Source organism: Radiomyces spectabilis (genome assembly GCF_025331425.1).
Source record: "Radiomyces spectabilis strain NRRL 2753 chromosome Unknown BYT42scaffold_5, whole genome shotgun sequence".
Lineage (NCBI taxonomy): Eukaryota > Fungi > Mucoromycota > Mucoromycetes > Mucorales > Radiomycetaceae > Radiomyces > Radiomyces spectabilis.
The window spans coordinates 927,747-1,933,212 of NW_026251930.1; the positions used below are offsets into that span (position 1 = coordinate 927,747).

Genomic DNA, 1,005,466 nt, shown 5'->3' on the forward strand with positions numbered 1-1,005,466 from the left:
GACGGTCTGATAGACCAAGGTCTGCCTTCGTCCCAGCTTGGCTAGAAGATGGATGAGTGCTACGCCTTGTATGGCACTAGGGAAGTATTAATGCTCAGTTGGAAGCAAGAGTGGTATCTGAACAGTTTTTTTTTTCTGACTGTGGTTTGTCGATCTAAGTTGATAGTTCCCTGTTCGGTTCCTCATGGGAACCGGACTTGATCCATTTTGGCGGGTTTCCCGCTCCATATATTGTGCTTAGCCCATCTACCGTCACCATTCAGTCTAGTGTTTCTGCTTTCGTCCCGGCTTTTCTGATGGGGGTCGACGTGTTGAGTGTTTCTGCTTTCGTCCCGGCTCTTCACGGCAGCGGCAGGAGGTTTGAAGGTCTCTGCTTTCGTCCCGCTTCTCCCTCTGTCCCGGCCCAGACGGTCTGATAGACCAAGGTCTGCCTTCGTCCCAGCTTGGCTAGAAGATGGATGAGTGCTACGCCTTGTATGGCACTAGGGAAGTATTAATGCTCAGTTGGAAGCAAGAGTGGTATCTGAACAGTTTTTTTTTTCTGACTGTGGTTTGTCGATCTAAGTTGATAGTTCCCTGTTCGGTTCCTCATGGGAACCGGACTTGATCCATTTTGGCGGGTTTCCCGCTCCATATATTGTGCTTAGCCCATCTACCGTCACCATTCAGTCTAGTGTTTCTGCTTTCGTCCCGGCTTTTCTGATGGGGGTCGACGTGTTGAGTGTTTCTGCTTTCGTCCCGGCTCTTCACGGCAGCGGCAGGAGGTTTGAAGGTCTCTGCTTTCGTCCCGCTTCTCCCTCTGTCCCGGCCCAGACGGTCTGATAGACCAAGGTCTGCCTTCGTCCCAGCTTGGCTAGAAGATGGATGAGTGCTACGCCTTGTATGGCACTAGGGAAGTATTAATGCTCAGTTGGAAGCAAGAGTGGTATCTGAACAGTTTTTTTTTTCTGACTGTGGTTTGTCGATCTAAGTTGATAGTTCCCTGTTCGGTTCCTCATGGGAACCGGACTTGATCCATTTTGGCGGGTTTCCCGCTCCATATATTGTGCTTAGCCCATCTACCGTCACCATTCAGTCTAGTGTTTCTGCTTTCGTCCCGGCTTTTCTGATGGGGGTCGACGTGTTGAGTGTTTCTGCTTTCGTCCCGGCTCTTCACGGCAGCGGCAGGAGGTTTGAAGGTCTCTGCTTTCGTCCCGCTTCTCCCTCTGTCCCGGCCCAGACGGTCTGATAGACCAAGGTCTGCCTTCGTCCCAGCTTGGCTAGAAGATGGATGAGTGCTACGCCTTGTATGGCACTAGGGAAGTATTAATGCTCAGTTGGAAGCAAGAGTGGTATCTGAACAGTTTTTTTTTTCTGACTGTGGTTTGTCGATCTAAGTTGATAGTTCCCTGTTCGGTTCCTCATGGGAACCGGACTTGATCCATTTTGGCGGGTTTCCCGCTCCATATATTGTGCTTAGCCTATCTACCGTCACCGCACTGTGACGTTGTCGAATTTTTGGCCAGAAAGTGTGGCAGATTTGCTGCGGCAGTATTCACAGCCTGTCATGTCATTTCCATTGGCTGTGTACCACAAGCAGATTAGTATGGCAAGCTCAATATACTTTGACTCGCATCAGTGAGGATGCTTTCTGGTTAGGCTCAGGTTCCGAATTGTAACGGCATGTATGATGTCTTGCTGTATTGTTCAGTACTGTACTAAAGTACAGTTCATAAAAGAGCGAACAAGTCAATGATTCACGGTTCCCAATCCAAATTAAAAAGCTTGACATAGGGTGCAACCATCGTTAAATTTAGGAAGCGTCCTAGAAAGCTTAGAAAGTGTTGCCCATTTTCTTTTACTTGTATAGGCTGACTTGATTCAGCCGCTGTTTATTTGAAGAAGCCAGGTGTAGCTATGACTGGGGCGAGCGATTGAAAGAAAGTGAAAGATAGAAAATATGCAAGACAAAAAGGAAAGGCGGAAAAAATGAAAAGAATCAAAGTAAAAGAGGTGATTGGCTTAGGTCGAAGTCATCTTGGCAGGGAGCTTGGTAATCACTGCCAGAACCAAACGAGCGACAAGGCCGGATAGCAACGAGACATTATCCACAAAGCGCGATATGGCAAATTACAAGGAGTGTGAAATGGATGATCGTGATATACATTCTGATAGAGTAGAGGGAAGGTACTTGTAATACCATTTGTCGAGGCAAGCTGCCAACACTGTAGCTCCTAGATGAAAAAGAAACCAAGGGCACCTCAAATCGAGTCCACGCGAACCAACGCGCTGGACAAGCGACGAAGAGGGGAGTTAAACTATTTACCAAGGGATGACATAATTAACAAGTAGCACTGGGAAGTACATGGGGAAGAATACAAATGCAGAGTGGCCGCTGTGGCCAGCTTGGGTATTAATGGCGCCGACCATAAAGTAATTATATGAATGATACATGGACAGTTAAAGTGGGTCAGCTGATGGTAAAAATAGTTAATAGGACGAGAAGCAGGATGCGCCGATATCTGGAAGATAGCGTGGCAAAAGTCTTGCGAGGAGGTCGACGCTGAAGACAGCAGGCAGACAAAAGCACAAAGCACTGAGCTGCTGTCAAACCCACCGAATAGTGCCATCTTGTATAATAGGAAGCAAAACGTCTGAAGCGCAAAGATGTGCAAAGTAAAAATTGAGGCAAATGGTGGCGTTGAACAATGAAAAAAAAAAGAAAAAAAAAGGATCGTATCATAATAAAGATCCTTTTAGACAGTTGCGTATATTTTATTTATCGGTTAGTACGTTGTCGGCCTAGTTATACTTTCGCGTAGGACGGAAATAACAAGATCAGTGAGCAGTACTTTCGGTTATGAGCATGTATGAATTTAAACCCATATTGTGATTCATGGCGGCCTTAGGACTTTTGCTTTCGGTGATAAATCGAAGCTGTGAAAGAATACCCCTTTGTTTTCTTACTTTTTTTGTAAGGGGTGATTGGCCTGGTGATTTAGTTGCTCGTACGTCACAATGAGCATAGTGAATGAAGAGGCTCAACTGTAATGAAAAAGGAAGTTCACCTGATAAGAACATATCAAATCCCGATCATCCCTGTTGTGGAATACATACGGACAATGGGAGAATAAGATACAGCAAGATACTGAATATACCGCACTGTTAGATGTATAAAATAAATTTCTATGAGTCTCTGTATGCTTGTTTATTTTGCGTTGAGTGGCAGATTGTAATCCGGTTTTTGTACGAAGGTGTCGCTATCGCTGGATCCCTCCCCAGAACTTCCATGGGGATGTTCGCTATAGTTTGACAACTTGATATGAGGCTCCAGGTTTGCTTTTATCATCAGTGCCAAAAACGTTTTGTGATTGTAATGAAAGTTAATGCAGATTTTCTATCGAAAGAATGCATACAGTCTGCTACTCTTTTTATCACATATATTTAGCCATGTCTTCTGCCGTCAAACTCTCAACAGTGGATCTAAGTTGTATCATATATAAAATACTATTTTATATGTCCTCTCAGATGCGTCTTCTTGCGACAGATGACAAAATCTACCGGTTTCTAGACCCTGCTTGTGAGAGTCACACCCGAAACATCCATTCCTTTTTAACAACAGGGATGATAAGCCAAGCTGTCGTGAAACTGAATACATGCTTGCATAAAGACAGAAAAGCGTTACGGTCGTGTCAAAATACAATCGTAATATATATCGCCATGATTACATATCATTGGCTGGCTCTGTTGTTCTCGCATCTCATAATGAGCAACTTCACTCCAGACTCCAGCGGGCAGAGCTCTGCTTCAGGTTCAAGCTCGATGCATCCAGAATTTCGACAAAATCCGTTTTTAAGCGAAGCTGACCGAAAAAAATGGGATTTACGCAAGGTCGTAAAGAATATCGAACTTTCCAATCCGTTGAAACCGCTTCGAGACATCCTTAGAGAAGTAAAGCAATATCTGGTGGAAGTAGAGGATCGAGGGAGCAGCTTGCAAGCGAGAGAAGCCCAAGAAATTATCACCAACTGGAAGGTAAGTCAATGTCCTGCTTTTCAAAAATTATTTCCGTATGCAGCCACGCATTGAGGGTCATAGCGTTGCGCTCTGCCAGTTGAATAAGCTTCACTGATTTGACATGTCAACAGGATGAGACTCGGACCTTACAATTGAATAGAAAGGGGAAGCTCACCCAAAAAAGGGAACATGGGTCGGCAAGCTCTGTTGGGGTCTCCATTGGTCATATTACGGGCAATGTAGTCATCCACAACTCAGCCCAATTACCGGCTAATTCAGGCGATGACAGTAGCTCGATCAGTAGCGTTGAAGAGCACCACAACAAGATGTGTCGCGTGTACCTGCAGGGTAGTTACGGTGCTGAGGAGGACATGGACGAGCAAAAAGAACCAGCAAGAAAGGTATGCAACATCAATCTCATGCCATTCATCAACTGATTAATTTTTGCATAGTGGTTGGTCCAAGGCGAGGATATGACAGCCCACCTAAACAGATACAGGAGGAAATGCGTTAAAATGGCGCAAAGCAAAACACACCTATCAGACCGTCATGTTCTGTGAGTAGCAAATAATTGGGCTGTATTCGATACTTTGAAACTCATATACTCCATGTAGTGCACTTTCGTTCATATATCTTATCTCGCCTATCGACCACTGTGCTACATCCACCTTGCATTTGTGTGAACAGCATGCTGTGTTTGAGGAGCTGTCGCAGACTCTCCCACGTGTGTCTAAAGACGTGTGGAAGATTTGTCGAAAAGCGCGGCATGCAGCAACACGAAACCAAAGCGTCGAACAGTTCCTTCGAAGCGAATATTCTGCAGGAGAAGAATGTGATGAGGAGATGCAGCAGTGCGTGCAAATCCTTTACAACCTGGTCCGAATTCTCCCGGCCTATGACAGTCATCAGGTTGATTCTTCGGTCATGGCCGAAAGCCTGAAAGCCTTTGTGAAGTCGTCTCTCACGATTGATTCTGCAAAGGGAGAATGGTAGGAATTGTTACGAGAAATAGTATTATTGATACACGCAAGCTGACAGAACGACATTAGGCTCCATCATCGCATCCCTTACGTTGACAATTCGACCGGAATGTCCACCTCGCTCAAACCGGATTACGTTATGTACACCGAAGCAGGTGTGACCAATTTCGAGTTGCTTTTTATTGAAATCAAGAACTGGCCCAGCAAGGGCATCAAAGAAGAAACCGATACTATCAAGCTAGGCAAAGAAATGAAGCTTGGTATTGACAAGTTGGTGGACGAAGGGGTAGAAGATCCTATGACAGTTGGGATGATAGTGGAAGGTATTAAATGATTTACATAAGAGTGATAGAAAAAAAAAAGCAAGTTTCACTAACAATATTTTAAAAGGCTGTCATGCGAAGACCTATTACATGGATCTAAGATTCGACGGCTTATACAGGATGGTCGAAATCTGCCAATTCGATCTACCAACGAACCGGGGGGACGAGCTGCTGCTTGTGCCACCAGTGCTTGAAAGATTAAAGCAGATGAAGGTAGTTCTTCCGACTGTTCCTTGGATGACTATTGTTATGTTGACTTTATGTTACAGGTGATGACTGAACAAACGATCAAGAATATACACGCGGCGGTGGATCCGGCCCGGCTGAAAACGCCTTCCGAGGCTTTAGGCTTTCTCCGCTTGTCGTGTGGAACACCAACTGTGACAAAGAAGTAATGGGAGAGAAGACTCATCGAGTTTTCATGAGATTTATTTGTACATAATGATAATAGGAAAGGCAGTGACTGATGTGTTGGTGGGCACGAGCTTATGTTTGAGTCGTAAAAATATCTGATATCATATGTGGGTACGTTTTTACTTGCTTAACAATTCCAAGGTTAAGGATAGAGGAGTAAAATGGTCACAAATCCTTTGAAGCGCATAAAGCGATTGATACACTTGTAGGAAGTTACTGACTTGCAACCATCTTGTCTGCATTTGGTCTGTTAACTTATGATATTGCTGTATTGTATTTTGATTTTTCATTATATGATTCATGATTTCGCGATCTACCTTTTACCTTACTGCCAATATGCTTGACAATCATTCATAATTAGATTATGCTTAGAAAAACGAAGTATCACAAATATGAGAGTCATCTAATATTGGTCTATGGTAGTGTCTATGGTAATTGTACTTTGATACGCAATTTGAGACACCTTCTATGTTCATATAACAATGTCCCAAAACAACATATCTGATATGGAAACTGCAAGAACAAAAATTGCCCTAAGCAACCATCAACAAAACCTGCCTACAGTATTTGTTATTAGTATACAACAATCAATGCAGTCAACGCAGTCAACTGCTTGGGCAGAAAAGGAATTCAACATCGGACTCTTATTGCAAGGTGTCATCTCGAAAATACTGGAACCAAAAATTTTAAAGCAAATTGATGGTTGGATCACAAACTTAAGCATCACGGCTTTAAATTACGTGTGGCTATAAATAATAGTAAATCTAAACTGATTTTGGTAATTTGATAAAAGTATACTTTAAATAGGAAGCTCCAGTACAATTGGGCTGTAGTCAAGGACGTCAATGTAACTTGCCCGAAATCTATACGGCGGATGACAAGCAGGCAATGGAATTCACACGGATTGCTTGGAGTCAGGTGAAGCAGGAAATAATTGCCAGTTGTTTCACACATACTGATGATTTTTAGACGTGGTGCATATGTTGCTCATCCTTTCAAACAGAATGAGATACAGGCCGTAGAAAATGAAATCGATGAGCTCTGACCGGCATTCACGGTTTGTTGTAATGAACAATCAAGGAGTGATCTGAAAACATTATTGATGACTATTTAATTTCAATAATTTAAATGGCTGTCTACTGTGGAAGATCGAAAAGCAGCTGACCGTGGTTTACAATCACAGTGGTTTATATGATCCTAACTTGATACAATAATCCTGAGAAAAATGATTTTGCTTAGGCTGATAACTGATATGAGAAAAAAAATTAGAATGCTGGGATGTTACAGTCTAAGGGTATTCCAAATGCGATTGTTAAATCGAAAGTATCATTATACCATATCATTTGGAAAGTTTTTTCCCCGATTGAGGTTTTTGATAGGGTTCGACAAGGTTAAATTCCGGAAGATGTCTTTGGCCGGGCTGGATCCATCGCCGTGTGTATATTGTTCATTGTTCGCTCAATGATTACCTGTAACATAAAGTCAACATAACAATAGTCATCCAAAGAACAGTCAGAAGAGCTACCTTCATCTGCTTCAACCTTTCAAGCACTGGTGGTACAAGCAACAGTTCATCCCCTCGGTTCGTTGGCAGATTAAATAGAGACGTTTCGACCATTCTGTATAAGCCGTCGAATTTTAGATCCATGTAATAGGTCTTCACATGACAGCCTTCAATGTATTGTCAACGAACTTGCGTTTTTTTATATCACACATTTAATACCTTCCACTAACATCCCAACTGTTATCGGGTCTTTTACTCCTCCATTCACCAACTTGTGAAGGCCAAGCTTCATCTCCTTTCCTAGTTTTACTGTGTCTGCTTCATAGACGTTGCCCTTGTTGGGCCAGTCCTTGACCTCCAAGAAAAACAATTCGAGATTGGTTTTTGCAGTTGGTTCAACGTACATGACGTAATCCGGTTTCAATGAGATCGATCTGCCGGTTGAACAATCAACATAAGGCATGTGATAGGTTTGCCTAAATGTCATCCTATTAGTTTGCAGCTATCAGCATTGATTTCCTTGTATCCATCCTACCATTCGTCCTTTGCACCATCAACGTAGAGTGACGACGGTATAAAGGCTTTAATGGTGCTTACGGTAATTTCCGATTCAATCGGATGCCTGTCGTTAGCTGGGAGGACTCCGTTCAAGGTGTAAAGGATCTGAATGCAGTTCAACATTTCCACATCATTTCCTTGCTGTGCAGAATATTCGGTTCGAAGGAATGACTCAACGTTTTGATTTCGTGTAGCTGCATGCCGCGCGTTTCGACAAAACTCCCACACGTCTTTGGGCACAAGTGGTAAACTCTGCGATAAATCCTCGAATACCGCCTGTTGCTGGAATGGATGCAAGGAAGTTATAGCACAACGGTTGGTAGGCGAGATAAGATATATGAACGACAGTGCACTACATGGAGTATATGAGTTACAAAGTATCGAATACAGCCCAACTGTTTGCTACTCACAGGAGATGACGGTATGACAGGTGTCTTTTGCTGTGCGCCAATTTAATGCATTTCCTCCTGTATTCGCTTAGGTGAGCTGTCATATCCTCGCCTTGGACGATCCACTATGCAAAAAATTTATCAGTTGATGAATGACATGAGATGATGTTGCATACCTTCCTTGCTAGTTCTGTTTGCTTGTCCATACCCTCCTCAGCAACATAGCTACCCTGTACGTACACGCGGCACATCTTGTTATGGTGCTCTTCCACACTGTTGATCGAGCTGTTATCATCGCTCGAGTTTTCCGGTAACTGGGCTGAGTAGTTGATAATTACAGTGCCCGTGATTTGGCCAATAGAGACACCAGCAGAGCTTGCCGCCCCATGTTTTCTTTTTTGGAAAGACTTCCTCTTTGTATCAAACTTGAGAGCCCGGCTAACGTTCTACTGAAATGTCCAATAAGTAAAGCTTATCATCTGGCAGGCTACTGTGCTAAGACCCGCAAGTACATGCCTGCATACAGAAGTGGATTTGGGAAATTTAGAGCATGATTTACCTGCCAGTTGTTGATCATTTCTTGGGCTTTCTTCACTTGTACATTGGTCCCCCGAACTTCGACTTCCACAAGATATTGCTTTACTTCGTTAGTGATTTCCTGGACTGCCTTCAAAGGATGCAAACGTTCGATATCTTTTGCAATCTTCCACAGATCCCACTTTGCTGGGTCAGTTTCGCTTAAAAACGGGTTTTGCCGAAATCCTGGATCCGTCCAGCTTGAACCTGTAGTGGAGCTCTGCCCAGTAAAGCCTGAACTCAAGCTGCTCATTATGAGGCACGAGAGCAACAATGGAAAATCAACGATATGTAATCATAACTAATTTATAGCCTGACTTACTTTGACATGACGTATACTGTAGCTTCATGTCAATATTTATGCAAAGCATGTATTTAGTTTCACAACAATTATGGCTTATCAATCCCTGTTTCAAGGTCAAAGGATGGTGTCCTGTGACTTATCAACAGGGTCTGGAAGCGGCAGATTTCGACCTTTAGCAAAAAGACGCATCAGAGGAAACACGTCAGATGTTTTTTCTACTTACGATGCAACGTTCTTGAAACATCTAAAGAAGAATCTACATAATATGCCTTTTATTAAAACCATATAGCCTTTGCCGCATTGAAGATCCGCAAAATAGAATCAGTTTGATCATCATGTCAAGTTGGCAAAGCAAAACGTTCCCATGGAAATTCCGGAAAAGGTATTCAGCGACTGCAACAGCTGCACAGTTCTATACAAAACCGGGTGCCTCACAAAGCTCATTGTGACGCACGAGCAACTAAATCACCAGGCCAATCACCCCTTACAAAAAAAGTAAGAAAACAAAGGGGTATTCTTTCACAGCTTCGATTTATCACCGAAAGCAAAAGTCCTAAGGCCGCCATGAATCACAATATGGGTTTAAATTCATACATGCTCATAACCGAAAGTACTGCTCACTGATCTTGTTATTTCCGTCCTACGCGAAAGTATAACTAGGCCGACAACGTACTAACCGATAAATAAAATATACGCAACTGTCTAAAAGGATCTTTATTATGATACGATCCTTTTTTTTTCTTTTTTTTTTCATTGTTCAACGCCACCATTTGCCTCAATTTTTACTTTGCACATCTTTGCGCTTCAGACGTTTTGCTTCCTATTATACAAGATGGCACTATTCGGTGGGTTTGACAGCAGCTCAGTGCTTTGTGCTTTTGTCTGCCTGCTGTCTTCAGCGTCGACCTCCTCGCAAGACTTTTGCCACGCTATCTTCCAGATATCGGCGCATCCTGCTTCTCGTCCTATTAACTATTTTTACCATCAGCTGACCCACTTTAACTGTCCATGTATCATTCATATAATTACTTTATGGTCGGCGCCATTAATACCCAAGCTGGCCACAGCGGCCACTCTGCATTTGTATTCTTCCCCATGTACTTCCCAGTGCTACTTGTTAATTATGTCATCCCTTGGTAAATAGTTTAACTCCCCTCTTCGTCGCTTGTCCAGCGCGTTGGTTCGCGTGGACTCGATTTGAGGTGCCCTTGGTTTCTTTTTCATCTAGGAGCTACAGTGTTGGCAGCTTGCCTCGACAAATGGTATTACAAGTACCTTCCCTCTACTCTATCAGAATGTATATCACGATCATCCATTTCACACTCCTTGTAATTTGCCATATCGCGCTTTGTGGATAATGTCTCGTTGCTATCCGGCCTTGTCGCTCGTTTGGTTCTGGCAGTGATTACCAAGCTCCCTGCCAAGATGACTTCGACCTAAGCTAACACTTCTTTTATTTTGATTTTCGTTGAGTTAAAAGTTGAGCTTCCTTCCTCCTATATATTACAAATAATAGCTCTGATAATAGTACAACGATTTCGTTTCCGCCCTCGGTCACTTTCTGGTCATAGTGGGGCTACCACAGGATGATCTGACAAACCCGGATAACCCAGAAGGTGTCTTTGGCCGACCTGCTTTGACCGCTGCATAGAGACTCTTCATCGTATGCTCAATGATCAACTGTAGCATAAAGTCAGAAATAACGATAACATTTGCAGAACAATCGGAAGAGCTACCTTCATCTGTTTCATGCTTTCTAATACCGGAGGCACAATTAACAGTCCATCCACCCGGTTGCCCGGAAGTTTGTATCGAGCCATTTCGACCATCCTGTATTGGCCGTCGAATTTTAAATCCATATAGTACGTCTTCACATGACAGCCTTTGAATGTTGTTAGTGAAACGCGCTTTTTCATCTTCACTCTTATGCATCTTGTTTAATACCTTCCACCAACATCCCAACTGTCATCGGATCTTCGACGCTTCGGTTCACCAATTTGTCGATGCCAAGCTTCATCTCCTTTCCCAGCTTTATTGTGTCTGTTTCATGTTTGTTGCCCTTGTTGGGCCAGCTCTTAACTTCCACGAAGAACAAGTCGAAGTTGGTTCTTGCTGTTGGCTGCGCGTACATTACGTAATCGGGCATCATCGAGGTCGATTTGCCGCTGGAGCTATCTACGTAAGGCATGTGATAGGTTTGCCTGAATGTCATCCTATTAGCTTACTGCTATCATTCCTAACATTTCTTGTATCCCATCCTACCATTCCCCCTTTGCACCATCAACGTTAAGGGATGAAATTACGAAAGCTTTGACGGTGTCTATAATTGCCGTTTCAACTTGATGGCTTTTCTTAGCTGGAAGGAACTTGATCAAGTTGCTTAGGATATCGATGCAGTAGTACATCTCGTCATCACATTCTAAAAATTTCCTTTGAAATATCGGCCTGACATCTTGGTTGCGTGCCAATGCGTATTGGGTTTCTTCACAAATGTCCCACAAATCGTCGGACACATGAGGTCGAGTTTGCAACAAATTCTCAAATACAGCGTATTGCTGAAGTGGAGGGAGACTAGAGACCGCACAAGGGTCATTGGGAGAGAGAATATAAATGAATGAAAGGGAACTATATGGAAGATATGAATAACCATGTACCAAATAGAACCAACTGTTTTCACTCACAGAATATGAGAATCTTCCAGGCGTGCTTCACTTCGCGCCAGCTTGATACTTCTCTTTCTATAGGCGATTAAATGCGCTGTCATATCTTTCCCTTGAACGATCCACTACGCAAAAATTTATCAGTTGATGAATGGCATGAGATTGATGTTGCATACCTTTCTCGCTGGTTCTTTTTGCTCGTCCATGTCCTCCTCAGCAACGTAACTACCCTGCAGGTACACGCGACACATCTTGTTGCGGTGCTCTTCAACGCTACTGATCGAGCTCCTGTCATCGCCTGAATTAGCCGGTAATTGGGCTGAGTTGTGGATGACTACATTGCCCGTAATATGACCAATGGAGACCCCAACAGAGCTTGCCGACCCATGTTCCCTTTTTTGGGTGAGCTTCCCCTTTCTATTCAATTGTAGGGTCCGAGTCTCATCCTGTTGACATGTCAAATCAGTGAAGCTTATTCAACTGGCAGAGCGCAACGCTATGACCCTCAATGCGTGGCTGCATACGGAAATAATTTTTGAAAAGCAGGACATTGACTTACCTTCCAGTTGGTAATAATTTCCTGGGCTTTTCTCGCTTGCAAGCTGCTCCCTCGATCCTCTACTTCCACCAGATATTGCTTTACTTCTCTAAGAACGTCTTGAAGCGGATGATTGGAAAGTTCGATATTCTTTACGACCTTGCGTAAATCCCATTTTTCTGGGTCAGCTTCGCTTAAAAACGGATTTTGTCGAAACTCTGGATGCATCGAGCTTGAACCTGAAGCAGAGCTCTGCCCGCTGGAGTCCGGAGTGAAGTTGCTCATTAAAGGTGCGAGAACAACAGAGATAGTCAATAATATGTAATAATGGCGATATATATTACGATTGTATTTTGACACGACCGTAACGCTTTTCTGTCAATATTTATGCAAGCATGTATTCAGTTTCACGACAGCTTGGCTTACCATCCCTGTTGTTGAAAAGGAAAGGATGTTACGCACGTGACGCTCACAAGCAGGGTCTAGAAACCGGTAGATTTTCATCTCTAGCAAGAAGACACATCGGAGAGGACATGTAAAATACTATTTTATATATGATACAGCTTAGATCCACTGTTGAGCGTTTGATGGCAGAAGACATGGCTGAACATATTTGATAACAGAGTAGCAGACCATAATGTATTCCTTCCAAAAGAAAAAGCCGTATCATGTGTTTTTGTTATTAGAGACCTCAGGACTTTTTTGGCATGACCAACTATGGTTCTCATGTCAAGTTGGCAATCAACGTATAGCATCCGCATAAAAGTTCCAAAAAGCGATCCAGCGATAGCAACAACTGCACACCTTTACAAAAATCGGATTATCCACAATCAGCAATTCAACTCAAAATAACAACCATAGAGTTCTAGTTGCTCATAAGATTGTTTTTTTAGAACATCAAAAAATATCATATATCCACTGCCTTACTGTATCTTATTCTCCCATTTTTCGAATTAGTGTTCCACAACAGGGGTGACCCGGTTTTGGTACGTTTCCTTATCAGATGAACTTCCTTTTCTGTTACCGATTGAGTCTTTTCATCCAGAACGCTCATTGTGACGTACGAACAAATAAAGCATCAGGCTAATTGCCTCTTAGAAAAAGAACAAAACGAAAACAAAGAGTCCCCATCCACAACTTCGACTTATCACCGAGAGCAAGTCATACGACTAGTAGGGCTCACAATATGGTTAACTCCATGCATGCTTGTAAATGAGAGCACTGATCACTAATCATCGTCGTCTTCGTCCCATGATAGAAAGCATAAATTGGCCGATAACAATGTATGAATGAATAAAGATATGCAACAATCGAAAAATGTATGAATGAATAAAGATATGCAACAATCGAAAGGATCCTTACTACGATCTTCTTTTTCCAGATCTTCAAATGCAGATAACGAGAATAACACTAATGTTGTATTGAATCTCAGCGGGACTACTCTGCTCGTAAAGCGGTGCAACGAAACCTCCTTTGGTCTGCATAACAGAAATCTGTAAAGTTAATCAAATACAATTATCACTTAACTGAGGAATTACTCAATTTAGAACTTACTTTCTGTGGTTCCCAGGTGAATCCTTAAACCGAGCGCTGACTGTAGCGAACAAGTTGATGCTTATATGGTATATTCGCATGTGACCGCGACATATGTTAAGCAATTTCAAACTTCATGAAATACTCCATTTCGAGCTCTTCCTTTTGTAAATGGATGATTGGCCTCACCAACAGGGCCAGCATAGACCTGGAGTTCTTAATGTAGCTTGGGCTGACTATTGGCCGCAAGAGTGACGAAATCCAGTGATCGCTGAGATGTAGCGAAGATATTACTTGGAATACGACCTCAGTACGTATGAATAGATGGTTTAGCTGACGTACTTTTGGAGGATGGCATGTATTTGCTAGACGGCGAGAATACAAAGATCGGGTTGAAACAATTCAATTTCCCGCGCAAAAGAATGAACTACTGTTGGTTCCAACAGTAATGGAAAGTATCAATAAAATACAGGCCGTTCTTTCAGCTTCTCAACGGATGATCATCGCGTTCCTTACTGTGTCAAATAGCTGCTTTACGGATCGCATGATCGAGTGAATTTATTGTGTGTCATAGCCGATCGACTAGGTCAAGCACTTGAGCGTTTCTCATTTAGACTTTCCAATACGGTAATGACGAGGAAGATGCTAAAAACTAGATTCCTAATAATACATGTGGTAACTATCGTATATTGCTTATAATAATGTAATTCAAACAAGCGAGCAGTGGGTTAGGGTGTGGGAACCACAGATCATTGCAAAGCACGGCACAATTTTGATGTCCTAATTTAAATTGTACAAAAACGACAAAGGCTAATGATGCGCCACAAAAGGAGCGTACGATGTATAACCGGAACCCTTCAGCAAACAACAAACAGGTTTTTCTCTCTTCATTTTTATTTATTTCATTATTTTCGTCAACTGAGTTCAGTTATCTTTGGGAATCGGTTATTGTAACTCAGAGAAAAAGTTATGCACGAGTAGGGTGAATTGTAGACAAATGGTTATTGGTCCTTTTTACAAAGCTCATGCGGAAACCATTTTTGGCGCATGCGTGACACTGATGTCTTTCAAATGAGCCAAAAAGCATGCGCAAATGAATAAGCTCGATTTTGAGTCTTTGAATCGGCCCTACAAAAAGTTAGTGAAAGACGTTGGATGATTCCTCGAGGAAAAACCCGGTTGACTGTGGTTTCAGTGCAACCAACGATTTGTTTAACATGTAATCTAAACGATCATGAGCACGATAATTCATCCGTGGGATTTCCAGAATTCCAAGTGGTCGGCGCTGATCTCATCCTCCAATTCGGGGAAGGGTCCGTGAACGTCAATTTTTCGCTGTCCTGCGTCAAAGACGACACGGCAAGGAAGGGACATGGTGGGGTTTTCGTCATTGTTGCCTGTCATTTCCAACAAACGGCTTTCAGACATACCGTAGACCACCCTGCCAATACCAGCCCAGTAACATGAACCCGCGCACATGGCACAGGGCTCAAAATTGGTATACATTGTGCAACCTTTCAAATATTCAGTGGAGAAATTGGTGGCTAAACGATCATGCGAATCAATACGAAGAAATGGACTGTCTTCTCGGATGCATGGATATTAAAACATGTTACTTACATGCGACATGGCAAATGGTGCTTTCAGCATGATGAAGAGTGTCGATATTGCCTTGTTCCAATAACACGTCACCATCAGGACCTACGAGGATGGCACCAAAAGGATGCTTGCCAAACGTCTTGGCCCGTTGAGCCACTTTCACGGCACGTCGCAAGTTTTCAATCATGGTTTCACGGGAAACAGTAGCTGTCATTGTTGATTGTGATTTCTTTTTTTTAAAAAAAAAGATCGGTAATACCTGTTGACGCTAGTCTGTGTCTGTTGATCGCCCTTTTTATACACTTGCAACTTCAGGCACCGAAGGTTGCTAAAACGTCAGTCGTGGGAACCCAGATTATACCCCAGAATCACTAAACTAACACTTTTGAATGGGAATGGAAAACGTCACTTGGACACTATTACTATGGTAACACATCGTTTAATATTCCATTGCCTCATTCATTCATGTCATTTGACCAGATAATTAACCTTTTTACCCACTCCACAACTTATCCAATGGGAAAAAAAAATGGCTAGATGTGCGAATAAACAGAATGTTGCGCAAGTTCATCCATAGAATAGCTGAAACATTATTACTTGCCAGAAGCGTACAACTTCTGCAATAAACAACTCCAAAGACTTAGGAATTATATAAGAATGATTTCGCCCACAGGAGACAACCCATGTAAAACCGATCACTTTTTGAGCGACGTGCTGTCAACACGATTCATTAAAGTGGTTAGTCGATATCGCACAGGTATAATGTGGGGGCTGTGCTGTTCTTGGACCATTTTGGATAATGATTCTCAGGAACGAATTCCCAGAAATATAAACAGTAACTTGCTTGGGAAATATACCATTATCTTGGTCAACCCTGATCAACGGTGTCCTATAGGTATTTAGCAGTCTTGACAATGACATTTGCTATATGAACGTGATTCCATCGGACTTTCGGAGAACTGTACATACAGTATGACATGATCGCGTTATTATATGAATGACATTTGCCATGATTTCCACTACAGATGGCCAGGTTTTGCAATCACTGGAAATACTATCAGGTTCTGATGCGCTCGTATAAACCAATTGTGCACTATTAGCATAGAAACTTGTTCAAAATCGCTGCTGCTGTTATTGTAATAAAACGGACAACGAGGAATTGGACACAGAGGTGATGGCAGAAGTTTACCCCATCGGTTTCCTAGTTTGTCAATTGCAGTATTGCTAATGGAATGACCGAAAGTCTGTACGCATTATTTCATCCATCTTCTCTTTTCTTTTTTTCTTTCTTGCGCGCTAAAAGTTTTGGCAAAAGGAAAAAAAAAACGAAATTTAGGTCATTTGTTTGGCATCTCAAAGGAATTTCTATGCCGTGCGTGCGCGGTTCAATTTTATCCGGTTACGTTCACATGGTATCCTATCATATTAGAATTGGCCTATAATGCAACTGCGGTCGACCATCCAGATGCGCGATTTACAGTATACATTATTCCAGAACAAGAAGAGTCTCAAAATAAACCTGACATCTCGTTAGAGAGCTTTCGGCATCCTGGCTTGTAGGGTCCATGTGGGAAAGAATAAAAAAAAATAAAAACCAGCCGAAACTCAGAAAACGAAGAAAACCTGGAATTCGCTGCTGCCGATGGAAGAAGAAAACAATTGTTTTTATTGAGATGTTATGCTAAGGATATTTACGAACAATAGTTACATATGTGTATGAACAATGATTACAGAGGATGTGCGTATAAGATAGGGATGCTGAATGATTTGTACATTTTTGGGAGAGAAAGGAAGGGAAGAAAATTGAACAAGCATTTCAGGATTTTGACCAGCTAATCCAGTTTGGGATGAAAATTCTTTTGCGAATTTTGAAAGTTGCATCGTAATCGCAATCTGACAAGGCTTTGTCCGAGGATGTATCTCTGGAGAATGACAGGGCGTTGAGAGGGGTAAAGCGGCGTACATCGCAAAGGCTCTGCCGACGGCGATGATTTGGAGAAGTGTGAGGTCGAGAATGAAACTTGGTGTGTGCGTCATTAACACAACGTTGGTGGAGAGATTCCATCTTTTGGTTTCCAGAACTCAGGGGTGTAATCTTCCCATTATTCGTCATCATATTACGCAAAGCGCGGGTTCGTAGCTGTTGTACATTATCGGATATGGATCGTTTATGCGTAATTGTGCACATCGCTTCCAACTGTTGCGGCAACATCGGTAACGATTTGTGGTGGACGTATCCCACATCATTGGAATCATCTGCAGGGCTGGACAGGAGCGGCTCAATGCCATACGAACGTCGTTCCAACGAAGTCAAGTAATTGTCCTCGTGATAAGGGAAAACCACACCTTGACCGTAATAATCTTTGGTGTTCTCTTCTTCACGCGCTCCATCCGTAGAGGAAGACATGGTGGTCATAGATGTAGATTCCGAAGAAGAAGTTTCAGGCAGCGAAAGGTCAGATGATGATGATGGTGGAGTGAGCGTAAACGTTGAAGATGCGATTGGTCCGCCCAGGTACAGCGATAATTCATAGCAGCTTTTATCATCTGGGATGCAAACACTGGCAGAGTACGAGCCATTGATGGCTGTATCAATGCCGTGCCAATTCGTTCGTGCAGCAGCGTCGTCATCGTCGGATTCTTTGCTCGATTTCATGCATTGCTGGATTTGTTGCAGGGTTTCTAAAGTATTTACAATGGTAGTGTGGCCTTTCAGCTTGGCAATTTGTAAAGGCGAGACGCCGTATTGATCGCGGATATTCACCTTGGCTCCATTGCGCAGCAACAGATCCACGATGCGGGTGCAACCGTTAGTGCAGGCGACATGAAGAGCGGTAGCACCTATTGCACCTGAAGCCGTTTGTGACTTGTCTGCGCAGTGCTTTTTCGACCACCTAAGTGAGAAAGGAAATAAAAGGGCTCAAGCATGAGTTACACTTGATCTAGGTGATTCGGGCCTTTGGTGCACTTACTTTTGGGCATTGACCTGAGCGCCTCGGTCAATGAGGTATTGTACAATGGCAATATTAGCGTCGCTTATACATGCCGTTTGTAAGGGCAAGAGGCCGTTCATGGTGGATTCAATGGAAACGCCATGGTCGAGTGTGAATTTCACGAGGCCTGAGTGTGTATCCGAGATTAAATAAAAAAGACCAAGTATGGGTTGAGTGTGGCACCTTGGAAGTTTTTTAATTCTCCCTTTTCACTTACCAAGGTTTCCGGTGACCGCAGCCCAGTGCAAGCCTACCACGGCATCCTTTAACCTCGCTTCTTTTGGAGGCAACATTCACACTGCTTTAACAGATAGTGTATATATAAAGATATATATGTCAACTTTTGATAAAGAAAAAAGGAGATAAGCGAGTTCCAGATAAGATGAAAAAAGAGGATATAGGATAGAAAAAAAGGGATTTCGATGGTTCTTTTTCAACGATATGAAAATATGCGACTGCGCCCGAATTCACTGGGAATGTCGCAAGTTGCCTTATTGAAACCTTTCCAATCAAACAGCTGGCAAGAATAAAAAATCCGCTTCCCTTTTTATCGGGTTTCTGTTCCTTTTTTCTCTCCAAGCCCAAGGTGTCGTGACATAGCATGGTGATGCTATTTTTATACAGAAACTAAATAGATATGACAACCTCCCGCAGTACGTGACAATGCATTATCCTCGGTGCAACTCAGCATCATTTTATCAATATTATTCGCTTTTTGACCTTGTCCGTCCTGGCATCGGCACGTGCCCCGAAATGGCTCCTTTTGTTCAAACTCCGTTCAGGTTGGGTTTAATGAAATCAACAGGGCACCGACAAGCCGGCCTTATTGGCAGAGATGCACCGTTCAAAAAAAAATTATATCTTCGAGACGAACGTAAGTCCCCGAAGCCTGATCAGATAAAATGGGTAGCCCATCCCTTCGGAGTGAAAAAAAAAGGTTGGCGTGTTGTGCAGGGCATGTGAAAATAAAAGAGGTATGGAATGAAACTTTTCTTTGCACTGGCTGCATGATTCATGATAAAAAGAACTAGCTTTTGGCGGCTTAAAAAGGCAACGAATACAGCTGCCAGAGAAAATAACGATAAAATACACGTTTCCCCAAGTTGAAAATGGCATAGGAACGCAATTCAAACCATTGTATGAAAAAGGGCAAAAACGATGTTTCCACGTTTCTAGCGATAACTACAAGTAAGCCATGGGATATAAACATACGGGCAAAAAACCCCCTTGAATGAGTGCTGGTTGATCAATTCATGAATTTCTCCCTTTCGATAAAATAATCGTTGAAGTTTTGAGAAACAGCAACAAGTACACTCCCACCTACTGCAACGCGAATGAGATTAGAGAATTAAAAAAAATAGATCTTTTTATGCATTTGATATTTACCTTTCAAATGTAATTGCCAGAATCAGCGTATGGTAGTGTACTATGAATCAACAGAATCTAGTATTCCACAAGGAAAAAAAAAAGATTTCTTTCATTTTTAATTTTTTTACATTTATAACTGACAGAGAGACAAAGTTGAGAAGATAATCTCATCTTGCTACAAGGATCTACATGTCAAAGGGCGCATAGAATGAGGCCCCACTACAGAAAAGAAAAACGAAAAGCTTGCAATATGGAGAAAAAAGGTCAATCGTGCCAAAAACAAAAAACAAAAAAAAGGAATCGATATGCATGAGGAATTTGAGTGTTACATAATGACAGAAAGGAAAATAAGGACAAATAAAAACTAAAGGCGACCCTGTAGAATGTATTCAATGCTAGTGTTAATGTATTCTTTCTTTGGTGTCATGTCAAATCCAAAGAATGCCGTCAGCTGCTCGCGAACTATGATACACACACAAAAAATGGTTAGACGTTGACATAACGACATATTGCACAAACAATGGAGATACTTGCCTTGTTTCTTGGTGACACTCATGAGGTTGGCTGTAGCAAGGATGTTTCGAATTTCTAGCAGGATTTCTTCATCGCTTGGGAAACCAGGCGACATCATCGGTTGCAGACCGCCTTGGGACACGGGGATGGAGAACTGGCTCATCGGTCGTGGTAACGTTTCATACTCGGTCGCCATGGGAGCCATCATGGATCGATTCGCAGAGGCGTTGTTGCGATCAAATACCATGCTGCTTCGATCGTGCGGAGGCATCATACCGCCACCAGGCACAGGGTGTCCGAAGCCACCAATGTAATCCGGATGGTTGAAGCTGTTCACCGACATGGTACGTGAACCGCGTAAAGGCGATGCATTCATGTAATCGCCACCGTATTCCGAACCGGGCGTGATCACTGAAGCAGCATAGCGAAGACCGTGACCCGATGGCGTGCTACGGTGCTTCTCTGTCGAAGACGTCATATTACCGTTGCGATAGTAATCGTAGTCCCCTTGGCCAATTTGACTTCCACCGTACTGGCTGCGATTATCGAAAAACGCTGATCCTCCGCCTTGGAGCCGTGTGCCCTGAGTGTGATAACTGCGATAGGTGTGGCCAGTGACTCCGGTCTCTTTAGATCCCATCGAACCCATTTCCCACAGTTCTTGTTCGTACACGCTCCATTTCTTCAGCGGGATCATCTTTTCATCGAATTTCTCGTCGTCGGCCATGATAATCTTCTTTTGCTTGTTATCGCCCACAACCACACGTGTGTTACCCCATGAAAAGTCATCAAAATGCCAGAACGAGTAGATGGGCAGGAAGAAAGAGAAGACCGGAATGGCCAGGATGTAAAAGATCATCCAACCGATATGTTGCCATTGTCGCTTGAGAATGAACAAAATCGCTTGCAAACCATAGATACCGGCCAACATACAAAGAGCCAAGATCGGAATCGGTCCCGTACCCGAAGCAATGACGTAAATCAAGTAACCAAGGTACACGACCGACACCGGCAGGGTCAAAGTACCGATAAGATCAATGAGGACCACGAATCGCATCGATAAGCAGCAGAAACCGCACAAGTCAGGAAGCAGGACGAGTTCAAACAAGTTGTGGATGGTCGAGTTGATCCATCGACGACGTTGCGACAAGAGCACTTTCCATCGATCGGGAGCCACCGTCTTGCATTGAGCATGCGCGGTGAACTTCATCTTGTATTGCGGAAAATGCTTCATCATCAACGTGGTAAGGTATCGATCTTCGCCCAAGTGCAGGAGATTCTTCTTGTGCAGTGTATCAACGTGGTTATCCGAATAATCGCTAATGACCTTGGGCGAGATGATCAACGGTTCGTTCTTCACTGGCGTACGGATACGGTACATGCAGAAACAACCGGGCAAACAAGTGACGGATCCAAACAGGGATTCGAACGCTTTGGCGAGGTGATGCGAGATGTAGTACTCGTAGACCTGGATCATGGTGGTCCAAGTGCGATCTTCATTGACCAGTTTGGTTTCTCCACAAAGACCAATGATCCGTCCGTCATGAAGCATGCAGGAAATCATATGGTTCAAGGCGTTCGGTAACACTTCGGTATCCGAGTCCACCATAAGAATATATTCGTAAAACGAAGGATTGACGCCAATGACATTTTTGATTTGATGGTACATCTCCAGTTCCAGCGGGGTCATCTCCGCGTCAAAGTGGACCTTGCTCAAGAAATTCATACAAATCATTTGCGAATCGCGTTTTCCTCGATTGCCAGGCTTGGCACGTTCAGAGGCTTTGCCGACTTTGACCACCACAACATAGGGAACCACGTGGCCTTCACACTCGTACAGACCAGAGTACACTTTGCCGTAATTCAGTTGTTTGCTCCCTTCACCAATTGATTTGAACATCAACGGTTCCGGATCGTTCTTGGTGTCATAGCCAAGCACGTCCAAGACAATGCGCGGGGTGGGTCGATCGTTACCACTACCCATAATCATGCCGTCCGCAATAATATACAGTAACTTGCGCTTATCGTCATAGTTCATCACCGTCAGCGAGTCGATGGTCTTCTTGATCGATTCTTCATCTTCCGTGTAACAGGGAACCTGACAAATGACGAATTTGTCATGATCTTCCGGGGTCGGGGCTCCGCCGAATTGAAGGGCGGCCAGAAACTTGACAAAGATGACGGCGCACATCATGATGGCAAACGCCAGCAACAAGTAATTGGTAAATATACAGCGGGGAGACTCGCGTTGATCCACATCGCCAATGTAGAAAAAATTGTTGAGGCAATTCAGGTTGGCGGCTTGCACTTCGGGCGACATGGAACTCTTGTACTGATTCCACTTCTCGGTGGCATCGGTGCCACTGAATTTGTTGAAAATCTCTTCCACCGTTTCTGACAAATAGTGATAATCACTGGCCGTGGAGCCAGTGTCAAATGTTCTCGCCGTCGCCATATAGTCATTGATATCGTACACCTTGCCATTGATAGCGAGAGCCAAACGACCCCATCCTTCAAAATCTTCCTTCAATTGCTTGATGGGGATCACGACCTTGCCCTTTTTGTACAGGCTCATTTCCGGTAAGAAATAATTCCAATACCACAGATCGTCTTTCATCTTCTGCAAAGTCGGAATCTGGATCTGATCGCCCGAGTAGTGGATAAAGGTGCCCTTGACAATGGTGATGTTGGGGTTCACATGAATGGTATTGGATGAGACCAAGCCGGCGCACGCCACGGTCAACGGAGGAGGAATGGTAGTCGAAACGTCCAGACCGGCCAATTCAACCATGGTATCGCGGTTCGCCGGTAAAGCGGTCGTACCATGGCCACTGCGAGCAAAATTCGTAACATCGTATACCACACCACGGACGCTCATGAACATGTCGTCGGGAGTACTGTGGGCTTGAACGTTGGCCGTCGAATACATGTTTCGCGTTCCAGGACAGATGAGTTCGCCCAGACCGACAATAACAAAGATGACAATACTCGAAAAGATAAAGATCAGGATGCAGAGTGTGACCTTTTCTCGCCAGGCCATCTGGACATCTTCACGCTTCATTTTACCAAACCATCGAAGGAACGGCGACGGAATCCACCACGTCATGAGCCACACAAAACGAACCCACCACACACGCACAGCGGTAATAGGCATTTCCTCGATCTGTTCATGTTGCGGTACGTGATAATCTTCGACCATCTTGCTCATATCCATATTTGGTCCGAATCTATGGATACAGGCGTTCGATGATTAACAATCAAAAGGAAAAGTAGATACACAGTTTCCCCATCACAAGCCCGTCATCTTTTGCTAACCAACCTTTCCCAACCAATGTTACCGCAGAGACTTACCCTTCGGAAAGACCTTTCATGCCCCATTCAGATTCATCGCCCCACTGACTGCTGTCCATTTCGCGTTTCATACCGTCATCACTTTCGACATAACTGGCATTATCATCGTAAAAGGAAGAGTGGCCTGTGTCGCCCATGGCAAACCCGGGCGGCGCCTGATCGGCCGGATAGAGATAGCCACCAGCAGGTGTGGGATAACCACCAAAACCATCGGGATAAGGAGCAGCGTGCAATGCATTGGGATCGTCGGCCATTGGCACGGCCATTTCTGGCTTGGGTTCCGATTCTTGCTTGGCCAGTTCCCGTTCGCGTTTCTCTGCTGCTCGCAAACCGTTTTCAAGCTCCTTCCAGGTATCATAAGCGAGCCACACCATTTGGTGGCCAATGTACGCTTGTTGATCGGACCAGTTCATGATACTCTTCAACGCTTTGAGTTGGTCACGTTCGGACTTGTTGTCGTCCATTTGCAACGAAGCAATCAGGCGCTGGTACCGAAGTAGGAACTCGTTGAAGGAATAGTAATTGGCATATTCTTGTTGGGAACGCAAGGTAAGGTCCGGAAGACAGTAAGCGGCCACTTGGGCTTTGACTCGTCGTACGTCAAATGCGTCCGGTGACTGGGTATCGTTGGGTCTGATATGAATGATGTTGTATATGTGGGTATCTGACATGGTATAAAATAGATCGCGAAGGGTCATGTACAATTGATCCATTACTGTCGTCACTTGCATGTTCTGATAAGTGTCTTCAATGTCTTTGAGATGTTTGTTCTTTCGACTCGAGTCCGTGTCGCTCAGTTGGGTTTGAGATCCAAGGTTTGCGGCATGATTCTCCGCGGCATTGTATCGTTTGTTGTTGCGTCGCATGGAAGGCGCGCGCGTCGGCTTGCTGGAAAGTTGAGCTTTGACGATGGTACGTTCATCTTTGGGATGCGATTCGGTGGCCATGGCACTGCTCTGGAACAAGGACGATAGGAAGCTGTTGTTGCTGCTGTCGCGCATGAGGTTGACAAAATCCGGTGATAAATCATCCAAATTCTTCTCCAAGAACGAATCGACCGTATAGTGAACGGGGCCTGCAAAATGATTGATACCAAATGCGTATGCGAATCCGGATTTGGCAAACGAGGCATGCGAACCGTATTGACGTTGCAGATTGGCGAGGAAATTGGCATCGGTGGCGTCGGTCGCTCCTGTTTGGTATTTGGCACAATCGCGATCCATGGCCCCGATGATACCGCCTAAACCGAGAGCGGCGGATCGACTGACGTTCTTTTCCAGGGGCTCTTTCTCTTTTCCCACGAGTAACTCGAGACACGGAGCATCCTGATAGCCGGTAATTTTCGGAAGTTGGATGCCATCACGCACCATGGCCGCATTCATGCCCCGATTATGATCGAATTGTTGATGAATGATAAATTGGTGAACTCGTTCATTGGCAAAATTGGCACAGAAGGCTTCAAAGGAATTGGTTTTGAAATTCTGGAAACCGAATTGATCGAGAATGCCAATAAAATTGGCCGGGTCATTGTCTGTGTGACATATCCTTGCGTTGATGGATTCCACCAGCCAGAGAAAAAGAATGTGGTATAAGGAACGTGCCAGTGCGTCACGCTGTTCGGCGGCACCCTGAGGGTTCAGGAACATGGTACAAAGCTCTTTACGGATCAATCTCAACTTGTACGTGAGTGACGTTTCGAGTTTGTGAGGCGAAACACCGAGCATGGCCGAGACCAATTCCAAGAGTTCATAGTTCTTCACCGTGCACGCCTCCTGGGTAGCGTTGCCGACCTCGTTGCCTACAAACTGGAGATTGCCCAAGTGAAGAATGGCAGCGAGCAACTGAAAGATTTGCGTGACGGTCTTTGCTTTGAATCCGCACACTTTGAGTGCACTCTTGAGGTCATCAAAGGTCAATTGATCGTTCCGGTCAGGACCAAAGATATATTTGGACTGACTGAGATAGTTGAAATGATCAGGTGGGTAATTGATATGCAACGCGGTTTTTTCGTCGACGTTGGTGCCAGCAAGCAATGAGTAGAATACATGATACGTGCGTTCATCCTTGGCCAGGGTCGTGACGCGGGCCTTGTCAAAGGCATAAGTAAGCCATTTAGCTCCCAGGATACGACCTCGTTCGCTAAACTGCAATTCTTGAAATAACCCAAATTTCGAGGCCGAGGTATTTTGAACGGTGCGTGCATGACCAAATGCTTCCAAGATGACATTGGCGTTCTTTATCTGACGTTGCAATTTGGTCTCCTTCTTGCTGTGGGTGGACAGCAATAGAAGCTGATTGAGCAAATGCTGATGCGTAGTGCTTTTACCGGAACCAGTGATACCACTAACGCAATTGAATAGAAACGAGAAAGCAAAGTGAGTAAGTCGCATCCAAGGAACCACTTTCCACCCTTCACAGGTTAACTGGGCCGTCGAGGCAATCCACCAATAGGGAACGTGCCCTGCCATTGGGAAGTTCAAGTGCCGACACTCGGTTGTGGATGGGTGGGGTCTATCTTTATACTATTTTATTTTCCTTACCTTAGCACGACACTTTGATCTTCACCGGTTCGTCGCATGTGAAAATACACCATCGCGGCCAATTCATAAACATGCGGCTGGAGAACCATTGGTTGCTCGATCACATTTCGGTATCCCATATTCGCATAGTACTGGAGTGTTGCATCGTTCAGCAATTCCAGTGGCTGATAAGGATTGACAACGATTAAATTCGAGTGGCCCACGCGGGTATATGGTTGATTTCGTTTATATCTTGTCTGCAAAAGGTTGCTGATACTATCATCGGAGGGGATTTCATTCCCCATGCCAACAAGACAGTTCAGATCGGTGCGACTGTCGTCTTGCATGATGCGTTGTTTGCGTTTATCAGTAAGTGGTCGACTTTCACAAAGGGCGTCCACACAGTTGTTTTACTGGGCCGTCGAAGGAATTAAACAGGGAAAGAAAAGGGTGAATAAAAAAACTAAGAAGAAAAAAGAGAAACACTCGCCCAGTCTTTTTTAGCAACGGCAATGATGATGGACAATTAAATAAAAGTCGACAGTGATAGAATGAGCAGATAAGAAAAGAGAAACAGGAAAAAAAAAGGGCAAAACAGAAATAAGAAACGAAAAAAGAAAAGGATGACGGATCCAACCAAAGGAAAGCCCAGAAAAAAGAGAGAGAAATGAGTGGAGCCCTTGAACCACCTGCGGCTGTTTGTGAATCCGCTCCCCTAGTTTGTGGGAGCGGATCCAAAATTAGAATTTGTCTATCACGTTATATGATAAATAAGGATGCTCTTCAGCGATGACATTCAAAAGCAAGCGCAAAAAATAAGTGACAACATTACAGCAAGATCAATAGATGCACGAATGCGACTACGCTTAGAAAAAAGCTCCCAAAAAGTAGGACCAGGTAAATGTGGATGATTTCCCACCCAATCCACGCTCAGTGAAAATCCGTCGTATGACTGTTTCTGAAAGATCGCCTATTCCATTTGTCACTGATGCACACGGCAGGATGGAATTCACGAAAAAAAAAAGTCGATATTTTTTCCCTGCTTTTCGGTGGTGGTTTTTTGTTTTTGTTATTGTTATTATTACTGTATAGTGGCGCGTGTGTGTTTCGCAAAATACTGTTCGCGTATTCCACTTGATGACGCAGTCAGAATTGAAATCCGCTTTCAAGACGATCTCGCTACGGGTACGTTATCAAGAGGCACATGAGATGACAAGCATGGTCTTTTGATTCAGACTATACAGAGTTTGCAAACGGAATGGCAGCCCCTCCTTGCCGTCGATCTGGCATCATGCATACCGTTTAGTGCGTACAAGTCAAAGCAGTCACCATCACCTCACCGAAAACGACGATCCCCTCGCATTGACGACACTGACTCTTCCGATGCGCATTCCACCGACCATTCCGACGAAGATTCCGTCCGAGAACTTAAAGTCAAGACCCACGGTGGTCTTCAAAAGATTCTCAGCCGCAAAGAAAGAAGAAACGGCAAAGTCACTTACACCGTGCTTTGGAGCAACGGCAAAAAGACCGAAGTAAGGAAAAACGCGATTCAGGGTTTTTCTTTTTGGCAATAATAATTTTAATTGTCATGTCCACCGGATCGTTTCTAACGGATCATTACCTAGGAATCCCCCCTGGTATTACGGGGATTCGCTAATCAGCTGGAGGAATTCGAGCATGAACGTCTTCGCGAAAATCTTGGACGCAGCCGAACTTCCACCCCCGACAGTATCCCCAGTGTTCAACCGGAATCGCGATCGACGCGCAAACGGGTGCGATGGGCCGCTGCCGAGTATGACGAATCATTCCCAAGCGATCACGACGACGAGTCTCCCAAGCAAGAGACGGAAACCATCACCCATACCCGCGAAGCTTACAAGCGGCGGATCCAAAAACCTACTCACTTTATGAACACACTCCCTCGTGTCGATAGTCCCAAACCGCGCACATTGTTCAAAGCCAACGTGAAAGAATACAATGATGCAACGTTTATTGATCTGCACTGGAACTGGTGCTTGAAATGTAAACAAACAGGATACGTCAACGGTCCCCCGAAAGGTATCACCAATCGCCGACGTCGCCAACGATCCACGCCTCTCCCCGAGACCAGTTCGGACGAGGAACCCGATCCAGACGAACAAGGACGATTGCTCCTGTGCAACATTTGTGCTGTCGCCACTCACGAAGGATGTCTTCCCAATACCAAAACTCTGCGCGACAAATGCTTTTACCCAAATCCAGTGGGGGACGGCACTTCGGATCTCTTTCGATGTCTCCGGTGTCAGAGGAGTACCGCATGCAACCAGTGTGGTGTTCATAATACGACGTCTGTTACGAAAGAAGAAGATATCGTCACAGAAACTCAAATCACCACCAACGATACATCTGACACCGTATCACCGGCAACCAAAGCATCCGGTGAATCGAGTGTCAAGACCGATTCGCTCTTCCGTTGCACGCAATGCTTGCGCGCTTTTCACTCTCAATGTCTTCCACGATTTCCCGATGAAGAAACACGCTTCAAACAAAGCCAAAACATCCAGGACGCGACTTACGAAGCTTGCAAGAGCCTTTGGAAATGTGCAGAATGCATCGTGTACTGTAAGCCCGTTGATCGCATCATGACATATCGTACCGTGCAATCAGACGAAGTGAACAAGTCAGACGACGACACCACCGCCACAAAGACAGAGACATCTCAGTCCGTGGTCAAACCATCGCCAACCCGCGAATTCTTGGTAAAGTGGGAGGATACGTCGTATCGACATTTGACGTGGGTGTCTGAAAACTGGGTTGCGGTCACAGCCACTTCCAAATACAAGCACTTGCTGCAACGCATGGGTAAAGAAAAGCCAAAGACGGAAGACGAAGTGGTGCCGCGACAATGGATGATGGTGGATCGTATTCTGGCCATAGAATATGAGGATGCCTACAGCAAAAAGATTGAACAAGTGTTGGCGACATTTTGCGGATTGACTTACGATGATGGTAAAGTATTTTGTGAAAAGGATGCAACTTGCCAACTGCATTCTCACTCACTCAATGAATTGTTTGTGATGTGTCGTTAGCTTGCTGGGATTCCCCGCCTCCCAAGTCATCAGATCTCTATCCTGCATTTGAAGATGCGCTGCGCCTGTACCGTCTAGCGGAGAAAGTGACGGCCCCTTCACACATGAAAAAGCATGTAGCGGAAGTGAAAACCGTCGCCACCAAGGAAGCTTACGCCAAACACGAATTAAAAAAGCAGCCTGATTTCATTACCGGCGGTACACTGATGCCCCATCAATTGGACGGCCTAAAGTAAGTTGTTACCAATAATTTTGTTTCGCTGTCGATCTCTAACCTTGAATGGCTACAGCTGGCTTGCATATCAATGGGAGCATGATCATCCATGTATTCTGGCAGATGATATGGGTCTAGGTACGCGCCATGAGAAACTAACATGACCCACTCGTGGTGTTCATTATTTACTTTTTTTTTCTGCAGGAAAAACCATTCAAATTGTATCATTCCTGTCTTATCTGTACAAACGCTATGACATTTTCCCGTTTTGTATTGTGGTACCCAACAGTACGGCCACCAACTGGTTAAGAGAGTTCAATAAATGGGCACCTGACATGGTGGTGGTTCCCTATCACGGATCGAGCCGCAGTCGAAAGCTTGCGCGCGATTACGAGATTTTTCCTTCCAGCACAAAGGACAAGTCTTTGCGGTGTCACGCCATCATCTTCACCTATGAATCGGCCTTATCCGACTTGGGATATTTTCAGCGCGTCAACTTTTGGCCCGTCATGGTTGTCGATGAAGCACATCGATTAAAGAACAACGCCAGTCAACTGTTTCAAAAACTACTCACGCTTCGATGCGGTCACTACGTGTTGCTCACAGGTAAATGAACGATGCAGAGATCAGTGATATTGGAAGACGTTTCTTTCTTTGTTTGTTTTATATTTATTCATATATCATTGTTTCATTTACGTAGGCACACCGCTTCAAAACAATATAAGAGAATTGATGAATATCATGCACTTTGTTCATCCGAGCCAATTCGCCGACGTGGATCAACTGGAGAAAAAATATGCGGAATTATCCCACGACGTGGTTCAGGAATTGCATGAACGATTGAAGCCCTACTTCTTGCGTCGCACGAAGCAACTGGTGCTCAAGACGTTGCCGCCCATCTCGGAAATCATTGTCCCCATCTCCATGACGGATTTGCAAAAAGAAGTCTACAAGCAGATCTTGTCTAGGAACATTGTTTCCTTTGCCGCCTTGGCCGGTAACACGTCGCAAGTCAAAGCATCCAAAGCGTACCACAACGTTTTAATGCAGCTGCGGAAAACCCTCAACCATCCCTATCTCATGGACGACGTGGAAATTGCACAGCCGGATCTAGGCAGCACTCACCGCTTGCTCATTGAAGCATGCGAAAAACTGAAAATCTTCCATCAAATGTTACCCAAACTCAAGGCGCAAAACCATCGTATCCTCATTTTCTCGACAATGAAGCTGACCTTGGATGTTTTGGAGGATTATCTTGCATATGAAAACGAAAAATATGTGCGCCTGGACGGTGGAATGTCGCAAATCCAGCGTGTCAAGAATATTGATGCTTTCAATGCCAGGGACTCGGATATTTCCGTGTTTTTGCTGACAACGCGTGCCGGTGGTGTGGGAATCAATTTGGCCTCGGCAGACACGGTGCTGATGTGGGACGCAGATTTCAACCCACACGCTGATATGCAAGCCATCAGTCGCGCGTATCGTATCGGTCAAACGAAACCGGTGCTGGTGTTAAAGTTTATGACGCGGTTATCGGTAGAAGAAAAGATTATGCAGCTTGGTAAAAAGAAGATGATTCTCGATCATTTGGTGGTGGAAAAAATGGACGACAAGGAACTCGAATCGGAAGACGTGGAAAGTATTTTGAAATTTGGGGCGCAGTCATTATTTGAAGGCGATAATTCCAAAGACATTGTGTACGACTCGGCCGCCATTGATAAACTGTTGGATCGAAGTCATATGTCGAATCAAGTCAGTGAATCCAAGGATTCACCCATGGAAGGCGTGGAAGAAACCAATGAAAACTCATTCTCCTTTTCGTTTGCCAAGGTGTGGACTGCCGATGGTCAATCGGTGAGCGACGATCTGACCACCGATGCGGACCCACAAGAAGAGCAAGACAGCAACTTTTGGCGCAAGTTTTTGGAAGAAAAGCAACAACAGCTAAAGCTGAAACAGCAAGAAAAGGAAGCGTTGGGTCGTGGAGCTCGTAAGCGAGTGCTTGTGGTAAGCTGGAGATGTTCATACTCAGTTCATCTGCACCATTTATTCACTTGTGGTTTTTTCTCTAAAAAAAAAAATAGTCGTATTACAAGAATGGAAAAGAAGCGATGGAAGAAGAAATGAATGTGAAGAGAAGAAAGCATAAAGGGAAAGGCAAGGGTAAAGCGGTGCTTGATCAGGACGACGAAGATTTCGTGCTGGAGAAAGACGACTATATCAGTGAAGACGAACTCGCGGCACCCGTTGCATCGCCCACTATTATTGAATATCGACCTGCTGTTTCGAAGCCGTCTTCAAGTCCATCGTCGAAAGTCCCTGATCAACGAACGCCCGAGATACAACAATTGATCCAAGCAAGACTTCAGCAGCAACGGCAACAATTGCAACATTCGGCGGAAAAGGCCGATAAGGCCAATGAGCCTCTATCGGCCACTCTTACTCTGTTTTCCGTTCAACAAGCCTTGCAAACTGTGATTAGCGATCCCAATTTGATGAAGAAACGCCATCGTACTTCTCAACCTCATCCGCAGTCCATGCCACCCCACCCTGCCACAACCCATAAGCCTGCGAATGTCGCTTACCACGCTGCACCTCAACAATTCTTTTATCAGGGACCACCCTACCCGCCTGTCTTTTATCAATACGTATCCCCTGGTGCAACAGCTATGCGACCACCGATTGCCTATCAGCCAGTCAAAGGTCAGTCAGTACCACATCCAGGTCCAACGCCGCCTGCCGTTGCTCCAACTTCGGATCCGTCGGATCAGCCATTATTTGATCCCAATTACCTTAGTTTTCTTCAACTGGTCAATGCCAGAAGACAAGCGAATGCCCAATCTGCTGCCCACGCGAGCACCAGTCCTTCTGCCACTGCGGCATCGGCATCGGCCTCGTCAACACCAACACCAACACCAACGCCGTCGCCGTCTGCTCCCAGTAACTTGCGAAAGGAAACTGCTCCATCTGTGAACTATCAGTATCAGAATGCCACCAAGATGTCTGCCTCTCAGCAACCGACGGCAGTAGCACGGGATGCATCGAGTTCCACTTCCAATTCGTCTGTATCAACTGCATCACGTCATTTTGGCGTTCGACCAATTTCTCAGCCACAAAATGTCACTCAAACATCGAATTCGTCACATGTACTGAGTTCATCAAATGCATCAAATCTCCGAGGGAAGGCTACAGGAAACACAGTGTCTAGCACGCCAACTATTGCCAATCTTTCCCCAGACCATATCCAGCAACTTATAAGGATACTTGCTCAGCAGCAACTGCTCAACATCGACCCGTCTGTGACAACCACACCGGCTTCGGCCCAGCTAGCTACTGTCCAGCCAGCAGTCCAGCAACCACCTCCACCGCGGCATCCGTCGTCGCAACAACCCGCAATGCAAAAGCAGCCGGCCATGAGCCAACTTCCGGTGCATCAGCCTGCAAGGCAAAAACAGCCTGTAGTGAACCATCCTCCTTCTCAGCTGTCACCGTTGGGTTCGTTATCCAATCCAATTTTCTTGACGAATACAGTGCAGCAGCAGCAGCAACCAGTAGCTACAGGCACAGCTACGGCGGTACAGTATAAGCATGTTCGAAATGTGAATCCAGCCGGGGACGCGCATCATGCACCCACGACGTTTGGACAAGTCAGACACACCACGGTCGCTACCAATCAGAAACCTCCAGCCGGGTCTGCTCAAGCCGGTGACGAGCCTGTGATTGCTTGTATTTTATGTAAGTATGCAACCCACCGAAGGGATGCTTGTCCAAACATGTATAATATCGACAACATCAAGAATGCTATACAAGAAGTCAATTCCAATCCACGCTACAAGCCTTCCGAACGCCAGAATCTCGTACAACAAATGGTGCGATTTTACGAAGAAGCTTGGAAATATCATCGAGGCAATCCAAAGTAAAATCTTCCATTATTTTTTTTTACCGTCATACCCTTTACTAAAAAAAAGAACAAGAAAAAAAAACGAAACCTCTCCATCTTTATTCAGATTATCATTTGTATCTTGCAACCATGTTCACATTTGCATTCTTCTGATGTTTGGTTTACAAACCCACGTATGCATCAATAAACCATTTTAGGCCAATAAACATTGTGCCACACTTTAATTGTCAAAATCTATTTACTGCTCGCACAAAACATTGTCCCTGTTTCATGTCATTGTCTTCTAACGCCCGATAAAAAAAATGCATAATGGCTAGTAAGTTGCGTTGGCTATCTCCTGAAACTTCAACGTGTCTCCAATAGAAAACGATCCTGCTTCCTGGCCAATTATAGGCGGGTACTCTCAAGAAAAATGCATCACTGTGCTACAGACGAAGAAAAAGGGTATTGGCAAGTTCATTTTTCTTTCGACTTGAACTTTTTTTTTTTGAATCCCAACGTTTAGTCCGTATCCAGCTCGTATGATGGATTACATTTGCCTTTCAAAGTGAAAAACCAATAGATATGGAGGTGGCGTGATGTGACATGGAAAAGGGTGGATGAAATATAGCGACGGTATCTTTTCGGGTTCCATTTTTCATTTTGGTAACTTGGTGATTTTGATTTGACTCGAACCACTCGACAATGGCAACAGCCCCACTTTAGTTTGTTACATTGTATCACCACCGACTTTTTGTCAAGTGGTCATGCATTTTTTATTCGACTCCGCCAAAGATCGCTTCCTTAGCCGCCAAGCGGCACTGTCTATCTCGTCAACATATCAAAAATGGTTCATCCGGTTGTTTTATTGGTATGCACAGGTTACACATGGTAGCAAACAGCGTCATGTTCTCCAGCTGTCACTCCCATGATTCATTTCAGCTATCTATGGCATAGTGATCGCCCTAATCGCGTTTAAAATCAGTTGCTAATGTAATAACATATCGATTCATCGTAAAAAGAGTCGGTTTCTTAGAAATAAAAAATAAAGGTAACTCCAGGAAACACCGTTCCAACCAACGCCTTTTTTTTTTGTTCACGAAGGATAATGTCCTTTTTTTTTGTCCTCCTTCGTTTTCTCGTCCTACAACCAAAAGCTGTGGTTGAATTGTGACGAGCTCACTTTTTTAAGCTCTTTTTTTCATTCTGATTATCCATTTTCCGTTTCTGTTCTCCGATGGCATGAGAAAAATTCAGTGAGCAGCAATGAAAAGTCCGTGTCTGACTAAAGTATACCTTAGAGAATGCAGTCATATCCAACGAAAGAGGATCTTCGAATTGCAGATTTTGGTTTACAACAATGAATGAATAACGATTTATGTTTATTTGGGAATGAAACCTTGATTGGGAAGAACGAAAAAAGGATGGTCATTGAATCGAACCATGCTGCTAAAAAAATCAACAAATGATGCTGCGCGCTAAACCCGATTCTGGACAGGACAGATAAATGATGACCAAAAAAGGGATACAGATAACATAAACATTTGGCGATTATGTAGCTCTGATCTGCACAGCTTACCAGTTACAACGATGGCAGCGAACACTCATGTCAAAACAATACGTAAAAAGCCGGGGGTTGCTGTATTTCCAAAATGGCTAATCTTTTACACATCACAGTTCAGTTCATCCTTGTTTCACATCCTTGCCAACCTTATCACGTCATTTCCAGTTTACTCCACCTCTTGACATCATCTGCAAAAGAAAACAAGAAGACGGACGATGCAGTGTCTTGCAAACCTAGTTTCATCAGGATTGGACAGACTTTGGATTGCGGTTATGGCAAAAATCGAGTAGTGTCATCAGAAATTAACCTGTGAACAAGTTTAAATTCTTCATGGATCCTCCGCAACTTTATTATCCGTTCTACGTAGAGCAAACCAACTCCCAGTTTCAAACAGATACCATTTAGCGACGTGGGTGGGGATGTCTTATTTTCCTATATTGCCCAGAATAGAGCTAGTCTTCCAACTACGTCGCATCACAGATATGGGCGCGTCCTAATGTGGTACATGCTGCTTCGTTTCAGAAAATATCAGTCTAGCTATTATCACGGCTTGGCAAAAGGCAGGATAAGCAGAAAGGGATGCCAAGTAGAAAAAAAATTTCATGCAAAGGGTTGTTTTCTGTACAGCTTGATTCATTTGATGCGGATTTTATGGTTATGGTACGACTGGCAATATGCATTCGGAGTTGGATACGCTTCTTGTCTTTACCAAAACAAGGCAGTATCCCGCAATCAGACTACTGAAAGTCAATAGAAACCCATGCAACTAGGCTGAAAAAAAAACGATCATACTCTAAGACGGGAAACAGAAAAAGCCAACTAGGGAGAAGAAGGGGTGGTTGGGGGGGAGGGCGGGGGAAGGTGGTGAATTTCTGGACGCTAATCCGATTACAGTAGTGTTTGAACCAAGAAATCCCAAGCTCCACAAACTTCTTTGAAGTCATCACATGTACCACTGAGCGATCACCAATAAAAACCAATGTTCTGTTTTAAATCGAATTGTCTTGGCTTCTTTTCATCGATCTTACCTCTTCTCTTTTATTTTCTTTCCTTCATCTCTTTCTGCCATTTAACCACGAAAACCTGCACAATGAATCCATCCTCAGGTACCCATAAAAGATCACCATTGAATTTTTTTTTTATCAAGTGAATGAAAAAGGCCTCGGCTCATCGACAGATATCTTTTGAAATAAAGATATATCCTCCATGCTCCTCAGGCACCTTTCATTAGAAAGCTGGATTCCCCTGTTTCAAAAACACAAATTGGATCTCACGGATTTCCTGGCCATGACCGACCCCGCCGATTTTGAAAACATCGGTGTCAAAGAACCCCACGTTTGTCGAAGATTATCTCTTTGTGCGCGATCCATGCAAGCCCGTGTCCACCATCATCGCCAATATACCGCCCAAAAATCAAAATCACTGCCACCATCCACCAGCACGTTGAAGTCTTACCACGATCCATTTCCTCCCCATTCTGCTCTTCCCAACACGGAAGTCGTTCGGATAGACGATGAGTTGTTCACGCATGCGGAAGATGAGGATGAAGCTTGTATTCTACGCGCTGTGAATGCGCTGGATTCATACCTATTGTCGCTGCGTCAGACGTCATCATGTGATCCAACGACACCTCTGACTTGTCTGTCACCGCCGTCGTATATTTCGTCCATGTATCAGACATGTGATCGTGTTTCTCTTCCCGATACAATGTCGACGCCGACGCCGTTACTGTCACGATCGCAGCATGTCAAAACACAACGACCCACTTCACTTCCCGCGTATCTGGAATACCCAACATCGGATCCTGGTGATGATATCATATCCCCTCCTGAGTATCCGGAATTAGAAAGATGCAATTCACTCATGCAGACGTGCGAACAAGTCAATAGCGAAGAAAAACTACCGGCCTATGAGTGCACGGTATACAAAATGGGCCATGTCAGTATCAAGCGTGAAATGGATGCACCCGGTGTGCAAAGCCGTTGGCGGTACTGGCGTGGATTGTACGTTGCACTATGGGGCACAGTGCTCCGTATCTACAAAACCGAGCCCAGCGAGGCCCATTGCAAATATCGATATCATCCAAGGATTCCTTTTCTTAGTAAAGTGCGACAAGAAAATGCGCCACTCATGACACTGTCTTTGGCAGGTGCCGACGCAAGAAAAGCTTTGGATTATAACCGAAGACCACACACATTACGTCTGACCACCGCCAACGGACCCCAGCTGTTACTTCACCTCCACTCCTACATTGAAATGATTTCATGGATCGAACATTTGCAAGCAGGTAAACCATTTATTCCACGCGAAAATTTCCAGGGCAGTCGAAAGCTCATAAACCTTTTTTTCTTTGAACAGCCATCAACATTTCTTCCGATTTGGAACATCGGCCCATGCCACGCTTCATGACATTGCTCTTGCCAGGTCATTCGGATCCTTTGGTAGCCCAACAAATGCTCATGTTTGAATACCTCCGTGAACAACGCTTACGCCAACAAGAGGAAACACTCATTTAAACTGTTATACTATGTATTCTTTATTTTTTGTACATAACTATGCCATGCTATTATACCTACTATAAGAACTATCGTTAATGAAGGAAACGCTATTAAATTGTATATTACCTTTTTTTATATATAAACGGATGATCCTTATCCCCATTTGAAGTGTATGAAATTCGTTGTCTGACAAGGCCATCACATGACAGATAAGGGCCGTATCTTCATCATCCTAAAAAAAGCGAGTCGTGCCACTGTGAAACTACGACGCGGAACAATGTCAATGGCGGATTGTTCAACACAAATGACTTTGTATACCAAAAATTCTTTAAAAGGGCACTCAATGGGGTAAGATATGACAGTTTCGCTTACGGTCAAGGCGGGGGGGGGCTCACCAATTGTGGCACATTGATATGGAAACAATGAGAATGAAACTCCAGGTTTGGGCCTTTGGTGTCACCTAAAATTCACATTCGATGATATAGTTGCAATTGCGGGTTATCCATCATTCGATATCCAAGCAATCAACGCCTTGCATAAAAGAAAACATCGTTTCTTACCGTGTATGTGCTTACTTACTGACTAAAGGTTTCTGCACCACAAGTATGAATATCACAAGTTGAAAAGTAAAAGCTCTCATGCGTGCGTGTCTCAATAGCATTACATGACAAGCACGGCAGCGGTCATTTCTACCCTCAGGATTCCCACCATTTTATTGCAAGATACAAAAAATTTGTCGTAATTTAGGCAACCTGGTTCTCGCAAATTCAACGATAAATATCCTGAAAACTACAACAGATAAAAACAGCAGCTTCCCCAATAATTGTACCATGAAATGCGTATATGAACAAGCTACGACCATGACAAAGCAGGGCGTAGCGTCACCCCTTTTGCGTTAAACTGGCATTTTTTACATTAAATTACAAATCATAGCATTCCACACAGAGTAAGGTCCAAGACACCGATGAACTGCTGACAAAAGCCGGGCGAACCCCGAACGTAATACAAAGAATATTATCCATACACCGCTGCCGGACCTTCTCCGCAAGTAAACGGTCCTCTGAGCAGTGGTGCCAAAGATTCTCAAGGACACATTCTCCCAAGCGGATAGTTTTTGGTACAAAATCTTTGCAGCGATTTATTTTCCTAACCGAGTCTAGAACTTCCGGCACCGCAATGGCGCGCATTCACTCGCATATCACATGCTACTGAGCCGTCATTTGATTTGAATTACAGAAACGAGTACTTTGAGAACTTCAATCGCTGTCCTGAAATACAGGCAACCATGCTCTAGCAGTATATACCAGTGAGTCGCAATTAAAAGGACATTCGGAATTCTCTGGCGGTGCACCAATGTGAAACAATTTGCTTCAATGACCGGTAAGAACTCTTTTTCTTTGTCATGTGTCTTTGAGAGAGCATATCCTCTCCAAGAAAAATAAAAGATTTTACAGATAACAACCATCCCATGTCACTTGTGCGTTGCAAAAAGGCGGCGTCTCTAAGACTAAGCTTGTATTTTTCTTCATCTGACAATGCCATTCGACATCATCCGCTGCACTAAAAGGGGACTTGGGAGAATGGAAAATCTGGGAGAATTCCAAAATTGTGTTACTTTTTGTTGTAAAGTGATGAAATTCTTATCATAAAACTATGGGAGCAAGGCTGTTCAGGGCCGGTCCAGTGGCTCAAGGCATCCTGCAAACAATATGATTGGTGAAGTCTCATTTTTGCCTTGCCCAATATGGAAACATGCGAAGGGAAAAAAGCAATAATTTTTGAGAAAAATCATTTTTTTTGGTGAGTTTCTTCTTTTTTTTCCTTTCCCCATTTTTTCAATCATGGCTACTCCAAAGAAAGCTTCTACTTCTTCGACCAAAAAGGTGGATCATCCTACCTACGAGCAAATGATCAAAGGTATGTACGCTCTTGATAAGAGAGTCTGGTTCAATTGGCTCATCACGTTTTTCTCCAGCGGCCATCCTTGCTCTCAAGGAGCGTAAAGGAAGTTCCAGACCGGCTATCAAGAAGTATATTCTGGCAAACTACAAAGTGTCACCTGGTGCCCATTTTGATACGCAGATTTCCGCTGCCATTAAGCGAGGCGCAGCAAAGAACATCTTTGCTTTGCCCAAGGGTAAGCTTCAGGGAAACGAAAAAGGCTGTTCTTTTTTTTTTTTTTTTGCAGGCAGGCAGGCCCGCATGCTCGCTGTTTGTTTCACTCAGTGCCAACTCATGACCAAATTTTTTGCATTAGGTCTTTCGGGTACTGTAAAGTTAATCAAGCCTGAAAAGAAGGCGGTGTCGTCTGAAAAGAAGGACGAAAAGAAGTCGGCGGCCAAGAAAGCTTCACCATCCAAGAAAGCGAGCACTACCACAAAAAAGGCGGCTCCAAAAAAATCTACGTCCACCACAACAGCAAAAAAAGCCGCTGCTCCCAAGAAGACGACGACCAAAAAAACTCCCACGAAAACCAAATCAACTGAAAAGGCAGGCGTGAAAGCTTCCACTGCGACCAAGAAGAAGAAGATCGTGGCGGCTGCAAAGAAGAGATCGACCACCACCAAGAAAGCGGCTGCCAAAGCATAAAAAGAGGGGAAATGGAATGTCTCTTTCTTTTCTTTCATCGTTATCGCCCTCATCTTTGTTTTTACCCTTTCTCCTAAAAAGAGCCCCCTCGTTATTAAAGTGCGACTCCTTTCACTCCTGATAATGTTCTTACGTTGGGTACGTTCTTTATCATGACTCTTTTGTTTTGTTTTTTTTCACCTACTCCGTTCTGTATATGCCCGATTCTCTAACACACGCAATAAAAGAACAAGAAAAAAAAAGAAACCCGTGCCTCACCCCAAAACGCGCTGGTCCTTTCGGAATTTTCAATGGCCGCTTGAAACCACTTGTCATTCCACTCGACTCCGTTCCCATTTTCCTTGCTTCCCCTTTCTTCCTGCCTGTTTGTCTTTTTTTTTTCGTCAATTTCCTTTTCGGTCACGGAAGATGTATGAAGAAGCGCGTCAATTTTTAGACAAGGTGTTGCCTACGGAAGGGCCTTTTGTGACTTTGACTTATGCTCAGAGTTTGGATGGGAAAATCGCACGGAAAGGCGAACAGCTTATTCTCAGCGGAAAAGAAAGTATGGCTATGACCCATCGGCTAAGGATACTTCACGACGGTATCATGGTCGGTATCGGGACCGTCAAAGTTGATGATCCTCAACTCACAGGTAGGCCATAATAAAGAAACTTCTTTTGGAAAATAGAACAAGCACAATTGACAGGCATCGTGATTTTGGAGCGCGACACCTTTCTCCTGAGGAGCTACAGGATGTCAAACAACCGCAGCCGATTATTCTGGATTCCCGCTTAGATTTACCGGCGAGCTGTCGTTTACTGAGAAACTACCAAAACGGTGTCGGTAAACAGCCATGGCTCGTGACCACAGCTCAAGCGCCCACCATTGCCAAGGTGAGTAACTCGCCCACCTGCTCATGTCATTCTGGCATAACAGCGATGGCTCCATGGTGAAACATCACTTAAACATCCCACACCTTGTTAATTTTTTTAGCAAGCACTTGAAGCGGCCGGTGCTCGTATCTTTATTGTGACGGACCCATCGCTGCCATCGGTGTTAACACTTTTGCGACAACACGGGATTGAAAAGCTCATGGTGGAAGGAGGGGCACGTGTTATCCAGTCGTGGTTGAAAAGTTCACTTGTGGACCAGCTCATTGTGACTGTAGCGCCTGTCCTGGTAGGTGACGGCGTGGATGCCACCAGCGGCCGGTCTCTAACCTCACTTTCGGATGTGCAATACCAACAAATTGGCAATGATATGGTCATTGCCGCTAAGCTCCAGTAACTCCGTCCCCTATCCTCGGTGTCCCACACCCAAAATCACGAACTAATGCAGAACCCTCTGGAAAATTACTGTCATCACGCTTATAACAAGCTGAAACCGTATACGATCCTATTATCCAAAAACATGGTGATCATGTTCTTTTTTTCATAAAGTGTATGATGTATTTTTACTGTAAAAAAAAAAAGAGAGGGAGAAATATGTCTGATAAAGGAAGAGTAGAAAGCAAGGGGCACGCTTGGTGATTTAGTTGAAATAAACAGTACAAATGCAGATACTAGAAATCTATAAATTAGGGCTGGACAGTGATTTTATAAGTTTTTCCAATTCGGATTAGTAGGTTACGAAGAGCAATACGGATTTCTGGCAGCAGACTTTCTTGACCAAGAAGTTCTACGGCTGGCAGATAAAATTGCGGTACATGACGCAAAAACTATGAAGGAGAAGAAAATAATAAGCATGTGCGGTCGTCGTATATGGTTGATTGCATCTTACGTCTTCATCTTGTAACTGAGATAAACCGTTCAAAATTGAAACCACCACAGGTGTCCAGGCAGCAATGTTCTTTGGTTTGGTTTCATGATCAAGCCCGGTGTACAAAGTAAAGATCTCATTGCATAACCTGCCAAATTGACCGCATAAGTCAATGCACACTATCGAGAAAAAAACTCCAACACTTACGGTATCAAGATGTTTTCGATATCTTCCCGCTGTTCATCACGATCACTGATGTTTTCCAAATTGGCATACATGCGCATCAATACCGACACGTAACATCCACCACTGCAAGTCTCCTGTTTCAAAAGATTGGGCAACTGCTTCATGAAACCTAACATCACAGAAGCAAGATCATCAGCACTCCCATGGTATTATGTGATGAAAATGATTAACGTCCTACCGAATCGCCAGAGTGCCATACGAAGATCGTTATCAATATTGAATCGTTTTGCAAAATGGAAGGACTGTCCAAGACAGCCCATCAACTTCATCAAATGGGAAGCTGGATAGGCGCAATAGACCGCATCTTCACTGAGCAGATCATTGACGGTCTGGATCAACATGAGTTGCAATACGCACTGAACAATAACGTGTTGGAAGTTTTGTTGACGTTCGCTGTTGATTTCGATTGGTGGCAATCCGGCCGCCCCACCATCACTGGTAACTTCCAAGCCGTTTGAAGCTCCCGGATCAGCTGATAAACCATGGATCAGACGATCAGTTACCCATGCACACACACAGACAGAGGGTACAAGTTGTATCCTTACCTCCAGCGGTGGCCGAGCGCACCTTTTCCACCAAATCTTGGGTATCATCAAACAGACCGTTGGCGGTAGTTTTGTCGAACAAGTCCACAAACAGATCGGTCACACGATCCCAACATTCAATATCGAATTTCTCGACATTGGCTTCAATGTACTGCTGAACGCATTCACACCCAATACGTGCCAAGGGATCATTGTCTAACCCACAGAAATAATAAAGCATCGCATCATTTAGTCACAGTCGAACCATTCAAACATTCCAGTAACAGATACCTTGTGTGATGCATGTACGGAACAGTTCCAATACGTGGGGCATCATGCCTTTCATGTGATCAAAGTAAAACGTGTACAGATCCACCACACTACGAAGCGCTTCAATCATGGTAGTGGACAGCCAGACACTGAGATCTTCGGGGGACATGGTACGTTGATGGGCGGAATTGGCGCGAAGATCATCGAACAGAGGAAACACTATTTGTCGCGAAATGGTCGTCCAAAATTCGGGGCTGTAGGTGGACCCATAGTCTTTTAAGGTCTCAAATAAATATTGCAACGACCTGGCAAAGGATTCGAGGACATCAAGATGTGAGCACCCAGAAAAACATTCGCAAATTTTTGCATTATTACCTCTTGCGCACTTCGACGTCATCACTTTGCATCGTCACTTCCTTCAAACCGTAGAGCACAACAAACCAAAACTTGACTAAGAACTCGTCTCCCGAGGCGCTGGTTTGGGTAGCATTGGACGACTGGGCATGAGCATCGTTGATCTCCATTGTTTTGTTCTTTTCGGAAATGTCGAGCATTTTGGGAATCGTATTCTTGATCATGTCTAGAGCAGGCAAACTGATCCACACCATTATTTCCCGTACCCTTCAAACCATCAAAATAGAACAATAAAAAGTCGTACCTGATCTTTTGAAATTTCTTGTTCTTTGAAAACTCGACGAGACACGACACGTAGTCCGGGAAGGTACCATTAGTGACAATGTCGACGAAGCGTTCATTGGTAGCACTGCGAACAATATCAAAGGTCATATGCACAATGGATTCTGTGATACAGTAAACGTGAGTTGTCTTCCCGTTAACGCTTAAATCACCTGCCGACTTACCAGATGTTTCACGAGCTCCAGTAGCAAACACGGACAGCATTGTTTTCCATCCCGATCGGATATGATGTGCACGAGCAAGAATCATTTGCGATAAACAACGTAAAACCTACAACAAGAGGGCTTTGCGTTACATGCTTATTTGGCAAATGAGAATCCTATACAACGACAGCTTACCATGTCCTTGATAGCCACATCAGGATTGTTGGCCAAAATATCGCGGAATGGCATCAAAAAGTCCTTTTGGAACTTGAAATGAGGCAATTCTTCTTTTTCCAAGAATTGCATGGCTAGCTGTCGCAGCGAATCCAGAGCAAAGAACGCTACATTGAAGTTGGATTGACATCCAACCTAGTGACGACGTTTAGCACAGACACAACGCGGATTCGGCTCCTATGGATACCCACCTTGTTAAAGTAGTCGCCCAGAATACTCCAGATATTGGACCATTCCATACGAATACGGTTCATGTTGTAATATGAAATCTCCACCAGCTTCTGTAAACTGTACATGCGCGGATGCTCCATATGTGCCGACGACACAATTTCCTCCCAGGAAGTATCGCATAAAGCGCGTACGAAATCAACGATCGCTTCCTACAAAATTCCATCCAAACATTGTGTCAGATCCACTTGCACTGATCAAAAACTATCGTTCATGTCAAAACATACTCCATTCAAATTCACCGTAGCTGTAAATAATCTGTCCGCGGCCAGCACCAACGATTGTGAGCTACCTGCTGAAGCGACTTCTTCGGTGAGGGACAACTGGGTGGCACTGCGACCAGCTCGTCGACCTCCAATGTTGGACATGCGGCGAGATCCCTCGGTGGCGGTGGTTTGATGAGTCTGCTGCGGTTGTCGTCGTGGCGACACGTCGGTCACGCCTTGATCGACACCACTCGTTATGAGCTGGAACCGTTCCAGTTGACTCACCGTGGACAAGATCTCTTTCCAACTTCCCTTGAGATAATTACCATCCACCGCGGCAATTTCCAAAAGCGTACGAATAGCCTGCACATTTTTCGGTTTCATTTCGTTGAGGTTGGACAAGAACGTGAATTTGGTCAACGTGGTAACAAACGCATCCCGCTGAAGTTCGACGTCTTCGGATTGGAGGGTACGGAACAAGCAGATCACGCGGATCGCGTACTTGAATCCTTGCAAGCACAGTTGCACGGTTTCAAGGTCGTCGGATTCCTGAAGCGGACCAGAAATACCGGCTAAAAATGCCATCCATGCCACTTCAAACATGGGTCGTACATGCTCCACATGAGACGCACTGTAAAAGGTGATGGTCTCGTTTTCGCCGGCACGGCGTCGACTGGCCAGCATATTTTTGAACATGGCTTCCGTTTTTGATCCCATTTCTTCCGTGGCCGCTTGATAAGCTTCTCGTTTCACATCGCGAGCAATGCCTGCACTGACCAACGCGTTTTGTAAACCTGTAATGCCTAACACGCTCACACCACCGGGAGCGGTGACCAAGGCCGATTCCGCTTCCACTTCATCATTCATCTTGATCTCGTTATTGACAATATCGTTGAAAAGCGTCTCCAGCAATTCCGTGGGAATATCCGCGCCATCATCCAGACCTCGATTGTTTTTGATAAAGTCATTCAACGTCATGCGTCTCTTGACGTGCGGACTATGTTGATCCGTATTCAGCATGATCACAGAGAAGGCCAGCATATAGGCCGTTTCTGAAAACGATAAAAAAGATCAGCATATGATGCAGTTGATGATGAACGGACCAAATTTGATGGCTCATATTTTTCTCGATAACCTACCTGCATTGGCAAACACGCCCGGATTACCGTGGACGTATCGTTCGGCAAATTTCAACATGAAACGATCAATTTTCTGAGCCTCACCCGGTAAACGGAATCCTTGGAGAAAGTGGCGCAAAGCATCGGTAAAGACCATATTGCTGAGATCCATTTCATCGACAAAAGCGTGCATGATGGCAATATTTTGCGGATCTCTATAAGGAGCGGATGAGTATGGGGTGAGGTCACTCAATTCTTTCTTTTTCCCTCCACCTACCCTTCTCCCAGATAATCTCCCAATACCGATTTGTTGATGCCTTCGGTGTTGAAAAGGAATTGAGCGACATTTTGTGGATTGTCGAGTTGAATAAAGCCTCCTCTTTCCAGCATTTGCAAACCCTTTTTAGGTTTCCAGTTAAACTGTTGAATGCCTTTTTGCAACAGCTGTTTTCGGTGCTTGAGATTTTCAAATTGTTCGGGATCGTCCAATCGAGGGGTGGCCGAACCGCTACTGGTCCCGTTGATGGCACCCGACGATGCGGCAGGAGAAAGACGAGGAACGGAAGAATTGCTGTGAGCGGTAAATTTGTCAATGGATCCTCGGTGACGACTGCTGGCATCTTCACTGTCTCGTGGCGTGTTGCCTTCATCCTCGCTTTGCGAATCCGCTGATACGCTGACCGAATCTTTAGTGTACCAAGTGACCAGCGATTGAAGCACGGCGACCAAGGATTCCAAGGATTTGAACTTGATCGCAGACTCGGGCATGTTCATATTCAGTGTATTGTTCTTTTCATTGGATTGCACGTTGGCGGTGGTCAAAGGAGGAGGAATGACCACGGACGAAGCGTGAAGACCGTGTTGCACATTCAATCCGTCCGGCATCGAATGACTTTCGTGATCTTTGGCGCTACCGGGTGCCGTATGAGATGTCGTAATTTTGGAGAGTACATTGACAAGTCTAAATAAAAGGAGGCCATTAATCTTTTTTTTCTGACGAGACCCCTTCCAGATCCTGCCAAAATCTTACCTCTCATAGATATTATCTAGGGCCTGTCGGTCACAATCATAATTTAAGTAGATATCCACGAGCGATTGAGGATCACTGCATATCCGGTACACAATCTTGAGAATGGAGAATTTTTGCTGATACGAAGCGTTGCGCATTTCAAGAATGCGAAGAAAGATTTCCTTGAAAATCACCTCGACCTCTTTCTGCATAATCATTTGAAAGGTTCATCATCAACTATATTAACTCATCATGCTCGGATCACAAATCAATACTTACTTTCAGGAACAAGCGCAACCCTTGGATGACCTTCCACAAGATTTCAAAAGTGATTTCGGAAATCTGCGGTACCATGGAAAAGGCGTTGCGTGCCAGACTGGGACAAAGGTATTGCTTTACTTCTTGTATAAATGGGTTCACACGGTGGTGAACAGCGCCATTTTGTGCGGGAGCAGAGAATACAATGGCTGATGACGTGAAAACATCCATATGCGAGGTAAGGATGGTCAAAATCAAATGCAGTGAAAGCAACTTGGACCGCATGGAATAAGATCGCATATCGTTGCTCCTTTGGATCAAAATATGAGTGGTGGGTGAATGAAATCCACGGATAAACGAAGAAAAACTTACCATTCCGATGCATTGGCTTTCTTGGACAACCGACAAAGAGCTCGAAAAACTAGAATGGCGTCCTTGATATAGTAATCGGCCTCTGTCTCTGCGTCGGTGACCTGCACCCGTTCGTTCTCAAAGGAAGATTGGCTCTCGGAAGGCTCCCTGTAACGCACAACCATGGTTTTTTTTTTTTTTTTTTTTTTTTTTTTTTTTTGCATGAATAACCCCATAAAACAACGCGATGATGATTATTTTTTTTTGTCAGTATACGTACGGTGCATTCACATCCGGAGTGGCGGTGTCGCGGTCTGCATCGGTTGCTGGTGAATGATCGTCGGTGGAAGGTTCGGAGGTTGGATTAACGGGTTGCGTACGGGTGTCTTGCGCTGCAGCCGAGGTTGTTTCTCCAACGGCTTCATCTTGGAACACATTGGCGGTATCGTTCAGGAAATCCTCAGAGTTATTCTTCACTCGGCCGACTGGAAGTCGTTTATCAATTTCGCTGCGTGCTATACTGGCTTCGGTAATCATTTGTTGCTGATAATCATCGGCCTCGACCTCGAGGGCGGAAGGATCGGCTGAATTGCCGGTAGAGCTGGAGTGACCACCATTTTCAGAAGGAGAAGTGACGGCTGTGCTTAAATTGGTGGTGGAGGTGGGTGTTGCAGATAGATTATTCAACGAGGATGAACTTCGTGAAGCGTGGGAGGATTGAAGCGGGTAAATCTTGATTCTGCGAAAGATGTGATCGACCATTTGGGTTAAAGTGACTTGCGCAACGTTCTGATTAGCGGAATTTCGAGACAGTAAGAAAATATTATAGGTGGTCCTGACCGCTTTCAATAGGGACGACTGATGCAACGGGTTGCTAGATGAATACACCGCATCCAACAGTGCCTAATACAGTCGCTAACAGTGAATAGCATGTCGCTTGACGATTTATTAACTTTTGATTGGCTTTTACCTTGATAATCTGCAATTGGACCTTTTCGTCGGTTTCTTCACCGATGAAGCAATCACAGATACTGTCAACGACTTTTTCCATGACTTGAATCTGGGCCACCTCGTTTTCCATGTCACCGAGGTAATTATAGGTAATAAATTTACCAAGACAATCGAGTGAAATGGTCATGAGTGGTGCTGAATGAGTTTCAATGGCCAATTGTAAAGCGGTCAGAATAACCGTGGATCTACAGCATCAAAGAGCATCAGTGAGTTGGGTGGTTCCTGAACAAAAAGAAAATTAGACCAAGAATTCCACTGGGCAACGTACCGGGTTTGTCCTGCCGGAGGTGCTTCATCGTTTTTCAGCATAGCTAAGCAACGGCTGGTTAAGTGCTTCATGTTGTAGAAAAAGAAAAGCGAACGTATGATGAACGGGTGACAAGGCACTTACTTTGAGCATTCTGAACTGCTTCTTTCAAGTTTTTGTTTTTCCTTGCTTCCTTTGCATTGGCAATCTTTTCAAGAGCATTAATAACGAAAACAGCACTTGATGTGACGGAAGAGGAAGAGACGCTTTGTATCGAGTTGCGCGCAGGAGAAGACGACGACGAAACCGTGGTGGGAGGAGTCGCCATACTGATATCTGTTTCCTTCCTCAGTTATTGACCCAGATTAATACAATGAAAGGTTCACCAGCACTCAACAGCGAAAGGGAAAAAGAAAAGAAAAAGGAAACCGATATGAAAAAAAAAAGAGTTGGGCGGGGTTACAGTGTCTGTGTATCGGTGGGTGGAGCCAAAGACAAAAACGGTGATAACTCAGAGCGTGTTCCGCTTGGATAGCTATAAAGCAGTCCGAAAATTGAAGCGACTCTGAACTTTCCCAAATAGTGCATTTTTCCTTTTTATCACCGTGACAAGATAAGAGGGTGACCGAAGCGGGTCGCATTGATGGGCCCTGGAGATCATCAAGAATAAACTTGGATCTGCTCGGTTGATAACAATGAAAACCATTAGGGAGCTGGATAACATGCATCATCATGAAACAACAGAAACTTGCAGCAACTAGGCCCTGATTTTTGGCAGTGGGCTCTCTTGCGAAGATCCTGCCTCCAAAAAAACCGCTCAATAAATGACGTGAAGGAAAATGTGACGTCAAATTTTTTTCAGTTCGGGACTCGTTCCCCAAAACCCGTTTCTATCGGTGTGGTCTTTTTTTTCTTCTCATAAGTTTTTTCGGTTGTAGTCTGACAAGTCTGTCACTTTTAATACCATGGCACAAGCATCCAACGAAACGTGCAAATCTCTATACGTTGGCAATCTCGATCCTCGAGTCACCGATGAAATGCTTTCACAGATTTTCTCCGTGGTCGCTCCCGTTGATAATGTGAAAATCATTCAAGATCGCAACGTAAGTATCCGTTCATCTATCAGCTGTCACACTGGCCAGTGCAGGATCCATTCAATGAACAAGGAGCACAAGTGAAAAGGGAAATATGGTGTCCAGATACAGGACAAAACGTCGGGCTTTGGGCCTCGGGAAAGAAAATAAGGTCATACCGTTCATCGAAAACTGCCAACGTAGTGATGTTGTTCTCTGTCTTGTTGAGGACGCGATCCTGTCTTTTTGATACTCGAGACGTTGAACACCAATAGACCACCTGTGATTGTCGACAGAGCTTCCGTGACAAAGTTACGAGAAAAAAAAAGGAACAACAACCAAAAAAAAAAAAAAAAAAAAAAAAAAAAGAGCTATATCAGAAACGGTTGGATGACAAAGGAGAAAAGAGGGCATGAAAATCAAAAGAGAAAAGCGAGACGCCTCTAAGAAAAAAGAATGGATCCTCTTCTCTGGTGAAGCATTGCAATCTTTTCAAGAGGAAATACTAATGTGCCTTTGGATTCTTTTCTTTTGTGTGTATGTGTCTAGTTCACGCACGGAGGGCTCAACTATGGGTTTGTGGAGTTCAGCGAACATCAAGCGGCTGATCAGGCATTGCAATCCATGACGGGACGAACGGTGTTTGGTCAAGAAATCCGTGTGAACTGGGCTACCCAAGGGTCCAATCAGAAAGAAGATACAAGTAATCATTTTCACATTTTTGTTGGAGATCTTAGTGCGGAAGTCAATGATGAAGTGTTAAGTAAGGCTTTTCGACCTTTCAAGACAATGTCGTACGTGTTGTTTGCTGTGAAGTTTGGCTTGGGTCATCACTTTGGATGAAGCTTATTCAATGACCTTATGTTTTCAATTTCTTAGAGAGGCGCGAGTGATGTGGGATCAGACGACAGGAAAATCGAGAGGCTTTGGCTTTGTCGCTTTTCGTGATAAAACCGATGCGGAGCAAGCCATTGCCACCATGAACGGTGAATGGCTGGGATCTCGAGCTATTCGCTGCAATTGGGCAAACCAAAAGAATAACACCAGTAATAACACCCAACGTAAGTATATCTGTTTGCCAACACAACCTGGATGGCGCAAAGTCTGACGTGACGTCTCTATTTTAGAAGGCTATCCATCTGTAATAGCACCGAATATGACCTATGAACAAATCTTTGCCCAAACCCCTCCCTATCAGACTACTGTTTACATTGGTAACTTACCTCACGGCATCACACGTAAGATCGTTTCGTAGGGCACAGCCATGGCAGAACGGCTATCGATGACAATGATGATTGACGGATATTTTGGTTTACGAAAACAGAACAAGATATTGCTCCCTACTTCCAGCAATACGGTTATGTCACCGATATTCGCTTACAGACCGACCGCGGATTCGCTTTTGTAAAGTAAGCATAACTTGAGATAAAATCACTGGATGGATGAACCTCCATACTGACGTGCGATGGGTAACCCGTTATTTGATGACCGGGACAGAATGGATACACATGCAAACGCGTCAGCGGCGATTTTTGCACTTCAAGGATTTCAAATTGGCGGTCGGCCTGCTAAACTGTCATGGGGAAAAGATCGCATGGCTAACAACAACAATACCCCATACGGAGGAGACCCTTACGCATCGTACAACTATGCTGCCGGACCTTATGCTCAACAAAACTGGGTTCAGCCTACCACAGCGTACGATCCACAAACGATGAGAGCGCCCGCTCCCGGGGCCGGTACAGGTCATGAAGGGTGGGAACAATATTATCAGCATCAACAATATTACAACGCCGGACAAAACATGAACTTATAAAAATCATCTTTGCCGATAAACAAAATAAACCTCATCAAAAAAGAAATTGGCGCCTCCTTCTCCAACATCTGCGGAAAGAAAAGCAAACGACAAAATGTCGCGTGATCGTACTGGCATATGGTCTGTTCCAAGTACAATTGTGTCGGCATGGCGTATTTCATAAAAAGTTGTTCATGACTCTAAAAAATGCGGCAGGCTGCATGAAACTGAGAACACATTCAACGGAGTTTCAATCCAACTTCCCGATCGGATCGCGCGGCTTCCAAGTCATTAATAAGCATCCATCCACAGATGATGCAACTGATGCGGCTGATAAACCAAGTGAGAGCAATGTAAAAAAAAAAAAAAAAAAAAAAAAAAAATCTTTTCGTTTCGAGTAAAATAGTAAACATTAAAAACTTTATGTAAGAAATTGGAGTCCATGTGGACCGAGACAAATAGATTATGATTAAGAACATCGCCTTTTCAGAGCAAAGAAAAATTAAGAAAGTAATGTTCGTACAGATATCCATGAAAATATAGCATGGAAGTAACTTAACATAGGCTTAACGGTCTACCATCCGTGGCTAAAGGCAAGACCACCAATAGCAAGGGTAATACCGTAGAACACCAGGTTGAAGAAGAGACGAACGAAATGATGATCGACACCAATTTCAGTAAAGGCATGGATAACGGTGAAACCAAAGTAAATCCAAGTCAGAATAAGCACAGCACGCGTCGAACCAGCACCCAATGTGTTGAGCACGAGAACAGACAACAGAAGCAGAGTATTCTCGAAAAGCACCCGATGTGCATTAGCAAGTCGGTCCTAGAAAGATAGACAAACAAATATGTCAGACAACTCGATGCAGACGCACGCACAATGAGGCACACAGGTCCAATTGTTAGTTTCCTTACCCCAATTTTGTGATGTTTTGATTCCTTGGCTTTACTTTCACCGGCTTCGGCGTCTTCAGCTGCCGCGGTGCCTTTGTCCTTGCAGCACGATAAAGCGTGGCGTAAGAAGTAGACCAGGCCCCAAAGAACCCACAGAGTGAAGAAGGCAATCCAGGTAAGACGAACGTGAGATTCACGAACAAACGAGTTCACGGTATAACCATTCTTGGATTGAATGTCCATGATCAGTGAATAGCAGATTACAAGTGGTTAGAGTGTGGGTTGACAGAGAAATAGACTATGAAGGTGGTAAATGATGGAGAGAAAAAAAATCAAGGTCGAATCATACGCCTATATATATATGTGAAACTTGTTGTGGCATTACGTGCTAGTGATCGAGAAGGATTTACTTTGATGTCAGCAGATGTCATTTGCAGGTTTCTAAATGACTGCTGCTTGTATTAGTAAAAGACTGTCAAAACAAAGAGAAAAGAAGAAGGAAAAAAAAAGGTGCCACAACGTGATCACAAAGGTAAAATTTGTGATCATTCTTGCCAACTCTATGTGCATGTTTTGAGTAACCATGACATCTTGAAATCATGCGTCGCAGTAGTGCTCTCCATGGTAAATGCAGTCTCATCGTCACTTTATAAACCGTCCAGTGCCAGTTACAAATACCTCTGCATGCACTTTGAAATCGCTTCTGATAAATGGGTTTTGCATTCTGCTTGTTTGTTACTATCTACTATAGTCATCTCTCGCTTACAAAAAGGCCACTCCTTTTTTTGGTAGTTTTTGGTTAATGAGCGTCATATAGCTTCCATTCGTTTCTGTGAACCCACATCATATGCCATTGTCTGAATGAAAATGTGCAACCGTAACTTTTTTCTTTGCTTTTTTTTCGGGTTGTGATGGCGAATTGTGTACTACGTACACTTAACAGATGTCCGATCACCAAAGTTTCTTCTTGCATAAACCGGAAGAAATAAACAAGGCAACCAATACCGAGAACAAGTAAAAACAACAATGCTACGGTACATAGGCTTGAATTTTTTTTTTTTTTTTCGTTACTAAAAAAAACAGGCGGTCCATAAACATACACAAATCTTGAATGGTTCCAGATGACCCAGCGTATTTGTGGCTGCAATAGAATGACTTTATTTTCCTGGGAATGTTTTATCCATGTTCCAACCGTGTAAGGAATAAACGATTTTGGGGGGCCACCCCATAGAGGATGTCGTGACGCATACCTATCGCGTTTTGCATTCGTTGTTACCAACAAAGGTAGACCCACAGCGATTAGTTTCATGTTAATGTACAGTCTTATCGCTAGGAAACCGGGACTTCAAGTAAACTAGTTTTTATATGGGCCGCCGACATCGCTGCTGTCTATGAATGAGTGATGGCAGCTTGCAGTACCCATCTTCTTGTCGACGGTGGATCGGATAAATGCATTGAACCGAGTTTCACAGCCATCCGCAGTCAGCCAGTCAGCAAACAACAACAGCACCTACAAGATTCAACTAATGAGGCTGTGATAAAGTGGCAACCGTTCACGGTCACTTTGTCCCACTCAACCAGTAGCACTTTGTTTGTCTCTTTTTCAAAGAGTCGGGAAACCATCTTGGTCCTCGCTTCATTATTTTTCCATTCAGCCAGAAGACTTCAGCCCTTGATTCTGTCTGATTTGCCATGGTTATCTCCTGTTTGATCTTATTCTTTCATTTTCGACGAAATATACATAACCGATTCCCATTTTTACAATGATCATTTTCTCTTTGAAGGTTTTACTGCTTGTAAATTGATTCATTCATCACCAATGAGCCTATTTCTCGGGCATTCAATAATAAGATGATATGAAAAACAGAGGAGATCAATATCGCGGCCTATGGGAGGCTTGGATGTGTACCTTGAGATTCACAGTGTTTGCTTTTGACACACATTCAATGAAATTTTCTTTATCCCTGAAGAGTCCCTATTTTATAGCGATAGTGAGGGACGCAATTCGTTGAGGACAAGCGGAATTCGAAAAAAAACCAGCGATGGTTTCAGTGACCATGAAGCCACTGAGCCAACGTGTGAGTTTGTCTCTGATTTTTTTTTTATTTTTTCCAAGAATTTCAGTGTGCCCCTTATCTCTTTACAATATCTTGGCACCTGGAATCCTCCCATGGCACCTGCAATGAGTGTAGACCAAAAGGAAAATATCTCACTGTGGGATTTGGACGCTGCGGAAGAGTCGAGAAAACGGTCAAGAGACAACGACGAAGCATCGTTTGACGGTGATCACGATATCACAGCTCAGCAGGGAGCAGCCGGTCGCACCACCACAGACAACTACGACGACGACGATGACATTGGCGATGACTATGTATGCGATTTGACGCAACCAGTTGCAGCAGGCGAAAGTTCTGCAGCTGGAGAAGGTCCATCCAACAACGATCACGAAGCCGATTTACGTGCCTTTTTTGCTGAAGCAGGGCTTTCAGAAGAAACACTAGCTTCACTGGGTATCAATCGCGACGAATTACTAGCACAAAAGGACATTGTTGAAGAATTGGAACGCTCCACCAAGCGTGATTTGGAATTAGCTCAACAAATACAGGCCCAGTTTGACCAGGAAGCTCGGCTGTCAAGTAACGGACCCAGCTTGAGCACTAACCCCAGTATCAACAACGCCCTCTCTGCTCCATCCACTCTCAACAATGCCATGCCCGCCTCATATCCAGTCACACAACCTACACTCGTCCGTGCAAACAACCAGCACTTCCCCAAACGCCCTCGTTTGCAGGAGATTCGACCTGCCGCAGCTTCTTCCAGCGCCAGCGCCAGTTCCAGCTCCGGCATCGGCTTCTCTATACCGACGGCATCATCGTCCAATGCGGCATCTTTGCCCAACAGAAATCGCGGCAAACAGCCAGCGGTCCTCGTCGACTCTGACTCTGATCTTATTGACTTGACGGAAGAAGACGCCTTGTTTGAAAGAGGTTCTTCTTATGAACCCATTGATTTGGACGGCTTACCAGCGTCTTTCCGACCCCAACTTTCCTTCAATTCTGCATTGAACCGAATCACGCTGGTGGATGACAGTCTCGATGAGGAGGAAGAGGATGCGAATATGCTGAGCGAAGAAGAAATGCCAGGATTTTTCGCCTCCTTCCTCGGTGATATTCACTTACAACAACAGCACAACGAACGCATGCGCATGTACGAACGGTATGGCGTTCCTGCAGTGAACCGCTACAAGGGATTTCCAATGCCAGACTATGAACGTCCTCTGGATCCTGGTCAATCGGAAGCCGAGCTGCGCGCATTGTTAGCCAATGTTTGCGATGATGAACAAGTGCTTGCAGAGGCGAAACAACCCGTCTCAGAAGGCCTTACCACTCTGTTGATGGAGCACCAAGTGATTGGTGTCAATTGGATGAAACGACAAGAAGCTTCATCCAACAAAGGCGGCATCTTGTCAGATGACATGGGTCTAGGCAAGGTAGGTTAAAAAAAATGGGGCTATCTTGCCGTGGTTAACTGATGGCCTCTCTTGACGATTAGACTTTGCAAGCGATTGCGCTCATCAAAGAACGACCTTGTGATCCGGCGACACTCACCGAAGCCTCGTCGAGTGGTGAAAAAACAAAAACGAAAGGCACGCTGGTCATTTGTCCTGTATCCCTAATCTCACAATGGCAGCGCGAAATCTATACAAAGACAAATCCACCCTTATCCGTTCTCGTTTATCACGGAACTAGCCGTCCCTCGGATCCACGCAAGTTACTTGCCTATGATGGTAAGTTTTGACCATTCTTATGGGTGTGGTGCATAGGTTCAGAATTTGGATTGACTGACACTCGGCTCTCTTAGTGGTCATCTCGTCCTATCATGTATTAATACAGGACTATGGCAAGAATGACACATATACTGGTCCTCTCGCTAAATTAAAATGGCATCGGTAAGTTTGAATTATTTTCACGCTAAAAGCTCTGCTGCTCATATATTGTCTCCAGAGTCATTTTGGATGAAGCTCACGTCATCAAGAACAAAGCCACTAGTATGGCCCGATCATGGTAAGTCCATCAAAAATGGATAGCGGTCAATCGATCGGAGCAGTGGTGGATACTGATGCATTGATTTTTTTTAGTTGTCTTGTTGATGCGCAATATCGATGGTGTCTGACCGCAACACCTATCCAGAATAAGATTGAAGAATTGTAAGTGTCATGACGATATACGAGTCAATTCAGGGACATGTCAAGTCTTATATTATGTTGCGCATTTTCACTAGATTTTCGTTGATCAAGTTCTTGCGTATCAGGCCCTATTGCGAATGGGATGAATTCCGTGAAGAAATCAGCAAGCCTATGAGGCAAGGTCTACATAAGAGAGTAAGTCAAACGGTGCCGCAGCTGGTGCATTAACATACAGTACTGACTTGCCCTACTTTTTATTTTATTTTGGCAGGCTCTTAAAAAGGTGCAAATTCTGCTCAAAGGTAATCATCAGAGATATGGTTTCCAAGATGATTCCAGTGTGACTCACTTGTTTTTTTCTCATTTAGCTATCTCTCTTCGACGATCCAAGCAAGCAAAGATCAATGGCAAGCCTATCTTGCAACTCCCCGAACGAACGGTGCACTTTACTCACATTGACTTTTCGCCCGACGAGCGCCAATTCTACGAATATATCAACAGCAAAGCCCAAGCTCGATTCAACAAGTACTTGGAAGCGGGTACCGTCATGAAGAATTATTCTTCGGTAAGGATAAAAAGGCGCAAATTTCCTGTAGCAAGTCAACTTATTATTGGAGTTCATTCTAGGTACTGGTTCTTTTACTTCGTCTGCGTCAAGCGTGTCTGCATCCTTCTCTCACATTGAAGGAGAACCCGGACGAGGAAGAAGAGTCGGAATGCAAAAAAGAAAAGATTGCCAGAACCATGACATCCACCGTAGTGAACCGTCTCTTGCATGAAAATACGAACTTTAGCGACATTGAAGTAAGTTCTCTACTATTTATATTACCATACTTCTTTGTATTGATCAATTTTCCATTTTCTTCTGTTAGTGTCCTATTTGTATGGATATGGCGGACCAAGCTCAAATCATAGCAGGATGTGGCCATATTCTGTGCCGTGAATGTTTATTCAGTAAGTACTCGAGGGAAAAAAATAGATTTTCAGTGGAACTAGATGCATTAACGGTCGATTCAGATTATATCAATACGGCGGATGGGCTTGTGAAACGCTGTCCACAATGTCGTGGTCCTTTGGATCGGGAATGTGTGACCTCGCTGGAAGCTTTTCTCAAGGTGCATGCGCGCGATTTATATAACACTTTTGTCAAGGATAATTCAGTGACAGAAGAAACTGCGGCGGCTATTAGTCGTGCCAAAGAGTTCCTGTCGAGTGCCAAGATCGATAAGCTTCTGGAGATTCTCCAAGAAACGCATGAGACTACGGGTGGCCAAGATAAAACCATTGTGTTCTCTCAGTTCATGGGGATGCTGGATATCGTCGAGACTGCGCTGAAGCAAAAAGGTTACAAAACTGTTCGTTACGACGGCTCCATGAACGTCAAGCAGCGAGATGCAGCATTGGCCTGCTTCTTTGCAAACCCGGAAGTGACGGTGCTTTTGGTGTCGACCAAATGTGGCTCGTTGGGATTGAATTTGACGGTGGCCAACCGAGTGGTGATGATGGATATCTGGTGGAATCCGGCGTTGGAAAATCAAGCCATCGATCGTGTGCATCGTATTGGACAGACCAAACCGGTAGAAGTGCATCGTATCTTTATCACTGATACTGTCGAAGATCGCATCCTTGAACTCCAAAAGAAGAAGCAGGCGTTGTGCGACGGTGCACTGGGCGAAGGCACCGGTCGGCCGTTGGGTCGCTTGGGTCTCAACGAAATGTTGTACCTGTTCCGTGGTGGCACTCTTCGTGGTGATGATGATGATGATTAAGTTTTTTCTTCCTTGGACTTTATTATTTACATTGCTTCCCCTATTTCACCGCTTATCTCACTATCTCCAAAATATTTCTTCCACGGCCCTTCCTTTCCATCCTTTCCCTCCTTTTTTCACTTTCGTCGTGTGTTTTATACTTTACATTTCATCTTTCATCCTTGACAAATCATTTCATTGAAAAATATGTGCTCTTTTATTGAATCGATTCCCTTATCTCTTTATAAAGCTGTTTACCCTGATAAAAAGCAAGACAGCCATCAATGGAAAAAATAAACATGTATAAATTTCGTATCATTTTATTTAAACCTCTGGAGAGTAAGATGGTAGAACTTTGACTGCAATCCTTATTATCGCTTCAGCCTGATACTTCTGGCAATGCAGTATACTGTAAACTTAGAATTTCCGTTTGGATTGGGAGGTATCATCAATGTAACGCCTGTGGCTTGAAGAAGTGATGGCACAGCTTAGTGATAAACCTAAAATGCGATGAGTGGATTGGAGGAGCGATGTTATCATTAGAGGATGAGCATCGTGTACTAGAAATTGTCGCCATACACGAATCAACCAATCATTGATGAATGGCGACATCGGTCATGCACATGATTTTTTTTTATCGACGAAAAAAAAAGTTATAAAATAAGGATTCCAACACGACTCTGTTTGTCACACACACACAACACTATACTTTCTCAACATGGTTCTCAGACTTGGCTCTACTGCTCCCGGTAAGCAATCCATTGAAAAAGGTCGTAAACCTGGCAAACAATAAACAGGCACTAATCTGACGGTTCCCGTGATGGTATGATACAGACTTTGAAGCTCAAACCACCAAGGGTGACATCAAATTCCACGAGTTTATCGGTGACAAGTGGACCATCCTTTTCTCGCATCCAGCTGATTTCAGTAAGTTTAATAAGAGAAACGAAGGTGATCCATGATGACGGATTTTTAACACTTTCATCTCGCTGTGTAGCTCCTGTGTGCACTACTGAACTCGGCCTGGTCGCCGCCCTTCAGGACGAATTTGAACAACGCAATACCAAAGTGATTGGCCTTTCTGCCAACGGTCTGGAAGAACACGAGAAATGGATTGCCGATATCAATGAAATCAACAATGTCAAGCTGAACTTCCCCATTATCGCCGACGCCGATCGCAAGATCTCTGAGCTCTACGATATGTTGGACCGTCAGGTAAGTTGGGGAAAACGCACTGTGAGCGATAAACAGCGAGACTCATGTCGTTACAATGATAGGACGCGACCAACGTGGATGCCAAGGGCGTTCCATTCACTGTGCGCTCTGTTTTCATTATCGACCCCAAGAAGACGATCCGTCTTATTCTTACATACCCTGCTTCCACTGGCCGTAACTTTGATGAAATCCTGCGCGTTGTGGATTCACTTCAGCTCGGCGACAAGCACAGAATCACCACCCCCGGTAACTGGAAGAAGGGCGACGATGTGATTGTTCACCCCAGCGTTTCCACCGAAGAAGCTCAAAAGATTTTCCCCAAGGGAGTCAAAGTGATCAAGCCTTACCTTCGCCTTACTCCTTCTCCCTTTTAAATCCCATCCTCCTTTTCAAAATATGAAAAAACTGCGATTCCACTCATGTACAGTGCTGTACCTTAATAAAAAAAAAATGGTAAACTAGGATCATATTCGCTTCGCTGCCTACTTCCTTTTAGTCTCATCATCTTGTGTAACGCTTCCAATGATTCTGTGTGAATTTAATGAAAATGGCTCTTAGCGGTCGTGTTATTCTCGCCCTGTCCATGCCCTCTCTCAACTGATATGCGCGTCACAGTGTGATAGAAAGGTAACGATATTGCATCACTGGGTACCAAGAGGAACTTGGCGTACAAACAGAGCCATCGAATCAACCTTGTGATAAAAAAAAAGCGACATAATACAGCGTACCGTGGTACAAAAGCCGTCGATCTTGGCGAATGACTAGAAAGACCTGACTGGAAACATGTCGCCTTTTTATGAAGGAATCCCAAGAAATTTTCCATTTTTTAATGTGACTGAATTCAACTAGAGTATACTTCTCTCTAATGGTTGCCCAACCGTGTGGATCTCTGCAAGTCGAATGGAATCCACACGTAAGACAAGGGTCCGCTTTTATCAATATTATCGGTGCACGCAATGAATTTTATTTTTCAATATCATGTAAAGGGAAGACATACAAATGCATGTATAAACGCAAGGCATACAATAACAAGCCGTACACCCGCTGTGCAATGGATGCCACCTGCTACTGGACGTCACCCCCTTACATTGAGCGACATTCGTCAAACAAAAGCCTAACGCATACGGCATAACCTGGGCGAGACTCTTGATGAAACTTTGGTATATTAATGTCAATACTCTGGCATACCGTACAGTCATGATTTCCAAACATGTGTGCAGCAGCACTTATTGACCCCCTCAGTCCCGTCCCGCCCAAGGTTATTGGGTATTTTAAAAAAAAATGAGTTAGTAAGCTCTTTGATTGATTCAAATGCCGTCAAGATATTTTACCTTTGTTGTGTGAGGCAGCAGATATCCAGAGCTTACTGACCGAAAAAAAAGAAACGATACAAATATAAAAAAAAAAAAAAAGTAAATACAATAGGTGCGTCTGTAAAAATCCCCTAAAAACCCTGTGGGAAAAAAAAAGGAGGAAACGACTGCAAGAAGACTATAACTAAAATACAAATATACAAACTACAAACTATGAAATAAAATGGTCGGGAAGAAATATCGAAGACGATACCACGGGAAGTAATCCAGGTGAAGCCAAGCTGAGGAGGACGCGTAAGCACTTCCCGATGAAAAAAAAAGTCACACCACCGACGATGCCCTTTGACGACAAAAACCGGATTGGCAACATTTGATGCGCGAAACAAAGTCGAAAGATTTGGAGGGATGGATGACTTGCCAGGCGAAAAAGAAAACCGGAGAGAAAACCAAAAGCTAAGGAAGAATAGAAAAAAGAACAGGTAAGTTTTTCCTTGTTGAAGAACTGATAAAAAACCATTTGATGGTACCTTCTAATTGTGATGGTCGATTTAACCGAGTCAGCTACACGGGAAAGCCATAGTCGTGGCGATGGACGCAGCTAGGAACTTGATGAAATAAAATAGTACCAGGGCTTCTTAGGTGAACCGAAGTTAGAGAAAAACGAAGACAAAAAGAAGAAAGGACCTCCAAAAATAAAAGCTTTAAACATAAAAGCGAAAAAGGAAAAGCTTCAAAAATAGAGCTCCAAAGAACAATGAATTCACCCTTTTTCAGGAAAAAGTCCAAAATAAAAACTGAAGATAAAGACTGTAAAGATAAAAAGCAGAAAGAAGCTGCATATAAATTAAAGCTACAAAAGAAGTGTGAATGACCACTTTCTAAATGAAAAAAAAGCTCCAAAAATAAAATCTGATAAAAGCAAAAAGAAATTGCATGAAAATAGAGCTCTATAAGTATGAATGATCGCCTTTAAAATAAACAAAAATTGACACACACCAATGAATGAACAATGAGCAATGTCGCCAGATCAGCTACACTGGTAAAAGCATTCTGCTCATGCACCTTTAATCACCGAAAACTGGAAAGAAAAAATCAAAAGGACACACATTTACAGACAAAGACAACTTATTAAATAATGCTACAAAGACGCGAGATCGACATTGACAATAGCCCTTTACAGAAAGTTCTCCCCTTTCATTGAACTTTTCCAACATCTTTGAATGAATAAATAACACCAAGCGAAGTAGCTGCCAAATCCATATGATGAAAAGGAACACCATGTAGCTTTTTTTAGCTCGCAAATTTAGGCGTGCGGCGACTGGTTTTTAGTTTGGCAAGAATTTTAATAGTAGCACGTGTTGATCTTTTAAAGATCATAAAGTTATGCTCTTTCGGTGTGTAGTTTGTTGTTACTCTGAGGCTAGTGGGAATAGTAGCTGATTAAAGATGTGTTTGAAATGGGATGCTCCATTTCCAATAATCAGAACTCGCACTCGAATTTGTGTATCCAAAGGTCATGGTGTTCTTTTTAATCTTTTGTCAATAAGCGGTTGATTTTTCGATAAGATTTAGTTGATGTGCGCATAAATCTTTGCGTATTCAATGGCCAACAGAGTAGCACAGTCTCTTTTTCTTTTTTTTCCGGGGGTCTTGCCCCCCTGACCTACCGCCACATAGCGATCCTTTTCTTCATCCACGACAGCGGAACAACAATATGTACACAAAGTTAGGAACAGAAATAGTCAGACATCGTATAATATTAAATGGAGAGACAAAAATAGATAACAGAAAAAATCATACTTGGGAAAACATAGCATAAGGATAAAATCAAAAGGAACATAAGGACAAAAAGCATACAGTAAAACATTAAAGAATGATAGAAACACAACATAGGGATAAAGGAGGATAATTTGAAAAAAAACATAGACATAAGGATAATAGTGAAGGAACATGAGGCAAAAAAAGCATACAATAAAACGTACTGAAACAATGACAAACACAAAATAAAAGGCATAAAGAAACATAAAATACATAAATGAGGATACAAAATAGGACCATAGCGCAGTGCGTGATTCAAGGACTTAACGATCCAGCTGTTGGCTGTCAAACACTTCGCGGTAGACAATGTTCTTGGTGCATACTTCTGTCGATTGATCATTTGCATCCCGAACGATCAAGATTTTTATCGCTGATGGTCTACGTACGCGTGACATAGCAACATATAGCTGCCCATGGGCAAACACCGGAACCGGTAGGAATAGTCCGATAGCATCGAACGTTTGTTCTTGTGCCTTGTTTATTGTCATTGCAAACGCGACGCAAATGGGAAATTGGCGCCGCTTGAAATGAATTCCATTTTCGTCCGATTCGTTGGTCAAAGTGACTCGAGATGAACACGCGATTTCCAACATTCACGCCAGTTGCGATTTCTGCTTCGATGACATGGGGTTGGAATGAACGGCAAATCAATCGGATTCCGTTGCAGAGCCCTTTTGTGACATCGATATTGCGTAGCAATATGATAGGACAACCGATTTTGAGGATCAATCGATGGGGTGGTGGGCTCGCCGGACTCATGGAGTTCAGAATTTCCACTTGGTGAAATAATTGCTCTTCTTCAGAGTCCATGCTGTCGGCACTTCGATAGATACGCACTTCACCTGGAAACCTCTCGATAACTTTTTCGTTCAGAAAAGCTGTGTCTGAATTTTTTGGTGTCAAGATAGCTCGTTCAATTAAGAATTCGGCTGCCGGAACTTTTCGAATGCTGGCGCCGTATACTGCACTGATGAGGTCGCTCGAATTGGAGGATGGCAATAACATTTCTGTTGGGATTTGGATGCCCCTGTTTCCATGGTTCGGTTCCAGTCCGTTGCCAATGCGCAGAAGGTATGTGGCAAAGTTCTCTAGAATCTCTGCATCCTCGTTATTGACCAAGCGTGCCTGTTGAACGCGAATGTTGGTGTTTAAGCGTAGGATTTCGACCGAAGACCAAAAAGAAGCTTTGTTCAAGCACTGCTCGACAGTTTGTGGACGCGTTGCCCTCGGAATGACCGGAAGAACCTGACGAAAATCGCCACCAAAAACGACAGTCTTTCCTCCGAATGGAACATGCTGCAGAGCGGGATCTCTGGTTGCCATCAAGTCTTGCAATGTACGGCTAACGGCTTCGAAAACGTGTCGGCTCATCATTGTAGCTTCATCCCAGACAATCAACTCTGCCTGATACATCAACTCTGCTTTTTCGGATCGTCGTGGGATATGGCACATTGAATGCTGGTCTACTTTCAACGGAATGCCGAACTGTGAGTGAGCCGTTCGTCCACCACGCAACAATAATGCAGCAGTGCCACTTGAAGCCACAGCAAGAGCTATTCTGCCTTGTTGACGTACTGCAATAAGGATACTGTCGAAGAGGAAGGTCTTGCCTGTGCCACCAGGACCGTCAACGAAGAACAATCGGGCTGATGCATTGCTTCCATGCGAGACCCTGTGGATGATTGCATCGTATACGGCACGTTGGTTTTCGTTCAAGCGTTCATGACTTCCAGGTGCGTTGGCGGCATCTGCGATAAGATCGTATTGCTCTCTTATGAGTCGAAGCTGAGAACGGCGTCCCATTCTGTCAATTTCTTGGCGAGCAGGGAGAACAAAACCATCATAATTGAGCAAAGAACTTGACTGACGGTTGAGATGATCTTCAATGTCAAGCAACGCGCGATCGTACACGGTTTGCGGTGCCGCCACTTGATCGACGTCGCCCGGATTTTGGGTTCTCCAGAAATGAATGAAGTCCTCTGCCAATTGCTGATGGAACTGCATCCATAGCTCAAAGGGATTGGGTGCCTGACATTCTCTGACAACGACGGCAAACAAAAACCGAAGAGCGTACGGCATATGGTAGGTGGCCGCTTCCTGAAGACAGTTGTACCACTCTTCATTCCCTCCGAGAAGTCCTAACCGTCGTGCAGCTGCTTGATAAGTTGCCATAATGACACCATTCACTGTTCGGAGGTGTTCGAAGCTTTGAGCTCCGGGGACACTATAGAGCAACATCCGAAGATAATATTTCTCTACTTGGCGAGGTGAAACCGCATACACGCGCCCGATCGTATCACCAAATCCACGCTGTCGGGGTTCCCATCTACGGGATCTCGAATGGTAAACGTACTGAGCGGGAATGTCGGAATACAGGAGAAGTCGTGCCTGAGGATCCATTCGATTTCGTGCAAACCACGCAGTCAACGTTGTCTCGCGCTGACGATCGGCAACGACTTGAGGGGTTTCATCCTCTCGGAACTGCACAGCCTGCTCGTTTTCAAGATGAACGGCTAGGCGTTGCGTGCTTGGGTATTCACGGTGCATCGAAAATGAAAGTAATCTATGGACGGCCTCGGCAGCTGAAACATAACGTGCATCGATAAAACGTGTGATTTCGTCCACTTGCTCTTGAGCATTTCGGTCGTTGTCAACACGATGCATTGCTGCTGATGCACGATCGTGACCCTTCTATACATTACTTGTACAGGTATTTGACGCTTTCCAGAAAAGTGCAGATCTCGACGTTGATGTGAGCGTTATACCTTGCACAGAGGTATGGATTGTGGGGAACAACCCATCTATTATCCAGTTCGACATGGTTCTTGACCACGAAATCACCATTGTCGCGGCGACGGTATAAAGGGTAACCCCTGTGATTTTCGATAGTTGCTTCGTTGAAGGAACGCGGATAACGCTTCTTACAGGAGCCGTTTTCCATGCATGGAGCCCTGGGATGCATTATTCCACACGGACCGTGCATCATACACTTGCTAATGGTATCATAGAGATCTGGATATCTCTCTCTGTCCGGCAATTCAGCTGACACGATATTATCGTAATCATCGAGCGTTCGTGGCTTGTCGTCCGGATGTAACACCAAAAGCAGATGGAGGTGCGGTAATCCTCGTTTTTGAAATTCCACAGTATGGACATGGGCAACTACCCTACCCAAAACATGCTTCTTGGTCAAATCTTCCATGAGAGCTTTACGCTTCATGTTAAAAACTCGAGCGCAAAGGTCAGGCCGATCAACAGCTGTCTGGAGTGGAGCCAACTCGTCCTGAATTCCACCCATTGAGGATTGCAAGTGAAAGTAATAAAGAGATCCGGCTGCCCGCATCGACGTACGATATTCATCGCATCATGGTAAAGTTGGCGCATGTGTCTCGGTGCTGTAATCGGTGCTATCGGTGCTCAACATCGGTGCTCTATCGGTGCTGTAATCGGTGCTGTCGGTGCTATCGGTGCTATCGGTGCTGTAATCGGTGCTATCGGTGCTCAACATCGATGCTCTATCGGTGCTGTAATCGGTGCCGGTGCTCGATATCGGGGCTCTATCGGTGCTGTAATCGGTGCTATCGGTGCTATCGGTGCTATCGGTGCTCAACATCGGTGCTCTATCGGTGCTGTAATCGGTGCCGGTGTTGGATATCGGTGCTCTACCGGTGCTGTAATCGGTGCCGGTGCTGGATATCGGTGCTCTATCGGTGCTGTAATCGGTGCCGGTGCCGGTGCCGGTGCCGGTGCTCATATCGGTGCTATCGGTGCTATCGGTGCTCAGCGCCTTTGTCCCTTCTCTTTCGCGTTCCGCCACAATGGACGAAAGTAAGTGGTTTTGTTCGCTTTATCTCTTATCAGCTTTTAATCTCATATTCGTCTCTAGTCGATACAGATCTGCTGGAATTCAAGCTGCCAAAACAACATAAACCAGGAGCCGATAGGCTGAGTCGTCTTCTTGCCGTGCAGCCTGAATTCATCGATTTGCTGACTGCGGCTCTCCTGGACTCAACTACTGGAACTTATGCTGCCGCACCATCGAATTTCTTGGACAGGGAATGCGATGCTATCTACGTTGCCAGGTTGGCTGATTTGCCACCAATCATTCTGGAATTTCAGGCGAGGGTGGACCTGGAATTTATACATCGTGCCTTCTGCTATTGCATGGAGGTCTACAAAAGATACAACGTTCTCCCAATCGTCTTGGTGATACATACGGGTGAGATAGACCGGTCTTTCCTGGTGGAAAAATTCAAGACAACCGAAAAGTGGCCGTATATGCTGGAAATGGAGTGCTCGTTTGTGGCGGAGCGTTTTTATTTGTTGACAAAAGACAGCATCATGGATTTGGTCGATTCAGACGAACCACTGCCTCCTCTCGTTGCCGCTGCCCATTTTTTCATATCTCGTTCACCCAGTATCATTGGAAACTCTCGATGGGACGACGAGTATATCAAGTTTATGTATCGGTTATGCATGAAATTTGCCAAGCAAGACGGCATACATGAAGCTACTCGCTTGGAGAAGTTGAAGCGGGTATGCATGGATACCTACGATCAGTTCGAAAAAATAGTCAAGCATGCACGTTCGGACCCCGCCAAAACTGTGCGCTATGCATCGGCCGGCATGGAGTACACTTCTCATGTCGCGCGAAATATCAACGACTTGCTGGGTGCGGAAACCGAATGTGTTACGCTTATGGAAGACCCAGAAGCGGAGGACCTGGTGTCAGATAAGCTAACCAGAAAGCCTCACACAGAGCGGGAAAAAGAAGCCATACTAAATTTCGTCAATGACTTTAAAAAGGATATGCGTAAATGCAGAATGAATTGGACTGCTTGCTTCAATGCTGCGAAGCAAGACCCCTCCATGACGGAGATTGTTTCTCGCTATACCAGTACCAATAGTTTCAAACGCTGCTACTATCGATTGAAATAATTATGCCTTTGTATATGTTTTATGCCTTTCCTTTACATGAATTTTTATGTCTTTTCTTTATATATGGTAGTGAAAAATAAAATTGACTGCGAGCACGGATAGCGTTGGTAAAACCGGACCTTTCCCAGCAAGTTTTTCCAGGTAGGTCAAATGAGTATGTGTAAGTATAGCTCTTCTGGGAGCAAGATTCCATAATTGTGCGACTCGCCCGATCTTATGGTCCTTGATGTCGTTTAGCGATTTTTTCGTTGTTCTAAAGGTGCAGTAGCGGTCGAGTGAATGACTTTGAACGCCGATCGATGCCATCGCTCATCTGTTTTCATCCAGATATTGTAGTGAATATCCACGGTTGTCCGTGAGAAACTTAAATACATTATCGACATTGCATTCTTGTGGGTTTAGTTGACGGCATCTTATCTCACACGATGTTTCCCGTTTTCGCCAGCCATGGCTGTAATCTCACTTGGTGTTCTTTCCGATAGTATGTTCAAAGAATTCGATTTCATCCGTGTCCATACCCTGCTAAATGAAATAGGTGGGCAGCGGCAACAAGAGGAGGCAGTGGTTCGACTAAATCCATGATACTGGTTTTGGTCAACAAATCAAATCGCTTGGCCACAACCGAGCATTCCATTTTTGCAGCATATACGGCCATTTTTCGGTTGCCTGGAAATCGGTCCGTCCCACCCGCTTAATCACCAAGACAATCAGGAGAATATATGTATCTTTTGTAGACTTCCATACAACAAGAGAAGGAACGATGAAGAAAGTCCAGGTGCACCTTCGCCTGAAACTCCAGAATGGTCGGTGGAAAAGGCATTAGCCTTAGCCCCCTTGGTAAAGTAGACGATATCGCACGTTTTTGACCAGGAATGTCGTCGAAGTAGCAGATAAATTTCTGTATCAATTAAAACTATATGAGTTAAGCCATTCACATGTACTGCAACAAAAAAACCACTTACTCTCATTCATTGTGGTCAAAAAACGGAAAAGGAAAAGAAACCCCCATTCAGTGACCACCATTGGCACTCCGGGGCGCGCATGAATATTTTCTGAGCCATTGAATTGAACCATGAAGTAATGATGGATTCTGACCAAGTCTTTCAGAATGAGGGGTAGTACCGTATGATACCCTATCATAAATTCTTGGTTTATTTAGCTCGGACTGCGTGTTTTCAGCTAAGCTTCGATTGGGAAAAATAGTACAGGTCTCATTTCTCTGATGAGAAAATATATGATGAAAGTTTATTAAAACCACTGCCATCTGCTCAGTATCGGTGCTCATCGGAGCGATTGATCGATCCTTCTAGATGTTTTGCAGAAAAAAAAAAGAAACCAAACCAGCTGTGACGGGTACAGTCATGCGCGCATGCATGCATGCATGCATGCATGCATTGTCGTAAGTCCCTCTTTGAAACAACCATCAGTCAGTCGTGACGTACTTATTATGAGGAAACACTTTGCTGATAAGTTGGATCTTGTCAAGAAAATATTCACACGGATCCCTCTGGAAAATAGCATAATCCACAAAATATTTTATGGAATAATGGACACGATCTTGCCGGTATCCTTCCAATCACCTGGTGCTATACGTCGGTGGCGTTTTTGTCCTTCATCTTGGTGTCTCGCCACAATGAACGAAAGTAAGTGGTTTTTGTAGTATTAAATGTGATTAGCTATGATTTCATAGTCGTTTGGTCGAAATAGACCTGTTGAAATTTAAACTGCTCAAACGACATAACCAGGAGCCGATAGGCTGAGCCGTCTTCTTGCCTTGCAGCCAGAGTTCATCGATTTGGTGACAGCGGCTCTGGTGGATTCAACTGCTGGAACCTATAACGCTGCGGCCAATTTCTTGTTTACCGAATGCGATGCGATCTACCTGACCAGGTTGGCTAATTTACCACCCATCATCCTGGAGTTTCAGACAAAGGTGGGACCTGAACTTTCTTCATCGTGCCTTCTCCTATTGTATGGAAGTCTACAGAAGATATTTGTCTTGGTAATCCGTACGAGTCATTTCGAACGTTTCTGCTGGTGAGCTAGTTCAAGGCAACACAAACGTCCCTGCATACTGGAAGTGAATGTTCACACTTACCGAAGGATATTTCTCGTTAAGGCAAAATAGGATAATGAATTTGATCGATTCGGACGAACCCTGCCTCCTCTTGCGGTCGCTGCCCATTGATTTTGTTTTTCTTCTGGGGGGAGGGTATCATATCTCTCATTCACCAAGCTTTTTTGGCAGATTATGTATTCCAATGTCTTCATTATTTTGAAAAGCAATAATGTAGTTTTCGGATATGACGCTTTCACCTCTGTAATTAGTGCAAATTCTGCGGTCCTCTTGGACGACGTAATAAAGTCATAAAGTCCTATCGTGCCATTGAGGTCGGTTTTTATGATCTACAATACGAATCCCATGCTTTTTGCAGCAGCAGAAGCGCGCACACGCCTGTATATAAAGTACAAATTAAATCAACATCGGACATATCGATCTTAACTTCGGGGTCTCTTCGTAAAGTTCAGTACTATACTTAATTCTTTCTAGCGTCGTCCATTTATTCAGAGCGTATTTTTTACTACATGTTCGTTCTGATTGTTTGAACATTTCCATCGCGTTGAGTGCTATCAAGCTCTTCGATCATATTCTGGAATTTGTGTTCCCATCTTGTTTTTTCCTTGCTCCAAGATAAACCATCTAACAAACTCGGCGTATAGTGATTCCATATCGTGTTCTGGGGTATTAAGGTTGTTGTCTGGATCAGCATCATAGTTTATTCCGCGACTGGGCGGTTTTTGAAGATGTAAAGGGAAAATGAGTTAATTATCGTCGTTATTTTACTGTAGACAGTATTCCATAAGAGAATAAAGCTCGGCCTTTGCAACCTGTGCCACATTTTTTTGACTTCGCTTCATCAAAAGTATGCTTGTATTGATCCGAGTTACAATGGTCCCTCGGTAATTTCAACCCTTCAATATTTTCAGGGTTCTGGAGACCCTCCTCGAAAAAAACCAGGTAACTTTCACGATACTTTTTGACTGTGAATCCTTGACGAAGACCAATCAGCCAATTACTCTGGAAGAACTTGCTAAGGAAGGTCCGGTTTCTACTGAAACTATCGATGCTCGCACTGAATTGTATTTCCAATAGCTTATATGAAGGAAGAAAGGAAGGAAGAAAGAAAATATACAATGGAAAAAGGAAAAAAAAATACGCAAAGGAAAATGTAGTAAAAAAATATGTAAAAAAAAAAAAAACAGACAAAGGAAAGGAATAAAAAAACATATAAAGACATGGCTATTTCAATCGATAGTATGCACGTTTGAAGCTATCCGGATTTGAGTACCGAGCAATAACCTCCGCCATAGATGATTCATCAGCCGCAGCACCGAAACAAGCAGCCCAATTCATCCTTCCCCTATGCTTAGTCTTGAGTTTTTCAACGAAATCCAAGATTGCCGCCTTTTCAGTTTCTTTTTGCGATTTTCTGGCCAGCGTGTCTGACACTAGATCCTCGGTGTCTGGGTCCCCCATGGGAGTAATCGCTCCGCTACTAAGCAGGTCGTCGATCTGCCGTGCCGTTTTGGCAGTATATTCCATGCCAGCCAATGCATACCATGCAGCTTTGGCAGGGTCCAAACGAGCCCACTTGACAATTTTTTCAAATTGGTCGTGGGTGTCAATACATACCCTCTTCAATGTGTCCAAGCGACTCACTTCCTGTACGCCATCTTGGCCGGCAAATTTCATGCATAATCGGTACATTAGCCTGATATTTTCGTCGTCCCACCGAGAATTCCCAATTATGCTTGGCGAACGAGAGATAAAAAAGTGAGCAGCAGCAACAAGGGGAGTCAGTGGCTCATCTGAATCAACCAGATCCTTGATACTGTTTCTGGTCAACAAATAAAAACGCTTGGCCACAACCGAGCATTCCATTTCCAGCATATAGGGCCATGTTTCGGTCGATTTAAACTTGTTGACAAGGAGAAACCGGTCCGCTTCAACTGTATTAATTACCAACACAATGGGAAGGACATTGTATTTTTTATACACTTCCATGCAATAGGAAAAGGCGCGATGAATAAAATTCATGTCGACTCTCGCCTGGAACTCCAGAATGATTGGTGGTGAATTCGTCAATCTGGTCACGTATATGGCATCGCATTCCTTGTCCAGGAAATTAGTTGGAGCAGCATTGTAGGTTCCAGCAGTTGAATCCACCAGAGCCGCAGTCACCAAATCGATGAACTCTGGCTGCAAAGCTAGAAGCCGGCTCAGCCTGTCTGATCCTGGTTTATGATGTTTGGGCAGTTTGAATTCCAGCAGATCTGTATCGACTAGAGACGAATGTGAGATTAAAGCTAACTACATCTAATGCTACAAAATCACTTACTTTCGGTCATTGTTGCGAGAGGCGAAAGAGGAGGACAAAAAACGCCACCGTTGTCATCATCACTAATTGTTGCATGCATGCGTGCATGCATGCATGCATGACTTTACCCGTCACAGCTGGAGGGGGGAAGGGTTCTGCAAAATGCACCGATCGACAGCATCGATACTGAGCACTGGCATCATAATGAGCACCGATAGCACTGATGTTGAGCACCGGCACCGTTAGCACTGATATAGCACCGGTGTCGAGCACCGATAGCATCGATATCGAGCAGTTGAGCACAAAAGTCTACCGACTATATTGGAGTTGCTATCAGTGCATGCGAAGCTTCATTTTTCTCATCAGATAAAATGAATCCTGTAATACGAGATAGCCTTCTATACTACCTATCATAGCTGTCATGACGTTGCTCAGAAAATATGTGCGCGCCTCGGAGTATCAATGGTCACCGATGGGGTTTTCTTCCCCTTATCCGTTTCTTGACCACAATGAACCAGAGTAAATGGTTCTTTGTTGCAGTACAATATATATGATTGGGTTAACTTATTTAATTTTTAGTTGATGCAGATTTGTCAGGGATGTTATCTTCTTTGCCTTGCAATCAAAAATTCATCGACTTGACTGTACTCTCGCGTACTCCGCTGCGACTGGACCACCTGACTGCTGCTTCGACAATATACCTGAGCAAAGAATGCGACATAATCTGCTTCATCAAGATGGCTTATGCCTTATCACCGATCTTTCTGGCATCTCAGACAAAGGTGAACCTAGACTTCATACATCGTGCCTTTTATTGTATAGCGGTCTACAGAAGATACAACACTCTCCCCCAGTTGATGTTGGTAGTAGCCGTTTCTCAGACTCCCTCTCTGGAAGTCAAATCCTAATTCGCCGTTGCCCGAGCTAGCCATTGTATGGTGCTCAGTATCGGTGCTCTATCGGTCGTGTCAGCACTCTATCGGTGCACAGTATCGTTGCCGTGGTATTTTATTTTTCTCTTTCACCTTCCCATCACTCGATGGACGGAAGTAAGTGGTTTTTGTCCCATTTAGATGTGATTAGCTTTGGTCTCATATTTATCTAGTCGATACCAATCTGTGGCAATTGAAACTGCCTAATGACATGAATCCAAGTTGTAACCGAGTTCACGACGTGATCATGAATGTTTATCGTTCTTGGCATTCGGTCGCAACCCTACCAGGAAAAAGATACACTGAGCCATCTGCTTGCGTAGCTGCCTAAAATTCATCGACTTTCTGACTGCGGCTCTCACGGATTCACCCATTGGGATGGATGCTGCTCCACCGACCAATTTCCTGGACAGTGATTGCGATGTAATCGACGCCTGAAGTTGATCGGCTTTGGAACCATTCCCCAGCTTCATCTTTACCGACATTATCGTAAATAAACTTCTCCGTCCCCACACCTTACAGACCCTGCGGATCCTAGCTTGCCCGCTCTTCAATGCACGGCAACGCTGAAGATACCTTGCGTTTTCCACAGTTGCCCTCAAGATTTGGTTCAGCTTCAGACCGGTCTGCACTCTTGCTGGGAGCCTCTAATGCAGTTTTCAATCAACAAAGTGAAGCGTTTTTCCCCAAGCTGGCTTCCTTGCTCTTCAGTGGACTATTCGTTCATGACAGAAAAATCACCATCTGACCACGTTCAAGTGTCTGCCACTAATTTTCGGTACTTGGGCTTCCGTATATATTACAACATCCCAACGCAATCTGGTTCTCGAACATCTGCTCACAGAAGTGCGAACCCACATATCGCCAACAGAACAAGCACCTCCGGCTATCATTCAGGCAGCGTCACATGCCTTGCATCCCGCGTTTTCCACCATATCCGACCCCATCCCAGCTGGCCACCGGATCCCTAATCGGCGGCCGATTGTCGTCGACCCTATAAAGCAGTGCCATCCTCCTCGTGTTGACGATTACTGCAGGGTGCTTACAGTCGAACTATACTTTTCCATGCTTAGGATTTGTCTCTACTATGTGGCCCTTCTGGTACCCATAGGCTCTGTTGGAGTGGGGCCCAACGCTTCGAGCCTCGTAGACGGTTCTGTGTGAGAAGACGATGACGAAGGATTATTCACGCCTTCCATGCATGAGTCTCGGCATAAACATTCTTGTTCGTCTTCGTCATCCGGATAAGAGTGCTATTCGTAAATCCTTTGCTTCTCGCTAATCCCAGATTTTTTTTTCTTTTTAATCAACGCATCAATATTTTACCATGAACAACATCATAATAAACGTTCAATTATTGGATTGAACTTGTGGAAGGTTCTATCGCAGACCAATATGGGAGACCATAACCAAATGAGTAATGCTATCCCCTATGGACCAGTTTCGTTATGTAACATGGAGCTCTCATACGCAGTATTGAGCGCAACCGCCTCTTGAAAAGCGGATGGGTGTGATAAAGGCGATGCAGGGAGAAAGAATGTAAAACCGCGCGTGACCTTGTTAATGAGAAGCAAAATTTTCCGCGATAGTTCTGATGAGGACAAGTGATATTCTTCAAGCCGCTGCAAGATAAATATACAGAGTTGTGTGTGTGCGTCTGCTGCTGCAAAACAGCTTGAGATTAGTATTGTACAGAATAAAAACGATCTAAACGGTGCGATGGGAGCGTTATATAATAACTCTGAGAAATGAAGAGAAAAGGCTCACATCCATGTTTGCTTGATGAGGAGATAAATTTCAAGCATTTTATTACGTCCTTAAAGATGACTGAAGAACTCGCACTTGAGACGAGCAATTATAGAGGCGAAAGTATCATATCTAAAAACCGCATTGTTTGATTTTTAAAATGAAGATGGCATGGGAATTTAATCTATGAACAAGCTTGGTGAATGAGAGATACCAAAATAAAAGAAAAAAATCAACGGACAGCGACCGCAAGAGGAGGCAGGGTTCGTCCGAATCGATCAAATCCATGGTTCTATCTTGCGTCAACAAGAAACAGCCTTCGGCAAGAGTGGACATTCCATTCTATTGTTGTGTTGTTGTGACCTTGCCCACCAGCGAAATCGCTCGAAGTGATCTGTATTAATGACCAAGGCAATGGGAAGGACATTGTATCTTCTGTAGACTTCCATACAATAGGAGAAGGCACGATGAAGAAAGTTCAGGTCCCACCTTTGTCTGAAACTCCAGGATGATGGGTGGTAAATTAGCCAACCTGGTCAGGTAGATCGCATCGCATTCGGTAAACAAGAAATTGGCCGCAGCGTTATAGGTTCCAGCAGTTGAATCCACCAGAGCCGCTGTCACCAAATCGATGAACTCTGGCTGCAAGGCAAGAAGACGGCTCAGCCTATCGGCTCCTGGTTATGTCGTTTGAGCAGTTTAAATTTCAACAGGTCTATTTCGACCAAACGACTATGAAATCATAGCTAATCACATTTAATACTACAAAAACCACTTACTTTCGTTCATTGTGGCGAGACACCAAGATGAAGGACAAAAACGCCACCGACGTATAGCACCAGGTGATTGGAAGGATACCGGCAAGATCGTGTCCATTATTCCATAAAATATTTTGTGGATTATGCTATTTTCCAGAGGGATCCGTGTGAATATTTTCTTGACAAGATCCAACTTATCAGCAAAGTGTTTCCTCATAATAAGTACGTCACGACTGACTGATGGTTGTTTCAAAGAGGGACTTACGACAATGCATGCATGCATGCATGCATGCATGCGCGCATGACTGTACCCGTCACAGCTGGTTTGGTTTCTTTTTTTTTTCTGCAAAACATCTAGAAGGATCGATCAATCGCTCCGATGAGCACCGATACTGAGCAGATGGCAGTGGTTTTAATAAACTTTCATCATATATTTTCTCATCAGAGAAATGAGACCTGTACTATTTTTCCCAATCGAAGCTTAGCTGAAAACACGCAGTCCGAGCTAAATAAACCAAGAATTTATGATAGGGTATCATACGGTACTACCCCTCATTCTGAAAGACTTGGTCAGAATCCATCATTACTTCATGGTTCAATTCAATGGCTCAGAAAATATTCATGCGCGCCCCGGAGTGCCAATGGTGGTCACTGAATGGGGGTTTCTTTTCCTTTTCCGTTTTTTGACCACAATGAATGAGAGTAAGTGGTTTTTTTGTTGCAGTACATGTGAATGGCTTAACTCATATAGTTTTAATTGATACAGAAATTTATCTGCTACTTCGACGACATTCCTGGTCAAAAACGTGCGATATCGTCTACTTTACCAAGGGGGCTAAGGCTAATGCCTTTTCCACCGACCATTCTGGAGTTTCAGGCGAAGGTGCACCTGGACTTTCTTCATCGTTCCTTCTCTTGTTGTATGGAAGTCTACAAAAGATACATATATTCTCCTGATTGTCTTGGTGATTAAGCGGGTGGGACGGACCGATTTCCAGGCAACCGAAAAATGGCCGTATATGCTGCAAAAATGGAATGCTCGGTTGTGGCCAAGCGATTTGATTTGTTGACCAAAACCAGTATCATGGATTTAGTCGAACCACTGCCTCCTCTTGTTGCCGCTGCCCACCTATTTCATTTAGCAGGGTATGGACACGGATGAAATCGAATTCTTTGAACATACTATCGGAAAGAACACCAAGTGAGATTACAGCCATGGCTGGCGAAAACGGGAAACATCGTGTGAGATAAGATGCCGTCAACTAAACCCACAAGAATGCAATGTCGATAATGTATTTAAGTTTCTCACGGACAACCGTGGATATTCACTACAATATCTGGATGAAAACAGATGAGCGATGGCATCGATCGGCGTTCAAAGTCATTCACTCGACCGCTACTGCACCTTTAGAACAACGAAAAAATCGCTAAACGACATCAAGGACCATAAGATCGGGCGAGTCGCACAATTATGGAATCTTGCTCCCAGAAGAGCTATACTTACACATACTCATTTGACCTACCTGGAAAAACTTGCTGGGAAAGGTCCGGTTTTACCAACGCTATCCGTGCTCGCAGTCAATTTTATTTTTCACTACCATATATAAAGAAAAGACATAAAAATTCATGTAAAGGAAAGGCATAAAACATATACAAAGGCATAATTATTTCAATCGATAGTAGCAGCGTTTGAAACTATTGGTACTGGTATAGCGAGAAACAATCTCCGTCATGGAGGGGTCTTGCTTCGCAGCATTGAAGCAAGCAGTCCAATTCATTCTGCATTTACGCATATCCTTTTTAAAGTCATTGACGAAATTTAGTATGGCTTCTTTTTCCCGCTCTGTGTGAGGCTTTCTGGTTAGCTTATCTGACACCAGGTCCTCCGCTTCTGGGTCTTCCATAAGCGTAACACATTCGGTTTCCGCACCCAGCAAGTCGTTGATATTTCGCGCGACATGAGAAGTGTACTCCATGCCGGCCGATGCATAGCGCACAGTTTTGGCGGGGTCCGAACGTGCATGCTTGACTATTTTTTCGAACTGATCGTAGGTATCCATGCATACCCGCTTCAACTTCTCCAAGCGAGTAGCTTCATGTATGCCGTCTTGCTTGGCAAATTTCATGCATAACCGATACATAAACTTGATATACTCGTCGTCCCATCGAGAGTTTCCAATGATACTGGGTGAACGAGATATGAAAAAATGGGCAGCGGCAACGAGAGGAGGCAGTGGTTCGTCTGAATCGACCAAATCCATGATGCTGTCTTTTGTCAACAAATAAAAACGCTTCGCCACAAACGAGCACTCCATTTCCAGCATATACGGCCACTTTTCGGTTGTCTTGAATTTTTCCACCAGGAAAGACCGGTCTATCTCACCCGTATGTATCACCAAGACGATTGGGAGAACGTTGTATCTTTTGTAGACCTCCATGCAATAGCAGAAGGCACGATGTATAAATTCCAGGTCCACCCTCGCCTGAAATTCCAGAATGATTGGTGGCAAATCAGCCAACCTGGCAACGTAGATAGCATCGCATTCCCTGTCCAAGAAATTCGATGGTGCGGCAGCATAAGTTCCAGTAGTTGAGTCCAGGAGAGCCGCAGTCAGCAAATCGATGAATTCAGGCTGCACGGCAAGAAGACGACTCAGCCTATCGGCTCCTGGTTTATGTTGTTTTGGCAGCTTGAATTCCAGCAGATCTGTATCGACTAGAGACGAATATGAGATTAAAAGCTGATAAGAGATAAAGCGAACAAAACCACTTACTTTCGTCCATTGTGGCGGAACGCGAAAGAGAAGGGACAAAGGCGCTGAGCACCGATAGCACCGATAGCACCGATATGAGCACCGGCACCGGCACCGGCACCGGCACCGATTACAGCACCGATAGAGCACCGATATCCAACACCGGCACCGATTACAGCACCGGTAGAGCACCGATATCCAACACCGGCACCGATTACAGCACCGGTAGAGCACCGATATCCAACACCGGCACCGATTACAGCACCGGTAGAGCACCGGCACCGATTACAGCACCGATAGCACCGATAGCACCGATAGCACCGATAGCACCGATAGCACCGATATCCAGCATCGGTGCTCAACATCGCTGCTATCGGTGCTGTAATCGGTGCCGGTGTTGGATATCGGTGCTATCGGTGCTGTAATCGGTGCCGGTGCTCTACCGGTGCTGTAATCGGTGCCGGTGTTGGATATCGGTGCTCTATCGGTGCTGTAATCGGTGCCGGTGCTGGATATCGGTGCTATCGGTGCTATCGGTGCTATCGGTGCTATCGGTGCTATCGGTGCTATCGGTGCTATCGGTGCTATCGGTGCTATCGGTGCTATCGGTGCTGTAATCGGTGCCGGTGTTGGATATCGGTGCTCTACCGGTGCTGTAATCGGTGCCGGTGTTGGATATCGGTGCTGTAATCGGTGCTGTAATCGGTGCCGGTGTTGGATATCGGTGCTCTATCGGTGCTGTAATCGGTGCCGGTGCTGGATATCGGTGCTATCGGTGCTATCGGTGCTATCGGTGCTATCGGTGCTATCGGTGCTGTAATCGGTGCCGGTGCTGGATATCGGTGCTATCGGTGCTCAACATCGGTGCTATCGGTGCTATCGGTGCTATCGGTGCTGTAATCGGTGCCGGTGTTGGATATCGGTGCTCTACCGGTGCTGTAATCGGTGCCGGTGCTGTAATCGGTGCCGGTGCTGGATATCGGTGCTATCGGTGCTATCGGTGCTATCGGTGCTATCGGTGCTGTAATCGGTGCCGGTGTTGGATATCGGTGCTCTACCGGTGCTGTAATCGGTGCCGGTGCTGGATATCGGTGCTGTAATCGGTGCTGTAATCGGTGCCGGTGTTGGATATCGGTGCTCTACCGGTGCTGTAATCGGTGCCGGTGCTGGATATCGGTGCTATCGGTGCTATCGGTGCTATCGGTGCTATCGGTGCTATCGGTGCTCAGCGCCTTTGTCCCTTCTCTTTCGCGTTCCGCCACAATGGACGAAAGTAAGTGGTTTTGTTCGCTTTATCTCTTATCAGCTTTTAATCTCATATTCGTCTCTAGTCGATACAGATCTGCTGGAATTCAAGCTGCCAAAACAACATAAACCAGGAGCCGATAGGCTGAGTCGTCTTCTTGCCGTGCAGCCTGAATTCATCGATTTGCTGACTGCGGCTCTCCTGGACTCAACTACTGGAACTTATGCTGCCGCACCATCGAATTTCTTGGACAGGGAATGCGATGCTATCTACGTTGCCAGGTTGGCTGATTTGCCACCAATCATTCTGGAATTTCAGGCGAGGGTGGACCTGGAATTTATACATCGTGCCTTCTGCTATTGCATGGAGGTCTACAAAAGATACAACGTTCTCCCAATCGTCTTGGTGATACATACGGGTGAGATAGACCGGTCTTTCCTGGTGGAAAAATTCAAGACAACCGAAAAGTGGCCGTATATGCTGGAAATGGAGTGCTCGTTTGTGGCGAAGCGTTTTTATTTGTTGACAAAAGACAGCATCATGGATTTGGTCGATTCAGACGAACCACTGCCTCCTCTCGTTGCCGCTGCCCATTTTTTCATATCTCGTTCACCCAGTATCATTGGAAACTCTCGATGGGACGACGAGTATATCAAGTTTATGTATCGGTTATGCATGAAATTTGCCAAGCAAGACGGCATACATGAAGCTACTCGCTTGGAGAAGTTGAAGCGGGTATGCATGGATACCTACGATCAGTTCGAAAAAATAGTCAAGCATGCACGTTCGGACCCCGCCAAAACTGTGCGCTATGCATCGGCCGGCATGGAGTACACTTCTCATGTCGCGCGAAATATCAACGACTTGCTGGGTGCGGAAACCGAATGTGTTACGCCTATGGAAGACCCAGAAGCGGAGGACCTGGTGTCAGACAAGCTAACCAGAAAGCCTCACACAGAGCGGGAAAAAGAAGCCATACTAAATTTCGTCAATGACTTTAAAAAGGATATGCGTAAATGCAGAATGAATTGGACTGCTTGCTTCAATGCTGCGAAGCAAGACCCCTCCATAACGGAGATTGTTTCTCGCTATACCAGTACCAATAGTTTCAAACGCTGCTACTATCGATTGAAATAATTATGCCTTTGTATATGTTTTATGCCTTTCCTTTACATGAATTTTTATGTCTTTTCTTTATATATGGTAGTGAAAAATAAAATTGACTGCGAGCACGGATAGCGTTGGTAAAACCGGACCTTTCCGAGCAAGTTTTTCCAGGTAGATCAAATGAGCATGTGTAAGCATAGTTCTTTTGGTAACAACTTTACTACCGGTGCTCAGTATCGATGCTGTCGATCGGTCCTTCTATTTCGCCTCTTGCTGCCCACTTTTTTATCTCTCATTCACCAAATATATCAAGCTAATGTACCGATTATGCATAAAAGTTTGCCCACTCAAGCTGGCGCACGTGAAGCAACTCGTTGAAGCAAGCATGCATTGGTAGCCATAGCGTACTGGGAAAAAGATCTTCAATTTGGTCGCTTGGACGTTTGGTACTATCTCCGCAATTTTTTAATCCCCGGTGCTTCCCTGTAATGGTCGAGGCTCTTATCCGAGCTTTCATTCATTGTCACTTCCAAATCACGTATAGCCCGCCATTTTTTCGATTTGTTTGCATTGTGATGTGTAACACGTTGTCGTAGAAGTTTTATACATAGTGGTCTTTACGTATTTTTGCTGGTAATGTTTTTTATTATTATCGTGACCTCCGGCGAGGTTGCACACGAGTGACAGTGGCTAATTTGTTAGTGCGTGACTGTTCACTTGTTCCTACTGAACCGCATAGAAAGCTGAGAATCGCCCTCAGTTGTGTTCCGTAATTTCATCTTTTCTTTCAGTTCTTGAAACCTCCCTTTTTCTTTATTTCCACACATCTCACCATGGATATTGGCTCTCTCGATATGTACTCTGGAAAACCTACCATCAACTGCGATGGTTCGGAAAGCATCAAAGGTGTAGGCGACTATGACCAAGAGACTACCACTCCCACTTGTCCCTCGTCTTCTTCGGCGGCGGCCAATAACGCATCCAATAACAAATCATCCATTTCCGCAAACTCTGACAACAAATCTTCCACTACGCCCGCCCCGGAAGATGCCGATTCCCCCTAAATAACCTTTCAAAAGCCTCTCGCTTTTGTATATCAAGCACGAAATATACCAACTGAATCTCTTTGTTCCCTTTTTTTTTTGGTGATTTATTATTTTCTTCCTATTGGTGTTTTTACAATAAAAGCCCGATCAAGCAGACAACAACAAAAAATGTAAAGGGGAAAAAATGGACATGTGGGCCAAGAAAAAAAAACAAGTCGATATATACAAAATACAGTGAATACAAGTATGTACAAGTGGTTACAGAAGAGAAAGCCTAGAGAAAAAAGTCGGCTCGATGATGTAATACAAAAGCATCGACATCTTTATCATCGACCCAGCATTCATAGCGAATTAATTTTAGGAAAGCGCGTTCCAACTGATGAATGTCGTCCAAAGAAAAGATGCCACAACAGACGTCGTGTAATCGACGGTTGGTCAGTGGTTCATCTTTGACGGTGTACCAGGTGGTGTCTTGCAAGAATTTGGAAGCTAAAAGCAGAGCGCCAAGAAGCATACGATGACAAGTGTCGTCACTGCCAACAGCGTTTTTTGGTAAAGCGGCTTTGGCACGATTCAAGTATATCAGAGCGACAAGGGCGGTGCGGCAGTTGATCCGTGCTTGGTAGGTGACTTTTTGGATAAAGTAGACAAGTTCGGGAAGCGGACGACGACTGGGGCGGAGATTGGATGATTTGGGATTGAGTGGCATTAGATCGCAAAGAGACATAGCCATGAAATCTAACAGGATTCACACCGGGTTAGCAACGCAATGAAAAACGTCAAGCCATTGTGACCAAAACTATTTACCTATGAGAACGGAAGGCAAAGGTTTCCAAAACAGGTCAGATACAGCGGTATATGGAGTGGTGGCATGATATGATCGAACAGGAATGGCCGTGGGTGGATGTATCATAAGAAGGAGATCAGTGATGCAAGTGTAATGTAATAGGCTGGGGGGAAGGGGAGTAAGTTAAGTTAGTTGAGATGAAAAAAAGAGACTAGAGAAAAAAAGAAAGCAAAAAGGAAAAAAGGAATCTAAAAGAATGCAGCATGGGAAGGTTTTCTTTATATACAACCACCCACCAGAATAGGTTTGATCTTTATTTCTCATGCTAAACTTGCGACCACAAAAAGAGTGATCCGAAAGTATTGTTGGTAGATCGGACGGTCGGAACTTCCTGTTCCGTCCGTTTTGAAGGATTCGACAACTGAGCCGTTTCACCAATGGCAAGCGGATATTCCAAAGCAAGAAATCGAATCGCCATGCGCTCATCATACGGAGAAGCCCAACTTGTCGGGATCACCAAAAATGGATGACCCGATGCCATAAAAAGAGCCTTCTGATAACCCAAGATGGACCAATATCCTGTCACCCCATGCCAGCTTGAGTCACCTACCGCGGCTTTTTGAGGGTTTTTGTTATGATAGACTCCCTTCGGAACATCACCTTTTGGTCATCCACTGTCAAATAAGCTTCATATGCATTTAGGCAAAATAAACAATAAAATTTTCTGATATCAAACCAAGATGTTCCCTCTATCCTTGGTGCCTGGAAGTTTATTGCTGACACAAGGAGCTTACAATTCAAGATGCCGAACCAAACTTTGCAAATTCTCTCACTTACACTGTCCTTTTATTGGTGCACAACTTTATGCTGTCAAAAAAAAAAACACACCATAAAATTCACCGCTTTTTTTTTTATATTTGTCATTGGTTCTCTGCGGAGAAGGAGAAGATAAAAAGAAAATTTCTCGAAATGGGAAAAAGACGATTTTGGGTTGCACCATCAAACATGCTTCGCCCAGCCGACATGCTTGGCTTCCCTACCGAAAGCCTCCTTAAATATCAGGAGTTTGTTTTTATTCTTATCATCTGTAAAAAAACTTATGGGTGCAGTCTTTTTTATTTTAACAGTGGCAACAACCTACATCACAGTCTAGAACTGTCCTTAACTTTTTAACTTTCACACAATCCAAATACACACACACGGGACGACTTGTTTTGTTCTTTCTTGCCTTTCAAAAAATATACTTCCCCTGATGCCGTCATCATTGACAAGTGATGTGGAATGAACGACGTTGCATCCGATCAAAAATGAAATCAAAAATGGGCCATGTGTGTTGTGCAAAAAGAAAAAGAAAAAGGCTTTTGCGGTTACAATGAATTCCCAATTTCAGGCACTGCGTCTTTTTTATTTTTTTGATCTTCATCGTGTGCGGAACCTGAAACTGACTAATCGGGTGTTCCGAAGACAATCACACTGCCAACGTGGTTCATCGTGCGGTCCAAATATTATTACGCATGAGAATCCATACTTTTTCATCTCCTCTTCTCAGCTTACTTCCATTTCCAGATCTCAGAAATACATTTGACTCTTCTGACTCGTATTTTTCTCACACCAAATGAAACGCATCTTGACTCGGACAAGTTCCGATCATAAAGAATTTCTCGACTCCTGCACAGTAGATTCAAGCAAATTTGTATGAAGAAATGGTGTCAAGTACTGTAGGATAATAATAAGACAGACGTAGATGAAAAAGATAATTGCAAATATAGTGTTTTGTTATCGTTCAGAATACCCATGGGGCCAGAACCACAAAGTGCTAGACACAAAAGGAAAAATATCATATTCGATTTTCCAGCATTTTCATTATTGTATCCCAAAGAACACTGGCAACAAATTTCACCTTATTCTCAAACATATTCTGACACATTGCGTGAATACGACAAGATATAACAGACTTTTATTTCGTTCCACATTGGCATAATTGTATCAAATCGATTTGCACATAATTTAGATGTTGGCATGCCCTTGCTCAATACTGGATCAGATTCCATACCACTTAGTTGTCTGCACGAAGCACTTGTCGTTTCCTGGGTCAAAGTTGCCGTTTTTAGCTGTTTTACTGTAATAAACCAGATAAAAATATGAATACTGTAGCAGTTTGTCAGTCATGTTATGATTTATTGTTTCTCAGAGCAATCGCACATCTTCAGTCGAGGCTCGTAATATAAACATTGACGAAAACTTGGTTTTCATCATGCTACAGCTGATTTTGTAACATGTAAAACAATAAGCAGGCTTCAGGGATACATATCGATCATGCTACTGAACACTATATGATAATCAATAAATACGTAGTGATATTCTGGGATTTAGCAAATCAATTTGATGAATGTAAACTATAAGCGCATTAACAAACCCGGCGATCCAGAAATTTTTGCTATGAATAAGTTGGCTTTTCTCTTTCCGAGCTCCAAGATTTGATTATGAGAGTACAGTAATCCATGCACCGAAAACAGGTGCCAAAATATTTTTTGCAATGTCTTATTGGATGCTTTCTACTTTTGTAGAACGAAAGATACTACAAATTTCGATACATGGGATGAATGTTCAGCTTGTTTTCCAGGAGAGGGTTTTCAAATCAAATGTGCCACTGTTTTCTATGAGTCTTGCTCACGGAAAGACATTTTTTAATCCAATGTATTTTTACTTAACAAGCCGTACACCCGCTGTGGATGCCACCTGCTACTGGACGTCGCCCCCTTACATTGAGCGACATTCGTCAGACAAAAAGCCTAACGCACATTCGGGATAACCTGGGCGAGACTCTTGATGGAGCTTTGGTATATTAATGTCAATACTCTGACATACCCGTACAGTCATAATTTCCAAACATGTGTGCAGCAGCACTTATTGACCCCCTCAGTCCCGTCCCGCCCAAGATTACGATAAATCTAGAATGATGTGTGGGAATGTTGGGTATTAACAAAATGAGTTAGTACGCTCTCTGATTGATTCAAATGTCGTCAAGATATTTTACCTTTGTTATGTGAGGCAACAGATATCCGGAGCTTCCCGACGGAAAAAAAAAGAAATGATACAAATATATATAAAAAAAAAGTAAGACAATAGGTGCGTCTGTAAAAACCCCTAAAAACCCTGCGGGAAAAAAAAGGAGGAAAAGACTGCAAGAAGGTCTATCGAATAAAATGCAAAGTACATCCTACAAACTACAAAAATAAAATGGTCGGGAAGAAGATCAAAGACAATACCACGGGAAGTAATCCAGGTGAAGCCAAGCTGAGGAGGACGCGTAAGCGTTACCGATGAAAAAGGAAGCCACACCACCGATGATGCCCTTTGACGACAAAAACCGGATTGGCCACATTTGATGCGCGAACAAAGTAGAAAGATTTGGAGGGATGGTTGGCTTGCCAGGGCGAAAAGAAAACCGGAGAGAAAACCAAAAGCTAAAGAAAGGATAGAGAAAAAAGAACGTGTGTTTTTTCTTGTCGAAAAACGGATAGTCACATCACACAAAACGTACCTTTTTGATATTTAATCGACTTGACCGGTTACAGATACACGCGGGTAAATCATAGTCTGGATGATGAATGATGGATGATGGATGCGAGGGGATGCAATGATAGTGAGAGTTATTCAGGTAAACAGAAAATAGAGGAGAAAACCAAAGAAAAAAGGAAAAAGACGAAGACAAAATATATGTGGATTTCCCATGGATGAAACGATAGTCAATGCATGAACTCATAGATCGAAGCATATCTGCTCCATATATCACTGGATCACCGAAAATTGAAGAGAATCAAAGGGCATATGATATGCAGTATAACTGACAGAAAAACCAACCTAAATAATGCAACAGAACACCCAGACCGACATCATCCACCACCTTTCTTCAAAAAAAAAAAGCTCTACCCACATTTTATTTGGACGACGACGATGCTCTGTTTGACCACAACTGGCGCAAACGGCATCTTGCTGCTGATTGTTTCGCCTATTACCCTAAAAGTGGGTAGCGAGGCATGGCTGAAAGATAAGAAAAAAAGGTGCAAAAAGAATTAATAGGTCCTGATAACTTGGTGTAGATCATGTGATTTACATTTCTTTAATTGTTTAGATATTGGATTTTGCTACAAAAACTCAGGTTGTATGGTTTACGTATATCTTACAGACAGCAATAAAAGAAAAAAAAATATGATTTCCTAACCATGATCTACTTTTCAGGGCGGTCGGGGAAACAAAAAAATCGGGCCAGTCACTGAAAGTGGCGCCGCTACAAATTTGTCTTTATTACAGCCATCACGCCCCGAATGATCACGAAATTCATCTCTTTTCTACTATGCCATCTCTAGTTTTCCGAGGCAATCTTGAAGGTAATTGAGTACTTGCAATATGAAATGATGGCGCTGATGGATGGATGGGTGGATGGATGGAGGATGGATCCATGAATACGGGGATGGATGGATGGATGACACATGGAAAGCTTCGGACTAACATTTCGAACTTTTTTTTTTGGCATAGGTCACGGTGGTTGGGGTAAAGACTCGCACGGTTATGACATATTGTGATAATGGACATGTGTTTTCTGACGTGGATATCGTTGCAGTGACCTCGCTAGTCACTTCTTCCGAAGCTCCCGATATGTTGGTGTCTGGTTCGCGCGGTAAGTTGGTAGCATGCTGGAATGATGGCAACGCGACACACCCATTCTAATTGTAAACTTGTCATAGATAAGTCGCTTATTGTCTGGAATTTGACGAGGTTTGCGGTTTGTATAAGTATACCAAAAAGATCCAATGATATTAACGCCTTGACCTGTTCGCAGGTAAATATTTTTTCTTTTATTGTAGGCGATCCCTATCCCCAAGGAGATAGGGTTGAACGCCTTTGATATGGTTAAAGTGAATGTCATTTTTCGAAAGAAAAATTGCTCACGATTGCCCTCTTTGCAGGGATGAAATTAACTATGGCGTTCCCCGCAAGTCTCTTTTGGGCCACAATCATTTTGTGGAAGACTTGGCCATTTCGTCCGATGGACAGTACGTTTTATCGGCTTCATGGGATACCACCTTGCGTCTTTGGGATCTGAACACGGGCGTCACCACAGGCCGCTTCGTCGGTCACACCAAGGATGTCATGTCTGTTTCTTTCTCGGCCGACAATCGTCAGATTGTTTCCGGTTCGCGTGACAGATCCATCAAGCTTTGGAACACCTTGGGTGAATGCAAGTATGATCTCACCCACGATGGTCACTCGGAATGGGTTTCCTGTGTGCGATTCTCGCCCAATCCCGCTGTTCCAGTGGTCGTCTCAGCCAGCTGGGATAAGCTTGTCAAGGTAAACTGGAATTTCTGCTTTTATTTCTTTCTTTGGCATGAGAAGATATGATGATCAAAAAATATATTTGCTACTTTTGAAGAGCTCAAGTGGGGCTTTGAAACCAAACTTACCACAACGAACTGAACCTTCTCAATCAAGCCATTCTCTTCGTTTATTTTATTTCCAATGTTGTATTGGCAATGGTCTTTATTAACGATATGGGTTGTTTTGTATAGGTATGGGATCTCCAGAAGATGCGTTTGAGAACCAACTTTATTGGTCACAACGGCTACATCAACACCGTCGCTATTTCACCAGATGGTTCGCTTTGTGCTTCTGGTGGCAAGGATGGTGTGATCATGCTTTGGGATATGAATGAGTCGAAGCATTTGTATTCCCTTGAAGCCAATGGCGAGGTGCATAGCTTGGTGTTCTCTCCTTCTATGTATTGGTTGGCTGCTGCAGTGGGTTCCTCAGTCAAGGTGTGGGATCTTGAAAAGAAGGAACTGGTGGACGCCGTCAGTCCCGACGTTTCGCCCTCTGGCAGCCGAAAGGTGCCTGACGCTTTATCCCTTGCTTGGTCAGCCGATGGCTCCGCTCTGTTCTCCGGTTTCTCTGATAACTTGATCCGCGTTTGGCACGTTTCTCACTAAAACTAGCTTCCCTGATGTATACTTTTTAGCTCGCTTTTTTCTCTTGTAATTAAAATCTTGGCGTTTTTGTAAAGTCTTGGTCTCATTTTCGTTTTTTGAGAAAGTATGGATTTCGGACAAAACCTTTTTGGGAGCGCCAGAATATCGTTCCGATCTGAGCTTTTCGTGAATTCCTCCGCAAACGGGCTATCCAGAGTGATTTTCAAAAGGTTCCCTTCTTTGCCTTACAAGCGTTATTTCTGAAACATGCCCATTCGTTCTGCTACCCGCGTCAAAGCTGATCCAGCACCAGAAGCTCAAAGCGTCTCGGATCCTGGTCAATCGGAAGCCGAGTTACGCGCCTTGCTGTCCAACCTTTGCACGGATGAGCAATTGCCTGCAGAAGAGGAAGAAAGCGTCTTAGAGGGTCTTACCATTCCGTTGCTGAAGCATCAAGTAACTGGTGTCAACTGGATGAAGTGGCAAGAAGCTTCAACCAGCAAGGGTGGCATCTTGGCGGACGATATGGGTCTAGGCAAGATAATCTTTTTGAAATCGCGATTTCGGGGCGGTTATCTAAACGCGATCCTTGGCAGACTCTGCAAGCCATTGCACTGATAAAGGAACGTCCTTGCGATCCAGAGACTCTTATCGCCACGGCATCGAGTGACCAAAGAACAAAGACGAAAGGTACGCTTGTCGTGTTCCTGTATCGTTAATCTCGCAGTGGGAGAGCGAAATCACCACAAAGACAGGTCCACCCTTATCCGTTGTCGTTTATCATGGGCCTTGTCGTCCTACGGATCAAAGTAAACTAGCTTCATACGATAGTAAGTATCATTATCGGCGGGTATCCGTCATGAATTTGAAGGCTGATAGCTGGCTGTCAAGTTGCTATCACCTAATAAACCACCAGATGGTCCTCTTAGTAAATTAAAATGGCATCGGTTAGTCTTTATCTCTTTTCGCGCTTAAACCTTTCCGATACCCATCCGCTGTCTGCAGAGTCATTTTGGATGAAGCGCACACCATTAAGAACGTAAAAACCATGATGGCAGAATCATGGTAAGCTTATAAATGTTTATTGATCAAGAGCAGTGTGAATATTTAGTCATTTAATTTTATTTTTTTTAGTTATCTTATCGACACGCAATATCGATAGTGCCTGACTGCAACCTCCATCCAAAACAAGGTCGAGGAAGTGTAAGTGGCACCACGATTTACGGTTTAACGCAGACATGCCCAATTTTAGTATGTGTCGTTTTTTCCTAGGTATTCGTTGATCAAGTTCTTATGTATCAATTGGGAGGAATTTCATAAAGAGATTATTACACCGATGAAGAAAGGTTTTCACGAAAAGGTAAGCTTATGAAGATGATATATTAGGCTACAGTAATCAAATTGTCATTGCTTTATATATGAAAGGCTGAAAAAAGTGGAGATTTTGCTCAAAGGTAAAATATCCTGGTTTTGCCAATATGACTGCAAACCAGCCCGTGCTTAGCTATTGCTCTTCAACGATCCAAGCAAGCAATGGTCAATGGCGAGCCGATCTTGCAACTTCCCAAACGAGTGGAGCATCTTACTCACGTTGACTTTTCCCCAAGGGAACGTCAAAACTACGGACGCATCAACAGGAAGCACCAGCTCGATTCAACAAGTTTGTGAAAGCGAATAACGTGATGAATAAGTATGCTGTGGTAAGATGTCAGCAACCCATTTTCCGTAGTGGGATCAACTTAGCAAGTTTGGAACTTGGTATAGGTGCTGGTCCTCTTACTCCGTCTTCGTCAAGCATGTCTGCATCCTTCTCTTACATTAGAACCATATCCCGGCGAAGAAGAACAGTCAAATGCCACCAGGGTAAAAATTGCAGAATCCATGCCAACCTCTGCAGTGAATCGTCTCTTGCGTGAAAATACCGATTTTAGCGACATCATCAACGTTAGTTTTTAATCTTGCCACGTTATATACGTCGATTATTCATGTTTTCTTTCTAATGTGACTTGCTAGTGCCCTGTTTGTATGGATATGGTGGACCAAGCTCGAGTGATAGCGGCATGTAGCCATATTCTATGTCGAAAGTGTCTATACGGTGAGTACTTGTGGACGGAACTTGCACAATGAATTACACGTGTTAACATTCCCTAAAGATTTATCAATATGGCGGATGGGCTTACGAAAAGCTGCCCACAATGTCGAGGCGATTCGGATATGAAGGGGTGACATCTCTTGAGGCTTTTCTCAAGATGCATGCGCCCGATTTGCACCACACGTTTATCGAGAGCGCTGAAGAATTGGAAGAAAACCATGAGACGACTGATCGCGCGAAAAAGTTCGTGTCAAGTGCCAAGATAAACAAGCTTCTGGAGATTCTCAAAGATACTCATGAGACCATGGATGGAAAAGATAAAACGATTGTGTTTTCTCAGTTTGTGAAGATGCTGGATATCGTGGGAGACGCGTTGGAACAAAAAGGTTACAAATTTGTTCGCTATGATGGTTCGATGAATGTCAAACAGCGTGACGCGGCCTTGACTTCCTTCTTTGAGAAGCCGGAAGTGACGGTACTTCTGGTGTCAACGAAATGTGGTTCGTTGGGGTTGAATTTGACGGCGGCCAACCGAGTCGTGATAATGGATAATTGGTGGAATCCGTCGTTGGAAAACCAAGCCATGATCGTGTGCATCGTATCGGACAGACCAAACCTGTGTAAGTGCATTGCATTTTTATCAACAATACGGTCGAAGATCGAATCCTGGCAATCCAAGAGAAAAGGCAAGCATTGTGCGACAGTGTACTTGGTGAGGTGACGATCGGTAGTTGGTTCGCTTGAATCTCAACAAAATGTTGTACCTGTTTCGCGGTGATGCTGTGTGCCTGAGGGTAAAGATGGTCAATGAATCATTCATGGTTTTCCTTTGAAGCTTTTTCACATGCATTCTCTGAGGTTTTTACCAATATTTCTTCGATGGCTGTTTCATTCTCTCTCTTTTCTAACTAGCACCTGTTGTTATCATTATATTTCATGCCATCTTTTCATTTGTCATCCATGAAAACTCCTTTATTCAAAAATATGTTCTTCATCCGACCGCTTTTCAATAGGCTATTCACTCGGTTAAAAAACAAGACTACCTCATCAATGGAAAAATATAATGTGATTGCCACTTGATTTTAGGATCGCGCCCTTGCAGCCACAAAAAGTGATGCCTGTCGATTTGATAACTCTGGCCACCAAGGGTCGCGTCGTGACAGATCGTGACTGTAACACAGAGTATCATAAAACTCATACAACTGGGGAGTGTGTTCAAATCCGTCAAGGAAACGATTACAAATTGACCAGAAGCAGGCAATTGGAATTCACCCGTATCGCCTGGACACAGATGAAAAAAAAAAAAAAAAAAAAACAAAGATTGCAAAGTTTGAGCATACGGGCCTCCACAGTAGCAGGGCTTCTGACGCTGGTCTATTGACGGATAACGAGCGACAACAACTAATAGAAGGGGATATCAAGGCTAGCTTGGCCATTATTTATGGTGAGAACGTTTGAATGAGCGATTTCGATATTATTCCTGATGAAGAGTCGGGGGACCTTCATGCTCCTAAGATTGGCGCCTTCCTTTATGAAAGTTGGGTATCGCAGAAGATGAAAGCATAACTGATCATGGTAGGTGACGATTATTCACAATGAATCAATAGGAACGCTGATCTCATGCCCCAATTCAGATGACTCGGAACCGCAACCTCCGCCGATCACAAAAGCGGAAAAGAAACGTATTATCCAGTATTTTCTCGACCATTATCTGCTCGAGAACAACCTCGATATTGAAATAACGCTACACATGAGGAAAGCATATAACAAGATAAAGAATGAGGAACAACCGGTGTTGAAGCAAGCTCCTATTGCGAGGTATTTCTCGTAATATAGAAATAAAAGTGGCGCTATCGGTTTAGGAATATTTTTGGTCCGATGTGATAACTGATGCCAATATAGAACTTGAGAATATTATACACCATACATGGTTGGGAAGTGATTCTTAAATCGTGTATTCTTAAAGTGAGTGGTCGTTCATTGTATAAAGAGCTGTATTCATACTGGTTTCTAGGGCTTATGGCTGTTTTTTTCATGAGGTGCATTGAGCGCTTACTATTGTTGTACAAAATGCTGGGGGTACATTTTGTGCAATTGCCTCGATTTGTGCAAGAGAATCAGAGGAGGTGGGCCGATCCATGATAAAGGTTAGTTGCCAAGTTTGTGTATTAAAGAATGCAATTAGGTATGTTCGATTTTTTTATCTTACAAGGAAGATGGAGGGAAAAAAAAACCTATATACGATACGTGAGGAGACGTAGGATCAGGATGGAGGGTTGGGACCACTGATCAATGATTCGATTTTCATGGATGGAGACTTTTGCCAAGGATGTCCCGATGGAGACGATGACGAATAGGAAAGGGAATGATCATGACTGGGGGTTTCAGGCGCAGTGGGGGTGTCAGTAGAAGATGGGTGAAAGTACGCAGATGTTTCCGCTGTCGAAGATGCTATACGCAACAAGAAAGTTACTCTTCTTGAATTCATCCAACAAAGCAATGCAACAAAGGGACTTACGCTGTTTGGGTAAGCTGTCCTTTTCGGGGGCCAACGTCGTCGAAGATAGTGTGGGATTGTTACTCTCTGACTTGTCCGGAAGTGGTCGTGAACTAGGAGGTTGCGGAGACAACTTTTTACGTTTCTTCACATCCTCTGCCCCAGCACTTCCGCCTGTCGAGACCGCCGGTCGTTTGATACCGGTTTTTTTGTTGCTGGCAGCGTTAGTGGCGGATGTTTGCTTCACATCATCATTGCGATTTTTATCCATCTTTAATTTATACTGACTGTACTGCCGACTGATTTCATACGTTGTCATCCATCCCTCGGGCCAACATGACAACAGCTAAATGATTTTTCCATCACAGTCAATTCATCGCTTCTTTGTCTCCTTTTACAAACAAACACACACACACAAACGAGATGTCTTACCTTTTGATACATTTGCTTTCTTGCTTTACCTTCCGCCATCACGTTTTCATTTTTATTCGTCAGCCCGCTGTTGAAAAAAAGGAAGGAGACATATTAATAATGGTCGAGTCTTGTCATCATGAACAAACAAAGAGTAGCTTACGCAATTTCATTCTTCAAAATCGTTAATATGCTGTCGAGTTTCATGATTTCGTAGATGATCCTTCGAACTTCATCGTTGCATCTAAACTTGGTGGCTAGGACTGGATCTTCTTCGGTGGAAGGGGCTGGATCCGGAGCAGCGGAATTCGCAGTTTGACTGGATTGGTCTGTGGATTGAGATTTCTGCTGCTGCACGGCCGACACTTTTTCATCATGCTGTCGCTGCTGTTCGGGCATCATTTTATCCACAATGGATTTCAGGTTGACGGATAATTCGTCAATTTTTGTTTGGAGTTCTTTTACACGCAGCGGACCGGCTTTGGTCATAAGGTATTTCTAAACGCCAATAAAGAAAAACAATGGTATACAGACGGATCATTGGGATGGGATTTTGACTGATCAGAACATACCTTGAGAGTAAATCGATTGTAGGGTAAAATTGTCATGAGATGGCTCACTAAATTATCGTCCAGCTTATGATTCTGTCGAAACATCAAAGTACCAATATCAAGCATGGTCGGCCGCAGACTGACAGGAAATTTCGCCTTGTTGGCAAAACTCTCTGTTGATATTCCCCAAGAAGCAATAATTACAGATAGAAAGGTACCATCAGTAATGTATTCCATGTCGCATTTTTTTTTAGCCTAAATAACAGTACCTTTGGCAGAATCTTGCCGTAATTTTTCAACCAGTAGTTCCATGTCCGGATCCAGCGGTTTCTAATTCGGTACATATGAGTCCAGTGAATCAATGTCAGTGCCTTGACAAAAAAAAAAGATGAATTGTTACCAATTCGGTGGTGGAAGTGCCCTTCTTTTTAGCCGTGGTGGAGGTTGATGTCGAAGTAGGAGTGGGCGCACTTTCCTGACTGCTGACGGTAGTGATGGAGGTGGATGTGGAAGCGGATGGTTTCTTGTCTTTGACCGCTGGTTTATTCTTTTTCTCGGGTCCGCCTCCTTCGGTTGAATCGACGGGCTTCTTGGTCGCCGCTTTGGATGATAACGCTGATGAAGAGGCCTCTACTTTGGTTGCTTGAGCTCCACTGGATGCTGTCTTTTTCAATTTGGTGGAAGCGACTTTGGTGGGTTTTTTCTGATCCTCGGAAGTTCCCGTGTCTGCGTATTCAAGAGATCAATAGGCTGTCTGGATGAGCACGTCGTCATTAAACTTACGTGAGGTTTCCTTCTTGGTGGTGGTGGTGGATGATTTGGGTTTGGATTTACTGACTTTTCTTTTATCTGTTTTACTGCGCTCTCGTGCACTATCCAACGAAAACAAACAAGACGTTAGCGGGCTGGTTTCAAAAAAAAAAAAAAAAAAAAAATTGGGGTGCAAGACGTACGTGTCGTGGCCATCGAGTGGACCGTGATAGACAAAGTAGCCGTCGTGTTCAGGGACATGATAATCGTAGGGCTCATCCAGTAGCATGTCACTGTCGTCGATGAATGGATCTTCATAGTCGTATTCATCGACTACCAGACCTCGCTTGGAATTCTACAAAGGCACAATAGGTGAGAGGTATGTTCAGGCGGGATTTTAAGGCTCAGCGCGGGAAGGATAATCGTACTTGAGCCGGTTCGTCATCGGATTGATCGACGTCTTCTGTGTCTTCCAGATCATATTTGGCTGCGCGTTCCAGCAATCCTTGATAGAACTTGTCTTCTTCGGATACGGGATTGGTGGGTAATGCGATGGACAGTGCCTGTGGAGGTGGTTTGGCTCGTTGTTGGCGTTTAAGCAATTCCTGATACGAGAATATCACGGGATAGTCTTCTGGTGGTTTGATATCTACACGAATACGCACGGAAAAAGGGACAGACGACGAAGTTGCTGAAGAAGATTCCACAGTCGACGACATGGTCGACACTTTCACAAAAAAAAAAAAAAAAACGTTTGTTTTCCCCTTTTAGGATGGTTTACCCGTCCTTCCTCTCTCTCTCAAAAAAAAAGATCGACCCTTTTTCCCCCTCGTTGGAGAAACAGCCAAAAAAATATCAGGCGTAAAAAAAATGGCCCGACGGGAAACGGTCAGTCCGGGTGACGTGTAATTTCTTTTTTTTTTTTTTTTTTTATTGCGACGAGGGTGACCCGATATTTCCTTTTTTTTTTTTTTTAACTAATACTTGTTTTATTTTTATTTCCTGCTTGGTATTGTTCACTTAGTGTTCAAACCTATCCTCCCATAACTCTAACTCTCAATCAACTCCATTCACTCTTGGTTGCCTAGTCACTTTACTTTGTACCACGAAACCATTGGAATTTGCTTACCATTTTCCCTAATCATTGTGGACGATGTCTGAGCCAAAATACTTTGGAGTTCCTTCGTCTCTCATGTCCTCCAGAAGGTCATTGAGAAGAAATTCCGCACCTACCATTGAACCTCTTGACGATAGCTACTTTAACCTGCCTGGCAAATCCACCGAATTTACTAGACCCTTCGATCTTCGTCAAGCTTCTCCGTTTTCACCCGTTTCTCCTATTTTGAACTCCCCTGCTACACTCTCACCTTCCTCCTCCACTTCCACTTCCGCCGCTCGCACGCACCAACACCGGCTCAATGCTGCTCAGGAACAACGTACGTACCGTGACAGCTGCCAACGATTATTGTCTCACATTACTGCCGTCATGGGCGTGTGTGATGACCTGCGAGAGAGACAAGCTTCCATTCATTATCCTATCTTGCCACGACCTAGCAACCGGCCCATTCCTCAACGTGCTCAGACATTGGCCCCTGCCATGGCGGATTATCATTTGGAAACAGCGTCTCAACCCGAAATCGGTCACGCTTCATCTGTTATTGAAGCCGTTCGACGTTCGTCCACTCAGACTGCACTTGAAACCAATAATACGTTTGCTGTTGTGGAAAACAATCGCCGCATCAACAATGAACTCACCAAAGAATTCAATATTTTGAATCTGGACTTGAAGATTGGTCACTCCGCCGCCGATATCAGTACCTTGGAAACCAAATCCATCGCCACTCTGTTGGACGATAAATTGTTGCAATGTACTCGCCATCTTGAAAAATTACATCATCGGGTCGCTGACACTTCATCCAAGGTCCTGGTGACCGGCGATTTGAATTCCGGCAAATCCACCTTTGTCAATGCCCTGCTCAAGCGGGAAATTCTTCCCATCGACCAGCAGCCGTGCACGAGCATTTTCTGTGAAGTGCTGGATGCTACCCTGAATGACGGTCTGGAGCAGGTGCATGCTATTCCTGATGTGGAAAAGTACAACCGTCTGGATCCGGATACCTATCACATTATCGAAAACCGTCATCTTTACAAGGTGATCACGGACGAATACGAACATTATAAAATGCTCAAAATCTATGCCAACGATGCTCGCTCCGCTCAAGAAAGCTTGTTGCACAACGGTGTCGTCGACATTGCCTTGATCGATTCTCCAGGTCTCAACACCGACTCGATTAAAACCACAGCCGTGTTTGCTCGCCAAGAAGAAATTGACGTCGTCGTGTTTGTTGTTAGCGCGGAAAATCATTTTACGCTTTCGGTGAGTCAACAATACAAAAAAAAAAAAAAAAAATAAGCCTCTTGCTTATTTTTTTTCCCCTCCTCCTTTTTTACCCCAAATTTCTATCCGCACTGGCATCCATGCGGCCCTTTTGTTCTTTTCTAACCTGCCCCTGACATGAGTCACTTGTACCACATGGTCCTAACTATAATGATGATGTAGGGTAAAGAATTCCTGTGGAACGCCGCCAATGAAAAAACCCACATCTTTATCGTCGTTAACCGATTCGATTCTATTCGCGATAAAGAACGTTGCAAACGTCTTATTCTTGAACAAATTCGCCAATTGTCCCCCGCCACTTATGCCGATGCCGATGACCTTGTTCATTTTGTCAGTGCTGGTCAAGTCGATCTTGAACTGGGTTCGCGCAAACTCGACGCTCCCGAATTTGCTCGCTTGGAAGAGCGTTTACGTGCCTTTGTTCTTGGCAATCGTACCAAGTCCAAGTTATTGCCGGCCAAGAACTATCTGGTCAACCTTTTGAAGGATATCAATGTATTGTCCGAAGTGAACCGATCCAAGGCTGAACAAGAGTATCAGGAGGCTTCGGAGGAATTACAACGTGATCTGCCCGTGTATGAAAACCTGTTGCGTGTCCGTGATCGCTTATTGCATCAAGTCGAAAAAGTGGCCGAATCTACCGTCGCCGGTATCCAGCGTCACGGCGTCGCCAAACTTAACACCGCCGTGGAGAACATTGGATCAGCCGTGAATAAGATTGAGTATCCGGGTATTTTCCTCATCTGGCAGTATGCTCAAGACATTGCCGATTCCATGTCGCAGAAACTTGGACGTGAAGTGCGTCAAGGCGAAGGATATGCTCGTCAGGAAACCTCGCACTGTGTGGAACGTATTCATGATATGGGCGTGGAACATCTCGGCAACTATCCTCGTACCGCCGATGTGGAAAAGATGCTGCTAAAAACGCCTCGTCGTATTACCATCGAAGTGGAGATGTCCGATTTCTTCGACCTTATCTTGGACGACAAGCTTTCGGGTTGTGCCTTGTCGGCTGGTGCAGTGGCCATGGTCGGTAGCCGCATGCTGTTTATCAAGGATGCGGTGTCCAGCGTGTGGAGCATGACGAGTGTTTTGAATGCGCAAAGCATGCGTCGTCTTATCGTGCCCATTGTGAGCATTGCTGGTGTCGGTGCGTTTGTGTACGTTGTGTCGGACATGCGCTATGCCGTGGAACGTAAACTGGTGCGCAAATTCAAGGCGGCCGTGCGTGATTCGGCGTATGTGGAAAGTCAAGGTCAACGCTTGGCCCGTGAATCTCGCAAGATGTTGCGCGTCGAAGGATGGGAAATCCAATCGAGACTGCAAAAAGCCATTGAAAACAAGGAAGCGAAACGTTCTGAAATGGAGAACATGGCCCACTTATCGCAAGAATCCATCGACTACTTTAATAAGATGTTGAAACAGTCGGGTCTTCTGTTGGACAAGGTCCACAGTGTGCAAATTGACAGCGGCATGGTGGCCGAGCCCTTGAAGCTTTGAGACTTTCTTTTTGCAAAGTTTCCTCTTATATCTCCAATCTAGATGTCCAGATTAAAAAAAAATGTCCCCTTTTTATATGTATACACCTCTCCATCCCCACATCATGGTGTGCTTCGTGGCGCGCTTTATTTTATTTTTCTATGTTCTTTTAGCTAGATAGATCCGTATTCTTGCTATCCCATCATTTTCTTATCCCACCATTGCTTATTTGTTTATCCCATTTATCTATTTTCTTTTTTATATTCTTGATAAAGGAAAAAGTTTCCATAAATCAGGACTCACTTCTTGATTAACTTGAATGATTGCCGCTTTTAGAAAGTCTAGTTTCTGCTCTTTAGAGCTGTACGCGCGCTTCTGTCTATTATCGAAAGAACAAGTATTGTATTCTTCTATATTAACCTTTAACCACTACTGTTGGTTAAAAGGTTTCTGTACCTTTTTTTTCCAATCATGAAGGCTTTCACTGTTTTGACCATATTTGTTGCTGCTCACAAACACAGCCGTTAATATTTTTTTCTTTTTTTTTTTTGCAGGGGCGGGGGATTAAACTTGAAAGACCCAAGCCACCGTGTAATTTGAGCCAATGAAATGGCAGTTTGCAAAAGTTTTCGTGAGCGCCAAAATATTAAGTCGAGTGGAGCCACCGGGTGGTTTTGTTTCCTCCTCTTTCCGTCGCCATGCAGCTTTTCGTTAAGTCTCTTGCGGGTAACACCCTCGCTTTCGAGGTCGCCCCCACCACCTCCGTTGAGAATGTCAAGTCCATGATCGCCGCTCGTGAAGGTAACCATTTCCGCTCCCGTTCCATCTTGTCCGTCACCTCCATCGAGCCAATGATTGACCAACTTGGGTTATAGGTATTGATGCTGGTTTCCAGTGCCTCTCCTTCGCCGGTAAGTCCCTCCAGGACGCCGAGGCTCTCTCCCTTTACGGTGTTCAGGACAACTCTACCCTCCACCTCAACGCTGAATTGTTGGGTGGTGGTAAGAAGCGTAAGAAGAAGACCTACACTACCCCCAAGAAGATCAAGCACAAGCGCAAGAAAGTCAAGATGGCTATCTTGAAGTACTACAAGGTTGACGAGTCTGGCAAGGTCACCCGTCTCCGCCGTGAGTGCCCCAACGCCACCTGCGGTGCTGGTGTCTTCATGGCCTGGCATCAGGATCGTCAGTACTGTGGCAAGTGCCATTTGACCTATGTTTTCAAGAAGGTAAGTTGGAGGATTCATCAGATACCAGATATACAATGAATCGGGAAAAACTTATATGGCTTCATCAAAACAGGAACAGGAGGCTTAAATTTTTGGTACCACTTTTTCCACACACACTGACGTCCACTGTTCACTTTTTTGTTGACAATTGGGCAAAATAAAGAACAAAAAACTCGACAATAGTTATCTTTTTTTTGGCTTATATGATGTATCATGGTTGAAAATATTATAAATGATTCTTCAAAGACATAGTATCATCAAAAGTGGTCTTGAAGTAGATGTTCTTGGATCCATCACAGGCAGTGGATTGTTTTATAATGATTTTGGCGCGTCAAAAAATCTCTGGACAGAACCAAGCCACCTTCCCAAAGAAAAAAAATTACCAGTCAAAGAATAGGTGCTGCAATACAACAGCGCATGCCCGAAAACCATCATGTTATCAAATACAACGCTTTGCCTACAATATGATCTTCAGAATTTTTTTTTATACCAGTTAAAAAGAGGATGCATCACCCAGTGCGCGTGGGATCAAAAGATGAGTGCATAAAATGGGGGAGGGGAGGGGGACAAGAAGCAGTATATTTGCGATAAAGGGGATGGAGGAATACAAAATAAAATGTACAATGGGAGAAAAAAAAAAAAAAAAAAAGAGAAGTCAAAATAAAACCAACAACGATGAAGATTCACGTAAAAAAAAGAGAAGAAAAAGGAATAATAATAAGCGGACCAAGAAGAGAAAAGAAAAGAAAAAGCAGCATGTTTTTGTTTCTCTAAGCACCAAAGTTGAAACCGCCCTGAGGCATATTGACGTCTGATTGGAATTGGAAACCGGCACCTTGTTGACCGGCTTCATTCATCATATCTTCTTGAGCATCGTCATCATTGAAATAGCGATCAATGATATTGTAAGCCTTCTTGTACACATCCGTGTTCTGGTGGTTCTGGAGTTGATGAATGATTTCCATGCCGCCACACTCCTCGATATATAAAGCGTACTGATTCAAACCCTCGGTATTGTTCATGCGTTCCATTTCGCCCACTTTCAAGATGTTCTCCAAACCATCCAACGCCACTTGGACAATGCGATTGTCCATACCAGTCAGGATATCACACAAAGGCTTGATGCAACCCTGAGACACAATGTATTGGATTTGTTCAGGTCGTTTCAAACCACCAGAAGTGGCATTCACAATAGCCCAGCAAGCCTCCTTGCGTGTCTTCATATCGGCGGTACCCAAGATGTGCACAAGCATAGGCACAATGTTGGCATCAATGACGGCTTGGATTTGACTGACATTACCGGCCGTGATATTGGAAATCGTCCAGCAAGCTTCTTTACGAATCGTTTCTTTGCTGCTATTCAACAACGCCGAAAGGGATTGAAGGACACCGCAGTTGATGACCACCTGAGTTTGTAAATCGTCGCCAGTCACGATGTTGCCCACAGATCGAAGCGCCGGTGTTTGCACCGAAGTCGAAGGATGATTCAACAATTCAACCAAACGACGACACACGCCGGATTCAATCACCACCTGAATCTTGTCATTGAATCCATCCGACAAGTACGAAATGGCCCAACAGGCGTCGATGAGTACTTCTTCGTCAGCGGAATAAATGAGTTTCGCCAACACAGGAAGAGCCGGTAACACCTAGATGATCCAATGGTGAGACCTTTTTTTTTTTTTCACACAAAATAGCCGATATTTCGCTACACAACGTACCATTTGCCAATTGGGAGGAGGATTTTTTCCTCGGCAGAGATTGGACAAGGTCCAAGTCGCGTTGCGCAACATGGACAGTTTGTTATTCTCATTGAGGATGGCCAACAAGGGAGGCAAAGCTCCGTTTTGCAACACGTAGTCGCGGCAAGCAGGACTGTCACCCGAGATGTTACCAAGCGCCCACACCGCCTGAGACAAGGAATACATGTAAATAACATTGGTTTCCGCTGAGTGAATGAAAACGCGAAAAAAAAATCTTACCTGTTCTTTGACATCCATGACTTCACTGCTGAGTAGTTCCACGAAAATAGGCACAGCCCCAGCTTCCACCACATACTGCGTCTGTTGCGAAGTGCCTGAAGCAATATTAGTCAAAGCCCACGCAGCTTCAAACTAATGAGAGAAAAAAAAAAGCAAGACGAGTGAGCTATTTGACTGCGCAACCGACACCTTTTTGTATTCAAAAGGGAAAGTACCTGCAACAAGCCGTGACGCGATCGTAAAAATTCGACAAATTTCGGAACGACATTGGTGTTGATGACATCCTGAATAGGAGGATTGCGTTCCTTGGACAAAAGTTTGCGAAATTTGGTAGTGGCGTCATACTGTCTTTCGACGTCGTTGGAGTTCACCGCTTCCACCCAAGCCGCCAACGAGGGTTGCGACTGCGGCATGACCGGTTAATAACTTATGGTACCGACAATCTACACTTCAAGAAAAAAAGGTTTACCTCTGTACTCATTTCGACGCCTAGTTCGTCTTCACTGTCAGACATGGACCCTGCTCCCAATGTGAGATTTCTGCGCTTGGACAAATTGTCCTCGCGTCTCTGCTTTCTGATTTCCACCGAATGCTTCTGTCGTCGATTTCGGACTTGATCGGCTTGAAAAGTGTCCTTGTTCTTGAACTGCTGTCTTCTTTGCTGATCAGTTTTATCCATGGCCGTCTGATATGAAGAGTGGGGAGGAACAAGCGGAAAGAAAAAAAAAAAAAAAGAGCAAAATAAAAAATCCCTTTGAAATAAAAAACCCAACTGTTTTTTTTCTCCACCGTGCCTTGTTCAAAGTCCGCCATGACAGGACGAATGTGAAGCCATCATTGATTGCATTGAATCCATGGTTTGGCTGCGACTGAAAATTTCCCTTTTTGCTCTCACTTGTTTCAAGCCGGATGGGTGCTTCATCTTTTCATTGTCACACGTAGCTTCAAAGTGGTATCCAAAGTAGAGACTCTTTATGAGAACCAACTATTTGGTTGTAATTTTTTTTACGAATAGGCATACGTACCACAAGAAAGCGGTAGTATACTGCTTGGTTGCCATGATGATCAATTTTAAGCCCTTTTTTGTTTTATTAATTTATAGGATCAAAACGCATTTGATGGCATCCAGTCGGTTATAAGCGCAATTCATACCAATCAAGGAAAGGATGGGAATCCAACCACTGTTCTGGCTGCTGTCATTGTACGTAGCCCCTTATATTCATTTCGTTTTTCCTTTACCCCAAATGGTATATTGTTAAGTGGGTGCAAGGACACTCAAATCATTGCTCCATCAAACAATGAAAGTCTATCAAGGGAGAAAATAAAAAAAAGTCACAGGGTAGCAACATTTTGATCAATTTTCAACAAACTGTTAGGGATTAAGGGGAAACAATACAACATCATTATAGGCTACGTGCTATTTTTCTTTTTTCTTATTTTTGATAGTGAAAAATGATTATGAGACAAAAAAAAAAAAAAATGGGGCTTTCAATGTTCTAGCAAAATTATAAAATATAGAGGAAAGAAAAAGGGAGACCAAACAAAGGGTACTGTTGACTGTAATTACATCATGGAACAACCACATCCGCCAGCAGGTTCTGCAAATGGGTCGGGATTCCGACTTCCCCATACCGATGGAATCATGAGATCTCGGTTGGTTTGGCAATATTCAATGAGACTACAAGAAATTAGATTCCGTTGATACTAAACCCCGCAAACTATGGGTCAAGTTTACTTACGATCGACTTGCTTCAGAAACAGGTATACGTGGGATTTCCAGTTGTTCTTTTAGTTTGTCATTGAGTTCAAGGATTTTTCGAAGCTTTGTTTCAGAGACGGTTTGTCGCACCATGGTAACCAAAAGGACAATCGGAGAAGAAGAAAGAAAAAGCGATGGCAAAGAGATGGGAAAAAAAGAAACAAGAACGGCGAGCGAGCGAGTGAGTGACTGAGTGTGTATGCTAAAGAGGGGAGGGTTATGGAGGAAAATAGGGGAGAGATCAAGGCCTTTGGGTCGCTTCGGGTCATGTGAATGGATTTTGACAAGCTCGTTGCCAGCCTTTGTGTAGCATTAAACTTCACGTCTCGGTGGGCAGCCGAACCCATCCCCATCCTTGATCTTTTTTTTTTTTTTTTTTTTTTTTTTTTTTTTTTTGCCCTTTATGACTTTCATATCTCTTTGCAGTGGATCAATAAAACCCAAGAATAAAGGGGTACCATCCTCATCTTAGGAGGATCTACATTCTTGTTGCTCCTTAATAAGTCTCGCCTCTCTTTCTCCCTTTCCTCCCCTTGATGCTTGTATGGGTATATTCAGAGACTTTTCTTTCATTCATTCGTGAACTTTTTTGCTGTGTCTTTGAAAGAGACTGATAGTCGCTTCTTTACCAAGAAATTGTGATCATGGATTAGCTACACACGAGGTTAGACCACTATTTACTCACTTGGTCCCTTATGGTGGTGGCCTTGATTAATTTATTTCACACAAATCCAATCAAGGTTTACAAACTACAGACCGCTTTCATGCCATGGAAAAAGAACAGTTTTTTTTCGTGTAACGCTAAAAAAAAAGTTATGCTGGTAAAAAAAGGTGCTGTGTTTTCCTTATTTGGATGTTAAAGTCGTCATACAACATGGTGCATTAGAAAGAGTTCAATCATTCTGCAGAGTCAGGCACTAGAGTCTTATAGTTTCGAAATGTATAACTTTGTGACCCACTAAGGCAGGCATGCATTGTAGTCTATCTGCCTTAAAACGTATTTTTGTTTTTTTCGAAATGTACGAAAATGTGTGGATTATGTACATTTGAAAGCTGTTCTATCAGTGGCTGAGGAATCGAACAAGAGTAACAGCAACTAAAGCCTTTTTTATTTAACCTCAATTATTTCTCCACTGTATTCAATATCCTTGTAGAAAAAAAAAAGAAAAAGAAAATAAAGGCAGAATTGTGGGGCCCTGATAAAGTATAAGAGGACCTCGATGATCCAATGTGCCACCTTCTGTTCTATGTCTGTTGTTCGTGAGAAGGATCCACCTGTTTCTACTGATTGAAAAACAAAGAAGCATTATATATAAAAGAATAGATTCTGTGAGGTTGCCGAGTTCAATTCTTTTGCCTGTAAAAAATCGTGGCGGGTGATGTTCGGGGAATCGATCTGACAATGCTCAAAATTTTTGTGTCCGGCAAAAAAAAAGAAAGCCACCGTCTGTGCCCAAAAATGGGACCTCCTCCTTCTTTGCACTTTTTTTTTTCAATTTCCCTTTTTCCTTACACATCTTTTTTTTTTTTTTTTTTTTTCTCTATCCAAAAGTGGTACTATTCCGGTACATTTTTTTTCCTGCCATAAAAAAAAATAAAGAGCATGGTATTTCTCACTTGTCACGGCTAACATCACCATCCAGTCTAATTCACTGTTTTCATAGTACCATCATCTATATAATTACGGTCAGTCTCCTCAACAACCTTCATCACAGGAATCAAGGCAACCATATGCATACCAACAAAGACAACAGTTCAATCCGCCCTATCAATCCCCATTAATAGACGCGCAAGCAACGGCCACTTCCATGCCACCCGGTTCCTCTTATGCTTATCTTCAACAACAACAACAACAACCACAGCAACAGCAACAGCAACCACAACAACCACAACAACCACAACAACAACATCAGTCTAATATCATGCCGCCGCAAATGAGCGTGTCTCCCAAATCAAGTCCCTCCATGCAGCAACAGTATCGAACATTTGGTTCGCCACAGCAGGATGGCGTTCATCCTCAAAATGCATCGCCGGTCATGAAACGAGCCACCAACGCAGAAGCTTACCATTCCATGCCTTACAATGCCATGAATTCTGTGCGACCTCTCTCTGCTTCCCAGCAGATGCCCATGCAGAAAGCGCGACAAGGACCTCGTTACGGCAATTATCCTGTACGTCACTTGGATTTATCTTTTTGTTTTAAAGTGCTTTTGAGAAAAAAACAGGACTTTTTGGCTGATACTGTCGTTCCACCCTGTAGTTATCACATGATATGAATGCCTATAATCCGGTCAATATCAGCAACATCGTTCACAATCCGGCGACGTCGTTGCCTGATTTACCCACTACGCTTCCTCCACTAAGTTCCACCATGTCCAGTGCTACCAGCGCAGCGCCATCCGCGGCGTTGGGGTCACCCACATTTAAACAATCACCGGCCATGATGACTAATACTGTCCGAGGGCGACCGCCTTGGAACGAAGAAGGAATGATGTTAGGGTACGTTATCAGTGTGAACTAAATACAGGGAATGGCCCAGTGGTGATGAGCGTGAGAGAAAAATAGACGGGGAGGGTTATTTTGACTGACATTTGGGCATGGCGTGAAACATTTAGTGCATCGTCCCCTGGACCCGTGGCTTCCAATCCACCGCCAATGAATGTTCAAGATCCGTCCATACTAGCACAGGTGTCCACCAAACCCGGTGATCGACGTGGCATGCAGTCTTACGAAACTGAGGAAATGGCGCCCATGTCCAACGATGTCGCACCTTATGGCTGCGATGTGCCGGGATGTTATGCTACGTTTCCAGCTTCCAACGGTTTATTTTACCATATGAAGAGTGCGCATCCCAATCTCGAAGGGGTGGAGAAACCTTATCGCTGCGCCATGCCGAATTGCGCCAAACGGTACAAAAATATTAATGGATTACAATATCATTTAAGAGAAGCCAAAGGCTCGTCTGGTCACGCTCACACCATCGAAGGAGGGATTGTTGGAAAACCGTTCAAATGTCACATACCAGGATGCAAAAAGGCCTATCGTACCGCCAATGGCCTAGGATACCATCAACAACATGGCCATAACATGACAGTTTTGAATGATCAAACCAGTGCACAGCAACAACAACAACAGCAGCAACAACAGCAGCATCAGCAGCAGCAACAGCAACAACGACAGCAGCATCAGCAGCAGCAACAGCAGCAACAACAGCAACAGCAGCAATTTCGAATGAGAAGGGAAAAATGGTTATTGGATAATGTTTAAACTTGGGTCTATTTTTCTTTTTCATTTTTTTAATTCTATAAGGGTTTCTTCCCATTTGTAATTTTTTCTTTCTGTTCTTTTTCTCTTTCTTGGAAAGTATCCATGATCACACACCAACATCTATACATATTTACACATACATTTTCCTATTCCTTACTCGGAAATGATTGTCTGTTTGATTGCGATTATCAATAGACTGATTATTATATCATCATTGTGCCAATGTTCATATTCAGTAAAGTTGTGGTAGTATTAACCAACGGATCATACGCTGGCAATAAAGCTTGTCATGGAATCACGTCACAAACGTTTCCCCACTTTGCCGGTGTGATATGCTGCAAAAAAAGCATTGTCATCGAGATTGTCACGGGGCCGGTAATCTTCTGTTTCTTTTCTTTCAAGGGATCAATAATGCCTTGCAAAGCCAGTTTTCGAGCATTTCAAAACATTAACTATTGCTGAACTACAAAAGTGCCCAAGATATCGCCATTGCCGGAATCTGCTACGATTTGGCGAAACCAAAAACATCGTTGTATTGCTGTGACCGGAAAGTAGGAATCTGTTGCTGGTTTCATATAGGTCTCTTTGTCCCCTTTTTGTCAATGCAATCTGCAATAAGCATCGCAGCTGATGCTTGCAAAAGATAATGTGGACTCACGTTTTATTATGCAGAGAGGATACGGATGGACGCCCTGCTGCTACATATCTACTGCAAATGATAACGCAGCGCGTGCTTAAATTGCGCTTTGCTACCTATTTGCAGCTCTTTTCCTCAACTCGGTGGTTTAATGTAACCCTAGGGTAAAATAGTGTAACCTACTGACAAATGCTGTAAGGTGCGGTGCAAACCTGTGTTACAAAAAATTGAAGCAACATTTTTAGTCGCGAAAGTGGAACAGTCCTTGTGCAGTGGCGGGTTGTAGAATGGAGTCAAACACAGCTTACCCAATGACAGGGTGCTCTATTAAAGGTAAGGGCCATCGCGCCCAAGGATAACTCACTTAAAACAGCAATACAGTAACCGGTTTTTGTTTGTGTTCCCTTTCACAACATTTTCTACCCTGGGGACTCGTCTTCTTCAACAGCCTCTATCTACATGGGTTAGCTGAGGATCACGGCGACCAAGATTGAGTAGTTGTTGTCGAGCTACAATAGAATGTTCTGTTGTTATGGATGTATACCTGGAGATAATTCATTAGATCGCCGGCGGTGGCATGCACCAAAACATAAACTCTCTTTTTTTTGCCGCCAAATCCTGTGCACCAAAATGGATAATTATACAATGGCTTTTTTCCCAATAATTGAAGGGCAGCATTCGAGATGTCGGCCATGGTCCGAAGACGACGGAAAAAAATGACCCAACACAACCCTAATTGACGGTGGGGATATGATGTTGCTGCTAATTTGGATAAAGATGCATTCACGTACAATAAAGTGGATAAAAGGTCAGTGATTCCTTTTCTTTCCCCTTCTGAATGCAACCAGGAACACCAAAATACGGTCAGTCCACTGACAATATCGAGGATTTTTATATGCCGATCACTCCGATCATTTTTCCTTCTTCCCTCCCTACTACAATTATTTGGTTTTTTTTTCCCATTTCCCTTTGTTCCTTTTGCAACTCCTTTTCACTTTTTTTACAATGAATAGGAATCACGGCGATCTTGATGTAAGCCTTTTAAGTTCATAGAAGGGAAAAACCCAACAATGAAACCAACATCTGAAACCAATTTCCATGCCCATTTAGGCTCTGGTTGACTATTATACCACCTATATACTGTCATACAGCAAACAAACAAGATTGATTACGCTCGGATGTGTTACCGCCTGTGTGTTGCTATGTCGTGTTATTTACAATATCAATCGACCACCACCCCAGCTGAGGCATCTTCCATACATCTCTTATTTCGATCTTATCAAGTCCATCCTCATGGGTGAATCCGTGTTCGAACTTCGGCAAAGAAAGGTGCTTCCCATCATCGACAAAGCCAACGGGCTTTACCTCGTAAGTACTGGTTTCTAAGAGCTAAAAGACAGTCAATGCAGGATTGCTCTACCAACGCGTATTCATATATTTGACTCTGTAGCAACCCATGCGCTCAGGATGGACACTGTTCAGTACGAACCCAGGAGCCAATAAAGCGATATTGACGCAGCCAGGTAGGACAACGTTTCGATCATTTTGAATTCCCGATCCCGAAGTCCCCATTGTCTTACCATCGTTCGCTCTGTACACGGCACGAGTAGACCGTATTCAGAAAAAGCAAGGGTTATTCGGGTCAAAGTTCTCGCTTGTGGGTCGATGGCTCGGGGGCAATAACCTAGCCACCCTCGAAGGAGAGCATTGGAGACGTCACCGAAGGGTAAGCAAGCCCACTCGTTCATTCAGCTACCTATTTTCACTTTAATTTAGTTTTTGGCGAGTCCGTTTGAAAAATGTATTAACGCCTGTGAGTTTTTTATAGGTTGCGAATCCGGCGTTTCATCGGACCATGCCAATCAAGCTCTTTGGTCAATTGGCAGAGAAAATGTTTTTGGCTATCGATACTGCAGAGCCCATTGAAGTAACGGAGATCACGTCGAGAGTGACCTTGGACGCCATTGGCATTGCTGGTTTTGGTAAATCTCATTAGTTTATTGTATTACCCGCCTTCGGTGACACTGACCGATGGGATGTACAGGTTTTGACTTCCGAGCCATTACGGATGCTGATAACGAATGGGTCACGGCCTACAAAGAAATCAAAATGAATATTGTTCACCCTTTCTTTGGCGTCTTTCAGTCCTTTGATCACCCCCGATGGTTTTGGCTTTTCCGCAAACGTGCCGTCGTCCACCAACACATGACCAAACTGCTCACGCTCCTGGACGGCATGGTCCAGCAAAAGCGTAAATTTATCAGCCACATGACCGACGATGATGAAAAGGACTTGTTGACATTGATGATTGAAGCGGAAAAGAATGGCGAAGGGTATCTCTCGGACGAAGAGTTGCGCACAACCATTTGCGGCTTCTTCCTTGCAGGTACGGTAAACAAGGACACTCAGTTGTAAAAAGCAAACCATGCCAACCGAGTTTTTTCTTGCAGGTCACGATACAACGGCCAATACATTGGCAGCAATTATCTACCGCTTGGCGGTCAATCAGGTCAGCTACAATGATAGATCGAAATTTATCTTTTCTTTCTCTGAAAGGGAAGGCATGCAATATTCACAAAAAGTTTTGTTTTACCAGGATGCTCAACGAAAAGCCCGAGCGGAAGTGGAGGAAATTCTTGGATCCGCGCCTGAAAATGTGATACCCAACGTTGACCAACTCAAACAGTTGAAATATACCCTCAATGTTATCAAAGAGGTAAGAGTGTATCAGCCTTGATCATAGAAAGATCTGCCTCGCTGACTTTGACATCAGGCTTTGCGCATGCATCCGCCTATTTTTACCTCGCTTTCACGTCGTCTCATGGAGGATACCGTATTGGCGGGCCATGTCATCCCCAAAAACACGCTTGTTCAAGCCGACATTATCACGACCCAACGCAATCCTCAGTATTGGGATGACCCCGAGGCTTTTGAGCCTGATCGGTTCCAAGTGAGCGAAAGTACCAAGAATGCCGAAGCTCAAGGCTTGGTGTGGTCGCCGTTTGGTTATGGCAGCCATCAGTGTATCGGTATGAACTTTAGCTTGATGGAACAGCGGGTGATTCTGGCCATGTTGTGTGAGTACTTTCTGTGTAAATGCGATGGGATGATGCAGAAGCTAATCCTTTTTGTCCGTTAAACTGTAGTGCGAAAATATGAATGGACACTACCTCCCAATACCATGCATAAAACCGATCTGCGAACATTCGGATATGGCATTGCGCATCCCAAGAATGTATATATCCAATTCAAAGCGCGTTACTAGATCACGTCCATCGAACAAACCGGCAAAATTTTTTTGCTGATGATTTTACCCTCTTTTACTTTTTCTTTCGTTGCTATCCCCTTTCCAAGCCATTCCTTGTCTCTCAATAAAGTGTGTAATAGATGTCTTCGACTACGTGCATGCAGCGGCAACGATCGCGTTGTATGTTTGAAAAACTTTAATAATATGAGATGAGATATTGGATAAATAGTGAAGAGGAGTAAAACAATCACACCTTTGGGGGTACAAGGAGGGTGCAAAATGAGGAGATTGGATAAAAAGAAAGAGAGAGGAATTAATGCTGGTCTTGTTCATGTTTGGCTTTTGCAATAGCAAGCAAATCTGAATATTCGCCACTACGTTCACACATTTGTTGGAATACGCTGCCTTCGGTAGTCATCAAACAATAAGGCGTGTCGAATTCTACTACTTTTCCGTGATCGAGAACAAGGATGCGGTCATAGTCCGCCACGGTACGGATACGATGCGCAATACACAAGAGGGAAGAATCCACGAATTCCTGACGAATGGTTTGCTGAATGCGGTGATCGGTATCAAAATCGACGGAGGACGTGGCTTCGTCCAGTACAATCAGGGCCGATTTCTTCACCAGGGCACGCGCCAAAGCAATGAGCTGACGCTGCCCTTGGGACCAGTTGTTTCCGTTTTCGGTGACAACGGCGTCCAAGCTGATACTGCTACCGTCATCCATCAAATGGGCACGTTTCAAAGCAGCATTCAGTTCCGCATCGTCGTGCTGACCGAAAGGATCCAGATTGGAGCGTAAAGTACCGGAGAACAATACAGGGTCTTGCGGAATAATGGTCAATCGCGAACGCAAATCTTCAAGACCAATGCTGTGAATATCGACTCCGTCAATCACAATGCGACCTTCCGTGGCTTCCATGAAACGGAACAGAGACAGCGCCAGAGTCGATTTACCGGAACCCGTACGACCGACAATGCCAATCTTTTCACGAGGCCGCGTCTCAAACGAGATGTTCCTCAAGACCGGTGGGTTCTCTGGAGCGTATTGCATGACGAGATTTTCCACCTTGACCGCACCACTGTGTGGCCAGCTGGGCGGAGGACACCGTTCAGGGATGTGGGCCGGCGGTTCCTGGTCAATATCCAAATACTCGTGCACACGTTCGATCGCATTCATATTCATTTCATTCACAGCATACATGCGGACCACCCACAACACGTGTTGGGTAAAGGTAAGAGCGTAACTGAGGGACAAACCCGCTAAACCCGGCTGAATCCACTGACGAGCCGCCAAGAGCACCACACCCGTACAAAAACCGACAAAGGCGCCGAGCACATCCACACGACAGTGCAACCATCGGTTGGTCGCCCACATCCAGATAAACGGACGGTTATTGCCGTCAATCTTTTTAAAGTTCTCTTCCATGAATCGGAACTGACTGCCAAACGCACGAATCGTCGACACACCATTGATACTTTCGTTGAACTGAACATAGATGGGACTGCGAGAGACGGAATTCAGGCGTTTCAAATCACGAGACGTACGAAGGTAGTACGATCCAATACTCCAGTAAAGAGCGCCAATCAGGATGCCCGGCACAAGGAAGGCCGGCGTGATCACGCTGACAAGCGCCACGACGAAAACGGTGGCAATAATGGAATACACCAAAAGTGAGAGCGATGGAGCGATGGCTTGATCAATCGTTTCAAGATCGGAAGAAAACCGATTGACAATACGACCCACGGGTGTAGTATCGAAGAAGCGGACCTTGGCATGTAAAATTTGATCCAACAACTGAGAGTGGATGCGTTTCGAGGCACGTAAGGAACCGACAAACAGAATCAGGGATCGCAACGTGGTCATGACCAAGGCGACCATGCCAATCAGGAAATAAACACCGAGGTAGTAAGCATCATCGACGGATGAGATCTTGGCGGTCCAGGATGTGGACGTTGCTGGGTTCACGTAAGCAACAGAGAACGCCGCGGTGTCCATGGAACCGAACCGAGTGGTAGAAAAGGCGCCCATCATGTTACTCGTCTGATCGTAGGCGGCCGTCCAAATCTTGATCCAGTAATCCTGACCCACCGTGAATGCTTGAGCCAAGCAAAAGAACAACAAAACAGCCATCCAAAAGATAAATCCGCCCGAGGCACGATAGTAGGTAGCATAGACGGCAGCCGAGACACCGCCTTCTGCACGTTGTTCGTCTTTGGTCAATTTACCGGCGCCGTCCTTGTGCGATCGATCAATGGTCTTAGGTACAACGGGAATCGGACCCTCCACGGCCGCTTCTTCCTTCATATTCTTGTGATCTTCATCACTTTGCACAATTTCGTCACCCAATACACCGCTTTTAATAACCTGCTGAGGGGTACCACACGAGGCCACCGTACCATCTTCCTGCAGAGCCACCACGTAATCAGCGCCCTTCATACACAAGCCAACGTGATGCGTGACCAAGATAATCGTGCGGTTCTGCATGAGTTCGCCCGTTAGACAGTTTTCATACAAGTGCTTAGCAGTGTGAGCATCCACAGCGCTGAGACAATCATCCAAAATAATGGTTTCGGCTTGCGAGTAGACAGCACGCGCAATTGCCACTCTAAAAAAAACCAGCAGATCACGCCATCAGCAAAGAGCCCCCCTAGTATTCACTCGGTCGGATTTCCAAGCTTACCTTTGTTTCTGTCCACCACTGAGGGTAATACCTTTTTCGCCGACTTCAGTCGAATCACCGTATTCGAGAATTTCGAGATCACGGGTTAACGCGGTCATGTACAAGATTTTATGGTAGCGTTCTTCATCAAACGGCAAACCAAACAGGATGTTGTCGCGGATACTGCAGTTTTGCAACCAAGCTGTCTGAGCAACATAGGCAATGCCCGAGACCGCACCACCCAGAGGACTGCGTGAAGTGACGGGATGACGAGGCAGCACAGCCGCCCCCGATACACAATAGGTTTCACCCAACAGACTGGCCAAAAGCGTCGTTTTGCCGGCACCAGTGGGACCACACACAATGGACAACTTGCTCCGGGGGAAAGAGATGTTGAGATTTTTCAAAGCAAGCTTCACCGGTTCAGACGAGTTCGCAGAAGGTTTGTCCCAGCTGAAGCTGGCATTGTTGATAAACCCAATGTGGGTATTCGTGGTGGGTTGTTGCATGGACAGGTCCACTTCATCTTCGGCCAAAAACTTTTCAACACGACCAAGTGACACTCTGGCTTGAAGGACATAGGAGATGATGATAGGCAATTCGTCCAAGGCACTCTTGAAGGTATTGAACAAGGCCAAGGCTGTGAAAGCCGTCGAAGCGGTTAAAACGAGTTCTCGGGTATAGACGTAAAAGACGGTGACCATGATCAGAATAGGGATAAGGAACCACGCATTGCCCATCCACATAAACATGTAAAGTCGGGATCGGATCGCTTTCAGTTCAACATCACGCGCCGCGACCACCCGTTGTCGAAACTGATTTTCCCAGGCAAAGAATTTCACGATACGAATGGCGGCCAACAATTCATTCATCAGCTTGATACGCTTATCGGTGCACTTCATGACGTACTGATGCGACTTTTGGAATCGACGGCTGAGGAAATAGGTGACAGGCTGAAGAATAAGCATGACCACGACACCATAAATAGATGCTTTACCGAGCAACTGATACAGACTCCAGATACAAATGACGATCTGCAGAGGAAAGCAGTACACGTAAAAGATGTAAGCGGTAAGTTCGCCCATCTTTTGAGCATCCACGGACAAGAGATTATTGACGTTGCCTTCGGTTTCCTTGTCATCATCGTCGGTTTTGGAGGCGGCGGCACCACTTTCATCTCGGCGACGCAACGATTTGCTGAACACTTCACCCACCACAATGGATTGAATACGAATACCCAGGGTACGACCAATGTACAGCGCCTGCTGATAAGCGAGCGATTGCAAACTGGAGGTGACAAACAGGCCAAAGACATACAAGTACGCACTGGAGAGAGGCACTTGGGCGGTATCCTTTTGTTCAATGAACTTGATGATCTTGTTGAGGTAGTAGGGAGGACCAAACATGACGACGGACCACACCATACAATAAAAGAACTGATACGTTAGCGCCCGTCGGAAGGTCCAGAAGATAGACAATGCCATGGACTTGGTGCGATGAGATCGGTAAGTCATCAGGGTATCCTTGGCTCGGTTTTCCGCAGGTAATTCCAAAAGATCCTGGTCGTTCAACGTACGCTTGCTTCCTTCCTTCATCATGGCATTGGTCCAAGTGAACATGAACTGGGAATAAATGGAAGCCCATTTCTCACCCGACATGATGCGTCCCTAATAGCCGATACTCTTAGTTTCGCCTTGGTTTTCCAAAACTCCTCTCACGGCATGGTATCATACTTACAGTTTCAGTGATAATGGGTTTCTCCGGGGCATGACGTTCCTCATTGATAACAAGGACCAACATCAGTGAAGTAAGGGAAAACGAGACTAGAGCAAGGCGGTACTCGAGCCCAATATTCTCCAGTCCACCCAATAAATAATTGGAACGCACATCAATCAAAGCAATGATAAAGCTGCAAACGTAGAGTCCATTGAGATGATGGCAAAGCATATCAGCCAATGATTTGTAGCGACTAGATACATTGGCAAGAGCAAGTATCAACGAGTAACCCTTTTTTTTTTTCAGGCAAAATCAATATACATCGCATTACAGTATCGATCCGACTCGTATCTATCACTCACCCAAAACACCAGAGAACTTGTGACGATACCAAAAAGATAGGGATCGGTGGTATCGCTCAATTTGGCTAAACCCATCTGTACGTATAAAACGATTTGCGCAACTGCCAACGCCACTCTTGCCAAGTTGTACACGGACCACCTGGAGGTCACCATCTGACTTTCTGCTTCGGGCGTGAGTGTGCTACTGCTGCTTGAAGAGTGATCATCAGCAACATCCGGTACGGTGCCGTAGGATGGCATGACCGAAGGCTGACTTTTCAACGGAGCATATTTGCTCATGACGCATCGTCGTCGCCACCGAAATACACCGATCAGTGCCATGATCGCCGAACATGCCATGATCGCATACGGTAAGTAAGCGTCAATATACCTAGCGAGAAATGCACCAAAAAGGTTAGCCCTCATGATACTTTATCAAGAGCCATTGTGTTCCTCCGAAAAAATAAAAGATATTGGTGTATTTACTGTTTTCTGAAGCATGGCGTGAAATCATCGCCTATCCAGGGATTCTATCATAAAGTTTTTAGCTATTAGCGTTATTCCGATCCATAGACAGAAATGACAGCTAACTTACATATGGGTTACAATGATCCATACGCAGTATGTTCCCTGGTAAATCGGTATCAATATATTAATTGGAGTAAGGAAAGAAGAAAAAAAGAACTTTAAAAGAAGAAGGAAAAAAAAAAAATTAAGCGAAAAAAACTAGGAAGCACAAATTGAGGACATTCAAATGTGCATTCAGGGTCAGTTGCACTTGAGCAGGAAAAACCATCTACCAATCGATAAATTTAATACCCGCCATTGCCCATTTCAGGCAGTTCTTGCCGTTTTCTTGCGCCATTTGTTCGGACTTGAACTTTAAAAGCCTGCCCGAGACGATGGAGAAAAAAAAATTTGGGTGTTGCAAGAGCAGAAAAATCCTTTTTTGGTTGGAAAATGGGGCATGGCGCGATGAGAGAGTAATAAGCTTTTATATATGTTTTAAAAGGTAATTTTTTGGTTTTGATTCTAGATAGAATACAAGTTATTCTTCCTTGACCCAATGTTCCTCTTTTCGTACCGGACGAATGATAAATCGCCATACGGGGAAGATGACGAGAATGATGGAAAACACAACAGACCATGCGATCTTTATGGCCATCGGAGCGGGCGTGGTAAACTCATTCTCCGCGAATTTCAGACAAATCAAGGTTTCCGTCATGATATTGGCAATCAACAACCATGCATGGACTCCTAAACGTCGTGTATTTCTAGAGATCCAGTCAGCATTCCGTCGCCATCAGTACATGAATCATAGGATCACTTACTTGTCCGAGATGTATTGATACATATCTCTTGCTCCGGGCAGAGCAAACAAGAACAGGAGGATCAATCGATAAGTGTTCAACGCGTGTTCTGGTGGAACCCATAATAGATATTTCAGATAAAAGCAATTAAGTTCACACTGCAAAAACTGTGGAATATAAACGTAAGAAATTGCCGTATTCTCTCCATGCAGATCGATCCAAAGGTCACACTTGTTTTTTTTTTCTTGTTTTTTTCTTACCACTGCAATCAGGAATAAGGTTCCAAAATAATTCTTGACGCTGCTGGTCGCTTTGTATTCGAACCGGGTCCAATCATGTGGCGTGAACTGTTGCACTGCCCGTTTGGCTTTCCCTTTCAGTGACTTGATTTGGCGGAATTCAACCCAAGAGTATTGCTACAAAAATGAAAAATCCCCAAGTTAATCCACCAGAAAAGATCCATCCATTTTTTTACCATGACGGGAGACGCCCTTCTTTCATATCTACTGTTCCTTGAGAACCTCTTTAGTTTGCTTACCTTCATCTCAAAGTATTGGCATGTCTTCATACCAAAATAAATTCCAATCCAGTTACACAGTAATACATCAAGAACCCACTACGAACCGCAGCAAAAAAAAAAAAAAAAAAAAAAAAAATATAAGTCTAAGCATGCTTTCTCGTTGTTGACATTCACTACTCACATGATCCCACCAGCATTCGGCAAAATTATTCAACTGATGCTCCAACGAGTACTCCAAAGTCTCGAACGTGATGGAAAGAATCCAACATAACCAATTATCTCGCAAGATCAACGCTTTACCATACCAACCAAAAGCATGAGCCGCCACAAAAATATCCAGTTGATTCTGCGTCCAATCAAAAGTCAGTTTTGTGTTTGCTTTTTTGACATCCTTCCCTTGAGCTGATCCATCCCAACATTCTTTCCCTTCCTCCCTCTCTGTCCTTCCTTCCTTCTTTCTTCCTTTCAACCCATCCACTCTTCTGCTTTACCGATGTTGTACCACTTTTCCTTCCAAGCGTACCTTGATATTATCCCACGTCAAATCGCAACAATCAGCATAACTTCGTTCAGGTAACGGTTTGCCCAAATCGGGATCGTAGTACGTCATGAATTGACGTGCATCGTCCTTGTTCTAACCACCCATTATTAAAAATGCCAACTCTTCCGATCCACTATAATTTGAAGCTTACCATGAACAACATAAAGACCAGTAACAGCTGATAAAGTACACTCAGGGCAAGAATGGCTCTCCAAAAGGGGACACTCGGCCTAAGGAACGGGCCGTCACGGAATTGGATCATACCGATAAACACGAAACAGCAAATGGCTGCTGATATGCCGAGCTTCACGCTTGTTTCTGTATCCTCATTATTCGATCGAATGGCTGCATAAAACAGCCATGCCAATGATACCAGTAATGCAGTCAGGGTGTGGGGATGATCTAAATGAACAATGTGAGTACTTCATCCGGCCATGGATCAAGTCCATAGTTTTGTCGTAAACTATAACGACATGAGACCATGGGCGAATTGTCTACTCACAGAGGATTTCGTCGGATATCTCGGAAGACGAGTCGTGCCTGGAGTGGACCCCATGGTAGGCATGTTTCTTTTCCAAGGCTTCAGGAGGGCTTGATTCGTCCTTGGCCAGCATGATTAAAAGAGAAAACCGTGATCAGGTGGATGCTCCAAGTAGAGGATCCGATATTACGATCAATAAGATAGGCAAAAAAAAAAAAGGAAGACACTGTGACTCTTCGCGTGATAAAAAAACAAAAATAATAATGGTTCGGTTTTGGCACACACCAGGGGAAAGTTTTGATCTGCGATGGCCGACAGTTTCCTAATCCGATCCTGTGGATATTCCAAATGTCCTTGCAATTTAGAGATTCATGATCAAACCACATGATCTTTCTTTACAGGTTTAAAGTTCTATAACCCACGAAAAAAAAAAAATACTTTGAGGGAGGATCGGCACGCCCTTGTCCTCCGCGTTTCCAACATTGTCAAAACATTGAAAAAATAAAAAAGCCGTCAATCATCATGGTCCACTGCAGTCTGTGTCTGTGTCAATACATTCTATAGTACATTATACTTGAACTGTTTCTTTGTAGACAACAATTGCATTTGTGCCTGATTTTAGAGCTTGTCATATGACCATTGTCATCCCATTGCAGCATTTTTCATAGTGTATCAGAACACAAATTCCTTTATAAATCATCAGTATTTCTTCATTATCGTCTTTCTTTTTGCCTACTGCACTATATATCATATGTTCTGAAGAAAAAACTGGAATTGTCATTATGATTCTTTATTTATGATGTACCCAGATTCAATCAGCTTAGTTAATGATGAGCGAAGCCATGGTAACTGATTTCCATTTTTTCTTTGATATGGTTTAACACTTTTCAAACACGTTTCAAAACTTTTTACCGCATTGCGTATCGTGATATTGTCCTTTTGCTTTTTTTTATGTGTAAATGACTGGATAAATTCAAGGTGAATCTTTGGTATATTTAATCAAACCATACAATACCGCTGGGTATTACTTATTGAGCTATGATAGATATCAGAAATCATTTTTCAGTCCCACAGATCTATCTTAAAACGAAACCACAGCATGTCAAATCGTATAATGTCCAGAGTGTGCGCTTGAAGATTAATTTGTCCATGCACTGACATAATTACTCATACTGTCTTTGCTTGTATTTCAACTTTTGTGTCAAAGAAAACGATTAACTTTGTCCATGGCAACAACAAGATACACCGAAGCCATAAAAAAGATGTCGCACCGATCAAAAGATATCCTTCCCCAAGGTTTGGGGCAACTGATGCAACAAAAAGCCGCTGTCCATGGTCCGTTGAACACCACGTAGGTCTATTCTTTAGATACGATGTATGCATAGGGTGTCTTTCTTTATTTTTATTTTAGTCGAAAAATACTTACCGCCATGATGACGGTAGTGGAAAGACAAGTTTATAAGCCAGCGCTGAAATTTTCACAGTGTTGGCCCATAAATTACAGATCGTTGTTTCTCACCACACCATACAGTATTTATAACTTGTAAAGCAGATCTTTATACGATGCATCATTGAACTTGACATGATAGCAGTTCCAATACAATATGTAACATAAAAAAAAGTTCGAGTGTTGATGCTCAGTAGGCTGGAAAATACGAAACGATGGTGATGGAAAAGGTGTACTGTAGTAATATGGGTTTATTGAATCATCTATTCTGGTAACACGTTTCCATGTGTAACTGTCATTTCTATTATAACGGGACGTTGATGAATAGATGAAACAGCGAACAAGGGTTGCTGACCAAAGAAAAAGCAAAGGAAGAAATACACTGTTAAAGCGACACTCATCTGACTGGAGTCGATGCTTATTGTTGTAATTGTACATAGTTTGCTGTAAAGATATTCAGGTGTTAATTCTTATTTCGGTTGGCAATATGGAATGATGAGCGTTTTTTCTTACCTGGGAATAAGCCAACGGATTTACCATCGGGAGCCACGCCTTGCCACCAATCTTCACTGACGAATTCGATGTGTGTGATCACTTCATTCTCTCTAAAAGAGATCTCGTTATCTTCGCCGGCCTCGTAATCATAGAGTCCCACCGCGGTTTGCCCAAAATCTTCCTTAGCAGGAGTACTGGGAGCAGCCGCTGGAGGAGTGGGTGCGGGAGGAGCGGCAGGCGCAGCCGGTGGAGCGGGCGCAGGTGGGGCAGGAGGAGCAGCCTCTGGTTCTTGATGTTGTTGTTGCTGTTGCTGGGGTGGTTGTTCAGCTTCTTCCAAGAGTTGGACATAATTGGCTGGGAACAGGCCTTGCTTGGTATTATCCTCACTGACACCAAACCACCATCCTTCATCGACTTGATCAATCTGAGTGACCACTTCGCCTTCCATCAATGACATTTCATTGGATTCGCCCGCTTCGTAACCAAACAACACAACGGCACATAAACCTTGACCATGCTGGGCCATTGAAGCATCTGCAGCCACGTTGGCCGCTTTATGAACCGCACGATCCGCCGTGTCATCCAACTGGCTTTGCAATGATTGTTGCTCCTGCTGTTGACGTTCAGCTTCGCGTTGCAACCGTTCCTCTTCTTCCCGTCTTTGGTCTTCCTCTTGTTGCTGCTGGAGACGACGTGCCTCGTCTTCCTCCTGTTGACGTCGTCGTGCGTCTTCTTCTTCTTGTTGTTGTCGACGTCGATGCTCTTCCTGTCTTGCGGCTTCTTCAGCTCGTCGTTGCTCCTCTTCATTTGCACGTTGCTGTCTTTCCTGTTCTTCCTGCTCCTGTTGACGACGGCGTTCCGCTTCTTCTTGGTCACGGCGTGCAGCGTCTTCTTGTTCGCGACGTGCTGCTTCTTCCTGCTGACGACGTTGATTTTCCGCTTCCATCTGCTGTTGTCGCTGCTGATCGCTAGCCATATCGCGTTGTTGTTGAACGCGAGCCGCTTGTTCTTCACGTTCACGTACTTCTCGTTCTGCTTTCTCACGTTCCGCTCGTACCGCCGCAGCACCGGAATCCTGGGCCTGTGAACCCCATCGAGTGGTAAGACGCTTGGGTGCCGTTTGCACCGGTGTATAGTTAGTTCCCTGGCATAGGAATCGTGAATGAGTTACATGGACAATAAAAAAAAAAGCGCACCATCTCACTAATGCCGTCGGCCACTTACCACGGGAGCAGGCATGTTGTCTCTGGTCATGGCTTCCTTTTGCATGGATGCAATATCAGGAATCTGCGTCTTTTGATAAACGGAACCCTATTGTATAGCATACATCATGAGCTTCTCTTTTTTCTTATCGAACCATGCAACCCTTTCACTCAACTTACCACGGGTGTCACTGCTGGCTGCGGTTTGCTTTGCTCTTTATGCACACTGTATTTGGCTCCCGAAGATTCACTGACTCGCTTCATGATAAGCTCAGGTTCCACATCGGCCTAATTCAACATCCAGCTCAATACACATGTCCAAAAGATTGCAGTACCTAGGATCTGTACCTCATCACGAGCATTAATTTGCACATGGAAACTCTAAGAGAAGCAGCCGTTAATTGAAGTCACGTCTTGGCATAACAGTGGTTCACAAGAAAATTTACCTTAAAGAACTTGGATACATCATTCATGTGGTTATTAAAGAAAGCTTTGCGGGTCTCAGGAACGCCACTGCCACACTAAAAAACAAGATGAGTGTGAGATGATGATGACTCGTTGACAAACTGTCGTTTCTTCTCGTTTTTTACCCAAGCAATAAAGACAAACTTTGGCAACTCCGTATTGGGGTCAATGACGCGAGTGTAAGCAAACTGAATTTTGCCGTCGGCAAATTCTTCGGTCAACTCTTCGAGACCGTCCTCTAAAAGAAGTTGTATGGGAAATGGGTGAGTCTTGGCTTACGGATATCGAGGACAAAACGTCTACCTACCACCCGTTGCTTGAACACGAAGGTCGCTGGTGCCTTTGTCGTAGGAATAGATGAGCCAGTTTGTGGGGTCATTGTTGTTCAAAACAGCCTGATATGCTGCTTCGAGATCCTTGCCGTGCGCGTTGAAATTGACTTTGAAACTCATGATGGATTCAACAAGAGAAAAAAACAACCCTAAGTGAGCGACAAAAGGTGGGTTTTTCATGGAAAGCTTGAGCGGTGTTTTAAATCGACGTCATAATCACTGCTCGGGACGGAACTTTCAAGATTTGTTCCTTGGCGATTCTTTCTTTTATTATTATTCGTTGGGCGCCGTCAAAGGCATGGCTGATGAACGGGATGAGTTCCGAGTGGGCAATTTGCCTCAGGGTCTGAATGTGAGCGCTTCCAACGGACCTCCTGAAGCATTACGGTCGTTTTCTTCCAACTTGGCACTGCGTCAAGACGTCAACACTTTTGGCTTGGCAGGCAAGATTTGGCATAGGTAATAAAACGAGTGGATGGCCAATTCATGGACACATTCGAACTGAATAAACACTTCCGACCGACAATCTCCAGTGCATACACTATTCAGGCCTACTTTTCGCCCGACGTTCAACGTCTCATCACGCCTCAGCAACCGATACCCTTGGCCTACTTTAAAGACAGCACGGTCGATGTGTCTGGTGCCAAACCTTACCGGATCCTTGAACTCGGTGCAGGCACCGGCTATGTGGGGATTGCGCTTGCCAATATGTTGCGCGAACCGTGTCAGGTATACATTACCGATTTGGAGCAAGTGGTGCCGTTGATTGAAGAAAACATTGCCACGCACTACCAACCGGGTCACGCTCAAGTGTTTGCACGTCGCTTGCACTGGGGTAACCAGGCCGACGCCGACGCCTTGCTTGCCGACGGACCATTTGATCTGGTTGTTATTTCGGATTGCGTGTACTTTCCCGAATTGTTCGATATTTTAACCGACACGCTGCTTCACGTATGCAATGACACCACCCGGGTTTTGATCGGATACAAATGCCGTTCGCTGGAAAAGGAAGTCGGGTTCTGGCAGGATTACTTTGGACGGTTCTTTGAATACGAGCCTGTGCGCAAATTGGACGGATACGATGCAGATGATGATGGGACAGACTCGACCAAAGACGATGAGGAAATGGATCTATCGACGGGAGAAGGAGGAGGAGGCATGTTTGGTGAAGAAGAGCAAGTATTCATATTTACCGGCATCAAACGGGCCGAAAAAGACATCAAAACTGCCGATGATACGTTCATCACCCTCATGTTGTGCTCTATTGGCATCTAATCGAGGCGTCCCACCCACCATTTTGGTCCCATATTACCCCCATTGCCAGAGATAGAAGATTCCCTCCAAAAAATACAAATAATAAAAACCCAATATGTAATTGACTCCAGGACAGCGGATGATCCGACTTTCTTTTTGTTTATTTCAGAACAAAGTGATCAGAAATCGAGTTGATGGGATTAGCATGACAACCGGTTTAGGCCTTGTTCTGTGATTAAAGATTGAATATCAGTATTATGCCCAGAGACCATGCACTATTTATTTTTCCCTTTTTCTTTACCTTTTGCTGGAAGCGGAATCTTGGTGGAGGAGCACGGTTGCGACGGTTGACGACGGAACGAACGCGGACAACTCTGGCGTGAATGGCGCAGGAGACGCAGTAGTGCAACTTGACATACAACTTGGGAATGGCGTATTCCTCGTAGATGGATGCCTCCTGAAGATCACGGACAGCAGCGGCTTCAACCATATTACGGATGGTGAAACGCTTGATAGCCTTGTCCTTGGGGACGCAGCGGTAGCAGTTGATGCAGCGAACAAACTTGTTGTGGCCACGGCCGTGCTTGTTACGTCCGTTGTTTCTTCTCTTGCAGGTCTACATAAAAACCAGAAAACAACGCCATTAGTCACTTGCGCTTTCAAAAGAAAATATACCAGCCGATGAAAAAAAAACGTCTTTCTAATGTTTGGATGAACAGGTTTGAATGCGAAATAACTGGTGTTTTTTTTCTTTGTATGTCAAAAGTCTGCCGTCCATCTATCCATTCAAAGGATATCCACTCGATTTATCCATTCGAATCCATCCATCCATTCGAAGTATGCATTCATCCGTACAATCCAACTAGAAAAATAGACGTATCGAATGGTATCCTCATGATCGAGAAATCAAACGTACCATACTGATATGAACAAAGAAGTCGAGAGAGAGTTTCCACGATTCCCACTGCCGTGGCCCTTATCGTAGCCGGTCGCTGAACTGAGCACCAACCCTGCGCTGGGATTCCGGTGTAGCGGGCTACGGGTCGTGACTGCATTTGCCGAACTCGGTTCGTTGGATTTTTCAATCTCCGTCAAGGTCGTCCGGCATGGATCCCCTTTGGTACTGCCGCACTTTTGGAGCTTCTTGGGACATTTCACAATACCGGTACAAGCTTCTCAGAAAGATACCGCTTTTCTACCAAAACTTCTTGGTAGGTAATGAAGTGTGAGAAACAGCTTGGAAATAAATAACGGAGTCTTATCCACTCGCGTTCGGACTGTTATGGGGCGATGATCCATAAATTGCATGTTTATTCTCGCAGATATTGATAATCGTATGCATATTCTGAAGAGACTACCGCATCGGCATAATTGCTGCGGAATCCTTCTTTCGGTTCAAATTGTATAATGGCCTTTTGTGACAGCTTGGATCATATCTCAATGATTTGTCCATCATCTATTTGGGACTTGAATCTGCTTCTTGGTATCCACAATAGATATAGCCTAGTAGGTGGCATATTATCTGTATGTCAAGCATAATTTTTTTTTTGCACATGAAGGATGGCGGATTCGCATTTTCAGAGTGGCACAGAATGCTTTCACTTGAATGATTTGACGATCCTTGTGACTGTGATGATTCACGAAATTCGCGTTTCAAACGCGTCAAGATGAATGCCAGTTGCCAAAAACCCCGTTCACGCGTTTGCAATGGAAGCGACCATTCTGAAATTAAGCAAACAGGCCAATGGAAAGAATCTAAAGGAATACTTTGAGCAGCAATCACTGAACGATGTAAACCATTTCTTTGAGCCGCTTTTTGATAAAGTGCCATTGACCCTCAATTCTGCTAGATCGCACAAGTGCTGCGGAAAAAACTGGCCAACAATGTCAGAGACGATATCGATCCATTGCTCATTGTTAGAGCCATCTTTATAGGTACGGCAAAAAAAAAAAGGCATCCTTGTAGGCGTTGGCAAGCCACTTGACTATTAACAATAAACCATATCAAAAGGATCTCCTGCCAATGGTGGCGAAACATGTACTCAACGACGATCCATCGTTTTTCAGGAGGCCATGGCATGGTATGAATCGTACAAAGCAAAAATTTTTGATCGACAAGTCTTTCTTACCAATAACGCGACTTTGCAGGTTGTATAATGAAGACATCGCCACAACTACCGAAAAGGCCCAGGTGGTCAACAACCTTGTCAACATTCTACTGCCCGAGGTAAAGCATAATGACCAACACCCTCTCCCCCCCCTCCTCGCCTTTGACTCCGTTTGACTGAGCCTTATTGCCGATAGGTGGAAACCGTGCCACTGAATGTTCTGTCCCAAGCTGCTCTCGATATGGCTCACGCTATCCAACAGCAAACTGCATTGCAACCCAAAATGATGGAAATATTCGCCAAACTATGGAATGTCCTATCAACGGCCGAAGTCAAGGATAGCACTAACGAGATTATCAAATGTATTGGCGTCTCCAAATGGCATCCTCAATTAACCGTTAGCCTCGCTTCAGCTTTCAATGATATGGAATTAACGTCGCAACAACTGGAAGAGGTCGTTACACGGATCTTTAGGTTAGTCATGGATGGATGATCCGAACTATTCATATCCCCACTGACAAGCATGTCTCTCTCTGTGTGGATATGTAGGCAACTTAATGATCTGGATGTTGAAGAAATTCCGCCCGTCATTTATCAGTTGCTCTTGTTAACACGCAAGGTACGGCTTCGATTTTGGTCATTCAAAAGCAAAAGCAAGATGTTAACGATTGTATAAAGGGTCATAAACGCATGATTCTCGCTGAACTCTGCGGATACTTTAACAGAATCGCCAAAACGAATACTAATAACCCGGCCTTTAGGTAAAGAAATTAATTGTGGGTATGATTTGGGGAAATTATGTGTCTCATGATGAAATGGCCACAGTCGTATGGAGGGTACCGTCATGCTTCATATTTCATTTGCCATCAAGCAAGATCAGGTCAGTGAGAACACGAAAGGAATGATGAAAAAAGAAAAAAAATTGATCTTGGTGTTGGGTGTAGGACCTTGGTCAAGAACTCGTCAAATACATGAAATCCAACAAAATGCACCTTATGGAAACATTTAATTTGGCCTGCCTATTGTCAGCCGCTCGTATTCATCGTCTGGAAGATACAGTAAGGGTTCCTCCTTTTTTATGGGCGGTATGAATATGGATCTGAATATGAATCACTTGCTTAGATTTTCGATCTGATCAAGTCCAATATTGTTGCCATTTACAAAGACACTGAAAAAGTCCAAAAATGTGCATGGATCACAGGTACAATTCAACCGGGAGCATCAATTCTATAAGCGATGGAGATTTACGTTAAATGCGGTTTTAGAATTCTGCCATGTGGACGGCACACGTGTGCGCCAGATACTACTGGACATTGTTGACAAATCCGCTTCTGGGTGGGATCAAGTAATCCAAAGTATTACTCAACTGGGCATGATCTTGATCGATACAGCGAATCAAAGCGCTTGGCTGAGAACCTCAGGTAAGCATTTTTACTTTTGCAAAGAAAAAAAAATGGATATCAACAGAGTTAACTCATGGAGCTTTAGTGGCTGCCCCAACGCGCGTTAATCGACACCATCAAGGACCTATGGAGATCATTGCATCGCTTGGTATCGAGATATTGACCAAGATGTTCCAGGCAAGTGGGGCTAGACCACTCCATCGAGAGCGAAAAGGATCCTTTTTTTTTTTATTTCAGCAAGCTCACAGAAAGACTAGTTGCATGATATCGTTCGAGGTGAAATCTTGGATCAAATCACTTCACGCATTGTTTCACGGTCGCCTAGTGCTATGCATTTCCTGGAATTGCTCGATAATGTCATCACGACCTGTGCGGACGGCATGGATGCTTATTTGAACAATGTAATCTTTCTTCCCCTCGATTCCTGACTTGTGAACCACTGCTCACTTTTCAAGATCTAAATTAGATCAAAGATACCCTTGATTACTTGTCCTTTCTTCCTCACGCCACCGCTGAACGTTTGTTGAAAGCGATTTTACCCGTGGCCCAAGCGAACCAACAATTCCGTGATGGTCTGATCCTCGTATTACGAAAAAGCATGTTTGCCAAGTACGTAGGGACAGGTAGAATGCATGGAATGACGGTGGCCAACCGATCTTGCTTTTTTGTTTTAGAGATGTCGATGGTCGAAAAGTGTCGGTAAATGGTTTCCTCAATCTACTCCGTGCCCAGTTGTCGACCAAGAGAAACAATGCGGCGGGATCTTCGTCGTCACGATCAATGTCGTCGGATGGCGTAGCGTTTGAGATTCTAGGTACCTCACTTGAGAAAAACATGGCGTAGGGTACCATGGAAATCTCATGCTGTGTATTTTAGGTTTGCTGCGGAGATGCTTTAGTCAACAAGCGGAAATTCGTGCTATTGCATACAATGGACTAGGCGATCTCGCTCACCAACACAGTGTTCTGGCAACGGATATCTTTGACATCCTCTATTCGCAGGTACAAACAAAGATGAGATCGATTCTATGATGGATGTTCTTGCATCATCTCATCATTCTATTCACAATAGTTCCTCAAAGTATACGAAATGGATACGGGCGTGGCGACTCCGTTGAAGCTCGATGCTTGTATAGAAAATGCTCTTACCGGAGGATATCCAAAAATGGTAGAACCTGTGCATATTCTGCTTTTCAATCTCCTGAAAACAATGCGCATATTGGCGGCCACGTCACATAATGAAGGTACGAAAAGAAATGCCTCCAAACCGGTGCATGAGTCTGACAACAGGTTTAACGATTTAGTGACCATGACGACACTGGAGACCTGTCGAGATGCGATTGCTTCTTTAACTTTTCGTTTATCGAAATCGGATCTGGAAGACTATGAGCTCGACAAGACATCCAACCTCGATATGGCTACTCACCTCGGTTTGCGCAACAAGTTGTATTCGAATCTATTGCTCGGATGTTACGAGGTATGAAAGTGATGGGGATCGTTGTTTCGAAAAACAGGGGACACTGTCCGCTAATAATCGTTTCTAGACGGCTATCGAGCATGAGTTTATTACCAAGGGCGACGATGTCGAATCTTTTGAGCTTATTCTAAACATCTTTAAAAAACGCAAAGCTTTGATGACATTGCTCAAGGAAAATGCTACCAACGAAAAAGGTACGGTATTCATGTTTTTTCTTTCCGGCGTCACATCAGCCCATATTCAATGCTTTTCTTCAGGACGTAAACTAGCGAGTCACCAGCACAGCGGTTCCATGTTCACCTTGGAATTCATTACGACTGTTACCAAAGCTCTCTTCTTGCAAGGCAACGTGCAAACCCCTGTGCGTAGTCTGCGTTCCGACATCGACTTTATTCACTTTATCATCTCCAATACCCAATCGAGCTTGCTGCAGGTACGTATCCATCATGAACTTGCCACTCCTGATTGAGACAGCACCCTCATTTGTTGCTTCTTGTAGGCTGTCAATAGTGAATGGACCGATTTTGATGACGATCATTTCAAGAATTGCGTCGAACTGGGTCAAGTATTTATGCACATTCTCATGACAGAAGACTCGGACAGTAGTTTTATCAACCATCAACCCAAAAAGGTGCTTCTTTACGTCTGCTCTAAAGGTACTTTTGTACAAGTTGCTAATTGTTTGTATACTCCAGGGTCATTCGGTACTTGGTACCATCATCGAATCCACAAAGGTCATCTTTGAGACCACGGTTCAAATTTGGCCAGAGCGGTTTGTCCGGTACCTGGATCAGTTATTAACGGTGGCTGCACCGAATATCGCACGGGACGGTTCGTCATCCCGCACCACGAATAAAATCTTATCGGATACCGTGGCTGAATTCAAGGATATCATGACCAAATACCTTGCTGATCAAGGTCAACTTTACAAGGAAGCTGCGAGCGTGATGCAAATCATTGTGTTCTTGTGGAAAAAGTTGGATCGGACGGCCACCGACTTTACGAAATATGCAACGCGCATGGTGAATTGGTTGGACGAATTTGCACGTGAACGGCCCATTGAAGATGTCACGATTGCCAAAGAAATGATTGCTCTGTTGATTCAAGCGTCGACGGAAACAGCGTCCTTTGATATTGTGGTGTCCCTTGCCAAAGATATACATACCTTGATGGGCGATCTCGAGGCGACAACCGCCAACAGCCAATCCGATCAACCGGCAATCGTCTTTGTTCTTATCAATCCAAAAACTCACGGAGTCATCACCATGCAATTACTCTCGTTCGTCGACCAATCAGCCGACGACATGTTCTGGTGTATCAACCGTCTCAAACTTTGTGGTACGTATGGTATTATCAAGTGGATCTACTTCTGACACTGACGGAAAAAACGATTCGAGTAGCTACTGGGACCAATGTAGAGGATGAAGTCGTGCTCGAGTTTGAACGTGGGGTTTGCGCACGTATCATGTGCTACCTTACGGTGGTCAGTGAATTGACCAAAGCCGTACTGTCAGGAACCTTTGCAGAAAATCTGATCAAAGTGCTTTCGAAAATATACAAAATGTTGGCAGCATTTGTGAAATATGTAAAGCGACGCAAGTTTTTGATTCTTTTTGAATGGTCTATTTATCGATTTTCTTTTGATACTTTAGAAACTATTGAATCCCAAGATGATATCCAAGGAATTCAGTTTACTGATCATGATGGCGGGCGAAGGCGTGACCGATAAAATGTACAAGTTCCTCACAGTACATGGTCAACGGCAAGATGAAGTGGGCTCCGGCGGACGCAAAAAGGGAAAGAAGATTGTCAGTGCAAAAGAAAAGGTACGGAGCTCACGGCTTCATCAACTCGTACGATCCAAACTCACAGGATCTCTCTCTTAATGTAGGCCAAAGTGCTTCGTGAGGCCAAAATGATCCCTCATTTGATTTTTTTGGTGGAACACTTTGAACGCCATCTGATTCAGTTGACACGCAAGTCCAAGGTCGATCTCATGCAGTACATGAAGCGCAGCACGGCTCGCGATTTTAAGATCAACTTGGCCTATATTGACGAGAATGACAGTTCCGAAGACGAAAAACAAATCGCCAAAAGAGTAAGTGGATCTATCAGGGAAAGGATCAAACGAGGACCACGAGAGTCTGAAACAATATCATTATTAGAGCAATCCGGGTGTAAACGAAAATGCGTACGATGATGATGAAGCTGAAGAAGGGATCAATGAGTATCCGGAAGAAGGAGAGGAAGCGGGCAGAAGAGGAGGAAGAAGAGCAACCGGATCAGCCTCGATATAAACGATCTCGCCATTAAACTCTTTCGCATTCACTGTAACAATAAAAAAAACGGCATGTAGATAGTAATCCACTTTTTTTGTTTGTCTTTTCTTTTTTTTTTTATACATAATTGTTTCTATGTTTCTATTCTTTAGGTGCTTTTCCCAAAAGAGAGTGATGAATGTCGATGGAAGGGAGCCTTGACATGGCGGCCTGGCGAGCTTCTTGTTGCAGTGCGGCATCCATGATGACAAGAGCGGCCATGGCTTCCACGATGGGCACAGCACGAGGGACGACGCAGGGATCGTGACGACCTCTTGCGGCCAAGGTACCAAACACACCATCATACGAGGTTGTCTGTTGATCTTGAGAAATGGTGGCGGCCGGTTTGAAAGCGACTCGGAAATAGATATTTTCGCCGTTGGAGATACCGCCCTGAATGCCTCCCGAGTTATTGGTGACGGTACCAAACGAACCGTCGGCCTTCTTGACAAAAGGATCGTTGTGTTGATGGCCCGCCATCTTTGTACCCTGGAAACCCGAACCAAACTCGAAACCCTTGGTCGCAGGAATCGACAGCATGGCGTGAGCCAAAAGTGCTTCCAATTTGTCAAAACAAGGCTCGCCCAGACCCACGGGACAGTTGCGGATCACACATGTCACTGTACCACCAATGCTATCCTTTTCCTCCGATTTCTTGGTAATCACCTAGTGTCCGACACCGCATAGGATTAATAACGCATGCTTCCTCCATGTGCACTCAACCTTGGTGCATGACCCTGTTGGCGTTTTTTTCTTTTTGGTCGGTTTGTGTTACTTACTTCTTTGATAGTTTCAGCCGTAGTGGCGTCGGGACAGCGGGTGATATCCGCATCGACCTGGTCCCGTGTGACGGTATTCAAAAATTCGTAAAATTCAGGCTTCAATTTGTCTTCTTCGGCGAGATCGTGAATGAATGGCATGGCGGCCTTGCCAACACTCGATGTGAAAGCGACAATTTCAACGCCATAGGCCAATTTGAGGTATTTCTCAGCAATGGCGCCACCGGCCACACGGCCAATGGTTTCACGAGCCGACGCACGACCGCCTCCGGAGGAAGCCTTGACAGAGTATTTTTTAAGGTAAGTGTAATCGGCGTGACTGGGACGAGGATACACATCGGTTTCGCTGTAATCGTGAGGACGTTGATCGAGATTAGGTACTTGTAAACCGATGGGTGTTCCAAGCGTCACACCGTATTCTGTACCAGACATGATGGTCACTCGGTCTTTCTCATCGCGCTACAAAAAAGAAAATGACAATGTAAGGGTCAGTCAAATGCAATGCAGTGACAATGAAAGTGGGTCCTTCAATTTACAGGTGTGGTTAATTTGCTTTGTCCTGGTCGTCGTCGTGACAGCTGCGTTTGAATGTCCTTTTCTGTAAGCTCCATGCCGGGCGGAACACCGTCGACAATAGCGCCGACGCCTTTGCAGTGCGATTCACCAAATGTGGTGACCCGGTAAATCTTTCCAAAGGTGCTCATACTGAGTGAATTAAAAGGTTCAAGTGGGGAAAGGAGTTACGATGGAAGTATAAAAAGAGACCAAAAAAAAAAAAAAAAAAAAAAAAAGATCAAAAAAGGGCAATCTTTTTCTGATAATTTTGCCAGTCACCTCCGCTCCAGCAAATCGTGAGTCATCCACTTTGCCATCGAATGAATTTTTCCAGGTTGCACCTGCGACCATCATGCATGATAAGCACCCATCCCACAATGTATGAAAATCATATTGTTGAACAGGTATCATATCATGATACTTACCAGATCATGCTTTTTCCGCAGTTAATCCTATCATTTTGTACTCGTCATAACCAACAATAAATATGGGTCAAAATTTTCACTGCCTTGAAGTTTGAAGATACTCTAATAAGCAAGAAGACGCCCAAGAGCCAATACAACCAGTGCTTTGTGTACGAAAAAAAAAAACTTTCACAACTAATATCGTATCATATCTCACTTGCCGTTATACGACTCAGTTAATGCCTGGAAGAAGAATGTGGTAGCACTTATTCGATTTTTCATTGGACTAGAAATTATAGTAACACGCCTGCAAAAGGCCTCACAAAGATGATTGCTAAAAAAAAAAAAAAAAAAAAAAAAAAAAAGATCGCCGTTTGTGTTTTCAAACAAACTTTGAACTATCAAAACTAGTCTATACTTCAAAAAGTGCAATGGTCATCAAAATTACTTTAACTCTTTCTTTTTTCTTATTATTTCATCGGTAGTGGTACAAAGACCTTCTGTACGACCTGCAGTGACGATGGATTAGAGACTAACCAAGTTGGAAAAATCCATATACCGTGCTTCCATTTACAATAGTTTAAACCGAATTAACATGCGAAGAAATCTTTTTAGAATTTTTAAAGTCCTTCCAAAGCATGACCATGAGAAACAGAATGTGCCAATACGTCAATGGGCCAACGAAAACGACATGATTAAATTCAATAGATAAAGTTACAAGTATCCGGTACCTCAGATTTTAATATGGATAGGTAAGTCTTCTTTCAAATCACATAACATAAATAGTGGTGAAAGACAAGTGGTCGAGTTTTTTGATGCTTCTCTTCTGAGAAGATCGGAACTGCCATATTTGACATTTTTCAAATTTGTGATGCACGTAGGGATCTGCTTGAACAGACTAGCCGACAAGTTCGATTGTTCACAAATACGAGGAGAATGAACAGTAGCTTACCACCTTTTCAAGCTATTGGCCCTTCTTTTTTTTTTTTATCAGCTTCATGGAAGAACAGAAGAATTGAAATGACATGGATCTGAACTGACTGACGGAATATCAGGATTATAAAAGGTAAGGCTCTGTTACACCGGTCATTACTTGAACAAGGCCACCAAGCGTTGTGATGTAGAGTTTAGATATGTCACACACTACACAGTTTTAGCTAAAATAAGCGAGCTAGCATAACAGGTGAATCGAGTTTCATCATCCTTTTTCATTTCATTCCATTGCTTTTCTCTTTTTTTTTTATTACATTCTCTTTTCATTTTCTCTTGTAATTTTTTTTAACGCTTTGATGCCATGGGACCTATCCAAGATCCTCACATTGTTACCAAAAGACGCTCGTTCCGTAGTTGGCTACGAAAAATCCGCGATCATCCATCACGCAAACCTTTATTGCATGGCAGCAAGAAATGCAACCGAGGTGAGATTGATTTCAAAACGGATGATGATGGATCACAACGCTGATATTTCCTTGAAGCCATTTTCGGTGTTCCGTTGATGGAGTCAATTGTGTATGCGAAATCGGGGGTAGGGTACATTGACCAAGATAATGTCAAACACCGAAAAGTTGCATCGGTTCCTATTGTGGTGGCAAAATGTGGCGCTTACCTAAAACAACACGGTAAAGTATTAATGACACGATGCATGGATATTTTTTTTTTCTTTTTCCCCAAATACATCATGGTTTTTCTTTTTTTGACTCCATGATTAACTAATATAATTTGATGAGCAGCGTTATCGACGGAAGGCATTTTTCGCATTTCGGGAAGCACCAAGCGAGTCAATACCTTGGAATCACTTTTTGACCAGGCTTGCACGGATTACGGATTTCACGTCTCTTGGCAAGGCTACAGCGTCCACGATGTGGCTACTTTGTTTCGCAGATTTCTAAACAAACTTCCTGATCCTGTGATCCCTCTCCACTACTATCAAGCCTTCCGCGATATCATGAGTAAACAATCGGTTCCGGTTGATTCTCCGTTCAACAAACAAAAGAAAGAAAAGACTTTCGCAACACACACACACATACACTAACAATGACCCTTTCCTAGGTGACCGATTTTACCACACCACTACGGATCGTATCAATGCCTTTCAGGAATTAATTGGTCAGTTGCCAGAGGCCCACCAGCACCTGCTGCTGTATCTGCTGGATCTACTCAGCTTGTTTGCAAGCCAAGCCGCCGATAATCGCATGGATGCCGCTAACCTGGCCTCTGTTTTTTGCATGGGAATTCTACGCCATCCTGATCATAATACACCTATTGAGTACAAAATTTCTCAAGGCGTGATTGAATTCTTGATTGAATTTCAAATACTTTTCAGCATGCACTTGTTGAGCACAAATCGGCCTTTGGACGACGACGAGGAGCCTGCAACGCCGCCGGTGCCGGCTATTCCCGCGTGGGCTTACGCCACTCCAGGACCTCAGGCTGCTTCAACCGATCACGCTTCATCACCACTGGCCATTGATACCGATGAACCGGCACTATCGAAGCGCAGCTCCATTTCTTCTGGCGATCGCATGGATTCCGGAACGGAACTCATTACACCCATCGATGCAGTTTTTGATTCTCACCGAAAACCGAGCCAACCATACCAACCCTTTGCAACCTCACCAACGTCCAACGCGGTTCCCTATAGAATTTTGCCGTTGACCGATCAACTTGAACACACTAACCGTTCCCTCGAGCCTCCATCACCACGACCATCAGCAGCAGCAGCGACGCCAGCGACGACGACAACGGCTCGTCAAATAGTGCAGACGACACCTGGCAAAGGCATTCAATCCTACAAATTAAAATTTGGTAAGTACGTTCATTGTTCTACATTTCATGACTTGAAAACTAACCCAGTGACAGATGTAAAACGAATATCGCTGTATTTTTTACTGGGCATATCCATTGCCGTCCTATACAAGGCTTATGCACTGCTACAGTCGTTCCATTTGGTTACCCCATGCGTATTTATGAGCGGTTTACTGGGATGTCTGATCTTATTACAGCAGGGTGTCGGATCGCGCGCCGTACCACCTGCTGCGGAGGACACTAATGCACAGCATGATGACGATGAAGCGCTTATTCCGGATAATGGCAGTGACGATACAGAAGAAGACCACCCAGTGGAAGACGATGCGATTCCTGACGAAGAGATTCCTTCGGAATGGCGAAGCTTGTTGCAGCGCTCCTGGCGAACCGAATCCATTTCCAGCCACGCTTCCACGCATGATGCAATTTCTTCCAGCATATGGTTTGCTGATCGAGCCAAGGATGACGGTGATCTGACCTCCATGTTGAGTATGTCCAGTCGATTTGAGGAAGAAATCAGAGACAGTCGCACCGGGCGACAGGATAATGAAGATGAAGGAGACGAAGATGATCAAGATCTGTTGGATATAACCGAATCGGAACTACGCGAGCTCATAGAACGGTATGAACAGATCCACAAGGATGCGCAACTTGCAGAAAAGATTCAAAAAGAAGAAGAAGAAGCCAACAAATATCGCGATGCATACAATCCATTTTTGAATCACTCCATCAATGCTGAAAACGACCATCGGAATTTGCCACAACGTTCACGGTCTCAACAAAAGAAAAAAGCACAGCCCCAAGTTCCTAAAAGACCGCGATCGTACTCTCATGGTCATGAACACAAAGAAGAATGGAAACTTCGATTTTATCCACGATAAAGTGAATTACAATACAAAGGTCACGATTTAACATCATTGCATTATTTAAAACCGGATCCCACCTTTCTGCTGATGTGATACTGTAATGCTTGTTACTTTGTTTTTGTTCACTCTCTGCTATCTTTATTCTCTTCAAAAGATTTTTTGTTACTTTTTTGTAGCCTTTTTCCAAGTTATATATAATTGAAAGAGTCAATGGGGCTGAACACTGGTTTCTGATGACTCCCAGATCTTCCTCTTTCGGATTATATTTTTTTCTCTGCATGTTCTTGCTGTTGTTTCTAGCTCACTTGCCCTTTCACATGCTCCTGATACTTTTGTTAACTTTTTACTCCTAGAATAATCGATTCAAAAAAAAAATAAAAAAAAAATACAGGGATGAAATTGATCACTAGGTTGAAAAAAATTCATTAAATCTTTACAATTCACCAAAAAGGTCATAATTACACTGTGAGGGAAAAGTGGTTATAAACCGTTGAGGTTTTTTTGGCAGTAAGGAGAAGGAACTATTATTATCGACTATGAAGCCATACCATTTTTTTCTTTTTCTGTGTCTTTTTGTATGTATCACACATACCCTCGTAGCTGCAGGACCAGGTGAAGGTATTACTTGATAAGAGAAGTTGATCAAGGGGAGCGGAGGGATTTTCAGAATTCGAGAAAGCAACAGAAAAAAAAAGGGGGGATGGGAACGAGAAAAGAAAAAAAGAACCCAAGACGGAACATGTATCAAGAAGTATACATCGCGACTGAATCGTATATTTTTGGTATGTTTTATATTGGAAAGACGAGGACGAATCTTCACCTTGGGATGAAGAAGTCGGTGAAGACGAGTATAATCTGCGCCCTCCCAAATGGTATCAATCCGAGAGAAAGCCCAAGGAGCAGCAGAAACCGAAAGAAGAGCAGCAGCAACATGCAGAAAATGTGCATCGGAAACCGGTGCTCAACAACAAAGCGACACCCACCAATAACCGAGACAACAGAAACGCGCAACATCCCACCAATAACGCCGCCAATGCTCGTCACACCAATACCAATGTCAATGCCGTCAATAACCGCAATATGAGGAACACTCAGAACCACTTGCCACCGTCCAAAACCACCAATGCGGCCGTGCTGCCACCCGGCATATCACCCACCATGTTGGGCGACGGTCTGTCATCTCCCCAATACACGAGCGTGTCTTGGTCTTATCCTGTCTCTGTCCCACCACCGTATTTAGCCTATTCCACACCCAACAACCTTGCTGTCGCTCCTACTGCCCGCCCCATTGTCGGGCCGGTCGGTATGGAGGCCGCCGTGGCAACTGGAAATACATTGAATCTTCCCGTACTGGCTACACTGATGAGTGTCCTAGCAGCCATTGTCATGTTCCATCAGTAAAAAAAGAAAAGAGAAAAACTTTTTATCCTCCATCTATGCATCTCAATACCGATTCTGAATCGTCCAATTCAAACTTTTTTCTGCATTGTTGCTTGTGGTGGATTCTCAAAATCTCTGCATGGGCAAGCATAATTTTAGATTTCCATGGGAACGAGACATTTTGAACTGGAGCCTGTGTTTGGTTCAATCCCTGACAGACAGGGTTTCCCTTGCCTTGCCGTTTGGCGCCCCCCTTTTCCCTTTGGGATTTTTTTCTTGCTCAATATAAATGACATTCATCCGTAAAAGCTCCTCACCGTGTCTTTCTCCTTCCCCTTTTTTCCCGTTTCTCCTTTGTCGACTTTGATTTGGTCTCTCTTTTGTCGTTTTTGGGTATAATGAAGTTTTTAGTACCATTGTTAGCCTTGTGTGCCGCTGTTTCGGCTCAACTGACGGCACCGACTCGGAATTACAACGTGACAAGCCCTGTCAGTAACGGGCCGTATGTGGTGGGTCAAATTCTGCCATGTACCTATCGTTTGTTCTCTGATGTCGATAGCTCAGGTATGGACCTACACACTGTATCAGTTTGAGATTGGTGGTTTTGGGGCACTAAACTGTGGCCTCGATGGATAGCGCTGGTGCTACAAATTACTCTAGAACCTGTGATTGTGGCTTCGTCTGCTTTAGCGAGCAGTGTGAATGCGACCAACACGACGTTGACTATTGCTGAAAATGCCGATGTGACCAAGACGGAAGCGTCGGTCAAACATGAAGGCAATCTGACCTATTTTGAACATTCCATCAATTACAACATCCCTGCCATGGTGAAACCAGGCAACTACAAAGTCATTTTCAGCGATAAATCGACCAACACCAAATTGCCGATCCCTATTGAAATCCGTCCCGCTGCGGTGTCCACCACAAGCAACATCAAGGCTTCAGCCACCGGAGTCACCGATCGATCGCAATCCAGTGGAAGCATATTTGCCGAAGGTGCCGCCGCAATGCTTATGCCCGAAGCGACCAAAACATTTGTCGCACTGGCTGCAGCAGCCGGCATTGCATGGATGTTGTAGGAAGCTCACGAAACACAAACGAAGAGGGGAATTTAGATTAAGCTACAGTTTTAAGACAGAAAGAAAGGGAGACAGACACTCAAAAGACTCACTTAAACACACAAACGATCGCAGGAACCAAAAAAAGAAAAAAAATAACTCTATTGTCTCCCTTTGACTCACATTTAATTGTCTTATTTTTTGTTTTTCTCCTTGTTTACTTATTTATTCTTTTTGCTTGATACCCGGTTTAATAGAGAAGAAGATACTCCGATCATTCTACATTTTCTCTTAAGGTTCTAGTCGGGTCATCATGACAATATTGTGTTTTTATATAAAGTTACCATGTCAATGTTTGCCTCATTGTTAACCCGCCTATCGTCTGAATAATCACTTCTAAAGGATTAATGCAATGGGTTGAAGCGGGTGGGCAACTCGGTTTACTATTCTCCATGAAGCGGGCGATGATCAACCTGTTTCTACTGACGTGACATCCTAATCCAAGACTTTGGCAAGGACCTGCGGTCAGTACAGAGGCCAAGAACGCAAGCCAAGTCATCCCACCATTGTTTTGCCGTCATTTGCGCCTTTTCATTCTTTGCTCGTTTATTGTAAAAATATCTCTATATCCTGTTACGGTCGGAATACATGTCGCGATTGACGTTGAGTGGGCGACTGGTGTTCGTAGCATGATGATCAAAAGTCCGCTTATAATACATGACCAGTATAGCATCAGTTTGCCATAGTTTCAATGTTTTAGATGACGCGAATAGTGTAGCCTTGGTACTGCAGATGGATGCACCTGGAGGTTACGTAGTAACGACTGTAAAAATCTGGATCCATCATGATCCAAGCATAATCTATTCTCTATTCAAGTTTTATCACCGATGATCCCGAAAGTTAGTCATCCAAGCCGACCAAAATTTCAATGAGAAGCTTCCGCAGACTGGACAACACGTCTCCCAGTAAATAAACATCGGCATGCTCTGGTAGGGATATGCAGATCCAAATCTGACTTCTTTATTCCAAACGTAACCTAGTCGATAAACCATAGCAGCCCATAGTTTCAGTGTGATGCTCTCTCTCGTAGACAACGGCGCCTGAAACACGAAACTTGTGCAAAATTCCTGCATGAGCAACCCAACAATCTCAACCTTATTAAAATGTTTGGGAGTTATGCGCGCTAATTTTCAGTCACAAGGCAGTCACATTGGGTTTTTGCTACATTTGTCGGCTTTGATTGGGTAATTTTTGAAAAACAAATATATATGATTGGTTGAACGAAACCAGACAGCTGTTGATCGGCCCGACCTTTGCGCTCGAATGAAGCGCAAAGCTCTGATGGAAGATCTAAAGAAGAACCATGTTTGGGAAGAGTCGTTACCCATGTACACACGGCGGAGTTTTAGAAGCGAGGCTTACTGCATCTTCATTTGCTTTTGGTGTTACTCCGGAGGATAAGCCGAGAACACTTGATGACTATGATCGTATTGTGTGTGCCGAACTTCCGGACAGAGAGAAATTTCCTGATCTCTGCGACACCGTCAGCAGATGTATGATGCACGGTTCATGTGGAACAACGCATCCGAGGTCTCCCTGCATGGAAAACGGCTCATGTAAAAAGCGTTACCCGCGCTCCTTCAATGAAGCTACTATCGAAGATCACAGTGGTTACCCGTTATACCGTCGTCGCAACAATGGTGATTTTGTGGTCAAGAACCATGTCCAGTTGGACATAGATGGGTTGTTCCCCACAATCGATACCTCTGTGCAAGATATAACGCTCACATTAACGTCGAAATCTGTACTTCTCTGGAAAGCGTCAAATACCTGTACAAGTATGTTTACAAGCACCACGATCGTGCAGCAGCAGCAATGTATCATGCCGGCAATGACAGAAAATGTCAGGCTCCTGACCCGTTTGCGCTTTGGATGCAGTTCCGCCAGCATTTGGCAGAAGACTATTTCCATTTTTGGAGCAATCAAAATCAAGACGATGATCACCAAAATTGAGCAGCCCCAAATCGTGTACGGTCGCGCTTTGCTGGACATTGAAGAGCATCTGAACCGCCAATCGAGTTCACTGCTGAGTTACGATCGCTTTGCCCTTCCTGATCGCCAAGAAATTGGCAGAAGCACACTTCGCCGTCAGCCCAGACTGGTAAGAGAACAATTCGATCTCATCGCAGACGCTGCCAATGTTCCCCAACACATGAGTACCTAAACCGTGACAACATGCCGTATACCACGCAATTCTCCAGAGTGTCACGCATGGAAGCAACGAATCCGCCCGATTGTTCTTTGTTGATGGTCCTGGTGGCGTCTTTACCCTTATGTTGTTGTTTTTATTATTCCTTTATATTTTACTGTATGTATTTTGTCTTATACTCCTTTGCTTTCATCCTTTGCTATGATTTTTCAAGTTATTCTTCACCTTTATGTTTTACTGTATGCTTTTTGTCCTTATGTTCCTTTTGATTTTATCCTTATGCTATGTTTCCCCAAGTACGATTTTTTCTATTATCTATTTTTTTCTCTCCATTTAATATTATATCGATGTCTGACTATTTCTGTTCCTAACTTGGTGTACATATTGTTGTTCCTCTGTCGTGGATGAAGAAAATGATCGCTATGTGGCGGTAGGTCAGGGGGGCAAGACCCCCGGGAAAAAAGAAAAAGAGACTGTACTACTCTGTTGTCCATTGAATACGCAAAGATTTATGCGCACATCAACTAAATCTTACCGAAAAATCAACCGCTTATTGACAAAAGATTAGAGTACCATCAAGCGAGACCTTTGGATACACAAATTCGAGTGCGGAGTTCTGAATATTGCAAATGGAGCATCCCATTCCAAACGCATCTTTAATCAGCTACTATTCCCACTAGCCTCAGATTAACAACAAACTACAGACCGAAAGAGCATAACTTTGTGATCTTTAAGATCAACAGGTGCTACTAGTCTACATAATTAAAAACTTTGGGAAATTAGCGATTTTGTAAATCACATGATCTACATTAAGTCATCAGGACCTGTTAAACCTTTTTTTTTATATTTCAACCATGCCTCGCTGCCCACTTTCACGATAATAGGCGAAACAGTTAGCAGCAAGATGCCGTTTGCGCCAGTTGTGGTTAAACAGAGTATCGTCGTCTTTCGAATAAAAATGTGAGTAGAGCTCTCCCTTGAAGAAAAGTGGTTGATGATACGACTGGCGTTCTTCTGTAGCATCATTCAATTTGGTTTTTTTTTGTCAGTTATACTATATATGTCCTTTCATTCTCTTTCAATTTTCAATGAATCGAATAATACATAAGCAGACGTGCTTCGATCTATGAATTCATGCATCAGTGGGGCGACTATTGTTTCATCCATGGAAAACCATATATTTTTGTCTTCAATTTTATCTTTCTTCTTTTGATTTTCTCTCTCTCTTTCTGTTTGCTTGATAAACCCTCACTATCATTGTATCAAGATCCCATCCGCATCCATCATCCTGACCATTCTTATCCCGTGTATCTAACTTGTTTAAATTGACCACCATCCTCAAAAAGGTAAGCGTCGAGTGGTCTACCATCGATTTTGCTCCGGGAAAACAGACTTACCTCTCCTTTGGATTGCTTCTCATGATATGGTTTTCGAGATGTCTTCCCGATTATTGTATTTTGTATTTTATATTTCATGTACATATTCCTTTCGCAGTCTTTTCCTCTTTTTTTCCCGCAGGGTTTTTTATGAGGTTTTTACTGAGGCGACCATTGTTTTTTTATCATCATGTACTTTATTTGTTTTTCTTTCTTTTTATTCGGGGGACTCTCAATATCTGGAATCCAACTCGAAGTTACCGTCACTTCTGGCCACGTCAATATTTTTTGCCTGCTCAAGCTGACACCACCGATCCATCGCTTAACTGTCCCTGGAAGCAATTTTATTTTCCGCATCGAAAAGAAGCTTACCTGTGTTCCGTATTCATCTTTTTTTTTCCGGTACACCATTTGGTTCAAAGGCAAGTCCAATTTCGTTTCCTTTGCTATGATGTAATGAACGTATACTAATTCAAATTTTTCAATGTCATATAACCCAAGTCGTGTCAAGCGATCAATGGCTATTGCAAACTCAAATGACAAAGGTAAAATATCTTGACGAAAATTTGAATCAATCAAAGAGCTTACTAACTCATTTTTTTAAATACCCAACATACCCACACATCTTTCTAGATCTATCATAGCCTGGGCGGGATGGAACTGAGGGGGGGAACCAGTGCTGCCCTGCGCGTGTTCAGAAACAAATCACGTTGCAACGTATGCCATAAGGTTGTCATTAATATACCGAAGTTCCGTCAAGAGTTCTCGCCCAGGTTATGCCGTGTATGCGTTAGGCTTTTTGTCTACGAAAGTCGCTCAATGTAAGGGGGCGGCCTCCGGTGGCAGGCGGCATCCATTGCACAGCGGGTGTACGGCTTGTTATTTGAATACAATACTCTCCATAAGCTTATGCATGATAATACTGCTGCACTATTGATGCTAGAGGAACTTTATTCTGAGTAACCACGCCTTTTTATACTCGGCAATACATTATGCAAAAGGCGTAATTTATGTCGCATTATGGATTGTTACAGGCCCCCACTCGCTGTTTTTATGCGAAAAACAGGAAAGTTGCCCTTCGCTCTCTGCATTGCAGGAATTGGGGACGGAGTTACAGTGGCTGGTTCATCCATTTTTAGCGTTTTTTTATTGGGCGAAGGTGTGAGGGTGGGCGGAGACAAAATGTGAAGGGGTATATAAAGGCGACGATTTTGCGAGTTCATGAAACGGCATGTTGTACGGCGGCAGGGCTAAGTTCGTAACTGGGGTTAGCTTACTCGTAGACTTCTGTCTTCGCACCGGTGTGCTTATCCGTTCATCAGCTGGTCGGGCGTTAACTCTTGCGGGAGTGATGTACGGCAAGGTGGGCTCACCCCGGGGGAGTTCTTTTTCAGTTCCCATGTGGGCGTTCCTGGCACGCATGGCTTTTCTTTTTGGCCTGCTTCGGCAGGAATCAAAAAGTAATTTTCTCAAAAATGACAAAAAAAAAATAGATAAGAGGGTAAAATTCCCCTCTCTTCACACCTTATCCACACCAGCTTTTTTGGCTGCGGCTGCTGGGTGGTCTACATGGCCGCTTTAGAACTGTTCCCTTGTATTTATTCCTCATGGTAAACCAGAGGCAAATAGAGTAGAATAATAAGTAGAAAAGTAGTATGACAAATAAAAAAGACTTGTTTAGCAGGCCTCTCCTTATTGTGTTTTTGCTTTTCTGTGTCAATAGTGCATTTGTGGACAGTGCTTACTTTCGAAGTTGCGCAGCGGCAAAAAGTGTGCAGCAGTTTGCAGTTATATTGCCAGTAAAAAGAGGGGCGACCCAGTTTATGGCGTCGATGGAGCTCATTTTGCTGTTGCTTTTCAAAACGGCAATCATCGCCGAATCTGATTCTCATTTCGAAGTTGATCACGCACTTGTCAACTGCGCAGTATCCCCCGTTTGTTGAGCCGTGATCCTTTTGACCAAGAAGTGCGCATGAAGCTTAATCTGCTGCATTCCGTGTATCTTTTCTTTTGGTTGGATAATTGAAGACTGAGCTCTCTTATGAATAGGGTTTTTCCATTTGTTCTGGAACGTGCAACACTTCAGGGACATGAAACGAAATGACTGTGGGTTATGATTTTTGCAGGCGCATTATTCTGCGTATGGATTAGGATATGTTGCCATATAACTGGAGCCACTGAGCAGTTTTTGGCGCTGAATTGTGAGGATGGCCTTTACTTTTAGCGTTTGCCTTGCAACCGCATTTCTTAGGGGTTTCTTCTTCTAGAGTGGATTTGCTCTCGCGTTTTCACAGGCTAGATTGCCAGAATAACAGGATGAGACCGAGTTAGAAAAACGGTCTGTGGAGAAAAAATATACTGCCGGAAAGATATTATCTTGTTGTAAGCAGGTGGTGAATCCTTTGATTGAACCCTAATCACCGTATCAAGGTATGTCTTCACCTTTGTCTTTCGTGTTCTAAACCAAAAAACATAAGCAAACCACCACGTTTTCCTTTTCGTTCTTTGTATTCTTCTGATGCTGTTGGTATAATGGAATAATAGAAAAATCTAGGAGAAAACCTGTTTCCCATACTGCTGATGATTCTAAGTTGATTTGTGATCCATTGAGCTTCCACTCAATGCGTACTTCATTTTCCAAATGGGGCAATGCCAAGTTGGGCGGCGAATGAAAATATTGCCAGCATGGAAATGGACGATGAAATATTTCGTTCTTTCTTTCCTTTTCTGCCGCTGCAATTTGCAATTTTTGAGGCAACCATGGACGAGTTTAACAATGTTGACTGGGATGACAATGATAAAGCACCAACGACACATGAGGATGCTCCAGCCGTATTCGACCCATTAAGTGACATGACAGAAGCATTGGGTGAGACCCTGCCTTCTGCTCACTCCTCTAGTCATGACCCTCACGTAAGCTCATCGCGCATCAACAGTATTACCGGCATTCATTTTACTGATATCTACTTTTGAAAGGAGGAGATACGGCCCACGCTGAATTTCTCGACCACGTTACCCCTGGAAACTCCTAATGTCCTTCACGATGTTTTTGATGACACTGTAAATCATGCCGACGATCACGCTTCACCCGCTGAAGCAAGTAGTAGTAGCAGTAGTCAACCCTATTACCAGCAAATCCACGAAACAAAGCCAAAACAACAATATCAAATTGCCATCACCGAACCACGCAAGGAAAACGATGGACAACAAGGAACGTATATATCGTACAACGTCCAATCCAATGTAAGCGATATCCACCTGCTGCGGTCTCGTGAACGAAAAAAAAAAAGAAACTTATAACATGAAAAACCCTGTTTTGACAGAAAGCCATTGTTCGTCGACGATTTCAAGATTTTGTTTGGTTGCATAATGTATTGTTTGTGCATTATCCCGCTTGTTTTGTACCGCCGTTGCCTGATAAACACCGCATGGGTAAAAAAAATCCATCGATTAATGTGTAACCTTGGAAAAAGAATCACTGACTCGACCTGTTTTCGTCTTTAGAATATGTGAAGGGCGATCGATTTAGCAAAGAATTCATTGAACGTCGGCGAGTGAGGTAAATGGAGAAATGAATTGGAAACGGTTAGTGAATAGCGTGTGTGCTGACACAAGGGGAGCAAATTAGCTTGGAGCGATTTTTAATGCGTATTGCGCGGCATCCCATCCTTGGCAAGTCCGAATTTTTTGTCATGTTTTTGGAGAGTCCTGGCTTTGTAAGTTCATTAGTCTAAATGGAATGCTGCTTTGTGGGTGCCCATGATCTCACCAACGGATGTTGAATCAGAATGATGCTTCGGCAAGATCGCTGAGAGAAGGACAAGAAACAGTGATGGATACCCTTGGCGATTCCCTTTTAAATGCATTCGCCAAAATCCGGAAACCTGATCAACGATTTATTGATATGCGTGAACACATCCATCGTCTGGAAGAAAATTTGGCTCTCCTAGAGAAAACACTCGCGCGGACAAACAAACGTACCGAAGGTAACTTTTCCTCTGATAAACACTGCATTTTGGTGTAGATGCTAAATTTTTCTCTAGATTTGTCGCATGATTACGAGGAATTTGCCGAGTGTATTCGAGGACTGGCCGATCTCGAAACCAACATCACCCCCATTATCCAACAATTTGCAGATGCGAATACTGCCTACGCGAGCAATATGAAAGAATTGGTGGGTTTGCCGCAAACACGGTATATGAGCCACTCTATTCACAAGTAATATTGACTTTAGTCGGTCCACGAATTAAATTGGTTGGGCGAGATTCACGATTACATGGCATACTACAACGTGCTCAAGGTACAATGGACATCGGTGTTTGACAGCTCGATATAATGCTGACATCTTTGTTTCAGGGCGTGCTTAAACTGCGGGATCAGAAGCAGCTCGATTTTGAAGAATTGACGGATTACCTCCAATCCAGCATCAAGGAACGGGAAAAGATGATACAACCTAGACATGAAAGCTACAATATCACCGGTTACTTCACCGACAAATTAAACGAAGTACGAGGCGCAGATACCGAAAAAGTGCGACGAGAAAAAATGCTGCGGTTAGATGACCGCATACGAGAGGTGAGTGCCGAATTTGGACATTGGGTGTGATCTTTGGAATTATTGATGAAGCTTTTTCGTCGCCACATCAGCTACAAGAGGCTATAAAGGAGACAAACCAAGTGTCCAATGCGTTTAGCGATCAGGTGCAAAAGGAAGACGAGTATTTTGCCAAAAACCAAAGGGCCGAAATGCATGATGTCCTGAAAAGCTACACAGATGCCAAAGTGGACTTTTATCAAAAGGTACTCCAGTGCGCCATTTGATCAGTTATTCTATCCTGATCTAATTTTCATCTATGTAGGGGGCCGACTTGTGGCGTGACATTGTTCAAGCATTAGAAAATGAACAACAATAGTACTGTTGTCCTTTTCTTTCCCTATTAGACATCCATCGTATCTATATCGTATATAAAAATAATGGAAGAGTGGCTAACTTCTGTCTACGGGAATCTGGGCTGATGTGATCCTATTTGCTGTGGGAACTCGTGGCGACACGATAAAGAAAGCGCACTGTGCTCTTTATCGTATTTTTTTTGGGGGGGGGCGGGAATATCATAATATCATACTGTGCGATGCCATTTCTTCTCGATTTGTGCTGCTTTGACTAAACCGTGACCAACCCGAAAGCAAAAAGTTCATCTGAATTAGGAATGTTAAACCTATCGCCAACGATTTATTTCTGATACAGTTTCATCCATCGGCGCATCTTCTTATGTCATTACACCCAGCAACGCCACCAACCACTTTCACTCTCGCAACTGACTGTCATACTTTAATAGCTTGTTCCTGTTTCGAAACGTGTTTCTGATTAATGGCATGACTGACCAAAACAACAATAACAATGAAGAGATGTTACGATGTACAGTTTTATTACACGGTTTTGTATATTTATCTAGTATGGTAAAAGCATGGCGATGATTTTTGCACAACTTGCCTTGCAATTCCTCAAAATTTAGGGAAGCGATTGTCGGATATTGGCCAATTCTACAGCAATTTGACCTCCCACCTTGGCGTTGTTCTTCACAAGAGCAATATCTACAAAAAGAAAGTGGTGAATATGAAATCCTTGGCCGCTCCATGACATACGTACTAGCGGCGAGCGATTCGCCTTTAGTGATTTCGACAATACGCTTGAGCAGGTAAGGTGTTTCCTCTTTGCCAGTAATGCCCTTGGCGCTGCAATATTGCCAAACAACCGTCAATCTTTTATCCACATCCCTTTGTCGTCGTATGCGCACTTACCGAGCTTCATTCACGGCGGTGGCGATAGCGTCCTGAATGGCAGTGGAATCGACGGCCGATTCCTCGGGAATCGGTACGGCAAATACCATTCCACTATTCATCGAAAGCTCGTGATTGGCCGCTGAGAAGAAATCAGTTTCCCGTGATCCGTTTACCCCGCCTTTTTCTTTTTTTTTTCCCTTTTTTGCTGAGCCTGTCACGTACCAATGATCGAGGCAGCTTCCGAGGCGGTATCCACACGGCTGGGACTCTGGGTATTCAACCGTGAGAATTCGTCCATTTCCTTCCATCACCTATTCTCTATTTTACTTACCTTGAACCCACTGTCACGAGAGTAAAAAGCAGGGAATTCGTTGGTAGGACCGTACGTGGTGACAGAAACACCTTGGGTTTCCTAGGAACGTAGCAAAAGTTGAGTGTGATTTCCGGGATTCTGGTTCCGAATATCTGACATTCTGGCTTGACCTTACCAGAACTTCCAAAGTTTTTCCAATGTCCAAAATACTCTTCACACCCGCGCAAACCACAGCCACAGGCGTCTTTCCCAGTTCCATCAAATCGGCGCTGATATCAAATGCTGTCATAGGAAAAAAAAAAAAAAAAAAAAAAAAAAAAAAAAAAAAAAAAAAAAAGAGCAAATATGTGATGTGAATCTCGGATGATCAGCCATTTTCACCACTGGGGAAGCAATACACGTACACTGTTCAGCTCCACGATGAACACCGCCGATACCGCCGGTGACAAACAAAGGAATGCCTGCCGCTCTGGCCAAAAACATGGTGCTGGCGACCGTGGTGGCGCCCGGCAAACGCTAAAACTTTTCTTTAGCATATCAATTACATCGATTTTTGACAGTGATGAATTTTGTACCTGAGCCATCACAATAGGAAGATCACGGCGGGAAGCTTTGTGAGCCTTTAAGCCGATCGAGCCCAATTTTTCAAGCATCTCATCCGTAAGACCTGTGAAAGATCGTTCCCGTTTTAGCGGATCTGAAACCTGCCATGGAGGCAACCCAAAAAACCGGGTGCAACACTTACCGATATGAACCTTGCCGTCCAAAAGCGCAATGGTGGCAGGAACGGCGCCTTGCTGACGAACAATATCTTCTACCTGACGCGCGGTTTCCACATTTTGAGGATAAGGCATACCTACACTGAGAGCGTAAGAAAGCTTTCCGCTCACACATCCGCGGCACAGGACTCAAAATTCCATGGGCAAGTGAATAGCAGGGAAGCTTACCGTGACTAATGATGGTCGATTCCAAAGCGACGACGGGACCGCGATTCAGAATGGCCTCCCTGACTTCAGGAGTCACGACGAATTTACTGGCACTGGGTAACGAGTGGAATGAACGACGAAGTACGTGGCGGAACATGATGGAGAAAAAAGCCGATAAAGAAAGACAAGAGCTTAAAACAGAAACTTCAAATTTCTGTGGGAATTTCAATACGGGAATTGTAATGTGGCTTTTCTTTTCCCCAGCTTTTTGATCGAACCCCTCCCCCCACATTACGTATTCGCGCAGTTTAGCCATGGTATATCTATCGCATTTCGCGTAGCCTCCCCCCAAATCTCTAACCATACATCGGCTATATCGCTGTATACTTATGTTAATTACTTCCATACGAAGCTTTTTCATGACAATCGCAAATCAATGTGCATCACTTGATGGAGTGCTATCAGTATATAAGTCGATCATTTTCTTTAGTATATTTCCGCATCACAATATCTCCAGATCAGAATTGGGTTGGTTAAAAAGATAAATAGTGTTAAGCTGGTGGATACTGGCGGTAAAAACAAGTAAAAATTGGCGGTTGCAGAAAAAGGTAATTGACTCCGCTCTGTCAGTCAAAGTGACACAGGCTCCAAAGGCCGCGCAGTTGTGGAATAAAATATGATGGTTATGCAGACAACAACACTCTTAAAATCCAGAAGACACTATGGATAAAGCACCAATCGAACTTATGGAAAACATGTGTGAGACATGATGCTCTCGACTAGACCCGCAGGATACAATGTCTTGATGAAATCAGGTCAGCGATAGCAGAGGTGTTCAAAGTGATTCACCCGACCGCTGCAACGATACCACAACAAGAAAAAATTGCATAACTACACCAAAAAATCAGTATCCCCAGGCATTCTGGACTGGTCACTTGGGATACTGATATACTGGCGTAATATGTCAAGAATCATTGAGGCGAAACTGAGAAGCAAATTGACTTTAAAACATAGTCATTTAATTTTGAGAAAGAGAAGCAAGGGGAAGGAAAGAGATAAATGAATGAATAAAATAATTGATATTGAATAAAGAAATATGCAAGCAATTTGAGCATCTGTCTGAACGGGACAAAAATGCGAAAACTCAAGGAAAGAGAAAAAGCGCCGCAAATTTGCGAGGAAGGTTGGGTTTATTTTCTGCGAAAAGGGCGCTCAATCTGAAGATTTGAAAAGTATACTGTATGACTGCATCAGCTGCAGCAAAGCAGTTGGCCATCCACACTCGAACAGCTTATATATGGTTAGCTAGTATAATGCGTGTCGTACCAGTATAGTCATGGACAATGTACCCATTCATACTTATGAAAATATGGAAGTACAGTACCTTAAGTATTGAGGATACGAATGCGTGTATCCCCCCCGCTTACTCTCCTGAGCTCCACTCAATAGAACAATTCTGGCCAGTGGCAACGTAAGGTTAAGGGCCATTGGTTTTTACAGGGAGATATTTTGACGAAAAGAATCACGGAAGCCTGTATATAACACCATGGAGACGTCATTAACAGAGGCTTCGTTTTCGCATTCTTACAAGTGGTGGAATAAATTTTGAATTAAGAAGTCAATGTAATGACCACTGACGACTTCTCAAATGCCAACAATACAACAATAAAACAAAAGGAGCAGCAACCAGAGCACACCATCGGCACACGATTAGTTTGATGACAATAACGCGAAAAATTCACACAAGATTAGAAACTATCTAGAACAAAACAAACATAAAAAGACAGCGACTAAAAAAGCCTCAGCGTAAACGAATAACAACTTGTGCATCCGTCGTCTCGAGCATATTTGCATGTGTTCGCAAGAAAAAAGGACATTCATCATTGGCCAGTCGGCAGAAAAGTCAATATGCTGCCGTCATAGACATCCATCTTGTCATACAGATATGCTAAAGTCGCAGGCAATGACCAGATTCCAACATGCTACAGTTATAACAAGAGAGTAACCCATCAGGTTAAAGTTGTAGACAGAGGAAAGCCAATATGCTGCTAAGCATCCATATTGTCAGACAGATATGCTAAAGTCGCAGGCAGAGACCCAGTTCCAATACGCTACAGTCATAAACAAGAGGGTCCCCCTTAAGGTTAAAATCGTAGACAGACGTATCCCCTAAATACAAAGCGACTGCGCCATATATTTTTATTTTATTTGAAGGGTATGTGAAATCATTGGAAACATACAGGACCTGTTTCTGATAGATATTTAGCCTGGATCTTTCGCCATGTCTTCCCGATCGACTAAACATCTAGGAAAAGAAATTTTGTTGGACACAGAACAACAAACTATTTCGTCTTAATAACGAAAAGGAGACCTTGAGGTCTGTAATACTGAACTAAGCATATAAGAATATATTTGGGACAATGAAACTCTTATTATTCGTAGCTTTTTAATTGACCGTACATATGTTTTTGAAGAAGGATTCTCGGCTTTATGACTTTATGACGATGGTCAACGAAAATACTCACCTGACGAGGCACATCTCTGTATATAGCTATTTCCCGGTTTGAATGCAGTAAGCACGGACGGTCGCTGGCAGCATTTATAACCCTGGAGCGACTGGAGGTAAGCTTATCACCTTAACAATAGCTTTCGAGCGTTCAGCACAATCTAAATGTATGCTTATTTTTCGAAATAAAAATAGCTGGCCTCGTACAGTTTTCAGAGATCATCCATTTCTCCAATTTATCATAAAGTGTTTCAGCATCTCTTTATCAGCCTTCTTTATTATCCAGTTCTTTTGCTGCTTTGCTAAGTCTGTCATTCTTAATCCAAGCAGATCTAAGATTGATTATTTACGCTTAATAAGGTTCGATCTCAAGTCCATGCAGAGAGCCATGGACGCGCGAGTAAAGCTTACAGCAACGGAATAATCAGTATTCTGGTAATGATCTGGTCGGGATCAAGTTTGACTCATGATATACTATTGCATAAAAACCGATTGGTCGCATAGTGAATCATGATAGAAATGGTCAATTGTATCTGCATGACTCATTGGACATAGTAGGGATGAGTGACCTGGTCAGGATCAAGCTTGACTCAACTCGGCTAACAATGCCGCCAAATCATTGTAAGTAAAACAAGGAGAAAGGAATTGATAATGACCATCGGTGTTCCTTTTATTGAACCAGAGTTTAGGACCGCGATATAAACGCCGCCATCGATGAGACGAACTCTCATGGGATACAACAACTACTGTTGTCAGACTCAGCTCTCCTTAGTCGAGTCTTTTTATGCATGTCTCATGGTAAGCTGTGCTTGAAAAGAAATGGAACTTTTGGTAATCTGATGACACGTACTAAATAAAGGCGTTTAACAATATTGGGAAAAACAATTCTGGAAACGCCAACTCCTTTTCTCTTGGAAACGTGAACCCACTCTTTTCTTCAACTGCATCGAGTCCGAACACCACCGAAGTCACTTGAAGCGCTGACTTTACCTGCCATGTCACAATCAAGCTATCGAGAGAGTATTGCAGACGATAGCCACAACGAGTTGCCGAGTTCCCCCGACCATTCACCTTTGGTTCAAATGAAGCATCCGTTTTCTCGTCTACACCTCTTCCTTCTACTACAGCTGTCCCGGTTTACGATCGTCCATTTCCTTGGTTTATCAACGACACCGATATTGCTTATCTATACCACAGTTCCGGCAGCAAGCATCAATCATGTCACCGGAATTTAAAATTGAATCAAATCCCCACGAAATCCTTGCCCTATCGCACATCTTACTTCTGTGTCCGGAGCAGCATTGCGAAGCCATGATAGAACAGTTCACTTCAGAAAATCTGGAATTCTTGTGCTCAATGCTATGGGGAGAATCAATGGGAACGGAGATGGATATATCAATTCAGATTTATGGCTCAGTTAGTCGGACGATCGAATCCGTGTTGCAAAAAACGATCTCCATAGACCAAGCAACGAGCGAACTGGCATACCTCTGCACAACTGTGGATGAATACTCGGTGATTCGGAGCTTATCGAGTGTTATGAACGAACTACCTTTGGATACTATTAAGGACAAGGAGACGATTATTGAGTACGAGCTGATCATCACATAGTTCCACCCTGTACTAGCTCGCATTCTGTCCAATCCCAACAAGAATGTTTTGTTGTGGTGGGCTAAGGTTGAAGTGGCTGGAAGTTACGACAGAAGCCCGGCGTCGTAATTACAAAATCTGATCACCTTAGTTTTGGTTCGCCTTTCGAATTGGCGAAGCGAAAAAACCCAAGTTGGAACCTGACACCCAAGCTCTCTGCCATGATTTATTACGTTTAACAGTGTTGTCCAAAGAAGCAATTGATTGGCATCATTTGACTGGTTGCATTTCGTTCCAAATCAATGGCTTCACAACCATCTTCTATATGATGCGGCTGCGCCACATTGGCATCTACACCATGCTTGAAATTGCCAGACTGTCATATCCTCCATCATTGCGCGACCTATCGACATTCATATCCTGGAAGAATCTGAAAACATTGATGCAAATGTCTGAAGTTTTCTGGCGTCTTTGTCGACCTTTTCCTGAAGCCATCCGTTCCGATCAATTCCAAAAACCGCGTCCTACCCATCCCAACATCCACGCACTCATTGACAACACCAAGAATACAGAAAAACTCTGCACTTTGTCATTTGAAGCATAGCTTTCTACCTTTTTGCAATTATTATCACTTATATTCCATTATGAGCTCATTGTCATCTCTCGCTTCTTTCATGTACTATCTCTCTCCTTCTCGCTTAAACATGATATATATTCTTTGTTCGTCAATAAATCCCAGGTGACAAGTACGACATTAGTGACGTGGACATGGGCTTACTCTCTTGTTATAACTGTAGCATGTTGGAATCTGGTCATTGCCTGCGACTTTAGCATATCTGTATGACAAGATGGATGTCTATGACGGCAGCATATTGACTTTTCTGCCGACTGGCCAATGATGAATGTCCTTTTTTCTTGCGAACACATGCAAATATGCTCAAGACGACGGATGCACAAGTTGTTATTCGTTTACGCTGAGGCTTTTTTAGTCGCTGTCTTTTTATGTTTGTCTTGTTCTAGATAGTTTCCAATTTTGTGTGAATTTTTCGCATTATTGTCATCAAACTAATCGTGTGCCGATGGTGTGCCCTGGTTGCTGCTCCTTTTTGTTATTGTTGTATTATTGGCATTTGAGAAGTCGTCAGTGGTCATTACATTGACTTCTTAATTCAAAACTTATTCCACCACTTGTAAGAATGCGAAAACGAAGCCTCTGTTAATGACGTCTCCATGGTGTTATGTACAGGCTTCCGTGATTCTTTTCGTCAAAATATCTCCCTGTAAAAACCAATGGCGCTTAACCTTATGTTGCCGCTGGCCAGAATTGTTCTATTGAGTGGAGCTCAGGAGAGTAAGCGGGGGGGGGGGATACACGCATTCGTATCCCCAATACTTAAGGTACTGTACTTCCATATTTTCATAAGTATGGATGGTTATACATTGTCCATGACTATACTGGTACGACACGCATTATAGTAGTTAACCATCTATAAGCTGTTCGAGTGTGAATGGCCAACTGCTTTGCTGCAGCTGATGCAGTCATACAGTATACTTTTCAAATCTTCAGATCGAGCGCCCTTTTTGCAGAAAATAAACCCCAACCTTCCCCGCAAATTTGTGGTGCTTTTCCTCTTTCCTTGAGTTTTCGCATTTCTGCTCCATTCAGACAGATGCTCAAATTGCTTGCATAGTTTCTTTATTCAATATCTATTATTTTAATTTTCAGTCATCATCTCCAAAAAAGTCTTGAAGTGAATCGAAAAAGCCAGAGTCTGAAGGGCTACTGACACCAGCTTCTTCATCGCTCAACCAGCCGTCGCCATAGTCATCGCGCGGTGGTTCGTTAAACGGCGAGGGTGATTCGTTGGGAGGGATATTGACATTTGATGGACCTGCAGACGGTTCATTGGAAGCTCCAGGGGCACCTTGATCTTCCGGTGTTCCCGCTTCGCCTTCTCTTTCCCCTCCTCCAAAACCAAAGAATGGGAAGGGAAGGAATCCGCCGCCACCATGCGATGAGTGTCGTGAGAAGTAATCGAAATCAATGGAAATAGCACACGCCAGGGTCACCGCACGCTCATCCAGCGTCATACCACGAGCATTGCCTTCTACCGCATCCATTCGCAAAACGTACTGACCGGTATCCGTGAAAAGCTATTGTAAAAATGGTTGAATAAAATGGTGTCTTTGACCCACATCATTTCCCCCAGCTCACCTCTCTCGCAAACCCCACAAAGTTTCGGCTAACGTTGCCGAGCAAGCCGCCTTGTTCGTCTTGCAGGTAAAAGTCCCAACCGAGGAACGGTGTATCAATGGAGGCAAATTGCGTTTTGCTTTCAAAGATAAAGAAACAAGATTTCTCAGATCAGTTCAATGCCCGCCGCAATCGATCCATGATTGAGGAAATACTATACCCAATAAATAAATCGTATTTTCTACGAAGTAGATGCCAGCGTTGTTGTACTTCGCCAATCAACTGGTCATCGGATGTGTGGATAAAAATGCGACTATTGATAAACGCAAAAGGCCGAGAAATCTTGAAAATGACATTGCCGTGCACGTCCATAATGGTGGCATTGAAAGGACGGTGCGTGCGCAGAAACTGTCGACTCAGTGCCTTGGCCAATCCTTCTTCTTCCGCAATGTAGCCCATCAAGTTACCGTTAGGATCCATCATCTTGTACTTGTTGGCTTGTTCATAGCCCTACACGTAAAACGGTTGGAAAAAAGCCTATCAGCCCATATGATCAAAGAAAAGAAAACACAACATTGCCGCAGCTTACCAAAAAGATATTCATCATTTCGAATTCTCTTCCCACCACTAGTGCGGATTGAGACAAGACTGGGGCTCCATGGTAATCCGGTGTGATGATTTGGCCTTCTCGTTGCGGAATTTCTACAAGTGTATGGGCGGGATCAGCCGACAATCGGTCATCGTCTTTGATGATCACATTGCTTGGAGTTTCGGTCGGGATTGAAGACGCTGCCGAAGACGCTGCAGGCGTCGCTTCCGATAGTTGTGTAGGACGAGGTGGAATGCGGCTTCGTTCGACATGGTTCAATATGCGACCTCGGGGACCTAGAAGAAACAAAAAGAAGCAGAATAAGCACAGCTATCAAGGACGACCAGTAATATAGGGAAATGCTTTACCGAGCTGACGGCCGTTACGCAGTGAAGAATACTCCAGGGCTTGCCATCGGACTGCGGGTTCGTATAATTTGCTAAGCACCCGGTGATTCCTTCGTACAGCCGTTTGCCCCAACTGACGAAATGCGGGTCTATACATGTAACTTGAAATGAATCGAATATTGGAGCACTTTTCGTTCCAAACGTCATTCTCAAAGCTATCTACAGTAGTTTTAAAACCCCGCATTCGGGAACGGATTATCCGGTGGCTTTGCGGCAAAGTCCGTTCGCCTAATGCTGGCATTGTATGCTGGGCTGCATCACTTTTTAAGCTTTTTGTTTTTGCTGTTCTTCAATAAACGCTTTTACCAACATGGCCGATTCCGCAGGTCCAGAGCCTTTGCGCTCGGAGTTTTACATGGATCCCAACAATCTGGACAAGGAATTTGAAAAAGTTCCCTTGTTCATGAACCATCTTCCCGAGGAGGAAAACGACACTCTGAGTGCTTTGCAATCCTTGGTGTACGACGGCACACCCGAAGGTATAAAAGTCAATCCATTCCAAAGCCGACATCACCGCGTTGAGACTAAATCTCTCATGGTCAAATAGAAATTGCGGAAAACTTTAAAAATCAAGGCAATGACTGCTTCAAGGCAGGCAAATACAAGTATCAGGATGCGATTACCTTTTACACCCGCGCCATTGACACGGATTGTGCGGATAAAAAGATCACCGAAGCATGTTTAGCCAATCGAGCGGCAGTGAATTTGGAATTGGGCAACTACGGTCGGGTGTTGCGCGATTGCGCCAAATGCTTGGAAATGAATCCACGTCATGTGAAAGCATTGTATCGATCCGCGCGCGCACTGCTTGCATTGGATCGCGCGCAGGAAGCTCACGATTGCTGCGAGCACGGATTGGCGGTGGATCCGGACAACACAGCACTCAAAGCGATGAAAGAGAAATGCATCCAGCGACAAGAGGCTTTGGAAGCGCGACAACGAAGAAAGGAGGAGAAGGAGAAGGCGGATCGTGAAGCTAAGGAAAACCTGGAGAAAGCATTGAAAGATCGCAAGATCAAGATTGAAGTGACGGACAAGGAAGTACGAGAGAAAGCCAGCATTGTACTGGATCCTGAAACCCAAACCTTGTCATGGCCCGTTTTCTTTTTGTATCCGGAATACAAAGAAAGCGACTACATCCAGCAATTCAACGAAACCAACACTTTTATGGACCATTTGGAAGTCATGTTTGAACAGCCCGCCCCCTGGGATGCGAACCACCAGTACACACCCGACAATGTCGAAGTGTATTTCGAAAACAATCAAGGACTGCGTCCCAGTTTGATCAAGATTGGTAAGAAGCATCCTCTCGGTAAGATCCTTTCCTTGGATCAATACGTCGTCACCAATGGTGTTCCAAGCTTCATCATTTTGCCCAAAAACTCTCCCTTTAAAGACGACTTTTTGAAGAAATACAAAAAATAGAATATTTAGAAAACCTCACATCATTCTGTCATCTCCCGTCTTCTACCCTAAAATAGATCATCACGTCAATACATCAACATCAATGTAGCTCATCATCTTTCTGCGCCTTGCAAGAAAAAACGAAAAAGAACTTCAATAATGATCATGCTGATGTATAAAATGAGCCCACATTATTGGATAATCAATGGAAATTGCTTTCATTCCCTCCAGCTGTCGTGACTTGATATGTGACCTAGTTCTCCTTGCCAAGGTCGAAAAAGCAAGAAAAAAGCACACAGAAAGAGAAGCGTCATCCTCATGCTCCTCATTGTCGGTCAGATCGCCAAGCATCACACCCGATACAGCGGGAAACACTTGCGGTAAAGCCAACGGATCTAGCATTATTGTTTGTTTACTGTTTGGAATGGTTGGGATGAACTCATGGTTAAATGATCATGGTTAGGCTTCACACTATCCAGTATGCTTCTTTCTTCTCGGCCATACGTCAGGCGCTGTGCCGGTAAGTAGAATAAAGAACCCATCAAAGAAAGAGGGAAAAAAAAGAAACTTACAAAGGGACACCATTTGACCATGAACATTAGTGATCTTAAACCACCCATTCCCACAGCCATAGCGAGTGAAACGATTCACCACGGCAAAAAGCGCGTAGACAAGTTTGCCTGGATGGAGCAGTTGAACCATCCTGTAAGTTGCCTTTTTTTTTTTATTCTCTTCGATAACACATTGGCAGCACAAAGGAGGTTTCTTAATTTTGGATCCATTTATTCTAGCAATTGGGAGCTTATATCCATGCCGAAAATGAGTAAGACGGCAAATCTCGAAAAAATTCCACAAATAGTACGACAGCTGACGTTGTGGATGATCTATATTTTAGGTATTCCCGGCAAGCTCTAAAGAAACATCGTTTCTTGCAACGGATCATTCTACGCGTAAGTAAGGAATTCCAGGGCGAGTATTCATAAAAGCAGCTAATGAAGAATAAACACAGGAAATGAAGCAGTGTCTTCGCACGAACAAAGTGCTTCCACCTCTCAAGACGGTTGCCCATGGATATGAATATTATTCGTCGACATCTTCACACGGGATGGTTTATTTGCGAAAATCGTTGGCCCAAGGACGTGACGCTGCTGAAGTAATGGAAGCATCGACTTTTCTTCGTGTCCAACGATGCACTGACTATTGTGTTTACAGGAAGTGCTCCTCGATTCTGGATTTCTTCGAGCCATGAATATCTCGATTCGCAAGGTCCTGCTTTCTCCAGATCACGCCATTTTTGCTTACAATACCGAACGAGAAGGCATGGAATATGGTGAATTGCATCTGAAGGATCTCAACCACCGGGATCAGTGGACGGTAACTGGATGCATTTTTATGAGGCGCACGCCATTTGCTAATTTTTTTTTGGTATGGATGACAGAACGAGATCTTGACAGACGTTTTCAACTTTGTCTGGGCGAACAATGACACTATTTATTATACGGTTCCCAATGCCCAATTACGGCCTTACAGGGTAATATTGCGGCAGCAGCTAATTCGATAGAGTAGCTTGGTTTAATGAGTCTCGTCTAGGTTTATGCTCATCGAATTGGGACATCACAAGAGGATGATATACTCGTCTACGAAGAAATGGATGATACAGCATTTGTTGATATTACGAGCACCAAGGACATGGTAGGTTTAGCATGCATCCATCACTCAGAGGCACGCTGACTGGCGTTGTTGGATTTTTAGAAATATGTTACCATTAACAGTAATACGCTATCCTCTTCGGAAGTTCGGGTGATTGACGCATCGCATGATTATACGACGGCTACCCTGCCCAAAATTCAATTAATCGAACCAAGACGCGAAGGTGTCGAATATTATGTTGATCATCATCAAGTAAGCGAAAAGCAACGAATTGCAAATTCATCGGAGCCTCACACTCTCTGTAACAGTCCAATTTTTATATATTAACCAACGTGCACGGAGCTACCAATTTCAAGCTTGTGCGTACGCATGATACCAACATGGCCATGAGTCACTGGGAAGATGTGATCCAGATGAAGCCTACCGAGAAAATTGAAGACGTGGACTTATTTCAAGTAAAGGTTTAGTTTGTTATACAGAGGAAGACGCAGTCATAAATCGATGTCAACCTGTAGAACAATATCGTGATTTACGGGCGGCGCGATGGGTTGCCCATGATTTTATGCTACGACGTTCACACCCAAGAAACCCACTCGGTCCCCCTCACGGAAAAGTTTTGCGTTCTTTGTCCAGGGACCAATCAGGTAGATTTCAGAAAATAGACGTACAAGACGGATCATTGATCCTCATGATACTGTGTGGCAGGATTTCAATACGGATACCTTTCGATTTTCATTCACTTCGCCGTTTCATCACGAGTCAACTTACGAATACGACATGAGAAAACGTCAATTGAAACCGATTCGCGTTCAAACGGTCCGAGGTACAAAAAATTCTTTTCATGTTTGCGTGACGCTTCAGCTTATTCAAGGTTTCGAAAAATAGGATTTGATCGTAACAAATATACCTGTACTCAAGTTCATGCTAAATCGCATGATGGAAAGGAAATTCCGGTCACTTTGATCCATCAAAAGAACATTCAACTAAATAGCCGGTAATGTCCACCTTTTTTTTTATTAATTTTCACGTACGCTAATACCAATTGCTGATCAGCAATCCCGTGTTGATGCGATCCTATGGTGCTTACGGTGTGGCCACCGATCCTGATTTCCGTATCGAGCATTTTCCTTTATTAGAGCGCGGATGGGTCATTGCTCTGGCACACGTGAGGTAAGTTTGTCATCGCAGGTCATCCGCGGGATGAGTTCAGACTTTAACCGTCTTTTTGTCACGCAGAGGTGGAAGCGAATTGGGACGCGATTGGTACGAGGAAGGAAAGCTTCAGAACAAAATGAATAGTTTCCGCGATTTTTCATCCGTGGCCGAACATTTGATTCAGAACAAGTTGACTGCTCCGCAGTATATGGCCGGCTTGGGAACAAGCGCCGGGGGCCTACTAGTTGGTAAGTAGCGTGTAAAGAAAAAGACCACCACCCACAAGAGTCTGCTAAATACAATTCTTCTTCTTTGTTTGCAGGAGCCATGACCCACATGAAACCAGGTATGTACAAATGCCCTACGTCTATCGGCTCATCGCTTACCCTAGCTGTCCCCTTTTTATTTATTAGAATTATTCAAAGCGCTGGTGCTTCGTGTGCCGTTTGTCGATCCATTGTCAGCCATGCTGAACCCTGAATTGCCTCTGACACAAGTCGAATACCCCGAATGGGGTAATCCTTCCGCAGACAAAAAGGCGTACGAACTGATTGAAAAGTATTCCCCATACGAAAATATCAACAGCAACAGCACGATGTCCAGTCTTCCTTCACTGCTGGTGACGGGAGGAATGAAAGATCAACGGGTTCAGTATTGGCAACCGCTCAAATTTGTAGCAAGGTTGCGTCAAGTGTTTGGTGAAAAATCGAACAAGGTGCTGCTCAAAATGGATCTTGACCGTGGCCATTTCGGGGGCGGAACGGAGCAAGATGTTCGTTTGCAAGAAGCTGCAGAACAAGTGGCGTTTTTAATATCCGAGGTCCAAGAAATGCGAAAAGAAAAGGGTCAATAAATAGAGTCAATCGAATTATAATACAATAGATCGAATAAAAGTCACGGCACCCTATAGATTAGATGTCGGCAGCAATGTCGGCTACACCGTCGCCTGTGAAGCGTAGAAAGGTGATTCCCTCTGTATCACCTACAAGAGCCATTAAAAACGAAGGGGCGTGTTCCGATGATTGAGTGTTGGCGATGCGGAACGACGATTTTGGCATAGGCAGTTGCGTAAGGTGGTGCATCAATTGCTGGTATGTTTCCAAGGAAGGAACAGGATCATATAAACTGTAAATTTAGTTAGTAAAAATGTCACGCGCATCAAAAAAGGGTGACCGCGTACCTGCCGACGACGACGCGAAAATCCGGAATTCCTGGATCACGCTTCTTCCATTGCGGATTGGGCCTGTAGACGTCCCAAGCGATTTGATACTGGTTGACAGGCGCAAATGGTTTATACCACGGAGTCGATGGGATAACGCGTAGTGTCGAGTAAACTTGCCCTAGATGCATGTAATGCGTGAGCGACACATACAAAATCACCGGTTAAAGAGACTTACGATAATTGGTGCATTGCTTGTCTACCACCAATGGCATGGTCGGAAAAGGCCAACAGCAGATAAGACAACGAGAGAACCATGCATACAAGCGATGGACCAAATGACATATCCGACGATGCCATGGGATAGGAAGCTCTTGTTGAACAAAGGACTCCTCGTAGGCGCGTGTCCTCTGAACAATGTAACCTAATCGTTTCAAATAGGCATATACCTTGGGCAATGTCAGTAACCCAGTGGCAGTGGATAGAAAACGCTTGCTTGGGTACAATTTACTTGGTATTTTTCATAGCTCAGCCAGCCGTCTACGGTGCTGAACATAAGCTGACAATAGTCTTCGAACGAGCAGGCCTGATCATTGGTGTCGGTCACAATGAGAGCGTGGCGGCTAATCAACCAAGCCGCTTCTTCGGGCCACAGTCGTAATTGACCTTTGGAGGTGTGTCCTACGGTATGCAGGTGCGTGCCTTTACTTTGAATCACGGTAGTTAACCCAGTGTCACGATCGAATTGCGCCCTGCTTGTAGTTCGAGGATTGACGCGTTTCGTTTCACTGATCACTTCCATCAAGGCAGCACGCGATTGCTCAACGGCGTTTGTGCCCGGATCTTGGTCAGCGACGTTGACATGTTTGGTGCTACGTCTTGGAGCGCGTCTGTCCGACGAAGAGAATTTTAAGTTAAACGTAGTCTAGTGAGACAAGTGAATGGAAAAGGGTTTACTTTGTAAGTTGCGAAAAGTCAATTGGCTCATCGTCGTCGGAAGCGTCCATGAGCTTTTGAAGAGTGGATACAACTCAAATCGGGAAAAAAAAAGTCACCCGACCAGAAGGCCCACCCAAAAATTAAAGAGATTTCTTTCTCTTTTTCCTCGATTTGGGAATTTCTCTTTCTTCTTTTTGGCTTCTTCCAACGTTCAACAGAAACAGAGAGATAGGAGGTTGACAATGGTGTTTGCTAGAAGAGGTTGTTTCAAATGTGGCAACGGTAAGCGCTCTCATATCCATCAGTGACGAGTACAAGCAATTGACCAAGTAACACACCATTCAACCCTTGACTACAGTGGGCCATATTGCGGAAGCGTGTCCTGAGCCCGAACGATTATGCTACATTTGCAAAGAGGCAGGACACGAATCGAGCACCTGTACTCAGCCCAGAACGGTCGATACGAAGCAGTGTTATGGATGTGGTGGTGGTAATGCAGATCGGCCGACTGTAATTAACTGAGCATCAAACCGACGCTAATAAAACGCCGTTCGAATAGTGGGGCATATTCAAGCCGAGTGTCCAAGCGTGAGAGGACCGCCGGATGGACGCCCCAAAATTCGTTGTTACAATTGCGGTCGATTTGTAAGTCAATGAGCCGACCATGGAGGCCCACCTTTTTCGATCACGTTCCCACCAAACTGAATTTGTTTTTCTTTATTTTTATGGTGTTAGGGCCATCTTGCCAGAAACTGCAACCAAGCCGATTTTAATCCCCGGTTCCAACAACCACGTTTCCAAGCAGGCTTCTCAGGCAACTATCGTGGCCGTGGCCGTGGCGGCTTTGGCCCCTCTAATGGACGTGTGATCTGTTACAAATGTAGTGGTAAGTCGGAACTCGATGAATCAATGGATCGGGGAAATAAAGTAGAGGATGAGTGGGACAAGGGGCATCAAGATAATTGATATGCCGCACCCTACGATGGGTTAACAAATGCATTGCAGGTTATAACCACTTTGCTCGAGACTGTCAAGCGGACAGTGTAAAGTGCTACAATTGCGGTCGATTTGGTCATATTGCGCGCGAGTGTCCATCCGCCGGTACGGAAGAAGGAGAAAGACCGGTTCGACCACCAAAGACATGTTATCGTTGCGGAAAACGGGGTCATATTGCGCGTGATTGTCGCTCGAGTATCTCGGATCAAGATAAACCTGTAAGAGATACCGTAGTAGCTACAGTAGACGAATCCGATTCTGTCAGTTCAGACTCGAGGTCTGAGTAAATGAACAAGCAATATATGCTGTGACGCTATTCACAGATAACCCATGCACTTATTGTTCTTTTAATATTGCTATTATTTTTGATGTGGAATTAGTGTGCGTAGGCCGTGACAAATTAAATGATAGCTATAGACTATGATGATGAAATTTTGTAAAAGGAGTTGAGGCTGTTGGAAAGCGACTTGAGGGCTTAATGAATAGTTACAACTTTACTCATGATCCCAACCTAGAAAACCGGTGGATACTTTGTACCAAATTCGAATAATTCTCAAGCTTTCAACCGAAACTTAGCCAATGCCCTTGAACATGGCTCCTATATCGTCACTAGATGAATCGATGAATCAGTGGCTCGGTATTGGGGAATGCCAAACTTAAAGAAGGTTCCTAGGAAACCCCGTCCAATCGGACAAGAATTTTAAGACCGTAGCTGACTGTCATACCCGCCGCATAATCCAACTCGATACCGTTAGTGACCCAGTTGCCAGAAAGTATGATGCACCTGGAGTGCCGAAGTTGATTGCCACTGTCAAGCGTCTACGTGAGCCCTGGTTTTTGGCTGGCCGCAGCGTAATTGCAGACTCATGGTTTGGTAGACCGGCCATGGCAAAGATGATGGATACCCGATGGCGTGGAAGACAACCCAAACGTTGCGGACGTAGGAACAATCAAGGCCCTCAAACGCGAACGTGCCGATCCAAGCTTGAACACATTCAGTTTGGGTGAAGGCTGCCAGAAGGCGTTGACGGACACGGCGACGGCGGCTGCATTCTAGGAAGAGGTCTGCTCACCCGAGCATTTGACCGGGTTTTTCGGCCCTCGTGGATGCCGCCATCCCAACTACCAATTTTGGGACAACTTTTCGGGATTGTCTTGGAGAGGTTTCCATCGCGGAATACGGGCCTTCACAGACTGATTTGGCCCTCTTAATAAGCATGAGAGATCCGGGATCTCTCAGGTATGATCTCATTGTCCAGGCCAGAAAGGCGAAGGAAATCTTCCTGACGCTGTGTTGTGCTTCATTCCTGGATAATCTTCGCTAGGCGTACTCTGAATGCCGGTCTGGGTCCTCCAAGCACCAGAAGACGATTTCATGGATTGCTTGAAGGACATACAGGCCGAATATGAACGAATCATTCGCAGTAATGGATTGAAGCAGTTGCTCCAAGAGCAAAACGGAGCTGGCTGATGCTGAAAGAAGGAGCCTGCCTGAACGTTTGGCTGGCATTAGACGTCGTCAGAGAGGGCCCCAGCCGGATGACATGGAGCAGCTGGAAGTTTAGCAAGCAAGAGCCCAGAGGAATGAAGGTGCATGGGCAAATTAAAAACGTTTTCTCGGTAGGCCACATTCAGAAGAGCATCAACAACAGCTGTCGCGACTTCGAGGGCGGCATGAATATCGTATTGCCTGTGGACGGGTTGGGCAGCTCACTCATTGTCCGCCAACCATGGAACCATGCAGTGCTATTTACGAAAGGTGGTTCTTGGGTGCAAGGACTGGCACGGTAATTCATCAGGTCGCCGAGGCAAGGTAGAAACCCAATGGCCCACCTGGACGAAGAGGAGGCAGAAGAGTATCTCCGAATTCGAGGCCTTGGAAGTGGGCCTTGGACGGCAGGAACAGCGCTCATTCCGGCAGATGTCGAGAAACGGCCTCCACGACATCGGCGACGAGTACAAAGGTTACGACATCATCCAAAACTAAAGACGCAACGACATCAAGCCCCTGTGTCAGTATGGAGTATCATCGCTGGGCCTGCTCCAACGACGCTCAAGATGTATGGTGCGGCATTAGTGCCTGGATATACAGAAGCTCGCCGCAACGAACATGTCATCAGAAGCCTAATGACAGAAAGGAGCTGGGAAAGGGACTCTGGCATACGTCAAATCGCATCCATGTTTTGCGGTCAACACACCCATCCGTTACCATTTTTGCAGCCTAGTCGACAAGCTGCTGACGTCCCAAGCAGATGGGTTACAGTACACTGTCGCATACTACGTGCACAATGTACTTGAGACGTTGGAGGGTGAATATGCTCAACGGAATAGACGTAGTGGATTTGATCCATGTTGCCAAAAATGACGCAGCGAGGTTGGTAGCGATTAAAAGCAATAAAAAGAGTGGTCTCTCACCTGTGCTGTAGTGTTGCCTTCTTCCACTTCTCCACTAATACCACGGCCTCCGTTTTCTACAATACATACCATTCAACGGGCTTGATATCGACGGAGTCGTCTATGCAGTCAAGCCAACAAGCACAACAGGCTGGAAAAGGTACGCAAAGCACAAAGCTCAATGCATATATTTTGTCGAATTTTTATATTTATTACGTTTGATTGACTGATTGATTAGAGTCTTTGAAGAAGGTTTGCATCTTCTGGAAGAAGATCGTGTAAAAAACCAGGCTCGATTGGATGAGTTGGAGAGCCAACTCCAACAGATCATGGAGGAACGCCGGAATCTTGTCGAGGAATTAGAAGATTTCGAAAAAAAGAAAAGCCTCGCGGAACAACTAGTTTCGTGAATGTCATCATGCCCACCTTCCCTCTAATATTTTTTCATTTTATATCCATCGTTGCATGCACATATTTTTTTATATATCAATTCAATCCCTTTCTTTTACCCTTGTTGCTCTTCCTGATTGCATTAAAAGACCTTAAAAAGTCAAAGTTGGTGTCTCATTGTTGTTCCAATGATCCTTATGCACCAGTTTGTCAGTATCCGGGGTTATTGATTTCTTGATGTAGCCATTCCCCAATTTTTTTGTTAATCATACAGCAATCGGGTGAATGGCTTTGAACACCGAAGCTAACGCTGATCTGATTTCATCAACGTGTTGCAGTGAAATATCCGCGGTTTTTCATGAGAAACACAAACGCATTATAAACAATGTATTCTTGCGGGTCTAGTTGAGGGCATCTTGTCTCACACAATGTTTTCCATTTTCTCCAGTCGTGGCTGTAAAAACTTCTAAGGTAGGAATAGGTATAAGCCTGTGGGCTGCCATCGTTGGCTGACTAAGTCCCTCGCAGAAGCTGCTACATCTGCCCTGAGGCTCCAAAATGTCGGCAATTGAGAATGCATTCTACCGTGTATGGACTCCACTCTTCTGTTGATTTTGCTGAAGACCATCCTTGGGAGTTGTGCTTCGTATCGGATTGTGGTTTTTCTGTCAACCGAAGTGATTGGCTTGAGTATTCGCCGCTCCTAGGATACACCGATATTCGATTCTGGAGGTTGTACTTGTTGCATATGTCGTATTTTGTACGTATCATTATACCATTTCCTCTCATCTATATGCCACCACTCCACCCAATTACTTATCTTAAATAGAGGGTAAACACTTTTTTATCGATGTAATGGAATATACATATAAAAGAGATGATACAAAAAGTGACCTATGACTAATTACTTTGACGCGGCCAGCGGGTGAAACAGACTTGAATCGATCGTCGGTGTGGAGATCAAGGAAGCCAAAGCAGCAAGCAAATGGCGAATGACGTTGGTGACAGGCGATGACAGAACGAGAATGGGGGAAGAAAAAGAAAAAGAAAAAAAAATGCTTACCAATCGAAAAAAGCCGGATGTCGCCGTCAACGCTAAAGACCCAAAAAAGTTTGCAAACCACTTACCTAGAGTGGTTCACACCAGGGATCCTCCGTGACATCACATAGAAACTTCCCTGTGGTTCGGCAGGTCGGGCTCCGCAGCATGCACCCCATGATCTCAAGAGGAGATTTCATCTCCTAGTGAGCCCACCGAATGATGCCCCAGAGCCTCCCCGTCAAATCACAGGGACCTTCTCTGTCATACCACAGCGGCTTCCCTGGTGTGTACCTTGGTCGCTCCGTTCGTCATTCGTCGTTCGTCGTTCGTCGTTTGCCACAGCCAGTGAACCTATGATAGAGATAAGAGAAGACACATCAATAACTGCTCCGGAACTATGGAAAGAAAAGGATTCAAGTCTGTAATCAATCATCAACGACACGCCACAGCTGTGCCACTTTGGTAAAGAAAAGAGAAAAATTGGGGCGTGTTTTTTTTACCCTCACTTGAAAAATTCATTTGAACCCCGCTTGGTCCCATTGGCTCAGAAAGCCATCGTTGGCGTCACAGGATCACGGGTGCATTCAACTCATCGAAGAAAGAGCTCCTTTTTGATCCCATTTTTTTCGTTACGCCTTGTCCAGGACACATATTATCGTCAAAGCAGCGGAAGCAAATAGACCTCAAACTATAGTTACCAAGACGGCTTCAAATCCCCAGGCAACCTTTTACCTATTGAAATTGGGCGAGCCTCTTTGATGGCGCGTACACTTTCAGGTCATCGATTTCCAGGAATATTCCCAATTCGCTTTAACCATTCTTATCATCTGAAACCAAACTCCGTGGATGTAACCAAAATGGCGTGGCTGATAAAACCACACCTTCTAACTCGTTTCCATCTCAATAAAAAAAAAAGAGGCGGAAAGTCGCAAACCCAATGTAACTGAGGTAAATGGAACCATTGGTGCAAAGAGGGTAAACTGTCAAGTTTGGGAGATCACCGCAAATGTGATTGCGCAAATTAAAGTTTCACGGGTTGCATGTCAAAATAATACTGAACGGGTGGCAATTTTTTGGTGATTCATCCCAAAGGAAAAAAGGAAGCGAACACTACGTGAATTTGAGATGCCTATTATTGTATAGTCCATACTATACTTCTCAGTTGGGTAACTGGAAACCATAGAATCAGGCATCCCTAATTGCGACTGATTCGTAGAGGGATGAATTTATGGGGAAAGGAAACGGCGATGTACAGAAGGTATTGTCTATACAAAATGATGTACGCGCCATTACAGGCGATAATGAGCGAATTCTGATGGCAGTCAATGTCGTGATCCCAGATCCCCAAAGATGCTCAGCTCAATAGCCGTCGCTCTCAATTGAGTCGCAGAATTTAAATCGGGTTTTTAGGAAATGCAGTGGATAATTTTCTTAATCGACTTAAAACGCATCTAATAAAAGTAGTTGTAGTGATTAATGGCGTGAAGCGGCTTTAGTAAAGCAAGGCTTTTGAAGCTTGCCTAATACCTAATATTTTCCGCATGAATGTAGGGCTGATCTGAGCGCTCTATTTTTTCTGCGCTGCTTGTAATCGGGGTGTCACTTTGATATCCAGGTGGTGATACGATCGGTTGCAAGTCTTCATCACACCAAAATGCGAGCCGCTTACTCTTATTTGAGAAGCTTTTAGTTACTAGATGAGAACCGTCGAAAAGTGTAGAGCAGCAATACGGGGACTTGATGCTGTTCAGATAAAAATTGCTGTTGAATGAAATACACGTGAAGCGAAACATAGTCAATCGTATCACCGAAATGACTTCTAAAAAACCACCACGCGCATTGTTGAATCAGGAACCACTATGGTCGTCCTCAAAAAATTTTCTTATCATTACGTGCTCTGCTTCCTCAGCGTAAGTAATAATATCATGTAAATCCTTCGAGTTAAAGGCAAAGTCACTTATTAGGTGAAGGGCAATTTTCTTTTTTAATTTTGTTTACCTTTTATTCAACCAGTCCAAAGGGCGGTCGTTTAGGCATTCCCTCAAGGGGACAGCAAAAAGAGGATGTGCCCGCAATGAAAGCCCTATCTAAAGCAAATACACCTGCTTAATACTCGAGATAATAGATATGACATTGAGAGCTGTATATTCCCGCCGCAAGTGTCCTGCATGAAAGAAACCCAATTGTAACCGGGCTTCACGAATGCCGCCCGGATGATGTGAAAACTTCGACCTTTTTCATTTTCCAATATGAAGTTCATATCTGTAGGAGATCCCTGCGATGTTCAATAATCGTTGATTTCGTTTAGTATGATACAAATAAATTAGACTTTTACCTCAACTACAGCTTTGCAAAATATGATAGAAAAAGGAACAACGTAAAAATTAAAAACAACGACCAGGCTTCCACATATGTATTTCAGATATGTTCTCACAATACTGAAAGCGATTGATTTACATACACAAGAGACAAACTAAGTACAGTAGACTACATCTACAAGAAACTATGCTAGAGCACCGATCCGAGGGGACTTGAACCAGTGGCATTTCCAGGCAACCAGAGAAGGGAACCATGGTAAAGACAAGAGACAGACAGCGACGGAGAATGATGGATGACAAACAAAATGACAAGCGAAAAAAAAAAATAGAAGATAGATCACTCACCCTTTGAGCAACCGGCTCAAATTCGTCTCTCTACAACAACGTCAGCCCCACCCACCTCGCCACCCATCAACCTCCCTCACCCTCGCCTCACCTCACCTCATCTCATCGCCTCACCTCATTTCCCGCATCTCTCATACTTCCATTTTTTTTCATTTTCCTCTTCCTTCGTCGGCCAACTTTTTTTCCCCTGGCGGTCTTTTTTTTTATACTGCAGTTTGTTTTCATGTCTTTTTTTTTTAACCCACCCATTTCACATACCTTACCTCACTTACCTTACGTCACGCTGCCCGACATTGCTGTACCGACACTGCAATAGAAAAATTAGCCGACCTACTGTAAAAACAGAGAAAGGTCAAGTCAGTAAAGAGGATGCTCCGCAGCCGATGTGACAATAAGGCTATCAGTGCTTGTCATCCATCATCCTCCGCCGCTGTCTGTCTCTCCTCTTTGCCACGGTTCCTTCTCTCTGGTTGCCTGGAAATGCCGCTGGTTCCAAGTCCCTTTTTACTTGGTGCTCTAGCATTTAGCTTATTGTAGTTGTTGTCTATTGTACTTAGTTTGTCTCGTAAATTGACCATCAATTGCAAATAAAGCTTTATTTTTATTATACGACTTTCATTCACATATACGGTTTACAGTTTAACGAGCGGAATTCTGTGAGCCGATGTTTATAGCAAAAGCCGATTTCATTTTAAAGCGCATCCACAATTGCAACGGTGAGAGCTTGGTTGGCAACAAAGTAGAAAAAGCCGGCCATCCCGGAATGTGGAGATAGTTCGACGATGTTGTGATTTCTGTGTGTGCTGAGAACGTTCACGGCAAGCGGACAATGAGCTTAATTCTCAAATTAAAAGCTGATGTTTGGAGAGCCGATGAATGATGCGACGTAGCTAGCTAAATAAAATTACTCTTCGAACATTTGTTGTGGACTATTCTGCTAACTGTAAAAGTCAACTTCAAATAATAAAAATAAGCCATATTGCTATTTTGAGTGGATATTTATGAACGGGAAGCAAGACGACGAATGTTCAACAAAAAAAAAACATGTGGTGAAAGTATATGAAAGGATCCAGAGAATGACAAGCAAATACAAGTGTGCCGAAACATAGATTACTGCAAGGTGTATGTGTGCCTATGAAGAGGTTGGTGTAGATGTCATAGTTTTTGTATGATAGTGCTTTAGCATTTTTGTCACAAAATTGAGGATCACAATTTGTGATTTTTGCGGGTTATGTAATTGGCGGATTTGATGGGCTTTTCATTCATCAGATTACACCATGATTGTAATATGGTAATGTATGAGAAGCCTTTGAGACTATTGGATATGTTTAATTCGATTAATGTGATTTGCCTATTTACTTTAGTCTTGAGTCGGAATTGATTAATATCAGTGAGCAGTCCTACTATAGGGGGTATTTGGAAGGATACACATGCTGTTACCATCTGTATGAATTTATCTCGGTGACATCCGAGTTGTGAATGAAGAGGCTCAATTGCCGTTCTAATGGAGAAGCTTACTCAGAATGGCAATACTCTGAATCCCGATCTTTCCTGTTTGGCAACACAAGTTTAGGATGGATAATTCGACAAGTAGTGGATATACCGCAGTGATCTTTTTTTATGACTCCAAGGAGATGCTGATCATACAATCAATGCCCCCGGTAAGTTGAGTTCAAGGCAAGATAGAATTGAGATCCTCTCAGGAAAATGCGAACTTTGCAATGGATGGATGACTGACCAACGCCACACGGCCTGCTTTGTGCTACCGTTACAGGTGATGTATATTCGCAATATGTTACCAATACCATTGCGACAGCTTCCAATTGTCCTTGACACTTGCGAAAGTGCCGACATGCATCGACATTTCAATTGACTGACCCCTTTTACATCTTTACCAACCCAACATGTCCCATGACGGCGCAATGGATCGGCTCTTCAATTTAGATTTCAACGGGGATCCGACGGCAAGCGATGAAGCGCAGTTCACAATGCGTTTTATCACAAAAATCTTTGACCTGAATCATGTTGTCTACGATATTCCGGCCGAGCATGGGACGGAGATAACCGCCCGCATGGGATTCGGGTAATGAAAAGGGGCTCGAATTTGAAGCCAGCGAAATGGATGAATTTCCGTACGATCAATGCTTTTGAGATCAACATGAATGCGTTCAGCGTGGGAAATTTCTCAATTAGTGGAACGCAACCAAATATGGCGTAATGTAGCCTTTTCGATTTGAAATTGTGTTGGATTCAATACTGATGAGCGCCATCGCTTCCTCTTGCAATCGATCACTGCATCGGAGTGGAACCCCCGTCGGATGCCGGAAGTCAATTTCCGATCCAGTAGGGGTACTGCATGTTGGTGCCTGCATCATTCAGAGCCAAATTTGATGAACGAGCAGCCGACGCTTTTATGTTGCTGCACGGTTCGGTTTTGGTAAAAAGCGCTCTTCGGTACTTGTATATTTGCCCGTCGTCCCAGGTCGCCGTGGGGGTTGCCGTGCACTGATCGTCGTCGGTCACAAAGTTATGGCGATCGCTTATAGGCAGTCTCAGAAACAACAGCTCCCAAAAAGTGCCCCGTAACAGCAGCAGTAACAACACGATGCCTGTCGTGCCTTCCATAGATCGATTGTTTTCTAGCGTGCCTTACAGCCCAATGTACGCCGAAAGTGGCAACGATGAAACAAAACAGAGGACTGTGACAACATCCGATGATCCGTGTAATGTGGATTACGTGGAAACGGACCGTCTGCAACATTTGGGAAACTATATTTGATTTTTTGAGCTGATCCATATGCAGTACTAAATAGATGATTCAATGGTTCGTCTCTTGACGAAGAGGGTAGTTTAAATAGCTCCTAAATGAATATGATGGTCTGGGAGATATCGGCAGTTTGGAGTCCATTCTTAAAAAGGCAATCCTAGCTTGGCAGAATAAAAAGAAAAATGATCAGTTTTTCCTGTCCAGTCTCTTTCCCATTTTTTTCCAACCACCGACTCGCTTTATTTTTTTCTCCTTCCCTTATTCTTTTTCCTTTTTTTTTTTCTTCGCCTTTTGCAAAAAAGCGATGAATCATCAGTACCGTTGGCTGGCATGCTTCGCTGTATGCCTTGTATTATGCCACGCAGCTTACGCACAGGATATTGTTGTGGAACAGGTAAATGCTCTCCAACACTTACGGCTACTGGTCACGGAAACGTTGCATGCAAAACCAGAGATGTGAATGGCCAAAAAAAGTAGGAGTTACTTAATCAGGTATTGTAGGTGGACGACGCACCTATCCTTGTTCCTCACGAGAGTCTGGCGGCCAAAGAAGAACGATTTCAGTGGCGTGATGTGAGCCTACAAACGATCATCGACGGCGACGGACAAGTCGTGGAACGATCATTTGTCATCTCACTGTTGATGATCATTGTGTCCGAGATTGGTGACAAGACATTTCTGATTGCCGCCATCATGGCAATGAAACATGCTCGCTTGGTGGTGTTTGCTGCCGCATTCTCATCCTTGGCACTCATGTCGATACTGTCGGCATTTTTGGGTCACGTTGTGCCTAATCTGATACCCAAAGCATACACGGATCTGTTGGCGGCCATGCTATTTCTTTGTTTCGGCCTTCGCATGATATGGGAAGGCTATCACATGGACGGCCAGGAAAGCAATGATGAGATGATGGAGGTGGAGGAAGAATTGAAGGAAGTGGAAGATCGCGATCGCACCAAGCATTTGGAATCCATGGAAGTAGGTGGAATGGAACCGGCTCAGCAAGATCAAAGCAAACCGCAGCAAGTCAAGGAAGGATTGATGAATCTTATGCAACTGGTGTTTTCTCCCATTTTCGTCCAAACCTTTGTTCTCACATTCCTTGGTGAATGGGGTGATCGATCACAAATATCCACCATTGCTTTAGCGGCTGCCAACGTAAGGGGATTTTTTTTTTATTATTATTTCGCAGGATGCTGGCAAACAAGAGATGGGTTCAGGAGAAACTAATATAAATTTTTCACTTTAGAATGTTTATTGGGTAACGGCTGGAGTGGTTATTGGTCACGCCATGTGTACAGCCTTGGCTGTTGTCGGAGGACGGATGCTGGCAGCCAAAATTTCTGTCCGGACAGGTAAAGAAATGCAGAGTTACTTTGGTGACCTATGCGATTTGCCGATCCTTCATGAGAATCTAAACTCAGAATTGATTTAGTGACCTTGGCTGGCGCTGTCCTGTTTCTTATCTTTGGCATGTACTACGCGTACCATGCGTACAACGGCCAAATGCAGTAATCCCTTTCCAACTAATGAACAATTGACGAATCATGGCGTCTTCCCTCTTTATCTGGACATTTTTTTTGTTTCCATTTCTTTCTCATTCATCATTTTCTTTTCTATGCTTTGTTGATCGTTCTTCTCGGGTATTCAATTTTTCTTTTATAATCTTCTTGTTGCCTTTTTTTTCTTTGTTCGACGTATACATATATACATATCTTATTCTTTTTTTTTCCCTCATATACATATACAATAGCTTTTTGATTCTTGATCTTGCTTAAATGTTCATTTGGATTAAATGCCCAATTTGTTTAGTGAGCTCTTCCAGAGTCCGGGTGCTATAGTCTACATTGTCATGATGCATAGTAAGATCACTAACCGGGTGTGAACAGCACTCACTGCACGGAATATTCTGGCTGCATAAAGTCAGGTCACGGTGTTTCTTGCTCTATACACATAAGATACTGGTTCACCAATGATTGCTTTTTCACGACCTGCTTTTGCTTGCAGATTAATCGCCTGACGGCTTCAACTAGATTTATTGTTGATATCGCTCAATGCAAATCATCCGTTCTTTCAAAATGTTAAGCTTTTTGATATAAAATTTTTATTCAGATCATAAGATACTGGTACTGTAAACAGCTTATGTTTGACGAGTAATGGACTTTATTCTGTCTGGGTCAGTGGCTCTCAAGTCACTGAGAAAGACCATTGCTTGGAAAGCCTGAAACAGTATGTGCATGAAAAAAATGTCACATAGACTTTTTGTTATTTCATCAGTGTTTCTTTCTGGAAAATAACTCAATGTATACTTCAATGCACTCTGGTGAAGAGCTTGTATCAACATGATTGTCCACCTCCATGGTCGTATACAAACCAATTAGATGAGAGCAATTTGACCTGTGACTGCTAATATTCTTGGTAGCGTGACGCAATTCTTTTGCTTTGGAGGTTTGGGGTCCGCTGAAATTTTGTATCAAAATAATGGGGGAGTGGTATCAGCAAGAACTGTCCTCACCTGCTTTAATACACCATGTCCGCTGCAATCTTTGGCGTCTCCAATTTCGCGGTGACCACTGCTGCCTCCAAAACGGCTTCGGAAGCGCGAAGCCGATCGTTGGCTTTATACAGAAAATGGCAAAAATCGGTCAGTAGCCCACTTTTAATTTTAAACCTCCAATGGGACAACGACGAATTTCAATGCGCGTCCGTATTGACCCTTTTCCCTTTTTATTTTTTGGTCAATGTAGGTTCCTGAAATTATCAAGATTCACGAACTGAATCTTCCTTCGGCTGTTGTTCGTGCCAAGATTCGCGAAGAATTCGAAAAGAACCGCTACGTGGAAGATATCGGTGTGACGGATGTTTTGTTGGCTAAAGGCCAGATGGAATATCAAGAAACCATGAATGTATGGAAGCAAACCAACCACATCATGAACTACTTTTCCAAGGATGAAGCAGCACCCAAACCTACCACTTTCCTCGAAAAGTTCTACGAAGGCAGATTTTAGACGTATAACCATACACACACACATACAATAAACCGAGAAACCAAACAAACAAAAAAATAAGAGGCCGCCGCCATGGATCGACGACTCTTAACGCATTCGCTTATCTTTAAAAGTGGATCCTTTCATGTGTGACGTATTTTTGCGTGTAAAAAAACTGGGAGTTGGGAATGATGATGCATTATCCGCAGAGTGAATGTTTAAGGGTTGGTGGTTTGATTTCGATTGTCTGTAATTCGAATATCATTCAATCTGAAGCAGAAAAGAAAAAGAGCCGTGTATTACTTGCATATTAATGTCATGGCTTTTCTTTGCAATTGTTATGTTGCATCAATTTGAAAAGCATGTTTGGAATATAATATCTCGTAAGCATTGCAGCGACTGCGTACTGTGATGTATGGTTTTGCAAAAGCATCGATTGTGACTTTCCTGTGGAATTGAACCTGTCAATGTATTCATTAGCTTTCAACATGGACAACACTTTTCTTCTTATACCAGAGGTTTGAGGGCCTTTGTCTTCAAGGAAGAATGGTCGCCACGTTGTTGGTTGTGACATTCGTGAATATGGCGACAAAGCGATATGCAGACAATGGCACTCAAGTCTCAGTTCCACACAGTTTTGATACCATGTCACTAGAAAGATCCCGCATTTCTCGAGAAGACCAAGTTGGACACAGTTTTTGATTTCCCGGTTCGTGGACATATTATTAGTTCTCATTGCGGGCGGTTGACGTTCTATTTTACCTCATAAGGTGCCATTGTTCAAGGCGACAAGGTTTATTGATAACTATAGCATATATCATTCCAATAAGCACAACCGATTATCGCACATTAATCTCGATAAAACTAAAGGAAGTTGTTGAGAACAGGTTGTATTCAGTCGATTATGATGTTTGTCGTAGGTTTTAAGTAGTAGCGTTCTTGAAAAATTGATAATTGTCGCATCGCTTTCCTCATGTAATGATACGAATCATGCGTGGAGGTTTGTAGTATCATTGGGGCGAATTCACGGGCAATTTCGATGCGACGAAGGTTTGTTCGTGGGTGTTGTCGGTGTGCACGTCAAATTGGGAAATGCCAAAACTGGACACATTTAACCATTTTTGGATATCACCAGGCATGATTGGACAGACAGCCAAAGGCGAACACCCGAATGATGAAGAATTCTGCTTATCTTATTTGCGTGCATGCTGCCTATTGGCAAAGAGATTTGAGTGTATTCTGTAAATCTAAGCATGGCATTGATGTGATCACCCTCCCTGTCGGCTCAAAGATATGATGTCTCGATTTTGAGCTGCCATGTCCTTTTTCTCACGGATACATTAAGTGAAAAAAATTGACCCTCCTACTCCCTCTTGGATACCTATCGTCAAGGATTGAACTCTCAGGAATCAATTTGCTGAGACATTAAGCGCCCTGTATCAGAGGCCAAAGGAGCTTATTTATGTTGCGTGCATGAACCGTAAACATACGACTTGACCCATGATGAATGTCGTCCCGTCATTCGACGTAAACTCCGAACCGGAGGATTGGAAAACGTGTTCCTTGAGCCCACGGTTGCCTTGTTGAGAGAAGATGCATGGTGTTGTCACTGTGAGCCGGGGGCTCGGAGACGAAAGCAAAGACAGCGGCGTCGCACAATCACTTTTGATTGCAACCTTTGCAAAAGAAAAATTGAGCTCCAGTTGCATCGTCTTTTTTATCTCAGCTATTGGCGGGCCTTTTTTTTCCTCTCCACTCTGGGTTTTCTCTTTCTTTTTTTTTCCCTTTGAATCCTTCTTTTTCAATCCAACATGAACTCGGAAATCAAGAACGCCATTGCTCACACTATCAATAGCCACAGTGAGGAACTTCGACAGATCAGTCTCCAGGTACTGTCCACGGTGCTTGCTTTCACCCAGCGCAAGGCTGTCTCGGACTCCGCTTATCTTATATTTGCTTCTATTAGATCCACGACCATCCGGAGCTCGGCGAACACGAGTTCAATGCCTACCGCATCTTGACAGAATTTCTCCAACAGAAAGGCTTCCACATCACCCACCATGCCGCTGGCATGGAAACCGCATTTATTGCCGAATACTCCAATGGCACCGAAGGACGTCGCGTTGGCTTTTGCAGTGAATATGACGCTCTCCCAGGGTAAAGTATCCTGAATGGCCTCTTGAGAGAACCGTCCAGGCGCCTGCAAATCCCAGCGCTAGTCCAACGCAAAAAAAAAAAAAAAAATTCGGATTTATGCGTCTCTAAATCATTTTTCTTTTGTGATTAATTAGTGTGGGCCACGGTTGCGGACATAACCTGATTGCCATTTCCGGATTGGCCTGCGCATTGGCTGTCAAGGACCTTTTGGAACAGAATCTTGTCAAAGGTACCGTTGTCTTGTTCGGTACTCCCGCCGAAGAATCCACCAGTGGCAAAATCACTTTTGTCCGCGAGCAAGAGGTGCAAAAGCGTGTGGATTTCTCCATGATGCTCGTAAGTGTCCTTTATTTGAATTTCATGGCCATAGGATGCATGATACGGCGATGTTGGTTTGGATCTCATTTTAAACATATTGACCTGTACTGATTGTTACTCATAGCATCCTTTTGCCAAAGACGGCATGTTTGCTCCTTTCTTGGCTCTCGATTCTCTCAAGGTGGAATTCTTTGGCAAGGCTTCGCACGCAGGCATGGCTCCCTGGAATGGCGTCAATGCTCTGGATGCCTTGATGCAAGCTTATGATAACATTGCCATGTTGCGTCAGCAGATCTTGCCAAGCAGCAGGTAAGCCACGTTTGGGTTTTCCTTGGTATACTATGTATAGTTCTCCCGTTAAACTCGTTTCTATAGAATCCACGGTATCATCAAAGATGGTGGCAAATCCGTAAGTAAAATTACCGGAAAAGAGGATTCAAGGAAAGCATTGATTCTAAGTGGGCTGTATGCTACTTTATCAGGCTAATGTGATTCCCGATTATGCTTCTGGAGCGTTCTATGTGCGATCCGCCACTCGCAAGCAGCTTGCTGAGCTTAAAGTCAAGGTGGAGAAATGCTTCCAGGCGGCGGCTCGTGGTACTGGCTGCGAAGTGAAACTCGCATGGGCCCCCAATGGTCCCGTCGAAGGTAAAAGGATTGAATTCGATTAGAAAGAAATGATCAACCGAGGCTGATGTTCGAGGGTACGATAGATGTTTTCCAGAACGAGCCGATGGCTGCTATCTACCAGCAGTTTATGGAGGAAGAAGGCCGTCAGTTCCCCGACCGTAATGAGGAAATGAGACAAGTCAGCGGAAGCACCGATATGGGCAACTTTAGCTATGTCACTCCCACCATTCATCCTATGTGAGTAAAACAAATCCAAAGCCGTTAATGGAGATGAAACAGGTTCACTCACATCATTTCTCATTTATTCTTAGGTTCGGTATTCACACCGATGCCACCAACCACACGGTAGAGTTTGCTCAGGCGGCTGGAACCGAGATTGCTCATAAGGATACCCTTTGTGCTGCCCGCTGTCTCTCGCAAACCGCGGCAGCTGTGTTGTTGGACGATGCGCTTTATAATGAAGCGGTGAAAAACTTTAAGCAAGGAAAGCCCGAGTAGAATTTTCATGACCAAAAATGCTCATGGCAATTATAAAAATACCAACTGTAACTTTATAAAAAAAAGAAGAAGGAAAGAAATAATACAAAGTCCACCTAGAAAGGAGCTTGGTGACATGCCTGGACTAGTGTCTGCAATAATATATACATAACAATGGGGAAGTCATGGTTCCCCAGCTGGGACTATGGTAGATCACTCCTCCACTGTTGAAGCGCCTTGGAGCCACTGTCGAGCGTCCTCTTCCAATTTTTGACGTTCAGTGTTGCTTGCGTTTGCCTTGTTGACCCACTGGGTAAATTTTAATGATGTTTGATCGCTCGATGCTTCATCACTCGGCGCTTGATCACTCGGCAACAGCTGATCAATATCCATCGCAGTCTTCAATGATGTGTCCTTTTTGCGCATAAATCCATCTTCGGAACCAATGATGTAAAACATATGGTATGAATTTTGACATATCTTGTATTGCAGCTTTGAATGAACGTAAACGGGTCCCGACAAGGAAGATTTCGATTTCAAGTTTCTATGAAAAAGCATGACAAAAAAATTAGAATTCAAATTCTAAAAGCCGTGAAGGCCGAAACGGCTTAAATTCCTGCAAACTGCATCCGAGATATTACCTGTTGAGATAGACGGGTGTTAATTGCGTGGTGTCAATGCCTTCAGTGACTTGGGACCAATTCATATAACTCGTCACGTAGCTTTCATAATCATCTTCGGGGTCCGCATCATCGTCCACATCCTCTTCACTTAGCAGTTGAATTCCCATCGTCTTTGTGTTGATATTCTATTACAAGTGGCGTTAAATCCAATCGCCCAGAAAGCCGAAAAAAAATTGTCAAGATTACTCACTAGCTGGATTCGGTATGTATGCTCATTGGAGCCAATCGCTTCTTCGGCCCGTAGGCGATATACGGATAATTGACGTGGGGTCGGGCTTTCGAGCTCACAATGACGACGGAATAGTTTCATGAGATCCACCGACTTGGTATCATTCAGTATCACTTCAATCTAACAATTACACATGAGTTAGTAAATGTTTAAACCTCCCTCGATCTGATTGAAAAGGGACACTGTAGACACGCCAAAGTCTGTCTGATATTCAATCTACCTGCTTGATCATGGCTTGAAAAATCTTGTCAATACTAAACAGAATGTACGCCTGGATGCCAAAAATATAACGAGCTCCGTCTTCAAAGCCTTGTTGGTCCAGCCCATCTTCTTCAAAATAACGGCCAATCAATGTAAGAAGTGCTGCATAGTGACCGGCAGATAAATCGATATCTGTGATAAAGTAGCATAGTCAGTGACCGAACTGGCATGGCAGGAACGGACTAAATCACTTACCGTTAAAGCGGGTGCACTGGATTCCCAATTCACGAGCTACTTTGCTCACCGTTTTGCCTTTGCTAGCATTGGTTCTGATGTCAGCATCAATACTCTTCATCTTTAGCAAACGTTCGTATACGATCTGGAAATGAAAAAAAAGAGGAATCTCTAAGAATCACTTGCATTGATTCGCTTGTCCATAAGATTAATATTACCTGGTACAATCGGAAGAAGCAATAAAAGTTGGTGTTGCAGAAAAAATCCTGCGTCATATGTTTTCGTAATGCTCCGGTCAACATGGAGGAAACAATGTCCACCATATTTTCCTTGCCCTCACGGCCATCACGAGAGGCTGACGTGGCTTCTGAGGAGGATCGTTTGACACCCGAGATATCCGCGGCAGTAGCACTGGACTCGACCTCTGGATTGGGCGGTTCCTCAGAGGATGAGGGAGACTTGTCTCGCGATTCGGACGGACTATTTTCTCTATTCCCTGAAGCCGCGAGTTCCTTTTTCCGCAAAAGCACATCGCGTAACAGTCCGGATTCTTTAACGTCGTCAGGGTTGCGTCGACCCGATCGGCCATCTGTATCCGAATCATCGGTGTGCGCTGATGTGTTTTCATCGTCTTCCTCTTCGCCTTCTTCATCGTTGACTTCCTCGTTCCTGTCTCCCTCTTCTTCGACCTCTTCTACCGTGTGCCTGAGATCGTCCGTGCTGAAATCATCGAGGCGGTAGAAAAGAGGGATCATGACTCGAATCAGTTCACATGCCTGTGCGCGTTCCCTGCGCGTAGAGAATGATCGTTGTTGCTGTATAAATGATGTAAGCAGCTTGGCGATATCCTTGATTACGGTTGTATCACTGAGTGTGAATCGAAAGTGGGGATTCACATTCACCCGTGAAGGCATGAGTCTGCGTTCTTTCTCTTTCTGCGACAGCGCTTCAATCTCGGCAACCAACGCTTTGGTAGCAATCGTGCGGCGATCGTTACTCTTGAACGTGAGTCCTTGGTAATCCAGTGATTTATAATAATTTTTGCTATCCAGTTCGCGCCACACTTTGGACCACTCGTTCTGAAGATATTTGGCATGAGTCTGTGATTGAATTGCAGCCAGTTACGGATAGGGGAACAACTTACTTGCGCTTTCTTCCATTCTGCATGTTTGGATTTCAGCCGTCTCAAGAGAACAGGAACGACTTGGACGGGTTTCTTATAGAGCAGACCGATTATTTCCTCGCCGCGTTCTTTGCCATACACTTTTTTGATGACCCGTCTGTAGATCGAAACTGTTTCCCCGCCCAGCCCTGGTTCCAGTCGGAACACAGTTTTCTCTTCTAATGTCATTTTATCGATCCTCTCGGCAATAGGCTCCAATAAAGCAATGGTAGTTAAATTGGCTTCAATGTTGAGATCATAGTCATATCTGTTTTCACAATGATCATTACAAAAAAAAAAAAAAAAGTTGTATCAATGATAGAAAATCTCGGCAAGGCAGGAGGTGGTTCAACATACCTGTCTTCTTCGCATTTGTGCAGACTTTCTTCATATTGATTCTTTTTTGAAGCGACAAAGCCGGCATCTTCGCGTTCCCAGATGGGGTGTGATGCATAAACGTCGTTCAATACTTCCCAGCACATCTGATCGCGTCCAGAACAAGGCTGGTTTTGCCACTGAAAGCACCCATTGTCAGTTCTCCACAGCATTCCTTCAAGGGATCCCGTTTTAATAATACTTACTTCTTTGGGTAGAATGCGGTAGCTGGCGCTACTTTCGATGGCTTGGCATTCGTTCAAATCTGGTTTGGGAACATCGTTGAATCCGTGATCGATGATCTGATGATTGGGTTCATAGGCGATAATGGACTTGAACCAATCAAAGAGTTCCTTATTGCTGCCGAGGAACGCTTTCAGCTGATTCATCAATCCATCCATATCGATGATTTGCTGGGTATACAAATTCAGAGTTTTCAAAAACTCTTCGTAGGAAGGCTTGTTGCCGATATGTTTTCGAATCTTGTCAAATAGCTCGATTTCTTCCATGGTAATGGACGGCATCACAGGGTCCATCGTGGATAATGCAGGATAAGCGTATGGTTCCTCGGCGTCACTCTTTTGATATTTGCCATTGTTCCCCTGTAACGAGTGTGTGAGTCTCTAGAACAGAAAAGTGGCCGTACAAAATGCCTCTTACATGGATTTTTTTTCGTTTCGAATAGGTGGAACTGTAAGGTTCGTGATGTCCATCATCTTCACTTGCCCGTTTGGTAGACCAACGGCGCTTGTCCGAGTTTGCATCATTCGTTGTCTGCCCGGTGATTTCGGGTAAGAACTGCTTGAATTCGTCCAATAAATCGGGTGAATTCCGAAACAAATAATGGACATGCTTATAAACCTAAGCAGAGGGTGTCAACAAAACCCTTTTATCCGTCTTTTTTCTTTAGTTCTTCCTCACGAGAGTCATCGCTACTTACTTCAGTAATGGGTTTTTGGTCTTTTTGATATGTCTGCAGAATTTCCAGAAATTGCTTGTAGGTGTCTAGATCATTCGCAAAACGACTCTATACCATGAAATATCCCCATGACAATGAATTAAGTAAAAACGGATCCGACACCCAATGTAAATAGGCATCATCAATTACCTTGATCTTATTGACATAGTTGATGGCATGATTGAACTCCACGGGAGGACGTTTCTGAGTTACTGCCAAAGACTTCGTGGCGGAATCTGTTTCTCGAGGCAGCATAGATTGCGAGGATGGCTTTGTATAAGTTGGCCAATACCCGTGTTCAGTTGCTGGAGTTGACACGTTTTGTTGCAATTCATGTAACGACATAGTTGTCGAGGATGTTGCTGTGGTTGCCGGTACGAGTGCTGCTGGAGGAGGAGGAGTCGCTTGAAAGCCTGCGACGGGAGTTAAAGCCGGTCTTTGTCCGTATGGTGACTGGTAGTAGGATGAGGGTTGGACGAGAGGTTGGGATGAAGGGGCCGGTTCCACCTTGAAATGTGTACTAGGGCCGGTGGTAGTGGTGCCTGAAGGTGTGGTGACGTGAATCAAATCAGGGTGTCGTGGATCGGTGGAGCATTCAATTCGGTAACCCGGAGGTAGAAAGGTATTGAACCCCGATATTAACACCGGATGGCCTTTGAACAGGATCGACACACGCTCAATCACGCCAGGGGTATCAATACTACATGGAATGAACACATATAAGAAACAGAGTTCATTTCCATTAAAACATGTATACGAGATACTTGCGCTTGGCTCTTGAAATCTTTCATGATATCCAGAAATTGATTATACACATCGGGTTGATCAGCGAACCGTATTTTGACTTGGTCCAGATAGCTCAATGCGTCTCGAACGTTGAGCGGGCGATACCCTGCGACGGAGGATGCCGAAGTCGGCGAGGATGTCAAGTCAATGGGTGCGGGAGACGGTGTGAGTGCTGTGGTAACAATGGGAGGTGGTAAGGTTGGCATAATCGGAGGTGGCCGGTGATGGTGGTGGTGCATGGGTGGGGCGGGATAAGGTAACACGGCTGCGTTGGAATAAAGCATGTCGTTAGTGACATTGGGCGGTGGTAGACCATAATTGGAAGACGAGGGAACGGGTTTGGCTGCAATATTGGGTGGTGGAAGGTGATGGTAAGGCGATGGAATAGTGGCGACTGAGGAAACGGTGGTGGGTGGGCTGGCTCTGGAATGAATTCAAAACCCAGACAAAAGAACAAAAACAAACAGATCAGGTTACAAAGGCCATGGACTGTATAGTGTTTGAGTAATGAGAAATATCAATGAGTTTTACCTTAAAAGAGGTGGAGGTATATTCGACAGCGTCATGGTGCTGTTTGTTTAACGCAGCAGAAAAGAGCAACGCCAGAAACTCCTCCCCCAAAAAAAATTCAAACGTGTGAGGTGTGCCCTTTGGCGCGGGGTGAGTGTTTTTGTGGTGATTTCCTAACTTTAAAATACCGACTACAAAAAAAGGAGCAGCAGTCGCGTCCATTGAGTAATCAAACTACAGTATCACCTTTTTTCTTTCTTCCTTCATGAACTTTTTGACAAGTGGACCGATGGAGACAAAATCCAGCAAATTACCTTTGGCGCTTTTGAATTCACAGAAATGGAGTATGACACCGACATGGGCTCGGAGTGGCTGCAAAAGAACTAGACCGTATCCAGGGTGGTGACAGCATCACGTAGTTGTGCCTTGCCGGTTTCGTCGATTGCGCGCATTGAGATGCCGTGTCAAGACAGTACATCTTTTGTAAAACGGTTGTGATTCACATCTTCGTGCGATGTGAAGGTGAACTTCAAGTTGATTGGTTACGGTGGCAAACTTACCCACAAAGCTCACCACACTCACGGTACGTTTGGACCTTGGCGTTTTCTTCCGAGGACGCCGAACTCTTTTCGAAAGACGGGTTTTGGAGGACGAAAAAGTGTCACAAATCCGCGCGATCTTTTGCCTGTCCGAACCATAGACCGACAAAGCATCAGGAACTTCAAAGGTTGCCGAACAACAACAACGACGGGAACAACTCCTTCAACTTATTCGCGAATGCGATCTCAATCAAACGCGAGAATAGATTTTTGTTCTTTGTTCTCTGTAGCTTCCCCGCCACTTGCCGGAAAATCAGCCTCTCGGCACTTCCTTTCACAGGATCTAAAAAACGAACGTGCAAACAAAAAGCGCAAGTCAACGCAAAGAAGACATCGGCCAAGAAACAACGACTAGAATGGTCGCAGTGCTTGATTTATAGACGAAAAAGCATCTTCCATTGGGCGCTCCAAACGGAGCTGAAAAATCGAAGAGCTGCTGGAATTGAAGCAGTGTACACGGAACTCGCCGAGAACAGCGGTAAAACCGGCAATGCCACCGACTTCCAAAATTACTTGCGGGCACTTTCTCGCGTCCACGATGAGTGAGTAGTTTTTCTAAATTGCATCGCTTTATACTGACACTTGACGGTAGACTCCATCGTTTCAACCGCGCTGATCGCCATCGCGAAAAACGAGTCACTTTGGAGGCACAACGGGAAATGACGCTGCATAAAATAGCCGACTCCTTCCTGGATGATCCGCCCCGAATATCTGGTGCTTCCTGTGCGAGATATCAATGAAGACTTGCACCATTTCGGCAAGCTTAAGAGTCTGAGACGTACTGCACTCATGGAAAACGGAAAACTCGGCTGCAACCCAGGGATTGAATCGAGCTACGACGCATCGAAGCGTCTTACAGAAGACTTCCCCGGATTCCTCCAGTCGGTGGATATGATGCCGGGACAGATGTGTATCAGTTTTTGTGCACCTGCAATTGCAGCCCGCGTGGATCTGTCAGTCAATCTGCTCACCGATGTTGCGTACGACTGCTTCGCAGATGGCTTTTACCTCTGTAGGGCCAACATGGTTTTTTAAGACCTGAACAAGTATGCCGTCGTCTTTCAGGTAGTGTTGGATGGACTCTCCAGCAGCCATTTCAAGGCTTACTTCCTCGCCTTTTTCCGTACCTTTGACTTCGTTCTTGGAGAAGAACTTTTCTGGCTTAGTGATGGATTTTTCGCAGGCTCAGAGAAGTGGATTCGTTGCAGCATTCCAGGAGACGTTTCCGCAAAGCAAGCTCGAGTGCACTTTTCTTCCACATATGAAGCAACCGGGAGAATCAATCAATGGCCGCCACTGTACCCTTGTTACAGCCGAACAGCAAGCGACTTGAATCTCACCAAGTCTTGGTTAGAGCTTCTTCCGTTCCGATGCAGGTCGTAAAGCTAACTCATTCGAGTATATACTGTATCATAGTTCACTTAATAAATTTAGACTATGTATGGTCTCTTAAACCTTTTAAATAAAAACTACCATTTCTGTTGGTCGAGCTTAGTTTTTCTTTTCCTACTTTTCGGTATTGCGCATCTCACCCCATTAAACATCGGATTGCCATTATGCTTTCCCTTCTGAACCCACTCCACAGTAACTACAAAGTTCGTACTCTAATGAGCCTAATATGAGGCGATGCATATAAAATCTGGGCGACACGAAAGAAAAAACACTATCGCAGCAAAAGCGAGTTATTGAAAATCTAGAGAAAAGAGACGACCACAAGGCAAATTTTTATAAGGATACATAAACAACAAGACGAAGGAAATGGGCAATATCGTTCTCTATTTGGCAGAAATGAGATCATATAGTACAGGTCAGGGCGAATACTGCTATCATGATTAACCGCCACATTGCGCCAAGTTAATGATCATCTTTCATAGTTCGAAATATGTCACCACTGTGTGAAAGAGCAAAGTTGTTTAATCTATCACCAGATGAAACAATTTCATTGCTGGCAACAAAACGAAGTCAACGAAATTTCGAAATATTTCTTCGGATCGGAAACCCACAACAGCCATTCACCAACCCAAGCTTGGTGGAGCTCCAGAAATTACATGGTTGTCTGGAAGCGGACCGTTCCGATTTCCTGCTGCTGCCTGCACATTGTCGTTGCCGGCGGTGCGAATAGATGGCGGCAAACGCCGACGCTGTAGTTCCTGGTACTGGTAATAGGCAGCTTTGCTCCCCTGGAGCTCCGCATACAGATGTGCCAAACCTTCTGGCAGCCGTGCCGACGTGGGATGACATAGGTCAAAGATCTGCTGGCAAACAGCATCCCGCATGGACATGGGTGTATCCACGGCAATGTATTTCGCGATGACAACGGTGATCTGCTACGTGAGATTGATGATATCTCTCATCCCAGGCATGATTGAACGGTATTTATCGTTTCCTGGGTCAATATGCAGAATGACCACTGTACTGTAACCAACTGGTACGTCGTCAAATCCAACAGACTCTATCCAGCTGGTCCCAGCAAAGTTGGTGACAAGGGAAATGCTACATCGGCGTGAAACCAGAATGGTGTGCCCTTTGATAGAATGGAGGACAAGCTTCAATGACCTGAAACAGTTGTACGCCAGATTCGCTGGGGGCGCAAGAAGAGTAAACCTCCTGGTTGGCGGTTTAAAACGCGGTCCACACCGAAAAAGGCGGTCCTCACCGAAAAAGGCGATCAGTACCTGTTCCTGCAAATCTCGCTCGGCCATCAACGTTTCGGGATCCAGCCGGGCGTTAGTGAACTCAAAGGTATGGCAAGTCAACTCGATATCCAAATCACCCAAAGTACCGAGGAAATCCGCCATGGGTCCCCTTCTGCTGAGCATATCATCCATGGTTCGATCGATGGGACGCTGGAGGCCCCTGCACACGCCTACGTAACGAGCATAGTAGTCCTCCCCAGGAAACGCTTCCAAAAAGTCGATGAAGGCTTCGATCCAGCCTGGTAGATGTCTCTGTCGCTCCAATCGGCGACCAATCGTTGGCAGGCACTTGCCAGGAACGGACGTAAAACTGGGGGGGGGGGGTATCATCAGCCAAAGAGAGTCATCCACCGTCTATTCGCTGAGGTCCAGGGCTTCGATCATCACGCCGTCAGAAATGCAATTATGGTTGCGTAAAAGTGACAACCAGCGCACACAGAAGCAAAAGCTTAATCTTCGTTTCTCCTTAGCTTGTGTTCAACAAATTATAGGACGTGCCCAGACCACGCTTGGTTCGTGTCAGAATTCAAACCTTCGAACAAGACTTGCACATATGTACCTCTATTGGAGACCGAGCAAGTGCATGGGATCAACCGGAAAAAAAGTCCCATCATTTAAACGATGGCAACGTTGCAAATGGGCTAGTCTTCTGTTGACCAAGGCTTTGATCGGAGGTTTAAAAATTCTGCGTGAGAGGAATGGTTGCTTTGGACCGACGATTCCTTGCTTCTGTAAATTTGTCCGTGCAGAGTTAACGTAGCAAATTTTTGGTTGAGCCAACCAAGAGAATTATGTGAAGGTAGTGGGCGTAGATAATCACAGAACCGCTGCTCGTCACCATACGCGAAATCGTAGAATTCAAAGAGAAACTGGTAATGGTCGCGTTTCATCTTACTCAGTCCGAGTTTGGCTGAGATAGCATTATGCCGAAAGGCTTCACAGCGTCCCGCATAACGAATCGTTTCGGACGTTTGGATGAATTCTTCGATATTGAAAGCATCATCCGAAGCGAGCTGTTTTGACATTCCGGGATTTCGGGCGAAGCTTGTCAGAAAATCGGTTTGTTTTCTGCTGAAACGCGTCGAGATGTCTCTGACAAAACCAGCAGCCTGCACTGGTCCAAAAAAAATTCGTAGAGGTCACTTCAATTGATGTCCGCTTATTGGAGCTGAATTGGCCCAAAAGTCCGTTGCAACGTCCAAAACTTGTTTCCTACCGAGAGGAAGACGGTTTCGGTCCCTAAAGAATGCTACAGATCATTTCGCACCCGAGCGCTTGGCAATGCATGGAAACAGTGATGTTAATGATGTTGATGGTACTTTGCGTATTGAATCACTAGTGAAAGGAAAAGAAGAAGAGGAAGATGCAGAGCAGAGGATACTCCATTTTTTATTTGTATAAATACAACAAAACAATTTCATTGTCTGCGCAACCAATCATTGATTTCCAGGGGCACGAAGACTCGTGGCTTATTTTTATAGGTTATACAACGTTTGCAACCGCAGACAACGACAACAAAGTGAAATATTAGCTTTCCAAAATCGATCTAGTCATAAAGATTCCTTCATAGGGTTGACTTCCATAGAAAAAGCATGTCGTTAGTATAAAAAAAAAAGAGAAGGCGCCAATAGACTAGCAGCTAGTCAAACGCGTCAGACCCGTGGAAAGAGAACAACCCACTCTCTCAAGCCACTTCAGTCTCCGGAAACGGGTGACACGAAAAACTCGTTTTTTCTCATATTGGGCGATCACTTTATTAATTTTTCAAAAGCTAGACTTGGCACTATTTCTCGAATGAACAATTTCGACCTTTCGCCATGGCTATTTCCTCCTCTCCTGATTCCCCCATCTTGAGCCATCGAACTACTCCTCCTTGGTATCCTTGGTTATGCAAGAGCTATCAAGACAACTACTTTGGTTCCTGCAACCAAGGTAAGTCAAACCTTCTTTTCCCGCCCTCGGGTCTTTCAGACACCGAGTAGAACAAGGTACAGCCTTCTCAACTCAACTCGTCTCGTTCACCAGTGTACCTGTCCATGTCCAACCTACGACGCTCAGGCGACGCATCGATGCATTGTCTTGCTTTTCAGGCCTTTCTCGAGGATGATCCACGCTTTATGGAATTTTTGCTCGCAGTCAACGATAATATCTTGATGGGCGATATCAAATCAGATCCCAACGCGCAACTGTCCTGGTAAGATTCGATGACCATTTTCCATCTAGTATGACCGCAGAGAAAGGAGAATAAAAAAATAAACCTTGTGTGAGCATAGGATGATGCCAAAGACCCAGGAATATTACAAATTTAAAGGCAAGTTTTACATTGCCTCTGCACCGATTCAGGTCACTCGATTTCCGCCTCCCAATGTTACGGATCATGCCTCCTCTGCCTCACAGTATTGGGAAGATGAACGTCAGAGACAATGGAAAGCGCTCGATCCAGCCGTCCGCGCCACATTCACATGGCCGTCCCGAGGCGAAGTCCCGAAAATGGATCCCAAAGCCTTTGCCTGCCAGCGACTCGAATTTCCTGCAGACACCACGGCGTCCAGCGACCAGCTCCTCCATGGTATTGCTATGGACAACTTTTGCCTTCTCGTTTTCAAGATAATCCAAGTGGAACACTTTGACCACGTGACGTTTCCGCCCCAAAGAAAGGTAATCACTCCAGCTTCTCAACAAGTTAATATTAATCAACTGAACAGGCTTCCAACTTGTATAGATTTATACGTATGATCCCAAAAAGAGCGAATGGTCGAGCACGGAATCCAATCCATGATCTGGTAATAAATAAATCACTCGACAGCTGCGGAGTTATAATTGCTTTGCGCTGCTGCTTTTATTCCTGACTTCACAGCAAACCATGGACAGTGAGGAAGCCAATGAAATAATTGACCATGTCATGTCCATATGGTCCACCTTGCTAAGACAACGTGGTACTCGGCCCCCTGCAGATAATTCTGCTCGATGTTCTTCCACTTTGTCTTCTACCTTGACATCTCACACCGCAGCTTTGAATGACTACAATCAGTTTCTAAGTGAAATTCGAAAGCATAGTGAAGGTGTGTTGCGGTACGAAAACCAGGCGCTTTTGGTAGGCCAACTTTTTTAGCGTAAAAGTGGCAATGGAAGCGAAACGCTAAAATGTGGGCACGCTATTTTTGCAGGATAAGGCCATGGACTGCATTCCTCTTCAGCGGCTATACGATGAAGCAGAGACTGAATCGTACGAGGATGATCTCGACTCGCGCGTCATTCGACGATTGCTGCACTGGTTTAAACATGAATTTTTTACCTGGGTAGATCAACCTTTGTGCGATCACTGTGGTGTAAGATTTTGTGAAATATTGGTCGCTGTCAAAAAAACGAACGGATAGTCAGATTGATGGGTTTGAATTTAGGGGCAAACGCGCTATGTCATGCATACCACGCCTACCGCGGAGGATCTCCAGTACGATGCTCCCACTGTTGAACTATATGCTTGTTTGACGTGCAAGCAGCATACGCGATTCCCACGCTACAAGTAAGCGGATAATAGGAGAACAAAGTGCTGTAAATAACGTTGAATGACCATGACGTTCTTCAAGTGATCCAGGCCGATTGCTGGTCACCCGACGAGGTCGGTGCGGTGAATGGGCAAATGCAAGTACCAATTTTCATGCTGTTTGACGAAAAAAATTCCGGTGATACTGAAAAAACAAGGTTTGCATAATCGTAGTGTTTCACCTTGTGTTGTCGTGCCATTGGCGTCGAAGCGCGATTGGTGTTTGATAAGACAGGTTGAGAAGGAGAGAAAAAGGAAGTATTATCCAGATTAGATATTGACAGAATCGATGGTACAAAATAGATCATGTGTGGACGGAAGTATTCTCCGAATCTCAACAGCGATGGATTCATTGTGATGCGTGTGAAGAAGCTTACGACCGTGTAAGTGGATGAAGGAATCACCCTCTATCGACCACTGTCATTGATCCATTGTTGGCAGCCACTTCTTTACAGTGCCGGATGGAACAAGCAGCTCACCTACTGTATTGCTTTCTCATGTGAAGAAGTCGTCGATGTCACTCGTCGTTACACGCGCAACTGGCCAACCGTCTTGTCAAGGCGAACCTTGGTGGATGAAGACAGATTATGCAAGGTACGCATTCGACACAAACCACCGAGAAATTTTCGGCTAGCCCCCCTTCTTATTGAGGGGTAAGGAGGAAAGGGGAAAGCGGGAACAGTAAATGCAACGTGGAAAGAAAAGTGTGTTTACAATTCTTTGCCATTATCCAGTATTTGGAGACGCTTTCAACCAAGCGACAGCGTCAATTATCGGATGCAAGAAGACTGGAACTTAAGGGACGTCATGCGCGTGAAGAGCAAGAATTAATGCAAGCGAGTCAACGTCAGCATGTCAATGACGACGAGCTTGTCGGTCGGCAAAGTGGTATGTCATGGAGAGATGATGTCAAGCAAAAACAACAGTGCTTCTCATGTTATTTAATGACGTTTTCCAAGGGTCGTTGGCTTGGCGCATGGCCAGAGGAGAACATGCAAACCAAAGCGGTCACGATCCAATCAAAAAATACGTTTTGTCGTGTGAGCAAGGTACCCATCATTCATCTGTTTCAGAGAATTGGGCCGGGGGGTATTTCAACTGCTTGTATTCTGCGGGTCTGATTTATTTTTCTATCTTATTCAGTGGTTTTACCGAACGTGGGTGACACACAACATACGCATTTGGCGGGCACGGCGACGGTCCTTGACAATGGCAATCAAACGGCGATTGTGCGACTAACCCAAGATGAACCTTCTCAATGCGGCGGAGTTTTTTGCGAGACGTCTCTCGACCTCACATCAGGAGGATTCGAGGTAGAGTTCGCCTTTCGTATAACCGACCGTAATGGACAACCATCTCGTGAAGGAGCTGATGGGCTCGCCTTTGTCATACGTGGCGATTCCGATGTAACATTAGGACGAGGTAAGTGGAACTGCTTGGAGCCGTTTGGCCCAGAAAATGGGATCACTTGGAACTAAAATGTATTTTGCCGGTAGGTGGTTGTGATCTAGGATATGGCGGTCTACGTAACAGGTAACAAAAAAGAACCAATGATTGATATTTTTGGGATTTTCATGGAAGAATTGACCCTGGTTGCTGGTGGTGGGATTAAAGTTTAGTCATTGAATTCGATACTTACAAGAGCTCAGATCGGTGCGCAGACCCGTCGGGTAATCATATCAGTATTCAGGGCCGCTTACCGCCATTGGGTAACTCGGCCCATCATGATTTTTCCTTGGGTCACACATCCCGAATTCCTATCATGACTTGTGGCGAGTGGATTCATGTGAGAGTAAGGGTGCTTACCGGGACCCAACAGATAGAGATAAGCTTAGCGACAGATGTGAAGGGTCATCCTACGGACAAAGATTACACCCCTGTACTGACCACGCAAGTTGACATCTGCCGTTACATTAACCATCCTACTAACGCCTGGATTGGCTGGACCGCCAGTACCGGTGGTTTGTCCCAAATTCACGATATCCAAATTTTACGGGCCGCCACCTACCAATCACGTCCCGCCGAATAAAAAAAGCGATAATGATTTCTCTCAATGATGATGATGTGGTTCTCAAAGTTTGGAACAAGTCCGAAAAACTGTGGGAACGAAAATACACAAGGACAAAAGGGCAAGGTTTCCCGATCTTCCCCGCGTCGAGTAAGAAAAAAAGATCTGGTGAGGAAAAAATTTAGGTTTCCAGATCAGGTTAATGACCCTTTTCAATGATGAAATTATAATCTCCATTTGGTGGATTTGCATATTGCGGTCATTTATCATGTGTCACATGGTCCCGATCCACCTTTTCTGTCGTCTTCTTTCACCACCATCTATCAACACACTTTTCATACCATTTCCAACCATCTTTGAATAAAAAGCACACAAAAAAAGTTTAATTAACAAAGATAAGAAAAAAAAAAGAGTTTTTTTCTAATGGACGAATAGTATACAAAAAATAGAGACATTGGGGGGGGAGGAAGGAAAGAAGAACAATAAAATAATAAATTATCTTCAAAGAAGGGATAGCTATTAAAGTTTAACTAGCTGATTTGGAATAATGGAAAAGAGTAAAGTAAGAAAAAAAAAATTACCAATGAAAATTAGGAAAAAAAAGAGAAACCAAAATCCCAGATGGGGAAAAAGAGGCGAGACAAAGACATATACCAAGACATATTAAAAAGAATTACTTGTAGTTGGGAGCCTTCTCGGAAACGGATGTCTCGAATTTTTGAGACGAAGCATGCTGAACGTCTTGAGAAAGATTGCTTTGATTGCGGTAACTCTTGGGTCGGACAGATCCATTTTCGGGATCGTGGGGTTTCTCGCTGTCGTAATTGGAACCAATATGGGAAGCAACCGATTTGGCATCGTCCTTGAGTTCTTCCGTGGCAAACAGAATTTCGATCTGCTCCAGCGAGAGACCTTTGGTTTCGGGGAACCAGAAATATACCATGGGGGTAAAGATGACGTTGAGGAAAGCAAACAGGATATAGGTCCAAAACGTGATATATTCGAACAGAACAGGAGCAATCATAGCCACCACGAAGTTACCCAACCAGTTGGCCGCCGTAGAGAACGAATTGCCCTTGGCACGAAGGCCCGTGCTAAAGATTTCTGCAGGATATAACCACGCCATACCGAGCCAGCTGGCGCCAAATACAAAGTTATATAACATGGTAAAGGCCACCGCGCCGCTACCAGCACCTGTAAAACCGTCGATCTGGGCCTTTTGACAACCACCAATGCACACCAGGGTAATCGTTTGCAAGACAAGACCCCAGATCATGATCTTGCGACGACCGATTCTTTCGACAAGGACAATAGGCAACAAGGAGCCAAGACCGTACACAATGGAATCGACGCCGGCCATTAACATGGACGTGGCTCGGTCCATGCCTGCTTGGGCCATGACCGTCGCCAGATAGTAGGTTGTCACATTGATACCGCAAAGCTGCTGGATGATTTGACTCAGCATACCAAGACACACACGGTAACGGTTGTTGAATTTGCCCTTGGAGAACAATTCCTTGTACGAGGAGATGCCTTCGCGGCGTTCAAGATCGATACCGTCACGGATTTCTTCGTATTCAGCGATACATCGAGGATGATCCTTGTCACCGTCAGTCCATAAACGGGCCAGCACTTCTTTCGCTTCTTCATCCCGATCATGCGCCACGAGCCAACGGGGAGTTTCTGGCAAGACAAAAGTACCGGCGATCAAAATGAGGGCAAACAAGTTTTGAAAAGCCAAAGGGAATCGCCACGCGAATTCGCCACCGACAAAGTAGAGACCGTATTCCAACCAATAGGCAATACCAATACCGACTACGAGTAGGAAACATTCAAAGCAGACGTGAGCACCACGAGATTTGGGAGGTGACACTTCGGATTGATAGACGGGTACCGTGGCGGTGTTCATTCCGTTACCGAAACCCGTAATGATACGGGAAGCAATGGTCATGCCCATGTTGACCGTGGCGGTTTGCAAAACGGCGCCAATAATAAGAATGACTGAACCAAGACGAATCGTATTTCGTCGACCAAGCATATCACCCAATTTGCCGGTAACTAGGGCACCAAACATACATCCAATTTCGTACAAGGCCACCACCGCACCCACCAGTGCAGATGTGGAGCTTTCATTGCTGAAACCCATTAAATCTTTCCAATGCTCATTATCGACAATACCGGACATGACACCCTAACATCCAAATCGAAAATAAAATATTTCGGATGAGTTTTTAATGGAATTGAAACGATTGAAAGGAGCATGAAAAAAAGAGAAAGGTCCGGACGTTTACCTGGTCATAACCGAATAGTAAGAAACCAGTTGCAGCCAAAGTAGTGGAGGCTGCGAACAAAGCCTTCCCTTTAAGTTGAAACATGATTCAAAATAATTATGGAGAAAAGCTTCTGCAGATTCATGATTTGCCTAGGTATATATAAACAAAAAAAAGCGTGAAACAGGAAAAAAAAATACCGACTTTTCCCCACAGTCGGAGTTGCTAGCGCTTTTTGTCTCCATGGCCTTCTTGAATGGTCATTCCTCCTTGACTTCTTACACCCAACGTTCCCTTCCGTGGAACCCACAAGCTGTAAGATTTGGGAACATCGGAGTAGACGAGCTGGGATACAAATTTATCTGGCTCGGGCAGGACAGAGAAAAAAAAAAGCGACGATGTTAAAAAACGCTAACCTAATTTGGACATTAGCGTCATCATCCCAAATGAGAAGAATTTTGCCTGAAAGCAGCAACATCTTTAATCGGAAAAAAATATTTTGCAGAATCCAACATTTTATCCAATCGCAAAACACAGATTCGGAGCTCTACCCAATCAACGTAAAGTACCTGATTTATTTGAGACATACCTTATTCAGATTGCTATCGAACCCCTCTATTATGTCACTCCCATAAGGTACTTATTCTTATTGGACGGCTTGAAAGTACCTCTTCCGAGGATTGACTCACACTCAATCCTCTTATGATCTTTTTCTCATTCATTCGGCGATAATTCATCATTCTATACTAAAAAGCGGCAAGGAAAACCTGTGTATTTACAGAGATCTAGGCATTCATGATTAAGTTATAGATTAGGCAGTGCATCAGATGATAATCTCCAAAAACGTTGATAGAGCTTTTTTTTTTTTTTTACCTTGTGGCATTTGCAACCGTCTCAGCAACTACAAGAGGATCCTCTAAAAGGTCCAATGAATAACGTCATATAATACGTTGCACCACCCTGAATTCACGGTCAGCTTCTACTTTGGAGAACCAGATAAATCCATGTTCGCCCACCATTTATACCCGCCACTTCGGCGTCAGATCGTGGCAACAAATAGACATTATTTATCGACATCTGGATACTGGAAAACGTCGTTTTTTGTCTCTTATTATGGCACGTTATTCTTTAGTAATAAAAATGATGCCGGTGTTATTGACTCGATTATCTGTTGCTAGCTTGTACTTTGTAGATATGTGACCTATATGCCGCATGTCGATAGAAACGCCCAGCTTATGCATGCATCCTTCTGTTTTCTTGGCTTCCTAATACACATTATCTCCCTTTTTCGCCTAGTCGTCCACGTGCCACGCATCGGAATGCCGCTTGAGCGATTGAGAAAATAGAATACGGTAACCAGACAACAGGAAGAGGAATAAACAGAACCAATGGTATAATAGGCATGCTTCCAACTGTCTATCGTCGGTCTTCTTTTTTTTTGGCTGTTCTTTCTATAATGTTCTCACACGAGGATAAACATTTGATTCTTCTGTAGGTAATATTAAAATACAGTTTGTTTCCCGGGAATGCGGACTGCTTTTTATTTTTTTGCAGGTCGCGCGAGATGTAAGAGCATAAATAGGCCATTGTAATATAGATCATGTAAACTAGAAGCAACTGTTGCAAGTGGAACAGTGCTTTTTTGGGGGGTCAAATCCTCTCAAAAAGCCCTTACTCAGCAATTCCTTAAAACCCAGTAATTTATCTATTGGGATAGATAAGAGACGATCCATTGGCAACCTTGTACGACCGTGTCAGCTAATTTGAGACCAAACATTAGGTGGAAAACCCCACATTTCGAAATAACTATTCGAGCGGCCGATCACGACTAACTCTTATCCACCGCACAATGGCGAGATTTTTTTTTTTTTTTGGCTTTTTGCGCAATGATTAAAATTGGATCATATTCAGTATTTTAGCTAGCGAGCCATGGAAATCAAATACATCAGTTGGCAAAGAGTTTTCAGTCGTCGTAGCCGCGAGTCGATATCTTCCACCCTCCCTACTAAGGCATGTGTTCATCGGTGGCATCATAGTCCTTAGTACATCGTCCAAGATATTAATGCAACTATGAAATACCGTAAATAGACCTCACCTTGTCCAGCGTGCGAGGTTTCAGTTCATACACACTAATCCAAAGTCAATGATCCAATTGCATCAGGATAGTAATTAAAGTGTGTGAAACAGACAGCGATTCAGTAAGAACCCCATAATCACCATAATCATCCATAGAAAAGAGGTAGGTTAAAATTGGGTATTATTTGGGTAAAAATGCAAGATTTGGGTGAAATGCATAATTTCCCTAGTTAGTGCCCAACTGTTATCTTATTATTTAAAGCAAAAATTGGGTACGAATTTCGTCGTCGTCACCGCCTGTAAAATATTTTTCATTCATAACTGCATGTACCGTAAATGAACAATACAACTCTTCACTCAAATAGTAAAGGCAAGTGAACAGAAGTTCTCGATCATGGATGATGCCACCTTTCAATTCTGATATCATCCGGTCCCTATTTTTCCTGTACTTCGACTTATCCTAAAGAATGGTATCACGATTCTTGATTGCTTCCTGTCATTCCGTGGAACACTGTTCTCTTTCTCTCTTTTTTTGTCTACTGTGCATTGCAGCTGATGTTTTGAGGCCTCCTTATTCGGATGCAAGAGACCACAAAAGCTTCTTGTAGTACCGCGTCTAGGTTTACGGTCCTTTCACATTTGGTTTGAAGACATGAAAAGTTTTTTGTTTGCTTCTTTGAGTTCTGCTCTATTACCACCCCCCCCCTTTTTTTTTTGTACATCGCAGCTGATGCGATGATACTTCTCACGAAATTTCCCAACAGTGACTGGCTCAACAGCAGTCCATCAAAAAAGTCTATAAAATGGACATCCCACCGCGTCTGCCAAAGTTCTTTCCTTTTCCCCGAACCTCCATTCTACCTTTCAAGATCATCTTTTTCTCCGAGGTTGTCTTTTTTTTTTTGCATTGAACTGAAGGTAAGCTCAAGGCTGTTGATCCTTTAAGAATAGAAATTTGTAATTCTAAATATGATTTTCCTATAATAGTTTATTCAACTGGCCGACCATCGACGGTTCCGGCGCGTGCTCTCCACGTTCGACAAGCGCTGAACAGTACTGCGTAGTCCGTCCTGGCCCACTTGGTTGGTTTTTCCGGGCAACGAAGGCCTGTAGATGTTTACAGGTAAGCCATCTGCATTCTATAGTCATACTGACTTGCTCTTTTTCTATTTTTCGTCTGTCTGACCACATTTTTTGACTTATCATCTTTTTCCCAATTTATTTCGTTCAATCAGATTTCTCATTGGTTGCTTCCACATTTTTTTATTGGTCATTTGAACACCGATTTTATTTGTGACTTCAAAAGTTGAATAAACTGTAAAAATCAAGCAACGAGAGGTTCGGGGATGGAATTCGACTAGATGACTTTTTCACAATCACCAGCAGAGAAAAAAATGACCTTTTGAATACAAAAGAAGTAATATGGGTCACGTTATCATAATTTGATTGCATAAAACGTTTGAAATGAACTATCCAATTTTTTACGATTCTGTTTATTTACCCAATTTTTGCTTTAAATAATAAGGTAACAGTTGGGCACTAACTAGGGGAATTATGCATTTTACCCAAACCTTGCATTTTAACCCAAATAATACCCAATTTTTACCTATCCCTTTCCTGTGATGTCGAAGTGTATTTTTTGATTTGTACAGGTATATGATAGTTCCTATGATTTGCCTCAAAATGACTACGATACAAATAACTATATACGTAATTTTAGATTTCGCTTGCATGACCTTCCCTATGAGTGACACTTTCCGTACTTTCAACAAGTATGACAGAAATATGGTGGCTGAGTGAGTCCTTCGATTTAGATCGAAAAACTCGACAGTAATCGATCTACGAGAATTCCCAGTTCATATGGCCGGGACGTATGCTTCTCATTCTTATTGGTACCGTCACGCAGCGCATTATTAAGCACAATTCGAGAAGATATCTGGAGCTTATCCCTGGTGAACCACCGAACCAACATGTCAATGCCCGCTATATCTGGCTTCCCATCGTGAATCATAGATGTTATCCTTGCCAAACAGCAATGACTTGCTCCTCCCAATAAATGGAATTGCTTTGCTTCATATCATCTAACCTTGAACAAACGAAATACTTGCAGCACATGTAGTTCGCTGTTCAACTCTACGAATATCCTTGGAAGTTCCTCGACACAATGTTGCAGCACTTGGCTAAAGCGGCTAATTATCATTTGGGTCGAAATTCGGGATTGTTTCATCTCCGGCGCTTTGAGTGGCAAAAAGGTCCAGGTCGATTACCGTTGGAATTTTTTCTTCATCACTTTCTTTAATGATGCCAATCACGTTGTTGATTCTTGTTCATGAGGCAATGAAAGATAATGTTTCTATGCAGTCTTGTGATAATAATCTCTATTTAGTTGTGGCGGTGACACGCCTTAGGAGCACTTTTATAAACACTGTATTGCCTTTTTTGGAACATCTGTGCCCCATAGAAGCCAAAAGCTTGAAATAACACTGAACTTTCTCCGAGTTACCAAGAGGTTCGCGCCCTTTGATGGAGAGGATGCCCTGAACCATGGCTTTGGGTGGAAAAATACATGATTAACGAGTATTTTTTATAATTTGTCAGAGGAAATTCTCGATATATTACCATAATGCTCCCCTCACGTTTATGTGGTAAGCTGAGTAACATGATCTGGGGTGAAATCAACTCATCCCACATCATACAAACTGAAGGTCCAGTTGTGAGAGAACAACCCAAAATTTCACCACTCATCGTAATTGCTTAGCGGACGGCGTTCTCTGATAAATTATGTAGTTCCGATTCATATACAGTGCCCGATTGACGGATGTAGGATAATGCAGGGATGTTCTTTTTGTGAATCAAGTCGTCTACTCTGGAAACTCCTTGGGTAGCTTATGATTTTCTCTTTTGATCTGTAACTAGATGTACGCCTCTTACGCATGCAACTCCCTATTGAACGATAAACAGTTTCTTTTTCTTCGTTCGCTACGCTTCTATCGCCTTATTATTGTTAGCATCTTCACTGTAAGTACGTTTTGCCATTATGCCAAGCTTCTGAATCCGTTCACGTTCGGAGACGTCGGAAGAGAGAAACAATAAGTAAAGATTGAAAAGGCCTTGATAAATCATATTGAGGATTGATGCTTTGTTTTTACATTGTTATTGTTACTTATTTCCCTATTTTTACACAAATGGTGCCACATGAGGAAAGAACGAATGGGTTGATTCCTTACGTAGGTAATATTGGAATAGACCTTGTTCCTCGGGAATGTTTACTCTTTTTTTCTGCATGTGGCAGTGAGCGGAACATAAACAGGCCGTTAGTTGATATATGGATCCGTTACTGTAAGCAGCAAGGTGGTTGGAATTCAAACGGTACATTTTCGAAAAGAATTGTCGAGAAAAATATCCGTGCTTGGCTCAAAAACGGATGTTGCGACGTGGCTGGAAAAAACTGGGAAGCCATCAATGACGATCCGTTGCCCATTTTGTACAACGTCATTAGCCTCTTTGGGTTCGAAATCAGGTGTTAGGACCCATTCTGCCAAGGTTGCCTATTTGGATCACCGACGGTGAGGCCATCATATTTTCGCAGTTCACATACCAACGCCAGTATCGGGATGTTTCGCAATAATTAAGGCTGAATTGGACTAAGCGAAATCGGTCGCTCCATAGTAGCCTTTTATCGATGGATAAAGATAGATGTTACTGATTTGCCAAAAAAAGGGGGGAGTTTGTTATTGCGGCGGATCTATCTGTATGTAATGTTTTTTTTTTGATTTCTAAGGGGATGGCTGCTTTTTTCTTTTTCCATAATATCATCAAGAAATGGCCAAACGGCAAGTTAACCAAAAAGTCATCGGCGTGAAAATATTCCAAAGAAGAGTCACGCAAGTTATGAAGGGCGCAAGACGACAAATGAACACGTTGAAAAAGACATATTCGAGAGGATCGGCAGACCAAGCACTAAGAGCGGAATTTTCAAGAATAGCGCGCGTTTTCCATTTGGGCGTTGCCTAAATTCTGAGTCTGTGCCAAGTTTTGCCAATAAATAACGTTATCATTGTCTGCCCGCTTTTTCCGTTTTCTTCTTCATCTTTTTTTACTTCTCGTCAGAGGACCTTTTTTTTTCATCCACTTGCGCCTCCTTTATTTTTTTTACTTGTCTCGTTACCATGAAAGCGCTCATTCTCGTTGGAGGTAACGTAGCGATAAACTCGTTCACTAAGGCGGTTCCCTGATTTTCTTTTTTATATATCAGGTTTCGGCACTCGTCTTCGTCCTTTGACCCTCACTCTGCCCAAGCCCCTCGTGGAGTTTGCCAACAAGCCCATGATCCTTCATCAGATTGAACATCTTGCCAAGGTAATGTTCCCATGGGGGTCATCTAGAAACAGGGAGTTTATCTGACTGACTGTTTGTATAGGCGGGCGTGACAGATATTGTGCTGGCCGTCAATTATCGTCCTGAAATTATGGTGGCAGCTTTACAGCAATATGAAAAGCAGTTTGGTATCAAGATTACGTTTTCGGTGGAAACGGAACCTCTTGGCACGGCGGGACCTTTGGCTTTGGCACGAGACATTTTGGCCAAGGATGACAGTCCATTCTTTGTTCTGAACAGCGACGTCATTTGTGATTACCCATTCGAACAATTGAGAGATTTCCATTTGGGTCACGGCAACGAAGGCACCATTGTGGTAAGTAACAAGGATAAGACACCGACAGAAGATGGAGCGTGGGGGTCCTTTCCCCCCTCCCACCACAAGTTCGGAAAAGAGAAGGGTTCGTCTTTTATTTTTATTTTTGATGCTAAGGCGGGCTTTTTATCTAGGTTACCAAAGTGGACGATCCTTCCAAATATGGTGTAGTGGTGAATCAAAATGGATCGACTAAAATAGAACGATTTGTCGAAAAGCCCAAGGAATTCATCAGCAACAAAATCAATGCCGGTCTTTACATTTTGAGTCCCTCGGTCTTGAATCGAATTGAACTCAAGCCTACCTCGATTGAAAAAGAAGTGTTTCCCCACGTTGCCAATGACGGTCAGTTGCATACCTTTGATCTGGAAGGATTCTGGATGGATGTCGGTCAGCCAAAGGACTTCTTGACCGGTACCTGTCTTTACTTGGCTCATTTGGCCAAGAAGAACTCCCCCGAGCTTGCTGGCGTCGATTGCGATTTCGTGCACAAGGGAAATGTCATGATCCATCCCAGTGCCAAGATTGGCAAGAATTGCCGTATTGGACCGAACGTCGTGGTTGGACCGGATGTTGTGATTGGTGATGGTGTGCGTCTGCAACGCTGTGTTATCCTTGAAGGGGCTAAAATTAAAGACTTTGCTTGGGTGAACTCGAGTATCGTGGGCTGGCATTCCTCGGTCGGTCGTTGGTCACGGTTGGAAGGCTGCTCCGTTCTGGGAGACGATGTCACCATCAACGATGAAATTTACGTGAACGGAGGCTCCATCTTACCACACAAGGCCATCTCCTCTAATATCACTGAACCTCAAATTATCATGTAAATACGCCCTCTTTCTTTTAATAACTCCCCTCATCTAATCGTAATAGCCTGTTCTACTTCCCGTCTTCCTTTATTTCTGCGATCTACATCATCTCTCCTTTTGTTTGTGCTGCTTGTTCTTTCTTTTTTTCTTTTTCTTTTCAGCAAAATCGAAGCCACCATGCAATGCAAGATACACCTACATGTCCTGCATTTATATATAGAGAAAATAAATCGTACTTGTCATTTTATCGTGATCATGTTGGGGTGAGGGAAGGGCAATGATATGGTGTGAAACAACGAGAAAGAGCAAACAGTGGTAGAGTGTGTGGATGAAAAGCAAAATGATATGAGCAGCTGCATAGAATGAGAGAGGGAGAAAGAGAGAGAAAGCATAGAATACAAAGCGTAATATATGGAAGGAAATGTTGTATGTCTGATGAAAAAAGAGAGAATGTCACGTATAAATGAATGGGTTAGAAGGAGTGTCGTCGTCCTATGGGATACCGTGATGTTTCTACGGTCATCGATTGATCAAGGTCGTTGTTGGCAAATGAGCCGGGTGGGGATTCATGGTATTGTGTGTCGGGAGGGCGGATTTTCAGCATGGAAAATAGTAAGAGCCAGCCGGTCATGATATTGGGAATAGTTGGCACGATGCCGAGGATGAGAGTCGGTATATAAAACAAGGGCAGCAATACCAGTAGTAACGATAATTGAGGTTGCCATGAATCGTTTGCTACATGCAAGTCTCGCGATAACGAGTCTAACATCACGATGGATTGGTGTAACCGCTCATACGATTCCACGGTTGGATCGTGCATCCGTGTTCCCAAATCCGTTTCTCGCTTCAGACGGCGACTAACATGATGAACAGTGTCTCGAGATACGGTGGTGGATGAATATGATATTGATGCATTAAGAGACAAGGCCGATGCTGTCGATGAAAAAGACGAGGCATGGCCGGTAGCGATGTTGAATGTGGAAGATGATGACAGCCGTCGCCTTCGTGATCGGGATGGCTTGGGTGCTATTAGCACCGAGCGTCGACGGACTTTGGGTCGAGTGACTCTTTTAGCCGTGGGCGTTTTCGGTTGATAATCGAGGACAGCTTCGTGAGCTTCTCGAAGAAGCAACGACAATCGGTCACCTATTCGATCGAGCAAGATGTCTTGGTCGTCCTCAGCGTCATTGTGTAGGCGATGCCATGCTGGATCATCGGTGGAAGTCACTGCTCGTCGTCGAATTCGATTGGCTTCGTTTGAATACCCGTCTGACCGCGGCACCGTGCTTGCTGAAAACGAGTCAAATATATCGATTGGAAATGTGGTCTTTTCAGGTGGTGGGGTTTCCTAGATATCAGAGATTTAGCAACACTTCTGACAAAAAATTCTATTGTTGCATGTCTTTCAATGTCCATTATCACTTGTGCTACTTTTGCCACTTTTTTGAGATGATGATGGCCATGCAGAATTCGACTGATATCGGGAAAGATGGTTCAATAGAACAATGTTGATCATTGGATAGGAATTTAGGTTGATTACCATGGAATAAGTGAAATGATGCACCGACCAAAGAAAGGGGAGCTGGAGAAAGAGAAGAAGGGGAGGGAAAAATGTCCAAAGTGTCTAATCATGATGACCACGCAATGAACCCTCGATTGCCTTTTATAGATATAGCCAGCATTTTTTCTTGGGCCTCTCCACATGAATGTGTTGAATCCGCCAAATCGAAACAAGCCAAGTCTTTTACCATGGATGATTGGAAGAAAATTGGCGATTTGCAATGTTACACTTTTCAGGATTTGTGTAGCACCCCCACTTTTTCTTTTATAGCTTGCATTCAACATAACAATGACATCTGCATAGCCCTTGATTACTATGCGTCAGTTCAGTTTTTCTTTTCAATGACGCTATGTATCTTCGATTTCATTCTTGTGTTATAGAGGGCCTTATAACAAAAGCTATGTATACCGCAATATATTCAAAGGCATGATGTAGACAGCGAATACATAAGTCTACTTTGTGCATGCCAATTTATGACTTTGAAGTCCACTCAATTCTGTAGAACTGAAGATCAAGCATGGTGTTGTTTACCGAGTTTTTGTAGCAAAATTTGTATGGATTGTCTAAGCTCATTAAAGATTACTCTTGGTAGAATGGACAATAATCCGAAAAGGAACATTACCTTGTCAAAATAATGCTCCTACCCATAGCACTACTGGTGTCGGAAAGCAAATTCATTTTCGACGATATTGATTTGTAACTCTCTATTCACCTGAATAAATCCAATTGAACAGTTCTGGTCAGTTGTCAAAAGTAAAATGAAGGGAAGATTTTTTGGAAAGAGAAACATCAATGACAAGAATAAATGAAGCATGTGATAGCTTGTATCCATGCGGTTTCCAAAATTTCTTAATCATTCTGCCAGATGGTTGGGTAAATGACTCGAGAAGGAAAGATCATGAAGACAAATTAATCATTGCATTGACTACTTTTCAATGTCTGCAAGGCAGATAGGAGGATGTATTCATACACTGGACTTGACAACCTGCTCAATTGGCGATATGAAGACAAAGAGCGCTCATGTAATGATTGCTGATGGCTTCACCAAAGCCCAACAATTTAACCATAAGAATAAGTTAAGAAATATTAATCAGATCAGCCAAAACAAAAAACAAAAAACAAAAAAAAAAAACGGGACAACCAATTAGCGGAATTCAACATTCCAATTCGCATTATTTTTACTCTTCAATAAGCATAACAGGCCGTACACCCGCTGTGCAATGGATGCCGCCTACCACCGGAGGCCGCCCTCTTACATTGAGTGACTTTCGTCAGACAAAAAGCCTTACGCATACACGGCATCACCTGGGCGAGAACTCTTGACGGACGTTGGTATATTAATGACAACCTATGGCATACGTTGCAACGTGATTTGTTTCTGAACACGCGCAGGGCAGCACTGATTGACCCCCTCAGTTCCATCCGCTCAGGCTATGATAGATCTAGAAAGATGTGTGGGTATGTTGGGTATTTAAAAAAAATGAGTTAGTAAGCTCTTTGATTGATTTAAGTGTCGTCAAGAAATTTTACCTTTGTTATTTGAGTTTTCAATAGCCATTGATCGCTTGACATGACTTGGATTATATGACATTGAAAATTTTTTGAATTGGTATACGTTCATTATACATCATAGCAAAGGAAAAGAAATTGGACTTGCCTTTGAACCAAATGGTGTACCGGGAAAAAAAGATGATACGGACCGCCAGGTAAGCTTCTTCTTCGATGCGGTAAATAAAATTGCTTCCAGGGACAGTTAAGCGATGGATCGGTGGTGTCAGCTTGAGCAGGCAAAAAATATTGACGTGGCCAGAAGTGTCGGTAATTTCGAGCTGGATTCCAGATATCGAGAGTCCCCCGAATAAAAGAAAAAAAAAACAAATAAAGTACATGATGATAAAAAAACAATGGTCGCGTCAGTAAAAACCTCATAAAAAACCCTGTGGGAAAAAAAGAGGAAAAGACTGCGAAAAGAATATGTACATGAAATATAAAATACCAAATACAATAATCGGGAAGACATCTCGAAAACCATATCATGAGAAGCAATCCAAAGGAGAGGTAAGTCTGTTTTCCCGGAGCAAAATCGATGGTAGACCACTTGACGCTTACCTTTTTGAGGATGGTAGTCGATTTAACCAAGTTAGATACACAGGATAAGAATGGTCAGGATGATGGATGCGGATGGGATCTTGATACAATGATACCGAGAGAGAGAGAATCAAAAGAAAAAAGATAAAATTGAAGACAAAAATATGATTTCCATAAGGTTGTCATTGATATATCAAAGTCCGTCAAGAGTTCTCGCCCAGGTTATGTCGTGTATGCGTTAGGCGTTTTGTCTGACGAAAGTCGCTCAATGTAAGAGGGCGGCCTCCGGTGGCAGGCGGCATCCATTGCACAGCGGGTGTACGGCCTGTTATAAGCAAAAGCAAAGTGACTTTATTTTCTAAAAGGATGAAATTGGTTTTTGATTGCCATTGACATTATTTGTTGGAAGCACTGGTGCTGTACGACATACTCGATTAGGTATTGAAAGCTCCAATAAAATTAGGACCACTGATCCCCTACCAAAAAAAAAAAAAAAGAAGGTAATGAGCGACGTTTTTGCTGAATAACAATAGAAAAGGGAATTCCAGCAAACCAATAGGCGATGCAAGAACGTGATATGCTGAATTACTTTGCATGAGTAAAAAAATAATAATAGAGGGAATGGAAATAACATAAAAGTGGAGTGCTTTTTTTGTACTGTATATGCTTTTCGTTTTGGAATGAGCGGGGTTGTTGTTGTTGTTATTGTTGTTGTTGGCTTACTTTTCTGTCAAAGAGGACATTTATATCTGAGAAATAAAGTGTTGATGATCTGTGCAACCGCGAGTTACTGTAAAAGTTAGTTGAATGTGTTGCAAGCGCACCAAAAATAAAATCCAAGCGACGATTTCCTCCTTTTCTTTTGAGTCTACTTTTTGGTTTATTTGGTCCTTTTTGGGCCCCCCTTTTCTCCTCTTCTTTTTCCCTTTCGTCTCTTTACTCAACGCACACTCACTCGCTCGCTCTTTTCTTCCTTTTCTTCCTTTTCTTTCTTTCTTTCTTTCATTTTTTTTTGTTAGGGCGTTTGGTTGTCTTGCCTTGTTGTCCATTTTTTTTTATTATTCTTTACTCCGTTTTTATTGCTAATTCCCTTTTTCTCATTTAATGATCTCATTATAAATTCCATCTTGTTCAAACTCCATTCTCACCATTGCCACTTCAAAGGTTGCAATTATTACCATCGTTGACATTCCTTTCTTCACTTACTCTTCATCTTATTCTCGTGTCCGTCCGTCTCTCTCGCTCTCTCTTTTGGCGTGTATCCATACTTAACCCGTTCCGTTCCTTTCGTTTTTATCCTGTATCTTTACACTCTTCATCCTCAGCATGCTATCTCATCGTACTTCCATTGCACGTAATCAAAAAGCAAAGGTATTCATCTTTTTCTGGCTTTTTTTCCCAATTTATTTATTTACTTCGGTGTTCAAAACCTCACGAAGCATAACGACTCGACTCATTTTTTTAAACACCCTAATCTATTTTCGTCCTAGTTGGCCGCCGATTATAATGATCTCCTCAAAGAACTATCCTCCCATAAAATGACAACTGTTGGAAATTACACATTGCGTGACACCATTGGAGAGGTAAATAATATCACTATTCAGTCTCTCGAATGTTTCCTTGTTGTTATGTCTTTAGCGAAACCATGGATGTGGCATTGTCTTGGTTTTCTACTTTTTTTCTCACTCAATTAATTAGGGTACCTATGGCAAAGTTAAATTGGGAATTCACGAATTGACGGGTCAACAAGTGGCTGTCAAAAGGATCAGCAAACAACATGCTTCGCTGATGGCACGCGAGATCCATCATCATAGACAGCTTATTCACCCCAATGTCGTTCGCATGTACGAAATCATCGCCACGGAATCTTACATTCATATCGTATCTGAATACTGTCCCAATGGCGAGCTTTTTGATGCCCTATCACGCCTTGGACGATGTACGGAAAAACGCGCTCAGTTTTGGTTCAGGCAGCTCGTCGATGCTGTCAAATACTGTCATTCCCATGGGATCATCCATCGGTAACTGGCAATAATCAACATAAAAATAGGCTCTCCAACTGACCCCCTCACCCTTTATATATAGCGATTTGAAATTGGAAAATGTCTTGTTGGACGCTAACGACAACGTCAAGATTTGCGATTTTGGATTTGCTCGTCATTCGGAAAAGCATCAGATGCTGGAAACATTTTGCGGCAGTCTCGCCTATTCTGCTCCCGAAGTCATTCAACGTCAGAGACATACAGGGCCCGAAATTGATGTGTGGTCATTGGGCGTCATTCTCTATACCCTTTTAGCAGGCGAATTGCCGTTTGACGACGATTCCGAAATCATCATGCAACGCAAAATTGTCAATCTTGAATACCAAATTCCATCCTATTTCTCCTCAGGTAGGTAACAAGAATAACACTGACAGACCAGGAAAACACAGCAACTCACCAGATCCATCTGTTGCATTTGTTTCCTTGACTCCCGTTGTTACTTTCAACTAGAATCGAGTGATTTGATTCGGCAGGTGTTGAAGCTGAATCCTGCGGATCGACTGACCACTGATCAAATACTCAACCATCCGTGGATGCGAATGGATGTGACGGACGACGAAGATTCGACCTATTCCGATGCCGATTCTCTTTTCTCTAATCGACCCGAGGATGACGAAGACTGTGTAACTGTGGCTTCTTCTCATCGTGATTACGGTTCCCCCACTACCGAGAAACCCAACGGTGAACGATACGCCATGTTCTCGCCTCAGGTGCGGAATAGCCTCGGATGGCAGTTGTCACCACGATCCACTCGGTTTTCCGCCCCTGCCTTGAGTGCTACGACCAACATGTCGTATGCATCCAATGCCAACGATAAGCAACGCGCCTCTTTACCTTCCATCCATTTCACCGACATCGCACTCTCCTCGGACGAACCTCCCATGACACCCACTGAGCAAAAATTATATTCGGCTTTGCTGTCAGCGGGTTTCGATGCAACCGCAGTTAGCAGTATGCGATCTACCATGGGCAATTCTCGCAACGCGCTGTGGCAAATGCTTTTGGACAACATGAGTCATCAACCTAAAGTGTTGGAAGCTCCTCATGCCAAGCCTTCCCTCGATCCATCCGCCGCTCGAAAAGTCGATCAAGCCGTCCAAACCGAGGTTCCCCCTTCATCAACACCTGCATCCATTTCTTTGTCTACAGATTCGAGCTATTCATCGCCGATCAGCCCCAAGTCAGTAGCAACTTATGGTTACGGACCCCAACGGATACCTGAGCCGAAGACTGGATGGCTGACCTCGGTCAAATCGTGGTTTGGCAAAGGAGACGAATTGCGTCCAACTCCATCACGACAAATGACACCATCTTCATCGTCATCCACCATTACATCCTCTATGTCGATACCTACTCCTCCTCCACCTCAATTACCCACACCTAGCCATTTGCCGCTTTCACCACCAGTGTATCGTTCCAGTAGTTTGAAAAACAGACATCAGCCTGTCATGCCATCCGTATCCGTTCCCCCCATGAACGAATTGGATCAATTAAGCTACAGTGCGACATCCTTTGTACGAACTTCTTCCCCCTCTGTACACACTGTTTCTTCTTCCAAGCACCACACCAAATATTCCTTCAGCAATGAACCACCGAAACCAAAAAGCGCATGGACCACGCCTCGCAACGTTACCAATAGTTTGTCTGTGATCTGCATTCCGCCTCACCAATGTACCACCGCCGTGCCAACCACGGCTGTAGAAATAGATCTGTGCGCTCAGCAATGTTCTCCTATTACCTCCTGCTCTCCTAAACTGTACAATGACAATATGATCATCCAGGAAGAATCAAAGCATGCACTATCTCCAACTATAGCTTCCTCGCCGATCTCACCTCCCTCTTCCATTTCTTCGTCTTCTGATAGCTCATTCAACGAAGATGATGAAGACGGAGACGAACAAGACGATCATGATGCTGATGACGAAGACGCCCATAGTTCACCTTTGTCGTCGCCTCCTACGTCTATTTCCGAGGAAGAAATGGATGAGCAGCCTTCAAAACCACCTTCACTCATGGACCCTCGTCCATTAACGTCTCGTCCCATGGTAAGGAATCGCTAAAGTCCCGTGACATGGTGCAAGTTTGCTCACTAAACATGTGTTTTTATTAGGATACAAGACCGTTAGCAGGACGACGATTTGATATGGGTCTGTCCAGATCCCGATTAAGTATCTACGGCATGAACAGCGAACGAATGAACAACTCGCTGGGCGCTAAAACCATTATAGAAGAAGAGGAGGAAGAAGAAGAATAACAACGACATTCTATCTTTCCCCCTCTCGTCGCTTTTCGGACCTTTATATATATATATCCATCGTTTCCCTCCAATCTTTTCCCTTCCGTTCTTTTCTTCTTTCTTATGTCTCTCATTAGTTATCATTTATTCATTTAGCCTGTAATTTCTGTATATCATTATCTCATATATCTTCTCTGCATACTCTTTCTTTTTTGGTTCTTCATGATTTGTGGAACCTGACAAAAAAAGAACAAAAAATTTTTTTTATCCAGACCAATAACATTGCGTTCATGCCATCTGGTCGATGAATAATCATTATACCTAGTATACAGTGCAGCGTACGAAATGAGTATTGTATTCCTCGAGTGGCTGTAAATGGTTAGCGTTAATTTCCCACTTGACCATGTGATGCGGTCATCGCAGATTAGTGTTCACCATTATTTGTCTCTCACATACTCCTACTTGTTGTTCATGTGTTGTCAGGCTAAATAGTACATGTATGGATCACTGTTGGACAAGATACTACGTCAATTATACCGGTTTTTCCTGGTGGCAATGCATGGTTGACCTACTCGTTTTCTCCAGCATTTTACAGTGTTTCAAGCTTATAGTATGACCGGTGGTCCATGATCCTCTTGAAGAATGGCGACTAGGCAATGGACTCAAGCTGTGCTCACAGTCCAAGGCTGTAGCTGTAATTCGCTGCAGCTGCTTACATTAGATAAAAAGTGAAACGAGCTCAGCAAGTAATACAAATTTTTTATATGATATTGATACAAATACGGATTCACAATTGTTTGAAGTTTGTAAAGTATGTAAACGAAACAAAAAAGACAAGAAAAAAGAGAATAAAGAGTCTAGATATGACGTGATTGAAACTAAAACTACAGTATGTTCGACGAATGAATGAATGAATGAATGAAAAAAGTGTTGGCACGGAAGCCATGAACAGGATGAATAAAAAAAATAGGAGATCCAAACAGTACGTTTATCTGCGAGGCTTTCTCTTCCAGTACACCATGGCGAGGAAGACAAAGACGTTGAAAATGAAGAATGCAATGATGATGCCGATATTGCGCCACTGGTTGGCCACATCCCAGGAGAACGTCTTGAGATACTCATCACCGGTCGAAAAAGCACAATAGTTGCAATACTCGGGTTGCGTAGCATTGGGATTGGCAAGATAACCCGTGGCATGTTCAAAGAAGGGCTTGAGATAGTCACCACACGACATATTCGGTGGAGGCAAGAATTTCACCATGTCCTTATCGTTGCAAGAGACCTTGAGTCCTGATAATTCATTTACCACCAGACCTTCAACATAGTAATGGAAAGGATCTAAAGTCAAATAGAAATGAGTATACACAAATATCACAAAAAAGTATGGGTCAATCGCGCTTTACCTAGCCAGTACATCCACGAACTCCAGAAATGGGGCATGGCCGTCACCGTTTGCATCAAGCCTGTGAACAAGACAAGGATACAGACGATCAAGGGATTCAACACGGCAGCCACCGTCGGATTCTCGGAAATGGAAGCAATGACAAAGCCCAGGGTGACGGACCAGAATACAAACAGAGTCTGCATCAAGTAAAAGTAGCCCATGGCCAAGCTCGTGGTCTTTAGGCCGGCCGTCCAGTAAAAGCCAAACATGTAAAAGGCCGACAAGAAGATGATGTACGGCGTTTCCACCAAGATAATCGACAAAGAAAACGGGATCCATCCATAGTAACGGGAAGCGTATTCGCGACGGAAGTACAAGCGTTCCGACATGAATTTCGGTTGAGCCACGACGATCAGGATATAGGCCATGATGAAGGAGATGTATAGGGCAAAGATACGGTTCATCATGTCGGAAGAAGTCATGGACATTTTCCAGTAGGTGAAACCTGTGAGCAAGGAGATGGCCATACACGTAATAAATCGACCAATGTTGTAGTCAGGCGAACGCCAGTAAGCCAGAGCCATGCGCTTGTGAACGAGCCATAATTGGGTACCCAACGAAGTGGCATACGTCAATGCTTTGCGTGTCGGTTGCTGCACCGCGTTCTGATGAATCTGATCGAGTTCTTGTTCCAAAGCCTTGGCTTCATCGGAATTAGCCCAAATGTCGGCCCAGTTAAGGGTCGATTTGGCCGCGGTACCGGCACCGACGACTTCCAGAATGTATTCGGCCGGGTTCGCTTCGGGTGAGCAAAGAGGACCACCGTGGGATTCGAAATAGTTGATCATCGTACGTGCATCCTTTCCGATTTCGCCGTAATAAGCGGTGCGACCTCCGCGTACGAGAAGCAACAGGTGGTCAAAATAATCAAACAGGATTGCCGAAGGTTGATGGATGGTACACAACACGGGCCAACCTGCATCGGCCAGTTTGCGGATAAATCGGATGATGTTGTACGAACTCTGAGCGTCCAATCCGGAGGTAGGTTCGTCCAAGAATAAAAGTTGAGGCTTGCCTACGAGTTCCACACCGATAGTCAGGCGTTTGCGTTCTTCCACAGAGATACCGAAGCCAGAGTCAGGATCACCGATTTGAGCGTCGGCGATATCTTCCATTTCTAAAAGGTGGATGATTTTTTCGACGTAGGCGTTCTTTTCTTCCGTGGACACCTCGGCAGGTTGCCGAAGGTAGGCCGAGAACCGCAGACTTTCTCTCACTGTGACAGCGGACTGATGGACATCCATTTGTTCGCAATAACCAGTGATACGTTCAAAGTCGTTCATGAGGGCTTCGCTGTTCAGGTACACATTTCCTTCGACTTTGCCCAATGTCTTTCGACGGGCCAAGACATCCAGTAAGGTAGTTTTGCCGGCTCCAGAGGAGCCCATGAGGGCGGTGAGATGACCGGGTTTGACAATACCGCTGATATCGTTCAGTAACTGGATTTGGCCACCCTTGATGGGGACAGTATAATCAATGTGATGCCAAGAAAAGGTGGTGCCGGTAGCAATGGCATCCATTTCCTGGGTGGCTTCGGCTTGCTGACGACGTCTTTCGGCTTCTTCTTCAGGGGTTGTGGCAAGTTTAGGGGCTTTGCCGGGCTTGTACAGCTTGGTGAGCGATCCACCCCCGGTGGCGCCGCCGAAAAATTCCATGGCTAAGGCAATGATGATTGTGAATCCAAGGAAGAAGGCAACAATTGCCAGGAAATCAGGAGCCCAGATATCTGAAGGTTCAAAGTTCAGGGCTTCGCGGAGATAGTTGTCGCCAAGGACAAAGTTTTCTCCAGCACGACCACCCTTCATGGTGCAAACCTTGTACTGCCAATCGTCATAGCCTAGAAAATACAATAGACGTATTAGGACATGAAGGCAAGAAAGCCTGAAAAGGGTGTATTCCCAATTTTACCTGGACCATAAGGTACCGAGTTACCAGGACCTTCGCAGGTGTAAATTTGACCTTTCATTTCATTGGAAATGACCGCTTTCACGCCGTAAGCAGCCGGGCTTAAATAATAGATCCTGGATTTTTTTGGAAGAGAATTGGCATAATGAGTCAACGGTATCAGATAATTTTATGCCCTATGATGCTTACCAAGAGAGCCACGGATGCATGAAAGGTTCGGTGATAAAGTAGCCACAGTAGGTGTAGACGGCAATACTGCAAACGCCCGAGACCTGGGAAGCAATAAAGAAACTGTTGGTCATGGCACCAAAGACACGGAAAAAGCCATTGAATGCCAAATTGGCGAAGACGATCACAATAAAGAAGGTGAAGAATCGACCAGCATCCAGGTTAAAACCCATCATGAAATAAGCCAACAGTTCGAAGATAATGACTAGAGGCAAAAAGCATAGAATGTGATTAGTTTGTCTGTCATGTGTGCAGACAGTAATAAGATCGTGTGCTTACCTTGCACGACAGCATAGGGGATATCCATAATAACCTGCGCCAGATAGAAAGCCGATGGCCGATACAGTGCGTATTGCTTATGCTTGTCCAGAATCGGTCTTCCCATCATAAAGCTGATGAGCTCCGTTTGAGATACCAGGGTGTTGAATAGAATGACAAAGAAAATAGCACCACCGCGAGCCATGGCTCCAGTGCCATCATGAGGCATTTTGTAAAAGCAGGAGGCCATGATCAAGGATTGGACGATAATGGTACCGTAGCGGGAAACAAGGGCTTCTTTATCTTTGATGAGGAGATGGTACTGGCGGATAGTGAGTGCTTTGACTTGCTGATAAAAGGATGCGGTGTAAGGGGATTTGTTGGATGCGCGTTTCTGATGTTCTTCGTCCATAGCTTTTCGGAAGATGTTAGCGTGTTGTTCGCGTTCCAATTCTCGTTCGTAGGCGTCCAGCTGTTCCATCATCTGGGTGTGGATGGCTGAGGCCAAGTAGCGTTCTTGGAATTCCGCCGCGGTTTGAGGCACGCGGTGTTCGAAACCTGGTTTGGCTTCTCGTTCAAGAGGATTGGAAAGGCCGGTGAGAAAATCAGGCACGGATTTGCGAGGAGGAGAGTAGAAGCCCATGGATTCAAAATATTCTTTGGCGGCATCAACGGGACCAAAGTACATGCAGTAACCATCGTCGAGCAAGAGCACCTTGTCAAACAGGTCAAAAATACTGTTGGATGCTTGGTATAAGGTGGCAATGGTAGTCTTTTGGAAAATATCGGTCATGATGCGCAGCGAGCGAACATAGTCCAAAGCGGAGGCGGCGTCGAGACCTCGCGTGGAGCAATCCCAGCAGTTGATGGTACTTTCGGTAGTCATTTGTTCGGCGATTGAAAGGCGTTTTCTTTCGCCACCCGAGAGACCACGGACAAACGCATTTCCGACCAAGGTATTCATTTGCTTGGTCAAGCCCAGCATGTTACCGAGCGTGAACAGTACACGGTTGACAAACTCCTTCTTGGATTCGTTGGGCAATCGAGCTCCGGGGGTTTTGGTGCGTAAAGCGAATTGCAAAGTTTGCTTGGTGGTCAATGTGGGATAGTGTTGGTCTTCTTCGCCATTGTAGCATACTTGACCCTGGTACCGTTTGGCAAAGGTAGCATGATCAATGCCACCGTAGCTTACAGTACCTGCGACATTGGTAAATGATCCGCGCAGATTCGAGATAACTTTAAGAAGACTTGTACACCCCGCTCCGGGACGGCCAAGGACAAGCAACATTTCGCCTTCTTTGACAAAACCGCTAAGATCACGAAGAATGGTCTTTTTGCTTCTTGATTTGCCACCGAGACCAAGATAGCGCCAGAATTGAAGAACCTTGAGGGTGTCGCTGAGCACCGTGGGGATGGTGTATGCATCGGCTCCGAGGCCCTGAGAAAATAGTACGTTATTGAGTCATGCTGATTTGTTATGGGAGGCGGAATTTGGTTTTTCTGTCTTACCTCGACTGTCAGATTTTTCCAAATAACTCCCAGATGTTTAGGTGTGTGTCCCGCCGCATCACGACTCTTGGAAAGATCGTGCAAAAACTCTTTAAGATTGAACTCGTCCGTGTCGCCATTTTCAAGACGGCTTGGATTGGTGGTTTTGCGACTGATGTGGGTTAATTCACGTTTAAGATCTTCGAATTCGTGAAACGCAGCTAAAACGACGCAGATCATCACATAAAAATCATTCATGAGAAAAAAATTATATATTAAGGGGTATTTTTGTGTGGACATTCGAGTATTCTACCTTCGATATTGACTGCATTAGCGTTCGGCTCACCAAAGCTGCTTTCGTGACCGGTGAATACACCGGACTGAACAGGGGCAATGGTGGAAGCCGAGTCGGAAGACCTTCGTTTGTTGATGTACGTTGTATTTTCTTCTTTCTCCATGAAGAGCTGGGAAAAAGAGGTGAAAAAACTTTTTTCTGATCTCCTACGAAGTGCGGTTTATATACAAATTTTTTTTTATTCCTTGAGATTTTAGCAGAAAAAAAAAAACAAAAAAAAAAACTTTATTTGAGTAATTTGATCCGTCGGTGGACCAAGTTTCTAATCAATTAGATTTTACTGCGGCCATTAGTGTAATACCAGATGGCGAATACCGATGGCAAGATGCCCTCATAATTTTTTTCTTCCTCCTTTTTTTTTCTCCCCCTTTCCCCACCTATTGATTTATAAGCTGCCATGGGAACACAAAAAGGAACAAAAACGATTCGTTGTGTTTCGCGACTAATTTCCTGATGAGCGGCGTTTCAAAATGTACCTTCATATTCACCTCCAGCACACGTGGATGACTTGCTGTTTAATGCATGTCGCAATCGTTGCCCCACTTGAAACACATTCTAGTACACCAAAGCCCCAATGGCCACCAAACAACGGAAGTGGGGCATTGGGGAGGATAAAAAATCGACTATACTTTACCATTTTTAAAGTTCACAACACAAGCAAAGATGGCTGGGCAATTGCTATAAACAGACCATTGAAACGATCAGGGTTGCAGAACATGCCTATTCAGGGCAATCCATAGAAGACGCGAGTTCATACACTCCGATAGCCCCATCTCGGTTGCACAGCATGCGTTCAACCGGGATTTTAACGTTGGTATACCGCTTTTACTCGATACCGTTGCTGACAAATTACAGTCATCGATCCTTGACATGCTTCTCGAACTTCTTTCTACCAACCACAGAATTTTCGTTGTAACATGCCACAAGACTATACAAAAAACGTCATGCACTCCAAACTTCGATTACTCATCCTGCCATCTGATTAATAGCAGAAGAAAACAAAAGAAAACGAAAGAAAACAAGTTCCACATTCATTCACAACCAAGGCTGCGGATCGTTAATTTTTTTTTTTTGTTGGCGTTGTATGTTTTTTCGTTTTATGATCATTTATGATCTCTCATCACTTGGTTTCCTGCTTCGGCAAACAACAACAAAATTAAATAAAAATAAAAAGAAAACGCTTGCAGTAAGATGTCATGCAAAAAAAAAGCATAGAATTTGATCTCCAATAATTGAAGCTTTTTATTACAATATGGGACAAGCTAATCCATCAAAAAATTGACGTGCATTAACGATGCATGTATTACTTGCATGAGTGAAGTTTTGCTGGTGGAAACCATGCGAAACGGAAAGCCATGTCCAGCCTGCGTTCGCGGAGTTTAAAACATGACGTAACACGTTGATGATGAGTTGTGGAAAGGCCGCCTTGGCAGTCTGTTTTTTTTGTTTCCTCCTTACGAATTTTTTGACTTTTTTGAGTTGACAATATAGTCCATGAGTTTCCTGTACGTTATGCTACTGTGTGGTAGTCACCTAATAGGATGCCTTCTTGCTGACTTTTTTCCATAACTGGATAGTTCCGGATTCAAGAAAAACTTGTCGCGCGCGGGCACCAATGTAAGCTAAATCATTCCCGCCATGGCCAACACCGACAGCCTCCACTGACGTTTTTACATTCCTAGTTGATGCAACGCACAGGTGTCAGTGACAGAACAACCGACAGCGAATTTGACGAAGAATTTGAACGATTCAAGATGTAAGAGTAACACATTACGTAGATGACCTCCTATTGACGAGAGAATTTTTTGCATGCACTCAGTCTTGAGAAAAAATCTGAGAAATTATCCAAAGAGGCCAAAGGCTATCTAGACTCAGTGCGAGGTAGATGCATGAAAAATCAACTTTATCGGTTGATAGATTACTGACTATAGCTAATACAGCCATGACCGCCGCTCAGTTGCGTATTGCACAAACCATTGAAAATTTCTACGAGGATATCGCACCGATGGGTGCCATGGGCACCGAATACAAGCGTACAGTGGAGAAATTGGATGAAGACGCACGGACCGATTTGGTACGGAAGCAATTGCACTATAACTATGCAATAATCACAGCATCATCTAACGAATCATTGAACTTTTTTTGTGTCTTTTAGGATGCCGCCTATCGTGCTACGGTTTTGGAACCATTAGCTCGTTTTTGTTCTTATTTCCCTGAAATCAATGAAGCAGTGAAGCGTCGCAACAAAAAGTTATTAGATTACGATTCCAGTCGATCCAAAGTACGCAAATTGATTGACAAGCCTAGCGAAGATCCACAACGTTTGCCAAGAGTGAGTTTACGTAATCAATGTTTTCCTTCTTACGATCATTTACAAAGGATCATGAGCTGTGAAGAAGATCGGAGACTGACGGCATGATTGGTTATTTTAGGCTGAACAAGAGGCTAACATGGCGCGCGAAATGTACGAAAATATCAACAGCATTCTCATCACTGACTTGCCAAAAGTTGTGGAACTGAGAGTGCCTTACTTTGATCCTTCGTTTGAAGCGCTTGTGAAATCCCAACTGAAATTTGCGCAAACCGGATACGAGCAGCTGGAAGGTTTGCGACACCATTTCCCTCCCGAAAGCGACATGGGAAGCGATCGACGTGTCGATGATGTATTGGGCCAGATGCGTGAATTGACCATCTGTGGAAACTTTTAGATTCATATTGCCATCGAACCGCTCTTTGTTTTTTTGATTCTTTGCCCTCCTGTTTCTTTTTTTTTTCTACGCGATAATAATCATTCCCCTATTTTTTACCATTCATAATATTGTTGCTGATTTTATGCTTTTGCTGAATCGCTTACTGAATGCGTGCGTACTGCTTTGTGTCCTTTGCCTTTCTAGAAGCATATCTTGATTATTCGGATACAAAGTCTTTGTCTATGACGGCTGTTTGTATCTGCTGCAATGTCATATGAGACATGGCAATTCCTGATAGAGAAAAAGTGAAGTTACGAACTTGAAAAAGGATTCAGAGGTATAGATTTCATAACTTGGACTTGGATAAGTTTTACCATTTTATGTAGTGCTCATCACTTGGCGGTCATATGCCGACACCGGATGCAGCCATCTGTTTCCCTGCACCTGCAGCATTACACTTGTTGAAAATTCATAGATGCTATAAAATATTTTATATCCATATCGTCCTTATTTCAAATCTACATAATTACAAGCGGGACCTTTGGATACACAAATTCGAGTGCGGAGTTTTGAATATTGCAAATGGAATATCCAATTCCAAACACATCTTTAATCAGCTACTATTCCCACTTCCCTCAGAGCAACATCCCTACTACACATCCAAAGAACCAAACTTTGTGATCTTCAAGATCACACGCGCAACTAGTCTACATAATTAAAATCTTTGGGAAATTAGCGATTTTGTAAATCACATGATCTACACTAGTTATAAGGACCTGTTAAACCTTTTTTTCATCTTTCAACCATGCCTCGCTGCCCACTTTCACGATAATAGGTGAAACAATCAGCAGCAAGTACCGTTTGCACCAGTTGTGGTCAAACAGAGCATCGTCGTCTTTCGAATAAAAATGTGAGTAGAGCTCTTTTTGAAGAAAAGTGGTTGATGATACGACTGGCGTTCTTTTGTAGCATCATTCAATTTGTTGTTTTTTTTTGTCAGTTATACGTATATATGTCCTTTCATTCTCTTTCAATTTTCAATGAATCGAATAATACATAAGCAGACGTGCTTCGATCTATGAATTCATGCATCAGTGGGGCGACTATTGTTTCATCCATGGAAAACCATATATTTTTGTCTTCAATTTTATCTTTCTTCTTTTGATTTTCTCTCTCTCTTTCTGTTTGCTTGATAAATCCTCACTATCATTGTATCAAGATCCCATCCGCATCCATCCACCAGACCATTCTTATCCCGTGTATCTAACTTGGTTAAATCGACCACCATCCTCAAAAAGGTAAGCGTCGAGTGGTCTACCATCGATTTTGCTCCGGCAAAACAGAATTACCTCTCCTTTACTTCCATCCTTCTTCCAGCTTCCGGTTTCCGTTTTCTTTTCGCCTGACAAGTTCTGGATACTACGAGTTGACTTTCTCTCGCCATCCATCCATCTGGCGAAACCGGATGATGTCAAAGGCCATCGTTGGTGGTGTGGCTCTCTTTTTAATCAGAAAAACGCTTACGTGTCCTCTTCATGTTCCTCTCCTTTGGATTGCTTCTCATCATATGGTATTCGAGATGTCTTCCCGATTATTTATTTTGTAGTTTATAGTTTGTATTTTGTATTTTATATTTCATGTACATATTCTTTTCGCAGTCTTTTCCTCTTTTTTTCCCACAGGATTTTTTAGGAGGTTTTTACTGACGCGACTATTGGTTTTTTTATCATCATGTACATTATTTGTTTTTTTTTTTCTTTTTATTCGGGGGACTCTCGATATCTGGAATCCAGCTCGAAACTAATGTCACTTCTGGCCACGTCAATATTTTTTACCTGCTCAAGCTGACACCACCGATCCATCGCTTAACCGTCCCTGGAAGCAATTTTATTTTCCGCATCGAAGAAGAAGCTTACCTGGCGGTCCGTATTCATCCGTTTTTTTTTCCGGTACACCATTTGGTTCAAAGGCAAGTCCAATTTTCTTTCCTTTGCTATGATGTATAATGAACGTATACTAATTCAAAATTTTTTCAATGTCATATAAAAGTCATGTCAAGCGATCAATGGCTATTGCAAACTCAAATAACAAAGGTAAAATATCTTGACGAATATTTGAATCAATCAAAGAGCTTACTAACTCATCTTTTTAAATACCCAACATTCCCACATATCATTCTAGATCTATCATAACCTTGGGCGGGACGGGACTGAGGGGGTCAATAAGTGCTGCTGCACACATGTTTGGAAATCATGACTGTACGGTATGCCAGAGTATTGACATTAATATACCAAAGTTCCATCAAAAGTCTCGCCCAGGTTATGCCGTATTGCGTTAGGCTTTTGTCTGACGAATGTCGCTCAATGTAAGGGGGCGACGTCCAGTAGCAGGTGGCATCCATTGCACAGCAAGTGTACGGCTTGTTATACATGATATTCGTATAACATAATATAAGTTGTGAATTTATGAAGAACAAATTGTCAAGTTGTGATTGCCAAAATTTCACCATTTGAAAAGATTGCCAATTGCAACGTGACGCAAGCCCGGCTTTTTTTTGTTATTGAAACGCCGACGTTGGGGGCTGTCCTGCGATTTTTGGAATAGGGCACAGCTGTTGAAAGAGAGGCAAAAAAAAAGGCGCTGTTACTGACTGCTTTCGCCATCTTTTGTGCTCGATTCTGAATTCTGCTGTCAAGCTCACTTAAATGATCCTTTCGTCTTGATGCTGACCGATTCCAGTTTAACCAATATACTCATAGTGGTAAACTAGTGCTTTCTTTGTAAAATGGGTGTTGAGGGTTGTCGTTATCTCTGCTAACTTTAAATGGGGTCTATAGAGCGGCGTTTCGCAAATCCGCTATCGAGTCTACAGTCAGCTATGCAAACGATCTCTGGTCGTCGAGTTCTTGAAATGCGAAGGACAGGCAGAAAGCGACACGCAGCCCGTGTATCGACGAGAATTGACATTTAGCCCGACCAACAACATTCTGATCAAGGCATTCCGGAACCTGATCGAAATGTCCATTCCGTGCATGTGGCGTGTTACACCCAAACCGGCGACCGAGGGTGACAAACCAGACACTCCCGGAGAATCGGAACCCCAGGGCGACGATTTAATCCCACTAGAACTTTGGGTATTCTGGTTTGACGAAAGACACACGGGAAAAATCGACTCGGATCAATATCTGAATACCTTGGAAGGTAAAATTGAGGGTGGCAAAAGACCATTCCAAAATGGGTCGCAGTAGATCGTAGTGGATCGCAGTGGATGGTCAGGGCAAAGAACTTAACAAAGATTTATATTTGTAGAAATCAAAGTGGGATCATTTACCTGGGAAAATGTGTATTCAAAGAGCCTATCACCCACCGCCTCGCCATTAACCTCTTCCACCCAATCCAACTCGCGAAAATTGGTCACGTTGGCCGAGGAATATAAACTCTTTATCAAATCAGCTCGAAACCTGGTCCAGAGGTAGTTTTAGACGTCTTTTCGTGTTCTGCCATCCACCCATGCTCATTGTTAAGCTATTTTCGTAGACATATTGTACGCAAAGGCGCATTTCCTTTGGGGGAATTCTTCATCTTCCCTTCCACTTACTCCGAGAGCGACGTTAGCCGCACCAACTACAATATTCCCGGGGGCGCCTTGGCCGATATGTCCAACCCTTCTTTATTATGCTGCACTTACAATCTCTATCTGACCAGCACCAACCTTATTTTCCAGCCCGATGTTCGTCGAATGCGCATGAAGCCGTTGACCGCTCAGGATATCAAAACGCGAGGGACACAGGGTGAGTACACGATATAAAATGAAAGATATCGATGGCGTGTCCTATGTTTGAGCTTAATTCTCAATACATCGTTGTTGTTAACAGTGGTGCTAAGTCCTACCGGTGAAAAGGCCCAGCTAATGTTAATACGTCGCGAGATTTCGCCTTCCATCCAAGAACAAGTGTTACGCCAATGGTCGTTACTGTACAATATTCCTCTCAAATTCTTAATTCAAAACATGGACCATTCAGGAGCATCCTTCCCGTCGGTAGTCGCTGTGCGATCATCGAACCATCACTTCATCCTGTATCCGACCGCATTAATCTTTATCCCTGTATCCGCGAATGCCGTTCCTATCTCCGCCGCAGGCATGAACGGCATATTTGGTTATAATCATGGGCAGATCGAGAATTTGGGCGAGAAATGGAGTCGGTGGGCCTGGTCTCAGCGGGTAAAAGATGCCGCCAAGTGGAACGGCATCGGGCCACCATTGTCTCATGAATCTCGCGAATTACCGTCGACGCAACAGCCACTGGACTTTTGGGATTTCACCAACCCTAAATATCGCACAGCTTCCACTGTCTTGGAAACATTATCAGTATCGGATGCATCGCAAACCCAAGGCGCGTTACAAAAGGCTATACATGAACCAGTCATTTCAAGTCCACTGATGGCCTCCAAAGCCGTTGCACTTCCCTCCACTTCCAGCGTAAGAAAGGAAGCTATCAAAGATACATATGACCATATGGACACCGTGGAGAAATCGGAACTTTCATTGATGGATTTCGCCCTGACCCATTTCGATATTGATCCGAAGCAAGTCATGGATGGATACATCTACGCGAAGAATGCGAACGGGGAAGCAGAGACAGTCTACGGCGCGTCAAATACGTTCCCGTTAGCCGGAGTGAATAACAATGCCGCGGTTGCGTCACCTACGGGAAAATCGAACATGCAGACTCCGTTTGCAACGTCAGTGGAAGGATCTGGATCATTACCAGGTTCGACGGGGAATGAGGTGGGATCTGAATCAATGAATAAGGGTGACTACGCTGCTCAACAGAGTACGGTCGGAACGGAACCTGAATTTGATCTCGGTATCGGCATGGACAATGTGATGATGGATATGCCATCGACCCGTTGGACCGATGATGGCATGGCTGATTTGGATAATTTTGATTTCGATGTCACAGAGGAAGACTTCAACTTTTTCGAGTCAGAATCGAGCACAAAAGCATTACCGACGAAACCACCATCTACCGTCCAATCATCGCAACCACCTCCCCCGCCGCCGCCGCCGCAGCAGCAGCCGCAAGCAGCACTAGAAACCGCGGCTTCATTTGCCAATGCCCCAGTGGCTAGTCAGCATGATGATCATGGTATCATGTTATTAGATAATATGCCAATACAAAATTTGAACGATGATGCGTTGAACGTGAAACCCGAAGATCTGAACTTTGACCAACTGCTGAATCCATCGGATGCTGTGCTGGATACCGCAATGGATGTCGATACTGCGGTCAAAGTAGAACCGGTGAATGTCGATTCGATGATGGCCGATACAGAGATGCATGAAGCCGTCACCTTGGATAGCAACAATGTGACCCCCAACGGGGACAATTCGGTCACTGGCCCCGTTATCAAGCGGGAATATCACGAATTGAAAGCTGTCAAAGGCGGAGATCACCGACAATGGCCTGAAATCATTGAATACCCGATGGAGCAACGATACGTTCCTCCAGAGTTTGCACCCGTCGCTTTTACGGCTGGCGTTAATGATGCGAAATACTGTATCGGTGGCAAGTTTATGTACATGCCACCTGAAACCGAAAGCCAATCAAGGCGGCGAAAATCATCGCGGGATACTTATCGACCGGATTACATTCCGGTGGTAAAGAAACGATCGCAAAAGAAGAGAAAGCAGAACAAGGACATAGTTTCATCCGTGAAACCGGTATCAAGGAAGGAAGCATCAGCACCAAAGTACAATGAGGATACCCGCGCAGCAGACATACAAAATTTACATGCGCCTGTTTCCGAAGACAACAGCAGTACGTCAGGTTCCAGTAGCAGTAGCAGCAGCAGTGAAGGAGGTAGCAGTAGTTCCGATGAAAGTTATACGAGTGACGAAGAGGATTATGCCGAGAAATATCTGGAAACCTTGGAACAGGTGCAGTCATCGTTCGTCAACCAACTACTGGGCGACCATCAAATCGAACCCAAGAAATCAACCGCGAACCAGCTTCTCTTGGATTACGAGCATCCTTTTCCCGGCACCGTGGCTTCGGCTCCTTCCAGTCCGATATGCTTGAATAATAGTGCAGACGAAGGCGATTTCAAAGCGTTGGATTACCTGTGTCAACAGGCGGTATTGGGAGGCTATCCATTCACCGACGGACTTGCCTCCATCTCCGCCAGTGGCGGCGAACTGAGCGAAGGCGAATCAGCGAAAATCATTGTCTCCCGACGCAGAGATCTGATCCAAAGTCTACACGGAGGTAAAAAGCTTTTGTCACACTGTTTTGGTCAAACAATCCAATGTATACGACTGACATTGATTTTGCACTAGACACATCCCATGTCCCTTCGCTGCAAAGCGATTTTGATCGGATTACTCAAGATTTTAAACATGCACTGCTCGAAATTTTTGATCAGCATCACAAAACAACCCTGTCAGCAAGTATGGACACTTTAAGCATCGGTCATGCCTCCCTTCCAGGGTCTGTGAGTGTAAAGGGTCCTTTGAACGTTCAACAATATTATGACCTTGCAGGTACAGTAAATTGATGAGTGTCTATTGATTGGGATTCAATGGACTCAATCTTGGTGGGATAGAAACAAATCAAGCGCATTCCAAATACGGCAAATATCAAGTCAAGAAGCGACGACCCGCGGAACCGAACCTTGATACACTGTATCCGCCCGACATTGTTGTCAGTCGTCAAGATCATTTTATTGAAGGGTCTCCTAAGCTTCTGACGTTTTGGGAGAAATTGCGGTTGGAACCTTTTTCAAGCAAGAAGAACATTAGCTATTTCGTGGTATTCCCGAGAAACGATGAACTGGAGAAGGCAACGCTCCACTTTTTCAAAGGGTTGAGCACTGTCTATGAGACGTGTAATTTGGGTGTTCATCATCCCGGAAATATCGGTGCCTATCGTCGCGGACTTGTTCCTGTTCCCCTGCTTCGTAAGTGATTCGATCGTAGCAACTGGAATTGCTTTCTGCACGATTTCAGAGCAAGCCATGGATGATTAAATGTAAATTTCGTAGCGGAATCGAAAGGAGAAAGTTGGCATGATCGGCAATTGCGAAGTTACATGGCGGAATGTCAAAATCTCGGTTCGGCATTAGGCGAAACAATGGCTGAAAATATGCACATTGTCATTTACATTGTGAATCCGTCGTCGCATTTGTCGTCTAATCTGGATCTCAGCCGCTGTTTCCAAAAATTGATGGTCGCATATCATGCGGCGGCTATGGGATTGGCCACTCGCGTGACGGAACGCACGCGGGCGCGACTGGTGCTGCAGCTGATGCCCATGGAGCATATTATCCGCCCGAGCGCTTTTGGCGGATGCTTAAAGTTTGGCCTCAAGGAAATCGTTTTCTCCGTCTACTGCAAATGCCATCTCGTTGTGGGCAGGCACCATAACCAGGTATATATCCTTTTTTTGCATTGGAGATTTATTCTCATCATTCACCACTTACTTACCTTTCGTCCACCCCCCTTTTTGTTTTTGGATTGGCCCGATGTAGAGTACCGTTGATGATACCCGAGCTGTCGCCGATATTTATGCTCCTCCTTTTGTATTAACCAAGTCCATACCCAGTGTCATTCAATTCTCACTTAAAAAACCGCTCAATTCGTTTCCGGCCATTATGGAGCAGCATGCGACGCTTCACGTTGGCTATTGCTTCAGTCTGGATCTTCGGTGGATGATCATTGTATGGACTGACAATCGTGGTGAATTGCTGGAATTCACGGTGCTTGCCATGGACAATCCAGCTGAAAAAGGCGTTCAATACAATGCAGCTTTTGAAGAAGCGTGGTGGCGATCCAAAGAAATGGCACGACGGACAGGAGCTCCATGGACTTTTGTCATTGCCAAAATTGGCCTGATGTTTGAAGAAGAACTTCAAGGTAAAAGAAACCAGAAGAAAACGATGCACATGTAAAACTTGTGAGTGCTTAATCACTAACTCCGCTTTATAGCATGGATCGACGTCCTTCCCAGTGAAGAGAAAGCCACCATTGTGAGTTTGGATTTGGAATCGTCGTTGAACGTACAGGTATCATCAGCCGAGCAAGAAACTACACCTGAATTTGCCCAGACGCCTGGATCTAGCGCGACCACGGGAACACCAGAATCAATCGGCACGCCCACGGGCAATGGACCACTGTCCAGTCTAGGTGGCGCGTCAAGTCGTACTTCTACGGATGCTACCCCGGTAGGTCAAGGAGAGACACGGACGCTCTTGCTCAACCATCGAGTGGCCTACTCTCGCAAGCGAGAGAAGGCTTCTCAAGGGATCCTCGCGACCGATGCCGTCACCGAAACGGAAAGATGGATGCTGCCATTGGCCACAGGATATCTCATTCACACCCCCACTGAACCTTCCCCGCAGGATCAGTTCAACGGCTCACCTTTGGTCGTCGAAGTAAGTGAAATCAGATATGAAAGCAAGAGTGTTTCGCAGAAATAGCCAGGAACTCATGGACCTACGTTGAATAGGTGCATCTTTTATTCAATCAAACCGATCATTCAGCTTACAGCACTTTACGAGATATAATCAAGCAATATCATGCCCTTTCTTACGTTAATGTGATGCCCTCTAGAAGTAATTGTTTACCGATACACCAGGTGCTAGTCGAACGTCTCTGTCGCCTCTTACTGATTGTCAATGCATAAAATCTCCACGGCATCTATACCTCTATATCTTCTTTCTGTTATTGTCGCATTTTTCCTTCAATCATATTTTCCTTCTCCTCGTGTAGAATACAACCAGATCTTTTATGTTAAAACTGTCAAATAGGCAAAATCATTCAGTACTCCTTTTGGAAAAATTTCCTGTCTTCAACCGCATAGCAAATTAATACATGGTCTAATCTAAATTGCGCAGAATGAAAGTGAACCGACATTACAAGTTTAAATATTATACTGGCCTCCGCAAACGGAAAATGCGCTAGCAATGTATTAAGATGATTCCTGATATCAGGGCAATAGCTCGATATCGATATACAGCATTGGTAATACTTGTAACTTGATAGCAATTCAAAATATGTTTGGATGCGGCTGCTTTTCCTTCCTTCGGAAAGAACAGGCAACGATTAGTGTCTTATTATTCTTGAGCTAAAACTTACAGAAAAAAGAACGCAAGGTCAACAAATAATAAGCGAAATTTTCTTTTCTATCTACTCATTTCGTGGGAAGATTTTCAAATGTGACGAGTCATATGGCACGGGACAGTTTCGGATGGGCGTGGGTGGTTGGTCTAACTCTGTTATTTTGTCATAGCAACGTACAGAATGACAGAAGAGTCGTGAAAGGTTAGTATCACCGAAATAGCTGTCAATGGATCATCATACCCGCAGTGCCCATGTATGCATAATTGAACGAGAGGTGGCCGATGCCGGCCAAAATAAGATTCAGCGTCTCTAACCATACTTGGCGCGCCGACCGAGATTGTTATGCAAGTCACGGCGGACGGAACGTGGTAAGAACTGCCATTAACGCCGATCTTGTGGCAGTCATCAAACCACGATTGAATTAGCGGGAGATTTTCCGCAGGTCTTCCCAACAGCATTAAGCCGGTAATGCCACAGCAATGTTGAAAAGTTGACTTGGATAATGATACCACACGCTCTATCAATATGGTTACGGCCGGAGACCAAAAGCATTATGGAAATAGCAATGATAAACTTTAAATTTCCCAGTTTCGTTAGTGTATTTCATTTAAGGTTATCTATCTGTAACTGTTTTTTGTGTACTATTTATTTTTGATTTCCGTGACCCGTTCTTCTTCTCAATTTTGACCTCTAAATGAATGAGATCTTCTATCCATTTTTTGGGATGGTCATAAAGCATGCGGTAGATGTATACAAGAAAAAGGTGCACAAAGTAGGATGACGGTTGATGTTGTGCAGGGTTGCGTTGAATAGCTCCATGCATGGCATATGAGCTGGGAAACTCCGAATTGACTAAGAATTGGGGACGTGTGTTTGTATGACATCCCATCGTGGCTGAGATGAACTCCCCCAAGCGGAAGGCGCGATTTCTGGTTAACATATAAAAACCACACCACTCGATATCCATTTTCTCTGTCCTGTATTCTTTTATCTTCCCATCAATTATCATGGCTGACCGTGTCCGAGAAACCTTTTGTAGGCGCCCTGTTGCTCTTTTCACAAGAACGGATTGCCGTATGTATCACTAGAACAAAGCCATTTGGAGGGAAGGTTCGAATGTAACGCCTTTTTCCATAGCCAAAGCCATCCCGGCCCTTCAGTTGTTGAAGGATACTTTTGGTTTCGAGCCTGAAGTTTTGTTCCTGGACCATGATCGTAAGTCTACCTATTGGTGAACGTTTAGAGCTAGTAATTAATATTATTTTTTTCTTAAAAAAAAAAGCCCAAGGCACCGAGATTGAGAGCTACCTCGAGCAAGTGTATAACGTCCAGCGTAACGGGACCAGCATTTTCATTGAGAGCAAGTATATTGGTGACTATGAGGCTGCGTTAAAGCTTAAACAAAGCGGTGAATTCGACGATATGTAAAGCATGTATTGTGTTTGTCCAAAGGTGGAAAACAGCTGGGTTTGACCATGTCTATAAATTTTCGATTGTGTACAATAAAAACGTTCCCGTACCATCGGCAAACTGTTGCAGTATTTGGCTTGGAGAAACTATTTGGACGTAAAAAGTGAATAGTGTACTAGTTTTTTGGCTTTTACTTTACAATACAACGGCGGGGTCGCTATGGTATCTCATGTGAGTGGCTTCATATGGTGTTGGAAAGAAGGAGAACAGATACCATCTAATTTCAAGTCTATACGTAGCAGTCCAAGCACCTGTGCTTGCATCTCAATTGGTTTACAAGGAACAAAGCCGGTCCAAACAAGACGACTCGGAGCAAGAATGCTTATCTGTCGAGCAATATCAAGTCGAAAAAAAAAACTAGCTCAATATCCAGGTTCTACCAGAAATACATAATACAAAGAGATAGAACTAGAATATTGTGAGTCTGCCGGGTGGATTCCTTTTTCATATTTTTAAATGATGAGTACATTATAAATTCGGTAAAGTTCAAATGCAGTAAATATCGGTTTCCAGTGAAATTATAATCGTCTGGATTTAAATATCATGGGAAGGTATATATTATATGGTGGTATGGCCGCCGATAAAGCATGAGAATGGCGATCATATACAGAAATGTATGATGCGTACCCGAGATGGCGCGGAAAACGAGTGGATAGTGGAAATATGGATGATCTTATCCGGGCGCGACTGAGATACATCGACATCAATGGACGGAGATCCTAAAATACAACAGAAAAGAGCCCGATCGAACATTGGATTCAATAAGCCGTTCAACCAAGCCAAATGTAACTACAGCGAGAATGGTAATTTTGCTAGCTTAACATTGAGTCTGCGTTGTGCGCTCATAAAAGAATTCATATTATTAAATTCATTAAGATGTGCATGGATCCCAACACTCAGCTCACATGTACGGAAATGAAAAAAAAAAGTTTCACGAACAATTGCCTTGATGGTAATTCAAAATTAAATTTTGTATCACTAATATTTTCATACGGACGATCTTGTGTATGTGTTACGGAATTTTTGACAGCTACTTGGTCTTGCCATCAGACAAAGCGTTTTTCATTGTACCTCACTCAAGGTAAATTCATCCATGTTTCTATTGTCACTCTTTTTCCATACCATCTCGAATACTCATCACACATTTTTGCATACAATTGTCAATCATGCATTATTGACCATACCACTATACGATAGCTTTTTATTATACAGTAATTATCCTTTCCGACTTGATATTGCTCCCCGGAGAAGTTTTCTTGGTCGCTGCCGTCTTATTAGAACTGGCCATTGTTCATTGTAAAATTGGTTGAGATGCAGTTGCGTGTATATCGACCAATACCTATAGACTCAAAATTAAATGAAACCGTTCGGTATCTGTTCAATATCGTATGAAGCCCACCCAATTTAGATACCATAGCTACCTTTTGATAGTCAAGGTCACACAGAATCCCGCCACAATAGACTACTGATGCACCAAACCTAACCACTATTACCACGATGGGAGTAATTGTACCGGATCAATTTCTCGTCGAGCTGCATTGTTGGGAAGAAGTAAGCGGTCGCGAACATTGTCCGGCTGTCTAACCACGGATTTTCTGTTCAATAAGTAGTTCAACTCGAAAGCTCACTAATGAAGCAAATTGACAGATTGCCGCATATGTGTGTTTCATTGTGAATAGGCTAATGGCTGGTACCTCTGAAATTGCTCAGTGAAGGTACGACGCCCCTAAACGATTCACATTCTCCTTACCCTTATCTGATGGACCCACAAGGTATATACCAATGCCCATATCTCATGTTACTGCAAACCCGTGCGGGAAAACAGTACAGTACCCAATTATTACGCCCAATTAGGTTTCTGCCTTCCAAGTTAAAAAAATGTAACAGTTTGCCGGTCGTGGTGTGGAACGATTTTATTGTACACAATTAAAAATTTATACACAGGGTTAAAACCTTCATGTTGGGTAAACACAATATGTGCTTATTCAAGCTTCTCTTCCAATTCACCGCTTTGATCAAGCTGTACTATAGCTTCAAAATTGCCAACATACTTCCCGGCAATGAAAACGTTGGTGACGCTACGCTGGTGGTCATATTGCGCGAGGAAATCCTCGATTTCAGGACCTTCGGCTTTTTTTTTAAAAAAAAAAGAAAAACAAGAATATATGAGCTCACCAGCTTTATACGTTCACCAATAGCTAAACTTACGAATTTGATCCAGGAACAAAACATAAGGGTCGAAACCAAAGGTTTTTTTCAACAACTCATTGGCCGACATGCATTCGGCTATGAAAAAAGGCGTTACATTCGATCTTTCCCTCCAAACGACTCTGTTCTAGTGATACACACGGTAATCGGTCCTGGTGAAAAGAACAACAGGGTATCTGTAAATGGCTACTTGTGCGCTTTCAATCATGATGATTGATGTGAAGATAAAAGGATACTCGACAGAAACAAAAAAGAAGGGTACCGAGCAGGTGCGTTTTTATATCTCAGCAAGCAAATTGCGCCTTCCGCTTTGGGGAGTTAATCTCAGTCACGGTTGGATGTCGTACGAACACACGCCTCGATTCTTGCCCAGCCGATACGGAGTTTGCCAGCTCATATGCCATGCATAGAGATATCCACCCCAACCCTGCACAACATCAACTGTTATCCTACTTTGTGCACCTTTTTATTGTATACATCTACGGCATGCTTCATGACCATTCCAAAAAAAGATAGGCAAGAAGATTTCATTCATTTAGAGGTCAAGATTGAGACAAACAACGGCTCACGGAAATCAAAATAAATAAATAATAAACAAGAAACAGTTACAGATAGATAACTACTAAGAAAATACACTAATGAAATGGGGAAATTTAATGTTCATCATTGGTATTTCCATATTGTTTTTGGTCTCCGGCTGTAATCATACATATTGATAGATAGAGGTCAGATTCCATACAAGTTTCCATTTCTACCCTTGCTGTCGCATTATTACCGGCTCAATTCTGTTAGCAAGATCTGTGGGAGAGCTCCCGGTGAGCCAACCATGAGTTTGATGACAAGCACAGGTTCAGCTTTATGGCACTTCTGGCCGCGTTCCGTCCGCCGTGACTTACATCGCGAATCTCGGTCGATACGCCAAGTATGGTTTGAGTCTCTGAAGTTTAAATCCTGGACAGGAATTATCGCGAAATGTCGCTTGGTCTTATCAGCGACACCTTTTCACTTGACCGTCTGTTTTTAATCCCACGCAGAAGGTAATGGTCACATCCCATCCTATTAGATGGGGCATAAACAGACAGCGGGTCTGGTGATCTACTGAGCGCTGTTTTGAACGTACTTTAGCATGGTCAACGGAATGCCATCGGCATCTTCTTTAATGTTTGAGCACTCACATGGATACCTTCTATTGGTTAGTTCTTGCGAACGAGATGTAACCTACTGAATACATGATACACATCTTCAATTAAACAATTGAAAAAAGAAAAACCATCAGATTGAGCATAAACAAGAACGGAGCTCTGTACGACGAAACCATCAAAAACAGGAAAGGGCAACTCGCAAATCATCGGAATAGCAATGAAAAATGGGAATTGACGCAAACGGGAAGTTGACAAGAAAGGAAATTTTCGAATAGCCGTAAATCAAAAGGCAACGCTGACCACAAGATATTCTGTGAGAGAAAAAAGCCACCAATCATTCATACGTTTTTCGTACTTTCTGCTCTGCTAAACGAGATAGCGGAAATACCCCAGCCGCACCATTCCAAATCTTCACGATGTATAAATACGGTCCGACGCCAGACACCCTTATGCGACACTCTGATATTTTTAATCTCGGTCAACAATTCTTGTCCTACTTTATCCTCTTACCGCAACACCTATCAAATAGCGGTTATAAATTAGTCTTACTGCAGCCCCATCCGGATTCATAAACAGGTTGATCTGCTCCAACAAGTTGTCCTCCTTTGATATCCCCCTAGTTTATGTCTTTGCAAGTAGATTTACCGACCCAAACTACCTGCAAAAGGCCTTGCTTCTGAGGGATGCACACAATCGACAATTGCGTTATACCAGCACAACCATATGAGGTAGTAGCAAAATTACATACCTCAAGACATCATATCTAAGCCTGGATATAAAAGGTATCCATTGTTCGCATCTCAGGTTCGCGAAGTCCTGTCATTGATTGGCAGGCCGGGACAGGGTGCCATTGGCGAGTTTCGGAACCGAGGGTTCCGATATGTAGGTCACACATGTGTTTAATGCAGCAAGATCAACAATGGTTGGGATACATCGAAGAGAGACGCACTTTATTGCGGCTGAAAAGAAGCCCTATGTCTCCCGATTCAATTTTATCAGAATTACGTGTTCAATGTAGGGTAAAGACTAGAACAAATGGGACGAGAGCCAAGTTTCTATTATATACTATATTTCTATTATATACTACAGTTGTGATTTTCGATGGCGAGGTTTTGTCTATTGCAGAAAATAAAAGGCGTGTGCATTTATTATTTTTGTTAACTGTTACAGAGGGTCATGCGTGTGAGTAATCCACGTATGTTGAAATGTGAGCTTGTTCCCGATATAGCATCTCAATTATTTAAATCGCTCCCACGCTTCTCTTATGAACTTTCGCTTTGTTATCCTTAACCATGTGGTGTTTTCAGTTCGTTTGCAAAACAAGTACGGTGACCGCTATGAAGATACAATAGTTTTCCATCTCGTCCATCAAACAACAACTGTGTTTTCAATTTCCCAGCGTCATAATTTTATTTAAAGAATTTCTTCCAATTGACCTGATTCATGGAGTTGCATCAGAGAGTCACATCCACCAATATGTTTCTGCTTAATGAAAATGTTGGGCACCGTACGCTGACCGGAAAACCGCTCGAGGTAATCCTGGATTTCATCCCCGTTGGCTTTTCATTGAAAAAGAGCGATTAATTCATGACATAGCCATGTTTCGTGGTGGTCATACTTACGAGTCTGGTCCATTTGCAAAATAAAAGGTGGATGACCGAGCTCCGTCAGCAAAGCTATGGCTTGTTTGCAATAGGCTATAAAGCATGTTAGGTCTGTTCAGACGCACACACTCACGCACACCCGCAAAACGGGTTGGCCCAGTTCTGATGATAACATACGGCAATATGACTTTGAGAAAACAACGACATCGTACTGCTTAATAAGTTCTTGGACATATTCTTCGACCGCCATGGTGGTTAGTGAGGGAGTAAACAAGTGGATGAAACAAAGCAAAAAGTCGATACCATCCTGTTGGCTTTTTATGTGTCAGCATGACATCACGTATCCGGTTTGGTAAGTTAAAGTCAGTCACGGTAAAGGTCATACATAAACATGCCCCCGATCCTTGTCTAACCCGACTCGGCGATCGGCGGCTCACCTGCAATGCACAGAACCATCCTCAACACCGTCTAATATAATTACAACTCATAACATCAGCCATCGTCCTACTTTTTTTTTACCAGATGCATCTACGGCATGCTTCATAACAAATCAAAAAAGCGCCCTATTTACTTAGATGTCGCGTTTGCGAAGACAAGGTCACGAAAATTAATCAGATTGCAGAGAGATAACCTTAAATGAATGCAGTAATGAAACAGTGAAACCTAGCATTCGTCTTAGGTATTTCCATATTAGCCTTTGATCTCTGGTCGATTATGACACAAGTCTCTTTTTTTTTCACTCTTGCAGTGGCTGGCTCACTTCTGTGATGGGGACCGATTGACAGGCTTTCGTTGATTCAACATGTGTTTTAGGACCGCCACAGAAACCACATTTTGACGGCTCTTGCCACGTTCCGTCCGCCATGACTTGCATTGCAAATCCCGATCAGCAAGCCGTTGAATCTCAGTTTAGCCAGGATTTTTTTTTTTTTTTTTAAAAAAAAAAAAAAAAAAAAGAACGCGGCTTGGGTTCAATCGACCGCCCAGTTTTTCGTTTCCCCCATTAGGAACCGGCATCCGTGTCGCATCCCTTTTACTGAGCGTTAATAAACTGGAGGTCTGAGGACCTAATAACTACTTCGGTTTGTTTCTGAAATGAATAAATACGACAGTAACATTACGTTACGACGGTGATGAAGAGTGGTAGCAAGTGTCTGATATATCACCATCTCGCCTATTATGGCCTTGGAAAATAAAGGTATCCACTGTTAATATCTTTCGGAACCGACGGGTTCCGAAAATTTGTCAATAGCACCCTGACGCGACTTGCTAATCGATGACCGGGATTGCATACATGCGCCACACAGACTTGATCTAACCAAAACAATGAGCCTATACGTCATGAGGAGCACAAACATATTCGCCAACCGCAAGGCCAATTTTTCGTACGTGTTGAAGAGCACACACGTTGCCTAAACGAACTTAAAAATGCATAGTTACACAAAATAGTTGAGCATGTCTGACCGTATCATTGGTGCTCTTTAACACCTGCCTCGCTTCCTGCAATTTGGCTACATACAACACAACGTTCCATTTGTGCCTGGAAAAACGTGCAATATGGGCCAATCACACTCCGGTTTATCCGGAACATATTTATGCCGAATTTCGTTAATTTCAACACCTCAATATTTTCAAGGCACTTGACCCCCCCCCCCCCTTGGCCGTGAAATTATCGAGGGAACACTGTACCAAATGGTCATGAATAACCTAGAGTTTGTTGAAATACACGACCCTTGCTCCTAATATGGCACTCCGAGTTATTTAAATCACTCCCACACTCATCTCATGGACTCTCAATTTGTTATTCCCGTCCATACGGTATTGTAGTTCATACGCAAGACAAGTACAGCGTCCACTTATACAGTAAGATACAAACAATTTTCTATCTCCTCCACCTTCTATCTCCTCCATCTAAGCAACAACTGTGTATTCGTTTTTCCATTCGGACGATTTTTATCGCACCCAATCCAGAAAATTCATTTCATATCATACATGGTGAAACTAAATCCTGAGACAAATATAATGGGTGTTTATGTTATTAAAACTTAGCTTGCAATTGACCGGTTTCATGAAGCTGCTTCAGAGCATCCAATCCACCAATATGTCGTTCCTTAATGTAAATGTTTGGCACCGTATCCTGGCCGGAAAACCACTGGAGGAAATGGTGGACTTGACCCCCTTCGGCTTTTATTTGAAAACCAACAATTAATTCATGAGCTAGTTATGTGCCGTGGCCACCTCTTACGATCTAGGTCCATGTCCATGACATAAGGTGGATGACCGAGCTCCGTCAACAAAGCTATGGCTTGTTTGCACTCGGCTATAAAAACGGGTTAGGGCTGTTCATACACAATCACCCGCAAAACGAGTTGACTACTTCTTTCGAGTACATACAGCTGTCCGATCTTGCGAAAACAACGACATTGCGCTTCTCGAGAATTTCCCGGACATATCTTCGATTATCTGCATGGTGGTTGAGGAGGAATAGAAACAAGTGATGAAACAAAGCAAGGATTGGGGGTTTGTCCTGTCTTTTATGTGTAGGATGGGATCTTGTATCCGCTTTAGGAAGCTATACTCAGCCACAGTGAATGTTGTACGTAAACCCTTAAACAAAATATACTCGTACGTAAACACTTCCCGGTTCTTTTCTTTTGAATTCAGCAACCTTGAGAAAGCAGCCACATCGTGCTTCCTAACAATCCCTTGGATAGAACTTTCGATTGTTTTCAGGGTGGTAAACGAGGAAAGGAACATGCGGTGAAACAAAGTAAAAACCGAAGATTGTCCCGTTTTATGCGCGAATAACGATTTCGAGACAATGGGGGGGGGCGCAACATTGTTCTACCTTCCGGCTATGATCTACCCAAAGGAAAAATTCGCTTTGTAAAATGAGATCTCGTATCCTCTTTGGGGAAGTTATATTCAGCCACAGTGAATGTCATACGGAAACACGGGCCGATCCTTGCGCCACCCAATCGGCGTTTGGAAGCTCAACTGCAAAGCAGAGACTAATTCCTTATTTACCAAATTAACGTTCATCCGACTTTGAACTCTGATTCATTTGATTCATCTACGAAATACTCGATTTCCCGAGCATAAAAAATCAAGCAAGTTTGATGTTGATGATGAAATGGAGATATACGAAGAACAATAACGATAACCAATAAATAAATATTAAGCGTATAAATAAATTGCAGGAAAGATCACACTTGAATAAAATACAGTAAGTGGAGAGTAATGAAATTGCCCACCTCATGTTCGTCTTTTGTATTTCTATATTTCAATGTTTAGTTTTCTGGTGTATCACTGTAGGTCAGAGAATTGCAACTTACGTCTTCACTTTGCAGTCGCATGACCGGGTCAATACTGTTACGAAGACCCATCAATACGCTTTGAAGGGCTCCCGTTAATCCAATCATCGGTTTGATGACGGCCACGGGTACGGCTTTGATGACGGTCCTTGCCGCGTTGCCTTGGCCTTGACTTCGGTCGCGGATTTCAGTCGGCACGGCAAAGATGGTTTGAGCTGCCGAACCCAGATTTTTGCTTAGACTCTGATAAGCGTATTGGAATCCCTGAGACACGTCGCTTGGCTGATCAGCAAACTTGCTCACACGGCCACCCGCTGTTTTCCCACTGGAAGAACCAGCCGTGTCAGCATCGGTCACATCCCGTTCCGTTAAATGGGCAAAGACAAACTGCGAGTCGGGTGATCCACTGATAGCTGTTTCCGTGATAGCATAGTCGACAGACGGCGTTCCGGATGACAGTAAACCATCGGCATGTTCCAAGATGACTTGCGTTCCCGATGCAAATCGAGCACTTAGCTTGATCGCTTCTATCGCCGTAGCTCTGGCAAAGGATTGGGTGCCCTTTTGGATACCTGATTCAAATCTTTAGTTAAAACGAGTGAAAAATAAAAAAACCATCTCGGATATGCATCAAAAAAAGGAAACGTTGCACAACGGATTATCAGATAAGAAAAGGAAACGCTCAGATAACCCGTCAATGAAAGGGCAACACTGAAGAATGGATAATCTGTGTGACAAAAGAAAAGCAACTAACCTTTCACAATGCGGCCGTCCTTTTTGTACTGCTGATAAGGTAATAGAATGAGATCAGCTACACCACTGCCGATATTCACGATGGATCGCATAGGTCCAACGCCTGACACCATATGCGGGACTTGGGTTTTCTTAATGTGCGGTAACCATTCTTGTCCTACTTTATCCGCCAATCGTGACATTCCCTTTACACCTGTCAAGCGAATATGGGTCAATTTCATTTCCGCCCCATCCAGGTTGAACAGATTGATCAATTCCAAAAGTTGGCCTTCCTTGATATTGCCGTAATTGATGTATTTGGCCTTGTAGTCCACTTTGAGCGTAATGGGATAAATCTCCACATGTTCTATCCAAAAAGGGTTTAGTTTGACGTGCTAATCTCTATCCCAAGGAGAACATGGTATCTTACGGAAAAATGCGCCATCATCAGTAGCGGATGGATCGTGGCGCGTGTCCACTGATGGCTCTTGAAAGCGAGCAATGGCGTCATTGGTGGCGGCGGTCGATCGCAAATGAGACTTGTCAAATGTAAAATACTTTACGAGAAAGTTTAGTGCGTCTTGGTCCACGTACAGTCGAATAGGCAGTAATTTGATTTTGAGCCGAAGTTCTTGCGTTGGATCTTGTGTCACCGGACGAATACCAGTGATACTGACATCCACCATATTGGAATCTCTTTCGCGAGGGATCGCCGACGCATCAGGCCGCATGTAACCAAGAAACATCTTCCACGATGATGTCTCAATATTATCAATGATTTCCACATCGCGCACGGTCAACCAACAATGAAATCCAATTTGCTCCGTCGCTGGCATCAGATCGAAATCTACTGAAATTCCGAGTAGTCGGATTTCCACTTTGGCTTGACGGGAGCGTTGTCCATATCGCTTGTGTTTGCGTGACGAACGATACGATCGGGCATCAGGCGATACGTGGGGCGGCGCCTGACTAGGGTACGAATTTCTTCGTTCGTCCGAATGTGCTATTCCATCGGAACGTACCGATTCAAAGCTAAAGTCGGACGACACGGAGAATGACGGTGTATGCGGAATAAAGGACGACGGGCGATGGCCTGATCGGATGGATGGTCCGCTGTCCACACTGCTGGTACGTGACATGGGTTCGCCACTACCATACCGCGTGGTGGTGGAAGATGAAGTGCTTTGCGTCGGTTTCACCGTCGGTTCTCCGTAAAATCGGTTGGTGAGATTGGAACGAATGTAGGCCCAGTCGTACCCATCGAACAACTTCCATAAAATGTCAAAGTCGTTCACTCGCACCGACACGAGCGCATTGCGCACATCTACCACCGACTTCTTGACATGAGCTCTCTTGTTCGTACTGTAATAATCTTCCACAAACTCCAACTGATGTGTGTCGGTGGCGAGGACGCGGATTTTATCGTCACTGGGCTTGGGCGCATGCCGTCTTCGCGGCTTGGGCGGTCGACGGGCTAAATGGCTAAAACTGCTGAGATGAGTAATGGACCCGGTCGGAGGACTGGGCGTGGGTTTTCCGCGATTCGAGTAATAGCCTTCCAAAATATTCAACTCCTTGGGGGGTCTAGCCGCCTCGTTTCGTTTCACATGTCGCGCATCCGAGATATGACGAAACGTGTCTTCATCGACGCTCGCCAACATGTTTTCACTTTTGGCGGTGGTCATTGATACATGCGATTTCTGCCTCTTTTTCTCCTCGTGAGGTCGTGGTGGCTCATCTGCAGAGGATACTCCGTCTTCTTTTTTCGATTTCGCTAAATGCATGCGATCTCCATCGTTGGTAATATAGGTAATGAAGCTGAGAAACGATTGAAAAGAATCGGCACAGCCTTCCAAAGTAATAATGTTGTTCACCAAATGGATATCAAAATTGGGGGCTCGTATTGCATCGTCGGCTTTGATCTTGACCCGAGTTTCAAGGTGTTTCATTGACAGGACGCAGGATAAACCCAAACTGGACCAGTACTTTCGAGCATCCATGCTCTTGGGTGCTTGATGCTCCATTCCCGCCGTGTCCGAGGCTTTATTCAATTCGGCCACATCATCTATCAGAAGCAGCTCGATATTCTGAACATACGTTTGCACATCAATGATTGGTTGTCCAAGAGTCAACCCCGTAACAACCTAGACCCACGATTCAACAACGCTATCAGAAAAAAACGCCATCAGAACAATGCTTATATACGTACTCGAAAATCGTCTATCACCAGCACGCCCCGTGATGGAATATATAATGGTTTATAATCGATCGATGTATCGAGGACGTGGGCATAGACTTTGATGTATTGAGCGGGCGGGTCAATGAATACCATCTGACAAAAAATACGAAAATGAGGAACGCGTGCCTGCATAGTTACAACAAATGTCCCTTACGTTATCCGGTGCTTTTTGGAATGACACCAGATTGTCGATAAAGCTGGCATCCCCGTTAAATCGATGGCACAGATTGCAAACCACAATACTCGTCATTTTCGTTTGCTTGTTCAGATCGGGATTCGTGATGAGACGCGAAAATAAAGATACCATTGGTGTGTTTCGTTTAACCTTGAGAAGAAAAAAGAATCAGTTACAGTTCCTTCATCAAAAAGGAGAGCTTCAACTTTTTTTTTTTACTTACATTAATAACCTTTGGTATTGTTTTATACAAGAGAGGGACAGCATGGTAACTGTCGGAAATGTCATCCAGTGTAAGTTCGTCAATGTCTAAAGTGGTGATATTTTCGTTCTACGTTTGGGTCAACACATCAATGCACTTTTTACGCACGGTTATGATATAAATGATTACCATGCCCAAATGTTTGATGACCGCAAAATATCGGAATTCTGACAAATGGGCCCGATAGATCGCATCCGTTTCAGAGTCGACAGGATAGCAGAGATCCCACACGGCTACAAATACGTCGTATGAGTATACTGTGTTGTATCACATGTCTTTTTGGCTAATTGTTGTTACCATCCCCGATCACAGCGACCAATGCTAGTAGGCTTGACTCCTGAGCCAGTTGATGTGGACCTAAACGTTCCTGGCTCTGACTAAGAATACTGGATGCCTTCATGGGGTGAATGCCTTCCATCGAATCCAGTCCGTGGTATTCCGAATACGTATCACTGGATGCATCTTGGTAGTTGGAAGGCGAGGGGGGGTTGATCGGTAACCGTGCCAGAAATCGAGGTTGCCACAGCAAAAGATCATTCTGCACAATTTGAACCGTGTCCCATACTTTTTTCTGCAACAGCATCCTTGTCTTTGGGAAATAGCAATTCACCACTACAAGCTGTACCGGTATTAGCCTCTTTCTTCCTTTTTGCCATCAACTGAAATCAAGTGACAAAGCTTGGTGTAATTTACCGAAGTTTCCACGGTTCTTTGCTTGAACATCATGGCCGAGTCGGCTTGATCTTCCATGGGGACATGCAGCTTTTGTTCGCCGTCAAATGCTTCGTTTCGATTCAAATGATCGAATAAATTGGAGGGAATATCGGATCCAGCACCAAAATATCCAGGTCTCGCCGAGGATATCGGATTCAAGCCCGACGATCGCAGCGTGATTTCAAAACTCGGTGATAGCGAGGTCGAAAACGCATTTGATCGAGCCACTTGCTCCGGAGCAATGGTCTTGGCGGTAAACCAACAACGAGTCAACTCATCTGACGACGGTTCACGACTATTAGATGATCTTGGTCACTTGCAAAAGGTCTGGAGGCTGTCTTACCGTCACAGGACTTCATAAATACATTGATACAGTTGATTTCCACATTCACTTTGATGGGTTGTTGTTGAGGTTCGGAATCCAATTGGGTATTTTGGAATCGTTGGTATGGCGAAGCACCCCGTGGCCCGAGTGGTGAACAGTCTTCTCCTGGGGTATCCGGTGCATCGCAGATCGAACTCCACGTGGCCGTTATCTTTTTCAGATCCACACTCAACAAGTCGGCGTGAATACGATCGCTGACGACCGTTTCTCGACTCGTCGCATCACTCATGTCCGGCACATAAAGCAACACACGGATAAATGCACACCGTATGCGAGATTTCTTCCGTTGCCGATGACGTTGCGATGCTAAATCCAAATCTTTGCAAATATTTTGGCCATAGCCATGGTGACTAGATACCCGGTTATTTTTTTTTGTCATGGGCCATTAACAAGGGATATACTTTACCTATTGCTTTCAGGCTTGTCCTCTTGCTTTCGCTTATCGTTGACGTGCATAACAGCGTCAATATAATTTTCCAGTCGATCCAGTATGCGAGGATCCACATGCAATGTGAATGGTTGCAGGTCGGCATTGGTCTCCTGTTCCATCGATGTCGCTAGAGTTGGCACAATTAGCATTCTCCGTCTCATTACCACTCACTCATGATCATTGTTTTTTTACCATGCATAAACCGGTTTGTCTCCTTTGATTGACTGGTTTCCATTCGTATTCGGATTGCTTCCACTCTACTGGTATGGTGGTTTCCGCGAGATAGATGGGGAGCATAGCACGGAAACTCTACATCATCATTGTAATCTTGGCGAATCGATCGATCGAATTCAAGCACGGGGTTGTAGCAGTCGTAACGTGTTTGATAAGAGGAAGGATGGTTCTCTGTAAACGATCGTCCACGCGTGGATGAGTTGGGTCTTTTAATCCATTCATCGAAGCTAATGTCCGATATACGGAAATCAATGACAGATGACAGAGCAGAAACGGAGGAAGATGGGTTCGGATATTTCATGTCGGACGGGGAAGAGCGTGGAGGACGATGAGAGGGAGGTCGAGTTGGAGCGGACGAGGAGGATTCGTTGGTCGGAAACCGTTGGATGCGAACAATCATCTGATGGAGCGCGAGCTTCAAGTGACTGACCGTAGTGGCTGGCGTGGATTCCGTGTTCGTCCACTGACTGTGCGATGAGTCTGGGTCATCGTCATACAAGAAGAAGGACTCGAATTTGGATATTTGGCATTTGAATTTGATGTCAGGGGAAGATGTGCCACGCGGAGGATGAACAGAGCTGGACAAGCTCGATGCGGTGGTTGGCACTTGGGGAGAGGAACGTGCGGGCAGTGAAGTGAAGTCCGGCTTCTTGAAGGTATTAAAAAGGGAATCATGCGAAGGATCGGATGGCAGTGGGTGATAAATTAACTGGTCAAGTTGTTGAGTAAAGTTGTCTCGAGAACCTTCTCGACGCATGGACGGTTGAGTGTTCGATTGACTATCAGTAGCATTGACAGATGATGGCAGAGTATCGGATATGGTATTGAACAGTTCAAGAAGAAAGGCGATTTGACGAGGGGTGGTCACGGTTCGTATATGGCTAATCAACAATTCAATTTGTTTGATAGCCGATCCCGAGGTCGGATCCACAGTGGCAGATGGATAATTGTAAGACGGACGGAGGGTCAACCGAATAAAGTCGTCGGTGCCAAGACTGGCGAAAAGGAGAGCGTCATAAGGTCTGGGAGGGATTTCTGAACAAGTAGTACGAGTGCGAGATGTGGGATGGCTCATGGTGTCAGTGAAGGGTAGAGATGATTGATACAACGAACTATGTCGTTCTTCAGCTTCATAAAACTCGGTTTGTGACAAATCCTCTTCGTCCAGGTGAACCGTGGGGCTCTCGTTGTTGTGACTACCCATAGAATGATAGTCAGGTATGGGGGAAGCGGTTTGCGAATGGCAATGAGATCGAATGGAGATGGTGGGGGAAGAAAATGTGATCACTTTGACAGTTTGGTTAGGTGTGGGCGGTAGAAGGATACTGGATTCCGCGACCGAAGCGGAGGGCGGTGGTGGGGGTGGTGGTTGCGCGGTTGATGAGTGATTCACAAAATCGGGCGTTTCATCAAAATATGCAATCTTTGGAATATGGATATCGAGATAGTAACGGTCTTGCACTGGGGCCATGGTAGGTGAGTGGCGATCAGGTGGCATTAAAGCAGCTGATGTGTGACTGATGCGGACAAGAGTATCCACAACGTCAATCTTGACTTTGGCGAGCATTTTGTCTATCACACGAGTCAACACTTGAAGACCTTCGACGTCCATATCCATAGTGTCCTGAGTATCTTCTTGTTCATGCAGCTGTTGAATGGACTGCCGAAGTTCTTGGTTTTGGTCAGGTTCCATTTCTGTCCTTAAAAAATCATCAGCGAAATGGAGCGAGGATGACATTATAGGCGATTCATCGTCAGCTGCTTGGGCTATAGTTTTATCCACACACACGCACACACAAAAAGTCAGTGTCTGAATATCCGAACGAGTGTGGTGACAAAAAGGTATTGGCTTACTCTTTGGCTTGGGTCTTTTTTTCGTTGGTTGAATCGTCAAATGCAGACCATGCATCTTGAGAGCGATATCTCCGCTCCAAAAATTGGCCCACGGCAAGGATGCGCTTATGCTTGCCACCCGTCCTCCCACCAGTTCAAATGGGGTATCGATTATACACTCATTCAGGGTCTGGGAAAGCGGTCGATTCACAGTTAGTTGGAGGGTCCATGATAGCACTGGCTGATAATGTTTTACCTGTAGATTAAGGTCTAGATCTCGCAATTCGACAGAGCCATTGACGAGTTCAATGTCAAAGTTATCGAGATCGAGTTCATTGGTCAAGAACTGACCAATGGCTTTCCGCAGTAGGAATTTATAAAGTCGTTTTTGAATGTTGGTGGGCAAGGCGAAATTCGTCCAGCCCGAGGATAAGTAATTCCAGGCTTTCATTTCTTTTTCAACCAAAGGTAACTCAAAGCAATATGCAGCGGAAAAAGGCGGTGATTTATTTTGTGGTCCTTTTCTTTTTTTACTTAAGTTCCTTTTTTGGGTGCAGAAAGATTTGTTCATCAGTCGCCCACGCAGTGACTGAGACGATGATTGGTTTGTGCATATGACTCTCCTGACGATAACGGAAGGACCATGTCATTGTTCAGGGCAAAAAACAAAAGATACATGATGCAATCTATCTTAGTGACATTTGCTCGCACTTTTTCTCAAAAATGGCTTGTGAAAACATACTCAATTGCAAAAGTCGCCATTATTCTCGTCCATCATATGCCATATATGGTAAGCATCTCCTATTTTGCATTTTAGCACTTTGCCTGATGACGGTGGCGATTCTTGCTAAAAAAAAAGGCATACGTAACCTTTCTTTCTTTAAAAAACAGGGTTGCTGGTGTAGTGAGTATCTGAACTTATGTGACATTGATTGTAACATGGCTATATTCAGTTCCTTGATTTCCTTAGCTCGAAACAATCATTCTTTTGATATACAGTTGCATTGTCTAATTTTCACACGGCTTGATTCGCGGTCTATATTTGACTAAAGCTACTCTTTTCTTCTTATACACAGAGTTGGGAAGATTGGCAGTTTATCTAGCAATCTGGGTGGGTTACTTGAAGGAATACTTGATTCATTTTTTTCCGATACGACCTTGGTCATTGGATGGGTTTACAAGCATTCGATTGCTAGCAAGACTACTATAAACAGCAATAGGGTATATACCACAACTCATGACAGATGGCCTTTGACTGTGTCATGTATATTATTTAAAAAATTATTTCCAAAAAGAAAACAAGGCTAGCAAAGTGCTCTAGGAGGCATCGAATGAAGGACCAGGTGAAAGAAAGCAGCTTCCACACAGGAGCTTGTTTTGTCCTTGGAGCTGTGATTGGTCAAGGGCCCTGTGGCCAAGAATCGATTTATTTAATCTCCGAACAAGTTTGGGTTGTGACGTGTGTGACGACCAAACAAGTGGGCCTTGCTCGTCCTTTTAAGCATTTTCTTTGCACTGGAGTTTCTGGACTGTGATAGTTTTGACAAGGTAAATGGCCTGCTTTTTGGGGGTTTCTAAAGTGGTTATGGAAAGTACAAGTTTTAATGACTTTGTTCTATCTTTTTCATTTTGGATAATTTTTCTGGCCTTGTTTTTCATTTCTGATTGTTTGCCAAATTGCAGTCTCACGATGGAGCAAAATTTATCATCCCAAGCTTCCGAGGATGAGCAGCGGCGGTTACCTGCCCATTCGGAAGAAAAGTCTCAAGTTATCAAAAAAGAGGAATCGGTCGACGAACAAGAAGCGCCAGAAAATTTGTCTGACCAAGACATGGAGGACGTGAAAGAAGAGCAGGCCAAGGAGGAGTCACAACCTGAAACCCAACCTGACGTTCAATCTGACTCACAACAGCAGCAGCAGCAGCAGCAGCAGCACCAGGAACAGGAACACCCATTGCCCCCCGCCCAGTCCCAATCAGAAGTCAAAAAGGTAGAACAGCCACAAGACCAAGAACCATCCAAAGTCAACGAAAACCAGCAACAACAACAACAGCAGCAGCAGCAGCAGCAGCAGCCACCGAAGGAACAACCACCACCATCGGAAGCATCACCACAAGCCACGTCGACGGACCAGACTCAGACGAATTCCCCTGCTGTTGCCTCACCGGCAGCAGAGAATACCAATACGCACCTTGCTAGTCTTTCAACGAATGCTGCTACCGCGGGCGCCGATCTGAACGGATTAAATCTTACCAGCACCCAGCTTCAACAAATTAATGCGGCTCAGGTTCAGGCCATTGCTCAAGCTGCCGCCGCTGCCATGGCCAACGGTAGCAACTATCATCAGCTTTTTGCAAACTTTGATCCCAACAACGCTGCCGTAGCCGCTGCCGCCGCCGCCGCCAATCAGGCCACCTCTTCCTCTCAACAAGCTGTATCAAACACCAATACTCCTTCATCCTCCACCACACAAATCACAGCGGAAATGTTGAAACGAGAATTGATCAACCAAAAGGTACCCACTGAAAAAAACTCTACTCCTTTCCAAGCGTTTCGCCTATTCATTTCCTTTTTTTTTTTTCTTTGGTTTTCAAGGTACGAGCAGATAACCGCGAACGAAAGAAAAGATGGAGAGAACAAAACGAGGAACGAAGTAAGAATTCGTTTTTATTTTCAGTCACATCATCGTAGACAGTGCGCGACAACGTTTTTTAAACGGGGTATCATGTGTTCTCTTTTCATAGACAAGGACAACGATTTGCGATGCCGTGTGAACAAGCGTGCGCATAAACTTTTTGGCAAGGACGACAGCGAACACAAGCGTCGTTGGATCGAGGAGGAATTCTTAAAGCGGCAATTAAAGCGTAAAGAAAAAGAACGTCGCAAACAAGCAGTGAATGGCGCCATTGGAGCCAACACGGGCGGGGGTCACAGTGACAGTGGATCGAGCAATCTGGATTTAGCCGGTGGACAACCACATCTTGATGCTCAGCAATTGCAAGCATTGCATGAGACAAACTACTTATCCATGCTTTGCAACAATTTGGGCGCTTTATCTCCTACGGCGGCGGCCAAATTACTAAGCAACAGCAATGTTGGCTCGGCAGCGAAAGCGCAGGAAAAATCGCAACAGTTGTCCCTTCAACTTCTGGATTTCTTGCAACAACTTCAACAATATCAACCGCAGCAACAACAAGCGTCCACGGAGAATCCCACTTCCACCGACTACCAACTCCCCACCCAGACTTTCAGTACCTCCTCCTCCCCCAATTCATCTGAAACGTCGACGCCCATGCAGCATGACTCCACAAGACCCGAAGACCGATTGGCCGCGCTACTGAGCTCCAGCATTCATTCCGCCGCCACCGCCGCTGCGTCTGCCAACAACTCGCAGCCGGCCACAAAGCAAGAAGGTGAATCGTCCTCCTCGGCGGTGAAAAAAGATAGCTCACAACAATCTGAAGGGAGCCAGTCACAACAACAGCAACAGCAGCAGCAACGACAGCAACAAGGAAGTGGTGGTGACTACCCCATGGATGCCGTATTAACATTGATGCAACTAAATGCTGGTTGGCGGCAATAGTGGGTGTTTATTCTTTTTTTTTCCTTCATTATCACTTTCTCTTTTTTTTTCTCTCTCCTACCCTTTTTTTTATTTTTATTTCTCTTCCCCTTGAATTTATATCGCCTTTCGGTTGGGTTGAATCGATCGAAAATCGTAAATCAATTAGTTACTAGTGGTTACAATGATATGTTGACAGATGAAAAAGGATGTGTTGTCTTTTAAAAAACCACGGCGGGACGTTGCGTGGTCTTAGAAAAAAAAAGAGAAGAAAAAAAAAAGGGAAAAAATCTGAAAAAAACAATGCCGTCATATAATAAATACTTCTATCATCATATCTTTTTACAGAATAAGGAATGCCGACGATGAATCAATCTGTGGTCTATGTAAGAGTCCGAGAAAGGAGCATTTCATACTTGATCCAACATTTCTCGCATTTTTTTTCCTCTTTGCATCATTCTTTCCCTCTCTTTTTTTTGTTCCCTATGAATATTGATCTTTTGAACCTTGACCTTCTCATCTGCATAGCTGAATATCTTGGCGCCAAGGATATTGTTCGGTTGGCCAGTTGTAGTCGAAAATTACTACCGCTGGGTGGAGTGGATTCCTTGTGGAAGCGACTGTGTCGTACAGATCACGGTATTACCTACAATTGTCCTACACAGACTTACCGACGGCTTTACATCCAATGTACCCGTCATGAATTTGGCCGCGCCGCCTGTCGTCACTTGAGCAGATATCGCTTGGACGATCCATGGCCGGAAATATCGGCTGTGAAAATGGACCGGTGGCAGCACATCACCTGCAAATTTTGTCACGTCTCTGGCATGGAGAATATCTTTGTCTGCGTTGATCATCATTGCCACGCCGTAGGTAAAAAAACAGATTGAAATGCCAACCCATATGCAAAATCCTTCTCATCACCTGACCTACTAGTCTGTGATCGGCATGCTCGCCTCCACTCTCGACAAGGAAGCCATGACGTCTTTGTCAAACTGAATATGGCCGAACTATTCTGTCAGATCTGCGTAGATTGGGTAAGTAGAAATTCCTTTGACTTGTGATTTGCTTTATTCACAGTTTCTTCCATTGTATTTTCATCCAGTTGGGTGGCCTTGACGCCGATCCTGCTGAGCAATATTTCGCTTCGTCCATTTGCCAGCAATGGTCGAAAGCACTCTATTCGACCGAAACAGCCCGCTACATCAATTCTCTGCGGGAAATTCGTCGTTATGAGCGGTATCTTCGTTGGGCAGATACGCCACAGCGTATGATAAAGGACGAAGAAGGATTCCGCTTCGTGACGGCCGATTGGATCGTTCAGTGGGAACTGTTTATCGAAGGATGGCGCACCGCCGCCCCCGAACAAAAGATCGATCATCAACCTTATCGCGTCAAAAATGGATCGATCCGACTTTCTGTGCGATTCAATCCCTACTCTGTTGACACTACGGATGTCGTTATTGTATCGACCAAAACTTGGTCCTATTTAATAGAGAGATATGGCATAGAGGGTCATGCCATTACTGAAGGTAAAATATCTCGTGGTCTCGCAATCACGATGACTAACCAACACTAAATCTATGCGGCACTATTAGATGACCTGGTGCCATCGGAAGCGTATCAGAAATGGAAAGATATCCTTCAACGATGGAAAAACAGAGCCATGGCATCATAGAAATAAATAAAATAAGAAAAAGGAAGTACATTTTATGTATTATTGTCATGGTTTGAATGAATTTAGTGCATGGATCGGGCCCGCTTTTTGGTCTCTACAGCACTGGGCTCAATGACAATAGGTTGTTTTTCCACGTTCATGGCTTTGAGTCGACGAACCGCTATATAACATTTAGAGGTTATCTATGCTTGAACATCTGGATAAACGTTATATGTATTTTTTTACCTCGATCGAGTGCCAATTCAATCATGCACCTTGCCTTGATCAAGGAAATCAAAGGCCAAGTGGATCGTTCTCCATGCATAATCCTGGCGTTGTACGTAAAAAGCATGTGAATATGTTTTCCCATTTTGTTGCTGTGGGGTTCATAAATTACCAGTAAGCGAGCGATGCATGTGTTGGATTGGAAAACAAGATATTGTAATCCTAACGTCAAATCAATGTTATGATCATCTCTCATCGTGTCACAAGCATGGGTTGCATGAATTACCGAAAGTGCTAAATGGGGAACAATATTGACATTGCCCGACATTTTTTGCTCAATGAGTCCCCGGAAAACGCGGGGCAGCAAGTGAAGCTGATTCAACTAGAAAAAAGGGAAAAAAAAGATAACGGTTTAGATAAAGAATCTTTAGACAAGTAAAGACCTCACCATGAATTACCTGGTATAGTCGGTGTTTCAATTCACTAGCAGCGACATACACTAGTTTATTCCACAGCGAGGCATGCTGAAGGTTATCGGCCTTGGAAATAAAAGGGATAATATATGGACTGGCCTGCGAGACGATAAAATGGTTCACATTGAATAATTCCGAGAGTCGGTAAAGTGGTGTCTCACTATCATATTTCGTCAGCCTCGTGTTGGTGATGACAATGGAGCTCTCTTTACCTTTCCGTTGGTGACGCTTCCGACCATTGATTCCACTTGACAGCTGTGAATTTTGATTTGTCAGTTATTTTTATGCGAGGCAGACATTTTCTTTTTAGACGTACCTGATGGATTCCATTTTACAACGTTGCCATTCTTATCCTTGGCCAGCAAATCGCAGCTTTCAAATAATCCCACAGAAGCAGTAGAACAGCATGCAGCACTCCATATCAACTAGTTTGTTTTCCGTCAACTCTCACTAGCTTATCCGTATCGGACGGTTTGACTTACAACATTGGGCGCTGTTAAATGGTTCAGCAATTGAGGGACTTCTTGGGTGCGGCTTGAGGATACACTGATATTGAGAACACGGTTGGATCGTGCGTACGCTTCCTGGAAAATTCAATCCACCGTTGAAATCCAATGCAGTATAAATAATCAACAGTCCCAAAAACTACCTCAAAGGTCAAGTCGCCCACGTTGGCTCGAACGCACTCTTGAAGCACCTTCATATCCATCAAGTAACCTTTTTTAAAACCGAACCATCATCAATTGAACTATACCGATGATATAGAAAAAAAAGCTGGTACTGGCTTACCATGCTTTAAAAATCGTGTAATACGTCTTCTGATGTGCCTGAAATAGATATGTTACCAATAGACGTGGTCGACTTTGCATTAAAGAATTACCCTTGATCTGTCTTTTTGGAAAATGCGGTCAGATTGATCCCATCCGGTTGAAGGACATGCTAAGTAAGACCTGTATCAGTTACGTATGTCTTTGTATTGTCGTAATGAATATACTTCTCACCGGCAATTCATCGTCTGTATGAATGCAGATCAATGCAGCAATCATGGCGCCAATCGCTGTACCACTAATAATACGTGGTAATAAACCTTGTTCATTCAACGCTTTGACCACGCCCAAATGGTACAATGCTAAGAGGCGGCAAAAACACAAGCGTAAAGAGTTCAATGGATGCTCTTCATTTTTCTTTTTTTTGCAAAACATACCAAAAGCGGAGCCGCCTTGAAGAACCAGAGCTGAGCAGCCAAAACCTTGCCGACTGTCACTGAAAAACTTCAACTTCGCTTGCTGATTAAAGCCTCTTTTGCTTTCAATGTATTCAATGAGCTTTACAACTTCGTCCATATACTCTTCCACGATATTCTTGGTTCTACAAGTGTCAACGGTTTTTTAAAAAATTAGATATCGGTGGCGAAGGGCTTGCAGTAACCAAATGATTTACCCATAGTATGAATGAGAGAACAATTTCCTCTCACAAATGCCACCAAAATTTCGGAGCAAGCCGCCTCTCAATAGATAAATGACGCATTCCACGTCGTCGGATGCACGAGCGTTCTGCAGATGCTCAAGCCGCGATGAAATTAACTTGTAGTCGTACAGTCGTGACACAGGTTGCGACTTCCAAAGATCATTTTCTGTGTATTGTGTATTGTATCAATTTTCGTCATGTCATTGTTCATCTCACCCAAAAAAAAAAAAAAAAAAAAAAAAGAATCACGCTTACGTAAAAGACTAGAAACAAAGTTATTACAAACCAATGTGCAAAGCAAGCATATACAACACTTACCTATCAAGTTCTTGAGCTTGGGTACGCCAGGATTCATAATCATCTGCATGTCGCAGTGAGTGAAGCAGCCGATTTTCAGGCTTGTTGTGCTTGATTCTGCGCCATATCCTCTGTAACAGGTCAATTGATGTAGAAGAACTATGCAGTATGCAATCACACAGTCCATATTATTATGGCTTACCATCCATGGTTGTACCAAATAATTGTACAAAAGATAAAAGAGGTTATAAAATGCCGTCAGCAAGGGAGCCACCGCATGTTTCAGAGGATCCTGCAAGGTATCCATGACAGCGTTGGAAAGATCCATTGAATATTGATCCTGTTGTGCTTGGACCTAAAAGCGATGGAAAACTTTTTTTTGAGAGAGAAAAGAGAATCAGAAAAGAGAGATGCACGGAGCTAGAATACAAGATGACTGCAATGAAAATGGGCAGCTGTTATTCAGCACGTGAAAACGAGAAAGAAAAAATGCTAATGTAAGGCGGAGTGTCATTGCTCAACTTGCCATGCCATTAAACCTGGGTGTCATGGGGTCAGCAGATCCAAAAATCAACATGCTTCAGCACATGTATCTTTCACACTAGTTCCTTTAACGTATGTCAAGTCCTTATTACGCCAAGTCTTACAGAAATAAAAATAAAAAAGGGAAAAAAAGGTTCCAAATGAACCAAAATATCATACACCCTTTCTCTTGGGCGATTTATAGCAGAGTTGTCAGCCCATGTGGATTCGGATCACGCTTTGAAAATAGAAAATTTAAATACCCTATTGCGAGGGATCACTGCTGGAAAGGGAAGGTCTTTGTGCAACACAAGCCATTACAGAGCGCCAATTATCTTTCCTTTTCTGCCAGACATCCTTAAGTCGATTATATCGAAGCATGAATGAAAAAAAGACAGATAATTTGATAGCTTGGTGTGATATGAGAAAATTAGATTTTGTTGATGACAAGGAGGATGGGATAGACAGCCAGCCAAGCCACTTTGGACAGGATAAAGGAACATCGTGTGTGGAGTTTCAACCGGTGAGATTCGTTTTAGTGGAATGAATGTTTTGAGAACATCTTATGCCTACTTTCGAATATTCGCTACTCGACCTGGGTCATTGCGAGCTGTATTACCTTGGAAACGATGCATTTACACTTTGCAAGGACAACCGTGGACACCGGCCGAAGACAAGTTACTGAAAGATTACGTGAAACATAATGGACCACGCTGGAAAGCTGCGGTCGAACATTGTCTGCCAGAAAGAACGCCGAATGCGGTTCAAATTCGGTGGAAAGACATGCTGGATCCCAGCATACGCAGAGGACCTCTCGATGAGGAAGAACGGCAACTGTTGCTTCAAGGCGTACAAGAATTGGGTGAAGGCCACTGGGCTGCGATTCGAGACAAATATCTACCCAGACGTTCCTCGCGACAGTTGGCCAATTTATGGCGTCTTTCCCTTAATCCAAAATATTCCCGAGCACCGTTCACGGAACAGGAAGACGAATTGATCCGCCAAGGCGTAGAAAAATACCGTCATCGTTGGGTCAAGATCGCCAACGAGCTGCTGCCAGATCGCAGTCCCCACTGGATTCGCATGCGATATGTTAGGGTCTTGAAACCGTACATCAACGCTGCCCCTTGGACCGACGAAGAACGCAATCTCTTATTGCGTCGCACCTTGATCTATGGTCAAAAATGGAAAACCGTAGCCGAAGGATTACCCGGTCGAACCCCGTTCATGTGTGCTTACATGTGGAAAAACAAGGTCGATCCCGGTTTGAAGAAGGACGTCCACTGGTCACCCGAAGAAACTCGTCGGTTCTGGGAGTTGACGCAACTCTACAGTGGCAACTGGGCTCGCATCGCCGCCGAACTACCTGGTCGCAACGAAACCATGTGCTACAACATGTTTTACGGTCAGGGCGTCAAAGTATTGGATATTCTCTTTCACATTGAGCGTCAACCCAACCAAACCTATGGCGAGTGGAAACGAAGCGTAGCAGAACTGATGATTGCTTGGTTGGATGGAAAAGTCGACATCACCGCCGGCAAGGATAGCAGCTTACAGATTACCTCCAAAGATACCCCGTCCACCGCGGACGCCCCAGCTTCCATCTCCAACCCATCGTCGTCACCTGCGGTCGATGAAAATCCCTCCACAACAACTTCCGATATACCTATTGCCACGTCATCATTGCATACTCAACCCTCGGCTACTCCAAAGATCAAGAGTGGCAGATGGACCCAAGAAGAACCTAACGCAGTACAAAAGTCCCGGGATGAAAGAAATGGCCCAAACGACGAAATTCTAAGAACAACAGGGCAATCTCGCAAAGATACGTTGCCGTCGCGGAATAATGTGAAAAAGGGGGAACGATTTTCCGAGGCCGAGCGAGAATTGCTTCAAGAAGGGGTCGCTATGTTTGGTCACAACTGGATAGCAATTAGCCAGTCCTATCTTCCTGACCGCACGCCGGATCACTGTAGACGAGTGTGGAAACAAAGTTTGTATAAGGCCGGTAAATGGTCCGATCAGGAAGATCGCGAACTTTTGTTTGCTGTGAACCGCGTGCAAGAGAAAGACAATCGAATCTCATGGAGCAAAGTCGCCAGTATGGTGCAAGGACGATCCCCCACGCAGTGTCGCTCACGATGGCGAGTCACCTTGCAACCGGGCCTGAAAACAGGGCCATGGGCATATGAAGAGCAAATCCATCTGTATGAAATCGTCGAAACATTCCGCCTTCGTGCCCACAAAGGGCGTAGTCTCTGGCATGACGTGGCGCGGGAACTGAACACCGGACGATCAAGCCAAGCTTGTCAAATGAAATACAGACAGATGGCGAAACGAACCAGGCCCTATATCTAGCATTTTTTTCATCATGAGTTCAGTGTGTATGACACGAGCCAAACCATTCACACGCATACACACACACACCTGCATACACACACAAGTCAATCAATCATAGAGCAAATCATTCCTTTTCTCATTCACTACCGGCATTATCAATAAAGCGAACATTTTGGGTCGTTTTAAACAGTCAATTTATGAAAAATTTGTCCGTGTGTTGTTTTTACAGGAATAAAAAACAAAATGATTCAATTTACAAATTAGTGTGTGCAATTAGGTTGGTAGGCAACTATGTATGTGAAAAAATAATAAGAAAAAATGACACAGAGATCGTTGACGTGAAAAGAAAACGGTGGAAAAACAAATGGAGGATGAGAGGGAGTGGGATGGAATGAGGATGTTTTCAAGGGCCGACATGGCGTCGGTGATTAGGTTTGCTAGTGCCAGCACTGCTAGAGGCTGTAGTAGAGGAGTCTATGGTGATGTTGCTTGGATCACGACGGTGTCGATGATGCGAAGTGGAAGATTGATGTAAAGAGGGGTGACGTTGAACGGTACGATGCCGCACGATAGGAAGTGGAGGAGTAGGCCCATTGTAATTACGAAGATTGGCGTTCATGCGTTCGGGTATTTTGAGACCAACGTTGCCGTGCAGAGCCATGGATCGACCTTCCATCATATCACCGTGAGCGGAATAATTGGACCCATCCGGCGTATGAGATGCATCAATGATATGTCGCGGTCCGCCTCCGTAAATCATGGGTTCGTCATAAGCTATGGTATCGAGATTGAGGCTGAGACAGGAACTGGCTACGGAGGTCGTCGAATACACCGACGAACGATGGTCGCCAGGTTCACGGCAAGGCAACAGAATGGATTCCGCCGAATACGACCGTCGTCGACGTGCCGGCGCCGGTTCCGTCAAGGACACTGAACGTGCGTGTCTCAATGATCGGTTTTTGTTGATCACTGTGGCTCGCGGTGACCCCGAGTCGATATCCAAAGTGTAAAACCTGGCACCTTCGGAACCATTGGACACGCCTGGGTTGGATGTCTGTGAAGGGCCCGATCGCTGATGTCCACCTGCATACCGAGATCTATGTTCTTTCAGCGAAGGATGCCGACTGCTCGTAGCATACGTATCGTCAAAAGGATCTTCCAAGGCCGGAGACAGTGGATCCGAGAACGGATCTGGATGTTCGGTGGACGGTACGGTACTGATCTTTTGCAGTGGAACCCCCGATCGCATTGTGCTGTAAGTGTCAACGACGGCGGCCACCGACTGAAATCCGCTGGTATTACCCACTTGATGCGAGGGGAACCGTTGATCAACGAGTTTGGAGACAGGCGGCGAAGGCAAGATCTCGGGATCCGTGATACCAGCCGGTTGCGATCGTCTAGACATCATGGTGCTAGCTCTCGATCCGGCAAAGCCAGTGAAGCCAGTAAAATTTGCATCCAGGGCCGCCGCTTCTTCCAGTTCGCGACGGTATGCGCGCTCCGCTTCCAACGTCTCAAACTCACCCAGTCGCAATCGCGACACCATTTCGTCCTCTGTTTTCAGTTTTTGCTCGTCAGGATCACTGACGACTTCAAACTCCTGATCCGTATAGGGCTCCAAAATGGGGTCGTCGATAATACCATGCAATCGGCCGCCGTAACCCTTTTGGGTTGGCCACACATCGTACCATCGTTCGGCATAATCGCTCGACCAAGCCGCGACCAATGGGAACCAAATAGCAAATAGCGGCATGGAGAAAACACAGTACAGAGCAAACCACAGCACATACTTGAACTGACGTCGTGCGATAAAAAACACAAAGTGCAACAACACCAAACACGCAAAGCTGCCTGCAATAATGGTATAGGCCAAGCCGGAACCGATGAAGAATCGAATATACACGTTGTACAGATAGACGATGATGGGCAAGGAAAAAATCATATCGAGCAGTTTTGTGATGGACAATACCCAATACGAAAAGCCAAGTTGACTCGCGACACGTTGCATCTCGATTTGGTTGTGGAAAGTCGCACGCAGATTTCGGCTCATCAACGCTTGAAGTGCGAAAAAATTGGTAGGCAGCGTAGCATAGCCAATCGCTTCAGGTTCGAAACCCAAGCGATGACCGGGATGCGAACGTAAAAGAACAATGCCAAAGTACTGCTCTTCACCGAGTAAAAGCACATTTTTCATGTGCAACGTATCCGGCTGGGGGGTCGTTAATCCGCGCAATACCGTGGGATGAATACAGCACGCGCGTACATCGAGATTCGGGGTCAAGGATAAAATGGATTCCGAACGCGTGCTGATGGTCATGCCATCCATACTGTTATCGTCGTCGTCCACAATAACTCCATCCTCCGCAACTCGACGGCGAGACGACGCGTATTTAATGGAAGAAGGGTCGTCAAACGGATTGATTTCATCGCTCACTTTGGGCCACTTGGATCGCAGCGATTTTGTCGACGTACCAATACTGGTGGGCATACGACTCTGCAAGGGAATCACGGTGTCGGAACTGTCGATCAACGGACTGTCGGCCCACAGCTTGTACATGACAAACCCGCCATTGATGGAGGTGACGCTGCCAAGACACGCTTCATAGGCCAAACCGGAAAAGAAGGTTTGATAAATGGGGAAAATTTGCAACATGGTGACAAAGTTTTTTTCAGGGTTCGCCGGTCGGACATGGCCGCTCACGGCCAGCATGAGCCGATCCCGTTCCAAACGTGACACAAGCCGTTGCACAACATCCGCTTGCAACTGAAGATCGGCATCGGTGACCAGCAAGTATTTGAAAACACGAGGATCAATGCCGAGAATGTTGTAACACTGATTGAACAATTCGTACTCGAGCGGCGTCATTCTATGATGGGCCAGATTCATGCATCGCTCAAGGAAGCCCAGTACCAAGGCCATGGAGTCTCGCTTGCCACGGTTACCGGGAGGTCGAGTCGATGAGTTTCTTTCTCTGACAGCACCGATCTTGACAATCATCATGAACGGTACACGATTACGTCCCGTCTCGTAATAGCCCGCATAGACTTTTGCATAGTTCACTTTGCGACGATCCTGACCCAGCGACAGGTACGCCTGCGGCACGGGCTGTTCCGTGGAACTGTAGCCTAACGCTTCCAAGATGCACAGATACGACTCTTTGGTATCCTGAGGATTTTTGACCACGCCATCACACACGAAAAGGAGGAGCTTCTTGCCGTCGTCATAATTGGTGCGTGCGAGGGTGTCAATGGCTCGTTTGACGGTGTCGGAAGGTTCCGCGTAACAGGGTACCATAAGAATGGTGTGAGGTTGGGCATGTTGACCTAGCGCCGAAGGTTCCGGATCCGATTTGAACAAGGATTTTTGGATGAATTGGATGCGGGATAAATTGGCCAGATTCATCTTGATGAGGAAATAAATGAGGCCGCATCCCATGGTTGCCCACAAGGCTGGATTGATACGGGCACATCCCGTGGAAATATTATCGGGGACGATGCCTTTGAAGAAGAGGGTCTTTAAACATGCTTTGTACAGTTGAGGATCGCCGGAAATGTTGCCTTGGATATAATCGGTGACGTCGTTTCCTAAATTGATAAATAGCAACACACTCAAATCCAAGGGCAGAAATAATCGATCCATGGCAAAGGCACGCGAGTAGGTATCCAAGGAGACCTTGACAATGTTGGTGGCGGCATCGAGGTAATCGGTGACATCGAGCACATTGCCATCAAGAATGACGTAGGCACGACCTGGACTGCCGCGAGCAGGCATGGTGCTGCAATTATTGGCGACAAAACTAGGCTTGTAGACTATCTTGCCTTTGAGGCCAAACTGCTGGGTTTCGATATTGACATCGTGGGTATAATAGCAAGGCGCACCGGTCTTGTTGCGTTGATCGGGCATGGGACAAGAAACCAATTTACCGTTTTGCGCTACGTAACCTGGATCGTGGGTGAGTTTGTACTGTAGCCAACGGTCGGCTTTGGCGGCGGTGTCCGCATCGGCGATGCAGTGTCGAAGCACAGGATCGTTGTAAGTGTCGTGGGGACTGTCACGATGCAATTTCATAAAATTGGGGAACATGGGCGACAGATCGTAACCGGCATACTGACTGACTTGAGCGGCCATGGCCGACGATGCAGCATGATCGGACCAATTGACGGCCCAGCCATTGATGCCAGCATAGTTGGTATGATTGTAGACTGTATCGTAGGGATAGGTTTTGGCCGGATCACAAAAAAACGTAGACACATATTCAAGCCAAAAGCAAAAGAGGCCGGCAATGGCTAAATAAAGAGTAAACAGAGTAATTTTTTCCCGCCAGGCCTGACGAGCCGCTAAACGAAAAAGAGAATCGCGAATTCACATCGTGAGGAGTTAATAACCTAATGACGAATAGCGCACATTGAATAAACAAGATGTTAGGTTCTTTACCAGAGGTTGTCATGCCGCCCAGAAACCTGAGAAGAACATCTGGAATGATTATGGTGCAAAGCCGGGTAATTGCCACCCACACGATTCGTCGACATGCTGGCTTATGCATTGAAGCGTAATATTGAGAAATCACCTAAAGTATGGCCCAAGCTAGCCAATCCAGTCATGTACAAAAGAGAAAGACAAGGCACGCCACCAAAAAGGGAAAATAAAACTGTACGTAGAGAGGACAATAATAAAAATAAGGATTCAGTAACGATGAACCGGAAAAAAAAAGAGAAAAGAGTACCAAAAAGAGACGAATGGATATAAAACAGGAGAAGGGAGAAGACGGGCTGACCAAGGGAAAGTACTAAGAAAGGGAGAGAGAGAGACAATACTTTTTATGACAAGAGGTTGTAAATGAGTGTAAAATAAAAAAAAAAAAGGTGAAATTCTGCAATCAATGCAGTGAGACGCTAAAAGACACAAAACCTACAGCCTGGAATTTCTTCAATTACATCGAAATTTTTTCCTTTTCTGACATTTCAATCATGATGGTTCAAAGTTGGTTTTGCACTTAGCGGCGTTGCAATATTTATCCAATCATAGTTAATTGGTGCTATAACTCAGTTTTCCCCGGTTCACCCTGTGGCCTCAACACAAATGAATTTTATCAAGTGTGGGCGGCTGATACGCTAATGAAATTATTATTGTATGGGTATACATCTTTCTTTTTCATTGAATATCTGCAATACATCTTCATTTCTCATTGCCCCGAGTTCAATCGAGCACTGGATGTCCCTTTGGGTTGTGTCATGGAAAGTATGATCAAAAGATATGTAGAATGATGTTTAGACAGTTTGTCAAGCAGTCGGTCGGTCGGCCAACAGTGATGACTGTATGCATAAAGTCGCAAGGCCAGACAGCAAAATACAACCCACAGAATACACTAGGATGTATCTCTCTTTTTTTTTTTTTGTGAGCCTCAACATGGGGTGGTTGATAGCCTCTCTGTATGTTATTTCTCTTTACAATGTGGTCAGATTAAAGTTCATCATATATACAAACCCGAGTCACAGCTGTCTACAGGGTTGTTAGCTGTATTGCATGAGAAAGACAACTGCCTTGTAAATATCCAGGAATTCGGCAACAGTACTTCACGGTTTACGTGTGCTATTTAAACCATTCATGATGTTCCGTCGGCCCAAAGATTCTCAATTTTAGCTTGTGCTTATAATTTTACTGATTTCAAATTGTCAATGAAGGTATTGGGTTCGATATGATCAGGATACCATTGTTCTGAGATGAACAATAAATGCCAAACAACCATCTCCGCTCCGATTCTGAGGTGTGACACCTGAGTTTAAACAAGGATGGTGGTACGCATAAACGTTTGTGCACTGGGTTTTCTGTAAAAAATATGCCAACCATCAGATAACCGTTGCCTTTTGTTCCGTTGCCGTAACGCATGTTTCAGTGCAGTAGAGAATTCAACGGCGTTCAAATTAAATAAAGATGAAGGGATACAGCTGTTTATGTACTCAAAAATATGATCTGTACTGAAATAACCAATGATAAATAAATAATGATGTATAAAAAAATCGCATTGGCTTTGGTTGATATATATACGATATATGTGTAATATATATATATAAGTGATAAAGATATATAAAAAAGATGCCATGAAGATAAAGAAAATCAAAGGAAAGGCAAGGGAGAGGGGAAGGTGAGATAAAGAATATTTTTGTTTGTTCCTTTTTTTCAAAAGCAATCAAAAAGGGGAAGAGGGCATACAATAAAAAATGGTGCGCAAACTAAAACAGGGTCATTTTCAACACTGCTGGAAAAAAGGGAATGCATAAATTGAATTCACCTTCAAAGACTGATTTTGCAGACGGATCTCATTCAAGAGTTTGCCGAGAAAACCAAGGATCGGGAGTGGAAAAAAGCAAGCGACAAAAAAAAGGGAAGACCACACAGAATGAAATGGTGGGGGGAAAGAGGAAAAAGGGGGAATAAGAAAAAAATATCATATAAAAAAATACTGAATTGCAGCATTTTGAGAGAGAATGAACGAATCAACGATAGAATGACAATGAAAAACAAAATAAAACAAAAAAGGCACTGCCTGATGATAAATAACGAACACAGTAAAGAAAAAAAAAAAAAGAGAATAGTAAACAGGAGGCAGACAGCGGAGTCGAAGCGGGGCGGGAAGTGTCAGGAAAACAAGGTGAACAAGAATAAGCAAAAAAAAAAAAAAAAAAAAAGGGATACACGACTTTGGTCGGAGATCAAGGCAATAGGAATATTTTTTCTTCTTTTGTAGGAGGGCTTTTTTTTGGATTTCCTTCCAAGGATAGATGGACTTGAAATACATCATTCGATTTTTTTTTTTGGATAGCTTTTTTTTTCTTTTTTTGGTGGTGGTGGTGATGGTGATGGTTGTTTTCGTTTAACGTCGGGAACGTTTGGTCTGACGAACGTAACTAACGGCATAACCACGATGAAACTCGTCGTAATCGGATTTGCGTTTGCCATAAGTTTCTTGCACGGGCATAGAGTAACGGGAAGGATAATGCGTCGCGTGTTGATGAGGATCATAATGAACGGTGGGCGAAGCAATCTTCCATGTGAAAGCAGATGTACTGTGATTCACACGTACAGGAGACACCAAGGTAGGCGTTTGCATTGGAGAGGAGTTACTGGAACTGGGCAGCGACAGGGATAACACGGGTGGGATGTGTGTATTGGGAGAACAGGTACCGCATGTCGAATTCATGGAGTAAGGTGAACATGACAGTGGCGGAGACAGTTGCATCAAGACGGAACGTCGGTCATCATAACCCGTCGATCGTGTACGGTGACCATCCTGTTCCGTCGTCACCGATGAGGTGGAAGACGGATGATGATGAGGATGATGATGATATGGATGATGGTGTTTTGGCTGGGAGAGGTGGTGGTGATGGTGACCAGCCGAATGAGAATGATGGGGATGGTGAGAATGTGGGTGATGATGTTGATGATGGTAAACCTTTTGTCGAGGAAGGAACGAGGTGGGCGAAAGCACCAATGTCCATCCTGGACGAGATCGTGGCGAGGATGAACAAGGTGATGTGGGAGTCACATTGGCTGTCGCCGAGGTCGAAGATGGAGCAGTAGACGTACCGAAGGGTAAGCATGATAAATCATGCAAGGGCACTGGTTGGTTTTGTGTTCGGGCTTCGACATGCACGTGCAGTAAATGATGCCATTGTTCAAACGTGGACTGTGCAATGTACAAGCGATAATCGATGAGTTGCAAAAAAATCCGCTCCGCGGCATTGATCTCCGCAACCGGTAAGCCTGCAATTTTCGCCCATGCTGAGTTGCGATACGTTTTATCTTGTACAAACTTTGAAGCAACCACGAGGCTGGCAAGGAACATCCGTCGACCGCAGCTGATGTAAGCATCTTCCCACTGTCCCTGGCGATCGTCTTTGGTTTGATTGTATTCCTGATGATGGAGATGCGCGACAATGGCCGGTTGGGCTCGGATCAGGTAAAATAACGCTGTCTGCAATGTCGAATACGTCGTTCGTGATCGTTTCAATACTTCTTGGATAAACGTTCGCAAAGGCACTACCGCCGTTCGTGTACATTGTAAATTGGTTGAATACCAAATACTTTCCACAGCAAGCGCGTTCGTGTCTAATATCATAAAACAAGCAAAAACAAAACAAAAAAAAATTAAGCTCTGTTTTTTCTCTCTTCTTTTTTTTTTCTTTCATGACAATGATGAATAGAAATAATGAAAAAAACAAAACCACTTGATCCCAAAAATCCTTTCTTCATTCTTCTTGTCATGACAACAATGAAAAAAAAAAGTAGAAAGAATGAAAAAAGAAGAAAAAAAAGAATAGGTTGGAATGGTCCCTCCCCTTCGTATCCTACAACTCCCCACAACATCCACACACCCACATTACGCGCGCGCGCTTTTTTCTCGTTTTTCTCCCTCTGTTTCTTTTTACGACTTTTCTCCTCCTCACCTCCTCATCTATCCCTTTCCTTTCCAAGTATTGAGCTTTGGCTAGTTTTTTTTTTCTTTCTTTGTCCCTTACCTACTAATGCTTCGACATACGCATAACGATTGGTGAGCGGAGACACTCGGCCAACCGCAGTCACGGTGGGTAATCCAGCGGAGGATTGAGGGGTACTGGCATAAGAGGGTAATAAACGACGCTGAGCTGAAAGCATGTTTCGGAGTGCACACATTTCAGGATCGGGATGCATTGTGAAATTGTCGGAATGGAGCATGGAGTGTGTAGACGATGAACTCGACACCGAGTATCTAGCTCTGCTAGGTAACGGGTTCAAGCCTGTCGATGGAACTTGTTCATAACGATTCGTCAAGGAAGCCGGTGGTGCAGAAAGAGTGTGGTAGGGTTTGGCTGCGAGCAACGAAGTCGTCATGATAGAAAATTTTCAATTATAAGTTGTTGTTACGGATGATCCTTTTTTTTTCTTGTCTGGTCGGAAAGAAGGGAGGAAGAAGAAGTAAAAAAGGAAGAGGATAGAAAACAAACGAAAAAGAAAACAAAAAAAATGAGAGAAGAAACAAAAGCAAGAAAAGAGAAGAAAAAAAAAGGCGAAGAGAGAAGGAAGAAAAAAAGAGAGTTTGCCCTAATAAGCAAGAAAAGAAGGGGGTGATGGGTGGGGAGCAACCACGAAAAAAAAAAAAGAAGCAAAAAACGAGGGGTATGTCTGTGGAAGGGATTAGGGGGGAGAGAACAGCCTAAGCTTGTCCACAAGTTGCGTGGAAGAAAGAATAAGAGGTAACCCAGTTGGGGAAAGGGATGTAGAACAATAAGCCATAGGGTGATCGGAGCCGAAGATCCAAAAAGGAATCACTATCAATCCTTACAGTCTGGACCAGTCAATTGATAAGGGGAATCCCAAAAAAAAAAATAGAGTCCTGCGGGCTATATGCGGCATCACCACTTGTGCTCATTTTCACCAAAAAAATAAAAAACTCGTGGTGGCAAAAAATAAAAGAAAAATACAAAGTCAGCCTACCTCTCCACTCGAGATGGCCCTTAAAATGGTAATCACCCAGGTTTTTGTTTTGTTTTGTCACGTCATCTCAACGATATTGTATTATCCTTCAAATTTCTAATAGGGTCGATCACGTCTGTCATATCTATCTTTTCTGTACGAACTTTCATCACGACCACCGCCCGAGTAACGTCCGTAATCATCTCGACCATTGCCTCGAGGACGTCCTCCTCTTCCACTGGATCGATCATCATCACGGTCGCGGCCACCGCCACCGCCACGATAACTTCCACCGCGACCATAACCGCCGCCTCCTCCTCCTCCACTTCGGCTGTAGCCACCGCCACTGCCGCCACCAGCTGATTCCGGTCGTCGAGCTTGGCATTTGAAACACTCGTTTCGTCGTGCAAAATTATTGGCACCACAGCTACACAATCGATAGATGATCAATTTAATTTTCTTTTTTTGAGATTAGTCACAAGCATTCTCACTTACCCTTCACAAGTCCAATCGCCTTCTTTGGGAGTACCATAGCCTCCTCCCCCACCGCTGCTGCTACCACCACGTCCGCCACGGTAACCACCACTGCTGCTGTTGCCGCCACCGCCGCCGGTACGTCCGCCATATCTTCCACCACCGCCAGCTGGTGTAAGCATGTGTTAAGAATAAGGTTTAGTAATTTCTCAATTTTTTTAAACTTTTTTTTTTTACTTTGCAAACTTACGAGGCATGGCCATTTTTCTTTCTGCTTTGCTCACTTGGATAACGTTTCCCATAAATTCCTTGCCTACAAACAGAAATAAAGTAAATCAGCATGATCACGGAACGCCACAAAAAAAAGAAAAAAGTCTTAAAAGAAAACAAAGCAGCATCGCCCATCTGTACAAAAAATACGCCGATATTTCCACTTACCACCAAACCAGTCAATAGCAGCATCGGCCGAGGGTGGATCATCATACGTCAATGTAGCTATATCGAAAAAAAAAAGAACAATTGAGAATCATCCATTTCCCAATGATTTGGTGGTGGACTACTTTACCATCGCCTTTGGGTAAATTCGTGGCCTTATCAACATAAATCCAAACTGAATAGGACAAGAGGACAAATAGAATTGAGGGTGAGTCCGAAAATAATCATGTGTCGTGTCAGTCCACTCGTCAGTCAGCAGCAAAGAACACAAAGGGAAAAAATGATTGAATCCTACTTTTGGGCTTTCTTGTCTTCTTATCAATCTTTATCAAGCCGATGGAACCAAAATGGGCAGCCAATTTTTCTTCCGTGACATCTTGCGGCAAGTTCGTGATGTAAACTGTATCTTCCATGCGATGAATACTCTCACCTAAAAAAAAAAAAAAAAACTTGCTTTTTTAGTTCATCCTTTCTTATCATGACATGAAGATAACAAGGCAGAGGACAGAAAGAAAGAAAAATGAAAAAACGGACCTTCGGCGTCGTGAGAACGTCCTCCTCCGTAGCGCGATCTCTCCGACCGATCTTGGCCAGAGTATCGTTGGCTTCTATCACTGCTACCGTAACTTCCTTGATAACCGGTATTGTCACCATAACCGCTTTGGTCATGATAACTGTCGCCGGCCGCGCCTTGAGAGTAGTATGATGCATCGGCTCCCTGGTCATATGATCGAGCAGACGTGTGCCCTTCATCTGCTCACAAACATAAGCTGGCCCGTAGCCAAATGCTGGTTTAATCAAATTTACATTGCTGGTATCCACTATTCCACGACTGATCGTCTCCTCTCGAATCGGACATGATGGTTCTTTTTCGTTTTTCGCTTTGCAAAAAGGGGAGTTGAATAAGAATAAAGAGGAGGACACGTCCACCAAATTTTCTGTTGTTCTGCTCAGAAAAACGTGACCATCAAATTTCTGACACAGCGCGACCCCAACTCCGGTGGGGCATCATCGCATGGATCGTGCAACAATTCTTTCCACCCATCATCCGATACACTCGACTTCTTCCCAAACGCATCCTTGTCCAAAAGATACAGGATGGGAATGAATTACGGAGAGACTGCATAATATAAAAAGATACAGCATCCGCAAGTTGGCCGGTAGCTTCAGTGACGGCTGTTCGTCCGTCATTGCCAAAAGAAAAAATGGTGCATACAGCACGACCATCATCACACTTCTATCCAGCTCTTGATAAAAGCGTGATTTCCAGAGATCCTGAAATGGCTGACAAGAGAGGTCTTTTGAGATTGAGATTGATATTATGCAATTATCTGAATTTGAGACGACTGATGGCATGGATACGCCGAGTGAATCATAAAAAAAAGAAAAGGTCATGAACTTTCGCAAGATGCTATTGTGCCAGACACCGCTTGCTTGAGTAAATCGTGGTATAGCAGAAAATACGGTCTTTTGTTTTTTGTTATTGCCATTACGGTGTCGCTGCGGAAGGATTATGGGCTCGCATGAACGAAAACTTATGAGCGGGAGCTGATAGAAATTGGATAGTCACAATGGGCTGCTTAATTGGTGCTCCACGGCTTTGATTTGTTTGACTTGAGAAGATTATTATCACGGACGACGCGATTCCCGTAAAGGACCATGCCCCATTCATGTTCGGCAGACCAACTCCAATCGCTTACGTCCACCATTCAACAGTTTCCATTTCCATTTAAACAAGCTTCCTTGAATGACGATCTTCGAACTATATTGTTTGATATTCAGCGATTGAAACTGTCTTTGACAGACAATGGCAAGAACGTTATCATGGTACCCCTAGTCTTTGTCGTTGTATCTTGTTCAAAGTAGCCACATGGCCTAATCTCGTACTCGATAGTGGATCTACAATACCTTGCAAGCACGAATGCCGGAACATGGTATGCTGAACATAGTGCCCCTTGAAATACGGCGATAAACTGCAGTTGCCTTTTTCGTATTAAACATATCATTTAATTGCTTCACACAGCCAATCAGTCCAGTCAACAGATGGATCAATGGATTGCCACGGTATCCGAAGATGCCATTAATCAGGTCCTGCTTCGCGTATTGATTGATTGTGTTGCTTTTCATGAATCAATTGAGGAAAGGTACGTCGTGCAACTCTATCCGTAACCAAGACGTACTTATTCATGCTGATGCTCTTAGTGATTTGGATCTGTTATTCACTGCAAGTATACTCATTTTTTGATCTGGATCGTGTTCTAGTTGTTGGGATGGGTTGACATCATGATGACATTGTTTTTTCCTTTTTTTTTTCTTTTTTGCACCAAATTAGCTTGGCAAGGAGTCTGTGCATACGAGCAGGAGCATGGTTTGGTTATTGGGCTTCATTGGAGACGTCTTGCCACAATGGGTTTTTCCCCGTATGCACGAATTCTTGATCCTGGGTTTTTCTAAATATGGAAACCCTTTCATGGACACAGTTCAGTAAGTGGCTTCAGTTCAGTCAACTGATCAAGGAGAAGGCACCGCTAAACAAAAACGAAAAAAAAAAAAAATGGTAGACCGACCGATGTCACCGAGGATCAACGTCAACTTCAAATGTTTGCATGCCAACTGTCCGATTATCTGTCGGAAAAAAAACCCAAGTTGTTAAAAGAGTCCGTGATGGATGTATTGAACGACTATTTCACCGATATTCAGAAGGAGTCCCATCCTTCTGATCATATGCTTGTGAAACATCAATATCGTTTGAGTTACCTGTTCTCATTATCACAAATTACGCCTACATTGGCCAATGGTATGTGTACTACTGAAGCGCTGGCGACCATTTGGCGTTTCTGATTCCCTGTTTTGAGATTTTCTTATGACTTGGTTCTAACCGGTCCGTTCCGTTGGCCATTGGGTATATATTTTTTTTCTTTCAAAGCATGCTGGTCGGATATCTTTCATCGACTTGTGCATCACGATGCCACTGGAGACATGCTGGTGTATGAACGCCGTACACGATTCTCCCAAGTGTTTTTACCGCGGGGGTAAATGCTAACGACACAACCATATCCCGATTGTTTTTTTTTTTACTAACTGTAATGATTGCATAGTGTCGTCAATGTGATTGATGTGCTACCTAATTGGGTAAGCGGTGTGGCGCTGAATCCTCAGGGGCTCATTATTGAGCATGCTTTCGATGTGGCTATCTTTATGGATACATTGGCTCACGACACCAGGCTGAATATGGGCTTTCTGATTCCGGTAAGCAACTCATCGGTGCACCCTTTAATTTTTTTGGTATTATTAACTCTGGGCGGATAACAGACCGGCGAATCCACGATTTTGGAGCTACTTCGTGCTTCTTTTGAGGGATTGGATTTGAAACCTTCTTCTATCGATGTCGTCAGCTGGACAGTGGAGCTGCTGAGCGCCAGCACATTCACACGTGGCATCGATAATCTGAAAATCCCCCTTTTTTTGCTGCAGCTGGCCGTGAGGAAATGTGAAACACAAGAAGCGGCTACGGATATTCTCGTGAACCTTATCACTCGCATTGATCGACCTACCGACGAAGCTTGTCCTGCCGACGTGGGAACGCGTTACCTTGTGATTCATCTTGCAGCCTCAGCCCATGCAAAGTATCCAGGTATCTTTACGTACGTAAACTGATATAGAAAAAACAATGGCAGTCGATGTGATTTGCTATGTCGAGTAGGGGCACTGATGGACGGATTTTATCTATGATTGAGTAGTGTCGTGTTGGAAAAGATTTTCTCAAAAACAATTGCAATGCATATTGCTGACAGTGAAGGATCTATCAATGTGGAAAAGATCCTGGGCAACCTGGCCATGCTTTTCGAGGCACCGGTGCAATCGGACGATCAGCACAATACGCAACTGATTTTTGACGCGTTCAAGGATTACATTGCACATTATTGGCGGCAAGTGTTGCTTTTATTTCTGAACCATCCCTCCATGGAATGTCGCACCTTGGGCTTTCGCGTGCTGTCCAATTCGCGATTCTGGGAACAGGAGACGCCCATCCATGGGGCGGACCCTGTGACAATATCGAAATCCATTCTGGACGCCTGGTTCCGTCATATGAAACATCGTTACCTGCACATTGGCGAACGGGACGAGACGCATCTATTGGACGAATTACAACGACTAAGTACGCTGGGAATCTACATGGGCACTTTGAGAGCAAAAACACTGATGCGTATATTTTTGATAGTCCAACGCTTCTGTGAGCAGCCTCCGTTAGCCAAGGTCATGCTGTGTATGACCATGGATCGCATTCTCGATGGCGGGCTGGAAATCTTTCCAAAAGTGGATGTGAATGCGCTGCAGCAAGATAAAATGAGTCTCATGGACAAAATACACAATACACAGCGGCCGCTGTATGTAGGAAAAAGTGCCCGACCACCCCAGTTCGTCGGTATCGTCGGTTTACCTGACGATGAAAGGTAAAATCAAATGATCTTGGTTATTTTCTGCTCAGTCACTCAAATACCAGGACAGAGATATACGAGACGATATCTACATTGACAACATTGAACGTACCGCCAGTTTATTTTATCCTCGCGAATCCAATGGTCAGAAAAATGGTAAGTACATTGCAAAGATCATCCGCTGACAGAATATTCAAATATCTTGAATTACTTTCGTCATCACAGGCCCTACCCAAACGACGAGTCCTTTCTTGATCCATTTATTATCAAAATGGCCTTCTTCTGCTGTGACCATGGAAGCCTATGATGATGCTCTTCCTCGAAACATTCCATCCAACAGGTACTACTGCGTATCAATTTGTAAATCTGCATGGAGGCACCATATTCACCTCTTCTTTTCTCTTTCCATTTTTTTTTTTTTTTTTTTTTGCCGACGACGAATGATAGTGACATTCTGATTGGCAATGCTTTCAAGGATCATCCTGCTCTGTTTCTCATTATTGAAAAATGTCAATTTTCCGCCCAATTTCCCATTTACGATCTCCTGCGCAGTATCCTTGTCTATTTTATCGCCTTTTGGCACATGAAAGAAGTCGCTGAAGCGGCTAGTGCTTTACAATTTGCCACCCAACTCGAAGAAACCACTCGCTTAATTTTATTAATGGTAAGCACCGAGGACCAAGAGTCAGCGATGAATGATACTGATATGAGTTAATTTAAGGGATTACCGCATCCATTGTCATCGATCTATCATCTTTTCCCGTACATGTCTGGCAAGGATCTTGGTGAGTTATTGTACAAGTCAATATGGCCCTTTGTTCGCTGTCAATCGGCTTCACAGGAAATTCCGGGACTGGCAGCTCCTGGCGCTCCGGCCCCTAATCAAGATATCATTGATAAATGTCTTGTTGCTATGACAACCATCTATCAGCGACGGCTGGCACACCTGGCCAAAGTGCCTGCCTGGTATACCATGCTCCAACAAGTGGGCAAAGAACTGCAAATACCGGACCCATGATCTTCCAGCCACCGCATCACATTACAAATAAATAAATCTTTGGGAAATTAGCGATTTGTAAATCACATGATCTACACTAAGTTATCAGGACCTGTTTAACCGTTTTTATTTTTTATTTTTCAACCATGACTCGCTGCCCACTTTCACGGTAATAGGCGAAACAATCGGCAGCAAGATGCCGTTTGCGCCAGTTGTGGTCAAACAGAGCATCGTTGTCGTCCAAATAAAATGTGGGTAGAGCTTCTTTTTGAAGAAAGGTGGTGGATGATGTCGATCTGGGTGTTCTGTAGCATTATTTAATTTTGGTTTTCTGTCAGTTATACTGTATATGTCCTTTCATTCTCTTTCAATTTTCAATGAATCGAATACATAAGCAGACGTGCTTCGATCTATGAATTCATGCATCAGTGGTATGGCTATCATTTAATCGATGGGAAATTCACATATTTTTGTCTTCCATTTTTTCTTTGTCTCTGATTTACCTCTCTCTAGAGTAAGGCTTTCCCATGTAGCTGATCTGACGATATTGCTCATCATTCATGCATCGGTAGGTGACTATTATTTCATCCATGGGAAATCCACATATATTTTGTCTTCGTTTTTTTCTTTTTTCTGTTTACCTAAACAACTCTCACTATCATAGCATCCCCTCGCATTCATCATCCATCATCCAGACTATGGTTTACCCGCGTGTATCTGTAACCGGTCAAGTCGATTAAATATCAAAAAGGTACCTTTTGTGGGATGTGAATATCCGTTTTTCGACAAGAAAAAACTCACATTCTTTATTCTTTCTTTACCCTTTGGTTTTCTCTCCGGTTTTCTTTTCGTCCTGGCAAGCCAACCATCCCTCCAAATCTTTCCACTTTGTTCGCGCATCAAATGTGGCCAACCCGGTTCTTGTCGTCAAAGGGCATCGTCGGTGGTGACTCTCTTTTTTCATCGGAAAATGCTTAGGCGTCCTCCTCAGGTTCCTCTTCTTTGGATTACTTCCCGTGGTGTTGTCTTTGATCTTCTTCCCGACCATTTTATTTTTGTAGTTTGTAGTATGTGCTTTGTATTTTATTCGATAGACTTCTTGCAGTCTTTTCCTCCTTTTTTTTCCCACAGGGTTTTTAGGGGGGGGGGGGTTACAGACGCACCTATTGTTTTACTTTTTTATATATTTGTATCGTTCCTTTTTTTTTCGGCCGGGAAGCTCTGGATATCTGCTGCCTCACATAACAAAGGTAAAATATCTTGACGCCATTTGAATCAATCAAAGAGCGTCCTAACTCATTTTTTTAATACCCAACACTCCCACACATCATTCTAGATCTATTATAACCTTGGGCGGGACGGGACAGAGGGGGTCAAAAAGTGCTGCACACGTGTTTGGAAATCATGACTGTACGGTATGCCAGAGTATTGACATTAATATACCAAAGTTTCATCAAGAGTCTCGCCCAGGTTATGCCGTATTGCGTTAGGCTTTTATCTGACGAATGTCGCTCAATGTAAGGAGGTGACGTCAGTAGCAGGTGGCATCCATTGCACGGCGGGTGTACGGCTTGTTACAAATAAATGAATAAAAAGTAACAATTTTTCGATTCATGCGACTGCCTAAGCCACAATTTGATTGCATAGTTGAACCTCTTTTTTTTTTTTTTTTTTTTTTTTCTCAGCCTTCTTTTTTCCTGATCAGTTCCTATTCTGTTCATTGCCAACATGACTCGGTATACCAAGTTGCAAAGAAAAACTCACGAAAAAGCCAGCGGCTTCAATGTCACTCCACTTCTTCCCGCTAAATCAAATGACGAAGGCGGAAACAACTCTGATGCTCCTAATCGCAACAATCGAAAGAGAGGTTTCACCAACGACAGTAAGTAACGGATCATTAAACAGCAGTTGGTTACAGTAAGTGGATGCTCATCAAGAATTGACTGTATTCTACAGATACAGGAACCAAGTCCGAAAAGGCTTTGCGAGAAATTGAAAAGAGAAAGAAGCGCAAGCAAATGTCCAAGGACAAGAACACAGTAAGTGGCGAGGTGCATATCTTAAATGATGAAGTGATGCTAATGAATGGAATTCTTGTTTGGCATAGATCTGTTTTGGCTGTCGACAAAAGGGACATTCCGTAGGCAATTGTCCCAAGGCGAAGCAATCCGCGCAAGGAATCTGCTACAACTGTGGATCGTCCGAGCACAGTTTGAAAAACTGCAAGAAACCCAGAAAAGGCAGTAAGTACAAATCGGGACAGCAGAAAGAGAATCATCGAGGAACACCGGAGTAAACGAAGCGTGAAATTATTAGATGAGTTGCCGTATGCCAAGTGCTTTGTCTGTAATGAAGAAGGCCATTTGTCTGGTCAATGTTCCAAGAACGATAAAGGATTATACCCGAATGGTGGAGGATGTCGGTTCTGTGGCCAAGTGGATCATTTGGCCAAGGATTGCAAGGTCACCAAGGAACAAGCGGGCGTCACTTTTGTTGGCAAGATTGATCTGGCCCAAGGTGCCGATGATGATGATTATCACATTTTTGTCACTGAGAAGCAGAAAATGACCGACGAAACCAAAGGTGCAAAGGATATCGCCTCCTCCTCCTCCTCCTCAATCAAGCCTGTTGCCAACAAAAAGAAGGCGGGTAAAGTCGTAAAGTTTTAGAAAGGAAAAACGCCAAAATTTAGATCATTTTATTATTATTTTGTCATCGTCGATCGTCTATGTAATCCTCGAATCCCTCATCTTCTTCACTTTCGTACACAGAATCCCTCTCTTCATCAGAATCTTCATCGGTCGTTTCATCCTCATCCGTAGAATCATTATGCCCAAGGCGTAACCGTCCAAATGTGGCGCTGTAGCACATCATAGTACAATAAAATTTTAAACGAGCATTAGATCTTTTGTATCCCTTTGCTGGTTTTCGTTTGCCATTACCTTAGTTCATTCGCTTCATCGTCGTTGCCTGCCTCTGATTGGATACCTTCCATTTGTTTCTTCATGTTCTCCTCCTGGATGCATAAGGTAAGTGTCGTAATTTCCTTTTCCAACATCTGTCAAGTGAAGACCATACCTTTATTTGCTGAAGTTGAAGTTCTTGAAGACGAACCGATTCATCCAGGCCCATCATGCGCACGCGCGTCTAGCAAATATTGATTTCCACGTAAGAATGGCAGGTGCTGTGAATTCGGAGTGAAAGAGCTCCCAATTTTATTTTACCTGTTGTTGTCCGGTGCTACCTTCGCTGGTCTCTTTGGTCGATGTAGAGCTTTGAGTGTGCAAACCTGAGTCGAGTTGTTTTGCTTTGGCATTGGCGGAATCGACGGTTTTTTGTCGAATGTCGGGACGCTGATATTCGTCCTCGTTGGCGTCAGTGCTTAGCAACTTTTCGATTCGAGCATTGACGTCTTTGAGTTTGGCGCCTTTGTCGGGTAAGGTTTGAAGCAATGATCTTGTGAAGAGTCTAGTTCAGCCGATGCAAAATCTACCTTGTAGTCTCATTTGTGAAAAAACTTACGGATTGTCGAGCATGCGACGGTTGCGGTCTCGGAGTTCCGCAAGTTCGGTGCGGTTCAAGTCTTCGAGGGGACGGGCCGGGGAAGAGGAAGAGAATCCGTCCAATAGACGATTGCTCGGTTGTCTTTGCGATCGAGTCGTCGATCTAGTTTGATTCTTTCCACTCATCAATGTCAAAAGAAAACATGCATAGGTAAAAGGAAAAAGCGGCCGCAGCAGACAAAAAAATATTGAAAAAGGCGGGGTCCCCCAAGTGACGTGCAAATTCCGAACAACACTGGACTCCAAACGCACTTTTGACAACAACTGCACCATCCCTCTCCATGATTTCATGCTACTGGAAGCTACGATCGACTTGTATAATAACAATTTCGTGTATTGTCAAGTGTTGTGAAGTTTGACCATTCATTCATTAGCTTATAATGAGTGTTTTTCGTGAAAGGCGTGGAAGGGACCAACTACCTAATTTGGTAAAAAAGATTTCAACTGGGCCCTTGATGCATGAACACCCCCCAACGTTGGTATGCGGCATCCATTGGGCTTACTTTATCACAAGACATAGGAGAGATATGCAATAATTGCACGGTAGACAAACTTCTCTTCAGTTTACAAAATAGACGCTTTTTTTTCTCTCTTTTTCTCGTTATAACCGAAAAGGATACGATACACTCTTGGACATGAGATTAAGTTGGGCATACATTGATTGCATCAAGCTACCCTTTCGGCAGCGGTTAACTAGGATGATAGATATTACTGCGTGCTTTGTTTTTTTTTTTCAACTGATTGCTAATTAAAGAGGGTAGGTGCTTCAGAAAGGCATCATTATTAGGCTATTGGTCGACGATATGTATTCGCGGAGTGAGCCATCCGTTGCAAAGGGTATGCGATTATTGGGTGTCACAGATGAGTTGGGGGGTTTGGCTGCTTTTTTTGTTGCGTTGTTTTAGGGCTCCGATTATAAAATTGTTTATTGCGACGACTTTGGAGAGAAACCAGCTAATTCCTATTCTCGTTCAATTCATTGTTCATACGCCATGGAGGAACCCGCCCGCCGAGTATTAAGTATACAGTCCCATATGGTAATTTACATTTGCAGAAAGTTATAGTCAAACGATTGAAGCTGAATTATGCTAATGCTCGAACCTGCGGGTCATGCTTGACAGGTCTCCGGCTATTGTGGTAAGATGAATAAACCAAATGACCCGTGACGTAATGTGGCAAGCCAAGCAGTTTGTGTAAACTGGTGTATAGGCAACAAAGCGGCATGCTTTCCGCTTCAAACGCTCGGATTTGACGTCGATATTCTCAACACCGTCCAGTTTTCGAACCACACAGGTAATAACAGTGGCTGAGCCAAGTAGAACCATTTGTTTAAAACTATGTGGTATGATATAGGATATCCTTCTTGGACCGGCAAAAAACTGACAGCGGATGATGTGCAAGAGTTATTTGATGGACTGGAGAAAAACGGATTAATCAACGATTATACACATGTGTTGACGGGTAAAGACAAAGAGACTGTGACGTTGAAAGAGTCACGGTGGATTAACGAAAGTGTGCTTCGGTAGGGTATATTGGTAACTTTGCCATTTTGGAAAGAATTGAAGAGATGGTAAAGAAGTTGAAAACCAAGAATCCGTCGTTGTTGTATGTTTGCGATACTGTCATGGGCGATGGCGGTTGTTTATATGTGGCACCGGAGATTGTGCCATTGTACCGTCAAATTATGCATATTGCAGATTTGGTCACACCGAATCAATTCGAAGCCGAGTAAGGTTCTTTTTTTTTATCTCACGATTTTTTTGTATAATTACAAATGCACATCCGCGGCTTTCTTTTCATTTTTCTGACACATGGGGAATCCAACACAGAACACTGGCGGAAGTGAAAATTGATTCACTAGCCTCTGCCTGCCAGGCTGCAGAACAATTGCATACGTTTGGTTGTCCGCGAGTGGTCATTACTTCAATGGCTGTTCCATTATCCGATATTCCGGCCGACATCCGTCTTCCCACCTCTTCCGAAGATTCACTTTATTGTTTAACCAGCGAGAAAACCTCTCATGGTTTAGAACAGCATATTATTGCCTTTCCCACCTACACTGGCTATTTCACCGGAACAGGTGATCTCTTTTCCGCTCTCATGGTCGCTCGTTTACAGCAAGCCAACGAAACTGGAGCTTCGTTGGCTACCGCTGCATTGCAAGTAGTGTCTTCGGTCAATGCCGTAACCAAGAAGACCTGGTTATACCAACGGAAATATGTCAACATTACCAGTCATGGTGAAGCCGATCTCATCGAACAGAAACCCAATGCCCCGGACCTTATTCGTCGATGTGAATTGCGTATTGTCCAAGGAAAGCCCGAGATAGAAGACCCCTCCTTAATAGGCCAAGGTGTCATCAAAATGACTAGATTGTAAAAAGTAAAGAATCCCGCAAGATCCACTTGGCAATAACACACAAAAAAAAGAGACATTAATTTTATTCGTTCCGAACCAATCATTTTTTTTTCTCACCTCTCTTTTTTTGGCCCCGGCTTTTGCCGTTTTTGGCTTTTTTTTTTTTTTTTTTTTTGGTTGGTTGGTTGCATTTATCCAGTTATTACATAAATCGCCATGGCATTGTTGCCATTGACAGTGCAAGATGATCAAGTGCATCATGATCAGAGACGAATCAAGTGGATGAGTATCCGACGTGCCAAGATCATCATTCCTGTAGCATTGCTGTGTGTGCTTTCATTGGTGTTGGTGTCATTCAGTGGACTTTCGATGACTCCATTGAAGGAACCTTCTCATTCCGCGGATGACAAACTCAAGGCTGAACTATTGCTCCTACTTCAGGATAACCCACTTGTGGTATTCTCTAAAACGTATTGTCCGTAAGTATTCTATCATACTGTTACAAAAGAAATCCTTCTTTTGTTTTAACTTGATAGGGAGAGTCGGGGAATTGAAAGTAACTTATCAAGCAAATATTATTATTTTTTTCTTGCACGTTCATAGGTACTCGAAAAAAGCCAAAGCGATACTGGATTCGTTCACTCTCAAGGAACCATACAAAGTGGTGGAAGTAGATTTACGGGGTAAGAAAAAATGAACTCCACCGATTCCGTGGGTTAAACAATATACCTTTATAAATTGACGTCATTTTTCTAGACGACGCGGATCAAGTCAAGCAACGATTGGGCAGCTTGTCCGGCCGATACACCTTCCCCAATATATTTGTCAATGAAAAAAGTATAGGCGGAGCGGCGGAGTTGCAGGAAATGAATAGCCATGGAGAACTCCACCAATTGCTGTTGCGATCTCATTTAATATGAAGCAGCGTTTCAGCTTAAAACTGGCGTACCTGAAACCAGTAACTGAACTAAAAAGATCCCGGGTGCCTTTGTTTTACTCCGCATTCCTGGGTGCTATATAAATTACAAAGACGATCGCCTTTTTGTTTTGTTTTTGTTTTTTTCTTCACTTGTAAATCATTTTTACTTTCCAACTTTAAAATATCTTTTTTCGACAGAATGATGTGGCCCAAGCGTCGATTATCTATCCAACTTCTTGAACCTATACTGTTCTTGGGCGCCAATCAGGAAGCAGCTCCTGTCCTCCGCGGCAATGTTATTGTCCACTCCCACCGTAGCTGCACCCTTAAAAAGTTGTCGTTGCGTTTTGATGGACAACTGACGACCCAATCTGTTGAGAGTAAGTATTTTTGCAGCAAACACCATCAATAAAAATTGAGTACCAGATGATTAACGACTTGGTTCCTTTTCACTTTAAAATAGATATCAACGATATTCGATTAAAAAAGGATTGCCAGAAATCGGTGGCGCAACAAGATTTAGTGCTGCATCCTTCGTCGGCTCGCAGCGCGGCGCCCTTGTTGTTGCATGTGGGCACCACTTGTTTTGCCTTTGAAATGCAGTTACCCGAAGGTCTTCCGGAATCCATCGATTGTCAACAAGCCAAAGTCCGTTACAACCTCACCGCGTCCATGACTTACCGTTCCACATCGAGTTTATCCGACACTAGCGAAGATTGCACGCAAGCCGTTCAGTTGGCCCGACTTCCCTTTGAAGGGTCGCTGACGGGTGACAATTACTCCGACACCATCGATTCCAGAAAACACTATGCTTCTTGCTGTCAATACCACGTCATTATCGACAGCAAGGCCGTCGCCCTCGGGGACAATTTACCCATCAGTATCCGAATTGCGCCAATTGTGCAAAACATGCGTATCAAGAACGTTTATTTACAACTATTGGAACGTCGACAAGTGCTTAACCGCGAAGAAGTCATGAAGACCAGCCAGTCATGCCATCTTCTCCACCCTTCCAAGGACGCTTCCTCGATCGCTTCGTCACCATTACCGACCGACGACCTCGATAAGCCATGGCAAGCCACCATGTACTACAAAATCCCCAGAGACGCTGATGGCTTGGTCCATTCCACTTCGACGTATCCCGAGTTCTCCGTCAGCCATTTACTGTTCGTGTCCATGCTCGTCAGTTTCCCGGCCTTGACCCAGAACAACAACATTCGTCGTGTCCAGCATACTATCACGTTTCAGACCCCCATCGATTTGTTGAGTCGAAATATTGGTCAACTTGGCGACAAGGACTATGTCAAACTGCCGCTGTATGGAGATTGCAAGTCAGCCGGAGAAAGAATTGACATGTTCGATAACAGTATTCATGCCGACCATCCTCCCGCATACGATGATGTGGTCATGACAGCATAAAACCTATGTTTTTTTTCCCATTCTGTATATTTTTCACAGAATTGCCTTGATGGTGATTTTCTGTTGTAAACAGTATTCTCATCTTAGTCTTGTATATACATATTATTGATGGACAATATACCCCCTCTCAACCATGTCATTCGTATTTCCGCATGCCTTTTTTTCTTTTTCTTTTTGACTTACCTCTCCACAATAAGGACATTTCCCAAATAAAATATTGAAACTTCGTGTTGTATTTGGATTGGACCGCAACCACTATGAAATAGTTGAAATGTTATGACTGACCTTGAACCGAATTTTTTCAGACATCCTTACCTCGTATAGACAGGATGGATGAAAGCCGCGGTTGCATTGCTCGTTGGCACAAATCACATCCGGAGTTTGCGCAGCTTGTCCACCGTGTTGGAGCTTGTAAGCATAACAAATAGCGCATTCCGTATCACCGGATGCGCCTTGACTGTCTTGACTAGTAGGATGTTGTCCCGGTAATTGGAGTACTTTACACAAATTCTGAAAAGGACGTTCCTCAGAGTCCCTAATACAAAATTAATTCCATGTAACCACCTTGCCGTCTTTTTCATCTCTACTTGGGTTACGTACCATTGATCCAAGGCTGAATGCCATTTTTCTTTCAGTGACGCCACGCGTTTCACATTACCAAAGAATCGAACTTTCGGCACCTGCCGCGGATGCTGTGGGTCAATTTCCAGGTGAAGGGAACAGTGGTGACCCAACGCGATTCTGCGCCACATGTCCTTTCGCGTGGGATGGTCAGGATCCAGAATACGGGTCATGGTATCCAATTCATCCATACAATCAAACAGATCCTGGTAAACATGAATCACCGACTGTATGTTTTCCACAATCGTGGTGAGACTGGTTCCTGACGTCGCAGCTGCATCCAATGTTCCCGGAAGATCCGCTGAAGCTGTCGCAGGCGTCACAGGGTAATTGTGCGGAATGGTCAGTCGTACGATATGCGAACGCTCTCTGTCATCGCTATTAAAAAAAAAAGTCCAATAAGTAATTTTTACACTCTTATGCCCAGATCAAGCGGATCGAGGGTGGGGACGTACAGGATCTCCAAGTCAATTTTATCCATGGTATCACTCATGCTTTGAATAGTATGATATCCAACGCGCTTCAGTTCCGCAACGAGAATGCTGTAGTGATTGGAAGATAGAGAATGGGCGGTCATGGACGACGCCACTATGCGCTCGTCATGCTCCTGGAAAAAGAGTTGAGCGGCAACGCTGTGGTAACGCTTGTTTCATCAGCTTACGAGAATATTCTTTAGCTCGGTAAGAAACAAGGTCAGATCGTCCGACTGATCGAGCATGCGCTGGATTTGCTCAGTATGATGGCGCAGAATATGCTGCATTCTGGGACTCGTATACAGCGTGCCTCGACTGGTAGGATCGGTGAGATCAGGTAACCGAACATCTATAATGTGATCCTCGCCCTACGAACGTGATGCATACGTTATTCTCTTGGAACCCCCTTGCTTGCTGTGAGCCAACACGTACATTGACAGTAATGAATCCTTGAAATGCCAATCCACTGTCGTCGACAGGGATCATTAGAGGAAATGCAGCATGGTGCATATTGAACGGTTACTGCAGCGGAGAAACAAAAATAGAAAGGAAAAAAAAAAAAGTCGACGCGCCTCGAGACGCCTCCAATTTTTTGAACGCGATTTGTTTTTTCTTTTTTACGCTTGTTCTCTTGACCGCGCCACCTTCTAATTCGCACACACACACACACACACATACGCGCAAACAAAATCACATACCATCATGACCAGCCAAGTAGCCAAGCCTAGAAGTATGACGGCCGGTGCACGTAATGTGCTTCGATCCAACGATTCCGCCAGTTTGTGGAATTGTACCCTGTCACCAGGTACGACAATGATCAGCGTCAACCACCGATTCTCTCTCATGTCACAATACTCACTGATTCACTATGATTGCGACACTAGGTTGGACACAAGATGAATCCGAAATTCTACGTAAAGCGCTCATCAAGTTTGGTATTGGCAACTGGGCGAAAATCATTGAAAGCGGATGTTTGCCTGGTAAAACCAATGCACAGATGAATCTCCAATTGCAACGATTACTTGGCCAACAGAGTACAGCAGGTAAAATAGAAATACCATGATGCTGCAGTATTCGCTGAATCGTATGACTGACGACGGTAACATAGAATTTGCCGGGTTACATATCGATCCCAAAGTGATTGGTGTACGAAACTCAAAGATTCAAGGCCCTCACATCAAACGAAAGAACAACTGTATTGTCAACACGGGCGGCAAATTATCTCGAGAAGAACTTCGAAAACGATTGATCAAAAATAAGGAAACGTAAGACACCCCTCTTGGGATAACGACACTCCAAGTGATTCACGCCTGTGACTGACCCCCATCCCTTAGATACGAACTGCCGGAATCGGAATGGAAACATATCGAGTTGCCAAAGACCGAAGATGTAAGAGAGCAAAAACCCGATTTCTCATTAACCCTGCTGATTTATCATATCTATTTGTAGCCTTTACTGCTGCTTGAATCTAAACGAGAAGATTTGCGTCGATTAAGGAAAGAATTGGAAAACGTACAAGAAAAGATTCAAAAGATGCGCACAGTGCAACCGGATCGTATGGAGAAACTAAAGGTACCGTCAGCACATTATTGAATTTAATCCACATTCTTCTTCTCTAAACACGTCTGTGAATTTCTTGTGTAGACGGAGGTAACAGAATCACCGTCTCCGGCACGGTCGGCGACCCCGGTGAAGGAGGAGGATGAGGATATGGAAGACTTGGTGGAAGACGAGGAGGTTATTAATACCGCCACTTCTTCTCCTGCCGTCCCCAATACGGACGAAGATTTGGCCATGGCCATTGCGCTACAAAATGAGGAGGACAGTGTCGGTCTCGGTCTCCCAGAACCCTCCCTGGATGACGAGACAGATGATGATGATGATGGTGAATATCAAGTCAAAAAGAGAAAAATCACTAAATCCTCGAGAAACAGTAGCAAATAAAATCTGATAAACGTGCATCCTATTCAACGACCTTGCTGTATTGTTGCATAATTTTTTGTGAGCATACATTTGTTAATGCAACGCAACGCAACTCATGTTTTATTGAGGGGGGAACGGTGTGTCATCTATCATCAATCACTAGTATCCATGGTATCTTGCTTTTTTTGCTTTTGCTGCGCTTTCCATTCTCGGATTTTCTCTTGCAATTCCGTAGCTGCAATTCGAAAAGAAAAATAATAAAGGCCATTAGCTTTCCTGTCACCCAAAGGATCCGCTTTCCTTTTTTTTTAGTTACCTGGTTCCACCATCTCCATACTCAATGGAGCACGGTTGAAAGGATCGCGTGTATCACCCAGTAAGTGGGCACGGATTGTACTGCGATCCACAATCACACCAGACGTTGGCAAAAGTACTGGATCCTCCATCAGGGTAAAGAAGATGGGATCTATCATGAATATTAGACGCGGATGAGTTTTCATACACATGGTTAGACTTTATGGCTGCTCATTATCTTACCCAAGTATTCGTCCGGCACATCGCCCAATTCTTCCTCCTCTTCCACACCGAGTTTAATCGCTTCCTCTACGCGATTGACAAACTGTTCCAGAGCGGCAATATGATCCTGGTGTTTTAATCCATGCTTGGACAAAATCGAAGCCGCTTTGGAGAAATACTCTTTGCGATAAGAACGTCCATCCCGCGCCACCGCTTCGATAAACGTCGTGGTATTCAGGTTGAGATAAATGTCAATGATATCGGATAACAATGTTCGTGGTCGGAAATGATACTTTTCTCTGTTCTTCACCTATTTTTTTTTTTCATATCATGACATGAGTCTCCTGTGACTTTTTGTGTCGTGATCCTGGTACCCCCCCCCCCCATAATACCAAAAGAAAAAAATTTACCTTGAGTTCCGTGCATTTCGGACCCACCAATTGTGATAAATTGTAATCCAACATGGCAGCTAAGCGGTCCACAATCTCATTCACCAGGAACGGCATCACCACTTCAGAGGTCAAGTATTTCAGCATGCGCACCGTTTCGTTACCGAGCGCAACATAGGATTGAGCTTGACGTTCCAAAGAGACCAAGGTCCCTTCACGTTCTTGCCGTTGTTGCTAAGCCAATCCATATGAGAACGAAACCAGCTAGATCTTCGTTTCTCGATTCTCAAAGACTTACCTGTGGTTGCGCGGCCCAAGCGGCTGCATCGTCCATTTCCGTTTGAATCTGATGGATTTCCGACAGTTTGCTCAAACTTTCGTCCAATAGATACGTCACATCGCTCATCAACATGTTCACAAAGCGCGTGAACAGTTCTTGATTCCTAAAGGGAAAATCGATTCAATGGATCCAGCTCACGTTGCCCTTGTCCTTGATCACTTACTGGCTCTCCTCTCTTAGTTTGGCACGATGTGTAGGATGATTCCAAATCGTTTTCATGACGTGACTGATATTGTAACGGATATTAAACTTGTCATAAAACTGTGAACTGGCACCTGTCTGCTCCACCTCTTTTTTTTATTTTTATAATCACTTGTGTCAGTAAAAAGATTGTATGAAACCACATGACGTACTTACCAACGTAAAAAATCATGAGCGAAGGCACCAAATGAGCTAGAGCCAGAGGATGCGAATTCAGCATATTTTCCAACTCTCCAGGAACGCCCTTGGCAATAGGGAAAGTAAAGAAGAAAAGGATCTGCAAACATATGAAAGGATGAGCACTCTAATCGGTGGAAAACGTACGGTATCCGCCTTGGGTTACCTCGACAAACTTGGCTTTCAGGTACGGATTCTTGATGTAGTTGGTGTTGCGTAAAAAGGTAATGATGAAAATGACCAGTTCATCGTGAGGATTTTGTCGCATGACTTGAGTCTCGTAGCCGAACCTGTTCAACGCCCGTTCATCAATATCTATTGTATATAGCAAAAGCCATGATCTCCGCATCTCACTTACTTTCCAACGAAAATAAAAAATTCGGTAATGTCTTCGACGATCCATTCAGGTAACATGGCGAATGCTTCGGGAATGTCCTTGGAAAGAGGCAATTTTACCATTTCCCAAGGATGCCGACCGTTTGGATCCACCATGCGGATTAGCCATGCCATCACCAGATTGTAAAATCGCATGATATGCGTCAACAACTGTGGATCCATCAACATGGACTCCAGCGCCAGCTTATGCGTAGTCATCAAATCCAATTTCGCCTACAAGTAACAAGCTCAGTTAACATCACATTGCCGACAAAACAAGATCGATCCTTGTTCGCGTGTCTGTGTGTGTATGTACCTTGAGTCTTTTGGCAACGAAATCTTGCATCATGCCTTGCGGTGTCTTTGGACAGGCAGTCATCAGCACGATGATTTTTTTTTTGCTTTTTTTTTTCTATTTGACTTACATTGGCTAATCGGCTGGCTTCTTCTTCGTATCGAGTGCACTGCTTTTTTAACTCGCTGTATTCTCGCATAAATTCGTTGTAGTTGACAAACGAGCGGATCGGACCATAATGCAAAAACGTCAATGTCAAGTAAAAGATCTCTGTAATGAAGCTGTGAGCTATTTTATAAAAATGAGGGGAAAATTTAGCAACACTGGGTCGTGATCCGCGATTGGATGGTCATTGGATACTTTACATGAAGTAGAGGATTGGTCTTTGTAATATTCATCCGATTGCTCTTTGGTAGCATTGATTTTGGTGGTTTCCATCACATCGATGCGATGGCTCGTGCGAAAGTAGTGAGGATCAATTTTATCAATCTAGAAAAGATACGAAATTCTGATGAATTCCGTTGACCCTAGAAAAAAACGAACTGCAAGACGGCGGTCCCAGACGTCATCCTACCTTGGAAGCGCGAACATCAAGGAAAGGTTCACAAAAATCAAGTAATACGGCGGTAATGTTGTGCATGAATCCATCCGAAGCTACCGTCGTGGGATCCACTTGCATTTGGGCACGTTTATCGTTCAAACGCAAGATGTGGGCAAAGTAAGAAAGCATGTGCTCGCGCGCCTTAGGACTCGATCGCACAATGTTGTTGGTCATTCCGAATAAAGAACGCTAAACAGAGCAAAAATGAGTAGCCATTCAATGTGCCTTGACTGAGGATTGGGACCTACCTGCAAATTATTCACGCTTCCGCGCAGTCCGGTTTTAGAAAACTCAATGTCAGCATCATTGCGGGTCTCGGAATTCTGAAACGATCGTTCCGCAACTTTGGGCTAGAATGAACAAGGTAAATGAAAAAACCCACGGCTGGTAAACAATTCAATCAAGAAGCTTACCGCTGAATCTGGATAACCGGAAAGTTTATAGAATGGACCTAATAATGACACATCCTCCAAATTACGAGGAGTAGCATCGGCAGGATCGAATCGAGGCATACTCGGCAACTAAAAAGCAGGGACCATGGTTAATTTCGATAATCATACGTGTTGATGCATCAAAGTTACGTACAGCAGCTGCTACCGATTTGTTCTCACATAACAACATCAAGGACTAATCAAAAAAAGGGTCAACACAGAACATATCAGAACCATGGTGGAAAAAAGGGTAGGAATCCTTCTGTACCTGGAGATAAGGCTTGAAGTCATCGAGAATGTTGCATTGAGCGATATTCTTTGAGATGGTTTCCAAGGCTGGGCCAAGAATCTATCGAGGGAAACGAATTAAATATGTGTGATGCCGACATTCAGAGAGAAAAATGGGGAAAACCTACCACATCGAGACCATCGTCTTCGAAGCGGGCCACGAGCTCAGACAAATAATGAACGGGCAATCCCTGAGTTGAATCTGGCTCGGCCATCAGTCTTGGTATCAACTGCTCAGGGCCATAGGGACCGCCACTAGAAAAGGATCCAAGCAGAGCTCAGTAGCTGATGTGATATACATATTTCTTGACGAACTGACTCACTTGACTGATTGAGGAAACATGTCGGGCATTTGAAGAATAAGGCCAGAATATGAGATGATCAAGGCTTTGATGTCGTCTAGCACGCTCAGGCGTTCATCCAACACTTTCTTGTCGAGATTCTGATGCATGGTATCTTGTTATTCAATGCCGGAGGAATAATATCAGTAGCACAAGATCATGGTTACCTTACTTCTTGTCACGGTGTTTTTGCGAATATCATGGGCCTGTTTCCAGCAATTCAAAAGGTAATCAAAATGAGGCACCGATAAATCCTTGGTAATATCCTGAGGAAGCTCATCATGCGATTCATTGGGATCAAGGGATAATCGAGCCACCAACGCACGGTCCAACAACTCGCGAGTCAGTTTGTGTGGATTTGGCACTAGGTCCAATCATCACACCTGTAAGCCTATTTTCATCCCGCCTTGTTTTGATCCAATGATTCGGTTTCGCTTACCATTTTCTTCATTTAATTCACGAGCGAGTTCCTGCAAATACACACAGCGTCCCTGCTTATAAATGGCTTCTGGCTTTTTTTCCCGCCAGAAATCAGAAAAGTGGATGCGTGAGGGGTGATTCTCCAGAGAATGTCCTTTTGCAACAAGCTTACGTTTAATGTGATTTGTAATATGCGTGAGATGACATCGTTCTGCCAATCCTCAAAGGATTTGGCAGGTTTGACGGTCGCAATGGATTGTGAGCTAGGGCTGCTGGTAGGAGAAGTAATGGATGGCGAGGAGGGTTTGTTTGGTGTAGCAACCGGGGCAGGAGGTGTAGAAGGAGCGACGGCAGGTTTCACAGAAGATGATTTCTAAAGAGAATGACGATCCTTTGAGTTAGTGGGTGTGGTTTCGGCTCTTTTTAAGAAAAACAAGAAAGGGCCTCTCTCGATACAGCGGTTGAGTAAACGAATAGCCGCCATTGGCAATATCATGATTTGAGAGATGTCGTGTTGCTGTTCTGCGGTAATCGCTGTATAAAGTTGTTTTAAGAAATGGTGACTCACCTGGAGTGTCGCTTTAGGTACCAGTGATTCTTCGAGAGAAGGAAGAGGTTGTAAATTAGGTTTTTCTGTCGAAGAAGACAAGGGCAAACTGGTTTGTTCTTGTTGCGCGCGTCGTTTCTGTTCCTCGGCCTGTTGCTGAAGTTTCGCAACACGTTTTAATCGGATCTAACAAAAACAAATAACCATGGGTGAGCCATAATGTCAACTTTTGCAAAGCTGAAAGAGAAAAGACTATATATTTTTTACGTACTTGATCCGCTTCGGAAAGTGACTCTTGATGGTCCATGGTTGGAAAAAAAAATCGAGAATACAAAAAGAGTTGAAAATGGCAGAGAAAGCAAAAAAGTAATCTCATGCCATTCGAGTTCGGCGTGACGCGCCTGACGTCATGTGCTCATTCTAATAACGGTGGGGCAGAAGTGCCTTATTTTTTTCTCTTTTATTGACTTCCCCGATCGATGAAATTGATAGGACTTACGGGAGGCATTGCCTCAGGTACGAGTGCCGTACGAACAAAGCTGACCGATTGGATTAAATGGTGTGTGCATGAATCGTAGGGAAATCGACGGTATCTCGTATGCTGAGAGACCAGCAGTTGCCCATCATCGATGCCGACTTGATTGCCCGACAGGTGGTCGAACCGGGAAGAAAAGCGAATCGTCTTGTTCGACAGCATTTTGGCGACGACGTGTTTCTGCCGGATGGCCATTTGGATCGAGCGAAACTGGGAGACATTATTTTTCGGGATCCTCAGAAACGCCAAGTTCTGAATCGATGCATTCATCCTTATGTGAAACTGGAAATCCTCAAACAAGCCGTTTTGCACTGGTTAAAAGGCGCCGATATGGTGATTTTTGATGTACCTCTCTTGCTGGAAGCTGGGTTGGACAAGTTTATGGGTACCACCGTCGTGGTCTTTTGGTAAAAACGAAATCAGATGCGGTGGCGGACTTATACAGCATGATTTAATGCGACCCCTCCTATAGTTCAGATGTGCTGCAGTTGCAACGACTCATCAAACGCGATGGACTATCGGAAGAACAAGCGAATCAACGCATTACAGCCCAGATGCCCATGCATGAAAAAGTGGCTCGAGCCGATATCGTTTTGGATAACTCGAGCGATTTACCACAGTTAGAGATCCAAGTGAAAAATATGGTCAAGAAACTTCGTCCTTCGACTGTCACCTGGTTTCTCGAGTACGCCGGCCCTCCCGCAGCCTTTGCCATCTCCGTTGTAGCTTTCAAAACTTATGCACCATACCTCATCCGCTTTGTGATGAACTACGTATCTCCCTCACCACACTGAGGTCTCCATTGAATGCATACATTAGGTGTGATTGTTTATTATATTTCTAGGCAGGGTGATTTTCGATAGTAGGCGAGACGGGTTGAAAGGATCGACGAATGTACATAGTAAATTCATATTCCAGATCTTTGTGTGTTTGCAATCCTCGCGGGACTTCCTGTTCGACGTAGGCTTCCATTTCTTCGTGAGAGGCGAGCCGGTAATCGGTTTCGTTGATCTCGGGGAAAAAAGTGTCACAGTCAACTTTGGATTTGACGCGGGTCAGCAGAATGTGAGTGCAGGTGGCATGCTTGATAGCCAATCGATACATTTGTGCTCCACCAATAACAAAGCAACGCGGATGTTGTTGAGGATCCACTGCAGCAAATGCTTCTTCCAGTGAACTTACCAAAAGCGTTGACGGCTGTTGAGCATTAGCCAGTTGTCTACAAGATCCGTCAAGAATTAGATCCTTTCTCCATGAGAAGCGATAAGTGGCTTACAGATCATAAGTGGGGTTTCGAGAGACGACAATGTTGAATCGTTCGGATAAGGGACGGAATTTTGGAGGAATGGATTCCCAAGTGACGCGACCCATAATAACCGCGTTTTGTGGTGTGGTTTGGTTGCTTGGAAACTCTTTGGGCACATGCATAGTGACATGTTTAAAAAAGGCCATATCCTTGGGAATGCGCCAAGGGAGGGTACTCAGCATGCCAATGCCCAGTTCCTCCGTAGCAGCAACCACCAATCCAAAGTTTGTCATAACGAGGTACGAATTGGGGGGACGAACTTTTTTTTGCTTAGTTCAAAGGAATCGTATCGTCATTGGTTTCCTCGATTTTTTTTATTTTTTGACACTGGTCCGGTCGGACTGGCTGATACGATTGGACCAATCAAACAAGCTCAGCGACATGAACATTGACCGAGAAACCAACAAAAGTTGGCTCTTCTCGTCGAATGAGCGAACAATCACCGGGCTGCAGCAGTTGAGTTCTATGGCTTCGACACTGGGAATCACCATTTTTACATTTGTTTAGTGGACGCTTGAAGAATGTAGGATAAAAGAGCATGTGTATCTACAGTGAGGCTGGGCATCGAGTTGTGAAACTCCAATTTGGACGACATTTTGGTAAACAAGAGTCCCTATGTCATGCAGCGGTGACTCATCCTCATATCAGGGAAATAACAACTGAGAGATTGAACGATGGCAAGTGAGAGATCTTTTTTTTCTGGATGTCAATTTTATTTTTGTCAGCCAAAAAAATAAGGGGGAAATCATAATAAAACAAGCTCCACGATATAAAAAAAGAAGAGTCCTTCAGAAAAAAAAAAAGAAGCAGGAGTTTAAACAAAACCCGAGGTCATTTTCCAGTAAGACCAATCGGCTTGAAGCAGTTGGTTGGAATAGGTTTGCAAATCGCATACTTCCGGTGTTGCTGAAGGAGACAGTGTGAAATCACGACCAAAATCCAAGGGTGGAGGCGAAGTCATGAGGGGCGGAGTCATGGAGGCCGTCAATGAGGAAGGGGTCAAAGACGGAGCAATGACAATTTTGCAAGCGAGTTCGGGCGCCTGCGCAATGAGTTCGAGAAGAGCTTGCTTGAACGCTTCATGATTGCCCTGCAATGTGTGAAGTTTCGAAGAGGTGGCTTGTTTGTCTTCGGTAAAGTCGCCACAACGGACCCACTGATGATCGATGCCGATGCGCCACATGGAAAACGCTAAATAGGGTTCGACGAGGTCCATGTCCAGTTGTCCTACCATGCTGCCTGTTTCAGGTTGCCATTGTTGACTGAGTCGTAACTCCTTGATGGCCTCGAATTTCATGTGAATCCGGAAATGGTTGTTGTTCGATACCACTTGCCAAATAAATTGACGTTCCGACGCATCGCCATAGCAAAATAGATGCCATTGATAAGCCGCTTCCGGCAACCCGTGAGCAAACCGGATCCAACTACCAATCCGGAGCATTTGAGCAGGAATAACAAGCATTCCACTGGATTGCCCCATGGTTGTCGCATTACTCATTGGCAATGCAAATTGATTTTCTTTTTTTGGATTGCAGAAAAAAAAACAGAGGTTAGAAAAGCTCGGTGAGGCGCGAAAATGTTGAAGGTTACCTTGACTATTGAGGCCCGGGGTGGGCAAGGGCATAGCTTGCAAGACCGGCTGAAGATGGGCGGTAGGTAGGTGCTGCAAGTCGGAAGGAGGCGAGTAATTGGAGAGGATGGAAGGAGCAATGGGTTTGTGGGCCACGGTCGTGGATGAATTGACAGCCTCCTGGGTCGGTGGCTGAACCCCGCCGGAGGCAGTGGTTGGTCGTGCTTCCAGTTTGCGCTTCTTGGCCCGACGGTTTTGGAACCAGATTTGGACAGTGCGAGTGGAAACGCCCAGAGTCTGGGCCAGTCGATAACGGATATCCGCATCCGGTAACTCATTATCGGCAAACGATTCAAGAAGTATTTTCAATTGATGCGGTTTTAAATGGGTTCGTTTCCGACTGGAAGCGGTCGGACGGTCGAAAGGCCGAGCATGCGTGGAAAACGGTCGTGCAATGTGTGCTTGATTTTTTACATTCATGGTTCTTTTTTTTTGAAAACAATAAACAAGAAGGAGGAGCTTTTTTGGAATGGAGGTTGCTTGTACAAATGTCGGGGAAGAAAAAAAAACACAGAGAACAAATTGAGCAATCAAAAAGATATCAATGGAGGAGGAATAAAACAACAAAATAATCAAAGGGAATGAAATGGGAAGGGGTTGCTTTTTATTGAGGGTCAATAAACAGAGCCGTGAGCCAGCACGACGAGAAGGATATAGAAGGAAAGAAAAAAGATTTGGAGGTTAAAGATAAAAAAGAAAGCAAGAAAGCAAGTGGGATAACGCCTGTTAAAATACGATTTCACCTTCCCACTGGCTTTGCTTGGACCTTTTTTTCCAGGCTATTTTTTTTTTCAAAGGCAGACTGTAAATTGCCTGGTTACACCACAGCTTCCAAGAGGGGCTTCTTTCCCTTTCCAACCCCGCCGTTGCCTCGTGACATGGACCAACAGCCTTTAACACTGTTTACACACACCAAGCCATCTCGGATAAAGAAAATCTCTTATTCAAACCCTCTGTCATGGGAAATTTTCTAGCAAGGAGTAGAATCTTTTGGGCAACTGGTCTTAAACTGGTATAAACTCGGGTTGACATGCATACATGAAAAAAAGGCACGTTGCCTGCACATGCTTTTTTCCCGAGCATCTCCGTCGCATCAAGTAAAAAAAAAAAAAAAAATAGCCAAGCCTATCCCTGAAAGACGAAAAGGAAAAAAAAAACAACATCAACAACAGCAAAAAAGACGGAGAGACAAAGAAAAATAGTCCTTGTTTTTTCTTTCATGTGTCGATGATGCGACTATGCAGCCCAACGTTTTCTTGGATACCTTTTTCCGTTGCCAAGATTTTTTTCTCAGAAAGTCGATCCAGAAGCCTAATTATCTTCCAAAGTTCTATTTGATTGATGACGGTGCCACAATGATATCACTTGGAATGGAGACTGAAGCTCTCTCTCTACATTAAGCAAAGCCACCTTTGCCTAGACAGATTGACAAACAGGCAGGTGAGAGCATAGTTTATTTTCCATTAGTCCATTTTCCCAACCAACTTTTTTCTGGCGAACTGTAACGAATGAAAAAAAAAGCCTAGGCTGGGAAAGCTTGTGACAGGGATGAACGGTCTCTGTTTGTCTGCACGCAGTAAGCAGTAGCACGCAGTAAAATAAATAGATTGACTGACTGTATGTATGTGCCATGATCACACCATCGATTTGGTTCCGCGGATTCACATCGTCGATAACATATCGATGGGTCAATCAACCAAGGCGTTTTATCATGCTCTGAAGAGGATGAAACAAGAATAACAAAAAAAAAGGTCCATTCCATGGACTTGCTACAGTTTAGATAAACAAAAACCCTAGCAACTGGTAGCATATGAGGAAACTTTATCCAAACGTGCACTGGAGCGTTCTGCCTTTTAAACACAATGTCATTTTACGTTACAGAACAGACAATAGCTTCATTGGACCCTGATGGGGGTTTAGCTCCGACAGAATGGGCGACAACTCTAGTTTGTAGGCTCTACGCTGTAGTCTACTGACTGAATAAGATTGCCTCCTCTTTTTTGGGGCCCCATCAACCGCCTCGACGTGTTTAAACAATGCTTGTTCAGTATTCGATTTGTCAGCTTGTCAAAGTCAAATCATCTTCTTGACAATACATCTACACAGAATGGCCGCTTGCGCACCGTGTCACAAAAATGCTTGGCTCCGTATGCGATTCTTTTGCGTTCAAAAAAAAAAAAGTCGACAGACGCACAAGCCAGCTCGGCTTTCTCTCGTGTCGTGCCAATAATTTTTTTTTTCATCTACTGAATTCATGGGAGATCCAAAAAAAAAAAAAAATCGTGTCCTCTATTTCATTGTCCTCCATGTTTATCAGTGAAGGAGGATGGGGCAGCCATTCCAAGTCTAGTCTTCCCGCTGCAAAAAATTGCTCGCAAAGGGAACCAATCAATTTGAGGAACAGCGTCCAATGGGAATGCCTCATTTTTGTCCTTAAAATGATTCGATGGACAAAAAGGATCTCGATTTTCTATGGATTCCCTTTTTTTAAGTGGGTGGTTTCTTTTTTCTTTCGAACATTCAACGTTCGACCGAGATGAAGCGCGTCAATTCCGTGCATGCGTTTTCGGTTGACAAAGAAAAGAGGGTTCAAGGTATTAAAAAAAAAAAAAAAACGGCCCACATCCACTGGTGTTATATGCATTGTTTGTCCAACCCTGTAAAATAGAAAAAGTAGGCTCAGATCCATCCGTGGTTGCACAAAAAAAAGAACTCTATTCGGGTCCGAGACCATCTGCTTTTTACACCGTCCACATTGAACGACAAGGCATCCCCGCTGTGGCTCACCACCCATCCCATGAGCACGGTGATGTAACCTCTTGGAAGGACCCGTTGACCCAAATAGACGAAAATCCCTTTTCGGATAATAAGGAACCTGCCGTAATAGTCAATGATATGCATGAAAAGCATAGGCATCATCGTATTGACGAAGAAGACGACGACGATGAATTTGATTGGAACGAAGATCCCGACCAGCCACGGCCTCGACGACGCAAAACGGCACGACAAAAATTTCACGAAGTGATGCAACGACCATGCTGCTGGCATTTTTTGTCTCCGTTTATGAAGCGATTTATTATTGCTGTCACCGGGTCCATTGTTTTCCTGGGCATTGCCATTTCCTCGTACGTTTTTCTTCCGCCGCCTACCTCGGGCGAACGTGAACAGCCCGAATTTAAAAATGTCCGAAGCAATGTTGAATGCTGGATGCTGTGGGCAGCCTTCATGTGGCATATCGGCTGGCTCACTACCATGGTTGTCGAACTCGTCCCGTCCGCCGTCTCCCTGTGGACCAAGGTTTGCAAAGGCCGAAGGTCAGAACATGTAAAAACTCGTCTAGAGGTAGGCCTCGCCTGAAAAAATTAGCCGCTCACACAATGATTCATTGCGATGACGCTTTTTTTTCTAGTACTATATGAGCCTCAAACGGTATCTGACCATTCTGTTAATTGCGGCTTGGAATTGGGGTTCGTGGGCTTTTTTGTTGGATGTTCCTTTTCCGGTAAATCTATACAAAAATAATGACAAATGGTCTCCGTTTAATGACAATGAAATACCCCGCTTCTTCTAGTCAGTAACCCAGCAACCGTATTCCCTCGTCATTTGCAACATCTTTTCCTGTCTCTTTTTCACGGCATGTTTTCTGTTTGTGCAAAAGCTGATCATCCAAATCATCGGTAGGTTGCTTCGCCTTGCTACGATGCATAGAAAAATGATATATTGATGGCGAACAATGAAACCAATATGTGACAATGCCGGGTTATTAGCCACCCGATTTCATCGATCCGCCTATGAAGACCGTATCCGCGAAAGCAAATACGCCCTTAAAAGTAAGTGTGGCCAAAATTAACTTGATGCCCTGTTGGCTTTTTCTTGTTATTATTATTATTATTACTATTTTTATGAGCTCATCGAACATGAGGTTAGTTCTTGACTCCCTAAGTCAGTCTGAAGTTCGTCGAACCAGGCCTGATAGTCGGGTGCCCCTGCGTCCATTCCGAAGTGCAGCGGCAACACGAGGTACGACGCCGCCGGACGTTGTCTCCTTGGCCGATGATCCGCCAGGAGCAAGTGCGGATGGGAATATCAACAACGATAGTGCACGGTTGCCGAGACACAACAGTACCACTGACATTTTCAGTCAGTTGCAAAAACGATTCCAGCATATCGTTCTGACCGATCAACCAAATGTGCACGGAAAAATTGAAAAGGCCAAAGTTGATGTGAACTCTACAATGTTTGCCAAAAAGGTGGCAAAAAAGTTGTTTTATTCCTTGGCTTACCCTCACGGCGTACCTTATGGCGGCGAGGATCCTAAAAGGTGTTTGGACGTGCACGATTTTCGTCCGTATTTTTCTTCTGATGAAGAAGCCGAAAAAGCATTTGCCGTGTTCGATAACGACGGCAATGGGAATCTGACACGCCGCGAATTTCGGGACACGGTGCTTCACATTTACAAGGAACGCAAAGCACTGGCTCAGTCGTTGCGCGATACTGGTCAAGCCTTGGGAAAGATCGATGCCATGCTGTTGCTGATCAGTATTATTGCCAATATCTTTATATGTCTAGCCATCTTTCAAGTCGATGTGTGGCATTCGCTTGTTCCGTTGGGTTCATGCCTGTTGGCGCTGACATTTGTGTTTGGCAACACGGCGAAAAACACTTTTGAAAGTATCCTTTTCGTGTTTGTCACGCACCCGTACGATGCAGGCGATTATGTGCTGATTGATGGACAGTACCTTTTGGTCCACAATCTCGGCCTCATGGGCACCGTGTTTATTCGCGCCGATGGGCAAATGGTGTACGCGCCGACGACGGTATTGATGACCAAACTGATTACCAATGTGCGACGATCCGGCGATATGGGCGAAACCATTACGCTTACCATCGATTTCCGTACACCCACCGAGCAATTGTATATACTGAAAGAACGTATCACTGATTGGGTAAACTGTCAATCGCGCGATTTTGCCCCTGGGTTTGATCTGCGTGTGGCCGACATTGTAGATGTGAACCAGCTGATCCTGACCCTGTGGCTGCCTCACAAGGGCAACTGGCAGGAAATCGGTAAACGCCATCAACGCAAGACACGGTTCATGATTGCCCTCAAAGATATCATGACCCAACTCGGCATCCGTTACGAATTACCCGCCCAGAGATTTACCACCACCTCCTCCTCCCACGTTGCGCTTCCGTTCGGTGAAAAGCAGCAGGCTGCAGTAGAACCGAAACCGCAATCATTTGCGCTCTGATGTTGCATAGATTTAACTCGTCTTTGGACTCCCCATCATCTAAACCATTTCATATTGTGCATGGTATCCGCATCAGCGTGATTTTCTTCCAATGATTTCTAATTACATGTATTTTATCAGGCCCTGAAAGCAGCCATCCATTTAGTCAAAAGAACCCAGCTAACGAACCCAAGAACTCACGCAGATGCTTCTTGGTACTTTGGGTTTCGACAAGTGATTGTTTATTTTGTAAATTAAAAAGTACTCCAGCGACAAAAAAAAAAAAAAAAAAAAAAAAGGGCAAGAGCTGGAGCATGGCCTGTATTTGTATGCACGTCTACCATGTTACTTGCTGTGATCGCCCCAACAACATGTGACACTGCGGTTGAGAAAGGTGCCACCATTTACCACAGTCCTTTTGGCTCAAAACAACCTGATTTCTCAACAAAAAAGAATTCGATTCGTTGAACATGCAGTGTGGCCTAAAATGTAACATGGTGAAAAGGTTGGAAGACCGAGTAATATGCTTGGGGTGAGGAATGGCAACAGAAAGACAAAGCAGTACAAGACAAGATTGTAACCAGCTATAAAAAGGACATGCAATGTTCGACTGGGATTTATTTTTACAACAAAGTCAAGAAAGGAACCTGTGGGTAATCCAACAAGTAAGAAGGATCAAGGAAGTGACGCACAACCGGTTGATCCGCTGGTACGTAAAAAGAATTATCATAGTTGAACGTTGGTTTCATCAAATGTGTCGTGGACCTTGTTTAAAAGAAAGTTCATGCCACATCGCACTTGTGTGAACATTGTATTGATTTCGCATGATAAAGAAAAAATAAAATGTATAGGAGAATGCGTGGTTTAAACATATGCTACATCTATGGAAGTAAGAATTGAAAGAGTGAAGTCTGTTTTGGTTCAAATGCGAAATGATAAAAGAAGAGAATGGGGTGTTATTTCGAGACTGGTCGGGTCGCTGGGTCTTGAGACAAGTCGCTTGCGGCCGCGACAAGAAACCAGTCAGGTAAGAGGGTATGGACATGCGGTCGCAGCAATCGGTAGCAACCGATGAGGGTGGCGGTCACGACGCCGGCGGTCATGGCAATTTCTTTATGGCTTTGCCAAATGTCATACAATGGATTAATGGGACAGTTCTTTTGGATGCGTACATGGGACCATGTTTGACAGCATAGGTAGATACTGGCGGCGCCGAGGGAAATTGCACATTTGCCTTGAGTCAAATTCAGCTCGGCCGCGCGGCGTGAAACGCAGATCGCGGCTGGTAGGATGAGCGGAGGCAATTCCATGGTGCTACACCAACGTTGCAAGCACTCTTCGATATTGACGGTGCGTAAGCCGACCGTGGATGTCTTTAGTAATTTGAGCACCAGGCGATAATAGGCCCCAATTTCTTGCTTGCGGACATTGGCTGCGGTACAAATTTCGGCAAAGGTGCGAGGGTCGTTGTGTTTTCGACAAAGCACGTACAAGATGCTGACAAGGATGTGCTTACATTTGCGGTTGGGGTGGCGATTCTTCATTTCTTTCATTTGGCGGATTTGCAAGTAGTGACGACAGGTTTCCTCCTACACATGAAAGAGAGCAAAACCATGCTGCTTGATTGATGTGATATTGGCTGGAAAAAGAAAAAACACTTACCCATAAATCATCGGAAAGGTTGATGGTACGATGCCATTGCATCTGACGCACGTGGTCGGCAATATCTCTCTTTGTTTCATCCAGGCAAGAAGAAGAAGAAGCACTGGAAGATTTACGTCGAGGATGGTGGGTCAGAGAGAGCTGAGCCGACGGTCGTCGCAGCAACGAGTCATCCGAATCCCTCGTTTCATCATCATCCTGCGTTTCTGCGTTGGTAGCCTCTGTAAGCGATACATCGGTATGCTGTTGCTTTGGAAAAGAAGACGTACAAAATGCAACAGCGATATGCTCATTGTTATAAGAAAAAAAGGAAGATGCTCGTCGTCGTTGCGGCGGGATCACGGTCTCTTCTGGCTTGGGGATCGCAGGCCTCGTAAATAATGGGCCGACATGCGTTGTGCTTGGTGGCGAAGGGTATGCATCGTTGTGCTGTTGTTGGTGTTGCTGCTGCGGGACACGCGGCGGCATGTCATGGTGAAGTGATAATGGCGGCAGATCAGGAAGGTAGCCGTGATGATTCGTTTCCAAGCCAGTGGCATGTAATAAGCAATGAATCGATGGTAAAGTGATTCTTGAAGTCATGCTTGGTACAGAGGTACATAAAAATAAGGGACAATTGTTACAGCTAAGAGTGAATCAATCCAAAAATAACAAAAGGAATCTCAGTGGCTGCAAAACAAGGTAGCCATTACGTAGTGCTAGAAGTGGATTTGGCTCAGACAGAACTTTTTCCCAAATCGAGGTTTTCGGCCGATTTCGTATAACGTTCACCATGGCCATTCATGTGTAACTGTATTTCTTGGCTGGTTTGTGGTTCTGGAATCACAGAAACATGGCGACCGTGTCACATTGGCCGTCCTTGTTCTGTTGCAATGACTTGCTAAAGCTATTAATACGTACTCCTGCATACGACAATGTTCTTTTTTTCATTTTGAGTTCTCGGTTTTTTTTTTTATTTGTACAGTACAGTGATATGATTACCTACCACTAGTTCGTTGGTTGGTTGCCTACCCCCCATCTTATTCTTTGGTTTCAAAATAAGACGCATCTACTATATCCGCCCAAGGTAAATCAACGTTGCACATGAACAAGGAACATCATCATCGGCATCGAATTTCTTCAAAAAGGAGACTGTGTCCAGCGCCCTTTTACCGTGACTACGGCCAATCGTTCACCCTTCCAGGGCCAATGAAGTACAATGGACAACCAAGTGCTTTATGTCCATAGGTGAATGAATATTTCTTTTGGTGGACTCTACTTCATGGGAATGCGTTTTATGCAATGGAATGTCGCCTTTGATAAAAAGGGAGGATGTGGGTGTTGTTTTAAGGTTATCAATTCCGATTTTTTCTTGCTTTCTTCTAGTGACTTTAGCATATTTGATTCACCATCTCAGTAAACTGACCCTGCAAATCATCACGCCCATTCTCGACAGACCATGAATACACTCCAATTCATCATATGGCTGTACACCGTTACACTTAGCCTATGCACCGATCTCCAGAGAGACGTGACCCAGCTCCATGATACCATCGTCAGACTATCAAACGTTATTGCTCCTCCGTCATTGACATTACCCATTTCAAGGTACCTTGATACAAACTCAACCTCAGCCCTTAAACTTTAGACGACATGGTCTATTTTTCCATATAAACAAACAGCACGACAAACAGACTGTAACTGACGTTAGCAAATTTTTTCAAAATGTCCTCTCGAACCGCAATCCATTCTTCGGTGGAATCTTTAGCATGGTTTGCTTAAAATTTCATAGTCAAATTTACGGGCTTGCAGAGCTGATAAACACGCCCCTGGAGAGATTTCATCCAAATCAAATCTACTTGCACGTATTAAAAAATTGAGCATTCAAATGACTGCGACGATGAAAAAAAAAAACACCACTTACCCGAGCTTCTTTGTGTAAAACCGAATTGCGCTTTTGTTTGCTAAAAGTGATGGAACCCATATATAAGTCGTCACAGAGACGGCACTCACACGGATGATCCCATGCAATATATATATATATATATATATATACCTTTAAATACTGTCAGCATCACCTTTTCCATTCCCCAGTGATGCCCAATATCCACCAACAGTTGCATCAAATACTCTCCTAAACCTTGATTCCGAGCTTCCGGTACCAACTGTAGTTCGTAACTAAATTTTGACCACCACGTCAGACCATGCGTCAGATATCACAGCAGAAGGACAATTTGTAAACAATTAATGGAGACTCACCAGTAGGCTACGGCGGCCATCTTGTCATCATCCATTGTTTCTTCATAGGTCATTTGGAATAATAAGAATCCTTTCAGATCGGAAGGATCGGAAGCCGATCGAGCAATAAGATAGCGAGCTTCCGGCCCTCGCATTTCTTCTTTTTTTTGTTCGTCATGCCAGCCATCTTTAGAAGCAGCGTACCTGTCCCGGGTACTCAACCGTTACTCCCTTAGATCCACATTTAAAGCAAGCACCCAAATCTTACATGTGATACAAATTGGATTTCACCAGCTCAAAGCTCCAGGAGCGTAAATGACTCGGCAGTTGATCAATAGAATAGTAATCAATGACCAGATCCAGATCTCCTTTGTCACTGCCGTGAACGACATTTTAGCTTTGCGACTCGCATCGACTTATATTAGCGCTCCTACCTCTTAAAGGCTAAAGGTTGATCGAAAAAATTCACCAAGCATGGTTCCTGCCATTGGGCAAAAAGACAAAGGTGAGTTGTTTGTCAAGGATCTTTGGGCAATGACGATAGGGTACCTTGTTCACTCTAGCGACGCGGCAGTCGTTGTCCGAAACCTAAGTCCAAGATGAAATTTTGTCAAGTCACTTATCCAAGAACCCCGAGTGGCAAGTGCCTATGGTACCTGATGCGTAGGCATGCCATACAAAACCCAAGGTAATCGTTTGTCTACTCCTAACTTACTCGCCGATTTCGCCGTTGCCGAATTTTTTTTGACGTGCAACCAATTTTTTTATTTTATTTTGGCAAGTGGAGTTTTTTTTTTTTTTCATGCAATAAACAGGGCCGTTCACATGCTGGTAATTCTATGGACGACTGCATCCAAGCAACAAAGAATGTCCTTATGACATTGGCCAGTTTTTGCCAACCCAAATAAATAAATAAATAAAAAGACCTATTAACCGAGTTTATCTCCTTTTCACTCATTTTTATTTCCCCTGTCCGTTCTTGAACGTTGTTGACCCACACCATTCATCCATGGCCTCCATCATCATCAGCACTGACGGCGACCGTGTATGCTGCCAATCTCACCAGAAAGAAACGTGCGACGTATGCGACATGGACTGGTCTCACCATAACGATTTGGCCGCTACGCTCAAAAACACGCCAGAACTAACACCCACCGATAACACGCAGTGTACCATTACGCCACAGATTGCCCGTCTCAAAGAGAGAGGAAACAAGCAATTTGAAACCCATCACTACGCCGAATCCGTCCAACTCTATACTCAAGCAATTCAGTTGTCATTCTCTCGTCCACTCTGGCAACCGTTTGCGTTCCAAGTTGTACGCGAAGAACTCACTGCTCTTCTCAGTCATCGATCGGCCGCGTATTTTGCCGATCAGAACTATATTGCAGCCTATATAGATGGTGAGATGGTGACGCGTTTAAAACGAGATTGGAGCACAGGTTGGCTTCGAAAGGCAAAAGCCTTGTTTGCCTTACAACGCACCAAGGAAGCCGAAACCGCGGCATCCATGGGCCTACGATTCGCTCCTAAAAGCGACGAATTGTCAACCTTGCTATCCGATATTCAAAAAACACTGTAGCCATGCGATGGAAAATTCGCTTTTTTTTTCGTTTATTATTCACACTATCATCGTATTATGTACACAAGAAGAGAAAAATACAATATCGGATGAAGATGCTTATTTATCTTCAACCACGCGTCCCTCTTCATAAAAAAAAAAAAAAAAAAAAAAAAATAGCGATGAGTGAGTATACATGTTTGATCAATTCAAGTTGTATAGTTTGTGATGCGTTTTACCTTTGTCGATTTCAAGAGGACTACCAGTCAATTGTTCGTAATTATCGCTGGCCTTTTGAGCGCTCTTGGCGCGCTGTTCGGGGGAGCGATCCTGACGATGGCTGGCTGCGACCTCTCCTTGGATTAGGCGTGTAACGTCCTTATCAGCATTAGGCTCGTCCATGCTGAAAGCAGGCGCATCACCAAACATCTTGGACTCATCATATTCGTGGCTGTTTTCCGTTGCTTCAGTGGATTCTCTCAAGTCATAACGATGACCAGGATTTTCTCCTGAAATTTTTTGGATAAATGTTATTTTCACTCTTTTTTCATGCAATCCTTTTCTCCAGTACATACCGCCTGCATTGGGATCGGGACGATATGGAGCGTCCTCTAGCGTTGAATAAGGAATAAATAAATGCACATGATAGTATTTTTTCTGCAAAGCTATGCTTCATTACCGTCATAACCGCCTGAGGCGTAAGGATCATTTCTTCTGGTGACAAAGTCGTTGGACTGATATTCGCTCATGACAATAAGAAGGGAGTGGGTTCAGTTATATTCGGGTTTGACATTGGTGTCCCTCTTATCGGCACACTTTTTATATCCGCCATTGAGTCCCATCGATGTCAAAATGAAGTCAGCAAAAATAAGAAACAAGCACATTGTCAAGATGAAATCAGAAAGCGAAATGTGCCAAATGACATGAATACAATTTTCACACTCACACAAAATCTCCGCCCAGGTGCTTTTATGCACCCAAGGGGTAAACAAAAAGGAGAAAGAAAAATGTCCCATCATGACCACATTTCATCACACCTGTTTCTTTCTGGTTTTTCCACCCATAGTATTCTCTGTATTTTTATTTTGAATCTTTTTTACGGTTGGCCGTTGACATGCGTCATTTTTATTTATTTTCTCAAGATAGGTTGCTGATGTTTCAAAGCTTCTTCCTGCAATTTCATGACTTCCCCCATGCGACTCTCTAAAGAGACAGAGGCCTTGTCGATCCATTGTAATGATGACAAATGCGAATTTAAAATCTTGACAATTTGCCCCACCTACAAGAATTTGATACAGTTTCTCTTTAGTCCACTGCGTGCTGCATGTTTCATTATTTTTTTTAGATCCCGGGGCCTTACCACATCGGCGTCATCATGCTGGTTAGAGTTCACCTGCGACTTTGTGCTCATGCCGTTGATTTCGTCAATCATGATGGTCAGATTTCGATTGACATCATCCAACTGATTGTTCAAATTCTCAGCGAGACCATACGCTCTTTCTCGTTGAACATCCGCAGGCTGAACCGCTTGTTGCAAATTGCTCTCCTCAAACACGGTCTTGATTTGCTGTTCGTAGGCATCAAGGATGTTGCTGAGCTCTTCCTGCTGAGTTCCGACATATTCCAGGTTTTGATCGATTTCCTGCTGAAATTTCTCGATTTCTTCTGTGCTAGTATGTAATTGTGAAATCTGTTGATCCCCCAAATTATGCAGTCCAAAAAGGTCAGCTAAATGATCTGGGTTGTTTCAACCTCCGTCTTTGAACCTTACCTGTTCTCCATTTTTAATGAGTTGACGATCCCATTGCGCCACTTGTGATGCTTGTTTATGAAATTCATCGGTTTTCTTGGTCAATTCTTTGGTCCATACGTTTAACAGATCCTCCATCGATTTGTTCTTCAAGGAAGCGGGTATAGATACGGGAGCATTGGCACTGGCGTTCGTGGATGCCGTAGGGGCCGTGGTCAGCGTAGGACCCGACAATCCTAATGTACTTGTACCGAGTCCACCAAATGAAGTGGTGGGGTTGTTCGTCGTTGTTGCTCCACTCGCTGAAAAGAAGTTCAATGTTTAGGCAAAAAATTAAATTAGGCCAGCCTTGTCCATGTACACTACTTACACGAACTGCCGCCGAAATTAAACCCACTGAATGTGGATCCTGATCCAGATGTAGCTGACTGTGTGCCACCAAACTGAAACCCTCCCGCTGTCGAACCTCTGGACGCAGCAGTTGTTGCAGTATTTCCGAAAAGCGATGAACCGGCTGTAACAAGAGAAAAAAAAAGAGAGAATTTCCGTATCAGCATCATGAGCACGGAATGATCCATATGGACAAAAATCCAGCTTTGTCCCCGATTGGTTTCCAATTGCGGTTTTGTGTGAAATCATTATAAGTTTACCTGGTGCTGCGCTTGCTGTGAGCGAGGAACCGAATGCGTTGGAGGCTGATGCACTTGTAGCAGCACCAAAGCTGAAGCTTGGAGCTGATGACACGGTGGAGGCAGTAGCCCCGGTGCCAAAGCTAAAACCAGAGGCCGGTTGAGATGTGACGGTGGCATTCGAACCTGTAGCTCCTTGAGTGGGTGCACCAAAGCTAAAGCTTGGTGCGGATGGGATGGAGGTAGAGCTGGTATTGGCAGCGGTGGAAGAGGTACCGAAGCTGAATGAAGGAGCGGCACTGGCACTGGAGGTATTCCCGCCGAAACTAAAGGTCGATCCCGAGACGGGCGGTTGACTTGCGGCGGTCGATCCAAGGGGAGTAGTGGTTGAAGTGGGGGTGCCAAAGCTGAAAGCTGGTGTGGACGTGGGTGCAGCGGTGGAGGTGGTGGCTGATCCAATTGTATTGCTGTTGGCACCAAAGGTAAATGGCGCGGAAGCCGGTGTCGTGGATGTTGGAGCACCGAATGCACTCGTTGTTGCGGATGCGCTTGAAGGAGTAGTTGACGCACCAAACGTAAAAGCTGACGATGGCGGTTGCGACTGCGACACGGTGTTGGCGGAAGGATTGCCAAAGGCTGTACCAAAGGCACTTCCTGCAGGAGCCGGGGTAGTGGTGGTGGCAGCACCGCCCAAGCCAAATGTCGGCGCGGCAGGTGTGGCGGCATTGTTACCGAATGCGAATCCGGTGGTAGCTGGTGCTGAGGTAGCAGCAGGAGCGCCAAATGGTGTATTGGTATTGGTGTCTAATCCGTTCATGCCATTAGCTACCCTGTGAACTGCAAAATATCGCGTCGCACAAGAAAAAAGAAGAGAAAAAAGATAGTTTACTTGATTGTCCAAACCCGCCAAATCCACCCGTCGTGGTATTTGTATTCGAAGCGCCAAAATTAAAAGCTAAGAGACAAGATTAATATTAGCGTAATGAGTCAAGTCGATCCATTAGGTAGTCCTTTTACCCATTATGTATACGAGACAAACGGTGAAAATGGGTTCAGGCCGACATTTCCTTCAGGCAAAAAGCCGTCGCCTATCTCAAAATTTGACTTCTGTCAAAAAGCAAGTCATGGCGTGACTTTTGTTAGAACTGTCATTTTTCAGAATCACAAAATGAGGGGGTTTTCTCTAATTACTTTTGCAAGTTATCTGAACCAATGAAACTGGATCAACGAACCTGGACAATAAGTGCGTACTATAGCGTAGTATAAGAGGCATTTGCAGTCATTTGTCTTGGTGACGACTAGTTAAAAAAAAAGGCATCTAAACTGTATGGTTAAAACGCATTATCTCGCAGCCTTTATAATTATTGACGTATAATTAGAGAAGAAATTAGAGGAGAGTCACTGAATGATATACAGTTAATGAGAGTGTGAACGACAGTGGATCCATGGTTGCAGTGAGAAACTAGGAAGGTGAGGGACATGCGGTGCCCAAAAAAAAAGTTGTCGCATGTGATTGGTTCCCGGAAGCGGGAGATTCGTTTAGTGTGAGGGGGTGGGGTGCCAACGCGGCAATTTTTCTCTTTTTTGGATAGGTAACTTTGGTCCTGGCGCCTGTCGTGCCGGTGATGATGAATTGGTCCGTCGCAACAGCACGGCAGTTTTGTTTTGCATGACGGTATTTTTAATGATATTCAAGGATAGGCTGGTATGAAAAATGAAGAACGTATAATATCAAATTTTACGCCATCTAAAATAGACAAGAGAAAGACTCGGGGATAACGTAACTAAATAACAGGATGTAATGCTAATGTTTTTTTTTCTTTTTTTTGTTTTGTTTTTTTCGCGCAGTCGAAATATTTACAAGAGTAGGGCTTCAATTGCCATCATTTGGCGCGCACTGAATGGCTTCTTTCTCAAGGTTTTCTTATCTATTTGAGAGAAAAAAGAAAAAGGGTCAGATTATTTGGTTTTGACAAGGATATTAGAAATACAAGAAATGATGAGTAGAGGGATGAATTACCGATGGCCGTTTTTTTCCTGGAACAAACGCATTTTTGATGAACTTTACTGCTGAGTCGTTGTTCGCGACACCGTTCGCACTGACTGACAGGTCTTCCTTTAGGTCGAATGGGTAAGAGTTGTCTATCTTTATGTGTGCATTGTGAAGAACGGTGACCCTGCATATGGAAAATTAAAGCCATGAAATTTTTCATTTGATAAAAATGACATGATCTGTCAATAACTTGGATTGTGACAAGTATCCGGGTTCTTTCTTTTTTCTTTTTTGTTTCTGCCTACTGACCTTGATACATGCTATGAGAGGAAGTGGATGAAAACACACAATGAAAGGAAGCAGTCAAAAAAATGAGTCTTTTAGGAAATGGATCATAAGGATGACGATGACCATTCAGTCTTTTTAACTTACTGATACACGCATATTTAACATTATCAATGATGATCATATTGATGGAACAAGAAGAGAGAAGGGGAAAAAATGGGTCAAGTTAAAAAAAAAAAAATTGAATGATCATGAAATGGGAACTTCCAAACTTAAAAAAAAAAATCTCAAAATTTAAAGTTCTGTTGATGGGCGTTACAACTCAAGTTGTCTTTTTTTATTATTATTATTATTTTTCTTACCCCTTTCCGACGGTATCCGTTTTTATTGGGGGGGGGGGGGAATATACATGTGTGTGATGATGATAATGATGATGTGTTGTGTATTTGGAAAAAAGAAAAAAGGAACAAAAAATAGCGCATCGCGGGCTTTTTTTTTTCTGCTCGATCCATATTTCAAACATTTTGTCTATCTTGATTGATTTCCTTTATTGACCGTAAACAGCGCGATTTTCCCGCTCAAAAAAGCGGCAGTTTTGCGATTTGCTCCAATGAACGGATTGAGAAGGGGATGTCCACTGTCGATGCACCAAGTCATGTCATCGTTTGTTTACCATACACAGAACCAATGATCGAATGTGTTCGGAACGCAGCCTCCGCGATCTATCAAAAAGAAAAAGGGGGGTTTTGTGATTTGTATGGGCCAAAGGGAAAAAAAAGGGCAAAACCGTTCAAAGTAAACAAAATATTTGCCTCTGGTAACCCAACGCTCTCTCATGTATTCGGAATGCTCATTTTAGGTAAAGAGGGGTTTTTTTTTGTGAGGCGTTGTGATCTTCTCAGCTCGTTATTCGTTATTCGCTGTCGCCGTTTGATTTTTTACACCTTTTTCGCCCGAAAGTAAAAAAAAAAAAAAAAAAAAAAAACCATTGCATCGTTCACGTGGAGCGCAATTTTTTTTTTTGATTTTCTTCTTGTCTGCAAAGCCTAGAAAAAAAGCAAGGCGGAAAACAGATAAAATGGTGGCGTAACAACAAGGAGTCAAAAAGTAAGAAAACAGATCATTTTTCGCTTTTGATTGTCCAACACCTCTTCCGCTCCCTCTTCGTTCAGTGGAAAAGAAGGTCATGCGCGTTTGGATAAAAGGTTTAAGACGACTGTGAGTCACTTCAAGTGAAAAAAAAAGACATGTTCAATGTGGGGTAGGTTTGAATAGTTGGGATTGTCAGCGTTTTTTGAAAATGGAGAACGTTGGAAGGGGGTGAATCCCCATCCGTAAACAAAGAAAATAGGGAAGGGATCCAAAGAGATTGCATTGTAGTACAAATATAAACCAAATTATGAATCCTATCGTGGTTGCCGTTTTATATTTCATGACGTTGAGCGATCGTATTAGTACGTCTTTGTAACCTAAAGGTCTTTGGGCACTGACCTCGTCAGCATTTTTGTTGCAGCCAACCTTTTTGGTGCGGTTGCTTTTTTTTTTTTTTTTTTTTGCAAAATCTTTTTTTCTTTTTGCGTCTCCTCATTATTGTACCGTACATCCCTTTTCCTTTCTGTTGTTTATCTTTATTGTTCAATTCATTTTTCATTACTTTTCTTCTTTTTGGTTTCTATTGGTTGCATCTTTTCTTCTATTTTTTTAACACGCTTATAGATTATACCGTACAATACATATTACATTATTACATACATTTCATATAACGAATTAGTTTTTATATGCCCTATTCACGCCTTTCTCACCTAGACAACTGTCTCCAAGCCGACGAAATTATCGACTTGGACGCATTCGAACAAGATGAACGTTGTACACCTACTCCCGCCATGGATCGCCAACCTCATAACTATCGCATTTCGTTTCGCAGCATTGACGACGACGAACTTCTCCGATTAACACGTACCTTGATCACGCCCATGCCACCATCCGTCACGGAGGAAGATCCCAGTGGTTTTCACTACGCTTCACGGCAACGTCAAAGAAGATACTCTCCTGAGACCGTTTCATCAACTGCAAAAGACAGAAGCGAAAGCGTCATGTTATTCAAGAAAATTAATGATGGTACCTGCAAAGCGCTTTCAAATCCAACCGGATCATTAAAGTTCATGGCCATATTTACTTTCTTTTTTTTTTCTCTACTACTGTTTATAGGCGATGAAGAAACCGTGATCGACCTTGTCTCCAGCGATTTGCATGATTTTATTGATCCCGCTGTCTTCAATGCTGCCTTGTCACGTCCTTCTAGCAGAGTCCCCACCCGTCATGATATTCATCGTCGATCACCTCTACGACATCCAAAAAGGGACATTCTGTAAGTTCCTTTTTGCATGAAGCAAGATGCGCTCCACTACTCATATTTTACTGACACACGCACACATACGATTCTCCTCCTCCCCCCCCCAAAAAAAAAATCCTGGCTCTCTATCTTTATCTTTTCTTCTCCTTTCTCTCGTGCAAATTTTCAATCGATATATCCAGTCAACCCATCCCTATTCTTCAGTTACCGTCCGATAAGAAGAGAACAGATCAGCTTACCGCATCATTGACCGAATCATCTTCGTCCGCAGATGCTACTGCACCCCGCCCCACACCGTCTTTCAGTGGACGTAAATTTTCATTAGATGCATCCCTTTCTTCTGCGGCTGCTGCAGACAATATGACTCTCCGCAGGAGCTCCGTGGCCGATCCCACCTCCATTGCAGCTCAAAACCAGTCCGTCCAAAAAACACGTCAACTACTTGACATTGTCGAAGCCTCCTACCAATCTGGAACAACCACTCACCGCCACCACCACAATACCACCACCACCTCTCCTTCCGCCACGCTTCTTCGTAGACAACGCTCCTATACCACCAATGAAAAACCGCGTTCCACCACCACTTCCCGTCCCTCTCCTTTACCCGCATCCTCCCCGGTCGCTAAGGCTGCTAAACGGCAAAGTCTTGATGTGGACGCACTGATATCCTTACGACGAGATAGCGATGCCCTTTTAGAGCGCCGCTACTCCCTCCTCAAAGTCCGAACAAATCGCTTACTGAACTCCCATCGTGATCATGCTGCTGGTTCGCCACCTGCCGATGATCCGTTGTGTTCATCCTCCTCTTCTTCCTCTTGCTCCCCAAAACCGTTCCATACAGACCATACTGTTGCGCCCATGCCCAACACAAATCGTGAATCCAACGCATCCTACAGCCTCCGTGAGCGTATACGGTATTCCATGGCTCAGCAGGATGAACCTTTCCGTTTACGGGATCGAACCCACTCGATGCCCGAACATCAACGTCAGGACACCGAGACACTGTCAGCTGCGGAATCGACGGCGCGAAGGATGCGAGCGGTGTCAATGCCTTACCGTGATGATGGTTCGCGAGGTCAACGAGGAGTAACAACAGATCGTCGAAGTTCCGCCCTTTTGTATGACACTCTCACCCAAGCAAAAACCCCAAATCCCATTGGATCGCCAAGAGGTCGACTACCACCACGTCATGATAGCCATCGCTCGTTAGCTTCTTATGCAAGTGATAAATCCTCTGCACAGGACGATGCTCTATCGTCCAGTTTATCACCCCGATTGTTGGCAAAAAAGCTCGTTCCGCTTGAAGAGACAAAGTATTGTACAACGGTCACGGGCCGGTTTCCTTTGGCCAGAGAAAATTCAAAGGAAAGACATCTTAGTCGACCTACCCTCTCGCATCAATCGTCCCACACTTCCTCCTCCGCGTCTACGACGCTTTCGTTCCTTTCCGACAACTCGAGCGTGGAGTCAGCTCCTTCTTTTCCCAGTAGCGATGATCCGCTTCACTCTCCACCTCACACCTCCACTGCCTTTGACACATTTCCTCTGCCAACCTCCACCAAGCTCAAATATTGGCGACCATTTGATTCCAAAAATGAGCCGACGACTCAACGAGATTCGCATCTGGAGCATTCACGAGCAAGAACCATGGGGTATGATCCTGCTGCACATGAAGAATCTCCTCGATCGTCGATGCGGGATTCACGAAGACGAGACGATATGCATCGATCGGCCGTCATCGATAGGGAGAACCATCTCGAGGCTGCATACTACTACAAATCCCGCATGCGGTCCATGACCGTGGACCAGCATTCCAAGGTAAACCATTTTCTTTGTACCTGGTTTTCTGGGGATTCACTCATCTCAAAAACTGCCTTTTATTTTCACAGCTTAATCCGCATTTGCGTGTCAGTGATGATAATGATGACGATAAAGACAGGAGTGCCCCCTCGGTTCCCACCACGCAGTCAGTCACAAAATCGGCCAAACAAGTGCTAGCCACCATTCGTCAGCGTCGACGAAGCGCTCTTATACAGTCCGAAGTCCCGGTCACTTCCACCGCGAATCGAGTTACCGATACCACGTTGATCAAAACGCGACGCAAGACACTCAGTGGCGAAGAACTTCGACCCTCCACGCTTGTTCAGAGCATGGGCCATACTACAACAAAACCGACTTCTGTTCGCTATTCCTCCCTTCGTCATGAACCAGCAGAGCACCGTTACTACGACCCAGCCAAACGGGTGAATCGAACTCTCTCTTCTTCTGTGCAGTCCCTCAAAGATGAGTCGCCCCAGCGAAAAAACCATACATATACCATCCCGCAATCCAGCCTTAGTAAGTATATGTGCTGTGAAGGATTTCCTTGTCTAGAGTCTTTTGCTCATATCACCTTGAAATTTTCTCTGTAGATCGATACTCGTCACGTCTACCCTCGGATAAATCGCGAATCGCTTTTAATGTTCCATCCAAACTCCCTCAGAGGTCGTCCATGTTCCTTCCCCCTGTTTCTCATCGCCATCCTGCATCGTAAACTCCTATCTCATCCAGCTATAACCCCTTATTTTTCGCTTTTTCATCATGTATTATATCTTCTTTGATTTATTGTCAAGTAAATAGCTTTCTATTGTTATGGTCGCGTTTTTTGAAGGTTCACTTTAAATTCCGTAAATCAGTCTAATTTTTCATCCACACCATCATCGTCCGTCCTTGTTAGATTGCAAATACAGAGCCATGCGTTAGGAATGATAATAATGTGCGCGCCGTGTCAAGAACGAAAAAAAATGGATCGAGTGTCATAAACGGACGCGCATTATTGACACAGATAAGCAAGGCCAGTGCGCTCATATACCTACCATTATTAAAATGTTTGGGAGTTATGCGCGCTAATTTTCAGTCGCAAGGCAGTCACATTGGGTTTTTGCTACATTTGTCGGCTTTGATTGGGTAATTTTTGAAAAACAAATATATATGATTGATTGCAACGAAACCAGACAGCTGTTGATCGGCCCGACCTTTGCGCTCGAATTTATAACATGAAGCGTAAAGCTCTGATGGAAGATCTAAAGAAGAACCATGTTTGGGAAGAGTCGTTACCCATGTACACACGGCGGAGTTTTAGAAGCGAGGCTTACTGCATCTTCATTTGCTTTTGGTGTTACTCCGGAGGATAAGCCGAGAACATTTGATGACTATGATCGTATCGTGTGTGCCGAACTTCCGGACAGAGAGAGATTCCTGATCTCTGCGACACCGTCAGCAGATGTATGATGCACGGTCCGTGTGGAACAACGCATCCGAGGTCTCCCTGCATGGAAAACGGCTCATGTAAAAAGCGTTACCCGCGCTCCTTCAATGAAGCTACTATCGGAAATCACAGTGGTTACCCGTTATACCGTCGTCGCAACAATGGTGATTTTGTGGTCATGAACCATGTCCAGCTGGACAATAGATGAGTTGTTCACCACAATCGTACCTCTGTGCAAGATATAACGCTCACATTAACGTCGAAATCTGTACTTCTCTGGAAAGCGTCAAATATCTGTACATACACAAAGGCCACGATCGTGCTGCAGCAGCAATGAATCATGCCGACAAGGACAGAAAATGTCAGGCTCCTGACCCGTTTGCGCTTTGGATGCAGTTCCGCCAGCATTTGGCAGAAGACTATATCCATTTTTGGAGCAATCAAAATCAAGACAATGATCATCAATAAATCGTGTACGATCGCGCTTTGCTGGACATTGAAGAGCATCTGAACCGCCAATCGAGTTCACTGCTGAATTACGATCGCTTTGTTCTTCCTGATCGCCAAGAAATTGGCAGAAGCATACTTCGCCGTCAGCCCAGACTGGTAAGAGAACAATTTGATCTCATCGCAAACGCTGCCAATGTTCCCCAAACACACGAGGGCCTAAACCGTGATCAACATGCCGTATACGACGCAATTCTCCAGAGTGTCACGCATGGAAACAACGAATCAGCCCGATTGTTCTTTGTTGATGGTTCTGGTGGCGTCTTTACCCTTATGTTGTTGTTTTTATTATTCCTTTATATCTTACTGTTTGTATTTTGTCTTATGCTCCTTTGCTTTCGTCCTTTGCTTTCATCTTTTATCTTTACAGTCTTTATCTTCAGTTTTTATTTTGGACTTTTTCCTGACAAAGAGTGAATTCATTGTTCTTTGGAGCTCTATTTTTGAAGCCTTTTCTTTTTCGCTTTTATATTTAAAGCTTTTATTTTTAGGTCCTTTCTTCTTTTTGTCTTCGTTTTTCTCTAACTTCGGTTCACCTAAGAAGCCCTGGTACTATTTTATTTCATCAAGTTCCTAGCTGCGTCCATCGCCACGACTATGGCTTTCCCGTGTAGCTGACTCGGTTAAATCGACCATCACAATCAGAAGGTACCATCAAATGGTTTTTTATCAGTTCTTCAACAAGGAAAAACACCTGTTCTTTTTCCTATTCTTCCTTAGCTTTTGGTTTTCTCTCCGGTTTCTTTTTCGCCTGGCAAGTCATCCATCCCTCCAAATCTTTCGACTTTGTTTCGCGCATCAAATGTTGCCAATCCGGTTTTTGTCGTCAAAAGGGCCTCGTCGGTGGTGTGGCTCTCTTTTTCATCGGCAACGCTTACGCGTCCTCCTCAGCTTGGCTTCACCTGGATTACTTCCCGTGGTGTTGTCTTTGATCTTCTTCCCGACCATTTTATTTTTGTAGTTTGTAGTATGTGCTTTGTATTTTATTCGATAGACTTCTTGCAGTCTTTTCCTCCTTTTTTTTCCCACAGGGTTTTTAGGGGTTTTTACAGACGCACCTATTGTTTTACTTTTTTATATATTTGTATCGTTCCTTTTTTTTTCGGCCGGGAAGCTCTGGATATCTGCTGCCTCACATAACAAAGGTAAAATATCTTGACGCCATTTGAATCAATCAAAGAGCGTCCTAACTCATTTTTTTAATACCCAACACTCCCACACATCATTCTAGATCTATTATAACCTTGGGCGGGACGGGACAGAGGGGGTCAAAAGGTGCTGCACACATGTTTGGAAATCATGACTGTACGGTATGCCAGAGTATTGACATTAATATACTAAAGTTTCATCAAGAGTCTCGCCCAGGTTATGCCGTATGCGTTAGGCTTTTGTCTGACGAATGTCGCTCAATGTAAGGGGGTAACGTCCAGTAGCAGGTGGCATCCATTGCACAGCGGGTGTACGGCTTGTTAGTATGTGGGTGTCTTTGTCAATTTCACTGTTATGTGAACGTGTCATCTGTGCCATGTCAAAATAAACTCTCAAAGTGCCATGGCCCTGCCAAATATCTCTTTTTTACCATCGGGCTGATCCAACCATTTTTTTTCGCTTGTCATTTGATTTTGGATTAACTATCCAGTGCACAGGCACCGATAACAACCCAGCGTCAAATTACATAGACCGTACAATGATTTGACTATTATTGTCCATGCGTGGGCCATCAGGGTAGTAGTACCATTATTTTTAACCGCCAAAGAATGCATATTCTTATACAACTAGATTGTTGTTATTGCATATGAAGCTTTATTGGCTAGTCCTGTGAAATTCAGCCAAATCGTTTTCGGCCGCTGCAGCTGTATCGAAGTCTGCCCAAAGCAATCGATAACAGAAGCTTAAAAAAATTGGACTACCAAGAAAGACACAAGTGCAAGCAGGAACTATAATGTTTATTATTTCTTTCGTTCCTTGTCTGATCCAACCGCTCGCAGTGGCACGCATGCATACACTTGAAGGTTCTCAGAACATCCGAGTTCTGGCATTTCCTTCATACGACCGTGCCCAGTTGAGTACGAGGTGGATCGGAGTGTAAAACATGTCCAATCATGGGATGATTGATAAGCCTCAATATCGACATGGACGGTGTTTCCTTTCCGCAAATTGTCGCCCCCACCCCCCTTCCCATTTCATTGGCACGACAGCTACGCCTAGGTGCCTGCTGAAAGTTTTATTTTATCCGTTTTTTTTTTTTTGTACGTCCCGCTCATACGTAAGCTGATGCTGGCTTGGCTGCAACTTTAGACCTCTTTTTGCCCAGTTTGTAGACAAGACCAAGTACTGTTGAACATCGCTCCGGTTCATTTTTTGGATCCAAAAAGAAACCGCCCTCCCCCCTTTTCTTTTTCATTCTTCTTCACCATCACGGCAGCCATGAGAAGCAAAAACACCCACAATGCTTGGTTGGCAGCCCAGCTTTTGGAAAATCTGTGGTTGCGCAGTCATATTGCTAGAACACATACCAGACGATGTAAAGGGGCATTGAAGCAACCTGCTCACGCCATTCACAACGCACCTTCTCATAAATCACCAGCAAGGTCATTGCCCAACGTCACAGCAACCGACAGGCACAATGGTTCTTGTCGTTGGCAGGACAATGGTATGGTACTGAGAACAGTCGATACTCTTCCCGTGAAACCATCGCGACCATCCTGTTCCGCATTACGGCGACAGTATAGTACGCAATCCAAGAATACCAGTACGGTAGCCCGAGAAACCACGTCGGAAGTGACCCATCCATCGAACGAAAGTCTGCTGAGCGGTACCAAAAATTACGATGAAATTCTGTCGGCTGCCTTGCAACAGTCCGATGCCTCCACCGCTCACTTTTTGATCGATATCACCTTGCAATTGCTACGCTCAAAGAACCCAGTGCTGGCATGGGAATGCTATACCGACTTGCGCTCGCGCGACATGTTTCAATACATCTCGCGCGATAAATTTAAACAGTTGATTTCACAGTTCAACAAAGCTTCGACGCCCCGGGAAGCACTCGAGTATGTATTGACCGTGACGGAAGATATGAAAAGCATGGGGTATGCTCTCGGACGAAAGGAGAAATTACTGCTGATGCGGTTACTGGGATCCAACGGAAAGATGCAAGAGATGGAAAAGATCCATCACGATTTGCTTCAGGAGGAATTTTTGCTGCCGGAAGCCGATATTCAGAAAGCGTACAATATCATGCTGCAGGAATACCAAGCCCAGATGAAGACCTTTGATAAACGTGTGGTGGCGGAAAAGTCCATGGATATTTACGGTGAAATGCTCGATCGCGGAATTCGTCCCGGAGCGGCCGCAACCCGTCTGTTTATCGAGAACATTCGTCGTGGCGACAGCTCCTTTGAAATGGTCGATACGGTGTGGGAATGGTTCTGGAACAAGCTCGGCATGCACGTCGGTAAGAAGAGTCATGATCTGGATCCCGTCATTTACAAGGAAATGCTGCTGTTCTTTGCCAGCGCCGGTCGACCTGAATACATGCTGGAAGTCAATGATTTGATTGTGAGAAAGAATATCAAACGCGACGTACGAACGATGACGGCCCTGATCCACAAAGTCGGTCGAAGCGGTGACATTGAAAAAGCGACGGCAATCTTGGACGAAATGAAAGCGGAAGGTTTGATGCCGAATATCGTCACGTTCAATGCTCTGATTGACATTCACGTTCACAAACGACCGGAACCCGATTTGGCGGGCGCGACGCGAATGTACGATATGCTCCATGAAGTGGGCCTGCAACCTGATGTCAGGACATTTGGTACCCTCATCGATATGTTTGCAAAGAAGGGCGACATTCACACCGTGCGACGATTGTATCAGGATATGATTTCTAACCACGACCTGAAACCGAACCCTCACATCTATTCATCCATGATTGAATGTTTTCTCAAAGTCGGCGACCGTCAATCCGCGATCGACATTCTTCGTATTGTCCGCAACAAAAAATCGTATGGTCTTCGCAGCGTCGAAGCAATTTCTAACCTTCTCATTCGATCGTATATCCGCGATAACAACTTGAAGAATGCAACGGGTCTGCTGCTGAACCTGCTTTTGGATGCCAAACTTCCTCCTTCTCCCATCACCTTTACCCCGCTTTTGGCTTACCATGCCGATTTGGCCGACGTGCAAGCCGTGGAAGACATTGTTCAAAAGATGCGCCAACTCGGTGTCAAGCCCAATGTATATACATATACCACCATTCTGGAAGCTTACGCCAAAGCCGGTGACATCGAAAAGGCCGAAAGTATCTTTGACGAGATGCAGAAACGCTGGCAATCATCCGTCCGCACTTACAACACCTTGCTGTACGTCTACGTCAAGCAAAACGAAATGACCAAAGTGCTCGATACCTATCAGACCATGGTGAAGCGATTCGTAAAACACAACGAGTTTACCTACGGTCTTTTGATCAGTTTCTTCTCGCGTCGAAAGGAACCCATGGCCGTGGAATCGTTGCTGAATACCATGGACACCAATCACGTCAAGCCCGGCGTCATCCCTTGGACCCTTCTGATGCAGACCTATTTTAACTGCAACCGTCCCGCCGAAGCAAGGCAGGTCCTGGAACGAATGACCCAAGCTGGTGTGGAACCCAACTATGTAACTTTATCGGTCCTGATTGACGGGTGTGTCCGATCGGACAGCCTGGCGCTCGCTGAAGAAATTTTGGAAAACACGCTCAGTGACGTCTCTTTGCAGGACAAGGAAGCTCGAAGACGATTTCCCGGTCGTCAACGTTTAGCCGATGCTTCCGTGTCCAATTTGAAGGAATACATTGATCAACTGCCGACCACCATTGAAGACGTTCTGAATCAAGACCATCCATCCAACCCCATCATCGATCGACCGCCGCCTCACTTATTTACCCCGTTACTGAATGCGTATCGTTTGCGAGGCGATGTGCAGAGCGTGAAAACAATGGTGAAACGCATGCTCCAACTTTCGGTTCCATTGAATGCCGTGGTATGTACGACATTGATGAATTTTTACAAAGATCAGGAACAGTTTCATGTGGTCGATCGTTTGTGGAAGGCTTTTCGTGAACGGGATGTGAGCCATGTGGATCTCGAAGACGATATTGGTTCCGTGCCCGTGTCGCTGGGCAACAGGGTTGACTTTGAGCTGTGGACGTTAGATCCCGATTTTTTGTGGTCGTTTGATGCGGGAACCGCGGTGGCACCGTCTCAATTTGCTTTATCGATTTACATGGACGCATTGACTTTGCAAGACCGGCACGACGAAGTCGAGAAGCTGTGGAGTGAATTAACCTCGGAAGGTTATGCGTTTGATGAGCACAACTGGAATCGGTACATTGTGACCTTACTTGATAAGGGCCAAGTTCTGGAAGCATGCAAGGTTGCGAAAGAGGTATTCCTGGTCACGAGCGATACCTCTCCTCAGTTGAAGCGATCTGTTCGTTCCCGAGATGATTTGGACGATGCGGGTCAACGCCTTTACTCTCAAACATGCCAACGATTTGCACAAGCCTTTGATGTACCTGAACTCTATGATCAATATCCTGCTCGCTTGTGCACGTTGATTCCAGACTTTATTCATCGATATCTCCAAACGCATTCATCGTCTCCGCTCGATCCTCTTGATCCAAGCGAAAAAAGTACCAACTGTTAATAATAATAACAACATCACTTCATCATCCCTTGTGATTCCATTTTGTAATTTTTTCTTTCTTTCTCTCCTATCGGCATTTTGTTCATTCCAAAATATACATGCTTTAGAGTTTCCATCCATGTGCTTGTGGTCGTATTTTGTTTTCATCGGATAATACAGTTTTAAGAATCGTTATCAAACTTAGTAGCCTTTTTTGCTGTAGCACGGTCTGATGGACTTTTTTTTTCGGTCAACGGCTTTAGGACCAGTTTCAATGAGCCCACTTTTGACGGCGTAGTAATTCTCAACTTCAGAGGAAACCATTTCTTCCACCCGTTTTAAACTGTAAAACCGACGCTCAAATAGGTCCTCAAAGTCTCTTTTTTTTCCGCTCTATTGTCATGCAGTATATGGTTTTTTTTTATTTTATTTTTATTTTTAGCTTTGGCTTTCTTTCTATTTACCAGTCAAAATATACAGAAAATAAATCGTATAAATAACGCCTTCCCAAAGGTTAATTTAATTAATGACCTCCAAAAAAAAAATCACAAAAACTGCTTGCTCAAGTGAGTATAACCGTAAATTAATGATAAAAAATGGAAGATCATGACTTGACTTTAATATTGTTATCGTTGTGTTTTCCTGTGAAAAAAAAAGGTGTAGTAAAAGAAAAAAAACGCGAAAAAAGTCCAAAAAGAAATGCCTTCTGCCAGAATCGAACTGGCGACCTTCTGCTTACTAGGCAGACGCTCTGCCAACTGAGCCAAGAAGGCTTTTCGATGATTTTATGATCATCGATACAATGATATAATGACGGCCGCTCAAAAGTTTTTCCGCCAATCATATCGATGCGAACGTCGGAAGCTCGGATGCTCTTTTTCCGATCCAATCAGGTTGCCTGGACACGAAGGGTCGTGAAACGGAAGAAAGTTCGATAGTTTATGAGCGTCCTGGAATATTTATTGATAGTTTTTGAGACTTTATTGTATTTAGGTGATTTCCAGACATTGTCCTTCATCTGATAGTGGTAATAATAGATCGAAAAGACAATTGGGATGGCCCAGTTTGCTTTGATCAGTTATTTTTTTAAAAAAAAGGAAGGAATGACTTTAAACCACAAAAGTTGATCAGCAAACAGATTGCTCTGTCAGTTGTATTTTCTATGACGGTATGTCGTTTAGTGTTAGTTAATGTGATTTTTTGCGGCCGAGTTCATTCTCGGGATGGCTGTAAGCCTGGGCAACAAATTTGGTGTGGCGACCCGTAGCAACTGCAAATGAAAACACACACCGTATTAACATAGGATGCTGATGACAATGATTCGGATGGAATTTTCACGTACCTAGACGGCCATCTGCTGTCAAGTCGATCGAAGTGAAAGCCAATGTTTTTCCAAGTTTATCACAACGTGCATCCTATTTTTGCATGTTGTTAGATGGTTTGTATGGAAAAGCGATCGTCCCAGAAATGTGTATTTACGAGAGTGATTGTTTGTCCTTCTTTGGCGCCGGAGATGTAACTGATATTGATGTCTGTGCTGACCCCGGTGGCAAATAATCCGTGGGATGCGAGGGCGAGAGACCCACCAATATCCACCTAGCGCATATGCTTTAGAAATTGAAAATAGGCACCATCTATCAATCACCCTACCGCGGTAGCCAACAGACCCCCATGCACCGATTGCAGACGGTTCTAATGAATTTCGTCATTGTCAACGATGAGAGTGGGGTAACATTTTCGGTTTGGTATCCTTGTTCATTACCAGATGCTGTTTTTCGACTTGAAATTTAGCTTGAACACGACCTGTCTCCGAGTTTACAATAGAAAGCTAAAATTGTCACGGCAAAATGTTGGTCATTGTCATTTTGAAGACGCCATGAGATTGCAACCCTAGGTTTCGGTTTTACCTTGGGTAGGACAAGAGCGTCGTAACCGCCGGCCGCATAAAAGCTCTACAAAAAGGATTTCAGTACAAATCAACAGAATTCAAAGTGTTTCGCAAGATCATAGAAAAACGGTACCTGCAGGACTTTATTGACCATCTCAGGGGATCTCACGACTTTGGTGGCGAACATGATGTAAAGGAAAAAACTGATAAAGAAAGCTCAACTACAGCGGAGAGTCAAACAATGGATTTTATTATTCCACACAAGAATTGAATGAAAGAAAAACAAGTATGTACAGCAAGTAAAATAGGATGACAAGGTAAAAAAGGAAGTAGAGAGAAGGAAACAAGAGTGAAGAGAAAGGGAGAATGATAACACAAGAGGTGTAAAGGTCATTACTTTACGTGTGTGTGTGAGAGAGTGAGTATGAGTGTGAGAGAATGTGTGTGTGTTCAAATATCTACTTCATCTTCAGTTACTGAACCAAATCGTTTCTTTTTACGTGTTGCATCACTACCAAGTTTTGTCTTGCGTTTCTTCTCTTTACGCATATGCGACGCGGATTCATCTTGGCTAGAATCTTGATCCAACTCTTTCTGCGCCAAAGCCTAAACACATTCCTTTGTTAGCTCTGTTCACACCGATGTTATTGTTGTTCTTATTAATAATCACCTTTTGATACGTGGATGAGGACAGTGAAAACAAACGATCCAACTCTGTGAATTTTTGCTTTCTTCTGTCCGGTCGATTGGTTAGGTAACCATCAAAACCCCGTATAATATTCCCATTGTGCTGCGTATCCTCCAAATAAGATCCTTCAAAGAGATAGATCGAATGTTCCAAGTTGATCTAATCCATTGGCTTCAGTAGCTAAATCATTGGGTCATTGGCATGTTTCGAAATAACTTACTAGATTGGTGTCCACTTGCTTCTTGCGACTCAAAAGAGCTTGTAATTCAGCTTTGGCTTCTTCGTACTTTTGTCTTGTAACAGCTTCTCCTTCTTTGGGGGTGGCATCCGGCATGGTAAAAGGCGGCTTATTTACTATGTTGAGAGGTCTCACCAAGGTCGGGTCCACCCAAAAAGAGGCTGGAGCGATCGGAAATTGAAATGATAAAAATTGGGCTGCGTCAGAATTTCCCTATACGAAAGAGCGCAGTGGAAATCGCATCTTTAGTAGCTTCGTGCAACCAAATATAAAAAAAAGAAAAAAAAAAGAAGGTATTCCCGACCCAAAGTCAAATAACCTTTTCTTGTTTCTTCTTGCTGTGGCAGCTTTGTTATTTCGCTGCGTAGAGAAACTATTTGTCAATGTCTGGGCCAGTTGTGGAAGAAGAAAAGACTCACGATACAGCCGTGGACTCGAAAGTGACCGCCAAAGAACAGGCACCCCTTCCGTCCATTTCGACGACCGTCGCCTCGGCTGAAGCCGACGATCAGCTCGAAGAAGCCCCACTCGCGTCGCCTCCATCGCCAACTTCTCCCGCTTCCTCTTCTTCAGATAACGGTAACGAGACGTCCTATGTTGATATCTCTAAGTCTGAGGTCGATCTTCGGGCGAACTCGCCCGCTACCGACACCACCGCCCATACTCCTCCTTCCCCTGACGAATCATCGATCCCCATGCCAGCAGCAACAGAAGTGTCGCAACCACTTGCTGAAAGAGAATCGCCCTTGCCCTCCATTGCCGATGCCTCCACCGACTTGCAACCCGAGCCATTCAAGGATACCAACGCGCAGGTTTCAGACGAGTCGGTTACCGACGAACCGCTTCCCGCGTCCTCTTCTTCAGACGTTCCGTCAACCACAGCAGCCACTCCAATCCAGGACACAGATATCATGGGCGAGACTGCACCAGCGGAGAAGAATCAGAGTGACGATGTGGAATCTAAAAGTGTAACTGACCATGATCCCGAGGTCAAGAAATCTGAAACAGCTGGATCTCCTACAGAAGTTCCGGTGGCGCAGGAACCCAAAGATTCTAACGCTGAAGAGCCTCCGGTGGATACAGCAAAAGATGCGGTTCCTGTACCGACCATCCAGATCTCCCCTGTAGATGATCACCATGATCACTATTTTGAAAACGAACTTGCAGATTGTTCCATCACTCAAGATGAAGAAGAACAAACGCCCATACCCAAAGATACTACGCCGTTGCCTTTGCCTATCGAGGAGCACGACTCGACTGCAAAAAGTGATACAGCTGATCCGCTTCCATCGGCTGCTCGCGCTGGATCGGAGCGCGAAACCGACCACGCCCAGCCTACTGATCCGAGCCGGCAAAGCCCCGTCAACGACTTTTATCACAACAAGAATATCCTTTTGACCGGGGCTACCGGGTTTGTCGGTAAAGCAGTATTGTGGAAGCTCATCCAATCCGTGGGTCAAGATGTTGGCAAAATATACATCTTGATTCGAAATGGAAGTAACAAACGTAGCAAAGTCGGTCGACCTACTGATCGCTTTTTCAGTGAGATCATCTCCAGCAAGGTAAAAATGCAATCATGACTATGGATTTGATGAATTTTTGTTAATGGTGACCGTTTGCTTTTATTTATTATTGGCCATGGACAGGCTTTTATGACGTTGAAACGGCAGTTGGGATCGTACTATTTCCAAAAGATTATAGACAAAGTGGTTCCTGTCACCGGCGACATTATTTCGCCGGATTTGTCCATGATGGAAGAAGATCGTCAAATGATTATTGATAATGTGAACGTTGTAATCCACTGTGCGGCAACTCTGGATTATCACGAGCGATTGGATCTCGCACTAGAGGTAAGCCATTTCTGAGTCCCGGGTTTGGGCGAGTTCATGATGACCCTAACCTTAACGTTTTATTACAGACCAACACGCTGGGCACTTTACGTCTAATGGATTTAGCCGATGAATGTCGCAATTTAGGTAGAACTCACTTCCTTGTCTTGATTTGCTCATCTTTTGGAGATTAACCCAGTGATTCAATAGACGTCTTTGTTCACATGTCGACCGCTTATTTCAACGCAAATCTTCCCGACGGCTACGTGCAGGAACGTGTTTATCCCATGGAGCTCGGTGATCCAGAAGAACTACTCAAAGAAATTGTTGCCCTGGAATTACAAGGTAAAAAAAAAAAAAGAGTGCCGACGGTGGCGGTACCCAGACAAACATGGGAATGAAAAGGGAATAATTTGGAGAAAGATGCTTATATACCTTGAACAGATATTCCGAAAATGACCCAGCGGGTTTTGGCGTACTATCCAAATACTTATACCTTTACAAAATCCTTGACCGAGCATTTGATACTAAAGAGAGTGGATTACAATCGGTTGGAGGAAGCCCAGGGAGGAAAGAACCAGTGGCCGGTGGCTATTGTTCGCGCTACCCAGGTCGGCGCAGGATGCTTTGAGCCTCTTCCGGGATGGATGGATGGGATCTCCGGTACCAATGCTGCCGTCTATCTTTTGGGGCACGGTATCCATGCCTTGCCATCGGATATTGGCGATTTGACGGCCGATATCGTGCCTGTCGACTATCTCGCCAAAGTCATTATTGGCTGTCCTATTCGTTTGATGCCGCCGGGAATCAAGTTCATTCTTCCTTACAACGAAATTCTCCACGACGAAGACGATCACACCGCCAGTATTGCTGTCCCCCAGATTCAGTACTTTCCCATCATTTATCAGCTTTCCGCTACGGCGATCACTTCTATTACCTGGCGACAAATGTATGAAGCGGTGCGTCATTACTGGAATCGCAACTCTCGCGTCAATCTTCCACCGGGCCGACAGTATTTTATGAACAATAAAGCACTTCACCGTGCAAAAACATTTATGCGAAGCCGGCTACCCCAGTCCCTGACTTCGGTCACCACCGTCATCACCAACAATAACCCTATCAGCAAACGATTTTCCGATCCCAACCTTTCGAATCGAGCCATAGAATTGGCCTCGCGTGCCGTAGAAGCCAACCATCCGTTTGTACGACACCGATGGACGTTTGATCATCAAAATGTCGACGTTGTCCGTGGCCAGCTTCAAGCCGATCCACTGTTCAATTTGGACATGTATCAAACCATCGACTGGGAAACCTACATGCTGAGTTACAGCTTCAATACACACCTTTTCATCTCTCAGGGTGCGGTGGGTCTCCGAAATATCACCCTGCCCGCTGGCTGGGATTGTGCCATGTACTCCAAATTGCCCGACGTGCGAAATTCCATCATCGACAAGCAAATCGAATCCGTCATTTTCAGTGCCGCCGATATCAACAAACGCACCGATCGCATGCTTGCGCAGGTGACCGACTGTCTTGAACATCCCGGTCTCGATACACGCGATAAAAAGAAGGCGGAAGAATGGGTCAATGACTTTGACGCCAGTTTAGATGATTGGTGCCATGATGATTCGGAAATCTTGAAAGACGGGCGTCGTATGGCCGATCTCGGTCGCTGGTCGTCTCAATCGCGGGATCATGACGAAGCTCTTCGTGTGGTGGTATTGAACGATCCTCGCGTAGGTCACAGCATACGGCAGGTAAGCTATACTTTTCATAGGCAGCGGAGACATGACACTGATTCTTTTTTTTTTCTGGAATGTACCCAGATTATCGAGACTTCCGGTGTGCCTCAGCAAACGGTGGTCGGCGAAGCTTACAAAATTCTTCAACGTATGCGCGAGCGCACTCAGCTTGAATATGTGTGGTTCGCCGGGGCGTTCTTGGATGCTCTATTTAAACGTCTTTTCATGAGTATTCGTATCTGCGAAGAAGACTTGGCAAAGGTACTTGGCAAATGCCAAAGAGTGCGACGTGTGAAGGGGTAACTTGATATTGAACCCTCATCTTTTTTTTTTCTACAGCTCAAACAGCAGATCCAGGGCAAAAATGTGGTTTACATGCCCGTGTCAAAAACCATGATGGATCAACTACTAATATGGTATATTTGTCTTCGATATCATTTGCCCGTCCCCGCTATTGTATGCGACGAAGGTAAGCACGGCTGACTGTTCAATGTGAAAAAAAGGGTATCAATGGACTCTTATGGATGCATCATGTTTTAGCTTTGGCATTGCTCGGCCCTATTTCTGATATAATGAGAATTGCCGGCGCATTCTTTGTACGACGTGATCAGAAAACACGTTCGCCGTTGAACACCGCTGTCACTGCCGCTTACACCGAAGCTCTGCTGAATGAACACGGGGCATTATCCATGTTGATCGAAAAGACACGTTCTCGTACCGGTCGCGTGCAGAGCGCATATCCCGATGGCATGATTGAAATGATTTTGGACGCATCACTCGAAAAGGGCTCCAAAACACCAACGCAAGATCCGTATTCTCCCCCTGCTTCGCCCGCACCTTCGACTGAAAGCGGGTCCAATCACAGAAATGTCACCTTTGTGCCTATCAATATAACCTACGAAAAGATCCCGGAATTGCGTACGCTCATTGACCAAGTGCTGGACCAGAAACCGAGAGAGACCTCGACGACACTGGCATCTTCGTTGCTTCGACCGAGTGCTTCAGTGGCCGATCGTGCCGCCAACAAAGACAATGGGGCCGTGGAACAGGGCAAATACGGTCGTGTGTTCGTCAGTTTTGGCGAATCATTATCTTTGCAGGACGTCATCGAAGCCACCGGTCCTTGCTCGACTTCCAACTTGAAGTAAGTGCCATGGATAGGCAGTACGGTAAATTATCAGTGTTGACATGATCCCACGGCAGAGATGCGTCGGCTCATCGTAAGGAAGCCATGGCTGACTATATCGCGAAAGCGGTTCAACGTAAGCAGCACGAGGCTACCATTGTCAGCCCAGTGGCTCTTGTTGCTGCTACGGTGCTTTTCGGTCGAGCCATTAACGGGATTTCCATGGGTAAACAGACGACAAAAAAGATCTAAATATGTTGCTTCGACTATTCACGCCTATTTTGAATTTTTTTTAGGAAAAATCTATGAGCTGGTTGGCTGGTTGCGCCATGAAATTTGCTACCAGTACAAGATGAAGCTCGATTGGGAAGGTAAACATCGCTCATGGATGATCGTGATACGTAAATTTTATTAACCAAGGATCGTGAAATATAGAAGAAGAGGATGTGCAAACGATTGTTGCTTACGCACTCAATTTTCTCGATGCAAGAACCAACATTATCTACGACAGCAAGCGCATTACAGACAACACCAAAGTGCGTGTGGTGGAGCATGCCGATAACGTGATGGACTTGTCGTACATGGCGAGCCAGGTAAGATACATTTTTTATTTTTGGCATGAACCACATGTGTCACCTGACCGACTTCTTTAGTTGATTGAGATTTTCTTACCTAAAGCAATACTGGCCGTTGTGTATCTGTCCGCCGCCCCTCTCGAAATCACGCGAAATGAACTTTATGATCAATTTGCCTTTTTGGTGCGTCTCTTCAAGGATGAATTTATATATCCATGGAATGTGGAGGAGGTAAGGCATATTGTCGAGAGAGAAAAATGCCTCGTGATATACTAAGCTGAGACGGGTTTGTAGACATTCCAATGTGTGCTAGATCAGTTCGTCTTTCAGGGTATCCTTGTCGCGGTGGAGGAGGACAAGTACAAGAAAGCAGTGACATCGGACACCGATGAACATGTCTTTACTCAGTTATGCTTATTGGCGTCGTTCTTATATCCCATCCTCGATGCTTATTGGATCACATCATGCTCCTTGTCAGCGCTTCGCGATCTGCCTTTTATGCCGCGAAAGATTGTTCCTATTCTTGCTCAATGGATTGCCGCCCACCTGATCAGTGGTCGACGTACCATTTACCGTGAAGTCCTATCGACCGAAGCCAGCCAGAATGCCGTGGACAACTTTTTAGCCATCGGTTTTATCGATGCCGTGCATCCCAAGAGTCACCTTTCACCAGATGCCCAGATTCTTTTGCTTGAGCTTGGTATCACCACCAACGAAGATCTCGTCATGGTAGCTCAACGGTCTGACGTGCCCGCTGCTGTTACGAATACCACACCCGATAATGTAAGTAGTTAAACAGCATCACAAGAACACAGTGGGAGAAAAAAAACAGACAGCATTTGCTAACAGTGCGGTATCAGAACAATGACGGCAAAAATACAGGCTCGCAAGATTCACTCTCTCGACTCAAAGATATTGCATCGTTGTGTCACGAAATAGAGAAATACCGGTTTGGAGCGAATATTCAGCCTGCAAACTACCAGCAAAACGCGCAGGTGTTTGATAAATGCCAGAATCAGATTCGCAGCATCTTGCGTGCGGAAAAAAGCTATGCCTCGCAACATGGTATGAATTTGATGCGCGCAGAAGATCAAATGATCCAACTCGTGTATTCGCTGAAAATGGCGGCTTCGAGTACGGCCGCTTCTGGCGAAGCCGGTCGACGCAACCCCAGACGCGTATCAGAAGTGTACCATCTGAGATCTACCTAAAACAGACCATCTATTATATCCCAAGGCCATTACCACCCGCTTGTTCCATATTGTATTGTTATATAAAATAAATACGTGTTTTTATTTATTCCCTCTGATCGCTATTTCCTCATCGCTGTTTCCTCAGAGGAAACCTCTTGCCACAAACAATGGCTTAAAATACAAATCGACTCCAAACGGGACATCGTTTGATCATGGTTTTGATTTATTAGGTGGAGGCGTCTTTTGCTCGGGCATTTGTTTGTAACAAACAGCTTCGAATGTTATGAGTGATATGATTACGAACACTTCCCGTAGTCACTTTCGCTTCAATGGATAGAAACATCAACAAATTCAGCAAGCATGATGAAAAAAGGGAAAATCAAAAGATCAAAATGTCACTGTCCAGATCATGCCTTGTCTAGAGTTATGATGTTCCGGAAAAACAGGTTGGGGAAGAGAAAGCATGAGTATGCGTTTGATGCTTCCTTTTACTAAGATACAATTTTTTTTTCTTTATAAAAGGCAGCTTTGGATCATGGATGTACAAAAAAAAGGAATATGAAGATGATGAATAAAATGAGAAGATGGGGGTAATAATGAAAATGTGAAGCGTGCGAATTACTGAATCAGTTTGGTCAGGATGTTCTTCTCATCCAGCTTTTTAAATAAGGCTTTGATAAAAGGGAAGTAATCCGCTTTACGTCGTGCATTCTCCATCTATAAGAAAACAAAAAGCAATCATTGTTCAATGTTTTTGATCTTTTTATGTTTCAGTGATGCCATACTTACTTCTTCATGTTCTTTTTGTAGTTCTGAATCACGCAACTGGGCTTGTGCCACTTTGTTTTCTTCATCGAGTGTACAGCGCCGCTTTCGCAGTCCTTCTACGGTTATTTGGCGGATATCTTCTTTGAGGATGTCTTCCAGTGCATCCTTGTCGTACTCCATTTCATCATGTGTTCGCTTTTTGCCAAGATTATCCTGAGTATTATCGCGCCACGGAGGATGCAATTCATCGAGCAATTCGTCGATTTTCGAAATGTAGAGACTATTAAATTCGTACCGTTGACGCAGTTTGGCCGTGGAATCCGTCACAATCGCCATGAGACTAAAATCGATAGATTCATCCTCGTTTTGTCTACAATGCACATAAGTCATCCAACCATCTTTTTTTTTTCCAGAAGCCGCACAAGTCGCATCGACTTACGGTATCATTTTCTTTTGCAATAGTGGTTTCGCAACATCGAGCCAATTATCAGCCGCACAAGGTCCTAAAGTTCACCATGTAGTAGGTATTATTAGAATGTTTATACACAAGAGGCGTTTCTCTTTGGCAAGGCTTGCCTATGCTTACCCAGTCGAACGGGGTATTTCTTCATCCCATCCAATTCCCATAGATAACCCTCTATGGGCACGTAACTGACAAAGTGATACATATCTTCGTTTACCCATTGTCGTGCGTCCTTCTTGAGTCTCCCTCGTTTCTTTGGCGCCTCTTTCATGCGAGGCAAAGCATTCTCGGCACGTACTTGATTTCTTTATGAATGAAATCAAAAAAGAAAGAGCCCGTGTAAGTGTCATTGGAAAAAAAAAGACAGTATCTGAGAAATGCTTACGACGCGAATGTGTTGTGCGTATTACGGAGCATGTCGCTGTTACCCACGGCCAAACCGCGAAGCTATAATTTTCAGGATTAGCCTTATGAATTACTTCTTTGGCTTGAGGTTCAGCACTTACACATGGATCGAAATCTTTGGTAAAGTGTTTGAAATGGCGTAAATAATTGCCAATATCCACATCATCGTTACAATTCAAGAGAATGCCTAAGAGGGCCAGCGTGGCGCACACGTTGAGCACGACTTGACAAGAAAATATGACCTTTTCAGCGCCTTCGTCTGGTTCCTCTGGATGCTCAGGCAAGAGATCTTCCTTGTATTTTGACGCGAATATCAGGCCGTGAACTGGTCTGAACAGAGCCGTCCAAGTGCAAATGTTAAAACAAGCATTCTTTTTCTTTTTCCTCTTTATGCCATCAGCCGAGGAGACTTACGTGTCAGGTAACATATTGAGATCCCAGACTTCTTCCACCTTGAGATTTTTTACGCCGTATTCTTGCATCATGGCATTAAAGATGGCTAAATAACTTTATGAGCTTTGAAAAGCGTCCAGCACGCGTAACAAAGATCAAAAATATTTTCGCGCGTTTTTACCAGGATCCGATTCAATGAGACACCATGCTTTGTTTGATACGGAAGAAGGATAGTCGACGGTCATGAGGAGTAAAGACAAAGTACGTTCGTCTACCAAAATGCTTGGTGCTCGTCCGGTTTTGCTGCCGGTGGTGGAATCCAAAAGAGGCCAATTCAAATCCGCCGTCACTTATAGGGTGAGCAAAGGGTAGCGAACAGCCCATAACTTATTTTCCGCAGTAACATTCTTTCAGCCATCGATCAATTTTTCAACAAGCTACAGTATGATTCATATTCAAAAAGGCTCAAAAAAGCACGATGGCGAGTCAATTGGCCTTGCAGACAGCGGCTTCGTCATCAACCATGTTAGGGGAAACGAGCTTCTTCACTTGATCGAGAATCCGCAATTTGGATCACCTTCCATATTCGGAAATGATTGGCGTGGACCGAAAAAAGAACTTCTTTTTTTTTTCTGACTGAGTTATGACCACTGTTCGGTTTTCCCTCTTCATCCACAGTTCATAATGTATTCAGCAGGAGGAATGAACCTGCCGTCTTCCTCTCCATCCAAAGGTACGTTTTCCTTACCTTGCTGATATGCTTCGTCTGGTAGTTCTATGTGACTGATAAAGAGAACTGCTTTTAGGAATACGCTTTAGCTTCATCACCCCTACTGACCAAGCTCGATTCGAAGAGCAATTTGTACGCCTAGCCGGTCCAACTGGAGGCAATAAGATATATGGTATATATTTAAAGAGCTTTCAAGTATCAGCTGTATTTCTTACGCTTAGGGTTTCTTCCATAGCGCAAAATGTCAAAGCATTCTTTGGTGGATTAAACCTCGACAATGAATCGCTTGCCAAGATTTGGTAGGTCATCTTCTTGCTTGTCACTTTCCTTCTCGGCTCAACTTGCTTACCCTGTGTTCTAATATTAGGGATTTGTCGTCGCTGGCCAATGCACCTTATCTTACGTTTCCAGAGTTTGCACTGTTTATGTTCTTGACTTCAGCGAAACTGAGTGGTAAAGCCATTCCTAGTTCTTTGCCCTCTTCAGTCAAGGAAGAAGTGCAAGTCGCTATTGCGACACTTAACTCCACAGAAAATAATGCTTCTCAAATGTCCGGGTTTGGAGCCCCTCAGGTTCAAATGCCCATGATGACCGGTATGCCACAGCAGATGCCCGCCATGACCGGCATGTCCAACCTTCAACCGCAGATGCCCATGCAGACCGGCATGGGTTACAATGCTCGTCCAACCTCACCCCTCCCTTATCAGCAAAGCATGCAGACAGGATTTGCCGGTGCCGCTCCTTATCAGACCGCCATGACCACCGGCATTGGCCGTCCTTTGGCACCGCAGATGAACAACAAACCCCGTATCGACAATACCGATTTCAGTCAAAAAATGATGCCCAATCAATCGGGTGCCACCAATTTGCTCATTCCCAGTTTGGGAACCCAGCCCAACGAAAAGATCTCGTGGAAGATCAGTCCCGAGGAGAAACAACGCTACCGAGAAATCTTTTACGCCTGGGAAACTTCGGGATCAGGTTACATGACAGGCGATGTGGCAAGAAACGTGTTGACGCAATCAGGTTTGCAACAATCGGATCTCATGAAGATTTGGAGTTTGGCCGATCGGGATAACAAGGGCAGTTTGGATGTCGACGAATTCGCTATTGCCATGCATTTGATTTACAGAAAATTAAATAATTTCGAAATTCCTGCTGTGCTCCCATCTGAATTGGCTCCGCCCTCCAATGTATTGAAGAAATACATTAGTGGTCATCGAGGACCTCCTCCTTTTGGATCGCCTTCGCCGACTCAATCACCAGCCGGTACGCCGGAACTCAGGGATCGGGATGAAGGTCGTGGTGGTTATGTTTCCAATGCTCGTCGAGCCGTGTCGAACCGTTACGGAGCCGCTCCACGATCACGTTACACAAGAGACGACAGTGACGAAGAAAGCGGAGATCAGGACCAAGAAGACGGTGCCTTGGATGAATTGCGTCAAGAGATCGCTCACATGAAACGCACCTTGGAACAGGTCGAATCATCGTCAGGTCGTAACAAAGGTTCGCAGTACCGATCCACAAGCAGCAAGTATTCTTTGGAGGAATTGAAGGAAAAGATTCGAAAAGCGCAGCAGGAACTCCGGCAAGCGATGCGATCCAACCCTTCCGCCTACAAGGTTCAGGAAAACGACGATACGTTGTTGGATTTGCTGGAAACGCAGAAGTCATTGCAAGAGGAAATCCAGTATCTGTGCAATCGTGATATTCCCGTGCTTGCTCGCCAATTGCGTACTGCGGCAGCGGAATTAAGAGATGCCAAAGTTCGTCGTTCAAAGAAACAAGACGGTGCTCAAGATTTCATGGCGTTTATTCAACCCACCGGACCGGGAGGCGCCATCACTGAAAGCGATCGTGTCCGTGCCAAAGCCAAAGCCATGATGGCTGCTCGCAAGGCAGGCAACTCGGTCAATAGTTCCGATTCCGCCTTTGATTTGAGAAGAGCCGAACAGGAAAAACAAGAGTATGATCAGCAAGCCGATCGCTACGAGCGTGAAATGGAACGTTCTCGTGAAGCCCTCCGAGATTTGCGCGGGGATTTGCAGTTCCTCGCTTCCCTTCAGACGTCCAAAGCCACAGAGGATAAGAAACGATTTGAAAAGGACCGCCATGATATGGCGTACGATCTTCGACGATTTTTGGAACAATTAGAACGTGACCAATACATCACGGAACCCATCACTCCCTCTTATACGGAACGTCAAAGTGTGAGCTCCAGTCCTTCCATGAGTGGCAGTCGATCCATTCCCAGCAGCACCAGTCAAACAAATTTGACCGCCAATAAACCAAATACCAGCTCACCCGCTGCTTCGCCCTCACGCCCTAGAACAGCCGAAGAAATTAAAAAGGAGGTAATGAACAATTAATGATCTCGTTTTTTATCCATGTGAAATACGGATGGTCCCCTGACACTGATTGTTTTTAGGCCGAGCGACGTGTTCAGGAGCGTTTGGCCGCGCTTCACGCGAAACGCAATCCTTCGGTTCGCTCTCCGACCGCCGAAAATAAAACGACGCCGGCGAAACCTCACGTCAATGAAGAGGAAGTGACAGCGCAACGTAAGTTTACCCCGCAAGAATTATTTAATTCGACCACCACATGAGAATAGTATTCTTAAATGCATGCATATGTACAGAGCGACTTCGTGAAGCCGAACGTCAGGCGCAAGACCGGTTGAGAGATACGGAAAGACAGCGTCAGGAAGCCGAAAGACAGGCGCAGAATTCCGAAGCTGACAGACAACGCGCGGAACGATTGAGACAAGAGGAACAAGTCGCTGAGCAAGAACGATTGCGTCTGGAGGAGGAGCGTGAACGTCAACAGAGAGTGGACGAAGAACGCGATTTGGAAGAACGCCGCAAAGCCGTCTTGGCCAAGGAAGAAGAGGCCAGATTAGCTCGCATGAAGGCTATCCAAGAAGCGGAAGATGCCGAAAACGCCGCACGTCAATCTTCCAACGAAGCTCCATCGGCTCCATCGACTCCATCCGAAGCGCCCGCCCCGGTGCCAACAACCTCATCTGCCTCGTCGCCACCCCCACCGCCTCCACCCCCACCAGCTCCCCCAGTTGCTACGCCTTCGACGGAAACAGCGACTGCCACCACTAGTCCCGCTGCCAAGATGAGCAGTAATAATCCATTTGCCAAGTTGCAAGGAGGAGGTCAATCCGAAGCTGCAGCTTCCGCTCCGGCCATGCCCACAGGAGCACGTATGGAAAAACCCGATGCAAAGGAAGATGACAAGGAAGAGGAATCGGCAGCGGCGGCAGCTCCAGTCAATAACAAGCGAGTGAGCTACAATCCCTTTGCCGCCTTTTCTGCCTTCAGTGCTACCAAAGCACGCGCGCAGGGCGACAGCGAATCCGAAGATGATGACGGCTGGGACGTTCTTCATCACGACGATTCCGATGACGAGGTCGAATTCCCCGCCGCAGGCAGTGCCAAAAACTTGGCAGGCTTGCTTTTTGATGCCATCAATCAGCGACAACAAAGTAAGTATCTCATTCTTTTTTTTATGCAAAAGGTTGTACAAAACGCCTCACCTATGATGCTTGGATTCAAGGCCCGACTATGTCTTCGCGTGGGGTGTCACCGAAACCAGCCTTTGCTACTCCTCCAGAGTCGCCAGCTGCTGGGTCTGCAACCGCAGCTACTCCAACACCGCCGCCACCTCCACCAGCTCCACCAGCTCCATCAGCTCCATCCGCTGAATCTGGTGGTGTACCTCCTCCGCCCGCTCCTCCAGCTCCAGCTCCTGCACCGGCATCTATGCCTGCGCCTAGCACCGCTGCATCTGGTACACCTAATCGTAACGCTTTATTAAGTCAAATTCAACAAGGCACACGATTGAAAAAGGCGGTAACGAATGATCGCAGTCAACCCGCCGTGGCTGGACGCGTTCAAGAAGATGAGAATCCCTCACCCTCACCTGCACCAACTCAACACCAACCTGCCAGATCGCCGGAGCCCGTAGCGGCTCCTTCTGCCGCTCCAGTGATGTCATCGCTCCCCTCAACACATCCTCCAGCACCACAACCTTCCGCACAACATAAGGAACAGTCACCATCCGATGCAGGTAAATATAAAAAAGGGACAAACGGAACCGTTGATTATGGTGTCTAACTTGACCTTATGATACGTTCAACGTAATTTGTTTACTTTAGTGGAATATGTGGCCTTATGGGGTTATCAGGGCCAGGGTGCCGATGATTTATCATTTGAACAAGACGATGTCATTTTAACCCATGATGTCAATGAAGCGGACGATTGGTGGTTCGGTACCCATGCCACCACCCATCAATCTGGTTATTTCCCAAAGACCTATGTAGAACGTAAATCCGAGGGTAAGTTTGAACAGGATTGTCATCTAAAAAAGTGTTGAATATGCGTATTGATGATTTTCCCCCCTCGCAGACAAACCGGAATTGAGTGTTCCTGTTCGTGCTCTTTATGATTACGAAGGTCCAAGCAGTGAAGGTTGTCTTACTTTCACGGCGGGCACAGAATTAACCGTGATTGATAAAGATCTGGGCGATTGGTGGAGAGCCCGTTTACATGACGGCACCGTCGGTCTGGTTCCCTCCAATTATGTAGAAGAAATCTAATTACATACAGCACTTTTTCATCTTATCGAATCGTGATTAAGAAACAAGAAACAATATAATACATTCATCTTTCAAACACATCTGTTTCCATCCTGAAGAAAGGAATAATGAGATGCATTTGCATCCCAAAGAATAATTAAAACGTTTTTCATTAACTGATAAAAAAACAACAAAGAGTAGGGAGGGCAATAATATCTCGGTGGCAATGTTTCACAGAGAGAGATAGAGATGATTGAAATGTAATTTTTAGTTAGTGAAAGAAACAAAAGGGGAGTGTGACATGTCGATAAAGATATAGAATTAATGCATAGAGACATTACTGGATGCAGCAGGGATGGGAGAAGGAGCAATGATACGATAACGTGGCGAATAAGGATGGGAGTGAGAAGTAGATGTGGGATTGGAACTGGGGTTGGGGTTGGAAGTAAAAGAAGGACGCATAGGAGCTGTTGCCATCATCTAAGAATTCGTGTACGAAATAGGCTGTCAGCAAACGAATCTTCCCGGGGTCCACTCCTTCCACTATGCGGCTGTCGGCTGACTTACATCCATATTGTGCTTCCGTTTTCGTGAATGGGAATGGGAATGGGGATTGGGATGACGAGGGGCGATGGGCGTTTCATGCTCAGACTTCCGCTTGTAGCGCCGGCTATGACTGCGATGATCATGGTACTCCTCGTCGTCGGAATCCTTGCGTTTTCGGCTGTGCATGGGTGGTGCTGGCGGTTTCAGAGTCAACTTGATCAATGTCTGTGATTTTGGTCGATCCGGTATGAAGCTAGGACTGGTATCGCCCGCTTTCCTTGCACACGCTGGGCACGCGTAATGACCGATGGTGTCCAAGGGTGTCTTTGTAAGTCCAACGCAGCCGACGTGGAACCATTCATTGCAATCTTCGCACTCAATCATCTGCATTTCGGGATCCGACGCATCGTATCCTCGGCGACAAATACAGTAGACTCGATCGTCCGTATTGGATTGAGAGGCATACGAGGCATGGTTCGTGACAGGTTGCCGGGTTTCAGCTGGCGGGGTCGCTAAACTGACAGGGGACAAATTTCGTACTTTTCTTCGCAAGAATTCGGTTTCGTCTGGCAAATCGATTTCAAGCCCTTCTAATTTTCTAAGATGCTTTTTGATCATTTCCAGATCTTCGACTCCCAAATGCGGCTTGGATCGACAAAAGTCTTGCGTCTTTCCTTGGTAGTACGTCATCTTATCCATGATCTTTTGTATGCTGCCTAATTCCGGTGGCACAAAGTTCAATGCTTGAGCCTCCTCAATCAACTGTTCCAACTGCTCCAGTCGCGGTCGTCGAGTCAGGTATCGAATCGTTTTCTTGCTTCCGTCGCATATCGGACAAATATACGAGTTCTGCGTCTTGGCTTCTCGTCGAGATACTTTGACACAGGGGCCGTGATACCATTCATGGCACACATCACATTCAATCATCAAACCGCTTTCGGGCCTTCGACAGACACAGTAGGCATCTTCGGACGACTGATCCTCATCAATGATACTGCTGATACTCTCAAGCACCTCGGTCAAAATTGTCGATACAGATTTAATATTGGTCCGTGATGCCGCAGCAAAAACTTTGTTCACTTTGCCTCGCCAAGCCTCGATTGAGTGCAATTCTTGCTGAAGCAGGGAAGTGTCGTCCTCCATATCCACGGGAATCATCGTCAGCGCTTTGATCACCCGTTCAAGTTCGGCCATCAGAATCTTTTCCGCGGATGGTGCCCGAATATGCTGGATCAAATGTTCGGCATCTTGCACAGTACTCATGGCGCGATTCAGTAGCGCACGTAAGCTATTAACGAGAGCCGGGACCGTCGGTACACCTGCTTCGGCTTCCAGCACACTGCGAATTTCATATAAAGTAGTTTGCTGTTTAAGTGCTTTCTCGGCACGTTGAATCCATTCTTGACCGAGTCGTTCTTTTTCGACCACAGACTGATAAACTGGATCGTCTTTCAGTGGCAGCTTGTACGTTCGTGCGTCGTCAAGTAATTGCTTCAATTGGTCGTAATTGATGGGGGTGGCGTTGAGTATTTTCGGTGCTTGTTCAATCCATTTCCGGCGTTTGATGGCAATATGAAGTTCGGCCATTTCTTCGACGTCTGCGTTTAATCGAACGCCTTCGTTTAAAACCGCTTCGTAATCGCTGACGGTTGCCGAAGGATGAGCAAGTATCTTGGCCGCTTCCTGTTTATAATTCGTCAATTTCTGAGTGGCGATTTGCAACAGTTTAATTTCGTAAGTATTGAACGTCATGCGCGATGCTTGATCCAACAATTCGAGCATGCGACGATACCGGGTTCCTTGGTAGTTCTCGGTCGACGGTTCCAGTTCATGCGAATCGCGTCGTCGTGGTTTTCGAACGATATATTTATTAGCCTCGTCAATCCAGTCGTTCACTTGGTGCATAAAATCACGTAACGGATCGATTTCACTGGCAGGAACCGACGCCTTTTCGCCTTCGTGCAACAATTGACGGAGGGTTTTAAGACTGGGGCCAGGGTCGCTGCACATGAGCTTTTTCAGTTTCTGGCTCCATGCCGAAGGCACACTCGCAATGTTGAAAACGTCTTGCACGAACGCATGTAATTGCTGATCGGAATATCGCATGCAGAGGCTCTTTTTTGTGTACTCGCACGTGCATAACTATTGATTTTTTTCAGGAACGAATTAGCACAGGGTAACACGCGATGCATGGTACGCATGACTTACTTCAGCGATATGGTCAAGACATGATACTTTGCTGGTACAATCGCAGGCGACGTGTGATAAGTAGGTGTAACAATGGCAAAAGATACATTGCAGTTCGTCGTCTTGGTCATTCTCGGCATCGTCGGTATTCTTTTCCATAATTATTTGCTTAATTCGAGGACACTTTTTCCGTAGTCGATTACGTTCCGTGATTTCTCGTTTTTCCATTTCTGCCAGGGCATCTTTGAGCCACGTTGCCGTTTCAACTGATTGATCGTGCATAGCAACCGTCATCAACAATTCGTCGTGAGAGAAACAAGGTTGGCGTCGATATTGTTTGTACCGTTCCGCACATTCGAGACCGTAATCTACCCATTCCGAAGGCGCGAAATTAACCGCTTCACAAAAATTGAACTAGATGACATGACAGCACAACAAGAAGAAAAAAGGTCAGCATATAGAAAAAAAAATATCACCCATTGTGGACCGATATTAAAACTTACGCCATGGTTGAAACCTGAGTGATAAGCTTTTGGAAAAGTGACGACGAACTGGCCTGGGCGTTGATCGACGGCATAGACTTTTACGTCATCTTTTAAAAGGCGGCCAGGGCTCAGCATGGTGACAAGTTGAAATAGTAAATCGGGTTGCTGTTCGAATAATTCGGGGACCGCCTTTTTCATCGAAGCTTCGAATTTGGCGGTGTCACTTCCAGGGACACCATACCATGTCTTGGTTTCGCCCCAATGCATGTAATTGATGGAATAGGTGTAATGATCTTCATTGTGCCAGCAGAAAGCGGAAAAACACATGCCCACGTACAGCCACGGTACCATCATTCCACTGATATCGGTTTTAATATAGGTGAAGAGCGATCGAGGTAAAATAGGAATCATATTGAGGTTCCAGGGATCACCAGAGGAACCTCCGGCGGGATTCCGTTCGACTGGCGCAAATCCACTAAGTTTCCAAAACGAGGCAAATCATGCCACATGATGATTGTCAATATTGGAGCTCCGTTTGAATAACAATGGCCTTATTTTTCCTTTCGATTTACCTTCCATGTTGTGTGCTGTGGAGATCCGCACCGTATTCAACTTCGCATGTTTCGTGAGGGTCTTCCACCAAGCGCCAGAATTCATCTTCGCAGTCTTCCTCTGATATTTCTCGGCAAGAGCTGACAGGTTTGGTTTTTGAAAACCATTCGGTTTTGAATTTGTCACAGACTTTTTGGAAGGCTTGCAAAGAATATTCTTCGCCATCCTCGAAACCGTAATCCCCACCGGCGGCCGTGAGACATTTGACGCAAAACCAATCCGATTTTGGTATTGAATTGATGGGTGGAGAAATGCAATGCATATGGTAGCCACGATCACAACCATCACAAAGCAAAATTTCTTCTTCTCGATCTCCCTTTCGGCAGATTTCACAAACTTGACCGTTTTGCGAAGATTGATTGTCGGAAAAATCTATACCAAAAAAAAAAAAAAGTCAAGGGCACATGTAATGAAAAGAGAGAAAAAAAAAAAGGTCCATGAGTCGAGTGATAAATATTGAGTGTGGAGATTTTTGTTTCTGTGCAAGTTACCATCACGTCGCATTGCTGTGAGTGAAACGGAAGGAGAGTTGTTGCCAGAAGCTTGTTCTTGCTCCTGTTTATGTTTGGCTAACCAAACTTCGTAAGGTAATATCACTCGTACGTAGGCCGATTTCAGAGCGTTGGACATGGATGTGCATTGTTTTCGTGTATAGCCTAGACTTCGACCAATTTCTGCCCATTTCTTTCCGGCGACGACCTGTAAAAAAGGAGAGGAAGAGGAAAAAAAAATTCCAACATGAGGATGGTTAGAAAAATTTGATACGACAAATTCAATAGATGATGATGTGATCCACTGCTAGACTCTGTATATATGCTTTTTTAATAAAAGAAAAAGGAGATGAAGGACTTACACTATTGTATCCTCCACGGTTTGCGACTTCTTTTTTCAATTTGAACAAGTCGATAGGTCGTTTATCCAATTGCGGGATTTTGTTGACTGGATGACCAGCCAAACGATGGAATTTGTACAGTTGTTCCAAATAATTCACATTGGCTCTTGTTTCGCCTTCCATGCTATTTAGTTTTTGAATGCGAGTTCTGAATCGGAAGACCTAACGATGACAATTGCGTGATGAGAGGTAGGGTTCATCATGGCCATGACATGAGGGGGAGGGGTTTTTTTTTTTGGTGTGTGTGTGGAACAAAAATATGAGTGAATATGTTGGATGGAATAGATAAATACCTCCGTATTGAGAGAAAATTCAGGCTTATAGTGAGCTGGAGGGACAATTTTTACGATACCGTATTTCTCTCCTTCTGCGCGAATACGTTGTATATACTCTATAGGGTCGGTGAACTCTTCTTCTGTAGGGTAATAAGTCGGTGCTTCTGTCAGGTTGAAGATACGAGGACGAGTGCGCATTTCAGCATCACCGGTGGTTTTGACAGTGTTGAGATCAAGCGTTGTAGCAGGTTCATCGTTCGTGACGGTGGCTGTTTTCACTGTTACACGCATAGACGATAAGGAACGAGGTAAAGCAAACGAGGAAAAATAAGTGGAGGAAAAAAAAACAAGGAAAAAAGAGGAGTGAAGAGAATTCAATGTTCAAAGACAGTGGTCTTTTTCAATGGACCGGCTGGAGGATTTCTTCCGCCAATCACGTTTCCTATTGAAAAAAAAAAGGAAAAAAAAATTTCGTTGGATCCCCTTCTCACTGCTGCTTTTTTCCTTCCCCACTTATGCTCAATATGCACACTGGATGTCTTTTATGAATGAGTGCCTGGTCATAATTAGGGTTTAATGGATAATTTTCTAACGACATGTTCTAGTACGGGAGAACAACCGACTTCGGCTTTCCATGATATTAAGCCATCCGCACGAGTGGCGCCCAAATTAATAATACCGATGGGTTTGCTTAATTCATTGGCCAATCGCACTAATCGATAGGACGAATAGGTCGCTAATGAACTGCCAATGATAAGCATCGCACTACTGTCCCGTACTTGGTTCTCAGCCTGAGCGGTGATGGTGGACTGGATATTTTCTCCAAAAAAGACGACCTTAGGTTTCATTTTGCGACTTGAACACACATGGCATGGGGGGATATCAAAATCTGTGTAGGTGATGTCGCCTGGCAGTTCTACATCGCCGTCTGGATTGGTTTTGGGTTTTTCACCTCGCAGTTGCAGTGAACGAGCATAGTTGGCCCACTTTGGATTCCTTGCATTGAGTCGACGCTGATACAGATCACGATCGACACTGGTTCGACAGGACAAGCATTCCACTTCTCGCAGTGAACCATGCAGTTCGGTAACGTGCTGCGGTGACGTGCCAGCTAAATGATGTAAATGATCGACGTTTTGAGTGATAATATGCTGAATGTACTGGTCTCGCAAAAGTTGGGCCAGTAAATAATGCGTCGGATTCGCTTGTGCTTTGCTCATTTCTGGCCATCCCAAATATCCACGCGCCCAGTATCGACGACGAAAATCTTCGGACGATATCAATTCTTGAAAAAGAATTGGACGGTGTTTTGGATTACGTACATAGGTTCCCTATAAAATAAATAAAATAAAGAGGGCATAAATACATTGATCGTTCTCTCTTTCTTGAAACTTTTTATTTTTGCAGGATGGACGCTTTCTGGAAGGACACTGGTCACTGTGAAAAGAGTCACCCTTATCGACATGATAAATGGGATGGTACTAACCTGAGTACCTCGATAGTCAGGAATTCCTGAATCGGTGGAAGCGCCTGCACCTGTCATGACAAGTACTTTGCCTTGATAATGGCGTAAAAGATCGACGACAAGATCAGCAGTTTGATCGATATCAAAAATGGAATCAGCTACAGGCACGGCTGCTTTGAGGTTCGGTATACGAATGGTAGTATTCCATATTTTCGCTGCATTCGATAAGACGTGCTGTTGCAGTAATGGACGAGAGGAGGTGAGCATGACAGGTGGAATTTCCTTTGTGGAAGTCAAAGAAGTTGGGAAAATGGAGAAAAAATTAAGGCTTTTTGCCAAAAATAGTAATCTGAATTTCTTTTGGCTGAATGTGAACCCCGCGTTTATTCCTTTTCATACAAGCGACATGTTTCAAAAACCGAGTTGGATCCCTTTTTATCAGTTGGAGCGAGCCTATCCCAAATAGCCAAAGAAATCAAGAGACTATCGGTAGGTGAAGAAATGCAATCCCGTTGAGGAAACTTCAAATAGCGAGATAGTCGCTTTTTCTCACCTTTCCACTGTTTTTTTGAATGGAGGTGGGCGGTCACATTCGAACAAAAAGTCAACAACCCCAATTTCTCAACCCGCCCGAATGAAATACCCCTTGCCCAGTGTTTCTTTTTCCTTTATTTTTTCATAGACCAAAAAAATAGGTGAATACAACATTGACAAACACACACATAAGTGAACTCATGGTTGACCTGTGCTAACGGTTAACTATAGTATACATAACTTTCCTTTCTCGACGAAAAAAAAAAGAAAAAAAGTTTATCTGCTTTAGACAATCAGGTAAACCATTCCACCATGTCAAACCAACCCAATTGGACCGAAACAGCGACGCCGTGTTCAGTTCACCCTCACGCTCGCCATTCATATGGATGACTTCTTCAGATCCACCTCATTGATAGCACATGCTGATATTTCTGTTTTTCTTTTTTTCTTTCATTTTGGTCACTCTTTTTTTTTATAGCACAATAGACAGTGATACTTAACCACGTATGGCACAGGTACATTTCGACCAGACTTTAGACGACTCTTGTTATTGTTATTTTCATATTTCATGGTTGCTTATCTTGCACTCTTTTTTTCTTCTTTTTTTTTTCTTCCTTAGAATATACCTCTACCTCAACCATCCAAAAGAAGAACTGTAAGTGCTGTGGCCATCGGTATGACGACCTGTTTCCAAGACCCCACGTTTTTGATGGCTTATTCTAGGAAGATGCTGAGGTTCCGGGCGGTATTCCCATCAAAAGCCCAACGAATACAGATGCATCGTGGAAAGCGGTGGGAAGTCCCAGTCGAAGAGGCAGCCTATCGATGACCGCGTATATGCATAGTCCTTCCAATTCGCCGCGACTCAATGCATCCGATTTAAGTGAGCATCCTGCAACCACTTCAACCAATGCATCGGCCGGTCCTCGACGTTCTTCCATAGTCGATAATCAGCAATGGGGTTCCTTTGGCGGGTTCCAATGGGAGGGTCCTTCACTTTTCAACGAAGATAATCATATCAATGATCACTGGCATCCACACCATACTGACGTCATGGACGATCCCAATTTGCAGTTATTGAACAACAACAGCATCCTGTCGGTCCCAATGTTACCCGGTGTATCACTCGAACCGATTTATCGCCAGCAACGTAGCTTATCTTTCTCTATGGGTCAGGATCCTACTTTTTTCGGATACGACGATTATGAGGATGGTGATGAACAGGGCTACAAGACCTCGTTGGCTACAATGGAAGAGGAGGAAGAAGTGCTGGAAGACGAATTGGATCAGTTATCGGCGGCTCGATTTAGAGCACGGTCGAAATCGTCCGGGGCCGCCTTTGGATTATTGTCCTCGCAGCAAAGAGCGCATCTTCAGTCGCTTCGTCGTGGCTCGGAACAACAGGATGATATTTTATCCCAGCGTCGACGTTCTTCCACCCAATTTTGGAACGCTGCGAATGCGCCCATGTCCATGGGAGATAAAGAACGCTTGGAATTGCTGCAACGTAGATTATCGACTGCTTCCTCCGCCACCGACTACACGTTCCCTACCGATGGCCCTTCAGGCTTCAATCTACTTCAGCAAAGGCGTCATTCGTTAAATCAGGCCACCCCGACCAACATTCAACAACTTGCCGAGCAACTTGAACAGACCCATTTGCTGCGTCACGATTATTTGATGGCGTCCAACCCACCTCCTCCACCTACGCCCCAGTTCTACCAGCCGATGCCCCCTCAAGGGTTCAGTCCATACCATCATCACCTTATCCAACAGCAACATCCGCACCATATTCACCCTCATCAGCGTCCCATGCCCACCAACGACGATGGGCTCGATCCGTCCGATGCACGCGCTTTGAATGACATCGGTAAAGGGGTGCCTCTTCAACGGTTGCCTACAGATACCATGCTCTACATGATCGAATTCAAAGCGGGTCGCACTGATTTCTTTTACGCTGCCGACCCTCAACTACAACTTCAAGTGGGTGATTTAGTGATTGTGGAAGCCGACCGTGGCAAAGATCTCGGCAAAATTGCTCGCAGTCACCTGTCCGTCGATCAAATCGCGGAATTGCAAGCACGTAAACAGCAGCAACAAGCCGAAAAGAATCCTGAAGATACTGCGGAAGATGCCAAATCTCGTGAGGTTAATGTGAAGCGCATTTATCGACTGGCCATGCCCGACGAAATCAATCTGCTTCTTGTCAAAGATCAAGATGAACATCGCGCCTTGGCTATTTGCCAGCAAAAGACCAAGCAGAGAAAACTGCCTATGGAAGTGGTCGATGCAGAATATCAATGGTAAAGTGATCTTTGCTATGTCAAACTGGGATGTCATCCGATTTATAACCCACACTTATTTCAGGGATCGCCGTAAATTGACTTTTTACTTTGTGGCCGATCGACGCATTGATTTCCGAGAACTGGTTCGTGAATTGTTCAAAATGTACAAGACTCGTATTTGGATGTAAGTTGTTTCTTTTTGTCTTTGTATGCGTCTGTTTGGCATCTTCATCGTACTTAAAGTGGCTCGTCTTTTCTTTTCTAGGTGCGCTGTGAATCCTCCCAGCACATAAGCAAGAGCTACTCTCCAACAAAAAGGAAGAATAGGAGACATACACGTATGAACACACTAACAAGAGTCAACCACACACTGTGAAAATTTGCAACAATATTCAATCATTTCAATGATCAAAAAATAAGCGTGTTCATTTAGTAACCCATAGTATAGTGTCCAAGAATAAAGACTACAATTTTTTTTTTTTTTTTTTTTTTTACATTGCCATTCTATATGGTGCCTCAATAAAGTCGTTGATCGATATGATGTGAAGTGTGTGCTGAAATACGAGATGATTCGGATGGCCTGTGACGCTGCTTGAAAATTCATGTCTGAAAATGGTAATGAGAAAACAAAAATTACAAAAAACGACTCGTGGGGTGCGTCCTGGTCCTGTTTCTTTGCGTGAAAGCCAGCATTACTGTCGTTGACTCTCAAGATTCATGGTCCACACTGTGATTCGTCCTTTATCGAGGTCTGAAAACAAGCAGGAACTTGTATATCTTGACTTCCAAGGAAGCTTCGTCGCCGATGACCATGCCAATGTGAGCGATGCCTATATTGGCGATCTCACGCTTGAAAAGGTGAGTCTTATAACACGGTGAAACAATGGAACAAGGGTTGACCCATTGATCTCTCGAATATGCTAGGACAAAGCCATTCTCTCCATTGGCCATCATCGCTTGGAAGGCAAAAAGGTGAAGTTGCCGAAACCTTTTGCAGTCATTCAAAAGAGTGAGCAAGATCTGATGGAGACTGATACTTCCCCTGGTGCATACTACGATGTCGTTACGATTCTACGCGAAAAGTACGTTTTCAATACGCGTCCTGGTTTAGTTGTAGAAGAAAGCATGCGAGGCTTCACCAAAATTGGTGGTTAAAAGAATTTAGTTTACGAACGAAATAAAAAGAGATCCTTTTTTTTTCCTTCTTCTTTAAATGGGGACTGTTTTATTGGATTGTACGACATTAACAAGATAGTCTGCTATCGCAAGTCATCATCACCGTCACTGCCACCTATGCTAATTTCTTCGTCCTCGTCATCTTCTTCAATCACCACCGGTAATGTGGTCGCGTCAGGTTTGGAAGGGCTTTCGGATGCTGGTTTGGTAGGTGGGGCCACCACATTCTTTGATTCGTTAGCAGTAGTTGATTTATGTTCCACCACCCGGTTCGCCACTTCCTCATTCTCCGCTTCCTTTTGACGGTGCTTGGATCGTTTGGCGGCTATGGATTGTTTTTTCGTGCTTGCAGTTGAGGTTGGATTCCGTGTACTTGATAACGCTCCGTTCCATGACGCGGATCGTTTGATCATGGTAGGCATTGTTTTACCACCACCGGCCGCCCACTTACCGCCTCCGGCCCATTTGCCACCTGTGCCTGTAGCAGCTCCTGGACGCCTGCGACCAAACGACTGCTGTTGGGTAGGATGATATTTACTTTCTTCGGCATCTTCTAACAAGTGCCGCCTTCGTTTCATCGATTCTCGAGGAGGTCGGATATGTAACAAAGGTCGTCGTTGAGGCGACGAATGCATGATAGGACTGCTCGCTCGATTTAATAATTCCTCCAAATCCATGGAATGACCCGTTTCCATGGCATCAATAGCCGCATCGCGCATCTTCTTCATACTGAGGCGCACTTCTTCTACTTCTGTATCGGTATCAGTATCTTCGTCGGAAGCTTCGTCGTTCACTATGTCCACGTCGCTTTCGTGCGCCTCCTCTTTGGCCGCGACAGGCGATGTTGGCGTGGACTGTGAAACACCGCTTGTAGACGCTGTCACGGCCGGGCAGTCGATCACCAGCACTTCTCGGTTTTGCTTACTGTTATTTTCATCGAATCGGCCCAACAGAGGCGCTTTCAACTTGTGATCGCCGATCTTCAAAGTCTTGTTGGGATGCGTCAGTAATAGTTGCTGCAACTGGGCCGCGCGTGTTTGGGAAGGTGCTTCGGTGCGACGGTCGGGGGACATTAAATAACCGCCGTCCAGGCGTCCCGGTGACATCTTTCTTAGAGCAGAAAGAGCCAAGGGCGTCAACTGAGGCGTAGGTTTCTTTCGTACCCTTGGCACCGAGATGGGTAAAGGAGAGGGGAATATGCTTTCTATATTGTCGCTTAAAAACGGTCCCAATCGATTCTGGATCGAGCACGTCACAGCCAATTCCTGAGCGCGTCGAAGAGGAATCCAAGTACCGAAGAGAGGACTGGCTCGGTTCGGCATACGTACGCGTTCCATTTCAAGACTTAAAATCATGCTACGCTCGCTTTCCGTTTCAATGCCGCCCGCCGTCAGTAATGAAGTACCGTTAATGAATCCCGTATCCAAGCGACGCATGATCCGATATTCGGTTTGCGTCTCCTTCTTGGTGAGCACTGCCACGCACACGGCGACATGGTCGATCAGCGTAATATACATTGGCGGGTGAGTCGTCGTCGTGGGATGAATCATGACAGTCTGATCGTTGGGAGATTTATCGGCAGGTAAGGGGGTAGGCATGGGAGTAGTAACGGGTGCGGTGGCAGGTGGGGTCGGAATCTCGCGTTTCAGCAAGGCTTGCAAAGCTGGAAATCGGGCTAATAATGCTTTGAAATCAATCGGCGGTGGTGGCGGTGGTGGCTGTGTAGATGATGCAGCACCTGATGAAGCAGGCATGATGTTGGTTGAAGATGGTGACGAGGACGTCGTCCCAGGCACAGTGGATGACGGAGAGGCAACATTGGGAACGAGCGCCGCATTGCCTTTGGCCATGACCTGCATGTAAGTAGCCAGTGATCGGATCAAATCAAACGTAGGTTGCAGATGCGCAAGACTGGGAATCGTGGTTGACATTTGATGAAGCGCGGCCAAGTTGAGATTTTGGAAATTCATGGTCTTTAACAGATCGGCTGCTGTCAACGGGGGTTGAGATGCCGTGGGCGTGGCGGCTGAAGATTCCTCCGCTGGCTTGACCGATGCAGGAGGGTCATCGACCGCCGATTCCGCAGGCTTTGGTTCATCATCGTCTTCAAATTTAACAAACAAATCATCTCCATCTTCGGCCATGGTATCTGTGTGAGTCAAGGACGTTTCCTGGATCGACTGTCGCCGTATTAAGGACTCGACCGCTTTTACCATGACTTCTTCCGCTTTGGTGGAAACATCTGGCAACTTCGTCGATCCTGATGGCTCTGTGATCGATGTCACTTCTGCGCATGGATTATTGTTAGCGATCCGTATGCTACGTTGCTTTTATCTTTCTTGTCACTTACCATCTTCTTCATCGACGGTACCTAGAGATTCGCGATCTTCCTCAGTCATCGGATCATCACTGAGCAGCTTACTCAGACCGGGCGAACTTTCAATCTCAAATTCATCCACCAACTCACGCGCTCGACTCAGTGGCACCCTGTATCATCATTAAAAAATCATCATAAGCCAAGAATCAACAAATAAAAACACTATAAGGGATAACATACCAAGCCCCTCGACAATCCATAGGGCCTTTACTAAGCGTGACAACATGTCGATCACTTTGTGATTCCGCTACTGCATCAAAAGAACCTTTGCCTAGCACCGGTTGCGCGGCTTTGCGAAGTTGCGTTGCGTTGACGTATCCCTCAGCGAGATAAAAGTATTGGCTGTTGCGGCGTCCTTTTCCATCGGCGTGACGTGTGCGAAGCGCTATATGTTCGGTGGCGCCATCCTTGGATGCAATGAAACGCAAAATTTTTGTATCTGGGATATCTTCTGGCGAATCCAGCTCGTAGCATTCGAGATTGCCAATCACTTTTCGTGTGATGGTAAAGTGATGACCGCCTTTGGAGTAAGACATCCGGGTCATATTCGACTCTTCTTCTTCTTCTTCTTCTTGTTCCTCTTCTTCATTTTCTTTTTCTGCCTTTTCCTGCGATGACGAGGTGCTTTCTTGCTGTTCTTTTTCAGTCTCGGAGGAGGAAGGAGGTAGATCGTTTAATTTCGGCTTGGTTTCCGCCGCAGGCTGGGAAGAGCTGGGGGGGACCATCAGGTCGGTGCGAGACACACGTCGAATCGCGTGAGGGTTGCTGGGAATCGGTTCAAGGGTTTTGTTTCCGCGATGACTGCTTGCAAGCAACGTCTTTTGCAGTAAAGAGTGTTCTTTGGAGCCGAGATTGACAGACATGCTCTTTTTCCGGGCGGCACGACCCGAAGGATCACTGGCGAAATAGTCATCTAGCTCCGAAACGGACACGGATTCTGGACTGGCGATATTGAAAGACGTTTGATTGGGGGTAGTTGCATCCGACATGAAGACGTTGTCAAATTCTTGATCAAAGGTATACGGCGTCCAGATATCATGATCGGTCAAAGCGTTGCCCAGGGATAGCTTTCGGCCCATCAAACGGGGGGATGACATGGAAGGTCCGGCCGCTGCCGCAGCAGCGGCAGCTCGGTCTTGCGGTAAAAGGCTGGCCCGTCGAATCGATCGGCGCCGATCACGATTCACTTCAATGTGAGCCATCGTTTCGTCTCCCTTGAGCATCTCCTCGTAGTAATCGGAATAGTCGGCTTCACTTTCATCATCCGAGGGCGGTTCTTGCACCGAGGAAGTCGTAGGCTGAAACGTATGATCCACCGCCGATTCGGAAGGCTCCGGGGATGGCGCAACGGGAGACACAGAAGAAGGTGTTTGCTCATTCTCCATGCGGGGGCGTTTTGCCAGCGGCGTATCTTGATCGGATTCATCGTCAGCGTCCGTGGGGACAGGTTGAAGGGGGGACAGCCAACGCTGGTTTTTCTTTTTCCGTTTGGAGGAGCGTGTATGCATGTGGGATTTTGTGGGTTCGCGACGTTTGGAATGAGATGCAGTAGACGATGATGGAAGTGGGTGTTTGGACTCATCTTCCGACGACAGAGAAGATGCATCCGAGAGTAAAGATAAATGGTCAAGTTCTGAAGGAGATGAAGGGGATGCAGTTTTGTGGGAATGATTAGAGGATGACGATTCGTTCGCTGGAACGCTCTCGGTAGCCAAAGAATAATTAATTTTGCGTGAGTGATTTTGATCCACATGCTTGGCCAGCAGCGGCGGTCGAGGAGGTTTATGTTCAGCGGCTCTTTTGAAATGCTGAGATATGCGCGATGACACGGTAGCGAACGGCGTCGCACCACTAAAAAGTTGGATAAAGGAAGCAACAACATGTTGGGTTAGTAACACTCGATGCATTCACCCCGGTTTCGTAACCAAGTTACCCCAAGGTTGCATATTTGTGCTTGACAATGATATTGGCCAGTTCTTTAGGCGAGCTCGGTTTATTGCCCATTTTTAATAGGGCTTTCAGGATAGCCGTGAACACCTTATCCTTTGCATCGTCTGGGTGTATGGACACAGGTAAACTTTGCTTGGAAGGCTTTGCATGCGATACCGATGCATTGGAAGTGTCATGCCGCAATGCCCGCGATGAAGAAGTGTTTTCGGACATGAGTGTTTGTAACGTAGGACACACAGATAAGAGAGGTAACAAAGGTCAACAACAAACAAATCAAAGGGCGGGTATCGTATGCGCCGCTACAGACAACTGACAGGCGATACAAAAGCAAAGAAGAAAGAAAGACCGTGGCCAAAAAAAAAAAAAAAAAAATTAAAAAAAAGAAGGGAAGATGCCTGCCACTCTGACAAGACCCCATCTTCGACAAGGGCGGCAAAAAATAGAGAGGCGGACATTGAATAAAATTGACATGAGGTTGAGTGCGAATTTTTTTTTTTTTTTTCATTGCATTTTTTTATGAACTTTGTGGGGCCCATAGTTGAAACTGTACAAAGCAATAATTACTCGAAAAATAACAACAGATAATTTGTCACATGTAAACGATAAGAGAGAAATAAACACAATTTATTTTACAAAATATGAAGAATGATTGAATGGTGGCGATGAAAAAAGAATATTAAAGAGCAAAAAGAAGGATCCGTATTTTCATTGGACAGGGAATATGGGAAATGAGAAAATCCCGACCCCGTCCTTTTCTTCCGGGATGCTTCTTTTTTTCGCTGCTTGTTTATTGTGAATATCAGTACTCCGTAGCATTATCGGTTGCAGAAAACATATTCTGTTCAGCGCATTGTGATTGTTGAGCATCCGTATATAGAGACATTGGCCAAACGGAGGGTGAATGGTATCCCGAAGCGCATTTTTCCTTGGAAAATGCACATCGATCGCCTAAGATCATAAATAGTCAGTGTCATCATACGACAAAAGATGATGAGAAAAAAATAAATAAAGGAAACATGGATAATTACAGTATGTTTGATCTCGCATTTTTCGCCATCGCTTTGCTTCTTGGGTTTTACACGCGGCACAAGTTTCGTGATCAGGCGCACCTCCACGTGCCACTTTCGTCGATCCATCGGGTTGAATAAAAACCCGTCGTTTTTTGCCATTGACTCGTTCACTTGCGAAAAAAAAAAAATTAGGTTGCGTTAGAATATGTATGTTCTTTGTTGTGGAAAAAAAAATCAATGTAGAACTTACTATAACCCGCAAGCATTGCATAACAGTTTGCCACCGGCGACACCTCGTCGCCAAGACGGAGTTTTGGTGGCACCACAGTTCGAGCACTTCTTTTTCTCTTTGCATTTTGCATGGCGCGACTTTTTGCGCGAAGGCGACGAAATTGGTTTACAAGGATATGGATCTAGTGCGCCCATATATGATGTTTCGTTGGATTGAAACCAGTCGTCACTGGCGGCCGGTGTGGGTGGATATCCAAAGAAGGCCGGATGACCCGAATCCAAAGACGGGGTTCCCAAATGTGGAAAATATGTAGCATGAAGATTCGCTGTTTGATCAAAGAAACAGTAGTCACCACCTAAACCTTGATGATAACACGCAGCAGCTGCCATCGCAGAGGCAGTTACTTCGCTCATGCTAGAAGTCTCCATCGATGAAGCAGAGGTTGGCGATACTAGCGAATCGCCGGAAGAATTCATATCAGCCCACAACATGGCAGGAGGATACAACGGCTCAGGGGAATGGGATTGGAAACCTACATACATATCATACCCATGGACATGAAGCATAAGTAGCGATGGTAATCAAGTTCTTATGTACAATAGTTACCTTGCATGGTTATCATAGTAAATCGAGGATATTAATACAATAAAAAAATATAGAGCGTGCCAAAGAAATCACCAAGTGGAACAAACAATGAATTTGAAAAAAAAAACAAAGGAAAACCAAGAAAATTGATTTATGTAAAGATATGCCAAAGGATGAGTGAAAAGATTTTGTTTATACAAGCAGACGCAAAAAAAGAAAAGAGTTCGACATTAGTCCTTTTTATTTTAAACGCAAAGAGTTTGCTTCCTCGTTCCCTTACATTTTCCCATGACGCTATCGCTTATCTTTGAGTTAGTTGGACAATTTTTTTTTTCTCTTGCGAATAGACATGTCAAAATTTTAAGCAGGGCGATGGACAACGAAGCATTGAAACACGCGGCATTGGGGAACCCACCATTTTTCCCAGGCATACGTGTCCTAATTTATCATGTTGACTCAAAAGGAGGTTTTAAAAAAGTATAGGCGCAAGCATATGGAAGGCAGAACTAAACACCAGTCAAACAGGTAACTCCTTTATTGTTGTAATACTGTCTTTGTCCATTATTTCACTTATGTCATATCTCTCACAGCTAAAGCTTAGTCATGTCGCTTATCTAAATTATCAGCAACCGGCTAATGAAGACAGCGTTCTTTGTCGGAGAATACAGCATAAGAGCCTTTCGGTTCGTCAAAAATAAACACCAAGGCTTAGACTTCCAGAACAGCCATGGCTCGGGTCGCGCATAATTTCTATTGTTCTTTAGACATTCATGGCCTTCTCTTAACAGTACCAGATACATAAACTGGAGCGATTTTTATTTTTTTGTCTACAACACGATCGGCATCTTAGGTAGTTGTTCCTTGCCGCTCTATGAAAATCTAACTTGCTTATAAAGGAGAGGTCTACATTCTTCAAAAAAATATGTCGAATTTTTTTCAATGACTCCAATCATAGGATCAGTAGAAATGTGACATTTACAGCCACGTTGCTAGTTTACCATGACCATTGACTTTTTGATAAGCATCGAACCTCTCGCTTTATCGCTGTTCTTCCACATGCAAACTTCATACCCAATGGATCAAAAAATGCCAATAACTAAGCTGTTAAACCAGTCACTGTGGTTAAAATTTTCCATCGACAGCTTCTGGAAGCATAACTGGCCCCCGATACCTAAAAAATAGACATAATCAGCTATTTCCCATGATGATCCCACTACTTTTTTTTTTCTCCTGCATTTGGCATTGATCCTTTGTTGTGCTTCATCACACCGACCGGCACACTGATTACCTCGGTACTTCCTTTTTTATTTCTGCCTACAGCAATTGTCTTCACTTTTTATTTCTTTTATTTGGGGGCTGGGGGGGAGTACTCTTGCTTGTGAGTTTACCTGCAGACACAAGAGGCATGGAACAACTTGCCAATGAATTTGTATGCCCTGCTAATCTTCTTCTCTCTCCCCAGAGATACGAGTAAAATAGAAAAATGACTTTTTCTACATCTTTACTCTCAAAAAGCCATGGATGAAAAAGACCAGCAGCAAAAAAAATAGTAGAAAAAAGAGGTCCTGCCGAGATTCGAACTCGGATAATGAGATTCAGAGTCTCATATGCTAACCCTTACATCACAGAACCCCTCTTGTTTTTTTACAACTGCTCGCACATTTATAAGCCAGTAAATAGGGACAAAAAGCTTTGAAATTGCGTGCAATAGCTTTGATTTTTGTCTCTGAAAATAGTAAATAATAAGGGAAGAAGGTAGGGAATGTCTGGAGTAATATATGTATGTTGAATTGTGAGTATTAGCCTTTCGAAGTTTTGGCTGAATTTTAAAAAGATATAAAAATGTACGTTTTTCGTAATTGTATGTTGATAAAATAAATATTTTTTGAAAACCTATAACAGTCATACCTGGGACGAAAGGTGTTGTGCTTTATTCTTTATAGCGTGGTATGAGCGGATTATATGACTAGCAAAATAATGGAAAATCATTTCTCTTTATATGGAAAAATGTTTTGTTTCATTCATGTGTCAAGTCGTATAAAATATAAGCTGAAATCAAATTGGCTTTAACTGTAAGGCCGCCAAATCACTCTTTTCTGACGCTGCGAAGAGTTCGCTGTCGCTCTTCTTTAGTGTATCATTTTTCACGATCACCTTGACTTATTCGATAAACATGAGTCGCATGGTGCCAAGCTTGCGGATATGTCCTTGTATTCATTCGTGTCTTGAGTAGCCTTGATTGGGTCGGATCTTGTAGTCCTTGGCTCCTCATCGGTTGGTGAAGTTATGAAAAGCGATTATTTAAAACTACCTTATCTTGTATGCATAAATACAAAAATAAATATTGGAATAGTATCAGCAGAACGCCATTTCTCAAAAGCAATATAAGAACGCTGTTATCTGAGTCTCGAGTTCATTGTGCGAGCAAACTACGGAATGATGCTGCAAGATCCTCCAGTCATTTCCTTCAATTATCCTCGCTTTTATTCAACGATCCACCTATCACCACTTACTGCTGCAGGTGGGTAAATGTTCGTTTAAAAGAATAATGCTCGGTAGACAAGGAGTAAAGCCAATAATTTATTGTTTTTTAGGCAACGACGGCATAGGGAATATGTTGGTTGATAACACGAAAAGGTTGAATATTGTAGACTGTGATGACAACGTGTGATTGGTGCGATGTTAAACTGTGGCATAAATGAGGAGGGAAACTGGTGTAATGCAAGCATAAGTACTTGACTAATGGCATAGGAGACTAATGGGTCTTTAGTTTTTTGTTGTCATCATCGTCAGCAGGTTTCGTGACCGGTCGCTTTTTTGCTGAAGTAGCTGAAGTATTGTGAGAATCTTTGTCGTCTTCAAACATGTTCTTTTCATAGGATCTGTCGAGACGGTACGCAATCAACGAACTGACATTGTAAGCCGATGTAGAAAACGATCGAAGTCGCACGTGTTGTCCACCGCCCTCGATCAGAATGGAAGAAGGGCTTTCATCCTCCCAAGTGCTAGGTATTTGAACATCATCTTCAGCGTAACTCATAATATGAAACGTTGGCGGGACGTCAAAGGCAGGAAGGAAACTGGTACTGGCTGTGATCTGGCGCAAAATCGCGCGGATTTGTTCAGCGAGGACTGCGTCTGATGGTGAGGGAACAGTCGATTCGGAGGATCTAGAATATCCACTGTTAAGCAGATGATAATACACAGAGTTGGTTGGTTGGTTATTTAACTTACTCATCCTTTTCAGCATCTCGTTTGAGATCAAACTGCCATCGTTCCAATACTTCTTCTGTGTCTCGAGAGCGGAGGACAACCATGAGGTTTTTGAGCTTATCTTGCGACAGCCATTCTAGAAGAAGCCAATCCAATTTAATACTAGGTAGTGAAGATTGAGTCTTACCAGTTAATTCCATACCAGACAATTGGGGAAGGCTTCGATCCAAATAGGCGCGAGCAGATGGATTAACCGTGCGCATCACAGATAGACCTCCGTATTTTCGGGTAGACACGAAATCGGTAGTAGGATAGACGCCGCGCTGATATAAAATACTAAAATAACATGCACTGTAAGTATGTGACGAAGGTCAATGTCAAACTGCAAACAACTGGTACTTACGAGCTTACGCAGCATTCTGCAAGAGAGTATCAAGGAGATCAGGTCGGTTACACCCATCACGGTACATGTCGTTTATTTCACTTACCAAAGAATTCAGTAATGGTACGGGCAGTACCCTTAAGCATGAGGTTGTTACCGCTAATAGGTGCACTCATGAGCAACGGTGTGATTTCAGGACAAGTGGGTGAAAGAGAAGTAAAGTCAGAAACTCTTTCATTTTTTTTCTTTTATAGGAATTTGAAAATTTTCGGTTCTCTCAATTCTGGGTGTGCGCTTCTGTTTAGCACACATTTTTTTTTTTTTTTTTTATTGACGTTCACAGACGATGAGAGGAAACGGTTTTGTTCTTTTTTTTTTTTTGTTTTTGGTAGGTTTTAAGGCATAACTGGATTTGACCTGTCTAATGCGCCACGTCTGGCGCAGCATCATTTACGGCGCGTAAAACGCGTGAAAAATATCCAAAAATTCCGCGTTTGACCGCCGACGGCGTGTACCAGGGTAGACGCGCACCATCCTGTCCCTGTTGCTTTTATGGATCACCATGATGCATATCGTAAAAATAAAATGTTCGTTCCAGCCAACAGAAATCATCAAGAAGAAGTGAAAATCGCGGCTATGAATTGTGTTTGAGTTACAGCAGTGATATCACTAATTTTTCCTCCACTGTGGCTAGTGTTACGGAATACAAATCAAGAAAAGTCCATGTCTATATGTGGAATTTCTTACGCTATACACAAAGCGTGGACGAGAAACATCATAGTTCCCAATGTTCGTGACAAAAAAACCACAAAAAAAACCATAAAAGTGTAAAGGTGTAAAGGTGTATTGTATGAATATAATCTTCTTGTTTTGTGACATGTCATATCGGTGCACTAATCTTCAAGTTTTTTCTTTTCTTCCTTATCCTTCTTGACCTGTATTTCGAGAACAATTATTAGCCATTTCTTGCAGGTAATCTGTATGATATCAGTGTAATAGTGTCTTACCAAAGTCGTTTGTGAAAGTAACGTGCTGTTGAATATCTGCCGCGTTCACTGTTGGCCGTGAATTTTGCACCGCTTTCAGAAAATCTTGGAGCGTTAATTCAGGTTCCAGCAGTTGATGGGCTTCAATATCATTCCAAGTCATTTCTTTCGCTTCAGGATCTCCCGGTGAACAAGGCGTCAAGTATTGTTTTGTCACACCCGGCTCCAGACACGACTGAGCTTCCACCTAAAGAGATAAACGGGCAAACATGTAAGAAAATAACAATAAAAAAATCTCGGCATCAGCGGCAGACAAAAAGAATCACTTACCCATTTGAAATGTGTAGCCATTTGAACTTTACGAATCGGCTGCATTAACGCATCTCTGACTAAAATAGCAATATCCGAACCAGAATATCTGATAACAGAAAAAATCACCATCAGTTGCCATGATACACATACAAAGACAATAGCAATACACTTACCCATCAGTCATATCGGCCAATCTTTTGTAATCTGCAGCCGTCAGATGACAAGGGGTCGATCCAACGTTGAGCGCAAACATGGTAGCTCTCGCAGCAGCATCGGGAAGAGGGATATAAATACGTTTTTCGAATCTATGGAAAATAAAAAGAGAGACGAAGATGAGTAGGCGAACAACCGAAGCACCGAGTTTTGTTGGCGTTACCTTCGACGAATGGCGGCATCTAATTGCCAAGGAATATTGGTGGCGCCAAGCACGAGAACACCGTCCATATCATTACCCACGCCGTTCATCTGCACCAGGAATTCGGTCTTGATACGACGAGCCGCTTCCGATTCGCCTTCACCTCGAGCACCGCACAAAGAATCCACTTCGTCGATAAACACAATGGCTGGTTTATTTTCTCGAGCCATTTGGAAAAGTTGTTTCACCAATCTAACCATCTCATCAGTCCACGAGTTCCTTCTGTAACACCGTCGTTGCGACTGAATGTGAGAGACACAACGTACCTTTCACTTTCACCGAGCCATTTGGATACCAGATCCGATGAGGAGACGGAGAAAAAGGTGGAGTTTGCTTCGGTAGCGACCGCTTTTGCAAGATAGGATTTACCTGTACCGGGAGGACCGTACAGCAAGATACCACGCCAAGGCTTACGTTTTCCAGTGAAGAAATGAGGAAATTTAATAGGTAAAATGACTGCCTCTTTGATCGCTTCCTTTGCTCCCTCCAAGCCAGCTACATCCGACCATTTGACATCCGGCTTTTCCGTTAAAATGGCACCTGGAAGAGAAAAGATAAGTTTTCCCATCGCATGCAAAACAGTTGGAAATAGATCTTTACCAGTTAAGCTCGCACGCATCTTTTTCAATTCAGGGTCATCGTCATCGTCTTGATCCCCATCACCTTTTTTACTAAGAATAATGAAAAACTAGTCAGCCAAACCATTTTACAACAGAACGAAAAAAGTATGAAACCAGAGGGACGTACGTCTTTTTCTTGCTGGCACCATTGGCGCCGACCACTTCTTGCTGCTTCTTGTCTTCTTGGGTATTCAAAAATTCCTTGAGCATCTCTGCACGATCGAGATATTCAACAAAGCGTTTTCGTATCGGTTCCTTTAATCGATCGTTCTTTTCATCTATGCAATGGGCAGCATAAGGTCAGTCATGGAGCATGAGCTTTCGCTTGGCGGTTTTGTGCCAGGTTACATTTGATAGCGGCCATGAAGTATTCGAGAGCATTTTGATAGTGTGTGTAGGCCTCTTTATAGTTGCCCTTGTGATCTTCTTCGGTAGCCTTTTTTACAATCTCTATGGCTTTCTGTCAAACAGCGAGATATGGTTCAGAATGGAGTGCGAAATACACCATGTGAACCCCACGGGCGGCACTTACAGCAAGAAAATCCGAGTTTGACATGACGCGAGAGGTAGCGACAAGTGAGTGAGAGAGTGATATAAAATAATAAACAGAGAAAAGGTGATAAAAAGGTAAGGTAAATAAGGGTCGAGGTGAGTCAAGAGGAATGGAAGAAAAGGCAATGGAGAAAAACCTGGCAAGTGGAAAAAGGAACAGGAAGGTTTTCTGCAACCCTCCGAAGTGTCCGAAAAAGGAAAGTGATGAGAGAACTTTTCTCAAACCTTTCCCGAGCCAACCATGATCTCTAAAAAAGGCAAAGTGATCAAAGCGGATGTAGAAAATTAACGTCACTTGCTTTTTGTTTACGACCGTTATATTTTTTTCTTTTGGGCCATTATTTTTTCTTTCAAGTGCCTTTCCCCACTTACTTTTCTGGACCCAGTTTACGGATCTATTTGATACCATGGCGGACGACGATAACAGAAGTGAAGATGAAAAGATTCAGGCCATGCTTCAACGAAATTCCGACGCTTGGAAAGACTCACCAGCTCCTCCTGTGAATGCGTAAGTAAAACCATATCAGGACTCACTGCACCATTCAACTTGCGCGCGTCATTCTTTTCTTCTTTCTGAAGTGAAAAAGCGACGACTTTGATAGTACCTTTCTTGCTGAATCAGTGCTAACAAAGTTTAATTATACCGTTACATTAGTGGAATGGATTCACAGCAAGGACGATCACCTCAATCTTTTCGTAAAACACCCATGAACGCCATGGGGGGACTCGATCCTATGATGGGCATGAATATGATGATGAACCCTCAATTTCAATATCAGCAACAATTGCAACAAATGCTAATGCAACAACAACTTCAGCAACAACAACAACGCCAAATGCAACGTACCACGACCATTCCTCCAGAAACTCAGAAACCTCCTATCGGCTATGTGTGCTTCAAATGTGGACAACCAGGTACATGCCGAGCCTTCTTTTTTCGCGGGAGCTAGGACTCTCTCATTTGTCGATTTAAAAACTAACGTTACGTTTTGAAGGTCACTGGATTTATTACTGTCCCAATGTACCGAAAGGCCAATTTGTGCCTCGCGCTGGAAGCACCAATGGAAGGTAAACACAAACCCATTTTTTCAAGTATCCTTTTAATAGATACATGACACTGAATCTTTTTCTACCATGTTATTAGTGCTCAGCAACGGACTATGGATCAAAATGGTGCACATCAGGCGCATCAGAGACCAACGGAACTTATTTGTCGTATCTGTGGCAAGCTGATGAAGGAGGCTGTTCTTATTCCGTGCTGCGGCAAGTCTTTTTGTAAAGAATGTACGTATTATGACTGTCTATTAGTTTATGTTATTGTATATTTGTATTTTATGGGTCAGGCAAGTGACAAGATACATGCTCTTGCAATACGTATTCCTATCTTCCAACTTATTTCGGGGAAACATCATTGCCTGTATGGATACCGTGCAAAGAACAGGAGAAAAAAAAAAGGATATGATGAAGGAGACGAGGCTCGCAGAAAAAGAAAAAAAAGGACCACAAAAAAAAAAGAAAGAGAGAAGAGATAGAAGTACGAATGAGCCTAAATGACGCGTCATGGACAATGCTCCCCTGGGAACGATGCAATCATTTTGCATCTTCCCAACGATCCTATTTTGGCTGCCATCATCTTTAAATTCTTGCAAAGAAAATTACCATTGCGACAGATAGCTCAATAGATTTCTTTATTTCTTCATAGGTATTACGGACAAGCTTACCGAAACCAGCAAATGTCCCCTTTGTGACACCGAAGATATTCAGGCAAAGCAGTTGATCCCCAATCGGTCACTGAGACATGCCATTGAAGCCTTTAAGGAACAAGAAGCCGCCATGGAGAAGGACGGACAGCAAAACGATCAGGATCATATGGGCGAATCGTCCTCGCAATCGGGACAGCAAGAGTCTATGGATGTTGACACGTCAGCGGTAAAAGACGCTTATTGTAACAAAGCATAACACCGACGAACCCGTTAAGCTCACTCTGTCTTTTTTTTCCCAGTTGCAGCATTCCGTTCCACCAACTAGCAAACAGTCATCTATCGGGACAAAAGGTGGTTTGCCTATCCAGGTATTCGAATCAGAAGAACGTACTACTCGCGCCAAGCATAAACCTTCAGCTGGGCCCGGCATGGACATGGATGCAATGGGTTTCCCTGGCAATCCTGCCATGATGGTGGGAGCACCGTCAGCGGACATGTTTGGTGGCGCTGGACCTGATATGCCGTGGATGGGAATGGGCATGCCTCCACCGGGTATGAATCCAATGATGGCCATGGCCATGGGCGGTCCAGAATGGGGATTCGGTAAGTCTTCCCTCTTTTTTTTTTTTTTTTTTTTTTTTTTTTTTTTTTTTGCACTGCGTAAAAGGAGGGTGTGAGATATAAGCAATGAAACAAAAAGATCGTAGTAACTGATTTTGTCTGATGTAGGCATGCCACCTGATATGGCAGGTCCTGGTTTCCCTCCCGGTTTCATGGGCGGTCCAGATGACATGTTTCCTCCAGGTATGCCTTTCCCTGGTATGCCACCGCAAGAGATGTTTGGATTTGGTGGACCGAATGGCATGCCTCCCTTTCCAATGGGCGGCGGAGGTCGAGGTGGACCAATGCGTGGACGAGGACGAGGTCGAGGTGGTTACGTACCTCACATGCGACCGAAAAGCAATTCTGTGAGCGAGAGACGAAGTGAAGCTGAGCATAGTGACACCAACATGTCGACCAAGGGCATCGATATGGCAGGCCCCGAAGAAGCTGTGCCCACCGGACCAAGAGCCGAACGTGATCGCAGAAGCCCCTCACGACAAACTTATTCTTCCAATCGATATCGCCATTCCCGCTCTCCCAGCAGCCGAAGCCGTCGACGATCCAGCAGTCGTTCACGCTCACCTGTACGTGCCGAGGATACAGGACGACGAGGTCATTCATCCGTTAGCCGTTCGCCAGTGCGATCACACATCATACCAGAAGAAAGATACAGACGCTCTACGACAAAATCAGATTCAGGACGTCATCGTCATTCGTCGAAACATCGCAGCCGAGACTATGACAGAGACCGCGAGGATGATCGAGACAGAGAAAGAGGTGGTCGAGAAAGAGATCGTGAGAGAGAACGCGACCGTGATCGGGACCGCGGAAGAGATCGAGATCGAGATCGAGAAAGGGATCGCGACAGAGGTAAAGATCGAGACCGAGACCGAGATCGGGAGAGAAGTCGGAACAGAGATAGAGATCGGCACAGGGATCGCAGTAGAGATAGAAGTAGCCGAGATCGTAGTCGACGTCGAGATAGAGACAGAGGGTAGAGGAAAGCTAGTTTAGTCATTACACATTATTGCTCTTCTTTTTTTTTCCCTTTTTTTTTCTTTTGGTTATTTTGTTTCTTTCTTTATGATGTTTATCATATATGCAAATAAATAAAGGTCTGTTTCAACCAACAATATTTCATGAGAGGGTTTGTTGACCAAATGTAAAAAGTCTTGCATTGCATCGATGTGTGTGTAACAAGGGTTTTGTTCGATTGGGATTTTTGCCTGTGGAAAAAAAAATTTCTCCCGCCGTTATTTGATTTGCGCTTTTTTGCCTCCTCATTGGTTGCATATCCTTCTTCTTCTACAGACGTGCTGCTTTTGGTATTCTGGTGATCATGCCATCCAGCTCACCTAAAACTGAGGCACCTCGTCCCCAGGCGACGCGGCAGCCCCAGCAACAAAACCAAGATCAAGGATTCTTTGCCAAGTATGGACGATCGATTATTCAAATGGTCGCCATTTGGCTCCTTATGAGATGGCTGACGAGTGGTAAGAAGCCCATGATCGAGTTCACTGGAAGGTAACAATTTCTCACGATTTGTCATCTAGGATTGCAGAAACCACCCACTCCGGAGCCCACGACAACGCAGCCCGGACCCGCTTCCATGGCAGGCAACGAGGATGCGACTCGCGTTTCGACTTCTCTTGCCGAGTTCGACATACCTGTACCCGAAGGCGTGTATTACTCGCCGTATCGTCCCATGATTCCTTTGGAATCATTACCTAATACATTTGTACCACTGTGGCAAAAGGGAACACCTATGGATCTCGATATTTACGCCAACGAAGACGAATATTTCGTCGATTATCATGCATCACCTGTGTGGCAAGCCAAAGATATCACTTTGGGCGATGCTGCTGATCGTCGCGAACATAAAGTTTGGATTCCGACAACACATGTAAGTGCTAAAAAGACGATCAGCACATCTCGTTGAAACGTAATGGCTTACTGTTTGCAAACACCTTTACAGTCACTGCAACATAATGGTACATTGTATGCCCATATTTTCCTTCGCCGTAAGCACATGCCGATCAATCCCGAAAACCCGTCCTTTATTCCTGATGCCGTGGTTTATCTCCGTCACAGTAAGTTTATGAGTGCCAGTTTACGCATTAAATATTTTGTGACTCATTGCTGATATGTAGCTTTGACGAAATTCTATCCAAAGAAAGCAAGTGTAAAGGAAAGAAATTTGCTGCATCGCAAAGACGAGGATGACCACGAAGAGGACCAACAAGACGATGAACCCACACATGCAAGTATTGTGATCGGCTTGATATTGAGGATGTGTGAGTATTAATAGAAAGATATAGGAGGAAGAAGTACAAGAGGACACATCCACCGGTAAATCATTGCTTGCTTCTGGGTTGTTGGCCAATATCACACGTCGTGCTCCATTAGTGGCTTACTGGCATGAAAATGTGACTCTGTCCATTATTACCGATTCAAAGACAGTCATTCCAAAGAACACCTTGCAACCACCTGTATTGAAACGTTCGTATACAGATGTAGCCGGTCTTACAGCAACATGTGATTAATTGCGCTGGGGGGTTTTTTTTTCTCTTTACAGACATACCGTTTGATACAGGCTTGACAAGAGATGAGACTGGAAAAGTTGGTTTCTACCGACCCATTATCTACCCCAACGACTTTTGGCTTTTGCAACAAAACGCTTATCCTGTGAACTCCACTGTCAGGTATATCCGGGGAAGTGGGCGAGGATCCCAAACAACCGTGCAAGGCATTGTCCATGCTAACTTTGTGATGTTTTTTAGTGTATTGCCATTGACTATCCATTTGGAACCTTTGTCCATGTGGAAGTTCAACATCTACGCCAGTTTTGATGAAAGCATGAAACAGCAAGCCAACAGTGCCTTTGGTGGCATGTCATCGGGCGAAATGGATGAAGTGAAGCGCATGTTTATGGAGACAAACCCCATTCTGCTCGGCACCACCATCTGTGTAAGCTTGCTCCACAGTTTGTTTGAAATGTTAGCCTTCAAAAACGGTGAGTTTCGAGAGAAATGAATAGTGCTACAATGTCATACTTACACATACATTATACACCAAAAAAAAGATATCACTTTCTGGAAGAAAAAGGACAACAGTGCTGGTGTGTCTGTCCGCAGTATCCTTGTCAACATCTTTTTCCAGATCGTCATCTTTTTATATCTCATGGACAACAACCAGGAAACCTCTTGGATGATTCTCATTGGACAAGGTTTTGGTTTGCTCATTGAAATCTGGAAAGTGTTTAAAGCGTTAAAGTACGAACTGACCTGGACTCGCGGATCCTTGCTCCCTTCATTGCGGTCGCAACCTGTGCAAAACACTCAGGAAGAGGATGAGACGGCCAAGTACGATGCGATTGCGTTCAAGTATCTGATGTGGGTCTCTTATCCTTTGCTGTTCGGATATGCCGTGTACTCCCTTTTATACGATGAACATAAAGGCTGGTATTCGTTTGTTCTCAAAACCTTGGTGGAGTTTGTATACATGTTTGGTTTCATCACCATGCTTCCACAGCTCTACATTAATTATCGTCTAAAGAGTGTAAGTAGAAAAAAAAAATAACAATGAATGGCGGCTTGTCAAATGCAGATCAATTCATATACCGTTCTTTGTAGGTTGCTCACATGCCATGGAAGACACTGATGTACAAGTCGTTGAACACATTCATTGGTAAACTCCCGTAATGGCAAGAAGTATGACTGACATGTACTGATCTGATATTTTTACTTTAGATGACTTGTTTGCTTTCGTGATCAAGATGCCTACGTTACATCGTATTGCGTGCTTACGTGATGATGCTGTATTTGTTATCTACATCTATCAAAGATATATTTACAAGGTGGATCCTACACGAGCCAATGAGTACGGTCAAGTGGGACAAGATACTTCCAAGGACGAAACAAAGCAAAAGGAAATAACGGATGGAACGTCTTCAGAGACAAAGAAGACGCAGTAGCGTATTGATAAACAACTCATCTGTTGTAAATGTACTATATGCGAATCATCCAATGCATTCACATCTTCTAAATAAATTAGCGCTTTTTACCATCGTCGGTAACCAACAATCTACCGAGTATCATTTGATCAATTTATTTACATTTTTCATTATGCACATGAATTACTGTAACAGAAACGTAATTTGAAGAGTTTTGGGGGTTTGAAAATAATCGACAAGGTAGTTACAATATAAACATGGTTCTCATCAAGCCATACATATTAAGTGAAAAATGAGGTTTAGCGGTTTTCGGAAGTATCGACCTGCAACAACAATTCTCTGGGAGCGTCGAAGCGAGGCATGATCACTTCAAGGAAATGGATATGGCCTGGTTGCTGACCGACCTTTTCCATGGCGGCTTCAAATTCTTGGCGGGTACTGACCTTGCTCTGCACACCAATCTTGGCGTGACGAGGGAACTTGTGATTATGTTCCATGTTACCGCCAAAGTACTCGATGGTGTCGGCATACTTCCACATTTGGTAGTTGTTGTAGTCTCGGTGAAGACCGTGAATCAACTTTTCAATGAGGTAACCGTCGTTGTTCAAAAGGAAAATCACGGGTGTGGCACCTTGATGGATCATCACGGAAACTTCCTGGACTGTCATTTGGAAGGAACCATCACCGACAAACAGGAAGACCTGACGGCTTTTATCAGCCATGGCCGCACCGTAACACGCGCCGACGGTGTAACCGATGGAACCCCAGAGGACCTGAGTGATAAAAGTGGAATCCTTGGGTGCACGCATATTGAAAACGCCAAACTCAGCGGTACCGGTTTCAGCAATCACCACGGATCGAGGTGGCATGTAGTCGGGCATCTTGTTCCAGAAGTAGCTGTGGGTGATTTCCGTTCCATTATCCGGTGGGTTGGGTTGAGCACGAGGACCCAAAGTGAATGGGCGTTTCTTTTCGGGCAAGTTTTTGATAACCAGAGGGAGGAACTCGGACATGCCGACCTTTTCGTAGGTAGCACGACAGACAATGGTGGCGAACGTGTGGAAGGCGATAATCTTGTCCTGATCCAATTCATACGAGAAGCCACCTGTGTTAAAGTCGGATTGCACCGAGCCAATTTCCAAAATCAAATCGGAATCTCTAACTTCCTTGGCGATCTCCTTCAACGACACGGAACCACTGTAGCAACCGCGATAGTGCTCGGCGGATTCATCGACAGCTCCTTTACCCATGGGAGCCACGTAGGTGGGGAATCCCGTTTTGTCAGCGAATTCTCTTGCTTCACGCGTGAGGTTATTGCGGAGGGTGCAAGCATCTACCATGATGATAGGATTCTTGGCTTTCTCGATAGCATCAAGCACGGCTTTCAAAGCGGCCTTTTGCGTATTGGGAGGATTCGGGGGCAAAGAAAGATCCAAAGGCTTAATGTCGCCCGCGTCAAGTTCCTTGGTGACGAGGTCGATAGGAATACCAAGATAGGCAGGACGACGGCTCAGACACATTTTCTTGATGACACGATCGATTTCACTGAAAGCATTGGTTTCATTGATCATGGAATTGGCCACGGTAATGTTGGCAAACATTTCTTGGAAGACACGGAAGTTGCCGTTGCCCAAAGTGTGATGTAAAATGGCTCCTTCAGCTTGAGATTTGGTATTAGGCGCGCCAACGATATGGAGAACAGGGATCATTTCAGAGTAAGAACCAGCCGTGCCATTGGCTGCCGACAATTCTCCCACACCGAAAGTCGTGACGACAGCCTAGCCATTGTTATTCAACAGGTGAATAAACATTCAAAAAAACCCAAACCGGTTTTTATGATTTGGATACTTGGATACTTACACCGGCGCCACGAACACGAGCATAACCGTCAGCAGAATACGAAGCATTCAATTCGTTTGCATCATTTCCCCACGTCATGTCCTTATCATCTGCTCGTTTCATCATAGCGTGAATAACTGTGCAATGCCGTCATCTTTCAAGGACACATCGATTTTTTTTTTACCTTCAATAATATCCAACAATGGCTGATTGCGCGAGAAAAATAAGAAAACGAATATTATAAGCTATCTTTGCCAAGGCATCTATGAGCAAAGCATACAAACCATATTATAATCGCCAGGACAGCCGAAAATGGTGTCAATATTGAGCTCCTTCAGGCGGTTGATGAGATACTGGCCAATGCTAATCTTTGTCATTTTTTGTAGCGTGTAACGAACGGTTTCTTTTTCTTCCAAGGTAATTAGGAGAGATAGAGAAGTTAAAAAGTACGATAATTTTTTAGTGGCAACTGAAATAGGTTATAAACCCTTGTTATCATGACAGATCACCGGCAACCCTTAATCGGATAAACTATGATTCAGTAATGAAGTCAGAATCATGCCAATTCCATCCACCCATGTTATTTTCACACCCCGACGCGTTTGTCTCGTCATAGGTTTTGGACCACGACATGCATTAGTGAACCGTGCTTTTTCCATCGATTGTAACAAGGTGTGGTGGACAGGGAAAACGCTAATTTGCAGAAAGACATTGCTGTTATAATCAGTTGCAATTGATATTTGTGAGAAGCAGCAATCTTTTGTTAATCGAGCGAAATATTATTGGCATTGGGGATACCTTAATCTGCACAACGATAATGTTATTGTGTTTTTTCCGCAACCGTTTGACAGGAGTACAATTTACTAGCGCAGCTTGAGATTGTTCGGCACAGTGAGTCCTTTAAGAATATCAAGTGTCCGAATGAAATTCTGCAAGTGAACAGTAGGTGGATACTGTCTTGTTCCGTGACAGCGTATCATATTTGTCAGCAAAAAGAGACCCCATTCCTGTGAGTTTGAATTGCTTACGTTTCAACTTGATATTTATCCTGATATCATATATGGGAACATGCGGAACCTCCTGGTTCATAAAAATGATACACCGAGTTTTGTCTGCAAAAGGACCAAAACAACCGGAGTATATCCCGAAATCCGCCGGTTTCCATAACCACGAATAAACCACCTAAAGAAACATGTCCATCCGCCATGTAACGTCAAAGGTACCATGTAGGAAAATATTATTCATCTTCTTGTCTTGCTATCGTATATGGTAATGGGGGATGTTCACGTAGCAAGCCTTGCAGATATTTTTGCGATACCGAATTTCGATGTGGTTTTGACAGCTTTTTTTCCCTACTTTTGGTTAATTTCGCTTACAAGGCAAAATTTTTTTCTTCCATTTTTCTCCACGCCATGGCAAAGATTAGCAAGCTTACTACATTCTTCGTTCTCTGCACAGGCATGGCCGTTGGCAGTACAGTCGTCAACAAGGTACATCCAGGCTTCGTTTTTTAATTATTTTTTTCCACAATGGCTAACGTTTTGAAAACTAGATCATGAAGCCTGATTTGGTACTGCAATGACCATCATTAGCGCGTGTCCCCATTAATCTTTACCCCACCATTAACTTTTTTATTGCAAAAATCTAGACAATTCCTTTGCCAGCATCTGTCAAGAAAACTGACGATACGAATCCACAATAAGCGACGAATCGAAATATGCAACCATCAAACTTCCAAATGTTTTCAGAGCATGGCACAGCCTGATCTTGATCGGCTGTCGTGCAATCAATACCTTTTCACTTACGAATGGACTGTCTCCATATACACCCCATCAGCCATTGCAAACACATGACTACACAAAGAAAAGCGATCAAGTCAGGGCTTCATAATGACGGAAAAACAACAATAATAAATAAAAAAACAAAGAGTCCCTGTCATTGTAAGGAGTATCACAAGGAAAGTGACAATTATTTTTGACTCGTTCGTCCAATGACAATTCTTTTTGTATTATTGGATGTCTTTCTAGATGAAAATATATTTACACGATGAAACCATAACACAAGGTGCACCTCAGAATGCACTGTCAACAGTGCCATTTAGAATCCTTTGTTGACCAACCATTCCTTGATCTCGTTGACGTAAACACCCTTGATAATGATATGGTTATTGGTAGGATTGATTCGGATATGGTCTTTGGGTGCGTCAGGGAACAATGGCAGAATTTCGTTTTTCAAAGCTTCGGCATTGCCTTCTATGCGACGAATGATGGTGAGTTGCTGGGTGCCACCATTCTTGAATTCGGAATAAACGGGCAATCCCTTGTTGGCCGTTCTTGAAACAAAGTAACTCGGCGTTGCCTCGGTGGAATACAATCGTCGGCCACACACTTGAATCCAGGAGCGAAACATGACAATTAGGCAGTTGGTATTCTGTAGAGCACAGGGGGTCAAAGAACAGAAAAATAAAGCTCGCCTGTTTACAAAAACCTCTGGGCCCAAAAAGACAGTCTCATTTCCTTTTTAGGAAAGTGGCGGGGAAGAAATTTCTCATTGGGGAAAATTGTGCATTTGCATTTTCCAGAAGCACAAGTCATGTTCCTCAAAGCATATGAATTTTTTTTTTATTACATATTACTATGAGCTATTACTGCTTTTTGATACTCTTGCGTTCTTTGTTGGTGGTTGACTCTGCCTCGTGGGGATTATCTTTGCTGGAAAAGCCTTCCACCTATACATAAGATGTGATTGATCAGTACGAAACAGCAAGTTTTCGTCACGACATGATATCAATAGACTTACATCCACATTAGAGCTTTTTGGCTTGTTCTTGTCTAATAGCTCGCCTTGCCAGTAATCGTCGTCGACTTTTTCACCTTTTTGGCGATAGCTGACTTCGTCGTCTTTGAGTTTGTTGAGATATTCTGTAGGATCTCTTTCTGATTGCTTCTTGTTGGAGTAGCATGCGACTGACAGTCTGCTTTGTAATAAGTTTCGGCCGATGAGGGCTCGTCTGTAGATAAGAGGGTTCATTATGGAGTTGATGCAATTAAGTAAATGGAAGAAGAAGCGGTGAATAATCTTTTTTTTCTTCTTCCATGAAGTCATTCTGAAATCGTCATGATTGGCAGTGTGACTGCACATAGTCGCAATCTATTTGAAACCGCCGCTCCATGATCGAAATCCCGGCTTTCCAAGCCTGCTTCATATAAAGGTTGTGATTTGATGCTCAAGGGGAGATAATTCATATCATAAAATGCATTGCGAACTGCCACCCTTATGCCTGCTCATTTAGCGGCTCCTTTTTTTTCCTGTGTCATTTGATATGTTGAGGCTTCTCACGAGTAACTCCCGCTAAGTGACGCGTTGAATGGCCTATTGAAATTGGCGCCCAAAACGTGTATATCAGTGTTCTGTCCTTTTCCTTAACTTCTCTCATAGCTTTCAAAATCATCTTCGTTTCTGAGGTTGCCTTTTTATAGTAACTGGACAAAAGCGAGCTCACGTTCGTTGATATTGAAACATAAAACCGGTAAATATTGATTTCATTAAATTGCTTATCAACTCACAATCGTCGACCGCTCCGGTGCGAGTTTTTGCCTATTGACAAGCGATGAAGTATACTACGTATTTTCGTCCAAACTTGATTGATTCTTCCGGGCAACAAAGGCATTTGAGGCTTGCAAGTACGTTAACTGCCTCCATAATTTTGCTTTATTACCATACTGATTCGTTATTTTCCCTGTTTTCCGTTCGTCCGTCTGACCACATATTTGACATGTTTTCATACCTGGCTTGTTGCTTCTCCACTTATTGTCATTTGACTTTTTTTTTTTTCAATATTATGATTTTAATCAATATGACTATCGTGTATTTGTAATTTAGGCAACAAAAGCAAATTTAATGAATAACAGAGAGTAAAGCACGCCTGGAAGGCCCCTTTGGAGTGAATCCAACAGAAATTGTACTAGGGACGACACACGATTACGGTATATCATTTATTCATTGCCTTATCGTAAATGACCAGCCCAGCATGGTTCTGCCAGATAAAACGTCGATAGGGGCGGAAATCGTTGAAAATGTGGCAAGTGCGGGCAGTGAAAAAATTTATAGTCGCGATTTTTTTTTCTGTTGCTGCGTTATTCAACAACCAAGGGTTGATCGAGCTACAGGAACGAGCAATAACCATGGACGATTTCAACTCAATCTCTGAGGTGCATAATAGGACTCTGTACTAAAAGGATAAAGCTCAATATTTACTTATATTCCTGTAGAGCTGTTTCTTGGTGTTACCAAATTCGGGATCGTCCTCGATCAAAGCATCTTCGAAACGGAAGCGACCAATTTCGAAAAGTAAGTTGGTGTTCCATTGGCCCAAGATGATCTAGCTTCTTAACTTATTTCTTGCAGATATTCGAATCACCCGACGCGCTACCGACTCCAATGCCATCGAACATAATGGCTTTCAGCAGTTATTTGATCGAGAAGAATCGGTGGACGGCATGTTAACCCGCAAACGCGCTTTTGAATCCACATGGCAGCAAACAAGCACGCTCATCGATGTACGATCTTCTTTCCTTAAAAGTCACGCTATATTTGACTTATGCCTGCTTTACTTTGGATTAGACCATCTTACTCGACATGAACCGTGTCGCCTTGGAAGAAATTAGTCAGTTTGTCGACCGTGCCCAGGATCAGTTCAACGGCATGAGCGGGTACATTTTTCTTCAGTTTTCAAGCTTTGGATCTTATGAGAGTGTATATTGCAATTTTTAACATCAGATACTTAGATATCTTGCATTACCGTACCACGAAATTCCTACCGGCCTTGTATTTGCAGGCATCAATACCCCAGATCACGACACCCAATTCCAGCAGATTGCGAGCCATTTGCGAGAGCCTACTTCGCCATTGAACAAGCGTAAAAGGGCCAATTATGTTTCTCTACTACACTCGAAAGACTGTTCAAACGTGAAATCGATGATGAAACATATGATCGCACAGTTTGTGGACAGCAACTTGCTAACAACCAACGATGGAGACGACGCAGATCAAGACCGGGAAGAGGAGGAGGAGGAGGAGGAGGAGGATCCGCAATCTCGATCGAGCGATGTTTTGGAGGTACAATATCACTGTAGCCTTTTGTATAAAAGGGGAAGAGATAGCTGATTTCTAACCTGCATTGCAGACACCTCGTCCAGTGTATCGATTACAGACTTCAGGACGCAAACCGACACGATTGCCTAATTATGATATGCAAATTCTGGAAGGATGGTATAAACATATCACCAAACATCATCATGATCAAGGGTCGCTTCCCAACCTTGCCATTATCCTTCAGGATTTTGAGTCTTTTGAACCTTTGGTGCTTCAAGATTTTATTGCCATTTGCAGGTAAATCCATAGCAAGCTCGAAATATTGCTATCTGATTTTTGCTTTACTGAATTCTCCAAAAACAGTGAATATCGATTGCGCCTTCCTATATGTTTTGTTATTGGCGTGGCAACATCCATGGAGACATTTCAACAATCACTGACCAAGTTTACTTTGAGTCAATTACGAATCGAGAAGTTTTGGCTTCAACAAAGCGATGTATGGTTCAATCGCATATTGGAAAAGGTAATATTCAACCATCCTATTTCCATCGCTAGATACCTTTTTCTCATATACTCATAATCGATTGCGTAGATTTTTCTCGAGGAATCTTTTACCCTGAAATTTGGCTGTCGTCCATACAAATTCTTATTGGATCATTTCTATCTGTATGATTTCTCCATAGGCAAGGTCACAGCCAGCATCAAGGTAAAAAAAAGAAGGCTTTTTTTTTTGCAGATTTGCATACTGCGCAATTTATATATGCTAATAACTTCCGCTGTAGTATGCTCTGATGCACCACTTTTATGCCAATCCGTTATCCATCTTTTTAACTTTGCTGTACCATGATAAAACGAGCATGCAGAAAATCACCAAGGAGTGGTACGAGAAAACGATGCTTGGGGAACATCACTTCAACCGTTTGCGTATGTTGTCGTCTTTTCGTACTCACGTTGAAAAACTGGCTGGGGAAGATCCATCATTGGCGTATCGTTTACTGACGGACGATCAATATCTTTTAACCGAAGCGATTCCCAATTTTCTCTGCAGCATCTTGCGTTATCAGCGCGAGTTTAAACTGGGTCTCGAATTGCTTCACGTATTACAAGCTCAGTTCCCATCGTTTTCCGCATTGCGGAAATCGAAGCGGATGCTACTTCTCGAGGCACTCGAATCACCCGAGGGATTGAATGGTGAAAAAGGCGTCACCAAATGGCTTGTGAATCTTATTCGAAAGCTGGAACCGGAAGCCCTGGGAGATTTACTGGATCAATTACGGGAGTGGGTAGAGTCCGATCCAGAAAACATGCAACACCATAAAGAAGAAATTGCCTTTCTGGACGATCTGGATAACCGATTAAATCGGATTATGGAAGGTAGCGAAGCGTTTATCCAGCGCATGGAACGCAAAAGACGACGGTTGGAAGGCATGGTACTCCCAGATCTGGAAAAACGACGATCCACACAGACCGCACAGCGTGTGCAGCAAGAATCCATTGAGCATCTGAAGCAAAAAGGAGCAGAATGGTCCAAAATTGCCATGGATGTCGCCGATTGGTGTAACCGCCTCTTCGCGTAAGTCATTCCATCTTTTCTTCCTCCCCCCTCCATCCTTATCGTTGCGTATTGTCATGTATCAACTCACAGAGCCATGTCTTTTTTTATTTTATTTTATTTGAATCTAGCACTTATTTGCGATCCTATACTGAATTACCGATGCACGAGTTGGTGTATTACAATACTGTCAGATTGCACGAAAAGGTAAAATTTGGGTCGCCCCTAATTGCATCGACGTGACCCATCAATTCCAACCCATCTCTCTTCTATCTAGTCTTTGGAAGCTCAACCACGTGCTACGATTCAAACGGCATTGATGCAATCCAATCATTATCTTCATTGTGATTGTTGTGCAGATGTGGATCCTGACCAAATCTGGCCTACGGAACATGATACCTGTATTCTGTATAAGCTCTACAACGAGTGTGGACGCATGATCAACCTCTACGATTGGTTTGTCGCCTTCAGTTGTATCATTGAGCGCGAAAAACGATCTGACAAACGCAAGTTGGATGAAAAGGAGATCCAGTAAGTTGATTTTCGAAAATGGTGTTTCTTTTTTCCAGGTGGCCCCGTATGCGGAAGTTATTTTTTTTTCTCAATGGTCCCTTTCCCCTTGTTTAGTGCACGATTTATCCGTTCAGTGGCGGAGCTGCAATTCTTGGGATTTATCAAACCCACTCAACGCAAAACGGATCATGTTATACGACTGACATGGTCGAATATGTGAGATATGACGACGTTTCTCACAGGCAAGACAACCCTTTTTTGTCGATTGTAAATAATTATTATACAAAGCATCATTCATCATTTTCACTTCCCATTTTAAGTCTAGTGTCGCTTGTTGAAAACACATTGCTTGATTTGGTAACAAACATGATACGATACTATTATTTTTGTATCTGACCCAGCGGGATAACACCATTTCTTTGGAAAAAAAAAAAAGTGGGCTTACATAACTTGCGCAGAACAAGCAGTACCTTGGGATTTGAAGCAATAAATCATCTTCAGGAGCGGAATAATTTGAAGAAATATAGACTTTGTTGCAATTCTCCGTCAATTTCCCGCTCTTAATGGTGCAATTTGAATATAGCTTTGTTCCCGAAGCATCTTAATGCCCGCTGCATCTGGTTACTGAAGCGGGACATAATCTTTCTTCCTGATCAACGATCCGCATCGGCATCTTGTTTACACCCTCTCCTTATGTTCTTGCTATATTGCGATTTTTTTTGACTCCTATCTTTTTATGGACATCGGGTGCTCATGGTGAAAGAACAGCCCTTTTTTTTTTTTTTTTTCTCAAAGGCGTTTCAACCCGTGTGGACACTAAATGCCGTTAAAAGATACTCCGAGGAACCAACCCAAACGGAACCAGAAAAAAAAGAAAGCACAAGCATGCAAGCTCAATTTTCTTTTTTTCGCTTTCCTTACATCATCAAAGAAGAGGGAAACGAGCAAAATGGCAACAACTGAAATAAAGAAAAAAGTCATATGGTCTGATTATAACCTTAAAAGATACGCAAAACGCAAAAGAAAAAAAAAGGCGTCATTTTCAGACAAACCAGTGGTATCTTTTGCGCCTTTTTTGCGACATGGTCGTCGGTGTGTTAAGCGAGCGGTGCCCCAGAAATACCCGATTTCCACGTGTCCCACCTCAGCGAATAGATAGGATAAATTATTGAAGAGGAAATATAAGCTTTTTGGTATTCACAGGCTTAGATGGGTAATGGGAGTGACATTTGATATTCTCGAGATAAGATGGTTTCATCAAAGTAAAAAAAAATGTTTATATTCGTTTGCAGAACGCTAGACACATGCCGCGTAAGCGTTGAACTCGTGTCAATCAATGATATGCATTGTGTAACGCTTTAATACAAGCTGTGATTTGGGTTTTTTCATGGGGACTTTGAAAACCAGATGTTGAAGTTGGTCATGGTTTGCAAGTTCTAAAGTTAATAGATGCAGTCTAATAAAAATGAGAGCGCGTGCGATGAGTTGGGACGATCATATCGTCCTGTATCTCCTTTGCGTGATCCCAAATATAGAAATCCAGCAAGATCGCATTGATATGGGTGTGGGGGTGCAATTCCTTGATACGCCGACGGATCAGTTCCACTGACCAAATAGAATTGCCGCGGATCTCCACCTCATCGGGCGAACCGCTTGGTAGCCGTTCATACTTCTCGAGCTTGGCCAGCAGATCCGATGAATACCGTAAAACGCCTAAATGATACAGTGCCTATCCGCATCATCATTACGGTGAGAAAACTTTTTCGCTATTGGACCAGAAGTGGGGTTCAAATCAGCAAGAATTATTCACCTGTGGTACACTAAACAGTTATAGTATGAGCATTTTTTTTTTTCTTCTCATTTTTCCTTCTTGATTACAACAGTCCAAGTCCGTTGTTTTCGCGGCCCCAACCCCCCCTTTTTTTTCCGCCGAGAGAAAAAGTCACTTACCGATAGTCGGCAAAAATGGTAATGGTATCAATGTCGTTAAAATAGCCGTAACTTTGTCCATCGAAGCAGGCCCTATGAAAGAACGTATCAGTTATCAGATACAAAATGCGGAGAAGCGGTTACCGATGAGCGGAATTCTCAGTAAGCTTTTTTTGGGCATGGAGAAAAAGAAAAAAAAAGTACAACGGACAAATAGACTTCAATTACCATAAGTCCGCAATCAGAATTTGGGCACGCTTCAAAATATAGACTAAAAGGTAATTTCCCAACCCAAAAAAACAAAATCCCGAATTAAATCTCAGCCATCACACCCTGTTGGGATCGTTTGCATTTCTATTCGCTCCTGCTTCGTTACCTTTTCGGCCGTGGAATTCATGGATATCCCGAAAAGAGGGAAAATGATCAAGAATTATCGCTAATAGCGTTTGTGCTGAGCCTTGCGCTTGTTCAATACAGTTCACAAATGATCCACTAAATCTCTATCGTAACATATAAATGGTAATTCATAAAAATGGTAACAATGCATAGTGAAACAGAAAAAAAAGAAACCCAGGATGAAGCGAAAAAGAAAAAAACGAAAGTTTTTACCTCACATAAAACATGACCTGCTTCTCGCATTAACCGGATGCGTTCCTGGGGTAATGGAATGGTTTCCTTGGTATCAGATTCGAATACAGCCTTGAGATCCTCATCGGAAGCATCCCGATACCAAGCCGGTTGAGTCACTGGAATTCCTTTGTCCAAAGCTGCAAAAAAATAAAAAATTGGTATCCCCATCACAGGAAAATGGAGGATAGGACCAAATCAATGCCTTGGAAAAAAAAAGTGCTTCACCAAAGTGCTATCATGCACCCCAAATCTCATCGTCCGACTAACCTCGATTGATCGCAGCACAAAGTGACCAATAACCAGTGTAACGTCGGTCATTGTACTGAACTGCGTACCGATCCGGATGCGGAGTGGATTGATCGGCCACGTCCAAGTCGCTCCAAAATGAGAAGTTTAACAGATCAATTAAGAAAATCCTGTAAACAAATGATTCAATGACCATGTCATTCGCCAGCCATTGGAAATCGTTTTTTTAGGGTCTCACCAATCAACCGTATCTTTGTTGGCAATTTTGGGATGGAGTACATGTTCGTTCCAAGTTTTAGTGCTGTAGACCCGGGTTTTCATGCTTTCCAAAATCTGAATCGTGCATGTATCAGAAACAAAAACCTTCCATTCATCTTATTTTCTACCCCACCAATAGCCTTTCCTCGGGCATATGGACAACAATGGGGGAATTCGTTTTATTACCTTTTCAGCTGCACTGTCAATATTCTCTAACGGAATGTGAACATGTTCACTGTGCTAAAATGTCGACCTCAATGTTACTCAAGCTGATCCCACCATTCCCTCATTCCTCGTGATCATCATGATCAACTTTATGGTTTTGACACTACCTTGGCAATAAATTCAGCACTTTCCAATACGGTTGTCATGTTAATGCACGATAATTGGACAGTTTTTCCCCCTCCAACAATAAAGTCACTTCGGGAAATTGGGCCCAAACAATAAACAACAACAAAAAAACCACCCAGCAGAAAAGCGCAGCCATTGGTTTTCACCAAATGACGTCGATGTTTTTGACACTGATCTGTGATAGGTTATGATCCATGACCCTATTGATTTCATCTTCCCTCTTTGAGTGGCTCGTTGTTTAAGTGTCATAAAACTCTAACCACTCAAAGGGAATGACTGCATTGAAAAACACTTCAATTTTTTTTTTTCTGTTTCGACCGTGATGGAAAAGTGTGAAAGGATATTTCTGATCATGTGGAAAGACGCTCGTTTAGGATTTTGTTGATACCGTGTGAAAAATAGGTATAGATTACATGTGCTATTGTGTGACTATTTCATGATTTCGCGCTTATCCGATCTTTGCCAAAAAGTCCCCCAGTGGTCCGACCTACACTCCAAAAACTTTTTTATTTTATTTTGTAAAGGCGAATGGACCAAAAGCAACGGATAATAGAATGACCGGCGAGTCAAAGTTACTGAGACTGAGAAATACCTATTCAAAAAAAAAGGCACAGAATAGGTTTTAGATCCTTGTCCTCCGGCCCCACGGTAAATACTGCAAGGAACGTTCTATACTACATTTCGATAGAAAGTCAAATGATGGTCAAAGTGCAGGATAGAACAAAAGTCTACATGTTTACATAGAATGGCTTACCTTGCCCTATCCTTTTTATGAGTTGATCTCAATGCCCTCAAAAGGAGGCACGGGAAATTTTTTAAGGCCAGTGAAGAAGGGAAAGGCGGGTAAAAAAAATCAGGATCAGAGACAGCCATCAGATCCAATATATTAGGTCAACCACAGAAAATTCAAGGATCAACCCTAAAAAAAAAGGCACCTTTACTTTCACTGGTTAAGGGACCCGTTTCAGATCTCCGTACATTTTTTTCTCGTTTTTGTTAACCCAGCATTCAACCCTGCACATGAGTCCATAAAAAAAATCAACTAAGGAAGCTCGTTTGTTAACTTTTAGGCTTGTTCCTGCTCTTTTATGACGTCAGTTATTGGGAAAACAAATAAGCTGGAAACGTGGCGGGCAAGTGCGGGGCGCTGAGACAAAATATGACGATGATCCAAATCTGTGATTGGTAATATAAGCTTGCGGGATCTTAACTGCTTGTAAAATTTGGGCAATCGTGTATAAAGGTTATTATAAATCGGCAAGGTTTCTGATTGCCAGAGGAGGAAAAGGTTCACAGCCGAGACGTGGAAAAAAAAAAAAATTGGTGTGCGCTGACGCTTTCCCAACACCCCCCCCTGGTTTGTGTGTTGGCTGACTTTAACCAGAAAATTTTGCCATTTTCGAGCTCCATCAAGACTATATAAACGAAACCGCCCTTGTCGATTATTCGCAATTCTCTTCTTTCCTTTTTTCCTGTTGCCTCGCCATTTATTTCCCTTATAATCCAATACTTTTGCTGCTTGTCTAGCAACTGTTACTCCCCGTATTTTTCTTAATTTCCTCTACTCTCCCCATCATTGGCCATGGCAGAGAATAATACTGAAAAGCCTCCCCAACAAAATCTCGACGGCAACCTTACGACGTTGACCGTCGAAGAACTTTACGATAAGGACAAGTTCGATCTTTCCACCATGGAGCAAACCGACGTCTTCGTTCTCTTGCAGTAAGTTGCTCATTTTCCTCAGTCTCACTTTTTTCATTTCCTTACGACCCTGGTTCCTGTGGAGTCCCAAATAAACAATATCCAATCTAATGAAAAACCCGTCCTGTTTCAATTTTTTATCTCACCGCAACCAATTAAATTTTTTCTTTTTTCCCTTTCCATCAATTTTAGGACGAGCACCGATGGTTTGACCAGTGACGAAGCCGCTAAACGTATCGAGAAGTTCGGTCACAACAAACTCGAACAGAAGGAAGTCAACCCTTTCCTTCAATTCTTGGGCTTCATGTGGAATCCCCTTTCGTGGGTCATGGAAGCCGCTGCCATTGTCGCTATTGCTATGTCCAACGGTTTTGGCAAACCCCCGGATTATCCCGATTTCATCGGTATTGTCCTTTTGCTTTTGGCCAACTCGATCATTGGTTTCATGGAAGAACGTCAAGCCGGTAACGCTGTCAAGGCTCTCATGGAGTCTCTTGCTCCTGAGTGTAAGGTCAAGCGTGATGGTGAATGGAAAACAATGGAAGCCTCTGAACTTGTTCCCGGTGATGTGATCAGCATCAAACTCGGTGACGTTATTCCCGCTGATGGTCGTTTGATTACTGTAAGTTTTTTTTTTATATATATTTATAGAGCAAATATTTACCCAAATTTTTTCATATGCTAATGATTTTTATTTGTTACTTTTTTCTTACTCCCCCCTTTTTTTTTACTTTCTATTAGGCTCACGGTCAAGTGTCTATTGATCAAGCTGCTCTTACTGGTGAATCTCTTCCTGTTGGCAAGGAAGCCGGTGATGAAGTTTTCTCCGGTTCCACTGTGAAACAGGGTGAAGCCGAAGCTGTCGTCATTGGTACTGGTTTGAACACTTTCTTCGGTCGTGCTGCCAAGCTCGTTGGTGATGCCTCTGATGATGTTGGTCACTTGCAGCAGATTCTTGCCAACATTGGTAACTTCTGTCTTTGCACTATCGGTATTTTCCTTCTCATCGTCATCATTGTTCAATGGGCTGCTTTCCATTACGATTACCGTCGTGGTGTTGATAACATGCTTGTCTTGCTCATTGGTGGTATCCCCATTGCCATGCCTACTGTCTTGTCCGTCACCCTCGCTATTGGTGCCAAGCAACTCGCTGAACACAAGGCTATTGTCACCCGTATCACTGCTATTGAAGAAATGGCTGCCGTGACCATCTTGTGTTCCGATAAGACCGGTACTTTGACCTTGAACAAGTTGATCGTCGATAAGCCTACCATCAAGCAATACGCCGAATTCGATGGTGATGATATTATCCGTTTCTCCGCCTACGCTTCCCGTACCGAAAACCAGGATGCCATCGATTTCTGTATCGTCAACTCCTTGCCCGATCCCAAGGGTGCCCGTGAAGGTATCGAGGAAATGCACTTTGAACCTTTCAACCCCGTCAACAAGCGTACCGAAGTCACCTACAAGAACTTGGCCGATGGCAAGGTTTACCGTGCTACCAAGGGTATGTCCCACACCATCTTGGATCTCTGCTCCCGTGATAAGGACGAAGCTCAAATCAAGGCTCTCAACGATGATGTCGATGAGTTTGCTCGTCGTGGTCTCCGTGCTCTCGCTGTTGCTGTCGACGAAGTCCCCAGCGGTGAAGTTGACGGTGAAGGTCTCGGTATGCGTCTTATTGGTCTTTTGCCCATCTACGATCCCCCACGTTCCGATACCAAGGAAACCATTGACCGCGCTATTGCTCTCGGTGTCCAGGTTAAGATGATCACTGGTGATCAGCTTGCCATTGCCAAGGAAACCGGTCGTCGTCTCGGTATGGGTGATAACATGTTCTTGTCCAAGACTTTGAAGGAAGGTCCTCCTGCCGGTTCCGGTTACAGCGATGTCGATACTATGGTCTTGCAGGCTGATGGTTTCGCTGGTGTGTACCCCGAACACAAGTACGAAATTGTCGAACGTCTCCAGGCTATGAACCACATGACCGCCATGACTGGTGATGGTGTTAACGATGCTCCCGCTTTGTCCAAGGCTAACGTCGGTATTGCTGTCGCTGATGCCTCCGATGCCGCTCGTTCTGCTGCCGATATTGTCTTGACTGAACCCGGTCTTTCCGTTATCATTGAAGCCATCATTGGTTCTCGCCAGATTTTCCAACGTATGCGCAACTACTCCATCTATACTTGCTCCGTCACCATTCGTGTTGTCGTTGGTTTCTCCATTCTTATCTGGGCCTTCCAGCACGATTTCCCTCCCTTCATGGTTTTGATTCTTGCCATTTTGAACGATGGTACCATCATGACTATCTCTACCGATCGTGTCAAGCCTTCTCCTTACCCCGATGCCTGGAACTTGCGTGAAATTTTCAGTTACGCCATCGCTTACGGTCTCTACCTTACTGCTTCCACCGTTGTTTTCTTCGCTGTTATCTTCAAGACCACTTTCTTCGAAGACAAGTTTGGTGTTGAGAACTACCACGATGAAGCCAACCATCCCATCTTCCACTCCATTGTGTACCTTCAAGTGTCGACCATTTCTCAGGGTTTGATTTTCGTCACTCGTTCCCGTGGCTGGTTCTTCACTGAACGTCCTTCCATCATGTTGTGCTGTGCCTTCATTGTCGCCCAGTTGGTCGCTACCTTCATTGCTGTCTATGCCGACTGGCCCTTCACTAACATCCAGGGCTGTGGTTGGGGATGGGCCGGTATTGCCTGGATCTGGAACTTTGTCTGGTTCGCTCCTTTGGATCTTATCAAGTTCGGTATGCAAAAGCTCTTCGAACCCAAGAACACCTTGCAGGAAACCAAGACTCCCATGGCTGGTCAATCTCGTCGCGCTTCCGCCATGTCCGGTGCCTCTTCTGCCCGTTACTACGCTAACCGCACCAAGTCGCTCAAGTCCATGGAACGTCCTCAGAACTTTGGCAAGAAGCTTTTGGGCAAGAAGATGTCTTCCGATCCCAAGGAAATGCGTCGCTTCTCTTCTGTGCAGGTAAATAATAATTGTAATCATCATTGAAATTCTTGTTCGTTGTGTCTAACTCTTTTTTTTTTTTATACTATCAGACTTCCCACGCTGCCCAGGTTTTGAACAGCAACAACAACTCATAATTTATTTTAAATCTTTTTTTTTCTTGTCTATTCCCTTTTATTAACGATCCCTCTATTACGTCTATCCCTTTTTTTTGAAGCAGTCGGTTTCGTGTATATACACGTCTGAATTGATAAAAAGTGACGCTTAGTAGAGGTTTTTTTTTACATGTATTTTTTTTCTTTTTTCTTTTAGAAAACACTATTATTTTTCTTAGAGACTTATCATAAAACCACATTAACAAGTAAAACGTACCATTTCCTTTGCAACATATATGATCTTGCAATGACTACATTATCTTGTTTCATGAGCACATCCCAAATATTCCCCTTGTCTTTTTTTCCCGCCCAAGAGTGCCCGTTTTAAAATGAGATGCTTTAGAACGAAAATCTCGAACAAAGTTTTACTTGTCGGCAACACAAATGATTACAAGGCGATTTCATTGGTTCTGAAATTCAAGATAAGCTTCATCCATTTTGAGAAAAGCAAGATTTTTTTCTTTGGCAATCAACAAAAAAAAAAAAGGTTTTTTATATTTTTATTGGGATGTTGAATGATAGATACAGTGTGTTGAACGGTATAGGAATTATTGTTGAAATGAGACATGATGAGATGTAGTAAGTGTAAAATGGAAAGTGGAGAAAAAAAAAGAAAAAGGAAAAATAGATATAGAACGAGCATTGTTGAGCTCTTAAGAGGTATGTGTTGAACATATACAAAGCGTTTGTTGAGAACGCGTAATAAAAAAAGAGAAATAAAAAAATATCAGACAAAAAAGAAAGAAATGTGTGTACAGAAAAAAATAAAGAAAGAAAGTGTAAAGGTTCAGTCCTGCTGAGGATACAGCATGGATCGTAAGATGGCACAACGACGTTCCAACATACCGAGGAAACCGTGCATTTGCTCCTTGTTCATACGACCCAAAAGTCCCTTGAAACGAGAATCGTCGAAATCGCTCAGTTCCTTGGGCGGGGCAGGTTCGATGTGAGGCACTTTGCTTCGAGGCAACAACTCAGCCGTATCTTCTCTTGCGCGCTTCTGAGGGCTACGAATTGCCAAGGGACGCTGCTCACGACGAAGTTGGCCAACCGAGCCACAACCGTTGCATACATGCTCGCCACGTTCGTTCTTGCGCCAAGTTTGGGGCGTAGGACACTGCACACATGGTTGAAGCAATGCACCCTCGTGAAGCAAAGGAGCCGCTTGAGCCAGCACAGGTCGAAGAAGATTGGCCACATCATCCATGGCGGGAAGCGCCGTTGTCGAACCCGGAGTTTGGATTTGCGAAGCGGACGAATTCACCGACGAAGACTGTTTGCCGGGTGAAGAGGCCGTTTGCTTTTGACGAACGTGCAACGGACGATGGGTGTTGTATTGCTTGTAATACAAGCCGCAGGCGTTGCAAAGCGAGTGCACACGATCGGGAGTACGGCGCCACAGTGGCGTTTTGGTGACATGACAATTGAAACATTCCAACTGACGAGGAGGGCGGCTCGACTTCTTGGTAGGTGCAGGAGCGGGAGCGGCAGGAGCCGTTACCACGGGCACAGAACCGTTCGATGCAATCGAGGGTGAAATCGCCGGGACAACGCTGGTTGGCATGGAAGGTGTAGTAGGGGTGGGAGGCGTGGCAGCACCAGCGATAGGGCTCGTCATGACAGGTGTCGTCGAAGTCGCCAAAGCTTCATCTTCAAACTTGACAAACTGGTCAAAGTTGGTCTCCGGTTCTTGCTGCTGGTACAAAGCCGACAAAGACTGCAAAACGGCCGCGGGCAAGTTTTGCAAGAATTGTGTGTCAAAGTAAGTCGCTGACAAGGGAGGGCTGTCAAGACAAGACGAGAACGAATTGACCGGTGAAGGGAAACTGCTGCCTTCTGAAGGAGGCGACGGCAACGAAGTGTCTTGCAAGAAATTGGCCAAAAGCTGGTCCTTACCAAACAAGTCAGTGGTGGACAAGAAGAAATCGTCAGCTTCGGTCATGGTTTTTAGATTGTGTGTGTGTGTGTGGTAGGACGGAACAGGCTTGGAGGGAAGGAGGAGAAAGACCAAACGCACAGCGTCAGAAAAAGAGGAGGAAGACTGAAAAAACGGACAAAATGACAAAACGTGGAGTCAGTTAAGCCAGGATGCGGATTTTCACTATACAGTGGGAGATTGGACGAGAGGAAGAAGAAAAAACGAAAAGACGTATTTCTTTTCTTTCTTTTTTCGTTTGCACTAGTTGTTGTAACCGAAAAGTTAAGGATGTGTGGAAGAAGAAAAAGCGGAAACGAGGCACGGGAAAACAGGCCTTCATACTTATACTTTACGACTTTTTTTTTTTTTTTTTTTTTTTATACTCTTATCGTGAACTCGGTGGAAGCAGGTTCCAAAACGATCTTTCCTTTTTTTTTTTTGGCTTGCATATTCTATTTTTCATTTCATTTTATTTCCTTTGGCACCTCTCAATGCATACACATACCCTGTGCAAGGGTCGATGACTTCGCTTTCTCTTTATTTATCAAGTTAATTATCGTGCTATCATTAGTTATTCAATTTTTTTGGGGCAAAGGGTAACTGGGTTTGTTCTAGTCTGAAAGATTCAATACATCCTTATTTTGTGTCCCCAGCCTTCGTCAACACTGACTCACCGTTTTGTGCAGCCAATAAGAGTACAGGTGCCCAGATTGACGTGAGCACGTCAACCGATTGGGCCAAAACCAACCTCCGCTCTAACACCTTGCTTATCGGTCCAATCGCACTCCACGCAACTCACGTAGTATTATCTCTTGCTTTCGCTGGCCTCATAATATCCCGCGGGGATGGAGGTGAGTCACCTCCGCCCCCTTTTTTCCTGCCACCCTACTTCTTGATCCTGTACGATCTGCATATCAAAATTTACATTCATTGTTCTATAGTCAATAAGGCGGACTCACACTTGGCCTTTTGGATAAAGTGATGATGGTGCCTTGACCGAAAGGGTGGCACAGACTGTTGCACTATGGTTAAAGACGTGCAACGTGGCGGTGATGGGGTGCAATGCGGATTGTCAACTTTAAAAAATGGAATCTACTGCTATTGGTCCCAGCATTGAAGGACAAGGATGCAGCCGTTTAACCTGGTTGGCAGACATGGGTAAATGATGTGATGGATGCTGATTTTTTTTTATTTACTTTGAACGGTACATGAATGTGAAAATGCAAGCTACGATAAAACAAATCATATATACATTGGAGCTGGCAAGTGAATGAGCAGCGGAGGCCGAGGCCAGAGACGGTTCACTCGACATGGCCATGGACACCAGCTGGTGATTATGAGCACTCGTTGTTGTGGAACTTTGATTAGACCGATTCGTCGTGCTTGTGGGCACCATAACTCCGTTCCGCTGGATCACGACTTGCTTATCCAAGTGTTCCTTCTTTTCACTGCACGGAAACGCAATGACATCGAAATCGTCACTGCGACAATAGTACAGCCTTGCGTGCTTGCGACAACGAAGGTGCGTTTGATTATCGAATACATGGGCCGTGCTAATGCGAGATCCACCAATACAACATTCAGGGCATCGAGCATACTTGGTATCGGCTGTATCACTGTAAGAAACCGTAAATTCGTAGTTTTCGGGACTGTCTTGTTCAGTATAGGAAAGCATCTTTCAAAAACTCAATTCAATGTGTTATCGATGAATGAAAACAAAAATCCAGAAAAATAAACTTGTCCGCTTTATTATTTTGTGCACCAAGCTCAAAAATGTTGCAAAAAAGGAAAATTACAGAAGAAAAGCAAGGAGTGTGCCTTGAAACCCCATTCTTGCTTTTCACCCTTGAAAAATCATATGCATGATTTAACCGTACAGCAGTTCTCAGACAAAACAGTCGATTGGTATGCTACATGAACGAAGTTCAATTGGAGGTTTTTTGCTTACAAAATGAATAACAACAGTGATGCCACAAAAGGAGATGCTGAGAAAACTCTCAAAACAGCGCTTCGGCCTGTGCGTCTTCCCCTGTGGCGGATCATTTTCTATAAAAAAAAAGGCTTCGGACATTATTCGAATCCCCAAAAGTTTCAATAGCCGACTGATGATCTGGGGTCACAGCGAGTTTCCTGAGGTTAAAGAGAGACGCAGACAAAGCTATCGATGCATGGAATGAGACATTAATGTTGACAATGCTAAAGAATTCGTCTTTTTGTTTGCTTTATAGTGAGTCTTTGATGTATACCCACATATATGTGCAACAATGGGTATTGCTGGTTATACCAAGACGTTTTCCGTGCCATCGGCTGGTCGAACGATCTTAATGTAATACTGTTGGCAGCTTATGACGTACTAGTGTTACTCTATTCCACTTAAACTACAATAGATGCATTACCAAATCGCTTTAATTATGCATATACTGTATGCATGTATGACGGCAACATTTTTGGCTTGATCTTGAACGATGTGAGGGGACATCAGAATTTTTAAGCACGATCATATGATAACGAGTGCTCATTTCTGAGTTTAAAGTTACGAATCTACTCGCCTGAATGATAATCCGCGATGGGCGTCGGGACACCAGCTTTCTTCCAACCATCAATTGGAGGAAGATAAGTCGACAGCTCACTGTATTTGTTGCAAGAGAATCAAAAAAAAAAGTCATTTTGCTCTACGGAGATTTGGTCAAAGGTTTGAAAATGTACTCAAGTTGAGATTTAAAATTGGATGGTTGCGCGCTTTTTAGACAGCAAGGTTATACTGGCTTACGAAATAAAAACGCTATTCTATAAGTGCTGTTATACATTGCAAAAGCTATCCTTGAAGGATGTCTCCCAGAGCCACTCAAAAAACGCACTTTACATAGGTGAGAATAAGGAGATTGAGGAATGGTTGCTAGAGCTCTTTGAAGGATCATCGATTTAGGACCGTACATAATCAGAAAATCTGGCCTGACGAACGAAAGTTTAGGACATCTTCTGAAGGCCACAGGAAAATGAATCAACCGATTATTATCTTTATCTGTATATATTTCTACTTATACTGACTTATTGTTTTATTGTGCTTCACTGGCATCTATTTACCTGCCAGTATTGATGGGTATTATACAACTCTTTTTTCCATCTGAAATTCTATTGCCAGTCTAAACGCGTACAAGCAAGCGTGATTATTCGAGGTACTCGAAATTTCGTCTGGTGAGTCCAACGCAGGATAAAATGATGAATGTCGACTGGAGTGTGCTTCTTGGCCATTGGTTCCAGTTGTTTGGCCGGACTCAGATAATTGCTGATGAATGAGTGCTGTTGCTTTGACGGAGTTTGAAACTTTCTTGAGATGGAAAAAACATGCAAGCCACTGACGGTTACGTTATCCGCTTTTCTTGCACGATAGATCAAGGGAAAAATCAGCAAGTCAGATCTGTTAAATCATGGCTCAAGTACAGACAACCGACCCGAATATCGATGTTGCTCCTGCTCAGGAGGTTCCTGCTTTCTTGGGATTGACCCAGCAGCAGTCCGGATTACTGGTGGCGCTTTACAACGAATCTGATCCCGAATTTGCCAAGCAGCTCCCCACCGCCATGCCGGTGGCGGCTCAGCAACTGGCAGCCGAATTCGAAAAGCGTAACAGTGTCGGCAAGAAGGTAATTGCTGTCAATAATGTAACCGAAACTGAAGACAGCGGAATTGATCGTATCATGTCCTATTTGGGGGTCATTTATTTTATGCAGTTGGAACGCGCCCAAGACAAGTATGCTGAAGAGTATAAGCTTTTCGAACAAGTTCAGCAGGAAGCTGTGGAGCGTCTTTCCAAAACCGATATGAATATTGACGAAGCGGCCAAGGACTTGAATCTCGATGAAAGTGCCCAATGCAGTATTCATGATCTACTTTTGGGCAGTTTGTTATACGGTGGTCTTCGTCGCGAACCTTCCGGTCCCGATGATCGCGCCAGCCTGAGCCCGGTGGCCAGTCCCAATTTTGAAGGTGCGAAACGCTTGCTTGAACGCACATTTGACCTGGGATACACCATGGCGGCAGTGCAAATCGGATCGTTCTACATGCAAGAAGAAAAGCTGGCAGCTGGCAAGAATATACCCGGTCACGATCCCAAGAAATTGGCCTACACATGGTACGCCAAAGCCGCCGACCAAGGCAATCCCGTAAGTTTCACACCCTTTACTCCACATAAACGCTTGTCAAAAAGCTCAACCCTCTCTCTCCTAGATGGCATGCCACAAGATCGGATACTTTTTGGAAAACGGTATCGGTTGCACTCTGGATGTCACAAAGGCTATCGAGTATTACCAAAAGGCTTTGGATCAAGGTAAAACGCTTGATCAGGAAAGAGAATAAACTACGAAGGGAAAAAATTCATCGAAAATCATGGTGATCAAACAGGTTATCCCGACACGGCTCATAATCTTGGTCTCATCTATCAGGGTAATACGCCTCAGACGGTGCCCTTCAAAGACATCAAGAAATCCATCGAATTCCTCGAACGGGCCAAGCAATGGGGCTTTGCTGCCTCGGCCAATGCCTGTAAGCTGCTCAAACTAACTTTAGCGTTTGGAACCCCCCCCCCCCCAACTGATTGTATGTTCATGACAATGTAGTGGGCAGATTGTATTTGCTGATGTCCAAGGATGAAAAGCTTGCCGAGGAAGCCGGTAATCCTGGTAGTGATAAGGATGATTATATCATTAACGGCATCGATTTGATGGAGGTAAAAGACAATGGCATCGAAAGAATTATGCTAGCGTGCGCTTGCAATATTGACCGATGTATGCTTGCGTTTGATATAGGATGCTGCTAACAACGGAGATGCCGACGCCATGCTGATGTTGGGTCTTATTTTCGGTTCCAAGGACTACGGATTGTACGATATGGATAAGGCTCAAAACTACATGGAATTGGCCCTTGTCCGTGGCAACGTGGAAGCTTACACTTACCTTGTTCGCATCCTGCGTGCAAAGATGGCGGCACGCGTGGCTCTGGAAAACGAGAACTTTGAAAACTTTGAAAAACTGAGTGCAGCCGAAAAAGAGAAACTGATTCGACAATTGGCCAAGGATGCGACTCCTGAAAATATCAAACATGCAATCTGTGCCAACCCTGCATGCGATAAAAAGGAGCAAAACGCAGGTGACTTTAAACGATGTGGTCAATGCCAGCGTGTATCCTATTGCTCGCGTGAATGCCAAAAGGACCACTGGAAGGCCGGTCATAAAGTGGTGTGTAAACGATAATAGAAAAAAGAATCGACTCATGTAGATAGTTATTTGTATGTTTATAAACAAAGCAAAAAGAATAATCTCTTGTACGAAGCCATGGCTTCTTGAAAGAAGCAAACCGCATGTTGTGACGGGACCAAAGACCGAACCATATATTGCATTTACGATCGATCGATCGATCGATACCTTGAGTAAATTTAAATCGAAAATGAAACATAAGCTCAAAAGGGCCCTCCTAAGTGTACAAAGGCAAAAGTTGGAAATCGATATAGGCTAAATGGGAAAATCTCAAGGGGAAAAGCATGTTGTTGATGGTGGGGGGAAGTGCAAAGTTTATGTTGGTGACTGGCTTCTTGTTAACGTGATCGCTACTAGGGACGACATTGCCTTCCCTTTTGTAACCCCAAGTTTCTGGCCCTTCTTGCAGTATCAGGAAAAGCGATATATATCATTTGTTGCAGCTTTGATAATATACTGTCAATTTGGACATGTTTATAGGAATTCAGTTGGTCTTGTGCCTGCAGGATTGGCGTGATGATGCGGCATTGATATGATAGGAAGAACATTGTGCCGACAACGGAAACTCTTTCTGAGGAACCCTCGCAAGGAGCGCCTTATTCACTAAGTTACATCTTTGAATTAGGATGAAAATTGTGCATATTTTGATACGTAGGAAGCTCTTGCAGGGGACCTTGCTATGGAGCAACACGCGTCCAGGCATTGAACTCCATCTGCGGAGCCATTACATCATGTCTGACACGAGGGCATGGAGACACCGATATCCATCTTGCTAAACTTCACCAAACACTTGAAAAATCGAGCGAACAAGTCATGACGCGTCATATGCAGCTTACAAATACTGTGCACGATCATGTGTATACGCCAATTAATCAATAACAAAGAAATCCAATGAGTGTTGATCTTGGGCTAAAAATGCGCTAAAATGACACTAAAACGAATATTCCAGGTAAGCGACATGGTCATCCCAGCAGGTAATAAAGAATAAAATTTGGGGGCAAAACATATATTATTCACTGATTTCTCGTGCTCCATATCAATGTGGTATGGCAACCCGTCTGATGGGTAACGCATGGTGTGACACCCGACATTTCAACGAGTTTATTCTCATTGTGTAACAGAACATTATGTATTTCTCCAATCATGGATCGCAATAAGCGTTCCGTGCACATTATAATCAAAGATCTACCTACCCATGTCTATTTTATCCCGAAAAGACGTCAAACCGAAACAACCAATGTAAGTAACAGTGGGGTTGTTGAGAAAAACCAGGGAGGTTCATTCCTATTTTCCCCAAAACCGTACCAGTTCCCTGGTAAGTGAAAAATGGTTCTTGGCTGACCGTGAAACAACTGAAACAAGACATTTTATAAATATAGAAGAATTTTAAGGTCCAACCTGAGCCATCCAAAAAAAAAAGAAACCCCTCTCAGCTGCCGCATCCAAGCCCAATGAATTGTCCTCAAGTATGCCTGTGTGCGTGGGTGCACCGGTTTTCGGATGTTGGGTGCTTATTTCTAAACAACCCGACCCCTCCATTTGGTTAGTTTCGGCCAGAAAGTGATTGTCACGCATTACCAAAAATTTCCGATTTTAGGATAGAATGTTATAGAACACAATAGAAATGTATATAGAACAATTTGTTCATTGTTCTATAGAACACGATGTTCTCAATTCATTAGGAATGGCAAATAAGCAAATTATATGGATGCGGGAGGGACTATATACATGAAGAAAATACGTAAGGATGGGTCATGGAAGGGAAATATTACAAAGGGAATCTACAGCTGAGGAGACGAATTGGACGGTTCAGAATGGATCTCACATTCGAAATCGGATTCAGTAACCGGAGAAGCAATAGGAGATTGACCTTCTTCCCCTCCAGTACTTGACGATGGATAGGGTTGCTGTTCCAATAAGGATGAAGACGACGAGGAAGATTGCCCCACGTTCAACATTCGAGTACAGGCAGTGAACTCGGCATAAATCTCGCTGGCGACCTTGAGTTCGTCGTAGATGTCTTTTCGAAACGAATCGATACAGATCTGCCGTAAAGGACTTGTGGATTCCAGTTTTCGAAGTACCAGTAGGAGGAATTTGCACATTTGGGTAAATTTGTGGTAATTTTCTGACATGTATTGGTTGATATGCCGCAGGAATTGATCAGAACTGATAAGTGAGTTGGAGAAACGGCCTTCCGCATATTGCTGATGGATCATATTATGGTAATGACTGTGAGGATGGAGAGGGTCGTGGTGATAGGCGATATGAGGCGCGGGACAAACGGCAGCACTGAATGTACGAAGGTCGTTGACAACGGCTTTGGCACGGTAAAGGCATCGGGTGAAGTCGACAAAGGAGCGTTCGTCCGTGGAAAGGTTGGATTTATATTTGGGAACCTTGTAGGATTCGTGATCGTACGAGTCGTCAGGGAAGGCGTCCGTTACACTGCGCTTCCGCGATAGTGATGCGTAATCCTGACTACTAAGAGACTCGCACCCATTCATGTGTCGAGTAAATGTTGGTGGAGATGATGAAGAAATGTTAACGTAATTAAGGTGTAACACTACACAAAAAAAAAAGAAGCTATGGTTTGATTGAAATGAAAAAAAGAAAGATGAAGAAGGGCTTTTATATAGTGAGCTTTTTTTGTTCTTGGTAATTTGTGGCGAGGGCAGAAAAAAAAAAGTGATGACGGTAAAAGAAAGCACGTTGATTGGTGATCATGACAAATTTATATTCAAAAGCAAACGATTGGCAAAAAAAAAAAAAAAAAAAATTAGAAAGACAGACGCAGAGAACCTTTGAAAATTCTGTGAGCTTCTTCGCTGCGGTTTTAAGTGGTTAAGTGATTGAGTAAAACTATTCATTTCCAATTTCTTTTACATTCCATCAGGTTTCCCCTTATGGTTGCCACTTACAATTGGATTATCATTATTATGACGTTAATACTTACTCACGGCTTATCCATTCCGGTTTGTAAAAAGATCGATGTGATTCGTTTGGTTTGTTGAATTTCTTTTTTTAGGGTTTTTCATCTGCAATTCATTTTCACATATTTATTATAGCTCCTCAAAGAAAAAGAAAGAATGAAATATATGAACGAATCACAGCTTCGAATAAAAGATGGAAATAAAGAAACACTTTTCATTTGTCACATTTGCTGAGCGACAACTTGCTGTTTTCCAACAGCAAGTTGTCGGACAGGGAAGTTTTTCTGATGGTTGCTTTATGCATTATACAAGATCGTCGAACGTTCCAGCAAAAAAACTTACGTCTGCTTGATGTTAAACCGTGCACCCATGTTTAATGAGGAAACAACACGATGATGTTTCTCTGACTTCATCATCATCAAATTAATTTGTTCCGATCCGTCTATCACTGGCAATGACCCAGATTCATTGTTATTGTTATTGTCATTATAACAACAAAAATAAATCACAGAATATCGAACCCCTTTAATCAGGAAAGGTGTGTATTGGATGATATGAACATTATGCAGGGAGGTTACTGTGATGATGATGAATCAGTGCAATTTTCAATCTCATGCAATTGTGATATGATTAAACTCGCCAACTCTATTCTTGGTGGAATGTGTAAAGCAACATGTAATTTTCTACTCGAGGTAATTCAGAACTGATATTCAAATCGCACAAGCCATTTACAAATCAAAAAAAAAAAAAAAAAAAAAAAAAAAAAAAAGACGGGTGGCTGCATGCAGTATACAGGTCTTCGTTTTTGGGAGTCAACAGTGCTCTCATTGTTCGCTTGGCTTCGAATGGCATCTGATAACGGAAAAATTCCGTCGCGAACGTCCTTCTTTCATTGTATATGTCTTCTTCTTTTCCTTGTGCTTTTGACACAATGCGGATGGTCGCTGTTTCAATCATACACTACTTGTACGATGCGATCGTCAGTGACAAATAATGTATCCCATGAGCAATCATGCCTTATGTATATTTTGCATCGTATATGCCCCATTTGTAGATTCACTATTGTAATGATATGCGTCAGAGGTTGTAATCCTGTATACAATGTGTCTTGTCCTCCCATGCAGATAACGCAGGAGCCATCCTTGCCAATTAAGGTCACAGTGCACATTGTCATGGATTGACAAAAGAATACTCAAGAAGATGATAGAAAAAATCTAGCGCCTTCTACAACGCGCCATGGGATTACATACCGGAGATCCTTTCTTTTTTTCAGTTTCCGGGTTTCAGGAGTAACTCGATACGCCATTGTCGGTTCTTTGCAATTATGGGAAGCAACTATCCCAAAGGGCAGCGCCCAGTGAGCGAGTCTGCTGAAAATGCTCCTCAGCTATACTATGCTCATTCGTCTGTGTATTTTTGGAAGCAAGCACGTAGGATGAATAGTCATCCAGAAGAACAGATCTGAATCATTATTAGGTGTCACGAGATGCATACGGAAAGAGTGTGTTGCCATTTAAAGTTTTCTTCCGTTTTCTATACAGCGCAGCCTACTTGGAACAATATGCCTTTTTGTTTCTCATGTGCAATCGCTGGTTTTTGAGGTTACCAGTACTTTTAATATTTTAATGGACAGCAATGACGATTGTAGACGATCTCGCTTCTATTTATGTGTTTTATGTCGTCAGAGGGAATCAATCTGTTCGCTTGTACGCCGTAGAGCAGGTCAGAAGAGCGGCGCTACTTATATTATTTCCATGAAGAATACCTTCTTTCCTTCTATGTGATTCTATGGTATGCTTGGATTAGATTAAAAGCCAATGAAATCGTTAGAATATCTTGAAGAAAAAGGATGATCTGGACAGAAAGTAATAGAACCATCTAGATCCACCTGAGCTTTCGCTTAGGGGACTCTGAATACTTTGCATGCGAGCGGTAAAATTTCATTCGGTTACATCACACCATTTTCTTATAAAAAACAAAGGGCCCTATATGTATACATGCCAAGCTCCAAGTTTCGAAACTGTAACGATTCCATTCTTCCACCCTCGTCACGTACGGGGTTTATAATATCAGAGAAGGTTTTGCGGACATGGCCGTGTTCTGCAATACATTTTTGCCATTTGTATTTTTATTGACGGTGGTTGACCTATCATCGCGTCAGCGATTAAAAGATTGAAGATCACCCAAATAGTATTTCTCACGAAACAAACAGAGATTGGCAATCGATGCAAATTTTATATATATTTCGAATGGAACATTTATTTGCTATTTGTATTTGCGGTCCGTGGTGAACTCCTACGGTGAAATAGAAGCTGTACCACCCAATAGTTATCATGGCTGCATGGTGACAGCACTTGTTTGGAATGTTTCGCCGACAAAGCCTCATGGTCGGAGCAGAATCCACGAAATCAATTTATTCTATAGTATTCCTTTGTCAAATAAAGTTGAGAAAATATGTTGCATAGCAATGCTTTGATCCATCCTTGTATCACCATCCTTTCTAGGTATATGAATCATGACATCTGGCACGTCCATCACGAGCTTTGCCACAAAGGAACTCACTCAAATAATGGATGCACGCCATGATATCATGGTCCAGGTACACGCTGCGAATCCGCCTTTACCATCATGTTTTTAAGCCGATGATCGTCGGTTTTGTTTTACGTCTCCGAATGAAGATTGTTTCTTCGACAGCGTTCTATCACCGGGCCACATGCTGTCTGCATGCTGTCCTAAACCATGTCGAATAAAACGTCAACAGCACTCGATAAACAAATTTTTTATTTAACATCGGCCTCGAGGCTGTGCGGCTCGTTCAATGCAGCATCGCGTAAACTGTATATACACAGTATTGGTGGAGAGGCTGATGATCTAACGTTACCAATCGAAGCGAAGGCGGTGTGGTCATTTACCCGTGGTATGATGTGCGGTGATCAACTGCTGTTTGAGCAGCTCTGGCACCTAGGCCACTGATGAATGATGCTGATACTTTCATGAAATATGATATCAAGACGAAAAATAGAATGAAAATAATCTTTTACTGTGGAAAAAAGAATGCCTATGCAAAACAAAAAAAATAATTCTTGTCCTTGTTCTGTGGTTGTCAAAAAAAAATGGAAATAAATCTAGCAGAATGGATGGGGAATTTACTCGGAGGCTTGGTTGGCGATGGATTCCTGTGATTTTCATATTGCGTAAGTATCTTTTTTCTCGCCAACATGCAGTAGAACTGTGTTCTGTTACTCACATAGCCGGGGAAGTCATAGTCAATACCGAACTTTTGCAGTTTCTCGCGTCGTTCCTTTTCTTTCGCGACCAATCTTTTTGTGACTTTCTTTTGCTGTTCCTGGCTTCTCTTTTTGTTCATCTTGGTACGAGCGACCTTGGCCCAGGGAATGACCTTGAACTTCTTGTTGGCATTTTTGAACAATTGGGGATGGGCATGTTCAGCCGGTATCAGTCTGCCTATTAAGTCCCCCGGGATCGTTAGTTGCCTTGCATGACCCCTCTTATTCATTCGCTGTCAAACTCAGATAACTTACATTGCAGCATGCGACCAAACAATAAGTAGTTGTGCATTGTCTCCACGACGATCTCAGCCACTTCCTTTGACTCAAATTCAATGAAAGCATAATGCTTAGATCCACCGGTTTTCTTGCTACGTGCAAGTCGAAGTTGAGTGACGGTACCGAACTGACTAAAGTAATCCTTCATCTGTTCTTCATAGAAACCGTGAGGAATACGACCGAGATAAATGATGCCATGATCACCGGAAGACTATATCCATATACAAAAGTTTTTCGTCATTGAGTATTCTCGTCTTGGTGGTCAAACCTCTGCCCTCCAGAAAGAAACCTACCGGAGCTGGTGTGCGTTTATCGAACTTGGCTTTGGTCTCCAGTTTACTTTGAGCCAACTTTTTGTTGTTCACGGCAATGACTTCCTTGTTGGTTTCAAATGTATCTTCATCCACTTCCTCATCGGAACTGTCCTCTTCATCTTCATCATCGCTGGCCATATCGCCCAAAATTGCTTTTCGAAGAGCTTCCTCTTGTTCCTCGGTTAATTCGTCATCGTCACCGGCGATCACTTGTTCAGCGATCGCTTCCTGCTCGTCATCCTCTTCATCGCTACTGCTCAGTTCTTCCTTCTTTGCCTTTTTAGCTGGTGCTTTTTCGGTCTTGGGTTGCTTGGCAACATTAGTCTTTTTCTTTTCCACTTTAGGTTCCGATGCCTTTGATTTCTTGATCGGCTTTTTCTCTTCTTGTTCGGATGTTGCCTTTCGCTTCTGCACCTTCACATCGGCAGTCGGAGCAGTCTTTTCAACAGGCTTTTCCTTCTTCTCGGCAGCCTTCTTCTTCATGGCAGCTTTTTTAGGTTCAACCTTGGTCGGCGCCTTGGCTTTGGCATTAGCAGGAGCAGCCACCGCCAAGTCTTTGTCTTTTGCGAATGTCACCCGTTTACCAGAAGGCTTCGTTTCTTCGGTCGATTTCGCGGCCTTGGCCTTCACCGGCTTTGTTTTCTGACCCTTGTTGGCAACTTTGTTCGATTTGACGGCAGGCATGATCGTCTGATCTCTTTATTATTTGCAATAAGGGGATTTGAAAAAAAGTCAAAATCTTTTTTTTTTTTTTTTTTTTTTTTTTCTGGAGACAAAAAGTCAAACACATTTGAGCAGTCCCACAGAAACCGTCACTGAGCTCCACTTGGAAATGGCTTGCTGAGAGAATCCTCGGTTCTTATTCCCTTTTTTTCTTTGTGTCTGGTAGCTTATAATGATGACCCCATTTATTTTTTTGGTGAAAAGACAACCTTGTATTTATTGGCAAGAGTTGAATTAATTTCACAACCTTTGTTATATTTAATCGACGGAGACACCATCTTGTAAAACTTTTCGGTTAGCTAGGAAACAAGTTTTTCACAAGCTGCCGGATTTAGCAAATTTGGTTTGTATAATAAGGTCTACAGGCATTGCAAGAAAAGAAATACCAGATATGGGATAATGTACACAAGAAATGAAGTTGATACAAAAGATACAGAATTCGTCAATACCACTGGCGCTCCTACACTATATTGAATATTTTTAAAGTAAGCGTAGGTGTCTGAAGGCGTAGCATATTTTGTCGTGCCTCCTCCGAAAAATGTGCTGAACATTAAACTTGACACCGCCAGCGCGTTGGATGTGCGGAAAACGACATCGTTTTGGTAAATGACCAGATTGCCATCTTGCCACACTTTCAGTATGCCGTTGGATTCCGATGGCGGATCGTTGATCTGTACAAAAATTTCCAGCTTTGTCCATTGATTCTTTTGCAACTGTATCATTCCGCGTGAAAACGACACACCGTAATCGTCGTGACATTGGGTCAATGGATGTTTTCGACAATACTCGGAAGCTCGTGGAATGTAACCATATGCCTCTCCATTTCCTGCATGATATTGAACATGATGAGAATAACAACCCCTTGTCATGGAATAACATACAATACATCGTTTTTTTTTTACCTGCTTCTCTCCACATCAGTCTCATGGAAAAACATTGATTATCGTCTGACTGTTGTCCGCCAGAACAGCCTACTCCAGGCGTACCTAAACAAACCAAGGCACTGATTCATCCATGTTTCTCCCCATTCTTCTCTGTAGGCCTCCTACTTACCGCCAAAAATACCGGGAAGTTTTCCACCCAGAACCCAATCGAAATTGGAAGCAAATGCTACTTCATAGCTCAGAAGAGCACTTGCAAAGGATTGATTTTGAAGTGGTTGAGTGTAAAAATCCGTTCCACCGAGAGCTACATTACTGGATCTTGTGGCGGATGGTGAGTACGATCCTTGACCGTACAATATTCGCAACACAGTTGATGAGGAGGAGCTGTTGCTAGAAATGGTATCCTCTGTGAAAGCCAAGTTCGTATCACCGTAAAAATGCTTATATGGCAACGACCATTGCTCAGATATGAAAGCCTTGGCATCATCCATTGCCGTTGATGGCATGGGTGCTGTCCAAGTAACCTTTAAGCCTAAGCTTTTAGCTGCATCGGATACACCGGATTCTTGCGCAACAACAGTAATATAAAGACAAAGGAAAACTGCGGAAATGACAAAAAATACAGTCATTCTAAAGCAAAGAGAGGAAACATGGACGATTTCAGTCTCAAAGAGATAATAAACATAAATTTCTGGTTTGATCATTTTAAAGGAAAATAACAAAATGTGACGCTGCAAAATGCAGGAGAAGTTTAAAAGCATATATAAAAACCGGCGATCAAGGAGAAGCTGTGGGGGGGGGGGACTACTTCCGTGTTTCTTCTTGTTTTCTTCACTACCTCGGTTCGACCAGGAAAAAGAAACTACAATATAAAGAAAAGAAAGACTAGAGCATATATTACAACTTGGAAAGTTTAAAAAAGAACAAACAAGAAGCCAAAGCAAGCGGTGGGCATGCGACCTTGCGCATCGAAATAGATTATTCCATATCTTCGTCTTGCTCGGAATTCAGCTCATCTTTGTGGGCCTTTTCGTCTTCATCTTCATCGTCTTCTTCCTCATCAGACATTCCTCTCAGGGTTTCGACCGCTTTTTGTGCATGATAATGGACAAAACATGATTTTACAGGAGGGTCGTCGGAACCAACAGGTGCAGTGGTGGATAGTTTACCTGATTCCTTGCTCAGTAGACGTTTCAGCATTTTTTCTGCCATCATCTTGCCTCGGAGTTTGTCCGTCACCGCCTTGAGACGACTGTTTTCCAATCGAGCATGATCCAGCTGACGTACCAATAATTCGTTTTCTTTCGTGAGAGTGGCGATCATGGAGCGCATTTCACCATGCTGCTGATTCTTCTTGGCACGGTACTTTGCCGAAGCCGTTTTATTTCGTTGTCGTCGTTCTTGTAGCGATAAAAGAGATTGAGAAGGTGGCGAATTCGACGAGTGATCGGACGACACCACGTCGTACGATGGACGGCGACCGTAGTTCTGGGCCGTCTTACTGCTGTGCCGTAAGGACGTCGATAGTTGACGGTCGGGAGAGTTGGGACCGGAGGAATCGGTAGAAGAGGATTCGTAAGGAGAGTATTGAGGAGAAGTGGAGGTTTGTGTGACCGAGGTAGCCGAAAATGCCGAGGACACCGATCCTGGTGATGGGATGTAACGGTCTCGGATAGCGGACCCGGTCGATGCTGAGGCACTGGGGGACATGATGGATGAAATAGCCATGGGTCTCGATTGTAGGGTCAACGGAGCATGTGTAAATTGATCTCTTGCTGAAACTGACATGGTGAGTGCGAAAACTAAGGGATTCATGGTTAGGCACATTCGGGCGCCATTTTTATATTTCCATCGAACATTGACTGTCTATCGAACCCGGTTTGTTGGAATATGAACGATGTTATTATAATATGGAATCCTTCGTCAGCCTCGCCATCCACAGTAAAATGAATGATTAACTGAATGAAATTTCGGAAACAACCGAGCCATGTCCTAATGGATCACTTTGTCCAACAGCCGAATTATCAATGTTACTGAGAATAAGATAATAACGAGAGACGAACCCACCGGATGCACATTGGGCTCTCCATGGCTCCTATTATTCGGACACGGAACGAACCAAGAATCACTACTGTGCCTTGAAACAGATGCATTTGCTTCCGGTCGATTCATTCAAACTTTAATTTCTTGGGTGAAGGTAGGTTGTGTAAATTTTGTGCAGAATGTATCTGGGTTATCATCCTTTTCCATCTTTTTACCCGAAAAAAATTGACAGATTGGCCTCTCACTCTACTGGGGCTTTTCGTCGCTTTTTGGTTGCAAAGTCTATTTTTATCAAATTGGGTAAAGTTCTCAAAACCCACCATTGAATCTATTGTCGATCATATGGTTCTCATGATGCACTAGCTCCACAGTCGAAATAAAGATCCCCTTTGTCTTAAAAGTTATTATTTCTTTAGATGGAAAAAGAAAAAGGCCAAGACGGTATCGTAAAAACCATATTCAATCATTAGCCTCGGTGACACGGCAGCCAATCACCGTTGCACGCACCTGACTCCTATATCCTCGACAGTCATCTTTCCAAATGCATCATCATCGGGACAACAAACGGCGGCTTCATGATCGGTACAACACACGATTTTATTTGTCAAATTGGAAAAAAACAGGTGGATAGTTCACTCTCCAGCAGTCCATGTTACGTTTAAATCTTTGTTTGTAAGGAAAAAGGAGATGGCCATGCTATATTTAGTGGTGACGGTAGCGTCCTCCACGTTCGTAACCCCATCCATACTCCCAGCGACCTCTACGGCCTCGATCATAGCGGCCACCATAATCCCATCGTCCTCCACCACGATGTCTTGCTTCTTCAACCCTGCGAAAAACATCGCTATTTAGTCACTCTTCCTTAATCATGGTTGCAGCCGGATTCATTCTTTCACTTACATCTGGGGATCGACACCTTCCGCATACTGAGGATAATAACCGGGATCAGCAATTGCAGCATTGCCCGCTGTATTTTCTGCAGATGTCACCGAAGATGCCAAGGCACCGCTTGCAATAGCGAAAATAACGAGCACAGTTGATGAAAATTTCATTGGATACAAAAAGGAAATTATGGATGATTATCAAGACGATCCTATTATCGATCTCCTCTTATATATGGAAGATAGTCAAGTTGGTGCGCTATTTTGCATCCAATTATAAAAGAGTAATCCGTGAGAAGCCGCGAATGCGATCTATCAGTCCTTGGACACTTCTTTTTTATCAATCCAGCGATAGACAGCTTTATAAAAATAGGTGGTTTGAAAATAACAATGATAAATATACAAATTATATTACATGACATCAAAGATAAAATACAGCAAAGGGGGGAGTGGTTGGTAAAAGATACAGAAAGACATGACTAATAGACTGTCACAGAAGGTGCCTCGACCAAGAGGGGCTTCATGAGAGCAAGATTAGCGTGATGGCGAACACCTTTTCTTTGTTGTGTACGCTTTCGTATAGACGTGGATGTGGATCGACGGATAGAGGCAGGTGATGAAGTCACCGTAGAAACTTTATATTCGGGAGCATTAATCTGAGCAGCAATGTCCTGCATTTGGGTAGAGAACAGCTGAACCTAGTTAGAGGGTTAGGATGGATCTGAAGTGAGAGAGCTCAGCTAGTCTTGTCAGCACTTACATCAAATTGACCGGAAAGGATATCGTCTCCGCCCATATGGCCTGTATGCTGCAAGTCATAATCACGTTAGAAACTGAGCTACACAAACTTTAAGAAAATTAAAAAGTACAATATCTACTGTACCTTGAAATTTGTCGGCTTGCCAATGATGCTCTTGGTGACTTTCTTGTATTTGGGTTTCTTGCGCACAGACACACTACCGGCTTTCCTGTTTTTCTTGCGTCGGCGTGCTTGACTTCCTTTTGCGTTGTTTTTCTTGGTTTTCTTTTCTAAAGGCGTCACGGAAGGTTGAGCCGGTTGAGAATGAATCTTTGGCGTTGGGTGAGTGTGGCGTTGATGAGGATGAGGTTCAACGTGACCCGTGCTAAAAGATTTCAGACTAAGATGCTTTGCTCTGGAAATGGTTCCGCCCATCGATGATAAATTTAACTGTCAGAAAATATATGGGAAACGATAAAATAATAAAAAGAGGTTGATAATGAAGAGCAAAAGGAGAAAAAAAAAAGATAATGAAGCCCAAAGTACGATCCTCTTGCTCTTTTTTAAACTGTTTTCGTGGAGACGCTGCCTTGCCTTTTCGGGTATTGTAAACATTCTTCCTTGGTGAAAAAACATTACCCGGTTTGGAGACAATTCGGTGAAAATGAAAACAAACAAAAACGAGTTCTGCTTCGCCATTCCGTGAGGCAGAACCTCGTCATGACAACACTGAGTCAAGAACGCCACACCACACTGCAGAAAGGGAGAGTCGGAGTCATGGCTGGGTAGTGCAAAATGGCACAACAGCTGGATCGTCTTCCATACATTGGTTATCGTATGGCCTATTAACGTGAATCCACGTGGTACTTCATTTGCAATGAGGTAATGACATCGTCGCTCCAGTTGTCCTGTAAGACACACTGCATCAAACCATTTTGTTTTCCTCAATTATCTGCTCGTGAATTTCTACGATACAGAATGTTTGAATCTTTCTCCACAGGGCGGTTCATGCTTACAAACTAGGAAGAAAGACGATACTTGAAATTCGATTATCAGACATTGGTTGCCTGACTATTTTAGTCTTTTCCTGCCTTTGGCGTGGATGAGACTCGCTTCACTGGCATAGTTTATTTCTATCTCCGCCGTAAGCAGTTCATTTTTGTTTGGCCATATTTGGCAACTTTGACAACAACCACTACATGCTTGGACCACTCCGGTTGGCTGCCAAGTACCGATAACTGATCCATCACCCTCACTTTTCTTCGTATATTCATGTGTCCTTTATTGTCAATATTCCAAATGATATCAAGGGACACACTTGGAGAACATGCGTTTGCTGTGTTTGATCTATCTTGAGACATGCAGATCGGTGACTCAGGATCGCGAAAACGGAATTGTCAAGGTCGAGTGAGGCTGTTGCTAAGGGGTAAGGACATCCTTTTATCCGTTGTCATTGGACACCAGACTGTAAATGACATTTGAATGGATGCTACATGTAAACAATGTCTTGATGCATATGAATGCAGTTTACAGAAATTGCACAATTGGGCCGAATCAACTACAGGGGTGAGAAATTCAATGGGATCCATTTTTTACGGTGCATGTAAAAATAAACTTGGTGTGACGAGAGCGGGGAAACGACACCAGCGAATCGTACAACCTTAGAACTCCTAAGCAGTCAATGAATAATGTGCTGATTCCTCTTTTCATCAGACGGAGCAAAATAGGAAATTTTGGACCCAAGATGTGCAACGTATCAGATCAATCCAACTCGAAAACCAAAGATGTAAGTTACAGAAAGGGGTTATTGATTGAATGTAATAAAGAAGCGGAGTTGAAGCGAGGTAAAAAAAAAAAAAAAAAAAGGCGGATCTAACAATCCCTTTTTCTCTGATTTCTTGCTTTTCCTTTCTTTTTGTTTGCCCTTACTGTCTCTTGTACGATATGAGCGTGTGGATGCTGAAAATATCGTACCGATGGCGGCTGTTACTGCTTGCCATTGTTGCTATTATCTTTTTGATGCAGGCCTGGATGCTTACTTCTCCACAGAACTCCTCCATCGACGTTAATGCCGCCATACTAGATAGTGATACCGTAAAAGACGATCCAGCACCTCCTACACCACCTTCATCACATCAACAGCTATCGTATCAATCCAAGCTTCGACCGATTCAGTTTGATTTCACGTCCTTACCTGAGTCAAGTAAACGAAAGGCTGAATTGAAGGAACGACAGACAGCTGTGAAGGAAGCATTTTTACACGGATGGAATGGCTATGGTAAGGAAATCTGGTTGCAATGACAGGACAGGATCAAGGAAAAAATTGATACAGTTGATTCAGCAACGTACGCTTTGGGCCATGACGAAGTGAAACCATTGACCAACAAAACACATGATCCGTTTGGCGGATGGGGAGCCAGTTTGGTAGACTCGTTAAGTACTATGATGGTCATGGGACTGGACGAAACGATGGACGCAGTTATACCCGAAATTAGCAAGATTAATTTTCAACTGGATGAGAATGTCAGCGTGTTCGAATCCATTATCCGGTACCTGGGTGGACTGTTGAGTGCTTACGAATTATCAGACGCACGGCATCCTATTCTACTTCAAAAAGCAGAAGAATTAGCTCAGGCATTGCTTCCTGCCTTTGACACGGCTTCTGGATTACCGTACCATCTGTGGAATCCGGTCAAGTAGGTTATCACACAGTGCGAGAAAGCCATCAGAAAAAAAAATGCTAGTTCGCGCCAATGCTCAGCGGTCGATTAGGAAAGAATCGTTGAACAACAGTACGCTTATTGCTGAAGTGGGAACGGTGCAATTGGAGTTTATGGTTCTGTCTCATCACACCCGCAACCCAGTGTATGCACAAAAGGCGCAGAAGATTACAGATTGGTTGGACAAAGCAGGTTACAGACATGGATTGAATATTGTGGGACTTTTCCCTACCGATATTGACGTTCACAGAGGTCGATTCAAGGATGGTAAATTGTTTGGATTGTTTTGTTTTGTGTTGTGAAATTTATTAATGCTGGAGGTTTGTTTTTGTATCATTAGCGACATGCACATTTGGAGCCATGGGTGACAGTGCATTTGAGGTTTGAAATTCCGCCCAGATGGATCGCGAAAATTAGCCCTGGTTAATGAACACATGACGGTGCTCTATGCATCATGTAGTATTTTCTCAAGGAGTATTTACTGGCGGAAGGGTCAGTACCCCAGTATGGACGATTGTGTAAGAATGAGCTTATAGTGGATGGTGTCTTAGAATTAGTTCATTGCTAAGCATATTGTGTCACATAGACCTTCACTCCATTGACAGCATGAAACGTTACATGCTTCGTCAATTGCCAGGTTCTGAGCTCTTGTTTCTCCCTCCTTTTGATACAAGACACCATACTGCAAAACGTACGATGGATCACTTGGTAAGTGGGCAAAAGCTATTACTAAAAGGCTGCAGATTCCCGAGGGGGGGGGGGAAGAAAAAAAGGGACAACGAAATTCTGGTTTTGGGCTTGTTCGTTCGTGCAGAAGGTTAATTCTCCGTTGATCTCAGACATGCTTTGTACCGGGGATGTTGGCAATGGGCGCAAAGACATTTGACAGACCAGACGATATGGTGGTGGCAAAAGGACTGCTTGAAACGTGTGTGTACATGTACCGAAGCACAGCCACTGGTCTATGTTCCGAGAACTGGCAATTCGAAAATGACGAGCCTTACAATCCATTGACCTATTCAAAGTCGAGAGAGCAATTAACGGCATCGCGCGACTGGTGGTACATGCAAGGAAACTCAGCACAAGATACACTGGTGGAACATGAAACATCGGGAAACGCTCATGATCAGGAGACAGTGACTCAATCGTATCAACTTCCGCCCGTTTCCTTACCCCGACCCTCGGGTCTTCAAAGCATGGACAGACGATACCTTTTACGTCCGGAAACTGTTGAAAGTATCTGGATCCTTTACCGTGTTACAGGGGATCCCAAGTACCAAGTAAGTGTGGATAGGTATAAAGATGATGATCCGCCGTTTTTCTAATCTTAGGTGTAGGAATATGGCTGGGAAATTTTCCAAGCCATTGAACGATGGTGTAAGACGCCAATAGCATATGCAGCTGTTCGCAATGTGGAAATAGCAAGTGAATCATCGAGATCAAATCAATTGGATTCCATGGAAAGGTAAGGACGGATGATCCGTGTGGTTCAAGAAGAAACCACCTTCTCACGGCAAATATCCAGCTTTCTTTTTGCAGAAACCCTCAAATACTTATACCTTTTATTCTCGCCTCCTGATTTGATCTCTTTGGACGAGTATGTGCTTAATACCGAAGCACATCCGTTCCGCCGTAAATCCCTTCAGGAATGGCAGTGGCAGCATATCCCTGTACAATCATAAACATTTTACCCTGTAAAAATCAACATACAAACGGCTCGCCATTGAATGGCGGCGTATTTTTCATTGGAACTTGTGCACAGGCGTCCCTAAAAAGGCATGTCATATTTGTTTTTATGTCTCAATCATGACTACCTGCCAGATCAAATGACAATATTATTGCGTGCTTGTTCATGTTTTCGTTATGCAAGCTAACCTAACCTCTACTGTATTTAATCACACAGTATTGGTATGAAAAGTATTGCGCCATAGAGTATGCTGTCGTACGCAACTTTGTTTCCTTGCATTGCAACAATCATGTTGTTGACGCACTGCTGGCGTTCATCTTTTGAAAGAGGTATACATGACTACAACTGATCCATAATCCATCACCACAGCCTCCAAATATATGATACAGCTGATTCAACCAACTGTTTTGAGCAACAATGTCTGGAATCTGTACTGATCTAAGCTCATTGTAAAGTCGGCCACGACCGTCACAAACGACAATTTACAAATTCCTTGCAGTATACAGTATGGCCCATGATATGTAGAAGATTCGTTGTATTATAATATGTAATGTTTTTGGATATAAATTACCTTTTTGACAAATGAGCTATACGTGAAAACAAAAACACCCTGTTTAAATCTCCAACACAAATATCCATTCGCCCCAGAAAACTTGGTGTGATTGAGTGCAGCTTTGAGCCAAAATTTTGTGAGGCGAGAAACAACGCGGTTATTGATACATTTCGTTGTTGTTTGTAGTTTTCTGTTCTCTGCCGCAGAAGATGTATACATTAGAATAATGGCCCCAGCAGAGGATCGTGAAAATCGTCTATGCCTGCATTGACGTCTTCGTATTTGATGTGTGTTTCCAGAAAATCCATCGCCATGTCGTTGGAGAATAAAGTCTGACCTTGCTTAAGAAGAGGCATACCGTTGGTAGAGTTCAAAAGAATATGATCATGCGAACCGATCACCAGAGCGGCTTGCTGGTACACATCGTCAATATTGAGAGTAGGGGAGGGAGAGCTGTGACTGGAAGGATTTTGACTAGCGGTGCTTCCGACGCTTAACTGGCAACTGGATTCATCCACGTCGGTATGCCTTGCGAGGTCTTGGCTTGCTGGCGGTAGCATCAACTCGGTTGTTAACGAAGGCGACTCGATTTCTGCTGGCGGTGAAAAGCAATCGCGAAAGTCCAGCGTAGCAGTGCTGCCAGTATAGCATGTTTGTTCTGAATTACGACGCGTAGAGCACATTGAATGATTGGCTAATTGTTGCTGCTGTTCAGCGAGCGCTTTTGTAGTTAAAGGGGTGGTGTTTTCGTGAAGACGCGGGCAGGGTGGAGTGAAGGGAGCAGGAGGGACACGGGACGAATATTTTCGAGTACGAAGGTCAGGCATAAATTGATTTCGGTAGGTATCAAGAACGTGTTGAAGCAGGTTTTTCTTATTGGCAAGCTGACGCGGATTCAACCAAGCCTAAAACCAAGCCGCCATTCGTTGAATATGACGAACAAAAGACGATACAAATGGTAACCCAAGAAATACATACCAGCTTCCATCCGATCTCGTTACATTTCGCTTCGTCAAGACGTCTCTGAGGAACGGAAGTGGATGAAGAGGAAATGCTAATAGCTCGGGGAAAGACGCAGTTGTTTTTGCGAAATGCCATATCAATAGCATTGAGTGAGACTGTTTCGATACTTATGCGGATACGGCATTTGTTGCCTGTAGCATGATCCTCAATGGTAATGGTTTTCGGTTGTCGATCATCTGAGGATGGAACGATACATTGTTTGGAATTTTTCCCGGAGAGGACATGTTCATCTTCCTCACGCTGTTTCCGTTTACGTAAAGTCCCTTTGAGCAGTTTTTCTTGGCGAGCGACTCGTCGAGAGCGCATACTGGGGTAACGATTGCGATAAGAATCGACGGCGCGTTGAATCAGGCCACGTTTACCGGCGAGTTCTTCTTTATTGAGCCACGCAAGTTTCCAGCCGAGAATATTGCACTCGGTTTCGTAAGCCCAGCGATTACCACGGTACGTTTCGCGCGGAAGGTTGGCACGTGGATAAACCTACAATCCATTTTAGTTATCGTATTGGAAAGAGCCAATAGAAAGCGTTGCATTGTGTTTCAGCAGGGTAACCAAGGAGACACGGTGTGGATGACTTACACAGTTCTCTTTTTTGAAGTTTTCATCCAATAAATGGATATCCACTTCATCAAGGTCAGTGCGTATACGATAACGTCGAAGCGTGCGATGATGGGAATAGACAAAACTGACCCATTCGACGCCTTCGCGGATCTCGGTGAAAGGTTCGTGACTTAATTCAGGGGCGGTGGACGAATTCCGAGCATTGGAGGAGGGTGGCTTGGCGTCGTCAGAAGCGTCTTGTTTCAAAACCGGCATTTGCATGAGATGAGAGGCAGAGGATGAGATGGCATCAGCCAATGCTTTTGCGACTTGCGTCGCGGCAGAAGTCCACAGATTTTGCGTCGTTGTATCGTCTATCATGGCCGATAATTCGCAGCTAGGTGTTCGGTTGGTCGAGGTGGCAACCGACGTGGATGAGGAGGGTGACAATGGAAGAGGAAGGGCGCCTACGTAGAAAGCGTGAATAACCGAGAAAAGAAAAGATGATAATATGAAAAAGAGGAAGCGAGTAGTTCACCTGTATCTGAAGTGGAGGAAAGGGTTTGTTCCAACGCGGCAGTGACCAGCTTTTTCTCTTTGATTTTATTGAGAGCTTTTTCAATGATCTCTAGTTGTTCGGTGGATAGTGTTTCTAGCAAGTTTTCGGCGGATTCAGATGGATGGAGTAAATCATTCACAGAAAGCTGCTGTGGATGAAGCGAAAGTGGGGTAGTCGTTTCATTGGCAAGGTTCGTGCAGTTAGAAGAAGACGAGCTATCAGCAGCCATTAGAGAAGTATCAAGGGGATGATTGCTGAACTCCATCCAAATGAAGATGAAACCAAAGTAACAATAGTTATAATAAATAAGGGGGGAGAGAATTGATGAAAGGAAAGACAAAGAAAAAAAGAAGAAATTGGAGGTGTTTGATGGCTTGAATTCTGGGCGAAAAAAAAAAAAAAAAATGCTGACTATAAAAAAAAAAGTTAGTGTGCGGAGACACAATGGAATCAACAACACGAATAATGCAGTAATAGTTTTCATACAATTACTTGGCTGCCAGTTGATGGTACCGAAGCTCGCGTAGAAGAACCAAACCGTTGCAGGAAGGCGATATTGTATCAATTGCAAAGCACTTGTCGTTTTCTTATCTGCAACGTCATTTATAGTTCACTATAACACCAATCAAGCCACATCATTTTCCAATACGTGATGGCACAATCATTGTTTCGTTTGTGCCAAATCCAAAGCGAGGTTACTCAACTTGTTCGGCACGAACAATAATGGAACATAGAGACTTTAACTTTTGAGCCTGAACTGTTCCAGCATTAATTAATCTTGAGTAGATGCACGTATTACTTGGATGAATGACAGAAAAAAAAAAAAAATCATACGCGTGGTTAGTTTTGTATGCGATCAAAGGAAAGTAATCAAGTAAATTCTTCGTAAGAGTGACAAAAAAAAAAAAGATCGACTGTCCCCACGGCGGAGGAATCGGACAACTGAATTCCCGGTCCAATCAAAAACTGAGTTTATTTTTCTTCCAACATGAGACAATTTCAGACATGACCACCAAACCCCCAAAGATTGCTCAATGCTTAAAAGCTCACTACTGAAAGAGTAGAAAAGATCAACGAGGCCATGGAGTAGGAGGCCAGGTAGGACGCCATATAGGTGGAGGAGGCGGCCAGGTAGGACGCCATGGAGGTGGGGGAGGCCAGGTAGGGCGCCATGGGGGTGGGGGAGGCCAAGTAGGACGCCATGGAGGTGGAGCAGCTGGCCAAATAGTATCCTGCTCTTCAACACTAAAAGTAAAAGAACTTCAGTGGCTAGTTATAATTTTTAGACACGTCATTGAGATCTTACGGAGCATACTGTGCGGCATATTGCGGATCGTCCTGCGAAGCGTAATCGACGCCGGAGACATCGGAGACATCCAAGTCAGCTTCGTCGATGCTTTCGACCGGAGCAGCCAAAGCAGGCAACAATAGGCAAGCAGCAGAAATTAGAGGAAAAAGAAGACGCATTTGATTGAAGGTTGTAGTGAATAATGTTTCGCCGACTGCAGCAGATTGCTTTTTATATGGTCAGACCGACGAGTTGTAACGTCCATCTATCAGAAATATTGATAAATAGTTGTGTTAAAAGAGGTCGATAGAATCCGTCATGCTTGGATTGTAAAACGCTTTGTTATATTGAGAGTGGGATGAGTCGCATGCAATGGAAGGCAGCAGAAATCGAATGAACGGAAAAGGAAAAATTGAGCGCGATTGTTACTTACAGGGCCCGGGAAAGCGGATCTCATGCACGCCATGCATAAATATGGCAACTCAGATAAAATGGGACCAAGTTTCTGTTGGACAAATAAAGACGGGTTACGAGTGACATGTCGTATTTTATCCTGAGTTTTTTTCAATCTTCACAAACCTCGTGGTGTTCACTTACTATATCATTTTCCCTTGCCGTTTTGTTGTATCGGTAAAGCAATTTATTGAACTGCCGATGTGAAAGTGACAGCTTATACACACCGAAGGCTCGGTCTTCATAAAAAATGATCACAGTTGCCATTACAAAACCCGTATTTTACTATGTCACTAAACTGGTGCAGAAAACCTGATCATTTTCCTTTTACCGTGCATATCAATGATGGCTACTTCCTGCCGTTGAATGCGCGATCGTAATGATCGGTCTTCTCCGACACGTCGGTTCTTTGAATATATTTCCCTGTGCAACAGCTTTGATTAAACGTTATCTCAATTTCTTTTTTTTTCTTTTTCTTTGCAACCGTCCGTCTTTATCCTTTTTTTTTTCTTGCTTACCCAAATACAGCGCCAGCATGCCTCGCTTAGATACCTCTGAAGGAGAGCCGACCTCTTGTCTTGCCAGCATTTTCTCGAGATTCTCCTCGAGACAACAACCGGTGTCAGTTTCAGCCAGTCCAGCATATGACTACTCAGCTGTTGACACCCCCGATACCGGGTTGCCCGCTTATGAAGAATGTGTATCTCAGGTATGTGATTTTTTATAAAAAGCTGCTGAAATATGAATATCACCCAATGTGGAATTAGCTTGGACATGAATACAGTTTCTCACACTCGTTTAAACCAGGCATTCGAACATCTTGATGTCAAATGCGATGGCGAAATTGAAGCTATCGTTCACAAGGCCGTCAACAATATCAGTGCAGAACTTCGTAAAATCAGTTTGGACGTACGTTACCTATCCCGCGTGGTATAGACTGGGCTTGACTTTGTTTAACGCTCTATCTTATTTTATTTTTTAAACCACAGCTCCACGACAACATGGAGACTGGCATGAAGGAATACCATGCCCATGATGTTCTTACCAAGTTTTTGGAAGAACAAGGCTTCAAGGTGACGCGCCACGCCTACGGTATGAAGACCGCCTTTACTGCTGAATACAGCCGCGGATCGGGCAGACGCATTGGTTTTTGTGCCGAATATGACGGTCTTCCTGGGTAAATTCAGATGGGGAAAAAAAAATGTCGGGTCGTACAGAGACTGACAGACCGGATGTAATAGACTTGGACAAGGTTGTGGACATAACTTGATCGCCATTAGCGGTCTTGCTTCCGCTGTCGGTGTAAAAGCTGTATTGGAAAGTGGTAAAGCTTCCGGCAAAGTAATCTTGTACGGTACTCCCGCCGAAGGTAAAGTGCGAACCATGGTGTGGTAACAAAGACCGTGAGAACGTTGCAGAATTCTAAATTTTTCTCGTTCATTAGAACTCTCAATCGGTAAAATTGTCCTTGTGGAAAAGCGCGCTTTCCAAGACAATGTAGATGTCTGCTTGATGTTGCATCCTGCGTAAGTGCATTCCAATCAAGTAGTGCGTTTTCGAAACAACTAATGTTTTTGGTTCTCAACATTTACAGTGCGGTTGACCATCAATACGGTGCCATGATTGCTATTCATGACGTGAAAGTCGAATTCTTTGGCAAGCCTACTCATGCTTCAGGTAAATAAAATAATCATGATCGTTTACGAGACATAACAAATATTCATTGACCTTTTTTACTTTTTTTACATCAGCATCTCCCTGGGAAGGTGAGTTTCGGTTTTCTGCTGTAATTTTCATGGAAATAGGATTATTGATGTTGGATCGATAGGTGTCAATGCATTGGATGCTATGGTGCAAGCATGGAACAGTATCAGTATGATGCGTCAGCAATTGCTTCCAACCGACCGGTAAGATTGAAAATTGGATAGTCAGCAAATCGAGTCCCAGTATTTGATGTGCTTAATGAAATCAAACAAACAAACAAAAAATTAGAATTCACGGTATCATTACCGATGGTGGTAGCGCAGTAAGTGGTTGACGAAAGACAAGTTATTGTGGTCATATCATTCAATTTCTCTTTTTCTTTAGCCCAATGTGATTCCAGCGCACACCTCTGCCTTCTTCTTCGTTCGTACCACCAAGTATACTCAAATCCAGCGTCTGATGAAGAAGATGGAAGCTTCCTTTGAAGCCGCCGCTATGGCCACTGGCTGTGAGGTGAAATGGACATGGCGTGAAATTGGTGTTACAAAAGGTATGAGAAACAAAATCAAGAAAAAAGTTCACAATAAAGTCAAATGGGTGAGCTGCATAAAAAGATGACTAACTATTCCATTTTTATTATGATATAACAATAGATGTGATTCAAAATGATGTGATGGCTGAAACTTATGCAGAATATATGAAAAAGACGGGCATTCGATTCCCTTCGCGTGAAGAACAAATCAAGGCCGGAGGAGGATCGACCGATATGGGCAATGTCAGTTACGAAGTGCCCTGTATCCATCCCTTGTATGGCATTCACACCACCGCTTCCAACCACACGGTGGAGTTCACTGCGGCGGCTCGCACCGAAGCGGCGCACAAAGATACCATTAATGCTTCCAAGGCCTTGTCTTTGACCGGTATCAAAGTCTTATTGGATGCAGATTATTTTGACGCTGTCAAGCGCGACTTTGCCAATTCGATGAAAGAGGCAGTGGCAGCTTCGGCTGATCTTTGAACAGGACCCGGAAAAAGAAGGAAAGCGAGAACCAATGAGGTATCCAAACGCGATATCTGATTGGTTAGTTATGCGCTCGTTTGTTTTGGTTTGAAATTTTTTTGATGACCGAAAAATGTTTAAAATAAAAATATGTCAACTTTTTTTTTTTTTTTCTCCTTGCTGAAATTGTTTCTCCAGGTTTTTTTCTTGTCTATTCCCGTTTCAACCCACCTTTTTTTGCCCTTCCGGAAGCTTCGATAAGAGAAAATGAAGTTGTTCAAGTCTGTTCACGAATACAACTACCCTTGGAATTTGGTGTCAGCAGCCAACTGGCAGAAATACCCTAACGAACACTGCCCTCATGTTCAGCATGTCGATGTCCTCAACCGCTCTGTTGATCCTGAGACCGGCATTTTAACCACTGAACGACTCATTACCGTGAACCAGAATATGCCCAAGTTTATCTTGAAGGTGAATACAGAAAAAAAAGTGTACAAGTTAGTACTAGGTTTTTCGGATTTGCTGACAATTTTTTTTTCTTTTTCTTCCGTTCAGCTTCTTGGCACAGATACCACTCATTACGTTCATGAAATTTCTATTATTGACCCAAACGAGAAAACATTGACTATGCACAGCCGAAACCTCACCATGAGCCATTTATTGGCTGTCAACGAAACGATTGCGTATTCAGAACACCCAGAGGATAAGCAACGGTAAGCTTTGGATCCTTGTAGTCCGCAGTAGAGACAACCTTGTGACTCATGTCTTATAATACTTTCTTTCTTTAGTACACAATTTACACAGCAAGCGCAAATTACCGCGGGCACAACGTTGCATCGATGGGCCAACATGGTGGAAGATGTTTCTTTGAAACGATTTCAACAAAATGCGCTTGTAGGGAAAGAAGGGTTCAACAAAGTGCTTGAAAGATTTGTCGTGATGTCCGAGGCGGCTTCCGATCGTCAACAACAGTGAAGCATCCCTTGCTAGCTTCCAACCAAAACCACCTCTTATTTATTATTACTTGTCATTATTCTTTTTTGTTTTTATTTTTCACATGTCAAACTTTTTCCAAGCCATGATTCCGTGAAACCGATATTTCCCCATGCACATTTATTTATTTTTTCATCTTTCATCGCATTCCATCTTTTGCTTTTGCTTTATGATATGTCATTGCTTGATCATTTAGCGTGATTATATAATTTCGTTATATACAATAAAAAAAAAGTACTCGCCTATTGTGTAATTCACATGTCAACTTTGAAAAAAGGGAAAACTGGGTTTCTCCGTCCAATTGTGTTCCACTTGCCAATGGGTGGCACCAAAACAAGGGAAAGGCGAAAAGCGAGGGGCAAAGCGCCAATCACTTGATTGACAAATTTGGCAAAACATTGGATCCCGAAAACCGTTTCAACTCCGCCATCCACCATTTTTTTCCCTCTCTTTCTCCACCTTTCTCTCACTCGTACGATATCTGCTTACTCACACCTACGATGCAATATCTTCAAAAGTATGAGGACTTTCTGATTAAAAATGCCTCACAAATTACCAGCATTGAGTCTTCTCTGCGATCTTTGACTTATATCTTGCCCGGTAAATGCGTACCATTGTTTGACTCACTCCACGGCATCCAAAAACTGACATTGCATATTATGTAAGGTCGATTCCATGACGCTGAATTTGCATCTCAAGCAGGTAACGACGGGAAAAACTGTTTGAAAGCAAATAAATACGCGACTATATACCTATGATCTAATGTCCAACTCTACTCGACCTTTTTGCTTGATGCCTGTTAGTGTACGCTGCCATCAATCTCGTAAGCTTATATCACAATTCCATATTACGACGAGCCGCCAAAGCGTATGCCGACGAAACGAGATCCGAAGTAGCTGAAGAATCGACCTTCAACAAATATATCAATTTTTGGTCCAGCAAATCGCATACCTATAAGCATGTCTCGACGTTGCTGTCCGTGATCGCTTATACCCAAGTACTGATGGAAATGGGGGTTGCAAAGAAGTGGGGTAAACGAACGCAATGGCGCTGGGTAGCCACACTGGAAGCATTAAAGTAAGTGCTTCGATTGCACGGATTTTGCTACGTACGGTGATTCAGTGTGACTCATATTTCTTTTTTACTTGTGCGTATCAGAGTGATTTTGAGATTGATGCTATTCAAGTCAAGCGGTCAACGTATGACCTTGTATCCTACGCATTTAGAACGAGATGTGGATCCAGCGACATTGGCAGCCGATGCAGAAAACGTGTCGGTGCCGCGTTGGACAGGCCGACGTACAGGCATTGAAATTCCCCGGATGGATTCGACCATTGAGTTTAACCCAATGAAGAAGTCCAAGGATTCCCGCAAATTCGATGATATCAACGACTATCTTATGTCCAAAGTATTGACGCCTGAGAAATTGCAAAAGCCTGGTCAAATGGTTCACACGATGCATAAGCTTGGCGGGCTAGGCGAAATTCTGTATATACTGCGACCACTTGTTTATGGTAAAAATGAATTAATACAAATAATGGGAAAAAGGGGAGGAGGAAAATTGTAGGAGAGGAGCGCTAAATGATGGGTTTTTTCGGTAGTGTTGGCTATTATGCGATACGGCAAAAGATCTTGGAAACCGTGGTGGGTGTCATTGCTGGTTGAACTGGCTTCCCAGGCAGCGTTGCGCAAAGAATTTGATCAAGGCCCCGGTCGACGCAGCAATATGAAGCCTTTGGAAAAGCAAGAACTGTCAAGAAGAGCTCATTTGTTGTGGTTTAATCTATTGCGAGGAGCATTCTATACCAACATTACAAGGTAAATACGGTAGAATTTTTTTTTTCACATGGATAGTTATTGACTAACAAATTATACCCAAAAAATAACAGACCTCGGCTGGAACGTTTCTGTAATCGTGTGGAAGACAAGGCACTTATATCTATTGTGGGAAATGTCATTCGTACCTATTTACCGCTGTGGGAAAATGTGTATTTTTATACATCATCGTCATAATAAACAGATTAATGACCCTATTGTCAGGCTATAAAAAAAAAAGAAGGGCAAACAAATGATGAGGGGGGACTTGATTACCATTTTTAGACATGCCGAGATTTTTGATCCAAGTCTCCATGCCTTGGTTTCATCTGGAAATTTACTACATCTCGCAACTGATGCCACTTTTTCTTAAACCTTGACAATCTCTTTTTATACATTCTTGGTTTTTCTAAATATAGCTGAGCTAACAAGGACGACGTCATTGCTTTACAGTAAAAGCTAAAGAGATGTGAAACAACCTCAGCATTTTGGGTTCAACGGACGATGAAGCTTGCATGAGACAGCGTAGGTTGGTTAAACTTCTTATGGCTGTGGATATGGATTCGGGTCTAGGAACGCATTGATGATCAGGATCATTATAAGATGACCGCATGGAGTGACATAATATCACCAATCTGCAATAGCCCGTAATTGAGCAAATATATTCAATCCCTGAAAAGATTGGTCCGTGGGCCTTGAACTCGTCAATAAATATGACTCAAAATCCTTGCTTCGTCAAAAGCCCTCCAAAACCAAGATCACGAATCGGTTCATGGTACAAAGCGTTAAGAGCCGACCAGTTTCCCTTCACGAATATGTGTCTTTGCCAAGCATATTTTTCAAATCTTGAATGAGTCTTGCTTGACGATGCAGTTGGAGAATCGAAGTTTCCGAAAGAGGAGATTTTCATTGACGTGGTTCGTGATGGTATTTCCCATAGAATTTGTTGAGAACCTCGAATAGGTCGAAAATCGGTTTCGATAGACGACATGATTATCAATAGAGATGGTTCGGCTCGAGTGCCCCGAGAGGACCTGTTCAGCTTTGATGACTTTAGGTTCTTGGACTTCCAGATTTTGTAAAATCCGACGGTACTTTTTGGTCTTCTACGTCGTTCCTTGATGGTTCTTTATATACTGGAACTTGATGGGATTAACCGGGATAGAGTCTTTGTGCATATAAAATAACATAATTCTCTTCCCTGACTCCACCACAACGGATCAACCCGTCATGGCACGTGCCAACTGACTTGCGTTGAACCAGTTTGCTCAGCGTACTTGAAAGCTGTGCCGCTCATACCAGTGATCTTGAGGTATTCATCCAAACCACGACCAAATTTCAGCGCCAGGCTGTGACGAACGAGAACCAGACTTTAGCAGAGAAGCCTTGGATATCTCTCCTTGCAACAGTCGAAAAATAGAAACATTGAAAAGAGTAGGCGTGGAAAGGTGGAATGAACCATCTCCACTCGTAAAGAGTATCAAGATACTGTTCTTTCAACCAATACCGGAGTCGGTCAAAATACAATTACCAGGAGCATAGGCCCTAGTTGTCATTATTGACAAAGAGCTCCTCGTCCGTGGAACGTACTTGAAACCATATCTAGAATCAATCCCACATTTCTAATGAGAGAAGCGGAACTTGCAGTTTCCTTTGTAAGTAGTTGTGCTTTTTAAAAAGGGAGAAAAAAAAGTAAGAAGGGTACCTTTTTAAGATATACAAAAGGAAGTAGACTTGGTAACAATGTGTATCCCAAATCTGATGGTTAGGCTTGGCCTGAAAGAATTCTTCATCATGTTTGTGTCATGGACTTTTTGGATAGTAAAGTGTATATATTGTGGCGTGCAGGTGGATGGGTGCCACCAACGTGTGATTGCCACTTATTGTGAACACGATATCGCGTCAGAATTCGCAGAAGTACTATTCAAAAGGAAATATGAAGATTCATCACATATTTTTTTTAGTTGCTCACTTCATATTCAAATTGGCATGTGACAATGGTATAGCGTCATGTTGACCATTTTTCAACCGATAAATTTAATCAGCCAAACAAACATAAAACCTCATATTCCACCCTGTTAAGCCGTATTTGGACCGACGCATTGAACCTTGGTGAGTGTTCCTGTCAACGAAATGCATGAGAGACCATGTGTTAATGTTCGTTTCAATGGCAAGAGTGAATGAACTTGTAAAGAGGAAAACGTGTTTCCTTTGTGGCTGTGCCGTATAAAAGGGATAATTAGGTGCAAGGCGGACGATCAGGATTGGACTTTTGTGCATGCATGAAATGACTGGTAAAATCTTGGTATTTTATGAGTGATGTCATGTTCCTAGAGTGTTGGGAACTTATTCATGCAAAAATCTTCACAGGCTGCAAAGAAAACAATTAATAATAATAATAATAGTAAAAAAGGGAGCATTCATAATGTAAACATCCATCTTCATTGGTAAAATGAGACGACATATGCTTATCACGCGTAGAAGGGTTGTCTCTTTGATATACACACGCCAATCCAAGGGTACAAAATAGTAGTTTGCATGACTGTCACGTCTTCAGAGAAAAAACGATGTCGCTTTTTCCCTGTGGTCCTATTCCGGCCCTGACCCCGAAATGCGGCGCCACTCATTCGTCTCCGCATACAAAAATAAAAAAGAATACACAAACCATAAAAAAATCCTTTGATTGTGGGCACTTTTTTTGGTTCAGTTTTTATTTTCCTTCCTTGGCTTTCTCTTTCTCTTTCTCTTTCTTCTTTCCCTGTAAATTCTGCTCAGTTTTTTTCTTAGACTTTGAGCTTCTTTTACTTGTATTATTTATATCACTTTTTTTTTCGTTTGCAGTTCTATTCTCCGTTTCTATTTTTACAGTTACGCTTGTTCCTCTTTCTTTTCTTTTTTTTTGTATTGGTACAGGATGCCATCGTCCAACAAGAAAGAAAGAAGAGGATCTTGGTTTATGGGCTGGTTATCAAACTGGATGCAACGTAGCAAGACAAATAGTATGCGTTCATCACCTTCTTTGTCACCAAGAGAGGACCTCAGCAAACAAGGATCCATGGATACCCCCAGAAGTAGCATTGCAGAACCTATCGATGTACCTAAAAATTCTTCCATTACGTTTATGCCAACTGTCACATTACCCCACCGACCCACCGTCGCCAACTCTTTATCCTCAGAACGCCGAAACTCTCAACAAACCATCGGTAGCTCGGTACTGTCAGACGACCAATTCTCATCCTCATCATGTCATCGCCGTGATAGCAATGAACGCAATGTGTTGAGTGAATTATGGTCAAAAGCACGCTCCCGCCACCCTCATTATCCGCGATTTCACTGGCCACATTATCACCATCGACGGACCAACCACATTCACAGCCTCAGTAGCAGTCCGCGACGATCCGATGAAGTGGTGCTTGTATTACCAGATAACTCACTAGCTTCCAGTTACCAGGATCATCAACATCGACGCCCACCTTCACTTATGGCTCAGCACCGTCATGGGAAACGCCACTCTATCACCTCGCTTATATCAGGCGACAACACACCTGTGAGCGTGGGATCCAGACCTGCTTCCATCTTTTGTTCTCAACCAGCATCGCCTAATTTTGCCGCTTTGATGAAAGACGGTCATCTTTTCGATTATCAAGATGACGAAGACATCGATCCGTATTACCTGGATGAACCTACCGATCGCACCGACCGATGGGTGGTCAAGCACGAATTGGTCCACCTTGCCTTGGATGGGTAATCATCTAGCTTTTTCCTTTTTCCTTGCATTCTTTTTTTTTGGGGGGTCGGATGGGGGGTGGGAAGAGGCGAAGCGGAACGGGGGGAGGGAACAAATGCTTTTTTGTGTTTAGACGATTTAAAATTCATGCTGAAAGAGTGTCGGTCCTGAATTTTTTTTTTTTTTCTCTACGCTAGTCTATTTTGTAGTCCGCTCGATGTTACAGCCGACAAGCATGTGTTACATGTTGGGTAAGTTAAAAAAACAACCCCACGAGCAAAGTCTGTTGAACTAATCGAAATGAATTTTTGATGATGTATTTAGATGTGGAGAAGGAGGTTGGGGAATAGAAATGGCGCTCAGATATCCCAAATGGATCATCGTGGGTATCGATGATTACGAAGGAGGCCCTTCACCTAACCGTCGTATCGTGCCCCGGAACTTCAAATTCATTCGTTGTTATGATACACTTTTGGAAGGCCTGAAAAGTTTGCCGGATCATGCGTTTGATCTGGTGCATTGTCGATTTTTGATCCTGTCCTATTCATTTGAACAGTATCGTCAACTCGTCAAAGAATGTTGGAGAGTAACCAAACCGGGTGGTTTTGTCGAAATCATTGAGATGGATATGCGGATTTACCACGGTCGTCCTCTTGTCGGCTCCGTCGCTCAAACTTTGAATTCGGAAGGTAATCCATCCTTTTTTCATTTTTTCTACCGATGGTTTTTTTTTTTTTTTTTTTTTTTTTCTCTGCCGTGATCTTTTCTGCTGCTTTTTCTTTCCATTTTTTCATTTATTCCTGATCCTTGTCTCTCTGACAATGCTTTCATTTCTCATGATGCATATGTTCTGTAATCACAAGTTTTATTTGCTTGTTTTTTATGTTTTTCTTTTTCCATTCCCCTTTCCAACCCACTTCAGAACCATCCGAATTAATACTCCGCTTGTTAGTTATTCATGTGATGGAATCAAGGTCACTGGATCCCCGGTTGGCGCGGCGGCTGCATGATTTGTTCGATATCAGCGTCAAAAGCAATTACACATCTTTACCGTTGGGTGTGTGGGGCGGTCGTTTGGGCGTTATGTTCAGAGATGATGTACATGATCTTATTGATTCGTTTCAAACTGCTGTGGCGGAACTGAAGCAGACCGAAACGCGTGACGATCAACAACTGGAGGCGGAGTTCGAGTTGATGGATGAAGAGATGGAGTTGCAACGGGCATTCATGAACTTACACCATTGTTTCGCACAAACGCCCCTGAATGTCTAAACTTTAAGTTTTTTTTTTTTTCTTTCCACTGCATGTTCATCAGCCCATTTGTCACTATTCTATTCTAACATTGTATTTCATTTCCTTTTTGCATTTATTCCCAGCTATTGCATATGTCTCTTCATGTATCTTTTCCCTCTCTATTGTGGTCTTTCTTTTCAGTTTTTGACAATTTCTTTTTTTGTCCTTTGCTCTTACATTCTATTTTCCCTTCTTTTTTTATATCTTATAATATTTATCTACAATATCAGTGTAATAGTTGACATTTTACACGCTTATACCTCACATTTCTCAGGATCTCCTGCATCTATATTGATGACTTTTGCAAGGTCGTAATTATAAACTACAACTTTCTACCAAAGTGCTCAATATCACCACGTATATTTCGTGATTTCTGTATTTGACTTCAAATGTACAGATATTTTTGTAATGGAACTGAGGTTGTACCTGCTTACAGAAAACTTACATAATGAATGAGCCGGAATCACAAGAGAACATTTACACCTACCCTTTGCCTAATAAACCTTCTTTGTTACCAAGCAACAGCGGGCGTTGGATATTTATGTTGGCGATAGACGAATATGTGGACGGTCCTGCATTTCCTTTGCCCCATGTCCTAATCGATGGAACCCTTTCTATCTATTCTCATCGTTTTTGTCAATGTAACCACTCATGGATATGTGTGGACGTTGGTGTTATTGCGGACCGATTTTTTTTCATTTCGCTGCTGGATCTTACAGAACGGTGTGACTTTCTTTAATTCCTGTCCCGACCAATCCAAGTGTCGTCGTAAATTAAGAGATAAACAAGTGTTGGATTATCGTCACTTTGCCTTTCATTCATCAACAATATGTCTTACTTTGGTGCCAACATGCAACAGCAAGCGGTGAATCCGCAAAACATTGCCATGGCTGAACAGGAACTCGAAATGGTCACTGATTTGTTCAACCGGTAGGAACGACATTGGAATTGTTGATGAGACAATTAACTGGAGGAGAAAAACTTACCCGTAAAACATTAGTATTGCCGATTCGTGCTACAGCAAATGCATCAGCAAGGACTACGAGACTGGTGACCTTACTCAAGGCGAAGCTGTCTGCATTGATCGCTGCGTTGCCAAGTTCATCGACGTCAACACCAAGGTCGGCGAGAAGATGCAACAAATGGGACAACAACCTCAATAGAATACCCCATTGTATTTTCACTTCCCCTTTTTTTTCTTCTTCCTTCTTTTTTCTTTCCTCAACCGTTTACTGTGAATCTTGCACCTATCATTCACCTGTCGAGTTTATGTAAAAATACACCATGCGAATAGATGTTTTATGTGTTTTTTCTGATAGACAAATATTTTGACCATATAAAAAATTTAGTTGTTACTGTTTAAATCTTCGCAACTCTTTTCATCCAGTGAATATCTTCATAATCAAGTATAGAACAGCTCCCAAGAAACGAACAGCGGCTAGACCAGCTACCGACCACAAGATGATCCCAAGATAGAAATTTGTGCGTTCCTCATAACTTCCGAGCCAAATCAACTCATGGGTGTTGGTTACCACCGCAACCAAGGCCAAATTGGTGATAATCCATGCCAAAACAAGTCGTGTACGGAAAGATCGATAGTAATCTTCTTGCTTCGTTTTCGCATCTCGATGGACCACAGGTTCTTGGACAATTTTCCTCAGATCAAGGCATGCTTCCTCGTACTGCTCGTTCAAATCCTTTTGTTCGGTCGGCAGTTCCACTTCTACCGCATGATCTCCATTCTCGTCCTTTTTGGCTTTCACCACACCAAGATCCGTACTAACAGAGTTATCACCTTTGGTTCCCCAGGAGACATCGTGCGTGTTACAGAATGCGTAAATATTGAGCACATTCGTATAACTTGGTGACATGAATATGTACGGTAATAAACTCGTGAACATATGCCACGGATCGAGGAACAGTATGCTCGCTACAAAGTACATGACGTACGTTGAGCAGATGGATACAATGATTTCACGGAACGCGCTCTGGCGTAACAGAGCTAGCAGTTTATCGTCGACGTCTTTGGCGCTCTGGAATGCTACGCGGATTCCCACAATGGTAATCCACACCGTACAGAAAAGGATATAGCCCATCAACAGCGCGAAAAAGAGAATAATCATCGTATACGCCCATTTGAAGCCTTGCGGTCGGTTTCCCATCGCGATAATGAACTGCACAATAAGCAATATTACGTAAATGTAGTTTAGCACTACATGCAGGATTTCGGCAATCGAAGGCGAAAATGGTTTGGGTGACAGTGCGTCGGAACTTAGCGCATTGGTCAAAATGTAAAAGATCAGATAAAAGTTGCCCTACAATGTTTAAACCGTAGGTCAGCTCATCACGACGCAGGTGGGTGAAAAAAAAGGTTTCCAAATAGTCGGGCAATGACGACTTACAATGGCAAACCAGGAGAAAATAAGATTGTACAGCTGATAAATATCCTCAATCATGAATGCGAATTTGCGTAGAATATTGTGCTTGGAGCTCCAGACCTTTCGCCAGTGGACCATGGAATAAATACCGGCAAAGAAAGATCCATTAAGCCATCGTCGTCGCTGAGAAATAAACTCTGGAACGCTGTCCGGTACATCGGTTTCACCATAAGCACTTGATACATAATGCAGGACCCAAGCGGCATGCTTTTTGGCTACCAGTTCGTAGCAAAGAATGCGGTCCTCAGCAAGGTACATGTTGGCCGTAAAGATATCGGCATCGCTGCCATGCATTTGTTCACCCAGAAAATATTTCTCCAGGGGACCATGACCATTGGCATCGTTCTGCAACGCGACATAGCGATACGCCGAAAAAGCACCTGGTAATACTGAGATGTGGCCAAACACCGATTCCAGCGGTTTATCGAGAATATTCGACATTTTATACTCGAAATTTTGAGAAGCCACCAAGGGATTCAAGAGTTGTGAACCTCCAGGGCCCAACATTGCCTTGATTTCTCCACATGCGCCTGCTACATTCTTATTGATATCAAAGGCTTTCCACAGATGGTAGATGGAAGTGTGGCCCGGTTTGGTTCCGACGTCCAATAGAACACACACTTCCGGGTTGATGAGCGGGCCAAAAGCTTGAAAGAACCAACGATGCGAATTGATCTTTTTCTGATTTTTCTCTTTTAGGCAAAATAGAATTTGTGCAGGAACCACGCCTTTGTCTGCGCCCTTGAATTGCATTTCCGGATCAACCGAGATCTGGGTGGTGTGCTGTGGATAAAAAGTCCATGAATTTCTTGGTTTTACCCAATGATGGAAATTTTTACCAAAAATAGATGGCAATCGTACCTCATAAATATGGGCTGTCACGGGTTTTCCTTCCACGATATTTTTGGCAAGACCTTCCTGATACACGCCCATGGCTGCCAGCACTGATAGCGTTCGTGGATGAATTTTTGCTCGACCGTCTGATACAATACACACCACAACCTTTTGCCAACCGTTGGGTCCCCAGGTGGACGACCTGGTGCGAGAACACAAGTGACTAATGTTCTTCATGACGCCATGCATCGTTCGACAAAAAAGCACTTCGTCTTCCTAATATATACGAGTCAATCATCGTCTCCATAACTATTGCTCGCTGAAAATAACAAGCATACATTGTACATTGTCAGCACGATGAACAAGGTGGTACTGCGTCCAAGCAACTGCTGTCGTAGCTTGTAGTTTTGTTTCGCAAAATCGGCAGGATCGCACGTCGCTGCAGTATAACGCATGTGGGTGAACTCGCGGGCGTCTCTTCGTTGCACATGTTGGAGATAACGCGTTGGTACAGGATTCTCCAACACCAAATTACCGGCTGTTAACTTGACTTTTTTTACTGGAATCGACGCATAAGCACACAGTGGGTATACAAGGATGCTGAAACATCGACTCTGATGGAAGGCTTACCTGTTTTGTATCGTCTGGCTTGCCGCCTTGGGGCTTCTCCATAGTGAAACTGGGGGGAAGGTGCGAACTGAACAGCAGGCTGTGGCTGTAGAAGCGGCTGCTGCATCCCATCTTTCATGGAGGATGGTTGCGCATAACCAACTGAGAGTGGCGTGTGGTAACCACTAGGCACAGGCGATGGCTGATACCTCATTTGTTGCAATGGATGCTGTTCGCCATTGGTATGGTAACGTGCCATATGTGGTGGTCGCGTAGGCATGGGAGAGGCTGGATGCTCATGATGTGGAGAAGAACTGTACATGGCTGGATTTATGTATCACCAACCAACAGTGATAATCTAAATATACCATGATACACATTAACATATGATCTTTGAAGTCGTATTTTATAAAGATCAGTTTACGTGTAAAAAGGACTATGTGGCTGTAAACGATGAGCAGATCAAGAGGTACAATAAAATTGAAGCGATACTTGGATGAGAAAAAAAAAGTTATTTCATGAAATTTTCAATCTGTTTGTGATCACCAACGGTTATGAAGGTTTAACAAGCGTTAATTGCATACTTTCGCTTCTTTAAATAGCATCAGAAAAAAAGCGGGGCGACAAGTAAAAAGCTCGGGTTCGAGATCAAGGAGTTGTATTTCCAACTGTTCTGATTTGGTGCAAGGAGAGAAAAGGCAACTCCTTGATATTCGTTAATTTACGAATAGGCTGAAACTAATACAAAATCGCCATGATCACTATAATCACCATCAGTAATCATGCTCTGTCATCCTTGTCATCAGCAGCGTTAGTATAACTAGCGGATGACCTGATAGTCGGTATATATGCATTGTTTATCCAGATCCTCTAATGGCCCTTACGGCGATAGCCTTGCTAGTCGTTTACTCAAGTCGAGCAATTGCTGTAGCCCCAATTTACTGAAACACTTCCAATTTATAATGTTCGTCGTTTTCAAAATGCTCTCGCTTTGTGCCACAGCCTATAGAAAAATATCTACATCGATGGTCCCTTTTTAGTTTTTGTCGACGATTTTGCCAATGGGATCACCAGGTAACCTACTAATTATCCTGTATCCTATGCGTATCATCATGTATGAATGCCATATTCATTGCAGATGATAGACCTTAAGCGTCAGTATAGAAGATTGTCATTACAGCATTGATTCATACAAGATGTGCGATCGCTATCATGCTGAGTATGCAGTATGCAAGTTTCATGATGGGTGATATCAGATATCTGCGAAGCGTCAAATATCGCCATCTCGGAATTTAGCGCTTTGCTACTTTCTTCCATTGGAGTCTATGGGAACCTCTAGTATCTCGTCAAATAGAAATAACGTCAATGTCGATCATCGCCTCTTACTTAGTTGCATTTAGACAGCTGGTCATACTGAATAAACAATAGGACGATCTCAGCGTAAAATACCTTCACAATGCTCAAACATTCGCAGGGGCGCTGTAATCAGCAATTGCCACTAACGCCTGACATTGATTTGCTTTTTCCATCATTTTAAACTCACAAAACCATATTTTACTTGAACAGCGGTAGACAGCAACCGTGTGGCTGTTTAAATCATGGTTTGACAATGAGTTTTGGAACAGAGCAGAGAACATAGTGGAGCCGGCTGAACGTCATTCAGTACGGCAAGTAAAGATGAATGGATTTGTACCTTTCAGATCCAGGAGGGAGGAGGATAAAATATAGCTTTTGAAAGACGTCAGAGATTTACTTTGATATCACGAGCACAGAATTACCAAATATCGTTAGCAGATCCTTTTTTACTTTCAGGTGCGGAGCATAACTTTAAAACCTGCTGAAGTTTCCACTCTTTCTGTTATCAGATAAAACGTTCTGTGCATCTCATTATAGTGTTTGCCGTGATTTATTCGACGAAAGGGATAATTTTTACCATTCACTCAATCTCTTTTTTAATCTATGTGTATACGCTGAAAAAAAAATCCATCTCATTCACTCATGATGCTCCATTCCAATAAAACATTACGAACGTCAAGTCCATAATTGACATGTCGTCGTTGCCATGGCTTTCCTCAATCAGTCAACTACTTTGTAATCTTGTCATCCTAAGGCTACAGTTGTTTTCTTTGTGAGAGGGCGTCTGGTTCGGGAGAAAGAAAAAAAAGTCGCCACTGCCGCCATTTCGGGATTTCAGTTACAATATTCTTGCGAATCCATAGTGTATGCAAATCAGACATTAGTTCGTTACGAGCCATGACAAAGTCAATGTATGGTTTATCTGATACCAGAGTACTTATCAGAGCGTTAAAAAAATTACACACACACGTTGACGAGCAATGCCTGTGCAAAATGTTTGCGCTATCCTTGTCAAAAGATATGCATTTCGCTTCGAGACATAAATTTGAGAGTAATAAGAGCAAAACAGTCGACGAACTGCTTCAATTGCAGATAATGTGAGAAGAGCTGTTGCAAAACACAGTTGAAAGCTCTTATATAGTATGCGCTCTTTCTGTGGTTGGTGCAGATTTCACTCAGGATAGGATCTCTTCGGAAGCGGTGAGACAAGATCGAAGCGATAATACTATTCTTTGAATAATTGTGGTTGCTGTACGACAATGGGTTGCATGAGCAACGTAATACACTATGCAAGAGTATATATAGCCAAGTTCTAATAGTGTTATCTAGAGAAACGAATGAGATTTTTGTTACGATCCGAAAGCACAATGATAATAGAAGAGATGATCTGTCACAACAAAAAGATGAATCAAAAAAATTCAAATAGAGGGAGCTAACCAAAGCCGTTTTTCCCACGACGCAGCTGTTTTTGGTAATGTTGACGAAAAATTATTAAACTCTCCATACCCAATCGTGGTACTTCACATTGAGCGAGACATCAAAATGTACCTTGTTATTAATGCTGGCTGTAAAGCATGGCTGCTTCCATGCCGTAAAATGACCCATCCAGGAAATGGAAGGCTGTATGGGAAAACTGTGTCGTCATGGCGAATCTCCGATCTATCGGTCTAAATAAGGAGAAAACGGCTTTACGGCAAAGGGAAAACCAAAGGGCGACCATCTCTGTGACATAAGTGGACCTGAGAGGTTCTGACAAAAAGTCAATGGTAGATGAAAAACAAAGGAGAATTGTGTGAAGCCTTAGTCAGGACACATCCACATTTGGAACTTGCGTGGGAGAGCGGCATCAAATAGGCGTCGCGGTTATTGGAGAATACCCTAATTTTTTTTAATTTGGGACACAGTCCTTATCTCGCTGAAAAGCTTGAATGTGGATCAAAAGGATCCAAACACCAAATCTGTCTAGTACAACCTCATATTTGTCAGCGGGCCACTTTGACTGGCAAACAAAGGCACGCTTTAACTCACAGCGTTCAATTCTGCACCCAAAAAAGGAATCACTGAGCCCAATACTTCCATTCGGGGATCTTCTCTTTCATTCCTGAATAACCCGTATCCATTGGACCGATCTCATGAAGTTGTACAAGATCGGAGTCTGCAAATATTAAATGCACAAACAGCCATGGTGCATTTTATAAAGAAAGCCCTTTTTTTTCACCATCGTTCCCCACTTTTTTTTACTACTTTTTTTCCTTTTATTGTATATCTTCCTTGTAACATATCATCTTTTTTTTTCTGCTTCTTTATTCATTACTATATTTTTGGGTCTACGTTCTGTTCCATATTACTCGATAACAGGATATTAGACTTTTTTTTTTTTAAATAACACGCTCATTCCGTTCGGTTCCTCGCTTTCGACTCGTTTTCTCGATCTTTTTATCTTCCTTTTTTTCTTCTTCGAAAATTCAGCCTTATTCCGTAGTCATTAAATGGTTAACACGACCCATGACCTGACCCGGCCCACGGAAGTGGAAGAATCCGGCGAACGGCGCTTCCAAACGGAAGAAGAGATCCTGGCATCTTTTGGTTACAAACAAGTATGTCCAAATTTTCAATCTACGCAATATCATTTCCGCAACCTTTGATTCGACGAACTCACACATTCGCTTTTTTTTTCACCAAGGAAATGAAAAAATCAATGGGCACCATGTCAAACTTTGCCGTGGCCTTTGGATGTTGTTCGATTCTTTCGGGTTTAACACCGGTAAAATATCATTAGAACATCTCAATAATTTCATTTTTTATATTCTAATGTTATCCGTAGATGTGGGGTGACGCCATGATGTCTGGCGGATCCATCTCTATTATTTGGGGTTGGATTCTCGTGTCTATCTTTACGTTTGGTGTAGGCCTGTCACTGGCTGAAATTTGTTCAGCTTATCCAGTGACAGGTGGTCTCTATATCTGGGTATCACGTCTTGCCCCTCCCGACTGGGTGCCGATCTCCTGCTGGTTGACAGGATGGTGTAACTGGTTAGGTCTGACCGTGGCCATCACCTCAGCTGATCTCGGTCTTGCCCAATTTTTGGCTTCCGTGATCGCTATCAAGGATGAAAATTATGATGCTGGCATCTATTGGCAATACGGTATTTTTCTTGTGATTGCCGTTATTCACGGTCTCATCAACTCGATCAGCGTCAAATACAACGGTTTCTTCAATCAAGCCTCTCTATATTGGCATCTGATCGGTACCTTGATGATCATCGCCGTCGCGCTCGCCTTGACTCCCAACAAACCAACCGCTCAATGGGTGTTTACCTATTTCGAAAACGATACTGGATTTTCCAACAACGGCTACGCTTTTCTTATCGGTCTTTTGCAATCGCAGTACACTCTTTCCGGCTTTGACAGCGCGGCTCACATGTCCGAAGAAACTCGTGACGCTGCACGAAGTGCCCCCAAGGGTATTTTGTACGCCATCGGTACCGCCGCCATCGTCGGCTTCGCTTTCTTATTGTCCGTCAATTTCTGCGTCCAAAACTTCCAAGTCCAAGTCGTCGAAACGTCCATCAATCCCCAGATGACCAAGGTCTTCCTTGACGGTGTCGGCTACAAATGGACCGTCGTTTTCAATGTCATTATCATGGGCGCCATGTTCTTTTCCGGCTCGGCGTTGACGCTGGGTAGTTCTCGCATGGTATATGCTTTTGCCAGAGACGGTGCGATGCCTTTCAGCAAATATCTCAGCTACGTTAACCGCAAGACCCAGACACCGGTCTATGCCGTGTGGGGTAACGTCATCTTTGCCATCATTGTCGGTTTGCTTTACATCGTCAACACGACCGCTTTCAATGCTATTGTGTCCATCAATACCATTGCATCGTCCTTGGCCTACTTTATTCCCATTTTCCTTCGATTAACCGTCGCTCGCAACAAGTTCCAACGCGGCCCTTTCCACCTCGGTCCCTTTTCCGACGTTATCAATATCACCAGCTGTTTCTGGATTTTATTCACATCCATTTTGTTCATCTGTCCCACTGAATATCCTGTTACTGCCGAAAACATGAACTACGCCTGTGCTCCACTTGTCTTCGTGCTTGGTGGCTCTGTGAGCTACTACTATTTCCGTGCCAAGAAGTGGTTCACTGGTCCTGGTAACAGCTTGAAGGAAGACCCACAGCTGAAAGATTCTTCCGAATTTCACTACGACAGCAAGCCGTCTTCGGGTGATAACACTGTCAATCACTCTTCCACCGCCCTTGATGAAAAAACCGAAGAAGCCACCGGTGTCCAGATTGACCAAGTTGAACGACTCTAATTTTATCTCCTTTACTCTTCCCCTCCTCCCTTCTTCCATTTTATTTCGATTCCTCCTTCTAGATTAACTTTCTATTTCTTGTATCTTGGAAAGCTGATAGATTTTTCAAAAAGCGGAACAGAATTCCTCTAAAGTCTTTCGTCTATCGCTTCACTTGCTGTATGTTTATATCCGATTTGTATGTAAATACATTCAAAATTCTATTATCTTCATTGTTATGACTTTTTTCCATGCATGCAAATAATTCTCTAAGACTATCATTAAGATCATCAATCGCATATACCATACAATGGTGCTCTGTTGATAATAAATTCAAGGCCAAAACGGGAAGCCCAAGTACCTTTCAAAATTATTAGCAATCGTGAAAGTTTCCTCCTATTTTTCTACCTGTGGATTGTCTTGGCCACTGAGGATTAAGAAGATCCAGCAAAAAAATTTACCTAATTATGCAGCTCAAACCGATAACAACGCCTCTTTGAGTTACTTACCAATCGTCGTAGTAAATATGCGCCACAATGCAAGGAACAACAGCGAAAATCATGACTGTTTTAAGCCTTCAGCTCAGGGAAATTCATTCCGCGCATCACCGTTAGAGCATGCCAAAAAAGTTATATTCATACTGTATCACAATGTATGGACGCTTCGAACCGCTTAATCCCCTCATATCAGCCCGGGCAGTCAGTTATCACGGACCGTTCTTCGCCGAATTTGTCAAAATCAAACTTTTTCCTCAACTGCCGCCGTTATTTTCACTCCCAGATTCAAGATTCCGGACCGGATTGTGACGTCATCACCTATACGTCCTCAGTATCTAAAAAATTAATCGCGCGGTGAGACAGCTTGTCCGAGCGGTTAAGGAGTGAGACTCGAAATCTCATGGGCTTTGCCCGCGCAGGTTCGAATCCTGCAGCTGTCGCTTAAACTTTTGCAATCCCAATTTCTGCGGATTGCCTATTTTTTTTTGGATATCTTTTATTTTCCAAATTAATCATGAGAATAAACCTTGTTTTTGACAGCAGTAAAAGGATCAATGATTGCAGCTGCAAATTGCAGCAAAAGCGCAGTGAAGGTCGGAATCGCAAAATCTTTTTTTCCAACAGGAGTCGTAGGGTTAGACTCCACCCACGAAAGAAGCAAGTCACTGTAATTCAGCATTTTAGCCAAAAGATGATTATCTAATAACGCAAAAGGATACCATCTTCGGGATTATTGCAAGGATGAACTTGTCATTGTAAGTAATAGTACCACAGATATAGAATTACAAAAAAACGCAGAAGAGCAATGGATGCAGTACAAGTCGCGTTGGAACTCGGACGTTCCCGTTTGGATATTACAACATTTAGCATTGTGAGAACAGTGAAATAATGTAGAGCTTGGAGAATTGGTTGATCATTTACTTACTGTAAGGGTTATCAGATAACTAAAATGATGTGTAAAGAGGAGAAGAGCAACTTCAAGGGACATCACGAACGGGGGGCGCCGATCGGTGGTTGTCTGCGGTCGACAACTCGACATGCGTTACATAATGCTGGAGTACACACCAGGAACGGCACGATTCATGGGCAGGTATATGTCCAAGACGGATTGTAATCTTTTCCGAATGAATCCATCTTTTTTACTCTTTTTTCTTTACATTTTCTTCTCTCCTTAAAGACAAACCTCGCCACTTGGACATTTCCCGGATAGCTTTAAAAACATTTTAAGTTTATCAAATTTACCTAATTTTGTGATTACCATTGTTTGTACTCAGAATTTCCTCAATGAAACTGTGAAGTATATTTGCAAAGTGACAAGGGAAAAAAGTGACAGTTTCCCACGACTGAAATCCAAAAAAGGAAATCGCCAGCCAAAAAATTTCACACGGTTTGAATCTCCACACGCGGGGTGGAGGGTTTTTTTTTTCGTTCATGAGGATACGTTTTTCACTGGCATTTGTTCTTTCCTTCTTTTTCCTTTTTTTTCCTGCTTACAGCTTCCTTTTTTTTTTTTTTTTATTTGTTTGGTATCATGTTACGTTCCTCCCTTTTTCGTCCATCCGCGTTACTGTCAGCACACCTCAAACGAAGATGGCTTCATGCCTCTGCAACGGTAAGATACGGGTTTTCCACACAAAAAGTCCTCTCACACGCACCAAGCACGCTTAAACCTGATACTGACTTTGTGCGGCCTAGATACCCAACCAAGTAGCGACAGCTAAAGTCGTGGAAAGCAAAGCCAATGCGCCGAGCTGGTCTGCCACGGATAAATTTACAAATGACATGACGTTCATTCAGACCATGGAAACCTTGAAGGCATATCGAGTCATGGATCATACTGGCAAAGTGCTGAACAAAGACCACGAGCCATCCATGTCCAACGAAGAAGCCGTGGAATTTTATAAGAAAATGCTCGTTTTACATACCATGGACGGTATTTTGTACGAAGCACAGCGTCAAGGACGTATCAGTTTCTACATGACTCATTACGGTGAAGAAGCCATGATGGCCACAGCGGCTGCTGTGCAGCCGGAGGATGTCGTATTTGGACAGGTATGAATGACTACAGTGGGGGAGAATCAATCAAACTGGATATTGATCGAAAAGTGAATGATAGTATCGTGAAGCGTTCATGTTGGTATACCGTGGTTTTACCATTGACGAGATGGTGAACCAATGTTTCTCGACCGATTTGGATTATGGCAAAGGAAGACAGATGCCAATTCATTACGGATCCAAGAAGCTCAATTTCCAAACCATCTCTTCGCCCTTGGGTACTCAAATTCCGCAAGCCGCCGGCGCCGCTTACGCTTTGAAACTTTCCGGACAACAGGCTTGTACGCTCTGTTTCTTTGGTGAAGGTGCAGCATCGGAGGGTGATTTCCATGCCGGTCTCAATATGGCAGCTACACTTGGCTGTCCTACCATTTTCTTCTGGTAATTACAATTCTGCTCATGATGATATAATCGCATTTGTCAAGACGAGACAACGATGGCTTATATTGAGTATCTTTTTTTAGCCGCAACAACGGATTCGCCATTTCAACCCCTTCGTCCGAACAGTACAAGGGTGACGGTATTGCCAGTCGTGGTGTGGGCTATGGTATCGATACCATTCGTGTGGACGGTAATGATGTGTGGGCTGTCTATAATGCTACCAAGGCAGCACGACGTATTGCCGTGGAAGAAAACAAGCCCGTGTTGATCGAGGCCATGACTTACCGTATCGGCCATCACAGTACTTCGGATGATTCTACAAAGTACCGCGACCGCAAAGAAGTGGAAGAGCGTGCACAATTTGACAATCCGATTACGCGACTTCGCCGGTATTTGGAGAACAAAAATCTGTGGGATCAAGAAAAGGAAGATAGCTGGCGCAAGGATGTCAGAAAGGAAGTCTTGACCAGCTTTGCTGCCGCCGAAAAGCGCAAGAAGCCGTCCCTTCAGCATTTGTTTACCGATGTTTACGATGAAATCCCGGCCAACCTCAGGGAACAGCAACGTGAATTAGAAAGACTTATCAAGCAGTACCCCGAATACTACTCCACCGAAGAATTCGCCTCATCGTAATAATATCATTGCAAACAAACTAGATGCCCCTAGAGCAGTTTTTCCCCATTGTTCATTTTATTCTTGTATTTATATAACCTTGCTCAGAATAAAATCATCACTTGTAATCATTGTCTGTGGCAGAACAAGACCGATAGACTTTATACACCATATGAGCCCTCCTATATTTCCATGTCAGCCGAGGAGCGAAGCATTTCAATTATCACGCACCGGGTTTCTTTTATTCTTTCTTTTTCTATTGCATTATATAGATAACAAGCCGTACACCCGCTGTGCAATGGATGCCGCCTGCCACCGGAGGCCGCCCTCTTACATTGAGCGACTCTCGTCAGACAAAAAGCCTAACGCATACACGGCATAACCTGGGCGAGAACTTTGACGGACTTTGGTATATTAATGACATTCTTATGGCAACACCATACAACGTGAGTTCTTTCTGAACACGTGCAAAGCAGCACTGATTGACCCCCTCAGTTCCATCCCGCCCAGGCTATGATAGATCTAGAAAGATGTGTGGGTATGTTGGCTATTTAAAAAAAAAAGAGTTAGTAAGTTCTTTGATTGATTCAAATTTTGTCAAGATACTTTATCTTATGTTATTTGAGTTTTCAATAGCCAGTGATCGCTTGATATGACTTGGATTATATGACATTGAAATTTTTGAATTGGTATACGTTCATTACATCATAGCAAAGGAAAAGAAATTGGACTTGCCTTTAAACCAAATGGTGTACCGGGAAAAAAAGATGATACGGACCGCCAGGTAAGCTTCTTCTTCGATGCGGTAAATAAAATTGCTTCCAGGGACAGTTAAGCGATGGATCGGTGGTGTCAGCTTGGCAGGCAAAAAATATTGACGTGGCCAGAAGTGACGGTAATTTCGAGTTGGATTCCAGATATCGAGAGTTTCCCGAATAAAAAGACAGAAAAACAAATATAGTATATGATGATAAAAAAAACAATGGTCGCGTCAGTAAAAACCTCATAAAAAACCCTGTGGGAAAAAGAGAGGAAAAGACTGCGAAAAGAATATGTACATGAAATATAAATACAAAATACAAACTATGAACTACAAAATACAAACTATGAACTACAAAATACAATAATCGGGAAGATATCTCGAAAACCATATCATGAGAAGCAAACCAAAGGAGAGGCAAGTCTGTTTTGCGGGAGCAAAATCGATGGTAGACCACTCGACGCTTACCTTTTTGAGGATGGTAGTTGATTTAACCAAGTTTGATACACGGGATAAGAATGGTCTGGATGATGGATGCGAATGGGATCTTGATACAATGATACCGAGAGTTTTCCAGTAAAAAGAAAGAGAGAGAGAGAATCAAGATAAAATTGAAGACCAAAATATATGATTTTCCATGGATGAAACAATAATTACCCCACTGATGCATGAATTCATAGATCGAAGCACCTCTGCTTATGTATTTTTCGATATACAGTATAACTGACAAAAAAAAAAAACAAATTGAATGATGCTACAAAGCCGCCAGTCGTATCATCAACCACTTTTCTTCAAAAAGAGCTCTACTCACATTTTTATTTGAAAGACGACGATGCTCTGTTTGACCACAACTGGCGCAAACGGCATCTTGCTGCTGATTGTTTCGCCTATTATTGTGAAAGTGGGCAGCGAGGCATGGTTGAAAGATAAAAAAAAAAGGTTTAACAGGTCCTGATAACTTAGTGTAGATCATGTGATTTACAAAGCTCAACGACGCATCATAATACATCACCATCTACGCGCGGCACTTCTGCAAAGGATGGACTGAATCCTTCCACACGTCGTCGAGCGATTTTATATAGATAATTGATGAATGAGCAGGCGGATGAAAGGGTGTTGATGCATGGTTGAGAATTGAGATTATGTCCGCGGATCGGACAAGTCACATCCTCAAGGTCCGCTCGATGCAACGCTGTAATTCAGCCTAGGTGACACATAAAGCCTCTGCACACAATCCCCTCCCGTTTTAACGGTGTCGAAACCCTTTCCTCCATCCGTCGCTCATGCCTGCGCTTGATTTACGGGGATGTCTTGACGACTCTCCCCAGTTTCGAAAGCGCATTCATGCTCACGAAGAATCCGTTCACCATTTTGAGAATTCATTAAAGACACTTTTGAAGTTAGCGCGTTCTCAAGTGGATTTATCAAGCGGTAACCTAATGTGAGATTCAGATGGGACAGCAGACAACTAAATTTAGTTTATCGTCACCCAGCCTACAGCCAACAACAGCAAGAGTTAGCACGCGAGTTTCTCTCCTTTGCTCAATCGCAAGATGATCCCATCGTTGGCAAGTATTTCCGCATAAGGCAAATATTCGTGATGGGACGAGACTCATGAACCAAAATACGTTACAGCACACGCTTCGGAAAAGTTTGGCAAATCCATATTAGAAGTCGAGAAATGCCGAGACATGTTTGTGAGTAACCAGAATTGCAGTATCTACACCTTGACGTTAACCTTCATAACAATGCAGAATGCACATACTGTGGATACCTTCATCAACCCATTAGACTCATTCGTCAAAAGTACATTGCATCCAGTCAAGGTAAAAAACTTTATCCATAGCTAGACAAATAAAAGCTCAGGTGGGTTCTGACTTGACGGTGTGGTAATATAGGAATTAAAGAAACGGTTTGAACGATCCAGTGACGATGTCGATACGTTATTAGCGCGATATATGAGTAAACGACCCAAAGATCCAACCATTTTTGAGGTAGCTTTTTTCGTGCTTATATCAAGAATGATGTCACTTGGACTGACCAGGGAAGCTAGTCGGCAAAAGAACTGGCTGATGCGCGGAAAGTTTTTCATCAAGTGTACATTGAGTACGTCAAAAAGCTCAACGATATTGAAGCCAGGAAAAAAGTGGATTACATGGAAAATGTGAGTAGCACGAACAAGTCCCGTAAAAAAACGCAACTATGCTTATTCTATGTACAGGTACTGGCCTACATGTACACCGAATCGGTATTCCATCATCAAAGCTACGAAATTTTGAAAGACTTGGAGCCATATATGCGGGATCTTACCGGTAATTGATCAACACATCTTTGACTGGGAATAGCAGACTGTGTATAACCTTTACCTGTGTTTAGGATTGTTACATGATGTAAGGTTTGCAGCGTACAATGACAGGATGCACACGCTCATCTTTTTGTCGGCGTAGACTCGTCAACGATACAACGAGGAATCCGCTGAGAGTGCAGAGTACCAAGAACTGTGTGCCAAGGTACTGCCCATTGAATGCAATTTACATCCCGGGATCCATCGTTGTCTTTCTTACATATCTCTACCCTAGAACGCAGTGGATCAATATAACCCAATGCATCACGAGATGCCAGCTGGAACGCTCGATGATACATCATCGGGCGCCAATAGCAGTAAATCAGGTTATCTTTTTGAAAGAAAAGGGGGCCGAGTGCTACAGAGCTGGACTCGCAAGTATTACAGCATTGACGGTGAAGAGTTAACATGTTGTACTCGAGACGCCAAGGTCAGTGGATTAATTAGCAACTCCATGTAATCCATGGTACTGACACAAAAATGATATCAGGCATCCAAAGAAGACGATGCACCCCAGCGATACAATTTACGTGTATGCAGTATCAGATTCACGGAGGGTTATGATCGTCGATTCTGCTTTGAAGTGATTTCACCAATGAAGTGAGTGAACAATATATGCCGTCTAGTTGTGTTGTTATTTGATTAGCTCAATCGATGATGATCATATTAGGGTTCTCGTATTGCAGGCCGAGAACGAACTCGACATGTTGGATTGGGTAAAGAGTCTGAAAATGGCCAGTCAAATGGCGCTCAACTCGGACCAAGCACCTGCACAGTCACTTCAGCGACCTCCCAATCGAAGAGTAAGCTCAGTCATAAATGATTCATGACGAGTACAAATGTTAATTGGCAATGGGCTGCTTAGGGATTATCTGATCTATCACCTCATCTGAAGCTAAAGGAGAGTAGCAGCGGATCTGGAAACGAGCGGGAATTATTGAAAGAATTACGGAAAAGGCCAGGCAATGATCGATGCGCGGATTGTCAGGCCAAGGGTAAGTCATTTGCATGGAGTTGCACAACCCCGGTATCACTCATGCTTTAATACGTGTAGATCCTGAGTGGGCTGCTACCAACCTTGGTATCATTATGTGCATCGAATGCTCGGGTATCCATCGTAGCTTGGGGGTGCATGTGAGTAAAGTCCGTGCCCTCGTGTTGGATAAATGGGAAACAGAGACGGTAGAGGTCAGTAATCGAAAGAATTTTTGCATACACAGAATGTGCCTTTTGACGTGGAAATTTGCAGATTATGCTTCGAATTGGCAATACGGTGGCCAATAGTATTTTTGAAAGCTATATACCCAAAGATATGGAATCATTCCGTATTGAACCTAATTCTTCAAGGTAAGCATGAGTCAAATCAGGGCCTCGGAACGCTCTTGGCTGCCAAAGCATTGAACGTCGTTTCTCATGTGGTGGTTTTCTAGATGTGAACGTGATTTATGGATCACCGAAAAATATGTGAAGCGCACGTTTACAGATCATACATCCGATATGGATAAACCATCCCTGGATCAAGTACGTTGTAAAAACATGTAGAACCTGACAGTGAATGAGAAATTGATCAAGCAATGAAAAAAAAAAAGGCATTCTGGCATGCTGCGACACAATGCAAGTTACCGGAAGCATTAAAATACCTAGCCCAAGGTGCGGACATTGATTACAAGCATCCCGAGGAAGATGAACAAACAGCTTTACAACGAGCGGTGCATCAGGGTGACGAAATAGCCGTGGAATTCCTGCTGCAATGGTCGAGTGATGTAAACCAGCAAGACGCAAAAGGATGGACTAGCTTACACTATGCCGCAGCGGCAAACAATGTTCATCTTGTGCTAACTCTGCTGAAACGTCATGCAAAAGCTGACTCGACGAATAACGATGGAAAGGTGGGTGGCATTGGTACCAACGTGGGTTTTTATGCAATGACGGGTTGACCTCTGACAATTATTGGTCATCGTGATAGACCCCTCTGGATTTGGCAGTAGATAACCAGAATGTACAAGCAGTAACCGCTTTACGGTTATTTGCGTTCGATAAGCAACATAATTCATCGCCTGCAAGCTCGTTAGATTTTGGGTTTCGAGAAGCCATGTCCTCTTTCAAGCACAACTCATTCCAGAGCTACGGCAGTTCTCAGTCCGCCTTGGATTTAAGGCAAACCAAGTCGTTATCTGCCAAAGAAGTGGAACTTAACGACGACCAACACAGTTCCTTGCTCCACTCTTCCGATATATAAAATCACCATGCCTAATAATAATAATTCTTTCGTCATTACTATTATTTCCATCCTTTTTCTCTGTCTCTTTTTTTTTTTTTGGGCTTCTAATCGGCCTTTTTATCCCAGTCTTGCATGATAAGTGTTCCCCCACCCCGTAATACAGTAAAGCTGTCTAGAGTTCGATAACGTAAATCGTAGGTTTGGTTCAGAAGTGAGTTGATATTTTTTTTCTTGCTTCAGACAACTATCTAATCGACAAAAAAGAAATACCGAAGAACGTCCCTTAATAGAAAGTGGAGGGACGCTTGGCGACAAAGAGAGAACGGTGACCCTTTTCGGCGCGCTGGATACGGTGAGGCAAGGGGAAGGAGAGACGAGGAGTCAAAAGTTGCTTAATGTACTGGCGACGGATATCGGCAGACTTGATTTCAGCGACCTTTTTTTCAGAAAGAACCCCATCGAATTTAGTAAGAAGAACATCCTCGTTGCTTAGCAAAATCATTGTCTTGCTGGTTGTCAACTTACGCGAATGATCTGGATAGAGCTGAAACGAGCACGGTGACGAGCGGCCATATCCTGGTAACAGGTGTGAACGGCTTCAACGCGGGACATTTCACGGTATTCCTTGTACATGTTGTGGGTACCGGAACGAGAATCGTAACGGAGCCAGACACCAAAGTTCTTGATCTGTTCGGGACGCTTTTCGTGAATCTATTGACAAAAAAAAATCACCCATTTCAAATGCCAATGCAACTTGAATTAGCACTCCATTATACTCTCTTTTTTCCGATATTTCTTTGTATCAAATGTTTACCTCGTTCAAAGAGACGATTTCACCAGCGGCCTTCTTGACCTTGCGGAGCTTCTTCAAGAAGTACCAGAAGCGAGACTTGGCCACCACAGTGTTGGGAGCAAAGATTCTCATGCGGTAGAGCTTAGGAGAAGGTTCCTGCTCGGAAGGGAGCTTGCGCCCAACGACCTGATATTCAGAAAGCTACAGAGTTGCAATAAAACGATATATGAGTATGGTTTTGGAGTGAATGGAGTAACAAGGTCGATATTCAAGAGGGGTTCATGCTTGAAAAGCTAGGTTCATCCAAATGCATCCAATCATCCATTCCATCCAAATGCAGATGAATCCTCCTCTCCAACGACGAAAAAACGGATATGGATACTAACTCTAGACATTTCCTTCTGGGTTTGATCAAGGATATGAAAAGGGATGCTTCAAAGACCAGCCTTTGAGTCCATGTGGGGGCAGACGGACAGCGAGTGCATGTCCGACCCGGAATTCCCATCCTTCCGGAATTACGGCGCATATGGAGTCGCCGGACGGCATTTTGAAAAATCTCAACCAAATTTCAGTAAACTTTTTGTTCAATGTAATTTTTTTTCTTTCTTTAACACAAAAATAACCTGATACAGTACTGGGGGAAAAAAAAAGGTTGGATGATACAAAACACTGGGTTGGGTAAATGGGGGACGGGACGAGGGGGGGTTATCAAAAAGGGAAATAGGAAACAGTAATCGAAACAATAGGAGAACAACAAAAAAAAGAAGGGTAAATCTAATCGTGAATTATTTATTAAGTAGTAATGGGTCGCTGAAGCCTTGGTCTTCCTCGAGGTTTATGATCCACATCTTCGCAGCCTGTTTTTCCGGTCGCCACACATCGACGACAAGGACGCATGTTATCACAACGCAAATGCGACCGCTTGCAGTGATTGCAAGCTTTATCGACATTGCGCGACTTTTTCGCTGTTTTATTGAGAGCGCGATGGTTGTATCGGGTGGTGTACGCGTCTTCATCACTGTCGTCGTCGTCGTCGTCGTCGTCGTCGTCTTTCACAGCATCGTCCTCGTCCCCTTCTTCCTGCAGTGGTTCATCGTCGGAATCCTCGTCAGAGAGTCGTTGTCGCGCCAAAAAGGTACTGATACTTTCTGAATGACGCATGGTATTGCCAGCCAAGGTCGAAAGACCGGAAGGGGTAGACTGAAATCGTTTCAACCGCATCGCCGTGGCATTATCACGCTTTTTCGTTTGCTTTTGCTTTGTTTTGGACTTGGTATCGGTACGATTGCGGTAACCAGTGGAGAGCGACTTTCGAGGTTTGGCACGGTGATTATTATTGTTGTTCAGTGAGGAAATGGCGGGCATGGTATGTGTAGTTGGCAAAGAATGGGACGGCATCGAGGAAGGATTGGGCCATCCGTTCATGAAATGACCTGGTACCCAACTTCGCGTCGATATGGAAAGATCGCTGTCAGAATTATCATCCATGCTGTCGTCGTTGTAGTCGGAATAAGCAAAAGCTTGAGTTTGAAGCGCCAACGACGAGGGGACGGAGTACGTGGATGTCATGGTCGATGTCGGTTTCTTTTCCATGTCCAAGTAACAGAAATCGGAAGCCTGAAATGGAGCATACTGCGTGGAATCGGTTTCAGCCACAAAGGCATTCACATCCTATGAATGCAAAATCAGTGGGTTACTCTCCCGGTGCTTACATGGGCTACAAATTTTGGAAAATTGACAGATTCGACTTACACTGAGGCTCACAAATTCTCGAGGTAAAGAGGAAGTATGATTGGAAGGCAAAGCAGCCACGGAGGGTTGGCTTAAAAAGGGATCAGTAAAGGTAGGATCGTTGATGGCATGCTGATAGGATAAAAAGGGTTCAGATAGATCATAGAGCCAATGATTACTTGTATCCTTGGTAGAATACATGGTAGTAGAACAGAGATAGTTGTAATCCAAGTTTGACGTGATATCAATCGGAGCCGTTTTCGATTTTGACTGACCATCGAATAGCGACGATGGTGTGGGTTGGGATAAGGACGCGGTTGGTTCTTGGGAAGGCGAGTAGCTTTTGAGATACTGGAGATACGAGGTCGGAGATTCGCTGAAGGTGTGGTAAAAGCTGTCTACGTCGGACGGAGCAAAGCTGCCTGCCAAATGGTCGTTGTGCATAAGGTCGGGCGTGCAGTCCACAAGGGTTTGAATGGTCTGATCGCCCAAGTTGAGTGGTATGCCCGATGACATGTGTTGTTTGATGTAGGATTGTGATTCGAGATTGTTCGGCGAGAAGTTTTGAACAAACATATCGGCTGCATGGTCATTCGTAGCACATTCGCTGAACATGCCAGAAGCATCGAACAGTGGGTCGTGATCATATTCCATAATGCAATGCTCAAAGTTGCATCGACTTATTTTACAGAAAAATCAAAAGAAATATAAGTCTATGATGAAAATTCCTTTTTTTTTTTTTTTGGTAAAAATTTGATGCTCTTGGGGTAGTTTGGTTCGTAAAGAAAGGATGCGAACCCACACTACACGGAAGCAAGAAAAAAAAAGCAAGAAGCAAAAAGGAGAAAGAGGGGACAGAAGGTATCAGAAGAACAAAAAGATTAAAGAGGCAAAAAATATGGGAAGGAAGAATGGATCAAGTAGAGTATCAGCATTCTTGCACTATAATGAGAAGCAGGCAAAAGGCCAATTTTCCCTTAGAAATTTGGTCAACTCAATAATCGATGTCCATCATGGGTTATGTCATAAATACGAATAGTTGCAAGTAAAAAAGCAAATAAATAATCAGTGGCAGCCCGAAAGATCGTGTTATTCCACTTGAGGGAGAAAAAAAAAGTGCTCGAGGAAATACATCCAAGGGTGATCGTCCGTGGCGGGTTTTGTGAAAATGCCAATGAACAAAAAATGCATACCCCGTTCGATAGCAAATTAATCTGTTGACAAGACAGATACGCCAACGAGTCTATAAGCTTCAGCAAGCATCCCGTTATTTCGTATAAATGATGTAGAGTTCCAAATGTAACAATCATCCGCCCCATTGAGGGTTACGCAATGATGACCCGTGCAGCCATCCGCGTCAATCCAAAAAAGGCATTTTTCAAACAGCTGCAGGGTACAGATCAACAGGCTATATTTTCCATGCATGGGGTTTGAAAATGAACCACTTCTTTTTTTTGGGGGGAGGGTCTTTGTCGCGATTGATCTTATATTGACAGTCCTCGAGACAATATAAAGATGACTGCATTGAACAGGGTTCCGGTTTCGTCATTTCGGAAAATATGTCAATCCACGCACACACCAAGACGTATTTTAGAACAGTTCATTATTATTTCAATCCAACGAGATTATAATTATTAGATTATTACAAAAAAGGGATTTCAAATACTATGCCAAACTATTCAAAAAAGCATAATATCATTAGCTGTAGTCAATAATAAAAAGAGTAATAAAGGTAGCAAGATAAACAATGCGGTTCTAAATAGATGAACCCTTTAGTGGAAGCCTTGGGCGAAAGCCAAACCAATGATGGCCAAACCAATAGCGTAGAAGATGAGAGCATAGATCAAGCGAGTGAAGCGGTTCTCAATGACGGTTTCAACAAAGAACCAGATGACAGCAAACGCGAAGAAGATCCATGCGAGAATCATAACGGCACGAGTGGAACCACCAGCAAGGTTGTTGATAACAAGCACAGACAAAAGCATCAAGACGAGATCACGAAGCATGTTCTGAGCACGTTCAACACGGTACTAAATGGTTATCGCAATCAACATGGGTTAGTTCTCATGTCACTGAACCAACAAAAAATTACGCCTGTTATTTTCCAATTGCAACACTTACGAAGAGAGAGGAAGTCCAGGTAGGTGTGGCAAATTTCTTCTTGTTTCCAACTTCGGCATCAGTAGCAGGGACGGAAGCTCCAGTGCCATCAACGGCAGCATTGTTGTTGTAGGCACCGGCACCGGCAGCATTGTTGTTATAACCAGCATTGTTGTAATTACCAGCAACAGCATTGTGAGAGGGTTCATCACCACCAAAGGCGTGACGAAGGAACCAAACGAGACCCCAGAATACCCAGAGAGTGGTGAAGGCGATCCAAGCGGATCTGACATACCAGTCGTTGGTGAAGCCGTTAGCAACAGATTGATGAATGGTAAAAGACATGCTGATGACTTGTAGTAGTTGTTTTTCTTCTTGTGAAATGCGAGAGAATAAAGAGATAAACTTTTTGAACCGACAACCCTTGTCCGAATCGACCCTATATATACCTTTTTCATCGAAGCTAAACTTATTCCCTTGCCTCCGATCCTGAATGAAACATCTCATTTTGTCATAATTGATGACATCTTTAGCTTAACCCAGGCTAACCCAATATCCCAAAACGGTAATCTTAGAGACCGAAAAAAAAAAAATAACCGCAAATAGGATCAAAGTGATGTTGATCTTTACTGATAAAACAGTTTTATCCAAATGTCCCTATATTTTTCTGCTCACCTCTTGCAATGATGCTATACTTTGAATGACGCATCGGTTATTGTTCCCTTTACCTATGGAAAAAGTATTCACGGGCGGTCGAAAATTCATCCGCCCTCTGAAACGATGTAAGCATGCGCTTCGGATAACGACATCTTCAACTCCGAAACAAAATTTCCTCATTCACGCACAAGACCTAAGAATTACGTCTAAGCAATAATATGCCATTATTATGTCAGCGGCTATTTCAAGGCATCACGGTACATTCGCGTATATTTATGCAATAGATGGTTAGCAGCTCATTTTTGGGCAGTAGTCAATAGTCGCCCAGGATACTTCTTCGTGTAACTGTGGTAATCACGTTCTGCATTAATCGGAACGCCATTAGCCAAAAAGAGCACTTGAACAACGGACATAGCCGGATCATCTGAAGAATCGAAAAGAACATTGTCGATTCCTTTTTTTTTTCCCTATTCCCATCGAGTTAACTCATAGTGACGGATTTGAGTCTCATCACTCGCCATGAACAATTCTGGGGCCCTGTGTGACGATCATACCAAAATAAATGATGATCAATTTATCACCCATTACTTCATTGAACATGCATTCCTATTGGATTTTCTTTTATTTTTATTTCCATCTCTCTGGGCTTTTCTTGCAAAAAGTACGAATAAAGTTTTTTCCTGGTTCCTTCATCACCGCTCCGAAAGTTGTCGAGGCTCGGTGATCCCACCCCCTATAGCTCATCCAAAACCCGGCCATTGAGAGATTGTCACGCTGCTGAGATCAAATCGACCGGATGAACTCCATTCATTTCCGGTTTTTTTTTTTTTTTTTTTTTTTTTTTTGCATCGCTTTCTGTCGACCCTGCCCTTTAATGAAACCGATGAACTCCCTATTTATTCAGAGGGCTCGCCGTATTTTTTTTATAAGTCATGACTAGTCAAAGGAAAATTTTTTTCATCGTTTGACATGCCTTGGCAAAGCAGCGCCTGTTCCACTGTGAAAAAAATGAATGTTCCTTTTTCTATACACCCAGACATCAACTGGCTGCATTACGTTGCCAAAGATGGACCAACGAGAAGATATTGTCTAATTATTGCTCAGTTGCCTGATACAATATGTCAAAATCTCAAGTCACCTGGCTCGCTGTTCTTCAAAAATACTATTATGATACAAGTGGAACTTCATGCAACGTGACTCTATATGCCCGATACGCACACATGATGAAGCCCATTACAGCGATTTTGAAAACTCTTTGCAAAAGAATCGCACGTGTTACTGCTTCCATAGTGATAAACAAGACAATGCAGCTAAGCATCGACTATCTTTTCAGTCATTAGCCACCGGCTCGCCATGGATCTGTCATCCCATTATGGAAGCGCGACAAAAATAAAATGAAAATCAAGGCATGTCACAAATGATGTTATATGTGAAACAAGCCGATCTGGATCCTTCCATGTCGTCAGATCCTTCCATGTCGTTCAGTCATCCTAACCCATCGGTAACGTCGGTCCGTAAAGCATAATCGGAAAATTAAAAATATTATGAGTATCTGATAAAACATGCTTTTTTTAGGTGCCATATCAAAGTTTGAGCTTGCTTGCTTGATTTTCATTTTCATTCACGTGACTTTTGGAAACAGACAGCTTCTTCCACATCCCACAACCCATTGACTTATCTCATGGTGATAATCCTTTTTCCCAACCTATCATACTATCGGCATTGACGCAAAAGCTTTCTTAAGCAATCCCATCACCAAATCCAATACCATTGACGATTGTTTTTTTTAAGACCGTTTGCGCGACCTGATATTAAATTTATTGGCACAAAATTCTTTCCAATGTTTGCAAGACAGTCGCATCTTTACTCGTCATCGACAACAACGGTTTCGAGACCTACGGTATACATGAGATTGGTTGGTTAATATTGAACTTGTAATCAAGCAAACGACAAAAAGCGAAATTACCCTTGAAGCTGGAAACGGGAACATAGGTGACATAGGAGTAGAGCTTCTCCTTGGCATCTTCTTCGTCGTTACGCTTGCGGGCAATGCGGACACGGATACGGTGGTCAATGTGCTTGACACCACGAGCCCAAATGGCCTTGTTAAGACCAGCATCGATACGGACATCCTTGGTGCCCATGGCCTTTTCGGCGAAAGCCTTGACGGCCTTGATAGCATGGGGAGCACGCTTTCTCAAGGATCTAAGTGGAAACAAATGGTTGAAATGAGAATGCTGCCCGCTTCATTGGATTGCTTGAATGGGAGGTTTGCGTTGAAAATTTACCTGCCAAAGACGAGCTTGTGCATGTGAATGGTGTACTCGCGAGTGACAACATCAGCGAGGGTGGAACGCTTGGTGGTCTTCTGATCCTTGGCCATCTGCATCCGTTCAATATTAACTCATCCATCCACCATCTAGCTGCAATAGTTCAAGTTACTTACGGCTCGATGAAGGGTTTAGTTGAAAGAAGGATCCTTCAAGTTGCCGACTTCTTTCCCTTATTTTGCCTAACGCCTGCCCCAGCTTGCCTGTTTCTTCGATCAAAGTGCGGCGCGAGTCCGGTTATCGTCGGATGTTCAATCGCCGGACCCGAGTCTTTTCTTCGGAAATTCGACCAAATCTTCGGCCCCGCGCCCCTCTAAAAAGTCAATCGCTTCCTGATCCGAGATTTGTCTCTTCCTCCTCATATTGCCAATTGGCAAATGCCAGTTGTATACGATTTAACGGAACACTGAGAAAAGCAGTTACCTGAAGATGTGCTTATCTAATTCGTCTGCGTCCGGTTCAGCATTTTCTTAATACCCTTGAGAAGGCTTACACAAGTGTGTATTCAAGCATGAACGGCCCAAGTATCAACTCCAAAACCCACACTCAGGCACACGACTAAAATGCATAAATCAGACATAGACAGTCGTGAAATTTACCTGACAGCGATGCTGTTACTGCAATTTTGTCCCACATGTTGAAGTCCCGGGACAACTATAAACAGGGCAAAATTCTGTAACTGTCCGCTCTGCGATAATTTACGCGAAAAATTGAATACGTAACCGAATCCCGCATATTGCTCTGTAGTTTGTCCAATGGATTATTATCCGTCGGACATGAGAGCTTTATGTGAAAAATAGTTTAGATCGCAAACAAAAAGATATATGACGCAAAATGAGCTGAATGAAATAGCTCGTTTCACAAACGGGCTGTTGACCCCTGAAGCAAAAGCAATATGGTGTTACAGTCCTTTTTTTTTTCATTGTTCACCATACTCGGAAGACATAATAAAAAGAGATGTACAAAGATTGATAAAGTAGCGTATTTGAGTTGTAAATAATCAACTGTCGATATCACATCAGAGAGGCCTATTTATAGGATTATGTCCTACCAACCTGAACCGATCGATCAACAAGGAGATGCACATAACATGCCAAAAGTCAATTGCTTGGTACGATGTCTCTTTTTTGGCATTCTAAGCATCCTAATTCATATTGGGAATGACTGCCGTTGTCCGACTCTCCGTTATTTTTTTCCCTTTTTTTTTAACAACGCAAAGGGCAGTCCATGATCCTGTTTATCATTCGAAAGTTGCGTGATACAACAGTTGTTACGCGCTTCATCACTTTTATTTCAAACAAAAGCAAGGTCCAACCATGGAATTAGCGTATGCCGTTAAAAGGGATCGTCTGCGGTAACGACAGGGAGTGCTTGATCCAATGATATATACTGATTTAAAGTCTTTCTATCAATAATAGTCTCATACACCCATGTTCTAATGCAGTTTTGGCATCAAGGTTGAGGTCCAGGGTCCTCTGTAAAATTTTTGAAACTAGGGGTGTGTGGGGTTGTGGGTAATATGATTAAAACCTTCGAGATAAGGGTTTTTTTTTTACTTGCAATGAGCTTCAGTTCCAAGGAGACGGTCGTGCTTCAGTCTCCATAATTGTTGCCAGGACCATTGCCCGAGGGTGCACGTTGACCGTCTGGCGTATCTTTAAATCATACGATGACCTTTACGTCTATTCTGGTGAAAGCTTAATCATGTTCTGTTGTAGGTTGCCACTTCAAGCAATATTCCGAGGAAAATCACGATCTCCGTTATCAATGGGACGAGATCCATTTATTGTTGTAATATACAAATAAATCACGTTGTAGCAATGCCTCACAGCTCGTTTAATGACAGTGCAACTATTTTTGAATCACTACATTTTCCGAGGATGCCGAGATTTCTTATCGCGTTTTTTTCAGCGGTATAGATAGATGTGACTCCTAAACCTATTATTAAAGAAGAGTCCACAAGAGCATGTAGGAGATAAGTGGGCTTCTTGCCTTTTTTTTACAGCATGTTGTTGATGAGCTGCGTGCTCAAGCACCAAGGAGAAAGGGGGGGGGGATGAGAAGCACAAAAAAGGTCGATGTAAAGACAGACAGGAGCAAATGTTACGTGCAATATACAAATAGGTTGAATATCGCATGCGCTTGACAGTTGAACATGAATGATGGTTGAAGTTTATTCTACGGCAAAGTGCCATAAGAAGGAGTTGTTTTTAATGGAAAAAAAATATCAAGGAGTAATCACCAATCTCTACTTCTACCAACTCACGCACGCAGACACACGCAGATACGCATTTTCACATTCACACTTGTTCAGAGGCCCACAGTCGTAGGAGCTTTGGAAGCACGAGGACTCGCGTCCTTCATCTCCTTAGTTTTTTTTAAGGAGGTCTGTAGATGGAACGTGTAAATACATTCTAGCACAGATTGGGTTGGAGTCAATATTAGATCGAGCCAATCCGCTTCCAGCAAAGATCAACATTGGCATAACTTGGGATTGTAAGAAATTAATGCTAACGTATCCTGTGATTCCATTTCATTGTTCATTTTTCAATGTTAAAAATCCTCTTGTAACCATGAATATAATTGGACGAATGGCAATTTCTTGATTCTATTATTCACGAAAAGTTTCATCTGCTTTAGGTCATATTACGAAATGATGGAGTTCGAAAGTGAAGGGGGTTCACAAGAGAGGAGAGACAGAGGAGAGCAAAGTTTATAGAAAAAAAAAGTAAGTATTTGCTTAAAATATGAGCAAGTGTGTTGACTGGTTTACTGGTGAGTGGAAGAAAAAAAAAGTAAGGCCAGTTGAGATTTTTTTTTCCTACCACAGCAGTAAAAGGCAAAAAAAAGGGAGGAGCATACAATCGTTTTTGCTACCCCTGAATATTGAACGGTCTAATCTTTTTGATATTGTGGTCTCCCCTTGCTTCTTTTTTAACCATCTGTGAAAAAAGATGTATTGAAAGGAAAAAATAGAAGGGGAATGAAGTGCGCACAACCTAAAAAATCACATTGGTTGTAACCGGTTCAGACATCCTCGCACTGGATGGTTGATCATTTTGGGTGCATCCCCTAGAGAGCATTGGTTGTCGATCAGTCTATTTTGCTCAATCCAGCACTTTGTCTGTCACTGTGCAAGTTTAAATAGCCTTCCCACATTTGGGGTTATTTTATCAGTTCCCTTCATCTCTTCTTTGGGCATATAAGGAAACCCTGGATTGCTATCCACCTTTTTTTTTCTTCCTTCTTTCTCTTGCTCTTCTTGAGACAATCAGTTCTTTTATTTACTATCCATCTTCTCTTGTTCTTCTTCCTTCTTTGACTCTTTTGTCGTGCACCATTAAGACACCGAATTTCTATTTTATTGGTTCTAATTATTGTGCTACTGTTGGTTTATTTGCATAATGGATACCCAAACCATGAATTACGGACAACCGAACACGCCGGCGATCCCGGAAAAATTACCCAGTATTTCCATGTTGGATGAGCAATCCACCTCACAATCCTCGTTTACTCATTCACCCAAAGGAGTAAACCAAGAAGACGATATGCAACATCGAGCTTATCCTTCGCAACAACAACAACAACAACATCACCAGCAGCAGCAGCAACAACCGCCGCAGCAAACGCAGACGAATTCGTTCCTGCCGCTTCCACCTCCTTCTTATGTGTTTAATCCGACGACACAACAACCGATGCAGACCGGCCTGTATAAGCAGAGCATTTCTCCCCCTTTGACGCCCGCCGTATCGCCATCCTCTGTTTTATTGGATTCCATGCAATTCAAGCGCAAGTTCTCGGTCGATGTGGGTCCTTTCAGTTTTGGCAGCGGCATACCGCATCCTCCAGCCATGCATGATCAAGATGCATATCGACGAAGTTCCTGTTCTGCGGCCATGTCCGTAGATGACTGTTTGCATGAATCGTCCAGCTACTCCACAGCCACCGCTGCCATGACGACACGTTGTCAGGATTATTCATTTTTGACCGCTGAAGACCCTACCATGGCAACCTTTACCACGCCTCAGCCATTCAAATCACCCATGCCTAAGCGCACTTCGCGTCAGTTCAACGGATCGTCGTCTCAAGCCCCCAATGCTCAGCACAAGCATGTGTGCAAGTACGCTCACTGTGGATGGAGCTTTAAGCGTTACGAACATTTGAAGCGTCATATGCTTGTCCATACGGGTGAACGTCCTCACGTCTGCCATTTCCCGGGATGTGGCAAGAGCTTTAGTCGATCCGACAATTTCCACGCTCATTATCGTACGCATACCAAGAAGACGATTATGCAGCAGAACCGACGCATGTCCCAGCAAAATGCGCACCTTCAAACCACGTCTTCTCCAACCACGTCTTCGAGCCAAGCTGCTGCTGCTGTGGCCGCTGCTGCTGCTGCCGCCGCGGCTGTTGCCAGAACTTCTCAAGGATTTGACGACCGAATGCCCACTTACTTTGCTCACACCAAGGATGAGTCGTTCGATATGCCTTATCCAGATATGTACGATCATCGTCAAGCCTATATGACGGAGGTAAGAACGCAAAAATGTCTAAAAAAGACCAGAATAATGAAAGTGTAACAAACAATACTCTCTTTTTCTTTAGGGCCAAGAAGATTATGCTTGTCACCATCCACATGATCCTTACATGCGCTCATTTCATCCCTCTGGACAATTCACAATGCAAGCTTCACCTTTGAGTCCATCGTCGCCTTCTGGCCATTCCTTGTTGAACCATGAATCCGCTTCGCAGTCCCCCAACCCATTCTTTTCCTCGACCCCCATGGACCATACCCGTTCTACTCACTCTCCTTTCTATTCCATGAATTCCATGCCTGTTCTTCCTCCACATCCAAATACGCAACCTTCTTCTCATCGTCAACCAACGCAAGGATCGCCTACCACGACATCCTCAGCCATGGTATCAGCTTCTATGCCTGGTCCTTATGTTACGGACCAATTCGCTGTTCCTTCCAATCCACGTCGTTCGTCCTCTGCCTCGTCGACTTCCTCCTCCAATAGTCAGCAGAAATCACACGTATGTCCTGTACCTGCATGCCAACGCCGTTTCAAGCGTCTCGAACATCTCAAGCGTCACATGCGTATTCATACCCTCGAGCGTCCTTTTGCATGCTCTTTCCCCAACTGTCACAAGACATTTTCTCGTTCAGATAACCTTTCTCAACATATGAAGACGCATCAACGCGTTGAGGACCGACGAAGAAGACAGCAACAGCAGAATGAATATTCTCCTAATCAGAACGGTAATTCTATGAACGCCGCCGCTGCTGCCGCTGCTGCTGCCGCTGCTAGTATGGGCATGAATTGGCACACAGCCAATGCTGGTACCGTCGGCTGCTAGACGAAAGGTTTCATTATTTATGTTCACCCATCATCTATCTTGCATGTTCATATTTTGCTTTGTTTTTATTCTTTGGCTTGGTGGAACTTTTTTTTTCTTCTTTTTCTTTGACTCCTTTTTTTTCAACCCCTCCATTATTTTTTCTCTTAAACTTTTGAACCGTTTTTTTTTTATTCTTATTTTGTTCTTTGTATAGACCATATGCTTCTTTCAAAGCGACATGACTTGCTTTAACGATAACTTTATATTCCATCCTACATCATTGGCAGGTTATGTTAGCTTTTTATCATTGCTTTTCATTTTTTTTGCTGCTTTTTTTTTTCCTTTTTTTTGTTTTTTAAGCATCCTCTTTTTTATGATCCACATAGCTAAAGTTTTGGAGCTTCTTAATATGGCCACACTACGGCGAATAAAAAATACCCAACCTTTCACATACGCTGCTTCACTCTTTCGCGTTTACTTACAAAAACTGATAGTGGATGTGTTTCCATGGCTTAATATCTGAAAAAGCATTATTACTATGCAACGTATACAAAGAATAATTGCCTTGCTGTTGTATAGTATTGCCACTTTGTTTTTGCCATCTCTTTATGCAATCATTCACAAAAAAGGAGACCATTTTCACATATCATCGACAGAACGGTAACTGGCTTTGTATTTGCATCCAACGAACCTCGACAACAGTAATCAGCATACGTTCTTATGACATGAAAGACGAACGAGTATATCCAGTAGCATCGAAATTCTGGCCTCATGTATGACACTGGCCAATTTGTACTCGTAAATAATACAGCTTAATGGTGCTTATTGAAATAAGCTCACTGTAGTAAAAAATAACGATATGATTTAAAAAAATAATACAGTTACCGCTCAATTTAAGAATGCTTATTTGAAGAATGCTCGCTTTTAGAATATATTTGATTCTCGAACTAGTTTTTTGGGACCCCTGAGAATGGGCTGTAAGTATTCCACGGTTTGAGGAATAATGTAATGCTTTACAGTGAACGGCGTTCTTTTTCAACTTTGAAGAGCAAGTAAACCACACCGCGGCCGCATTTGCCACCTTGTTGGTCCATTTAAAATTCCCAATGCTGATCGCGAGAGTCTCATCGTCACGAATTGCAACATGACGTGTCGCATTTTGACCTCACAATCCTGAGAAGCGCCACCGCAATGTTGGAAAGCTTGGCGGACTGCGCCTTCCTTAGCAAAAACTTCTTCCCCTCTACTTCCTTTTTCTTTTATGTTTTAGCAAAACACCACTATGAAAAACCAACACCTACAATCAGTATTCCTGGTGATTTATTTTCGCCAACACACTTCCTCATTGCTCGTCTACGAATTCTGACATTCTCGACGCCAAGAGCAGCCTCCTTCAGAGGAACAGTCATATACCACTTTGACGTTAACTGAGCCAAATGGTTGTGAACGGCATAGTTGCAAGTGAGCTGCAAGAGGCAGGAACACATGGATAAAGAGGACGGTCTTTTTGGGCAAGAGGCGTTGATTGGACGTCTTTATTGAATAGAGGAGTCATTGGTACAAATAAAACAAAGAGGTCTATCCATGTTGTATCTCATCTAAGCAAAGCGTTTTCATTTACTTTCTTTTATATGAAAGTGGCTCGTCCACAGGACATTAAGCTCACTTTTTTATTTTTCATTTACCTTTGTTGCGATTAAAAAGCAAACCCACCGACATACCTTCCACAGTGAGCGCGCTGATGGCTAGTCAGGCGCCCAAAGGGAAGAGCCGACGGGAACGAAAACAATCTTCTTCAGAGGATGGCCAATCCTATCATTAGAAGATGGTTTTCGAATTTTTCGCCATACCCCGAATGCTTTACCAAAAACCGGAGCGTTCATCATTACCAGTGACCACCAGCCTAGCAGCCCCTGATTCCGAACTGGCGCACAAAAGAAAAAAAAATGAGGAAGGAACGCCCTCTTTTTATATCTTTTTCAAAGATCGTTCGAGGACCTTCGATTGTGACCCTCTTTTTGACTGCAAATGCACCTCATTGGCTCGATTCTCGCAACAAAACTCGCGAAAAGTGCCTCACACTTCTTTCGCGTAAGCGATCCAAAGAGGGACTGCGGCACCTTGCTCATGCTGGCAGAATCACCAGTTTCTGTCGCATACGCGTTGGAACATATAGTATATAACCTATAGCTGACGTGCTTTGTGAAATCGGCTTACTCTCTTTACTTTGATTTTCCTGTATGATAGTGGGTTCCAGTGCCTTGTCTTGCTGCCGAGCTTGCAGTTTTGTTTCCCCTGACGGCGGACCGATATTACTATGACAATAAACGTCCACGTATTAACTCCATGGGGTCAGGGTGTCAGTCTCAGTGCGTCATGTTGCAATGGCGACAGAACACGGAGAGCGCCATAAATGACAAAGGCCGATGCGAAATGCAGGTGAGCATGTCCGCAATAAGAATATGCTTTTTCTACGTCAAAAAATGTTCTTACAGATATGCAAAGCAATTGAAACACGCATCAGCGCAGTAACAGCACCTGTTGCTTGCCATTTGTGATATGCTATATTTTCGCATAACTGTATGGACTTGCAGGACCTATGCTTATCTCCTCTTGAAATTTGAGTTCTCATTCTCCGCTTCACTCCACAATAACAGGTTGGGCCGTTTGTGCGTTTGATTCAAATAAATCTTAGCAAATCATTAAAGTCATCACTCGATTTTAAAATTACTTTTTGGAATCGCCATGATAACTTCTATGATACGTCGTATGCTAAAACAAGATTCGATTTCAGCATCACTGTCCCGGGATAATTCCAAAATCGAGCGGTGACTGTATAGATCATTAGCAGACTTTTGGGGACTAGAAAAGTTTGCTTTCGCTTCAATCTTGCAATGTCCGATCGTACTTGCACAAGAGCGTTGTTTCATCTATCAAGACGACAATGCCAATGTGAGGGTGAACGTAATTAAGCTTTTAGTTAATGGGGGTCATCAAAAGATACAAATAAAAAATACAACAAAAAAATACATTAAGAGGTATTGATTGATTCACTAAAATGTGTTATACGAAGGTTGATTGGTCTGGGTATTGGAACGTTGAGGACCACCTTCTTCTTGGGAGACCAGTAACGAATCGGCTTCAGTTTCAGCTAAGTTATTCAAGCGTTAGCAAACGTACTCACAAAGACACGAACGAGATACGAATATTTACCAATGGTAGTGGGTACGGCTCGATTGTTGTGGTTAGCTCGAGGAATGGCCAAGCAGCGAATGCCCAGATGATCGCAAATGTCGCCAATGACAGCCGTCACCCACATGAGATAAACAACCACATAACCAGCAAAGAGGCCTCTTAGCCCTCCATATTCCACAGCAGGAGATAAAACAAGAATTCTGAAAAAGGGTTAGAGTGAGCGAGGAAGAAAAGCAGATCCGGATGATGCTGAGAAAAACTTACGATGAGATACAACCACTGTTAACGATCAGGACGCAAATCCACAAGGGAATCAATGCACGCTTAAAGGTAGGGAACGGCGATTTTGTGAGATGAGCCAAGATGATATCAGATGCCATCATGCCGAACACGAGACCAACGGTTAGCGAAAACAGAATCAAGTGCTCATCAGCAAGGATCGATGAGTAAGGCGAGAAAACCCAGAGACAAATAGCCGCTACATAGGCCAATAGGGGCAAGAGTACTCTTGCAAATTCACGAAGTTGGTTCAGAGACTTTTCGCGACATGCTGAAGAAATCGCGTACAAGCTACAGTGCAAAAAAAAGGGTTATTCGTACATCAACAAGGTATTTAAGGTTCGTTAGTGTTACTTACCAAACAGGGCAATGCGTAACCACGAAAAAGAAAACCATGCCCCATACAAATACATCAGCAAAAGTGGTGGCTTCAGGAAGATACCGAGCAATCCAGGATAATCTGGCAACCTCCGTCACAGGAATATGCCATGATGCCGCACCTGATCATTTGCCCTTAGTTTCAAACGCTCAACCGTGGGTATTGCCAAGTTCCATTTTACTTACCGAATAATCCTGACCAGAGGATCGCAAAGCACGAGACCAAAATGCCTTCGGTGGGTCCATTAACGTAACCAAGGTAAAGCACACCAGTGTAGTATTCTTCGGCCGTGGACAAATAAAAGCCCACCACGGTCACCACCAACAAAATCAAGGTTGAGCTTGTGTGACCTAATCCAAGTGCAGCTGCTTGCAGCAGTGCCACATAGGTGCAGTTGAGTGCATCACAACCGTGGTCAAACAATTCTCCCAAAGGCGACGATGTTCCTGTTCGACGAGCTTGCCGACCATCCACATTATCAAAGGTCTGATACAAAAATAAGCCTGCAGCAAAACTAAAGTAAATCCAAGTTGGCCCCTCCGTTCCAAGGTCCGGCAACCAGATGGCAATAAATACGACGTTGATGATCATAAAGAACAGGCCGATTAATGTAATCAGGTTGGGTCTGTTCAAATCCAAGATGGATAAAAATCGAGCAAGTATTTTGGTTAACTATACTGTACACAGCGTCTCCTCCTTACTCTTTTACCTACGCTATCCATGTTGGAAACAAGGTAATAGCCCAGTTCCAATAGTGTCTCAGGACGTATTTGGTTAGTTGCGACCGATCCACAGCAGCATATTTGTAGTATCGTAGGTTATCTAGTTGTTCCTGACTAAGACCGAGTGTTCCAAGTCGACCCATGATAGTTGAATGAACTTGACGATGCTGAAGTTCGACAATGAGAAAGACAAAAAGGAAAAGAAATAAGCGAGAAAAAGGCAACTTTCGCGTTCTTTTTTTTAAGTGGCGGAATTACAAGAGGTGAGCCGAGTTCGAAAAATAAAAAAAAGTCAAAAAAAAATCCCTTAATTTTCTCAACTCCGACGACGCCTTCTTTGGGCGCTCTAGCTTATTTGCGTTGATCATAAGGAACTTCAGGAACGCCATCATATTGTGGTGACAAATGCTGAAATTCTTCCCGATAAGCATCACAATCAATAGTGTTGAATGAACATAATCGTTCTGAATCATACCGTTGATTCGCTTTCTTGCTGATGTTCCCAGCTGTGTTCTCGGTTGTTTTCATTGCATGGATTAGAAAACGTTCTTTGGTACTTCAAACTGCGCCAAACAACGTGTAGGTCGCTAATGAAGTTGCCTGCCTGGATATATGCCTTATATGGCAGGACGGTGATGAAATGAAAGATCCACGAGAATTTGCGTCCTAGTCAACTTTGCTCTCTTCCTCTCTTCTTCTTTTTCCCTTTTTTTTTTTGCGGCGTCTTGTTCTGTGTACGTTCCACCGCATCCTTTTCTCCTCTCTGTCCTTTCGGATATTTCATTCTTGCTTTCGTTGCGATAGCCTGACTATTTCCCAATTGAACCAAGAAAAAAGTCTTTTGGCTGATTGACAATTGAATATCAATTGGCTGCTTGTGTGGTGTCCCTGTAATTTTTTTTAGTGTTTGACAGTTTATGTAACGTCCAAGCATGCCCAGTTCAGACACACAACAAGTACCGACTCTCGTTGTAGAGTGTGATACGTCTCAGTATACTCATCAAGGTGCTCATGCCATACGACGATCGCCCACTATCGACTATGCCGGTGGTCCTATACCAGAAGCCATTAAAAAGAGCTACGTCCAGCAACAGTTGCCTGTACGAAAGCAAAGTTTGGCCGCTTTCAATACCCGACCTCCTTCGAAAGCAGGTTTTTGCACTAGTCGCTTCAATCGATCCATCAGCAGTGTCATTAGTGAAACGTGCACCATCGACAGCACGGTTCATCCGCGCGAGGAAGACAGCAACAACGGTCTTTCTTCGCCTCCGGGATCCCCCAAACCCGATCATTCACTCGTTGTTCAATCTCACCTTTCTCCTCTTTCACCAGATCTCGTCCCCGAAAATAACGATGCACTTCATCTGTCATCTTCCATCCCAGATGATGACGAAGAATTCAACTTCCGAGATAGACCGCCATCGTCTCTTATCTGCGTTCAACCGGTCGATAACATGTCTCCTTGCTCCCCGGAAGCCGAACAAGTATACGATTTTCCTATCAATTTCCCGCTCAAAGTAACCATTGGCGAGAACGACCAACTCGAACACCTCGAAGAAGAAAAATCTGCATGGTCTGCCACGGGTGCCTCACCTTTGGTATCCGATATACTGTCGGATGATGATGAAAGCCAACTGAATCCCGGTTGGGAAAGTCACGCTTCCATTCAATCACGCAAAGGCAGCATTGGTGGTAAGTGAATCAATTGATCAATGTATGCAACGAAAAAAAAAAGAAGAAAAGACAATTGATCCAGAGTTTTGGGTGTTCTCTTTTTTTTTTTCAATGTTTGTCTTTGATTGACATAGACATCAAGCCGTTGAAGCATCGAGCCTCAATATCGACGGTATCCCTAGCCGAATTAACAAGACGCATGTCCTATGATACTGAAAATAGCGATTTCACCGACTACCCCTCGGACCCAGTGAATGAATCCATCTTCCTTCAGATGCAACAAAAGCGGGACGAGCAACGCAAATCCATTTATGCATATCGTTCTCACGGCGTACCTGTTTATCCCGCGTTTTTGTCCAAAGTAGCTCAAGAACTGTACAGAGTTTTGACTACCACCACCATGATCAAGGATGACATTGAATACCATGACGTATTTACTGGAAAGGACGCCGTCGTAAGTTTTTACCACATTTATACCTTGTCGAATGGGCCAGGGGATAAGCGCTTATCAATTTCATCATTTTCGATAGGATCGACTTGTTCATATACTGCGAACCACCGATCGAAATCTGGCTTTGCTGATGGGACGATCTTTGGACGATCAAAACTTCTTCAACGACGTCAATTACGAGCATAAACTTCGGGATTCCTCTGAGGAATTATACCGTTTTCGTGATACGGCGGGTGTACCTGTCAGTGCGGAAACTGAAGAAAAGAAAAATGATCTCGGTAACTAGCGAATGGCTGTCACTTTAATGAGGAATCGGGTTTTAATTTGATCTTGTATAGGAGTGCTGGAGCATGACATTGAGCTACCCAATGGCGTCTTTACTCTTCTGACAGAGTGTTATTCACCCACCTGTTCACGAGATCAACCCTGTTACAGTCATCTTTGTCCGCGAAAAATCAGAAAGGTAAAAAATGGAATCAAATGGCATTGTCATACTGATATGTCAATTGGGTGGTGGTTATAACCAATGAATTTTTTCCAGGATAACCTGAAGCAATCACAAGCTCCATCGTTGCAGGAAAAGGTAGCAAAGAAAAAATATCTTTCCTAATGCCATTGGCGATCTGGCCTCTCACCTTACAATGACTGTTTTTGCTGCTTTTGCTGCTTCTGTAGGAAGAAACGCATCGATTATGGGTCCATTCAGTATCTCCCGAAACCGTGGAAGCCACCCCCAATGCCGAAATTAAGCGACAAGAGTGCATTTATGAATTGATTTATACCGAAGAAGACTTTGTGAAAGACCTTCAATACGTTCACAACGTGAGTCATTGGATTGAGATTTTTAAATTGGCAATGCTGAGCAACTCACGAACAAAGACGTTGTTCATGTAGTTCTGGGTCAAACCCTTGGTCACGTCGGATGTAATTCCCAGTGAGCGGCGAGAGTATTTCGTGCAGGAAGTGTTTTGGAATATGGCGGATATTGAGAAGGTGAATGCAGGGCTTTCCAAGGCGTTGATAGAGCGACAAAAAGAAAACGAACTTGTCCACAGCATAGGCGATGTCATTCTGAAATATGTATGCCAATTCGATCCTTTTGTGGTGTACGGTGCGCATCAGGTGATTGGCAAATTTAACTTTGAACTGGAAAAGAAGCGCAACCCCAAATTCTCGCAGTTTGTGGAAGAAACGGAGCGGAAACCCGAATCCCGTCGGTTGGAGCTCAATGGTTACTTGACAAAGCCCACCACCCGTCTCGGTCGCTATAATTTGCTGTTGAGGGAAATTCTAAAACGTACACCCGAGGGGAACCCGGATCGTGAAACGCTCCCCCAGGTCATGGAGCTTATCACTCGATTTCTGGTACAAGTCAATACGGAAACCGGCAAATGCGAAAACCTTTTTAGCCTTCAGCAGATTCATGAACGACTTTATTTCAAGCCACCTATTGACCATGTGGTAAGTGGAAGGGACTCGTTTTTTGTGAGCGATCACAACGCCTGAGTTCTTTTTTCTGTGGTTGAAAGCATAGGACTTGTCCCTTCTTGATCCTCAACGCCAACTACTGTTGAAAGGACGCATGAAGCGAAAAGGCAATAGTTCGTCCGATGCCTCGGACCTCCAAGCTTTCTTGTTCGATCATTATCTTGTCTTCGCCAAAATCAAGTACGACAATCACTTGGAATATTACCGCGTATATCGCAAGGTACAGTCTCAATTATCCTTTTTGTATGTTGCGATGCAATGTTGATTTTTTTATTATTATATATAACTCTCTTGCAGCCTATTCCAATCGAGCTTCTCAGCATCTCTGTGAGCGGCAATAACCGTGCGAAGCGTGCGAGTGCCATATTGCAGTACAGTCGATCGGCCACGTTAACGTCGCCTACGCCAACTTCCGTACGACCTTCGGTGTCCGATACACATCAGTCCAAACCTGGTAATCTCGGCATCACATTTTATCATCACGGGCGACGAGGTTCCCCACCGATTACATTGTATCCGTCGAATGCATCGAGCCGAAAACTATGGATTGAGAAAATCGCCGAGCAACAACAACTGTTTGCTCAAAAAAAAAGTGTATTTACAGTGGTGCCAATGGTTCAAGCTCATTTTATGATTGCCAATCGAGTCCACAATACAGTGACATTAGGTAAAAACAACCCAGTGACTAGATCCAAAAAAAAACCCCAAAACTGACCCATTCTTTCCAATTCCCTGGTAAATTATCTAGATGACGAGCAGAATGGCAAGCGGCTGCTAGTAGGCACAGATCAAGGCGTGTATATATGTAAAGGACCCAATTATGAGACGGTCTCGCGATTTTTACCTCTGGAAAAAGTATCACAAATTGAAGTGGTGAATCAGGCACAGCTTCTGGTTTTGGCTGATAAAACGTTGTTAACTTTTCCTCTGGATATGTTAACTTCGGAAGCGTATTCTCCCGTCAAGCGAGGTCGGGCCGTAAGTCAGAATACGGCCTTTTTCCACGTCGGAGAATGCATGGGACGTACACTTGTATGTGTGGTGAAAAACAATACACTGAGTCAAACGACCATCCGTGTGCTGGAACCTGAAATGACCGAGGAGGGCAAAAAGAGCAAGTCCATGTTCAACTTGAAGCGACTGGTGAAAAGCGGTTCCGTCGCTTTGAAGCCCTATAAAGATCTATACCTGCCGAGTGAAGCCTCGGGAATTCAGTTATTGAAGACCAAGATCTGCATTTCCAGTCCACGCGAAATTGGGGTGATTGATATGAAGCATTTCGGGGTACAAGGTAAGCCTTGCAAATTGTGACACATTGGAAAAACTGGAGCTGATTGGAGAGAACCGACAAGCCTTGTTGGACCCAGCGGATGAAGAGTTATCGTTTGTCTTTTCACGAACCGATGTGCGTCCGATCACAATTTACAGAGTACGATTTGCAGAATATTTCGTTTGTTACAATGGTATGTATGCTGAACAGTCGCAATATCAGAGAATAGAGAGCCTGACTTTTTATCGGTAGAATTTGCATTTTTCGTGGATCAGAGAGGACGCCTGATACGATCTAGTGTCCGTATTGATTGGGAAGGTGCACCGGACGCTTTTGCTTTTAGCTATCCATATATTGTTGCTTTTGAACCGGATTTCATTGAAGTACGCAATATCACCAATGTAAGTACAAAAATATTATATTTGCAGATAGGACAGACCGATGCTGATGAGTTACGGCGGCTATTAGGGTTCCCTGGAGCAGTTGATTCGAGGGTCCAATATTCGATGTACCAATTCTTCTCCAGGGACCATTCAGGGTACTATGAATGACCCAGAGAACGAAGGTTTCCAGTTGCTATTCCAGTTAGACTTGCATACTTGAAGGAACAAAGGTTATTACTGCTTTTTCCAAGGTCTCCAAGCCTATTTCCCCTAACCCCACCCTTTATCCTATTATTTCTTTTACCGCTTTATCGTTTCCGATCTTTTTTTTCATCCATTCTAGTACTTGTATGTTCCGCCCGTTTTTCTCTGCTAATCCATGTAATTGTAAGTGCGACTTATTGTCCTATTGCTCAAAAAGGCAAAACAACAAACAAACAAACAAAACAAATACAATCCCATAAGAAAAAACCATCAAAAAGTGTACTTTATCCATGGGGTAGTTCTGACAAAAAAAAACGTAACGGATGTCCGCCAATGAAAATATAAAATACGACACTTCTATAGAATAGAGATGTTATTATATGGTCGGCAATGTTTCTGTCCATCTCAACGGATCCGTTCTGTTTACACAAAATGCCATGAACAGTTTATTGATCTGAAACGAAATGAAAAAGGAAAGAAACGCAAAAAATAGAAAATGTATTTTTGAGAAACACATATGCGGCATTTCAAATCTCGTGAGTCAGATTGGGTCGAAAAATGATAAGCATTCGGTTTGGTCTACAGTTTTTTTGTTGTCATCGTTTGAAAGAAGAGCCTCCGACTTGCAACGATAAAGGACCTCTTTTTTTTTTGATATATTGGACATGCCCATTCGCTTAATTCAACCGCAATGAGTGATAATAGGTTTCCTATTCCTGAGGCCTATGATGCAGCATCGCTGTTTCCCCCTTTGAATTTTGACACTTCGACCCATCCTCCGGAATCGTACGATGCATCCGATCTCGGCTATCTTGCAACTCAACAAAAAGACACCGCAGACGGCTTACTGTGGCACGATGTGAATACGCTTTCTATTCCCGATGACAATTCGCTTGATCAGGGTTCCCAGAATATGTGCTCCGAATCGTATCGAGAATTACCGCCCAACGCACCTGTATATACAACCCCATCGTCATCCACAGCTCATGACGAAGGTACCAATCCCACAGAACCTTCAAGCAGTCATTCTTCCGTCTTCAATATTTCGTGGGGAGGGAATGATAAGCCTCCGACAGAATTGCATCCTGACGAACCGAGCGACCGGCCGATACGTAACCGACCTTTACCAAAACCCCGTGGGATCCGAAAATTGCCTGAACCGGAACCAGCGGAAGATGGGACGGTCGATGAAGATACCTTGAAACGACGCAAGAATACGCACGCCGCACGACGCTCACGATTGAAAAAGCTTCTTAAAATCGAGCATCTGGAGAATCGAGTCGACGAGCTGCAGGCTGAAAACGCCAAATTAGTACTCAGTAACGCTCTGCTGGAATCAGATAAGCGAACCCTGCGTGCCAAAGAAGTCGAATACAAGAAACGTATCAAGTACCTGGAAGAACAGCTCGGCAATCATCGTACCATGTCCTCTAGCTCACCGTTATCATCCGATACCTCCCAAACCCAACCCCATTCCACTACATGGGAAACTGGCGAAGACTTTGCTATAATGTAAGTCATCCAGTTTTCCCCCCTTTCATGTACAATAATTCTATTCTTTACGTTATGCATTTATTCTTTTGTTTCTATTGTTTTTTTTTTATATTTCTCAAGGTCATAGCGTAGCGTCTGTGTCTAATTTTTCTCCCCCTCTAAATCGCTATAAGCCATTTTTCCATTTTCCCGTTTTCGTCCAACAGTCCTTTTGAAAAAAAAAAAAAGTAAAAACTTGCCTCCGTACAAATAGCCTTTGGAACGTGACTCGAGATTGTTGTATACTTTTCATGGTGTTCATACAAAACTCTTTGGTATTTTAAGCTACTATTACGATTGGGGTTCAGGCATACAGGCAGCTTAAGTGAGCGAGATCCGCATCGCAGCAGTACATTATTCGCTGTCTACCCAAAAACCAGAACAGTGTATTTTTTTGTCTTATGACTTTCTATTACAAATCGAGCAATAAATCAACGCCTCCAGCCGCTTGTTGTGTTGGTCGCACATTTTGCTGGTTCACGATATCTGTAGCATATGGATTGACAGATGGTAAGCCGTTGAGGCCGTTGATACCATTGAAGGAGAATCTATCGACCACTTTTAATAAGAAAACTTCAGAAATCACCCGTGGTTGGAAATCTCACTTACCTGTTTGCCGTAACGCTATTGTAGCCTAGATCATTAAATGCTGCAGGTGATTGCTGTGCTACGGCGGACGGTGAGGATGTTGTTTGAAAAGCCTGCTGCATTTGGGATGAGATTGGTTGCTGTTGCTGCTGTTGTTGTTGTGGTTGTTGCGGCGAAGGCTGTGGAGAAAAGAACGTAGATGAAGTCGGCTGTCTTTGGAGGGCAGGTGATGGTATTAAAAACCGTGATTTGTAATGATGGATAAAAGTGGTAGGACTCTTATGGTATATTGATGCCAAACTGGAGATGTGGAGCAAAAGTTCATCCAAGAATGCAGGATCCATATTATCGCTTTCAGTGGATATGGATGGTTTATCTGACAGCACAACGGCCTATTTAGAATCCATATATTAGTTGACACCCGGCATACGAGCCAACTATTTATTCAATCACCCACCTTGGCGGCAGCCGGGTCCGTGGATAGCAATCGCCAGTAAATATAACCGCGATCACGCAAATCCGGATTATCCGCTTCTTCAGTAGCCCATTTGAGTACTTTGGGTACCAGATCCTGGCCGGCCGTGGGACGTTTAATAAAGAGCTTCACAGTGGCTGTCAACAGTGCCAATTGAACCTTTTGTAACCAAACGAATTGCGTTAAACATACTGCTGAGTTCGATCCTGCCCTTTTTGTCTTCCACCGGTCAATTTACCTCGACAGGTTCTTCCAAAAACGTGTATAGGAAATCATCCAATAACTCGTCGGCATTCTCAATACGGTCTGCATATTGACCGATAATCCAAATCATGGCTGCTTTCGCTTCCGGTTCATCAAGACTATCCAAATTTTCACAAAGCGTACCAATGATGCTTTCGTATTGGTTAGGATATTTGCGGAAAATGTCCTAGATTGCAGCGTTAATGGATGAAGGCTCAGGATGACAACCACGTGAGCAACGAATGATCATTCAATGATCGGACCCGTTTTTCTGAGCTTACCTTGATCACGACAATCGCTTCCTGTACGACATAATTGACCTTGGTATGGATAAGCTCTAGTAAAGCGGTAATGCATCGTTCGGCGGCCGCTTCAATCTTCACGGCGAGACGACCAATGGACCGAACAGCTTTCCGAACGAAATCCACATCGACTTCGGCAGCATATCTATCGTACAGATTTTATAATACAAATGAGCATGTTCCTGATCTAACTACATTGTCCATGTCTTACTCTTTCAATTCGCTCAGGACTTGATCAACGTTTTGACTGTTGGCTAATCTGAAAATAATTTCGAGCTTTGCCAATTTCACATAGATCGGATCATTGTATTTGCAAAAGAACACTTTCATATCATTTCGCAGCACTTCTGGTCGACGTTGAATTACCAGCAGAATATTACGCAAAGCAACGTACTGAACCTCGGGAGGGGAAGAGAGCAAAGTCACTGCGAGTGGGTTGGACAAAAATAAAAAAAACGATTTTTATCAGTCCATTCACAGGATGCAAGACATTCCACTCCCTCTTTTTTTTTTCTTTTTTCGTTGCTTACCCAAAGGTGGACTCAATTTACGGCAAAAGGCGACAATATCACTCTCGTTCTTCATGTAATTCATCAAATACATGATGACTTTGACACAGGTCAATACCACCGCCGAATTGGCATGTTGCAAACGAGGCGCGATACGTTCGGCCAACATTTCCGCATCGCCAGCTTCTTGCGGTACGTAGTACATCAATGCTTCCAATATATAAGTCTGACCCCATCTAGATTTCAGAAATCCGAGGTTAACTCTGGTACAACCTGCACCAAAGAAAAATCAGTTTTAGTTACTTACTCTGAGCACTCATTCAGAGCAGCGGCCAATTTGCTTGCAATCGAATGGTTCAACTTTAACTGAATATGTTCCGAGCGTTCTGAAATTTCTGTCAATGCAGCCACTGCATTTGCAATCACCTAATACGATTTGTTGAAAAAGGAAAAAAGAAGCGCAAAAAATGTCATATTGAGCCATTCCAGAAGAGTCGTGGTAGTGCTGATGAAAGAAATCTTACGGTAGGATTGGGATCGGTCAGAAGATCTCTGAGCATGTCGATAAAGTGCTCATTTTCAACAAGAACGTTGTCGTACATGTAGAGCTTGGCCACACAAATAGCGGCCGTTTTGCGCACATAAGGATCACGATCACGAAGACAGTGGCGTAAAGGATCAATGAGACAGTCGACAATTTTCTCCACCTGTATATAGCCCATCGTACGAATAGCCAAAGCTCGAATAAGCGGATTGGTATCTTCAACGTCCTAGTGAAGACAAGCCTTTCGTGTCAGTGCTTTGTGCTTTTTGTTTCGCTGAGTCGTAGAGTTACCTTGATAAACATGGTGATGGCCATCATGGCCATGTCAGGTTTGCTTCGAGCGTAATTAATCAGGTACAAGTACACCATCTTTTTAATTTCAAGAATGGGAACATTCATGACGTTTAGAATATCCGGGAAGAGTGGTGACATATCGTTGCCCATGGTCATGTTGGCCACGATTTTCTTCATCACTGTCTTCTTGCGCTGATGCTTCGGATCGCGCTTTTCCGAAGTGAGCTCTGCACGCAATTCCTGGATTTTTCCTATTCAATATCCATGAGTCATGTATATCTTTATATTTGATGGTTGCTTCCAAGAACTTACCTCGCTGAAAGTACTTTGCATCCGACATGATGACAGTAAAGAAGGGCTGCTCGTGCAATAAAGAGGGTCTATAGAAAAAGGAAACCGGTCACCCCAAACCGGCACCCGAAATTTTGGAAGGCCGAAATAGAGCATTCAACCGATCGTAGGCTCAACTGCTTGTATGCATGTCGGACCAATGAATGACGATCATCTGCAAATAACAGTGCTGCTTCTTTTTATTCTAATGAATATAAAGTTACCATCAAGTGATAAAAGTTCTACCATCGTGATAAAACAGGTAAAATGCAAATACGGCAATACCATGAACGATGAGCCATTTTACGTGTATCACGACCCTGATCTGGTCACGGTATTTGGCCGTATTCGGTACACTTTTCCGAGATTATCATGGTGTAAGGAACCATAGAATTCGATTTTCTGCAAGTTCAATATGATGAACTGACTGCAAAGTGCTTAAAAAAGGTTTTTTCTTCCTTCAGGTGGTTAAAAAAGGATCGACCTGCATGGCGAATTTCCTTTTTATTTTTTGATTTTTTGCCCACGGAGTAGTTTAAACAGGCAGCAGTAAGGCAAAAAAAAAGGCATTCCAGTTGACGTAAATCTATCACTGGTTATGACGGTCAGCAGCGCCACCGTCAATCTAAATTAGGGATTTGGGTACCATATAAAAAGGCTGGTCCCGGTACATCCATTTTGAACTGCAGGGGCAATTTCTTTATTTTATTCTCTCCTTTCCTTCCACTGAAATGACTATATCTACAAGTAATCACGGCATGGCAGGCTATGCAGATCATACTGAGCAATTAGCGCACATGGAACCGTTAGCAGTAGGAGGTAACAAAGACGAATGAACCACCGAGGACGAATGAGCAACGAGGACACTAAACTTTGGTTGGTAAAAAAAAAAAACATCCGTTACGGAGCAGATCAGCGACTCGAACGAAAGATCGGATGGGTCATGGGCGCCATGATGAACGTCAGTTACATTATCGGTGCCGGTATCTTTGTTGGACCGGCCCTTACCCTGCAACTGGTAGGATCCGGCGGTATGAATATCATGATCTGGATCATGGGAGCATTGATCGCTAGTTGCGGTACCTGGGCATTTGCAGAGCTGGGAACCATGGTAAGCAAAAACCGTTTTGTATGACTTCCCGCATGAAAGAAACACTATATCACTGACGTTGAATCCATCCTCCATGTTTTTTTCATCAGTTACCCCGCAGGTAAGCATTTTGCCCTTTTGCATGAATGTTTTAATTAGCGCAAAAGCAACATGTATCCCCTACTCACGCTGATTTCGCCCTTGCCCTTATTTCCAGCGGTGGAGAACTCGGCTACTTAGAATACTGCTATCGAAAACCGAAATATCTACTAGCTTATATTTTCACTATGTGGACCCTCATGAATCGATCCAGTGGCGTAGCTGCGCAAGGTTAGTTTGTCGAAATCGGTTCATTTGTTACGTGGGCTGATTTTTACTTTTCTTCATCATCAACAGGTATCGTGTTCGGTGGGTATATGAATTATGCCATCTATGGTGCGTCTTTCAAATCCAATTGGCTAGAACGTAGCTGGGCAAGTAAGTGTGACAATCCATCAGCGAATGCAAGTTAAAAATGTTGCTAAATTCTACAGTCCTTTTGGCTACTATTCTCACTGCTGTGAATATCATGTCCACCAAGGTAAGGCACCAGTTACTTTTAACCACTGAAAGGGAATGGAAGGGAATGACGACCATGGATCATAACTAGGTTTCGTTGAAACTTATGGCGGGATTAACAGCGATAAAGATGGCGGTTCTGTCTCTGGTAGCTCTGATTGGTCTTTTGGTACTTGTCAAAGCGATTCCTTCGGATGTGGATGCTGGCTACAATTTGTCCTTTCAAGGTACAGCAACCAATATCGGCCCTTATGCCTCGGCGCTTTACTATGTGAGTACCAACCAGACTGCGTAAATGTCGAAGGAAAAAAGTAGTGTCCACTGAATTAATCCTTTTGGTAATTGAAGGTGATGAATAGCTACAGCGGGTGGCATAATTTAAACTTTATCATGGACGAAGTCAAGGTATATGCCCTTTCTTTTTTCTTCCAATAATGCCACCCCTTGTATGAAACAGTTGATATTCACTACTCGTCATGCCCCTTCGATAGGATCCTATCCGAAATTTACCCAAAGCATCAGCCGCGGCCATCAGTACCATTGCCCTCTTATATGTCTTGACCAATGTGGGCTACCTAGTTGTCTTGCCCTTGGAAACGATGAAGAGTTCGGAATTCATCGTAGCCGCTGAGTTGTAAGTGATAGAATGTATCTTTTTTCAATGGTAAATCCTGAAAGAGTGACGGATCCATGTCCTAGTTTTACACGCTCCTTGGGAGAGAATTTCGCGTCCACGGTACTACCGGTATTTATTGCGTTGAGTGCTTTCGGCTGCGCTGCGGCAATCAACTTTTCTGCTGGACGAGTGCTTATGGAATCAGCTCGTTCTGGTCTTTTACCTTTTGGCCGAACCTTTGGTCATTTGAATCCTCAAATTGGCAGCCCTGTCAACGCTTATCTGTTGCAGTATACATTGACGATCCTTTTCACTGTAGCACCACCTCCGGGAGCTGTGTACCAATTCATTGTCGCCTTTGCAGCCTACCCTGTCTATGTAAGCCTACTGAAGTCTCCTTTTTTATTACTATTTTTATTTCTAACTCATGATCACATCACTCAGGTGTTTTATACCCTCATTGCCCTTGCCGTGTTGATCTTAAGGAAACGAGAACCATTTGTCACAAGACCAGTCGTCGCTCCTTTATGTAAACTTATGATGTAAAAATCCCCACTTACAAACACTGAAACTAATCACATCTTGTTTATAGTCTGCGTATTGGTCTTCCTGTCCTTTACCGTTTATGCTTTGATTTTTGTTTTCATTCCTGTGGAGAACCCTTATTATCCTTATTGGGGTGAGTGATGAGGCTGATAACCAGCTGAGAACTGGATCTTCGGATTTAAACTGACCCCTGCTATTTTAGTGCCCTATGTATCAGCGATTGCGGCGATGCTACTTTGTGTTGTTGCTTGGGTAAGTACTGGAAAGCCCCGGGATCGGGGCACATTTCCCTTTCTTTTTTCCTTTCGTTGTAAGACTAAAAGTGTTGTGATTTCTTGTAGTACTTTCAAATTGTCGTCAAGGATACGCCCGGAAAGTCTTACAACGAAACCATCCGTGCCAGAGGTTATATGGCATTGGAACAAGAAGTGTTTAGTGCTTACACGGCTCTTCCATCTGAAGAATCACCTATCATGGTGTATGATCAAAGCTTAAGCCGTAGCGCGTGATGGAATAGACTATCAATAATTTGGATGACAAACACTCTAGATTCCATTTTTGGAAAAATTCCCCCATTTTTTTCATCTGCACAGCGTGGAATTCCACATGACGTTAAACAATCTTCTGTAAAAGCCCATGATAGCCAACAAGTTGATTTGTTCTCATCATTTATATAAATATATGGATCATTGGTCATTGTCTAATTCCTGCAACGTATTACCTTTACTTGTCAAAAATCTGTCTTTATTCGTTTGAAAAGATGTCTATCGATGCCATACGTCAGTTCATAAAGAAATCCGTTCCGGTGCCTATCATTATGAATACGCTTCGTCTCATTCTGACCATGCCGGCATCATCGGCACGATTTCTCATCAAGGATTTGACGAAACCGACTCAATTGCAATCACAATGGATTAAATATATCGCAAAGGACCATTGGAAAGGGGCTTTTATCGGACCGTCCCTGGCGAGCGCCACCGAAAGCGAAGCCGTCGCACAGGTTTCTCAAGCGGACCTTGTAATCTTTAATATCCATGGTACTTTACTTTTCCAAGCAAATGAGATTCTGTTATGTAATGCAATCATTTAGGCGGTGCTTTCCGCGTAGGGCATTGTACAATGTACATGGATGCGTTCATACGGTGGCTTCAACTACTGAAAACGCGACATGGTTTGAATGCGGTTATCTTCTCCATCGAATATGGTAAGGTTGGATAATAGACAGTGACATGGAAGTGTATCCACGGAGGAGCCAAGTCGAGTGAAACCGAGTATAACCGAAAAAGAATAATTGGGTTTTAGGATTGGCGCCTGAAAACAAATATCCGGGACCAGTGATGGAATGCATGGCTGCATTCGAGTACCTGACGAAAACATTGCAGGTACCTGCATGTCAAATCGTGTTGACGGGTGATTCGGCAGGAGGCACGTTGTGTCTCGAGACACTCGTTCGGCTATTCGCTCCAGATCTCATGGACGAAGACGGCGGCGACGCCGCCGACACCGCCGCAGCTCGATGTAGTAGCGACCACCACGATATTGACATTCCGGCCGGCCTAGTGCTAGTATCGCCGTTGGTTTCACCAAATACCGAAGCATGGCTTTGGCAGCAGAACGATTTCGTATCTCCGCGATTAGCTGCATGCGTGCAACATGAATATTTCAATGTTTCCACCGAATCCATTGCTGATCTGCCGTTGTCTCGGTTAAGTTTATTGGAGTCGGATTTCGTACGATTTTTGCCACAACACCTGGCTGTGTACGTGGGCAACAGGGAGGTGATGCGGGATGATATTCTGACGATGGCGCGTCGAATCACACAAGATCATCTGCGACACGGTCGTGGAGTGCATGTCAACATCTACAGCGAGGATTATGCGCATGATTGGTATTTCATCCGGGAAATTGTACCCGTCCGTCAACGCGCAGCGATATTCGATAAACATGATGCCCAATTCACGGATTTCTGCGTGCATGCACTTCAACAAACGGTAAAGGCAAACAAGGCAGTACCAGTTGTACAGATTGGAAAACAACAACCGATGACATCCATGATAGCCACCCGTGACACTGTAATCTGATCGGAAAGAAGGCAAAAAGGCAAAAAAAAGGAGATTTGTACGAGATCATTCTTTTGCAGATGCAGAAGAATTTTTTTCCTTTTGGTATTTCTCTGCAGATGTAGGTGTGTTTGTTGTTGTTGTTGTTGTTTTGCTATTGCCTTGTAGTGTATAAATTTTTTTAAGTTTGACGTTCAGTTGAAACGGTGTTTATTAATAGTACCTGCGGATGGGTTTCACAAGAAGATATTTTTTTTCATACTTTTTTGCGAGTTATGGCATTGAAATGGATGGAATGGAAGGAGACAGAAGGACATCGAATCCTACATCATGATCATCGAAGGAAAAAGGAAGCATAAGGAAGAGATGATAAAAGAAAAGATGACAAAAGAGCCAACAGAAATTTATGCCATTCATAAACCGGTGCACTATGGGATTTGCCAAGAAGTGCCAACCGGAAGAAAAAAGAGCGAGCCAAAAAAAAAAAAAAGAAACAAAAAGAGATCAACAAGACGATTATTTGAGTGGAAAACCTTGTGCCACGTAATTTGCAGGTGGGGCGAAGCCCTGGAGCGCGGTTGAAATATTTTCCTCTGATCTACCATATCGGCGTTTGGAGAGATTGCCAATGAGAAGGAAGGAGTCAATATATGACTTGCAGACTGTGTTCCTTCACCTTACCCAGATCCAGCGTCGCTGCCAAAAAAAAAAGGGAACCACAGGAATCAAGTCCAACAGTCCTAACCTATCCGTTTATTTAATCTTTAAGATCTTTTCCTCTTTGTTTCATTTCTTTCTTTTTTTTATACTTTATTCATTTTTTCCTTTCCTTTATTTTTCTTTGTGATCATTTCTCGGGGTATTTACGTTTATTTCCTCTTTCTCTCTTTCTTTCTCTTTTCTCTCTCTCTCCCTCCCTCCCCTCTCTCTCTCTACCGTGATTGATCCTCCATTCCGTTCCTTTTACTATCCTCACGAGACCCACTAGTGGTTCATGCAGCCTTGCATAAACATAGTATCGAGGGTCATCCATAGGTATACTTGATCATGTCTTTGACCTTTTTTTTTTATATACATTTTATATTCCATCTATTGTTGCCATGGTTCGGTTTCCTTTTACAGAGTCATCGCCTTTTTTTTCTTCTTCATTTCCATTTTTCCTTTCTATTTCTGCACCGTCTTTTCCTTTGCTAACATTTTATCTCCCAGTGCATGGCCATCTAATTATCCATCAGCAGTAAAAACCCAGGGGAACCCGGTATACGGACGACGGCAGTAACAGCAGATCTCCGGCGCTGTCGTTGTCCCGTTTTTCTTAGCTGCTTCTCCCTGTTCGAGACGTGGCTATTCTATTTATCGGAATTGCAAAAAGACATGCATACTTCGTGTGCCGCGATCGTCCGACGAAAGGAAAGGTTTCCTTTCTTGGTATCCTCGCCGACCCTCAATCAGGAATGCGGTGGTAGGTTCGTATCGTAATGTTTTTCTATTTCTTGTTCCTTTTGTTCCCGTGATAATATTAATATGCATGCGACTTAAACTGACGCCTCTTTCTTCTTTGTTGTTTTATGTTGCCTCGTATTTCCTTTTCACCCAGCGAGTTACCTGCCATCGCATATGAAATAATCGCACCATTAGCCGGTGCTTGACTTGTGCCAGTTATTATTCACCAATTCTCTGAATAATAAAACAAAGCCCGCTTTCATTTTTTCTTTTACGTAATATTGCATTGCATTTAGCAATCGACCTGACTCATCCAAAGTTTGTACCTGAATGCTGGCAAACTCTTCGATAACTTTATTTCCTTGTACAGTTCCCCCCTTGGAAAATGATGGATAAGATTCCGAAATTTTTTTTCTTCCTCTTTCCAAAAGCGACAATAATTCTATGTTCAAAAGGTTTAACGATGACAATTGCTTCGTATAATCTGAGAATCAAAATAGCACAACACAGCTCCTTCCTTCTTACAGGGAAGTACATACAGCGAACAATGGTGATAATGAAGATACTTCCTTAACACCGATTTGCTCGCTCAATCGATGATGGAGTCTTTTCCCTGCTTTATCATTGGACGTAGAAAAAGTCGTCTTTATTTACTAGGAACAGTTTTAGGCGATATTGCTTTTTTTTTTTTTTTTTTTGCCCTATGATCTTCGCTCCCATTTGGATCACTCGAAAATACTCGATTTTGCAAATTTTATCAAGATGTTTTTAATTGAAACTGTACGACAACGGCGCATTTTTTGAATTGGTTTTTTTCTTAGCGAATCTAAGCTCTCTCTTCTTCTAACTGACGCATGGTCTTTTGTACTTCCAAACGGCGTTCTTCTAATAACGCCTCCAACTCACGCTTCTTGCTCCGTACATCATCGACAATCCGATTTAAACGACGCACAGCATCACGTGCGGCTTCAATATCGCGTTCCTGCTTTCGTACTTTATCTTCCACATCCGCTTGATCCGTCAGTTGTCTCAATTTGTAATCGTACAATGCTTGGAACTGGTCTCGCAAAGGACGCGACGCAAACGATTCATAGGAGTCTTCTTCCGTATTCTTTGCTTCATCACGTCGACGTTCTGCCTCCTTCACACGCTCCTTCAACTCTCGGAGTTCCCGTTTCAACATCTCCTCTTCATCGTATTTGTTTCCCTTGACCGAAGATCCTAGTGTTTTCAAATCAGAACAACCGTTAGGGAGTCAAATCGATAAAAAGGCGTCTCATTCTTGCAGATCCTTGGTTTCGGAATCTCTTGTGAATTGGATCATCCTTACCTTTGGAACTAAGCGATGTACTTGCTACCCCCAAACGATTGACATAACTATCGGCCAACTGCGCACTCTTCGACATGGATGTGGAGTTGCCCTTGCGTGCACCGGAGCCCGATCCTGGCCGATCACCAAGATCAGCTGCATATTCGCCAGCAAAAGCAGCGTGAAGATCAGGAGGAAGATCTTTGGGAATGGTTGCCCCACGTGTACGCTGGTTAAGGATATGGAAAAACACAAGACATTGATCTTGTGTCAGTGCATGTGTATGATTCACATCCACGAGAGTCCTAGATTTTTGCCCATGTTCAGAATTGCCAGTCACCGGTTTACATAAACATGGACTTACCAAGCATTGGTCAAGTCTGTACGTGAGAGACCCAACGTAGCGTAGAAATCTTCCATTTGTCCAACTACCCCATCATAATCAGTCACCCGTATTTTGGTTTTGAAGGGACACCTTGCGGATTTCACTTACATTTGACTTTGCCGGAACCGTTTGCATATTTCGAATAGATATTTTGGTAGGATGTCATATCTTGCGGTGACATGTCCCAACTGAATTCCACGGTTGTCGGAGACGATGAATATCCAGTATATTGGGGCATCACTCCCGTAGGTTGAGGTTGTTGGTAGCCTGTGGATTGTGGTTGTTGATACGGAGAATAACCTGTGGGTTGAGGCTGTTGATATCCTGTCATTTGCGGCTGCTGATAGCCTGTAGGTTGGGGCTGCTGATATCCAGTCGCCATCGGTTGCTGATATCCTGTTGCTTGCGGGTACACTTGACCGTTCGGCACCAGATGAGCTTTGGTGGACGGGACGAGCGAAGGTGGAAGGCTCATGGGGGTTTCAGCTCCATTGATACAGTCAAATGTCAAGTGCATAGCGACACAAAACTCTTCAAAGTCAAGACAACCATCCTTGTCGATATCCGCCAAATCCCTGCCACATGAAGCATACGAAATAAATAAAAACAGTGATTCTTTTACTAGCGCAAGTGACTCGGCCACTTTTCCACTGATAATGCCTACCAGATGCGTTCTAAGCGGTTGGCCGGTAAGTTAGAATCAAGAAGCACATCTCTTGCCGTTTGTCCTGCAGATGATGAACAGTGTGAGCAATACAACGTGGAGAAAGGTCAAAAAAAATAAATAATGGGCGTTGTGGGGAACCACCGAGGTTTACCTGACATGTAACCATTGACGTTTCCTCGCGCATGGAAGATTTCGGCATATTTCTGTTTCTCTGCAGCTGTGATTGCACTCATCAGATTAAAAGCACCTTATTTTATCTAGTCGGTTTGTAGAAAGACTCCAAGGTTTTGGGTGGTAAGACTCCCAATAGAACAAGAGGGAATTGGGAATCTTTCCAAGAATGGCAGTGCACGGTCACAATTACCAAAAACAGCCAACCTCAGAGTGTTCAGCACTCATCCTACAATGCAATCCGAGACTCAGTCGCGCAAGCATAAGGAACCCGAGTCACTCTCTCTCATTGTGGAATTTACAAGAAGCAGCAAAACAAGCCAACACAGTCGGCTTTCTCATAAAGTTTAGAACCACTCAAAAAATTGTCAAGTTATATAACCTATGCCCTTTTTTTTCACCACACGAGTTTTTATATTTTAATTCGGGTTGGCAAACATACAAATAATCCTAATGATGACAAAATATGAAGTGGTAAATGCGTTTAATGACGGCGAGATTCAGCAATGACAGCTTGGAGTTCGTCAATCTTCTTCTTGGCACGGAGAAAAGTACCGAGTCTCTTCTTGGTAAGCTTCTTGGCACGCTTGTCCTTGGAGTTCTTGATCAATTCCATAACGCGACGTTCATAAGGAGCAAAGCCAGCAACTTCACGGACAATGCTCTTGACAAAAGTGGTACGCTTGGAAGCAGCCTAGCATTCAAGACATTTCATTCAATATTCCCTACAATTCACCCGATACACAGATTTTGAAGCATTCAGCCAGGTTACTTACACCCTTCTTGTAAGAAATGGTAGGCTTCAATTCACGGCGAGTGACGATGTGACCTTTGTTAAGACCAACTGCAATACCAGTTTTTGAAGCAGCCATGATAGATGTGTAAGGATGAAAGAGGGATGACGTTGGATGGTATGGATGCTTCACAAAATCTCGCTACTGCCTTGGTCTTGCTTTCCCCTCTCCCCTCATCCCTATCCAGCCGCAGCTCCCACCCAAAGAGGCCATCCCTCCACCATCTTCCGCCTCGGGTTCCCAAATCCGGTGTTCGGTGATGCGGTCCGGATTTGGTTGTCGGAGATTTGAGTCCAAACAGCAGCACAGCATTTTGGGATTCACAAAAAGGTGTGAAATAAAAAAAAAAAGGCAAAAAACGGCATTTACATTACACGGTAATGATATTTTCATGTCTTCTTTAATGAACTTTTAGCATGACGGTCATGGATTTGCCGATGACGGTGCATATCATGTTTGCGTGCAAAAGCCTTGTGACAAGTAGGGCAAATAAAATTCTTTGGCCGATTGGTATCGTGGATCAAAATATGCATTTTCATGTTACTTGACCGTCGACTTGTATGAGAGCATTTGGGACATTTATAACGATGCTGAACGGGGGCTGGTGCGGGCGTTTTCTTGATGGGAAGTGTGGGACTGTTGGCAGTAGGAGAGTTCGCCGCTGCGATCAATGTCGGCTCGGGATCGAAAAGTAGAGTATCGATAAAGAACGGGGATAATGGAGTATGCATATATGATGGGTCGGAAAGGTAGTTGTATGGTTCAAAGGAACTGTAAGATTCCTCACTATACTGTGATGAAGATGATTCCTGTTCAGGCGAATGTTCCGATACGGGAGATTCTAGAAAGAAGGTTGGGGTATTTTTGGTGTCAACAAATGTCGCTGCACCCGTTGATTGTGATCCGAGAAGACCATCAAGCTGGAAATCATTCGCAGAAAATAATGGATCTAACAGAGAGCAGTATGTGTCTTGTTGACTTGCAAGTGATTCGGCATCAAAGGAAAAAAGATCAAAGGAGGACAGCGTCCATGGAAAATATTCTATCAAGGAACAAGCGTTACCGTAAGTGAGTAATGCTATTTCTTTTCCTCGTCTTGAAAGGCTCTGTTTATGTGCCTGCGCGTTTATTACCTGTTGAAGTATTATTATTGTTGGTCATGGTTAATGTCTAAAAAAAATGGATGCACGCGATCCTGCCGATGATATTGCAGCGAGTGTTCACCTTTTGAAAAAAGGAAGCGGGAGTAAAAGAAGTTAGGAGGGAATAAACATGCATGAAGCCAAGTGTTACCTCAAATATATGGCGGAGACGATAAAACCGGCGGTTTTCATTTGTCAATGCCCTTCTTGGCACGGTCTTGGCTCTCTTCAAGTACCCTCTTGGCAGTCAATTACCAGAGAAGCTCGGATAGGTTGATCCCGTGATAACTGCCATCGTGGCACCAAAAAGGCAAACAGTCGTGTCACATCAAATTGAAAAAAGTTACTCGGTAATTTGCGAAATCATCATTCAGGAGCTGATTGCTCTATGTATGTAGCATCAACCAAACCATGCTACATTGATTCATAACGGACGCTATACAGGTTAACACTAAGAAATGTCCACTAAAAGACAAAGTAATAATTCGCCATGGTAAATTTTTTGATTTTGTTGATTCACATCATTACTATGAAGAAGACGCCATCCTTTCCTCTGCTGTCGATACCAAGCTTAACCATTGCTTATGCATCTACGATCCACCGTACAATAAGTAATATCATATGGAAGCGCCACGACATATCATATTATAGTAATAAATAGTGATTTCTGGGTTGTTGTATTTCTACTAACAAATACAAACAGTTTCCCGTATATTATGTGCTTGCACAATATTTGGCATGTTTCTGGCATAGGTTAATCATATGTAGTGAACACAAAATGTAAAAACCAAGGATTTATCGAAAGTTATTTGGTTGCTATTTTCGGTACGAAAGTTCGTACCACGTGGCTTCTTTCAGGTCCCTTGGACACTCGCATACCCTTCTTTCTCAGTTTCGCCACCACCCTCTAGAGTGTGTCACACAGTTCCTGTTCTTGGCAGATAACATATTTGTGTGTGGGTAAAACAATGTATCCCATCAAATTTGAGTTCCACTTCAAAGGTTCTCCTATTCTGGTTTCTTGTGTTCTACGCGTTTTTTTTGTCTTGTCCTGTCCGTTGTTCTGTTCTCTATTTGATTCTCTTCTCTACGGTAAAGCTTACTCTCCATTTTTTGCTTTCATTTGCAATCCTCTGCATAATAAAAAACGATCGACCCTCAACGTTATCCTAACGACGCTTCATATTCGGTGCTTTGATCTCGACTGCAACCACCGCCAGGTCTACTTCAGCCGCTTTTACTGTGATATTGTTAAACAACCTGTCCAATTCATAACACTTGGCTTCCGACGTGCGCGGATGACGTCGCTGTTGGAGAACCTGCGGCTATGCTCCGTGCGCTTGATTTCTTCCAAGTGGACATAACACATTGGAGTTGTCTCCCGTTGTGCATCTCGGCACATTTACTGGCAGTCAAACCGGATAAACGATGCTTGTAACATCTACGTCGACTTTGACTTTTTTGTTGGTCATAAGCTCGAGCAGTCTAACAAAGAGGTATCGAAACAGACAGGAGGTTCGATCATACTTATATCAATTTTCACTTAGCTGCCCAAACCGTTGAATACCAAATATTTAAAGCACTCCGGTAATCATGGGGGATTTGCCAAAATGAATCATTCCTCTCCATCCACCGTTTCATCAAGCCTCCCAACGCTAGTCTCGGCTATAAACAATGGCAAAGCCCACCACTGTAAGTGTAGTACCTTGGCTTATCGGGCTAGATGAGACTCTCTCTCTCGATCCGTGGTTGGGAAAGAAAAGTTTTCATTTTATTGCCGTCGAGGATGACGGGCTTCATTAGCATGTGCGTCTATAGAATGCCAACTCGCGCCCAAAGCCATTTTTAAGCAAACTCATGGCCATGCATTTCCGTCCGTCTGGAAAGATCGTACCAAAATTCTGAATATAATTCGGGGCGATTTGCATGCTTATCCGAATGCGCGAAAAGAAGCGTTCAACCGGACTTTTGATTCGAGGCAATGATGTGTGATTGATTAATGCTCTGTTCACTTATCAATTGTAATCTACCAAGATCGCTATCGCTTTGTGCAACGAGCATTCCTTATCATGTCAGACCAGAGCATAAACTGTTTAATCCAATCATGCTTGTATATTATATCAGAAAAGCTCCCTTTTTTTCTGTTCAACATGGGTTCCAGACATTTGATCTGCTTCATCTGAATAAATTTTTTTCTTTTGCTTCGTTGCGTTTCTTTTCTTCTTTTTTTTTTTGAATCATCAGATAATAGAGCCAAAAGATCCCAGGAATATACCAAATATGGAAACCAATAAGGTTCGCAACGTGGCGGCAGAACTAATGTGAGCCAACCGTGTGGCGGCCCGTGAATTTTCATTTCCTGCCATGGAAAAAAAGAAAATCCCGCCTGTCGGATCTCGATTTGGCTGATGATATCATAGTCCGCCATCGTCTGCAGAAAAAATTTTCCAGTGCCAAAAGTACTGGACGGGAAGATTTCTGAGGTCCAAAGCTAAAATACGCTGATAAGATGGGATTATACCCGCCTTGATAACGATACGCGGGAAAGATGGGTAATCGTTGCCAAGTAACAGTAAAAACGATTTGAAAGTGAAAGGCAAAAAAAAATTAACAACATGTGTTTGCACGGTTTTAAAAAAAAATCCCTTGCTCAGACAGGAATCGTCTGATAGGCTCTAAGAGGTGAAAAAAAAACCTATCACCATGATGTAAAACCCCTGTGGAATCGATAAGATATTAATCATGCGGGAATTTGAACGCAACTATTTTTACTGGTGGGCAATTGCTTCTTCTTTTTTCTCGCTTTCTTTCATTCTTTCATCTTTATCATCACAAACAATGTACTCCTCTACCAAGGGTAACTCGCCTGTTCAATATCCTATCCAATGGATCGCCGGTATGGACGTCGATGTCCAGCCCAAGGCAAACCGAAAGACCTCCATCATCTGTACCATCGGTCCTGGTACCAACAAGGTCGAAAAATTGGTCGAATTGATCGATGCCGGTATGAACATTGTTCGTATGAATTTCTCTCACGGTGACTATTCTGTAAGTACAATCTCTCTTATGTTTCGCTTGTGCGTTTGAGATATGTGATGGATGTCTTTTGGCCTATTGCATTTTCTCGGTTTGATGTATAAGAAACGAGATTTAACTCTACTTTTTTTTTTCTTTCTGCGGTTGGTTTAATAGTATCACAAGTCCGTGCTTGACAATGCTCGCGCTGCTGGTGCTCAGCGTCCTGACAACGTCATTGCTATTGCCTTGGATACCAAGGGTCCCGAAATCCGTACGGGTGCTATGCGCGATGGCAAGGAATTGCCCATCTCCCGTGGTCACGAAATGGTTTTCTCTACTGATGATCAGTACGCCAATGTTTGTGACGATAAGGTGATGTACGTCGACTACAAGAACTTGCCCAAGGTCATTGACGTCGGCAAATTGATCTACGTCGATGACGGTGTGCTTTCCTTCAAGGTGCTCGAGAAGGGTGAAGACTACGTCAAGGTTCAAGCTCAAAACAATGGCAAGTTGGCCTCCAAGAAGGGTGTCAACCTTCCCAAGACTCCCGTCGATCTTCCCGCTTTGTCCGAAAAGGATAAGAACGATTTGCGTTTCGGTGTTGAAAACGGTGTGGATATGATCTTTGCCTCCTTCATTCGTCGTGCTCAAGATGTCAAGGATATTCGACGCGTCTTGGGTGAGAAGGGCAAGAATGTCAAGATTATCTGTAAGATCGAGAACCACCAAGGTTGCAAGAACTTTGATGAAATTCTCGCTGAAACCGACGGTATCATGATTGCTCGTGGTGATATGGGTATCGAAATCCCTTGCGAACGTGTCTTCATTGCACAAAAGATGATGATCGCCAAGTGTAACTTGATGGGCAAGCCTGTTGCCTGTGCTACTCAAATGTTGGAATCCATGACCTACAACCCCCGTCCCACTCGTGCCGAAGTGTCCGATGTCGCCAATGCCGTGTTGGATGGTGCCGATCTTGTCATGTTGTCTGGTGAAACTGCCAAGGGTGCTTATCCCGTTGAAGCCGTCCAGACCATGGCTGCTACTTGTATCCTTGCTGAATCCGTGCTCTGCTATCCTCCTCTCTTCAACCAGCTTCGTTCCTTGACCACCTGGCCCACCGAGACCACCGAAACCGTGGCTTGTGCTGCCGTGTCCGCTGCTGCTGAACAGAACGCTGGTGCTATCATTGTTCTCTCCAAGTCGGGTCACACTGCTCGCCTTGCTTCCAAATATCGACCTGCCCAGCCTATCATTGTTGTCACTCGCGACGAACAAACGGCTCGTCAATCCCATCTTTCCCGTGGTGTCTTCCCTTTCATCTACCGTGAAAATGTGGATGAGAACTGGGAAGTCGATGTTGAAAACCGTATCAAGTGGGGTATCATGCAAGGCAAGAAGTTTGGCCTTGTCAAGTCCAACGACTCTGTTGTGGTGGTTCAAGGCTGGAAGGGCGGTCTTGGCAACACCAACACTGTCCGTGTCTTGATTGCTCCCTAAGCGCATTTCTTTTTTCACTTCTATTCTCAAATAATTTTGTTCATTTGTAATATTTTTTATTGTGACATACAACCTTTCAAAGCATGGATTGCATAAAATAAAAGAATCTAAAGTTTTTTCTTTGCATTTATTTAAAAAAAAACGGCTTCTTTTTTGACGCGACTTCTTTTGAAATTTGCAGTAATAAACAAACCCAAAATGGATAATTTTTTCTCAGAGAGGTTCGATGCCCGATGTCATGAAACGTCAGTGCTTCATATGATGCCGCTTTTTTATCCAACACTGTGTGGAGAATGGACGGAATCTGAACGATTTTCGCCTTTTCTGGAAAAGTCCGCTGACCAACCTCCACTGAACGTCCGCCATTTTTTAGCGTATGAATTCAATGCCAATTTTCCTCAGATTGGTTTGACCTGGATTCCAAAAGTTTTGGGAAAGTGCATTTCAATATTTCCCACTTCCATTGACTTGTCGCCCTTTTTTTTTTTTTTTCTGTCATCTCTCTTTTTTTTTCTTTCTCTTTCTATTCTCCTCTTCAGATAGATCCTTGTGGAGCTTTTATCTGTTGCTCTATTTACCAGTATGGGCGGACAGATAAGTAAAGACCATGAGAATGCAGAAGTCCCTCGACGACGAAGGAAAGTCCTTGCCGGTCTAAGATCACAGCCACCGTTTCAGTCTCCCCAACCCTTAGCGCCAAGTTCCCACAAAGGCACTCCTTCCAGCGAAACGTGTTCGGGGGAAACCACGACGCGATCCATTCATAATCATCCGCATTCTTATGATCGACGTGTTCATTCCGAAACGGCCTCTGGCTCGAACCATCCCGTCATGCCGGTTCGACATCAAGTCGTGTTGTCGGATCACAGCTCGCCATTATCGGCATTATCCGCCGTCATTTCGGAACCCATTCGGCGAGCCCGTCTGCGACGGAACAGCATTCAGCACAACCATGCCTTGGAAGGAAGCACGATATCGTCCACGAGTGATGACGAAACTGGGACACTTGCCACTTATCTTTCCTCACGATCCGCACCTTACAGCAGCTCGGCTGGCTCCGCAAACTCTGTACCCATGTCACCCAATCTGAAAGGAACTCACACCATGCGTGGAGAGGAATCCAATGAACCTATCCTTTTCGAAAAGTATTCTACTTCCCCACCGTGGTCAGCTCTTCATCGATCCAATACGACCATTACAGCGGGATCTAAAAAGGATCCAATGATATCCGTGTATGATTATGGCGATGAGAAGGAATACGATCGGTAAGTGTGCTTTTTGATTACATAAGTCAAGAGTTTAAGTGGCAGCAGTCTGTGGGACGCGAAAAGTATGACAAGGGAAAAAAAAGGGGAAAGATATGGCTCTTGATTTATGATGAGAAAGTATAATGTACTAAGTCCTGAACGAAAAAATCTAGACAATTACGACAGGTACACATCAAAAAATATTGTTTGAAACAAAAATGGGAAAAGAACAGTGTGCGAACGTTAAATTTTCTTGTTTGTCATCCCTTTGTCTGCATTGCAGCATTATGTTCTAAAACAGGTATTCTGTGGTAACACCAAGACCAAATTGGAACAGCCGAAACGGATCCTCGAATGCGCGTGTGGCGTAGGTAAATGGTGAAAAAAGCGAAGCTTCAAATGGACATGTTGATAGGATGATTTACTGATATGTGAAAATCCGGTTCTGTATCTTTGTTTGATTTTTTTTTTTTTTTGCAGGTTTATGGGCCCTCGAAATGGGACAAGCATTCCCTGACTGTGAGACCATCGGCATTGATATTCTTCCGCCCAATGAAAAAGAAGGACCGTGGGCACCTACGGCCCGATTGAGTGGCACCGTACAAACAGTGGGAGCCCCGAATGTCACTTATATGTACGGCAATATTCTGAAACCGCTATCCTTCCCCAATGATTACTTTGATTTCATATATCAAAGAGATGCCGCCACCGTTGTGCCCTACAAGGACTGGCCTTGCTTACTGAAGGAAATGTTTCGCGTTGCAAAACCTGGTGGCAGCATTGAACTCGTGGAATACGGTAATCATTTTTCATCAACATCTTTGTTTTTCAATTCCAGCCGGGTTTAACAAAAGCAACGCATGATTTTATTTTTTTCGCTATAGATATCGTATTCCAGAATGCGGGCCCGGTGCTTGCTTTGGTCAATGAGTGGTACAAGATTGCTACTGCGACCATTGGCGTCGATCCCTTGTATGCTGAACAATTGGAGGACATGTTGACAGAAGCAGGCTTCGTCGATGTCCAGGAATCCATTCATGATATCCCTGTTGGTGAATGGCCCGATGCTGAAGGTAAAATGAGATAATTACGAACTGGGCTTTTTGGTTGCTGCCATGATCTAACTAAACTTGTGTTGAAAGTCGATCGCCAGCACGGATTTCTATACAAACAACAAATCAAAGCATTATTCCGATCCATGCGGCGCTGGTGGCTGATTGAAATTGGGGTATCCGAGCAGGAATATGACCGTGTTTGCACAGCCGCCTTGGATGAATTCGAGGAACAGCGCAGTAGTGTTCGATGGAGAATCTTTACGGCGAAAAAACCAGTGACCACCACCGTGTAATCCTTCTTAAAGGCAAAAAAGTCCAACCAACACACACACACCCCCCCCCTTTACACCCGCCGCCTTTTATGCTCTACGTAATATGTCTCTGATTCCTGCTTTCATTAAATTGTACATATCTATCGATTTCTATCTGATACCATTCATTGTATGCAAATTTGTTTACGCTAGTTACTGTAATATCTCAAATATGAATCTCTACTTTGCAAGAAAAATTAGAATTTACCATGCTCAATGCCTTGTTCTGGGGGAGGAGTTGTATTATATAAATTGATTGGTTCTTGAGTAAGATTTTAGCTCCTGACGAATATTGCCAAAAAGTTAGCCTTTTTTTTTCTTTTTTGCGTCACGATAAACGATGTGAGTGAAAAAAAGTCGATGACGGCGACGTCAGGGTTAGCTATTAACTCATCTCAAAGACTTGGCTAAAGATTTATGGAATCATACGATATTGAACAAGCCTGAGTCTATTGACATCACATTCTATATTGGCGGAGCACAGCAAATATTTCCGCTGGTCCCTGATGATCATTTGTATCCGTCGGACCGATGGTGGCAAAATTGTACGTCATGAAAGGTTCATGGCACTTTTTTCAATGTTACACAGAAAAAGGTTTACAATACCGCTCACTGCCCGATGTGGGAAGCACGATCATAGATCGCATTCATACCACACTTTCCGAAATCCGAATGTAGCCTCCATATCGCGAATTATTTTTGTGCTAATGACGTTCCAATGGAGGTCCTTTTTTTTGTCTTTGTACAAAGATCAAAAAATCAGATATCAGAGGAGCGCGAAAAAAAGAACCAACCAATGTTTGTAGTGAAACGTTGGAACACAGGGTTTCTAGTTTTGTTATTAACACTGTTGCAAGATTGAACCAAGGGTAGAAACAATAATAGTAGCTGCTGTATAGCTTTATTTCAACAGAAAGGGAATACATCTATGAGCCGCAAAATTGGCAACCAGGCAAGCCAAGTTCAAAAGCGGTCACGAGCTGGTAAAAGAGTAGTCACGGCCACCACACACAGCATTTCCTTCAACTGACCGCTTTCTTGTCATTCAGTTCACAACAACATTCATCATCCATGTCGGCTGTAAGTGGCACCCATGCACGTTGCATTGCCCGATAATATTGACTAATCTCTTTCATATAGTTTGTTCCTGTCAATCCTAAACCGTTTCTTAACGAACTGACCGGAAAACCCGTGATTGTAAAGTTGAAATGGGGTGGAGAATATAAAGGCTACCTCGTATCGGTTGATGCGTACATGAACTTCCAGGTAAATCCTATCGCTGGTCAAACGAAAAAGCAACATTGCATACTAATGTATTACATTAAAAGTTGGCCAACACAGAAGAATTCCAAGAAGGTGTTTCCGTGGGCACCTTGGGTGAAGTGCTGATAAGGTGCGTAATGAGCGATCCACGGTTACTGTCAACGATCTCGCTAAAACTTACCTTTGGCTGTTTGTTATTCTTGTAGATGCAACAATGTTTTATATATTCGAGGTGTGGAGGAGGATACAGAAATGGCACAATAAGCAAATAAATATGCCCGCGTGTGAAAAAGTGACAGAAACCTGCTTCCCAGTGATTGTTTTCATCCACGATAACATTGTTGTTCGAAAAACGGGCGTCGATGTGTGAATGTATCTATAAAAGGAGATCCATTGCTAGTGTTCGCTGTTTATCGTTTTTGATTCCTATTTTGTGGGCCAGAACCTCTATTTCCAATGTCAATATCATTACACTCAACCAGCCAATGTCTCCAGATCCATCAAATGTTGAACAGATTACGGAATAGTTACTGTAAAAAAATGTGAAGCTGATACACGTAAGTCTGTCAAGTCAATAAATACGCGTTAAACTTTGCAATTTGACTACGCGATTGCTCAAACATACTAGCCCATGACGATTGTGCGCAAGCAGAGAATGTCATGTAATGCACATTGTGGAGCTCCTTCAGTTGTTTTCTATTATTCTTCCTGTTACATGTCAACGGACTACCTCGTATCTCTTGTAAACACCATGAAAGACGCTGTTGTCTGCAGGAAACATTATAGATAATTAGGGTGAGCATCAACGAGGTTAAAGTGATACTTCAATGACAGAGACGCTTCAAGCGACCTGTCCACGTTCAAGGCACATTACGCAACAGCTTTGGCGGGGGTTTACATATTTTATTCTTAAATAGTGTTTGCTTCCATTACTTTCCCTTTTTCTATGCAAATTTCATCTATATATATAGATTAAACTGTTTGAAATAGAATCTACCGAAGTTCCAGCCTAGAATTGCAACATGCTGAGATCATCATAAAAGTAATCGTGTTCTTCTGCCTATGCTCCCGTATGAAAAATTCAGCAATGCAACTCAGTTTCATTGTATACATCAAACCAACATACCGTTTTTGCCGCAATACGCTCCGCAGGATTGTATGTAATCATAGACTGAGGATCAAAAATCAAAACTTTTTTGAGCATATTTTAGTGCTTCATCAGGTCCGGGTCATCTCACCTTCAGCAAGTCAAAAGCATGATCACCAAGATCGACAAAATGTTTGGAAGTCTTGAATTTTGTTCGTAAATCTACCGCATTCCATACTACGGTATTATCACAGATCAGCAAACAAAATCTACACCAAGCACAAGTCCGGGCAAAGCATACTTACCAGGAAATCCAGGGTTATAATCGGGCAATGCTGTGACACCCGGCCATTCCTCTTCAGATGGTGTGCCAAGTAGACTATCGAGATGGAAAGGAACAGGATTGAGCTCCACGAAGATTATACCAAGTCCACACTTGTTATGATTTACCGGAATATATGGAAGAGTTCATCGATCTGCGAATCTCCTAAAAACGCAGAGACGGTTTAGTCATTTGTTTTTCGTTTTCCAATCGAAAAGAATAGGTACCTGGGAATAATGGCCTAAGTATCATCAATTCTGCAAATATACATCCAATGCTCCACATATCTACTGCTGTAGAATAATGCCGACTGCCTAACAGAATTTCGGGCGCTCGATACCAAAGTGTAATGACCTAGCATACGTAATAAAGCGTATTAGGGCGTGGCGATGATGAGGTTGGACAGTGAATGTGGGGTGCATACGTTATGTGTATATGTTCGTAAAGGGACTGCAAAGGCTCTGGATAGCCCCAGATCTGCGATGGTGAGTTTGCCGTTTCGGTCGATCAACAAGTTTTGCGGCTTTAAATCTCGATGAAGAATACGGTGAGAATGACAATATCGGATACCGCAAATAAGCTGATGCATAAAGCTCTAAAACGGAAGAAGAAAAAAGATCAATTATAAAGCAATTGCTTGTAGATCCGGTATGGGCGTATTTTACTTTTATGTGGGCAGGCGTTAGACCTTTTCGTCCTACTGCATCCATATACCGCCGCAGATCCTTCAAAAGAGAATGAGTCATCATGACTTGCTATACGCGCTGCACTGGGAAACATCAGTAACACTTACCACTTCGGAAAAGTCGAAAACAAGGTAAATCGAAGTGTCCTTTTGGATCAGATCGAGTAATCTGTGGGAGACATTTAGAGCGAACTGAGGGCGAGAGTTTTATAACATCTAGACATGTTACCGGATAACATTGGTGTGATTCACTTCTTTTAGTAGGGCGATTTCTCGAACGGCGGTAGTAGGGACGCCTTCACTGAAATTGAGACGAATCTTCTTCAATGCTACCAATCGATTGGTTTTGGTCTGTCGCGCTTTAAAGACAATGCCGTAAGTGCCTTCGCCAATTTTGGACAGCTTCTGGTATCCGTCAAGATCTTGAGTTTGGAGTTCCTTGACAATCTCCTCTTGCTTTCTTTTGCGTTCTTCTTTCTTGGAGGCTGCTGAAGAGACGTATTCCGTCATCGTTATGTAGAGGGGAGGGTTACGAGGTATCAAGGATAGGTAATAAAAAGGGTACGCTGTTTTATGGTGGCTGTGGCCCGCAAGGATAATAAATACAATTGGTGGAGAAAGAAGGAAAAAAAAATCGTTGCAACTGATGCACGCTCGAGCAGTCGCACTGATTTGGACTTGTCTTTGCCACTCGGTAATAAAATTTTTTTTTGGCCCTTGTATTTTTTTCAAACCAAGGAGCAGCCAATATAATAGAAATGGGTACTTACACACAATCCTGCCTTTGATGCAATTCTTTGTCACGACAAAAGGACGTCAATTTGCCCATTCATAACGCGTTCATCTGTCGAAAATTACATATTCCAAAAAACGCGTCAATTTTCAAACAATGCCACATATCGGAATTCTAATTTCGTTTTGGCCACGCGATCTTTTTCATCGGCACCACTGGCGCGTCGCGTTGACCACTGTGTTTTCCATGTATTATCGGTTTTGCTCCGAACCATCACTTGAAAGAAAAAAAAAGTTGTATTGCCCCTTGTCAATTCAAATTTGTCTAAAGACGAAATGATCGAGAATTTCAGGTTTATCTATGATACATGAGCCTATCGGGCACCTTAAGTCAACCGGGTCGATTTCTTGTTATCCTATTGATATTCGCCGGAACTGATTGAGAATAAGTGCAAGATGATACTTGATAAAATGCATTCAGCTTTAGAGATAGTGAATACTGTATGATCATGCTTTATCCCTCTGCTTTATGGTGAGAACAGAACGTTCACAGTCAGCTAACTATGCTCAAATGCAGCATTTGCAAGATTTTGAGCGCTACCGGCTAGTAGTGTGTAGCTATTTAGTGTGGAAGATATTGATGTGATCATTTTTGTTCGGCGCGGACTTCATGGGGCAAGACTAAACGATTTCGTGCGATGCTCGGTTTAGTTGAACGCCTGATGAAATAGAAGGGACTTTCCGGCAAACAAACGGAAGGGCAATTTTTTGATCAAGATGAGCAGAGTGCAAAAGTCAATGTCAGCACCGCAAAGGCAATGTCTGTTGCCCAGTTGGAGACTTTCAACTCCACGGATCGACAAGGCAAAAGGGCAACCAGTATAAAGAGCGTTTATCCGGCAATTCCGCGAATCACGTTGTTCTATTACGGATACCAAAAATAATCATTTTTTTCAGAAACAACCGTCTCAGCTTCAGTCTAGACATTCCATTTTTGTTGCTTTGCGCTGATTGCGTTCCAAATTTCAAAAATAATGTATCAATTTGGCAAAGTCGAGCTATTTCTCTCCTTGGTGGATAGTTCCAATTAAACTTGCGCCCATCAAAAGCATGTGACGATGTAATGACCATGGATTCTGCGCCTGTTGCAAGAAAAAATAAGGTCTCCTCTCGTCTTCCCGCCGATTGCCATCGACTATCTTTCGTGGGAAGAAGTGAGGAATAGAACATGATGGATTTATGCATAAAGGGTTGGATTGCGCCAAATGATCTTGGATGACATCAATAAATTACTCTGTGGAGACGATACCGTTAATGGCATTGACAAACAAACGTCTGGCCATCTAATTCACGCTTTGCTCGGCCTGTGTTATAACGGAGCCAATCAGAGAATGGAGACCTCGGCTACATTCTTCACGCAGTGAGCAACAATTTTTTTTTTATTCGAGACTTACACGTTATTCAGCTGAAATGCAACAAAAGGAACCGGGGAACTGATGAACAAGCGTGGTGCGAAATAAAGGGAACTTTTGTAGTCATTATGATATCAATGCAATAAAAAAAAATATTTTATGCGCGGATTGCCAATGATAGAAATTGGCGGATATCGTCATTTCGATGACACTCCGACCAACCTCACATTTCGCAAGGGTTATAAAGGCAAGCAAGGTGAGTCCCCTACTCACATTTTTTATCAATAAAACTCACTCCCCTCGCATAAAGGTTTTTTTTCTTCTTCGTCATGCAATCTGCTGAACCCGAGATCCATCGAAGACCTCTTACTCCACCCATGGATCATTCCTTAAAGAATACTGATACTGGTCTCACCAACACGGCGGCTCCTACCACCATGCCGTTGGATAAACTGTCAAGCACTCAACCAGAGCACACTCACACTCACACCACGGCGGCTCCTTTGGCCGCCAATGATAACGCCTTTTTTGCGCCTCAAGATCCCGTCACGAAGCCCCAAAATGGCGACCCAGGTTTCCCTACATCCACCATGGATCAAACGATGCGGCAGCGCAAGGCGCCTGGTGTTGATACCAGCAAACTTTCCAATAATGACTCTTTTGAGCGTAAAGAGGACAAGATGAACACAGGCAATCGACCCACTCGCAGCTACAGTGGTAAATAAGCAATCCATTGTGGATTATAAGATGATGCATTTGTTCTGATGTTTTTTTTTTTTTTGTTTACCGTTCATGCAGGATCCTCGCACCGTAATGAAACCACTGACCATATGGAACGTGAAGTCTGGCGCGTTTTGCGTTGGGAAAACCCTGTTCGTTCCGCAGCGATTCTCGTGTTGTCTGTGGGCTCGATTCTCTTGACCCGTCACTACTCATTATTGCAAATTTCTTCTGCTCTTCTTACCGTGGCCATCGGTTTGAACTTTTTATATGTGACTTTTATGACACAAAGCCAAAAGGTGTTCAACGACGGCCAATCCAGTCACCCTTACACTGGTGTGCTTCAGAAGGAAAGCTTAACCGAAATGAACAAGCAAAATGTTCAACGCTACAGTTCTGTGCTCGTCGACCTTGCTGAAACCGTGGCTCATGCTTTGGCCCGTATTGTGTTGATTGAAAACAGCGCCACCAGTCTGAAATGGTTGGCCATATTTTACACTACCTGGACAATCTCTGCCTATGTCTCTAGCATGACCATTCTTCTTATCTTTTTGATTTCTGCTTTCATTTTCCCTCGCTTGTACTTGTCCAACAAGGATGTGGTGGACGCGCATCTCCAGCAAGGTGAAACTCTTCTCCGTAACCAGCTTTCTCGCGCACAAGGCGTGACCACCGATACATTTAACGATGCTTATCACAAGGCACGTGCTTATATGGCTCAAGTCGGTACCACTGGTACAGATGCCGCCAATACGCTCAACCGTGAATCGGTCGTTCTCAAGGATAATTAAGCCTCTTTTTTTTTTTTTACCTTACCATTATTTGTAAATTTCTGCTTTGATCGTTGAAACAAAAATAAAAATATTGTGAATATGTATACTACACTTATGAATTTTGCTTTAAACGTTGTGCATACCAAGTTTCTAAAAGTTGCGGAAATAACCGCACGCGACTTTTTATAACTGGTCCGGCGTGTTTTTCCAGCTGGATCGAAAAAAAAAAAATTGAAAGGGCCATTCCACATTCATCCGTTCTCACCAACCCACAGGTTTTTCTTCCAGTTCTTGCCAATTCTATGAATCGCAACAGTACATTAGGATCGTGGCTATCCGGTGGCGCAAGGACAAAAAGTAGAACAAAAAGAAAGCCAAGTTCGGTTCAATCACATTCTCAATGGGCGAACCACTCGGAGAATGTCGCACCCAATGATCACGATCACGATCACGATCGCGAACTGCAGTACGCCTTGGCATTAAGTCAACAAGAAGCGAAACGACAGCACGAGCAGGAACTCGAGCTACTTCGCCATTACGAGAAACAGGCCAAATCACGTCAACATCGCACGCATGCACCGCTGGGCGATCGTACCAATCGATCATTACCAACAACGCATGATGCTGTAATACCGGTGAAAGAAGAACATGTAATTCCTGTGATTTTCAATTCAGAGGAAAAACCTTCAGTGCGTGCGAACGACAATGTTAAATCTGAGCAACAACGAGCACCGCACCCTGTAAATAATGAAGAAGGCTTCGAAATAGACGATTTATCTGCTTGGATCGAGGCAGAAGCCAATAGCCGTCCCAGCGAGTTGGACCAAAGCCCAAAGCGACCTTCTCGATCCAGCCTGTTGGATGACGATATATTCCAATCAAGTCCAATGCGACCCCTCTTCTTTGAAGAAACGGAGGGCAGTCCCCTTCACCACGATATCACCATTCCTGCGTCCTCAGATACATTAAATACCCCTCGTCTACCAAGTGAACAAGGCGAACCGCTCTTACAGTCCAGTCCGGTGGCACCTTTATTTTTTGAAAGTGTGTTCGACGATGACAGTCATGAAAGACAGACATTCAGCCCCACAACACAAGAAGATGAACAAAACCAATGGCAAAGTAAACGGCGGAAATTCCGTGATATTGGCTCGTCATCTTCGAGCGATGATGATGAAGCCCTGGATCTGGATCAATTTGTCGAGAAATTACTGTCACGTCGTCAAATATACCCACCTCGCATACCAAGGAACCCTCCGAGGTCCGCACAGGTAAAAATTGGGATTTTAGCGCGGTCACGTTGACAAATCATTATCGACTAATGATGATCGATTAGTTGAAGGAATGCCCCATTTGTTCCTGTCGATTCCCAGAGAATAGAATTATATTACATGCCGCCAATTGTATAGGAGCTTCTCCAGACAAGCAAGGCGACGAAGCTTCAATTTCGGATCGATTATTACTGGAGAAACACCTTCATCGTAACAATCAATCTCAATCTCCCGTGGATGATGATACCACTTTGCCACTCGAAAAAGAAAACCCATTGTCGCATGATGCAGCTCACAAAAAGAACCAAATGGATCATGACAGCGTAGCGCATATACCGGGAGAGAATGATCCGTTTACTACATCAGACAACGAAGCAGGTGACGATGTGGAGCAAGTGGATATGTGTACCATTTGCGGAGAATGGATTGCAACTGAAGCGCTAGAGAAGCATATGAACGATGAACTGGAAGAATTGGATCGAAGGAAGGCTGAGGCTTTGCAAGATCGGGATCGGTGTACTGGCGGGGATTTAAACGAGGGCTCGGCCTATTCCACGGATCACAATAGTCAGCCGTCCTCTTCCACGCTGCACATACCAAGGAAATCCATGGCGACAGGTGTAGCACGTCATGAAGCTTCTAGAATGAGGTTCGTAGTTTTATCATCGTGTGCATGGTCTTGGATTGGGTTGTTTCTTTTTTCTGACATTATTGATTATTTAGACACTGTACAAATCGAGTGGGTAGTACGAACCACTACGCGACAAACGACGAGGTGCTGGAGGATACATTTGATGCCGCAGGCTTTGGAGGCGAAGCGTGTGGCTTAAACTGGGAATCCGTAGGCCAATCTCATTACGGTTAAGCACCTCTTTAACAAAGTTTGTACAATAAGCCTTTGTACAACGTTGATATAAAAATAGGTTCAACTACTGAATTTGATTGAGCCCGCTGCCTTTTTTTTTTTGTTGGTGTCTGGTCAGAGACCCCGCCCAATTAATTTTTTTTTTTTTTAAAAAACGAGATTGGAGGTTTCGTTGTTGTCCCTTTTTTTAAAAAAGTATTGCTTTGTTTTCGGTTTTCCTTTTTTCGTTCGCTTCTCTTTTTTCTTGTTCTCCTTTGAAAAATGAAGCTGTTGTCCACCGCGGGTAGTTTGTCCACAGCAGCTGCCTTGTTACTTCACGTAGGCACGTTTGTCCAAGCCAGCCCTTTCTTCACCAGTCCTTCTCCTGAAACTCATCTCAACGCGGCTCTCGACAATGCCGCCACGAAACCTAGCCCTTGTAGCCGTAATGTGCCTTGTGACATTTTACTGTTGGCATGACAGTTTTAAACTCATTCAGTGAACCACTTTTGTTTCATGTAGAGCTTCGCATCACGTATCCTAATGATCTAGGTAAAAACTTCGCATAGAAACAGTGGAACCATAAAAGTGGCCTCCGTTAATAACCCCGCCCATGACAGGTTTTACGTTTGAAGACGGAAGCAAACATGTCATTGCATGGCAAGCTCCTGAAGAGTACAAGCAAGTCAATATAACGCTTCGGTCCGACCTCGAAAGAACAGATGTGGCTCACATCGGCCTCTTTGGTAAGCTCTATTTATAACAAGAAATTTTATTTGCAAACTAGCCATAAAAATGATTGTCCTCGACCTTGTTTCTCCGCAATTTTTTTCTTTTTTTTTTGGTTCACTCTTGCTGAACGATTTCGTGTCTCCTTATTTATAGATGCCAAGCGTGGTGCAACCGATGAAGTCGCCTTTAATCTCAACGGGCATCAGCCAGGTAAACTTTGACTCTTATTTCTTTTGATGCGCGTCTTTTTTCTTATGTTACTTTTTTGTACAGGAAACCATCATATCGTGCTTGAAAGTGTCGACCAACCTACCCATTGTAAATACAATTCGCTCGAGTTCAAGATTAACAAACGCTCGGATACACCTTCGACAAAGACTCCTGAACCTCATAGCAACGCGCCTCTCGACAATTCCGCCACGAAACCTAGCCCTTGTAGTCGTAATGTGTCTTGTTACAATTTACTGTTGGCATGATAGCTGTAAACTCATTCAGTGAATCATTTTTGTTTCATGTAGAGCTTCGCATCACGTATCCTAATGATCTAGGTAAACACCTTTGCCTAGAGACAGTGAAACCATAAAAGTGGACCCCGTTAATAACCCCGCCATGATAGGTTATGCGTTTGAAGACGGAAGCAAGCATGTCATTGCATGGCAAGCTCCCGAAGAGTACAAACAAGTCAACATTACACTTCGGTCCGATCTTGAAAGAACAGACGTCGATCACATCGGCCTTTTTGGTAAGCTCTATTTATTATTATATGAAAATTATTATTTGCAAACTCTTGTCTTCGACCTTTTTCCCTCTCTTGCTGAACGATTTCTTCACTCCTTATTTACAGATGCCAAGCGTGGTACAACCGGTGAAGTCGCTTTTAATCTCAATGGGCACCAGCCAGGTAAAGTTTGACTCTTACTGTTTGATGCGCATCCTTTTCTTATGTTATATCCTGTACAGGAAACCATCATATTGTGCTTGAAAGTGTCGGTCAACCTACCCATTGTAAATATAATTCGCTCGAGTTCAAGCTTAACAAACGTTCGGATACACCTTCAACAAAGGCTCCTGAACAACAAACGGCTCACATGAACGATCAAGAGCTGGATCAGCTGGTAGAAAGTATCAAGCACAGTCAAGCCAGCCATGCCAACGCAGGCGAAGGAATCGAACACTCCTCTGATGATTTGGAGCAACTGGTACGAGACATCAAGAAAAATGCTGCGGAGAACGCACATTTAGCCGAGGAATTGGACGCCATCGTCAATGATTTGAAGAAGGGTTCATCGTCATCATCCAAAACAAACCATATGGACGATGCTAAATTGGATGCCCTTGTGGAAAATATCAAGCATGGTTCCTCTCAAGCATCGCACTTGAACGATCAGGAATTGGACGCTATTTTGAATGACCTCAAGCATAACGATCAAAAGGCGTCGACTCATCTCAACGACCAAGAGCTTGATGCGATTGTCGAGAATATCAAACATGCAAACAAGCAACCCAGTCATCTCAACGACCAGGAACTTGATTCCATTATGAACGGCATTAAACACACCAGCAACCGACCTAACCATGTCAACGATCAGGAACTCGACGAAATTGTCAACGATATCAAACACAAAGGCAACAAGCATACGGCTACGCACGATGATAAGAACTGGAATGCCATGATGGATGAATTGGACTCTTATTTTGATCAGAATTCGAACGCCAACAAAGGTCATTCCAACGAAGCTCCTGCGGTCAGCCCCACCAAGCAAGAAAGTGACAACCAGCATACCAGCTTTGATGCCTATATTGCCGTAAGTGACAGGAAGGAAAACCATATTCATCGTCCAATGTCCTGATTCATGTTATTTACGCAATTATAGAGTCTTGATCAAGATTACACCAAGTACATTGACAAAAATAAGCAGACGGAAACGCAAGTCGTCACCCACAAGAATGAGGTGAACGATGCCGCCGCTTTCGCTCGACCTGTCTCCAACAAGGCTTTGGCCGCTGATTTAGACCAATTGGGAAGCAAGCATGCCAACAGCCATGACAACTCCCCTTATTTCACCGATGATGATCGACGTACCACTCAGAGTGGCCATACCAATGAGTGGAACAGCCAAGGAGCTCCCACGCCCCATAACAATGCCGAATGGCACGAAGACGCTCCACTGAATGATTGGCAAACCGAGGACTTTGACGTTGTCAGCAACACTCCATCGCAAGTAAATGAAAACCATAGCAATGAATGGGCCTCTGTTGATACCGCTGCTATCCCTGATCATTCCAACGAAGGTGAATGGAGTGCCGAAGAGCATGCCACTGAAGAACCGGCGGTGAGCGACGAGACGCACTTGAATGAGTGGGTCGCAGAAGAAGACCCTACTGAGCATTTGAATGAAGGTGAATGGTTCAGCGAAGTGGTGGACGGAACCACAGATGCCTGGAACGGTGACGGTCAAGCATCGGACGCCTCTGCTCATGCCAACGATAACGAATGGTTAACGGCTGAGGAAGAACACTTGAACGATTGGGTCTCAGAAGAAGCCCCTGCTCACACCAATGAATGGAGAGATGAAAGTATCAACATTCCCGATCACAGTAATGAAGGCGCTTGGGAAGAAGAAGAAATTAAAAGCACCACCAACGATCACAAGAACGTAGGCTGGACGGAAGACCACGTGAACCAACCTGTTACCGACTCGGTTTGGGAAGAAGACAGCAGTGTTCCTGTTTCCCCAGCGGAAGACTTTTACATTCGCTAAGAAAAAGCTACTCCATCGATTCAATGATACATCTGTGATCCAATAATTGATCACCCATACCCCTTTCCTATATTTCTTATCCCATTTTCCTCGGTTTTGTCCTTTTTGCCCGTGGTGGTTTCCGACCATTTGGATTATCAAAAATCCTTGTTATTTTACCTCTTTTATTTTTTTATTTTTGAATAAAATATATCTTCCCATTGAATAAACAATAAGTGCCGTACTTGTGACGGTTTGGGGGCAATCAGAGATGGGTCGTTGACCCCGCAAGGTGTGAGCCATTTCTCGGCAGAAGGGTATAATACTAATTAAGAACCTCTCTACATAAACATACGAGGACGATGGGGTTTTTGTTAACGCAGAGAAGCAGAAGACGAGGATGACGAGGCGTAGGTAGACGCTGTTGAGGATGAAGGGTTCTGAGATGATTCAAGGGCGGCGATGGGAACGGACGAGTTTATAAGCGCCAGTTGATCTCGGATACGTCGATGAGCGGTTAAGATGCTGGTTTCTAGATAATGAAGGCGAGTGGTATAGATGGTATGCAATATATGATCCGTTACGTTTTGTAGCGGAGAAGCATCGGATTGGCTGGAATCCGTCGTGGTAGACGATGCAGGAGACAATGAGGATGACGACGACCCCGTCAAGGAAAGCGGCGGCATGCGGTTCGTTACAGAGGACGAGGTCAAGTTGACAGCTGTTCCCAATACCGTGGGTAAATCTGAAATTGGGAAAAATTGAATTGAGTACCCCACTCAAAGCAGGTAAATGATTAACCTTATTTTTGCCTCACACACACACCTTCGGTCAGAAAACTTGGCAGAGCCGTATTGTCCGATCCATGAGCCGATCGCGCGCATAGAAACTGATCCAGTAATGTCGCCGTAATCTCGAGTTGATCCAGTAAATTTTGCTTTTCCGTGAATCGCATATGGAATTGACGATCCAAATCCGAGCTCTCGGGAGTCAGTTGAGGTGCAACATGAAGCGCGCGGGAACGATGACGAACTGCAAAGTCGGATGTGGGTACAAAGGATGATGCACCCGGTCGACGAGTCGTACTCATTATTCTCGACTGTCTCACTCTCGACAGTAAACGCGATACAGAAGAACGTCGACGAGAAGAATAGGGGTAAGACGACAGAGGCGATGCTTCAAAATCTTCCTCAAAAACCCGTTCAGAACGAGGTTTGTAAAGTGGAATTCCCATGGCAGCCGAAGGAGTGAGTTAAATCACTTGAAGTAGTTGATATGGGTTTGCCGTTCTGGCAATAAAAGCAGGCGGAGAAAAATTTTCATGGGCCCGTCGGAGACGGAAAAAAAATAGGCTGGTTGCAGTTTGGCTTCATCAGATCATGAAGAAACCAACGAGAAAACACAAAGTTTTAATCTGACTTCCGGCCAGAATGTAACACGCTCCATGCGTTTGCAAGAACTGCTTACGTACATCATAAAAAAATGAATGCATACATACAAAAGGTGGAAACACTTGGAAAAAGCGATACCCCGCCATTCAACATGACATGCGCGCAACTTCCCTGCATGATTTCATATTGAAAAATACATGCTTGTTATGTTAGTGCAAGTAAAAAAAAAAAAAAAAACCATTATTTTTGACTGATCAATCACTTGCAGGCATATTCTAATGTAGGAAACAGATTCTCTGTGCATTAACCAATGTTTGAATTGCGCTGTTTGTCCCGTCCACAACAACATCAACCCATGTGATTTACAACGGAAACAGACATTTTACCCACGTCGGAATCAAATCAAGCAGAAGCTGCGGTGAAAAAAAAAAGAGCATTGTTCTATGGATGTGTAGAGAGGTGGGATGAATTGAATTAAAGGAAATGTAATGCGAGTGGTTGCTATAGGCGAGTTAAAATTTCAAAAGATGGGGAGAGGAGATGGAAGAGCGCGTAACTGGAAATACCATGATACATAGAAAATGAATTACAAGATTTGGGGAAGTAGAACATGGGATATACACAATTATTATAGTACAAGAGAGTAAAGAAATGGTAAGCCAAAAAAAGGAATTACACCGGAACAGGTAGGGTTGTTTAGGGAAACGCGAATGGGCTAGTGTAACCCATGGGAGTGCCGCAGACATCATTTTCTGTAAAGTATTGTTGTCGCATCATCACTTGTGCATCCGGTGAAGGCGACGGTTCCGGCGTCGTGATATTGGCAGCATCGAGTTTTCCTTCGAGTTTCAGTTTCTTTGCAAGTATCTTTCGACCATTGCCACCTCCCGGTTCGTGGCGTTGTCGCTTTCTGATGACATCCGTTTTCATCGATAATGGGCGACGTTCATGATGAAGTTTTAAACTGTTAAAAAATGGGGAACCATAGTAAGTAATGCTTTCTCCCTTTTTCAATGATTTCAACGTCATCTACACTTACTATAGTCCACAGGCATTGCAAAGAGGAGCACCTTCTTCATCGCGCCGCCACAACGGAGTTTTCATCGTGGCACAATTGGAGCATACCAATTGTGAGTTTTCTTCTTCTCGTATACTGGTACGGGTACTGTTGGATTTGAGCGATTTGGGGCGAGGTGCATTGTGCAATTTTTGGCTAAATAAGGTTGCCGGGGGAAGAAAAACAAGAACAAAATGACGCAAAATGAGTACCAAAACAAACAAACAAAATGGTCCGTGACAATTTGTTCAATGATGAACATGGGAGCTTTCAAACTTACTACAATCCGCAAGCGTTACATAAGAGATCATCGTCCGGTGACCTTCGCCACAATGGAGTCGAGGTGGCACCACAATTGGTACACACCGGTTGTGGAAATTGACTTTCCATCAAATCGGTTTCGGCCTGTTTCAACTGACTATCGCCGTAAGGGGACGCCAAAGTAGAGGTCGATAAACGTTCGTCTAGTTGCATGGTGGGATCGTGAAACGATGAGTTTGGTTGTTGTGGAGTGGACGATTCTTCATAGTAAACCGGCCGTCGGGTCATATTCCTAGAAGAAAAAAGATTCGATGACTAGGTCAATTTTTCTTTTCTTCGAAAGTGCAAGACCAGCGGTTTTGAAAGAAAAACCACCAATACTTACAGATTACCAAATTGGGTTTCATCGAACAAGGCGACCGATGCGGTGCTGGAGGAAAACATGGGGACAGGATGATAGTAAGGGCGTTGCGCGGTATCGGTTTCATCATACAGACTGGTGTCAAAAATTGAATCAGAAGTCGATGCTAGATTGTCGGCCGAAGAACCGTAAATTGCTTCAGATTCGGTGATAGGGGTTTGAGGTTGACTTGCGGAGAAAGGGTGACCATACAAAAGTGGACTGGAAGGCATCGACAAGGACATATTATAGTTTACAGTCTGATTCATCTGATCTGACGATGGGTCGTTGATGGGTGTATGTACAACACTCGAAGAAAGCATGGACTGTGGTTGGTGAGGGGTATAGACCACGTCGGAATTCGACATATAATCCATGTGCCATGTTTCATTGTTTTGTGTTTGCGGTTGCGAAGGTTGCGCGACGGATGGGTGAGGCGGTTGGGAAGGTTGGGGTGGAAGATAAGTTTGCATATCCGACAAGGCGCCAAAGATGTCTTCCATTTTAATGGGTGGATCATTGGCTTGATCCGAAGTGAACTGCGAGAGGGTGTAATAGTCCAAGGTAGGCTGAGAAAACTGTAACGGAGGCTGTGCCGGATGAACCATCACATCCTCTGTGCGGGACACCGTCGTGGCTGTAGTCGAAGGGGTTGTTTTCGCTCTTAAAATAGCTGTCGCTTGAATGACCGAAGGTGGTAATTGTGTCGTTGAACCAATGGAAGGGTGACGTTCAAGTTGCGTGGTGATACCTTTGGTCAATCGACGGAAAGCCGATTCCTTGGAGACGTGATTGCGAAACCATAGTCGCCATGACAGATTTTCCAGTCGTGAACCATTTTCCAGCGAATCTCGGATTTTCGTACATACACGCCATGTTTTACAAAGGTCGTCTTCCGAATCCATCTGTGAAAACGGTGCAAACGGCTTATTGCCACGGATTTTCACGATGATAGGTGCCATGTTACGCACGTGAGATGGAAGAACACCGTGAAAATGGAGAATAATCGAGGAGACAAAAAAAAAAAAAAAAAAAAGACCAGAAAAACTGAAGCTCACAAAACAACCAGAGTGGAATAAAAAGAAAAAAAAAAGCGAAAGAGGATTTTCTCAAAAAACTGGGGGGAGGGGAAAAAAGTGGAAAAACGAAAAATTTCCAGTCATGTCGCAAGCGTTCCAACTATGGAGTGGCTGGTTTCATACTCCGCGTAAACGTCCTCTCTCCAATCCCAATCCCCTTGTCTTTGATCCGGGCACCGCCTGTCCGCCATCCCCGGCCAAAGAAAAAAAAGAAAAAAATTAAGCGAAAATTGGCCAATACCAAGAATAATAGAATTAAAAAGTGTGATGAAATGAAAGTGGGATAAATGAAGTTAGCACGTGTTTATTGGATTTTCTTGAAAAACCAAGCAAAAAAAAAAAAAAAAATATATATGTTATGAAAGAAGTTTGGGGTTCGATTGAAAGAAAAAAAAAAAGAAAGAATGAAAAATATTATCACAGTTGAGTAAGGTTATGAAGCGAAGCAATAAGAAAAAAAAAATTACAAAAAAAATATTCTAGAGGTCAAAGGTTTCGTGATGAGCATCCCAATGATAGGATAATGCAGAGTTGAGTACAGTGCGCATAAAGTCGTCAGGACCACACGTGTGAACCCATGCACGGGTATTGGGATGGGCATCGTGAATGCTGGCCATACACTTGTGAATATCAGGACGCTGACCGTAGTGAAGTTTGCAACCGGGAATCAAGTTTTCGTCACCGTTTTGCACACGCGTGACATAGATGGAAAGATGAAGGTTCAATGGTTGGGCAGCCTCTTGGCATCTTTCTAACCAGTAATCAATCAAGTCTGTGAAGGGAGCGAGTTCATCTATTATTAAAACAAGAGGTCAGTATCAATGCTTTTTTTTTTTTGGTTCCATGTCATCTGATGCATTTAATTACCTGTATAACGAATCACCCAGATAAGGTAAAGACTTTCAGTGGCGACCGTCTTGACACCGGCGGTGCGTCTTTCAACGCAATCCTTGATGAGAGTCAGAGCAGGGGTGATACCGATACCAGTAGCAAAGGCGACCATGACGGGATAATCTTGATATTCGAGTTTGGGACCATAAGGACCATCCACCTTGAGACCGAGCGTGTCATCTGAAGCAGCGACTTCCAACAAGCGGCGAGTATAGTTACCAAGGGCCTTGACGTGAAGAGAGGCAATGGTGTTGGAATCAGCGCCAGCGGCACCGGGAGCACGACGTCGAAGCGTGCTGGTGATAGAGCGACGATCGCTTTCGAACAAACTGTCGTGATCTTGAACTTGCTTTTCGATCTTTTCTTTAGCAGTGTTGTCGACCACGCGTTCTTCAATAGCGTTATCCAGAGGATTGGGGGCGGATTTGTTCAAACGGAAAACTTCGGAAACTGTCATGGGATGCCAGTTGGCATAACGGGCAATAGCGCGACCTTTTTCGGCAATGGCGATAAACACATATTGGCCAGGGCGGAAGCGGGCAAAAGCTGAGTGCTGGAAAAGGATACGAACAATACCATCTTGGTCCTTGGTTTGCGACACGGCTTCATCGATACGCAAAGGAGCGATTTTCACTGCCCAGGATTGGTACGAACGCCACATGCGGTCGAAGAACCACAAGCCAACCACAGGCATAAAGTACAGGAAACAACCGACTTCATGAATGCAGCTGGCAATAATGGCAATCAGGATCCCGGTCAAATGAGCATAGTAAAATACTTCAAAGTAGTTGCGACGAATGTACTCAAACGCAGTGACGAAAATTAACATGAAACCAAGCATAGCCACGGTGCCAGATGTATACTCTAAATCACGGAATAACGCATCCTTGGGAACGTGGTACTTTTGATAACCGTGAATCCTAACCAAAAGAAATGAGCATGCGCCATCTACAATTGAAGAGAAAAACACGTTCAAATAAAAAAGCAAATCTCAACTTACATGCGCCAGACAAAATGGGGAATAAATTCCAGGAAACCGATACGTGCCAACCATCGGTGAAACGGAATAAAACCTTCAAAAGTCATCCCCGACATGTTGGTGATGATGGTATTTCGGGAACCGAGAAGAAAGACGAAGCACCAGTTCACCATGCCAAGGTACGCGGCACGACGATCCATTATACCAATTTGAGGGACCTCGTAAGACATACCCTCATTGAGGGCGAATGGAGCAAAGAATAAGAAGATGATATTGATAAAGATGAAAAAGGTGACACCCAAGATATGCTTCACAGGAATCATGTCGGTAACAAAGGGAATCTTGACTTGACGGTTGAGAGGACGCAGAAACCGTGCACCGGGTAACGGGGTGTAAGGGACGTCTTTACCCAAGGCACGTTGACGACGGATCCAATACACGCGTAAACGAGACAGCTGGTATCCGATACAGTAGATGGCGAACAGACCCCACCAGAACATGGCATACGAGTAGGCCGTTACATGGAAATTTGACGTATTCTTTATTTTTCCAAGGCCTGCCATGACGATTCCGATTGATTATTCGTGTTAAAGGACTAAAAAAGGAATAATACAATGGATTGTGCAAGGAAGGAAAATTGAAAAAAAAAGAAATGCAAGAAAAAATGCGGATCGTCCCAGCAAAATAAATAAATAAATCCTCTGCGAAAAAAAAAAAAAAAAAAAAATCAGATACCGGTGTGGAGTTGTTATCAGATGGCGAATCGCACTGTGCAGCTTAGTTTATCAGATTTCTTATTATAGTTACTGTCTTCGCTTACTGAAAATAAAAAAAAAATTGACAAGGAAACTCAAAAAAGATTCACACTAGTAAAAAGATCATGTTCCGCCAAAACGACAAAACAGGTAATATTCGCCTTTTTGTTATTTTGCCTTTAAAAACAAGCTTAACGTTGACAGTGAAGATATTTCGTGTGTTTGAAGACAAATGAACAACCAAAAAAATGAATCCATCTCATATTTCATCTTTCCGCTCTTCCAAATTTTTTTTTTCAGGCGGAATTATCTCTATGCATTCAATTTTCAAGTCCCCAAGCCAATAGGAAGAAAAAACTTTCATCTTTTGGTACGGGGAACTGACCTGCCCCTCCTTTCTCCGATAATAAAACGGAACCAGGTTCGTCGAATCATTTCTAATTCACCAAATCGAGAATAATCAGATAAGGGAAAAAACTTCTAGCTTCTTAACCAATGCACACGCCCTCTGCAATTACACAAACCGTGTCCCGAGTAAGTACGTAGATCCTCGATTATATTTTATCTATAGATTTTCCTTTTTCATATCTCACATGAAAAATCAAGTAAATCATACCATTATTTTTGCACAATCATCATGGCATAAGGGTCCATCATTTCCAAACAAAGCTTTACGCGCCAGTAACATTGTTAAACAGTAGAGAAAAAGTTCCCTGGAAGGCCGTGTGCGCTTCATTGTCACGAGCCATACCGTATTTTGAACTGATAGATCGTATGATCAATGATAGTTTGCGCGGTTTTTTTTTGATGTAATGGACCGTGTAGCGGAGTCTGTGTTACGGATAATCTTATCAGATCTTTGTTATTATTTTTTTGACAGGGGTTCCCAAGGACGTAGCCACGTTCGTAACCACCTTTTGACAGACATTCATCCCCTCTTCACATGAAAAATTCACTACTATGCTTTTGAGAAATACTTGCCTTTTTTTTTTATTGTGGACGTGTTATCACAAGTTGCAAAAGAAAAAGGTTTGTATGCATTATACACTCTCAATGATCATTTTATGATAAAAAGGACAGGGCAACTAATTACTTTTTGTGGGGTAAAAAAGATTGATTCATAGATTAGATGTTGGAAGTAATGCAAATAAAAGAGGTGGAAAAAAAAACTCTATGGGGAAATATCTACGGCGGCATCGGATGCTTTGGCTTTAGCTTTGTTTTTCTTCTTCTTCTTGTTCTTCTTCTTTGGAGTGGTTGGCTCAGACGTAAGGTCTTCTTCAAGTGAGCGTTTCAGCGATTTTCGTACGAAACACGCTACAAAGAATCCATTCGTCAAGTCCTCCGCGGGCACTGTACGAATGACCGCATCTGATTTATCTGAAATGGACTAAAATCAGTTACTAGAACTCTTATTGTGTGACCTTGACCTACTTGTATCACCGTCGAATTCGTCTGGAATACCACGTCGTACCCACGATGGTAGCACAGTATCACGCGAGGCCAATTCAAAATCATCCGTTTGAGACAACACGGTCTTGACTACTTGCTCATTTTCTTCGGCGTGGATCGAGCATGTTGAGTAAACCACTCGTTTTGCCTTGGGAACTGTTTTACTGATGTCAGTATGACCTGTTTCCATTATCAAAGTTCGAATCTGATCGGAAAACCTACATTTGAAAGCGTGTTGAATCACCGAGATTTGGAATTCAGCCAAACTTCTCAGACGTTGTTGATGGGAACCTTCCTGACCATCTTGGTTCGCTTGTTCTAGAAGAAGCAACATGTTTAAAATGGAAATTAAGGGGGATCCGATTGAGGTTGCTAACGGCGTTACCATCTTCATCTTCATCATCCACTAAATGGTCCAAACGACTGATGATTCCAGATCCTGAGCAAGACGGGTCCAATAAGAAATACTCCACCTATAAAGAAGATTCCAAGGATAAGAGATTGTACCACGGTCGTTGTTTGATGTTACCGGGATTATGCACGTACGTTGGCATATTGAGGATCCGTTGGATCGACTTCCAAAAACGATCCGTGGACAGGTGAAATATCTGATTATCAGATTAAAACTTATTGGTCAGCGGTATTACTTGACCATGGTTAAAACCCGGTAAAACAACTTACTTTTACAGCCAGCTTTGGTGGTCAGTCGTTTTAAGAGATTTAATCGTCTTTCATCCAGATCAAAGGCCCAAATGCGCCCCGTGTTTTTCATGAGGGCTGAAAGATGCGAGGTCTTATTTCCGGGAGCAGCGCAAGCATCAATAGCATGAGCTCCTTCGGGTGCCTGGGCGACGTGAGCAGGGAAACAGGATGCCTTGTCTTGCAAGATGATATCGCCGGAAAGGTATAAAGGATGATCATGCAGATCCGTTTTGGGCGACATGACGAGCAGATCCGACAAATGCTGATCTCGGCAGAACGTTTTTTTCTCCAGTACGCGCAAATCATCGGGAGTTTCAATAAGAGTATAGCCTTCCTTTTCAAAAGCCCCAATTGCTTTTTCCATGGTCGTCTTGTGAAGATTGACGCGGACATATCGAGGGATGTGCACCGCATCTTTCACTTTCTGACTCACTAAATCCTCGTTGTTGACTGCATTGTATTTAATCTTGAGCTTGGCCAATTCAGCCTTGAGACGTGCCTGATGTCGTATCACACATTGTTTGAGTGGCACACTGTTCTTGACCGTAATACCACGTTTGGTAAACAAAAGATCGTGAATGAGGACAAGGGCGAGGGATCGTTTCAACTTTTTTTCCTGAATACAAATGCCGGTGGTATCGACGATCTCGTTGAGAACCTTTTTGTCTGTAGATATACAAAAAAAGAACAGCGATGATTAACATGTCTGAATGGTTCCGGGAAATGGTTTCGAATCTCCGAAGAAATCCAATCAACTTACATTTCAAAGTCTCGCAAACGAGAGCGTACATTTTCTTCTTATCTCTGACTTTGGGATCGCCAATAACAAGGCCCTTAATGGTACCTTCCTTTCGACCTAATTTGTCGAGAATCTGCCCCGCATGTTGATAGAATTGCATGATCAAGCAAAATCAAGTTGTAAAAAGCAGACGTCTCAAAATGGTGATGCAGAAATTGATGGTCACAACTTGTAATTTTTTTTTTTCGTCGTTGCGGAGACTGAGGATTCAATCACAAGAACAAAAGTTCGCATACTTGAATAAGTTGTTTTATTGCTTTGCGTATGAAGTATCTAATAGCATAACATTCGAAGTTTTGAAGAAATAAGTTTTCACTTTTCTATTTTATATATTCAATATTAGCAAAAATGCTTACAGTAGAAGCCTGTATGGATCCATCTTCAGAGAATCTGCAGCAAGCGCTCAGCATCATTGTTACTTCTACTTTAGATCCATTGGATTCTGCACATATAACTTCACACAAGCTTCACAATATATTTTTACGAACTATCTTAAAAAGTCAATTGCGTCATACTACATAAGTGTCATGAACACAATAGTAACTTATGTAGTTCATGGAGACAAGAAACAAGAATAGCATTTCGACATTTTTGCCGTCTTTCTCAACGGTAATTGTAAAATAACATAACACAAGAAGTCAAGGCAGCATACCATTACTTTTTGGTCACAGATCAGTGTTTGTTGAAGTAAAGAATGTGCCTCCTCCAGCTACATGATGTACGCTGTGGAAAGCATAGCAATAAATTATAAACGTCCATTCAAACGCGCAAAGGTCGCGTGAATAGACCATGTAGAACAATAAGAAGAAAAGGCCATGAATATCGCTTTTGGTTTTCTTCATCGGTTAGAGTAACTACAACATCTTACCGCAAGTTCGGCTCATCTTCTACCAATGTACGCCCAATACTAAACTAGCTTCATTTGACGCTTCCCTTCACCGCGATTCCCCAAACTGCTATTTCTGTGCCTGACGTGCCGCGTTCTGTAGACATTTGAAGCACAAGCGCAACGTTGCCCAAAGATGAAGACAACGAGTTTCGTGCAACGACATCTGAAGAAAGGCAAACTTTTTCCAACCAGTTGCATTCCTCAGCTTACAATTGGCTTTCCCCATTCGCCTATGTCCGAAAGCAAAACGTACGATATCGCTAAAGTTCAAGACGCGGATCCCAAGTCCTTAAACCACCTGTGTGGAAGACAGCCAACTGTTCGCCAGCTTAATTATTTTTACTAGGTAACTAGATAGTTTCGTCGATGTTCCTTGTTCTGTGGAAAAAACATACTCGACACTGGTCAAGTCTGCCAGTCAAAAGCTGTAAGTACGCCACGGTAACATATGAAACCAAGGACACCAATATTATGACGATCCTTGTGTGCTGATTTGCTGTTGAAGCAGAGAACCATTGAGATAGGCACTGTTGTTGCTGAAAAGGACGCCAAACCTTAGCTCGCACAGTCGTTTGCCCAGCGAAGCCGTCCTGCTAGGTTGTGGCATGGCAACTTGATTTGCAAGGTCCGGTCTGTGCTGTTTCGGAAAGACATGGGAAAATGAAAAAAATTGCTTCTTGACCTTGTTCGATATGCAAGCAATTACTCAGATTCTCATTTCATTAACAAGAGAAGCTTTACCGTGAATGATTAATTTATACCAGGTATGTTACAGAGTCTCCATAGATCCAGCCGGTGCTGTCGACAGTCGACCTCATTACAATGGACAGCACCTACGACTGATAGTGCGAAATTTTTCGGATACATTCAATGTCACCATGGCAACGGCCATTGAGCTATGTATAATTTATCAAGTGTTTTTGCTACAATGTAAAATAAAGTAATTAGACCAAACGTAGCTATACAGAAAAAATGTTGTATAATCGAGAACTGAGTGAAGTTTGACCCACAACTCATGAATAATTATCGGAGCCTTTAGAAAGGTGAGACGTACGCAACCGATAAAACTCCGATCCTTCCTTCATGGAAAGTACATATGATGATTGATTTTCCGGTTGCCAAACGAGTAATCTCCGTTTCCTTATTGGATAATGGAGGTATGACGAATCGCGTCCGGCCACCTTACCTTGTTACATCAGGGCGCGGTGAACAAAAGATCTGATTTCACTCTTTTTTAAAGACATAAAAAGTTAAATGAAAGAAAGAAAATACCCAGCACTGTCTGAGATGTCAACGTCCAATGGCACTCGACAGCGATAAACATGATTAAATTCCTTCTTGGGTTGGCTATCATTTATTATGGAATACAGGAAGTTGGGCGTCAAGAATGATACGTCATGAAATAAGCTGAGATCCATTTAATGTATTTTTCTATAATTGACGCCGCTCAGCTCCCGATCATTAGGAAAACAGCAAATGCAATACAATATCATAGTTCACTCCAAAGACAAAATCGGTTCTCATTTTTACATTCAAGTTGTCCTTTTCCGATTCATTAGCTTCTGTATTAATGGCATATATTTTTGGTGCCAAAGGGATAAGCCAAAACCCGTCCTTGTTTATTTTTAATGGTCTTGTTACCGATTGTGTGATTATAAGTTGCATGCTGATATCTAATCACTGGCTTGGTCATCATCGTCACTGAATCCCTCATCATCGTCTTGAACAATATCCGAATCATCCTATCAAGAAATAATCAGTACACAGTCTCTCTCTCCGGAAATCTCACAGCCAAGTTGTACTTACCAGTTGAGCAGCCACAGCAGCCTCATCCAACATTTTCTTGATTTCCTTACGCCTCGGGTCGAGTAGCATTGCCGGTGTTAAATTTGCATTATTTCGGATGCTGCCAAAATACCCCATTTTTTAGATTGTTCGATCGTTTAAAAAAAGACGTATACACAAGGTCACTTTTTTTTTTACCTGGGATCCGCATCTGCTTGCAGTAACAAGTCTATGATAGAGATAGCCGTTTCTTCGTCCTGTTCAGCATATCGCACTGCCATATGCAAGGGCGTGTTTCCTTCCATTCGGTTTTTTATATCGAGGTCAATGTCATCTAGGTTCACTAGCAATTCGAGACAACCGATGGAACCAAACTTTGCCCTAAATGTCATGTCAGCCCCATAAATTTGAACGGCTCCATTGATTCCCTTATTACTTACGCATAATGTGCAGCGGTATTGCCGATTGAATCGGCATAGTTGATGGTATATTCTCCTTTATCGAGGATGTCGCTGAGCTCGTTTTCTTGGTCATTACGACAGAAAAGCAAAATCACGTCATCTACTGACCATTATCAGTATTTATGCATCGAATCTCGGCCATTGCAGGGCGGAAGAACAACAAGACTGATATTATTGGAACCCATAATCAACACAAGCTACGTACCATTAGAAAGTTGACCGTCGTCTGTCATTGTAGGAAAAAAGGGTTGAAAACGTCTAGAAAAAAAAAGGCAACGGCTCGAGTCAAAGTCCCAAAGAGGAAAATTAAAACGCAGCCATCACCAAGCGCACATCCCATTAAATTCCTTTGGCTGAAATTGGGTGTGCCCTCGTTACTTCAACCTTCTGTTCATAGAGAAATCTTTTTGCGATACTTGCTCATATTTTTTGAAATAGGTGACGCAACGGAAGAATGCATAGTATACTTTCATTTTTGCTATCACGTAGTGTGGCGCGGAAAGGAGGCAAAATATACCTTGTTCCAAAAGGCAATACAACCATGGCTGTAGTGAACAGCCTGCTGCTGTAATTAGAGAATGTTGCTCTCATTAAAAAAATCCGGTCCTGGTGTAATGAATGTTGTCAGAGTAGTGCATTGAAATATAATATTTATTAAGCTTGCCAATGACATATTACAGCTTTGAGTTTGTTATAGATCGAAAAAACGATGAGACTACTGCATATCAAGCTTTCTCATGAATTCACTCGCTGATTGGAGGGCCAAGGTGATATATACGTCGTACTCATGCAACATTTGTAACATTTTGATTTTTGGCATTAAAACAGGTCACAATTTGATCCATGCATTTTCTTTTTATCATGTTCACTTGAAGGTACGTTAATGGTCACAGCACTCTCCCAGGCCCACCAAAGTTTTCTTCATGCGACGTATTTTATCACATGCGGCCAAGGCTCAATCGAATGAGGACGCCTTGAACAAAAAGTCATTATGATATCAAGCGTTCAACAATACAAAATGGCACAATTTGTTTTGGGAAAAGCTCGGTAAATCAAGCAGACAACATGTTATGTTGCAGAATGTAGCCATGGATCCAAAGAGGTCACGCCAATGAACCCAGCTGCAGCTACAGAACTATAAACCCAGCACAGCGATGTCTTAGTCTCGTAAAGGTAATTCCATAATAGGAAGCTTACCTGTTCAGCACACCTGGAGAAAGGGATCATGCAACAATTGGGGCGTTCCCAATAAAAAAGTATTTCGCATGTTGAACGCTCGGAAATATCGACAATTCCGGTGTAATGGAGAATGCTGCGTTTCAATGGTTATTCGTACAAAATGTGTTGAGAAGAATTAGCCTTCCAATGTGAAAGGTGGTTCGGAAATAAGGCCAAGACTGATTTTTCGGCGATTCATTCCGGCTACTCTTTTTCCCTCTCTCTACAGTTTCGTTTTTGAGCATTGGATAGAAGTTTTGCATGAATAACGAATCAGTTCATGGTCCGTAAGTATCGAGGCTTGGCACATAACTCAATCATAGAGGAATTGCACTGATATACAAAGTAAATGTTGCTCATGAAAAGGGCATGACGAGGACGGGTTGAATAAATAAAAATATCGGAGAATGATGTTTATTGAGCGGATAAAAGGGATGGCACCGCTCTCCTGCACACACATGACTCTTTTTGGAGCTTTTTTTGCATCCGAGGCTTCGCTTCGTTCTCTGTCTTTAAGTAGGCTTCTTTTTCTTTATTATATTTTCTTTCAAATCAGCTGTCACTCCCCGCTTATACGGCAAATGATATATTTTTTTTTGGTTCCGACAAGAAAGAAAAAAAAGAAAATTGGCTAGAGCAACCATTTTGCATTAAAATGAACGAGAGATTGAACTCGGAGACCACGTTGTTTGGTGCAATTTTGGGTATCATCCCCTCCCATGCTATGAACGAGTGATTCCCTGGTATAGAAATGAAATATTCGGCAATGATCACAATGGTGTCGAACACACGGAAAAGGGGAACTGGGGCGGATCCTGAATTTGCATGGCCAACTATTTTTTTCTATTTTCTTTTTTTGAGACTTCCAAGTGCGTCTGTGCGGTTGTCGAAAAAAAAAATACATATAAAAAATATGCTTTTTTTTTCTTTTTCTTCTTTTTTCTTTTATTAGTTTCGCTGTTTCTTTTTTCTTCTTTCCAGAATTCATTATTATTCGAGAAACCAAAAAGCCCATTGTGTTTCCTTCTTAGCCTATTTTATCTCATCATTGTGTAATATACGATGTATGAAAATGGGAGACATATCCGACAGAATTTAGCAGCTTTAGAAAATAGTCATGATCCTTATCGTGCTGTACGCAAGAGTTTTAGATCAGGTATGTTCAGCACTGTCCGCTTTTTGGGGTCATCGGTAGCCCATTTTTTTTCCTTGTTCATTTTCCGTTTTTGGTCATCACCATAAGACCGGCAAGTTACTTATCAGTATATTTTTTTTTTGTCGCTCATTGCAGTGGAATCTTCGGCATCGGGTTCGGATGGAATCCATTCACGCACGGCATCCGATAGCAGTACAAGTCGGCTAGCTCCTAATGCCAGTGTCATGTCTTCCTCTGCACGACCAACGACGTATAACGATTACCATTACTACAACGACGATCCCTATGCCAACGCTTCTCGACACACTCCTAATATCAAACCGTGGCGGTTGCAAGGCAACGACCCCGACCGAACCAATTCTTATTTACCTTACTCCCATCACTCACGAGACCCTTTACAACCCATTGCACCAATTTACATTGAGGATGATACCTTGTCCACCTCTGCCTTTCCTGAAAAAGCAGGAGCCGGATCGATTCTGCAAGATGACATTGTCATGGATATGTCTGACCGAGCGCCCACCACCATGCTGCCGATAAAAGATGAAGGAGTCACCGACTTTGACCCTTTACCAGAATTGAAGCGAAAGAAAAAACGACGCACTTGCTTTGGATTAAGTCGATGGATGATTGCTTTCTTTGCTGTCATTGTAGCGGCTGTCATTGCCGTCATATGGTACTTTGTATGGCCTCGTGTGCCTGAACTAACGTTATTGGACGCCGATATGCTGATTCCGACGGTGTGGACGACGAATTCGTCCCAATCCATGTATACTATATGGGGTGTCAATCTCACGGCGGACAATTCGGATAATTGGGTCCCAACGCATATTCGGGAATTGGTCATCGAAGCCAAGGACCTCAACACAAACGCCCGATTCGGTCAAGGCCGAGTGGGCCCCTTGGTCCTACCAGCACGTTCAAGTGAAATCATCAGCTTCAATATCACTATTTCCTACACCGCGCAATCGGAATCGGATGCGACATTCCATGATTTATACAATGCTTGCGGTGTCCAAGTGAAGCCATCGGCACCGGAGCCCACCGACCAGCAAGAGTTGCTGGATCTTGCTTTGGATGTAACGTACCATATCCGAGGGATTGCATGGCCATATCATCGATCCATTCGACCGGAGAATGGCATTGTCTGTCCGACAAGCTGACCTGACGGTTTGACAGGCACGTGGACCTTTCCCTCGCTTAAACGTTTGTTTGAAACAATTTTTTTTTCTTCTTTGGTATTCCTCTTTCAGCCCCACCTGGTTTTATTACAACGTAAAACTTTTATTTTATTTGTCATATGTTATTTTTCATTCTCCATTTTTTTTTTTTACTTCCATTTCATGTAAAAACTTGTCTATTGTCATTTTCTGTAATTTGTTTTATCTTGTATCATTTAAGCGTAATCTTTCGTTATACCCTTTGTATTTTGAACCCACCGTTAAATTAAAAAAAAAAATCGATTTTCTATGAGATCGGAAAAATCGGGTCTTTTTTCGGAGATGGAGTTTATTGGAAGGCTGAGAATCAAATTTAACTGTGAGGCGCTTAACCGCTTTTTCTCTGTTTTCTTCACACTTCCACCAATGAAAGTTACACGACTTTTTTTTTTTCCTTTTTTTTTTGGCCAAGCAAAACCGATCAAATGATGCAAGAGATAGCAAACACTGATTTTTCGGAATGCTTTTGTTTGGGGCGCTTTGTGTAACGTTTTGAAAATGATATCGCTTTCTCCCTAAAGAAATGTCGTTTATCAACCATGCAAAGTACGTATCAGCAGTTTCTGACTTGCCATCTTCCTGTCAATATACATAGCGCATCATTGTTTTTTTTTCTTCCTTTCAAACTACATTATGAATTTGGATGACATCGGCCTTCAATTTCTGTGCGGAATGTGCAGTGTGGTAGTTTCGAAGCTATGGAATATCACCATCGAGACAGGAAGCTTTTGTCTTGGGAAGTTTGATATTCGGTGTCGAGCTCGAATAGAAAGTGAGAGAACGGAGAGAGACTCTCCTTGTGTTAGTTGGCGTAAACTAGAACCGGTGTCATACGAGAGAAGGATCGGGCAAGCATACCCGAGAAGCGAAAGTTTTTTTCTACCATGTAGCTCGAGAAACCTTCTACAACAGCGAAACACGTCACCCTTGGAACCGTACCCTATAGCAATAAGCCATCGCTGAATGTAGATTCTATTAACGTAGTCAGATCTATCAAGGCCACGCAATATGAAACGGTATTTGACTTTTTTCAATCGAATGCTGAGGAGTTTCTCCCGCGAAAATTCCGATTTTGACAAAACCGCGCAAGAAGGGGTTGGTCGGATCCAAACGTCCAATAACCTGAATCAAGCCAAGACACAACGTGTCAGCGCGTTATACAGTACGCGTTTCAGCTCGTCGACTATGATAGTGCATTTTGCTAGAGAATTAAAGGGACAATCAACCTTCAATACACGAAAATCTTTTATGCGGACAAGTCTGCTAAATGCGTGCCATAAAAGAGATGTCTGGGCCCTATTATTTTGTCTTGCCATCGTGATATTGGTCCTCTGCTTGCACTTCCGAGAGGCGACGGGTAAAACATCAATCTTGATTGACGGCCATTTATGCATTTTCTTTATAACATTCCCTGACAATAGATAATACTTTGTATCAGTGGACTTTGGCCCGGGAGGGCCTCACTGCATTGGATTTGCCCAAGGGTGGTTGTGACACGCAACCTTAAACTGCTCGTAACTGATGCTTGGGGACATTGTATCCGCTCAGAAAAGTAATTTATTCAACCAAGCAGACTGTTTTAACATTGATTTCCATATCATCGATAACTAACAAGCAAGCTAGTGTAAGATGCTTCTATACTTTCACGAGCAAGCGTGACAAGAATAATATTGAATTTATACGATCTTTACATAACTAAGAAATGACACCACGCAGCGCACAGTCAGACATCTTTACCCTTCCTTTTCATTGGACGTAGAAGGTAATGCAGTGCTGGACCCAGCACCGTACCAATGCCGTGTGACTGTTTTCATTGTGCATCAAATTCGACGCAGCACGGCGTTAACCAGTGGAAAAAAAAAAGGACAAAGGCAATGCTAAATTCATGACCACGCGAGCGTTGGCGGTCAAGCGACCATTCACGGAATTAGCCAAGCTAAAGATACTAACACGACCGCGAGATACTCGTTCGGAAGTCACAGTTTATGTAAAAGGTAGTGTAAAAAGAGGCTACGGCAGTCTTCTGATTCGTACAGGTAATGTAGCAATGACTTACGCATTGGAACAGGTTTTCTAGCCGAGGGCGAAGCGCCTGAAAATTTTGAAGACTGGTTGCATTCTCATCGGTTACTGGCACTGAGTCCTCAGCATCGATGGGGCCCAGCGGCATTAGGTTACTCTTGGCCTTCCGGTTCGCCCATGTCGCACATTCCCATTCCGTTGGCCAGTCTTGGCACCGCCGCCTATTTCCTGGCGCGTTCTTGGAGACAAGTGGGTCAACTGCGATGGCTGACACCTGCATCTCTTGCCGGAGCTTTAGCTGTGGACATAGGTTTGCACGCGGGACGTTTAGCGTATCAATTTCACCGAGCCACGGATGAAAGCCGGGAACGGGCCGAAATGCTGGCGTGGCGTCTTCTTCAACTTCGGAGGCAACACGATACGCTCCGTGTCGTCGGTCACTCCTTGGGATGCCGCCATATTGTTGAAGCGTGTGCACTCATGCAACCTTGTGAGCGGCCTGATGCCGTTCACCTGTGTGCTCCTGCTTTAATTGCCTCTGACATCTTGCCTTCTTTGTCCAATGACAGTGGTGGCTTGGGACGACAAGCGACGGTAATTTACTATTCATCCAAAGATCTTACGTTGGGGATTCTCCTGCGAGCCATTCTATTTGGTGACCAAGCAGTAGGGGAAATTGGTCTACCTCCATGCAACGATTTGCATCCAAGCGTAATAACGGTGGATGCTAGTCGATCGCTCGGCGGTTATTATATTGGTGCACACACTGATTATGCAAACAAATTTCATTACTTTGCCCATCCGAGAATCGATGTAACCAAGAAGCTACTGTCCTAAAACGGAAAAAACTCAGCGTAGTGATGATGTTATCTCACACATGTGGTTATTCTTTATTTTACTTGATGATTTTTTTTTTAATTCGAATGCTTGGAAAGCCATGCCTAGACCTAGATATATCACTTGTTATGATGGGGTGATGATACAACGAATAGATTCAAACATTGACTGTATAAGTTGTCGAAGCCATTGAAAATTTTTTGGTTCCCCATATAATATTCCCTTATTTGGGTCGGTTGCTCGGGATCATTTTTTTTGTTTCCCGTTTTCCTTTTTTTTTTTTTTTTTTTTTCCAAATTTCATTTGTCTTCTTTGTTGCAAAGCGTGGGCACAAACCTGAAAGCACCATTCCTTCACGCTCCTACGCATATCAACATCAGTTATCTTGACTTTCACCACATCTTAAATTCGCCGCATTGACGAGCATACGACCAATCGATACGGTGGTGAATGCCATCTGGAAATCGTGTGATCTACACATCGACGTCGTCAGTGATGAGATCATTCTTCTCGGTCAGCCGGAAGAATCCGCCGGGAAATTGCTGCAAGGAACTCTTCATCTGAATCTGACCGAGCCGTTGAAGATTCGAGGTGTCAATCTACGCTTCACCGGTAAAATGAAGGTGTCTTGGTCGGAAGGTAAGGCAGACAGACAGGAAAGGCAGGCAATACGGAAACCGGCTCGGCATCGTGGGGCCTGCGGGGCAGGAGGCCCTTGCTCGTTTTTCTGGATTTTAGTCTCAGCATACTGATCTTTTTTTTTTCCTTATTTCTTGTTCTTAGGCGTGGGTCATCATCAACAGTATTATAAACAAGAACGGACATTGATCGAGCAGGATTGGCATTTTCTGCAGGCGACGGACTCTTCCCATAAAAAGACATACACACTGGCGGCCGGTCATCACCGGTGGGATTTCGAAGTCGAGCTACCCGGTAATTTACCACAGTCTTTGGACGCTGTGGGTGGTAAAGTGATTTATCGACTGAAAGCGACCGTCGAGCGACCGGCGTTTGTCCATAACATGGTGAAGAAACGACCCATTCGGATAGTAAGGTGTCTTTTGCCTTCCGATTATGAATTGGTCCAAACTTTGGAAATCCACAATACGTGGGCCGATAAAATGATTTACGATATCCTGTTACCCTCGAAAGTTTATGCTTACGGAGAAACGATTCCTGTATCCTTCAACATAGCGCCTCTGGCATCCCAGCTGCGGGTGCGATCCGTCGTAGCCGTGCTTAAGGAATATTGTACATACAATACCAAGACCCATTCCAAAACCGACACACGCATTGTTCGTCTCGAACAGAAAGATAAGCCCTTCACGTCCCCACCGCCTACCGACACAGGAAAATGGACGTATGTGCTTAAACTGGAAGTGCCTCAACACCCACCGCTGGTCTTTTGCAACGCCGAAAATGATATGATCCGTATCAAGCACAAACTGAAATTCGTCATTTCTCTGGTCAATGCGGACGGTCACTTTTCCGAATTACGCTGTGCCGTGCCTGTGGTTATCATCGATTCATTTGCACAGCAGTCGGAACTCAACATGCTGCCGTCGTATGACCAAACATGGCGATCGGTTCCTTACGAGCAAGCGGCATTGGACGTTCTCGCCACGTCGCCTTCGCAGTCAGGTGCTGGACTGGCCCTTACCGAAAATCGAGAACCGATTACCATTTCTGGACGCACACGATCTGTGTCTATTTCCTCCACCACTTCCCCCAGAGTCGATGGTTCACGCGAGGAAGACCCAAACCTGTGGTGGCATGGTATGAACCTCTCCAGGGTACCATCTTATGGCACAGCTATGCAAAATGAACCTGCTCCATTCTCTTCGTCATTACCAGCTTATGACCAGTTATCCATGTCACCTCATCGTACACGTTAACCCACGCAAAAATAACTCACCATTCCCCCACTTTATCATGGCTTACAAAGCTTTTCTGTTCATTTTGTTATACTTTTTTTTTTATTCGTACATTATTCTATAAATCATCATATTGAAATATACATGTGTATCTATTATTGACTATATTGATTATCCGATTTCTTTCTCGAGGACATCTATGAATGGAACATGGAATTAGTGATGAACTAGAAAAATAAATCATCCATATGCAGAGATAATAAGTGCTCAGACGTCTGAGCTTGTCATCCAACCTCAAGGCGCAAGGGTGGGTTCTTCCGCAGACACAAGGCCTTTGGACGCCCTTGCGTGATTCCCGGGCAATCAGACATGGTTCTCAGATTTATCATCACAGCACCTATTCCTCCATGACAACAGAGAGTAAAAAAAAAAATATCTTACCTTGAGAAACAAACAAGCATAATGACACTGGCAGGAGCGCGTCAAAAATTTATATTATTTTTTTTTTCGGCTGGGTTCGGAAAAAAAGGGGACTGTGACAATTGTCTGTCACGGATTCTCGACCGATGAACAGCCCGCATTGGCAAAACCAGTGAATAACTCAGAAGGGTAGCCATGCTACCAAGGGAGCATCAACAAGCGGGTCCCATTTCAGATCATATCCATTTGCATTTTGGTGAGCTTAGTTATCTATGAAGAAAAAAAGGTGGCAATATGCTAGAACGCAGTTCATTGAGTGGCTTTGCTAGCAATACCTGTTTAGGAAAGTTGTGGAAATTACGAGAAGCTGGGGTTGTGAAAGAATCCCCATGGTAATCATCGGCTAAATTTGGTGAAAGTCATAGCAACGGAAATTCTCAGTTGCCAATATTGACATTATAGGTTTTTTCTTGTAATGACAAATCATCAATGACTGGTTTTGCTGCATTAACAATAGCCACTGTATGCGCTTTCCTGGTGCATTCACTGCGAAAGAAGCAATAGCAACTTTCTTTCCCGGCACGAAGATCTGAACCGAGAGGCTGAAAGGCATGTATTTCCAGTCGGTAATATCAAACCTAATCTTTCTGAGTTATATTTTGGTATTTCATATGCTCAGAACAACAACAAAGGCAACTATGGGTCATCATTGGAAGTACCAAATCTATCTAATCAGCGTTTTTTCCAAAATAACCACGCTCATGTGAGAAATCTTTCATAAAGTTCTGATTCAAAAAGAAAGAGGCACTAGGTTCAAAAGAATGACAGCTCCCAAAAACTTTGCTTTTCGCTTCCGCTCGATGCTAAATTCAGGTTGACCTACCGTACTTCTCGAGCGTGAATACTGGGGATATTGACTTGCGACAATTATTGAGCAGCGGGTTCAAAGCAAGCATCAATAGAGTAAATTTTCTAAGGAACTTGGACTATAGTGAAAAATAGGCGAAGGTCGTTTAGGAAGTTCCTCGTGATGAATTTTTATCAACCTTTTTTTTTTAATTGTTTCACAAAACGCTGCGATAAAACACCTGTGGCATTCACACGCTCCTTTTAGATAGTAGAAAAATCTGCCGTATTTTATCGTTCTTTGATCCGTGAGAAGACAATCACAGGTAAGTTCTTTCATTCGAACTCGGTTGAATAGAATGAAAGATTTTACTTGTTTGATATCATAAACGCAGTGTATTTGTCCTCTGCTAGTCATCACATACTGGGAGTGATATAACCTAGCTAGTGAGCTGAGAATACGAACATTACAAAGAATATCAGGCGAGTATAAGTATAATCTTTGATGACTAGATCAAGCAATAGGGTCTTGGTCTACTTTAGAAAGATCACGAGGGATTATATCATCACAGTAATAAGCTTGGTTTTTGTTTGTTTTGGTCTTTTTATTCTTCTTCCCATTTTCTTTACCGTTGTTTAAAGTATAAAGTTACATCTGCATCCCACAGGTCCTTATTGCACGGTTTTTCATGCATACTAGAGAGAATGAGTCATGCGTACGTCCGTAAGCAAGTTATCGTTCCTAAGCATCAATACTAACCTTGAAAAACGCGCTTGGTTCAGTTAATTGTTGCCGATCCATCCATGGGCCATGATTCGCAAGGTACAGTTGTATATTTCAAAATCTGTACCCAAAGAAGCGACTTTGGTATTTACTCAACCATTCATCCTCTTGTTAGGTGGAGTCATATCTGACATTGAAACGGTTCAAGGTTAGATGTCTGTGAAAAAAGAGACTTTTTTGACAGGAGCGGGTGAAACTCAAGTTATTACTGTCGGATGATAGTTGAGGATCCAATGGCCAAGATAAGACATAACGCGCATTTGGGTAGTATTTTTTTTAGTCAAGTCAACACTCTCGTACTAAGGGATTTGGTAGAACCCGCCAAGCGGAAGAATCAGAATCGCGCAGCCCAACGTGCTTTCAGACAACGAAAAGAACAGTATGTCAAGGAACTGGAAACGACTTTCCATCACGTGCAAGATACACACCGTGCGGCTACAGCCCATTTGATCCAGGAAAACCAACGGTTAAGGGCCATTGCTTACCGCTTGCATACTGAAAATGCTATGCTAAAACAAAAAGCCACTCAACGCATCCGATCGCGTCGCCTTCAGCCTTATACGGTGGATTGGCCACGAGATTTGACCGCCCCCTTATCGGCAGCAGGGCATGGTAAGAATATCAGCGCCATTGCGCGAAAGAATAATAACATAAAATCTACGGCGCACGAAGAAACAACATCCGAAAAAGTGACCGAAAAAGATCAGGTGTCCATAACTGACAGGACGCCTAGCACGGATCAACCAATCGGCGATATGAACTGCGGAGTGGGATTACTGGAAAGATCCCTATCACAGTGCCACATCACCGATGAACAATCATTTTGTTCGCATCTAGGACGACAAGTATGTGACGATGCTTTCGCGCAGCTTCTCTTTGAGCCCCTGTTCGACGAGAACGGTATGTTGAACGTTGCTCTTGAAAACCGCCCAGTTCCTATCAGCCCGATGCTCGTGGAACAACAAGGCAACGAAAAGCAACAGGAACCTTATAACGAACTCCGACTGCTGAATTGCTCGGAAATATGGCATTGCCTGTACCAGCATCCACGATTTCAAGCCTACAACCTAGTGGAACTGTGCCAGATGGTCAAGCAGGTAGCTCAATGTGCTCCAAGTGGTGTGGTGTTGGAAGCGCGTGCACTTGACGGTATTTTGGAGCGAATGAATTACGATTTATCGGGATTAGGATGAAAAAAAGACGCGGGGTAAGCCATCCATGGCTGGAATGAACCGCAGCGCTCAGTGTGTAAACAGTTATTTTGAATCAAACCCCAGATCAACGTGTAAACTGTAATTCTACTGTATTAACAAATCGTGTTTCATCGTTGATTTCGAATCCGCTGATAAACGGGAAATATATCCGGATTCGACCTTCCTTTTCGTTTTTATGTATAAAAGAGGTAATTCCACTCGAAATATCATCATGAAACAAATGAAGGGACAAGTTGGAAAAGGAAACGAGAGAAAAGTGAGAACAACTGGCGCGGATAGTCTGGATGAAGGTTGGACTGGCCAATCATATTGCAATATTGCATCTGACGTGAGAAAAATTATGTTGGCATTTTCCGCGGGAGACCCATGAACAGAGCGCCCTGCAAAACCCACCCTTTTCTTGTTCTGGTGTTGTCCTACAACCCTGATACGTCCTGACATAAGCAAAACCAGGGTTCTTCTTCCAAAAGACTGGATTCACCCATTTCCGGATTCGTCTAGAGACGTCATATATGATCGACGCGATCAAAACAGTTACCCTTATGTAGACAATCTGTATCAGGACCCTGTTGTCTTTATTGGATCTGAATCCAATGAAGTCTGTCTGTCGGCCCAAACAGAAGACTAGCCGGCTAAGTTTGGTCTGACTTGGAAAACGTCGATGGGCGGCTTAGTTTTGCACATGGGCAGAGAACATTGAGTTTTTTCTGACGGTCGATCGATTGTTTTGATTCGTTCAACCGAAAATAGGGGAAAATAAGAAACGTATAGCACAACAGCGTATATAAAAGCAGGATGCATGTCGACCGGTGGCGGCCCCTTTTTAATTATCGCGCTTCGTTGTCTTGATTGATTTATCGGTTTTTCATCATTCGCCACGTTCCATCCAGATGATCTGCTCACTATTTCATCGGTTCAATACCCCACTTTTCCAAGTGACGTTACTGGGTCTGGTCTGTTTATGCTGTCCTGGTATGTTCAACGCTTTATCCGGATTGGGCGCCGGCGGTTCAATGAGCTCCAATGTCCACTTGATCGATGCTGCCAACAGTGCTCTTTACGCCTGTTTCTCTGTGGTGGGCTTCTTTGCTGGTTCCGTAACCAACACGATCGGTGTGAAAACGACCTTAACGGTAGGTTCGGGCAGACACAACAGAAAAACCGGGAGTGGTTTTTTGTTTGGTCAATGACATGTGATCCTCATGATTTCATTATCCTTGTATAGATCGGTTCGATAGGTTATGCGATCTATTCGGCGGCGCTCTGGGTGTATGACCGTAAACAGATCGAAGGCTTTGTCATTGCTGCTGGGGCTATTTTGGGATGCTGTGCTGGTATCTTTTGGTCCGCTCAAGGAGCGATCATGATGGCGTACCCTGAAGAGAAGAATAAGGGTAAATATGTTGGCATATTTTGGACGCTTTTCAACCTGGGCGGTATTCTTGGTTCCCTGATTGCCCTGGCCTTGAATTTGGAAAATAATCACGCGGGTGTTTCGACCGGGACCTACATTGCCTTTGTTATCGTCATGCTGATCGGTATTGCCTTGTCGTTTACGCTGGCTCCTCCTTCGCGGGTGGTGCGCAAAGACGGTTCCACGGTGGCGATTGCCAAGTCTGCCCACTGGAAGAAGGAACTGATGGGGGTGGTTTTGGTCTGGAAAGAGTGGCGAATGTTGGCTTTGATTCCGGCTTTTTTGGCTTCCAACTGGTTCTATGCTTATCAGTTCCGCGTGAACGCCGTGTACTTCAGCCCGTCTACGCGTGCTTTGAATGATCTGATGTACTGGGGTTTCCAGATCCTTGGTTCGCTGATGCTTGGTTTTCTTCTCGATTTTCAAGGCATGTCCCGTCGCAGTCGTGGTTTATTGGGCTTGACCATTATTTTTGCCGTCTTGATGGCGGTGTGGGCTGGAGGCTTCGTTTTTCAGTTGACCTTTTTTAATGATTACAAAGACTTGGTTCACTGGACGGATCAACGGTTTGCTGGTCCTTTTGTTCTGTTTATCATGTATGGTTTCTCCGACTCATTGTATCAATCATACATGTATTGGCTTATGGGCGCCATGTCCAATGACCCTGCTTTACTTGCTCGTTATGCCGGTTTTTACAAAGCAGTTCAGTCCGCTGGTGCGGCTATTGCTTTTGGTATTGACGCTGTCAATATCCCACTGCGCTGGGAATGCCTGATCTGTTGGATTATGGTGTTTATCTCGTTCCCTCTGATTTTCTTGGTCGCCAACAAGATAACCGAAACAAATATGGTGACTGAAGACGATGTTGCTAGCGAAGAAGGCCCTGTGGAAGAAACATTTGCAAAAGAGAAGGCTTGAAGAAAGTTGACTGCCTCGGTACCATTTACTGTTCCGCAAACATGGTGACACTGAACTTCCCTTACGTGTTCTTACCTGCAACCCATCATCATGTATTACTCTAAACTTTTACACTCATGCTTTATCATTGTCGCTTATCGTAAACTACGAGCTACGATAGGCTTACCCTAGTTTCTCTATGCTGTATATCTGATATTGTCAATCGGTACTTTTTACTCTGCGTTGCTCCATATATGAACGCATCATTTATTTTATTCCAGATGAAAACAAATATCTATCAAAAAAAAAACCCCCTCTTTTCACAAATACAAGTGATCAGAGATCATTGAGCCGGGTCTAGATGCACGAGTTGGGGGAATAAAAAAGTATCGATGTAGGTACTTTTTGGCTGGGTTGGACAAATGGAAAGAAGAGATGAGCAAGATGGACGGAGCTTTAAAAGCATGTGTGCTTCCTTGATTGGTACACGTTGCAATAAACCTTGAAAAAAGATAATGCCAAATATCCTGATTTCCAGAGTCATTGAAACGATGAAACATCGATGTCTATTCCTTTTAATATACAAATTATGTTTAATGACAAAATCATGCAAAAGAAAAGTATGGATAAAGGATCCTTTAACAGTAAAAAGACTATAACAAAAAGAAAAAAAGAAAAAAGAAAAAAACATACAACTTGGATCCTACAGGCAACCAACCACCCGTTCTACATGGAATCGTTTATCCCTTCCATTCCTTACAGCTTAAAATTATGTTTAATCCTTCTTGCTTTTATCAGCATCCTGAGTGTTGGTAGCAGAAGAGTCAGCAACAGCGTTGTTACCGGCACCGCCGAACAAAGCACCGAAAGGTGATTCAGCAACAAAAGGTCTCTTGAGAGGACCTTCGGGAGCATCGCCCCACAAGTGAATCAAGGCAACCTTGTGTGTCAGCAAATTCTTCACGGGGAGAATGGATTGCAAGAGCAAAGGCTGAGTGAACTTAAATTGCCAGTGCATCAGGGAGATCATGGCAATAGATGTAGCCGTGGACTGAATGAATTGCTTCACTTGGCTGATATCGTAATCCTTGTTGGTGGTCTCCACAGTTTCAGGTTGTGTGCTACCCTGTCCACTCAAGCTAGGCTTTGGCTGGTTCACATAGCGCAATGGAGTTGTGTCTAACCATTAAAAAAAGCGTGAGTTTCCTCTGTGCTGCCTCATCTCGACCATCCACCCATCCCTTCCGTCCGCGGCTGCTCGCAAATCCATTGTCGGTGCGGTTTCTCGGGTGATTTTCCTCCATTCTCCTTTATAAAACCATAGAGCACTGTACTTACCGTTCTTCTTCTTGATGTACTCGATTAACAAGTATGCCATACCGATGACGAGGGCCTGCGCACTGTAGTAACCGATTCGAGCCATCAACAATACTTGAGGATCTTCCCAATCGACCTTCTTGGCCAATTGCATTGAAATAAGCAAGAAAGCGATATTGAATACCGGCGAAGAAATAATAGATGGAGAGCCCATGGTCACAGAAAGATAATCAAGTAAAGAAAAAAAAGAGGTAAAGAAAAAAAAAAAAAAAAAAAAAAAAAAAAAAAAAAAAAAAAAACTTTAAATTGGGGGAAATGCCAAATTTCCCCCAAATGACACGTCACCATCATTCGCTTACTTCGTATTGGATAAAAAAAAAAAAAAAAAGATCTTGACGAGTACCAAAAAAAACCCAAGTGGGCCAATGGCCACGATATAAAGATAAATGTAGCAATGTATTATTATCTGAACTGTGCTTACTGCTTTGATTGAGTGAGATATGTAAAAAAAAAAAAAAAAATAACTCAATGTATGCAAACTCATTTTCTTTGTGTATCCTCGCAAGGGCTTCGATACATATGGTATGCATGAGTTTTGCTGCTTCTGCTTGATTACGCGAAAAGACCGCAACATGTTATTCAAAAAGCGTGACAAATACGACTATCCAATGATTGAATTAATGATAATAATAAAAAATGGAATTATGCATATTAAGAGTTCGACAAGCAGCGAGCTGGAAGTCATAAATCAGGAAGAGAAAGCAAGCAGAGCTTACTCCTTTCTCAACGATAATTGGACATTTACGACAAAAAACGTCATGAACTTTTAATAAAAACTTCCTTCAGAAAAAAGAAGCAAAATGAAGTCGACGCACAGACTGTTGAGTCATATAAATGTTGCGTCAACCAAATGATTCATAGTTGTTATGTAAGAGAACAAAGTGTAATTCAAGGATGCCTTTTCCGACTACATGCGGGGGGGGGAGGAAGTGGGAAAGGATGGTTGTGTGTTTTGACCTCCATTGATGATTTGAAACTCCGTTTGAATTCGCACGGATTGTTCCCTGTTTTTTTCCAAACCAACCTTTTGGTCTTCCCCCATTTCCGTCATCGACATATCAAAAACGAGAGACTCGCAGACCAAAGCAATTCTTCATCTGCACCATTCGAACCTACGTTAATCGATCTATTTTTTTTTCTTTTTTTGTGGGCAGCAAATTGACACCTACGTAACTGTAAATCCTCTGAGATAGTCTTTGCATAGTGGAATTTTTTTTTACTCATCTTGTTGTCTCTTTCTTCTTTCTTCTTCCTTCCCTTAGTATCCCTAGCTTCATACCACCTCATTAGCTGTTATTTGGATTTTTCTTTTACATTCTTTTCCTTTCTTCCATGCAGACCGAAGCTTCCACGGGATACAACTTGCCCGGCGTTCTTCACTTTCTACAGGCGGAATGGCGTCGGTTCGAACGCGAACGTAATGAATGGGCCATCGAACGAACAGAATTAAAGGTAAAACCTTGTCTTGATAAGCATTTTGAAATCCTATTGATTCATATTTTTATGAACTTAGTTGCGTATCGAGTATTTGGAAGGCGAACGACGAGGTACGGAAAACTTCAAATATGATCTGATGAAACGGGTCAAGATGCTCGAGTATGCACTACGACAAGAAAGGTAATGGATCAAAGGAGATACCAAAGGAGTGGTATCGTAAAAGTGAGCAAATGGTGAAACCAAAATTTTCATGGGAAATGATCAATGGTCATCATGATCTTGGAAGCTGGACTGACGGTGATGGATCGTTTTTTTTAGAAAGCGACATTTGGAAACCAACAAAGAGACATCCAACCAAGATTCTCCGAACACACGCAAGTGATCGTACTTTGAACCCCACATTGTGTTGCATAATAGTGTCCTTTTTTTCATCTAACTGGTTTTTGCCTTCCCATCCATACAGCTTTATCGCCCGTCATTCGCGATGCAGAAAAACCTCAAAGTAGCACAGTATCAACGACTAATCCATCATCTCAACCCAAGCATTCCATTGACCACAAGTCACGCGAAAGAGCACGGCAAATGCTTAAATCGTATGTGTATATTCATTTTGGTTGGTTTCTCTGGATAGCCCTACTGATACGAATAGTACTCAAATGTTTTGATGGCTGTCAGATGCTTACAAGAGATCAATTATTTAACATCGATGCCCGAGAAACTCCCCCGGACGAACGCTTTTGCTAATGCAACACGATCAGATATACCGCCGCGATCTTGGGGATACGGACCCAACCCATCTTTTAAATCCGATTCTTCGGTTTCCTCACCTGTCACTGCCAACCGATCATCGCAGTCTCAAAAGCTTTCATCGACCTCCGATGAACGAAACCAATTTCCTTCATTCGCTACTCCTTCCTCTATTGCGTCCAACCATTTGCATGCCAAAGTCGCGGCAGGTGGCACTGTGCGTGCTAATATCTCACCTGTTCTCAATACCCCAATTCAGTTATCTCATCCAAAACGAATCCCTCCTATGCTCATGAATGCCGACAACAGATCGTTACCGACAGACGAACAACAACCTCCTTCGCCACCCCCTCTCCAAGATGAAAACGTTCCTGTTCCGGAAAATGTCGATGAAGTAGCCATGTTCAATCATGCGATGGAAGAGGCCAAACAAGGTAGTGCTACCGAATCAATGCAAGTCGATAATTTTTCACCCGAAGAGCTGGTAAGTTAGCAAAAAAAAAAAAAAGGTCCTACACCATACGATATTGGAGAGCAATCGTAATTGATTATCCTTACGCATGGATGATTACTGCAGGCCAGGCATATTCAAGAGAAATATAACCTTTCGGAAGACAAAGCGCGAAAGATGCTCGAGAGTGTAAATAAATCCACCATGTGTAAGTCTATGGAGACATTGGATATGGGTTACTGGCCTAATTGTTGATGGTTATTCATGTCCAGCGAACGGCTCTACTTCTTCCAAGGCCCAGGAAGTGCTGTCATTTGAAGACATTGACCCTAGCTCGGTAAGCGGCATAAAAAAAAGAAACGTTCTGGGGTTTACCCACTTACTCACCTCAGCATTCGGTATAAAAGCTGGACACTACTCAACCTCAAACAAAATTCTGGAAAACCAAAATGACCATCAAAGGGTAAAAAAAATGCACCATCCCATTTCAGTTATTTCCATGCGACAGGCTAAATTCAAATTATTCCAGACACCTCGATTCTGTGCGTGCGGTGTGTTTCCATCCACAAAATATGATTCTGGCTTCGGGATCCGATGACGGTACTGTCCGCGTTCATAATTTGCAGCAATGTATGGGCAGAGACAACGATAGTCTGAAAAAGTAAGAGCACTAGGAATAGAGGAGAGAATGGTCCATGTGTGAAATCTAATGCACATGGGGGTCTCTGTAGGGGAGCTGTTGAAGAAGCTGAAACCATGATCACATACCGTGGCCACAGCCATGTGATCACTTCGATTGCTATTTCTGCAGAGCAGAACCGACTCTATTCAGCAAGCTTAGATTCAACGATTCGGGCGTGGCGTCTGCCTCCTGCGGGTCACGGTCTTTTCCCGTCTGTAGGCAAGTGCGATAATAACCTTTCACACTATGATATAGTCCAACTCATGATGTTTTTAAAACTAGACCCTTCAATGAACATTGCTACATTTGTGGGTCACACGGATGCTATTTGGGACATCAAATTATTCCCCGTCGATCGCACAAATACCTCCCTCCTTGTTTCTGCTTCGGCGGATGGTACAGCGAAAATATGGGATACCAAAGAAAGCGGTCATCTATTGAAAAGTTCTATAAATTATGATGGGATCATGACGGGCGATACTGGTTCTGTGAGTCAAGGTAACGATGAAAAATACAATACTTGATGTGGCGAAACAAAAGGAATTAACATGGTTATAATATTCACGTGCCTCGAGATGGGAAGCCTTCACCGACTTCCATTGATTTCTGCCATACGGATTTGACAAAAATGGTCGTCAGTTATTCCAATGCCAAGATCCACCTTATTGATATCGAAACAGGAAAAGTCATTCTGACGTTGAACCAGAGTGACGAAATGTATGGTATGTCAGATCCGTGGGTTGCTGGCTTTCACAATGCACTGAACAAGAATTTTTTTGGGCATGATAGATGGTACCATTAAAACGCAGATCAATCGTGTTATTGCTCATCCCACGATGAATTGGGTCGTGTCAGGACACGAAGATAAGCAAATTAAAATTTTCGATATCAAATCAGGTATTCGCCAATGCATTTGGTCGGAATCCAACAATAACTTACAAAACAATATGCTATGTATTAGGCGAATGTTCTTTCACAATGACAGCACACCTTGACGCGGTAACAAGTTTAGATATCGATTCAAGCGGCATGCAACTGGTGTCAGGCGGTACGTAGTTCATCGTTTCTACTATCGTTCATTGCTGATGGATTTGGTTCCATAGGTCATGATCAATCGATACGGTTGTGGGATCTAACCATGTCCAAATCATGTGTACAAGAGTTTAATGCGCACCGTAAGAAAGGAGACGAAGGTGTACTGGACGTACAGTATCACCGTTGTTTGCCATGGATGGTGAGCGGTGGCGCCGACGGTATTGTGAAAGTCTACCATCGCAACCATTAAACTATCGCCCCACAACCTATGATACCATTTTGTCTCGTCATTTTCTTTCTTATTCGCTTATAACCTTTTTCTTTATGCACATACGCTTTACTAGTATTATTATTTTGTCTTCATATTTAAACAGATGGCCTTTTGTCCCTCTTTGTGTCTCTTCAGAAACGTAATAATTGTGCATGCTATATCAATCTATACGAGTCATATGTCTGCTCTCGTGACCTCGATACCGTACTGAATGCATTCGCGATCACATGTTCCATTGTAATTTTCGAACCACAGTTTCTTTTTTTTGTCCATGCACATATAAATAGGCCATCTCTTGCTGCCACCAAAAGCTTGAGCTTTTGATCCTGCCCCTTTTTTTGTGTGTTAAATTTTTAGGATTCGTTTACCTTTTTTTTTCTGGCTTCTTCCGTTGGTTAATTTTTTTTTTTTTTTTTGGCTCACATTTCGATTGGCCATTTCTATATTTATTCGTACGTCAGAATAATTTAGGAGAACGCTAAAATGATAATCCTAATCGATTGCATCGCCGGCAGAAAAGATTGAACGAACTGCGGGGCAGAATCGTTTTTCATTCGAGAATCAGGTTTCAGAGCGCATTATTCAGCCCATTGACCCCTATCGGATTGTCCAATCATAAGTTTCTACATCGTAACACCTTTTTATCAATCCGATCATCAAATCCAGAAAAAGTTGTGGAGGTATTAAATACATGAATCCACTTAGTCCATCATTACTAGTCGCTGTAACAACAAACGGCCGCCATCTTTTTCATGTTGTCTTGGTTAGGTAACTATGAGCCAACCACGTCACGTCGCTGTCACCATGCCAAGTGTAAAACCGACAATGGGATCGGCGGAATGGTACCGAATCCGACGAGAAAACCATAAGCAAGTGGAGCGACGTCGCCGAGAATTGATCAACAAGGGAATCAATGAATTGGCACAGTTGGTGCCGGGTTGCGAAAAGAATAAAAGTGGGATTTTGATGCGGACAATTCAGTATATCTACGAATTGAAAGAAGACAAAGCCAAGGCCGTTGATAAATGGCAACAAGAGAAGCTACTGCGGGATCAAACGATGACGTTGGTCGAGCAGTTACGGCAAGAAAACGAGGAGCTGCGAGCCAAGCTAAAAACACCAACTACCAATAAGCTTAAATCGTGAAAGAAATCCCTGCATCATTGATTGGTCAAAGGATTCAACCACCGTTGTGTCCAATCAAAAATTCCATTTATTTTGCTATTTTTCAAAGACAGATTACCATAGCTCCGCCATGTAAACTTATTATAAAAGCCCAGGGACCAGGTGCTGACTCCAAATAAACACTTGTCTTTTCCACCTCGACTTCTTTTTTATTTATCTTGACCATGTCTGCCTCGCACGCTGCTAAGAAGACTCTCTGGAACATCTGGTACAAGCCTGAGATTATCCCCATCTATGTCACCGTCGGCTTTGCCGTTGGCTTGTCTGGCTGGTACCTGACTCGTTTGGCACGGTAAATATTCTATAGAATGTTTTCCAACGATCCGGTTTTAAATTAATTTTCATTTTTGTTACCAGCGGCCCTGAAGTTGTTTGGGATCGTACCAACAACCCCTACCCGTAAGTGTTTTTTTATTGACATTTCATCCATTGTGTATTACATGATTCTTACTTTTGTATGTATCTATTAGCTGGAGAAACATTGACCAGGACACTCAACTCAAGTTCATGACCGTCAACCAAAAGTTCGACAAGACGTAAGTCCTCAAGTTCATAAAATTTTTTTTTGTCGCCGCATCAAAATCATCTAAAACCTATATTTTTTTCTTCTATAGTTACAGCCGCGATCGCCTGTAAACGAACGAATGGACTTGATCTCTTTTTTTCCTCCTTCATACTCCATTTACTGCTTTTCTCCTAATGCACCACATCCACAATTTAAAATCAACGAAACTCAAATGTCTGAAGATGCTCCTCTCAAAGAAGCTCTTAGTCATGATGTAGAAATGAATTGATTCAAATAAAGAAAAAGAATAGAGGCTTTTTTCATACATACTATGTGTACTTGAATGTCTTTGATGATGCTGGCGGTTAATTACAGTAAGTAGCATGAAGTGGTAGGGGTCCCAGAAGAGATGGTCATTTTTCGGATTCAATGGAAAAAGAAGGTAAAGGTGCACAGTGTAAATGATCGTTTATTTGTGGTTTTATACATTAACGTGAGACGGAAAAGATGATTATTGTTGTTAAAAGCAAAAAGAGTATGAAGGCGGTTTGTTTTGAATTTCGGATAACGGGTTGACCGCTTTTGGTAAAGAAGTAACATGATCATACAGGGGAGGGGAAAGAGATCAATGAATACGACATCTACGATATCTAGGAAAGGAAACGGGTATTACGATTATGATTAGTGGTCACCATGGCATGGAAATATTCATAGAACTGGTCGCGCAGCAAGCAAGAGGAGAGTAGGAAGTGCTAGGAGCTGGAGGCGAAAACGACGTCTTGCGAGGGATTATTTGACAGATACACGTAGTCTTCCTTGTCATTGTTTTTTTGTAACGACCTGTCATGGAGGTAACCACCTGACACAAAGTCTATTTTGGACTCCAGAGGTGCATCGACCATTAATTCGTCTTCATCGACAGACATTGGCAATGAGTCTGTTCCTTCGCCAGCAGTGGGATACTCCACTGGAGGTGACTCATTCAATTTGAAGGCGGCCGACTTGGCTTTGGCATCCGGATCATCTTCCTCCATGGATAAGGTATCGTTTGAAAGCGTCGTGGAGGGCGAGGAAGCGAAAACTTGTTCGGTATCTTCCTGCATGGGCGAATCCGTTCGTTGAGTATTAGCCTCTGCCGCCGCCATTTTATGCCGAGATCGCTTATCCAATTCAGCGGGATCTACCAGATCCATGACAAAGAATCGAACGTCTTGATCTTCATCAAGCGCAAACTGGTACAGCATGCGATCCATATTTTCCGATACCGACCCCTGGCTCACACCGTTAGCCTGAAGCTCATTCAACTCCTCCCGCAGGGTTTCTATACAATCAAAAACTAAATAAACAGCTGTACGTCACAGACAAACTATGCAACGACTCACGGTTGATATATATGATATGAAAAGCGCGCGCCACAGCAATTCGGACATTTACCACAGGGTCTTTTGCCAAAATATCCAATCGCGGTAGGAAGAAAGTGCCCACATCTCTTGCAGATATTTGAGAGTTCAAAAGTGCTTCGCATATGTGAGCAAATCTAACATTTCCCAACGTTCAATGATGCTGCACATGCCCACCGCGGGGTATAAAGGAAAAAAAAACATATTCGGGTGGCCACTTACACTAGTTTGGAGCGATAAGATGTGCCACGTGCGAACTCGTCTAAACTTTCCATGACAATGCTTAAAAGGGCTAGTGCATCATTGTTACGGTTCTCGTGCTCGCTGCTGTAACCGTCACTTTCCAAATCGCTCATGGTCCCTGACAATCCATCTTCGTCAGCACTCTGTTTCACAATATGCAGGATGACGGGAAACTACAAAACAGACGTGAGTCACCTGTATCCATTTTCGGAAACCAAGTGCATCGAGAGTCACTTACTGCTTTGACACCTGTGGATCGTACAGTTGCAAATTCATCTTGACATGCACGGATCGCCAAAGGAAGAATATGTTCGACCACGTGTTGACTGTCAAATAGCAAGGCCATCGCTTGGAGTTGACTCGCCAGCATATCCCGTAGACGCCAGTTCGTCATGACGCCATCCCACACTTCGGCTAAAATAGGAATGTATTCGTTTCGAGAATTGGGAGCCAGGGTACCCAAAAACTCGGCCATATGCTCAAGGACACCTTGCTTTACAGCATCAAGATCCATCAAGTACAATGCAAAGATTTGAATCAAGTCACGTTCGGCACGTTTGGGACCGATGAGACGAGCAATCACATGCAACGAATTGGCAAAGGTGCACCGTACTTTGATCTGATAATCCTTACTTAAACTGAGATACATATCCCGCAGGTGCGAGTCCCAATAGTCCCGCCCAGCCGTCAGCACCACCGCAGGGAAATTGTAAGCGCAAGTGATAGCGCGATCCATATCCAATTTGAACATTTGATTGACGCTGGTCGTCGAACCCAGAGAAAGAAAAAATTGCAACAGGTGCTCGGGAACCTAGATGGGGAACGACATGAATACATTGGACCGTTTCTTTCTTCCTTGCTCTTATTTTCCATTTACCTTGCCGGATGCCCCTGTCACTTCCCAGTCTTTGGGTAAAAATTTGGCAATCAATTGGCCGATAATCTCGGCTAGTGTATTGCGTACATTTCGTGAAACGTCGTGTTCGAAGACGTGGACCGCTTCAGCTGCAAGATATTCTTTGCGATCATCAGATAAGACATCGCAGATTCCGGGTAAATGTTGCACACACGCTTGGCGTACATGCCAGATGGTATCATGAGAAAGGGATTGGTAAACGGGAAGCTGGAGAGGCACAGGATGTCTGAGTTAGAATGCTGGAGGTATCTTTTTTTGGGGGGGGGGGGCTGTGACGCATTGTGCGTGGATACTTTACCAAGCGATCCAGAACTACGTCCGATGTCAGAGCGGTCGCAAGATTATGTACAGCATGGACCGATTCCTTTCGTACACTGTACAAGGGATCCTTGGCCAGTCGTTCTACTATGGGCAAGCACTTTTTGGCACAACGCTCGGACCCCAGGGTATCAGCCAATGCGGTAATCAACTAATCCAGAAAAGGAATGATTTTGTTTTGGTCAACACAATTTTTCGTGATTCCCGCCCGGGGAGGGGGTGGGGGGGCAAGACAATGGCTTACATGCAAGCAAGTGAGTTTGGCCCAGTCCCACTTGTTTTGACTGAAATCATCTTCTTCATAACCAATCAAGGACGATCGACGGTAAGTGTCTGACGTTATGACCCAGCGATCTCCATAAGTGGTCTGTGCTGTCTCTTGATCTTCGACTGCATGTTGTCCATCCGCCACCGTCATCAGTTCCACAACCACCCCCTGCAATATGTCACAATCGATGATTTTTTGATATTGGTCTCCTTCCAATGCTGCCAGCTGTTTCACAATATTGACGACACAGTCACGACTGGAAGAGATCAGCACGGATCGCTGATCCAGTAACAGTTCCATAAACAAAGGCGTGAACGTATTTTTGGGGATGTGAGGATTCGATCTGAGCTTGTCGGAAGAAGGCGGAGCCAAGTCGACGATGCCGCTGGGGCTTGTCAATGCAGTTGGTGTAGCCTCATTGGTAGTAGTATCTGGAGAGGCGGAGTCTCCACTCGCCGTTTTTTCGTTTTCAAACAGAGGCGGCGCGTTCTTTTGATATCCAATAATCGCAAGCATAAGTCATCTGTGTCACCTAGATAGCTTCAGTGAAAGAGATCTTACCTTGTAAAAGTACATGATCACATCATTACATATGCTTAGAAGCGCTTCACGCGCCGCATCCTCTGGATCAATAATGATTTCTCGTAAAACTGGTAACACGCGGTCCACTGCTTCATGAACATCAATCATGGAGAGAATCGTCGGTATTTCTTTGATGATCATCACTCTGATGATCAGCAAGCGTATAAGCGCACTATTCACAAGAGAAACTATCCCTTTTGCAGAATCACAAACAGTACCTTCGAACAAGCACATCATCGACCGTATAATTGTACACATGTTCCACGAGATCCATTGGCTCATCCTCGATATGTGCATCCTGCAATTCATCGCCATCGTTTCTGTCGTTATCCTGATCGTGGTCTAACCAATCGCTCTGTAAGTCATCTGCTTGCCTCACAACGATCAAACCCCATAGATTCTTTGCCTCTATTGTCCTAAGGGGTTTTCTCAGCAAAACCATTTCTCTCTTTTTTTGTTACCTTCTTCCACTGTAACTGAAGATATAATTTCCATGGACGAGGGTTCCATCTTGAAGGTAGGCTCCTCCTGGTCATTGTCATCTACTTCTGTTCGTGGCCCGTGTACGGTTTGGGCGATGTGTTGTTGAGGCTGTTCCCGTTCGATCGGCACTTCGTCTTGTTGTGATGTGACCGTTGCTGAAGTACTGTCGTTGACCGACGGATGATCAGGGGTATCGTTCGATGGCTCCAGGGTTTCGGATGAAGAACGTTCGGTGACTGCAGTATGGTGTTGTTCGGGAGTCAATGGCAGTGAGTGAACTTCATCCTGTTGCTTTTCACTATAAGATGCATCATCTTCCAGATGCTGAAGACCGAGATCTGTAAAGAACGCGAGTATAATAATTGCTTAGTACTTGATACTTGGGTAAAAAACGAAGCATAACAAAAAACTGCAGCTTAATTTTTTCGAAAAGGAAATAGTTACCAGCCATGAAGTGAAGATGCAGTGTGCAAGTGGTAAGTCGATGGTGTGTTATATACAAAGATAAACTTGAGCTAGGCAGTTTTAAGCGCTTGCAGCATGCAGTCAATACTCGAGCAAAGGGATACTAAACAAGAAAACCAAGCGTTGGCTTGAGCACAGTTGGCAGCCAAGACAGAAAAAAAAAAGCTTCCCTTATTTCTTCTCGGTTCAATGGCCGCTTTTGTTGAATCCAAAACTCTTCACATGTTCTCAACATTTAAGGATTTTACCTTGACCTTTTCTCCTGATAGCTACTATTGCCCTATATTCCTGTCCATTTCCATCTGCAGGTGATATAGTTACATCTCCATCTACATGCACATATAATGCTTTTATCCTTATTTTTTCTACCGCTGCTATAGCCTCTGCCTTATATCATGTATCTCCGTGGCGGGCTTATCATTTAGCTGCTTGATCATTGGCTTACCACAACCACAGAAATTCCCACGTAGAAGCACTTAAAACATCTATGACGAGTCTAGTATCCTTTCTGCATTAGCTTGCTTTGCCATATAAACCGTTTTTCTGGCTCCTCAGTGCCATTTTCCGATGCGTAAAACCCTGTCCTAAAATTCATCCACTGTCTAAAGCATATCATATCTGTAAAAGATCTCGGTTAATTGTGTCGACAATGGAGTTCAGATTTCCGCCCTAAAACGCGGTTTCAATTGTTCATTTGCTTTTCGCTTTTCATTGAGAGCAATACTCATCAGTTATCGGATATTGCTGACTAGCTTTGAAAATTTTATTTCAGTAAATGACAACTGCAGTGTTTAAGGGGTCAACCACTGACAATTATACTATCCCTGACGTGTTCTCTGTGACATCCCAACCTAACAATCAAGTTAAAGACGTATAGTCACCGCATACACAGTGTCCAATCAATTTTCCTTTAACCATAGAGTCCGTGATGATATCACCCATCAATCGACTTCGCCATATGAAGCCTACCACGATTCATTTAGGTCAAAAAAAAAGGACCCGAACGATGATAGTTAGTAAGTAGACTATCGCATGTAATTGTGTCCAGAACATTTCGCGGAAAACGAGCGGTTAACGAATGAACTCAAGAGAGAGACATCCATGAGAACTTTTTCATGCCAGCTTTACTAAAGTTGAGCTGTATACTGTAACAGCGACAGCGTGATACAAGGGCAGCCTCCACTGCATTGGTGGACTTCGATTAAATAACTTGCTACAATATTGAAGACAATGAATTACCCCCGGGGGTGTTCCACTCAATAACAGTGATTCATCACTAGGCGGGACCAGCCACTAGTGGTATCCATGAAAGCGTTGTCGTTATTCGATTATTTTAGGCTGTCCTCTTTGTGATATTTATTTGTTGCAAAGATAGATCATTCGATGCAGCGATCGATTCAGACCGAAATTTGACGTCACTGTTGATATGCTTAGCGATTATAAGCGACATCACCACGCGCTAATTGCATCAGATAGTCCAATATTTTTTCGCCATCCATACGAAGACCACTATTTCGAGAGAAAAAAAAAAAAAAAAAACAAGATACAATTATCAGGATCCGTACTATGAACCATGAGAGGTCATTCTAGCATGGCACTTACTTGTGAGCATATTCATTGGTAATCCATTGTTTGAATCCGCGGATATCGGCAGCTGTATCTTCGGAGAACTGTCGATCCACATACATATCATCAAAGTAGCTGACACCGGCAACAGGAACTTCATTACGACTCAGGACATCTCGATCATACAACGAACCCCAGTTCGTTTCCGCCAATAGATTCGCTACATTCTTCAACGGGCGCAGCTCGGCGTAATCGTCAAACATGAAGGGATAGATCGTTTCCCCTGTGAAATGGATGGGCTGGCTTGGATTAAGCTCGCTAATGCGCCATTCAAAAGCTGCTTTGAAGGGCTCTTCGGATAAAATGCGCTCGGCCGACCAACGGCTAGTGTTAGACTGACAATAGATTGCCTCGTGAATGATCGCGTATAACACGTTGGAGTCCCAGCTTTGAAGGGATTGAATACGGTCCAATGTGCGGTAAGTCAAGCGTTGCATACGATCAAGGTCATTGGCAGCCAGGACCACAATTTCATGCAATGTATCATAACCTTCGGCACCGCCAAAGAGAATACCCAGCTGCAAGAACCGACGAGGTGACAAGGTGCCGCCATTGGGTAATTGAACCTTTTGATCCCACAAATGCTCGTATATTTTGCGCACGCGTGCTACGTCTTGAGGGAACTTGGTGTAATAAAGCTTATTCTTTTTCAGAATGCGAGGATACAAGGCGCGATAAACCGGATCCGGGGAATCAACCATGGGTGGTACTCCTCCCGTAATGAAGGCCTGCTTGATAGATTGTGGGCTACCATGACGAACCAGTTAATATGGCCCACAGCATTGGTCACCCAAGTAACATACATACAATAATGATAAATAGGTGACAATACAAAATCCTCCAAAACTTTGACCAAGCAAAGTAAGTCGTTCTTCCGCCTTGTTCGCTCTGTCCTCTGTCAGTTTTTGGCGGATCGTCTCGCAATCGCGCACGATATTGTCAGCCCGGAAATGCGTCAGATACTGTGCTTTGGCTTCATCGCTGTCGAACTGCTCGAGTGATTCCGCCGATATCTGCGAAGACAATCCTGTGCCTCTTTGATCAAGCAACAGCACTTGATAACCTTTGTCGAATGCAACTTTCAACCAACCCGAAGTGGCACTGCGAGGTAAACCGACTTCGAAACCTGGTCCACCCTAGCAAGAAAAGTGGTTTATGAACGGCAGGTTCTTTGAGACATCCACTTGGACCGCTGTACCTGCAAATAGAGGAAAAACGGTAAAGTGTGCATTTGATCGACCTTGTCCACAGGAACCAAATGACGAGCAAACACTTGAATTTTGTCGCTCGAGGGCTGATTGTAATCTAATTCATAAAGGTTTAATCATTGGCCGCTTTGCAGAAAGGTTTCCGTATAGTACCGAGAGGGCATTCAAAGTAACGGTCAAATACTTTGGCGCCAGGGACCATGAAGGATTCCACTGAAGAGTCGTCCAGGCAATGCATTGGTCTCACAGTGGTTGTAAACGAAGAATAACGATGAGCTTTGAATGAAGAGTGAGCGGTTGTAGTTGTGAATGGAAACAATCGCGTAGGTCGACGTGGTGTTGCTGAGCGACAAGTAACGGACAATGACCTGGCAGTGGAAAGCAGCAACATGCTCTTTTTTCTGCGCAACCAAAAATTTGACTCTGTGAAAAAAACGTTGTTTTCTGCGTCACGTCAACAAGTGCAAGTCCATAACGCGCATGCGAGACTTCTTTCTACTTTATAAACTCTCGAAATTTTTTGATACCATCTTTATGATGCAGTCAAGAAGTGTATCTACCTTGCAATGGCGGTAAAAAAAATTGAATGCCTCTTTCCAAATTGTTGTTGTCGACTTTTGACGCGTAAGGGTCATCTGTCCGTTTGAATATCATTCCGTGTCTTGAGACAGCGATAGTTGTTAGGCGTTGTCATTCAAATAGACTATTTGGACACTTTAGCATGCATTTGCCACTTTCTGTTGTCTCCATCCGCTATTGGCACGATCTAGGGCTTGTACGAGATGCTCACCTTTTTTATGATTTGTAACGTTCCAAAGACACCATGAAAACAGTTCCGTAGATGGATTATTTCACAAGTCTGTAAGACCATATTCTTTGCGATGTTGGTATACTCGCAGTTCATAGGATGTTATACTATCGCTCACGTTTTTGAAAACCATGCAGACATCTACCTGATGCTGTCTGAAATTCAGTGATGGCTGACTTATTTTTTTTTTTTTTTTCGAACAGTCTTTTCTCAGCCGCAGATCAAATGTTCCACCACATTCACACAACGTCAGAAAAACGGAGCACATCCTTTTTGGCGATTTTTGATGGATTAAGTATTTTACTCTAGGCGATCTCAAGCTTCTTACATAATGTCATTAAAAGTGCAAAGTACGTACGTACGTACTGTCAGCTTGCGCTTGTTATGCTCACGAGTCATACTGGCCACTGGTATTTCCGTATGCTTTGCTGAGGTAATAATCAATCCCGTTTTATACGCAAATCAACTTAGGTAGGTTTGTTGAGTTGTTGAAAGTTTACCAGCTACCCATTTTTTATTTTATTTTGTCCTCCCATTGAACTGCCCCAATAAAAGCACTTGCCAATTTAATTAATCTTTTCGTCTTTGACCGGGTTCCGGCTTTTCCATATCCATCTTTCCTTGGATCCTTCATGGTCATCCAATAAATCCTGCGTATCGCTCAGGCTCTTTCTATGTGCCGAACACAACAGTGTATCCTTTGCAGGTTATTCCTTCCCCATGTCCTAGGTAATTATATTGTTCGTCATTTTGTTCGGGAATTGAACGATGATGAGCGGAATATTGTGGTGTTCTGTGCTGATCCGACGAGTCACGGAAAAGATTGGGGGCATTTTTTCATTTCATTTCATTTTGCTCCCTTTTTTCATTGACGGTTGCACAATGACTTGTGCGATCAAGATGGGATGCCGAAAGAAGACGCAGTTGCAGTGTTTTCCATTTCAGCTTGCTGCTTGTGGCACTTGTTAGTTTAGCGAGTTTCCGTATCGGTTTTTACGAACCATAGGTTACTTTTCAATAAACTTGTCGCATTTGAATAAACTAGTTTCTTTTACGGTCTTGTGGATTTCTATCATTGTATAATTTACAAGGAAATCCTGTTTCAACAATATATGATATGCTTTTCAAAATGCTAGCTAGATTTAAACAAATCCGGATGAGAGATTTGCATGCATCAGAGATACTGCCTTGGATGTTTTTCAACGAATTCCAAAAACGGATAAAGCATGATATACAGATATGGCAAGAGAAACAAAGAAAAAAGAAAGAACTTCTATCTTTCTCCAATCACGGCCACAACATGCATCCAAAACTGACCAAAAGATAAGCTTATTGGCGTCAAAGCACATCTTTTTGAATGGCAAAACTTGAAGAAAACTGCTGCTGCCTTGCACTCGTATCCGTTAGTGGCCGTTTCGAAGTGATGCGAAACAGCTGCTCCTCGATCGCACGAGTGGTGATGCTACGCACTCATCACTTTTCTCCAAGACCGTCACCTGTGTTCGTAAAAAGCCCTCACGGGAAACTCAAGACCGTAGTGGAGGTGCACAAGTACTGTCTTGATTCTCGGTATTGACTGCCGCTATTCATCGGCCCTTATGCTGACGAAGGGATTAAGCTTCGAATTCCCGTATCAAGGCGAAGAAGCACCTCAAATTCCTCCTGGAGAAATGATCCTATCCCATATTGCTGCCCTTTGATTGCCTCAAGGAGATCTGCTATATGGCTGCCTTTCAAAAGCTCCTAAAAAGATCCAAAGTGCGTTGAAATCAAGTGAACACCCTTGCTGTCTTCTATTATGACGATCCACCATCTTGATCGCGCAGGCGCAAGAAGACAAGACTGGAATTTGCGATATTGGACTATCGATGACTGTAAGTGAGTTGTTTAGTCAGATGAGTTCAAGGTCGGTCACGGCCTGGCGATCCCTTGGAGCCCCATTATCCTGATCTCAATCCACTTGGCAGCATCCGCAACGTTATCTTCGATTATTGTTCCGGAATCTGTCAACCCACCCGTACATCGATTATGGACCTGATCAAAGAAATCCTTCTTACTGATCCAGTGGAAGGCATAAGCCAACAGCTTTTGCTGGACGAAGAGCAAGTATTGCAAATCGTCGCTGCCTATTTACCATATGGTACAGTCAATAAGAATCAGCTAGCCGAATGGATGACCAAAGACGGATCCTGGGGCGGCACCAAACGCAGAAGAATGACACGAGACAAAGTCAGGGCCGGGTGTACCACTTGGGTACAAGAAGAGTACCGCGATCACCAGTGGGATGATCTGCACAACTTGCGTCAATTTCGACGACATGTGAGATTGACGAGCAACACCGTCTTCAACATGGGATATATCAGACGCAGCAACACTCAAGATACGTCCCATGCGAAAATCAAATCCATGGAATTGCAAGCAACCCAAATTGACACGTAAGCTATTGTGAAAGGGCCTATGGTTCATACAACACTACATCATCATCGGATCTGCAATCACGGGACCATTCAGATGAAAATGGCTTTTGTCCCTTCCAAGCTGCTCAGGAAACACACAAGACATGTTTGCAGCCATCAATGATTCTATCCGGAACGTAAGACTGGTCACGATCGACTTTGCCGGATTCTGTACCAGCACCGACCATCTACGACATTTCTTTCGTATGAACAAAACCGTCGTCGAGATTGTTGTCGATCTTGGGCACAAGTCGGACGTATTCACGCGACATCAACTACTGAAAGACGATCAAATCTTGACAAATTTCAGCGGTCGGAAAGCTTGTATGAACCGTTCAGAATAAAAAAAATAAAAATCATAATGTTTCTGCTATTTTATTGCGAGTTCTAATTTTTTCAATGATCTTTGAAAACCGTGATCAAAATAAGCATGAACAAAGCTTTATCCTACTACTCCGTGGGCAAGTGGCAATGCGAAACGAGCTCCGAGAAAATCAGTTTGACCAAAAGGAAATAAGTAAGCAATAATGTATTTGCTCCTTGAGGAAGGCGTATTTTCAAATGCAAAACTCTGCAATGCCATTAGATACACAATCGTTTGCAATTGATGTTAGTACGACAAGACCATAAAAAAACGTCAAGTGATTTATTCAAATGCGACAGCGAGCTTATTGGAAAGTGACAAGGTTGTTTTTAAAAGCCGGCAAGAAAATTCGCTAAAGTGACAAGAAGTGAATGTCCCACAAACGACGATTTGAAATGGGGACACTGCTTGACACGGTTGTTTGGCAACGGTGGTGTGTGTCGCCCAAATAAAAAATTTGGGACCGCTGGTTCCCTGGTTATGTGGCACCGATCGGAGTCTTGGACGGGAAGATGGGTGGCCTTTTTTTTTTTTTACTATGGAAAGCAAAAGTGATTTACGGTGTACAGAATATCGTTTCAATTTTAAATCATCGTTTCGATCTCTATTTTAGTCTATCTTTGTGCTTTTTGGAAAAAAAAAAGAACATCCTTTTTACTGTTATGTTTGCTATACAGCTTTCACCTTTCTTCCTTCATTAAGCATTCCTTTAGATCTTATTTGTTTGTATTTTTTTTTTTTTACATTCTTTTAATCTCTGGATTTGCCTTTCAAGGGCAATCTGGATCAGTCATAAGATGCAGCCTGCTACGATCATTTTCCTTACTTGCGACATCTTTTGTTTGTTATCAACCGTTCTTATCGCCTATCCAGTCATTCGTTATCCCAAGAAATTACGGACCTTCATTGCTTGCTTTAGTTTATCTACTTTACCCGCATGCGTCGTCAACACGTTAACCCAAGAGGGCATCTTGGCCGACAGATGGAATTCGCTCACTTATCTCGTCAGTACTCTTCTGATGTTCCTTATGCATTTTTGGATGCTATTAGATCTCGCTCACCGGATTCGATACTCGGAAGCATGTTGGCGGCATTGGCTCGTTCGATTAGCGCTTGCGGGGTTATTGTTGGCCAGCACATCACTTTTGCTGGAAATTGGATTCATGTTTGCTCGCAACGAAGATTTCCCGGTCAAATCAGCCTTTATCACCGGTGTATTTTTCGCTATTGTAAGCGACGGAGCCATTTTTAATTACACCTTTTTACCATTGATCCGTCTGGGAAAAAATCGCACCGAGGATTATCACTCCAAAACGACTGCGCTGGGTGTAAGTAAACAAGTCCTTTCTTTTCATTGACGATCTGTTAATTTCCATAAGGAAAAAAAATTACAGCTGCATCATCAGTTGAAAGCAGACAAAGAAGCGTGCAGATGCAAAAGTATTTTTATTACTATGATCACTCATGTTTTTGTACAACTGTAGCTCTGGTTTATGGTAATTCAGGGTATTTGGTTCACACTTTACGGGGCATTGTATCTGTGGTTCATTATCTCCAACACATGGAGCTTCTTCCGTATCATGCTCGCTTTTGACTACGTGTTCCGATTCATTTTGTGCTTGATGTTCACTTGGCCGCCTCCGAAACGAATTATTCAATACATGACTTCGCATTTATCTACTTCCGCAGCAGAAGAGTCCACCAACCGTGGTTCGCGTAAAACAACCGCTTCGTGCAGTCACAATATGTCTTCTGAACGATACAATCACAATGCTGATGAAGAACTAGCGATAAAAGAACCACCCAACAGTCACTCCATCGACCCGTATGCCAGTGACGTTGCCATCCTCGCCGAAACCAGCGGCCTGGAAACAGTTAAAATTGATTGCAGCGATAGAAATTACTATAATAGGTGATATAATGGTACCTATTCCGCAGTAATGGGGTGTGTTGATAGAAAAGTATGTGGATTATATATTTGCAGAATAGATATCATGATTTCAGCCCATTGAGCACGCGAATCAAAGCATGTCTTGGCACGCCCAATAATCTTAAAAAAGAAGCGCAGGAAAAAGAAAGAGCGTCACGATTATCGTTTCTATTTCTGTTTGTCCCTGTCGGCATCTTAAACGGTGCGGTTCCGCAAAAGCGATACAAGAAATCAAAAGGTTTTCTTTTTCACCTTTTCTTCATTCGCTCTTTTCTTTTTGCCATGAATCATTCGACCGGTTATTCTACCGGATTCACAGCACCTGATAGACCGGATTCGTCCAATATACCATTTCACAGTACGGACAATCTCACCACCAACGCCTCCATGCCTGATCGTATGCCTTCTTCACCCCGCTACGGTGGCAGGGAAATGCCGACACCGATACCATCCACACCAGGAGCTCCTCCTGCTGTTCCTGATCATGGCAGCTTTTCCATGCCGGTTGGAGCTGCGGCTGAAAAACTCAACGATCATACAACGGAATACGGAGCCCGATTGGGCGATCATGAACTGCATAATAGAGGTGCCAGTACCACGGACCATCTCATGGGTCCATCCAACGGTTATGGATCGTCGCCACGACCTGACGGATTTGCACGATTGGGATCTACACCACCACCTACGGGTTACGGCTATCCTCCACAAGGGTATCCACCACCTTCTTCTCACGCCAACTTTGCTCCAGCTCCGCCTGGAACTTATCCTCCTCCTCCGCCTGGCACATACAACCCTTATCTATATCCACCACCACAAGCGCCCCAGCCTTACGGCCATCAACGAAATTTCTTTATGCGTATGTTGCTGGGGCCGGTGACTAGACCGTGGTTCAGCTGGCTCACCGCTTTAGCCATGTTGGCATTATTGATTATTGAGTTTGTCCAAAATCACCAACTCACAGGCAGTGTCATTCAAACCACTCCCGTATGGAACCCTATGATCGGTCCCACCAGTAATGTAAAGCTTCACCAAACAATCATTTTTTATTATTATGCGAACAAGAGCAACTGACGAAATTGGTTTATTGTCTCCTTTTCCGACATAGGTATTGATTCATCTTGGTGCTCGTTATGTTCCATGCATGCGACCATTGCCGGACGTGAACACTGATACACAGTACGCTTATTGTTATCGCAACCTGCAAGATACCTGTTCTTTGGAAGAATTATGCGGGTTTGGTGGATTTGATGGAACCGGCGTGCCCAATCAGTCATTTCGATTTATTCTCCCTATTTTCTTGCATGCCGGTATTCTCCATTTTCTTATGAATATGTTGACCCACTTGCGATTGGGTTCGGACCTCGAACGAGCCCTCGGTTACCCGCGATACATTATTCTGTATATGGCAGCAGGCATTTGGGGGTTTGTTCTTAGTGCTATGTTCTCACCCCGTCAGAGCGGTAAGTGTCTACAATTGATTAAATTACGTCAACCGTCCGTCTTAACAAAAGTTGTATTACAGCATCTATGGGTTGTTCCGGTGCTCTGTTTGGGCTGATAGGTTATATGCTTATTGACGTGCTTATCAATTGGAAAGTGATTCCTCACCCATGGCGAGACTTGATGAGTTTATTAATATCTACCATCATTTCGTTGGTGCTTGGATTGCTGCCTGGTCTTGATAATTTTGCTCACATCGGTATGAGAAACGTGACTTTTTATTGCACGGTCCCCCCTATTAATTTTCATCATCACTCACGGAATATTCTGTTCTAGGCGGGTTCGCTGTGGGCATTCTTATGGGTATCCTTATTGCTCCCATGAGACCAATGAGCTCCAAACCCTTCAAGATGGCGACATGGGCTGCCCGTATCGTTGCTCTGGTGTTGCTCATTGTTATGTTTACAGTCACCATCAAACAATTTTATTCTTCCAGAGATCCCAGTGAGGTAAGTTATTGCTTTAAAGAAATAAAAAAAAGGAAAGGATTGTTATCTAATGCGGACGCATTTAATGCTTTTTCTTTTTGAAACAATTAGATCTGTCCCAATTGTAAATATTTATCATGTTTACCTGTCAATAACTGGTGCGACACACAAACACAATAAAACTAGAGAAAGAAACTTCGCATGGCTGTGCATGCGATAAAATATATGATTGACCCGAGTTGAAAGGCAAGGGAGTTGTTCGAAAAATATAGAGTCTGAAGGAATGAAGAACCCAATGGCGCTTAAGATATTTGGGGCGGGGACAAAGGTCCGAGAAGCACGGATATCTGAGCCGACAAAATTGGACGCTGATTGGTTCAAGAGGATGCTGACAAACACTCGTCAAAATATGATGTCACGTTCATGGATTTGGCGCCATATAAAATGGACGGTCCAGGGACAGCGTCTTTTTAGTTTGCTCTTTTCTTTTATTCCTCAGTTTATCTTTCTTTATATTATTCAAAATGGTTAAGGCTGTTGCTGTTCTCCGCGGTGATTCCAAAGTCACTGGTGTCGTTACCTTCACCCAAGAATCCGAAGGTGCTCCTACCCTCGTCGAAGCTGAAGTTAATGGTTTGACCGAAGGCCCCCACGGCTTCCACGTCCACGAATTCGGTGATAACACCAACGGTAAGGATTTCATCACGGTTTGATACAGTAAAAGCTGATCGTGTGGGATAAGTGAGACAGACCCTATTTCGTTCAAGAAAAAAGGAGGCATTGACACACGCCTCACATCCTTCACGTCGCTTTTTTTCACAAATATCTTGTGTCATCCAGATTGAGTTTAGACTCGCTGTTTTTGGTGGAGTTTAGATGACTGATGAAAGCATATTTTTCGGCGAATCTTTTTTTTTAGGCTGCACCTCCGCTGGTCCTCACTTCAACCCTTTCAGCAAGACCCACGGTGCTCCCGAGGATGAGAACCGCCACGTTGGTGATCTCGGTAACATCAACGCCAACGCTGACGGCAAGGCTACTTTGAAGGTCACTGACAATCAAATCTCCTTGATTGGTCCCTACTCCGTTATTGGCCGCACCGTTGTCGTCCACGCTGCAGTGGATGATCTTGGCAAGGGTGGTCACGAATTGTCTCTCACCACTGGTAACGCTGGTGACCGCTGGGCTTGCGGTGTCATTGGTATTGCCAAATAAATTTGGTCTTCCTAGTATCGTGCAAAACAGTTTCACCAAGAAAAGGAACGTTCCTTTTGTCTTAAAAAAAAAGAAAAAATCGTTTGTACTTGTTATGTAGTGGTTGATTGTAGAGAGCAAAATTGTAGGAGTTAGTGTAATGTATAGTTCTGTCAAAATATACTGAAATGTTTAAAGTAAACCAATGGATGGCGCAATTGGGGTGAGAGGGTGTACGAAGCGACCAACGCGTGTTGGGTGAGATTGTTTCTCGGAGTTTCCATCATGAACCAAACTCAGTCGACCATACCCAGCAGTTGCTCTCGCTTACACATGTGCACGATGGCTGATTTTATTACTGTTTTCGCATTATAGCCGGTGCAAAGAAAGTAGGCATATCTTTTTGTTTTCCTCTTTGTTTTTGTCAATTAGAACACTGGATCTGTTTTGATTATTTGTGATTACTTAGGAAGTTTGACTTTGGTTACGGAATGGATTATTGGTATTATGGGAAAAGGAGCCTGGCATCGGGGCCGGTGATGTGGCGGTAGGCGGTGCGTGAGGTGGATGGGTCGGGTATGTCGGTGGGGAGCTGGTCGCAGATGGTGCTGCTGAAGCTTCAGTTGTCGTGGGAGTAGGTGATGTGGCAGAGGTGTTTGGCGTGGCAGGCAGTTCCAAATTCTGCGGTGGCTCAGATCCTTGTCCTTCTTCTGGGGCGGGAGGTTCATACACAGGAGGAGGTTGTTCATAAGCGGGAGCGGCTTCGCCGTTGTCCACTTGGAAATTGCCACCTAACACAGCATCAACGATTCGCCGTTGTTCCTTCTCCAATGACTCTTGCGTTGTTTCTAAAGCCGCCTTGAGACGAACAATGGCACCGTCCGCATAAGCTCCATACTGCTTGATCCATTTTTGAGCGTTCTCCATATTCCGCTGAGCCACCGCAAGCTTTCCTAACGCGTACTGCGCTTGAACTGTATCGCAAAAAATAGCTCATTAAATTCTATGCTCGGCCAACAACAACATTTTTTCCCATACCTCTGATATCAACGTAATTGTTAAAGTCAATGTACGTATCCAATGGAACAGGAATTTCCGGCAAGGTCTGGCGCGCAATGTGTATACGTCGTTGACACTCCAAATTCCGATTTTGAGCACCTAATGTAAAGCATTTCCTTTCGGTATTAAGAAAATTGGCTGTACGCGTGTAGCAAGATTTTATTGTACTTACCTTGCACGTACGCAATTTGCTGTGCATCCATCATTGGGCCACCAAAGATGTCGAAAGGTTCATATTGAGCAGCTGCGGCTAATAATTGCAAAGTTTTGGCATTCTCTCGCATGGCTGATGTGATATTATGTTCGGCGGCGCTGAAACGTTCTTTGTCTCGTGTGGCCTAGCATAACCAGGGTAAAGAAGTGTCCAAAAAAAAAAAAGCTCTCGTCGGATGAACGTACCAATTCATGTTGCTCCACGTAATTTCTTAGTTCGGCTGAGAGTAATTTTTCTTGGGGGCACTGTTCATCGCCTTCCGCAAACAGCTACGTTAAACGACACGTTAAGTTGACTTTCCAGATAAATGGATCACAACATTCATTTACCTGATTGAGAAGTTGAACCATATCACTGTGTGCGATACCAAGGATATCTACTTGTTGTTGAAGCTCGTGCTCCTATCGTTGTATGGACCCCATCAATCGAAGATCATTGGCGAGAACAGTCCAAGTAGATGGTTTTTCTTACCTTCGAAGTGGTCGCTCCTAATTCGGCTTGCAAACTTTCCAATTCTAGTTTAGCTCTTTGCTCCAGTTCAAATGATCGCTGATACTCGGCTTCTTCTTTGGCAAGTTTTTGACTTTTCTTCCCCTTCAGCATCGCCGCGGCCGATTTCAACGTTAAATGTCGCATTTTACGCACATCCTCCCATTCCTTTTTTCTAACACACGCGCACTTAGTCGATCCTGTCATGAATTCGCATACTTTTGATTGATCCTTTTTCACTCACGAATTCTTTGATAACACTTCCAGCTCCAGCTGTTTCGCTTGTATGCGTTGCGTCAAATTGGCGATTTCATTGGTGGCGTTTTCTAAAGCTATTCTGGTTTCGTGTTGTCTGACAAGAGTTTGGGATAGCTCGAGGTATTCCGATGCTTGCGCTTGGATGCGTTGCGCTAAAACCGACGAAACCATAATGAGCTCATTGGCCGAGTCTGTGCTTGTAAAAAAGAGAATGAAAGCTTTATACGGATTTATTTTAAACTCCCGGCGTGTCACAAATTTCCCGGCAGAATGGCGGATGGGAGAAATCAAATTGTTTCTGACAATGTCAAGCAGAAACAAGCAGAACAAAAAAAGTTCATGCCCACAAAATCAAACTAAACTCGTTGTAAGGAGATATATGAAGAGAACAATATGGGACGTGATTATGTTCAAAGAGAAGCATTATGAAAACCGATGTATGGCGATTTGTCTACCATGTAAAACCGAATACATGGTTGAAAAGGTTGAAAACGGGTAAATGACAGGTCGGAAAGGTATATCGTGTAAATGGATCTGTTGTATCGGTTATCGATTGCTGATGATATCGTCGTATCTATAATCACTTGCTGTTTTGGCCAGATCTTCGAGTACCAGGTGCTACTTTCATTCGCTCCAATCAGCCTCCTCATCGTTGTTTTCGTATGCCGATTGTTCCTGCTCTTCATCGCTAGGTAATTCTTTGTCTTCATCAGACCTCGGCAATGAATCACCTGCTTCACTGTGCGCGTCCATATCATCGGCATACGGTGGATCATCGATGTGGAGATCGTTTCCACGCTGCTGGTTATATAGTCTGTATTTTTCACTAAATGGCATTGCTGTATGTCGTGCATATTCCTCCATAAGAAATCCTAGCATTGACTCAATGTAAATTACGACAAGTTTTCAACAAAGATGAGAGCGCGCCTTTACCGAAACATGACAGGGCCTCTGGCTCGAATGCCTGTTCCATATGAGGACTGGGACGTTTAAACCTGTAGTGAACTGAAGCTAAAAGGTGAAGAGCTTCCAGCATATTCTACGATCGACCGGTGAGTAACGCTCATTCATTGATTTAATTTAACATGCTCACCAATGGAGGACACTTCAGATCGGACTCTATGAATCGCGTTAACGACGGTGGGGATTGCAAAAACGACCATAGATAACTCACTCACCTTCAAGGGTAGAACGGTGCTTCTTTTTCCGGTCACCATAGTAAAACACATGTTTATTAAATGGCATATCCGTCCAATGTTTGTCATGAAAATCCTTGGATTTTCTAAGAATGGGAGGACCTCCGGGCTGTTTATATTTGGCTCGATCATCAACGGCTTCTTTTATAAATGCAGCGATTAATTGGTCATTGCTAGCAGGATCGGCAGACTCAGCTCGCAATTTCGTGACATAAGTAGGCTTTGATTTTCTAGCTTTGGTTTTCATGGCCACCAGAGATCGGGATCGGATGCAGTTTTGACTTTATTGTCAAAAACCGGCCCTCTGAAGGACAAAGCAGTCCTTCCAGCTCTATTCCTTTGTCGGAATTGGAAATGTTTCTTTGCAGACACAGTTGAAAGCAAAAAGAGATTTGTTTATAACTTTATGTTATCCCTTCTTACTGTAACGATGGCGATTATGAGTGCACTCATTTATAAGAACGATTGAACACGGAATTACCCTTTCCTTGACGCAGATGGATTGATAGAGCGTTGCTGTAGACGGTACAGACGATTATTTATTTCCGGGACTTCCCATGAAAGATTTCACTTGGTCTTGTTCTCCCTTGTAAACTTGAGATGAAGCAACCGTATCCATTGTACAATGTGACTAGTAGTTTTGATAAAGATGACATTATAACCGCACCTTCCTTGGGATTGCGTGCAGCGTATCAGCCCAGCTGGTGGCATGAAATTTCACAGTGACTGCTGACAGAGACATTGTCGCCGCTTCATTCTGCTGTTATTTGATTCTCAGCCCAAAGACGTTGGACGTTTTCCATTTTCCCTTTCCGACAACCCCTTTACCGAAACCACCATGTCTCATCAGAGCGGTATCCAAGGTAGGCGTTACAGCACTTTGAGAAGGGAGAATATCCGGCTAACTTATCGGTGAAAATAAAGTATCAGAAGAACTAGCCAAAACTTTCGCCGAAGCTGTGGCCGACGGCAATACCCGTATCCTTCGCGTCTCCATCATCAATGGTAACGTCAGCTGCTGACACTCGAATGACGCCATGTGCTCATCTCTCTCTTGGAAACAGAATCCTTGACGCCTAATGGCTCAACTCCCGTGAAAGGCAATTTTGAACAAGGTAGATGGTTTTATCAAGGAAGAAGTGTGAAAGTACGTTGCATTATCTAAAAGGATATGAACTTTGCCTTGTGAATAGACTATGATGATATTACCTCATTCCTCGAAGACACCACACCTGCTTACATTCTTATGCGACTTGATACGAAAGCCTCCTCAGGAGAATACGAATGGCTTCTCGTGACCTATGTTCCTGATCATGCCAAGGTTAGAGATAAAATGCTCTATGCCTCCACTCGAAACACCTTGACAAAAGAGTTGGGCGATTACCGATTTACCGATACGCTCTATGGTACTCTATCAGTAAGTGTCTCCTCTGTCGCTCTTGATCTTGTAACCTGAATAGATTGCATCAATATTAATTTTTCTAGTCCGAAGTCTCCTTGGATGGTTATCGAAAGCACCAAAAACATAAAGCTGCCGAGGCACCATTAACGCAACGAGAACGAGAATTGGCAGAGATCAAACAGGCAGAGGTATTGCATGAATGAATCGGATTTTTTCCACGTGAGGGGAAGTATATTGACAAGACGATATGGTGTAGGCCAAAGCGGTGTCGGATTATCAGGGCACCACTACTCGAAAATCATACGCACCGGGAGTGGCTTTTCCAGTGACGGAAAAGGCTCAGGAAGCTTTACGCGTGTTAAATCAATCCAAAGAAGCACGTGAACATAATTTCGTGTCGTTGGTAAATAACAGTCTCTTTTATGCGTTTGAGATTGGGCTGGGATCATTCATTGAAGTTGTGGTAGGTTTTTGATAAAGAAACCATTGATCTTGACACAGCCAGCCATGTCCCTCGATCGGAAATCAAAAACGCAATTCCTGCCCATGCTCCTCGATTCACTTTTTATGTATGCGAACACGAAAGTGATGGCAATACTCAGGAATCTATAGGTACGACAAAAAAGGGATGAGACAACTGGAGAAACGTCGCTTCCCCTTTTTTCTGTTGTGGAAAGTCGACTGACAGATGACATTTAGTGTTCGTGTATACTTGTCCTCCGTCGTCCAAGATTAGAGAGAAAATGCTGTATTCGGCTTCCAGAGCCAATATTATCAAAGCCGCTGAAAGCATGGCCGATCTCAAGGTCGTTAAAAAGGTACGATCAATGTGAACCGTTTGATCTGAATATCAGGGAAACTTAACGATCATGTAGCTTGAAACGAGTGACCCCACCGATATCACAGAGGAATACTTATTAGAAGAGTTGGCTCCACCTGTCAGTACGCGTCCATCGAGTAGTTCATCTGTCGATAGCCGCGGCAGCGGTTCCAGTGTCGTTAGTGATCGTATTCAAATGTTGGGTGGAACTAGAGCCGGTGGTTTCAAGCGGCCAGTTCCTCCGGGAAGAAGACGACCGACCGGAAATCAATCTTAGACTGTCAATCGATGCCAATAAAGCATCCATCATTCGCTTTATCGTTATAATTATTCATCGGCTGTGCACCAGTAGTCTCGAAGAAAAATGGCGCATTCGATCATCTTTTATGAGCGATCACTCAAAAGAAAAAAAAAACATGATTGAAATGAAACCGATTTGGAGGAACAACATCAAAACGGTCAAAATGGGAAAAGAGGAGTTTTACTGATCTGTTTTATTTTTAAAAAGTGTGGAGTTTGTTAAAGTCCGGAAATCCATAATTACCGGGAAACACACATTCTTCCCGCTAGTGGCACGTTTTACGTTACATGGATGATCGATAGAAGCATCACACACTTGATGTGTCATGTCTGCTAAAGCAGAGCTTCTTTTTTATTCGATAAGGATGACAAAAACTTTTCACACTGTGGGTGTTGTAACAATAGGCTGTCACGCTCTCTCATTTCCAGCCAACCAATTTGCCATGTGGAAGCGAGTTCAGGAGTCAGTAGCATGACTGATCTTTCGGTAAATTAGCTTCGACGGCACGGTCATTTTAACATGCTTTTCATTGACCGAGCCGACGCAATGTCAAGATATTTCATGGTCCACAAGGAACTATCGCACTAAAACTGTGGAAGTACCGTACTCACACCCGGTTTTCGTTGTTTGTTGATTTTGTTCTCCCTTTTTTTGGGTTTTTTTGCTCTTCTTTTTCAATCTTTTCATATCTATTCTGACGGTTCATTGATCAGGTTCTCTACAGAGATTTCCTCCGTATCGATACAAGCAACGAAACCCTTTATTATTGTCGACCAAAAACAGAAGATTCTTCCCCTGTTGCTGTTCTTTATTTTCTGGCCAACCTGTCATCGTTCGTGTCTATTGGTTTCTTTCTTTGATGGCCGGTTATTGTACATTAGATTTAGCCAATTTTCCTGTTCAACGTCTAGTTGTTATTGTTGCCAATCTCTTGGACGCGATCATCACGACTAACGATAAGCTAACTATGGAAAGAGTGACCACACACTTTGATTCTCGCGCCGTGCCGTCTATCACTGTCTCGGCTTATCTTACGAGGATATTAAAATACGCGCCGTTTTCCAACGAAGTGCTCTTGTCATTGCTCGTCTATTTTGACCGTATTGCTAATCGCCATCAACATGCATTTATACTCGACTCGTTCAATATCCATCGGCTGCTGATCAGTAGGTAATCATCGTATTATCATGGTTACGAAAATACTACGGTAGCACAGGCGGTCGGGAAACTGTCCTGTATCACTCATACGTTCCATAGCATAGTGATAGCCTCCAAATTTTGGTCCGATGTGTTTTATTCTAATTCACGATATGCCAAGGTGAGCTTCTCTGGACGTAAACGCTTGCTCAGCTATTAACGATGCCTATCTGGTATTTTTTTTTTTTGGTCTAGGTGGGTGGTTTATCCGTCCATGAGATGAACAAACTCGAAATAGAGTTTCTGTTTCTGTGCAATTTCGATCTGCATGTGCGCCTCGAAGACTTGCAAACCTATGGCAATGAGTTATTAGCCCATGCAACTTATCAGCAATCCTTGGTGGAACGATGTATTGTTTTGAAGAAGAGGAAATCACCGGAAGAAGATCATGGATATTTCCATCAAATTATTTCAGTGTCAAAAAAAGCTTGGCTTCATGACATTTTATCCCCAGGAAACACGGCTCATTGAAACATGACACCGATTCATTATCCTTGACGACTGTAAACTGTATTCAAGATACCCCTCATTTTCATGTACATGCATCCTATACGTTACATAAAAGCTTGTGTATATTGTAGCTGAAAAATTGACTATCCTAGTTTATTTGACCACCAGCCTATTTCGAAATTTTTAAGCTAGCATTTGTGAAGGAATTTGATTTTTCGGAGCTTGTACCGTTCGGACGTGCTCCACCATGGCGCTAGGTGCAGGCTACAGAGTTTGAAAACCATGTACGTTAGCATTATCTCCAACAGTTATCATACACAAACATCATTTACCATGCTTTGTTGGGCCGGATCGGCATGTCGGTAAAATTTGTACTTGTATTCCGGTTGTGTAGCTTCAGCTTCATTACTCCATGGATGACCACTGGGCGTCAAATGTACCAGCTTTGAAAAATGCGAGTCGACTTTGGCACCGGCAACGTAACCAGCGACGCCAAAAGTCGTTGCTACCACTGCAAGAAGTGGGAAGATTTCAGAATCAATGGACAAAAATTGCATAAAAGTGCGACTTCGGCCAGGTGCGAAAAATCCAGACATGATGAACAAAAAGAATTAAAAATTGAGTTCTACGCAGAGAGATTTTGTTTCTGGTTTATATGAGTTTTTGCGCGCTGTTATGCATCGCTTGTCATTTAAGCTTATTGGGTATTAGCTGAGTCAGAGTTTGACACATGGATGGCATGGGAAAAGAATCCTTTTCACAATTTTTTTTATTACGTCAAAATTTTTTTCAAGACAATATCCAACCAATCAAATTAAATTATTATGCGTAGAAATTATATTCAAGTAGTATTTTCGACATGGGAAATCCAAAAATAAGCAATTAAATTTTCCGGTTTAAACTGCGTTGGGGTTGTTGTATCCTGCTGATGAGTACGCATTAGGAGTAGTGGGCTGATTACCGACAGCGGATGTATTGTAAGGTGTGTTTGTCACCGGTTGTGGCTGATAAGGGTTTCCGGCTGGGTTGGGACCAACAGTAGGATCGACTGCATTACGACCAGCAGTGTCACCAGTGTAAGGTTGATTACCAGCGTAGGGTTCATTAGTCACCGGTTGGGGTTGGTAAGGGTCTCCGGGAGGCGGTTGTTTGGCTCCGACCGCAGGATCAATTCGAGCATCATCACGACGACGTCTGACACAGAAACCGCTGAGGGTGTTCAGCAAAAAGCTCATCAAGGTGGCGGCGGTAGCACCGACAAGACACCATATGGAGTTTCCAAGATAACCGTTCCAGTTACTATCCGCGTTTCTCAAAATGTGAAGACCGCGGAGAGCCAAGACCAGTGCCAAAATAAGGGAAGCCAAAGTGACCAAGAAATTGATGAACGAATACCCAGACAATGAAGCACTGACGCCTCGGCGGCCAAAGCAGGAGAAAGGCATACTGATCAGCCATAAGAAGAAGCTGAGACCCATACCTATGAAGACCAAGGCGAACAAAGCCAAGAAGAGACTCTTGATCCGCTTACTTCCAGCCTGATTCGGCAACGCTTGGCTGATGCCCGGTGTGTTTGCCCAGTTGTATCCCGGTCGTGGGGAGTCGCACGAGTTGACATTGCCACTCATGTCGGTATTACAGTAATTCCTATCAAAGAAGAATTGTTAGTAAGTCATGAATAAAGACGACCGGTTCGGTTCAACCTACCATAATCCCATATTGTAAGCTTGATTTTGCGGAGCATTCTGAGCGTGAGCCAAATACAGATGGCGCAAGAAGACGCGATTGGAAACTTGACCGATGAGTGTAAACAGTTGAAGCAAAAACGCAAAAAGCGCAAAGAGAGACGCCAATGCAATAAAGAGACCTCGTAGCATGGTAAAAAGTGATGTGAATGAATTCAAGAAGAATTAATTACCTGCCATGTAAGTTGTTGCTTTAATCGCTTTCAAGAAAAAAAAAAATCCGATTCCTTGAAATCCCTTGCAACGGACACAAACCCTTCCTGTCCCTTGTTATCCTGTTCCAACCTCGCCAAATATGGTCTAAAATATCAGTGACCATAAAACATGGTTGGTGACCCGGTGGACCGATGAACTAAAACTAGGGTTAGTGTGCGTGAGGTAAAATACTCTGGGACAACATCATCGGTTTTTTCAATGGATCAGGAAGGCGGAAAGAACATTACACAATATTGGTAAATTTTATTTATCTGTCAAGCCATTAATAGTATCGATACCATATGTAAACAAGCATATCATGTCACATTTTGCCTGTAGGCGCCCTTTGTTATTATGAGCATATTATAGATAGCGTCCATCCAGCTGTACGGAGGAAATCCGTTTTATGCAGAATTGAATAAGATAGGGAACTGAGAAGCCTAAGAAATGAGACACAAAAATATAAGTCAAAAGACATGTTTACACCAGTTCTTACAATATTTTGAGAGCAAAAAACAGAAGGAGAGGAGCAGTGGGGCATGCATAGGGCTAACATCCTAATCGAAAGCACCACCTCTTATTTTGCAGACACGCTATAACTATTCTATGATACCACGTGTCGAGCATCATCATTATGCTCGGGAACAGGGATGCTCATATATAGTCGACAAAAAGGTGACGTCTATATATACTGGAGCTACTGTAAAAGCTGTGGGAATGTTCAAGTTGACATTGGCCAAAAAGGTGAAGCAGTACTGAAATAAGGTTTCTATAGTCAATAGAGCGTATCCCAGTCGACAATCACCAGCGATTTTTCAATTGCAGAAACTCAATATACAAAGCAATAAAAACAATAATATAAATGTTTGTGCTATCTTCCCAAAAGTACTAAAGAATTTGATGGTAACGATGGTATATTACTCACTGTTGTATTCACAACAAGATGGGATTAAAAGACTGGCTGCTCTATGACCGAGGGACGCGTTCACCTTAGTGACCAAAATTAAACCCAGATTTTGGAAGACAGGTTGTTGCTGAAAGTTTGAAAATTTCAGGCCACGCGAAGTCGTTCTTCTTTTCAAACGAACTGCATACACAACAATGGACGAAGAATCTATCCTTTTTGGCATCCGCAACCTGTTTGCTCTTGGCAACTATCAGACTGTCATCAATGATGTTAGTTCAAGCAACGGGCTGTTCTCCCCAGAAGCCAAATTGGAGGCACAGACGTATCTTTACCGCTCCTATGTCGCTCAAGGCAAATACAACCTCGTCATCAACGACATTGCCGATAACCAAGAAGCCGCATTGAAAGCAATAAAACTATTGGCCACTTACCTGCAAGCTAAACAGAAGAACCAAGTAGAAACTTGTGACCAAGTTCTTGAACAGGCTCGTCAATTACTTGAAGAGGGCGCCAACAGAACCAATGCCAGTATTCAGACAACCATCGCCACCATCTTTGTCAATGCCCAACAAACAGAAGAAGCTCTCAAAATTATTCACTTGCGTCAAAAGAAGCTCGAATGGTAGGTGTAACTATGCCCTGCGTGGAATGTTGACTGGATGCTCATGGTGACTGTCACTTAGTGCTGCTTTGGCTGTACAAATTTACTTGCAAATGGATCGCTTGGATTTAGCACGCAATGAAGTGAATGCTGCCAAAGCATGGGCGGAAGACGCTTTGTTGTTGCAAATGATGGAGGCCTGGGTTGGCTTACGTGTGGTAAGTAGTCAAGTGCAATGGCATTCGTTCACGAGCTCACTGTCAGTGGTCCATTCTGCAAGGGTGGAGAAAAGTACCAGGAAGCGTTTTATATCTATGAAGAATTTGGACAGTCCAGTGCGTCGCAAACGATCAAAGTGATGAACGGCCAAGCCGCTGCTCACATTGCCCTCGGTCGCTATCCCGAAGCCGAAAGCATATTGTTGGAGGCATTAAACAAGGTAAAGTATTCTGTGGTGATGGATTCGTTTTTAACCTAGGTAGAAAGTGTTGTTGACCGTGATTGAGTCTATAGAACAGCGATGATCCTGATACTCTTGTCAATATGATCGTATGCGCTAATCTTACCTCCAAGTCACCTGATGTCGTCAACCGCTACGTGAAGTAAGTGTCCTTTGCAGAAAACATGTTGGACTCACTGGAATCTCATCCCAATCAATTTCTACAGCCAACTCAGAGAAGTCGCTCCCCAACATCCCTTCATCCAAGATATGGATCTGAAATCCAGCTTATTTGACCGTACCGCGGCACGATTTGCCTTGGTGGACGCTTCCTAGCTGCAAATTCTTTACGCAACGATTCTTGTGAAAATACTGATAATAAACCGAATACTCTCTTTTGCCAACCAACTGCGATCACTATTCGAACGTAGATATAGATTATATGTTCCAAGCTCGAATTTATCGATAACCATGCTGTCGTTTAACGGGCTTAGTGGCGTGATGGCAGGTCCGTTTTTTCTTTGGGCTGTCCGCACCGATCACCACCCAAAATGGCTGGCGTTTCCGTACCCAAAGTTTTCTCCGCTACTTTTTCTGGGCTACCCATTCTACAGCTGGCTTTGAAATTGTGAAAATTCGTGCCACGTGCACGCCTAAAAAAAGCACTTCTCTTGATTGCTTCTCTTCTTTGCTCCGTTCTTGAAGCAGCTGCCAATGATGCGTATTGATACTTCTACTGGGACTGCTCAGACAGATTTTCGCACAGCGGTCATACAGAACCATTGGGTAATGCTCAACTCACAATGATGATGTCTGTACATTCACTAACATGGATGGATGGCTGACATGCAGAACGATCCACCCAAAAATGTAAGAGAGAGATCCCATCTCCTGCCCAGAAGACAGTGACATGTTGAATCACAGCGCTAGATATTTCAAAAAACTTCCGAAGACCAAAGTGCGGATATCAACATAGAAGAGATCCAGAAAAATATCCAACATCAAGTCACTATTTGCACGAACACGTTTACGGTATGTTTGTTATCTGCATGCACACCAGCGGATGGTCCGAGCATAAACGACGACATCACCAGATGCTAAAATTGCGAACCTTACATCAGAGTGGAGCCAATAAGCGGATAGCGGACGATACCAGTCGTCGGATGAATAGTCTGCTGAATGATCTTGGGCAAAATGTCTTGACAGAAGTCGTGATCCAATCCCTAAGTCAACTCTGTTTAGGTAAGTTTCTGTTGCTGTTATTGGGAACCAAGGATACGAATGGCGAACAGTCGAAAGGAGATCGACTTACTCATCCATGAAAACTGGAAATAGCTTTGCAAGAAATGAATTGGACACGAGCTCAGGAAATTCACCGACAGCTCATGACGACTGAATACGAGAAGCATGGGATATGGCTTCTTGGACTGAAGCGTCTAATTGATCTTTCTGAAAAAGCATCTGCATCTTCGTAAATCATCTTTACATAGAACTCCAATTTTTAATCCTCATCGTATCACCGTAACCGCGAATGCCATTTTTATCGCCGTTTTTTCGCGTATCACTCTGTCTGTCCTTGTTCACAAAACTAGTCTGCACAAAAGAGAAATAAAGTTAATGCATGAACCTTGAAAATGTGGATAAAAGCAGCAATAATGCATTAGCGAAAGCTCATTTTTATGCAAATGCTTTTGGAAATTTCGTTCAGCCTGTGTAAAAAGTCACAGGAAATTCAAATGGGAGAGGGGACCAGCGGAGCGGATTTTTCCAAGCATGGCTTCCCAGGATGGCGTGCCGTTCATCGTGTATATCCCTTTTATTTTATGCATACTGAGCATCTTGTTTCTTCTCAGTCTTCGCCGTCGTCAGCAACAGCTTTCAATTGAAACCGGTACCTGCTTTTTTTTCACTTTGGATGCCCTGCATTGACTAATGTTTCGAATTTACTGCACAAGATGTCTGGCTGAACAATGACGAGGTTAACGAGGACTTGACGCTGCATGAAGTACCTGCGAATGAAGACAGTGCTGACGAAATGGGTGATCAACCGGTCGATCCCGAAGAAGGATCATCAACCGCGGTACGAATAAAAAAAGTGGGTAAAAAGAGAGGCAAGAAACTGCAACGAAAGGAGCATATGCGTCAATACCATGAGGTAAGCACGGTGTTAGCGGTTGGCTGACCCCTACTGCAAATTGACGCTCTTTTTTCTTTGCTGGCAAAAAGTATATGTTGCAACAGCGTGATGCAAGGCGAGCCCAGGAAGAAGCGATGGCGGAGCAGTTTCAACGACGAAAAGCTGAAGAGGCTATTCGACTCGCGGATGAAGTAAGCATAAAAGAGTACTACCAATCATCCATTTTCTTATTCTGGCTTGCGTAGATTGAGCGTCGGAGGAAGGAAATGGAGAAAAAGTTGAAAAATGAGGAAAAAGAACGACAGAAACAGCAAAAAGCCGAAGCAAAACTATCCAAGGCGAAGCAAGCGAAATACGAAAAATACCATGCACGTGTAGCGAACATTGTGAAGGTACGCTGAATCAAATCGGGAAAAAGCGTGGCTTGTGGGATCTGAAGCTAAATGATGCTCTGGGAACCTATACAGCGAGAAAAAGTATGCACATCCGAATATTTAGCAAATGAAATCCGTATAGACGAAAAGGTATGGATGCAAGCTTTATTTCTTGTCGGATGACCTTGGAATAGGAAGTTTAAAGATGTCAATATCTAGGATGTGCAAGCTATTTTGGAACAACTGTGTGCTACGGATCTGGATTTTGAATTATCATTATGGAATGGGACTACGTTCTTTTTTGTTACAAGGAATGACTACGAAGGATTGGATACAGTTTTAGCGAATTCAGGAAAGATAAGGATCGACGATGTTCTCGAGCACGGTTTATCATTCCCAGGCACATCCACAAATAGAGAAGTTTAAAACGATCTACAGCTGGAGCCTTGTAATCATATCACGCAACTCTTTCATTACTTCCAGATCCTTGCTGGCCGAAGCCTGATTTGGCGTATCGTCCAAAGCAACTGATGATAATTTGGAAGTAAGATCATCCAGGTCGCGAGATGTACTTTGAATGCTGGAGGACGGTTCTATACTGGATGAACTGGAGGCTTCGTTACTGACAAAGTGCTTCAATAACCGAATGATCTGCAAAATAGTAATACAATTAATTACCAATGAATTAATCATGAGAAAACGGGGAAATGAGTCTGTAAGAGTTCTCATTTCGTATTCGTTTTGTTGCACGTTTAAACGAGCGAGTCACTTACTTGGATAACTTGCTTGATCATGGGTTCATGGGGTGATGAGGCGATATTATCTGCCTCATCGAAAGTGTTTTCACGTTTCCGTATTAACATATCTAGTCGTGATTGAGCGAGGTATAAAGGTGAGCGTGGTGAAGCTCGTTGTTGGATGGGTACAGGGAGTGGCCCATTGTGCGGGACGGAGGATCGCATGGTGGGAGCCACCAGAGCGCCTAAAAATCAAAAACTGTTTAGTAAGGGGGCGATGAAATACCTGTAATAATGATTGTCAGCCTACCTGCTTCCAGGAGAACCAAGACGGTTTCCACGCTATTTGATACAACGGCCAGATCCAAAGGTTTGTTTCCGATAATATCGCCTGTGGGATTATTGACATCGGCGCCCCACGAAATTAGCGCACGGACAATCTCCGCATGGCCGGCCGCACAGGCAACAAGAAGCGGTGTACGCAGTTTGGCATCACGGATCATATCAGGATTCAGCAAAGGCCTTGTGTGAGTGAGTAAGTGGGTGACTGCACAAGTAGAAAATAGCGCTCGGTGAGTATTCTCTGATCATGCCCAGCTGATTTTTCTCCCAAATAACGTGCATATATGCTACCTGTATCCAAGTCTCCTTTACTGCACGCCGTCATGAGCGCTTCTCTTTCTCTGGTATTGACAAATACATTCTTCAAGCGTCCGAGGGTCTGAACTTTGTCAGTATGGCTGTGTTGATTAATACGAGATTTCGCTGATTTATGCAAGAGAATGTCGTTTGGGGTACGGGCGGAAGCGGAAGACCCGGAAGTCGTCGACATTGACCTACTGGGGCGAATGGGATATGCATGGCACGAAGTAGCTGATTTATGCTTGTGCATATGATGAGAATGCATTGCAGAAAAATAAAAATAAAAAAAAACGCCTCGGGCAATCAGGTGAATGAAGGCTGGAACGACAAGGAAGAATTAAAGAAAAAAAGGGAATTTTCGGCAACAGCAAAATTTGAGGTTCTTTATCCGTCACTGCGACGATATTCTGATCTGTCAAACGTAATATTAAAATGAAAAAATGTTGAATGAAAAAATGGTCAGTAATTGATGCGTCATAAACAGAAGAACAACCGGTGACTGATCTTGTGGTTAAAGTATAGGTTACAAATTCCTCCTCTGCTCACCCTTTCTTTCCTCTTCTTTCTTTATTTCTTTTGATTGTTTACAAAATGCATGTCATCATACTAATGCTCACTGCAATAATGGGATTCATTGGTTCCCCTTGCAAAGTCGCCGCTTACGGTGTGTACCAACAGGACCTTCAGCAACAGCCTTTTGCAGCTTGGACACAAACAGTTGATCCGACCTTTATCACTCCGTATTCGGAACAATGGGTCCATATGCTGGAAAGCATATTTAATGCTTGGGGCACCCATAACGCTACAGACAAGGAAGAACACTGCTTACATAAGCTTCCCGAATTTACTTGCTCGCCCATGCTTTGGGACGATGCCATTAAACACCGAGATGCTCGCCATTTGCGGCCTCAGGTACATGCACCTTCACCAACAATCCAGCGATATGTCCAAGTAAAAAGGTATCTGACGATACGCTTCTTTTTTTCCATTGAAATTCCAGGATATCAAATCCATCGTTGCCTTGGGTGATAGCATTACTGCTGGATTTGGTATGCTTTCTGGTAGGTCTCCCTTTTGACAGGTCCTTGAATATATGTAATGGGATTATCTAAGTGCACACCATCATCCAGGACGTCCGCCTTTTGCCTCACTTTGGGAATATCGTGGCAAGGCCTTTTCAGCAGGAGGAGATCCGGGAGAATATACTTTAGCCAACTTTCTTTCCACATACACAGATGACATTCGTGGCGCACCTGTTGGAGTGACATGGCCTTTATCACGTGGCAAAGGTCTCAATGAGGCGGTAGGTAAAATCAATCCCACGAGCCGGAGCGGCATTGTATCTCGCAATATTGACATTCCACGAAATCATATGTTGCAAGATCACAGGAGCAAAATATCAAGAGCTTGAGCACGAAGTCAATCGCCTTGTTCGAATATACAGATCATCAGAATATTCTGCACTGAAGCAGGAATGGAAATTGGTCACACTGTTCATCGGAGCCAATAATGTCTGTCTTTTATGCACCCCACCGGTGACCAAATTACCTGACGTGGCTGATGTCGATGTCTTGGAACAATCCGTCCGACGTGTTTTAGAACGCCTGAGAACAGACATTGGCAAATCATTTGTCAATCTCGTCGGTCTCTTCAATGTAGGCTTGAGATTTTTTCATGTGGATGTTGACGGTTCTCAAAAAGCTGGATACCCTGCTTATCGTTCATTGCCTTAGGTCTCGAGTGTGTTTGAAGCATCACGTGGTGACCCTTACTGCGAATACCTATTTGATACCACCCACATGTTTATCTGTTCCTGTATCCAAGATGACGACAATCAACGACAAGGTATGTTTCATCGGCTGCTGAAATCTTACTCACCCTGAAAAAATGGTACAACTTACCGCCCATTTGCTAGCCGCCGATCATGTGGTATACGAATATAATCGACGTTTGGAAAAGATTGCGCTAGAGTATGCGGAACTCAATGATCCTGGGTTCGCTGTTGCTTATCAACCTGGATTTGCTGCGTTTCCAGTGAGCAAATATAAGCAAAGCTATTTTAGCGGCGTCGACTGGTACGTTATTGCGAACTATGCGCCAGCCGCGTATACCACCACTCACACCTATTGATATAGTTTCCATCCCAACCAATGCGCTAATCGAGTAATGGCTATCGTATTGTGGAATGTAAGTCGTGTGCAGGCCAAGAGCTTCAACTCATCGCCATTCACTGAGTGACGATTAACGATCGTGTCTCGATAGAACATGTTTTCCACACCGGAAGAAAAGTTAATACCGTACGATGTCGAAAACCTGACAATTAAATGCCCAGACAGCCACCGTCCATACTTGCAATAAGGTGCGACAGAGGCAACAGTTCCCTTTGAATAATTCTGAGTGCCAATAATGGTGGGTCTGCCACCGCACACCAACTAGGCATGAGCTTTGTATATTTTTTTAAACATTAAGTCAAATACCTTGGATGACGATGCTTCACAAGATTGAAAGATCAATGTACTTGAGCACAAATACATACTCTTTTTTTTCTTTTTTTTTTTAAAAAAAAAAAAAAAGAAAGGAAGGAAAGTTGTCCCCGGTCGACCAGAAAAAGAAGTTTTCGCCGCACAAACAACATGCGGGGGTTGTAGGACGTTAACTGTTGTATTCACATCAAACATATATGCAATGGTTTCTAAGTAATAGTTATAATATAAGTTGATGCAAATATGTATTTTATACGAGGACTAATGTGAAGCAAATGGATTACATAGCGATGAAAGTTGTTGTAAGCCAATAAGATAAAAACAGAGCCAAGTTTGAATGAATTGTTCCTGATAGACAAGACATTTTCTCTTGTCGAATGACAAAGCAGAAAAACAACGATTGATGTCGCGTAATGCCATATTATTCCGTATCTTTTGTTTACACAAGAAGAATGCGGCTTAGTCGCATGAAATGAATGCAGATCGAGCTGTCGACTCGGACAGCTTTGTTGAGTGCTTGTTGGTCATGTCCTTGGATCATCTGTTCTTCTTTACTTATCTCGTCCTCTAATTGATAACTTGGTAATGTCTAACCAGTTTTCGAAGTTCTAATTGGTATTCATTGTTCTCGCGACGTTAAACGTTGTAATTCCGGCACGGGAACCATCCCGAGTTCCCGATGCGATTTGTTTCACAACCATTGCTCCCATGAGCATTCCACCAAAAAGTTTCTTTTTTCTTACAGCAAGTAAACTTGCTTGCCATGTTCCTAAAGTTGGTTCACGAAAAATAAAAAGTAGCGGAAAAAAAACGAGGATTACCAAAATTGCACAATCCTTTTTTTTATCTTGCGGTGGCCTAAATTTGTGCCATAAATGGAAACTCAATAATGCACATGTCCAACGTTACATCGAAAAGTATTTATTTGATTGTGTTGAGACCATGGCCTGTAGGAAGCAATCTATATCTAGCGCCTCGCCTTTTTATTTTAGTTTCAGTTCTCGCATTTTCTTTTTGCCCTTTCTTTTTTATTATTATTTATCATTTTCCCGTCAATGTTTCGCTCACGTTCCCCTTCTCAAAATGATGAAATAACATCATCGTATCAAACTGGAAAAGCATCTATTCTTCGCGTCCAACCACATACTCCTTCATCGCCTCCTCATTCAAGCGATTACAAAGACTCTACGCGAAGAGAATATTTCAACACTACACAGCTGGAGGATCCGCGCCATTACACCGTCGACGGATATGATACCCCTCCCCTGAGTGAACCTGAAGAAGTCATTGATCTACAGGCCGGATCTCCAACTTCAGTTTCCCATTCACCGCCTCTTTCCAGCGATACATTAACCATCGAAACAATGTCGGCCGTGATTGCCGCAGCGGTGCAAATGTCCACTGCAGGCGGCGCGCCCTCTTCACTGTCCTTGGGGCACGCTTCTATTGTTTCAACAGGGAAAAAGACCATGCCGTCCATCGAAAGCGAACGTCCTCATACTGCCATGAGACGAAGTTTTTCATCGCGGTTGTTCACTGGATCTAGTGCCTGGAAAAAACAACGAAGCAACAGTGTGAACACTGACCTAGCAAGGTTGTCGGCAGAGCAATGTCATAGCGATGCCTCATCGCAACGGTCATCTGCCAGTGCATCGCCACGATCGTCTGCTTCCACTGCACGATTCACGTGGTTGACAGCCAACCAGACAATTCCGGTTGCTCCGCCAGAAGTAGATAGCAAACAGACTATGAATAGGAGTACTCCTGTTATAGACGATGGACGGGATGAACTAGCTTACCGTGGTATACAGATTAAGGAGATTAAGACGACACTGAAAACCATGGTTATACCCAATCAAGTCACTCGACCCATGCCTGAAGTGAAGCTTGAACGACCTGGATTTGTCCGTATCAATTACTAGATGTTCTAACCCCCCTCTGTCTCTATTATTCGTGTATTTTTGCGCCCTTATCTAATCAATTTCCTGTATAAACATGCATCCGTGACACTTTTTCTTTCTTTCCACTTCCAGTCGTAGTCGTTTTTCATTTGAATAGCCCAATGTAGCACGTTCATCATTTGCATCCCATTCTCCTGATCAATAGTATGATTTATGAGATGACGGGATGATTGTCGATTAAATGAATTGCGATATGACCTTTAACAGGCACGTCGCCCTTTTACTTGTATTATTTTTATTCGACTTGCCCGTGCTCGCACGCCAGGTCACATTGTTCCCAAATAGGAAATCAAGCGTGCTTCCATTGTGTGCGTCGTTGTCCGAATTAAGCCTCTCTGACACAAGTTAGAATTGTATGTCACACAACCTTTCAAGAAACATGGAAACCCTTTGGAGTTGGAATTTCCGCATATGTGCATAAGCACTTGCTTGCAACTCCCCTCAATATCATCTCGAAAGATCAGCCGATATATGAATACACTCACTGATTTTAAGCACGGAATTAGGGTGCATAGTGTCGCTATTTCAAACATTTAGAGCGACAACTTGAAGCATAATTTATAGATACCCCCATAGCAATTCATTTATTCAAATTGATATGACGAATTTATTGCTGAATGATGGCAATGTCGATAAGCTTTATTCTTGCTCCAAAATAATGAATTCCACTCTCATATCTTATTACGTGATTAAAACGTTGACACTTTCGTCTTCCCAAAATCGAACCACCTTTAAACACCGTCAAGAACTCAATCTGAAAAAGTTTTTTGTTGGTGCAGTGTGTGGAAAGAAACGGACAATTGACAAGGTTATGATTTGTTTCATTTGCACATTTTCTCTTGATACATGCTCACCTTTTCCCCTTAAGAATTATTCAAACAATCCGATGCAAGATACCGTAAATTCCTTATCAATCATACAGTCATAAGTCCGTAGTTCATACTAACGATATTTAGAATGGTATGCAATGCTTAGCTAGCAACACGTAGGCTTGAGACTGCTGAGCTTGGATGATGCCATCCTATTTGGTAATTGCCGATGCACACCTTTTTACTGCGGCCAAAACTTTTCATCAAGAGGAGATAGCTTCATTGCAAAACCTTTTGGATTCAGCCCATCAAACAGAGATTCAAAGCCTCGTTTTGGCGATTAAAGGGTGTTAAAACCCCATTTTCCTCCTTTGCTTTCTTTTTGAATTTGGTATTTTGTTATCATGATGTGATTGAAATCATAGATCCGTTATTTTGGATCGTTTGCACAAATGTTTCAAAAGTGTTTAGATGTTTCTATGTGCAATGTAGAGTAAGCTAGCAACAAATGATAAGAATAAATATGCTCAAGAGATCCTATTCTTAAAATTGATTTTTCACTACTTCAATGATAAACCGGTCAAAATCCATTGGATTCTGGTGCAGCGAGAATCAACAAGCGTTGGTTGTGGGAACTCGGTAACAAATCATATCGCATTTGCATCCCTTGCATCAACATTGCTCTAAAGCTGATTAAGTTCTTGCTCAAAGCATGCTGTCTGATACTTGGACTTTAGATTGACAAAGCTGCAAGAATCTGCACATAATTTTTTTTTTTGTTGTCTTCACATTGATCGTGGCGTGGCTGCTCAAGCGCGTTCCAGAAACGTGGCAGACGACGTGTGCAAATAAAAGAGCCTCTCTTTGCTCGAAAAACATAGTTTGCCAGTCCAAGTCACTGCCGCGCGTTACAATATGTCTTCTGCTTTATCATTTCGCATCTGCGGAATCACGTTCGTTCAGCCATTATGAAGAAGGACCACAACGAATCTCTGCCAACAGTCCAAGCAAGAAGGAAGGCCACTTTCGAGTCACAAGGTGTGGTGTCATTGCAAGCAGAGGATGCGTATTCCTTCGACCTTTTTTCTGGGAACTCTCTTCGGGTTGGTTTGATATTGAAGATGTCGAAACTGCCTTGCGTTATGGAGAGGGAGTCTTATCCAAACCGGCTCCACTGGTCAAAATAATCGATCTTTGGAGTGAATGATTGGATGAATGTTGAGTTATTTCTAGCGGCAAAATGCAGATGATTCATTCATGGGTCTATTTGAGCTCAAGGAATACAAGGACCGACGCAGATGGGCAATATCATAGACGAAAAGATGAAGTCAAGAGCCCGATATAGATGCCATGGATCTCCCGAAAACCCATCCTCGTGTACAGTGGGAGCCGTATCTGGATCGACCGCTGATGTGGATAAGAACCAGCGATATGCGGGTCGACGCTTGCGACACGAGATGCCTATGTAGCCGCCTATGGCCAGAAACGTCTCGATCTCTCCGATATGCTTGTGGATATTTTTTGTTCCAATCTTCAAAGACAGTAAGTAACACTATGACCCCGAAACCGAATAATCGGCAATAGAGTTAGATGTTAACTTCTTTTGCGTAGTTTTTCCAGTCTGCCCGATTTGCTTCATTTTATGGGAAGCAAAGAGCACGACTCACCCTGCCGGAACAAGCAGGCTTGTCACGTTACGTAGCCTGATTGTGATATTGAGCAAAAGCAAAGCTGAAAGGATACAAAATCGGTAGCGAGAATTTTCAATACGAATAATTCAATAAAATAAGATCTTGGGATAATGGTGTATGTTTTTATATTGATTGCGGCAGCAAACTTCACGGGTGAGCACACTTACGATCACTAAATTGCATACATATTACGACGGTTGCATAGCGCTCACAAAAAAAGACTACATGCAAACAATTATGCTCTTTGGACCATACGCCAAAAAACATTGATATTAGTATTCCTTTGTCTTGTTAAAAAAATGTGTCCCTTATCCTTGATGATGCAGTATTTGCTAATCCACGCTGAGAAGTTTGCTGGTGGACCATATCCAAATGAAGTACGACAAGGTCAAAAAGAAGGGGGGAAAAGTGGGAAAGACCCGAAAGCAAAAAAAGGAAAGTGGGGTTTGACGCCTTTGCTTGCTCGATCTGCAGTTCGTACCGCAGACCGAGCGTCAACCAAATTGAGTGTTTGTCGATTAAGCTATTTCCTCTTACATTGTGCTTTCTCAGTTGAAAGATGGTGTGGAACAAGAATTACCATAAATGGGCATACGTTGCGCAGCTTACTGCGCCTTTCGTACAGACTTCTCCGAAGCAGAAGCCAAACATCTTGCACAAGCATAGAACATACAGCAAAGACCCAACATACGTGATAAACTAGTAGACTTTCACTCACCTGGCTTGAGCTGGAATATCTTGTGAGATTTTACTTTGAAAAATTGCTGTCTTTTACCGCAATTATAACGCTGGTTGATCGATTGGATCAGCCTATCAAAAACAACGTTAAAACAAGAAAAACTAGATAAACATTTTGCACTAATCTACAAACCCATAAATCATGTAATCAAGATTTCTATCATTACTAAATTACATCGTAATAACCATAGCAAAAAGTAAACTTCTTTTCTGGATTTTTCCATGAATTGTATCAGATACTGTAATCGTCAAAGATGTGATCAGGCTGGATCACCCAAGAGAACGAAAAACGTGACCAAAAAAGAAAAGACTAAAAAAAAGCAAAAGAGGAAGGTGGGTTTTAACGCCCTCATACGCCAAGCGAGGTTTGAACCTCTGTTTGGCGCATTGAATCCCAATCAATGTCAATGAAGCTATTTCCTCTCACGAATGTTATCGGGCGCAGTAAAAAGACGTGCGTATACCATTGCCAAATATGGTATTATAACAGCTCGGCAGTCTTACATAATACAGATCGATTCCTCTATTATTTTACAGTGTTACTGTACGAGGATTAAGTAAAAACGATCCACGCCAAATATTTTACAAGTAATAGGCAAGGACGTACTGCATTATGTTCTTGATGGATCAGTAAAAGAACAGAAAGTGGCATAGTTCAGTCGATCGAAATCAGACCAAACGATCGTTTTGAACTATCAAATAATACTCTTTTTCCAAGCTCACTACGTCATAATAGGAATGACGAAATGGATCCTATCATACCCAGCAAGTACCACCCGGTTACATTACGCTTAGTAACTGGTTCGGTGTGACGAATACAGGTACAATATTTGAGTACAAAAGCAAAAAAAGCTATTGGCGGAAACGTTTTCTTCAAGATATAAGAAGCCGTACACCCGCTGTGCAATGAATGCCGCCTGCTACCGGAGGCCGCCCTCTTACATTGAGCGACTTTCGTCAGACAACTCTTGACGGACATTGGTATAATAATGGCAACCTTATGGCAATACCATGCAACGTGAGTTGTTTCTGATCACGCGCAAAGTAGCACTGGTTCCCCCCCTCAGTTCCATCCCTCCCAGGATATGATAGATCTGAAAAGATGTGAGGCTATGTTGGGTATTTAAAAAAAGAATGAGTTAGTAAGCTCTTTGACTGATTCAATTTTCGTCAAGATATTTTATCTTTGTTATTTGAGTTTTGAATAGCCATTGATCGTTTGACATGACTTGGATTATATGACATTGAAAAGAAATTGGACTTGCCTTTGAACCAAATGGTGTACCGGAAAAAAAAAGATGAACACCGACCTCTCGATCATTTTAAAATGAAGAGAATCAAAGGGCATATACAGTATAACTGATAGAAAACCCAAATTAAATGATGCTACAAAAGAACGTTCAGTCGTATCATCAACCACTTTTCTTCAAAAAGAGCTCTACTCACATTTTTATTCGAAAGACGACGATACTCTGTTTAACCACAACTGGCGCAAACGGCATCTTGCTGCTGATTGTTTCGCCTATTATCGTGAAAGTGGGCAGCGAGGCATGGTTGAAAGATAAAAAAAAAAAAACGTTTAACAGGTCCTGATAACTTAGTGTAGATCATGTGATTTACAAAATCGCGAATTTCCCAAAGACTTGATTGTTTAGATTTTAAATTTACTGTGGGTAATCAAGGTTTTCCGTTGTCGATCACAAACCGTTCGTAGCATAAATAACAATGTCAGTATGATGCCAAAAATATAGACATATTATCAACACAATGCTATGTGCATTAATACCATTTTTGTGATGAATTAATGCGAAGAGTGTTGCTTGAAGGTTGCTATATTTGCACACAGTTGAGAACAATGCTTCAAGAAAATCGAACCGGGAGTACTGTAGCTTTTCCAATTTTTCTCCGTTCTCTTAATCAAATTTATTTGACCAAGACGACACATTACACTCACTATAGATATTTTTTTTCTTACTATACGACAATATTCATTTCTTGTTGGTTCAATCACAATAATGTGAGGAATGATACTCGGGACGGTTTGCCCAGCAGTGCGTTGATTTTGAGGCTCCGATTATCCGATGAACAAAGCGCCTTTTTCCTATGCTGGAAATTTCTGCGCCCACGCTTCTCTTCCGAGCACCTATGCGTATTACCTTGTTATGGTGACGCCCAAGGATATTTTACGTGCTGCCACTCAGTGCATTCGACATGCGACAGCCGATTCGGACGGACAATCGGTGCTTGATGCCATCGACGAATATGTCGATGGGCTCGACGACGGGTCTGGAGGCGCGGGCGCAACCACCGACGCGGCCGTTATTGATAAGCTATCGAACGAATTACTAAGCTTATGCACAAATACGGTTCTCCACCAGCAATCAGCCACAGTGATCTCCTGTAGACCTGAAGCCGCTGCCGTTCATAATCAGCATTATCTGATTCTGCAATTTGTTCGTCGTTTATTGACGGTGCTACGACCTTCACGGATATTCCAGGATTGGTGGGATCCGATCCTCAAACCGATATTAACGTCCGCTTCTTACACAGATCAGATCAAGAAAGAATCAGAGGCCATTGTATCCGAGAGTCTTATCGAAGAGCAACGCATGTTTCGAGCGGGCGAGATCACGGAGCCAAAGTACTGCAGGATGATTGTTGAACAATACCTTGCATGGGCTGAAACCTACCACAAACGCGAAGAATACAGCATTGAACAACTGGAACAGCCATCCGATCAAGATACAACGGTGCGATTAAGGCTCCAAGCGCTACTGGATCTTGAGCAAGACGAATGGTCGAAGAATCTCACCATCATACTGCTGAACCTTGGAGCAGCAGAAACAAAGGTAGCTCCAGCAACCAGTGCTTTTCTTTTCTTTTTTTTTTGTCCACAGATACTGATATGTTGCTATAGTCCTTCTTCACTCTTCTGAATAGTTACTTCATGTCCAGTCGTTATCGTCTGCAGATAGTCTACCTTCTGAGCGAATTCATGCTACGAAAGGTAACAACACGGACCGACCATGATTCACTATCAAGCTTATTGCAAAGAGCTTATTCATTGTATCGTTTAGCGAACGCATCTGCATGAAATTCTGGAAACTCCCTTATTCGGGTCTATGCTGAAGTCCTTGATGGTAAATTGATGTAAAGCAATAGGCCTCGGTTGGAAGGCTAGGTTCTAATCTGCAATCTCTGCTGCATTTTCTAGTATGATAACTCCACTACACTTATCGCTATTTCTGTCACCAACATGATCATGCTTCTTCCTCGTATCTGTACTTCACTCCCACCTTTCTTACCCCAACTATTCTACATTTTTGCTCGTGCTATTTGCTGGGATCAATTACGCGATTTACGCAAGAAACAAGGAACACAGACAACCGCCGCTGGCCACGAAACACCACTTTCTGCCGCAGGAGCGTCTCGGGTCGTGGATGGCTGGGATTGCGTAGGCAAGTATATTGCTGTAGCTGGTGCATCGATTCAATGCTTACAATTTGTTTAGATTACACTTTTTCAAAGCTGGCAGCACCACCCTCCAATCCACAAACTGGACCCTTCTTTACATCGTTGTATGGCTTGTACCCATGCAACTTTGTAAACTTTCTTCATCGACCTTATGATTACTTTAATCGCAATGACTTTCAAGTACCGGAAGAGTTTGAAGAGGAGACATTTCGTTCTCGTACCATGGTATGGATAACACGGTGGAGGAGGTCACTTATTTTTTATGACATTGAACTCAACGCACAAAAAAAAAAAAAATCTGCTTAGACTCAAGTGATCCGACACATGCTGCATCCAAACCTGATCACGTCAGATGCCGAAACAGAGCTAACGGATCGGTCGCGATGGATGAAAATGGAACCTCCAGATGTTATTGCTCAGATTATGAGTCTGGATCTGACCAACGCTGCCACCCGTGTGGCATTCACCGTCGGCACTGATCGACCTCGATCGCAACAGCAAGATCTTTTAAACGAAACCATTTGGGCTCACACTGGTCGCGTTGCTCAACCAGTATCCACAGGATCAGAATCGGTGGAGAAACCCTCCGATCACCACAACGATTCCATTGCCATTGATACAAAGTTCAATGAACCTGTGACTGATCCCAAAAAGAAGCCCGTGATGATTTCCAACATTTTGAATATCCATCGAGCTTTGAAAAGCGGCGCTGAAGTGCTCGTAGGTGACGATGTCTGGGTAAGCATTGTAGAACAGCCGATACAAGCAATACTGTTAATTGGAATCTGACATGGAAACATTGACTCGGGTCCAATTTTTAGGAAGCAGGAATTGAACGACTGGTTTCGCCTTCCTCTCCAGCGGCAAACTCGCCTATGATGCAGGATACTATGCCGCTTACTGCAGTAGCAGCAGCCAGCGATACCTTGACTGATGCGGCAAGACAAGGAAAAGACAAAACCTCCACCTCCTCGGATACGCGTCTTTTGATTGCAGCGCTTAAAAGAGAAGTTTTGCTCCTCCGCAACGAGCTCAACTTTGAATTGTTTCTTAAACAGCAACATCTCCAACATATCGGTCGATTGCATCGTGAGCATGTGTTGGACAGTTCCGTAGAAGCAGAAAGACAGCAGCTGGTAAGGAACCAATTCACCATGTTTGTTGATAAGTGTGTTTTTGGCAACTAATTTCCCCCTATTTAGTATAATACGACCCGTATGCTCAAAGCCGAATTGAAGCAAGCGACCGCCGCTCTGGAGAAATTAAAGGCAGAGTCGGCCATGACAAAATCCAAACATGTCAAGTGGGAAGATGAGCAGTCCAACAAATTGCGCAATTACCGAGAGGCAAGAAAAGAATGGCAGAGTCAAATGGAAACCGCCAAACAGAAAATAACAGAGTACGAGGGTTTGCTCGAAGAACAGCGTTTCCAGCTAACCGATGCTCGGAAACAGTGAGTATCTAACTATTTTGACCTTATATGACAAGTCCGTGACAGGAAAGAGAGTTGAACACATACTAATTGATTGACGTAGAGTTTTTGAATTACAAAACGAATTAAAGACGTTGCAACCTTCGGTGGAAAAAATGGAAGAACTGGAACATCGGGTCAAACAGCTCACGCGGCAAATGCTACTTTGGTAAGTGTATTACATGTAGTGATCCTGGCAAAAGATCATGTATTGAGGATGGTGTTTACAGGGAAGAAGATACTGCGCATATGGAAGAGCAGAAACGATATATCAAAGGGCTGCTTTCTCAGTGGTGGGGTATGGAAGAATTAATAACAAGTTTGCAGACCGAAAATCGCGCCCTCGAAGAACGTCAAAGGTAAACACTGTTCGATTTTCGTTTTATGAATTTTTGATGTGACTGACTCACAGCGAGTATAGCCAACGGGATTCGGAATTGGAGCAATTAAAGATTGAAATGAAATCCTGTCAATCGAGGATAAGCCACCTAGATCAAGTATCAGCATCCCCAAAGGTAAGCATCGAAGAATATCCTTCAATGTAACGCATGCTCATCTTTTTTTATTATTATATGATAACAGTCCGACAGTGGTAATGATAGAAAGGAGGCCAGCCGTTTGCAGACGATGGTTGACGAGTTAAAACAGCGTGTGGAGCAGCTAGAGGTAAAATTGACGTTTACCTGAGTGTGAGGGACCGACCAGCTGACGATGATGATAGGTGAGGAACCTACAATATCAAATGGATCTGGAGAAAGCAAGGCACGAGGAAGAAAAGTTTAAAAAGCTGGCAGCGTTATCCGAGACAGCCAGTCATGATGCTTCTGGATTTCGACGATCGTTTGATGAACAGGCGCCTGCGGACATGGACCAAACTACGGCACGTCATGTGGCACCTGGAGTCAATCGTAGTTTATCAGTTACTGATGCAGAAATCGGTCTTCACACCCATCCCACCGCCGTAAGCCGGTCTATTTCTGATCCCAAGCATCCGGTGTTACGAGAGGATGATACCAAACATCATTAATATTCCTTTTTACATACACAATTGCATTTATTCCATAAACTACAAGATCCTCATCATTTGAACAGGTGATCACAATTTATTTACAGAACATAGAAACCTGTCTCTTTTTATCTCATTCCATTAGAATCTATTTACAAATGATAACGGCGTCGAACATAAACGGGAATCAGAGCAGCAATACCAATGGCAATTAACCAGAGTGCATTCATTGGTGTCATGAGCACAAGTTCATCCGAAGATGATAATTTATCCAGCGCCGCACCCGCTTGCACGTGGATAAACGATGGAGGGGCGACACCCAAAAAGGTACCCCAAAAGAAAGCCCACACAGGGACATTGAGATGGGGTGCACCAAGATTGATCAACCAGTTGGGCGGTAAAGGAGCGAGTTTGAGCACAAGCACATAATTAAACATATGCTTTCGATGATCCGCCAACTATTGTCGCAAAAAAAAAAATGAGCCACTTCCAGTTTTTATTGATTGGATCGGTTTACTTGCCTGATCATTCCATTTCATGAATCGGTCACTGAAAAGCCGCATCACGGCCACGGAACCTAGACTTGCCGAAATGGCATAAGCAACCGTGGAACCGATAGCAGAACTCTAATTTACGGAACGGAATTAACAGTTACTATCGTGGATTTTTTCCTTGTAGAACCACTTACAATAGCTACGGTCAACAATGCCAGCCATGGATTGAACAGAGCACCTCCCAGAATCGAGAGCCACATGGATCCCGGCAAGGAAAAGCTCTGCAAACTGGTAATAGTCGGAGTATGAATGTACTGTTCGGATAATGCGATGTTCCGGGAAATGAAAAAAAAGACTTACTAAATATAGGTAAAGAAAAATGTCGTGTAGACATTCACAAAATGCTGTTGAATGTAACCCGACATGATAGCATTGAGTGCTTTCAAGTCATCAAAGTTCTTTGGAAAATGAATTGCTTCGCGATCCTCTCTAAGACAATAGAATAAAAGTAATGGTTAATTCCACTTAAATATCACTATCGATTCTTATCGATGCAACTTACTTGTCAAGACCCGGCAGATTAAATTTCAGTACAGCGATTTCCAAGCAAGTAGATACAAATAGAAGAATGCCGAGCATAATAATGGACCATACGTAGGAATTGCTCCGCCATGTACGAGTCGTCATTTGTTTCACTGCTATTGTGACATCGTTGTTAGTCGACGATGGCGACTCCTGTGGTTGACGATGGTCAATGGCAGCATAAGTGGTGGTTTGCTCCACCGTTTCTGATACAGGTGGTATAAGTGGCGATCTCGGATCCGACGACATGAATCAGTGCAAAAAAACGATTAAATGAGAACTGTCAAGTCAACCAGCGAAAAAGAAAAGAAATCCCGCATTTGTCACTCTTTGTGCAAAATGCGGCATGACTGCTTGATTGATGATTATCCTATCACTGTGATTGGTCAAAAGCCAGGCCTCTTCACCTGGCTTGGTCGGAGTACGAAGAGCGCCCAGCGCCCTTGACGAGTGCAAAGCTTATTGGAGACGACGATAAGGAAATAATAAACTCCATAGCAGATTCAAGGAGATGCACAACATACATATTGTTCAATAAGAAGGAGATGTTGATATGTTTTCAAATGAGAGGCAAAAATGGTTTTACAAATCTATCCATAAAAGACATTATACTGATTCCAATGGGGCGTAACTATAACTTTGTGACCATGCCTCCAAAATAAGTCCAAGCAACCGATCATTCTTAAGGATTGAGTAAACAAACATTGTTCGATCAAGGTAAGCTCCAAAGTTTCAGCAATTCTGAAATTGTTTGAATTTTTGTACAGAAATTGGTGAAACTGTTAAACCCCGCTGCCGTTCCATGTCAATTATTTTTGACAAGTTTCCAGCCGTTTGGGAATTAACGAAACGTTTTCCAGCTGCAAGTCCACCATGACGCAGGAAGTTCCTACTTCTTCCCATGAGGAGCTTGTTCATTTGATCAAAGAGGCGCTTGATAAACGAACCCGATCACCTCCAAAATTCTCAAGACCTCGCAATTATTCAGCTGACCCTCGTCGACGATCTCCCCGTTATGGTCCACCGAAAGTTCGATCTCCTCAGGAATCACGCATGATATCGATTGAAGACATTAGCTCTCACGATGTCGTGAAATTGGAACAATCCAAGTCAGCTTATGGATCGTCGTCCATGTCGCATGTTCCGCCGTCCAAAGTAGGACCCAGCTCAGGAACTCCAAGGTAACTTACCTGAATCCTGTTGTATTGTTTGGCACAGCAGAATGTTTGTATATCGATTAATGTGATGGACGTTTGTGTAGCTTTTCATGGGACGTTCCTGGCTTGCCTATTTCCTCTTTTGCCACAGGAACCGCATCGGCTCATGGCAGCGCAACTCCGAAATCCGAAGAATCAAGCGGCGCGGTGAAGCAACAGTCGTCGTCGGCACGGACAACGCGTACTTCAGAAAAGGTCAAATACGTGTCTGAGTCAGAGTCTTTTGCGAACGTCCAATCACAAGCCATGCATCATTGGACTCAAGGGGTGGATATCCATGTGAAGGAATCTGAGCAAAAGGAAAAGAAGAAGAGCTGGATGACAGCCACTGAATGGGAAAACTTTGTTCGACCTGTATCGGACGAACGTAAAAAAAGCGGCTCATCTTTGACCTCCCCAACTTCACCACCGGTCAGCTCGCCTGGTTCGCTTGCCCGTCCGCCATCTTATGCTCATATCACAGCCCGTCATCTACCAACCACCAACACGGCAGCTTCTTTTCCTCAGACCGTTTCACCCGGACATATACCTTTTGCCATCCCTCCCAATATGATGTATGCCGCTGTACCTATGCAAGAAGGCATGTATCCTTGGCAGCAGCAGCAACAACCCATCAATCCAATGACCCAGCCGCATATGCCCAACCAGTTTGCTGTATCGCCTCGTCCTCCTTTTTTCCATCCACTATCCGCGCCTCATCCAATGGGCTTCTCATCCCTCATGAACTCCAAAGACGATATTGAAACACTCCAATTCTTGTATTTGGTGGAGAAAAACCACTTTGCTCGTCAAACCATTCCCAAGTTCAAGAAACGTCTAGCCACGTTGCTTCCTTCCATTAAGAATTACAGTTGTCGTACCTTTGCGCGTCTCATTCACGCCCTGATCTTCACTCTCAAAGAAGAAGAAACCATGGGTGTTCTTCATCCTAGTGGACGTACGCTGGACGACGAACCGCATCTCAAAAATACCGATAAATTAACTGTGGCCGCTCTCATTCGCTTGCATATGACTCCATTCCTCGCCGCTCTCCAAAACTACGTGCAGTCTTACGTCGCTATACCTATTGATCTCTTCTCACTGCTTGAATGCTTGCAGATATACGTTAGTATTTACCCCGACGGCTCCGAAGTTTTCCCTGTGAATGTCATCCGCGCTCAGTTCGACAAAATTCAGCATACATTTTCCGAACGCGATGCCCATCAAGCCAAATGTCTATTATTGGCCGTTACATCTTTCGCCAATGCAAGTAAGCACAGTTCATGGTCTTGTTTTTTTTTTTCTATTTGATCTCGTTCACTAATCATTGGAAAAAGGTCCTGGAGAAGAGTGGCAAACAGAGGATAACGAAGCTGACTGGATGGACGCATGGCGTGATCTTCGGGAGACCTTACCATTGCTTCCTGATGCAAACGATATCCTTGCCGAATTGACCACTGCCCCATTACACAAATTCAATTTTTCCGCCAAGGATAATGGGGCCGATTCCGGGTCAGTCGGTGAAATGACTCGTAGCCGTATTGAACTTGCGGATGCTGTCAATTTCGTGACCGAACCTTGGCCAGATGCTAGTTTGGATCTGTATTTGATGATCCATTACATGTTGCTTCGTGAAGAGTTAGTTGGTCCATTGCGTCTTGCCATTAACAGTTATATTTTCGGCAAACGGTCGAACGATGTCACCGATGCGGTCATTCCTGGCTTACGCATTTTTGGAACCATCTCTAGTCCGACGCATACGGATCCATTAATTATTTTCCAGGTTCAAAGCAAGATGCTATCCACGATGCGTCATCTTGTAAAGGAAGGTGCTCTCGCGATGCTTATGCCAGAAAAGACGGTGGATTCGGACGATCATCAGCGCTACTTGACCAGCATGTCAGGCAAAGTCATTCATGCCATCGTCGCCCTCATTTCGTCCGAAGTAAACGATACCAATCTGCTATCATTGCCCGATACGCATCTTATTGCCCTTCACGTATCTCCCGAGGAACTGAAGAAAATTACTTGGTCAACCACGTATGTCATGGTGGTGGGTCATGCGAATGCCAACGCTTTGCTCCCTGTGCTTTCATGGCTGCGTGAACAGAGCTTGAACGTTGAACTTTCGAATATTTCACAGAGCATTGCACCTCGTATACTATTTGTAACGGAAGATGTAAAAGAAAAGGTGATTTCGCAGGCGGACAATTCCCCCTATGCTGTCAATGAGGAAGACACAGTGCCTGACTACCTGCATCTGCCCTTGGATCTTTCCACCGTTATGGCTCCTGAATATGCTGGCAGTAGAGCGAACCCGAGTCTCGATGATTGGCCCCGATTGTCCGAACAGGAACTTCTTTTGCCGCCTTACCAGCGTCCTGCACTTTACACTCTGTCGCCAAGTCAAGTAGATGCACTCAAATATGCCCTCACTCATCGAATCGCGGTCATCTCCGGAGACATCGGTACCGGTAAAACGTATCTCGCTAGCAAGCTGGTCGAGCTCATTTATCAGGGCCTAGTTGATAGCCAGTGCTTCCATCCAGTTGTCGTGATCACGCGCACCGAAGCTGGCCTGGATAGCATTCTCGATCGTGTCATTGACACGGTTCCTGACCTCATCCGCTTTGGTAGCCCGTCGGAAATCCAACGCTTAACAGAACGCCAAGGTATCCATATAAGCGTTCCCAATGTCAACGATCCCAATCGACGACAGATCAATTCCATTGAAAAGAACCAGGCGTACACACAAGCCAAACTGACCGCTCTGTGGAATTATCGTTGGCGCGTGCAAAATGGGGATCCTTCGGTCCTAGTAACAAGCATGCCACCTTCTTATGCAGAGGCACTCCGCTCCGGTTACAGACAGCTTGTTGGCAGACGAGATGCGACAGCGTCCTCCGATGAAGTGTGGAGTTGCTGGTTAAATGCGGAACCCGTGGACGCGGTGCCGGCCGATCCAACCAAAACGCCACCAAAATCAGCCAAGCAACGATTCAACGATCAGTGGCGCCAGGCTCATCAATCGCTCGTGACAACCATGATCGACAATAAATCATGCCGACTCCCTGATATCATGGAAACTCAAAATTACATGTCCCGTCAACGATGGATTGAAAAGCATTTGCCTTCCATCAATGCTTTGGGTACCGCTACTCACTGGCCGTTGTCACAATCACGTCAAGGCAACGCGGTTCGTGGTGATATGACTGAGGCTTGGTCGACAATCCCCTCCCATAGTTTGTGGGAACAAACACCTGAACAGAGACGCAATATAGTACAACAAGTCATTCGTGCTATGCTTCAGAATATTGACAAGGATATTGATGACCTGTTGGATCAACAGTTCAAAGCGTCAAAGACATTGGAAGAAGCACGATGTCAAAAATTGATATCGACTTGCCGCTTTGGTCGGGTTCTCGGTATGACGGCTGATTTTGCTGCTGCCAATCGCGATTTCCTTGCCGCACTTTGGCCCAAAGTCTTGATTGTGGATGAAGCTTCGGAAATCCTTGAATCGGTCATTGCCTCGTCTGCCCTTGGCGTACGTATGGAACATCTTATCCTGCTGGGCAACGGAGATAGTGATCACAAGCCAAAGGTGTGGCATGATCCTTTACGCGGTGCTCCTTCTCACCTGGATGTATCACTGTTTGAACGATGGCGGCAGTCGGGTGGTGAGATGGTGAATTTGGAAGAACAGTGGCGCATGTGTGAACCTGTCGCTGCCGTCTTCTATGCATTGCAACGTCCGTCGGCCTCAGCAGCACTTGACATGGAAATCGACAATCGTGCGGAAGAAACGAAGCCGGGATTGTTGGGGCTGGATCACGCAGTTTATTTTATTGATTATGCCGCCGATCCTCAAGCTCGTAGTATTAACAGACATATGAGCACCTTTGTTGGAGCTACTGTCACAGAAGACAACATGGATGAAGCGCGATATGTGTGTCACCTGGCGTTATACATGATGCAACAAAGCGAGAAATCGCCGAAGCTTTCGATCCTCGTGTTTTCACCTATACAAAAAAGGCTTTTGGAGGCGTATCTACAGTATGAAATGCCACATTACAGCAATTTCTCGTCGGTTGTTCAGACCATCGTTATCCATCTCGTGGATGATCATGTAGGAAAGGAGGATCATGTATGCATCGTCTCTACGGCCATGCCTTGTGGATCGTCCTTGCCAAATCATAACATGATGCTTGCCCTGACGCGCGCTCGATACGGTTTGTACGTTGTGGGCCAATCCTCTCTCATGCAAAAAGCGGGCTGGGACATTTTCATTGATTATATGAGAGAAAACGGTATGTTCACAGTGTTTTTTCTTTCAAAATACCGAGTCTCTTATGTTTATTTGGAATGTATAGATCTATGTTCTTCCTCATTGCGGTTACGATGTCAGAAACACCGGAAACAACTCCTCCAGGCTGGTCACTGGAAACATTTTGCCGAGGCCAAAAACGGTGGATGTCAGGTATTGATACCATCGATCATATAATGGGGTCCCTTGAAAAAACACCTGCTCATTGACTTGCTGTAGGAAATATGCAATACGATCCTCGATTGTGGGCATGTCTGCAAAGAGGTATGATATTTTCGTTTTGTGCGTCGAAATGATCCATATGCCTAACATATCCGTAAAAAGGCGTGTCATCATTTGCCACATTCTCTGCTTACATGTAAAAAATACTGCGAACGACCTCGTTTTAAAGGCTGCACGCACTCTTGTCCGAACAAATGCTTTGAGTGTGAAAAACGAAAACAAGGATGCCCTCCTTGTCGCCATCAAGCGGTGTTGACGTTACCATGCGGCCACACGCGTTCAGGGCCTTGTTATACCTTGTACACCTCCGAACCGGCGGTTTGCGACGTAATTGTGGAGTGCGCCCTTCCTTGTGGACATAAGCGTATGGTGGAATGCCATAAAGCCACTTCTCCCGAAGCGGCTTCCAGTCTTCGATGCTCAGAGATAGAATTCGTCACGCTTGATTGCACACACGTGGTGCAAACGACCTGTGGTTTTCGACCTTTATGTACGGAGCCTTGCTCTGTGACATTGGAGTGTGGTCATTCTTGCAAGCAAAAGGTTTGTATAACCGCGAAATATTAATGTGCCGCGAAATTGCCGATACTGACATTAGGCATATTGACAGTGTGGAACTCAACATACGCATCGAAGAGAAGATTGCACATCCAGTTGTCCTAAGCAGCTTGTTTGCGGACATTATTGTGGCAAAGGTGGGTTATGGGAACTCGGTCGAAGGTGATGAAAAGAACACTGGAATAACCGAGTCTTTCAAAAGGATGTCGCAGTGCGGACGAACATACCGATCAATGCTTGGAGACATGTCAGCACCGATGTTTCCATGGATATAAATGCGGTCGTTACTGCTGGCAAGTGTGCAGTCCCTGTCTCCAACCATGCCCCAATGTCGTATGAATTGTCTATCTTACGTACCTGGAGAAATTTCCTGGTTCTCATTTTATGATATGTTGGTTCCTTTAGTGCCCGCACGAACAATGCACAAAGAAATGCTATGAGGTACTTTTACCTGTCGTTACATTTTATGAATACGTTTATCAATTTCTAATTAGGCATGTGACCGCCGACCGTGTAATAAAAGTTGTACAAAGACTTTACCATGCTCGTAAGTTATACGATTATGACACAAAGTTTGTCTTTTTGTCTGATTGAACCTTTCTAGACATAAATGTTCGGGGCTGTGTGGTGAACCATGTCCTCCTTGCAAAAAGTGTCAGCCTCACTTGCAGTGCAGTATTTCTCTTCGCACTCTTGCCGAGTTTGAGGAAAACGAAAACATTTATATGCTACCTGAATGTGGTTGTGGTAAGCTATATTTCTGTTACATTGTCTATCGTTATTTTATGATATTTTCCTTATGACGATTCTCATTTTAATGTCATGGTGTAGTCTTTTCGGTTGAATCGCTGGATACCTATTTTGTCACGCAAGTGAAGAACGGTAAGTTGTAGATTGAAATCCTGCGTATGAATCCCTCTAAACATTGGCCATTAGGGAAGCACAATGCTATTCGCCTTTGGCAGTGTCCTGCTTGTCAAACGCCGATCTATACAGCACTACGATATAATAAATATGTCAAGACTGAGATCGAGCTAGTCAATACCATCAAATCGCAACAGGAGAAGCGACGACAACTTTTAACGCGATCGGAAAAGGAGGGCATTATTCAGGCCATGAACGAGGAAACACGCAGCGGAAGATATAGTGTAGTGGGTGGACGATGGTTCGTATGTGAGAACCGACATCCTTACTTCATTGGTAAGGGAGATTTTTTCTTCCTTTATTGCATGTATGATATGAGAACCTTGTGATTTATTATCTACTTAGGTGACTGTGGAGGTGCGACAGAGATATCCAGATGTCCTCAATGTGACGTTCTCATTGGTGGCGTTGACCATAAAGTAGTGGAATCTAACCGGTTCTACGGAGAGTTTGACGGCTGTGATAAACCCGCATGGCCAGGTCAACCGGGAAATCAGTAGTATAACTGATTCACCGGCATATTTCCATTGCTCCATTTCACCGCCTTTCCGAAGACTGTCCTATCTCATGTACCATATGCAATTGTAACTCTAGAGCTAGTTGATATCACCATTATGCGGGAAAGTATCCATGTATTTGAACACCCTTCTTTTTTTTGGCTATTGAGCATTTTTTACTGCTCTCCAAATCTCAGAATTTCCGCTCTGCCTATGTAATCCAATCGGATGACATACGTAAAAATCCAGTTTGTTTTCTTCTTCTTTTTCTTTGGGCCTAAAGTAAGCAACACAGTATTTTCGGTCGATAAAGCCTTTGATATGTGTGTCTATTGCACAGCAAGACGTGAGCATGGAATTCGCGCCATCGCAGACGGCGTCGATAAGAGGTGCGGGAGCCAATCAGAATCCTCATTCGAAGTGATGATGACATCATTCTTCGATTAGCTGGCGGGCTCGGCGAAGCTGGTGCAGCAGTGAAAAAAAAGTCCCCTTGTCGTTAATTTACGGTTTTTTCAGAATATAACAACTTCTCCACACTCAGAGAACCAATATGGGAGCGACGCAGTCCAAGTCTGAGCCTATTATCTTTTACAATCAGAACGTACCTCTTCAGGTATGCTATGTTCCTGATTGTGCCCATTCACGCATGACGTTAACATTTAACACGAATGATTCGTTCTAGTTCTCTCAAGGACTTGTGGACTCGCTCGAAGCTCGCAAGCCCAAGGTAGGAATATTACTGTTTTTCTAGCTTCAACACCTGCAGATTTTATCGCCGTGCTAATTTTTGTGCTCGTTTGACAACAGAGTGCTGCCACAGATGCTCCTAAAGCTCGACCTGAGGAAATTGAAGCCATTGTTCGTCAACGTGTCGAGGAGGAATTGAAGCGTGCACAACAACAGCAGGAGGAGGTCAACAAACGCGCCTATAACGAATTGTCAAAAAAGAACATTGAAAATGATCACAATTCCGTCGTCATGAACTCGGACATTGAGACCATGATTCAGAGAATCAAGCGGTAAAGATAACAAAAAAATATTGCTTTGTTGCTTCTGGACGCCACAGTGACTGAATGAAAATTTTAGATCGCCCGCCAAGGAGGTTCCCGCAGAGATTATTGAACGTCAGGAAGCTGTTGTTTTATGCTACAAGTAAGTATTGATATAGGCTTGACCGGGATTTTCGATTTCTGTCGTGAAAATTTCAGTAGAATGAGTTACTGATGTCCGCGATATAGGAACAACCAATCCCGACCGCTCGACTGCTGGGAGGAAGTAGAAGCATTCAAGGAATCTGTGACCGAAGCGCAGAGAAAGTTCGTTGCTGCCCATCAATAAAACCGATCCATGAAGATCACCACGTTATTTATAGACAACTATACACACCATGGTCCATGTATTCGAAGCGCATGTAGGGCTTGAAATCCATTTTTTTCGTTGTATCAATTGCAGTTGTGTTATGACAAAGGGCAAGTTATTCGCGTGTTGGTTGCCTGTTTGCGATTGAGACTAGTAAATCGTTTTATTGCATTGTGGGGTTTGATTAAACTCTAGACCAAAACCATACTGTTGTTCAAACCGCTCGGTCTTGGAAGGCGTTTTGATTGGGACAGAGAATATTTAATCGTAGAGCGGAGTGGACAAAAAGGACAAATTGGACGATGCGTGGCATAGTGCTGTTAGTTCGTTCGTTTGGTCAAAATTCCCGTGACAAGAGACACTTCCATAAGAAAGTTCCAGTTGACATTTTCCAGAATAAAATTGATCGGCTGGCGTCCTCATTATGTGCTCTTCAAACTATGACATGCTTCGAGCCGGAACTGTTGAAACTGTCGCACTTCCTTAATGAAAGTCCCGCAGGTCTACATTTCGATCAATTCCACTGTAGGTATGTTATATGCGTCCCTTTGCGAACGATAAATGTTCCATACAGTAACATGTTTATTTTTCTTCTTTGTTAATCGTTACTGGAAAGTTATGGTGATTCCACATCGAGACTACTGTATATATTGTAACCTTTCGATTAAGTCCTATAGTTTAGGATCAGTTAGCATGACAGCAAAAAGCTTGCCGTATGGCCTAGTGATCATTATCTCCCACTTTATTAAAATGCTTGGGTGATTAGCGATTTGTAAATCATAATGGTCTACACTAAGTTATCAGGACCTGTTAAACCTTTTTTTTTTTTATCTTTCAACCATGCTTCGCTGCCCACTTTCACGATAATAGGCGAAACAATGATCAGCAAGATGCCGTTTTGCGCCAGTTATGGTCAAACAGAGCATTGTTGTCTTCCAAATAAAAATGTGAGTACAGCTCTTTTTGAAGAAAGGTGGTTGATGATACCACTGGCGTCTTTGTAGCATCATTTAATTTTGGTTTTCTGTCAGTTATACTATATATGTCCTTTCATTCTCTTTCAATTTTCAATGAATCGAATAATACATAAGCAGAAGCGCTTCGATCTATGAATTCATGCGTCAGTAGGGTGACTATTGTTTCATCCATGGGAAACCATATATTTTGTCTTCAATTTTATCTTTCTTCTTTTGTTTTTCTCTCTCTCTTTCTGTTTGCTTGATAAACTTTCACTATCATTGTATCAAGATCCCATCGGCATCCATCATCCAGACCATTCTTATCCCGTGTATCTAACTTGATTAAATCGACTACCATCCTCAAAAAGGTAAGCGTCGAGTGGTCTACCATCGATTTTGCTCTGGCAAAATAGACTTACCTCTCTTATTTTCCATCTCTGCTTTTACCTTCCGGATTTCTCCGTTTTCTTTTCGCCTGACAAGTTTTGGATACTACAACTTGACTTTCTCTCGCCATCCATCCATCCATCTGGCGAAACCGGATGGCCATCGTCGGTGGTGTGACAATCTTTTTCATCGGAAAACGCTCACGTGTCCTCTTCATGTTCCTCTTCTTTGGATTGCTTCTCATGATATCGTATTCGAGGTGTCTTCCCAATTATTGTATTTTCTATTTTATATTTCATGTACATATTCTTTTCGCAGTCTTTTCTTCTTTTTTTTTCCCACAGCGTTTTTTAGGAGGTTTTTACTGACGCGACCATTGTTTTTTTTTTTATTTTTCTTTCTTTTTATTCGGGAAGCTCTCGATATCTGGAATCCAGCTCGAAATTACCGTCACTTCTGGCCACTCAATATTTTTTGCCTGCTCAAGCTGACACCACCGATCCATCGCTTAACCGTTCCTGGAAACAACTTTATTGTCCGCATCGAAGAAGCTTACCTGTGGTCCGTATTCATCTGTTTTTTTTTGTCCGGTACATCATTTGGTTCAAAGGCACCTCCAATTTCTTTTTCTTTGCTATGATGTAAAAAACGTATACCAATTCAAAAATTTTCAATGTCATATAATCCAAGTTATGTCAAGCGATCAATGGCTATTGAAAACTCAAATAACAAAGGTAAAGTATCTTGACGAAATTTGAATCAAATCAAAGAACTTACTAACTCATTTTTGTTCAAATACCCAACATACCCACACATCTTTCTAGATTCATTATAGCCTGGGCGGGATGGAATTGAGGGGTCAATCAGTGCTGCATTGCGCGTGTTCAGGAACAACACGTTTCATGGTATTGCCATAAGATTGTCATTAATAAACCAAAGTCCGTCAAGAGTTCTCGCCCAGGTTATGCCGTGTATGCGTTAGGCTTTTTGTCTGACGAAAGTCACTCAATGTAAGAGGGCGGCCTCCGGTGGCAGGCGGCCTCCATTGCACAGCGGCTGGACGGCTTGTTATTGAGTAAGAAAAAAGAATCTGTTCACGATAGTTGGTGGCAGTTTTGGATACAGAGAATTGAAAGACACGGCTCAGTCCAATTTTTTGCTTGTCTGTGCATGCATTTATCATTGAACAATGATAGAACAAAGATGGCTATATCTCACATCCAAATACCTTTGTTTTGATACTGCATCAATAATCTCAAATTTGGGTGACTCGAGACGGTATTTGATCAGGTCCGTCTTTTTGGCATAGCAGCTTATGTTTTTATTCATTTCCCGCACACCATTCAGCCAATGAGATGTGAAGGATCCGTCTTTTTGGAAGCGAGCCTCTCGAATACCATCTCTTATTGTGCCTGTTACTTTACCTCGCCCTTACCATAAAAAAAATTAGCCAAATAAGCACAACAATAATCTCACATATAGTGGTGTTGAAGGTCTCCCTTTTCGTAGTTATACAGTAGTTCAAAATGTGAATATTTTGTAGCCTGTTTAGCTACCGCATGATTATGTATCTTTAATCACAGGAGGTGAAATATCTTGTCACCTTCAGGTTCAAGAGTCTACCGGGTAGCTTAAATTTTTCTGATCGGATGATGTATGCTTATAGTACAGTTTTTGCAGGAGTGTCATATCTGGATGCACCATTTCATGCAGCGAGGGATAATCTGCATCCGACCAGTTCGGTTTTGAAAGTCACACATACTAAGCCACTCCGATTCGCTTGGTCAATTAAGCAAAAAGGACTTGCATTTTTTTTTCCCAAAAAGATATTCTGTGAGTCTGTGTGGTATCGAGCCCTTTGTTCACAATCTCAAATGGCTACGACAACTCTTCAGCTATACTGGGATCTTGCTTCCTTTGATCCCAAAGTGCGATTGGCAGCGGCTCAATCGTTGATCCAATCCTTGACCGAGTTTCAAAAGGCTCACGAAGAATCCCTCGAGAACACCAACGAAGTCGCCTCCACCGAAGAATCGCTCGACAAGCTCTGCGCTTCCGATGTCTCTTACGCCGTACGACGTTTGCTCCGAGGTCTTCCTTCTTCTCGTCAGGGTGCACGTCAGGGATTCTCTTTGGCATTGACAGAGGTAACTGACCCATTTCTCTTTTTTCCTCAACTTACTTTGTGTGGCCAGTTCCACGTTCAACTTTTTTTTTTTACTTATCAAACGATCTGTATTTTTCTTCATAGCTTTTGACTGTCGTTGATTGCATTTCCACCAAATTGGTTCTCGATCTGTTGTTACAGTATACCGATCGTGTTGGATCCATGTCTGGAGAAGAATTCCGTGACATGTTGTTCGGCCGTCTTTTCGGTCTCATGTCAGTTGTCGCTGCTGGTATGATTGCTCGCCCGACCACCACTTCGGAAGACACCGTTCGCATTCTCGAGAATTTAGCCGAAATGGCGGAGGTCAAGTCTTACCTGCAAGAAGTGTGCTATCACGTCGTTATCAACATGTTGCCTTCCGTAAGTGTCATTTTTATCACCAAATGTTTCCATGGAAAAGGGGCGTTCATGTCATAACTTTTCGCCATTTCTTGACAGGTTAAATCCGCTTCTTATAAGGCCGAGGTTGCAGACAAAATCCGCGAATTATTCCTCAAAGGACCCATTGTAACCGTCGATCAGTTGAATCTCGTGTTGGCTCTTCAACAGCACATGCCCGAAATCGATTTAACCGAACAATTTGCAGGATGGAAGAACCAAAACGTCCTTCATCCCGCTAACCTTCCTCGTTTATCAATCATTCTCAAGGTACGTCACTAGTTCATAAAGTGGGGAAAAAACGAAAATTGACACGGAAATGAATGATTAGGAAATCCCGATGGACGATCAAGAAACGGCTGCACACACGGAATGGAAACCTCAACTTCACTCTGTCTGGGACCGTTTGTTAGCCTTTTACCTTGAAAAGCCTACCGTTGTTGAGGAACCACCAAAGAAGAAGCAGAGAACGGAAAAGAAGCAGATTGCTTCCTTTGACGAATTTTGGAACGCCGCTGTTGATCGTACGTATTTAACATTTGTGTATAGATGGGTAAATGGATGAAAAACTAACATAAAGTCATGCTGTAGATGCTATGTTTGAACATAACGCCACCCATGGTCGCAAATTCTGGGGTTTCCAGTTGGTGGAAAAAGTGTTGCCTCGCTTATCTTCGGACCAAATGCCGCTCATCTTTACCGAGAACTTCATGCGCAGTTTCATCAATAACTTGTCTTCTGATGTGCGCTATTTGAACAAGGCGGCTAAGCATACTGTATGTTATCTTCTTTCTTTCTTTTTCTTTTTGACGGCAAAAGTGGATTGATTCTTACCGACACATTCTTGATCGATAGGCTACTGTGATTCAAAAGGTGGCCGAGTCCAACAAACAAGTTGGTTTTGCTTTGTTGACCCAGTTGACAGGCAAGCATGGCAATCACAACTTTGATCAAATCACGAAAACAAAACTGGTTGAGAACATCATGGCGACTCTCAACACTGAAGGCATCACAAACTACTTGGAATATGTTGCAGAGACCTTTGTTCAGCAGAATAAGGAAACGACGTCCCATGACGATTCGAAGCGTCTCGATTCCCGTCGTGAATGGGCTTTATCTCAACTGGCATTGATGGTGACGAACCCAAAGGTACCCAAAGAAGAGGACTGGATCTTGTCTGTTGTTCGCTTTTTGGCTGTTTATGCCTTTTTCGACGTTAAATCCACCAAGGATACTTCTTCCTTCTTAAAGGTAAATATACTGTGCTGCCTTATTGGTCACTATAACTAACGAACCAATTGGTTGATATAGGCTGCTCGCGCACCTTCGCCTGCTCTGTCGGAAACCACCCGCAAGCATTGTCGTGACCGTTTCCAGACGGTTGTGGTCGCTTTATCCAAGCTGCAACCCATGAATACTGCTAAGGAATCCGGTGCGGTCGTCAAGTCCCGTCGTTTGCATGGCGTCACCAAAGATGGAGAATTATGGATCTATCGCGTGTATGATATGATTCAGTTGCTTAAAAAGGACAAGGAGCATTATAAGCGTCTTGTCAAGCCGACTGAGGAATTTATTGAAGCGAGCAAAAAGTCAGTCAAGGCCGTTGAGGCTTTGCGAAAGAAGGTAAGGCTTAACCGTTCAGTTGGTATCTCGGTCATCATACTAAGAATGCGTATGTATTCCAGGTTTCTGCTCAAAGCAAGGAAGCTGCTTTTGATTGCGTCGAACGTGGTTTCGAAATCTTGTTCCTCAATGTCCTTCTTCATGGTTTGATCGATGAAAGCGAGTCGGAATCTCTGTTGGAAGAACTTCTCGATTGTTATGAGAAGATGTATCCCAAGAAGAAGGCTTCTGATAAGAAGAAGAGCAAGAAAACAACTGAAGAACAAGATGAACCTCAGCCTATCGAAGTCATTGTGGATATGTTGGTCAGTTTCTTGACCAATGCTTCTCCTGTATTGAAGAACTCAGCCGAACAAGTCTTTGAGAACTTCTCCTCCCAAATGACGGAACAGTCCCTTCAAGTGTTGCTCAACGTAAGTAGATGGCTCGAATACAATTTCACGTTGCAGCTCATTCTTACACGCATATGTATCATATTAGATTTTGACCACTGAAGAAGGCAAACTTGGCGGCGAAGAATTATTTGGCGAAGATGAAGAGGATGAAGAAGACGAGGATGATGAGGAAGATGACGACGTTGAAATGTTGGATATGGATGACGTTGAAATCGAAGAAGAAGATGACGATGAGGAGGAAGTGGATGAAGAGTTCCGTCGTAAGATCGAAGAGGCCATGAAACAACAAGGCGTCCTCGCGGGTGATGATGACGAAGATGAAGAGCTCGATGATGAAGCCATGGAAGCTTTCGACGAAAAGTTGGCCGAAGTCTTCAGACAAAAGAAGTTGGAGAAGAGCGAGAAGAAGAGTAAGTCAAATGCATGCTGCAGTGCAATGTGTGGACCCGATACTGATGCCGTTTTGTTTTCTTTTAGACATGCAATACAGTATGGTGCACTTCAAGAACAATGTCATGGATTTGATTTCCATCTTTATCCGCAAGAATCCAACCAGTCCTTTGGTGGTATCTTTGATTGTCCCCTTATTGAACGTGATTCGATCAACTTCCACCAAGTCCGTCAGCAGTCAGTTGGTGGAGAAGGTGGTTGCATTCTTGAAAAACCGATTATCCAAAGCCAATGAATATCCCAAGGATGCAGGTGATTCTGCCTTGGAAACATTGAAAGCCGTGCTTGACTTCGCCAAACATTCTTCCACAAAGCAACAGACCGAGATGTGTGCATCCCTTTCGTTGTATTTACGAAAATGTATCATTGGCGGAACCGATGTGGAAATCGATGATAAAATGTCGGCGGCCACCAAAGAACGACTCAACAAGATGATGGCGATTTACAACGATTCATTAAAGACCTACATGATGAAAAAAACCACGCATTTCTCTCCTTCCATCATTGCCTCTCTGGTGCAACGATTCCCTCTCAGCTCATGGCCTTTGTTGGATACATTGGTCGTCTACATCAATATCAACGAACCTGTGAACCAATATCGTCATACCACAGCTTGCCAATGGGCCGGTAACATGATCCAACGCGTAAGCAACAAGGTAAGCCCTCGTTTCTTCTCTTTGGACAGAAATATGGTTGCAAAAGTACAGGAAAGTAACTGATGTGATTGTTTGTTGTTTTAGAAATCGGATGTTTATGATAAGCGATTGTTGGATGTGATGCCTGAAATCGCCAAACAAATCAAAGCCACTTTGACAACTTCGTTGGAAGACGGTCAGAGCAAATCATTAAATTACGATAGCATGCGTCATTTCCTGAAATTCGTTGGTCTCGTTATGAGAACACATCGCAAGGTCGTTCAAGACGATGTATCAAAGGTAAAATAGATCAAATGGATCATTTATTCGATCTGCGGAGTAAGCGGGACTCATAATTTTATTTTCATTGACTTAGATGAATGCTGTGTGGGACGCTGATGTCATTGATTCTGTCATGTCCAACAAGAAATACGCTAATCCTGCAGTGCAAACCGCATGCAAACAACTGTTGGCCTTACTGCAAGCGTAAAGGAAGAAGAGCATTAACAACCAGAAAAAAGATCATTTTATATTTTAGATTTTGTACTTTAAGAAAAACATTCATTTTTTTTTACTACTCCATAAATTTCCTTTTTCACGATTTTTTTTTTTCATGAATTACCCCATGTCCAAATATGGCATAGACCTTGATTTCCTGTTATGAAAAAAGCGCTGTTAATTTTTTTTTAATTGCAGCCGCCACTTTCCGATTTTCCTCTTTTTTTTTTCCCTTTTACCAGTTCACTTTTTCTCCTGAACATTGGGCACGTTGAACTCCATCATGGTGCCTCACGATGCAAGACATGGCATGGAAATAGATGACGATGACGACGATTTTTATACAACGGCGGAATTGGATAACGCATTCTCATTCCATCGCAGGCGACATTCGAAATCGGAAGAGACTTTGTCGGAATCCTTGCATGACGACGACAGTGGAGGAAAACCCCACTTAATGCCGGATATGCAGGATTATCATCACGCTGTCAATGTCGGTGACGATTTAGAGATCAAACCGGAAATCGATACCGGGGATGTCTCGGATGCCTGTTTCTCGTTTAAAAAGCTGTGGAAATACGCCGGACCTGGTAAAGCCTTGATAAAGAGGATCAGATACGGTCATGATGTGATTTAACCGACGCTGTGGCAATTTACATAGGTTTATTAATGTAACTATTCAATATGTCGATCAGAGAGTGGCTCGGTACTGATGAAAAAAATAACCCTGCTTACCCCTTGCTCCCTTTGTTCTTGTCGTTGTCCCATTGATGCAGGTCTATAGCCTATCTGGATCCTGGTAATTTGGAATCCGATCTTCAGTCAGGTGCGATAGCTGGATATCGACTGCTATGGTTGCTATTTTGGGCTCACGTCATTGGTATGTTTCAAGTGATCCAAGGAATATTGTATAACTTGTTGACTAAGCAATTGGCGACGGTGATCAGGGCTTATATTTCAGCTTTTATCGGCACGATTGGGAACGATCACCGGACGACATTTAGCTCAGCTTATTCGAGAAAGTTACTCCAAACCAATGACTATCACCTTATGGACGTTTGCCCAAGTTGCTATCATTGGCGCCGATATTATGGAAATTGTGGGGACGGCCGTAGCGTTGCACATTCTCCTCAACTTGCCATTGTGGGCTGGTGTTTTATTGACATCTCTCGATACGTTCACGTTTATGATGATTCAACGTTACGGAATGCGGAAACTTGAGGCGTTTTTTATGGTACTGGTGTTGGTGATGACAGTATGCTTTTGGGTGGAAATGTTTGTTTCCAAGCCAGATGCAGGTCAAATACTACGTGGTATCCTCATTCCCATCGTCCCTCGCAATACGGCGATTCAAGCCGTAGGCATGTTGGGTGCTATTGTCATGCCGCACAATATGTTCCTGCACAGGTATGTTGTTTTTCCTCATATCATTTTCATTGACGGAGTCCAGGGAGCATGGAGCATGGGATGTGGGATTCTGAAAGTGAAAAGGAGAAACCTGAAACCATAGCTTTTTCATATTCCCTTGTGAATTGACCATATCTTTTTTTTTTTCAGTGCACTTGTAAAATCACGAGATCTTGGCGCCAATCCCACTGTTCGCAAGCTTAAAGAAGCCAATTATTATTTTGGCATTGAATCCGCCCTGGCACTCTTTCTTTCCTTCCTGGTCAATCTTGCCATTGTCGTAGTATTTGCAGAAGGTAGGGTGAAGGTGGTTTTTTATGGATAGTTTATCTATGGAAATGGGTGGCTGACGCATCATTGGATAATCCAGTGTTTTATGATCCTACTTCTGCCGGTGAAAAGAACATTCCTGGATTGGCCGATGCCGATGTCGTCTTGAGTCGAACGCTTGGCTCAGCAGCCAAATACTTGTGGGCAGCTGGACTGCTAGCTGGTAAGTTTAGGACTGGATTATAGAAAAAGGAGTCATGCGAGTTTTTAGCTCCCCTAGTGATCGATTAACTTTTTTTTTATGGAAAGCTGGCCAAAGTTCAACGATGACCGGCACTCTTGCAGGACAGTATGTGACGGAGGGATTCTTTGGAAATATTTTCAAAAAGGAATGGCATCGCGTAGCTGCTACTCGTAGTATTTCGCTCATTCCGAGTGTGTGTGTTGCTATCTTTGCTGTTGATCACTTTGATACGATGGGTGAATTATTGAATGTACTGCAAAGGTAAAGCCAGATGTGAACGTGGGATCCGATGTATTATCTGTGAACTAACGTTTTTCCTTGCTCTCGGAATGACATGATGCAGTGTATGCTTGCCTACAGTTTTGATTCCTATCTTGAAACTGTCTATTTCGCCTGCCGTCGTACCAAAAGAGTTCCGTTTATCAACCGTGAAACAGATCGTCTGCTGGTTGCTCACAGCAGTGGTGGTGTCTTTGGATGTGTTTTTATTTGTCAGCCATGCTACGACAACGCATTCATTTATCCTGATTCTTTTGTTCGGCACGATGTACTTGGTAAGGAGAATTGTTTTTCCTGTTCCTGTTTTTGATTGATCGTGTTACTGTATTGATTATCTCACTGAAAACTTTTTCTAAACTTTGATCGGCGGAACATCCATAGGTTTTCCTTATATGGTTAATTTGGCTTCCTTTGGATTACAAGGCGCCTTCCCAGCAGCAAGACGTGGATGACTGGGTTCCGGAAGCTATGCAAGGTGACGATGCAGGTCGTGATTCCATTAGCACAGAAATATACCCTTTATTACGAGCCGCAGAATGAGGTCCCGGTCGACTTGCTCCTTCTGCTTCCCTTTTCGATTCATTTAGAGTATCCTTATTCCCGCGAGCATCAAGCTCTTAAACTTCACCCTCCCAATTTTACCGCGTTTTCCCTTTCCCCCATGACACAATGGAAAAAAAGTCACATATTTGAATTCCCTTCCTATTTTGTTGTACAAAGCATTATTCTCACCCTTTTGTTTCCTTTTTCTTTGTCAATTAAATATTCATGAGTGTTCGAGTAAACACTGCCCAGTAAAACATGCACCTCGTCATTCACCTTGTCGATTTCAGTTAGTGCGGACTCTTTGACGCCTGGTCAGCTTGGGTAAGCAAGACGCGATATGGGAGCGGGGAGGGGAAATCAATCCTCTGGAATAGAAATAAGAACGGACGGACTATGAATCTTGTGTGCGCTTGAGCCAGTACCGCTCAGTTGTCCCACCATATCCTTTCATGCACTCAGTCCCGACTCATGTCACAGTCTGTTCAGTATAATGTATGCCATAGTAACCACTGACGGTTTCCTCGAAAAATTTTCGAGTGTCATGAATAAATGACCTAATCACAGCCCTTATTCTAGGCAACGGCTGTTGGCAACGTTGTGGACATTGGCATACTTCAACCGGCGCAGGAGGTTCCGTTTTTCTTGTGCTTACGATATTGACAGAGACGTACCATTATAAAAACTCTGCCTCTTTATGCTGTTATTCGCAAGTTGCAAATCTTGACGAGATGCAACAAGGTTTCCATGTGATTTATTGCCGGTTTGCACTTGTCTCCACGGCCATGTTATGGTTGTCCTTTCAAACAAATTGTTATACATGGCGTATGCAGTGGATAAGACGGTGTCGATACGGCATATCGGGTATACGGCTCTTTATTGCCGATTCACTTCAAATTCTGTCAAACGAGAAACAGGTACTAAGCAGTAGAAAACTTCACAGATCCTTCGCATAAACATAAAGCAATATATTTAATGACCCCAGACCTTTTGATACAAGCATGCCAAAGCGTCATCCACTCCTCCAGTTCTCAATAGCTACAGCTTCTGACATTACGCGAGCTGCAATTGAAGTTGCAAAAACAATCCCTTCAAATATAACCTTTGTCATAAGCACGCCGTACACCTTCGAGAACAACACTTACGACGGATTAGTATCTTGAGCGATCCGATCGATGCAAGTGATCATACAAATACAACGGGCCTTGAGCAAACAGATTCTCAAAGCAAATGTTCTTTCAAAATGATAATTTTATGTCTAAATAATTAAAGGTTCTCCTGCTAATTCTTCTGTCATGAGTGCAACTTGCTTGATCTTATAATTCCATAGGCATAAAATGGGACCTGAAAACATATTAGGGATTACTTAACCATTTTATCTCCGCAATTCAAGCTGTGATATATGAGAGAATTTAGAACAAAAGAGACAATGAGAATCCTTTGAGACTGTTGGATGTCTTTATTTCGATTAATGTGATCTGCCTATTTATACTTTAGTCTTGAGTCGGAATTAATAATTATCAGTGAGCAGTCCCCGGTTATAAGATGTATTAGGAAGGATCCACATGCTGTGATGTGACAGCTTTACCCATATGAATTGATCTCGGCGATAGATCCAAGTTATGGATGAAAAGGCTCATTCGGTGTTCTAATGGAGAAGCTCACTCAGAATGGAAACACGTCTAGATCCCGATCTTTCCTGTTTGGGAACACCAGTCTAAGATGGATAATACGACAAGTAGTGGATATACCACATATGTGTATCTAAACACAAAGATTTGATTTCATGGAGAGGCATAAATTGTAATGTTTTTATACTAGTCGCAACAGAGTTTTGCATACTCAATATTTTCTCGGCTGTTCCTAAATAAATATATCCATTCTCCTTTATCACTCCACTGCATGGTAACATTCCGTCAGACCTGTTCAACCATTTATCTTATAAAGCAATCATACATTATCCGAAATCGTGCTCCACTAAATCATATGAATATCGTAGCTACAGTATTACGAAATACAAGTAAAACGAATGAGCTTCAGTTTCATATATTTTTTTTGTCCCCCCCCATTTTCTATTATTTTGTTATCGAATATAACAACTTCCAACGGAGTAAGGTTGACAATAATGAGAATGGTACTTTTAGTTTTATCAGAGAAGGGCATCTATCTTCTTACAGCTAGCTAAGCTACAATCTACTTTAATATTAAGAGAAATTTAACTATTTGAGGGCAATACCCAGAGCAAGCAGCCAGCAGCAGAGGATGATGGATGACAACCAATGACAAATGAATGCATCAGAAAAGCAATATTTACGTGTCTTTATCGTTGACTCGTCGTCCGTGTCCGTGTTGTTTCTGATGGAGAAAAAATAAAAGGAAAACGATGAAAATCGCAAATGTGCAGTTTTCATACCTTATTTTTGCGCCAGCCGTTCGTTGTTCGTGTCCATGACGACCTGAGGAACAGAACAGCATAATGATAAGAACTGCAAGTATACAGTTTTAATACCTGCGCCAGCCGTCGTCGTCCGTCGTGGTGTATATGTATCGCACTGTAAAATAAAAGCAGATGGTTAATAGTCGGTGCTCTGCCACTGTGTTACAGCTGTCATCCATCCTCCTTCGGTAGAGGCTACAGGAGAAGAAAACCAATTCATTAGCAGTTGACGAAGCGATTTATAAAAGCGGACAAAAAAGGTGGAAGGAAAAAAAAAAAAGCGGAGAAAGAAACGTCTCGCATGTGGATCATGGTGTGCTGCTGCATTTTGATATGCTGAGCAAAAGAAGCATCAAAGCCCATCCTTAATGATGGCCGCGTTCAGTTTATTCTTCAGAACAGTTAAATTCAATAAATCACATCGTTTATAATAATCATGAGTCAATGTTTTTGGAAAAAGTTCATGATAGTATATGTCTATTACCAAGTAGTTATAGATCGTTCCTAATTGTTACATTTATAATACAGTGAAAGCTTCCAAGCCCTTGTCGGTCTGACCGAAACGACCATCGACAACAGAGAATATGTTATTCACAAATTCCGGATCGTACTATAAAAGAAAACGTCAGGGGCATATTAGATACGGTAAAAAGATGGTTTTGATAATTCCGCTTGGGTAGGTTACCTGGCAAGCGCGTGTGCAATCAGGAGAAAAGTTGACTTCGACGACAATAGGCTGGAAATCACTGGTCAACATGATATCAAAACCATAAACGCTAAAAGCATCATAATCGGGCGATTTCTCGGAAGCTAAACCAACAGGCTGAGGACGGGTCACCGCTGCGGCAAGAACATCTAATTATTTGCATGTGTCAGTCAAAGGTTGTTCAAATATCGTTTCATGTGCAGACTGTACCTTTCATGGCTTGGTTAATGTCACGCTGAACACCGTCCCATTGGATTTTGTGTTGTTTCTCCATGTTGAAAATGAAGCTCTTGTAGTCCAATTGGGTCATTTGGAAGTTAGAATAGTTCATGACCGTGAACTGGCGCTCATAATCCGAGAGATCCTCTGCGGAGAATGCAAAGTAAGAATCCGCAGCCTGCGAAGCAACACAAATTCCACTTACCCAAGTCGAATTTTTTGTTAGCGAGTCGAATCCAGAACATATTATACACGCATGCGACCATGGTGGGTTGAATGTGGCGCACCAGCACAATGTAACGCAAATCAAACTTTTTGCCATTGTACAAGCATGGAGTGGTCAAATAACGCTGAGCGATTTTCGGTACCGCGTTGTCATGTTGGCGAATAATCTCACTCAGCGAGCGGCTGATGGAAATTTCCAAACCACGTGCATAATTCCAGGGCTTCACAATCCAGATGTTGTTTTCTGGATCCTCTTCCTCGCTCTATGAGAAGTATAGAATGAGTGATCCCATTTTCTGAATCAACCTGCAGCACCACTTACCGCCAAATAATCGCCAACAAATTCGCCCAATTGTGTGACAAGATTATATGTGGTCATCATCCACGAAGGTGTGCCATACACTTGTCTATCCATATAAAAAAATCGAATTTGTGTTACGCTTCGTCTCCCCATATTATCAAGCCTCTGAACAACTTACCTGACCAGGTTGGCGTAGTTGTGTTTAAAGGTCAAACAGCTTTCGTTGGGATACTGATTGATCGTTTGACCCGGCTTCAGTTGATCCCAGGCGGAAAAGTCCTGACTGCTCCAAATAATGTCGGCCGAGGTCATATCGTCGGTGAACTTGACGTTGGGTAATTTCAAGTATTGGCGCACAAATTCAGTGGTTGTATACACACGCAATGGAGTCTCACGGGGCTTTTTTGACGCTTTGAGTACATCCACTGCTTCACTGGCGGTAACAATTCGAGGGTCGGAAAGTTGCTGGGTCGATTGAGCCTTCAATTCCGTATTGACCAAGCGATAAGCATCGATAAGCATTTTCTGCTTCTCTTCAATATCATCATCAGGAAGTAATCGATCCTTGAAAGCGAACAAGTAAGCGATCTTATCCATAGGTGAACCCAAATCACGTGGCACCAGGTCGCAAGTGACAATGGCGCCAGGGGCAATATCCTTGACAGGGAAAAGAACGCTGTAAGGGATCATCCCGCTAGCCCCTCGGGAGAAAATAAAAGGCATGCACGCCATGTTGGGGTCCGATGAATGGGTCAAAGCAGATCCAACCTATTCCAAATCCGTCAGTCGCCGCGATAGCTACATTGTCATCAAGACAGAGAATCAGTCATTTTTTACCTCATCATTAATATCTGGAAAAAAAATGGATCACATTAATTTCGAGCCGTGTTATGATAAAGCACGATGGGATAACTTACACCACGCTGTTTGTGTATCGGGCTGGCCGTTTTCCTTGAGTACAGAAAATGAGTAGGTCTGGATATAAGCCCACATGGCCTGATACACGTAATCTATTCTACGTTGCATCCAGTCCGCAATTTGCTTCTTTCGACGTTCCTCCTTCTCCTTGTTCACTTTTTCTTCCTTTTCCTGGGCCTTGCCACTGGCTGTTGAATCCCCAAACAACCAGGAGTGAGATGACAGCAAACAGCAATGCAATCTCAAACTAAGTCCAATTACCGATTAATTGACCCATGACTTGTTCCTGAAGACGATCGGCTTCCTTCTTGACTTCCTCATCCATGGTGAGATGCTAATTCAGACAAAAATTATTCAGATACATGGATTGGCAGCTAGACGTAGTTCAATGATCATCAATTTTTACCATGATGGCGTTCACAACTTCGTACTTTTCGGCCTCCAAAGCTTCCTTTGCTTTTTCATAACTGACGCCGGCTTGGTCCGCCACCATACGGATGGTGTCTTCATCATGCTGGATCTCGTTTTCCGGGTCCTTTTCCTCAGGCGGCATCTCTTCGGCTTCAATATCCATCAAGTTCTCCAAACGTTCCAACAAACCAGGATTCTCGTGTAATTGTTTCTTTGCCGTCTCAGGGGTCGTGGTCCATGCATGATCAATCAAATAAATATTTCTGCAATAGACAATGAATCGGATCTTTCCTTTTTGGGCAATTGACAATTTTTTTGTCTTACCCATGGCGTTCAAGCGAGGCGTCTGCTTTGACATGAAGAGAATAACCGTCGAGAGGATCGCCGTAATGCAATTCGACAACCGAACCTATCAATAAAAGGCATCATTAGCTTAAACACCGTGACATTGGAATGAGCATAGGAGATCCATGACTAACCGGCATCGAGATAATCTTCACCGAGTTTCATAAAGAGCGGCTGTTCATGGCGTGACGATGAGTCGTGACAGGTTGCAAATAACAAATGCTACAGGGAAGGATGCCCTTACCTGCCATAATTCCTCTGGAATAGCCGACAGCTGATACTTGTGAACAGCAACAAAGCCTTCAAATGCGGACGACATGGGTACAATAAAAAAGGTGCAAGTCAAGCCAATTCTGTCAAACGGAAAAAAATATAAACATTTTTCAGTCATTTTCAGGCTCCGCCCGGTTGCATTATCGGGTTCATCCGTTGATTCCCTTCACGAAACATCATTGACAGATGAGACTTTCAAAGAAAATCCTGCAACATGCACATATTAATATGGATGGTAGTTGGACAGATTGAAAAACAGTGATCTAGTCGGAAAGAACAGGAAATGGCCATATGCGCTCACCAAAGTTTATAAACCACGTCAGCAAATGATTCTGCAAACGAGTTATTCCCGTTTCAGCCCCATGATTCTTTTGTGCTGGCCTTTAGCATCATCATATTAATTGGAGCATTCAAAATCAACAATTATGTGACGGCCGCCAAGAAGATGGCAGTATTGCCATAGATTGCTGTGGATATCTCATGTAAAACCAAAAAAAAATAAAAAAAAATTGGATGCTCCAATCCGTTTTTGATCTCCGACTACTCAAAGTTTCCTACAAAGGGTTGTCGCAGGTCTGATTGAGTGGATTCTGTGAGGCAAGCTTTAGGCTTCCACAACGTTAGCTTCTTCGTTTTTTACATCAAACAAAAATCGACGTAGTCTGATGGTAGCACAAAATGAGAAGTGCAGCACAAACATTTATTCTTTTTTTTTTTTTTTTTTTTTTTTTGCGAAGCGGTTCATCGACTGCATAGCTTGTGTACTAAAACAATGCTTCAGTATGGTAATTTTGTTTGGGGAAAAGTAAGAAAAGTAAGAAAAGTAAGAAATGATAGAAATTTTAGCTTTCAGGTAGATAAAAGTGGAAAAAAAATATGCATTGCTTCAACACAGACTAGACGTCCTTTTTGTGTTGATCATTTTCGTTTTCTTCACAGTCTCTTTGGTACACTGCTTCTTGCTGGTCTTGTTTCTTTTGGTCGGCAACAGCCAGTTCATCAATGTCTTCGTCGACGTCGGTGATCTTGAAAACTGGTCGTCGGGAGACACGTGCGGGAGTCATGGCTTCGACCTTGAAACCTTCACCAAGACTGTTGGACCGGCTACGGTTGCGACTCACTGGACGCGACGATTCCGATTCACTGGCAGACCCGCTTCGACTGCGACCACTGATACTGCCATTGTGTTTATCCAAAAAGAAAAAGATGTCATCCACATCGGATTCTTCGGTGCGTCCCCAGTTGAATAAGTTGCGATCGTCTAACCACTCCATCCGTGCCGCTTGCTGGAAGAATCCACTGGCAATTTTCGGTAATTTGCTCTGCTTGGATGACCACGGCAGACTGCCTGTACTGGTGGTTCGACTAGGACTGGGACTGACCGAAGGAGGTGCGATACGGAATATGTAGTCCGCTAATCCATACAAAGCATTGTATTCAATGAAATGTTCCTTTACATATATGCCATCATGGCATCTCATAGTTCCAGTCCACATACCATCAAAATCAGGGAAAACTTTGGGCCCATATTCATTGATTAAACTGGTAATATCTTGCGAAAGCTTTTCTCGGTTATGCCTTAATATTTCGGCCGCGTCAGGGTCCAGCATCGCCATGATAATGGGTTGAAGTGATCTGTGCGGGAAAATAGGAAGGTTCAATCAGTATCTCAAAATTCGTTCACATGGTTACCCAGGGAGTCGACGTACCGTAAAATATCATGTCCGATTTCACCGAAGCGTAAGCTTGCGTAGGAAACAAAAGGTAGCATATTCCATGTAATCAAAGGCAAGATGATTTTCCATTTGAAGTCCCACGATGTACGAAGAACAACAATCAGCATCATAAAGCTGTACAATGCATAAAGTGTCGGCAATAGAACCAGCCCGACCAAAAGTTTCCATGTCGCAAGAACGTCACGACCGGCAATCTTGACAACTGACCCCTTGAGAGCCGCTGTAAAGTAATCGTTCGTTTTTAGCATCATCTTAAAATCCCCAGAAATGCATATGCTCAGCTATGTTACCTTGTGCTTTCTTTTGACTGATGATTTTGGCAATAATGACGACGGGCAAATTGAGGATAGCACTATGGATGGATGATAGGGCAGGTTAAGTTGAGAATGCCATGATCAAACAGGTCGGGACAAAACATACCCTGGAAAAGCCCATAATGTCAATAGAGTTAAAATGGCGAGACGTTTCAGGAAGAGAAACAAAGTGGACCATCCACCGATATGAGTGCGTGAAACTTGATGATCGCGAATGCCGTGATATTTTAGCAACTGGTTGTACGCCAGCACGCGTTGTTGTAGATCAATCACTTTTGGATCGTCTTTGAAGAACTGGTAACCAATCAAGAAGCGACGATTGAGATCGACTACTTGGGAAATTTGGAGCTTTCGATGAGCTGGTTTGTATAATCTTCGTGCGGCTTGGATCAACTATTAAAGAAAAGGAAGCTGATCAAATTATGTCTCGCCATTGTCTCTTTTTCTCGGTGTGTTACCATCAATGTTTCATAACTGCCTGCATTGACGGTCACACTTTTCAGGCCCCCATAAATGGTATCGAGCAGTTTTCCGCATGCTTCACGTTTGTCGGAGCCTCCCATTTTGAATTTATCGACGAGTTCTGACGAGATGGTGATCGGATTACCAAACTCAATCACCGCTCGGGATCTGAATCGATGCGCATGAAAATAGTTCAAGCCTAGTTTAGCAGGAGTGAAACCGGCATCAGTGAAAAAGTATCACAGCGGCATGAAGAACGGACTTGAATTCATCAACCTTACCGCAAGGTACAATTTTGACATCCAAACCCGGGTATTTTGCCATTGCTCCGAGAGCCATCACAGTAACACCAGCTAATCCATTTTGCCATTAGATTAGTTACAGAAAAATGTTGAGGAGGGGAGGAGGTGATTACCTTTGAGAGGGAGCATTTCATACCGATCATGACTACCGCCTTCGGGAAAGATGGTAATACATTGACCCTTGTTGAGTTCTTCGTGCACGGAACGATAGACGGATTCTTGTTCAATGTGCGGCAAGCATTTATACGGGGCGCCGTCGTTGGCGGTCAGTAATTCAAGGGCTTTCAGCTCCTTGAACTCCTTTTTAATAATAAGCATGGTATCCGAGATGACCTCGACGACTTCGGCAGTACCGACGCCTTTAGGAAGAGCGATGGAATCTCGAGGTCGTAGCTGTGATAAGAATTGGGTGTCAATTCCCGTGATGCGGAGCGGGTCTGTTTTACGATTCAGTAACTGAATACGGCCTTTTCCCGGCACCGCGAGATCCTGAGGTCGAGTGACGGGAACTAGATGAAAGTGCAAAAAGAAGGTTAGAATGGCATGACAATCGAGAAAGTGTTTTTCCTTTACGGGTACGCACTGGCATTGACCATGCGAGCAAAAAAGCCAATGCCACGTTGATGCATGGACTTTTCGGCAATCAAAAATGAAACACGGCGACCACATTCGCGCATGAGGATAATGGGATCAACAAACTACACAGGATAAAAAGGCGTGAGTGGTTTGAGTGATTGCTTTGACAGGATCGGGCATGTTCAGGTGGGCTAATGTTCACCTGATTGGCATGAGGAGCGGCTACAAAGATGACAGGCCCGTCCTTGGGTATTTTGTGAGCTCCTCGAGGTCGCACTTCTCGAAAAAAGATCTCCAACATGATATTAAAGATCCACAGCGCGACATCGTATGTCCATTTCTGCAGCGAAGAAGCTGCCATTTGCAAATCAATAAACTCTTGACGAGAAAGAAAGACAAACGAAAATAACAATAATAATAAATAAATAAAAAAACCAGCCTCGAAGACGAAGCAAAAAAAAAAAAGGGTTGAATTCTTGTCTGGTATTCCTAATAAGGTCTTCACGTCATACAAGAACATGGATTCGACACAATGTGTCCCATAAAATACTCGAACCATACTTTGTTGGTCCAGATATGCCAAATTGGATCCATATTCCGAAAGCTATGTGTATTCTTTCTACTTAGTAACTACAATTTCAAAAAACATGGCATTACAGTTAAGCATGATGCAAAATAGCATTTGGAAGATCGATACTGGTGGGCACGCCAAGTCGATGGGTTTGAAAAAAAGGATCGAGTTTTTAATTGTTGCTTAGACACACAACGTGGCATTAGGTAATTTTTGTCCGCAAAATCATATGAAAGAGTAGCGTAATTTCCAATCCCGCATTTTGAGTCGTCAAGGATCCATGCATCTATTAAGCATGCTGGTGCAGGCAATTGCACTGAATATCGATATGCAATATAGGTGATGTTGCGTTGGGGCAATACCAAACTTCGCGATAGTTATAGTTTTTGATTTATCAGTCAGTCAGAAAAGGAATACATGAATGGGGGGGTTTTCATTTTGAATTTACTGTATTAATGACGATGATCAGGTTCATCGCCGAGTTTCATTTCCTGAAGAACACGCAGCCATTCGGTGCCTGCTTCACGGCGCATGGTTTCGATTTTGCGTCGGAAAGAATCACTGTGACGATCTGACACAGGAGACACCGAGCGTGGCCGATTGGCTTTTTCTTCTTCCGAAGACTCGCTTCGATGCACCGAACGCGCTCGACGTTGCTTTCTTGACGCTTTACGCGCCAATGCTTCTTGCTTCACTGACTGCTCCAATTCTGCCAAACGATGTTTACTCGCCGTATCTTCTCCGGTCTCCCTGGCACCTTCTTCACCTCCCAAGCGAACCACTCGCTTCACCTTTTTCGATTTGGGCCGCGCCATTTTAATTTTTTGACTCTGTTCACTGTTGGCAGAATCCGTGTCACCAATAGCGGCACTCGGTTGAGCCGTAGGCCATCTTTTCACGGCTTCTGTATTCACTGCCGCCGCCGCCGCACGATAACCGTCCCGCACAGGCGTGGCAACAATACGTCGCCTTTCCGAAAATGCCGGTTTCGTGCCATCCAAATGAATGTCGAGATCAGCCGCTTTGAACATATTAAACAGATCTACCCGGTAATCCGGCTAATGAAAACGATTAAACATAAGTCCTAATGAGGGGTCCCTCACATCCTAGTGCTATGATTTTTACCTGAGTTTTGGTGAACGGGTTGCCTTGGATCCATATATCGTTGATGTTGGGCAAAGTGGTTAAACGGCCTACCTCGGCCGCGTCTTCAATGCGATTGTCACGCAAATCCAATCGTTCCAAAGCCCACAATCGTTCGAGGCCAGCAAGCATGGTTAAACGATTGCCTCGCAGATCGAGTTCCTGAATATTGCCGAGAATCGTGTTAATGCCGGTCGTAAAGGAAATCATATTATAGCTGAGATTCAGTGATTGCAGATTGTAAAGATTGGATAATGCAGCAGGTACATCGATGAGTAGATTGCTGGCTAAATTGATGTGGGTGATGGACCGGATGTGTTGGAGAGGTTCCGGATCAAGCGTGGTGAGATTGTTATCCGCTAAAGAGAGCATTTTCAAGTGACGCCATCGCTCCTCCTTGTTTTTAGACTCGTTCTCTTTGTCGTGGTTTGGGTCGGCAGCGGGCGACTCGGGAGTGTCGGTGGATGTGAGGGTATCTTGCTCGTTTAAGGACAGGGTGTCTCTTTCCAGCTGCTTATCGATTTCCACTACTAATGCGTCGGCGGCATCTTCGACGCCTGCTCCCCGGATGACCAAACTCACCAGTCGCCGTTGCAGCTCGTTCCATCCATCCAAGCATCGTGGGTGTACTTTATCAAGTTCGAGAAAGGTGAGGTGATGGAAAGGTCGCAACGAAATCAGGACCGATCCATCCTGCGGTAAAGATTGCTCGTAGCCGGAAATGACCCGTGGACTACTTCGGGTAACACCAGTCTGGGTATCAATGGATAAACTCAACTGCAGTTTGAGAGCAGTGATCCGTTCCAAAAATCGGTAAATGGAGGCCACATCTTCATGAATTGGACGATCCGACGGTTTAGTCTGCGCTTTCCGTTGCCAAAAATTCCACCCACTCGATAAAGAAAACGTTGACATGGTTGATGCGATCGACCCCACCGACATGATCGATGGCGCTTTTCCAGCTGTTTCGGATGTCTCTGTCTCAATAATACCGTGCTCTGGTATATCGCCCAACAAAGAAGGGTCACCAATATCTAGACCGATGTGATCAAATTGCACCAGTAGAAAATACAGGTAGTGGATATCGAGCGTGAGGCAGGAATGATTCGGGGGCATATACGGTGTCATGCCGACCGAGGTGGCATGGGGGGAAGTGGCAGCCAAAAGTGACATGTAGGGAATCGGAATGCCGTAGAGGGATGAGGGTGGATTATTGATTCTCGTGCCTTGATGCAGGTTCGTGGATGAACCAAGACTAGCAGCATCGCTTTCACGCTCTGTCCGCCCTGCAGAAGACAGTGGTCTTGCCCCACGAGATCGCGAAAGCGTGTCCAAGAGCTTGCTTTCGTTCGTGTCAAGATAGTGTCTGAGGGTGCGTATGAACTGGTCGCCTCGAATGGTCGTCGTCATAGAGTCGCTGTGCAATTAAGAAACAAAATGGGGAAACAAAAAAAGGTATACAGTCAAGGCAGCAATGACAAGTTGGTCCAAGACACACGGCCCAATTTTTGACGGCTGTATACGTTTGACAGAAATGTTTGCAAGCTGGAAGCAGAAACAGGGTGGCGCACAGCAGCTTTTTTCTTCACGGTAAAGTTCCAAACGGACTGAATAAATAGGACAGCAGCAGTTGACGTCCATTCTTTTGGAGTTACAAACCATTGGATCGGAATTTCAATCGTTTTGGGGTGTGAGGCCCTGCTTCCTCACTGTCGCAGGTTAGTTTGGCCAAAGGTTATGCCTCTTCCATATTTTTTCATATTTTTACATATGTCCTTATTCAACCAAGCTTTACATCAATCAATTATACTATTCCCGTGGTGCTCCTTCCACTTAAACAAAGAGCAGCAATTCTTGCATGTCTCTGAACGGAAAATGGAGAGGTGGCTTTTTATCACAGCATTACTCAACGTGCAACATGCTGAATACTGAATAAAAATTCGTAACAAGGAATAACCAGCTATCCAATGACAACTTTTACAACTAAACCGCCACGTTACTTTGGCATGTGAGTTGTTTGTTGCTATACAGTGAAGGAGAATGGCTTGATAAATAAATTGGAACGTCTTGGATTTTTGCACCGTAACTTTTGGTCATTGAGATGTATCTAATACGTTTGTGCTGTCTCGAGTATGATCGGGAAATACAGCTTCCCATCATTGAAGCGAGCGAGAGCGAGTATAGGTGATCCATGCTGTTAGGTTTCTTCCGCTTGTAACTCCGTAGATTCGATCTCAGATATCCTCTGAGCCCACCAGTAAAAGAACGTGCAACAAGAATTAAAGGCGACAAAGCCTGTTCGGAGCCAGCGTGAAAATAATAGAATAGGGGCATGTCACCATGATCACCGACGAACAATATAAACGGGAAAAGGAAGCTTGGGTGACGGATTGCACAGGTGGATCCATTGCAGAAATTCTAACTGTGTGTGCCACGTTTGTCGTAAGTCTTTTCTGCTTGGTCCCTTGATGTCGACGCTCACATAACGCTGTCAATGACATGGCAGGGATCGCACTGCTTGTGGTGTGCTTTGCGGAGGAATGGCTGGAGCGATGATAACAGCTACTTGGTTCAGTTTGTCATCTATGCTCTACCTTTGTTAATCTGCCAGACCGTGGTTGCCGACCACGCCGCCCTGGTAGCCACTGCATTGCTAACGACCGGGTTGACAATGTTTTACTGGCATCCAATGCCGTCGACAAACGTTCCAAGCACATCCAATATCAAACCTTACCTGACAGCGTACCGTGCAGGCACCATGATATTAACTTGTATCGCGATTTTGGCTGTTGATTTTCCCATTTTTCCACGACGGTTCGCCAAAGTGGAAAATTTTGGCACGTCCTTGGTAAGTTGGTTTTGGCTGGTTCCATCGTTTTTCCCTACTTCTTGGTTGATGTCTTATTTCCTGATGTAGATGGATGTCGGTGTAGGATCTTTTGTATTTTCGTCTGGTATTGTGGCGTCTCGGGGGTATACCCATGGTAAACAAGCCTCGTCTCCGTTCCTCAGCCAGATGGTCAAAGCCATCCGCTCGTCTTTGCGTATACTGGCCCTTGGATTTTTGAGAATGATCTTAACAAAAGGCGTGGATTACCAGGTAACATGGTTACTTTTGTAGTGTCATGAGATTTTTTTTTTTTTAATACCGATGAACCAGCAACATACGTCCGAATATGGTCTGCATTGGAACTTTTTTTTTACCCTCGGATTTCTGCCACCGTTTGTCACTCTGATTAGCTTTCTACGAAAAGTGTGTTCGTTCTTTGTCCTCGGCTCCATCTTGGCCGTAGGATACCAGCTTTTGTTGACATATGGGCTTCAAACATGGGTGCTTGAAGCACCACGAGTGACCCTGATCAGTGCCAACAAGGAAGGCATTTGTAGCTTTATTGGTAATTGGGAAGCCGTCCTACTGGTAAATTACCTTGCTGATTGACTGACATGGGTCGTAGGCTACTTATCCATCTTTTTGTTCGGGCTCGATTGCGGTACACTGATATTTTCAGAGCCAGATGTTAAAAAGCAGCCGCCATCATCAACCTTCTCCTCCTCTGCCAATTATCGCACAGCGAGAGGTCTGACCGTACGGGCCACGGGTTACTGGCTAGCCCTTACATTGTGGAACTGGTTGACAGCGGATCAGGAAGGGCTCCATGTTTCCCGTAGATTGGTAAGTGGCCTATTCTAACTCTACTGCACTGGGTCACCTGGTCGGTTTTCTTACTTACCTGATTTGACAGACAAATTTGCCGTACATAATTTGGGTGATTGCTTTTAATATCACTCTACTGGCTGCCTTGATTTGGATAGAGTGGATGGACGGCCAAGCACATTCAAGTCCTCTGCTGTTGCAGGCCATCAACAAGCATGGTTTACCTACATTTTTATTGGTAAGTCGGAATGATAAAATTTTGACGTTGTATAAATTTTCGACCTGATCCCCTATTTTTTTTTTTTTTTTTTCTGCTCTTTGATTACTGTTTTCTACCCTTCATTTTTCGGAATTTCTCGACTGCTTTTACTTATTTCTCTTTTTACCACATAATAGGCCAACGTGCTGACGGGAGTGATCAATTTGAGTATGAAGACACTTTACGCATCGACAACTGTGAGTCTGACAGTGTGTGGTTGCTACATTGCCGTCGTCACTTTGGTGCCAAGTTTGCTATGGCTACAATTTCGGGTCTGAGTCAGGGTTTCAAAAAAAATAAAAATTTGTTTACTTTTTTTTTCTGTTGGACTCTTTTCTCTTTGACTTCTCCTTGCTTTGTACTTCTATCACACGTATTTTTTTTTTTTTTATAAAAAGAAAAAAAAAATAAACCATGCACGGTAAGTACTACCTCTTTTGAATACTTGCTGTTTTGTTTCGTTTAGCTTTTTTTCTCTTTCTGTTGGTTTACAACATGCGCTGTTCATCAATGCCTTGCGCGTACCTTGCGTCCCCCTTTTTCTTTAATGCCATTTCATCCCATCGAGTTATGGATTAGACTTCGACCGACGGCATGGACTCCTTATCTTATTATACTTTCTTTTTACCGTGCCATTTTCTTCTTGCAATGGTTCCTTTCCATGGCATTGATGTACCTTTATTTTTTCTTCATTCTACGTTTGTCATGGCTCAGCATGGCTGCTTGGCGACTCTATTGTTTATTACCTTTATTTTTGTGTAATACCCCTTTGCTGCATAAACAGAGTGTCTGTGTTTTCATGTACCAAGGGGGGAAATATGGTGATGATACGATATCAGCTTTATTAACGAGAACACTGTGGTTGATAGACGACGAGCAACTGCTCGCAAAGAGATCAGAAAGCGATTCTGATAGTTTCGCAGACACATCATTAGTTGGATCTCGCAAACGAAGACGTCGTATCTTGCTTTCATCGGATGAAGAAGAAGTCTCTTCTCGTCAACCCTCTTCACCTTCCCTTTCCCCTTCTCCATCACCGCTGGGAGACGATCTCTTATCAGATGAATTAAGCAGTGCCGAACACCAAGACGATTATGAATCGTTTGAAGAATTAAGTCCTCGTGAAGAGCGGCAGCAAAGACTGGGGGAGATGGCGGCGGAGGTGCCCTACTACGATCCAGAATTATACTGTCTTCGTCGATCCTCACGACGATCCAAATATACCGTAAGAGTCCCATCTGCGCTCATTCCCTTTTCTTCGTGATGATACCATTTATTCCCAAGAAGGAGAATATCATGTCATCGAAACTGACACGTCTGTCTTGTTTCTTTCAGGCTTCACATGAAATGAACACCGCGACAACTGCGTTTGAGACGACCAGTGAAGAAGAAGAAGAAGAAGAAGAAGAAGACGATGTAGATGAAAATAGCAGTGACGATGATTACGGCGCACAATTCAGTAAAACACGACGAAAAAATACCACCCGACTTAACGGCAAATCCAATACACGTCGTGGGCGAATGAGTACGCACAATTGAAACGGAATGACATTCATGGGATATCATTGTGTAACCTCGCAATTGTCTGATAGGTAGTGCCGATAACGATGACGAGGAAGACTTGGAAGAGGAAGAAGACTTCTCTGAACAGTCCATAGCCGACCAAGACAGCGAATCCGACGACTGGTCAGCACCGGCTCGCAAAAAATCGTTTCGAAAAAAGAAAAAGACACAACGGAGAGCTCGAGGTTGGACAAAAAACAGAAAAAGGGGCATGACGTTTTTTTAAGCCCTGAAAATCAGGGTCAGCTTGATGTAACCTTAATTTTGACTTTTTTTTTTGGTTATCTCGATTTGTAGCCAACGAATTGTCCCCTTCCGATTCGTTGCGTTATTCGACGCGTCATAAAACAGTGACCAATTATAACGAAGACAATGCCAGTTTATGGGGTTTATCGGACGATGACGAGGTCTTGGCACCACAAACTCACACCCCACAACCAGAAGACGAAGGCGATGTCATTGAAAGTGTCCATGATCACCGTCGACGAGAGGCATATGGTAAGCTATAAAGAATAGTCACTATTTCAGTCTGCGCCGTATCGTGGATGGGCGCCATCTTACCACAAGGATCATCGGAGCTAACTGATTCTTTCCAACAGCAGACGACAAGGAGGATGTGCCGGAAAAGAATATGGAATATTTGGTCAAATGGAAGTCATGGTCGCATCTTCACGATACGTGGGATACCTATGAGGATTTAAGGGCCTTCAAAGGGTTCCGTAAACTTGAAAATTACATTCGTACTCACATTTACGATGAGCTGGCGTTCCGTTACCATCCAGAGACGACACAGGAAGAAATCGAACAACAGGATATCAATACGGAACGACGTCGTGACGAATTGCAGGATTGGCGAACCGTGGAACGTGTTATTGCCATGCGAGGAAATGCGCCAGAATGCGAGTATTTTGTGAAATGGAAACGACTGCACTACGATGAATGTACATGGGAATCGGCGGATCAAATTAGTGATCAATATCAAGCGGAAATCGACGAGTTTCTCGATCGTGAACAAAATCAATACATTCCGCACCGCTCGACGTCGTATTACAAATCGCGACCGACGTTTTCAATTTTAAGAGAACAACCCTCATTTATCCGTGGAGGCGAACTTCGTGATTACCAATTGCACGGCATCAGCTGGATGTACTGGTTATGGTGTACGAACAAGAACGGAATTTTAGCCGACGAAATGGGGTTGGGCAAGACCGTACAAACCATCAGTTTCCTAAACACGCTTTACAACAAACAATCGCTGTATGGTCCGTTTTTGGTGGTGGTCCCGCTATCGACGTCGGAAAACTGGATCAACGAGTTCAAGCAGTGGGCGCCCGAAATGAATGTGCTTCTTTACATTGGCAATCGACAATCTCGCAAAGTCATTCGTGAAAAAGAATTTTATTTGGCGGGCACCAAAAAACTCAAATTTAACGTATTGGTCACCACGTATGAAATTGTGCTAAAAGATCGCGACGAACTCGGGGGTATCAAATGGCAGTATTTAGCGGTGGATGAAGCGCATCGGTTAAAAAACTCGGAATCTCAATTATACGAAGCCCTTCAAAGCTTTCACACCGTGAATCGACTTTTGATCACCGGCACGCCTCTTCAAAATAGCGTCAAAGAGTTGCTGGCGCTCATTCGCTTCCTTATGCCGGACATGGATCTAAGCGAACTCAACATTGACCTGGAGAAGCAAGAAGAAGATCAAGAGGAAAAGATCAAAACGCTACACGAACGAATCAAGACACTGATGTTACGGCGCCTAAAGAAGGATGTGGAGAAATCGCTCCCGACTAAAACAGAACGCATCTTGCGCGTGGAAATGAGCGACTTGCAGAAAACGTTCTACAAAAATATTCTGACCAAGAACTTTGCCGTCCTCAGTAAAGGCTCGGAAAAGAACAAGAAGCAGTGGTTGAATATCGCCATTGAACTGAAAAAAGCCAGTAACCATCCTTTCCTTTTCCCCGATGCCGAGCAGGTCTCGTCAAGTCGCATCGAGCAGCTCAAGGGTCTCGTTGAAAACAGCGGAAAGATGATTTTGCTCGATAAACTCTTAACACGACTCAAATCGGACGGCCATCGTGTGCTGATCTTTTCCCAACTTGTCATGATGCTGGATATTTTGTCGGATTACATGGCGCTGCGAGGTCATCCTTTCCAGCGACTGGATGGTAGCATGAAACCGGAAGAGAGAAACAAGGCCATCGAGCATTACAATGCGCCCGATAGTCCCGATTTTGTGTTTTTATTATCCACACGTGCGGGTGGCATGGGAATCAACCTTGTGACAGCGGATACCGTCATTATTTTTGATTCCGATTGGAATCCTCAAAACGACCTGCAAGCCATGTCGCGCGCCCATCGTATTGGGCAAACGAAATCTGTCAATGTGTATCGGTTTGTGACCAAAGGCACGATGGAAGAGGATATCATTGAACGAGCCAAGCGCAAGATGGTCTTGGAATACTGCATTATCAAGCAAATGGATACGTCGGGATTGTCCTTGTTACCGGATAATGCGTTGACCACGGCTTCTGGAAAAATTCGCGATTTGCCTTTTAACAAGGAAGAAATGTCGGCGATTCTCAAATTTGGCGCTCAAAATATGTTTCAGCAAACCGAAAATACGCAAAAGTTGAACGATTTGGATCTCGATGACATTTTGGCGCGAGCTGAACACACAGAAACATTGAATGGAGATGACAGTGCGCTCGGCAGCGAAGATTTCTTGTCCCAATTCAAAATTTCAGATTACGGAGGCAGTGCCAACGATCTCAGCTGGGACGAAATCATCCCTGATGGCGAACGAAAAGCAGCGGAAGATCAGCGGTTGTTGGAAGAAGAAATGGCCCTGTTTGAACGAGCGGCCAAAAAGGGCCGACGTACTTACCGTGAGAATGCGGGCGATGAGGAAGAAGAAGATCAAGCCATGGAAGAGGGCGATCATGGCAGAGGCAAGAAACGCCGACGAAAAGCAGGTAGCAGTGGCGGAGCGTCGAGAAAGAAGGGCGCGCAAGGTAAAGCGGATGAAATGACCGAGAAAGACCTCCGCGCGGTGATTCGAAGTGTGCTCAAATATGGCGACGTGGAAGCGCGATACGAGGAAGCGGTGCGCGACACGGATCTTGAAGCCAAAGACAAGGCATTCGTAGTAGCGACATGCAGCGAGCTTGTAAAATCATGCAAAGACAAAGTACGCGAACATCTCCAAACGCAAGCGTTGGCGAGTGACGCCATTGATGAAGAGAGTATGTTGCGTGAACTTCGACACACGAAACAGAAGGCCATTTTATTTACGTGGAGAGAAATTCAAAGCGTGAATGCGGGTCAAGTATTGCAACGGCATCACGACATGAAAATTCTGGCTCGAAGGTTGACGAGCATGGCGGATATGCTAAAATTCCGATTATCGCTGGGCGCAAAACGTGTTCAGGGATGGTCGTGTACGTGGGGACAAAAGGAAGACGCGATGCTGTTGGTCGGTATTCACCGATACGGTTTTGGCAGCTGGATCCAGATTCAAGCGGACGCATCGTTGGGATTGACGGATAAATTTTTCCTGGGTTATGCTGCGGAAGACGACGAAGAAGCGAATCGACGGGCCAAAGAAAGAGATGACAAGAAGACACCCAAAGCAATTCACCTTGTCCGACGTGGAGAACAGTTGCTCAAGATTCTCGCCGAAGATGACAAGTCACGACGACAGCAGAGCGAATTACCTTTTGAGAAAAAGGGACCCCGATCAATGAGTCGATCGGTGACGGCGGTGAAGAGCGAAGAAAGTCATGGACGCGAACGTAAGGGATCGGCAGAAAGGACGACGGCGGGAAGATCATCGCCGGCGACATCAAGGAAACTTGAAAAGGAGAACAAGGAGCCGGATGTATCGGATTACGAAAGTTACGACGAAGATGAGGCGCGGCGTTCGCTTCGGCCGGTAAAGCATTACTTGGTGCGATTACGAGATGATGCCAGTCAATTGGAAGGCGCGGAAAAAGCTGGACTTATCAAGGAGTGCATGGCAAAGATTGGCAAATTCATCGACCGACAAGTGGACGAAGTGAGCAGTAGCAAACGACGAAAAAAGCATCAACGTAACTTGTGGTTATACACGAAGAAATATTGGCCCAATGCCAACATTTCGCATAAAGATCTCATGACGGTGTATGAACGTATCATGCAAGCACAAGCCAAAGCACGATCCGGCAGTGATGCATCGTCCGAGATGAAACCAACCAAAAATCACGGTGACCGCAGCCAACGCGACGAAAAGAGAACCTCAACGTCAGAGGCGAGCCGAGTTAATGGTGACAGCACCACATCCCAACGGGCGCGTCGATCTTCACCAGAACTACGATCTTCCTCCACTCACACCAGTCGTCGTGACTCGCATCATCGCGACCATCATCGAGACCGTGACTCTCCACGGTCGTCTTCAACCAATGCCACCTCCCATCATCGTCATCATTCCCATCGTCATCACGACCGTGATCGGGATCGAGAACGCGAACGAGACCGGGACCGAGACCGAGATCGGGACCGCGATCGAGAACGTGATCGTGATAGAGAAAGAGAACGCGAGCGGAAAGAGCGCCGACGTTCATAGACAAGCATGAACAAGACGAAGCAAAACAGCAACGTGTGTATGTGAGTTGTGTATATCCTTTTCGGTTATTTCCTGTGGCTTTTTTTTTCTTGTTCTTCTTTTTCTTATCATGATGTGATTTTCCATGTTTTTCCATTTCTTCTCTCTGTATGCTGTGTTTGGCATTCCACAAATAATCTGTGAATAGCTCCTATTATGATGTTCTTTATACTTTTAACTCTTTCTTCGTTTTATTTGCATTTGAATTTTTGCTTTTGTCTCATATTTATTTTTATATCGGATGCTCCCATCCAACGCAATCATCATAAAGAACCCAAGAGAAAAAAAGAAAAAAGAAGTCTGACAATAAAAAGTAAAATAAAAAAAAAAGTAGGGCATTGTAATCATTACTGTGGACACTCGGTTCATGCATTGAATCAATGCGAGAGAATACAGTGGGAGGGTATATTCTTTGAGAGAGGGTCACATGCTCTACAAAATTCTGGCTTGTAACATGGTATAAAAAATGCACAGCTATAGGAAATTGACAAGCTATTTTTGTAGGGACTTCCATCGGACGCTTTCTTCCATGGTGTCACGGTCAGAATTTTCAGAACCATCTTTTTTTTTTCACTTTATGCGCAAGCTGACTCAGCCTAGGATTAATAATCCAAGTCGTTCAATGAGTCTACTTTCAATTGCTTATTGGGAATGAATGTGACCTCTCGCAATACATGGATATTATGACGATATAAAAGCGGGCTATGTATGGTATTTGTAATCAGAAGCATAGGAAAAAAGACGGTTATTCCCAAAATAGGCAATCCTTCCATTGAGGGTTTTTTTCCCTTGGTAAAGGTTAACGCCATTTTTTTCCTTCTCCGCTCGCTTGCACAGAACAATTGTATAAATTAGGTTGGTTTTTTTTTTTCTTTCTTTTTTTCATCATTTATTTATTCAAATATTATGTCTGGTAAGACGACGCGTCTTGATTGTGGGGGTTATTGGATTTGTCTGACATTATGCGGTTCCGCGATAGGCAAATTGACTTTTTACAATGCTGTTTTGTGCCCTTTTGCACAGCGTGTGGCTATTGCGCTTCGTGAAGTGGGCGCCGACTTTGAAAGTGTCGAAATTGATCTATCGAATAAACCTGCATGGTAAAAGCATAGTCGGTTGCAATAGATTTAACCACTCGGATTCACTATCGAGAACCATAGGTACAAGGATGTGAATCCGGAAACCAAGGTCCCTGCATTGTCGGTGAATGGTGTCAACATTGCTGAATCGTTGGTGCTTCTCGAGCTGCTCAATGATCTGTATCCCGAGAAAAAGTAAGTATGCTAACATAAAAAGTAGCGAAGCTCTAATAGTGGGAACTAATGCTTGGATTGACTCAGGCTGTTGCCAAATGATGCCGTGAAACGAGCCGAGGTGCGTTTCCTTATTGAATACTACTCTTCCAATGTTGTCTCGAACTGGTACAAGCACCTCCGAGAAAATGCCAACAGTGGAAGCCGCGAAGATTACATTGCTGTCTTGGACAAAGCATACCGCCGTGTAAGTATTGATGCATTTGTCAGCCATGGTTCTGTCGGAGTTGTGACTGAATGGTGTCATTGAAATTTATGGCAGATCAATGATTTATTACTGGCGCAATCTTCTTCGGGGCCGTACTTCCTCGGTAACCAGTTATCCTTGGCTGATATCGCCGTGGCGCCTTTTGCTGGTCGCATTGCTGCTTTTGAAAAGCATTTATTGAATGGTTATGAGCATGAAGCAGTCAAGCAATCCCCACGTTTGGCTGAATGGTTCAAGGGTCTTGCCGAGCTTCCTTCTTTCAAGGACACATTCTTTGGCGACAAGAATGTCGTTGACGGGATTGTCAACCGATTTAACTATCCTACTTCCCAGTAAGGTCTCTCCATTGAAAAAAAAGGAAAGAAAAAAATTAAATGAACACACACCATTATTTGACCGAGAAAAAAAATGGGGTGGGAAACATACTACTTGATTGAATTTTTATTTCTTGACCGAAATGTTTCTCAAGGAGAACATCTCCAAAGGAAACCATCCAATATTGGATGGAACGTCTTTTTCAACTGGCGAACGTCATTTAGGCAACAAGGAGCTGTGGAGTGTCAAAAAGAGGGAGCGAAATTGGCAGGCCGGAAATGTGTTGTAAACAAAAGTAAGAATGAAAGCTCGGATGGGGCAGATAATTGTATGACAAACGATGAATAACAAAGGAAGGTGGATGACAAAAGGACAAATGTTGTTCGAAAAATCACACGGGTTTAGCCAAGGTTTTTTTTTTTTTTTTTGGGAACACAAAGACGTAAGATTAACGTTTATCGGGACGATCATGAGGGAAAATCCAATGCAAGGAGATCCAAGAGAAAAACTGATGTGATGGGTAATCCTGGGATGAACGGATGTAGAATGGGCTTATGCGAAAAAAAAAAAAGCAAGCGGATATGTTGTTTTTTGGTCCGGGAACGACCGTCGTCTTTTCAACCATGCTGCATTCCTATCTATCATATGGTCCATCGAGAAATGGGAACTTGCTGGTATGAATAGTAACTGCATCAACCATAAACAAATAAGGCAATCCAATTAGGGCATATGTATCACTCCACGGAGAGGCCGCATAAAGGAGCTCTTTCTTTGCCGCCAGGGCTCTTTAAAACGTCGACCCAATGAACATACGGACCATGGTCGTGCGTCCGATGGACAACAAAGCAACTATTGGCTTGTTTTTCTATTATTTTATTATTTTTCAAACAGTGAACTTTTATTTGCCCTGGGGAAGAGGGAGCTATCTAGCCGTGAGATGAATCGTTTAGGTGGTTGACGAGACAACAGGGTCCACAAACGTGTCACACGGTTGAAGGGTGGACCGAGTTGTTGGTTTTAAAAGAGTAAGCCAGGAATGGTGATTGCATAAGGCTGAAAAGTTTGCAGCCAATAAAAAAAAAGCCAAATTGAAATGGAGTCAAGCTGGAGTGATGAGGAACAATGATGCCATGCAAACTGAGAGGATCGACATGTAAGCAAAAAGGCGGCCGTCATTCTCCAAAAGAGCATAAATTAAACATATTTCGGTTTTTTTCAATTACTATCCTTCCCCTACTCCTCCTCTTTTTTCTTTTTTTTTTTTCTCTCTCTCTCTCTTTGGTGCTTATTCGAAAAAGAATTGAGGTAGTCTTTTATTCATTTTTACTTGCACGCTTAGTGGTAAAAAGTTGTGATGTTCCCCCGAAAATAAATAGATGTGCCGAGAATGGATACTGTTACCTAGACATTTGTTCATTGCATCCATGGTAGTCCGGTAAAGCTAAGCAAATAGAGAATCGAAGTAACCGTTACCCCTGGATTGGTTAATCCCCTCTTTTTTTTTATTATTTATTTCAATGGTTGAGTGTACCTGTCTGATGGTGTCTTTTTGTCCCCCGAATTTATTTTTTTTGTTTACGCTTGCATCCTCCCATATCTTCAGACCGATTTTTTTTTTTTTTTTGATATTTTTTATTTTATTTTTTCGTTTATAACGTTGGTGATTTTTGTCCCGTCTCTTTCTTTTTCTTTTTCTTTTCTTTTTTCTTTCTCGTTCTTCTCTTTTCTTCATCATTGGTCTTTTTTTTCGTTCTTCAAATAAAGGCAGCCAAGAAGAGCCTCTTAAAACAGCATCATGGATATCAGTACCGACAATGATTGTCCGAGATTTCGCCCCTTTGCTTCCCCTAATCGCCTCATCAAGGTCAAAAAAGCTAAATACTCCACCTCGCTGGATCCGCGAGGCTACATTCCTGGTAAGTGCCCTTCTTGCCTCGAATCCCCAATCTTGTCCTCAATTTTTACTTTACAGTCTACGAATATACCATCAATGGCCAGCCTATCATGTGGGATCGTGAATCGGGTAAATCATCCTTTTCACTTAATTTCGTACATCGATCCCATCACTGAGCATACAAGCGAAGCGAATGAGTCCCCAAAAAAAAAAAAAAAAAAAAAAAAAAAATACCGTGACGAAAAATTTCATGCTGGGTGGGGATGAAGCAGACTAATTTTGTGAGTGGAAATTACGTAGGGTACGTTCATTTCACCGGCATTTGGAAATCGCTGGGTAATTCCAAGGCGGATATTGTGAAAATGGTGGATTCCAATCCCGAGTTGAAAGTAAAAAAGATCCGTGGTGGGTTTTTAAAAATCCAAGGCACATGGTACGTTTAGTAAACCGCACTGCATTGTTTGTATGCTCCCTCTGTCGTGGGATGTATACCTCCAATCTATCCACTTTCTGGCCCCGATCATTGGCTAACCGTCCCTTATTTTTTCTTCGTTCTCGCTCGTTTCCCCCACCTCCCCCAATCACCACTCTGCAGGATTCCCTACGAATATGCGCATATCCTCTGTAAACGAACGGCGTGGAATGTACGCAAAGATTTGGTGGCTATGTTCGGCCCTCGATTCGCTACTGAGGCATTGGATCCTTCCCATCCCGAATATGGCTGTCTCCTCCTCGATCCAAAGAACGCACAGTACCACAAAGGCTCCATGACCCAACGGCGACACTCATATACAACTATGCGTCAAGCTAATCATCCATATAAACGTGAATACGTTCGTCGCACCTCACGTGAAAAACCCATGCGTCAACAGAAACGACCCTTATCAAGCATGTCGCTGTCAAGACTCCTAAATCAGCCACCCTCCTCCACAGACGATACCAACAGCCTGTCACCCCAAGACGGCGATGATCAGTCCTTTTTATCCGACGAAGGTGATGATCAATTCATTTCTCCCGATGCTTTCACCGAGTCTCCCAATACCACCCCATCCCCTACCTTTCGAATTATTCCCAGTTTCTCACATATCGAAACTTCCTGGAATTCATCCAAACGCAAACAACACCAGCAACAACTACAGCAGCAGCACCAACACCAACAACAACAGCAGCAACAGCAGCAGTCGGGTCAAGGATCGTTTCGATCCTATGGACAAACCCAGCTTCATCCCGCACCGCAATCACCACCTTCACAGCCACAGGAGCCACAACAGAAGCAGCAACGATCGGGACCACTTCTTCCACCTATTTACAATTTGACCTTTGCTTCTTGTCCAGCCTCACGCCGGATTTCGGAACCGCGAATTTTACCTGTCACCCCATCTTCCTCGTCTTCGTCGTCTTCATCACCTTTTGTTCCCTTGGAAGCCATCCCTTCTACCCCGACTACACCGCATGCTCAGGATATTATTGAAACCATCAATGCCACCCTCTTACTACAACGACTTTCTCAGGATGATGGTGCACGACCGTTCCGCCCTATGCAGTCAGACTATGTTCCCAGTAAAGTAGTCATTGGCGATCAAGAATTTCGCATTTGCTGGGACGACTGATATATTTAATATATGAATCCAAGATTTTTTTCTCTCTCCACACAGGAAAACAAAAACAAAAAATATGAATTTGAGACTAAACAAAATAAGGTCTTTTCCCCCCTTTATAACATTTATTATCCCCAATCCCATCTATTATTGCGTTTCATCCATGATCCCCATCTAAAAATTATTTGCTTGTACATATAGTATGATTAAAGATTCGTTTGGATAAAAAAAAAAGGTTTTTCAAAAAAAAAGCAAGTATAAGAATACATTGCTTTGTCTGTTCATTATTTATGAATGATAATTCATTGTCTGGATACAGCATTCCGTCGTCGTTGATTTAGCGCCGTAACTAGATTTAAGAATTTTGTTTACGCCGCTTTCGGTTATCCTTTTGCGTCAGTGGCTACGATATATATTAGAATGAGGACCATTAAGCCAATTCTTAAATCAACTTTACCTTAAAACAATGAAAACCAAAAGAGCAAAAGGATAACCTCGAGCAGTTATAAACAGTGTTCTCTTGATGAGTATTCCGTTTTGTAATACGAATTAAGTCATTATCTTACCAGACCTACAAACATTTTATGAGTTTAAATTTTTGGATATGAGCCAACTGTCATGCTTACGTTAATGCCCGCGAACACTACGTCGTGTGCCCCCTCCCCATTGGAAGAAGCCTCCGCAGCACCTGCATCTAAAATTTCTTTTATTCAGCATCAATGTCAAATCGTAGTCGAGATTCTGTGTTACCGGTGTGCGGGGTGGTAATGATTTTTTTCAGCATATGATTCATGGCTGATTTTTTGAAAATGGGTGCAATGTCATCCCGTCGAGCAAGAAGCTTGCACCAGCAAGAGCGATGCACATTGCTGCTTGAGTGTCCCGGTTTTGTGTAGCTCGTCCTGTTCGATATAACGGACAATCGATATTCATACACAAAGACGATCCGTGGACTGAGCGTATTTTCGAACTTGCTCCAACGGCTTTCCTCTTTGGTCGGATGACCAGACCGAAACAGCCCATGCACGTTTGTGAACTACGAAACTCGTTCGTCATCCCCACTACAGCGTGCTGACTGTGTTTCTTTTCTTAGTTTCTTGCCACCGCGCCTGGCGTGGCCTTTAATACGACTGCCCACCCCAGTCCCCTGCGTTCCGATCATCATGATGACCAACGACCATCGTGAACCTGAAGCATGCCTTATAGCCGCCCTTTCTTTGGCTGCAACTTGTCGGTAGGCGCGCTTTGTCGCTAATTCTTGGGCCATGTGTCACGGTGGGCTCGGGGAGAATGGTAAAAACCGTGCAGAATGTCTCTTGTCTCTCTTGCAATCTAAAAGAATCATGAATATTTTGAAAGGGAAATATAAGTGCTTCGAATACACACCTTTTGGCATTGCTCAACTTCGGCTGATGTGGTTGCCAGTTTAAAAGACCGCTCTTTGAGCTGTCGCTCTGCATCCAAAAGCTGGGGATGTTTTGTCTTTCGTCTTTCTCGTAACCTGGCATTTTTGTGCGCCAAAGAGAGTACATCTAACTGCTTGGCTGTGGTACGATGAGGGGTTGGTACTTGAAAAGCCGGATCCACTGCCGTATCCATTGGTTGGAGCTCGCGATCACCAAGACCTTGGACCCTGTTGTACAGTTGCACATGGGCGTGGTATTGGTCGAGCGTCAAGGGTACTGTTGCCGACATGGTACAAACACCGTAATCAGTGCCTCTGAAAACTGATTTTATATTTTTGGCCCGAGCTTCCTTCTTGAGCTGGCTGATGTCAATGTTTTCCGTGGAACCTTCGCAACCAAAGGCTTGAAATGTGGGCACAGTTGGAGGAATGTCCGACTGTGGATTCGGCTTCTCCTTTCCTTTTCCTAATAAAAGGGACATTGTTAGCTATCAAGTACGTGATTCGGTAGAAGCTGTTTAACTACCCTTGTGTTGCCGCTTCTTCAAACTTGCTTTCAAGGAGTATAAAGTCATTCTCGCGTCTTTCAACTGTAAATTGACCATGACTAAACACTGAAACCGGATAACCCAACTTTGCCCAAGGATTGGCCTTGTGATTTGTAATGGTTAGGGCAAAAGCCGGATGTAAAGGCAATTGTCGACGTGAGAGCGTAAACGGAAGATCAGCTTTCTCATAGTAAAGTCTGATGCGAGGTATGGTGACTTGCTGTCCCATATGGTTCGCAACAGCAGTGCTTTCCCCTCGGAAATATGAGCACGTACTGTAATGGGTCATAAAAGGATGGCGTTTGTCAATACGTAGAACCGCCACCGCCTTGCAGCTTTATTCTAATATCACGACAGTAGCCGTCATGATGCCTTGTTGTCTTGGTGTGTCTGGTATGATAGCAGCTATATCGGTGGCTGCCGGATGCAGATACTGTCCGCGATGATCTCCGGGTAAAAGGCGACGGGTATTATACATGTTTCACATCGCGTTTCAGTATCATCACCTCGCAAGTGTTCTCCAGCAGATTGCTACATGCGAGTATATGGATCCACCCCAGCCACCATCGTCTGCAAAGTTGTAGGATTTGGGGATGGAGATCGTCAAACAGAGATGACCGATGTGGCTGCTGGATATCAGGATCATATATGTATACTTGCGGGAATGACGGTTGAAAGTTTGCTGAGGATGCATGTTGGGTAATTCTATGATGGATAGTGCCATGCATACGGAAGGTATAAGTGCCAGATCTTGCCTTGGCTAACTCCTCATCAGTCTACAGGATATCAAACCCAATTTAGTAAGCAACGTTTTTCTGCCTTTGGTTGGGCGTTGGCTCGACGCAACAACTGTCATGCTGTACATACCTCGACACCAATCGAGTAAATGCAAAAAGGATATTGTACTTTCGGATATAATGGATGAACTCCTTGGAGGTTGCGTCTTGGCCAGTGAGCAATTGTCGCCGCTCTTCAGGAGGTGGATGAAGGACGGGCTGAAGGACGGGCAACTGGACCTTTCCCTGGTTGCAGCAAATGGCAAACCGAGGTTCTTGACGGGTTCCAGCTACTTTTTCGGTGTCCCAACCTTTGGCTCCACAGGAAACACATACCAAGGTCATGCTGCTATTGTCCATTACTCCATCGACGTTGACGTTTGGAGCTCGAAGTGAGGCGCCTCTTTGAAATTCTTCAAAGGAGATGCGGGCGAATATTGTGGGATGATATGGAAAATAGAAGCTCTTAATGCATGCAATGTTAGACGAGCTTTGAAGAGAATACATACCTTCCGTAGTTGAAGACACAGGAGCAAGCGGGACGGTATCCTCAACGTCATCTGTCATATTTCCAAGACTTAAAGGGACAGATCGAGCTTGCCACGCGTTTTGGTGGTCTGTACCGCCACATTGGCAAAGTAGATCTATCGGGATCTCAGAAACTGGAAAATATCCAAGACAAATGTATACAATGTGGGCATAATTTTGAATATACTGCCAAGAGAATATGTAAAATACCTTGTTGGGTGACTCGAATAAACTCAGCAGTTGTATTCATGCGATTCAACGGACACCGTGAACTCGTCTCTTTGACGATCCGTACGTCCACATTGGCAGCGTTTGGTAAGGTCTATTTGGATTTCGAGAATTTGTTTAAAAAAGGGCATTTTGAAAAATTATCAAGTAAAGCGTATATACATTGTGGAGAGACATGAAAACTGCTGCACTTGTGCTTCTTGAATAAACTGTCCAGTAGTTGTATTCCTGGGATTCAACGGACACCAAGCGCTGGTAATTCTTCGATAATCCGTAACTCCACAACGGCAAGGCATATTGTATATTATTATTTTTTTAGTTGTGACAGGATATAACTAAATTAAAAATCAAAAGCAATCTTTTCTCTTTTATATACTGTCGGACAGTGTGTGGGCAACGTCCCTTTTTTGGGTAGATTGTTTTTGTACGAACAGGATGTGGCAATGGCCCGGAAAAGGCAATGTTACAGAGACTATTTTAACAGTGTGTGGATAACATACCTTTTTTGGGTGGACTTTTCGTACAAACAGTGCGTAGCCATGGCCCCAAAAAGGCAATATGGCATGATGAGTCTTTCTATGTAAAGAGTTATAACGTAAAAAAGGCAATGTGACATTGCTTATTTTATTAATTAAGGGCGCTCTTTTTGTTGTCGATTTCAATTACTCCATCTTTCGGGAAAAAAAAAAGAACATCCTGATACACAAACAAAATTGTGTGATGTGCATAGCAATGGCAACTCGGATCGCTGGTGCCTGTTGTCACTCTACCCTTCACAACAACCTCACCTTGCATGATCCGATTGTCATGGTTTCCTCCTCTCCTGCAGCGTATGTTTATCAGGCCATGCACCCAATGAACAAGCGGAAACTTAGCTTTCTTTGTCTTGAGGCGGTTCCGCTCAAACTGAAATAAAGAGGTGCTTCGGAAATAATCTCCTTGTCCATTTATGTAAATGAGCGAAAAAAAAAATATCATCCATTACTTTGTGAGCCTTGTCTTTCCCAGTAATCTTTCAACTAATTTGAGCTTGGCCTTGATTTCTTTTCCTCTTCCTTTTTATCTCCTAACCATAGTATTTGGAGCCACTGCCAGCGATGCCTACACTGTTGGCCCGCACATTCACCCTTCTCAATACCCACACAAAGCCGCCATTGATTCACAATGACACTGCCGATCCCGATTCCACTCCAAACACGCGTCAAGAACAACTTTCTGTCCCAGTAAACTCGCATATTAAGCAACAAACACACTCAGTCGCTCAACCGCGTGCAAATGATCTCACCACTGATAAGCCGCCCAAACAGCAGCACCGTTTACCCAAGAAATTATTAGAAGTCATTGTCGCACATGATCCTCCTACGCAACCCAAAAATTCGCATCCTCCATACCACCAGCCGTTATCCCCACCTTCCCTATTACCATCCCATCCAAAAGAAAATGAACCCGCATCGAATAACCAAACTTCCATGATCCCTCTTCGTCCTCTTCAACAGCGACCAGAGATTTCGATATGGCAAGCCGCTGAAAATGGTGATTTGGAAGCATTGACTTATTTTATTCAACATCCGACCACTGTCGATCCGTGCATCATGCTCAACAGCCGTGATCCTTATTCGGATTGCACCTTGTTGCATTTGATTGTCTCCAATGTCAACGAAAATAAGTACGATCTCGTACCGCTTCTGAAACTGTTGCTAGACCACGGTGCCGATGCTACCGCTCGTAACATTTACAACGTTCAAGCCATTCACATGGTCTCGCTTCACTGCAAAAACCCTTTACCTGCTATTCAGCTTCTGCTTCAATACGACGCCAGTCCCAACGCATGTGACGGTGACGGTTGGACCCCGGCTCACTATGCCGCTCGATTTTGCACACCTCCGGATCGTGTGCTCCAGCTGCTTGTCAGCCACGGAGCCGATATCAATCTTGTCGATGCCAGTCGAAAGTCCCCGATGTTTGGTCTCCTGGCCAACGGTGATTATGCGACTACTCTGGATTGGCTCATTCACCACGCAAAAGCCAATTTAACCATTCAAGGCGACTTTCTCGACCAACAAACGCGCCGCACCCGACCGGGCACCCTCCTACTCCAAGCTGCCAAATACGCACGACTTGAATGTCTTCAATTGCTCGTTCGCTCTGCTGTAGCCATGAACGCGCTACGGACCGTACTTACCCGGGAAGAGCTCGACTACGCAATTACTCTGGTCAAAGATCAACGTCAGCAAATCGAGACGTCTGCCACCCGCCATCCTACGCTGCTCGGAAATTTAGAACGAATGACACATATTTTTCAAGATTTAACACATGCTCTCGAGCAGGATCCTCAATCCTTGTTATCTCTGCATAAGAAAAAGGGGACGCTGTCGTCAACGCCGACATCGAATGGTGATGTGCAAGGCAACGAAAGCATGTCAGGTCGTAAAGTCAACTTGTTCAAGCGCATGAGCACCATCATCTTCCGCAAGCGGTCAACAAGAGCAGGCACAAAAAAGACGAGAAACGCATGAATAAACCTACATCCAAAAAAAAGAGAAAAAGCTGCCAAATGGCAGTAAAACAAAAACCTGATAGACTTTGAGACCATTTAATTTTGTTGCACCGGGTGTTGCCCCAAATTGAATAAAGTGTTGCATATAGCCAATGGGATCGTTTTTCTTTTCTATTCATTTTTTTTTTCCCTATTATGCCACCCAAACCTGTCATCGATGTCAGCGCCTCTTCAGTAAGCGTTCTCTTGAGACAGACATGTCACTTATTTTCACTAGCCAACTGACCCTCCGCTTTTTTCAAGGTAGTCGATCTAAAGGCACAGTTGGCCCAGCAGTCGGAACACTTTGAACGCATGCGCTCAGGAGCCAAGCATGGTCCTGCAGCACCACAGCGTAGTGATAAGGCAAGTCAGTGAATGTAACGCTAAATGGTGAACAGTGAATTCTAAATGCCAAATCGATTCTATTGAATGCAGAAACCAACTGTGTGGGCAAGGCAGAACAAAGGCATTGCAGCACGATCCAAGCGGGATGAAGAGGTGCATTTGGAGGAAGTCGAAAGCCACTCACTTGAAAGAAGCCGCCAAGCACTCGAGAGAAAAGCAAAGATCTACGAAGCCATGCGAAATCGGATACGACGAACCAGCGATGACGAAGACGACGACGAAGATAAAGAAGGGCTCATTGACTTTGATCGCAAGTACATTCTGGAGGTAAGAAATCCCTCATTGGTCCGTTGGCAAGACCACCGATTAAACTTTTACTCTTTTCTTTTATTTGTTTTGCAGCGAGAACTCGAGGAAACACAAGGAAAACGAAGACGCCGTTCGTCCGTCGACGATCGTGACCGACGGAGCAGACGCTACAGTGACGGTGAAGACGACGACGATGATCCTTGGGTCGAGCATGTCGATGAGTTTGGTCGTACACGTATTATACGACGTAGCGAAATTCCTTCTCGATCACCTTCCCGGTCGCCATCTCGTTCTCCTTCACCTGAACATGTCTTTATACCTCGCGATCCCGATCAACTGGCTGAACGGGACATGCCTCATTACGATGCCACGCATGAAATCCGAACAAAGGGTGTGGGTTTCTATGCATTTGCCAAAGACGAGGAAGAGAGAGAAGAACAGATGCGACGATTAAATCAACTACGTGAAGAAACCGAACAAGCACGGCAAAACACTCAGTCCGTCGCGGAACGACGGAAAGCCGTGCTTTCCAAAAATGCTCAAAGGATCCATGCTCGAAGAGCTGCCATGCAGGCTAAACGACAAAAGCCCTCTACCAATGATTTACCCAGTGCTCCAATTGATGAAGCCAACGTCACCGATTTCCTACGCTCCGTCCGCCAGAAAGTTGAAAAATAAAAAAAGCGAACCTCATCTTCTGCATTTGTAACACAATTCTCGACGAGTTCGATTCTCAGTGATTCTGCTTTTAGACTTCATCTTTTTGGGTTTACAATAAGTTGGATGCATTTCGCTTTCTCCTTTCTCTTTTTTTTATTTTTTATTTGAGCCATTGATTGTATGCTTTCAACAAGGTGCGACGTGCGGTTTGGCGATGATCTTCGGCTTCCTTTTCTATGGCGAATAATGCATCGTTCATGGTAATTCTGCGTATGCCTTGTTCTCCTAGGCGTGGACGTCCAATCGTTGAAGGCGGCAAGAAAATACCACCGTCTTGAGATCGTCCGTGATCACCTCGTTCCAAGCCCATGTAACCCCTGTTTCGATCACGCCTTGAACCATCGGATCCTTGCGCTTTTCGACCCCGAGGTCGACCTCGACCACGCGGCGCTTCTTCTGCAGGGCTCTCCTGCATAGGTGGTGTACCCGATGATCCCAATGGAGTAGCTGGATGTGGGCGGTGCAATGGTGGCGGATTGCTCACATGGCCACTGCCACTGCCAGTAGCATTAACACTACTACTACCACCACCACCACTACTGCTGCTTCCTACTCCTCCTCCCCCTCCTGCTCCCCCTGAACTCAAACTGGCGGATCCTCCTTTTCCGCTTAGACCGGCCATCATCCAACTTTTGCGAACACCGCCGGCACTCATCAACGCTGTCTCGTTGGTAAACTTTTTCCGGATATCTTCGCTCATATTGCGGGCTGTTACACCAGGACCCATTTCCTTTTTCTTCTTTTTCTTGGCTGGTCGATCTTCATCACCGCCTTCGTGATCACCGTCGCCCATCTGTGCCCTTCGTTCCTTCTCTGCAATGGCTTCTTTTCGTTTTCGTTCTTCTTCACGTTCGACACGTTCAATGGCGAGTAATTGCTTTTTGATGTCTTGCACATCCACCACTTTGTACAACGTCTGCCCTTTGGCATTCAAAGGGGCGGTCTCCACTGTTTGTGACTGCACACGATGCTTTGAAGCGACAATCATTTTTTCAATCAATGTTCGTAGCCGCTGCTGACATGCTAGTGCGAGATACCCAAGCACGTCCGAATCTATTTGGTTGATAGTCTCTGTCGAAGCTACTGGAAGTATACATGAATACGTCTTCCGCTATGTCTTTGTCTTTACTGCTTACCGATTTTTGTGAGTCGCTCTTGAAGCAAGTCTGAATTCAAGAAGCCTTGAGTGGGCGCTCGTTCCGGTGGAGCCACCGCACCCGCTGACAGCTTGTCACCATCCCGCAGAAGCTGATCTGATTCCTCTTTCAGATTTACTCCAGTGTAATTTAAAGCGTTCGTGGGATTGGTGTAATCGAGTCTTCGTCCATCCATCGCTTGTCCTGCTGGTCTACTTTTTGCGAAATAACATGAATACCCATATTCCAAAAAAAAAAAGTAGCATGACTTACTGTTGTGGAATCGGAGGATAGGTGGTTGGCGTAACTGAGCTTGCTACAGACGGTGATTTGGATGCAGCACTTGTGTCGCCCCGTGCACGTTTACTATGTGATGCACTACATCCATTAGACAGAGAAAAATCATATATAGAGGAAGATGGTTTCTCTTTACCCTAAACCTGGCATAGCACGCTGGGCATCTTCCGCACGTAGTTGAGAGCTGGATACGTTGCGTTTCCGTTCTGGACTCTCGCTGTAAGTGGGCGTTGGTTTGGGACTGGGTTTATTCTTCAAATTCTCAAGCTGTTGATATTGCTGTTGCCCCAAAAGCATTTTTGCCTGCGATAGAAATTGATCGGCCGTTACGGCATTTTGCTAAAGTAGAAGCGAAACAAAAAAATCAGTCGCATGAACGGGATTATTGCTATAAGTGACAGAAAAATCAACCCACCTGAAGTTCCCGAAATAGTGCAATGAATTTCTCCTTGCGTTCAGGCGATAACTGAGATGTGATTTCATCCAGCAGTGTCATGGAAGCCGCTGGAACAATTAAAAATAATGGATTTAGAGTCGATGTTGCATAGAAACGCTACTACACTGCCTCACCTCCTGTACTCTGTGGTTTAGACGATGTGGTTGGTATGATGGGTCTCGAAGCGATCGGCGAAGCTGACATGGTAGGAAAGGGTATAGACTGAGGTGGAGGAGGAGTTGGGGTGGGAACAGACATTTGTAAAGACGCAGGTCCTGGCGCCGGGCTGTAATTGGTAGGTGTGCCCATATACGGTGTCGCGGACGACAGAGGTGTTTGCATGGGACTCTGTAAAGGAGTCTGTTGTAACGCGGTGTGGACAGGCAGTTGTCTAGGTGTTTGTGCCGTTGCCTGAACCGGCGAAGGGACAAATGGTTGAGCGGGTGATGCGTGGGATTGCGACATGGGAGGCATTGTCCTAGAGACCGAGGAAGGCATGGTCGGTGCTGAAGTCGAAGCCACGGCGCCCACGGGCGTTGCCCCATGGGGTAAAGACTGTTGAGAGTGTTGTGAGTCGTCCATGATTGGAGTTTCCCACGGTAAAGGTTGTTGGGATACACTCAAAGAGGACGCGTCGGATCCTGCCGAAGGAGATGCTGAAGCTGACAATAAATCGTCGGTTCCGTGATTAGTGAAGAGATGTTGCAATTCCATGGGTAAATGCGAATACGATGCATTATTAGGAATATTATTATTTAAGTCATGGACAATATTTTGGAAGGATGAATCGTTGGTGGAAGTCCCATTATCACCGAGAATATCTTGGATAGAAAAGTTCAAGTCTCCTACGCTGTGCTGTTGTTGCTGTGGTAGGTGGGGCTGCGACGAAGTTGGTTGCGACGATGGCGTGGACGGCGTCGACTGGGCCTGTTGTTGGTTTTGTTGTAACTGCGGCGAATGCAACGAATGTTGCTGCGATGGATCTGCCATGACGTCTCGTTATTTAATCACGCAGTGTCTAGAAAGAAAAAAACCAAGGAACAGACGACAGCTGCACGCTCGCTTTTTGCGACCCAAAAATTTAGGAGCGTGCTGTGAAAACATACGGACCCGCCAGCCGGCTGAAATCGACGTCACACCCGTGCGCTCTACGATATCGGCATGGACTCGAGTATGTTCGAAATTGACTCTCCATAAAGTGCATTTGGAGCAATTTTGCAAGGATAAACGCGCTACAACAGCTTAGCTACAGCAACATGACGGCCGCATGGAAGTTGTATATTAAATATTCATGGAAATGCGATGATTGATTAAAATATATGTATCAGCGTGCTCAGTAATATGTGCATTAATAAATCTGCTAAGCATGCAATCGAGCTACAGTACAAATATATCATATTATAAGCGGAAATGAAGCTTGATACTTGATGGGGATGACCAGTCAGACAGATCTGTCAATTTTCTTCCGCAGAGTGCAGAGACCCAGAGAAAGAGAATCTTTAAGATTTCAAAAGCCGCTTTGGCGAAACAGGTGTTGGTGTTTCTTTCTATTTCTTTCTTAATTACATCATGGCAAATAAAGGCACTCAAAAGACCCTGGAAAAGCTGAAAGCATCTGTCAATGCAGGCAATTACTATGAAGCTCACCAGATGTACCGAACCGTGGCACGACGGTAAGTGTGGCTATTACTGAAGACGCTCTCCCTTGTAGTACGCGTGCTTACTTTGGACCTCTTCTTCTTCTTCTTCTTCCCTGTTCATCTCACTTAGTTATAACAAACAACAAAAATATGACCACACTATTCAACTGTTGCACGACGGGGCGTTGTCCCTGATGCAACATGGTCAAAGCACTTCGGGCGCCGATTTAGCCAACTACATGTTGGAAACTTACAAGATCGCCAATGTCCCAGTCGACGCCGCTTCCCTCGGTAAAGAAAAAAAAAAGAACTACCCCTTTCCTTACCCGCATGTTTTCATCTCAACATCATCTCACTCGGACTTTAGATCGTGTGGTGGAATTGTTGAGCTTATACTCTCCCAAGGAAGCCGGCCGCAAAACGTACATTTCCAGCGCTTTCAGGTAAACGTTATACAGGCAATATGTCAGAATAAACCATAACAACGGGTCAACCTGATATGGCGAATATTAGCTGGACACAGAAAAATGGCGAATACAGAGAAGGCGACCCCGAGTTGCATGACTTTGTCGGAACCATGTTTTACCAAGGTAAGGAAAAGGCAGGACAAAACGGCTGTCCAAAAGATAGATAAATGAAGTGCTCATGCTCCGGGTTTTCTTTGTTATCCAAAGAGGGACGTTTCCAGCAAGCTGAGGAGCATTTGTTGGTGGGCACTGACCATAGCGCGGAAGTATTGGGCGAGTTGGCATCTGCATGGACAAAAGAGGAAGAAGGTCCCTTGGAAGGATTCCACATTGCAAGGATCGTCCTTCAGTATGTATTTTTTTGGATCGGAAAAAGAAGCAACTTCAACGAGGGACATTCCGCTGATGTGTTATATGAATATGTGACTAGGCTTCTTGCGATGAAAAACATTCACCATGCCACCTTGGCTCTTGCCAGTTACGTGAAAGCGGCTCAACCAAAAACGACAGAATCGTTGCCTTTCCGTTGTGCTCCTGCCGACGAACCTGTTCAGCTCCCTGTTTACGATGATTCATGGACCAATTTTGCGCAGTTGATGTTGTTAACATGTCAACGTGACAGTGCGGATTTCTTTAGACAGTTGCGAACCAAATACAACGAATTATATGGTCCTCACAAGGGATTTGATGAGGTAAGTACTATGTAGGCGATACAGGGAAAAGGGCCATACTGACACGATGCTTAGCTATTGGACGACATTGGTGCGGTATTTTTCAATATTCCTAAGCCGAGAAAGCAGGGCAACATGTTGCAAGATTTGATGAGCAGTTTGTTTTCTGGACCGCCCGCCCCTGCCCCACAACAACGACGTGTCGCCTCTGGCATGGAACTTGATTAAACGGTTGATATCCTTGTCGAATAAAGAGCAATATGTGCCTTGTTAATGTTTCCGCTATTTCCGTTTACATTTGCCCCTCCACCAGCAACAATAGTAATTCGTAGTGACATTGCATATCCCATATTATAGCATATCCACCAATGCAACACAAACGCACAACACAAGTGCACACACAAATTGAGAGAGAAGGTTGAGGACAAAACAGAGAAAATCATGTTTTATTACTGATCAAATGAGGGTTGATAATCAACATCCGTCAGATCATGAGCTCAGGTAGATTTACTGCTTCCAGATCTTGTGTTCCAAGCCCATTTCGTTGTTGGGAGCCAAACCAACACAAGCTCTGAAGATGTTTTCAATAGCAGTGCGCTGTCTACCCAAAGCGTTCACCACAGGGGTGTTAGGAGACACCATAGGAGCTTTGAGCATATCTATTGCAATGACATAACAGCATTTAGTGAACCATTTTCCCTCAAACTTTTGCCCACAAATTGCCCAAAACCCATTCCACCCATCGAGATCAAGCCACCTGGATACTTACAGCTCAAAATGGACATGACACTGTGGAAGGTGCTGAACTTGGTCATTTCACCGGTCTTGTACTGGATACGGGTCATCAATTCGGCCATGACGACGAGATCGATGATCAAAGGAGAAGCCAACAAGGAGTCTTCACAAATGTTGTAGACAGAAATCGATTGGCGACCCCCCATGAAAATATCGCACTCATATTCATCCAAAGCACGCTTGGAGTCACCCACGGAAGGAACATACTTGATAACGACGGTGTGATCGGGATGTTCGTCCTTTTGGTACAGCACGTGGTTGGCAGCCACCATGTCATCGACCACGGTGGATTTGGAGATTTCCTTGCTTCGGAACTGCTTGTGAGACGACAAGTTCTTACCATCATTGTTACCCAAATGGTTGTAAGAAGTGATGGCCACAGGCTTGATACCGGCGTTGACGAGGAAGTCAACAATAGCCGACTTGAACTTGGTCTGACCGGACTTGAAGTCATCACCACCGATGAAGGCACGGTGTTGTTCTGCGAGTTGCAAAAGACCGGGAACAAAAGTGTTCTGGGGGGAACCGTTGATGAAAGGCACGTTTTCTTCGATACAAGCCAAAGCAAAGATGGAGGAAGGAGCAACTTCATCGTGGGAAGATTCAACGGCCTTGAGGAAGTTCTCAGCAGTGTCGTTGACGCCTTCAATGATTTCGGCATAACGTTCAGTGTTGGCGGTCCAGACAACAATGACCTTGTCCAACTGGTTGGCAATCTTGAAATCACGAATATCCTTCTTGATGTGTTCGACGTGCTTGCGCTTATCTTGACCTTCAATAAGGTTATCCGCACGATCCGATTGATTGGCGGCGATGAAATCGGGGTAGTAAATGGAAGGCAAAGGCTTCATGGTAGCCAATTCGTCATAGACTTGACGTTGGAGATCATACTCGAGGACCTGAGCACGCTCCATACCTTCGGCGAGGTTCTTGCCAGAGATATCCCAACCGCTGATGACAAGATCGGTAGGATTGACCAAGGGCAACATCTGCGACAAGGGAATGTACACATCTTCGCCGTTGGCATCTACACCAAGACGCACCGTCGATGCCTGAGTGACCGAACCCCAGTAATTAGGGGAATGGACGCCGGACTTGTTGCGCCATGTCAATTTACGCTTGTGCGCCACAATGGAAGCAGTCAAAGTCGTACCGTTGTTGCCACCCCAACCAACCATCATCAAACTAAACTCACGGGAAATCTTAGCATTCACACTCAGATAACGTGCACAAAAAAAGAAAATTATACCCAGACAAAAAAAGCCCAAGGCAGCGGGAAAGACAAGAGAAAAAGAAAAAAATAAAGGACGGAAGAATCATTTACCCAACACGAGGAACGGCGCGTTCGGTCTTGAAATGGTAGACTTGGTTGACGGGTTCAACGACCATGGAGCCATCGGCTTGCTTGTTGATGACGGTGTTATTGTAGGTGTATTCCGACAAGATGTGTTCGTCGGTGTACTGAACATTGGGAGCATTCACTTTGAAGAGTGGAGCCGCCACAGAAGACACAGGAGAAGCAGTGGAGTATTCGTTAGAATGAGGAGGGGCCATATTGGAAATTGGAAAGTTTGGAGAAATCAAAGGATTTTAGAAGTTCTTTTTGGGTCGGTCACTGCAGCGCTTGTATCCTCTGTGTGGGTTGTGAACAGAAGCTAGATGGTTCGCGAACTAGTGGTAGAAGAGGAACAACAAATACAGTTAATAAGGTTATTCTACTGGACCAGTATCGACAAGATGAATTCATGCACTGGTAGGCATAGTTACATCCATTGAATAAGGAGTAGATAATTTACCGTCTTTTCTATTCAATGATATGAGGTGCGTCTAGATGTAGTCGCTCCTCGTTAACTTGGTTAAAAAAGATGGGGAACGAAAGATGAAAAAGAAAGATTTTCTGCGGCCTTGTTTTTGGGTTGGCTCGAGGAATATAAATGGAGGCCGGCTCAAAGGTTGGAATTTGACGGGGTGGCTTGTGTGACCCCAGAAAAAGCCGGAGCTGTGGACAGAAACCAAAAATCACGCTTTTCGCCCAATCAGTGAATGCCACTTTTGGCTCGGCCCCCAAAATAAAATAATCCGAAACCGCTTTTTTGAAAGTTTCACATGTTAAAGATAAGCGGGCCAAGTGGGCCTGGCGGGCAAGATAACCTTTTTCTTTTTCTGCTTCGATAAAGAAACTTTAAAATACTTATTCATCTGCCATTTTTTCTTGTTTGTTCAGCGAGTGATGAAAATGACATTCTTTGTTTGTTTGTTTTTTTTTTGCTGTGAACAGCAAGAAACACAAAGCTAAAGGATGATCTTTTGCCACATGATATGCTCGTGGGGGATTTGTTGCCAGGTTGGACATGTCAAAAAGAAGGAAAAAAAAGACCATGATCCTTGTCATTTTAAAACGCCGAGGTTTTTCGTGACAGGTACGATGGCGTGCTCCAACCCCAAATCCAAAAAGACTTTGATACCTTGTTCGTCGTGCAAGTCGCACCAAATTGAGCCGGGACATTGCAGAACCTATAATCCAAGTTGCGTTCGTATTTTCATAAAACTGTATTGTGACAATGGTAACGACAGGGTCACATCGTGAAAGAGGTAATCAATGATATCAAGGTATAAAATAGTTTATTTTTACGCCTTTATGCTTGATCAAAAGGCCCTATGGATTAAATGATGGATGAAATGTATGCATGTTGCCAATTTTTAAAATTACATTTGTTTTTTAGCTCAGGGCGCTTGGCAAGCACAGCACGGCACGGCACTGCCCAACAGCATCATCTCCATAGATCCATCTTCGACGCCTACAGATTCAATGTAGCAACTTTTTTTTACAACTATGCATTGATATTTACCTTCTATATTTTGACGGTCCACGTCTTGGTCCCCAGTTGAGCGCGTTTAAATTGAGATTGATCTTGACCATTTTTATATTGACAAAAAATGCCTTTGCCTGGATTCGTCCTTGTAATGTTTATGCGCCTCACTTATCAGAATGTCAATATGTTTGGGAAAGGTTCAGTTTGCCTTAGGATTCTGGAATTGCATGACAGAAGTCTGAACAGCATTCATAATAAAGTAAGTTACAGTATGATGCTCATTTGCATAATGAGACCACCATGATATCCATGAGCGTCCTCTCCTGCAGCAGTATTTAGCCCTAGAACAAACTGTTGCTTTTGATACTGATTCCTGTGAATTACTCTGTCGTTTTACAGTATCTCGACAAAAACTTAATCGTCTGCTGATGAGTAAATATATGTCGCGGATCTTGTATACTTTTATTCGACGGTCAATCCCGCTTCCTTGATCAATAAACAGAGACAAGACAATAATGACTTGGGGGTTTGGCGTCATATTATGTGGTTTGATCTCGGGAATAATCTCTAGGTAGTATAGGAATATTGTGTCCCTCAAATCATGGCTCATCTTACTGGCGGATGGGATGATCACGCGCCGACAAAACTCCATTTCTCCTGGTATACGGCACTCCTGCATCAATCTTTTTGCGATTTTCTTTCATATAGAACGCTTGTATTGCATTGTCCATGTTATGGCTGACACTCGTGTTACTGCCATCGGATCCTCTTATCCTCAATGAATTCGTGCATGCAAAGTTGAAGACTGGGATAACGGGTATTTGATGGATGACGTTTATGCCAGAATAGCGTCTACAATGGCAAAGTACATGATTGGGAAACTAATACAGACTAGACTAAAAGCGATCACCATCAAACCCCACGTAGGCTGCAGTCCGTTGCCTTGCGAAGGCTCCAAAAGTGGAAGCTTTGTTGCTTCGCCGTAGATCAAGTGAGGCAAGAAAATTCGGATGTAAGCCGCCCCAGGTAATAAGAAGCCTTTAGAACAGTCAGCACAGTGAATTAAATTTGGCGATGGTTAGGGATGATATGCTTACCCAAGGCGATAGTGGAAAATCCACCGACCACATCAAAGACTTTACCAAGGGAAGTAAGCGTGGCGCCGAAACATAGAATAAGGATAAAGACACCGATGGTGACCAGCACATGTTCTTTATTTGTCGTGATGCGCCCGTTCTCATTCAGCCCCATCATTTTTTGTACGGCTTCTCGACATGGGTGAATACAAAGCCTTAAATAATTGAGCGCTCCAAGTTAGAAAAAGGGTTCCATGGAAGAACCGGTATGCTTTGTATACGCTTACGGTATGGTGAGCACCATGAACAGGCCGAGAGCAAGACGTACCAGATTAATGGCGCCGTCATCCATGGGAAAGTTAAGCAAGACGTTGGCCTGAACATTTTTACCGAAACAAAGGTATCCCATGACAGCAAATACAAAGTTGGCCAGGTATGCCAAGAGAATGGCAATCGACGTTGCGTGAAGCCATTGGGACGGTCGTTGATCTCGTTGCGACAGGTACACGCCGAAGATGTTTTGAGAACAGCCAAATGCCAGTCCCATGATTGCTAATCCCTTGAACATGTCTGGAGAAACCGCCGCCACTTCGAGTTCCAAGGGGGATGGTGCATACTTGGGGACACGGATGATGATCCCCAACAGCATAAAGGGTAATAACATGACCCCCAACGTGGACCACTTGGTGATACGTGCTGTCGATCGCGTCAGGCTTAGTGGCAGACTCTGGATTATACAAAATAGGAAAGGTCATGTTCAATACGACGAAAAAATACACAAAATTACACAAAAATAGAAGTTTGGGTTTTTTAATCCAACCGGGGAAAAATAAATGACTTACACAAAAGAGTCCAAAACAAATCACGGCATACCGTCGATCGCTGATATACGGCACTTGGGGAAAATAATGACCGAGCAATGCCGGTAGCGTATCACCCAACACTGATGATTTGTTTTTGTTTTTTTGTGAGTTTGGTTATCCATGTCCATCTGATCCATAAATCCGATCCTTTTGTATTCAACTTACAGATGTAATAAGAGACCGCGGTGCCAGCCGTGTGGAAGAATACAATAAAATTAACGACTTGTGATCCAATATCGCCTAAAAGACATTGGCATAAACCGCCCAAACTATATTCGTGAAGGGCCATGCCGCTGAGAACTGTAAGGTGCATGGCGGTACCGGTGAGGAAGGCGACAATGACCGAACATACCAGACCGAGCCAGAATCCACAGTAATGCAAAGCCAAAGGTAGCCCGATAATGCCAGTGCCCATCATGGCATTCACGAGATTCATTGATGCTCCGAAAACAGTGCACGTTCCATAACCCGGTTTTTCCGCTTGAAGCGCTTCCATGCTAACTTTGGCAGCGCCATATTGGGTGTCATGCGTATTGCATTGAACGAGTGAGCTGGCTTCCGTGATACTGGTTGAACAACTTTCGCGGCTGGTGCACGAGACAAGGATGCTGCTGCTGCTGTCGTAGAACAACTCCCTGGAGTGACTGGTCATTATTTCCTATTTTGCAGAAATGGAACAATCGGGGTGATGGAGTATTGTGAAAGAGAGGCAAGGAAAGGAAAGAACAAAGAGGGCGAGCAAGAAAAAAAAATTGGATAGTAGCAAAGGGGAAAAAAATGGAATATGAAAAAAAGAGGATAAATCTTGGTATGACTCAGACGGTGGAGGATGATACTTATAGGATCGTCCCTTCTAGACTCCATAAGATAAGAAGTGTTTACCATTGGCTCGCTTTGTTTACATGCAATGGCAATACGAATGCACGATAGATAAATAAATGGCAAGATTCAAAAAAGAAAGTGCTGCAAAAAATGAGAAAGAAATGGGGGCACGGTTTACAATTGAAAAAGATTCCACTCCAACTTGGGCTACGAGAACTCTCGCCATCATTGAAAAGAACAGGACAAATCCCGGCTGCAGACACCCAACGCATCTTGGTTTTTTTTCTGCGCAGAACCTCGTTAGAGCATCCACGAAATAAATCATTCAGATGATGTATTTAAAAATAAAATGGACCACCCAAAAGAGTCTTGTGGTCTAACAGAGCAGAGAATCTTCGCAATGTAAACATACATCGCATCCGTACTACTCTATCATTGACATGCAAAATGATCTCCATTGGCGCAAACCCACCCAAAAAAAAAAAAAAAATTAGCATCAGGGCATTTGGCTTGTGGCGGAGTACCAACTTTATCCCCGTTGGAAGGACGGTGGAACCCTTTTTGAAAATGGGATGTTTTGAGCCGGCTTATTCCAACCCCACCCCCCCTCCCCCCTGTCTGAGCCTGAAAAGAAGACTTGATCATTCTTCAACTCAACCAGCCGCAGCCTCACCTGGTCGTGATACTTACATTGATCCATGGCTCAATCAGCTAGGACAGCTATCGCAAGGAAACTACTGCAATTCACTTCATGTACAGAATCACAACTGGTTGGATTGCTCGGTACCCCTAAAACCGGCACACCATATCAGTTCCGGTTGCCCATACACAAACTGGGGTCCACTGCCGCCGAAGCACGAACATCCACTCTATGGCACGATCGATTATCAAAAGAGGTATGAAATCATGGATAACTTTCTCATAGAGACAATGCACCTTAAACTGGTTTTTTTTCCTTGGGGGGTGCGGTGGGGTGATAGTTTGCTTCAGACACCTTCATTGCTAAAGCAGCCACGCAAGGTCCTTTTCTGGAATTCACCGTTCAACCTTTGACTTATCTTCAACGGACATTGCACCAAGTATATGCACAAAAAGAACGTTATGGCTGGAGCGAATATTCAGGCACAGGCGTGGAAAAACCGACGGTAGTAATCGATTACAGCTCCCCCAATATTGCCAAACCATTTCATGCAGGTCACTTGCGAAGTACGATCATTGGCAATTTCGTGAAACGAGTGCATGAAGCCATGGGATACCGTGTGATAGGCATCAATTACCTAGGCGACTGGGGAAAGCAATATGGTAGACTCAGCAAGGCACGGCCTAAAGTGAGAAATCGCATTGACAGTTGAATTTTACAGGTCTTTTGGCAGTTGGATTCGAAAAGTATGGAGACGAAACTGCATTAGCCAAGGATCCTATTCACCACCTTTATGAAGTGTATGTGAAAATCAATGCAGACGCTGCAAAGGATCCCAATATCGACCAACAAGCAAATGATTATTTCAGACGCATGGAGCATGGTATGGGTTTTATTTCAGACAAGAAGAGACAAAGGTGTCCAGTGATTTGCTAAACAGACAATGGGCATTCTATGTTTTTTTTTTCTTCTCTTTTGCAGGAGATGAAAAAGCTCTTGAGCAGTGGCGTCGCTTCCGTGAGATGAGTATTCGTTCATATACATCCATCTATAAGCGTCTGAATATCGAATTCGAACAATATTCTGGTGAATCCGAAACCGAACCGTACATTGCCAAAGTTCATCAGCAGTTGAAGCAGTGTGATCTGATTACCGAAACCGATGATGGGGCGTGGGTCGTGGACCTGGAACAGTATAAACTCGGCAAACCCATTGTGCGACGCGCTGACGGTACCAGTCTGTACCTGACCCGGGATTTGGCCAGTTTGACATTGCGCAAGGAAAAGTACGGGTTCGATAAGGCTGTGTATGTGGTGGGAACCGAACAGTCGCTTTATCTGCAACAGGTGTTCAAGATTTACCAACTTTTACAACGCGATGGTCATGTCCCTGAGTTGCATCACGTTAACTTTGGACGGATCAACGGCATGTCGACCCGCAAAGGCACGGTAGTATTCCTGCAAGATATTCTTGACACCGCTCAAGAAAAGATGGAGGAAAATATGCAAGAGGGAGGCAACCAGATGAAATACGATCAGTTGTACGATCAAGGGCTCGATAACGGCCTGGTCGGTCAGGATGCCATCCATTACATTGCTGATAAATTGGGTACTTCCGCCGTGATTGTACAGGATATGGTAGCCAAACGCATCAAGAACTATCAATTCTCATGGGATCGGATGACCAAAGCGCAGGGGTATACGGGAGTGTACCTCCAGTTCACCTATGCACGGATGTGCGGGTAAGTAGTAACCAGTGACCATCTCAAACTCTGGGAAAACAATGACCATGTCTAACGCGTACTGTAGCATTGAACGATATGCCAATACCCCGATTCGTCCGGACTGTGATCTTTCGTTGCTGAAAGAAAAGGAAGCCTTTGAGTTGGGATTAATTATCTCGCAATTTCCGGACATTGTGCGTGGCAGTTATCGTACTATGGATCCATGTACGCTTGTTCAATATCTCTTTAAACTTTCGCACGCTATCAGCCAAGCGAATCACCTGTTACGCGTGAAAGATACAGACAAACATATTGCGGAGCCACGGATGTTGCTTTTTTGGGCTGCCAAAACCACTCTCGCCAATGGCCTTCGACTCATTGGCATTGAACCTCTTGAACGCATGTAACTATTCATATCCCAATAGAACCTTATCATAGCATATAAAAAATTCGCATTGTATTATCTCCTTAGTGTCAGTAGTATAGAATCGCATCTTATTCCAGTTTTCCCCCCTAGTTTTCCTCGTTTCTCTAAAAAGGGCGACCTGCATTGAGCATCTAAACCTTTTTTAGTGGATGCATAGTTGAAACGGTAAAATCGTCATATTCAAAAAGCAATATCCCGTTGAAACGGTGATTCAATCACGGCTTAACCTAATATGCCGCAAAAGCTGAAAACTTCGTTCCTCCTGGATTGTCGTGATCCTGCTAAATACTTGTCTTGGTATCTATCGAGTACTCTGGATGTTTCGGCACTATGTTATTGGCAAGCGGATCTGTGTCGGGTCCCTGCAGATTTATCCTTTTCCGTTATTTGAAATAAAAGGCTTTTTTCTTATGATTATCAACCTAAAATCCAGACGCACATCTCAATTGTTAGATATGCCGATGCACCCCATCCATGACGATCTTCCAACTTTCATTAATCAATCCCAGAATGAAAACTATGATACTACTAAATGTACAGCACAGTACTCAGCACAGATGTCATGTGATTCCAGTCATACCACAAAAGGATATTGCGAATCAATGATCAAGGTGGTTGCAAGAATCGCTCACTCACACTAGCACCCAAAGTCAATCTATGGTTAGAACGTTTCGATTCGCTTTATTATGAATTACAATTCAGAAAAAGACATTCGCTGTCATTAATGTTTCCCCGTTAATCGAAGATTATAGTAGAGAGTATCTTCTTTTGTGTTGGTTTCATCCAACGAAATGGATATGTATGTTTTCTCTGAATGTATAGGACCAACAGGTCTGCGTAACCACTTTCAAATTCTTGAGTGGATCGCCTGCTCGCAACAACGAAATTGTATATCACCCAAATTCCTCGCCAGGTAGGCGGTGCCGTCTTCAAGACAGTTATAACGTACTGCATTTCAAAGGGTGACATAGGCAGCCTTGATGCATAAATTTTCGAGGTTGGCAACTTGTGAATCACCGTGACTGTTCCTGGAACCAAAAAAGGAGGGCCCTTTCTTTCCTGTGGCGAACCAACCATATTTTTATTTCTGTGCATAGACGGACCAGATTTAGAATGGATCCCAAAAAGGACGAGCGTGAAAGATCAGAGTCTCCTGAAGAACCTCCAGTGGTCATTAAAGTAAATGAGAGATACTAGTGGAAGACATTTTTCTTGATCCTTTTGCTAATCCGGGGTTTTGGTCTAGCCGATTGCCGCTAGTAAACTACAGGCGTTCTCAATCGGCAGTAGCAGGAAAACACCCTTTCAAAAGCATAAAGAAGAACTGGAACTCAAGAAAAAGGTATCCATCAATACGTCATAGAATTCTCAAAGCAGGAACGTCTCACACAGTCTGCATCGTAGAGAGAATCTGAAGAAGCGGCCAAAGTGTATGAAGAATTCGTAGCTTCTTTCGAAGATGCACCCGACTTTGTTACCGGCATCAAATCTTCTAGTCGCCAACAGACCATGGTGGCAAGAGGTAAAAGAGACATGGGTCCACAAGATCCAAATCAAGGAACACGGCATCTCAACCAATTGTCAATCGGTCATAGATTCCGAACTGGATTACGAACGACCGGCTCCATCAACTTTTAAGCCTACTTCTTTTGTCAAAGCGGGAGAACAGTTTCCTCGGACCCAAGCGTTTGTCAAAGCGGGCGAATCGTCCTCGTTCAAAACACCGGCATTTGTGAAAGCTGGGGAAACGCCGTCCTCCAAGCCGCCTGCTTTCACAAAAGCAGGCGAAACGTCCCATCGCTCCAATTTCACGTCCGAAAAGAAAGAGTCGCCCAAATTTTCAGTGTCTAAACCTGCAGCCAAATCCATTTCGCTTATTCCCAAAAAGGAGACTGGTAATAGTATCAAGCCGATGCCGTTCGTCAAGGCAGGCGAAGGCACGAAACCTATGCCGTTTGTGAAAGCTGGCCAAACCACCGGAGGAAAAGCGAAAATGATGATCGATCAGGAAGAAAGCGATGAAGAGGATGATGTAAGCAAGAACTGTTACCGTATGGAAATCTTGGCGTGTTTGTGGGTATTGATGACAAGAGATCTTTATTGATCTTAGGCTCTCGCACGCAAGGAAGCCAAATCTCAAAAGAAACGCAATCTGGATACCTTTCTGGAGGAAATCAAAAAGTAAACTTGGTGAACGAGTGAATCACAACATCGTCATCCGCATTAAACTCACCGCTAATTTATCATGTAAAGAGAACAAGAAGATCGGGATGATCGTTTACGTAAAGTGCCCCGATCCAGTTCATCAGGTAACGCTAATATTACCAGGATCGATCCTACAAGTTATTCACCATATTTGTTTAGCTTCATCTTCTGGCCGTGATATTTCAGCAGGAATCACTTTAAAAGCAGGTAACTATCCTTGGGTGCCTCCAAAAAAGATGGGAATGAGTCGTGGTAACCACGTCTGCGTTTTGACTAGCCTTCGAGGACCGCCAAGGATCTCATGATTTGGGCGATCCATGGACCACCAACCTGTATGTCGGCAATATCAATCCAGCGGTAAGTTGGGATCTGCGTATTTTGAGTGGAGATGAATAAAGTGCTGATTGTACGTTCTTTCCAAGGTCAATGAGATGCAGCTGTGTCAAGAGTTTGGTCGATACGGACCTATTGCTTCCGTCAAGATTATGTGGCCGCGGTCGCAAGAGGAACACGATCGAAACCGGAATTGCGGCTTTGTCAGTTTTATGGAACGCAGGGATGCAGAGCAAGCCCTCCGGGCTTTGGATGGCAAGGATGTCCAAGGCTATGTCATGAAAGTAGGATGGGGAAAAGCGGTGCCACTACCGGCGCAACCCATGTTTGGTATTTTATCACCTCATCTCATGATGACTTTTTTTCGCGCGTGTGTGCAATGGCTGACCGAGACATATGTTGCTCAGTATTGGAAAAAGCAAAACAGCCCATGCAAACCGGCTTACCCTTCAATGCTCAAATCGTCAAATCACCCGTGGGAACGGTAGGCTTAACAAAGATGGTCGATCATTTTATGTCTTGGTACTAATACTCCCTGTAAAAGAATGTCGTTCCTCGAGCCGAAGTGAAAGTTACCAAACCCACCAATATGAATCGTGTCAAGATTATTCATCGATTGATTGAACGCGTCATTAAGCACGGTCCCCAGTTCGAGGCAAGTCTTTAAACCAACCCTCGATTGCCAATTGACACCATCGAAATTAACGTCACCCATTTAGCATATCATCATGGAAAGAGAAAAAGATAATCCGGCTTTTGAGTTCCTGTTCAAACATACCGTAAGCGTGATTTTTGCATCAGTTATATTCAGGCAGTTCCTCATTATCTGTTGATAGTCTCCCGATCACATCTATTATCGATGGCGCTTGTATTCTATCTTGCAAGGTGATAGCAAATCCGATTGGCGAACCGAGCCATTCCAGATGTTTGAGGGCGGTGCATGGTGGATACCTCCAGAAGTGCCTTTCAATGACGAGGTGAATTATCGAAACATGGATGTCAAACAGTCTAAAGCACGAATAATTGAACATGGATTGCGATTGTTTATTTTAGGGGAAAGCGGACATGTTACTTGATTCGGAGGATGAAGAGCAGGAGAAGGGATCAGATGTTCCCAAGGGCACATTGGGTCCCATTGCCCGGCAACGGCTGGAGATTCTTTTGCGACAAGTCACTTTCAAAAGAGGCACTATTGCACGAGCTATGGCCTTTGCCATTGACCACGCTGACGCGGCGGATGAAGTAAGTGTGTCTAGACGAACGACCATTTGTCATAATAATGATCATAAGTAACCTTTTTTTTGCTGGTCATTAGGTCATTGACCTTGTTATTAAATCGTTATTGCTGCCTGAAACCCCACTATCGGTTAAATTGGCACGGTTATACCTCGTTTCTGATATTTTACATAACAGCAGTGTTCATGTACCCAATGCGTGGAAATATCGGCAATCGTAAGTGCTCTTGGATAGTGGATTTGGTCGACGGCCGAGAGCTGAGCATCAATGTTTTGTTTTTCCAGATTTGAACCGCGGCTACCACCTGTATTTGAGCATCTGAACGGTATTTATCGATCAATCAGCGCGCGATTAAAAGCCGAGCAAGTGCGAGTATGTATATAAGAGAAGAAGACCGATGGACGGAAGTTCTAAATCCTTTTTTTTTTTTTTTTTTTTGAATAGCGACACATCAGCAGCGTACTCACTGTGTGGGAAAATTGGATGGTATTCCCCAAGCATTTTATTGATGAACTCAACGCGACTTTTATGAAAAAGTCATCCGATCCGGCCCCTCGCACGGATAACTGGCAGCCTCTTACGAGTGCTGGAGAACATTCACAGTCAACGTCACCGTTGGCAAGTTCCGAAAAAGAAGAAGCGATTTTGTTGGCGGCTTCTTCAGCAGATAAAGAAGCAATAGCGTCAGCAGATGTGGCGGATGCGGACGTGGACGGGCAACCGATGGAAGAAGACGTCGATGGCGAACCTCTTGAGGAAGGTGTGGACGGTGAGCCTTTGGACGACATTGATGGTGAACCAATGGAGGGCGATGATGTAGATGGCCTGCCGCTCGAGGAAGATATTGATGGTCAGCCGCTGGATGATCGAACGGAACCGTCCGATGCCCATGCCAAGGACGGTGCTCATCTTGAGATCCAAGACATGTTTGCATAAATTCTTTCCCATTCATCATTTCGCCTTCCCTATTGCATCCCGCCTTCTTTTTATCTTGATTGCATCTATCTTTTTGTATTATCATCCCCATGTCTCGCAGGTCTAATATATTGTGGTTCATGTACCTACAGTGCCTGTGCGGCGTGTTCCAAAAGCATCTAGTGTTATCGTATCGCACGACGAAAAAATGGTTTCTGTGATTGTACGTCGCGGGCCATAACAAACTCAGAATATCATTGCATATTTGAATGGCCAGATGAATAGTGAATCTTGTTATCAATTTAATACAAGTTTAGGTTATCAAGTTGATTTGAAGAAAATTATTACATAACGAAGCAGTAAACATCTTAACTACAGTAAACTGGACTTGACAAGAGACAGCTGGGGTCTGCGCCACCTCCTTTACAAAAGAGCGGAGCCAGGGGATGTGCCAAGTAAAAAGCAATGTGGATGATGGATGACAGCCGATGACAAATATGTGAAAAGAAAGATACTTACATGTCAAAGCCAAATGAGGCTCATTCGTCCGATTAGATCGTTCGTACCTAATCCTGCGAAAAAAAAAAAGAAATGAGAAGCATGCGGAACACTGGTTTGAATACCTGATTCAGTGACTGGCGTTTGTCGTTCGTGGCTCGTTATCGGTTCGCTGTATGTGAGGTACCTAGTGTTCTATAGAAGCAAAACCATGAGATACGCTAATGCACCATGTTAATACCCGTTTCGCATCAGCTGGTTGACGTCGTCGTTCGTTCATCGTTCGTTAGAGGTAGTCGTGGATATCGTACTACACTTAAGAACAAAGTAACTCGTTAGTAAAACACACTTTGCGACTGCGCAGCAGTGAACCGCTGTCAGAGCTGTCATCCATCATCCTCCAAGTGGCGGCCATAAGGCAAGAGCATGGTTAATTAGAAGTCATTGAGCGATTGACGAAGGCGAATGAAAAGATAGAAGAACGAAGAAAGAATAGGACTTTTTTTTTGGGGGGGGGAAATTGGGTAAAATCATTTTCATTGCCTCAATTTCTCGCTATCCACTATCCCATGACTCTTGACTTTTATGGAACGTCCCTATGGAGCCGCATCCCTTACCGCAGTGTCTTATATGCCCATTTTATCGCCAAGGGAATCGAAACTGGATTCGGTCTATCGCTCAATCTTTAATATCTAAAAAGCTATTCCCTCGCTTCCCTTATTTATTCAACTTCTTCTACTAGGAGCTTTTGACCTTGCGTGTGCCTTATTCAGTCAACTCACTGCAGGCCCAAAGTTGGGGAACAATCTTTTTCCATCTGAAACCTGGATGTATGGTTGTAACCGAGAATGACATATTATAAAAGTGAAAGCATAATCCGAACATGGATCCAACAGCAAAATATTAGTGATCGTAGAAAATACTATGTCGTGCTGCAATTTTACCAGTTTTCCCGGCGTTAATTTAGTTTTTGGCTGAGCACCGTCTGGCAGTAGTTTGCCACAAAAAAGGTTCACTTATAACAAGCCGTACACCCGCTGTGCAATGGATGCCGCCTGCCACCGGAGGCCGCCCTCTTACATTGAGCGACTTCCGTCAGACAAAAAGCCTAACGCATACACGGCATAACCTGGGCGAGAACTCTTGACGGACTTTGGTATATTAATGACAACCTTATGGCATACATTGCAACGTGATTTGTTTCTGAACACGCGCAAAGCAGCACTGGTTCCGCCCCCCCCCCTCCTCAGTTCCATTCCGCCCAGGCTATAATCGATCTAGAAAGATGTGTGGGTATGTTGGGTATCTAAAAAAATGAGCTAGTAAGCTCTTTGATTGATTCAAATTTCTTCAAGATATTTTACCTTTGTTATTTGAGTTTTAGCCATTGATCGCTTGACATGACTTGGATTATATGACATTGAAAAATTTTGGATTAGTATACGTTCATTACATCATAGCAAAGGAAAAGAAATTAGACTTGCCTTTGAACCAAATGGTATACCGGACAAAAAAAAACAGATGAATACGGACCACAGGTAAGCTTCTTCGATGCGGTAAATAAAATTGCTTCCAGGGCAGTTAAGCGATGGATCGGTGGTCAGCTTGAGCAGGCAAAAAATATTGACGCGGCCAGAAGTGACGGTAATTTCGAGTTGGATTCCAGATATCGAGAGCCCCCGAATAAAAAGAAAGAAAAACAAATAAAGTACATGATGATAAAAAAACAATGGTCGATTCAGTAAAAACCTCCTAAAAACTCTGTGGGAAATAAAGAGGAAAAGACTGCGAAAAGAATATGTACATGAAATATAAAATACAAAATACAAAATACAAACTATGAACTACAAAATACAATAATCGGGAAGACATCTCGAATACCATATCATGAGAAGCAATCCAAAGGAGAGGAACATTAAGAGGACACGTAAGCGTTTTTCCAATGAAAAAGAGTGTCAGGCCACCGACGATGGCCTTTGACGTCATCCAGTTTCGCCAGATGGATGGATGGATGGATGGCGAGAGAAAGTCAACTTGTAGTATCCAGAACTTGTCAGGCAAAAAGAGAACGGAGAACACCGAAGCTAGAAGAAGGATGGAAAAAAAGAGAGGTAAGTCTGTTTTGCCGGAGCAAAATCGATGGTAGACCACTCGACGCTTGCCTTTTTGAGGATTGTAGTCGATTCACCCAATTTATATACACGGGATAAGAATGGTCTGGATGATGGATGCGGATGGGATCTTGATACAATGATAGTGAGGGTTTATCAAGCAAACAGAAAGAGAGAGAGAAAAGCAAAAGAAAAAAGGTATTTAGCATATCATCATGGAAAGAGAAGAAGATAATCCGGCTTTTGAGTTCCTGTTCAAACATACCGTAAGCGTGATTTTCCCAAAGATTTTAATATGTAGATTTTGCTCCAATCAAAAGCTGACTTAGAGAATAATTACGTCATCGAGCTGCTTTTGGCCATGACGCGATTTTTGGCGCTCTTTTTTTCCTTTTATACTTTACTGCGTTTATCGCCTCGACTTCTCTGCCGTTTTTATTGTTACTGGAGCCACCGTTTATTTTTCTTTTTAGAATAATATCATGCTCCTTCGCTCTGATATCAATGTTGACAAGCTTGCCACAATGATAAGCAAACTGGCGGCGAGTGCCCATGATATAACAGAAATTCCATTTGACTGCAAAAGGCTAGACACCGTTATTAAACTGCATAATCTCACCTTGGTGGATGATCTGCAAGAAAAGCTAAGCTTGAGAAGAAGTAGAAGGAAGTAGTGATTTGATACCATGGATATTGTTGATCCATATTCATATTGGTCAATGTCGAAATTGCGCTGCTGAAGGAAGCCAAAGAAGCAGAAGCCGCAGCAGCAGCCGTCGCCGAAGCGCAAGCAACAGCGTATAAAATCTCAAGAAGAACCAGTGGCGCAAGCAGCAGTAGCGGAAGCGGCAGCGTCGAGGACGGCATTGGAACGCCTCATCGAGTATGCAGTCAGTGTACTCATTCCGAAACCGCTCGTCCAAGAATCCCAGGAAGCTGTTCAATCACGAAGAGATGATGTACGCAGCGGGAGGCCAAGGATGCTTTTATCCCGTTGTACCCGTTTGTAAATCTGTAGACATTGGACAGGCCCAGCAAACTGCAGAGCGCGAAGCGATGGTGGACGCAGGATTGAAGTGTCAGGAGGCCAAAGATGTTTCGCGGAGGCAACCATGCACGTTCTGAAGAAGAATGGTAAGTCTCTTTTCACATTATGAACGCGCCATTTTCATATACCCACCAGTATACTATTAGCAAAGAGTGTATGGTGAAGAACAACATTGGGGCTCAATTGTCAAAGTTGAGAATGAAGGAGTATATATTGCAGTGGCACCAACAGCCCCAGCTTATTATCAACCCCATTACGTTAACTGCGGTGTGAGTTACGAGGTTACGGCAGGTGCAGGACTTGGATTAGCGAAATTGTTGTTGATCCTTCCGATCGCGTGCCAAATTCAAGTGGAGCTCTGGGGCTCTTCGATGGCCACCATGCCAAAACAACACAAGAAGAATAGGAAGCGTATAAAGTCGTATGTCACCACTCCAAGCTAATCGTCGTCAAGAGCTGACCATTGAAGAAGAAGGTGAGGCGAATGTGGACGTCGTACTCGAACAGTTGGAGAGCCCTGTGTTGCAGCACGGTGGCGATCATCGCTTTGAGAAAGATGATCGCGTAGAATCACGAGAATTCAAAGAATGGATCCGATCTTTGCTCCGAACCGAAGAACATGGCGATTGGCACAATTAGCAGCAAGAACTCACAATCAGTATGACAATGCTGTTGTCAAGGAAGTCGTATCCAACAACGTAGCCTTCATTTTCGAAGAATTTGAGAGGCTTGCACTTGAGGACGGCGAATGATCATCTCAATTAGAAGATGATCGTGTGGAAAACGAGTGTGACGCAGCAGCCAACCTGTATTCATTGAAGACGAAGAAGATAACGACGAAATTGCAGAGCACGGATACAGCGATCGCGACGGTAAGGTTCGCCAAGATGAAGGCAATGGTTGATGCAGTCATTGGTTGCCAGCAGTTAGCTTGCGAAGAAATTTAGAACAACCAGAATCTAAATGAAGCAGCAGCCGATAGTGGTACGACGGTGACTTTACGGCTATCGTACAGCAAATGGGAGGTCTTGGTTTGGAAGGGGAAGTCGGCGCTTTATGGACAAATCATTCCACTCTGTGATATATGAGAGAATTTAGAACAAAAGAGACAATGAGAATCCTTTGAGACTGTTGGATATCTTTATTTCGATTAATGTGAGATGCCTATTTATGCTTTAGTCTTGAGTCTGAATTAATAATTATCAGTGAGCAGTCCTCGGTTATAAGGGTATTAGGAAGGATCCACATGCTGTGATGTGACAGCGTTACCCGTATGAATTGATCTCGGCGATAGATCCAAGTTATGGATGAAGAGGTTCAATCGGTGTTCTAATGGAGAAGCTCACTCAGAATGGACACACGTCTAGATCCCGATCTTTCCTGTTGGGAACACCAGTCTAGGATGGATAATACGACAAGTAGTGGATATACCACAGCAAGTTTCAGCAATCCAATATGGATCACCAATACCCATAGCGTCAAAGTATTCTTCTTCTTCACCTTCAAGGCACCAGTCAACCGCGTCGTAGAATACTTCTTCTGCATCAGATTGGCAAAGTGTTAAGTTAGTTACCGTTGTGCAAATTTATGTATATGAACTCATCATACCTTTTTCAGTGACTTGGCGCTCTTTTACATCTATCAAAAACAACGCAGTCAATTAATACCAAATACAATATATGCTGGCTTTTGACGTAACCGACCTTTACGACTCGGTTAATTTTTTTGCTGCGCATGGTTTGACCTTACGATCATCATCTTGGCTGTACTTGCGCAGCGCCTTTTTGTGCACGCGGGTCTTCGTTTTCTGAATCACCGTTTCTGACATGTCATCTTTCAAGGTGAGTTTACGCAATTTTAATGACGGTGTCCAGAATTTTGCAGTCAACTGAAGCGTCGGTGATATCATGGGTATTCACTGCCATCTCGCTCATCCTTATGGCAAGCTCATCAACGTTGGTCTCAGAGCGGACGAGCATGGTAGTGAGAACAAGGAAAATAGGAACGATGTGTGCAGTAGCAGTAAAAAAACAGTGAGAGTAGTGAAGATGATAAACGCAGTAAAAGGAGAAAAAAATACGGAGGGATTGAAAAAACGTGAAGCGGAAAAGGGGAAAAAAACGCGCCAAAAAACGCGACAAGAGCAAGAGCAGCTTGGATGACGTCATTAGTTTCGCTCATTTGTGATTGGAGGAGATTATTAGTGGACTAGCTTACTGTGTTGTGTGGCACGCAGCCGCCAGACCGTGAGCAGCTAGAGATTATCTTGACGCCGGGAACTCGTAAAATTACAGTACGACGTATTTCCTTCTCATGATCAGCAATATCCATGTCGTTGGATGCATAGTTATAATTATGCTCCACTTTTCGTCAGGAACTTGCTTCTACTAGTTCGGATTTATATACTGCCGCATGAATATAGGTTTGAGTTCAAACGTGGGGTGTGGGAAGAAGCGTTATTGCTATTTCTCGATGAAGTAAATGGATATTGTGTATTTTATATTGCTAGATACGACTCTCATTTTTGGATCTGATTATCTGTTACTCAGGCTTAAGCGTGGCCAGGATAGATATATCCAGTTTTTATTATCATTCATTTTTCTATACAGTCCCAGATATTTATCGCAGCAATCCTATATAATCATTGACTCCAGAAATTACCAATTATACCACCACAAGTTATCTTTCAATCAACCTGATTCATCCATCACGTAAAGCGCACTTGCATCGGAAACAAAATGTGTCATACTCTGCCTAGCTTAACACCTATTTGAGCTCCTTTCCATTGCACCTCATAAATCTACGGTAGAAAGTTATTGCTTCTCTATAGTATCTTGTCAGATACCATCTATTAATGCTTATCAGGCTGAAGGTGTCGATATTTTGAATTTTTGGCATAGATATCATATAGGAGCTGACTGTTCAGGTTCAGCCATGCAGAGGTGCCCCATGATTGGCTACCAGCCAACGATGATCACGTGCTGAAATTCATGTCTCGCAAACGCGAGCGCCGAACGCCGTATGTCGGTGCTTCGTCCATCTTTCCCTTCATGTCATTTGATAAATCGCGGCTTAACAAAGCACTCAAAGAATTACCCCCGGATACCTTGCTCACGGAGATACCGGAGATACAGAATTCTATTGCGCATTTGCGGCGGTCAAACAATGAAATGCGCGAATTTGATCCAGACCGGCAGGATCCCGATCTGACCACCGCCATTGACGAAAATGAAGCTTTGATTGAACGTTACGAAGTGCGCATTGACTTGACACTTGAAGTTATTCGTGAAAGATTAGGTGAAGCAGCAGCAAGAGAGATGGAGAGCAATGTTTTGGCTTTTCGAAAACAGTACCAGCCATCGGATGCCGAAGAGGGTGTGTTCTTGTAAATAAAAACTATTTCTACTTTCATGTACTATAAATTACGAAAATAGGCGTCTAGTATCGTGTGGTTGAATTGAGGGTGGTCTATGGAGACGGATAGTTGATAAGGGTAAATGGACAGTGGTCTATAGAGTGTAGAAGTTTCTTCAAGAGGTTCCTATGTAACGTGTGGGTTAGATATGCCAATATTATTGATTTTTAAGCGTCATCTTTCTTACACGCAGCATAATTGCTTGGTGAATATCATGCCATGTAAACCGATATGCCAAGGAGAATGAGTCTTCATATTCGTGAGTTGGAAAAGCACAGAAACGCATAGATATACAGCGGTTATTACCATGATTCAGTGTATGAAATATTTCCATTTCTTTCTTTCGTTTAGCTGCGGATTTTGCCTGCGTGGTCACCAAATGGTTGACAACAACAGGCTGTAGTGTACTTATCACCAAAGGAAGAAGACCGTTCTCATTGAACCAAGCAATGTTTTCTTGGCGCAGATAGATAATAACACGTAATGACTATAGCTCGGACAGTAAATAAATTCAGCGCCACTTGGAGTCAATCGATATGCGAGTTCATTTACCGTGCTGGGGGTAATGCGTAGATGAATGACGTTCCTTGTTCGCAAGCATGGTGAAGACATGGTATGACTTGTAAACTTTCTATGACAGCCGTGGCGGAGCTTTTTGTCTCCATGCAGAAATGATTCCATCCGAAATAAAATAAAAAAAAAAAAAAAAAATTCCCTTCCGACCTTGGTTTCCCCGCGATTTGATTTTTTGGCCTTCGTCCTTTTTTTCTACGCTCGTTATAGCAATTTCGTAGGTGGCATGGCTGCAGCACATGGATCTTCTCTACGTCCTCCTTCCTTGAGGCCAAGAAAAAGTACACCAGAATCCATACAGACAATGCAGCTTTCCCTGGATGTTCCTGAGAAGGAAAGATTGCTGGAAAATGAAGAAGTCAACATGGGCGTTACGTCTCCGAAATCCTTGGGAGAAATCAGCCGTCGACGTAGTAGAACATGGGTAAACCTTTGGATAATGGCGTGTCCTGAAAAGCTTCCCTAACAACAGTAGACCCATCGGCTGTGCATAGGAATAGCTTCGCTGTTGGTTTTCTTCCTATTCCTGCTTTTCAAGCTAAATACCCTGACAACAATACCAAATCTCCACGGTGCCTATTTTAATGGCACGCACCATTTTGCACCTACTGTGATTCTCATCTCGCTGGACGGATTTCGAAAGGATTATCTTGATCGACAAGTGACTCCTCATCTCGTCGATTTTGGTAAGTGAATGAAGGAGCAATTCCCCAGCTTAGAGAGTTACTCATGCACCACATTGTAAAGGCAATTCCGGCATTCAAGCAGAATATATGAATCCGTCGTTTCCCGTAAGTGCTGAATGCTTAAAGTGCTGGGTTGAAAAACAGTGGCGTTTCTCACGCCTAGCATGTTAGTCTATCACGTTTCCGAACCATTGGACCTTAGTGACCGGACTGTATCCAGAGGCGCACGGTATCGTTGCCAACGAGTTTTATGACCCAGAGTTGAAGGAACAGTTCATTCATAAAAAGCCAGCAATCAGTCAGCAACCGAAATGGTGGGGCGGTGAACCTGTAAGACAATTTCACGGCGTATGGGACAATATCTGAACTGGAGACTGATGCGACTTTTTTTTCTTATCTGTTACTAGATTTGGACAACTGCCGCATCACAAGGAAAAAAGTCTGCTGTGATTATGTGGCCAGGTTCAGCGGTGCCAAGCCATTTGCCGACATATCTCGTCGATTATATCCGAGGAACAACGGCCATAGACAAAATGGATACCACGTTGAATTGGTTGGATTTACCAATAGAAAGCCGTCCTCAAATGATTGCTGTATATATACCGCAGATCGATCAGAAAGGTCATGGTGGAGGTCCCGACGGTCCACAGGTATGTCATTGTTTGCTTTATGGGTTAGCAGGTATTCTATCGGGGCGCCTAATATATGATTTTATCCTCACAGATGAATCGTAATCTGACCCAAGTGGATGAGGCGATCAGTCATCTTATGGACGGTTTGAAAAAGCGGAACTTGGACGCGTTAGTGGATATTGTCATTGTAAGCGACCATGGTATGGCGCCAACCGATAAATCAAGGCTTATTTTCTATGACGATATCTTATCTACTGAATCGTTACGTTATCTACGGGAGCGAGAAGCTTGGCCGATGCTCAACTTGCGCCCAGTGGAGAACGCGCCCTCACATATTGTGGATCAAGTGTATGAGGAGCTTCACAGTTATACCCAACAAGTGCCTGAGGCCCATTTTCGAGTATACCGCCGTGAGGACGTTCCAGCACGGTTTCATTACAGCAGCACATTGCGGATTGCTCCGATTGTCACTATTCCCGACGTCGGGTATTCATTCACCACGCATGACGAATTTGATCCTGATACTGCTCCGTGTTACCGACCGCGTGGCATTCATGGCTACGACAACATGGCCCCCGAAATGCGTGCTATCTTCATGGCCAAAGGTCCGAATGTGATGCGTGATTATGCGCCCGGCACGGTTCTGGCACCGTTCTTCAATATCGAGGTGTACGGCTTTCTAACCCGTCTTTTGGCGCTGGATGCCGCACCTAACAACGGCACATTACATGGGCAATTTATTTCTGTAAAATAATACTGCTGCATCTCATTTTTGGAAACAATATCATTTCTTTTTTAAACAACGCCGCGTTGCATTAAAAAAGCTTCATAACGCATCGTCACTGCCAGCAGCGGAATTTTTTTCAAATTCTTTTTTTTTTTTTTGTTCATCATGACCAGCTTGGACCATGAGCCTCGGTTACGGCCATGGGAAAAAAGGGTATCGTCCGCTCCGTCTGTGCCGAAAAAGCCGCGCGAGCTGTCGACAGGTCTACAGCACCACAACGACAAGGAAGCAAACCACACGTCATCGCCAGCCTTGACCGAGTTGCCAGAGCGATTGTCTCCAGCCATTTCCGCGTCCAAACCACAAACATCAATAAATGGCTCTCAGAGTTCCCAAAAAGAGTTATCAGAACCGCATCTTGTTCTTCGAAGGCATATGAATCCCAAACTGTCCGTTGTTCATTTATCCATGTACACCTCTTCATCGCCGCATAACCTCATTACCCCGACATACTTGGCGTCACATTCCATGGCTCGTTTGAAATCAAGCACAACGACGAATGCCAGTCGGGACAAAGCATCCTACTCAAGAAACATGATGAGTCCAGACAATGGAATGCGATTGCCAGCATCGACAACCGAAACATTCCAGGTGCATAAAAGCTTGTCGCCTCGTTTTATGGTATCATGGAGCTCATTCAATTTTTTTTAATAATAGTCACCCGTTGCCAGCGGAACAAACAGCGCGTCAACCAAGCTTGGCTTCAATGACAAACACTCTCCTTTGTTCTCCTCGGGCCGGCCACAATCGACCGCATCATCGTTTAAACAGCATACAACATTTTCTTCTCCGATCAGTACCGGTGCAACATCCTTTTCACCACTGAACCAGAGAAAAGCCAATCCGGACTTGGAGACACTTGTAGAAATGGGTTTCGACTACATCAAGGCAAAGCGTGCTTTAGAAGCCTCCAACGGTCAATTACAAGCGGCTATCGATCGACTCATCAATACCGCCGGTGAAACTGATCGGGCCTCCACACCAGCACCAAGCCAAGATGAGGATCTGCTTCAGTTGAACACAGGTTCCTCAGCTGGAACCCCGAAAGCAGCAACAGAGGCTCCCACGCAGGCAGCAGAAGCCTACCAAACGCGATTTTCAGCAGCCTCAGCGTGGAGCAGTCTAGGGGAAAATCGGAATGGGCGTGATGCAGGTGAAGAGGACAGCGACAGTTCAGACGAAGATCCAGCGATAGAGCGCCAAAGGGAAGAGGAATGGAAAAAGCAGCAAGAGCGCATTCGTAAAGAATACCTGATGCAAAGGAAACAGCAACAAGAACAACAGAACAGGCCGACGAGGGAAGGCTTTACATCGAGTTATCCCAAAGCATCCTTACAGACACCATCGCCACTTCGATCGCAAGCATCTACAGACACCGTTACTATTGCTGCCAAAGAAAAATTCTTGGGCGACGAACAGTACAACTTGGGCCATTTCGATGAATCGATTACTTCGTATAGTCGTGCCTTGGCAGCTCTACCGAGAGATCATGATCAGGTAGCGGTTGTCAGCAACTTACGCGCAGCCGCCCGCATGAAATGTGGCGATTATAAAAGAGCAGTAGCGGACGCCGACACTGTGTTAGATATTGCCCGGCCGAAAACAATCAGTATAACTGACAGCAGCGAGTACTGGAGACAGCAAGTGATCACAGCGTTGGGACAAAAAGCAGCAGCTTTGGAACATATAGAGCGTTACAAGGAAGCACTGACCATCTACGACGAACTCGCCAATACCGTGGATACGAATAACCCGCAATGGTCACAAGCAGCTGCACGGTGCCGGACATTTGGCAAAAAGGATCGTACGACCATACCATCCACACCACAGCAATCCTCATCCACATCACAGAGTCAAACATCTGCTTTCCCAAATCTCGATTATTCCATCTTTGAAATGCAGAGTCCAGTGAAGAGCCGAAATCCGTCACCAGCATTTCCAAATGTCGGATCGGCTCGCGCCAGTCCCATCCCTCGTTTCTCAACCCCTTCATCTGCCGTGTACGATACTTCAGTTCCTTCTCCACTTCGCACATCATCCGTACAGACACCGGCTACGCAAAAACCTCAACCGTCGGAAACAATGGGCCATGGTGGTTTCGCTGCGTCGGCTGCATCGTCGCCAATGAAGCCCAAACCATCGACTGCGAAACCGGTGGTAGTAGGGAAAGCATTGGCTTCTTATCGAGCACGCGAGGCAGAACTGCAAGCGGAGGAAGCGGAAAAACTCAAAAAGGCGGATTTTGTCAACGATCGCATCAACAGTTGGAAGTCAGGAAAGGAAAACAATTTGCGTGCATTATTAGCGTCATTGGATATGTTGATGTGGCACGGTGCACAATGGCGGGGAACTCCCATGAGCGAATTGGTGGATCCGAAACGATGCAAAATTGCATATATGAAAGCGATTGCCAAGGTTCATCCGGATAAGGTAAGCTCAACACTGGATGGCTGGGTAACCCATGGTACTTAGGCTTTAAAAACGGTAGTTACCTGCTTCCACGACGGTTGAACAACGTATGCTTGCAAGTGGCATCTTTACGACTCTGAATGGTGCATGGGACGCCTTCAAACAGCAAAACAATCTTTAAGCATTATAGAAAACCGATGCAGCATTCTTCATGTGTCGCTTCTATTTGGGCTACAACGATGAATATATCTGAAACTTTTACTAGCGATGTGGGTGCTTTACGATCGATTTAAATCCATAACGTAATTATTATGGAGAACTCTTGCCTAATAAAAAGTACATATGCGTAATATTACCGTAAGAAACGAACATCGTTTGCAGCTATGGATCCCGTAATCTGGAGCCAGGATGAAAAACAGAAATGCATGGTTGCGCAGTTCGATGTGTCATGCTATATTAGGGTAAAATGAAATGCTTTTCTAATCTAATCTATACCAAGTACAGTATGAAATACAGAATATGATACTATGCTCCTCTTGAAGTCTTTTTGAAACGAGATAGCCATCTTTGAAAGCGATGGAAACAGTCTCGGGAAGGTCCGCCAGAAGTCGACATGGGAGCAGACATGGATCGTTTTGTGCATTGACTTTCGCTCATTTCTTCGCCCGAGGAGGGCGGCGAGGGTGGAAGTTGGAAAACATGTGGGTACCGAGACGTGTCTGATCGTGAGGATGTAGGCAACGATAATCGATGCTTGCAGTGTTTCGATGGTAATGAAGCGATGGACATGGGTGTTGTTGATGGAATCATCCCAGGAGACGGTGCAGCAGCTGATGTAGCATAAAACGATGGATGGGACCTGGAACGATCGACTGAACTTGGATTACTTGCATGATCAGAAGTGGTAGAAACCGAACCACTAGGGATCGTTGATAAGCAAGAGGTGGTTCGGGTAGTCTGGCTTGCTCGCTTGTTCTTTTCGGCTTGAACGAGCCGTTCTTGGGTCAAATAATAAAGCGACAGCAAAGGATGATAAGCAGCTGGTACGGTTTGTGGGTCATCGTAGCCGTGAGGATACGGTGAAGCAGTCATAGGGTTTGTAATACAGGACGATGCATCCTGGTGGGCTTGGCAAGTCGCCACATGGTCTGCGGCCGTCTGATAAATAGGTGAATTGACGATAAGCTCTAGCTTTAAACGGATATCTCGTGTGGTGCCCATGTTAAACCCGTAAGTCATTGAATGAACGACTCTAGGATCCAGAGGCAGTTGCAGAGGTTTTCGCGTGGGGAGATAGTTTTCCACTGGTGCAGCATAACCTTTGTTCAGCCACGGATGTCGAATGATATCTGCCAGGATAATTCTTGCTTCAGGATCGGTTTTAAATGCACGCGATAACAAATCGCGACATTCTGGACTAAGGTGTGCAGGGTAGGCGACTTGACCGCTTTTGATTTTTTCGTGAAGGCCAGGCATGGATCGATCATCAAATGGCATGGATCCAGTCACCATAACGTAAATGACTACGCCAAGACTCCACACGTCGATTTCGGGGCCACGATACGGTGTGGATCGTAGTAATTCGGGTGCGGCGAAATACAACGATCCACAGTAGGTCTTTAGTAATCGCTCGGGACAGAAAAGATTGGATAATCCAAAATCAATAATTTTGATGTTGCGACCGGATTGATCGACCATGATGTTTTCGATTTTGAGGTCACGGTGAACCACCGAATTACGATGCATATAATCCAATGCACTAACGATTTGGCGAACAAAGTGACGTGCATGTTTCTCCGACAATCGATTTCGTTTGACGATGTAATGCAACAATTGACCGCCACCTACGTAGTCCATAAGAATATAGAAATAAGGTCCGATGGTTGTGAGTTCTTTTAAGCGCACAATGTGAGGATGATTCAGAAGAAGCATGATATGGCCTTCTCGAATCGTTCGCATTTCTCGACTTTGTTCGTGTGCGCATTGTTTGGCTGACATGCATTTGTGCGCATCCGCACGTGGAATAATTTTGACAGCGATCTATAGATTAAATATAAGAAACCGCCTTTACTGTGCTGGATTGAAAGAAGATCAAGGTAAAGAAAAAAGAAGAAACCTACTTTTTCTCCCGTGACCTTGTGCACGGCCAGTTTGACTTTGCCCATGCTTCCTTTACCGATACTTTCTCGCATGATATAGTTTCCGATCGCTTTGAGCGGGACGGTACTGGTGACGGTTCCATTCCCCACTGAGAAATTTGATGTGTGTGGGTGGACTTCGGCCATGGCCGATTCGGTCATAGCCGCAGGCGATTCAGTGAGTTCATCATCGAGAATATGCGTTGTAACCATGGTCCGACGACGAATATACTCGAAGAAGATGCTGTTGAGTCGCCGCACAAACTAAGTGATGATTTCGCAAGCGGATAATGGGAGGTTTGATTGGAGGGAATCAAAAGCAATATGATGATTACTAGATGCAAGTGGTTGGATAAAGAAGTAAACAGCGTGAAAGCCCAACGTTGCTGCGAATCGATATTCCGATGTTTCTGGTTTGTTTGTGTGTTGCAAAAACTACGATGGGAATAAAATATCGCGGTGAAACATGCGGTGCATCCAATGTTTGTTTCTTGCAATTTCTTGCATTCTTCTACGAGCTGTCTACCAACTAGCTATCATTTTCTTTATTAGAAATATATTTAAGGCGTTGCACTTTCAAGGATCATAGCATGTCTACACACAAAGACAGAGCAGCTGAGAATGAAAAGGTCACTACGACCAACCCATTTCTGTGCAACTGCAACTGTAAATCATTGTGAGAAAAATGAGCAATGCCATATTTCCGGAAATAGAAATTGACGGACAAAAAAAAATGCACCCATTAATCCTTCATGAGTGAGGCGCAGCTTTCCGATTCTGATCATCATTGATGCACTGCTGACATAAATCGCGTCACAAAAAGGTCGAACCTTAAAATAGCGATCCGCGCGAACTTGGTCATTTATCGACTGCTGTTACTGGTTTCTCTATCTTACTCATTCCCTCATTACTGTATTGCCATGACAAAAGATTCTCAAAAGACATTCGGTCGCGCAATGCGATCCGAGTTTTTCCTTGAACCCGAATACACACCATTGAATCATGGTGCATTCGGGGCCTGGCCACGCGCTTTGTTGCCTGTCTTGCATAAATACCAAATGGAAGCAGAAAGTCATCCTGACCGTTGGTTACGCCGCTGGCTGTATCCTGAACTGGATAGCAATAGGCAACGACTGGCGGCGCTTATTCACTGCCACCCTGAGGAAATGTCTTTTATTGCCAATGCTTCTCACGGTCTTTGTTCTATTCTACGAAGCTTTCCTTTCAATAAAGGAGACAAAGTTTTATGTGTAAGTGAATAAACCGGCTCGCCAAAACCACTTTCACGGCTTAACCTTTCCCTTGTCTAGTTTTCAACCGCTTTCAACGTGACGGAGCGTACTTTGACCTATATGAAGGACACGCATCATTGTCTCACGGTCACGGTTGAACTTGCCTATCCACTCAGTGATCAAGCTATTCTGGATAAAACAAGGTCAATCATTGAAGAAGAGCAAGCCAAAGACAATGGTCGTATCCGTCTAGCAGTTGTTGATGCTATTTCCTCTACACCTGGTGTCCGATTCCCGTATGAAGCGATGGTTCGGTTACTAAGGGAGTACGACATTATGTCATTCGTTGACGGCGCTCACACCATTGGTAAGTAAAGCGCACCAATCCTGAACGGGGCAAGAGTACCCATTCATTGGGATAGTGCAGTTGCTGAATTCGGTTAGGTCATTTGCCGTTGAATTTGCATGAAACGGATCCGGACTTTTTCATTTCCACCTGTCACAAATGGCTGTTTACACCACGCAGCTCGGCCATACTTTACGTACCCAAACGTAACCAACATCTCATCCAGCCGCTTGTCATCAACGAATTTTATCAAAGTCCTCAAGAAGCTGCCAACTCGGTATGCAACTTTCAAGCGGCATTCGATTGGCCTGGTGCAATTGACTTTAGCAATTTTCTCTGCATCAATGCTGGTAAGATATGTGAATCCGAGGAGGGGTATGTTGAAGTTACTGATCCCGCCCCGCTGCAGCGCTGGATTACCGTGCTTCTCTCGGAGGAGAAGAAGCCATCCAAGCTTATTGTACCGATCTAGCGCAAAAAGGCGGACAACGAGCGGCCGAGATTTTGGGAACCCAGGTCATGGAAAACGAGGATCGCACTTTGTCGACATGTATGATCAACGTGGAACTCCCGTTATCCAATGTATCAAAATCGGATCACGAAATCTCGCAGACCTTTGTGGATAAATTGATGTACGACTACCACGCGCTGGTAACTGTCTACAAACACAATCATCGCTGGTGGGCTCGATTCAGTGCGCAAGTGTATAACGAATTGGATGAGTTTGAAGATGTTGCAAAAGCGTTGGCAAAGATTTGCAAAGAACTGGAAGCATAATTAGCAATTTATGGGAAGGCAAAAAAAAAAATTCTTTGAACTGACAGTACCATCTTGAAATCTAAATTAAATTCTATATTCTAAACAAAGAAGCCATGAATGCAAATAGGGAAGGATACAACGAACACTAAAGATGAGCGGGGGGAATGAGTTATGAATTGAAAGCGAGGATTTCCCTGCGGCAACCAAATGCCGAAGGGACAACAGCTGAGAATGAAAAGACACAAGCATTTTTTTTAGCCACGTTTATGATTCATCCGGAAAGATGAACCCGTCCTCAAGCCTTTTTGGCGCCACCTAAAAGTTTCGGTGCGTAGCGGGCCCATCCGAGAGCATGAAGTTTTCGAACCACGGCAGGTGTGATAGCTGCGGTAATTCCCAGTCGTACCGGTAAAAAGACGGTCTTGTGAATACCATAAGCTAACAGGAACATCGAAGCAAAAGAGGCTTTCTCGTCATCATCATCCGCAGCAGGAGCACTCTCTTCAGTAGAGGTTGGAACCGCTTCACCAAGACCCATTTTTGCTTTGGCATTCTTGAAAATATCAAGCACACTCTTCTCCACTTGTTTCACCTTTTGCTGACCCACCATTTCTATGGTTGCAAATGTCAATCCAAGATCCACGCAGCCGACACCGAGATAAACGAGCACGCCGACAGCACCATATTTCTGAGCCAGCTCTTTTAGCTTTCCAACCTTGGGAGCCGCTTTGTCTTTGGCTTGCTGAATTACTTGCTGCGACGATGGCAACGATGAGATCTTGGCTGATTGAGGCGTGGAAGGTTTCTGGGTGGTATAAGTTCGCTGGTATTGGAATCGAGCAGGTACAGGTCTCCGAAAAGGTGCAATACGAGGAATCGCTTGGACACTGCGACGACTAGCAGTCTTGAATAAAGTGACGAGCGACATGGCGTTTTTTTTTCCTCCAAAAACTACAAAGGACAAGGTACCGAAAAAATAAGAAGGAAAAGAAAAAAAAAGATCTTGACCCTGCTGTAGGAGTTTCAAATCGTCGTTTTTTCTGGTTTCCGTGACCGTGGCACAAAGCGACAATCGACGATTATCCGTTTGGCGATACCTGGTAACCCTGTCAATACGTGGATAACAAGGTCGAACGATACTTAATTCAGGCAATTCTCCACTGTGTGAATCAAAGCTGATTTTTCAATGGTCGCTCTTGTCTAAATAGATGAAAATCCAAGCGGCTACACAGTGACTTTCCGCTTCCAGTGGAGGCTGGAGATTTTTTAATCGAATGGCTAGATGCCATTTACTGCGAGCCAGGCTCGGGTGATATACACCATTGTATGTAGTTGCTCTATTTTTTTGTCGCCGAGATTGTTTTGTTTAAAAATTTGAGTTTACATTTATTGAGTCGACGTGGCCAGCGGCATACTGTAATGACACTCTCATATGCCATAACATTATCATATTTTCTATAACCGTTATGTTACCATACATCACAGCATTGATTATTCAGTATGTCTTGTCCCAAATGGGTTATTCACTTGATATTAGAATACGATCGAGATCAAAAGGGTTAATAAGCAGATAAAATAATTATATTCCATTACATCTTCGTGATATCAAACATTTTTCTTATCATTCAAGATTTCATGGGATCGCCATCAAGACAATGTGCATATGTATGATAAATTATTCAGAAAATATCATCCAAGCCCCGGATCACAACATTTACATGAACAATGAAGTGGTAGAGAAAATTAGAGTAGTTAAAATTTTTGGGAAATTAGCGATTTTGTAAATCACATGATCTACACTAAGTTATCAAGACCTGTTAAACCTTTTTTTCATCTTTCAACCATGCCTCGCTGCCCACTTTCACGATAATAGGCGAAACAATCAGCAGCAAGATGCCGTTTGCACCAGTTGTGGTCAAACAGAGTATCGTCGTTTTTCGAATAAAAATGTGAGTAGAGCTCTTTTTGAAGAAAAGTGGTTGATGATACGACTGGCGTTCTTCTGTAGCATCATTCAATTTGTTTTTATTTGTCAGTTATACTATATATGCCCTTTGATTCTCTTCATTTTATAATGATTGAGAGGTCGGTGTTCATCTTCTTTTTTTCCGATACACCATTTGGTTCAAAGGCAAGTCCAATTTCTTTTCCTTTGCTATGATGTAATGAACGTATACTAATTCAAATTTTTTCAATGTCATATAACCCAAGTCGTGTCAAGCGATCAATGGCTATTGTAAACTCAAATAACAAAGGTAAAATATCTTGACGAAAATTTGAATCAATCAAAGAGCTTACTAACTCATTTTTTTAAATACCCAACATACCCACACATCTTTCTAGATCTATCATAGCCTGGGCGGGATGGAACTGAGGGGGGGAACCAGTGCTGCCCTGCGCGTGTTCAGAAACAAATCACGTTGCAACGTATGCCATAAGGTTGTCATTAATATACCGAAGTTCCGTCAAGAGTTCTCGCCCAGGTTATGCCGTGTATGCGTTAGGCTTTTTGTCTGACGAAAGTCGCTCAATGTAAGGGGGCGGCCTCCGGTGGCAGGCGGCATCCATTGCACAGCGGGTGTACGGCTTGTTAATAAAAATAAAAATAAAAATAAAAAGATTCAATTTTATTATTCTGTGCATCGCAGCTAAATCTCACGATATTTCTCACTAGAATTCCCAAGTGATTAGTTCAATGGCAGTGTAAATTACATGGAAATCTATAAAAATGGACACACACTGCGTATGTCAAAGATCTCTATCCTATCTTTCAAGATAGTCTTTTTCTCCGAGGCTGACTCATTCTTTTTTTAAATCTGCAAGTGAACTCAAGGCTCCTGATCCTGAAGAATAAGAATTGGTATAATATACTAGATGTCATGGGTTTATAATAGTTTGTTCAGTGGTAGTGCGTAGTCCGCCCTGGCTCACACGGTTGATTCTTCCGGGCAATAAAGGCCCGTCAGTCTACAGGTACGTATACGTCATCCACAGTTTGCTTTTACTGCCATACTGTATTGATATGATATTTTTTTCTGTTTGACTAACACACTTTCGCATGTTGCTTTAATTTTTGTTATCATTTGCCTTGCATAACTCTAGCAAACTTATTCTCCAAATGATCCAACGATGTCATGGGTAACCTAATTTAATGTTAAGGGCACTTGGTGGTAGATTTTGCTGTGGTAATTGAAACATTTCATTGGGCGATGAATTGTCATGCTGCTGCCAGCCAGATTTTGAGCTGTTTGTTGCTTCCAATGTTCCTCGGCAAAACTGGCCCTGCACTTCGTCGTGCATATCAAACAGCTGTTTCCAAAGCTGATATTGCTAAGCGCTCGGCAGCTTACGAAGCAGTGAACCAATGCTTAAACTCCTCCGCGTTGAATAGACGTGTCGTAGGACTAGGATCCGGCACCACCATTGAATTCGCTATTGAACGCATCAAGCAGCGAAAAGAACTGCACGATCTCATTTTCATCCCTACCAGCTTTCAAACGCAACAACTCATTTTGAAGAACAAACTGAGACTCGGATCACTCAATGAGTGAGTTATTGCATGGTGCTGTTGTGAGGCATATTGTACTGATTCTTTCTGTATAGACATCCTGTCGTTGATCTCACCATTGATGGAGCGGATGAAGTGGATCCAAAGCTGAATGCCATAAAAGGTGGTGGTGCGTGTCTATTTCAGGAAATGCTCGTAGCCCGTGCCTCTGAACGATTCATTCTGATCGCTGGTAATACGCTTCTCCACAAACAAACAAAGATGATTTGCGACCGTATCTGATTTCGCATGTTTTAGACGAACGGAAACAATCCAGGCAACTCGGAACACAGGTATGTGAGGAGTCGAGAAAAATTATCTGAAAGTGTCCTCATGCTGCTTGATTATTCTTAGTGGACCCGCGGAATCCCTGTGGAGGTGATGCCGATGGCCTTGACGACGGTAACAAGACAACTCAAATCCGTGTTACCTTCTGACGCGACGGTCAAGCTGCGGATGGCGACTCCCACCGATAAAGCAGGCCCAGTGGTCACGGATAATGGTAACTTTATTCTCGATTGTCAAACCACAATTCATGACCCTGCATTACTGTATAAGGAGATGAAACTTTTGACGGGCGTCCTGGAAGTGGGGCTCTTTTGTAACATGGCAGAAGCAGCCTATTTCGGAAGCCTGGATAGCGACAGCGTAGAAGTGTGGAAAGCACAAAAAAAAAGATGTTGACATCTGACCTTATTTTAGCAAATGAACAACCTCGACTCTTAAAACCGGAACTTACAAAGACAGAAAAAAAAGTAAACTGAAATTGCAGTTATACGTTGATTTTGAAATGAAACACGAAATGGAAACGGAAATTACAAGAGAAATAAGGAAAGAAAAGTACTAATGCTGTAATGATAGAATAGAGAATACTGTGATCAACACAATTATGCTACATAAGATGATATCGAAAATATGCGAATGAAAGGGTGGATAAAGGGGAAGGCGCAAAGAAAGAGGATGGGAGGGAACCAGGAACAACATCTAATCGTAATCTTCAAAATCTCCGTGTTCGTCATAGTAGTTGTCTTCAGTGACCTCTTCATTGAAGCCAAACTGGGCACGTTGGTCTCTCATGAATTTTTCGTCCTCCGCCATATCATCCGAATCCATGTCTTCTTCATCTTCATCTTCTTCAGCATCGCTGCCCTTCTTTTCGTCCGCATCATCACCTTCCTTGCCGTCACCCTTGACCTTCTTCGGTGCAGGCGCATCGCCCGATTCTTCCACCACTTCCCATGTCTCGGGATCGCCGCCTTCTTTGCCATCCTGCGACTGCTTGAACGTATCGCGTGCTTTGATCTTGGCAATCGATTCCGGCGATTCAAACATATCATCAAACACGGCTTGGTTAATTTTGCGTGAAATCTTTTTCGTGACCATGAGCTGTTTCGCCGCTTCCGCAGGAGTCGACGCTTGGGGCAATTTCTTTCGTTTGGTACCTCTCTGGATAAATTAAATCAAGTAACGTCAGTATATGTTCTTGCCTAATCCATGCAAGCCAATGAATTGCTTACCTTTTTCGGGATGATACCATTTTGTCGATCCATTTCCAGTCTCTTTGCTTTGACTGCCATCTCTTCAAGATATTCCTTGTTTGCATTGTACCAGATGAGCGTTTTAATCTTCACTTCGTCCGGCGTCAGGATCACTGCTTCAATTTCTTCATCATCCACATCGGAGAGATGCTCTTCTTCCTCTTTCCGGATATTCACTTCGGAGGCTGGAAAAAAGTAAAACGCCGATAAGTTTAGTATGCATAAGACGTTGAGATTCCCCGACTGCTGCTTCCTGCTTACCTAATTTTTCGGTCGCTTCCACGACGGATTTATCGTGCATCCATTCATTCAATTCATTCTCCCATTCTTTGGCTTCTTTATCTGTTTCCGGATCAGGAAGATCGCTGGGATCGGGCATTACAATAGGTTCAGTCATGCCAGCTTCTTCAGGAAGATCTTCGTCGATTTCTTTTTCCATTGATTTGGCAACCGATTCGAGGTCCGGATTGATCAAATGATCGATCTGTGCTTCCTCTTCTGGATTTTTCTCGATGTCTCCGTTGACGCATCCAGTGTCTTCGGAGAAGTTGTTGAGGAATCTCACTCTGCTGACCGAAGATCCTCTTCTACTTTCGACTTCGATTTCGGCCTCTTCTCCTTCCTCGAGTTCTTCCATTTTCTGCTTTTTTCGGTTTTTCGTAAAAGCAGGCGGGTCCGCTTCCGTTTCCAGCCATAACGTTCGAAAATCACGCATCGAGAGTTTGGATGATTCGGTCAATTTGAATTCTTGCAATCTAAATTGGATAGATCGTCTTAGTTTTCATGCCTACTGATATCTGTTTTTCAGCTAAAGGGGACTTACCTCTTTTGGATAGTGACATCCGCTACCTTGACAATATAAATCATTTCACGAGTAGTTCGACGGAAACCGTTCATACGGGCTGCAATTAGCAAACATGCACCACAGATACCGGCGGGACGACGACCGGTACGAATCCAATCACGATCCATACGTTGCACCAGTCGTACGGCATCATGGGCGACTCGCTGGGTGTAATCGCCAAAGTCCAATGCTGCGGCGAATCGAGAGATGTAGATGGAAGGATCAATAAGGGGCAATTTCAATACCAGCACACGTACAAGTTTCAGAAAGGTTGAACCAAGTACAAATACATTTGCCTATAAAATAATGATGATAAAAAAAAAAAAAAAAACTTGTTAGTCCTCGGATTCAGCTTCAGGAGAACATGTTTGCCAACTTACTTGTAGCAGATCAGAAAAATCGATCAGCATCTGGGAGCTTTGTTCATTTCTGCAAACAATATACAGACAGACGGCAGCCACATGGTCACTTTTACGACCGCGGGTAAATCGATTCGCCACAGCCAAATTATAATAACGTTGCGCAGCCTCTCGATAACGTTCCGGTAAACGAAGAGCGTGGGCAATTCTCGCAATTTTTTGTCGACCTAAAAACCCACATCAGTACCGCTGTTGTTGTTATTTGGGAGATCGACAATTATATTAAAGCTTACCATTATCGACTGCTTGTTCTTGGCCTTCCTTTCCACGATGACGGCCAAAGGTGCCAGCGGAGGTAATACGACCTATATATCGTTGAAGTGATTAGACGACAATGTACCTTTTCAGCCATGTAACACTGTCTTGGCTTACCTGATTCACCGGCGAATGTACCTTGAAGCACAGTTTTACCGCCAGACATTTCGGCAAACTGCACTTCCGCAACGATATTGTTTTCTTCCAGGACCTAATAACAGGAAAAAAGACAAATCATGAGTCGACCCAGTACTAGAAAAAACCAAGAGAAAAAAAGGGATCCTCAGCTATTAGTCAACTTACTTCACCACATGCTACACAGTAGGTAGTTCCTGAAGCGGCATCGGCCTCAACCTTGTTTGATCCACAACGACAACGCATGGCACAGAACGGAAGGAGAAAAAAAAAAAACTAAGTGCTGCCACTGGCATCGGTTTCCCTTTGGAGTTTTTCCAATTCCGGCTCGAATCAACAGTCACATTTTGTCGTTGGGTGCGGGCTTTCAAATTTACCATTTTGCTTTGCCTACTCTTTCGCACACGCAGAGCATACAAACCGGCCGTGCACACACACCTCAGCATAAAGTTCCACATACCGACGACGACGATGAGTGCAGTTTATGCGTATTATCGCTCGACTCTTTACGGAACCGCTATTGAGAAAGTGCTGCAAGGAGCAGTATCCGGCCCGTCTGAGGTTGACGTTATTCTGGTCAAGGTACATCTGCGTATTTCGAAGCAAACCATGAGCAGTAACCTCAACGCACAATTTCCCATTAAAATGTCGTTTACTTCGATAGGGGAGTTCCTTGGAGCATTATATAAAGCAGCCAATTGATGCGAATGACGATGCATCAATATTGGTGCGACAGTTTGAACAGCCGGTGTTTGGACTTGTAAACGATATACGGCTGATACGGTTCCATTGGGACACAGAAAATAGCAGCGAAATCAATATGGATGTCGACGAAACGAAGAAAAGAGAAATCCTTCAATCACCATATACTTTCAGGGCGAGATCGGATCATCCAACCATCGTGGGGAACGATGTTATCGCGGCCGTGTCTGAATATGGTAAATTGGTGTTTTGGACAATTCGATCCTTTGAGACAGCAGATCAAAAGCCAGGCAAACGGTTTGAGACGCTTGCAGAGGTAAAAATGTTATGTACCTCGATTCTATGGACATGTAAGGATACTGATGTGCTGTTTGCTTCCACAGGTCATGTTGGAAAAGCCCGGCTTGGAATACACAAAGATCGGGAAAAAGCTCGCTGTTGATCCTTAGTAAGCCGTGCGAACAATTAACCGATGCATTTGATTTTTGACCATGAGTTTTGCTAGCTCGCGTGCTCTTGCTGTTGCATCGTATCAAGATCGCTTTGACATTTTCATTCTGAATCAACGTGCATCACGAACATCCTTTGATCCGTTTGTCGGGGTATGAAATGATATCCATGAACGAGAACCACAGCATTCAACGCATAATAGATGGGCTCAGTTACTGAAGAAGGCATCTTGTGGCATATGGAATTCTTACACACCGAACATGCCACTCCAGATCGTATTGTACTGTGTACAGTTGTTTATAAGTAAGCTTTTTTTTTTCTTTGGCTTAGGCCGGTGTAGTGGTCCCTGTTTGAGACGATATGGATGTTGACAATATGTGGCTAGTGATATTGAACGGCTTTGTCGCGTGATTGTATACATTATTGACGCATCCAACCCTGACGATGTAATTGTCCGACGCATCGGACGACTTCCTCTTGAAAGAAGTAAGAAATCACCGCATGATCCCAACTTGTCTCGAAATAGACCGAATAATTGAAAAACTCTATCCGGGCGGTAATGTTCTAAGCTATTTTTTTTTTCAATAGATACCCCGCTACCTGTGTTATTGATTCCTCTCGCTTTCAAACCGGAAACAATGTTGTTGGTGACGGTATGAGAAATAATCCGCAGCATCAATTGAAGTGTTATGGCTCATTTTTTTTTGTGGCCAGGAACAATACATCTCTGTCTTCAATACAGACGATGTCGCGAGTGGCAACGTCCACTATCCCACTAGCTTGATACCACGTCCTTTTGGTGAGCTCGATTGTAAGTTCCGTGGTCTTGCCAAATTTTCGGCAGTGCATTAAAATTGGGGTTATAGGTCCTTTGATTACCTCTTTTGCTTTGCTTCCGGAACCGCAAGAACATTTGATATACCTTGGTTCTGCTGAAGGACAGATGTTTCGCGTAGATCTTTCGGATCTGGATGACATTAGCTGGGAATGGTTTGCTGGTAGCAATCCCATAGGACAAGCGATGTGCGCGTTGGGAACGATCCAAATGATGGATGATGACAATGTTATCCCGGCCGATGTTTTATTCTATGTCGGGGAAAGTGCAGACAGTCAAGTGATTGCGGTAGGCTGTTCGACAACTCGTGATTTTTCCGTCGATATGAGAAAAAGCTCGCCTGACACACAACGTCTTAGATCGCTCAATATGGAACTCAGACCCCGTTTCCTGAGCCGATTATCATGCAGACGATGACCAACCGAGCTCCCTTGAGTAATGCAACCATTGCTCCAAGTATGGAAGGTGCGCAGGACGCACTCATTGCTTGCTCGGGTCAACACGGTGGTGGATCGCTGAGTTTTATCACCAACGGCATCTCGGCCGACTTGATTGAACCGTTCGACAGCGGGTGTCGAGGGTAGGTGCTAAAGAAAAGGGGTTCAGTAAAACGGAGAAATCACTCATATTGAAGATGGAAAGGATTACTCAGATGTGGGGATTTCCAATATCGCCAAACACAGATCGTAACGGCAAATCGTACCTGCTGCTAATGTCCGGACTTTACACCAAAGCACTCTCTTTCAAAGGTGGGTGCGCAACGACAATTCACGGCGACTAAAGAAGCTCATCTCTTTTATTTTTCGGAAGCCGGATATATTCGGGATTGTGAGCATGAGCTCTGGATTCAGCATGGTCAAAAAACACTTTTTGCCGATATTATCAACATACACGATCACAAGGTCCTTTGCCAGATATGCCCTGGAAGCATCCGATGGATCCTTGTGGAAAATCATGTATCGGAAAACGAGCCCTGCAATGGCAACCTGCTTCTGGAGTGGAAACCGCAAACAATCAATAGCGGTTTTGATGACCGATCTATTCTATTTGGCACAGCCTACCACACATTCGATCACAGTTTCCAGGTGGCTCTTTGTCTTCGTAGAGGCATGCGAAATGAACTATGTGTCTTTGACGTCGAGTTTGACATGCATCAGTAAGCACAATGAAGCGGATGTCAGCGGTTTGGAATCGACTCACTTTGTCTGTAGTGGCTCTTTACATATGCACCCGGTTGCTCAGATAGTCCTAGAGGAAGAGCCCAGTTACCTAGGTTACCTTAACTGCTGGTAAATGCTCCATCTAGAGCTGCTTCTAAGTGCATAAGTTAACTCTTTCACTGTCCGTTAGCGAATCTTCTGTTATTGCCGTCGGAACATTTACCGCTACTTTGTATCTGTATACATTACATAAACAACAACTCCGAGCGCCAAAAGTGATTGCTTATGGTAATATTACACATCGAATGCGCAGTATTATGTCGTGATCCTAACACTAAAGATGGATTAGATGCAGCCGACGGTCCTCTTTCCATACCCCAATCGGCAGCTGTCATTGGGAACGGTGATATTTCTTACTTCTTGCTTGGCTTGCGTGAAGGGACATTACTCGCTTTCAAATGGCATAACAATGAAAAGGTGCCGCTATTCAATGATCCGCCGCTTCGGTATCATCTTGGCGCCTTACCAGTTCGGTTAACGTCGGCTTCAGTACCTTCGTCCGTCTATGCATTATCAGAATATGTATGGCGAATAGATGTCGGTTCACAGGATGAACTGGTCATGTCCTTGGTTTTGCTGCCGAAACCCCGCAATATGATTGATGCAATCACTGTTATACCTCACGTCACAGCCCACCCAAGAGACCACGGCATCGGTACCAATGAAGATCATCTATTCCTCTCCACCCGAAACGAAATTTCTATTTATAAACTTGGTCAGACAAGGCAACTGCATAGTCGAAAACTAACCATCAATGAGGTAATGCAAAGTTGTTTCCAAGGGTATGTCCGTTTGCCACAGCTCACTTTCCCACATATTTAGACACCACGAAAAGTTGTATATAACGAATCTCTCCAACACGCCGTGCTCATGAGTACGAGCAGTACAACTACCGAATATAAACCTCTACTGCGAATCGTTGACTTGGCTAGGTAAACTAGTGAAAAATGGTTACTGTGGGCATGAACTGAAGGCGTAAATATAGTGGCCTACCGACGACTTGTCGCAAACCGCATAATCTTTTGACGGATAATATCAATCCAGACGACACAGTGCTGTGCATGAAAGGTTGGTAGAGTTGAAGTATGATCACATTTTTTTGCGTGCCTAACTTGGATACATAGAATGGTCTGTTCATCGCAACCACAAAATATATAACTACCTGTGCATGGGCATGAGTCGATCAAAAGGGAATCAGAGTTTTGGTGATGGACGAAAATTACCATCCACGCAAGAAGGCACCTTGTTAATTTATCGAATCATGGTCGATCGTACTTTCCGGCTCGTGTGGATGGAGTCAAATTTACCTGGCGCGGTTCACGCTGTCTGTCCCCATCCTTCAGGGTAAATGTTGCCTTGTCAAGGCTTCATTAGCATGTAATGCCGGCCCACAGAGTGACTGACGGTCATGATGTAGGCTTTTGTTTTCTTCAGGTTCTTTGTTACATTTATTTCGTCTGGATCCGGCGCAGGGAAGGTGAAATACAGATAAGAATAACATGCGTCCAATCATGAGCTCAACTCTTTATGTCGTAGAATGGTTCAAGTAGCAAGCAAACGTCTGCGGTTCCTCATCACGGCAATTCATGTGACAGGCGATCGTATCTGCGTCGCTTCACATACAGATTCCATTTCATTTTATCATTTTGACCCTGACTCAGGAAAGATTGAATTCCGCAAAAGGTGAGAAGCATTTTTGTTTTTCAGCCTTTCAGTTCTTGAACATGCACTAATTAGGAACACCTGTTAGCGATACGGTATCACGGACAATCCGCCACACCATGCTGTTAAACGGCGGTATGGCCGTGGGCTCCTGCATGTCTGGTGGTCTTGTTGGCCTCTATGATGATCCAGGTGTGTATTCATCCCCTTTAAAGGGGTGTTCTGCTGCCCTCTTCCTCAAACGTTAGTGTCGTTAACCTATGCTGCTTGGTTTATAGACGATAAATCGTTTGAACATCGTCTTCAGCGATTGTTTTCATTCCATTATCCCGATCTTCTGACCCAACCAATGCTGAGCACATTAAGTGCACAACGATATACAGGCTCGGAGAGAAAACTGCTCCGAAAACATTTATTGCCATGGACGGCAATCACAGAAAAAGATATCCAAAAGGCGAGCGAGGAACCGCTTCTACCGATCGTCTGTTGCAGCTTGGCGGGCGGCGTTATCCAAATTCATCGACTCGATGCATCACTCTATGCTTTGCTGTTGGCACTGCAAGAACGTCTCATAGCCTCTGAAGTGCCTTTACTGCTTGGTTCATCAAAAGACTTCAAAGAATGGTACTGCCAATTGTCTCACGGAGAAACGAATACGATCCATGGCGATCTTTTGGTTTCCTTTTTCCGACTATCAGCCTCGGAGCAGAATCAGTTACTATCGGCAAAAGACGATTCAATTGACTTAATCGAGGCAGTACGAACATTTTTGGCGACTATGGGGCCCGAGGGTGAGTTGGTGAAACCTCTGGGTGATTTTGAATCATGGGCAACAGTACCAATGACTGTTGCAGATGCTATTACGGTCTATGAAAAAATCATCCTGGAACTGGAGAATAATACGTGATACTTGGGCTACTGAAAAGATTAAATATTGTAAACATCATTTTGTTGCATGGAAACGGTAGATGTCGTCTGATTGTTTCTTTGTTTTATTTGATTTTTTAATCAAGGGTCTAGTGGTGATGGTCATCGGTCTTTTGGAATCGGATGCCGCCTACAGATAGAATCAATATCAGTGTCAATTGTTCATCGTCTTTTTTTGTTCTCGCTGTTTTGTTGGTAAAACTTACAGTAGCCGCATGCATGAGCACCGGGTTTATCCTAACAATAAGAGAAACAGAAAAAAAACACACGTCAGTTGCCCCAGATATGATTATTCACCGAATCAAAGCGATTATGCCATACCAAATTGATGTAAACTTTAGGGTGACCGAGAGCACCTCCTCCTATAACATATTTTATGAATAACATATAGTTTCATATTGGTAATAAAACAAGTAACGATTGGCTTACCACCGTCACAAGACGCAATGCGTTTGGACACCATGCGAACAGGTTCTTCGGCAATGAGTTCGATAGCAGCCATGGGGTTGGGCTAAAGAATTTGTTCAATAACGTGATGTTCGTTTGACCACGTCAAGTACGAGCGGATTTACCTGTGTGAGAAGATCAGTCTGTTCAAAACGAGGACCCGACATGGCTTGGTCCTTGGGACGTTGAGAACGAGCCCAAGTGGTGGCACGGTTGGGCGATTGTTCAGCATTGACGGCAACAGTCTTTGCTGTAGGCATCAAAGTGGTTGTGTAAGCAGCTTTAGCGTACGTGGATCGCACACGAGCGACCGCCAAGATGTTGCGAAGCATTGCAAGCGAAATATGGAGTGAGGGGGATTGGAACTTAAAACCGCTTTCTGGATAAGCCCAACAACCAAAATAAAATGTTCACATTACTATTGACTGCTTTCTGCTGAAGGGCCCGCCAAAAAATAAAAAGGTGATGTCATCGTTCTGATTTTTTTTCATGTCCCGAATACTGTATAGTCAAGGAACCACGGCGTTGGATTATGGGCTGCAACGCCCGCCATGCTAAGGAAATGCATCGTTGTTCAAACGGTCATTTCCCTTGTAGGGTAAAATTATGAACGCTTCACACAGGTGTGGGCAATAAGGTTTCCAACTTGGGACTCTTTTTTGATTAGCATTATCTTGACCACGTATATTGAAGCGAAGATCTACATTACAAACTCAAATGAAATGAAGCCAGTTATTTTTGTATAAATTCTTCTGCAATTAAAACTTTTGAGACATAAAACTATCGTAAACAGACCGATTGTCTGGAGAACTCCTGCCAAGAACTGTTAAATATCTTGCAACAAAATTTGCGGGATTGTTGCCCTGGAGTTGCTAGGATATTCGTGTTTTTACTCGGTGGGACCATACAAAAGAATGCCACATCCTATTGTTTTGATCCAATTGCTGCTTGCTTATTCGTAGTTGTATCTTGTTCATATCGGTATTAATGAAGAGCGCGTTGCAAATATGATATAGGCAAACTATGGTACTGTTTCTACATTGGTACTTACGGGGCATATGACGATGGCTGCTCTTCACAAATTGACACATTTTCAACGGCACACTTGTAAACGGTATTGCTCGTAGCCGTTGTAATGACCATGGTCATGCCGTTCGTTGGTCTGCACCGCGAGTCGAAGTGATACGATGACGGATTCGGGGCGTACAAGAATGTACGGCTTCTTTTTGCTTCGATTCCTTTTAAAGCTGTTTGGCCTTTCGAACACGCTGATACTGTCATCATAACGATGTCATCTTTCGGGCCTGGAGGACCACCCATATGCGCAAAATACTGGCCATTGCCGGTCAGAAATACATGTACTCTGTAATAACATGCCAAAGTTTTTTTTTTATCTATACTTCCTAGTTCTATTATTCGACGCATTCTAGACAGCAATCCTAATTCTATTATTTGACGCATTCTAGACAAGCAGGCAAACTATAATGCTAAATAGGATCCAACGATCCCGGTTACAAAGTAGTCATTCATTTCTTCACATGCGTTATTGTAAACTGCTTCCCCTGCAAATGTTCAACACAACATAATCAGTCAAAGCCTATGACTTTTATAGGGCAAGCTACAAGAAGAACTGGAAAAGCAAAGGCATTACCAGGACCAATCGCTCCGCTTGTGGGAATTATAAAGTACGAACGACGTGACACGCGAATGCACCAAGCGATATAATAAGTCCACCTCTTATTCTTGGGGTCGTTTTTATTCTTTTTTCTTGTTTCAGAATTGCATTCATTACCAAAAAAGAAAGCTTTGGTAATCTTGGGTTTCCCGTTGCTCACTTCGGTTTCCTGATTACTTTACGAAATGAATTTTAGTATGATATTCTACCTTTTTGAATAGGATAATACGTTTTTAAGTACACAGCTTTCACTGCAAGCAAAATAAAGCGTAGGGAAGCGTCGATGTGTTGCTAGTAAAAGCGGCTTTCGTGTTAGGTTGCACAAAGTCTGGGTGATGTTATGTTTTTTAAAAATGACCACTTCAGTATAGTGGGACGATGTCTTTTCCTGCAGAGCTGAGAGTGGTTACTGCCACAATGAACGCATTGTGGTGCGGGGAAAGACTGATCTTCTTACTAGAGTAGGACTACTTTTTCCCCCGCGGTTCCCCCTGGTTCTTTCTAGACCTCTCTGTGTGTCACTATCATATGAATGGGAGGATTTTTGCGGAGAAGGTCGGGTTCTGTTATTGAAAATGATTTTCCTTGAATGAACCGCGAATGAGCCAACTCACGGTACTTGATCCGATTGTCGTGCCGGCTCACACCAAGCAAATTGAGGAACACACTTCCATTTGGCATGGGTGTTGTCGTATCGATTCAACGCTGAGTTGAATGTCCGCCTAGCGTGGAGTAGCCTGCATGTTCAACCGAAAAAAAAAAAAAAAGTTTCCCAGGCTACGGTCGGGATCTACTTGTTCCCCAAAGCGAAGTAAAATCGGAATGATGCGACAAAACTGAGGGTTGACCGCTCTTTTTTTCAGGGACACTTAAAAGGCGCACGATTGCGTTCTTTCTGAGTTTTTTTTTGTTTTTCTACCTTTCTTCAACTTATCTCTTTTTTAATCAAACATGGGTATCCTCGACATTGTTCCCGCTGGCGTCCTCACTGGTGACAACGTCCGCAAGCTTTTCAGCTATGGTAAGTACCCGTCCTCCGCATATATGTCAGAACGTCTACGTTAGATGACTATGCATATTCATTGGGGTTACTTCTTCTTTCCATGTTTCTCTGATTAGCTCGCGAACACAAGTTTGCTATTCCTGCCATCAACTGCACTTCCACAAGGTAACTGTCGTGTGTGGGGGTTAAAGCGGCGATTAGATATCTCCGCTTGTTCTCCACGTCCCCCCCCCCCCGTTCATTTCGGGTGCCTGGGTTTTTTTCAGTTTCAACTAAAACATGATAAATTGTGCAGCACTGTCAACGCTGCTCTTGAAGCCGCTCGTGACATCAAGTCTCCCATCATTATCCAGTTCTCCAACGGTGGTGCCGCCTACTTTGCTGGTAAAGGTTTGAGCAACAAGAACCAGGAAGCTTCCGTCATTGGTGCTGTCGCTGGTGCCCAGGTACGTTTGTCAGAGATGCTTTAATACTTGCCTACCGACGCGAAACTCACCATCGATAAATCATTTCATTTTGATTTCGGTTCCATAGTACGTCCGTGCTGTTGCCAAGGCCTACGGTATTCCTGTTGTTGTCCACTCTGACCACTGTGCCAAGAAGCTTCTTCCTTGGTTCGATGGTAAATATCTGTGTTTCATCTACATCCAAGTCTTTGGAGTAGTCACGTTTTTATTTTTATTTTTGGGGATGGCCGGGGAGCAGAAAGATTATTGGACGGGGGACATTGGCGAAACAAAGGTGACTCATGCAACTTGACGTAATCATAGGTATGCTCGCTGCCGATGAGGAATACTACAAGGCCAACGGTGAACCTTTGTTCTCCTCTCACATGTTGGATCTTTCCGAAGAGACCAAGGACGAAAACATCGAAATCTGTCTTACTTACTTGAAGCGTATGGCGGCTATCGGTTGCTGGCTCGAAATGGAAATCGGTATCACCGGTGGTGAGGAAGATGGTGTGAACAACGAAAACGTTGAAAACTCTGCTTTATACACTCAGCCCGAGGATATCTGGGATATCTACAAGGCTTTCTCCGAAGTCACTGACTTGTTCTCCATTGCTGCCGGCTTTGGTAACGTCCACGGTGTGTACGCTCCTGGTAACGTCAAGCTTCACCCCGAGCTCTTGGGTAAGCACCAGGCTTACGTCGTCGAGCAGCTCAAGTGCGATAACCCCAAGCCCGTCTACTTTGTCTTCCACGGTGGTTCCGGCTCGACTGAGGAGGAAATCGCTGAAGCCGTTCGCAACGGTGTTGTGAAGATGAACGTCGATACCGACACCCAATGGGCTTACTGGTGCGGTTTGAGAGACTTCTACAAGGCCAAGCAAGACTACTTGCAAACCCAGGTCGGTAACCCCGAAGGTGCCAACAAGCCTAATAAGAAGTACTACGATCCCCGTGTGTTCATCCGCGAAGCCGAAAAGACCATGATTGAACGTGTCAAGCGTGCTTGCAAGGACTTGCACAACGTCGACGTCTTGTAAATGCTTTGTCGCCATTTCTTACCCCATGTTAAATTTCTTTGTTTACCTCTTTAAACTTTCCATCTGACTCTTTTTTATACATACTATTCTCGATCGTTTTTTCCATTCAATTCAAAACACATGGCTTTGGTCATGAACCCATCGATGTCATGGAGGCAATCGAAGAAAAAATCAAAAATACTACCTTGGTTGTATTTTGTCATTTTCAATGAATATCAAATAATACAGTACGAACATTGAGACTCTATATTTCTTTTGATGTTCAAGGCATTGCATAAGGGTGCGAATTCTCTAAAAGGCAAAAATAAGAGACACTGTAAATGCGGATGAACTGGTGGAGCGAAAAAGCACATAAAAAAAGAGATAGACTTCTAAGGGGGAACTTTCCTTTCCCATTTTGGTTTTTCAGCTGATATGCATGGCATTCCCCCACAGTAAAGGCTGCACCATCCTGCATCAATGGAAACACCTGCATGTAGCCAACAACACGGCAACAGGAGCAGAGGAGAGCTAGCGTATTATCATATTTGGATAGATAAATAATGAAATAACACAAAATTCAAAAACTTGCCTTTGACACGATCTCTCACTTTTTTCTTTATCGATTTTATTTTCTTATTTTTACTCCATCACCTTGATTCCGGTCTTACCCATGAAGCGTTGGCTGATTTTATGGCTTCCGCTCCAACTCTTACTCAAGGTTGAAGGTTTACCGACAAAATCTGTGCTCGTCGATGCACAGCGGTCATCATCATTTTACCACCTCAACCTTGACGCATATTATAATAACAAAGGGTTCGGAACAGGTGCAGATCTAGATGGTCGCGGATCGTACATTACTGCGACCGAGCACTTGAATAATACGGCGTCGAGCAATCTTGTACAATACAAGACAGCATTTGGGAATGCCGCTGACAACGTCAAAGCAAATGGTCAAACTATTCAATTTCCTACAAAGGAGATATTGGGAGCACTTTACATGCTGGTGACAGCAACAGTGGGTCCCATGGCCACTCATGTGACGGTGACCTATGCGGATGGTTCTACCGATTCTACGGCGCTGGATGTACCTGACTGGCGAGCGCCTGATGTTGGCTTTTTGGATCGTATCACGGTGGTTTCTGCCAAAGATAACCGCAACGATGCCATCGCTTTATTTTCTATTCCTGTCCTTGTCGACCCTAGACGCGGTCCGGCTATTTCCATGTCGCTGCCGCCATCCGTCAGTTCATCTTCCGATACAACGTTGCACGTCTTTGGCATCACCGCCTATCAAGCAACACAATCAGGCTTGCTGGTTACGTTTGCTAAAGCGACTTCTTGCTTCCTAGAAACCAACACCATGCAAGGGCCACCTCATCCACTGGTCAATATTGAACTCCATAACACTGGAAAATTGTGGGCGAACCATATCCGAGTTCGAATATTTGGAAATGGCATTACCTCTACAGAAGAGACTGTCTTGACCAGTCTGGCGCCAGGTCACCGTCAATTGGTAGATGTAGCCATCGACTGCCCGCACTGCCCTGATATTTTAACACCCGTTCCAGTGACAGTTGAAGTTGAGAGTGTGAATGATCATCGTCAAGTGGTAAAAACATCGGTTTCTCTCGTTTTGAATTTAGCAACGCAGAGCTTTAATAAAATGGAAAGGTATAGTAGTCAAATTCTTGGAGCCACAAAATTCTTATCTCTACAATGGATGATGTGGTAGGTCGTTACAACGTCATTGTTCGCCTCGCTGGCTTCAAAGGGCAAAGTTTGGTATCTTTATCCACTGGGGTGTATACAGCGTGCCAGCATGGGCGCCCACGGGAAAAGAATACGCCGAGTGGTACTGGTGGCAGATGAATCATGTCAATGATCCAACCCATCAATATCATCGCGAGCATTACGGTGAAAATTTCGCCTATGACGATTTTATCCAACAGTGGAATACAACTTTATTCAATCCTCGACACTGGCTTGATTTGATCAGCGCATCAAATGCTCGATATTATGTGTTTACCACGAAACATCATGATGGCATTGCTTTATTCAATACATCCCTCACCGATCGTTCAACCGTCGCTTTGGGACCACGCCGTGATTTTGTGAACGAGCTGCTTTCTGTATCCAAGAGCGACTATCCCGGATTAAGGCGGGGATTATATTGTAAGTTTGATATGCTATGGTGGCGACAAGGATGGTGCAACACTAACAGATGGAATGCCATAGTTTCACTTCCCGAATGGTATCATCCAAAGTACCAAGACGATTCATTAGGATGGCATGGTCCTCCGTACAATCCATACACGAACAAGCCCATACCTTATACCGGTTATGCAGCCGTCCAGGATTTTGTGAATGAGCTGCAAGTACCGCAAATCAGAGAACTTATCCACCAATATGAGCCTGATATTATGTGGTGTGATATTGGCGGTATCAACAACTCGACAGAATGGCAAGCAGAGTACTACAATCAAGCCAGAGCACACGGTCGAGAAGTGGGTGTCAACGATCGTTGCGGCAATTCAGTTTCGGATTTCCAAACGGTTGAATATAAAAAATTGGATTACGTTCCAGCGAGGTAATATTCAACCTTTAAACTAATTTATCACCAAACAAGTTACTAAAGGGTATTGTAGGTTATGGGAGGCCACCCGAGGAATTGATCCGTATTCGTTTGGATTTAATCGAGCCACGACCGATGAGCAGTACGCCAGTGTAACGAGTCTGATTCAGGAACTCGTCGATACGGTAGCAAAAGGGGGAAACTTTTTACTAAATATCGGTCCCGAAGCTTCAGGTGATATTCCACGTCCTATGCAGAGTCGATTGCAAGCCATTGGTCTATGGCTAAACACAGTGGAGAAAAGCATCTTTGACGCGGAACCGTACTGGGTACAAAAAGAGGAATCGTCATCATCGCTTCGTTTCACCATAGCACGGGATGGCCTGAGCATGTACATTTTTGCCTTTGATGCGCCATCCGCTTCTCAGTTGGTTGTTACCACTCCTATTGCTGTGCTTGATACGCAAGAAAACACGGTGATCCAATTGATGAACTCGCAACAACCGGTCACTTGGCATATCGACGAAAAAGCATCACTTGTCATTGATGTAACAAATATTAATTTTGATCCAAACCATCATGTCTGGGTATTTCAGATAACGAGGCATCTATAATTGGAACCAAAAAGGCATCCGAACCAAGCTAAAATCACTTCATCATAATTTCTTTCATCTTCGATTTCCTTCTTGTATCATATTTTTTTTTTTTTTTTTTTTTTCACCTGTTGCCGTCGAAAAATATTCATAAATAAAAAATCACATTGCCATTGACATTTAGAAATGATTGAGCTAGTTTCTCGGTAACAGATCATAGTTCGCCAGAAATAACTAGTCAGCAGTGCCTACCATGTGTGTAGCCTTGTGCATCAGAACTATGGAGTAGCTTGTGCATCGGCAACTATAAAAACCAGATCCAGATCCAGCATAAGCGGTTTTCGATTTTAGCCATCATCGATGACTTTGGAAGCCAGTCATATAGGTCAAGCCATATTTTCAACGAGTAGCTTGCGCGAACAGCGACTTGCACGTTACATTTACAATAAAATGCTGACTTGTTCGCCCGAGTTGAACAACTTCAAGGTCCTTGTTTCAAAGGGTCATTTTACGTGGTAACCACAGCAATCGATTGTTTCAATGGTATGCTCTCGCGGATAAGCATGAACTTTCTGCAAGTTGCCGTAACAACCTTCCGTTGTTTAGTTGACGAATAGCGCGTGCTTTTCGTCAAATCATTATTAAAGAAGGGATTTACTCAAGTTAAAGTGTTATTTTGTTCATGCACTCTGAGAAATTGCCAACTGCTCTATTCTTTTGGAATGGCGTAGCTGGTTTCGAGTTATGGACCATTACAGACCCCCACTCGTTGTCTCTATGCGGGAGAGAAGGAAATTAGCCCTTTTTTTTGCTGCTTCGAATGCCGGCGTAGAGTGTCACGCCGTGCTGACCCATCATCCTTAACGTTTCTTATTGGACGAAAACGTGACTGTGAGGGGGGGGGGGGGGGGCCGAAAATGAAAGGGGTATATAAAGGCGAATTCATGAACAGCATGTTGTACGGCGGCGGGGCTGATTCGTAACTGGGGCTAGCTTACTCGTAGACTTTTGTCTTCCCGCACCGGTTTGCTTATCCGTTCATCAGTTGGTCGGGTGTTGACCCTTGCGGGAGTAATGTACGGCAAGGTGGGCTCACCCCGGGGGAGTTCTTTTTCTTTTTCCATGTGGGTGTTCCTGGCACGCATGGTTTTACTTTTTGGTCTGCTTCGGCAGGAATCAAAAAGTAATTTTCTCAAGTGAATGAAAAAAAAAAAGAGACGAGAGAGAGTAAAAAGCTCGTCCCTTCACCTTATCCGCACCAGCTTTGGCTGTGTCGGTTGGGTCATAACTAGTTAGAGTATAATAGAATATAGTAGAGTAAAGTTAAGTAAAGTAAAGTAAAGTAAAACCATAACATAAATAAAAGCTTTGGTTTCTACCGCCCTTCACTGTGTCCAGCAATTTCTGCGTTGACCTTTCATGCACATTAAGTCACAGTGCTTGTTTAAACAAGCGTAAACGTAGAAAGACGTGAGCACGGAAGTGAGACATGAACATAAACGCATTGGCAAATGTGCTGCGCACTTTGGGTTCCTCTGGCCGTCAAAGAGAACCAACTCCAGCATACCGTCGATGGTGCTAATGAATTATTGCCTTTGATAATGGTACTCTTCGGTTTTCACCTTACGAGTTGTAGTTTGGGCCAGGAACTGCGACTGCGCCGTCATCGGTAAACCGTGATTTCTGGTCACTGAAATTGTTGATTGCTTAGTCTGTGGAACAAACATTTTACAATTCATAATGCCGTCGTTTCGATGTAGCCGTTAGTTCTCTTACTGACTCAAGGTTTCGATTACGAGCTCCTCTGTGAACGGGCCATTTTTAGAAGCTTTGCAAAATATGGGTAATAAAAGATGGCATGGGCATGTGTATCAACAGAAGGGCTTTGTTATGTAATATGAACAATTGTTTTTCACAGAAAAAAAAAGTGTCCAATTTTCTAATTCATGATGGCTGTTGGAAAATGGTATACAATGGCAGAAACAAAAAGATAGATAGACAGAAAGAGAATGTAACAAAATAAAAAGTGACAGGTCAAAATAATCGAGAACTGTTCCTGAAAAGCAAAAGCAGGTTTGCGTTTTGCATCCAAGCATAGTTCTCGATCAGACGACAAATGAAAAATAAAAGGACGTGATTATATACATCATGAAAATGCATGCTTATTGGCTGTCTAACCCAGTGCGTCGACCGTCTATGATTTCATCGACGATAGCATGTCGATACTGCTTAATGTAGTTCTATGATTTCTCATGAGAATCCATCCGTTGGCATTTGATGCTACCCGAGTAATGCACTTACTGAAAACGTGGAAGTTCGCGTCCCGATAAATCTTTCTGCCCACGCACATACAGTCGCATCCACGAACATGACCAGATGTTCGCTAAGATCTTTAAACGGGTCAAGGGGAGACCGGAGATTGAGTAGGGGTTCACGCCAATTATCGGAAAAATCGGCCATGAAGTAGGTGCATGGAAAAGCATCCAAGAGAGGCTGAAGGTCCTTATTGTCTCGGGGCGACGGCGCATCCGTGGCTACATAGAGAAGCATTTGATTCAATTGTCCACATGCCTCAAGACGATCAGATAAGGACAAGGCTCCAAGACGATCACGGATTCTTCGAGGCGCTTTGGGGAGAGGTTGATTGGCATGCAACAGTTTGTGTTCCTTTATCGCGGTCTTGTTGTTGGTGGCTCCGATGAGATCATCCAAAGTGGTTTCGTTTCCCTTCATGATATCCCAAATCTGATGCACAAATTCCGGAATTCGGTCTTTGAGTCCTTTTAGGAACACGCCGTCACCGGCACGAATGTGAGCCGCGACGAATCGCGGAGGATCAAAGTGACCGGTTGATTTTTCCTTCTTGCGCGCTTCATGTGGATCCAAGGGCATTAGCTCCTTTTCATTCTTATCGATGCTGTCGAGGAGCTGGCCAAGGATAAAGGCCGACGCGTCGGTAATAGCCGGATGTCGAAAGATCAATGCCTGCTGTATACGAAGGCGGTATTCCTCGCTGTCGCTGGAACTCAGCAAAAGACGATCGTATCCGAAAATGCCGTAAAAATGCAACAACCGCTCTCGAATACCCGATAATTCCTTGATGGAGACTTCTTGCTGATAACGTGGATTAGGAGGATGGCTAGTATCGTCTACAATATGCCATTGATAACGCTGCGATAAACAATAAACAAGTGATACAGGATATAACATGAATACTCAGATTATTCGTTCATTCAGTCAAAGGAGACTTACTGTCGAATCTTCCATCAGATAAAGATCGTCGTCATGCAAGTTTAGTTGCTTTTTTAATGAGCTCAGGGACATATCCTGTCGTTCTATAATGTTGATTCCGAGACCGCCTTCGTCTTCGCTCAATGATAACCGATTCAAATCCGTTGCCCAGCTCCAAGGTGTGATAACATATGTCGTAAAATTGTAGCAACCAAAGGCGGGTGGTTCGCCTTCCTGAAGTATCACGGGTTCGTAATATATTTCGTTTTGATTTTCGTCAAAGCATATGTCTTGAAAATGGGAATCGGTCATGTTGCTCAAGACTTCGTATAAGCCTGGGGCGGGAGACCAGCCGTTGGCGTAGCCCAAGAACATAGGCGGTACGATCAACGTACGGTTGAGATACTTTGCTAGTAGCGCGGCGTTGAGCAGTGTACTTCGTTGATTGGAAAAGCGGGAATACGGTAAGTAGGTCAGAAATTTCTCTTGATTTTCCAAAGCCGGCGTCGCCGAAGGTTCCGGATCCTTGACGGTGGTCGTTGTCGGTTCAGTCTCTTTGCGCAGGATGACGTCTGGAATGGAAAACGTGCGATGCTCATATGGAATGGCCTGAAATACCATGAACATTACAGACAAGAGAATGATGACCACCAGCACCGACCGTTTCCGCGAATTCTTGTTAAGGAACGACATTTTCAAGATTCCCACTGTCGGTCCGCTCCTTGTTGGACGTCGAAATGATAACACAGCACAAAGTAATGTTATAAAAATAAAGGAGTAACGTGTTGGTCCAGAAATTATTCAGCCGCAGAACTTAAGTCCTAGTTTTTTTTCTGCCACCGAAAAAAGGTTGAGATGATTTATGATTTGAAAGTAAGGAGGAAGTACGAACGCAAGCGTAGCTGGGCACGGCGGGAACTGCAATAGATTGTGTGACGATGTGAATAAGGAAAAAGAAGACAACCCGAACTCACGCGCAATATCCAAAGGAACAACAGAATAAGAAAGATAAAACAGAGGAAATGAAATAAGGCACCGATGATATGTAACAATCTAGAAAACTGGACACCTTAAGCGGAGATACAATAGACAAGTACGCGGTTTGTTTTCTGGCTTGTTTGTGCAACTCCAGCGATATTGCATTTTGAGACCTCTTCCACCGAACATGGGTGTACTCTCCATTTTCGCTGCAAACATTCAAATAGTAATGTCGCTAACTTTCTTTCGAGATTTCGTTTCGGTGCTATACAACGTGAAGGACAAATTTGTCGCCTCCCTCGAAAACCGGTTTGAATGACTCATTAGATCGGCTTGCTGGGTCCCGGCATGATGCTCTCTACAACATGATGGCTCTCTGCGTTCCTATGTCAAATATCGCTGCCTCAGTTGAAACATGCGTGAAGACTTCTACCGCTTTTCAGTATCGACAACATCAAACACCGCTTAAGTTAAGCCTAGATCTCCACATGGTTTCCTTTGCACAAAGTTAAAACAAATTAAAACAAGAGCATAAGAATGAATTTCAAGCATAACCGTTTCTGAAAAGAAAAAAAAATTATCCACAAAATGGGTCAGCCAATAACATCATCCCAGATTTATAGGTGGCAAAAAAGGCAAAATTCCTGCATATCCGTGACTGGTGCTTGGCTCGCAAGCCAAGAAAGCTGTTTCATTGCGGAAATGCTTCTTGCACTCTCTTTCGCTTTCTGCTTTGGTCACGAACTAAAAGTCCTTTCCCTTCTTATAAACAATGGGTGAAGGAAATACATCCGCAGATAGTTTCTCCGTAAGTTCAAGCCACAGATAAACCAAATTTATTTAAACCAACAAACCATCGACGGAAAACCCCGGCTAAAATTATCCTTGGCCTGCGCCTAGTTCGTTCACGACCCGCACGCTGCTCAAACTACAGCCACCGCTCCTCATGTCGACCGTGACATTCCAGTCAAACTGTTGTACTCGAAATCCAAAGTGTATGTGCATCCGTCTTCCAATGTCCAAGACTTCATTCCAGGCTATTTGTCGATAGTCGGAAAAGTAGGTGCATAATTTTTTTTTTTTTTTTTTTTTTTACCGCGCAGCTGCCGAACTGTAAAAAGTAGAGCCCAAGCTTATTCATCCTTTTGTAGGCATCACATGAATATCTTGTGGCCTGGACACCAGAAGCACTTATTCCAACGAAAGATTTGGAAGCATTTGTGCAAGTCAACGTCCACGCACCTGAGAATCTTGATGATTCTATGAATGGTATTTTTTTTCACTCGTACTGTGATTTTAGCAAGCAGCAAAAATTCAACCTTTCGATTTAGTTTCGACGGTGATGATACCCTCCGATAGCGATATCCCAGAAGTTTGCAATCTGTATGCGCTATCAATTTCTGTGCATGATATATCTTCATTTTTGATTACTGCACCTTCTATCAAACAATGGTATGGCAATATTGTGATCAATTTTAAAGATGGCCACTCGTCAGCACCTCTATGGTTCCATGATGATGAAAGCCGCAGCACGGTGCTTCAAAAAAAGACCCAAGGAGGAAAGTTTTCAGCTGATCCTCAGGATAAACAACAGCTACGCTGGGGTGGCGACGAGTTTATGGAACGGCTTTCCAAAATTCTACCTATTGCTCGGTATGTCATCTCCCATTGAATGTTCTCGTATTGTAGTCTTTCTTCTGATCAAATCTGCTATTTGGTAGCTCTTCCGAATCTTCCAATCTCTATATTGTATCAAAAGAGAAGGTCGAGGAATCGTTCGATGAGAAAAAACCGCTGGCGCCTCAAAGTGCAGACAAACCAACGGCAAGAGCCACCGCTTCCTCAGCTGGTCCTCATCGATCGCCTTCGGTGTTTGAATCGACACAAATGGATCCTTTTGTAGCGGTACGCGTTACACAGACCGTTTCATCAAAACAAAGCAATCTAATCAATCTCAATAGACACTGAAAGAAGCGAAATGGAATTTACTTGAAAAATTCTCTCGAGTGACCAAATTTTCTCGTGAAACTGCAGGTACTCGCTTTTGGACAATTTTGTATGGAGGGATTCCCGATGACTGATGCCTGTTGTACTTTTGCGTTTCAGCCAATATTCTCGGTCATCCGGCATCAAAATCATTTATGCCCCTACTGCCACCGGGGATGCAATCAATGGCCCATAACGAAACAGTACAAAAAACCATGGAAGACTACGATTCTGCTCGTATTTTCTTGGCAAAATGGGCGGCAGGACTGGCCGCTCAGTCGGAGCAGGCCACACCAGTGGAGCGACGATATCGAAATGTAGGCGTTTGGGGCCATGATGGTTGGGAAGAAAACACAGCACTTGGAGTTTTTGAAATCCTGAATGTGAGTAGGCAGTCTACTGAAAAATTTATTGACAGCGTAAAACATAACACATCTCTACTTTCCTCCACTTACATAGTCTGAGAATGATTTATCCATTCCAACACATACCCGAACACCACCTGTCACTGCGCAACAGTGGCGCTCATTTTTCGACGACGATGGTAAACTTACGGTAGGTTTACCCTACGTTCGCAAAGCCATCTTTTGCGGTGGCATGGTCCCGGAAATACGTAAAGATGCTTGGTTATTCCTGAACCATGTATTTCCCTGGGATTCCACATCAACCGAACGTCTCCAGATGCGAAAAGACAAAATGTAAATCTCTCTTGTTATTCATGAGAAAAGCCACCTTTTATTGATCATGCGCCTATAGTGCCACTTACGAATCCCTCAAAGCAAAATGGAAAAATAATGACAGTGTTCTGTCCAGCGCCAAATTTCAGGATCAAAAACATAGAATAGGTATGCATATGTGACATACAACGGAGATAAGAGAATCGTTGCCTAACCCACAAAATGGGTAGACAAGGATGTGCATCGTACGGACCGAACCGTTCCCTTCTACGAAAAAGACGACATCGCCACACCCGATCACGCGGTATACGCCACAACAAACGAGAATCTCGAAACGCTGAAGAATATTCTCTGCACCTATAACATTTACGAAACCGAATTGGGTAAACTTCGACAAGCCTGAAGAGTCGCTGAAAAAAGTTGAAACTTATGTGGAAAACGGGGTTTATTATAAATAGGTTATGTGCAAGGCATGTCGGATCTTTTATCGCCTCTCTATGCGGTGATTCAGGACGAGCCCATGTCGTTTTGGGCATTTGCAGGGTTCATGGAACGCACTGTAAGTGGAACGAAAAAAAAAAAGAACAGCGATGACATTCACTGGACAACTTACAAGGAAAACTAGAAGTCGAATTTTTATTTGGATCAATCCGGCATGCACAGCCAATTGTTAACCATGGATCTTCTCTTGCAATTTATGGATCCGATTCTGTACAAACACTTTCAGCGTACCGATAGCCAAAATCTATTCTTCTGTTTCCGGTGGTTATTGGTCTGGTTTAAGCGCGAATTCGAATGGGATGACGTGTTGACATTATGGGAAGTGTTGTGGACCGATCATCTATCGTCTCAATTCCATTTATTTGTTGCTTTGGCTATTTTAGATCAGGTAAGTCAATCAAAACACATATCATACAAAATGGATCAACTGACAGAGCCGGACGGTTGATATATTTTAGCATCGCGACGTGATCATTGATTACCTCCAAACATTTGATGAGATTCTAAAGGTACGGCATTCTGTTGACTGCAATTTTGAATAATCAGTTTAATTCGGCTTTAGTACATCAACGATTTATCAATGACAATGAACGTACAAGAAATATTGCAGAGAGCCGAAATCCTTTTCTACCAATTTCGGCAACGCGTAGAGGCAGTGGATAACAAACGTGGGCAATTGCGTTCAATTATGTCGAAAGAAGCGGTCGGGGACGAGCAGCAACGTAAAGACGCTCAGGCCGATCTTGAAAGATTACCAATAATCAATGACTTACTCCGCGAATTACTGGTAAAATCATGAACCCTTTGTGTACCTATATCTTAGTATATGACCTTATCAAGCTCTACAGTATTTATGATAACGATCATGACTATTAAAATTTTCCGGCATATCATAGTGTAGAAAAGGAACTATTGTTATGTGGTTAGTTTATTCCATTCTTGATCAAAGATAGAAAGTCAGAGCAAGAACTCTATTAAATGGTGTTTACCAAGGTCTGGTGATAGGATGAAAGCCGTCAAACATGGAACATCATAAAAAGTTGGTTGCAAAAGTATTTTCGCCAGTCGCCGTTCGAGTCACTGACTCTGAAAATTAATTGAACCGAAATTTTGGGCCATTTTTTCTCTCTTGCATTTGTTGCCCATGAAAGTACGCTCAAGGCTTGTTGGCGCTGCAGCTGCGGTTGTTGTTTGCAGCTTTCTGTTTATATTTTGTGTTTACCGCGCACAATTAATAGAATGTACGGTAGTGAAAAGAGGGAAAGCCGTAGCAAAAATCGACAAGCAACGTGACAGGAACGGCTCACCATGATTGTAGTTGTTCAAGATGGTGCAAGCACATTGCGCGAGAATTCATACAGTCGCTTTGGATTTGCTTTACTTATTACCCTCATGTCGATACCACCTATGCTCGGATTTACATTAACGACGACCAGCTGCGGATTCATTTACGGATTCCCTGACGGTATTCCTATTGCCGTAGGAGGTAACTCACTCGTTCGTCCTTGATTTCTATTCTCAGTCTATTAATCAACTTCACATATGCAGGTGCGTTTGTCGGCGCTTTGTGCTGTTACGGGTAACATCGTGAAACAGTATATAATGATTATGTGCGTATTGATATCGTCTTCTTTAGCCTGTTTCGATACGGGGATTTCGCACGATTTTTACGTCTGTCACCATCCAAGCAAGAAAAATATCAGACCATTCAGGAGGCCTTGAGTCAAGGCGGCATCAGCGTGAGTGACAACCAATCGCGGCATAACTACGGTTTTTGGGGTTCTCATTGAAGTTTCCGTTTCAGATGATTCTATTGATTCGTATGAGCCCTATTCCGTGGCAGTTCTCCAATTTATTGGTTTGTTTTGTGTCCAGCATCACGTTTACCCAGTATGCTGTTACCACCTTTATAGCCTCCTTTAAGATATGTCTCGATGTATGGCTGGGATCCCAGTTTGCCAACTTATCCGATCCAAATCTCCCTCCATCCGCTCGTCGTGTTGCTCTGGTCACCATGGTTGCGAGTATGGCTTTCTTGGGCGTCGTGGCTGTTTGGCTCTATCGATTGACTATGGCGAAAGCTCAGAAAATAACACGCGGTCAAAACTTGGCAAGAGACAGCATCATGCTTGAAAAAGTGTAATCATATATGCTTTATTCTTATCGAGCTGACTTATCATGGGTCAGGGATGAGTTTTCATTTTCTAGTTCCTTTTTAGGGTTCTGGAAGAACAATGTTTGGGAACTTTTGGCGGCAATTCTTACAAGTGCACTATATCAGTAACGTGCGCACGTTAGTTCTTCGCAATGCATGTACATAGAGGAATAAAAATGATTCTTTTTACTAATTTGATCTTACCACTCGTTTACCTCGCCAACCGCAACAATAGGGAAGGATCAGAATAGCAAATAAAAGCGTTTTGTTTGTGTATTCCATGCGAAGTTCGTGGTACTGTCCATTGCACGTCGGACCTAATGATTGTTCGATTTGATGTCGTTGTGCGATAAAAGGCGGGATGATCGGGTTGCCGTAGGCGTCATATCCTTGAACTCCACGTTGATTAGCCGGTGTACCACCTACAACACCCGGGTATCCGCTTGCAGGATTAGCTGTTGGCTGCTGTTGCTGTTGGGAGAACTGTGGTCCCGGTGATGCAGGCTGAGAGGGAGGACCTCCGTAAGCCGGTGGCATCGATGATCCCATCTGTTTATTATCAGCAGCAGGCATTGCAGTCGTCTGAGAAGGGGGTTGTTTCTCTGCCATAGCATGAATTCTTAGTAAACGAAAAACGATCAACTACGTAACGTTGAGCGGAAAACCAAGGTCAAATAAAAAAAAATGTCAAGAATAGGAAGGAAGTATTTTGGAAATGCTGGAAAAAATTGGTTTATGCAAACAAATGAAAATATAGTAAACAGGCAACACGTCATTCTAAGACATGCGTTTCCATGGCTTTGACACTCTCGCTGGTGCGATCTTCGGCTTTTCTTACTTCCTTCTGCCAATCTGTCGTGAGCACCACTGCCAAAGTCGCCACACAAGCCGCAATTAGAGACATGGCCAAAGCGGACCATAAGCCCAATAAACCCCACTGTGCGCGGAAACACAGATAGAAACCAATGGGAAGAGACGATAGATAATAAGCCCCGAGGTTGAACAGAGCACCAACGTGTTGCCGTCCTTGACCGTTCAGTACACCGTCCGCCACACCGGCAATATTATCAGCAAACACAAAGACAGCCACCAACGGAAGCGTTTTAGCTACGAGAGAAGTTACTTGCGCATCGCTGGTGAAAAGTCGAGCCCAGCTGTGCCGACACAGTGTCAACATGGAACTATTTATGGTAGCGATAATGACCGACAGGCCAATGGCGGTTTGGGCAGCGATTTTGGCCTGATACGGCTTTCCTGCACCAAGTAGATTGCCCACACGGTTAGCCGATGCGACACCCACACCGAATGCCAAGGTATACAGAGCCGTAATGGAGGTGAGTATGATACTCTGAGCTCCCAACGACGATGTGTCAATCCAACTGGCTCCTAGAGCGATAATCTCGTACGCCCACGATTCTGTACAAATAAGCAAAATGCCGGGAATAGCCAACTTGATCATGGGACCCCAAGCGTGCCAATCATAAGCGGCTCTAGTAGACCATTGCGGCCAAGCCTGATATCCGTCGTACTTGTAAATGTAGTAGATCAGTGCGATCACGGTGGCCCATTGGGCGAAACAGCTGGCAATGGGGGCACCAGCGAATCCAAGAGAGATGGACGGACTCCAGACGAACGAGTAACTCAAGATCAGATTCAACGGTGCGCCAATGAGCAGCAGTGTCATCGTGGGTGCTCGAAAGATGCCTTGGGCTTGCAGCATCTTTTTAAGAGCTTCGAACAAGGCAAAAGCGGGAGCGGCTAGAATCATCCAACGCACGTAAGTACTTGCTAAAGCCGCCACGGTAGGATCTTGTCGTAACAGCAAGAATACAGATTCAGAGTACCACCAAAGGATGGCGATAGGGATATATAACAGAGAGAGAAAGGCAAGACATCGTTGTACATGCAATCCCACAATCTTTTTGTCGTCAGAACTGGTAAACGATTGAGAGCACAGTGTATCGAGTGCCAAGGTGGCTCCGGTTGCCACGGATATCCCAGTAACGGTGACAAACATGCTTCCAAGTGAGGCCGCTGCCAACTCGTGAGGTCCCTACATACGGTATAGAATGAGTGAATCTGATAATTGGGCACCAGAAACTATCAGTTTGCATAGGGAGGGATTCAATTGACTTACCAAGTGACCAGCACTCACGACGCTCACGCTTTGCAAACTGTTCTGCAAAAGATAACTGAGCACCAGTGGCATGGCATTCTTCAAAAGCCATTTGAATTCATGTTTATGACCAGCTGTGACCTGCTTGTTTGGAAGAAGTAAGGCTATGCATTCGGATTGAACCATGATGGGATTTTTAGGGGTGATGAATGTAAATATTATGACAAGAAGTGATGAATGCAGATATAGTTTTGGCCATCAATTTGGTAACTAGGAAATTACAGTAATAAATGAATGCAGAGCAAGGAAGTGAAGATCGACGATTTAACCAATAACAAAGAAAAAAAAAATTTAGTAAAGATGTAGAGAAAAACCCCGCACCCAAAACGGAACAAAGCACAAGGAAAAAAAAAAAAAAAGGCCCATCGCGCCAAATCTGTCGCCGCTTGAAAGAGGAAAAGATCTTGTCCCAGACTGATCCGATGATCTATCTGTTTAGAAGAAGGGGGCTGCGCAGACTGACATACAAGCGCATGGCCAACTTGTATACTACTTCCCTAGTATTGTTATTTACCTTTTCGCATATAACATGTTATTAAAGAGTAGAGATGCTCAAGCTATTGTTCGTTGACCAAGCCATGGGCCACCAATCACGGAATCCCGATGAACTAACCGAAAGGGGCGTGCAAGCGATGGATTTATCGAAATAGGAAAGCATGCACTCCATTTCCTGTATGTGAATATCGGTCGGCTTCGGATCCTCGTGCAAACCATTATCAACCTACAGGATATAAGCCTGCAGCAGAATCTTGAACCAATCTACATCATCATTGAAGAAGGCCACGTTAGCGACGTGTATGCATTACGGCATTGTATTATTCACTTCAATAGCTTTTCTATTACATACACTATTGACACATGGTCCAACCACATCATAGGATGCTTGGGATAAAATGATAAAAGTTTATTTCCGCCGTTCCTCAATTGCCTATAGGTGCTGCCTATAATGCATGCAAATACATGGCAACCTGGACCGTTTGTTGTCAAATATCCTGAAAAAATCTCATTGCTTTTTAATAGCAAATAGTTTAAAGCCTGTCCTTTGTCTCTTTCGAACCTAGAACAGTAGAATCTTTTCATCTTGATGAATAAAGCATTTACGGCGAAAAGCGCCCAAAGTCGCCACTTGCAGTGGTATCAAAACCCAACTATCATCTAATACCATAACTGGAAAAAGCAATATGGCCATTCGGCGGATTCAATGTTTATGTTCCGGGAAGGACGGTTTTCAATGTGAGGGACAGTTATCATCCAATGTTATCTTATCTGAAAGCTTGTTATTCAGATCAGAGGACACACCGCTCAAAAGATTTTTTTTTTCTTCTTAATTATGTTTATGCCTTTTTATGGATCTGTGTACGATTTTTTTGTCACAGGCAAGGTTGGACATGATCTGAGCACAGAACACAAAGATCCTCGTTCTGCATAGTGTTGTCCCGGGTAAACACACTTTATTACCAATCATTGATTGCACAAGCAGATATGGATCGGCCCTTTGGACCGACACCAGATCCATCCAAACTAAATTTCCAGTTATGCTTGGTGCAAATCAAAGTATTGCCCACCACTTGACCCCAAGTGTTCAGATCGACGCCTTTATGTGGACAAAATCGGCTGCACTCGTAAACCTGGCCGTCAGTGGTTCGCACATGGATAAGGTTGGGGGAAACCGCCTTAATCGGGCGGCCCGTCCAAGTCTGTCGCACAGGGGGCTTGTTCTCCTTTGTCGCACCATCATCACTGCTCGAGCTGGAAGACGACGACGATGATGAAGATGACGAAGAGGTGTCACTCATGTTACCAGCTTCTCTTTTTGATTCACTACCGTCATCCTCTGAAAAAGAAACGGCCTTTTTTCTTTGGCCTTGATAGCGAGAAACTTGCTCATCTCGCGTCGTTTCCGCATCGATAGATCCATTACGTAACGTGTTGCGGATGGTTTCCGGATCCTGGCTGAGAACGTCGCCCACCATGGCTTCCGATGTTTTGGCAGAAATCTCTTCATGGTGCGCCATAGCTATTTCATCTTTCCCACCGGCTAAAACAGAAGGAAATACAGGTTCTCCCAGTTGCTTTTTTTTATGCTTTTGCTCTTTTTTTCTCTTCTTTTCTTCTTTCTTCTTGTCTTTATAGTCTATCAGCCAACAATTGAGCATGGGTACAGTTGCCTGGAAGTTGAACATGGATTGATTGATTACCTTGCACACCTGTACCACCAGTCTGGATGGACTTTTGTAAGATATCACGCACCAACGGCAACAGTTCAATGACCTTCAAAGTGAGCGCATATTAGCCCCACATAATTCGTTAGTTTGCATTGTCACACAGATCATTTACCGTCCAGCTATGACTTGACAATTCTCTAAGATCGCGAACCTATCACCAAGAGCACGAGCTGTCAGCATTTGCATATCCTTGTAGCCCAATAGTGCTCATGCTTACATAGTACAACCGATGTCGCTCCAAGATTGCAATGTCCTCGTTGATCTGATCGCCACTCCATGACCGTTCTTTGCCGATTTGTTCTACCAACGTAGAAGTTCTCTGGTGGTACGAAGCTATTAAGCATAAATGCTCCTCTCAATGTAACTGGCTCGCCTTACCATTGAATCGGGTAACGGTACTCGATCGTATTCACCGTCTGTACAAAAAAAAACCGCATTAGTCATTGCAATACACACACAGTTTTTCAGCCGTACCTGCTTGCGAAGTAGAGGACGGTAAGCTGGAAAGATATGTTTGAAATAGTGAATAGGTGGATCCCTTATGTTTTCCCATGGTATGATGTAAAGCGATCTGTGGAAAAAAATTTGGAGGAACAGAAAATGGAAGGAATTATTTTGCGATCAGTGGGAATCCAAGCAAAAAGGAAGGTGACTTTCTTTTTGCTCCTCATGTATATCTGCATCTTGTTTGTCACCACGCATAAAGCGAAATAGAACTGATTGGACACGCCCAAAGTCATCTTATTTTACATGAGATTTTATCTAAATGCCGGTAGGCTTGTATCACGCGGGGATGCGATGTCATTCCACCTTGCTTAGATCATTCACTTCCCCCTACTGCATGACTATCCGGTCAAGCAGCAAAATTTTACGCCGTATCTAGTAATCCATTGTTTTTCCTTCTCCCCCCGACAAACTAAAGCAGTAATACACATTGTAGTATTGAATAAACTAGTAATCCTTCATCCTCGCCAGCAATAGCAACGTTCCGAGAATGTCGTTCTTCCCCAATTCACACGGACATACACATACAAACAGACGAATTCCAAGTGTAAAACATAAACAATGCTGTGGTAAATAAAGTATGTATGAAAAGCCTTTCAAGACTTAAAAACTATGTGGATGAATGCTACATGATAAATTTATATGAGATGACACTAAGACGCACTGCGCAGTTCTTTCACTTGATACTGTAAAGTAGGAATAAGGTTCATCAGCTGATCGATTTCGTCCTCCTTTGCTTGTAATCGTTCTTCTCCGTCGGCTGGCATTGTTTCCTCTTCGGCCAATCCTTCCAGCACTTCCGACAATTCTTCGAGGATGCCTTCATTCTCTGCGATTTCCTCCTCCAGGTTCCCAATCTGCTTTTTTATCTGGTCACATTTTTCTGTGGTGATTGATTGATCGGATGTAGAGTCGGTTGCTTTTGCTTTCAATTCTTCCAGTTCTCTGTCATACCGACTTGATGTTCTACGCATATCAGCCGTCGATGCTCGACTCGCTTTGAGACGCGCTGATAAGTCGGCCGCTTCGCGTTTGGCCTGTTGTACTTGCTGCCAAAGTTTTTCTTTTCCTGTTTCATCGGCCAACTTTTTTAACGAGGGCACCGGTTTTACGTAAGCCGCTTTCTCGGTATCTAGCTTGGTGGCATGACCGTGGTCACGTTCTTGATATTTGTGTTCGGACAGCATTAATCGCGTTGTTGACGTTTTTGCCACGGGTGACCGTCGCAACATTTCCGGTGCTGGAGAAACTGACACGGGTCGGTCCCTGGGTGGTGCTATCACCGCTTTTGTCTGACGTGTCTCTACGGATTTGGTCGATTTCTGTAGTTCTACTTTAGCCCAATGTGTCGTATGAATCTGAGAAAGTAGCATTACCTTTGCGTCATATACTTGGAATGACTATTCATGAATCAAAATGATCAGTAACAGAATTATCGTTCCTCGTGGGGAAAATCGCGTTACCTTTGACTGCACTCGATTTGTCACTGTTCTCAAAGGACTCTGGAGCACATTGTTTACGTCCATGGCATTTTCCTAGTACAAAGAGATGAATGACGCCGGAAAAAAGAATAACTTGCTAACGCATATACCTTCCCGGGCATGGCTAATACTGGCTTCTGGATATCGTGCACGGGAGTAGACTACAAGTGAATTAGTACTCTGTTGAAGCAATGTTAAATTGAATTGACTTACAGAATCAGTCCGCAATGGACTGGTAGTGGGGGGTGAATTTTCGTTGGCTTCCATCAAGACGTGTGTAAATCAGATCAACAAGAAAGCGAGGGCTGTTCCGTTTTTCACAAGCAGCCAAATTTGCCAGTCATGTGACTCTGGGACAGTGGGTCACTGAAATAATTGAGCGTTTTGATTGGAGCATCCATTCTTACTTTTCAGGAAATTGTGATGTCGAATGGCAAATGCGGATAGACACTTGAACAGCACCACCTACACCTCATATTGCATCCTTGTTTACATGCAAGGCTTGGACAGATTGAATTGATAAATCATTGCTTATTGTGGCGTTGTACCATCGGCCATTCCATCAGAATTCTCAAATACAGTATGAATGGATCATTCTAAAAATAATGGTTCAGTATAAAGCTTCGGCTTGTTGCCGAATACTGCAAAATCCTACTATAACCTCTCAATATTACTTATCAGTTGTCCAAATGGGAGGGAATGAAGCTGCGACCAATGCTCCTTTTTGTTGGACGTCATTGATTGGTTCATTGTCGCTCCATCAATTACGTCAAGATTTCTCAAGAACGTCTTACTTATCGGGAATATAATAGTTCTCACAAAAATATCGTATGGTTGAACATGTCAAAAACGGTGATATTTCTTATCGTGATCAACCTTTCACTATTTACTGCTGGTCGTGACAGTGGCGAAAAACAAGGTTTCATTTATACGATTTTCCCTGCATGAACGCGATTGGTTGGTTTTTTTTTCTTTGCCAGAGATAGTCCCATTTCATTAGATATTTTTATCTATTGTTCTGCTATTATAATCAATTCAAACAGCTGCGCGGAAGCAAATATGTATGGTGATGTTAGATACAAAAGGGAGAAATTAATGCATTGAAGCGCAACACATGGGTGCGAAAAGAGAGCGGGTTCAGTCATCAGACCGATCGGAAACCCCGAAACTCGCACCGGGAAGAAATAATCGACCTCTCTCTTGATGGCATGTATTCATGGTTGAATCGCAATACAAGTGGCTCACGTAAATAATGCCTTTGTTAAATGAATAAATGGCAGCTCGGTACCATCCTGATTTGCTTGTGGAGCGCATTGTTCATTGCAGTTGCAGCGAATGGATCACGGACCCGCCCCAAAATGAGTCGGAGTATGGAATTTGGTACTTGCGGTGCTGCAATTCCATATTTTTTTTCTGGGTGAGCTTTTTGTTCCCAAATTTCTTTAAGCAACCCTTTTTCCCCTTCCATCATTGATGTCTTCTCCGTCGTCCGTCGCCACAAACAGTGCCGTACCAACGAATGGAAACACAGTATCAACATGGCTTGGATCATCAACCTTTAATACGGCACCGACATCGTACGCTTCTTTCAGTGGCACGCCGACTTCATCCTTCGCTTCATCGACGCTAGTCTCCAGCACCAGTAGCTCTGCGCCAGCTTCAGAAACGTCCAAGACTGGCATCTTTGGCAATCCTTATGAACAACCAGGATTACCCACTTTCCAAGCTCAAAATCAAAGCGCCTTTACCACACAATTAATCATCTGTTTCGCCGTGGGGTTACTTTGCTTTTTAGGATTTTGCATATTGCGCACGCGGTAAGAAAAAAAAAATTGGGAAAAAGCTGTGTCACGGCTTTTTTTTTTTGATTTAGGGGACAAAAACTGATAGAATCAATGGTAGATGGACTGTCATTTTCGCCCCCCGCACACATATGAAAAGGTAACGTCCGATGGTGCAGTCCAGAAAAGCCAACCCTGTCTGATACAGATCCCTAATCACAGACACAAACCACCTGAATTACCCAATTCCTTTTTTGGATGGATTATTCCCTTACTCCGAATCAATCAAGAGGAGATGCTGGATAAAGTCGGTTTAGATGCCGTCGTGGTAAGAATCTCACCTATCCTCATCCACATCTCTCAATTTTTGGTTTTCTCACCAAAGAATACTTGGATGCTTTATTTTATTTTGTCATGGTAGTTGCTGCAATTTGTGGTGATGTGTATCAAGCTATTCGGCCTTTGTGCCGCTTTCGGCTTGGTTGTTCTGATTCCGATCAGTGCCACAACAGGCAATTTCACGGATACCAGTATCACCGGCATCGATAAACTTTCCATTACTGTGATCGATGAATCGTCGCCATACCTTATCGCATACCTCATATTCACTTACTTTTTCTGCTTTACCGCCTTTTTCTTCCTGCATCAGAGTTACTCAGACTATGTTTACATGCGCGCTCGCTATCTGTTACGGTTATCCAAAACGCTATCCTGTCGATCGGTAATTGTCACCGGCATTCCCAAAACGCTGCGATCCGATCAAGACTTGGCGGATTATTACGAAAATCTGGGAATTGGCAACGTGGAAACGTGTCATGTTGTAAGGCATGTCCGAAACCTGGGGAAACTGCTGAAAAAACGAGCTTCGGCCCTGCAACATTTGGAACGAGCCTATGCACAGTATTGGGGAAATCCGTGCCGCATCCCGGATTACGATCCGGACCGGATCCTGGAAGATGCCCAGTTACTTCAACGGGTTGATAAACTGAGTGAACAGAGCGACTATTACAACAACAATGCCACATTCTTATCCGGCCTGATCAGTCCTCCTTCCCGCAAACGTGAGAAGCGTCGTCCCCAAGTGCGTACAGGTTTCTTGGGGTTGTTTGGACCCAAGGTCGACGCGATCGAATACTATACCGAACTATTCGATGAACTCGATCAAAAAGTCACTGAAGCGCGTAATTCCAAAAACTACGAAATGACGAATGTCGGTTTTGTTACTTTTGAACATATGACCAGCGCCGTAAGTTTTCTTGATATATGCCTGTTCTCCAAATTTTTCCGTCATACTTACCAAAACGAGTACTCTATGTAGCTGATTGCATCCCAGATCGCGATCAATCCTCAAGCGTTCAATTGTCGCACCTATATGGCGTACGAACCGAGAGATGTGCTTTGGGAAAACGTTCTTATCCGCGGTCGCGAACGACTCATCCGCGAGATATTCATTTGGACCATCACCATTGCCTTGGTGTTTTTCTGGGTGTTCCCTATCAGTTTTTTCTCTTCTTTGACCAGTATTGAGGCACTTGACAAAGTATTCCCTGGAATTGCCGACAAAGCTGATGATATCCCTATTGTCAAAAGCATCATGCAGAGTTTAATTCCTACTCTCCTCGTCAACATTTTCATGGCGTTACTGCCCTTGATCTTTGATTGTGAGTGACACAACCTTTACGCATCGTTCCTGCGATGAATCTTAACCTTGTGTTCCTGTTTCTTAGCTTTAGGATATGTGCAAGGCTTGCGGGCAAGAAGCGCTATCGCCGAATCCACGTTTAGCAAGTAAGTTTGCATATAACGTCAACGACACTAGGCTGCATCGGTGTGAAATGATTAATACGAAACTGATGTGATGGATATGTTTTGCAGATACTTTTTCTTTCTTTTGTTCAACGTGCTTCTGGTATTCACTATCGTCAACATTGCTGTAAAGACAGTGGCTGTAGCTCGTGTAGCTGAGCAGTTGATCAATAACCCAACCGAAATTCCCAATGTGCTGGCCACTAGCTTATCGACGGTAAAATCTTTTGAATCGTGTAAGCTGAATCGTTGCACTTTTTTCTGACTGCATGCTCGACCATAGGTAGCACCATTTTTTATCAACTATACCATTATGCAGGGCCTGTTACTGTAAGTCGATTTTGCATTCAAAATTATCGTCCCTTGACTCAATGTAGAATCCGTAGGATGCCACTGAATTTGCTTTTACTTGGTGCTCTGGTTCTGCGAGGATTTTGGCACCTTTTCATTTGCAAGACACCCCGTGACTATGCGGAAAACCGTGCTCCCTGGGCGTTTAATTACGGTACCGGATACCCTGCGCCGTTGCTCATTTTCATTATCGTGCTCGAATATTCCGTCATTTCGCCTATTATTCTCATCTTCGGTACTCTGTACTTTTGCATCACCTATATCGTTTACAAATACCAGTTTTTGTATGGTAAGTATTCCTTGAAATCATGGAGTTGGCATGCCCGCAGTCTTTCCTTTGATTTTTTTTAAAAAATAACCTTTGCTAGTCTATTTCCGACCGTATGAGGCGGCTGGCCGACTTTGGATCATGGTATTTCCTCGTATCATTGCGGGCATGGTTATCTTCCAGTTGACCATGACGGGGCTTTTTATCTTGAAAAAGTTCTATGTTCTTGGTATCCTTTGCGTGCCTTTAATCGTCATCACATTTATCTTCAAGTTTACATTGGATGCCGCATACAGAAAGAACAGCCAACACCTGCCTATGCAATTATTGCGCGATGAAATGACCAAACTCCCTACCCACAACGATCCGATTATACCTGCGGATGATGACCCTTATGCCAGTGAAAGTGGCAGCAATAGTCCAGATACCCCCGAACCATCCCCACACCGCGACAGCCAGAGATCCAACGACACAGCTGGCACAAGCACTACGCGAAAAGAAACAAAACTCCGATGGCGATTTGCGGCTGCTTTGGCCTTGAAACAACATCACACTTCCAATCCTTCCATCAACTCGCCACCTACCAAGGAATCACCCAAGCTAGCTCACGTCAAAAAGGTCGTGATTGATGAGGATGACTACGAAGCAGTGCCTGATAACTTGACCGATTATCGACAACCGCCGATGCAATTAAATCCCGGTGTCCTCGATACGGGTTTGAAACGCTACGGGAATCCGGCTTTGATTGGCGTGCTTCCTCAGTTATGGTTACCTACGAAATCGCTGTCTCCTGAAGAACAGGCCAACCCATCGGCACGAAGACCGTCCAATAAGCGACGACAAAGCAGTGGACAGCTGGCGCATGACCTGGCTCATCTTTTGCGACGTGCGGAATCGGCACGACGACGCGTTCAAGGGGGCATTGTTGCCAAGATGTTTGATAAACAGCTGGATGCATCTAAAGAAAAGGGAGTGAAAGATGCTGAAGTGATTAGTGAGTCTACCAAAGACACCTCCAACTCAATGCTGCGGAAATTGCTCCGGGGTCGCACCACTTCTCATTCAAGTTATGCAAAGACGCAGCACTCCAGCATGAGTCGACAAGCCACTGTTTCTCGGGAGCACATATTATTGGCGGAGAGTCGTTCGCCGTCCAGGTCATCAGACGAAACGCCGGATGATGACGATGACGACGACAGTAGCCATGGTGACGGATACTGGTTACCTTTGCATCGTACTTATTATCATCATCCAGAACGGCGTAATTCTACTCCCATGCCTACAAGGCCACGACTGGAAGATCGTGCTCAAAATAGCTCACCTGTCTAATTTCGGACCAATCAGGCTTGATGCTTAATTTGGCATGTACCAAAACAATCAAGGTGGCAATTTGATTTTTTTCGGAAATACGTTTTGAGTAAAGATCACAGTGTGTATTTAGAGTAGCGTCTCTGTTCGTTTTTGGATCACTTGTATATGTTGTAACATAACAAAAAAAAAAAAGTCGACTTTTTTGATTGTCCTCCTCTCGTTTCCCTCTTCTTTTGTTGTTTTCCCAGTTTACTTGATTTTTTATGAATACCAATAACGGTCACTTTTGTTCTTTGTTCTAGTGAAAATAATAGTTTTACCGAATCCTCAACATGTACTCTTATTCATATCGTAAACAGCAACCGTATCAAGCTGGACTTGCTACCTCTAATCCTCCTCCATCTTCCATTGACGTTATGCCATCGTTTCGAGGAGGAGCATCCGTGCCATTGTCGAAAAAACATGCCCAGCCATCGCCATCATCATGGTTGACCAATAAACCTTATGTTCGACAAACCGTCAATAGAAAAGGTAGGAACTTAGATCAATTCGATGTGGATAGGAAGAAAAAAAAAAAGATCCTGATAATCTTGGTCGCAGGACGTCCTTCGGCCGAGAAAGAGCATGATTGGGATTCGGACCCTGAATTGGAATATGCCACTGTTCAGGAAGCTGTACACGTCAGTCGGCAGACACCCGCCAAGGTTCAACACAAGGCTTCCAATTCAGCCCCATCGTCTTCCTCAAGTACACACAGTAGGCACAATGGGCCGCGGCATCCTGAGAGCCCATTTTATTCTCAGGTGGTTGAACCGGTGTTAAATCTGGGTGACAAATGGACTTTTTCGCGGAACACACCGGTCAAGAAATTCAGAAAAGTAACACAAAGAGAAACGTTGATCGGACGACCGATTCCAGATCAAAATCGAGTAAGTTTTCTGCTTTACAAGTCAGGGGCTTTCACTTCATTGACGTCATATTGCGGTTCAAGAAAAGACTGTTGCATGCTTTGACCATGCAACTGGCACATACTTACAGCAAGCAAAATCTCCGTTTCCAATACGATGCTCATCGGAATCCTAAGCGAGTCTTAACCAAACCAAGCAAACCGGCAAAAAATGATGGATTCGACAACGAGGATTATGATTACATTTTGCGAGTCAACGATATCCTTGGCGACGAAAAAGATTATCAGTAAGTATCTGTTGTCATTGATCTTTGAATCGGCTGTGACAAATAGTAGACATTATGCTGATCTGATCGTACATCGTAGATATCGGGTCATTGATCTCTTGGGACAAGGAACATTCGGACAAGTAGTCAAATGCGTGCGGGTATCGACGGGTGAACTATTCTCGTTGAAAATTATCAAGAACAAACCAGCTTACCGAGCTCAGAGTCGCATGGAAGTGGAAATCCTAAAGCAGGTAATCTACATTTGCATTATCAGTCATTGATAGTTCCGCTAATATACCGATTTTTACAGTTAAATCTCAAAATCGATCCTCAGGATCAACATCGAATACTGAAATTGCATCGTACATTCAATCACAAGAATCACCTGTGTCTTGTTTTTGAATTACTTTCCTACAATTTGTACGAATTGATTAAGCAGAATGGGTTCAAAGGACTTTCGTTGAGCCTTGTCCGCGTATTCGCTCTGCAATTGTTGGACACGCTGGTATTACTGAAGGAAGCAAAAATCATTCATTGTGATTTAAAACCCGAAAATATTCTGTTGCAAAAGTAAGAAATCGAATTATCTTTGTTGAACGACATCCAGAAAAAATTGTGTAAAACTAACGGTATATTTATTTTCATCTCCAGCGTGGATTCACCGACTATCAAAGTGATCGACTTTGGTTCCGCCTGTCATGAAGCCAATCGAATCTACACATACATCCAGTCTCGATTTTACCGTTCACCTGAAGTATTACTTGGACTGACATATACAGGTGCCATCGATATGTGGTCCTTGGGCTGCATTATTGCCGAACTATTTCTTGGGCTACCTTTATTTCCAGGCAGTTCTGAATACAACCAATTACGCCGTATCATAGACATGATGGGGTAGGTTCTATCTGAATTCGAAGGAAAAAAAAAGATTGACATTGAAATGCCCTTGTTGACCTGCGAAAAGCTTGCCACCTCAGGACATGTTGGATAAAGGGAAAAGTACCCTTGAATTTTTCAATCGCGAAGATCATGGAAACGGCAAATATGTATACAAAATGAAGAGTCGCGAGCAATACGGACAAGAACAGCAAAAGACCGAGTTGCCTGGAAAAAAATACTTTGAACAGACGGAACTTCCCGACTTGATTTTAAAATACAACAGCTCGCGGGCTCAATCGTGGAAAAACGAGAAAGACAGGCAACGAGGTAATCACCTAACAGTGTCTCAGAGAGAAATGAGAGTGGTATCCTCAATGTTATAATCTTGCGTCCTCGTAGATCTGCAAACAAGATATGCATTAATTGACTTTTTGCAAGGTGTTCTCGAGTTGAATCCACTACGGCGCTGGACACCATTGCAGGCACGATGTCATCCTTTCATCACGGGTGAACCCTTTACAGAACCCTACAAACCGGATGCTCGAATGAAGATCAATGGTGTACGCAAGGAAGATGCGGCCCCTTTCCACCATCAACTCACTGCTGCCAATAATGAGCTTCAAGAAATGCCACCCTCGACGCATGGTGTTGGAGGTTCAACTGAGCAATCGATCGCGATGGTGGACATCCCCAAGCCACAAGATATATCTACGATATCTGTTAAGCATCGATCAAGAGCACAGTCCATGGGGACTCAGAAAGCGCCGGCTTATATGCAAGGTCTTGTCCAAGATATACAGGCACACCCGATCATCGATCATAAAGTGAAACAAAGTACTCAGTCTGCGGCCAGGACCGACGAACGACATGCTCAGGACACTGTGATGGTCACCGATGTAGCCACTGTCAGTTCATATCGTCAAAGACATGCTCGATCTCAAGGCGATTCAGTAGGTGTCTTTGCTCCCGTCATAGAGGAAACGATACGAAACAGTCTGCTGGGGACGCAGGGTGGATTGATAATGATCCAAGACGAACACGCTACATTACCTGTTGCCCCAACGAGTAAGTCGCTTTTTCTCCCATCCCCCATTTCCAAGTGCATAGGATGACACTAGGTCTAGCACAACTAATTTGGTAACATCTCTCTTTTTACACGGTTAAGATTGCGATGGAGCGGCTAATTTTGCTACATCCAGTCAAACACTGATCTCTACCACTCGCAAAGTCAAAATAGCGCCCACGGTGAAAATTCGTTATGGATCGCATGATTCATTTCGTACGCCTGATCAAATGCATGCTAGCGATCCGCAACCAACCCCGCTTTTATCACAGAACGGTACTTGGTTACCAGATGCTCGCGCCAACCGCTTAGCCCATGCCGCTGCCGGTGAAGCGGCCGGCGGATTACTGATGATGCGTCAAGAAAAAGACTGTGCAGCTTTTGATTCGCCCGCCACCACGGCTCCTTCCAATGGTCGACGTGGTGTGGCCGCTGCCCTGAAACGGCGAGCCAAGAACTAAACCATATCAATATCCAACAATGATTTTACAGCATATAGTTCCACTCTCGTTTGCAATTTGCTTTGCAGTCAGCGTCCGCGTCCGTTTATTTACATCATTCTCTTTATCGCCATGAATCTAAATCTTCTGGATTCACCATGACATTCTCTCCATTTTCTCGTATAGTTTCCTTCAGTTTGTCTCTTGCCAATGGTTTTCGCATATCTAGAAAGAAAATATACGTTAAACATCAATGTTCTTGTCTTCAATCCGCTTAATATATTAAATGCTGCAATACGAACCAAAAGCATCTTCGTTATTTGCCCCTGAATAGTAGTTCCGTACTCGACGATATACAGAGTATCCAAACTTTCGATACATGCCAATGGCTACTGCATTCGACACACGCACGTATAAATCGACAAACCATCCATCATATCTAATACGGGGGTTAGATTATTCATGATACGACCAGTCACTCAGTCTATCCAGCAACCAACAGTAAGTAGACCACTTACGCTTTCTCCGAAACCTCTTCGAGCATATTCATCATACCGTCGGCGAGACCCAGACGTCGATATTCAGGTGCTACAGTGATAGCTGTGACGTGACCGTGCCAGTTTTTGCCGGTTCCTTCCGTTTTGCCCATGACTGCAACGAAAAAGATTAAGGATGCAATCCCAGTCAATCACCGTATGTCAGTATAACGAAAACAGCAATCTATTACCATAACCCATGACACGGTCGTGAGGGGACATTTGCACAGTAAAAAGATCTGGCCATCGGGCGAGGTATTGTAGGTAAAAAGAAATATTATACTGTGTGGAAAAAGAGTTAGTTTAAGTTTCGGTCAGTCTTCATCGCTGTGCTTACGGTTTCGGTTAAAACGTCAAGGTTGCTAGTTATAGAGAAGTCGTTAATAAGAATAGGCTCATCATGTTTCATCAAACAAACAAATGCATGCTTACACATTGTTAAATTCAAAAAGGTCCGTTGCTTTGAAGCGTCTAAGTAAACTCATGGCTTTTGGTGAACAAAGACGGGTGGTTTCAAGGACCTGAGTTGGAAATTTGTGCACTGTCAGTGAGAGACCAGTGTGACCCTGATATGAGTGGCTTAGCTATTAAAATTACGAAAGAGCTTCTCGGGTTTTGCATAAACAGTTCCATTTCCGACGACATGAATCAGGCATCGGTGTGCTCAGTGTGTCAACAAAATCAACAAAAGTACAAATGTTCCACTTGCAGGCGATTAATGTAAGTTTTTTCTGGCACTATTAACGAATGCGATATTAACTGGCTCAATCCATCGTTAGTTGCTCCCTGCAGTGCTATAAACTGCATAAAGGTAAGCGATGGCGTGTATATCTCTTGGACTGCATCAACTCATTAGGAACGTGATAAAGCTGTACCATGCGAACCCTATGAGCCAGAAGTTAAAGAAGGTAAACGATCGTACCACTGGTTGTTGTTCGCAATCCCCCCTATTGTGGCTCCTCACGTAGTAACCATATCGATTGTTGTTGCAGCCTCAGCAGCGGGAAGGAAGAAGAAAACGATCATTGATCCTACCGATGAGGAAGATTCGTCAAGATTAACTGAAGAGCAATTGGAAAGAATAGGTAAGTGACCAGTAGAAGGATTCTTGTTTCAAATGGAGTTGCATAACTTACGTGAGTGTGGCATTATTTATTTCAGCGCATTCTGACGAGTTACGAGATTATCTAAAGTACCCTCAAATACGAAAATATATCACGGAAATTGACCAGGCCAATGACCCTGCAACGCTACTGGATTCTCTCAGGTCGGGCCCTGACACGGTTTTCCAAGAATTTATTGATCTTCTCGTCCGCACTGTCAAGTCAAATGAATAACGCTCCAAACCAATCATACCACGATACTCTGCATATGCTACACACAACCCACTATAGCCACTCCTTCGAAAGCAATTGTACTGCGATTCTTGCGATATTGTGACGAATTTGTATATTTTACCAACTGTGAATATGATGATAATGACCCTTCAGAATTTAATTTGTGCGTTGCTTATCCCTCGGAACGGATGCTACCGATGCCATAGACGTTGGGATTTGCCTGTCCAACAAAGCATCTCACCGTGATAGAACTTGATGTGGTTAAATTAAGAGAAGTAGATGGATTAAAAAAAAAGGGAAAACAGTGTCGCCCCCATAGACTGAAGATCATATGTTCAAAAGCTTGAACGACGATAGAAACAACCGTGAGTAAACAGTGCGTGTCTCAGGTCATGCTCTTGGACTGCGGAGATCAAGTACGAGTATGGCTATTGAGGCCATATTGTTGCATTTTTCATGTTACTTTTTCTTGTTGGAAAAATCTTAGTAACGTTTGGTTCTGTGATATATGAGAGAATTTAGAACTAAAGAGACAATGAGAATTCTTTGACTGTTGAATACGTTTATTCCGATTAAGGCGTTAGCGACGTACTTTGGAGTGACCAACATGTGTATCTTCTTACATTCACCAACGATTACGTCAAGACGTTCGCCTGAAAACACATGGGACCGTCCACGATGGTTCTAAAAGTTGCTTCGAAACTGAAAACTCTTCATTTGAAAACTGCGCAATTTATATGGCTTCTTGCTTATTTGCAAATATTTAGGCTTAAGTCATTGTTCTTCACAACTGGACCCTCCAGCGTTTACCGTTTCAAAGTGGGCTTTTCTCTGGTATTTGCTATGAAGAACAAGAAGAAACGTGGGAACCTCCAATAAATACAATAAAAAGGGTTGAGTAAAAAATTGCCAATGACATCATCACACAAAGTGTGCGGGCCGAAAACGGCATGAGTGTGGACCGCCCAAAGAAAAAAACTTTGGGTGCGGAAACGCCAGCCAAATTGGCTGGTGATGGGTGCGGACAGCTCAAATAAAAAACAAAACAAAAATTTTGGGTGCGGAAACACCAGCCAAATTGGCTGGTGATGGGTGTGGACAGCCCAAATAAAAAACAAAAAAAACTTTGGGTGCGGAAACGTCAGCCAAATTGGCTGGTGATGGGTGCGGACAGCTCAAATAAAAAACGAAAAAAACGGGTGCGGAAACGTCAGCCAAATTGGCTGCTGATGGGTGTGGACAGCCCAAATAAAAAACAAAAAAAAATTTTTTTGGGTGCGGAAACACCAGCCAAATTGGCTGCTGATGGGTGCGGACAGGCCAAGTAAAAAACGAAAAAAACTTTGGGTGCGGAAACGTCAGCCAAATTGGCTGGTGATGGGTGCGGACAGGCCAAGTAAAAAACGAAAAAAAACGGGTGCGGAAACGTCAGCCAAATTGGCTGCTGATGGGTGCGGACAGGCCAAATAAAAAACCAAAAAAACGGGTGCGGAAACGTCAGCCAAATTGGCTGGTGATGGGTGCGGACAGCCCAAATAAAAAACGAAAAAAACTTGGGTGCGGAAACACCAGCCAAATTGGCTGGTGATGGGTGCGGACAGGCCAAGTAAAAAACGAAAAAAACTTTGGGTGCGGAAACGTCAGCCAAATTGGCTGGTGATGGGTGCGGACAGCTCAAATAAAAAACGAAAAAAACGGGTGCGGAAACGTCAGCCAAATTGGCTGGTGATGGGTGTGGACAGCCCAAATAAAAAACAAAAAAAACTTTGGGTGCGGAAACGTCAGCCAAATTGGCTGGTGATGGGTGCGGACAGCTCAAATAAAAAACGAAAAAAACGGGTGCGGAAACGTCAGCCAAATTGGCTGCTGATGGGTGTGGACAGCCCAAATAAAAAACAAAAAAAAAATTTTTTGGGTGCGGAAACACCAGCCAAATTGGCTGCTGATGGGTGCGGACAGGCCAAGTAAAAAACGAAAAAAACTTTGGGTGCGGAAACGTCAGCCAAATTGGCTGGTGATGGGTGCGGACAGGCCAAGTAAAAAACGAAAAAAACGGGTGCGGAAACGTCAGCCAAATTGGCTGCTGATGGGTGCGGACAGGCCAAATAAAAAACCAAAAAAACGGGTGCGGAAACGTCAGCCAAATTGGCTGGTGATGGGTGCGGACAGGCCAAGTAAAAAACGAAGAAAACTTTGGGTGCGGAAACGTCAGCCAAATTGGCTGGTGATGGGTGCGGACAGGCCAAGTAAAAAACGAAAAAAACGGGTGCGGAAACGTCAGCCAAACTGGCTGCTGATGGGTGCGGACAGGCCAAATAAAAAACCAAAAAAACGGGTGCGGAAACGTCAGCCAAATTGGCTGGTGATGGGTGCGGACAGGCCAAGTAAAAAACGAAAAAAACGGGTGCGGAAACGTCAGCCAAACTGGCTGCTGATGGGTGCGGACAGGCCAAATAAAAAACCAAAAAAACGGGTGCGGAAACGTCAGCCAAATTGGCTGGTGATGGGTGCGGACAGGCCAAGTAAAAAACGAAAAAAACGGGTGCGGAAACACCAGCCAAATTGGCTGGTGATGGGTGCGGACAGCCCAAATAAAAAACGAAAAAAACTTGGGTGCGGAAACGTCAGCCAAATTGGCTGCTGATGGGTGCGGACAGGCCAAGTACAAAACAAAAAAAAAAATTTTTGGGTGCAGAAACACCAGCCAAATTGGCTGCTGATGGGTGCGGACAGGCCAAATAAAAACGAAAAAAACGGGTGCGGAAACGTCAGCCAAATTGGCTGCTGATGGGTGCGGACAGCCCAAATAAAAAACGAAAAAAACTTGGGTGCGGAAACACCAGCCAAATTGGCTGGTGATGGGTGCGGACAGGCCAAGTAAAAAACGAAAAAAACTTTGGGTGCGGAAACGTCAGCCAAATTGGCTGGTGATGGGTGCGGACAGGCCAAATAAAAAACGAAAAAAACTTGGATGCGGAAACACCAGCCAATTTTGGCTGGTGATGGGTGCGGACAGCCCAAATAAAAACGAAAAAAACTTTGGGTGCGGAAACACCAGCCAAATTGGCTGGTGATGGGTGCGGACAGGCCAAGTAAAAAACGAAAAAAAACGGGTGCGGAAACGTCAGCCAAATTGGCTGCTGATGGGTGCGGACAGGCCAAATAAAAAACCAAAAAAACGGGTGCGGAAACGTCAGCCAAATTGGCTGGTGATGGGTGCGGACAGGCCAAGTAAAAAACGAAGAAAACTTTGGGTGCGGAAACGTCAGCCAAATTGGCTGGTGATGGGTGCGGACAGGCCAAGTAAAAAACGAAAAAAACGGGTGCGGAAACGTCAGCCAAACTGGCTGCTGATGGGTGCGGACAGGCCAAATAAAAAACAAAAAAAACGGGTGCGGAAACGTCAGCCAAATTGGCTGGTGATGGGTGCGGACAGGCCAAATAAAAAACGAAAAAAACTTGGATGCGGAAACACCAGCCAATTTTGGCTGGTGATGGGTGCGGACAGCCCAAATAAAAACGAAAAAAACTTTGGGTGCGGAAACACCGGCCAAATTGGCTGGTGATGGGTGCGAACAGCATTTTTCTCTTATCTTTGCCGTGGAGGCACCTGTCAAACCACTTTGCACAATGAGAAACGAAGCTCAAAAGCAGAATATTACACGCTTCAACAGGCCTCGTCATTAATGTTTCTTTTTCCAAAACTTTATTTCATTTCACGTTGCTCTTGACAATTGATCGGAGCTGTTATCAGTAGAGTTTAATTCAGGTGAATACGGAGGAAGGTAAACGTGCCTGTATCCACGAGAATTGGTACTTTTCTATGTCAGCTGAGCTATGGATATGTGCTCCCTTCACTACGATGGGCAGGAGCATGATGAATATGAAAATGAGCGCATGATCTTAGTTGTTGACGACGAGTTATTTGCTATATGAAGCATTCTCCTAATGAATAAAAACTCCAGAGAGACCAATGAATCCCTGTGCATCCAGTTGCAGATGAAAGGACAATGAGCGTTGGCGTGGAGTCATGTGGCAAGCTTTGCTTATACAGTTTCCCAGTCCATGGAAAAACTTAGATTTTTTTATTTGTTTCTCCACAAACGCTTGAATGCTTCTGTTGCTGCGAAACAACTGGGTATTCACGCAGTCGTGCAGCTCAAAGATTCAAACGTTATTTGAAGGTTCTGAGAGCATTTTAGAAAAGAAGAGAAAACATGCTGATGTCATATTCTTGAGAAAGAGCATAAAAGACACCCTTTGATTAATTTAATTAAGAATCCTTCTGCTGTGACTCAAATGATAGAAATTTTGGAGCAGAGCTTTGTAGATCTCAATGTTCCTCGTAGCACTGCTCAATGTCATCTATCCATTAAACAAGCACAATTTCAGTCTGTCGAAGAAATAGTGAACATAGTGACCCGGATTTCGCAACAAACTGTGATTTCTTGATAAAAGCAGTCTTCCACATTACATAGAAATTGATAAAACAAACAACAACAGATGATTGAAGTATCCGGCGCTCCCTACGTCTACATGCCGAAAAACCAACCGAGCCGCCATCGGCCTGTATTCTGAAACCAGGGTGTGGTTTCAAAGAAGGGCTTCCCTGCAATAGTTACAGTGTCTACAACTACAGCGAACGCAACATCCAATTTTAGGGGAAGGTAATATCCGCAAATGGTTTAATTAACGTCGGTTTGAGAGTTCTAGAAAAGAGGAAATTTGAGTGTGCAACTGATAGGTTGCAGCCAGCGACAGTTGACATGTATTGTGTGAGTTTCTTGAGGGCGATGCATGATGAAATGGACAAATATCCGGAAATGAAGGACACTATCTTTCCATGGATAAAACTTCTATCAATAGTTCAGCCGACGTAGGAAAGTATATTAACTCCCATGGATACAGGTACGTTTATCCTCCTCCGTATTCACCTGAATTAAACGCTATGGAGCAGTTCTGGTCAGTTGTCAAGAGCAACATAAAACAAAATAAGCTTTGGGAAAAGAATCATTAATGACGATGACTGATGAAGCGTACGCGTACGATACTTTGCATTTGGAGCAACCAGTAAATAGCGAGGGTTCATCGCATGACGAACACGGTTTCATGGCTGGATGAACACACTTTTTTTTTTTTTTTTTTTTTTTGAAATTCCAAACCAACGACTTTTTACTCTTTGAAATGACTGTACAAATTTTTGTTTGGTTTAGAAACCGTAGTCTCTCCTTCTCAAGACGTGTCCCCGATCGTGATAATATGCGAAAGATTCGGCAGATGCACAAAGTGCTCCACATCCTCTAAAGCCAATCCGTCCTGACAGGTATGCATGGTGAGTTTCCATCGATTGATATCGTAAACGCCAGCGGCTTGGAATATCGCGTAAGCTTGTACAGTTTCAGTCCCATCCGGTTCCAGAACACCACTGAATACAGTGGTACCACTCCAATGGAATGGATGAATATTGAATGTTGGTTTGCTAAACCAAAAATATGTTACCATCCAGTCAAGGTCTCTCTTTTTGAAAGAAACCTCCTCCCAAGGGATAACTTACATTTTCGGCGATTGCATCGCCTTACTATCGGACCAGGAAATCATCTGTAACGTATAATTGGTCGTCTTGTTCCAGGAGCAATTCCTGAGCACAATCTCAATGGGGACTCTCAAGTGACTGATATGATAGGTACGATACATTAATAACCTTTCAATGAACGGTATTCATATATCGCGCTACCTACCCTTTGACGTTGAAGTCATGCTCGTACCGGTCAATGGCTTTCACCATGAGCTTGATGGGACTTTCGTCCTGTAATGCTTTGTTCTTGGTAAGACTAGCGATCAGTGCCGTCCGTTCTTTGGCTGTGGCTTCAAACATGGTTCGACTTGTTGACTTTCGACCTGCACCACCTATGGTTCCTTGGAATGGGTTTTGAACCACACCCAAATTAACGCCAATAATATAATGATGTCCATGTCGTTGCATATTAGAAACGTCCCAATAAATGGTCAGATCCACATCATTCGTGGTATACATAGTGAATCGCTTGCCGTACTGATCTTCCGCGATATTTGGAAATGTCGATTTCAGATTCGATAATCGCCAGTGCATGCGCGAATTGAAAGCAAACGATTTCAAGGGTGCCGTATCAAAAGCGATGCCAGATCCTTTCTGTGAAACATTATGGTTTTGTTACTATGGTTCCTGCGGTAAGATGCCTTGACTACCAAAAACTTACGAATGCCAGCTTGCTGATATGCAAATCCAGGGGCGGTGGTGCGACTGACCGGTCGGCATCATTGTTCAACAATGCTTCCAGAGCATTCGAAGTCCATGCTTCGGGCGAATCACTGTGTTTGGCCAAATCAACACTCTCGATTCGCTTGATTTTATAGTAAGCAAATGACGTTTGTCGTGCCGGCACTGTTGCTTTTTCTTGAATATCGTCTCTAGCAAAAATACATGACGTTAGATAACAAATCAGTTGATGACAGTCGGATCACCTATCATTATCTTACTTTGATTCCATATTAATACTTAGCGGAACGATGGTCCATGCAGGACTGGCGAGTGTCAGCTGGGTAAGGTCAAAATTTGCCACCGTTTGCAAGTTTTCAATCTATCAACCGCCGTGAATAATTCAGAACATTATCAACTTGATGCGCTATATGCAGTGAGACAGCCGTTACCTCAATACCCAGAATGAATTCATTGGTGCCAGTCGTGCTCGGTCGGGTAAATGCGTTGATCTTTAACGAGGGTAATACCTGAACACCCAGAGCATACCGTAGCGTACGATGTGCAATGGCGGTATTCTCTTCCTGTAGATTCAAAATCTCTGTTGAGTTGACATTTTGTTTTCCCTTGTCTTTCTTCCTTGGATTGTCATTGATTACCTCAGACTGATAAGAAAACAAAAATTTGAACGAGTGTTTTCCGATCCGATCGCCACGAATCCACAGCGGTACAAGCGTTGTATGACCTGGGCCGACAATGCCGGGACGATCGTTCTCGGAGGGTAGAGGGATAGAAATGACGCTCGAGTCATAGATACGGTTATCTATATGACATGTTTCACTACCTCCCTTGTCCTTCTCAGCTGCAGTTACAATTTGTGCAAACCTCGTCAGAACGATGACTTTTGGGAAAGGACAATAAAAGCGACTTACTGTAAATGCGTTTGCCCAACTCATCGGGTTGCCCCACACAGATAAAGCTTGGATGACTTGATTTCATGCGTAGCGCTGTGAGACCTTTATGACCTCTATTATTGATTTCGAGAACAGCTTGTACGACTTCGCCGGAAAGGATGGTTTCGGGGATCTGATGAAACGCAACATCTAACAACGGCATGGGAGATGTTACAAGAATATCCAGTGTACGATCGGGAGCGTAAGTCGGCGTCATGCGCTGCTCTTTAGTTGCATTCAATCGTCTGCCCTTTTTATGGAAAGGTCGGAACGAGTGTACCAGATCGTTCAATGTGTAATGAAGCCCGGTTACTTTGAGAGATCCTTCGCGCCGAGGAACGATGGCCAGATGGAGCTAACAAGATCATCACAGTATCAGTGTCTGTTTCGTGCATGGTAGTCGTTGTGAAGCAAATGATCGATCCCTACCGTTCGTTGTTCGAGCGGTTCGAGTGTGATGTCGGGAATCGCTTGAAGCTCGAAGTCGCCGTAACTCAACATATCCGTTCCCGTGACAGGTGTACCCTGAGGCATGGTTTCATCAAGATCGGCGGTTCCGTCCGCTTCCTCTTTTGTATCACGTTGCGTAGAAGCACGATGTTTGCATCCCAAAACAAGATGACTTAGTTGGATAGAAATTTGTAACGGATTGTAAAGTGTAATGTGGGCCATGGCCGGTTCTAGAACCATCCTTCTGTTAGCGTGACAATGGCCGACAATGGGTGTTGCGATTTATAATTTTTACCTCCTACAGCACATACGACTCGATTATCGTCTTGTTGTTCAATAGCCAATGCTTTCTTGGATTTCGCAATATAGCCACTAGTGATATTCTCTTCCAACAGTTCCATTTCCATGGCAGCCCACTCTTCTTGCGTCTCGGTATTGGATTGACTGTTGAAAAGGTTGATTCGAATCATCTGATCAAAGATAGTCGGCAACGCAAGGTGTGGCAATGACACTTTGAGTGGGTCAATGCCAGCTTGAGATGTATATTGCTGTGCATCTTTGTTAGCACCCGTCGTTTTCCTTTTCACACAGGACGTAACTACTCCACGGCACTTACTCGGTAGATAAACAAAAATTCGCGTACGTGAGCCAGTTGTTGTTGTGGTGTTTGCTTCGTGTCGGCCAACACATCCGCAAAATAGGACACTGCTTCTTCCAAATGACCGAGATGGAATGCTTGTCGTCCGAGAGCAAACTGGACATGGTTCTTGGCAACCGACCACTGGTCTCCAGTCAATATAAACGATGCCATTTTATAACATCGAAATGCATGGTGACGCTGAAGGATGGTTGATTTAGTATTGAAATACGAACATTACACGCCAATCTCACGGTCACTTACCTGAGCTGCCTTGCCATACCGATGCCCTGCCATGACTAGATGAAAGCCATATTTTCGAACTAAAGGTCGAGGCGCTCTCAAGAAGCAATGTGCCGCCTGCTCAAGAAACAGGGCTGACCTTAAATCCGAATCTTCGCCGGTCATTCTCACTAATGCGGTAGGTATTTCTCGCCACATGCGTCGCGCTTTCAGGAGCTCGTAGTACATGACAGTCGTCCGCGTGGCATAGAATGGCGATCGGCAACGACCAAGATACTGCTGGACTGCCAATTCGAAATTACGGTCCACATCATTTTTACTTGCCAACGGTTGATTCATGATCAGTTGGCAGAGGCCAATCATTTCCTACACACCAAGCATCCCAAATCAACCTCCAACGTCGTAGCAGCCTGCACATATGCCCAAATGTACCTGTGTACCAGCATGGTATTTGTATGCCTTTTCAGTTGCATAGTCACGGCGAACGGTATCGTAAATGGCGTGTGCAAATTTGTAGTCACGAATCATGAAAGCGTAATCGGCCAGTTTTCTCATTTGAGCCTCAGGTGCAGCGTAAGGGTATCTAACAAGCCAGAACCATCCATATCAATACAATCATCGCCACTATTTATATTTTTTCTGTCCGATGGATGTATTGCTCTGCTGCTGTGTGCACGAGTCGATTACACCTACATACATCATCACAGTCGTCATGCCTGGCGGTACATTGGGACCGGTGGCGGGAATGGTTTGCATGGACTGAGGAGACGCGGTGCGTGAGGATGTACCAAAGAAACGACGACTCGCACCAAATAATCGACCGGTTAATCCACGTCGCGCTGATGCCACCTGTTCATTCCAGTGTTGGATGTTTCTTTCCATAAACGGGATCAGACTTTGCACCACGAGTTCTTTGACCATGGACCGTGTGGCTTCGATATCATCGTCAGTGAAATATCGTCCGTACTGCACAGCGGGAGAATCGGCATCACTGATGAGTTGTCCTTCGGTGGGTGATGGTTTGGAAGATAACGCCTCATCTGATTCATTCATCTCCAGCGGACCCACCTGAAGATCAGTGGAATGAACGGTATTGCTCGGCAGTCCACTGATAGAAGGTGAGGTAGCGTTCGAACGGACCAAATCTGAGCTGGCGCCCGATAACGCCGGTGAGAGCGGGACTAACTGGCTCTGATGCGAAAAGTTGGGTTGGTCCGCATACATCTGAAGCTTTGTTTCAATAGATTGAGATTCATTTAATTCCTTTTCCCAGATCATGCGTATGTGATCTTCGGCCATCACATCATTGTTCGCCAACTCATCAAAGAAATCTGTCGCTGGCGGTCGAGGTCGGGAATTGATGGTCAGCATGTGACAATGTAGACCAAAGGTCCGCTTCATCTTTTCAAATACACTCTGGGAGCTGTGATCAAGCCCAACTAAAATGAGTCATCTCTTTCTGCATGAACGAGTTGAAAGTTATCCAATCACTTACTGTTCCAGTGTCGTTTTATGAGGGTCGTGAAGGAGAAGGTAGAAACGTAAAATATTAGGATCCACATAAGGCTTGTCGACGGTGAATGAAGGAATATTAGGATTGTACAACTGCATAATGGTTCCCATAGGATCTGGGTTGGCGGAGGAAATGACGATCAGGGTCGCTACAGGATGATCAAACGTTTCGTGCTCGGCAATGCCTCGATAGGAGAGAATTAAACGACGGAAATCGGCATACCACGGTGTCACCATGTCCAGTGGGGCTATGGCAGGATACAATTTTTGAGCAACACGGGGAGGCATGACACATCACAAACTTTTAGGGCTTACTGTCGAGATAAGCGTCGCCCACATCGGCACGTGTTTTGATATGTTGCTGCTGTTGAGTGGAATCTTTGGGCTCATGGGACGCTTTCACGTAATCGCTGACAACACTGAGTAAGGATGAAGCGTTGGGTTCGTCGAGACGGTCGATACGTCTGAAGCGGACGTTGAAATTATCGATGGCGATGGGCGTGCCTTGCCAGTCGCGAGGCGAAACTACAAGACAATGGACAGAAATAAGCACATGGCATGCTGTAACAAAGCGCATTGGTTAAGGCAAACCTCGGCCTTGAATCATATTGCCGAAAGGTTTGATAAAATCGGCAAAGGTAGGAATATGATTGCTTTGACAAATTTCTTCTGCATCCTGACTCGCTACCACAGCAATAAGCGGAGCCAGTGAGCGAGCGATCTCGTCACGAGGAGCCATGGAAGGTAGTGTTGTCGTGCCCGAACTGGAAAGAGGCCAAGATGACGACCCTGAAGGCGCTGAAGGCGTGACAGGTAACGGTTTCTCTGCCATGGCAGTCAGGACAACTCGGACAAGCCAATAGAAAAAGAAAAAGGAACGGAAAAGTCGCAGAATCGTAAGTCGGCGGGCACCAAATTAAATTGCATGCTACGTCACAAACTCGACCCGAGCGTAACAGTTATATCAGTGCGATCAGATAATGCGATCTCGAATCATTGGAACCTACAATGTACACTTTATACATCATCTATTCAATTATATAAGCGCGAAACTAATATGATCATACAGTAAAAATCTGCCGAGAACACGCAGCCGGCCGATTCATGTCTCCGTTTGATAATAGTCTTTGCAAGAGTTCTTGGGACGACTTTAACGGCTTAAGCGGCTATCCGCGTGACATTGCGTAAAACGCAACCGCATATCAGCTGCAACTGCGCGTTTTTGTGAACCAGATGGATGGCCTGTAACCGTGTGCGTGTCAGTTGAAGCGGTCTCTATTTTTGGTATCATGATGACATAACAAGTGGCCTGTAATGGCATATGTGCAAGTCATGGATCTTGCTGCAAGTGATACGAGACGATCTTTGGCGGATACTGGCGTGGAGACAAGGCCTGGACCAGATGACTTGCACTTTTTACCATAAACGTCTATTGGCCAATTTTTGCAGAGCGATTCAAGTGATGAGAGCCACCTTTTTTTATTTTTCCTTATATTCGCAGTAAAGCTGTAACATGAAACAGAAGAGGCAACCTGGTCCCGTGGGAAATGCGGGTCGTCTTGGTGCCGCCATGCCATGGTCACCAACCGTTCTGAAACTGGATAGGCAACGCTGTGCCTCCGAAGAAGCAATATGTATCGCACCATATTCTATCCATGAGCCAAACACGTCAAAAATATAGAAGGGAGCAAGTTTCTTTTTTTTTGGGCTTGCAAGCAGCGTTTTTCTTGAATCAGTCTTAATAAATATAAGTGGTTAATTGAAATAACGCAACTAACGCCGAAAAAAAAGGGGGGTGAGAAGGGAATGAGAGGGAATCCAAACTAGCGGTGAATTTGATGTAAAACTTTAAGTGCAAGGTTTGATCAAGCACATCCGGCAACGAAAATGAACTTCATCGTCGTTATGATGATCATAATAAGATGCGGAATAAAAAAAAAGAACCAAAAGAACAATAAGCATATAAAAAAACTGGATAAAAAAAAAGAAGAGGATAGGATAAATGAAAGAAACAAATGAGCATCAAAACAAGAGAGATAAAAAGATAGAAAGATAGCAGGAAAAGAAAAAAAAAAGTTAACTAGAGAGAATGTACGTATACAACCATAGATTGAATTCACAATTCCATATGAACACCCATATCCATAATAAGACCTCGGCTTTCTGACCGTTCAGCTGAACCAGGTTGGGTACGATCACCAAGGTCTTGCTCGATCATCGTCATATCGCTGTGACCGTGACTGGATAACGACGAAGGCAGGTTGCTAACGACAATAGCATTGCTTCGTTGGTGATCGTTATTACTGTCGGTAGCGGAATCGCTGGATTCAGCCGGTGCATCCGCCATGACTTGTTGTGATGCTGACGGCACTGAGGTCGCGGACGGTCGAGTCGATTCGCCTTGCTCGCCTTCTCTCGGAGCGGTGGCGTGACGTTCCACACACCACCAACGGTGACCATCCGTCCATGCTTTGCTCTGGCAATCCTTGCTGCAGTATTTGGCTTTGCGACACCGGCGACATTTGGCAAATTCACGCGGCTGAGTTTCCCATTTCCCACAAGCCATGTTGGCACATCGACGAGTGCCGCCTCGTGTTTCATCTTTCCGGCATGCATTCCGCATAATTACACCTGCCCAATACTGAATGGCGTTGGGGTGCAAGCGATGGCAGAATTTTTCCACGACTGAAAATACATTGCGATCATAGGCGGTATGGAATAAATTGCGGATGTGGGGATATTTGGAGAGGTAGGCAAGCAATTGCAGAGACAAGAGGATATCTTCCTCTCGGTAAAAAATGTTATCAATGTGAGGCACCCTTGGATCCTGCCAAGTCGATACAGAACGGCTTGTTTCCCTGTTAACCCGGTTACGTCGCCGTTGCGCGGGGTCCATCTTCACATAGGGAAAAGTCGATCGTCGGATGACGGACGAAGTAGTAGTACGCTGTGGCCGTGAAGCCGAATCGGCATGAGAAGAGGGTATCGATGATGATGACGAAGGGGAAGAAGAAGAAGAAGAAGAAGAAGAGGAAGCAGCAGTAGTAGACGTGTTGGATGAAGATGTGGTTGTTGTACATGAGGAAGCTGATTCAAGGTTCGACGATGGTGAAAATACAGTTTGTGGAGCGGTGGTGGCTAAAATACAAACCTCAAAATTAGTATTTCTGTTCCTCTGCTTCTTTATTTTTCAGGTGATGCGCTGCAATACAGTCGGAATACCAACCTAATAATGAATGATTGTTGGTCATTGTATCGGCGTGGAAGGCGGTTCTTCGCAAAAGGGATGCACTGTCGCCTCGCTTGTCCTGTCGGACTAATTCGAGTGCTTTGAGAAAATTTTCGAGCACACGCAGCACAATGGGGATGGTGCCTGCTTCGACGACTTTGGTTCGAATCTGTTCGGTGCCTCTGACGCCGACATTGACGATGCACTGGAACGCCAATGACCATTTCCACAAGCTTCGGCGATCGGTATACTGGTGTTGAGGAGACAAGATGCGCACCAACCGTTCCAGGCCTCCATCCAGCACTAGGATTTCTCTAATGCGAGGCGAGGTAGAAGTAAGATAAGCCAGATGAGTAAGCGAATTAATAAGCGGCAAAGTGGCGGTGCAATCGAGAGCTCTTCTATCATAAAGAGCCGAAGTAATGCAAACGGCGGCTCGACTTTGGGCAGGGAAAGACAAGTTGGGTTCTCGCATGGTCAGATGGTAACGATGGAGAACAGTAAACGACTATTTTTTGGGGGGAAGGTAAAAATCTGCTAGCAATAGAACGCTTGCAAGAAAAAGAAAGAAAAAAAAGAAAAAAATTGGAGATGTAGAAAAAAACCAACTGCTGCGGGTAAGATGTGAGTTGGGTGTGTAGTTGATGTGAGTTGAAACTGTTGATTTAGGTGAACAGATGTGTGTGGGTGTTTGTATGTGTATACAAGGAGACGAGTGATAAAGAGAAAAGGGGAGAAAGGGAGGAGAGAAAAAAAAGTACCCAAAAAAGAGTTATATAAAAAAAATTATATGTGAGGAAGGGCTGAGGTTCAGTGTGTGTGTGTGTGCTGGGGGATCAGTTGAGTGCAACACTCGTCAACTACCCAAAACCCACCACACTTATCAATTGAACCAATCACGTTCCCGCGCACCATATAAAGTATACGTCATCCCAGCGCCATCTTCCAATAACATTTAATCGTGGATTCAATTGCCCCGGGTGATTTCCAATCACCTTTTGCGCTTGCTCCATTTTTTTTCAGGGCACTGCATCACCGTCACCACAACCGTTCAACGGACCCATTGACTCACTGTTGCGAAAAACTTTTGATACAGCATAGAAAGATTTATTAATGCTTAAAGAGGGGATAAATAGGCTTCAGATTAAAAGCAGTAGTGTACACTGGTCTCCCGGATACAAATGCGAGATGAAACGTGGAACCGTGCAAAAGTTTTGTAACCAGCGAGCGATTGAATGCCATTGCCTACAGTGTAAGGATATAAAACTCCAGATTAATAAACGTGATATAGGATAGATCAATTTAGGTAAATGTATTTCTGCATGTGTTTCAATACGGAATAAAGACCGGATCCGTGATATCGCTCTTGTTCCGCCAGTTTCTCCGGTAATGCCCCTATCATTGCTACCATACCAGTGGCATAACCCGCTTTTTACCAAGACGTCTGATGCTGACACTTCATCCCGATGATGCCAGTACCGTTGAATGGCCGTAGATCCGAATGAGACAAGCACCCCATGCCATGGACATTGACTATTTTCCTGGTGCTCAGTCAAAAGTCGTTGCAGCCAAACATATGATACGAATCAAACAATGATTGTAATCGAAGATGAAACACTTGTTTTCTTTTATTTAACGGGAAAAAAAGTGGCTGGAATGAATGCTACATCTTGTGGCAGAAAGACAAGGAAAAGGAAAACTGCAGCCATTCCACATGGCGTGATTTTCTCAAATCACCCAATCTGTTGGCGAGCGATTCACGGTTGGGTTTCCGAAAAAAGTTTTGTTCAGGTCATTGTCAACATGAATCACCTTTCCTGATTTTGAAAACCCGATGATTTTTTTTGGATCGTTTTTTTTCAACAAAAAAATTTTGGTAGTTATTGCAGAAACTGAAATCTCATTCCAGCTGGCTTCTTGTATCCTGCTTGTATTGTCGCCCTACTTTTGTTACAGTGCATTGCACGTAGACCTACGCTTAATGACACTGAATAGCCTGCCATTGTCCCTTAGTTTGGGGGCTGTCCATATTTACAGGCAATTGAGTAACATATAAATACTGATACACTGCCATATTGACTGTCCACTTTACTTTTCTTTGACTACACAATCTGACTTGTTATCCTTCTTTTAGCCTTTTATCTCTCTGACCACTCATATCTGGATGGCTACTTCTCCGCTTTTATCATTTGATTTTAAATGTTTGTGGCTTCCAGTTGGATAAACTGTATTTTATCTGCTCATTGGATCCCAGTGCCCTGGCATAACGTGTCTCAGATCCTGCACTCAAATAAGAAGCCTCCTCCACTGAATAGAACCCATTTTTATCAGCAACAACTTCTGGAACCGTTTCAGCATCAAAATTAAAAAAAAAGGTTACAAGTTTCATGGCATCACCATCCATTACAGAAAACCCCGTTCATCAAACGAAAAGAGCAATGATCATGCATGTACAACTTTAAAAGCAGTACCCCACAGTCCTATACGATACTGTATTGGCACAGGGTATCTGGAATTCCTTGCATGCAGCGGTGATCATCCGCAAATACGGCATTAACCATCATTCAATAGAAATTTTGTATGCAAGTTGTTTTCGGATTATCAAAAGAAGCATCCATGGCACTTTTGCTTCGATCGGCGCAGCACAAACTGAGGCAGCTGAGAACATGTGATTTTTGAGCAATAATTAAAGCAAGGCACTGTATTTCTACGGTCAAAAAGTCACAGACTGTATGGTATTACGCATAGCGATGTTTAACTGTGAAAAGGTGTTAACGAGGGCAAAGTGCGCGGAATAAGAGATGAGAGTGAAAAGCGGTGATTTAGATCTTTTCATCGGGTTGATACGCGTGGGCTGGCCATTGGGGGTAAACGTGTGACTGTGGATAAGAAGGTGGGGAGGTGGAGGGGAGACTGTACGATGGAAGGAGGTGATTCGATGGCTGGAAGCCTTTCAACGGATGGTTGTTGTTGCTGTTGTTTGCAAAATGGTGTAATAAATTATATCTATCGTCAAATTCAATGGTGATGGCCTATAAAACAACAAGCACGTATAAATTCTGACTGTCCAATAAAACATACTCTGCAGCATAAAAAAGAATTAAAGTAAACCAAAAGCATAAGATTAATGAAAAAAAAGCAAAGAAAAAAAAGAGTTTAAGGGGTAGACGCAAGAAAAAAAAAATTGGGTGATAAAAACGAAAACAAGGGGGAAATGCAAATTCCCCACCAGAAATCACAGGGTTAAAACAAACCGGATCCCCAATAATAAGAGAAAAAAAGGAAACCAAAAACGATCTGCAGGAAGTACTTGCATAAGAATAGCCGGATCTTGTTAAAGTTTGAGGAACAGACATCGGCAAAGACACACATTGTTCAGGAGGTAATTTCGAAAGTCGATAGTTAATACCACGCACATTTTCTGTAGCATTCATGCAAGAACACAAATGCAATATAGCGCATTCAAACTATTCGAAATGTCAATTAATGTGTTTTGTCATCTTTATTCATAATGTCGGATTTACCTTGGCTTTCTGCCTCCGTCGCCATGCTACAATGGTTACACTCAACAGTAAAAGCAACAAAGGAAGCGACATCACCAGTGGCATCGGTTGTTGATATCGCATCGCCACAATCACAGCACTAATCATGGTGGTGCCGATGCATACAATCAAACCCGTCGACACTCCGGATTGCAGCGACGGTGGTGGTCGGTGGCGTCGAGCGACATTATTGAATGAATTCATGGTGGCAAAGTATTCTTGCTGCGAAATCTACCAAAATAAAAAGAAAACTAATGAATTTGCTGCGTCTCGACAAATGAGAGACAAAACGAAAAAAAAAAAAAAAAAACAAAAGCAAAAATGACAACATACGAAACCGTCCAATTCCAGGGTATACTGATCATCAAAGCGACCGTGATTGAAAATACAATGAACTGACTTCATAACGGTCTAGAAATGACAACGGAAATAACTAGTGCTGTGTAGAAGGGAAAAAAAAGGACAAGAAAATACATGCAATATGTAAAGTATAAATTGGGAACGCTTTTGTTATGTCCCTGAACCAACGACGTAATCCATCTGGATAATTAAATCCCAGCCCATTGCGAAATATGTTGGGCGTCGCTTTCCTTTCCTTTTTCTCTTACTTTGATCTTTTATATACCATTGGTATTCTTTTCTCTTTTGTTTCTTATCATTTTCTGTTCCATTTTTTGCCCGTATTTTTACAGACCAGTCGACCGATTCGCCTCTTGCGCAGTATACGATGTCTGTCGATTTGATACCGGGCGAGTTTTCAGCTTTCACGGTGGCTATCGCAGTCCTTAGCGGATTTATCGTTTTCTTTGGCTTCGTATCCATGTTCCTCAAAGAACGATGTTTTCTCTCCGAAGCGTGTACGTAAACCGTGTACCGGGAATATATCCATCTCATTATTTTTTGTTAACCGATACCGGATTCGCATAGTTGTCGCTGTTATTGTCGGCATTATTGCAGGTCCGCTGGTATCCAATGCAATTAATCCATACAATTGGAAGGATAACGATGAAATCACTAAGCAACTGTCACGATGTATTATTGCTATCCAGGTATTATTTTTTTTAACGTCTGACACGCCGCTGTTGCGGCGGTGCCCACTTGCTTTTTGCAGAATATCAAATGATTTATCTTGCAAGTATTAGGTGATGGCTGTCGGCATTGAATTACCAAAGTACAGTGTGATTTTTTTTTGAATCACCCTTTTTTCCCCCAAATGTCTTGGCATAACAAAACGTAACATGATAGAAAAAAATAGGCATTATTTAAAGAAGGAATGGCTTACCATGCTGATGCTGTTGTTACCTGTCATGATCTTCATGTGGCTCGTTAGCGGACTATTTATCTGGTGGATGGTGCCACCTATCAACTATGTAAGCTCCCGTTTCTCACCTTCCTTCCTTCTTACTTTCTTTCTTTTTGATCTACTGCAACTGACCCCTCAGTTATCCCCGTAAATCTAATCATTTTTTTGTTTCTTTTTGGTATAATTCTTTTTTAGTTAGAGTCATTGGTGATTGCTGCATGCGTTTGCCCCACAGACCCTGTATGCACCCACTCCATTTGGACTGTCCATGGGCAGAAAAAAATAATTACATAAACTCAAATATGTTATTTTATCCAGATTCTGGCCAACTCAGTAGTCAAAGGACGTTTTGCCGAAAAACACGTGCCAGCTCATATTCGAAACGCTCTCTCAGCGGAAAGGTATCCATCGCTCTGTAACCAAGGAGAAAAAGTGAATACGCTGTCAGAAACTGATACCAAAATCCACCGGCTATAATAGTGGCGCCAACGATGGGATGGGGTTCCCCTTTTTATTTTTAGCCATTTTTCTTATTGGTGAAGACAACGTGGGAGTGGCTATCGGCAAATGGATTTATGAAACTTGTCTCTTCCAGATCGCCTTGTCATGCGTCATTGGCATCGTTGTCGGATGGATCGCACGCAAAATTTTGCAATGGTCCGAACGCAAGTAAGTTTCTTTGGCAACAAGATATCATAAAAAAGTATATTACATTGTAACCGACCAACAACTCATTGAACGAACAAATAGTCACTTGATTGACAAACCCTCCTTTTTATCTTTTGCCATTGCTTTGGCGGTAAGTCAAAAAAAAATATGGATCGAAGTTTGAGTATAACACTGTTTCGTTACTCAAATCTGCTGATCGGCATACTCAACCTGTCATTGGAAAATTCCTCTAGTTGTTTTTAATGAGTATGACCGGATTCTCAGGCAGCGACGATGTGCTAGCTTGTTTTGCAGCAGGAAACGCATTTTCATGGGATGACTGGTTTCGATCACAAACCGAGGAAGCCCATTTCCAAGATGTCATTGATATGATGCTCAACTTATCCATCTTTGTCTATATTGGAGCGATCATTGCAAGTATTTCATGCATTGGATGAGGGGGAGGTCGGAAAATGTTTCGTCTCAATTGCTGTTTATGGTAACCTATGATTCATTTAGCCGTGGCACGATTTCGGCGATGCCAGTTTAGGACTTGCCACTTGGCGACTGGTGGTGATCGCGATCATGATTCTCCTGTTCCGTCGTCTGCCCATCGTGCTTCTGCTTAAACCTGTGATGCCAGCCATGATGACCTACCGAGAAGCAGCGTTCAGTGGTTGGTTCGGCCCCATGGGGGTCGGTGCCGTCTTTCTGTCCAAAATTGCCAAAGAACAAATGGAGAAAATCTATCAAGGACAGCCGGAAATGCCGGTGTCGGTCAAAGTCATTAACCCCGTCGTTCTTTTCATCGTCTTGTCCTCGGTACTAGTGCATGGTACCACGATTCCTCTGTTCAAACTTGGAAAACGGATCCGTACGCGCACCCTCTCCATGACAAGCATCACCAGCAGCCAGGTACTGCGGCTTCCAAAATTGCAATTTGGACAACACGCTAGTCGACGCAGTGAAGAAGACTTACGGTATCGTCCCAGCAAAGATATGACCCAGCTTCAGCGTAACACATTATTCAACACGATTCAGCATGATTTACAGCAGAAGGAGCATGACAGTGGTACAACGTTGGTCATTGATCACCATGCGGATTTGGCCGTCGACATTCATGATGAACCTTCCGACGCCGAAGAAGATTTCCTACCGGACGACCTATCAAGGAACGGGGGATCCCATTCGCGTGTAAGCAGCCCACAAGTATTCTCGTCGTCCTTTCGCCAAGAAGATATGCGTCACGGCAGTGCCACCACGCTTGAAAACCAAGCGATCCGTTTCATTGAGCCTGTCAAGCCACGCTCCTACAGCGAAAAGCAGGATGTGTCGGACACCAATACCAAAACTCGTCAGAGCAGACATCAGAAAGAATCGCCTGCCATGAAGGGCAAGCCGTTGGACGACGTGAATGGAAAACGGTACAACAGTGCCAGCAGTAACACTAGCAACGACAGTGGTGGCAGCACCCAAAATCAGCAACAACACCTTTCCGTCCCCACGCCGGCCCAAGGCAAATCCTTGCGACATCTGTTTCGCAAACAGCCCAAGGAACCGGCAGCGGCCCATATCAGTGATATCACCAGTAAACCTGTGCCGGCACTAGAAGCTACAGATGACAAGACGACGACGATGGAGACTTACATACAAGACAAAGCGACCACTTCAGAACAAGAAATATCGGTTCCTCTTCATCCACGGGTTGAAGTCTGGGAAGAAAGCCATCATGTGATTGTTGAAGACAAGCAAGATCCGAGCACGCAAGTTATCATTGACAAATCAGATGTGGATTGGCGAGTTAAAGCCAAAGAAACCATCTCGGCCTTGGAAGCAAAACTAAACGATTTATCATAGCATATTCTCCATCTTTTTTTTTGCCCCATTTTATTCATTTCACCTTTAAACTCACCCTCCCAAAGTATTATTCTCCATCTGTTGCATGAAAAAGTCCATCAAAAAAGTTACATAGTACTAACCACCAGTGCCTTTCAAAAGAAAAGAGAAGAAAAATCAATAAACAACTCATTTAATGCATTGTAATTATGTACAATCATTCTTTTTCACAAACAGACAATCACCACAACGAGGTGACTGTTGTATGTATCAAGTAACTTCTGCAATCATTATTCATTGGAATACTAGGTTACTAGACTTCTTATAAAAATAAAACTTGGATTGACACTATTACTGTACCATGTTAGAAGTCGATGTAATCCGCCGATGGAAATTAATACGTGAGGTTGTTTCCTTCATTTTTTGCTGTTATTCCATCTCATCTCTTGGCACCACTGTCTCTTAAAAAACAACAATAAAAGATAATGAGAATCCTGTATCTGGTATTACTACTGTATTCCTGTCACTATATGCTTCCGAGGGTGGCCTTGGTCCATACAGCAAATGATGACTTGCTTCCACGATTTTTTTTTGGCGGAGAAACAATGAAAAAGGAAACGTACGGAGTTTATTGGAATTTTCAGGAACGACAAGGCAAATGGTTGACATCCATGTGGGGCTGTATTAATTACTTACCGACCGTTTTCATTTGGCATGTCTATTCCCCATTCAAAGCAGTTCAAAGGATTATTATATCAATAGATTTCTGTAACCTGTCGTGGGTGGCACCACCGTTTGTGTAATATCTGTGATGTTATGTTCAATAACGGTGGCATAAACAATTTCGGTCTATTTACCTGCCACATGTTTCACACGTTATCCTTCCTTGTGATTTCTGTCATCATTCATTTATTGTATGCAGTCATTTTCAACAGTATGGCATGATCAAGCATAAAGCAATCTCTTCCCACGCAATTGGACCCCCTTGTTGGCGCCTTAACAGAGTTTGCATAAACACAAGGTTTCTGTGCCACAACTACACATATAGTGCACTCTTTATATCCACAGCCTATATAATTGTGCTCAAGTTGGTGATCAAGTAGTAAGTTTTAATCCATGTGAGATTACAATGTTCAAACCTAAATAACAAAATCGACCAAGGTAGGCACTCCTTCGTCATCTGCATCGGCAGGGTTCTCAAAAGCCGGTCAAAAACAAGCTTTGTGTAACCGTGACTGTTTATTGGCGTGATTGGTTCATCTTTTCATTCACTTTTTTCTTTTTGGTTGGTTTCAGTCTAACCCTTCAGGTGTTCACTTCCTTACTATCCTCCTCCTCCGTGACCAACATGTCAGAGCCGTTCATTCAAACCAAGGAGCAGACTGACCTCGCAGACGATCAGGGATCTGCCATTCACGATTTTTTGTCCCGCTACGTTCCATCGCAAGTCGCCAATCCGCAAAAGCTGTGTTATCGGCATCGTCCTGACCTTGTCCGGAAAAGGATGCCTGATTCTTTTAATTTTCAAGATGTACAAAAGGTAAAACGACTAACAGTGCTTTTAAACCCATACAGATTATTGACCTTTGTCCTTTTTCTTCTTCTCCCTTTAACTTTCAGCAAATGGAAAAGTTACCTACTGCCGATCGGGTGGCCATTACGCACATCTGGTCGCTTTTCTCCGCCGCTCCGGCCGATCAGCGTACGCTCATTCTTAAAGGCATCTTGTCAACATGCTGTATGCCTCAATTGTCGTTCTTGCATGACGCTATCAAACCTTTGTTACGGATCGATTTTATTTCCATTCTACCGCGCGAAGTCTCGCTCCAAGTCTTCTCTTACCTAGACGCCAAATCACTTTGTCACGCCGCACAAGTATCGCAAACGTGGAAACAATTGGCCGATGACGACACCCTGTGGCATCGCATGTGCGAGCAACACATTGATAAGAAATGCGCCAAATGTGGATGGGGATTACCTCTGCTGGATAAAAAACGATCCGCGGCGGTACGAAAACGGCCAATATCGGCCACCATTCCGGTCTCTGTGAATGAATCACCTCTCCGCACAGCGTGTGGCCCCTCCACCACCTTCGATCCTACACCTTCCCCCAAACGAGCAAAGACCAGTTACGGGTCGTCGGTCGAAGCGATTGATGGCAACAATATTTACCCCGCCTCGTCTTCCTCGGCTACAGAAGCTTCTCCAATCGCCACGCCTAAAATGGCTAGACGACCTTGGAAGGATGTTTACAGCGAACGGCTCATTGTCGAACGAAATTGGCGCAACGACAAATACAGATTGCGTGTATTAAGCGGTCACACCGATGGCGTGATGTGTGTACAGTTTTGCGATTTAATGAATGTGCTAATGACCGGCTCGTATGACAAAACCGTTCGTGTGTGGAATATGGAAACAGGGCAAGAGGTTCGCGTACTCACAGGTCATACCCGGTGCGTTCGTGCACTTCAGTTTGATGACGCCAAGCTTGTTACGGGAGCCATGGATAATACCTTGAAGATTTGGAATTGGCACACCGGCCAATGTATACGAACCCTCGAAGGCCACACCGGCGGTGTTTTGAGCTTGCATTTTGATTCGCGGATACTGGCAAGTGGATCGACCGATCGAACAATTCGTGTATGGAACTTTCAGGCCGGCGAATGCTGTACCTTGACCGGCCACACGGAATGGGTGAATTCCGTTCGTCTTTTCCGTGAAAACATGCTGGTGTCTGGCAGTGACGATGCCACGATTCGTTTATGGGATCTTCAAACACGCGAATGTCTCCGTGTGTTCCGTGGTCACGTTGGACAAGTGCAAGTGGCATTACCAAGTCCGATTGGTTTCACGCATCAATTTGACATTGATGCATCGGTGCTTCAGCAAGCTCAGCGGACCAGTGCACAACAGCAGCAAGCCTCATCGGGTGTTACGACGATGCGAGGCGCCAATACCACCGGATTTCAGCCTGGATGTGCCACCACGAGTAATCGCCGCAGTGCAACGCCGGACACCATGGATACCAGCAGTAGTTGTTCTTCATCCGATGCTCCGATTGTCCTTTCCGGATCCCTGGATAACACGATCAAATTATGGGACGTCGCCACCGGCACCTGCCTTCGAACTCTTTTTGGACATGTGGAAGGCGTGTGGAGCTTGGCTTACGATAAACTTCGCATCGTATCTGGTTCGCACGACAAAACCATCCGGGTCTGGGATACCGAAAGCGGACGGTGTATGCATCATTTGGAAGGCCACAATGGTCCTGTCACTGCTGTTGCATTAAGCGATACAAAGATTGTATCTGCATCCGATGATGGCGACGTGAGGATCTGGGACTACGGCATTCACTCAAAGTAGAACGAATAGTTGCCTGTCATTTTTACCCTTTTTTTTTTTTTTGCTATATTTTTTACTGCATTCTTACACACTAGATAATCCGTGCATTCTTTTTATACGATCGGTGATAGTTCTTCACCTTTGAGCTTTCCTTCTTAAATCCCTTCTCTCCTTCTTTTCTATCTTCCACCTTCGTTCTTCTTCTTTTTGCGTTATTATTTCTCCTGTCATCATCCTATTAGCATTTTTTGCCAGTTACCCTTTACCAATAAAAGAAAAAAAGAATCCGCTTTGTAAAGACTCAGATACCCTATATGGTAATGACTGCTGCGAACAAAACCATGGGGGGCAATGACGTGATTTGTAATCCATCTCGCATGCGAGTGATTCTCCAATCAATCTCGTTCATGTTCATTTTTCAGACAATAGACACTTTATCTAAGCTGTAAATGGTATGAATGATGACTTTTTTTTAACGATGCCTGCCTCTCCCTTTTTCCCTTGTTCGTTTATGTAACCTTGGTTGAAAAAAGCGTAACCAGAATCTCTCCAATTAAAACTAGAAAGTTTTTTTGTGCCTGCACTTGCGCCATCGTTTTGATTTTGGCATTTTTTTCTTCTTTTATTTTTATCCCTCTGCTCCCTTTTCTTGTTCATCTTTTTTGGTACTGCGTGTAGACCTATCTTTCCGGGGAAAAAAATCATGAGTTATCAACGAGAGGAGCAGGTATATTAGTTGGTCATTGGTGGGACTCCATATACCTCAAGTAATGTATCAATTCGAATTGAAGCAGTTGAATAGCTCGATTCCGTATGTATCCCTTGCAACGGGCAACTCTGGCGAGAGCAGCAACCGTAATAAAGCGGATGATGTCAATAAAACCTGTTTCTGTCATGCGCACCATGACGTTCCCAAAAAGCATGCTCTACGTACCTTTGACGAATTTCACCGCCTTCAAGTGGGGGATGTATCTTCAAATAGTGGTGCGTCAATGCAACGTAAGTGAAGACAAGACAAGTCCCATTTTTCGGGAATGAATTGACGAAAACGCGTCGATTCGCGTACCATGTAAACTATAGAATACTACGCCATGACAACGGAAAACATTCACCACGCGTCTTTGACGGGATCCATGCCGACGGCGTATCGACCACCCACGGCACCGTCGGCCACAAGTTCCTCCGCTGCCAGCTCACCCAAACCCGATATGGAGAGATTTTGGAACATGATGCTGGACAGCAGCAGTCTGCCGTTACTCGATGATACGTTACCGAACCCGACTCATTTCGATTCTAGACCGAACTATGCTGGAGAAAAAGAGAAGTCGGTGCAAAAGATGTTCCCACGAAGTATTTCACCTGAAATCGTGCCCTCGTCTTCCAATCAAAGTCTTTACTCTGGCACGGATGAAGAAGAGAGTGGAGGAAGCAGTGGTGCCAACGGCAGTATAGGCGATGAACGAGATGGGCACCATGGCGAGCGGTCATCATCCAAGGATGACAAGCGTAGACGCAATACAGCCGCAAGTGCTCGTTTTCGAATCAAAAAGAAGATGCGCGAACAAGCATTGCAACGAACGGCCAATGAAATGACAGAAAAATCGATACGTCTGGAAGCACGCGTACAAGAGCTGGAACGTGAGATCCGTTGGCTCAAAGCATTGGTGGTCGAGAAAAATGAATCTCGTTTTGAGAAGATGCTGCAAGACCCACATCACGCACGGTCACTATTGGGTGGGGTTGAATTAACTCGTCAACCAGATTCATCCTATCAGTAATCGTATCAACACTATCAGATACACACGTCCGGTTTCAAACTTTATGCTTATGATCTATGCCCTATGATTTATGCTCCATGCTTTATGATCTATGATTACCAATTTATGCTTACAAATCAAGCTAGATCTTCTTCCCCCCCCCCTTTTTTTCCATTTTTTATTCATGTTTTGTGGATTGTGTTTGTGCGGTATGCACATTTTCTTATTTATTTCTTGACAATTTATCTATCGGGCATTTTTGTAGTCAAAAGGTTATTTCCAATCACGTAAAAACGCTGATTATTCTTCCATTGATGATCAAAATGATGCAATTCCAAGTGCCACAGCACTTTGTGTCACTCAAGCCACATTTCTGGGTCAATGCCTATGCTCAAATATGTGAAGCATCCTAAGATCCGCTTTTCGAGTGGTACAGTATGTACATTACCGTGACAACGATCAACAGATACCTTTTTTTAGTTGGCGGTGATTCCGAGAAAATATCCGAACCAAGGCAGATCAAAGGACGTTCCTTTGCGATAAGGTCAAGAATGGGCAATGACACAAAAGAATTATTGTAGGCGATGATTTTCAGTATTTGAGATGCTATAGCTGCTGCTTTAAGGTGCGATTCAGATGGATTACAAGCAAGTACATCCATTTTTAATTCCGTGAATTCGTGGGCGATCTGACATAATTTACAGTACTGAGATACACAACTTGTGATTATATACAGCTTTCCAGAGTTATAAATGGAACTCTCATGTGCGGGACAAGCGCACGGTTACCGACACGAGTTTGAAGAACTCACACAAGTTGGGAGCAAAATCAGTCGCACCGCATCGAGTTGGTAAAAATATATGTCTTGTCGAATGTTTTGCGGTAGAATGCTAAACATCCTCAATTTTTGCAACCTATGTACGAATAATGGGCGTGGAGTTATTTCCGTTTCCTTGGAGACAGGTCACAAATGTTCCTGCGATTTTGCAGTTGGTAGAAATTATAGAACTCCGTGTATTAACTAAGCCAACTTTAATCATAGCGTATTATACGAAGTGTGAAGTTACGAAATTTGGAAGCTTAGAAGGAGTGTGGGGAATGATAGGATCACTCCCTACGCATCACTACGCATCACTACGCATCATAATGCCGCCAAAAAAAAAGACGCAGACATACGAAAAACTGGATTCTCTGTCGTACTAGCTTTAGGGACTGAATAATGACACGGCAGTAAGTATGAATCGTATTCTCATGACGTACATCAACTCTGGTCTGCCAGATTAGTTCTGGGTTCTGTTCCTCCATGTCGCCCAAGGCAACACCAAAGACCACATCCAAGTCTTTTCTGGTAAGCTGCGCTTGAAAAAATTGCCAGTGACAAATTTTTTTGTTTTTGATGATGACGTGTGGGGGGTTCGAATGATTTTGGGTGCAAAAGGTGAAGGCGCGTTTTTTTACAGACCCGAATGTCCGTCGGATTGGCCAGTAAACAAACAAAAAATTAAAAAAAATTATAGACCACCAAACAGGTGTATCGCTTATCCTCTCCGCTTTTCTTGTTTCAATAAAAATGTCCTCCCCACTCATCGTGAAAGCTGGTGCGGCCGCAGCTCGTTCATTCATTCGACCTGCCGTCGCTCTCCGTTACGCTTCCAGCCAAAGCAAAGCCGTGACTCACGCCGATAACCAACCTGTTGTCAGCGTCGACGCCGTTTCCGGAGCTCCTGGTAAAGCATCCCACAAACTTCCATGGCGGCCTTTATGAAGTCTACAGTTATCACTCACCTAACTCATTCACTTTTAGAGGAACTCCTTGAACGTTCCGTCCGCATCTTCAGCCCCTCCAAAACCGCTACTCAAAGCGGCAAAAACGGCACAAGACACTGGCGTATCGATTTCGACATCTTGGAAGAGGGTAACCGTTGGGAAAATCCTCTCATTGGTTGGGCTTCAAGGTAATACAGACCAATCCATTTGAACTTTTCTCTACGTTCTCGCAAACTCAAAACAACATACTTTTTTCTCGTTACCTCCTTACCGCGTTCTAGTGCCGATTATCAGCAAGCTCTTGCCATCAAATTCACATCCAAAGAATCGGCCATTCGTTTCGCTGAAAAGCAAGGTAAAAAAAAAGCCTGACAGCAATACAAATTGAATTGAAGTAATTACCATGATTGCAATTTAACATTGAACTTAAACTTTCTGTCCAGGCTGGAACTACTATGTCCAAGAACCGAAGGCCGTCAAGTGGGTCAAGAAGGCATACGCAGATAACTACAAATATTCTCCCGGTCCCTTGAGAATGATCAAGACCAAATAAACCCCTCCGCCCACAACTGTCAGAAAAAAAAAGAGTTAGAGTTTTCATGAGACGCACAACGAATATACACACACAATATATTATTCAACGTCGCCTATCGAGTCCATTCATCATGAATATTTTGGATGATTTTGAGACGGAGCGAAACAGGTGCAAGAGACAAGTTTTTTTTCTGGTCATGGCGGGTATATTTATATTTTACAAATGGCTTTCCCGAGCTCGGGATGAATCGTAGTTGATGATCTTTAACGAAGGATTGAACGAGGCTTGGATGGCCTCCCAAATATTTTTGCAATAGACAAACTGCATTTTATGTCGAATGGATTCGGGGATGGAGGCAAGAACATGTGGTTGATTTCGTAGCGGAAGAATGATCTTTTGTATACCAGCCTGATGGGCAGCCACCACTCTTTCTTTTACATCTTTTACGGGAAGTATATTTCCCTGAAGTGTGAGTTCTCCCGTGATGGCTAACGACGTGGATAGCATGGATCCAGAAAATAATGAGATGAGGGCTATGGCAATGGCAACACCTACACATACATCATTGAATGTTGTGGGGAAATAAAGAGGAGTTACTGGTGCTGGTGTGCAAGATGGACTTACCTGCGTCTGCACTATGATGGTACGATGATTTATTCGAGAAATGAACATGGATTGCCTGGTTATCGGTTATATTGGCATATCGGGATAAAGTGAGTCCCAGGGGAGGAGCGTGGGATTTGATCCAAGATAATGCAATCATGACGGATTCCTTGGTCGCTTCATCCACTGACCCCGTCACTACAAGCTTGCCACTTCCTGGCATTCTTGCCGTTTCCACAAAGGCAACAGTACCTTGACCGCTGCTCAAGTACATTAGACTAGTCACCGAGCCCACATGGGCCGTTTCTAGTTTGAGCACTCTGTCAAGTGGTCCCTATTTTTTTTTTTTTTTTTTTGGATGGATGAGAATCTCTTAGCTGGTATAGGCACGCGTGAATATCAGCTTACCCCAAGTATACTTTCAACATCGACTTCAGTGACATACGGATTGTATTGTTTGCTATCGTTTATGGGATGCAGTTCTGCTAGTTCCATGCACTTGGCGCGTACAACGGCGGCGAGTCTTCTCTCTAATCCACGAACACCGCTTTCGCTTGTATACTGTTCGGCAATGATGGACAAAACGTGATCGTCAATGACCAATTGATGCTCGTAGAGTCCATGCTCTTTCATTTGTTTGGGGAGCAGATGATTTCGCGCAATCGCTTGCTTTTCGTCCAAGGTATAACCGCCCAAACGAATTACTTCCATCCGATCCAGCAAAGGCGGCGGGATTGCGTTGAGATTGTTCGCTGTTGCAATAAACAGAACTTGCGACAGATCAAACGCAACACCAAGATAATGATCGGTAAAGGTCTCATTTTGTTCCGGATCCAGCACCTCAAGTAAGGCTGCCGCTGTACCATCCCAGTCAATACTTTGTCTTCATTCTGAAAATACATTAATTGATATCTCTTCTGTTACCTGGTCTGCCGCTCCTATTGGAGTCACCCAATTTATCAATTTCATCTAATTTTGATGTCAATGGATTTTAGGTTTGCAAGCATAAAGGTAAAAGGTATTGAATAATTCATTTACCTAACAAGAAAAGTGGATTCTTTACATCGCACCGTCGTACACCCTGAATAATGACGCCTGGGATGGCACCCACGTACGTCCGTCGATGGCCTCTATATCGAATTTAGACATGCCATCCATGGTTGATATCTGTCAAAAAGCGTCTTACCGTATAACTGCTTCATCTCGAACCCCACCTAAAGATATGCGATGAAACCGTCGACCCAAGGCTGATGCAATGCTGAGCGCCACCGAGGTTTTCCCTACACCTGGCTGATACTTTGGTAAGAGAGTGGAGAAAAACATGACGTGAATTGACTTACTGGTCCGACCAGACATAAAATAGGTGACCGGCGCTGGTCAATCATACGTCGAATGGATAGATAATCAACAATCCGCTTCTTTACATGATTCAGACTGCCAACTTTTTAAGTAACACAGAATAAAAATTTATGCAATGCATCAAGGCTTACCCAAAATGATCATCATCCAGTTGTTTTCTTATTTCCATGATATTCACTCTATCGTTTGAGGTGTGGTTCCATGGCAAGTGGGCCATCCAATCCAAATAAGTGTAGGTGATCATCCATTCGCCTGACGTCGGTTGCAATTGCTTGAGACGCCGCAACTCACGTTGAGCTACCGCGACAGCTTTCTCTGGCATGGACGCTTCCACCAACTTCGTATGCAGAGTCTTCAAGTCCAATATCGTGTCATCGTCTTGTTCCTCCCCGTCATCCAGTTGAGACTGCAGGTTATCCATCTATCACCGTATCATAGTCACATGGTCATTATTCGATCAGGATGATTCAGGCAAGGCGGTACCTGTTGATGAAGAAAAAATTCGCGCTGTTGTTGACTGACATTGGCATACACCGTGGCATAGATTCGTTCTGTAAGATGCACAGTCTACAGCGTCAATATGCAAAGACAGCACGTTAGGTGGTTGCAGAGGATTATTTTGGATGGCGCAACTTGCATTCAAAGACCGTTTGGCCCATTTCACCACGGTCATTATCCGATGACCTGTTTCTCTTAGCTGTAGTATCTCCAATTTTTCTTCCAGAGAGATGTCTGCAATGGTGGCTAGTATCTCTGCTACCGTAACGGCTTGCGTCGGCCAGGATGCATTGTTGGATGACAAAATGCTACTTAATTGACGCTGAGTTGGTGAAGGGATTTGCAAACTGGGCGCACGGGCTAATATCTGCGCACCCGTATGTCGAAGTTCATCCATCGTTTCTTTTGTACTTGACGTTGTGATATCATGGATGATCGTTACACGTGCAGTGAGACCGTCTTCATGAGGAAGCAGCATCTCCAATTTAAACCGTGACATGCCTTGAATGAACAACCCAAATTTCTCTTTATCCAGTTTCTGAACTCGAACAATGCGTGCTAGACAACCATGTGATAAAATGCGTCGTTGAGCGGCTGCAGGAACCAAGCGTTGGCCGTCTCGTTTTGCATAGTCCATGTTTGACACATTGCTCATTGGGAACAGGGGGACATGGCAGGGTACGTGATGATCATCGGGTGTATCCGCGAATGCATCACTGGCAGTTTTTGGTGACAGCAATACGCATGCGAACAAAAAGATCTGGTCATGTTTGGCGGCTCGAAAATGGTTTTTTGTTAACGCCATGGCTTCTGTGCCTTGGATGACAATCCGAGTAATGACACCCGGAAGCACGAATTTGTCGTCCAACGGCACTACTGTAAATTGATTGCACGGTTCCATTGTATGGAAAATAAACGAATGATAAAATGATAAAGGGGATGTTACAGATGAAATGGAAGATGGGAAAAAAAAAAAGAAAAAGGTTGGTGTTTAATGCAAAATTTGATCAAATATAGTGTCTGCATGTGAAATCTCCACGTACTCTTAAATAGAGTCACAGTATTGGTTAGCTGGACATAACCTGATTGAATGAATTCTAACCTTATCCACTCGAGCAAACAATACATAAGCTTTGGGTGAGAAGGTCGTACGGACGTCAGATCCTCCTGGGAAGCGGGCCTACAAATTCAATGACCTCATTGGTGATTGGCCAGAAGACGGTCTTAAAAGGTGTTTTCCTCATTTGGTTATCTTGTTATCATTCACATCTGAAAAGTAGAAACTAAATTGATTCGAACTTTTTGCATTTTAGAATAGTATCTCCAATATATGAAGCAGGATGTTGGATGTTGGATGTTGGATGAAATCAGCGTTATGGATAGGTAAAAATAGTACAACGGTTCGAAATGGCCTGACTTGCTAGAGTATTACGTACAGAAAATTGTCCGCTGCCCTCACCAACTGTATGTTCCGCATTTTCATATCGCTTTGTTCTATGGGTTGGTCTCATTTTACGTGTAAGTTCTTAGGAAAAAACCGGGGTATGTGTGTCCCACAGCGTGCAAAATGGGTCAAATCGGCAAATAGACAAAAAGCAAGGTGAAGTAGGGAACGTTGTATATAATGAAACAAACAGAATGAACACAGTGAGCTTTATTTTTATTTTTCGTGTGTGCCTTTTTTTAAGAACACATAATGCAAAGTAGGGTTATCGATGACGGCTGGGCTAGTTTGCCTTTGCCAAAACCAAGGCGGTGCGGTTGGGAATGTACACCTGCAACCAATTCTGACGATTATCCCAGTTGCCGGGTGTGGTGAAGAAATCGGTGTTGTCGTCGACTCTTCCGTGACCGAGATATTTCTTATCATCCGAATCAAGGACGATCTTGTATTTGCCGGGTTCGTTCACTCCCACACGGTAGTCGGTAAACGATTGTGTAGGATGAAAGTTGAAGATGAACAAGACTCCCGCTCGTTCAAACACGATAACCTTATCTCCTTCATGTTTGCGTGAGACGTACGCTTGCGGAGCGTGTAACCAACCGTACTTTTCTTCGGTTTGTTGCATGGCGCGGTCCCATTCATTCAGATATTTGTATCGCAACAATTTATCGTCAAGCACGTTCCACTGTCGGCGAGTGTAATGGAAGCTCGAATTATTGCCCTCGCGAGGGAAATCCAGCCATTCAGGGTGACCAAATTCGTTGCCTTCGAAATTCAAATAACCTTCACCGCCCAAACCGTGCGTCAGCAATCTATAGGCCGTAAAGCAACAAATATTAGGAATCCATTGGCTTTGATAAGCATGAACATGATGCATCGACGTACCTGATCATTTTATGCAAAGCCATACCACGATCAATGATAGGGGTGAGCTCTGTCAAGTCACTCATGTTTGTGTACATTTCCTTATCCATCAACCAGAACGCGATTGTCTTATCGCCGACTAAGGCTTGATCGTGCGATTCACAGTAAGCAATCGTCGGTTCCTTTGAAATAGAAGCAACGATAAATGAGCTGTTCGAAACATCGTACTCCCAGTTATTATAAGTTTACCAAATATCGACGGTTGGTGAGAATGTGAGTGAGATGACCCATTTTCCAATCATCATCGGATACTTCTTTGAGCATCTTGATCCAAGTATCGGGAATAGCCATGGCCAAACGATAATCAAAGCCGACACCACCTTCACGAACGGGTCGACAAGATCCGGGCATACCCGAAACGTCTATCAACGGAAAAGTATGTACAAGGTTAGATAAGGATGGCCTGACATTTTTATTTTCTTTGTGGTTCTGTGACAATCCAAGGTTGATTTTTTTTTTTTTTTTTTTTTACCTTCTGCAATGGTGATCATGTTGGCGTAACGAGAGTGCAAAAAGTCGTTGACAAGTTGAAGATACATGACGGCTTCGGGATCCACGGAATCACCAAAGTATTCATGATAATCACCCGAGAATCCAAAGCCAATACCGTGATGCTTGTAAAGCATGCTGGTGACGCCATCGAAACGGAAACCATCAAAGCCGTAAACATCGAGCCAGTAACGCAAGTTGGACATTAAGAAACGCAAAACTTCATAGTTGCCATAGTTGAACAAGCGCGAATCCCAAAGTTCATGACGTCCTTTACCACCTTCATGGAAATAACAGTGATCGCTACCGTCAAACATGTTCAAACCGTCGTCCACGTTTTTGCATGCGTGAGAATGGACGATATCCAACAAGACGGTAATGCCGTAACTGTGAGCGGTATCGACAAGTTCCATCAAATCTTCGGGGGTACCATAACGCGATGAGGGCGCGAAAAAGGAAGTCACTTGATAGCCGAAAGAAGCGTAATACGCATGTTCCATGATAGCCATAAGCTGGATGGCGTTGTAACCCAAATAGGCAATGCGAGGCAAGGTGTTCTTGGTGAATTCTTTGTAAGTGGCCACGCGAGGCTCCGACGATGAGATACCGACTGATTGAAATATAATTAGCACCGCAAGTCATTCATGGTGAAAGGGGAACCTGAGGAAGAGGGAACATGGAAAATGAGACTTACCGTGGGCTTCATAGACGCGAAGACTGGCGGGACGTTTCGGTTTAGGATTAACGAACTTGTACTTTTTCTCTGGGTTCCAAAAGATAGCTTCGTAGGTCGGACTCACACTCAAGTCTTGTGTTACCCGTCGAATCCATGCTGGCAAGCGATAGATTCGTTCTCCCGAGCCAGGAAGCGTCATGGTGATCTAGAATTTTTTTTGGCACCGATTAGCGTCAGAGTCACAACCATAAAAGCAAAACAATCGAGCGACAAATGCAGACATCTGCAAAAGAAGAAAAAGCTTACCTTGACTTTGGAGTTGTGTGGAATTCTCGGGGTGTTGCCGGAAAGCGGCTTGAGGACGATTTCAAACACACCAAAAGTGTTCTTTTTCATGGGGTTGGCGTTTACGTCCCAATTGTCTATTTAACAAACAATGAGTGCTCGGTACGACAATGAACCATCCATATTCGGGAAAGGTAGACATACTGAAATCGCCCACCAAACTGGCCGTTTCAGCGTTGGGCGCCCATTCTCGGTAAGTGATGGTCCCATCGGGCAGTACATTGAATCCAAAATACTCGTATCCCTTTGTAAACGTATCATAACCACCCGCTGACTCCTCAATTCTCGATTTCCATTCCTTAAAGAATCCATATCTACGAGAGCACCAAAAAAAAGAAGAAAAAAGAACAGTTGTCAGTGATTCCCATCTTGCATTCAACATCGCAACCGGAGGGAAACTGAAGTTTCCAGGTTACCTTTGACGCAATTCATTGCTAAATGGCTTTAACCAGGGATCGAGTACGGTCAACCCGGTACCGTCAGCAGGCATGGTCAATACTCTTCCCGGTTCCACTTCTTCTTGGAAGGTCTCGACCGGAGGGTCTGCGGCTTGTTGAGTGGATGACATGTTTACACGCGAGTAGTAGTAGCGAAGACAAAGAAAGAATACAGTAAAAAGACGCGGTAAAGAAAAGTGAAAGATTAATGGACAAAAGTATTTATAGGCTTTTTTTTCTTTCTGTAAAAAAAATAAAAAAAAAAAGAAACGGGAAAATCCGATAATGTCTTTGGGGCGGGTTGGTCAAGGCGCTGCATAAAACTCCCGTTCCCATCGATAACCCTTTCTTTTTCGGTGCACAATGAGGGATCGGCTTGCTGATTCGGACAAATGCGAAACGCGAGATTCAATTCCAGCAGCGGAGTACCAACCATTCTTGAAAGGGAACACTATTGCAAGGAGTTGGTGGCACGTTTATCGCTCACCTTTATCCGATTCTCAAAATACCAAATATTTTTTCATTGATCATTCATCTCTAGGTTTGGTACTTTGTAATAAAATGACAATGTCGATGTCAGCTTATTTCAGGGGAAAACGAAATTGCTTTCTTATTTTTGTCTTTCCAGCCACTGACCCTAGTTTCTCTCGGAACTAGTCTGTCCGAAGCTATAGGGATTTGTTTAAATAAAATCCAAATCCAATGGGTCCCAAATTGTACTCCATCATTGCCTTAAGTCTTTCCTAGGTGAGATGGATAGTGAAAAATCCTAATCTCGTTTTTTGATGGAAACAAGTGAATGGTCGTTCTGAAACATTCTATCCACCAATCAACTCGGACAACCATTGGATAAAAAAGCCTTGCATTGCAGACGCCATGCATGGAACATTGTTATGGCTGCATGCATCGGAAAGAAAGTCTTGTTCCCCGCTTGGTGAATGTTGATCAAATCAGAGATTCTTGCCGTCGTCTTGTTTTTCGAAGACTAAACGGATTGTCACTGATGTTATAACGACTCTGAGCACAAGGAGCCGCAGCAATATGAAATTGAAAAAAAAAAGCCAGATAACATAAAAAAGTTCCGCCAGTTTTACTGAATTTTCGACCTGCGAGTGATTCTCTTCCACCAACTGCTTGGTTAATGTCATCGTTGGAAGATCTATTTGGCAAGTTGGCTATGACCACCGTGACCACCGTGTCACGAATTGCATTGAACCATGCCACCAATGCCGCCATTGTAAGTGCTTGCAATATCACGTCATTTTTGTTGAAACCGAGCCTGACGGGATTATTGGCCTCATTAGCGCAATGTCACTGCCTATGTAACCACTCAGCCGAAAAACAAACACCAAACACGCGAGCTGGAGCTTCGTCAGCGACAACTGGACTTGAGAATCAAAAATTTAAAGGTAACAAAAGAGGATTGGAATCACCTTGTCGGATAACCTTCCCAAGCTGACAACTTTGTCAATCGTAGCCCACCATCGATATTATTTCGCGGAGTGTCGCCGATGGTCACCGCGACTTGGAACCTGCATTGGAGATGTGCCGCGATCTTAAACAAGAGATTGATGCTTTTACGGCCGAAATGGAGGAAGAATTGTCACAGAAAAAAGATAACACGGAATACATCCTTGTGCGGTTGAAGCGATTGTTGGATAATGTGGACGATGTGGTGCCGTCGCTGCATTTGGCTTTGCGTAGTTTAGAGCGCGACAAACCAATGGTGTCACGATCCAAACTTGTGCAAACCTCATCGATTCTTCAAGATGCTCGATACGGACGACTGAGTCATTATCACTTTCAACTTCGTTTATATTGCCTTTTCGCCGCCAATGTACGTGCGGCGTCCGGCGCCGAATTTACTTGGAAAGAAGAATTCCATAAATGTAGTCTGGAACTAAAGAAGACCAACGATGATCCCATTGACTATACGCTTAACATCACTGAAGACCTCGATGATGGATTATATCACGAAGAATTGGAACAAGGCCAAAAGACCGGGAAAACTCTTTCATTCTCAGTGCCTAGTGTCAAGCGCATGTACTATACCCGCAGTGGCCAATTACTGAACATTGAGGATTCGAAAGCGCCCGTCTTGGTTTTAAAGGTTGCTAAACCTTCCAAGGAACTGTCCGCCACCGAGGATGATACCGCATTGACTACCAAAGAAGCCAAGCCCGAAATTGAGCGCAGCGAATTACAAGAAGCCGACTGGTTTGCCATTGAGATGTGGAGTGATGATCCTGAGCTTGACGAAGAAGAAGAAGAAGAAGAGGAGGAGGAGAATGGTGACGGAGACGGTCAAGAAAATAAGAAATCTGCCAAATCTGCCAGCAAGAAATTGAGTGAAGCAGTGCAATTCCCTACATCGCTGCTTTTGCTCGAATCGGTCATCAAACTTGGTCTGCTCGAATGTTCGGAGCAAATGGATCATTTGAATGCCTCTGATGAGTTGATCGATCTCTATATGGCCTAAACAGGCACCGATCTCTTTATGTAATTCAATCCAAAATATAGTCTCCTATTCCTCGCTATTCTACCGTACCATGATAGTTTGTTCCCCCAAAAGCAAGACTACTGCAAATTGCAAACATAGCATTGACGTTTTCTCGTTTGACGAAACGGGTTTGCGTATTCTCATTCCCTCGAATAAACAAACAAAACCTTGGACTTTGGCTTGGTAGCTTTTGGTAACTGATTTGATAAATAAGAGCGTTCACAATGATAAGCGCAGCAACGAAAGCAGACATTGTGAAGCTTCTTATGATGTCGATGCAGTCATAAATAATGCACATGATCACCTGTTATACAAAAAGCCAAGTAAACCGCTCAAAGCGGTATGTTCTTCCAGAAGGATGCTAATATGTACAAAGTATCTCCTTGTACCCTCATTGATGGATATAATACCTTGCCTGTCAAGTACAGATGGAGATACTGACGTCTCTGTGGCATTCGACAATGAAAGTGTCTATGAAGACAAACACAGGACGTACTATTTGTTGATCTATACACTATCTCATATGATGATAATGTTTACCTTGCGCAGTCAAACTATAAATTCAGTGTGACAGCCTCCACCTTTTGTAACTTTGAGATCCACTTTATGCCATAACTGGTACGTCTTTTTTTTTAGAATTGGGTTTCTTTCCTCTTCTTCTGCCTCTCTTTTTTATTGGTTCTCTTTCTTTACTTTTACTAATGGTCACAACAGCTTCTGAAATTGTTACAGTGCCTGTATTGAATGTGCCTGATGTCATTCATCTGGGGTCGGGATTGGCTTCTCATATTGCACAGGATGTCACCAAGGCCGTACCCGCATCGACTTATGTGATCGTTACCGATACATCGCTAGCTAAGCTTCACTTGACGGCACTGTTGGCAGCGTTTGAAACGCAACTCGGCAAAACCCAGCGGTTGCTGACTCGTGTGGTGCCGCCAGGGGAACAATCCAAGTCGCGCGCCACAAAGGATGCCTTGGAAGATTTTTTGCTGGAACAAGCGTGCAACCGTGATACTTGTTTGCTGGCCCTCGGTGGTGGTGTGGTAGGCGACCTTGTCGGCTATGTTGCGGCTACTTTTATGCGCGGCATCCCGGTCATTCAAATTCCAACCACCTTACTTGCTATGGTGGACAGCAGCATCGGTGGTAAGACCGCCATTGATACCCCTCACGGAAAAAACCTCATTGGGGCCTTTTGGCAACCCAAACGGATCTACATGGACATTAGTTTTCTCAGTACACTTCCCCAACGTGAATTTGTCAACGGCATGGCCGAAGTAATCAAGGTATAGTAATACTCGGCTCGGCAACCGAGAGATCATCTACTAATGATTTCTCACACCTAATCTAAAAAAACGGCATCAATAGACGGCAGCGATATGGAATGCGGCTGATTTTGAACGATTGGAAAAGGATGTTGATCTTGTTCGAAAGAGCGTTCAAGAAGCGCAGCATAGTAGGTTGCCATCCGTTGTTTTTATTTTTTGTTTATATTTGTCTAAGAAGGTTGCTTGTCAGGTCATGCGGCAACCTATTTGTTGCAAATTATTTTGGCATCTGTTAATGTCAAGGCCCACGTCGTAACGAGCGATGAACGTGAAGGAGGATTGCGCGGACTCTTGAACTTTGGACACACGTTGGGCCATGCATTTGAGAAGATTCTTAGCCCCGACTGGTTACACGGCGAATGCGTTTCTGTCGGCTTGGTAGCCGAAGCCCAACTGGCATGCGATTTGAATCACTGCGACCAGCAGGCTGTTGAACGGTTGCGAAATTGTCTGGCGGCTTACGGTTTACCTGTCGCCTTTGATTCGGCTACACGACAACGGTTACCATTGCAGGATGTCATGGATACGATGAAGGTTGATAAGAAAAATCAAGATGCTCGAAAGAAGATTGTTCTTTTATCCTCCATCGGCACCACTCTCGAGAAAAAGGCCACTACCGTGGATGATCAGTCCATTGAAGACATTCTTACGCGTCATGTTGGGCTAACGGCGGGCCCTCCACCGCCTGACCACGTGACCACTGCAAAGGAACTCTTCAAAGCGCCCCTGGTCATTACTACAAGCCCAGACTGTATAGGTGTGAATGATAAGATCGCATGGAAGCTAACAAACGAGTATCAGTATACGCTCTCCGGAGGCATGGATAAGTTGGCGGAAGAAAAATCCATGTTCTGCTGCGTCGTCTATGATTACGAATTCGAGCTAAAATCACTTTCCACCAATGTTCCCTCTTTCTGTTTCCGTTTTCCTCAAGTGGCAGGCACATCACCTCTTGACCTGTGGCCGGGGATGTACGAATGTCCGGTTCCGGAACGTCTCGGCGAAGACAAACAAGCCAAGAATGGCTTTGACTTTTTGGAACGGATGGTCCGCGGTCCCCGGTTTGTCCCTGCCGGTGAAAAGGCCAGCTGTTTCATTACGCCCACAGTACCGGATTACAATGAGGTTTCCTCGTCCCTCATGAAACAATGGATCGAAGGCGCCGATGCAATTGAATTTCGAGTCGATCTACTTGACAAAACTATCGATACAATCTCTGCAGTGGGGGATCAGCTGGCGACTTTCCGTACTCTGCTTCCGCCTTCCTTCCCCATTATTTTTACCGTGCGCACCTTCCCTCAAGCCGGTCAATTTGATCCTGCAAAAAAGCAGTTGTACCTGGATCTGATCCGGTGGGCTCATTGTTGGGGTTGCGAGTATGTGGACATTGAATTCACTACCTTGACCGAGGCCGAATTGGAAAATATCTTTGCCATTAACAAGTACTACAAGAGCAAGCTGATCGCGTCTTTCCACGACCCTCAAGGATTAATTCAATGGAACTCGAGTGAAATGCAAACGATTTATGATCGGGCCAAAACGTTGTTCACGACCCATCAGCATCAAGGCATCATTAAACTTGTGGGATTCGCTCACTCGTTCTATGACAATATTCTGCTGGAAAATTTCCGTCAACAAGTAGATCCAGAGGATGATGGCGAAATTATCCTCATCAACATGGGGGAACATGGCGGATTCTCCCGTGCTGTCAATCGATTCCTCAGTCCGGCCACCCATCCATGTTTACCCTACAAAGCAGCTCCAGGACAGTTGACCGTTCAGCAAATGACCGCTCTAAAATACGAACTCGGATTGCGCTTTTAAGTGTTTGATTCCCAACTTCCCAACCCTCCCTTACGCATTCTATTTTACGAATAGAAGATATCCCACCCATTTGATGTTGCAATCAAAACTTACTATGTATACCTACCAGATGAAACTAACTTTCATTGGTGATCCCAGACCATAACAACAAGAGGTTCCTTGGATTCAAAGCCGCAGTGTTGCTGCTCCATCTAATCTAATCGAATCGAATCGAATCGAAAGGAGCTATACACAGCCATATAACTCAAAAATCGCTCTTTTCTCTTTCAGTGTCACGTTTGACTTTCACAGCAGAGGAAGCGTGCCCTCTGACAAAAAAAAAAAAGAATCGCATTTTCACTGCACTTCGCACTGTGAATATAAAGGGAAAATGAGCTAGATACGAGAGCCAATAATCTTAATACGCTGGTTTCAAAGTTTGAACATGACTAAAAATGGACAATTATCTTTGCTGACTAACGACAGGCGAGGTTTCCGCTAATGACATGAATGGCGAAATGCAAGAAAGTTGTTAAAAAGCTTTTTACTAAGATAAAGATGGGAGAGGAGAACAAAAGAAGGACAGTGTGTTCAGGAAGTTTTTGAGTGGGCGGATGGGGAGGGTGGGGAAGGTTTTGTGACGTTGGTTGTGGGTACTGAGTGGGTGAGGGTGTCTGTTGTCTGGTGGTTGGTTTTTTTTTTTCCTTATTTTTTCTTACTCCACCAGCATAAGTGCTATATTGTTTTCTGCGTATTGTTTGTTCTTTTTGCCAACATTTCTCGAAAAGACACTTGTGCGTGTTCAATCGAACTCTTGGCCTCTTGCTCATGGAGCGTTCATTAACCATCGACTTGCCTGTCGAACAAGTTGCAAAAGTAGTCAAACGTCACTTGGTGTATCAACCTTCCCAGTCATACGAACAAGCGTCGTCTTCCTCGTCTTCGCAAATTCCTTTACCGCCATCGCGAAGACATCACCATCATCGAAAGACCAAAAAGAAGGAAGTCCCTTCCGTTTACAGCACACACCATCTTTTACCGGGAGGATCGATTCTAGACGAGATTTACAAGTGGACCGCTCAAGTCGAGAACAAGCAACAATGCCGGCAACGCACGCAATCCGTCTCGCTGCCTGCAGTCAGGGAAGTCGTGACCGACCCTTTGTTACAGTCGCTTAAACAGCCAGGCGGATTCCGCCGTCATTATGTATTCACCAAAGCCGCCATGCAAGGAAAGAAACCGCCGAATTTTGTAACGAATAGCTTCGTTGAATTCTTGTGTTTATATGGCCATTTTGGGGGAGAGGATTTGAGTGACGATGAAGAATCGTCCGATGACGACGATTATACAACTTCGGACGATGAGGGTGACACGGAGGATGGATCTCGGAATATGCAGGAAAGAAATGCAATGAACTATCGAGCGCCACTGCTCAATCAAAGCTCGTACTCGTCCTCGTACGGTGGCGTCTCCGATCACAGTACCTCCGGGTTACCCATGCCCGCGACTTCCAGTGCCGCCGCTGTCTCACATCGTCCCTGGAAATCCTCGGAAGCCAATCGCAAACGTTTGAATACGCATCACGAGCCTCTGCAATACCGTCACCTTCACGCCAGAGAATCCATGCCTCTGTTATCCCGATCTCGTCCCGGTCACACATTGCAAGGGAAAGCGACTCCCGGCAAAGCCATGTTTCTATTGTTGAAATCTTTTGTCACCACAGGTAATTACGAGGAAACACAAAGACAAAACCATGCGTATATACGGGTAGACTGACGTATGGGGGTTCTCCCTCTTTGAATTCTATATATTCTCTTGCTTTCACTTTTCCTTGATTCGACGCTCTGTCATGGCTCGGTTTTTCTTGATATAGGAATCATGTTTTTGCCCAAAGCGTGAGTATTTTTAATCACCAACCAGGATGAAACCATTTGGTGTTTCTTGAACGCGCCTACTTGAATTTAAAATGACTCCTTTTTGTTTCTCTTGCTTCAGATTCTCCAACGGTGGACTTGTGTTTTCGATTATTGCCATTGTTGCCTGGGCGTTGATCTCTTTATGGTCATTTTTACTGCTGTTGCAGACGCGGCTGGTTGTACCTGCGAGCTTCAGTGACATGGGCGGAGTTTTATACGGATCCAAAATGAGAACGGCCGTGCTGCTCGCCATTACCTTGTCACAGATCGGATTTGTTTGTGCCTACATGGTGTTCGTCGCTGAAAACTTGCAATCGCTCGTATTGGCTTTTTCCAAGTGTCGTCTGTTGATCCCCATGCACCTGCTGATTTTGGCTCAAAGTTTTGCATTTATCCCGCTCGCCATGATCCGCAAAATCCAGCGCTTATCGGTGTTTGCCCTGATCGCCGATGTCTTTATCGTCATTGGTCTATCTTACATTGTGTTTTACGATGTCCGGGAAATGGTTACGGTTGGTATAGCCGACGTCGCTTGGTGGAATCCCAATTATTTCCCACTCTTTCTGGGTACAGCGGCCTTTACCTTTGAAGGAATAGGTCTCGGTAAGTCTCCCGGTTCTTCTCCCTCCCCACCATTTTTATGTTTCTGTTTCTTCGAGGCCTGACCGATTTGTCCGTCTATTTTGTTTAGTTATCCCTATTACCGAGTCGATGAAGGAACCTCAGCAATTCCCACGTGTATTGAGGCGTGCTTTGTTTGTCATTACATTATTGTTTATATCCATGGGGGCCTTATCATACCTAACTTTTGGTGACACGCTGGAGACCATTATTTTGCTGAACCTGCCCAGCAAAGATCCCATGGTTTCTTCCATTCAAACCCTTTATTCACTCGCCATCTGTCTTTCGATTCCGCTTCAACTGTTTCCTGCTATCCGTATCATGGAGAATGGATTGTTCACCACGCGATCGGGAAAGAATAATGCGGTGGTCAAGTGGCAAAAGAACGTGTTCCGCGTCATTGTGGTGTTTCTGTGCGCCTGGATCGCCATTGTGGGGTCCAAAGATAAGCTTGACAAGTTCGTGTCGCTGATCGGCGCTCTGTTTTGCATTCCTTTGTGTTTCATCTTTCCGCCGCTTTTCCACCTCAGAGCTTTATGTCTCCCACTTGGTCGCCGCATTGCCGATTTTGCATTGATTATTTTTGGCGTCATTTGGTAAGCTCTAATTCTATGCTTGTTGGTCCTTTGTGAGATGAAATGAGATGGTCTAATGCCTTGTTGATATTAGTATGGTGTGGGTGGCAGTGATGACATTAAGTAATTGGAACTCGGGCGATATCATCGATCCTGTTCGACGTTGTGTCGATCGACGCTCCTGATCCATGCAAAATTTTATACCGAGCATGATACCTTATGAAACCCATAAAACTAATTCCTATGGATATCTCTTTTTTTTATGTAATACCGCCACTCATTCTAGGAGAGATGTATAATGAGTCTGATTCTTTCTTACATTGTATCGATTATCTCAAATATTTTAAAATTCTTGGCAAACTAAAAAACCAGTCGCACGCCAAAATTTGCGAGCCAAAACCAGTCACATGGTGTTCCTTTGATGGATTTGGCAGCTTTTCGCTTGGTGTTATTTATTCTTTCGAGAATGTTGGATGTTATGGAAAAGTTCAATGGGAGGAAAGAGCTTTCAGCAAAAGCCTATTGTCAATGTCAATTTGGCGTTCTTCTGTAGCATCATTTTAATTTAGTTATACTGTATATGTCTTTTGATTCTCTTTAGCTTTCGATGATCGAATGATACATGGAGCAGACATGCTTCGAGCTATGAATTCATGCATCAATGAGGTGGCTATCGTTTCATCGATGGGAAATCCACATATTTTTGTCTTCAATTTTTTCTTTGGTTTTCTCTTTCTCCGTTTGCCTGAAAAGCCCTCACTATCATTGCATCCTCACCTGCATCCGCATCCATCATCCAGACTATGGTTTATCCCGCGTGTATCTGTAACGGGTCAAGTCGATTAAAAATCAAAAAGGTACCTTTTGCGCGATGTGACTATCCTTTTTTCGACAAGAAAAAACTCGTGTTCTTTTTTCTCTATTCTTTCTTTAGCTTTGGTTTTCTCTCCGGTTTTCTTTTCGCCTGGCAAGCCATCCATCCCTCCAAATCTTCCTACTTTGTTCGCGCGCCAGATGTGACCAATCCGGGTTTTTGTCGTCAAAGGGCATCATCGGTGGTGTGACTCTTTTTTTCTTCGGAAAGTGCTTGCGCGTCCTCCTCAGGTTCCCTTATTTGGATTGCCACCCGTGGGTATTGTCTTCCCAATCATTTTATTTTGTAGTTTGTAGTATGCACTTCGTATTTTATTCGATAGACCTTCTTGCAGTCTTTTCCTCCTTTTTTTTTCCCACAGAGTTTTTAGGGTTTTTACACACGCACCTATTGTTTTACTTTTTTTCTTATATTTGTATCGTTTCTTTTTTTTCGGTCGGCAAGCTCTCAATATCTGCTGCATCGAATAACAAAGGTAAAGTATCTTAACGACGTTTAAATCAATCAAAGAACTTACTAACATGCCCACACATCTTTCTAGATCTATCATAACCTTGGGCGGGACAGAACGGAGGGGGTCAATAAGTGCTGCTTTGTTCATTAAAAGTGTTTCATGGTATGCCAGAGTATTGACATTAATATACCGAAGTTCCATCAAGAGTCTCGCCCAGGTTATGCCGTGTTGTTAGGCTTTTTGTCTGACGACGAATGTCACTCAATGTAAGAGTGTGACATCCCAGTAGCAGGTGGCATACATTGCACAGCGGGTGTACGGCTTGTTAAAGAAAAAATATAAGAAATGAACCGATTTACTGCTTGAAATGGATGCGTATTGTAAAGATGGTCTGCCGAGCTTTAAAAGGAAAGCGTCTGATTTATTTACAAGCCGCTTTGACAAAAAAAGATGCAAAGCAGAACTGGTCTCCAAAAGGTATGCGAGTTGTAAAATGTATTTGGCGACAAGCAAGGACGCATAGCCTCCTGTTTACAAACGACTTATCAACTGACAAATATTTTCAGATTCTTTTTGAAGAAACGCCCATCCTTCATTGACCAGTTGCACGGCTTCTTGAGATGAGCCCCAGCTGGATTGATAGCCTATGGCATTGTAACCGTAATGATGTGTAACAAGCACAGTTTTTCCTGCAGCTGAAACTACACACGATCAAGTTAGACATACGCCTACGCAATACAAAAAGAATTTGAATAGAAACTTACTTTTAAATTCATTCTGCAGTCGGGGTCCGTTACGCCGCATAAATGGAATTCTACCGCTGTACTCGCTCACAGGATCCAGCTGATTAAGCGATTGGCCGCTTAACAGGTCAGGACAATACTGAAGACCTTCCTTTAAGAGTTTATTATTGTCCAGGGTTCTGTACCAGTTCCATTAGCATGTTGTTCCTTGATTCTTTCCGCCAGTGATCCAAGTTTACCTTTGTGGCACGTTTTCTATCCTGCCAATGATAATGGTACCATCGTTGCGTGGGGTAATAAAAGTGTATGTATCATCGTTTTCTATTGATGTCGGTCAATGCATCAATTTGAAACCCACATGTCAACGATCAGGTCAACTTACTGGTAACGGATATAGCTCTACGTATATGGCTTGCACGGACCACAATGGTTTGTTTGTAGCGGTACAACATGTCTGGATCATTCATATTGGAGCAATTCAATACGACGTCTGCATCGCTAAATGCATCGTCTTGTAACATATCATCAATGGAAACTCGGCTGGGAACCCGTCGGCGTTTACCGCCTAGTGAAAGATACTGCGATTGCAGCCATCGGAGATACCGTCCCACATTGATGACCACTATAAACCATCCAATTTGTTCATAATTCTGGCAGCAATGTTGAGATGGGTATGCAGCGTACCTGTCGTATAATGATAACCGCCAGTGATGAAATGCGATGGCAACTCTTGCTGTCTCAATATTTGAAACTGTTTTCAAGCAAACTTTAGCCTCCGACATTGGCACATGAAAAAGGTGAATGAGTAAAGAATTACTTACACTTGGCACCATGGTCTTCCACCATAAACCGGCTTGCCCTGAAGGGATAGGCTTTTCGGAATAGTTATAAGACGATACCACCATGAGACCTGCCTCTGCCGCTTTACACTTGGCAAGTTCCCAAAACATGTGGAAAGTGGCGGCATCGTAACCTGAACAAAAAGGTTGAGTACGGCGTAAGGAAATAGATGGTGTCCATAATAACGTGAGATACATACGCTTAAGACGGGTATCTGTATCGCTTGCAAAGGATGTCCATTGAGCGCTTGACCACGACGACGGGTCGTTGCTATTGGCGTCTCCAGGAAAATGGGTGGATAATACGGTTACATCATAACCTTTTCTTCGTAATAACAGTGCTGTGGTTAGGCTCTGCACATTGGCACCTATAACGTATACAACGGGTGACATGCTTTAAAACTAGATAACAAGGAAACAAATAAGAAAAAGAGAAAACAAGCATGAATTCCATCCACAATTTTGCCAAATTAAAAACCCGGCGCAAAATAGAGTCACGCTATTTTCTGCATTTTCAGTGGGTGGGAAAACTTGCACGCAAAAAAAAAAAGTCATGTGTTCTTGCAAAGTGTTTCTCCAACCATCCAATGAATTGACTTAATGTCCCTCTTGTCACAATAAATAATATTTACTCTACTTGCCTGTAACACCCATTTTTTTTGTATGGATGAGTAGTGAAAAGAACGAGAATAGGAATATATTAAAGTTCTGGCAATCAAAAGTTATACGCTCAGCAGGCGAGCAATGATTGGATCATTTCAGAAACTCGAATGTTGCGGCTGATTTTGACTCGGAATACCACATGGACATTGAATGCCTTCCCACCCGCAACTTTTTATGTTTTCGCAACCAGTCAAATGTTGGTAGAATTTTTTTTTCTTTTTTTTTTTTTTGCCCATTTTGCACAATGTTTTGAAGGTTTTCATTACTTGAGTAAAGCGTATACTGTACATTGAAGCAATCGCCAGCTATTCGCCTGCGATGAGATCATTAGGGCTCTAGCAATAATAAAGTTTCTTTTTTCCAAGCTCAACACTGTATCTACCGATTTACAGTTCACGATCCTTTGAATCAGCACCCCGTGACGTATTTCGCCATGAAAATAGGCACATTTCTAGCCAATCTGCTACTGTATTTGCATTGCTTTAAAGAATCATACGATGTCCTAAACTCAAATGTATATGCTCTAGATATTATCCACTGAGGGCGAGCCGAAAGTAGCTGACTGTGTTTATTTAGCCCGTTTTCTCCTTCTCAAATAATATGGCTATCCTACCTTCTTTCTCAAATACGAAATATCCAAGTCATTTGAATTTACTGCAATCCCATCACCAAATCTGTCTTTGACATGTCCTTTAAAATCTAGACCGACGAGAGACTGTTAATACGTCTTAAATAAGATAAAATATTTTTACAGCTCGAGCCAGCCTATCAACACTGTAAAAGAAAAGAATTCGCCTCATTTGTTATTGTTGCTTTGGCAACTTGCCATAGTTAACATGATTAAAATCTTGTAAATCACATGATCTACACTAAGTTATCAAGACCTGTTAAACTTTTTTTTTATCTTTCAACCATGCCTCGCTGCCCATTTTCACATGTAACAGGCGAAACAATCAGCAGCAAGATGCCGTTTGCGCCAGTTGTGGTTAAACAGAGTATCGTCGTCTTTCGAATAAAAATGTGAGTAGAGCTCTTTTTGAAGAAAAGTGGTTGATGATACGACTGGCGTTCTTCTGTAGCATCATTCAATTTGTTTTTTTTGTCAGTTATACTATATATGTCCTTTCACTCTCTTTCAATTTTCAATGAATCGAATAATACATAAGCCGACGTGCTTCGATCTATGGATTCGTGCATCAGTGGGGTGACTATTGTTTCATCCATGGAAAATCATATATTTTGGCCTTCAATTTTATCTTGATTTTCTCTCCGTTTTCTTTTCGCCTAACAAGTTCTGGACACCACAAGTTGACTTTTTCTCGCCATTCATCCATCTATCTGGCGAAACCAGATGACGTCAAAGGCCATCGTCGGTGGTCCTCTCTCTTTTTCATAGGAAAACGCTTACGTGTCCTCTTCATGTTCCCTCTCCTTTGGATTGCTTCTCATGATATGGTATTCGAGATGTCTTCCCGATTATTGTATTTTGTATTTATACTTCATGTACATATTCTTTTCTCAGTCTTTTCCTCTTTTCTTTTTCCACAGGGATTTTTTAGGAGGTTTTACTGACGCGACCATTGTTTTTTTTATCATCATGTACTTTATTTGTTTCTCTTTCTTTTTATTCGGGGAACTCTCGATATCTGGAATCCAACTCAAAATTACCGTCACTTCTGGCCACGTCAATATTTTTTGCCTGCTCAAGCTGACACCACCGATCCATCGCTTAACTGTCCCTGGAAGCAATTTTATTTACCGCATCGAAGAAGAAGCTTACCTGGCGGTCCGTATCATCTTTTTTTTTTGTCCGGTTCACCATTTGGTTCAAAGGCACCTCCAATTTCTTTTTCTTTGCTATGATGTAAAAAACGTATACTAATTCAAAATTTTTCAATGTCATGTAATCCAAGTCATGTCAAGCGATCAATGGCTATTGAAAACTCAAATAACAAAGGTAAAATATCTTGACGAAATTTGAATCAATCAAAGAGCTTACTGACTCATTTTTTTTAAATACCCAACATTCCCACACATCATTCTAGATCTATCATAACCTTGGGCGGGACGGGACTGAGGGGGTCAATAAGTGCTGCTGCACACATGTTTGGAAATCATGACTGTACGGTATGCCAGAGTATTGACATTAATATACCAAAGTTCCATCAAGAGTCTCGCCCAGGTTATGCCGTATTGCGTTAGGCTTTTGTCTGACGAATGTCGCTCAATGTAAGAGGGCGGCCTCCGGTGGCAGGCGGCACCCATTGCACAGTGTGTGTACGGCTTGTTAACATGAAGTTTACTGAATCCAACAGTGTCCCGCATTGCAACCAAATTAATATGATAGAGTTCGAAAACTAATGATCATGTTTCTGGGCGGCACTACCATATTTGTGGGTCATGATCGTTAATGCACAGAAAGAGATGTAAATGGGATTTTTAGATCAGCGCGGCGTTTGAAAATACAAGGAAGATACCCGTTCTCCGTGAGAACCCCACATTTTGTCTGTCTTTGGATTTCCCTCTATTCCTATCATAACTCTAACCGTCGTCATGTCGCTCGGGAAAATCGCAAAACTTTCTCCTCAAACCACCGCCTTGTTTGTGTGTGATATTCAAGAACGTTTCAAGGGTATTATTTGGCAATACCCAAGCGTCATTTCTGTCGCAGGAAAAATGGTAACCGTGGACATTTAAGTACCCATGTCATCTCAAATGCTGACGGATTGAACTCCTTCTAGATCAAGGCCAGCAAGCTCCTTGATATTCCTGTTATTGTAACAGAGCAATACCCTAAAGGTACCAAAGAAATGAAAAAGGAAGATTGAATTGGAAGGAATACCTAGGACTTAATATAAACTGTTGTAGCTTTCGGACCCACCGTACCAGAGCTTGACATTTCTGAGAGTGCACTGTGCTTGGAAAAGACGCGATTCAGCATGTATTTGCCTGAAGTAGCGGACGTGTTGAAGAAGAACAATACGCAGTCGGTGCTATTGCTTGGTATTGAGGTAAGTAGAGATTCAAAGATCGGAAATGAACAGCCCCGTCTCACGCTTGCCACTTGTTTTGTTACAGAGTCATGTGTGTGTGTTGCAAACCGCTCTTGATCTGCTCGAAAATAATATCAATGTGCACGTACTCGCCGATGCCGTTTCTTCCCAAAACTGTCCCGAAATCGACATTGCTCTCAAGGTAAGAGATATCGAATGCTGTTGCAGGGTTTTCGAGCGTCATGGCTTTGGTTTTCAGTGAGCTTGATCGTGTTAAAGTGATTAACACATTTGGGTACACAATGTAGCGTATGAAAGCTGCGGGCGCTACTATTACTACCTCGGAATCCGTGCTATTCCAATTGGTCAAGGATGCCAAGCATGAAAAGTTCAAGGCTATCAGCGGTTTGGTCAAGGAGTATATGGAAGCAAGCAAAGTGAACAAGATTTTGCAACGAGCTGCAGGTGCCAATCTCTAAAACGACACTCGTGTAATCAAAATGTTATGATACGCGACAGTTCTTTCTTTGATATATCCATAAAAATTTCATTAAGGGGAAACCCCTTTTTTTTCTGATTCTTTTTGTTTCTATGATGATGTTGGATGACGGTTGAGAACAGGTGGTGCGTGAAATCACCGTCCTGTAGAGACGACAACTAGGGAAGTAAGGGAAGCGATGCTGTTTTGGATTGTCATGACTGGAATGCGCTTTGGGGTCGGTTGATCTCTCGTCTGTGTAGGGTGTTTTAGGATTCAAAACTCTTGTCCCAAAAACCGGTGTCTTTGCTTTCCACGGCTGTACTTCGGTTCCTTAATGCACGTACACAAGCCTTCAAACCGGGATAAAGCATGCTGACATTCAGACGCCACCATTCGCGATTGTAAGCCATTTGTCGGTCATACGCTTTGTTCAAAAAGTCCTTGTAAAAAATCGACATGGCCTCGGCGGTGACGGGCTCGCCTCGCGCAATTACTACAGTTGATTGCCATTGATTTAGGATGCGATCTGTTAAATGATTCACACACAACTTACACTGATCCTCATATTCTGCCTTGGCTCGCACAAACATCAAATTATTATTTCTCCAGAATGTTTGATTAAACTCGTCAACACGTTGTTGCAATAACCGCCATTCTTTCTCCTGCAACATGATGAGCAACGTTTGTGTCTGTATGCACCTTCGAGGGCAGGCTAGATTTACCTCTTCTGTTTCATGCGGGGAAACGTAGTACTTGACAGGACGCAAGTTGGAAATGGGATCAGGTGTGCCGATCATGTCCGCTGCCACGGGTTGGGCTAACCCGTCCGTCAATCTGCTTTTGTTGCATCTGCGTTTGGCCGCTGTGGCTAAATAACGTAAACCTGCCGTTCGCTACAGGTCGACGTTGATTGTTATTACATCATACGTGCGCTATTTTTTTTTCCAAGAGTGAGTCTTACACGGAGTATATTCATGGTCGACATAAGCTGAAGGAGAATAAGACCAGTGTTATATCACCAGGGAACAAAAAAAAACCAGATCCATGCTCGAGCGATTCCAAAGTCACACTCAGCCAGCGTTCAAGTCCGCGGTTTGCCCTTCTTAGATTTAATTGATATCAGTGACACGGCCTATTCCTCTTATTCTTACACACATATTCTCATCTACAAAAAAGTTTCATGCAAACGAAGGCTCGGTAACCCATTGTGACCTTTATTTTACGGCAAATGTCCAATTTTAACATGCGTTAGTCAGCAAGTCAATTAATAAACCTGTAATTTTTGAGATTTTCGAAATAAAAAGGATCACATTTGTGATAAAGGACCAAATAGCTATATGTTTGGTGGAGATGGGCATTGACAGTGCTCAAACAGCAAAAGAACAATATGTCATGGACAACATAAGAGCATCGAATCTTAAATCAGATACCTCTTCTTCGATCAACATCTCATTTTCGGTTCAATAAAACAGATCCAAATGACAGCATTCAAGGAAACCTGCCTGATATTCTCAAAAAAAAAATCATGACCTTGATTCTTTGGGTACGAAGGTGCCAAATGTTTTTGTGGGCGATGAGGAGACGAGAAAAGACAGGAATTGGTTTACTGAATAAACAAAGCAAATAAACAAAGCAAGTGATCATTGATGGTAACGATACTGTACATTTGACATTTATTATGATTTCAAGTTACCTTTGACTATCACACCATCTTGAAAGGTTCATTCATGCGACTCCAAATAACATTTCATAAGCAAAGCAAGGAATTGCGCCATTTCTGTTGCTTGCATATACTCATGCAGAAATTTTGGCAATCTTTTTGATATTCTATTGACTGAATGTTACGCGATTGATAGATAAAAAGTCGCCATCGGTCATGTGCCTATGCTTAGGATTCACTTGCGGACCGCTTTTACATAAAAGCAATTCTTACTTTACAAATAATGTGGAATAATGCCACAATATCAAAAACAAATTGCGTTATGAAAGGGTTCGATATGCGTCGTTTTCAGTCTTGGTCACGCATAACAAGAACGGTCCCGCATCGGGTTACAAAGACACCCATTTTCCCGATACACGGTTGTGAATGAGTGTACCACTCCGCAGTTATTTTGTGTAATCGTTTTACGCCTTCTTATCCTACCAGAATCGTTCCATTCTTCATTTATTTTGGTTCGCCTGTGAAATAATCATACGCAGCAATAAAAGAAATAGCGCTTTTTTTTACTATATCTTAATCCTTATAGTAGCCACCATTTAAGCTTCTATAACAGCATACGCATCACTTGTACTCTGGTTCTAATTGTACATTTTAGGTATCAATAAAAACCCTGCATTGAAGTTGATCCAATGAAGTTGACATGAACAAGGTTATTGAATGACGAAATACAGTTTGCATGCGTTGCGACAGGTGAATGCAGACCAAAAAAAAAAAGCAACCATGCAGTATATCAATGGGAAGACCAACTCAAACTGGCAAAGCAATGCAAAGATTATTTTAAATAGTTGTTATTATGAGAGTCAAAAATTAAGAGGATTGTCTATATACAGTTCATGATCGGAAATGACAGAGAGCGAGAGTGTGGTAGCATGAAATGATGAAAGAGAGATGAAGGTGGTTGTAAAGGAAAAAAAAAGATACGATGGGAGTCGACAAAATTTAGGAAGATGCCAAGAGCGTGGTCATCACTGCGGTTTGCTTTTGCTGCTGTTGTTGCTGTTCCAACAAAAGTTGTTCTTTCTTTCTCTTGGCGGCCATGAAGGCGGCGCGCATCTTGAAGTAATCTTTGTGTAAACCGCATTCGGTCTTTTGAGAACCAGCCCAGCGACCAGATCGTTCACTATTGTCGTTGGAAGGCTTGCGAGTGGAATGCCAGTCGCCAATGGATCGATAACCTTGGTCAACCAGAGCGTTGTAAGGTACTTCATTGGCACGGATGTAGGTCCACACTTGTTGGTAATCCCAGTAAGCGAGAGGGTTCAATTTGATGAGGCCGGTGTCGTCGACTTCAAGGATGGGAATGGATTCACGGTCTCCCTTTTGGCTGCGACGGCGACCAGTGATCACGGAACGAACATCCAATTCTTCATAAGCGCGACGAGCTGGTTCCACTTTCACGAGATAATCGTACGAGTCTTCATCGGTTTCCCACAAGTGAGTACCGTGCTCGCGTTCAAATTCTTGGACGGTTTCGCAGTCCATGGGCTTGTATACTTTGAGAGGCACTTCATATGTTTCCTGGCAACGGCGAGCCAGGTCAAGAGTCTCGTTGAAATGATATAACGTGTCCAAGAAAATAAGAGGCACCAAATGTGGCTGCTCGCGGTCAATACTGATCTTATTAATCATATCAAGCGTGACAAGGCCTGCAAGAAAAAAAAGAAAAAAAAAAAGAGAATAGATAATGAGTCAAAACTGATCATCGTCTTTTTTTTTATATTCTATTGTAGCTCGATTTCAATGGATCACTTACCGGTCAGACCAAAGGCGGTGGTTTGGAACAATTGAGGAAGATTATCGATAGCCCATTCCAAGATTTCGTGAGGGCTCAAATTCTGAAGATAATCATTGAGATAAGCAAGCTTTTCGGGGGACAAGTCAGCTCCAGAGTGGATACGAGTGGCAGTGCTGGTAGGCATTGATGGCTTTTTCTTTCTGGTGAGGGTGTTTTTATATTAGACTTGAAGTTTTCTTTGTTCTCTTTTTTTTTATTGCTTTCTTGCAGATAGATTCTGGTATTTATAAGGATCTTTCATTCTAAAATAGGTAACTGGGGTAGTATCCCAGAGATGATGTTTCAGCCAATCGTATCCATATGTGATGGCGAAATTGTCCAAGACACGCTCGTCAACCAAGAATCGGCTCCGTCATCACTAGGCTGGCCAGTAGGTTTGCTGACTCATACCCTCAGGTTACCTCATTCCCAATGCTGCTATCTTAAAAAATTGTTCCCAATAAAGAAAAACTCATTTTTTTTGTTGCATAGCGTCGACTGCTTATCAATTCATCATGATTTCGCAGCACTTACAGTGCCCTAGCTGCGATATCTATGGATTAGTCATGCTTCCTCCACCTTCCACTCCTGTTTGCTACTTTTTGCAACTTTCATGCTGCTTAAGGATAGATGACAGATGACTTATGGCTTATATACACATTCTAATTTTTATTATTATTATTGATTTCCATGCAATATGAATTGTTCTATGCTCCTTTGGCACTGCGGACAATCTCAGCTACGGTGAAATGCTTTTGCTTGCTCAACGGTCTGCATGCTTCGATACGAACGACATCGCCTAATCCACAAAGCTGGTTTTCGTCGTGGGCCAAGTAGTTCTTGTGTGTTTTGATGGTCTGAAAGAATCATAATAAAAGGTCAGCCATGAATCATCCAGGTCCCCCATGTTTACAATGAATTAGGATGAGTACCTTTAAAACGATGGGATGTAACTTTTGACGGGTAACTTTCACTTTGACGGTTTTCTGCATGGCATTACTAACGACCATGCCTATAAAGTTTTGCCGCATGTTGCTTGAATGGTATTTGTTGACAGCCAAGGTCCACTTGTAGAGAAGTCAGATACTCGATTTCTCAAAAATATGTGACTCGTATTTCCGCGCTGTTTTTGAAAAAAAAAAAAAACTGAAAAAAAAATAAATCAAAAAAGCACCATGCTGAGCTACAGAAGCACAACGGATAATTTGCCAATTGTAAAGTGGATATTTGAATTAAACCTGAGCTTATTTGTATTTTCGCTGTGGTCTGTATATATTTTGCATGTGCGAGCATCGATGGCAATCAATTCACACATGCAACATCTAGACTTTTCAACATCAAGTCACTTTTTCTGCTGAACCCAGTAATCCATCAAATGACACAAGAAGAAATCTTAATGAATAGCCCTTGCACATAGTCTTCGTTGTCAAATATGCAATGATCTACCAAAACTAGAGTAAGAACAGTATTGGAGCAAATCACTTTCGAAATTTGAAAATTTTCTCGATTCTCCGCACATCAAGTGCAATGAGTAGTTTTTTTTGGCTGTTAATTAAATGGATTTTTTGAGCAGATAAGTAATATTGACCTCTCTGTAACCCGGTCGATTACCGGTGGTTGAATCAAAATATGGTGTTCGCAGGTCTATAGAACTTTATTTATATTATTCAAAAGACTGATGCCAATAGAAAGGGGCAGCGGAGGGGTTTTGCTTTCCTTTTTTGGAAATATGTGACGGCCATGGATTTGCGAAGGGGTCGCTCTGGGTGGTTCCGCATTTTATTGTCTTTAACCTAGTTGCCTATGCGAGTGGCACTGATAGCCCGTTCCAAAGCCCCTGCTGTGCCTCGGTTCTTCAAGGAACCTAGCTTGACCTTAAATCATGTAAGTGCTATTAAAGTGGACTATATGAAAGCAATATAGCTTAGACATTTCTCAGTTTCTCATCAAGAGCCAAGTGCGATCATTATATCGACAGATCTTGCGATGCACAAAAGGTGAAAAACCAGAACCTGTGGTTCATCTCATACTTTGACTAATTTTACAAGCATAGGCCTGGACAAACACGATGCAAAAGAATTGAGGGATTGGGCACGTTCTGATTTTGAGCGATATCGTCATGAAACTGATCTTGTAAGCCAAAAGTACCTCGAGGTGCTGTGATGTGATCACCCAATGCTCATCTCCGTTCTCTCAATTTTTTCTAGGACAAGATTCGATCTTTGTTATCGTCGGGAAAGCATCAAATGCATTCTTTGCAAAGTTCGGTTTCCTTGGCTCAAGCCGGCAAACGTTAATTCACTCCTCCTAACATATCCATACCGCGTCCCTTTTTCTTCCACTGTGTTATAAATTAGACTCTGATTCATTGTTTTTCTTCAATATATACGTTGCTACTACTGATAGACTGTATATAGTGAATTTTTTCACATCTATCCTTTTTCTTTTCAAGAGACTTCAATACGCCAATCGCAGGTAATGACCGATGTGCTGGGGTTTTTGATCACAAGAGTCGATTGCGCAGAGTTATATTCAAAGGGTATGTCGGCAGCGGGTGTATTCGGCTTCATAGCTCGCACCGTCGTCGGTTGTTTAGCACCCAACACTTGGATGCGTTCGATACGAAGATCTGCCATGGATTTGGCGAATTGTTGAGCTGCTTGGCTGTCATTCGCATCGTGCAAACTCTGGCATGTCAATACGCCATGCTCATAATCGAAGAGGGTATGTGCATAGTGTCCCGATTGGAAGTCGTAAGACTCGCCATCATCCAAGTAAAGATTGCCCTGAGCTTTGCCCTATCAAATTGATTTTGACCGATCAAATGAGTAAGCTGGTCGAAAGCAATAGAATATGAACACTTACATTTGTATCCAAAGCAATGACCAAGGTGAATGGGTCAAATTTCATGGCAGTGGCGCTGCGGCGCTCGCGTTCTCGGCGAGGAATGATGTGCCCGCCGCGATAAAATGCTGGGATCTTTTCCAAGGGGGCAGCGACCTCTCGCTCACCATGGGCCACCACTCGTTCAAACGACGACATATCATACCAAGGCTATAAAAGGATACCAAGTGTCAGTTGTTTTTTCTAGTATGCAATCGGGAGGCGAGCCACATTTACCTCGTCACCGGCAAAGTAGACACGAGTTGAAACCGCTCCTTCCTTGGTGATGGGTTTCACAAGGATACCTTCACCAAGCATAAATTGATCTTGCATGGCAAACACGGACTCGTCGTCGGGGAACTCCATCACCATCGGACGCATCATGGGAGTGCCAGTCTTGTAAGCATCATAGAACAAAGTATACCAATAAGGTAACAGAGCATAGCGTTCGCGCAGACTGCGACGGGTGATGGATCGGTAGGGCTCAGGGACCAAATAAGGTTCACGGCGCTTGGTGTCAATGTGAGCATGGCCACGGAAGAAAGGCTGGAAAACACCGGCTTGATACCATCGTGCCAGTAACTCGGGGCTGGGGTTGCCAAAGAATCCGGGAATATCGGCGCCTGAGAAGGGGACACCGCCCATACTGTTGGTGAGAATCATCGGATTCGAGTAGTATAAAGCATCCCAATCGGCCATATTATCACCGGTCCAAACCGCTCCGTAGCGTTGAACACCCGCGTAGAATCCACGCGCCAAGACAAAAGGACGCTTCTGCACGGCTGTTCGTTCTCTGACACCGTCACTTGTCGCAGCGTGAGAAAGCAAGCTGTACAAATTGTGAAGCACACGATGTTCCCAACGACCATCGTGAATCATTTCTTTTTGCATAGTGATCTCGGGTCCATTGAAAATCGAGGGCTCGTTCATATCGTTCCAAATGTGAACATTCTCGCGGGTGCCGAGGAATTTGTTAAGCTGGAACTGCTTTTTCCACCAGTCTCGAGCTGCTTCCTTGTAGAAATCAACCCACGAAGATTGGCCTGGCCAGCACCAGGCTTCGTAATCATCACCTGAAGGCTGTTTCACAAACAGGTTGTTGTTCTTGGCCTCATCACAGATACGATAGTTCGAGGCTCGCTTGATGTGGGGATCGATAATGACGACCAACTTTTGTGGAAAAAATGAAGAAAAAAAAATGAATAAGCTATTCGGTTCACTGGCCATTGATTGCCCAGATTTCTAGTGCTGCTTTACCTGTCTGCCTTTGTCGGCTAACTTCTTTTCCATATCCAAAGAGTGAGGGAACTTGGCGGCATCCCATGTGAAATATTTCTTTTCATCCGTGTATTCAATGTCCAACCAAATCACATCATAGGGCATGTCGTATTCATCAAAATTATTGTCGACATCGAGCACATCTCTTTCATTGATGTAGTTCCAGCGGCACTGATGATAACCAATGGCGAACATCTGAGGCAAGGCTGGCGGGCCGGTTAATTGACTGTATTGACGCATGACATCTTTTGTTGAAGGACCAAAGAAAACAAACAGATCGAGCACGCCGGCTTCCGAAACCCAGTGAGTGTGAGTTGAGGTTCGTTCCTCACTCTTTTTACCGAAACTGAGTACCTGTTGCACCTTACTCTGTATAGGACGTAAGAAATTATATGTTAGGGAAGCACATGATGACGCCGAGGATGAAGAGATGGCGTACTCACGTGTGATTCATGCTTGCTCTTGACAATATCAATCCAGGTTTCGGAGGGGTTCATCCAAAACACACCAGCAGATGCACCTTTTCGATGAGCGACCATGAAAGGTACAGCACCATACAAGGACGTCGGACTGTCCAGAGCATACTCAAAGACGTCGGTATTGTACAAGCGGTAAGGTTCATCGTAGGCATTTTCACCACCTCTATTTTCAAACATAAGTATTACATGATCTTATCCAAGAGCTTGTGTATTGTTTTACCTCGTTTCTTTCAGCGAAAGGCTGGAGGCATGTTCCTACGTATACTTTTTTGAGTCATCCGATGCGTGAATGCGTGAACGAATGCAAGTCAAACCTTTACTTACCGGAATTCCATAAACGTGAGAGAATCCATTGAATGAGATATCGAGGCCAATCGATTCGGGACCTGGTGCAAGAACATGGTTCGTCAGTCACTGCATACCATTGCATGGATAGATTGCTCTCGGAATTTTACCATTGGGTTTAGGATCCGTCCATGTCTTGAAGGTTTCTTCCCACAATCCCTGTTCGGTTTCCGCTTCCACTTGTTCCACGGTGCCGTCTTCCTTGGTCCGTTCAATCATCTTTGGTTGATGGCTTTCTTTGGTTCGCAAGTGCTCAAAGTTAAAAAAGCCTCGGTCGTTGAGCGAGATAATGGATTCTTCGCCTACGAAAAAGTCGAACCGCAACGGTTCGGGAGTAATCACGACCTTTCGGGCGGCATCGATAGTAACGGTAACAACTCCAGTCGAGGAGATATCCATTTTCTGGGCGGCTTCCATGACCGGTTCTTGATGAAGCGTGTATTTGCTGTGTTCGTCATAGCGGGGCTTGATGGGATTCTTTTCGTTGATGCGAACACGCGCGGTATTATCTTTTAAGAAATCCAGATTCAAAGTGAGTATAATGGAGGTTTCGGTGTTCTTAATATCGGCTGATAAGCGAGTGTTGTCGAATTTAACCGAGTTGGTCAAAAGAGCGTAAGGGGATTGAAAAGATGGACGGCTGGCTTCGTCTGCGTAGGCTCGGTTGCGTTTGCAAAAGCCCGACTGGGAGCAAGTCTTGAAATCTTCCGTTTTCATGGCGGTCACAGACGTGACCAAGAAGAGACACAAAACGGCGACCAGTGTCCATCGCCATCCATGTCCTGAACGCGTTCGCATTTCTGTTCACGTAGTCTTTCCAACTGCAGGAAAAATTCACAGGCTAACTTGAAGGGACGTGTCTCCACGCCATTCGACTTCATGTACCGCCGAAACTATAACCAATCACCGCTCAAAGGCTCACGCCCTTGCAGATTAACAGTCACAGTGAATCTCGAGCAGCGACCGAAAAAAAAGATGCCCAGCAATTGAACCTTCAACCATTACCTACAAACCATGGCCATTCCCACTCCCCATCGATCACCTCGTACGGCCTATCTCGAAGAAAAATATAAGCGACGAGTGGTGGCAGCAACGCAACCGAAGCTTCGATCTCGCCAATTACAGCTTGCTTCATGGGCCATTTCTTTGTGTAAGTGTGTACCTGTGGGATGGACGAAAACCCTGAACTCGTCATTTTAACCTGTTCCCCACTCTGTGTCTTAGCTATTACTGGTTATGTTGTCCTTTTCGCTGATTTTGGTCCGCAGGAACATTGCTTTTCCTCGGTATGTATTCCTAAATTTTGTGTTTCCAGGTGATTTACTGGGAAGTAACCATGGGTGCTTTTTTTTTCTAGTTACGTCGTTGGTTCGATGGTAAACGACGGCAATTCTGGAGCCTCAGTGCACAGGAGCAACAAGATCTTAAAGATCAGGGAAGATTAACCGAGCTTCAGAATGCGTCAGCTAGTACGCAACGCACCTAAACCTTTTGTTTCCACATTGGATTCGGTCATCATAGCCAAGACACCCTTTTCGCCTTTTTTTTCATTTCAAGTAACCACCTCATCTTCATTATCTTCGCGGATAAAATTTATCGCATAGTTCTTCGATTCGCATTTCTTAGATTGTTCACGATATTTTACACTGTTGAATAGACGCAATACTATTATCATTTTCTTGTATAAAGAATATCATTGGGAAGACAACCGTTATATCATCGACAGGGGCATCGATCTTGTTTAACAGTCAGTCATGGGGCATTCCTTCTTTCTGATCTTGTCCAAGTAGCGGTAACGTCGTTTGGCCTTTTGCAAATAGTAAAGAATTCGGTTTTCAAGGAAGTTATCATTCATTGCCTGACATTAAAGGTGATTGTGGATCATCCTCTGTAAAGTTATTGAAAGGCAACTTGTGGGGCAGTGGATGATGCTGACGTTTTTTTTTTTTTTTTTTTTTTTTTTCGTCTCCCGATTTCACATGTAACCACCATTGATGAGCAACTAAGGTCAACCTAGGAACAAATGTACATTTCTCTTGGACGATATCTTAGGTCTTCTCCGTCTGATGGATTACTCCGAAATACTGCTCCTAAAGATAACAGACAAACGTTCCCAAGTTGAAAGCTTGGGTGCGCCAAGTGAACCGTCCAATCTTGAGATTGCTTTATGCAGCGGCATGTAAACTTAGCGATGTTGTGGAGTTCATCTTGATGACGCGCCGAGTCAGCTGAAGAAAAGGAGACCGCATGGTTCAAAGTTTACTAGAGTGCAATGGAAAAATACTCCATGTTGTTCTTTGAATGCAATGTAACTTCTGATTTGGCGATGAATGAAAAAAGACGGCAGATTTTTAAATAGATCAGAACTTTTAAGTGTTTTTATCTGATGCAGTTGCTTTCGGTTTCCTTTTTTGTGTGCTTTCGGATATGACGACCGTCACATGGAAGGTCCTGCGATTCCTTTGATCCTTTCACCGTTATTTTATTTTCCCCGTCGGCTTTCTCTTGCGGGATCTTCAATACTTTGCCACAATGAGCCAAGCCCAAACTGACATCTCGCTCCATGAGGTGGCGCACAAAACATTGCAACAGGCCATCGATCTTATTGATCATCTTCCGACAGACACATATACCCGATTCTCCACCGTCATGCCTGGCAGTACGGTTGGCAAGCATATCAGGTGCCGTTCGCTCTAACCACTTGACACTTTTTTTTTTCCGCCGCTCGAAAATCTCTCATTAACTTGGACTGTATGGCACAGACATCTCTACGATCACTTTGTACTATTATTCAATACCGCTATTTCTGATCAACCCCGACCATGTCCCTGGCAAGTCGACTTTGACGAACGAGCGAGAAACGTAAGTAAGATCATACGAGTTTAATGCTATCCTATGCCTAACCGTCATGCAGCCTACCATGGAATCCGATCGGGGCAATGCTATTGCACAGTTGAGGCACATGCAATCGCTCGTGGAAGAAAGCAGTGCGGTCGATCTTGCAACACCGGTAACTCTGGCCGCATCCATAGACGCCGCTGTTAACACCAAACATCACTACGCATCCTCTTTTGGTCGTGAACTGTGGTACTGCTGTATTCATGCAGTAAGTATAGGATATTCTGTTTTTAGAAAATTTCCTTTATTATCGACAGTCTGCAACTGATTTTCGGTTTCAGGTACACCATTTCGCTTCCATCAAGGCTATCTGCATCGAATTTGGAGAAACGCTGCCGGAAACCTTTGGGATGGCCCCTTCAACCATACAACACCATCAAAAATAAAAATAACCCACATCATCCTGGAAATCGTACGTATCATCGCAAACACTGTGGATGAGTGATGCGTGCATAAAAGCTGTGCATCAATACCATGTTTTTCTCTAACATTTTGATTGGGACTATCATGAAGAAGAAGAACGCCCAATCGTTTTGGCCTGTAGACTAAGGGAAAACATGGGAGGGAGAGAAATGGGGAATGCGGCATATCAATTGTTGATGACAAGTGGATATATTGTTCCAGCATTTGAACAATAAAGCAAACAGCGTCATCACTCTCATCGAAAGCATTTGCGCTAAAATCAATGCCTGTGTGATGACGGGTTTCCTGGGAAGATAAAAAGAACCAAAGCAAAACGCAGTAAAAAGAAAGCAGACAAAAGAGCAGCTGATCGCACCCCATATAAAAGGGCGATCATCCTACACTGAGGGAATAAAACTGTAGCTGGTGTGTGATGCTATGAATGCTTTTCGGATCACAAACACATAGTACCAGGAGTCGTTGCCATGGAAGCTGTCTGCCGTTCATAGTGACTCCTCCCATTACGTGATATTATGTTATGGGTAGCTCATGTTATCCATCTCATGCATTATCGCACAACGTGCCATATGTGGAAGGACCCGCTTTCACATATGACTCAGCCCATCAATCCACTACTGTATAAGGTAAACCGATACATTGGCGTATCAATGTAAGGAACAAAAATCTGAGCGGCCATAGCGCACACTGGTCGAAATACACAAACTGTTAGACGTCTGCGCTGGAAAGTCAATCATCCCCGCAGTAATACAATCGCTCCATCCAATCGTGCGTCCACCAATTTTGTGGATGTCACAAAAGCTTGTCCAATGGATTTATGAATGGCACTAGATATAATGTCATCTACCTTCCGTGTTCAGATACCTTCTTTCGCCTATTCCCATCAACATTGCAAGGAAACTAGAGGCTGCACACATCAATCAAATCATAGCAATGTACCAGTATCTTTTAAAGGGTGGCGCAAACTCTACGTCCATCTTATCATCAATGCCAAACAATTAAGCAGTGGTATACCGTACGATAAATCAAGTAAATCTGGATTGTGCTGTTCAAAGCTGAGTTTTCCAATATCACTCGTTTTTCTATACGTTCTTAGATACTCATCGTAAAATTTTTAACCAATCGCCAAATACCTTGTATTATTAACCATACCACCATACAACATACCTCCATCATTCATAATTCGTCTACATACCGCTACACCTTGTGCGATACGTTTTAAGTCGTATAAAAAAACTATCCGGAAATATGTGGATAAAAGAGCTCGAATTAGTTTCACAAATATTTGTTAATCATCTTCGCATGCAACAGCCATCTTGGCCCATATCGATGTGTGCCGCGATACCATCTGCCAAATCCACAAGTACGCGTTTATCGGCCAGCCCGTGAGATACCTTCCAACCAGCGTAAAGGATTCAAGGATGTGATTTCCCGAGTAACCGTATCGATCACCAATATAACAATCACGACCATACGCTGCTTCGACCTGCGTTTCAGTAGCCACTTACAGATCTGAGACGCCTCCTTTACTGCCTTGTTCTATCCCTATACCCTTCAAACAGATCCGCTACGTAATAGACTTTGGGGTAGCCGTGACTTGCCTGTCCGACAACGAGAGCAATGGTTGCCGGTATATTTTATGGAGGCACCAATGATATGAGGCGCGACCGGCGGAAAAAACCACTGACATAATCGCTTATCAAATATACTGCGAGACAGCATGTGGAGCTTCACGAGCATTTTGTTGAATGAGCTCGAATGGAGTTTCGGGATATAAAGTGCTCAGTTTCGTTTTCGCGGTATTATTGTTGGTCGCTTGATACCTTATTAAAATGAGCGCTTTGAGCTCTTGGCCAGGATCGCCATTCTTTTCTATCAATTCCGTAGCATTGACCAGTCGAAGTTAAGGAATGCTGTCATCAAAGAAAAATTTTGGTTCTTCGGAAATGTCGGTGCCCCTCTTTTTTCTCGCGCTGACATGCGAGATAGTTCGCTTTGACGGTGTCACGTGGCCGTACGACCGACGGTCTCTGAAAATGATCAGGAACGACGTCAGCTGCAGGAGCGCATCAATGGATTTTCAGATACAACTTCAAAGTTCTTTGCAAGTTGTATCTCCAAGTGATCACGTATCCATGTATCACCCACACTTGTGAATTATACGTTGCATGGGGACCAATGGCAAAGGGTGATTGCCATGATGATAGGTTTCAGGCTCTGAGATCGGCAAAGCAGTAATAAGGGTTTGCATAAACCAGATAAAGTGAAAACTTGCTAGAGAACGATAATTTCGATATAGTGATATAAAAAAACATGGATATACGAATTTTCTTATGGAATCACATTGATTCCTTTTGTTTTTTGTTCGCGATCCAATAATGATCGAGCAGCGACGATGAGCTCTTCGATGAACAACTCGATGAACAACTCGATGAACAACTCGATGAACACTCCGATAGAATAATGTGTGAGAGAGCTTCCAGCACTTTATGATGGTCAAAAAATTATAAAATGTAAAAAATATGGTTTCAAGTTAGCATACGTTTGCTGCCTGACTTAAAATAACATAGTCGACAGCAAGCTGGAAGTGGTCGATTTGGTGATCGAGTGTGACTCGTCGGGGCTTTGATGGTAATCGTGGCTCCTCAAACACTTGGATGCTGGATATAATCACTATGAATAGTATGCATCCAAATTAAGGTGTCATTTATATTATGTAGATTCGTTTAATTAAGCATACACAATAAATATACGGTATAAATTTCACAAAGTTGCTCAATCAAAAGGGATCCATCAGGGGTTCGGGATTCCTGTCGCTTGTGTAATGGCAACACAAAAGTGGTACAGAAGCCCCAGGAGAAGCGTAACCCGCATTTTTGATCACAGGTCAATGTATGAATCAAGAGAAGTATGCATGATCCATATAAATACTCTATGTTGTAAAGAATCAGCAACAGATTGTGGGGCGGCAATTCAATTGTGAAACACGTCACGCGTAAAGCGCGTCAATTATAAATTAAAAAAGAACCTCCTGCATCGCCTCCTTTTTTTTCTTACTGACTACAGTATTGAAAATGTCTTTTCGTAAGTTCATGCGACCCCTTGACATTGCGTCAAAAAATTCTAATTGCGTCATAGCTACTGCTTACCGCGATTCTTCAACTGCTCTTTCCCCATTTTATGTTCCTGATGTCCCGCCCACTGTGGCGTTTGTTAAACGCAAGCGTGAACATGTCGAAATTGACTTGATGAGTTGGTTTACCGACAAATAAAGAAGCGAAAGAAATTCCATTAGGTGGTGTTCCTCAGCACGTTGCAAGTGATCCACTTGAACTTCACGAATGAACGAAAGCATGAAGCTGAAACCGGCGATGAAGAGCTCATGTCCAAGAAGCGACCACGGTATGAGAACAGACCAGTGGTTGGTGAGTTGATAACCATACTGCGTCTTATCAAATAACAAACTTACTTACATCTTTTATGGTTAAATATAAGAAGATATTGAGATGCCACTCCGCGAACGAGAAGAAGGTGTCGTTCCTGTGCCACCAGCTTGGCCAGTTCTGGCCATTGCGCAAGACCAAGCGCAAGCGGAGTTCACTAAGGTGCCCTATGCCGCGAAGAACGATTGGCCAGCGGAAGCACCGGCCGAGGTGGCCACCCAGTTGACCGAAGAAGAGAACAAGGAGGAAGAAGAGAACGAGGAAGAAGATGAAGACAAGTTCTTTTACGCAAATGAGCTAGGAAGAGGAAGCGTTCCAACCAAAGGAACAAGAGGAAGAGGTGTTTGTCGACGTCTCTTGGCATCCGGAATGGATTGTTCTGGACACGCCAGAAGAAATGTATGTACATCAATGGGCAACATATGACATTAAGCAATGCTAATGAACATGATGAACCCAGGTCCGCACCTTCGAAGTGACCATCGCTGCCGACAACGTGGCAGCAAACCATTTCAGAAGAGAATAGCCAGAACACACAGTCAAGCCGGCGGCAGCAATTGCCGCGCCGCAGCACAATTCCGCAAGGTCGGCGAAAAATAGGGCACGGAACCTCCAAGCAAACTGAAAAGAGGGAAAAAGGTGAAATGAAACCACAACTGGCCAAAAAACCGAAAAAAGAAAAAAAAAGGAAACAAAAAGGCAACAAAAAAAAGCATCTTATTCCATGGAGGTTCCGTGCCCAAAGCATTTTATTTGGATCCTTAAGGTAAACTGATTATAATTATTGTTCGTCCAACTAGGATATGAATACCTTGTTTACGTTTTAGAGCCCAGACGACGTTGAAGAGACGAGCGAATATACGACTGCAGAAGATCGAAGAATTTATCAGCATCAACGAAATCCGATTCAGCCAAGCCTCCACCACCGTTGAACTGCGGCGGTCGACGAATTCCATGAATAACCGAGACTCGCCTAACTGTCTCCGGATTGACAGGATAGGGTAAAATAACCTTTGTGCTAATCCCTCCTGTGGTATATCCACTACTTGTCGTATTAGCAATCTTAAACATGTGTTCCAGAGCAGGATGGATCGGGATCTTGACATGTTCCCATTCTGAGTGAGCTTCTCCATCTCCATTAGAACACCGATCCAATCTGTTCATCCATAACTCCTATTGCCGATTGAGCTTCTCCGTCCATAACTTCTCATCACCGATGGATCAGGGCATAAAAGTAATGCTGTCACATCACAGCACATGGATCCTTGTAAATATAATAACTCCTATTGCCGATTGAGCTTCTCCGTCCATAACTTCTCATCACCGATGGATCAGGGCATAAAAGTAATGCTGTCACATCACAGCACATGGATCCTTGTAAATATACCTTGTAAGGGTGGACTGTTTACAGATAATCATCAATTCCGATATAAGACTAAAAGTATAAATAAACAGATCAGATCAATTGAAATAAAGATATTCAACAGTCTCAAAGGATTCTTATTGTCTCTTTACTCTACAAATTTTCTCATATATTACACTTGCCACCGTGGTGAGAGGCATTGGCAGGTTTTTGATATAGTACATATCCTGGACGGAAATTAACTGTTGCAGTCCAATTGTCGTAGCCGAAGAATGATTTTAATTGTTCAGGATAGTGATCGGGTGACAAGAATGAAACCGGCGTGGCTGCCAGTCCCAAGTGCAAATGATCCTCCAATGAGGGTTTCCACCTGTGCTGCTTTAAGGAAACGTGCATCATATAGAAGGCATCCGATACATCAAAGTCTCCGACCACCAAACGCTCGTTATCCGGGAGATCGAAATTAATCCCATCGAATGCAATTCGTCGTGGGTTCGTTTCTGCCTTGTTTCAGCAGATACTCCCTGCTGGCGATCGCTTTGATCTTCTTCTTCCGGCAAGTACTCCTGGTGTTCGCGAAAATGACTGTTCCGTTAAATCAGAGCCTCGAAGTGTGCGACGCAACAAGGGCATGCAAAGTGGATTTTAACGCATTCATCTTTGGACGCATTGCGTAGATAACAAAAGGAATTATTGTTATATCGTCGCATGCGCCTGATCTGATTGGGCAAAACGAAATGATGCGCAGTCTTTAAATGCGCCCGGAGGTTTTGGGGGGTAGTGGATTTTTTGGCACATTTTTCATCATGAAAGCATTGATTAACTAATACAACAAGTGTAGGGTGTGACATAATGAGAGAATAAAACGGAAGAGAAGGAAAGTCAAACTTTTCTTCCTTCGTGACAAACGAGGTTGTGGATTGCAAATGGTGCAAAGTTTTGTAGTTATATAAACTTCGGTTACTGTGAACACTACGGTACTCTAGGAAGGTTAGCAACCATGACCTTGATGATAAACGAAATTGGCAAATTTGGAGTTTTGAACTGTCCACTGTGTCGTTTCTAACTGGGAAACATTTGCACAAATACTCTATTTGTGTCACTGCTCCATATATTTTTCCTGTCCAGTTTCATGCGGTTTCTCGTGGGTTTACTGTGTTAGATTCATTTTGTTCTTCGGGGTGTGAAGAGGATCGAGAGATACAGAGAGAGAAAGAGTCCGTATTCGGATCTCTATATGATGTTCTTAGCAATTTCCTATGCTTTACGCAATGATGGATCTATTTGATGGTAAGGTACAGTTTTAAAAGCAGAATAATTCTTATAATTCGATGAAGATCGGATATGCTTTTATGGCGATTCTTTCCATTTGTTCCTTGTTGAAAAGCCCGTTTCAATTTTCTGGAACCCACAGTTGCCAATTCTAATTTCGGTGCGCCTATTCTCGTAGGCTTCAGATTTTCATCTTTTGCCCGGCACCAATTTGCCGATGATCACTTATATCCTGTAGAACACCTCTGTTACTGCTAGATTGACAGGTTGTTACCTCATATCTGTTTAATATTACTGTTTCAGAAGAAATATATTGAGTGCAACCTTTGACATTCAAGGCATTGAATCCTCAAGTTTTATTTTTGGTCTAGGACAGTGAGGTCCGGAGCTGCTGTACTGGAATGGAATATTCAATTATCGTTCCAAGCGTCGCTTTTAATTCAATTGCCGGAATTCCCATATTTATCGTAATTGTGCCCCAAGCACAGCAAGCTTAACGAACACATTTTCCGCAGCAAACGTGAATGGGCACAAATTCCGCAGCAAAAACATGATGAATTCAACCGGCCGCAGCAAACACAGGCTTGAAAATTCACGAATCCGCAGCAATTACCATGGCAACGGACACGATCAAACGCAAACAAGCGCGATTTCCGCAGCAAAACTGGACAAATTCTACCGGCCGCAGCAATTACAGCCCTCACAAAGGCCGTACTGACCGCAGCAAACACGGCGGCCGCAGTTAATTACGATAATTAAAGGTGGTATCAACAATCTCGAAAGTCCATAGCAACCGTGTCATCCATACATGGCAATCACCCCCAGCACAACCTCGAAGGTGGCTGTTACACCATCCATACATGGCAAGTTATCTAACCGGAGATGGCAATTTATTAGGCGACAAAAAAGCTACCATGTGTGATCACCGAATAAATTGCCATCTCCGGTTAGATAACTTGCCATGTATGGATGGTGTAACAGCCACCTTCGAGGTTGTGCTGGGGGTGATTGCCATGTATGGATGACACGGTTGCTATGGACTTTCGAGATTGTTGATACCACCTTTAATTATCGTAATTAACTGCGGCCGCCGTGTTTGCTGCGGTCAGTACGGCCTTTGTGAGGGCTGTAATTGCTGCGGCCGGTAGAATTTGTCCAGTTTTGCTGCGGAAATCGCGCTTGTTTGCGTTTGATCGTGTCCGTTGCCATGGTAATTGCTGCGGATTCGTGAATTTTCAAGCCTGTGTTTGCTGCGGCCGGTTGAATTCATCATGTTTTTGCTGCGGAATTTGTGCCCATTCACGTTTGCTGCGGAAAATGTGTTCGTTAAGCTTGCTGTGCTTGGGGCACAATTACGATAAATATGGGAATTCCGGCAATTGAATTAAAAGCGGCGCTTGGGACGATATTTGAATATTCCATTCCAGTACAACAACTCCGCACCCCACTACCCTCTATCAAAGTTTGAGAATTCAAATGCATGGAATTTCCAAAGTTTGCACCTAATAAATTTCCTCGGACACAATGAAAATTTGAGAACAATTGAAATAAGTGAGGTATTCAGCAGATGTTAACCGATCATTGGCAAATTTGACATTTTGCAAAGGTGGAAATCCGAAGACTAGAAAACCAGGCACGCGATGGCAAAATGGGAACTGTGGATTCCAGAAAGATGGAAAAAAGGTCTACTAGTCAACAGTAAGCAGAGATCAGCCACCATATACAACATACTCAATATCCATCGAAAACATTGGCAACCTACTTTTAAAAATTTGTATTTTACCAAACAGATCCATCAGCGGAGCATAGAGGATTGCGAAGACCATGGTCACAACATAGAGCCAAAGCGGGCTTCTTTCTCTGGCCGCCCCAACAAGAAGCAGATCTAAATGATGATATGATAAACCATGAGAAACCGCGTGGACCTGGATTGAAAAAATAGGGAGCAGTGACACAAAGAGACCATGCCCTTTCTCAAACATGCTTCGACAGTTAGCAGCGACACAGTGGATCCATCCAAACCTCCCACTGCACCAACGTCATTTATCATCAAGTTCATGATCACGAACCTCTCCGTGGTTCCGTCGACTTTTCAGTAACTGAAGCTTATACAAATCCATTTTATTTCGGAAAATATTTGCACCATCTGCAAGTAAGCGACGCTGAGGCGGTGGTTAACCTTTTCGGACAATGAACGAAAACGCGAAGGGGAGGCCCGAGACCGCATGCCATTGAAGCGAGCGCGCATCGACGACGGCCTACTCATTGAAGACCAACCGGTCATCGGTAAGTTGGTAACTCAGATTACGTTTTATCAAATAACAATAACTCACGTCGTTTATGAATGAATAGAAGAAGACATTGAGATGCCTCTGTGTGAACGAGAAGAAGGAGAGGTTACTGCACCGCCAGCTTGGCCAGTTCTGATGACGCCCCAAGCCACATCGCAAATGGTGCTCACCTACGTGGCTGTGACGCGCCATTTGCAATTGCAAGAGGAAAGCGAAGAACAAGATGTTGATGACGACCAATTCTTTGACGCTATGAGCTTTGAAGAAGAAATGTTTTCTGAAGAGGAACAAAAGGAAGAAGAGTGTTTCGAGGACGCTTTGTACCACGCGCATTGGATGGTACTGGGCACCCCAGAAGAGATGTAAGTGTATAGATGGGCATCGTGTGGCATTAAGCAATGCTAATGAATAAGATGATCCAGGTCCATTCTTTGCAATCAAGATGTCATTGCCGAAGCTAATGCGGCAGACGTTCGTCCGTTGACGAACTTGACCAGGGAGGCACCAACTGTTATGCCAGCACAGTATTGGTAAGTGAAGCAAACAAGCTAGACCAAAGCTGCATATCTAATGAATAAGCTTTAGCCTCCCTGACCGAAGTCCCGACGAAATGGAGATGGGCTTCGACTTGGCCGAGCTCTTATACGGCTTGACCCTTGTGGAACCACAAGCGGATCGGGGCGCTTCGCCGGAGACAAACGCCCATGAACAACAGTAAGTGAACAACTACTCAACCTTTGCTAAAGCGCTGGATTTAACCAAACTCAATCTTTTAGCCCTCCCGCTCCGTCATCTGATCCTCAGCCAACCGAATCTGAACCAGAGGACCAGATAATGATCTCCCGCAACAACCGTCGCCCCATGCGATTCCGGGAGATCTGCGGAGCGGGACGCTCGGTGCAACAACGACGTGTCGAAAGCCCGGCGGAACCAGCGCAACCTGTGCGCACAACAAGTCGCCCGGCGTCCAAATCGGCGCAACCATCTGCGCGGCCGAAGCCGCATCTGAAGCCACCGCGTTAAGGTGGATCGCTTATGAATACGTGACAGAAAAACTGTCAAAATGGTGAGCCGATTCTGGCTTGATTACGTGCTATTATTAATATTTCAGTTACAGTATGATGCCAGGGGGAATAGAGAAATGGAATCCCAAAACCTACAACCGATCAGGTAGCAGCAACGCAGCCTCGCAGCTTTCCAATGCCGCAAAACTGGCAGAAAGATGGCACGGAACATCAAACTAAAGACGAAAAAAAAGGCGAAAAGATAGCAAGAAGCGAAAATCAACAACAGCCAGCTTGAAGATTGAAGAAATATGTCGTTCCATGCATGTTCCATGCCTGATGCACTCTATGTGGTCCCTAAAGATAAACTGATTATAGCTACTGTGTTATCCAAGGAGGGCATTCATAGCTTGTATATGCTATAGATCTCAGGCCTTCTCAAAAACACAGTGATGTATGCAACTGTCACACGACATCAAGAATCAATTCGCTCGAAGGAAACCTGGTATCCATCAACCATTCTGGTACCAGTTGAAACTCGGCCCGCACAATTTGATCACGGTCGAGTAATTCCATGAATAAAGGAGACCCACCACGCTGTCTCCGGGTTGACAGGATAGGGTAAAAATTAGCTTTTGTACTAACTCTCCCCCCCACGCACACACACTTGGGACGCTGCTAGGTCTGATGATGCCTGGAGTCGGCCTCCTGCCACATACGTCGTTGCTACCGGGATGACCCTGGTGCGAACCTCACTGAACCTTGCCTTCCACGCCTTGCGGTACAGCAATCAAGAACCATCTCTCAGTCCGAATAGAAAAGAAAGTACATGCGCATAGTGATAAGATAATGTTTGTTTGATACGGATGACTAACTGGTTTAAGCGTAGATGAATTTCCCGTTACCGCAAGTCCCCGACGGTCAAGGCAAAGAGAGATGGATGCAGCAAGAGTACAATGCAAGAAAGGCGAAGAAGTGGGTAATAGACGAGGCAATATGTGTGACGTATCAGGTGAGTCTTGGTGGTAGCGCGTATGTGGTTGGCTGGCGAAGAGCGGAGGATCTAGTATGCGTCCACCTTTTCCCCTTTGTAAACCAATATGATTCTTGCAACGACCATGTATTATCTTTTCGGATACAATGGTAAAAAAAAAATAATAATAAAAAAAGAGCAAGGGCGATGTTTTCCCGCCACAAAACGAAAAAAAAACCAATTAGTTAGACTTACTCTATTTTTCCCCTCTCGCAAACAAACAAAAAAAAACTATCTTTCCCTAATGTAAGTTAATGTAACTTACCCTATCCTATCAACCCTACACATAATAAAGTGTTATTCTTCAAAAATAATATTTCGCTCATTGGATCATTCATGTCTATTTTTGTGATTCCATTTTTGATGCTTGTATCCTTCAACTTTCTTTCTTCACTTGATGAACCTCCAAGCCAGCATGCTGAGTTTGTTGAAATTTCGTGAAATCGGTGGCTGGCCAACAAATGTACGTTTCAATTCCTTTCTAATGCTGATCCTTTTCCATTCGTGTACTATTCATCCTTGGTGAATTGTCAAGGTTGTTCCCAAGCCACAAATAAACAAAATCCGTCAGTAAACACATTGTTATACTGTACATCGGGCTTTTTTGCTCCTCTTTTTGTTCTTTTGTTCTTTTTTTGTTTTTTATTTTCGGTCAGTCGTATTCCTTTTCCTCTTTTTCTTCTTGCCCTGTGCCCTGCTTTCGCCGGCTTTGCTGAGTGGAGCTACGAAGATGCAATGTAGTTGTTATATCCGAAGATAAATAATAAGAAAAAGTAAGAATCAAGAAATATTGTGAAACTGAGTTGTCCTCTTTATTCATATTTTGTGATGGTTATTTATATGATTTAGTAGAGATCGGTTCCGGATAATGGATAATCGCCTTATACGTTTAATGGACGAATCAGGTATGATGGAAAGGTATCGTGTGGTGGTATGATCCGTAGTCCATGGAATTAACGGTTGTATAGAAAGTCTATGATGACTATATCTTGTACAGAAAAGTGGGTGATAATGGAAAATGGTTATATTTATCCAGGAACAGCTGGGGTAGTATTGAATAGGTGAATGAATATATATGTCGAACACAACAGTAGTCGCCGGGTCAGTTGTTCGCTTCCGGCTGTTTACTGCTTGAGTGCGCCATCCTAAAAGTAATTATACTAATAATGACCCGTGAATAAAACAACAAAAGAACAAGCCGATTTACCTCGTTCATCGGATGGTCGTCACGTACAGATCATTGGGGCTGACGGTCCGCTTAACGCATCATCCTGACGTTAGGCTTGGGCCGTGCCACCACTTGCGCGTCTTCTCGGGCAGGTGGTTGGGCTGTACGCGCCAGTTGACGTGCTTTGCGCACACGTTTGCACCGGCAGTTGAGCCGATTGCCCCGCTCCGCAGATTTCCGTGAATCTGATCCTCAAGTTCAGGTTCGGGGGTTGGAGGATCAGACCGCGGAGTGGGACTTCTAGAAATTCATTGGTTAGGTCCATTGCTTTAGCTTAGATGGAGTGTCTTTCACTTACTGGTCTTCTTGCGTGTCCTGGGGGGCCTGAGGGAGTGAGGTACCTTCTTCGTCTCGCTCCACGAGGGTCAAGCCGTACAAAAGTTTGGCGAGAACGACCGCCATTTCCATGTCGTCTGGGCTTGGTTCGGGGAGACTGCAAATTTCTTATTAGATACCCAATTTCGGTTTAGGTTGGTCGTTTCACTTACCAATCTTCTTCAGGCATTGCCTCCCCGGACACCGGCGCCAACAAACGCGGATCTTGAGAGCGACGATCACTTGGCAGGAAGCGAACCTAAATCATTAGGATCATTAGCATTGCTTGATGTCACACGTCGCCCAATGATGTATTTACATCTCTTCCATGGTGCCCACCTCCGTCCAGTCGGCATGCCAAGAGGCGTCCAAAAATCCCCCTTCTCCTGGTTCCTTTGTTGGAACGCCACTTCTTCAAAACTCAGCGTCGAAGAACTCGTCATCGTCATCACCTTCTTCTTCTTCGTTTTTTCCTTCGCGGCCAACTGGGTAGACACCCTGGCTGGAGCTTCTTCTGGCCAATCATTCTTCACGGCCACGTCGGTAAAGTTCGCTTGCGCTGGGATTTGCGCAATGACCAGAGCCGGCCAGGCTGGTGCCACAGAGACGGCACCTTCTTCTCGTTCCCAAAGTGGCATTTCAATGTCTTCTTCTATTTAACCATAAAATACGTTAGTAAGTTGTTATATGGTAAACGCTCAGTATGATTATCAACTGACCGGCCCCTGGTCTGCCTTCATATCGTGCCCACTTCTTCGATCTGAGCTCTTCATCTTCAAGCTCATTCATGAAGTTGAAATGGATGATTTGCAAAGTGCTCGGAAAGACCACCTGACGGAACCTCTTTCTTTTTTTGATTTGTCGGTAAACCATCTCATCGCGGTCAACTTCAACGCCATCGCGCTTGCGCTTCACGAACGCCACAGTGGGCGGCACATCAGGAACAGGGAAAGAGGGTTGAGAAGGAGCAGTTGAGAAATTGCGGTTAAGAGTAACTACAACGCAAACGATTAGACTTTTTCCCACACGATGTCAAGAGGTCGTATGAACTTACGAGAAAGCATTTTTATACTGTAATCAGTAAAGAAAAAAGGAGGCATGCAGGAGGTCTTTTTTTATAAAATTGACGCGCGTTGCGTGTGGCGTGTTTCGCGATCGAATGGCCGACCTACAATGTATTTCTGGTCTTTACAGTGTTGCTCATTTATATGGAGTAAATGGAGTAAGCATACCTCTTTACTTCAATATGCATTGATCTGTGACCAGAAATGAGCCTTTCGCTACTCTTGGGCATTTGTATCACTTCTGAGTTACCATTTCGCAAGCGACAGGAACCCCGAATCCCTGACGATTCCTTTTTGTTTGAGCAACTCTGTGAAATTTATATCGTATATTCACAGTGTATGCTTATTTAAGCAAATCTACAATATAAATCACACTTTATATTGGGTGCATACTATTCGTAGTGATTATATCCAGCATCCAAGAATTTGAAGAGCCACAGTTGCCATCAAAGCGTCGATACTGTGGTCTCCAGTCGATCACCAGATCGGTCACTTGCAGCTTGCCGTCAACTATGTTATTTAATTCAGGTAGCAAACGTATGCTGATGTGAAAGCACATTCTTGACATTTTGTCCATTATTAGCCATCATAAAGTGCTGGAAGCTCTCTCCCACATTATTCCATCGGAATGTTCATCGACGAGTTCATGGTCGCTGCTCGATTATTATCGGATCACGAAGTAAAAAACAAAATGAATCAATGTGATTTCATAAGCAAATTCCGGTATCCATGTTTTTATATCACAGTATCGAAATTATCGAAATTATTGTTATCTAGCGGTTTAGACTTTATCCGATCTAAGACTGCTTTGCCGATCTCAGAGCTTGAAACCTATCATCATGGCAATTACCCTTTGCCATTGGTCACCATGCACGTATGATTCGCAAGTGTGGGTAATACATGGATACGCGATTACTTGGAGATACAGCTTGTAATGGACTTTGAAATTCACTGATTTGCTCCTGCAGCCACCGTCGTTCCTGATCATGGTTTTAAAGACCGTCGGTCGTACTGCCACGTGACACCACCAAATCGAACTAGTTCCGCATGTCAGCGCGAGAAAAAGAGGGATACTAACATTCCGTGATGATGGAAGATCCAAAGTTTTTCTTTGATGACAGCACCCCTGAACTTCGATTGGTCAATGCTACGGAGCTGATAAAAAAGAATGGCGATCACAACCAAGTACTCAAAGCGCTCACATTTCTAAGATATAAAGCGGCCAACAATGACACCGAAGCGAAAACGAAACTGAGCACCCTTTACGCCGAAACTCAATCGGACCTTATTCAGCAAGATGCGCAGGAAGCTCACATGTGGTCTCGTAGTATATTTGATAAGCAATTATCGGCGGCTTTGCAACTGGCGGCGCCTCATCTTCTCGATGCCTCCATAAAGTATACCTCAACCGTTGCTCTCATTCTCGAACAGGCAAATCCCGACTATCCAAAAGTGTGTTACTTAGCGGGTCTGTTGCTGTTGAAGGGTATAGGGACGGAGCAAGACATTAAAAGGGGTGTGTCGTATCTTCAGGTGGCTGCTGAAACACAGGTCGAGGCGGCGTACGAACTCGGCTGTTATTTTGGTGATCGATACAGTTACTCGAAAAACAACACGGTTGAATCCTTGCGCTGGTTTGAACATGCTTACGAGCTGGGCGACAAACGGGTACTTGTCGATTTGGCGTATGGATTTTCGGCGGATAGTAACGCGGCGCATATCGATATGGGTAAAGCGTTCAAATATGCGATGCAAGGTGCGTTGGCAGACGACAAGTACTGTCAATATCTTGCTGGCCATCTGTATCTCAAAGGGCATGGCACGGAGCGCAACATTTCCGAAGCTGTCAAATGGTTGGCATCTGCAGCCGAGCAGGATGTGACAATTGCGATTGAAGAATTGGCCGCCGTGTATATGAAAGGCTATGACGATTTTGACAAAGATTATACCCAGGCCTTCAAATGGTGCACAAAAGGGGCAGCCACCATTGCATTCTGCCAAACAGCACTAGGTGATATGTATCGAAATGGATGGGGAGTCGATCGAAACTATCAAAAGGCGTTTGAATACTACCAGACCGCCGCCAGTCAACCCGATTCTCCTCATTATTATGCACAACATATGCTCGGCGAAATGTAAGTGTGATTACAGGTGTTCTCACCAAAACAAACTTGCCTAACAGCCCATCTCGATTCAGGTTTTTGAACGGAGAAGGAGTACCTCAAGATCTCGCGGTGGCTAGAGAATGGTTCCAAATTGCCGCCAGTCAAGGCTATGAACCATCGCGTCACAAACTCCAGATCCTTGCCGCTTCTCATTTGCCTCAGAACCCCCCGACGTCTCGTCAGACTAACGGTGCGCCCGCAGCATCCAGCACAACCAACGAACCGCCCAAGAAGACCAATAGATGGTCGGTGGGCTTCTTTGGTAGAAAAAAATAGATAAATGCAAAAATAGACCAGTGTGGCCGAACGATCGAAAAAGATAATCATAACGTGGATACCAGAATAAACTACAGAAGTATAGAAATAACTGCACCCGTAGAACACAATTGATCTAATTTTCTTTGATGGCCAACTTGTCAGTAATCAAAATCATCATTTGTATGTAGTTGGTGTGGTTTTTTTTAAACTCTTCTTAGAGACCGAGATTTACGTGTAACCGAAATCATTGAGATTGTGGTTGCATTATTTACTGATCATATCGATCGAGCCGTACAAGAATTTTCGACGCATGGCATTTCGCGCATTTCAAATTACATCATGAATAGTGTGGCTTTATTTTTGGGGAATTCGATACGGAGTTTAAGATGTAAAATTTGGAAGCACCCATGTACGGCGGTTAGGATTCGCACACTGTGAAGGATGACCAAAGGCGGTGAATTTCTAGCGCGTGGCACCTTCGGGGGAAAGCAAATTTCCGTAACCGAATCCCTATAATGGGACGTTGAGTCGAGTGAGCAGATGCAGTTTCCATGAGTAGTATCAGGCACTTACTTTGGGGCCGAAAGATTTGGAGTAGCAACTTCGACAGTACAGATCGAATCCTTTATCTTGCATATTGGTAGAATCCAACAGCTTGCCGCATTGGGAGCACTTCAAGCATGATTTATGGTACTTATTCCCTGCGCCCAGTGCCTGTACGTTATCAATATCAGTCACGCTGAATCCACAGAATCTACCCCGATGTCCCACATTACCAGTTCAGCTGCATAGACCGCCTTGTGACATTTCGAACAAATGTCGTTTTGTACAGTGAAACCGAATTTTTTCGGTTTATACGATGTCTGATAATTGATGTACGAAGATTTTGGGGGCTCGGATTGCTGTTCAGATGGCCTTGACTGGGACGAGTCTCGACTGGAAGGTTGTTCGCTTGATTGTCTTCCCCAGAAGGACGTCGTTGGAGTTGCGGGCGATTGAGGCTGTTCCTTTGGTCGAACCGGCAGAGGTGGTGGTGCTGGTTTATTATTGATTTCAGTGGATACGGTTGGCGATGAAGGGAACGCACTGGATGATACGTTCTCGAGTCGAGATTCTGGTTGCAGTATTTGACTGGGCAACTTGCTCTCTGTAGACAAGAACGCCGCTCCACCCGCTGGATAACGGAATCCGTCAACCCAATGATATGATTCTTTTTTTCTTCCTTTTTACGTACCAAATCCATATCCCTTGGGGCCCCACTGACGAGTATAACATGTTCTGCAATAAGCCTCGCCATCGCGTTCAGTTAATGTTGTAGAGTCCAGACGTTTGTTACATTCCTGTAAGAGCCTCGATCAATAAAATGTTTTGTAAATCCGTTTGGCAAATGTCATACCTTGCAGGTAAGGCAGGCACGATGCCAATGTCCTCCGGGACCAATAACCTATTGCAGTGTGAGCCGCTTAACTTTCCTACATGATCTGCGCGAGAATGGGAAATATACCTGTTCAGCCATATAGACGGCTGTAAAAGTTAAATATAATCAGCTGACAGTACTTGGTTAATCATGAAATTGCGTATTACCTTTGTTGCACCGTGGGCATGTAGGTGCTCCTCCAAATCGTGGTGGCATGACGAATGTTGAGAAACGTTCGAAAAGTGTCTTAGGGCCGAAATTTTTCAATTTTTTGGAGCCTCTTTAGTCACAGCTCGTCCAAAAATGAGGCGAATTTATGCAGACATCATCATGACCTCTTCACATCAGTTGCTTTTCACTAAAAATTTCTGAGCTTGCGGTGGATGAATGAACCCATCAAATGCCTCTTCTTGAACTATGGTAGTAGCTCTTGGCGAACGAAAGAGACGGTCAGCATAAACACCATGGACAGTAGTAAATCTGTTCCCAGTTGCGGTATGAAGTGCGATCTAGCCTGTTTTCCATAGTTTATCCAGTTCATCACATTTGATAATTGATCGACGTAAAGTGGAAATGGTTTTATTTGGTCCATGAAAAACGTTTCGAATGAGTTGAGATGATGTATGCCTGGAATAGCTTGATAATGCAGCGGCTGTTACCATTCCAGAGTCAGGGAGGAATTTAATTGATTGCACAACATGGTGTCCTAGGAACTATGAAAAGAAGGCCGTGGTATCCTGGAGATCGGCTTGTTCTGATATCGCTCGAAATTGATTCCTACATGATAAAACCATGAGTCATCCAAATCATCATAATAAAGCAAAACCCTGAACTTACAAGGATTCACTCAAATCATTCAGCTACAGCAAAGGAAAGCTCAGTTATTTGTCGTCTCCGAGTATCCAACTTTAGCTAACCTTTCTTGTTAAAGCTTTTAAGGAAGCTTCTTTCTCGGTCAACTGTTCGACCATTTTGCGATATGTCTCGTCAGCGTTAGCCGTGTGTGCATTAAGTTGACTAGACACAGTTAATGGGGGAGATGACATGCATACTGTAACTACGATGTCCTGCTTACGGTATATCGACGGTCATATCGAGTGCAATATGTTCAGCGGCAAGTTCGATTTGCTTTCGTCGGGTTACATCCAGTTCCTTGAATATTCGTTCCGTCGATTTGCCTTTTTTTAAAGCTGCATGGTCAGATGGACAAACTTTTGTACTAGAATGCAGGTCATTACCAAAGATACGTAGTTCTTCTTGTGCAAATTTCTTGTCGAGCTCCTTGAATTCGCCATCAAGATTGTTTAGAATGCGTAAATGGGTGTGCATAACTGAGGGTGTGTTGAAAAGAAAAGAAAATGCTCTCGTGACGAATTTAGCAGTTGGTTCGGAGTGTTCTGTGACTCTGCTGCTATCGTAACCCCATGCAGCAAGCGTACACAATTCGCCATTTTTCATGCAGTCATAGAGATACTCACCATTCGACTGAACGCTTTGCTAATTACGCTGCTAAATAATTCGGCCAGCTAGGTTTATTGGCATAATTCACGCAACGAAGCACAACTCCATTGACTACCATATCATTATTTCATCCAGCAATACCACTACCCAGTATACACAGAAGACCATATTTTGTAGGGAACAACTTTTGAAGACAAACTTTATGTTTTGAAGTTTTTGGTGTATCTAGAAATGCATGAAATAACAAACAGAGAAAATGAAGTAAAAGAAAAAATAAACACATGGGAAAGGTGAAGAAATAAAGCATTAGAAACGATCACCGATCCATTGGCGAGCGTTGCGGAACATGCGTAACCAAGGTCCCGATTGACCCCAGTTTTCGTTTTCGGGATACCAGGAATTGCTCTCTTTCAGGACCACACGTTCGGGATGGGGCATCATGGCCAATACACGGCCGTTGGGGGTTTGAATACCGGTGATACCAGCAGGTGAACCGTTGGGATTGAAAGGATATCGTTGCGTAGGTTGACCATAGTTATCGACGTATTGCACAGCTGTAAGGTTGGAAGACGTGAACTCGTTGTAATCATCCGTAGTCTTGAATTTCGCAAAACCTTCACCGTGAGCCACGGCAATCGGAAGTTTGGAGCCGCGCATGCCGTCAAAGAAAATACAGTTGGTGTCCTTGATTTCTACCATGCAGACACGTGCTTCGAATTGTTCGCTTTCGTTGCGCATGAATCGTGGCCAAGCATTGGCACCCGTGATCAACTCGGACAACTGGCTCAAGAATTGACAACCGTTGCAGACACCAAGAGCGAACGTGTTATCGCGTTCATTGAAAAAGTGGGCAAATTCCGCACGAGCATGAGGATGCAACAGAATGGTCTTGGCCCAACCGGCACCGGCGCCAAGCACATCACCATACGAGAAACCGCCACAAGCTGCCAGACCGACAAAGTCCTTCAAGGTTACCTTGCCCGAGATAATATCTGTCATATGAACATCCACAGCTTCGAAACCGGCCAGATGGAAGGCAAACGCCATTTCGATTTGTCCATTCACACCTTGATCACGCAAAATGGCCACCTTGGGACGGCGCTCAAGGGTTGCCACGACATTCTCGGCAGGATCAAAGGTCAATTGATAGTTGATACCAGGGTCCTTCACATCCAACACGTTATCATATTCTTGCTGAGCGCATACCGCGTTGTCACGAGCCGACTGCATAAGGTACGAAGTCTTGGACCACAAGCGGAATAAATCAACCCGGCTGGCGTTGTACACGGCCTGTCCATTGTAGCGGAATGAAATAGCATCGGTATCGTTGTGAGTCGTCACCGCACCAATGTTGTGCAAAGCAGCGCGAGGAAGTCCGGCTTGAACAGCTAAATCGGCGAATTCTTCCAAGCGTGATTCGTCTACCTGGACCACCGCACCCAACTCTTCGTTGAAGAGGCAAGACACGACATCGCCATTGTGCACAATCGAGTCCAAATCGACTTGAGCACCCACATGACCAGCAAAACACATTTCGGTAATCGTAGCGAACAAACCACCATCGGATCGGTCGTGGTAGGCAAGGATAATGCTGTCCTGGGGATTACCTTCCTTGGCTTTTTGCATTGCGGCAAAGAAGCCCTTGAGCACAGCGGCATCTTCGACGTCGGGAGCTTCGTGACCGATTTGATTGAACACTTGAGCCAGAGCCGATCCACCCAATCTTTGCTTGCCTTGAGCGAGATCAATGTACACCAATGCGGTCTTTTCGCGGTTTCTCAATTGGGGAGTGAACGTCTTGTGGTTATTGATCACGGGAGCAAAGCCGGTAACAATGAGCGACAAAGGAGCGGTCACGACCTTTTGATTGCCGTCTTCATCCCACTTCATCTGCATCGACATGGAATCTTTGCCGACAGGAATAGCAATACCCAAGGAAGGACACAGCTCCATACCGATCGCTTGAACAGCCTCGTACAACTTGGCGCCTTCGCCCGAATGGTTGGCGGCACACATCCAGTTGGCGGACATGCGAATACGGCCAAGATCCTGAATATTGGCAGCAGCAAGGTTGGTGACACATTCACCGACCGACATACGTGCAGCGGCAGCCGCGGAAAGGAGAGACAGAGGCGTACGTTCACCCATGGCCATGGCTTCACCGGTAATAATATTTTCGCCGAGCGACGTAGTGGTCACCGCCACATCGGCAACAGGCACCTGCCAAGGACCAACAAACTGATCGCGAGCCACCAAAGCAGTAATCGAACGGTCACCGATGGTGATTAAGAAAGACTTGGATCCAACCGAAGGCAACTGAAGAACACGCGAAGTGGCTTCTTGCAGAGCGTCGGTGACCGAAGCGGCTTGAGGCAGGTAAGGTTTGAGAGTGGCATCGAAAGGAATGCGGTGAGGCTGGACGGATTCGGTCTTGCGAGACATTTTGGGGGGCTTGCCGAACAAGACGGCCATAGGAAGATCGATGGGCACATTGTTGAGGAGAGGATCTCTCACGACAAGACGCTTTTCAGCCGTAGCTTTACCGACAATACCGTACAAGCAGCGTTCACGAGCACACAACTCTTCAAAGATATGGATCTTCTCGGGCGAGACAGCAAGGACATAACGTTCCTGAGATTCGTTGCACCAAATCTCCATGGGGGACATGCTGCTGTCATCGCAGGGCACACGGCGAAGGTCAATATCAGCACCAAGATCGCTGTCGTGAACAATTTCAGGGAGAGCGTTGGACAAGCCACCGGCACCGACATCGTGAATGGATTCGATGGGATTGTTCTCACCCAAAGCGGTACAGAAATCAATGACTTGTTGGGCGCGACGTTGCATTTCTGGATTGTCACGTTGAACAGAAGCGAAATCGAGATCGGCACTGCTCTGACCAGAAGCCATGGAACTGGCGGCACCACCACCCAAACCAATAAGCATACTGGGACCTCCGAGAACGACAAGGAGAGCACCAGGGTTGATGGGTTTCTTCAAAACATGGGCAGGACGAATGCTACCGACACCACCGGCAATCATGATGGGTTTGTGATAACCTCGAATTTCGGTCTCGGTTTCCGAGACGGGCACTTCTTCGGCAAAGGTACGGAAGTAACCGGTGAGAGCGGGACGACCGAATTCATTGTTGAAACCGGCTCCACCAAGCGGGGCTTCCATCATAATATCGTAAGCCGAGGCAATATGATTAGGTCTTCCGAAATCTTTTTCCCAAGGTTGAATATGATCGGGGATGAGAAGGTTGGACACGGTGAAACCGACCAAACCGGCTTTAGGCTTGGAACCCAAACCCACCGCACCCTCGTCACGGATTTCACCACCGGAGCCAGTTGAGGCACCAGGATACGGTGATACGGCAGTAGGATGGTTATGTGTTTCAACCTACACAAGTCAAAAAGAAAAAAAAAATTCAGGACTTGTTGAGTTTTCCCTTTTTCCTGTTTTTCTTCTCTTCTCTTTTTTTTGATATCCTTACCTTTGCTAAAAAGTGAACGTCTTCTTCATATTGTTCGTAAACATTACCGGAAGCCGTGGAGGGAGCAAATCGAGTGGCCTTGAAACCTTCAAGTACGGCGGCATTATCAGAGTAAGCGGACAATGTATACTGAGGGTGCAATTTGTGGGTATTCTTGATCATTTGGAACAGCGAGTGGGGCTTCAGTTCACCGTCGATGGTCCAGTCCGCACCAAAAATCTTGTGACGACAATGTTCCGAGTTGACTTGAGCAAACATAAAGAGTTCCACGTCGGTGGGGTTGCGACGCAGAGCATCATTATCCGACGAACTTCCGACAAAGGCTGAAATAAGATAATCGATTTCATCGGCCGCCAATGCCAACCCCAACTCCTTGTTCGCCTTGACGAGCTTTTCGCGAGCCTTATCGGCGTTTTGTTCGGTACCGTCATTGAGCAGATCGACCACAGTGAGAGGACCAGGCGTACCGTGCTTGAAAACAACGTGAGATTCGGGAAGCTCAGTCATAAGCGACTGCGTCATACGATCGCGAAGAAGATCAGCAAAGGTAGCGATTTCAGCGCTGGATAAAGCGGATCCATCCTTCTTAGCAATCAAATAGGCCGCACCTCGTTCAATGCGTTCAACGTGATCATACAAGTTGCAAAGGTGAGCAATATTGGTGGCCTTGGACGACCAAGGCGAGATGGTGCCGGCACGAGGAAGAATAAGTACAACCGTGGCATTTTCGGGCTGGCGACCATGCTGAAGAAACTGCTCGATCAATGCGGCTTTATCGCTGTCGATAGGATTGGATCCATAGTGTAAAAGATTGCGTAAAATAGCGCCTTGTTCCGAGTCTTGGTTCTGCAACAAAGTCAAGCTATCAGCGGTCTTTGGCTGAATGAAGTGAACATTCAGAGCAGCAACGGTCTGAATGGGGACGTGCTTCTGTATGCTTTGAAGCAAACTCTCGCTCTTAAACTGCGAGAGCAGGGAAGTTCCTGGAAGCAGGAGCATAACGTTATACAACGGAAGAAGTGAAGAACGAAAGGGAAGGAAAAAAAAAAATAGACAAGCGGACGTTGGATTGCTGGGCGCGAGGACTCTCTTTAAGCTAGACCTCGAAAAACCGTCCCCGCCAAATGACTCAAAAAATTGGCAGATGGAAAAAAAGAAAAAAAGGAATAAAATGACCTAAAAGTGGCTGAGCCTGTCAATGCAATTTCTCCCGTTTGAACTCCGCCCCTCCCCCACAAAATGAAATCGGTTGCGATAACAATGTCGAGAACTTATGCAAACATTTTCTTGTAGATTTTCTTGCTATCATCTAAAGATTTGGCTCTCTTTTGTTCAATCATGGTACGAAGCGATAACAGATCGCTATTTTTTGGCATACACTGAAAAATAATAAAAAAACAGTCAACGCCACACCACCTAGCCATTGAGGGAACAATAAAAAATCTGCACTTACCTGTAATCCATAATGAACAAATTGCAGACCCTCTTCATACTCTGTTAATTCCATGTAGCATTTGGCAATACGGTAATATGCCTTGATATTAACGGGATCTCGTTCCAGCACCTGCGTCACCCACAAAGATTGAGTAAAACAAATGCTGTTCTCCATATTCTGAACCCTCTTTGTTTTTCTTCGTACCTTTTTGGCCGTTTCAATGGCTGTCTCCCAATCCTGTTTTTTCATGTAACACGCAGCAATGTTCGATTGAAGTGAGACTACCATTTCACGACTTTGAACCAACTCCTGTGGTTCGCAATCCCACAAATCGATGATGAAATCTCTACCCTGCAATCACCTGTTAAAGCAGGACTATAGCATACGTAATAATTGACGACGTTACTCACCTTTTTGTAGGCTAATAAAGCTTGATCTACTGCACCTGCTTTAAAGTAACTGTTTCCTTCTTCCTTTTTCGTCTGCGCAGCTTCCAAGCGTTCGGCTGCGGATCTTGCATCCTATTTGCTCTGGCGTCAAACACACCATTCCATGGCATCAAAATCTGGTATCCACCACTTACCTCCCATGCTTCGAGCAACTCAACCTCAAAACGTAAATCGGCTTTCGGAGGCACAAGCGGTGCTCTTCCATTTTCTCCGTAACCTATCAACCGTATTGGTGCATCAGAAAATGATACACACCTCATCCACGAAAACCGACGTACCGTAGTTGTAAGTACAATAGATTTCTGCCACTTCGCCGATTTTCATAGTTGGGATAGCAACTTCCCATCCTTCCACCACCTTTCCTGTTCCAACTCAGAGTAAGACCACTAGCAACATGCCTTTCCACCGCGAGACGTCATACCATTCTTCAACTGAAATGTCAAAGGTACACGGCGATCAACAGAAGAATCAAACTTGAGATTTCGTTGGTCCAGATACGCGGTGTAATGCACTAGGCAGCGTTTCAAGTCATTATCGATCCACGTCACTACCCACCAAACAGAGATGAAGTCCTACCGCTGACCGTGCTTTTTTTGCTGGGTTGTTTGCCAACACCTTCCTTGATAATGCGCTTCTTGACACCTCCATCCTCAGTTAAAGATTGCAAGTTTTCCATAGTAGAGCAAGCGTGCGAAAAGGAATGCGTAATGGGGCAAATTGAATTTGCGGTGCCTGATAACGAACCTGTTCTTTTTCTCGGGCAAAAATGTCTGGCGGGCGGTGCTCGCAGCGAAAATTTTCTCTCTTAATGCCAGCAAAACTGATTTAATGATTGAGTTTTTCAGTTTTACATTCAAAAAGGTACTCAGGCGCGCAATACGCTGTTGGAGCAAAAGAGCTTGATTAGAGACTGCAGAATAGGATATACGGAAAAGACTGCTTATCTACTTCATTTGACTTTTGGTAGACTCTGGGTTTACTGGCCACCGAGCTGTGTCTCGTAGAGTACATTATTTTTATGCATAAGAAATTTTTATATATCAGATGGCAACTCGCGACGTGGCAACAAAAAGATCCTGTTGCTGTGCTGTCAATAGCAATGATAGGGAATAACTTTTATTCAATAAATTATTGCGTAGACAGAGCATACCAGATCAAGTTCTACATAGTCATAAAAACCGCGGCTTCCAAACGAATCACGCTTATTACGATCGCAACTTGCAAGTGAAAAGACGGACAATCCGAGTTGCTGCCGATATCGGAATTCTCAAGATGGTGGAGGTTTTTGATTTTTATTACGATCTTTTATAATCACTGTAGTCACGGTGGTTCAAATGATCAGACACTCTTGTCGCCGATACGCTTCTGCACCCATCTTACCGTCAAGGATCAATTCGTCCTCGTGCCGTTCATTCTCCATGCAGACTTCTCCACTGGTGCTCATCGATTTTGACTTGACCATTACCACTAAGGATACGACTAGTATTCTCGGAGAAGCCGCTCTCCGAATGACCGGCAATCCAACATCTTGGTCTTTTTTCACAGATGCTTATATGGACGATTATCGTAAACATCGAGGATCGCTTCCACCTTCAAACGATACTTCTATAGAGGCGGTGGCTCGTCGTCTCGATTCTTATCGTCATGTCGAGGCCGCCTCCGTTACTCGCATTAGTGAACATCAAGTATTCCGTGGTTTGACAAAAGAACAGTTACGATCCGCGGGTATAGCCCACCAACATTTGCTGCGTCCAGGTGTACTGGAAGCTTTGCAATTAATCCCCCATCTAAAGATTGTATCCCTGAATTGGTCCAAAGACTGGATTCTCGGTATGCTTGACCCGTTGCCACTCCAACGAGACCAAATTCACTGCAATGACCTTGAATTCCAACACGAACTAGCAACGGGACTTGTTGTACAACGCGTACTGACAACCATGGATAAGAAGAAGGAAGTACAGGCGATCAAGGACGCATTATCATCTTCCCCAAAAAAGGTTATTTACATTGGTGATTCCCTTGGCGATCTGTTGCCCTTGGGTAAATTTTCTTTCCGTCTTTGCAGGTCGCTCCTCAAATGAAAGTATGATTTTTTAAACTCTTCTTTTCCCCTCTAGTTGAAGCTGATATCGGCATCGTCATCGGGAACAACGAAACCCTTTTATCCACCCTCACGCAAGCCAGCTTAACCATTCATGAAGGGCTCGAAAACATCGCGGAATTGGGTCGTGGTATCTTTCGCATTGACACCTGGCAGCAACTCGCTGATGTCCACATTCTAGAATAATCTAACCCAATTCCAAACAACATATTCAAATAAAAAGTTGTTGAACAACCCCGTCCACTTGTTCACATGTGTTTATTGCAGATTGTCAGAGGACAATTTAATGGCGGCGAGATTCAGCAATGACAGCTTGGAGCTCGTCAATCTTCTTCTTGGCACGGAGGAAGGTACCGAGTCTCTTCTTGGTAAGCTTCTTGGCACGCTTGTCCTTGGAGTTCTTGATCAATTCCATAACACGGCGCTCATAGGGAGCGAAACCAGCGACTTCACGAACAATGCTCTTGACAAAAGTCACACGCTTGGAGGCAGCCTAACAATAATAAAAGAATTAAAATATGTTCCCCTTTTTGCAGTCATCAGTGTCCCGCTTCCGCTCTCTCGTTTTTTTTCTCTCTTTGTCCGTCGGTCCCCATGGCGACTATCACACAAAGTTCTTGACGATGCATTCAAGGTTGTCGATACAGGTGGGAAATAAAAACTGACGGCGTTACTGTAACATTCCTCACAGGTGAGAAGAGATAACTTCAAGATCGTCAGGAAATAAATTCTCGTTGGGGAGGGTTACGAATGGGATAATGCATCGAAATGTGACAGGTTGGGAGAAAACGAGAGAGCAAAGAATTGGATCCAACTGATTAGGTATCGCATCCATCCATCGAAATACATACACCCTTGCGGTAAGAGACGGTGGGCTTGAGTTCACGACGAGTGACGATGTGGCCCTTGTTGAGACCAACAGCAATACCAGACTTAGCAGCAGCCATTTGGATGATGATTAAAGAGGAAGGATTCTACAGCCCAAGCCCATGCAAAGGATGAAAAATCCCACCACCATGGCTCGCTGCTCCGGTCCGGAATTCTCAGACCAACCCACTGTGTCGGAGAACAAAAATTATCGATCTTCCTAAAGCGGCCATTTCTCCATTTCAAGGACCAAAAAAAATTGGCAGTTATAGTGAATAAGATAACTTTTAGTGTCAAAATTTAAACCAATAATAATGTTGCGGATAATTATTCTGCCCAAATTTATTCTTTACCGATTACATATAATAGCATCTCTAATAGATTGTTTTTGAATCTTTTCTTAAATGAAAATTCTAAAAGATAATCACCATAATCTTTTCTGTTTGCATATGGAAGAGGAGGCAAATATTTTCTCATATGCATCCAATATCCCTAAACATTTTCCTAATATTAAAAAATGGATCATATAATTCATAAAAAGATTGAAAAAACTTACTTCAATTGAATTTGTATATGCACCTGTAACAGGATCTTTGAAATAATGCGAATGATTAACCGTCAAATGTTTATATATTCCTATTATATAATTAATATTCAAAAGAAATAAAAATATAAATAGAAAAGTATATTTACCATCTTCATCGATATTATTATATCCACTCCAACAATCTGTTATGATGGTTGTAAAAGGTTTTACATACTTATTGATTGCAACATGTAATGTTTCTTTTTTTCGATTTTGTATTGGTAACATGATAAATACTGGCGGATTGGAATATCTTTCATACATTCCAAGTACCCATATACCAGGCTTCTTTTTACCACGATTGTATTTTCTTTTACTTATCTACAAAAAACAAAAAATTAATCATTATGTAGAATAAAATAATTATTGTCATGTTACCATAGCTTCATCAATTTCAACTATTTTACCCGGCCCACCAATTGTTGTATTCCAGTTATCCTTTTCGTTTAATATGTATTCAGATATGATTAATCTGAACTTTTTAAAAATTTTTGATATGTTGTCTGTTGCGATAGAAGTATGCTGATTAACTTCACTTGGTCTATAATCTAAAAATACAGTTCATTATTAATCAGTATATCATAAATATAAAATAAACTTACTGAATGACCAGAAATAAAATAATTCTATTATCTTCAAAGGTTTAAGTTTAGATTTGTAAAATATACTTTCTGAATATAAACCCTTATTTCTTTTACATGGATGACATTTAAAATGATAATCTTCTTGGATATTTTTTTTAGATAATAACATAGGGGTATTACAAATATTACAGATAGGATATTTCAAGATGTTATTATCAATCAGCCATTGACAACATAATCTTTTGTTGTTGATAAAAGTTGAATAAAAAGTTGTTGTATTTTTAAACATTTGAAATAAAGAGCAAAAGAATGAAAAATATAAAAATGCAGATTATATTCAGTTTTATCGTGTAACATACAAATGAACTAAAAATTATCTTATACACTCATGTTGCCAAAAAATTACCTCCTCCTCTCTATTTGGTGTTGCGAAAATTCCTTAAATCAAAGAGCCCATTGGCATAAATAGGCTTTCAGTAATTTTATCTGTTTATCTTACGTGGACGAGTGGACTACTGACATATTCACAGCGGCTGGAGTTGCAACATTATACTTGGAATGTTCTCTCTGTGGATCGTTTACCAAATCAGACATATTATGGTCCAATCCATGTCGCATTTTTCACAAGCTGTCAATTAATCACAGCACGTATGACTGACTATCTGATAGAACTGTCTTGGTAAAAAAGAAAAAAGAAAAGTATATCCAAGTTTTAACAGTATTTCACACAACTTTTTTAAAAAAATAAAAGAAAAGGTAATCGATCTATTTGACATTTCCTGCAAGATGTAAATTACTTACTGTACTTTTTTAATATTGCAAACACTTTAAATTGAAGCAAAAAATAGAGTTGTATAGCATACATGCTTTCAAACTACAAATTTTTTTAAAAAAAAAATGTCAAAATGTTAGTGATGGAACCTTGTGGGATCAATAACTGCATTGAGGATTATGTTTTTTTTATTATTATTATTTTTGTCGGATATGCTTGCGAGCCATGTGCAATAGAAGATGTTGAGCTTATAAAGATAAACCATAAACTATCTTGCCTGATATCAACAACACGCTGTAAGATGTCAGTTTTATATCCGAGAAGACGTTCGAGGTCTTGGTGCCAAACAAAACTCGACGCCCTATGATGTTTAAAAGAAGTGAGGTGTTTATATTTCAAAAAACCTGAACGCATATGTTCCTTAAAGGAGATTATTGCCTATCATACCGCGCCTTTTTCTTTGAACCCCATTCCTGGTTCTTAACATAGAATATGAAACGTTTTTTGTTGGATCGGATCCTTAAGCATTCAAGTCCAAACATTCAATTTGACACTCGCCGCTGATAATTTCATCCCCTTTTCATATATTGATTGAACCTACGTTCTCTGATGCTTAGTGTTTTATATTTCTCTCTCTTATTTTCACTCAATCCTTCATACATTTTATATTACACTGCTCGTCATGCCGCATCTGCAATAAAACTTGGAGTTTTCCGCACTCGGAAGAAAAAGCAAATCAAAACCAAAGTTTTATTTAATTTAACTCTCATTCTTACTTTTCTCAGAATCACCTTCAAAATCGTGTAATTCAAAAATGGCTACTCTTCAATAGTTAGATCGACACACACTCTATGCTATGATACTTTGAGTACTAAAGTTTTGGAACAATGAAGGGTTAACCGCTCACGGCTTTTGAAATTGGACATACTTATTCTAGCTTCCAAATGACAAACTTAACATTATACAATATAATTGATGTTGTCTGATAACAAAAAATCAGACATACAGTATGGCGTTGCATTTACAACGCAAAAGTTTTAGATGGCATGACGACTAATTTAGCGTGCGCCACCTGCAAAAAAAAAAAAAAAAAAGTATTTCCTGATGCATAGATTATGGAAAAGGGTGACTGGGCCTCTTGTATCACAGTAGGTAGAAATTCGTTTTTTTCCGCACTGCATGTACAAAAGCTGATGTTAGCTGTAGTTAGATTCTCAGATCGTATAACGTCATTGCCTGCCTGGTAACGCTTTTTGATGACAATTCAAACATTGTTCAGTATATTACAGAATCTTCTTTTCGGTGCCTGATTTCTGCAATTGCTACTGTATACTTTTTTTTCCCAAATAGGGCGCACAGGCTAGTCAAGAAGAAAAAAGACGGAGATAGTTTTTAGTGGACAGGATCTAATTTGGGAATTTTTATTTCTGGAATACGTTGTTATACAAAAATGACCCTTTTTTCATCGGGTAAAAATATTGCAAAAAAAGGGAAATATGGTATTAAACAGAAAGAAAAAGAAAATGTATAAAAGCTTGATCCCATAGAATCGAAAGCCGGTGGAATATAGAATTACAATGTACAAGAAATAAATACTATACATATACGTACAGAAGGCAAGAGATAAAGCATAGAGAAAAGAAAAACATCAACAGTACATAACAACAGCTTATGAAGTACTGCGTCGTGATAGGCGCTGATGTGATTTGGTATGGCGTTTCATATCATGCTTACGAGCAAATCGTTTGTCACAAATGGAACACGCGAAATTCTTGGGACGGTTCGGATCATGGGTCCGGATGTGTTCTTTCATATTGTTGGCCCGGTTGCTGGTATGGGTACAATAAGGGCATTTATGTAGGCGCGCAGATCGTCTCATTGATCGCTTCTCACGAGGATAAGAGGATCCAGCAGAAGCGACTGGTTGAATTTCTTGATCGGATAAGCAGGGCGATTGAGCTGTGATCACCAGATATTGCTCCATCAGCTGGTCAATCGAAACCTGAGAAGGGCAAGGTGAAGAGGCTAGCGGTCCAGGAGAGTCTTCGGTGATGTATGGAGAAGGGAACGAGGAAGGGAACAATAGATCACTGCTCAGAGGTGACGCCAACCCATATACAGAATCATAAGGTGACGATACAGAAGCTGAGGAAAGTGTATCGGTGAAGGGGGAATACATTTCTTGGATAATAATTGGTGTAGGAGCCACCTGTGAGGATGCTCCCACACTGCTGGCCATGGTGGTAGAGCAAGGCGAGAAAGGGGTATGTTCATTCCCGGCCGATGGAATCACTGCTGTGGAAGGCTGGAAGTCAAGCAGATCATCCAGACAAAAATCCTCTTGGATCATCTGTTGTGAAGACAGTGGCATGAATAGCGCGTCATGATCCGTGGTGACAATAGAGTCGGCCGCGGAAGAAAATGATCCAAATGCAGTAGAAGGCACCGAAAGAAGATCTAAAAATAAACTCGGGCTTTAGTGGATGTTTCAAGTTAGCCAGGAGTGCATAAGCTTACCGTGACCGGGGGATTGATGGTCGATTGGACAAGTCAAACCGGACGTGTTGAATTGGTATGGAGAGACGGCGGCCGATGTCGGTTGTGCTACAGGGATATGGATAGGGCTACTGGGAGGCTGCACGTAGCAGGCAACAGATGGATCATAATCGATACAGCTATCATGATTCGTGTTACTGTAGTCAAAAGTGGTTGATTTGGGGATACGAGTGGAGAGATGGGTGGGGAGGAGTTTGTTCAAGAGTGCCTGGAAGGACATAGTGAAAAACAGGACAGATGAAAAGAGAAAGGATAGAGGATCCTTGTCTATGAGATAAAATGAATAAAGAAGCAATCCAAATTCGGATTCGACGGAATGACTCTATTTAAATATTCATGGAAACTCTTGAAGATTGGCTTCGCAGTTTAACTGTAGAACGATTGCCAGATAACTCAAGTGATGCCAATAACGTTACACGAACTAAAAAAGCCCTGTATGAAAAAAAAAGAGTTGGGCATCCCCTTCTGTCTTTCTTTACTCTGTGCAATTCGTTTAGTTCGTTTAGTATGCAATTGTTTTTCATTTTTCTCGTAAATATGAACTTGGATGATACTGTCTCTTCAATTGCTGTCCCGATTGCAATCGTTGGCAATGCAGTAATTGAAATTATCGGTTGCTTAGTTTCAAAGAAAGTAAAAAAGAAGTTGGTCAAAGAGGGGGGGGGAGCCCGTGTAACCGAGGGAAAACTTTTAAACGACAAGTTTCTCTTTGAAAGTTACCATAAAAGACAATTGGCTGGGTTCATAACGTAAAAGGCAAACACCTGGTTTTTTGCTTCTGGCTGCAGCGGACCAGCCAGTAAAATGCTCAGGCTCCGCTTGATTGATGTCATGGCCGCCCTCTCCGTGCCACTGAAGCACCTTTTAGCCGGTCTGTCGCACCTTGAATACCTTCTATTTAGAAACTTGCCCTTTGGCAAAAATTTTCGTCCATCAGAACTTTACAAAAGAACTTGCTGAGCAGATCAAACTTTTGTACCCTATATTTCATCCGGGCCAAAACAGAAAAACATAGATCGCTTTATGCCGATTATCTCAACTTTGCGTGATTGCCAATCGCCGGATTAGGGCTCCGCATTTTATTTGTTTGTTACTTTTTTATTTGCACCTCAGTCGGTTCCCAGCACGCCATGGTTCATACACCGCTTCAGTTGCACGTGGCTACAAGAAAAGATGACCCAATGCTCTCTGAGGAAGAAAACGAAAATAAGGAAAAACAAAAGGAAAAGGATGTAGAATAAATCAATGGTTCCAGTGGTTACCATAGAATTACGTCAATGCTTTATTGCAGCGGCATGTTGTGTATTAAATAGCTTTGACGTTGTTTTAGAGTTTTAAAGTTTCTTGATTTGTTGCATTATTGCTTGATCTTGGTCATGGCAACCACAACGTGGCCTGGAGGTAACAATGGCAGATTTTTTAACCGAAAATCTGATGGCAACACAGATTGGGCCATCAGGAAAGAAGGAAAATGTGCTCAATGGAAGACAACGTGACGGTATATCTGCATTTTCTGTAATGGTTATCTCTGATTGGTTCCAGTTTCTTCAGAAGAAAGAAGACTTGGAATGAAATTTGATGTAACACGAAAAACTAAAAACGAATCTTCTCTGGTGGGGAGTTATGGAGTTAGTGAGGGCCTGAAAAGGATAGTGCCAGTCAAATTATCCGGTTTTTTTCTCAAGTCATGTTACTTGGCTGTGTAGTATATTCCCTTTATATCACTAGTTTGGTATGATATACCAAGTCGACTTGTCCTTTCCCGTTGTCTTTATTTTTTTTTCTGTTCCTTTTTGTTTCTTTTTGTTTTGGATTTTTTTTTCTCTCTTTAATGGGCACACATCTCAGTAAACATGATATAAATGAAAAGAGTACCAAGTCGCATCGGCGAAAGCGGGCCAAAAGTGGGACAAAAAGGGCCAGTCCATATGCCGCTCATCGTTATTCGGCTGACAGCTACCGTTCACCACCGGCTTCGCCTATCCATCCATCACCGTTAATAAAAGCTCCACCTACCCCCGTTCTACCGGAATCGTTCCCTCTTTCTATATCATCACCCACCAAACTGACATCTCCACCTAAAGATGTTTTATCGGATGTGTCCGTTCCTTATGCAAGTTCATACGAATCGACAATCTCCGACGACCATCTCAACAGCTTGCTGGAACCGGGATGGAAAATAGCTGCCACCGCTATAGCTTCTGCAGAGCAGGCTCTGGAGAAACTAACCAAACCGTTGCAACTACCCCAAGAACAAATTGACCATGTATACGACTACGAATTGGATAAAGAAAAAGACAGGTAAAACAAAAAAAGTGGGTTACTCTTGTGCCTGTAGATCTATGAAATATACCCTTGGCTGAACGTCAACCTTTCGATCTCCGGCACAAATAGACAAAAGCGTCAGGTATTATTCTATTATTCATCGCCAAACTTGGAACTTGCACTCACCGCTTCGTCAACATTTTTGCACCTCCATGTGTACATTACAATTGTTATCATATAATTGTTAATAGCATTACATGTTAAAACAGGTGTTTAATGGCAACATGCACATCCAGCTGGAGAAACCGTCTTATATTCTGGATTGTGCTTGTGGTGTAGGTGCGTCACACATACCGTAATGGGAAAAAAAAAAGGAAAGTTACTGTCCGGAAACTGAATTTTGTTTAAAAAGGTGTGTGGGCGCTGGAAACAGCGTTAGAGTATCCCGAGAGCCAGGTGATTGGTATGGATATACAATCGTATTGGTCAAATTACCCATTAAAAGCCGAACCCAATGCGCCCGACATATCCAATGTTTCGTATTGTCAGGGCGATCTACTAAAACCGCTAGCATTCAGCAATCAGCAGTTTGATTTCATTTACCAACGTGATGTGAGCGCGGTGGTGCCATGGAAACAATGGCCGTTGTTGATTGCCGAATTCTATCGTATCTTGCGACCCGAAGGCCAAATAGAACTCGTTGAATACGGTATGGAGTCCGTCATTCGTCACCTATTTTCCATGCAACTCAAGTTAATTTTTTTTTTCACCGATTTTATGTTAGACTGCTTTTTCAAGCACGCTGGGCCGGTCTTGACGCGTATGAACGAGTGGTACAAAGCCTGTGCGGCGAGGGTCGGTGTGGATCTTAATTATCCTCGATCACTGAGTAAGGTTTTACTCGAATCGGGGTTTACCGATATCCAAGAGCAGACCCACGATATACCTATTGGTGAATGGCCCACAGATACATGTAAGTAATGCGATGTACCTAAATAAAATAATGGGTGCGACTCTTTTTCTTTTGATAACCTTGTATTTGTAATAGTGCTTCAGCAGTACGGATTCTTGTACAAGGAGCAGATGAAGGCATTTTTTAAATCGATGCGACATTGCTGGATTTCGCAAAATCAGATTACGCAAACCGAATTTGATCAGTTGTGTGCCACGGCTCTGGAAGAATTTGATCAATATCGGGTGGCCGCCAGCTGGAAGATCATCACAGCTAGAAAATCCACCAAATAAACTTGCTCATTGGTGGAAAGATTGATATTTCTATGTCATAAGAACGATATGAAAAAAAAGTTGATTTCCCTTTTTTTTTTCTTCACATGGTAAAAGAAGTGTTCTTCTGCCTACGCCTCCGGTGACTTGAACTGGGATGGATTTGGGACCCCCCTCCCCTTCCTTCCCCCAATGAGAGGGGTTGGGGAAAAATATCGTCGCTCACATAAGCCTGATTCCAGCTTTTTTTAATGCCCGCATGATGCTCTCTTTTTTTTTGAACCACTGGCCGACGTGGAATATCTAAAAGAAGCAACCTTCACTGTGGACCCTTCTTTTTTTCTTCTTTGAATTACATCTCTTTTATTCTTCCCGTTTCTCAATGGAGCCTCCATTTTATGCTTTCTTGGAACAACTGGCATTAACCACCCTGCGGCATCATTGGCAGATCGTGCTGTTGTCGGCCGTGGTATGCGGCATCATCTATGAAATATCTCGGTTCGTATCCCCGTTACTGTTTCCAAAGACATTCCAATTCTTCAAAGGCGTAAGTGATCAGTTTTCATATTCATTGGCATTGCCACACGCCACTGTCGGCACAAGAGGAAGAAGAGATCCAGCAGTATGCACAGTCTTGGACGGAAATTGAAACGTTCGAGCTGAGAAAAAAAAAAAGGGAAAAAAAAAGCTAAACGCTGTATAGTATAATGCACCCAACTGGCATATCCATGTGGTGTCAACGGTGCACTGTGTGACAGTGGTGGTCGGATCATTTTTCATCATGGCGGACGATCAGTTATCTCGAGACAGAGTGTTTGGATATCAAGCATGGGCCGCCGACATATATTCGGTGTCATGTGGGTAAGCAGTCGAACCCACCACACCCAAGCGATTGGCGACACGACCATGGAACTTACGGAAAGGATGTGGGGAAACCAAAATGTAGATATTTTATTTGGGATACCATCATTGCCTTGTATTTCTACAAGTACCAAGGCATTACCATGGTATTTCACGGCATCGCGTCCCTGTCTGTCTTTGTATTATCGTTCGTAAGTCGATTTCTATACATTTTGTGTGATCAAAAGTGGGTGATGGATCGATGGATCAAGTTGTGGATCTTGAACCCCATCATTTTTTTAGCGACCATTTGTGAACTATTACGGCGCCATTTTCCTGATGTACGAATTGAGCACAATTTTCCTCAACATCAACTGGTTCATAGTATGTATCGATCATGTGAGCTACCCGTTGCCCCAGTGTTCACTGACTGGTGTGATTCTTTGATGGATGAATTTATAGGATAAACTCGGCTGGACCGGGGGCAAGGTGCAACTGATCAATGGATTCTTCCTAATAACCACTTTCTTTGGAGCGAGGATTGTGTTTGGCTTCTATATGTCGACGCGGATGTGGAGTAAGTGGTCACCGGTCTAGATCAATGGGAAACGATCAATAGAGACTGAATGGGAAAATGTGATTTTTTTCTAGGTGATATATTCGCTGTAAAGGAGCTTGTACCATGGCGATGTAAGTACACAGATACAAAATGGGGGTGGTTGCCGGAAAAAAAAAGGTTACTCACTGTGAATGTCTGTCTTGCCCAGATTGGATTGTCTATGGATCAGCCAACTTTGTCACTTTATGCCTCAATATGTACTGGTTTGGTCTCATGGTGAAGATGTTACGAAAGCGATTTACACCAAAACCTATCAAACAGCTCTAAGACATGTTTTTTAATGCTATGGCAATGTCTTGTTCCTTTGGTTTGAACCCTAGACTCTACTCTCCCCCTACCCCCAACAATACCCATCACGTATTTTGGTCACATGAATAAAGCAACTCAAATGTGGGAAATGCAGACATGCCGATTCTGGATCTGACTTTTTTCCCCGTTTTTTCCCTTTTTTTTTCGATTGTCCGTTTGCTCGTTGTCTGTTACTGCCCAGTTTTTCAGACATGCCAAACACGGAGAGTGAGACCATGGTGCCGCTTGATGTGGGTTTGTTTGAAACACTGGACACGCGAGCCGTAGAACTAGCCAACAACTTTAACGCCATCGTGGAACGGTTGCAGAAACGCATGGTTTTGGTGAGATCCCTTGCTAGTGGAGCATCCAACAGATATGTGGACTTCAACTGACCCAGCACTGTAGATGGCGACGGCAACCAGTGATGCTGAAGGCGTGTACAAGGCTTCCATCCAAGAATTAAGCACCGAGATTGACCAATGTACCAACCAAATGGTGCAGCTTATTTCCCAGTGTGACGAATTGGACAAAGATCTCTCTCAACTTTCGCACTTGTCAAAACAAATGTCCGTAAAAATTGGAAATACGCTTGTTTTATCATCACCGTTCTAATGCTGGTTTCATCCAATTAGAAAATCGATCGATAGAGCTTTGGATCGCTTGCAGCAAGCGTTGTGATTGTATAAATTACGAATACATGTTATTGTACAACAAAAAGAAAAAGAAAAAAAAGGAGAGAGAGAGAGAAAAAGAGAGAGAGAGCCAGGTTACCGTTTGTTAGCATTAGATGCTGGTTTATCGTCCCATCAATCCTGGTGGAACGAATACATGAACCGTTTCATCCCACGCACACGTCGCCACTTGGCCTTCCACATAAAGATTGAAATCAAGGCCGAGCACAAACTCGGTGTGTGCGTCATGCAGACTAATCATGTTTTGTCCGAGAGGTGCCGCTGTATCCCAGAACCGTACGCTCATGTCATACGCTGCACTGGCCACAATGTTGGGTCGATGAGGAGAACACTTGACGTTGCGTACAGCAAATTCGTGGCCAGCTAGACAAATCACTTCACGGTCAGGACGGCGAAGATCCCAGACCTTTACGGTGCGGTCAACGGAACCCGTAACAAACATTTGATCCTGATACTTGTTCCAATCCACCGATAAAATCTCGTTATTGTGTGCCCGGATTGTTTGTACTGACCGAGGGCTCTTTGTGTCCCAAATCTTGACCGTCTGATCCCCTGAACCACTCATTAACACTGTCGGATTGTAAGGAGACCATGATGTGCTGTAAACACAGTGTGTATGCTCGGTATACGTTTGTAAAGATCTCGGTGCTTGCGGATTCCACTACAGATTCCCATCGTTATTTTATTCCCATCCACAAATATTTTTCATTTTTCTGCCGACTTACAATTTTGACAGTGTGGTCCCATGATCCACTGGAAAACACATCCTTGGTAATCAGATTCCATTCCACTGAAAACACTTCCCGTTGATGTTCCTGCCAATTTTGAATAGGAAAATCCTGTACAATACATTTCCGTTAATCACCGCATCATGACTGTCGCAGCTCCATACTTAATTCCCCATCGTATAGCCAATTGACTTACCGCCAGGGTGGCGTCCCACATCTTGATGGATCCGTCCCCACTGGACCCGATAATCTGATTTTCATTAATTTCACTCCACGCCAGGTCAAACAAGCCGTCCTGAGTATCATATCTGTTATCAAGCAAGGAAGTGTGGTAGTTTCAGTAAGGGTCACTTTCAGGCAACAGGACCACTTACGCTCGTTCAATCATTAACCCGTCCGGACCAGCCGCCATGAGAAATAATCGTCCATTGCCCACCAAACCAAAGTTGGACGCACTGGCAACCGCCAACTTATTTTCGAAAAAGGGGCTCCACTTCACCTATGGCCAGCATTAACAGACACAGCATTGGTAAAAAAGAAGCTACACAGCGCATGCATCGAACCTACAGAATAGCCATTGTATCCTTCGGTACGCAATTGAACAAACATGTCGTGTCTATCGTTCACCACACAAGAGATAGAAAACAGGAAAAAAAAAGCGCTGTCTACATTTGCGCTTAGTATGCTTTTTTTTCCGCTTTTCGAAATTCACATTCCGCCATTATCATTCACTTTTTTTTTCACGTGTGTGGGGAAATGCTTGAAGACACGATGATCCTCCTTAATTCCCCACGTCCTCTTTATTTGAAAGCATGTTTTATTATTTTCTCTTCTCACTATGTATTTATCGCTCAAATTACACAGTACTTCACATGCCACATATGCCAACTATCTTCAATCTATGGGAAAAAGAAACATCCAGTGAATCAATAAATCTCATGCTGTCAATAGAAAAAAAAGGGGGGAGGAGTATCAATGCAAGTTAGAATCGATGTCTCTATGCTGCCATCGTTTGATAACGAAAACTCAAGAAGAGACGCATGCAAGAGAAAGAAGAAAAAAAGAAAAGAATTGAAAAGGAAATGAATAATCACCTCGCTCACTCCTTATATTCTCTCCACTGCCTCCACTCGCAAAATAACCTCCCATACTCGCGCGCCTTCCCGTCTCAACCGCCGCCGCCATCGCCGCTACCACTCAATACCCTAATGGGGTAGGCATCGTGTTTTGCGCAGCCGGGTTGCCCATACCGCACTTGGCACACTGGGTACGCTTCGCAAAATCTATAGTCACAACTTGGGTTATTCATCGGTCTCCGACTAATCCTCAATTTTTTTTTCAGATCACTTACTATGAAAACCACAACTTTCGTTACCACAAATCCAATCGCCAGCTAGAAAATACAATACAAGAAAAAAAGACAATTAGCAACAATGGACGCACATTTATAGTTTTTGCTCTTACGTTTCATGCTAGGTGTACTTGGCACGTAGCCTCCGACAGGCCCGGGTGGTGCTTGTTGTTGTTGCTGGTTGTACGGTTTGGGCGCGCTACATTTCAAACAATGGAATCTTGATGCAAAGTTGTGAGAGTTACATGAAGGACTATTTTTTTTTTTAAAAAAAAGTGAAGTTAGTTGAATTCACTCTGAGCCTTGATCTAGTTCGTAGCCTCCCAACACTTACCAATACCAGTCTCCAGGACGGAAGCTGGAACCATGATGATGACCTCCTGGGACGGGTGGATGGCCGCCTCCATACATTGGGGCGCCGTAACCTCCACCGTAGGAGCTTCCAGGCGCAGGAGGCGCTCCACCATAGCCACCACTATACCCAGTGGACGAACTGTTGTAGCCGGGATCGGCCGGATTATAGCCGCCATAATTACCAGGCTGAGGCGAGTAGCCGCTGGAACCCCCAGAGTTGGGATTTGATGAGTGGCATCGCAAACAGGTGGCTCTTGATGCAAAATTCTGGAAACCACAGTTGGGGTTCGGGCAATACCAATCACCGGGACGGAAGGAGATGTGAGGGGAAGGACGTGGACCACCATAGCCGCCCGCCATTGGTGGAGGCATGCTGGCGTGATGGTGACCTCCCGACCCCGCTCCATGAGGTCGCGGTGCACCGCATTTGAGACATTGTACACGGGAGGCGTAATTGTGGAAACCACAGGCGCTGTTGGGACAGTTCCAATCGCCGGCTACATAGTTGGGATGGTGGAAGGAGGAGTGATGAGGAGTTGGGGCAGCTGCAGGATTGGGATTTTCAGCATTGCATTTGAAACAGTTGCGTCGCGAAGCAAAGTTGTGGAAATCGCAGTTGGGGCAATTCCAGTCGCCTGGTCGTAACTGACGCGTTTTGGCTTGAGTAGGGAATGGGGCCAGCATGTTACCGGCGGCTTCAATCACACGTTCACTGCTAGGAGATACTTCCACCGCTTTATCACCCAGACATCGTCCATTTAACTGCAAAGCTCGCATCGCATCCGCGTGAAATGAAAACACGACAAATCCAGAAATACTAGGCTTGGAATGATCGGTCGGTTGGATCATCCACATGACGGTTGGACGCAGACCGTTAGACGAAAACCAAGCTTCCAATTCCCCTTGAGTGACTTCATAAGGAAGACAAGCTAGATGAATCACTTTGGATTCCTCTTTTTTGAATTGCTGCAAATCCGCGTTGGTATCGATAGCATTGACAAATACATCGGGATGGCGGAATCCCGTAAGATATCGCATCACATTGACCGTGGAGAGACAGGCGTTCAATCCCACCGTGTGCTCCGTGACTCGCTCCAAGTGAAAGGTATCGCACATTTCTCGAATCGATACAGCGCGCAGGCTCACCTCAGGATGATGCAGTTGCCAGCGCTGCATTTCTTGCTTCAAATCAAATAGACGGCTGAACGCCAAATACTGAGGCAATTCAATGTTTTTATCTCTTGCTTCTCGAGGGAGTTGGATACGCAGCGTCCATCCACCGTGAGTGACAAAGCAAAAACTAAGATCCTTGGCTTCAATCTCGTTGCGAATATAGGTATCCAGTTGATCAATGGCGTCTTTCAACGTGCCGGCCGACTCAAGCTTATCCCATGTGATGCCGGTGACAGTGGTGCAAAAGTTGGTCAAAGGCGTACGTTCGGGACGGATATAGATTTGCTGTTTATGCAATACCTCCAGGTTGGAAGCATCCACCACCACAAAAGCCAATTCTATAGAGAAAAAAAAAAAAGGTTAATTCCACATCTTGGGATACGAATGAAAGATGAAAAACATTTGTCGCGTCATTTACCAATAGCTTCCGAATTTTCCTATTGATAAATCCATCATATGAGTGAATAAGTCCCATGTCCCTGTCGAGAGTCTCATCTGAGTGTGCCTACCTTGGTTACTTGGACGGCAGCAGGATTGGTGGCATTTTCGTCGCAGGTGGCTTCAATATTCAGCAAAATCAGTCGCTTGAAAGGAATTACAGTTTCTAGAGTAGGAACATTGCTTGGTTCTTCAGTCGAGGCAGTTTCTGGTGGTGCATCTGCGGTTTTTTGTTCAGGAGCGGGTTCCGTCTGACCAGCGACTTCGGGCTCTGGCTGTTCTTCTCTCGTCGCTTCGGTGTCGGGAACACTGGAATAATCATCATCTCCAGATTGGTTGGCTGCTTCTTCCAAAAGCTGTTTCTTGCTTTCCTGGAGTTGCTCCTCTGGAATCTCCTCGGCTTTTCTCTTGCGATCAGTCATCGTTTTAAACAAAGACACAATAGGAGAAGACATTGTCAGCATTTCCTCCTGATGCCCCCATTATGAGAAAATATAGTGATACAAGCCACCGGACCTGACGTAATCTTCAATTTGATTGGCTGATTCTTTTCTTTCTAGGGCGCAGAAAAATTAGCTTGGCGCACTTGCAATGTGATTGGTATGGTTTTCAAAGCCTAGTTCGTCAATCCCTTATATTCTTGAAGAGAAAAGATCCGGAACTATAAAATTATTTCATTTTTTCAATTTGTAAAATCCAGTTCTTGCTTATAAGGGATGATGCAGCCGGGTAAAAAGGAAGTATTTGAAAATAGTTAAATTCGCTGGGAGTGTGGGATCAAAACTCGAGCATCTTCAAAACCTTGTTTTTAGAAGCCTCACCACTCGTTTGTTTCAAAGACATGCCGCAGTTGCCTCTCACGGATTCAGGCACCGGAAACATGGTAGGAAAGCAAATTTATGTCCAAGAAAGAATGAATGGACACGTTCACCACCCACCTTGAGGTACCGACCGGCCCAATCTTATTATAAATATTTTGATTTATACCTTGCTTCAAGTACAGTATGTGCTTAAATCTTTGTATATGCGTTGTGACCAATTGTATCATAACATTTTGTAGATTGCTTAGAGAGAGTGACATGAATAGTAGCCTCATTTATCATATTTACAAGCACATCTCAACTTTTCGTGTCGCTTCTGATTATTGGCGCTAGACAATCATCCCATATTCTCCACGCTTACACCCACTCAAACTTACCCACAGTTTTGCGCTCGTCTAAAATGGCCCCTTGCTTGTTGGGCGGCAAAGTCACGTTGATAGATAGGGAATCGCTCGGATTGCTGAGACCGTTTTGTCGTGTTTCTTCAATGTGGCCCACCGCCTTCCAGTGAACGATGGGATAGCTGATAGAACAATAACTGCCAAATTCCATCCCCGAGCCAATGCGGTCCACAGTAACCACAGGTGGTAGAAAATGAAGGCGAATATGATTCCTCCCGACGGATTCCGGAAGCACTGAGAGAGCACAAAAAATGATGCTCAAATCGAATGATCATGCCCCAAATCCCACTTTTTTAGCATACGAATCGTGTACAGCACTGTAATAAAAGTGATCATTGGAATTTCCACAAAACCATTCAAAATTAAGTACTGTACGGAGCCACACCTAGACTGGAATCGTTATAAACATTGCTTTTTGATTTAATTCATTTTATGATACAATCAAGGTCAATACGATGTAAATAATGGCAGAAAGATGATATTGACACACCAAACGTTTGGAAAGTCATTAATCCCATCAAATACTGTAAAATGCACAATCGTAATAATGATTCTGGGGAAAGAATAGAGGAACCCCCTTGGCATTGACGAGAAGAAAAAACCACTGCTGATGAAGTGAATTAATTGACAGGAGAAATAGCGAAGAAGAATCTATCTCAACCTTATTAAAATGTTTGGGAGCTATGCGCGCAAATTTTCAGTCACAAGGCAGCCACATTGGGTTTTTGCTACATTTGTCGGCTTTGATTGGGTAATTTTTGAAAAACAAATATTTATGATTGGTTGACAGACAGCTGTTGATCGGTCCGACCTTTGCGCTCGAATTTTTAACATGAAGCGTAAAGCTCTGATGGAAGATCTAAAGAAGAACCATGTTTTGGAAAGAGACGTTACCCATGTACACACGGTGGAGTTTCAGAAGCGAGGCTTACCGCATCTTCATTTGCTTTTGGTGCTACATCCGGAGGAAAAGCCGAGAACACTTGATGTCTATGATCGTATCGTGTGTGCCGAACTTCCGGACAGAGAGAGATTTCCTGATCTCTACGACACCGTCAGCAGATGTATGATGCACGGTCCGTGTGAAACAACGCATCCGAGGTGTCCCTGCATGGAAAACGGCTCATGTAAAAAGCGTTACCCGCGCTCCTTCAATGAAGCTACTATCGAAGATCACAGTGGTTACCCGTTATACCGTCGTCGCAACAATGGTGATTTTGTGGTCAAGAACCATGTCCAGTTGGACATAGATGGGTTGTTCCCCACAATCGATATCTCTGTGCAAGATATAACGCTCACATTAACGTCGAAATCTGTACTTCTCTGGAAAGCGTCAAATACCTGTACAAGTATGTTTACAAAGGCCACGATCGTGCTGCAGCAGCAATGTATCATGCCGACAATGACAGAAAATGTCAGGCTCCTGACCCGTTTGCGCTTTGGATGCAGTTCCGCCAGCATTTGGCAGAAGACTATATCCATTTTTTTGGAGCAATCAAAATCAAGACAATGATCATCAAATTGAGCCGCCCCAAATCGTGTACGATCGCGCTTTGCTGGACACTGAAGAGCATCTGAACCGCCAATCGAGTTCACTGCTGAATTACGATCGCTTTGTTCTTCCTGATCGCCAATAGAAATTGGCAGAAGCACACTTCGCCGTCAACCCAGACTGGTAAGAGAACAATTCGATCTCATCGCAAACGTTGCCAATGTTCCCCAAACACACGAGTACCTAAACCGTTATCAACATGCCGTATACCACGCAATTCTCCAGAGTGTCACGCATGGAAGCAACGAATCAGCCCGATTGTTCTTTGTTGATGGTCCTGGTGGCGTCTTTACCCTTATGTTGTTGTTTTTATTATTCCTTTATATTTTACTGTATGTATTTTGTCTTATGCTCCTTTGATTTCATCCTTTGCTATGATTTTTCAAGTTATCCTTCACCTTTATGTTTTACTGTATGCTTTTTGTCCTTATGTTCCTTTTGATTTTATCCTTATGCTATGTTTCCCCAACTACGATTTTTTCTGTTATCTATTTTTGTCTCTCCATTTAATATTATACGATGTCTGACTATTTCTGTTCCTAACTTTGTGTACATATTGTTGTTCCTCTGTCGTGGATGAAGAAAATGATCGCTATGTGGCGGTAGGTAAGGGGGGGCAAGACCCCCGGGAAAAAAGAAAAAGAGACTGTACTACTCCGTTGTTCATTGAATACGCAAAGATTTATGCGCACATCAACTAAATCTTACCGAAAAATCAACCGCTTATTGACAAAAGATTAGAGTACCATCAAGCGAGACCTTTGGATACACAAATTCGAGTGCGGAGTTCTGAATATTGCAAATGGAGCATCCCATTCCAAACGCATCTTTAATCAGCTACTATTCCCACTAGCCTCAGATTATCAACAAACTACAGGCCGAAAGAGCATAACTTTGTGATCTTTAAGATCAACAGGCGCTACTTGTCTACATAATTAAAATCTTTGGGAAATTAGCGATTTATAAATCACATGATCTACACTAAGTTATCAGGGCCTGTTAAACCTCTTTTTTTTATCTTTCAACCATGCCTCGCTGCCTACTTCCACAATAATAGGCGAAACAATCAGCAGCAAGATGCCGTTTGCACCAGTTGTGGTCAAACAGAGTATCGTCGTTTTTCGAATAAAAATGTGAGTAGAGCTCTTTTTGAAGAAAAGTGGTTGATGATACGACTGGCGTTCTTCTGTAGCATCATTCAATCTGTTGTTTTTTTTGTCAGTTATACTATATATGTCCTTTCATTCTCTTTCAATTTTCAATGAATCGAATAATAATAATACATAAGCAGACGTGCTTCGATCTATGAATTCATGCATCAGTGGGGTGACTATTGTTTCATCCATGGAGAATCATATATTTTTGTCTTCAATTTTATCTTTTTTCTTTTGCTTTTCTCTCTCTCTTTCTGTTTGCTTGATAAACCCTCACTAACATTGTATCAAGATCCCATCCGCATCCCTCATCCAGACCATTCCTATCCCGTGTATATAACTTGGTTGAATCGACTACAATCCTCAAAAAGGTAAGCGTCGAGTGGTCCACCATCGATTTTGCTCCGGCAAAACAGACTCACCTCTCCTTTGCTTCCATCCTTCTTCCAGCTTCCGGTTTCCGTTTCTTTTCGCCTGACAAGTTCTGGATGCTACAAGTTGACTTTCTCTTGCCATCCATCCATCCATCCATCCATCTGGCGAAACTGGATGACGCCAAAGGTCATCGTTGGTGGTGTGACTCTCTTTTTCATCAGAAAAACGCTTACGTGTCCTCTTCATGTTCCTCTCCTTTGGATTGCTTCTCATCATATGGTATTCGAGATGTCTTCCCGATTATTGTATTTTTAGTTTATAGTTTGTATTTTGTATTTTATATTTCATGTACATATTCTTTTCGCAGTCTTTTCCTCTTTTTTCCCACAGGGTTTTTTATGAGGTTTTTACTGACGCGACCATTGTTGTTTTTTTATCATCATGTACTTTATTTGTTTTTCTTTCTTTTCATTCGGGGGTTCTCGATATCTGGAATCCAGCTCGAAATTACCATCACTTCTGGCCACGTCAATATTTTTTGCCTGCTCAAGCTGACACCGCCGATCCATCGCTTAAGTGTCCCTGGAAGCAATTTTATTTTCCGCATCGAAGAAGAAGCTTACCTGGCGGTCAGTATTCATAGTTTTTTTTCTTCGGTACACCATTTGGCTCAAAGGCAAGTCCAATTTCTTTTCCTTTGATATGATGTAATAAATGTATACTAATTCAAAAAATTTTCAATGTCATATAATCCAAGTCATGTCAAGCGATCAATGGCTATCGAAAACTCAAATAACAAAGGTAAAATATCTTGACAAGAATTTGAATCAATCAAAGAGCTTACTAACTCATTTTTTTTTAAATACCCAACATACCCACACATCTTTCTAGATCTATCATAGCCTGGGCGGGATGGAACTGAGGGGGGAACCAGTGCTGCCCTGCGCGTGTTCAGAAACAAATCACGTTGCAACGTATGCCATAAGGTTGTCATTAATATACCGAAGTTCCGTCAAGAGTTCTCGCCCAGGTTATGCCGTGTATGCGTTAGGCTTTTTGTCTGACGAAAGTCGCTCAATGTAAGAGGGCGGCCCCCGTTGGCAGGCGGCATCCATTGCACAGCGGGTGTACGGCTTGTTAAGAATTATTGTGAAACTGAAGTTCTCTTTTTATTCATATTTTGGGATGGTTGTATAATTCAGTAGAGTCCGGCTCCGGATAATGTATAATGGCGTAATACGGTACTGTAATTGACGAATTAGGTACGATGGAAAGGTATCGTGTGGTGGTATCATTGAAAACCAATGGGTCGAATGGTAGTATAGACAGTCTGTGATGAGTATCCGAGACTGCATGGAAAAATTTCATAATCGAAATTGGATACATATATCCAGGAACAGCTAAGATAGTATCGAGGGGGGATGAATACATATGTCAAATACAACACTGCGCTCGTCATCGTTCAGTGTCCACTGTAAATCAGGTTACATTTGCCGTCACTCCACCAAAGCCCTAGTGGTTATCTCCAAGTGGTTCAGCATCAGTAGCTGGTATTTACTATCAAACGTATCAAAAGACTGTAATATCGTATCAAACAGTGAAGTCAAATATGTATATTTTTATATTTACAAGAGCATTGGTAAGCGTGTACAACTTTTATTGGAGGTTATGGAATTTACAAATAAAAGATGATACAAGAAGCGGACTATGAGTAATTACTTTGAAGCGGCCAGCGGAAGAAATATACTTGAATCGAGCGTCGATTTGGAGACCAGGGAACCAAAGCAGCAAGCAGGTGGCGGTGGCGTTGATGACAGGCGATGACAGAACGAGAATGGGAAAAAAAGAAGCAAAAGAAAAAAACTACTTACCAATAAAAACCGGGATGTCGCCGTCAACCTAACCTGAAGACCCCCAAAAAACTTGAGCCAACCACTTACCTAGAGTGGTTCACACCAGGGCTCCTCCGTGACATCACAGAGAAACTTCCCTGTGGTTCGGTAGGTCGCGCTCCGCAGCATGCACCCCATGACCTCAAGGGGAGATTCCATCTCCTAGTGAGCCCACCGAATGGTGCCCCAGAGCCTCCCCGTCAAACCACAGGGACCTTCGCTGTCATACCACAGCGTCTTTTCAGTGTGTACCTTGGTCGCTCCGTTCGTCGTTTGCCGCAGCCAATGGACCTGTGATAGAGATAAGGAAAGACACATCAATAACTGCTCTGGACCATGGAGATATAAAGAGATTAAAAAAAGTCTGTCATCAATCATCAACCACACGCCACGGGTGTGCCACCTTGGTAAAGAAAAGAGAGAGAAAAAAAAAGGAAAAATAAATTGGGGCGTGTTTTTTACCCTCATTAGATAAACCCATTTGAACACCGCATTGGTTCCATTGGCTCAAAGACCCATCGTTCGCGTCATAGAATCACGGGTTCATGCAGCTCATTGAAAAAGCGCCAAAAGCAAAGGAAGCAAAATTGATCCCAAGCGATCATCCAAGACAGTTTCAAAGTGCATTCCCAGGCAACCTTTACCCTATTCAAATTGGGAGTGCCTTTTTAATGGCGCATACACTTTTTGGTCATTGATTCCAGGAATAATCCCAATTTGGTTTAACTAGTCTTTTTCATTTGAAACCTGGCTCCGTGGATGTAACCCAAAACGGGCATGACTGATAAAACCCTATGTTCTAACTCGTCGCCATCTCGATGAAAAAAGACGCGGAAAGTCGCAAACCCAATGTAATCAAGGTGGATGGAGCCGCTGGTGCAAAGAGAGTAAACTGTCAAGTTTGGTGAATCCCCGGAAATGTCGTTGCGCAAACCCAAGTTGGATGGGCTGCATGTCAAAAATAAGATGGCATGGATGGCGACATTTTTGCTCAGTCCCCAAGCCAATTATGGGAAATCTATGCCGTATTAAAGGAATCATTGATGTCTTTTTTTTTTCTTCTACCCCGATTCATTTTTTTCTTGTTCTCACGGCAATCGAAATTTTTCCATAGGCTCTCCAGCCTTAGCCAGCCGGGAAGTATCGGGAAAGCCAGAACCTTGAGCATTTTACCCGTCACATCTGCATAGTTTCCCAGCCACGGCTGGCAAATGTTAAAAGGAAGCCTTTTCCATTGATTGGAATTCTCGCTCTTTTTCCCTCTTTTCTTTTTTCTTCTTTCTTCTCCGTTTAGTTTTTCTATAGGTACGGACGCCTTATCCAACCACCAGGTGCGGTGCAGTCACCAGGCGGGTGAAGGGCTGCGAGCTGTGGGGGTAGGGATTGGGGCAACGGCTTGGGGGTTTCCATGGCATCGACAAGACAGGCCAACAATTTTGATCGTTTTTTATCACCATGGCTTTGGATAAACCCAATCTAAAGTCATTGGTGACATGATCTTGTAAAAAATATATGACAAAAAAAGCCAATAAAATAATTTATTTTCCTACTCTCTCTACTGGTTAATTTTTGATCTAATAATGGATGACATCTGAAGAAGCTGTGAAGAGCCGACCAACCAATGTTGAGGAATGAAATATCCTATTATATGAACAATTTCAGGAAAAGTTTGCCAACGCCAGAATGAAAGCTCGTCAGGTCTCATGTGGGTAAAGTTTCACGGCATATAATAAATAAATAGGTCAATCAAAGGAGCTACTCAGAAAATAATACTTTGGAAGGTCTTTCGCTAGCTAATATCTAGCTTCGAAATCTGATTCCGGATTGGAAATCACAATCACTGATGCGTAGTTGCAATCGATTCGTAAAGAAAAGACTCAAAAGAAGGAAAAAAAAGTGGTGGTGTATAGGATGTATCGACCATTAAAAATTATGACGCGCCATTGCGCGTGACAGTCAGCGAACTCTGATGGCAGCCAACGCTCGTGATGACAGATCCCAATGAAGCCGAGATCTCAATAGCCATCGCTCTTCATTAAATCGCTGAATCCATAATCAGGTCAAGCAATCCAGAGGATTAACTTGGGCGATTGACTTGAAAGGCAGCTAAAAATATGAAGGTGGTGAATACCGACGTGAAGTGGTTTCTGGAAAGCAAGACTTTTGAAGTGTGCCTAATTGGCCGCATGAATTCAGGACTGATCTGAGCGTTCTTCCTTTTGCGTTGCCGCAATCAGAGCGCCTCTTTATTTCCACGTGGTCATACGATCGGTTGCAAGTCTCTATTGCGACATCAAATTGGGAACCGCTTACTCTTATCCAACAAGCTTTTAGTGACTATATGAGAGCCCGCCAAGCAATGTAGACAGTTTTGTCGAAATACAATGAAATGCACGTGAAGCGAAACATAGTCAGCTGTATCACCCAAATAAATTCGGAGACGAACAATCTGATATTAAAAAAGAAACACGCATTGGTGTGGATCAGGAACGGCCATGTCATTCTCCAAAAAAAACGTTTATCGTGGCATGTTCCGTTTTCTCATCGTAAGTAATAAAATCATGTTAATTCATTGAGTTAAAGGCAAAGCCACTTATTAACTGACGTGCTAAAAAACTTTTTCAAAGTTTACATTTCATTCAGCAGTCCACATGCCAACTTGCGCTCATTAGCCACTCTCAAGTGGACAGCAAAATCAGGATGTCTCTGTAATGCAAGCACACAAGTTTAGGGACCTAAAACAAACATAGCTGCTCTAGTTTTTCGAAATGATAGGTAAAGGTTTCCGGGAAATATACTTTGAAACTATCTTGGACTATCGGTTTTAGAACTATTTTACCTCCGTTGCTTTGACGATGATGTGTGTACTAAACAACCCGTGAAGGAAATAAGGATCAAATAGGCGCGATTCTTTCGATCAGTTGAATGAACCCGTGATTCTATGACGCGAACGATGGGTCTTTGAGCCAACGGAACCAATGCGGTGTTCAAATGGGTTTATCTAATGAGGGTAAAAAACACGCCCCAATTTATTTTTCCTTTTTTTTTTCTCTCTCTTTTCTTTACCAAGGTGGCACACCCGTGGCGTGTGGTTGATGATTGATGACAGACTTTTTTTAGTCTCTTTATATCTCCATGGTCCCAGAGCAGTTATTGATGTGTCTTTCCTTATCTCTATCACAGGTCCACTGGCTGCGGCAAACGACGAACGACGAACGACGAACGACGAACGACGAACGGAGCGACCAAGGTACACACCTGAAAAGACGCTGTGGTATGACAGAGAAGGTCCCTGTGGTTTGACGGGGAGGCTCTGGGGCACCATTCGGTGGGCTCACTAGGAGATGGAATCTCCCCTTGAGGTCATGGGGTGCATGCTGCGGAGCGCGACCTGCCGAACCACAGGGAAGTTTCTCTGTAATGTCACGGAGGAGCCCTGGTGTGAACCACTCTAGATAAGTGGTTGGCTCAAGTTTTTTTGGGGTCTTCAGGTTAGATTGACGGCGACATCCCGGTTTTTATTGGTAAGTAGTTTTTTTCTTTTGCTTCTTTTTTTCCCATTCTCGTTCTGTCATCGCCTGTCATCAACGCCACCGCCACCTGCGTGCTGCTTTGGTTCCCTGGTCTCCACAGAGACGATCGATTCAAGTTGTTTTACCCGCTGGCCACATCAAAGCAATTAGTCATAGACCGCTTTTTGTATCACCTCTTTATTTGTAAATTCCTTCCAATTGCATCAATAAATAAAGACACCTTTTTTGCCCACTATTTAAGTCACCTTCAAATAACAAAATATTTTGTACCCGTGAAAGTATGCGTAATACTGCTCGGCAATGCCGAAGTTTCGGCTTCGCAGGACTCTTTCGAAAATCGCGCGCAGACCTTTACTTCCAATCAATCATTGGCTCCCATCTGGAATCAGGAAGGGTCTAAACTAAAGACACATACCTTCAAGCCTAAATGAGCAACCAGGAAGAAAGCAAGGATGAAATGCGGTGTCGCCGCATTGATTGTCGTAAACTCTTGCCGATTGATACAAATAAAATCACTGTGACCGTGCTGCGGAAGAGAGGGTTGCAGTATTGAATCTATGCGCAGTAACAGACTATATCTGGTAAGCACTGTAGCTATGGAACGTGAAATCAAAAAAGCGGTTATTACAATACTATGTTAGCGAAAAGGACGTGTAGATATGGCGACGGCTGTTATGTAGCCACGAACCAAAAATAACATATAACACCAGCTCTGGAGAACCATTTTGAAATTACATCAGCAAGTGCAAGCTCAATATAGCCAGAAAACGAATTTAAAATAGCCATTTTCTTACAAGGCGCTCGCACAATGTTTGAATTCCGCATTTTTTTAAGCACACCCGTCAAAAACAAGTGGATTAACCCGAGAAGTACCCCTTATCCATGACGTTGCAACCGATTGAACAGGCCGATAATCGATGGATATGCCTCACTCACTCAAACCAGTCCGAAACAGCCCTTTTACCTTATTGCCAAAGAAAGCATCACTGCATCGGACCCAACCCGTCCTGATCTTCGCCATATCCGTTCCGGTTCCTTTTCCATTACCGCTCCTCAGTGTGGGGTTTCCTCGCGGAGTCATGCGTTCCATGACCGGTTTTCCCGATACCCAAGGCCATTTTTTGCTCCCTCGCTCCACTATCACTCCCACCAAGCGAGCTTGTAAAGCAGGTCTTCCCAGGTGCGGTCTACTGGGCAGAGAAGATCAATTCCGGTGCGGTAGAAGGCAATGTTGCAGCAGACGCATTTTTGTCTCTGCTACAAATGCTACGGGTGACTTTCCTTCAGGATGCCGTATTTATGCAGCAACGGTTCCTCAACCATCCTTTTTCGGACACCTTATTCTTGCGCTTCAAAAGGTACGTAGGCGCCTATGTATATAAATTTCCGTGATACTTACTGTATTGTCTCATCTTAGTGACATGTTGCAAGCAGTCGCGACCCAAACCGATCCTTCCGATTTGCTTCTGCAACGCACGGTGCCGCTGATCGAGCAGAAGTTGGCCAGCCTTCACAGACACATGGAAACAATGTCGCAGAACGTTCAAGCTAACTTCGAATGGGTGCATCAAAAAATGCGGATGTGACGACCGGACGCGCGCCGATGGCGATCCAAGTGACTTGGCCGACAACTGGACAACCGGTTGCCATTGTAACGACTGAGGCCGTTACACAAGAAACTACGCATCAGATTCCTTCCACCGACGTTGTAAGTAATGATGTTATCCGGTATAAAAGAACTGAATCTTACGAAAACATAATTTTTAGGTTGATCCGTCAGCTGCAAGTGTGAGCGATGCGGAGACTCTTCCCCTCCACGACCAAGCTGACCCCACCAACCATCCACCTGCCTACAGGTTGAGTCGGAGCATCAAGAACGTGAACGATCTCTGGCGAGAGTGGACAGTTGGGCTTGGAGGCGAGTATTCCGTCAAGCTCTTGGACTACCAATGGGGCCGTCGTTGGCCCTCTGACGACTACGTAGTTCCTCTCAAATAATAACCAACTTGAAACGATAAATTCTCTAAATACATCGTATAAGTAGTGCATCTCTTTTCGTGTCGTATGTTGGTATCAATTATTTCTCCTGTGGCTGTGCTTCACTGCCACTTCCATTCTGCGACGACACCAATTTTAGGCACATCACCAAGGAAATTAACGGATGGGCAACTTGTCGCTGAATCAACTGATACGGAAATTAATGCATCATCCATGTTCAGCAATTGTCATTAAAAATGAGAGAAAGGGTATTAGTATTAGTTTATTGTTGTCTACATGACCCATTTAGGGTCTCCTCGCCGTTTTTCGGATTCGCGAATTTCAAACATGATTTGGACAGCAATAAATAGACATACGGAGACCGATAAAAGGAATTGCATGCCTACAAAAGATGTATCAATATCCGCCTTTTCATCTGTCGCTTTTCTTTTGAAAGAATGCTTACCGTCCATCGTCTGAAAAATATGTGTTAGCATATCCTTCATTCCATCCAACCCCACACAAAAGCCAATCAAATTGGCAATCATCATCATCAGAATATTGCCAACCGCACCAATGCCGCATACGAATCGGTAATAGGGTTTGTGTCCAAACTATCAAGTCGTTATACAATGCCGCTTTGAAAAACCGTGCATCTGGTGGAGTTTACCTTTTTATAACTGAATAAGCCTGAAGCGATCAGTTCCGGTAGCAAAAAGAGGCAAATGAGCCATCCCCAAGCGAGAAGTTTGAGTTCGATATCGTGCCATAGAGCCACAAACGTGAATACAATCCAGATGTTAAACATCATATACTTGGATCCGCCCAGCGGGATATAAATATATCGAATCGTCCAGCGATTGAATGTACGATGCCAGCTCTTCCAGAATCGTTGGGCCGAGAAATTGTTCGACATGCAACGGACCATATTTTCTTCCGTCCACATCCCGTCCGCCAATCCCCAAAGTCGGAAAAACCGCCATGGGATCAACAACTTCATCCAGATGATTACCAAGTTGAAATACCCAATCATACTCAGCTCCAACGGCGTATCACCATCCCAAGCTTTGGCTTTGCTGATTGCCACCACATAGAGATAGTGTAGCATGAATTCCATCACCAAAATCACTATCACCATGCGTAAAGCATACGTCGTAACAAAAGGACGCGTCACATTGGCCGATGGATAACGGAGCTGAAACACGATACGATCAATAAAACCACCAATCACTACCATAGCAATGGGACCTGTCCTTTTCTTTTCCTTTACCTGAGAGATGAAATCATTGTAGGACAGAATGGGGCCACATAAATAGAGGGGAATATAGAAAACGTAAGCGAGGAAATACCAATAGTTGTAATCAGATGCAAAGCATGGCACCGTAATGCGTGCCTTGTCGGTAAGTAAAGGGGTGCCCAGCTTGTCATCTTCCTTCTGTTGCAGAGACACCCGTCTTAGTATTCCTCATCCATCGACCCTTATCATGGTCCATAGGCGCGCACTTACGTCATATTCGTTTCTTGGCTTTCTGATCTGCCAATAGTAATCCATGTTGAACGAGACTAATCGGAGCATAACGAAATTGAACAAGATATGCCATCGCGGTTGCACGCCATTGTATTGGTCCTATGGAGCACATACATATTAAGCATTAGGTTCATTGAATCTCGATAGAGCTAATTGAAGAGTTTACCATCCATGCTAAATTCGGATGAAGTGCTGCAAAGGTGTAACCGTCGTGCCACTCATTCATAAACAGGACTCCCAGATTAAACGTCCAAGTCAATACCACATTCCATCGGGAGCCTCCTGTCCATCGACCGATCCAGAAGCTCGTAGACACGATCACAAGAATTTTGAGGATACTGGTGCCGTGGAAAACAGTGACGATCACCAAGGCCGCGACCAACTGAAAGTACGCTTGAGGTAGGGCCTGATGTTCGTGCTTGATAGGAGTGGAAGGAACAAAGGTACGACGAAACACATGACTCAGGCAAAGGTAGACGAGAGCCAAAGGCACGAGATTGCGTAGATTACCCCGAAACTGAGCATACTGCGCATCACTATTGTCCTACAGTTGATTCTGATCAGAATGCACTTGCTTCACCTTTTTATCCCTCATTCCAGGTCAGGAGAGCTTTTTCTTTTTCATACCACTTTCCGACCAAAGATCCACCCGTCTTCGAGCAGCGGTGCGAAATCAGAGTAGTTTGGATGATCCTCTAACGTTCACAATTGCCGTCAATCCCAGTGCGTTTGATCCCGGACTCATGGCCAAGGGCATCCAATTACCTCGACTCAGCCGATAAGTGACAAGGAACATGTACGGCACCACAATACAAAAGCATACATAGTAGAAATAGAACTCTGATGCCCGATCGTCAGTGATACTTTTTCAGAGGGCTCAGGGCGTCTTTATTGTGTGTAGCGCAATTACCTCGCGTGTGCCACCGTGAAGGAGAAGTGACGAGAAGCTTTTTTGACGATGATGTTGCAAGGTGTGGTGTACCGGGCGAACTAAATGGCGTCGGTTTGTCGTTTGTCGTTTCCATGTTTTCTTGCTAACGCGAATGCAGCAGTGATTTGCTTCAAAGAAGAAGCATAGATGACTGAAGAAAAAAACCACATCTACTATTCTCAACAGCCCTTTCCCAAATTCAGGCGGCACCTGAAAACTTCTCATTTTCGCATCACCGGCCTCGTGTAAATTAGCATCTCTCTTTTTTTACAAGTCGAGCAAAGGGCCATTGTATAACGGATGCCATCCCTGCTTGCGACGTTGACTTGACCTATAACGTAAATGGACTCATTCTCAGCAACAACGTATTCACTCAGAGCAGTAACTGGTATCTTGTTTCCCAACCGGTTTTCGAAAGGAAAAGACAAACACGGTCAAAGCAGCTGATGCCGGCTCTTCTCAAGTGTGAAGCCGGTTTAGGGGCTGACTTATTCTGAAAGCATCCAACGTTGCACATGGAGGAAAAAATACGTTACAATATGTTATTTGACTGAATTATACAGAATGTGAGTATTTCTTATGCCGGCATTAGATTGAAGTTGTTGGATGCGGTTGGTTTAAGGCCGTTGCTTTTCTTTGCGAGCTCGATCGGATGGATCGGTCCAATTTTACCTTGACACTTTCTCAGCATGCTTTGTAGCTTTACGATTGGGAATGACCGGCATTGGTTTATCTACATTCGGTATTTTGGGAAGCTGCTTCATTGTCGATGCACGGCTGAGAAGAACGATAGCATTTCGGCGTCCATCGATTCCTTGACGACTTCCTATGGTGATCGTTTGGGATCGCTGGATCATCGTTGTCCTTGGTTGCGGAACGTCACTTAGGGATCTTTTTTCTTGGTTTTCACGGCTGGTACTTTTGAAAACATGCGAAGAACCATCCCGTCTTGCTTTGAGATTGTGGACTGAACGTTTTGAACCCGATCGTTGCACTTTGGATAATTCGCATCGGATTTGCTCAGGAGTTTTGTAAGAGGAATTTTGCTGCCACAACAATCCGTTATTTGTAAGTCGATGATAATGCCCTGTTGATTTGGATAGCGGCATGGCCAGGTAGCCTCGTTTTGGCAGACTGGGTCGGTGGAATGCGTCTTTGACGCCATCCGCATCGTGCAAAAAGGCAGGCGATATGAGCGACGGTTCCGCGGCGTTTTCAAATTCAAAGGTATTGAACGAATCGACTACATCTTCCAGCTCATCCTCGAAACGCGTGCTGCTGCCGCTGCTCGTTGACTCATCCGACGACGTCCCACCACTGCGTCGCCTTTCCTGTTTCAACATCATCATATGCTCAAATGAGGAGCTATCACCGCTTTCTTGCGTACGCCGCCTTGTCCGAATACCGTCTCCAATCGATCGCGAGCGATGCAGTCCGGTCCTGCCTGTGTGCTGCCAAGGAGTTGCGTGCGCTTGCACGGTGTTTGTATTTGAACCTGGATAATCGTCATTGCGTCATAAGTGATTTTCCTTCATTATCTCATACCTTGCCTGCTGACGAATAGCTCAAAGTACCTGAATGATTCTCTTTAGCAAGTTGAGGTAACTGTTTATGGCGACGCATTGATTCTGATCTCTCTGTTTCTTGGAGGAAAAGGAGTCGTGAGTTTGCGGCCCAAGTTAATAGCCGATTTGCGGATATGGCTGCAGACAATTGGGTTTCACTCGTTGCACTTACCCATGATGCATGCGGTTGGTGAGAGAAACGAGTTCATGGTGGGGTAGCTTGGTGGATATCCATTTTTAGATTCACCAACAAGGTGTGAGCCATTGTTTGTAGAAGCGAGAGACCGATCTTGGTGCGCTTTGGCAGGGATGTGGGATTGATAGAAAATAATGCTCTGCATCCACGTGTCTCTGTTCTCGTCATCATTAACGGGTGTTTTGATCGCTTTTGCAAGCGCCAGACGTGATAAACTGCAAGATGGATGATCGATGGACATGCGTATATTGAATGAAACGAAAACGCTAAGATGATGTTATTCTCCTGTTTTTGTAAAATGTTTCTGTGGATCCAGAAAACAAATTTAATGAGAATAAAATAAAGAAAAGGTGTAATTACGCTTCCTTCACAAGAACTGATTATTTTGGATTAGTGTCATTCTTGAGGCCCATATGTTTGATGCAAATTAACGGAGTCAAAAGGATAAAACAACGACTGATTCGCCTTTTAGATGAAACAACTCCATCCATAGTTGCGCGTTCTCGATGATCCGCTACTGGGCCCTCGTCAGCTTAGCAACACTGCCTACATTCTTGTTGATTTCAATAAAGAAACGTTGCCACCGACAGGATCATCGTATATGCCAATCTGGATTGCCAAGTTGATCCATTTTTTTTACTCTTTTATCCATTTTGCTCTATCAACAACTAATCCACTGTAATATCGATGTTGGCCGCATATCAAATATTTGTATTATTAGAGCAAAGTTCATTCAACGCAATTCAAAGTTAAGACGTACCTGGACATATCAATAGCCGAACAATATGAAAGCCCTGACATGCTCATTACATGTGTTACATACAACCAGATGGGCAAAACAATTTTTTTTTTGCCCTAGTCATTTTACGTCATTCGTTATTGTAAGATTGATAGAGAATCGCGCTCATTTTTTCAAACCCGGCAAAAAGCATAGCAGATGATCAGCATTATACAGGGTCCATTTGAATTGAATAGAAAATCAAAATATGGCGAGAATTCGTCTTATGAGAGGCATTCGGACTATCCATGCGAGAGACGGGAAACAAAACTATCCCCCAAGCAGACCGCAGTTTTTATGAATACGATTCAGTCACTAAATACAATACTATCAACAGCGATCCACCAAAGATCATCGACAGTTCACTGTACTTCCAACTGAATAAACAAGAAATACCGATTTGATCTGTTACTGTATTATCGATCGATGTAGGGTTTATTCAATTCATGAGGAATGAGCCTTACCTTGCATTTCGGAAAAAAATATTTTCGGACAAAGGGGTTCGAGGGAGAAGAGGAGAATAATGCGCGTCGTGCATTCTTCCCTCCCGCACGTCAAAAGAAAAGCCACGGAATTACATAACACACACAACAAAAATTTCATCATGTATGCCTTTAGGCGCACTTGTCGATTGAAAATTTACAAAGGACCTACAGGACAAATCGATCTCCCAGCCAGTATTTTTTTTGTTGCAGACCAAAAGTAGAGTTTTCTACGAAAATTCCGTGGATAAATTAGATAACCAAAGTAAAAAAAAATCCATATGAACAATTATTTCTCTTCGACTTTTTCATTGATCGTATTGGTTAAGAATATGCCAAGCCTTAATTTTACATAAAAAAGACCATATTTGTAGAATGCCCAGAGGAGCCATGGTTGCGGCAGAAGTTATGTTGAAACTCGGGATGTCTCCCATTCCGGTATCACAACGTTTAACGTGGGGAGAACGACGAACACCGTATTGGGCCCCGAAAACTAGCTGGACGTCCGAGAGATCTTACTGTAAGAGTTATCAAATAGCTTGTAAGGTGCGTAAAGAAGAACAGAGTAGCACCCGACGAACATGTCCGAGTCGGCAACTCGAAAAATGCTACATAGTAGTAGGCTATACAGCCGAATGACATAATCAAACAATATTACATAATGCAATGCCCGGTTCTGTTGCATGAAATCTACAGCATTCTTTGCTAAAATTGGGAAGATCGTCAGTTACTCATCCATGTTTGAAGAAATTACAGAAGTAAACTTGAAAGCAAGCACAGCACCGTGTTTTATTATAAAAGCTGTTAACAGAGGAGGAAAGAACGGAAGAAAAGAATACTCAGGTAGACAATATCAATTCATAAAATCTGTTTTTCCACGTGGATGGATACATGTGGATGAATGCACAGCCTTTGTCGGCCAGCAGAAAAAGCAAATGTACGAATTTCAAAAGAAACAGAACGAATAAAAGAATACAAAGAATATAAAGCTTACCCGTTGACTTTTGTCTCCTGTACTTACGTTTGCCATATCGTGAGAGTCGTAGATCGTGTCGCTGCATATGGATGAGATCGTGCATTGGAAGGTGGCATGGAGGATCCAAACTCGGTGAGATCCGCACAAGCAAGAACTGGCTTACTCTGTATCAGTAGCGGAACAGGGACCAGGGCGGCTACTCAGACTAATATGCGTCCAAGCTTTTTTTTTTCATTTTTGCTTGCGCCTCTTTTTTTTGGCCTCTTTTTTTATCCCTCTTGTAGAATCCCATCAACAAGAAAAAAAAACATAACCTGCGGTGCTCTTGCATGGCCACAAAGAACGATGTGCCATGGATACAGCCGATAGGATGACCTTTTGTCATCCTATCGGCTTTCGTCAGACGTTCGTTGGACTACAATATATGGAACCAAGCAAAAAATCAGCAACGTATTTATGAATTGAAGCGCAGCTGTGGATGTCATACCTTGTTGAGTGCGTCAATGCATTTAACCAAGTGGTTGTCGTCGCCTTTTGCAACGCCGTTATCAAGCGACCGCAGTGAGTAACGGCTGTTGTTTCGCTGTATATTGCAGTCGTGAGTGTCTAGAGAATTTTTAGCATGTGTATATAGGTTCAGCTGATGATTAAACACTTACGACTGCCAAGCTTCAGTCAGTGATGAGGGGACGATTCACGGTTTTTTTTTTTTGTTCTAATGTAATATAACTAGGTTAAACGATGATAAGCTTCATTGTGCAATTGGAAGTCTTTTACCTTTCGAGGGGTTCTGTAAGGCATCCTGGATGGACGTCTATGGATGGACATCTAACGAACTATGTCCATCCAGTCGACTAACTCCGCAGGATCATCCACTTGCATTGGATCATCGATCCAGTCTTGCATTTCCTCTCGGTCGAAGAAGTGCTCATGACCTTCTGGTTGTTTTCACCTATGAACGCCTGGGGGACGGGAATACCAGAAGACACCGCGGCAGGAGCAAACGTGGGCGACGACATGATCATGGGATGGCACCTTGCAGATGCCATGAAGCAGCGGCAAGCAACAAGATGAACGATCGAGGCGACGGATGTTGAGGCTTGAATTAATGGACGTCGCGATTGGAGCAGACATGACCTCATTCAGAATACCAGTGGAACGGAAATGTGCTGGCAAATATCCCTTTTACGCCGCATCATGTGGCAATTGCCATCAAAGGTCATCATTTGCATCAACACAAAAAGCCAAGTCTTGATGTGAGCATCACAATTGCCGAGTTTGTTAAGATAACAGGATCGTGATCGACAGCGATTGAGGTATATCCATGTACTAATTGATGGTATTGATCGACACTTGTGGACATGGCTAGTGGAAAGATTTGAAGTTGGGGGATATTAGAGTTGATTATCCCGAGCATTCGGAACACATGGATCAATTATATACCAAGAACGTCAATTTAACAAAGGTAAAGGCACATGTTGAAAAGTAAGTGGGGATACTAGAGATACGTTTTGCTTATAGTTCAACCTGGTACTGACTATGGAAAGCTCGGTTCTGTGGCTACGTTCTAATTTGCGGACGGGGATGCGCACGTTACTTTGAATGACGCTGTATATGGCGTCCGCGAGACATCAGACAACGAATGTCGAGGAATGGCCGGCCTACTGAAAGGCAGTGACTTTAAGCAACATTGAACAATGAGATGGCAACAATGGCAATGAACGTCCGTGGAGCAAGGAATCAGAAATTAGCAGGTCCTGTACGAAGATCGGTGGAGGAAGACAATTGTGCCATCTATTACTAAACGGAAGAGCAATTCGCATGATATTGTCGATCGAGTTGGCTGGGCTTGTCAAACAGCATTGGTCAGATCTTTTGACCTAACCTGGACCGTGTCGATCAATGGCTTCAATCGGGGACAGACGGGGAAGTGTGAAGAGGATTTGAGTGATCTGGTGGAACCATTTGGCAAGCTTCATGGCGATGTGGACAATGTTGACGAGTGGCCTGCTGACGGTACGTTGGAAGGGAGTATTCATCCAGTTCTTGAAAATTTGCTCAGCCTTGTGTCTTGGCTGGTTTGCAGAAAAACAAGCACTTCCTGTCAGGTACGCGCCGTTCATCGTCGAGTTGCCCACCTTCCAAGTCTCCGGATCTGGCATTCATCGACACCATTGAGGTCGGCCATCCACACAGCGGAGACTCTTGCGGCATGTGTGCTCTTCTTTGAAATGATTTTGCACGCCTTGAAATGCTGTATCGAATCGCTGCGCGGTGCCCCTGGTATCCCATTCCTTGGTTGGGTTGGATCCGCTTCGCAAGATCTTGACGTGGTACCACTCTTGGGAGGTCTGAAAACTGGGAATTGCTCGTTTTCCACATGGAACGCCAGAAGACATAAAAACGCAGTGTCATGAAGGGGCAAATCTCAACGCGAACATTACGGCTGCAAGCGCTGACCTCGAGATGTCCGAGCGGGTTGTTTTGACTTGTCGCATAACCAGGACCATGGCGGGACGGGGAGAAGAGCCTTTCCTTTCAGGGTTCACCCTGCAGATCCGGTAATTCAGCCTTTCGAGCCGATTCCCCACGCAAACGCAGAAACGGGACAACGCCAACGCCAAAGCATTACGCAAACCATGGTCTGCTTTTTAGCCGAAAAAGTAATCGATGACGTTTGCAACTTGTTCAGTCGAGGTGTAACCGTCCACGAGAGTCCCAACGCCACGGTCCACATAATTTCCCTACGAGTTCGTTCCTCGTTTGCCTTGACATTGTCCAAGGGCTTCTTGATACCAGATCTTGGATGTGGATAGTTGTTGATCTTCATGGCATTATAAAGAAAAGACAGGATTGTCTTGATTTAGACAGGCGTATTGAGCTGCAGGTATTGGATTTTTTTTTTTTTTTTCCTTGGTAACGGTGGCGCCCTTTTATACTTATTCATGACGCGGAATTCCAAAATTTTCCAACAAACATGTTATTTAATTTGGGACTCCTGCAAGGCGGGTAGATCCTGGGACAGTGTGCCCAGCCAAAAGAAAAATAGAGATTTAATAAGGCGTTGAGAATGATTGCGTTCATATTATGTCGTGTGACACGTGACATCTCTTATTACGAATACAAGTGAATATTTATCTGTGAGATCTACTGAAATGGCCTTCTTTTTTATATGTGTTGTAAGAAAAACAAAATGAGCAAATAGATTATGAGTGTGTCACCTCGCTAAATTTTTTGTCGAGGGCGTTTTTTTTTTCATGCACGCTTTCTCTCTTTTTACTTTTTCACATTGGCTTGTTTTTTCTTGAATGATTATTAGCGCTGTCGATTATCTTGTGCAGCTTCCTTTGTCGTGGATCCACGGTTCGGCCAAAAGAGCGGATTGTATGCGCGTCCCTTGTTGCAAAAAACGCAGCACGGATATACCTCCGCCTTACGAAAACCTCATTCCCAATGATACGTCAGGATCACCATCCACTCAGACCTCTGACAGCTGCTCATCATCCAACGGGTCCTACGGCGGACCTACCAAGCTATTGCAAGAAGATAAGGAACCATGGCTTGACAAGAAGCAAGTGGAAGAAGCGCTCCAGTTATTGAATATTGCTGCAGACATGGAAAAGACAGGTCATCAACAATGCATCGCGCTCGAGTTGTATCTCTTTGGATTGGAAAAACTATTGTCAGCCTTGCCTTGTAAGTCACACAGGCGGATCTACGCTTGTTAGATCTGGATTGGGTAACCCTTGTTTGTCAGTGAGTACCAATGATTCAGTAAAATCCGCCGTGGAACACAAGTTGTCGATGTTCATTGATCAATATCAATTGAAATTATCAGCATGCGCCCACGGCCTCGATAGTGATGACCATGAATCGTGGACCAGCGACGATCCGATGAGCCTTTCCGAAATATTCGTCAAAGCCGCCGTGTCCAGCGCAGTCTGCCTCAAAAAGAGCCCCATCCCTCGTAAGCGAAAGATCAGGTCTGATGTCAACTGATAGGAAAGTCCTCAACATGATGAATACCGATAGATCTTGTCACTGCCGTCCTGGGACATATTATCGCGATGTTGCAATACATTGATCATACCTGTCGTATTCGAAAGCATTCGTGGCAGCTGGCTTCGTATGGTGTTTACACCGCGATCCGAATTGATCAGCAGTGGCAGATCCACCAGAAAGTATGCCGTCTAATGTACACAGGCTCGGCCGCCTTTCTCAAGGCCGTGTTGGCATACACCGAAGCCCCGGGCTATCGTGAAACCAAAAAAAGCTCTTCTCAACTAGCATAACTGTCATGATAATCACCCGTTCTCCATTCGCGCCTGCAACGACAGAATAATTCGATGCATGAAATTGACGCCATTTGCTGAAACTGATTAATACAAGATGGCAGACCAAGCCCAATCACCTTATTTTTTCTCATCAGTATTTCATCCCTTGTGGTGTTTGCAATATTGATGTATCATGAGTTTATATGGGAAAAAGAGAAAAAAAAAAACAAATGTCATTATATTACAACGTAGTATCTTCCGGGTCGTAATTGTCATTGATTAGTCTATTCACCCACCATTAGTCTCACTGATAAAACCATCGAATCATTTCCTGCCAGAAAAAAGAAAAAATAGGGTACCTGTATACATAAGTTGGTGGCGCCGATCCTCTGTAAATAGGAAGGAAAAAAAGGAAGTCAACAAACGTTTCCAAAAAACCAAAAATAGCGCAAACATTGCGAAAGACTTACAAATTGTGAATAAATAAACTCACTAATTCTGGCGCGACATAATCGTAGTATGGGTTGGAGACGGCGACTTTGTCGACAATGTCGCCTTGTTGGAAATCCAACACGCTATTGGGAGCCACGGTCACATTGAACGCGTCGGCGTCATAGGCATACAGCGGCGACAATTTATAAAGCGCGGTACATACAAGCACCGGTGTGGAATGATGTTTCGCCGTCGCTGCCAGCAAATGCGAACCCGTAACTGCTACCAATCCACCATTCGCAAGAACTATAAAACACGTATACCGGTACAGGTTAATTACTGATCCTCCTCCCATTCCCCCATCACTACGGCACTTTCGCTCTCGTCAAATGATCTGCATCTCTACGTACCTGCGTGAGCTCCAAGGACGACCTTGTTGACGCGAGGCATTGCTGCAAAAATGGCCGAGTCAACAATGACGGTGGTGTCGATACCTCGCGCCGATAATGCAGCGGCCATTTCATGACCTTGGTATCTGTGGTATTGTTAATACATAAAAAATTCTATGAGTCTCCCATCCAAAAAAAAAAAAAAAACCTGCTTTATCCCCTATTTTTGTTTTACTCACGTAGGCGAGGTTTCTGCAACGATGACCTGGAATTTTCGCTTGGCAGCGGCACGGAATAAAAATTCTTTCACTGTACGTGACATACCAATAGTCATAATCACTTCGCTATAAAAGCAAAACGAGAGCGTATTTTGGATCAGAAAATCACAGTACAACGTTGTTGGGGGAGGGAGACCAAGTTTAGGAACTTACTTTGCGTGAATGTAATCCAGGGCTTGATCGGCGATTCCTTTGTAAACGCCGGGAATACTTTTATCGTTTGCTCTTTCGACGTCTTCCAAATCGGCAATGATTTCTTCATTGATGACCTGAATAATCAAGGGCTTGAGATTGTAAGAGGCGCCCTTCCTTTCTTGGGCTTCGATGTATTCGTCGGATCGGGCCGCCGAAGCATCGGCCAGCAATCGGAACATGGAAGACTGAGCGGCCAACTGAGGACGCGATTCATTAATTGATCCCACTTGGCTGCTTGTCGACGACAGATTCTTGGAAGGACTTGGTACCGCCGAACTGTCATCGTCAGAAAAGGCGAAATCGTCCTCGGATTCCTCATCCCGCTCCTCGCGATCCATCATATGGGTTTCCAATTCACCACGAGCCACTTCACGAATCACTTTAAGCACACGTCGGGTAATGTTGCCCACCGCCAATTCTGTATTTATCATTATTGCATCAGTGAAACGAGCGCTTGCCATTCCTAATCGAGACTCATCCAACAAACCTTTGGGCTGTGCAGCCGCCAAGCGTCCACCGGTGACTGTAATGATATCCAACAAAGTTTCCACATCGCGCCATCGCGTAGTAGATACAATTTGTCGAAGAATAGCCGCGGTTTCCTTGGCCACTTCGTACGATCCAACCACTTGTCTGCCCAAAAAAATAAACTCTTTAAATCAGGAACCAAGCTGTTCACCAAAAAGTCCACGGAACTAGGGTAGTATTACCGTCGTTTGAGTCGTGAGATAAAGTTCTCGATTTGTGTCTCTAGTTGACTGCTAAAGATCGTCATGGTAGAAGAAGACATTGTCGCAAAGTTTCCCTGTGCAAGGCACTTGGAGCTTTTTTTTTTTTTGTCGGTGGTAACCCACTGTGGTGTGACTGTGTTTTTTGACCTTACGAGCGTTTTCAGAATTTATTGCTGGAGGTCTTTTTTTTTTTTTTTTTTTTTTTTGTTAGACACTTTTCTGCTCGTCCACACCCATAATGGAAGGTTATCAAGGCACTGCTATCCGTCAACCTGCTCCCCCAATGACTTATATTTGTGCCGGTAAGTGTGATCGTACGGTTCATTTCGATTGTAACTCAAGTGTTACTCACTCTGTAATGGTCAGATTGTGGCGCAGAGAATCAGTTGAAGCCCAGAGAACCTATTCGTTGTCAGGACTGTGGACACCGCATCATGTATAAGAAACGAACAAAGAGAAGTAAGTAAATCGCCAATTATAAGTATCTAGTTAGCAATATGGCTAATGTATGAATGAATCAATCTGTGTAGTGGTTCAATTCGAAGCTCGCTAATTTGCAAAAAAAAAAGTCAATGGGTGCGATCTTCAATTTGTACATACAGCAGAAATCACGTCGCATTATTGTTTGCCAAATGTCATCCAGTTACAACTACCAATTCATTCCAATACATTTTACAAGATTTTCGACGACATTGACCTTGGTCCACACTTTTTTTTCTTCATGGCAAATATGGTCATTTTTTTTTATCCTTGTGATTTTGTCAAGCTGTATTTTTGTGTACGGATAATAGAGCGTGCATTATGCCAATCTTTTTATTGTATTTACTACAGGGATATGCAAAAAGGCGTAGCCTGAGATCAGATGACTTGCAGAACAACAGCAAGAAAGAAAAACATTATATAGCTTGTTGAGGTATCAAAAAAAACAAAAACACAAGAAAATGAGGCAGTGCAAAGGGAAGGAATAGATTACAAATCACCTCGACTGAGTCTCAACACATATTGCAGTGCTTCGTCATCTTCATCATCGATATAATCGTCTCTCGATAGACCGCCATGAAGCGTCCCATCTGCCGCGGATAGCTCGGTATTCGCACTTTCAGCTCTAATTTGGGACATACAGGGGGCTGCTTGGGGCGCATCTGGTGGTGTATTTGCGGATGATGGCTCGGTTGCCGTTGCATCGTCCACGGATAAACTGGCAATCAAGGCGTTTACAAGATCTTGATCATTTTCGTCAATGTAATCTTCTTGTGTAAACGTAGGGGTCGTTCGCGATGCTTCCTCTGGCGAAAATGTTTCTGCTGCTTCCTCTTTGGATAACATCAGCGCATACTCCAGCATTTCCTCGTCTGACAATCCGCCCAAGGTTAACTTGTGAAGCAGTTTAGCAGCACGATCACGTTCTTGTTTTTCTTCCTGCAAAGTGGCTTTGGATTCCTTCAGTTCCTGCCTAAGTTCATACTGGCTCACGTTGGCCGACAACGTCGATGAACTCTTTGATTTGGGACGGAGTTGACGACGTGCTGTAATAACATCGCAAACGATTTTAGCCGCCATTCTCCTTTTACCTTTCGAGACTAGACGCATAATACATACCCAGCAGTTGTTTATCAGATGAGAAATCCCACGATTTCACATCGTGACCAATGGTCGCCACTCCTTGGAAATCATTACACCAGATATTCTTTACTCGCATAATGTTCACATCGGACCGATCAACCGGTGCATGTTTGGCAATCCTAAACAACACCATTGTCAATTCTCCCGTGCTTTATCTCTGATATGCATCCCTTATTAGGCTTACTTGTTTCCGAGTGTATTGATGTTCAGCCCTGTCAAGGGATCCCAAATACGAATCCAGCCATCATCTCTATTAAATTCACCCATATTAGCAACTTACGGCTGGCCATGATTTTCTTTTATACTCACGCGCCACTAACGATCTTGCAGGCATCCACATACAGGGCACTGATGGCCGCCGTGTGGCCGTACAATGTCTTGAGTGGTTTCACGATGCCACCTCTGTCCGCCACCGCATCGCCGTCCCACATACAAATTGTGCCAGCGGTATCACCTGTCACGAGCAATCGTTTGTTTCGATAGGACGGCTTACTTGCTGATGATGATGGCGAGATGGATGGCGCGGAAAAACTGGAGGTTGAGCCTTGACGTTTAATCCTTGCCGCCATTGGCTTCGAATACGGCTTCAATGAACCGGTTTCCTTTGGAGGTGCCATGTCCCATTTCATGCATGAAACAGTCCCGACCGTGTGTCCGTGGCCAAAAGTGGCCAAGAGTCGACCCGTCTTGATATCATACTTGTAAACCGAACGCGTATTCTCATAACTGACAATCACTACGCTAGAGGCTGGATCGTCCTTGATACAGGTTACCGAGGCATGACTTCCCGGAGCCGAAATCACTCGGCGTTCAAACGATGGATTTTGCTGTGTCGCTCGAACAGTGACAACATCCTGGTACGCTTCTTCAAGACGGTCGGCAAATCGCTCAACTTCCTTTTCCAATTCAATGTCCCACACGACAATATCCCCATTCGCATAGCCTGCAATGACATACGTAGGACTGACGTTTAGACACACCGGTTTGGACGCAACACCTAATGCGAAAGAGGACGTAAGACAACCCTGTTTTCTTTTGTACCATCTGAAATTAACAAATTACCGTTCAAGTTCACAATGGATGTGGCAGTGCGAGTGTCCCAGATCTTGATGACGCTGTCCTCACCAGCACTAAGGATCGAATGATCGGAAAATGAAGGAAGAGCAAGCGCGGTGACTGGGCCATGATGAAACTGAGAAAACACCCTTAGCTGCCTTCCGGTATACATTTTTCGGCAAGTGGACATGGTGATGAATCCAGCATTGAAACCCCACAAGATACGGTGACTACACGCAATGCCTCCGTCAATCACTGACACAAAATTCCCGAGTCGTCGATCAATAGCTTACCTGTTCATTTTCAGCGCATTAACGCCTAGAGGAACATTATCATCGGTGCTGAAAAGCAATTGTTTGTCCAATTTTCCTGTGGTAGGATTGCACCGTACAGCTAATCCCTGTTCCGCACTGGCGGCCACCATGGAAGCATGATCGAAATCAACAAACATGGTATCCAAGGAACCGATCTTTGGGCTGAATCGAAGGATAGCGCCTCTTCCTTTCTCCCATTTCCTAATGCCATGCCAAATGCGTTGGTAATCCTGTTTCAGTGAAACCCAGGTTGCTGCGGCATAACCTACCGAATGAGATGACTACGGAAAATGTATTCGGATTTCCAGCTGTTGAGCATGGAGCGTTTGTAAGGAAGCATGCCAAAGTACGCCAGAAATGCGTCTCTCCCTAAGGACGGTATTCAGTGGATGGGTCCAAACGCTCACAAATACAAATACAAATACTTACAGCAGCTTTCGTCGGTGACCACGCGACGCCAGTAGTGACACACTCTTGCAATCTCGGTCAATGTCATTGGATCGAGAAGAGCAAAGATATGCGTGATCAGTTCTACCGAGAGCTGATTAACGTAGCATGGTAATCTGTTTTATGAAAATTTCAAGCGTAATGTGAGCATAGAGATCCTGGTTCATCGGTTTGGCCACAATCACAACTTACGTTGGATCCACTTTGGGGAGATGTCTCTTTTTGCCTTTTCTGGAAGCAAGGTTGACTTGCGACGATGAAAGCTCGAGAGAGGAAGCGTGGTTGTGAGCGCCATATTGGTGAGAAGTAGAAGAATTATTAGACTGGGAATCAATAGAGTGTTGTGCTGCTTCTGGTGATTGTGTGTACTGCGTATGCTCGAGGAGATAAGAATCAGAATCGAAAGACATGAACTAAAGAAAGCGGGAAAAAGGCAGCGAGAACAAGTGCTAAAATAAACCCTTTTTTTCTTGCACAAGAAGTAAGAGGGAAAAAAAAGAAGTGCGTTCATATGGCACGAATCATATTTGACTGAATCTGCCGCAGTGCAGTTGTGCGCGTGACTACGAAATGCGGCGGGGCATGCCAAGCATCTTGAACTCCGCCAGCTGTTGCAGCTCTTCTTTTGGCTTGACCAAGCGAACCTATTCCCAACCACTCTCTTTTTATAATGAACAGGCTCTTTGGTTCTGGAAAAAAGACCGCCAAACCTACACTCAATGACGCTATTTCGTCGGTAAGCATATCTTTAATCTAGATATAATATACTGTAGGGAACCAGTCAAGTGAACCATACTCATCGAGACTCAACCCGGTCGCTTCCCATAGACCGATCTGCGGACCGACGCTATCGAAGTCAAAATTCGAAAGTACGATGCAGAGCTAACACGATACCGTGATCAAATGAAGAAAATGAGAGAAGGGCCTGCCAAGGTAGACTCGTCAAATACTTTTATTTTCGGGAGCCCTGCCGTGAAGTGGATTTTGGTCACTCACTGCTGAGTCTCATATTAGAAAGCGGTGCAGCAAAAAGCGTTACGGATTCTGAAGCAGCGAAAACTGTAAGCGACTGACTTTTTTTTTCAGCCAAGGAGTTTTGCCATGGAATTGACGGGTGTTTTCAATTTAGCTGCGAAGCTCAACGGGACAACCTCCAGCAACAGTCATTCAATATGGAACAAGCGCAAATGACAACCGAGAATCTCCGCAATGTGATGGCGACCGTGGATGCTATGCAGGTTGCGAACAAGGAATTGAAGAAACAGTACAAGAATGTCAACTTGGACAAGATTGACGTAAGGCTCCTCCGACTTGCAATTTTTTTTTTCATTTTAATGATATCTGACAATTCTTTCACAGCAACTACAGGATGAAATGGAAGATCTGCTGGAGCAGGCCAACGAAGTGCAGGAGACGCTAGGACGATCGTATAATTTGCCTGATGATGTGGACGAAGAAGATCTGGAAGCTGGTATACCTGGAAAATAATGATGTGGTATGATACGAATAGTGACTCACCCATTGATAATAGAACTGGACGCTTTGGGTGACGAGTTGGCGTTCGAGGAGGAGGAAATGCCCTCTTACTTACAAGACGATACCGAGGCTTTACCCAAGGCCGCAGAGACAGATCCCAAACAAGTAAGCATAATCCTCTAGTAATCTGCGTTGGTCAGTGACGTGTAACTAAGTGTTATTCTACTTTACAGCAACAGGACGTGCAATTGGATGAGTTTGGTTTACCTGTAGCAGCAGAAACACCCATGAAAGCTTAAATGGATCCGCTACTGAACACTCCCACCATAATACTAATATATAAATATATACACACCCGCACAACGCACAAAGCACACCGATATAAAAGATACGTGTTCCTAATGAGAATATTACAAAGTGAAAAGAAGAAAAAAAGGAAATGCAGGCAGTGGCATGACAGAGGGAGTTCCAAAACAAAAAAAAGAGAGGGCGGGCATGACTGCTGATTCGTCGTGGAAATTGAGGTTTCTTTTTCGAGCACGGTGGGTATTGGCATTTTTGCACTAACCCTACGTTGGCTCCATATTTTTATTTATTGATTCTTGACAATCAATCAATAACTCCATTGAGACAGCAGCGCCATGGAACCACGAAAAATGTTATATTGTGGCAGTAAGTTTTCACGTGATAATACACTCTTCCGACTTGAATCACTCAATGACTTGGGTTCTTTTTTTACACATAGTTTGCTCAATGCCCCCAGAGGTGCAGTTTGAATCTAGTGAAAACAGGCAAATCATTGCATCTAACTCTTCCATAGTACTGCGAATTTAGCGGCACACAAGAAAAATGCAAAGAGTGGCTTAAACTCCACCATGAAGACGTGTACGATGACATGTACAGCGTGCAAGGTGACATGATGCAGTTCAATTGAGATTCCAGTGGACAGTGAGAGGAGAATCGAATCCTAAACAAGTATTTTGATTGTGATAGATGTCGGCCAAGGCGTCGAAAAAGTTTCTCTGGAGGATGCGTCCGGTGAAAAGCGATCGGACCGTACACTGGTCAAGGACAAGTCGGCCAAATTGGAAGCTAAACTGGAACGTGAAAATAAGAAAAAGATGGTACAAAAAAAACCAAATATACAGTGGTGAAGCGGTTGACAGGGAAATCACTGATGTTGTTGTCTAGTCATCTCGTGTGATTATCAAGCGCGTGGAAAGAACAAAGAGAAAATGTGTTACCACCATTCACGGTTTGGATATTTTCGGTACGATTGGGGATGGCCTGCCACTCTTTTTTGTTCTGCCGATCAAGGTTAACTGACGCAAATAATGTTGCTTTTAGATGTCGATTTGAAAAAGGCGGCAAAAATGTTTGCCAACAAATTTGCATGTGGTTCCTCAGTCGCCAAGAACAACCAGAATCAGGATGAAATTGTTGTTCAGGGTGATTTCTCGGACGAGTTATTCGATCTTATTCTTGCCAACTGGTCTCAGGTAAGTCATCCAAATGCATCGATATGGGAATAGCCTAGGAAACTGATTGGACGGTCGATATAGGTACCCGAGGATAACATTGATATCGTAGAGGAAAAGAAGAAGAAGGGTGGCAATTAATAAAAAGATGACCAACTGATCCATGTATCAAGGTGCTTGTTGTTGTTTTCTCCTTCTCCCTAATTTGGCGGTCGAAAATAGCTGGTCTCCTTATGTTAATAGACGTGCAATGTGCACAAGTGGTTTTCAGGGAGACCCGCGAATCCCTTTATTCTTGTATTTTTTTTGACACCACCATTTATTATCGTCATCATGGTCATTCTGAGCAGTAAGCTTTTTTAGCGCTTTTAGGATCGCGGTATCATTACCCAAACATGTCAACAAGGAGCATGTGCGACGGGCCATTCTCCTCGGTTCACAGCAGACTACGTTAATTATGGTTGTGCAACCTAATCCATCCAATGCAACACAAGAACCGAAAATCATTCACTAAATCAGCTATCCGTTCCTTTATTTTTATTTTCTTTTCTCTTCTAGCCATTTTTCATTTCCGCACCCTCCTTTCATCTCGCTTCATTCCTTTCATCATCTCCATTTCCAGTCCTCTCCTTTCACAATGGCCAATTCACGATTCACTATGAGCCGCGATCGTCTGGCGGAACTGCGGGTAAGCCGGAAAAAAAAAATATAATGCATTGAAAAGCCGATCATTTATCATTGCGGTTTTTGTGGGTCTTGTTATGGGTCTTTGTCCTTTGAATGATATCAGGGTGTCAATAACGAGAAAGGTTATGAGTAAGTAGATAGTTCTCTTGTTCATTTAATATTGATCAAATCGATAAAGTACTAAATATATACAGTCGTTTGAGGTAGATCCACACGAAAAAAAATATCGTATGACGGATTTCTCAAGACAGTTAAAAAAAATGAAAATCCTGCTTAGTGACGATTATGATATGCCGCCTCCTCTTCCTAATGCGCCTTCATCCTATCGTGCTTCACCTTCTGCTGGTCAGCGGTCGGCACGATACGACGACACCACTTACCGGCCACCCGCTCCTCCGTCTCCCGCCTACAATCACTCCGTCCGTGGCGATCGTCATACCAGCGGAAAAGAACAAATCGAGATGCAGCAGATCCACGGAGACGGATTGGTTTCCACTGAAGCCTTTTTCACCGAGGTAATATCAGAGCACCCAAACACCCGAGCAACCAGATTGCATGATAGGTTACTTATTCCTTGTCTCTGCCAAACCTTGCAGGTGGAGGAGATCAAAGAATTGAACAAAAGAATCAATCAGAATATCTCGGATATCGAGGAATTGCACAGTATTTCACTGACCAATTTTAGTGAGGAGCAGACGGCCGAAAACTCACGACGGCTGGAACTACTCGTGAGTCAAACCGCTAAGCTTAATAACGAAGCGAAAAAACGGATCAAGGCAATGGAGCTAAGCAATGCTCGTTTGCCCTCCACCACAGGCGATTTGCCTATGCGAAAAACACAACATGCCGCCCTGAAAAAACGCTTCATGGAAACCATTCAACATTACCAAGACATTGAACGTACCTATCAACAGAAATACAGACAACGTGTGGAACGTCAAATTCGTATCGGTAAACCATCGAATGCAATTCCCCTCCCTTCCCTCCCCCTTTTTTTCTTTCTCTTATTATTTAATTCAATATCATACCTTGACTGATCCGATATTGTGATTGTTCTTTTGTTTTCTTTCGTCTAGTGAAACCAGATGCTACATCAGACGAAATAGAAAGAACCCTTGACAGTGATGAAGCGCCACAAATTTTCGCTCAATCGGTAAATCATTTCATCATACTTCACGGCGTGATAAAAATGGGCTAACTGAATGCCACCATGGGTTTAGTTGATGCACTCAAATCGGTCGGGGCAGGCACGTGCTGTTCTCAGTGAAGTGCAATCGCGACATGATGATATCAAAAAGATTGAGAAAACCATTCTTGTAAGGATCTGCATGGGCTGTTGTATATGCAAATCAACCATCTTAGTTCATTTTGTGAAACCCTCATTTTTAGGAACTGCATCAACTGTTCGTTGATATGCAAATGCTCGTCGAGAGTCAAGGTGAAACCATCAAACAGATTGAAATGCATACCGAAAGCGCCGTTGTCGATTTAGAACAAGGCAATAAGGATATTGCGCACGCTATTGTGAGCGCAAAGAAAACACGTGCCGTAAGTTGTTTTGAGTCCACCTCTTTATATGCTTGACTTTGATCCTTATATCATCTTGTAGAAAAAATGGTGCTGTTTGGGCATTGCCATCATTCTTGCCATCCTCATTGCCTTCTTCGTATGGTGGTTCGCATTCGATCACGTTGGCGTCAATTAAAAAACGGTGGATCCTCCAATCATTCAACTTTTTTTTTGGCCATAGTCACCCATGTCCACCACCGCATCATTCTCCCCTTGGATATAAAACCACTGAATACCAAGTCAAATAATACTACGTTTTCTATTTTATATAGATTTTACATTAGGCTAATAGATAAATGAAACGAAATCATTTCGAATAAACAAGACATGACATTATCTTCTTTTTGTTTTGCGGGGGAGGGGGAGATACATTTTTCTTTTTTGGACGTCCAATTCATGATCAAATTTGGCCAAATTGAGTTCGTCGCTTTTCAGCACGGATGTTATGCTGTCGCTGTTGTAATTGTCGGATGTGGACTTCACAGTAAATGTGGCGTTCAAACATGTAGTAAATATCGCTGATCGCACATCGGCAGACCTAAAACACGATTGGATCAATGATCGCCAATCAAAAAAGCTCACCGTTGGCCGAAACAAAAACTTACATAACATCGGAAACAGGCAGGATGGAATCGCCAACCTTCAATGGTTTGTGCACAAGGACCCTCAATTGGCTCATCACATGTCCTACACAGTGAATTATTTAACTGATGGTAATGCCGCTTGCAATAGGGCGCATTGTCAAACACGTAAAATGTGTTGTCCGGGAACGGTTGCCGACACGTCTAATAAGAAGAACGCCATCCAGATCAGTACCGCCTGTTTCACGTGTATATTAAGTGCAACTTACGTGGCATCCAAAACACTCCAGGTGCCACTTTCCTTGCAATTTGCCGTCCATGGCAGAGACGGCTTCTTTTTCCACTGGCAAGTGACAACCTCGACATTTTGGCAAAAATAGCTTTTTAAAGTCGCTGCGGCAGTAAACGCGACCCCGATGTTCTTTGAACCCATCTTCAAGTACTGGTTCCAGGCAGTGGGAACACTGCAGATGGCCGGGATGGTAAACTTTGCCGAGGGCTTTCAGAGGGACGGTGTTCGGCAAAATAGGGCGATCACTAAGTAAGGTTCAATAAAGACAAGTTGAGACCCCGATCATCACCGTAAATAGGTATAAAAATAGAAAATCACTCAGACAATGAGCATAAAAAAGGAGACGGAAAATATAACCTTTTTTTTTTTTGAGAAAAAAAAATGGAACACCAAACCTACCAAGAAGCACATGAAACACGATGGGTGACAACGTTATAATCCGCCTCACAATATAATTTGCCTTGGTGTTCGTGGTACGAACCACGACGAGGATCCAATGGAACGCGACACAAGCGACAGACAAAACATGATTTGTGGTAGCACTGGATCCATGATCAAAAATTCAGTTCTATTTGAACACAAATGGTAATTTTCCCCCTTACCTTTTGACCCGCTTTGGTTACATCGTCTCGGTAATCGAATTCTTCTCCACAGGCCGCGCATTCATGGTCCATGGGACGTGGGGAGATGTAATCTTCTTCGTTCATACTCACCATCAGATCCGCCATCAACGTATCCAAGGCATCTGTTTTAGGTTTCGTCGCATTCCCCAGGGAATCTTTTCGTGGCTGGAAATCTGGTGATCATGGCAATAACAATAATAATAAGAGGGCATATTAGAGATGTCAAGAAGATGTATTTGGTCCCTGAGCTCAGCATCGTGTCTTTATATGGCAATATTCCAGTGAAACCCTTTTTTTTTTTATCATCACTCATCATTTTTCTTTTTTTTTCACCGCTCATTGGCTAAAGTGGAAAAAAAAAGCTTCTTTTTTTTTTGGTTACCTCTATTGGAAGAAAAGTACGTGCGTCCAGGACTGTTGCTAGAAGATGGAAAACAAAGAGTAAGAAGCTGACATTTTTCATTTGAGTAAAGCAGAAGGCATCATGGATGGATTTTAGTCTGTTCATTTACCGTAGTGGGCTCGAAGGAGCGTAATCGTCGAACCTCGAGTCGGACGGGGCAGGTGAGGTACTGTTTTTACGAGGGTATTGGGTGGATGGGTTGAGGGAGTTTGGGGTTTGCGGTCGACGAGAAGGAGGGTAGGAACGATCATAGAATCCATCGTCGTCTTCGTCGTAATGCGATCCATACGGTTTACGCGTATCGTCACGATAGCTGCTGAATGGAGACCGCTCCTCGTCATTAATTGACGGTCGTCGGAGATCGCGTGTAGGACTGTAATAAGGAGACGGGATGGGGCCTGAAGTTTTGAGATCATACTCTCCAGGACTCTGCAGCGGTGTTAATGGCGATTTAGATTTCGGTGGTAAAGCTTTATATTTGTCTGGGAACGATCATTGAACAATATCGATAATGGCGGCGGCAGAATCGAAAGGCCATCCAAAAAAAAAATCCAAAAAATAGGTGTAAGTAGGGACATATAAAAAAGAAGGAGGGAAATCAAAGCGTGAGATAATAAAATTCAAAAAGCTTCCAACAGTCGTCATGAAATAAGTAGGTCTCTGGAAAGACAGAGCAAAACAAAAAGGGTTAGACTACGTGAACCTATTTTTCCATTTCCTCCAGAAAATTGCGGCTTACCATGAATTGATGGAATAAAAAAATAGCCAACATGGATAGGTACATATTGCAATGGATTGGATTGGTGTGAAAACAGGTGGAGAAGAAAAAAAAAGGGCGCTCACCTGGTAAGATAGGAAGAGCAGGCACGGGTGGCATGCTGCTGCAGAGATGATCACCTAGACGATGAATGTGGACGTCACGACCACAATCACTGCATTTGACGGTAGGAAGGATTTGAGAAATGCGTGGTTCGTTCTCTACTCTGCTCATTGTGATGAAGAAGTGAAAGAGAAGAATAAGCGTTCCACCAACTTATGCATTGTTTTTCATTTCAGCAACTGGCCATCCGTTTTTCACAGCAAAAATCAGGGAAAACCACCATATTGGGAAAAGCACCAACTTTTTTTGGTCCAATCAGGAAGCCTGAAGCGGGGCCTGGCTCAGTTTCGATTAATGAGGTTCAGCCAGACTCGAGCGACACTATTTTACTTTAGTTTCTTTTTCTCTTCTGTCATCGCCATCATGTCTCAATACAAAGCTATTATTCTCGTGGGTGGGCCTTCCAGAGCCACCCGTTTCAGACCCTTGTCCCTCGATGTACCTAAACCCCTCTTCCCTGTGGCTGGCGCGCCCATCATCTCCCACCATTTAGCCGCTCTGTCAAAAGTCAACGGCCTCAAGGAAGTCCTCATTATTGGCTTTTTCGAAGACCATGTTTTCTCTCGTTTCATTGACGAAGCTTCGAACGAATTCCCTCATCTTCACATTCGGTAAGCCTGACGCATCGCCCAATGCAGCGTGAAGAAGAACGGAATGACGTGTGCTTTGTTATTAATGGTTTTTTTTATTGTTTTGTTTCTTGTCTGTGTCTTTCCTTTTCCTTGGGTTTTAGTTACCTTCGTGAATATCAGTCGCTTGGCACAGCAGGTGGTCTGTACCATTTCCGTGATGAGATTTTGCGTGGCAATCCTCAACAGATCTTTGTGATGCACGTGGATATTGCTTGCAATTTCCCCTTGAATGAAATGATGGAGGCTCACATGAAGCATCGTGGTCTGTGCACCATGTTGAGTACCAAGGTAAGTCCGTGGTGGGTTTGGGTGGCAGTGGTCACTGAGCGGTTGTCACTGGATACAAGGAACGATGATGTTGATTGCGAAATCATGCTAGGTACCGCGCGAACAAGCTACCAAATATGGTTGTCTGGTTGCCAAGCCCGATACACATGAAGTGCTGCATTATGTGGAAAAGCCAGAGACATTCATTTCCGATCTTATCTCGTGCGGTGTCTATTTGTTCGACATTGCCATCTTTGGTGAGATGAAGAAGGCTATTGATCGAAAAAAGGACAGTCAGCATGAAGAAAGCGATTATTTGTGGACTGTGTCCGATGATCGTCTGCGTTTGGAACAAGATCTTTTGCGACCCTTGTCGGAAGGTCGAAAATTGTATGTCTATGTCACTGAAAAATTCTGGCGTCAGATCAAGACAGCTGGGTAAGTGGGAATCAAGTGGGAAGACAGCGCGCCGCCTCTCTGTACTGACGAGTAGATTTTTTTAGTTCGGCCATCCCCGCCAATGCGGCTTATTTGGAAAAGCAAGCACAGGAGCACAGCGATCGTCTTGCTCAACAAAAGGACGACGGTCCCGAGATCATTGGTGCAGTGTATATTCATCCTTCGGCCCATGTCGATCCTACGGCCAAGATCGGACCCAATGTGTCCATTGGTCCTCGTGTAACCATTGGCAAAGGCGTGCGCATCAAGAATTCCATCATTCTTGACAACGTCCACATTGGCGTAAGTGATTATATACTTTATATCGACGGTGGGTGAAAAAGAAAGCCTAACACTGCGATGGATAGAATGCTAGCTGTATTCTTCATTCGGTCATTGGATGGAATAGCAAGATCGGCGCCTGGGCACGCGTCGAGGGCAGCCCTGTTGCCGATCACAATGTTGCCATGATGATGAACGGAGTTAAAAGCCAGAGCATCACCATTTTAGGTAAATTTGACGAAAAAGCCAAATTTAGACTGATGAACTCGTTCCTCACAAAGAATTGATTCTCTAGGCAAAGAAGTATCTGTGATGGACGAATCCATTATCCGCAACTGCATTGTTCTTCCTCACAAAGAACTCAAGTCATCGTTCCACAGTGAAATTCTCATGTAGAAAGTAAATTTCTCGCCCGCGAAGGAAAAATAAAACAATTCTAGATACATCATAGGAGCTCCATTTTGTAGGCCTCTATTATGTTTTCAACACTTGATGGAACAGACACACATGAGCCATTCTGATGATTTCCTAATATGGATTCGTTTAGACATATTTAAAAAATTAAATAAAGAGGCACCTTAACAGAAGTACAATGGCTCCGGAAGCGCTCTCCATAAAATAAGTTTGAAGTCCGTGAATACAAAAGTTAAAGAGTTGATGAGATAATACTTTTGATGATCGATCTACCAAAATGTAGAATAAATAGTAAAATAAAAAAGGGAAAATAGGAGATCGACAGTGGGCAAAGGGCGGCCATCGGATTCATGGAGCGGACCAGCGGGAAACAGTGGGATTCACGTGACCGAGTGGCTTTGGCTGTTGTGTAGGGCTTCCGGGTTGTCACCCAGATTTCTTTTTGGTTGAGTTTCCTTTTTCCGTCCCTTACTTGCTATACTGAAGCATTCCTCACTCTTCTTTTGAGGATCTGTTTTTTTATTTTTATTTGGCACAGTGAAGCGGTAAGTTGGCACTAATTTTTGGTGGAGCGAATGTGAAGATGGGATAGTGGTGGTCTAGCAGCTTTGATGACGAGTTCCGGTTTCGGATGGAAAGTGATTTAACCCTAACAAAACTTATCTTGTATTTAGAACTACGGAAGAAACACAGCAAGACGGGATCTTTGACGCAAGCGATAAAAGGATTAAAAGTACATTATCGAGCTTGCTGGTGCAAAAAGAGCGACGGTTTTTTTTTTTCTGATTGTTCGAAACGGCTATTTTTTCTCTCTTAGTGGACGACATGAGCAGCGGATCGGATAGTGAATACGCAAAGTACTGGATTGACTGGTTCTTGGGGATCAAAGGCAACGAATACTTTTGCGAAGTCGACGAAGAGTATATCTTGGATCGTTTCAACTTGACAGGCTTAAACAGCGAAGTTCAACAATACTACGCAGAAGCATTGGATATGATTACCGATAACCTGGGTGCGTTGCTTTATTCACTACATCCGTCGCTTCTTCTCGTTACTGATATTGGTTTCATCTCTTTTTTTTTGACGACCAAAAGATGAGGAAAGCTTTGATGATCGTGTACGAGAGCAGATTGAAAAAGCGGCTCGTCATCTTTACGGATTAATACACGCACGATTTATCATCACCACTCGAGGATTGGCCAAAATGGTAAATGATATCTTATGCAAGGATGAAATGACGCAAGTCATATTCAACGTTTTTCTTTTTTGTTGAATGATATCTAGTTGGAAAAGTTTAGAAAGGCCGAATTCGGACGGTGTCCACGCGTATTATGCAATCTGCAGCCATTATTACCTGTAGGTCTGTCCGACATACCAATGACCAAAAGCGTGAAACTGTACTGTCCACGCTGTGAGGATATCTATAACCCCAAATCATCACGACACGCCGCCATCGATGGTGCTTATTTCGGTACCTCCATGCCGCACATGCTGTTCCAAGTTCATCCTTCCTATCTTCCCAGCAAAAGCATGGAACGTTATGTCCCGCGCATTTTTGGATTCAAAGTACACGAGATTGCCGAACAGCACAGATGGCAAAATCAAGCTCGTTTACAGTACGAAGAGAAGCTCAAGCAGGAAAGCCAAAAGGAGAAAGAATCCAAGGCCCAGGCAGGCAACTCGACCATGAATGGCGTCGAACCCACCGTATGATTCGCCCTTTGACTAACTAATTTCCACCAGTAAAGGGACGCCTCCATGTTTCTCTCTCTAAAAAGTTGTCTTTTTGTCTTCTTCTTCTTCTTATTTCTTTCTTTTATGTCCTGTCTTTCTGTTTGTTTTCCATCTCCTTTTTATTGTATTCTACATATACGGAACCATGATTTTTTTTGTCACATTGCGCGTCATTTTTTTTTATCTCGTTACCAAAAAAGGCAATTATGATTTTCATTGAGCGCTTTTCCGAAAAGAAAACCCCATTCCACACATACGCTCGCACGGAACAAGTCCAACAGAAAAAGAAAAAAATACAGTGTAGCTTTTTTTTCTTCTTCTTTCTTCTTTCAATAACTGGGCACTTGAGACTTTTTTGTTAAAAATACCTTTTATTCACCCGCAATCACAGACTTTTATGGGCAATACGACGTCGAGCGATAATCATCATGCTCATGCTTCTGCGTCAAGTCAACGTCGTCGAAGTAGAAGTAGTAGTCTCAACTTTCACTACACACTTCCGCATCCAGAAAAAAAGACGGCAGCACCGACGGTCGTGACAGCAACCACTTCCTCTACTCCTCACAAGAACGCAGGCGCACGTCAACCTTTCCAATTCTCCGTCACCGAACCCATCGACGCCGAAGCACCTTCACCGAGCAGTGTGCATGCCTCGCCCGATCCTTCTGCCTACGGCCAATCCGTCGACAGTACCGCTAGTGGTCGTCACGGTATGATGCCACCTTCCGATCTCAACTCCATCTCTGCACCACCGTCCACATCATGGGCTTCGCCACCGCCGATCGCCAACTCAGCCCCCACTCCCGCATCTTCACAAGCCGATGCCATGGCTCCATCGGCGCCTACTGTGACCAGGGCCGTTCCCATGGCCACCGGACGGTCCGGTTGGGTTTCCGGTACAGGCAGTTCCAGTCCATGGGTGGGCTCACTATCGTCTTCTGCATCCTCACAGCATCGAGCTTCCATTAGCGGACCGTATTATCGCACACGAGGCATGAGCATCAATCGAGACGATATTGACGATGATATGGCCCAGTCCCAGTTATCGCAGCCACAGTCTTCCTATTCTTCACGGAGGAGAAGCATTCTACAGCCTGAAAATAAAGGTACAGTGATCGGCTTGGAATCTTTGTGAAGCAATACACACGGCTCACTCCTAAAAAAAAATCCATCCGACCCTCATGATGAAATAGGCGTACCGACTATTATTACTTGGACACAAGGAGGACAAAATGTATACGTAACGGGAACATTCAATGGTTGGAAGCACAAGATCAAGCTTGTTAAAAGGTATAAAAAAAACCAAACGTTGGAAATCATGCAACAGAGGTTCAGGAAGATTAACATGGATATTGTGTAGCACGCAGGATTTTAGTGCGGTGCTGGATCTGCCACCAGGGACTCATCGGTTAAAGTTTATTGTGGATGATGAATGGAAATGTTCCAACGATATGGAAACGGCAACGGATCCGGAAGGCAATTTGGTCAACTATCTTCAAGTGGAAGATGAAGAGGTGGACGGAGATCTTTGCAACGCGACAGAAGAAGGGTCTGGTAAGACAATAGTATTGTGCTGGAACCCCAAAATTGCAAGACTTTTAACATATGAATTTTCGAATAGGATCTGGCGCTTCTACACCAACTGAAGAATACACATCACGAATCCCCGATGAGCTGTTAGCATTTGCCTCTACCATGTCGTCCGCCGACAGCGTCAATGCTGCCCAGCGCGCTGCCATGGAATGGGATCGACGTCATGCTCAACCGCCTGCGCTCCCACCGCACCTGGAAAAAGTATTACTCAACTCCCAAGCCCTCAGTGAAGAAGACAACTCGGTTTTACCCGAGCCGAATCATGTCACCCTCAACCATCTCTATGCATGCTCCATCAAAGATAATGTCATGGCGCTTTCCACAACCACACGATACCGGAAAAAGGTGAGTTTCGAGATTGATCTGTGAAAAACATGGGGCTAATCTTTTTTCATCCATTCTAGTATGTCACGACTATGTATTACAGGCCAATTATTGGCAAAGATTAAAAAAAAAGGGAAGCAATAAAAGCTTCATTGCTTTCTTTCACGTCATTTGTTGAACCTTTTGTTAAGCATCTGACAAAAAGAAAGTAATCGGGGCATACAAGCGAGGGACACAGTCAATTTGGAGGATGGTGGGGCGGCAAGAAAGCCAATGTAGAAAAATGAGTTTATTGTTGCAATGTGTAATGTTTGATGCCATAAAGCACGACACGTCCCTGACGATTGCCAAGGGCCAGATAATCACTGTTGGGAGAAAATGCAGAGGCGGTGACCGCGCCCAGAGGAGTGCGGTCGGTAGGCCAGTTGGAAAAGACGGTGGCAGAGGGTAGATGAACAAGTTTGAATGAATTCCTCTTGCGCGCACTTGATATAGCCATTAGTTGAGAATCGTGATTGAACTGGATATCGGAGACGGTCGTGGTCAAGTTGCCGATCGCCTTGATCGGCTTCGGCCGTGTAATGTCACTTTGTAATACTGATTGATCGTATAAATTCACAATACCCGAAGGAGATCTAAACCAAGCAAGTTAAACCTCTGTCGCTCTTGGATTTAAAAAGATAAAACCTTACCCTGTGGCGAAGAACTTGTCATTCCGGCTCACGCGGATGATGTGGGGTCGAAGACTACCGTCATCTTGCCATCGTTTGACACATTCACGTTGACCGACATCCCACTGATATACTTCACCGAGCGATCCAATACCGAATAAATAACGTCCGTCCGACGACCAGTCAGCACTCACAACGGTTCCATTCATCTTAAGATTGGCGATCCATTGTTTCGTAAGGTAGCTGACCAGAATGATGTGTCCACTGTTACCCAGGAAAGCAATGTATTTGCCACACGGACTGATAGAGAATTTCTCCAGTGACTTCTCGTCGCGTCCCCAGATACCGGGACACTTGTCCACCGCTCCCGATTGGACATCATATATGTAGTAATGTTTTCGTCGTCCTGATAATACGATCTGATCGCCACTGGTGTGAAACGCAGCCGTATAGATGGGTAAATCTTTGAAGCGCATCGATTGAATTTTCGGATTCACACGACCATCGACCTGGAATAATCGTAATGTCTTGTCGAGACCACCCGTCATCATCACTTGAGCGTTGGGATGGAAACCAAGACTCATAATTGGACCCTAAATCCGACAATATCAACCTTTTTTGTCCCTGCATCGACCGTCCACGCCATTCTCTTACCTTTGTAGGTGCCATTTGATTTGCATTTTTCATTCGGATCATATCAATATGTTTCGACGACAGCAATTGTCGGGTGCCTCGTCGTTCCAAGATACCATAAGTGCTCTTTAACAAATCGATTCGTTCCTCCTCGTCCAACTGATCGTCGTCCGACTGGTCCGAAGCATCTGAATCTTCATACTCGCCTGCCTCTGCTTTGCGTTTTTTCGATTCGAGCTTCTTTTCTGAAGGAAGTTTGGCCCAAGCGGGACGTGGATAAATGCGAGCAAACCTAAATAATTGAAATTCTCTCTGTCAGCGTGTCATTGTAAAAATGAAGCTTGGGTGCGAAAACATACTGTTGGCGTAATCGGCGTTCATATTCTTGACCGCTGACAATGTCTTCCTCTTCGGATTTCCGTAACTTTTTTAATCGCTGTGCACCTTGAAGGGAGATCTGTAAACGACCGTCATCGTCATCGGTCCATGCCGGGGCTTGAAGGTAACCGAGAAATTTCTCTTTTTGCATTTCCTCTTGATTGTGTTCCTCGTCGTCTTCGCCTTCCTTTGCATTCTCGTCGTCCGATCCTTCCGCCATATCTTCGTCCGAATCAGCCTCGTCTTCTGCAGTCACCGGCGTGGGTTCAGCATCGATCACAAAACCGGGTCCGTTATCGAAAAAGAACACCTACAGTAGCCCGGGATCATCAGTTACCGATGACTTATTAGTATGTTGGTGTTGTAAGCTTACGGGTTCGTCGCTGGCCGATTCTTCCTCGGTCTCGGCATCTTGGCCCTCTTGAACAGTAGATGCTTTTGTCTCCTCGTCTAATTCGTGACCTGCTTTTTGCCACACATCACTGTCAAGATTGCCAAAGAGAAACTCTTCTAAATCCTTCTCTTCTTTATCTTTGGTAATGTTGGGTTCTGCGACCTTTAATTTCTTGTGTTTGGAGGGCATGACGAGGAAATGGGGGATTATTAAAGTGTCGAAAAAAAAAAAAGCCAAAACTGGGTTGAAAAAATAGCAGTATGAAGATGGAAATGGAATACGAGAACAACGAGTCACGTATTAAGGCTAAGCCACTGTCCTTGTCAATTTTACAGCCCATCTTTGCGGATGTCGAACAAGCGGCCCAAGTCTTTGCCGTCTCGATACAATCGAATACTTTTGAAAGCATTTCCGTTGGGGCGTCTATCTTTACTAATTCTACCGTGTTCATCCAGTATCTTTGTTTCCAAAGCTGTTGGCGTTTCGAATCCATCAAACACTTGGTTGTCCAGCTGAATTGACACCCCCAAAGACCCACTCGCCTTTACCACCTACTCAAAGGCAGGCTTCAGGAACAAAATCCAGATCAGAGAACAGTCCCCTTCTCCACTTACCTTCATTGTTTTGGATACCACAACTTTATAGGCGCTAAAATTGCGTTTATACACCATAACATCGTTTTCGCGGATCAGCCCCTTGCTGCACATGTCCTTCAAAGTGATATTTTTGGAATCCCTAGATTAAAATGAAAAAAAGCAAAGAATCCTTGGTTAAAAGCATGAAATCAAGGTCTATATTTTTGATGGGGTACAATTACCCTGCTACATTGGTTGTTTTCTCTCGATTGCATAGTTCGCCCCAGTACGCTTCGTAAGCCGATTCTTTCCACGATGGCTCACGGTATCTTGTCGATTCATTGGAATCCGCCCTTTGACCGGAAGCTAACTGTTGCTGCCAGATATCCACTGCTTGCCAAAACACTGGGTTGTCCTTGCGCGTGAAAAAGGCCGGTGACAGCGTACCGGATGATTTATCTGGATACGGCAACAACTGCATTAGCTGCGTCTTGGTCTCCGAGGACAAGAGTTCAAACGCCGCAAAGTTTAAAATTGACTATACCCGCCTCATTAGTTCAGCCTAGGCTGGTGTAAGTGAGCAGACAATGAGCTTACTTCTAATTTCACATGGGCTAATGGACTGGATGCGTCCTTGAGCAGCCACGCTGACGATTCACATGGACCGTGCTGTATGTTCTCTGACGGTGACGTTGAACGTTCGATAGGAGACCGCACCAGTAGATGATCCGTTCTTACTGTGTCGTCGTCTCTGCTTGATTGAACTTGATCTTCCTGCGCATACATTACAAATGGTATAAGAATGAACGAATGAAAACGCTGAAACGAAAGATTCGAAGGAAAGAAGCCCAGAAAAGAAAGAAAGAAAAAAGGGGGCCAAAATAAAGAAATAAAAAAAGATGGCTGGAACGTGTGTCAGTGGACCCAACACTTGTATATGCGAATGAACAAACATGAGTGTGATCCGTCGGTCGTCACCATGCATAGATTTTTCCGATTCGAACCGATGTTCTTTTCCGTACCGGATTGCACCTGACCATGCCTCGATTACCTTCACCTTTATCCTCGGGTTAGGTCATTTGTAGAAAAAAAAAAGGCACCTTGGACCCTGCTACATATATGCAGTGCTATACATTCTTTTTGTCAATGACTAGTTAGCAGTGGCTATCTCTTTTGTCGAAGCACAATTTTCAAAACATATATGAGCACGTTTCCAAATGTTTGAATGCATACACTCATTTTGTCGAATTATAATATCATCAAAGTATTTTATTCACAAGCACCGCAAGGGAACAAAAATGTCTTTATGTGACATGATAAACAACCCTCCATCATTGTAGACTGTACGTTTGCCATTCTTGAGATTGTATTATTTGATTCGTAGAAACAGGCTTGTAGACCAGGACGTTAAGAATCTAATCAACAAAAGCTACTGACCGGGGAATCCCATACTGTAGGCTTCAACAATCTTCAATTAATGGCTCACTGTGACACGACCTCCGAAAAACATCTTGACAGAATAGGGTCAATGCAATAACTTTAGCGCATAGTTACTATAATTTCAACGAGCTGCTTTACATCATCCACAAATTCGGACAACATCAGCGGCTAAAACTAACGTGCCTCGAAATGATCTAAACCAAGCTCCCGTTCCCTTGTATGAAAAGCAGATTCAACATTTACTGAATATTAGAGAGGAAGAGCCGAATTAAATAATCATAAGCGCATCGCTTTGTATACTTGGCTGCAACGTGTAATTCATAAATCAAAGATGTAACAATAAAGAAAGGGAAAAGGATACGCATCACGACAGTCCCTCAAAATCATCCATGCTGTGCAACTGCGAGGTCCATCAAGTGAAGAAAGAAAGTCGAAGGATACAAGTATCAAAAATGGAATCACAAAAATAGATGTGAATGATCCGACGATTGAATATTGTTTTTTGATGAATGACATTTTATTATTTGTGGGGTTGACAGGATAGGGTAAGTACATTATCTTACATTAGGTAAAAGATAGTTTTGTTTTTGTTTGTTTGCCAGAGGGGAAAATAGAGTAAGGTAAGTCTAACTAATTGTTTTGTTTTTTGTTTTTTTTTTTTTTTTTTTGTGGCGGGAAAACATCGCCCTTGCTCTTTTCTTTTCTTTTTTTTTTTTTTACCATTGTATCCGAAAAGATAATACATGGTTCATTGCAAGAATCATATTTGTTTTGTTCACAAAGGGGAAGAAGGTGGACGCATACTAGATCCTCCGCCCTTCGTCAGCCAACCACATACGCGCTACCACCAAGACTCACCTGATACGTCTCACATATTGCCTCGCCTATTACCCACTTCTTCGCCTTTTCTTGCATTGTACTCTTGCTGCATCCATCTCTCTTTGCCTTGACCGTCGGGGACTTGCGGTAACGGGAATTTCATCTACGCTCAACCAGTTAGTCACCCGTATCAAACAAACATTATCTTATCACTATGGGCATGTACTTTCCTTTGGCAATCATCTCATTCGGACTGAGAGATGGTTCTTGAATGCTGTACCGCAAGGCGTGGAAGGCAAGGCTCAGTGAGGTTCGCACCAGGGTCATCCCAGTAGCAACGACGTATGTGGCAGAGGAGGCCGACTCCAGACATCATCGGACCTAGCAGCGCCCAAGCGTGTGTGCGTGGGGGGGGGGTTAGTGCAAAAGTTAATTTTTACCCTATCCTGTCAACCCGGAGACATTTTGGCGAGTCTCCGTTATTCATGGAATGACTCGACCGTGATCGATATGTGCTGGTCGAGTTTCGGCTGGTATCAGGACGATTGATGGATACCAGTGACGTTCGTATGCTGAAGGCTTCCTTGATTTTCTTAGCAATCGTTTTACTTCGTTGTGATCTTGACGTATTGTCTCGGCTATAAAAGATAAACAAGGTCAGAAACCTAATTGAATAACGCATACATTACAATCAGCTTACCTTTTAGAAGATGCAGACAGAACGCATCGGGCACAGAGCGTCTATGGGGCGGCAGCTTGTTTCCTTGTTTTTACTTGATGGTTCCGTGCCTTGTTTTCCGCCGGCTTGCGGTATTGGAAGGCAACCTAGCTGCAACGCTGTCGCCAGATCGGCTATACTGTTTGGCTTTTCGTTTCTGGTTGATTCAGTCACCATACTATAGCTGAAGCATATTAATAATAGCACGGAAGATAAAAACAAAAACGGCAAATAGACTTACTTTTTGAATTAAATATTCATCTCGTGCGGATGAGCGATGGTGACTTAGTCACCTAACGCATCACGCGGAGGACCGACTTGCGGTCCGCAGGTGGTTTCGCGGTTTGTTGCGCTGCACGCGCAGATTGGCGTGGCGCCGGCTGACGTGCCTTGCGCACAGATGGTTGCGCAGGGGATTGCGCCGGTTCCTGCGCTCGTGGTTGCGCTGGTGGTTGCGCTGGTGATTGCGCTCGTGGTTGCGCTCGTGGTTGCGCTCGTGGTTGCGCTGGTGGTTGCGCTGGCGGTTGCGCTGGCGGTTGCGCGGTTTGCTTCTTTGATGATCCCGCTCCGCAGATCTCCCTGAACCGCATTGGTCGGCGGTGATTCAGGGAGATCATGTTCTGATCCTCTGGTTCAGATTCGGCGGGTTGAGGATCAGAAGCTGGGGAAGGCGGAGCGGAACTTCTAAATATTCTTTGGTTAGATCCGGCATTTTAGCTTATCTTAAACTGTTTTCACTTACCGTTCCTCCTGGATGTCACTTTCAATGACGACCTCCTCCTGGTCGCGCGGCTCCACGAGAGTGAGGCCATACAATAGCTCGGCGAGCTGAAAGCCCAGCTCCATGTCATCTGGGCTGGGTTCCGGGAGGCTAAAACCCCTTCATTAGGCCCGTGGCTTGAGCTTAGGTTGTCTGATTTTACTTACCAATATTCTTCCAGGATGTAATCCATTGCCTCCACGGACGACGGACAAGAGATGGGCGCCAAAGTGTCAGAAGCGACAACTTCCACGGAAGGTGTGGACCTGGTTTATGATTGTTCATTAGCATTGCTTGAGGTCACATGTCACATGTCACCCGTTGATATACTTACATTTCTTCAACGGTGTCCATCACCATCCATTCCTCGAAACAGGGAGCGTCCACAAAAGGCTCCTCCTCGGTTTGTCCTTCTTCGAAGAACGGTTCGTCTTCGAAGCTCATGGCATCGAAAAATTCATCTGCCTCTTCGTCTTCTCCTTCTTCGCGTGCTTCTTGGTGAGGTTTTTCTTGTGCTTCTTTCACCACCTGGATGGTCACCTCAACCTGAGCTTCTTCTGGCAAATGGCCCACCAAGGCCACGTCGTTCAACACCGTTTGCGGCTGGGCTTGGGCGATGGCCGGAACCGGCCAGGCTGGCGGCACAGTGGCTTCACCTTCTTCGCGTCGGCAAAGCGGCATTTCAATATCTTCTTCTATTCAGCCATACAAAATGTAAGCTATTTGTTATTTGAGAAAACGCAGTACGATTATTGACTGACCAATGACGGATGGGTCTTCATGTCGCTGTCGCTTCACGGAGATGGGCTCTGGACATTCGCATTCGCGCTTGCGTTCATTCGTGAAATTGAAGTGAATTCTCTGCAACAGGTTGAGAAACACCACTTGATGGAACGTCTTCCGCTTCTTCAAACGTCGGTACAGCATCTCATCACGGTCAACCTCGCCATCGTCACGCTGGCGCTTAACGAAAGCCACAGTGGGTGGCACATCAGGAACAAAGGAAGAAAGTTGGGAAAGAGCACTTTTAGAATCGCGGTAAGGAGTTACTACAACGCAAAACGATTAGTCTTTCTCCACACAATGTCAAGAGGTCACATGAACTTACGAGAAGGCATTTTAAATACTGTAATCAGTAAAGAAAAAAGGAGGCGATGCAGGAGGTCCTTTTTTATTTACAATCGACGCGCGTTTCGCGTGACGTGTTTTCGCGATTGAATGGCCGACCTACAATTTATTGCTGGTCATTACAGTGTAGTTCATTTGTATGGAGTAATGGAAGTATGCATACCTCTTTACTTCAACATGCATTGATCTGTAACCAAAAAAGCGGGTTGCTGCTCTTGGGCTTCTGTATCACTTCTGAGTTACGTTTCACAGGCGACAGGAACCCCGAAGCCCTCACGATCCTTTTTGTTCCAGCAACTTTGAGAATTCATATTGTATCCATGGTGCATGTGCAATGTAAAACGATCTAAATAGATATTGATGCTACTTTATTCTGGATGTATTTGATAGAGGTTATACTCGTATTAGGGATTCTGAGAGCAACTGATATCATCCTAACGGTTACACTCAACTGCCGAACCGACCGCTTCCGCCTTGGCCTCCACGGTGACCTTTATGACAGATCCGTTATCGTTAAGTATCTCTAATATGAGACATCAACTATACTGAAAATATGGATGAGCTATTATGCAATGAGAACACTGATGAATATTAATATGATTTCTGAGTGATCGCCTCTTCAAAGTGTGTTTCCGACAGAAAAACCATGTCGGATCATGACAGATAAATAAAATTCCGGGAGTATGGAAAGACAAATATTGCAGCTCAATGGTGAGTTTAGATTGGTGATCTTTGTGTTGGGTACGTATCTTAACACGTTAAATAGAAGAATTATATGACTATAATTTAAGCATTCGGCATGCTCGCCAGATTCTTGGACGGTCCTAGCTGTCAGGAACGAATATCTGTGAAGTGCGTGTGATCGATCCGATTGTCCTAAACTGATGACCTGGCTAAATTTGTTGTTGTCTAAAAGAAAAAGACAAAGTGGAGCTGTCGTTGGATCGAGATAATTTATCCAGTTTCTAGAAGATATGACTTAACTATGAGTATGCTATAACAGAGTGAGGCGTTGGTTGGCTAAGAGAAGGTCATGGCAGCAAGTTATTCATCATCCGAAAAGGATCACCATGTCAATTTATGAAATTTGCTTGGATCGCTCACCAGCTAGTTATTTTCCTTGTCGAATACCTAACGAAGCGCGCGCCAATCAGTGATTTATTATATTTTTGCTAAACAAGCATCCATGGCTTGCTGACGCTGATCGAAGAATATGTATGGCGATTCATTGACCGCAACAGTGATATCATGACAAAGTGAACCAAAGGCTGTAGGTTAGAGGCTTACTGGTTGTTGAACAGAAAAAATTCCTATAAATTAGTAATAGATCCATTATAAAGTTCCATTAATATTCATTAGATCGTTTTCTATTGTACATGTACTATGAATAAAACATAAATATCGAAAAACAAAAAGGATCCATCAGGGGTTCGGGGTTCCTGTCGCCTGTGAAACGATAACTCAGAAGTGATACAAAAAGCCCAAGAGCAGCAACCCGCTTTTTTGGTCACAGATCAATGTATATTGAAGTAAAGAGGTGTGCTTACTCCATTTACCCTATATAAATGAGCTACACTGTAAAGACCAGCAATAAACTGTAGGTCGGTCATTAAATCGCGAAAACACGTCACGCGAAACGCGCGTCGATTGTAAATAAAAAAAAGACCTCCTGCATCGCCTCCTTTTTCCTTTACTGATTACAGAAATCGCGGTAAAGAGTAACTACGACGCAAATGATTAGACTTTACAATGTCTCTTCGTAAGTTCGTGTAATCTCTCGACATTGTGTGGAAAATACTGTAATCAATAAAGAGAAAAGGAGACATGCAGGGTCCTTTTTTAAAAAATTTATAATTGACGCGTAACGCGTGACGCGTTTCGCAATTGAATGACCGCCCTACAATTTATTGCTAGCCTTCGACGTAACTCGTTTATGTAGAGCACGCATGCCTCTTTACTTTAATATACATTGATCTGTGACCAAAAATGCGCCTTTCGCTGCTCTTGGGCTTTTGTATCACTTCTGAGCTATCGTTTCACAGGCGACAGGAACCCCGAACCCCTGGTGGATCCTTTTTGGTTCAGCAACTTTAAAGATTTATACTGTATCCATGGTGTATGTGCTATATGAAACGATCTAAATCAATATATGTCGAATTATATATTATGGATGCGTCTGATAGAGATTATATTCAGCATCCAAAGATTCGAAGAGTCATGAATAACCATCAAAGCTCCGAAACTAAAGTTTTACACTTGATCGCCAAGTCAACCGTTTACGACTTGGCCTCCATGGTGATTTTAATGATATATCCGTTACCATTGAATATAAGGAGACCAAGTTGTCAACCAGCTTGAAAAATATGGGTGGCTTATTACACAATAAACTTGATGAATATTTATATGATTCCTAAGTTATCGTCTCTTAAAGGTGGGATTTCCGACATAAACAACGATGTCTCCTTCTGAGAAGGAGATGATGATGATAGATAGAATAATTTCCGTACGTAAGGAAAGGCGGATATTGCATGTCAAATAAGGTCTGATTGGTGAATTCGTATCGACTAGTTGAAATACAACAAATACGAAGGTTTTGCTGCTTGGGCCCTTGGTATGTTGTACCAGGGAAGAGTATTGCCGTTGGAATGATGATTGTGTTGTGCACACGGTTTACTAATTGAGAGGTGGCTGAGTTGTCGCCGAATTTCTAGCTGTCGTAGGAGTTGCGGCGCAATCCGTCGTCAAGAGTTGGCCGATCCATAATCTGGAAGCTGGATCTTATCCGAAATATGTTTACCTCTGGTAGAGTTGTTGGGGAAAGAGGCTGCTGCTCGCGTGGTGGATTTTGGGAACGAAGGCTCGTTACATCTTTGTATAAACTACTGCTCAAAAAACCCTCTTTATTTCCTCCCAGCTCGCTATAGTTCCGAATAATGAATTCGCCTCCGCGTATCTTGTCTTTACCCTTATGTCGCGTGGTGGAAATATTAATGCTTATCAACGAGCAATATCTTATATAATCCAGTTCATTATGCGCCATATTTTCCTTTCCCTCACCCTTGTCTGCAAGTACCAATTGCATTTGGACATAACACTTGGCTTTGGTATATGACTGCTCATACTGATTCCACTGATATTGTCAATCCCGAACATGGGGGACACTGGTATTACCATCACGACTGCTTTATTAGGTGTATTTGATACACAATTATAGTAGATACTACGTTGTTCCATCTATTTGCTTTTAACCATTGTTGCCGCTTCATACTAAACATCAGTAACAAGTTTTATCAAAAAATGTGGGCCAAAGGCGTGAGTCAAAATCTATTTGATTTGCATGTTCCGATTGGCTGAGATGAAGGTATATCTCTGGTTCGGCTCACTCCCTGCTTTTGATGTCAGCCAATCATTTGACGTCCGAAAATTTTTTTCGCTCATCATGCAACCACGTCCCGAGCGCGGGATAAAAGACAAAAGGTATTCTTTTTCCCACTGTCTCACTGTCAACACCATGCCTAGTGCCAAGATTTCTCCTTCCATGCTGTCTTCGGACTTTGCCAACTTGGCCGCTGAAGCCAAGCGCATGACCAAGAACGGCGCCGACTGGCTTCATCTCGGTAATGTATTTTTTTTTTTTGTCATTCACCACGTCCTGCCCATGCCTAACTAACGCCCCATTCCAAATAGACGTCATGGATGGGTAAGCATGACCCGTAATGCAAAATGCCTGTTCCATTCTGTACTGACAATGCTTGCTGTTATTAGCCACTTTGTGCCTAATATTACCTTGGGCGCTCCCATTATCTCTGCTCTTCGTCCCCACACCGAGGCTTATTTTGGTACGTGGAAAACAAAGGTGAAAAGGTGACTCAGACTATGGTATATTAAGAGATTCATTTAGACTGCCACATGATGGTTTCCAACCCTTCCCAATGGGTCGACGATATCAAGAAGGCCGGCGGTCAGATGTACACCTTCCATATTGAAGCCACCGAGGATCCTTTGGCTCTTATTCGTCAAATTAAGGACGCTGGCATGCAAGCCGGTGTCGCCATTAAGCCCAACACCCCCGCTGAAGCCGTGATTGGTCAGGTTGCCGAGGAGGCCGATATGATTTTGGTTATGACCGTCGAACCGGGATTTGGTGGCCAGCGTTTCATGGAAAAGTGCATGCCCAAGGTAAATGACACAATAAAGGGTAACGGAGCGGTTTGGAGTGAAGTGGGGTGCAAATAGAAACAAACAAACAAAAAGAGGCCAAGGAACATTGACATAGGGAAAAGAGGAGGAACCCTCTGGATTAACTCGAGAGAAATTTCTGTTAGGTCGAGCAGTTGCGTCGTTTATATCCTAAATTGGATATTGAAGTTGACGGCGGCTTGTCCATGGACACCATTGATGTGTCTGCTGAGGCAGGTGCCAATGTGATCGTGGCGGGAACGGGCATTTTCAAGGCTGAGAACCCCGCGGAGGTCATCAGCACATTCAGAGAGAAAGTGAACAAGGCCCAGGAAAAGTTTGCCGGTCACTAATAAGAAAACGAAAAAAATCAAATGTCATAGATGAGGAACGAATGAATAAAGTTATTGTATTTTTAATCTGCATAGTGGGAAAATCAACAACCACGTCCCAACCACCGACGATCTTTACTTTTTTTGGAGTTATCTTGGCACCGTGATACAGGCCCTCGGGGTGCACGCTTGTCCTTCTTCATGACGATCCTTTTCCAAATATGTACCACCCAACCCCCAATAATACAATAACAACACCATGGTGATATCGTTTACAGCAAACACAATAGCATGCACTTTTGCGAAACTAGACTCACATATAAAGCGCTGCGCAAAATAGCACACTGAGTAAGAAAAATACAGATGCGTGTTTTTTTATATTGTTTTGAAACCGGTCTAGGCCATAAATAGCTAACATGGAAAAACAGCGCATTTCTAACGATCGGCTTTCCCTTTGGATCGCCGTGGATTTCATTAATAGGAATCAATGTTTTTTTTGGGTCGTGTTCCTTTCTCATCCTTTTTCCCTTGTTTATTGTTTTTTTATCCTTTGCTTCATTCCTTTTGTAATTCTATTTGATGTCACTACGAAAATATCATTGCCTATGGGGAACGCTGGTCCTTTCGATGATACTCATCCTTCATTGGCGTATGAGTAAAGTCGTTTTGATGCCTCCCTTGGCCGAAACGGATGCCAATGTGGCCGCTATTGACCGCAAATACTGTGGTGGACCGTGCCGTTTTGTACTGCCCATCTTTCTGATGGAACAAGGTGAGATTTCCACTTTAAATTCCCAAAACTCGGTTCAACTCATCCATCCTTCATTTCAAATTTTTGATGACGGAAACAGAATCCAAGGCACAGATGCATTTTCGCCAGCTGGCTTTTATGGCGGGCATGGCCAACCGTACGATTGTGTTGCCCAATGTGGGACGATCTCGATTAGGAGCATGCCTAGAGCATGATTTTTCCTTTTACTATTCCGAGGAGTGGGCTCGGAAGAATGGGGAGCATTTCAAATATATCACCATGACCGATTTCCGAGCGTGGCTCGCTGAACGACAAGAAGCAAAACCACGTTCCCAGCACATGTATATCCATTTGGATCAAGGACGCGTGCAAATGCCGGAAGTGGACAATTGTTTCGCTTCCCAACTCGATATTGCCCCAGGTTCCGAGCAGCGATTATACCTTCATGAGACTTCCAATACCGCCAAACGTGCCCAGTTTGAGCGACAGGTTAAAGCCTTCTTGCTTGGGAATCCCAAGCCGAGTCGAGAGACCGACGTGGATCGCTATCAACACATTGAAGTACTGAGCGTGTTCTACGATCGGAGGTTCCCATTTGTGCATCATCCAGATGCGGCGGTTCCCATCGCCTACAGCACCCAACTCGTTGCCTTAGCTGATGCTTTATCGGCCAAACTCGCTCCTTACTGTGCCGTGCATTGGCGGACAGAGCGCGTGGATCCGCCTGAAAATCTTGTGTTTTGCGCCGAATCCTTGGTCTCGATGGTATCGGATCGACTGGAATCCGTGAAAGCCATCGATGGTGTCAAGCCCAACTTTTTCTTGCTCACCGATTATCCTCACATAATCCCCGAAAAACCCACGGAAGCCAACACCAGCTCGGACTTTATGCCTGCTTCTTCCAGTTTCTCGCAAAACTCACTCACGCGATATCATCATGCGGCGATACATTATCTTTACAAGCATATGCAAATCCAGCTCACCCACCTTGAGCAACAAAAAGAGACGCCACCCGTGCACACGCCCGCCAACTGGACCATGCTGCCCATTCCCGCTTCCATTGCTGCGGAAGATACCGGGTTCCTTGGGATTCTTGACAAGCTCCTCGCCATCCGTGCGGATGTATTTTTGGCTGGAAAACCCGGTGTCTGTGGACGCAAGAGCAGCTTCACGAGCCTTATTATTCATGAACGTTTGCGACGTCAGGCGGAAGAATCCGGCGAAGCAGTAAATGCAACATGGAGCGACTACAGTATCGACCGTCAAGGCCAAATGAGAAACATCATTGACTATTTTGACCTTCCACCAGACATCATAACTGCCGCATAAACTGCTCTAACGTATTCCCTGACTTATCCTCCCTGTTATTGTTTTTATGCTCTGCGACTCTATCTATTTATAAAACTTATAGATTCCTCTTTTTTGTACATATCCTCATCAATATCCAAATACAAATTCCTTTTTCAATATTGTTTTGAATCGCCCTTTAATTCATGATTATACTTGGCGTCTTGCAAATTTCTAGTCGTATTGAGAGTGCAGATGGTTATAGATGTATAATGATTTTCCATGACTCAACTCTCACACTCTGTTTTGCATCATTCCGACTCTCATACCCCAATAAACAGCCAGACCCGCCATCAGCCAGTTCATCGCGTGATATCATTATACTGTATCATGTTTCTATGCATACATTACTATTGTATACAATTGTCACACAGAATATCGGTCAATTAGAGTTGTCCAATTTTTTGACAAGCATTTCCATCAAAAAAATAGTGTCAATTTTCCAACTGAAACATTAGTGTCAGGTAAATGAAAAAAAAAAAAAAAATATCCTATTGACGCTAGCGCGATCCGGTGGAGATGTCACTTGAACGTTTGCCATGGAGATTCCGGCGGGGGCCGTTGATCTTGAGCTGTCACACGCGGGCCATACACCCACGCTTGAATGGCAGCCGTTTCGTGCGGATCAATGGACGGTATTGCCAGAGTACCAAACATATGTTACCTTGATCGACCGACTGCAAAAGCGACGACGCATGCGAGCCATGGGCCGATGCATCCGTTCTAACATTCTGCGCGTACAGATCTTTCTCTATATTATTGATGAATCCGGTTATGTGCCTCCCATGGGGTCGTACGGTCGGGTCTTTCTCGAATTTATGCAACGCTTGAATCGCGATCCACACCACTTTGACGGAATCTTGACAGATCAACATAGCCATCAGAGCGTCTTCCCTACTGAAGTAAGTAGAATCGTCAAACTAATAGATTTGAGCGCAGCTGATTTCTCTACTAGTCCAAGAAAACACTGTTGGACATGTTTATTGAGATCCCCTCTCCGTGTGAAAAGCCGTTACCAGACTGTGATGAGCCGAACCTTTTGCATTTTCTTCATGATTGTACGGTCAAGGATTGTCCTGACGGCATGAAAACATCCTTGTACAGATACCAAAAAGTAAGAGATCCTTGTCCTTGTGCAGTTTTTTTGCATCTCCTTATTGATTTGTGACCCTATCAGAACGCTGTTTGGAAAATATTGCAGCGAGAGCTGGCGCCTCAAAAGGTGGTTGATGCAGCCAACATCCCCATGGTTTCCGTCGACAATACACCGTATTACTTCGATCAGCTATTATTCACTCTCACTGCGCATCCTCCATTGGAACGCGATATCCAGGGTGGGATCATTTGTGAAGACATGGTAACAAGAGAAGAGAGATCAAGATTCTGTTGCACACAAGTCACTGAATTCTGAAAAATATAGGGGACTGGCAAGACATGTATATGCTTAGCTGTGATCATGGCTACCAAGGATTTATCTCATTCATTGCAACGAGATCACATTATGAAGACGGATATTCCCAAAACATCGCTACGCAACATTGCCGCCGATCAGATACTGCGCCACGGCGTATCCTGGCGAGGGTATGGAAATCCACTGCCGTTTGATGCTATTGATTTGATGAAACAACATCCTGCCTATTATGAATGGACCGATGTTCCTTACTCGTTCTACGATCGTCCACGTCGTCGAGAAATTGAAATACCCGTCATGCGTGTTTACGGTTCGCACGCTACGCTCGTTGTCGGTACGTATCTGCCAATACATATAGTCCACAAGAACAAAACTAGAAAGTGGAATGGCAATTTATCTATTATCCACAGTACCCGATAATTTGGTGGCGCAATGGACAGGCGAAGTTTACAAGGTAAAATTATAAGACTGCAGATGAACATTATCGGCTGTAATTGCTCACACCTCCTACCTTAGCATATTCAAGATACCCAGATGGATTTTCTTATATTGGACGATCCCAAAAAGAAGGTCCCCGAAGCCACCTCTCTGATCGGTTACGACATGGTTTTGATAAGCCAAACTCGATTTTCACGTGAACACGCTGCCGGAGGGTTTGATTTTGAAGGTAGGAAAAAAGAATTGTGGCGAGTGATCGTTTCAACTGAAATTAAGCTTACGCAAAACAGGCATTCCGCGGATATGTCAATGCCCTTATATTGGTGCGACCCGTATCCGTGATTGCCATTGTCCGCCGCTGACGGCAGAACAAGCCTACATTTCGCCATTGTTACAGGTGCATTGGAAGCGAATGATTGTTGGTAAAGTGTTATTGTATGAGACTCTTTTCCTCTATGCGCAGGGACTCACTAAAGTGAAATTGCAGATGAGGGCCATCGATTGTCTACCAAAAATAAGCAATCCGAATTGTCAGCGAAACTGTTCTCAACGTGGAAATGGATATGTACTGGTACTCCGACCCAGAACCTCACCGAATCGGCCGCGGTCTACAATCGAAGACAAGAAGGCCAAGTGGATGATTTAAATCGGTAACCAATAACCGAAAAGTAAGGTTCCTACGAAACATGTTGCTCATTGTTTGCTTTCTCGTTTGACAGACTGGGGTTATTGCTTGGTCCGGTTCTGCAGATGGAGCCATTTTATTCAGATCGAAAGTTGTGGAATATTATGGTCACAAAGCCTTTCATGTCTGGCAAACCGTGGGCCGCCAGCAAGATGCAAAATGTCATGAGTCGATGCATGATCCGCAACCGCCGACAAGATATCGAAGCTGAAGTCAAGCTGCCGCCGTTGCATCAGAGAAAAGTCTTTCTCGATTTTGATTATTATCAATGGCTGGTAATGATGATGCATGATCCTATCGTTTGTTCACATTTTTGTTTTTAATACGTCGATGATTATAGGCTCACAATTGTCAGATTGCGATGATTGGACTGAATGCGATTTTATCCAAACGTGAAGGTCCGGATTATCTGTTTTCGAAAAACAATACCAAAGCGTTGCGTGAAACGGTGCATAATTTGTGGCAGAGCTGCTTGTGGCATTCCATTGATCTCCGATGGTTGCAGGCTTCGTACGAGAATTGTATCGAAAAAATCCATGATGTCGATTGCGGACGTGAAGATTATGGCGATGATGATACCGTGCTTCGACAAATTCAACAGGTCCTGAAGCGGGCTTTAGACGATAAAATGTTTATGCAGATGATGACCCAACATTCGCCTTCCTTTGTGGTTCAGGGGCTTCCGAACCTGATGAAACAAAAGTGGGGATGGGTACACGGGGACCATGGCGCTTACGAACCTCTGGGAACCATGCCTTGGGAGGATCACTGTATCGTGAACGGCGACATTGTCATTGATCTCATGCACGACGTGTTGGAAGCCAAGGACGAGTTCAAAAACCTGTATGTGTACAATGGCACGACCGATACACTGGAAAGCACCCAGACGTTCTACAAAAAGGAGAAAAAGGCCGCCGCTGAACAAAATAAAAAGCCGCTATCTCTGGATCTGTCCGAACCCAAGGGAGCCAAGGAAACCGAGGAACCGGTTGAACAGCAGCTGACGTTCTACACGGGCAATGCCTTTTCGGACGCGCGTGTACTCTGCAGCACCAGTAGCAAGATCAACTATTTGGTGAATGAAATATGCAAATACCAAGCTCAAGAGAAATGCATCGTCTTTTCGCAACACTACAATGAAATTCAGGAAATATATCTCGCCCTGAAACTGGCCAAAATTCGCACTCTCATGTATCTCGACAGTCGTATGGTAAGCCTAAATTTATCCATTCTCCATGGCATGCAAATCAAGCGAATTCATTTTTTTTTTTTTTTTTTTTTTTTTTCGTTCGTCACCCAACGTTTCGGAACCTCAAAGTCCAATGCTGCGCGATCGCAGGCTATTTTGACGTTTAATACGTCTGAGAATGCTAATGTCATTATTATGGCCGTTCAGCGGGCCGCTTTTGGTATTGATCTATCGTCGGCTACGCGCGTGTATTTTGTGAGTCCAGTATGGCAGCTGGCAATGGAACAACAGGCGATCAAACGTGCCCATCGTATCGGTCAAACGAAACCTGTGTATATCGAGACCCTGATTATTCGAGATACCATCGAAGATGAGCTGCTCAAGCGGCGCGAGGTTGTATCACAGACACAGCAAGGTAAGCCAGCAGACGAACAACATGAAATTACGCGACACTCACTGCTTCTTTAAAATGAAAAAGAGGAATCCAGTGACTATGCAAAGACCACTGAATTTTACAGTGACACCAAACTACGGGGAATCCTGAACCACGCTAGATTTGTTCCCTTGCCTAACCACATCACGTATTCACCAACCGATCAAGCGTTTCATCAAAAGATCACTTTGCTGAAAGCACCCCTCTACTTTATGCCTTCCAGAAAACAGGATCAGGAAATTGGCAAAGTGCCTGCGACCGAAACCCCACCGGTACTGGACCACGAGACGCTGGACGTTGAACTTGTGGAAGAAGACGCCAAACAAGAGAAACCAAAAAAGAAGAGGAAGGTCACTTTTGCTATTTAAGATAGCAGCAATTTTTCCATAAAATTACTTATTAATATACCCAAGTTGATTTTAATGCAACAGCAACTTCACATCGACCATATCCGCAGGATTGTAAGAGTCATTGAGGCTTTCCCCCCTTTTCAATGGCCCGAATTTGAAAAAACTATCGGATGAAAACTTAGCCGCGTAAATTATATCACGTGATTTTATTTTTCGGTTTCTATTGATGGATTTTTTTCAAATTTTCAAAAAAATTTCTACCATTTTGTCGCTCTAGATAAAGCGGAGACGAGAAAAGAAGAAGGTGGAGGTTTCGACTGAGGTGTTGATGATTGTTTAACATGGTCCGTGTTGCTGAGGCGGAAGTAAGACCCCGCTCGATGGCGATAACCACATGTTACTGAGCCTACGTATTATTTTTTTTTTTTTTTTTTGGTTCATTTGTCGTATTTACTGGATCTGATAAACTGCACGATCACCAAAGTAAATAGACGAGGATTGACAATAAAACGAATGATGATGTTTATTCAATGTTTTGGGGTTTCTTTTTATATTCTATTATGACAATGCTATCTATTCATGATATATCGACTATTACTCATACTGAGCTTTGTTGTTGATATTTACGAACCGTGAGTCATTAAGACAAAACGTTTAGAGGACCGCTAACAGGTCCGACATTATCCCCTTCCCAAACGCTTGATCGTCCTCGAGCAAGATAAAGAAGAAGAAACAGAAGGCAGCGAACAACCATGAGGAGATCGAGACGGAAAAGAGAAGGAGAGAAAAAAAATTGGAGAGCCGACTAGGTTGAGGTTTGGGTTTGTGCACGAGCCGTTCGAGGGATGTACCAAGATTGGTTGGCCGTGGTGTCAGTCGTATGAGCGGGGCGAAGACGGTCGGTATGTACCCAGGATGCATATTGTTTTCCTTGGATTTCGTGGATCTGATAGGTGTCGGTGTCCAGGTTCCGGCCGATGACAATATACGGGCCCATCCAGGAGGGTTCTAGGGTCTTGCGATTTTCGTGGCGTAGTAGAACAAGGTCACCAAGTTCGAAAATTTGGGTTTCGGTCCTCATGGCATCATCCCATTTTTTCTTGTCCGCTTCCGCATTACGTTTCATTCGAATTTCGGCTTTCTCGCGGGCTTCACGCAACTTTCGGAGGTAAGTGAATGCATCGTCGGCCAATAGTTCCGGAGCTAGTTCCGTTTCGGTCGGTTGGATCCAAGGGCATGCAGTGTCGCCTGGCAGTCGGGGATGTCGGCCGTAAGTTAAGTAAAAGGGACTATACCCTGTCGTCCGATGTTTTCGTACGCGGCAAGCCCACAGTGCTTGGTTCAAGTGTTGGTCCCACACGTAGACGTTACCATTGATATATTTCTTGAGCATGTTCTTCAAGGTCTGGTTCAATCGTTCGCATTTACCGTTCGTTCGCGGGTGGAATGCCGAAGTCAACGTGTGGTGAGTACGGAGTAATCGAACATAACGGGAGACAACGTTGGACATAAAGTTCGCGCCACGATCCGTGAGGATTTCATCCGGACAACCAAAGCGAAGCACAATTTCTTCGTAGATGAACTTGACGATGGCCTCACCTGTGGCGTCCGGAACAGCGCGGGCAATAGGCCAGTTGGTGGAGTAATCCACCGCAACGAGAATCCATCGGTTACCATCACTAGTTGTGGGTAATTCCCCAATAAAGTCGAGGTGCCATCGGGAAAAAGCACTAGGGACATCCAGAGGATGCATCGGAGCCTTGTGCATCGAGCGGTTTTCATTGGCGACGATCTGACATTGAGGGCAAGTTTTGATCCAGGATCTAATATCGGCTTCCATGCCTGGCCACCACCAGCGAGATTTCATGATGTGATAAAGCGTCTGGACACCAGAATGACCGAAGCTCTTGTGGAAATTTTCGACGAGATCGGCACGGCGGGAAAAGATGACATAACGTAACTCTTGAGAACCGGTCTTGTGAGGACGATAGAACACCATTTTGTCCCGAACTGTGAAATGCTCTTTGTTCTTTTCCATTTTTTCTTTGATTAGGCGGGGCCAGTTGGAAGGATCGAGCGTGTAGAAACGAGGCCAGTCGTTTTGTGGGTCGACATGGGGGTCTTCGGCCTCAATAGTGTACAGGTACTTGGGTTCGATATCGTCTTGAGCTGGCTCACAATTTGGGCCACCGACACGCGAAAGCAAATCCGGGATCGTGTTGTCAGCACCAGGCTTGTACTGGATATCCGGGTCGTAAGATTCCAATTCGTTGAGATAGCGGATCAGGCGGGCCGTAGGGTTCTTCTGAGAGCGAAGCGACTTGAGGGAAAGATGATCAACAAATACGGAGTAGTTTCGTTCTCGACTATCGATGAAGCAGCGCCAGGTACGGAGAGCGTGAAGAACACCGATTAGTTCGCGTTCTTGAGCGGGAAAACGTCGTTCGGCAAGGGACAGTTTCTTCGATTCGTAGGCCAAGGGGCGCCAATCACCAGTGTCATCCTGTTGTAGCAGAACAGCACCCACGCCATAATCGGAAGCGTCAGTTTCGATGCGGAACGGACGAGTCATATCGGGCGAATGAAGGAGAGGCGCTTCAGTGAGTTTACTCTTCAGGAGATCGAAACTATGCTGGCACTCTTGCGTCCAAGTGATCGAACGTTGTTTGGCACCAGTGCCTCGAGTGAGATCGGTGATCGGAGCGGCAATGTGGGCGAAACCGGGGATGAAGCGACGATAATGTTGGGCGAGACCGATGAATTGGCGTACTTCTTGTACGTTGGTGGGTACCGGCCAGTCTTGAACGGCTTTCACCTTGTCACGCGAGGGGAGAATTCCATTTGCGGAGATGTCGAAACCTAGGAACGAGAGCTGGGTTTGGGCAAAATGGCATTTCTTCGGGTTAACGACGAGCTGAGCTTCGCGGAGCTTTTCCAAAACGGTGTGTACATGGGCGCGGTGATCCTCGATGGTCGGACTAAAAATGAGGATGTCGTCGAGATAGACCATGGCAAACTTGTCTAGGCAATCCTTGAGCACGGAATTCATGAGGCGTTGGAAAGTAGGAGGGGCATTGGTGAGGCCGAATGGAAGGACCAGAAACTCGAATTGGCCATAGCGAGTGTTGAATGCCGTTTTTGGAACGTCTTCAGGGCGAATACGAACTTGATGGTATCCAGACTTGAGATCGAGGGAAGTGAAAAAACGGGCATCGCGGAGTCGATCTAGGCATTCATCAATGCGAGGCAAAGGATAACTATTGCGAATCGTCAGTTTGTTCAAGGCACGATAATCGATGCACATACGCATCTCGCCATTCTTCTTTTTGACAAACAAGACAGGAGCACCCCATGGTGATGAGCTCGGCTGAATATGTCCTTTTGCCAGAAGATCCTTAAGTTGTCGTTGGAGTTCATCGAGTTCAAGTGGGCTCATTTTGTAGGGAGATCGATGGACAGGCTTGGAATCACCAGTTTCGATCATATGCTCCACGTTGCGATCTGGGGGTAGCCCAGTGATATCGTTGCTAAAGACTTCGGTGAATTCGTTCGTCAGTTGCTGTATCCAGGCGGAATTGTCGTCGTTCGGCGGAGGGTCATGCTTGAGATGCAATAAGAAACAGCGGGCTTCATTACGACGGAGAAGGTTGGCGACTTGCTTGGCAGAAAGGAGCAAATGGGCACCATCAGTGGATTCGGAATGGGTACTAGGGCGAAGAATATAGGAGCGAGCGTCCGTCTGAACAGTCCAAGTCTGATCAGTCCAATCGGGAATAGGGGAAGCATCTTTAAGCCAGGTGGTACCAAGGATCACATCGAACTTAGAGTCAAAGACCAATGCATCGAACGTTAAGGGGAGATCACACAGCGTACCCGTAATGGAGGCTTGGCCTTCAATAGCAGAGAGCTGGCCGTTGGCTGTTTCCACGGTTTGACCACCTGTGAAAGGGGTAAAACGGGAGGCGAAAGGCGCGACACGAGGGCTGACGTAGTTGGTGCTAGCTCCACTATCGATGAGGGCAAGGAAACGGTGACCCTGAATGGTGACGGGATACAGAGGTAGGCGGTCGACACTTCTGGCATTCATAGCCTGGAAGAATTGTGAGTCAGAAAATTCCGGAGGGTCATGACGGTCGGGAACTGGGGGCAAGTCCGATGAAGGGAGGTCATCGGGACCAGGTTCCGAAGGTGGGTGTATATCATGGCGGAGAGATAAAATCTCGGGAGAGTACTGGGCAGAAGATGATTCCTTTATTTCCGGAGAATGATCATTACACGATTCGATATGATGTAAACTATGGGAAAATTTGGCTTTGTGGGCACGTTCTAATTCGCGGATGGCACGAGCACGTTCCTTGCAGTGGAATTGGATGTGGCCTTCACGGCGACACCAGTAACATTTGATCGAGGAACGCCGGGGAGGACCAGAACGATTGGGGAAACCTTGATGTTGGTTGGAGTTCAACTGGGCAATGGTGGCGGCAACGACAGCGCTAATGTCCATGGGGGTGACATCTGAACTAGAGGGGCTTGTGCGCATCGACTGTTGGGGAAAAGCGTTGTAACCAAGGCGACGGCCATTTTCGAACGCAAGGGCAATACGCATAGCGTCAGAGCAGCTGACCGGGTCTGTCTGAATGACGTGGGCGGCAACATCATGTTCTAAACCGGAAATGAATCGGTCGGTGGCTTCATCATCGGTCATGCCGGGAAGTTCAAGGCGGATGGACTGGAACGTATCCACGAAATCCGAGATGGAGCCAACTTGTCGAAGTTCACGGAGACGGCGACGGGCTGCTTGCTGGGAGTATGCTGGGCGGAACTGGTCGATCAGTTCATTCTTGAACCCGATCCAAGTGGAAGGAGCAGAGCGTTGGGTCTCGAGCAAATTCCACCAAACAAGGGCGCGTCCACGCAGGAAAGTAACAGCCATGGGTACCCATCGGTCGGCAGGAAGCATGTTGAGTTGGAAGTATCGAGTGATAGAAAGGAGCCAGCTGTCAAGTACACTTGCGACACGATCACCGTGGTAGGTATCAGGCGGAGGTAGTTTGATACCATGGGGAACGCTATCAGCTACATGGGGCGGCAGTGAGTCAGAGGAAGTGGCGGCGGGTTGCGAAGGAGTCAAAGGGGCGGCGTCACTCATTTCGTGATGAGGGGTCTTGGATGTGATAAGGCGAGTCTTGAAATTATCAGCGAGGTTCTTTGCGTGCTTACTCCAGAATTCTTCACGTGCTGGAGTCGATTTGAGTCTGTCTTTGGCGGGGATGTGTTTAATTTGTCGATACTTCTGATATTCGGCAATAAGATCGACGGGCAAAAAATTGGCTACACGGTCTTCGATTTCAAATCTTTTCTTGTCGTCTTCAGTAATCAGGGAGATGTCTGTCACAGGCAAATCGGTTGGTTCCATAAACAATAAAAGTGACAGCCGCTACCAAATGTCGTATTTACTGGATCTGATAAACTGCACGATCACCAAAGTAAATAGACGAGGATTGACAATAAAACGAATGATGATGTTTATTCAATGTTTTGGGGTTTCTTTTTATATTCTATTATGACAATGCTATCTATTCATGATATATCGACTATTACTCATACTGAGCTTTGTTGTTGATATTTACGAACCGTGAGTCATTAAGACAAAACGTTTAGAGGACCGCTAACAGGTCCGACACATTGTTCTTTTGTGGTTCTTGTTTCTCCTTTTTTGGATATTCGGGTCGGTTATTTTTTTTTTTTTGGTCATTTCATTATTATTTTTCTGTTCTTTTGTTCCCAGAACCCATATTTTTTGTGTTTGTTTGCGTGTCATACCCCTTGATTATTACGATCGTGACAAAATATATATCCCCGTGTCTCCATGGAGGTTATGTCTCACTCAACATGGCAATATTCCGACAACATGAGAAACAAGAAGCCCTCAGGAACGACATTCAGCAAGGTAAACACAAACTCTAATAGAACGTGTTTGACATCATCGACTAACGCTATTCCGACAGAACGGATCGTCATTGGATAATCAACCCTTAAAACCGTATGACAATGTCATCATGAGCGATTCCTCAGCAACGGAAGTTTATCGTCCGCCATTAAAGCAACGATCCCTGTTACATCGATCCAGCGCCGTGAGTACCGACACTTTTGCTTCACTGCGTGAATCGGCTGCGGAAATTGATCGCAAGCGCCTACGAAATCGACCTTTGACGGATAAAGCAAACGCATTGCGGTAAAAATGACGCCAGTCTCTTTTTTCGACGCATCAAACACTGATCGAGTTGTTCTTCGTTACAGATTATCAGGAGAGCATGGCCATGCAAAGCAGTGGTTGTTGTCTGATTTTGAGATTGGTCGAGCTTTGGGCCGAGGCAAGTTTGGCCATGTGTATTTAGCGCGCGAGAAACAAAGCGGATATGTGGTGGCGCTCAAAGTTTTGTACAAGAAGCAACTGTGTACGCATGGCGTGCAGCGTCAATTACAACGAGAGATTGAAATCCAAGGCAACCTTCGGTATGGACCTTTTTTTTTTGTTTTTTTTGTTTGGAGATCATGGCACGGTTTGTTATTGTTCGAGTTTATGAATCGTTTTTTTTTTTTTTTTTTTTTTTTTTTTTTGGCTTTAGACATCCCAATATTCTCCGATTGTATGGCTATTTCCACGATGAAACGCGCGTCTTTTTGATTCTCGAATTGGCAGGCAAAGGTGAACTATACAATGAACTGCAACGTCAAGGTCGTTTCGCCGAATCAGTTGCTGCCAAGGTAGGCTTGGAAAGGAAGATATTGATCAAGAATCTTTTTACTGATACTCATTGACCAGTATATTATGCAAATGGCAAATGCATTGCTGTATTTGCACAGCCAACGGATCATTCACCGTGACATTAAACCTGAGAATCTAATGTTGGACGTTCGAGGAGAACTAAAAATTGGCGATTTTGGCTGGTCTGTTCGCACCGCCTCGACCGAGTATGTTGAATATGGTTTTGTTTTTTGTGTCGTGGTTCAAGTTTTGGATTTATTGAAAAAAAAATTTGTGCTGTTTTGTAGATCACGACGAACTACGTTATGTGGAACGCTGGATTACTTACCTCCGGAAATGGTGCAAGGGGGACTCCACAATGAGAATGTCGACCTGTGGTCCATGGGCGTCCTTCTGTATGAAATGATTTGCGGTCATCCTCCGTTTGAAGATGAGAAAGGTTATATTGCTACTTACCATCGTATTGTCCAAGTGGATCTGAATATGCCTGGTCATGTCAGCGCAGAAGCAGCCGATTTGATCCGAAAAGTAAGTATCAGAACAACGTCCTGTACCTACAGGAGACTGATCAAACATTTTCTGGGACCTTTGGTAGCTTTTGCAATACAGATCCGTAGATCGGTTACCACTGAGGAAAGTCTTGCAACATCCATTCATCATCAAACACCAACGCTCAGCTCAGTGAATCCGATCCCCTATATAATTCCCTTCTGCCGTAAAATACACAACCATTAATCCGTCATCCCAAACACATATTGTGTACCTCTTCATTTTATCGCCCTTGTTCATTTTGATCGTCAATCTCAAAGCCAAACCGTCCATTCCTCAAGTTTTACAAACAAAAGACTGGCGACCATTCAATAACCGTTCAATACATGTATACACAGCCACAATAAAAGAGCTATTTATTGTTAACAAACAATGCTTAATAGATTAAACACGCTATTGCTAACAAAACGTGGACAAGCGGGAAAATCAGGAAAATCATGCTCGAGTGCTGATGCAGACAAACCAAAGGTGTGCATTTGCCCTCCAAATGTGGGTTGCTGGGATTGAAATGTGAGCTCGTGATGTCACATTTTTTTTACCCGTTTTTTTTTTCTTTCGTCCCAAGAGCGAGCAAGAACGGGTGGTTATTTCCAGCGAGAAAGGCTCTTTTTTTTTGTTTCTGGTAAAACTCGTGCATTACCACTTTTTTTTTGTGTTTGCATTTATTCAACTGCAAGGATAAAAAAGACGGTAGCAGTAAGTGGAAGTGGCATATACAGCTGAGCGCAACGGGAACGAAGATTCACCTACTGAACCTCCGTTATTTTTTTTTTTTCCTTTCTTCAGTAGAATACGTGCACAGCCTTTTGCCGAGCATTCATTAAAGAACCAAACAAGTAACAACCGCGAAATCAAGGAATAAGTCGCTGGGAATATTTGAAATATCATGGGCGATTCCTTCTTTGGGTAAGAAGACCGAGAGTGAAGAAAATGATGGAGCGAATAGAGACTCACTTTTCGTCGGTGGTTAGTTTTAACACCAAGATGCCGCCGTTGAGTCAAGGCGAGCTGAGGCGCTTGGGAGATAATGGGGACCGAGCTGTAGAGGAGACTGAAGTGTTTGATTTTGATACGTTGCAAGACACTTTGGACGATGAGGAACAAGACGACGGATTGGGCGACCAACTGATTGAGGAAAACGATGACTACAATGACGAAACCTTTGGCAGTGGTGGTCCCATTGGTATGTTGTTAAGCTTACAGGTCACCAAGCCGATGGGTGAATGACTGTGGAAGATAACACTTGTTTTATTCTACATATATTAGGCCAGGACTTCGATTTTGCTTCCAACACTGAAAAGTTCAAGGCGAATACCATGGAAGAAGAGGCATTCTTTGTGAAGCGAGGACCAAGAGGTAGAGCTTTCGGGAGGATTGCCGATTTTTGATAGAATTTCATTAACCTGAGTGATTTGTAGTAGAAGAACGAACCAACAATCTTCGTAATCCTTGGGGTGCTTCACCTATTCGCGACCGTACTCCCGTCCATGATCGCAACACGAGACAGTTTGCCGAGGTAATCTTTTTCTATCTTTCCATGCCCATCCGCCGTTCAGCGCTTGCTCACCTTTTTTTTATCCATTAGTCGCCTCCCATTACCAATTCGTCCTCCATTTGGGGAAATTTTGCAGGCGGTTTATCCACAGGTAAGTTTGGGATTTGGCGAGGTGCACGGTTGGGTGCAAAGAAGGTGGAGAAATGTGTTGAGGAGAATGGTGGTATTCAAGCGAGGTGCATAGATCGCGGTTTTGGATCTCTTTCTTCGAACAACAATTTGTCACCTTTCGGGGGTAACCGCAACCATGGTCATCCTTCTCAGTCGCGCGAATCACCCTACACTCCTTCGCCTCCGCCGGGTCTTTCGCCTTCTTCCTCGTTTGGGCAGCCATCGCAACGTCGCAGCCAACCCGTGCGCTTGGAAGACATTGAAGCCGAATTGCAACGTCAAGCTGCCAGTGGCCGTGCCCCGCGAGAAATGGAAGGAAAAAAGATGTTGAGTTTGGCCGAAGTCGAAGCGGCCATGCTCGCAGGCAGCAGCCCTTCGCGTGTCCCGATGCAAGATCCAAACATGCTTCCCTTTGGTGTGAATGGCGATCCAATGCAATTGATGGCGCTCAGACAGCAGCAGCAAGAATTGCTCCAGCAACAACTGGCTCTTGAACGCGAACTCCAGCGTAAGCAAACGCCTCCCAAGGTATGTTGTAGCTCTGTTCAGAAACAACGAATCCCATGCTCATATACGGAGCTCATCATAGTCACGATACGACGAATTGATGACCCAGCGGGATAAGGATTTCATTAATCGCGTGCAACTTTCGCAATTGGCACAAGGAGATCCTTACTCGGGCGATTTCTACTATCAAGTGTATACTTCGCTTCGTCAGCGCGCTGGACTTCCTACGTGGGCTTCTACGCATACGGCCTATGAGCACAGTCACCGTGGCGGCCGTGGACAGAATAAAGAAGACAACATGATGCAAAGAATGCAGCAACAGTTGCAACGCATTGTGAATGATGCCAAGCGCAGGCCTAAACAAACACAAGGTAGGCCTTGGTATTGTAGCCATGTTGGATGGACGAGAAAATCTCATGATGATGGTTTTCGTAGTGTCCTTGGAAGGTGCGCTTGGTAAGATCACCTCATTGACCGTTCGCAATCCTCGTCAGGTATTGCAAGTATCCGACAAGAAAGTGAGCTCGCCCAGTACCAAGGACAGCACGCGTGAAGTTTCGGACAAGCGGCATCCTGTACCTGTAAGTAGATCGAGCGGGGAAAGGAGGGAGAAACGAAAAGAAAAGAAAAGCGCAACGTATGGGCTGACGGTTTGGATTGTGTGTTAGCATGGCAAGCAAGGCGCTTCTACATTGAATGATCGCCGTCGCACGCTTCGTATAGTCGAAAGTTTGTACGACATTGTCCTGAAGATCGAACAATTGCGTCGTCAAGGACCCGCACGTAATCGATCACGTCATGAAGAAGACGAGGAGGATGCAATGAAAGCATGGTATGTGCCCTTTCCTTTTTCCTTTTCGTCTTGTTTTTTTTTCGCATATAGGACGACTATGGCGGTCCATCTTTTACTGTGAGAGTCCAATCGTAGGGTTTTATTTAATTTTTGTTCCCCTTCTTTTTCATTTGGCAGGAACGAGGCATGCAATGCGGAAACTGAGAAACTATGGGAAGCCCTGGGTTTATCGGAGGCAAACAATGAAAGGTAAGGGGAAAAAAAGAAGGTTTACTTTGGGTACGGATGGCCTGACGGATTTGATCAATAGCACGCCCGATGTGATTGGTGTTCTTTCGATTGCCAAAGGCAAGAAGCTGATCCCGCGTATCGTGCGACATTTGACGAGCGAGCAGAATTTGACGATGATTACTGCTATTGTTAGCCATTTTGCGCAACTTCAAGTGTGTCGCCACGTGATCTACCCAGGTACCATGGTGGCAAATGCGGAAGAGGCCAAGGCGCAGCAGTTTGTGACGTTTGAAGATGTGGAATTATTCATGAATACGGCGGCGCCTCCATTATTATCGTTCATTGCGGAAGCGCCCTTGAACGTGGTGAATAAGTTACTTTATCTATTTATGGACAAGAATGACACGGACGTGGTGGCACGAAGCAAGCCTGGACTTGCCTTCTTGACCATGCTTTTGTCGCGCGCCGAGATTTTGAAGCAAGGTGGTGGCGCATTGCAAGGCTTGATGCCTCCTTCCAGCGATGATTTGGCTCAATGGCATGAGGCGTACAATCGATTCTTTGATCTATTGCAGACGAAATACGCACATATTTTCCCGTCTTTATACTACCTTGTCCCCGTCTATCCAAACACGAATATGCTACAGTTATCGCTCGACATTGATGACATGTATGTGTGGCAATTTTTGGCGGCCATGGCGGTAGGCGCGTCAATGGATCAGCAACACATCCTCGTCACCGAAATCAGGTAAGCAGCAAAAACGAACCGGACTGATAAAAAAAGAGTATGGGGTAACTAATCTAGGCGTGGTAGGGATCGTGTAATGGAAAATATTGTGCTGGTTCACAGCAATCGTCTGAATGCGACTCAGGCGGCCCATAAAATCTCCAACGTCAACCTCTTCTTGCATGCTCTCGGATTGGATGCATCGCAAGTCTCCATCCCACGATAATCGTTCTTGGTCATTCTTTTGTTTTTCTTATGTCTCTTGTCTATCTCACCTCTATTTCTTTTTCCTTTTTTTTTTTTTTTTTGGTCCTTCATCCATTCTATTCCTTGTCAGAAAAAAAGTGTCGTTTCCAAGAGGGTCCCTATCAGCACCATGATGAACGCAAAGAAAAAATTTCAACCCCCCCTTTTTTTTATAATAATAAACAACCTACATTTAGAGAACCATTGATCATGATTCAATAGCGTCACTGTGCATGTCTGAATTAGAACCACATGAGTACTGCTGCGGTTTGCAAAAGAGTGCAAAGGAGCCTAGCGGGATGCACAGGTCATGGGAACGGTCTCTGTCAATAACGACGCATGTAATCGGCATCGGCTATTTCTCGGTATGTTTAGCAACTGATAGGGAACTTATGGAGAGTACACTAAAGGAAAGATTTTTCACGTTTGATGATGGTTTGCTCTCTCATATTTTATTTTTTGTACTCCTTGTTTTGCAATGGAACATTTCACGCTAGTTTCATGGAGTTGGACGAGAAGGCTTCTCACCGTGGGCTTATTGATAATGCATGTATGCATGACGGAAAGTCGCACCGTGCTCTGTATGCAGGATGATGGCTGCCATGCAGTACCATATGCAAACAAACTCATCATTTTTGGGGATTCATGGTCCGATAACGGGTAAGAACCAGTGATACCATTTTTTTCATTGATGCTCGTCTCTTATCCATCTCATTTGTTACTGTGTAGGCAGTTGAATTCGGGAATAGCAAATGTAAGTTTTGGCATCGCAAGTTGTGTGGCTTTTTAATGAGGCATTGTTACTCATGACTACCTTTCCTTTTTCTTATGGGGTTACTAGGAACAACGGCAGAGCAATGGATGGACATGGGTGGAATACCTGTCGATGATGACTGGAGCGGATCTGTATGATTATGCGTTCTCTGGAGCGACAGCCAATAATGTATGGGCCTTTGACAAAAAATTTGGATTTGAAAATGGTGGTAAATTCATTTATGCATAGTCTGTAGTGAATCGTTCCACATACGACGTTGGACAACAGATTGGTTTGTTCCTTGGTAACGAGTCCCAAATCGGGCAATCAGAATCGGAGCGCTCGGTTTTTATGATTTGGACAGGTTATGTGATCCACATACCGCTGACACAGGGACCTAATAACCGGCCTTACTGATACCTTGTGTTTAGGGGTCAACGATGTCCATGATATTTTCACCACGATCAATGAAACCGAGCAACAACTAGAAACAATCAATCAAGTCGTGCTTTCGATCGAAAACGAGCTTGTAAGTTGGCCGATTCACTTTCTATCAAAGAATTATTGACTTGATTGATGCTAACATTGGAAATAGAGGGTTTTACATCAAGTTGCATCGGCGAAGCAATTGGCAATTCTGGGTTTGGCGCCGATTGACCGGCTAGCCTTGTTTGCGGATTCCTTGGAAGATGAACGTCAACAATTGCGATGGCTTGTACGCCAGTATAACGCCAAATTACGCTCATTGGCTCGGCGCTTTTCAGCACAGACGGGAACAAGGACGGTGTTTGTGGATATTCACTCCTTATTTGACTCCATCTTTCTAGCCCCTGTCATTTTCGGGTTTGCAGAGATCAATGATACGTGTATCTCGCAAGCCTTTCTCTGCGAAGAATACCCCAATCGGTAGGTGATGACTAATCTGGCAGCAATATAGCACCAGTGGACATTGATACAGAGGTTTCATGTTTAGTTATTTATGGTGGGACGGATGGCATCCGACCACAGCGACCCACAGGTTGATAGCCATCACGGTTCTCGGTCAGCTTGCCATTTTTGATATAAATTAGGCACATATTTGATTTTGTTTCGCCCATCTATCTTCTTTTGTGATTTTATTATTATTCATATATTACTCAGCCATACCATCCTCGATTTTTTATTTTCTTTTTATTATTTACTATCCTTTCCATTCTATTAACATACCCCACCGATGCCCGCTGTTGCCTTTGATTTCCTAGGTAGGCTACATAGGCAATGGCGTAAAGACCGAAAGAAAAAAAAACCATCAACAGGGGAGAGGAAGTTGTGTGATCGAGAGAAATGTACAGAGACGCTTACAGGCTATTTTGTGCCAAAAGGCACATTGTACACATTTGACAAGGTCATTGACCGGTTACATAAGACGTTCAAGAATCATTTAACGACGCGCGCGGAAGCAGAAGCGTTCTTTTACTCATGGCATTGGGCGGCTTTGCGTGATTATTTTGGCACGTCGCACGCTGGGCGGTACTGCCCACTGATCAAGATGCTACGCAATTCGCTCCGTCGGGCGCTCCTTGTTCGAGGTTACCGTATGCCCAAAGAATTCGAGGAGAACTATATTATGGCATCTTTTAAAGAACTGGAGCCGGTCTCTACGGCAGTGGAGTCTCTCGAGTTGCTCAAGGAGAACGGATGGGATATTTGGATACTGACAAATGGTGGATATCAAAACACGCTGGACTTGTTACAAAAGAGCCAGCTGACCTCGTACATTGGTGATAACGTGCTCAGCTGTGACGACCTCAATATTTCCAAACCGCATCCCAAAGTGTACTCGGAACTGATGCGAATGGCGGTGCATCGTACCCAACGAATAGAAGTAAGCGTTTTTTTTTTTTTTTTTTTTTTTTTTTTGAGAACAATAGATTGATTGAATTTCTGATGCTTTTGACCTGTTTCTGTTGGGGAATAGAATTTTTACATGGTGGCAACGCATGCGTGGGATTTGGCGGGGGCCAAAAATGTATCGATGCGCACGGTGTATTTGACGACGGAAGAGAAAGTGTATGTGAAGCAACACGATGACGATGGGGGTCCGGATATCCAGGGCGATACCATGATTGAATGCATCGAAAAGATGATTACGCTAGAAAAGACGCGAAAGCATTTCCTTTAATTAATAACGACGTTGTTGGCGCCTGGCGTGGGCTCGGCGGGTGCGTTCGTCCCAGGCAATGTTACACTTGAATACACATCCTTCGTTTCGCATGCGTTGAGCAATAAAAACCAAGTTGCGAGCATCGTCTAATCCAGAATGTTCTCTGCCGTCAAACTTTAGATCCAGGGCATCCAACATACCGCTGATGTTTTTCGTGTCACAATAGCCATAAAAGTCCTTGAACAGTCTTCGGATATTGACCCAGGGGACGGAGAAATACGCAGGTCGTTTCTTGATCCGACTGTGTGCACACTGCTTGGTAATGAAATCCCGGATATCAAAAGGTCCATCTATTATCTCTTTTATGAGCTTTCCATGTGGCGTGCTTTTTCTTTTTATGCATTTTACCAGTGACAAAAGCCGCTGTTTTATCTTGAAAAAGGGAATATTTGGCCATGAATTTTTGGAAATCATTCAATACTTCGACAAACGAGGGACTGGCATCCACGGTTTCCTATAGAAACATGCATTAGTATAAAGAAATAGTGTGGTTGATAGTGTATCTACGAGGCTGTACCTGACTAATGCCGGTTAATTGCTTGCAAAAAGTGGACAGAACAGGATTAATACTTGGCTTGACATAAGATCGATATTCATCCACCTTGAAAAAAAAAAAAAAAAAAAACATCAGATCAGATCATCAGATCAGCGAATCTGCAGTCAAAAGACTAGCTTACGATTTCGAATGTCTTGCCATCCACAAGAACAACAGGAAATTCAATGATCTCATTGGGAAAGTTAAATGATCCGTCTGCTTCACAAGTGGCCTCCACGTCGAAAAATAGATAATAATCGTGAGGCTGTGGTCGGATCGTCGGATGCGATGATCTGCCAAGGGAGGTCAGTGCGTGAAAAACAAGTTGATTGGGGGCAAGTGGTGCTTACCGATTCATTGGGGAGGTTTCAATGGGATCTTGGGGGTCGGACGGTGGATCGATCGGTTTGGCTTTGTCTGCTTGGGCTTGCAGCTTCTTCTTGGTTTTGCGCAATCGTTGTTTGAGTTCGGATTTGTTGCCTCCGGTATTGAGGTTGAGTTGGGCCAACTGTTCCCGAAGAGCTTCGACGGTCGTCTTGGAAGCGGTGGCCGGCTTGCCTTCCATTAGGGTTATTTTATAGGGACGGATATGATATCTTCCAGCTAGCGTTAAACATCACTATGGATTCAGGACAAAAAAGAAACGAAATGTCCGAAAACAGCAGTCAAAAAATAAGAGGAAACTTTCCCAACCACACATTGACGACTGCTCTTCACCTATGATGCGCATACATTTTTTCTTTCGCTGATTGTATGAAATCCTTTGAAAGTGTCTGATCATCCAAACATTTTTTGGCTGCTTAGACTAAAACGTGTTTGGTTTTTCTTTGCTCAGTGCCTTGTCGCGTTTTATTTGATTCAACTCATAGGACACACGACAGGGGAACACCCTGCACGCAAAAAATGGCATTTTCTGCAGGGTATGTTCTGTCTATTTTTGGCTTTGAATTTCTGGACGAAAATATTGTACCTTCATCGAGTTGGATAATGTACGGTTGATGCAAATCCGTATAACGGTCATGATTGGACTTTTTTTGTCGAGAATCCCATGGAGTCCAATCATTCTATTGTATATTGAGATGAATGATACAATCGCTTGTCTTCGCTATAATTCCCACACTTTAAAAAAAGGTAACGTGTTGATGTGCGACCATCCCTAAAATGGCCTATCCTGTTTATCATGATCATGTAAAACATCCTGTTGTTTATCTTTTGATCAACATTGCTGTGGAACGGATCCATCGCGGGTATATTGTGGAGGATGAAAATTGTGGGATAGCATTGATGCACGAAATGAAAGGATTTGCCGTGGTTATGTGATCTAGACTAGTGCCAATGAGGCAATGCACAACAGGGTACACACTACCATATTGGACCATTTTCTTGTGTCATGCCAACTTCCCCACAAATCGCCACAAAGTCCAAAATGGCAATGTCCAGTCAACAGATTCATTAAAATTGTATGATCTCATCAAAAACCGGTAGCCCATGGTTTTTAAATGGGCACGTTACGTCTATTTTCGAGCCAGAAAAGGCGTGGGCTATCTTTACATGCTGAACAACTGTGATTATTTGCTCAATTGCTCGCTAAAGGGTGGGTCAAACACAAGTAAGGCTATGCGATGTATCTAGCTAATTTTCGTGGTCATCGGATCGACACTTTTCTTTACAAGCTATTGATAAACAGACAATGGATTGGGAATCGGTGCCCAGAACGGCATAGCTTTGTCAAGCGTAAAAGCGCGCATTTGGTGAATGTTAAAAATTTTGACTGAGTCACTGTTATGGACAAGATGAATCAATCTCACTCAAAAGGAAAGCGATCGTCTCTGTCCCCCACCCCCACCCCTAACCGAAACGGCAATATGTGTTCCCGGATCCCACTCTTCCGCTGCTGTGTTCATGACGATGCACAGTAAACACCATAACGAGTCGAGAGGTCGTAATCAACTTTCTGTAGCCATTACGTTTGGTTAGATTGTACGTGTCCTTTTTTAGCTCCTTCCACGTTCGTATATGCCATCGATGAAATCATATTTCTGTCGGCGTGCTACCGGCGTCACATGAATCAATTTAGTTTCTTGAGAAATTAAATCACACTTCAGACGATCCCCTGTTGTGATCACCCTTCCGCGACCCGGCGTCAAAAAAAATAAAAAAAAATAAAAAGCTGACCGTATCACAAAGCAACAGCGTGTCCCATTTTACGGGTGGACACGATCAAAAACGTTTAGTACCATGTTACGTTGAGGTGCAAAGAAAGGTTGGAAAAAAGAAAGAAGCGTCCTACGCAACACAAGTGGACAAAAGAAGCTATTCGTTCCATCTCGTCAGAAAAATCGGATGTCCTGGTTCTTGGTAGATTAAAAAAAAACAGTTGTATGACGAAAAAAAAAAAGAAAAGGAAGACTCATTGCATTTTTCAACATGTTATTGCATTCTACCAAGAAAAACCAAATATACTGCCAATTTACAATTCGTCTCTATCATTGAAATCACTTCCACAACTCTGGTAATACATTGGGTAACTCGTGGATATCCTCAATTTGATAGTCTCCATGATGGGACTGTGATGCGTCATCGGCCAAGTGCACCGTTTTCCATCCAAGTTGCTAAACCACATCCATATGAGATACTTACAAACACGTCCCATACATTGTTCTTGTGTCTTTACCTTGGCGGCGTCAATGTTGGCAGCGGAATCGTCTACCAGGTAGCACAGAGTGGGGTCGCTGATACCTGCATGGGCCATTGCTTTATGGTAAAAGGAAACCTCTAATCACGACAGGCAACAAATTAAATGAGCTGATTTTGTACATGAATCCACCCTACTTGATCCTATGGCTTACCGGGTTTGCAATCAAAGTTGGGAATACGGTAGTCGCAAAAGGTCATGCCTTGAAATGTACGGTAAGGCGTCGATTAGTTGCGGACCCCCCAATGAGTGATAACAGGTGGGAGATCTCCCTCACTTACCATCAAATTCATCGGCAATGCCCAAGATATTGAGCACACGAGTAGCATGCTAATAGAACAATGAGTATGCCAACTGTTGATCAATCACTACACTACTTACAGGTTGATAGGCATTGGTAAACACCCACTTCTTCATCTTTAATTTGCTCAGCATATCCTTAAGGGCCGGATCAGGTTTCATCACGCTTTCCAAAGGCAAGCTTTGATCCACTTTCTCGTCTGAGGACCAAAAGATATTAGCATATTTCCCCCTTCTTATGACTCACAAAGTCGTTTACTGTACCATAGTCAATGGGATCCACCTGGTGATGTTTCAGTAAACCTCGAAGAGCAAGACCGTAATCCAAGTGGTAGCGATTACGTAAAACAATGGCTATTCAATAACCTCATTGAATGAATCCGTACTTATTTGTTCACGGTGCCCTAGCGCGTCCCAGCTTGAGTTCTTACCATCCTCCTCAGGGATACCGAGATCTTTGATGTACTTGACAATTCTAATATGGACGACGGTTGAGCACGTAGATCACACTCGTGCGGCTAATCATGTCTTACCTTTCTCTCATCATGGTGAGAATACCGAGATTCTTGTGCTAAATAGGTGATTCCTCATGAGTAGGTTGGATATGACACCATGACCCTATTCCGTTCCTTACATAGAGACAATTGTCACAATCAAAGAAAAACACGGGTGCCTGGTTCGATGTTGCTGTTGTCATATTTCTTTGCAAGTAGGGACGGATCAAGTTGAAACGATTCACTATTAGCGTTGAATTAGCCTTGTTTTTGTGTCAATATTGTGCAGCGACAGACACATACTGTTTTATACGGACGGTAAATATTGGAAACTTGCTGCGGCCGTTACATTAGTCAGCTCCGCACAGATAAAAAATGAACGGTGACTGAATCCATGACTATGGCAGGGTGACACAAATGGCCCGTTTCCCCGCAAATGATGAGATTCATGACGTGTCAGAAGAATGACTCTGTTTCATATGGCTCATTCCTATGGCGAAGGGCGGCTTTTTCTTCTATCATGAGTCAATAGATGACATGCATCGTCTCATCGCGTACAGCAAAATTGGATGGACGTTTTCTTCCCAGCATGCAGGAGAGCTCAACGTAACCGAGGCATATCCAACTCCGCATACAACACCCACACAGACAGACATGGTTTGTGAATGAAGGACTGTGGTTCGATTGGGGGAAATAATAACCAGCATACGAATCGGCAAAACCATGAAAAAATTCACACAACGTGCTGTTCTGCAGCTGTGGATTGTTTTTACTGTATTCAGCCGTGAAAGCGACACATGAGTCGAAACAGGTATAGTGCCGATCATTATCATAAAAGGGATATCCACAGTTCACGATATCATGGGTTTCTTTAAGTATATTACATTTGCCGTTACGATATTAAAAATCGAAACCAGTTTTTTAATTAATATTTCAACCTTTGCTGAATAATGTCAGGACGAAGGACGTGACTGAGAAATATGTGCATGCAACAATGCATAATACTGAAAACTAAATGCCTGCCTTTTCAAGAACACGATGGGCTTAGACTAAGACGTCTTTTTATGTCGGCAAAAAAAAAAAAAAATGCATGTTGAATGTTATCATCCACAGCTTCGCCTTTTTTTTTTTCATGATCCGGATCATGAGAAAGTCATAGCGGAGATTCTATTTGGCTTCCACTGATGCGCCATTGCACACTTTCATCTTCATACTCCGCCTATGCCTGATCATAATTGGTGATTTAGATTCTGAAAATAAAAATAAACTCAACTAGAATGAGAAACGAACAACTTCGTTCAGGAGTTGTTGACACTGAGTTGAATTTTTATTTTTTATCTTCATTGTTTGCCTGTTTATGGAAGTTCTTCTCGCTTTGCAGCTTTTTTTGTTTTTTTTGTTTTTTTGTTTTAATGGTATGAACCCACCACATGTATCATTGATGACACTTGGTGGATCAGAAATAGTACAGATGACAGATGGATCTGAATCATTAAGATTACAGTTTTTGCCAAAAAAGTTATAAGAATTATGAAAAATGACAAGGGAAAACAGGAAAATAGAAATAACCAGCCTTCCTTATCGATCGTTTATCCATGCATGCATTGTCTCTTTAAAGGGCAGGAGGGATGTACAGCTAGTGAGTTTGACAGCGAGAGATAGTGGAGGAGGACAAAACCAATTTGAGTGTAAATTGGGTCGGCACTTTTTTTCTATCTTCTTGATTGTTAAGACTTGAATGGTCTCTTTTTTTTTTTTTTCTATGCGGCCGAGAATTTCTAAAAAGGCCTTATTATTCCCGCGCAAATGGAAAATGGAATATGGATACTGGATCACACGGGTGGGTGATACGAATGGGTCTGTCAGGCCAGTGCGATTTCACGTACCGTTGGCGGCGCGACCAGGAACCCCGCTCCCAATCCCAAATCCCAAATGGAGTCTGAACTTTATTGACAGACTATCAGTTTCGACTTTGGTGAAAAAAAAAAAAAAAAAAGGATACAATGGCACAGGCTGTCGGTTCAAACCCGATATAGGCTGAACCCCCTCATCGTGTAACCATCGTTCGTTTGGTGAATGTAGTGGATGACGCGTCTTTACGTTGAATATGCATGCCATTTAGACGTGCATCGACAGTGTGAAAACATGCTGTCTTCGGGAATAGTTGACCTTTTTAGTCACGTCCACCGGTTAGTTCAATTTATTCCTGCTGATGGGCGGCGGACCTTGACCAGAACTGAGAATGTTGTTAGAAGACAAATGGGATAAAAGAATGTCCGTTCACCGCATCAGGGAGCCATTTGGGCAGCCGATTTTCCTGACTTTCTACGGATGTTTTGCCATTCCAGCAAAGGAGAGCCTTTTTCATCATACCAATTCATCGATTTGAGAAAAAATAAAGAAAAGAACCAGCCTTCAAAGCTCGATAGGTAGACAAGTATGGGATACGAACCGTGTCTCTTTTGTCTCTATCTAAAGGTCATCATCTCGGCCGTCTTGTGTGACTGAAGCTATAAATGCCAATAACATGGTTTATCAAGTTTGTCACAAGGTCAAAATCGTACTCACTACTTTCATTCTATCCTCCGGTTTGTTTATAGCTCCACTACAATCCTTTTTTTTTGGGTCAACCCCACTGCAAATGATTCGGTCAAAACCACCTTGTCTTTGTCTCTTCTACTCACCTGCGCATGCTACTTGCCATTGCACCCTTTTTGCTTTAATATTCTTTTTATTTTCTTTAGTGATTGAAAACAGGCGATGGAAGCGGATGCAAAAATATGTATATCTGTAATCGGCAGCTTAGATGAGCTTGATTGGGAGCGCAGAAAGTACATCTATAATTGATTCGAAGCACAAGGATCATCATAGAAATCTAAGGGGTTCGTTTTTGCCAAACCTAAAAAGCACACATGGCAAAACAAAGGTGGAACCAAAAAGATGAAAGAAGGCAAGGATGATTGAAAAAGAAATTACCCATTTTTTCCCTCGCGTTGCTTCATCGGGCAATTGATCACGTTGCCCTACTAAAAAGGAAACTCCACCGTGGCGCAATTGGGTCAAGAGCTATATTCCTTTGACTGTAACACGAATCGCGATCCCACCAAAAGAACTGAAAAAAAAAAATAAGCTAGTCAGATTTGCCTTTTATGGCTAAGGACCTGGTATAAATACTATGGTCTACCCAGCAAGACTAAAGTAACTTTTTTCCTTTGAGCGTTTGTTTAAACGGCCCTTGACCCTTTTGGCTCTTTTCCTACTATTTAACCTTTAAATCCACTTTAGCCTCTTCCTCCTCGTCCTCTTCCTCTTCCTCCCTCCCCCCTTTTAGTCCTATACCATGAATGAAGCCCCACGTGAGGGAAGTAAATTCCTGTTCAATCATCAATCCTTCATAGCATTAATGTCGGCCTCCATTGTGGCGTCGGTCATTTCCCTCATTGGCGCCGGGCTCGCCATTCTCGGTTACGGGTACCTGTGGTTTTACCACCGACAACCGGCCAATCGGGTCTCGCTACGGTGTGTCTTTCTAGCGAGTGTAATGAATGTGCTAAAAGGCATGTTCGATATAGCCAATGTACTCTCCGTGGGTGACACAGTCTACTGTCACGCCGGCGCTGTCATTGTCCTGTTTTTAAAAATCACAAGCGCAGCTTTATTGGCTGTCGTCGGCCTTAATCTGGTCCTTATTTTCGTTATTAATGTCAAACGCTCCGACCTTTTGGAATTGTTCTACTATCCCGGCATCTTGCTATATTCCTTTGTCACCATCGTCGTCCCCATTTATCTGGAATCCCGCATCGGCTCGTCCAACGGTAACGAATATGTTTGCTGGTAACGTATTCTTTTATGACAAACATATAGTATAATTATAGCGGAATGTCTCGATTAATCGCTTTTTTTCACACGATTTAGGTACTACACTCATTACTATCTGATCGACGGTTTCAGTGATTTCTTTTGGGTAAATGATTCGCTTTCAAGCCATTTTGGAGCCTATATGCTCAGAACCATACTGATATAGTATTATATATTATACAGATGTGGTTTTATGGCTTCGTTTTTGGCATCATTGTCATAGCGGTGGTATGTTCCGTCATTGCCATGTACAAACTTATCAAAGAGTTTCCGTCATTCCGCGGAAATCAAGCAACCGACGATCAAACTCGCGATGCGCCTGCACAACCGAGTATATTTGGTAAAGTTGTTTTACGCTGCATTCTTTATCCTCTAGGTAAGTCCTTCACACATTTACCCTACTTGAACACCAATCATGTTTGACTAACCGATGTCTTTTTACCATTAGTTCCTTTTATTGTCAATATTTTCGGATTTGTTATGCAACTTTTGATCAGTTCTGATCGGTCCCCCTATGCCTTGGCCATGATTGACGTGATTTTCTCCAATCTAGAAGGTAAAATATACGAAAAAAAAACTGTTTTATCTTCGAATGACTGATTTATTGAATCATGATTTTCTAGGATTGTTTATCGCTTGTGTCTTTTTCAGCGATCCTGCCATTGCTACGCTTCTCAAAGACCGATTAAAGTCGTGGCGCAAAGATTATCTCGACAAATTCAGTGAAATCGAAAGCTACGATGAAGGACGTGCCCGATTTTCGCAAACTGTGTCCGTGTCGAGTGTTCCGAGCACGCATTCGAAAGACCACGGTTTGTCACCCCCACTATCCGCGCGAAGAATGCAACCTCGAGGTGGTGCCGCCGACCAAGAAGGAACGCAGCGCAATAGTACGTTTTGGTCGCATTTCAACAAAGATGACCCATTCCCAAGCGCAGTGCCTATGCATCAATTGAGTATGCACGACGATCATTCTTCGCACGAACTTCCCTCTTTGGACGCTTATGTGTCAGCGAAAAACCGGGAACTGAAATCGTTCCGTTCCTTCGGCCAACCTCAATTCCCTTCTTCCCTTCCGCCAATCCCCAGTCATAAGTCCTCCTCTGATGCATTCAAACCCCGTGAATCGTCTTCATCATCATCACAAGATCATCCAGCGTTCGGTTCCGATACGACAGAAAATGACTCCACATGAAGCACCGTTTACCGTACTTAGATCATTATTACTACTTTTTACCTTTTTCATCACTCTTTTTTTTTCCTTCCCATGCCAAAACTTCCCCCCCGTTTCCACGTCATGTATATACCAAGTCTTTTTGTATAAACATATACAGTTCCTTTAGTGCAAAGGAACCTATGCATCCTAAAAATACCGCATGACAATCGATAACTGAAAAAGAAAAAAAAATTGCACCGTAAATTTTTCTTTTTCATTCGCTTTGATACACGAATGTGAGAGAAGATTCCCAACCACACTTGTAGATATGTCTTTTTTTTTTTCTTTTCTTTCTTTGGTCTTTTTCCAGATGACTTGGCAAATTAAAATAGCGAGTACTGAACCTGTTCCATCGTGTTGCACCAAATGGATAAGCAAACAAAAAATAAACAAGGAAAAAGACAATGATCAAATGGATACACAATTTAATAACAAGTACAGAATAACGCGTGCACCATTATCGGTACAAAGATCATTATCATGGACTGCAAAGCAACTAGTATACAGGCTTCCTGTCGAGATCGACTGTGAACAAATGATTAGAAACGCGGGAAGTTTTTTTTTCGGTTTTTGCATAATGGGGTGAGTTGTGGAGAGGTAATGGAAAAAGACTTGAGACCAGTAACGAATGGATTTAGAGTGACTTTTAGGCAATCGACTCGTAGCGAGCACCGTATTCTGCACGGTTGCTGAACAGGCTAAAGGATTTCAAAGAACGACTGTGAGAAAAAGCACTATCCATCTATTTCATGCATGCTACCCTTCCTGGAATATACACTTACAAGTAGAGAATCAGACCCACAATGGGGAAGAAGAAGACCAACAATGACCAACCCAACTTGCCCGACATGGAGCGTCGAGAGTTGAGTACTTCAAAGATGACGATGAGGTCAAGGATAAGCACAATCAGGCCAATAATGCCTCCACTGTAGGAAAGCATGTTCTTATCGAGAGGACCGACCATTGTATAAAGACAAAAGACTTGAACAGGAAAGTGTTACAATAGAAGAAAAAAATCAAAAGATTTGAATCTGCAAAAAAAAAGAAGACGGCACCCTTTTCTTCCATCGAAAAAGTGTGCAACTGGAGTAATTATGACATCATCATAGTGCGCAGCTCAATGTTTCGTCTTGAAGGAAACAAGAAACCGCTGTTTTGCTTGTGGCTTTTTGTCAGAAATCTCCACGACGGCTCATGTGACCTAGGGACGGAATCCTAACGATCGGGTCCGTTTTACTATGGAGTGTGGAGCCTTGTCGTTTTTTTTTGGTTATTCGGGGATGAACGACCAGCTCAGGATAGGATTGCATGAAGACCAGCCGCATGATATTTGAACATCCGCTCCCAGGTTGAAAGAAACCCCAACTTTGATTCCTCAGGATGGAATTGAGTTGCGTCGCCATTTACAACAATGCCGTCGACCCAGTGTTCCTTTACTTTTCCGAAAGCGTCACCGAGATGTTGGGATGGACTCCCGAGGAATTAGTCGGTCAGACTTCATCCACATTCTTGCACACCGATGAAGCCGGCGCACTGCAGCAACTTCATCTTCGTAACATCGCCACCGAAAGTCTCACATCCTTGATCACCTACCGATTTTTGCATAAAAACGGATCCTACGTTCAGGTCGAAAGCATCGTTCACTATTGCTACGATCTCCTTGTTACCGCCAACTTTTTACGCGATGAGACGAGTCTCAAACACAAAGTACGAGCCAATTCCACGGATGAACTGATCATGGTGCAACCTGATGGATGCGCGCAACTCGTCCAAGTGCGAAAGTACCGTCGCGCTGAAGAAGAGCATTCATGGGATTCTCAGAATCCGATGGTCATGGCCAAAGTGACGGCAAGGAAGGAACCGCGCTTCTTTCTCTTGTTGAATCGATTTACAGACAATCTCCAGATTGTATGGGTATCTGATCAAGCCGAAAGATCGTTTGGCTTGGATATGCAAGAAATGTACGGCAAAACTCTCTACCATTACATGCAGGAGAGCGATATTGTTGCCATGAAAACCCAAATTGATCTCGCCAAACAAATGGGCATGGTCGTCCGGTTACGGTTCGAATGGGTCGTGGATCGCGAAAACGACGCGAGCTTCACCGTAGAAGCCATTTTCGATTGCACCCTCGACGGCATCATCATGATCATTCGACGCGCTTTTCAAATCATCATCTAGTTTTTTTAAAAACCTATTGCATTTTTTTCTGTACACAAGAGTTGTTTTTTCGTGACCTCTCCTTCATAGGATTATATCTTCTCTGCCCCCATGCACCGCAGCCAACTCTGTTTTTAATAAACAGTATCTTTGTCATCTCGTCACCAAAATGATTAAACGATTCACGAGCGCTGTTACAGGTATTATCCAGCGCCCTTTTTGCAACATAGGGGATGACTTTTTGCTAGAAATACTAGTACTAAATGTTACCTTCAGATAGCGAGCGTGTGGGTGGAGTTCTGTGTGGACTCGCCTAATGGCACTGTCATATTCTCTTTACATGTTTTTTCCAAATTTGCCATTGGCAGCAGACCAGTGATCGTTTGTCGTTTTGAACGCCATCGGCGTTGGTGTTGCACCGCGCTCCATGTATGTCTTTTTACTGTGGCGAAACAAGCATATTACCAAGTTCCTTAGACGGTTCACCAGCTGTATCAATACATGGACCGTCGATTTTATGGAATAAGAAAAAAAATCACACAGTTGGTTTACATAGCCACATTCTCAGTTTCATTTTTACAAGGCTGTCATGCCCTTTTTAAAGGAAGCGATGCCTCACACACATTCGTTAAAAGCAAGGACTGTATGAAGATGGTTTATTATGCTTGATTCAGCAACGACATTGGCTGCCGGAGGGTTTATTGGATAAATGATGTTCGCTTGACTGGCACTACGCTTTTGCGCTTTGTTATACTGTGATTTAAGACTATGATGATTGAACGAATTCCTTGAAACACCCTTGCTGCTGTCCGAATTCGTAGCATGCGACCAGTTCATCCATCCAGGGCTTTTTTCCCTAAATTGCTATACAGACAATCTGCCAATTCCGCTCTCTAGCACCTTTCATCAACGTGGTTTTCTTGCACACGATCAATGTCTGTGAGTTCAAGTTCTCCCGGATCCTCCATGGGAGTGATGCTACCAGAGAAATACACTGATCAGCTTACATTATAAAAGATATTCTCTACAACGTTTACCTTCCGTCATTACAAATATCTTCGTATTTGCGTTCTAATGATGCACAATAAGCATGTCCACCTTTTGCATGCTGCACAGCACGATGAGGGTCCGTGGCAAACGTATTGACAACTTTGCCGAACTGTGAGTTCATTGACGCGCAAAGCGTCTGAAGAGCCAACAATTGGCTTTCATTTGCCCCGATCGTGTCGGTCACTGTCGCCGAATATGTTCATTGCGATTTCGTACAATTAATGGTAACAGGATCGTTAAAATTGGCCACCGCGACGATGCTTCGTTCCCCTGAAATCAGAAAGTTTGTTACGGGAACAAATTGGAGGTAGCACCTCGTTGTTCGAGTCCCGGTATCATATCCACCGACTGGAGCAATCCGGGGAAGTCTTCTGTAAGACGCTTCAATACGTCGTAGATCAATTCATTTCTGTGTTTGCAACCGAGTTTTCCATTTTTCATGAACGCAGTACGCCTCCGACGCTCAAATTGCCGAGGTGATGCAGATTTTCGTCGATACCTCGCACAGGACGCGCTGGGTATTCGGGACGAACTGCGCTGCTGCCGATCAAAAGCTCTTGTGAAGTCCGTTTTCGTCCTCCAAAACCGGTCTTTCGAAAATTCACCAGTGTCTTCGCAGGAAAATGTAAAGGTTCAAACGCACCGTAGAAGTGTGATGGCCTTTGTGGCCTAAGTTTGCCACCGTAATCAGTAAACTTGAAGCACCTTCACATGGCCGAAATGTGAATCAGCTCCATTTCTCAGAAGATGCACTCCGCGGCAACTACTGCTCAATGCGCGCCATCGATGAGGCTGGTCGGACAGTTTTGCGGCACTTTTCGTTGGTGCATTTCACTGCACCGAGACACACATTCGTGAGGTTGACACCACCCTGAAATACGGTCACGTTTCTTTTGCAGCCACTGCCAGCCCATGTCGGTGTGTCATACTCCATTTCCGCTGACTCAAAGCCGCCAGTGGTAATTTGCTGGACAATGTCTCCGTCAATCCACCTATTAAAAAGTGCAGAATGGAAGAAAGAAAAATGTGGTAGGTTGATTTTCTCAATGGACGCGACTGTTTGCCATTTTGGCGGAGTTGGTATTGGACCGCTTCTCCATGCATGCACACACACACACACCCGGAATCCCAACACAATGGGCTGCTTCATTATGCCAGAAACTAAAAAATCCATATCTCTTAAGCCGCTCTATAGCTGAGAACAACCTTATCATAAAGATTGTTCTCGAACAAGCTCAACTCCTTTTTCAACCTCATCCCTACCACTAGCAGGAATTGGATATTTTCGACGAGGCTTCGGTATAGTCGTACGCCTCGCTTTCCACGGCTTTGTATGAGCTGAAAAAAACACAACGGCACAAAAGTAAAAGTTCACATGGTCATTGTAGGCGGCTTTTTGGCTTACGTTTTGTTTGGCCAATGATAGAATCCATTCTTGCCGCCTATTGAATCCTTAGTACACAGATTTCTAAGCACTAGCTGTTCCGGCAGCTTGAAAGCAAGCTTCCCATTGTTTGATCTCTGTAAATGAACACTGTATCACGGCGGAATCCACCAGAGAGGCTGGATTTGGCAGGCTTTATACCTACCACAGGTTCAGTTTCAGTGTTTCTCGGATTGGATATGAAATATCAACCGAGATAAGTTATCCATAAGTATAAGGGGAAAGCGACATACGTCATTCAAACCAAGCTAACAAGCACAAAGCCTTGCAAGAAAGATAAATGCTTGAAAAAGAAGTATTGTTCTTAATACAGCGATCATGATGTGGGTGGTGTGGTACATTTTAATGATTTGCCGAATGTCGGCCAACGTGGGGGAAAGGTCTGAATATTGCTGCTCCCGATTTGCTGGTTTTCTTTCTCCGCTCTCGAGGATAGCCGTTGGAACGATGGTTCTATATTCTCGACGCAATAGGAAAAGAATCTTGTACTACCTACAAAATGAGTATCGCATTGTAAAAAAGCGCCAAGCTACATGCAGTGATTTCTTTCTTGTTCTTGCACTTCTTTATTATTGTATTTTTCCGTCTTTGTAATGTCACTTATCAGAACGGTTCGCTGTCTATTCCCTAATTCGCGGCAAATTGCCCAATACGCTAGATACCGTCGCCCTGGCCTACACGCTAACTGCCCCTACAGTACGGCTTTACATCCAATTTCTATCACTTCGAGACAAAATCGTAAGTGAAATGCTAATTTTTTTTTTCTTCCAAGATGACCAACTGACTTGAGGGTTGGGCGACGTTGTTTTCAGACATCGCTACGGCTCCTCAACCTAGTCCTGCGCAAGGGGATGGAGAAGAACAAAGGTAAAATGATGATGGTAGCTCGCGCCAAATGAGAAAGGGTATTGATCGTGGATGATTATAATGATGTCAGAGCCTCTGAAATTCGAGACGCCAAATTGGTGTTTAACGAGGCGTGGAGGAATATCGAATCATATTACGGCAGGGAAAATATCCGTTTACCAAGAGAGTTTTTCTTTTTGATGGGAGCGCCTGGGTAGGTACGATGACAGGCAGACACTTTGAGCAAGGTCGCTGTTAACAGTTTGACGATATCAGCTCAGGTAAGGGCACCCACACGCCATCTATTATGCGTGCACGTGGCATCACCAATCGACCGATTTCCGTTTCGCAACTGCTGCAAAAACCGGAATACCGTGATCTCATCAATCGAGGCCAGATGGTGTCTGATCGATTCGTCATTGAGGTCATACTCCATGCCATGCTAAATTGTGATCCGTCCGTGGGCGTGTTGGTGGACGGATTTCCTCGCACCAACGTACAAGTGGAAGCTTTAAAGTTTTTACATGAAAAAATGACCGAGTTACGACGTGAGTTTTATCACACGGATCGTCGTGATCAGTTCCCGTAGGTTATTGGCTTGTGACGTCGTCCTTTTTGGGTTTTTTGAACGGTGACTGATGTGATTTTTTTTTCTGTTTTTCTGTTTTGCTGATAGACGACCTGTGTTCCGTATTTGCGTACTGTACGTGGATGAAGAAGTGTCGGTGCAAAGACAGTTGGACCGAGGAAGGAAGGTCCGTCAACATAATATTCAAGTTCGAAAGACGGGCCAGGGACAGTTGCTGGAAGAGCGCGTGACGGACAGTGATGAAATGGTAGGGAAAGTGACGACAAGAAACAAATCACATGGAAGGCTAAACGGCTGGTAATGGTATCCAAGGTTATCCGTGAACGATACAACTTATTCAGGGAATACTACGATTCGTTGCTCAAGCTGTCAAAGATTTTTCCTTTCCGTAAGTCTCCGAGCGGTGTCCTTTTACTCAATATGGGCCTAATTTTTTCTGGCGGTATCTAGGTTTGATCAATGCTTCCGGTTCCATTAAAGAAGTGATGCAAATTATACTCAAAGAATTTGAATACCAATCGTCACTGGAGCTGGATTCTGATACTTACGATGCCATCGCCCATATACCCCTTGCTACGGAAATCGGAATTCATGCGAGACAGGTACTTTTGGGCACCGAACAGTTGCCTTTTTTGAGATTCAGTTTCACCAATCAAAATGGATCGGATATCTTATCAGTTGAAAATGGGCTTGATCACAGGACCTCATCGGCCGTCTCGAAAACTATCAAGATATAGAACCTAATGTGTTAAAACGGGCTATCCGGTATATCGATCAGCATGTCATACCTCAGGTGACTCGTCATTCTTTCAGTGGCCATGTTATGATTCGCACGTACGTTTGATATTGCATTGCAAAACCTCGAGATGATTCCCGCTAATGCCTCTTTTTTTCCTCTTGGGAACAGTGAGGATCCACAGCTGAATGACAGTCATTTTGTTAATATCATTATGGATGTATTATCGGAACGAGGTTATCACGTTTCATTTGACAGTCATATCCAGTATATCCCTACTTCTGTCAATATCAAGACGGGCAAAATCAATCTTAAAAAGTAAGTGGGATCAGATATGAACCTGTTATAGCTCGGGGTGGATGCTAGGGAAAAACTGACCAAGCTTCCGACTATCTATCTAGGCACCACGTCCACGTGATGAATGTTAATTTTCCCAAACACTATATCCGTGCATTGGAACAGAAGTTTGATTAGATAAGAGGAAGCGCCTTCCCCTCATTTTTATGTAACTCTTTCCTTTTCCCCATAACCGTTCATTTCCGATAGAGTATGTTAGAATTAATTTCAACCACCCTCTCTTCATGTCAATATGTACCTTTAATATATATGCATTTCCTCATCAGAAAATCTTGCTAGTAGGATATACTGACCATGACAACGTAACTGACGGGCAGCATTCTATTCCAAGTGGACAACTGCTGATCATAACTGCACCTTTCTGCAAACTAGAATAAACGATGTTCGATAAACAATGTAAAATTAACCAATTTCCGTAATAAACAGACTGATGAAATTCACGCCACGTTCAATATGCACTCTGTCTTGTGAAGGTGTTATTGTTACCCAAAAAATCCTTGGATTTATTTTTTGACTCTTATTAGCATTGACTGCCCTGTACTCTTTGAATTTACAATTAAGGTTACACTTCATTAGTCGAGAACTTTCCATTGTGTGTTGCAACCACTCCTGCATAACAAACAATGCAAGATTGATGATCCACCTGTGCTGTGCAGCCAATGACCATTTGTGCATTGACGGCGGCTATTGAACTCTCACGTTGCAACAGATAGTCACTGTCCATTATATGAGGGTCATATCATATACATAATTACATTTATATGAGGAACCGTGGGGCCTATCGTTTCCGAGACAGCTTTTGTGATTACGGGATGTATCTATGGAACGAAATCGCCTTTGGAGAACCTGGCTTAATGCAGTTGTACATAGTTACACAGAGGAGTTTCTATAGAGAGGAGGGAGTAGGCGAAGTTTTCTTTAGTATCCAAAAAGAATCGTAAATGATGCCTGATAATGAAAGTGGAATTCTAGAATTTACTGCATTGGCAGATACTGTTATTTGGTCCAATTAAATAACATCATTGTTTACTACGCACTTGCTAATTTTCTTTGGTAATTGCTCATGATCATGTCCATCTAAAAAAGATAATGTATACATTTACATTATGTAGTCATGAATGCGGTTCTTACTTTTTCATGACATAAAATGATCCCTTAGCCTTCTATGAGATAAAAAAGAGATCCAATATAAAATACGTAAATTGCTTCTTTGATTACATGAAGAGTGAAAATCAGATACCCCTTATCTGTGAACGAAGACATGACTGCAATGCATTCGTTTTGCTTGACAAAGGCAAGAAAATTGGCGTTGAAAGCAAAAGCATCCATGATTTGCACCTTTTTATCATTGGCCTCATTTATCCTCTCTATGGAGATTGCTTAAGATGTTATTAAATTTTTCATATCTTCCACTTGGAGATATCCGTACATCCTTGTACGAGAGACAGTGCCAAAACTCTGGTCAACAACCTCTTTCTCATCCACATTAACCATAGCATCCCTTTCCTCTTACTTTGTCTCCAAACCCCTTCGCTAGATAATCTGTATACAGTGCTTACCCAGTCTTCCACCCTGTCAAAGGTGGAGCACAGACAATGGTTCTTGTTCCTCCCCTTTCTACCGAGAATAAAGCGGGCACATCCATAAATAATAAGTACGAGCATTTATTGTTGTCCACAATTTCTCCAACAGAACGTCAAGCATGATAAATCATCCTGAGAACAATTCTTACTTTTAACGAAATGCGTGCGAGGTGGCGCTTCCATCATCAAATAAGAGCATGACAGCCTTCTAAAAATGAAACTGAAAACGCGAGTATGTAAACCGATTGTAACCCTTTCTTTCCTTATTTTCTTATTCGCTGTCATTGCTTTTTCGCTTCAGTAACCTTTTCTGGAATAGGCGATCCGCTCCAATTCCCTTTTTCGTAAAGAAGGTCTTCATTGGCTGAATAAAATGTATGCTGATATCACAAACGGTCACCCCCACCGTCTGTTGAGAAATGCTGCTCATACTAAACAAGCTGTGTTGTCCTGGAATTACAGAATTACATGGCAGCTGGTTAAACATGCGACCACCTGTTTATCCACGAGTTGCTATTCTTGGGACTACACTGAACACTTGCTCCTGGCCACAACATGAACACAAAAGACACAAAGAATAAGCACGCTGCTGCCAAATCCACGTGCAGAGATATTGACACACAAGGGACCCGTCACTGGAACCATCATCATTGTCTCACCGGATGGCAAGCTTTTTGTCCGTGATCCAGCTTCATGTGATGAAAAAAAAAACCCATCACCTATTGATTAATTGGGGTTTTCGAGGGTGGTTGCTTTCTTTTATTGTCCGACGAAATTTCGGTCAATATGTGATGTCAATCGTTGAATTTGTGCGGTGATTTGGGAACTCCGCCGGACACGGTGATTGTTTTTCCTTCTGTTTCTTTTCCCGCTCTTTTATCTTCTTGTTCTTAACACCTTCTTCGCGCTTCCTTTTTTTTGCTCTTTTTTCTTTGTCTTCTTGCTGCATTGAGCATTCATAATGGGTCGATTTTTTGGAAGCAAAAACAATAACGTCGAATCCGAGGAGACACCTACCGCTAGTGATGTCGATAAACTCTCTTTGAAGAATGCTGAACCCGGCACCGGTGGTCAGTTTAAAGAATTCTTAAAGACCGTCATTAGCTTCACTGGCGATCTTTCATCGTTGACCTGTCCTGCGTTCTTCTTGAACGGTCTTTCACTCCTTGAATATGGGTAAACATTAATGTTTTGACGGTGGTTCATCTACAACCTTTTATTTTTGTTGCTTATCATGTGTGTGGTTATTCTCTCTTCATTAGTACTTATTGGGGTGATCATCCTGAATGGTAAGTTTCTCGTCATGTTAAGAGGCCATGTGAACGGCGTTGCTTAACCGGTTTGACGCGGTTTAGCTTTGCTGCTATCAGCGAATCATCTGATCCTCAAGAAAGAATACTGGCTGTCACACGTTGGTTTATGTCCACATTGTGGGGAAGCTATGCATCACGCTGCACCAACGGGGCCACTGAGAAGAAGCCATTGAATCCAAGTAAGTGTTGTTTTAACCGTCAATTGATGGCGTAATCGTATGTTAATTGTCTATTTTTCGCAGTCTTGGGTGAACAATTTCATTGTCAGTTGGGCGATGTGAAGTGTATTTGCGAACAAGGTACGTGCACCATGCGAAAGGGAAAAAAAAATGAAACGCCGGTGTCGTCATAGACCTGTTTTTTTTTAATTACGAGTTTAAATTTTTTTTTTTTCCCTCCATTCAGTCTGCCACCATCCTCCGATTTCTGCCTTTTATTTAGAGAATGAGAAAGCCGGCATTTCGTTGAATGGTCACTGTAAGTTGGTGGTGGGAAGGGTGTTTGGCCGTATGATTTATCGAAAAACTAATTTTTGATCATTCATTGACTTGTTATCATCAGCTGGCCAAAAGTCCAAATTCAAAGGTACTTCCATTAAAATCGAACAAGTGGGACGAGCCGTGCTCTACGTCAAGCAATGGGACGAGCAATACCTTATTGATTATCCCGACTTATTGATTCGTGGTGTCTTGATGGGTGCTTGCTACATTGAATTGGGTGGACAATGCACGATTGCTTGTACCAGTGGTGCTCAAGCCAATATCGAATTTGTGCCCAAGCCATGGTTTGGAGGTGAACATAATCACATCAAGGGCTCCATTTCTATGAACGGCAAGGATGTTTATGCATTGTCCGGCCGTTGGAGTCACAAGTCGTACTACAATCGACCTGATGAAAGCAAAAAGGAACTACTGTTCGACGCCGAAGCGGAGCCCATGGCGAAACGTGTCACACGTCCTTTGGAAGAACAACAGGATATCGAATCGCACAAACTCTGGGGCCCTACGCTTGATGCGTTGAAGGTCAAGAATTACACGGTGGCCAATGCCGAAAAATCCAAGGTCGAGGAATGGCAACGTGGTCTTCGAAAAGAAAGAGAGCAGAAGAAGGAAACGTGGGAACCCGTTCTTTTCAAGTTCGTCAAGGATGCCGAACCCAACAGCGATTACGCAAGGCGAACTATCGAATTGACAAAATCCATGAATGGCAAGCCATTGTTGGATAACGGTGCATGGACATACACAGACTCACTTCACTTGCGCCAGTAATCGTGCCAAAATCCCCTCTTGCTTCAGCATACCATTTCTTGTTTCTTTTCTTCTCAAATTTCTACTTACTGTATGTCAGGATTTTCGATGTGATTCCCTTTCACTCTGATATGTGTTTTTCTCTATCGTTCTACAAATGCTGCTTTTCTTTTATAATTTGCTGTACCAACTAATACTACTTTTGTGCGCCTTTTTTCTTCTGATCACTCCCCCAACTTAGAATGTGTCTTTTTTTTTTTATCCAATAAAAATTGGAGCTAATCTTGTCAACAAATTACAGTGTTTATTAGACATGCGTACGTTTATTATGATCTAACCATGATAGATGTTTGTCCAACCAAAACTTCTGCGGACTGCGTGATCCCACTGATGAAATAGAACTTCCCTTTCTATTGTTCATTTTTCCATTGCACGGTGAGAAAATACATTACAATGACATGGATTCAAAAAGAGACAAGAAAAATTTACCTCGGTCATGCATTTTTGGCTGAAACATTTTCTCACCAGCAATTTCTCCTATTTCATCAAAATCTTTCCATATACCGAATCCAATCCCTGCCGCAATAGCGGCACCAAGCGCTGTGGTATCGCGCATATTAGGTCGAACTGTGTATGATGGATGGGTTAGAGAGATTTCTTAATCCATTTGTGATTGCAATTACTTGCCTACAGGAAGGCCCAGGACGTTGGCTTGTATTTGCATACATAAATCTGAATTGGACATACCACCGTCCGCTTTCAACACCTTGATAGGGACATTACCGTCGTGTTTCATTGCGTCCAGTATCGCTCGTGTGGAAAGGCACACCGCTTCCAGCGTCGCTCGAGCGATATGGTTCTTATTGGTATACTGCGTGAGGCCCACCAGGGTACCGCGAGCGTCATCACGCCAATACGGGGCAAACAATCCGGAAAATGCTGGCACAAACATCACACCTCCCGTGTCCTTCACTATTGAAATCATGCAGTCATCAAAATTAGAGTTAAAGATCATTTCCTTGTTCCCATGTTGCACAGACACTTGTTCATGTCCACATTTTCTGCCTTGCCCCTTTTATCACGACGCGAACAACAAGCCATGGTAGATTACCTTTTGAAGCCAACACGTCAATGTCGGCGGCTCTTTCAATGATACCAATGTTATCTCGAAGCCATTTGACAGCGCCTCCGGCGACACTGATGGACCCCTCCAGTGCATAAGCAATAGGTCCATCAGTACCAAATTGGTATGCCACAGTAGAGATCAATCCATTTTTCGAAAACACGGGTTCAGGGCCCATATTGAACAATAAAAACGCACCGGTACCGTAAGTGATTTTCGCTTCACCTTTGTTGAAACAGCGCTGACCGATGAGGGCCGCTTGTTGATCGCCAACGCATCCTGTGATTGGAAGATCCTCTAAAGGGCCCCACTGAACGTTTCCATAGTTTTCGGAGGATGATACAATGGTTGGAAGCACATGCTCAGGAATACCGAAAAAACTATGTTTCGAGAACGAATGATCAGATCGCAAAAAAAAAAAAAAATTGAGCTGTTTGTTTCACAACTTTATCGTCTTATCTTATCAAATTGAGACGTGCAACTTACTCGAGAAGGTTCTTGTCCCATCGACGTTCTTTCAAGTTCATAAACATGGTACGACTGGCATTGGTGATATCTGTAACATGTAAACCTCCTTGAATGCCTCCGGTGAGATTCTGCATCATAAGTAGATAAATAAATAAAGGTTAATTGAGGTCACTCGCTGAGTTCCAAATGGGGAAGAAGCTTTACCCAAATGAGCCAACTGTCAACAGTGCCGAACATGGCCTGCTTCTTCTCCACGGCGGTTCGGACTCTTTTCACATTGTCGATCATCCATCGCAGCTTGACCGCCGAGAAATAGTTGTGTATCGGCAAACCGCAGATCTCGGATACATTAATATTCATCTCTTTCTGCTTCTGCAGGAAATGTTGCACCAGTTTGTTGGTTCTTGTGTCGCTCCATACAATAGCATTATACAGTGGTTCGCCTGTTTTTCGATCCCAAACAATAGTCGTTTCTCGTTGGTTCGTGATACCAAGTGCTAACATTAAGTTGGTCAGTGAAAATGCCACAAGCGGCTCGGTTGGTCCAATGCTCTCACCTTTCATGTGATGCGACTTGTGGCCCATCATGCCAAATTTTCGCATCGCTTCATCGGCACACCGAATGACGGAATCCAGCAAATCATAAGGATCGTGCTCTACCCATCTGTGACGGATTGTTTGGCAGTGGTTAGTCAACTATTTCGTTTTCATGCAGTCCTCAAGCTTACCCTGGGCGAGGATATATTTGTTCAAATTCCAATTGGTGTGACGTGACGAGCCGCCCGCTGCCGTCAAAGATCAAAAAGCGTGTAGAAGCTGTACCTTGATCGACGGCTCCGATGTAAATGGACGGCATCTCTTGTTTTTTTCAAGTAATAGAATAAAGGTGTGGAATGATGCTTTACTTTTTTTGTAAGAGATTGAAAAGAGAAATTCTTCCCATTGTCGGGACACCGTCACGCACGGATGTCTGTCTTTGCATGAAACCAACAAGCCCACAATTTTTTTTCCTCCGAATTCCATCCAATGAGAAAAAAAGATTTCTGGGGTCTCACTTTGAGAAGGTGCTTACGGAGACTTATTGTTTGACGTGATGGATCATTATCATAAGATGAGCCGATACCGCGAGATACGCATCGATCAAGAAATTGCGACGCATTTAAATATGACCAGAAAACGATCTGCATTCACTGTTACATTAGGCCATGTCCCCTGAATTCAACAGTGTTTGTGACACCATGGCTTGGAATTTTTTTTTGTTGCTAAGCATTTTTTTTATACCGCCCCCCCACCCCACACTATGCCCATAGTGCATGCGCAGGCTTCCAACAGCAAGGCATAACTTTTTCTTAATGTATGCCCAAATACAAGAAAAACTTGTTACCTTGACTATGGCTCCTTTCTCTCGTAACCATCCCATGGACTCGTAAATAACACATGTAGCTGATAGATAATACCGGGCAGTCGCATTGATAAATAAAACAATGAATATGTAGTATAATGATGTTGCCAAAAATGTTGCAAGTTTATTTTGCGGCCGCCTTGGTGTTGTGACAAAAAAAATAAAAAAGCTGGCTGAAAGAAGACCCAGCTTTCCACCGCTGTCGGGTTTTCAACCCCCGCTTGAAAGGTCAAAACCATGGCTGTAAGAATCTCGAAGCAATCCAGTGGAAATAAGTCTTGTCTGTTGCCTCAGCAACATTGCGATCGTCCATTTGTGTAGCGCATCGAATGGTGGTTATCATGCAACACCATGTCTGCTATTATAAACACAGTCAAAATTGATATTTACGATATTTCCATATTTCCAATATTTTGGCTCTGCATGGCAAATTCGAAATCCTGGAAGACTAAGCTTTATTTTTGGCTTACTTGTGTGTTCCCAATCATCATAAATAGTACTTGCTTAAATACGATGGCTCCATTGGCCTCTCGTTTTCCATTTTCCCCCTTTTTTTCTTTGCCACCATTCTTTAATTTGATATGAAAATTTCGTTCCTCGTAACGATTACCATCCTTTGCGGGATTTCACTGTCAACGGCACAGAGCAGCAACTCGGCCAATCCACATTACGCGTCTATGCTTAATCATTCTCTGTGGTTTTATGAAGCTCAGCGAAGCGGATATCTACCTAAAACCAACCGAGTACCATGGTATGTAAAATGCTTGGTCTGAGGTGGTACAAGACATTGCACATTTCTAATATGTCTGCAACAATTCAGGCGCAGTAACTCATCGATTCATGACGGTGAAGATAACAATGTGGATCTAGTGGGAGGTTACTATGACGCAGGGTAAACTATTTGAAGCGCCGCATTACGTATCCACGAACTAACCGATGGCACTCTGTGAGGAAAGAAATTATATGAAGTTCACCGTTCCTCTTGCCCATACAATTTCTCTCATTGCGTGGAGTGCTTCTGAATGGTTTGATGGATACCAAAAGGCCAACCAAACCTCTCACCTTTATGACATGGTTCGATGGGGAACCGATTGGTTAATGAAAGCCCACCCAAAACCGGACGTCTTGTACCTTCAGGTACGATGGATCTCACTTGCAAAAGTTGCTTGACATGACCCTTATTACGTTCTTTAAATTTGTTTGTTTTATATGTAGGTCGGTGCTGGTAACATCGATAACAATTATTGGGGTATAAATGAAATGGAATCCTTGATCAAAGATAAGAAAAAGTGTATATTGAATTGTGTGGTTGCTTCCCAGGTCCTGACACCGGTATTCCACGATCACGACCATCGTACATGGTCAATGCTACAGCCCCGGGAACGGATGCCGCCGGCCTTACTGCCGCCGCTTTAGCTGCTTCCTCTTTTCTATTTCGAACCCGATTCAACGATACTGCCTATGCTAATACACTCCTCGAAAAGGCCATCAGTGTATACAATTTTGCACTGTCGGCTAGCCCATGGCAAATTGCCAGCAAGGGTGCTCCCGCAACGAGCGAATTTTATAGCAGCAATACCTACGACAACCAGCTTATTTACGGTACACTGTGGCTCTACCGCGCCACGGGAAACACTACCTATCGTGACCGAGCCTCTCACTATTTTGATGTGTTCAATGTCTCCCGAGTCCCCAATGTGGTGATGGATTGGAGCAATCACGCCGGCTCATTGTACGTATTGGGAGCCACCATCGATAATACGACGACCAAGTATCGCGATGCTGCGAGACGCTACCTGGACAACATTATTGACCGTCACTTGCAACCGTGCAGTTACACGGACGGAGGTCTGTTGTGGTGTGACAGGCAAAGTGTGAGCAACTCCTTGATCCCTGCGCAAAATATGGCGCTGTTGGCGCTTTTACACAGCAAGATTGATGATTTGCGAAGCAAGATTTATACGGATTTTGCCATTTCGCAAATCAACTACGTTCTAGGCGCCAACCGAATGTAAGCATAAAGTTGCTGTACATAAAATGTCGGTTTTTCCTCGGCTAACAGCTGAAACTTTGTAATCTAGGTTGACCCCTTACGTTGTGGGCATTCATCCCAACTCTCCTAGAAACCCCCATCATGCCGGTGCTTCCGGTGGCACTGACCTAAGACGTATCGACACTGAGCCGCCTGAGATGAAACATACCTTATATGGTACGTGACACGGAATCGGCAAATCGCTTAAATGAGTTTTTTCTTTATTGACGTGTCTATTTCTTGTTAAGGGGCGATGGTGGGAGGTCCAGACCAGAACGATCTCTTTTACGATATTCGCAGCGATTATAAACAGACAGAAGTGGCGATCGATTACAACGCGCCTTTCCAAGGTCTAATTGCTTATCAGTTGAGCACCGGTGCTGGGGATCCACCTTTTGTTTCCATTACAGAACCGAGACCTTATGTGGAAAGACCGGACGGGTCCTCCAACCCCAATTATCAGCCATCGCAAGGGCTCAAAGGCTGGCTTATTGCCGTTATTGTCATCCTGGCTCTATTCATCGTCAGCTCTATCGCTCTTTTAACAAGATATTGCCTAAAGAGAAATAGGCATTACACCAAGTAGAATAATTTAATATAGATTGTTACAATTAGGATAGAAATGAAAGACAATTGATCAGTTTTTTCTTTAATGAATTGGGAAATTTTGTATGAAATGAGAATACCATGACACGCATTATACAGATAAATGGGGATTTACATATCTAGATCTATGGAGGGGAGGGAACTGTACGTCACGCGTATGTACAAGAGAAAAAAATAACAAAAGAGGCATAAGATGAGATGACTAGCATGGTGGAGAAGAAGGATAAATAATCAATAGATAGACGCAATGGTTCATAAAATAATGCAAATAAAGAGGACAAGTTAGGGGAAGAGTAAGAATGATTTGAATGAAAAATGTGGGGAAAACAAGGGTGGATTTGTCATGAAAATGTGTGTGTGTGTCAGTGTGCGTAAAAAAAAAAAAATGTGTGCTTTGTGATGATGTTCCTCCTTTTTTGTTGTAAGAGTGGGGTCGAAAGGGTGGTTGAAAAGTGAAATGCTTAGATGTGATAAAGAGCAGCAGATTGCCAGGCATCAATGTGAGATAGCAAATCCGATGACACTGGTTGCTTGCTGAATTGGTAAGGATATTCTTTCGTGGACATCAATGCCGGTTGCTGTTGTTGCTTGACAAAATGCGCCGAGATCGGTTGCGGAGACGGTTGACGATAAATGGGCTGAGACAACACGGGGATAAAAGCGGCCGATTCGTCCATGGGCATCATTTCTTGCTTGTAGGGCAAGCCGTAATCGTCGGTCCATATAGGTTGAGAATACTCGAAAGTTGGGACCGGAGGAATGCGCGTGTAGCTGTGGTTGGCCGAGAAAACGGGTTCGGAAGGCATCCAGCCCATTTGCAATGGCACAGAGGATGGGATGGTATCCATGACAGGCATCGTAGGGTTATCAAGAATGGTGGAAGGAAAGAACACGGAAGACGGAGAGGATGAAGTAGGCGAGACACCGCCAAAGGCATACACGTCCGACTGATCGCTGAATGACAACGGTGATTGCGACGGTGGGGTCATCATGAGCACCGACGAGGGATGAGTGTAATCACCATAGTGAGGACTCAGTTCATCAGCCACCGATGGTGATGCAAACGTGTCTCGTGTCATCATCAAGCCATGGGTCTCGACGGGCGCATATGAAGCCTGTTCCTCGAACAACCAATGTTGCTGTGGAATTTCCTTCTCCGCAGCCACCGTGGCATGATCCTGCATGGATAACGATTCGATGGATTGAGGCGAATCCGAGCCAGATGCTAAGAACAGAAAGTGTATATATGATGATTAATATTTAATGACTTTGGACAAGAAAAAAAGCAAAATTATCGAATGACTGTTATTGATAACGCATGTCTTACCTTGGCGTTGGTGTCGCTGACGCTTCTTGTAAGGGCCTCGCTTGACACCTTTCTTTCGTTCCTTGCGTGGTGAATTGATACAAGTGGCTGTAATGCCTAATTTGATGCAACGTTGACACGGTCTTCCTTCATCGCATTTCTTGCAAGCTTTCTGGCAATTAACTAATTGTAATGACCCAAGATTTAGTACGACATCAATCAAGCCGAGATAACCGACGGGAGCGTATCACAAAAAAAAAAAAAAAAAGTATGATAATTACCGCATGCGTTTTTCACTTGTTTTCTTTTCGATTTTTTCACGTTGAACTTTGAGGCCGATTCCACGGTTTCGTCGTCGTCAGCATCCGAGATCGGGCATGGTGGCATAGCGGCGGTGTAGGCATAGTAATTGGGCATATCTTGTGGCTGATCATTGGCTGACGATGGAACATATTGTTTATTATCAAGAGCAACTTGATAATTCAAAGGGTTGTACTGCATAGTGTAAGAAAGAAAAAAAAAGTTTGGATAAATAAAAAACAGGTGGGCCTTGGCAAGCTGGAAAAGAAAAACAAGAGGAAAACGATGGAGGTGAATCCGATTTGATGGGATGCTTATATACGACAAATTCATTACTTCAGCATCCCGTCTATTTTAGCACGCCAACTTGATTGGTGCATCACGTTCTTTTGCTTATTTTCGGCAAAGCCCTTCCTTCCACATGGATAAAGTCCCTTCCGAGCTTTCCTTTTCCTTACCTGCTAAAGCACCCTTTCTTTTTTACACTTGATAGACTACAGAAAAAAAATTGTCGGAACTTGACAATTTTGAGTTTTCGTCCTGATTTCACCCCCTATACCTTTGTCGTGTCTCTCTGTATTTCTTCTACGTAAATTCTTTTTCCCCCTCCTTCATTCTCCTTAGAGTCCACGTAAGATAGCGTATATCCAAATCGTTTTGCCGTTGATCCTTTACGAAATCAACAAGGAGATGAATCCACCAATTCATCACCAGCCAACACCCCACCAAAAAAAAAAAAACCAAGATGATTTAAGGGGGTTGACAAAATAGACTATTTCTGATGAGCAATAGTATATGCACGTTAGTATCCAAATGGATAGAAGGATATATCTAGTTTATTGTCAAAAGATGAAGAAAAGAAGATGGGCGATTTCCAGAAATAGTAGGGTTTTGGCCAATGAGGCTGAAAAGGTATTTTAGCAAAAAGAATAAAGACAATTCGCAAATTTGCCGATCTTGGAATCGAGATCATAAAAGGTTAATGGGATGGGTTAACTGACTGAGATTGGCACATGTATGTGCGCGCCTTTTTGCTTCCTCACGGTTGCACAAATTGGCCGTTGCCACGTTCTCGGTCGTCACTTTGTCTTCCTCGCGTGCTATTGACCACTGCCACGCGATGTGTGTGTAATGTACGACAAATAAGCCGGATCATTGCTTTTTATTTTCGTCATTCTTCGTTATTGCGAACGGTTTCCATTCCTTTTTCTCAAGTCGCCACCCAATGATTGGATTTTGTAGGGGCTACATTGGTGGGGCATGCTATGGTAACGAGCGGGTTTTCTGTTGTAATCCCTTTTTTTGATTTTTCGTACCAGGCAGAAAATTGCCCATCCACATCCACATCCATTCTTGGCAAATAACATTGCGTATGCATCGGCAATAATTTCTTCCCAAGCCCCCCTGAACAAGGAGAGAGGTATATTGAAAAACGGGTATCTACTAAAAGTAGCTTTAAATTGAAAAAGACAACAGGTATAACGGTATGATTTCTAAACAAACAAATGCATCTGGTTTGGTAAATGAATTGAAAGTAATACAGTATAAATGTGATTCACTTTCTCCAAGTGGAAATTGGAATAGGAGAGACACGGTCCGCCGATGACAGATGGATCATCCATTTTTTACTCATCCATGACTAAGTTCTTACAAGGGGTATCTTTGGGATTCTGCCTTTCTGCAAATAGATCATTCTACTACCTTTCTCGAGCATGGTGCAATTCGTCGCTGAACCTTGAGGCATAAAATATTTTGCGCAGCCATTTGCTATCTACATTTCCTGCTGAGATCGAAAAAGGTCCAACCACATCCTCCTCTCATCCCCCAAAAAAAGAACCAGATAATTTGTAATCAGTGATTTGATTTATTATTATTATTTTTTTCTCTGTGTTGCCTGACAAACTTTGTATAAAGTTTGCAGTTTCCAATCCGATCTCAATCTTCATGTTGCACTTAGTGATGAGATTTTGTATGCGCACAGACGTATAGTCGAGTGTGTAAAGTTTCGGGCGTCCTTTTTTTTTCCTTTCTTTCCAGAACGAGAACACGGATCAACGCTGTTTATTTCTTTATGTAAGATGACGCGTTTCATATGTTGGTTTGCTTAATTAGGAAGTATTTAAAATCCCTCTCTTTGCCATTGCACCTCTTTCTTTGCCTCATATCGCGCCGCAATCTATCAAAAAGGGAACAATATTTGAAGAAAGTTTTTTTTTTTTTTTTTCTTGTGACCCAGACCATGTTCGGCACGGAGAGAGCGAGAAGACGTTCGTCTGAGTTTTAATCATGTATTGCGAACATCGACGGTCGGACGGTTGCATGGGCGCATCGGGTCCGCGGTGATGGTTTATCCAGTCAGGAGGCTTTTTTTTTTCATAGAGAAGTCGGAATAAAGTTTGCCGTTTTCCAAAAATGTTGCATAAATCCGAATGGGCTCTCGTCATCCATAACATTGAAGACAAGGAGCCCGGTAATCTGGACCCATTCGGAAACACGGTTGGATTTGATCTGTAATCCATTGCAACTCAAGGAAAACACCAAACGATCATCATATCTTTAGCGTTTACCAGTTGCACCATCAATCAGATATTTAGTTCTAGGTAGAGTCACACAAATTGATCTTGCGAAATTTGAGAAATGTGCCCTATTTTTTTACAATTGTTTCATTATGTGCAATGAAAATGAGATCGTTGAATGGTAAAATGTGGCAAATTCACCAAACTAAGGGTTCGGCGCCAAAAACTATGCTTACACACTTTATGACGAACCAGTTTTTGGACAAGCTGCACACCTTAAGTTTTATGAGTGCCACCTGGTACTGAAGACCGCCGCAGCTTACGTCAGACATCGTCCAACGCACAGGCAGCTGAAGTGAGACAGTGACGGAACCTCGGGTTATCGCCAATACAAGTCCTATCGTGCCACATTATTTTGTCCAAGTCGCGCACACCGTGCTTGTTTAGCCGCCAAACTTGGCCTACAACGGTCGTTGAAAGCAGCACCCGCACAAATTTCTTGCATGGTCGCCGTCATAGGTGGCAGTTGCTCATCGATAGTATCCCATCATTGTCCCTGGCAAAAATTGTATTGTCGCTTGAGCTAAACGTCCGTTCAACGAATTTATCCAATATCATGTCATTTTGATTTGTCTCACTGCCATAAAAATGCAGACAGAGAGGGTTAGCAAAACCGCGCAAGTTTAGTTTTTACAAGTAGTTCATTCATGTTGGAACTGGCGACAGCGACCCAGTTCCGTTATCGACAATTTCAAAGGAAGCGTTGATATTCATCAACAGTTTTTTTTTTTTTTTTTTTTTTTTTTTTTTTTTTTTTTTTTTTTTTTTTTTTTTTTTTTTTTTTTGTTTTGGGAGAATGATCAGGGTACCTACGCTGTGTTACTGGTCCTGATTGTTACTGCCTGTGATCCAGGCATTAAGCGTGTATGAAATCCGGGAGTCGAGTGTACGGTTCCACGTTTTCTTTTTTTTTTCAATCTACTATAAAACTATATTCAAAAAGATGAGATCTGGCGCAGCTTACTTAGATTGAAAATGTTGCATAATAGGGCTGTTCATTACAAGATGATTATCCATGTCGGACATGGTTCTGAAACAATTGCTGGTCCAAGTCATTTTTAGATATTCCAAGCAACATGTGCTACCACTGTGCGACGGTGCAGGATGCATGTATTTGCAAATTCAACAGGTGAACCGGGTCATTCTACACTGGAATTTGATTTATGATACCATCATTTTACAAAAGCGATTCTCAGAGGGATAAGAGAACGCAAACAAAACAAAAAAGTCAAAAGACGTATGGCTCCAAGCAAATCCAATGTCGTCAAATTGAGGGATAATTATGTAAAAGATGGAACAAGGAAATCCATAGTTCTTGTATCACATTGTTTTTTAGTGAGATACTCGTGAAAAAGAAATGAAAGAAGTGAATAAATGAAGGATCACAAAGAAAAGTAGTTTGATTTGATCTATAACCTGACGAAAGGAAGCAACAATAAACTTCTAATCCCAAGTCCAGGTAATCTTGACACGGCCAGCCGATAAATCCGCAATTTTTTGGAAGGCGGCGGGGCTTAGATCAAGACTTCCTTTGACACACGGTGGACAAGTATCCACAATCTTGACACGGACGGTTCCCTTGGGACCGGTAACCTTGGCATATCGACCACACATGGGGTTGGCATTGGGGTTGGCAGAATATCCCATTTGAGGCGCATTCTAAAAAGCAAGATGAGGAATAAAAGAAAAAGAGAGAGAGAGACATGAGCCGATTAAAAAAGGCAAATGAAGGTGAGTGACACTTACCAAGGCGGCAATCATATCTTTGGATTTATTGTTTTGGCCACAGGAACCGAGCCCTGGAAAATAGTAGGTACCATCGCCGGTAAACTTGGAACCACCGCTGCTTGACGAACTCTTCTTGCTCGAAGACGTTTTCTTCTTGCTGCTGCTTGACGATTTCTTCTTTGAAGATGACTTTTTCTTGCTGCTGCTCGATTTTTTGCTTTTAGACTTTGATTTGCTGGACGATTTTTTCTTCTTGCTGGATTTCTTCTTTGAGGCGCGTTTCTCCAGGGCGCTGTGCGAGGCCCATCCGGAATTCAAGAACTCGTCACTTTCAAGTAAAGCGAGTTCGGCGGTAGTCTCAGTCACATCCAAGGACGAATCATGAACCAGGGATTCCGTAGCAACGCAGGAAATCAACAAGACCAAGGCAACCAGGCCAAAGGACCATAAAAATGAAAGGAAGGGGCGCATTATGGAAATAGGATCCAAATGCTTCGATGAAAAATTGGGGAAAGAAAGAAAGGATAATTCACTGGAGAAGAATCCCGTGCACTGTTCTAATTAATAAGGGAGGCCTCCGAATGATAGGATTCGATGTCAGTAACCCAACCAATCAACCCTCAATTGTCCCAAAAAAAAAAAAAAAAAAACTCATAATTGACGCTGGGCCGGATTGGGTGCCTTTTTCCTTCATGCCATGGAACTTTCTCAGCCACTTTCTACACGTGTACGACATTTAAAAAGGGATAAGGCTATACCTCAGTTCATTCGAGTCATACAAAAAAGATAAAAACATTTACAAAAGCATTTACTTTGCCGTTTATCTGATAAGGTCAGAGAAACTAGTGCTCTTGAAACCAATATTATCACTTGGGAAATCGGTAAACAGGAAGTAACCACGATCGTCCGAAACACCCAATTCTCTCTTCATTTCAGCCGTGATGGCTGCGGTCAAGCGTGCATTACGTTCCCTGTCTGTTAAAGTTCAAGGGTTCAAATGAGTGTTCGCTGTTCCCCAACACAGACTTCCCCACCCTCTCCCCCAAAAAAAATACCGCCAAACTAAAAACTTACCAATATGACCGATGGAACCCACTTTGGCGATAAAGCCAGCATCGGGAGTACCAGCGAAATAAAGTTGGTCGACACGGACAAAGGTGACCAAGCAATACTAGAATGCGGTCGGTGAGTGCTCGGAAACGCGTCATGTCAACCAAAAAGTTTGTGCTCTATGCTTACCGATTCGGGCTTTCCGATATGTTCAGCAAACACAGAGGAAAGCTTTTTCAAGAAAGCATTCAAATCTTTGGGGGAACGTTGAGAGGTGATTTCGAGAATGGGCATCGTATAAAAGTTGTGGAAGGAAAACGAAAAAAAAAAAAGTAAAAAGAGACGCTGGCGACTCTATTTTTTTTATTGATGACAAATCGGGCCCAATGGGATAATGTTTGGGGTTTTTTGAGTTTCGCCAATAAAAAAGCACTGGCAACCCAAAAGCATGATGATATCATGATTCATGTTCTTTACTCTTTGCCATGCTCATTGATCTATCCAAAGATGGTACCTACTTGTTGGCATTGCGTTGCTTCTTGCCGGCTGTCATTGGATATTTGCCGCAGCGACAAAAAGACCAAATGCATAAAAAGTATGCTGGACCGAATCGCATCATTCTTTTGCCTACTTTCTTTTTTCTTTATGCGATTCATATCCACTCTGTTTGACGATGATGTTCGCACTATCTTTTATCTTAAAAAGCTTTGTACCACTGAAAAGCCGAGGAGGAACCGTACTTCAACCGAGGAGAGCACAAGCGATAGATTGAGAATGGACATCTTTTGCGCTTCGCCGTGGATCTCTTTCCAAGTATGAACCAAAAATCTATCACAAAATTTGCAAAGGGCATTCATCAGGTACTTCGAATTGTATTATACTAGTGGTAAAAATGCTGCATTTAACAGAGAGGTCCAACAATATGGAACCATGCAAAACAGTTTGGGAAGGAAATTCGGGATCGGAGATACGGTCCAAAAAGGTTATGCTGTGGCAACTTGACCAGTTTGCCTAATCGAGCAGGACGAAAACATGGGCTCTTTGACATTACCGATGACGGGAAAAAAAATAGTACCCAGATTGCGCCAATCTTGATCAAAGTAAGAGTCAACCCAAAAATTTATAGGGTGACATAAACACTCGCATCAATGCATGCTTTGGCATCATGGGCAACATCTATCGCAGAATCAGTCGCATAAAAAAGCCACAAAACTAGGCACGGCTATTTCCGTCTGTCGAATCCGTCTTTTTCAAGTGCCTGGATAGATTCGCCTTCTCCGCAGCAACGCGGACTTTTTCTCCCTCAGGAACAGTCAGAGCGATTGGAGCTGATAAACCGTTGATAGAATTCCATCTCAACACGCTTATACTATATCTTCTCTGTATTTGGCCCTGTATTTGGAATCCAACAGTATCAGGATTGATGTGTGTGTCATTAAAGAAACAAAAAGGCAAAAGCCCTTACAATCTGCCATTTTTGCAGCAAACATTTGACTCGGTATCCTAAAGATGACGTGCACGTTCAATGTCCCCTCGGGGTTGAACTTTATCCTTGATCCATAGTGGTCGCTAAGCAAAGGTGGCTCCTTGTCACATCATTCAAAAACCTCTTTCAAGTATTATTCACTATTTCTCTGGCGAAACATGGGATCTTTTCGATGGCATCGGTTTGTCATCATATTTGTAGATGTTGCTCTAAAGAAAGTGGCAAGAAATTTTTGAACAATGTAGTTTATTACACTGATTTTGCCGTGACAACAGCAATGCTGTGATACGTTTCCGTTTCGAAACGAAATGCTTTTTTTTTCTGACACCTGCGGCACATGCTTTTTGAAAGGCGGGCTCATGAGTTATTTCTTTTGAGGGAAAAATAACTCGATTTGATTCAAAAGACGCGTGGCGAAAATGTCAGGTGATATTTCGATCTTTTGAACAATACACTGCCTGAAAGGAAACCTTGTCATCGGTGGGAAAAGCCACTTGGTAAGAAGAAGGGGAAAGAAGGGTTTTCCAAACACATAATTAAGAATTGTCTTTTGAAGCTTAGTGTGTTTATTGTCACTTTCAAAAGTTGTCACATGGTACAGATGCGGACTTGTAACGCAATGTGTTCCTCGACCCAATATCAGAATGGAACGTTCCCATTTCTAGTTGATGGGTCGCGGGAAGGTGTGCTGGAGCGGGATTTCATTTCAAGGATGATTTGTGCGATGCATCCTTTTGACCAATAGATAGGACCCCCTGATAAGGTTTACCATTGAGCAAACTCTAAAAAGACAGGGTTGCGTTACATTGTAATGACGGATTCTGCAGATTTGAAATGAATAAAACATTGGATTTTTTCGGATACTCTTTTGAAATGCTTCCTGAAAATCCAGGATTCAAAAATGGCTCGGGCCCAATGGGATGGTGAAGCCTAGAAATGACTACTGAGTTTTAACGACTGGCCTTCCGTTGGGCCAAAAAAAAAAGAGATGCCCGACGATTGTTTCTTTGGTTTTTTGGTGAACAGAAAAATGAAGTGCCGAGAAAATTTTGTTTCTCAGTTTTAACCTGATTGAGTATCAGCTATTCCTCTGAACAAGTGAACTTCTTTCCTGTCCGTATTGTGTTGCCTGTGCCATGCCATTCGAAAACTTTAAATTTTTTTGGAGGTGAAAAATAGACCCTGTGACGACGATCCCTGCTTCTAAAAAAAAAAAAAAAAAAAAAAGAAACTCATTCATTAACGATTTTCTGGTCCTGTTTTTCTTCTCACCGGTTTCTTTTCGTTCTTCTTTTTTTCTTCTTTTTTTATTTTACTCTCCTTTCTTTTTATTATTCCTCCGTCGGACCAAGAAAAAAAGGTCCTCGCAACTTGGTCATGGCGCGCAGTATCGACGATAATGGCCATTTACGCCCGAAAGTTTCAGGACGAGCCAATTCAGACCTTCGAATGAATAGTATCAGTAGTGCATCCAGTCAAACCAGTAGCCAAGCCAGTTACAGTGTAAGGTATCCCAGCGATATGACCAGTATCACGGATTTTACCAACGATACACCTTATACGTCCGGCTTTGATCATTACAACGATACACAATTCGATATTATTGACACATTGGATTATGATGACGTGGATCATGCACTAATTGGTACGTTTTCCCACCGACGCCCATATCTTGTCCCATGTCGCACCCCGATCACAAGTCCACCGAAGATTGACATGCGACCGTATGCGATTATCCGATCATGGCTGAACATTTCATCATTTTTCTGTGTCCTATTTAGACCAAGAACGTGTGCACCGAAATCGAGAATCACTGGTTCATCAATTATTTACATCCGAGCAAGCTTATGTGGAATCGCTCGATATTACAGACCGGATTTTCTTGTCGCCTTTACGCAAAGATCTGAAGAAATCATCCTTTAATTTTCTTGGGATGAAAAAATTAGCATGTACTGAGAAAGAACTGCGCTGGCTATTCATTAATTTTGACGAGATTGTACAAATCCATCACGATATCTTGCGTTCCCTCGAAGATCGGTAAGATACCTCAAATAATTCATGATCGACTGAAGAGAGATTACGGTTTCCTCATGTCAGACCGCCCTTCATCTGTTTTCTGCACGTAGTCTCCGTATTTGGGGACCCACCCAAATTATATCGGATGTGTTTCATACGTGGGTAAGTTTTTTTATCTAGTTTAAAATTTTTGAATACATCGATGACTGAATTTCCTGATGTATCCATAACAATGATCCCTAAATAGATTCCTCGTTTGAATGCGTATCATACCTACCTGGATCATTACGACGTTTCGGTAACGACGTATGAACGATTGTCACGATATCAGCCTTTCAAAAAATTTGTCGACGTAGGGTGGCACATCCAATTTATTATTTTTACCACGTTCTCATTACCGAATATAGGCAGCTCACAAAGACAAGGCACTCAGAGGCGCGACTTTACTGTCCTTACTTCAACTTCCGATCACCTCTATCAATCGTTATGCAGTCTTGATGAGTAAGCTCGCCGACGCCACTTCCCCCATGCATCCAGATTACATCGGTTTACAGAAATGCAAACAGAAATTTCTCGCTCTCTCGGACGAAATCAAACCAAAGTAAGGCTGAGAAAAAAAGATGGATATATATCCAAGTATATCGGGCCGCATGATCATTAAGCAGAATTCATCAATGATGTGTGCATTTTTCTTTTAATAGAATGACCGATGCAGACAACGTGGATCAAGTGATGATGCTTCATCAAACGATTGTTGGGGTGCCGTTTAGTGTGAAAGCTCAGCGACGGCTTGTGTTACAGGGTCAAACGGCCGTGGTTGGACATCATTCAAAACCAGGTCCCGAGGAGCGTGCTTATATTTTATTTTCCGACATTCTGGTGATTGTGCGGCCCAAGCAGGAAGAAGGGAAACCCGTCTTACACTATAAAACGCATATTTCTCTCGAGCGCGCCCGCATTCGTAAACTGGCTCCCGAAGAAACCGATGATGGTCAACCCCATTGCATCGAAATTACGTCTTCTTTCCAAGGCATCGACACCCTGAATTCGACATTTATGGGTTCGCCTACCATTCACATTCTACCGACGTCGAGTCAACAAGATCAAGACGAATGGTTCAAACAGTTAGAAACCGTCATTGCCAAACTGGACAAAGCAGCCGCTGCCAGTAAAGGTAAACACTGAACCACTTCGCTGTTTACGCGTCAAAAGTTCTGTGACACTGATCATTTTTCTTTTTATTTTTTAGCCGCTGCAAGTAAACGACTAGCTCAAAGTAGATCGCCGCCCGATTCGCTCAGACGTCAAGCAACAACTTCCAACTCGAGTACGCACAGTGGATCGAGCAGACAGAGTAGCTAATCGGGAACTGTTCAATATTTCCTTTCGAGACGTTACAGCTTACGAATGCCAAAATAAATTTTAAAAGTAATCAAATCAACAGTGCGGCAATTGCACTTGGCATTTTTCTTTTAAAGAAAGGACAAACGAGTACCTCTAAGCTTGCTAATCAATTTTAATATGCTGCGCGTATTTGCATTTAATCCCCAAAAAACCGGAAGCGAAGGGGTACGTCTACATCTTCCATAATGCCGATATTTCGCATCTACGAATACATTTACACCTATATTACGCTAACAAAAAAAATAGCAGAGTCATCAGCAATCTACATAATCACTTGGGAAATTAGCGGTTTTGTAAATCACATGATCTACACCAAGTTATCAGGACATGTTAATTCTTTTTGCACCTTTTTTTTTATCTTTCAACCATGCCTCGCTACCCACTTCCACGGTAATAGGCGAAACAATCAGCAACAAGGTGCCGTTTGCGCTATTTATGGTCAAACAGAGCATTGTCGTCTTTCGAATAGAAATGTGAGTAGAGCTCTTTTTGAAGAAAAGTGGTTGATGATACGATCTGGCGTTTTTCTGTAGCATCATTCAATTTATTTATTTTTGTCAGTTATACTGTATATGTCTTTCATTTTCTTTCAATTTTCAATGAATCGAATGGCGGGATGGAACTGAGGGGGGGGACCAGTGCTGCCTTGCGCGTGTTCAGAAACAACTCACGTTGCATGGTATTGCCATAAGGTTGTCATTAATATACCAAAGCCCTTCTAGAGTTCTCGCCCGGGTTATGCCGTGTATGCGTTAGGCTTTTTGTCTGACGAAAGTCGCTCAATGTAAGAGGGCAGCCTCCGGTGGCAGGCAGCATCTGTTGCACAGCGGAAGTACGGCTTGTTATCTATAAAGCTACTGCATCGAGAACTGATCAACAACACGCGACTAGAGAAAAATAAAGTTCTGCAAAATCACATTTTTTAAACACCCCTCCATTCAACAACCGCCTCCTGTATATGGAAGGTGATTATATCGACATCCAATCAGAGCGTCGAAACGTGACCATCACCGTCACAAAATCGCAGTCACTTTCCAAAGCGCCATATAGCAAATTTTGCTTTTTCCATAAAAAGCTCGCTTAGCTCAGTTGGTTAGAGCGTGGTGCTAATAACGCCAAGGTCACAGGTTCGACCCCTGTAGTGAGCAATTCTTTTGACAGCTTTGTCTGCGCTTTTTTTCTTATCTTTTTGGTTCTTTTGACGCGTCGGTTTTTTTTGCCCCAGGCCATGAGCAAACCAACGGGGGGAATTCCTTTTTGGATAGAGGGCGAGTGAACACTCGTCCGTTTTGCTCGAGAAAACAAAAAAAAAAAGGAAAGAAAAGAAGCTTTCTACAGAAGAACCACCAAGGACAACGAAGGCGGAAACGCCTTGAAAATTTGGAGTGGCTAGAAGGCATAAAAAGGAAGAAGGAGGAGAAAGTAAAAGAAAGAAAAGAAAATAACGCCAGGTTAGTCTGTGTCATTTGATGGGATAAGCCAATGTAGTAAGTGGCAGGAAGAAGAGAAGGAAAGTGGAGCAAATCAACCTCTGGATGAATGATTGTATCGAGGTCAAGCAAGAAGAGAAGAGGACGGGCAAATTATGCTACCAAAAAGGATGGGCAGTATGGTCATGGCGGTGAATGATTGTTAGGCAGCTTGTTAAGAAGGTAGTATGCTTCTGTATGACGTCGGCACAAATCTAATTGATACGCGTCGGTGTTCGTTTGGTGAACAGATTCAACAATAATGATGGCATCTAAAAATCTACCACTACAGACGTTTATTGTCGTGTCTTGTTGCTTGATGAACGTCGTGCCAGAGACAAACAATATCAAAAAGTTTTGTGAACGTGTTTTGTGCATGGTTTCTGTGAAATCCATGTTGTACTGGTGACAGATAAACTTGTTAAGCTTAGGATAATGGAGAATCAGAAAAGAAGAGAAAAGAAAGAGAGAGACCTAGAAAACTGGAATTATATTTCTGCTAACTGTTAAAATGGTCAGACAGGAAGTTTGAAGAGAAATGAGGTGCAGGAACGAATTACAATTCGGCCTACAAGTGCTGTGGCAGGCAAGTGGTAAAATGACGAACCTTGGATCAATATGTGGAAGTAAATTTACTCAAGGCTTGGCCAAACCAGGCCGATGCTTTCGGCAGATCATATAGGAGATGAAAAAAAAAAAAAGAATTAGATCAAAATGTAACTGGATGCTTACCAATGCTGCAATCGCTTTAATTGAATAACGACCGCCCAAGCGGATCAGATAATCGCTCTCATTGTTTGAAATAGGCGGCTAGAAAACATAAAAAAGGGAACGATTCACAACTGAGACGATGACAGCGCTACCAAAAGCTTTCACGTATCGATTCAAGCAAATGCGAAAGAGACGTAACAAAGCTAGCAGATTGAGGAGGATAAAAAGGATTGCATTACTGCAATAATGCTCATATCCCAGGATGGCAATAATTGTCAGGGACTTCTTTTTTTTCCTTTCCGCATTAGTAACGCGCCGGTGTCGTTTTACTAATCTGTTCGATTAGCTATCGCATTAATCGTATTCGAGCCAACACAGTAGACCACTCCGGAATCCGCGCGAAGCTCGATTAGCCGGATGCTTCTCGTCTTGATCGTTATTTGTTGTTTCTTCCAACAAATCACATTGATATAGGCACGGAACGCATCCGGAGAGATCAGCGAAAATTTAGTAATTTTTTATTGGGAAATGATCTAGTTAGCTCGATAGCTCAAGGAATCTTACTTCGCTCATACAGCTTCTGCGCAAACCCAAAGTCGGTCTGTTTATGTTTGCCGCCAAATACTCGTACCTGTATCCTGTTGGCGCTTATTATTTAATAGTCTATCATACTCCCAGGGATCTTTCAACTGCAGATGCCAAATAGACCACAAATAGATCATCGTATCGTACGTGGAGAATGTTAAGTGCTGACTAAAGGACAATGATACCGAATAGTTCTGGAAGCAGTAAGATGGTATCCCCAGGTTCCGACAGGACATTGAATTTATTGCGCCTGATCTTCTGTCTGTGGCATTTTATAACTGGGTATCACAAAGCCGCTCATATGACACCGAAGAATTTCGATCTTGTCCAACCCTATCTGACGTGCGAGTTTCTGCAAAGCAAACAAATGTTTTTTTCATCAGAGTAAGAATACTCGGGATCCATTTAACGAGAAATCTGATGACTGAGAGTAAATCAAAGATCTTCAAATAAAGTTAAGGAGTAAAGTGGCATATATTTAGAGTAAGATTCATTTAAACAAAGCATAAGCAAAGGGAACGAGAGGAAACCCCACAAAGCCTTTTCCTTAAAGATGCCTTTTCTACTTCTAGATAACGACATAAGCAGTTTAGTTTTCCAAAGTGAAAGAGAGACCGAGCTTGTGAGCGTTCTCATTGAGACGAGTAGTATCAATGGAAGCACCAAGGTTGATCTTGACACCAGGGCGGAGAGCCTGGGTATAACTGGAGTTGGAAAAAAAAAGAACCGTAAGTACGTTGAATTCAAGAACCACCAAACAGTTATAAATAAGCAGAACAATGAAGAAAGAAATACTTACGCGACACCGAGGACACCAGAGTTGGAGATCTTACCCTTGACGAAAGCAGAGGGGTCCAACTGGAGCTTGGCACCGACTTCGAGGGCAACAGCGTTGGAGCCGTTGGAGTCCCAGGCAGCCTTACCGGAAGCCTCGAGATCGCTGTTGACACGATGGTAGTAAGAGGCAGCATAGTGGCTCAAGTTGTTGGTGGCGTGGATAGCAACACCGTATTCACGGGCAGAGTAGCCAATGGCAGCGTTATAGCGGCTGATCTATTAAAGGCAATAGTTAAGGAATCAACTGACTGATGTTTTTCCGACTAGCATTTTTCTTTCTTTGATTTGCCAATGCTGGATCATTTACCTTGCCATCGAGAACGTTGTAGGCAACTTCACCACCAACGAGGAAACCTTGCTGACCGACAACAGAGTTGACGCTGAAGTGGGTCTACAACAACAAACATCGTATTCATTAGTTTACCAGTTCACGTGAGAGGACGATAAGCTATGGTTGTTTGTTGATTTACCTTGAAGATATCAAGAGTGGCAACGGTGTGGCTGTTGGGCTTCTTGTAGGTGGCGTTGATCTTGGCAGCCTTTTCGTTGACAGAGGGCAAAAGGGAAGTCAACAATTCGAGCTTAAGACCCTCTATTAAAAGTGGTGATAAAGAAAAAGGGTACATCAGCACATCCCATCCATGTTCACTTGATCAGCAGGTGTGTTAGGGAAATCGAAACTTACTAGCAAGGTTGTTCTCAAGTTCAATCTTGCCGTTCAAGTGGTTGGAGGTGGTCCAAGCTTCAGTGAAGGTGATACCCTTAGCCTTGTCGGCATACTTGGTCTCAAGATCACCAACGATGATGCCAGTCTTGTTGTCTCTCTGACCGTTGACCTTGAAAGTCTGCACATAGTAACCGCTCAATGATTAGTATAACTCTTCCTGCCATACTCCCTGCCATCCCCTCTCCCTTCCTAGAAAAAAGAAACTTACCACACCGTTGGGAGCGGTGGTCTTGACTTCGAGCTTGACACCACCGACGGGGTAATCCTTGGTCAAAAGATCCTTGGCGGGCTTGCCGATATCGTTGAAAGCAACTGTAAACGGTATCGATTAAGGGAAACCTATTCATGTATTCACTTCACCAAAGTAGGATGAACTTACCAGGGACAGACATCTATACAGCATAACGAGTCAGCATGGTTGTGTAGAGATAATTTGTACTACAGGACGCAAAAAAAAGACGTACCTTCAATTAGGGTTGTGTTTGGGTTAAAAAGAGAAAGTGAAAAAGAAAACGACCAGGGCAAATGAAAGGGTGTTTATTTCTGGGGTGGGGCAAACCAAATGGCGGCATTTCAAAAAAACCACACCGTTACCGTGTGATCCACCTCAGAACCCTCTTTTTTTTTTACTGGGGTGAATTTTTTTTTCTCACTTCATGACACATCTTTTTTCCTATGACTTGTAGCCCAAATATGTTAAAGGGATCATAAACTGTATAAACCACCATATCCATGTTCCCAGCTTGATAATATCACGCGTACATTGGGCATATCACGTCGTTGCGTGATTTGGTTATCGGACGATTTGGCTGCAATCACAGTTGCGTCATCATGCTGTGCTTGACTTTTTGAATTCCCCATCTAGTACACAATTTTTCAAATTCCGACTTTTTGATTCGCCTGACACGAAGGACATGAAACACAGCGTAACCGTAGAATAAAAATAACCTTCTGCCGTCGAGCTATTGCAGTAACAAAACCAAGACCAAACCCGTTCTATGAAAAGTTGGAGATCCAGATTAAAGAACACCGAATTATCTATTACACGTAGAACTGCCAATGCCACGGCAGAGACACCCGCGGAAACAGACTTACCACCAGAAGTCGGACTGGGTTGGTTGGACGTAACATGTTTTTGGGCGCTAAACTCTGTTCCGTTACGATAGAAAGTATTGCTTTGAACATGTCATCATGACACGCAAATGAAATTTTTTTGATGGACATACTAAACGCGAAATTCAACGTTATTATTCAACAGCGATTGAGACGCGAAATCCACGAAAAATAGCAAAAAATAGCATGCACCGTGCCTGCTCGTTTTGAGTGACCAGACGTATCGCAGCAACACCTATGCGGATGATGCAGACAGAATTCATGCATGGTATTTGTCAATTCAATGCAACACGAAATTGGATACTTGCAAGCCCATGGATTCGGCAAAGATACGCTTTAGCTCGGTGTATTTTGAAGAAATGTCTACGCACAGGAACTTGGAGAAACTTGACGCTCTACTATTTTACCGCGTCGTACATGCATTTCTCATCAAACAATTTCTTGAATCACATTTTAAACTGCCAAAGCGATAACAGGCATGAAAACAGGATATAGGAGATGGTGACCGATGTGATAGATATTTATCTCATGATCGGAGAAGAGTAAATCCCGACACGGAACGACATAAGGCAGCGCAGAATGGCCAGGCGACCCGACCTGGGAAGAAGCTTCGAAACGAACCCTCCGAATAGTTTGATCAGCTCAACAAGTTGCAAGAAAACTGAAAGATGATTCTCACTCCATGCTCGTGAACATGAACCCTTTGTTATATAATGTGAGGAAGCCATGGGCTTTTCCCCATCTGCACTGCGCTGCATCGCTCAGACAAACCAGACAGTTGCACTAATAAGAGCAGCCATTCTTTTCCACAGCAGCCATCGACAGCCCTCTTCTCTTTGATGGTTCAAGATGCAAAATAGGGATTTTTTGATTAGAAAATGCTTTTATATCGTGATTCTATAACTGAAAATGATGATGAACTATGTATACAATGTCAACAGAGACAAATGAGTTACATGGAACAGATTTTTGGATGCTCTTATACATTTTAAAAAGGAAAAAACGGTCAAAAATGAACCAAAAAAATGATGGAAAATGTCTGCCAGCGGCCAATCGCATTAATGCTTCATCTTCTTTTGCTTGGTAATGGCGGCTCGCAACTGTTTCTGCTTGTCGAATAAACTGCGCTTGGACTTGGAAACCACCGATCGTTTGTGGGCAATCATCATGAAATTCTTGTTTCTCGATTTCTCGCGATTGGTCGTACTGCCACGTTCCTTCTTGCCCTTGCGAGAACCAAACTTCTCACGACCTTCACGGCCTTCTTGAATGGATGCCATTCTTGCTTCGTAGTCCTGCTTTGTCTTCTTACGAGGACCAAGAATGGTGCCTTCGTCAACTTGTCCATCTTGTTCCCTAGACACACATTGTCAGTTCACACTGCAGCACCACACAAAAGCATACACAAAAAATCACTTACTTTTCATCAGCTGTGCGTTTGATACCGGCGACCGCTTCGGCTTCCTTGTTCATCTTGAGTTCATTCAATTTAGCAAAATCAGCTGGGGTAAGAATACGAGACGTGGCCAGTTTAAGTGCTGCTTCTTGCTTCTTGGCTTCCTCAGCACGTCGCGCTTCGGCTTCGGCTTTCAGCTTCAATTTCTCTTCCTCTGTCAACTCTTCACGTTCGTCCGCTTGCTGCATCTTGCGCAATTGACGTTTGCCAATGCGTCGCGTCTTGGGTTTCTGTTCTCCGTCTTCGGTCTTGTTCTCTTCCTTTTCATCATCGCTCATGGGAATATCAAGATATTTGCCGGTATCATCATCGGGCACATCAATCCAGCCGTCGTCGCTGTCACTGTCACTGCTTTCATCGACTTCCCAGCCTTCCCATCCGTCATCTTCGCCAGCCTCGGCTTCCTGACCTTCTTCTTCAAGTAACTCGATATCCTGGAGACCATCAATACCCATGGTACCAGCTTCGCCAAACTGGAATGATTTGATGGAACCATCTTTCATGCGCATGGAAGCGGATTTACCACGGTCCTTACGAGCAAGAAGTTCAGGGTTGATTTCTCGGAACAGAGCAATGAGGGATCGAGCACCAATCATCACGCCCTTGTCACGATGGTTCTTGTATTGGGCCAAGTCTTGCAGCAAGGTGGCGTCCATCGCCAACGGTTGACGAACACAGATTTCACGGATGCCATTGAGACTAATCACAGAAATAAAAAAATAAAAAATAAACGGGTTAGACATCAGCCATCAAAAGCGCAGCTCAATGACAAGCAGTAACTTACCCGACGGCCATGACTTCGTTGGACACACGATCGGTGATGAACTGATTCGCAATGGCTTTCAAGACCGGTTCCAGTACATCCGGTGGCACTAGGGCATGGGATGCTTGTGCCGCCGCCACCAAGACCATGGTCACATCACGCTGAGAGGGTTGCAAATATTTGATAAGAAGAGGATAAAAGCCAAACAAGGTCAATTGATGTACACCAATCACACGAGAAACCAGATTCATCTTCATGACGCGAATTTCCCAACGATCCTCTTTGGAAGCCAACTTTGAGTACAATTTCTCCGCAAAACCTATATCCAAAGTTCTTTAGCAAAACCGCCTTTTTTTATGTTCATCCCCGAGTCCTGTCCGCCTTACCTTGAGGGTCATTGAGTAAGTGCAGAGCCGAGAAGTTGAAGGATTCGGCCTTGCCCTTGCTTTTGCTCTTTCGCTTGACCTTTTTCATTGCCGCTTCCATTTTGCGTGCTTTTGATTTTGTCTTTTTGTTATGAAGATTGGCTTGTTGCATTTTCTTGAGATCCGGTATATCATCGTCCTCGTCTTCTTCCTCTTCCTGTTCGTTGTGATTCAAAAAGAATTTGATGGCGGTCACGGCGATCTTGGGTACAGGCGAAAAACAAGCTTCGGCAATCACGTTGACAGTTTTGGCATCGTTCCTAATTTACGTGAAACACATCATGAGTCAAATGGAGCTACGGCCATTAGTTTTTCCCCTCTTCTTAACTTACCAAATGTTTTTGTGGTACAGATCGATACAAACGTCGACACTTTTCTTGGCTGCGATTTTGTTCTCCTCACTGTTACCAGTTTTGCAAGATTCCAGCATGGTAAACATGTACGATTGAAGGGTTTTGTTGAGCTTGTTGTTCTTTGCTTTCGCATTGGAGTTTTTGATATCGTTGACGATATGGTTATACAACAATTCGCGCAGTTGCTTATCTCTGCACTTGAACAAGGTGAAAAACAGAGGAAGAAGTCTATACAAAATCAACCCATGTCAGCATTTGAGTATAGGATAATTATAGCTGTACTAATTTCATACCGGGTATTATCAAGAACGTTTTTGTTGCGCAAAAGAATGAGAGCTTGCACTAAGCTTCGACGCACTTCGGGATGAAGCACAGTACAGTATTCCTTGAGTAGATCGACGAGCTGTTGCGGGAAATTCTCGGTTTCTTTTGGATAACAACTGCATACTTGGCTCATAAAGGTGACCAATTCTGCCAGTTCTTTGCTTTCCTCGTCGGGTTTCAAACAAAAGATCGACAACATCGATTGAAAGTGTCGATATTGCTGCAAGAATTCGGCTTCATAGGACTTGGGATCACGCTTGATCAAGTTTTGCAATTGAGGTAAATGCGTCGGCAACAAAGCAGCTCGGTTACGTTTGCCCATGATGAAAGGAAAGACTGAAAAGCAAAAAAAAAAAAAAAAAATTGAAATGGGGACCTTTAACGAATCCTGCTACTCGATCCTTTTTTTTTTTTTTATTCGCTGTCGGTGCCCTCAAATTCATGAAGCCACATAATTATTTACAAGTCACAAATGATCGGAGCTCAATGCATGAGCTGCACTCCGACAGCATTCAGGGCATGAACTGCCCACAATGGGTATCGATCCGGTGTGCCATAGTACCTTGAGAAAAATTGATGGATCCACTGTGGAAACGTATCCTCAGCAATAGCACATCGCATTTCCTTCATAAGGCGAAGTTGAAAAGCCGTGTTGTGGACAGAAATCAAATGACAGCCTACCGTGTCCTTGGCTGAAGCGGTCAAATGAACGTATGATCGTGTGTATTGCCGACATGTAGGACAATCGCATCCTTCCTCGATAGGACCAAAGTCCGAGGCATATTTACCAGCCCGTAAGCGTACCACACCGTCCATTGTCAAGGCATTACCAAAGCGCTGTAAAAATCAATGGATGATTCAAGTATGAGTATTGCGTCGGATGACTCAATTGTAAAACTTGCTTTGAGGACTTACTGCTGTTCGCGTCGGGAATACACAATCAAACATATCAACACCTAGAGCGACACATACCACCAGATCCACAGCATAACTAGCAAGAAAATCAAGTATCGTCAGTCAGCACACGCTCAAATTTTCTCGCCAATGCAATGACCGGATACCTACCCGACCCCCATACAGTAAATGGGTTTATTGCTTGGAAGCAGATCCGTACACAAATGGACGCTATATTTTATAGAAGAATCGTCAGCTGTTAGTGTTATCGACTAAAACAATAAAATGATTTTCGTTCTTTTTTTGACTTACATTTTCCAAAAGGCTTCTTTTTCTTCACCTCCACTCAAACCACCAATAGCATAACCGGGCATATCCCGCTTGACCATTTCTTTGACACAGTAGGCACGGAGATCGCTGTCTAACCCGCCTTGAATGATCGGAAGTAGATTCTGGCGATCAGGGTATTGATGAGCCGCGATACATCGATCGAGCCAACGGATGGACCGTTTCATGGCTTCTTCTACGCGAGGACCCCGCACCAACGACGAAATAACATCATCCAACTGCATGATGATATCTGCGCCAATCGAATTTTGCAATGATATAGAGTGTTCTGGCGTGAGCATCATAAGGGAACCGTCATGCGGAGAAGCAAATTGAACCCCTTCCTATACGGTAATTTCGTTCAGTCTTTTTGGTTCCGGCTTGTCTCCCGTATCGTCCCTCCCCTCCTTTACCTCGGTCACTTTAGCTAGTTTAAGCAACGACACCATCTGAAATCCACCGCTATCCTAAATACACAAGAAACATTGATAACGCCGAAAAGTGACGATGGGCTACTAAGGCATGTCTTACTGTAAGAAGATTGCGATTCCAGGATTGAAAACGATGAGCGCCACCCACTTTATCCAGAGTCTCTTGTCCGGGTTTCAGACCCTATATCAAAAATCAGATCCAATGAAACGAGCAACCAAATATAGAGTGTGTAATAGTTTACCAAGTGATAGGTATTATTGAGCATGATCTGACAGCCGAGTTCCCTAATTTGGGAAGGCGTCAACCCTTTCAAAGTACCTTGCGTGCCGACAGGCATAAAAACAGGTGTGTTCACGGGCCCGTGAGGGAGCGTCAGCAGTGATGCCCGAGCCTTTGTCGTAGAACAACGAGCTACAATACGATAATCCAAGGCTGATCGCAGCGCATGGTATGTTCGCATGTCTTTGCTAAATCGTAGAGTGGGCCAAGACGTTGACCAAGTTTTGGCAGGAAAAAAAATGGTTTAATCACAAAAACGAACAATTACCAAATATAGGTTTCAGGTCACAGAATAAGCCGTCACATTTTTTCACCATTTTCAAATTTCGAAACCCAAAAATGCACAAAGTGACAAGTGGTAATTTTCTTTCCATCTGTCTATTCATCGATCATGGTAAGAATTGAATCATTGACTTGTTGCAGAACATATCAATAATCTATTTTACTTTAGGGAAAAGCAAGAAAAACAAGAAAGTTCGCTGAAGTCAAGCGTATGATCAGTACCAAAGATGCGAGATTGTAAGTGTATTTATGATTCATGACAACAAAGCCGACTCGTTACTCACCGATAATTGTGCCTTTTTTTCTTCTCTTTTGCATTACAGGAAGGAAAATAAAGAAAAGCAGAAAAAGAAGGAAGAGGAAAAGGAAAAGGCAGTGGTTCGTCAACTGTAAGTACCTGTTTTTCTTTCCTGATTCCATGGTAGGGCTTTTACTCAAATTTTTGGGCTTTTTGTACAGTCCTCAGGTTGCTTCGTCCATGTTTTTCCAGTATAATTCCGCTCTCGGTCCTCCTTATCATGTACTTGTCGATACCAATTTTATCAATTTCTCCATTCAGAACAAACTGGAATTGGTAAAGTCCATGATGGATTGCTTGTATGCGAAATGTAAGTTCCAGAACTGAATCGGGAGATCTGAGTTGATCAGAAAAAGACTAATGAGTGAATGGCAGCTATTCCTTGTATTACCGATTGTGTGATGGCTGAATTGGAAAAACTGGGTCCAAAGTATCGTATTGCGTTAAAGTAAGTTGTCTATAGATTGAAGTGAGAAAGAATGGATGACAAAAAACCATGGACGGCTGACATTGAATGTTTTCATTTTCACAGAATTGCGCGAGATCCTCGATTCGAACGGTTGCCGTGCTCGCACAAGGGTACCTATGCTGATGACTGCTTGGTTCAGCGTATCATGCAACATAAATGCTACATTGTGGCCACTTGCGATCGTGACTTGAAACGACGTATTCGTAAAGTTCCGGGTATTCCCATTATGTATATCTCAGGTCGTAAATACGTTATCGAACGACTTCCGGAACTTGGCACCAATACTTTTTAGACATTTTTTTTATACTTATCTCCCTGTGAACTGTAAATAAACTGCATCAATCATCATGTTCTTGTCCTTCAGGCAGAGTAACGATGTGTCGATCCATTGGACGCGCTATGGGAAGAAAAAAAAAAAGTCTCAGGAGTGAGCGCTTTCCGAAATAAAGGCGAGGGGCATTTTTCACATGCTTCGCAGCGACTGAAATTTCCTGCGGAAAGCGCTTAGGCTGTTTCTTTTGCATTTTTTATCAACTATCAATGAGTGAAACGAACGAGACCATGCGTATTGCTCTGGTCATGGGAGCTACAGGCAAGTTATGGACCGTTTGGGGAACTTTTTCAGGTTATCGACGATGACGATGAGGAGCACGGTTTAACAGCATCACTGTAGGAGCTGTGGGCAAAGCGGTATTGAAGGATCTTTTGCTGAACAGCACCTATGCCAAGGTGGTGATTGTAGGCCGACGCGCCGCGGAGTTAAGCAACGACATTCCGCAAGAGAAACTGGTATGATATGGTACAGTAGATGCTGTGCTCATTCGGGTATCTAATGCGTGGGTGGTTATACAGGTGCAGAAAACCGTTGATTTCGAAAACTTGGAGCAACATCGTGAAGCTTTTCGTGGAGTAAAGTAAGTAGTTGATTGCGTCAAGGGAAACGAGTGAAAATCGTCATGACTGATACGCGTGCCATGGTACAGTGACGTTTATTGCTGCTTGGGTACAACGCGTGCTGATGCTGGTGGAGCTGCGCAATTTAAAAAGATTGATCAAGGTTACGTGGTAAATTCAGCTAAAATTATCGCTGAAGAGAATCCTGCAAAGACACAAGGCGAGACCGTTTCTCCCATCCATTTCCTGTACTGTTCATCAGCGGTATGAATGAGAAAAAAAAAGGCACCAGTCATCGTCCCAAGAGATCCAACGTCCTTATCACTCTTTTTTTTTCTAGTCTGCAAACAAAAACTCGCTCTTCCTATACATTCAGACAAAGGGTGAGACGGAGGACCGGTTATCTAATCTTGGATTTCAGCGTGTATCGATCTTCCGGCCTGGCTTGCTAGAACTCGAAGAGCCTCGCAGCCGTCCGCGATTTGCCGAAACCATCTTTGCCACCATCTTTTCGCCCATCAATCGAACCCTGGGGCTTCATATGGCTGCTCAAGTAGGCGCAGTAGCACGAGCTATGCGCAAAGTAGCGAATGACGATCCAAAATTGCAAGGATTGATTGATAAGAAGAAGGCGACCAGCGAAAGTGGGTCGCAGGTGACGATCTACAGTAACAAAGATATCGACATGTTGAATGAATGAATGAACGAATAAATAATCAATCGATCGATTGACTGCCAACCTATAGAATATAAGCCATGCATGAGAAAGGTTTATTTCGGATGTGCTTGATATACATAGATTTATGGCTGGGTAACTGCAAATGACGCAAGAGAAAAGCAAAAGAAAAGGGACTATGGCAAGAAAAAAGTTAAAAAGAGCGAATGCAATATTATCAATCAAAGTCCATAATGTTCAGCTTCATACTCGAGATACTCCATTTCTCTGGACTGCAAAAGTTACCAATAGCGATGATAATAGTCATAGCGATGATAGTAATCATCAAAGTCGCTGTCGTCATCATAATCACGATAGAAGTAACTTTTACGGTTTTTGGTTCCGCGTTTCTTTCTGGTCTCCCGAATCTTTTCACTTCGGCGAGATGAACTTTCCGCAGCCGCACTGAGACCCACTAAGCCTCCATGAATTTCCAGAGCACGTATGATGACATCGTAAGCTTCATACAGACACATGGGCGCAGCTCCGCGATAGTGAGGATTTCGGACGGCATCGAAATGGAGACCTCTCAAGTCTATCTCGCGCAAACGGTAAACAGATGTGGCAGTGGACTTGGTGATACGTTTGCTGTCGTAGCGAAGATGATCAACAATAGACAGATGAAGAGATTTGACGACGCTGGAGTTAGTGGCAGTGGTAGAAGCAGAGGCAGAGACGTCGGCAGAGGTGGAAGAAGAAGCGGCAGAGGCAGACGTAGAGACGACAGCGGAGGTAGAAGAAGGAGCAGAGGCAGACGTAGAGGTGACGGCGGAGGTAGAAGAAGGGGGAGAGGCAGACGTAGAGGCGACGGCGGCGGTAGAAGAAGAAGCGACATAGGCAGAAGTAGTGTTATTGTCATTAGCCGATGCAGCCATTGATGGAGAACAGTTCGTAGAAGATATGGCTGGGTTTACTTGTGCATTGCCACTAGCTGATGAAGTGGTCGCCAAAGTATCGGTGGTGGAAGACATGGCTTGTTCGACGTGTGCCTTATCGTTCGTTGATCCAGCCGCTGTTGGTAAATCTGTCGTGGAAGGCGAGATTGTGTTTCCTAGTCCGCTGGTATTGACGGATCCGACAGTCGTGGTAGAGTCATTTGTCGAGGCCACGGTTTGGTTTGCCTGTTCATTATCATTGGCTGATCCAGACGATCCAGACGATCCAGACGAACCAGCTGTTGTGGGATCAGAGTCATGGGGCTCAGTTCGGTCGCTCTTGATTTCATATGTGTCCTTCAGTTGTCTGATCTCTTGAGCAATTAATTCAGGATGGTAAGAGTAATAGTGACGCCGACACCGCAGACACAAACGCAGTGGACCTTCCGATGATGCGATCGTTAAGACCGCTACCGAACCCCCTGTGCCACGAGGGCGGCCCTTGCAGTGACATTCATCGCAAATTTGAAACTGGTTGGCCACCACCAACTCATAGTGATTCTTATACTTTGTCTTTGGGGTGCCGAGTTTGGCGGTGGCGGCAATGTTCTGCCACAAGGGCATGTTGCGAATGACGAGATACATCGCGCGACATGTGGAAGCCATCCGCAAGATTTCGGATGGCTTAAAGTGCCCAAGAATGATGTGCCACACTTCGGCCGGAAGACGGCCCGGATGGTCTTTTTCATAGATATAATCAGCCTTCTTTACTCTCTTTCGAGAATTACGCACGCAAGTTCGATCCTTCGGGGCCCGCTTTTTTGGAACGGCTGCTCGCTGCCCATTGTCTTCGATGGTTGAAGCGGGATCTGGTTCACGTAGGTGTTTGGTCTGACTGCGAGTTACAACCATTATAAAGACGTTGTAACAGTAAGAGACTAAACAAGTGGAAGGGTGGGGAGGGGGGGGGGGATTTGGCAGGTAGGAAAGGAAGATTTGTTTTTTAATACAAAGAAATTCCTCAGGACAATGAGATGACTTTTCAAATACCGACGTGATGCTTTTGAGGGTTGGGTGCATAAAAACGGGTCATTTTATCAGTCAAAAGTTATTCATCTTGCACAGTAATGTGCTCTTAGTAAACTTATGAATTCAACATTATAGGAGCATCCGATTAGACTTTGGATCAAAAAAATCGACTGACAAGGTCGGGTTCTCAACCATTCATGCAGAAACTTTGACGGGCTTGATTGGGATAGATCGTCTTTTTTTTCATTCGCAGTGTGAAAGCACGTGATTCTGAGATGGGGCAAGATATTTTTGAAACAAAGCAGATGCGCCTTTTTTTTCCCGTTTCTCTTGTCCCCTTTTGTCTTGGTTCCTCACTTGCCTCTGCTTTTCATTTCTTTACCATTATGTCTGTCATTCTAGAGCCATCTACCCAATTGACGTTTCATCGTAAGTCTTGGTTACTAAGTGTAATAGTATTGTAGCCAGTCACTGACGAGCAAGGGGAACAATCAGGTCCTTTGACGATTTCCTCCAAAGAGATACTGACCGTGAAGAATCCCGGTTCAGAACCTGTAACATTCAAAGTCAAAACAACGGCACCTAGACAGTACTCTGTTCGACCTAATGCTGGTCGAATTGAACCAAAATCTGAAGTGGAAGTGCAAGGTAAGGGAGATGACGCGTGCATGGTATTTAGTAAGATGTTGTTGACCCGGTCTCCAAAGTCATCCTGCAGCCATTCAAGGAAGAACCAGAGGCTGACTTCAAATGCAAGGATAAGTTTCTTGTACAAACAGCTGTTATTGAACCACAGTTTGAGGATCTTCCAGTGGGAGAAATGGTAAGAATAAAAGGAGGGTCTGTCACAAATGGTTTGAACAACTGGACTGGCTGATGAAACTTTTATTATGCTTAGTGGTCTCGTGTGGAAGCGCAGAATAAGGAAGGCATCCACCAACATAAAATAAAATGCGTGTTCTTGCCCGCGTCGACCCAAGAACAACAAGAGACCAAGGAACCACCCGTGAGCCATCAACAGGTAATTCATCTCTTGGCAATTTCTGTACATCATTGTTTCTTTTTTTGTTTCATCCTGCTGGAATATATTTTTTATCGGAGACCAATGTGCTGATGGGTAATGACATAATTTTTTTGCAAGGCATCGACGATCGCTGCTCCTGTACCAGTTCCCACTGTTCCATCGTCCACATCTCATGAACCTGCACCTGTAACAAATAACCCAGTATCCGAACCTCAACCCTCCTTTGTGGCTGAACCCCAATCCCCACCCCAACCCAAACCCAGAGAAGTGCAACCTGTGGCAGCTGAACCTAAGGCACCGTCCGTGGCACCGAGGAGTGTGCAAGAGACACCGATAGTCACTGACCCTTCAAAGAGTGAACCAAAGGATGTGAGCGACGTGCCAAAGGCTGTCAATGTGCCACTGCAAGCCCAGCCCATTGTGACGGATAAAGTGACGCCAGTGAGCGATCATGATTTATTGACAAAAGAACTCCAGGAAGCGCGTGACATGGTGGAAAGACTGCGAAAAGAATTGGCTCAGGAACAGGAACAGCGAGGTTTGCGAGAACGTCGTGCTGGGGAAAAGACGGTTCCGTCCACAGATGCAGTGCATCAGCACTTGGCTGCGCTCGAATCTCCTCAATCGGTGGAAGGTTACCCACCTCAAGTGGTGTTGATGGTGGCGTTTGCGGTTTTCTTGGTGACTTATCTTTTCTTTTAGAATGTACAAAAAACCAAAAATGGGAAACCCAAAAAAAGAATGCTTTTAGAGCATTGATTAGGTGGCAAGAAAAGCAGACACCATCGTTGTTCCTTTTTCCCTTTTGTTCTCAAACCGATCTTAATAATACTTATTATTACTTCTTTATCACATGCAAAAAAAGAAAGACGGGCAATAAGGTGTCGTCAGCCGACCGAGTCAATGGATGATTTGTTTGAAAGCAATTCTCAGAGATCACTTTTTTTTTCCGGGTTCGAGGCTCTTGTTGGTGGGTTGCACAGTGCACAGTTACAGAGACTGCAAACACACAGACGAACCCCCAGTTTGGCAAGGCGGGAAGTTTACAATAGCAAGCCAACTCTTTTTTTTTATCTTTGTTTCTCAATGAGTCTTAGAGCCATTTGATCGGCCGTGGCGGCCGCTTCTTCAGGTCGCACAAACTGGACACTAAAAATTTTCAACAGCGCGACAAGGTTTTTTTTTTTTATTGCTCACGGTAAGTGCTTGGAAAAAATGATATAAATCCATGGCGACTATTGAAGGAATCCAATGTACGAGTTCAGCCACAATAGATCATCGATACTTGCATACACATGGATGAATGCATAACTTGAAACGGTAGTTTGGAAAGGCAAGGCAAGACATGAGCAATATAAGCTGATCAAGCGGGGTCGTGGAGTATCAGGTGAGAAAATTTAATTACAATTGAAGACAGTCAACAGAAAATGCTTCATAACAATGTGTTTTGTGTGTGTATCCTGGAAATTTTTTCGTTTTGTGGAACAGGTGCACAAAAAATTGCTTGTGCAGCAAGCAATCTGAGACGCTTTGAATTTTGGAGTATATCTCATGATGGAGATGCATCGAAAGCACCGACTACCAGGAACCAATAAAGAAGACTCCTTTCTTTCTGACGCCGCTTTATCATGCACCGCGGATGGTGGAAAGGACATGGATAGCCATGTAAACATATTTTAAATCTTTCGGAAACCATGCCAAGGAGTATCCGTGAAACGGATCCATTTTTCGTATTCCTCGACGTTTCATCTTCGTTCAATTTATCCGTTCATCCGACCGCAGCTTGCTTCGATACACAGTGAATGGAAGCAAGTAAGGAACAAGGAACACGAACAGAAGACCAACGGAGAAGGACACATAACGTACGTTGAAGAGCAACATGAAAAGAAAGGGATTGAAAAATTCACGATCAACGGCATCACTGAGCGGATGAAAATGGAGTGAACAGCGTGGATCAATACGGTGGGACCCCTGACATGTCAAAGCCATTGGCGTTATTGGATTGCTCTATGCCAAAAGATTTGTTCTTATTGACGTTTATCCATTGGTATTCATTGAAAAAAAGGAGGTGCTGCGTGTAAGAAGCGGCATGTGACGCAGTTTTGTTTTGTTTTTACTGTTTGGTGTTTTGATAGTTACCATTTTAGACTACCAACAAGAAAAAAATAAACGTGCTCAATTTGGCGGCTGAATGAAAAAGAAAAAAAAAACAATGATGACATGTGTATATGCACATTTATAAGATGGAAAGTTCTTGGAAGGAATGATGACATTGAGTTGGAAGTCGTAAGAAGCAAGCAGAATAAAACAGAGAAAGAGGGAGCCTCGGCCTAATGTACCGAACAAAGCAACTGGGTTTTCATAAACCAAGATCAGCGGCATCACGAAGGCAATGAAGCTATGGGCTTCAAGTCCTGGTAAGATGAATGACTTACTCTTTTGAATTGCTTTGAACGTTTAACAGTGAATGTCCATAAAATATAAAAGGTGGGAGGGAAAAAAAGACATGATATTGGAATACGAGGATTTCCCAACGAAAGGCGGAGTCGCAATGGCAACTGGTGCGGAATTGTAAGGGGATATTCGATGTGCTTCTTTATTGTGCAGTGATTTGTAGGTAGATCGGTAGAATATCGAACTTTGTATGTTTTCCAAAAGGGATTGTTTACTTGACACTTGATAAAAAAAGACTATCCTGAAGGGAAAAGAAAAAGTTAAGCCGGAAGACACCAAACCAGATTATCTCGGTTTATTTCATCTGATGATAACAGAAAAAAAAAAAAAGGCAACTTGCGTGGTGTGAAAAAAAAAAAACCGACCATTCAAATCGTACCAGTTAAAAAACCCTCTTTGCTCAGTTTGTTCTTTTTTTTCTTCTTCTCTTTTTCTTTCTTTTACTTTTGTTTATTTGTATACCTTTTCTTTTACATCGTTCTGCTATATCATCGTTTGGATGCTCCATCTTCAGCAGCGGTACAGTTTGATCACGCCTGATAGGTCCACTCCTTCGAGTCCCACCCTGTCACCGGCAGTTGTCACACATACCACTGCAACGAGTGTTCCGCAACGTCACTCCTACGACCAGTCCATGGTGGATCTGACCGAACTGTCCAGACTCCTACAGAAAGCTCAAGCCAAACCGGCCAGACCGCGTTCTCAACTTTTCCAAACTTCCAAACCGCCTTCACCCACCTCCTCGGCCTCGTCCTCCTCCAGTTCTCCGCAACCAACCAATACCAAATCCAATCCATCTCCCTTCAAATTACCCAGCAACAATCCCCGCCCTCCAATCACCCACCGTCCCGCCAGCACCGCTTGTTCCACTCCTTCTCAGTTCATCTTTAAAAAGCCGGAGTACGATCACCAATACCATCAGACTCACTTTCACCGTCAATCCAGTCAGGACCGCAAGGATTTCTTATTGGCATGGTCCGATCTGCGCCGATTTTTTGTAACCGAATCCACCCATCCTCCTCGTGCCCCCTCTCCTTCTTCATCCTCCACCTCTCAGCAACGCACTCCTGAAGAGGAGTTGAAACGATCTGACAATTTTGCTAACCAATTTCGTCAAAACATCGGCGGTCGTTATGGCACTTGGGGTAATTATTCTTGACATTATGCAAAGCAGAAAAAAAAGGGAATTTTTTCCCCTTTTTTCTGTTTGGACTGTTAGGGAAAACTCGGAAAACATGGGTTATTGAAGCTGGACTCTCTCATCCGATAGGACGCTACATCGGCAAGGGCGCAGGAGGATCGGTCCGCTTGATACGCCGTTCAGCCGATCAAAAGACATTTGCCGTCAAACAATTTCGCAAACGGTTGCCTCACGAAAGCGAAAAGGACTATGTGAAAAAGGTGACGGCGGAATTTTGTATTGGATCAACATTACACCATCCCAATATCATCGAAACCTTGGACATCATTCAAGAGGGCCCGCAATTTTATGAAATCATGGAATATGCTCCCAATGATCTGTTCAACGTCGTCATGAGTGGTATGATGTCGCGCGAAGAAATTGCATGCTGTTGGCGTCAGCTCCTGCAAGGTTTAGAATATCTCCACAGTATGGGCATTGCTCATCGCGATCTCAAGCTTGATAATCTCGTTCTCGATCACATGGGCATCTTGAAAATCATCGATTTTGGATGCTCCAGTGTATTCAAATACCCATTTGAAGATACCGTCACATTTTCCAAAGGTAAGCGTTCTTTCCCCAATATGAACGCTATACAGGAGAAACACTTGTGCCACCATGGCGGAAGGAGAAAAAAAAAAAAAAGAAAGACTTCGGGTCAAGCTTAACCTAAAATTGTTGGCTCACTTTTACCCTTCTATTCCATCTTGGGCATAGGCATCTATGGCTCCGATCCTTACATCGGTCCCGAACAATATACCCAACCCACGTACGATCCAAGACTGTCAGATGTATGGTCATGCGGTATTATCTTTGTTTGCATGACAATTCGTCGTTTCCCTTGGCGTTATCCTCGTTGCTCGGATCCCTCGTTTCGCGCCTATGCTACCAATCAGAATCAACAGCAGTTCAGGTTGTTGAAAGTTTTACCCCGCGAAGCAAGACCGGTCATGGCCGGTATTCTCGACATTGATCCTAAACGTCGCTCTACTTTGAGTACCGTGCTAGCCGACAGCTGGGTTCAAGAAATCGATGTTTGCAATGTGTCTCACCCTGGCCATCGTCACGTTCATCATGTCTTGGTCCCGCCTTCCCAGAGTCACCAGCGAGATAATCTCGTAGTAGTCACCCCTGAACCACCAGGCGTCGTAGCAGAAAAAGAGAAACGCAAACGCATGATTCATTCCGTCTCTCCCAGTCCCCTTGCCAATAGTCGACCAGCCTCTCCTGCCGGTATACCAAAAACCCCAGTATCCGAAAAACCTGCATTCTAATACCTTTTCATCAAACACTATCCCCCACAACCCCATCATCGATGAAAAAAAAAGAACCTAAAAAAAAGAACCTAAAAAAAAGGACAAGAAAAAAAAGCAGTAAAAATTCTTCACTGTATTCCCATTTCATCTTGTAACATAAATGCTTGCGCAGCGTTCATTTTTCATCATTTACATCTTATTCATTTTCCCATTCTTATCCCTTTTTTCTATTCATCGATTCAACTATTTACTTTATATAAAAACATCATTTTTTTATGCTTTACCACTTATTTACCTGCTTGCTTAGTATAAAAACGATCCGTAGTGTATAAAAAAAAAAGCAAGTAGTCTACCATGCTTTTTTACCCGCGTGGTCACGTTACACTAACAACGATGTTCATCGATCTTCCCATCGTTGCGATATCTGTCTAAAAGCGGCAAAAAAAATCCATCATCCATCAAATGAATCCATTATGGAAATAATAATAGTAGAACGGATCGCCAGTGATTGGACCATTCAAGCCAGAAAAAGCGATCATCCGATGCTCGCTCGTACTGTTTATTTCTCATGCACGAGCCACCCTGGCGGTGATTTGAATTCTTGCTTTTCTGTGAAACCTGCAGCATGCAGAAACACACTGGGCTGTGCAACCAAAATACAGAAAGTTGTAACAGAAGCAGTACAAACACACATACAAAAAAATAAAGGACAAACCCGACAAGGGGGTAAACCAAACACAATAAAATAATAATAATAAACCATGCAAAATGACATTTGCGCGAATCACAAAAAATAATAATAAACAAAACCCTCTGCCGTTTCTTTTCACTTTTTGATGATGTCTAACAACCAGCTCATCAGTGGAAATTAAAGACAAAAGCTCCTGTTAACTTTAATTAGTGGTCATGCATAAGGCCCTTTGGAGGGGCAGTGCCTTTTGAGATACCTCGTTGCACACAGTAAGCTGAACATAGAGGCTGTACCAATAAAGTTGACGTGCAGTATATGTCCGCCAACACCGATATAGTCATCACTCACAATTTCGGTTTCAATATAAAGGGTCTATGCAACCATCGGTTCCACTACATGAATCTTCTTCTGGACTCAGAGCACAAGAGAATCAGCCGTTGCTTTCTCTTCAAGCTTAAAGGATGAGGTGAGAAATTCACCGGAAAAAGCTACATTAAGCGAACGAAACTTTGTAAAGCAAACAACAGCTGCACTATGCGAACTTGGAAACCCAAGCAAGCTGTGTCCATGGGAAGATATTCCGGATATTCTATGAAGTCTATCTGTAGCCATGTAATCGATGCGATTGACGATGTAACCTTTGGTGAAGAAGGAAGAATAGTTGATCGTAATGAGAAAGATATAAACCATATCTTGAGACGACACTTAGCAATAACTAAAGAAAAGGGAGGCTAAAAGAGATATGGATCATTATGTTCTATGATCTATGCATGCTTTTTTGTCGATGATGGGTCGTTTTATGTAATGTTAAATGATAAGTAGACATCTACCTAGTGGATAATTTCACTGAAAGAACAAAAGGCCATTTGGAAGAGGGATGAGTTATTTGTAATGTCATTCATTATGCTTCATTCAATCAGGTTGGTCAGCAGTTGTGACCACTTGTTGATGTGACACAGACTTAAGAACTGAGCCTGACGCTGAAGACAAAGAACCCTTCTTTTTCAGAAATACCTTTTTTTTATTCAACATCCCCCTTTTTCTCACTACCCTCAAATTTGACCAACATCTTTCATCATTTCAGTTGCTACTGTCAAGACTTTCAACAAGCTTGCGCAAGTGAATTAAAAACGGTGCCCTACTTGAATATCATTCAGCTGCCGACGCTGCTACGATACCGGGCGGAAGTTCAACCGTACTCAGTGTCAAACGATCGAACGACCGTGGAATCTGGTTCGCTTGCAAGCATCTGGAAAACGAAGAATTCGTAATGGTGATGCCGACTATGGACACTACCATGTCATAAGGACAAAAAGGTGTACCGTCGTTTCAGACAACAATCCGCAAAAGTCGAAATCAAGATCGAAACCTTTTTGAAGCTGGGTTTTACGGCCACAATCATTTTGAAGGTCCTAATGGGGGGGGGGTGGTTCAACGCAACTCGATTTCGGAGTGAATCTTGTATATTCCTGTGGCTCCTTCTTTGCACAGGCGTGGCTCCCATCTCCAGGGATTACTCTTACTGTTGGTGACTACGAAGGGGAAGTTGTTACCCAGGCCTATGTCCCACTGGATCGCCCCTTATCGAACGACTGGAGCGTACCTGTCGACACTTTCTTGCAGATTCAAACCCCAGGACCACAATTCGACCTGGGGTTTCTGCTTTCCGATGGCCTCGTTTTCGGCGTCTCCAGATCCACCACAAAACGTCGTGACATTTGGTTCCGTTATTCCCACAGGAGTGCACCAAATGCTGGGCTTTTTTTTCATTTTCTCCTGATTGTCTCGCCAACTATGGAGACCGTAAAAGGTCATGCACCTTGTTCGCATTGCGATGAGTTTCTTTCAACGAAAGGAAAAAGAGACACGCACGTCCGTAATCGACATAGCAATCACTTAACGATTGGTAGGTCAACGGGTCAATATCTGAACAGGAGGGTTTCTACTGATTTTGTTTGCATCCAGATGGGTTATTTTTTGAGCGGACGTTACATGGGAATACCATCGGCTTCGCTTGTCCAATATACCCCAAGAGCTCGAAAAACATTCGCACCAACAAGGACCGACATCACCTATACCAGCGTATACATCACCGAGCGCTGTTATTCAGGCGCCCATTGAAACGCTCTCGTTCGAACAGCTGAACATTGCGCAGCAATTTTATCTGTTTTCAACAAACAGCAAAGCGCCTGGCAGGACATGCCCCATTGATGGATGATTGACGAGTGGACGCAGCACATTCTTGCCCTCCGGGACGCGTCCACTCCGATGTTTATGAATACATTGATCGTGCGACGTGCAGCCGATTTCGTGCGGGTGTACTACAAGAGCATGATATTGGTCAGCACACGCTCCCTCAAGCAGCCAAAAACAAAATTGAAGACATTACAGTATATCGGTAAATATGGCTATAGTTTATATGCAACGAACATTTAACATGTGCTGGTAGAGCATGGCAAACGAATCCATGCGTTTGCCCGCATCTCGGGCAATCACGATGCTCATGACCGGAGACACAATGACCCCCTTCAACCGGACGCTTCTCTCAATTCGAAACATGTAAGTTCATACGCTAGGTGAAGAAATACGGATCTAACTAGTTCGTAGGGTCGAGAAACTGCCCGATGATTATCTTGACGGTAGCCCAATGAAAACCGAATCGATCACAAGGTACTTGGAAGCGTCGCTGGCAACCTTATTCGAGATGTTGGCAATGATATCATTGTCGAATGGTATGTAAGTAGTAGAAAGAATCTGTAAGGCACTTATTAGCATTACTGTAAATAGGACGTTGGTGAGCGACGAAAAAGCACTATCTGAGGAAAAGCCGGACGCAATCATCAGTGTAATCAACGGTGCATCGTTTAGTCGAGCGATTGCGTACGGAATAGCCAAGTCAGAGGTGCAGGCAATCAACCACAATCTTGTAACAAGGACTTGGGACGCCTTGGACGACTGGCAAAGGGAGCATCAGATACCAACGGCACCAAATTTGGCATTCGCATTCTTTGTGGGTTATAAGTACGCGGTTGATGTCTTGTTGAGCTTCTGAACATGCAGTATTTAACCCTTACCTTCTACATTTTTTTTTTCAACTAGGCAATCATGCCGCTTTTTATCGCGTCCAGCGACACCAATCATGCCTGAATAGGACATGTGCAACTGCCACCACACGAGTCCACAGTTCGGTGACCTCACTGGCTTGGCAATCATAACAGCTCAATTTGAGCTTGATGTGGTGCCAGATGTGCTCAATGGGGTTGAGGTCTGGTGATGTCAGTGAAGCAGACCCCACTTTACCTTGCGCAGGTCAACATCATCACCAATATCATTGCCGCCTTTGACAAATGGTGTTGCCTCTCCTTCCCTTGGGTGTATTGATCATCCTTCAACGTGCAGCACCGATCAAATGGGTTGCGTTCTTGTCTCATCCCGAACCGAGAACGCTCGTAAGTAAATGTTGTACCCTGTCTCATCCACCCAATTTCCAACTAAAGTGGTCATGTGGAATCGTGATGTCAATGCTGGGCGCAACATGCGCCGTATATTGGATGCTTACAAAGCAGCTTGCTGTCAGCTAGACTCCAGACCAGAAGCCCTCCGACGAGCATAGCACTGGCCACTGAGGAAAAGTCATGCAGACTTTTACAGCAATCTCTAGTTAAACTTTCAGGTGGACTTTGAATTATTTTTTCGTCCCTGACATAAAATCATTCTTTTTATAACGATTTGATTATTTCGAAAAATGCACATGTATCAGAACGGGATTTCCTAGGCTGTCTGCAAATAGTCGCAAATACATACAATCCAGCAGTGGCTGTTCACTCAGAAACAGCTGGAACTATTCTCTTTCTTTCCTTTGGCGCCTCCCAAACCTCCCCTCTCTGCCCTCAAATGTATACCAACCCACGATGCCGTATCTCGAACAAACAGAGAAGCGTCACTAGTACCCCATTAATCATGACTATGTTACGGGGCTGCAGGACAAAATTATAAGATGAAGTATACCATAGACAATGGCAATCGGTTGGAGATGGTTTTTTTCTGTCTATTGTTGATTCTCATTTCACAACAATCCTAGCCAATGACGCAAAAAGATGACCGGTGGGTTGTGAACATTCATCTTTTTTTTTTCGAGTTCTAGTCACCAAATTTACATTTATTTTCATTTATATTAGCACGCACTTGTTCATCGTAGAATTGACCGATTTTTTTGTATCCGTCCTATCCGTCTCCAATCGCTTGCAAGTCCGCGGCCTTGGTCTACAACCGGGCTTGCATTTGCTAATCCCAACGCTTGCCTTCGACGGGTTTCATAGTCATTGAGTCCAGCTTTTAATGACCGTCTGCCTCGAGAAGGAGCTTCGCCTCTCTGTTGTTTTGCGTTAATTACATTAGTGGATTACATGCGGAAAGTAAATTTTACCTTGATTACTTCCACATGATCGATATGCAAGCTCACACCATCATGGTTGCCTCCCCATGGTCGTGATTTGATGTGATGCCGTACAGAGCTTGCATACCCGCGCAATTTCGGTAACACCCGCACGCGGATCTTGAGATCATGATCGAGCCCCGTCTGGCCCGCTCCGGACGTTTTGCTCTTCCCGTGTTTCAATTTTTTGGATGCTCGCATCGCTTCCACTCTTCGCCCAGCAACAGCAAGCGCAAACGGATCATCCAATTCTATATTACTCTCTTCAAATGGAAGACGGTACTTGCCACAATGGATAGCCACTTGTATATCTCAGTATTCCGACATTCGCACACATTGAATCTTAGTTCTTTTTGCTCACTTACTTGCTACTACGTCGGAATCGTCCGTGTATATATCCGTTCCCCAGATCGCTCGTTTTTGTAGTTGTGTATTACTGTAGCTTAAATGCTTTCCGGATACTCGAACTTCCAGTACCCCGTTGATCGCGTCTTCAAAATTTGGTAACAGGAGATTAGGCGTGTAATCGTATAAACCTATTTTGTACAGGTTAGATATTCAACAATTTTTTAAGTGCACATAATGTATGAAAAAGATGCAAAAACGTACCTAATGATCTCTCTTCCATGCCTTCAACGGCTTTCCATACTTGGTCATTCCGTATAATTAGTTCGGGTTTCTTTTTGATCTCCCCCAAAGGTGGCCGGTGAGGAGATCCGGAAGGCGCAGCTTTAAACAAATGACTGCTGTTACGTCGGTTATACATCAGTTGATCCATGGACGTTTTAAGGGAAGCATCATTCAGTTTTCCAGACATGGCCGCGGCCGCCGCTCGCATCACCCCATCCATGGCCTCCTGGCCAATGCTGCCTCGACCCCCCTTTGCATTTTCCGATCGCTGACCATCTTCTTGACCCCGAGCACCGAGTGAAAGCGCCTGATCAAGCATTGACAGCAACGGGTGATGATGACCGCCCAGACTCGCCACCGAACTTTTTCGTCGTCCCATACTGGGGCTTCCGGTGCCATTGGACCTTCCCGATTTGTCATCGAAACTCACACTGTTCCGATGGGGGTTCGCAAGATTCGAACTCGCGTGGAGAATGCTATTAATATTTGCCGTGATCACCGCCAAATTGCCAATCGCTGCAGCCGCGGCGGTTGACGAGGTTGAATTTGAACGTCCTGCGTTGGCACTCGCAGCTACAGCCGCGAGCGCATTTCCCAAAATCTCCGACGGTGACGCTTGATCAGTTGATTTTTCGTCCGTGGTTGCCACAGGTCGCGCACTGAGACGTGAGGTCGAGCTGTCGCCCTTTTCAGTTGCCAAAGTACCCATGGGCGAAAATCGCGAGCCCTCCATTGACCCTACACTGCTGCTCAATCGACGTAATGCCGCGCTAATTTCTGGTAGACTGGTGAAAGCCGCTAAATTCGGTACAGAGAGTTTGGATCGGTTGGCGTTCTCTGTCCTTTTCACCGTTGGCGTTGTCTCGGACGAAGCGTCGGTGGCAACCGTCGGCATGGTACTCGTGCTGACAGGAGGTTGCGTAGATGTTGCATTAGCAGTCGTCGCGCTTGTTTCCGATGGGTGTGGGAAAGAGGCTCCAGCTTCATGCTTGGGATCGATTCTTGCAGCTTCATATTCCATCGATGGGGAAGACGTGTCATTTTCATCGTTCTCCGGAACAGAGATTGACGTTAATGCAGCTACTAGCTGTTCATTGGTAATGGTTCCGTTCGATGTATCGAGGGATGCCTTTGTCGGGATGGATTCGGCTGGTTCCGTCAAGGGTGACCCGGATGATCGCTCTGCCGTATTCAGTTCAGGTTTGATCGGGAGTGTCTGATCTTGAGTTACAGGCGAAGAATTCTGAATCCGTGAACTTGGTAAGGGCGGCATGCTATGCCCTCGAAACGTTTCTGGAATAGGCTCCTGTACGGTAGGCACAGGAGACAGGGAAGCGGTCGACAATGCCGAAGAGGACTCTTGTTTGCCGTTGTAGGTCTGTGCTCGTCCCTGCTCACTTAGAATGGCCGATACAGACATGCGCATGTTCAAAGGTTCCGAAGTAGGGTATACTGGCTGTGTTTCTATTGATGTGTCCATGGGTGTCTCCAAAGATGAAGAATCAGGGACAGCATTATTAGCGACGGGCCTTTCATGCTCTTTCGCCGGAGACGAGGAAGAAGCTTCGACCGCTGAAGATAATTTGCGAACAATAGTTTCCGCATCAATCAAAGCATCTGTCTCTTCCATGGGTCTCTCGCTTTCTATTGTCGCTTCACTCGGCTCTGCTGTATTAGTGCTTGTCATAGATGCTTCTGAGGCAAATCAAGTTTCAGTTATGCAACATTTTGCTAATTCACATTGACCCACGCAGAGCAGACCCACCTTCTTCTTTGATATTATCTGTGGCATCCGTCATGACTATAAAGAAATACGATAAACATCAACTCTTGACAAAAATGGTCTACCATTCAGACACAATACCTTGTGTTGCGGCTGTCGTGTCTGTTTCGCAATGCGCTGGTGCTTCCGGCGGATCAGTATTCTCTACTTTTTGACGCTTGATGGCTGGCATCTCTGAGGATGCCCCTTCTTCTACGTCTGGCTGATCGTGATTAACCGTAGCTCTTTTCTGACCCACTTCGTCGTCCATGATGCTGCTGTACGAAAGGAAATGCGATTCACAGTTAGCTTCTTCCACACCGTGACGGTGGATGCTGCCTACGGAATCACGTGATAATGGCAAGTCACGGTCCATGTCCACATGGGGATGCCAAGGAATGATTGGGACATTCTGTTTTTGGGCGACCGTTGACATTTTTCAACTTTTTTTTTTTTTTTCTAAACAAGCTATCATTGTTTTTTATCCTTTTCCTATGAGCGTCGCTGGCTCAACCTCGTCACGGGGCACCCCTTCACGCTCACGCTCACGTTCACGATCGCGTTCACGATCGCCGCCCTACAGCGATGGCCGTTACGGTCCCCGATACGGTTCTCGTTATGATGCCTACAGTTATCGACCCAGCAGAAGTGGTCCACCCACACCTTCAGAAGATTACAGAGATCTACGGGATCGAGAACGAGACAGAGAAAGAGATAGAGCATTTTTATTGCCGAGAGACGACCGATATATGCCACGAGCACGAGACAAGTAAGCTTTTCTACCCACCATCATATTTCAACCAACCTTGTACATCGATGAAATCTAATCCATTCTACCATTGTCATAGAGACACTCGTTACGCTCCTTATTACCGCCACGATCCTTCGCCATTACATCCCTATCCCCCAGTTTCTTCCACCACCACTTCTCGTGAATATCCCAAACACCCTGTGAATATCCGAAGTGAAGGTAGAACCATCGTCGATACTGAAATATGGTCATTGAAAATCACTTGGGAAAACTAATCAGCAGGAATTGGGATCCATTACAGGCAATATTGATAGGCAGCGACCATTCGACCCAAAATCGAGCCCATCAACGAATGGACTGGTGAAAGATGCAAGTAAAGATGACAACGACTTGGGTCCACGCACTGGAGCCGATACCTATACTCCACCTCCCCGTTACATGGATCGAAGGGACAAAGATCGTGATCGAGAAAGAGAACGACGGTATCGCGATGATGACAGACGAAGGGAAATTGATAGACGACCACGAGAAAGAGATGTGTATGTGTTAAAAAAAAAACCTCCTGGCCGGAAGTGTGTGTGTGTGTGTGTATGAGTTGTGAACGATAAACTGAATACCGACATGCTTTTACCTTGAATATATACAGTTACACCTCACGAGAAATGCTGCGTTATGATTCAGTTCCTTCGCTACCATCCTATGCTTCTCCATCCTTTGGAGGTGACTCTTATCGTCCCGATCGTGATCGCGACCGTGAATTGTCGGGACCAGTGAATCCCCCCATGGCCTACCATGAACGAGATCGATTAGGCGATCGCGACTTTTACCGATCGACCATGCCACGAGCATCCCCTTCTATGGAGTTTGATCGTTATCGTGGTCGGCCTAATCGTCCCTCAGATCGCTCATGGGGTCCTACACCCAGTACCAGTGTTCCGACTCTACGTCAAGACACGCGTCCCCGTGATCGGGAATATATTGAACCAAGATTATCTCGCAGCGTCAGTGAAACTCCTGTCAGTACTGCCAAGGATGAAAAAGAGTCGGTCACCCAGGAAGGACCCAATGTCAGCAAAGAAGGTGAAAAGGAAGACGGGAGAGGTCCATCCTCCGGTACGTTCAACAGTAAAAGGAAAAAAAAAAACTACTGCGAGATTGCATCGTGAAAGCTTATTAATATGACATCATTTTTTCCGTAGTTGCACGAATTATCGTGAAACAAGAAGAGTCCGCGAAAGATGCAATGCCTTTAGAGTCTCCGTCATCGATGCCTGTAGTGGAAGATATAGAAATGAAAGCAGAAGATAAGAAAACAGAAGATGTCCCTATGGGCGAACCCGGTGAAATTTCAGATGCTCCAGAGACGGTCGATGAGGAGACGGGCGCGCAGCCATCCACAGATAGCATCCCAGACTCCGCCGCCCCCTTGGCAAACGACTCCGTCACCGATATGATGAAAACAGAACCACCTGCATCTGTGGATCAAAAGCTTACCGAAAACCAACCTCCATTCTCCGACGAAGCTTCCTTTGCCAAGGAGAATGAGATGACTCAGCCAGCACAAGTATTACAGCCACCCGTTTCCACCGAAAACGTTGTTCAAACGCCTGTGACAGAACAGGAAGGTGTCACGCAATCTGCAGCAGCGACCAACGTTATCCAACCGGTCGAAGCTCCGATCGACAAGCCAGACAAACAAAACGTGTCTCTGATACAGCAACCACAACAACAAGACACATCCACCATGACACAGGAGCAAATCGTCGAGCGTATTGATCAAATTGAAACGGACATCACCATGTATGAGGATATGCTGGAAAACCTTGGCAAACAGCCTGAGCCAGCGGCAATGGAGAAAGGCGATATTATGGACGAAACAATGACAGAGGCGGGAGCGAAAGAAGACGAACATCATGAAGCCGAAGAGGCCAAACATCGTGCTTTACAGGCGATGCAAGAAAGTTCACAGGGCCAAGTAGCCGCCGAGGTGAAGCCGGTAGAGACTTCGCCTTTGATGCGCAAACGTCCGCAACTGCTCATCGATCAGGTGCGAGCTTACGAAGACAATGACGAAGATCAACTGTTGTGCGAAGAAATCACGGAAAACAATCGACAGTTGGCCAGAGAAAGCGCGTGTATGTTGGGCGGATGGCAAGGAAAGCCAGATGACCAAGCAGTGTGGTCCGATGAAGAACAATGGAGTCGGCCACTGTATGCTTCTGTTAGTGATTGTCCCCTAGTTCAGAGAAACATTGAACAGTTTGCCCAGCTCCGTATCACCATCGCCGATACATTGGCTCACCAGCACAAGGGTCTCAAACGTAAAGAACGAATGCTGAAAAGGGAATACAAGACGTTGTACGAACGATGGAAAGAGAAGAATATTGCTTTGGATAGCATTCGAGACCACGAACGACGCGCCGAAAAATATACCTATCGTTCGTCCTCGCGTCGCCGTGCAGAAGAAGAAACGGACGAGTTGGTGGATGGGGTCATTTTCAACAGCGATGTCGACGCGTTACGATTTGAAGGCGGTGATGGCGCATCGACTCCCTACAGCGGGCCAGGCAAAGGGCCTTGGACCTCGGACGCTGCACGCTCTGAAGCCGAACTGCTGGAGATTATCCAGTCGCTGGAATCCGCCGACATGCGCAATCCGGAGCTTCGTGCAGCTAAAACAACGGCTACGATTCCTGCCATGATCTTGGATCCAAAGGCACGGATGCGAACCTACAATGACCGCAGTGGTTTGGTCAAAGATCCATTGACTTATTACCATACCGGACCCGATACAGGGGATGTGTGGACGCAGCAGGAAATGACGGCGTTTATGGAAGGGTACATTCAGAATCCGAAGCAATTTGGCCATATTGCTGCCATGGTTGGCACAAAAACAGCACCGCAATGCGTACTTTTTTATTACCGCAAGAAGAAAAAGATTGATTTCAAGAGTCTTTTAAGTAAGGGACGAAGAGGTAAAGCCGGCAAACGCCGCGATCGATTAGCTGCGGCGGTTCGACGTGCTACCGGTGCTTCCAACTCGACGGTGAGAAAGGGCAAGAGTAAAGGCTCGGCGTTGATGACGGATATCGGCGAAGCTCAGGTGTCACGCAAAGCCAAAGAAAAAGAAACCGAAAGAAGAAGAGCAGGCGACGCCGTTGATGGCATGGAGACCGCTGGCACCCCGGAGTGGAGTTCCGGAGTAGATCGTCGAAGAAACAAGCCGCGCAACTCGGATAAATCGTCTTCGGCTGTCATGGCCGCCGCCGCGACTGCCATTGCTCGTATTGCCGATACGGACACGGCAGAGCCTGTGACGGAACGTAAACGTCCTGGAAGACGTAAAGGAAGATCGCCTCGTGGTTCCGTCGCGGCCTCGGCCAAGTCGGCAACCACCAGCGAGGTAGCCAAAGTGGAGGAAACCTTGGCACCACCACGGCCGTCATTTATGGAAGATCAAGAGATGACGGGCGATCGATCGGGGCCCACGGCGACCGCGCGTTGGACGGAGAAGGATAAGGACGTGGCCGTTGAAGCGTTCAAGATTCATGGTCGAAACTTTACCCAAGTGGCTGCCATCGTCAGTACAAAGACCGAGGATCAGTGTCGTAACTTTTATCACAACTACAAACGTAAATTTGGTCCTAATGTGTTTGACGAGGAGTCGGCGGAATCTTCAATTGTGTCCGACATTAAAGCGCAAGCAAGCATACAGGGGCAGCAGTTGAAGGCCGATGAGGAAGATGCGGCGGCGGCTTTGGTGGGATTGTTCCAAATGGGAAGTGGTTCGGTTACCCCTAGCGAACGTGGACCCAGCACTCCCACTGTGCAGGTAGAAACACTAGCAGGACCTGGTGTGGATAGTGGTGGCGGTGCCTCCACCGCGGCTCGACGACGCAGAGTACGATCGGCCTCTGGCAAGGCGGACGGTGGAGCCGACCCTGGTGCTTCTTCGTGGAGTGAACAGGAGATAGCGAGCAAATCCAATGTACGGAAGGCGAAGCATCGGATAGCGTCGTCTCCGGGATTTGATGGCAAGCGAACTTCCTATTCTTCCTATTGGTCTGTTTCCGAGAAGGGCGAATTTGTTCGGTTGTTGGAGATGCACGGTCGCGATTGGGATAAAATTGCCGATGCGATGAAATCAAAGACGGCCATTCAAGTACGCAATTTCTATGCGAATAATGAAGAAAAAATGGGACTCGCTCACATTGCACAGCGGTACGAAGAACGTCAGCGAAGAGGTACTTTAACCACGCTACCTCCCATGGGCACGTCGTTTGAGTCGTCGATTCACGGACCACGCAAAGAACTTCCTGCACTTGACAGTTTCCCATTTTCTTCCCCTCAGTTGGAGCGACAGACGCCTCAGTCGGCGCCTTGTGTCACTGCTCCACAAGACAGCTATTTCACTACCTTGGCTCCTCCTCAACCCCATCCTATGGCCATGACACCTGGCGAGTCGCCACAGTATCCCGAGTATAATCGACCTACTTTTCATGCTTTCCAACCACCGCCTCCACCAGCACCGACAGAACCTCGCCCTCCCGCATCTTCATCTGCCACTCCTTCTGTCACTAAAGTGGCCGATTTGCTCAACAGCGAAGAAACCGCCGTGAACACGCCAAAGAAGAGTTGGGAAACCTGGTTTGGGGCGTGAAAACCGTTCCATGATTGCATTCAAACGCTTTCTAGTTCGTCTTCTTTATTCTGTACAGTCTACACTACCGTAATATTTTTTCGTAATGCCTCTTGTAAATGTAATATGAAGTTCGCATCAAAAAAGTATGCCTTACTATCTTTACACCTATTGTCTCCAAGTTTTTTGTTTTTTTGCCTTATCATTCTCCCGTAACTGCAATATCCAATCAGCAACCGCGAATGAATAGCGAAAGGCTGATTGGGTAGTGTTGCAGTAAAATGAATTTATGTGACTGGGAGGAAGGCTTGTGCCAAGGATAAGCAGTCCCGGGCACATTTTTTTGGCCCATTAGAAGCTGGCCGAAAAAAAATCTCGATTTTTTTCAAGCATCGTAACAGGCATCTGCTATGCAATCAGACGAAGTTATTTGGCAGGTGATCAACCAGCAGTTCTGTTCTTACAAAGTTCGGTGAGTAGTTTAGCAATGGGCAAAATGAATGCGGCAAACACTGTGCTAATGCGCTTTTGTAGTACACCAACCGGCACGTTTTGCCGTAATGGATACAATGTCACGGGTCTTTGCAATCGTCAATCGTGTCCTTTAGCGAACAGTAAATATGCCACCATTCGTGAACACAAAGGTATTTATTTTGCTTCGCTCTTCTTGGTAGCCCGTGCCTCAGTAGCGATTTAACCGTTCCTTTTGTTTGCACCCGTAAAGGTATCGTTTACTTGTACATGAAGACTCCCGAACGAGCCCATTCGCCTGCCAAGATGTGGGAAAAAAAGAAGCTGTCAAAGAATTATGCGGAAGCTCTGGCACAGGTAACTGGAGGACGGGAAGAGCAAAAGCCGGGACTCACTGTTGCACTTGATGTGGACCATGGAGTGATCGAGCGATCTTTACCCGGATTGACGGGGAACTTGGTCATCAACAAAGAGAAGCTAACATTGTCATTGCCACACAGATCGATAAGGAACTGCAGTACTGGCCCAACTTTTTACAACACAAATGCAAACAACGTTTGACCAAGATCACGCAATATTTGATCCGTATGCGTAAACTCAAGCTGAAAGAAGCGTAAGTAGTTACAGCCATTGCCAACCCTCGTTTTATCGATTACTCACGATGTTCCGATGCAATGACTTATAGTGACAGACCCCAGCTTATCGGCATTAAGAAGAAGTTGGATCGACGTGAAGCCAACCGCGAACGAAAGGCCGAAGCGGCAGCACGATTGGAGAAATCAATTGAAAAGGAATTGATCGAACGATTAAAGAACAAGGCTTACGGTGACGCGCCTTTGAACGTGAATAATGAGATTTGGCAAAAGATTTTGGATCAAGATATTGAAGGTGCCGTCGATGAAGAATCCGAGGAAGAGGATGAAAACGAACTCGAATATGAAGATGAGGAAGAAGACGAGGTATGCACGCTATTTATTTTTTTACTCTCTGTGCAAAAACGTGCTAATTCCTTATAATAGAATGACATTGAATTCGTATCTGATTTCGAAGAATCCGATCTTGAGGATATGGAGAACGGTTTTGAATACGAGATGGAAGATGAGGAAGAAGAGGACGCCGATGCGCTATTGGACGGTTTGGAGGAAGCAGATGATCAAGTAGATGAAAGCGATGATGAGGAAACAACTTTGGTAAGCCAAAATAATGGGAATGGACCCTTGCAGGATAGAGTACTGAATGAATTGGATAGGCTAAGAAACGAAAGTCACGGGCAGCGCCCAAGGACACGAAACGCAAGAGGAAGGGTGCTCATGTGGAGGTGGAATACGAGCAAGAAAACGAGGGAGCATTGCAATTGTGACATTGATACCCTATTCTTTCTTCCTTTTTGTCTTTTTTTCTTACTCTCCTACATCACCCATTCTGCCCATGCGATACATATAAAGAAGAACAAAAAAAAGGCACAAAAAAAAAAACCAACCACGCACACAGATAGCTATCACAGCAAACTTTTTCATCTTCATAAGCAAATCATTCTTTTTTATCTTTATGCTGATTTTCTAATTTACAGTAGACTTTTTTTGACAATACATTTCGAAATACTTGTACTTTCACAAGGCAATCGTTGCTGCTTTTTTTTCTCTGCATGCGAACCAAAAAATATTAACCTCTTGGAATGTACGTTGCTAACGGTCAATGAGCGAGGTTTTGAAGAGGATGGGCACAGGGCCCTATGAACAAATCTAAAACGGTTGACTGTTCCCAGTCTGGACACACTGCTCCTGTTATTCCTTTGATATGGATGGCAGCGCCACTACTCAAGGCTATTTAATATATTCAATACTTAAAAAGTAGTGTAGCGATTGCGAGTCGTGAATGATAAAATCATGAGTTGCTATACAAGATTTATTTTGTCTTTTTGGCCTTCTTTGTTCGGGTTTTCTTCTTCAATGCATCCATGTAGGCTCTGATAACGGTACTGTAAGCATTTTGGAACTTTTCAAAATCGTCTGGCGATACCTTTAGGATAAAAAAACATGAGCATCGTATCTTTCCGAAAAACTTCGGCACACACTTACCATGGTACTGATCTTTTTATCTTTGTAGGTGGCTCGTACAAGGGTTGGGTATTGTACGTCCTCATCTACTTTGGTTTCTAATACTTTGTCGGCCGACTTTGGGACCATCTTGGATATTTTTTTCGCTCGAGTCAATCTATGCGCGGTCACTGATAGATGAGTTAATATCTAGTAACGAAACGTTCGTTGAACTCTGCCAATTCTTATTACTTCGTTTCATCGTCACAGAAACCGCACCAGACCCGCGAGTCGCTTCATAGAATCGGCCTAATTCCACTGTGAACTGCAAATGGTAATATCGTTAGAATAACGGAAACATTTATTTTTGTAACACCTTGATATGCTTGACTCACAGTGACGGGATCTAATTCCTTCATGTGTAATAAAATGGCTGCAGTGAATTACGAGCCTCAACGTTCCTTTTCCACACTTGCAACGAAAGCGTTGACAAAAATTTGCCGTTCAAACTCCGACTTTTTCGTTTCGCTGCTTCCCTGTAGAAAATCATCACTCTAAATCATCGCTCTTTCGCGACGAAAGTAACAGGCCACATAGCTGATTCCAACCTTTTGGTCTGGTCTGCTTTGCTCTAACCGCCAAGGCTGTCTCGCTCTTTTTCTTGATGACATATGCAAGACACCACAATTTATACATATTGTCAAAGGTGCGCTTGACCAGCCTACTGGCTATTCTGATACCAGAAGCGTTGCGTTAGGTAGAATCACTGCGGTTCAAGGAAAGCAACGTAAATAGAACGATACGAAAATCCTCCATCCATGGATGACAAAAAGTTGTAATTGCCCAAGGATGGCCTTTTGATATCATGGTAGTCCTCCATGTCTCTTTTATATATGCAGTGTGTTCGTCTTGGATTCAACAACGAATCTTGCAGCGAGGCCAACCAGCTTAAAAGTCTGCAATAAAACATGGATCTGGCGTGGGTTTCCAGTCCCTCCCTTCACCGTGTTCCTATATGCCCTTTAAGAGACCAAGGCCTTCTTGGGCTTTGGCATTGATCGAGTGAATTATAAAAACGCACCACTCATTCATTTGTTGCAGTCCACAAGAGACGTGATTGGGACCATAACGGGAAATTCGCCTATCAGTTTGTTTTATCTACAATAAACACAAACAACATCGATCGGGATCCGCGGCTCCCGTTTTTTCCATATCAGAAAAATTGGTCAGTATGACAAAGTTGTATCGTATCGTGACTGTTTCCAGTGAATCGGTGAACCCAGGGCTGGGCGAACATTCATATTTTTCCCTTTTTGCCTCTGGGCCCACATTATCTTGAGTGCATACAGAAGCCCTTTCCAAGGCCTCCCCACCCTGCCACTACGAGTTTGACTATGGAAACTTCAGCGCCGACTCATTTACGGGAAGACACCATTATCGGCTCGCCGGCCATCCCAGCCATCACCAACGAACCGAAAAGCAATCTTCGACGTCAGTTGGACGATCTTCTTTTTGGCTCCGTAAGTCATACGCCACTTTTTAACTTGACTGCTTTAAAGCATATGGTCTATTGAGGGACCCGAGCATGATATACTTAAAACGAATGGGTCTTCTTTAGGTGGCGGGTATGGTGGGTAAATTTGTCGAGTACCCTTTTGATACCGTCAAAGTTCGACTCCAGACGCAACCGCTTGATCGCCCGTATTACTCAGGGCCTCTCAACTGTGTCAAAGTAACACTTCAACAAGAAGGATTCAAGAGTCTTTACAGGGTAAGTAGATAATGTTGGAACGGATAAGTGTTGATTCTAAAATTTTGGCAACGGTTTCGCTTTTTTTCCTTTTTTCCCCGCATGCGTTGTTTTAGGGCTTATCATCTCCGCTTATTGGATCGATGGTTGAGAATGCGGCTTTGTTTGTCGGATATCGTCAAGTACAACGTTTAATTCGTAATTATTCGGCAACCCCGCAACAAATCGATGAATGGGAATCCATGAACCAGGAAGATTTACCGGCTCTCAGTATGAACCAATTGGTCGTTGCCGGTGCAGCATCAGGAGCGCTGGCGTCTTTCGTTCTCACACCGGTCGAATTGGTCAAATGTAAATTACAGGTACAGATCGGCACCCCCTCCACTGCATCATCCACATCAGCAGCCACAGCGGGGCAACCCATTCGATATACGGGACCTTTCCATGTGATTGCACACACGATCCGACAACACGGTTTCAGTGGATTTTATCGTGGTTACCTGGCTACATTGATTCGTGAAACCGGAGGAGGTGCTTTTTGGTTCGGCATGTATGAATATACTTGTGATTTTTTCATGCGTCAACATCAACGTCGTACGGGTGAAACCATTACGAAAAAGGATCTGAGCCCGGGTCAATTAATGTTGGGTGGTGCGTTGGGAGGCATGGCGTACAATTTCTCCTTTTTCCCTGTGGATGTGATCAAGTCGCAAATGCAAACTGATGAAGAACTGTTATCAGCCGGCAAGCGAGCGCGACAGTCATTCATGCAAACTGCTCGAAGCATCTATGTCGGCGGTGGCATTCCCGCCTTTTACCGTGGCTGTGGTATCACAGTGGCTCGCAGTGCGCCCAGCAGCGCCATCATCTTCTTAACTTATGTAAGTGTGAACCTTTGCGTGCTTGATATTCTGGAGAATCTCCGTATTCATCTTTCTTTTTTTCATCTACAGGAATTACTTTCCCGACATTTTGGTGCATAGAACAAAGAATTCCATTTATATCCATGTCATAGAACTTGCAACATTTCTCTTTTTCTTTTTCTGTATACACTTTTGCAATCTCTTTCTTTTACACCCAATTCTTTCTCATTCTTGTATTTTTACTAATCAAAATCATTTTTGTGACAATCTTAATGAATGCCATTCATTCGTTGTTTTCTAAAGTCCCTTCTTTATTATGTCGTATAATGACTCGCTTCACACCATAGTAGAATCTTCAAACTTGGTCTTTAGATGACTTGCTAGTGGATCCACGGTATTGCTCTATGTGGTTGCCTCTTTTTCATCTCTAAATGATGCTAGCTCTGCTAAGCTGGCAGAAGCATATCATAAGGCAGTGAATGAAGCCATATTAATAGCTCTTTCAACTTGAACGACCTCCAATTGAATATCAAGGTCACCATCGTCATACCAATTTTTTTTGTGACCTGTGCCGTATCAACTCTCGTTTCAAAATTAGGAATTGCCAGGCCCAAAAATGAACGCCACAGTTAAAGAAAGCAGTCACTGTGGGCCTGGTGGTGTTGCCCTTCGATCTTTAATTCTGTTTTTTCGAGTGCCTGTTTTAAAAGAACCACCGCCATGTCCCTGCTCAACCGTTCTCTTATTGGCACTACCAAGATTCTCCACCACAGCCATTCCATTAGTCCCTTGGCACGACTGAATCCTCTCACAGGTAAATTGCAAGAGTGCCTTATAAAATTCGACAATAGCTGTCAATTGGGCCTTTTTTACTTACAAATTTAATCGGTTGTGCAGAACAAGTTCGTTGGGCATCAAAGAAATCCGGCGGTTCTTCACGTAACGGCAGAGATTCCGCTGGTCGACGATTGGGAGTAAAAATGTTTGGTGGTCAGGAAGTCATTCCTGGCAATATTATTGTTCGACAAAGAGGAACCAAATTCCATCCAGGTGATAATGTAAGGCAAATCTCTGTAATGTAGAAATTAAAAAACACAAAACTCACTGGCAGTGGCTCCGTTGACAGGTCGGCATGGGTAAAGATCATACTCTTTTTGCTCTTGAATCGGGTTACGTTCGATTCTACAAAGATCCTCAACAACCCAAGCGTCGTTTAGTCGGTGTTGTCTTTGACCGAAACGATACACTACCTATTCCTCCCGATCAGCCTAAACCTAGACGTTTCGACCTTGTCGACCTGACAACCTTATAAACAGAGATTATGCTTGTGAATAGATTATGTATACATATACAATTGCCTTTTATTGATTCATTTTGAAACTAGACCCTTTAAAAAAAAGTTCGGAGGATGGGATTTCAGCCTTTTTATTTACGTTGGAAGTCTGTTTTAGCGGATGCTTCTTCTTTTTTTTTGGCAATGGACATGGTTGTTGGTTTTTTTTTACAGGAGAAAAAGTTTTAATATTGCAACTATGAAAGAGGGAGAGCTATTCAAGAGAAAAATAGACGGATTAACTTATTCAGATAACAATTCTTGAGCTTGTTTTGTGAAGAGACCACGGCCTGATAAAAGATCCACCAACGGACGATGTTCATACCACCACGCATCTTTGGGTTTGCGGTTCTTGAGATCGGTGACAGGCAACAGACTGGGCACCGAGCGATGAGTGACTTGATTACCGGACAAACCAATTACGGCGGCCGATTCCACGTCTTTGGTAAGTTCAACAGGAATGGGCGTACCATTTCGGTAGGCATTATCGAGAACGGCCAGTGCATGCTTTTCCAAAAAGCATACACAGCGCATCGCCAAACGTGTAGCACGAATACGGTCCATGGGAGACGGCGTGTTGCCTTGTTGGAGATGACCCAAGACGGCCGTACGTGAATCGAAAAGAGCATGACCTTCGTCCTTGAGGATGGAACTGATCACGTCGGTGGTGTAAGTCTTGCTGACTGTTTCGTTTCTCAGGACAATACGACCTTCGGATCGATCGGCGTCATCATCCAAGTACAGAGCCATCAAATGGCGCACATCCGACTGCAAGCGAGCCAAGGAAAGGCCTTCCTCGGGGATGTAAATGGTGTTGGCGCCCGTAGCAATACCGGCTTCCACAGCAAGATAGCCTGATCGACCACCTTGCACCTCCACAACGAATACACGTCGACGAGACGATCGTGCCGACTGGAGAATGGAATCGCAGGCGTCGGTAATAGCGTTCAGGGATGTATCGGAACCGAGCGAATAATCGGTACCGGGGACATTGTTCGAGACGGTAGCTGGCAAGTGGCATATAGGGATGCACAAAGAGGGATATTTGTCGCGTGCTTCTTCCAAATTTCGAAGCGCTGTGAATGCTTCAAATCCACCAATTATCATCAAGCCTTGAATGTTGTTTTGTTGGAGTTGGTAAGCCACCATGCCCATGTCGACAGATTCACCGGGTACGGCACGATTGGTACCGAGCTCCGAACCGCCTCGCGAGGTCCAGCCATCGACCTTGATCCAACTCATTTCCTCCACAGAACCACGCACCAAGCCGGGGAAACCATTGTAAATGCCGAGCATTGTATGACCGCGATTCAATCCATAACGCACAGCCGTTCGTGTAGCTGCATTCATACCGCCGGCAGGTGCGCCCACATGGATGACAGCCAGACGCATCTGTTGGTGTTCTGGTAAAATCATGGAATGATCATCGAGAATGGTGCTGGCGGAATAAGCGTCGAATTCTTCGGAAAATTGAGGATCGCGCAATTCCATGGCGCGAGCAAAGTCTTTTTCGCTGATGGCTTTGGCAACGTCGTGGGTCAGTTCGACGGCTTTCATCAAGGGACCCGTCGTGACGTGGTTGTTGCTCATACCGATCAGCGGTGAAGGAGTGTCGGGGGTGGATCGAAGAACGGCTTCCACAGCTTCCACACCTTGAATGGTGGCAAGAATACGGTCAAATGCAGCAGGCGAACCACCGCGCTGGGTGTGACCCAAGGTCGTCACACGTGTGTCCAGACCAAGTCGGTCGCTTAGAATATCCTTGATGTATTCAGCCTTGATGGGTTTAAGCGATCTGTCAATGGCGCCTTCGGCGACGATGATGACGGTTTTTCTTTTGCCGAGCTGACGATGGCGTTGTGCAACCGAGCACATGACGGATTCCCAATCATCACTGGTAGGCGGACGTTCGGGAATAAAGACGAAATCAGCGCCTGTAGCGATACCGGCCATCAATGCCAGCCAACCACAATGTCGGCCCATGACTTCAACGACAAAGGCACGTGAATGCGACAAGGCCGTGGTACCGATGGAATCCACACTTTCACAGATACGATGGAGAGAAGTTACAGCTCCAATGGTGATATCTGTGCTGGACATATCATTATCGATTGAGCCCACCAAGCCTACGATGGTTAAATGCTGGTACGTGTTGGCTTGTTCGGCAGTAATACGTCCGGATTCTTTTAGCTCATTAATTAGGCCTGGCCATTCCGAACGGAACACGTCGGCACCTGTTAAGGAACCGTCACCGCCACATACGATGAGCGAATCGATACCGTTGGATACGAGGTTTTGGGCAGCTTGAAGACGACCTTCTCTTTTCTTGAAAGGCATGCAGCGCGCCGTACCAATGGTGGTGCCACCCTTTGAAACACCACAAAAAAAAATTATCCACATGAGTCAATCCTCTATATTACTTTTTACTCTACCCCGACATGACAAATGATTACATACCACGGCCAACCATCCTCGCACGCTCTTCCAGTCCATCTTCCGAATGCGTTCTCCGCCATCCACGAGACCTAAAAATCAAGTGATGGTCAGGTTTTTTTGATGTTGTCTCTAGGCCACATTTTTCTCTTTTTTATATTTTTACCTTGATAACCTTCGTAAACGGCAAATACTTCGCAACCCTTTGAAATACCATAACGCACGACGGCGCGTACGGCGGGATTCATACCGGGGGCATCACCACCGGAAGTAAGCACGGCAATTTTCTTGCGCTTAGGGCTGGGTTGGGAAGCGGCTTTCACAGCAGTAGGGGCGCCTTGACTCAGAATATCGTGCTTATCCAAGAGGCTCGGGAAGGCCGGTTTATTGGCAAAGACAATCATGTTATTGAGTGGATCCAAAGCATAGAGTTCGATCAATTGGATTCGATCGTTGGCAGAAGTGGATGATTGATCTTGGAATAACACTCCTTGTTCCTTTAATTGGCCTTTGATCGTCTATGATATACAATTCTCTTGGTGAGGCTTTTTTTTCTCGGTCTTGTTTCTCCCGTACATTCCATTATCTCTGGCTGTATCTAAAGCACTCATCCTTTTCTTTCCCCGCTCATCGATAAAAAAAAAAAAGAAGACCCTTCCCAGTAATACAAAAAAAATCTGCTTACATCAATATCTGTCACGGTCAAGACCATGCCACTGGTGTGTAGTGCCCAGTCCACATCCTGAGGAGGTTGTTCTCGTTGAACAGCCGAAGTATCGATGACAAGCTTAATAGTCACGTCCGAAGTTAGTGAGCTTTCTTCGGCATGCAGTTTCAACCACACTTTTTCCGACGTGATGGCATTGTCGTTCTGACCGAGAATTTCCTGGAATCCGAGCGCTTTGTAGAACTGAGCGGTCTTTACAAACTGCTCGGTGTTGGTCGCATTAAGCAGAAAATGCGACAATCCTTGACTGATTTTCCTCATGGCTGTACCAAGCTATTCTTTTCTCGAACGTAAAGAAGACAGAAACATGAAAAAGGAAAGGAAACCCCGACATTTTTGCCTTTTTTTTCCCGTTCACAAAAAAAAAAGGGCGTCCGGCTCGGTCCTGTTGACCCCGTTTCGCTTTATTTCCATGGGATCGATGGAATGCTTGCGATTCCAAAAGGTTGGGAAGCAGCGTGTCGCATATTTTCGATCCCCGATTACAGCGGTGTCACCTTAATTTTCTCTCGCTTTTTCAGACCCTTTCACTTTGGCTACAGTGATTAGCCAATCGCGGCGCCTGGGCCGTCAATGAGAAAGTAAAGTTCTCTCCCTCTGGTCCCCCAATAACGCTATTAAATTAGCCAAGACGACATATAGATGATTAAGGCCACATAAGTTATAGACTTGGTCTTAAACAGCAATAATCATCAGATATTGCACTGATTCGGACGCGTATACATTCCCAGTGCCATTAGTCTTTTGTGTGACTTGCGAAAGATAGGATGTAGTATTATGTCACCAGCAGGCTGGAATCCTGCGCTTGGAATCTTATCTCAAGATTTCCGAAACTGATTTAAAACGCCACGTACTATTTTAACCGATAGCTCTGCGGTCTGTCTCTATTATAAGCGTTGCTCAACTGCGATCTTACCGAGTATCAACTATTTCTTATTTCTTTGGTTTGAGAGTAATATGCTGTTCTGTAGAGAGAGGTGGAAAAGGAGTTTGGTGAAAGAGATGTTTGATTTGAATATTATTGCTACGATACGCATCAGCAAAATTCCGTATCGTGGCTACGATTGCAAATTAATCCTTTTTCTTGTTTGAATCTTTTCTATTCAGATAAACTTCCGTCCAGGATTTATGCGATCCTGTCTTTCAACCAATTTTCGAATCTAATCAAAAGGCTGGGAGCAATTAGGCGTAAAACTGCAGACTGGATGAATTAAATTTTCCGTGCTCTGATGTAATATCAACGCGGCTTGGCGATTGAGTCGCATGCTGGCATGTGAGTACCTTTAGGTACCTTTAGCCCGCTAGGGTCACATGGTGTAGCAGACATATGTGTGGGATCACAAACACACACATTCAAACCTAATTTACACTTTCGAAAACGGCAGCAGATATAGGATACAATTGCTTTATCAAGAGCTCTTGGTCGGATGGGCGGCTGTGTCACCATCGATTTTGTCGAATGCAAAACAAGTAGAAACTTGCTTGCCAGAAAAGTGTGGTGACGCGCTTATTGTATATCCTCTCATGGCCATTTGATATCTCTGATCTATTGACGCATGGTTTGGGTGACATCGACCTGCTCGCCTCATATTTATCAACGTTGGTTGATCTGATAAGATCTGCAAAAAAAAAAAAAGGTCCACCTACTCGTACTGGTTTAACCAAATAATGGCGACAGTTAGTAACATAATAACATGCTACTCGCATCGTATATTTTGAATCCTGAGTATTTATTAAAATATCCCCTCTGTCGCCGAAAAAAAAAAGTACCGTTGATCTGGACGTGCAAATTCGAGTTCACCAAGTCAAGCTAAGAGCACTTTTAATGAAAAACTTAATGATATTCTGGGTGCGTGATGACACCTAAATAAACGGCATATTGTCGGGTGTAACCATGGAAACAAGCTAGGATTGACGAGAAGGTTGTGAGAGCGATTTCTTTGTGACAAGCGGATGGTCAGTCAGCAAGCACTGTATATAAAATCACTTTTATAACCTGCTTCAAAGATGCTTTTATGTTTTTAGACAATTAGCTAAACAACATAAAAGAAGATTTTATTAGGGTGCATTCTGGGGAGAGCGCTTGAATTATCCAAATTTCTGTGTGACCCAGGATACGCCAAAGTGGAGTCGATTGTTTTTGGAGCCAAGTGCGGAGTTTCACTAATTGTTGTTGTATTTGCTTGCTTTCTTTTCCCCCGTCGTCTCATTTGGGTTGTTTTCTCTACAATATCACTCGCTGTCCTTTGACCTTTTGCTTTCGACTCAAAGGAACACAGTATCGTCATGCCGACTAATATGCAAATGCAGTCCATCTCGGGTATTATTACCCGAGTACGAGCGACTTCCGGTCAGATTCCCACTCCATTGGTAGGAGCATCCATGACCGTCGTCGACGATCGCATATTCGTTTTTGGAGGTCGACTCGTCTCATCACGGAAAATGAGCAACCACCTGTATGTTCTGGATCTCACCACCAATGTCTGGACCAAACATGTTCCCTCACCCGACAGCGACAAACCTCCTAAACCTCGTTACTTCCATTCAGCGAGTGTCTACAAGAATCTCTTAATTATATTCGGAGGCATGGGTCACTCTCGGATATCCGCCGAAGGACTGTGTGTACTCGACGACATTTGCATCTTTGATATAGAAACCATGAGCTGGCGACGATCCAATGTGACCCCGTCGCTGTATACGACTCGACCACGATACGCTCACTTGGCCGCCGTGACGGACGACAAACTCGTGATCATGGGTGGCCAGGATATGGACAACAACTATCTTGAAGAGATCAACGTATTCGATATCAAGGCCTTAGAATGGGTTCAGACCCAAACCTTGGACAGACACATTGGTGCTTACCGGTCCATTGCTGTCACTACCCCGCCGGGGACCCGGTTACCCATCATGCTGAAAGACACCCTGACGGGGCGAGAAACCGATTCCGATGCGGATGCCGATACCAATGCACCATTGACGGACAAACCGCCGGGGTTGAATAACAGAGCTTCGACAGTACGACAATATGGCGAACCTTTGCAAAATGCCAACGATCCTCATCCCATCTTTTTCTACACCAATTACAACTTTGCCGACGTGAAACGGGAACTGCATCTAATCCTTTCACCTGGCAGTTCGCCTTTGCATATAGAAGATTGCTCAGCATCCATGACGGGATCTGTCATGCCGCCAGGACTTCGATTTCCAACAGGACATACCCTCGGTCATCATCTTATATTGTCTGGCACCTATTTATCGCCTCAGGCCAAGTCATATACGCTGTGGGCTTTGAATTTCAGCACGTTATCATGGTCACGGATCGAAACTGGCAATATTTTCAACACCGGATCTTGGAATCGTGGAACGCTACACGAAAAGACGAATCAGTTTATTGTGTTTGGGCATCCTGGGCGCGATCTGTTGGAGGACTACAACCATCGTCAAGTGAACTTTGATTACATTGCCGCGGTCGATCTCGAAGCGTTTGGCATTTACCGGTTACCAAAGATGACGTGCTCCTCGCTCGCTCAAGAAATGGGCCTGAGTCTGTTGAATGAACCGGCCGTGTCCGACTTTCGCATCATTACGCGCGAAAATCAAACCATTCCCGTGAATTCAGCCGTTCTGGCACAGCGATGGCCTTATTTCGAAGATTTGATGAAGTCCAATAGGAAGAGTATTCACGTGCCAGTCAGTACGGTCGTATCGAACCCGTCTTCGGAACGTCGCGTGAGTGTTACCAGCAATAGTGAAGAGGCACCCTCTTTGGCCGGTGACAAACCGGTGGTGGAAGACGAATCAATCAACAAGGAAGGGCAGCAGCAAGCCACCATTACAACCATGAAATGCCACAGTATGGTGTTTCCTTATCCGTATCCGGTGGTGATTGCTCTGTTGCAATTCATCTACACAGATAATTTGCTGACCGCACAGCAGTATCAACCGCATGTGCTTTCACAACTACTACTTTTGGCGGACATGTACAAGTTACCGAGACTCCGCGAATTAGCCGCCCATGCTTTGCATCAAATGCTCAACATGTCGACCGCCCCACTGATCTTTGAAACCGCCGCATTATCCCATCACATCAGCTTGCAAATCCGCGCTCTGAAAATGATGATTGCCGCTAAAAAAATGATCCAGCAGCAACAGCAGCAGCAACAGGAGCAACAACAAAAACAGCAGCAGCAGAAGCTAACAGCCTCAGAATCACAACAAGGGTCCTCCTACGCTACTCAGTCGCAGCAGACACCATCTACAGCCAGCGAAGCACAGAATGGGAATCAAGGTTTGATGTCGTGGCACCAACGAACCGGTCGACCCACCGAGAGATCGGTTCGGGAAGTGGCAGGCCAATCGTCGGCATCTTTATCAACGAGTCCGTTGCAGACCACATCATTGCAGCAAACAAAGACCCCCCCTCAGGTTTTGGATTCGTCTTTGGCTTATAAGCAGAGCACGGCAGGTAGTTCACCGACCTTGCAAAGTCATCGCGATCGTGCGCCTTCCATATCCAATCGATCCATTTTGACTGCATCACGGCCCTCTACACCGACAGGCTACAATTCTGTGTATAACCCTGAGGATATGCGATCCGAGTCCATCAGCGTTGCTCCTTCAACCCCATTGGGTGCTCCGTCTTCTATCGCTGAATCCACCATCACGACGAGCGGAAGAGATACGCCCTCTTTATTCTCAAACGATCAGGAAAAGGTCGTCAAGGATGGTAAATCGAAGAAGACGAAAAATAAGAAGGAACGAAGGCCATTTCTGGGCGCTTTTGGCAGCAAGCTATCAATGACATTTCAATAATTTCCTCTCTCTCTCTCTCTCTCTCTCTCTCTCCCCTTTCTTTTTTCCCCTTTCTTGTGTGAATCACTTTGCTCTTGCCTTTTTTTGTTTCTTTATCTTTATTCATACTGTAATACATTACACCCACTTCCTTTTTTTAATTCTTAAATCATAGTAGTAATACGATTCTTTTTTTCTAAAACTGATTCGAATACCATAAAGCGCTGCTCACTTTTTCTCTCTTCGTGTTCTTTCTCTTCCTGTGACTGTGATGAAGACGGTGTTCGGTGTTTGGAATCTGGGTCATCCCGATGGGAAGCCAGAAACGCGGGCCTTTTTGGTTCTTTGCTCTCCATTTTTCCCGCTTATTCTCATATTGATATGGCTTGCGATTTCCTAAAAGATGGGTCCTACAAGATCAATCTTGGGAAAACATTCTCCAATACCGACGATGCTCAGCTCTTGTATACCCTACGATGTATGATGAACAAACCATAACAGTGATGGACAAATGAGCCATTTATTCACTCTTCCCTCTTGGCTTCTATATTAGTCTCTTCAGAAGCAGAACGAAAATCTACCTCAAAAAAGGGAACCATTGTCAAAGAGAAAGATCAAACTTACGAGATAGAATGGACTTCCCGTAATGTAAGCTTGCGCACTGGCATCATTCACTGGCTCCTTATTTTTTTCTTGCGAGCCTGATCGCTTCACCGGTTTTTTTTTTTTTTTTCTTCACTGTAGGGAAACGACAGTGAATGTTATGAAGGATATGCGAGCGCCAATCAGGAATTTGAGTGCTTGTTAATTTTCGATGAAGAATCACAGGTAATATGGAAGTATTGAATCTTCTCTTTTTTTTTCATTTTACTGATATTCATCTTTATTTGGGAAATGCTAGACCTTTACGTTGGAGAAACAAGCTGCAAAGCTGACAATGAAGCGATCACGGAAACGAAAACTCGAACCATCACAACAGAGTGTGCGTGCAATATCGACCGATCCAACGACACAGGGACGAAGTCCTGCCAGTGCACCGCCATCAATGCCTACTCCAACACCGGCGCCAACAACCTCAAGGACGACGCAACCAGTCGATCTCATATTGCCCACCAAAAGTACGCCTACAAAGACAGCACCACAACAACCACAACCACAACAATATACAACGGCGGCATCCGATGATGACGATTTTGATATATCCAAAGATATGGATGAAATACTTGGCGGAGATGACGATGATGATGAAGACGACGAAGAACCAAAGACACGCGAGAGCATAACCAAGCAAACCACCCGCTTACCTCCCCAAGATACCACGGACAAAGATAGTCATGATAATGATACATTTGAAGAAATCGTCACGCCGTCTGTCTACCGTCCACCTGCGACATCGGACCGACCGCCAAGTTTGGAGTTGCCCACTTCCTCTCACACACCCGTTGTCACCCCCAATGCCAACAAGCGACGGAAATATAAAATGGCTTCCGCCCCCATTCGACATCCTGATTCCGTCTCTCCCCACGTCGCTGCCCCTTCTCCATCCTTGGCTCTCCCTCCTACCTTGGCTCATACACCTCAAAAATCAGGCAAAACACCTCGTCGTGTGGTGTCTCCCGTGGCTTCCGTTCATGGTTCATCTGATGAATCAGGGTCCGATAGTTCCGGTTCAGGATCCTCCAGTAGTGGTTCGGAAAACGACAGTGACAGCTCCAGTGGCAGCAGTAGTGATGATGATGACGATGACGATGATGATGATATCGATATGCTCGCCGATGATATTTCACGTTCTCTATCCAAAGAAGGCCCTTCGGAGCCTTCTTCACCTCAATCCACGTTTTCCCAATCGGTACCTCAGGCGCGTCATCCCGCCATTGCGAACCTTAACCGTGCCAACGTGGCCAGCCCCGGTGCACGTTCCGCTACGCCCACATCCAATCGATCCGGAGGAACGGGGCCAATGTCACTCAAAGCCATGTTCAGTAAGTACCTTTTTTTTGGTGGGTGAGGGTGGATCGATGCCCAAATCCTCACACTTTATTTCACAGATGAAGAAGATGAAGATGAAGGTCTCTCCAGTTCCAGCAGCGATAATGACTAGCTAAAAAAAGGCGAAAATAGGGGTTATCTCGTTTTCTACACCAAAAGTCCTTATTCCCTGTTATCTTTTTCTTCTTTTACACCATCCTTCTTTCTTACATGCATTCATCGACAAAGCAACCAAAGATATATTTTTCATGTACAGTTTCTCATTTTCCCTCCGATACACATCTGCAGCTTTTTTTTTTTTTTGCTTTTGTCGAATGTGTACTTATGATTGACGCTGCTACTGTAACCGACGAGATATCAACGGAGGAAATAACGAATGAACATAGCAACAAATACACAGCGCGCCATCATTATTTCTCGGTGCATGCCATATATATTAATGCTTGATTCACGACCCTTTACAGATTGCAGTAAATTCGTAGACAGAAAATGACATCTTGGAAACAGTTTACTCCATCAATCCAATAATGTAACATTAGAATAATGCTATTATATCCCAAAGATGATCATTTCTCAAAGATTCATTGACACATCGAATATATTATTTGCAGTAAACCCACGCTGAGTCTATTATCTTTTTATCTGCATGAACAAAATCCCCAAGTGGATCTTCCCGTTCTCTTAAAAAGTGAATATACGAAGCAAGTGGATACGTAGCTATCATAAGCGAGACATGTCGGGTCACGCCCAAAAGCTTCGAAACATCCAAACATGCGTATCCTGCTTCAATCAGGTAATAAAGCAAATGAAGAACGATAGGGAAAGGTGTAAAGAAATAGCCTATCGGTAGCGGAAACATGGATGTGTAGAATTCTTGTTGCATTACTGTTCGACGCCGCCAGAAGCTGGGGACCAGGGACAACCCTGCTTCCATAGCCATTGCAATTGCTACAAACGTCAATACAGGATTCATTTTGTCACCCTTAAACAATCCCCCCCCCACAAAAAAAGAGCAAAAAATCAATCAATTCTATACCGGTACACGGCTGCACTACCAGTACAGTGCTCTATATCTGTTAGAACTAGGAATAAGACGCTCGCTTGATCAAAATATTGGTAAGTTTCAACATTTTATAACCTTAAAATACTTTCTATACGACTATGCCAATCGCACCGCTATCGCCATACTTGTTATATTGTAGAGACGGCTGCTTTTCGCGTTTATCATAATTTAACTTTATGTGTACATGTTCACCAAAGCGATAGACTTTGAATGGAAAAATAAGGGTTTTTATTTATGGCTAGATAGTATGATAATCTTTTACTCGGTCGTCTTTGATGGCAACGAAAATCAAGTGCTGCTGTCAAGAGGTCAATGTGTGTGATTGGTTAAAGCAGTTGTGGCTCCGCCGGAGATCTTTGTCTGTATCATTGAAAAAGCAACGTGTCACCGTAATATTTACTGCACCTTTCCTTCCTCATGTCGCTGCAGGCCAAGGCTTTTGCCTTTTTATTTCCAGGCAGTGCTCTGGTGAACTCGTTGTTAGCTACTGCCTACATCTCCATCTTTCCCAATCTTCTTCTTTACTTCGTACCTCCGGACATCAACACTGGTTCTTTGAATGTCTTGGTGAGCTTTGCTGTTGGTGAGTGGGATTCCTTTCGCGATCGCTTGTTCCCATGATGAACTGTGCTCATATATTTATTTTTCTTCTTTACCAGGTGGCTTGCTTGGCGATGTATTTTTGCATTTGCTGCCTCACGCCTTTTTGGGAGAACACGACCATGGCCATGGTAACGAGCACGTTACTGTTGTTGTGGACAATCAAAAGAATGTGCTTCTCGGATTGGGAATTTTCGGTGGACTCTTCTTTTTCTTTATTATGGATAAAATGATGCGTGTATTCAACGGGGGAAGTGGCCATGATCACGGCCATAGCCACGGTCACAGTCACGGAGAAGAAAAGGAACATCACGATGTGGAACCCCTCGCTGTAAAGAAGTCGGACTCGCATGAAGGCCAGTTGCGTCAAAGAAAATTCGAAAAGGAAGGCTCCGTCAAAAGCGAACCGAGCGCTTCGAACGATGACAAGAAGAGTGAAAAGGGCATCAAATTGAGTGCATATCTCAACCTTTTGGCGGATTTCACGCACAACATGACGGACGGATTGGCTATGGCTGCTTCTTTCTACGCATCGCCTGCGGTTGGTGCTACAACAGCTGTTGCCGTCTTTTTCCATGAAATCCCGCACGAAGTAGGTGACTATGCCATTCTTATTCAATCGGGTTTCAGCAAGAAACGAGCCATGATGGCCCAATTCACAACCGCAATCGGTGCCTTCCTCGGTACCGTTATCGGTATTATCATTGAAGAATCCTCGCAATTGGAGAAAGGCGCGGCTCATCATTCGCATGCGGGTATCCTCGGTACCGATCTTCGTTATGGTGATCTTGTAATTCCTTTCACAGCCGGTGGTTTCCTTTACATTGCCACCGTTGGTGTCATACCCGAGTTACTTGAAGTGACAGGTAGCTTTGTCAAAGACAGACGACAGGCCGTCACTGAATTTGCAGCCATGCTTGTTGGATTAAGTCTTATGGTGGCCATCGCTTGGAATGATGTAGCTGCTTAAAACTTTTTTTACATTAATGTTTTTGTTTTTACCTTATTGCCATTGAACAAACTCGATATTCTAAGCTCACAATAAAAGAAAGCAATACCATATCCCTCGATTGTTCATGGTATACTGCCCATCGGTTTTTGCATGCAAATCTTTTTCATCCCTTCTTCTTCATGTATGCCGTAGCATTGATACAAACAGGTCATCGGTCACCATCTTGCTGGTGCGACATCACACACGCTTAGTTGTCACCAACGTTGCGTTTACTATAGCACGATACACCCCTCTTCATTTTGCTTTCTGTTTATGGTACTCAACCTGTAAGCTAGACGTTTAATATGGTATCCTGTAGTTTAGAAATTGGCAAAGCCATTAAATCGCAACCTGGGTTTTCTCTCCATTTCATGTCGTGTTTTATGCTTAGGCAAATGAAGTATAACCAGTAGATACAAGTTTTTCATCAGCAATAAAAAAAATGTAAGTTGTTTTGAGCTATTAGAAAGAAGACATACCTTTTTTTCGGCAGTCTTCTTGCCGATATACGATGCCATTTATTCTTTTTTCTCTAATTAGTTTATACAGGATCTTTACAAGAAAAACGTCACTTGGGAAACCAAAAGCAACCCCCCATGCGACACGCGAATCAATGATAATGTGCAATGCTAGACAATGGCTGCGCTATTATCTTTGGAATATCCCAGTGTTAATTTTCCAGTCATTGCGAGTATTGAGCGAGCAAGCAAAGCTGCATGAATTCCATGATTCTTAAAAGAAAAAAAAAATCTCGCCATTTCTTGACAATTTAGCAGGATCAGCAACAAAAAAAGTATCTGGCGTACTCTCCACGAATTTAATATATACGAAAAAAAATATCAAGTGAGCTAAGTATCCAAGAAATATGAGAAATAAGGTCCTTTTCTTTTTCAATTGAACCAACAAAAACCAAAAAAAAGTAAAAAGTAAAAAGAACTCTCGGACGGGGAATTGAACCCCGGTCTCCCGCGTGACAGGCGGGGATACTCACCACTATACTATCCGAGATTTTTTATTACAAAAAATGTAAGAAATTTTTGTTAGCTTGGTTTAGGGGCGAATGACGTCACTTTTTGTGTTCTCACGTGATTGTGACAGTGAATATAGCGCGGGACACGTTTCTTGATTGGAGCATTCGGTGTCGGAGAAAAAAAGCTAATCTTGTGGGAACTTTGTAGAGAGTTAACAGCAAACATTCAGCGATGACATGATTGTTTTTAGTTATTGAGGCGTCGTTACCGGATGGTTGCATATCAGTTGCGTTTATAAATGAATGGGGAATATGCGAATAGGATTATAAGTAAGAGATAATACAAAGCTTTGATTTATATATCACACTTTGCCTCTATTTCGTAAAAGGAAAAATAAACTTGGGGTATTCACGATGTCAGCTATAAACTATGGAAAAAATGAAGGGTGTATCTCATAGTGGCTTCCTTAAGAAGCAGATATCACTTATTATCATTTTTTATTCCTAAATTATGGTAATAGGCATACATGCATCTGTACATACATATTGGAGTGTTATCAACATCATCAGGTTTAACATAATCGACGCTAAATAAAGATGAAAAAAGGCTTTCCAGTCCAAAAAAAAAAAAAAAAAAAAAAAAACCAAGTCAAAAAAATGTGCACGGATACATATGTCTCTAATATAAACCCAGAAAATCATCCGATGCTGAAATAAAGTGATCTATTTACTAATCAGAGATTACGATCGTCGTAAAATTAAGCACGAATACAGTACGATTGATAGTCGGATGAACTCAAACAAGTCGATATAATCTGCCCTGAAAACACTGTCCAACAGTGAGTGAAAAGCAAAGTTCCGCGGATGCGAAGACGAGGAATGTCAGCAATAAAGCCCACACGTATGTGCAATTGCATGTCAACTGAACTGGCAAGAAGCTAAAACGGGTAAACATGACGTGTCCCTTCAACAATCGCCTAGATATTGAAGATTAAACAACTACTACTTTTTCGCTATTCAATCAGTTTCACGTGAATTATCATGAATATAATAACAAACAGGTAGAATTTCAAATGGGGTCTAGCAGTTGACGAAAGTCCAAGGAGACCATGATGTTTGGTCAAAAATGACAACATCTTCCCCCCCAAGTAAAAAAATAAAAAAGGTCGATATCGAACGATAGCCATTTTTTTCAAACAAAGAAACGGCTCTTTTTCCCCGCTTTTTATTTATTTATTTTCGCTCTACTTGAGGAGGTTTCATATTGATGTGCAATCGATCCTTTTTTGTGTATATATGTATATGGTTCGACGGATGATGGATGGTATGTTATACTTGACGAAAAGACCAAGATTATTTTTCACCTCTGATCATTCTATTTGAAGGCGAAGGCGAAGGGCAGTGTAAGTGAGTGTGAGATAACGAAGCTAAAGGTAATGAACTTAGAACAACTTACTTGAAAGCTCCATAGAAGGCTCCAGTTAAACCAACACCGATACCAGCAAACACGATAGTGGCAAAAAATCTGTCTCGCGGACCTTTCAGCCAAAGAGGCGTGTGAGGTTGACCTTGGAAAACGCGTTGATGATAAATGACGTTATTGGGTCGGTTGATCATAGTAAGTAATGTAAGAAAAATAAGGGTCAAGCAGCTGGGGAAAGACAGAAAAGAAAAGGTCGAAAAGTAAAAATAAAAAAAAGGGAGGCAATTTATACCGATTTTGAATCATCTGTTTGCTGTTTTGCGTGTGGTACACAGCATGTTGTTCACTGTGACACATGCAAGTGCACCAAACCGGTTCAGAGTGCCCAACTTATACGCAAATACTTACTACACTTATAAAATAGAAAGTACTACAGCATTACCTCTTTATCTTTCGTACACAATCATCCTATAAACGACTGCCGTAGTGAAAGGAGAAAAAAGAAAAGTTATAAAGCATGAGCAGATGAGTGCTGGCATAAAAATTCACGCCATTTTTCCCATCAATGTGCACATTTTAAGTTCCGATTCATGGTCACTTTCTTTCATTGCACTTTTGAAGGCCTTGGTCAAGGCGTGATTCATATCCTTCTAACTCTGCCAATACATATTGGTCTTTGAAGCTCGACAAACAAGGATTGATCCTCTCTTCAAAGTTGTCCACTCTATAGTATTATTCATTTAGTGTGAGAAAGCGTTCATCCCCTTGTACCTTTTTTATTTTTAAGTCGAGGCCTATCTTTTTAAGTATCTCTATCAGATTCAGCGTATTCTTGAGGGCATAACAAGTTATAGAAAGTGATCTACTTTTTTTTTTTGACACAGCGGGTCATTGTAAGATGATCCTTTTCAGTGGGAAATTTCATACAGTAAGTAAATGCCGGTCACAACCAGTCACACTATGCTGAAACAATTTTTTTTTTCGTTCCCGAAACGACTGGAATACTTTATTGCGAGATCAGATCTTCTTGGAGATTAGTAAATTACTCAACATGGCGGCCCTGGATGATTTTGTGATGACCATTGACGAAGACGATGATTCCATTAAAGTGGAAGAAGAGGAAGAATTAGAAGTTCCCGAAGAGACCAACGATACCCCTGCAGCCACCGCTGACAAGAAGAAAAAGAAAGACAAAAAGACTGCCAAAAAATCCAAGAAAGCAGAACAAAAGGCAGCTCAAGAGGCCAATGATTTCGATGCCGATTTTACATTTGCTGCCGATGGTGGTGCAAAAGTTGGAAACGCTCACGCATGGGATTTCACCGCTGCTCGTGAAATGCTGAAAGGAAAACAGGTACACTCGGATTCATGGTGAATCGGTGTGATCCCTGCGTTACTTATCACTGGTCTTTGTGTATAAATAGGATGACGCTATTCCACGCACTTCCATCGACGATATCATTGCTAAGAAGCGAAAGGAAAACAAGGAAAAGAAGAAGGGAAAATCATCCAAAGGTACGTTTGTCTTCTTTCTATCAAACTTTGGATCGGGCCTCATATGCGAACGTATGATCTTATATTTTGCGATTTTTAGAAGTTACCAAAGATGAAGAAGAAGAGGAGAACGAAGAAGAGGCTAATAATTTGGTTGCGGACGACGATGAGGATCTGAATGCCGACGGTTTTGGTGCTGGTGCTGACGAAGCTGCAGAAGAAGAGAGCGAAGATGAAGAGGACGACGACAGCAGCGATACCGAAGTAGAGGAAGAAGATGACGCAGAAAGCAATGATGAAAACAGTGACGAAGACGAGGAGGATGCACAAGAGGATGAATTCGAGAAACAGGTAATGACAAAAAAGCCCAATTTGTAAGACGAGTTGTAGTAGGCTGATGTGAGGCATCATAGCGTAAAAAGGCGTATTTTGCTCCCGAAGAGGAATCCGAAACCAAGGAGCACGTCTCATTTTCCTCCATGAATTTGTCACGTCCTATTCTCAAAGGATTGGCATCATTGGGCTTTGTGAAGCCTACGGATATTCAGTCACGCACCATTCCGATTGCATTGCTCGGTAAAGATATTTGCGGTGGAGCCGTGACGGGTTCAGGCAAAACCGCGGCTTTCGTTGTTCCCATCTTGGAGCGTCTTCTTTATCGTCCCAGACAAGTGGCTTCGACGCGTGTCCTTATTCTGTGCCCCACCCGTGAATTGGCAGCTCAAGTCCACAGTGTAGCGGTCAAACTTGGTGGTTACACGGATATTACCTTTTGTCTGTGTGTGGGTGGTTTGAGTCTCAAGGCTCAAGAGAATGAACTCAAGCTGAAGCCGGATGTGGTGGTGGCCACTCCAGGTCGTTTAATTGATCATGTCCGAAACTCTGCCGGTTTTGGTCTGGATACTTGCGAAATTCTTGTGATGGACGAAGCCGATCGGTAAGTCGCTTGGTCATCTATGACACTTGCGATAATTTACAAGGAAAGCTCACGGTGATTTTTTTATAGTATGTTGGAAGATGGTTTTGCGGATGAACTGGGTCAGATTGTCAAGGAATGTCCAAAATCGCGTCAAACCATGTTATTTTCGGCTACAATGACGGATAACGTGGATCAACTTATCCGTATGTCTTTGCAACACCCTGTTCGTCTTTTCGTCGACGCCAGTAATCAAGCTGCGACACGTCTTATTCAAGAGTTCGTTCGTATTCGTGCGCACCGTGAATCCGACCGATCGGCCGTATTGCTGGCTTTGTGTCGTAAAACATTTAGAAGCAATGTCATTGTCTTTTTCCGATCCAAAGCCGCTGCGCATCAAATGAAGATTTTGTTTGGTTTAATGGGATTGAACGCTGCGGAATTGCACGGTAACCTGACACAAGAACAACGTCTTGAGGCTTTGGAGAAATTCCGCGACAATGAAGTGGATTACCTTCTGGCAACCGATTTGGCTGCCAGAGGTTTGGATATCAAGGGTATCAAAACCGTCATCAATTACAATATGCCCATGCAATTTGCACAGTACCTCCATCGTGTTGGTAGAACTGCCAGAGCAGGACGTAATGGACGGTAAGTTGGGGAGAAATAATTTTCATGCTCCATTGACCATCTGGCTGATCATTTGTTTTTTTTCTCTTTTGTAACTTTATTAGATCCGTGACACTAGTGGGTGAAGCCGATCGAAAGATGCTCAAAATGGCGATCAAATCGGCACCTTCATCTCAAGTGAAAAATCGTGTGGTGGCCAACGAAATTCTTCAGAAATACAAAGCACGTATTGAAGGATTATCCACACAGATTGAAGAAATTTTGCAGGAAGAAAAGGAAGAACGAGCTCTAAGACAAGCGGAAATGGAAGTACGCAAGAGTGAGAATCTGCTGAAGCACGGAGAAGAGATCTATGCTCGACCTGCGCGAACCTGGTTCCAGACTGAGAAGGAGAAGCAAAAGTCCAAGGAAGTTGGTAAGAAGGATCACAAGGCCAAGTTTGGTATCAAGGAAGAACCACCAAAGCCGAAAGAGGTGAGACTTTTTTTCCTATTGCCTCTATGACATGTCAATGAGTTATCATTTTTTTTTTTTAAACTCATTTCTTTTTTGCCAGAAACGGGACAAATATGCCGGTATGAGTCGCCGAAAGAGAAGACGTGTGCAAGCGATAGAAGAAGAAAAGGCGGAAAGAGAAGCGGAAATGGCAGAACGGGCCGCCAAGAAAGGGAAAAAATAGAGAGTAGAACAAGAAATATCATTCGTTTTCATTCACAATCCTTGCTTTTCAATCAACATAAACACAATTTCATCCATTTCAATGACAAAGTCTACCCATAGCATGATGGCGAAAAAAAGAAAAAATTGCTAATGATACAACTGCATCTGATTCAAGCAGCCATCTGTTTGCATATAACAGTTGAAATACCATCCACGTAGGCTATACTGATATGCACAACTTAAAAGATCGCTTCTCTACTGCCATCACATTTTTTGGTGATTAAAAGAGATACCACCGACATTTTCGAGTATGCTGACACGCACTGGAGAAAAAAATAACAATAATAAATAAATAAATAAATAAAAAAATGGATAATGTAAAAAGAGCAAATGCTAAAGTTTGGATTATTGTATTTTTTTTTTATCTACATGTAGCATGTTATATATGGGTGCAATGGCACGGTTAAGAATACACAAGCTGTACACAGGAATGATGATGGTTTTTTCTTTTCGTGGTGAACGGGATATATCAGGGGTATTTCTGTTTTTGAGCAAGTTAGAGAAGGAGGATTCATTTGTCGATAATGCGTTTGATGCGGTTGCATTCATTCATATGACGACCTCGATATTTGATAAGATAAGCACCATCTCCCTTGAAGATGACCGTCTTATTCACCGGGCATCCCTAAATACAGACAACATCATTAAGAACTTTTTCCCTTGGTGTTTCGGTAGGCTACGCTGTAGACTATACTTACATTCATACTGTTGGAGCATTTATAATAGACGCTTTTCAAGCCTGTTTTTTTCTGAATGGTGTTTCCGTTGTTTTTCCAAAGGTAATCATCATTGTAGGGAAAGTCACGAGTTTCTATGATGGTGGTGATGGCCTGCATCTCCCGACGTCGTCGTTTGCTAGGTTGAAACTGGGTGTCATTTTGATCGGATGGGTAACTCGAAGTACTGCTTTTTCTTCGCAAATCGGACACATCCTCAGGCGAAGACAACAGTTGTTTGGCCTTTTCCTTTCTTTCAAGTTCATCAAGACGAGCCAAAAAACGCGGTCTGGGATTGGGACTAATTTCAGGTACGGGAGCTAAGGTGTTTCTATGAAAATTCATGGTGTAAGCTATTATTGTTTAATTTGGCATGCTACAATTGGTCTGATAAACTTTACTTGAGCGATTCAGTCTCAGAGAACGACGAATTTTCCAGCGACTGTGTCAACGACGGTAAAGATAAGCGTTTGACAGGCGAATAAGGGGAAGTGAGTCTGGTATCGGGAGAGATAGGCGGTAAAACTGGGTCACATGGCGTGGAGAGCGAAGAGCTGGTATAATGGGAATCGTTGTCGGATTTTGAATCGTTGGGGGTGGTAGATGATGCTGGGAGGAGTGGAAATTGATGTGACGATGTCCGCAGCGTCGGGGATTGGGTGGACGCAGAGGACATTGGATCGACAGGTCCACGATAAATAGAATATGGGACCAAAGTGGGACTGGTTTTCTGATTATTCCCAGTGCTATTTGTCACACTAGCGGACAAGGATCCCGCGGAATCCGGCTGGATGGAAGGATGGTCGGAGGAAGAATTCAACCGCGGAAGGGTAGAATCAGCGGTATTTTGGTGGGGGATACTATGCTGGTTTTCAGCATTATCATTGATGGATGTATTTCTCTGTGGCCGATCCCTGGAGCCAGCGGGTACCGAAAGCTGATATGAACGTGAAGAAGAGATGCTATCTCGAAAAGGGGACGCTGCATTAGTGTTGTTGTTGTTGTTACTGCTGTTGTTTATGTTGTGGGGTTTTTGGTTGATGTTGTGACTCATCCTTCGCCAATGTGGGACGGGTGATGTACGAGCAATGGAATGATAGGGAGACACGGATTGCTGTGACGGAGAGGGTGGCGATGGAGAAGAACGACAGACCGATGATTCCTCACAGTGAGGATGTTGCAGTAAATAGTCGATTTCCTTTCGTTTCAGTTTGGCTTCTTCGGCGCGACGACGATCTTCTTCCACTTTACTCGACAGAATTAATTCCAATAATTGGGGCTGACCACCATAGCGCTGAACCACTTTTTCTAAATTAAACAACGTGGTATTTTCTTGTTCCTGCGGTGAATAGGCGGGCGAAGGATTGGACCGTCGATGTCCAGATAAGGAATCTGTAACTGCTGACGGTCTCCTGGCATGTGTGATTGAAGGCATAGAGAGGGGGGATGAATATGGTAAAGTTTGACTATTGTGTGGTGACGCCATGATGGGATGCCTCATTAACATAATTATATTAAGGAAAGAAAAGGGAAGAGAAACAAGGTAATACCAAATGACCATCAATAAAGAAATACCCCAGTGGTGGGTGTTCTCTGGCTTGCTTCCCCGATTAGGAATAGAGCAGCTGTCCAATCAGATGGGTTTATTCGGTTTCCAAACAACCTATATCCATTCGGATATATAAAGAAAATATAAAATTTTACAGTAGTAGAATGTGTTTCCCGCTTAGCAGCAGGAGGGTTATCACATGTTAAAAGGAAGGGCCTCGTAAAGTTTCTCCGGCTGTTTTCAGCTTTGGACCGTGTCATCGTAAGGGCTTGACAAGTTTTCCCCAATTCCTGCATGTCCCCCTTTTTTTTCAGCCTCTCCAATTTAGACTCGAAAATTATTATCAAATAATAGCACACTGGTGAAATCATCGACAACTCATTCTGCTGTCTTGTTTGACTCCCGTTGCATATCCCGGCACAAATAGCACTAGGCTACCACTGCATATGCGCTGGAATGACTTCCCACTCTATGACCGTATACCACCTCTTCATTGTCCATTGTCAAAGCTGAGTTGAACGGACGGTCAAAATGGCTTCCCACGAATGTAGTCTCAAAGTTTTTTTTTTTTTTTTTCCCTTACTATTTTCCGAACGTGGTAGAATTGGATCAGGGAAGAAGAAGGGAAAAGTTGACGTTGAGACATTTCTGAAATTTCCCGTTACACCTATTTCCCCGCTTTGACTGTTTTAGCACGATTCTTACTGACCAAGGTTTCCAACCCCGTTCCCATTTCCCAGATTTCAGTCTACTTTCCGCCACCTCATCAACAAAAATAGGGACTCAAGGGTCCTTGCTCAGAGCCAATCACAGTCCTTTACGTAACTTTTATGTTGCCCACCGCCCACGGTTGAACAACGCTTCCGTGTCATAATTTCTCGTATGTTCAATTCATAAAAACTTGGGATTTTATTCCTTTATTGTTGCAACCCCAGCAACTGGACTAGACAATAAGACCGTGGAGATCAAACGAGAACTTTGTGCACTTGCATAGAAAGTAACACAAAAAATTTGCCGTGCCTGTTGCCATCATTTAATGACCACCAATCACAAGTACCGTACCTACTGAGATGGGTGGGATATTCCCACTGACAGAAAAACGCCCATATGACTTGTGTGATATGGCCAAGTTGCACATCCCTCGTTTTCCAACCATTATTGTAACCATGTCTTCTTGGAAGGGACTCGAGGGCTTTGCTTACCAAATGGAGCTAGATGCTAATTTTGGTGGGAACTTGTCTTTTCATTTCGGATTTTCTGTCAGTTACGGGAGTTGCCGGCAAAAATCCATCCCAAAGTCGGAAGTTCCGAAAACGCCCTTACGACTTTTTTGTTTTGTTTTTTTGTTTCATTTTTGTTTAGGCTTGTTCAGTTTTAGATAATCAACTTTGTGTGCCTTTAAAATCAAACTTTCAGCAAAAGAGCGCCTCTTATGAAGAAAATAAGCAATGTCACATTGCCTCTTCGGGATTTTATAATCGAAAAATAGCAATGTTGTGGGTTTTTTATTGCCTGTTTGGGATCATTGCCACACACTGTAAAAATAGTCTGTAACATTGCCTTTTTTGGGCCATTGCCACATACTGTTTCGTAAAAAAGCAATCTACCCAAAAAGGGACGTTGCCCACACACTGTCCGACAGTATATAAAAAAGAAAGACTGTTATGATTCTTAAGTTAGTTATATCCTGCCATGACAAAAAATAATTTATAGTATGCCTTGCCGTTCCTATGAAAGCACTACTCATTCTCAATCCAGCCACCTTGATTACCCGCTCAATAATTATACAAAATCGGTATGTCCTAAAACTTTGGGTTTGAAAGAAGAACCTTCATCAACCAGACGTTGTCAATGCTGGTGTACGGACCATTACAGATTTACGAGTTCGCTTGAAAGGGAAGGTAGCTTTTTATGCTTTTTGTTTGCCAAAGAATCGACAAAGGATCAACAGAATCTTTTGTGATTCAGCAAAATCAAAAAGGAATCTTCCCTACTCAATTTTTCTTCGAACATTTTGGGTTTTCGGCTATCAAAACTTGAATATGGTTGGATATTAACATATGAAGAATCGATAGGGGAGAGCCTTTTCAAAAATCTGCGAGCATCTTTTCCTGTATGATACTCGAACAGAACTATCAGATCAGTGACTCATATATCATAAAAGCAAAACGGGCGAATCTGCCCTTACAAAAAAAAAAAAAAAAAAAAAAAAAAAAACCAAACAACCATTTGTTTGTCGTTGAACGAATGTAGTCCACATGTGAAATGGCAGCTGCATAGAATCGATAAAGGACGACCTATGCAAAGAATCTGATGTAATATATGCCTACTCATTCATAATTTTATAGTCACTTGTCATTTGTAATCACTCCAATTTAAGTTTAATAGAGCGTTACTGTGTCTGCACTGTAAAAACATATGTCCGCCATTGAAACATGAGGCACTGATTGATAAAGCATACTATATGTCTGTCTGTGAATAGCGAAGCGTCGATTGATAAATCATATACCCTGAGTATAAAATGACTTCAAATTTTCAATGTGTAGGCATACATTACACTCCAACCCACAAACCGACCGATAATCCGGCTAAAGAAGAAAACAAAAGGATCTCGAAATTGCGGCCAGTCCACGGCTCCTCTTTGTCCGAAGCCGCCATGTAGCTTGTACGGGATAAAAAAAAATACACATGCAGTTCTAATAAAACTGGAGCAGAGAAACCAGGAATTGATTTTAGTTGTCATTTTTCAGTTTTTCTGTAATTATTGTTGTTGAGGGTAAAACAATGGAGAATGGAAGTTACTAACGAGATGAATTGTAGTTTTGGACACTAAATCTTTATCAGTGACATTTTTACAGAAACGGCTCACGCGCATGGCGGCGATATTTGGGAGACGGTGGTCTCTCGCGACACACTCAGTGTTCATTTCACCGAACATGGTGTTGTATGTGTCGGTCATCACTGAAATCAAGCAATCTAGTGCCGAGTCTCCGGTTTCCGTGGCAGTTTTGCAGAAATAATATTACGTGACTAAGTAAATTGTGCAAATAATAATATACAGAGTACACAGTAGCCTTACCGACAGGGATTTACAGCACGTAATCATTGGCGAACAGAACTGAAAAGCAGGTACCAAGTACCAGAAGCAATATTTGTTACCATTTCGACGGGATTCATCGTAGCGGCCGGAGAAAGAGCAGGAAACATCTATGAGAGTAAAAACGATGAATTATGATAATGAAATACTAGTCTCTATAAGTTACATAGGTCAATTGTTAAATAAAATCTGCTTACTTGATCAGCGGCATCAGCATTACAGGTCACCAGCGTAGAGATCTGGTTCTTGAGTTTTGGGCATGGAGCTATTGCCGCTACGAGTGAGTCAGAAAGATAATCTATTCATCTTGTTGTTTGTGACTAGGCGAAAAATATTGGGGGGCGGGGAACCGGCATGGGCATTTGATAGTGTCCGATGCTACAGGTGTTTGTACGTAAAGGTTCGTTGCTGTTATGCGTCCGGATTGTGAGAAGAAATTTTTGATCCACTTGCATGGAACTGTGTGATGTATAACATGGTGGATCGAGAACAAAACTTGGCTCAACTGGTGGAACTGGTCGATGGAACAGTGCAGTTAACTGGTTCCAATTCAGGTAGACCATATTGATGCTATTGAGGTTCTCCCAACGAACATAGTATTGCTAAGCGATCTTCATCCTGATCGGGATCAGTCTTCTGTAATTGACAGACCATAGCAACGTGCTTTTTTCCTTGGCAAAATAATACAGATAAGGTCGGTATATACCCCTAGAAGGTCAGTATTACTCCTCGACCCTATGGGAGGATGAACGTTCCAGTCATAGGGAATGTCGGGTTGGCGTATATGTATCGAAGATATATTTGACCATACTGAGTACAACCCATTCCCATAGCGATATATGATGGAACTCTGATTCAGCTTGAGCATAATCATCGAAGATTGCATATCCTAAAAACATGTGTGTTTTTTTAAAGAAAAGGATATGCGTGTATCACGGCGAATTTTCTAGCGCCTTTGGATTTGTGTGCCTGAATGGCTGAACTCGTTCGTGTTTAAGGCGGAAGTAGGATTAACAATGGACTGACTAAGTTTGATAAGGCACGCTTTCTCAATAGAGGCGAATCCTCCAAGGAAGCTGGACAGAGGAGCTGCTTCGCATGGCACGGCGAACAGCTGCAACCAGATTTTATGACGCCTTCTTGATCTGATTATTACTATTCCTACCCCCAAAGATCAGATACTTAACGCTAAGTCCCATGACAGTTATCGAAGGAGCTCAGAGTCTAACTTGCCATCTCTCGCCCAGCTGTTGGTGTGCTCCAATAAATTTTAGCCATTTTGCATGTTATGGCGATTTTATAACTTTAATTTAACTGCGCGTATCTGACTCTCTATGCCATTTTACAGCTTTCAATTGAGGGCTGATATAATCATCTGCTTCTCAATGAAATGGAAGTCGATGAAGCTCTACATTCGCTGAATGACTAAGCTGCTCTTTTGAGAATTAATTAAGAAATTCCAAGGCTGTGCGCATTATCTTGCTGAACACTCTCGGAACTATAGTTAGCCCAATTGTTACTAAATAATACTGGTAGACTAATTCTTCGCAAAAGAAAGATTAAGCGTAGTTGCCTAAAAGTTATTAGAAATATTATATTTGCATTTTGGTGTCAATTTCGTGCAAATAGTCCTGGGCTTCGTTGATGTCCCTTGGTGCCGGGGTTCTTTCTATATTTTTGCTACTAACATTAGTTTGGCAGTTTGTCATTGGCCGTCGAATTGGTCTTTTTTTTATGGCCTCATAATCCCAGCTATACTACTATAGTAGTTTTTACGATAATCTATTTTTCGTTCCATTACACCAGTCAAAGCAGCAGGAGCCTCGTAAGGAATGTTCGTTTCGTGCTTGATTCACCATGAGGGCACCTTCCTCGGACCAAAGGTCATCCTGATTGGAAGACATGTGATTACTGGCTGTCCTGGCTGGATGCACCTGTTGAGCTTCAGTCCGGTCATACGTCTTTTTTTCCTAAACTGAATAGCAATGGAGGACCACAAAGAGCTAGCCCGCGAATGCAGAAACAATGTACTTTCAACTTGCCATATCGGTCTAAAATCCGTACCAAGGCAGCTGAATTAACCAGACCAATGCGGTACTGATGGTGGGACCAAGGGATTGCCAATAGGGGCGCTTGTAACCTTTTTTCTGTGACTTTGAGGTCGTAGGTCATTGCTTCACTCAAGGAATGCCCAACACTGACGTCAGGTGGGAAAAAAAAGGCGCGTATGGAAGATAAAGAATAAGTGAACATAGGTCAACGTAATATTTACGTAAAATTATCTTTGATTGGCTTTTTGAGTTTTGGACAATGCACATAACCTGTTGGCCTATGCAGACACCCAAACGTTTGAATCGCATTAAAAATTTACGAGTTTTTAAACAGCGATCACATCAAGGACTGCGATCAGGTTCCTCGGACCGCTAGTCCCTTACTCTGACCCTGTAAAAAAAAAGATCAATCAGTTCGTAAGCAGCTACAGTGAGAAGTGGCTTATTTTGGTGATACCTGAAAAAAAGCACCCTGTTGTTAAGTTTTGCCATTGAGGAAACCCTGCAAAAGCCCAGAATATCACCTTTTATTACCTTTGCCCAAAAGCAGTTTGAGCGAGCGTGGACTATCTACAAGGCGGTAATGATGACTCCAGCTATTTTACAAGTGCAATTGATAATATCATGCAAGTAAGCAAGTGTTTTGCCTTTATTTTCTATTAGATTATTCAATAAAAAGTAAATGAAAAATAAATCTTCTTTTGGGATAACATGGGATTCTACAAAGTGCTCAGGGTCAGATTTTAGGATCGAGATTGAGTGCTCAAAGGAGCAGTTAGATACGTGCTTCGAATGCTACACGACAGTTTCAGTGCAGTATCGGTTTCACGGTTTTTCATTCAATAATAGATTAAGCATTGGAAAAAAAGTATCTTTATGCACGCAACAAACATGCTTAGTACTTTTTAACATAGAACAATAAGCTTTGTCAGTTCGTAGAGTGTTCGGAAGAATGGATTTCCTGTCCAGCCAGTATAATCTTTATTCAACAAGTGCACGCATGTAATATTATGCGAGCTTTTTCCGTTTCTTTGTTTTCCATGATTATCCCGTTTTTTTGCGACGAATCATTGATTGGATTACCTCAACCCAAGTGGCAAAGCGAATCATCGTAACGTGAGAGGGTCCACGGAATCGCCCTCTGGAAATATATTCCGTAAAAAAAAAATCACGCGCGCCGAGATTCGCTTCTCAGCTGAGCTAAGCACGCTTTGACAAAGAATTTTTGTGGTTCGATTGAGGGGAAATGTCTTTACACAATTTCCTTTTCCAGACAGTGGGGCCATGGATTGGTAATCCACTGCGCATTGGTTTCAGAAAGACCCTAAATCCGCACCCTGTTCTATCTGGGTCTTCTTGCTCGATTTCATACCCCACCCTGTTTTTCCCCACGTTTGTAATCAAAACGGCGTTACACAAGCGGCGTTTTTGTCCAACGGCGGGTATTAAATTCATCGTGTTTAAGTTGTAGAGTGACTCAAAGATGCTGACGCTTGGTAACCGCGGATGCACTCGCTTCCCAAGGGAATATCGTCCATTTTAGGAAATTCCACCCACCATCCCATGTGCTAATCATCCTATTTTGAACCTGATTTCTTTCGAGTACCGTAAGAGTTTTTCTGCTTACCGTCTGCTGAAGGTCCAGATCGAACATTTGTAAAAAGATTCCTGTATGTAAGAATGAAGATGCCACGGTAATATGGCGTCAAGGGACACAAGAACACGTAACAAAACGGTCATTTCATCGGACAGCATATGACACGATGCGAGACCAAAAAAAATAAGAAAAACGAAGAACCCTTATTGCTTATCACATCACATCATGAGACTTCTTGGACATTACGTGATGTGACTTCTTGGACATTATAGTAATCCGTGAAAATTAGATTGGCCCTTGTCATTCCGTGATTCCTGTTTTATTGCCTTTCTCAGTACCCGGTATGCCTAAAAAGGCGGCTCTTCAATCCTTGTCAACAAAGAGTAGATGGGGCCATCATTGGTGACAGAGGGCTCTCTGGTGGAGTTTGAATTGGCCACCACCGCGGAAGCCTGCGGTTTTGTCCTACCTAGGACCATTTATTGATCCTTAATAGTTAAGAATCCGATGAACATTCATTCTTACACAACATATAACCTGGGCTATATTACTGGTTCTGCATATAGAAGGTTGTCTTTAGCAAACGTTCTCTTTGTTTTGCTTGTTGGAAGATAATGAGTAAGTCTCTGGGATTTGAACCAAGTTTGATCACTGGATGCGGAGTCATACAAAAAGATGAGGAACCAATAGAAACATGTTCAGCTGGGTAACTTGGTATTTCCCACTGTGAAAAAAATGTTTCAGTATCGGTTTGTACAAAGGGAAAAAAGGAAATCAGCATGATATTAGGTCAGCTACCCAAGATAGGCCCTGAAAATTGGGAAAGGATGCAAAGCCTCTGAGAACTACTCCATTCAGCTCACTCACTGCTCGTCATTTGACACAAACATTCGTCGTTTCCTGATCCGCTAAGGAAACGACCTTTTTCCATGATTGAAACCAAGCAGTATGTTTCACATCATGTAATCCCTCCACGATTTCCCAAGAGACCAAATTCATATTGAAATGGATTGTTTGGTCTTACATCGCGTAATAAAAAGGCTGGGCACATTGTTTGGTGATCATGTTCAACAATTGGCTAGGTTGGAAGGAGCAAAAATACCAGATGCGGATATTACCAAATGTGAAACCGAGTCAAGGTTACACACGGTAATTCATCTTGTACCAATCCTCACCCATTTGTAAAAAAAAAGAAGAGAGGACCCTGAAGGATGGATTGTCATACGACTGTGATTTTTCAAGGGTGGTGGGATTATATAAAGACCGGCTTTCATTCCTCCCTTCCTGAGAAAGCACCACTTCACAAAAAAGCTCTCTTTCTTTTTTTTAACTTCTAAGCTATCCCTTTTCCTATAATGGGTATCCTAGAGAAGCTTCCTTTTCGCCTCAACAGTCCCAATTTCCAGGTTTTCCTGGTAGGCTTCATCTGTTTCTGTTGTCCGGGTATGTTCAATGCCCTCAACGGTATGGGTGGTGCTGGTAAAGCCGACAGAACAGCTACGGATAACGCCAATACCGCTTTGGCCATCACTTTCACTATTTGTTCTTTGATCGGTGCTCCTGTGTAAGTCCACAAGCATACACTTACTCGAATGACCTTTTTTAACTAACCTAACTGTATGATTTTCCTTTTTTTCTTCTTCCCTGACTACCTAGCTATAACATCTTTGGTCATCGTATCCTTATTCCTGCTGCTCTCTGTTACGTCCTCTATGTTGGTTCCTACCTTACAAGCAACTCGGGTTTCACCATCGCTACTGGTGCTATTCTCGGTGTGGGTGCTGGTTTCTTGTGGACCGCTCAAGCTGGTATCATGATGTCCTATCCTCAAGAAAACGACAAGGGTAAAGCTTTCTCCATCTTTTGGATGGTGTTCAACTTGTAAGTTTGCCAAAAAAAAAATCGCATCATTTACATTCGTGTATACTCATTTATCGATTTATTTAGGGGTGCCACCATTGGTGCAGCTATTCCTCTCGGTAACGACTGGCACAACACTAGCAGTGAAGTCGCCTCGACAACCTACATCGGTTTCATCATCATCATGGCCTTTGGTGCTTTTTTGGCATTTGCTTTGTTGCCGGCTAGCAAGGTCATTCGCAGCGACGGTACCCCCGTTTCTCTTCACAAGTTCTCCAACTGGCGTCGTGAAGCTATCGAAATTTTCCGTCTTTTCCTTGACTGGCGTATGCTTATCTTGATTCCTCTCTTTGCTGGCTCCAACTGGTTCTACACTTACCAGTTCCAAGTCTACAATGGTGGCGGTTTCTTTGATCTTCGTGCTCGTGGTCTTAACAACTTGCTCTACTGGCTCTTCCAAATCATCGGCGCTGGTTTCTTCGGCTGGCTTCTGGATTTGACCGCTCTCGGTACCCGTAGACGTCGTGCTTTCATCGGCAACACCTTGGTTCTCGTCATTCTCAGCGCTCTTTGGATCGGTTGTATTTTCATTCAAAAACGCTTTACACGTGAATCCGTCAAAGATCCCAACTTCAAGCAGATCTCCGTCGATTCTCCTGGCTATGCTGGCTATGTTATCGAATACGCTTTGTTCGGTTTTGCCGATGCCATCTATCAAGGTTTCATCTACTGGCTTTTGGGTACCATGACGAACGATACTGAACGTGCCGCTCGCTTTGGTGGTTTCTACAAGACCATTCAGAACGCTGCCAACGCCATCGCTTCGCAGATCGATGCCATTCACACTCCTTTCATGACCGAACTTGCCGTGACTTTTGCTATCAACACCGCCGGTCTTATCCTTGCTTACGTTGTCTGCTGGACAGTTCCCAACGTTACAATCGAAGAAGTCGACAACCTTCAAGATGGTGTGGGCGCTGAAAAGATGATTGGTGGTCGCGTGGAAACCATCGAAGACGGTGCTCATGAATATCCTGTGAAATCGGATTCTTATTCCATGGAGAAGAAGGAACCTTCCATCCATTAGTGAACGATCCACCGATTTTATAACCTACATTGATGAATGCATCTTCCCCCGTCGATCCTGCTGCTCATCTTTTTTTTTATTTGCCATCACTTGTCCTATTTTTTCTCTACCTTCTTTTCGAGCCCTGTTATTTTTGGGTCTCTCTCTCCATTTTTTTTTTCTAATTCCTATCACAGTTCTCGTTCGCTTTATTCAATTACTGCCGTAATATCTTCTTCTCTTTCTCTCTTCTTTCAATACCACATACGCTAATAAAATCATGACAGCAATCAATGTCAAAATAACGTCAAACATAACGAATACTGCAGGCAATCTGACCCTGAGAAACTCAGCAATAACATCGTACAAACTTTAAATTCAGTCAGCTTATCATTTGCTGCTTTGTATAGAGCAATCTTGTGCAAGTGTTGATTTCCCAGGAATAACCGCAGTAGTATTCTCAGAAGAACATACTGTCTTTAAGCTTACCCAGTCTAGTCTATTTACATTTTGTCGCTCTCCTCTCTAAAAAAACCAGAAAGAAATCCGCACTTTACTATGCAGCTCATTCTCATGGAACATGAGACATATTTATTATTTGGTACGCCTTATTCGGCATCGGTGGCCTAATTATTTCCTTCACAGTGTGGACAAATGCAGAGCGTGGTTCTTTTATTTCATTGCGCAAAGTGCTATTCGGCACAGTAGCAAGCATGTAATGAAGAACATGGGGGAAAACTACAATGCAGATTTCGTAAATGCATATGGGCTTTTTTTTTTCTCTTTTTCTTTATTTGTTTACTTGCATGCGGCTTATGCTGATTCACTATCTGAGCGTAACTGTTTCAAACGTGCGTCAACGAGTGGTATATACAGTTTTCGCAACGTGTCGAGCTCATTTTTTAGGTCTTCATCATTGGCTTCAATGTTATCTTGTAGGTACGTCTGAAGCTTTTCCAGATCGCATGCCAAGGAATCCACAAGGTCCTAAAAAAACACGTGAGCGAATGGGTTCTTTTTTGTCTCCTGACTTTTTTACACGTATTAGAAGAAAAAAAAAACTGACTCACCATATACTGATTTCGCCATGCTTGTAATCGCCGCAGTGCCTCCAAAGTACCTCTGCAATATTCATGTTACTTACAGCTGGGGTAGACGACCCTTTTGAGACTTACGTGTCTTCTGGTTTCTCCTTGCGCAGTCGATCCCACTCATCAAAGGCTTTCCACGCTTCTATCAGTCGCTTGTGGTCATGAATTTCTCGAAGATAGCTTGGAATAGGCCACGCTCGATGTGTTTGCAGTAAGCTGAGATTTAAGAGACGCTGAGGAATCGAATGAAGTACAGTCTCCGCCAGATGGAACCGTTGTTGTACTAAAATCCACGTATGAATAACAGTGGCGTTGTGGTGTACACTGGACTTACCCAAAAAGTTGCGAACGAGACCATTCGCAGTTTGTATTAAATCAGCACTTGGGTCGCTGTCCAATGTCAGCCACTGCAGAGCCTGAAAACATCGATCAACCATTGCTGACTCGGATTCGTCCTCTTTGGAAGCATTTTCATCGCGGCGACTTCCTTTTAATGCCACTTCATATCCCTTTAACATTTTGCGATAAGTCTGCCGCAATATTTCTGGGATAGCCAATCCATATTCTGCACCCAGTTCCACCAGAATCCTGCGTTCTTCTCTGTCGCCATCGAATTCTATCCCTGAACGATCAGCATATCACGCAGTATATACAGAGGAAACTTTTTCACATACCAGCCAGGAATTGCGAAAACAGATCGATCTGATGGTTTTTCGGAAGTCTCGCAGCGAAGAAGGCTACAATTTTGGGCTAGCAAAAAACCATAATATAATCAATTTTTCCATGGGTCAGGATAGTTCGAGAACATTGACTAGCCTACCTTGAAGCAAGGTTCTTGCCAGTTACGCTGAGCATACATGTACAGCATCGTATCTGTTTCTATATCGGAAGGCTGGTCGAGAGCCAAGCGAGAGTAGATAATTAAAGCTGACATAAAGCGCTGCGCATGGTTTTGCAGGGCCGGATCTTCAATAGATCTATTTTGATAAAAAGTTAAGATGGGAATATATCATTTGAGTGTATGCTGGCTATACAGACTTGATTTTCAGATGTGAGCTCCAACTTTCGTTCAGGTTTTTAGCTTTGCACTGGGTATCTGAAGGCTGTAAATGGTTCCATAGGACCGCTGTCTGAACTACGTGGAAAAGGGAATTGATGGATCCACTATTGCACGTCAGTTGGTCTCCTGTACTCAGCGCATGGATTTGTACGCCTTACCAATGTTCCGCAGTACGGTCTTTGCTCAAGGCTTCCTCAAGAAATTTTTCATCAAACCTTACGCTGGGTGAAGATCCATCGGCTGCCCGAACCGAACGGGGAATGCCATGATGTGCTGTTCTGTTTTTCATCTCTTGCTCTATACATGAACATAACAATGAATTGCAGTAGACCCACAAGACATCTTCCCAGGTTTTGCACAGCGGTAAGAGCTATGGATACAAAGTAAGTCACCGTGGGTCATCGTTCGTTGCTTGTATTCAATATTACTTGGTTCACGTCGCCACAAAAAATGGCATAAACTGCTTTCTGGAATGGGCCTGTTCGATCCTGAAAGTTCGATTCAGCACACGTGTGCATAGCCATCAGGACATCAATTGGCGTACCTCTCTCATAACCCGGTGGCAAAGCCCTTTCCACAGCTCCCATTGTGCTTCATCACCGTCGAATTCAGCGGCGGCTAAAGAAAAATAGCAATGTCTTAGCTCGATGGCTCGTCAAATCTACTTCTTGGCTCTCTCACCTCTTGCACAATGGATGTCTTTGACATACTGCTTGAACAAAGCCGGCCGCCACGATTCCTGAAGGGTCTCTGCCATATTGCAGGCCTGATCCAAGTTCCCATGACGGAGATTCAGATACATCTTTTCATATTGTCTTTCGGTCTCCGCATCCATGTCGAGTTTCCTTCGCTGGCTTGGTCGGCTTTCTCGCTCGTATTCCGGTTCTTTGAGCAACCGATTTTTTCGAAAAATTTCGCGCACCTCCTCTTCTAATTCCTCATCCATTTCATCTTCCGAGGATGTGGTAATCGTCACATTCCATTGGTCGTTAACCCACTTCATTATATGCTGAAAACGTAACAAAAGATCAGTTGAAAACTCGAGGAAATGACGCTGATTCGTAAAATGCACGTACTGCGAGCCGGTAGGCCATGGATGCATCGCTATCCACGCTATTATAATAGAAGCGTCCGTATCAGTAAAGCTGTTCCGTAAAATAGTGGTTTGTGTGTAAGTTGAACTAACCGATGTAGCAGGTCCAACAAGTTCCATGTTCGTATTTCCCCTTCGAGAAAAGCAATCTGTTCTTTCGTCGTGTGTTTTTCGCGATGGTCTTGGTCTGACCGGTTCAAATCGTGCCATCTACAGTTCACAGAGAGTTAACTGCAAGCTATATTTCAAATTAATGTTCAATGTAAATTACCTGCATGCTAGCAGATCAGCGAATTGGCGTGAGTACTGTGTTTCGAAAGAGCCATCCTTTGGCGTGATCATTTGCTCTAGTATTTCGAGAAAAGCAAGATCCAGATCGTCATCACATCGTTGGAGAATAGATCGTGCGAATTCGCTTGTTCTGCCAGGGTTGAATGTGGTTTCTAACATGACTGCCGGTGTGCGAGTTTTTTACTGTCCTTTTATAAAAAGAGCGACCGGATGAAAGAAATGAACAAATTCGACAGCCTTCCAAGGTGGAAGCGGCATTTCAATTTCAGCGCTGTGGCACTTCATTGTCTGAAAATGCCAAATTTCCAGCATGGGCAACCGATGAACTCTATATGGTTCATTCTACATTCGAAGAAAGTACCCAATGTTCGTTGTACATATACAAGAAACAATCACTCCTCGTTCATATACTTTTGGGTGACCCGCAGTGGATGTTCGTCATTTACAAGTGAAACGATACCGTATGAATTCAATGCAGCCATTGTTTAGCACTGCAAAGTAAGAACGATAGAGCAGCTAGTGTTTCTATGGAAATAATGTACAAAGAGCTGATCTGGTTGCTATTACTGAAGTATGGAACTCTTTGAGCTCTTTTCCGCAGAAGAGAGGCCAACCTGGTTTGCACAGGAACATAACCTCTGCTATTGATATATTGATTTGCGCAATCTTCCATTCTTTTTGACAGATTTGCTGCATACTGAAATATCTTGCGAATTACCTGAATTGAAATGCCTTTTTTTTAATATTTGCTTTCAAAGTTATAGGATAGATGTTTTTACTCCATTGCATACGGTTATGTTTCTGTACTGATTGTAGTCTTACGGCTTTACATCAAAAAGTATCGAAAATGCGTTAATCAAAAAAGTATAATGATAAGAGGCTTAATATATCAAACTTTCAAAAAGCATTGTATATGCGACATTGATCAAAATAAAGATGACTCGTTGTAGTTTTGATCTTTCGAAAGAAAGCATAAAAAGGGCCACCTCGGAAATGCCCGTCACATGATTTCGACTTTTTTTTTTTTCTTTCCCTGCACGAGGCGACTCTGATTATAAAAACGTCTATTCTTTTCCTCCCAACATGCTTCCACAAAAGCAGCAAGCATTTAAATTCGTAATTCGCTCCAAAATAACCAGTGACGATTCTTCAGCGGAGCCGCAACACAATTTATCGGAACAAACAACCAGCGATAATGCCAAATCAAAACCCGTCGACATGCCGCCAGTATTGAGCGAAGAAACTGAACGGAAGCGGAAACGGACCGACAAAGATGTTATTCCTATTGCATCAAAAAAGGTGTCTTATCACATTACGTCCTTCATCCAACCAATATTACTCAACAGCAATATCATGTTATGGCCAATCAACCTTAGATTCACAGCCAATTACAGAAATGGAATCAAAAAAAGGAAGAGCTGAAACTCGATGCGGAAGAAAACCCTGGTGTTGAGCAGCCGACCAACGACTTTGCTGATTTATCACTGATGGCATGCCTTTTATGTCAACGAAAGTTCAAAGCGTTACAGGATCTGCAACGACATCAAGAAATCTCGGAACTGCACAAAGTACGATGTGAAACTGGTCAACTACCCAGTGTGATAGATATGGCTATATGGAAAAAGGGGTTTTTGTGGTTGACGGAAGAACGGGTGCTTGTGAGCAAAAATCTGAAAGTTGGACATGATAACAAAACGGTTATCTTTTCTTTTTTTTCTTTCTCCGTGGACGATGAATGATCTATAGAAAAACCTCCAGGATCCCGCTTGTGTTGCCAAAGCCAAGATGAAAAAACAGTATACCAAAAGTGACACAGAAAAAACCGAAGAACAAACAGCAGAGGTAATGAGATCCACACTGATGACGATGAGCTGGTTCAGCTGCTTACAAAGCCGTTCTATAG

General features: G+C 43.8%; 363 protein-coding genes and 5 non-coding genes across 368 annotated transcripts in view; 205 read left to right on the top strand and 163 right to left on the bottom strand.

Moving 5' to 3' along the window:
* Positions 1-3,744: 3,744 nt before the first annotated feature.
* BYT42DRAFT_613006 (uncharacterized protein) lies at positions 3,745-5,694 on the top strand (the record flags this gene model as incomplete). The annotated part of the gene is made up of 7 exons (XM_051571691.1): positions 3,745-4,014; positions 4,128-4,397; positions 4,449-4,552; positions 4,611-4,985; positions 5,046-5,299; positions 5,367-5,512; positions 5,569-5,694. The coding sequence occupies 7 exons, from the start codon at positions 3,745-3,747 to the stop codon at positions 5,692-5,694; spliced, it is 1,545 nt and encodes a 514-aa protein (XP_051424488.1).
* A 1,106-nt stretch (positions 5,695-6,800) lies between these two features.
* BYT42DRAFT_604214 (uncharacterized protein) lies at positions 6,801-9,003 on the bottom strand. The gene is made up of 8 exons (XM_051571097.1): positions 8,724-9,003; positions 8,341-8,610; positions 8,186-8,289; positions 7,753-8,127; positions 7,437-7,693; positions 7,239-7,384; positions 7,049-7,182; positions 6,801-6,960 (listed from the first exon to the last, which is right to left on the bottom strand). The coding sequence occupies exons 1-7, from the start codon at positions 8,991-8,993 to the stop codon at positions 7,105-7,107; spliced, it is 1,500 nt and encodes a 499-aa protein (XP_051424489.1). The 5' UTR covers positions 8,994-9,003; the 3' UTR covers positions 6,801-6,960; positions 7,049-7,104.
* A 1,559-nt stretch (positions 9,004-10,562) lies between these two features.
* Positions 10,563-11,922, bottom strand: BYT42DRAFT_565680 (uncharacterized protein). The gene is made up of 6 exons (XM_051567885.1): positions 11,881-11,922; positions 11,726-11,829; positions 11,307-11,669; positions 10,989-11,245; positions 10,781-10,926; positions 10,563-10,724 (listed from the first exon to the last, which is right to left on the bottom strand). The coding sequence occupies exons 1-6, from the start codon at positions 11,908-11,910 to the stop codon at positions 10,599-10,601; spliced, it is 1,026 nt and encodes a 341-aa protein (XP_051424490.1). The 5' UTR covers positions 11,911-11,922; the 3' UTR covers positions 10,563-10,598.
* Positions 11,923-14,656: 2,734 nt separating this feature from the next.
* Positions 14,657-16,012, bottom strand: BYT42DRAFT_565684 (CMP/dCMP deaminase zinc-binding protein). Its single transcript, XM_051567886.1, has 2 exons — positions 15,396-16,012; positions 14,657-15,319 (listed from the first exon to the last, which is right to left on the bottom strand). The coding sequence occupies exons 1-2, from the start codon at positions 15,586-15,588 to the stop codon at positions 15,024-15,026; spliced, it is 489 nt and encodes a 162-aa protein (XP_051424491.1). The 5' UTR covers positions 15,589-16,012; the 3' UTR covers positions 14,657-15,023.
* Positions 16,013-17,008: 996 nt separating this feature from the next.
* BYT42DRAFT_565685 (ankyrin repeat-containing domain protein) lies at positions 17,009-18,872 on the bottom strand. The gene is made up of 3 exons (XM_051567887.1): positions 18,585-18,872; positions 18,347-18,494; positions 17,009-18,268 (listed from the first exon to the last, which is right to left on the bottom strand). The coding sequence occupies exons 1-3, from the start codon at positions 18,658-18,660 to the stop codon at positions 17,191-17,193; spliced, it is 1,302 nt and encodes a 433-aa protein (XP_051424492.1). The 5' UTR covers positions 18,661-18,872; the 3' UTR covers positions 17,009-17,190.
* A 937-nt stretch (positions 18,873-19,809) lies between these two features.
* BYT42DRAFT_297621 (chitin synthase) lies at positions 19,810-26,868 on the bottom strand. Its single transcript, XM_051562896.1, has 4 exons — positions 26,140-26,868; positions 23,600-25,942; positions 20,270-23,475; positions 19,810-20,197 (listed from the first exon to the last, which is right to left on the bottom strand). The coding sequence occupies exons 1-4, from the start codon at positions 26,463-26,465 to the stop codon at positions 20,100-20,102; spliced, it is 5,973 nt and encodes a 1,990-aa protein (XP_051424493.1). The 5' UTR covers positions 26,466-26,868; the 3' UTR covers positions 19,810-20,099.
* Positions 26,869-27,004: 136 nt separating this feature from the next.
* On the top strand, positions 27,005-33,521 carry BYT42DRAFT_644051 (uncharacterized protein). Its single transcript, XM_051572628.1, has 8 exons — positions 27,005-27,303; positions 27,363-27,653; positions 27,747-29,109; positions 29,190-29,421; positions 29,480-29,541; positions 29,608-30,009; positions 30,104-31,410; positions 31,488-33,521. Exons 1-8 carry the CDS (start codon positions 27,256-27,258, stop codon positions 33,321-33,323), a joined length of 5,541 nt encoding a protein of 1,846 aa, XP_051424494.1. The 5' UTR covers positions 27,005-27,255; the 3' UTR covers positions 33,324-33,521.
* A 2,345-nt stretch (positions 33,522-35,866) lies between these two features.
* BYT42DRAFT_565691 (uncharacterized protein) lies at positions 35,867-37,503 on the top strand. Its single transcript, XM_051567888.1, has 2 exons — positions 35,867-37,134; positions 37,206-37,503. The coding sequence occupies exons 1-2, from the start codon at positions 36,054-36,056 to the stop codon at positions 37,361-37,363; spliced, it is 1,239 nt and encodes a 412-aa protein (XP_051424495.1). The 5' UTR covers positions 35,867-36,053; the 3' UTR covers positions 37,364-37,503.
* Positions 37,504-39,186: 1,683 nt separating this feature from the next.
* BYT42DRAFT_545143 (linker histone H1 and H5 family-domain-containing protein) lies at positions 39,187-39,934 on the top strand (the record flags this gene model as incomplete). Its single annotated transcript, XM_051565797.1, has 3 exons — positions 39,187-39,262; positions 39,321-39,482; positions 39,603-39,934. 3 exons carry the CDS (start codon positions 39,187-39,189, stop codon positions 39,932-39,934), a joined length of 570 nt encoding a protein of 189 aa, XP_051424496.1.
* A 408-nt stretch (positions 39,935-40,342) lies between these two features.
* BYT42DRAFT_494757 (dihydrofolate reductase-like domain-containing protein) lies at positions 40,343-41,203 on the top strand (the record flags this gene model as incomplete). Its single annotated transcript, XM_051564318.1, has 3 exons — positions 40,343-40,568; positions 40,640-40,834; positions 40,914-41,203. The coding sequence occupies 3 exons, from the start codon at positions 40,343-40,345 to the stop codon at positions 41,201-41,203; spliced, it is 711 nt and encodes a 236-aa protein (XP_051424497.1).
* Positions 41,204-41,492: 289 nt separating this feature from the next.
* On the bottom strand, positions 41,493-48,543 carry BYT42DRAFT_613016 (uncharacterized protein; the record flags this gene model as incomplete). Its single annotated transcript, XM_051571692.1, has 21 exons — positions 41,493-41,633; positions 41,696-41,822; positions 41,882-42,029; positions 42,099-42,392; positions 42,466-42,660; positions 42,736-43,019; positions 43,090-43,308; positions 43,373-43,514; positions 43,575-43,680; positions 43,749-43,922; positions 43,979-44,167; positions 44,243-45,273; positions 45,361-45,554; positions 45,617-46,300; positions 46,370-46,554; positions 46,628-46,916; positions 46,979-47,125; positions 47,238-47,860; positions 47,928-48,153; positions 48,237-48,279; positions 48,360-48,543. The coding sequence occupies 21 exons, from the start codon at positions 48,541-48,543 to the stop codon at positions 41,493-41,495; spliced, it is 5,625 nt and encodes a 1,874-aa protein (XP_051424498.1).
* Positions 48,544-49,067: 524 nt separating this feature from the next.
* On the top strand, positions 49,068-51,432 carry BYT42DRAFT_565707 (uncharacterized protein). Its single transcript, XM_051567889.1, has 7 exons — positions 49,068-49,318; positions 49,838-50,082; positions 50,168-50,349; positions 50,416-50,526; positions 50,613-50,697; positions 50,786-51,224; positions 51,300-51,432. Exons 1-6 carry the CDS (start codon positions 49,181-49,183, stop codon positions 51,102-51,104), a joined length of 1,080 nt encoding a protein of 359 aa, XP_051424499.1. The 5' UTR covers positions 49,068-49,180; the 3' UTR covers positions 51,105-51,224; positions 51,300-51,432.
* Positions 51,433-51,473: 41 nt separating this feature from the next.
* BYT42DRAFT_565711 (uncharacterized protein) lies at positions 51,474-52,292 on the bottom strand. The gene is made up of 2 exons (XM_051567890.1): positions 52,002-52,292; positions 51,474-51,912 (listed from the first exon to the last, which is right to left on the bottom strand). Exons 1-2 carry the CDS (start codon positions 52,221-52,223, stop codon positions 51,658-51,660), a joined length of 477 nt encoding a protein of 158 aa, XP_051424500.1. The 5' UTR covers positions 52,224-52,292; the 3' UTR covers positions 51,474-51,657.
* BYT42DRAFT_298007 (uncharacterized protein) lies at positions 52,083-53,677 on the bottom strand. The gene is made up of 4 exons (XM_051562897.1): positions 52,823-53,677; positions 52,747-52,759; positions 52,366-52,429; positions 52,083-52,278 (listed from the first exon to the last, which is right to left on the bottom strand). The coding sequence occupies exons 1-4, from the start codon at positions 53,287-53,289 to the stop codon at positions 52,241-52,243; spliced, it is 582 nt and encodes a 193-aa protein (XP_051424501.1). The 5' UTR covers positions 53,290-53,677; the 3' UTR covers positions 52,083-52,240.
* A 1,559-nt stretch (positions 53,678-55,236) lies between these two features.
* Positions 55,237-57,935, top strand: BYT42DRAFT_494104 (SNF2 family N-terminal domain-containing protein; the record flags this gene model as incomplete). Its single annotated transcript, XM_051564273.1, has 11 exons — positions 55,237-55,470; positions 55,533-55,767; positions 55,842-55,929; positions 55,985-56,044; positions 56,119-56,187; positions 56,262-56,361; positions 56,438-56,468; positions 56,535-56,731; positions 56,794-56,970; positions 57,039-57,120; positions 57,184-57,935. The coding sequence occupies 11 exons, from the start codon at positions 55,237-55,239 to the stop codon at positions 57,933-57,935; spliced, it is 2,025 nt and encodes a 674-aa protein (XP_051424502.1).
* Positions 57,936-58,592: 657 nt separating this feature from the next.
* Positions 58,593-59,690, top strand: BYT42DRAFT_565717 (thioredoxin-like protein). Its single transcript, XM_051567891.1, has 4 exons — positions 58,593-58,663; positions 58,749-58,841; positions 58,912-59,129; positions 59,192-59,690. The coding sequence occupies exons 1-4, from the start codon at positions 58,633-58,635 to the stop codon at positions 59,501-59,503; spliced, it is 654 nt and encodes a 217-aa protein (XP_051424503.1). The 5' UTR covers positions 58,593-58,632; the 3' UTR covers positions 59,504-59,690.
* A 465-nt stretch (positions 59,691-60,155) lies between these two features.
* BYT42DRAFT_565721 (uncharacterized protein) lies at positions 60,156-60,389 on the bottom strand (the record flags this gene model as incomplete). Its single annotated transcript, XM_051567892.1, has 1 exon — positions 60,156-60,389. A coding segment is annotated over exon 1 (171 nt), but the record flags the coding sequence as incomplete, so codon positions are not given.
* Positions 60,390-65,624: 5,235 nt separating this feature from the next.
* Positions 65,625-66,014, bottom strand: BYT42DRAFT_613023 (uncharacterized protein; the record flags this gene model as incomplete). Its single annotated transcript, XM_051571693.1, has 1 exon — positions 65,625-66,014. One exon carries the CDS (start codon positions 66,012-66,014, stop codon positions 65,625-65,627), a length of 390 nt encoding a protein of 129 aa, XP_051424505.1.
* A 221-nt stretch (positions 66,015-66,235) lies between these two features.
* BYT42DRAFT_476823 (uncharacterized protein) lies at positions 66,236-66,832 on the top strand (the record flags this gene model as incomplete). Its single annotated transcript, XM_051563633.1, has 1 exon — positions 66,236-66,832. A coding segment is annotated over one exon (597 nt), but the record flags the coding sequence as incomplete, so codon positions are not given.
* A 1,999-nt stretch (positions 66,833-68,831) lies between these two features.
* BYT42DRAFT_545151 (uncharacterized protein) lies at positions 68,832-69,239 on the top strand (the record flags this gene model as incomplete). The annotated part of the gene is made up of 2 exons (XM_051565798.1): positions 68,832-68,841; positions 68,944-69,239. The coding sequence occupies 2 exons, from the start codon at positions 68,832-68,834 to the stop codon at positions 69,237-69,239; spliced, it is 306 nt and encodes a 101-aa protein (XP_051424507.1).
* A 1,250-nt stretch (positions 69,240-70,489) lies between these two features.
* On the bottom strand, positions 70,490-71,617 carry BYT42DRAFT_298178 (uncharacterized protein). Its single transcript, XM_051562898.1, has 2 exons — positions 71,599-71,617; positions 70,490-71,542 (listed from the first exon to the last, which is right to left on the bottom strand). Exons 1-2 carry the CDS (start codon positions 71,606-71,608, stop codon positions 70,500-70,502), a joined length of 1,053 nt encoding a protein of 350 aa, XP_051424508.1. The 5' UTR covers positions 71,609-71,617; the 3' UTR covers positions 70,490-70,499.
* Positions 71,618-74,292: 2,675 nt separating this feature from the next.
* On the bottom strand, positions 74,293-75,281 carry BYT42DRAFT_298191 (uncharacterized protein). Its single transcript, XM_051562899.1, has 2 exons — positions 75,035-75,281; positions 74,293-74,932 (listed from the first exon to the last, which is right to left on the bottom strand). The coding sequence occupies exons 1-2, from the start codon at positions 75,228-75,230 to the stop codon at positions 74,655-74,657; spliced, it is 474 nt and encodes a 157-aa protein (XP_051424509.1). The 5' UTR covers positions 75,231-75,281; the 3' UTR covers positions 74,293-74,654.
* A 1,762-nt stretch (positions 75,282-77,043) lies between these two features.
* On the bottom strand, positions 77,044-77,640 carry BYT42DRAFT_480365 (uncharacterized protein; the record flags this gene model as incomplete). The annotated part of the gene is made up of 1 exon (XM_051563678.1): positions 77,044-77,640. A coding segment is annotated over one exon (597 nt), but the record flags the coding sequence as incomplete, so codon positions are not given.
* A 221-nt stretch (positions 77,641-77,861) lies between these two features.
* BYT42DRAFT_545154 (uncharacterized protein) lies at positions 77,862-80,149 on the top strand (the record flags this gene model as incomplete). The annotated part of the gene is made up of 2 exons (XM_051565799.1): positions 77,862-78,033; positions 79,098-80,149. The coding sequence occupies 2 exons, from the start codon at positions 77,862-77,864 to the stop codon at positions 80,147-80,149; spliced, it is 1,224 nt and encodes a 407-aa protein (XP_051424511.1).
* Positions 80,150-81,439: 1,290 nt separating this feature from the next.
* On the bottom strand, positions 81,440-81,913 carry BYT42DRAFT_494166 (uncharacterized protein; the record flags this gene model as incomplete). Its single annotated transcript, XM_051564282.1, has 1 exon — positions 81,440-81,913. A coding segment is annotated over one exon (474 nt), but the record flags the coding sequence as incomplete, so codon positions are not given.
* Positions 81,914-84,868: 2,955 nt separating this feature from the next.
* On the bottom strand, positions 84,869-85,562 carry BYT42DRAFT_565790 (uncharacterized protein). Its single transcript, XM_051567893.1, is given in 3 exon segments — positions 84,869-85,154; positions 85,170-85,419; positions 85,517-85,562. The coding sequence occupies 2 exon segments, from the start codon at positions 85,547-85,549 to the stop codon at positions 85,270-85,272; spliced, it is 183 nt and encodes a 60-aa protein (XP_051424513.1). The 5' UTR covers positions 85,550-85,562; the 3' UTR covers positions 84,869-85,154; positions 85,170-85,269.
* Positions 85,563-86,212: 650 nt separating this feature from the next.
* BYT42DRAFT_565797 (guanine nucleotide-binding protein subunit beta-2-like 1) lies at positions 86,213-88,070 on the top strand. The gene is made up of 6 exons (XM_051567894.1): positions 86,213-86,343; positions 86,492-86,506; positions 86,577-86,633; positions 86,701-86,731; positions 86,923-87,307; positions 87,526-88,070. Exons 1-6 carry the CDS (start codon positions 86,310-86,312, stop codon positions 87,940-87,942), a joined length of 939 nt encoding a protein of 312 aa, XP_051424514.1. The 5' UTR covers positions 86,213-86,309; the 3' UTR covers positions 87,943-88,070.
* A 118-nt stretch (positions 88,071-88,188) lies between these two features.
* On the top strand, positions 88,189-88,539 carry BYT42DRAFT_545157 (uncharacterized protein; the record flags this gene model as incomplete). The annotated part of the gene is made up of 1 exon (XM_051565800.1): positions 88,189-88,539. One exon carries the CDS (start codon positions 88,189-88,191, stop codon positions 88,537-88,539), a length of 351 nt encoding a protein of 116 aa, XP_051424515.1.
* A 444-nt stretch (positions 88,540-88,983) lies between these two features.
* BYT42DRAFT_634457 (P-loop containing nucleoside triphosphate hydrolase protein) lies at positions 88,984-91,043 on the top strand (the record flags this gene model as incomplete). Its single annotated transcript, XM_051572478.1, has 7 exons — positions 88,984-88,986; positions 89,084-89,124; positions 89,194-89,281; positions 89,559-89,621; positions 89,686-89,865; positions 90,075-90,633; positions 91,027-91,043. The coding sequence occupies 7 exons, from the start codon at positions 88,984-88,986 to the stop codon at positions 91,041-91,043; spliced, it is 951 nt and encodes a 316-aa protein (XP_051424516.1).
* A 1,233-nt stretch (positions 91,044-92,276) lies between these two features.
* BYT42DRAFT_613034 (Ubinuclein conserved middle domain-containing protein) lies at positions 92,277-94,941 on the bottom strand (the record flags this gene model as incomplete). Its single annotated transcript, XM_051571694.1, has 10 exons — positions 92,277-92,464; positions 92,532-92,856; positions 92,943-93,009; positions 93,085-93,419; positions 93,494-93,645; positions 93,742-93,802; positions 93,873-94,198; positions 94,256-94,344; positions 94,426-94,577; positions 94,651-94,941. The coding sequence occupies 10 exons, from the start codon at positions 94,939-94,941 to the stop codon at positions 92,277-92,279; spliced, it is 1,986 nt and encodes a 661-aa protein (XP_051424517.1).
* A 264-nt stretch (positions 94,942-95,205) lies between these two features.
* Positions 95,206-98,413, top strand: BYT42DRAFT_565807 (uncharacterized protein). Its single transcript, XM_051567895.1, has 2 exons — positions 95,206-96,599; positions 96,783-98,413. Exons 1-2 carry the CDS (start codon positions 95,376-95,378, stop codon positions 98,118-98,120), a joined length of 2,562 nt encoding a protein of 853 aa, XP_051424518.1. The 5' UTR covers positions 95,206-95,375; the 3' UTR covers positions 98,121-98,413.
* Positions 98,414-98,778: 365 nt separating this feature from the next.
* BYT42DRAFT_565810 (ribosomal protein S27a-domain-containing protein) lies at positions 98,779-99,719 on the top strand. The gene is made up of 3 exons (XM_051567896.1): positions 98,779-98,900; positions 98,975-99,327; positions 99,401-99,719. Exons 1-3 carry the CDS (start codon positions 98,798-98,800, stop codon positions 99,413-99,415), a joined length of 471 nt encoding a protein of 156 aa, XP_051424519.1. The 5' UTR covers positions 98,779-98,797; the 3' UTR covers positions 99,416-99,719.
* A 235-nt stretch (positions 99,720-99,954) lies between these two features.
* On the bottom strand, positions 99,955-102,028 carry BYT42DRAFT_513517 (armadillo-type protein). Its single transcript, XM_051565183.1, has 5 exons — positions 101,779-102,028; positions 101,525-101,713; positions 101,310-101,441; positions 101,049-101,237; positions 99,955-100,976 (listed from the first exon to the last, which is right to left on the bottom strand). Exons 1-5 carry the CDS (start codon positions 101,986-101,988, stop codon positions 100,098-100,100), a joined length of 1,599 nt encoding a protein of 532 aa, XP_051424520.1. The 5' UTR covers positions 101,989-102,028; the 3' UTR covers positions 99,955-100,097.
* Positions 102,029-102,872: 844 nt separating this feature from the next.
* Positions 102,873-103,161, bottom strand: BYT42DRAFT_613038 (G-protein gamma-like domain-containing protein; the record flags this gene model as incomplete). Its single annotated transcript, XM_051571695.1, has 2 exons — positions 102,873-102,987; positions 103,049-103,161. 2 exons carry the CDS (start codon positions 103,159-103,161, stop codon positions 102,873-102,875), a joined length of 228 nt encoding a protein of 75 aa, XP_051424521.1.
* Positions 103,162-104,613: 1,452 nt separating this feature from the next.
* On the top strand, positions 104,614-105,534 carry BYT42DRAFT_298683 (uncharacterized protein). The gene is made up of 2 exons (XM_051562900.1): positions 104,614-104,633; positions 104,712-105,534. The coding sequence occupies exon 2, from the start codon at positions 104,877-104,879 to the stop codon at positions 105,342-105,344; it is 468 nt and encodes a 155-aa protein (XP_051424522.1). The 5' UTR covers positions 104,614-104,633; positions 104,712-104,876; the 3' UTR covers positions 105,345-105,534.
* Positions 105,535-106,610, top strand: BYT42DRAFT_298684 (uncharacterized protein). The gene has a single exon (XM_051562901.1). It carries the CDS (start codon positions 105,724-105,726, stop codon positions 106,333-106,335), a length of 612 nt encoding a protein of 203 aa, XP_051424523.1. The 5' UTR covers positions 105,535-105,723; the 3' UTR covers positions 106,336-106,610.
* Positions 106,611-107,914: 1,304 nt separating this feature from the next.
* BYT42DRAFT_565821 (cytochrome P450) lies at positions 107,915-110,374 on the top strand. Its single transcript, XM_051567897.1, has 10 exons — positions 107,915-108,004; positions 108,083-108,340; positions 108,423-108,495; positions 108,583-108,698; positions 108,801-108,954; positions 109,017-109,358; positions 109,423-109,481; positions 109,569-109,688; positions 109,746-110,049; positions 110,119-110,374. Exons 1-10 carry the CDS (start codon positions 107,978-107,980, stop codon positions 110,235-110,237), a joined length of 1,572 nt encoding a protein of 523 aa, XP_051424524.1. The 5' UTR covers positions 107,915-107,977; the 3' UTR covers positions 110,238-110,374.
* Positions 110,375-110,379: 5 nt separating this feature from the next.
* BYT42DRAFT_644072 (P-loop containing nucleoside triphosphate hydrolase protein) lies at positions 110,380-115,893 on the bottom strand. The gene is made up of 6 exons (XM_051572629.1): positions 115,538-115,893; positions 115,429-115,472; positions 114,964-115,333; positions 114,623-114,892; positions 112,907-114,552; positions 110,380-112,831 (listed from the first exon to the last, which is right to left on the bottom strand). Exons 1-6 carry the CDS (start codon positions 115,556-115,558, stop codon positions 110,533-110,535), a joined length of 4,650 nt encoding a protein of 1,549 aa, XP_051424525.1. The 5' UTR covers positions 115,559-115,893; the 3' UTR covers positions 110,380-110,532.
* A 1-nt stretch (position 115,894) lies between these two features.
* BYT42DRAFT_565828 (phosphatidyl serine synthase-domain-containing protein) lies at positions 115,895-118,092 on the bottom strand. The gene is made up of 8 exons (XM_051567898.1): positions 117,816-118,092; positions 117,465-117,715; positions 117,296-117,406; positions 116,954-117,118; positions 116,791-116,868; positions 116,513-116,668; positions 116,274-116,419; positions 115,895-116,216 (listed from the first exon to the last, which is right to left on the bottom strand). Exons 1-8 carry the CDS (start codon positions 117,925-117,927, stop codon positions 115,991-115,993), a joined length of 1,245 nt encoding a protein of 414 aa, XP_051424526.1. The 5' UTR covers positions 117,928-118,092; the 3' UTR covers positions 115,895-115,990.
* Positions 118,093-119,659: 1,567 nt separating this feature from the next.
* Positions 119,660-121,855, bottom strand: BYT42DRAFT_613043 (uncharacterized protein; the record flags this gene model as incomplete). Its single annotated transcript, XM_051571696.1, has 8 exons — positions 119,660-119,685; positions 119,755-120,880; positions 120,961-121,047; positions 121,119-121,226; positions 121,287-121,319; positions 121,385-121,459; positions 121,529-121,641; positions 121,711-121,855. 8 exons carry the CDS (start codon positions 121,853-121,855, stop codon positions 119,660-119,662), a joined length of 1,713 nt encoding a protein of 570 aa, XP_051424527.1.
* Positions 121,856-121,991: 136 nt separating this feature from the next.
* On the top strand, positions 121,992-123,103 carry BYT42DRAFT_565836 (putative methyltransferase-domain-containing protein). The gene is made up of 2 exons (XM_051567899.1): positions 121,992-122,194; positions 122,269-123,103. Exons 1-2 carry the CDS (start codon positions 122,034-122,036, stop codon positions 123,008-123,010), a joined length of 903 nt encoding a protein of 300 aa, XP_051424528.1. The 5' UTR covers positions 121,992-122,033; the 3' UTR covers positions 123,011-123,103.
* On the bottom strand, positions 123,104-123,933 carry BYT42DRAFT_565839 (ribosomal protein S26e). The gene is made up of 3 exons (XM_051567900.1): positions 123,906-123,933; positions 123,291-123,605; positions 123,104-123,218 (listed from the first exon to the last, which is right to left on the bottom strand). Exons 1-3 carry the CDS (start codon positions 123,906-123,908, stop codon positions 123,207-123,209), a joined length of 330 nt encoding a protein of 109 aa, XP_051424529.1. The 5' UTR covers positions 123,909-123,933; the 3' UTR covers positions 123,104-123,206.
* Positions 123,934-124,696: 763 nt separating this feature from the next.
* Positions 124,697-130,273, top strand: BYT42DRAFT_613046 (FANCI solenoid 4-domain-containing protein; the record flags this gene model as incomplete). Its single annotated transcript, XM_051571697.1, has 26 exons — positions 124,697-124,780; positions 124,840-124,924; positions 125,001-125,079; positions 125,138-125,216; positions 125,294-125,571; positions 125,647-125,716; positions 125,776-125,858; positions 125,923-125,977; positions 126,042-126,155; positions 126,220-126,298; positions 126,363-126,518; positions 126,586-126,681; positions 126,777-126,901; positions 126,967-127,109; positions 127,175-127,314; positions 127,377-127,501; positions 127,572-127,743; positions 127,804-127,976; positions 128,044-128,170; positions 128,234-128,409; positions 128,476-128,607; positions 128,672-129,314; positions 129,377-129,561; positions 129,629-129,802; positions 129,868-130,074; positions 130,142-130,273. The coding sequence occupies 26 exons, from the start codon at positions 124,697-124,699 to the stop codon at positions 130,271-130,273; spliced, it is 3,912 nt and encodes a 1,303-aa protein (XP_051424530.1).
* A 123-nt stretch (positions 130,274-130,396) lies between these two features.
* BYT42DRAFT_494414 (chorismate synthase) lies at positions 130,397-131,777 on the bottom strand (the record flags this gene model as incomplete). Its single annotated transcript, XM_051564297.1, has 3 exons — positions 130,397-130,960; positions 131,074-131,532; positions 131,610-131,777. The coding sequence occupies 3 exons, from the start codon at positions 131,775-131,777 to the stop codon at positions 130,397-130,399; spliced, it is 1,191 nt and encodes a 396-aa protein (XP_051424531.1).
* A 1,420-nt stretch (positions 131,778-133,197) lies between these two features.
* Positions 133,198-136,108, top strand: BYT42DRAFT_298899 (uncharacterized protein). Its single transcript, XM_051562902.1, has 5 exons — positions 133,198-133,450; positions 133,508-133,651; positions 133,763-133,981; positions 134,082-134,837; positions 134,892-136,108. Exons 1-5 carry the CDS (start codon positions 133,327-133,329, stop codon positions 135,716-135,718), a joined length of 2,070 nt encoding a protein of 689 aa, XP_051424532.1. The 5' UTR covers positions 133,198-133,326; the 3' UTR covers positions 135,719-136,108.
* A 41-nt stretch (positions 136,109-136,149) lies between these two features.
* Positions 136,150-137,104, top strand: BYT42DRAFT_604245 (uncharacterized protein; the record flags this gene model as incomplete). The annotated part of the gene is made up of 2 exons (XM_051571098.1): positions 136,150-136,321; positions 136,506-137,104. Exons 1-2 carry the CDS (start codon positions 136,240-136,242, stop codon positions 137,102-137,104), a joined length of 681 nt encoding a protein of 226 aa, XP_051424533.1. The 5' UTR covers positions 136,150-136,239.
* Positions 137,105-137,395: 291 nt separating this feature from the next.
* BYT42DRAFT_513541 (uncharacterized protein) lies at positions 137,396-138,601 on the top strand. The gene is made up of 2 exons (XM_051565184.1): positions 137,396-137,647; positions 137,720-138,601. The coding sequence occupies exons 1-2, from the start codon at positions 137,482-137,484 to the stop codon at positions 138,160-138,162; spliced, it is 609 nt and encodes a 202-aa protein (XP_051424534.1). The 5' UTR covers positions 137,396-137,481; the 3' UTR covers positions 138,163-138,601.
* Positions 138,602-143,038: 4,437 nt separating this feature from the next.
* Positions 143,039-143,397, top strand: BYT42DRAFT_565862 (uncharacterized protein). Its single transcript, XM_051567901.1, has one exon. The coding sequence runs from the start codon at positions 143,078-143,080 to the stop codon at positions 143,306-143,308; it is 231 nt and encodes a 76-aa protein (XP_051424535.1). The 5' UTR covers positions 143,039-143,077; the 3' UTR covers positions 143,309-143,397.
* Positions 143,398-144,426: 1,029 nt separating this feature from the next.
* Positions 144,427-146,726, top strand: BYT42DRAFT_565865 (uncharacterized protein). Its single transcript, XM_051567902.1, has 11 exons — positions 144,427-144,639; positions 144,703-144,969; positions 145,050-145,158; positions 145,231-145,285; positions 145,355-145,442; positions 145,514-145,712; positions 145,770-145,900; positions 145,961-146,026; positions 146,083-146,301; positions 146,373-146,525; positions 146,585-146,726. The coding sequence occupies exons 1-11, from the start codon at positions 144,487-144,489 to the stop codon at positions 146,636-146,638; spliced, it is 1,494 nt and encodes a 497-aa protein (XP_051424536.1). The 5' UTR covers positions 144,427-144,486; the 3' UTR covers positions 146,639-146,726.
* A 407-nt stretch (positions 146,727-147,133) lies between these two features.
* On the bottom strand, positions 147,134-148,932 carry BYT42DRAFT_565867 (erwinia chrysanthemi IndA protein-like protein-like protein). The gene is made up of 10 exons (XM_051567903.1): positions 148,767-148,932; positions 148,565-148,675; positions 148,395-148,486; positions 148,224-148,335; positions 147,995-148,101; positions 147,838-147,918; positions 147,729-147,774; positions 147,525-147,645; positions 147,373-147,458; positions 147,134-147,317 (listed from the first exon to the last, which is right to left on the bottom strand). The coding sequence occupies exons 1-10, from the start codon at positions 148,900-148,902 to the stop codon at positions 147,235-147,237; spliced, it is 975 nt and encodes a 324-aa protein (XP_051424537.1). The 5' UTR covers positions 148,903-148,932; the 3' UTR covers positions 147,134-147,234.
* Positions 148,933-152,521: 3,589 nt separating this feature from the next.
* On the top strand, positions 152,522-152,983 carry BYT42DRAFT_565871 (uncharacterized protein). The gene has a single exon (XM_051567904.1). It carries the CDS (start codon positions 152,563-152,565, stop codon positions 152,860-152,862), a length of 300 nt encoding a protein of 99 aa, XP_051424538.1. The 5' UTR covers positions 152,522-152,562; the 3' UTR covers positions 152,863-152,983.
* A 27-nt stretch (positions 152,984-153,010) lies between these two features.
* BYT42DRAFT_482443 (uncharacterized protein) lies at positions 153,011-153,313 on the top strand (the record flags this gene model as incomplete). Its single annotated transcript, XM_051563699.1, has 1 exon — positions 153,011-153,313. A coding segment is annotated over one exon (303 nt), but the record flags the coding sequence as incomplete, so codon positions are not given.
* Positions 153,314-154,563: 1,250 nt separating this feature from the next.
* On the bottom strand, positions 154,564-156,128 carry BYT42DRAFT_545177 (Scramblase-domain-containing protein; the record flags this gene model as incomplete). The annotated part of the gene is made up of 5 exons (XM_051565801.1): positions 154,564-154,995; positions 155,057-155,174; positions 155,256-155,545; positions 155,625-155,920; positions 155,993-156,128. The coding sequence occupies 5 exons, from the start codon at positions 156,126-156,128 to the stop codon at positions 154,564-154,566; spliced, it is 1,272 nt and encodes a 423-aa protein (XP_051424540.1).
* A 157-nt stretch (positions 156,129-156,285) lies between these two features.
* On the top strand, positions 156,286-157,605 carry BYT42DRAFT_299116 (uncharacterized protein). Its single transcript, XM_051562903.1, has 2 exons — positions 156,286-156,510; positions 156,579-157,605. Exons 1-2 carry the CDS (start codon positions 156,342-156,344, stop codon positions 157,454-157,456), a joined length of 1,047 nt encoding a protein of 348 aa, XP_051424541.1. The 5' UTR covers positions 156,286-156,341; the 3' UTR covers positions 157,457-157,605.
* A 1,075-nt stretch (positions 157,606-158,680) lies between these two features.
* Positions 158,681-161,093, top strand: BYT42DRAFT_593188 (prolyl oligopeptidase family-domain-containing protein; the record flags this gene model as incomplete). Its single annotated transcript, XM_051570677.1, has 10 exons — positions 158,681-158,809; positions 159,026-159,127; positions 159,188-159,337; positions 159,394-159,540; positions 159,601-159,729; positions 159,791-159,843; positions 160,139-160,255; positions 160,385-160,488; positions 160,563-160,586; positions 160,654-161,093. The coding sequence occupies 10 exons, from the start codon at positions 158,681-158,683 to the stop codon at positions 161,091-161,093; spliced, it is 1,395 nt and encodes a 464-aa protein (XP_051424542.1).
* Positions 161,094-161,151: 58 nt separating this feature from the next.
* Positions 161,152-162,406, bottom strand: BYT42DRAFT_613056 (uncharacterized protein; the record flags this gene model as incomplete). The annotated part of the gene is made up of 5 exons (XM_051571698.1): positions 161,152-161,365; positions 161,421-161,580; positions 161,638-161,848; positions 161,911-162,289; positions 162,357-162,406. 5 exons carry the CDS (start codon positions 162,404-162,406, stop codon positions 161,152-161,154), a joined length of 1,014 nt encoding a protein of 337 aa, XP_051424543.1.
* A 174-nt stretch (positions 162,407-162,580) lies between these two features.
* BYT42DRAFT_593189 (uncharacterized protein) lies at positions 162,581-163,774 on the top strand (the record flags this gene model as incomplete). The annotated part of the gene is made up of 5 exons (XM_051570678.1): positions 162,581-162,620; positions 162,697-162,828; positions 162,898-162,926; positions 163,388-163,514; positions 163,746-163,774. The coding sequence occupies 5 exons, from the start codon at positions 162,581-162,583 to the stop codon at positions 163,772-163,774; spliced, it is 357 nt and encodes a 118-aa protein (XP_051424544.1).
* A 1,984-nt stretch (positions 163,775-165,758) lies between these two features.
* BYT42DRAFT_495138 (uncharacterized protein) lies at positions 165,759-166,138 on the top strand (the record flags this gene model as incomplete). Its single annotated transcript, XM_051564344.1, has 2 exons — positions 165,759-165,844; positions 165,967-166,138. Coding segments are annotated over 2 exons (258 nt in total), but the record flags the coding sequence as incomplete, so codon positions are not given.
* Positions 166,139-173,232: 7,094 nt separating this feature from the next.
* Positions 173,233-174,105, top strand: BYT42DRAFT_494127 (uncharacterized protein; the record flags this gene model as incomplete). Its single annotated transcript, XM_051564276.1, has 3 exons — positions 173,233-173,748; positions 173,840-173,945; positions 174,026-174,105. The coding sequence occupies 3 exons, from the start codon at positions 173,233-173,235 to the stop codon at positions 174,103-174,105; spliced, it is 702 nt and encodes a 233-aa protein (XP_051424546.1).
* Positions 174,106-175,120: 1,015 nt separating this feature from the next.
* BYT42DRAFT_495048 (uncharacterized protein) lies at positions 175,121-175,598 on the top strand (the record flags this gene model as incomplete). Its single annotated transcript, XM_051564338.1, has 2 exons — positions 175,121-175,234; positions 175,338-175,598. The coding sequence occupies 2 exons, from the start codon at positions 175,121-175,123 to the stop codon at positions 175,596-175,598; spliced, it is 375 nt and encodes a 124-aa protein (XP_051424547.1).
* A 1,672-nt stretch (positions 175,599-177,270) lies between these two features.
* Positions 177,271-179,256, top strand: BYT42DRAFT_565892 (uncharacterized protein). Its single transcript, XM_051567905.1, has 8 exons — positions 177,271-177,466; positions 177,544-177,734; positions 177,869-178,070; positions 178,177-178,361; positions 178,428-178,461; positions 178,535-178,700; positions 178,766-178,919; positions 178,994-179,256. The coding sequence occupies exons 1-8, from the start codon at positions 177,389-177,391 to the stop codon at positions 179,178-179,180; spliced, it is 1,197 nt and encodes a 398-aa protein (XP_051424548.1). The 5' UTR covers positions 177,271-177,388; the 3' UTR covers positions 179,181-179,256.
* Positions 179,257-184,509, bottom strand: BYT42DRAFT_604256 (uncharacterized protein). The gene is made up of 14 exons (XM_051571099.1): positions 184,319-184,509; positions 183,770-184,210; positions 183,152-183,701; positions 182,984-183,070; positions 182,704-182,904; positions 182,250-182,645; positions 182,026-182,183; positions 181,651-181,936; positions 180,725-181,585; positions 180,528-180,651; positions 180,292-180,464; positions 180,033-180,191; positions 179,801-179,967; positions 179,257-179,703 (listed from the first exon to the last, which is right to left on the bottom strand). The coding sequence occupies exons 1-14, from the start codon at positions 184,351-184,353 to the stop codon at positions 179,373-179,375; spliced, it is 3,969 nt and encodes a 1,322-aa protein (XP_051424549.1). The 5' UTR covers positions 184,354-184,509; the 3' UTR covers positions 179,257-179,372.
* Positions 184,510-184,522: 13 nt separating this feature from the next.
* BYT42DRAFT_604257 (uncharacterized protein) lies at positions 184,523-186,028 on the top strand. The gene is made up of 5 exons (XM_051571100.1): positions 184,523-184,780; positions 184,820-184,880; positions 185,207-185,438; positions 185,489-185,531; positions 185,575-186,028. Exons 1-5 carry the CDS (start codon positions 184,754-184,756, stop codon positions 185,929-185,931), a joined length of 720 nt encoding a protein of 239 aa, XP_051424550.1. The 5' UTR covers positions 184,523-184,753; the 3' UTR covers positions 185,932-186,028.
* A 1,092-nt stretch (positions 186,029-187,120) lies between these two features.
* Positions 187,121-188,077, bottom strand: BYT42DRAFT_299378 (uncharacterized protein). Its single transcript, XM_051562904.1, has one exon. The coding sequence runs from the start codon at positions 187,920-187,922 to the stop codon at positions 187,224-187,226; it is 699 nt and encodes a 232-aa protein (XP_051424551.1). The 5' UTR covers positions 187,923-188,077; the 3' UTR covers positions 187,121-187,223.
* Positions 188,078-189,628: 1,551 nt separating this feature from the next.
* Positions 189,629-190,328, top strand: BYT42DRAFT_494212 (uncharacterized protein; the record flags this gene model as incomplete). The annotated part of the gene is made up of 2 exons (XM_051564285.1): positions 189,629-189,786; positions 189,866-190,328. 2 exons carry the CDS (start codon positions 189,629-189,631, stop codon positions 190,326-190,328), a joined length of 621 nt encoding a protein of 206 aa, XP_051424552.1.
* Positions 190,329-190,421: 93 nt separating this feature from the next.
* BYT42DRAFT_565911 (uncharacterized protein) lies at positions 190,422-193,515 on the top strand. The gene is made up of 12 exons (XM_051567906.1): positions 190,422-190,686; positions 190,760-190,921; positions 190,994-191,115; positions 191,180-191,234; positions 191,311-191,371; positions 191,440-191,519; positions 191,578-191,730; positions 191,871-192,024; positions 192,096-192,185; positions 192,280-192,558; positions 192,633-192,669; positions 192,751-193,515. Exons 1-12 carry the CDS (start codon positions 190,456-190,458, stop codon positions 193,163-193,165), a joined length of 1,839 nt encoding a protein of 612 aa, XP_051424553.1. The 5' UTR covers positions 190,422-190,455; the 3' UTR covers positions 193,166-193,515.
* A 302-nt stretch (positions 193,516-193,817) lies between these two features.
* Positions 193,818-195,519, bottom strand: BYT42DRAFT_494293 (general substrate transporter; the record flags this gene model as incomplete). The annotated part of the gene is made up of 2 exons (XM_051564290.1): positions 193,818-195,335; positions 195,436-195,519. The coding sequence occupies 2 exons, from the start codon at positions 195,517-195,519 to the stop codon at positions 193,818-193,820; spliced, it is 1,602 nt and encodes a 533-aa protein (XP_051424554.1).
* Positions 195,520-201,596: 6,077 nt separating this feature from the next.
* BYT42DRAFT_565918 (mannose-1-phosphate guanyltransferase) lies at positions 201,597-203,225 on the top strand. Its single transcript, XM_051567907.1, has 4 exons — positions 201,597-201,684; positions 201,746-201,849; positions 201,911-202,183; positions 202,318-203,225. The coding sequence occupies exons 1-4, from the start codon at positions 201,660-201,662 to the stop codon at positions 203,005-203,007; spliced, it is 1,092 nt and encodes a 363-aa protein (XP_051424555.1). The 5' UTR covers positions 201,597-201,659; the 3' UTR covers positions 203,008-203,225.
* BYT42DRAFT_565921 (uncharacterized protein) lies at positions 203,226-204,811 on the bottom strand. The gene is made up of 2 exons (XM_051567908.1): positions 204,530-204,811; positions 203,226-204,337 (listed from the first exon to the last, which is right to left on the bottom strand). The coding sequence occupies exons 1-2, from the start codon at positions 204,530-204,532 to the stop codon at positions 203,462-203,464; spliced, it is 879 nt and encodes a 292-aa protein (XP_051424556.1). The 5' UTR covers positions 204,533-204,811; the 3' UTR covers positions 203,226-203,461.
* A 3,153-nt stretch (positions 204,812-207,964) lies between these two features.
* On the top strand, positions 207,965-210,934 carry BYT42DRAFT_613067 (kinase-like domain-containing protein; the record flags this gene model as incomplete). The annotated part of the gene is made up of 6 exons (XM_051571699.1): positions 207,965-208,009; positions 208,129-208,221; positions 208,337-208,659; positions 208,724-209,028; positions 209,131-210,725; positions 210,791-210,934. 6 exons carry the CDS (start codon positions 207,965-207,967, stop codon positions 210,932-210,934), a joined length of 2,505 nt encoding a protein of 834 aa, XP_051424557.1.
* Positions 210,935-211,904: 970 nt separating this feature from the next.
* Positions 211,905-216,697, bottom strand: BYT42DRAFT_494961 (ABC-2 type transporter-domain-containing protein; the record flags this gene model as incomplete). Its single annotated transcript, XM_051564329.1, has 7 exons — positions 211,905-212,254; positions 212,320-214,197; positions 214,269-214,381; positions 214,455-214,698; positions 214,773-216,189; positions 216,261-216,460; positions 216,553-216,697. 7 exons carry the CDS (start codon positions 216,695-216,697, stop codon positions 211,905-211,907), a joined length of 4,347 nt encoding a protein of 1,448 aa, XP_051424558.1.
* A 439-nt stretch (positions 216,698-217,136) lies between these two features.
* BYT42DRAFT_565930 (uncharacterized protein) lies at positions 217,137-217,984 on the top strand. Its single transcript, XM_051567909.1, has one exon. It carries the CDS (start codon positions 217,465-217,467, stop codon positions 217,705-217,707), a length of 243 nt encoding a protein of 80 aa, XP_051424559.1. The 5' UTR covers positions 217,137-217,464; the 3' UTR covers positions 217,708-217,984.
* A 21-nt stretch (positions 217,985-218,005) lies between these two features.
* BYT42DRAFT_565931 (protein hob3) lies at positions 218,006-219,585 on the top strand. The gene is made up of 7 exons (XM_051567910.1): positions 218,006-218,099; positions 218,172-218,211; positions 218,277-218,350; positions 218,414-218,475; positions 218,535-218,668; positions 218,750-218,926; positions 219,027-219,585. Exons 1-7 carry the CDS (start codon positions 218,089-218,091, stop codon positions 219,300-219,302), a joined length of 774 nt encoding a protein of 257 aa, XP_051424560.1. The 5' UTR covers positions 218,006-218,088; the 3' UTR covers positions 219,303-219,585.
* A 2,325-nt stretch (positions 219,586-221,910) lies between these two features.
* BYT42DRAFT_299818 (mediator complex subunit 13 C-terminal-domain-containing protein) lies at positions 221,911-228,420 on the top strand. The gene is made up of 11 exons (XM_051562905.1): positions 221,911-222,045; positions 222,122-222,485; positions 222,594-222,756; positions 222,822-223,075; positions 223,160-225,553; positions 225,625-225,828; positions 225,891-226,244; positions 226,329-226,714; positions 226,815-227,199; positions 227,272-227,717; positions 227,792-228,420. The coding sequence occupies exons 1-11, from the start codon at positions 222,007-222,009 to the stop codon at positions 227,966-227,968; spliced, it is 5,166 nt and encodes a 1,721-aa protein (XP_051424561.1). The 5' UTR covers positions 221,911-222,006; the 3' UTR covers positions 227,969-228,420.
* Positions 228,421-229,382: 962 nt separating this feature from the next.
* BYT42DRAFT_565962 (uncharacterized protein) lies at positions 229,383-229,962 on the top strand. Its single transcript, XM_051567911.1, has 3 exons — positions 229,383-229,479; positions 229,543-229,620; positions 229,688-229,962. Exons 1-3 carry the CDS (start codon positions 229,413-229,415, stop codon positions 229,831-229,833), a joined length of 291 nt encoding a protein of 96 aa, XP_051424562.1. The 5' UTR covers positions 229,383-229,412; the 3' UTR covers positions 229,834-229,962.
* A 1,788-nt stretch (positions 229,963-231,750) lies between these two features.
* BYT42DRAFT_644100 (uncharacterized protein) lies at positions 231,751-232,383 on the bottom strand. The gene is made up of 3 exons (XM_051572630.1): positions 232,225-232,383; positions 232,084-232,161; positions 231,751-232,005 (listed from the first exon to the last, which is right to left on the bottom strand). The coding sequence occupies exons 1-3, from the start codon at positions 232,289-232,291 to the stop codon at positions 231,857-231,859; spliced, it is 294 nt and encodes a 97-aa protein (XP_051424563.1). The 5' UTR covers positions 232,292-232,383; the 3' UTR covers positions 231,751-231,856.
* A 2,054-nt stretch (positions 232,384-234,437) lies between these two features.
* Positions 234,438-235,107, bottom strand: BYT42DRAFT_565974 (glutaredoxin). Its single transcript, XM_051567912.1, has 3 exons — positions 235,007-235,107; positions 234,848-234,922; positions 234,438-234,784 (listed from the first exon to the last, which is right to left on the bottom strand). The coding sequence occupies exons 1-3, from the start codon at positions 235,077-235,079 to the stop codon at positions 234,639-234,641; spliced, it is 294 nt and encodes a 97-aa protein (XP_051424564.1). The 5' UTR covers positions 235,080-235,107; the 3' UTR covers positions 234,438-234,638.
* Positions 235,108-236,679: 1,572 nt separating this feature from the next.
* On the bottom strand, positions 236,680-237,348 carry BYT42DRAFT_565979 (uncharacterized protein). Its single transcript, XM_051567913.1, has 3 exons — positions 237,224-237,348; positions 237,075-237,149; positions 236,680-237,013 (listed from the first exon to the last, which is right to left on the bottom strand). The coding sequence occupies exons 2-3, from the start codon at positions 237,091-237,093 to the stop codon at positions 236,868-236,870; spliced, it is 165 nt and encodes a 54-aa protein (XP_051424565.1). The 5' UTR covers positions 237,094-237,149; positions 237,224-237,348; the 3' UTR covers positions 236,680-236,867.
* Positions 237,349-237,882: 534 nt separating this feature from the next.
* On the bottom strand, positions 237,883-245,649 carry BYT42DRAFT_565980 (uncharacterized protein). Its single transcript, XM_051567914.1, has 15 exons — positions 245,404-245,649; positions 245,169-245,337; positions 243,273-245,081; positions 243,057-243,207; positions 242,609-243,000; positions 242,245-242,543; positions 241,849-242,170; positions 241,681-241,784; positions 241,513-241,620; positions 241,269-241,439; positions 241,085-241,207; positions 239,306-241,019; positions 238,898-239,242; positions 238,165-238,715; positions 237,883-238,105 (listed from the first exon to the last, which is right to left on the bottom strand). The coding sequence occupies exons 1-15, from the start codon at positions 245,596-245,598 to the stop codon at positions 238,085-238,087; spliced, it is 6,474 nt and encodes a 2,157-aa protein (XP_051424566.1). The 5' UTR covers positions 245,599-245,649; the 3' UTR covers positions 237,883-238,084.
* A 1,421-nt stretch (positions 245,650-247,070) lies between these two features.
* BYT42DRAFT_300079 (uncharacterized protein) lies at positions 247,071-248,898 on the top strand. The gene is made up of 4 exons (XM_051562906.1): positions 247,071-247,076; positions 247,222-247,662; positions 247,743-247,800; positions 247,892-248,898. The coding sequence occupies exons 2-4, from the start codon at positions 247,468-247,470 to the stop codon at positions 248,728-248,730; spliced, it is 1,092 nt and encodes a 363-aa protein (XP_051424567.1). The 5' UTR covers positions 247,071-247,076; positions 247,222-247,467; the 3' UTR covers positions 248,731-248,898.
* Positions 248,899-249,194: 296 nt separating this feature from the next.
* On the top strand, positions 249,195-250,395 carry BYT42DRAFT_644104 (uncharacterized protein; the record flags this gene model as incomplete). The annotated part of the gene is made up of 4 exons (XM_051572631.1): positions 249,195-249,582; positions 249,646-249,746; positions 249,815-250,241; positions 250,308-250,395. The coding sequence occupies 4 exons, from the start codon at positions 249,195-249,197 to the stop codon at positions 250,385-250,387; spliced, it is 996 nt and encodes a 331-aa protein (XP_051424568.1). The 3' UTR covers positions 250,388-250,395.
* Positions 250,396-253,257, bottom strand: BYT42DRAFT_565984 (uncharacterized protein). Its single transcript, XM_051567915.1, has 17 exons — positions 253,031-253,257; positions 252,850-252,959; positions 252,787-252,794; positions 252,505-252,697; positions 252,269-252,432; positions 252,066-252,193; positions 251,945-252,003; positions 251,854-251,891; positions 251,714-251,781; positions 251,547-251,648; positions 251,381-251,489; positions 251,277-251,319; positions 251,050-251,224; positions 250,878-250,973; positions 250,764-250,813; positions 250,613-250,695; positions 250,396-250,547 (listed from the first exon to the last, which is right to left on the bottom strand). The coding sequence occupies exons 1-17, from the start codon at positions 253,154-253,156 to the stop codon at positions 250,450-250,452; spliced, it is 1,650 nt and encodes a 549-aa protein (XP_051424569.1). The 5' UTR covers positions 253,157-253,257; the 3' UTR covers positions 250,396-250,449.
* A 455-nt stretch (positions 253,258-253,712) lies between these two features.
* BYT42DRAFT_565987 (uncharacterized protein) lies at positions 253,713-255,897 on the top strand. Its single transcript, XM_051567916.1, has one exon. It carries the CDS (start codon positions 253,894-253,896, stop codon positions 255,706-255,708), a length of 1,815 nt encoding a protein of 604 aa, XP_051424570.1. The 5' UTR covers positions 253,713-253,893; the 3' UTR covers positions 255,709-255,897.
* Positions 255,898-255,900: 3 nt separating this feature from the next.
* On the bottom strand, positions 255,901-260,582 carry BYT42DRAFT_300109 (chitin synthase-domain-containing protein). The gene is made up of 2 exons (XM_051562907.1): positions 260,126-260,582; positions 255,901-260,028 (listed from the first exon to the last, which is right to left on the bottom strand). The coding sequence occupies exons 1-2, from the start codon at positions 260,232-260,234 to the stop codon at positions 256,094-256,096; spliced, it is 4,044 nt and encodes a 1,347-aa protein (XP_051424571.1). The 5' UTR covers positions 260,235-260,582; the 3' UTR covers positions 255,901-256,093.
* Positions 260,583-261,939: 1,357 nt separating this feature from the next.
* BYT42DRAFT_300134 (uncharacterized protein) lies at positions 261,940-262,499 on the top strand. Its single transcript, XM_051562908.1, has one exon. The coding sequence runs from the start codon at positions 262,089-262,091 to the stop codon at positions 262,434-262,436; it is 348 nt and encodes a 115-aa protein (XP_051424572.1). The 5' UTR covers positions 261,940-262,088; the 3' UTR covers positions 262,437-262,499.
* Positions 262,260-264,963, bottom strand: BYT42DRAFT_565993 (uncharacterized protein). Its single transcript, XM_051567917.1, has 3 exons — positions 264,208-264,963; positions 262,357-263,797; positions 262,260-262,276 (listed from the first exon to the last, which is right to left on the bottom strand). Exons 1-2 carry the CDS (start codon positions 264,557-264,559, stop codon positions 262,563-262,565), a joined length of 1,587 nt encoding a protein of 528 aa, XP_051424573.1. The 5' UTR covers positions 264,560-264,963; the 3' UTR covers positions 262,260-262,276; positions 262,357-262,562.
* A 93-nt stretch (positions 264,964-265,056) lies between these two features.
* BYT42DRAFT_565996 (uncharacterized protein) lies at positions 265,057-266,980 on the bottom strand. Its single transcript, XM_051567918.1, has 8 exons — positions 266,858-266,980; positions 266,585-266,803; positions 266,346-266,480; positions 266,181-266,225; positions 266,054-266,110; positions 265,866-265,928; positions 265,637-265,784; positions 265,057-265,568 (listed from the first exon to the last, which is right to left on the bottom strand). The coding sequence occupies exons 1-8, from the start codon at positions 266,907-266,909 to the stop codon at positions 265,259-265,261; spliced, it is 1,029 nt and encodes a 342-aa protein (XP_051424574.1). The 5' UTR covers positions 266,910-266,980; the 3' UTR covers positions 265,057-265,258.
* Positions 266,981-268,520: 1,540 nt separating this feature from the next.
* Positions 268,521-271,507, top strand: BYT42DRAFT_613082 (uncharacterized protein; the record flags this gene model as incomplete). Its single annotated transcript, XM_051571700.1, has 11 exons — positions 268,521-268,534; positions 268,612-268,847; positions 268,977-269,082; positions 269,149-269,299; positions 269,363-269,694; positions 269,791-270,209; positions 270,273-270,504; positions 270,560-270,645; positions 270,715-270,829; positions 270,937-271,153; positions 271,211-271,507. 11 exons carry the CDS (start codon positions 268,521-268,523, stop codon positions 271,505-271,507), a joined length of 2,205 nt encoding a protein of 734 aa, XP_051424575.1.
* Positions 271,508-273,175: 1,668 nt separating this feature from the next.
* BYT42DRAFT_300302 (uncharacterized protein) lies at positions 273,176-273,990 on the top strand. The gene is made up of 3 exons (XM_051562910.1): positions 273,176-273,368; positions 273,443-273,525; positions 273,594-273,990. The coding sequence occupies exons 1-3, from the start codon at positions 273,215-273,217 to the stop codon at positions 273,780-273,782; spliced, it is 426 nt and encodes a 141-aa protein (XP_051424576.1). The 5' UTR covers positions 273,176-273,214; the 3' UTR covers positions 273,783-273,990.
* A 240-nt stretch (positions 273,991-274,230) lies between these two features.
* On the bottom strand, positions 274,231-275,248 carry BYT42DRAFT_300294 (uncharacterized protein). The gene is made up of 4 exons (XM_051562909.1): positions 275,009-275,248; positions 274,711-274,942; positions 274,429-274,633; positions 274,231-274,346 (listed from the first exon to the last, which is right to left on the bottom strand). Exons 1-3 carry the CDS (start codon positions 275,173-275,175, stop codon positions 274,490-274,492), a joined length of 543 nt encoding a protein of 180 aa, XP_051424577.1. The 5' UTR covers positions 275,176-275,248; the 3' UTR covers positions 274,231-274,346; positions 274,429-274,489.
* Positions 275,249-276,616: 1,368 nt separating this feature from the next.
* Positions 276,617-277,428, top strand: BYT42DRAFT_494994 (pyridoxal kinase; the record flags this gene model as incomplete). The annotated part of the gene is made up of 2 exons (XM_051564331.1): positions 276,617-276,777; positions 276,879-277,428. 2 exons carry the CDS (start codon positions 276,617-276,619, stop codon positions 277,426-277,428), a joined length of 711 nt encoding a protein of 236 aa, XP_051424578.1.
* A 426-nt stretch (positions 277,429-277,854) lies between these two features.
* On the top strand, positions 277,855-278,306 carry BYT42DRAFT_467256 (thioredoxin-like protein; the record flags this gene model as incomplete). Its single annotated transcript, XM_051563525.1, has 3 exons — positions 277,855-277,886; positions 278,011-278,090; positions 278,164-278,306. Coding segments are annotated over 3 exons (255 nt in total), but the record flags the coding sequence as incomplete, so codon positions are not given.
* Positions 278,307-278,525: 219 nt separating this feature from the next.
* On the top strand, positions 278,526-279,745 carry BYT42DRAFT_545210 (uncharacterized protein; the record flags this gene model as incomplete). The annotated part of the gene is made up of 2 exons (XM_051565802.1): positions 278,526-278,706; positions 278,790-279,745. The coding sequence occupies 2 exons, from the start codon at positions 278,526-278,528 to the stop codon at positions 279,743-279,745; spliced, it is 1,137 nt and encodes a 378-aa protein (XP_051424580.1).
* Positions 279,746-279,796: 51 nt separating this feature from the next.
* Positions 279,797-281,401, bottom strand: BYT42DRAFT_300402 (WD-repeat region-domain-containing protein). The gene is made up of 6 exons (XM_051562911.1): positions 281,272-281,401; positions 281,028-281,207; positions 280,822-280,973; positions 280,346-280,744; positions 280,061-280,280; positions 279,797-280,000 (listed from the first exon to the last, which is right to left on the bottom strand). The coding sequence occupies exons 1-6, from the start codon at positions 281,347-281,349 to the stop codon at positions 279,848-279,850; spliced, it is 1,182 nt and encodes a 393-aa protein (XP_051424581.1). The 5' UTR covers positions 281,350-281,401; the 3' UTR covers positions 279,797-279,847.
* Positions 281,402-281,541: 140 nt separating this feature from the next.
* BYT42DRAFT_613089 (uncharacterized protein) lies at positions 281,542-282,783 on the top strand (the record flags this gene model as incomplete). Its single annotated transcript, XM_051571701.1, has 6 exons — positions 281,542-281,644; positions 281,724-281,882; positions 281,948-282,104; positions 282,174-282,228; positions 282,289-282,411; positions 282,484-282,783. 6 exons carry the CDS (start codon positions 281,542-281,544, stop codon positions 282,781-282,783), a joined length of 897 nt encoding a protein of 298 aa, XP_051424582.1.
* Positions 282,784-283,070: 287 nt separating this feature from the next.
* Positions 283,071-286,727, bottom strand: BYT42DRAFT_593203 (ubiquitin elongating factor core-domain-containing protein; the record flags this gene model as incomplete). Its single annotated transcript, XM_051570679.1, has 18 exons — positions 283,071-283,228; positions 283,300-283,588; positions 283,689-283,901; positions 283,966-284,110; positions 284,171-284,297; positions 284,365-284,485; positions 284,552-284,675; positions 284,744-284,994; positions 285,077-285,121; positions 285,186-285,343; positions 285,421-285,544; positions 285,630-285,845; positions 285,905-286,006; positions 286,070-286,177; positions 286,242-286,283; positions 286,356-286,436; positions 286,504-286,630; positions 286,699-286,727. The coding sequence occupies 18 exons, from the start codon at positions 286,725-286,727 to the stop codon at positions 283,071-283,073; spliced, it is 2,460 nt and encodes an 819-aa protein (XP_051424583.1).
* A 1,429-nt stretch (positions 286,728-288,156) lies between these two features.
* On the top strand, positions 288,157-289,117 carry BYT42DRAFT_531074 (dephospho-CoA kinase). Its single transcript, XM_051565411.1, has 3 exons — positions 288,157-288,199; positions 288,262-288,625; positions 288,691-289,117. Exons 1-3 carry the CDS (start codon positions 288,163-288,165, stop codon positions 289,010-289,012), a joined length of 723 nt encoding a protein of 240 aa, XP_051424584.1. The 5' UTR covers positions 288,157-288,162; the 3' UTR covers positions 289,013-289,117.
* BYT42DRAFT_300580 (dihydrofolate reductase-like domain-containing protein) lies at positions 288,844-290,254 on the bottom strand. The gene is made up of 2 exons (XM_051562912.1): positions 289,495-290,254; positions 288,844-289,437 (listed from the first exon to the last, which is right to left on the bottom strand). The coding sequence occupies exons 1-2, from the start codon at positions 289,755-289,757 to the stop codon at positions 289,059-289,061; spliced, it is 642 nt and encodes a 213-aa protein (XP_051424585.1). The 5' UTR covers positions 289,758-290,254; the 3' UTR covers positions 288,844-289,058.
* An 84-nt stretch (positions 290,255-290,338) lies between these two features.
* BYT42DRAFT_545216 (uncharacterized protein) lies at positions 290,339-291,574 on the bottom strand (the record flags this gene model as incomplete). The annotated part of the gene is made up of 2 exons (XM_051565803.1): positions 290,339-291,042; positions 291,115-291,574. 2 exons carry the CDS (start codon positions 291,572-291,574, stop codon positions 290,339-290,341), a joined length of 1,164 nt encoding a protein of 387 aa, XP_051424586.1.
* A 2,475-nt stretch (positions 291,575-294,049) lies between these two features.
* BYT42DRAFT_613094 (uncharacterized protein) lies at positions 294,050-296,406 on the top strand (the record flags this gene model as incomplete). The annotated part of the gene is made up of 5 exons (XM_051571702.1): positions 294,050-294,496; positions 294,564-294,656; positions 294,726-294,831; positions 294,922-294,984; positions 295,082-296,406. 5 exons carry the CDS (start codon positions 294,050-294,052, stop codon positions 296,404-296,406), a joined length of 2,034 nt encoding a protein of 677 aa, XP_051424587.1.
* An 860-nt stretch (positions 296,407-297,266) lies between these two features.
* Positions 297,267-298,094, bottom strand: BYT42DRAFT_300742 (uncharacterized protein). The gene has a single exon (XM_051562913.1). It carries the CDS (start codon positions 297,936-297,938, stop codon positions 297,342-297,344), a length of 597 nt encoding a protein of 198 aa, XP_051424588.1. The 5' UTR covers positions 297,939-298,094; the 3' UTR covers positions 297,267-297,341.
* Positions 297,703-298,805, bottom strand: BYT42DRAFT_300841 (uncharacterized protein). The gene is made up of 2 exons (XM_051562915.1): positions 298,048-298,805; positions 297,703-298,001 (listed from the first exon to the last, which is right to left on the bottom strand). Exons 1-2 carry the CDS (start codon positions 298,627-298,629, stop codon positions 297,975-297,977), a joined length of 609 nt encoding a protein of 202 aa, XP_051424589.1. The 5' UTR covers positions 298,630-298,805; the 3' UTR covers positions 297,703-297,974.
* An 806-nt stretch (positions 298,806-299,611) lies between these two features.
* BYT42DRAFT_566066 (acyl-CoA N-acyltransferase) lies at positions 299,612-300,941 on the bottom strand. The gene is made up of 7 exons (XM_051567919.1): positions 300,814-300,941; positions 300,699-300,745; positions 300,533-300,640; positions 300,286-300,468; positions 300,083-300,204; positions 299,951-299,990; positions 299,612-299,881 (listed from the first exon to the last, which is right to left on the bottom strand). Coding segments are annotated over exons 3-7 (438 nt in total). The 5' UTR covers positions 300,535-300,640; positions 300,699-300,745; positions 300,814-300,941; the 3' UTR covers positions 299,612-299,790.
* An 89-nt stretch (positions 300,942-301,030) lies between these two features.
* BYT42DRAFT_300813 (uncharacterized protein) lies at positions 301,031-301,937 on the top strand. Its single transcript, XM_051562914.1, has one exon. It carries the CDS (start codon positions 301,274-301,276, stop codon positions 301,844-301,846), a length of 573 nt encoding a protein of 190 aa, XP_051424591.1. The 5' UTR covers positions 301,031-301,273; the 3' UTR covers positions 301,847-301,937.
* On the bottom strand, positions 301,896-302,739 carry BYT42DRAFT_300883 (uncharacterized protein). The gene is made up of 4 exons (XM_051562916.1): positions 302,505-302,739; positions 302,401-302,436; positions 302,065-302,334; positions 301,896-301,971 (listed from the first exon to the last, which is right to left on the bottom strand). Exons 1-4 carry the CDS (start codon positions 302,572-302,574, stop codon positions 301,946-301,948), a joined length of 402 nt encoding a protein of 133 aa, XP_051424592.1. The 5' UTR covers positions 302,575-302,739; the 3' UTR covers positions 301,896-301,945.
* A 195-nt stretch (positions 302,740-302,934) lies between these two features.
* BYT42DRAFT_300906 (Nsp1-like C-terminal region-domain-containing protein) lies at positions 302,935-305,697 on the bottom strand. Its single transcript, XM_051562917.1, has 8 exons — positions 305,437-305,697; positions 305,222-305,308; positions 305,094-305,159; positions 304,226-305,008; positions 303,946-304,089; positions 303,597-303,877; positions 303,186-303,515; positions 302,935-303,104 (listed from the first exon to the last, which is right to left on the bottom strand). Exons 2-8 carry the CDS (start codon positions 305,223-305,225, stop codon positions 302,955-302,957), a joined length of 1,758 nt encoding a protein of 585 aa, XP_051424593.1. The 5' UTR covers positions 305,226-305,308; positions 305,437-305,697; the 3' UTR covers positions 302,935-302,954.
* A 27-nt stretch (positions 305,698-305,724) lies between these two features.
* BYT42DRAFT_566071 (copper fist DNA binding domain-containing protein) lies at positions 305,725-306,876 on the bottom strand. The gene is made up of 5 exons (XM_051567920.1): positions 306,845-306,876; positions 306,630-306,784; positions 306,507-306,517; positions 306,225-306,381; positions 305,725-306,132 (listed from the first exon to the last, which is right to left on the bottom strand). Exons 2-5 carry the CDS (start codon positions 306,664-306,666, stop codon positions 306,062-306,064), a joined length of 276 nt encoding a protein of 91 aa, XP_051424594.1. The 5' UTR covers positions 306,667-306,784; positions 306,845-306,876; the 3' UTR covers positions 305,725-306,061.
* A 1,142-nt stretch (positions 306,877-308,018) lies between these two features.
* BYT42DRAFT_566080 (uncharacterized protein) lies at positions 308,019-311,685 on the top strand. The gene is made up of 5 exons (XM_051567921.1): positions 308,019-308,600; positions 308,691-308,850; positions 309,018-310,653; positions 310,725-311,172; positions 311,247-311,685. The coding sequence occupies exons 1-5, from the start codon at positions 308,261-308,263 to the stop codon at positions 311,366-311,368; spliced, it is 2,706 nt and encodes a 901-aa protein (XP_051424595.1). The 5' UTR covers positions 308,019-308,260; the 3' UTR covers positions 311,369-311,685.
* Positions 311,686-314,825: 3,140 nt separating this feature from the next.
* Positions 314,826-318,421, top strand: BYT42DRAFT_566093 (uncharacterized protein). The gene has a single exon (XM_051567922.1). It carries the CDS (start codon positions 315,017-315,019, stop codon positions 318,272-318,274), a length of 3,258 nt encoding a protein of 1,085 aa, XP_051424596.1. The 5' UTR covers positions 314,826-315,016; the 3' UTR covers positions 318,275-318,421.
* Positions 318,422-318,953: 532 nt separating this feature from the next.
* Positions 318,954-319,026, bottom strand: BYT42DRAFT_t71. Its single transcript has one exon. It is a non-coding gene; the product is annotated as a tRNA-Thr (tRNA).
* A 156-nt stretch (positions 319,027-319,182) lies between these two features.
* Positions 319,183-320,347, bottom strand: BYT42DRAFT_566094 (HotDog domain-containing protein). The gene is made up of 7 exons (XM_051567923.1): positions 320,275-320,347; positions 320,161-320,205; positions 320,016-320,081; positions 319,904-319,945; positions 319,733-319,849; positions 319,596-319,668; positions 319,183-319,523 (listed from the first exon to the last, which is right to left on the bottom strand). Exons 1-7 carry the CDS (start codon positions 320,326-320,328, stop codon positions 319,441-319,443), a joined length of 480 nt encoding a protein of 159 aa, XP_051424597.1. The 5' UTR covers positions 320,329-320,347; the 3' UTR covers positions 319,183-319,440.
* A 10-nt stretch (positions 320,348-320,357) lies between these two features.
* BYT42DRAFT_513636 (uncharacterized protein) lies at positions 320,358-320,988 on the bottom strand (the record flags this gene model as incomplete). The annotated part of the gene is made up of 1 exon (XM_051565185.1): positions 320,358-320,988. The coding sequence occupies exon 1, from the start codon at positions 320,533-320,535 to the stop codon at positions 320,359-320,361; it is 177 nt and encodes a 58-aa protein (XP_051424598.1). The 5' UTR covers positions 320,536-320,988.
* BYT42DRAFT_531096 (histone acetyltransferase subunit NuA4-domain-containing protein) lies at positions 320,358-321,163 on the bottom strand (the record flags this gene model as incomplete). Its single annotated transcript, XM_051565412.1, has 3 exons — positions 320,358-320,747; positions 320,812-320,988; positions 321,050-321,163. 3 exons carry the CDS (start codon positions 321,161-321,163, stop codon positions 320,592-320,594), a joined length of 447 nt encoding a protein of 148 aa, XP_051424599.1. The 3' UTR covers positions 320,358-320,591.
* Positions 321,164-321,978: 815 nt separating this feature from the next.
* Positions 321,979-327,550, top strand: BYT42DRAFT_494526 (male sterility protein-domain-containing protein; the record flags this gene model as incomplete). The annotated part of the gene is made up of 14 exons (XM_051564303.1): positions 321,979-322,629; positions 322,714-322,917; positions 322,986-323,043; positions 323,107-323,241; positions 323,341-324,653; positions 324,723-324,899; positions 324,978-325,107; positions 325,179-325,782; positions 325,842-325,990; positions 326,061-326,135; positions 326,200-326,357; positions 326,418-326,570; positions 326,634-327,126; positions 327,231-327,550. The coding sequence occupies 14 exons, from the start codon at positions 321,979-321,981 to the stop codon at positions 327,548-327,550; spliced, it is 4,620 nt and encodes a 1,539-aa protein (XP_051424600.1).
* A 198-nt stretch (positions 327,551-327,748) lies between these two features.
* Positions 327,749-329,848, bottom strand: BYT42DRAFT_566102 (uncharacterized protein). Its single transcript, XM_051567924.1, has 8 exons — positions 329,743-329,848; positions 329,583-329,667; positions 329,270-329,498; positions 329,149-329,210; positions 328,887-329,068; positions 328,740-328,803; positions 328,322-328,670; positions 327,749-328,249 (listed from the first exon to the last, which is right to left on the bottom strand). The coding sequence occupies exons 1-8, from the start codon at positions 329,804-329,806 to the stop codon at positions 328,151-328,153; spliced, it is 1,134 nt and encodes a 377-aa protein (XP_051424601.1). The 5' UTR covers positions 329,807-329,848; the 3' UTR covers positions 327,749-328,150.
* Positions 329,849-330,209: 361 nt separating this feature from the next.
* Positions 330,210-334,974, top strand: BYT42DRAFT_566105 (uncharacterized protein). The gene is made up of 9 exons (XM_051567925.1): positions 330,210-330,294; positions 330,368-330,463; positions 330,527-330,590; positions 330,659-332,645; positions 332,720-332,852; positions 332,930-333,784; positions 333,856-334,368; positions 334,457-334,636; positions 334,707-334,974. Exons 1-9 carry the CDS (start codon positions 330,246-330,248, stop codon positions 334,895-334,897), a joined length of 4,068 nt encoding a protein of 1,355 aa, XP_051424602.1. The 5' UTR covers positions 330,210-330,245; the 3' UTR covers positions 334,898-334,974.
* Positions 334,967-340,275, bottom strand: BYT42DRAFT_566108 (PLU-1-like protein-domain-containing protein). The gene is made up of 7 exons (XM_051567926.1): positions 339,892-340,275; positions 339,560-339,760; positions 339,198-339,405; positions 338,667-339,078; positions 338,113-338,569; positions 337,631-338,023; positions 334,967-337,564 (listed from the first exon to the last, which is right to left on the bottom strand). Exons 1-7 carry the CDS (start codon positions 340,162-340,164, stop codon positions 335,420-335,422), a joined length of 4,089 nt encoding a protein of 1,362 aa, XP_051424603.1. The 5' UTR covers positions 340,165-340,275; the 3' UTR covers positions 334,967-335,419.
* A 114-nt stretch (positions 340,276-340,389) lies between these two features.
* Positions 340,390-341,752, bottom strand: BYT42DRAFT_566110 (DHS-like NAD/FAD-binding domain-containing protein). Its single transcript, XM_051567927.1, has 2 exons — positions 341,360-341,752; positions 340,390-341,204 (listed from the first exon to the last, which is right to left on the bottom strand). The coding sequence occupies exons 1-2, from the start codon at positions 341,603-341,605 to the stop codon at positions 340,440-340,442; spliced, it is 1,011 nt and encodes a 336-aa protein (XP_051424604.1). The 5' UTR covers positions 341,606-341,752; the 3' UTR covers positions 340,390-340,439.
* A 139-nt stretch (positions 341,753-341,891) lies between these two features.
* BYT42DRAFT_566112 (PSP1 C-terminal conserved region-domain-containing protein) lies at positions 341,892-344,650 on the top strand. Its single transcript, XM_051567928.1, has 6 exons — positions 341,892-342,033; positions 342,104-342,387; positions 342,492-342,527; positions 342,596-344,175; positions 344,240-344,341; positions 344,423-344,650. Exons 2-6 carry the CDS (start codon positions 342,379-342,381, stop codon positions 344,448-344,450), a joined length of 1,755 nt encoding a protein of 584 aa, XP_051424605.1. The 5' UTR covers positions 341,892-342,033; positions 342,104-342,378; the 3' UTR covers positions 344,451-344,650.
* Positions 344,651-344,816: 166 nt separating this feature from the next.
* BYT42DRAFT_566114 (Ctf8-domain-containing protein) lies at positions 344,817-345,345 on the top strand. The gene is made up of 2 exons (XM_051567929.1): positions 344,817-345,015; positions 345,082-345,345. Exons 1-2 carry the CDS (start codon positions 344,875-344,877, stop codon positions 345,310-345,312), a joined length of 372 nt encoding a protein of 123 aa, XP_051424606.1. The 5' UTR covers positions 344,817-344,874; the 3' UTR covers positions 345,313-345,345.
* Positions 345,346-345,416: 71 nt separating this feature from the next.
* Positions 345,417-349,873, bottom strand: BYT42DRAFT_545230 (uncharacterized protein; the record flags this gene model as incomplete). The annotated part of the gene is made up of 4 exons (XM_051565804.1): positions 345,417-347,620; positions 347,684-347,820; positions 347,891-349,561; positions 349,644-349,873. 4 exons carry the CDS (start codon positions 349,871-349,873, stop codon positions 345,417-345,419), a joined length of 4,242 nt encoding a protein of 1,413 aa, XP_051424607.1.
* A 980-nt stretch (positions 349,874-350,853) lies between these two features.
* Positions 350,854-351,678, bottom strand: BYT42DRAFT_566119 (uncharacterized protein). The gene is made up of 2 exons (XM_051567930.1): positions 351,509-351,678; positions 350,854-351,434 (listed from the first exon to the last, which is right to left on the bottom strand). The coding sequence occupies exons 1-2, from the start codon at positions 351,522-351,524 to the stop codon at positions 350,920-350,922; spliced, it is 531 nt and encodes a 176-aa protein (XP_051424608.1). The 5' UTR covers positions 351,525-351,678; the 3' UTR covers positions 350,854-350,919.
* Positions 351,679-353,047: 1,369 nt separating this feature from the next.
* BYT42DRAFT_t70 lies at positions 353,048-353,119 on the bottom strand. Its single transcript has one exon. It is a non-coding gene; the product is annotated as a tRNA-Gln (tRNA).
* An 843-nt stretch (positions 353,120-353,962) lies between these two features.
* BYT42DRAFT_566124 (mitotic spindle checkpoint protein) lies at positions 353,963-355,433 on the bottom strand. The gene is made up of 5 exons (XM_051567931.1): positions 355,189-355,433; positions 355,104-355,119; positions 354,903-355,036; positions 354,722-354,836; positions 353,963-354,657 (listed from the first exon to the last, which is right to left on the bottom strand). The coding sequence occupies exons 1-5, from the start codon at positions 355,256-355,258 to the stop codon at positions 354,243-354,245; spliced, it is 750 nt and encodes a 249-aa protein (XP_051424609.1). The 5' UTR covers positions 355,259-355,433; the 3' UTR covers positions 353,963-354,242.
* A 636-nt stretch (positions 355,434-356,069) lies between these two features.
* On the bottom strand, positions 356,070-357,779 carry BYT42DRAFT_593212 (skd1 protein; the record flags this gene model as incomplete). Its single annotated transcript, XM_051570680.1, has 8 exons — positions 356,070-356,315; positions 356,399-356,486; positions 356,554-356,685; positions 356,757-356,987; positions 357,062-357,335; positions 357,396-357,466; positions 357,543-357,693; positions 357,764-357,779. 8 exons carry the CDS (start codon positions 357,777-357,779, stop codon positions 356,070-356,072), a joined length of 1,209 nt encoding a protein of 402 aa, XP_051424610.1.
* A 492-nt stretch (positions 357,780-358,271) lies between these two features.
* Positions 358,272-359,650, top strand: BYT42DRAFT_301372 (uncharacterized protein). Its single transcript, XM_051562918.1, has 4 exons — positions 358,272-358,475; positions 358,623-358,882; positions 358,963-359,035; positions 359,112-359,650. The coding sequence occupies exons 1-4, from the start codon at positions 358,375-358,377 to the stop codon at positions 359,497-359,499; spliced, it is 822 nt and encodes a 273-aa protein (XP_051424611.1). The 5' UTR covers positions 358,272-358,374; the 3' UTR covers positions 359,500-359,650.
* On the top strand, positions 359,493-361,341 carry BYT42DRAFT_301410 (uncharacterized protein). The gene is made up of 3 exons (XM_051562919.1): positions 359,493-359,896; positions 359,970-360,273; positions 360,400-361,341. The coding sequence occupies exons 1-3, from the start codon at positions 359,801-359,803 to the stop codon at positions 361,269-361,271; spliced, it is 1,272 nt and encodes a 423-aa protein (XP_051424612.1). The 5' UTR covers positions 359,493-359,800; the 3' UTR covers positions 361,272-361,341.
* Positions 361,342-361,551: 210 nt separating this feature from the next.
* Positions 361,552-364,353, top strand: BYT42DRAFT_513659 (cleft lip and palate transmembrane protein 1-domain-containing protein). The gene is made up of 10 exons (XM_051565186.1): positions 361,552-361,766; positions 361,827-362,176; positions 362,249-362,363; positions 362,424-362,533; positions 362,592-362,772; positions 362,849-362,975; positions 363,054-363,286; positions 363,356-363,831; positions 363,906-363,960; positions 364,023-364,353. Exons 1-10 carry the CDS (start codon positions 361,613-361,615, stop codon positions 364,244-364,246), a joined length of 2,025 nt encoding a protein of 674 aa, XP_051424613.1. The 5' UTR covers positions 361,552-361,612; the 3' UTR covers positions 364,247-364,353.
* Positions 364,354-364,478: 125 nt separating this feature from the next.
* BYT42DRAFT_301450 (thiamine diphosphate-binding protein) lies at positions 364,479-366,531 on the bottom strand. Its single transcript, XM_051562920.1, has 4 exons — positions 366,349-366,531; positions 366,249-366,270; positions 366,086-366,174; positions 364,479-366,003 (listed from the first exon to the last, which is right to left on the bottom strand). Exons 1-4 carry the CDS (start codon positions 366,439-366,441, stop codon positions 364,525-364,527), a joined length of 1,683 nt encoding a protein of 560 aa, XP_051424614.1. The 5' UTR covers positions 366,442-366,531; the 3' UTR covers positions 364,479-364,524.
* Positions 366,532-367,964: 1,433 nt separating this feature from the next.
* Positions 367,965-368,523, bottom strand: BYT42DRAFT_301475 (ribosomal protein L49/IMG2). Its single transcript, XM_051562921.1, has one exon. The coding sequence runs from the start codon at positions 368,471-368,473 to the stop codon at positions 368,162-368,164; it is 312 nt and encodes a 103-aa protein (XP_051424615.1). The 5' UTR covers positions 368,474-368,523; the 3' UTR covers positions 367,965-368,161.
* Positions 368,524-369,891: 1,368 nt separating this feature from the next.
* BYT42DRAFT_301627 (uncharacterized protein) lies at positions 369,892-370,809 on the top strand. The gene is made up of 3 exons (XM_051562922.1): positions 369,892-370,275; positions 370,336-370,414; positions 370,472-370,809. Exons 1-3 carry the CDS (start codon positions 370,141-370,143, stop codon positions 370,729-370,731), a joined length of 474 nt encoding a protein of 157 aa, XP_051424616.1. The 5' UTR covers positions 369,892-370,140; the 3' UTR covers positions 370,732-370,809.
* BYT42DRAFT_566146 (origin recognition complex subunit 3 N-terminus-domain-containing protein) lies at positions 370,392-373,743 on the top strand. Its single transcript, XM_051567932.1, has 10 exons — positions 370,392-370,776; positions 370,852-371,182; positions 371,250-371,455; positions 371,522-371,681; positions 371,751-371,864; positions 371,941-372,731; positions 372,842-372,917; positions 372,988-373,241; positions 373,338-373,465; positions 373,544-373,743. Exons 1-9 carry the CDS (start codon positions 370,703-370,705, stop codon positions 373,441-373,443), a joined length of 2,112 nt encoding a protein of 703 aa, XP_051424617.1. The 5' UTR covers positions 370,392-370,702; the 3' UTR covers positions 373,444-373,465; positions 373,544-373,743.
* Positions 373,744-374,474: 731 nt separating this feature from the next.
* BYT42DRAFT_566163 (uncharacterized protein) lies at positions 374,475-376,955 on the bottom strand. The gene is made up of 10 exons (XM_051567933.1): positions 376,619-376,955; positions 376,473-376,526; positions 376,267-376,361; positions 376,050-376,198; positions 375,762-375,919; positions 375,529-375,652; positions 375,381-375,423; positions 375,174-375,245; positions 375,034-375,043; positions 374,475-374,952 (listed from the first exon to the last, which is right to left on the bottom strand). Exons 1-10 carry the CDS (start codon positions 376,655-376,657, stop codon positions 374,680-374,682), a joined length of 1,017 nt encoding a protein of 338 aa, XP_051424618.1. The 5' UTR covers positions 376,658-376,955; the 3' UTR covers positions 374,475-374,679.
* A 1,117-nt stretch (positions 376,956-378,072) lies between these two features.
* Positions 378,073-381,831, top strand: BYT42DRAFT_566168 (uncharacterized protein). The gene is made up of 4 exons (XM_051567934.1): positions 378,073-378,359; positions 378,531-378,960; positions 379,080-381,332; positions 381,407-381,831. Exons 1-4 carry the CDS (start codon positions 378,220-378,222, stop codon positions 381,449-381,451), a joined length of 2,868 nt encoding a protein of 955 aa, XP_051424619.1. The 5' UTR covers positions 378,073-378,219; the 3' UTR covers positions 381,452-381,831.
* A 12-nt stretch (positions 381,832-381,843) lies between these two features.
* BYT42DRAFT_566172 (uncharacterized protein) lies at positions 381,844-383,746 on the bottom strand. The gene has a single exon (XM_051567935.1). The coding sequence runs from the start codon at positions 383,409-383,411 to the stop codon at positions 382,257-382,259; it is 1,155 nt and encodes a 384-aa protein (XP_051424620.1). The 5' UTR covers positions 383,412-383,746; the 3' UTR covers positions 381,844-382,256.
* A 460-nt stretch (positions 383,747-384,206) lies between these two features.
* BYT42DRAFT_566174 (uncharacterized protein) lies at positions 384,207-385,217 on the bottom strand. Its single transcript, XM_051567936.1, has one exon. It carries the CDS (start codon positions 385,060-385,062, stop codon positions 384,580-384,582), a length of 483 nt encoding a protein of 160 aa, XP_051424621.1. The 5' UTR covers positions 385,063-385,217; the 3' UTR covers positions 384,207-384,579.
* Positions 385,218-386,815: 1,598 nt separating this feature from the next.
* BYT42DRAFT_593220 (uncharacterized protein) lies at positions 386,816-388,636 on the top strand (the record flags this gene model as incomplete). The annotated part of the gene is made up of 6 exons (XM_051570681.1): positions 386,816-387,031; positions 387,119-387,550; positions 387,615-387,714; positions 387,789-387,929; positions 388,004-388,113; positions 388,283-388,636. 6 exons carry the CDS (start codon positions 386,816-386,818, stop codon positions 388,634-388,636), a joined length of 1,353 nt encoding a protein of 450 aa, XP_051424622.1.
* Positions 388,637-390,265: 1,629 nt separating this feature from the next.
* Positions 390,266-391,613, bottom strand: BYT42DRAFT_301840 (uncharacterized protein). Its single transcript, XM_051562923.1, has 2 exons — positions 391,596-391,613; positions 390,266-391,205 (listed from the first exon to the last, which is right to left on the bottom strand). Coding segments are annotated over exons 1-2 (786 nt in total). The 5' UTR covers positions 391,597-391,613; the 3' UTR covers positions 390,266-390,420.
* Positions 391,614-392,376: 763 nt separating this feature from the next.
* BYT42DRAFT_301940 (uncharacterized protein) lies at positions 392,377-392,975 on the top strand. Its single transcript, XM_051562924.1, has one exon. The coding sequence runs from the start codon at positions 392,418-392,420 to the stop codon at positions 392,751-392,753; it is 336 nt and encodes a 111-aa protein (XP_051424624.1). The 5' UTR covers positions 392,377-392,417; the 3' UTR covers positions 392,754-392,975.
* A 1,609-nt stretch (positions 392,976-394,584) lies between these two features.
* BYT42DRAFT_566191 (uncharacterized protein) lies at positions 394,585-396,184 on the bottom strand. The gene is made up of 4 exons (XM_051567937.1): positions 395,432-396,184; positions 395,115-395,349; positions 394,820-395,037; positions 394,585-394,748 (listed from the first exon to the last, which is right to left on the bottom strand). Exons 1-4 carry the CDS (start codon positions 396,134-396,136, stop codon positions 394,719-394,721), a joined length of 1,188 nt encoding a protein of 395 aa, XP_051424625.1. The 5' UTR covers positions 396,137-396,184; the 3' UTR covers positions 394,585-394,718.
* Positions 396,185-396,231: 47 nt separating this feature from the next.
* On the bottom strand, positions 396,232-397,723 carry BYT42DRAFT_566193 (uncharacterized protein). Its single transcript, XM_051567938.1, has 3 exons — positions 397,229-397,723; positions 397,078-397,161; positions 396,232-397,001 (listed from the first exon to the last, which is right to left on the bottom strand). The coding sequence occupies exons 1-3, from the start codon at positions 397,686-397,688 to the stop codon at positions 396,535-396,537; spliced, it is 1,011 nt and encodes a 336-aa protein (XP_051424626.1). The 5' UTR covers positions 397,689-397,723; the 3' UTR covers positions 396,232-396,534.
* A 62-nt stretch (positions 397,724-397,785) lies between these two features.
* On the bottom strand, positions 397,786-399,338 carry BYT42DRAFT_566194 (uncharacterized protein). Its single transcript, XM_051567939.1, has 2 exons — positions 399,127-399,338; positions 397,786-399,062 (listed from the first exon to the last, which is right to left on the bottom strand). Exon 2 carries the CDS (start codon positions 398,884-398,886, stop codon positions 398,038-398,040), a length of 849 nt encoding a protein of 282 aa, XP_051424627.1. The 5' UTR covers positions 398,887-399,062; positions 399,127-399,338; the 3' UTR covers positions 397,786-398,037.
* A 179-nt stretch (positions 399,339-399,517) lies between these two features.
* Positions 399,518-400,313, top strand: BYT42DRAFT_566197 (uncharacterized protein). The gene is made up of 2 exons (XM_051567940.1): positions 399,518-399,931; positions 400,003-400,313. Exons 1-2 carry the CDS (start codon positions 399,790-399,792, stop codon positions 400,140-400,142), a joined length of 282 nt encoding a protein of 93 aa, XP_051424628.1. The 5' UTR covers positions 399,518-399,789; the 3' UTR covers positions 400,143-400,313.
* On the bottom strand, positions 400,314-401,257 carry BYT42DRAFT_566201 (uncharacterized protein). The gene is made up of 3 exons (XM_051567941.1): positions 400,867-401,257; positions 400,744-400,791; positions 400,314-400,681 (listed from the first exon to the last, which is right to left on the bottom strand). The coding sequence occupies exons 1-3, from the start codon at positions 401,155-401,157 to the stop codon at positions 400,463-400,465; spliced, it is 558 nt and encodes a 185-aa protein (XP_051424629.1). The 5' UTR covers positions 401,158-401,257; the 3' UTR covers positions 400,314-400,462.
* A 1,808-nt stretch (positions 401,258-403,065) lies between these two features.
* On the top strand, positions 403,066-404,767 carry BYT42DRAFT_494034 (glycoside hydrolase; the record flags this gene model as incomplete). The annotated part of the gene is made up of 6 exons (XM_051564266.1): positions 403,066-403,418; positions 403,495-403,709; positions 403,783-403,823; positions 403,903-403,960; positions 404,029-404,150; positions 404,282-404,767. Coding segments are annotated over 6 exons (1,275 nt in total), but the record flags the coding sequence as incomplete, so codon positions are not given.
* Positions 404,768-405,900: 1,133 nt separating this feature from the next.
* Positions 405,901-408,033, bottom strand: BYT42DRAFT_545250 (uncharacterized protein; the record flags this gene model as incomplete). The annotated part of the gene is made up of 4 exons (XM_051565805.1): positions 405,901-406,587; positions 406,661-407,185; positions 407,285-407,712; positions 407,784-408,033. 4 exons carry the CDS (start codon positions 408,031-408,033, stop codon positions 405,901-405,903), a joined length of 1,890 nt encoding a protein of 629 aa, XP_051424631.1.
* An 841-nt stretch (positions 408,034-408,874) lies between these two features.
* On the bottom strand, positions 408,875-409,271 carry BYT42DRAFT_545251 (uncharacterized protein; the record flags this gene model as incomplete). The annotated part of the gene is made up of 2 exons (XM_051565806.1): positions 408,875-409,049; positions 409,111-409,271. The coding sequence occupies 2 exons, from the start codon at positions 409,269-409,271 to the stop codon at positions 408,875-408,877; spliced, it is 336 nt and encodes a 111-aa protein (XP_051424632.1).
* Positions 409,272-410,319: 1,048 nt separating this feature from the next.
* Positions 410,320-412,416, top strand: BYT42DRAFT_634594 (uncharacterized protein; the record flags this gene model as incomplete). The annotated part of the gene is made up of 10 exons (XM_051572479.1): positions 410,320-410,454; positions 410,535-410,722; positions 410,787-410,914; positions 410,990-411,071; positions 411,140-411,222; positions 411,297-411,311; positions 411,374-411,452; positions 411,538-411,571; positions 411,634-411,799; positions 411,903-412,416. 10 exons carry the CDS (start codon positions 410,320-410,322, stop codon positions 412,265-412,267), a joined length of 1,275 nt encoding a protein of 424 aa, XP_051424633.1. The 3' UTR covers positions 412,268-412,416.
* BYT42DRAFT_566236 (PRELI-like family-domain-containing protein) lies at positions 412,408-413,672 on the top strand. The gene is made up of 3 exons (XM_051567942.1): positions 412,408-412,720; positions 412,805-412,962; positions 413,038-413,672. Exons 1-3 carry the CDS (start codon positions 412,517-412,519, stop codon positions 413,222-413,224), a joined length of 549 nt encoding a protein of 182 aa, XP_051424634.1. The 5' UTR covers positions 412,408-412,516; the 3' UTR covers positions 413,225-413,672.
* On the top strand, positions 413,673-415,411 carry BYT42DRAFT_513699 (peroxisome membrane protein). The gene is made up of 6 exons (XM_051565187.1): positions 413,673-413,842; positions 413,909-413,944; positions 414,046-414,319; positions 414,401-414,756; positions 414,844-415,060; positions 415,132-415,411. The coding sequence occupies exons 1-6, from the start codon at positions 413,743-413,745 to the stop codon at positions 415,253-415,255; spliced, it is 1,107 nt and encodes a 368-aa protein (XP_051424635.1). The 5' UTR covers positions 413,673-413,742; the 3' UTR covers positions 415,256-415,411.
* Positions 415,412-417,747: 2,336 nt separating this feature from the next.
* On the top strand, positions 417,748-420,413 carry BYT42DRAFT_566248 (S-adenosyl-L-methionine-dependent methyltransferase). The gene is made up of 4 exons (XM_051567943.1): positions 417,748-418,801; positions 418,982-419,035; positions 419,109-419,473; positions 419,737-420,413. Exons 1-4 carry the CDS (start codon positions 417,972-417,974, stop codon positions 420,054-420,056), a joined length of 1,569 nt encoding a protein of 522 aa, XP_051424636.1. The 5' UTR covers positions 417,748-417,971; the 3' UTR covers positions 420,057-420,413.
* A 453-nt stretch (positions 420,414-420,866) lies between these two features.
* BYT42DRAFT_566252 (Tim10/DDP family zinc finger-domain-containing protein) lies at positions 420,867-421,414 on the top strand. Its single transcript, XM_051567944.1, has 2 exons — positions 420,867-421,007; positions 421,078-421,414. The coding sequence occupies exons 1-2, from the start codon at positions 420,907-420,909 to the stop codon at positions 421,238-421,240; spliced, it is 264 nt and encodes an 87-aa protein (XP_051424637.1). The 5' UTR covers positions 420,867-420,906; the 3' UTR covers positions 421,241-421,414.
* BYT42DRAFT_566254 (chitin synthase 1) lies at positions 421,415-424,046 on the bottom strand. The gene is made up of 5 exons (XM_051567945.1): positions 424,024-424,046; positions 423,688-423,932; positions 423,377-423,625; positions 422,480-423,298; positions 421,415-422,392 (listed from the first exon to the last, which is right to left on the bottom strand). Coding segments are annotated over exons 1-5 (2,250 nt in total). The 5' UTR covers positions 424,025-424,046; the 3' UTR covers positions 421,415-421,456.
* A 3,474-nt stretch (positions 424,047-427,520) lies between these two features.
* On the top strand, positions 427,521-429,960 carry BYT42DRAFT_598190 (amino acid permease-domain-containing protein). The gene is made up of 3 exons (XM_051570962.1): positions 427,521-427,911; positions 427,998-428,078; positions 428,139-429,960. Exons 1-3 carry the CDS (start codon positions 427,804-427,806, stop codon positions 429,630-429,632), a joined length of 1,683 nt encoding a protein of 560 aa, XP_051424639.1. The 5' UTR covers positions 427,521-427,803; the 3' UTR covers positions 429,633-429,960.
* A 506-nt stretch (positions 429,961-430,466) lies between these two features.
* BYT42DRAFT_t65 lies at positions 430,467-430,548 on the top strand. The gene has a single exon. It is a non-coding gene; the product is annotated as a tRNA-Ser (tRNA).
* Positions 430,549-432,034: 1,486 nt separating this feature from the next.
* BYT42DRAFT_593228 (thiamine diphosphate-binding protein) lies at positions 432,035-433,177 on the top strand (the record flags this gene model as incomplete). The annotated part of the gene is made up of 3 exons (XM_051570682.1): positions 432,035-432,160; positions 432,225-432,544; positions 432,628-433,177. 3 exons carry the CDS (start codon positions 432,035-432,037, stop codon positions 433,175-433,177), a joined length of 996 nt encoding a protein of 331 aa, XP_051424640.1.
* A 1,923-nt stretch (positions 433,178-435,100) lies between these two features.
* BYT42DRAFT_566268 (uncharacterized protein) lies at positions 435,101-438,566 on the top strand. The gene is made up of 18 exons (XM_051567946.1): positions 435,101-435,347; positions 435,410-435,484; positions 435,552-435,613; positions 435,671-435,742; positions 435,815-435,910; positions 435,970-436,080; positions 436,138-436,228; positions 436,293-436,306; positions 436,364-436,426; positions 436,496-436,690; positions 436,751-436,860; positions 436,931-437,063; positions 437,126-437,255; positions 437,315-437,448; positions 437,510-437,607; positions 437,691-437,781; positions 437,850-438,149; positions 438,227-438,566. Exons 1-18 carry the CDS (start codon positions 435,200-435,202, stop codon positions 438,497-438,499), a joined length of 2,196 nt encoding a protein of 731 aa, XP_051424641.1. The 5' UTR covers positions 435,101-435,199; the 3' UTR covers positions 438,500-438,566.
* Positions 438,567-439,691, bottom strand: BYT42DRAFT_531177 (60S ribosomal protein L18ae). The gene is made up of 4 exons (XM_051565413.1): positions 439,661-439,691; positions 439,296-439,475; positions 439,007-439,192; positions 438,567-438,917 (listed from the first exon to the last, which is right to left on the bottom strand). The coding sequence occupies exons 1-4, from the start codon at positions 439,667-439,669 to the stop codon at positions 438,765-438,767; spliced, it is 528 nt and encodes a 175-aa protein (XP_051424642.1). The 5' UTR covers positions 439,670-439,691; the 3' UTR covers positions 438,567-438,764.
* Positions 439,692-439,933: 242 nt separating this feature from the next.
* Positions 439,934-440,982, bottom strand: BYT42DRAFT_302672 (uncharacterized protein). Its single transcript, XM_051562925.1, has one exon. The coding sequence runs from the start codon at positions 440,865-440,867 to the stop codon at positions 440,067-440,069; it is 801 nt and encodes a 266-aa protein (XP_051424643.1). The 5' UTR covers positions 440,868-440,982; the 3' UTR covers positions 439,934-440,066.
* Positions 440,983-442,591: 1,609 nt separating this feature from the next.
* Positions 442,592-443,503, top strand: BYT42DRAFT_566271 (uncharacterized protein). Its single transcript, XM_051567947.1, has one exon. It carries the CDS (start codon positions 442,769-442,771, stop codon positions 443,147-443,149), a length of 381 nt encoding a protein of 126 aa, XP_051424644.1. The 5' UTR covers positions 442,592-442,768; the 3' UTR covers positions 443,150-443,503.
* Positions 443,504-445,520: 2,017 nt separating this feature from the next.
* Positions 445,521-446,560, bottom strand: BYT42DRAFT_302784 (ribosomal protein L31e-domain-containing protein). Its single transcript, XM_051562926.1, has 3 exons — positions 446,205-446,560; positions 446,051-446,145; positions 445,521-445,967 (listed from the first exon to the last, which is right to left on the bottom strand). The coding sequence occupies exons 2-3, from the start codon at positions 446,143-446,145 to the stop codon at positions 445,658-445,660; spliced, it is 405 nt and encodes a 134-aa protein (XP_051424645.1). The 5' UTR covers positions 446,205-446,560; the 3' UTR covers positions 445,521-445,657.
* A 2,719-nt stretch (positions 446,561-449,279) lies between these two features.
* BYT42DRAFT_566278 (uncharacterized protein) lies at positions 449,280-451,888 on the top strand. Its single transcript, XM_051567948.1, has 2 exons — positions 449,280-450,624; positions 450,698-451,888. The coding sequence occupies exons 1-2, from the start codon at positions 449,497-449,499 to the stop codon at positions 451,451-451,453; spliced, it is 1,884 nt and encodes a 627-aa protein (XP_051424646.1). The 5' UTR covers positions 449,280-449,496; the 3' UTR covers positions 451,454-451,888.
* A 2,288-nt stretch (positions 451,889-454,176) lies between these two features.
* On the bottom strand, positions 454,177-456,262 carry BYT42DRAFT_566285 (CDP-alcohol phosphatidyltransferase-domain-containing protein). The gene is made up of 6 exons (XM_051567949.1): positions 456,002-456,262; positions 455,474-455,913; positions 455,268-455,409; positions 454,895-455,200; positions 454,649-454,830; positions 454,177-454,586 (listed from the first exon to the last, which is right to left on the bottom strand). The coding sequence occupies exons 1-6, from the start codon at positions 456,151-456,153 to the stop codon at positions 454,489-454,491; spliced, it is 1,320 nt and encodes a 439-aa protein (XP_051424647.1). The 5' UTR covers positions 456,154-456,262; the 3' UTR covers positions 454,177-454,488.
* Positions 456,263-458,030: 1,768 nt separating this feature from the next.
* Positions 458,031-458,544, top strand: BYT42DRAFT_464951 (uncharacterized protein; the record flags this gene model as incomplete). The annotated part of the gene is made up of 3 exons (XM_051563500.1): positions 458,031-458,138; positions 458,215-458,413; positions 458,477-458,544. Coding segments are annotated over 3 exons (375 nt in total), but the record flags the coding sequence as incomplete, so codon positions are not given.
* Positions 458,521-461,975, top strand: BYT42DRAFT_302967 (CNH domain-containing protein). Its single transcript, XM_051562927.1, has 9 exons — positions 458,521-458,718; positions 458,811-458,957; positions 459,030-459,596; positions 459,670-459,843; positions 459,921-460,290; positions 460,372-460,914; positions 460,976-461,086; positions 461,146-461,294; positions 461,362-461,975. The coding sequence occupies exons 1-9, from the start codon at positions 458,662-458,664 to the stop codon at positions 461,494-461,496; spliced, it is 2,253 nt and encodes a 750-aa protein (XP_051424649.1). The 5' UTR covers positions 458,521-458,661; the 3' UTR covers positions 461,497-461,975.
* Positions 461,976-462,171: 196 nt separating this feature from the next.
* On the top strand, positions 462,172-462,996 carry BYT42DRAFT_613151 (uncharacterized protein; the record flags this gene model as incomplete). Its single annotated transcript, XM_051571704.1, has 1 exon — positions 462,172-462,996. The coding sequence occupies one exon, from the start codon at positions 462,172-462,174 to the stop codon at positions 462,994-462,996; it is 825 nt and encodes a 274-aa protein (XP_051424650.1).
* A 429-nt stretch (positions 462,997-463,425) lies between these two features.
* On the bottom strand, positions 463,426-466,308 carry BYT42DRAFT_613152 (putative beta-adaptin; the record flags this gene model as incomplete). The annotated part of the gene is made up of 11 exons (XM_051571705.1): positions 463,426-463,561; positions 463,623-463,993; positions 464,059-464,235; positions 464,315-464,506; positions 464,601-464,766; positions 464,833-465,046; positions 465,152-465,366; positions 465,438-465,556; positions 465,655-465,900; positions 465,966-466,219; positions 466,281-466,308. The coding sequence occupies 11 exons, from the start codon at positions 466,306-466,308 to the stop codon at positions 463,426-463,428; spliced, it is 2,118 nt and encodes a 705-aa protein (XP_051424651.1).
* A 653-nt stretch (positions 466,309-466,961) lies between these two features.
* On the top strand, positions 466,962-469,818 carry BYT42DRAFT_566293 (amino acid/polyamine transporter I). Its single transcript, XM_051567950.1, has 14 exons — positions 466,962-467,117; positions 467,210-467,409; positions 467,499-467,509; positions 467,606-467,718; positions 467,785-467,865; positions 467,922-467,968; positions 468,038-468,217; positions 468,295-468,351; positions 468,438-468,580; positions 468,646-468,940; positions 469,007-469,091; positions 469,155-469,241; positions 469,311-469,360; positions 469,450-469,818. Exons 1-14 carry the CDS (start codon positions 467,030-467,032, stop codon positions 469,615-469,617), a joined length of 1,605 nt encoding a protein of 534 aa, XP_051424652.1. The 5' UTR covers positions 466,962-467,029; the 3' UTR covers positions 469,618-469,818.
* Positions 469,819-469,823: 5 nt separating this feature from the next.
* Positions 469,824-471,640, top strand: BYT42DRAFT_566297 (Alpha/Beta hydrolase protein). Its single transcript, XM_051567951.1, has 3 exons — positions 469,824-470,145; positions 470,199-470,312; positions 470,411-471,640. Exons 1-3 carry the CDS (start codon positions 469,869-469,871, stop codon positions 471,187-471,189), a joined length of 1,170 nt encoding a protein of 389 aa, XP_051424653.1. The 5' UTR covers positions 469,824-469,868; the 3' UTR covers positions 471,190-471,640.
* Positions 471,641-473,437: 1,797 nt separating this feature from the next.
* On the bottom strand, positions 473,438-475,205 carry BYT42DRAFT_593236 (cytoskeletal-regulatory complex EF hand-domain-containing protein; the record flags this gene model as incomplete). The annotated part of the gene is made up of 6 exons (XM_051570683.1): positions 473,438-473,832; positions 473,942-474,225; positions 474,285-474,348; positions 474,414-474,880; positions 474,970-475,033; positions 475,124-475,205. The coding sequence occupies 6 exons, from the start codon at positions 475,203-475,205 to the stop codon at positions 473,438-473,440; spliced, it is 1,356 nt and encodes a 451-aa protein (XP_051424654.1).
* Positions 475,206-475,626: 421 nt separating this feature from the next.
* Positions 475,627-476,306, bottom strand: BYT42DRAFT_566305 (50S ribosomal protein L36e; the record flags this gene model as incomplete). The annotated part of the gene is made up of 2 exons (XM_051567952.1): positions 475,920-476,306; positions 475,627-475,837 (listed from the first exon to the last, which is right to left on the bottom strand). The coding sequence occupies exons 1-2, from the start codon at positions 476,013-476,015 to the stop codon at positions 475,628-475,630; spliced, it is 306 nt and encodes a 101-aa protein (XP_051424655.1). The 5' UTR covers positions 476,016-476,306.
* Positions 476,307-477,224, bottom strand: BYT42DRAFT_566308 (uncharacterized protein). The gene is made up of 2 exons (XM_051567953.1): positions 477,162-477,224; positions 476,307-477,070 (listed from the first exon to the last, which is right to left on the bottom strand). The coding sequence occupies exons 1-2, from the start codon at positions 477,213-477,215 to the stop codon at positions 476,327-476,329; spliced, it is 798 nt and encodes a 265-aa protein (XP_051424656.1). The 5' UTR covers positions 477,216-477,224; the 3' UTR covers positions 476,307-476,326.
* A 203-nt stretch (positions 477,225-477,427) lies between these two features.
* On the top strand, positions 477,428-477,828 carry BYT42DRAFT_566309 (uncharacterized protein). The gene has a single exon (XM_051567954.1). It carries the CDS (start codon positions 477,570-477,572, stop codon positions 477,738-477,740), a length of 171 nt encoding a protein of 56 aa, XP_051424657.1. The 5' UTR covers positions 477,428-477,569; the 3' UTR covers positions 477,741-477,828.
* A 1,963-nt stretch (positions 477,829-479,791) lies between these two features.
* Positions 479,792-481,763, top strand: BYT42DRAFT_566312 (pyruvate kinase). Its single transcript, XM_051567955.1, has 2 exons — positions 479,792-480,127; positions 480,272-481,763. The coding sequence occupies exons 1-2, from the start codon at positions 479,822-479,824 to the stop codon at positions 481,598-481,600; spliced, it is 1,635 nt and encodes a 544-aa protein (XP_051424658.1). The 5' UTR covers positions 479,792-479,821; the 3' UTR covers positions 481,601-481,763.
* A 317-nt stretch (positions 481,764-482,080) lies between these two features.
* On the top strand, positions 482,081-484,454 carry BYT42DRAFT_566316 (S-adenosyl-L-methionine-dependent methyltransferase). Its single transcript, XM_051567956.1, has 6 exons — positions 482,081-482,865; positions 483,021-483,033; positions 483,131-483,218; positions 483,328-483,645; positions 483,732-483,920; positions 483,990-484,454. Exons 1-6 carry the CDS (start codon positions 482,183-482,185, stop codon positions 484,193-484,195), a joined length of 1,497 nt encoding a protein of 498 aa, XP_051424659.1. The 5' UTR covers positions 482,081-482,182; the 3' UTR covers positions 484,196-484,454.
* Positions 484,455-485,245: 791 nt separating this feature from the next.
* BYT42DRAFT_566320 (uncharacterized protein) lies at positions 485,246-485,974 on the top strand. The gene is made up of 4 exons (XM_051567957.1): positions 485,246-485,293; positions 485,354-485,479; positions 485,542-485,606; positions 485,683-485,974. Exons 1-4 carry the CDS (start codon positions 485,285-485,287, stop codon positions 485,738-485,740), a joined length of 258 nt encoding a protein of 85 aa, XP_051424660.1. The 5' UTR covers positions 485,246-485,284; the 3' UTR covers positions 485,741-485,974.
* A 389-nt stretch (positions 485,975-486,363) lies between these two features.
* BYT42DRAFT_566323 (kinase-like domain-containing protein) lies at positions 486,364-488,578 on the bottom strand. The gene is made up of 10 exons (XM_051567958.1): positions 487,800-488,578; positions 487,679-487,739; positions 487,551-487,610; positions 487,310-487,480; positions 487,113-487,239; positions 487,014-487,050; positions 486,869-486,942; positions 486,715-486,800; positions 486,603-486,647; positions 486,364-486,536 (listed from the first exon to the last, which is right to left on the bottom strand). Exons 1-10 carry the CDS (start codon positions 488,078-488,080, stop codon positions 486,486-486,488), a joined length of 993 nt encoding a protein of 330 aa, XP_051424661.1. The 5' UTR covers positions 488,081-488,578; the 3' UTR covers positions 486,364-486,485.
* Positions 488,579-490,025: 1,447 nt separating this feature from the next.
* BYT42DRAFT_566331 (Reticulon-domain-containing protein) lies at positions 490,026-491,319 on the top strand. The gene is made up of 2 exons (XM_051567959.1): positions 490,026-490,431; positions 490,513-491,319. Exons 1-2 carry the CDS (start codon positions 490,044-490,046, stop codon positions 491,223-491,225), a joined length of 1,101 nt encoding a protein of 366 aa, XP_051424662.1. The 5' UTR covers positions 490,026-490,043; the 3' UTR covers positions 491,226-491,319.
* A 31-nt stretch (positions 491,320-491,350) lies between these two features.
* Positions 491,351-493,461, top strand: BYT42DRAFT_566332 (uncharacterized protein). The gene is made up of 3 exons (XM_051567960.1): positions 491,351-492,478; positions 492,544-493,127; positions 493,202-493,461. Exons 1-3 carry the CDS (start codon positions 491,510-491,512, stop codon positions 493,341-493,343), a joined length of 1,695 nt encoding a protein of 564 aa, XP_051424663.1. The 5' UTR covers positions 491,351-491,509; the 3' UTR covers positions 493,344-493,461.
* A 272-nt stretch (positions 493,462-493,733) lies between these two features.
* On the top strand, positions 493,734-497,031 carry BYT42DRAFT_303422 (uncharacterized protein). Its single transcript, XM_051562930.1, has 9 exons — positions 493,734-493,767; positions 493,845-494,068; positions 494,208-494,264; positions 494,328-494,495; positions 494,573-494,602; positions 494,671-494,796; positions 494,899-494,955; positions 495,015-495,859; positions 495,929-497,031. Exons 2-9 carry the CDS (start codon positions 493,936-493,938, stop codon positions 496,814-496,816), a joined length of 2,304 nt encoding a protein of 767 aa, XP_051424664.1. The 5' UTR covers positions 493,734-493,767; positions 493,845-493,935; the 3' UTR covers positions 496,817-497,031.
* BYT42DRAFT_566337 (uncharacterized protein) lies at positions 497,017-498,103 on the bottom strand. Its single transcript, XM_051567961.1, has 2 exons — positions 497,621-498,103; positions 497,017-497,540 (listed from the first exon to the last, which is right to left on the bottom strand). Exons 1-2 carry the CDS (start codon positions 498,027-498,029, stop codon positions 497,170-497,172), a joined length of 780 nt encoding a protein of 259 aa, XP_051424665.1. The 5' UTR covers positions 498,030-498,103; the 3' UTR covers positions 497,017-497,169.
* Positions 498,104-498,487: 384 nt separating this feature from the next.
* On the bottom strand, positions 498,488-500,928 carry BYT42DRAFT_566339 (uncharacterized protein). The gene is made up of 4 exons (XM_051567962.1): positions 499,890-500,928; positions 499,524-499,796; positions 499,226-499,399; positions 498,488-499,150 (listed from the first exon to the last, which is right to left on the bottom strand). Exons 1-4 carry the CDS (start codon positions 500,864-500,866, stop codon positions 498,883-498,885), a joined length of 1,692 nt encoding a protein of 563 aa, XP_051424666.1. The 5' UTR covers positions 500,867-500,928; the 3' UTR covers positions 498,488-498,882.
* Positions 500,929-501,341: 413 nt separating this feature from the next.
* Positions 501,342-503,491, bottom strand: BYT42DRAFT_598205 (ferric reductase like transmembrane component-domain-containing protein). The gene is made up of 3 exons (XM_051570963.1): positions 502,875-503,491; positions 501,851-502,794; positions 501,342-501,776 (listed from the first exon to the last, which is right to left on the bottom strand). Exons 1-3 carry the CDS (start codon positions 503,414-503,416, stop codon positions 501,463-501,465), a joined length of 1,800 nt encoding a protein of 599 aa, XP_051424667.1. The 5' UTR covers positions 503,417-503,491; the 3' UTR covers positions 501,342-501,462.
* Positions 503,492-504,611: 1,120 nt separating this feature from the next.
* Positions 504,612-506,689, bottom strand: BYT42DRAFT_566343 (S-adenosyl-L-methionine-dependent methyltransferase). The gene is made up of 7 exons (XM_051567963.1): positions 506,523-506,689; positions 505,742-506,428; positions 505,607-505,668; positions 505,446-505,533; positions 505,283-505,378; positions 505,043-505,216; positions 504,612-504,988 (listed from the first exon to the last, which is right to left on the bottom strand). The coding sequence occupies exons 1-7, from the start codon at positions 506,659-506,661 to the stop codon at positions 504,780-504,782; spliced, it is 1,455 nt and encodes a 484-aa protein (XP_051424668.1). The 5' UTR covers positions 506,662-506,689; the 3' UTR covers positions 504,612-504,779.
* A 2,306-nt stretch (positions 506,690-508,995) lies between these two features.
* BYT42DRAFT_303544 (ankyrin repeat-containing domain protein) lies at positions 508,996-510,060 on the bottom strand. The gene is made up of 5 exons (XM_051562931.1): positions 509,902-510,060; positions 509,676-509,796; positions 509,434-509,616; positions 509,257-509,356; positions 508,996-509,192 (listed from the first exon to the last, which is right to left on the bottom strand). Exons 1-5 carry the CDS (start codon positions 509,927-509,929, stop codon positions 509,124-509,126), a joined length of 501 nt encoding a protein of 166 aa, XP_051424669.1. The 5' UTR covers positions 509,930-510,060; the 3' UTR covers positions 508,996-509,123.
* Positions 510,061-511,799: 1,739 nt separating this feature from the next.
* Positions 511,800-512,268, top strand: BYT42DRAFT_531230 (uncharacterized protein; the record flags this gene model as incomplete). Its single annotated transcript, XM_051565414.1, has 2 exons — positions 511,800-512,070; positions 512,206-512,268. A coding segment is annotated over one exon (171 nt), but the record flags the coding sequence as incomplete, so codon positions are not given.
* Positions 511,800-513,510, top strand: BYT42DRAFT_598207 (uncharacterized protein). Its single transcript, XM_051570964.1, has 2 exons — positions 511,800-512,070; positions 512,206-513,510. The coding sequence occupies exons 1-2, from the start codon at positions 511,977-511,979 to the stop codon at positions 513,231-513,233; spliced, it is 1,122 nt and encodes a 373-aa protein (XP_051424670.1). The 5' UTR covers positions 511,800-511,976; the 3' UTR covers positions 513,234-513,510.
* Positions 513,511-514,949: 1,439 nt separating this feature from the next.
* On the top strand, positions 514,950-516,360 carry BYT42DRAFT_531231 (uncharacterized protein). The gene is made up of 2 exons (XM_051565415.1): positions 514,950-515,284; positions 515,359-516,360. The coding sequence occupies exons 1-2, from the start codon at positions 515,176-515,178 to the stop codon at positions 516,147-516,149; spliced, it is 900 nt and encodes a 299-aa protein (XP_051424672.1). The 5' UTR covers positions 514,950-515,175; the 3' UTR covers positions 516,150-516,360.
* Positions 516,361-516,870: 510 nt separating this feature from the next.
* On the top strand, positions 516,871-518,471 carry BYT42DRAFT_303596 (uncharacterized protein). The gene has a single exon (XM_051562932.1). It carries the CDS (start codon positions 517,172-517,174, stop codon positions 518,042-518,044), a length of 873 nt encoding a protein of 290 aa, XP_051424673.1. The 5' UTR covers positions 516,871-517,171; the 3' UTR covers positions 518,045-518,471.
* A 1,376-nt stretch (positions 518,472-519,847) lies between these two features.
* Positions 519,848-521,475, top strand: BYT42DRAFT_566353 (uncharacterized protein). Its single transcript, XM_051567964.1, has 5 exons — positions 519,848-520,005; positions 520,073-520,112; positions 520,189-520,221; positions 520,296-520,337; positions 520,389-521,475. Exons 1-5 carry the CDS (start codon positions 519,979-519,981, stop codon positions 521,264-521,266), a joined length of 1,020 nt encoding a protein of 339 aa, XP_051424674.1. The 5' UTR covers positions 519,848-519,978; the 3' UTR covers positions 521,267-521,475.
* A 623-nt stretch (positions 521,476-522,098) lies between these two features.
* Positions 522,099-523,619, top strand: BYT42DRAFT_531238 (major facilitator superfamily domain-containing protein; the record flags this gene model as incomplete). Its single annotated transcript, XM_051565416.1, has 2 exons — positions 522,099-522,420; positions 522,513-523,619. The coding sequence occupies exons 1-2, from the start codon at positions 522,178-522,180 to the stop codon at positions 523,617-523,619; spliced, it is 1,350 nt and encodes a 449-aa protein (XP_051424675.1). The 5' UTR covers positions 522,099-522,177.
* A 754-nt stretch (positions 523,620-524,373) lies between these two features.
* On the bottom strand, positions 524,374-525,021 carry BYT42DRAFT_593248 (inorganic phosphate transporter Pho88; the record flags this gene model as incomplete). Its single annotated transcript, XM_051570684.1, has 2 exons — positions 524,374-524,777; positions 524,937-525,021. 2 exons carry the CDS (start codon positions 525,019-525,021, stop codon positions 524,374-524,376), a joined length of 489 nt encoding a protein of 162 aa, XP_051424676.1.
* A 910-nt stretch (positions 525,022-525,931) lies between these two features.
* Positions 525,932-529,925, top strand: BYT42DRAFT_566368 (WD40-repeat-containing domain protein). Its single transcript, XM_051567965.1, has 15 exons — positions 525,932-526,427; positions 526,489-526,592; positions 526,731-526,786; positions 526,876-527,005; positions 527,088-527,643; positions 527,737-527,818; positions 527,883-527,947; positions 528,018-528,073; positions 528,140-528,271; positions 528,342-528,511; positions 528,575-528,790; positions 528,868-529,014; positions 529,082-529,189; positions 529,254-529,340; positions 529,396-529,925. Exons 1-15 carry the CDS (start codon positions 526,308-526,310, stop codon positions 529,575-529,577), a joined length of 2,211 nt encoding a protein of 736 aa, XP_051424677.1. The 5' UTR covers positions 525,932-526,307; the 3' UTR covers positions 529,578-529,925.
* A 70-nt stretch (positions 529,926-529,995) lies between these two features.
* On the top strand, positions 529,996-530,924 carry BYT42DRAFT_566380 (uncharacterized protein). The gene is made up of 2 exons (XM_051567966.1): positions 529,996-530,278; positions 530,367-530,924. The coding sequence occupies exon 2, from the start codon at positions 530,373-530,375 to the stop codon at positions 530,742-530,744; it is 372 nt and encodes a 123-aa protein (XP_051424678.1). The 5' UTR covers positions 529,996-530,278; positions 530,367-530,372; the 3' UTR covers positions 530,745-530,924.
* On the top strand, positions 530,911-531,603 carry BYT42DRAFT_566382 (NADH-ubiquinone reductase complex 1 MLRQ subunit-domain-containing protein). Its single transcript, XM_051567967.1, has 4 exons — positions 530,911-531,075; positions 531,141-531,182; positions 531,254-531,319; positions 531,398-531,603. The coding sequence occupies exons 1-4, from the start codon at positions 530,948-530,950 to the stop codon at positions 531,417-531,419; spliced, it is 258 nt and encodes an 85-aa protein (XP_051424679.1). The 5' UTR covers positions 530,911-530,947; the 3' UTR covers positions 531,420-531,603.
* A 127-nt stretch (positions 531,604-531,730) lies between these two features.
* BYT42DRAFT_566385 (armadillo-type protein) lies at positions 531,731-536,115 on the bottom strand. The gene is made up of 11 exons (XM_051567968.1): positions 535,943-536,115; positions 535,477-535,836; positions 535,234-535,357; positions 534,995-535,160; positions 534,410-534,922; positions 534,146-534,316; positions 533,809-534,054; positions 533,170-533,742; positions 532,911-533,104; positions 532,671-532,825; positions 531,731-532,609 (listed from the first exon to the last, which is right to left on the bottom strand). Exons 1-11 carry the CDS (start codon positions 535,947-535,949, stop codon positions 532,041-532,043), a joined length of 3,078 nt encoding a protein of 1,025 aa, XP_051424680.1. The 5' UTR covers positions 535,950-536,115; the 3' UTR covers positions 531,731-532,040.
* A 1,117-nt stretch (positions 536,116-537,232) lies between these two features.
* On the bottom strand, positions 537,233-539,256 carry BYT42DRAFT_566387 (Alpha/Beta hydrolase protein). Its single transcript, XM_051567969.1, has 5 exons — positions 538,951-539,256; positions 538,788-538,894; positions 538,397-538,725; positions 537,566-538,336; positions 537,233-537,472 (listed from the first exon to the last, which is right to left on the bottom strand). The coding sequence occupies exons 1-5, from the start codon at positions 539,186-539,188 to the stop codon at positions 537,394-537,396; spliced, it is 1,524 nt and encodes a 507-aa protein (XP_051424681.1). The 5' UTR covers positions 539,189-539,256; the 3' UTR covers positions 537,233-537,393.
* A 2,410-nt stretch (positions 539,257-541,666) lies between these two features.
* BYT42DRAFT_482000 (uncharacterized protein) lies at positions 541,667-541,990 on the top strand (the record flags this gene model as incomplete). The annotated part of the gene is made up of 2 exons (XM_051563694.1): positions 541,667-541,834; positions 541,886-541,990. Coding segments are annotated over 2 exons (273 nt in total), but the record flags the coding sequence as incomplete, so codon positions are not given.
* Positions 541,991-542,042: 52 nt separating this feature from the next.
* On the top strand, positions 542,043-542,405 carry BYT42DRAFT_634634 (uncharacterized protein; the record flags this gene model as incomplete). Its single annotated transcript, XM_051572480.1, has 1 exon — positions 542,043-542,405. The coding sequence occupies exon 1, from the start codon at positions 542,166-542,168 to the stop codon at positions 542,403-542,405; it is 240 nt and encodes a 79-aa protein (XP_051424683.1). The 5' UTR covers positions 542,043-542,165.
* Positions 542,406-542,990: 585 nt separating this feature from the next.
* BYT42DRAFT_566389 (uncharacterized protein) lies at positions 542,991-544,492 on the top strand. Its single transcript, XM_051567970.1, has 2 exons — positions 542,991-543,753; positions 543,910-544,492. Exons 1-2 carry the CDS (start codon positions 543,223-543,225, stop codon positions 544,339-544,341), a joined length of 963 nt encoding a protein of 320 aa, XP_051424684.1. The 5' UTR covers positions 542,991-543,222; the 3' UTR covers positions 544,342-544,492.
* Positions 544,493-544,549: 57 nt separating this feature from the next.
* On the top strand, positions 544,550-546,510 carry BYT42DRAFT_566393 (rhomboid family-domain-containing protein). The gene is made up of 5 exons (XM_051567971.1): positions 544,550-545,372; positions 545,461-545,815; positions 545,878-546,054; positions 546,132-546,304; positions 546,395-546,510. Exons 1-5 carry the CDS (start codon positions 544,638-544,640, stop codon positions 546,461-546,463), a joined length of 1,509 nt encoding a protein of 502 aa, XP_051424685.1. The 5' UTR covers positions 544,550-544,637; the 3' UTR covers positions 546,464-546,510.
* A 266-nt stretch (positions 546,511-546,776) lies between these two features.
* BYT42DRAFT_566397 (superoxide dismutase) lies at positions 546,777-547,689 on the top strand. The gene is made up of 2 exons (XM_051567972.1): positions 546,777-546,973; positions 547,203-547,689. Exons 1-2 carry the CDS (start codon positions 546,808-546,810, stop codon positions 547,496-547,498), a joined length of 462 nt encoding a protein of 153 aa, XP_051424686.1. The 5' UTR covers positions 546,777-546,807; the 3' UTR covers positions 547,499-547,689.
* A 41-nt stretch (positions 547,690-547,730) lies between these two features.
* BYT42DRAFT_566398 (uncharacterized protein) lies at positions 547,731-549,714 on the bottom strand. Its single transcript, XM_051567973.1, has 7 exons — positions 549,484-549,714; positions 549,222-549,414; positions 549,080-549,151; positions 548,936-549,019; positions 548,709-548,874; positions 548,516-548,635; positions 547,731-548,451 (listed from the first exon to the last, which is right to left on the bottom strand). The coding sequence occupies exons 1-7, from the start codon at positions 549,666-549,668 to the stop codon at positions 547,943-547,945; spliced, it is 1,329 nt and encodes a 442-aa protein (XP_051424687.1). The 5' UTR covers positions 549,669-549,714; the 3' UTR covers positions 547,731-547,942.
* BYT42DRAFT_304294 (uncharacterized protein) lies at positions 549,699-551,030 on the bottom strand. Its single transcript, XM_051562933.1, has 4 exons — positions 550,676-551,030; positions 550,591-550,616; positions 550,431-550,536; positions 549,699-550,369 (listed from the first exon to the last, which is right to left on the bottom strand). The coding sequence occupies exons 1-4, from the start codon at positions 550,938-550,940 to the stop codon at positions 550,122-550,124; spliced, it is 645 nt and encodes a 214-aa protein (XP_051424688.1). The 5' UTR covers positions 550,941-551,030; the 3' UTR covers positions 549,699-550,121.
* A 456-nt stretch (positions 551,031-551,486) lies between these two features.
* BYT42DRAFT_566404 (uncharacterized protein) lies at positions 551,487-553,445 on the top strand. Its single transcript, XM_051567974.1, has 9 exons — positions 551,487-551,556; positions 551,618-551,698; positions 551,758-551,808; positions 551,887-552,110; positions 552,179-552,283; positions 552,352-552,498; positions 552,563-552,707; positions 552,795-552,913; positions 552,971-553,445. The coding sequence occupies exons 1-9, from the start codon at positions 551,532-551,534 to the stop codon at positions 553,190-553,192; spliced, it is 1,119 nt and encodes a 372-aa protein (XP_051424689.1). The 5' UTR covers positions 551,487-551,531; the 3' UTR covers positions 553,193-553,445.
* A 266-nt stretch (positions 553,446-553,711) lies between these two features.
* BYT42DRAFT_566411 (cyclin-domain-containing protein) lies at positions 553,712-554,974 on the top strand. Its single transcript, XM_051567975.1, has 4 exons — positions 553,712-553,841; positions 553,930-554,386; positions 554,474-554,534; positions 554,609-554,974. Exons 2-4 carry the CDS (start codon positions 554,076-554,078, stop codon positions 554,882-554,884), a joined length of 648 nt encoding a protein of 215 aa, XP_051424690.1. The 5' UTR covers positions 553,712-553,841; positions 553,930-554,075; the 3' UTR covers positions 554,885-554,974.
* BYT42DRAFT_566414 (uncharacterized protein) lies at positions 554,975-555,591 on the bottom strand. Its single transcript, XM_051567976.1, has one exon. It carries the CDS (start codon positions 555,457-555,459, stop codon positions 555,175-555,177), a length of 285 nt encoding a protein of 94 aa, XP_051424691.1. The 5' UTR covers positions 555,460-555,591; the 3' UTR covers positions 554,975-555,174.
* Positions 555,592-555,759: 168 nt separating this feature from the next.
* On the bottom strand, positions 555,760-556,740 carry BYT42DRAFT_613188 (SUR7/PalI family-domain-containing protein; the record flags this gene model as incomplete). The annotated part of the gene is made up of 2 exons (XM_051571706.1): positions 555,760-556,510; positions 556,571-556,740. 2 exons carry the CDS (start codon positions 556,738-556,740, stop codon positions 555,760-555,762), a joined length of 921 nt encoding a protein of 306 aa, XP_051424692.1.
* A 1,027-nt stretch (positions 556,741-557,767) lies between these two features.
* On the top strand, positions 557,768-559,404 carry BYT42DRAFT_566419 (coatomer epsilon subunit-domain-containing protein). The gene is made up of 5 exons (XM_051567977.1): positions 557,768-558,332; positions 558,394-558,529; positions 558,592-558,750; positions 558,825-558,913; positions 558,978-559,404. The coding sequence occupies exons 1-5, from the start codon at positions 557,905-557,907 to the stop codon at positions 559,084-559,086; spliced, it is 921 nt and encodes a 306-aa protein (XP_051424693.1). The 5' UTR covers positions 557,768-557,904; the 3' UTR covers positions 559,087-559,404.
* Positions 559,405-560,509, top strand: BYT42DRAFT_566426 (uncharacterized protein). The gene is made up of 5 exons (XM_051567978.1): positions 559,405-559,536; positions 559,603-559,620; positions 559,681-559,782; positions 559,872-559,992; positions 560,086-560,509. The coding sequence occupies exons 1-5, from the start codon at positions 559,465-559,467 to the stop codon at positions 560,223-560,225; spliced, it is 453 nt and encodes a 150-aa protein (XP_051424694.1). The 5' UTR covers positions 559,405-559,464; the 3' UTR covers positions 560,226-560,509.
* BYT42DRAFT_304420 (uncharacterized protein) lies at positions 560,375-562,009 on the top strand. The gene is made up of 6 exons (XM_051562934.1): positions 560,375-560,641; positions 560,706-560,905; positions 560,977-561,078; positions 561,133-561,279; positions 561,355-561,411; positions 561,481-562,009. The coding sequence occupies exons 1-6, from the start codon at positions 560,524-560,526 to the stop codon at positions 561,685-561,687; spliced, it is 831 nt and encodes a 276-aa protein (XP_051424695.1). The 5' UTR covers positions 560,375-560,523; the 3' UTR covers positions 561,688-562,009.
* BYT42DRAFT_613192 (ankyrin repeat-containing domain protein) lies at positions 561,694-562,830 on the bottom strand (the record flags this gene model as incomplete). The annotated part of the gene is made up of 4 exons (XM_051571707.1): positions 561,694-561,912; positions 562,035-562,243; positions 562,309-562,545; positions 562,632-562,830. The coding sequence occupies 4 exons, from the start codon at positions 562,828-562,830 to the stop codon at positions 561,694-561,696; spliced, it is 864 nt and encodes a 287-aa protein (XP_051424696.1).
* Positions 562,831-562,933: 103 nt separating this feature from the next.
* On the top strand, positions 562,934-565,212 carry BYT42DRAFT_566445 (uncharacterized protein). The gene is made up of 9 exons (XM_051567979.1): positions 562,934-563,098; positions 563,163-563,552; positions 563,641-563,701; positions 563,771-563,943; positions 564,023-564,295; positions 564,374-564,485; positions 564,556-564,715; positions 564,776-564,827; positions 564,903-565,212. The coding sequence occupies exons 1-9, from the start codon at positions 563,081-563,083 to the stop codon at positions 564,996-564,998; spliced, it is 1,335 nt and encodes a 444-aa protein (XP_051424697.1). The 5' UTR covers positions 562,934-563,080; the 3' UTR covers positions 564,999-565,212.
* An 872-nt stretch (positions 565,213-566,084) lies between these two features.
* Positions 566,085-567,307, top strand: BYT42DRAFT_566447 (uncharacterized protein). The gene has a single exon (XM_051567980.1). It carries the CDS (start codon positions 566,179-566,181, stop codon positions 567,043-567,045), a length of 867 nt encoding a protein of 288 aa, XP_051424698.1. The 5' UTR covers positions 566,085-566,178; the 3' UTR covers positions 567,046-567,307.
* An 8,009-nt stretch (positions 567,308-575,316) lies between these two features.
* On the top strand, positions 575,317-576,360 carry BYT42DRAFT_304869 (uncharacterized protein). Its single transcript, XM_051562935.1, has 5 exons — positions 575,317-575,436; positions 575,498-575,626; positions 575,689-575,782; positions 575,850-575,933; positions 575,989-576,360. Exons 1-5 carry the CDS (start codon positions 575,384-575,386, stop codon positions 576,292-576,294), a joined length of 666 nt encoding a protein of 221 aa, XP_051424699.1. The 5' UTR covers positions 575,317-575,383; the 3' UTR covers positions 576,295-576,360.
* Positions 576,361-576,363: 3 nt separating this feature from the next.
* On the bottom strand, positions 576,364-577,658 carry BYT42DRAFT_566453 (snare associated Golgi protein-domain-containing protein). The gene is made up of 5 exons (XM_051567981.1): positions 577,330-577,658; positions 577,128-577,256; positions 576,962-577,055; positions 576,795-576,899; positions 576,364-576,731 (listed from the first exon to the last, which is right to left on the bottom strand). The coding sequence occupies exons 1-5, from the start codon at positions 577,596-577,598 to the stop codon at positions 576,426-576,428; spliced, it is 903 nt and encodes a 300-aa protein (XP_051424700.1). The 5' UTR covers positions 577,599-577,658; the 3' UTR covers positions 576,364-576,425.
* A 2,412-nt stretch (positions 577,659-580,070) lies between these two features.
* Positions 580,071-585,076, top strand: BYT42DRAFT_494470 (P-loop containing nucleoside triphosphate hydrolase protein; the record flags this gene model as incomplete). Its single annotated transcript, XM_051564301.1, has 13 exons — positions 580,071-581,495; positions 581,538-582,855; positions 582,919-583,025; positions 583,092-583,136; positions 583,197-583,641; positions 583,762-583,789; positions 583,844-583,985; positions 584,058-584,093; positions 584,147-584,199; positions 584,257-584,399; positions 584,484-584,534; positions 584,589-584,852; positions 584,922-585,076. 13 exons carry the CDS (start codon positions 580,071-580,073, stop codon positions 585,074-585,076), a joined length of 4,212 nt encoding a protein of 1,403 aa, XP_051424701.1.
* A 487-nt stretch (positions 585,077-585,563) lies between these two features.
* On the top strand, positions 585,564-586,821 carry BYT42DRAFT_566459 (uncharacterized protein). The gene is made up of 5 exons (XM_051567982.1): positions 585,564-585,689; positions 585,759-585,803; positions 585,884-586,095; positions 586,163-586,228; positions 586,315-586,821. Exons 1-5 carry the CDS (start codon positions 585,627-585,629, stop codon positions 586,412-586,414), a joined length of 486 nt encoding a protein of 161 aa, XP_051424702.1. The 5' UTR covers positions 585,564-585,626; the 3' UTR covers positions 586,415-586,821.
* A 2,834-nt stretch (positions 586,822-589,655) lies between these two features.
* Positions 589,656-593,741, top strand: BYT42DRAFT_495240 (DNA polymerase phi-domain-containing protein; the record flags this gene model as incomplete). Its single annotated transcript, XM_051564351.1, has 12 exons — positions 589,656-589,928; positions 590,033-590,311; positions 590,390-590,599; positions 590,661-590,765; positions 590,811-590,853; positions 590,921-591,105; positions 591,185-591,580; positions 591,641-591,931; positions 592,015-592,369; positions 592,470-592,757; positions 592,825-593,453; positions 593,538-593,741. The coding sequence occupies 12 exons, from the start codon at positions 589,656-589,658 to the stop codon at positions 593,739-593,741; spliced, it is 3,258 nt and encodes a 1,085-aa protein (XP_051424703.1).
* Positions 593,742-594,083: 342 nt separating this feature from the next.
* On the top strand, positions 594,084-596,951 carry BYT42DRAFT_566474 (natural resistance-associated macrophage protein-domain-containing protein). Its single transcript, XM_051567983.1, has 9 exons — positions 594,084-594,520; positions 594,592-594,601; positions 594,707-594,810; positions 594,878-595,337; positions 595,488-595,633; positions 595,708-595,830; positions 595,917-596,112; positions 596,195-596,405; positions 596,512-596,951. Exons 1-9 carry the CDS (start codon positions 594,214-594,216, stop codon positions 596,668-596,670), a joined length of 1,716 nt encoding a protein of 571 aa, XP_051424704.1. The 5' UTR covers positions 594,084-594,213; the 3' UTR covers positions 596,671-596,951.
* A 3,058-nt stretch (positions 596,952-600,009) lies between these two features.
* BYT42DRAFT_494688 (tubulin-tyrosine ligase family-domain-containing protein) lies at positions 600,010-602,554 on the bottom strand (the record flags this gene model as incomplete). Its single annotated transcript, XM_051564314.1, has 11 exons — positions 600,010-600,182; positions 600,241-600,523; positions 600,583-600,667; positions 600,740-601,329; positions 601,399-601,412; positions 601,479-601,667; positions 601,741-601,813; positions 601,886-602,153; positions 602,215-602,299; positions 602,370-602,409; positions 602,480-602,554. 11 exons carry the CDS (start codon positions 602,552-602,554, stop codon positions 600,010-600,012), a joined length of 1,875 nt encoding a protein of 624 aa, XP_051424705.1.
* An 850-nt stretch (positions 602,555-603,404) lies between these two features.
* On the bottom strand, positions 603,405-609,022 carry BYT42DRAFT_494763 (uncharacterized protein; the record flags this gene model as incomplete). The annotated part of the gene is made up of 13 exons (XM_051564319.1): positions 603,405-603,922; positions 604,007-604,143; positions 604,218-604,464; positions 604,535-604,596; positions 604,665-604,951; positions 605,017-605,219; positions 605,302-605,373; positions 605,436-605,831; positions 605,906-606,020; positions 606,101-606,252; positions 606,930-607,527; positions 607,595-608,008; positions 608,144-609,022. The coding sequence occupies 13 exons, from the start codon at positions 609,020-609,022 to the stop codon at positions 603,405-603,407; spliced, it is 4,080 nt and encodes a 1,359-aa protein (XP_051424706.1).
* Positions 609,023-609,748: 726 nt separating this feature from the next.
* On the top strand, positions 609,749-611,854 carry BYT42DRAFT_305169 (GWT1-domain-containing protein). The gene is made up of 7 exons (XM_051562936.1): positions 609,749-610,054; positions 610,119-610,460; positions 610,530-610,712; positions 610,773-611,007; positions 611,068-611,285; positions 611,356-611,505; positions 611,664-611,854. Exons 1-7 carry the CDS (start codon positions 609,953-609,955, stop codon positions 611,802-611,804), a joined length of 1,371 nt encoding a protein of 456 aa, XP_051424707.1. The 5' UTR covers positions 609,749-609,952; the 3' UTR covers positions 611,805-611,854.
* A 79-nt stretch (positions 611,855-611,933) lies between these two features.
* On the top strand, positions 611,934-612,425 carry BYT42DRAFT_566490 (uncharacterized protein). Its single transcript, XM_051567984.1, has one exon. It carries the CDS (start codon positions 612,121-612,123, stop codon positions 612,286-612,288), a length of 168 nt encoding a protein of 55 aa, XP_051424708.1. The 5' UTR covers positions 611,934-612,120; the 3' UTR covers positions 612,289-612,425.
* On the top strand, positions 612,326-617,701 carry BYT42DRAFT_494227 (SNF2 family N-terminal domain-containing protein; the record flags this gene model as incomplete). The annotated part of the gene is made up of 5 exons (XM_051564287.1): positions 612,326-612,751; positions 612,862-613,051; positions 613,146-613,274; positions 613,387-613,587; positions 613,689-617,701. 5 exons carry the CDS (start codon positions 612,326-612,328, stop codon positions 617,699-617,701), a joined length of 4,959 nt encoding a protein of 1,652 aa, XP_051424709.1.
* Positions 617,702-618,623: 922 nt separating this feature from the next.
* BYT42DRAFT_566492 (glutathione S-transferase) lies at positions 618,624-619,631 on the top strand. Its single transcript, XM_051567985.1, has 5 exons — positions 618,624-618,653; positions 618,720-618,840; positions 618,901-619,014; positions 619,081-619,240; positions 619,316-619,631. The coding sequence occupies exons 1-5, from the start codon at positions 618,647-618,649 to the stop codon at positions 619,595-619,597; spliced, it is 684 nt and encodes a 227-aa protein (XP_051424710.1). The 5' UTR covers positions 618,624-618,646; the 3' UTR covers positions 619,598-619,631.
* A 1,609-nt stretch (positions 619,632-621,240) lies between these two features.
* On the top strand, positions 621,241-623,301 carry BYT42DRAFT_566494 (uncharacterized protein). The gene is made up of 4 exons (XM_051567986.1): positions 621,241-621,492; positions 621,549-621,599; positions 621,771-621,903; positions 622,066-623,301. Exons 1-4 carry the CDS (start codon positions 621,372-621,374, stop codon positions 623,078-623,080), a joined length of 1,320 nt encoding a protein of 439 aa, XP_051424711.1. The 5' UTR covers positions 621,241-621,371; the 3' UTR covers positions 623,081-623,301.
* A 391-nt stretch (positions 623,302-623,692) lies between these two features.
* On the bottom strand, positions 623,693-624,641 carry BYT42DRAFT_566496 (uncharacterized protein). Its single transcript, XM_051567987.1, has 4 exons — positions 624,455-624,641; positions 624,173-624,400; positions 623,819-624,129; positions 623,693-623,762 (listed from the first exon to the last, which is right to left on the bottom strand). The coding sequence occupies exons 2-3, from the start codon at positions 624,231-624,233 to the stop codon at positions 623,858-623,860; spliced, it is 333 nt and encodes a 110-aa protein (XP_051424712.1). The 5' UTR covers positions 624,234-624,400; positions 624,455-624,641; the 3' UTR covers positions 623,693-623,762; positions 623,819-623,857.
* BYT42DRAFT_305344 (uncharacterized protein) lies at positions 624,222-625,284 on the bottom strand. Its single transcript, XM_051562938.1, has 3 exons — positions 625,000-625,284; positions 624,455-624,939; positions 624,222-624,400 (listed from the first exon to the last, which is right to left on the bottom strand). Exons 1-3 carry the CDS (start codon positions 625,076-625,078, stop codon positions 624,320-624,322), a joined length of 645 nt encoding a protein of 214 aa, XP_051424713.1. The 5' UTR covers positions 625,079-625,284; the 3' UTR covers positions 624,222-624,319.
* Positions 625,285-627,449: 2,165 nt separating this feature from the next.
* On the top strand, positions 627,450-629,202 carry BYT42DRAFT_566503 (ankyrin repeat-containing domain protein). The gene has a single exon (XM_051567988.1). It carries the CDS (start codon positions 627,651-627,653, stop codon positions 629,067-629,069), a length of 1,419 nt encoding a protein of 472 aa, XP_051424714.1. The 5' UTR covers positions 627,450-627,650; the 3' UTR covers positions 629,070-629,202.
* A 36-nt stretch (positions 629,203-629,238) lies between these two features.
* On the top strand, positions 629,239-630,495 carry BYT42DRAFT_305395 (uncharacterized protein). The gene is made up of 3 exons (XM_051562940.1): positions 629,239-629,455; positions 629,528-629,764; positions 629,840-630,495. The coding sequence occupies exons 1-3, from the start codon at positions 629,405-629,407 to the stop codon at positions 630,422-630,424; spliced, it is 873 nt and encodes a 290-aa protein (XP_051424715.1). The 5' UTR covers positions 629,239-629,404; the 3' UTR covers positions 630,425-630,495.
* On the bottom strand, positions 630,496-633,428 carry BYT42DRAFT_305375 (transcription initiation factor TFIID component TAF4 family-domain-containing protein). Its single transcript, XM_051562939.1, has 6 exons — positions 632,470-633,428; positions 632,315-632,403; positions 632,036-632,238; positions 631,876-631,968; positions 631,603-631,817; positions 630,496-631,546 (listed from the first exon to the last, which is right to left on the bottom strand). The coding sequence occupies exons 1-6, from the start codon at positions 633,323-633,325 to the stop codon at positions 630,567-630,569; spliced, it is 2,436 nt and encodes an 811-aa protein (XP_051424716.1). The 5' UTR covers positions 633,326-633,428; the 3' UTR covers positions 630,496-630,566.
* A 451-nt stretch (positions 633,429-633,879) lies between these two features.
* On the top strand, positions 633,880-635,527 carry BYT42DRAFT_531297 (uncharacterized protein). Its single transcript, XM_051565417.1, has 7 exons — positions 633,880-634,008; positions 634,106-634,266; positions 634,343-634,418; positions 634,489-634,565; positions 634,650-634,791; positions 634,873-635,134; positions 635,189-635,527. The coding sequence occupies exons 1-7, from the start codon at positions 633,905-633,907 to the stop codon at positions 635,339-635,341; spliced, it is 975 nt and encodes a 324-aa protein (XP_051424717.1). The 5' UTR covers positions 633,880-633,904; the 3' UTR covers positions 635,342-635,527.
* A 3-nt stretch (positions 635,528-635,530) lies between these two features.
* Positions 635,531-637,822, bottom strand: BYT42DRAFT_566508 (uncharacterized protein). Its single transcript, XM_051567989.1, has 4 exons — positions 637,705-637,822; positions 637,233-637,579; positions 635,883-637,093; positions 635,531-635,772 (listed from the first exon to the last, which is right to left on the bottom strand). The coding sequence occupies exons 2-4, from the start codon at positions 637,460-637,462 to the stop codon at positions 635,621-635,623; spliced, it is 1,593 nt and encodes a 530-aa protein (XP_051424718.1). The 5' UTR covers positions 637,463-637,579; positions 637,705-637,822; the 3' UTR covers positions 635,531-635,620.
* Positions 637,823-638,042: 220 nt separating this feature from the next.
* Positions 638,043-638,310, bottom strand: BYT42DRAFT_566511 (uncharacterized protein; the record flags this gene model as incomplete). Its single annotated transcript, XM_051567990.1, has 1 exon — positions 638,043-638,310. A coding segment is annotated over exon 1 (197 nt), but the record flags the coding sequence as incomplete, so codon positions are not given.
* Positions 638,311-639,096: 786 nt separating this feature from the next.
* Positions 639,097-641,455, bottom strand: BYT42DRAFT_566513 (transmembrane amino acid transporter protein-domain-containing protein). Its single transcript, XM_051567991.1, has 5 exons — positions 640,826-641,455; positions 640,640-640,740; positions 640,085-640,524; positions 639,819-640,012; positions 639,097-639,759 (listed from the first exon to the last, which is right to left on the bottom strand). Exons 1-5 carry the CDS (start codon positions 641,310-641,312, stop codon positions 639,557-639,559), a joined length of 1,425 nt encoding a protein of 474 aa, XP_051424720.1. The 5' UTR covers positions 641,313-641,455; the 3' UTR covers positions 639,097-639,556.
* Positions 641,456-642,180: 725 nt separating this feature from the next.
* On the top strand, positions 642,181-644,252 carry BYT42DRAFT_593265 (arginyl-tRNA synthetase; the record flags this gene model as incomplete). Its single annotated transcript, XM_051570685.1, has 5 exons — positions 642,181-642,378; positions 642,463-642,784; positions 642,844-643,005; positions 643,104-643,863; positions 643,931-644,252. The coding sequence occupies 5 exons, from the start codon at positions 642,181-642,183 to the stop codon at positions 644,250-644,252; spliced, it is 1,764 nt and encodes a 587-aa protein (XP_051424721.1).
* A 1,023-nt stretch (positions 644,253-645,275) lies between these two features.
* On the top strand, positions 645,276-649,268 carry BYT42DRAFT_566518 (uncharacterized protein). The gene is made up of 17 exons (XM_051567992.1): positions 645,276-645,451; positions 645,519-645,614; positions 645,677-645,794; positions 645,868-646,304; positions 646,383-646,453; positions 646,526-646,581; positions 646,637-646,684; positions 646,755-646,834; positions 646,900-647,140; positions 647,218-647,294; positions 647,355-647,465; positions 647,530-647,589; positions 647,647-647,787; positions 647,864-648,052; positions 648,126-648,262; positions 648,331-648,418; positions 648,491-649,268. The coding sequence occupies exons 1-17, from the start codon at positions 645,386-645,388 to the stop codon at positions 648,980-648,982; spliced, it is 2,508 nt and encodes an 835-aa protein (XP_051424722.1). The 5' UTR covers positions 645,276-645,385; the 3' UTR covers positions 648,983-649,268.
* Positions 649,269-651,785: 2,517 nt separating this feature from the next.
* Positions 651,786-653,257, top strand: BYT42DRAFT_613218 (uncharacterized protein; the record flags this gene model as incomplete). Its single annotated transcript, XM_051571708.1, has 5 exons — positions 651,786-651,836; positions 652,323-652,529; positions 652,600-652,665; positions 652,765-653,029; positions 653,073-653,257. The coding sequence occupies 5 exons, from the start codon at positions 651,786-651,788 to the stop codon at positions 653,255-653,257; spliced, it is 774 nt and encodes a 257-aa protein (XP_051424723.1).
* Positions 653,258-653,852: 595 nt separating this feature from the next.
* BYT42DRAFT_634683 (uncharacterized protein) lies at positions 653,853-654,949 on the bottom strand (the record flags this gene model as incomplete). The annotated part of the gene is made up of 4 exons (XM_051572481.1): positions 653,853-654,157; positions 654,227-654,256; positions 654,368-654,506; positions 654,836-654,949. The coding sequence occupies 4 exons, from the start codon at positions 654,947-654,949 to the stop codon at positions 653,982-653,984; spliced, it is 459 nt and encodes a 152-aa protein (XP_051424724.1). The 3' UTR covers positions 653,853-653,981.
* Positions 654,950-655,668: 719 nt separating this feature from the next.
* BYT42DRAFT_494116 (uncharacterized protein) lies at positions 655,669-656,007 on the top strand (the record flags this gene model as incomplete). The annotated part of the gene is made up of 1 exon (XM_051564275.1): positions 655,669-656,007. The coding sequence occupies one exon, from the start codon at positions 655,669-655,671 to the stop codon at positions 656,005-656,007; it is 339 nt and encodes a 112-aa protein (XP_051424725.1).
* Positions 656,000-656,746, bottom strand: BYT42DRAFT_566533 (uncharacterized protein). Its single transcript, XM_051567993.1, has 4 exons — positions 656,586-656,746; positions 656,340-656,520; positions 656,221-656,282; positions 656,000-656,159 (listed from the first exon to the last, which is right to left on the bottom strand). Exons 1-4 carry the CDS (start codon positions 656,712-656,714, stop codon positions 656,034-656,036), a joined length of 498 nt encoding a protein of 165 aa, XP_051424726.1. The 5' UTR covers positions 656,715-656,746; the 3' UTR covers positions 656,000-656,033.
* A 633-nt stretch (positions 656,747-657,379) lies between these two features.
* BYT42DRAFT_593268 (alkaline-phosphatase-like protein) lies at positions 657,380-658,678 on the top strand (the record flags this gene model as incomplete). Its single annotated transcript, XM_051570686.1, has 4 exons — positions 657,380-657,397; positions 657,464-657,622; positions 657,700-657,942; positions 658,016-658,678. 4 exons carry the CDS (start codon positions 657,380-657,382, stop codon positions 658,676-658,678), a joined length of 1,083 nt encoding a protein of 360 aa, XP_051424727.1.
* Positions 658,679-658,816: 138 nt separating this feature from the next.
* BYT42DRAFT_613222 (uncharacterized protein) lies at positions 658,817-661,301 on the top strand (the record flags this gene model as incomplete). Its single annotated transcript, XM_051571709.1, has 3 exons — positions 658,817-659,302; positions 659,369-661,141; positions 661,200-661,301. 3 exons carry the CDS (start codon positions 658,817-658,819, stop codon positions 661,299-661,301), a joined length of 2,361 nt encoding a protein of 786 aa, XP_051424728.1.
* Positions 661,302-661,645: 344 nt separating this feature from the next.
* On the bottom strand, positions 661,646-663,405 carry BYT42DRAFT_494064 (kinase-like domain-containing protein; the record flags this gene model as incomplete). The annotated part of the gene is made up of 2 exons (XM_051564271.1): positions 661,646-663,160; positions 663,241-663,405. The coding sequence occupies 2 exons, from the start codon at positions 663,403-663,405 to the stop codon at positions 661,646-661,648; spliced, it is 1,680 nt and encodes a 559-aa protein (XP_051424729.1).
* Positions 663,406-664,020: 615 nt separating this feature from the next.
* On the top strand, positions 664,021-665,665 carry BYT42DRAFT_566547 (pyridoxal phosphate-dependent transferase). The gene is made up of 4 exons (XM_051567994.1): positions 664,021-664,508; positions 664,569-664,857; positions 664,935-665,186; positions 665,246-665,665. Exons 1-4 carry the CDS (start codon positions 664,179-664,181, stop codon positions 665,611-665,613), a joined length of 1,239 nt encoding a protein of 412 aa, XP_051424730.1. The 5' UTR covers positions 664,021-664,178; the 3' UTR covers positions 665,614-665,665.
* Positions 665,666-665,890: 225 nt separating this feature from the next.
* On the bottom strand, positions 665,891-667,440 carry BYT42DRAFT_593271 (uncharacterized protein; the record flags this gene model as incomplete). Its single annotated transcript, XM_051570687.1, has 2 exons — positions 665,891-666,373; positions 667,438-667,440. The coding sequence occupies 2 exons, from the start codon at positions 667,438-667,440 to the stop codon at positions 665,891-665,893; spliced, it is 486 nt and encodes a 161-aa protein (XP_051424731.1).
* Positions 667,441-668,855: 1,415 nt separating this feature from the next.
* BYT42DRAFT_494634 (ribose-5-phosphate isomerase) lies at positions 668,856-669,826 on the top strand (the record flags this gene model as incomplete). The annotated part of the gene is made up of 4 exons (XM_051564311.1): positions 668,856-669,142; positions 669,199-669,335; positions 669,401-669,435; positions 669,497-669,826. The coding sequence occupies 4 exons, from the start codon at positions 668,856-668,858 to the stop codon at positions 669,824-669,826; spliced, it is 789 nt and encodes a 262-aa protein (XP_051424732.1).
* Positions 669,827-670,126: 300 nt separating this feature from the next.
* Positions 670,127-672,579, bottom strand: BYT42DRAFT_613227 (uncharacterized protein; the record flags this gene model as incomplete). Its single annotated transcript, XM_051571710.1, has 8 exons — positions 670,127-670,588; positions 670,660-670,865; positions 670,942-671,435; positions 671,504-671,820; positions 671,905-672,110; positions 672,177-672,248; positions 672,316-672,409; positions 672,502-672,579. The coding sequence occupies 8 exons, from the start codon at positions 672,577-672,579 to the stop codon at positions 670,127-670,129; spliced, it is 1,929 nt and encodes a 642-aa protein (XP_051424733.1).
* Positions 672,580-673,526: 947 nt separating this feature from the next.
* BYT42DRAFT_634697 (uncharacterized protein) lies at positions 673,527-674,904 on the top strand (the record flags this gene model as incomplete). The annotated part of the gene is made up of 7 exons (XM_051572482.1): positions 673,527-673,637; positions 673,688-673,788; positions 673,871-673,971; positions 674,074-674,138; positions 674,200-674,308; positions 674,424-674,638; positions 674,701-674,904. 7 exons carry the CDS (start codon positions 673,527-673,529, stop codon positions 674,902-674,904), a joined length of 906 nt encoding a protein of 301 aa, XP_051424734.1.
* A 361-nt stretch (positions 674,905-675,265) lies between these two features.
* BYT42DRAFT_305903 (uncharacterized protein) lies at positions 675,266-677,066 on the top strand. The gene is made up of 8 exons (XM_051562942.1): positions 675,266-675,476; positions 675,532-675,609; positions 675,671-675,768; positions 675,836-676,299; positions 676,363-676,472; positions 676,526-676,608; positions 676,665-676,884; positions 676,958-677,066. Exons 1-8 carry the CDS (start codon positions 675,430-675,432, stop codon positions 677,019-677,021), a joined length of 1,164 nt encoding a protein of 387 aa, XP_051424735.1. The 5' UTR covers positions 675,266-675,429; the 3' UTR covers positions 677,022-677,066.
* On the top strand, positions 676,947-678,381 carry BYT42DRAFT_305854 (uncharacterized protein). Its single transcript, XM_051562941.1, has 4 exons — positions 676,947-677,017; positions 677,077-677,223; positions 677,291-677,394; positions 677,481-678,381. The coding sequence occupies exons 2-4, from the start codon at positions 677,078-677,080 to the stop codon at positions 678,107-678,109; spliced, it is 879 nt and encodes a 292-aa protein (XP_051424736.1). The 5' UTR covers positions 676,947-677,017; position 677,077; the 3' UTR covers positions 678,110-678,381.
* Positions 678,219-678,908, bottom strand: BYT42DRAFT_545337 (zinc-finger domain-containing protein; the record flags this gene model as incomplete). The annotated part of the gene is made up of 5 exons (XM_051565807.1): positions 678,219-678,259; positions 678,336-678,366; positions 678,451-678,491; positions 678,559-678,640; positions 678,702-678,908. 5 exons carry the CDS (start codon positions 678,906-678,908, stop codon positions 678,219-678,221), a joined length of 402 nt encoding a protein of 133 aa, XP_051424737.1.
* A 2,146-nt stretch (positions 678,909-681,054) lies between these two features.
* Positions 681,055-683,057, top strand: BYT42DRAFT_566562 (fructose-bisphosphate aldolase, class II). Its single transcript, XM_051567995.1, has 5 exons — positions 681,055-681,272; positions 681,371-681,419; positions 681,550-681,700; positions 681,789-681,876; positions 682,025-683,057. Exons 1-5 carry the CDS (start codon positions 681,203-681,205, stop codon positions 682,741-682,743), a joined length of 1,077 nt encoding a protein of 358 aa, XP_051424738.1. The 5' UTR covers positions 681,055-681,202; the 3' UTR covers positions 682,744-683,057.
* A 265-nt stretch (positions 683,058-683,322) lies between these two features.
* On the top strand, positions 683,323-685,980 carry BYT42DRAFT_566566 (alpha-L-fucosidase-domain-containing protein). The gene is made up of 4 exons (XM_051567996.1): positions 683,323-684,396; positions 684,458-684,897; positions 684,961-685,312; positions 685,371-685,980. The coding sequence occupies exons 1-4, from the start codon at positions 683,396-683,398 to the stop codon at positions 685,909-685,911; spliced, it is 2,334 nt and encodes a 777-aa protein (XP_051424739.1). The 5' UTR covers positions 683,323-683,395; the 3' UTR covers positions 685,912-685,980.
* A 2,098-nt stretch (positions 685,981-688,078) lies between these two features.
* BYT42DRAFT_306016 (uncharacterized protein) lies at positions 688,079-690,189 on the bottom strand. Its single transcript, XM_051562943.1, has 2 exons — positions 689,143-690,189; positions 688,079-689,061 (listed from the first exon to the last, which is right to left on the bottom strand). Exons 1-2 carry the CDS (start codon positions 689,812-689,814, stop codon positions 688,171-688,173), a joined length of 1,563 nt encoding a protein of 520 aa, XP_051424740.1. The 5' UTR covers positions 689,815-690,189; the 3' UTR covers positions 688,079-688,170.
* Positions 690,190-690,711: 522 nt separating this feature from the next.
* Positions 690,712-694,062, top strand: BYT42DRAFT_634708 (rab-GTPase-TBC domain-containing protein; the record flags this gene model as incomplete). The annotated part of the gene is made up of 14 exons (XM_051572483.1): positions 690,712-690,907; positions 691,000-691,158; positions 691,251-691,331; positions 691,400-691,752; positions 691,821-692,004; positions 692,061-692,133; positions 692,206-692,468; positions 692,545-692,783; positions 692,842-692,930; positions 692,993-693,145; positions 693,221-693,321; positions 693,388-693,651; positions 693,722-693,772; positions 693,826-694,062. The coding sequence occupies exons 1-14, from the start codon at positions 690,872-690,874 to the stop codon at positions 694,060-694,062; spliced, it is 2,283 nt and encodes a 760-aa protein (XP_051424741.1). The 5' UTR covers positions 690,712-690,871.
* A 229-nt stretch (positions 694,063-694,291) lies between these two features.
* BYT42DRAFT_306037 (snare associated Golgi protein-domain-containing protein) lies at positions 694,292-695,507 on the top strand. Its single transcript, XM_051562944.1, has 5 exons — positions 694,292-694,504; positions 694,582-694,749; positions 694,812-694,842; positions 694,900-695,002; positions 695,068-695,507. Exons 1-5 carry the CDS (start codon positions 694,408-694,410, stop codon positions 695,404-695,406), a joined length of 738 nt encoding a protein of 245 aa, XP_051424742.1. The 5' UTR covers positions 694,292-694,407; the 3' UTR covers positions 695,407-695,507.
* A 100-nt stretch (positions 695,508-695,607) lies between these two features.
* On the bottom strand, positions 695,608-699,482 carry BYT42DRAFT_593282 (mate-domain-containing protein; the record flags this gene model as incomplete). Its single annotated transcript, XM_051570688.1, has 4 exons — positions 695,608-695,889; positions 696,203-697,471; positions 697,556-697,675; positions 699,420-699,482. 4 exons carry the CDS (start codon positions 699,480-699,482, stop codon positions 695,608-695,610), a joined length of 1,734 nt encoding a protein of 577 aa, XP_051424743.1.
* A 1,407-nt stretch (positions 699,483-700,889) lies between these two features.
* Positions 700,890-702,109, bottom strand: BYT42DRAFT_566595 (uncharacterized protein). Its single transcript, XM_051567997.1, has 4 exons — positions 702,018-702,109; positions 701,915-701,965; positions 701,787-701,858; positions 700,890-701,723 (listed from the first exon to the last, which is right to left on the bottom strand). Exons 1-4 carry the CDS (start codon positions 702,069-702,071, stop codon positions 700,977-700,979), a joined length of 924 nt encoding a protein of 307 aa, XP_051424744.1. The 5' UTR covers positions 702,072-702,109; the 3' UTR covers positions 700,890-700,976.
* A 1,168-nt stretch (positions 702,110-703,277) lies between these two features.
* BYT42DRAFT_613238 (uncharacterized protein) lies at positions 703,278-707,339 on the top strand (the record flags this gene model as incomplete). Its single annotated transcript, XM_051571711.1, has 10 exons — positions 703,278-703,621; positions 703,678-703,702; positions 703,794-703,913; positions 704,007-704,831; positions 704,904-705,246; positions 705,313-705,373; positions 705,461-705,608; positions 705,675-705,721; positions 705,778-706,031; positions 706,111-707,339. 10 exons carry the CDS (start codon positions 703,278-703,280, stop codon positions 707,337-707,339), a joined length of 3,396 nt encoding a protein of 1,131 aa, XP_051424745.1.
* A 147-nt stretch (positions 707,340-707,486) lies between these two features.
* On the top strand, positions 707,487-710,788 carry BYT42DRAFT_306528 (kinase-like domain-containing protein). The gene is made up of 9 exons (XM_051562946.1): positions 707,487-707,852; positions 707,922-708,250; positions 708,313-708,515; positions 708,595-708,748; positions 708,808-709,067; positions 709,149-709,391; positions 709,462-709,703; positions 709,776-710,441; positions 710,576-710,788. Exons 1-9 carry the CDS (start codon positions 707,654-707,656, stop codon positions 710,584-710,586), a joined length of 2,307 nt encoding a protein of 768 aa, XP_051424746.1. The 5' UTR covers positions 707,487-707,653; the 3' UTR covers positions 710,587-710,788.
* Positions 710,746-711,957, bottom strand: BYT42DRAFT_306400 (acyl-CoA N-acyltransferase). Its single transcript, XM_051562945.1, has 6 exons — positions 711,848-711,957; positions 711,753-711,777; positions 711,607-711,697; positions 711,398-711,530; positions 711,182-711,318; positions 710,746-711,104 (listed from the first exon to the last, which is right to left on the bottom strand). The coding sequence occupies exons 1-6, from the start codon at positions 711,898-711,900 to the stop codon at positions 711,004-711,006; spliced, it is 540 nt and encodes a 179-aa protein (XP_051424747.1). The 5' UTR covers positions 711,901-711,957; the 3' UTR covers positions 710,746-711,003.
* On the top strand, positions 711,954-712,899 carry BYT42DRAFT_566615 (uncharacterized protein). Its single transcript, XM_051567998.1, has 5 exons — positions 711,954-712,135; positions 712,195-712,226; positions 712,285-712,323; positions 712,408-712,500; positions 712,577-712,899. The coding sequence occupies exons 1-5, from the start codon at positions 711,987-711,989 to the stop codon at positions 712,750-712,752; spliced, it is 489 nt and encodes a 162-aa protein (XP_051424748.1). The 5' UTR covers positions 711,954-711,986; the 3' UTR covers positions 712,753-712,899.
* A 6,074-nt stretch (positions 712,900-718,973) lies between these two features.
* BYT42DRAFT_494427 (ER-golgi trafficking TRAPP I complex 85 kDa subunit-domain-containing protein) lies at positions 718,974-723,019 on the bottom strand (the record flags this gene model as incomplete). Its single annotated transcript, XM_051564298.1, has 12 exons — positions 718,974-719,199; positions 719,269-719,369; positions 719,440-719,571; positions 719,647-719,827; positions 719,904-720,295; positions 720,370-720,620; positions 720,686-720,938; positions 721,007-721,228; positions 721,292-721,636; positions 721,703-721,853; positions 721,968-722,693; positions 722,766-723,019. The coding sequence occupies 12 exons, from the start codon at positions 723,017-723,019 to the stop codon at positions 718,974-718,976; spliced, it is 3,234 nt and encodes a 1,077-aa protein (XP_051424749.1).
* A 1,879-nt stretch (positions 723,020-724,898) lies between these two features.
* Positions 724,899-726,486, bottom strand: BYT42DRAFT_613243 (uncharacterized protein; the record flags this gene model as incomplete). Its single annotated transcript, XM_051571712.1, has 2 exons — positions 724,899-725,920; positions 726,009-726,486. 2 exons carry the CDS (start codon positions 726,484-726,486, stop codon positions 724,899-724,901), a joined length of 1,500 nt encoding a protein of 499 aa, XP_051424750.1.
* A 2,082-nt stretch (positions 726,487-728,568) lies between these two features.
* On the bottom strand, positions 728,569-730,013 carry BYT42DRAFT_566631 (uncharacterized protein). The gene is made up of 4 exons (XM_051567999.1): positions 729,887-730,013; positions 729,536-729,784; positions 729,326-729,478; positions 728,569-729,043 (listed from the first exon to the last, which is right to left on the bottom strand). Exons 1-4 carry the CDS (start codon positions 729,956-729,958, stop codon positions 728,834-728,836), a joined length of 684 nt encoding a protein of 227 aa, XP_051424751.1. The 5' UTR covers positions 729,959-730,013; the 3' UTR covers positions 728,569-728,833.
* A 30-nt stretch (positions 730,014-730,043) lies between these two features.
* Positions 730,044-733,538, top strand: BYT42DRAFT_566635 (Sodium/hydrogen exchanger family-domain-containing protein). Its single transcript, XM_051568000.1, has 10 exons — positions 730,044-730,410; positions 730,481-730,602; positions 730,696-730,724; positions 730,809-730,923; positions 731,052-731,096; positions 731,175-731,257; positions 731,337-731,525; positions 731,607-731,655; positions 731,759-731,938; positions 732,024-733,538. The coding sequence occupies exons 1-10, from the start codon at positions 730,281-730,283 to the stop codon at positions 733,359-733,361; spliced, it is 2,280 nt and encodes a 759-aa protein (XP_051424752.1). The 5' UTR covers positions 730,044-730,280; the 3' UTR covers positions 733,362-733,538.
* Positions 733,539-734,540: 1,002 nt separating this feature from the next.
* On the top strand, positions 734,541-736,745 carry BYT42DRAFT_566639 (quinon protein alcohol dehydrogenase-like superfamily). The gene is made up of 2 exons (XM_051568001.1): positions 734,541-734,880; positions 734,961-736,745. The coding sequence occupies exons 1-2, from the start codon at positions 734,689-734,691 to the stop codon at positions 736,701-736,703; spliced, it is 1,935 nt and encodes a 644-aa protein (XP_051424753.1). The 5' UTR covers positions 734,541-734,688; the 3' UTR covers positions 736,704-736,745.
* Positions 736,746-737,482: 737 nt separating this feature from the next.
* On the top strand, positions 737,483-738,711 carry BYT42DRAFT_566648 (uncharacterized protein). The gene has a single exon (XM_051568002.1). The coding sequence runs from the start codon at positions 737,774-737,776 to the stop codon at positions 738,458-738,460; it is 687 nt and encodes a 228-aa protein (XP_051424754.1). The 5' UTR covers positions 737,483-737,773; the 3' UTR covers positions 738,461-738,711.
* Positions 738,712-739,911: 1,200 nt separating this feature from the next.
* Positions 739,912-741,125, top strand: BYT42DRAFT_566651 (ETC complex I subunit conserved region-domain-containing protein). The gene is made up of 5 exons (XM_051568003.1): positions 739,912-740,166; positions 740,244-740,394; positions 740,488-740,561; positions 740,650-740,944; positions 741,058-741,125. The coding sequence occupies exons 1-4, from the start codon at positions 740,010-740,012 to the stop codon at positions 740,757-740,759; spliced, it is 492 nt and encodes a 163-aa protein (XP_051424755.1). The 5' UTR covers positions 739,912-740,009; the 3' UTR covers positions 740,760-740,944; positions 741,058-741,125.
* On the bottom strand, positions 740,864-744,237 carry BYT42DRAFT_566654 (ATP-dependent protease La). Its single transcript, XM_051568004.1, has 10 exons — positions 743,341-744,237; positions 743,187-743,270; positions 742,835-743,124; positions 742,685-742,778; positions 742,531-742,634; positions 742,383-742,474; positions 742,269-742,313; positions 741,753-742,201; positions 741,366-741,678; positions 740,864-741,292 (listed from the first exon to the last, which is right to left on the bottom strand). The coding sequence occupies exons 1-10, from the start codon at positions 744,100-744,102 to the stop codon at positions 740,958-740,960; spliced, it is 2,568 nt and encodes an 855-aa protein (XP_051424756.1). The 5' UTR covers positions 744,103-744,237; the 3' UTR covers positions 740,864-740,957.
* Positions 744,238-744,840: 603 nt separating this feature from the next.
* On the bottom strand, positions 744,841-747,790 carry BYT42DRAFT_566655 (1,4-alpha-glucan-branching enzyme GBE1). The gene is made up of 8 exons (XM_051568005.1): positions 747,496-747,790; positions 747,224-747,393; positions 747,041-747,156; positions 746,753-746,939; positions 746,042-746,668; positions 745,759-745,931; positions 745,531-745,691; positions 744,841-745,457 (listed from the first exon to the last, which is right to left on the bottom strand). The coding sequence occupies exons 1-8, from the start codon at positions 747,645-747,647 to the stop codon at positions 744,929-744,931; spliced, it is 2,115 nt and encodes a 704-aa protein (XP_051424757.1). The 5' UTR covers positions 747,648-747,790; the 3' UTR covers positions 744,841-744,928.
* An 867-nt stretch (positions 747,791-748,657) lies between these two features.
* On the top strand, positions 748,658-753,171 carry BYT42DRAFT_613251 (uncharacterized protein; the record flags this gene model as incomplete). The annotated part of the gene is made up of 6 exons (XM_051571713.1): positions 748,658-748,753; positions 748,821-748,925; positions 748,994-749,933; positions 750,731-751,305; positions 751,388-751,475; positions 751,538-753,171. The coding sequence occupies 6 exons, from the start codon at positions 748,658-748,660 to the stop codon at positions 753,169-753,171; spliced, it is 3,438 nt and encodes a 1,145-aa protein (XP_051424758.1).
* A 412-nt stretch (positions 753,172-753,583) lies between these two features.
* Positions 753,584-756,710, top strand: BYT42DRAFT_566662 (transmembrane amino acid transporter protein-domain-containing protein). Its single transcript, XM_051568006.1, has 5 exons — positions 753,584-754,873; positions 755,024-755,045; positions 755,146-755,669; positions 755,758-756,283; positions 756,357-756,710. The coding sequence occupies exons 1-5, from the start codon at positions 753,979-753,981 to the stop codon at positions 756,445-756,447; spliced, it is 2,058 nt and encodes a 685-aa protein (XP_051424759.1). The 5' UTR covers positions 753,584-753,978; the 3' UTR covers positions 756,448-756,710.
* A 1,106-nt stretch (positions 756,711-757,816) lies between these two features.
* Positions 757,817-759,707, bottom strand: BYT42DRAFT_566671 (uncharacterized protein). Its single transcript, XM_051568007.1, has 7 exons — positions 759,373-759,707; positions 759,155-759,306; positions 759,018-759,084; positions 758,716-758,955; positions 758,573-758,654; positions 758,355-758,512; positions 757,817-758,291 (listed from the first exon to the last, which is right to left on the bottom strand). Exons 1-7 carry the CDS (start codon positions 759,563-759,565, stop codon positions 758,122-758,124), a joined length of 1,062 nt encoding a protein of 353 aa, XP_051424760.1. The 5' UTR covers positions 759,566-759,707; the 3' UTR covers positions 757,817-758,121.
* A 2,272-nt stretch (positions 759,708-761,979) lies between these two features.
* On the top strand, positions 761,980-763,387 carry BYT42DRAFT_566682 (Isochorismatase-like protein). The gene is made up of 5 exons (XM_051568008.1): positions 761,980-762,514; positions 762,577-762,634; positions 762,704-762,846; positions 762,914-763,030; positions 763,137-763,387. The coding sequence occupies exons 1-5, from the start codon at positions 762,389-762,391 to the stop codon at positions 763,305-763,307; spliced, it is 615 nt and encodes a 204-aa protein (XP_051424761.1). The 5' UTR covers positions 761,980-762,388; the 3' UTR covers positions 763,308-763,387.
* Position 763,388: 1 nt separating this feature from the next.
* Positions 763,389-764,355, bottom strand: BYT42DRAFT_566688 (uncharacterized protein). Its single transcript, XM_051568009.1, has 4 exons — positions 764,271-764,355; positions 764,032-764,202; positions 763,863-763,971; positions 763,389-763,802 (listed from the first exon to the last, which is right to left on the bottom strand). Exons 1-4 carry the CDS (start codon positions 764,292-764,294, stop codon positions 763,576-763,578), a joined length of 531 nt encoding a protein of 176 aa, XP_051424762.1. The 5' UTR covers positions 764,295-764,355; the 3' UTR covers positions 763,389-763,575.
* A 1,446-nt stretch (positions 764,356-765,801) lies between these two features.
* BYT42DRAFT_513916 (phosphoadenosine phosphosulfate reductase) lies at positions 765,802-767,003 on the bottom strand. The gene is made up of 2 exons (XM_051565188.1): positions 766,783-767,003; positions 765,802-766,675 (listed from the first exon to the last, which is right to left on the bottom strand). The coding sequence occupies exons 1-2, from the start codon at positions 766,946-766,948 to the stop codon at positions 765,969-765,971; spliced, it is 873 nt and encodes a 290-aa protein (XP_051424763.1). The 5' UTR covers positions 766,949-767,003; the 3' UTR covers positions 765,802-765,968.
* Positions 767,004-767,207: 204 nt separating this feature from the next.
* On the bottom strand, positions 767,208-767,935 carry BYT42DRAFT_566690 (30S ribosomal protein S17). Its single transcript, XM_051568010.1, has 2 exons — positions 767,736-767,935; positions 767,208-767,660 (listed from the first exon to the last, which is right to left on the bottom strand). Exons 1-2 carry the CDS (start codon positions 767,832-767,834, stop codon positions 767,511-767,513), a joined length of 249 nt encoding a protein of 82 aa, XP_051424764.1. The 5' UTR covers positions 767,835-767,935; the 3' UTR covers positions 767,208-767,510.
* Positions 767,936-768,576: 641 nt separating this feature from the next.
* BYT42DRAFT_566693 (uncharacterized protein) lies at positions 768,577-769,161 on the top strand. Its single transcript, XM_051568011.1, has 4 exons — positions 768,577-768,687; positions 768,743-768,800; positions 768,857-768,936; positions 769,011-769,161. The coding sequence occupies exons 1-4, from the start codon at positions 768,607-768,609 to the stop codon at positions 769,098-769,100; spliced, it is 309 nt and encodes a 102-aa protein (XP_051424765.1). The 5' UTR covers positions 768,577-768,606; the 3' UTR covers positions 769,101-769,161.
* An 89-nt stretch (positions 769,162-769,250) lies between these two features.
* On the bottom strand, positions 769,251-772,505 carry BYT42DRAFT_613259 (glycosyl hydrolases family 31-domain-containing protein; the record flags this gene model as incomplete). Its single annotated transcript, XM_051571714.1, has 8 exons — positions 769,251-769,601; positions 769,669-769,857; positions 769,924-770,856; positions 770,944-771,333; positions 771,408-771,606; positions 771,664-771,698; positions 771,768-771,829; positions 771,899-772,505. 8 exons carry the CDS (start codon positions 772,503-772,505, stop codon positions 769,251-769,253), a joined length of 2,766 nt encoding a protein of 921 aa, XP_051424766.1.
* A 141-nt stretch (positions 772,506-772,646) lies between these two features.
* BYT42DRAFT_566695 (uncharacterized protein) lies at positions 772,647-773,500 on the top strand. Its single transcript, XM_051568012.1, has 3 exons — positions 772,647-772,938; positions 773,013-773,074; positions 773,146-773,500. Exons 1-3 carry the CDS (start codon positions 772,803-772,805, stop codon positions 773,272-773,274), a joined length of 327 nt encoding a protein of 108 aa, XP_051424767.1. The 5' UTR covers positions 772,647-772,802; the 3' UTR covers positions 773,275-773,500.
* A 640-nt stretch (positions 773,501-774,140) lies between these two features.
* Positions 774,141-775,399, top strand: BYT42DRAFT_307183 (uncharacterized protein). Its single transcript, XM_051562948.1, has 4 exons — positions 774,141-774,469; positions 774,551-774,650; positions 774,703-774,894; positions 774,968-775,399. Exons 1-4 carry the CDS (start codon positions 774,321-774,323, stop codon positions 775,070-775,072), a joined length of 546 nt encoding a protein of 181 aa, XP_051424768.1. The 5' UTR covers positions 774,141-774,320; the 3' UTR covers positions 775,073-775,399.
* A 2,781-nt stretch (positions 775,400-778,180) lies between these two features.
* On the top strand, positions 778,181-779,075 carry BYT42DRAFT_613262 (uncharacterized protein; the record flags this gene model as incomplete). Its single annotated transcript, XM_051571715.1, has 5 exons — positions 778,181-778,190; positions 778,245-778,339; positions 778,402-778,531; positions 778,602-778,948; positions 779,010-779,075. The coding sequence occupies 5 exons, from the start codon at positions 778,181-778,183 to the stop codon at positions 779,073-779,075; spliced, it is 648 nt and encodes a 215-aa protein (XP_051424769.1).
* Positions 779,076-780,071: 996 nt separating this feature from the next.
* Positions 780,072-780,442, top strand: BYT42DRAFT_307298 (uncharacterized protein). Its single transcript, XM_051562949.1, has 2 exons — positions 780,072-780,130; positions 780,208-780,442. Exon 2 carries the CDS (start codon positions 780,224-780,226, stop codon positions 780,377-780,379), a length of 156 nt encoding a protein of 51 aa, XP_051424770.1. The 5' UTR covers positions 780,072-780,130; positions 780,208-780,223; the 3' UTR covers positions 780,380-780,442.
* A 63-nt stretch (positions 780,443-780,505) lies between these two features.
* Positions 780,506-780,763, bottom strand: BYT42DRAFT_494608 (uncharacterized protein; the record flags this gene model as incomplete). The annotated part of the gene is made up of 1 exon (XM_051564310.1): positions 780,506-780,763. The coding sequence occupies one exon, from the start codon at positions 780,761-780,763 to the stop codon at positions 780,506-780,508; it is 258 nt and encodes an 85-aa protein (XP_051424771.1).
* A 3,303-nt stretch (positions 780,764-784,066) lies between these two features.
* Positions 784,067-784,668, top strand: BYT42DRAFT_566710 (uncharacterized protein). The gene is made up of 3 exons (XM_051568013.1): positions 784,067-784,189; positions 784,252-784,541; positions 784,593-784,668. Exons 1-2 carry the CDS (start codon positions 784,086-784,088, stop codon positions 784,496-784,498), a joined length of 351 nt encoding a protein of 116 aa, XP_051424772.1. The 5' UTR covers positions 784,067-784,085; the 3' UTR covers positions 784,499-784,541; positions 784,593-784,668.
* A 2,110-nt stretch (positions 784,669-786,778) lies between these two features.
* BYT42DRAFT_545370 (uncharacterized protein) lies at positions 786,779-788,119 on the bottom strand (the record flags this gene model as incomplete). Its single annotated transcript, XM_051565808.1, has 6 exons — positions 786,779-786,980; positions 787,039-787,173; positions 787,229-787,314; positions 787,508-787,707; positions 787,775-788,050; positions 788,110-788,119. The coding sequence occupies 6 exons, from the start codon at positions 788,117-788,119 to the stop codon at positions 786,779-786,781; spliced, it is 909 nt and encodes a 302-aa protein (XP_051424773.1).
* Positions 788,120-789,197: 1,078 nt separating this feature from the next.
* On the top strand, positions 789,198-790,736 carry BYT42DRAFT_531385 (uncharacterized protein). Its single transcript, XM_051565418.1, has 2 exons — positions 789,198-790,254; positions 790,317-790,736. The coding sequence occupies exons 1-2, from the start codon at positions 789,206-789,208 to the stop codon at positions 790,558-790,560; spliced, it is 1,293 nt and encodes a 430-aa protein (XP_051424774.1). The 5' UTR covers positions 789,198-789,205; the 3' UTR covers positions 790,561-790,736.
* Positions 790,737-790,874: 138 nt separating this feature from the next.
* BYT42DRAFT_566714 (uncharacterized protein) lies at positions 790,875-792,214 on the bottom strand. Its single transcript, XM_051568014.1, has 7 exons — positions 792,127-792,214; positions 792,047-792,066; positions 791,939-791,986; positions 791,777-791,882; positions 791,319-791,716; positions 791,116-791,256; positions 790,875-791,052 (listed from the first exon to the last, which is right to left on the bottom strand). The coding sequence occupies exons 1-7, from the start codon at positions 792,173-792,175 to the stop codon at positions 791,005-791,007; spliced, it is 810 nt and encodes a 269-aa protein (XP_051424775.1). The 5' UTR covers positions 792,176-792,214; the 3' UTR covers positions 790,875-791,004.
* A 247-nt stretch (positions 792,215-792,461) lies between these two features.
* On the bottom strand, positions 792,462-793,339 carry BYT42DRAFT_566716 (uncharacterized protein). Its single transcript, XM_051568015.1, has 5 exons — positions 793,198-793,339; positions 793,035-793,137; positions 792,877-792,976; positions 792,797-792,819; positions 792,462-792,736 (listed from the first exon to the last, which is right to left on the bottom strand). The coding sequence occupies exons 1-5, from the start codon at positions 793,286-793,288 to the stop codon at positions 792,673-792,675; spliced, it is 381 nt and encodes a 126-aa protein (XP_051424776.1). The 5' UTR covers positions 793,289-793,339; the 3' UTR covers positions 792,462-792,672.
* A 387-nt stretch (positions 793,340-793,726) lies between these two features.
* On the bottom strand, positions 793,727-798,032 carry BYT42DRAFT_598256 (phosphoribosylformylglycinamidine synthase; the record flags this gene model as incomplete). The annotated part of the gene is given in 3 exon segments (XM_051570965.1): positions 793,727-794,104; positions 794,117-796,822; positions 796,917-798,032. 3 exon segments carry the CDS (start codon positions 797,913-797,915, stop codon positions 793,727-793,729), a joined length of 4,083 nt encoding a protein of 1,360 aa, XP_051424777.1. The 5' UTR covers positions 797,916-798,032.
* Positions 798,033-798,252: 220 nt separating this feature from the next.
* On the bottom strand, positions 798,253-799,476 carry BYT42DRAFT_494501 (uncharacterized protein; the record flags this gene model as incomplete). The annotated part of the gene is made up of 7 exons (XM_051564302.1): positions 798,253-798,480; positions 798,556-798,702; positions 798,762-798,872; positions 798,935-799,017; positions 799,079-799,162; positions 799,222-799,311; positions 799,377-799,476. The coding sequence occupies 7 exons, from the start codon at positions 799,474-799,476 to the stop codon at positions 798,253-798,255; spliced, it is 843 nt and encodes a 280-aa protein (XP_051424778.1).
* A 757-nt stretch (positions 799,477-800,233) lies between these two features.
* BYT42DRAFT_479527 (HAD-like domain-containing protein) lies at positions 800,234-800,973 on the top strand (the record flags this gene model as incomplete). Its single annotated transcript, XM_051563668.1, has 2 exons — positions 800,234-800,840; positions 800,918-800,973. Coding segments are annotated over 2 exons (663 nt in total), but the record flags the coding sequence as incomplete, so codon positions are not given.
* A 138-nt stretch (positions 800,974-801,111) lies between these two features.
* BYT42DRAFT_566725 (50S ribosomal protein L36e) lies at positions 801,112-801,874 on the bottom strand. Its single transcript, XM_051568016.1, has 2 exons — positions 801,753-801,874; positions 801,112-801,394 (listed from the first exon to the last, which is right to left on the bottom strand). Exons 1-2 carry the CDS (start codon positions 801,846-801,848, stop codon positions 801,185-801,187), a joined length of 306 nt encoding a protein of 101 aa, XP_051424780.1. The 5' UTR covers positions 801,849-801,874; the 3' UTR covers positions 801,112-801,184.
* A 386-nt stretch (positions 801,875-802,260) lies between these two features.
* Positions 802,261-803,532, bottom strand: BYT42DRAFT_545377 (uncharacterized protein; the record flags this gene model as incomplete). The annotated part of the gene is made up of 7 exons (XM_051565809.1): positions 802,261-802,272; positions 802,325-802,404; positions 802,462-802,497; positions 802,636-802,675; positions 802,733-802,895; positions 802,957-802,980; positions 803,438-803,532. 7 exons carry the CDS (start codon positions 803,530-803,532, stop codon positions 802,261-802,263), a joined length of 450 nt encoding a protein of 149 aa, XP_051424781.1.
* A 1,847-nt stretch (positions 803,533-805,379) lies between these two features.
* BYT42DRAFT_613272 (uncharacterized protein) lies at positions 805,380-806,486 on the bottom strand (the record flags this gene model as incomplete). The annotated part of the gene is made up of 2 exons (XM_051571716.1): positions 805,380-806,167; positions 806,228-806,486. 2 exons carry the CDS (start codon positions 806,484-806,486, stop codon positions 805,380-805,382), a joined length of 1,047 nt encoding a protein of 348 aa, XP_051424782.1.
* A 1,540-nt stretch (positions 806,487-808,026) lies between these two features.
* Positions 808,027-809,908, top strand: BYT42DRAFT_566731 (S-adenosyl-L-methionine-dependent methyltransferase). Its single transcript, XM_051568017.1, has 6 exons — positions 808,027-808,567; positions 808,661-808,673; positions 808,783-808,870; positions 808,944-809,240; positions 809,316-809,504; positions 809,580-809,908. Exons 1-6 carry the CDS (start codon positions 808,098-808,100, stop codon positions 809,774-809,776), a joined length of 1,254 nt encoding a protein of 417 aa, XP_051424783.1. The 5' UTR covers positions 808,027-808,097; the 3' UTR covers positions 809,777-809,908.
* Positions 809,909-809,984: 76 nt separating this feature from the next.
* On the top strand, positions 809,985-811,647 carry BYT42DRAFT_566735 (TLC domain-containing protein). Its single transcript, XM_051568018.1, has 7 exons — positions 809,985-810,302; positions 810,459-810,616; positions 810,702-810,807; positions 810,899-810,979; positions 811,058-811,172; positions 811,247-811,285; positions 811,363-811,647. The coding sequence occupies exons 1-7, from the start codon at positions 810,138-810,140 to the stop codon at positions 811,479-811,481; spliced, it is 783 nt and encodes a 260-aa protein (XP_051424784.1). The 5' UTR covers positions 809,985-810,137; the 3' UTR covers positions 811,482-811,647.
* A 67-nt stretch (positions 811,648-811,714) lies between these two features.
* BYT42DRAFT_613275 (uncharacterized protein) lies at positions 811,715-812,152 on the top strand (the record flags this gene model as incomplete). Its single annotated transcript, XM_051571717.1, has 3 exons — positions 811,715-811,846; positions 811,911-812,075; positions 812,138-812,152. The coding sequence occupies 3 exons, from the start codon at positions 811,715-811,717 to the stop codon at positions 812,150-812,152; spliced, it is 312 nt and encodes a 103-aa protein (XP_051424785.1).
* Positions 812,153-812,300: 148 nt separating this feature from the next.
* On the bottom strand, positions 812,301-813,337 carry BYT42DRAFT_593302 (WD40-repeat-containing domain protein; the record flags this gene model as incomplete). Its single annotated transcript, XM_051570689.1, has 4 exons — positions 812,301-812,858; positions 812,923-813,036; positions 813,122-813,233; positions 813,300-813,337. The coding sequence occupies 4 exons, from the start codon at positions 813,335-813,337 to the stop codon at positions 812,301-812,303; spliced, it is 822 nt and encodes a 273-aa protein (XP_051424786.1).
* A 1,269-nt stretch (positions 813,338-814,606) lies between these two features.
* BYT42DRAFT_494108 (uncharacterized protein) lies at positions 814,607-816,663 on the bottom strand (the record flags this gene model as incomplete). Its single annotated transcript, XM_051564274.1, has 3 exons — positions 814,607-816,141; positions 816,222-816,240; positions 816,313-816,663. The coding sequence occupies 3 exons, from the start codon at positions 816,661-816,663 to the stop codon at positions 814,607-814,609; spliced, it is 1,905 nt and encodes a 634-aa protein (XP_051424787.1).
* Positions 816,664-827,057: 10,394 nt separating this feature from the next.
* BYT42DRAFT_613278 (uncharacterized protein) lies at positions 827,058-827,967 on the top strand (the record flags this gene model as incomplete). The annotated part of the gene is made up of 5 exons (XM_051571718.1): positions 827,058-827,130; positions 827,207-827,327; positions 827,387-827,531; positions 827,633-827,677; positions 827,737-827,967. 5 exons carry the CDS (start codon positions 827,058-827,060, stop codon positions 827,965-827,967), a joined length of 615 nt encoding a protein of 204 aa, XP_051424788.1.
* A 246-nt stretch (positions 827,968-828,213) lies between these two features.
* BYT42DRAFT_566774 (MBOAT-domain-containing protein) lies at positions 828,214-830,549 on the bottom strand. Its single transcript, XM_051568019.1, has 9 exons — positions 830,385-830,549; positions 830,240-830,314; positions 830,102-830,169; positions 829,641-830,018; positions 829,454-829,573; positions 829,217-829,381; positions 828,617-829,141; positions 828,413-828,560; positions 828,214-828,349 (listed from the first exon to the last, which is right to left on the bottom strand). The coding sequence occupies exons 1-9, from the start codon at positions 830,497-830,499 to the stop codon at positions 828,240-828,242; spliced, it is 1,704 nt and encodes a 567-aa protein (XP_051424789.1). The 5' UTR covers positions 830,500-830,549; the 3' UTR covers positions 828,214-828,239.
* Positions 830,550-830,901: 352 nt separating this feature from the next.
* Positions 830,902-831,939, bottom strand: BYT42DRAFT_307794 (uncharacterized protein). Its single transcript, XM_051562951.1, has one exon. The coding sequence runs from the start codon at positions 831,752-831,754 to the stop codon at positions 831,074-831,076; it is 681 nt and encodes a 226-aa protein (XP_051424790.1). The 5' UTR covers positions 831,755-831,939; the 3' UTR covers positions 830,902-831,073.
* A 5,849-nt stretch (positions 831,940-837,788) lies between these two features.
* Positions 837,789-838,694, top strand: BYT42DRAFT_494605 (uncharacterized protein; the record flags this gene model as incomplete). The annotated part of the gene is made up of 3 exons (XM_051564309.1): positions 837,789-838,098; positions 838,160-838,369; positions 838,435-838,694. The coding sequence occupies 3 exons, from the start codon at positions 837,789-837,791 to the stop codon at positions 838,692-838,694; spliced, it is 780 nt and encodes a 259-aa protein (XP_051424791.1).
* A 147-nt stretch (positions 838,695-838,841) lies between these two features.
* Positions 838,842-840,829, bottom strand: BYT42DRAFT_604443 (uncharacterized protein). Its single transcript, XM_051571101.1, has 8 exons — positions 840,681-840,829; positions 840,458-840,603; positions 839,929-840,388; positions 839,737-839,841; positions 839,519-839,643; positions 839,147-839,414; positions 839,036-839,065; positions 838,842-838,960 (listed from the first exon to the last, which is right to left on the bottom strand). Exons 1-8 carry the CDS (start codon positions 840,758-840,760, stop codon positions 838,918-838,920), a joined length of 1,257 nt encoding a protein of 418 aa, XP_051424792.1. The 5' UTR covers positions 840,761-840,829; the 3' UTR covers positions 838,842-838,917.
* An 86-nt stretch (positions 840,830-840,915) lies between these two features.
* BYT42DRAFT_566782 (DNA directed RNA polymerase) lies at positions 840,916-841,500 on the top strand. The gene is made up of 3 exons (XM_051568020.1): positions 840,916-841,003; positions 841,068-841,160; positions 841,232-841,500. The coding sequence occupies exons 1-3, from the start codon at positions 840,940-840,942 to the stop codon at positions 841,252-841,254; spliced, it is 180 nt and encodes a 59-aa protein (XP_051424793.1). The 5' UTR covers positions 840,916-840,939; the 3' UTR covers positions 841,255-841,500.
* A 79-nt stretch (positions 841,501-841,579) lies between these two features.
* Positions 841,580-844,354, bottom strand: BYT42DRAFT_307844 (WD40-repeat-containing domain protein). The gene is made up of 9 exons (XM_051562952.1): positions 844,334-844,354; positions 844,124-844,257; positions 843,964-844,059; positions 843,674-843,895; positions 843,387-843,610; positions 842,634-843,321; positions 842,509-842,574; positions 842,301-842,443; positions 841,580-842,227 (listed from the first exon to the last, which is right to left on the bottom strand). The coding sequence occupies exons 3-9, from the start codon at positions 844,032-844,034 to the stop codon at positions 841,671-841,673; spliced, it is 1,971 nt and encodes a 656-aa protein (XP_051424794.1). The 5' UTR covers positions 844,035-844,059; positions 844,124-844,257; positions 844,334-844,354; the 3' UTR covers positions 841,580-841,670.
* Positions 844,355-844,681: 327 nt separating this feature from the next.
* Positions 844,682-846,109, top strand: BYT42DRAFT_566788 (Snf7 family). Its single transcript, XM_051568021.1, has 6 exons — positions 844,682-844,877; positions 844,970-845,074; positions 845,156-845,202; positions 845,271-845,436; positions 845,501-845,782; positions 845,851-846,109. The coding sequence occupies exons 1-5, from the start codon at positions 844,812-844,814 to the stop codon at positions 845,627-845,629; spliced, it is 513 nt and encodes a 170-aa protein (XP_051424795.1). The 5' UTR covers positions 844,682-844,811; the 3' UTR covers positions 845,630-845,782; positions 845,851-846,109.
* A 71-nt stretch (positions 846,110-846,180) lies between these two features.
* Positions 846,181-847,338, top strand: BYT42DRAFT_566791 (mitochondrial translation initiation factor). Its single transcript, XM_051568022.1, has 7 exons — positions 846,181-846,289; positions 846,363-846,382; positions 846,438-846,528; positions 846,611-846,741; positions 846,809-846,887; positions 846,965-847,116; positions 847,180-847,338. The coding sequence occupies exons 1-7, from the start codon at positions 846,259-846,261 to the stop codon at positions 847,234-847,236; spliced, it is 561 nt and encodes a 186-aa protein (XP_051424796.1). The 5' UTR covers positions 846,181-846,258; the 3' UTR covers positions 847,237-847,338.
* Positions 847,339-847,636: 298 nt separating this feature from the next.
* BYT42DRAFT_566795 (t-SNARE) lies at positions 847,637-849,677 on the top strand. The gene is made up of 9 exons (XM_051568023.1): positions 847,637-847,783; positions 847,886-847,911; positions 847,977-847,985; positions 848,060-848,297; positions 848,379-848,733; positions 848,859-848,935; positions 849,003-849,098; positions 849,172-849,330; positions 849,392-849,677. The coding sequence occupies exons 1-9, from the start codon at positions 847,733-847,735 to the stop codon at positions 849,485-849,487; spliced, it is 1,107 nt and encodes a 368-aa protein (XP_051424797.1). The 5' UTR covers positions 847,637-847,732; the 3' UTR covers positions 849,488-849,677.
* Positions 849,678-852,338, bottom strand: BYT42DRAFT_566804 (uncharacterized protein). The gene is made up of 8 exons (XM_051568024.1): positions 852,094-852,338; positions 851,360-851,732; positions 851,230-851,267; positions 850,827-851,020; positions 850,624-850,766; positions 850,202-850,469; positions 849,957-850,136; positions 849,678-849,889 (listed from the first exon to the last, which is right to left on the bottom strand). Exons 1-8 carry the CDS (start codon positions 852,239-852,241, stop codon positions 849,752-849,754), a joined length of 1,482 nt encoding a protein of 493 aa, XP_051424798.1. The 5' UTR covers positions 852,242-852,338; the 3' UTR covers positions 849,678-849,751.
* Positions 852,339-852,493: 155 nt separating this feature from the next.
* BYT42DRAFT_494446 (nucleotide-diphospho-sugar transferase) lies at positions 852,494-854,145 on the top strand (the record flags this gene model as incomplete). The annotated part of the gene is made up of 6 exons (XM_051564299.1): positions 852,494-852,741; positions 852,864-853,050; positions 853,142-853,467; positions 853,533-853,770; positions 853,836-853,977; positions 854,045-854,145. 6 exons carry the CDS (start codon positions 852,494-852,496, stop codon positions 854,143-854,145), a joined length of 1,242 nt encoding a protein of 413 aa, XP_051424799.1.
* Positions 854,146-854,614: 469 nt separating this feature from the next.
* On the top strand, positions 854,615-856,201 carry BYT42DRAFT_566814 (casein kinase II, regulatory subunit). The gene is made up of 4 exons (XM_051568025.1): positions 854,615-854,708; positions 854,838-855,175; positions 855,258-855,370; positions 855,448-856,201. Exons 2-4 carry the CDS (start codon positions 854,989-854,991, stop codon positions 855,874-855,876), a joined length of 729 nt encoding a protein of 242 aa, XP_051424800.1. The 5' UTR covers positions 854,615-854,708; positions 854,838-854,988; the 3' UTR covers positions 855,877-856,201.
* An 891-nt stretch (positions 856,202-857,092) lies between these two features.
* BYT42DRAFT_494068 (immunoglobulin E-set) lies at positions 857,093-857,859 on the top strand (the record flags this gene model as incomplete). The annotated part of the gene is made up of 3 exons (XM_051564272.1): positions 857,093-857,187; positions 857,258-857,451; positions 857,519-857,859. Coding segments are annotated over 3 exons (630 nt in total), but the record flags the coding sequence as incomplete, so codon positions are not given.
* A 244-nt stretch (positions 857,860-858,103) lies between these two features.
* Positions 858,104-859,647, bottom strand: BYT42DRAFT_494871 (WD40-repeat-containing domain protein; the record flags this gene model as incomplete). The annotated part of the gene is made up of 4 exons (XM_051564323.1): positions 858,104-858,449; positions 858,507-859,078; positions 859,140-859,410; positions 859,478-859,647. The coding sequence occupies 4 exons, from the start codon at positions 859,645-859,647 to the stop codon at positions 858,104-858,106; spliced, it is 1,359 nt and encodes a 452-aa protein (XP_051424802.1).
* Positions 859,648-860,106: 459 nt separating this feature from the next.
* BYT42DRAFT_566823 (Asx homology domain-containing protein) lies at positions 860,107-861,691 on the bottom strand. The gene is made up of 4 exons (XM_051568026.1): positions 861,063-861,691; positions 860,708-861,003; positions 860,505-860,625; positions 860,107-860,441 (listed from the first exon to the last, which is right to left on the bottom strand). The coding sequence occupies exons 1-4, from the start codon at positions 861,249-861,251 to the stop codon at positions 860,220-860,222; spliced, it is 828 nt and encodes a 275-aa protein (XP_051424803.1). The 5' UTR covers positions 861,252-861,691; the 3' UTR covers positions 860,107-860,219.
* Positions 861,692-863,939: 2,248 nt separating this feature from the next.
* On the bottom strand, positions 863,940-865,320 carry BYT42DRAFT_566826 (uncharacterized protein; the record flags this gene model as incomplete). Its single annotated transcript, XM_051568027.1, has 6 exons — positions 863,940-864,123; positions 864,185-864,313; positions 864,366-864,468; positions 864,537-864,897; positions 864,964-865,251; positions 865,311-865,320. The coding sequence occupies 4 exons, from the start codon at positions 865,318-865,320 to the stop codon at positions 864,366-864,368; spliced, it is 762 nt and encodes a 253-aa protein (XP_051424804.1). The 3' UTR covers positions 863,940-864,123; positions 864,185-864,313.
* Positions 865,321-868,748: 3,428 nt separating this feature from the next.
* BYT42DRAFT_566830 (ribulose-phosphate 3-epimerase) lies at positions 868,749-869,959 on the top strand. Its single transcript, XM_051568028.1, has 5 exons — positions 868,749-868,947; positions 869,018-869,030; positions 869,096-869,169; positions 869,232-869,509; positions 869,656-869,959. The coding sequence occupies exons 1-5, from the start codon at positions 868,770-868,772 to the stop codon at positions 869,860-869,862; spliced, it is 750 nt and encodes a 249-aa protein (XP_051424805.1). The 5' UTR covers positions 868,749-868,769; the 3' UTR covers positions 869,863-869,959.
* Positions 869,960-870,510: 551 nt separating this feature from the next.
* BYT42DRAFT_494449 (uncharacterized protein) lies at positions 870,511-871,921 on the top strand (the record flags this gene model as incomplete). The annotated part of the gene is made up of 2 exons (XM_051564300.1): positions 870,511-870,613; positions 870,693-871,921. The coding sequence occupies 2 exons, from the start codon at positions 870,511-870,513 to the stop codon at positions 871,919-871,921; spliced, it is 1,332 nt and encodes a 443-aa protein (XP_051424806.1).
* A 382-nt stretch (positions 871,922-872,303) lies between these two features.
* BYT42DRAFT_566832 (P-loop containing nucleoside triphosphate hydrolase protein) lies at positions 872,304-876,508 on the top strand. Its single transcript, XM_051568029.1, has 12 exons — positions 872,304-872,841; positions 872,895-873,053; positions 873,117-873,296; positions 873,360-873,684; positions 873,761-873,804; positions 873,867-874,017; positions 874,079-874,210; positions 874,276-874,438; positions 874,508-874,748; positions 874,814-875,683; positions 875,792-876,077; positions 876,141-876,508. The coding sequence occupies exons 1-12, from the start codon at positions 872,479-872,481 to the stop codon at positions 876,461-876,463; spliced, it is 3,237 nt and encodes a 1,078-aa protein (XP_051424807.1). The 5' UTR covers positions 872,304-872,478; the 3' UTR covers positions 876,464-876,508.
* Positions 876,509-882,686: 6,178 nt separating this feature from the next.
* On the top strand, positions 882,687-883,899 carry BYT42DRAFT_494226 (kinase-like domain-containing protein; the record flags this gene model as incomplete). The annotated part of the gene is made up of 5 exons (XM_051564286.1): positions 882,687-882,961; positions 883,075-883,213; positions 883,272-883,420; positions 883,502-883,742; positions 883,810-883,899. The coding sequence occupies 5 exons, from the start codon at positions 882,687-882,689 to the stop codon at positions 883,897-883,899; spliced, it is 894 nt and encodes a 297-aa protein (XP_051424808.1).
* A 434-nt stretch (positions 883,900-884,333) lies between these two features.
* BYT42DRAFT_566841 (topoisomerase II-associated protein PAT1-domain-containing protein) lies at positions 884,334-888,135 on the top strand. Its single transcript, XM_051568030.1, has 13 exons — positions 884,334-884,459; positions 884,550-884,669; positions 884,735-884,946; positions 885,030-885,119; positions 885,182-885,279; positions 885,349-885,409; positions 885,503-885,957; positions 886,019-886,307; positions 886,372-886,517; positions 886,605-886,768; positions 886,907-886,978; positions 887,040-887,708; positions 887,775-888,135. The coding sequence occupies exons 2-13, from the start codon at positions 884,650-884,652 to the stop codon at positions 887,911-887,913; spliced, it is 2,415 nt and encodes an 804-aa protein (XP_051424809.1). The 5' UTR covers positions 884,334-884,459; positions 884,550-884,649; the 3' UTR covers positions 887,914-888,135.
* Positions 888,136-888,477: 342 nt separating this feature from the next.
* Positions 888,478-889,757, top strand: BYT42DRAFT_644309 (GDSL lipase/esterase; the record flags this gene model as incomplete). The annotated part of the gene is made up of 7 exons (XM_051572632.1): positions 888,478-888,593; positions 888,663-888,687; positions 888,775-888,876; positions 888,937-889,051; positions 889,119-889,216; positions 889,283-889,593; positions 889,661-889,757. 7 exons carry the CDS (start codon positions 888,478-888,480, stop codon positions 889,755-889,757), a joined length of 864 nt encoding a protein of 287 aa, XP_051424810.1.
* A 143-nt stretch (positions 889,758-889,900) lies between these two features.
* On the top strand, positions 889,901-890,848 carry BYT42DRAFT_613300 (HAD-like domain-containing protein; the record flags this gene model as incomplete). The annotated part of the gene is made up of 3 exons (XM_051571719.1): positions 889,901-889,928; positions 890,019-890,551; positions 890,645-890,848. 3 exons carry the CDS (start codon positions 889,901-889,903, stop codon positions 890,846-890,848), a joined length of 765 nt encoding a protein of 254 aa, XP_051424811.1.
* On the bottom strand, positions 890,849-891,990 carry BYT42DRAFT_545404 (ribonuclease H-like domain-containing protein; the record flags this gene model as incomplete). The annotated part of the gene is made up of 4 exons (XM_051565810.1): positions 890,849-891,180; positions 891,239-891,344; positions 891,568-891,718; positions 891,776-891,990. 4 exons carry the CDS (start codon positions 891,988-891,990, stop codon positions 890,849-890,851), a joined length of 804 nt encoding a protein of 267 aa, XP_051424812.1.
* Positions 891,991-893,772: 1,782 nt separating this feature from the next.
* On the bottom strand, positions 893,773-895,205 carry BYT42DRAFT_566847 (pyrimidine 5'-nucleotidase). The gene is made up of 9 exons (XM_051568031.1): positions 895,055-895,205; positions 894,954-894,991; positions 894,852-894,895; positions 894,685-894,774; positions 894,502-894,620; positions 894,402-894,450; positions 894,275-894,322; positions 894,100-894,200; positions 893,773-894,037 (listed from the first exon to the last, which is right to left on the bottom strand). The coding sequence occupies exons 1-9, from the start codon at positions 895,115-895,117 to the stop codon at positions 893,921-893,923; spliced, it is 669 nt and encodes a 222-aa protein (XP_051424813.1). The 5' UTR covers positions 895,118-895,205; the 3' UTR covers positions 893,773-893,920.
* Positions 895,206-898,254: 3,049 nt separating this feature from the next.
* BYT42DRAFT_613303 (uncharacterized protein) lies at positions 898,255-899,967 on the top strand (the record flags this gene model as incomplete). Its single annotated transcript, XM_051571720.1, has 5 exons — positions 898,255-898,748; positions 898,830-898,878; positions 898,956-899,148; positions 899,221-899,328; positions 899,396-899,967. The coding sequence occupies 5 exons, from the start codon at positions 898,255-898,257 to the stop codon at positions 899,965-899,967; spliced, it is 1,416 nt and encodes a 471-aa protein (XP_051424814.1).
* Positions 899,968-900,634: 667 nt separating this feature from the next.
* Positions 900,635-900,952, bottom strand: BYT42DRAFT_613304 (uncharacterized protein; the record flags this gene model as incomplete). The annotated part of the gene is made up of 2 exons (XM_051571721.1): positions 900,635-900,686; positions 900,771-900,952. 2 exons carry the CDS (start codon positions 900,950-900,952, stop codon positions 900,635-900,637), a joined length of 234 nt encoding a protein of 77 aa, XP_051424815.1.
* A 416-nt stretch (positions 900,953-901,368) lies between these two features.
* On the top strand, positions 901,369-902,169 carry BYT42DRAFT_545407 (uncharacterized protein; the record flags this gene model as incomplete). The annotated part of the gene is made up of 1 exon (XM_051565811.1): positions 901,369-902,169. One exon carries the CDS (start codon positions 901,369-901,371, stop codon positions 902,167-902,169), a length of 801 nt encoding a protein of 266 aa, XP_051424816.1.
* Positions 902,170-903,916: 1,747 nt separating this feature from the next.
* On the bottom strand, positions 903,917-904,935 carry BYT42DRAFT_308599 (uncharacterized protein). Its single transcript, XM_051562955.1, has 4 exons — positions 904,876-904,935; positions 904,708-904,783; positions 904,462-904,640; positions 903,917-904,359 (listed from the first exon to the last, which is right to left on the bottom strand). Coding segments are annotated over exons 2-4 (579 nt in total). The 5' UTR covers positions 904,710-904,783; positions 904,876-904,935; the 3' UTR covers positions 903,917-903,961.
* Positions 904,936-905,184: 249 nt separating this feature from the next.
* Positions 905,185-907,486, top strand: BYT42DRAFT_566863 (putative adenylate kinase). The gene is made up of 10 exons (XM_051568032.1): positions 905,185-905,380; positions 905,455-905,509; positions 905,580-905,702; positions 905,765-906,073; positions 906,165-906,324; positions 906,390-906,465; positions 906,528-906,679; positions 906,778-906,911; positions 906,985-907,131; positions 907,215-907,486. Exons 1-10 carry the CDS (start codon positions 905,236-905,238, stop codon positions 907,285-907,287), a joined length of 1,374 nt encoding a protein of 457 aa, XP_051424818.1. The 5' UTR covers positions 905,185-905,235; the 3' UTR covers positions 907,288-907,486.
* Positions 907,487-909,579: 2,093 nt separating this feature from the next.
* On the top strand, positions 909,580-911,608 carry BYT42DRAFT_566866 (uncharacterized protein). The gene is made up of 6 exons (XM_051568033.1): positions 909,580-909,929; positions 910,016-910,042; positions 910,109-910,245; positions 910,309-910,365; positions 910,472-910,543; positions 910,628-911,608. The coding sequence occupies exons 1-6, from the start codon at positions 909,715-909,717 to the stop codon at positions 911,332-911,334; spliced, it is 1,215 nt and encodes a 404-aa protein (XP_051424819.1). The 5' UTR covers positions 909,580-909,714; the 3' UTR covers positions 911,335-911,608.
* On the bottom strand, positions 911,592-913,838 carry BYT42DRAFT_566869 (uncharacterized protein). Its single transcript, XM_051568034.1, has 8 exons — positions 913,633-913,838; positions 913,462-913,568; positions 913,109-913,401; positions 912,923-913,032; positions 912,425-912,816; positions 912,001-912,285; positions 911,803-911,940; positions 911,592-911,723 (listed from the first exon to the last, which is right to left on the bottom strand). The coding sequence occupies exons 1-8, from the start codon at positions 913,758-913,760 to the stop codon at positions 911,647-911,649; spliced, it is 1,530 nt and encodes a 509-aa protein (XP_051424820.1). The 5' UTR covers positions 913,761-913,838; the 3' UTR covers positions 911,592-911,646.
* Positions 913,839-914,983: 1,145 nt separating this feature from the next.
* BYT42DRAFT_494693 (Six-hairpin glycosidase-like protein) lies at positions 914,984-916,924 on the top strand (the record flags this gene model as incomplete). Its single annotated transcript, XM_051564315.1, has 7 exons — positions 914,984-915,057; positions 915,127-915,198; positions 915,263-915,443; positions 915,522-915,555; positions 915,627-916,317; positions 916,388-916,515; positions 916,587-916,924. The coding sequence occupies 7 exons, from the start codon at positions 914,984-914,986 to the stop codon at positions 916,922-916,924; spliced, it is 1,518 nt and encodes a 505-aa protein (XP_051424821.1).
* A 1-nt stretch (position 916,925) lies between these two features.
* Positions 916,926-918,826, bottom strand: BYT42DRAFT_566874 (uncharacterized protein). The gene is made up of 3 exons (XM_051568035.1): positions 918,532-918,826; positions 918,272-918,433; positions 916,926-918,169 (listed from the first exon to the last, which is right to left on the bottom strand). The coding sequence occupies exons 1-3, from the start codon at positions 918,749-918,751 to the stop codon at positions 917,406-917,408; spliced, it is 1,146 nt and encodes a 381-aa protein (XP_051424822.1). The 5' UTR covers positions 918,752-918,826; the 3' UTR covers positions 916,926-917,405.
* Positions 918,827-922,449: 3,623 nt separating this feature from the next.
* Positions 922,450-923,256, bottom strand: BYT42DRAFT_308807 (RlpA-like double-psi beta-barrel-protein domain-containing protein-containing protein). The gene is made up of 3 exons (XM_051562956.1): positions 923,148-923,256; positions 922,873-923,014; positions 922,450-922,785 (listed from the first exon to the last, which is right to left on the bottom strand). Exons 1-3 carry the CDS (start codon positions 923,159-923,161, stop codon positions 922,570-922,572), a joined length of 372 nt encoding a protein of 123 aa, XP_051424823.1. The 5' UTR covers positions 923,162-923,256; the 3' UTR covers positions 922,450-922,569.
* A 418-nt stretch (positions 923,257-923,674) lies between these two features.
* Positions 923,675-924,198, bottom strand: BYT42DRAFT_613313 (Tautomerase/MIF superfamily; the record flags this gene model as incomplete). The annotated part of the gene is made up of 3 exons (XM_051571722.1): positions 923,675-923,829; positions 923,929-924,025; positions 924,094-924,198. The coding sequence occupies 3 exons, from the start codon at positions 924,196-924,198 to the stop codon at positions 923,675-923,677; spliced, it is 357 nt and encodes a 118-aa protein (XP_051424824.1).
* A 2,398-nt stretch (positions 924,199-926,596) lies between these two features.
* On the top strand, positions 926,597-928,951 carry BYT42DRAFT_566882 (Dbl homology domain-containing protein). The gene is made up of 7 exons (XM_051568036.1): positions 926,597-927,035; positions 927,172-927,427; positions 927,517-927,568; positions 927,654-927,758; positions 927,814-928,007; positions 928,108-928,580; positions 928,656-928,951. The coding sequence occupies exons 1-7, from the start codon at positions 926,768-926,770 to the stop codon at positions 928,766-928,768; spliced, it is 1,461 nt and encodes a 486-aa protein (XP_051424825.1). The 5' UTR covers positions 926,597-926,767; the 3' UTR covers positions 928,769-928,951.
* A 933-nt stretch (positions 928,952-929,884) lies between these two features.
* On the top strand, positions 929,885-929,958 carry BYT42DRAFT_t66. Its single transcript has one exon. It is a non-coding gene; the product is annotated as a tRNA-Ile (tRNA).
* A 2,067-nt stretch (positions 929,959-932,025) lies between these two features.
* BYT42DRAFT_566888 (eukaryotic porin/Tom40) lies at positions 932,026-933,721 on the bottom strand. The gene is made up of 7 exons (XM_051568037.1): positions 933,519-933,721; positions 933,348-933,451; positions 933,098-933,257; positions 932,883-933,004; positions 932,720-932,803; positions 932,375-932,628; positions 932,026-932,279 (listed from the first exon to the last, which is right to left on the bottom strand). The coding sequence occupies exons 1-7, from the start codon at positions 933,529-933,531 to the stop codon at positions 932,165-932,167; spliced, it is 852 nt and encodes a 283-aa protein (XP_051424826.1). The 5' UTR covers positions 933,532-933,721; the 3' UTR covers positions 932,026-932,164.
* A 1,390-nt stretch (positions 933,722-935,111) lies between these two features.
* Positions 935,112-937,936, bottom strand: BYT42DRAFT_566891 (SDA1-domain-containing protein). The gene is made up of 6 exons (XM_051568038.1): positions 937,543-937,936; positions 937,229-937,477; positions 936,858-937,156; positions 936,493-936,790; positions 935,673-936,407; positions 935,112-935,608 (listed from the first exon to the last, which is right to left on the bottom strand). The coding sequence occupies exons 1-6, from the start codon at positions 937,893-937,895 to the stop codon at positions 935,311-935,313; spliced, it is 2,232 nt and encodes a 743-aa protein (XP_051424827.1). The 5' UTR covers positions 937,896-937,936; the 3' UTR covers positions 935,112-935,310.
* A 31-nt stretch (positions 937,937-937,967) lies between these two features.
* Positions 937,968-939,729, bottom strand: BYT42DRAFT_308975 (queuine tRNA-ribosyltransferase). Its single transcript, XM_051562957.1, has 7 exons — positions 939,468-939,729; positions 939,326-939,406; positions 939,208-939,261; positions 938,780-939,138; positions 938,639-938,698; positions 938,489-938,564; positions 937,968-938,410 (listed from the first exon to the last, which is right to left on the bottom strand). Exons 1-7 carry the CDS (start codon positions 939,684-939,686, stop codon positions 938,057-938,059), a joined length of 1,203 nt encoding a protein of 400 aa, XP_051424828.1. The 5' UTR covers positions 939,687-939,729; the 3' UTR covers positions 937,968-938,056.
* Positions 939,730-939,866: 137 nt separating this feature from the next.
* On the top strand, positions 939,867-941,345 carry BYT42DRAFT_309049 (Fcf1-domain-containing protein). The gene is made up of 6 exons (XM_051562959.1): positions 939,867-939,899; positions 939,957-940,024; positions 940,111-940,176; positions 940,247-940,395; positions 940,461-940,533; positions 940,618-941,345. The coding sequence occupies exons 1-6, from the start codon at positions 939,897-939,899 to the stop codon at positions 940,844-940,846; spliced, it is 588 nt and encodes a 195-aa protein (XP_051424829.1). The 5' UTR covers positions 939,867-939,896; the 3' UTR covers positions 940,847-941,345.
* Positions 940,612-942,201, top strand: BYT42DRAFT_309042 (uncharacterized protein). The gene is made up of 5 exons (XM_051562958.1): positions 940,612-941,146; positions 941,228-941,343; positions 941,407-941,468; positions 941,538-941,712; positions 941,789-942,201. The coding sequence occupies exons 1-5, from the start codon at positions 941,095-941,097 to the stop codon at positions 942,146-942,148; spliced, it is 765 nt and encodes a 254-aa protein (XP_051424830.1). The 5' UTR covers positions 940,612-941,094; the 3' UTR covers positions 942,149-942,201.
* Positions 942,190-943,995, bottom strand: BYT42DRAFT_566904 (uncharacterized protein). Its single transcript, XM_051568039.1, has one exon. It carries the CDS (start codon positions 943,948-943,950, stop codon positions 942,406-942,408), a length of 1,545 nt encoding a protein of 514 aa, XP_051424831.1. The 5' UTR covers positions 943,951-943,995; the 3' UTR covers positions 942,190-942,405.
* A 458-nt stretch (positions 943,996-944,453) lies between these two features.
* BYT42DRAFT_593332 (PapD-like protein) lies at positions 944,454-945,793 on the top strand (the record flags this gene model as incomplete). The annotated part of the gene is made up of 5 exons (XM_051570690.1): positions 944,454-944,496; positions 944,563-944,715; positions 944,775-944,890; positions 944,966-945,088; positions 945,209-945,793. The coding sequence occupies 5 exons, from the start codon at positions 944,454-944,456 to the stop codon at positions 945,791-945,793; spliced, it is 1,020 nt and encodes a 339-aa protein (XP_051424832.1).
* Positions 945,794-947,862: 2,069 nt separating this feature from the next.
* Positions 947,863-950,340, top strand: BYT42DRAFT_566910 (kinase-like domain-containing protein). Its single transcript, XM_051568040.1, has 3 exons — positions 947,863-948,690; positions 948,816-949,289; positions 949,443-950,340. Exons 1-3 carry the CDS (start codon positions 948,045-948,047, stop codon positions 949,997-949,999), a joined length of 1,677 nt encoding a protein of 558 aa, XP_051424833.1. The 5' UTR covers positions 947,863-948,044; the 3' UTR covers positions 950,000-950,340.
* A 2,477-nt stretch (positions 950,341-952,817) lies between these two features.
* BYT42DRAFT_309243 (uncharacterized protein) lies at positions 952,818-953,921 on the top strand. Its single transcript, XM_051562961.1, has 5 exons — positions 952,818-953,070; positions 953,122-953,231; positions 953,280-953,342; positions 953,460-953,693; positions 953,772-953,921. The coding sequence occupies exons 2-5, from the start codon at positions 953,125-953,127 to the stop codon at positions 953,821-953,823; spliced, it is 456 nt and encodes a 151-aa protein (XP_051424834.1). The 5' UTR covers positions 952,818-953,070; positions 953,122-953,124; the 3' UTR covers positions 953,824-953,921.
* Positions 953,922-957,929: 4,008 nt separating this feature from the next.
* BYT42DRAFT_309371 (uncharacterized protein) lies at positions 957,930-958,607 on the top strand. Its single transcript, XM_051562963.1, has 2 exons — positions 957,930-958,268; positions 958,348-958,607. The coding sequence occupies exons 1-2, from the start codon at positions 957,994-957,996 to the stop codon at positions 958,523-958,525; spliced, it is 453 nt and encodes a 150-aa protein (XP_051424835.1). The 5' UTR covers positions 957,930-957,993; the 3' UTR covers positions 958,526-958,607.
* Positions 958,608-958,754: 147 nt separating this feature from the next.
* On the top strand, positions 958,755-963,038 carry BYT42DRAFT_309361 (uncharacterized protein). Its single transcript, XM_051562962.1, has 2 exons — positions 958,755-959,363; positions 959,450-963,038. The coding sequence occupies exons 1-2, from the start codon at positions 958,913-958,915 to the stop codon at positions 962,908-962,910; spliced, it is 3,912 nt and encodes a 1,303-aa protein (XP_051424836.1). The 5' UTR covers positions 958,755-958,912; the 3' UTR covers positions 962,911-963,038.
* A 245-nt stretch (positions 963,039-963,283) lies between these two features.
* BYT42DRAFT_566939 (ribosomal L28e protein family-domain-containing protein) lies at positions 963,284-965,155 on the top strand. The gene is made up of 7 exons (XM_051568041.1): positions 963,284-963,361; positions 963,424-963,533; positions 963,614-963,717; positions 963,861-963,973; positions 964,046-964,319; positions 964,380-964,550; positions 964,610-965,155. Exons 1-7 carry the CDS (start codon positions 963,300-963,302, stop codon positions 964,718-964,720), a joined length of 945 nt encoding a protein of 314 aa, XP_051424837.1. The 5' UTR covers positions 963,284-963,299; the 3' UTR covers positions 964,721-965,155.
* On the bottom strand, positions 965,134-965,847 carry BYT42DRAFT_566942 (signal recognition particle, SRP14 subunit). Its single transcript, XM_051568042.1, has 4 exons — positions 965,792-965,847; positions 965,649-965,721; positions 965,439-965,587; positions 965,134-965,379 (listed from the first exon to the last, which is right to left on the bottom strand). The coding sequence occupies exons 1-4, from the start codon at positions 965,813-965,815 to the stop codon at positions 965,266-965,268; spliced, it is 360 nt and encodes a 119-aa protein (XP_051424838.1). The 5' UTR covers positions 965,816-965,847; the 3' UTR covers positions 965,134-965,265.
* Positions 965,848-966,590: 743 nt separating this feature from the next.
* BYT42DRAFT_566948 (mitochondrial carrier domain-containing protein) lies at positions 966,591-968,292 on the top strand. The gene is made up of 4 exons (XM_051568043.1): positions 966,591-966,916; positions 967,015-967,167; positions 967,263-968,027; positions 968,100-968,292. The coding sequence occupies exons 1-4, from the start codon at positions 966,791-966,793 to the stop codon at positions 968,127-968,129; spliced, it is 1,074 nt and encodes a 357-aa protein (XP_051424839.1). The 5' UTR covers positions 966,591-966,790; the 3' UTR covers positions 968,130-968,292.
* Positions 968,293-968,729: 437 nt separating this feature from the next.
* On the top strand, positions 968,730-969,321 carry BYT42DRAFT_613329 (ribosomal L27 protein-domain-containing protein; the record flags this gene model as incomplete). Its single annotated transcript, XM_051571723.1, has 3 exons — positions 968,730-968,823; positions 968,907-969,067; positions 969,136-969,321. The coding sequence occupies 3 exons, from the start codon at positions 968,730-968,732 to the stop codon at positions 969,319-969,321; spliced, it is 441 nt and encodes a 146-aa protein (XP_051424840.1).
* A 96-nt stretch (positions 969,322-969,417) lies between these two features.
* On the bottom strand, positions 969,418-972,824 carry BYT42DRAFT_514039 (6-phosphofructokinase). The gene is made up of 4 exons (XM_051565189.1): positions 972,461-972,824; positions 971,942-972,293; positions 971,800-971,867; positions 969,418-971,709 (listed from the first exon to the last, which is right to left on the bottom strand). Exons 1-4 carry the CDS (start codon positions 972,761-972,763, stop codon positions 969,586-969,588), a joined length of 2,847 nt encoding a protein of 948 aa, XP_051424841.1. The 5' UTR covers positions 972,764-972,824; the 3' UTR covers positions 969,418-969,585.
* Positions 972,825-974,674: 1,850 nt separating this feature from the next.
* Positions 974,675-979,585, top strand: BYT42DRAFT_604484 (uncharacterized protein). Its single transcript, XM_051571102.1, has 5 exons — positions 974,675-977,231; positions 977,850-977,944; positions 978,041-978,124; positions 978,198-979,278; positions 979,345-979,585. Exons 1-5 carry the CDS (start codon positions 974,789-974,791, stop codon positions 979,395-979,397), a joined length of 3,756 nt encoding a protein of 1,251 aa, XP_051424842.1. The 5' UTR covers positions 974,675-974,788; the 3' UTR covers positions 979,398-979,585.
* A 1,052-nt stretch (positions 979,586-980,637) lies between these two features.
* Positions 980,638-982,063, top strand: BYT42DRAFT_531504 (Zinc/iron permease). The gene is made up of 2 exons (XM_051565419.1): positions 980,638-980,931; positions 981,008-982,063. Exons 1-2 carry the CDS (start codon positions 980,766-980,768, stop codon positions 981,916-981,918), a joined length of 1,077 nt encoding a protein of 358 aa, XP_051424843.1. The 5' UTR covers positions 980,638-980,765; the 3' UTR covers positions 981,919-982,063.
* Positions 982,064-982,875: 812 nt separating this feature from the next.
* Positions 982,876-982,947, bottom strand: BYT42DRAFT_t69. The gene has a single exon. It is a non-coding gene; the product is annotated as a tRNA-Asp (tRNA).
* Positions 982,948-984,045: 1,098 nt separating this feature from the next.
* On the bottom strand, positions 984,046-984,620 carry BYT42DRAFT_566959 (uncharacterized protein). The gene is made up of 2 exons (XM_051568044.1): positions 984,366-984,620; positions 984,046-984,284 (listed from the first exon to the last, which is right to left on the bottom strand). The coding sequence occupies exons 1-2, from the start codon at positions 984,524-984,526 to the stop codon at positions 984,263-984,265; spliced, it is 183 nt and encodes a 60-aa protein (XP_051424844.1). The 5' UTR covers positions 984,527-984,620; the 3' UTR covers positions 984,046-984,262.
* A 587-nt stretch (positions 984,621-985,207) lies between these two features.
* On the top strand, positions 985,208-988,065 carry BYT42DRAFT_566960 (P-loop containing nucleoside triphosphate hydrolase protein). The gene is made up of 8 exons (XM_051568045.1): positions 985,208-985,260; positions 985,328-985,686; positions 985,757-985,847; positions 985,927-986,177; positions 986,240-986,763; positions 986,833-987,393; positions 987,477-987,846; positions 987,929-988,065. The coding sequence occupies exons 2-8, from the start codon at positions 985,384-985,386 to the stop codon at positions 988,049-988,051; spliced, it is 2,223 nt and encodes a 740-aa protein (XP_051424845.1). The 5' UTR covers positions 985,208-985,260; positions 985,328-985,383; the 3' UTR covers positions 988,052-988,065.
* A 538-nt stretch (positions 988,066-988,603) lies between these two features.
* BYT42DRAFT_613336 (uncharacterized protein) lies at positions 988,604-990,243 on the bottom strand (the record flags this gene model as incomplete). The annotated part of the gene is made up of 3 exons (XM_051571724.1): positions 988,604-988,717; positions 988,791-989,139; positions 989,210-990,243. 3 exons carry the CDS (start codon positions 990,241-990,243, stop codon positions 988,604-988,606), a joined length of 1,497 nt encoding a protein of 498 aa, XP_051424846.1.
* Positions 990,244-998,316: 8,073 nt separating this feature from the next.
* On the top strand, positions 998,317-1,000,516 carry BYT42DRAFT_566966 (major facilitator superfamily domain-containing protein). Its single transcript, XM_051568046.1, has 3 exons — positions 998,317-998,666; positions 998,759-998,983; positions 999,050-1,000,516. Exons 1-3 carry the CDS (start codon positions 998,458-998,460, stop codon positions 1,000,047-1,000,049), a joined length of 1,434 nt encoding a protein of 477 aa, XP_051424847.1. The 5' UTR covers positions 998,317-998,457; the 3' UTR covers positions 1,000,050-1,000,516.
* On the bottom strand, positions 1,000,512-1,003,795 carry BYT42DRAFT_566972 (107-domain-containing protein). The gene is made up of 14 exons (XM_051568047.1): positions 1,003,544-1,003,795; positions 1,003,366-1,003,482; positions 1,003,256-1,003,292; positions 1,002,861-1,003,188; positions 1,002,724-1,002,797; positions 1,002,608-1,002,667; positions 1,002,338-1,002,549; positions 1,002,158-1,002,283; positions 1,001,940-1,002,096; positions 1,001,794-1,001,869; positions 1,001,454-1,001,735; positions 1,001,204-1,001,402; positions 1,001,099-1,001,150; positions 1,000,512-1,001,015 (listed from the first exon to the last, which is right to left on the bottom strand). The coding sequence occupies exons 1-14, from the start codon at positions 1,003,720-1,003,722 to the stop codon at positions 1,000,842-1,000,844; spliced, it is 2,073 nt and encodes a 690-aa protein (XP_051424848.1). The 5' UTR covers positions 1,003,723-1,003,795; the 3' UTR covers positions 1,000,512-1,000,841.
* Positions 1,003,796-1,004,599: 804 nt separating this feature from the next.
* On the top strand, positions 1,004,600-1,005,032 carry BYT42DRAFT_309775 (uncharacterized protein). The gene has a single exon (XM_051562964.1). It carries the CDS (start codon positions 1,004,647-1,004,649, stop codon positions 1,004,983-1,004,985), a length of 339 nt encoding a protein of 112 aa, XP_051424850.1. The 5' UTR covers positions 1,004,600-1,004,646; the 3' UTR covers positions 1,004,986-1,005,032.
* The window catches only part of BYT42DRAFT_566982 (uncharacterized protein), a 1,544-nt gene continuing 677 nt past the window's right edge, over positions 1,004,600-1,005,466 (top strand). The window contains exons 1-2 of the mRNA XM_051568048.1: positions 1,004,600-1,005,131; positions 1,005,310-1,005,405. Coding sequence (XP_051424849.1) covers positions 1,005,051-1,005,131; positions 1,005,310-1,005,405 — 177 coding nt within the window. The 5' untranslated portion in view covers positions 1,004,600-1,005,050. The remainder of the gene's footprint in view (positions 1,005,132-1,005,309; positions 1,005,406-1,005,466) is intronic.

Bases quoted from the DNA above. Each gene is read 5' to 3' on its own strand.
- BYT42DRAFT_604214 (XM_051571097.1), bottom strand. From the start codon at position 8,993: ATGAGCAGCTTGAGTTCAGGCTTTACTGGGCAGAGCTCCACTACAGGT. The intron at 8,611-8,723 runs GTAAATCATGCT...ACATTTCAGTAG, and splicing joins AAATGATCAACAACTGGCAG to AACGTTAGCCGGGCTCTCAA. The intron at 8,128-8,185 runs GTGAGTAGCAAA...TACTCCATGTAG, and splicing joins CTGTCATACCGTCATCTCCT to TGCACTGTCGTTCATATATC.
- BYT42DRAFT_565680 (XM_051567885.1), bottom strand. From the start codon at position 11,910: ATGGACGAGCAAAAAGAACCAGCGAGAAAG. The intron at 11,830-11,880 runs GTATGCAACATC...ATTTTTGCGTAG, and splicing joins AAAAAGAACCAGCGAGAAAG to TGGATCGTTCAAGGGAAAGA. The intron at 11,670-11,725 runs GTGAGTGAAAAC...TCTTCCATATAG, and splicing joins CTGGAAGATTCTCATATTCT to TTCCCTTTCATTCATTTATA.
- BYT42DRAFT_565684 (XM_051567886.1), bottom strand. From the start codon at position 15,588: ATGACAGCTACTGTTTCCCGTGAAACCATGATTGAAAACTTGCGACGT. The intron at 15,320-15,395 runs GTAAGTAACATG...ATGATCGTTTAG, and splicing joins CACCATTTGCCATGTCGCAT to CCACCAATTTCTCCACTGAA.
- BYT42DRAFT_565685 (XM_051567887.1), bottom strand. From the start codon at position 18,660: ATGTTGCCTCCAAAAGAAGCGAGGTTAAAGGATGCCGTGGTAGGCTTG. The intron at 18,495-18,584 runs GTAAGTGAAAAG...ATACACACTCAG, and splicing joins TGCGGTCACCGGAAACCTTG to GCCTCGTGAAATTCACACTC. The intron at 18,269-18,346 runs GTAAGTGCACCA...TTTCTCACTTAG, and splicing joins GCTCAGGTCAATGCCCAAAA to GTGGTCGAAAAAGCACTGCG.
- BYT42DRAFT_297621 (XM_051562896.1), bottom strand. From the start codon at position 26,465: ATGCAAGACGACAGTCGCACCGATCTGAACTGTCTTGTTGGCATGGGG. The intron at 25,943-26,139 runs GTAAGGAAAATA...CAATTGCGTTAG, and splicing joins GATCAAAGTGTCGTGCTAAG to TGGTATCACTGGTTCCGGTA. The intron at 23,476-23,599 runs GTAAGTCTCTGC...CTGTATCCATAG, and splicing joins ATGAAAGGTCTTTCCGAAGG to ATTCGGACCAAATATGGATA.
- BYT42DRAFT_644051 (XM_051572628.1), top strand. From the start codon at position 27,256: ATGACGCAGTCAGAATTGAAATCCGCTTTCAAGACGATCTCGCTACGG. The intron at 27,304-27,362 runs GTACGTTATCAA...CAGACTATACAG, and splicing joins TCAAGACGATCTCGCTACGG to AGTTTGCAAACGGAATGGCA. The intron at 29,422-29,479 runs GTAAGTTGTTAC...GAATGGCTACAG, and splicing joins CATCAATTGGACGGCCTAAA to CTGGCTTGCATATCAATGGG.
- BYT42DRAFT_565691 (XM_051567888.1), top strand. From the start codon at position 36,054: ATGCTCCTCAGGCACCTTTCATTAGAAAGCTGGATTCCCCTGTTTCAA. The intron at 37,135-37,205 runs GTAAACCATTTA...TTCTTTGAACAG, and splicing joins GATCGAACATTTGCAAGCAG to CCATCAACATTTCTTCCGAT.
- BYT42DRAFT_565707 (XM_051567889.1), top strand. From the start codon at position 49,181: ATGGCACAAGCATCCAACGAAACGTGCAAATCTCTATACGTTGGCAAT. The intron at 50,083-50,167 runs GTACGTGTTGTT...TCAATTTCTTAG, and splicing joins CGACCTTTCAAGACAATGTC to AGAGGCGCGAGTGATGTGGG. The intron at 50,698-50,785 runs GTAAGCATAACT...TGACCGGGACAG, and splicing joins CGCGGATTCGCTTTTGTAAA to AATGGATACACATGCAAACG.
- BYT42DRAFT_565711 (XM_051567890.1), bottom strand. From the start codon at position 52,223: ATGGACATTCAATCCAAGAATGGTTATACCGTGAACTCGTTTGTTCGT. The intron at 51,913-52,001 runs GTAAGGAAACTA...CTATCTTTCTAG, and splicing joins CAAAACATCACAAAATTGGG to GACCGACTTGCTAATGCACA.
- BYT42DRAFT_298007 (XM_051562897.1), bottom strand. From the start codon at position 53,289: ATGAAACTAATCGCTGTGGGTCTACCTTTGTTGGTAACAACGAATGCA. The intron at 52,279-52,365 runs GTAATGCCACAA...CCACCTTCATAG, and splicing joins TCCTTCTCGATCACTAGCAC to TCTATTTCTCTGTCAACCCA.
- BYT42DRAFT_565717 (XM_051567891.1), top strand. From the start codon at position 58,633: ATGGTTCTCAGACTTGGCTCTACTGCTCCCG. The intron at 58,664-58,748 runs GTAAGCAATCCA...GGTATGATACAG, and splicing joins ACTTGGCTCTACTGCTCCCG to ACTTTGAAGCTCAAACCACC. The intron at 58,842-58,911 runs GTAAGTTTAATA...CTCGCTGTGTAG, and splicing joins CTCGCATCCAGCTGATTTCA to CTCCTGTGTGCACTACTGAA.
- BYT42DRAFT_298191 (XM_051562899.1), bottom strand. From the start codon at position 75,230: ATGAGGAAACACTTTGCTGATAAGTTGGATCTTGTCAAGAAAATATTC. The intron at 74,933-75,034 runs GTAAGTGGTTTT...CGACATAACCAG, and splicing joins TCTCGCCACAATGAACGAAA to GAGCCGATAGGCTGAGCCGT.
- BYT42DRAFT_565790 (XM_051567893.1), bottom strand. From the start codon at position 85,549: ATGATTTACCCGCGTGTATCTGTAACCGGTCAA. The intron at 85,420-85,516 runs GTCGATTAAATA...TCCTTTCTTTAG, and splicing joins GTGTATCTGTAACCGGTCAA to CTTTTGGTTTTCTCTCCGGT.
- BYT42DRAFT_565797 (XM_051567894.1), top strand. From the start codon at position 86,310: ATGCCATCTCTAGTTTTCCGAGGCAATCTTGAAG. The intron at 86,732-86,922 runs GTTTGCGGTTTG...CCCTCTTTGCAG, and splicing joins ATTGTCTGGAATTTGACGAG to GGATGAAATTAACTATGGCG. The intron at 87,308-87,525 runs GTAAACTGGAAT...TGTTTTGTATAG, and splicing joins GCTGGGATAAGCTTGTCAAG to GTATGGGATCTCCAGAAGAT.
- BYT42DRAFT_565807 (XM_051567895.1), top strand. From the start codon at position 95,376: ATGTCTGAGCCAAAATACTTTGGAGTTCCTTCGTCTCTCATGTCCTCC. The intron at 96,600-96,782 runs GTGAGTCAACAA...ATGATGATGTAG, and splicing joins AAAATCATTTTACGCTTTCG to GGTAAAGAATTCCTGTGGAA.
- BYT42DRAFT_565810 (XM_051567896.1), top strand. From the start codon at position 98,798: ATGCAGCTTTTCGTTAAGTCTCTTGCGGGTAACACCCTCGCTTTCGAG. The intron at 98,901-98,974 runs GTAACCATTTCC...CTTGGGTTATAG, and splicing joins CATGATCGCCGCTCGTGAAG to GTATTGATGCTGGTTTCCAG.
- BYT42DRAFT_513517 (XM_051565183.1), bottom strand. From the start codon at position 101,988: ATGGATAAAACTGATCAGCAAAGAAGACAGCAGTTCAAGAACAAGGAC. The intron at 101,714-101,778 runs GTAAACCTTTTT...GTCATGCCGCAG, and splicing joins GCGTCGAAATGAGTACAGAG to TCGCAACCCTCGTTGGCGGC. The intron at 101,238-101,309 runs GTAAGATTTTTT...TCCTTGTCTCAG, and splicing joins TCATGGATGTCAAAGAACAG to GCGGTGTGGGCGCTTGGTAA.
- BYT42DRAFT_298683 (XM_051562900.1), top strand. From the start codon at position 104,877: ATGCCACCCGGTTCCTCTTATGCTTATCTTCAACAACAACAACAACAA.
- BYT42DRAFT_298684 (XM_051562901.1), top strand. From the start codon at position 105,724: ATGAATGTTCAAGATCCGTCCATACTAGCACAGGTGTCCACCAAACCC.
- BYT42DRAFT_565821 (XM_051567897.1), top strand. From the start codon at position 107,978: ATGAATAGGAATCACGGCGATCTTGAT. The intron at 108,496-108,582 runs GTAGGACAACGT...CGGCACGAGTAG, and splicing joins AGCGATATTGACGCAGCCAG to ACCGTATTCAGAAAAAGCAA. The intron at 109,689-109,745 runs GTAAGAGTGTAT...CTTTGACATCAG, and splicing joins CCCTCAATGTTATCAAAGAG to GCTTTGCGCATGCATCCGCC.
- BYT42DRAFT_644072 (XM_051572629.1), bottom strand. From the start codon at position 115,558: ATGGATCATTGTAACCCATAT. The intron at 114,553-114,622 runs GTAAGTATGATA...ATCGGCTATTAG, and splicing joins AACCCATTATCACTGAAACT to GGACGCATCATGTCGGGTGA. The intron at 112,832-112,906 runs GTAAGCTTGGAA...GGTTTTTTTTAG, and splicing joins AGTGGTGGACAGAAACAAAG to AGTGGCAATTGCGCGTGCTG.
- BYT42DRAFT_565828 (XM_051567898.1), bottom strand. From the start codon at position 117,927: ATGCTGGCCAAGGACGAATCAAGCCCTCCTGAAGCCTTGGAAAAGAAA. The intron at 117,119-117,295 runs GTACGCTTGGAA...GATTGGACGCAG, and splicing joins TGACGTGGGATAATATCAAG to AATCAACTGGATATTTTTGT. The intron at 116,420-116,512 runs GTAAGAAAAAAA...TATATTCCACAG, and splicing joins CCTTATTCCTGATTGCAGTG to TTTTTGCAGTGTGAACTTAA.
- BYT42DRAFT_565836 (XM_051567899.1), top strand. From the start codon at position 122,034: ATGGCTGATGAACGGGATGAGTTCCGAGTGGGCAATTTGCCTCAGGGT. The intron at 122,195-122,268 runs GTAATAAAACGA...GACAATCTCCAG, and splicing joins GCAGGCAAGATTTGGCATAG to TGCATACACTATTCAGGCCT.
- BYT42DRAFT_298899 (XM_051562902.1), top strand. From the start codon at position 133,327: ATGGGACCTATCCAAGATCCTCACATTGTTACCAAAAGACGCTCGTTC. The intron at 133,652-133,762 runs GTAAAGTATTAA...TTTGATGAGCAG, and splicing joins CGCTTACCTAAAACAACACG to CGTTATCGACGGAAGGCATT. The intron at 133,982-134,081 runs GTAAACAATCGG...ACCCTTTCCTAG, and splicing joins AGCCTTCCGCGATATCATGA to GTGACCGATTTTACCACACC.
- BYT42DRAFT_513541 (XM_051565184.1), top strand. From the start codon at position 137,482: ATGAAGTTTTTAGTACCATTGTTAGCCTTGTGTGCCGCTGTTTCGGCT. The intron at 137,648-137,719 runs GTATGGACCTAC...CTCGATGGATAG, and splicing joins CTCTGATGTCGATAGCTCAG to CGCTGGTGCTACAAATTACT.
- BYT42DRAFT_565862 (XM_051567901.1), top strand. From the start codon at position 143,078: ATGTACGGCAAGGTGGGCTCACCCCGGGGGAGTTCTTTTTCAGTTCCC.
- BYT42DRAFT_565865 (XM_051567902.1), top strand. From the start codon at position 144,487: ATGGACGAGTTTAACAATGTTGACTGGGATGACAATGATAAAGCACCA. The intron at 144,970-145,049 runs GTAAGCGATATC...CTGTTTTGACAG, and splicing joins CGTACAACGTCCAATCCAAT to AAAGCCATTGTTCGTCGACG. The intron at 145,713-145,769 runs GTAACTTTTCCT...ATTTTTCTCTAG, and splicing joins GACAAACAAACGTACCGAAG to ATTTGTCGCATGATTACGAG.
- BYT42DRAFT_565867 (XM_051567903.1), bottom strand. From the start codon at position 148,902: ATGTTCCGCCACGTACTTCGTCGTTCATTCCACTCGTTACCCAGTGCC. The intron at 148,336-148,394 runs GTACAAAATTCA...GAAAAGTTTTAG, and splicing joins TTCCTATTGTGATGGCTCAG to CGTTTGCCGGGCGCCACCAC. The intron at 147,318-147,372 runs GTACGTATGTCA...TTCTTTTTGTAG, and splicing joins AGGCGAATCGCTCGCCGCTA to ATATTGCTCTTGTGAAGAAC.
- BYT42DRAFT_565871 (XM_051567904.1), top strand. From the start codon at position 152,563: ATGATAGAACAGTTCACTTCAGAAAATCTGGAATTCTTGTGCTCAATG.
- BYT42DRAFT_299116 (XM_051562903.1), top strand. From the start codon at position 156,342: ATGGCCGATTCCGCAGGTCCAGAGCCTTTGCGCTCGGAGTTTTACATG. The intron at 156,511-156,578 runs GTATAAAAGTCA...ATGGTCAAATAG, and splicing joins GTACGACGGCACACCCGAAG to AAATTGCGGAAAACTTTAAA.
- BYT42DRAFT_565892 (XM_051567905.1), top strand. From the start codon at position 177,389: ATGAACTCGGAAATCAAGAACGCCATTGCTCACACTATCAATAGCCAC. The intron at 177,467-177,543 runs GTACTGTCCACG...TGCTTCTATTAG, and splicing joins TTCGACAGATCAGTCTCCAG to ATCCACGACCATCCGGAGCT. The intron at 178,701-178,765 runs GTAAAAGGATTG...AGGGTACGATAG, and splicing joins CCCCAATGGTCCCGTCGAAG to ATGTTTTCCAGAACGAGCCG.
- BYT42DRAFT_604256 (XM_051571099.1), bottom strand. From the start codon at position 184,353: ATGACGCTGTCGAATATACCTCCACCTCTTTTAAG. The intron at 184,211-184,318 runs GTAAAACTCATT...AATTCATTCCAG, and splicing joins ATACCTCCACCTCTTTTAAG to AGCCAGCCCACCCACCACCG. The intron at 180,652-180,724 runs GTAATATTAATC...TTTCATTTCCAG, and splicing joins GCTTCTTCCGATTGTACCAG to ATCGTATACGAACGTTTGCT.
- BYT42DRAFT_604257 (XM_051571100.1), top strand. From the start codon at position 184,754: ATGCCGTGTCAAGACAGTACATCTTTT. The intron at 184,881-185,206 runs GTACGTTTGGAC...GCAAACAAAAAG, and splicing joins CAAAGCTCACCACACTCACG to CGCAAGTCAACGCAAAGAAG. The intron at 185,532-185,574 runs GTCACTTTGGAG...TGCATAAAATAG, and splicing joins ATCGCCATCGCGAAAAACGA to CCGACTCCTTCCTGGATGAT.
- BYT42DRAFT_299378 (XM_051562904.1), bottom strand. From the start codon at position 187,922: ATGATACCCCCCCCCCCCAGTTTTACGTCCGTTCCTGGCAAGTGCCTG.
- BYT42DRAFT_565911 (XM_051567906.1), top strand. From the start codon at position 190,456: ATGGACAGTGAGGAAGCCAATGAAATAATTGACCATGTCATGTCCATA. The intron at 191,235-191,310 runs GCAAGTACCAAT...GCATAATCGTAG, and splicing joins GGTGCGGTGAATGGGCAAAT to TGTTTCACCTTGTGTTGTCG. The intron at 192,670-192,750 runs GTAACAAAAAAG...GTGGGATTAAAG, and splicing joins TATGGCGGTCTACGTAACAG to TTTAGTCATTGAATTCGATA.
- BYT42DRAFT_565918 (XM_051567907.1), top strand. From the start codon at position 201,660: ATGAAAGCGCTCATTCTCGTTGGAG. The intron at 201,685-201,745 runs GTAACGTAGCGA...TTTATATATCAG, and splicing joins AGCGCTCATTCTCGTTGGAG to GTTTCGGCACTCGTCTTCGT. The intron at 201,850-201,910 runs GTAATGTTCCCA...CTGTTTGTATAG, and splicing joins AGATTGAACATCTTGCCAAG to GCGGGCGTGACAGATATTGT.
- BYT42DRAFT_565930 (XM_051567909.1), top strand. From the start codon at position 217,465: ATGCTTCTCGAACTTCTTTCTACCAACCACAGAATTTTCGTTGTAACA.
- BYT42DRAFT_565931 (XM_051567910.1), top strand. The intron at 218,212-218,276 runs GTAAGCTAAATC...TTACATTCCTAG, and splicing joins TGTCGCGCGCGGGCACCAAT to TTGATGCAACGCACAGGTGT. The intron at 218,476-218,534 runs GTAGATGCATGA...TAGCTAATACAG, and splicing joins CTATCTAGACTCAGTGCGAG to CCATGACCGCCGCTCAGTTG.
- BYT42DRAFT_299818 (XM_051562905.1), top strand. From the start codon at position 222,007: ATGCTGACCGATTCCAGTTTAACCAATATACTCATAGTG. The intron at 223,076-223,159 runs GTGAGTACACGA...TGTTGTTAACAG, and splicing joins CAAAACGCGAGGGACACAGG to TGGTGCTAAGTCCTACCGGT. The intron at 227,200-227,271 runs GTAAAAGAAACC...TCCGCTTTATAG, and splicing joins GTTTGAAGAAGAACTTCAAG to CATGGATCGACGTCCTTCCC.
- BYT42DRAFT_565962 (XM_051567911.1), top strand. From the start codon at position 229,413: ATGGCTGACCGTGTCCGAGAAACCTTTTGTAGGCGCCCTGTTGCTCTT. The intron at 229,480-229,542 runs GTATGTATCACT...CTTTTTCCATAG, and splicing joins TTTCACAAGAACGGATTGCC to CCAAAGCCATCCCGGCCCTT. The intron at 229,621-229,687 runs GTAAGTCTACCT...TAAAAAAAAAAG, and splicing joins TTTGTTCCTGGACCATGATC to CCCAAGGCACCGAGATTGAG.
- BYT42DRAFT_644100 (XM_051572630.1), bottom strand. From the start codon at position 232,291: ATGATTGAAAGCGCACAAGTAGCCATTTACAGATACCCTGTTGTTCTT. The intron at 232,162-232,224 runs GTGTGTATCACT...CTTTTTTCATAG, and splicing joins TTTCACCAGGACCGATTACC to CCGAATGCATGTCGGCCAAT. The intron at 232,006-232,083 runs GTAAGTTTAGCT...TTAAAAAAAAAG, and splicing joins TTTGTTCCTGGATCAAATTC to CCGAAGGTCCTGAAATCGAG.
- BYT42DRAFT_565974 (XM_051567912.1), bottom strand. From the start codon at position 235,079: ATGGCGGTCGAAGAATATGTCCAAGAACTTATTAAGCAGTACGATGTC. The intron at 234,923-235,006 runs GTATGTTATCAT...CATGCTTTATAG, and splicing joins TTTCTCAAAGTCATATTGCC to CCTATTGCAAACAAGCCATA. The intron at 234,785-234,847 runs GTAAGTATGACC...TTCAATGAAAAG, and splicing joins TTTGCAAATGGACCAGACTC to CCAACGGGGATGAAATCCAG.
- BYT42DRAFT_565980 (XM_051567914.1), bottom strand. From the start codon at position 245,598: ATGAAAGCCTGGAATTACTTATCCTCGGGCTGGACGAATTTCGCCTTG. The intron at 241,785-241,848 runs GTAACAACAATT...ACGTATTTGTAG, and splicing joins GGTCGCTGTGATCGGGGATG to CCGTGTGGGATCTCTGCTAT. The intron at 238,716-238,897 runs GTTAGTTGCTTT...GATTTGAATCAG, and splicing joins GGACGGCCGCATTGTGAAAG to GTATCCAAAAGGGCACCCAA.
- BYT42DRAFT_300079 (XM_051562906.1), top strand. From the start codon at position 247,468: ATGGCCAACGGTAGCAACTATCATCAGCTTTTTGCAAACTTTGATCCC. The intron at 247,663-247,742 runs GTACCCACTGAA...TTGGTTTTCAAG, and splicing joins GAGAATTGATCAACCAAAAG to GTACGAGCAGATAACCGCGA. The intron at 247,801-247,891 runs GTAAGAATTCGT...CTCTTTTCATAG, and splicing joins AGAACAAAACGAGGAACGAA to ACAAGGACAACGATTTGCGA.
- BYT42DRAFT_565984 (XM_051567915.1), bottom strand. From the start codon at position 253,156: ATGGATCTTTCCAACGCTGTCATGGATACCTTGCAGGATCCTCTGAAA. The intron at 251,490-251,546 runs GTAAGTCAAACC...AAAACAAACTAG, and splicing joins ATTTAACAGCGCCCAATGTT to TTGATATGGAGTGCTGCATG. The intron at 250,548-250,612 runs GTAAAAAAATAC...AATGTTATATAG, and splicing joins TGAATTGGCACTCGATCGAG to CGGTTCGTCGACTCAAAGCC.
- BYT42DRAFT_565987 (XM_051567916.1), top strand. From the start codon at position 253,894: ATGAATGTTTTGAGAACATCTTATGCCTACTTTCGAATATTCGCTACT.
- BYT42DRAFT_300109 (XM_051562907.1), bottom strand. From the start codon at position 260,234: ATGCATAAGCCAGCATGTCGACGAATCGTGTGGGTGGCAATTACCCGG. The intron at 260,029-260,125 runs GTAAAGAACCTA...TTTTTCGTTTAG, and splicing joins GGGCGGCATGACAACCTCTG to CGGCTCGTCAGGCCTGGCGG.
- BYT42DRAFT_300134 (XM_051562908.1), top strand. From the start codon at position 262,089: ATGAAATGGTGGGGGGAAAGAGGAAAAAGGGGGAATAAGAAAAAAATA.
- BYT42DRAFT_565993 (XM_051567917.1), bottom strand. From the start codon at position 264,559: ATGACGACTTCGTTGCTCGCAGCCAAACCCTACCACACTCTTTCTGCA. The intron at 263,798-264,207 runs GTAAGGGACAAA...TTATGATATTAG, and splicing joins GTATGTCGAAGCATTAGTAG to ACACGAACGCGCTTGCTGTG.
- BYT42DRAFT_565996 (XM_051567918.1), bottom strand. From the start codon at position 266,909: ATGTCCGATTCGAGAGGAGACGATCAGTCGTGGAATAGTGGATACCAG. The intron at 266,226-266,345 runs GTAGGATTCAAT...TGTCCTATTCAG, and splicing joins GAAGACAAGAAAGCCCAAAA to TTTGGATTTATGTTGATAAG. The intron at 265,929-266,053 runs GTAAGTGGAAAT...TTCTGTTTGTAG, and splicing joins TGCTATTGACTGGTTTGGTG to GCAAGGAATTTATGGGAAAC.
- BYT42DRAFT_300302 (XM_051562910.1), top strand. From the start codon at position 273,215: ATGACTCGGTATACCAAGTTGCAAAGAAAAACTCACGAAAAAGCCAGC. The intron at 273,369-273,442 runs GTAAGTAACGGA...TGTATTCTACAG, and splicing joins GAGAGGTTTCACCAACGACA to ATACAGGAACCAAGTCCGAA. The intron at 273,526-273,593 runs GTAAGTGGCGAG...TGTTTGGCATAG, and splicing joins TGTCCAAGGACAAGAACACA to ATCTGTTTTGGCTGTCGACA.
- BYT42DRAFT_300294 (XM_051562909.1), bottom strand. From the start codon at position 275,175: ATGAGTGGAAAGAATCAAACTAGATCGACGACTCGATCGCAAAGACAA. The intron at 274,943-275,008 runs GTAAGTTTTTTC...ACTCTTCACAAG, and splicing joins CGTCGCATGCTCGACAATCC to ATCATTGCTTCAAACCTTAC. The intron at 274,634-274,710 runs GTAAAATAAAAT...AATATTTGCTAG, and splicing joins GTAGCACCGGACAACAACAG to ACGCGCGTGCGCATGATGGG.
- BYT42DRAFT_300402 (XM_051562911.1), bottom strand. From the start codon at position 281,349: ATGCACCATGCTGCATTTCCTCTAATGATCCCTGTCGACGACAGTGGA. The intron at 280,745-280,821 runs GTACGTCCCCAC...TTTTTTTAATAG, and splicing joins AAAATTGACTTGGAGATCCT to CGATGACAGAGAGCGTTCGC. The intron at 280,001-280,060 runs GTAAGGATGTCT...ACTATTTCATAG, and splicing joins ATCCATCCTGTCTATACGAG to TGGTTGCGGTCCAATCCAAA.
- BYT42DRAFT_531074 (XM_051565411.1), top strand. From the start codon at position 288,163: ATGAAATTGATAGGACTTACGGGAGGCATTGCCTCAG. The intron at 288,200-288,261 runs GTACGAGTGCCG...CATGAATCGTAG, and splicing joins TACGGGAGGCATTGCCTCAG to GGAAATCGACGGTATCTCGT. The intron at 288,626-288,690 runs GTAAAAACGAAA...CCCCTCCTATAG, and splicing joins ACCACCGTCGTGGTCTTTTG to TTCAGATGTGCTGCAGTTGC.
- BYT42DRAFT_300580 (XM_051562912.1), bottom strand. From the start codon at position 289,757: ATGACAAACTTTGGATTGGTGGTTGCTGCTACGGAGGAACTGGGCATT. The intron at 289,438-289,494 runs GTAAGCCACTTA...CGGATCTTGTAG, and splicing joins CGAAACCCCACTTATGATCT to ACAACTGGCTAATGCTCAAC.
- BYT42DRAFT_300742 (XM_051562913.1), bottom strand. From the start codon at position 297,938: ATGAAAGAAATGAAGAATCGCCACCCCAACCGCAAATGTAAGCACATC.
- BYT42DRAFT_300841 (XM_051562915.1), bottom strand. From the start codon at position 298,629: ATGACTTCAAGAATCACTTTACCATCGATTCATTGCTTATTACATGCC. The intron at 298,002-298,047 runs GTAAGTGTTTTT...TCAATCAAGCAG, and splicing joins ACCTTTCCGATGATTTATGG to CATGGTTTTGCTCTCTTTCA.
- BYT42DRAFT_566066 (XM_051567919.1), bottom strand. The intron at 300,205-300,285 runs GTGAGTCTCCAT...GTCAAAATTTAG, and splicing joins ATGGCCGCCGTAGCCTACTG to TTACGAACTACAGTTGGTAC. The intron at 299,991-300,082 runs GTATATATATAT...CATCACTTTTAG, and splicing joins GATGCTGACAGTATTTAAAG to CAAACAAAAGCGCAATTCGG.
- BYT42DRAFT_300813 (XM_051562914.1), top strand. From the start codon at position 301,274: ATGGCCTCCATCATCATCAGCACTGACGGCGACCGTGTATGCTGCCAA.
- BYT42DRAFT_300883 (XM_051562916.1), bottom strand. From the start codon at position 302,574: ATGAGCGAATATCAGTCCAACGACTTTGTCACCAGAAGAAATGATCCT. The intron at 302,437-302,504 runs GTAATGAAGCAT...ATTCAACGCTAG, and splicing joins CGCCTCAGGCGGTTATGACG to AGGACGCTCCATATCGTCCC. The intron at 302,335-302,400 runs GTATGTACTGGA...AAAAAATTTCAG, and splicing joins TCCCGATCCCAATGCAGGCG to GAGAAAATCCTGGTCATCGT.
- BYT42DRAFT_300906 (XM_051562917.1), bottom strand. The intron at 305,009-305,093 runs GTAAACTATCTT...TGAACGGATTAG, and splicing joins TGGCGGGTTTGGACAATCAA to ACACCAATACCAATACACCA. The intron at 303,516-303,596 runs GTAAGGTTCAAA...GGGGATCAACAG, and splicing joins TCATTAAAAATGGAGAACAG to ATTTCACAATTACATACTAG.
- BYT42DRAFT_566071 (XM_051567920.1), bottom strand. From the start codon at position 306,666: ATGATCATCATTGATAATGTTAAATATGCGTGTATCA. The intron at 306,133-306,224 runs GTAATTCATCCC...TCTCTCAAATAG, and splicing joins CAGGAAAAAAACGGCCATCG to ATAAGAAAACCTTGAGAAAG.
- BYT42DRAFT_566080 (XM_051567921.1), top strand. From the start codon at position 308,261: ATGCCCTATTCACGCCTTTCTCACCTAGACAACTGTCTCCAAGCCGAC. The intron at 308,601-308,690 runs GTACCTGCAAAG...TACTGTTTATAG, and splicing joins ATTCAAGAAAATTAATGATG to GCGATGAAGAAACCGTGATC. The intron at 310,654-310,724 runs GTAAACCATTTT...TTATTTTCACAG, and splicing joins CCGTGGACCAGCATTCCAAG to CTTAATCCGCATTTGCGTGT.
- BYT42DRAFT_566093 (XM_051567922.1), top strand. From the start codon at position 315,017: ATGAGAAGCAAAAACACCCACAATGCTTGGTTGGCAGCCCAGCTTTTG.
- BYT42DRAFT_566094 (XM_051567923.1), bottom strand. From the start codon at position 320,328: ATGTTCGCCACCAAAGTCGTGAGATCCCCTGAGATGGTCAATAAAGTC. The intron at 319,946-320,015 runs GTAATGAACAAG...GAAATTCATTAG, and splicing joins AAGTCGAAAAACAGCATCTG to AACCGTCTGCAATCGGTGCA. The intron at 319,850-319,903 runs GTAGGGTGATTG...CATATGCGCTAG, and splicing joins GGGGTCTGTTGGCTACCGCG to GTGGATATTGGTGGGTCTCT.
- BYT42DRAFT_566102 (XM_051567924.1), bottom strand. From the start codon at position 329,806: ATGACCGTCGACTATCCTTCTTCCGTATCAAACAAAGCATGGTGTCTC. The intron at 329,499-329,582 runs GTAAGTCTCCTC...GGCTCTGTTCAG, and splicing joins CTCAATATGTTACCTGACAC to ACCAGTTCACGGCCTGATAT. The intron at 328,804-328,886 runs GTAAGCATAGGC...GGTGAACTTTAG, and splicing joins GAAATACCCCGTTCGACTGG to GACCTTGTGCGGCTGATAAT.
- BYT42DRAFT_566105 (XM_051567925.1), top strand. From the start codon at position 330,246: ATGTATTCAGCAGGAGGAATGAACCTGCCGTCTTCCTCTCCATCCAAA. The intron at 330,591-330,658 runs GTAGGTCATCTT...TTCTAATATTAG, and splicing joins GAATCGCTTGCCAAGATTTG to GGATTTGTCGTCGCTGGCCA. The intron at 332,646-332,719 runs GTAATGAACAAT...GATTGTTTTTAG, and splicing joins CCGAAGAAATTAAAAAGGAG to GCCGAGCGACGTGTTCAGGA.
- BYT42DRAFT_566108 (XM_051567926.1), bottom strand. From the start codon at position 340,164: ATGCGTGTAACAGTGAAAACAGCCACCGTCACGAACGATGAACCTGCT. The intron at 339,761-339,891 runs GTATTTATCTAT...TGTCATCGTTAG, and splicing joins AATTTTCTCTCAATACGGAG to GTCTTCCGATTCAGAACTCG. The intron at 339,406-339,559 runs GTAAGTCCTTCA...CCTTTTTTACAG, and splicing joins ACCGTGGAGGATACAATAGT to GTCGTCGCCGGAAAGAAATG.
- BYT42DRAFT_566110 (XM_051567927.1), bottom strand. From the start codon at position 341,605: ATGCTCACCTCCTCTCGTCCATTACTGCAACAGCACGTCTTATCGAAT. The intron at 341,205-341,359 runs GTTAGTACCATC...TTTATTTTATAG, and splicing joins CTGACTATCGAGGTACTCAG to GGAACCTATGTACGTAATCC.
- BYT42DRAFT_566112 (XM_051567928.1), top strand. The intron at 342,528-342,595 runs GTAAGTGCTGTG...GGCTTATTCTAG, and splicing joins AACCATCCAAAAGAAGAACT to GAAGATGCTGAGGTTCCGGG. The intron at 344,342-344,422 runs GTAAGTTGTTTC...TTTCTTTTCTAG, and splicing joins TACAAGACTCGTATTTGGAT to GTGCGCTGTGAATCCTCCCA.
- BYT42DRAFT_566114 (XM_051567929.1), top strand. From the start codon at position 344,875: ATGGTCCACACTGTGATTCGTCCTTTATCGAGGTCTGAAAACAAGCAG. The intron at 345,016-345,081 runs GTGAGTCTTATA...CGAATATGCTAG, and splicing joins GCGATCTCACGCTTGAAAAG to GACAAAGCCATTCTCTCCAT.
- BYT42DRAFT_566124 (XM_051567931.1), bottom strand. From the start codon at position 355,258: ATGAGTGCACCTATTAGCGGTAACAACCTCATGCTTAAGGGTACTGCC. The intron at 354,837-354,902 runs GTATGGAATTAA...GGCTTCTTCTAG, and splicing joins AAGCCTTCCCCAATTGTCTG to AATGGCTGTCGCAAGATAAG. The intron at 354,658-354,721 runs GTAAGTTAAATA...TGGATATTCTAG, and splicing joins CGAGATGCTGAAAAGGATGA to ATCCTCCGAATCGACTGTTC.
- BYT42DRAFT_301372 (XM_051562918.1), top strand. From the start codon at position 358,375: ATGGCGGACGACGATAACAGAAGTGAAGATGAAAAGATTCAGGCCATG. The intron at 358,476-358,622 runs GTAAGTAAAACC...CCGTTACATTAG, and splicing joins CCAGCTCCTCCTGTGAATGC to TGGAATGGATTCACAGCAAG. The intron at 358,883-358,962 runs GTACATGCCGAG...TACGTTTTGAAG, and splicing joins CTTCAAATGTGGACAACCAG to GTCACTGGATTTATTACTGT.
- BYT42DRAFT_301410 (XM_051562919.1), top strand. From the start codon at position 359,801: ATGGAGAAGGACGGACAGCAAAACGATCAGGATCATATGGGCGAATCG. The intron at 359,897-359,969 runs GTAAAAGACGCT...TTTTTTTCCCAG, and splicing joins TGGATGTTGACACGTCAGCG to TTGCAGCATTCCGTTCCACC. The intron at 360,274-360,399 runs GTAAGTCTTCCC...TGTCTGATGTAG, and splicing joins CGGTCCAGAATGGGGATTCG to GCATGCCACCTGATATGGCA.
- BYT42DRAFT_513659 (XM_051565186.1), top strand. From the start codon at position 361,613: ATGCCATCCAGCTCACCTAAAACTGAGGCACCTCGTCCCCAGGCGACG. The intron at 361,767-361,826 runs GTAAGAAGCCCA...TTTGTCATCTAG, and splicing joins TATGAGATGGCTGACGAGTG to GATTGCAGAAACCACCCACT. The intron at 362,177-362,248 runs GTAAGTGCTAAA...ACACCTTTACAG, and splicing joins TTTGGATTCCGACAACACAT to TCACTGCAACATAATGGTAC.
- BYT42DRAFT_301450 (XM_051562920.1), bottom strand. From the start codon at position 366,441: ATGACAAAGATTAGCATTGGCCAGTATCTCATCAACCGCCTGAAGGAG. The intron at 366,271-366,348 runs GTTTGTATGCTT...TCGCGCAATCAG, and splicing joins GTCCTGGCGATTATAATATG to CCATTGTTGGATATTATTGA. The intron at 366,175-366,248 runs GTAAAAAAAAAA...TGAAACGAGCAG, and splicing joins ATTGTTGGATATTATTGAAG to ATGATAAGGACATGACGTGG.
- BYT42DRAFT_301475 (XM_051562921.1), bottom strand. From the start codon at position 368,473: ATGTTTCGCTCCTGGATTCAAGTGTGTGGCCGACGATTGTATTCCACC.
- BYT42DRAFT_301627 (XM_051562922.1), top strand. From the start codon at position 370,141: ATGTGGCAAGTGCGGGCAGTGAAAAAATTTATAGTCGCGATTTTTTTT. The intron at 370,276-370,335 runs GTGCATAATAGG...ATATTCCTGTAG, and splicing joins ATTTCAACTCAATCTCTGAG to AGCTGTTTCTTGGTGTTACC. The intron at 370,415-370,471 runs GTAAGTTGGTGT...TATTTCTTGCAG, and splicing joins GAAGCGACCAATTTCGAAAA to ATATTCGAATCACCCGACGC.
- BYT42DRAFT_566146 (XM_051567932.1), top strand. From the start codon at position 370,703: ATGAACCGTGTCGCCTTGGAAGAAATTAGTCAGTTTGTCGACCGTGCC. The intron at 372,918-372,987 runs GTAAAATTTGGG...TCTTCTATCTAG, and splicing joins CTGTCAGATTGCACGAAAAG to TCTTTGGAAGCTCAACCACG. The intron at 373,242-373,337 runs GTAAGTTGATTT...CCCCTTGTTTAG, and splicing joins TTGGATGAAAAGGAGATCCA to TGCACGATTTATCCGTTCAG.
- BYT42DRAFT_566163 (XM_051567933.1), bottom strand. From the start codon at position 376,657: ATGACAACCGTATTGGAAAGTGCTGAATTTATTGCCAAG. The intron at 376,362-376,472 runs GTAATAAAACGA...TGCACGATTCAG, and splicing joins TTGACAGTGCAGCTGAAAAG to ATTTTGGAAAGCATGAAAAC. The intron at 375,920-376,049 runs GTTAGTCGGACG...ATTTTTTTGCAG, and splicing joins TTGTGCTGCGATCAATCGAG to CTTTGGACAAAGGAATTCCA.
- BYT42DRAFT_566168 (XM_051567934.1), top strand. From the start codon at position 378,220: ATGGCAGAGAATAATACTGAAAAGCCTCCCCAACAAAATCTCGACGGC. The intron at 378,360-378,530 runs GTAAGTTGCTCA...CATCAATTTTAG, and splicing joins GACGTCTTCGTTCTCTTGCA to GACGAGCACCGATGGTTTGA. The intron at 381,333-381,406 runs GTAAATAATAAT...TTATACTATCAG, and splicing joins GTCGCTTCTCTTCTGTGCAG to ACTTCCCACGCTGCCCAGGT.
- BYT42DRAFT_566172 (XM_051567935.1), bottom strand. From the start codon at position 383,411: ATGACCGAAGCTGACGATTTCTTCTTGTCCACCACTGACTTGTTTGGT.
- BYT42DRAFT_566174 (XM_051567936.1), bottom strand. From the start codon at position 385,062: ATGCTTTCCTATACTGAACAAGACAGTCCCGAAAACTACGAATTTACG.
- BYT42DRAFT_301940 (XM_051562924.1), top strand. From the start codon at position 392,418: ATGGCATCTGATAACGGAAAAATTCCGTCGCGAACGTCCTTCTTTCAT.
- BYT42DRAFT_566191 (XM_051567937.1), bottom strand. From the start codon at position 396,136: ATGCCTGCCGTCAAATCGAACAAAGTTGCCAACAAGGGTCAGAAAACA. The intron at 395,350-395,431 runs GTAGGTTTCTTT...ATATGGATATAG, and splicing joins ATAAACGCACACCAGCTCCG to TCTTCCGGTGATCATGGCAT. The intron at 395,038-395,114 runs GTAAGTTATCTG...GGGACTTAATAG, and splicing joins GTTTGGTCGCATGCTGCAAT to GCAGACTGATACCGGCTGAA.
- BYT42DRAFT_566193 (XM_051567938.1), bottom strand. From the start codon at position 397,688: ATGACTGTATTTTTTGTCATTTCCGCAGTTTTCCTTTGTCTTTATATT. The intron at 397,162-397,228 runs GTAAGTAGGAGG...TGGTTTGTTTAG, and splicing joins ACTTCCCGGTATTTTTGGCG to GTACGCCTGGAGTAGGCTGT. The intron at 397,002-397,077 runs GTAAAAAAAAAA...AATATCATGCAG, and splicing joins ACTGATGTGGAGAGAAGCAG to GAAATGGAGAGGCATATGGT.
- BYT42DRAFT_566194 (XM_051567939.1), bottom strand. From the start codon at position 398,886: ATGTGCCTAACCATGAATCCCTTAGTTTTCGCACTCACCATGTCAGTT.
- BYT42DRAFT_566197 (XM_051567940.1), top strand. From the start codon at position 399,790: ATGGCCATGCTATATTTAGTGGTGACGGTAGCGTCCTCCACGTTCGTA. The intron at 399,932-400,002 runs CTGCGAAAAACA...TCTTTCACTTAC, and splicing joins GATGTCTTGCTTCTTCAACC to ATCTGGGGATCGACACCTTC.
- BYT42DRAFT_566201 (XM_051567941.1), bottom strand. From the start codon at position 401,157: ATGGGCGGAACCATTTCCAGAGCAAAGCATCTTAGTCTGAAATCTTTT. The intron at 400,792-400,866 runs GTACAGTAGATA...TATGACTTGCAG, and splicing joins GCAAGCCGACAAATTTCAAG to CATACAGGCCATATGGGCGG. The intron at 400,682-400,743 runs GTAAGTGCTGAC...CCCTCTAACTAG, and splicing joins TCCTTTCCGGTCAATTTGAT to GTTCAGCTGTTCTCTACCCA.
- BYT42DRAFT_566236 (XM_051567942.1), top strand. From the start codon at position 412,517: ATGAAGTTGTTCAAGTCTGTTCACGAATACAACTACCCTTGGAATTTG. The intron at 412,721-412,804 runs GTGAATACAGAA...TCTTCCGTTCAG, and splicing joins TGCCCAAGTTTATCTTGAAG to CTTCTTGGCACAGATACCAC. The intron at 412,963-413,037 runs GTAAGCTTTGGA...TTCTTTCTTTAG, and splicing joins CACCCAGAGGATAAGCAACG to TACACAATTTACACAGCAAG.
- BYT42DRAFT_513699 (XM_051565187.1), top strand. From the start codon at position 413,743: ATGCAATATCTTCAAAAGTATGAGGACTTTCTGATTAAAAATGCCTCA. The intron at 413,843-413,908 runs GTAAATGCGTAC...ATATTATGTAAG, and splicing joins TTTGACTTATATCTTGCCCG to GTCGATTCCATGACGCTGAA. The intron at 415,061-415,131 runs GTAAATACGGTA...AAAAAATAACAG, and splicing joins TTCTATACCAACATTACAAG to ACCTCGGCTGGAACGTTTCT.
- BYT42DRAFT_566248 (XM_051567943.1), top strand. From the start codon at position 417,972: ATGCCATCGTCCAACAAGAAAGAAAGAAGAGGATCTTGGTTTATGGGC. The intron at 418,802-418,981 runs GTAATCATCTAG...TCTCTACGCTAG, and splicing joins GTCCACCTTGCCTTGGATGG to TCTATTTTGTAGTCCGCTCG. The intron at 419,036-419,108 runs GTAAGTTAAAAA...TGATGTATTTAG, and splicing joins AAGCATGTGTTACATGTTGG to ATGTGGAGAAGGAGGTTGGG.
- BYT42DRAFT_566252 (XM_051567944.1), top strand. From the start codon at position 420,907: ATGTCTTACTTTGGTGCCAACATGCAACAGCAAGCGGTGAATCCGCAA. The intron at 421,008-421,077 runs GTAGGAACGACA...GTAAAACATTAG, and splicing joins GTCACTGATTTGTTCAACCG to TATTGCCGATTCGTGCTACA.
- BYT42DRAFT_566254 (XM_051567945.1), bottom strand. The intron at 423,626-423,687 runs GTATGCTTGTTA...CGTATATATTAG, and splicing joins TCGTGCTGACAATGTACAAT to GAAGACGAAGTGCTTTTTTG. The intron at 422,393-422,479 runs GTAAGTCGTCAT...TAAACATTGTAG, and splicing joins TTTTCTCCTGGTTTGCCATT to GGCAACTTTTATCTGATCTT.
- BYT42DRAFT_598190 (XM_051570962.1), top strand. From the start codon at position 427,804: ATGGTTAACACGACCCATGACCTGACCCGGCCCACGGAAGTGGAAGAA. The intron at 427,912-427,997 runs GTATGTCCAAAT...TTTTTCACCAAG, and splicing joins CATCTTTTGGTTACAAACAA to GAAATGAAAAAATCAATGGG. The intron at 428,079-428,138 runs GTAAAATATCAT...TGTTATCCGTAG, and splicing joins TTCTTTCGGGTTTAACACCG to ATGTGGGGTGACGCCATGAT.
- BYT42DRAFT_566268 (XM_051567946.1), top strand. From the start codon at position 435,200: ATGCCTGCGCTTGATTTACGGGGATGTCTTGACGACTCTCCCCAGTTT. The intron at 435,348-435,409 runs GTAACCTAATGT...ATCGTCACCCAG, and splicing joins TCAAGTGGATTTATCAAGCG to CCTACAGCCAACAACAGCAA. The intron at 436,861-436,930 runs GTGAGTGAACAA...TGATCATATTAG, and splicing joins GAAGTGATTTCACCAATGAA to GGTTCTCGTATTGCAGGCCG.
- BYT42DRAFT_531177 (XM_051565413.1), bottom strand. The intron at 439,193-439,295 runs GTAAACATTTGA...TTTTGTCAATAG, and splicing joins AAATCGTCTCTTTGAACGAG to ATTCACGAAAAGCGTCCCGA. The intron at 438,918-439,006 runs GTAAGTTGACAA...TCTGAAAAAAAG, and splicing joins GCTCTATCCAGATCATTCGC to GTCGCTGAAATCAAGTCTGC.
- BYT42DRAFT_302672 (XM_051562925.1), bottom strand. From the start codon at position 440,867: ATGGAAAAGAAACCGACATCGACCATGACATCCACGTACTCCGTCCCC.
- BYT42DRAFT_566271 (XM_051567947.1), top strand. From the start codon at position 442,769: ATGAACCCTTTAGTGGAAGCCTTGGGCGAAAGCCAAACCAATGATGGC.
- BYT42DRAFT_302784 (XM_051562926.1), bottom strand. From the start codon at position 446,145: ATGGCCAAGGATCAGAAGACCACCAAGCGTTCCACCCTCGCTGATGTT. The intron at 445,968-446,050 runs GTAAATTTTCAA...GTTTCCACTTAG, and splicing joins CACAAGCTCGTCTTTGGCAG to ATCCTTGAGAAAGCGTGCTC.
- BYT42DRAFT_566278 (XM_051567948.1), top strand. From the start codon at position 449,497: ATGGATACCCAAACCATGAATTACGGACAACCGAACACGCCGGCGATC. The intron at 450,625-450,697 runs GTAAGAACGCAA...CTTTTTCTTTAG, and splicing joins GTCAAGCCTATATGACGGAG to GGCCAAGAAGATTATGCTTG.
- BYT42DRAFT_566285 (XM_051567949.1), bottom strand. From the start codon at position 456,153: ATGGGTCGACTTGGAACACTCGGTCTTAGTCAGGAACAACTAGATAAC. The intron at 455,201-455,267 runs GTAAGTAACACT...TTTGCACTGTAG, and splicing joins GTTACGCATTGCCCTGTTTG to CTTGTACGCGATTTCTTCAG. The intron at 454,587-454,648 runs GTAAATATTCGT...TGAATAACTTAG, and splicing joins AGCCGTACCCACTACCATTG to CTGAAACTGAAGCCGATTCG.
- BYT42DRAFT_302967 (XM_051562927.1), top strand. From the start codon at position 458,662: ATGAATTTTTTCCAGGATAACCTGAAGCAATCACAAGCTCCATCGTTG. The intron at 458,719-458,810 runs GTAGCAAAGAAA...CTGCTTCTGTAG, and splicing joins CTCCATCGTTGCAGGAAAAG to GAAGAAACGCATCGATTATG. The intron at 459,597-459,669 runs GTAAGTGGAAGG...TTGAAAGCATAG, and splicing joins AGCCACCTATTGACCATGTG to GACTTGTCCCTTCTTGATCC.
- BYT42DRAFT_566293 (XM_051567950.1), top strand. From the start codon at position 467,030: ATGACTATATCTACAAGTAATCACGGCATGGCAGGCTATGCAGATCAT. The intron at 468,581-468,645 runs GTAAGTGATAGA...TCCATGTCCTAG, and splicing joins TTCATCGTAGCCGCTGAGTT to TTTTACACGCTCCTTGGGAG. The intron at 468,941-469,006 runs GTAAGCCTACTG...CACATCACTCAG, and splicing joins TTGCAGCCTACCCTGTCTAT to GTGTTTTATACCCTCATTGC.
- BYT42DRAFT_566297 (XM_051567951.1), top strand. From the start codon at position 469,869: ATGTCTATCGATGCCATACGTCAGTTCATAAAGAAATCCGTTCCGGTG. The intron at 470,146-470,198 runs GTACTTTACTTT...GCAATCATTTAG, and splicing joins TGTAATCTTTAATATCCATG to GCGGTGCTTTCCGCGTAGGG. The intron at 470,313-470,410 runs GTAAGGTTGGAT...ATTGGGTTTTAG, and splicing joins TATCTTCTCCATCGAATATG to GATTGGCGCCTGAAAACAAA.
- BYT42DRAFT_566308 (XM_051567953.1), bottom strand. From the start codon at position 477,215: ATGCATGTTTATTCCCTCCTAACTTCTTTTACTCCCGCTTCCTTTTTT. The intron at 477,071-477,161 runs GTGAACACTCGC...ATACTTCAACAG, and splicing joins CCGCTTCCTTTTTTCAAAAG to GTAATAAACGCGCAGGCACA.
- BYT42DRAFT_566309 (XM_051567954.1), top strand. From the start codon at position 477,570: ATGGTAAATTTTTTGATTTTGTTGATTCACATCATTACTATGAAGAAG.
- BYT42DRAFT_566312 (XM_051567955.1), top strand. From the start codon at position 479,822: ATGCGGGAATTTGAACGCAACTATTTTTACTGGTGGGCAATTGCTTCT. The intron at 480,128-480,271 runs GTAAGTACAATC...TTGGTTTAATAG, and splicing joins TCTCTCACGGTGACTATTCT to TATCACAAGTCCGTGCTTGA.
- BYT42DRAFT_566316 (XM_051567956.1), top strand. From the start codon at position 482,183: ATGGGCGGACAGATAAGTAAAGACCATGAGAATGCAGAAGTCCCTCGA. The intron at 483,219-483,327 runs GTAAATGGTGAA...TTTTTTTTGCAG, and splicing joins CGAATGCGCGTGTGGCGTAG to GTTTATGGGCCCTCGAAATG. The intron at 483,646-483,731 runs GTAATCATTTTT...TTTTCGCTATAG, and splicing joins CATTGAACTCGTGGAATACG to ATATCGTATTCCAGAATGCG.
- BYT42DRAFT_566320 (XM_051567957.1), top strand. The intron at 485,480-485,541 runs GTAAATCCTATC...TTACATTAAAAG, and splicing joins ATGCGTACATGAACTTCCAG to TTGGCCAACACAGAAGAATT. The intron at 485,607-485,682 runs GTGCGTAATGAG...TTATTCTTGTAG, and splicing joins TTGGGTGAAGTGCTGATAAG to ATGCAACAATGTTTTATATA.
- BYT42DRAFT_566323 (XM_051567958.1), bottom strand. From the start codon at position 488,080: ATGACGGAATACGTCTCTTCAGCAGCCTCCAAGAAAGAAGAACGCAAA. The intron at 487,240-487,309 runs GTATGCACCCCA...TACGTATGCTAG, and splicing joins TACGAACATATACACATAAC to GTCATTACACTTTGGTATCG. The intron at 486,943-487,013 runs GTAAATCATAAC...CCATCTCGATAG, and splicing joins GAACTCTTCCATATATTCCG to TCTACTTGGCACACCATCTG.
- BYT42DRAFT_566331 (XM_051567959.1), top strand. From the start codon at position 490,044: ATGCAATCTGCTGAACCCGAGATCCATCGAAGACCTCTTACTCCACCC. The intron at 490,432-490,512 runs GTAAATAAGCAA...CCGTTCATGCAG, and splicing joins ACCCACTCGCAGCTACAGTG to GATCCTCGCACCGTAATGAA.
- BYT42DRAFT_566332 (XM_051567960.1), top strand. From the start codon at position 491,510: ATGAATCGCAACAGTACATTAGGATCGTGGCTATCCGGTGGCGCAAGG. The intron at 492,479-492,543 runs GTAAAAATTGGG...ATGATCGATTAG, and splicing joins ACCCTCCGAGGTCCGCACAG to TTGAAGGAATGCCCCATTTG. The intron at 493,128-493,201 runs GTTCGTAGTTTT...TTGATTATTTAG, and splicing joins CATGAAGCTTCTAGAATGAG to ACACTGTACAAATCGAGTGG.
- BYT42DRAFT_303422 (XM_051562930.1), top strand. From the start codon at position 493,936: ATGACAGGTTTTACGTTTGAAGACGGAAGCAAACATGTCATTGCATGG. The intron at 494,069-494,207 runs GTAAGCTCTATT...CCTTATTTATAG, and splicing joins GGCTCACATCGGCCTCTTTG to ATGCCAAGCGTGGTGCAACC. The intron at 494,265-494,327 runs GTAAACTTTGAC...TTTTTTGTACAG, and splicing joins TCTCAACGGGCATCAGCCAG to GAAACCATCATATCGTGCTT.
- BYT42DRAFT_566337 (XM_051567961.1), bottom strand. From the start codon at position 498,029: ATGGGAATTCCACTTTACAAACCTCGTTCTGAACGGGTTTTTGAGGAA. The intron at 497,541-497,620 runs GTGTGTGTGTGA...TCCCAATTTCAG, and splicing joins GCCAAGTTTTCTGACCGAAG to ATTTACCCACGGTATTGGGA.
- BYT42DRAFT_566339 (XM_051567962.1), bottom strand. From the start codon at position 500,866: ATGGCACCTATCATCGTGAAAATCCGTGGCAATAAGCCGTTTGCACCG. The intron at 499,797-499,889 runs GTAAGTATTGGT...TTTTTCTTCTAG, and splicing joins GAAACCCAATTTGGTAATCT to GAATATGACCCGACGGCCGG. The intron at 499,400-499,523 runs GTAAGTTTGAAA...AACCTTATTTAG, and splicing joins TGTAACGCTTGCGGATTGTA to CCAAAAATTGCACAATGCAC.
- BYT42DRAFT_598205 (XM_051570963.1), bottom strand. From the start codon at position 503,416: ATGGCAGGCCTTGGAAAAATAAAGAATACGTCAAATTTCCATGTAACG. The intron at 502,795-502,874 runs GTAAGTTGAGAT...TCTTTTGGTTAG, and splicing joins CCCCATTTTGTCTGGCGCAT to GATTCACGGTTATCAAAAGT. The intron at 501,777-501,850 runs GTAATTAAATGC...TTTTAATAATAG, and splicing joins CTGGGTGATTCGTTATACAG to ATGAACTCGCTCCCTTCACA.
- BYT42DRAFT_566343 (XM_051567963.1), bottom strand. From the start codon at position 506,661: ATGCAATTCTATCAACATGCGGGGCAGATTCTCGACAAATTAGGTCGA. The intron at 505,379-505,445 runs GTAACGCCGTTA...TGCTTCTTCTAG, and splicing joins GGATGATGAAGATGAAGATG to AACAAGCGAACCAAGATGGT. The intron at 505,217-505,282 runs GTAGGTTTTCCG...TCAGTAAAACAG, and splicing joins GATTCAACACGCTTTCAAAT to TTCCCAAGGCAAAACGAGTG.
- BYT42DRAFT_303544 (XM_051562931.1), bottom strand. From the start codon at position 509,929: ATGACAGACGACGGTCAACTTTCTAATG. The intron at 509,617-509,675 runs GTAAGTAATAAG...CATGACATTTAG, and splicing joins AATACCGCTGCACATTATGC to GGCAAAGTTTGGTTCCATCG. The intron at 509,357-509,433 runs GTAAAAAAAAAA...GTATTTTGGCAG, and splicing joins CAAGCAGATGCGGATCCCAG to CATCCGAAATAATGCAAATT.
- BYT42DRAFT_598207 (XM_051570964.1), top strand. From the start codon at position 511,977: ATGTATGAAAATGGGAGACATATCCGACAGAATTTAGCAGCTTTAGAA. The intron at 512,071-512,205 runs GTATGTTCAGCA...CGCTCATTGCAG, and splicing joins ACGCAAGAGTTTTAGATCAG to TGGAATCTTCGGCATCGGGT.
- BYT42DRAFT_531231 (XM_051565415.1), top strand. From the start codon at position 515,176: ATGACCACGCGAGCGTTGGCGGTCAAGCGACCATTCACGGAATTAGCC. The intron at 515,285-515,358 runs GTAGTGTAAAAA...GCATTGGAACAG, and splicing joins AGTCACAGTTTATGTAAAAG to GTTTTCTAGCCGAGGGCGAA.
- BYT42DRAFT_303596 (XM_051562932.1), top strand. From the start codon at position 517,172: ATGGTGAAGAAACGACCCATTCGGATAGTAAGGTGTCTTTTGCCTTCC.
- BYT42DRAFT_566353 (XM_051567964.1), top strand. From the start codon at position 519,979: ATGCATACTAGAGAGAATGAGTCATGC. The intron at 520,006-520,072 runs GTACGTCCGTAA...CGCTTGGTTCAG, and splicing joins CTAGAGAGAATGAGTCATGC to TTAATTGTTGCCGATCCATC. The intron at 520,338-520,388 runs GTAGTATTTTTT...GGGATTTGGTAG, and splicing joins AAGACATAACGCGCATTTGG to AACCCGCCAAGCGGAAGAAT.
- BYT42DRAFT_566368 (XM_051567965.1), top strand. From the start codon at position 526,308: ATGCAGACCGAAGCTTCCACGGGATACAACTTGCCCGGCGTTCTTCAC. The intron at 527,006-527,087 runs GTATGTGTATAT...GATGGCTGTCAG, and splicing joins GCACGGCAAATGCTTAAATC to ATGCTTACAAGAGATCAATT. The intron at 528,272-528,341 runs GTAAGAGCACTA...GGGTCTCTGTAG, and splicing joins GACAACGATAGTCTGAAAAA to GGGAGCTGTTGAAGAAGCTG.
- BYT42DRAFT_566380 (XM_051567966.1), top strand. From the start codon at position 530,373: ATGAGCCAACCACGTCACGTCGCTGTCACCATGCCAAGTGTAAAACCG.
- BYT42DRAFT_566382 (XM_051567967.1), top strand. From the start codon at position 530,948: ATGTCTGCCTCGCACGCTGCTAAGAAGACTCTCTGGAACATCTGGTAC. The intron at 531,076-531,140 runs GTAAATATTCTA...TTTTGTTACCAG, and splicing joins TACCTGACTCGTTTGGCACG to CGGCCCTGAAGTTGTTTGGG. The intron at 531,320-531,397 runs GTAAGTCCTCAA...TTTCTTCTATAG, and splicing joins AACCAAAAGTTCGACAAGAC to TTACAGCCGCGATCGCCTGT.
- BYT42DRAFT_566385 (XM_051567968.1), bottom strand. The intron at 535,358-535,476 runs GTAACAAAAAAA...GCGATTGGTTAG, and splicing joins TTCAGTTACAGTGGAAGAAG to ACCACGATCAGGATAACGAC. The intron at 533,105-533,169 runs GTAAGTGACTCT...TCTGTTTTGTAG, and splicing joins GATCCACAGGTGTCAAAGCA to TTTCCCGTCATCCTGCATAT.
- BYT42DRAFT_566387 (XM_051567969.1), bottom strand. From the start codon at position 539,188: ATGTTGCTGCTTTCCACTGCCAGGTCATTGTCCGTTACTTGTCGCTCA. The intron at 538,895-538,950 runs GTACTATACGGA...TTTATGAATTAG, and splicing joins TTACTTTGAATGCCCTCTCG to ATTACAATCAGCCCTCGAGC. The intron at 538,726-538,787 runs GTACAGCGGTCC...TTTTCTTGCTAG, and splicing joins CGTTTTTCCTCTATTTGCAG to GGTGGACCAGGTTTCGAAGT.
- BYT42DRAFT_566389 (XM_051567970.1), top strand. From the start codon at position 543,223: ATGCAGCCTGCTACGATCATTTTCCTTACTTGCGACATCTTTTGTTTG. The intron at 543,754-543,909 runs GTAAGTAAACAA...GTACAACTGTAG, and splicing joins CCAAAACGACTGCGCTGGGT to CTCTGGTTTATGGTAATTCA.
- BYT42DRAFT_566393 (XM_051567971.1), top strand. From the start codon at position 544,638: ATGAATCATTCGACCGGTTATTCTACCGGATTCACAGCACCTGATAGA. The intron at 545,373-545,460 runs GTAAAGCTTCAC...TTTCCGACATAG, and splicing joins TGATCGGTCCCACCAGTAAT to GTATTGATTCATCTTGGTGC. The intron at 546,305-546,394 runs GTAAGTTATTGC...TGAAACAATTAG, and splicing joins CTTCCAGAGATCCCAGTGAG to ATCTGTCCCAATTGTAAATA.
- BYT42DRAFT_566397 (XM_051567972.1), top strand. From the start codon at position 546,808: ATGGTTAAGGCTGTTGCTGTTCTCCGCGGTGATTCCAAAGTCACTGGT. The intron at 546,974-547,202 runs GTAAGGATTTCA...CTTTTTTTTTAG, and splicing joins ATTCGGTGATAACACCAACG to GCTGCACCTCCGCTGGTCCT.
- BYT42DRAFT_566398 (XM_051567973.1), bottom strand. From the start codon at position 549,668: ATGGTTTCGTCGGTTTTAGCGCAACGCATCCAAGCGCAAGCATCGGAA. The intron at 549,152-549,221 runs GTAAGAAAAACC...ATACAACGATAG, and splicing joins TAGGAGCGACCACTTCGAAG to GAGCACGAGCTTCAACAACA. The intron at 548,636-548,708 runs GTAAGTACAATA...GCTTTACATTAG, and splicing joins GCAAATTGCGTACGTGCAAG to GTGCTCAAAATCGGAATTTG.
- BYT42DRAFT_304294 (XM_051562933.1), bottom strand. From the start codon at position 550,940: ATGAAAACCAAAGCTAGAAAATCAAAGCCTACTTATGTCACGAAATTG. The intron at 550,537-550,590 runs GTGAGCATGTTA...GGTCGATCGTAG, and splicing joins ATCTGAAGTGTCCTCCATTG to AATATGCTGGAAGCTCTTCA. The intron at 550,370-550,430 runs GTAAAGGCGCGC...AGTCAATGCTAG, and splicing joins AGAGGCCCTGTCATGTTTCG to GATTTCTTATGGAGGAATAT.
- BYT42DRAFT_566404 (XM_051567974.1), top strand. From the start codon at position 551,532: ATGTCTCATCAGAGCGGTATCCAAG. The intron at 551,699-551,757 runs GTAACGTCAGCT...TCTTGGAAACAG, and splicing joins TCGCGTCTCCATCATCAATG to AATCCTTGACGCCTAATGGC. The intron at 552,499-552,562 runs GTAAATAACAGT...AAGTTGTGGTAG, and splicing joins AACATAATTTCGTGTCGTTG to GTTTTTGATAAAGAAACCAT.
- BYT42DRAFT_566411 (XM_051567975.1), top strand. From the start codon at position 554,076: ATGGCCGGTTATTGTACATTAGATTTAGCCAATTTTCCTGTTCAACGT. The intron at 554,387-554,473 runs GTAATCATCGTA...TACGTTCCATAG, and splicing joins CATCGGCTGCTGATCAGTAG to CATAGTGATAGCCTCCAAAT. The intron at 554,535-554,608 runs GTGAGCTTCTCT...TTTTTGGTCTAG, and splicing joins CTAATTCACGATATGCCAAG to GTGGGTGGTTTATCCGTCCA.
- BYT42DRAFT_566414 (XM_051567976.1), bottom strand. From the start codon at position 555,459: ATGTCTGGATTTTTCGCACCTGGCCGAAGTCGCACTTTTATGCAATTT.
- BYT42DRAFT_566419 (XM_051567977.1), top strand. From the start codon at position 557,905: ATGGACGAAGAATCTATCCTTTTTGGCATCCGCAACCTGTTTGCTCTT. The intron at 558,333-558,393 runs GTAGGTGTAACT...ACTGTCACTTAG, and splicing joins CGTCAAAAGAAGCTCGAATG to TGCTGCTTTGGCTGTACAAA. The intron at 558,530-558,591 runs GTAAGTAGTCAA...CCATTCTGCAAG, and splicing joins CCTGGGTTGGCTTACGTGTG to GGTGGAGAAAAGTACCAGGA.
- BYT42DRAFT_566426 (XM_051567978.1), top strand. From the start codon at position 559,465: ATGATGCGTATTGATACTTCTACTGGGACTGCTCAGACAGATTTTCGC. The intron at 559,783-559,871 runs GTATGTTTGTTA...ACCTTACATCAG, and splicing joins TTTGCACGAACACGTTTACG to AGTGGAGCCAATAAGCGGAT. The intron at 559,993-560,085 runs GTAAGTTTCTGT...AACTGGAAATAG, and splicing joins CCTAAGTCAACTCTGTTTAG to CTTTGCAAGAAATGAATTGG.
- BYT42DRAFT_304420 (XM_051562934.1), top strand. From the start codon at position 560,524: ATGGCTTCCCAGGATGGCGTGCCGTTCATCGTGTATATCCCTTTTATT. The intron at 561,280-561,354 runs GTACGCTGAATC...GAACCTATACAG, and splicing joins GTGTAGCGAACATTGTGAAG to CGAGAAAAAGTATGCACATC. The intron at 561,412-561,480 runs GTATGGATGCAA...GTCAATATCTAG, and splicing joins AAATCCGTATAGACGAAAAG to GATGTGCAAGCTATTTTGGA.
- BYT42DRAFT_566445 (XM_051567979.1), top strand. The intron at 564,486-564,555 runs GTATGTTTCATC...CCCATTTGCTAG, and splicing joins TGACGACAATCAACGACAAG to CCGCCGATCATGTGGTATAC. The intron at 564,716-564,775 runs GTACGTTATTGC...CTATTGATATAG, and splicing joins TATTTTAGCGGCGTCGACTG to TTTCCATCCCAACCAATGCG.
- BYT42DRAFT_566447 (XM_051567980.1), top strand. From the start codon at position 566,179: ATGTTTCGCTCACGTTCCCCTTCTCAAAATGATGAAATAACATCATCG.
- BYT42DRAFT_304869 (XM_051562935.1), top strand. From the start codon at position 575,384: ATGGAAGAACTGGAACATCGGGTCAAACAGCTCACGCGGCAAATGCTA. The intron at 575,437-575,497 runs GTAAGTGTATTA...TGGTGTTTACAG, and splicing joins ACGCGGCAAATGCTACTTTG to GGAAGAAGATACTGCGCATA. The intron at 575,627-575,688 runs GTAAACACTGTT...CAGCGAGTATAG, and splicing joins GCCCTCGAAGAACGTCAAAG to CCAACGGGATTCGGAATTGG.
- BYT42DRAFT_566453 (XM_051567981.1), bottom strand. From the start codon at position 577,598: ATGTCGTCGGATCCGAGATCGCCACTTATACCACCTGTATCAGAAACG. The intron at 576,900-576,961 runs GTAAGTGGTTCT...TCCGTAAATTAG, and splicing joins CATTGTTGACCGTAGCTATT to AGTTCTGCTATCGGTTCCAC. The intron at 576,732-576,794 runs GCAAGTAAACCG...TTGCGACAATAG, and splicing joins TCATGAAATGGAATGATCAG to TTGGCGGATCATCGAAAGCA.
- BYT42DRAFT_566459 (XM_051567982.1), top strand. From the start codon at position 585,627: ATGGGAGCGACGCAGTCCAAGTCTGAGCCTATTATCTTTTACAATCAG. The intron at 585,690-585,758 runs GTATGCTATGTT...GATTCGTTCTAG, and splicing joins ATCAGAACGTACCTCTTCAG to TTCTCTCAAGGACTTGTGGA. The intron at 585,804-585,883 runs GTAGGAATATTA...GTTTGACAACAG, and splicing joins TCGAAGCTCGCAAGCCCAAG to AGTGCTGCCACAGATGCTCC.
- BYT42DRAFT_566474 (XM_051567983.1), top strand. From the start codon at position 594,214: ATGGTGCCTCACGATGCAAGACATGGCATGGAAATAGATGACGATGAC. The intron at 594,811-594,877 runs GTATGTTTCAAG...GACGGTGATCAG, and splicing joins ATTTTGGGCTCACGTCATTG to GGCTTATATTTCAGCTTTTA. The intron at 596,113-596,194 runs GTAAAGCCAGAT...GACATGATGCAG, and splicing joins TTATTGAATGTACTGCAAAG to TGTATGCTTGCCTACAGTTT.
- BYT42DRAFT_305169 (XM_051562936.1), top strand. From the start codon at position 609,953: ATGATCACCGACGAACAATATAAACGGGAAAAGGAAGCTTGGGTGACG. The intron at 610,713-610,772 runs GTAACATGGTTA...CCGATGAACCAG, and splicing joins CAAAAGGCGTGGATTACCAG to CAACATACGTCCGAATATGG. The intron at 611,008-611,067 runs GTAATTGGGAAG...CATGGGTCGTAG, and splicing joins AGGCATTTGTAGCTTTATTG to GCTACTTATCCATCTTTTTG.
- BYT42DRAFT_566490 (XM_051567984.1), top strand. From the start codon at position 612,121: ATGGACTCCTTATCTTATTATACTTTCTTTTTACCGTGCCATTTTCTT.
- BYT42DRAFT_566492 (XM_051567985.1), top strand. The intron at 619,015-619,080 runs GTAAGTATGCTA...GGATTGACTCAG, and splicing joins GATCTGTATCCCGAGAAAAA to GCTGTTGCCAAATGATGCCG. The intron at 619,241-619,315 runs GTAAGTATTGAT...AATTTATGGCAG, and splicing joins TGGACAAAGCATACCGCCGT to ATCAATGATTTATTACTGGC.
- BYT42DRAFT_566494 (XM_051567986.1), top strand. From the start codon at position 621,372: ATGGATATCAGTACCGACAATGATTGTCCGAGATTTCGCCCCTTTGCT. The intron at 621,493-621,548 runs GTAAGTGCCCTT...TTTACTTTACAG, and splicing joins TCCGCGAGGCTACATTCCTG to TCTACGAATATACCATCAAT. The intron at 621,904-622,065 runs GTACGTTTAGTA...ACCACTCTGCAG, and splicing joins TTAAAAATCCAAGGCACATG to GATTCCCTACGAATATGCGC.
- BYT42DRAFT_566496 (XM_051567987.1), bottom strand. From the start codon at position 624,233: ATGATGATCGGAACGCAGGGGACTGGGGTGGGCAGTCGTATTAAAGGC. The intron at 624,130-624,172 runs GTGGCAAGAAAC...AGCACGCTGTAG, and splicing joins TAAAGGCCACGCCAGGCGCG to TGGGGATGACGAACGAGTTT.
- BYT42DRAFT_305344 (XM_051562938.1), bottom strand. From the start codon at position 625,078: ATGGTCAATTTACAGTTGAAAGACGCGAGAATGACTTTATACTCCTTG. The intron at 624,940-624,999 runs GTAGTTAAACAG...CCCTTTTATTAG, and splicing joins GAAGAAGCGGCAACACAAGG to GAAAAGGAAAGGAGAAGCCG. The intron at 624,401-624,454 runs GTGTGTATTCGA...TGATTCTTTTAG, and splicing joins AAGTTGAGCAATGCCAAAAG to ATTGCAAGAGAGACAAGAGA.
- BYT42DRAFT_566503 (XM_051567988.1), top strand. From the start codon at position 627,651: ATGCCTACACTGTTGGCCCGCACATTCACCCTTCTCAATACCCACACA.
- BYT42DRAFT_305395 (XM_051562940.1), top strand. From the start codon at position 629,405: ATGCGCTCAGGAGCCAAGCATGGTCCTGCAGCACCACAGCGTAGTGAT. The intron at 629,456-629,527 runs GCAAGTCAGTGA...TATTGAATGCAG, and splicing joins CACCACAGCGTAGTGATAAG to AAACCAACTGTGTGGGCAAG. The intron at 629,765-629,839 runs GTAAGAAATCCC...TTTGTTTTGCAG, and splicing joins ATCGCAAGTACATTCTGGAG to CGAGAACTCGAGGAAACACA.
- BYT42DRAFT_305375 (XM_051562939.1), bottom strand. From the start codon at position 633,325: ATGGCAGATCCATCGCAGCAACATTCGTTGCATTCGCCGCAGTTACAA. The intron at 632,404-632,469 runs GTGAGGCAGTGT...TAATTGTTCCAG, and splicing joins TAAACCACAGAGTACAGGAG to CGGCTTCCATGACACTGCTG. The intron at 631,818-631,875 runs GTAAGTCATGCT...TTTCGCAAAAAG, and splicing joins TATCCTCCGATTCCACAACA to TAGACCAGCAGGACAAGCGA.
- BYT42DRAFT_531297 (XM_051565417.1), top strand. From the start codon at position 633,905: ATGGCAAATAAAGGCACTCAAAAGACCCTGGAAAAGCTGAAAGCATCT. The intron at 634,419-634,488 runs GTAAACGTTATA...GGCGAATATTAG, and splicing joins TACATTTCCAGCGCTTTCAG to CTGGACACAGAAAAATGGCG. The intron at 634,792-634,872 runs GTATGTATTTTT...ATATGTGACTAG, and splicing joins ATTGCAAGGATCGTCCTTCA to GCTTCTTGCGATGAAAAACA.
- BYT42DRAFT_566508 (XM_051567989.1), bottom strand. From the start codon at position 637,462: ATGGCCCCTCCTCATTCTAACGAATACTCCACTGCTTCTCCTGTGTCT. The intron at 637,094-637,232 runs GTAAATGATTCT...CCGTGAGTTTAG, and splicing joins CGCGCCGTTCCTCGTGTTGG to TTTGATGATGGTTGGTTGGG. The intron at 635,773-635,882 runs GTAAGTATCCAG...TCATTGCAATAG, and splicing joins TGTCATGTCCATTTTGAGCT to ATATGCTCAAAGCTCCTATG.
- BYT42DRAFT_566513 (XM_051567991.1), bottom strand. From the start codon at position 641,312: ATGACCAGTCACTCCAGGGAGTTGTTCTACGACAGCAGCAGCAGCATC. The intron at 640,013-640,084 runs GTAAGCGTATAC...CAATTATTTAAG, and splicing joins TTCATGGTGCTCACCATACC to GCTTTGTATTCACCCATGTC. The intron at 639,760-639,818 runs GTAAGCATATCA...ACTGTTCTAAAG, and splicing joins ATTTTCCACTATCGCCTTGG to GCTTCTTATTACCTGGGGCG.
- BYT42DRAFT_566518 (XM_051567992.1), top strand. From the start codon at position 645,386: ATGGATCCCAAAAAGGACGAGCGTGAAAGATCAGAGTCTCCTGAAGAA. The intron at 647,295-647,354 runs GTAGGCTTAACA...TCCCTGTAAAAG, and splicing joins TCAAATCACCCGTGGGAACG to AATGTCGTTCCTCGAGCCGA. The intron at 647,590-647,646 runs GTAAGCGTGATT...ATCTGTTGATAG, and splicing joins AGTTCCTGTTCAAACATACC to TCTCCCGATCACATCTATTA.
- BYT42DRAFT_566533 (XM_051567993.1), bottom strand. From the start codon at position 656,714: ATGGAATCATTTCTGCATGGAGACAAAAAGCTCCGCCACGGCTGTCAT. The intron at 656,521-656,585 runs GTAAATGAACTC...TCCGAGCTATAG, and splicing joins TACGCATTACCCCCAGCACG to TCATTACGTGTTATTATCTA. The intron at 656,283-656,339 runs GTAATAACCGCT...ACGAATATGAAG, and splicing joins ATTTCATACACTGAATCATG to ACTCATTCTCCTTGGCATAT.
- BYT42DRAFT_566547 (XM_051567994.1), top strand. From the start codon at position 664,179: ATGACAAAAGATTCTCAAAAGACATTCGGTCGCGCAATGCGATCCGAG. The intron at 664,858-664,934 runs GTAAGTAAAGCG...GAATTCGGTTAG, and splicing joins TGACGGCGCTCACACCATTG to GTCATTTGCCGTTGAATTTG. The intron at 665,187-665,245 runs GTAAGATATGTG...GCCCCGCTGCAG, and splicing joins TTTTCTCTGCATCAATGCTG to CGCTGGATTACCGTGCTTCT.
- BYT42DRAFT_305903 (XM_051562942.1), top strand. From the start codon at position 675,430: ATGCGAAATGAACTATGTGTCTTTGACGTCGAGTTTGACATGCATCA. The intron at 675,477-675,531 runs GTAAGCACAATG...CTTTGTCTGTAG, and splicing joins GTCGAGTTTGACATGCATCA to TGGCTCTTTACATATGCACC. The intron at 675,769-675,835 runs GTAATATTACAC...GATTAGATGCAG, and splicing joins GCCAAAAGTGATTGCTTATG to CCGACGGTCCTCTTTCCATA.
- BYT42DRAFT_305854 (XM_051562941.1), top strand. From the start codon at position 677,078: ATGGTTCAAGTAGCAAGCAAACGTCTGCGGTTCCTCATCACGGCAATT. The intron at 677,224-677,290 runs GTGAGAAGCATT...AACACCTGTTAG, and splicing joins AAGATTGAATTCCGCAAAAG to CGATACGGTATCACGGACAA. The intron at 677,395-677,480 runs GTGTGTATTCAT...CTTGGTTTATAG, and splicing joins TGGCCTCTATGATGATCCAG to ACGATAAATCGTTTGAACAT.
- BYT42DRAFT_566562 (XM_051567995.1), top strand. From the start codon at position 681,203: ATGGGTATCCTCGACATTGTTCCCGCTGGCGTCCTCACTGGTGACAAC. The intron at 681,273-681,370 runs GTAAGTACCCGT...TTCTCTGATTAG, and splicing joins CCGCAAGCTTTTCAGCTATG to CTCGCGAACACAAGTTTGCT. The intron at 681,701-681,788 runs GTACGTTTGTCA...TCGGTTCCATAG, and splicing joins GTGCTGTCGCTGGTGCCCAG to TACGTCCGTGCTGTTGCCAA.
- BYT42DRAFT_566566 (XM_051567996.1), top strand. From the start codon at position 683,396: ATGAAGCGTTGGCTGATTTTATGGCTTCCGCTCCAACTCTTACTCAAG. The intron at 684,397-684,457 runs GTATAGTAGTCA...ATGATGTGGTAG, and splicing joins AGCTTTAATAAAATGGAAAG to GTCGTTACAACGTCATTGTT. The intron at 684,898-684,960 runs GTAAGTTTGATA...GGAATGCCATAG, and splicing joins ATTAAGGCGGGGATTATATT to TTTCACTTCCCGAATGGTAT.
- BYT42DRAFT_306016 (XM_051562943.1), bottom strand. From the start codon at position 689,814: ATGTCGTTCCTTAACAAGAATTCGCGGAAACGGTCGGTGCTGGTGGTC. The intron at 689,062-689,142 runs GTAAGTCTCCTT...TGTTTATCGCAG, and splicing joins ATCTGATGGAAGATTCGACA to CGTTATCAATGGCATATTGT.
- BYT42DRAFT_306037 (XM_051562944.1), top strand. From the start codon at position 694,408: ATGAAAGTACGCTCAAGGCTTGTTGGCGCTGCAGCTGCGGTTGTTGTT. The intron at 694,750-694,811 runs GTAACTCACTCG...TCACATATGCAG, and splicing joins TATTCCTATTGCCGTAGGAG to GTGCGTTTGTCGGCGCTTTG. The intron at 694,843-694,899 runs GTAACATCGTGA...CGTCTTCTTTAG, and splicing joins GGCGCTTTGTGCTGTTACGG to CCTGTTTCGATACGGGGATT.
- BYT42DRAFT_566595 (XM_051567997.1), bottom strand. From the start codon at position 702,071: ATGGAAGCCAACGAAAATTCACCCCCCACTACCAGTCCATTGCGGACT. The intron at 701,966-702,017 runs GTAAGTCAATTC...ATTCACTTGTAG, and splicing joins GTCCATTGCGGACTGATTCT to TCTACTCCCGTGCACGATAT. The intron at 701,859-701,914 runs GTATATGCGTTA...TCTTTGTACTAG, and splicing joins TATTAGCCATGCCCGGGAAG to GAAAATGCCATGGACGTAAA.
- BYT42DRAFT_306528 (XM_051562946.1), top strand. From the start codon at position 707,654: ATGTACTCTTATTCATATCGTAAACAGCAACCGTATCAAGCTGGACTT. The intron at 707,853-707,921 runs GTAGGAACTTAG...TCTTGGTCGCAG, and splicing joins ACAAACCGTCAATAGAAAAG to GACGTCCTTCGGCCGAGAAA. The intron at 709,704-709,775 runs GTAATCACCTAA...GCGTCCTCGTAG, and splicing joins CGAGAAAGACAGGCAACGAG to ATCTGCAAACAAGATATGCA.
- BYT42DRAFT_306400 (XM_051562945.1), bottom strand. From the start codon at position 711,900: ATGAGTTTACTTAGACGCTTCAAAGCAACGGACCTTTTTGAATTTAAC. The intron at 711,778-711,847 runs GTAAGCATGCAT...CTCTATAACTAG, and splicing joins CTTTTTGAATTTAACAATGT to CAACCTTGACGTTTTAACCG. The intron at 711,698-711,752 runs GTAAGCACAGCG...TTTTCCACACAG, and splicing joins TTGACGTTTTAACCGAAACC to TATAATATTTCTTTTTACCT.
- BYT42DRAFT_566615 (XM_051567998.1), top strand. From the start codon at position 711,987: ATGAGTGGCTTAGCTATTAAAATTACGAAAGAGCTTCTCGGGTTTTGC. The intron at 712,324-712,407 runs GTAAACGATCGT...TTGTTGTTGCAG, and splicing joins TGAGCCAGAAGTTAAAGAAG to CCTCAGCAGCGGGAAGGAAG. The intron at 712,501-712,576 runs GTAAGTGACCAG...TATTTATTTCAG, and splicing joins AGAGCAATTGGAAAGAATAG to CGCATTCTGACGAGTTACGA.
- BYT42DRAFT_566631 (XM_051567999.1), bottom strand. From the start codon at position 729,958: ATGAAGTCAGTTCATTGTATTTTCAATCACGGTCGCTTTGATGATCAG. The intron at 729,785-729,886 runs GTATGTTGTCAT...TTATTTTGGTAG, and splicing joins CCCTGGAATTGGACGGTTTC to ATTTCGCAGCAAGAATACTT. The intron at 729,044-729,325 runs GCAAGTACTTCC...GTTGTTTTATAG, and splicing joins CAAGATCCGGCTATTCTTAT to GCCATCACCATTGAATTTGA.
- BYT42DRAFT_566635 (XM_051568000.1), top strand. From the start codon at position 730,281: ATGTCTGTCGATTTGATACCGGGCGAGTTTTCAGCTTTCACGGTGGCT. The intron at 730,725-730,808 runs GTACAGTGTGAT...AGAAAAAAATAG, and splicing joins GTCGGCATTGAATTACCAAA to GCATTATTTAAAGAAGGAAT. The intron at 731,258-731,336 runs GTATCCATCGCT...CGGCTATAATAG, and splicing joins AACGCTCTCTCAGCGGAAAG to TGGCGCCAACGATGGGATGG.
- BYT42DRAFT_566639 (XM_051568001.1), top strand. From the start codon at position 734,689: ATGTCAGAGCCGTTCATTCAAACCAAGGAGCAGACTGACCTCGCAGAC. The intron at 734,881-734,960 runs GTAAAACGACTA...TTTAACTTTCAG, and splicing joins ATTTTCAAGATGTACAAAAG to CAAATGGAAAAGTTACCTAC.
- BYT42DRAFT_566648 (XM_051568002.1), top strand. From the start codon at position 737,774: ATGACAACGGAAAACATTCACCACGCGTCTTTGACGGGATCCATGCCG.
- BYT42DRAFT_566651 (XM_051568003.1), top strand. From the start codon at position 740,010: ATGTCCTCCCCACTCATCGTGAAAGCTGGTGCGGCCGCAGCTCGTTCA. The intron at 740,167-740,243 runs GTAAAGCATCCC...ATTCACTTTTAG, and splicing joins CGCCGTTTCCGGAGCTCCTG to AGGAACTCCTTGAACGTTCC. The intron at 740,395-740,487 runs GTAATACAGACC...ACCGCGTTCTAG, and splicing joins CTCATTGGTTGGGCTTCAAG to TGCCGATTATCAGCAAGCTC.
- BYT42DRAFT_566654 (XM_051568004.1), bottom strand. From the start codon at position 744,102: ATGGAACCGTGCAATCAATTTACAGTAGTGCCGTTGGACGACAAATTC. The intron at 742,635-742,684 runs GTAAGTCAATTC...CCAAAGTATCAG, and splicing joins TTTTATGTCTGGTCGGACCA to CCAGGTGTAGGGAAAACCTC. The intron at 742,314-742,382 runs GTAAATGAATTA...CATCAAAATTAG, and splicing joins GAATCCACTTTTCTTGTTAG to ATGAAATTGATAAATTGGGT.
- BYT42DRAFT_566655 (XM_051568005.1), bottom strand. From the start codon at position 747,647: ATGTCATCCACTCAACAAGCCGCAGACCCTCCGGTCGAGACCTTCCAA. The intron at 747,157-747,223 runs GTATGTCTACCT...TTTGTTAAATAG, and splicing joins CAGTTTGGTGGGCGATTTCA to ACAATTGGGACGTAAACGCC. The intron at 746,669-746,752 runs GTAAGTCTCATT...TATTTCAATCAG, and splicing joins TCGCGTCTATGAAGCCCACG to TCGGTATCTCATCGTCGGAG.
- BYT42DRAFT_566662 (XM_051568006.1), top strand. From the start codon at position 753,979: ATGGAGCGTTCATTAACCATCGACTTGCCTGTCGAACAAGTTGCAAAA. The intron at 755,670-755,757 runs GTAAGTCTCCCG...TATTTTGTTTAG, and splicing joins CTTTGAAGGAATAGGTCTCG to TTATCCCTATTACCGAGTCG. The intron at 756,284-756,356 runs GTAAGCTCTAAT...TGTTGATATTAG, and splicing joins ATTATTTTTGGCGTCATTTG to TATGGTGTGGGTGGCAGTGA.
- BYT42DRAFT_566671 (XM_051568007.1), bottom strand. From the start codon at position 759,565: ATGTCACCCGTTGTATACGTTATAGGTGCCAATGTGCAGAGCCTAACC. The intron at 759,307-759,372 runs GTATGTATCTCA...CTTTTTGTTCAG, and splicing joins TACAGATACCCGTCTTAAGC to GTTACGATGCCGCCACTTTC. The intron at 758,956-759,017 runs GTACGCTGCATA...GATGGTTTATAG, and splicing joins CGGTTATCATTATACGACAG to TGGTCATCAATGTGGGACGG.
- BYT42DRAFT_566682 (XM_051568008.1), top strand. From the start codon at position 762,389: ATGTCGCTCGGGAAAATCGCAAAACTTTCTCCTCAAACCACCGCCTTG. The intron at 762,515-762,576 runs GTAACCGTGGAC...AACTCCTTCTAG, and splicing joins TTTCTGTCGCAGGAAAAATG to ATCAAGGCCAGCAAGCTCCT. The intron at 762,847-762,913 runs GTAAGTAGAGAT...GTTTTGTTACAG, and splicing joins TGCTATTGCTTGGTATTGAG to AGTCATGTGTGTGTGTTGCA.
- BYT42DRAFT_566688 (XM_051568009.1), bottom strand. From the start codon at position 764,294: ATGTCGACCATGAATATACTCCGT. The intron at 764,203-764,270 runs GTAAGACTCACT...GTCGACCTGTAG, and splicing joins CGACCATGAATATACTCCGT to CGAACGGCAGGTTTACGTTA. The intron at 763,972-764,031 runs GTAAATCTAGCC...ATCATGTTGCAG, and splicing joins CCCCGCATGAAACAGAAGAG to GAGAAAGAATGGCGGTTATT.
- BYT42DRAFT_513916 (XM_051565188.1), bottom strand. From the start codon at position 766,948: ATGCCTACCAGCACTGCCACTCGTATCCACTCTGGAGCTGACTTGTCC. The intron at 766,676-766,782 runs GTAAGTGATCCA...TTTTTCTTGCAG, and splicing joins CACCGCCTTTGGTCTGACCG to GCCTTGTCACGCTTGATATG.
- BYT42DRAFT_566690 (XM_051568010.1), bottom strand. From the start codon at position 767,834: ATGCGGCAAAACTTTATAGGCATGGTCGTTAGTAATGCCATGCAGAAA. The intron at 767,661-767,735 runs GTACTCATCCTA...TGATTCTTTCAG, and splicing joins TACATCCCATCGTTTTAAAG to ACCATCAAAACACACAAGAA.
- BYT42DRAFT_566693 (XM_051568011.1), top strand. From the start codon at position 768,607: ATGCGAGTGGCACTGATAGCCCGTTCCAAAGCCCCTGCTGTGCCTCGG. The intron at 768,801-768,856 runs GTGAAAAACCAG...TTACAAGCATAG, and splicing joins GATCTTGCGATGCACAAAAG to GCCTGGACAAACACGATGCA. The intron at 768,937-769,010 runs GTAAGCCAAAAG...AATTTTTTCTAG, and splicing joins ATCGTCATGAAACTGATCTT to GACAAGATTCGATCTTTGTT.
- BYT42DRAFT_566695 (XM_051568012.1), top strand. From the start codon at position 772,803: ATGGCCATTCCCACTCCCCATCGATCACCTCGTACGGCCTATCTCGAA. The intron at 772,939-773,012 runs GTAAGTGTGTAC...TCTGTGTCTTAG, and splicing joins TTCATGGGCCATTTCTTTGT to CTATTACTGGTTATGTTGTC. The intron at 773,075-773,145 runs GTATGTATTCCT...TTTTTTTTCTAG, and splicing joins AGGAACATTGCTTTTCCTCG to TTACGTCGTTGGTTCGATGG.
- BYT42DRAFT_307183 (XM_051562948.1), top strand. From the start codon at position 774,321: ATGAGCCAAGCCCAAACTGACATCTCGCTCCATGAGGTGGCGCACAAA. The intron at 774,470-774,550 runs GTGCCGTTCGCT...TGTATGGCACAG, and splicing joins ACGGTTGGCAAGCATATCAG to ACATCTCTACGATCACTTTG. The intron at 774,651-774,702 runs GTAAGTAAGATC...ACCGTCATGCAG, and splicing joins TTGACGAACGAGCGAGAAAC to CCTACCATGGAATCCGATCG.
- BYT42DRAFT_307298 (XM_051562949.1), top strand. From the start codon at position 780,224: ATGAAACCGGCGTGGCTGCCAGTCCCAAGTGCAAATGATCCTCCAATG.
- BYT42DRAFT_566710 (XM_051568013.1), top strand. From the start codon at position 784,086: ATGGAGATGGGCTTCGACTTGGCCGAGCTCTTATACGGCTTGACCCTT. The intron at 784,190-784,251 runs GTAAGTGAACAA...TCAATCTTTTAG, and splicing joins ACAAACGCCCATGAACAACA to CCCTCCCGCTCCGTCATCTG.
- BYT42DRAFT_531385 (XM_051565418.1), top strand. From the start codon at position 789,206: ATGATGGAAGATCCAAAGTTTTTCTTTGATGACAGCACCCCTGAACTT. The intron at 790,255-790,316 runs GTAAGTGTGATT...ATCTCGATTCAG, and splicing joins CAACATATGCTCGGCGAAAT to GTTTTTGAACGGAGAAGGAG.
- BYT42DRAFT_566714 (XM_051568014.1), bottom strand. From the start codon at position 792,175: ATGCCACCACGATTTGGAGGAGCACCTACATGCCCACGGTGCAACAAA. The intron at 792,067-792,126 runs GTAATACGCAAT...TAACTTTTACAG, and splicing joins ATGCCCACGGTGCAACAAAG to CCGTCTATATGGCTGAACAG. The intron at 791,987-792,046 runs GTATATTTCCCA...ACACTGCAATAG, and splicing joins CCGTCTATATGGCTGAACAG to GTTATTGGTCCCGGAGGACA.
- BYT42DRAFT_566716 (XM_051568015.1), bottom strand. From the start codon at position 793,288: ATGCACACCCATTTACGCATTCTAAACAATCTTGATGGCGAATTCAAG. The intron at 792,977-793,034 runs GTAAGCAGGACA...AACTGTGTCTAG, and splicing joins GATATGACCGTCGATATACC to TCAACTTAATGCACACACGG. The intron at 792,820-792,876 runs GTTAGCTAAAGT...CCTTTGCTGTAG, and splicing joins TAAAAGCTTTAACAAGAAAG to CTGAATGATTTGAGTGAATC.
- BYT42DRAFT_566725 (XM_051568016.1), bottom strand. From the start codon at position 801,848: ATGGCTGCTGCTAAGTCTGGTATTGCTGTTGGTCTCAACAAGGGCCAC. The intron at 801,395-801,752 runs GTATGTATTTCG...TATTATTGTTAG, and splicing joins CCGTCTCTTACCGCAAGGGT to GCTGCCTCCAAGCGTGTGAC.
- BYT42DRAFT_566731 (XM_051568017.1), top strand. From the start codon at position 808,098: ATGGGCACACATCTCAGTAAACATGATATAAATGAAAAGAGTACCAAG. The intron at 809,241-809,315 runs GTATGGAGTCCG...ATTTTATGTTAG, and splicing joins AATAGAACTCGTTGAATACG to ACTGCTTTTTCAAGCACGCT. The intron at 809,505-809,579 runs GTAAGTAATGCG...TATTTGTAATAG, and splicing joins TGAATGGCCCACAGATACAT to TGCTTCAGCAGTACGGATTC.
- BYT42DRAFT_566735 (XM_051568018.1), top strand. From the start codon at position 810,138: ATGGAGCCTCCATTTTATGCTTTCTTGGAACAACTGGCATTAACCACC. The intron at 810,980-811,057 runs GTATGTATCGAT...ATGAATTTATAG, and splicing joins TCAACATCAACTGGTTCATA to GATAAACTCGGCTGGACCGG. The intron at 811,286-811,362 runs GTAAGTACACAG...TGTCTTGCCCAG, and splicing joins GGAGCTTGTACCATGGCGAT to ATTGGATTGTCTATGGATCA.
- BYT42DRAFT_566774 (XM_051568019.1), bottom strand. From the start codon at position 830,499: ATGGAAACGACAAACGACAAACCGACGCCATTTAGTTCGCCCGGTACA. The intron at 830,019-830,101 runs GTATGAAAAAGA...AATCAACTGTAG, and splicing joins GGATCTTTGGTCGGAAAGTG to GACAATAGTGATGCGCAGTA. The intron at 829,142-829,216 runs GTAAAGGAAAAG...ATCGTGTTTCAG, and splicing joins ACAATGATTTCATCTCTCAG to CTCCGTTATCCATCGGCCAA.
- BYT42DRAFT_307794 (XM_051562951.1), bottom strand. From the start codon at position 831,754: ATGATGATGTTGAAACAGGAAAGGCGACGCAGTGGTGGGACGTCGTCG.
- BYT42DRAFT_604443 (XM_051571101.1), bottom strand. From the start codon at position 840,760: ATGTCTTCTTCTACCATGACGATCTTTAGCAGTCAACTAGAGACACAA. The intron at 840,389-840,457 runs GTTTGTTGGATG...TGATAAATACAG, and splicing joins GGCGGCTGCACAGCCCAAAG to AATTGGCGGTGGGCAACATT. The intron at 839,066-839,146 runs GTAAGTCTTTCG...TCCTATTTACAG, and splicing joins AGTTTATTTATTCACAATTT to AGGATCGGCGCCACCAACTT.
- BYT42DRAFT_566782 (XM_051568020.1), top strand. From the start codon at position 840,940: ATGGAAGGTTATCAAGGCACTGCTATCCGTCAACCTGCTCCCCCAATG. The intron at 841,004-841,067 runs GTAAGTGTGATC...TGTAATGGTCAG, and splicing joins AATGACTTATATTTGTGCCG to ATTGTGGCGCAGAGAATCAG. The intron at 841,161-841,231 runs GTAAGTAAATCG...CAATCTGTGTAG, and splicing joins TAAGAAACGAACAAAGAGAA to TGGTTCAATTCGAAGCTCGC.
- BYT42DRAFT_307844 (XM_051562952.1), bottom strand. From the start codon at position 844,034: ATGCTTCCTTACAAACGCTCCATGCTCAACAGCTGGAAATCCGAATAC. The intron at 843,322-843,386 runs GTAATTTGTTAA...CTTTCGCATTAG, and splicing joins ATCCATTGTGAACTTGAACG to GTGTTGCGTCCAAACCGGTG. The intron at 842,444-842,508 runs GTAAGCCTAATA...GGTGTTGTTTAG, and splicing joins ATCAATACACTCGGAAACAA to GATTGCCAAACATGCACCGG.
- BYT42DRAFT_566788 (XM_051568021.1), top strand. From the start codon at position 844,812: ATGAACAGGCTCTTTGGTTCTGGAAAAAAGACCGCCAAACCTACACTC. The intron at 845,075-845,155 runs GTAGACTCGTCA...GTCTCATATTAG, and splicing joins TGAGAGAAGGGCCTGCCAAG to AAAGCGGTGCAGCAAAAAGC. The intron at 845,203-845,270 runs GTAAGCGACTGA...TTTTCAATTTAG, and splicing joins ATTCTGAAGCAGCGAAAACT to CTGCGAAGCTCAACGGGACA.
- BYT42DRAFT_566791 (XM_051568022.1), top strand. From the start codon at position 846,259: ATGGAACCACGAAAAATGTTATATTGTGGCA. The intron at 846,742-846,808 runs GTACAAAAAAAA...GTTGTTGTCTAG, and splicing joins GTGAAAATAAGAAAAAGATG to TCATCTCGTGTGATTATCAA. The intron at 846,888-846,964 runs GTACGATTGGGG...TGTTGCTTTTAG, and splicing joins TCACGGTTTGGATATTTTCG to ATGTCGATTTGAAAAAGGCG.
- BYT42DRAFT_566795 (XM_051568023.1), top strand. From the start codon at position 847,733: ATGGCCAATTCACGATTCACTATGAGCCGCGATCGTCTGGCGGAACTG. The intron at 847,784-847,885 runs GTAAGCCGGAAA...GAATGATATCAG, and splicing joins ATCGTCTGGCGGAACTGCGG to GGTGTCAATAACGAGAAAGG. The intron at 849,331-849,391 runs GTAAGTTGTTTT...ATCATCTTGTAG, and splicing joins GCGCAAAGAAAACACGTGCC to AAAAAATGGTGCTGTTTGGG.
- BYT42DRAFT_566804 (XM_051568024.1), bottom strand. From the start codon at position 852,241: ATGAGCAGAGTAGAGAACGAACCACGCATTTCTCAAATCCTTCCTACC. The intron at 851,268-851,359 runs GTAAATGAACAG...TCCATCTTCTAG, and splicing joins GCTCCTTCGAGCCCACTACG to CAACAGTCCTGGACGCACGT. The intron at 849,890-849,956 runs GTAAGTTTTTGT...ATCGTGTTTTAG, and splicing joins CTGCCTGTTTCCGATGTTAT to GTCTGCCGATGTGCGATCAG.
- BYT42DRAFT_566814 (XM_051568025.1), top strand. From the start codon at position 854,989: ATGAGCAGCGGATCGGATAGTGAATACGCAAAGTACTGGATTGACTGG. The intron at 855,176-855,257 runs GTGCGTTGCTTT...GACGACCAAAAG, and splicing joins TATGATTACCGATAACCTGG to ATGAGGAAAGCTTTGATGAT. The intron at 855,371-855,447 runs GTAAATGATATC...AATGATATCTAG, and splicing joins CTCGAGGATTGGCCAAAATG to TTGGAAAAGTTTAGAAAGGC.
- BYT42DRAFT_566823 (XM_051568026.1), bottom strand. From the start codon at position 861,251: ATGTATGCGCAGGAAGATCAAGTTCAATCAAGCAGAGACGACGACACA. The intron at 861,004-861,062 runs GTAAGCTCATTG...AGGCGGGTATAG, and splicing joins TAGCCCATGTGAAATTAGAA to TCAATTTTAAACTTTGCGGC. The intron at 860,442-860,504 runs GTAAGTGGAGAA...GCCTTTGAGTAG, and splicing joins TGGTATCCAAAACAATGAAG to GTGGTAAAGGCGAGTGGGTC.
- BYT42DRAFT_566830 (XM_051568028.1), top strand. From the start codon at position 868,770: ATGCAACCACGTCCCGAGCGCGGGATAAAAGACAAAAGGTATTCTTTT. The intron at 869,170-869,231 runs GTACGTGGAAAA...AGATTCATTTAG, and splicing joins CCACACCGAGGCTTATTTTG to ACTGCCACATGATGGTTTCC. The intron at 869,510-869,655 runs GTAAATGACACA...AATTTCTGTTAG, and splicing joins TGGAAAAGTGCATGCCCAAG to GTCGAGCAGTTGCGTCGTTT.
- BYT42DRAFT_566832 (XM_051568029.1), top strand. From the start codon at position 872,479: ATGGAGATTCCGGCGGGGGCCGTTGATCTTGAGCTGTCACACGCGGGC. The intron at 873,805-873,866 runs GTAAAATTATAA...CTCCTACCTTAG, and splicing joins GGACAGGCGAAGTTTACAAG to CATATTCAAGATACCCAGAT. The intron at 875,684-875,791 runs GTAAGCCTAAAT...GGAACCTCAAAG, and splicing joins TGTATCTCGACAGTCGTATG to TCCAATGCTGCGCGATCGCA.
- BYT42DRAFT_566841 (XM_051568030.1), top strand. From the start codon at position 884,650: ATGGGCGATTCCTTCTTTGG. The intron at 885,958-886,018 runs GTATGTTGTAGC...AGCTCATCATAG, and splicing joins GTAAGCAAACGCCTCCCAAG to TCACGATACGACGAATTGAT. The intron at 886,518-886,604 runs GTAAGTAGATCG...ATTGTGTGTTAG, and splicing joins ACAAGCGGCATCCTGTACCT to CATGGCAAGCAAGGCGCTTC.
- BYT42DRAFT_566847 (XM_051568031.1), bottom strand. From the start codon at position 895,117: ATGACAACAGCAACATCGAACCAGGCACCCGTGTTTTTCTTTGATTGT. The intron at 894,896-894,953 runs GTAAGACATGAT...CGTCCATATTAG, and splicing joins CTCACCATGATGAGAGAAAG to AATTGTCAAGTACATCAAAG. The intron at 894,201-894,274 runs GTAAGCCATAGG...TGTCGTGATTAG, and splicing joins CAACTTTGATTGCAAACCCG to AGGTTTCCTTTTACCATAAA.
- BYT42DRAFT_308599 (XM_051562955.1), bottom strand. The intron at 904,360-904,461 runs GTAGGGATGAGG...TGGATTTTTTAG, and splicing joins ATATCCAATTCCTGCTAGTG to TTTCTGGCATAATGAAGCAG.
- BYT42DRAFT_566863 (XM_051568032.1), top strand. From the start codon at position 905,236: ATGTCACTTATCAGAACGGTTCGCTGTCTATTCCCTAATTCGCGGCAA. The intron at 905,510-905,579 runs GTAAAATGATGA...TAATGATGTCAG, and splicing joins GGGGATGGAGAAGAACAAAG to AGCCTCTGAAATTCGAGACG. The intron at 905,703-905,764 runs GTAGGTACGATG...TGACGATATCAG, and splicing joins TTTTTGATGGGAGCGCCTGG to CTCAGGTAAGGGCACCCACA.
- BYT42DRAFT_566866 (XM_051568033.1), top strand. From the start codon at position 909,715: ATGGGTCGATTTTTTGGAAGCAAAAACAATAACGTCGAATCCGAGGAG. The intron at 910,246-910,308 runs GTAAGTGTTGTT...TATTTTTCGCAG, and splicing joins GAAGAAGCCATTGAATCCAA to TCTTGGGTGAACAATTTCAT. The intron at 910,366-910,471 runs GTACGTGCACCA...CCCTCCATTCAG, and splicing joins GAAGTGTATTTGCGAACAAG to TCTGCCACCATCCTCCGATT.
- BYT42DRAFT_566869 (XM_051568034.1), bottom strand. From the start codon at position 913,760: ATGCCGTCCATTTACATCGGAGCCGTCGATCAAGGTACAGCTTCTACA. The intron at 913,569-913,632 runs GTAAGCTTGAGG...AATCCGTCACAG, and splicing joins CAAATATATCCTCGCCCAGG to ATGGGTAGAGCACGATCCTT. The intron at 912,286-912,424 runs GTAATCTACCAT...TGATTTCAATAG, and splicing joins TGACGTGTTGGCTTCAAAAG to TGAAGGACACGGGAGGTGTG.
- BYT42DRAFT_566874 (XM_051568035.1), bottom strand. From the start codon at position 918,751: ATGCAGTACAACCCTTTGAATTATCAAGTTGCTCTTGATAATAAACAA. The intron at 918,434-918,531 runs GTAATTATCATA...CATTACAATTAG, and splicing joins ACAAGTGAAAAACGCATGCG to TTAATTGCCAGAAAGCTTGC. The intron at 918,170-918,271 runs GTAAGACATGCG...TTCTGTTCTTAG, and splicing joins TCAGCGACACCAACGCCAAG to CATCTGGCTCGGATTCGCCT.
- BYT42DRAFT_308807 (XM_051562956.1), bottom strand. The intron at 922,786-922,872 runs GTAAGTGTCACT...CTTGCTTTTTAG, and splicing joins AAGATATGATTGCCGCCTTG to AATGCGCCTCAAATGGGATA.
- BYT42DRAFT_566882 (XM_051568036.1), top strand. From the start codon at position 926,768: ATGGCGCGCAGTATCGACGATAATGGCCATTTACGCCCGAAAGTTTCA. The intron at 927,428-927,516 runs GTAAGATACCTC...TTCTGCACGTAG, and splicing joins TTGCGTTCCCTCGAAGATCG to TCTCCGTATTTGGGGACCCA. The intron at 928,008-928,107 runs GTAAGGCTGAGA...TTCTTTTAATAG, and splicing joins TCGGACGAAATCAAACCAAA to AATGACCGATGCAGACAACG.
- BYT42DRAFT_566888 (XM_051568037.1), bottom strand. The intron at 932,804-932,882 runs GTAAATCAACAA...TTGTTGTTGTAG, and splicing joins CCACTCTTGATATCTTCAAG to ACCCACTTCAGCGTCAACTC. The intron at 932,629-932,719 runs GTAAATGATCCA...TGCCTTTAATAG, and splicing joins ACAACGTTCTCGATGGCAAG to ATCAGCCGCTATAACGCTGC.
- BYT42DRAFT_566891 (XM_051568038.1), bottom strand. From the start codon at position 937,895: ATGGGCAAACGTAACCGAGCTGCTTTGTTGCCGACGCATTTACCTCAA. The intron at 936,791-936,857 runs GTAAGGCGGACA...CTTTGGATATAG, and splicing joins CTTACTCAATGACCCTCAAG to GTTTTGCGGAGAAATTGTAC. The intron at 935,609-935,672 runs GTAAGTGATTTT...ATGTGTGTCTAG, and splicing joins AAACGCACAGCTGATGAAAA to GGAACAAGATGGACAAGTTG.
- BYT42DRAFT_308975 (XM_051562957.1), bottom strand. From the start codon at position 939,686: ATGCGAACATACCATGCGCTGCGATCAGCCTTGGATTATCGTATTGTA. The intron at 939,407-939,467 runs GTAAACTATTAC...TTTTTGATATAG, and splicing joins TCAATAATACCTATCACTTG to GGTCTGAAACCCGGACAAGA. The intron at 939,262-939,325 runs GTAAGACATGCC...TTGTGTATTTAG, and splicing joins GGAATCGCAATCTTCTTACA to GATAGCGGTGGATTTCAGAT.
- BYT42DRAFT_309049 (XM_051562959.1), top strand. The intron at 940,177-940,246 runs GTAAGTACCTGT...CTTTTTGTACAG, and splicing joins AAGGCAGTGGTTCGTCAACT to TCCTCAGGTTGCTTCGTCCA. The intron at 940,396-940,460 runs GTAAGTTCCAGA...AGTGAATGGCAG, and splicing joins GGATTGCTTGTATGCGAAAT to CTATTCCTTGTATTACCGAT.
- BYT42DRAFT_309042 (XM_051562958.1), top strand. From the start codon at position 941,095: ATGAGTGAAACGAACGAGACCATGCGTATTGCTCTGGTCATGGGAGCT. The intron at 941,469-941,537 runs GTAAGTAGTTGA...GCCATGGTACAG, and splicing joins GAAGCTTTTCGTGGAGTAAA to TGACGTTTATTGCTGCTTGG. The intron at 941,713-941,788 runs GTATGAATGAGA...TTTTTTTTCTAG, and splicing joins TCCTGTACTGTTCATCAGCG to TCTGCAAACAAAAACTCGCT.
- BYT42DRAFT_566904 (XM_051568039.1), bottom strand. From the start codon at position 943,950: ATGGTTGTAACTCGCAGTCAGACCAAACACCTACGTGAACCAGATCCC.
- BYT42DRAFT_566910 (XM_051568040.1), top strand. From the start codon at position 948,045: ATGCTCCATCTTCAGCAGCGGTACAGTTTGATCACGCCTGATAGGTCC. The intron at 948,691-948,815 runs GTAATTATTCTT...CTCATCCGATAG, and splicing joins CGGTCGTTATGGCACTTGGG to GACGCTACATCGGCAAGGGC. The intron at 949,290-949,442 runs GTAAGCGTTCTT...TCTTGGGCATAG, and splicing joins TACCGTCACATTTTCCAAAG to GCATCTATGGCTCCGATCCT.
- BYT42DRAFT_309243 (XM_051562961.1), top strand. From the start codon at position 953,125: ATGGCAAACGAATCCATGCGTTTGCCCGCATCTCGGGCAATCACGATG. The intron at 953,232-953,279 runs GTAAGTTCATAC...ACTAGTTCGTAG, and splicing joins CTTCTCTCAATTCGAAACAT to GGTCGAGAAACTGCCCGATG. The intron at 953,694-953,771 runs GTACGCGGTTGA...TTTTTCAACTAG, and splicing joins GCATTCTTTGTGGGTTATAA to GCAATCATGCCGCTTTTTAT.
- BYT42DRAFT_309371 (XM_051562963.1), top strand. From the start codon at position 957,994: ATGAGCGTCGCTGGCTCAACCTCGTCACGGGGCACCCCTTCACGCTCA. The intron at 958,269-958,347 runs GTAAGCTTTTCT...CCATTGTCATAG, and splicing joins ATGCCACGAGCACGAGACAA to AGACACTCGTTACGCTCCTT.
- BYT42DRAFT_309361 (XM_051562962.1), top strand. From the start codon at position 958,913: ATGCTGCGTTATGATTCAGTTCCTTCGCTACCATCCTATGCTTCTCCA. The intron at 959,364-959,449 runs GTACGTTCAACA...TTTTTTCCGTAG, and splicing joins CGGGAGAGGTCCATCCTCCG to TTGCACGAATTATCGTGAAA.
- BYT42DRAFT_566939 (XM_051568041.1), top strand. From the start codon at position 963,300: ATGCAATCAGACGAAGTTATTTGGCAGGTGATCAACCAGCAGTTCTGT. The intron at 963,974-964,045 runs GTAAGTAGTTAC...AATGACTTATAG, and splicing joins AAACTCAAGCTGAAAGAAGC to TGACAGACCCCAGCTTATCG. The intron at 964,320-964,379 runs GTATGCACGCTA...TCCTTATAATAG, and splicing joins AAGATGAGGAAGAAGACGAG to AATGACATTGAATTCGTATC.
- BYT42DRAFT_566942 (XM_051568042.1), bottom strand. From the start codon at position 965,815: ATGAAGGAATTAGATCCCGTCACT. The intron at 965,722-965,791 runs GTGAGTCAAGCA...TACCATTTGCAG, and splicing joins AGGAATTAGATCCCGTCACT to TTCACAGTGGAATTAGGCCG. The intron at 965,588-965,648 runs GTAATAAGAATT...CTCATCTATCAG, and splicing joins TTCTGTGACGATGAAACGAA to TGACCGCGCATAGATTGACT.
- BYT42DRAFT_566948 (XM_051568043.1), top strand. From the start codon at position 966,791: ATGGAAACTTCAGCGCCGACTCATTTACGGGAAGACACCATTATCGGC. The intron at 966,917-967,014 runs GTAAGTCATACG...GGTCTTCTTTAG, and splicing joins ACGATCTTCTTTTTGGCTCC to GTGGCGGGTATGGTGGGTAA. The intron at 967,168-967,262 runs GTAAGTAGATAA...GCGTTGTTTTAG, and splicing joins GATTCAAGAGTCTTTACAGG to GGCTTATCATCTCCGCTTAT.
- BYT42DRAFT_514039 (XM_051565189.1), bottom strand. From the start codon at position 972,763: ATGAGGAAAATCAGTCAAGGATTGTCGCATTTTCTGCTTAATGCGACC. The intron at 972,294-972,460 runs GTAAGCAGATTT...TGTATATCATAG, and splicing joins TGACCGTGACAGATATTGAT to ACGATCAAAGGCCAATTAAA. The intron at 971,710-971,799 runs GTATGTAATCAT...GGTGTTTCAAAG, and splicing joins TGCGAGGATGGTTGGCCGTG to GGTGGCACCACCATTGGTAC.
- BYT42DRAFT_604484 (XM_051571102.1), top strand. From the start codon at position 974,789: ATGCCGACTAATATGCAAATGCAGTCCATCTCGGGTATTATTACCCGA. The intron at 977,945-978,040 runs GTAAGCTTGCGC...TCTTCACTGTAG, and splicing joins TAGAATGGACTTCCCGTAAT to GGAAACGACAGTGAATGTTA. The intron at 978,125-978,197 runs GTAATATGGAAG...GGGAAATGCTAG, and splicing joins TTTTCGATGAAGAATCACAG to ACCTTTACGTTGGAGAAACA.
- BYT42DRAFT_531504 (XM_051565419.1), top strand. From the start codon at position 980,766: ATGTCGCTGCAGGCCAAGGCTTTTGCCTTTTTATTTCCAGGCAGTGCT. The intron at 980,932-981,007 runs GTGAGTGGGATT...CTTCTTTACCAG, and splicing joins CTTGGTGAGCTTTGCTGTTG to GTGGCTTGCTTGGCGATGTA.
- BYT42DRAFT_566959 (XM_051568044.1), bottom strand. From the start codon at position 984,526: ATGATCAACCGACCCAATAACGTCATTTATCATCAACGCGTTTTCCAA. The intron at 984,285-984,365 runs GTAAGTTGTTCT...GCCTTCAAATAG, and splicing joins GCCTTCTATGGAGCTTTCAA to AATGATCAGAGGTGAAAAAT.
- BYT42DRAFT_566960 (XM_051568045.1), top strand. From the start codon at position 985,384: ATGGCGGCCCTGGATGATTTTGTGATGACCATTGACGAAGACGATGAT. The intron at 986,178-986,239 runs GTAATGACAAAA...GAGGCATCATAG, and splicing joins AGGATGAATTCGAGAAACAG to CGTAAAAAGGCGTATTTTGC. The intron at 987,394-987,476 runs GTAAGTTGGGGA...TAACTTTATTAG, and splicing joins AGAGCAGGACGTAATGGACG to ATCCGTGACACTAGTGGGTG.
- BYT42DRAFT_566966 (XM_051568046.1), top strand. From the start codon at position 998,458: ATGGGTATCCTAGAGAAGCTTCCTTTTCGCCTCAACAGTCCCAATTTC. The intron at 998,667-998,758 runs GTAAGTCCACAA...CTGACTACCTAG, and splicing joins TCTTTGATCGGTGCTCCTGT to CTATAACATCTTTGGTCATC. The intron at 998,984-999,049 runs GTAAGTTTGCCA...CGATTTATTTAG, and splicing joins TTTTGGATGGTGTTCAACTT to GGGTGCCACCATTGGTGCAG.
- BYT42DRAFT_566972 (XM_051568047.1), bottom strand. From the start codon at position 1,003,722: ATGTTAGAAACCACATTCAACCCTGGCAGAACAAGCGAATTCGCACGA. The intron at 1,003,293-1,003,365 runs GTTAGTTCAACT...CTATTATAATAG, and splicing joins TTGTTGGACCTGCTACATCG to CGTGGATAGCGATGCATCCA. The intron at 1,001,151-1,001,203 runs GTAAGTCTCAAA...TGAATATTGCAG, and splicing joins AAGGAGAAACCAGAAGACAC to AGGTACTTTGGAGGCACTGC.
- BYT42DRAFT_309775 (XM_051562964.1), top strand. From the start codon at position 1,004,647: ATGCTTCCACAAAAGCAGCAAGCATTTAAATTCGTAATTCGCTCCAAA.